This window comes from Panthera tigris, chromosome A2 (genome assembly GCF_018350195.1).
Source record: "Panthera tigris isolate Pti1 chromosome A2, P.tigris_Pti1_mat1.1, whole genome shotgun sequence".
In the NCBI taxonomy this organism is placed as follows: Eukaryota; Metazoa; Chordata; class Mammalia; order Carnivora; family Felidae; genus Panthera; species Panthera tigris.
In genome coordinates this window covers 72,412,900-73,521,866 of record NC_056661.1, presented here as the reverse complement: position 1 = coordinate 73,521,866, position 1,108,967 = coordinate 72,412,900, and the positions used below count along the sequence as shown (strand labels likewise).

Genomic DNA, 1,108,967 nt, shown 5'->3' with positions numbered 1-1,108,967 from the left:
AAAACTGGACAGTGACATGCAGAAAAATGAACCTGGACCACTTTGTTACACCATACACAAAAATAAACTCAAAATGGATGAAAAACCTCAATGTAAGTCAGGAAGCCATCAAAATTCTCAAGGGGAAAACAGGCAAGGCTTTGATCTTGGTCACAGCAACTTCTTACTCAACATGTCTCTGGAGGCAAGGAAAATAAAAGCAAAAATGAACTACTGAGACTTCATCAAAATAAAAAGCTTCTGCCCAGCAAAGGAAACAATCAGCAAAACTAAAAGGCAACTGACAGAATGGGAGAAGAAAAATCTATAAAGAACTTAAATCAAATTCAACACCCAAAAAACAAATAATCCAGTGAAGGAATGGGCAAAAGACATGAATAGACACTTCTCCAAGGAAGATATCCAGATGGCCAACTGACACATGAAAAAATGCTCCACATCACTCATCATCAGGGAAATACAAATCAAAACCACAATGAGATACCACCTTATACCTGTCAGAATGGCTAAAATTAACAACTCAGGCAACAACAGATTTCGCGAAGATGCGGAGAAAGAGGATCTCTTTTGCACTGTTGGTGGTAATGCAAGCTGGTGCAGCCACTCTGGAAAACAGTATGGAGGTTCCTCAAAAAATTAAAAGTAGAACTACCTTACAGCCCAGCAATTGCACTACTAGGTATCTATCCAAGGGATACAGGTGTGCTGTTTCGAAGGGACACACGCACCCCCATGTTTATAGCAGCGCTATCAACAGCCAAAGTATGGAAAGAGCTCAAATGTCCATCAAAGGATGGATAGATAAAGAAGATGTGGTATATATATACAATGGAGTATTACTCAGCAATCAAAAAGAATGAAATCTTGCCATTTGCAACTACGTGGATGGAACTGGAAGGTATTATGCTAAGTGAAATTAGTCAGAGAAAGACAAGAATCATATGACTTCACTCATGGATCCCTTTGTCCTCAAAACGTACCTCAAAGTCTTAGCACATGCTCCTCTCTCTGTGTAGAACATATCCTGCTCGTTGATTCAGCTCCGCCACCTACATTTTCACCAGGCTATTTGTTACCTGCCCTTCACATCTCAACTTAGATGTTGCTTCTTCTAGGAAGCCTTCCTAAACCCCAGGAATTGGCTAAATACAATTTACAGGTTAGCATCAAAGTATGTAAGGAGTGAAGTGACACAATGTCTAGAATTTGTCTTGAAATATGTTGAAATAACAGAAGTAAAGACGGATAAATGATCAAGATTGGCCAAATTTTGATACTTGATGAAATTGGACCGTCGCTATTTGAGAATTCATCATACTATTCTCTCTATCTTTGCATGTATTTGAAATTTTATCAGCTAAAGAAAGAGAGAAGAAAAAAGCATGTGTAGACATACACAAAATCTTGGTTAAGAGTGACAAGGCCAGACATAGACCCTTTTGCCTTTGGCCGGTATCCCGTTCTTTGTCTCATGAGTGATTAGCTTAGAACTGTTTGTCCCTGGAGCACCTGGGTGGCTCAGTCAGTTGAGCGTCCGACTTTCCGCTCAGGTCATGATCTCACAGTTCGTGAGTTTGAGCCCCACATCCGGCTCTGTGCTGACAGCTCAGAGCCTGGAGCCTGCTTTGGATTCTGTGTCTCCCTCTCTCTCTGTCCTTTCCCAGCTCATGCTCTGTCTGCCTCTGTCTCTCAAAGGTGAATAAACGTTAAAAAAAAAAAAAATTGTTTTTAATTAAAAAAAAAAAAACTGTCCCCTTGAAACTAGCTGGACTCAAAGATAAACATTTCCTGTTTCGCTGACTGAGATGTCCCCTAAATGCAAAAACAATCCCAAGTGTAAGTCCCCCACACCTGTAACCTGTCTGCTCCTCCCTACAGAAGTCCGAGGCAAAACCGCCCTGCCGAGATACTCCAACCGTCACATCTGGGGACTACTCCTAATGCAATAGCCTGAAAGAAATCAATATCCTTCATCATCTGGATTTTTTCTGACAAAATTTTGTCTTTATTCTAGAGTTTCGTAGTATTCTTTTCCATCATAGATATCATACTGAACTGTAATTGCCTGTCTGTTTGCCTGTCTTTGCTAGTATCAAGCACAGTATCTGGCAGAGAGTAGATACTCAATAAATATTTGTTTAAAAATGGTCATTCTGGGGGGGCACTTGGCTGGCTCAGTCAGAGGAGCTTTTGACTCTTGATCTCAGGCTCATTAGTTCGAGCCCCACACTGGGTGTGGAGATTACTTAAAATTTGAAGAGGAAAAAAAAAAGGTCTTTCTGTGACTGTTCTTTCTGGTCTAGCCTGAGGGCTCTTCTATTCAAGCCTTCCTAGTTTGAAGGAATAATGTGATAACCAGCCCATTTAGAAGTTTTATACTTTGAATACACAAATTGAAAAGAAGGGAGGCTGGATCATCGTCCTGTATTGGCTTTTCTAACAGTTTAGTCCCAAGACCATTGTCAAGGAGGTCTGGTCTTCCCCTTTCTAGTCAGTGACAGCTAACAGTGGATTCCAACTGTAGCTCATCTGGGAGTTTTAAAAAATACTGATATCTGGGCCCTGCCCCCAGGGATTCTGGTGCAATTAGTCCACAGTGTGGCTGGCCAATGGCCTTTTTTTTTTTTTTTTTTTTTTGAGAGAGAGCGCGCACAAGCAGGGGAGGGGCAGAGAGAGGGGGGACAGAGGAACCTAAGTGGGCTCCGTGCAACAGCCGCGAACCCGATGCAAGGCCTCGAACTCATGAGCCATGAGATCATGACCTGAGCCGAAGTGAGAGAGTTAACTGACTGAGCCACCCAGGTGCCGCTGGCTAATGCATTCTTAAATGTTCCCCAAGCACTTCCAATGGGCAGCCCCCAAAACTGAGAATCACTGTTGGATCTGAGGCATCAGCAGCCTCCCCTCCTGCCAAACTAGTAGAAGCAGCCTCAGTGGGACAATGAAGTGAGACTCCACCCGGGTGGCCCGTCACTGGGATTGGGAGTCTGTCCGGCAGTCTCAGTGATGGCAGCCCCAGACAGCCACAGGCACCCCAGTGTCACCAATCTTGACTGGTGGCAGGAAGCCATCTCGGGGGTGGATGAAGTTCAGGCAGCTCTGATCTGATCAAGAGCCCTGGCTGGGGGAGACTGGTCTTCAGCCCGACCACAAACGTGGCTGAAAGGGGCACGAGAAGGATCGTTTGTGTGGCCCACTCTCATCAGTTGATGACCTCAGTGTTATCACCTGAAAGCTGCCGCCTGCTAAGTCATCATGGGGAGTAAACGAGTCAGTGTAACGAAGTGTTAGTAAGAGGGATGTAAGTCTTAGCCGGGGTTATTGTTGTTGGGAGAGGTGAGGAAATGGGGTAGCTATTTCAGTGGATGAAATAGGATTATTCACACACCTCTCCTCCCCCACCGGGGTGGTCTCCTCACAGGAAGGTGTCACAGTTGACTTGCTTCTGGGTCCTATCTTAATGAAAAACTCTCCATGTTTACACTGTCCCAGCATAAATGAACTTCTGTTTCATACGGTATGTAGTTTTCATCTTCTAACATGCTTCATGTTCTGGCAAGCTTCTGATCACTGCATTTGTCTCCTTTGGGACATCAGTAAGACATTGGGGTTGTACCAGGACTTGTCATGTTTGAGAAGGCACCTCTTACCATGTGGGGGCACAGAGTGACATTTGGGAGGGCCCTTGGGTCTCCCTGTACCGCCCAAATGCTGTGCTTATGCCTGTGGCCTGGCCTCCTGGTTTCAATTATTGGGAACAAGACACTTAGGAGGCTGACGCTTCAGAGCCAGGGACAGTTGGGTGTGCCACGCTCTGTCTGCGTGAGGTCACTGGGTTATGGATCCTGGATGGAGAGACGCGGTCAAGAAGCCCGGCTGCTCTTCTCTGGGGACTCTGACCTCTGCTGGCTCAAGTCTGTGGTGTTGCCAGAGCTATTTCCAAGTCCTTTGGGCTGCTGACCCTTCCGATATCAAACTTGGAGCACAAGCGTAGCAACTCCACCCGTTGACGGGGATAAACAAGAATGTTCTGCCCTCACCCGACAACCGCATTAATTTTGCCCTCCTGATGGCATAAGGCCCAGGAACTGTCAACAATTTTGATCAAAAACTGCTGACACAAAGTGAAAAAAACAAAAACAATTCATAAGAACAAAAGAGACTGTAGGCTACTTTCTTTTTTAAAAAAGTTTATTCTTTTTTTTTTAAACATTTGCTTTTCTTTTCTTCTTAAGTTAATCTATTTATTTTTGAGTGAGAGACAGAGCAAGTGAGTAGGGGCAGAGAGGGAGAGAGAGAATCCCAAGCAGGATTCTTGGAGAATCCCAGGAGAATCCCAGGCTGCCAGACGGAGCCCAATGCTGGGCTCAAATCCACAAACTGTGAGATCATGACCTGAACAGAAAACACGAGCTGGACATTCAACCCACTGAGCTACCCAGGCACCCCATTCGTTTTTTTAAATGTTTATTTATTTTTGAGAGAGAGAGAGAGAGAGAGAGAGCACAAGCTGGAGAGCGGCAGAGAGAGAGGGAGACAGAGGATCTGAGGTAAGCTCTATGCTGAGAGCTCGAATCCACGAACCCCTGAGCCGAAGCCGGAAGCTTAACCAACTGAGCCACGCAGGCTCCCCTGTGGGCTATTTTCTAATCCCCTGGAACACTGAGCCTCTGTTGAAAGTATTGTTGTATCTAAAATCAAAATTCTGATATCAAGTGCCTTGAACACAGCAGAAGCAGGGCAGTGACATTTATCAGTGTCTTTTGTGAGTCAGCCAATGATAAATGCTTTATGTATACTGAAATATTTAAAATCCTCTAAACACAATTATCTTCATTTTTGTGGGTCCGGAAAAGGAAGCTCTTAAGTTGAGCCAACACCTCAAAAGTAGCATGGCTAATATGTGGTTGGGCCTGGAACACCATTCTGGATCAATACACAGAGTCTACGTTCTTAGGAGAGGCAAGTAGTCTACTTGGGCTGTCTTAATATGAATAAAATGAGTAAATATCTTTTTAAAGACATGGATTTTATAGAAAAGGTAGAAAGTACATTGAGGCAAATACAAAAACAATCAAATAATCCTCCATCCAAAGTTACTGCAGAAAACATTTTAGTGTCATATCTGAAAATATCAGTGTATCTACCAGCTTTCGTCATCTGAGCCTTTGTAGTGAGCTTTTTTCTAGGCCAATAAATGTAGATCTGTGTCATTTACAGCTGGCTGGATAGTATCTCAGTATAGACATGTCTTCTAAATTATTCATCTGGTTCCCCTATCATTAGACAGATTGTTTCTAATTTTTATTTTTTTATAAATAGTGCTTCAATGCCTTTTTTGTACATCTTTGGGTGTTTTTATTATTGTTTCCTTAGGGGGAAAAGCCATAAATGTCAAATTGCAAGGTCAAAGGAAATGCACATAATTTGTAAAAGACAAACTTTTAGATTAAAGTATATTTTGTATGCAGGAAGTGCCCACATTATAAGTGGACAGTTTGATCAAATATCTCAAAGGGAACACACTTGTATAAATACCATGCAAGTCAAGAAATAGAAAAATATGAGCAACCAGGGGCCCCTGAGTGCCTCCTCAGTCAGCTGAGTGTCTAAATCTTTTTTTTTTTTAATGTTTATTTATTTTTGAGAGAGACAGAGTGTGTGTGTGAGGGGGCAAGGGGCAGAGAGAGAAGGAGACACAGAATCTGAAACAGACTCCAGGCTCCAAGCTGTCAGCACAGAGCCCTACTCGGGGCGTGAACTCATGAATCACGAGATCATGACCTGAGCTGAAGTCGAATGCTTAACCGACTGAGCCACTCAGGAGCCCCTGGACACCTTTATTTTTAAGTTTATTCCTTAGTAGCTTATATCTTCGGTTGCCTTTTTTTTTTTTTTTTTTAATGCTTATTTTTGAGAATGAGACAGAGACAGAGACAGAGTGGGAGCAGGGGAGGGGCAGAGAGAGAGGGAGACGCAGAATCTGAAGCAAGACTCCAGGCTCTGAGCTGTCAGCACAGAGCCCGATGTGGGGCTCAAACTCACGAACTGTGATATCATGACCCAAGCTGAAGTTGGACGCTTAACCCACTGAGCCACCCAGGTGCCCCTCTTTGATTGCCCTTGTAAACAATATCTTCCGGCAGGGAGGTCTTTAAATGATTCTCTGCAGAGGAAATAAGTGAGTTACTCTTCAGAAATTCAGTATCTTTCAGAAATTTTACTTGTCTCTTTTGTTTGTAAACAATTATTTAGAATGTTTATGGTGACTTAATAATGTGTCCCCTTGGCTTTTAATTTCATGGTGGTACAAAGATAACTCAGAATTCCAGAGCAGTCCCAAACTGCATGGTGGTGTTGGAAGCTTCCCCAGTTGGGTGGCCGCTGCAGAAGCTTCTACTGCAACTGACAGGGCATATCTAAAGACTGGGTCATTTCACGAGTACTTATTAAATGCCAGATACTAAGTGCCGAGGAGAGTCATAAACCAGACAGGTGATGGTCAAAAGCACGTATCAGGTTTTCAGTTTCCATACAGGGAGAGATTCCACCGATAATCCAGTAAGGACAAGAACTTTCCATACCTGGGAAAAGGCCCTGAGGTGGAAAGGAGCTGCGCACATTCAGAGAAAGGCCCAGCTGTAGTGAGTAAGAGGTGTGCCCTGAAATGAGTCTCCAGTCGTGAATGGGGAAGCAGGGTCCTCTGCTGACACTATGTTCTTCCCACTCTGGCTCACCAGAAAAAACCCAAGGAAGTGGCCAGGGCACCAAGGGTATGAAGGGCTGGAGGCTGGAATTCGGTGCTCAGGCAGCCCTCACCAGGAGGTGGGGTGAGCCTGGGGAGACTGAGTCAGAGTCCCGGGTCGGCCTCCTTCTACGTGTGAAGGAGGGCCAGTCACCTAACTCTCCCTGGCTTAGAGCTGACCTGAACATCTGGCATTTTAGCTTACTTCCTAGTAAAGTAAAAAACATTATTGGCAAATTGACCATTTAAGAGATAAACATATAAAAACACTGCTTTAATAATGGCAGGTTAAATTTATCTGAATTTTTATTTATGTTTAATAAGTGGCAGGTTGGAATACTTCAGCTTTTGGTTTCTCCTTTTTTTGCTTTTGTTTGTGTGTTTCTGAGAGAGAGAGGGAAAGAGAGAGCAGCGCTCTGGGGAGTGGGGCAGGGGGAGATGGAGAGAATCTTAAGCAGGCTCCATGCTGGGTGTAGACTTAGAGTTCGGTTTCACCACTGTGACATCATAACCTGAGTCGAAATTAAGAGTCGGTTGCTTAACCGACTGAGCCACACAGGCGCCTTTGGTTTCTCCTTCTGTTAAGCATTTAACAATCTATAAGTGTAAACATAACAATCTGCTGTTTTTTTAAAGTTTATTTATTTTGAGAGAGAGAGAGAGAGAGAGGGTGTGAGCAGGGGAGGGACAGAGAGAAAGGGAGAGAGATTCCCAAGCAGGCTCAGCACAGAGCCTGTCAGCACAGAGCCTGTCTCGGGGCTTGATCTCGTGAACCTGAGCTGAAATCAAGAGTCAGACACTTAGATGACTGAGCCACCCAGGCGCCCCAAGAGGAGCTGCTTCTTAAAAGGACCCTTTTGAAATATGGGGAATCCTTTTGTCGTGGGAATAACTTCACCCTTGAACTTGATGCAGTAAGGTAGTAAATGGTAAGCATTCTGGTTAATCATGTAAAAGACTGCCCAGTGTGGGAGAGTGTATGTTTATATACACAGAATTCCTTTTGTTCACACTCTGCTGGGTCCTGTGTTTCTGGGACAGACACCCAGTCATTCCATACCACCTCCCACCAGGAAGCCACCGTGTGGCCCCAAAGAGATTAAGTGTGTGAAAGTGCTAACTGAAGAGCTAGGCAGGTTGGGGGTTATAGTTAGGTTGGGTGGCTTCCTGGGGTCCCTGAGCATCTGGGAAATGAGGGAAGGGGTATTGCAGGGTAGCCTGCTGAGAAAGAAGAGGAAGGCAGAGACAACGGTAGAGAGAGCATCCCAAGCAGGCTCCACGCTGTCAGTGCAGTGAACCGTGAGCTCACGAACAGTGAGATCGTGACCTGAGCTGAGATCAAGGGTCAGACACCCAACCGACTGAGCCACCCAGGCAGCCCTAATTTTCTTCCTAAGCTGGCCTGCCCACAGTTCAAAATTTGGCACTAGTTTCCATGGGAAAATGCTGTCTGCCTCAGCCCTGAGACCCTTTTCTCAGCTCCCAGTCCAGCTCCCCCCTGAGCCCAGCCCAGCCCCACCAAACCCAGCTGCTGAAGCCAGCGGACCAAGCAGCCACGTGGCTCATCTCCCGGGTTGCCTGCGACACTCCCCCATTTGTGCCTTTGTCCTGGCGTCACTGCTAATACTGCCCCTTCCTCTCTCCAAAGTGCCCCAATACAGGGGACGAAGTACATATTTCCTTATTGAGAACCCGCCTGGGGTCTCTTACTCCACAGTTAGCAAGACTTGGAAGCCTGAGTTTGGAGAGAGCCCAGGGACACTGTGCCGGTTCCCAAAGGGCAAAAGGAATGGGGAGCGTGCGGAGGTGGGGGGGGGGTGTCTCAATTGTTCAGCCTCATACGGGAAAGACCCAGAAGGCAACGATGCACATTCTGGTTCACCTGTACGCCTTGCTCACCCTCATTTGTCTGAGCACTCCACCCCCCACCTCCACATTCTAGGAACCCAGATGCAGAAAGCACGGTACACTGGTCCCAGCCTGTGGTTCGGAGGAAATCAGTCGTTCCAGCTAGCACGTGGAACATCGAACATGTTCCACTGAACGTTTACTGACATCCTCCTTTGGGCCAGGAATAGGCATAGATACTGGGAATCTGAAAAGGATTTCAAGGGGGGTAAACAGACTTAGAATAGGGTGAGGTAAATGCTAGGAGGTGAGCCCCAGATGCCACAGGAGCCCAGAGGGAGAGCTGGCTCACTTTTCCTGGAAAGGAGGCGGGGTGGGTACCAGGAAAGCTGTCACAAAGGAGCTATTTGAGCCTGGTCTGCAGACAAGGTATCAGCTATCTCCATGTGGGAGGCAGGGAATTCTCAGCTTTCAAGAGCCAAACAGCCTGATTGGAAAAAGGAGAAAGTGTGAGCCAGCAGTAGAACCCAGGCAGACAGATGAAGGAGAGGATGTGTAGTTCCCGGAGGGTGGGCTGGCTCTGGCTCTCCTTCCAGACTTCTCTCTCAGGGACAGCGTGCCAGGACTCGAGCTGCTGCGGCTGGCTCTGAAGGTCAGCGGCACCCAGATGGCCTGTGGAAGGAAGGGCGGGGCTGAGAACCAGGCCGGCTCTGATAAAGTTTATCTGACATCTGATAAACTTCCTGGGGAGAAGGGGAGAAATATGGAGAGTGTGACCATTCAGAGAAGCAGGAAAAAAATAGGCCAGTCCCAAGCTCTGGCTTATGCTTGACTAGAGGGAAAGGTTTAGAAACAAGCTTGCCCTCGCCCACCCCTCCAACCTCCTGCAACGTTCCCTTTCCCCAGATTCCTCCAACTGATGGCTTTGCTCAGCGGTGGAGAATCTGGATACTGAGGGTGCCATTATGTTTTAGGGTCTGGTTGAGGTAGCACCTGCAGTGCTTCTCAAGCTTTGGCGCCCCTGAGGAGGCCTGTGAAAGCACAGGCTGCTGGGCCCCACTCCAGAGTCTCCAGAACCATGCGGGGGGGGGGGGGGGGGGTGCACAAAACTGCACTTGTAACAAATTCCCAGGTGATTTGGTTCTCGTGTTTGGAGAACCATCGAGGTAACCCATGCCTGGTCTTGCTTTGACCCCGGGGCCCTGGAGAGGCTGCCTGGGGCTTTGGAAACAGAAGACTCTGGCGGTAGGTTGGCATGACCCCTCAGTTTCCACCTTTATAAAAGGGTAATTCTGAGTCTCAAATAAGACCTTCGATTTGAAAGCCTTTTGTGAACTGAGAGGTGAGCTTCAAGTTTAGTTACCAATGTGCTCAAACCAAAAGTTGTAAAATATGCTGGTTTCTTCTAAAATCATTATCGCGGAGACCTAAGGACCACGCCCACATCAGGATCTCCTGGGATGTGGCTTATAACGCAGATTTTGTTAGCCTGAATCTTGTGTTGGGGTCCATTGTTACATTTACATTTTCTTTATTATTATTATTATTATTATTATTATTATTTTGAGAGAGAGAGAGAGAATGCAGGTGCATGAGCTGGGGAGGGGCAGAGGGAGAAGGAGAGAGAGAATCTTTTTTTTTTTTTAGATAGATTTCCTTTTATTTTTTTTTTAATTTTTTTTTTAACATTTATTTATTTTTGAGACAGAGAAAGACAGAGCATGAACAGGGAAGGGGCAGAGAGAGAGGGAGACACAGAATCGGAAGCAGGCTCCAGGCTCTGAGCCATCAGCCCAGAGCCTGACGTGGGGCTCGAACTCACGGACGGCGAGATCGTGACCTGAGCTGAAGTCCGATGCTCAACCGACTGAGCCACCCAGGCGCCCCGAGAGAGAGAATCTTTAACAGGCTCCCACATCCAGTGTGGAGCCCAACTCGGGGCTCGATCTCACAACCGTGAGATCACCACCGGAGTTGAAATCAAAAGTCGGTCACTTAAGGGATTGAGCCACACAGGTGCCCCACATTTACATTTTCAGAACATCTTGGGTGATTCCTGTGCAGCCCAAGGATTGAGAACAGCTAGCGTATGTTGGGGAGTGAGTGGGAGATGCAGAAAGTGACTCTTCAGTTTTCTGGGTTGCTGTGGGTCCACTAAGACCTCCCTCCTCCTGCCTGGCCCTGTCTCCAAGCCTCCACATTGTTGAGGGATTGTCACTTCTCCAGAAGGCTACATCTGGGCTGCCAGGCTCCCAGCTGTGTGCCAGGCGCGCCACCTCCTGGCATCCCAATTTTGTTATTCTTTTCCTCCTGTTGTGTTAATCAGATCCTCCCACAGGAGTGTTCAGAACCTTTTTAATGTCAGAAGGAAATGTGATTCTCTTGCATTTGAGAAGTTTCAATGTCTCCTTAAATGTCTCAACTACTTGTGATTTTCCTGTCCCAGAGTTTTGGAATGAGCTATCCAGCAAAAGAGGTGCAGGCATTTAGTGTGCAAAAGTGAAATGTAGACTGGGCAGATCTCTTCTTGCTGGAGTGTCACCTATCTTTGAAAGTGTTACATCCCCTGCAAGGGTGTGGCTTGCTGTGCAACAGTGGCTGAGATCCCTGGAGGATGTCTGAGGCGTGCACCTGTGTGCGGCTCATGGATCCTTCTGTGGCTCATTTCGGCAGCGTGCAGTTTTCTGTCACCTAGCATTTCTTGCAGAAGAAATCACGCATCAGCAAATGTGACATTCCCATTATGCTCAGATAGTTCAGTGTATCGATTGCACAAAACAAGCTGGGTGTTTTCTTACAGCCAAACTGTACTGCTCTAAGACTATTAGGCAGTTGTTAAGAATGTGTTGATATGGAAATGCCTCTAAAAGTAATTGCGAAGTGAAAAACACCAAGGTACAAAAAAATTAAGTGCCACATCTCAGTGGGCAGAGAAAGTGTCTGTGGACTCAGGATATCTGATTAACAACCCAAGACTTCCTCTGAGACTCTGCTGAATTGTCTGGTTGCTCTCATCACAGCATCCTGGAGCTGCAGGAGGTATTAGACACGCTCTTCCCAGCTATAATGTGCACACCAGCACCTGGTGACTGTTAAAAGATAAACTGAGGCACATTAAAAATCTAGGGTTTGGGGGCACCCTGGGTGGCTCAGTGGGTTAAGTGTCCAACACTTGATCTCAGCTCAGGTCTTTTTTTTTTTTTTTTTTTTTAGTGTATTTATTTTGAAAGAAAGAGAGAGGGAGGGAGGGAGGGGGAGAGAGAGAGGGAGATAGAGAATTCCAAGCAGGTTCCATGCTGTCAGCACAGAGCCCAACACCGGGCTCAACCCCACAAACCATGAGATCATGACCTGAGTCAAACTCAAGAGTCTGACACTTAAGAGACTCAGCTCAGGTCTTGATCTCAGGGTCCTAAGTTCAGGCCCCGCATTGGGCTCTGCACTGAGCACAAAGCCTGGTTAAAAAAAAAATCTGGAGTTTATTGAGCAAGCATAATCTGAATCAGGCAGTTCTAACGAAAAGTGGTTAGGAACACTCCATGGCGTGCTGGCAGAAAGGTTTTTACAGAGAAGACATGGAAGCAAAGCAAAATTATTTGATTGGCTGTGGCTTCAGTGGTTGCCTTATTTGGAATAGCCTAGTTGGCCGTTTGTCCTTAAATTTTGTTTTCTGGGATTCGAATGCAATGACTCTGGCTTAGGTTTTGGTTTATTTACGTAGACCACCAAGCGTCAGAGCCACCTCAGTCCATGGTTTCCACTGGGGAAACCGTTGTCATTCTGCGGGTTTGGACATATTTATAAGGATGCATATCCACCATCACAGTATCGCACAGAGCAGTTTCACGGTCCTAAAGATCCTCTGTGCTCTGCCTAGCCACCTCTCCCTCCCCACTCCTCCCTGGCAACCAGAATGTCAAATAGCTGGAATCATACAGTACGTAGCCTTTCCAGACTGGCTTTTTCACTTAGTAACATGCACTTACATTTCCTCCATGTCTTTTCATGGCTTGATGGTTCATTTCTTTTTAGCACTAAATAACATTCCATGGTCTGGGTGTACCACAGTCTGTTTATCCATTCACCTCCTGATGATTCCAGGAACTTTTCATCTCCAAAAAGGAAATCCTGTTCCTTATCAACACTGCCTCCCCAATCCCTTCTCTCCCCAACCCCTAGCCACTACTGATCTCCTTTGGTCTCTATGGATTTGCTTCTTCTAGGCATTTCACATAAATGGAATCTCACCGATTCCTTTACCTTCCTTACCCTCTAGTCATTAGTTCATTTGCTCCTCATGCTCCACTTCTTCTCCTCTCTAGCTTTGCAACACTTTCCTCTTTAAGTGTGATGCTGTGTTAACATTCCTTGGAGTCTGTGCATTTTAAACCCATATGAACATAGCAGGTGTAAGGCCAAAAGCGTGTCTATTTTTTGAATCCTATTTCTGGGCCTGGCTGTGATTCCCCCTCCACCAGCACCACCTGGCTCCTTCTTAGTCACCTGGAGATTTTCATGAAATGCAGATTGCACCTGCCCACTGGGGAAGTCTTACCCAGGGTGTCTATGGTATGGCTTCAAAACGTGTTTTTTGGTTTGTGGGCACTTGTGAGCATGCTGGGACACAGCTGCACGTGCAGCAGTCCTGGGGTGCAGCAGTTAGGGAAGAACTCATCCTGCCCCTTGCCTCACCCAGTCAGGGCCCTGCTCTGGGGTCTCCTAAAACTGTGGGGGGGAAAGTGGGTCTTCCTAGGGAGTTGAAGCCAGTGTCCTGGGCCCCAAAAAACACAGGTCATACCTAAAAGGTCTCCTGATTTAGGAGCACCTGGGTGGCTCAGTCGGTTAAGTGTCCAGCTCTTGGTTTCGGCTCAGGTCATGATCTCACGATTCGTGGGTTCGAGCCCCGCATTGGGCTCCGTGCTGCCGGGGCGGAGCCTGCTTGGGATTCTCTCTCTCCCTACCTGACTTGTGCTGTCTCTCTCTCAAGATGAATAACCTTAAAAAAAAAAAAAAAAAGTTCTCCAGATTTAAATGACCTGGGCGTTCACTGTCCTCTTTTTAAAGCTGCTATCTTTAATTAGTGGTCACAGTCACAGGGCGATGTTTCCAGAGAACACACACCTTCAGGCCGAGAGATGTCCAAGGACTATTCGTAATTACTGACATTAAATTCTCAAATGGAGAAAGTTTCTCACAAACTTGTGAGAAGCCGTCTCAGTTTCCTGGGGCTGCTGTCACCTAGTGCCACACACTGGGTGGCTTTGAACAACGTATTCTATTCCGTTCGGGAGGCTGGAGATCTGAAACCAAGGTGTCAGCAGGCAGGTGCTCCCTCTGCAACCTGTAGGTGGACCTTCCCTGCTTCTTCTAGCTTCTGGTGGCCGGCCACCCGTGGCGCTCCTCAGCACAGAGCTTCATCCCCCCACTCTCTGCCTCCGTGACCACGTGACCACGTGACCTTCTCTCTGTGTCCGGGCCTTTGTGTCTCCATCTCCAAATACCCCTCTCCTTAGAAGGCTACCAGTCACTGAATTTAGGGCCTACCTGGATCCCGTCTGACCTCATCGAAACCCGATTACATCTGCAAAGGCTTTCCTTCCGTATAAAGTCACACTCATAGGTTGTGGATGGACATGAATTTGGCACAGTGGGGACTCCATTCAACCCAGCACAGGTGCTTTTCTCTACTCACTCGTACACCTCTTGGTTTTCCATTTGATTTGGATCCATTGGCTTCACCTCGCTCCAAATAAACTGGAGTCTTTTGTAAAGATTTCCGTGGATGTTGCCGACCATCTGGCACCAGTTTAAAAAGGACAGAAAACGATATTCTTCTCCACAGGTGAACTGGCACATCAAATTATCCATGTGCTCTGCTTCCCTATGGAAACGCACGTTTTGAGGGGAGCATCCTTCAGGATTTCACCACCTGGGCCCACTTGTACCTTTCCAAACGCAAGAGACAGTATACCTACAAAGAGTGTTCTGTTCCTAGGAAAGCTGGAGAAAATAAGCGGAACTCCCACTGTTTTCTTGAATTTGGAAAGGGACGAAAGCTCTCTCACTAAGGTAGTGAAGGAATGACAGGAGGGCCAAGAGACCGAACCGATAGGTGAATTTTTACATTTAGCAGAACAACAAGGGATCATGACCATTTGGGACACTTAATTCATCTCAGTTTATAATCAGTTGAGCCGCATGGAGGCTAAGTGATTTCCCAAGGCCAACAGTTCCCCAGTCACCTAGACAATATCTAATGGTCCTCCAGTACATGTAGATCTCTACCCTGGATGGTACAGGGGCCACTAGAACCCTTGACGGTGTGATTCCTGGTCTCCGCTTTGTCCTGTTTAAAACACGTTTTCAGCCCACAGCCTCGTTTCCCCTGCCTCTGAACACCAGACGTTATTTGCCTTTACAGGGTGTTGACTTACGGTGAAAAGCAGTGACAGTAAATCTGTCCTTGCTTCAGTATCAATCGAGGCAGTGGCGCCAAACTGTGTGAGTCGTCTCCGTGCACTGGCGAGTGTTTTAAAAGCCAGTGTCATTCAAGAATGTTCTCAGCTGGGGGCACCTGACTTGAGCATCTGACTTCGGCTCAGCTGTTGATCTCATGATCGCACGGTTGGTGAGTTTGAGCCCCACATCCTGCTCGGTGCTGTCAGCGCAGAGCCTGCAAAACCTCTTCAGATCCTCATGTCTTCCTCTCGCTCTCTGCCCCTCTGCCCCCCGCCTCAAAAATAAAACATTAAAAAAAAAAAAAGAATGTTCTCGATTGGGGTGCCTTGGCGGCTCAGTCCATTTAAGCATCTGACTCTTGGTTTCTGCTCAGATCATGATCTCACGGGATCGTGAGTTCAAGCTCCATGTCGGGCTCCAAGCTGTCAACACAGAGCCTCCTTGGGATTCTCTCTCTGTCCCTCCCCACCATGTGCACGCTCTCTCTCTCCCTCCCTCTTTTTCTCTCAAAATAAATAAATAAAGTTAAGGAAAAAAAAAGAATGTTCTAGGTAAAACACTAAAAAGTCACTAATTGTATCACATCTTGTTCCTTGTATACATATATATTTTTTAATGTTTTTATTTTATTTTTGAAGGAGAGAGACAGAGCATGAGCGGGGAAGGGGCAGAGAGAGAGGGAGACACGGAATCCGAAGCAGGTTCCAGGCTCTGAGCTGTCAGCACAGAGCCCGATGTGGGGCTTGAACCCACAGATGGTGAGATTATGACCTGAGCTGAAGTCGGACGCTTAACCGACTGAGCCACCCAGGCACACCACACATCTTTTTATTATGTATGAAATAAATATGCATAAAGCACTTCTGCTGCATACTGAAGTCTGGGGGTTGTCCAAGAAGACAACCAAGAAGCGTTTGAGTTGCAGACTCAACCAGCTGCATTTTTCATGAAGCAGCAGTCTGACTTTCTGAAAGAACACCTAAGAGACAAACTGGATTTATTCACATTTGAATATTTGGCAGGTATTTCCTCGAAAATGAATGCAGTGAGCCTGCCACTTTAAGGAAAACAGCATTTGTTGGCAGTACTAAAAGTTGAGTTTTCAAGTAAAAATTAGAAATTTAGAAAACTTGTACCCACCAGTATGAACTTGACAGTTTCCCAACATTTGAAGACTTTTCTGAAAAGACCTATGGCCATACTAACAAAAGTGATTTTTTTTTTAATATTACATAAGGAAATGTGTCACCCTTTGTAAGATTTGTATAATTCAGTTACTATCAATATTTTTCCAAATGAGCAATGCATGATGTTAGAAAAAAAACATGCATGGGTAAGAAATCCATGCAAAATGCGGGATGGGTTTGAATACAGCAGAATATGAAAAGTACATTGATAAGGTTTCAGATTCCACATTGCAACTTAAGAAAATTCCACTTGTCAAGTTTGGGGCAGTATCAGAAATAGCTACTACGATTATCTAAAGATGTTATTAAAATACCTTTCCGCTTTCCAACTACATAACAGTGAGGATAAATTTTCTTCAAACACTTTAACCAGAGGTACATTGCAATAGACTGAATAGAGAATATGAGAGTCAAAGTGTCTTCTATTAAACTAGGGATCAAAGAGATTTTCCAAAAAAGGTAAAAATCCCGTTCTCCTACTGAATGTTTTTTTTTGTTTTTAAAAATATGTATTTACTTAAAACATTTTTTTAATGTTTATTTATTTTTGAGAGAGAGAGAGACAGACAGAGCACAAGTTGGGGAAGGAAAGAGAGAGAGGGAGACACAGAATCTGAAGCAGGTCCCAGGCTCTGAGCTGTCAGCACAGAGCCTGATGCGGGGCTCGAACTCATGAGTTGTGAGATCATGACCCCGGGCCGAAGTCGGACGCCCAACCGACTGAGCCACCCAGGATCCCCCTAAAAATATTTATTTTTAAACATGTTTTTACTTAGCATGTAATGGGTTTATTACTGTTATTGTGGTCACCCCTTAGAGATATATGTACCCCACACCCAAAATTTGACTCAGCTGTTTAGACTGATACGTCGCACATTTACCAAGAGGGTATAAGGCAATCTATTACTCACATAATGAGGCTTTCTGGGACGAGCAGGGAAGGCTCTCAAGAAGGTCCATAATGACTTGAGAAAGCAGGGAGAGGTGACTGGTTTGGAGTTTTATGGTGGCTGGGGGGTGAGGCTGGAGCGAGGGTTCTCTCATATGGACCAGATTGTGTGGTCTGAATTTTGTTTGTTTGTGTGTTTTTTGGCACCAAGGGAAGGAGTTCATGAGCTTTCTTACTGCCTTTGCAGATGTGGGCAAGAAGTAAATAATGAGGAGTGGAAGTTGAAAGATGTCAGCACTGAAATGTCAAACCTGGAGTCAGACTTACTACAATTCACTCCTGATGTTTCACTGATGACTGAAAATGCCACGTTGCATTTAACTGAATTTGTACTTGTAATAAATAAGCTACTACAGTCCTCTGGGAAACGTGTTGCCTGATTTTGGTCAGGGAGCTCAGTTGAAGACCTTGTTCAAGAGCCCAGCATTGTGTATTTTGCAAAGTGACATGTGTGCCTTGTCACTATTGGTAAAGTTTGGAACTGTGAAGAAGTGTCTTGGTGAATCCTCATATTGTGGTTTTAGTATGTGCAGAGATATGTGTGATCTTGGTTTATAATTTAGTGTCTAAGGGGCCCCTGGGTGGCTCAGGTTGAACCACCGACTTTGAACTCAGGTCATGTCTCATGGTTCACGAGTTCAAGTCCCACGTCGGGCTCTGTGCTGACAGCTTGGAGCCTGGAGCCTGCTTCAGATTCTGTGTCTCCCTCTCTCTCTGCCCCTCCCCAGCTCGTGCTCTGTCTAACTTTCTCAAGAATAAATAATAAACATTAAAAAAATAAAAAATAAAAACATTATATAGTTTAGGTGTCTGTTAGCAATAGATTTGCAGAGTTCTTTACCCATAAGGATGCGCCTTGGGTAAGGGATTGTTGCTGCCATTGGCTGGACCAGATGGGTGACCGCTGGCAGCAAATGGCACCGGTACCTGTAAAAATGTGCAGATGGGGTCAATTGTTGGCCACGGACCAGCGCGAAGTTGACTGCCTGTAGTGCTGCTAACTGTGCTGGCTCTTGTGTCCCATCCTTAATTAGCGATGTCCCAGGAAAGGGATGGACACCAGCCGCTCATGTGTAATGATGGCATTGCTGTCTGTAAGGTGTTCCAACCCATTGCCACTCACTCTATTGATCCCCAGGGGCTCCCCAGGTGGTCAAGGGGTCCTCCAGCATGATAGCATCTGGCGGAGGCAGAGACATGATCCAGGGCCACTTTAAAGAGGGCCTCAATCCCAATTTCCAGGCCCTGAACACCAACCATTGAAACTTTCCACTCGGATTGGTTACATGTACGATAGAGGCTTGGCAGGAGACAGCGAATGCAGCACTGAGTCCAAGGTGCACTCTCCCCAGCAGGCCACCGCACAGTGCGAAGGGGACGCGGGTCAGCGCGCTCAGCAGCGGTTGGCGGAGCCAGTTGGAAGCCAGAAGAAAGGCTTTTGGTGGTAGGCACCACCTGAACCCCTGTTCGTCGTGACAACTGTTGGGCTCATGCTGCCCCCTTGGGGTGACGACAGTGGTTAATAATGCAAAAATTAATAAATTAATATGTTTTCGGTTGGTCCGAAGGTAGTGAATTCTCTCAACTGATTGTTACAGATCAAACTCCTTGTTCTTTCCCTCCTTCCCACTACTGCCTTTGACTAGTCTAAAAAATATATGTATATATGTGTATATACAGATATGTACACATGTTTATATATATGTATATACATATATAATATGCATATATTTTTTAATTCTCAATTTTAATTTCTAATATAGAAAATATCAGTAGCTATGTCCCCCATCAGCAAAAACTTTGGGAGGTCCTGTCTATATTTTAAGGCGATGAGAAGAGATCCTGAGAATCACTGGCATTAGATGTGTAAAACGAAACCAAAGCCTCACAGAACAATCGTTTCCTGATATCATGGGATGCACCCTGATGTTTTCTTCTCTCTCCTATTCTATATCATCCTTTAAAAAGTACTGGTCATGGGGCACCTGGGTGGCTCAGTCGGTTAAGCGTCCAACTTCAGCTCAGGTCATGATCTCGCGTTTCATGAGTTTGAGCCCCGCATCGGGCTCTGTGCTGACAGCTCAGAGCCTGGAGCCTGCTTCGGATTCTGGGTCTCCCTCTCTCTGCCCCTCCCTCACACGTATGCTCTCTCTCTTTTTCTCTATCTCAAGAATAAATAAATGTTTAAAAAATTCTTTTTACTAATAAAATAAATAAATAAGTAAGTAAATAAATAAATATTTAAAAGCCCACAAATTGTTCTTTAACTAAGGCTTAAAAACACTAAGGTAAAACACTAGGATAGTATGATGTAATTTTCTGGGGAGCACTTACTGCTTAAATCAAACATGGTCACCGTTGGAGAAAGATGTCTAAGCTCACATTGCCCCTTTGGATCACAGTCTCACTTCTAAGCGGAGTTGAAGTCACTGCGAAGTTAATGAAGCTCGGGGCTTTGAGGCTCCTTACTTCAACGGGTCTCCTCTTTTACGGCCCTATCCCTAATTTTTATGGGTAATTTTGCATCCTTTTTATTCAAGATGGCCACCCAATCTGTACAGGCTCCAGACTGCACAAAACCTAGATTCATACGTGCTTCTAAACCTTTTTTTTCCAGTAACTACGGTGAAATGTTTTAAAATAACAAAAGTGTTGCTTTCCTTATTAGAAACAATGGTAATAATTAGAAACACAGCTGCTGTTTTGCATTAGGTCCCTGTAAGCAAACCCATGTGATTTAGTTATCTCAAGGAAAAGGTAGATGACTCTAAGGATACACATACTGGGGCTGGAGAGTCATCTAGAGCAAGTCTGTTCCTTTCTCCAGCAGCAGCTACATGATCTCCCACTAATGGCCCCTCTACTTCTTTCTTGTGAGTCTGTCCATTCTGCCTCCTCCCAGGGCTAACCCCGGGCTTCTTCATACCATCACTTTGCCTGCGGTCCACAGCGAGCCCTGACTTGTCTCCCACAGCCAGCTGACCCAGGCTCTCCAACCTCATAGGCTGGCCCGGCCTCAGCTAGCTCATCAGTACGCCACGGCTGGGGGTGTGGGAACAGGGTCGTGACATACAAACCTTACCAGGTCAGGCCCCGGAATCTGGAAATAGGGCCTATTCCTCAGTAGAGACTGGTCGGCAGCAAGCTCAGAACACAGAGGTTATTCTGATCATTCAAACTTTGAGTTTAGCTCCATACTCTCAATTGGATTTTAGTTCAACATTAACCTGATTACTTGTGAAATGCCACTTCCAAATACATATGGGTATTTCACTTTTCACTGTTTCATTTTGGAACACAAGGGAGAATTTTATTTTTGGTACTTCCCATTAAAAAAACCCCATATTTCTTTTGGAGCATATTGACCTTCCCATTGCCCACTTTCTGGATTTTTTGCTAGTCACTGGAAATTTGGTGCAGGTGACTGATTTCAAAGACATAACGTGTTGCTCACTTTTTGTCTTGTTTTTTTAATTCTTTTTTAAGTTTATTTATTTTGAGAGAGAGACAGTGCGAGTGGGGAAGGGGCAGAGAAAGAGGGAGAGAGAGAGAATCCCAAGCAGGCTCTGTACTGCCTGTGCAGAGCCCAATGCAGGGCTCAAGCTCATGAAACCAAGAGTTGGATGCTTAACAGATTGAGCCACCCAGGCGAGACTTTAAGTTTTTTAATGTTTTCTTTTTGTTTCTTTTTCTTTTTTTAAAAATTTTTATTTAATTTGTTTTTTTAATTTACATCCAAGTTAGTTAGCATATAGTGCAACAATGATTTCAGGAGTAGATTCCTTAATGCCCCTTACCCATTTAGCCTGTTGCCCCTCCCACAACCCCTCCAGTAACCCTCTGTTCCCCATATCTAAGAGTCTCTTATGTTTTTGTCTCCCTCCTTGTTTTTATATTATTTTTGCTTTCCTTTCCTTATGTTCATCTGTTTTGTATCTTAAAGTCCTCATATGAGTGAATTCATATGATATTTGTCTTTTTCTGACTAATTTCACTTAGCATAATACCCTCTAGTTCTATCCACGAAGTTGTGAATGGCAAGATTTCATCCTTTTTGATTGCCAAGTAATACTCCATTGTGTATATATATATATATATATATATATATATATATACCACATCTTCTTTATCCATCCATCCATCCATCGATGGACATTTGGACATTTGGAATCTTTCCATACTTTGGCTATTGTTGATAGTGCTGCTATAGACATTGGGGTGCATGTGCCCCTTCGAAACAGCACACCTGTATCCCTTGGATAGATACCTAGTAGTGTAATTGCTGGGTCGTAGTGTAGTTCTACTTTTAATTTTTTGAGGAAACTCCATACTATTTTCTACATTGTTTATTTATTTTTGAGAGAGAGAAAGACAGAGCAGGAGCAGGGGAGGGACAGAGAAAGAGGGAGACACAGAATCCGAAACAGATCTGTCAGCACAGAGCCAGCGAGCCAAAGTCGGACATTCAACCGACTGAGCCACCCAGGTGCCCCACGTGGCACTCAGTTTTGCTGTCAGTCTTAAAGAATGGTTACGCCAAAAGAATCGATAGTATGCATAAGAAGAAGTTTAAGTGTGATATTCTTACCTGCTGGAGAATTTAAGTTTAATCTTGGCCTTTCATTTGTAAGAAAGATATACAAACTCACTGTGTGAGTCAATTTCAAAATGTCTCCAGTTTCCTTTGTCTCTCGGTGACACCCTAGGATGCTCTGAATGTTTGGGGGCGTGTATGCTACTCCATATTATTGCTTCGTTTGTTGTTGATGGCAAAAAACCATGTCTCTAATGACTTTTTTTAAAAATTTTTTTTAATGTTTATTTATTTTTGACAGAGACAGAATGCAAGTGGATTAAGGGCAGAGAGAGAGGGAGACACAGAATCTGAAACAGGCTCCAGGCTCTGAGCTGTCAGCACAGAGCCCGACGCGGGGCTCGAACTCACGAGCTGTGAGATCATGACCTGAGCCGAAGTCGGACGCTCAACTGACTGAGCCACCGAGGTGCCCCTGACTTTTTTTTTTTAATCTGAAAGCAGAAGCACCACATGAAACATGTACAAATTTTAAGCCCTTCAGGAAAGAAGTCAGGAGAGGAACAGAATTCACACATAAGGAGGTCTTCGATGGGCCTGGATTTTGTAGCTGGGCAAGCACTACCCCATTTTGAAAGCCAGGCAATAGACAATTGCCAAACCCCACCCTTCCTCTGCAGTGGATGACCCTGCGCAGCAGTGGTTTTCCAAGTGGGGTTCTAGGACCAGTAGCATCAGCGTCACCTGGGAACTTACTAGGAATGCACATTCTCAGGCTCCTCTCCAGACCTGCTGAATCAGAGACCCTCAGCTGGGGTCTAGCATTGGGGTTCAACAAGCCCTCCAGGTGATTCTGATGCAGGCCAGAATTTGAGAGCCATTTTTTGAAGGCTTGCATTTCAAGGTATAGGGAGATTTCAACACACACACACACACACATACACACACACACAGCTTGGAGTAATAGCAAAAAGACCTGTAACCCACAACATGCTACTCTCCTATTTTCTGGTCTATATTCTGGTTGTTTCTCTAACTAGAATATTCTTTCTCTTTCCTTGTCCAGGACCATCTATTAAAACCTTGCTCATTTTTCAAAGCCAAACCAGTTCAAAACCTACTTCCTCTGAGAAATTTCTCCAGACCCATCCAGCCCTCTGAAATGTGATATCTGTCTTCTAAAGGAAGTCCAATAGAACAAGTTTTGGTCCTAAAGATACTTACAGTTAGAAGCTTGTCATATCCAGGTAAAAATAATTTGGAATGAGTGTAAGGAGCTCTCTCCCATGATGACAACTAATTGATCCTCTGGATGGACCTTTCCTTTGCTTTCTGTCAAGTTGTGCATGCTCCTGCTTCAAGGTCTGATTCTTCCCTCTCCTGGAATGTGTTTAACTTGAGGTCAGGGGTCACAGATCAGAAATCAGCAAACATAGCCCACAGCTTATTTTTGTACGGCCTCTGAGCCAAGAATGTTTCTTACATTTTAAAATGGCTAGAAAACGGGGCACCTGGGTGGCTCAGTCAGTTGGACAGCCGACTTCGGCTCAGGTCATGGTCTCGCGGTTCGTGAGTTCAAGCCCTGTGTCAGGCTCTGTGCTGACAGCTCAGAGCCTGGAGCCTGCTTCGGATTCTGTGTCTCCCTCTCTCTCTGCCCCTTCCCAGCTCGTGCTCTGTCTCTCTTTCTCTCTCAAGGATAAACATTAAAATAAATAATTAAAATAAAATGGTTAGAAAACACTCAAAAGAAAAATAGTATTTTGTGACACATGAAACGTACATGAGATCTGAATTTTATTTTCCATAAGTACGGAATTAGTAGAACATAGCCTCACCCATTCTTTTATGTTGTCTGTGGCTGCGTGTTTGCCCCAAGGGTGAAATCCAATAGTTTGCAGCAGAGACCATTGTGGCCTGCAAAGCCAAACATATTTACTGTCTGTCTCCTCACAGAAAAAATTTGCAAACTCTTGCACTAGATAACCTCACTCTCTCATTTCATTAGGGTCTCTGCTCAAATGCCACCTTATCAGAGAGGTCTTCCTGGACCACCCTACCTAAATGGAACACATGCCCCACCTGCTCTTTGCATCCGTATAATGCTTTATTTGTCTTCTTTGTAGCGGCTACTTTCAGCTGATGTTATATATTTATTTATTATAGGTCTCTCTTCATTAGAACCCAGTTCCATGAGATCAGAGCCTTTGTTTTGTGGTTCATTCCTGTATGCCCAGATGCTGTTAATCAACATTTAAATGGATGAGTAAATATTCTCCAGTAAGAATACAATAAGAAACCCTCCCAGGACATTTCCTTGTGGTTAAATTATTTTGTTTTTGGAGAGACCAGGGGCCAGTGAAGTGTAGTTTCTAGACTAGGTGATAGTAACGTAGAGAAAACCGGAGGTACGCTTTGCCTTAAAAAATAATGAGCATACATTATGGAATAATTTTTAATTAAGACCTGGAGGCAAAGCCTTCAGATATGAAGGATGTTTATCAAATCAATTCCTCTGTTTTGTAATAAGAATAAGAGTTGCCAACTGGAATTCTGGAAATTGATTTTGACCATTTGTTTTATTTTAAAGAGGTTTTAGGGACTATTTTGTCCCATTCTGTTTCTCCTTGATTTCAAAATTCTCCCACATTTTAATCAAATTTTACAGACATTAGAATGTAGGTCAAAAACCAACCAACCAACCAAACAAACAAACAAACAAAAACAGGCTGGGGAATTCCAGGTGCCATTTAATTTGGGATAAGAAATTTTCTGGAAAAGTAGCCAGTATCTCTCAAGAGCCTCAACTGATCTTCTCATAACTCTTCCATTTGAAGTCAGATCAGTTGGGGTTTTTTGTATGTTTTTTAATGTTTATTTATTTTTGAAAGTTGAAGGGGAGAACAGAGGATCCAAAGTAGGATCTGCTGTCAGCACAGAGCCCAATGTGGGGCTTGAACTCATGAGCCTTGAGATCATGACCTGAGCCAAAGTCAGACGCTTAACTGACTGAGTCACCCAGGTGTCCCTGGATTGGTTGTTTTTAAAGAAATAGTTCATCCGCCTTTCCTTTCTTTTCCTAAGGCTAGTCTTCTTATTGAGAATTGGCCTGTGGTTTACCTCGTGTTGGGTGAAGAGAGCTGGTTCACAGGAATCTGCCTTCTTCCTTTCCCTACTCAAATATAATAGAAGTTTCCATCTAAAAGGACAGATTTTATCATTATGTTAGGGAGATGTATACAAATAACTTGCATCTGGGAAATCTGAATTATGAGATTACAAAGTTATGGTTGTTTTTTCGGGAAGACTCATATTGTCACTTTGGGAGAAATATGACTTTTGTATTAAATTCTGAAGTTTTTGTTTTTTGCATGTGTTTTTTGACATCATGGTCTAACTTCTAGAAAATGTAAGTGGCTTAGCTGTGGTTACACAGCCACCTTAGGACCCAGGTGCCCTGCCTCCAATCTCTGAGGGCTCATGCCCCTTTCCTGCATCCTTCCACACCTCTCTAAAACACTCCCCAGCATTTTTCTCCTTCAAATCCACAAGAGGGGAAAGACACAGGCAGACCATCACTGGGTTTCCACTGTTTGATGTTTGTTGATTAAGAATGGAGAGGGACTGGGGCCCCTGGGTGGCTCGGTTGGTGGAGTGTCTAACTCTTGGTCTCCACTCAGGTCATGATCTCACCATTTGTGAGTTTGAGCCCTCAGTCAGGATCCACACTAACAGTGCAGAGCCTGCTTGGGATTTTCTCTCCCTCTCTCTCTGCCCCTCCCTTACTTGCACTGTCTCTGTCTCTCTCAAAAACAAATAAATAAACTTTAAAAACATTATAATAAAGAAAAAGAAAGGAGACTGGTTTAAATTGGATTCTGTTTGTTTTTTTTTAAGGTATTTCTGATCTCTGCTGAGTGGAAAAAAAAGTTAATTATGGAATATGAGTACATTCCTACATCAAGGAATGGTAGGGCTTTCTGAGGTTTAATGACTATGGTAATAAAATGTGTGTTCTTCAAAGTACGGTAAGCACTTAGGTTCAGAAAATATTTTCCCAAATACTCTTTGGATGTAAAATGAGAGATCAGTTTGTCCTGGCATAGGTACATTTGGGAGGGTTAATGCTTCTGGCTTAAAGAAACTCCCCCAGGGAAACACGACCTGCCTAGGGTCTGTGATGATGGCAATTGATCATTTAGAAGCATTACAATCAGAAGAAAAACAAGTGTAGGAAGAAATGTGGTGTGGAACAGTCAGAAATCATCACCCTACACAAGAGCCTTCCAGTTTCTATGCAAGATGAAAACTCTCTGTCATTTGAAAAGGCAGGAAAACAAACATTCTAACAATGAAAGTTCTGAAGTTTTTTTGTTTGGGAAACTGGAAAATAGCACCCAAGTTCTTTTAGAAAGATCACAGTCACAAAAGACCTATAGTTTGGAACAACAACATGAGCAAAAACTGGGCTTAAGTTTATTTGCTTGAGTAACATTTCACATTTAGTAAAAAAAAAAATTCAAGGACGTATTTTTATTTTTTTAGTACATACTTTGCAAATGCAGGATAAACATGCAATTCCCTGCTGCTACCTAGAGCTGAGAGTTAATTAAGTTGAAAAATAAAATAAAATTAGACAGACCAAAATATCTCATAGAGTGAGTGGTGCTATGAATAAAAGAAGAGATATTAACCTATTTTCTTCATGAAAATGAAAACTTAGTTGGGGGTCAACCTATGTTGACCTCGCTCTGATAGCTCTCACTTTTGCTAAGCACAGTAGGTATTTGTTGTTTTGGAACATCTGGATGTCAGGCACTCGTTAAGGGGACTATATATTGGATATTTGTTGTTGTTTCTGTTGTTTTCATCCAGTTCTAGTCTGTAGAAATAGTATTCCAATTCTGCTCTGGAAAGCCAGCCCTCCCCGCAGTCTGAAAGCCAGCCCTCCTCCCCCTCCTCCCCACATGCTTCAAGTGAACCTGAATCCACCCAGGGGCTCCCAGGCAGTGGTATGTGACCAGGCTAAGCTAATCAGTACAATTGACTTCCCCTGACAACAGTAACTGGATCAGGAAAGACACATGATCCAAACTGGACCAATCAGGGTATAAAAGACTCAATTCAAAAAAATTGATGAGTGACCTGGACCTTCCTGGATTCTTTCTCAAAAGATGTGAATAAATGTTTATAGCAGCAGTTTCAACAATAGCCAAATTATGGAAAGAGCCTAAATGTCCATCAACTGACGAATGGATAAAGAAGATGTGGTTTATATATACAATGGAATACTACTTGGCAATGAGAAAGAATGAAATCTGGCCATTTGTAGCAACGTGGATGGAACTGGAGAGTATTATGCTAAGTAAAATAAGTCAGGCAGAGAAAGACAGATACCATATGTTTTCTCGCATGTGGATCCTGAGAAATTTAACAGAAGGCCATGGGGGAGGGGAAGGGGGAAAAAAAGTTACAGAGAGGGAAGCAGGCAAACCATAAGAGACTCTTAAAACTGAGAACAAACTGAGGGCTGATGGGGGGTGGGAGGGAGGGGAAAGTGGGTGATGGGCATTGAGGAGGGCACCTGTTGGGATGAGCACTGGGTGTTGTATGGAAACCAATTTGACAATAAATTATATTAAATAAATAAATAAACCGTATATACAAGGGCAAAAAAAAAAAAAAAAAAAAAGGTGTGAATAAGAATAGAGCCACTGCTGAGGCGCCTGGGTAGCTCAGTCAGTTTAGTGTCTGGACTCTCGATTTTGGCTCAGGTCATGATCCCAGGGTCATGGGATTGAGCCCCACACTCAGCATGGAGTCTGCTTAAGATTCTCTCTCTCTCTGGGGGACCTGGGTGTCTCAGTTGGTTAAGCATCCAACTTTGGCTCAGGTCATGATCTCATGGTTCATGGGTTCAAGCCCCGTGTCGGGCTCTGTGCTGACAGCTCAGAGCCTGGAGCCTACTTCAGATTTGTGTCTCCCTCTCTCTCTGCCCCTCCCCCATTCAAGCTCTGTGTCTGTCTCTCAAAAATAAATAAACATTAAAAAATTAAAAAATCCTCTCTCCCTCTGCCCCTCCTCTAAAATTAAAAAAAAATTAAATTTAAAAATTAAAAATTAAAAAAAAAAAAGACTAGAGCTACCGCTATAATGCATTGTTGGTAGGAATGCAAAAGGTTATGGCCTTAGAGAGGGGAATTCAGCAATGTCCAATGAGGCTGAAAACAGAATGCAATTTATAATCTGTGGTTTTCTTTTCCTATAAAAGATGTTACTGGGACAATTAGTGAAACTGGAAGAAGATATGTGTGGATTAGCTGATATTGTATCAACTTTAATATCTCGATTTTGATCATTGTATTTTGACAATTGTATTGTGGTTGATATTCTTATTTTTAGGTAATACACACTTAAGTATTTAGATGTAAAGGGTCATCACATCTGCAACTCATTCAACCATGGTTCAGAAAAATTACATTATGCACATACACACTTACACAGATAATACATTAGAGAAGAGGACAAGACAAAGAATGGTAAAGCAAATGGAATAAAAAGTTAGCAACTGAAGAATCTGGTTAAAGAGTGTGGTGTAATAAGAAATACATTTGGTCTTGGGGTGTCTGGGTGGTTCAATTGGTTAAGCATCAGACACTTGATTTCAGTTCAGGTCATGATCTCACAGTTCACGGGATTGAGTCCTGAGTCCAGCTCTGCACTGGGCATGGAGCCTGCTGAAGATTCTCTCTCTCTTCCCCTCTGATCCTCCCCCCACACGTACAAGTGCTCTCTCTCTCTCCCTCTCTCTCTCTCTCTCTCTCTCGCTCAAAATAAAAAACTTAAAAAAAGAAAGAAAGAAAGAAAGAAAGAAAGAAAGAAAGAAAGACATTTGGTCTTTGTCTGTGGCTCCTGTCACAGAGCTTCTAAATTCTTGCCATTTTGTCATTCATAAGGAGCCCCTCTTGAGCACATCTGAGTTTATTATGCTAATAAGGTGACTTAGGCTGGGCCCCAAAGATAGCCTCAGGATGGAGCTGGTCACCAGAAAGAACAACTAAATAGAGGGTTGGAAATTTCAGCAACACCCACCAACCTCTGGAAAGATGAGAGGGCTGAGGATTAAGCTCTATAAAAACTTTTTTTTTTTAATGTTTAATTTGGAGAGAGAGAAAGCATGCATGGGGGAGGGGCAGAGAGAACGAGGGAGACAGAGTCCCAAGCAGGCTTCGTACTGGCAGCGCGGAGCCTGATGTGGGGCTCGAATTCACCAACATTGAGATCATAACCTGAGCCGAAGTTGGGCATGTAACTGACTGAGCCAGCCAGGTACCCCTTATAAAAACTCTTAAACAAGATTTTATGAGCTCAGGGTTGGTGAAAGCATCCATGTAGTGGGATGGTGGTGCCTCTTAGTTCCATGGAGACAGAAGCTCTTGCCCTCGGGACCCTTCCACATCTCACCCCACATACCTCTTCATCTAGCTATTTGCTTATCGTTTATAATAAACTAGTAAATGGAATATATGTTTCTCTGAGTTCTGTGGGTGACTCTAACAAGGTAATTGAACTTGAGAAGAGGGTCATGGGGACCTTCCATTTATAGCCAGTTGGTCAGAAACAGGTGAATTGTGATTGACTTCTGAAAACAGAGAAACAGTCTTGTGGGACCGAGCCCCTCACTGTGGGATCTGACACTATCTCCGGGTAGACAGTGTCAGAATTGAGCTAAATTGCAGGACACCCAGCTGGTGTTGCAGAATTGTTTAATGTGTGTAAAAGTGTCAGAAGTGAGATGCAGTAGGAGTGTCAAGAGTAAAGAATGCACACAGGAAGTGAGTTTTCCTTTACGGAGGGTATAAAGGAATTCTTTACTCTTCTTGTAACTCTTCTGTAAATCTGTAATTATGTCAAAATAACATTTACTGAAGAAAAAGAGCAGGATGGGGAGGAGGAAGTGGCAGAAGAAGAGGAGGAAAATGAAAAAAGTTGCTGTTGGCAGCCATCTTAAGCCATGCTGGGAAAGGCTGTCTCAGAATGGAACAGACTCAGAGGAAGCAGAGCCATGAGGTAGATCTGGGTGACTTTGTGGCAGCCCTACATTAAGCTTTAAATTAGTTAATCTGTTCTTCCCCCTTTAGTTTTCAGCTTATGTGAGTCAAATAATCCTGTTTCATAAGACTTGCTCATGAAATATGTAATAATTCACCACATTCCAGCGGAAACTACTACACTTCTTATGTTTTCTTTTCTTCTTGTTTTTTAAGTTGTTTTCATTCCTAAATAAACAATGAAACTACACAACAGAGTTCAAAGAAGCTACACACTTTGCTGACTTCCATACATATATATGGAAGAGGATGACAGAAATTACTTAGAGAAACACAACCATCAAGAATTACATGACCAACTCAACTACAACACAAAAGCAAGTGACTTGATTTAAAAATGAGCTAAGGACTTAAATAGAAATTTCTCCAAAGAAGAGCGAGCAAAAGATGTATGAAAAGATGCTCAACATCACTAATCATTAGGGAAATGTATATCAAAATGTATATCAATGAGGGACACCTGGCTGGCTCAGTCAGTGGAGTGTGTGACTCTTGATCTCAGGGTTCCTGAAAACCCTGTGCGTTCCAGTCCCATGTTGGGTGGAGATTACTTAAAAATAAAACCCTTAAGAAAAATTTTAAAACTAGAGTGAGATGTCACCTCACACCTATTAGGATGGCTACCATTAAAAACAAACAAACAAAGAAACAAACAAAATAACAAGTGTTGGTGAGGATGTGAAGAAATTGGAATCCTTGCACACTGTTGGTGGAAATGTAAAATGGTGCAGCCACTGCAGAAAATTGTAAGGCAGTTCCAAAAAAAAAAAAAAAAAAGGCACAAACATAGAATTAGCATATGACCCAGTATATATCCTAAATAATTAAAAGGAACTGAGTAATTGAAGAGTATATATCCAGCATCTTGAAGAGGTATTTATACACTCATGATCATAGCAGCATTGCCTACAATAGCCAAAAGTGGAAGAAGCCCAAGTATCCATCAACAAATGAGTGGACAAACAAAATGTGGAATATTATTCAGCCCTTAAAAAGGAAGGCGATTCTGACATGTGCTAAAACATGAATGAACCTTGAGGACATTATACTGAGTGAAATAAGCCAGTCACATAAGGACAAATACTGTGTGACTCCACTTAGATGACATACCTAGAGTAGTCAAGTTCATAGAAAGAAAACTACAGAAAGTACAATGGAGGTGGGGGGTGCCAGGGGCCAGAGGCCAGGGGGAGGGGATAATGGGGAGTTAGTGGTTAATAGGTGCAGGTTTCAGATTTGCAAAATGAAAACATCTCTAAGGGTGGAAGATGTTGGCTGCACAACTATATGAATGAACTTAATGCCACTGAAATGTATATTAAAAAATGGTTAAGATGGCAAATTTTATGCTGGTTTTTTTTTTTTTACCAGAATAATAACAATTAAAAAAAAAGAGTTATAAAGACAAAGAACTTGCTGTAGGACAGACTAATTTACGTAATTGGGGCAGAAAATGGCTACCATAAAAAAATAAATAGATGACCAAAGGAAGTGAAAATTTATAAATCCTAAGGAAAAGTAAATTTATTGTAAAAATCTGAGATAAATCTATGTAGAAAATGTAGCAGAAAGTCAGGAAAACTTGAAAGGTATTTTGTCCCTGAGACATTGGTGCTCTAAGATTGTAAGCAAAGGATTACTAAATATGGATCCCTGGGCATAGATTCTCTTTGTTATTCTAGAAGTTCTAGGAGAGATTACCTCCTCCAACATACTCCTCCAATCTTCCCATTGATGCCTAAAATTGCAGTCTTTGAGGTTTATTACTTTGATATAGGTTTTTTTTTTTCTCCTCTGTCCTAACATTGGCCCTAAATTCCAGCACTACATTACAAAAGCCCATTAAACATTCTTCACCAGTTCTTCAAACCGGTATGTCCAAATGAATTATCTTCTCTTCAGAAGTCACTCCCTTACTTCCTGCCATTTCTGCCAATCACTTCCCTTTTGCCCCCAAATCTTGGAGTAATTTTTCCTCCTCCATCTCCTGTGCCCTTGTACCCACTTGGTGATTCAGTCCTGATATGTCTCCCTCCCTGACTCTCATTACGGTCCCTTCTTTCCATCCTCATTACCACTTTCCTCTGTCTATTCACTCCTAGGTTGCTGTAGCAAATCCAAACTGGCTCTCCTCATCCAGCCTCTCCCCTGCCTTATAAGAGGAAGACTAAACACATGTTGACAAGCACCAGGAAAGCAGGAAATAAGGAAGGAAGGGAGAGAAGGAGGGATGGAGGGAGGATAGGAGGAAAACAATATTGGAAAAATTTCAAGAACTTGAAGATAAAATCAAAAGATTCATCATGAGACTTTTTTCCCCCACGTTCACGTGGCCCCAGGGTCAGACTATAAGTCTGGGGGACAGAGTCATGGCAAGACATGCATTTAGAAAGTTTCTTCCCCTCTTTGGCCGAGTTTTAGTTGAAAGGAATGCAGCTGAAACTGTAACCAAAGGTGGCATTACACTTCCAGAAAAATCTCAAGGAAAAGCATTGCAAACAACAGTTGTAACTGTTGGATGGAGCTCTAAAGGAAAGCGGGGAGAGATTCAATCAGTTAGCATGAAAACTGGAGATCGAGTTCTTTTCCCAGAATACAGAGGCACCAAAGTAGTTCTAGATGACATGGATTCTTTTGTAGAGACTGTGACCATTCTTGGGAAGTATGTAGACTGAAATGAATCACTGAAATGGAATCGAATGAAGCTGCCCATTCCAGTGAAGTTGTGAGATTTTTCATTAGACAAATAATTCTCATGTCTCTCTTTTATAATAAACCAATGGTGTTCAAAGCAAACAAAAAGATTCATGAAGAGAAAAAAATAAAAGCTACCTTCCTTAACAAATTCCATTCCTCAAACACAATCCTTGTACAGATATTTTTATATATTTCCCCCACAATTTCCTAAGCTTATAATAGACACTTCCTAATAGTCCAGCCAGACAACAGTTTATGAATCCTTATAATTAAATAAAGCCTAGAAGAATCAGTTCCAATATCTAGAACATAGTGTGGGATTTTCTGTCAAAAAATCTCTCCAAGAACTACCAGCCTTTTAGAAGACAGGATGTCTTAATAGGGTCATTATACAAATATTATTGTTTAATAATAATTTTATAAGTTCTGATCTAAATTTGTTCTCTGTATCATCAGACTGACCCTTAAGTAAAACTTGAGGGAAACGGAAGTTCAGCTCAAGAGAAGAAAAAAATCAACAACAATAGTGTCTACAGCACAATAGGCTGACTCAAAGGAAAGTAATCTGTCCCTCACTGGGGTAGTCAAGCTAACACAGGATGAGTATTTGTCAGGAAATAGTAAAATGGATTTAAGCATTAATTAATGGAGAGAAATAAATGAACTCCTTATTCAACGGTTTCTCAAACCAGCCAATCTACACAATCACTTGGAGAGCATGTTAAAATTCAGATTCCTGGGGCACCTGGGTGGTTCAGTTGGTTAAGCGTCTGACTCTTGATTTTGGCTCTGGTCATGATTTCATGGTTGTGAGATGGAGTCCTGAGTCAGGCTTTGTGCTGAGTGTGGAGCTTGCTTGAGTTTCTTTCTCTCTCTCTCTTTCTCTCTCTCTCTCTCCCTCTCTCTCTCTCTCCCTTTGCCCCTCCCCAAACTGCACACACTCTCTCACTGTCTCAAAAAAATTTTTTTTAAATAAAACTCAGACTCCTTGGCCTCACTTGTAGAAATTCTAATGTAGTAGGTCTGGGATAGAGCCTGGCATGTATATTTTTACAGAGATCCTCAGAAGGTTCTAACATAAAGCTGGCTTTGGGATCCCCTACTTTATATTGGTTTCTCAAACTGAAGAATACAGTCCCCCCCAATATGTCCATAGAATACACCTTTTTTAGGGGTCTTAATTACATAAGCATTATGTTCAAAGAATTATTTTTACTTAGTCTTGGATGGTGACTTTTGGATATGCCATAATTACATGTAGTAACACAAATGGCAGTGTAAATCATGTCTACCGTTCTGATCTCAAGGGTAGGGCTAGGCCCAGAATTGTTTGTGGTTTTTTTTTGGTTAATATTCTAACATTTGGAGGCAGTATTGCCTAGATCAGTGGTTGTCAAACTTTGGTCTATGGCAGAATTACCTGGAAGGCTGGTTAAAACTCTGGTGGTTCCAGGGCACCTGGGTGGCTCAGCTGGTCAAGAGTCCAACTTCAGCTCAGGTCATGATCTCATGATTAGTGAGTTCGAGCCCCGTGTCGGGCTCAGTGCTGACAGCTCAGAGCCTGGAGCCTGCTTCAGATTCTGTGTCTCCCTCTCTCTCTGCCCCTCCCCAACTCATGCTCTGTCTGTCTCTCTCTCAAAAACTAGGAAACATTTTTTTAAAAAAGCAAAAACAAACAAACAAACAAACACTCTCTTGTGGTTCCCATCCCCTGACCCAGAAAATCTGGGGTGGGGTCTGGGAACTTACAGTTCTATCAAGTTTCCAGGTAAATGATGGCACTGCTGGTCTGGAAGCCACATTTTGAGAACCATTGACTTTTTTTTTTTTTAAGTTTATTTATTTATTTATTTATTTACTTTGAGAGAGAGAGAGAACACGCAGACAGCAGAGGAGGGGCAGAGAGAGAAGGAGAGGATCTCAAGCAGGCTCTGAGCTGTCAGCTCTGACCTCAACATGGGGCTCGGCTCGCATTTACACGAGATCGTGACCTGAGCTCAAACCAAGAGTCAGACGCTCAACTGCCTGAGCCACCCAGGCACCCCAACCATTAGGTTTTTGATTACGATCGCAGGCTTCTGGGCCAGACTCAGTGGGTTAACCTCTAGGTTCACCATCTTTTTGTTGTGTGACCTTGGGGATATTCAACATTTCCATGCCTCAGTTGCTTTCTATGTAAAATGGGGATAACAATGGCATCTACTTTAGGGGGGGTTACGGGGAGGATTAAATACATTTATCCACAGGAAGTATGGACACACCATGTATCCATAAAGTACCCACCACAAAATACTTTTCCTCATAAAAAAATGGATACACCAGATGGTGAATACTCATATGTTTGGTATTAATTCAGAACATGTTTTGTGAGCCAGGTATTATACTGCAAATGCATATTATAATAAGATATGCAAGATCCATAGATCTTTCACACTCCTAATGGCTGAGTCTAGAAGAAATTGAAGTTTTTTAAACAAATTTTTAATGTTTATTTTTGAGAGAGAGACAGAGTGTGAGTGGGGAAGGGGCAGAGAGCAAGAGGGAGACACAGAATCAGAAGGAATCCGAGCCCGTGGTGGGGCTTGACCCCATAAACCATGAGATCATGACCTGAGCCGAAGTCGGATGCTTAGTGGACTGAGCCACCCAGGCGCCCCAGAAATTGAAGTTTTTTTATTTTTTATTTTTTTATTTTTTATTTAAAAAAAAATTTTTTTTTAAACTTTTATTTATTTTTGAGACAGAGAGAGACAGAGCATGAACGGGGGAGGGTCAGAGAGAGGGAGACACAGAATCTGAAACAGGCTCCAGGCTCTGAGCTGTCAGCACAGAGCCCGACGCGGGGCTCGAACTCACGGACCGCAAGATCATGACCCGAGCCGAAGTGGGCCGCCCAACCGACCAAGCCACCCAGGCGCCGCAGAAATTGAAGTTTTTGATTTAATTTCTCAGTAATTAGCTGTGAAATTCTCATGTCTCTTCATGTTTGTCTTTTCATATTTCTCTAGTGATGATCATGCAGCCTGGCAATACCAAGCAAGCGCATTAGGAAAAAAGTATTATGATAGAAATACAGCAAGCACCAGCTCTTTTACAAAATACCATTTTATTGGAAAAGCTAGCTTTTTGGCAGTTAGAGTTTAATTTCCTAGTTGAACAGAAGGTGGCAGCACCACACGGCAATTTTGCAGGAGCGTATTGCTCTGCGCCGCCTCTCCCCTACGCCCCAACGTGGCTGGCTTTTTGCATTTTGAACCCATTTCCCGGGTCTCAGATTCTTATCCTTTTTTAGGCTTTAGAACATCAGTGGACCAAGACCCCTTCCTGTTGGTTAGTTTATGGGTTAAAAAAAGTTTTACCTCTCCGACAGACTAACCTGAAGTGCGACTCTTAACAGGTCCCTGTGCCCCTCTTGCGCCTCAGTTTCCCCTGTGTGAAACGAGGACAGCGGAACTGGGGCTCTCTGAGGTCATCAGCCTCGACAGCCGGAGGTTCCAAGGTCAGGGTCAGGGCTAGTCGGAGGTGTCCAGCAGGTGGGTGGGTTTGTGCTCCCCAGGAGATTGGGCTACAGGAATTCAGGATGGCGGGTCGGCGCCAGAGTGTGCAGGCGACAGGCACTGCGTCCTCTGGAGCATCCTGTTTACTGGGCGTAAGAAATGTGAAACGTCGTGCGCTGTATTAAGTATAATAAAGCAGGAGATTCGGGGGAAAGTTACATCAATTTTTAACATAAAGCTGATGGCATCAACGAAATTACATACCTCCAGTAACTTTTTAAGAGGGCCACCTGTCCACTGTCTTCTGTCTTTAGGGAGACTTCGGTGGAGACTGTCGCTTTGGGCAACTATTTTGTTTAATTGAAGCTTAACGGGTTTTTAGGGCAACAGAAACTTCTTTTGGAGAAGGATGCTCTGGCGCCCTCTGGTGACGCATCCTGAGTAAGACATCACTCCCCTCCCAACTCCTTCGTTTCAATCGTTCACACCAAATAATCCAATTTTTGCCTTTAGAGTTCTATGTTCCTTGGCTTCTGGATTATTAATTTTACAGCTAACTCTATGATCCTCCAAGAAGCGGTTACAAGATTTCACGTTGGTTATATGGACTGCAAGCCAGCTTAGAGCAGAAGTACTAATAAAGTAACTCGGTTGGAAAGCCAATCTTTGGTTTGGGGTCATTTCATAGGAAAACAACGTGCCTTCCAGAGCTGGTTATCAGTCTGAGCTCGGAGTGGGGCTTCGGAGAGGAGCCTCTCATTTTCCATGCTTGTGGTTTAGGTCAGTGGCTCTCTGGAATCCCCTTGTCCTTTCCACATGGGGTGATGAGGCATCCACCTCAGTTCATGTTTGAGATCCCGGTTCTTCACAGGATGGCTCCTCTTGGGCCCTGACATCTTTCTAGCAAGCTTGGTGAGTAAGAGGCCAGATACTTCCTGATCTTTGTGCCTGGAATTGTTACTAGCAATACCAGTATTTCTCCAGGGACCAAGTGCATCGGTGCCTCCTGGGATGCTGCTTACATTCACACCCATTGGGTCCAGCTCTGGACTCACTATGTTAGAATCTCTGAAGGTAGAGATAAAATTATGCGTTTTAAACCAGATCCCTAAGTGGTCATGAGGCAAGCCAAGATTTAGGAATTGCTTCATAGACTTGTGACTCATCATCATGATATCTTCTGTCCACCTAACAGATGTATTTCTGCTGTCACTTCCCCACCCTGCCGCCAACAGGATTGCACCTTCTTACATCCGAGCCCCAGGCAGGGTGCACAAGCCTGAGCCTCCTGGCTCCAGTCAGAGTAAATTTCCCTGGTCTTTTCTGGGCCCCATTTTTCTTCCATCAAGCTAGTGAGTCTGAGGTTGCAACCAGACTCTTTGCAGAGCCACTTGAAATTATATGCCTAATGCTAAAATAAAATGTCAAGGATTAAGAAATTACAAAAGCATATGTAATCTGATATCTACATATACACAGAATCATTCACATTTAGGCAAAAGAAAGCTACCTACCAAAACAATCGTGTGGTGTTTTGGTAGCTTTGTTCAGCTGGGACACCTTTTGTCTCTTTCTGTGTCTGTTAGAAACAGTGAGGTGAGGGACCCGAAGCCCACCCTAGGGTCAGGGACTCAGCATCAGGAAGGACAAAGCCCAACTCCTTTCCCAGGGCATCAGTCCCTTTCCCATGCATGCACTCAGGAGACATCATCTTAGATACAGACTTTGCAGCTGCCTGGCCTTGAATTTGCAGGTGTACTGTTCATCTGTGTACCCAAATGCTTCCTTGCCCAGCAGGGTTCAGATGCGTCAGAGAACAAAATAGCCTACCAGTTCACTAACACCAGTCAGTAGTGTTATGAGCACTGACGCCCAGATCTCAGACTCTAGAGCAGTGCTGACCAATACAGTGGCCACACGTGGCCACTGAGCACTTGAAATGTGGCTCACGCGGCATGGGCTTTAAGTGGGAAACCCACACCAGATTCTGGACACATAGTAAGAGTGTTAAATATCTCATTCGTAATTACAAATAAATATTGATTGCATATTGCAATGATAATATTCTGGATATACTGGGTTAAATAAAATATAGTACTAAAACTAATTTCAGTTAGGGGCGCTTGGGTGGCTCAGTCAGTTAAATATAAGACTTTTTTTTTAATGTTTATTTATTTTTTACTAAGAGAGAGAGAGAGTGAGCAGGGGAGGGGCAGAGAGAGAGGGAGACACAGAATCCAAAGCAGGCTCCAGGCTCTGAGCTGTCAGCACAGAGCCTGACTTGGGGCTGGAACCCACGAACCATGAGATTATAACCTGAGCCAAAGTCAGACGCTTAACCGACTGAGCCACCCAGGTGCCCCAAGGGTAAGACTCTTTTTTAAAATTGTTTTTATTTATTTATTTTGAGAGAGAGACAGAGACAGCAAGAGTAGGTAAGGAGCAGAGAGAAAGGGAGAGAGAGAGAGAGAATCCCAAGCAGGGCTCAAACTCATGAAACTGACATCATGACCTGAGTCAAAACCAAGACTCGGACTCAACCAACTGTGCCACCCAGGCACCCCTAAGCATCAGACTCATGACACCACGTCATGATCTCAGGGTCATGCGATTGAGCCCCACATCGGTCTTGCACTGACAGCACAGAGCCTGCTTGGGACTCTCTCTCCTCTCTCTGCCCTTCCCCCGTGCATGCGTGCACATGCTCTGTCTCTCAAAATAAATAAGTAAACTTTAAAATCTTAAAAAAACAAACTAATTTCAGTTATTTGTCCTTTTGAAATTTGGCTGCCAGATAATTTAAAATTATATAACATGGCTTAGACCCTACTGATCTGAACCTGTGGTATTTATCTGATGGTCCCTATTGTAACTAACCTTTTGGAGGCTTTCCCACTCCCCTAAGCTACATGATCTGTCTGGTTCCTTCCAGTTCTTCCCCTTCTGGCCAGCCCTATCCTATTGCCCATGGTTGCTGTCATGTTAGAGCCTTGCTAGAATGCCCCAGGTGGCTCATTCCATGTTGCATAACTCTAGCTGTCAGAAGATTCTTTCATATATAAGCCAAAATATGCTTCCCTGGCACAGTTTTCTATGAGAATAAATCAGTCACGGTTAACAACTAGATAATAACAAATTTATGCCATTTATTTAACCGATTCCCTATTGCTGGCTATTAAGCCTATTTTCAGGTTTCTAAAAATTGTGTTATGATAATTATGCTTATAGTTAAATGTTATTTTTTTTAAGTTTATTTATTTTAAGACAGAGAGAGCAGGGGAGGGGCAGAGAGAGAGGAAGAGAGAGAATCCCAAGCAGGCTCCACGCCATCAGAGCAGAATCTGACCCGGGGCTCCATCTCATGAATGTGAGATCATCACCTGAGCCAAGATCAAGAGTCAGACGCTTAACTGGACTGAGCCATTTAGGTGCCTTTCCTTTATTTTCATTTGTCTTCTCTTAAAATGGAGAAGGAAGCAGTTGGATCCTGGGTATCCTGGGGACCCATGATGGGCAAGTTTGCCCACCCTGGAAAGGGTGGACACTGTGACCTTGGGCCAGGCTGCAGAACCCAGTCTTCTAAGACCTGCTGGTGGAGGCAACAGACGAGAAACGACCACTTTCTCCTTCTTATAAGGAAATCCCAACTTCTCCTCCTCAAGCCCTCAGGTTCATTTCCTTCTGTTGTCTCTCTATCTCAATTTAACAGTGCTTTGAGTATAATTGGCACTGTACAAATGCTTGTTGAGTGAATGAATTAATAAATGAAAATATCCGTGGGTGAACACTTACCCTGGAAATACCTGGGTAGGCTTGTTAAAGCAGCACTGAAGGTTTTCATCCATGTGAACAGCTTAGCACAAATAGCCAATGACAGTGTAGCACAAACACTCTTGGGATATTATGGAATCAGATATTGTTAGAGCTGAAAGAAGCCTAGAGCTTTTCATGTCCCAAGGTCCCATCCTGGGAAATACCATTAGGATTCAGATGTATTTATTTAGCTTGCATAGTCTTGTTGCTGTCGATGCTGGTTTTTACTTTTGTTTTTTTTTTTGTTTGTTTGTTTTTTAATTAAAAAAATTTTTTAACCTTTATTCATTTTTGAGAGACAGAGAGAGACAGAGAGTGAGTGGGGGGAGGGGCAGAGAGAGAGAGGGAGGCCCAGAAGCCCAAGTAGGCTCCAGGTTCTGAGCTGTCAGCACAGAGCCTGACGTACAGGGCAGCACAGAGCTTCGACCCCACGGACTGCAAGATCATGACCTGAGCCGAAGTCAGACGCTCAACCGACGGAGTTAGCAGGGGCCCCTGGTTTTTACTTTTGAGTTAGTTACCAACATATAAATGTTGGGAGATTTCACAGAAAGTGTTTGGGGCTTTTTTTTTTTTTTTTTCCCCTTGACTGGAAAATCTGGTACCAGTAGGTCCGTAGCTACCCACAGCCTGGGCTGAGTAGTTGCTGCCATCTTTGAGACAGGTTGTGTCCTATCCATCCAGGGCAGCCCCTGGCACTCACATGGGATTCGTCCAGCCTTGCTACAGGTGGCATTTGTGATGCCTAAGCTAGTTTAATGCCACCCTACAACCCCATTTTGTAGACAAGGCGACTGAGCCCACTGAATTTACTCCTTTGCTTGACTTTGGCCTCATCCCTGCAATATCTTCCTTCTACTGCCAGAGTCATCCCTGGAAGATACAGATTGGACTAGGTCACACTCCAGCTTAAAATCCTTCAGTGGCTCCTTACTACCTAAGGATCCCAGTCTTATGTTTACCAGATTCCTCAATGCAAAGCTTGTTTTACCAATCTTAACTCTGACAACTCTAACTCACCAGGCACACTGAATATCTTCATGTTCCTCTATTCTGCCATATCCTCTTGTGCCTCACTGTCTCCATACATGCTGTTCCCTTTGCCCAGAATGATCTTCCTTATCCTCATTTGTTTGACAAACTCTTATTCGTATTCAATATTTAGCTCAGGCACCTGTGGTTATCCCTGTGAATCCCTCCATCCTCACTTCATTATCTCTGCCATGGGACTCCGTTCACACTTCCATTTATAGCTCTTGGAACAATTTATGAAGATTTCCCCACCAGAGTATGTGGACCACAAATCATTAATTTTTATCCTTAACATTTATCCCAGTGCTCAATAAATGTTGAATGAATATAAGAATGACAGCTTTGCTCTAGGTGACTTGTTGGTGACATAGATGTGATAAATTATGGTCTTCCCATGATTCCCTGTAGGGTTATGACTGGAGTCCTTTGCAAACTTGAGAGAGTGCAGAGACGAGCGACATTCTTCTTACATTACCAGACTGTCTCAATTATTGACAAAGTACGTCTTAGAGGTGGCCATGAGTGAGCCCCATCACATCCCTTCCTACTGTGGCCCACACTGTCAGCTCACATTTGGGCTACAGCCACGGTTCCTCCTTCCTAACGGCACCAGATTTTGTTTACAAGGATACCTCTCTCCTTACGGTCACAATGCTCCCAGTTCTAAGAAGGGACCTGATTCTTCCACGGATAATCTCATTGCGCTTGGTCAATGAGTAGTTATGAATGAGCTGGAGAATCAATTCTGGCCAATGAGACAGGAGGGGAAGTGTATGAGGAAGCTTCTGGAGAAATTTCCCTCAATCCTAAGAGGCAGCTATAAGAGAAGTCATCCCTGCCCCACTTGACAATTCCTGTGAGAATGTGAATACAAGAGTTGCTGCTGCTGTCTTATTATGAGCATGAAGATGAAGTCAACCCCAAGGACTTCAGAAGAGAACGATGGAAGAATCCAGGTCCTTGATTGCACATTGAGCTGTTGAACTGACCAGTCTTGAAGCGCTCCTTACCTTAGCTGAGACATTGAGTAATGCAAAATAATGCATTTTCTTATTTTTTTAAATGTTTATTTATTTCTGAGAGAGAGAGAAAGAAACAGAGGACAAGCAGGGGAGGGACAGGGAGAGAGGGAGACATAGACTCCGAAGCAGGATCCAGGCTCTAAGCTGTCAGCACAGAACCCAACTTGGGGCTCGAACCCACAGGCAGTGAGATCATGACCTGAGTCGAACTTGGATGCTTAACTGACTGAGCCACCCAGGCACCCCTGCATTTTCTTATTTTTAATCCAATTTGATTTAGACTTTCTGACACTTGCAATTTAAAACATCCACATGATACAACTCCAAAACAGGGGAGGTGTCTTGTTCGTAACCATTTATTACTTTCTTTATAGCCCTAGGATATTTTTGTATATTGTTTTTGATGCTTGAAGACCAACTTTTCATTAACTATCTGACATGGGGGTGATGTGACTTGAAAAGGACATTTTAGGAATCAGCTACTCTTTAGTTCTCATTTCCAACACAAATAAATGGCACATAATTGTATTTGTTGGGATAGGATAAGATAGGATAGGATAGGATAGGATAGGATAGGATAGGATAGGATAGGATGAGGTAACAAACCTTGAAATCTCAGAGACTTAGCACACATTAAAAAGAATACATTTCTCGCTAGCAAAAAAATGGATTCAGGTGAGCCAAAGCTGTCCTCCATCTGGTAAGTCCAGAATTCAAGCTTTTTCTATCTAGAAATGCTGCCTTTTCAGTCTGAGGCTTCCAAGGTCACCATGATGGGGAAGCAAGTACATGGAGATAGCACACTAACTCTTAAACATCTTCATCCAGAAGTGACACATGCCATCTTTCATTGGCAAAAACTAGACACCCATCTAGCCTACAGCTAGGAAGTACAGTTTCTCCTTATTCCTGGAAAGGAGGACCAGATACGAATAAGTCCTTTCGATCTCTATCTGTATAATATATATATTTCTGTGTAAAACATATACTTCTGTGTAATCAGATCAGCAATGCTTATTCTGTTCCATGTGTAAGTAAAGGAAACAACTGTTATCCAAAAGGCATTTTAGTAATTTATTTGTTAAAGTGGGCTTCTCTCCTCTGAGAAGTAAAAATTATTACAAAGATTGCCTTTAATTACATCCACTTTTTAAAAACTAAATATGGGAATTCAACAGTACTGTTGTTTCACACTAAAATGGCAATCTTTAAAAAGAGGGACTATGAAAGGAAAAAAAGGTATATTCTTCAAAAATATGAATGTCATAAAAGACAAAAGCTAATGGTGAACAGTTCCAGATTAAAGGAGACTAAAGACACATGACAACTAATACGACATGTGATCCTGGTTTGGAATTGGTACTAGAAGAAATCATGGTATAAAGAACATTATTGGGTCAGTTGGCAAAACTGGAATATAGGCAATGGATAAGGTAAAAGTATCTTCGTTAAACTTACCGAAGCTGCTAACAGTACTATGGAAATATAAGAGAATATTCTTATTCTTGGGAAATACACACCGAAGAATTTGGGGGAAAAGGCTCATGAAATATGCAACTTAGTAGAAAAAAATTATGTACCATGGTCATGAGCCATAACATTCAATATTGTTAAATGTCAATTCCTGCCAAATTGATGTAGAGATTCAATTGCAATTTCAATAAAAATCCTAATAAGCTCTTCTGTAGAAAATGCCAAATTTATCTGAAAATGTATGTAACATAGAATATCCAAAACAAATTTGAAAAAGAATAACAAAACCGGAGGACTTAACACTAGCTGACTTCAGTATTTAGTACAAAGCTGCAATAGTGAAGACAATGTTGGATTGTTGTAGGGATAGACATATAGACCATTGGAGCAGAATAGAGACTTCAGAAATAGATCAGTACACTCAACTGATTTCACCAAGGCAATTCAATTCTACTGGGTACAGGCATGAAGAGAGTGCAGAGTCATGTCAAGTAGGAACTTTCCAGGGTCCCAATAGGAAACAAATGGCACACTCAAATTGTGATTGGTTGGTTTAATAAAGGGGCTATTTAAAAGATGATGGAAATGATATATTTAAAAAAAAAAAAAGAGTTTAGAGTGGGAGAGAGCCAAAGCATAAGAGACTCTTAAAAACTGAGAACAGGGGCGCCTGGGTGGCTCAGTCGGTTAAGCATCTGGCTTCGGCCCAGGTCATGATCTCGTGGTTTGTGAGTTCAAGCCCCACATCGGGCTCTGTGCTGACAGCTCAGAGCCTGGAGCCTGCTTCGGATTCTGTGTCTCATTCTCTCTCTGCCCCTCCCCCACTTGTGCTCTGTCTCTCAAAAATAAATCAATGTAAAAAAATTAAAATAAAAACTGAGAACAAACTGAGGGTTGATGAGGGGTGGGAGGTGGGGAGGGTAGGTGATAGGTATTGAAAAGGGCATCTTTTGGGATGAGCACTGGGTGTTGTATGGGAACCAATTTGACAATAAATTTCATATATTAAAAAAATAAATAAAAAAAGAGATGATGGAAATGACCCACTGCCAATTGCAGGGCTTGAGCCTTAAGGTCTGTCAGCTTCTGCCTTTGTAACTTTGGGAGTTCTTGAGTCACCAGGTCCAGTTACTCTGAGGGAGAGACCATGGGGAAAGAACTTGTGGAGGTGGGGGGCCATACAAAAAGGATGAGGCTCTTGGTTCCTTGGGGAGAGAGAGAAATCTCACCTTCCCAGAATCCCAGTCTTCCTGCTGTCTCCACCAGACGTGGGAGTGAAGATGTCTTGGACATTCCAGCCTCGGTCACCATGTGACTGCAGCTTTATGAGAAACTACTGGTGAGACCAGTGAAAGAATCATTCAGCTGAGCTTTGGTCAATGGTGATGGTTCTAAGTCAGTCAGTTGTTTTCTTTAAATTTTTTTGATTATTTATTTATTTTGAGAGAGAGCAAGTGGGGTAGTGCAGAGAGAGAGAAGACAGAGAGAATCCCATGCAGTCCCCACCCTGTCAACGCAGAGCCTGATGCGGGGCTCGAACTCATGAACTGTGAGATCATGACCTGAGCTGATAACTGACAGAGCCACCCAAATGCCCCTTTCAATCAGTCAGGTTTTTGATAGATAACTAAAGTAGCCACCAGGCAGCAACTCCCCAGAGAGGGAGCCTGGCAATAAATATTTCAACCTCACCCTTCTCACTCCCTCTAGTCTCCTTTTTGGTGTTCCCCATAATTTGAACCCAGTCAGAAGCAGAAGGCAAGGGAGCCTTCCATGTTGTCCATTAAGGTTAGCCTCTCAAGACACAGAGCAGGGGAGAGGAGACTTGAGATTGGATCTGGAGAGGCGGACAGAAGATGTTCAGCAGGCTCCAACTCCTTCCCCTTTCAGCATCAACTCTTGCTCTTAGTGGCGGTGAAAATCTGTCTCCCTGTTATAGGAGACATTCAAAGTCCTCCAAGTTCCATGTTGGGAAAATGTCTGTTCAGTCATAGTTCCACCTGAAACCCGAAATATTAGCTAGCACTGGTGTTCTTCATATCAGATGGCTAGGATGAGGGTGTGGAAAAGTAATTAATTAATATGAAACATAGCTATTACCATCCCTGCTTCTGTGACTGACCCTGAGGTCTAAGCAGGTGGTGATCGTATATATTTTCTTCCACATTCACCTCATGTTTCTCTTATCCTCTGATAGCACCTCAGCTGGATGGAGTTCTTTTTCTGGTGGGGAGTGGGGGGGGCAAGCCTTCATTTTTATGGGCTTGGAGTCCTTGTTGGTCTTGTTTTACTCTGTTGCTACCACTTCCCATTGAGGACAAGGACAATTGGACAAGTAAGTACTAGGAGGCACCCCACAAACCCTCTGTGCTCTTTTTTTTTTTTTTTTTAGTGTTTATTTACTGAGAGAGAGAGAGACACGCATGCACACACTCCCATGAGATAATGTGAAGTCAAAGCATATGTTTCCATCCCCTGACCACCGGAAGGGAAAGAAAACATAATTACTTTTGAAAGCCCAGGACAGATTTTTAATTTAATTTAATTTTTTAAAAATGTTTATTTACATTTAGAGAAAGGGTGTACATGTGTACATGCATGCCAGCAGGGGAGGGGTGGGGGGGGGTGGCGGACAGCGGATCTGAAGCAGGCTCTGCACTGTCAGTACAGAGCCTGATCCAGGACTTGAACTCACAAACGCGCGATTGTGACCTGAGCCAAAGTGGGATGCTTAACCCACTGGGCCACCCAGGTGCCCCTCCTCTGTGCTCCTAATATAGTTCTGTGCCATCCTTGTGTAGCGGCAACCCAATCTCTCCCTGGTAATCAGGATCAGTGACCCCAGTCAGCACAATAGCCCCATTCTTTGCATTGCTCCCTCAGGCACTAGGATCTTTAAATCCACAGAGGCCAAGGTCACAGGGACAAAAAGCAAAAATTCTTCAAGTGTATCATGTAATAGAGAGATCAATCACTTCCAGCTCCAATCCTTGGTTCCCACACCCGGGCGTTCTGGCTAGGAAAAATAAGGCACCATATATCGGTCCCTGGCTAAAAGCATATCTTAAGTTTATAGACCAGCAGCCTCACCTCACAGGGTGTTGTCTCCCAGCCAGTGTCAGGACTAAGTCTTCAGCAGCAATTCCACTGTTCGGTCAAAGCAACTACTTCCATGTGATGGGAAAGTTCACAGATGCTGAGTCCATTGCCCCACTTCTTTTGCCTAGTCTTGGGCAATGTTGTGTGGGACTTGATGGCGGTAGATAAGATGTTCCAAGAGTCCAAAAACTGGTGGGACTGGCAAGAGCACTGAGATCTTGCCACTGATTTTCCAAAATTAATCTTTCCAAGTCCCTGACCGATTGATTTATGGTCCATGTGTTATTATAGCTCTGTACATCAGCCTACCTCTTCTCCCACATGAAATGGACAACCAGATGTGGCATCCAGAGTTCCGTCCATAGGGATTTCCCTTTACCTTTGTCTTTCTGGCAGAAAGTGTGTTTTTCCCTCTATTAACTGGCTGCATGGAACTCCTCACAGCGCCCTGGCGTGGACTGAGAAAGAGGCAAAAAAGCCATAGGAGCAGTGGCATGGGAGTCTGTGCCATCTGCTTATGTGGGTGACTTGTGTCTTCCAGACCTGTGTATGAGACCGAGCATGCCATTTCTACTTTACAAGAAATCTGCTAGGCATGTCTTATTTTGACGTTTTGATGGAATATATAATACCTCCCACTCCCCAGTTCATGGTGGGGAGTTTGGTGTCATAGGTGAATGCCAGGGCCCAATGGTAATCTGGGAATTATTTATTTGTTTGTTGTTAAATAGAGAATAGTTGAAGGCCTTTCCTGAGCTGAGTCCTTCCAACAGGGGATGTAGCCCATGATGACTTCTTAGAGAGGGAGCTGGAGGAGTGAGTATCTTAACCTCAGTCTCCTCCCTCCCTTTGATCTCCATGGACTGAGATCCAGAGGACAAGGGGTTCACTGAAGACTATAGACCATATATGTCTGGATCTAGAGGGGCAAACAGAAGGTAACCTGCATCAGGTGAATATAGGGGTATTAAGAATTAAGGGAGTTAAGAATAAAGTGACATATCATTACATCTAAGTGGTGTAAGGGGGCCGATGAGGACATGCAAAGAGGAGGCAGTGAGAAAATGCAGGACCTATACCTATGGGTCCAAATGCAGGTTACAAAGTATTAAAGTGAGGTTACTAGAGCAAGTTGGAAAGAGAGAAGGTGCCTGTCAGAGAAGGGAACTGCTCAAAGTAGAAATTCTGTGTGAAACATTGGTTATAGTTCAATGGAACTTTCTGCGATGATGGAAATATTCTATATCAGTCCTGTCCAGTACGGTAGCTATTGGCCACATGTGAGTATAGAGCACTTGACATGTGGCGAATGTGACTGAGACCCCAAATTTTAAATTTTATTTAATATTAATTAATTTACATTTAAATAGCCACATGAAGTTAGTGCCTACTGAACTGGACAGTACAGGTCTAGAGTTTGATCGTAACAGCTGTTTTATGGGGGGAGTGCAATCCTAGGGCAACAAAGAGTGATGGAAAAGAGGAAGGAGCAGAGGCAAACATAACATAGCTGGTCACAGCTTCACAAGAAAACACACCAGTTGCTGGGCCACACAGGATGTCTCTGGAGATGCCGTGTAGCACGGTTGTACATGGGCACAACCCATCATGGGGAGGAAGGGAGATGCACTCAACTACTGGCTCCTTGCCATCTCCTGCCTTCCATTGTCCAATGCCCTTCACGGGGCATTAATTACCCCACTATGAGCTGTGCAGGGAAAATGGCACAGTGCTTCATCTAATCTTGAAGTGGTGGGAGGAGCCAGTCAATGGGTCACTTTGGACCTGGGTGCTGGAGCTGCTGCTTCATGAGTGGGTGTGAGGGAGGTCAGGCTAAAGCCAGGCCCTCATCCTGGGGGAGTCTGAGTCAGCTGGGATGTCAGGAGATTAGGGGAGCTCACCAAGCAAGAGGCCAAGGTTGGGGTGTGGGGTCAGAGGGGCCTGACCTGAGGTCTGGGGGGGGGGCATAAATTCAGTTTGGTATATTGTGAGTGACCCTGGGGAGGTCACCTGGCACTTCAAACCTTGGTTCTCTCTTCTACACAGTGGGTAACAGTACCTACCTCACATGCTGGCTCATATTATTCATATGGATTACCCAGTATTATTACAAGCACTTTGTAACAATAGGCGAGGAAGCTATCATTCTTGTCGTTTCACAGAAATGAACACTGAGGCTAAGAGAGATTAAATGAAAATACTTATTAATGGCAGAACCAGAGTACGTCTGACTCAGCCTCTTACTCTTTCCACTAGATTACACTTCCCCTTGGGATTTCACCAGAGGACTGAATTTCAAAGCTCTAAGAGAAAGATTCAAGCATGAAAGTGAGCTAAAAGTTATATACAGGTGCAGATATTATAAAGGGTAAAATGTGTGTCCAACAACATGCAATCCTAAAATTTCTTAATTGGCTTTAATAAAGTAAAATGTGCTCTGAAAGCAGTTTGCAAATATAGTTTTCTTAAAGATTTTGTTTGTAAGTAATCTCTACGCCCAACGTGGGGCTGGAACTCACAACCCCGAGATCAACAGTCACATGCTCTACTGACTGAGCAAGCCAAGTGTCCCACAAGTATAGTTTTAGAAGCACTCCAAAAAGTGTTTGGTTTGAAGGAATTTCTGTTGAATTCCAACGATCTGTTGAAACATTAAATATAAGATTCAATGTTCCAAACAATTTTCAGGGGAACCAGTCTCATTTGTCAGGCGAGCACAGAGGGAGAACAGCTATCAGTGAGATCACACACGCTCTGACTTGTCAGGACCTTCCTTCATGTTTCCTCCTGCCAAGTAACAGGCTCAGCTATCATGACCTCTAATCCCTTGGATCCAGCTGCCTCTCAGACTGTTAGAGCCTAAGTCACCCAGCTCCTGCTGACAGCAAACCTCTTTCAGATCTCCGTTCTGAGGAAAAGAAAACCTAATGGGGGATTAATTGGGCAAAAATCCTCCAGACTGATATGGGTAAAATTCAGTAATTACAACGAGCAGTGAACTGTTTTATTTTTTGCATTTTATGTAAGTACAGAGGGAAGTCAAAACTCTCTTAAAACTAGGGCTACTGCTTTCTAGCTTTCAAACTCTCTGAGAAAAGCGATATGGGAGTGACGTTCATGTGAAGGAGGTAGTCAGACTTCTTAAAGAAGCCTGCCCATTCCCTGAAGTGCACAGCAGAGATGCCCCCTTTTGTGACTGAGGACTTTTCCTGCAAATTGTATGGACTTCATAAGGCTAGGGAAACAGAAACTGGCACCTGTTAGCTGATGTTATTGCCCTGAGAAGCTATTGCTGGAAGGGATGAGAAAGTCATCCAAATATGACACTGAGTCAGGTGTCCTGGACACCCGGGGACTCCTCATCATGAGAGAGACAAACGGGGATTCTGTGTTTCTGAACTTACTCCCCTAGCCCTAAACCAGAGGGTGGTGGCAGGGCCAAAAGGTACAATGATACTCAATACGCTAAAAGGTACATGGGTCATCAATCAGTTTTGTGGGGAGCTGACTGAGGGGCTACTACTGATGTGAACACTCACATAAACTATCTCCAAGGCCATTTTTAGTGATGGGGAAGAAGAGTCTCAACTATGCTATATCGTGGGATGGTCGAATGCCATAAAAACAAATTTCAAATCAACCTTCCACCAAAAGAGATGGAAACTGGGCTGTCAGAGAAGAAACAAGTTGATTTTATGTCTTTATGTTCTTATGTCCAGAATGGTGCCTCCCATGGATATAGCAGGACTCAACAATTCTTTGTCATCGATGCTTATAGTAAAAAGGGTTGATTAAAAAAAAAATCAACTGAGCCAAAGTGGCTCAGTGGATTAAGGGTCCAACTCTTGGTTTCGGTCCGGTCATGAACTTGTGGTTCACAGGATGGAGTCCTGTGTCAGACTCTGTGCTTGAGAGGACAGAGCCTGCTTGGGATTCTCTCTCTCTCTCTCTCTCTGACCCTCCCCCACTTTCTCTCTCTCTCAAAATAAGTAAAAAATTTTACATGATCTCACCACTCGTGATTTCGAGCCCCACATTGGGCTCTGTGCTGACAGCTCGGAGCATGGAGCCTGCTTCAGATCCTGTGTCTCCCTCTCTCTCTGCCCCTCCCCCACTGGTGGTCTGTCTGTCTCTCAGAAATAAATTAACGTTAAAAAAATTAAAAATAAATAAATAAAAAATTTTAAAGATAAGATAAAGGTCAGACAGACTAATACAATAATCTGTCCTGGGCTTTCCAAAGTAATTATCTGTTTGCCTTTCCCTTCAAGTGGTCAGGGGGTGAAAACAAGTATGCTTTGACTTCACATTATCTCGTGAGCCACTGCCTGGCTGTCGTTTCACAAATAGCTGTGAAAAAAACATTTCAAAACTACTGCATCCTCTTTAGACTAATTCCTTTCATCTCTTCTCTTTTATCTGGACTTTACGAGTGTCTCTTAAGGTTCTGCTCCTTGCTGGTTGTGTGATGTTGAGAAAATGACATAATTTCTTTGATCTCACATTTCCACATTTGTGAATCAGGGCTGATAATAGTGGTATGAAAAATAAATGAGTTATTGTCTGTGAACGTCCTGGGCAGGATGCTTAGTGCACTGTAACTATTCGTGGCATTTATTGGATTAACAAGCATGCAAAAATGACGGTTCAGTTTTACTGCTGACATAAAAATTTCTCTTTTGACTCTGAGGTGAACACCCAAAGGAAAGAAGAATGGAGCAGGAAACAGTACATGTTTTGGAAAGCACTTTTGAGGAAAGTCAATGATGTATGACCAAAAATTGTTCTCAGATTTAGGCCAGTTCTGCCTTTTCTGAAATATGAGCAGTTTGAGTTTTCTTTTGCTTTCGGAGAATTTTCTGTAAATCAAAGACTTATGTACATCTAGAGTTTTCAGAGCAAATACAAACAAAAAATCATCAGGGAAAAAAAATCCTACAGAATTTCTGGTTTCATCTGGATCTAAATTTATACATTCTTATCGTCCGTTTTACACTTTTTTGTAAAACGGGGAAGACTGTTTAATCTTCATGAATCCTGTCATTCTCAATTAAAATTTTTTTTTTTTTTGCAAAAAATCTCCCACAAAACACCTCTCATGCAATAAGTTTCCGCTAATAAGTCCAGAGATTAATGGAAATCAGGTCACTTGAAAGACCATCATCGGCAGTAAACGTTTAGTGACTGCTTCCTATTTTATGCACTATGCTAAGCAATGGGACGTGATTCAAGCTTCTAGGAAACTTATATTCAAATCATTCAAAAGGAAAATTAGGAGAGTTGATTATGAGTGCATTATTCTATGAGAAAACAATCCTCTTTCTTTTTCTTTTTTGTCCATTGATTTTTTTTTTTTCTGTTGGAATTTGTATAATTCTGGTATTAAACTGGGACACCTCCTATGGGGAGTGAAAGCAGACAACAGGAAGTGAAGGGATTGGGAGGAGGGGTCAGATGAGGCAGAACAGGCAGGGGCTGGATTATTCATCTAGTTTGGGCCTGGCCTTTTTAATATATGAGCTGAGAACCAAAATCGTCATTTAGAAACAAAAAAAGAAACTCTCTCATTAAACCCAAATTTTATGGTCATAAGGTTACAAGTCCACTAGTGAAATGGGGGTCAGAAGAGAATGAATGAGTGAAGACACCAAGCTATGATGAATTATCCACTAAGATGCTGTGAAAATGCCCAGGATAGCATAAAACCCAGCTGTGGAGGGATGAAGAAGGCACCTCCTTGGAGGAGGGGTGGACCTAATTTGAACTTTCCTGGATAAGTAGGAGTTAGTCATTGGAAAGAGGATTGAGAAGGGAAGGAACTATGTATGCCCAAGAGCTCAGCTCCGAGAACCAGCAACCACCATGTTTGGATTGGATGGAGAGCTAAGAGTTGAGGCCAGAAAGGTGAGCAGAGGTCAGATCATGAAAGATCTTAACTGTCATGAAGGCAATGGAGATAGACCCATTAAAGGAATTACGTTGGGGGAAGGCCTTAAGCAGATTGGCCTTTGAATAAGGACCTTCGGGACTATTGTGTACAGATTGAGAGAGACAGTCTGGCTCTTGGCCCAATTTTCCTCCAGTGTTTCAGAGGGAAGAAAGTGACATACAATAAACATGTTTCTCAAGTTTAATCTAATTTTAATTTCTTAATGTTGTTCTTAGAAGCAACCCAGAAATCTCGAATAACTACCTAAATAAATTCAACTTGTAAACTTCGTATATACTGCTGATGTGTTGGTAGGGTTTTATGGAAGCAAGAATTTCAAGATAAGCTGGATGTAGTTCTAGAGATGATATTCCCTTTGTGCAGTCTCTATGGATTGATTCCTTTGATTTACCATTTAAAATCATTAGTCATGAGAGACGTCATGAATGGTTGTACAATTAAGGGTCTATACTCCCTCTTTGAAGGGCACAAACGTCTCCATGAAACACGGATGGCGCTTCCAAGGTTTTCCATAGGTGATTCAAAAATGAAATCAGAATATATTTTTAATTATTTAGTTTCCCAATATTGTAAAACATAACAGATTACATTACTCAGTGGCTTCATTTCCCTAGTTCATAGCATACTCAGCATTAAGGACTCTTACGATCTTCATAAACAGATTCTGGGAAACATAAAAGCGTGGAAACATATGCATTCTGTCTGTTCTTTCAAAAGTGCTAAGACCTGTTTTTCTCCAGAGAGACACGGTGCCTTAGTTGCTACTCCCAACTTTTCTCTCCTATGGGCCTCTTTTATTATTCCTGGCAGAAAAATTTAGTCCCTCACCTCTAAAGCAACTTCCTGGCAAGCCTAATACGAACCTTTCAAAAATCGAAGAATATAAAAGAACTTATAAAGCAAAAGCCACCTGACCCAACCCCTGTAAATTTTCCAGAGGCCACTACTTTGAATCATTTTCTTACTGTTTCTTGATTAATCAACTTTAGACATTTTCTTCTTACTTCCTGCTATGACAGATGAAGATCTGGCACATTTACACCACATCTCAGTTCATTTACCTCTGTCCTCATGTGTGTTAGTCATATCCCTTTACTGTGTTTCATTTCTTCATTGCAGAAGTTGCAAATGGATGGCCTGGCGGCTAAATCTGACTAGGGATGTGTTTTATTTGGATTACCGTTAGTTAAAAAACAAACAAAGAAAAAACACAATACTGAAAAATTGTTAAGACTTAACAATTTTGGAGGCACCTGGGTGGCTCAGTCGGTTAAGCGCCAGACTTCCCTTCGTTCCGGTCATGATCTCGCAGGGGGCAGCGGGTTCGAGCCCCACGTCAGGCTCTGTGCTGACAGCTCAGAGCCTGGAGCCTGCTTTGGATTCTGTGTCTCCCTCTCTCTCTGCCCCTACCCCGCTTGTGCGCGTGCATGTGCGTGTTCTCTCTCTCAAAATAAAAAATTAAATAAAAGTAATTAAATAATAAGAAATGATTTAACATTTTCAAAAAATCCAAATGTTTAGCTTCTCACAAAAAGTCAGATGAGGCATGTTTTCGTTCCCTAGGGCAGCAGTAACAAAGTATCACAAATCAAGTGGCGTAAAACACCAGTGTATTCTCTCCCCATTCTGGAAGTGTATTCTCTCACTGTTCTGGAAGCTAGAAGTCTGGAATCAAGTGGTTGGCAGGGCCACAGTCTCTCTGAAAGCTCTAGGAGAGAATCCTTTTTTGACTCCTCAGAGCCTACAAACCTTGGCGTTCCTTGGTTTCTAGGTGTATCACTCACATTTCTGCCTCTGTCTTCACGTGGCTGTCCTTCCTCCGTGTGTCCTCATCTCCATCCAAATCTCCCCTTCTTGTGAGGGGTACCAGCCACTGGATTGAGGGCTTGCCCTGATCCCTTGTAACGTCACCTTAAGTAATTGACATCTGCAGACACTATTAACAAGAAAGATCACATTCTGAGGTTCCAGGTGGACAGGAATTTTGGAGGGCAAGGGGACACTAACTCAGTACATGGCATATATCCCCCGTCCTAAGAACTGACCGAAGCTGGTCCGGTGGCCGAACTCTCCAGGTGGGACGTGCACCTACTAGTATGTCCAAATTCTCATCGCATCTATGAGGCAAACACATGCACCAGTACCTGAGCCCTGTTTTTCATGTATGTTACCTGCTTTGTTCCTGTAAAAGTCTGTTTGCTAACTGTGCTACTATTTACCTTTATAATTTTTAAATAATATACCAAAACTCCCATTTCATGCTTCATAAGCTTTTGTCAATATCTCACAGCTCCCTTCCTGTTTTGTAAGACCAAGATATTGGGTTTTTTCCACTTCACCTCTATCTCTTCTATTCCCTTTCCATCTCACACATTTTGTCAGAAGCACCTTAACTATTGTTATGAATTGAATCGTGTCCAACCCTTCCCCCCAATTCATTTGCCAAAGTCCTAATTCCCAGTACCTCAGAATGTGACCTTATTTGGAAATAAGGTGATTGCAGATATAATCAGTTAAGATGAGATCATACTGCAGCAGGGTGGGTCCCTAATCCAATATAAGTGATGTGCTTAAAAAGGGGAAATCTGGAGACAGACATAACCACAGGGAGAGTGCCAGGTCAAGATGAATGCAGAGATTGGGGCGATGCAGCAGAAGCCATGGAATGTCAAAGACTGCCAGCAGAAGCTAGGAGAGAGGCATGGAAAAGATTCTCCCTCACAGCCCTCAGAAGGAACCAACACTGCTGACATTTTAATCTCCAATTTCTAGCTTCAGAAACTGTGAGACAATAAATTCCTAGTGTCGAAAGGTACCTCCCCCCCCCCATTTCCGGTACTTTGTTACAGCAGCCCTAATAAATTAATACATAATATATAATATATATATTAAGTACATCTTATATTCTGTGGTCCTCAAGTGGTTGTTCATCCTGGGTTATCTATGCATATTTAAGAATGGGCAATAGACTTCTGCTTCTACACATGAAGGGGTTACCAGTATGGGGCTTGCACTCCTGTTGTAAACAATTAGAAAACTGAGCAAAATATCTGAAATAAATGCTTGAAGCCTTTTCCTTTCAGTCATTGAAAGAAAGGAAACCCACAGGATGTGTCTTTTGATTGCTGCAGCTTTATCCCTGGAGGCAGTTTCTAGACCATGGCGCAGGAAGGAGAAAAATCACTAGGAGATCTCACTGAGTTGATGAGCCAGAGATAAGGACTTGGGGAGGCTGGGTGGCTTCAGTTTGTGAGGAAGAATATCAAAGGGGAGGGAGAGATGCAGAGAACGAGATCCAAAAATCTGCATAGGGATCCCCTTACTGCTTGACAGAAAAGTAATCTGAACCTATGTAAGATGAAACCGCATGGGCTAAGCAAAGAACACAACCTGGGCGCTATGAGCTAAACAAGTTCTACAGCTCGCACAGGGCTAAGAGACACTTTATCTCCACGTGGCCATGTGAAGAAAACATATGAAAGACTTGGGGCATTCAATAGAGAACTAAGAAGTGTTATGTGTTCTAGTGGGGCTAAATAAGTATTAGAATAAAAGCTACTTTAGATCTGACTGAACAAAGCTTAAAACTAGGTCTTGAAATAATTAAGCTGATCCTCAAGTAACTAACTTAACATTTATTAACATTCATTAAATTTAACATTCATTAAACTTAACACTCATAAAAGCAAGTTTAACATTCATTAAAAGAATGCAACAAAAGTCAAATAGTCTTATAAAATTCACAATGTTCAACTTCTAGTCAAAACTCACTAGGTAAATGAAGAAGGTAAAAATATGACCTCTAACCAGAAGAAAAATGAGCCAATGTTTCTAAGAGCTGTTGTCTGTTTCTAGACTCAGAAATGACAGGTGTGATGGAATTAACAGACAAGGAATTGAAAATAGCTATTATAGATATGTTCAAATGTTTAAAGGAGAAGAAAAATAATAAAGAAAAAATGGAATGTATAAAAAAGAACTAAATGGGTACTTCCAGAAGTAACAAAATACAAAATGTGAATTGAAAATTTCACTAGATGAGCTTAATAGCAGTTTAGATACTGAAAATAGAAAGATCAGTGAACTTGAAGACACAGCAATGGAAATTATCTATATGGAAAAAGAGGAAAAAACTGAAAAACAATTAATGAGACTCAATAACCTATGAGACAATCTTGAGAGGCCAAACGTGTGTAATTGAGACCCCAAAGGAGAAGAAAGATGTGGAGAAAAGATCTGCAGAAGTAATAGTCAAAAAACTTCCAAATATGATTAAAATTTTTAAAAATCCACAGATCCAAAAAGACAAGTGAAAGTCGAGCAAGAAAACACAAAGAAAACCATTGCAAGGAATATAATAATTAAATTGCTAAGACCGCTGACAAAGAGAACATTTATCAAGTAGCCAGTAAAAAAGAAAAAATTATCACAGACTTCTCACTACAAACTATGTAAGTTAGAAGACAATGAAACAATCAATGGTGTCAGTCTAGAATTCTATATTTTTTAAAAAATGCTTTTCAAAATAAAGAAAAACATAGAAACTTTCAGGAAAACAAATTTGTGAGCTGACCTGCACTACAAGAAAGGTTAAACAATATCCTTCAGGCTGAAGGCAATGGTATCAGATAATCTTGGTTCTGCACAAAGGAGTGACAAGGTTCAGAAATGATAAATATAGGGGTAATTATAACAGACCTTTTACTTCATTTTATTTTTTTTAAGGATGTTGATAGTTCACAGCAAAAGAAATAATACATTTTGCTTTCTATTGTGTATGCATATATGTTATATGTGTAGAATTAAAACCTTGGCAAAAACAGCATAAAAGATGGGAGAGGGAAATGGAAGTATGCTGTGGTAAGGTTCTTACACCAAATTTGAAGTAGTATAATATCATTTGAAATTAGATTCTGTTAAGATGAAGGTTCATACTGCAAGTCCCACAGCATGCACACAGACATACAAAAAAGAGGTATAGCTAACAAATAAATAATGGGGATAAAATGGAATACATTTAATGGAATACATTAAATAGAAATAGATCAACCACTCTAATTAAAAGGTAGGGAATGTTGAACTGGATTTTAAAAAAAGCAAGACCCACATAGATGCTATATACAAGAAACTTGCTTTAAATATAAAGAGGTATAGCTAACAAATAAATAATGGAGATAAAATGGAATGCATTTAATGGAATACAGTAATTAGAAATAGACTAGCCACTCTAATTAAAAGGTAGGGACTGTTGAACTGGATTTTTAAAAAAGCAAGACCCCCCCCCAATAAATAAATAAATAAATAAATAAATAAATAAATAAAGACCCAAATGCTATATACAAGAAACTTGCTTTACATATAGGTTAAAAGGATAGAAAAAGTTATAATAGGCAAACAATAATTACGAGAAAACTGGAATGGCTCTAGTAAGAAAAAAGTAACATCGGGATAAAGAATATACCAGATATAAAGAGGGACATTTCAGTATGAAAAAGAATATGGGGTTAAATTCACAAGGATGACATAATTCCTACATGTATCTGCAGCTAAAAACAGTGTTTCAAAATATGAAGCATAAGTTGATAGAATTAAAGGAGAAATAGAACAATTCACAATTGTGGTTCAAGATTTCACTCAGCTCAGTAATTGATAGACTAATTAGCACATCTGTAAGAATATATGAGACCCCTAAGCCACATTGACCCATTGATATTTATAGAACACTTTTTCCTTATCATAGTACACTATACCTAACAACAGAAGAATACACATTGTTTTTAACTTAGAATAATCACTAAAATAGGCCATATATTGGACCATAAAACAAGTTTCAATAGATTTAGATGTATTGAAATCATAATGAACATGTTCTCTGATCATAATGGAATTAAATTAGAAACTGGTAGCCAAAAGATATATGAGAAGAGTCTAATTATCTGGATAATCAACAGATTTGTAATTAATTTATGGATTAAAAAAGAAATCACAAAATGAATTTTAAAACATTTTGAACCAACTGATAACAAAACCACAGCATATCAAAATTTATGGGAGGTAGCTAAAGCTTAAAGGAAAATGTGTAGTTTGTTAAACATTTTTTTAAATGTTTATTTATTTTTGAGACAGAGAGAGACAGAGCATGAGCATGGGAGGGGCAGAGAGAGGCAGCCTGGAGCCTGCTCCAGGCTCTGAGCTGGCAGCACAGAGCCCGATGTGGGGCTCAAACTCGTTAACTATGAGATCATGACCTGAGCAGACGATGGATGTTTAACCGACTAAGCCACGCAGGTGCCCCATTAAATAAATAATAAATTTTAAAAACAAAATAAAAATCCGTTGTAACTTTTAAGTTTATTTATTTATGAGAGAGAGAGAGAGAGAGAGAGAGAGGTGCAAGTGGGGGAGGGGCAGAGAAAAAGAGAAGGCAAGAGAGAATCACAAGCAGACTCCATAGTGTCAGTGCAGAGCTGGAGACAGGGCTCAAACCCATGAACCTTGAGATCATGAACCTGAGCCAAAATTGAGAGTCAGACACTTAACCGACTGAGCCCCAAATCAATAGTAATTCCAAATACTAGTAATAAACTGAAGAAAATGAGGAGCACCTAGGTGGCTCAGCTGGTTAAACATCGACTTTGGCTCATGCAACTCAGGTCATGATCTCATACTTTGTGAGTTCGGGCCCTGCCTCTGGCTCTGTGCTGACAGCTCAGAACCTGGAACCTGCTTTAGATTCTTTGTCTTGCTCTCTTTCTGCCCTTTCCCTGCTCATGCTCTCTCTCTCTCTCTCTCTCTCTCTCTCTCTCTCTCTCTCTCTCTCTCAAAAATAAACAACATAAAAAGAAAACTAAAAAAACCTGAAAAAAATGAAATATTAAAAAACATTTTACATATCTTTCATGAAAATTAACTAAAAAATGGATCACTGACCAAATATTAAAATGCAAAGCTATAAAACTTCCGGTTTGGAACATAGAAGAAAATATATTTGACCTTGGATTTGGTGATGAATTTTTAGATACACCAAAAGCATGATCCATGAAAGAAAAACTTGTTAATTTGTACTTTGTAAAAACTAAACATATCTGTTCTGGGAAGATAATCAAAAGACAAGCCTCGGACAGGCAAAAACTTTTTGGAAAACACATATCTGATATGAAAAATATACAAAGAACTCTTAAAGCTCAACAATAAGAAAACAATCCAAATTGTAAAAACGTGCATCAAATCTAAAACACACACAACATACACATCAAAGAAGATATGCAGATAGCAAATAAACATATGAAAAAATGCTCAATAGCATTTGATATTAGGGGTCTTCATAATAAAACAAGAAGATACGACTATATACCCGTTAGAACTGCTAAAATCCAAATACTGATAATACCTGTTGCTGGTGAGGATGTGGAGAACAGGGACTCTCACTCATTGATGGCAGAAATGGAAAATGGTACAAACACTTTGGTAGTTTCTTACAAAGCTAAAAATAGTCTAGACATAATATTATTATATGATCCAGCAATTTCACTCCTGGTGATTTGCTGATTTGCAAAATTACCCAACTGATTTGAAAAATTATGTCTACCTAGAAACCTGCAGACAATCATCAGCTCTATTCATAACCACTCAAAATAGGAAGCAACAAAGATATCCTTCAATAGGTGAAGAGATAAGCAAATTGTGGTACATCCATACAATGTATATCTTTTCAGCCACAAAAAAGAAATTAGCTATCAAGCCACAAAAAGATATGGATGAATCTTAAATACATATTGCTAAGTGAAAGGTGCCTGTCCCAAAAGATTACTGCATAATTATAATTACAATTACATCATGGAAAAGGTAAACTATAGCAGTATTAAAAAGATCAGTGATTGACAGGCCAGAGGCTTGGGGGGAATGGGAGAGGGTTAATTGGGTGAATCACAGAATTTTTTTTAGGGAAGTGAAACTATTCTATATGAGACTCTAGTGGTAGATACGTGAATTTAATAGTTTTGTACATAATAGCTCCCAACTGGAAACAACCTGAATGTCCAACCACAGGTGAATGGATAAGCAATGTGGTCTATCCATTCAAGGCAGTACTACTCAGCAACAGGAAGAAATGAATTACTGATATGAGTTACAACACGACAAATCTCAAAAACACTATGTCTAGCAAGAGAAGCCAGTACTGCATACTCTATGATTCAGTTCAGCAGTTCTAGAACATGAAAACTAGTTGCCTAGGGTGGGCTGGTGGTGGCAGTGGTGATTGATTGCAAAGAGGCAGGAGGAAAGTTTATTTTTGTGAATGACATATTCTTTGTGTGGTGGTTACATGCCTTATGTGTTTGCCACTATATTATAAACAAATTGATTTTGTAATAAAATTGATTTGATTTTTTTTTTTTTTTAAAGAGGCAACGGTAAGACTGGGTGATTTGTAGACAAAGAAGGAGATTCTCAATTGATAGGCTTTCCTGGAGAGTACAGGTCATGGGCTGGTTTTTATGATGGAAACTTCTCCCATGCCAGAAGGGAGAGCTTTTCTCTGCTCTACCAACTCCTTCCTAACACCCCTAATTCTCTCTAGGTAGTTCTCTAGAAAGGAATTCTCCTGTCCATCCCAGCCTCCAGATGTAATCACCTGGCTGGCAACTATTCTGTGTCTCAAAGTCTGTTCCCTATACACCTTCGGATGGTCTGATCCTGCCTCATTTCTCTTTCTTTCCCTCTGTAATACTTCCTATACCCGAGTCCGAAACCTCTCCAAAGCCCTACAAATCTAGAGTTGTTTATGTGTTGTTAGGATGTTTGTTCTGTGATGTGCATCCATTGATTTAACCCTAGTTGAAGTGTGTTGTAATAATTATCTATTGTTGAATAGCAAATACTGCAAAATTTAGGGGCTAAAACAATAATAAAAAGGACCTGAGGATCATTGGGGTTCATCTTGGGGGCTGTCTAATCCAGTCAGTAAATACTTACTTGTGTGTTTATGTCCATCTATTTCATTTTTAGTCCTCAGCATCTGTTTCACCTGCCACTTGTGAAGAAAATACCAATCAATTTTTATTAGTATGATAGATACTATGGCAAACATAACTAAGACATTTATAGTATTTCAAAGTTTCAAAGTTACAATTGTAAGTGCTTCTCTCTCTCTCTTTTTTTAAAAAGACTTTTATTTTAAGTAATCTCTACTCTCTATACCCAGTGCCGGGCTCTAACTCACAATCCCGAGACCAAAAGTCGCATGCCCCATCAACAGAGCCAGCCAGGCACCTCTGTGTTTCTCTCTTTTCATTTTTATTTTTTATTATTTTTTAAAGTTTATTTATTTATTTGGAGAGAGAAAGAGAGAGCAGGGGAGGGGCAGAGAGAGGGAGAGAGAGAATTGAAAACAGGCTTTGCACTGGTGGCACACACCCCTACACGGGTCTCAAACCCGCGAATTGTGAGGTCATGACCTGAGCTGAAACCAAAAGTTGGATGGACGCTTAACCAACTGAGCCACTTAGGTACCCCTCTCTCTTTCTAAAAAAGTAATAGATTTTAGAGCACCTGGCTTGCTCAGTCTGTTAAGCGTCTGATCCTTTATCTCGGCTCAGGTCATGATCTTACAGTTTGTGAGTCTGAGTCCCACGTTGAGCTCTGTGCTGAGAGGACAGGGCCTACTTGGGATTCTCTCTCTCCTTCTCTCACTGCCCTGCTCATGCTCTAAATCTCTTTCAAAATAAACATTTTTTAAAAAGTAATAGACTTTATCTTTTTGAGCAGTTTTAGGTTAACAGAAAAATTGAGCAAGATGGATAGAGTCCCATAAACTCTTCACCCCCTGGTTTCTTCAACTAACGTCTTGCATTACTGTGGTGTGCTTGTTACAGTTAATGAATCAATAGGGATGCATTATTATTATTGAAGTTCATAGTCTACATTGGGTTCACTCTTAGTGTTGTGCATGTTATGGATTTTGACAAATGTATAATGACACGTATCTACCTTTACAGCATCATACAGAACAGTTCACTTCCTTAAAAATATTCCATCCTCCCCTAAGAACCTCTGATCTTTTTACTATCTCCAGTTTTGCCTTTCCCAGAATGTCATATCATTAGAATCATACAGTATTAAGCCTCTTCCAATTGGTTTCTTTCACTTAGTGATATGCACCTGGGTTCCTCTATGTCTTTTGTGGCTTGAGAGCTCAATTCTTTTCATTGCTGAGTAATATTCTACTGAATGGATGTACCACAGTTGGTTTACCCATTCACTTACTGATGGCTATCTCAGTTGCTTCCACATTTTGGAAATTATGGAAAAAGCTGCTATAAACACTGACGTGCAGGTTTTTGTGTAGCTATATACACATCCTTTTTCATCCTTGGTTCTTCAGGTTTATGCTAAACTTTTTTTTTCTTAGATGGTTCATTTCTTTCATATCTGAGAAAAACCCTTCATCTTGTTTGTATGAGCCTGAATTCTTGGTAGTCTCTCAGTAAATATTAATTACTGCGAGGTTTCCTCAAAATTTGACAGGCATTTTAACTTCTGTTGAGTAACTTTCAAAGTCCTTTGAATTTCTAGACTCATGCCCATTTCCACAGAAAGGTAGAACTGTATGCTGTAATTGAGATTGGAGCAGTAAGGAACTTATGGATAATGCAAGCAAAAGTATTTTAAGTTCTTTTCACATGATGTTTTAAATGTCTATCTTATAATTTCTCTTTCTATCCTTACCTGAGCTCTTCATTAAGAATTCTAGCATAAACACATCCAAATTACTGAATATTCCATTTGATTATAAAATGAAGATTATGTTTCTCTGAAAACATCATGCCCAATTCTTGTGTTTTATTACTTTTTAAGCCATTCCAGGGGCCCTAAACACACACATGGCACCAAAACAGACTGCTCTGTATGAGAACACATATTTTGCTTTAGTTCTAGACAGCTGTAATGGACAGCTGGACTTTCTTGGCTGCAGCATAACCAACCCTTCTTCCTGTTTGAGGAAATTCCCCCACTGTCTCGTTGAGAGGTCACACCCTCCTTCCCACTCGGGAAGTGTAAGGGGCCATTTACCCTAGCAGCCTGCATGGGCACATGATCTTTAGCCAATGATCATTTTTTTCAGAAAGTTGAATCTTAACCAAGTGACACAAAAGTAAAGAAGTGATGAGATTTAATTCACACTAGTGGGGACATTATCTCTAAACAGCAGTGTCCTTCCACAGAGGTGGTTGTGTCCTTCCTCAGCGATTCTTCCTCACGTTTTCTGGCTTCCTTGCTGTCTGGATTTATCTGGGTCTTTACCTATTATTTAAGCCTTGGTATTATAGCTTCAATTTGTGAGCCCTTTACACATCTTCAATAAATTCCTTTTTTACCTAGGATTTTTAACTAACTTTCTAACTTTCAGTAGAATTATTTTAATTGATAAATCGGCAAAATCAATCCATCAATTCTCCCAATATTGATTAAGCACAACCTATGTTGTGCAGGGCTTAAGAATAAAATGGCGGGGCACATGGGTATCTCAATCTGCTAAACTTCTGACTCTTGATTTCAGCTCAGGTCATGATCCCATGGTTCAGAAGACTGAGCCGCATGTTGGGCTCCACACTGACAGCAAGGAGCCTGCTTGGGATTCTCTCTCTCCCTCTCTCTTTGCCCCTCTCCTGCTTGTGTGCGAGTGTGCACATGTGCATGCTCTCTCTCTCAAAATACATAAACTTAAAAAAAATAAATAAAATCTTAAAAAAAAACCTGTCTACTTTGTACTTCACATAACATTGAAAAGACAGAAACTAAGGCTTAATCTGGCATAATGTTTTCAAAGTTCATCCGTGTTATAGCATGTATTAGAAGTTCATTCCTTTTTATTGCTGACAAATACTATATTGTATGGATCTCTCACATGTTGTTTATCCATTCATCTGTTGATGGACATTTGGGCCCTTTCTACTTTTTGGCCATTATGCTGCTATAAACATTCATGTACAAGTTTTTGCATGGAAATAGGTTTTCACAACTCATAGGTATATACTTAACGGTGTAATTGCTGGGCCACATTGAAATTCTATGTTTAGCACTTTGAGGAACTGTCAAACTGTTTTCCAAAGCAGCCATACCAATTTTACTTCCTTACCAGCAATGTATGAAGGTCCATTTTCTCCACATTTTTCAACAAAACTTATCTATTGATTATTGCCAGCCTGGTGTTTGAAGTGGTATCTCACTGTGGTTTTTATCTGAATTTCCCTAATAGCTAATGATGTTGAGCATCTTTTCATGTCCTTTTTTAGCTATTTGTATCTTCTTTGGAGAAGAGTCTATTCAGATCCTTTAACCATTTTAAAATTGGGTTTTTTCACTTCAATATTGAGTTGTAGGAATTCTTTATATATTCTAGATACAAGTCCCTTAACACACACACACATATATATATGAGCCATATATATATATATATATATATATATATATATATATATATATATATATATGAGCTGTTCACTTTCTTGATGTTGTCATTTGAAGCACAAAGCTTTTGAATCATAATATGTCCAATTATCTATTTTTCCTTTTGTCATTTGTATCCTTGGTATCTCATCTGAGATTTTATGTAACCCAAAATTGCAAATATTTATTTGTATGTTTCCTTCTCAGAGTTCTATAGTTTTAGGTCTTATATTAGGTCTCTAATCCATTTCGTGTTAATTTTTGAATATGGTATGAGATTGGGGTCCAACTATGTTCTTTTGTATGTGGCTACCCAGTTGTCCCAGCACCGTTTGTTGAAAAGACTATTCTTCCCCATTGAATTATTTTGGGACCCTTGTTGAAAATGATCTGACCATAAAAATAAAGGTGAATCAACTCTTAAATTCTAAGTCTAATACTTTTATTGTAATGCTCTGAAAACAAAATAAGATTCTCATTGTCAGTTAAAAAGTTCTGGGAGAAATCATTTCACTTGATCTATATCACCAATCGTGTACTTTAAGATTATAATGACTTCATTAATAAGAACTTTAACACAACATAGATGAATTGTTCATGTTTGTTTGCACTTTCTCCATCAACTCTCTTAGTTGATATAATTGGAAATTTAAAGTATTCTTGTTCTATACTTGAACTTCCAAATATTCCTGAAAATCTCCTAAGAGTACATATTCTGATGAAGTTACACATTAACAAAATATCCCAAAAAGGCATATCCATTTTAAATTCTGACATAATTCAATGTATTAATTTGATTTATCTCTATAACTAAGGCATAACTAGTATAAGATAACTGTAATGTTCATAGTTTTATGCCAAAGTGTGAATCCTAGTTTTTGGACCAAACCCCCCCAAAATTACAAAAGTTGCTCTAGGACAGGCATGAAAAATGATTTAATTGCTGGTACCATCTCTGACCTATTGGTAATGGGCCTCTGAACCATGGAAAAGATGAGCATGGGACCAGCACATCTATCATTTTCATCTATTATTAGTAAAATTCATCTTAAAATTTTATCACAAATTTTGTGTTTTACTTTTATTCTGAAATATACTATGTTTGTGTGCACCTCCCCCAGGCTTAAGAAAAAAGTTATGCGTGATGTATAGATTAAAACCAAGAGCACCACAAAAGGGCGCCTGGGTGGCTCAGTTGGTTTAGGCGTCCGACTTCAGCTCAGGTCATGATTTCCCATGAGTTTGAGCCCTGTGTCAGGCTCTGTGCTGACAGCTCAGAGCTTAGAGCCTGCTTCACATTGTGTCTCCCTCTCTGCCCCTTCTGGGCTCACACATTCTTTCTCTCTCTAAAATAAAATACATTAAAAACAAAAACAGAGCATCACTGAACTTTACCTTCCCTCCAACTAATTCCTCAAACTCCCTCTCCCTACACCCTTTGTGTTCCCAATTCCTTTCTTAGTGAATGAAGAGCTTAATCCCCAAAGGCCTGATATAATCCCCAGGGTTCTCTTCCCATAGATTTCCCACTCCTCTCCCCCATTCCTGGGAAGGGGCAGGCATCTCAATTTGAATGGATGCGGTACAGCCTAGTGAAGGACCCCATAACCTGGGGCACCAAAATGGGGCCCTCGTGCCATAGAAAAAGGATACTGGTGCCTCTGAGAAAGGAGGCATGCAGACTCAAAATCCTCTCATCATGAATAGTCACTGCTAAATCGGTTGCCCTTCTAATGAGGGCTGTAGAACCACACCATGTCCTTCTTGAGCCCGAGCTGCTGGGCAATGTGGCTGATCTGCTCCACTGTGGGTTTCAGGCACTTATTTTGAGATGGAGTCTGAGGCTATATTTAGGATGTGCAGGAAGGAGTGTTGTCATTAATTAATGATATCCATCATGGAAGTGGGATGAGCATGGGGTCACACTGAAGTGTTTGGAATTTAGTTTGGCTGTAATAAAACTGGAAAAAGCAGCGGCTTAAACATATTACCAGATTTATGTCTTTTTCAGTCCAGGATTGGTTTGGCACATCCACAACATCCTCAGGGAGCCAGGGTCCTTCACTCTCCCTCCACCTAGCAATCCTTAGCCCACACTTGTTCCTTTGTAGTCACAAGATGGCTGCCCAAACTCCAGTATTGCATCCAGACGTAAAGAAAAGTAAGGGTGAAGGGCAAAAGGCACAGGTCAGTTAAACTGGTCTTCCGTTTTCAGAAGCATTTACAGAAGCCTCATCCAAACTGTTCTGCTTCCATTTCATTGGCCAGAACTACATAATATGTTCTTGTCCTTCATCTGCATTGTGCTGGAAGATGTAGTTTTTAGCTAGGCACATTCATACCCCCTCCGAAACCAGTGTTCTGTTACTTATGATCAGGGAGAATCCATATTAGGAAGGTCTCTAGCAGTTTAGTTCACCACTCGTATTCTGTAAATAGGTATCCTTCAGCTTTATTGAACCAGCAAGAACTCTACCCCCAGTACCCCCAAATCCCCACCCACTTTCACACACAGAGGTAGCATTGCTCTTCTGCAAAGGGTTGATAGCCAGTGTGGGTTCTGAACTGTGTGAAAGATGAGCATGGGAGAGGCATATCTTTCGCTTCTGAGTCTTACTAGTGAAATTGATCTTAAAATTGTATTACAAATTTTGCGTTCTATTTCCTTTTTCAGGGAAATTTATTACTATAGTTGTGTTCAACATAAATCTCAGGACTGATATCACTGTGAAACATCTTGTAATTCTTAAAAGACCGGACTACAAACCTAGACAGACTTGGGTTAGAATCCAGATCCAAATTTACCAGCAATGTACTTTGGGCAAGGCATTCAAACTATGCCTAAATTTCCTCATTTGTAAACTGTGGGTAATAATTTTTATAAGTCAGATGAGAAGACAATTTATGTCCAAACTGGAAAACCTTAATGTGCTGGAAAGGGGATACTATTAATAATTACGCTTCAGCAAGTGGCATAAACCAGGACCGCCCCAGGCAAACCCAGAACTATGGTCACCCTACTTATAGGTACTGATGAGGATTAAATGAGAAAATAAAAATAAAGCACTTAGCATAGAGCCTGATACACAGCAAGTGCTCAGTAAATACTAGCCACTACGTTTTTGTTATTGAATTGAGAAGTTCCACTGTTTTAGTTGACAATCTTCCATGTGATAGTGGGCTGACTTAAGAAGAGCTTAATTTCTTTCAAGGTGGAGAAAAACCTAACTGAAAGTCAAAAACCAGCCTCTCCAGAGGCGGAACAGTGTTGAAAGACACTGCAGAAATTCCTAGTGATAAGGATCCTGGAATGATAGTGAATGGCCTGTCAACAGTTTGTACGTTAGAAGCATGAAGCAGAGAATCAGAATTTTAATGATTTTATATACTATTTCTCAAAGGTTTTGATCTGAGGATCCTTTCACACTCTTAAAAATTTTTGAGGCCCACAAAGAGCTTTTGTTTATGTGAGTTGTATCTATTGATATTAAAAATAAAAGTGGAGAAAATCAAAAAGTATTCATCTGAAATGACAATAACCTCGTCATATATTAACACAACACATTTAAATTAACTATCTTTACAAAACAAAACAAAACAAAACAAAACAAAACTGAGAGGATTATTGTTTTACCTTTCTGGAGATCTCTTTATCGACTGGTTTAATAGAACCAAAACTGATTCTCATTTCTGTCTTTTTATGCCATTTGTCGCAGTATGTTGTTTCAGTGAAAATATATGAACAAGATATGTCCTTGGAAAAGAGAGGGAGTATTTTAATACCCTTTCCAGATAATTGTGGTTATTCTTTGATATTACATCAAAACTCCACAGTAGTTTCTTAAAGGTTAGTTGTAAAGTGGAATCTCAAATCCTATCTTTGAATGTTTTGTACTGTTATATTAAAATCCCTCAGTCAGTCTTGCACTTTGAATGAATGTTTTACTCATGACTTTGTAACATCACCCATTACTCATATGGAAAATATCAGTTCATGGAGTTATGCAGATTTTCCAAATGTTTACACATTTCAGAAACCTAATACCTTAGAACATTCTAGAAAACAAATGAACACACAAGCACACATCCTATTAGCCACCAGAACGATGATGTCATCACATGTCATGTCGTCTCTGGAAAACTCCACCATACATTCATGAAAGAATTAGAATAAAAAAGACAAATCATATCTTATTATTAGGAAAAGCGTTCTGACTGCATGAGTCGCTGAATAGGTTTTAGTCTCAAGGCATACTTTTAAGAACAGCTGATATGGTACGATATGACTGTTAGATAAAAAAAGCAAAAAACTTACCACCTGTTTTTTTTTCTTTTAAAATCAAGAGGCAATACATCATAACACACAAACAGCAAAATACTAAAATATAGTCCCAACTGGCAATTTCAAACCTTTTTATATGAAGACAAGTAGACAAGCTTATAGAAACAGATGGCTTTTAATCTGAAGGTCTTTCTCATTTTTTGTTTTTGTCTTTTGTTTTTAGTTTGGAGTCTATTAATTATTAGTATTTCCATGTATGCAGGCAGGTACCTCTTAGGAGCTCAAAATGCTTCATTTCTTCCACTTCTTCCCATTGCTCCCAAGATAGAATCTTTACAGAAACATGTGGGCAGCAAATCCCACTAAAAATATTTTAGTACATCTTTTCTGTTTGCAACCTGGCCTGGAAGCTGCCCATGAATTATGGGTCAAGTTTTTGTACAAGTATAGATCACATTCTCACGTGAAATTGGTTATAGATTTGAGAAACTGCTAAATAAATCTCTTATCTTGCTCCCCTGCTCTGTTACTCCAGGCTTTTCAAAGTACGATGATAGTAGAGGTTAATCCTATTTTTTGGAAAAAACCACGTCCTACCTGGTCTTTAGCGGGCTATAACACCTTCACTCAGCATACTGCCAAGGAGGAATTTGTTTTAGGCACCCTGGCCCTTACTTTTCTATTCCGTTTTCCAGTGCCCTTACCACTTCCTTCTGGCTGCACAGTAGAGCCCACTGTGTGGCCCACCCAGGCTTACCTTCCTGGGCAATGCTTTGCCTCCTCCTTTATCCTTCAGCAAACACATACCCTTTGTATTCTTTCTTTCAGTGAAGTCTGATTTTAGCTTAGATTAGTCCAGTGGGAAATACAGTGTTAGTGGATGTCAAACCAATTAAAATATTTACACTAAGGTATGAATGATGGAAGCATACCAAGTGTTTGGGAACTAAGAACCAACTGGTAATCTGAAAAAAACAAACATGTAAAGGGGTTACTACTTGTAGCCACTGAATGGACTGCTCAGCTTTTTTTCAAGTATAATAAAAGCCAATAACCCATTTAAATTTCAATCTAATTATCCTATGAGCCCAGTCTATAACTGAAAGGCAATTTGGGAAGGCAAGAAATGAGACATGAGGTCACCGAATGGCTACGTTTGGCAGCGCCATAGGTTTACATATTAAGAAGAAAGTGGGTGAAGTGCCAAGAGGGCAGTCCTCATTTGAGCAAAATGTTTTGACTTCTAGCTGCTGGTAATAATTTTGGGATTTCCAGTAGTTCCTTTGGAAGTTTCATTTATTCCCCAAATCAATTCAAGGCTCTTTCTTTTTTAAAGTAAATTTCAGTGTTACCAAAGCTCAAGACTCTGATTCCCAAGTGTGCTTTTAGGTTAAGATGGGGCCTCCAACTTGGATGTTCGTAAGACAGTTTAAACCAACGCCACCTCTGCTCTCTTTTGCACGGTGCCCTCTCTTTTCCTGTCGCAGCTATTCCATCCCCGGGATTTGGCTGAGGGTACAAGATAGAATGACTACCCAGCCCAGAGGCTCCTAACGGCGTTACTAATGAGTCTCTAGATTCTTGCTGTCGCCGTGACCTTTCAACAGGCGGGCGGTGCAACACCGCGTTGGACGCAACAGGCACGACCGGCGTGCCATCACTGCGAGAGTCTCGAGCGACAGCAGTGGGCGGCACACGAAACCTCTCCTTTCTTTAACCCTTCTTCACACAGAGTCCCACCCTCACCGGAAGTGGAGCCGTTTCTACGTTACGCCACTTCCGGCCCGCACGCCCGTCTCCGGCGGGAGCGAGCACGCTGGTGCGCGGCAACTTTGTTCCCGCCTCCTTTGCCCCGACACCACTCACCTTCGGCTTTCTCGGAGCGTGACGTGCGTGCGCGTCCCCGGCCTTGCGTCAGGGCCGAGGGGAAAGGCCGAAAGAGCGAGGCGAGAAGGAGGGGTTGTGGAGGTTAGGGCCCAACCAGCAAGTCCCGTCGCCCTCCCTCCTCCTGACGAAGATCGGCGAGGGAAGGGGAGGAGCGAGCCGGGGCCGGCCGCGCACACCAGGAGCCTCCTCGTGGAGGGGGGGGGAGCGGAGGAAAAGGGAGCTCCGCCACCTCTGCTCGCGGCGGCGGCGAAGGAAGAAGAAAGTCAGGGCCCGAACCCACCGCCACAGGCTCAGAAACTTCCCCCCCCCCCGCCCCTATCTCCCCGGAAACAGCCCCCCGCCCAGCCCCGCACACTCGCTGCCCCAACCGTGAGCCGCAGCCCGGTCGCCCCCGCCTCGCCCCGCCCCGCCGCCCGTCCCTGCGGGCGGCAGAGTGCGCGAGGCCCTAGGCCGGGAGTTGTTGTCAGGCCCAGGCCACTTCCGAGGCGCCCGCCGTGTGTCGCCGCCACCACAGGAGGACGACGTCGACGCTGAGGAGGCGGCGGCGGAGGCGTGTTGTTGTCTCGCCCACTCCCCTCCCCTGAACTCGCACCCAACGTCAGGGCGCGATGGAGTGAAGCGGAGACGAAGGTGGTACTTCCGCGTTGCGCTGCCCGAGCCGAGAGCGCGGCCGAGGCCGCTCCCCCACCCCCGGGGGCACTTGGAGGACTCCGGACTCCCCCACAGGTCAGCGCCCGGCGCATCTGGTGTTTTTGCTGCTGAGGAGAGGACGACGAGCACGATCGCGAGCTCTGCCACCAGGATTCCTGCTTCCCTCAGGCCCGGAGGCCGCTGCATACCCCACTGTGACCTGGAACCCAGGGACCCGAGTCCTGACCCGGATTATCGTGGCGTGTCCCCTGGCCGGCCCTGGTGCTCGGTGTCCCTCCGCCGCCGCCGCAGTTCCCGTTTCCGGCGGGGGAGATGGCCAGGATCTGACCCGGGAGGAGGCCGCACCCGCGCCGCGCTCTGCGGCGGGCTCTAGGCGATGCCGAGCAGCTCGGACACGGCGCTGGGGGGAGGCGGGGGCCTGAGCTGGGCGGAGAAGAAGTTGGAGGAACGCCGCAAGCGGAGGCGATTCCTGTCCCCTCAGCAGCCGCCGCTGCTGTTGCCGCTCCTGCAGCCGCAGCTCCTGCAACCGCCGCCGCCCCCGCCGCCTCTGCTCTTCCTGGCTGCTCCCGGCACGGCCGCCGCCGCAGCCGCCGCCGCCGCGGCCTCCTCCTCTTGCTTCAGCCCGGGCCCCCCTCTGGAGGTCAAGCGGCTGGCGAGAGGCAAGAGGCGCGCAGGAGGGCGGCAGAAGCGGCGCCGCGGGCCCCGCGCCGGGCAGGAGGCGGAGAAGCGTCGGGTCTTCTCGCTGCCCCAGCCGCAGCAGGACGGCGGTGGCGGTGCTAGTAGCGGCGGGGGTGTGACCCCGCTGGTGGAATACGAGGATGTGAGCTCCCAGTCCGAGCAGGGGCTGCTGCTGGGGGGGGCCAGCGCGGCAACGGCGGCGACGGCTGCCGGGGGAACGGGGGGCAGCGGCGGGAGTCCGGCCTCCTCCTCCGGCACCCAGCGGCGCGGGGAGGGGTCGGAGCGCAGGCCCCGCCGGGACCGCCGCAGCAGCAGCGGCCGCAGCAAGGAGCGCCACCGCGAGCACCGGCGGCGGGACGGGCAGCGCGGCGGCAGCGAGGCCTCCAAGTCCCGCAGCCGCCACAGCCACAGCGGCGAGGAGCGGGCCGAGGCCGCTAAGAGCGGCAGCAGCAGCAGCAGCGGCGGCCGCCGGAAAAGCGCCTCGGCCACGTCTAGCAGCAGCAGTAGCCGCAAGGATCGAGACCTGAAGGCTCACCGGAGCCGGACTAAGTCGTCCAAGGAGCCGCCTTCGGCCTACAAGGAGCCGCCCAAGGCCTACCGGGAGGACAAGAGCGAGCCCAAGGCCTACAGGCGGCGGCAGCGGTCCCTGAGCCCGCTGGGAGGCCGGGACGACAGCCCGGTGTCCCACAGGGCCTCGCAGAGCCTGAGAAGCCGCAAGTCCCCCAGCCCGGCAGGAGGTGGCAGCAGCCCGTACTCTCGGCGGCTGCCACGCTCCCCGAGCCCCTACAGCCGCCGCCGCTCCCCCAGCTACAGCCGCCACAGCTCCTACGAGCGGGGCGGCGACGTGTCCCCGAGCCCCTACAGCAGCAGCAGCTGGCGCCGCTCCCGGAGCCCCTACAGCCCGGTGATCAGGTGAGTCCGCCGCCTGGTGCGCGCCGGTCCTCTACAGCGCTGGCCAGATCTCCAGGGGGCAGGGAAAGTGGTGATTGGCCTCTTGGAGCCACTTAGCTCTACAACCGGCCCTAGAAAACCCATCTTCAGACTGGGCTTCAAGTCGGGAGAGGCGTTTTCGCGCGCCCACGACACCTTTTAGTGGGTTGGAGGGACAAAGCAACAGGTCCCGCAGTTTTTTTCTTCTCGCTCGTGCAGGGAAAATTTCTAAGAAAGAGTTCAAAGTTTTCAACTTGTTGCATTGATATATTCACAGATTTCCCTCAACTGCTCTTTGCTTTTCCAGCACAATTACTTTGGGTAAACCTAGACGTTTTAATTTGTCATCATTTTGAAAGCCCTATGAAGAGGTTTCATCGGAGATTTAGGAACGGACTGCAGCTAGGGCCTAAATATTGTAGGAGAGAATCAGAATCACTTGCTGATGTCAGTTAGATGTACATTTCAGATGTTTCAGGTGATTAATACAACGACAGAAAAAGGTTTTCTGTAAAGTTTATTCTTTTAAGATGTAGAAGCCTTATAGTTCTAAATTCTCAAGACAAGGAAGATGCCCGATTTGTGATATTCTTGTGCGGAATGTTTTTTTAAGTGTTCAAAAGTAGAAAAAAAATGACAACATTGTGGTTTCTCTGTTGGTTTGTGATGACACCCAGTTGCTAATGACGTATAATTAATTGGTGTGACCAAGCAAATGGTCTGGTACATCCTTACACTATTACACTATTTACCATTACATTAAGTTACTGTTTACATTTACCATAAGTTAGCTATACTTTTATATATCAGGATCTTTGTTCAGGAATCTTTAAAAGGGGTAATTTAATCTAGTGAAATTGGAGTAAATCTTTTATGTAGTTGTTATACCTTGTTACGTAATTCTTCAGGAAAAGTGTGTGCATTGATATATGCATACCTGTGAAGCAAAGTGAATTAAAAATAACTTTTGAATATTTTGTAGGTTCTTAATTCCTTGAGCTGTCTGGAAATTCTAGGCCTTATATTTTAGGGTATTACAGAATGACGTTTGCATCTGTTATGCTTTTCCTATTGGCCTTAGTTTGCAGTAATGCCAAGTGGATGCTAAGAATCTCTAAGTAGAAATTATGTTGAATCTCAATTCATGTATCTGTAAAATTAGCAGATCTCTTTGAAGTGTCAGCCTAGTAAATATTTGTGAAGATGTGATTGGAGTAGAGATCTGGGTGTGAGTTTGTCTTTAAATGAAAACATCTGTGTACATGTGTTTCTTACAGTGTTCAAGTACACTTAAAATGCTAGTTGATGCCTTAATAAAGACTATTAACAGTGACCACTTAGCTTTTATATCTTGTAAGACTTTGCATTTTACTTTTAGTTAAAATATTTTAGGTTTGCCAAAAGGCTTGCTTTCTTTTCTTTTTCTTTTTTTTTTTTTTTGCAGTTGACTGTTTTTGAAAACTGATTAGGTTAAGTTTCAGCGCTTTACATTGTAATTTTTAAGCGTATGATGCAATATAAGAGTAGATTTATGTGTTTGTTTGGTTTTTTAGTTGCTGGTTACTTTAGCAAGGCCCTGCACTATGGTGCTGTGTATTTTATATATATTGTAGAGTAGTGGTATGTATGATTAGGATTATTCATCTTTATTAGCAAATATTTATTAAGCACATTATATGCCAGTTACTGTTCTAGGGACTGGAATAGATTGGTGAAGGGAGATGAGGTCCTTGCCCTCATGAAGCTTGCATTCTAGAGAGCCATTCATTGCTGAATCTTTTCATGGTGTTTATACTGACCACCAGTATTTCTAATGGATTGGATTTGGAAGAGGCTTTAGAGTATCTTGGCCAACATTCCTGACAGCTGTCCATTTGCATTTGGTGTGTGCCTGAAACATCCAGACCTGGGAAAACATTATTTTGAGATGGCCTGTTCCATTAGATTTGGGACTTGAATTCTAGTCCTGACTTAGCAAGACCCTCTCTTAAAGGCTCCCGTTTCTGAACTGTAATGGGAAAATGCTTGTGATTTTTGGATTATTTCAAGGATTAAGTGAAAATTTGTGTTTTGTAAAGTATAGAAATACTATAGATTATGATAGAAATGTAATATTGAGTTATTATTGCGTAGTTTGAATTATTAGAATTCTTCACATTGAAACAGAAATCTATCTCCATATAACTTTCTACCCATTGCTTCAAGTTTATCCCTTTGGAATGATACAGAGCAAACCTGTATGCCACCTCTTTAAAATGTAAAGACACTTCCCATGTCTTCTTTTCTTCTCTAGGGCCAAGAACTTCATTTTTCGTGAGGTGTGGTTTTTAAAGATTTTTAAATATAACAAATGTGTTATAACTGTTTAGGAAATTGAACTTGTCCAGTTTAATGCTAAAAGTTTTATTTACTTTCAGAATTTAGTAATGTCTTAAGTGTCTCATGTTGTTTAATGAATAGACTGCTAGATCGTGAGCCTTGTGAAGGCAGCTATCCTGTCATGCCCACCACTGTATTCCTGGTGTTCAGCATGGCATCTGGCGCATGTAGTCTCCTAATAATTGTTGAATGGGTAAATGAAGGGATGATGGAGTTTATGGAGCATGTGAAATATTAGAGTGGGCCTGGATTGCATAAGTATTTAATAGAGACCATGTGCTATGCTATGAGAAATATCAGTGAGATCTTTTACCAGTCCACATGGACCTAATGTATTCATAAATTGTCAGTGTAATATTTTAAGGAAATGCATGCACATTGAAAATGGTATTGAAACCATGGTATGAAGTTTTTTCTTGGTGTTAATTCCTAGAATAAATCCTCTCCATTCTAGTGACTTCTAAATCACAGTTTTCTCTAGGCCTTCATCTGAATTTTCAGTCCTCTCCTCCTGCTTTTCTTTTCATCAGTCCCTCCTTAGCTTTACGTTTTCTCTGTGTAACCAGTTTACCATATTTTCTTTACTGCTTGACTATCGGGCTGTGGGAAGTCACATAATTTTGCTGACTGGCCCTATAGTAAGTGTGAGAGTGTACTGAAGAGAGAGCTGTTTAATAAAGGGAGGGAATGGTACTGAGATTTGGATTTTACTATATGCCAGGCATTGGTAAATACTTACCATACATTCACCCTCAAATCCCCTAAGATACACTTCTATTGATAGACTGGGAAACTGAAGCTATAAAAAGTTAAGTCAGCTTGGATTCAAACCCAGGGCTGACTGAAGTATGTGTTCTTGATATTAGGTATTGGTATTGTCATGCATTAAAGGGAGCTGGCTTTCAAGGGAGCTGACCCTCTCATGTGATAATCTGTTTTGCTGAAATTCATCTCCCTGTTTGGTTATTTATTGATTTTTTTTTCCTGGCCATCTTTGCAGCATTTTGAAAATTTTAAAAAAGAAATTCTTCTCTAAAGATTGTTTCAGCTCATTTGGTCTTTATTAACTTGTAGTTTTTATGAATATGAGTCTAAGAACAATTCCTTGAAGGCTTTAATTATACTTAGTTATTGACAGTTGTTTTGTAATGGAATGTCTTGATCTGAAGTCACTCAAGTCTCATCAGTTACAACCAGTATAATAAATTGTTATATATACTGTAATTGGTTCTGTGTCTGAAATTGTGGAAGTTCTATTCTAAATGGAGCAAAAGCCTCCATTACAGAGACCCTGAAAATCTAAAGATGGGTGGACCCTAGGTGTAAATCAGTGAAGTTATTAGTATTTACTTGCATATGATGTGGGATACCTCTGTCATGATTTATTTAGTGTATTGTCTTAAAATCTGTGTTCAAAAATATGTAAAATAAAACCACTCCGGGATAATGAAAAAGCTCCTATTAACCGATAATGCTACTGATTTGGTTTGTACTTACTAGAATGGTAGTATCCTTAGATGAATGTAATTCTTAAAATGCTTTTTAAAAGTGTTGAGTGTATAGGATACTAGAATAAATGAAGAAATACACAGAAGGAATGGAAATTTAGGTGAAGTGTCTTAAGTGTCCAAACCTGTAGTTACTTATTTCATGTTCAAAGTAGGCTTGTGTTTTGCTTCTTCTCTGACCAAACTTTACCCAGCATTTATATCTATGTAGTCCTTATCACATGTATATTTTTTAAGTTTATTTATTTTTGAGAGGCAGCACAGGTGAGGGAGGGGCAGAGAGAGAGGGAGACAGAGAATCCCAACAGGCTCTGCACTGTCAGTATAGAGCCCAACATGGGTCTCGAACCAACAAACTGTGACACTCTGACCTGAGCCGAATATCAAGACGCTGTTCAACTGACTGAGGCACCGAGGTGCCCTGCCCCATTTATCATATATTTGTTCTAACACTGGTATTTCTCCCGTTTTCATTTTCATTCAGCACCTTAGTTCAGGCCCTAGTTTTCACTCAGACTTCCTGTTATCATTCTTTTCTTCTCTCTTCCATCCCTTTCTTCCCACTTCATTCTTTATCAGGAGAATTTTCTTTTTTAATTTCTTTTAACATTTATTCATTTTTGAGAAACAGAGCATGAGTGGGGAAGGGGCAGAGAGAGAGAGGGAGACACAGAATCTGAAGCAGGCTCCAGGCTCTGAGCTGTCAGCACAGAGCCCGACATGGGGCTCGAACCCACGAACCGTGATATTGTGACCTGAGCCGAAGTTGGACGCTCAACCGACTGAGCCACCCAGGCGCCCCATCAGGAGAATTTTCTTAAAGTCTTGGTTAGATTGTGTCACTTCCATTTTATAGAATTAAGTCCAGACTTTTCAGTGGATTTTCAGGTAATACCTTTTATGATCAGGCCCCATTCTATCAGAATTCTATTTCCAGAGGCCCTTTTATTTCTCTGTATTCTTGCTCTTGCTGTTCTTTTACCTTGAAATGCCCCTGTTTTTCCCTCTTCTCTGCTTCCGGCTTTGCATTCAAATCCTAGCTCCAGTTGAACCATGTTGAGGTCTTGCTCCATTCATCTAGAAAAAGTTAATTCTTATATTACTGCAGCACTTTGCTTTATCTTTGTTATAGAGCTTCAAAAAATTCTATTTAATATTCTAATTATTTGGCTGCGTACATTTGTGTTTTCTCTCTAAGATTGTAACCTCCTAGAGGATAAATTTTAAAGTGTATTGATTAGTGGTTGAGTTAGTTTAGATAGCATTTTTTCACCATAGATTAATGAAAATCAGCGTTTGTGCAGAATCCAGTTGTGTCTCTAAACTTGGAATTTTGGGGATGCGTGGGTGGCTCGTTCTGTTAAGCATCCATTCTGGATTTCGGTTCAGGTCATGATCCCACAGGCCCTGCGTCTGGGTTCCATGCTGAGCATGAAGCCTGCTTGTAATTCTCTCTCCCTTTCTTTGCCCCTCTCCCATTTGCGTTCTCTGTCTCTCTCAAAATAAATAAGTAAAAATTTAAAAAAAAATACTTGCTATTTTGGTTCACATATACTCTAGGATAGATGAAGTAATTATTTTATTTTGTAAGGAGAAAAGCTAAGAACTTCTTTTTCTAGCTGCTTCTTTACTGGCATGAGTTGAAGATGCTGGGACTCGTTTTCTGTGTGAGTAGAATAAATTCAGACCTAGTGTTTATATTTGCACTCTGGTACTAATCAAGATAAGTGATATGCTTTTCTTGGTGAAAATTTTCTGAACAAGTTGACTGTATGTCAAGCTTTATTTCCTAACTGAAAAATTGTAGCTGTTTCTGAAAAATAAGTTGAAAATTAATATTGCTTAATATTTATATTTTAGATCATTTTAATCTGTTGTTTTACACTTTCTCTATGAATATCACTTAATTTTTTTTTTTAATTTATTCATTTACTTTGAGAGAGAGAATGAGAGAGAATTCCAGGCAGACTTCACACTGCTGGCCAGAGCTGGACGTGGGAGTCTTGAACCCACGAACCAACCACGAGATCACGACCTGAGGTGAAGTCTAGAGTCAGACATTCAACCGACTGAGCCACCCAGGCACCCCTCATTTAAATTTTTATTGCTGTTATTTTGGTTTTGGTTGGCTTTGTTTCATAGCTAGATATTTATATGCTTTTAAGTGGATGTCAGAAACAAAAGTATCAAGCTAGAATCAGAAGTACTACTTGTTTGCAGTGATTTTTGTTACTTGAATTTCTACATATGTAAATCGTGAGAGAATCTAGTTTGCTTAATGTATTTGGAAAACAAAATGAATGTACAGAATAAAATCTAGGTTAGAAACTGGAATTTATTTATTTTTAAAGTTTTAATTTAAATTCCAGTTAGTTGATGTACAGTGTAATACTAGTTTCACGTGTGCAATATAGTGATTCATCACTTCCGTACAACACCGGGCGCTCATGACAAGTACACTCCTTAATCCCCATCACCTATTTCAAAACCCATTCCTTCATCCCTTTGTCTCTGGTAACCATCAGTTTGTTCTCTATAGTTAAGAGTCTGTTTCTTGGTTTGTCTTGCTCTTTTTTTCCCCTTTGCTCATTTAAAAACTGGAGTTTATAAAAAAGAAATGAAAAAGGTAGTGAGAGGAACTGAAAACTGAAAGTAGTTAATGGGCTGCATGCCTCCCCACTTTTGTTACTGCATTTTCAGTTGCACAGAGGCACTTTCACTGAGATATGTTATTGATTCTCCAAACTTACTTTATTTAATATTAAGTTAATTATTTCACCATTCTTAAAATCATTTCTTCTTCTGATGCTACTCTTCAGTATTTTTCACCTGTTTACAAAGATTCTAGAGAATCATGGTTTTTCGGTTACTACAGAACAGTGTGAGAGATTAAAAGTCCTTCTGAATCCAACCACCTGAGATGATCATCTTTGACATTTCTGAATAACATTCTTCTAGACTTCTCTCTGCATAATATATGGGACTTATGCATATATGCAAAGCATAGAGACAAAAGATTTTATATAAATCTTAAGAATTATGGGAATATACTACAATGCTGTTTTGTACATTGTACTCTGTAGTATGGTCTTTTTATTGGCTTTTGTTGTTGTATGGATGTACTGTAACTTATTTGGCCAACTCCATTTTGCTAGAATCTTAGTTTTTTATTTTTGACATGTGTATGTATTTGTTGTAGATATTTTGTATGTGCATTTGTCCCGTTAAATCCCATATATTGGACTTTTCAGAGGTAAAATTGTTGGGTCAGAAATGGTACTCATATTTGTAATTTTGATACACTGTCATATTGTCCTTCAGAAGGCTCTTACCGTTTTTTATTTCCCAACAATGTGCCACTGCTCATTTCCTCAGCCCTATCATCACTCGGAGTTGTCAGATACGCCATTATTTTTTTATTTGCTTTTCTTTAATATCTAATAAGACTGACTTTATTTTCATCTATTTATTGAGTGTTTTAGTTTCTTGATTTATTCTCTTTGTTGTTTTTCTTATTAATTTGTAAGCTTTTTTGTGTATTAGGGGTATTAACTTTCTGTGGCATAGCAACTATTTTTCATGGGTTTGTTTTTTGTTTTTTTTTTAACGTTGTTTATATAATGTTTTGTTTTAAGAAGTGCTATGCATGTATTCATGGTTTTTTTTTTTTTTATATATGAAATTTATTGTCAAATTGGTTTCCATACAACACCCAGTGGTCATCCCAACAGGTGCCCTCCTCAATATCCATCACCCACCCTCCCCTCCCTCCCACCCCCCATGTATTCATGTGTTTTAAGTGACAGTTTCTCCAAGGCACCTAGGTCCAAAACTGCAGTAATACTTCACTTGCCTCTTGTTCTTCCCCAGTTCTAGTGAATTGCTTGTTCTGTTGGTCCTTTTGCAGTGGTCTTTAGTCTATCTGTTCTTACTTTGGTTTTGAAATTCCTTACTTTACGCTTTTATTGTGGGGTTTGCTTGCTTTGGGTTTTTCCTCTTAGACACTTTCCTGTTTTCTGCGTTCAAATTAATCTTAAAATACCATTTTGATTCTGTCATATTTCTCTGAAGCATACTTACCGAATCAAATTCTTGAACTGGGCATTTATGATTCCTTACCCCAGAGCGACCCACACTCCCTTTATTTATATATGCTGATCACAATGCAAGCTGGACTCTTTACTACGTTAAAAACATGGAATTGCAGGTGCCCTACACTTTAGTTTATGCCCTTCTCTCAGTTGGCTAATCCTCCTTGTCCATTCTTCCAGCCATAGTTGAGGTGTCCTCTTCATTAATGTCATCTAGAAGTGACCTCTTACATCCAGGCTTGAGTTAATTTGAGATGTCCCCTCCCACCCAGGTATACTGGACATATTTCATTCATTCATTAAAAAAAAAGTCAGTTTTATTAAGGTATAATTTGCATACAGTATAATTTCCCAATTTATGTATAAAATTAAATGCTTTTGACAGATAGATATACTTGTGTATCTTCTACACAATCATGATAAAGAACATTTCTATTACCCCAAAAACTTCCCTGTGCCCCTTTGTAGTTTGTCCCCTGTTCTGCATGTGGTCCTTGGCAACTGCTAATCTGCTTTTTGTCACATTAATTTTATCTTTCTTGAACTTCATATCAGTAGAATTATATGGTATGTAATCTTTGGTGTCTGCCATTCACTTAGCATGCTTTTGAAATTCATTGTTGTTGATGTGCATTTGAGTGATTTTTTAAAAAAATTTTTTAATGTTTATTTATTTTTTGAGAGAGAGACAGAGACAGAGCATGATGGGGAGAGGGGCAGAGAGAGAGGGAGACACCGAATCCCAAGCAGTCTCCAGGCTCCAGGCTCTGAGCTGTCAGCACAGAGCCCAATGTGGGGCTCGAACTCACAAACCGCAAGATGACCTGAGCTGAAGTTGGATGCTTAACCGACTGAGCCACCCAGGTGCCCCAGTGGTTTGTTTCTTTTTATTGTTTAGTAGTATTCCATTTACATCTACAGTCGGTGGATATACCATAATTTGCTTGTCCATTCACCCAGTTGATGAGCATTTAAGTTTCCAGTGTTTGGCTATTATGAGCAAAGGTGCTGTGAACATTTGAATAGTTTTTTTCTGTTTGCATATCTCATGAATAAATTTGGAGTGGGATTGCTATGTTGTATAGGAAGTGAGTTTTTGAGTTTATAAGCAGCCTCTTTTCCAAAATGGTTGTACCATTTTTCATTCTAGTCAGTAATGTATGACCATTCTGGTAGCTTCAAATCCTGACTTGTTTTTATCAGTCTTTGTTCTTAGCTATTCTGGTGGACGTGTAATGGTACATCATTGTGCTTTTATTTGCAATTCTGTAATGACTAATAATGTTAAGCATCTTTCCATATGCTTATTTGCTCTTCATATCTTTTGTGAAGTGTCTTAAAATGTTTTGTCCATATTTTTTATGAATTGGGCTATTTGCTTTATTGAATTGTGAGAGTTCTGTACATATTATAGATATAAGCTTTGTCAGTTTGTAAATGAGTATTCCTGTTCTGTGGCTTGCCTTTCCTTAACAGTAGTTTTGAAAAGCAGAATTTGATGAAATCTAATTTAGCAAATCTGAGTCTAACTTATGGTCACAAAGACTTTCTCTTTGGTTTTATAATGTACCACTTTAGTTTATCACAGGCTACCTTCATGTATAATATAATATTGCAAGAGTATGCTTCTATTTCCTCCTTCTCTTCTTATGTACTATTCTTGTCATATGTGTTATTTCTACAGAAGTATGACTTATGTACGTTATTTATAGACATGAAATTAAAAAAATGAGAAAAAAATTTATATCTAATATATACCTCTTTTTTTTTTGAGAGAGAGAGGGTGCAAGTGAGTGAAGGGTAGAGAGAGAAAGAGGAAGAATCCCACGAGGGGCAGAGAGAAAGAGAGAAGCGGTGTTCACCTGGGACTTGTGTTTAACCCAAAGCAGGGCTGGCGCTCACCTGATGTGGGACTCGAACTCACAAACTGTGAGATAATGACCTGAGCCAAAGTCAGCTGCTTAATGACTGAGCCACGAAGCCACCCCTTAATGTACCTTTTGAAACACTTCTGATGCCTTTGTGTAGATCCAAGTTTTGAGGTAGTATTTTGCTGTAGGGAGAGAAATAGCTTTTAGCCTTTATTTTTTTTTTAAAGTAGGCTCCACACTGGGTATGGAACCCAACGCAGAGCTTAAACTCTTAAACTCATGACCCTGAGATCAAGACCTGAGCCGAGATCAAGATTCAGATGCTTAACCCAGACACCCCTTTCAGCATTTCTTACCAATGCCACTCTGCTGTCTTGTTTGAAAAAGTCTCTATTTTGAAAGATATTTTTGCTGGGTATGGAATTCTACATGGACTTTCCTCCCCCGCCCCCCCCCCCCCTTTGTTACTTTAAGTTATTCCGCTTCTGGCTTGGGTAGTTTGACAAGAATTTACATAATATTTTGTTTTTGCTTCAGTCACTGGATTGTAAGTCTCATGAGGTTCTTTTTTAATCTTACTGTCTCTTAAGCACCTACCACAGCACATGATAGGAAATAGATACCTAACAAATGATGTTAAATTGGTTTGGATAAGAAAATATCCAGCACCTCAGAATTTGAAAAAAAAATCCTTTTAATATTAATAGAGTCTAATATTGATTTATGAATAAATCAATAATGGCTAGAGCTGGACCTATCAAAAATATGTGCCTTTGTGCAAATCAAGTATTAAGCTTTCCCTCTACTTTTCTCACCATCTTTCCTTTTTCTCTCTTCAAAAACATATCTCAGGGCATGGTTCAGTGAAACATGAAGACAAACACAGTTTATGTGCTCAGTGGACTAGAACTTGTTTGCCTGAGCAAATCCACAAAAAGTCAGTCATGTGTCTTTAATCTTCTTAACTTTTAGTGTTTCATAAGGAACATGAAAGGAAGTATACTTTTCAAATAAACACAAAACATTTCAGTTTTATATTAAATTTTTCTAGTTTTTAAAATAACATCTTTTTTGAGATATTATTCACCTACCATGCAATTTACTCTAATTTTAACTGATACAGACAGTGGCCTTTAGTATAGTCACAGAGTTGTGCAGCCATCACCACTAATTTTAGAACATTTTAATCACTCCAAAAAGAAACTCAGTGCCTGTTAGTAGTCAGTCTCCATTCTCACCTCCCCACATCTTTGGCAACTACCAATATACTTCTTATCTCTTTGGATTTGCCTATTTTGGACATTTCATATAAATGGCATCATATGATTCACGGTTTTTTATGACTGCTTTCATTTGAGCTTAATGTTTTTAAGGTTCATCTATGTTGTAGCATGTGTCATCAGTATTTCATTTCTTTTTAGGGAAAAATAGTGTACCATTGTATGAATATACCACATTTTGTTGTCAGTTGATGGACATTTGGGTTGTTTTCAGTTTTTGGCTATTATGAATTATGCTTCTATGAACATTTGTGTTTAGTTTCTTGTTTTCGTTTGTGTTTAGTTTTTGCATGAGATTTTTTTTGCATGAGGTATGTTTTTATTTCTTTTCTTCCTTTTTTTTTTTAATGTTTGTTTATTTTTGAGAGAGAGAGAGAGAGAGAGAGAGAGAGCAAGCAGGGGAGGGGCAGAGAGGGAGACACAGAATCGGAGGCAGGCTCTAGGCTCTGAGCTGTCAGCACAGAGCCTGAACTCATGAACTCATGAACTGCAGGATCATGACCTGAGCTGAAGTCAGACACTTAACCGACTGAGCTACCCACGTGCCCCTGTTTTATTTCTCTTGGATATATATATACACCTAGGAGTGGAATTTCTGGGTCATGTGGTAATTCTGTTTAACATCTTAAGGAACTGCCAATCTCTTTTCCAAAGTGGCTGCATCATTTTTTATATTCCAACCAGCTATATATGAGGGTTTCAATTTCTGCATATCCTTGACAATAGTTGTCTGTTTTTATTACATCTGTCCTGGTATCTCGTTGTACTTTTGATTTGCATTTCTTTAGTGACTAATGATGTTGAACAGCTTTTCATATGTTTATTGGCCATTTGTATATCTTTTTGGGAGAAATGTTTATTCATGTCCTTCACCTATTTTAAAATTGGGTTTTCTTCTTATTGTTGAATGTCTTGAATTCTTTATATATTCTAGGTACTAATATGACTATGACATTTCTTCTAGAAAGAAGAACTCTTGTATTCACGAGAGTTCATTTTAATTTAGTGCAAAATAATGGACTCTCCCTGGGTAACTTGTTTGTAACTGCTTAGGCCATTCTCACAGTGTAAACTTTGGACAAGTCACTTAGCTTTTGAGTCATTGTCTATGGACTCATAAGAAGAAAAAAGAGAATTCCTAGGGCGAGGTGTTAACAGAACAACCAAAAGACTACTGTCTGGTTGGCAGACCTTCTACCTTGGGTTGACTGGGTAAATATCCACTATAAAGGAAAAAGCAAGGACTAGAAATTATATAGATGTGGATTTAGGTACTAATTCTGTTGCTTTCATAGCAGAGCAATATCAAGCAATTCAATTTTTGAGCTCTGGTCTTTCTACTTTGTAAAATGGGAGGTATAATGCCTACCTAGTAAAAAAAAGAAAAATAAAACAACAAAACTGGAAACAACCCAAGTACAATGACTAGGAGCAATTAAATTGTGCTACAGATACATGATTTGCATTTTTCCCCCATTGTATCACTTTGTTGACATCCATTAATGCACATTAGTTTTTAATTTTGATGAAGTCCTGTTTATTTTTTCTTTTGTTGCTTGTGCTTTGATGTTGTATCTAAGAAGTCTTTGCCTAATTGAACATCACAAAGATTTATTCCTATATTTTCTTCTAAGAGTTTTATAGTTTTAGCTTTTACATCTTGATCTTTGATCTATTTTGGATTAATTTTTGTGTATGGTGAGAGAAGTCCACCCTTATTCTATTGTGTGGAAAACCAGTTGTGCCAGCACTATTTATTTAAAAGGCTATGTATTTTTTTCGCCATTGAATTGTATTGGCACCCTTGTTGAAAATCCACTTACTATAAATGAGAGGGTTTATATATGGACTGTCAGCTCTAGTCCATTGATTTTACATGTCCATCTTTAGCCACTACCATACAGTTTTGATTATTCTAATCTTGTAGTAGTTTTTGAAATTAGGAAGTGCTTGATTCTAATTTTGCAGTGATTTTTGAAATCAGGAAGTGCAAGTCCTTCAGCTTTACTCTTTTACATTGCTTTGACCTTTCCCCCTCTTTTTTGGAGGAGGAGAGGGGTCCTTTGCATTTCCACATGAATTTTAGGTTTACCTGGCCAAAAGGCAGCTTGGATTTTCATAGGGATTGCACTGAATCTGGAGATCAATTTGAGAGTATTGCCATCTTAATGGTAAGTCATAAAATATATGAGTATGGAATGTCTTTGCATTTATTTATGTCCCTTCAATATTTTCAGTGGTATGTTGAAGTTTTCAGGGAATAATCCTTGAACTTTTTTTCGTTAGATTTATTCCTAAGTATACTTTTTCAGTGTAATGGGAGTTGTTTTTGTAATTTCATTTAATTGTTCATTGCTAGTGTCTGGACCTACAATAGATTTTTCTACATTGATCATGTATCCTGCCATCTTGCTTGTTTATTAGTTCTAATAGTTTTTAGTAGATTTCTTAGGATTTTCTGTATACAAGATTATGTCATTTGCAAATGGATACAGTCTGGATTCCTTTTACTTATTTTTTCTTGCTCAGTTGCAATGGCTAGAATCTCAAGTACAATGTTTTGTGGGTTTTGTTTTAATTTATTTTTTTAATGTTAATTTATTTTTGAGACGGAGACAGAGTGTGAGCAGGGGAGGGGCAGAGAGAGAGGGAGACACAGAATCTGCAACGGGCTCCAGGCTCTGAGCTGTCAGCACAGAGCTCGATGTGGGGCTTGAACCCACGAAACGTGAGATCATGACCTGAGCTGAAGTCAGACGCTTAACCGACTGAGCCACCCAGGCGCTCCCCAAGTACAATGTTTATTAGAAGTGGTAAAATGAGACTTCCTTGTGTTGATCCTGATGATCCTATAGGAAAAGCATTTTAGTCTTTTTCCACAAAATGATGTTAGCTATGAATTTTTCATAAATCCTACTTTTATTTTTTGGTTAAAGTTGTTTCCCTTGGGGTCTAATTTTTGGTGTCAGAAAAATTCTAGATGCCTTGCTTGACCCTTACATATGAGCCTGTGTAATTATGTATTACTCTTACAGAGTCCAGGAAAAGAGGAAAATCTCCTATTTTGTAGCATGTGTGTAATGATAATGATTAGCTATATTGGTTTCCTACAGGAACATTTGAAAAATGTTTTATTGTTAAAAATATATGCATTAATGTTCACAGTATTTTCTTTAATTAGTGTTACTTAAGTAGTCATGATTTTCTAAATTTAATTTTTTAAGGTTAAGAGGTGGTGTACTGTAGTAAGAATAATTTGTGCAGCCTTTTTTATTTTTATTAAAGAAAGTGACAAGTTTTCTTTATAGCATAGATTTTGGTTTGTTGTAATTTCTGGTGGTATTCATCTTTAAACTTTTCTGTTGGTGTTTGTGTATTCTTTTGATGAGTTTTGAATACTCACTGTTTTTTAAGTAATCTCTATGCCCTGTGTGAGACTTGTCCTCACGACCCCGAGATCAAGAGTTGCGTGCTCTACCAACTGAGCCAGCAAGGCACCACTGTTGGTGTTTATTTTCATTAAAATTTTTTTAAAAATTTATTTTTTACTAACAAAAGTGGGTTTATTCGAGAGTAACAGTAGCAGTCAAGGGCATACAAGCTACCACAGAACCATGGGCAAGATCTATGAGTATTTATTTTTAAACTTTTCTGTACTTTTCAGTTTTCTACAATGAAATTGTGTTACCTTTTTTAAAAACCCATACTGTTTGTATTTAAAACTTACATATGAGGGGTGCATGGGTGGCTCAGTCCGCTAAGTGTCTGACTTTTGGTTTTCGGCTCAGGTCATGATCTCACCAGGGTTTGAGCCCCCATCAGGCTCTGCACTGACAGCATGGAGCCTGCTTGGGATTCTCTCTCTCCCCCTCTCTCTGCACCTTCCCCTGCTTGCTTGCTCTCTTTCTCAAAATAAATAAATAAACATTAAAAAAAAAAACCTTATATATGAGATACTTGAAAACAATACAGAAGAATATACAGCAAGATGTGAAAGCTACCCTTGATGTCCTTTTTGTTCCTGTTCCTTTTAAAATGTATAACTCTGTACGTAGTTGGTGTATATGTTTTTTCTGTGTATATACTTTCATACAAACATGTGTACATGTAAACATTAAGAATGTGACTATGCCATAAATTTTTATTTACTTTTTTTTTTTAGCAGTAGTATTTGAAGCTCTTTCCAAATTGGCTACATAGAATTCCATACTGAAATGTTTCAAGTTTTATTTACCTATCAGTTGTTGGGCACTGTTTTTTCATTTTTTCTGTATTATAGTCAGTCCTTTAAAGAGTATCTGTGTAATAACTTTTTGACACATATGGAAATGTTTTTGTAGGATATGTTCTCGTAAGTGAAATTGCAGATCAAAAGCATTTGATAGATATTACCAAACTGCCTTTTAAAAAGGCTGAGTAATTTTATATTCCTTCTGATAATTTATGTAACTGACCATTTCTGTGCATTTTCATAAATTATATTTTCAGAATTCCAATTTTTGACATTCTGATGGATGCAAATTAATTACCATTGCTTTATTTTGCCTTTTCTGGTTATGAGAGAGAAGAGAGCATTTAAATTTCTTTACTGGCCATTTGCATTTCTTCTGTGATTACATATTTTTCTAATCAAGAAGAGACTCTAGTTATTAAAAATAAGGAATGAATATAGTTTTACAACAGAAAAACTAGTTTTGTTCATTAAATCCCTATGGGATAATGGATATAAAATGGTTGGTTAATAAAATGATAAATTCATCTCAGTGTTTATATGAAGAAGCTAATTAGCTAAATGTTATTCTGTCTCAAATCTTTTTAGTTTAAGTAGAATTTCATCAGTGGACCTTTGCCTGTTAGTTAGCTGGGTATCAGTTATACAAAGTTAGCATTTATGGGCAGTTAGAGAATAGATGATAAACATGTGCTTTGCTCTTTTATTCATCAATTCAATAAATATCTTTTGATTCCTTATTACATACCAGACACAGTTCTAGGCACTGGGATGGAGTAATAAACAAGACAGTGGTGGAAGGGGGGAGGGAACATGATGTACTTATTTATTTTTCTGAGGAGAGGCTCACTGTGGTGTTGATAAATATATGGAGCCCTGAATGACAAGAAAGAGCAACTATGTGATGATCTCAGTATCCCAGAAAGAGAAAACAGTATTGCCAAGGTACCAGGAAGAAGCATAACTTTGAAGAATCATAAAAGAGACTAGTGACTGGGACCTAGTGAGTAAAGGAGAGTGTAATGAAGATGAGAGGCAGTTTGGGTCTTGTGGATCACAACAAAGATTTTTATTTTAATTTTAAATGCAGTGAGAAGCCATTGGAGAGTTTTAGGCAAAGGTGTGGTATAATCCAGTTTATATTTTTGATAGACATAGAATACAAGACAGTATGTCACAAGTATTATTCAGCAAATGGGGAGGTTACAGAGTTGGGACTTTAACTTGATCCATAAAGGCAAGTAAGAAATAAATGGAGGGGAAGGATGTAGTTTGATGTGGTAGCAATAAAGAACGCCTGGGTTTCAATTGGAAGACTTGGTATTCAGTATTGACTCTACTTCTTTATAGCTCTTGGCCTCTACATAAAATTTTTAACTCTCTTCTTAGTTTCTCTCATCTTTCTGTGTACTTTGGTTGCTGTGAAGAGCAAGTCAGACGAACAATGTTTATAAAAGTGTTTTGTAAACTGAGACATGCAATATGGTATGTTTGTTTACTCAGGAAAAGACTTATCATCTGTGTGGTATTATGCTAAGGACTGTGGAGTGATTAAACAAAAATGAATTATACCTGGTTTCTGCTGCTCAAAGAGGATATAGTCTAGTAGACAATGTGGTAAATACCTAAAATACAAAGTTAAGAATGGTAAACATCTTAAGAAAGATGCAGATAAAGCCCTATGGGGAGTTCAAAGAAAGAAGAGCTTTCTTCTTTCTTGGAGTTGGCGGTAAGGCTTTTAGAGTAAGAGCTCTTGAATGAGGCCTTGTAGGACTTCAGTAGAATATGGAGGGGAAGAGAATATTCTCAGTAGGTGAGTCTGTGAGTAAAGGCATGGCAATATTAGGCAGATTCAGAATGTGATAAGGAAAGGTAGTTTACAATTAGATCATGCAGCACCTTAATATTAGGATAAGGAAGATGAATTCCATTCAATAGGAATATTCTCAGCAGGTGCTTAATTCTGCAAATATTTATTGACTATCTGCCATTGCCACATTGGTGCTAGTTAGGGCTATGAAGATACAGTTGATCTCAGTCTATTTGCGGAAGACAAATTGTCTGTTATTCTAATGAGGCAGGATCATAGGACAAGGAACATCTCCAGCTCTCTGGCATAATGAGGGAAGGCTTTATAGAGGTATAGTAGACCTTTTGTTATGATATGAGGTATCTTTGTACTTACCAGGTACCAGAGATGAAGAGAGGAATATAAGAAAGGCATTCTGTGTTTTGGGATGGCTGGACGAGGTCTTTGTATGCAGTGCAAGGTTGTCTAGAGCTTTGTTACAGGGGTAACTGGAAGATTCAGGTGGTGGTATGGAGACTAAATTGGAAAGGATAGAGGTTTGAGGTGAGGAGTCTGAAAAGGAGACTGTTAGACTGGGCGAAGTGAGAGGTGATGTAGGACCAAATGAGAAATAGTAGCTATGGGACAAAGAGCCTAGACAACTAGAGAGATGCTTAAGATGTACAATTGGCAGGACTTGCAGATCAGTTGGATATGGGAGAAGAGAGGAAAAGGACCATATGGAATATAGAATGATTTCTGGATCTTTGCTGTTTCAGAATTTCAGAATCTGCTATTGCCTGAGAAGAAAAGGGGTGGATTTGGAGAGGACTTAATAGTTTTATCTGTATTGTGTTGAAGGTACTTGTAGGTTAGTTGGAAGTGGGAAGAAGGTCATCACACATGTTGATATTCCTCCCCCACCCCAAAGATAGGTCATTGTTCACCCTAGTAATTAATTTCAGTGAGGATACAAGCCAAATTATAGGGGTTTGAGGGGTGTATGTATGTAGAGAATTTGGTTGTAATTGGAAGCAGAGAAAAAGATAAAATACAAAAATACCATTGTTTGTTTTTTTTTATATGTATGTATTTATGTACGTATTTTTCTTGTTTGTTTTTAAAGATTTTAAAGATGAATTATTTAATCCTTGAAATAGTAAATGGACAGCAAAGGGTTGAAGTCACAAATAGTGGAATAGTCATGGAGGAGCCTAGAATAGTGCATCTCAAACTTTAGTGAGGATCTTGTTAAAATGCAGACTCTGAATCAGAAGGTCTGGGTTGGGGCTTGAGATACAGCATTTCTGACAAACTCCCAGATGAGGCTAATGCTGCTGGTTTGTGGCCCATACTCTTTGAAGTAAGATCTAGAGAGTATGGCATTGATAGCATTATAAAAGAGTTAGTCTTGGATAGGAAGAAGAACACCTCTATTCTGAGATCAGGTAAAATGTGAGGTAGATGGAGATACAGATTAAGCTTGTAGGTGGGAGCTGTGCCTGATAATTTTTTTTATTTCTGCAAAATAGAAGTAAAACAATGTTAAGAAAAGACTTTGGAATGGTGTTAACTTGAAGACAGAAAGGTTTGGAATAAATTGTGAAGGTTTGGAATAGCTACTAAAAAGAGAAGGGAAATGAGTGAATTTGGAGCATTTAACATTCACTGAACAGTGAGGATTTGTTTGGTGATGGTGTCTGTAGAAATAATTGGAGTAGGGAGAGACTATATATGAAGATTTTTGAGATGATAAGGTACTCTCAGGGGAGATAATGAGGTCTGAAATAGAAAAGTGGCCTTGAGAATACAGAGGGGAGGATGTGGTAGGCTGCATAATGGCCCACCCAAAGGTGTCCATGTGAACCTGTGAGTATACTTCCTTACACGGCCAAAGGGACTTTGCAGATGAGATTAAAATGAGCATCTTGAGATGGAGAGATTATCCTGGACTGTACACGTGGGTCCTCTGTAATCACAAGGGTCATTATAAAAGGAAGCGGGAGGGTCAGCAGAGTCAGAAAAGGCCATGTGAGGACAGAAACAGCAGAAGAGGAAATGTGATAAAGGAAGCAGAGGTCAGATTGTTGGAGGACCAAGAGCCAAGGAATGGACAGCCTTAAGAAGCTAGAAAAGGCAAGGAAACAGATTTTCCCAAGAGACTGCAAAAGGAACAAAGCCCTGGTGATGTGCTGATTTTTGCCCAATAAGACTGATTTTGGAATTTCAACCTTCAGGTACTGTAAGATAATAAATTTGTGTGGTTAAGCCATTAAATCTGGTAATTTGTTATAGCCACAATAGGAAACATGCATAGAAGTGTGGATGTAAGGGGATGCAGAGTTAGAACTGATAAAGTGAGGCAGTTGATGAGATGTGCTGTGGGCATCAGGTAACTGGGAAGATTTCTAGCCTGGATAAATGGGTGGAAAAGAGTGGTGAAATTAAAATTACAGGAGGAGATATTAGAGGAAGGTAGTCGCTTTGCATTAAGTATAGATTAGTTAGGGTAAAGGAAGATCTGAAACAGGAAGACGGATTTAAGAGGCTGCCCTAGTATTGTTAATAGTTACTTGAAAAAAATGAGAAAAAAAAAGTTAATTGAGCTGTTCCAATACCAGTACATGACAAATTACATAGGAATATTTAAAATTTTGACTGAGAAGGTAACAAAAGGGATGATTGAGAAAGGCAGGTTTTTGACTACTTCAGGTACTGTTTTTCATTTTAGAAGTCATTTTTTTTTACTAGTTTTATTAAGATATAATTGAGAAAATTATGTATTTAAAGTGTCATTGTGATGATTCGCTATGTGTATATATTGGGAAAGGATTCTCATATCATAATCAGGTTATGTAATACATCCATCACCTCATAGATTTAATTTTTTTGGTTAGAGTTCTCTAAGTTAATTTCAGTTATACAATATTATCAACGGTAGTCACCACGTTACACATTAGATCCTCAAACCTTATTAATCTTGTAACTGAAAGTTTTTATTGAGGTGCGTTCCTTCTATACTGTTTGTTTAGTTTTTATCATGCAAAGTTGTTGAATTTTGTCAAATGCTTTTTCTGCATCTGCTGAGATGATCCTGTGATTTTTATCCTTCATTTTGTTGATGTGGTATGTCACATTTATGGATTAGCATATGTTGGACCGTCCTTGCATGGGAAGCATTGTTATATCTTTTTTGGGAGGGTAATCAAGTTTTTGAAATGCGTATAGCTGCTGTTAGAATGTGAAATAAACAGGGTAGAAAAATTAAGCTAAAAAATGTTGAGAATAGTGGCTAATGTATCAGACATGAACATGTATAGAACATTTCTATCATTTTAGAAACTTCTTTTGGATAGTGGTTATATATTGTTTTATATAATGAGGAACTAGATATTATTATAGTAAAAATTTTAAGAGTTAGTGTTAGCATACCTGGACTCTTGGAGAGATTGTGTGATATAGTTGAGTGAATACTACACCATGCTCTTTCTCTAAGGAACACTAACCTAATTCACAATGAGCACTAACCAGTTGAGTTTCGGGATATCAAGTTTTGATTCTGGTTCTGCTTTGTGTTGTATGAATTTGCAAGCCTTAGAAACATGGAAAGTTTTCTCAACTTCTTAAAGAGATACTACCATCTCTCAAAAACATTAAAAAGAGACAAATAGCTAATATGTATTCACTGCGTAGAGATATTAGAAAAAACATTTTTAAAAAGAAGAAAAATCTTATCTTCAAAGAAAGACTTGCTATCTACCATCCATTTCGTTCTTTTGGTTAAGATACCATGATATCGTTCATTCTGTAGTCTTGAAGACACACTTCTCTCTTACCCTCGTAACTTTGTATGGCTGAAGTATTAGATCATTTGTAAAAATGACTTAAACTTGAATTTTGTGTTTATATTTAATATTAGGTTCCCAAACCATGTTTGTTTCAGACCGTAAGCACTGAGAGAATGCATGTTTCCTAGGACATGAAGTTAAAAGGTTAAGGAACTTATGGGGCACCTGGGTGGCTCAGTCGGTATGATTTTGGCCCAGGTCGTGATCTTACCTTTTGTGAGATGGAGCCCCATGTCGGATTCTGTGCTGTGATAGCACAGAGCCTGCTTGGAATTTTCTCTGTCCCTCTCTGTTTGCCCCTCTCCAGCTTGAACTCATGCAGTCGGTCTGTCTGTTTGTCTCTCTCTCTTTTTCAAAATAAGTAAATAAACATTTTTTTAAGTTAAAAAATGAAAAGTTAAATTTTTGAAGAGAAATAGAATTAGAGAGGAATGGAGGGTATGTCCAGAAGAATTTAATTGATACAGAGATCAAAACATATAAAAACCTCATTTCTAAAATAACCCTTTTATTTTTTACTTTTTTAAAAAAAATGTTTATTTTTGAGAGAGAGCATGCACAAGCAAGGAAGGAGTAGAGAGAGGGATATAGCAGTGAGCTGGATGGGAGCGCGAACTCACACATCTTGAGATCACGACCTGAGTCCAAGTGGGACGCTCAACCAACTGAGCCACCCAGGCACCTCCAATATATATATCCCTTTTATAGACCAGAAATTTTTAAGTCTTTGCTGATAATGCTTATCCAGATTCTATCCAGAAAAGAATAATTTAATAGGCCACGGGAGTTAATTGTATTAGGGTTTTACCTAATATCTTTGTCTCTTTTCTTAGGTAAAACTTAGTCATAAATCTCTCAGTTAAATATAATTTATGTGTCTGTATGAAATTGATGATCCGAATCTTGCTACTGTAGGAAAGTTAATTTGAGGAAAGTTCTGTACTGTTACCTCTGATGAAATGATAGTCTCTTTGCTCTCTCCTGCTGTGTACCTTTCTGTTGCTTTAGAAGCATGGCATATGAGACTTGTTTTGAGGCCCAAGAGTTTAAAGGGAGAAGACATAAAAAATGTGGCTGTTTCATATTATGACACTGTTGGTTCCTGTATTAAAGTTATCTGAGATAGTTACCACTTTATATTTAGCAAAACAATTCCTCTCATATCCGTAAATAGTTGTAAGCTTATTGGTGATTTTAATGATTGGTGTATATGAATATTTAATGATAAGCAAGTGTTAGATTTAAGTATTTTCTAAACTGTGTTCCCATTAATCTAAAATAGTGTTGCATAAATACTTTATATAAAATATTGGGTTTGTATGAAACACAAGCTCGATGTTGAACAGCAGTTGGCCCTCAGTACATTTTGAAATGTTTTTGAAAGAGTGAGGGAGAAGTTTAATTTGTATTTGAGTTTATCCTAAACCTAATCATCATTTTATTTTCATATTAGAATTATAGAATGTTTCTAACGGTTTTCCTCCATACTTTACTAACATCAGATATAAACAGAGTTTCCAGTCCTTTCTTTTCTCTCTGCCCTATTTTAATTATGGGTTCTTAGGAGTTTCTTTGCTTTATTTACTCTCTCCCCATAGCTTCTACAAAATTTCAGCAAGAGTTCTCTCCTTCACAGTGTGTTAATTTTTTTTATTGTGTTAACCTAGCTACTTTTCAGTCAGAAGGTCTGGATTTAAAACCTGGCATACAAGGTAGATCAGGCAAGGTTCTGAAAGGAAACTGAATCCAACTGAGATGGTGCAAGAGACTTTCACGAAGGATTGCAGATAAAGGGGTGGATTAAGGGAACCCACAAGGGATGTTCCTGTAGTTACAGAGGGAAGCAAGGAAAATACAGTGTTTTTAGAGCCTGATGAGAGCTGTGGAGAGGGTGATAAGGGGACACAGCTTCTGTCAGAAAATGTGACCAAAAGGGAGGATGCTGGGAAGAAATAATCCGGCCTTCTCTGCCTTCTGATCTGCCGGTGACAGCCCTGAAACTCAGAAGGTGCATTTGTTGAGGTTAGCCTCCTTTGGCACAGAGTTGGATAGAAGAGTATTGGAGGAATAGGGTAGTGACAGTAAGTAATAACCAGTACAACTACTGATGAGTATGGGATTGATTTTAGGTAACATAATATTTTAGATTACATTTCTAATCTGTGAACTGTAGATACTTCACTAGGATTGATGTGAGCATTAAAATGAGACCTGGTAAACATGTCAGAGTACTATCATAGTGCCTTTGTCTTGTAGATACTTGTTTTTAGTTTTGATAAGGTGAGGATTTGAAAACTTCAGTTTCCTTTCACATGGTGCTGTGCTGCATTTGTTTTATAGGAATTTTGGTTGTCACTGTATTTTAAATATATATGATAGTTTTTGTATTTTCCAGTATTTTTTGAAAAGTGAATTGCAGTCATTATTGAGTAGTTACCAAGATTTAGAGACTGCTTTTACTTATTGCCCAATGACAGGCATTGTCTTTTTCACTCTTGCTGTAGACAGAGCACTACCGACTACTGAATTTGTGGGGTGAGGAAGCTTTACAGATGTAGAGATTAGACTTTGGTGAAAGATTGGTCAGACTTCACCCTGCTACTGCTACCATTGGTGTACCCTTGTTGTGTACTTCTCTTTTCTTTCTTTTTTTTTTTTTTTTTTAAGCAGGAGGCTCCCAGGGACCTCAGAAAGACCTTTTTTTTTTTTTTTTTTTTTTTTAATGTTTTAAAATGTTTATTTAATTAGAGAGAGAGAGAGAGAGAGAGAGAGAAAGCATGGGGGGGGGGGGCAGAGAGACAGAGACAGAATCTGAAGCAGACTCCAGGTTCCAGGCTGTGAGCTGTCAACACAGAGCCCAACACGGGGTCCAACTCACGAACCTGAAATCACGACCTGATCTGAAGTTGAACGCTCAACCGACTGAGCCATCCAGGCACCCCTGTACTTCTCTTTCCTTTCCTTTTCTTTCTTTTAATTATTTTTTAATCTTTATTTATTTTTGAGAGACAGAGTGTGAGCAGGGGAGGAGCAGAGAGAGAGGGAGACACAATCTGAAGCAGGCTCCAGGCCCCAAGCTGTCAGCCACAGCCCGACGCGGGGCTTAAACTCATGAACTGTGAGATCATGACCTGAGCTGAAGTCAGATGCTCAACCAACTGAACCACCCAGGCGCCCCTGTACTTCTCTTTTCTAAAGACAGCAGTGATGCTTCATCACACTTTTGTTCCTAATCCTTAGAGTATTTCTTCTACCAGAGATCTGCTTTCATCCAGTCTCACCTTTGAGCATTCATAGGCTAGACCAGGATGAAGACAGTCTATTTTCAGGAAAATTTTAGCTACCAGATAGATAATAATCTGCTTAAAAGCATTTTCTGTCTTTTAAAAAAGTCTCCCCCCAAAAAACTATTATGATTTTGAAATTTAATAAATTTCTATTTTATGTAACAGGGTTGAGTTAGTAGTTTTTGTAAATTTCAGACTGAACTTTTCTGAATTCCTGACTAAATCTTCATTATTTTCCACCAGACGTTCTGCCAAATCCCGAAGCAGAAGCCCATATTCCTCTAGGCATTCAAGATCTCGTAGCAGGCACAGGTTGTCTCGATCCAGAAGCCGTCACTCTAGCATTTCTCCTAGCACACTAACTCTGAAGAGTAGCCTGGCAGCCGAGTTGAACAAGAATAAAAAAGCACGGGCTGCAGAGGCAGCAAGAGCTGCAGAAGCCGCAAAAGCTGCAGAAGCAGCTAAGGCTGCTGAGGCTGCTGCCAAAGCTGCCAAAGCCTCCAACACTTCTACACCTACGAAGGGGAGCACGGAGACGGGTGCCGGTGCATCTCAAACAAACCATGTGAAGGATGTGAAGAAACTGAAAACAGAACACGCACCTTCTCCGTCAAGTGGTGGGACTTTAAAAAACGACAAGGCAAAAACAAAGCCACCTCTTCAGGTAACCAAGGTGGACAATAATTTGATTGTAGATAAAGCCGCCAAGAAAGCAGTTGTAGTTGGGAAGGAGAGTAAATCTGCTGCTACAAAGGACGAACCAGTATCTCTTAAAGAGAAAACCAAACCACTTACACCAAGTTTAGGAGCCAAGGAGAAGGAGCAACATGTGGCTTTAGTGACCTCTACGTTACCACCATTACCTTTGCCTCCCATGCTGCCTGAAGATAAAGATGCCGATAGGTAAGCGCAAAAACGTTTTGTCACTAACAGTTTATTTTTATTATTTTGAAATTATTTTTTTACTGTTTATTTTTGAGAGAGAGAGAGAGAGAGCAAGAGCAAATGAGCGTGGGGGAGGGGTAAAGAGAGAGGGGATGGGGGAGACACAGAATGTGAAGCATTCTGTCAGCACAGAACCAGCCTCGGGGCTCGAACTCTCAAGCCGCAAGTTAATGACCTGAGCTGAAGTCAGACGCTTAACTGACTGAGCCACCTAGGCACCCTTGTCACTAACAGTTTAAAAAAAAGAAATGTAAGTTTGGAGTGAGAAATTACCTGAAATGCCCCCCCCCATAAAAAGGTTATAAAAAAATCATAAGTAAGTAAACTGTTTTTATTATGTACACTTTAAAATGAAGCACACTGCTTGTAAGATGACAAAATATAGTTTATGCTAAGAATTCCAGGAAAAATTTGCTGTTGGGTTCGGAATACAATGTATATTTCCGATTGAGTTTGGGAATTAGAAATGCTAGTACTGTGTTTTCTTTGATTTAATATTCCTTAAATGACAGTATCAGAAACAGGACATTTATGAGAGACTCTGTCCTGGGTGATTAAAGCAGGTATATTCGTTATTTCTAGGTTTCTTCTGTGGCCTTACACATTTATCACTCTGGGTAGCTTTATGAATTTATTATTTTTTAGGCTTTTCTTGACCCTTTTAATTTTGTGCAATTGGAGATTCATTATGTATTACAGAGAACTCAATGTGGTTATGCTTTCCTTTAACATGTTTACAGATTCTTTTATGAATATTGGGGGTATGACTTTTTTTTGAAACATTTTATTTTTTAGAGGATGAAGATAAGAGTGTCTAAAGTAAATGTGGTTCTAAGAATATTTCTGAAACATATGCTAGGATAGAAGCATTATGCTACTGTGTAATGTCTGTCTGTTACACCACTTAACCTTTTTCATTTTTATTTTTATGGAGAAATTAGAGCTGTTTTTCCCTCATTTTCTGTTAAAAAGCAACTATATGAGCAGTTTTCCTAGCTGACATCTTTATAGAATTTGGAAACAAGTGGATGAGAATGCTGTGTGGGTAGGTCTTTCAAGTGCTCACTTTGGCTGGCATTATGAACATTTTATAATTTAAAACAAATCATAATTCCTGTGTTTTGTGTCCACTATAATGTCTTTTTTCTACAATCAAAAATGTTGCCAGGAGAACTCATCCAATATAATCAGGTATTCTCCAATTATACCACTCTAATTATGGTATTTACAGGTTTCACTATTCTCTAGGAACACTGAAGGTTCATAAACAGAGTAGTGATTTGTAATTTTGATGAGTTGTGGAATGGACTCTCCAGCAGAGAGGCATGAATGCAGAACTGAGTCACTTCATTAGTGAGAAAATAACCCATTTGCCAAGAATCTAGTAATTCTGGGCTGGTGAGACTGGTTATTCTCTATTTTTCATATATCCTATGGAGATAAATTTTTACTGGTGGTATTTTCAAGAATTCAAGATGCATGCAGGTGAATGCTTTAAGGAGGGTATTTTTTGTGCATCCTTTTTTTTTGACAATTGACTGATTTATTGAACAATAGAATCTAAAGTTCTGATCTCGGATGTGTACAATCCCCATTTAGCTTTGCATCTTTTATTTTTTATTTATTTATTTTTTTGATTTAACTTTATTTTTAATTTTTTAAAATTTACATCCAAACTAGTTAGTATATAGTGAAGCAATGATTTCAGTAGATTCCTTAATGCCCCTTACCCATTTAGCCCATCCCCCCTCCCACAACCCCTCCAGCAACCCTCAGTTTGTTCTCCATATTTATGAGTCTCTTTTGTTTTGTCCCCCTCCCTGTTTTTATATTATTTTTGTTTCCCTTCCCTTATGTTCATCTGTTTTGTCTCTTAAAGTCCTCATATGAGTGAAGTGATATGATTTTTGTCTTTCTCTGACTAATTTCACAGCATAATACCCTCAAGTTCCATCCACATAGTTGCAAATGGCAAGATTTCATTCTTTTTGATTGCTGAGTAATACTTCATTGTATACATATACCACATTTTCTTTATCCATTCATCCATCGATGGACATTTGGGCTGTTTCCATACTTTGGCTATTGTTGATAGTGCTGCTATAAACATGGGGGCGCATGTGTCCCTTTGAAACAGCACACCTGTATCCCTTGGATAAATGCCTAGTAGTGCAATTGCTGGGTCATAGGGTAGTTCTGTTTTTAGTTGTTTGAGAAACCTCCATACTGTTTTCCATGTGCATCCATTTTTTTTTAACGTTTATTTATTTTTGAGACAGAGAGAGAGAGAGAGAGCATGAACAGGGGAGGGTCAGAGAAAGAGGGAGACACAGAATCTGAAACAGCCTCCAGGCTCTGAGCTGTCAGCACAGAACCCGATGCGGGGCTCGAACCTATGGACCGCGACATCATGACCTGAGCTGAAGTCGGACGCTTAACCGACTGAGCCACAGGCGCCCCAGTGTGCGTCCATTTTTAATGAGATGTTGGTATATGTCATGCTTATCATCAAAAATTTTTTTGACCTGTATTCTTTTTGGTCTCTTCTGCTTTTCTGTTGTGTCTCTGTTCTTCTTTCTTTGAATATGTTTGCACATTTCATGGATATAGAAGTTTTTAAGACCCCTGGCTACTACTACTAACATGTGTGGCCACAGATCAATTCAACACCAGTCAGTCACTCTTCTTTTGATGCTCCATTGTCCTTGGTCAGTGGGAACTCCTTAAGCTGACTGTCTTGTCCTTTTGACATGACCTGTTTGGTTTTGAGTACTTCCTAGCCAAGTAATATCTTTTAGGGTTACTTTGAACTTTGCTTCTCCTTCAGACCCGGAATTTATTACTCTTTAAAAATCACAAGATAGACTGTTAACTATATACTTTCATATAATAAATTGTTTTGTTTTAAAGGAAATTAGGATTATACTATGCATAATACTCGACTTTTTTTTTCATTTAATATGTTGGAGATCATTCCATATTGGTATATGGATAGGTTCAATATTCCTGTCTATAGGAATGATAAATCATGCTCTTACTAACTATTCTATTGGTTAAGGGATACTTAGATTTATAATAATTGTTTGCTATCACACTCTTGTTATATTAATATTTTATGTACCTTTGAGCAATTTTTGTAGGATAGTTATAAGGTTGAAGTATACACATTTAAAATCTGATAAAAGCTGCCAAATTGTGTCTTAATAAGACTGTGTGCCAATTTATACAGTCTATAAAATATATGATTATTTAATTTTGCATTTTTCTGATTATTGAGATAGCATCTTTCTGAATACTTGTTGGCTATTTATTTTTTTCCAGTGAACTACTTGTTTATATCTTATGCTGGCTTTTCCTTAATACTGTTTTTCTTTTTTTTTTTCCTTATGTTAAAGATCTTGCCTTTTAGAGTCTATTGCTTGCCTTTGACATTTATTTGTTTTGTTTTTGGCCATATGGATGTTTTCCTTTTTTTTTAAATTTTTTTTAATGTTTATTATTTTTTGAGAGAGAGAGACAGAGAGCAAGCAGGGAATGGGCAGAGAGAGAGGGAGACACAGAATCGGAAGCAGGCTCCAGGCTCTGAGCTGTCAGCACAGAGCCCGATGCAGGACTCGAACTCACAGACCGCGAGATCATGACCCATGCTGTAGTGGGCCACCCAACCGACTGAGCCACCCAGGCGCCCCGGATGTTTTCCATTTTTAAATATAGTCAGATCTATCATTTTTCCTTTAAAACTTATGGGTTCATAAAGTTAAAAAAACTTAAATCATACAGAAATTTGTTTTTGGTTATTAGATGAGGAAGAAAAATGCTCTTCCCCACCACCCTGTAGGCTGATAGATCTAATTATTTCCAACATCACTTACTGAATAGTCCCAGCTCACTGGTTTGTGGTGCCATATATAAAAATTCTTATAGATACCTGTATTTCTGGACCCTCTCTTCTTTTTTTTTAAAAATGTTTTATTATTTTTGACAGAGAGAGACAGAGACAGAGACAGAGAGACAGAGCATGAGTGGGGGAGGGGCAGAGAGGGAGGGCGACACAGAATCCATACAGGCTCCAGGCTTTGAGCTGTCAGCACGGAGCCCTATGTGGGACTCAGACTCACCGACCACGAGATCATGACCTGAGCCAAAGTTGGATGCTCAACCGACTGAGCCACCCAGGTGCCCCTGGACCCTCTTTTCTATTAATGTGTTTTATTATTTCTTTGCCAGTACTTTTTTGTTTTGACTTCTTTAGATGAATAGTATATTGGTTCTCAGACTCAAATACCGATTAGTGAATAGCTCTGCTATTCAGCCTCAGCTTCAGTGCTACTGTATATGAATTTGAGCCCAGTGTTGCTAGAGCCTTTGATTTTTTTTTAAGAAGCCTGAAATCTGAATGTTTATGTAAATTTTCTGATTTAAAAATATTTACAATTTAATTCATAGTTTTTTGTTTTTTTTTTCTTATAAAACATTGGGTAGACCATAATATATATATTCCTTGACTTCAGCCAATCTTGGGCTTCTAGTTTGGGATCTTTTATAAAATTTGTTTTAATGTTTATTTTTGAGAGAGAGAGAGAGAGACAGAGACAGAGAGAGACAGAGTATGAGTGGAGGGATGGGCCGAGAGAGAAGTAGACACAGAATTCGAAGCAGGTTCCAAGCCATCAGCACAGAGCCGGATGTGGGGCTCGAACTCATGAACTGGGAGATCATGACCTGAGCCAAAGGTCACGCTTAACTGACTGAGCCATCCAGGTGCCCCTAGTTTGGGATCTTTTAAAACAGGTTGACCACAGGACAAGGCAAATCTCACTTCATTATTGTTTTTTGGAAGTGTTTTTTGGCAGATTTTTGTCTTTATTCTTAGATTTTTATAACCTGCTTGTCAAGTTATATTAAAAAATTTTTTGCTTGTGTTTTGTGTGGGACTCTAGTGAGTGTAGTAGACTAATTTGGAGACCAATAGCTTTACAGCATTACAGTTTCCCGTACAAAAACATTGTTTCTTTCCATTCATTCAGATCCAGTTTTATTTTCATCATATTTTTAAATTTTCTTCTATTGGCCTTGTATATTTCTTGTTAAGGCATTTTATTGTTTTTGTTGCTGTAGTATATGGGAGCTATTAAAAATGTCATGCTTCCTGTTTGGTTATTGTAGGTATTCAATAAAAATAATGATGCTTTTAATTATATAGTATTATTCTTGGATAGTTAGTATTTCATTTCTCTGAAGCCTGGGAGTCTTGCTGAATTTGGTAGTTCATAACATATATATGAATATAGGCAGTCTTTTAATTTTTAAGTTATAAGTAAAGATTTGTGTTTTTTCCTCTAAAAATGTTGATTTGAATCTTCAGACAAATGAGAATTTTTGACTGAAAACTAATTACAAGTAAGAGACTACAGTTTTGTTTTGTTTTGTTTTTTGAGACTACAGTTTTCTAAGAATTATTTGGAATAGGTTTATTTTCAGGCACAGTTCAAGTGGTACCTTTTTAGAAAGAAGCCTTTTCAATCCTGATTTAGCGACCCTTTAGCTACATTACTCTAGGACTCCATTTGTGTAGTACTTTATCCTACTGCTTGCTTGACTATGTTCTCCAAAAGTCTAAGTTCCTTTCTGAGAGGAGTTATGTCTTAAATTTTTTTGATGTTTATTTTATTTTTATTTTTTTAAAATGTTAAAAAAATGTTTATTTTTGAGAGAGAGGGAGAGACAGAGTGTGAGCAGAGGAGGGGCAGAGAGAGAGAGGGAGACACAGAATCTGAAGCAGGCTCCAGGCTCCGAGCTGTCAACACAGAGCCCAATGTGGGGCTCGAACTCACAAACCATGAGATCATGACCTGAGCTGAAGTTGGACACTTAACCATCTGAGCCACCCAGGCGCCCCTGGAGTTGTATCTTGACCTGAGCTGAAGTCGGATGCTCAGCTGACTGAGCCACCCAGGCACCCCTGATGTTTGTTTATTTTTGAGAGAGAGAGAGAGAGAGAGAGCGTGAGCAGGGGAGGGGCAGAGAGAGAGGAGACACAGAATCTAAAGCAGGCTCCAGGGTCTGAGCTGTGAGCACAGACACAATGTGGGGCTCAAACTCACCAACCATGAGATCATGACGTGAGCTGAAGTTGGATGCTTAACCATCTGGGCCACCCACGTGCCCCAGGAGTTGTATCTTAATGTATTTGTTATAGTTTTTATTGTTAAAGTCCAGTGCCTTACCTAACATCTAGTACATAGAAGCATAAAATCAATTGAACGTATGGACATTAACATTGAAAAGGAGGCTATATACCATTACTGTAAAAATAAAACTGCAAACTAGTTTCCTTTTGAGCATGTTTTCTCTGTTAAAGAACCTTCTGGTGAGTAACACGGGGCTATGGAGAAAAGGCACATTTTTATTGTAGTTACTGATAAATGGTTTTTATCAGATGGTATTAAAGTGTGCATTTGTACAATAATATTGTTTAACATGAATAGAAGTTATAATTAAATGATTTACATTGATAATGTCATTTGTAATTTCCGACCCCAGTGGTGTAGTCTCACTAAACTTTTTCATTATCGGACTCATAACTGCTATGAAAGTGTGTGAAGTCCAAATTTTGTTATCATTATAAGATTTTCTTTCAAGAAATGTCATTTTCTAAAAATTTTTTTCAACATTTTATTTATTTTCTGAGAACGAGAGACAGAGTGTGAGTGGGGATGGTCAGAGAGAGAGGGAGACACAGAATCCAAAGCAGGCTCCAGGCTCTGAGCTGTCAGTACAGAGCCTGATGCAGGGCTTGAACCCATGAACTGTGAGATCATGACCTAAGCCGAAGTCTGACGCTTGACTGACAAGCCACCCAGGTGCCCCAAGAAATGTCATATTTTTAAGCAGATTTTTTAGTAACTGGGAGGTTTAAAATAATCAGATTACCTAGTTAAAATTTGGAGTTCTTTATGCGTTCAAAAAAGTACAATACAAACAACTTAAATTTTGACCTGTAATTTCCATAAGCTAGAACCTTAAAAATATTTAAGAGAGTCATTATCCAATTTAAGAAAATTAACCCTGGAAAAGGGCAAAGCTAAACTAGTTGTTCGTGGTTATTTAAATGGGCAAGATAAATAACGCCATTTAGTGTTATTTATTTAATGAGACTTTTTCTTTTAAGTTTGTTTATTTATTTTGAGAGAGAGGGAATGAGTAGAGAAGGTGCAAAGAGAGAAGGAGAGACTCCCAAGCAGGCTTCACACTGTCAGCACAGAGCCCGATGCGGGGCTTGAACTCACGAACCATGAGATCATGATGTGAGTTGAAATCAAGAGTTGGATGCTTAACTGACTGAGCCACCCAGACGCCCCGAGACTTTTTTTTTTTAATGTTTGTTTATTTTGAGGGAGAGAAAGAGAACACATGCGGGGGAGGGGCAGAGAGAGAGGAAGAGAGAATCCTGTGGGTTCTGTGTTTGCAGCGCTTGAACTAACGAACACTGAGATCATGACGTGAGCCTAAATCACGAGTCGGATCCTCAACTGACTAGCTGCCCAGGTGCCCCATGTAGTGTTATTTATTTCTATAAAACCTCTTTATGTCTCTCCAACAGAGTCAGGATGCTATCACAGAACTAATGAATTTTTCTGTGAAGCATGACTAATTGATTTTTTTAGTCTTAATTTACAGTTTCATAGTAATTCTAAATCATCTTTAAAATATACGATTTTTTGAACAGATTTAGATTTGCAGAAAAATTATAATTATACTACAGAGAGTCCCCATAGATACTGTATTCTGTTTTTTCAGTATTAACATCTTATATTAATATGGTATGTTTGTTTCAATCAGTGAACAAATATCAAAATATTATTGTAACTAAAGTTCATACTTTGTTCAGGTTCCTTAGTTTTTATCTAATCATTTTGACCCCCAAATTTGGTATTTTGCAATTGAATACAGTTTATTATTTTAGCTGGAAAGTAACTTAGTTTAGTATTTTGCCATTACTACTTAAGTGTAAGACATGGCTGATTATTATTTCTCAAATAAATGTGTTTTGTTTGTCTGACTCCTTTCTTCCTTAGCTTACGAGGAAATATTTCAGTAAAAGCAGTTAAAAAAGAAGTAGAGAAGAAACTACGATGTTTACTTGCTGATTTACCACTGCCCCCTGAGCTACCAGGAGGAGATGATCTCTCAAAGAGTCCAGAAGAAAAGAAAACAACAACACAGTTACATAGTAAAAGGAGGCCTAAGTATGTGCTTGCTTTCTACCTGCTTTTAAATTGACCAGAAATGATTCTGGGTCCTCATAAAATCATAAAACACAAAAAATTAAGATTTAAAATAATAAAAAGTATATTTATTCTTTAAACTTAAGTATATGAATAAATTCTACTAGAGTTTTGAAAAAAAAATTCATAATTCCCTGCATACCTATTTCAAAATGACTAATAAAACTAAATTTAATTTTCTCTCATGGTTTGTAATGTATTAATTTCTTGGGGTATTATATGTTAAAGATAATTTCTATAATTAAGTTTTTAAATAACACAAAACACTGAAATTGGAGAAGGTGGAAGTCAGCATTCAGTGAGCCCAAACAAAATTAGTAATGGGCAAGCTGCTATGTTTTCTTTGCTTTTTAGCTCCATTTGCTCCTATAACTAAATGCATTTTTCATTTTGCAAGAGGTGGAGTGGAAGAAGGTTTGAAATCTGTATCCTAAATTAGCTTCAAGTAAGTGCCTAGAGATAACTCCCTTGAAATGTGTTCATCAGTTAAGAAGTGAGCATGTTGATTTCTTTTTTTACTTCTACTTAACCAAGGGAAAGTGTGAGTAAGACTTTGAGTTAGATCTGATTTTAGAATTGCTGTTCAGGTGCCTCGTGTGAGTATGAGGCAATTTTCTAGTATAGAGTAGAAAACTAGAAAACTTTTAAAAGTCTTTCTGAGTATTGTAGCTTTATTCCTTTACTTGAATTTCTATTACATACCAGAATATTGAAAGACTATTAAATTATGTATCTTTTGAAGAATGTCAAATATTTGTCATATATAACACACACACAGCCACAAAGTATGGATTCCTGGAAGTTGATTATATTAATACTTTTTTTACTCTCTTGGACTAAACATCTTTCTAGTATTTCCATTTTTAAGATAATTTCATCTAGCTGTAAGTCTAAATTTGTCAGTAAGCTTTATAGTTAGATTTTTGGTAATGTTCATTATCAAACTTGCTTTTTGGAAGCATTTTATATATTTTGTATATATATATAATATGTATTATATATATAGATGATGAATGAAAAGGAAAATTTCCTAAAGGTTGGTTAGAGAACTTTGACTCTTTGTATCAGTGTTGGTTTTATCCACTCATTGAAAAATTACATTTTATTAATCTGGAAGTTCTTCATATAAGCCTTAGTTCTTTTTCCAGTTTGTTAGTCTATAGAAGAAGAGTCAGCATGGAGAAATGATGCCTTGACTTTCATGATAATTTATAATACTTTTTGGGAGAGGGTGGATATTAAATATTAAACAGTTTATTCAACTTGCTTGATTGTATATAAAAACTTAAGAACTATATTTGATAGAATATGTGGGCCTCGCTATGGTGAAATCAAAGAAAAAGATATTGACTGGGGAAAACGCTGCGTGGATAAATTTGATATCATCGGAATTATTGGAGAAGGTACCTATGGACAAGTTTACAAGGCCAGGGATAAAGACACTGGTAAGTATGCCAAATACTGTGGATCTTTGGATCTATTGAATGTACTTAATTTGTGTTTTTTAAAGTGGTTTTTTAGTATTTGTGATGTGTAGCATGGTGGGATTTAGATTTCTTTAATTGTGAATAAATTCTTACATTGTTAGTAATCAGGGGGAAAAAGTATCTTGACCTTAATTAGCCTTAGTAGTAAATTTTGTTGAATTAAGCCTTATGCAGCACTTTTTCTTTTAGCAAAATATTCTTTTTTTCTGTCAAAGTTACCCTTTGGAGGCCATATTTGGCAGCTTAATCTTTTAGAACATAATCAGGAACCTGTGAGACAGTTTTAAAGGTTTTGCAGCCAGTAAAAAGTAACTGTGCAGAGGCTACATATTTTACTAATAACTCTTAGAGCCAGTGTTTAATCTTTACTTATAATTCCTTGTTGAAATAAACCAATAGATTAAAATAGCATAGCTATTTGAAGCCATTTACTATAGGGGAGACTAGACTACCTTATGCCTGGAAACTCTGGAACACGGTTACGGCATACAGTAATACTATTTATACTGGTGATTCTGCATTATCAAAAAGAGATTAAATTGTAGCTTTTAAAAGCTGTTTAACAAATAAGGAATCATACTTTATTTTAGACTTCCATCAAAGAGAATTAAATAAATTTTAATGATTAAAAGGATAAACATCCTTCTTTTGGAAAATTTGTAAGTACAGAATTCCTTTTTTCTCCAAAGAAGTAGAATGAACAAACCTTTTTTTCTAATTTTTTTTTTTTAACATTTATTTATTTTTGAGAGAGACAGAGCATGAGTTGGGGAGGGGCAGAGAGAGGGAGACACAGAATCTGAAGCAGGCTTCAGGCTCTGAGCTGTCAGCATAGAGCCCTATGTGGGGCTCTAACTCACAAACTGAGATCATGACCTGAGCTGCAGTTAGACACTTAACCAACTGAGCCACCCAGGCGCCCAACAAACCTTTATTATAGTGAACTTTTACTTACAGGATTTGTGTGTGTGTGTGTTCTTTTAATAGTGAGATCTTATCTGAGACAGTACTCACTCATATCTGAATTATAATGTCTTTTAGTGTAGTGGGAAGAGCACATACTTTTGAGATAGCTAAAACAGATTTTGAATCCATGTCTCACTGCTGGGCTGGGCAGCTTTGGACAAGTTAATATGTCCGAGCACATTTTGTCACCTGCTTAATGTATAGAATCTTCTCATCTGTTGAGAGATTTTATGTATGTATAAGCATATTATATAAATTTAACCTCCTCTCTACTTTTTTTTTTTTTGAGGGAGAGAGAGCATGAGCCGAGGGGTGGTGGTATAGGAAAAGGGAGAATCTTCAGCAGGCTCTGTGCTCAGTGTGGAGCCCAAAGCAGAACTTGATTTCAAGAGCATGAGATCATGACCTGAGATGGAATCAAGCTGGACAGTTAACCAACTGAGCCATCCAGGCATTCCATCCCCTCCTTCACTTTTTAAAAATGGTAGTGTAATGCAGCTACTGTTCATCATCTTGCTTTTTTCATTTAATATATCATACAGAGCATACAGTAACAATACTTATGGACCTACCCCCTCCTTTTTAACAGTTATATAGTATTCCACAGTTTGGATAATTTAACTAGAGACTTAATTTCTTGAGCTATGAACATTATCATTGGTACTTTGAAAGCTAAAATATATTTTGTGAGTAGTAAGAGGTAGGAACAGAAATTTTGAATTAAAATAAAGTTAAAATTAAGAAAAATGTCATTTGGTTTTGTCAGCTGCTAACTTGATTTTACTTAATTTTTATAGGAGAAATGGTAGCCTTAAAGAAAGTACGTCTAGATAATGAAAAGGAAGGCTTTCCAATTACAGCAATTCGAGAAATTAAAATTCTCCGGCAGCTTACCCACCAGAGTATTATCAATATGAAGGAAATAGTGACTGATAAAGAAGATGCTTTGGATTTTAAGAAGGATAAAGGTATGTGTGCATATTTACATAACCAGTTCTGCATACACATGATGTTGCTAACTTGCAGATTTTGTCATAGGTATTGACTATATGAGTAATTACTAGGTACATAAAACTATTGCATTAATATCATACTCTGTTTTTAGATGTAGTTGAGTTGAAGAATTATTTATTTACTTTAGTGATATTTGAGTCCCCTAAGAAACAAAACATATTTATCAGTATTACACATATTTAGTAGTAGTAGTTTTTTGGAGCATCAATGTATAATTTTTAATCTTCATTTTTTAGTTATTGAGAAATAGTTTATAGTAGTATAGAATATATGCTTATCTTACATTTTTAAAATGTTTTAATGCCTTAACATATAAGGAAACTTTATGGTAGGCATTTATGTTATTTCTGAACGTGTGGAGGCAAAATCTTACCTGAAATTGCCTTTAATGAATTATAGTGGTATATGCTTTTAGCAGAAAAACTAAAAAGAAATTAGCATGCTCATTAAAGTAGTTATCAAAAGGCATATGGTAGGTAAAAGCTCTACTTCCAGTAGGTTTTAGGATCTTTAAGATTTTGGAACCAAAGTTGACTTCATTATAACCTGTGGTTTTCAAAGAGCAAAATTCTTTTTCAAATCTAAGATAAGATAGATTAAAATAGGTGTTCTGATTGAACATGGTACTTAACCCCCTCCCATCCGCAACTGTGTACACACACACACACACACACACACACACACACACACAATCTTAGTCTTCTGGGGAACAGTATAAAAAATGAGTGACTTAATACATAATAGTTATTTTGTAGAAAGGAACTTCTTCTCAAAGTATTCTGTGTGCACTATGTAGAAAATTTGAATTTTTTTTTTAAATTTTTTAAATGTTTATTTATTGTTGAGAGAGACAGACCAACAGAACGTTGAGCAGGGGACGGGCAGAGAGAGGGAGACACAGAATCTGAAACAAGCTCCAGGCTCTGAGCTGTCAGCACAGAGCCCGATGCAGGGCTTGAACTTGTGAACCATGAGATCATGATCTGAACTGAAGTTGGACGCTTAACCGACTGAGCAGTTAAGCCCCTAGAATCATCTTTTTAATTGATACCACTTTCATTAGTTGTTGTCCATAATAACACCAATATTCCTTAGCTTGATTTTAATCCAGTTTATATTTTTCATCGTTTCTTATTGTGTAGTAGAAAGGATACTGGTTTGACTTGTGTTGGAATGTCTGAGATTTGTGACTTTGCTTACAAGCAGTGCAACCTTATTTGCAAGATCTTTAGCCCATCTGAGCCCTTGTGACCTCTTCATCCATTAAAGGAAACATTATTTTTCTTACTGTGTAGTAAGGATTAAATTAAGATCTTATATATGAGGGTTATATGTAAATATTTTTCATTAATGTCATACTATAGCCAAAATTAATATATTTGTTCTTCCTCCAACATACCCTGAACCTCCTGCTGCTTTGATTTGGGGGATCATATCCCTGCCTATTTCTTTAACCCCATCTCTGCCATTTTTCTGATTGTCCACCAAGCTTCAGTCATATAGGTCACATATGCCAATGCACTTCACTGCCTTAAAGTCTTTACATATGCTGCTTCCCTGGGCTTAAACCTCTCTACCCTCAACACACACATGCATGCATGCATGCACACACAATTTGAAAGACTGTTTTCTCATCCTCTGGGTCACAGACTGAATGTTACTTTATTCATCAGTGAAGCCTAACTGGATGGACCACTTTCAACTGAATGGAGACACAGGCAATTTAAAAGCCTTAGTTTTTTTCTTCATAACTTTTTCCAGAATAACTACTGATTTGTTATTTACTTGTATCTCCATATGAGAATGGGGACCATACCTGTTTTATTCATTATTATAACCCTTACCTAGCTCAGTGACTAGGCCATAGAAGGTACTGAATAACTAATTGCTGGATTGGTAATTAAACTCTGCTTGCTATAGCCTGTTCATACTTTAATACTTTTTTTGTTTTAATTTTTTTTTTAATGTTTATTTATTTTTGAGAGAGAGACAGAATGTGAGTAGGTTAGGGGCAGAGAGAGAGGCACACAGAATCCTAAGCAGGCTCCAGGCTCTGAGCTGTCAGCCCAGAGCCCAACGCAGGGCTCAAACTCACAAGCTATGAGATCATGACCTGAGCCGAAGTCGGACGCTCAACTGACTGAGCCACCCAGGCGCCCCAATACTTTTTAAAAGAATGCAGTAGTCAGAATTTTCCTTGTATCATATTTATGGTCCTTATTTATTTTCCTTACTGGATTATAAGTTTCCTCAGTCCTTTGTTTTTTGGTTTGTGTCTCCCCCACAATGTCTATCACCATATTTTACAAACCATAGATTTTCCTCTATTTGCTTCCTCATCTTTTCCCTCACCATAATCCTGTTTGTAATTGCTGGAATCATGATACATAATGTGTTTTACTGTGGGGAAGTTACATTTAGATGCCAGCTATTAAATATACTACAGTATGTCAAGGAGTATGGAATTTAAAACATAATCCTCTTTCAGAATTATTTATTTTATTGAGATAAAATCGACATAACATTGTATTAGTTTTAACAGTATAATTATTTGGTATTACATATATTGTGAAATGAGCACCGTGATAAATCCAGTTAACATTCATCACTACACAGTTAACATTTTTTTTCTCACGAGAACTTTTTTTTTTTGAGAGCGCGCATGAGCTGGAGTGAGCATGAGTCAGAGAGGAGCAGAGAGAGTGGGGGAGAGAGAATCTTAAGCAGGCTCCATGCAAGCATGGAGCCCAGCACCGGGCATGATCTCACAACTCTGAGATCATGACCTGAGCTGAAATCAAGAGCTGGATGCTTAACCGACAGAGCCACCTAGGCACCCCATGATGAGAACTTTTAAGATCTACTGTCTTGGTAACTTTCAAATATACAATACAGTATTATTAACCGTAGTCACCATACTGTGTATTACACCCTCATGCACACAGTTATTTATTTTATAATTGGAAATTTCTATCTTTTGATCCCCTTCACCCATTTTGCCCACCTCTTGTCCCCTGCCTCTGGCAACCACCAGTCTGTTCTTTAGATTATCTATGAGTTTGGGGGGTTTTTTGTTCTTGTTTTTGTTTTAAATTTCACATATAAGTGAGATCATATGATATTTGTCTTTCTCTGTTTGACTTCAGGGCACAAAACCCTCAGGGTCCATCCACATTGTTGCAAATGGCAAGATTTCCTTCTTTTTTACAGCTGAATTATATTATACCATATAGTTATGCTACATTTTATTTATTCAGTCATCTTTTGATAGACAGGTTGTTTCCATGTCTTGGCTGTTGTAAGTAATGTTGCATGGGGGTACATGCATCTTTTTGAGTTAGATTTTTATTTCTTTTGGATAAATAACCAGAAGTGGAATTGCTGAATCATATGGTAGTTCTACTTTTAATTTTTTGAGGCGCTTCTATACTGTTTTCCATAATGGCTGCACCATTTTACATTCCCACCAACAGTGCATGAGGGTACCCTGTACTCCTCGCCAACGCTTATTTCTTGTCTTTTTTGATAATAGCTATTCTAATAGGTGTGAGGTGATACGTAATCCTTTTTCAATGAATCTATTAAATTTGGTTTGTTTTATTTTAGAGAGAGACAGTGTGTGAGCAGGGGAGAGGGGCAGAGGGAGAGAGAGAGAGAGAGAGAGGGAGAATCTTAAGCAGGCTCTACACTCAGAGCAGAGCCCAATGTAGGGCTCGATCCTACAACTCTAGGATCATGACTTGAGCCAAAATCAAGAGTTGAATGCTCAACTGACTGAGCCACCCAGGTGCCCCATGAATCTATTCTTTCTGGTGAGAACCACGATGATGCAGACTGATTTGGTGAAAAGGGAACTAGATCTGAAGTCTTTGGGTTCTAATCCTGATCATGTTAGCTGTGTACCATTATTCCAATTGTGATTGCTGTCCTGGAGCAGAAAGACAGTATGGAAACTTTGATTTAATATTTTATATTAGAATTGATGAAACTAAAACAACAAAGTAAAACCAAATACTTAACAATAATTTAAATTTGAAAATTATAAACAACACAAAAATCAAGTAAAATTGCTAACATAATAATATAAACTTTGTGCCTGAGTGGCTCAGTCTGTTGAGTGTTGGACTTTCGGTTTCAGCTCAGGTCATGATCCCAGGGTTGTGAGATCAAGCGCAAAGTTGGCCTCCGCTTTGAGTTTAGAGTCTGCTTAAGATTCTCTCTTTTGGGGTGTCTGAGTGGTTCAGTAGGTTAAGCCTTTGACTCTTGACTTTGGCTCAGGTCATGATGTCATGGTTTGTGAGTTCCAACCCTGTGTTGGTCTCTGTGCTAAGGCTACAGAGCCTGCATGGAATATTCTCTGTCTCTGTCTCTCTGTCTCTCTCTGTGTCTCTCTATTCCTTCCCTCCCACCATTAGTTCTTTCTCTCTCTCTCTCTCAAAATAAATAAATTTAAAAAAAATTTAAAAAGTAAAAACTTAAAAAAATATAAAAACATAGTAAAAACTATATATAAATATATAGTGTAAATATATTATAATAAATAATATAAATAAAATCAATAAATATAAATAAAATAAAAACGAATATATATAAAGATTTGCATTATTATAACAGAAGCCATAGCACAAAGCACTTGGCTCTACTTCCTTAAGGAAACAGGGTTAAGTGGTTTCCATAAGTCATAGGTGGATTTTTGTGCAAAATCTTAGAGATGCTGAATGAGCTTTTTCTGAAATAATCTGGGGAAATGGAGGGAGGCTAAACTAATTCTAAATTTTTTTCTTAATTTTCTTTATCTTCAGGCAGTCTCATCTTTTTAATAACTGAGGGGAATCTTTGAACCTTTTTGTGTGTTTTTCAGTCTTTAAGTGTTAGCAAAGGGTAGTTTTTGTTTCAAGGAAAATATTTCTTGTACTTCTAGATTTGCAGTTTCAAGTATGAAAGGAGAGTGGGATATAATTACTTGTATTAATTTCAGTACTCTGGTGTTCATATTTCACTGTTCCTCAAATTTTTGAACTAAAGTATGAACTATTTTGCAACAAAAGTTTTGCTTTATTTTCTTGCTCCCACTGAGGATTATGAATTTATGGAAAGATACTTTCTGACTGAATGTAATAATATTCAATTAAAAATTTAAAGCAGTTTATAATTCTCTGGGCAGAGAAGACTTTGTTTTTGCAATTATATGCACTATAAAATAAAAACTACAGTCTTTGATCTCCATCTCAAAATGTAAATATTTTGTATTCAGGTTAAAAAAAAAAAACCTAAATACTGAAATAATGGTATCATTCCAACAAAATAGTATTGGTACTTAAAAATAATATGATATGCTGGACAGCCAAAAGCTGCAATTGTAATTACTATATTCAAATTAAGCTATAATACTTTCAGTATTAGTACTTATTTAATAATGGAATTTGTGTAATCTTTTAATTTGGAATTTTCTTAAAAATCAGCAAAAAACAATATTCTATAGTAAATGTTTGTGGCAAAGTGTCACCATACGGTTGAGGGAAAAAGTCTCATATGTCACTGCTATGATTTCTGATTTCACATGGTGCTCCCCTGCATTTGCATTGCATGTCATACACAGTTCTCCTAGACACTGGAGCCAGATTTCCTTCTGTTTTAGTGACTTTGTACATAAAACTTTTATTCACCTCTGATTGTTCCCTTAAATAGATTAATACAAATTGGATTACTCGGTCAGTGGATTTGAACTTTGAAATTTCTTGACACATGTCACCAAGTTTTTCAGAAAGGCTGTGCCAATTTATAAAGCAGGAATAGAACAGACTAGGAAAAGAAGGTAACTGTCTCAACCTGATGAAGGGCATCTATGAAAAACAAGATGTCTGTTCTTACCACCTCTATTCAGCATTGCCAAGGCAGTTAGGCAAGAAAATTAAATAAAAGATAAACAGATTAGAAAGGAAGAAATAATACTATCTCTAATGTGTGCATGGTGTGTGTGTGTGTGTGTGTGTGTGTGTGTGTGTGTGTGTGTGTGTACGTACGTACGTACACACATACTCTATCTTCATAGAGAATCCTATAGAATCCACTAAAAAACTCTGAATAAATGAGTTCATTGAGGTGGCAGAATGCAAGATCAATACACAAAAAACTGTTGTATTTCTGTATATTAACAATGAACAGTCCAAAGTGAAATTAAGAAAAACAGTTTCATTGTAATAGCCCTAAAAGGAATAAAATATCTAGGAATAAATGAACAAAAAAAATGTAAAAGTCTTGTACACTGAAAACTATAAAACATCACTGAAAAAAATAAGACCTAAATAAATGGAAAGACGTTCCTTGTTCATGGATCTGTTGACTTAATATTACTAAGATGGTAAATTGATTTGTATGTTTATTGCAGTCCCTATCCTGGCTGACTCCTTTTCAGAAACTGACCAGCTGATTTTAAAGTACATATGGAGGGGCAACTGGGTGACTCGTTCGGTTGAGTGTCTGACTCTTGGTTTCGGCTCAGATCATGATCCCAGGGTTATGAGTTCGAGCCTCTTGTCACTCTGCATTGAGCATGGAGTCTGCTTCAGAATCTCTTTCTCTCCCTCTTTCTCTCCTTCTGCCTCTCCCTCTGCCTCTCCCTCTGCCCCTCCCTCTGCCCCTCTACCCTGCTCACACTTTTGAAAGAAAGAAAGAAAGAAAGACAAAGAAAGAACATATGAAAATTCAAGAGAGGTAAAACAGTCAAAAAATATCTTTAAACAGAAGAACTGGGGTGTCTGGGGGCTCAGTTGGTTAAAGTGTCTGACTTCAGCTCAAGTCATGACCTCACAGTTCATGAGTTCGAGCCCTGCGTTGGGCTGTGTGCTGACAGCTCAGAGCCTGGAGCCTGCTTCGGATTCTGTGTCTCCCTCTGTCTCTCTGCCCCTTCCCCACTTACGCTCTGTCTCTTTCTCTCTCTCAAAAATAAACATACATTTCCTGATTTCAAATATTACTATAAAACTTAGAGTGATCAAGACTGTGTAGTACTGGCTTTAGGATAAATATATAGATCCGTAGAATAGGTTTGGAAGTCTAGAAATAAACACTCACATTTTTGGTCAGTTGATTTTTCAATGATGATACCAAGACCATTCAGTGGAAAAGAATAGCCTTTTTAGTAATCAGTGCTGGCTCAAGTGGATATGAAAAAGAATGAAATTGGGCCTTTTATTCATACCATATGTAATAATTAACTCAAAATGGTTCAGTGACTTAAATATAAGACCTAAAACCTTAAAACTCTTAGAAGAAAATATAGCAGTAAATCTTCATGACCTTGAGTTAGCTAAAGCCTTCTTAAGACACCAAAAGCAGAAGCAGTAGAAGAAAGTAGATATATTGGACTTCATCAAAATTAGAAACTTTTGTGCTCTAGGTAGGGGACACTACTGAGAACAAGTGAAAAGACAACTCATAGAATGGGAGAAAATATTTGTATAGCATCTATCTGATAAGGAACTTGTATCTAGAATGTATAAAGAACTCTTACAACCAAATGATAAAAAGACAACCTGTTTAAACATGCAAAGGATCTGAATAAACATTTTTCCAAAGAAGATAGGCAAATAGGGGCACCTGGGTGGCTCAGTCGATTCAGCATCTGACTTTGGCTCAGGTCATGATCTCTCAGTTTGTGAGTTCAAGCCCCGCATCAGGCTCTGTGCTGACAGCTCAGAGCCTGGAACCTACTTCGGATTCTGTGTCTGCCTGTCTCCCACTCATACTCTGTGTCTCTTTCTCTCTCAAAAATAAATAAAGATTTAAAAAGTTTAAAAAAAAAACATAGGCAAATGACCAATAAGCACATGAAAACATGTTCAATATCATAGCCATCAGGGAAATGCAAATCAAAATTAGAGTGAGATGCCACTTCATATGCACTATAGGATGGCCATAAGAAAGAGGATAGATATTGACATGTATTGAAGAAGATGTGGAGAGATTGGAAGATTCAGACATTACTGGTGGGAGACTCATACATTACTGGTGGGGTTGTAAAATGGTACAACCACCTTGGAAAGCAATCTGGCATGTTTTTCAGAATATTAAACGTAAGAGTTATGAGCTATAGAACTTCAACTTTTGGGACATATCCAGGAAAAATAAAAAGATATATCCACACAGAAACTTGTAAACTAATGTTCATAGGAGGATCATTCATAATGGCCAGAAAATGCCAACATCAGTTGATGAATATGTCTATCGATTGGTGAATAAACAAAATCTGGTACACCCATGCAGTGCAATAGTATTATGCCATAAAAGAGAATGAAGAACTTAGACCAACAAATTTGATAACCTGGATAAAATGGAAAAGTTCATAGAAATGTACAACCTCCAAGAATTATGAAGAAATAGAAAATCTGAACAGACCTATAACTGTAAGGAAATGAATCTGTAACAAAAACTTCAACAATAACAACTAAAAAGCCCAGGACCAGATGCTTTTACAGTGAATTCTACCAGTCATTTGAAGAATTAACATCAGTCCTCTCCAAAACTTTCCAAAAAAACTGATCACGAAGAAACACTTTTTGGGGCGCCTAGGTGGCTCAGTTGGTTAAGCGTCTGACTCTTGATTTCTGCTTGGGTCATGATCTCATGGTTCGTGGAATTGAGCCCTGCATTGGGTTTGGAGCTGACAGCTCGGAGCCTGCTTGGGATTCCCTCTTCCTCTCAATGCCCTTCCCTTGGTTGTATGGTCACTCTCTCCCTCTCTCTCTCTTTCAAAATACATAAACATTTAAAAAAAAAAAAAAGGAGAAACACTTTCAGAATCATTCTGTAAGCACATCATTATCCTGATACCAAAACCAGGCAAAGACACTATAAGAAAACTATAGACCAATATTTCAGAGATATATTTATACAGAAATCCTTAGAAAATACTAGCAAACTGGATTCAGCAGTATATTAAGAGGATTATACACTATGACCAAGTGAGATTTATTCCTGGAATGCAAAGATAGTTCAGCATATGAAGATTAGTCACTGTAATACACTACATTAACACAATGAAGAAAAAAATTTACATGATCATCTCTCTAGATACAGAATAAACATTTGACAGAATTCAACATTCTTTCATGATAACGACACTCAACAAACTAGGATTAGAAGGAAACTATGTCAAACGTATTAAAGGCCCATATATGAAAAGTCCACAGCTACCATCATATTCTGTAGTGAAAGATGAAAAGCTTTTATTTTATAATCAGGGTGAGACAAGGATACTCACTTTTGTCACTTCTATTCAGTATAGTGCTGGAAGCAGTTAAGCAAGAAAAAGAAATAAATATATCAAAATTGGAAAGGGAGAAATAAAATTATCTTTATTCATAGACAACATGATCTTATATGTAGAAAGTCCTAAAGATTCTACCAAACAAAATATTAGAATTAATAAGTAAATTCAGCAAATCGCAAGGTACAAAATCAATGTGCAAAAAAGATGAGTTTCTGTATTCTAACAGCAAAAATCTGAAAAGGAAAAGAAAATGATTTCATTTGCAATAGCATCAAAAAGAATAAAATAGGAGTAAATTAACCAGGGAGATGAAATATTTGTATATTGAAAATTATAAAACGTTGCTGAAAGAAGTTAGACACCATAAATTAAAGATATTGGTGTTCCTGGATTAGAAGACTTAATATTGTTAAGATATCAGTACTACCCAGAGTAATCTACAGATTTAATGCAATTCTAATGAAAATCCCAACAATGGTTGTGGCAGATTGGAAAAATTCATCCTGAAATTTATTTGGAATCTCACGGGACCCTCAAATAACCGAAGCAAACTTGAAACAAGAACAAAGTTGGAGGTCTCACACTTCCCAGTTTCAACACTTATCATAAACTACAGTAATCAGACTGTAGTACTGGCATAAAGACAAGACGTATGCACCAGTGGAACAGAATTCAGAGCCCAGAAATAAACCCTGGCATATATGGGCACGTGATTTTAGACAAGAGTGCTAATACAGAGGAAGTTTTTTCAACAGTTTGTGTTGAAAAAGTTGGATATCTATATGTGAAACCATGAAGTTGGACTCTTAACCTAATACTGTGTTAAAAATAAAACCTTGAGGGGCACCTGAGTGGCTCAGTCAGTTAAGTGTCCGACTTCGGCTCAGGTCATGATCTCATGGTTCGTGAGTTTGAGCCCCGCATTGAACTCTGTGCTGACTGCTCAGAGCCTGGAGCCTGCTTCAGATTCTGTGTCTCCCCCTCTTTCTGCCCCTCCCCTGCTCGTGCACGCGCTCTCTCTCTCTCTCTCTCTCTCTCTCAAAATAAACATTTTTTTTTAGTTAAAAAAACTAAAAAAATAGAAATAATATAAAACATCAGGGTGCCTGGGTGGCTCAGTCAGTTAAGCATCCAAATCTTGATTTCGGCTCAAGTTATGATCCCATGGTTATAAGATCCATCCCTGCTTTGGGCTCCGTGCTGGGTGTGGAGCTTGCTTGGGATTCTCTCTGTCCTTCTGTGCCTCTCCCCCACTTGCATGGTTTCTCTCTGTCTCTCTCCTTCAAAATGAAGTAAACTTTAAAAAAAAAAGTGAGACTGAGGATCACTTAAGAGAAAATACAAAACAAAAAACGGGTGCCTGGATGGCTCAGTTGGTTAAGCATCCAGCTTTGGCTCAGGTTATGATCTGGTGGTATGAGCCCCATGTTGGGCTCTGTGCTGACAGCTCAGAGTCTGGAGCTTGCTTTAGGATTTGTGTGTATGTCTCTCTTTCTCTGCCTTTTGCCTGTTTACGTTCTCTCTCTCTCTCTCTCTCTCTCTCTCTCAAAAAGAAGAACTTAAAATAAAACCAACTCAAAATGGATCAAAGACCCAAATGTATGAGCTAGAACTAGAATACTTCTATAAGAAAACATAGGGGAGAACTTGACTACATTGAGTTTGGCAATGGTTTTTGGGTAGGATATCAAAAGCACAGAACAACAAAAGGAAAAAGAAAAAGTTGGGCTACTCAAAATTAAATTTGATTTTTTTTAGCAAATTCTACCCCCAACATGGGGCTCAAACTCATGACCCCGAGATCAAGAGTCTCATGCTTTACAGGCTGAGCTACCCAGGCGTCCCCAAAATCAACATTTTTTAGGCATCAAAGGACATAAGAGTAAAAAAGCAACTCAGGATATAGAAGAAGATATTTGCTAATCACATATCTGATAAGGTTTTATATTCATTTTATGTAAAGAACTCCAACTCAATGAAAATAAAATACCAAAGGACTTTAATGGATTTTAAACACATGAAAAGGCATTCAACATCACTATTAGGGAAATGCACATTAAAACGGCATTGAATTACCAGTCATACCCATTAAAATGACTTATCAAAAGAACAAAAATAAAAACAACAGAAAAATAACGAGTGATGCCAAAGGTGTGGAGAAATTGGAATACTTGGCCTTTGCCAGTTGGAATGTATAATGGTAAAACTGCTGTGGAAGATATGATGATTCCTTAAAAAGTTAAAAACAATTAACCATATGGTCCAGCATTTCCACTTTTGGTTATATACTCATAAGAACTAAAGTAGCATCTTGAAGAGATATTTGTACCTTTTGTTAATAGCACTATTCACAGTAACCAAAAGGCAGAAGCAATCTAAATCTTCTTGGATGGATGAATTGACAAGCAAAATGTGGTATATACATACAATGAAATATCATTCAGTCTTTAAAAGGAAATTCTGACACAAGCTACAACATGGATGGACCTTAAGGACATTATGCTAAGTAAAATAAACATCACAAAAGCGAAATACTAGATGAATTTACTTTCAGGAAGTACCTGAGGTAGTCAGATCCATAGAGACAGAAAGTCAAATGGCGGTTACCAGGGAGTAGAGGCGGGTAAGAATGGGCAGTTACAGTTCAATAGGTACAGAATTTCATTTTTGCAAGATGAAAAGAGTTCTGGAAATGGGTGCTGCTGATTGGTTGCACAACAGTGTGAATGAACTTGCTGCCCCTAAACGGTACACTTAAAAAATAGTTATGAATGGTTTATATTATATACATTTTACTACAGTTTAAAAAAAAAAAAAAGATGAAGTACAGATACATCTTACAACATGAATGGACCTTAAAAACAATAAGTGGAAGAAGCCAGGTAAAAAGACTGTGTATTGTATAATTCTGTTTATATAAAATGTCCAGAATAGGCAAATCTGTAAAGACAGAAAATAGATTGGTGGTTGTCAGACACTTGGGGAGGTGTTGAAAATGGGGAATACCTGCTAATGGGTATGAGGCTCTTTTTGAGGTGATTTCATTGTGGTGGTGGTTGCACAACTCTGAATACATTAAAACCAATTGAATTGTGTACTTTAAATGGGTGAGTGTATGATATATGAATTAAATCTCAATGAAGTTGTTATTTAAGACAAAATCCAAACAGCACCCCAGAATTCTTTGTTCTGATGAAAATACTGGGTAGATTGAGAGGGAGAGGTGTGTGTGGTGGATGGGGTGGGTTTGTTTAGAAGAGGAGACTGGAAGGGTAGGTTAGGATCAAAAATGGTGCTTGACATTAAATACAATGCCAAGGAATCAAAATACTCACTTTTTTCAGAAAAAATAGCACAGAGCTTGTCATGTATTTTGACCAGCATTTATAATGATTTTGTTTGATAATTTGATAGGTAAAAAATGGTATCCTGTCTTTTTAATAATTATTTTTTATTACAATGGAGATTGGACAGTTTCCCATTCTTAGAGGCCATTTATATATTTTTTTAACATATATTACCTATTTATGTCCCTTGCCTATTTTTTAAAATTAGGGTATTAGTGTTTTTAATTGAGTTTTGAATATATTTGTAACATAGTAAGAATGTTCATCTTTTGAGTAGTTTATATAGAAACTGTCCAGACATCTGGTTTCCTTGCTCTCATGTTTCTTATGTTAGTGCTCAGTAAATGTTAGAGTTGAATCGAGGAGAAAAATATTTATAAAACAGATTGTATTCTGTTCCAAAATAACCAAATGAATATTTCATGATTGTGAATTTTGCATAATCAGTTAAAAGGTATAGGAAAGTGTTTTATTTACATTTAATGAAATGTAGCATATAAAGCTTTTACTCTTTTAAATGTTTACTTTTGAGAGAGCATGGGGGAGGGGGAGAGAGAAAGGGGGGGGGGGAGAGAGAGACCATGTGGGTGTGAGCGTGGGGGATGGGCAGAGAGAGAAGGGGACAGAGGATCCGAAGCAGGCTCCATGCTGACAGCAGTGAGTCCAATGTGGGGCTCGAACTCACAAACCAGAGATCATGAGCTGAACTGAAGTTGGATGCTCAGCTGACAGAGCTACCCAGGTGTCCCTTGCCTATAATGCTTTTAAAGGAAAGAACGTAAAATCTTAATTTGGAAATGACTCCTTTCTGAATCACAAGAAGATACAGAGTTAGCATCATGTGTTGAAATTAAGAGTTTATTTTCATTTATTTTTTTGATTAAGTAAGCTCTATGCCCAAGGTGGGTCCTGAACTCAAGACCTTGAGATCAGGAGCCAGGTGCCTTTAAAAATTTAAAGAACATAGGGGTGCCTGGGTGGCTCAGTCGGTTAAGCATCCGACTTTGGCTCAGGTCATGATCTCGTGGTCCGCGAGTTCGAGCCCCGCGTCAGGCTCTGTGCTGACAGCTCAGAGCCTGGAGCCTGTTTCAGATTCTGTGTCTCCCTCTCTCTCTGACCCTCCCCTGTTCATGCTGTCTCTCCCTGTCTCAAAAATAAAAAAAATAAACATTAAAAAAAAAAAATTTAAAGAACATAGAGAAATCAGAATGTTTAGTTGCCCATCAAATGATTTATGGCAAAGGGATTGTGGAGTTTAAGGGAAAAGGAATCTGTGGGAAAGGCAGGTAGAAGTAGATGGGAATGGAAAGGGGAAGTGCCTTTCTCTTGTCAATATTTCCTGAGTAGCTGAACAAGAAATAGTGTTCTTTTGGGGCAGATGTTATAAAGTAAAAGTAATGAGAAATATGTGTAATGATTAAGAGTACATAGTTTGAATCCGAGCTTCGTCCATCTCTGGTTTCCTCATCTGGAAGATGGAGTAATAATTCATTATTCATAGGTTTGTTGCATTTGATGAAATAATTCATGAGAAACACTTAGAATATTGCACACAGCAAGAACACAATAAAGTTTGTGTTTATTATAGGTTGGTAGTCTATTGATTGTGAGGGTAGAAATAGATCAATAATACAGTAATTGTTTTAATTAGGTGGAGAGGATGGAGGTTTGGGAGAAATGGTTTTAGTCCTCCAGTGAAGTTTTGGAGAGCAGACCCAGAAATTAGGAAAAAAAAAAAACAACAACCTTTTTTCTGAAAGCTTACAAGTAGTCTTTAATTATTAATAGTAAAAGTTGTCAAGAGTGAAAAAGTTGTCACATAATGACTAGGGTGTGTTTGATTGGTTAACCTTACCGGAAGTTAAAAAGTGAGCTCAAACCCAGGCAGAGAAAGGGGGATCGTAAGAATGAAACTCAGCAACAGACACGTAAGACAGATGCCAATTGCAGAAGCCATGGTATCGGTTTGAAATGGAGAGTAGAGGGAGAAGTTAAAAAGCCGGTGATCTGCATTGTGAATACTGTGGCCATTAATAGAAGAACTTTAGCAGTTAAATCCTGCAGTGGGGCAAGGTGGGTGGTGAAGGGTGGAAGTGGCAGAGAACCATTTAGGGCAGCATCAGCATTAGGGCAGTCAACTATGAAAGGTTAAAGATTTGTCAGGTTTTTGCCATTTCTGTGAATTGCCCGTTTGTTTGATGTTTGCTTACTAACTGGAAAGATTTATTAAAATACATATTAATGTTTTATGTGTTTCACATAGCATTGATAATTTTTCCCATTTCCATTGTTTGCCCTCACCTTTGTTTTTCTTGTGTTCTTTGTTATTCTGAAATTTATATGTGGTCATATGTCAGTTTGTGGGATTTTTTTTTGAAGGATTTTTTTTTGTCTCACGCTTAGGAAGGCTTAGCCCCCTAGAAAATTGTAAGAATGTTTTCTGTTTACATATTTTTAAAGTTTTTATTTAAATTCTAATTAGTTAATGCAGCGTAATACTGGTGTCAGGTGTATAATACAGTGATTCAGCACTTACCATACAGCACCGGGTGTTCATCACAAGTGCGCTCCTTAATCCCCATCACCTACTTAACCCATCCCGCCATCCACCTCCCCTCTGGTAACCATCAGTTTGTTCTCTGTAGTTTAATAGTCTGTTTTTTGGTTTCCCTCTCCCCCTACCCCTTTGCTCATTTGTTTTCTTTCTCTTATTTAAATTTTACATATGACCATGGGGGAGGGGAAGAAAAAAAAAAGGTTAGGGGGGGAGCCAAAGCATAAGAGACTCTTAAAAACTGAGAACAAACTGAGGGCTGATGGGGGGGTGGGAGGGAGGGGAGGGTAGGTGATGGGTATTGAGGAGGGCACCTGTTGGGATGAGCACTGGGTGGTGTATGGAAACCAATTTGACAATAAATTTCATAATAAAAATAAAAGTAAAAAATAAATAAATAAAATTTACATACAAATGAAATTTTGTGGTGTTTGTCTTTCTGTGACTGATTTATTTGGCCTATTTCCATAATTTGGCTGTTGTAGATACAAACATCAGGGTCTGTGTATCCCTTTGAATTAGTATCTTTGTGTTCTTTGGGTAAATACCTAGTAGCACAATTGCTGGGTTTTAGGTATTTCTATTTTCTGGTTTCTTAAAAATGTCTATGTGAGTTTTTAAAAACATTTGGATATTTAATCTTTCTTACTCTGTTCTGTCATGTTCATCATATATAAAGTTTGTACATATTCTGGGCTTTCCTGTTTTATAGATCCCTTTGGGTGTCCTGCTATCATACATTGTTTTAATTATTGTAATCTTATATTACATTTTAATTTCTGGTACATAAAGGTCTCCCCCTCTGTGCTCCTTAAGAAAAGATCTTATTTTTATACATTTAGATGTTCATGAAGTGTGAAAACTTAAAAATGGAGACTTGACTGGAATTATGTTGAGGTTTATTTGGGGAAGAGCAGGAGTTTTTAAAAAACTTGTTCAGTGTATGAAATCATAGGTATATTCATGTAATACTTGAGACTGAAAATTGGTACAGCTTATTTCATAGAGGAAGGGCATGGTATGATACCTGGCACATACTACATGTTGTATAAGTATTTAATGTTGATATTATATTACAATAATTATTTCTTAAAGTATAATTGTCCTTTAACTCAGCAATTCTATTTTTAGAAACATAGAAGGAAGTAATCATGACTTTATATAAATATAGCTATGAGAATGTTGTTCACAGTATGGCTTATAATAGCAAAACATTAGAATTAGTTTAAGTGTCTAACAGCTTAAATTGCCTGGGTGGCTCAGTCGGTTAAACGTCCGACTTCGGCTCAGGTCATGATCTCATAGCTTGTGAGTTGGCGCTCTGCGTGGGGCTCTGTGCTGACAGCTCAGAGCCAGGATGGAGCCTGCTTCGGATTCTGTGTCTCCCTCTCTTTCTGTCCCTCCCCTGCTTGCTTGAGCTCTATCTCAAAAATAAACATTAAAAAAAAAAAAACTTTATATGTCTAACATCAGAAGATGATTGAACAGAACTATGGTGTATTATTACTTTGGAGTACTATGTAGCCATTATAATTGTGTTCAATGATAAGGAAAACTGTTCACTCTATATATTATGAGCTGGAAAAAGTTTATAAAGGAATAGGTAAAATTTAATCCATATTTTGTATTAAAAATATAGTCTAGGAGCACAAGGAAACCTTTGGGGCTGATGGATGTGTTCATTATGTTAATTGTAGACACAGTCTCACAGGTGTATACCTATGTGAAAACTACTTAAATTGTATCTTCTAAATATGTACAGTTTATTGTCAATTAACACATTGAAACTGAAAAACATTTTTGTTCAGTTAAAGTGTAATAAGCTCAAGGAGAACGATTGAGTTTATTACTTCAGAAATTAAACCAATAGAATATATGAATATATAGAGAGATTTATTTTAAGGAATTGGGTCAGACAGTTGTTGAGGCTGGCAAGTCTGAAATTTGTTAAGAGTGGCTAGTAAGCTGGAAATTCTGGCAGGAGTCTGTGTTGCAGACTTGAGTTCAAAAGCATTCTGGAGGCAGAATTTCTTCTTTAAAAGGACCTCAGTCTTTTCTCTTGAGGCCTTCAGATGGTTGGATGAAGCCTACGCACATTATTGAAGGTAATCTGTCCTCAAAGTCTACTGACTTGAGTGTTAATCACATCTAAAAATACCTTCACACAACATCTGGACTGGTATTGACCAAGCAGCTGGGCACTGTAGCCTAGTCAGGGTAACACATCAAATTAACCATCACACTCTATCAGAGTGATTTCAGCAGAGCAACAAAATTCAATTGAAATGGTTTAAATCATAATGGGAATGTATTAGCTTGCATAAAAAGTCGTCCAGAGATAGGGCAGGCTTTAGGGTTAATTGATTCAGTGGCTTTCGGATGTCATCAAAGGCTCAAGTTATGCCATCTGCAGTGTCTGTTTTATTCTCACAGTAGGATGGCTTGAAGAGGCAGTTACTCATATCTGGTGAGGGGAGAGCCTGGCTTTGCATGGCTTGCTTTCTTTTTCCTTTCCTTTCCTTTCCTTTCCTTTCCTTTCCTTTCCTTTCCTTTCCTTTCCTTTCCTCTTCTCTTCTCTTCTCTTCTCTTCTCTTCTCTTTTCCTTTCCTTTCCTTTCCTTTCCTTTCCTTTCCTTTCCTTTCCTTTCCTTTCCTTTCCTTTCCTTTCCTTTCCTTTCCTTTCCTTTCCTTTTCTTTCTTCCTTCCTTCCTTCCTTCCTTCCTTCCTTCCTTCCTTCCTTCCTTCCTTCCTTCCTTCCTTCCTTCCTTCCTTCCTTTTATTTACTTTTGTGAGAGAGAGAGTGTGAGGGCCGAGACACAGAATCTAAAGCAGTCTCCAGGCCTGAGCTGTCAGCACAGAGCCCTACACAGGGCTCAAACTCATGAACCGCGACATCATGACCTAAGCCAACGTTGGATGCTTGACTGAGCCACCCAGACGCTCCTTCCCACGCATTTCTGAAGTCCATGAAGGCTTCTCTCTTAGGGCCCCTCATCAGTGCCTCAGTAGGCCCAAATCTTCTGTGCCTGCACATCTGTTAAGTTAAGCTGTTAAGTTAACATAGAATGTACTGTAATTAGAATATGATGAAAAGAAAACAAACTAAGCAAAATACCACTTTCAGTACTCAGGACCTTATTGGGAGGGAGGGAGATAGCTGACTTGGGCAGAGACTGATTCTTGGCTTTACATGAAATCTGAAGATGCTACAGTATTACAAAAGAAGATTGAGAAATACGTATTGTGTTATGCAAGTAAAGGTTATGCAGACTTTTTCTTTTTCGGTTAGTCTGTGTCCCTAGGACAGGTGGGAATTGGCAGCCAAAATACTGAGTCATGAAGTCAATGGAATTACTGACTTTTTATTTTAGGATATGGAAAGTTGCATTGATACTGTCTTTTTACGTTCTGACTTTAAGTGTTTTATTTTAGTTAATGTAGTAATTATTTCCTGACTGTTGGCTCCTATTACTGGGCTTGTTCATTAGGGCTTATGTTCATTTCACTCTTGGGTTTTTAGGTACCAGACTTTTAATTTGGGGATTTGGGGTCATTTTTGCATATAATTGGATTTTCTAGCAAATGTTATGTAATCATAAGATTTGTCCATTATCACAGATATTTGGGGTAACAATTGAATGCGTTTTGCATTTCTCGGCTTTTTTGTTCTTTGTTTCTGGGTTTAACTGAGTTTTCTGAAAGTGAATTGGAATTTTACAGTTTGTTCTAGATTTAATATAACCAGTAAACTTTTAAAAAGTTCAGATTCTCCTGTCATCTCATGTTATTTATGCAGCAGCCACTTGGCCAACTTGGATTCCCTACACACTATTAATCTTCATTTTAAAGCTGTTCACTCTCCCCCAACGTATTGAGTTGCATAAGAAAGACTGGACTGGCATCAGCTGTCCCTAAAATGTTACGTGATTGTATTTGTCCCAGAATGTAATTGAGGTTGCATAGACTTCTCACCGTACATCCAACTCTTACAGCAGAAGCTGCATTAAATGATGGCAGTTTAATGGAGCACTCATGATTAAGTGTAAATAAAGGTACATGATTAAGGTAAATAAAAATTGCTTAAACATGGGGATCCTGGGTGGCTGAGTTGGTTAGCCATCCAACTTTGGCTCAGGTCATGATCTCACAGTTTGTGAGTTCGAGCCTCGCGTCGGGCTCTGTGCTGACAGCTCAGAGCCTGGAGCCTGCTTCGGATTCTGTCTCCTCCTCTCTCTCACCCTCCCCACTTGTGCTCTCTCTCTCAGAAATAAATAAATGAAAAAAAATTGCTGAAACGTAACAAATATACTTTTAAGGGAGTGACAATATGGCTGTGGGTAAAATAGGTTGTAGATAAAGTTTTAATTTTTTTAAAGGTTTTTTTTTTTTCTTTTTAAGTTTATTTATTTTGCGTGAGCAGAAGAGGGGCAGAGAGAGAGGCAGAGAGAATCTCAAGCAGGAAACTGAACCACCCGGGCTCCCCTTTAGGTAAAATTTTTAAAAAACAGGACAACTTTGGAAGATAAGGTTACTTTAAACATACTGAAAAGTTACAAATTATGAAGTTATAAATTAATCTGAAGTTCCCAAAGAGCAGTTGATGTGCTAGTCTTTTGAAATGATAATTTTGACTGTGAATTCTGGATAATTCATTTTGAAGTGATCAAAAAATGAATTTTGAAAACCCCACTAAAAAAGTAAAGCCAAAAAAAAGCAAAAAAAAGTAGAGCCAAAAATACTTTTTTGAAAATTAATTAGAAATTAATGAGAGAATTAATTTAACAAATTTGAAAAATGAAGTAGTGTTTTATTTAATTAAAAAAAAATAATGCTTGCTGTGGGCCAGGCACTTTCCTGAGCAATTTACAAATATTAACTCAAAACTTATAGAAAGCTTATGAAAGTAATTGAAGAAGACACAAAATAATGGAAAAAGATTCCATGCTCCTGGATAGGAAGAACAAATATTGTTAAAATGTCAGTACTACCCAAAGCAATCTACATATTCAATGCAATCCACATGAAAATTACAACAGCATTCCTCACAGAGCTAGAACAAATAATCCTAAAATTTGTATGGAACCAGAAAAGACCCCGAATAGCCAAAGCAATCTTGAAAAAGAAAACCAAAGCAGGAGGCATCACAATCCCACACTTCAAACTATACTACAAAGCTGTAATCATCAAGACAGAACAAAATAGAGAACCCAGAAATGGACCCACAAACGTATGGCCAACTAATCTTTGACAAAGCAGGAAAGAATATCCAATGGAATGAAGACAGTCTCTTCAGCAAGTGGTGCTGGGAAAACCGGACAGCAACATGCAGAAAAATGAACCTGGACCACACACCATACATAAAAATAAACTCAAAATGGATGAAAGACCTCAATGTAAGACAGGAAGCCATCAAAATCCTTGAGGAGAAAAACCTCTTTGATCTTGGTCGCAGCAACTTCTTACTCAAACCATGTCTGGAGGCAAGGGAAACAAAAGCAAAAATGAACTACTGGGACCTCATCAAAATAAAAAGGTTCTGCACAGCAAAGGAAATAATCAGCAAAACTAAAAAGGCAACTGACAGAATGGAAGAAGATATTTGTAAATGACATATCAGGTAAAGGGTTAGTATCCAAAATCTATAAAGAACTTAACCAAACTCAACACCCAAAAAACAAATAAGCCAGTGAAGAAATGGGCAAAAGACATGAATAGACACTTCTTCAAAGAAGACCTCCAGATGGCCAACCGATGCATGAAAAAATGCTCCACATCACTCATCATCAGGGAAATACAGATCAAAACCACAATGAGATACCACCTCACACCTGTCAGAATGGCTAAAATTAACAACTCAGGCAGCAACAGGTGTTGGCGAGGATGCAGAGAAAGAGGATCTCTTTTGCATTGTTGGTGGGAATGCAGGGTGGTGCAGCCACTCTGGAAAAACAGTATGGAGGTTCCTCAAAAAAACATAAATAGAACTACCCTATGATCCAGCAATTGCACTACTAGGCATTTATCCAAGGGATACAGGTGTGCTGTTTCGAAGGGACACATTCACCCCCATGTCTATAGCATCACTATCAACCATAGCCAAAGTATGGAAAGAGCCCAAATGTCCATCAATGGATGAATGGATAAAGAAGATGTGGTATATATATACAATGGAGTATTACTCGGCAATCAAAAAGAATGAAATCTTGCATTTGCAACCACGTGGGTAGAACTGGAGGGTATTATGCTAAGTGAAATTAATCAGAAAAAGACAAACATCATATGACTTCACTCATGTGAGGACTCTAAGAGACAAAACAGATGGACATAAGGGAAGGGAAACAAAAATATAAAAACCGGGAGGGGGACAAAATAGAAGAGACTCATAAATATGGAGAACAAACTGAAGGTTGTTGGAGGGGTTGCGGGTGGGGGGGATGGGCTAAATGGGTAAAGGACACTAAAGAATCTACTCCAGAAATCATTGTTGCATTATATGCTAACTAATTTGGATGTAAATTTAAAAAAATAAAAAATAAAACAAGTTAAAATATTAACTCGTTTAATCCTCATAAAAAATCTGTGAGGAATAGAGAAGGAAATGAGATGTAAAAACATCAGAACCACTCTTAAATACACATAATACCTGGTATATGAAAAATAGTGACTAGAAATACTCTTTTTCAAGTGGACATTTCAGTTTGTTTGATTTTAATAGGATGTAGAAAATCTGACTTTGATGTATCACAGTATTTTTGTGGGAAAATGCATTAGAAATACAAATATTAAGGCCAAGTACACACCTGTTTCCTGCCATTCTCAGCTGTGGTGGCATTCAATGGATTTCTCCTCTTTTCTGCTCACCTTTCACATGGTGGGAGCACGTTTCCTAACTCCACTCACTGTCACTGGTAGTGACCTTGGAGGCCTGAAATGAGAAATGGAGACCTTCAGGTGACAAGCCAGGAGCTCTCAGGTTTTCAGAATTGGAAGCTTTTGGGCTTTTTTTTGTGATAGAAAAATCTCTGGATTTGAGGTATTTGGTTTCAGGCAGACACAGTCATCAAACCTCTCTCTTTCTGCCATTTCAGGAATTGATCTGTTTCTCTTTTTGCTACTGACCGCCACTCTTGGTCACAACTTCGTATAATGTGCATATATCTGTTGTTAAGTTTTCTGCCGCTAATACCAATGAGAAGCAGAGGAGGATAGCTTTCTTCCTTCTCTGCCAGTACTTAACACCCAAACCCTTTTCCCCAGACACATTTTCCTCTTTGGCCTGTGGGAAATGCAGAGATGAGAAAGTGACTCTGGGTAATGTATTTACTGAATGCCGAAATAAAATTGTCTGGATACTTTTCGAAGAAATTAACAAGTATTTGTTGAGTACTTGTTATATGCTTTACATTGTTCTAGGTGCTAGGTATAGGCAGTACATTTGATAGACAAGTTTTCTACCTTTTGGTGCTTAACATTCTAATTGAATAAGACTGGCTGTCTTGGATATTCTATTGTAAGACCTGAGGATTGGGGTTGGGCTGGGGAGGATTTAAGGGAATAGGGAAATGAAGTTGCTTTTTTCTCCTCCAACTTGGACAGAATACAGAGTCAAAGGAGAGTTTAGGAATGTCCCCATCCATCCTCAGTGATACTGTATGGTTTGGGATGCTGACGTTAAGTGGTTAATGTAGCATCATGTTTTCTAGCAATTACGGATTAAAGGCAAAGACGACTACAAGAAGAAATGTTTTTACTTTCTTTTTCTTTCCTTGCAGATTTCAGGCAGAAATGTTTTTGAATTTATATAAATGTCTTAAAAATGTATACATTCCAAATTTTGAGACTATGATTCTTTTCCTTGTTTTCTTAAGTAAAGACAATGCAGTTTTGGCAGTCCTTAGTTTTACAGTGAGAACTGTTAAAGCATGTCCATTAACTTTCCTTCCTTGATTATTTCTGATGTTGAATTTGAGAAAAAAGAGTTGTAATGCAGCTTATACTTTGTTTTTACAGGGTGAGAATTCTCTGCCTCTACTTCTGACTTTCCATGCACTCACCTCACTCTGTACCCATTTTGCTCTTTGAAGTAATGTTTCTTCCTGCTTAAGGCTGATTCCTTCTTGTTCCTAGGATCTTGGTTTTGTGTTATCTCTTCTGTATTTCGTCCTCTTCCCTCTTTTCTGGCTCCTTACTTTCAGGACTAAACCTACTCAAATCTCTTCTGTCTTGAACGAAACAAAAATCTTTCTCTGATTTGCGTCTACTTATGACTCCATTACTCTTGTTCCTTTCCATTGTTGCCAGACATTTGGAAAGAGTAATGAACAATTGCTGTCTGTATTTCTCACTTTTTCAATCACACATTCATCTGAATTTTCCTACTACTTTATTAAGATAACGTCATTAATGATCTCTTGCCAAACCAGTGGTAATTTTTCAGTTTTTCTTTATATGGGCAGTATTTACTGTTGACTTGTTTCTTAAATGTCTTCTTGCCTTTTCTGAAAAAGCTCTTGTCAGATTTGTTTTCTTCTTCTCTGACTGTGGCTTCATGGCCTTGATCATTGGCCCCTTCTTTGCCTGATACTTAAATGTTGGTGTTAAGTCCTTGGTGGTCTTCTCTTAATTCTCAAATACTCTCATTGGCTAAGGCTATTACCATCATTGGCTCTATTCTGTTACCTTGTAAAAATTTTCTAGACCTGAGCTCTGTACAGTTACAACTGTTCACTAGATGTCTCCATATTGACATTTCACAAGGGTTTCTCAAACTGAGCATACTCCTTGCCCCTGTCAGCCTGCTTGCTCCTAGCCCTGATTTTAAAGCCAGGTTAAAATGTTTCTTCTCGGGGCGCCTGGGTGGCGCAGTCGGTTAAGCGTCCGACTTCAGCCAGGTCACGATCTCGCGGTCTGTGAGTTCGAGCCCCGCGTCAGGCTCTGGGCTGATGGCTCGGAGCCTGGAGCCTGTTTCCGATTCTGTGTCTCCCTCTCTCTCTGCCCCTCCCCCGTTCATGCTCTGTCTCTCTCTGTCCCAAAAATAAATAAAAAACGTTGAAAAAAAAATTAAAAAAAAAAAAATGTTTCTTCTCAATTCCCTAATCAGGATACCACTGCATTTTAAGCTTGTCAGTTACAGCACTATAGTATTTTTATTTACTTAATATCTGCAGTGCTACCTTATTAGGCTCTTGATGTCAGCAGCTCTTAGTCATATCTGTACTTATAAGCCATATACTTCTGTTGACTGTTCTATTGAAAAATGTCTCACAAAGGTAAAATTCTGAAATAATTGATACATTTACAAAACATATGTGATCTCAAAAATAATATAAATTAGAATTTACAAGTGGAAACTTGTAATTTTGGGTTCAAATTCACCATTCCTATACCTTGTGTTTGCTTCCAGTATTACTGTATTTGCCTTGAACAGGCAGGATCTAGGCTTAATATACTAGATGATTTTTAGAATGGCTAGTTGAAAGTAGATTGGTCTTTCACATTCTTTTCTTTTTTTTAATTTTTTTTGATTTTTTAATTTATTTTGAGACAGAGACAGCACAATTGGGAGAGGGGCAGAGAGAGAGACCAAGAGAATCCTTCATGGAGGCTCTGTTCTGCCAGCGCAGAGCCTAATGTGAGGCTCGAACCCATGAAGCTGTGAGATCATGACCTGAGCTGAAACCAAGAGTTGGATAACCAGCTGAGCCACCCAGGCACCCTAGAATGCTTTTTCTGTTTGCATTGTTTATTATGGTAATTAGTTAACAGCATGGTAACCTTCCATGTTCAAAAATAAGGCAATCTCCAACAGAGTGGTTGGTCTATTTATTTAAGAAATCTGTTTCTTTTGGGGCGCCTGAGTGGCTCAGTCGGTTAAGCATCCAACTTCGGCTCACATGACCTCACAGTTCATGGGTTCAACAGCACAGGGCTTGGAGCCTGCTTCAGATTCTGTGTCTCCCTCTCTCTCTGCCCCTCCCTCACTTGTGCTCACTCTCTTTCTCTCTCAAAAATAAATAACAATAAAAAAAAAAAAAAGACATCTTTGGCTCAGGTCATGATCTCATGTTTTGTGAGATTGAGCCCCGTGTCAGGCTCCGTGCTGAGTGTAGAGCCTGCTTGGGATTCTCCCTCTCTGCCCCTCCACCACTTGCACTCTCACTCTCTCTCAAAATAAATAAATAAACATTAAAACACCACATTTTTATAAATTATGTTAGGCGTGAGTTTACCTTTCCATATATTTTGGTCATGGGTGAAATACTATATTTGAATTAGTACTAAGTGGACAGTTGATTTTCACATAAGTCAGTGTGCTAGTGAATTTATTGTTCATTTTTTGGATGTATTCCTCCCCTTCCCTACCTTTTTGCCATGTTTTTAATAATATAATAAAATATTTTCTCTTTGCTAATCATGATCTTTTTTTTTTAATGTGAGGGAGAGTGCAAGCAGGGGAGGGGCAGAGAGAGAGGGAGACACAGAATCTGAAGCAGGCTCCAGGCTCCAGGCTCCAGGCTCTAGGCTCTGAGTTGTCAGCACAGAGCCCAATGCGGGGTTTGAACTCATTAACCATGAGATCATGACCTAGGCCAAAGTTAGACGCTTAATTACTGAGCCACCTGGGCGTCCCATCCTTGCCAATTATTTTTAATAATATTTTATATTATTTAAAATACCCCAAAATATAATCGTAATTATAACATGTAATGATTATTTAAAAATTATTGAGATGTTTTACATGTTTTTGTACTAAGTCTTCAAAATCTATAGCACATCTCATCTCATTGGGTCTAGCCACATTTCAGGTGCTTCAAAGGCAATTGTGACTCATGCGTTGTGAATGGAGAGCATAGTCCTAGAATATAGCTTGATAGTGGCTCTACTTTGATGTTGATAATTGTATTTGATGTGTTTTGGAGTCTCCTACTGCCCATTTACCCCATTTCCTATATACTTCCTGTAACAGCTGTGGACTTTTTGTTTTTGAGGATCCACCTTTTATCTATTCTCGGTTGGTCTAGCAGTAGAGCTCACTCCACTTGCAGCGCCTTAGGGGCACATCACTGGCCAGTTAGAGTAAGGTCTTCTTGTGTATGAGGTTGAGATTTATTCCAAGATTTCATGCATAGAGTGAGGTTGTCTCACCTGTGCGGTGTAAGCTTGAGAGCAAGAAGGAACTGTTGTTGCAGCAGCCACCTTGTGACAGTATAGGTTCTTAGTTTAAGGCCAGCACTGAGATGTAGAGGAGACTAGACTCTTGGTGTAGGATTTTGAAAACTCCGTTTCACTCTATACCCAAAACAAAGAATGTTTAGGAGATTGATAAATCAACTTTTTTGTTCAGGTCAGTATACTTTGACTCTTGTAGGTGTGGATTAGGGAGGTCTATCTTAAAATATCCTGTGGTTTTAGAATGTCCTAGTAGCACAGGATTGTTCTGGGATTGACTGGAGGGTTTCCACCAAATATAATTCAGGTTAAGTTGTGATTCCTAGGCCTCAAATGCTTGACTTTACCCCTTATAAAGGGTTGTTCCTGACCTTCTGGTGGGGCTGACATTTAAGGACTCAGCCTAATTACAATGAACAGTAATGATTCAAATGTCTATTCAGTGAAGGGAATCAGAAATGCAAGTAACACGTAATTTATTCCCCCCAATTTATTTGTTCTCCGTTTTGCATTTTACTGCTTTTGCCTGTGAGTGTAGAGCTTATTGTGATCAGTTTTTACTGAATTTAAAATCTCTTGTATCTTAAGGACTTTTAACTATAAATTCTTTATTATTTTAATGTTCTTTTGAAAGAGTTCCTCTGTAATGAGTATAAAAGTAAAAATTAGTTTATCATAATCTTTGAAATAATGCAAATATATATAAAGAAAAAAATTAATTTCCTGGTTTTTTCTTGATACTTTTTTCCGAATCCAGGGTTAACAGCCTGTTATATATCTTTCAAGACCTTTGTGTCTTGGAATGGAAATAGAAATAGAAATAGAAATAATAGAAATGTATATTTTTTAAGTTTATTTATTTTGAGAGAGAGCACATGCAAGGGAGGGAGAAGGAAGGGAGAGAATCCCAAGTAGGCTCCGTGCTGGCAGCACAGAGCCTGTCGTGGGGCTCAATCTCACAAACTGTGAGATCATGAGCTGACTCAAAATCATGAGTCTGATGCTTAATCGACTGAGCCACCCAAGTGCCCCTAGAAATATATATTTAAATCTATATGTTGAGAGAGAGAGAGAGAGAGAGTCAGAGAGACAGTCAAGCAGAGAGAGACAGAGAATCCAACAGTTTGGTAGAGTTTGAGAGAAACTGATAGGAACACAGAGAAAGAGAGACAGGGGCACAGAAAGTCCCCCAGACACAGAGAATCTGACAGAGTATTTACACTGTCTTAAAAATCCCCTGTATTCACCTGTTCATATCCACATTTAAATTCTTTGGCAAATACTGTTTGTTTCTTACTATCTCCCTAGTTTTACATTTTCCAGAATGTCATTATAATTGGAAAAATAACAGTATGTAGCCTTTTCAGATTGGTTCCTTTCACTTAAATAATACACTTAAGTTTGCTCCATGGATTTCCATGGTTTTCATGCATCATTTCTTGTTAGTGCTAATTAATATTCCACTGGCTCGATGTACCCCATTTATCCATTCACCTACTGAAGGACATGCTGGGTTTGGATTATTGGGTTTGGATGCTTGGGTTTGAATAAAGCTGCTGTAAACATTCACATGCAGGTTTCTGTTTGGATATATGTTTGTAGCTTCTTTGGCTAAATACCAAGGGGCATGAGTACTGGGTCATATAGGAAGAATGTATTTGGTTTTCTGAGAAACTTTCAAACGGTCTTCAGAAGTGACTTTACCATTTTGTGTTTCCATTAAGTAATAAATGATGAGAGGTCTGCTGTTTCATAGCCTCACCAGCATTTGGTGTTGTCAATGTTTTGGATTTTTGTCATTCTAGTAGGTGTGTATGGTATCCCATTGTTGTTTCAGTTTGCCATTCTTTTTTATATTTATTTATTTTGGGGGAAAGCACAAGTGGGTGAGGGGCAGAGAGAGGAGGACAGCGCATCTGAAGGTGGGCTCTGTGCTGACAGGCTGACAGCAGGGAGCCCCATGTGGCTTGAACTCACAAACCTCAAAATCATACCTGAGCCACCCAGGTGGCCCTCAGTTTGCTCTTCTTTAATGAAGTATGATGTTGAGAATCTTTCCATATGCTTATGTGCCACCTGTATGTGGGGTTTTTTGGTTTTTTTTTCTCCTTGGTGAGGTATCTGTTCAGATCTTGTGCCCATGTTTTAATTGGGCTGTTTGTTTTCTTAATGTTGAATTAAACAATTTTTTGTACATGGCTGTATACCAGTCCTTTCTCAGATACATTTATTAAGATTTTCTTCCAGTCTGTGGCTTGCCTTTTCATTCTTCTAAGGGGGTCTTCCACAGAGCTGAAGTTTTTAATTTTAGTGAAGTCCAACTCTTTTTCCTTAACACCATTTCTTCTTTCACAGATTGTAAATTTGGTGGTGCATCCAAAAAGCCTTTGTCAAACTCAGGGTCCCCTGGATATTCTCCTGTGTTATCTTCTAGGAGCTTTATAGTTTTACATTTTACCCTTAGGTCTATGATCCATTTTAAGTTAATTTTTGTGAAGCATGTAGTATCTGTATCTAGATTCTTTCAGTTGTTTTTTGTGGGTTTTCTTTCTTTTTTTTCTTTTTTGGCATGCATGCCAGTGCCTATTTATTCCAGCAGCATTTGTTGAAGACTGTCCTTTCACTATTGAGGTGCCTTTGCTCTGTTGCTGAAGATCAGTTGACTGTTTTTTAAGGATCTATTTCTGGGCTATTCTGCTATTCCGTTCCATTGGTCTACTTGCCTATTCTTTTGCAAATACCACATTGTATTGAGTATTGTAGCTTATAGTAAGTGAGGTTAGATAGTGTTAGTCCTCTAACTTGATTCTTCTTCTACTGTGTTGCTCTTCTAGGAATTTTGCCTCTCTGTATGAACTTTAGAATCATTTTGCCAATATTCATAAAATAACTTGTTAGGGTTTTGATTAGGATTGCAATAAATGCATAGATCTGGTTGGGAAGAAATATCTTTACAATATTATGTCTTCACTCCATGTACATGGACTGTCTCCATTGATTTAGATTTTTGCTTTTTCATCAGGGTTTGTAGTTTTTCTGGTACATATTTTGTTAGATTTATAACTTAAATATTTAATTATTTTTGTTCTTAACGTGAATAGTATAATGTTTTTAATTTCGAATTCAGTTGTTCACTGCTGGTATATAAGAAAGCAGTTAACTTTGTACATCAATTTTGTATCTTGCAACCTTGTTACAATTGCTTATTAGTTGCCCGACTTTTTTTGGTATTCTTTGGGATTTTCTACACAGACAATAATGCACATTTTATTTTTTCTTTCTAATAATGCCGTTTATTTCTTTTTCTTGTCTCACTGCATTAATTAGGTCTTACAGTACGATGAGTAGAAGTGGTAAGAGGGGATATCCGTGGTTTATTCTTGCTATCAGTGGGAGATCTCTCACCATTTAAGAATGATGTAAGCTGCAGGTTTTTGTAGAAACTTTTGTAGAGGAAGTTTACTGAGTTTTGTTTTGTTTGTTTTGTTTTGTTTAATCATGAATGAGTGCTGGATTTTGTCAGATGCTTTTTCCTACATCTGTTGCTATGATCAGATAATTTTTTTTGTTGTTGTTAGCCTTGATGTCATGGGTTACACTGACTAATTGTTGAATGATGAACCTGGTTTTCATACCTGAACTAAATCCCACTTGGTCATGGTGTATATTTTTTATATATACATTGTTGGATTTGATTTGCTTATATTTGGTGAGGATTCTTACATATGTGTTCATGAGAGATGTTGGCTGTAGTTTTTCTTTCTTGTGGTGACTTTAGTTTTGGTATTAGAGTAATGCTGGCCTTATAAAATGAGTTAGGAAGTAGTCTGTCTCCCTATATTTTCTGGAAGAGATTGTAGAGAATTGATATAATGTCCTTCTTAAAATTTTTGGTAAAATGCACCAGTAAGCCCATCTGGGCCTGATGCTTTTGGTCTTGGAAAGTTATTAATTATTAGTTCATTTTCTTTAATAGATATAGGCCTATTATTTTTCCTTTTGTGAGTTTTGGTACATTGTGTCTTCCAAGGCATTGATTCATTTCATCTATATTATTAAATTTGTGGGCAGAGTTGTTCATATATTCCTTTACTGTCTTTAAAATGTTTTTGAGAGAAATAGTGATGTTTCCTCTTTCATTTCTGAGATTTGTAATTTGTACATATTCTCTTTTTTCCCCTAATTAACCTGGCTAGAGGTTTACTAATTTTATTTGATCTTTTCAAAGGATCAGCTTTTAATTTCACTGATTTCTGTTCTAATTTTTATTATTTCTCTTTTGCTTACTTTGACTTTAATTTGCCCTTTTTCTAGTTTCCTAGAAAGATGGATGCTTAGGTTACTGATTTTAGGTCTTTTCAAATACATGCATTCAGTGATGTAATTTTTCTCTAAGCAGTACCTTTGCTTTCTGAGGAGAAATTTGATATAATTTCTATCTTTGCTACTCTGTAGGTGAGTTTCCCCCTCCCTCTGGCTTCTTTCAAGATCTTTCTTTCTTTCTTTCTTTCTTTTTTTTTGATTCTCAGTAGTTTGAATGTGATATACCTAGATGTTGATGTTTTGTATTTGTCTTCCTGGGTATTCTTTGAGTTTCCTAGATCAGTGGTTTGGATTTATCATTAATTTGGGGGAGATTTCAGCCATTATTACTTGAGATTTTTTGTTTTCCTTCCTCTCTTTTTTCTGTTACTAGTATTCTCTTTACATGTGTGTTAACACCTTTTGTAATTGTCCCACATTTTTTGAGTATTTTGTATTGTTCTGCATTTTTTTTTTTTCAGCTCAGTTTTGGAAGTTTCTTTTGATATCTTCAAGCTCAGTGATTTTTTGCTTGGCCATGTCCCATATATTGATTACCCATCAAAGGCATTCTTCATTTTTGTTACAGTGTTTTTTGATTTTTAGTACTTCCTATTCATTCTCTTTTAGAACTTCTATTTCTCTGCTTACAATACCCATTTGTTCTTGCTTATTGTCTACTTTTCCCATTAGAGCCCTTAGAATATTAATTATAGTTTTTAAAATTCCTTGTGTGATAATTCTAGTTTTTCTGCTATATCTGAATGTGACTCTGATGTTTGCATTTTCTCTTCAGATTGTGTTATAAAATACTGTATGATATTTAGTTGAAAACCAGACGCACAATGTATTGGATAAAAGTAACTGAGGTAAATTGGCTTTTAGTGTATGGTTTATGTTTATCTGCCTAGTGGCTAGGCTGTGCTTTTTGTTTGCTGAAGCTGTGTCAGAGGCTAAGCTCTCCCCTCTTGTCTTTTGGGTTCCTTGGAGACTTCTTAAATAATATCTGGGATGTGCAGTTCTTTAAGTTGTATTCCCTTGTTACTATACAGAAGCCCTATTTATACGGTGGTAAGTTATGGGGGGAGGAAAAGTATTCTGTACTTCTATGATTCGGTCTGTTTTTTAGTAAGCCTGTATCCTTGGGCTGTGTCCTTCAGAAGTGTTTCTCAGTTTTCTTATATTTTTCCCCCTTAAGTGAGGCAGGAATACTAAAGGATGCTGCAGTTGAGTATTTCCTTCCTCTAAGTGAAAGGCTAGAGTGTTGTGGAGATGGGATTTTATTTTTTTTCTGCCAGATCGATAAAGCTCTTGTGGAACCCCAGTCAGTTAGTCTCTGTTAATATAATTTCTCTTGAGAGCAGGCTGTGTTAAGAACAGAATGCTCTGAGTGTATTTGATCATGACTGTTTTCCCCCACCCCTTGCTAGAAGCACAGTATAATTTTTTTGTGATCTTCGATGTGATAACCTGGTAGGTTTCCTGAAGGGAAAACTTGCAGAAGTATGGGAACCTATGTAAGGCTGGATCCCCTGGAGTTTTTAACTGTTAGACTTGTTCATGTGGAGTATCCAGCCATTTGTCAACTACATTTTGGGCTTTCCTACCCTGATAATAGTTTCTATGGAGATTTCTTTTCCTGGGTTTCTTCTCTGGTGAGTTGACTCTCTTTATCCACCTGTCTCCTTTGCTAATTTGGGGGGCAGTGGTTTGCTCTGTGACCCTTAATTCTCTGATCTAAGAAGAGTTGTTGATTTTCAGTTTATTCTCCTATTTTCTTGTTGTAACAATGGGATTGGTAACTTCCAAATTCCATACATGTCAGACCAGAATCAGGAAGACCTAGTGTTAATTGCTTTTTTACTATGTATTTTACTTTTCTTATTAAAGAATAAAACATACCTCTAGGTGATAAAATTTTTTTGACACAGCTGCATGATGTGCCACAGTGTGGATATGTACAGTTTTATTCAGTCAGTTCTTTATGGGCATTCAATATTTCCCATCATTTTTTCCATTACAAACAGTTCTGCTAGAAATGTTCTTATGGGGTACCTGGATGGCTCAGTCAGTTAAGCGTCTGACTCTTGATTTCGGCGCAGGTCTTGATCTCATGGCTCATGAGATCTAGCCCTACATCAGTTTATGAGATCGAGCCCCGCATTGGGCTCTGGGCTGACAGTGTGGAGCCTGCTTGGGATTCTCTCTCTCTCTGTCTCTCTCTGTCCCTCCCCTGCGCACACTCTCTGTCTCTCTCAATCTCTCTCTAAAAATAAACATTTTTTTTTAAAGTCCTTATTCATGTGTAAGTATACATGTATACTTGCATACTGGCGCTATTATTTCCTTTGATTTACTCCCAAATGTGGGATAGCTAAGTCAACAGACATTGTAGTTTTAATTAGTAGGTAATCAGGTTACTTTGCTAAAAAGTTGTAGTGTATGAGTTTCCTTTCATTTGAAAATCACTGGAGGGGGTGCCTGCGTGGCTCAGTTGGTTAAGCATCTGACTCTTGGTTTTGGCTCAGGTCACGATCTCATGGTTTTGTGGGTTCGAGCCCCACTTTGGGCTTTGCACTGGGAGCCTGGAGCCTGCTTGGGATACTCTGTCTCCGTCTCTCTGATCCTCCCCCACTTGCACTGTCTCTGTTTCTCTTACATAAATAAACTTGAAAGAAAGAAAGAAAAAGAAAGAAAGAAAGAAAGAAAGAAAGAAAGAAAGAAAGAAAGAAGGAAGGAATTGCTGAGTATTGTCAGTCTGATAGGTAAAAATGGTATCTCATTGTTTCTTTGATTAGTACTTTCCTGATTACTAGTGAGGTATGGAGCATCTTATTACCATTTTGATTTCCCACATGCATTCTTTGTGACATTGCCATTTCTTTCAGTTGGGTTGTTTTTTCCTTAACAAATTGTATATTAGACATAGTTGTTAATATATTTAAAAATTACTGTTTGTGTTCCTCGTAGAAAAGTCAGAAAATGGCAGCAAAAGAAGAAAGTAAAAATCACCCATCTGCTCACACAGAGATAAACTGCTCTTAGAATTTTGATATTGGACATTTTTCTAACCATATGTATGTATATAAATTCCTACCAAAATGAAAGTTTACTTGGCATGCTATATTATAAAAAATATTATTACATACGATTTTACTAATGTTTCAATACAATGTAAGGAAAAATAACATGCAGTAGAAAAAAAATTTTTTTTTTAAATTTTTTTTTTTTAAATGTTTATTTTTGAGACAGAGACAGAGCATGAACGGGGGAGGGTCAGAGAGAGAAGGAGACACAGAATCTGAAGCAGGCTCCAGGCTCTGAGCTGTCAGCACAGAGCCTGACGCGGGGCTCGAACTCACGGATCGCGAGATCATGACCTGAGCCGAAGTCGGACGCTTAACTGACTGAGCCACCCACGCGCCCCGAAAAAAAAATTTTTTTAATGCATTTTGTGGGGTGCCCAGCTAGCTCAGTCAGTGCAGTGTATGACTCTTGATTTTGAGATTGTGGGTTTGGGCCCCACACTGAGTGTAAAGATTACTTAAAAATAAAATATTTAAAAATAAATTTTAAAAATAAAAATAAATGCTTATGACTCACTAAATTGATTTCATGATCCAGTTTGAAAGTTGGAACTTTTGAAACATTTTGATATGGGAACATTCTATCCCTTAATTCAGGATAACTTGAAAACCTACTGAAATTTTTATTTATTCATTTTTGTTGCAAACATTTAAAACAATTCAGTATTAGTGAAATAGTATTATTGAACTACTCAAACATACTTAAGACAGTATGATGAAACCCATTGTTGCCATTTCTCACATTTAGCCGTTATCACATTTTGCTAATCTTGTTTCATTTCTCTCCCCACCTGTTTTTATTATGCCTGGATTATTTTTAAGTGAGTCTTAGGCATCATATTGTAAACATAAATACTTGAGTAATCCTCCACCTATAGTATATAATGAATTTGTGGTTATGTTAAAAAAGAGAAGAGGCAGTTTTTTATAATATTTATATAATTTATATAATATTTATATAATTTATAATATTTTCTAATAGTTGATATTTACATTTACCAAGTTGTCTCAGAAATACTTTTTATGAGGGCTTTGTTGAAGTCTGGATGCAAACAAGATCTACATTGTATGTGGTTAATTATCTGCTCTTACATTTTAAAAATTTCATTCCATTTATTTACTGAAGATTAGACCACATTTTGGATTTGGCTAAATGCTTCCTTTTGGTGTTTTTGGATTGTTCTTCTAACTCTCATATTTGCTATAAATGGTAATTAGATCTAGATGCTTGTTTAGAGATAAGCTTGATTCTTTGGCAGTTGTGCTTAAAAGATGATGCTGGAAGCTATTATCTCTTATGGTTTCTATGGGCAGGGATTTGGGAGCATCTTCGCTGGGCACTTTTGGCTCACGTTCTCTCATGAGGTTGCAGTGAGGTGTTGACTAGATCTGTAGTCACTAGAAGGCTTGACTGGAGTTGGAGAATCAACTTCCCTCAAATGGCTGGCAAGGTGTAGTTCCACGGTTGGTGGGTGGTCTCAGTTCTTTACATGGGCCTTTCAGTAGAGTTGCTTGACTATCCTGACAGCTTCATGGCTGTCTTCTCCCAGGGCAAGTTATTCGAGAAGGTAAAATAGAACCTGCAGTGTCTATATACGATCTTGCCTTGGCAGTCATTGATATTATCACTTTTGCAGTATTCCTTTGGTCACACAGGCTGCCCTCGAACCACTGTGGGAGGGCATAGATACCTGGACATAGAATTGTTGGGGACCATGTTGGAGGCTGACTAACCATAGATGATTTGTTTTTAAAGAAATTCATTTACTTATTTTTTATTCTAAGTAGGCTCCGTACCCAGCATGGTACTTGAACCCATGACCCTGAGATCAAGAGTCACATGCTCTAGCAACAGAGCCAGCCAGGCGCCCTTACTGTAGATAATTTTAATTTAAAAGAATAAGGTTTATATTTGTTTGATCTTATACTTTTCTTTGTTTTATATTAAAAATCTTAATTCCCAAGGTACTAACCTAGTCCTACAATATACACATAATTTCAAGATAACAATGCTAATATTAGTTACTAAGAAGAACACTGAATAAGGTTTTAGATTTCTTAATGTTTCTTTTTGTTCCTAGACTATACCCCACTAGGGATATTTAGTCAAAATACTATGATACAGACCTGCAGCCAGTTTGATACACGTTTAGGTTCATCTGTTTCTGATCTTTTATGGAAATACTTTCTTACCCTTTTTGGTTAATGATGTATATTTATCATGTAAAACATTACATGACTCTAAACTCACAACTTTAAAACAGGGCACATTCAGAATAGGCTCACTCGCATTTCTCTTTTTCTCATTCTGTCCCTTTCCCATGGGTAACTGTTATGTTTTTGTTTTTAAAGTTTAATTCATTTCAGTTTCTTTTCTACATATTCACCCTCCTCTCTTTGTATAAATAGGAGCATAATAGTAAATGATCTCCTGTGCCTGGTTCTTTCCTCCATAGTGGTAGAGATTGTCATCACCTCTTTTTATGGCTACACAGCACTCCACCATGCGGATGTACAGTTTATTTGGTCAGTCTCCTGCTGGTCGACATTTACATTGTTTTCAGTCTTTTACTGTTAGAAATAATGCTGCATTGAGTAGCTCTGTGCCTATATCATTTAGCATTTTTGTCAGTGAATTTTGGGACAGGTTCCTAGAATTGGGTTTGTTATAGGTCAAAGGGAAATGCTAAATATAATTAAATTAGATATTAACAGATTCCTAGCATGTCCGAGAGAGTGTTCCTTACAAGCTTTGCAGTAGAGTCTGGTGTCATACTTTAGGGTTGTTGTCAGTTTGTTATTGTGGTGAGCTTTCAGTTTGAAAAAATAAATTTTTATTCTGGGCGAGGTTAAGCAACTTTCCATTGATGGAATGGCAATTTGCTATACTGGTTTTTTGGTGGTTGTGGGTTTTTTTTGGGGGGGGGTATCTTTTTTTTGCCTACTTTTCTTAAGGTTGTTAATCTTTTTCTTTCTGACTTAGAGGGACTTTTTATAATGGATATTAATAAATTGCCTGGAATATAAGTTACAATTGAATATTTTCCAGTTTGCTTAACTCTTCTAAATTTGCTTGTAGTGTTTTTAGCCATGCAATAGATTTTTATTTTTACATAGTCGCATCATGGAAGTGTTTTCCCTCTTATTGCTTCTTGATTTGATTCCTAGTTAGGAAAGTTTTCCTCATTCTGAAGTTAGGAAGAAACTCATGGTTTTTGTTTGTTTGTTTTTTTAAGTGTTCTCATGATTTTATTTTTTATATTTAGCACTTCTTCGTTTGCTTTTTATGCTGGTATATGTTGTGAGGAAAAGACCAGTTTTATCTGTCTCTGTCTATTTCAATTGCTCAAATATTGTCAATAAATCCATATTTTGCCCTATTGAAATGATACACCATCTTTATCATATATTAAAGTTTTGTATGTGCTTGGGTAATAGATTTCTGGATTTCTGCTTTATTTCATGTTTACTTGCAAATATTACACTTTCTAGTTATAGACATTAATACTGTCTTTATATCTGGTAGAGCCTCATGCCCAGATCCCCTTTTAGATGTTTTCATTGCTATTCTTATATTTTTCTATGTGGATATAACATCAACTTTATGTTTAATTGTAGGGAAGAAAAACTATTTTAAAAAATTGAGCTTGTGATTAATTTATAAATTACTTAGGGGGAATTGACATCTTTTTCATGTTGAGCCTTCCTATCTAAGAGTGTATGCACTTTTTGTGTGTATAGTTTTGTCTCATAAGAGTCTTACAAGTTTATCTTTGAAGGATTTGGCACATTCCTTAAATTAAAAAAAATTAATCTTTTATTAGAAACAGAGCCTTCCATTTTGTCTTTTAACTGGTAGTTACGTTAGTGACTCCTTTATGTTTTATTTCTGCTGTTTTTTTTTTTTTTTTTTAATTTTTTTTTTTTTTTTAACGTTTATTTATTTTTGAGACAGAGAGACAGAGCATGAACAGGGGAGGGGCAGAGAGAGAGGGAGACACAGAATCTGAAACAGGGTCCAGGCTCTGAGCCGTCAGCACAGAGCCGGACGCGGGGCTCGAACTCAAGGACTGCAAGATCGTGACCTGAGCCGAAGTCGGCTGCTTAACCGACTGAGCCACCCAGGCGCCCCTCTGCTGTTTTTTTTAAATGTGTTACTGTTTTTAATAATTTTCTCATTGAATGTTTATGTCTTTTGCAGGGACCAAAAGATAATTTCATCTGTATAGAGCGATAGTTTTCGTTTTAATTCTTACACCTGTAATTCAATTCTAATAGAAATAGAATGCAAGCTGTTATATTTTAATTTAAAATTATCTGTTAGCCTCATTTTAAAAAAATCAGTCTGTTTAAATAATATTTTTATTTAACCCAGTGTATCAAGTAGATTATTTCAGAATGTGATTGGTATAACAGATTATTAAAGTATTTTATATTCTTTTTGTTGGTTTGTAGTAAGTCTTGGAAATCTGTTATACATTTTATACTTCCAGCACATTCAGTCTAGCCAGATTTCAAGTGTTGAATAGCCACATGTGGCTTGTGGCAACTGTATAACACCATGCACATTCTAAATACTTTCTCTAACTGTGTTATTTAATGTCATCAAAGATTAATCTGTCAAATGCATACTATTTTATAATCTACTTACTTTATCTTAACATCATTAATATGTTTCCACATCAATATTGTACCTCTACAATAATTTTCAAAGCGCATGGTATGGTATAGATGTACCATAATAAGCCAGTTTTTTGTTTGTTTTTTGTTTGCCTATTGTTTTGCTTTTAAGTATTTTATTGCACTATTGCTTTTAGTGAACATGCTTATAGTTAAATCTTTGCAATCTTTATTTCCTTTTGCTGAATGTCTATAAATGCACTTGCTCTGTAAAAGGGTATGTAATTTTTAAAGCTTTGGTGTATATTGCCTATTTATATTTTATGAATCTTCTAATTTACTGATACTACATAACAGTGTCTATTTACCTCATGAAGCCTTTGTTAATACTGTGTATTTATTGTCTTTCTTTTGAAATGCCTTTAGTTAAAACCCTTTAGGTAACCCTTCAGTTAAGAGTGGTATATTGCTTTGTATATTTTGATTGATAGTGAAATGTGTGTTTGGATATAAGCATCTTTTGCATATTGACAGTTCATTTTATTTATCATTTTCTATTGTGGGATTGGTCTTCTAACATACTGATTTGTAAGACTGTGTTTTATATTAAGGAATTTGTAGGACTTTGTTTTATATTAAGGATATTAATCTGTTTTGTAGCAAATATATTTCTCCAGTTTGCCATTTGCCTTTACCTCCCTTTTTTAAATTGTATTTTAAAGTTTATTTATTATTTATTTTTGAGAGAGAGAGAAAGTGCACACGTGCACAAGCAGGGGAGGGGCAGAGAGAAGAAAAGAGAGACTCCCAAGCAGGCTCTGTGCTCTCAGTGGGGCTTGATCCCACGAACTGTGAGATCATGACCTGAGCCGAAATCAAGAGTCAGACGCTTAACTGACTGAGCCACCCAGGCACCCCTTGCCTTTACCTTTCATATTGTTTACTTATGTACATGATTCTAAATTTTTATTTAGTGAAATCTGTTGGTTTTTTTATGGGGTTGTGTTTTGTCTTTGGTGTAACTCACCCATCTTCCTGTGGGGTTATGGTATTTGTTCCAATACCAGCTTCACCTTGTTTTTTCTTCACTGACTTCAAATGCTTGCTTTCATAATTATTAGATGTATATTGACGCTTTATTTTCTGGTGTATATTATATTACACTTCTCTGTCCCTACAGGTTATATGAAATCTCTGGTAGGGCAGATGTTCATTTTCAGAAACATTTTGGCTGGTACTTTGGTTCTTGTTTTCTTTAAGGTGAATTTTAGCATTATTTTGTGAAGTTAAGTATCTTCTTAGCAAGAGAAAATAGAAACAAATCCTTGGCTCTTTTATTGAAACCATTTTATAGTACAGAATTTTATAGTTTGGTATTTCGTAATGAATTTGTATGGTTATTGTTAAAGTTTATTTTCCTGGTCATTTGTAGTAATGTTTCTTCTGTGGAGTCGTGTAAATTTTATTTTCTAATAAGTTGTTACTTGCATATATGAATGCACCTTTTGCTTTTTGTATATGATTTTCTCTAACTTAGGTAGTCTCTTTTTATTCTATTGGATTTTCAAGGAAAATAGTCATCTACCAGTAATTCTGTTTTTCTTCCTTTCAGTGTTTACACATTGTCTTTAATTTTCCTTACTAACTTCTACAGCAGTTAGTAATAATGTTTTTTCTTATTTATAACACCAAGCATTTTACTGCTAAATATGACTTGGTTGTTGGTTTGAGAGAAGGGTACCATCATAAACTTGTTTTTCAATTTTTATTTACATTCCAGTTAGTTAACATAGAGTGTAACGTTAGTTTCCGGTGTACAGTTTAGTGACTCGGCACTTACATAGAACACCCGATGCTCATCACAAGTTCACTCCTTCATCCCCAACTTTTAAGAGTATTCTTTTTTTAAGTTTACTATAAGTAAGATCTTGGCTCTGTTTTTAGTTAGGAACTGATTGTTAACTTTCTTCAGATGACTTTTTTGCATATTGATAGCTTATTTTCTTTGATAGATATTTTGAATTTTGTCAGCTTTTCCATGAATATTTTTAGATACAGCTTTGGATTCAATTTCTACAAGCTTCAGTTAGGGTTTTTGGATCTCTTATAAGTACAGTTGTTATGTATGTGCTATGTGCTATTTTAGGTTTTGGTAGCAAGATTAAGTTGGTTTTATAAAATAAAGTTGTAATTTGTGTGCTTTCAAATGCTCTGGAGATGTACAAACAGAATTAAATTATATGTTTATTGAAGGCTTAATAGAAATCATCTAAAATCAAACTGGGCTCAGATTCTTTTCTTATTAAATACAATTCTTTTAACACTTTTAAATTTTCTTTGATGAACTGTACTGATTTTATTCAGCTTCTGCTGAGAGACAATTTGTTCAGTGTATAAAACAGTTAATTTATTTTACATTAATCACGCCCAGAAGCTATGCACTGTAGGGTTGATTTCCATATCTTAACAGTTTTCTGTTTCCTTGGGACGTTTTTATTGATTTTAAATTCAGAGAGAAAGATGTATGTTATTGAAGTCACAAAGTAGGACTTCTTTTCAAGAGATAATTTTCTTCACAGCATTTTTTTTTTAAATTTTGAGCCTATAGAAAAGTCTTATAAGAATAAAAATTTTAATGTGTTAACTATTCTTGTTCTTAGGTGCATTTTATCTGGTGTTTGAATATATGGACCATGATCTGATGGGACTACTGGAATCAGGCTTGGTTCATTTTAATGAAAATCACATAAAGTCATTTATGAGACAGCTTATGGAAGGCCTGGATTATTGTCATAAGAAGAACTTTTTGCATAGAGATATTAAATGTTCAAATATTCTTCTAAATAATAGGTATGGTATGAGTCTGATATATGTGTTTCAAATGAGTATTATATAATGTATACTTTGATTCTGTTAAAAAGATTTAAAATTTATTGCTCAAGCTGTTATAACATAATCAGTGTTATTACTGCCAGAACTGCATCTGAACATGTGTTAAATACACTTTGGTTAATTTTCCGATAATACTTTTTGGTGTACATAAAATAATACTTAATCAATTTTCTTATTTGATATTCTTCCAGATAATGTGAATGGATATTCTTATAATTAATAATGATTTCAGCCTTAGGTTAAGAATAGTTCTGAGAATTTTTTTTAATTTAGAATTTGTTTTACACCAGTATCACAGTTTTAAAGTGAACTTTTTTTGAAGTGTGTATACACAGACACACACACACATATATACTTATACACATACACAAGTAGATATTTAAAGTTTATGTTAAACATTTTACTGACAGCATAACCTGAGCTCTGATAATTCTTTTGTAAGTAGTACTCCTTGTTAGTTTAAGTGAGATATGCCTGGTTCTGATTTTAGTTACTAGAAAGGGTTCTATGTACCTAGCCCCTCTAAGAATTGGAAAATTAAACATAAATTTAAAATGATACGATTTCATTCTCATGCTTTACTGATTTGATTTGAACAAGTAATATGTCTTAATACTGAGTAGCAACAATAATCTCATTTTATTTTCATTGAAGTGTACTTTTCTAAATAGGAACTAACTAATACTAAAATACTGTTAATACTAGTACAATAATAGTAATAGTTGTGGTGGTGGTACTAGAATAATAGTAGCTGAAATTGTCAAAGGAAAAGTACTGTTTGTTTTTTTTTTTTTTTTACTTGTTTATCTGTTTACCTTTCCTTATAGGACTTGGGGTACTGCTGTGTGATCAATGTTAAAGTTTATATAAGTATATTTTTTATTAGTCCTAGGAATAGAATATGAATGTGTATGATAGGATTAGATATCTATGAATATGTACAAATATGTATGATTTCAGAGTAGGCTAATAGTTTATGTTCATTTTGTCTTCCACCAGAGGGCAAATAAAACTTGCAGATTTTGGACTTGCTCGATTGTATAGCTCAGAAGAAAGGTAAGAGTATTTTCAAATGAGTATTATAGACAATAGAGACCAGTTTTAAGGACAGCTTATTGATAGTTTATTTTTTTTTTAAGAAATAAACTTTTTTAAGAAAAGGGAAATCTACTATACTTTTCATTGTTAAATACAGGAAATAATATAATTTTATACCATATTGGATTGACTGTTTTAATTACAAATTTTATGTATTTATCTCAATTTAAAAATAATTGCTTTTTTGGCACTTTAGAGGTAAATAAATTTTTTTTTTAAATGTGTCATTTTAAATGTAGCTTAAGTGCAAATCCAGATATTAAGATGTTGGTGATTTTTGTGTTTAGTGAAAAATATTAGTACAGTATGTGCTTTTTTTATACTGCATGTTTAAGCTCACAAATTTTGTTTTAGTTATTAATTTGGATTCCTTTTTTTAAAAACTCAAGTTTTATCTATAGTTATGTTTGTTGTAAACTCTCTGGAACCTTTTATTTAAACTATTGTGAGAAAGTTCCATTGTATAACTCTTCTCTGTATGGAGCTTCCCTGGCTGCACTTGGGACGTGTATCCCATTTTGGCTCCTTTGGGCCTGGTGGTAGTGAAATAGGACTTGCCTCATTAGAACTAATATGTGGGAGTCTGGCTGGCTCAGTGGGTGGAGCATGGGATTCTTGATCTCGGGGTTGTAAGTTTAAGCCCACACTGGGTACAGAGATTACTTAAAAAGAAAATCTTAAAAAAAGAAGAAAACTAATATGGAATTTCAAAATTATTTTTGTGAAGTAGTGGATTTTATATAAATATTCTATGGAATTAATTGGGTTTAATCTATCTCTAGTTTGGTCAATTTCTTTCCTATCAAACAACACTGTTTCTTTATTTCCAGATATATATTCTGAAATACTTTATGCTTGACAATTCTGTAATTTCTTTAGTGCAACTATAATTTAATCATGATACAAAAGTTAATTAGAATTCTCAGAAATAGGTACTTTCACTGAATGTTGGCCAGTTTCTGGTTGGTTGAAAAAAATCCTCTTTGAATTTTTTTACAGTGAAAATTTATTTCTTTTTGAATCTTGCATTGTCTGTTATGTCATTCTGAAAATTATTTTCATTGTTTAGTGTAGAGAGGTTTTTAAATGGTGTGTTTTGGACCCATCAGAATTCATTAAATCCCTCAGAAACTATGGTATGGTCCAGTTGTTACAGACCTACTTTAAAAAGGCAGAGCTTTTTGGCTTTTGTTGTTTTACCTGCCATACTTCTAATTAATATTTTATTTTAAGAAAGAGTCGTAGGATTTATTTTTTTTAAGTTTGAAACTTTTCTAAAGCCTTAAAAGCTGTAACCCTCATCTTGCATTTGAGAAAACTGAGCCCTAGAAAGGGTTGAGTTAAAGATAAAAAAATATTTGTTGGCAGAGTCCAGAGTATATGTAGTTCAGTTTCCAACTCCCAATTTTTTATTTTTTCTATCACCTATAATAGTGCCTCTTGGTAGAAATTGAAGAAAAAAATAAACTGGCCAAGTATGCACTTAATCCAAAACTTCTCTTGGGAGTATATTTTTTGAGTAACTAAATTTCGTTGACTATTCTTTATGGGGAAGTTCTTTTTTTTTTTTTAATTTTTTTTTTTTAACGTTTATTTATTTTTGAGACAGAGAGAGACAGAGCATGAACGGGGGAGGGGCAGAGAGAGAGGGAGACACAGAATCGGAAGCAGGCTCCAGGCTCTGAGCCATCAGCCCAGAGCCCGACGCGGGGCTCGAACTCACGGACCGTGAGATCGTGACCTGAGCTGAAGTCGGACGCTTAACCGACTGCGCCACTCAGGCGCCCCTGGGGAAGTTCTATTTAATTAAAGATTCTGTCCTCTTAGCTGGTTATTTGAGATTTCACTGTAGTTTCAATCATCCTTTCTTAATACAGGTATATGTTTTTGTCAAACTTAAATGTAAATCCCTTCTTGATTTCATGTTAGGTTTCAGTAGAAATGGAGAACAGCTAAATTACCATTTTTTGTCTTATTTTCATGTTTAGTGAAAAATCTTAGTATAGTATATGCTTTTTATACTGTATGTTTAAGCTCATAAATTTTGTTTTAGTTATTAATTTGGACTTCCTTTTTTTAAAAAAAACCTCAATTTTATATATAGTTATATGTTTGTTGTAAACTCACTAGAATCTTTTATTTAAACAAACTATTGTGAGAAAGTTCCACTGTATAATTCATTTTATGTTGATATTTATTCACATTAGAATAGATATGTTCCAGAAAAACTGACTGTAAAGTCAAGTTTTACCTATCAAAATACATTTTCTAATTTATTTTACCTTTTAAAAATGGAGTGTTGGGGGGTGCCTGGGTGGCTCAGTCGGTTAAGTATCTGACCTCAGTTAAGGTCATGATCTCACAGCTGCTCATGCGTTCAACCCCTGCATCGGGCTCTGTGCTGACAGCTCAGAGCCTGGAGCCTGCTTCAGATTCTGTGTCTCCCTCTCTCTCTCTGCCCCTCCCCTGCTCACATTCTCTCTCTCTTTCTCTCTCTCTCTCTCTCTCTCTCTCTAAAAAATAAATAAATGTTAAAAAAAATTTTTTTTAAATGGAGTGTTGGGTTTCAGGGGAGTGCCAAGGGCGTGGTGTGTTCACTGAGCCGGGGTCCCCATTGCTGTACTGAATTGATACAGGAATTTTGAGCTTAGAAAGGTAGGAAGTTTAAAATTTGCATCTTCAGGTAATGTGTAGTAAATGTTTCTGCTTACCCAATTTTCGTAAGATAAAACCTTTTGGTGTATTATTTTGTTTTGTAAGCAAAGTTTTTCAGGGGCTTATGTACTCCCTTACAACTTTTCTTTTTCAGATTTGAATAATTCCAATTTAAGATCAGAGTAGGCTTAATTTTAATGGAATGACTTTAAAATATATATATTGTTATAGTAAATTTTAATAACCTACCAGTTTCTAACATACTGCCTTTAGCAGATTTACTGTTGTTCCAACTTTTCTAGATATTTTTAAAAATAAACATACCATGATATTTCATTCATACTTCTTTGTTATTATAAGCAGGAATAAAAGTAAGGCTTTACAGTAATAACACTCATCCAAATGTTAAATCACTTTGAAGTGTTTTCTAAGTAACTAGCTATTACAGATAGAATAACTGAAGTGTTCAAGAAATTATTGCAAGGTTTTTTTGTTCAGAAATTGAGCACATTTCAGCTTACCACTAATAGCTTCAACTACATTCTCACTCACTTGGTTTCCGATATCTTTTTTGAATTTGGAGAACTAGATGGAATTCTCTCTAGTACTTAGGAATTGAACATGGGAGGTGATGTGACCATTGTGGATCTCCTCTGTCACGTGTGCTACAGAAGAAAGAACCACTGAGATAAAATTAGGGTGAAAATGATTCCTTTAAACTTGAAAAATCCTTTTCTCATTTTGGGAAATATAGAACTTGAGAACAGAGGGTTTTGCCCATTTCTTTACACCCATTCATTTTTTTTCAGTAGCTATTTTAAGTTCAACTTTTCCTGAAACTTTTAGCCATGGTAATATACCCACTTCTGAGTTTTTATTTTACCAAGTCATTGCTCCATTGCTTTCCCAAATGATGGGATATCTTTTTCTCTTTATGTGACTGTCCCATATGAATAAATATGTGCATCAGGAAAACTTTGGTTCTAGTCCTGGCATTTCCATTTCTTTAAGAAGTTAATCTTGGGCAGGTCACTTAATCTCTCTATATTTCATTATTCACAACTTTAAGATGAAAGATTTTGTTTTATAAAATTTTTTTAAGTTTATTTAGAGAGAGACAGAACGCACGCGTGCAAGTGAGCAGGGGAGGGGCAGAGAGAGAGAGAGAGAGAGAGAGAGAAAATCCCAAGCAGGCTTCATGCTGTCAGCACAGAGCCTGACCTGTGCCTCGAACTCACAAACTGTGAGATCATGACCTGAGCCAAAACCAACACCCAGACGCTTAATCGGCTGGGCCACCCAGGTGCCCCAAGATGAAAGATTTAAAATCTCTAAAATCCTTATTTAAAGTATATTGAAAAACCTATCTTTTATGGTTCTAAGAGTTAGTGTAATCAAAATAAAAGTTTCTTAAACATTTTTAAAGGTAATATCACCATCTAGTGGCTTTTCATAAAATTGCCATTAAAAGCAAAATTAAATTTTTCCAAAGCTAAGTATCAGTGGGAAAGGGAGAAAGTATTACCTCTTGCAGCTTGTCCAAGGACTAGATGAATTTATATTCAGGACATATTACTTGTGTTCTTGCCTTTTCAGTCAAGCTAGAATTGTAGTCATCTTAAAGACAGAGACCATATTTTAAACTTTTATGTTTTTTATGCCCTAAAGTGTAAAACACATTCACACTAACTGCTTGATTAATTCTGATCCAAGAGACCAGCATTCTGATCTGGAGGACCCTCCTGATAGAGATTAGTGCAGGGAGCTCTGGGGACTACAGATAATACAGAGTACTTCTGGGAGATCCTGGGCCAATATTAGGACCATAGTAATAAAAAGATGGCTAATAACGTATTAATAACAATAAAAAATGTGGCTAAACAAGCTTTAGGAATGGAAATCTCATTTAGATTACTAACCTAACCATATGATCCAGATTAAATTGTACTTCCTTTGGCCCTAATGGAGTAGCTTACATTTTTGAGCATATAAAATGGGAAAGGCAGTTTAATTATCTGGAGTATGGTGTTCCCCCTCTTCATGTAGGGTAAATGTATTCCCTCAATGCTGAAGATTTACAAATTTCTCTTTCTTTCTCTTGATCTTTCTTTTGATCTCTAAACCTGTACTGGACATAACTGCACAATTCCACCTAGGTGGTGTAGGTGCTTTAAATTAAACATACTGTACAAAGCCTGTCTTCGTATTTCCAGAAAAAAAGTTTGCTCTTTTCCTTTATTCCCCATTTTAGTTGAAGGTATCAGTCACTCTCACATATAGATATGTCTCCTATAGACCACTGTAAGTAGAATTGTATTGGTTTTCCTGCCTCTGGGCTGTTTCCCTAACATTCTTTTCCTTCTGCCATTCTTACCAACTGCTGTCCCCTGCCCCCCAGATAATAGCAATGTCAACTCTTGGTAGTTCCCTTAAACAGGTTAAGCTCTTGAATGCCTTTGTGAGTCTACATAAGTTGTTTCCTTTGTATGGAATTATACTTTCCATTATCTGAGTCTGACGTTTGTTTTTTTTTAAAAATTTACCCTGAATCCTACAGTCATTATTGGTCACATCTTCCTTTATGTATCCAGAGTACATTTTTCATTATTTTATGTAGTACTTAAAGTATATTATTGTAATTTATATCGATATTACCACCAGACTTCAAGGCTTTAAACAACTACTTGGTTGGTTGGCTCTTTGGTCTAGCCATGTCTTGGTGCTTAGTGCAGTACCTAGCTCAGAGTGTCAGTAAATACTTGTTTATAAAGAAGGAACAGGGACCCCTTGGGTTGCTCAGTTGGTTAAGGTCCAACTCTTGATTTAGGCTCAAGTCATTATCTCACACTTCATGAGTTCGGGCTCCACATTGGGCTCCTCGCTGACAGTGTGGAGGCTGCTGGGGTTCTCTCTCTCCCTCTTTCTCTGCCCTTCCTCTGCTTGTGTACTTGCTCACTCTCTCAACATAAATAAATAAACTTAAAAAAAAAAAAAATATATATATATATATATACATATATATATATATATAAAGAAGGAACAAACTTAACTAGCATTTGTGCATAGTACTTTATATATTTTATATATGTATGTATACATATATACACATACATTCATACATACATACATACATATATACACATATATTCACAGTATATAATCAAAAGCATTAGACTTTTGATTTTGGTTTAGGTCGTGTTCTCACAGTTGTGAGATCGAGCCCCAAGTCGGGCTCTGTGCTGAGCCTGGAGGCTGCTTGAAATTCTCTCTCTCCCTGTCCCTCTGCCCTCCCCTGCTTGTTCACTTGTGCATGTGCTTGCGCTCTCTCTCATAAATAAATAAATAAATATCATTTAAATTAGTGAATTAGGTAATTTGAAATTGGCCTTATTTGCCAACTCCATCTATCTTGGTATTTGCTTTTATGATTAAAAGTCTGTCTGCATACTTTCTCAATATTTGCTTCCTTCTTATTAGACACTAAGGTAGAAAGTGAGGTGGGACACCTGTTTTGCAGAATACTTGAATAAATCATGTAAGTTTTTTCTTAACTTTTAAACAATCATTTTGTCTTTTGTCAATATTAACTTCTAAACATTTAAAACTAGTTTATTGAAAAGCTTATTTAAAATGTTTATTTAAAAAATGTTTAGCACAGACATTTAAAACATAATTATAGCACCACCATCTTAAAAGTTTTCTTGCTAGCTCTGCTCTCTCCCTGGCTTATCTCCTAGCTCTAGAAAATGAACATTTGCTCAGCCTTCTCAGGAACTGATGGTTCAGTGTGCTTGAAACAAGAACCAAGTAGTAAATATTTTTTTTTTAATGTTTTTTTTATTTTTGAGAGACAGAGCATGAAGGGCAGAGAGAGACGGAAACGCAGAATTGGAAGCAGGCTCCAGGCTCTGGGCTGTCAGCACAGAGCCCGACATGGGACTCGACCTCGTGAATTGTGAGATCATGACCTTAGCCGAAGTCGGCCACCTAACCAACTGAGCCACCTAGGCACCCTAGTAATAAAGATTTTTATAGGCCTTATGTGCATATTCTCTAGGAGGAAGAGAATGTGTGTGTGTTAAAGGTATAACATATTGACGTTTTGTGTTGTCCCTTTGACTATTTGGAAAGGAAGTCTGGAAGCAAGGGCAGTCAGAGAGCTGTTGCAGTAAACCTGGGTAGGATGATTATGGCTAGAACTTGGGAATGGGCATAGATGTTGGCAAAACAGATGAATTATATCATAAGATATAAAATTGTTAAAACTTGATAGTTGAATATGTTTATTATTTATTTTTAATTTTTTTTTTAACGTTTTATTTATTTTTGAGACAGGGAGAGACAGAGCATGAACGGGGGGGGGGGGGGGGTGGTGTCAGAGAGAGAGAGGGAGACACAGAATCTGAAACAGGCTCCAGGTCTGAGCTGTCAGCACAGAGCTTGACGTAGGGCTCGAACTCATGGACTGCGAGATCATGACCTGAGCCGAAGTCGGCCGCTTAACCGACTGAGCCACCCAGGCGCCCCTGAATATGTTTATTTAGACACATCCCTGTCTGTACCTCTACTGTAGATTTCTGCTTAAGAAACTGAATAAATGGTTTGTTAGGGTAAGCTAAGCTTTTACATCAAAAAGAACCTGGAAATTCAGTGGCTTAAAGAGTACGAAGTTTGTATGTGTTTCTCACTTAATGATCAGGAATGGGTATTGCTTACCTCAGTGGACAACGAAGAGTATTTAACCATCTCATTAGATCAAGTAGTGACTATTTCATATAGTCATTGAGGGATCCAAGTTGGAAGATCTGCCATCTTCTTCACATGACTTCCAAGGCTGACACCACCTCTGTTAACCAGAAGCTAGAAAAAAGGAGAGAGGGATGTTATGAGCCAGACCTAGAATGGTGCTTATCGTTTATGATCATGTTCTTTTAGTGAGAACATGGTGCTGTAATCACACACACCCAACTACAGTGAGGGTAGGCAGTGGCCTATAGGTGGGCAGCTACCATTGAAGAAAAGAAGAACAGATTTTGGAAGACAGCTAGCAGTGTCTACCATACATTCCTGAGACAGGAAACAGGAAGCAAGTGTGTGGCAAAAGATGATACATTTCCTTTGGGATGTGTTAAGATACAGGTACTTTTAGGACTTCTAAATTTACATGTGTAGTAAAAACAGGTAAGATGACCTTAGTTGGGGAAAAAAAATTATTGTTTCTTTGCAGCAGTGTTACAATACAGAAGTTTCAGAGTTATTTTTCTTGGAAAATATCAGGAAGAAAGTGGGAGTGAAGATAGAAAAGTAAGGGGGAAGGGGCATGTGAAAAAATTGTGTTCATCATATATAGTTAAGGCATGTCTTAGCTCATTAAAAGTATTAGTAAGTGCAGGGTACCCAGGTGGCTCAGTTGGTTAAATGTCTGACTCTTGATTTTGATTCATGTCATGATCTCGCAGTTCTTGAGTTTGAACCCCGTGTGGGGCTCCACACTGCTGACAATGCAGAGCCTGTTTGAGATTCTCTTTCCCTCCTCCTTTATCTGCCCCTCCTCCACTCTCACCTGCTTTCTCAAAATAAATAGACTTAAGAATATGTTAATGAGGGGCGCATGGGTGGCTCAGTGGGTTGGTTGAGCGGCTGACTTCGACTTCGGCTCAGGACGATCTCACGGTCCGTGGGTTCGAGCCCGCATCGGGCTCTGTGCTGTCAGCTGGGAGCCTGGAGCCTGCTTCGGATTCTCGATCTCTGTCTTACTCTGGCCCTCCCCTACTCATGTTCGCTCGCGCTCTCTCTCTCTCTTCCTCTCTCTCTGTCAAAAATATAAAACATTAAAAAATATATACATATATATTAACAAGTGCTTACTCTGTGCCAGACACTGACCTAGGTAATACCTACTGGTTAAGTATTAGAGATATAGCTATGAAAGACACCGGGTCCATGGTCTCATTTACATGGTGATGGCAGAGGTAGACATGAACCTGTGGAATAGAGGAAAGAATTTAAAATACTTAAGTGCTGCAAAACAAAATAGTGACTGCGAGGTCACTCTAGGCATGTGGGTAGTTTTTAGCTAAGGTAGTTAGGACAGACCTTTAAAGAAGTAAAATTGAGCCTGACACCTGAATAATGAGTGATGAGAATGGGATAACTTAATGAAGACATAGGGCAAGAACATTCCAGTAGAAGGAACTGAGCAACTGCAAAACCTGGGAATAGACTTGGAAAATTTAAGGGCCAGAAAGTTGCCTAGTGTAAAAATAGGAGGTGAGATGCCCAGGAATATGGTTATATCAACTGAGGTAAAGTTTAAATTTTATGTACTTGCAGTAATAGGATCTGATTTTAGGCTTTGAAAAAAATCTTTAAAAAAATGGGGGAGGGAGGCCAGATAGAAATAGAGGCAGGGAAACTCATACCAATGAAAAAATAATAATGACTCAGACTAAAAGATAATCTTGGCTTTCACTTTTTGAAATCATGGAAAATGGTTGGATTTAGCATCTGTTTGGATGTAGAAATGACAAAAGCTGTTGACAGGTTAGATGTGAGATTTGAAAGAAAGAAGAGTCAAGGATGACAGAATATTTTTGACCTCTGGAGGGTAGGTATTAAAAACAGGTCCTAGATTTCTTTTGTAGGTTTGGTAGGTGTTTCTGCAGTAGATTCTGAAGGGAGACATGGCATTTGTGCATATGATAAATTTTGTTAGCAGAAGGCTCTCCATGTTTTTCTCAAAAATATAAGTTATAGTCTAAAAGAAGTACAGGCATACTATATATGTTGAAAGAATGAAGCATTTTAGAGCAGTTTAGGTATTTCCTTTTATATAATTCTCTTTTTTTATTTCTTATAAGAGTCTTTAACAAAGTTAGCAACTCTGGTTTGTAAATTTTAATTATGTAGAACCTCCAAATACTTCAGGGGTCTAGGATCTTGCTCTGAACATTTGCTTTTTTGCCTTTTTATTTATTTAGACCAGATAGGAGGCTGAGCTGCCTACCAGCCTCGGGACACACCCTTAAGGCATTGCTTTTTTTTTTTTTTTTTTTTTTTTTTAATTTTTTTTTAACGTTTATTCATTTTTGAGAGACAGAAAGAGACAGAGCATGAGCGGGGAAGGGGCAGAGAGAGGGAGACACAGAGTCTGAAACAGGCTCCAGGCTCTGAGCTGTCAGCACAGAGCCCAGCACAGGGCTCGAACTCACAAACTGTGAGATCCTGACCAGACCCTAAGTCGGGCACTCAACTGACTGAGCCATCCAGGCATCCCAGGCATTGCTTTTGTTTGTTGGGAAAAAAGGTAGGCAAGTCTGTAACTGTTTCCCACCACCTCCCCTGATCCACCCCAGTCTTTTGAATTCCTGGGATTATCTAAAGGCAGAGTGTTGAAATCTATCATCGAACAGATAGTCTTTGAGCTCTCTTGATACCTCCATTGAATGTAAAGAAAAATTCAGTGAAAATTCACAATGGTACTTTGTTTTATAAAAGGTGTATATCAATCTGAATATTTTATTCACTTTACAAATAAAAGAATTTCCCCAATATTGAGATATTCGTGTTTTAAAATTGAACTTTTTGGGGCACCTGGGTGGCTCAGTCAGTTAAGCTTCGGACTTTGGCTCAGGTCATGATCTTGCAGCCTGTGATTTTGAGCCCCTCATCGGGCTCTGTGTTAACAGCTCGGAGCCTGGAGCCTGCTTTGGATTCTGTGTCTTCCTCTGTCTCTGACCTTCCCCTGCTCGTGGTATCTCTCTCAAAAACAAATAAACATAAAAAAAATATTTTTAGGGGCACCTGGGTGGCTCAGTAGGTTAAGCATCCAGCTTCAGCTCAGGTCATGATCTCATGGTTTGTGGGTTTGACCCCCGAGTCAGGCTTCTTGCTGACAGCTCAGAGCCTGGAACCTGCTTCAGATTCTGTATCTACACCACCACCGCCCGCCCCCCGCCGCCTTTGCCCCTCCCCCGCTGGCATTCTGTCTCTCAAAAAAATAAAAAAGATTTTTTTTTTTTAATTAAAAAATATATAATTGAGCTTTCTGGGTCAAATTTTACAGTTGAATGATTTTTCTCGGTCTCCCTACTTCTTATTTTTTTCTGACAGAAACTAAGAATTTGGAAATATTAGAAAAAGCTGTCAACTAGTATACATGAAATATTTTTGCCATATATTTAGAAGTGTATTTTGGGACTCCTGGGTGACTCAGTCAGTTGAGCATCTGACTTTGGCTCAGGTCATGATCTCACAGTTTGAGTTCGAGCCCCCTGTTGAGCCCTCCATTGTCAGTACAGAGCCCACATCAGATCCTCTGCCCCTCCCTGCTCGTGCTCGCTTGCGTGTGTGCGCGCGCGCTCTCTCTCTCTCTCTCTCTCTCTCTCTCACACACACACACACACACACACACACACACACACACACACACAATAAACATTAAAAAATTTAAAAAAAAAGAAGTGGATTTCATCCAGTTTTGCATTTAATCATCTTTGATAATATACTAAATATTTTCATTTCTGGATTTGATAAAAGTTAAAAAATTAAACTAGTCTAATTTTAACTGCTTAAAGATGACTATGTTGTAAATGTTGTCTAAGACTTGATACATAGTATATAAAATAATCTTTTATTTAAATATTGCTTTCAATAAAACTTAATGACTTTGTGTAATTTCTCTACATAATTCAACATACTTTTATTTTTAAAATTATATTTAAATATACTGCTAAACATAAAAAGATAAAGTATAAACTATTTACAGATTTATATTAATTTAAACATATTCTTGAGACTGTAGATATCTAGTTGCACTTGAGGCGATGAGACCATAGGTTTCATATGCTTAAAAATCCTTGAAATGTTTTAGAAAACTAGCCATTATCATTTTCACAAATTTCTCCCACCCAGCTAATTCATATAGGTAAACTAAACTTGCAAGGCCATATCCATTAAAGTGTCTGTCCTGTGCTCAGCTTTGTTCTGGGCTTTGTGTGTGGGGTTCATAATAAAGAATGGTCTCTGGGGTCTTTTGTCTTCCTGGGAAGATAGAAAACATAAAATACAATACAGTGGTAAGTATGATATAAAAAATAAGAATGTGAAAATCTGCTGATAATAGAGATTCGAGTTTATGAAGATTGGTCTTTCACTATGTCTTGAAGGAGGTACAGGATTGAATGAGAAAAATGGGGAATTTCAAATTTAAAAGGAGTTAAGGCATAAACAGGTGAATTTTTTTTATTGACGTATAATTGACATACAACTTTATATTAGTTTCAGAATGTAATGATTTGACAGTTGTATGCACTGTGAAATGACAGTAGATCTAGTTATCATTTGTCACCATAAAAAGTTACAGAAGAAAAATTTTCATTCTTGTGATGAGAACTTTTCAAGATCCACTCTCCTGGCAACCTTCAAATATGCACTGCAATACCATTGACTTCGAGTCACCATGCCGCACAGCACATCCCCATGACCTGTTCGTTTCACAATGGGAGGTCTGTACCTCCTGACCCTCTTCATCCAAATCACCCCACCTCCTCCCTGGCAACCACCATTCTGTTCTTCATGTCCATGAGTTTTTTTATTGTTTGTTTTTTAGATTTCATATATAAATGAGATCACATGGTATTTGTCTTTTTCTGTCTGCTTATTTCAGTTAGCACAATACCTTCATGGTCCATGCATGTTGTCACAAATGGCAAGATTTCATTCTCTTGCCTGCATAGTATGACTTATGACTGCATAGTATTCCATTATATAGAGAGTAGTCTCCAGGTCTGGGTTTTGTGTTCCACAGTTTCAGATGCCTGCAGTCAAACCCAGTTCAGAAGCAGATGATCCTTCTGATGTATCATCAGAAGGTCAGTAGTAGCCTAATGCTACATCACAGTGTCAGCATCACTCACCTCACTTTGTCTCATCACATAGGCATTTTGTTATCTCTCATCACAAGAAGGATGAGTACAGTACAGTAAGATACTTAGAGAGACCATATTCACAAGTTTCATTACTATATGTTATAATTGTTCTACTTTATTATTATTATTATTGCTAATCTCTTATTGTGCCTGATTTATAAATTAAGCTTTATTATAGTTCTGTGTGGATTAGCAAAAAGCAGTATATATATAGTTCAGTACTACTTAAGGTTTCAGGTATCCACTGGGGGGTTTTGGATTGTATCCCTTATGAATAAGGGGGGGACTACTTTGTGTACCACATCTTCTTTATCCATTCATCCATTGTTGGACGCTTAGGTTGATCCATATCATGACTACTGTAAATAATGCTGCAGTGAACATGGAGGTGCAGATTATTATTTCCATTAGTGTTTACTTTTTTTTTTTTTTTTTTTTTTTTTTGGATAAATACACAGAGTGGGATTGCTGGGTCATATGGTATTCTGTTTTTAGTTTTTTGAGGAACCTCCATACTGTTTTCCATAGTGGCTGTACCAATTTACGTTCCCACCAACAGTGCACAAGGGTCCCCTGTTCTCCACATCCTTGGCAACATTTGTTATTTCTTATCTTTCTGATAATAGCCATTCTAACAGGTGTGAATTGATCTCTCATTGTGGTTTTGCATTTCCCTCATGATAAGTGAGGCTGAGCATCTTATATGCCTGTTGGCCATGTGTATGTCATCTTTGGGAAAATGTCTCTTTGGATCCTATGCCCTTTTTTTTTTTTTTTTTCTTATGCCCATTTTTAAATCCGTTTTTTTTGGGGGGGGTTGTTTTGCTATTTGATTGTATGAGTTCTTTATGTGTTTTGGATATTAACCCCTTATGAGATATATGATTTGCAAATATTTTCTCACAGTCAGTAGGTTGCCTTTTCATTTTGTTGATGGTTTTCTTTGCTGTGCAGAAGCTTTTTAATATGATGTAGTCCCAACTTGGGACTTTAACCTTTTTTGCCTTTTCTTTTGGAGTCAGATCAAAAAAAAAACCCCAAAAAACCAACACTAAGACTTGATGTCAAGTGTTTTCTTCTAGGAGTTTTCTGGTTTCAGGTGTTAACATTCAAGTCTTTAATCCATTTTGAGTTAACTTTTGTGTATGACAAGATAGTGGTCCAGTTTTATTGTTTTGCATGTGGCGGTTCAGTTTTCTCAGTACCATCGATACTCAAGAGATTGTCTTTTCTCTAGTTATATTCTTGTCTGCTTTGTCATAAGTTAATTGACCATATATGCGTGGGTTTATATCTGGGTTCTCTATTCAGATCCATTGACCTATGTGTCAGTTTTTATGCCAATGCTATACTGTTTAGATTACTATAGCTTAGTAAATTAGTTTGAAATTGGGAGAGTGTGATGCCTTCACCTTTCTTCTCAAGATTGCTTTGGCTATTTGGAGTCTTTTTTGGTTCCACTCAAATTTTGGGACAGTTTGTACTATTTTTGTGAAAAATCCCATTGGGACTTTGATAGAACTTGCATTGAGTCTATAGATTGCTTTGAGTAGTATAGACATTTTAAACAATATTAATTTTTCCAGTCCATGAGCATGGACAATATGTCTTTACATTTATCTGTGCCTTTGGTTTCTTTCATCAGTGTCTTTATAGTTTTCAGTGAACAGGTCTTTAATCTCCTTAGTAAATTTATTTCTAGGTGTTTTATTCTTTTTGATGCAATTGTAAGTGGGATTGCTTTCTTAATTTCTCTTTCTCATAGTTTATTGTTAGTGTATAGAAATGCAACAGATTTTTGTGTGGTTGATTTTATATCCTGCAGTTTACAGAATTTGTTTTATAGTATTTTGTGGAGTCTAGGGTTTTCTACATATAAAATGTCATCCACAAATAGTGACACTTTTATTTCTTCCTTTTCAATTTGAGTGCTTTTTGTTTCTTTTTATTGCCTAATTGTTCTGGCTAGAGCAATTTGACATATTGAATGAAGGTGGATAGAATGGGCATCTTTGTCATTTTTACATCTGTGTTCACCAGGGATACTGGCCTATAATTTTCTTTTTTTTTTTTTTTTCCTTTTCTTTTCTCTTCTTCTTCTTTTTTTTTTTTTTTTAAATGTCTTTGTCTGGTTTTGTTATCGGGGTAATCCTGACCTAATAAAATGAGTTTGGAAGTGTTCTCCCTTAATCAATTTTTTGTCAGAGTTTTAGAAGGATAGGTATTAAATCTTCTCTGTTTGGTAGAATTCATAAGTGAAGCTGTCTGGTCCTGGACTTTTGTTTGTTGGGAGGTTTTTGATTACTGATTCAGTCTCATTAGTAGTTGGTCTGTTCACATTTTTTCTTCATGATTCGGTCTTGGAGGCCTGTATGTTTCTAGCGATTTTTGTTTGAGCCTTTTCTCTTTTTTTCTTGTTGAAGCTAGTTAAAGGTTTGTCAGTTCTGTTTAGTTTTCAGAGAACCAGTACATGGTGTCATTGATCTTTTCTGTTGTCTGATTAGTCTCTATTTCATTTATTTCTGCTCTGATCTTTGTTATTTCCTTCCTACTACTATGGGTTTTGTTCTTCTTTTTCTAGTTTCTTTACATGTAAAGTTAGATTGTTTATTTGAGATTTTTCTTATTGTTTGGAGGTAGGCCTCTGTTGCTTTGAACTTCCCTTTTAGAACTGATTTTGCTGCATCCCGTAGATTTTGGTAAGTTGTATTTCCATTTTCATTTGTTTTGAGGTATTTTCTTACTTCTCCCTTCTAATTCTTCATTGACCCATTGGTGGTTTAGTATCATATTGTTTAATCTCCACATACTTATGATTTTTTTCCAGTTATTTTTTTTTCATGTGATTTTTAGGTGCATACCATTGTGATTGAAAAAGATGCTTAATGTGATTTCAGTCTTCTCAAATTTATTGAGACTTACTTTGTGGCCTCACATGATTTATCCTAGTTGTTTATCTTTTTCTTATGTTTATTTAGTTTTGTCACGGGGGCGGGGGGGAAGCATGGGGGTGGCAGAGAGAGAGGAGACACAGACTCTGAGCTGTCAGCACTGAGCTTGACATAGGGCTCCAACTCACAATTCTCAAGATCATGACCTGAGCCAAAAAGTAAGATGCCTAACCAGCTGAACCACCCAGGTGCCCCTAATTGGTTGTTTAAAGCTGATGTTGCCTTACTGGTTTTTTTTGTCTGGATGATCTGTCCATTGATGTAAGTGGGGTATTAAGTCCCCTGCTATTATTGTATTGCTGTCCATTTTTCCCATTGGGTCTGTTAATATTTACATATTTAGGTGCTTCTATCTTGGGTGCATAAGCATTTAGAAATGTTATATCCTCTTGTTGGATTGACCCCTTTATTATTATGTAAAGTTCTTCTTTGTCTCTTACTACATTCTTGGTTTTAAAATCTATTTTGTCTGATACAAGTAAAGCTACCTCTGCTTTCTTTTGGTTTCCATTTGTGTGAAATATATTTTTCCATTTCTTTAGGCTGTGTATGTTCTTACATCTGAAGCAAATCTCTTGTAGCAGATCGATGGTTTTTTTTATTCCAGCCACTTACTTTGTCTTTTGGTTGGAGAATTTAGTCCATTTACCTTAAAGTACTTATTGATATTTACTTATTGCCATTTTGTTCCTTGTTTTCTGGCTGTTTTGTAGTTCCTATCTTCTCTTGCTGTCTTCCTTTGTGATTTGATGGTTTTCTTTAGTGTTATGCTTAGATTCCTTTCTTGCTATTTTTGTGTTTCTCTTGTAGATGTTTACTTTGTGGTTACCATGATGCTCCCCCCTCCCATTTTATGTTTTTGATGTCACATTTTACATCTTTTTCTTTTGTGTGTCCCTTAACTGATTATTGTAGTTACAATTATTTTTACTTATGTCTTTTAACCTGTATGGTAGCTTTATGTGATTAATCCATTACCTTTACTATATATTTATCTTTACCAGTGAGACTTACATGTTTTCTTATTCAATTAGTGTACTTCCTTTGCTGCTTAAAGAATTCCCTTTAAAAGTTCTTTTAAAGCCAATTTAGCAATGATGAACTTCTAGCTTTTGCTTGTCTGGAAAACTCTCTCTGCTTTAATTCTGAATGATAACCTTGCTGGGTAGAGTATTTTTGGTTGGAAGTTTCTTTCCTTTCAGCTCTTTGTCTATATTGTGCCTCTCCCTTCTGGCTTGCAAAGTTTCTGCTGAAAGATCTGCTTAAAGTCTTAAGGGGGCTGGGGTGGGGGGTTCCTTGTATCTTAAAGTTGTTTTCCTCTTGCTTCTTTTTGGATTCTCTTTTACTTTTGACATTTTAATTATACTATGTCTTGCTGTGGATCTTTTGGAGTTCAATTTTTTTATGGGACCTTTTGGTCTTCCTAGATCTGGACATCTGTTTGCCCACATTAGGGATATTTGCAGCCATTATTTCTCCAAATAAGTTTAATGTCCCTTTGTTTTCTCTCTTCTCTTTCCGGTACCCCTATAAGGTGGATGTTATTCTGCTTGATGTCGTTCCATAGGTTCCTTAAGCTTTCTTCACTTTAATTTTTTTCTTTTTTCCACTCTGTTTGTTTGAGTTTCACTGCTATGTCTTCTAGATCACTACTCTTGTCTCCTGCTTAATCTAGTCTGCTGTTGAATCCCTCTAGTTTAGTTTCTGTTTTTCAGATCAGTTACTGTCTTCAGCTTTGTGACTTCCCTTTGATACTTTCTTATATTTTCAATCTATTTGTTTAACTTCATGCTGTGTTTGTTGACTTTTCTCCCAAGATTGGTGAACATGTTTATGATCATGACTTCCACTCTGTTAGATAAATTACTTATTTCTGTTTCATTAAATTTTTTCTTCTCAGGTTTTATCTTGTTCTTTTGTTTGGGACATATTTTTCTGTTTCCTTATTTTGCTTGACTCTGTGTGTTGTTTCTATGTTTAGGGAAAACAGCTACCTCTTCTAGTCCTAAGGAGTGGCCTTGTGTGGGAGATGAACTTTGTCTTTCAACCTTGCCCTAGCTCTTCTGTTTCTCAGACCTTTGTGTTTGTCTAAGCAGCCTGATTTATATTTGCTAGGAACCAGTTATTGAGGGTGTCCCAAGACCAGTCAGTGTTCTGAAGGGAGGGATCTCAGTCAGCACTTAAGTTCAGGTTGATTGGAAGCCAGACCCTCAGGCGGCAGCTTTTAACGTATGCAAATATATATAGTTGTATGGTACCACAATTGTAAATCCTCTGCCTACAGACCAGGTGATCTGGAGATATCCCTGGGCTACAATTGGAAAAGTCAAAATATATAAGGTACCAGTGAGCTGTAATGAGGCCAATGGAGAGTGCAAAGATGGTGTCCCCTGCCGGACATTCCCCAAGAGCACCTGTGTAGCCTTTAGATGTGTGGCAAACCTGAAGTCTGTCCCTTAGGCTGAAGCTCTAGGACAGATAAATGGGCCTTTTTCACAGAAAGCCTGGGGGTGTGTTTCAGTCTGTGTGGTGCCCTGGTTATGGTGGCCTGCCAAGAACCTTTTCTCTGATTATTACATTCTCATGGGACTAAGGAACGCAGTCACCCCTGGCCACTAGAGCCATGTGATCAGGGAGCATCTCTTGTGTAGACTGTGTGTGACCAACAGGTTTAGTGCAACTGCGGGAGAGTGCAGGCTGGGGTGCGCCTGCTGGCTTTAGTGGGGCCATGGGAGAGTGCAACAGTGGCACAGGGCAGTGCCTTTGTCTCTGGAGAGAGTCCCAGCAGGCCCCTACCCCTCTGGTGGATGGTTTAAGATTAGCAAATTAATATCCTTCACATATAATCTAGTTGCTTTTTAAACAGCTACTTTGTGCTGGTCCCTGGCTTGAGGGAGCCTGTTTGCAAGCCTTTTAAGAGAAGTATCTCAATTCCCTACAGGCTGTTTGGTCCCCTGGATGTAAGCCCCACTGGCAAATAAAGAGGTAGCAGTATGTGTATATTTTCTCTGTTAGAAGGTGACAAAGGAATCGTCTGATACGGTATCATACCTATTGCTTGTGGCGCTTTGCAGAGTAGACCTCAGCTACTACAGTACATTCACGTACTTTGTGTTTGCATACTAAAGTGGGTTGAAATATTGTCAAAGTTATGTACAGGTGAAAATGTTTGTTAGGTGATTCCAATTTGTACCGTATCTTGCCACACATTAGTAATTTGCCGGCTTTGGTTAAAATCATTCAACTTCCTTTAAGTCAGTTAATTCCTTTTAAAGTTATGGAAAGGAAAAACCAAACTGATGAGTTGAAATATAAAGACCTTTTTTGGACCAAATGACAGTTAAAATCAGCCAACTACTTTTCATTTTTATGTATTAAGGGAATTTTCGGTTAATCACGTTGCTGTCAGATGCATTTTATGATCATAGTCAGATGTAATAGCATGTCGGAATTTCGTAGGCAGGTGGAATTGGTTTTAGTTCGGATTGTTATGCTTTGATTAGCCAAAATAATATTTCCTAAGAGAATCTCTCTTATTCTAACAGATACTAACTCTAAAGAGTGATTTTTGTTTTCTTTTAGTCGGCCGTATACTAACAAGGTCATCACTTTATGGTACCGTCCACCTGAACTGCTGTTGGGAGAAGAAAGATACACACCAGCCATTGATGTATGGAGCTGTGGGTAAGATAGTTTTACTGATGGTTTAATTTACTTGAAACTTTTGGTAGTGAAGTAAATTCGTATCATTTAGTAATGATGGGTATTTTTCTCGTTAGATGTATCCTCGGTGAACTCTTCACTAAAAAACCTATATTTCAAGCAAATCAGGAACTTGCACAACTAGAATTAATAAGGTAAGTTCATGACTGTAATATTTGTTGGGGGTGTATTTAAAGTCTCTCAAGTTTGTGTTTTCAGGAGAACGACGTGGTTTTCCTGAAGGCTAATGATTGCTGAGTGGAGGAAAAACTAGAATGTGGGTACTTTGATCCTTGTTCTAGTAAAATTAAGGATCTTAAAGTCCCTAGATCTTTTCTGCAATTAAATGAAAGGGCTAGAGGCCCAAAAAATAAGACTGGGAAGAAAGAGTAAATAAATATGAGGAAGGAGACAATATGTGATAGGTAACATTTTTTTAGTATGGCAGGGTGGAAGAATTCATGTTTTGGAGTACTGTAAAAGAATATCTGTTTTATATATACATATGCATATGCATATACATTTATATGTATCTATATATGAATGTCTACACACCAAATGTATACATATGCACGTACCCACTAACATAAGTCTTCATTATTTGGAGCCTATTGTAGAGCCTATGTCATCAAGGGCATACATGTTAATCACGTTTCTCTTTAATATTTTAAAATATTTTTTTTAAAGAGCCTTGGCTTTCATATATAATAATGTTAATTTACAACTTCTAAGATTTGTGTGTTTCTCAAAATATGGATGAGAACTTTTAGGAAAGGTACTGGTATGAGGTACCAGTATACTATGATACCAGATACCAGTATACTATGATATATACCAGATACCAGTATACTATGAACCTTCCTTTCAACAGACTTAATTGGATTAATTGATGCTCCCCAGTCCCCCTGTAAGTAACACTAGCTTGATAACATGGCAAACTGAATGTTTGCAGCTAATAGGCTACTACTCTCTAGTAAGACTATGTATTTATCTTACCAGTTGAAGTATGATGACTAAGAAATAGTTGTTTACTGACTTTTTTGTATACCGATTTTTTTTTGTATGCCTACGTTTTATTATTGTATATATATCCTTTAATTAAATATAGACAGATGCAGTGCTTTGCAAAGACTTAACAAGTTGGGGTGGGCAAGTTAGAAAGATAAGTCATAAAAATTTGGAAGAATTTAGTACTCAAATTGCTTTAAATCCTTGATATGATGTGTTATGGGTGTGGTTTATTCAAGAAAGCGAATACAGAGTCCCATTCAACGCATCCTCTGTTCAAAGGGAAGGCCTTGCTCTGTGTCAGAAAATTGGAGAATAAATGTACATTTTTTATTTTTCAGTTATAATAAAATGTTTAAATTATGTATCTGTGTTTCTTTATTTGTTTTAAATCATTCCCTGTTACCCATTTTTTCTATTAACAAGGCATTGGTCCTGATTGTATTGGATACTAAGGCTCCTATTAATGATAAGTTAACATTTATTTACTTTATACATGATGCAAGCATTGTTCACCTGAATTAACCTCAGTTAAGCTTCATAACAACCTTCTTTCTTCTTTTTATAGTTAAGAAAATGGAACCTTAGAAAGTGAAGAATTTGTCCAGGGTCATAGAACTAGCAAGTGGCAAATTTGAGATTTGAATTTAGTTTTACCATAGTAGCTAAACTTCTAACTCATTCTCTCCACCATGTAGGAAATAAAACTGCTTGGAGATTTTTGGTTAGTATGACATAAGCATCGATAATTGATCAAACATCCTGAAAAATTTCTCCAGAATATTAATCCAAAACTTCTAAAGAAAAGATTAGTCAGTAGTATCTAGTTTTTCATTAAAAATCAACTTGCAGAGTCAAGTAGGAGTCATCTCAAGAATACAAGAATGTTTCAGTTTTAGGAAATCTATTACTATAATTCATCATTTTAATAGAAGTAAAATAATATGTTTATCTTAGTAGGCATTGAATAGGCATTTACTAGAAATATAAACCAAGTGTAGAGGTAAAATTCTTTAATGTGATGTAAAGATGTATTACAGACTAATATCCAGAATATTTAGTGTTGAAATACTAGAAGATAGAAGACAAGAATTATAAAAAGTGTTTTCTAGTATCATTACTTTAAGAGTGTTTTTAGAAGTACCAACCAGTTAACTAGTAGTGTTATGAAAGTGAACCAATAAGAGGTATAAATAGTGGAAAGATAAGGCAATATTGTTATAATTTGTATATGATAACATTGCATACATGCAACATGCAAGGGAATTACCTGAAAGACCTTAAATTAAAAAGTTTGGTAAAATGATGAGTGTTGAGAAACCCTGTGTGTGTGTACATATGTGTGTATATACGTATATACATATGTGTGTGTGTGTGTATACACAATATACACGTATATAAATATATATGTATATACATACAATACCCTAATACGTTAATACATTTATGCCAAAAGCAGTAGCTTCTTAAAAATATGTACCAATAATAACCAGTTAGAAACGTACCTGAGGGAAAAGATCCCTTTAACAAAAGCACCATCATATATTCTCCATGCTTAGTGAAAACTAGTATCTCACTTAACATTGTAAAGCAGATTTGAATAACTATTGGGAGAAATGTATCTTGTTTTTGGTTGGAAGCCTTAACTTTTTAAAAGATGGCAGTTCAACCTGTGTCAATCAGTATAGTCCTAATGAGAATTTCAAAAGACATTAGCCCTCCAGATAAACGTTAAAATAACCAGAAAAATTCTTAAAAAGAAGGAAAATCTGGCATATCATATGTTAAAATTATAGCAACTAAAACCATTTGCACTGGCACAACATACATAGATGAATTGGTGGAATTATATGGCAAGTCCAGAAATAAAGCAAGTTTATATGGACTTTCAAATATAGTATAGAGAAAACATTTCAAGGCCAGGGGGATTAACTGAACAAGTATCTATTGGTTGCTGGTTGTGTGCCAGTTACTTGGCACTGAGGGTACAGTGAAGGGTGCGGGTTGTATCCTCAGTGCCTAGTGACTGGCACACAATTTTTTTTACTTTCTAACTGGGAGAGACAAGACAAAACAAATTAATAAAATGGATCAGGTGGTGATAAGGGATAGAAAATGACAGGAGGTAGTGTCATATATAGAGTCAGGGAAGGTTTCTCCCATAAAGTATCATTTGAGCAGGGATCTGAAAGAAGTGAGGGGACAGCAAAATAAAGATCCTGATGCATGAGTGTACTTGTTATGAACATGTTAAGTCCATTAGTGAACTCAGCCCATCCACTTGGTCACATACTGTACAGAGATTAAAAAGGAAATGGTAGATCTGGAGATGTTGACATAGAAAAGCAACATCATTACATGATGTTTTACAGAACCGTTTTGCAGAAGGCTATGTTTGGTTTGGTCCCATTTAGATAAGACTGACACATCAAAAGAGTCTGGAGTTACTGTCTGAGCATGGATTTGTGAGAGGGGGCTATTTACATTCCAGTTTATATATTTCAGAATGTTTTTGTTTTTGTTGGTATGATACCAAATATTTATAATATAAAAAGATGGTGGAATTGTGATTCTATGGCATTATTTTTAAAACATGAAGAAAAAGACGTTTCTGACAAAAGAAACAGTTGTCTCCCTGACTCCCTGATATGAAGGAGGCATCAGAGTACTATTGATTGAAAGGGTGGGCTGTGGAATCCTCCAGACCTGGGTTCTAATGCCAGCTCAGCTACTTCCTGCTCTTGTGACTTAGGGTAAGTTCCATAACCCTCTAAGTTTGTTTCTTCACAAGTAAAACAGGATTAATCATATGCTTAGGGTTGTAAGAATTTAGTGTAAGTTTCTTGCTTCTCCCTCTAACTTTGTTTGCAGTTATGTTTGAGTATATCCCCAGTCTAAAGCCCCAGGAATGATGGGTTCTAGTCTGCATAAAAATCCGTGTGAACTAGTCAAAGGTGGGAATACTAGTCAGAATCTGTGTTTAAAAGCTTCACACTACAGTGGTTAAGTTCTGTCTACTTAGCCTTGTTCCAGAAACTATTTTAGGCAAATTACAAAAGTTTTGTGATAAGAAATAGCTTGGGTTTAAAATCAACGGCAAAATAAAGTGAAAACAGGTGATGCCAAAATGGGATGAATTGAGAGCAAAAACTGTTAACACAAGAGTCACTGTTTTAACTCCACGAAGAACTTTTATATCACACAGTATACATTACATTGCTTATGAAATAAAAAACACTTATAATCATGGAAAAAGTGAGAAGTAGATTGGAATGAAAAGAATTCTGCTTCTATCCACCTATGGTCACACAGGTGAAATTTTTAACACCTTAAAAGCTTAGCCATTGATTGTTCTAAAATATAGCTCAAGAAGGGAAGCTCCCATATTTTTAAAAATGAAGCATGTATATCTTCATAAATCAATAGCATAAACATTAGACTTGTGCTTCTTTTTGCTCTTAAGAATTTCTCTACACCCTGAAAAATTATGTAAGATCCCAGGAGCTTTGTTTATGCTAGTTGTATCTATTGATATTTATCATACAAGAAATTAAAACTGAAAAATTAAAAATATTCACTTTAAATCAATATATTAATACGGTTTAATTGTAAAAGTCTTTGTTTTCCAAACTAAAATAAATGTTGGTGAAAATGAGTAGCATTGTTTTACATTTTTATATATCATTTAATATCTGGCTTAATAAAGTAGTAACATCTGGATTCTCTTTGTGATATGTTGTTTTCAGTAGTCTTTTAGATAATCGTGTGTATTCTCCTTTGAAACTATACTAAATAAGTGGTTATTTTTTATAGGTTAGTTGTAAAGTGCAGTGTGAAAACATGAAGGAATATATTGTATTCTAATGTATTAAAATCCATTAGTCTGTCTTGCACTCTGGATCTGTGTTGATTTTGTAACATTGGTAATTTGGAAGATATCAGATCACTGAATTTAGCGGATCTTCTAAATGGAACATTTCATTATATAATATTGGTTATCACCACTAATCTCATCAGAAAAGCCTATAGGTATTTATCGTGAAGCTTTCAAGTCTATGGTGTAGATAAAACCTTTCTGGTATTCTAATTTTCTCCTAAAATCTTGGATTTTATAATTGAAAATAAATACCACACTTGTCTTCCTTGAAGTAACAAGCTGACTTTGTTCACATGTGAGAAAATGTCTGGCAGATACCCAAGTCTGAATGACCGTAGTGTGTTACTTATTCATATAGGGAAAAATGATGGGCCGTGAAAAAACTGCTACTTCAGCAGTTACATAACACAAGTGTGTCTCAAGATAACCATCAGAATTTCTTGAGCAACAAAAGTGCTTTATCTTCTGTTTTCTCACTGAGAGTGTAAATAAGATGTATACTCAAGTGTTAGGGTTTAATAACATTAACAGTTTTTAGTGCTTCAACAAGTATGACCGTAAGTGAAATGGCTGTTCTGTATCATCCCTGCCCTGGGAGATTGTATAGTAGTAAAGAGTATTTACTGTTGATAGTTTTATACCATCAGTGGATAATCAACACATTGAAAAAAGGCAAATAATGTTTCAGTAACATCTTTCACCTGCCGGACTGCTAAAGGGTCCAAGGGATTATTATCCAAGGGTCTTTGGACCCCCTTTTTGAGAACTGCTACTGTATACCAATCTCACATACGAATATTAATGCAAAACATCCAAACGAACAACTAGAATACAGCATTACACTAAAATAATAGTACTTTTGTCAGGGCCAGGTGTATTCCTCATTTAAATGTTAAGGATGAGTATTAGGAAAGCTCTTAATATAATATACAACATTAGTAACCCAGGGAGGAAAATGCAGATGATGGTTATAATAGTTTCTAAAAATGAAGCTAACAAACTAAAAATGAAACTAACAAAAGAGTGCAAAACATTATAGTTAGGCAAACTGCCTTTTAAACATTTAAAAGCCACAAAATAAAACCCATAGTAAAAAGGAATACGTTAATTTTTAACAGGATATATGTGAGTGTGTGTGTGTGTGTGTGTGTGTATGAATATCTTTATGTTTTTCTCAAACCAAAAGTCATCATCCTTCCCAGTTGTAAACAATTAGAGTACTCCCATTTAAAGTCAGAAACTAAACTACTCAGTATCGTATGGCATCATTATCATTGTAACATTGTTTTGAAATTGCCACATACCGTATCATAATGATAAAGAGGTATGCATGTTTGAAAAAATAGAGGAGAATTCTCATTATAGGTGAGAAGACTGTAAACCCGTAAAGCCTCAAAGAAACAACTATTAAAACTATGTTAGGACCCACAGGATCTCAGATGGCTATTTAAAATTTTGTGTCATATGTCAAACGTTTTCTATAATAGGACTTTCCTAATAGGAATAAGAATACATTCAAACAAGCAAAAAATAAAGATGATAAAAAGCAATATATAAGATCTAATTAAAGATACATATAAACTGAAGGAAATATAAATGTGTATTTCTGGGATAGAAATATTAAACCTTCTGAAGATAGCAATTCTTTCTAAATCTATAAATTCAGAGCAGCAGTGGAATCTGAACAGATTCTCTTACTTTTGGAGTGTGACAGTATTGATTCTACAATCTGTAAGAAAATTCTAAGGAGAGTAATTAGAGGTGTGGGTGGATAGAAGGCTTTGTCCTGTTGGCCTTACAAAAAATAAAAAGCTACCATATGGTATTGATACCAGAGTAGGTGAGTCAGAATAAAGTCCCAAAATAGATCTCAGGTATTTGGGGATTTAGCATATGATGCATCTCAAGACCTCTTCGGTAAGTGATCTTGAGAGAGCTGGTTGGCCATCGGGTACAGATCTTAACCAACATGCAGTTATCATCAATTGCTGTCATGTCTGCTTCGTCAGTTTCTAGTAACTTTCCCTGCCTCAGATGATCTAATGACCTGCTACTAGTTCGATAACTTCACTATTCAACTATCTTCTCACAACACATAGAGTAAAATAGTTGAAACTCTTTAGCTAAGGGGTAATGAAACTTACTTTCATTTTATTGCTATTGAATGGGCCAGATGCCAGCTCATTTAATTTCACAGCTCTGAAGTAAAACTAATCTGCCTTTTACAAAAGAAGAAACAGATTTTTAAGCAATGCAGTTTGACCAATTGTCACAGGCAGGTTTCAGTTCTAAAGTTTGTTTTCAGAGTTTGCCTTCATTCTAGTTAGGCGAACTGCCTGTTAAAACTTACTGTGTGGCTCCTAGCTGTGCTCCCAGCAACCCTCCCTGAGCCCTAAATTCCACCTATTTCCTTAGTCTTCCTCTGATATGTCTGTACTGGACTACTTCTGTGCCTCTGCCTATGCACTTCTCTTTGCCAGTAACATTTTTGTTAGTTCTTTTCCACCTGTCTATTATTTACTTACCCTTGGAGCTGTAGCCAAAATTCTGTACCTCTTCCATAACTTGAGTACATTTTCTTGTATTTCTGCTGTTGAAAGCATCCTTCACTTTTGAAAATTTCAGTATACTTTATATTTCTGTAATAACGTACATCACTCTGCCTGGGATTATTTATATTTATATTGTTATTGAGAGAAGTTTACAAAAGTTAAAAGACACAGTTCCCAAACTGTAGTTTAGTAAGAAAAAACAGATACGTAAACTAAAATACAAAACAGTGAAATAGTGTCAAAAGAAGCAAGTAGAAAGCAGAGTGACTGTTCTCGGTAGCTGTGGGGACACAGAAGACCTCATTGAATACATTATTTTTGATCTGAATCTGGAGAAATGAAAAGGATTCTGCTAGTTAGAATCTAGCAAGGGGAGATATCACAAATGTGGAAGAGTGATTGATCTGTGGGGAGGGATGAATTGGGAAATGAGACTGGGAAGGCAGTTTGAAACCAGATCATAGAACCATACTCCTGAGTTTGACCTTGTTTTCTGAGACAGCCACTGTATTTTTGAGGAAGTTGTAAGGAAAAAGAGACTGGCAGTGTACAAATGCCTTAATAGCTTTTTAAAAGCTTAGGTTTACAAAAATCCTGAACTATGTTGAAACAAAAATGTACTTTTCAGTGGCATAGCTTAAAAGACCTGCGATTTCTTCCATAAAGAAGAAATCTTTATTTCTTGTGTGTTTCTGAGACCGCGTTCTACAGCTCAGCTAAAGAATGGCTGGCAACTTTAGCCATCGCTTGTTTATACACATTGGTGCATGCATTTATATTTATTATGTACAGAACAGTTACTTTTAGTCAGTGATGCCTGGACATTTCCTCTTTACATATGAAGACCAGCTGAGGATTTTATGTACAATGCACATTTATTTTTGAGATTCAGTGTACTGAGGGTAAGCATATTTAATGATTTTTCATCTATATATTATCAAATCAGTGTTTAAATATTTAGCAGCTGGGGTTATCCATGTTATAGCCTTTCTTCTACAAATTACCATAACAAGGACTTACTAGTTAGTACAAAAATAGGGTTTACAAAATACAGATAAGCAGAGATTAAAGCAGTTAAAATTTCTAAATACCTTGAAATCAGTGGCACTACTTAAGTTGAAGAACTTTTATGTCTCAAGAATGTTACTTTGAAGGGTCCTCCTGTTGACTGAATTCAGCAGCAGACATAGTACAGTTCCCTTCCTGGATGTAGGAAGTTTGTTTCCAGTGTTCTCACAGACTTCATCATAGTCATGAGAAGGTGATGACAGGTACCTATAGAATAAGAGAAAGACATACTAAGTTCTTGCTCCTTAATTTATTGGCATAAATTTTTTAGCTTGCTTCACAATATGGTCAGCATATTTGAAGTGTTTTCAGACTTGATTGTACAAATATAAAGGTTTTCTTTTCAGGAATGTTTGGAGTGTTAGAAGTAGCTACTGAAAATAAGTTGAGATCTTAACACAAGTAATTAAGTTGGGATGACTAAAATATTGACTAAAACTTCTCATACATTGCATGAAGATTCTATGTAACCTTTATGTATTGAATAATGAGTTGAGGTTTTATGTGGCAGTCGTATGTATGATTTTTTTTCTGTGTAATTTATATTGATGTACTTATTTTTGTGTGTTGTTTAGCCGTATATGTGGGAGTCCATGTCCTGCAGTGTGGCCTGATGTAATCAAACTACCATATTTCAACACCATGAAACCAAAGAAGCAATATCGTCGAAAGTTAAGAGAAGAATTTGTTTTGTAAGAAGGGGATGCTTAAATGTCCATATTGCATTGATTTTTTTTTTTCTTTTTAGTTATTGTGAATTCTAAATGTCACTGTCCTCTATTGACCCAACGTAGACCGATCACAATTCTCTTATGTCCTTTAATTTTGACTTTCCCTTTGCTACATGCAAATTACCATTTCACTATCATTATGGTTTCAGTGATTTGGGGTTGTGTGTTTGATTTGGAGTTTACGTGATGGAACTTTAGCATCATTTAAAATTTTAATGAAGCAACTTACATGTTATTTGAGTTCAGGTTTTTATTTTGTTATAGGAAACTATACTATTCAGTTCTTCATTGTTAAAATTGCATATTTCCAATTGAGTAATAAAATAACGCTATTGTTTGCCAAATTTCAAATTATTTAGAATGATAGTTAAAAAGTATGTAAAAATATGTCTCAAAGGAAAATTTGGAATTTATTGGACTAAAGTAGTACAAACATGTTATAAAATGTTATTTTAAAGAAGCATTAAACTTATGTCAAAGACCATGTATGACTTTTGTAATCCTCTCATGCCAGTATTCCTGCAGCCGCATTAGACTTATTTGATTACATGCTCGCCTTGGATCCTAGTAAGCGCTGCACTGCAGAACAGGCTCTTCAGTGCGAATTCCTTCGGGACGTGGAGCCCTCAAAGATGCCTCCACCAGAGTAAGTGGCTCTTTATTAATAATTAGATCCCATCTGGACAGTTTTAGTAGCATCTGTATAAAATGATCAGAAGCTATTGCATGATTATTTAAGTCAAAAAGAATAAGTCAAAAGAAATAGAATACTAGTAATACACATAAGTTGCACATCTAGAATTTAGAACCTTGCTTAATGTTCTGCTAACCATAGGAATAGCAAGAGCAGCTTTCCTCTTTCTAATTTTATTAATAGATTTCAACTCTAGGAAAATATTCCTGCTGCTAATATTATTCTAGTACTACTTCTGCCAGCCCCGGTGTTGCTATAGCTAAAAATTTGGGTGCTATGCTAAGCATTTTTCATGTATTACATTAATCTTTATAATCCTATCAGGTGGGTATTATTATTGTCCTCTTTATATAGAGGAGGAAGCAGGCTCAAAGAGGTTAAGAAACTTGCCCAAGAATACAAATCTAGTAAAGGGTGGAGCCAGCCAGTTAGTTCAGTAGCAAAGAGAAGTTCTGAAATATTCCTGGCATACTATATAATAGAAAATCCTTATCATTGGATAAAAGAGCATTAGTAACAAAAGTCTGTATAGAAGGAGTTTATTGGATGAAGCAGAGAAAATGTATAGAGTTTGGGAGTCAGAATAGCTGGGTTCTTGAACCTTCCTTCCCTGTGGCTCCTGTAATTTCTCTAGGATTGCTTTGGGAAAAAGGGAGGGGACAGAGCAGTCCACTTGGTTCTCTTTTTTGATAGGACCTAGAACTTTTGTAGGGATTTTTATAGTAATTTAAAAACTTAATGATGAGTGTCACAAAAGCAGGCCTATCCCTATAATAAAATGTTTCCATGTAATAAAATTAGTATATTGTGAATGAACAAACATGGGCTTTGGAGTTCAAATCCTGGCTCTTCCACTTATCACTTAGATTGGACTTACTTTATTTCTGAGACCTTCACGTTCAACTTCATTAGGTTTTTATTGAATTATATGAATAGACATTGTGGGATGATTTGACAGGCAGAAAGGATCTATCACTTAACATGTTGAAGGACCTGAATCATTCGCTGTTTAATTAATTGTTTCATGGTGGGGTTTTTGTTGTTGTTGTTGTTGTTCTTTGCTTGTCAGTATATATCAGCAGGCTTGAGACTTTGGCACCAGTACCCCTTCAAAGTATATCTTTTATAACTTCTGATTTGGAAAAATTTCACCTCTGCAGAAAAATATGAAGAACAGTACAATAAGCACTTATATGTCATTCACCTAGATTCAATAATTATTAACATTTGCTTTATACTATATATAAGGTTTTCGTCCTGAAATATCTGAATATTGTATTGTGGAAGTGACACAATACTTATAAATGATTTGTCATGTAGCTATAAGAACTGGGACTTTGTTACTACAGTGCCATTATAAAGCATAAGAAATTTAACATTGCAGTATGTAGTAGGCAATCCATATTTAAATTTCTCCAGTTGTCCCAGTAATTTCCTTTATAGTTTTTGTTGTGTTTTTTGTGTTTTTTTGATGAAGAATTCATTCAAAGCTCACTCATTGGATTTGGTTGTAATTCTCTTCAGTCTTTAATTGCTCTTTGGGGGAGGGCTTTTATGACATTGGCATTTTTGAAGAGTTCAAGCTAGCTATTTTGTAAAACATTCTACATTTTGGCTGTAATTGCTTTCTTGTGATCAAAATTAGAATAACTTTTTTTTTTTTTGTCAAGAATAGTACTTAGGTAGTGATGTGTGCTTCCTGCTCTATCCTATCAGGAGGAATGTAAGGTCACTCTTCTCCCATTATTGGTAATACTAAGTTGATCTCCTGGTTCAAGTGGCCCACATGAAAGAATCCTGGTAAAAATTATATTGAGCATATTTTTAATTAACATCTAAACTTGTTTTAATCAAGGGTGGAGATAGTTGCAAAAGATGTAAATTTCAGTGTATGGTAAGTGTTGACACTTTTAAATGGAGCAGTTATCTCACTTCTTGTAAATGTACCCACTGGGATCAAAATATCTTAGCATTTTGATATTCATCAAGATTCATTTAGAAAATACAGAATACTCTTCAACAATTGGACAGTGTCCCTTTTTTTAATCTGGAACTTATATTAATTTCACAGGTTTTTAATGTAACATATTCATGCTTGAAAGTATTTTATTGATTACCGTATTGAACTTCTTTAAAACAAATATATGTATATAAATGGAAATTTAATTTTAAAATTTTTCTGACTTTAAGCTTTTTTTCTTCTTGATCAGTTGGTCATTGTGAATATTACTAGTACATATTTCAGTTTAAAAAAGGAAAGAAAATTGTTGACTCACTATGTTGTAGCCCTGAAACTAATATAATATTATATGGTAAATTATATGGCAACTATATTCCAATTAAAAACATTTTTTTAAGGAAAGAAAAAATTAATAAATTTGTTTGTAAATTCAACCTAATGAAATAGGTAGGACTGTGGTTTCTTTTTATATCTATCAATTAATATTACTCATTCTAGAATGAGAGAGTTCCACATTAATTGTAATTTTATTCTTTTCTTTTTATAAGTACCCTTGTAAGTAAGCCTTTGTGAACAAATGGTCTTTTGTCATAGTTTTATCACTGAGTTCTTTGCACTCCTTCCATATTATGTCCAAAAATCACAGAGTGATCTGTCATCAGAAATTATGGTAATGACCTTTCAGATGTCGACTTAAGGTTCTGTTTTAATTTTCTTGACAGTAAAGAATTGGAAAGCCTATGGCTTGAAAAGATTTTTAAGAGTCATTCATTATTTATTTTTTCAAATTTTGAGAAAATAAACTAAAGAAGCTTCATTAGTATCTTATTAAATGATTTCTTATACTTCGTACTTTTTCTTTTATTAACACTTATTTCATCCAGTAAGTATACTTGGAAAAGTTTAGGGTGTCAACATGTAACATCAGTACAACTTCGCCAATCTTTTTGTTACATCTTTTTTCTTATTACATTTTAAAAATATGCATGGTTTTGTGAAAACCTTGGAACTGTAGATACACCCTATTTAATTAATGGAAAACATCTGTCATATAACCTAATTGGAATCTGTCCATATTGTCAAACACATCACCTAAATGTACTTAATTTTTACCAGAACACACCTGACTGCATTTCTCCATTAAAAATGAGCATATTAAAAAACAAAAAAAAACATATTAATACACATTTTGGTGAACAGGCTGTAATCCAGTAATAAATTACAGGATGCATCACTAAAGCATTCAGGTTGAAAGTATAATGATATTGTGATTAATTTTAGGAATAATCAAATGAGAATAGGATATTAAAACAAAAAAACAAAACAACTGCATTAATTATATTAGATGTGGTGTCGAGACTTTACTGGCATATTTAATGGAAAGAAAAAAACATATTGCTAAAAAGTGAAAGAGTGACAGCTAGCCTATAATTTTATTTTTTCTCAACAGCAAGTGAAAAGCACTGAACAATTTATAAGATAAAATATGATCAACTGTAATTGGAATAAGCATTTCATGATGTGAGTGATTTGATAAAAGTAGTTTTAAACTATCTTACGGAATGATGATAAATGGGTATCAAGCGTGAATACAGTGCCTACTATGTGAGGGGCACTGTCCAGCACTTACATATGTTAACATATATCATTACCTCTACCCCATAAGGTAGATTATATTGTTAATCTCATTTTTAAAGATAAGGAAACTGAGGCACAGAGGTCAAGTTACTTGCCTAATGAGAGCCAGTAAGTAAGTGGCTGAGCCGGTATTTGAACCTTCAGAAAAAGCACATAAAAATGTGGTCATCCTGGAAAACATTGCCGGTATATCCAGAGTCTGCATCACTAACCTATACATTACAGCTATTGGTTGGGTAATGTTGGTCTTTCCTAGAGATGAGCGTGGAGATCATCCGTAAAGAATCTCTCAGCTTTAAATTGTGGGAGGGAGCCCAGAAGCCCTTTCCCGTGGATTTCTTTGCTTTCCCGTTACGGGGCTCTCCTGCAAGAGCATCAGGGTGGAAGAAGTGAAGTCACTCCTGTTGCCCCACTCTGAGTACTGCAGTATATCTGAATTCGGAATATCCCAGCAGGGGCTAAGGCCACACATCTTAAAATACATAAACACACACACAGAAAGGAAAGTCTTTGGCGGGTTTATGATGCCTTAAAGCTTCCCAATATCAATATTTCAAATTGTACCTTTGTTTGTTACTCCAGGAGGTTTTTACACGCTGAGGCAATGCACCATAGTAAGATGGCTGAGAGGTATGCCTTTGTTTTGTTTTTGGACCTCAGGTGCATAGACTTGGTTTAATCATAATCCTTGTGTCACTCATCATTGGTCCATGCATGGCTCTCTTTTTTTTCTTTTAGTTACTTAATTAGTTATTTTAAACGATGTTAATAAGCAGCCATGAACCTACCAAATAAAAGCTAGAACCTTGGAAATAACCTACGTTAGTCATATCATACCCTCTCCCCACCCCCTGCCCCACGACCTATCCCCTTGCCTTCCTCCACCTGAGGTAACCATCATCCCTGTTTTCTTTTGTATATACTTTTGTTGCCATCTATATGTACTCATAAAAAGTTATATTTTAAAATTTTTAGTTGTTTTTAATTTTATAAAAGGGTGTCATGCTGTTTGTAATCTTTTGGGAATGACTTTTTTTTACTTGATATTATATTGCTAAGATTCGACCATATTGTTGCATATGCCTTTATTTTGTAACATGAGATGAGAGTAATTGTGAAAGAGGAGGTGTGAAAGAACTTGCTGTGCAGGCCATTCTCCAAAGTCAATTGTAGGAAAGGACACGGAGCTATGTCAGTTGTTTTAAAACCATTTCAGGTGCATCCCCTTCAAAAGCATCCCTAGAGGTGAACACACCCAGGTTGAAGACTTGTAGCTGTATCAACCAGGTTGGGGCTGCTTAAGAGAATTTGTAGATATTCTGGGCAAGTTTATTAACCTTTCCAAGCCTCAATTTTCTCATCTTTAAAATAGATATAATAGTAACTTCCCATTGGAATTTTTATTAGGATAAGAAGAAAACATTTATAAATCAACCACTTACATCTTTCTTTAGGCAAAAGTTACTCTGTAGTGTTGTCAGTTTTAAGAAATTACATTAATGAAGGTAGAACTGTTTCAGAATTGTGGGTAATTTTGATAGCTGCTAGGCATTCAGAACTCTTTATTGATGAGTAATTAGCCTGGACTACCTATTTTTGAACCTTCTCTGTAGCATAGTTTCATTTTAGAGCATTTGATTATGGAAGTAAATAAGAGGGTATTAAAAAAGTAAAAAGCTTTTACTAGAAAGTCTTTCACAAATGTTATCTCCTGGCCTTTACTACTCTTTAATCCTGTTTCCATTTCCTGCGAATGGCATATTTTTTGCCTTTTTTTCCATGTCCTGTTCAGTGTATGGTGTACTGTGATAAGAACTGGCTTTAAAAGACTGCACCAAGGATAATAGTAACAAAGTTTTATGAACATGTGTTCTTCATTCATAGTTTTTAAAAATTTTTTTAATGTTTTATTTTTTATAGAGAGAGAGAGACAGAGCGTGAGCGGGGGAGGGGCAGAGAGAGAGTGAGACACAGAATTGGAAGCAGGCTTCAGGCTCCAAGCTGTCAGCACAGAGCCCGACACGGGGCTCAAACCCACGAACTGCGAGATTATGACCTGAGCCAAAGTCGGATGCATAACCGACTGAGCCACCCAGGCACCCCCTTCATTCATAGTTTTAATAAATGATTATTTGTCAATTATTCAGAAGCCACAGAAAAACAGTCCATTTGTAAAAGTGAATCCCTGACAGAGGTGGGGCCTCAAGGATGATTTTTGTTGAGGGGCTCACACAGCATGTGTATGGAGTCTTCAAGATCAACTGGCAGGGGTGTGGGGTGGCAGCTTTGGTGCTGTGTAGGAAATATTAGCAGGTTTTGGTTGTCATTAAGAAATAACACTGACAAACAATTTTGATACCTTTTTTTTTTCCAGTCTTCCTTTATGGCAAGATTGTCATGAGCTGTGGAGTAAAAAGCGAAGAAGACAGAAGCAGATGGGCATGACTGATGATGTTTCAACAATTAAAGCCCCCAGAAAGGACTTGTCTCTTGGCTTAGATGACAGCAGGACCAGCACACCGCAGGGCGTGCTGCCGTCTTCACAGCTGAAACCTCAGGGCAACTCGAACGTAGCACCTGGTCAGTAATGCTTCCCGGGTTGGTTTTCTTCCCTCGTTTTGTGGCTAGCGGTGATTATGTTGCTATCGTGTTAAAGCATTTGTGGCTAAAACATTAAGATTTACTCACCAAACTTGACATTTCCCTGTTAATTGCTTGTGCCAGTATAGACATTTCACTGCTACTGGCATCACAATATGAAACAATCTTAAGGTAAGAGGCACTTCAGAAGAGCATCAAATTACATATGATTAGTGAATGGTCAGATTTCTCTATTTCCTTTTTCCCCCTAGGGCAAGAATCCAGAGAAAGATACAGGAAGACAGCCAAAATTCATAATAGAAGTTCTTTCATTCTGTTTATAATGTCCTCAGATCACTCTTACTACATGGCCTGTTATATTATAGAATCTCAAAAATTAGAATCTCATATTGTTCGAGAAATGACTTGAAGTATGATAAAGAAGGCTATCTGGGGGAAACTTACTAAATTTCTTCCTCTGGATCAGTCTGTCATAAGAGTAAGCTTCTTCATGAGAATTCGGCCTCTTGAGTGTTGTCAGAAATGTTGTTAAACTCATTCTGTCATTTAGTTTTAAAGATCAGTTAGTTGATTAAAACAGATCTGCTGATCAGATTGAGCTTTGGTGGTTGGATATAAATATAGAGTAGATTAGCTGAGAAAGATTACCATTAATGCTTTCCCATGTAATCTGCAAGCTTATACTTGACCTTGGTCAGACTGCATTAAAGTACTGGTACATTACTTTACAAACCAAAAACAATTGTTATTTGTTGCTCAGAGTTTCATTTTATCTTTTGTTTTCCTTTTTTTGAAACTGTCCCTGTTAAGAAGAATCCTGGTTTTGTGAAATAGGAATGAATCCTCTCTGCTTCATTTTCTTCATCATCAACTGTCTTATTTTAAAAGAAAATGCCCTTTTTGTTAGAGGAGACACCATAGTTACAGAATACTTGCACGCTCACACAGAGCCTGCCTCTGCTGATGTAGAAATTAAATGGAAAATGAGGGGAAACTGGCTCTTAGGATGCAGCAAACAGACATGGCTCCTTGTTTCTTAATGCCTGCGAGTCACAGGAAGAACTTGCAAAAGTTTGTTTTGAGTTAACCTACAAATAACATTAAGAAGTAATAAAAAGTCTCTTAAAATATATATAAAGAGAGAAAATAAAAGGAGAGCATTACTCATCAGTTTTTTATTTTCTTGGAGTTTCTCTTCTGTTGGTTCATCATTCTTATAATAGAAATTGCTTATCAGGGTAGTGTCGCTGAACTTCTGTGGTATCATACACATTCGAGCCTCGTTATGTGTGGCTCAGAGAAGCTTGCACGAGAACCTGTGTAAACCGTCACAAGCCTCAACTGAAAATTGAAAAACAACGCCATCTGTTTTCTTGGTGATGAGTTAATACCATCTTGCAGGAGCATTATAGGCATGCTTCTGTAGGAGTTCCTAACTTACCCTAAGGGACTTACCTTAAAAAAAAAGTAATTTGAATAAAATACATTTTATTAAGGAGTCCATAACATCTCAGTTTGAATTTACAGCAAAATCAGGTTAGGTCCTCAGATAATAAGCATGATTTTAGAGATGATTTTAGTGAGTAGTTAAGAGCTCAGACTCCGGAATCAGAATACCTGGGTTCTGATCTCAACTTGGGCAAATTATTTAGTGTCCCTGGATGTCAGTTTCTTCTTCAGTTTAAAAACAAACAAACTGGGAGTAATAATAGAGGGTGCCTTCAAGGTTGTTGCGAGGAATGAAAGATCCCAAATGCTTCAAGAGTGCCTGACACTGTAGCTGCCCGGCACCGCCGCCTCCAGTCCCTGCTCACAGCTGGCGGCTCCCACTCACACCTACCGTACGGGGCTCCAGCAGTAGTCTTGGTTTTCCTTTTGAACTATTGAGCCCTGAAGAGAATTCTTCAGAACGGGCCGCAGTGTGTTGTTGTTGTTGTTTTGACTTACGTGCAGTTACATCTTAAATGTACGTACATGAAATTAGAACCAGACTGAGATTCCTGTTTCACAGTGTTTCCTACACACTGTCCCACAAATGGACATTTTAATAGGGTAATATAGAGCCATTTTTGGGGGGGCGGGGTATGCTGTGAATTATGGCAATTCTAATTAATACAAATTTTGTCTTTAGTAAAAACAGGCCCTGGACAGCAGTTAAACCACAGTGAATTGGCAATTCTACTAAACCTACTACAGTCTAAAACAAGTGTTAATATGGCTGATTTTGTCCAAGTGTTGAACATTAAGGTAAACTCTGAGACTCAACAGCAGCTAAATAAAATAAACCTTCCTGCTGGAATTTTGGCAACAGGTGAAAAACAGACAGACCCATCCACACCACAACAGGAGTCTTCGAAACCATTGGGAGGAATTCAGCCTTCTTCTCAGAGCGCGCAGCCTAAAGTGGAGACTGATGCTGCCCAGGCGGCCGTGCAGAGCGCGTTCGCAGTTCTGCTGACTCAGTTAATAAAGGCCCAGCAGTCCAAGCAGAAAGACGTGCTACTGGAAGAGAGGGAAAATGGGTCGGGACATGAAGCGTCATTACAACTCAGGCCACCTCCAGAACCTAGCACTCCGGCATCGGGTGAGTGTGCAGAGAGCAGACCGCTAACAGTGTCCACACTGTTTTTCTTGATGGGGGGGGGGGGGTCTCTGATGTGTATCGTTTGGTGGCATTGCTAGGAGTAGATGTTCTGAAAATTCCTAGGTCACTGGTCATAGGTTGGTTCGTGAGTCCATTTACTCCTAGGAGGAGTAGATTCTTTGACAAATTACCCATGTGTGCTGTAGCTCATTAAGAATGCCAGAGATTTTTCTCATGTAAACCTCTGATGGAAGAAATAATTTACTCCAACTACAACAACATGATTGAGCAAGGCAGAAACTTTGTGTGTACGGTAGCTTTTGTTCTTCAGGCAATAAATAGGTAGATGTGAGATACCTTGGAAAAGTCCGATGCAGTTAAATTTTTCAGTCACCACAGACCTAAATGGTAGCAGGCAATATTAGTATTTATATCCCTGTTTCCTTTCGTTCCTTTTTTATTTGCTGGAAATGGAACTTCCGGAACTTGTGATGTTCTTTAGGACCACCTGTAGGAAACTGACTATTTTGAAACACGTAGTTTTCCATGATCACTTTTGACTCTCTCTCTCTTTTTTTTTTTTTCCTTTTCTTTTTGCTTTGTTTCACTTAGGGCAAGATGACCTCATTCAGCACCAAGATATGAGGATGTTGGAGCTCACCCCAGAACCGGACCGGCCTCGTATCCTCCCTCCTGATCAGCGACCTCCTGAACCGCCTGAACCACCACCAGTCACCGAAGAAGATCTGGATTATCGGACAGAAAACCAGCACGTACCCACCACCAGTTCTTCGTTAACTGACCCTCATGCCGGAGTGAAAGCCGCCCTGTTACAGCTGCTCGCTCAGCATCAGCCCCAGGATGATCCCAAAAGAGAAAGTGGTATGGATTACCAGGCAGGAGACACTTATGTGCCCACATCAGACTACAAGGACAATTTTGGATCCTCTTCTTTCTCTTCCGCTCCTTATGTTAGCAATGATGGTCTGGGAAGTAGCTCTGCTCCTCCACCATTGGAACGACGTAGCTTCATTGGAAACTCAGATATTCAGTCTTTGGATAACTACAGTACTTCTTCATCTCATTCTGGTGGTCCACCTCAGCCTTCTGCCTTTTCCGAGTCATTTCCCAGTTCAGTAGCTGGATACGGAGACATTTACCTCAATACTGGTCCCATGTTGTTCAGTGGAGACAAGGACCATAGATTTGAATATAGCCATGGCCCCATCGCAGTCCTGGCGAACAGCAGTGACCCTCCCACAGGGCCAGAGAGTACTCATCCTTTGCCAGCAAAGATGCACAACTATAACTATGGTGGTAACTTACAGGAAAACCCGGGTGGCCCTGGCCTCATGCATGGACAGACCTGGACTTCTCCTGCCCAAGGACCTGGATATTCACAAGGATACAGGGGACACATTAGCACATCAGCTGGCAGAGGTCGAGGCAGAGGGTTACCATACTGAGTATCTGTTTTTCCTCAGGCACATCATTTTTATCTGGAAAGACTTTTCTAGCTGCAATTTAAGGCAGCAATCCAAGAGACTTGAATAATATTAATTCAACAACAGCTTTATTTTTATGTGGAAAAGGGTCTTGCATACAATAGTTAAAAAAAAAAAAACCTTTGCTTAAATTCATGCTGTTCTAAAAACTAGATCTATTGATTGTACATCTTCACAAATTCTAGTTAACAATTTTATTTTGTATTCTTGCAGTTTTACGTGGATGCTAATCTTAGGGACATAAGAGTCTTTTATGGCCCTCTTGCAGATCTTCTGAACTATGCACATTTGTGCTTTTTTTGTAAGTTTGGACCAACTTTTATGTAACAACCAACCAACCCCTCCCCCGCTCCAGTTTTACAACAATCAGAAAGGGCACTGATTTATTTGGTATTTTTCTTTTTACAAAGCTACCTTTAGTCAAAGGTCACTGTCAGTCTTTGCACCTGCTTCCAGTGTTATTGTGAAAGGTGTACTTTGTGCTCACTTCAGAAAATAAAACACAACCTTTCTCTTGATGCAACAGTTTTATAAAAAAAAAATGGTCAACGTTATTTTTGTTTTATTTTGCAGATTATCATAGCCGAGCAAAATGCATTCAAATGAAATAGTGGGTTTTATATGAAAAATATGGGGTGGGGAGGGTAAGTAAGTGCCTTAACAGGTAAGCTGAAGGTCTGAAAAAGCAGTTAACCTTTACACCCATTTGTCTTCTAAAGGGAATCAATACTGTATTGAAGAGGCAGGGAGCTCTCCAGTGTTTAGGGACTGCTGCCTGTTCAGTTCCCGCTAGACTCATTCCCTCTGCCTGTCACACTTTCTTCTTTCCTGCCTGTCTTTGGGCTACGTTACCTTCCACTACCACCTTGTCTTGATAGGAGCGTGAGAGCAAAGAAAGGGATTAGAACTCCAGTCAGTACCTTGTTACTTCCAAGAAGTTCTAAAAAGTTACATCAGTTAAGTGGTTGAAAGTAATAGCTAAATGAGAATTTTAGAGTACCCATTTTCAGGCTGCCATATTGTCCCTGTTTTCCTTTTGCCATGGATAATTGGAGGGCAGTAGTGCAGAAGCAAGGCTTAATAAACAGAATTGCCTGATTCTATTAAAGTTCATGGGGGGAGGGGAGGCAGACATCATATTTTAAGTTACGCAATTGCCATTTTAAGAAAAAGCCGTTCAGTTTGTTAACTAGAAACTTTGCCTACACCGAATTTATTGAAACAAAAAGAAAAAGTAGTGAGAGAAAACCTCTTCTCTTCCTTCCTCTCACCTTCTGTGAGGTTTATTAGGACTTCTGCCAGACTTAGAGCAACTTTAGTTCATTTTAGCATTTTTCTCTTTTATTAAAAGCAGCAAAGAAGGATGGACTAACCCTTATGTAAGCTGTAATGGTGTCAAGTCTAACTAACTTCTCGTGCACGCTCAGGCACACGTACAATTACAATAAATTCTCAAAAGGAACCAAAGGTGAATAACCAGTGTTTCCAGTATCCCTGAATGGAAAAATAAACTCTGGAAATGAGAGCTGTGCCAATTAACCATTTTGTTTTAACTGTTCTTTCTCCTGGTAACTTACTTTTTCATTGGAATTGTAAATCGGAAGAACTGTTTTAGAATGGAAATTTGCTCCAGTTCTAAAGTCAGTCTTTTAACCCCATGCCCTCTGACTTGTGAACCTTCATTTCAAAATACTATATGGGAAGCATTACAGTTTGGTGACAGCAAAGATATTTTAAAGTGGATATTTTACCATTTTACTGCTATAAAATGAGTTGATGTCAGTTGATCATTTTATTTTTTTGATGGAATTTTTTTTTTTGTTATTGGGGAGAAAAATGAATGGAAGAAAAATTATTTTGCTTTTATTTGAATTTTGAGTACTAACAACTTAAAACTACATTGCAGGAGGTGAAGAAATACTTCAAATTTAGCAAAATAGCTACAGTATTCAACTATCTCAAATTTTAATATGGTGAGTCTTAGCGCTTTAGACTTTCCTATAAGTGACAGTATCTAAGTTATTCTTAATAGTCACACTTGATAATTCTGCTGACCATAGCAGCTAACCGAAAATTGAAGATATTTATGTGACATGAATAGCCTGTGTTTTAAAAATTAAATATTTTATATAAAATTGAACTGTGTTTGGATAGTTTTTCCAACATTTCAGTTATATATTTATGTTGGGAGAGTGGCTGGGAGGACAGGGAAATTGTTGCTTGAAATTGGAAATTTGAACTACAGCTTATAATATTACCCTTAGACAGTATTAATTGTGAAATATACCAGTATCTTATGCACCACTTAGAAAAAATCTTGCCGGTTAAACCACAACACAATGCCCAGATGCAGTAATTGTCAGATACTTCCAAATTCATAGATGTTATTATATGAAACAGTTGGTAAAATACGGTAATAAAAATCTCAATGCATCCTTCCATACCATTTAATACTTCAGTAAATACGGATTAATAAAAAGAGCCGGGATGGAAATCACTAATTACATAGGTTATAATTGCAGTAATCACGAGTATTCTTGAGTAAAGTCTAAGGACCATAAAACGTTAACTTAAGTTTTGGGGAAAGAATCAGGTAAGTCAGATTGCAAAAAATGAAGATGAAAATAGAAGACTGACCTACCAAAAGAAGAAAACTTATTATCTCCCATGTGAAATTCCCATTTATATTTCCTGACGCAGCAAGTTTTTCTGCATGCAACTCAAAAGTCTTCAGTCTGTTCTTTGTGGAAGAATTGTAGTCACCCATGAAATTTTTAAGACTTGTTTTAAGAGGTTTATTGATGAAAATGGTTTGTGGAATGTGAATTAAGATAATGCTTTAGCTGTGATTCAGGGCTTCATTCTGTCAGTGAGTATATATATTCAGTGCCTTGGGCTACGTCAGTTAACTTGTGAAGGGCATTCAGTCACACTTCCAGTGGGCTGATAAGATTTTAAAAAGGGGCTGGAGAAGCTAGTAGTATTTGCTACTCTCAGCTGTATCTACATTACTCTTAAGTGAATGTAAGAAGTGACCATGTGAGTGTGCAGTTTTAAAGTGGAAACTGAATAAAGAAATAACATTCTGGAACAAAATAGAACAACTGGAAACTCTATGATGAAAACAAATTTTAAGTTGCATCTGGCCAATTTGTAATAGGCCAATTTGTAGGAAATATCAGGATTTCTTAAGAAAAGTGGAAGGTAAATGGGTTAAGTGCTTCCAAACTACTCTCACTGGAACTTGTGAGTCAAAGTTTTGCCGTGTTTGCTAGGAGCTTAATCATATTTTACACAACTTTTCACCATAGTCCCTCCCCCCACCTTTTGTTAAAATAAACTTGAAATACAAGTTCTGAATGAAAATCTACTGATCCTCTGGGATACTGGTTTTGAGATTTTTAAAGTCTGAACAGGACATTCCTTCCAATATTCTAATCATCTGGTCTGTCCCCTCACTTTTACAGCCTAAGAGAAATGAGATGGATTTCCAGGGCAGTTCCTCTAAGCCTCATCTAAATTCTGCAGAAAACACTTAACTTTTTAAAAAAATTGACTTAAAATGGTTACCAATGTTGGGGCCAGGCTGACAGAAGCCTGCTTGGGATTCTCTCTTGCCCCTCCCCTGCTCATGCATGTGCACACTCACTCTCTCAAACTTAAAAAAAAAAAAAAAAAAAAAAAAATTACCAGTGTTACAGTGAAGTAAAATAATTAAATTTAGAATACTGAACAACTACCTTAACACAAATGGTTTTAAAAAGCCAACTTATAAAATGACTCAAAAAATAGAGAAATAGACTAAAACAAAACTTTAGAAAAACTTCATTAGAAGCCTATACAGGATGGATAGTTCTTCAAAAGGAGGCTCCTCGTTTTTTTTGGTTTGTTTTTTGTTTGTTTCTTTTTAACAACAGTAGTTTTTAAATAACGATTAGGTAGTGAACTGAATCATTTACATTTGTTTTCTCTTTAGAGGAGGAAAGTCTATGCTAGCAGGCCTGCAAACATTGTTTTTATAATCTTTCAAGGGTTTATAATTTCCAGTGGTGTCATGAGGGAGCAACGGTTTGTCATTTACCAAAGCCTCTCCAGATAATTTCTCAAGCTGCTTTTAATTTAATTAAAAATAAAAGCTATTAAATTAATAAGCTATCAAGGGATCCACTTGAAGATGGAGAAAACAAAATTTTGACCATAACAGAACTTTGTCTTTAAATTGTGTAGACTAACAAATTTTGTGGGTCTTACCCTCTTCATCACGTCAAAACAATTCCTAGTTGTAGTTGCATTCAAAATGAGGCCCTGTAAGTGAATCACCCCTTGGTTTTCTTTGACAGCTAGTTTGTTGTAAAGGTGTTGTACTTTTTTGCAAGAACTTTTAGTAAAGTCTTGTAACTGTTAAATCTAATGTGTTTAATAGAAGCCATTTGTTTAAAAATAAATAAATAAAGGCTGTATTCAATAGTCTGTAAATAAACTGCCATAAGAATTCGAGGCCATTTTTAGCCTTGTTTTATTCTTCCTTATATCCAGTACAGACTTCCAGGAATAATCTTAATAAATAATCTGAAAAAGATGACCACTTATTATCCATTGTGCCGTGTTTTATTGACAAAACCTAAAACCCGGAATACTTACTTTGTCCTTTTTAGACTGGTACATATTTGAAAATGTAGGAACACCTCCAAAGATAACCGTTAATAATTAGACTTTGATGGATGTATATAAATGCATATCTAATCTTTTTCTTAAAACAATGGGTTTATGTTACCCGTAACTTTGTAGTTTATTTTTTTCATTTAATAATACATTGTGAACATCCTGCTATGCCAATAATTAAATTCTACCCTCTTTTTAATGGTTAAGTTATTCCCTTATAAAAAGAAGAACCGTAGCTTCCAATTTCCTTATTACTGGACACAAATAATTTCTAACCCTCCTGTTATAAATAACGTGATGAAAATCCACATAAAAACAAATATGCATGATTTCCTTGGAATTGCTGGTGTATAGGAGTATACTTCTAAACTTCTGCTATATCCAAATTGCCCTCAGGAAGGGTTTGCAAATTTTACATTCATTCCTATTACTTTTCACTTAGCTATGCTGGGTATTTAAAACTTTTAAATCTGCCATTTTGACAGGTGATAAATCATTTCGATTTGTATTTATTTGATTACTAATGAAATTCATTATTATTTCATGTTAGCCAGGTATATTTTGTTTTATTAACTATTCATGTTCAATTATTGCTTGAAAGAGCAACAGAGATAAAGAAGATAGCCCTATGTAAAGTATAATTTTAAAAACACTGTATGGTGTGTTTTGATGTAGGAAAAATTTATATATGTAGCCAATTCTCTTCATCTTTTCCTATGGTTTCTCCTTAGAAAAGCTTTCTCCAAGATTATTTTAATATTCACATAAGTTTTATTTTACTTCTCTGGCTTCTTTTACACTTAATTCTAAATCACCTTAGAATTCAGTTTTGTGAGGTGAGCGACGACTTAAGGCTTTCTCGGAGTGGCTAACCTGATGACGCAAGCAGCATTGGTGAGCAGTACGTCCTAGTCATAGTTTGTAAATACCATCTATGTCTTATTCAGGTCTGTTTCTGGGCTTTCAGTTGCGTTCCACCCTCATCTCTTCTGTTACAAGTTCTACAGTTGCATTATGTCTGTATAAATTATGCATCGGTCCTTGTAGTCCTTTTTTTAATCACTCTATTTTCAATCCCTAGAACGATGTATAGCACACTGCAGGCAGTAATACTTGCTGTAGGACAGAGCTTAGTTGTCCCTTTTTCAAAGTTTTCTATTTTTGCCTGTTTATTTTTTCATGTGACTTTTAGAATCATTTTGTTCACTTTCCCCAAGGTATGTTGTTAGGATTTTAACTGGAAACATTAAGTGTTTAAATTCACTTAGGAGTCTTTCCATTGAGAACATAGAATTGGTTTTTCGCATGTTCCTCATTGAAAGTTCCAAAATTTTCTTTACTGTAGCTGTTAATTTTTTAAAAAGTTTCCAAAAATATTGTTGTTGCCTTTAGAAATGGCCTTTTCATATTATTAAATAATAGTATTGTAATATTTTAAACTAGTCACTGCTTATATAGGAAAGCAGTCTTTTTTTTTTTAACTGAAGACATTTTATTATAATTTCCAGTAATTTTCAGTTTGATTTAATATGATAATGGGCATTCTTGTTTCCGACTTTATGAAAGTCTGTAGTATTTCACTCCCACGTATAATTTTAACCTATAGAGTAGAAATAGAATGCTTTATGGGGCACCTGGGTGGCTCAGTTGGTTAAGCGTCTGGCTCTTGATTTTGGCTCAGGGCATGATCTCATGGTTTGTGACTCTGTGCTGACAGTGCTTTATTATGTCAAGATTATTCATGAAGCCCATTTATTAGGATCAGATGTTAAATTTTTTTTCAAATGCCTTTTCAGTGTCTACCATTATATTTATACAGATTTTCTCCTTTGAGCTATTGATCATAGACACCAACTATGTTAGTAGAATCCAATCTTGAGCTGCTCATTTAAAATGCTGCTGTGTTCTATTGACTAACCCTGTATTTAGGATTTTGTATTTACGTTTGTTCATAAGAAACAAGTCTGGTTTTAATTTACAGGTTTTGATAGCTGTGCAGAATAAACTGGAAAACTATCTCCCGTTTTGTTTGATTTGGAATAGTTTATATATTTGAGAATGATTGTTTATTGAAGTTGATGCTGTTTTACTTATACCCAGATAGATCTGACTCTTTTCTTGAAGGTAATTCTTTCACAGTATTTCTGTTTCCTCATATGTTCTTGCTCTGTTCAGCATTCTGTTTCTTGAGTAAATGTTGGTAATTTTCCTTTTTCTGGAAATTTGTCATTGTGGTCTACCTTATATTTAAACTGTTCTTAGCATACAGTTGCACTTAATAATCTCACTGTTGTAAATACATATATTATCTATTACCAATCTCCTTTTTGTGTCTTTTCTTCTCCTTGATTAGACTAGCTCTGATTTGCTCCCTTCTTCCTCCATCCTTTCTCTCACTACCAAGGAAGGAAGGATCTATTGTTTTCTCATTTATTTCAGTATTTTGACTTTGATTCCTTTCTTCTACTTCCCTTACTTATTCCCACCTCTTGAGTTTGAATGACTGATTCATTTATTTTTCTTTCTTCGATTCTAAAGCCATGTTTATGGTATGGATTCTCTGATTATTTTCTTTGGCTCCATTCCATACGTTGAGGATGGTGTGTTATCATTACTGTTTTCTAAATATTTGGTGGCTGCAAATTTGATAGCTTGTTTGATCCAAGGCTTACTGAGGATAGTGTGTTTGAATTTCCAGGTGGCTGGATATACTTTATTTTTTTACTTTAGTGTTTTGTTAATAACTTATAGTTTCTTTTCTTTCTTTCTTTTTTTTTTTTTTTAATGTTTATTTTTGAGAGAGACAGAGCGTGAGTGGGGCAGGGACAGAGAGAGAGGGAGACAGAATCCGAAGCAGGTTCCAGGCTCTGAACTGTCAGCACAGAGCCCGACGCGGGGCTTGAATTGGCAAGCTATGACCTGAGCTGAAGTCGGACGCTCGACCAACTGAGCCACCCAGGTACCCCAATAACTTACAGTTTGTATTACATGTAGTCAGTGTATACAGTCCACTTTGGGGAACTTATTAAGAATATCTTTTTAACCTGCTAACCAAACACATTTTGTAAATATTTCCTGGGTGCTCTGGTACAGGGCATTTCCTTTGGTACAGTTTGTCATATAACCATTCAATCAATATTATTCATTGAACACTGGGGAGATCTTTACTTACTATCTATATGTCTCTCAAGGAGTGAGATATGTAAATTCTCATACTGCTTTTACATATTTTTCCATATTAATCCTTTTTGTTATATATATTCTGTGCTCTTACAGGTTCATAACTACTGAATCTTTGTTCAATTTCTTCACATTTTTGAAAACTTTTAATTCCAGTGGGTCCAGTTTTAAGATTATCACTATTAATGTTATCACTTGATCTTCTGAAAGTTTATTTTATAATCCCTTCTTGCCTTTTTTTTTTTTTTTTTTTTTTAATGCTACCTTGCTGGCTTTGTTTTTAATCTTTTATTAACTTACTTTCTTTTACTCTCTTTTTAAAATTTGTGTTTGGGGGCCTTCTGTTGATTTGTAATGTTCCTGTTTATCTTTAAATGTTTGGAAGACATATGTAAACCTATATTTTGAATGAATAATGTCAGGAATGAGGGAGTTGCTATAGACTGTCACTTATATAAAAAGAAATGTGCCTACTTTCCCTATTTCCTAACCTACTTCCTGCTACTTTTTTGGTAGTAAAATTCATGATTTTAGACTCATTTTAAAAATACTGTGCTTCAGTTCTGTTACATAGCTATTATAATCATCACCAAAACCTAATGCCACCAATATATTGGGATATAATGTTAGACACGTTCACTTTAAGAGGAGGAATGGACAAACGTGCCCATTATGAGTGACTACTTGGTATTCGAAACTTTGTGGCAGGTCTTGTTACACAGTTAAGAAAGAGCTGGGAGAAGGAGGAAGGAAGAGAAGAGTAGGATTGGAAAGGAAGAAAAAGTTCTTAATGGCAGACTCTATTACTGTCTATGGAGGACTTGCAACAGAGACCCATGGGAAAATTATTAGCATTAATATGCAATTTGAGAAAGTGGCTAAAACATTTATACAGAAGAACAAGGGACCAAGAATAGCAAAGGCAATTTTGAAAAAATAAGAATTTGGACTTGTTCTACCGGATACTAAGTTTTCTGGGACAATTGGTTATATGCAAGTACAAATACTAACGTCAAAAAGAGGCAAATGTTTAAAATACACGTTTTCTTGGGTCTGTGTGACAAAAATTAAAAATCCGGAGGAAGAAAAAATGCACTTTGACATAGCAAATCCATTTCTGGGAATCTGTTATTCATAAATAATATTATTTACAAAGTAGTAAATGTAAATATCCCTTTATTGGAGAATAGTTAAATATTGTTATGGATAAAAGTATAGTATGATTCCATTTGATTAACGAAATGTGTCTATATATGGTGTATAGGAAAGATATGAAAACTAAAACTGATTGTGGGTTAATGAATAATAACACAGTGGTTTAAAAGGCAGGCTTCTAAGCCAGCATCAAACTCTGGCTTTACCATGTATTAATCTGTACAACCTTAGACAAGTTAGTGAAACTCTGATTCTCAGTTTTTACATTTGTGAAATGGGTAAAATACTAAAGTTTTATGGGTTCAGTAACTTCATAGTGCCTGGTATCTAGTAAGTGCTTCGTGAATACTCATGTTGTTACCGACAGATTGGGTAGGAGTGGTGAAGGGCAAATTTTGCTGCTTCATTCATGCTTGCTCTTTATCTTTAAAAAAATTTTTTTTAAATGTTTTTATTTATTTTTGAGACAGAGAGAGACAGAGCATGAGCAGGGGAGGGGCAGAGGGGGAGACACAGAATCTGAAGCGGGCTCCAGGCTCCAAGCTGTCAGCACAGAGCCTGACGCGGGGCTTGAACTCACGGAGTGTGAGATCATGACCTGAGCTGAAGTCAGACGCTCAACCGACTGAGCCACCCGGGCACCCCTATGCTTGCTCTTTATCTTAACATCTTTTTGTAATAAAAAATTTTAAGTTGGAAGGTATCAACTTCGGTCAACAAATAATAACTTTTACCCTTGAGGCTTTCCACAGAATATAAAAACTATCTTGAACTATCACCTTAAACACCAGAAAGAAGTGATTAACAGAGAACTGTCTGTTCTTTCTCCTTCAAGCACTAATGTTTACTATCTGCAAGTTCAGAGAAATGATTTCTTTCTCGATCTCCATCAGAGGAGTTAGGAGTAAAGCTAGTTCTGCGTTCACTACAGGAAAATGGTCTAATAAGCATTGGGACCACTCATTTTGAAAATGGAGGGTTCCATCAGTGCTCAGACCGGCTCTCTCAAGCCACGTGTGAATACGAAATTTCAGCCTTGGGTGGGCATTAGAATCACATGTTAAGTTTTATTTTTAACTGAACATTTAAACTTTTACGTAGGTATAACACGGATAAGTTAAAGTAACATTAGGTATACCTAATGCATTCTTACATGTTTGCACCCCATGTAACCACCGCCCAGATTATTAACGTTTCTATCACTCCAGAAGGTCACACTCCTTCCCAAGCAGGACTCCTAGGAACTACCGTTCTAACTTCTATCACCTTTGATTAGGATTTTGTCTGTTCCTGGGCTTCAAATTAAGGGAGCCAGACAGTATATACTCTTATTAACAACTTTGTTCAAATAAATTTGATAAGGTAGATGAAACAGACAAATACAACTTAAGACTGGCAGGAAAATTGAAAAGTCTTGAATTGAAACTGTAATTAGAAACCTCCCCCACCCCACCTCCCCCAAAGAACCCAAAACATATAACTGCAGGCTCAGAATGGTTTGCTAATGAAAACTTCCAAACACCTACAGAAAAACTAATAATTCTACACTATTAGAGGTTAGAGAGAGAAGAAATATATTCCCACTCATGAGTTCAACAAAACCCTGACAGCTAAAACCTAACATGGACTTTGCAAGAAAATTATAAGCCAATATCTCTCATTGAACATCCCTAACAAAATAGTAGAAAATCCAGATTAAAAGAAAAAAATGTATGATGACTAAGTGGAGTTTATGCCAGGAATGCAAGGTTGGGTTAAAATTCATAAATCAATGCAATTTACCACATTCACATGGTAAGGAGAAAAGCCATGTCATCATCTCCATGAGGAACTTCCTCAATTTGATGAAGGGTATTTATTTAAAACCTATACCTAGGGGCGCCTGGGTGGCTCAGTTGGTTAAGCATCCAACTTCGGCTCAGGTCATGATCTTGAGGTTCCTGGGTTCGAGACCTGCATTGGGCTCTGTGCTGACAGCTCAGAGCCTGGAGCCTTCTTTGGATTCTGTGTCTCCCTCTCTCTCTGCCCCTCCCTTGCTCATGCTTTGTCTGTCTCAAGAATAAACATTAGAAAAAAATAAAAAAGAAAAGAAAAGAAAACCTATACCTTACATACCTAATGGAAAAATATCAAACTCTTCCTCCTGAGGTCCAGACAAGAAAGGATGTTTAACTATCACTGCTGCTTATCAATATTTTACTAGAGGTATGAGCCATAAGACAAGGAGGAGAATGTAAAGATTGGAACAGAAGAAGCAAGTATGCCTTTATTTGCAGATGATATGATTGTATAAATAAAAATAGAAAAGAAACTACAAATAATAAGTTAATTTAGCAAGGAATCTGAATAAAAAATCAGTATACAAAAATCAATTATATTTATTTATACTAGCACAGTTAGAAAATGAAATTCATGGGGCGCCTGGGTGGCTCAGTCGGTTAAGCGCTGACTTTGGCTCAGGTCATGTTCTCGCGGTTCGTGGGTTCGAGCCCCGCGTCGGGCTCTGTGCTGACAGCTCAGAGCCCAGAGCCTGCTTCCGAACCCATGTCTCTCTCTCTCTCTCTCTCTCTGCCCCTCACCCACTCGAGCTCTTGTCTCTCTCAAAAATAAACATTAAAAAAAATTAAAAATAAAAAGAAAATGAAATTCAGTAAACCTCACTTACATTAACATAAATATAGGAATATCCTACAAAAAATGTACTTCTATGCTAAAAACTACAATACACTGCCAAGAGAAGTTAAAGGAGGCCTAAAACTATGGAGAAAAAGTGACAGACAATGAACTAGCTCATGGGTAAATATATTAAGCTCATCGATTGGAAGCCTCAGTTTTATTATATCAATTCTACTCATACTGGGCTATCTATAGATTTAATGCAATTCCAATCAGAAACGCAGCAGGTGTGTATGTGTGTGTGTGTGTGTGTGTGTGAGAGAGAGAGAGAGAGAGAGAGAGAGAGAGAGAGAGGGAGAGAATTGACATATTGACATTAAAATTTAAGGCCAAGTGGCAAAGGAACTAGCATAGCCAAGGAAACCTTGAAGAAGAATAAAATTGAAGAACTTTATCAGATTTTCAATGCTTAATGTAAAGAAACAGCTTTTAAAATAGTGTGGTATTTACACAATGGTAGGTGTAGACCAATGAAACAGAATACAAGTCCAGAAATAAATCCCCACATACCCACTCACCTTCATGTAATTCAATGAGATAAACTAATCTTTTCCAAAACTTTTTTTAATGTTTATTTTTGAGACACACACACACACACACAGCGTGAGGGGGAGTGGCGGGGCAGAGAGAGAGGAAGACGCAGAATCCAAAGCAAGCTCCAGACTCTGAGCTGTCAGCACAGAGCCCAAGGTGGGGCTCGAACCCACAAACCGTGAGATCATGACATGAGCAAAGTCAGATACTTAACTGAGCCACCCAGGTGTCCCAAAATAATCTTTTCAATAAATGTTGCTGTAGTAATTGGTATCCATGTGTGTGTGAGGGGATGAAGCTTGAGTCATATATCGTATTCAAAATTAATTTCAGATAGATCATAGGGCTAAATGTGAAAGGTTAAAAAAGCAAAGCTTGGGGCACCTGAGTGGCTCAGTCAGTTAATCGTTTGATTCTTGACCTCAGCTCAGGTCTCAATCTCAAGGTTGTGAATTCAAACCCAACTTTGGGCTCTGCATTGGGCTCCATGTTGGGTTGTAAAGCCTGCTTTAAAAAAAATTAAAAATGGGATGCCTGGGAGGCTCAGTTGGCTGAGCATCTCTTGATTTCCACTCAGATCATGATCCCAGAGTCATGGGAGTGAGGCCCATGTCGGGATTTGCACTGTGTTGGGAGTCTGCTTGAGATTCTCTCTCTCTCTCTCTCTCTCTCTCTCTCTCTCTCTCCATCCCCCTCACCCCTCTCCCCAGCTCATGCTCTCTCTCTCTCTAAAATGAAAAAAAAAGGGGGGGGTGCCTGTGTAGCTCAGTCAGTTGAGTGTCTGCCTCTTGATTTTGGCTCAGGCCATGGTCTCCTAGTAGTGGGACTGAACCCCGAGTTGGGCTCCGGGCTAGGTGTGGAGCCTGCTTGAGATTCTCCCTGTCCCTCTCCCTCTGCCCCTCCCTCTCTCTCAAATAAATAAATAAGAAAAAAGAAAATGTTTAAAAAATTAATTAAAAAAATTTTAATAAAAAGATAAAAAAAGCAAAGCTTATAGAAAAAAATACATTTGTTGTGACTCTGAACAAAACACAAAAGCACTAATACTTCATTAAATTTAGGAAGAAAGTCATGTTTTCTTCTACATATTCTAAGTGGTATCCTCAGATCAAACTAGACCTTCAGAATATTTAAGTACTGCTACCATTATCTGGATAGTTTGTAGAATTGCCTTAACTAACATTTTATTGGTAAGCTTTCAGCTTTTTATCAAAGGACACTATACAAAAACTAATGAAATTATTCTTGCATTTGGTGTCATTGATTCTTTAACCAACACTTTTCCTGTTTACCATGTGTTATGCACTGTTCTAAGACCTTTATAAGTATTAACTTATTTAATCCTAATAACTCTCAGGAGCTGGATACTAGTCCTAAGTACATTTTACAGAGGATGATACTGGTGAAGAAACATTAAACACATTGCCTGTGGTCATATAATCAGTTATAGGCAGTGTGGGGATTTAAACATGGCCATAACCCAAAACCACAGGCTGGGGGCTTACATTTAAACAGAAATTTATTTCTCACAGTTCTGGAGATTGGAGGTCCCAGACAAAGGTCAGCAGGGTTTCTGGTAAGAGCTCTCTTCTGATTTGTAGATGGCCACCTTTCCCCTGTGTCCTCACATAGCCTTTCTTCTGAGTGTGTAGAGAGAGAGAGACAGAGACAGAGACAGAGACAGAACTCTCTGGCATCTATTCCGATAAGGACACTAATCCTATTGGATCAAGGGCCCATTCTAATGACCTCATTTAACCTTAATGATTCCTTACTCCTTATTTAACAACACTGGGGGTTAGAGCTTTAGTTTATGAAGCTGTTAGAGGTTTAGTTTATGAACCAGACTGGGGACACAGTCTGGTTCCAGAGTCCACATAGAACCACTGATTCTAAGGTGCACATAAACATTTTCTGTAAGAAATTGATGCAGGGAGAGATTAGCATATTGAGCACACTCTTCTTCAAAAATTTGTGTATTTATAATTCAATAACAGTGTCAGAACACAGGCCTCTTATGTCCTAGAAGGTTTTAGAAATTCTTGGAAGATAGAATGCAAAGAAGTTGGAGAAACTTGATAGAAAACAATTAAAACAGGGGCACCTGGGTGGCTCCGTCGGTTAAGCATCCGACTTCAGCTCAGGTCATGAACTCGTTGTTCATGAGTTCGAGCCCCACATGGGGCTCTGTGCTGACAGCTCAGAGCCTGGAGCCTGCTTCAGATTCTGTGTCTCCCTCTCTCTCTGTTCCTACCCTGCTTGTACTCTCTCTCTCAAAAATAAAGTTTAAGAAAAAAATTAAAAAACATAGGGGGAAACCACATGGTGAAATATTACAGAGAAATTCCAAGGTCGGAGCCACTAAATATAGATCCTTCTTATGCCAGGAAAATTGGTGCAGCAGAAAACAACTTACAGGGAATCCACTCCCAATGGGGGTGAGGAATTCTACGACGGGGGAAAAAGTTCGCTCGGTACTTTATCTTTAATGATTATGAAAGCCATGAGAATGAATGTATTAAATGTATAGTTAACAAAACTTGTTATAATTGCAACTGTAGTGTTAAAAAGATACCAGTTGAATCACTTGTCTTTTTGGATGTAATAGTTTTGATGAAACAGTGTTGCTAACACAATGAGATGCCTTTCATTCTACCCTTCACTTTTGTAATTTCTTCATCCCTCTGACCTTCTACTTTATATCTGCCCTTGAAATTTGAAACAACAGCGTTAGGTAAGAAAGAATGCTTCATAACCCTATAGTTCTGAGAAAGGCATAATAAAATTTATCTTTTTTTTCTTCAGTCTTATCTCCTACTATGTCTTCCACTTCCTGGAGCAGAGAATTCAGCTTTTCAAACCTCAGGGTCTTGACTTGGATTGCAGGCTGGACATGGGAAGGACTTGTGCTTTCAGATAGGTCACCTTCGGCTGGATCTTTTCTTGTGTGCTGTAAGAAATGGCCAACATATTCCAACATCCTCATTTTTCCCTACCATTTTCCTTGATACCACATTTCTGTAGGTATATGGTTAATGTCCCAACGTATAAGGTAAGAACTTAGCCAAATGCAAGGGTCATCCAAACCTGGAACAGTGGGAATCACGTTGTCCAATCTTCCACATCCTTGACTTTGCCAATTATACATTTGAGGATGTGCTGTGGTACTTGAAGCGTCTTACTTCCTTTAACCACAATCTCTATCAGGTCAGCATGTTTGGGTTGCTCATCACAGAAAATCCAGCTCAAAGTTGCATAAGCAATAGGGAAATTTATGGGGCGCCTGGGTGGCTCAGTCGTTTAAGCATCTGACTTTGGCTCAGGTCATGATGTAGTGGTTTGTGAGTTTGAGCCCTGGATCAGACTCTCTGCTGTCAGCACAGAGCCTGCTTTGGATCCTCTGTCTCCCTTTCTCTCTGCCCTTCCCCTGCTCACTCTCTCTGTCTTTCAAAAATAAATAAACATTAAAAAAAAAAAAAAGCAATAGGGAAATTTATTTTCTCACATAGACCCAGAAAAGGGTAACTTTCAGACATGGTATGCCAGCTACTTCTTTGTAGCTTTCCTGATCGGTTCTGTCCTCTGTGCATTGGTTTCATTTCAGCAGGGGAGCAAGTTTGTTGTGGCTGTTCCGGTATCACAAACAAAACTCTCTAGAGCAAGACGGATGGCCTCTTAAGAACTACATCTCATTAGCCAGAATCGAGCTATATACACATTGCCAATCCAACTACTGAACGAGGAATGACATGGTTAAAGAAATGTTGGAGAGTCACTTCTTATTAAGCATTCATAAAAAAAAAAAAAAAGCTGACAAAAGTGAGAATCAGAGTTCCTGGATATTAAAAACATGATTGCAAACAAACAAAAAGGTGGATGGGCTGTAAAATATCCATAGCTGAAGGTCAAATTAGTGAGCCTGAGTATCAAGCCGGAAGATGTTGGGGATGATCCTCCCCCAAATTCACCACTAAACTAAATAAGGAAAAGTATAAGCAAATTGAATAAGTAGATGGATATCCCAGTATCCATCTGATAGGAGTTCCAAAAGGAGAAAACAGAGAGATTGGAGAGGAAGAAATAAGCAAAAAAGTATTAGAAGAAACTTTCCCAGAACTGAAAGAGACATGAGGCTTGTAATGGAAGAGGTCCAGAGCAAGACCTATGATAAAAGATTTACACATGAAATACACCAAAGTAATATGTCAGAGTTTTCAGTTTTATTGGAACTTTAGATTTATTTAGATTGAGGAAATAACAAAAATAGACTGTCAGTAAAAGAGAGAATCAGACTGCCACTGGACCCCTCACCATTAACACTGGATGCTAAAAGTTACTGCAAAGTCTAAGGGAAATCATTTTGACTTTAGAATACCCTACTCAGTGTGGGAAGGGAAAGTTGTGTTCTCCTGGTCTGCTTGCTTTGACTGATACCTGGCCCTTCCCTAAGGATACCGATTGCCCTGCAGCCTTCTCAAGTGATAGCTGTTTTCTCTCCCTTGTGCCACTGTGCCTGGAGTCCAGTTAGGTTTCCTTCTTGACCTTCAATTTTGGTTTTAGACTTCTCTCGTTGCCTCCTTAAAACTACATAGTTTTTTTGTTTGTTTGTTTTTAATGTTGATTTTTGAGAGAGCTCCAGCAGGGGAGGGGCAGAGACAGAGAGAGAGAGAAAGATACGGAATCGGAAGCAGGCTCCGGGCTCTGAGCTGTTAGCATGAGCCTGATGTAGGGCTCGAACCCACAAACCGTGAAATCATGACCTGAGCCAAAGTCGGATGTTTAACCTACTGAGCCACCTAGGCGCCCCCAAACTACATAGTTTTGACTCTCCTTAGACTGTTTCACTCCACTTGTCCTGCTGTTATTATTTACTGACCTCTGAGTTGTTCTTCTCCTTCCACCCTCCCCCCAATACCCAACCCCACACGCATTCTTTCAAGATTTTAATTCCTGGCTCACTCACTCTTGCCTATTTCTATCTTGATTTCACATGTGGATGATTCTTCAAACCTTGCCCACTTCTCTAATGGTCTTTTCCTCCACCTCATCTCAGCTACTCACGCCCTTGTCATACTTGGGACTTTATCAACACCAATAATGTCATCCCCTCCACAAACCTCAATGTCAAGCACACTACTCATACTGCTCTTTGGAACCCCTCCTAAGTTTGTAGCTCACCCTCCCAGTACTCAGACTCCGCTACCTGTTTTCATTATCATCTCTCCCTCACTTCCTTATATACCCCTTCAACTGCCTCAGGCATCCCCTTTCTTTCCTGTACTCACTTGATAAAATGAAAACTCTGTTTAGACCCAAAGTCCAGAAACACTGTTTGAATCCACACTATGCCTGTATCCATGCAGCTGAACATAGTGGAGAAACGAGCTGTGCCATCTAGTTTCCCTTTACTTCATGATCACCAGTCTCACTGTGGGCCCACTGGCTGCCCATCAGTTATCCTGCCATATGCCATCGGTTCTAGAACATACACGCTGTCACACTTAGTATCTCCAGAACGAGGGTGTGCCTTGTACACGTCACTATCAAATGTCATACTTTGATTGGCAGAGCTTTTCCTTTTTTGTGGAACCTAAAACATTGGTGTGGCTCTCAAGTGGCATTTTGGGTTTGATGAAGTGCAGCATAATTCTCTAGTCCTCGTCATTCTCTCGTCCTGATCATGATCATCTCACACTCTTCCCCTCTCTCCTCAGACCTCCAGGACTTCTCTGCCCAAGGCTGCCTTCTCGCTGTGTCCTCACATGGTCTCCCCTCTGTGTGTGCCCCAATTTCCTCTTATATGGACACCAGTCATACTGGATTAGGGGCCACACTGACAGCCTCATTTTAATTAGGTTATCTCTGTAAAGACCTTATCTGCAAATACAGTTACATTGTTAGGTACTGGGGGCTAGGACTTCAACATATGAATTTTGAGGGGACACAATTCTGCCCATCACACTCTCCCATCCTCACTTTTCCCCCCTTTATTACAGATACAGAAATAAGAAATCCCAAAGCTGCTACCTCCACCTTTCACTAACTGCCCCCATTTCATGAATGCCTTTCCTGTTACTGTGGATAAACTCTCTCCCAGAAAATCTCTTCTTGCCAAAAAAAGAACTTCACTCCAGCCCGTGTCTCCCTCCTGCTTTATCGACTTTTCCCCTCATATAAACTCCAAGGGAACCAGTTGTTTGTTTTGTTTTGTTTTGTTTTATGGTTCTCTACTCCCAGTCTCTAGAAATGTGACTGGCACACCATACAAGCTCAATATTCAAGGAACAAATACTGATTTTATGGATAAAAAGGAAACCCTTCCCTGGAAGTAGAAATATGAGTATATCAAATAAGACAATAAAATGAAACAAAGTTTCAGTCAGCCCAAGAAAGGCAGAACACTTCACAGGAAAAGAGGGAGGTGGTTGAAGAACAGCAGTCACTTGAAGGAAAAAACCTCACTGTTCATTTCAGATATGACCATATGCCAAAGACACAGGAGATTCAGACAGAGCCATGGCTGATGAAAAAACTTACTTTCCTGTCCAGTAAAAAACCCCATAGGGTTTTTTGCTATGCTTTTCAATTAGGCTATGTTATATACATATTTTCATTTCCTTCCCATCCTAATGGAATCCTTCCTTCCTCCCTCCCTTCCATCCTCTCTCCCTCCCTTCCTTCCCTCCATCCTTCCTTTCTTCCTCCCTCCCTCCCTTCTTTCCACCCTTCCTTCCTCCCTTCCTCCCTCCCTCCCTTCCTTCCTCCCTCCCTCCCTTCCTTCTTCCATCTCCCCTCCCTCCATCCTTCCTTCTTTCTCTCATCCTTCTTCATCTCCTCCTCTTTCTCCTTCTAATTGTAAATACCCGGTTTCCTTTCCACAACTGCCTATTTGAGTATGGAGGAACTGGTTAAGTATGTAATTTAGCCTCAGTTTGCCATAAGGAGTTGTACCATAGCAAACCTGAAAAGAGAAATACATATCTAGAGTTTTTTTTGAACTTCAGTGTGAATGAATAATGAGACAGAGTTGTCTCTATAAAAAGATGTGTTTGGTCATATACGGTAGTTACATTTTATCAGATGTGGCTTTTAAAAGTACATGTTGGCTAAATGCAGTGTGGAATTCTGGATTGGATCTTAGAACAGATCATTAATGGAAAGACTGATGAAATCCAAATAGTCTGCAGCTTAGTATTCTTGACAAGTACAGTGTGGTTATATAAGATGCTAATATCAGGGAAAGTTGTGTAAAGGCTATACAGGAACTCTCTGTACTATCTTTGCAACTTTCTGTAAGTCTAACATTAAAAATATAAACCAACCCCTGAAAACAGTGTATGTATAAAGAAACCTATATATGGAAACTGGACTGCTGGGAGATGGAATATCTTTTCTTACTTAGCATTCATTTCCTCTTTGGCAAGAACATTCTGCTTCCTATTGGGAAACTATGCATTCCTTTGCTCTCAGTATTCATGTTTCAGAGAGCCATGGACTCTCCTCTGCCTCTGTGGATGGCAAGTGCCCCAGGCTTGCCCTACTGATTAATATCATATCCTCGGATATGTCCCTCAATCAATGTCTGTGAGACTCAATTCCCAGAAATGACCATTCCCTAGAAAATGGTACCAAGACAGGAAAGAGCACAACAACCACCCAGAGAGCAAATCCATGAACTGATAACACCATCTAAGCTCCTCTCTATAGCTCTCTACAGCTAGCCTTGGACTTGCTCAATAAAGTTCGTTTGCTGAATAGGTCAATTTAAGTTGGATTTTCTGAAGCTTGCAACTTGGATGCAGACTAGTTCAAAAATTTCTAACTGGAGTGGGTTAATGCTAAACTGTTCATCTAGTATGATACCTTTTGAAAACATATTTGGGCATCTAAAATCTTTGGAAAGATTTAATCTGTTACCTGGATTGGGGTTATAAGACTTTTACAGCCTGCTTTACACGTTTCTGAATTGCTCTTAAGGACATATGGTATTTCTGTCACTGGAGGTAGCAAATATAGACTGCTGTCCTGTGAGATATCTATGGTAAAGAAAATCAAATTAAAAACAGCTGGACCTTAGTTATTTTAATTTGCCTTGTTCAGTTAGTCAGATAATTTAATTGGCTCAAGTGATAGGCTGAGCCACTAAGATTTTTTTCTTAATCCATGCCATATAGCTGAAAGTGATAAACATTTTGCTCATGACAAACATACAGAATATTTCATGAAAGATAGGCATGAAAAACATGCAGCTTTTGAGAGAAAACTCTAGCAATGTACAGACTTTTATTTTGTTAACATCTCTTCCCTCTACCTTTGATTTTTGGTCCAATTCATTTTCTAGGGTTACGAGTTTAAAATGATTACAGCATAGTACATAGTACCAAAGTTTGAGATGAAGTAGTTCATTGTTTTAAATTCAGGATTCATAATACAATAGTGTCCTTCAATGGGAATTTCATCACATGTTCTATGGGCTCTTGTGGTGAAAGAAAAAAAAATTATCACAATCATCCATTAAACTTTGTTGAATTACAAAATTGGTCCTAACATGTAGAATATCAACCAACAATGTGAATTCCTTTATACCTACATATTTGGGGAATATTTGGAAAAGTTACTCAATAGATTCCAATCCTAGCTTGAAAAGTGTACCCCCTCCTCTATCCCTGGCCCTTGCATTTATTGAGGACACGAAAAAGCATTTACCAAGGGACAACATGTGCACATTTCTCTGTGAATCACTCAGAACAAAGGTTATAAACTGATGACCCAAGGTAGGGATTCAGTTTATAGGTGGTTTTCTTTGGTTTACAGTGTTTAAACACTTAAAGAATTAGTGTGAAACTGGGAGGATTTGTGTAAAAAAGTCCAGATTTCTAGGAGTCATTTGAAAAATGGAAAATCTGGCATCATTGCACTTCTGCTTTGGGCATTTTGTACCAATTTACAAACAGATTAACTTCTCAGCTTCTGTCACATGTAAATGCAGGTAGGAAAAAGATGGCAAGAGAAATGGCTCATCCCCCTCCCCTGCAGTCCTCTCTCTGGGAGCCGAATGTTGAAGATTCTTCAATAACATAGAGCTCACTGTTCTACAAGAAGTATTAAGGATTCTGACTTCCAAAGGATTAATAACAATCTAGAAGACCAAAGGGAAAGGTAATGTGCAGTATTTACTTAAATGTTGCTTTTGCAGCATCAAATTACAGATCTAATATGTTTAAGGGCCATTTCATAAAATCAGAACAAAACAAATAGAAAGCATGCTGATACTTTCTTATGGTGTAAGCTTACCCTAACTAGAGAATAAAGGAGAGGAAGAAATTTGAATGTTAGAGTCATAAAACCCCACCAAATATACTTATCCCAGACGATATGCTCACCTAAAGAAAAATAAAATTTTGACAGTTTTCTTTGACTCTTTTTACCCTAGCCTCATAGGCATTGGGTTTTGGCGTTTCTTTAATGAATCTTAACTATGAAAAACTTAGTGAACTAGCAGGGTTTGGATAATCTATGTGGCCGAGACATTCATTGAAGCTGTAAGCTGAGGTAATGAAAGTTGGTCTGTACATTAACAATCTCATCCTCAAGGGCATCTATCTGTTCTCTTCCATTCCTCATTCCCTATTACAAAAACAAACTTAACAAGGATTTCCAGATAACACAAATCTTTCCTTTTTTTTTTTTTTTTTAATGCTTATTTATATTTGAAACAGAGAAAGAGACAGAGGGCAAGTGGGGGAAGGACAGAGAGGGAGACAGAATCCGAAGCAGGCTCCAGGCTCTGGGGTGTCAGCACAGAGCCCAATGAGGAACTTGAACTCACGAACTATGAGATCATGACCTGAGCTGAAGTTGGACGTTTAACCGACTGAGCCACCCAGGTGCCCCAGCAAATCTTTGCTTTTAAAATCCCTATGGATTGTGTTACATCTAACTAATCCAAGGCATGAAACAAAATTCACTATATTTATTAAGTGGGAAGGTTCTTTTAACACCAGTGGCATGCCTGAAGGAGCAGGATTTAAGTTGGGCCGCTGGAATGCTCTCTGAAAACATAGAAGTTGTCCAGTAGGGAACTTACTGCACTGAAGCCACACTAAAACTGGGGATACCACTGCCAGCAACTGCATCTAGATAATAGGAAGACAACTGCATCCAGGCACTAGGGAACTAGGTCAAGAAGCTGGAGACACCTACAAAGTTGGCAAATGAACCTTGGAATCTTCTCAGGAAAACTACAATCTTCCTAACCAGTGGCAACAGCCAGAAGCCACCCTGAAGATGGACTAACTTCTACTTCCCAAATCTTGGGCAAGTGTGTCTAACGGACAAAAACAGATTTATATTTAGAGATTAGGTGCAAAAGGGTTGGAGCATTAAAAAAAACGAAACATCTTTCTAACAAGGGAAGATGAATGAAAGTTGAAGGCCAAATTACTTACTATATACATGGTTTTAAAATTTAATTTGTGTTAAATGATTTCTGCAAATGTATATTTAAAGGTATACAGAATTAAGGTGCTACAGCAACAATTCAATTCTAGGCATTTGCAAACATTTAACACAGATTACATATAAGGTAATAGGACTGTGAGAAAAACAAAGAAGGGATTATATTTTCTCTTACACAGAAATAAGCTGTAGGGGGGCCCCAGGGTGGCTCAGTCGGTTAAGCATCCGACTCTAGATCTCGGCTCAGGTCATGATCTCACCGTTTGTGGGATCGAGCCCCCAGTTGGGCTCTGTGCTGACAGCATGGAGCCTGCTTGGCATTCTCTGTCTCCCTCTCTCTGCCCCTCCCCCGCTCACTAGCATGTGCTCTCTCTCTCTCTCTCAAAATAAAATTAAAAGAAAAAAATGGAGCTGTAGGACTAATACTTTAAACTTGCTTTATCCTGGAATCCATCCATTTCCAGCTCTATTGTCACTATTTCAATGCAATGCATGACCATCTGTGGCCCTATCTTAGTGGTTTACTAAATGGTCTTTGGGAATCTATTGTCTATTCTGTTTTCCACACTGAAGTCAAAGTAAAAAAAATTTTTTTTAATTAATAGACTTTATTTTTCTCAGTTTAGGTTTACAGAAGAATGAGCAGAAAACACAGAAAGTTCCCATATACCCTCTCATCCTCCTTTTACCCCCATTTCCCCTGCTATTAACATCTTGCATTAGTGTGGTGCCTTTATTGTAACTGAGCCATTATTAATACATTATTTAACATATAAAGTCACAGATTAGAGTTCACTTTTTGTGCTGTACATTCTATGGGTGTGGGTCATTGTATAATGACATGTATCCACCATTAACAGTGCCATAGAGAATAGTTTCACTGCCCTAGAAATCTCCTGTGCTTCACCTATTCATTCTTCCCTCCACCCACCAATCCCTCCAAGCTTCTGCAACAACTGGTCTTTTTAACTGTCTCCATCGTTTTGTCTTTTCCAGAATGTCACATCAGTGCAATGATAGCATGTGTAGGCTTTTCAGATTGACTTCTTTCACTTAGCTCTTAAGTTTTCTCCGTGACTTTTCGTGACTTGATAAGTGATTTCTTTTTATTGCTGGATAACTCAACTGTATGGATGTACCACAGTTTGTTACCTATTGAAGGACATGTAGTTGCTTCCAAGTTTTGGCAATTATGAATAAAGCTGTTATAAATACAAATGTGCAGTTTTTGTGTGGACATAAGTTTTCAACTCTTTTGGGTAAATACCAAGGAATATGATTACTGGATCATTTGGAAGGAGTTCAGTTTTTTAGGAAAATGCCAAACTGTCTTCCAAAGTGGCTGCATCATTTTGCATTCTCACTAGCAATGCATGAGGGTTCCTGTTGCATTACATCCTTGTAAACATTTAGTGTTTTCAGCGTTTTGGATTTTATCCACTGGATTACCCATTACAACTGGTATCTCATTGTTCTGCATGTATTTTCTCCCCATCCATGGCTTGTTTCTTCATTTTCTGAACATTGTCTTTTGCAGAGCAGAAATTTTCAATTTTAATGAAGTTTAACTTACTTTTTCTTTTATGGATCATGCATTTAGTGCTGTATCTAAAAAGTCATCACCACAGCCAAGGTAACCTAGATTTTCTTGTAAGTTACCTTCTTTTATAGGTTTGTGTTTTCTATTTAGGTCTATGATTCATTATTATTTTTTGAAAGGTGTAAGGTCTGTGTCCAGTTGTTCTAACACCATTTGTTGAAAGACGGTCCTTTCTCCACTGAATTGCCTTTGATCCTTCATCAAAGATATTGACTATATTTGTGTTGGTCTATTTCTGGTGTCTGTATTCTGCTCTATTGACCTGGCTGTCTATTCTTTCACCAGTACCACATGGTCTTGGTTATTGTAGCTTAATAGGAAGTCTTGGGGTCTGATAGTGTCAATCTTCCAACTATGTTCTTATTTAATATTGTGTTGGCTGTTTTGCCTTTACAATTAAATTTTACAGTCCTTTGACTTTACAATTAAACTTTAGAATCATTTTGTCAATATTTAACTTCCTGGCATTTTGATTGGGATTGCATTGAATCTATAAATCAAATTGGGAAGAACTGATATCTTGACAATATTGAGTCTTTTTATCTGTGTATATGGAGTATATCCATTTATTTCAAATTTTTGTATTTTTCACCAGTTTTGTAGTTTTCCTCATAGAGATCTTACATATATTTTGTTAGATTTATACCTCATTACTATTATTATTTTGGTGTTAATGTAAGCTATATTGGATTTTTAAATTCAAATTCTAATCTTTCTGGTATACAAGAAAGCTATTAACTTTGTATACTGCAACCTTTTTGTAATTGCTTATTCCAGGATGTTTTGTCTTGTTTTTTTTTTTTTTTTTTTTTTTTTTTTTTTTGATTCTTTGTGCTTTTCTACATAGACAATAGTGTCATTTGTGAATAGGTTTTAATTTCTTTCTTCTCAATTTGTACACCTTTAATTTTTTTTTTTTTTTTTGAAACTTCCAGTACAGTGTTGAAAAGCCATGGTAAGAGGGGACATGCTGGCCTTGTTCCTGATCTTGGTTAGAGCTTATTTTTCTCACCATTTAGGATGATATTAGCTGTAGGTTTTGGTAGATATTCTTTCTCAAGTTTGAGAAACTTCCTTTCTGTTCTAGTTTGTTGAAAGTTTTAATCATTAATGGGTGCTGGACTTTGTCAAATACTTTTTCTGCCTATATTGATAAGATCATATGATTTTTCTTCTTTAGCCTGTTAATATGATGAATTACATTGATTTTTTTAATTAAAAAATTTTTTTTACACTTATTTTTTGAGAGACAGAGCACAAGTGGGGGAGGGGCAGATTTTAATATTTTCCAACTTTTGATAGCTTGTAATATACACCCATCTACCCATCCACCCAAATCCATTTGAAGCTTCTATCTCCCTACCCCAAAATAATTACTATCATGAGTAGGATTTCTTACTTTCGTTCATATTTTTATACACTTTATTATTTGGCAGACTTAAATTTTCATGTAAAGAATATCACATGGCTTTTTTTTTTTGCTCTTTACATAAAATTATTTTTACATAAAATTATTTGTGTCTGTAGCTTAATTTGCTGAATTCTATTACATTTTGCAAATTTACAACTTAACCTTTTTCCTATCAATGGTCATTTAGATTATTGCCAATCTTTTGATCTTACAAACATCACTGCAAAGAACATTCTTAACTATATCTCAGCAAAAATACAACAGCAAGTATTTTTCTAGGTTATATATTGCAGAAGAAAATAGCTCATCTTTTAATTCTCTTATTTTATTTGCAAAAATAATTTTTGCAAGGAGGCTTCCAGATACTTTATTCAGTAAGATTTAAAAATATTTTTGGGGCACCTGGGTGGCTCAGTCGGTTGAGCGTCCGACTTCGGCTCAGGTCACGATCTCGCGGTTCGTGAGTTCGAGCCCCGCGTCGGGCTCTGGGCTGATGGCTCAGAGCCTGGAGCCTGCTTCCGATTCTGTGTCTCCCTCTCTCTCTGCCCCTCCCCCGTTCATGCTCTGTCTCTCTCTGTCCCAAAAATAAATAAACGTTAAAAAAATAAAATAAAAAAAAATATTTTTATGCTGAGTTCATGGTCAGGTTATTATACACAATTTGTGAGTGAATTGACCTATCATAACTTTAAATAAACATAAATTCATGGACAAATATTTTTACTTATTTAAAATATTTTTTAAGTTTATTTAGAGAGAGAGACAGAGAGAGGGAGCAGGGGAGGGGCAGAGAGAGAGGGAGAGAGAGAATCCCAAGCAGGCTCTGCACTGCCAGCACAGAGTGGGATGCAGGGCTCAAACCCACGAAGCTGAGATCATGACCTGAGCTGAAACCAAGAGTTGGATGCTTTACAGGCTGAGCCACTCAGGCACCCCACTTTACTTGTTTTGTAATTACTTTAGTGTGGTATCTTGCTCAAGATTTTTGACCACTATGTTCATAAGTTAAATATTGTACAATTTCCATTAATAGGTCCTTGGCCAGGTTTGAGATCAAGTTAATACCAAGGTTGTAGCCTGTGTAGGATACTTTCTTTTCTTTCTTTTTTTTTTAGATAAAGGTTTTGTAATACAGGGATTAGGTGTTCCAGGAAGGTTTGGTTAAGTCTGATGTCATTTTTGGGGAGAATCATTATCAATTCAATATGTATAATGGCTGTTGGTTTATTCCTGCTTTCTATTCTTTTTGAGTCAATTTGGATCATGTCCTTTTCTAAAAAATTACTCATTTTAACTGTTTTCAAATGCTTTGGCCATACTATGTTTGAATGACTTTCAAAGCTTCTATCAGTAGTAATAGAATTTCTTCATCTTAATCCTCAATATACCAGAAAAAAATAAACATCATTTGTTATCTGGGGCCAACACATCCTTTTAATTTTTAGATGTATTTTAAGTTATTTATCAAAATGTACAGAATATATAGTTAGAAGCACTTTATTAGAAATTTGAATAAAAATATAAACATAGCAAATCCCAATTTTTGTTATTTTCTTTGTTTTCATGGTATTAATATAGGAGACACTGGTAATGTATTTCGAATATAATAGACATTCCTTAACTGTCACGAGCCTAGAACATATTCAACTTATAAATCTTGACTCCAGATTTCAAGTAAATCTCTAATGGGCTCTGGATTAGTATTACTTCTGGTTCTTCTTACACTTGCATCTTCAAAATGCAATATAGTCTAAGACTTTGATGTCACACTTTTGAAGAGAATGGCTATCTTCTGTGCTTTGTAATGGCAAAACATTTTCACTTGTAGATTTGTAAACACTAATTAAAATGGTGAATCCAATTTTTCACTTTTACATCATTTATTTCATTTCAATCACCTTTAAATACGCATCTGCCTTTAAATTTTGTCTTACAAACTAGATCATGTAAATTTTGATGAACACAAAAGATGTTCTTGCGAGACAGTATTGTAATGAAGTCCTTTTAGATGACAAATTATATGGATTACATATTTCCTTTGTCCTTAGAAATGTATTGCCCACTCACTGATTCTTGAATTTCGGAAAAATTTTCTAGGGTATTTTCATTTGAAAATTTATAGTTAGAATCCAGAGGGCTTGTGAAATACCTTTTTCTTTACCATCATGAATGCAAAATAAAAAACTACAAATTGCTAACTGTGCTCGGTGAAAGCTTAAAAAAATGGTTGCATGGATTGTCTCTAGACTTCTTGTATATCTTCTTAAAATATGATGCAGTACTTCAGGCAATGCAATAAAAAAGGATGATGCAATGATGATTTATTTCACTATTGCATTATCCTTCTAGGTGATTACTTCCATTGCTATTGTTTTCTTACAGTCTTTTTTTTCTTTTTTTGCATAGTTTCTGATATTACACCAAAGGTTAATAGTTTAGGTTTTTTCATCTGTCATTGCACCCCCCCCCCCCCCCCGGCAACCCACCTTCATCAATTTTTGTTTCACTTATCCAAAGAATAGGCTTTTGCTTTCTTAACATTCTCTACAGTTTGCCTTCTGTTTCACTGATTTATCCTTTTATTTTTTGATGGAGGGTACTTTTTATTTTTAAATTTATCAAGCATTTTGTCAGAGAACTTGATCTGCATATCAATCACATCTTTGAAATTTGCACTCTGTCATTTAGAACATATAAAATTATATGCTGTGTGTAGTTGGAAAGAATGTACATATATACACACATAACCTCTGTTTTGTCTGTATCCTTACAAATTCCACATCTGCTTGATATGTCTGTCCATGTCTGGTACAGATGTGCTAAAATCCCCACTGTGATTGTGAATTTGAATCTTTTTGTAACCCTTTATAACCCTTTTAGATGTATCTTTTTAAAACCAGCAAATATATTGATTCCATTCTCCTAATCCAATCTGATGTTTCTTTAAAACAAATTTTTATTTTTCTTAGATTCATTGTGATACATTGGGACTTACTACTGTCATTTTTACTTTTTTTTCCTTCCCTGATTTCTTTTGGATTTATGGTTTACTATACTTTCTTCCTCCTCTGCTGGAGATCTTTAAAATTTTTGGTCATATATTCTCTATCGTAAAGGAAGTAATTTCTGTAATATTGAAATTTTAAGCTAAGTCCATTAAATTACAAAGGTATCCAGCTGATACATCACAGCAATTTGATATTCACCATTACTCCTTAAAAGTTATTGAAATTTTATGCTATTTTATTTCTAAATTATATCTCCATTATACTTTCCCATGTAATTTTATCTCATTGGAATATAGTGTATTGCTTGATAGTCTTTTACTGATACTTTATTATACATCTCTGACTCAAAATACATGAAAAACATTTACTGAAATAAAAAATATTTTTAGAAATTAAAAAAATATATTTCTAATAACTATAAACCTCCAAGTGTTGAAGATTGTTGTTTGGATTATCATCACTATTCAAATGATAAAAACATAAATATTAATTTTAATAAATTATTAAAAACATAACATTAAGTTTTATTGGAAATGTATCTTAATGAGGATAGTGCTGTATTTTATTTTCATAAATATTGCTAATTGCTAGAATAAGACATCTATTACTATTTTCTATGTATAATGTAATATATATAATATATAAAATGTATACATATATAATATATAATGTATAAATGTTAAATATACGTATGTATAAATGCTAAGAAAATTCATTCACGTATATAGTAAAAAGGGATAGAAAGAATTCTGTTGTAGTGATGTCACTCATTTCTTGAATTCCTTTTAAGTTATATGCCAAAACTTATAAACTAGTCTGTCATCAAATTACTTTTAATGATTTTAATTGACAATCTGATTAAGCTTTCTTCAATTTTGTTGAAAGCAAAGAGCTGAAAACTACCCTCACTAAAGACCTTATTTTCAAGCCATTTTCCTTCTCAATTCTTTGGAAAGTTAACCAAAGATGTTTATTACTAAGACTTATCTATAACTCTTTCACAGAGTCATCTTGCTCATGGAGCTTAAAATTAAGATAAAATGGAGTAAAAATACCCCCACAAAATTTGAAATTGCACAGATTTCTTGAGGATAATTTTATATAGATTAGAAACTATATGTTTGAAAGTTATAGTTTTTACAAAATTAGGATGTAATATAAAAGAATTAATCATAACTAAATAAAGTTGATTTTCTAAAGTTAAATGTACTATGTCCTAGTGTACATTTTGGGAATACTTATTCCATTTACCAATATAAGTATATGTTCTGCTTTTATGATTATTGTTTATGGTATTTTTATCAAACTAAGATACACATCTTAACATTTATGAAACTGGGATGCATCTTACAATTGATGGCATATCATAGTGGGTAGTGTTTTTACTAAGTGGTGTGTAACAGTGAATCACAGAATAGCGTCTTAGATTAGATGAAAAATTAGGTTGTGGAAATTAGGAGGTAAAAACTATATTTAATCACTAGTAAGCCAGGTATATCGATGACTATTATGGGTTTTATTTATAATAAAACCCATAATAGTTAATAGTTTTGTTAATTTAAACCTAAATACATATTAAGAATGAAAAAAGCTTAGGAAATAAGGAAGAGACTTGGGCTAGGTAAAAAATTAATAAGGATTTACAAAATCTAATAATGAACTGGCAAAGGTTAATAAGTTTCTCCTAAGAAATCTGAAAAATGCTCTGGAAAATATACAATCATGAACTTACCTTTGGTATGTGATCTATTCATTTGAAAATCTAATATTAGTATGTCAGAAATAAACATGGAACTTTTAATTTCTTCCTCCTTGAAATCATGCTAATTATGCTACTGAGACAGGTTTGAGACATTATTTATCAGGCTCTTTACCATTATTGAGAATGGTGAAAATAGTTTGCTTGACAGCATTTATCAAAACCCATCATGTTTTTGTACCAATTTCGAATATTCTAAGATAGATGAGGCAAATAATCTTATCATTTGTTACCTAAAAATAAGGTACCTTTACCTTCATTTATGTTCTTGCTCTTTGCTTTACTTTCACATGATTCACCCACAGGAATAATGAATTTTTGATCAGGAAACAAAAAAGGCAAGGTCATTAAATAAGAACTATCATTATACTATCTCCTACTTGACCACACATCTGAATTCTGAAAATCTCCACATTGGCCAATATAACCCATTTCTAAGACCACACTTCACTCACAATGAAAATTAACTTCCACCATATTTTAAATAGAGCAGTCAGAAAAGGTCTGTTCAGGTTGCAAGGGAAGGGATGTAACTCCACATCTTGATGGGGTAGTGCAAGGTTCTGGAAGAGTATGTGGGACCTGAAATATTGTTGGGCTTGTTTTTGGAAAACACAAGCTGCCATAGTTTTCTTATGTAAAGTGGGAGAAGGGTTATTATGAAAAGGCAGAAGATAAAAAGGAGAACTGGCACAATTCACCAAACATGAAAATGTTCTTTAGGCAGATCATTTTAACAAAGAGTATATATGGGAATTGAGGATCTGCAAAGGTTTTTATGCCTGCATTTCCCTTGGAAGGCTGAAGACTCCCAGAAGTACACACACCCTTGTTTGAAGACCCCACTACAGATTATACTTCTGTTCTTTAGTTATCTGAATATTCAGGATGCATACTTAACTAAAACTTTTTCCAACTTATATAGCATTTCTATGGAGGCAAAAATGTGTATTTTGAAACGCTAGAAAACAATTATTTTTCATTTTAAAGAATGATCAATTCCTTTCATTCAGCTAAACAAAGATAGGCTAATAATAGCAACAAACCAAATTATCAATGTTGCAAGAACTTGGATATCTGAAGACACTACTAACTAGAGCGAAATAGCAATGCACCCTCCCTGAGGACAAAAAAAAGTTTTTCTTAAGAAAAGTCAGAAAAGGTCAGACCCCTGGAAGTAGATGTTGGGTACTTGGCAAGAAAGAAATTTTACATTTAGTTTTTAACATTACACTTATAGTGAAATAAAATGCACATAAACCATTGGAACCGTTACAATTTGTGTATCTTCCAAATATGATATGAATACATTGGCACAAAATTCTTCCTGACTTCCTTTTTCATCTTTGCCAATAACCCAGTGATCTCTAAGAGGTGGTTTAATAATTATTTCCAAATGTCATTTCCTGAAGATAGTATATCTTACCTATAAAGTTCATTAAAAGATTTATAAGTATTCTACTTGCTCTAATTTCCATCACACATCATGACCTCAAATAATCTGGAAAGACAATGTGTTAAAGAATAAAGACATTTCCTTTAAAATATTGGGGAAAATTACTAATTTACTATCCCTTTTATATAGAGGAGACAAGGCAGAGCAATATAGTAGTTATAATCAGAAGGTCTACATTCATTCACCAAATATTTATTAAGCACCTACTATTTCCCAGACATCATTCTAGGAGCTGAGGCTCTATAGGGGTGAATGAGAAAGTAATAGCTACCATTTATTGAGTGCTTACTATGTGCCAGGCTCTGGCCTAAGAGTTGCACACATATAAACCCATTGAATCCTCAAACACAATACCTCTATGACATGGGTACTATTTTCATTTTACATATGAAAAAATTGAGGCATAGAGAAGTTAAATAACTGAATCAGCTAGTAGTTGGTACAAACAGTCCTGGCTGTTGTGAAGCTAAACTCCTTCCCTTCTCATTTTCTTCTTTGCCTCTGCCAAAGACCTAACAGAACAGAGTATGGCTCAAATAGGTGTGTGACCTTTTCATTTTTAGATGTTTCTTTTTTGGGTATGTTTAAAAAGAATTTTAACTAGCTCTACCTTCATCATGTTGTGATCTCAAAACATCTAAAAAGCCTGAATGTTAGAAAACTTAGCTTTATTTAAATATTTGCAGGAGAAATACAGGTATATACACGTAGCATCCCTTCCTTTGGAAAACCACTATTCTAATCCAGGCAGGCCTAGCAGGGCTGAAGATTATGGGACCCTGTCTTGTTATAGGGGAGGTCAATAGTTCAAGGCCTCACTGCCTTGGGCATAATTATTGGTTCAAGACTATAGAAACATGAATCAGGCATGACAAATTTGTCTTTCTTGGGATGGACGGTATTAGGAAATGTTCTCTTCACAATGGAAGTGATTTCAGACTGCTGGTATCCATCTTCCTTGGCTCAAGAGAAGATGGCCCCGTAATATTGAGATGTTGAGAAATTCAGATACAGAACACTTTAATCTAGCTACACAAGAAATAGGTCTATCATTGCCCTTTCTAGTTAAATGAGTATAAAAAGAATAAATACCCTCTTTAAGTGTAAGTGGGTTTCTGTGACTTTCAATAAAGTTTCAATGCATTTTTACAAAAGCATTACATAACTATGCACAAACAATGGTTATAATAAATATGAGTAGAATTCTTTTCTGTTCTCTTCCTTCACCCTTTTTCCCTATGAACAAATATAGAACTATCTACAGCTCAAAGGATGGTTTATTTCACTTTCAAAAGTAGTATGCAAAATATTTATCTATGAATTCTAAGCAAGTGATTACAGGCATTATTTTGATAATTCCACTTCTTTAGCATATGACAAAACCACAATATATCTAGAAAGACAAAATGTTTTATTTTAAAACATTGGAAAAACCATTGAAAAGACAAATGTCCATTATATAACCATGAACGTTAAATATCTGGAAACTGTAAATCTTCTAAAATGTGGTAGGCACTTCCAAAGAGCTAAATATTGCAAATTATTCTACTGGATGTTTTCTCTATTATCAACAATACTTGATATGATGAAAAATACCAAGAAGACCCAACTAATTATTCAAAGTCACCATCTTAGGGTTCAACTTAATTACACAAGTAAAAGTTTTGTCCAAGATGTTCCTGTCACAAGAAGCTTCCCGGTGAATTTCAGAAATGTTAACAAAAGTATCTTCCTTTTTTGCCTGTGAATGTTTGAGTATTGCTGTACTGTTGGTTAATATCCACTACAGATACTGGTTCTAGGCCAGCCCAAGGGTCTTCAAGCATTGAAGGCTTGAAATAACTTTCCAACTCATTAGACATTCTTTTTTCTCTACCACGCCCTGATCCAAATGGTGTAGATGTCCTTGGAGAACCCTTTAGAAAAAAAATCATCAGTTAAAAAAATGTTTAGTAGAGATAATTGGCACTTTTTTTTTTTAAAGCTAGTGGGGATCACATTGCTAGTTAAAAATTGTGTTTTGAACCCAAACATGTTCAACTGCAAAGTCGGTTCTTCCTTTAATCTAGTGTTTTTGTTCCTAAAAGTATTTAAGCCAGTTTGATATACCTGTTTATTAATAAGTCCATGCCAACTGTCAACTTCAAATACTTCTAGATTTCTAGTGTAGTAACTCTGCAGAACTATCAGTTGGTGATGAAATAAGAAATTAATTATATTTCAATTTTTCCTCAAAATTTTCATCTTTTTCTGAAAGGAAATTAAAACTTTTTTTTTAACCCTACACCTTCAAAATTTCTAGAACCTTTACATCCTACGAAATTTTATCTCTTTATAAAGCACCAGACTCTAAGGGGGTGAGGTTGGTTTAGTATAAGGAAAGTTAGAAAACCATGTAAGTTTTAAACGACAGAAACCCTAGACACATCAGAAATACCCCCTGGGCCTTCCTGAATTCACTTACTGAGAATGGGAAACTTCCAATATCATCGATTTTCCTTTAAGAAGGCTTGGAGCAGGAGACAGTGTCGTTTGAAGCTCCTAACCCCCTCCCGCCGCCCTCGCCTAAAAAAGGTACCGGTAGTAAGAAAATGGCACCAGGCTAGAACCCAGTAACTCAGAGGAACTCTATGCTGGTGAGTCATTCGTCCCCCCCCCACCCCCCCGGAGAATAATTTACACACACGAACTGGCAAGGTCCCTGGCAAAGGGGAGGGAATTAGGGAAATCTATGTATGAATGGCAGTGTACTAGTTCAAAGCAGGAGGGCTCTAGAAACACAAAGTACAGCTCTATTACTTAAGATAATCTAAAGAAAGTTACTTAACTTCTCTCAGCCTCAGTTTACTCATCTGCAAAACAGGGCCAACAATAGTATCTCACCTCATAGAGGATTAAACAAAATAATCCATGTAAAGGGATTATTAGCACCATGCCTGCCATACAGTAAGAGCTCGGCAAACGCTGGCTATTATTACCTGGGGGTGGGTCTGCTGCTGCCCTGGGGAGTAGCCGAATTGCTGCTGGGACCCCGCGGGGGACTTGGAGTAGGAGCCAGGGTAGCCGCCAGGGGACGGAGACCCGAATCGGCCCCCCGGGAAGCTGCCGCCGTGTCGCGGAGAGTGGCTGCTCCCGTAGGGCCTAGACCGGGGCCCGTACGGCGGCGTGTGGTGCGGACTCCCGTACCCGTCCCGAGGGGAGGGCGGCCGCGGTCCGCCTCCGCCCGGGGTACCCCGGAAGCTGCTCCCGCTACCCCAACCTCCTACACCCGCGCCGGGGTAGGGAGGAGTCGGGGGTCGAAAATTCTGTCGGTGCATATCAGGAGATGAAGACGAAGACCTCACTGCCGCGTTCTCCCGCCGGAACTGTCCCGACCAACCCTTCTCAGAGACTCGGTGGTCCTTCGCCAAAACAGTCCTCTGCCTTTCAGCGCAGTACAGCATATTGGTTCCGGTGTCACAAGGGTTCCGCTAGGCACAGGCCAGAACGTGGATTACTGAATTGGGTGGAGATTGAGCGGATTGAAGTAAAGGAAGGATAAATAAAAAGAACAAAAGAAAGGCCGAACCCTCGGCTCCAGCAAAGAGCTCTGTCGTCTTTTGCGGTGTGCGGTCGGGACCGACTAACTAGACAACTCCCGGACGCAGTGACAAGGGATCCAGAGCACTTCGACGGAGCTCCGCCCAGTGGGGGGGCTGCCCAGTTGGGGGCGGGGCCTGGTGTGCTCGCGGGCGCCCCCAGTGGCGGCGAACGGCGCGCGCGCTGTGCTCTTTCCTCACGCAGGGTCCTAGGCTAACCGAGAGGCGCGCGATGCTGGCGACGCTGGCGAAGGTTGCGGCTCTGCGGAGAACCCGCCTTCTCTTCGGCCCGGGCGGCGGGAGGGGGCTGTGGACCGGCCGCCCGCAGTCAGGTACCCTCCGAGACGCGGTCCGGGCGGCGAAGGGGAACCCAGCCCCTGTCTCCCCTTCGGGCGGCGCCATGGAGAGAGCGCCCGCGCTTTCCTGAAGTGTCTCCTGTCCCCGCAGCCCGCCCTTTGGCCTCTCCCATCTCCCGGGGCCCTCACTCGTTGGCCCCGCGGCCGGCTTGGCCCCGCGCCCGCAGCCGCCCCGGGGTCACCTGCCCGGCTTCCCGGCCGAGGGCCCGAGAGTTCGCCTCTGCGCGATCGTACTGGGCGGACACCTCGCCTCTGCCCCTTACCCCTTCCCTGTGTCCCCCGAGTTTAAGTAACTTTAAAAAGGTACACCCAGCCGCATTTCAGAAAGGATTTCAGAATACATCTCTGCATAACTTGGGGGAGAGCCTGTGGTAACTCATATCGGACTTCAGCCCCTTCCTTGTTCTTGTTAACTGGAAGCGGGTTAGGGAGGCGGCTCCGAGGCAGATGCTGATTTTCAGAGAGCAAACTTTGACCGAAGCTTTTAAAATCTTGACTGTTTCACGAACTGTTGGTTATAAAGACGAATGTGCTAATTCAGGAACGACACCTACTGTATAATAAAACACGCTTTTGTACCAGACACCTGTCCCAGAATTTTGTTTAGAAAATGTAGTTTAAATTGACTACCGTTTTAAAGAACTTTCTTTACTCCCTCAGAATTTGGGAATGATAGTCCACCATGACTCTTGAAATCAGCTCGCAGGAAACAGAATCTTAAGGAACTTTAGGACTCATTAAATCACAGCCTAACGGGTAGCGGGGACCTCTGCTTTCCAGGCTGTACGCCTTGCAGCTGTCACTCCTCACTGCCTCTCTTGTCACTGCTCAGTGTCACTGCTCGGTGACATGGCTAGCTGAAGAGCGTGCTGTCTTCTCAGCTTCCATCCCTCTTGAGAAGTGGAGACACAAATGGTTGTTTTTTTTTTTTTTTTTTTTTTTTTTTGTTATTTATTCTGAGCAAGTTCTGTTCACCAAATTTGTCCTTTAGACCCAAGTTGTAGAATCGATCGGGGCAGGATAATGCCATCAAGGCCTTGTGACGCAATGAAGGCGTGAGGACCCAGATTATCTACTTTATTGTGTATTTCTATCTTGGCCAAAAATTTAACTTTTGTGCCTTGTCTGTGGTGCTTAGCTTAATGCCTGGTAATTGAGCAGTCAGGTATTTATTGAATAAACGATTGGGTCGGTCACGACATCATCAGTGATACCTGTCGTGTAAAATTAACCAATCTACTTTTCTGGGGAGAGAAGCAGAAAAATGAGGGTGTTGGAGGCCAAAATTACCTTTATTAATTTTTTTATAACTGGCAAATGATTTGCAGAATTGATTAAAATACCGTATGTTGTCTTTTTACTTGGCTTACACTTTTAGAACGATCTTCCCTGTAGCGGTGTCTTGCTATCTTCTACACATATGCAATTGCATTAGAAATGGGGTGGGAGGAGTGCCTGGGTGGCTCATTCAGTTAAGCCTCTGACCCTTGGTTTTGGCTCAGGTCATGATCTCACAGTTCGTGGGACCCTGCCCTGTGTCAGGCTCTGTGCTAACAGCACTGAGCCTGCGTGGGATTCTCTCTCCTTTCTGCCCGTCTCCCTCATGCATACATGCAAGCCCGCTCTCTCTTTTTTCTTTCAAAATAAATAAATAAATAAATAAATAAATAAATAAATAAATAAATTTAAAAAAAATAGATGAGTAAAGGAAAGAAATACAGTGCAGAATGTTTGACAGGTAGATTATACATGACAATGTACCCTTCACCAGGTTTGCAGATACATATGAGGATTGTGGGAGAGTTCTTAATTATATGAAAACTCCATATTCCATTTGGATCACTTCTGAGCATAGGCCATTTGCCTTTTTAGAGATGAGAAATAGCCCAAGAGAAGTCAAGTTGACTTGCTTAAGTTCACATAACAAACAGAGGTGCGACTAGAACTCAGGCTTCTTGAATTCCAGGAGATTTTTTTTCCTACGTAAAGATATATGAATTGACTATTAGTCTGTGCTTTGGAAACTGCAATAGATAAATAAACATGTAAAATTTTGAAAATGCTGTGTAGCATATTGTTTTGGATTTAGAGATTAGTAGGTATAGCCTTAATACTGATTTTTTATAAGTGTAGCTACAATCTTCTCAGGTGTTAGCATGGGAATTGCAATGTGGGTGCCTGAACTGGTCCGTCTGAGGCATCTGTTTGTATTGAATGTATGGTGGTGAGTTCAGGGGGAGAGAGATGAGGGGAAGGAGAAGTAAAAAAGTGAAGAACTGGGATGATAGATATGAGAGTATGGTAGTTGCCCCCCTGAAGTCTGAGTCCTGTGGAGAGAAAAGGGCACTTCTTATTTTGTGAGCAACAGAGGTTTGGTTCCCTCCCCCCCCCCCCCCCCCCCCCCCCCCCCCCCCCCCGCCAAAAAAAAAGAATTGCAGCCCTGTTTAGGGAGTATCAACATTAGAAAATTGGGTACTGGATAGGTTGGTGCTTTCATGGAAGACACTTAGTGTCTTTTTTCAAGTGGCATTGTGTACATAGGACATCAACAGACAGAACATCAAGAACTTTCTGAGTACCTGTGAACAATATGAGGAGCCCCAGAAATAATTGGTTAATTTTATGGTGTTGTGTATTTTATAAGTTTCACATTAATGCAAGTAAGAGTACCAAGCCAAGGAAATTTAAGCGAAAATGTCAATGGAACCATGTCTGTTTCTGTAAGACAGGATTTTTATTTAGGTTGCTTAAGATTTTTCAGTGTTTTTTTTTTTTTCTTCCAGTGGATTTCAAGTTTTTGTTTTGTTTTGTTTTTTTGTAGAGTCTTATCTTTAAAAAACATAATTGGAAACCCCAAATATGAGAGCATATGGGCTGTGCTTGAAGCAGGAATTGGGGTTTCAGAGCCCTGCTCACTATGCACCTCTAAATGCTCCCCTGAAAAGAGGCATCTGAGGCACCTCTGAGGAATTCCCAGGGCTCTCTAGAAAGAGTGCGAAAGCCAGTATTTTAGGAGGTGTCAGATATTAACAAGGGCTGAAAATATTGAATATTTTGGCTTGTTTTACTGTGTATTACCAAGAAGTGTATATATTCATTTTTCTGCGTGATCACGGCTTTCTAAGTCAAGAAAACCAGAACCTGGATTAAAGGGCAAGGTTTGGAAGTTAAATGATTGTTAAGAGATTAGATTGTTAGAGAATTCCCAGGAAGTTTATGTTTCTATTTCAAAGAGGTATAAAACTCTGAGCCTTGGAGACATTCAGGATTGAGATTGTAAAGCTGTAAAATTAATCTTTCCCTCTGTAAAGTTAATCTTCTCTCCCTGAGACATTTATTTACATTCCAAAGGGTAAGAACTCAGAGACCTTCCCTTTTCTTCCTAAGGAAAATTTGCTTACATTAGGAAGATTAACTTTTTTCTGCCTTTCTCAGGGAAAGGTGGCAATTGGGCAGCTATAATAAATATACTCCCAGATTTATACTTTTGGGGATCTTTCCTGTGGTTCAACCCCTGTATGTATAGGCCTAACCAACTGGCTGTCTTACAATGCCTTGACATATTAGATATACATACCTAATATCATGACCTGAGCTGAAACCAAGAGTCAGATGCTTAACTGACTGAACCACCCAGGCGCCCCTTGGCCTAATTATTTATGCAAGCCCAGGAAGAATAGCATTTGGCCTTATAGATGTTTTAAAATCTGCTTCGCTGGAACTTTTCATGAGGAATCTCAATTGAACTGTTAGTAGCCTCTCTAGGCCAGAAGCCAAGCCAAATACTTGTCATCAGACATACCTCCAATACGTATAGATTTGGGCGATTTCCTCTTCGAGGTCCCCAAAGTATCCTGAGGTTCCTGCACCTGCCAGGAAGTGACATTCTTTACTCACCTGGTAAGGCTGCTGGGAACTCTGTAAGCAGGGTATCAGGCCAACATTTCCAAGGGACTTTATGACTCCGTGTTTCATAAAGTCAACCTCAGTTCCTTAAAGCTGCCTGGTCATCTGAGTCTATGCATGTCTTTCTCAGATATGGCATTCCAGTCTAAACCTTGGTAAAAGAACTAGTGTTTCCAATGGTTTCCTGTTAAAAGGAGAACAGATTCTTATTGAACTTAATGCAAATGACTATGATTACCATGGAAGAAAGGATACTCACTGAGACTTTTTGAACTTCAAAGGGTTCAGATAGAGAGAAAAATTAAATACTTCAATTTGTTTACAAATGAATACCACATTTCTGTAAGTCATAGATATCTTAAGAGAAAGTTTCCTTAATCTGGAAGAGCAAACATTACAGAACCAGCAATGTTTCAAACAAGAGTTACAAAAACTGTAATAATTTTCCCCAATTCACTTAGTTTCATGTTACTAATTCTCGTTCAGTTAGAATGCAGCTTTTTAGTTAGTTCTGGAGGTTCTTACCCATTTCAGTTTTATGATCTTAAAGATGTCAAATACCTGTATTTGTCAAAAGCCCTTTTTATAAATCTCCTTGAAGACAAAATTCATTTTGCAAGAGCATCAGAACAATATAAATCACAAAGACATTGTTAACAATCTGGTGAGAGTTCATTATGATGCAATTGGCATGAAAACTTGGTTATGTCTGTGACACAAAACAGTTTAATAATCAGAATATTGAGTGATGTCCTTATCCCAGAATATAACATATCAAGTAAACAAGCTGAATTAGTCACAGACTTCAGTTTACAATTTTAAATCCTGGGGAAGTTTGTTAAAACTTTAGAAAGTTTTTATTTATTTTTTTAATGTTTATTTATTTTTGAGAGAGACAGAGACAGAGCGTGAGCAGGGGAGGGGCAGAAAGAGAGAGGGAGACGCAGAATCCTAAGTAGGCTCCAGCTGAGCTGTCAGCACAGAGCCCAATTCGGGGCTCGAACTCACAACCTGTGAGATCATGACCTGAGCCTAAGTTGGATGCTTAACTGACTGAACCACCCAGGCACCTCTAAAACCTTAGAAAGTTTTAAAGCACATGCCTAAATAGGATTATGGATCATTAAAGACCTGATAAAGACAAAACATAGAAACTGGTTTTTCGGGGCAAAGAAAAGAGAAAACAACTTTGTTTACATTTTCTTATCAAGAGCCGATGAACAATCCAAGGAAACTTTGTGTTTTTAACAGAGAGAAAAGCAGAAGTGTAAACTCTTAGCAACCTTAGTCTCCAGTGAAAACTAAGCAGTAACCAATTGTGAGCTGTGAACTGTTGCACCAAGATTCTTTGGATCGCAAATTTATGAATCAATTAAGCACAAAGCATGTTTTCCGACGTACCCAAATATTCTTAGTTTTTCTGAAATAAGAAGTCAAAACCAGATAAAACTCATGTTTAGTAATCAATGTGTTAATATTTTATCTTATTTGGAAAAGACCTAGAAGTCCAACGAATTCAATCCCATTTATCATCTAAGCGGAACTTTACAATTTCAGGTTACCAAAGTCTTTTAAAGCTATCTTAACCTATGAAAATTTTGAGACAAACAAAATTCACCATTATTTTAAGTCATGTTTTTGCTAACAAATTGAAACAGGAATAACATGAGCTTATTTGGCCTTCAGTAAATCTTGGTAGAATAAAAGTTTCAATTAGTTTAAATACTGAATTATGTTTCACCTGGGTGCACTTTAAAGTCAATCAGTTTGTCCCCATGTCAGTTTTTACCTGGGGCACCGGTGAGGAACTCTGAAGTGGGTGGTCTAAGTCCAAAAGGGTGCTCTTGGCTTCTACACAGAAAATTCGTTTTTTTCTGTGACACAAAATACTTTAATAATAGGAATTTTGAGTGACAACTTTCTACCAGAATATAACATACCAAGCAAACAAGCCGAATTAGTCAGAAATTTCAGTTTACAGTTTTAAACCTGGAGAAGTTTGTTAGAACCTTAGAAAGTATTTTTTTTTAACGTTTATTTATTTTTGAGATAGAGAGAGACAGAGCATGAACAGGGGAGGGGCAGAGAGAAAGGGAGACACAGAATCTGAAACAGGCTCCAGGCTCTGAGCGGTCAGCACAGAGCCCGACGTGGGGCTCAAACTCACGGACCGTGAGATCATGACCTGAGCCGAAGTCGGATGCTTAACTGACCAAGCCACCCAGGCGCCCCAGAAAGTATTTTTTTTTAATGTTTATTTATTTTAAAGAGAATGAGAGACACAGAGCATGAACAGGGGAGGGGCAGAGAGAGGTCGACAGAATCTGAAGCAGGATCCAGGCTCTGCAAGGATAGAAGGAGGAGCCAATGGTGCTGGAGGCACTGAGGATGCTATAGGAACCAGTTAGGTAGGCTGAACCCAAAGTGGTGCAGAAACAGGAGGAGGTGGAGGCAGAAGAGGTGAGGTGCCACTAGAAGGCAGAGAAAAAGGACTCCCCAGTCCTAATGCTTGGCTTCTCAATTTGGACAGATTTGCAGATGCCATGTTTTCCTGTCATCAGATGAAAATGTAGGCAGTTCGCATGGGGTGGGAGAAGACAGGAAACTTTCCCAAAACAAAGGGAGTTTCTGCAGCTGCTTGGGAATATTTCTTAAAGTCCCCCTCAAAGATAGATTAACCAGAGACAGTTGGCTCCAAATTATCATAGCCATTAACTTGGGAAATGAATGAGGGAGAAGCCCCCATATCTATTAGCAGGAAGCACAGTGAGGCAATCAGCATCCAATATGTCAGGCAGCGACTGGCTATTGGCCAAACACATTCTGCAAATGGCTCTTATGTCAAGGTGCTGATTTAGGGCCATGAAACCGACCAAGATGTCGGAAGATATGGGACTTCTAACCATTTGGAAGAGTTCTAGCAAAGGAGGTCAAGCTGAAAAAAGTATTATACGAAAGCGTTCTGTGGAAGGGCCATACCTCTTAATCAGGGGGTTTGTACTAAGGCCCAGAAACATCAGGCCTTGTGGATCCAATTTGTTCCTGCTTTTAAGAACACAGCCCAGGGGCGCCTGGGTGGCTCAGTCGGTTGAGCGTCCGACTTCAGCTCAGGTCACGATCTCACGGCCCGTGAGTTCGAGCCCCGCGTCAGGCTCTGGGCTAATGGCTCAGAGCCTGGAGCCTGCTTCTGATTCTGTGTCTCCCTCTCTCTCTGCCCCTCCCCCGTTCATGCTCTGTCTCTCTCTGTCCCAAAAATAAATAAACGTTAAAAAAAAAATTAAAAAAAAAAAAAAAAAAAAAAAAAAGAACACAGCCCAAGAGTGAGTCAGAAGGAAGAGAAGAGGTCCCATCGTCGGAAAGACCAGCTACTGATTCCCAAAGGGGTGTCCTGACAAAGACAATGGAGTTTGGACTCATGGTCTGGATTTTAGTCAGGGCGTCGGGCTGACCTGAAAAAGGACCAGACCTAATAGGAGGGGATGGACTCTTCAGGTGGTGTCCCACCATGGAGAGGAGTCATGGCAAATACAGGGTGACCAACTCTTGGGGTATCCCACCGTGTTGGTGTGTATTACCAAGAGGTTGCAGCAAATGGCATGGCACTTCCTGGTGGGGTGTCCCCTGGCGACAGGGAGAGCCAGACACCGGTTTGGCCAGACTGGGTCAGACCCATGCAGATGCGTGGGAACATGTTTGCCCACAGATCAAGATGGCAGCTGGATCTGCAGGAACAGAGGAAAAGGGTGGAGGCCAAAAGAAGCAGCGGCTCAGAGTCAGCCAGTGTCAGGAAAGGGTCCCAATGCAGTCCATAGTGTGTGGGGATTCAGACTGGGCAACCTGCCAGTTGTGTCAGACTTTGGGAACAGACCTCAGGAGACAGAATGAGAGAGCAGAGAAAAGAGGTCCTTCACTCTCCCAGGCTCGGACAATCCTAGCTTTCCCCCTCAGACCTTCAGACCACACTGGAGAGCCGCCCTGGCCAAAGGCCTTCAGTTATCTGAGGAGTACTAGGGGTTAGACTGTTGAAGGGTCGAAAAGAGAAAGGAGCGGGAGGGAGGGATTCCCCTCTGGAGGGCAAAAGGGGAAATCCCTCACCCTTTCTGGCAAGGGCGTCAGGCTGGTTCTCCCTGGGGCTTTGAATCCTGTATGAGGAGTAACCCCTGACGGAGGCCATCAGGTCCCCAAAGAGCAGTAGAGCTGGTTCACCCAGGGAAAGTCCTGAGAGATTCCCAAGAGAATTTGAGGAGAGTCCCAGACCGGCAGGGCTCCTCGTGCAGGGTTCCCCCAAATGTGGGTGGAGGGGGCACCAAATGTGGTGCCTCCTAAATGGGGGGGTCTCTTGATCAGATGGGGGCCCTCAAATGTGGGGTGATGATTGGGTGGAAGCCAGTGGCCCCTGAGGTGGAAGAATTCACCTGAAGCAGAACAAAGGAGATAGAAGTTTACTGAACACATGGAATGGGAGCTGAGGGCAGGACAGCAGAGGAGAGGCTGTCTGCGATGAGACAGTGGGAGGGGGCTGCTTGTAAGGAGTGGAGGTGAGGTATGAAATTTTACCTTTTTTGGTAACTGTCTGGTTATAAGTAGCCCACTGGTCAGTTAGGAATTATAGGTATTTCCGGGTGGGTCACTGATGGGCCTGTGTTCAGCCAGGTGGTCACTGTGGCCCTTTCTGCATTCCATCATTGCTCAAACCTGTTTGTGTAAAAAGGGCCTCCACATCTGAGAGCCAAAGGTTACTGTTAATCATCTTCTTTTTAACTCTAAGCATGTATGCATTGTCTGTGGTAGTCAAGCACAGGTGAATTGTTTTATACATATTTACTTCTTTAAAAAAATTTTTTTTTATGTTTATTTATTTTTGAGAGAGACAGAGACAGAGTGTGAGCAGGGGAGGGGCCGAGAGAGAATGAGGCACAGACTCTGAAGCAGGCTCCAGGATCTGAGCCGTAGGCTCTGAGCTGTCAGTACAGAGCCCGATGAGGGGCTTGAACTTGCAAACGGTGAGATCATGACCTGAGCCGAAGTCAGATGCCTAACTGACTGAGCCACACAGGTGCCCCACACATTTACTTCTTTGTAGACTAATATTCTTTACTCAGGTGTTAACACAGATGTTAAAGCGTTAACTCACACTTAAATAAAAATTTTCTTTGAGAATAAAGTTGCTGACAGAGTACTTCAATATGAAGGGATATGTAAGAGTATAAATATTGTTTTTGAGACAGATATTTATTTTATTATTATTTTTTTTAATGTTCATTTATTTATTTTGAGAGGGAGAGAGGGAAAGAGAGAATCCTAAGCTGAGCTCCACACTCAGCACCGAGCCCGATGCGGTACTTGATCTCACTAACTGTAATCATGACCTGAAGTCGAAATCAAGAGTTAGATGCTTTACCAACTGAGCCACATAGGTGCCCCACAAATTTTTATTTTAAAATTAAAAAATAAAATTTTTATTTCACTGGAAGTCATATTCTTGTATATTTTCCAGTTATAAAAACAATAAAATTTGTAGAAAACCTGAAGTGTTTAGAAAAATAGAAAGCAAGATTAATTTCTTATCTAAGAAGCAACTATTAATATTTAAATAGAAAAAATAAGCCTTAGGTAGCTTAAACCTTTAAATAGGAAAATAAAAGCTTTTTAAATGGGAAACCTACCTGTACACGAACATTTATGTAATCTGGGATTGGGATAACATGGTACCTGTGCAGAAAATCATTAACATAGCAGGCCTCAGGCCTTTAGAAAGCCTTTAGAAGAACTGTTTTCAATTAGCCCTTGGATGGCATCTGGGAACTTGGCACTTGAACCTAATTAATAAAGGTGCCTAGATGGTTTGTACAATCCATGTCTTTTATGGTTAACCTGCTTTTCCTCTGAGTCTGGAATTTTGGTACATGGTAAACAGAGCATGTCTATGTGGATAGTGCTCAGTGAAAACCTTAGATTCTGAGTTTGTAATACACTTCCCTGAGCAGAAGCTTTGGACATGTTACTGTATTTTTTTTGTTTCTGGAGAAAGAAGCATGCATTGTGTGGCCCCTCACAGAAGGGAGAGAACATAAGAGGCCTGTACATGGATTTTTCCAGACTGTGCCTGTCTTTTTCCCTTGCTGATTTTGTCATGTATCATTTTGCTGTAATGTCACAGAAACAGCTATATGCCGAATCCTGTGAATCCTTTTAGCAAATCATTGGAAGTATGGGTAGTCTTGAGGAATTCTGAAACAATAAATACCAAAGGTGGAAAGTAAAATGATTTTTTTGAAAGTAAAATTCCAAAATTACTCAAAAAGCAAACTGAAGGTAGGGAAAAGTTACTTTTATTAAATACTAATGATAAAAGGTTAATATTCTTACTGCATAAAGAGTCCATAAAAATTAATAATAAGAAAATTCTGCCTAAGCAATATGGGGCAAACAAAATAATTTATAAGAGAATTTATAAGAATAATTTATAAGGGAAGATGTGAAACAAGAGCAGTTACGAAAAACTCTTCACTTTCAGAAGTCATTAAATAAATGCAAATTAAAATGACAATGACATGCACATTTTTAATTTTCAAATTTGCAACAAGTAAATAAAAATCCTACAAAGCCAAGAGATCATATTCAGTGTTATGGAAGATGGCGGAGAACACTATTTTCATACACTGCTGGTGCCAGCGTATATTAGTACTACCTTTCTCATGGACAATTTGATAATTGGTATTAACAGTACTAAAGAGTTTGTATCATGAACACAGCTAGGCCACCATAAGGCCTGCCTCTGTATTTGGAAGCATGGTCTTTGTTTTCCTTTAAGTATCAACTTATATGCAAGATATTGTTTACAAGTTATTTAGGAGTTAGACCACTACTAAAGATTCGTATGTGGAAGGCTGGAAAGCTACCAATTTATAGACTTTATAAATCAATCTAGAGTTAAAGACTTTATAACCAAAAATTTTTATCACTTAAATACATTTTATAATATGAACTAAAGTGAGAGTTAAGATCTGGGATGTGTGAGGAATATGCTTTTCTTTAGCCTAGTGGGGAGAACGGTTATCATGAAAGAAGGCTTATTCACTGGCTAATCAACTTTAGGCAAGAATACATATGGAAGTTGAGGGGCGCCTGGGTGGCTTAGTTGGTTAAGTATCTGACTTCAGCTCAGGTCATGATCTTGCGGTTCTTGGGTTCGAGCCACGTGTCTGGCTCTGTGCTGACAGCTTGGATCCTGGAGACTGCTTTGGATTCTGTGTCTCCCTGTCCTCTTTGCTCCTCTCTGTCTCTCTGTGTGTCTCTTTCTCTCTGTCTCTGTCTCTCAAAAATGAATAAACATTTAAAAAATTAAAAAAATGTATGTATGGAAGTTGAAAACCTGGAAATTGATTTTTTAAAAATGATTCATGTATCTCTTAAGAAAGTTTTCACACATCTCAGTTTGAAGACTGCTGCTAAAGGGACAGTAAAACAATCTACCCCTGAAATGGACTTATCACTTGTTAGCTTTCTTGCCGTGAAATTGCTTAGAGGCTACTATTTTTCTTCCTTCAATGCTTGGCATCTCAAGTGGTCAGGATAGGCTTGGTTGTGCTGCAGTACAAATTAGCCCACCATCTCATTGGCTTTAATACAATAAAAACATCTTTCTTGCGTGTCTGTCTTCACTATGTGAAACTTGCAGCCTCCAGGGTTGCTGCAGTAGAAGAGAAACCTGGAGGATTTCATGGGATTAAAAAAAATTATTTATTTATTTTGAGAGAGAGCGAGAGTGTGTGTGTGCACATGCATGAACCGGGGAAGGGCAGAGACAGAGGGAGACCAAAGATCCCAAGCAGGTTCCATGCTGTCAGCGCAGAGCCTGATGCTGGACTCTATCTCACAAACCGTGAGATCATGACCTGAGCTGAAATCAAGAGTTGGTCGCTTAGCCGACTAAGCCACCCAGGTGCTCCTTCATGGGATGTTTTTAAGGGTCTGTACTGAATTGGCTTAAGTTACTTCCATCTATCCATTTCATTGGCCAGACCCCAGGCATTTGAGCCCAATCTCACTGCAAGAGAAAGCTGGAAGTGTGGAGGAGCAGAGGGATTTGGAATTAGCACTGACGTGTATTTTGGTTGTGGCACGCTTTACTCATGATTCAGAAGCCCTCTTTCTGATCAGAGGCCATGGTTCTTCCTATAAACTTCTCAAGTTTTCATTAAAATAGTGGCATCCGACAGTTATAAAACCTGTTTGATTGCAAATCCCACAGTAATAATAGCTGCATTCTTATAGGTGAAGGGCAGTTGGTAGGAAACTGGTGTCAATAGGAGGTAGATTATAAATTATTCTAAGTTATTTTTTAAAATTTTTTAAGGTTTATTTATTTTTTGAAAGAGAGAGAGGGAGGGAGGGAGGGGCGGAAAGAGAGGGAGACACAGAATCCAAAGCAGGTTCCAGGCTCTGAGCTGTCAGCACAGAGCCCGATGCGGGGCCCAAACTCATGAACTGTGAGATCATGACCTGAGCCGAAGTCAGATGCTTTAACTGACTGAGCCACCCAGGCACCCCAATTATTCTAAGTTATTACCCATCTATTTTCTGGTTGTCTCTAAGTGGTATGGTTGGCTCATAACTTGAGTATCACTCCCACACTACCTTTTTACAACTCAGAAATTCTACTTTCCCTGGAATGTCTTCCGGTGGATACTAATTTTTGAAGTACTCTAAACTCCTAAAATTACCTGTGAAACTATATCATTAGTAACAGAGATTTTTTCAAGACTTCTAACACATGCCAGAAAGAAAACATCATGCTAACTATTTTAAATAAAGCTTCAGCAGATTAAGAGAACATGCTTTGAAAAAAATGTCCATCTTCTGCTTTCTCACTCCTAAGTTCTGGTAGTTAAGTTCTCTGTAAAATATCAAATTAAAAAAATCCTTTTAATGTATATTACATATTCTATTTGATCAGTTTGTTTTATGACTTCGCCTTTTTTTTTTTTTTTTTCTTAATGTTGGCTAGTACGGTGGGGAGGGATGCCATGATTGCTGTCACACAGATGAGCCACTTAGCTGGGTATCTGTCAATTATGTCTACTCTCATGCTGCTCAAGTTTATTTGTGTCCTGGAAACCTTAGGGCCACATACCAGGGGAGTCTTAGAAACAGCTCTAGCAAGCAGGGAATTGATGGCTCCTTCATTACAATTATACTTCTTTGCATGATTGCTCGGTTGTATTCTTATAATAGCTTTCCATCCTAGAGGCTAAATAAATAGAGCGATATACAAACTGCTTGATATATCACAGAAAATTAACAACTGTTGCCCTTTTCAACTGTTTTTCCTCCTATAATCACCCTTTACTCCCATCTAACTTATTCTTGTCTTTCACAAACTGCCAAAATGTGGATGTAGATATCCTTCTTAAGTATAGAGTGTTGAGAGTCATATTTTTTTCTGTACCTTAAAATAATTGTGTGTTTTTCTTTTCTTATTTTCCAATCTAAAATAAGTTATTTACTTTAATAGGTGGTGTGACTGTGTAATACATATATGATAGTGATAATAATGACAAAAGTAAACTTTTAGTAAGCCTTTACTATATGCCAAGAAGTTTTCTGAGCACTTTACACACAACATTTCATGTAATATTGCAAACTCTATGATTTAGGTGTTTCACATGAGGAAACTGAAGCTCAGAGACGTGAAGTTACTTTGAAGGTCATAAGGTAGCAAGTACTGGAGCAGGGAATTGAATCCAGTCAGTCTCCAAAGTTCATGCTCTTTACTATTGAAAGCTCATTTATTAATTTTGACTTCAGTGTGTTCCAGAAGTCCTTTCTGGGTGTCTTCTCAGACAATACAAAATTCTGTTGCCTGATATGAAATGAATTCAGTTTAAAAGTTTTTGTGGTCTATATATACAATGGAATACTACTTGGCAATGAGAAAGAATGAAATCTTGCCATTTGCAACAATGTGGATGGAACTGGAAGGTATTATGCTGAATGAAGTAAGTCGGTCAGAGAAGGACAGATATCATATGTTTTCACTCATATGTGGAATTTGAGAAACTTAACAGAAGACCAGGGGGGAAGGGAAAGGGAAAAAATTGTTTCAAACAGAGAGGGAGGCAAACCATAAGAGACTCTTAAATACAGAGGACAAACTGAGGGTTGATGGGGGTGGGGTGGGGGAGAGGGGAAAATGGATGATGGGCATTGAGGAGGGCACTTGTTGGGATGAGCACAGGGTGTTGTATGTAAGCGATGAATCACGGGAATCTACCCCCGAAGCCATTGATATACTGTATGTTAGCTAACTTGACAATAAATTATATTAAAAAAAAAAAGTTTTTGCTTCATTGAAGTGCCTGGGTGGCTCAGTTGGTTAAGTGTCTGACTCTTGATTTCGGGTCAGGTCATGATCTCACGTTTCAGGGGTTTGATCCCCATGTTGGGCTCTGCGCTGACAGTGCAAAGCCTTGCTTGGGATTCTCTGTCTCCCTCTCTGCCTTTCCCTCACACACACACACACACACACACACACACACACACACACACTCTCTCTCTCTCTCTCTCTCTCTCTCTCAAATAAATAAAAATTAAAAATAAATAAAAGTTTTTGCTTCATTAAACAAAATTTACTAATTTTTATGGCTGTGAGATGGCATTGTAGTGAAATATAGACTTCTCTTAATAGATTTGTAATGAAACGAGATTTATGGGATGAAGAGATTCCTAAACGTATCTTATGCATCATTTGAAATAAAACAGGGGCCCTAAAAAGAGATTTGAGAACAGAAGACCATCATTCCTAATGATGTCAAACTATCCTCTCATATTTGAGGTCTTTTTCTATGTTTTTATTCTTGAAAATGTTTTTCCAATGTTTTTGTTTATTCTGTATGTTTTTTCTTTTTCTTTTTTTTTTGCTGATTAGAAACATAATCAAAATTAAACAAAATTACAGAAAAATAAAACTTAGCTGGTAAAAGTTCTCCATAACTTCTTTTCCCAAGATTTAATCCCTGATAAAATTTCATGAATGCTTCTACAACTACCAACATATATTATTAATGCTATTATGTATATTTATAAAATAGGATAATATTATGCATTTTATTCTATAACTTGATTTTATTTTTTAACTAGAAATATATCTTGGTTGTGGCACCTGGCTCAGTGACTGAGTGGCTCAATCGGTTAAGCATCCAATTCTTGATTTGACTCAGGTCATGATCTTATGGTTGGTGAGGTCAAGCCCTGTGTCAGGCTCTGTGCTGACAGTGCAAAACTTGCTTGGGATTCTCTCTCTCCCTCTCTTGTCTTTGCCCCTCCCCCACATCCTGCTCATGTGCACGTTCTCTCTCTCAAGATAAATTAACTTAAAAAAAAAAAGAAATATATGTGCTGGTCCACTTTTCGTGTTAGGATATGTAAGTCTGTTTCATTTTTTTTTCTTTTTTTTTAAATTAAAAAAAGTTTGTTTGTTTATTTATTTATTTATTTATTTATTTATTTATTTATTTATCTATTTAGATCACAAGTGGGGAAGGGGCAGAAAGAGAGGGAGAGTGAGAGAATCCCAAACAGGCTCTGTGCTGTGTGTGCAGAGTCTGGTGTGGGGCTTGAACTCATGAAATGTGAAATCATGACCTGATCTGAAATTAAGAGTCACACGCCCAACCAACTGAGCCACTCAGGCTCCCTTTAAATTTTCTTTAATGTTTATTTATTTTTGAGAGAGAGAGAGAGACAGACAGACAGACAGACAGTGTGTGAGTCGGGAAGGGGTAGAGAGAGAGGGAGACACACAATCTGAAGCAGGCTCCAGGCTCTGAGCTGTCGGCACAGAGTCCAGTCAGGACTCGAACCTACGAACTGTGAGATCATGACCTGAGCCAAAGTTGGATGCTTAACCAACTGAGCCACTCAGGCACCCTTGTTTCATTTTTAAAAATATTTATATGAGAATCTGTTGTATGAATGTGCCAGTGCTTATTTAACATTTCACCTGTTGGTGGATTTTTGCATTGTTTTGAATATTTTGCTTCAGTATTTTCATTTCTTTAAAATTTTAGTAAGAGTGTGTGAGCAGGGGAGAGGCACAGCGAAAGAGAGAGAGAGAGAGAGAGAGAGAGAGAGAGAGAGAGAGAGAGAATGTTAAGCAGGCTCCTCACCCAGCGACTGGAGAGCTTGACCCTGAGATCATGACCTGAGCTGAAATCAAGATTCAGTCGCTCAGCCAAGTGAGCCATCCAGGTGCCCCTATTTTGCTTCACTATTAAACATAGTGGGGCAGTTCATAAGAAGATGTATGAATGGCCAATTATTACACGAAAAGATGTGCAATATCATTATTCATCAGGGAAATGCAAATTAAAACCACAACAAGAAATATCTACTCATTAGAATGACTAACTTTGAAAATAACAGCAATTTCCAGTGTTGCGAGGATGTGAAGCATCTAGAACTCACATGCACTGTTTTACAACCACTTGGAAGATCTGTTTGGCTGTTTCTTAGAAAGTTAAAGATACACTTAGCATATTACCCAGCCGTTTCACTAGGTATTTACCCAAGAAAAATTAAAACATGTTCATACAAAGACTTGTACATGAATGTTCATAGCAGTTTGATTCATTGTAGCCTAAAACTGGAACCAACTCAATGTCCATCAACAGCTGAATGCATAACAAATGTGGTATATCCATATAGTAGAATACTACTCACTTATAAAAATGCAACAACGTGAATGAATCTCAAAATTATAATGCTTTATGAAAGAAGCCAGACATACAAGAGTCTCTATTAAGTGATTTCATTTACATAAAATTCTAGAAAATGCAAACTACATTTTAGTAACAGAAAGCAGATCATTGGTTGCCTAAGGCTGAGAGTGGAGGGAGAGGTAGTTTGCAAAGGAAGAATCTTCTTTCACAGGAAGAAACTTTCAGGGGATGGAGAGTTCTATTGATTGTGGAGGTGACTGCACAAGTATATATATCTGTCAAAACTTAATTAATTGTATAATTTATTATATGTAAATTATTTTTAACAATGTTGATTGAAAAACATTTGAAGTACAGCTGAAAATCAAAACAAAAAGGTTCTGCAATGAACATTTTTTTTACCCATGTCTAGGCATACTTGTGGAATTGTTTTGTGAATTAAATGCCAACAACAGGAAAACCTAGTATGAGGATATTAACATTTAAAAAAATTTTTTAATGTTTTTATTTATTTTTTGAGAGAGAGAGAGAGAGAAAGAGACAGAGTGTGAGTGGGGGAGGGACAGAGAGAGAGAGGGAGACACAGAATCTGAAACAGGTTCTGCAGGCTCTGAAATGTCATGACAGCACAGAGCTTGATGTAGGACTCGAACTTGCAGACCACGAGATCATGATCTAAGCTGAAGTTGGATGCTTAACCGACTGAGCCAACCAGGTGCCCCTAACATTTAAAATTTTTATGCCCTACAAAGTTGTTAGTGATTTATGTGTATGAATGTGCCCATTTCATCACCCCCTTGCCAATATTGGGTATTATAAATATTTGCCAATCTGGTGAGAAAAATATTATTATTATTATAACTTTCATCTTTTCATTGTAGATGAAATTGCTATGAATGTCTTTTGTTACGCATACTAGAAATTTTTATTTATCTGTGAATTGACTGTGTATATTTCTAATTTTTCCTTTCTTTCTTTCTTACTGATTTCTAACAGTATTTTATATGTAATAAAAACCTTTGTCTTTTATTTTTATTGCAAATATTTCCATTCTTCCAGTATGTTATTTATCTTTTAAGTTTAATCATGGTATCTTTCATTGTACTGAGTTTAAAATTTTATGTAGTCAGAACTGTCAACTTTGATGATGTTTTAATTTCAAAAATTTTTTTTAGATAGAGAAGAACTTTTCTCAAAGTTTCTCAAACATTCTTGCTTTACTGGTTTTATTTACTTTAAATTTTATTTGTATTTAGATCTTAGAACTTAAGTGTAGATCACACGTCTTCTTTTCTATATGGATAGTCAATTTTCCTAACACTGTTTCTTAAATATTTATCATTTTCCCACTGATTTGAGATTTCTTCTTTGTTGTGTAATAATTTTTCATTTCTGTGTGTGGCTGTTTCTTTGTTCATATGTTAATATCTTATTTTAAAAATTACACTTTTATTTTTACCTTGTAGGCTAAATATTCTTCTCCCCACAGAAATTTTTTTCTAGGCTATTCTTGATCATATACTCATCAAGATGAATTTTAGAATCAATTTATCAAATCTTCTTTACCTTTTCTTCCCCTGTGGCCCACCCTTCCAAACTGTGTTTTGATGATGGCACTCAGGTTTGTTTGAAAGCTTCCCAAGGCTGGTCAGGGCTTTCTGGTTGAGGTAGTGCTGATCTTTCTCTTGCCTCTTTTATACAGTTAATTCTCGTTATTAGAAGTAGTTTTGTTCTATAAACTGTGAACACCAAATTAGTGAATACTGAACCATTGCTCCTGGGGGAAATATAGGATTAAGTTCCTGCAAGTCTTTGGTCACACATTTTTGTCTACCAGTTAATACACATAATGTTGTATTATGGGTGTTTCTGTTTAGAGTCACCTTGTTTAATATATATTGTTGATTCATTAACATTGAATCCATGGCCAGAGCATTATAACTTATATAGTTATAGTCATGCCTGAACAAAGCTTATCTAACACATATTTTCTCTATAGGGCTCATCATGGTCTTCTTGCACTTAAGAACACCAGACAGCACTTCAGCACTACTCTTGGGGCCATTTTATTTATTTATTTATTTATTTATTAAAAAATTTTTTTTTTTCTTTATTTTTGAGAGAGAGAGAGACAGAGTACGAGCTGGGGAGGGGCAGAAAGAGAGGGAGACACAGAATCAGAAGCAGGCTCCAGGCTCTGAGCTATCAGCACAGAGCCCAACACGGGGCTCGAACCCACAAACCATGAGATCATGACTTGAGCCGAAGTCGGATGCTCAGTCGACTTGAGCCACCCAGGCGACTTAGACTTGGGGGCTATTTTAAATGGTGAAATCACCAACAAAACAGCACAGAAACGTGAAAATGTGACACTAAGTACACCACACTAAGGACACTTGTTTACAGTATGAGACCTGAGACAAGAAGGCCTAACAAGGCAAAACAAGAAGAGTGTTGCTGGGAACATGTACATCAAGTGACTGAAATTTTTCTGCATTCTGTGCATGGCCTGAAATGACTGCAAAAGCACTGAAAATGTTGATTTTGGAGTTAGTGAGTAGTTGAATCCTCAAATACAGAATCTGCGAATGATGACAATAGACTATAATTTCCCCTTGAAGCTGCTGCAGTTTGTGTAAATAATTAAATGGAAAGCCTCAGAGTGCAATATTTATCAAAACATTGCAGGGGGCAGTACAGCAAAATGATTCCTCAACTGTCGCTCATGAATTTAACATAACTTATAGTTTATTTTTTAATTTTTAAAATCAATATTTTATATATACTTCACATCTATATGGTTAATTACGAAAAATAGTAACCTCTGATGCCTCTGCCCCTTTTTCCCAGAGACAACAAATGTCAATTCTTTTAGCTGTTTCTTTTAGCTTTTACCTTCAAATTTCTAAGTAATGTAATTATAATGCTACTTCTTGCTTTTGTTTTTAGGAATTATCTGTAGTGAGAAAGACTAGCTCTCTTTCACCACCATGCCAACAACTACACATACACTTTCTATCTTATCAAATCATACATTTTGCTAGATCAGAATTCAAGTATTTGCATCGTTATGATTATACAATTATTCTTCAGATTTGGATGACATTGCTGCTCTTGCACACCTTTTTGTTTTTCCTTGTGTTAATATTTGTATGGCTTCTTTATTTACTTTCTCAATATATGTCCTTAATTCACCCCCAACTGAACCATGAAGATATTTCAGCTATTGTGTTAGTATTTTCTTTACTTTCATTCTGAAGATTCCTTTCATCTTTCTCCTTTAGATCCCTCATTTTCTGGATCCCTTATCTTCTTATTTCTTTAAAAAAAATTTTTTTTTAACATTTATTCATTTTTGAGAGGCAGAGAGAGACAGCATGAGCAGGGAAGGGGCAGAGAAAGGGAGACACAGAATCCGAAGCAGGTCCAGGCTCTGAGCTGTCAGCACAGAGCCCAACGTGGGGCTCGAACTCAGGAACTGCGAGATCATGACCTGAGCCGAAGTGGGATGCTCAACCGACTGAGCCACCCAGGTGCCCCTCTTCTTATTTCTTTTTAAAAAGTGTTTGTTTATTTATTTTGAGACGGAGAGCAAGAGAGAGTGCACTTGCTTGCATGAGCGGGGGAGGGGCAGAGGGAGAGAGAGAATCCTAAGTGGGACCCCACTCTGTCAGCACAGAGCCCAACATGGGGCTCGAACTCACGATGCTGGGATCCTGACTGGAGCTAAAATCAAGAGTTGGTCACTCAACCGACTGAGCCATCCAGGTGCCCCTCTTTCTTTTTCTGTTTTTGGTGGACCATATCCTCTAGAAATAATTTTCCCAAGAAGGGATGGGAAGGTAAAATTTTTCTGATTAAAAAGTTTCTTTTTTCTACCCTCACACAAGACTCCTGGCTTGACTGGGTTTAGAATTTAAAAGAGAAATACATATTCCTTTCAAAAATTTTAAGGTTTTTGTTCCATTTTTATGTTTTAGCTTCCAGTACTGTTGAGAAGTTCAATGAGATTCTGTTAGCCAATCCTTTATATATGCTTGTTTCCTCCTTAGAGATTTTTCAGATCTTCTTTTGGCAGAGACAAAAAATCTTAGTGTTCCAAATTCTTACACTGATGTGCCTTGGTGTATGTTTTTAATTTATTTATTTGTTTTTAAATTTCTAGCACTTTGTCACCTTTTAAAATTTTTATTGTGGTTGAGACACAATGTTACATTAGTTGCAGGTATATAATATTGTGATTTGACCACTTTAATATATGCTATATTCACCACAAGTGTAGCTACCGTCTGTCACTGTACAATGCTATTACAACACCATTTATCATTTTTCCTATCCTGTACCTTTTTTTTTTAAGTTTATGTATTTATTTTGAGAGAGAGAGAGATTGAAAGAGAGAGCACAGGAGTGGAGCAGAGAGAGAGAGGGGAGAGAGAGAATCCCAAGCAGGCTCTGCACTGACAGTGAGATCATGACCTGAGCTGAAATCAAGAGTTGGATGTTTAACTGACTGAGCCACTCAGGCACCCCTCCTATGCTGTACCTTTCATTCCCATGACTTATTCATTCTTGGTGTGTGTCTTTATTGTTATTAATTTAATTTGACTTAATTAATTTGTAACAATTTGAGTATATTTGACACGTTACATTGGTTTCAGGTATACAGTATAGTGATTTGACAAATCTGTATGTTAATACTACCCTCACCACAAATGTAGCTATAATCTGTCACCATGCAATGCTATTACCATATTGTTAACTAGAGTCCTTATGCTTTGCCTGTTATCCCCATGACTTACTCATTCCATAACTGGAAGCCTGTATCTCTAACTCCCCGTCAACCATTTTGTCCATCCTCCTACCCCCTCTCCTCTCTGGCAACCATCAGTTTGTATTTATAGGTCTGATTCTGCTTTTTGTTTGTTTATTCATTTATTTTGTTTTTTAGATTTCATCTCTGAGTGAAATCATGTGATGTTTGTCTTTCTGTCTGACTTACTTCACTTAGCATAATACCCTCTAAGTTCATCCGTGTTGTTGCAAATGGCAAGATCTCATCTTTTTTAAGGCTGAGTAATATTCCACTCTGTGTGTGTGTGTGTGTGTGTGTGTGTGTGTGTGTGTGTGTGTATCATATCTTCTTTATCCATTCATCTATTGATGAACACTTGGGCTGCTTTCATATATTGGCTATTGTAAATAATGCTGAAATAAACATAAGGGTGCATGTATCTTTTCAAAATGGGGTGTGTCTTTTTAAAGTCTAGGCAGGGCATGCAGAGCCCCCCTCCTTTTTTTTTGAGATATAGAGGGGAGGGGCAGAGAGGGAGAGAGAGTATCTCGAGCAGGCTCCATGCTCAGCACGGAGCCCTATGAGGGACCTGATCTCATGACCCTGAGATCAAGACCCTGAGATCACGACCTGAGCTGAAACCAAGAGTTGGAAGCTTAACCGACTACAGCACCCAGGTGCTGCAAGGGCCCTTTCAGTCTGCAAAATCATATCCTTCAATTCTGTGATCTTGATCTGAATTATTTATTAATGTTCTCTCTTCTGTTTTTGCTGTTCACTCTTTGAGAAACCTGTATTATTGGAATTCCTAGGCTGATTCTTTTTTTCCCCCTCTCCTCCATTTTTCACTTTTATCATTTCTTTTTGTTCTACTGTCTGAGTGATTTTCTTTTTTCTTTTTTTAAATTTTGTTAATGTTTATTTATTTTTGAAAGACAGAGTGTGAGTGGGGGAGGGGCAGAGAGAGAGAGGGAGACACAGAATCTGAAGCAGGCTCCAGGCTCCAAGCCATCAGCATAGAGCCCGACGCGGGGCTTGAACCCACAAGCTGTGAGATTGTCACTTGAGTCAAAGTTGGACACTTAGCCAACTGAGCCACCCAGGCGCCCCTGGGTAATTTTCTTATCTTTATCTTTCTGCCTTTCTCTTACATTTTCATTCTTCTGTCATTTTTTAAAGTTCCAAGATCATATTTTCATTCTCTAAATACTTTTTACAAGTGTCCTTTTCTGTTTTATAGGTGCAAGTTCTTCATTTTTCTGATAATATTGATAATTTTTTATGGACATAAAACTTGCATACAGTAAAATTCTTTTTGGCGTGTAGTCCTGTGAATTTGGGCAAACATATAGAGTCATGTAACCATCACCATAATTACGATATAGAACACTTCCCTCACCTCTCAAAACTTGCAGTCATTCTCTCTTCATTCCCAGCCTCTCCCAACTCTTACCTATTTTCTATCTCTATCCTTTGTCTTTTCAAGAATGTCATATTGATGGAATTGTAATGTAGTTTACCTGTCTTATATCTGTTTGCTCTTTCTTTTTCATGTTTGCCTTGGTCTCTTTCTTTCCTGATATAGGTTTTCCCTATATCTTGCTGATTTTTTGACTGTTCTTTTATACAATAGGGGATGGACATTTAAAAAGCTGATTAGAGGGGTGCCTGGGTGGCTCACTTGGTTAGTGTCTGACTTTGGCTCGGGTCATGATCTCGCAGTTCGTGAGTTCAAGCCCCGTGTCTGACTCTGTGCTGACAGCTCAGAGCCTGGAGCCTGCTTCAGATTCTGTGTCTCCCTCTCTCTCTGCCCCTCTCCCTTTCATGCTCTATCTCTCTCAAAAATAAATAAACATTAGAAAAAAATTAAAAAAAAATAAAAAGCTGATTAGAAACTGTATGCATGGGTCGAGCTTTGTTATGGGCTGAATTTGTCCCCCTCAATTTATACATTGAAGTCCTAATCCCCCACATCTCAGACTGTTTTTGGAGATAGTTCCCTTAAAGAGATACTTACATTAAAATGAGGCTATTTGGGTGGGTCTTTACTGGTTGGTGTCTTTATAAGAAGAGGTTAGAACATAGAGATATCAGGGATGTAGTGCAAAGAGGGATGACCCTGTGAAGAGGCAGCAAGAAAGTGGCCATCTGCAAATGAAGGAGAGGGGTTTCAGGAGAAACTAAACTTGCTGATACCTTGATCTTGGACTTCTAGTCTCTAGAACTATGAAAAAATAATTCCTATTGTTGAAGGCACTCAGGCTATGGTATTTTGTTACGGCAGCTCCAGAACACTACAATAAGGTTTCTTGATTGACAAGTTTCAATGTCGGGTGATATGATATGGCTGGACTTTTATGTGTCAATGACTACTATCAGTATTTTTAGTTATTTTCTCTTGGATTGATAAAATTCTTTTCCAAAGAGGAATTTTCAAGTAGAGCTATTTGACATGGCAGCTAGAGAAGAAAGGGATTTGGAGACTTATGGAGTGGAGAAGATTTGCAATAGCTGTTTTGGGAAGAGGTGGGTTGAGCAATAGGTTGTTGGGTAACAATGAATTTGAAGTTAGGCAACTTGATTTTATAGGGGGCAAAACTCAATAGCCTCTCTTCATCAGCTTGATGTTTATGTTGCAGTGTAAGTGACAAGGATGGTAAGGGTGCTTGAAGCAATGTTGTGTAGGCTCCTTAAGGAACTGAATTAAACATGGGCACAAGTTTCAAGTAGATGTTTATGTATTTTTAAAACATTTATTTATTTACTTATTTGTGGGGGAGGGAGCATGAGTGGGGGAGGGGGAGAGAGGGGGAATCCCATGCAGGTTCTGCACATTCAGCACAGAGCCCAGCTTGGGGCTTGATCTCACAGACCTCAAGATCATGACTGGAGCCCAAATCAAGAGTCTGATGCTCAACTGACTGAGCTACCCAGATGCCCCACAAGCAGATGTTTACTAGAAGAGGTATGATAATGGCCAATAAACATATGAAAATGTGCTCAATGTCACTTGTCATCACAGCAATACAAATTGAAACCACTATGAGTGTATTACCCAGTGTCCAAGATGGCTGCAATGATCCTTACCTCCTCATACACCCTTGTGTATGGAGTACTCCCTAATACTGCACCAGAGTTGGCCTATGTGACTAATAGCATATGGTAGCTGTGATAATATGTCACATATGAGATTAGGTTATAAACACTGCAGCATCCATCTTGGCACCAAGAAACCCCACCTGTAATATTGCTGCAATGGGACTGTAGTTTTTTCACTGTGTTCCATTATGGCAATCTATTAATGCATTGTGGCAAAATGAGGATTTTTTTTTTTCTCCTCATCTTTCTGTCCTTTCTTTCCCTCCACAAACATTTTTTAAATGGTATTTTTAAAGTTTACTTATTTTGAGAGGGAGGGAGGGGCAGAGTGAGGGGAAGAGAGAGAGACTCCCAAGCAGGCTCCGTGGTGTCAGTGCAGAGCCCAACACAGGGCTTGAACCCACGAACTGTGAGACCATGACTTGAGCCAAAATCAAGAGTTGGAGGCTTAACCGACTGGACCATCCAGGTGCCCCTTTAATGTTTTTTTTTTTTTTTTAATGTTTATTTTTGAGAGAGAGAGGGGCAGAGAGAGAGGGGGACAGAGGATCCAAAGTGGGCTCTGAGCTGACAGCAGATAGCTTGATGCAGGGCTCAAACTCACGAACTGTGAGATCATGACCTGAGCCGAAGTCTGATGCTTAACTGATTGAACCACCCAGGAGCTCCAGCAATTTCTTATTTTAAAAGAATGAATGGGTTGATTTCAAGGAGCAAGTGCTCACTATATGGAATTTCAATGTTCCTTACCAGAACATTGAGGTAATGTCCTCTTAGCTGAGGACACTCCTAGCTAAGAATTGTTGTGTCTCTTGTGATCCTTCTCAAGACTATAATGATATGTGTGTAAATGTGTGGTATATGTGTAAATCTGTAACTCTTATTCTTAATCCACTGGTGATGGAGATGCATTAAGATTTTTAAAAAAATGTATTGACATGAGGAACTCCCAATCATTGCTGGTGGGAATGCAAAACGGTACAGCTACTTTGGAAGGTGGGGTGGAAAACGAAACATACTCTTAGCACACTTTTCAGTAATCAGCACTTCTTGAGAATTACCCAAATGAATTGAAAACTTAATGTCCACACAAAAACCTGCACACAATGTTTTAGCAGCTTTCTTTGTAACCACCAAACCTGGGAGGCAACCAAGGTGCCCTTTAGTAGGTGAATGGATAAATAAACTGGTCTATCAAGGTATTGGAATATCATTCAGCACTGAAAAGAAATGATCTGTCAAGCCACAGAGGAAACTTAAATGAATATTATTGAGTGAAAGAAGACAATCTAAAAAGGCTACTACTGTATGATTCCAACCATATGACATTCTGGAAAAGGCAAACTGTGGATACAGTAAAAAGATTGGATTACAGGAGTTTGAGGTGGGGAGGAAGGGATGAATAGGCAGAGCAGAGAGGATTTTTAGGGCAGTGAAAGTATTCTGTGTATTATAATGTTTGATACACCCCATTATGCATTTGTCTAAACCCATAAAATGTACGAGAGCAAGAGTGAACTCTAAAGTATGCGATAGTGATGTGTCAGGGTAACTTTGTCAATTGTGAAAAATGTGTCACTCTGGTGAGGGATGTTCAAAATGGGCGATGTTGGGCACATGTGGGGAAAAGAAGTACATGAGAATTCTTTGTAATTTCTGCTCAGTTTTGCTGTGAATCTAAAAACTTCTCTAAAAAAGTCTATTTAAAAAATGTATTGAACCAGTAGTTCATCATTTTCCCCCATAAATTCAGCTTGATCTCAGTCATCATGATCTAAACTTTGTAAGCCGTTTGGCTAGAATTTGACTTTGTGATTTAGTGTTGATGTTAAATATTTTTAGTGAATTAATGATACAATTATTGACCTATCTGCGAATTTTTATAGCTGGTGGGTGAAGAGAAAAAGGAAATACACATATTTTTTATATGTAAATATTTTTTGTAAATAAATTATTTAATAAACTTTAAAAATTCATATTTTCTCCCTGTCTGAAGTGTAGAATAAATACGTGGAGGTCTTTGTTGTTCTTTTTTAGTTGTTAGTAATTTTTTGTTTTTTAGTTCACTTTTTATTTTTTTTATGACTTTATTTATTTTTTTTATAGCTGTTTCAGGTTTACAGCAAAATTGAGAGGAAGGTACAGAGATTTCCCATATACCCCTTGCCTACACACACCTCCATTATCCATATCCCTCCACCAGAGTATAATTTGTTACAAACTATATTGACACAGTGCCCTAAAAATCCTTATTTTTCATTAGACAAATTATCTTAGGTGTAACTGTGGACTTTATTAATAGGGTATTAGAGGTTGTAATTTTTACAGATTGACTTAACTGGATCAGGTCAAAAGTTTCTGTGTTACATATAAAGCAGAAATATAGTAAAGGAAAAAATATAGTTTTGGTAGTAATAGAGATTACTTAAAACAGAATATTAACAATTTTGCACTTTTCCTTCTGAAAATTCGTCATCAATGCTCTTAAAATATTTTCTGTGTTTTGCCAGATACTGACAATATGAAGCCACTGGAGGGTGTAAAAATTCTGGATCTAACAAGGTTTGTATTGGTTTATCTATGTTTTGGTGATTGAATTTTCCCTTCTTTCAAAAAAACATTCATTCATTTTTGGGTTTTAATGCTTACTATTAAAATTTTAGAAAAGAAAATAAAAAAATGGTATAATTTCATCATTCTAACAGATAATTAGTATAATATTTGCATTTTTTTCAATCTGCATATTTATATATTATTTTTAAAGACAAAAATTAGAACCATACTGAAATTATAGTTTTTACCCACATGTAAAAGATAATATTATATTCTGAGTATTTTTCCATGTCATTAAAAATTCAACAAAAATGTAAGATGATATTTTATTATATGGTTGTCACATAATTACTCATCCCCCAAGATTTCACTATTGTAAATTAGGCTTCCTTCCTGATGTACAATTCCTTGTTCATCAATCTTTGCCTCAGGAAATCTTAGGATTTCTTCCTCAGGATAGAATGCTGAAAGTGGAATTACTGCATCAGTATACTTTTTAAAGCTTTTAATACATAAGGTCAAATTGCAATTCTGAACAGTTTTAACAATTTTAAATCTTGCTAGCATTATATGAGCTTGTCTGTGTTAATGGATTATTAAGAAAAGAATTAATATAAACATCTTCAAGGTGGTGATTACTTGTCATTGTTAATATTGTAGAGTACTGGCGGGACCTTTTGCTACTATGAATTTAGGAGATCTTGGAGCAGAAGTTATAAAAGTGGAAAGACCAGGTAAAGCTATTACTCCCTTTAAAACATAGAAACAGACTAATACAGTTTTTTTTAAGATTTTGTTTATTATTATTATTTTTTAAAGTTTATTCATTTTTGATAGAGAGAAGGAGAGAGAGAGAGAGAGAGAGAGAGAGAGAGAGAGAGACAGAGCTTGAGCAGGGGAGGGGCAGAGAGGGAGAAACAATCTGTAGCAGGCTCCTGGCTTTGAGCTGTCAGCACAGAGCTATGAGATCATGACCTGAGCGGAAGTCGGATGCTTAACTAAATGAGCCACCCAGGCGCCCCTAGGATTTTATTTTTAAGTAACCTCTATATCTAGCATGGGGCTTGTACTCACGACCCTGAGATCAAACGTCTCATGCTCTTTTGACTGAGCAAGCCAGCACTGCAAACTAATGTTTTTTGTTGTTGTTGTTGTTTGTTTTTAAGTGTATTTATTTATTTTGAGAGAGCTCAAGCAGGGGAGGGGCAGAGAGAGAGACAGAGAGAGAGATAATCCCAAGCTGGCTCTGTGCTGTCAGAATGGAGCCCAACTCGGGAGCTGGATGCTTAACCAACTGAGCCACCCAAGCGCTCTAATAACAGTTTTTAACTGGTTTTTGAAATATCCATGTACCTATATGTGGAATGAGGAGAGAATTGACTGAAATGTTTATTTTTTTCCTCCATTCCTTACTTTCCTCTGAACCTATACTAATGATTTCCTTTCACTTTTTTAAAGTGTTTTTTAAATTTTATTTTTGAAAGAGAGAGAGAGCGTGCGAGCTTGTGCCCATGTGCACATGACCAGGGGGTGGGGGGGTGGGGAGAAGGGCAGAGAGAGGGAGACAGGGTCCGAACTAGGCTCCGCACTATCAGCACAGAGCCTGAAATGGGGCTGGAACCCACAAACTGCGAGATCATGTCGTGAGCCGAAGACAGGCACCCCTCTTTTTACTTTTTATAAGTGCCAAGGGCTAAAGCTTAAGTCAGGTCCTTCACACACACCTGAAAGCCTCTGGTAGAAACTGAGATGCAGCTCGTAGTAACAGATGCTAACACTTGTCAGAGTACCATATACAGTTCTAAGCACTTTGCCTATATTAATTTATTTAATCTCTACAACAGCCTTATGGGTTGCTGTTATTATTCCTCGATTAAAAATGAAAAGACAGGGGTCCTGGGTAGCTCAGTTGGTTGAGTGACTCTTGGTTTTGGCTCAGGTCATGATCTCATAGTTCGTGGGATGGAGCACTGAGTCAGGCTCTGTGCTGACAGCACGGAGTCTGTTTGGGATTCTTTCTCTCCCTCTCTCTCTGCCCATCTCTGGTGCCTGCTCTCTCTCTTTCTCTCTCTCTCTCTCAAAATAAATTAAAAAAAATTTTTTTCCACACCAAGTATTAAAAAAATAAATGAAAAGACAGAGACAAAGGGAGATAAAGCAGTTTGTCCAAAGTCACACAGGTAATAAGGAATATCCAGGCGCTCAGGTCTGGTCCTGGCCCTCCCTAGCCCCATACAAACCTTACTGTTGATGGGGCACCTGGGTGGCTCAGTCGGTTGGGCGGCCGACTTCGGCTCAGCTCAGGATCTCGTGGTCCGTGAGTTCGAGCCCCGCGTCGGGCTCTGTGCTGACAGCTCAGAGCCTGGAGCCTGTTTCAGATTCTGTGTCTCCCTCTCTCTGACCCTCCCCCGTTCATGCTCTGTCTCTCTCTGTCTCAAAAATAAATAAACGTTAAAAAAAAATTTTTTTAAAACCTTACTATTGAGACTGAATTTAGAGTCGACCCCGCCACATTCCCTCGCTGTGGGATGAAGGGAACGCGAGGAGGAGGGAGGGTAAAAGGGTCTTCCCTTTTAGCACACACAAGAAGGAGAGAGGGAAAGGAACCCAAGTCCTTCTGAAAGGAACCCAGATACTCCAATCCAAGTCATTCTTTTCTCTTTCTAGTAAAAGAAACATTTTCTCATTATATGATTTTCAAGATTTTGAGCAAGAAACACCGAAGCTGAGATCAATTCTTTGTATTTGTTTTTCATCTGACATCTTTCCTATTTTTTCTTTCCCCTGTGTCCACCAGATAAACCTATTCTGTGTACATAATTCTCACTTCCGTTTGGTGCTTTCTCAGTATTTTGGTGTTGAGCTCATGCTGGTATTGAAAGTGTCATGTTGTATGCTCTTTCTCTCCTGCAAGCACTTGAAGGGCACAGTCCATATTCTCCATATCCTTTACATCATCCTATTGTTTTGGAAGGTTTTAAAAGTTAGCATTATTATTTGTTCTTCAAGATCGGATCCATATGGATCTGGAACAGAATTACTAAATCAGTGAAAATGGTCTACCCTTGAATAGTGTGAGTATATCTGTAAGACCATAAGAGTCGAGTTTATTACATCACCTTATTAATTTCCCATAAGTGATTAAATGCCATAAAGTAGAATACTTGGTGTGGAAGATTCATCTTCCTGATAAATAGATTTCTTAGGAGGCTGAAGCAAATTAGCATAAGATTCTCTGATCAGCATGGGGAATATTACATATTATTCTGTTGTATAATCGGACCCTGTGTTTATCAGGCTCCAGGTGGTAGCTCCTGCTTTCAGGGATAATGCTTCAATTATCTAGATAGTGTTGTTCACCACTTTTGGTCATTGCTGGCTACATGCTGGCTACATGTTTACTTTCTAGCTGAATATCTGTTTTTTCTTTTCCACGTTTCATAAAATTTTAATTTCCACACTGTTACGCAATTTCAACACGACAGCACTTTGAAATTTTAGCTGTTAGGTCTTCTAATCCTAGGTAGAGCATCTGATCTTCTCTCTCTTGCTATTTCAGTTGATCACTGGTCTACATATTTGTATTTATATTAATTTTAGAGATCATTATCCCCTGTTTACGTGGGCCTTATTTCTCCTTTGTACTTTTTCGGTTTTTCAGTGGGGGGCACCTTCCTTGTGTAGGCATTCCACAGTCCTACACTTGGTAGCAAGCTTTGCTGCTAGCAGGTAGGTGTTCATTGCTTTTTGCCTGACTGATTACTCTCTTTCCCTTAACCCTTCTGCCCAATGCATTTTATTGTTCATATTGTGTATTTAACAGTTTTGGGTTTTTGAGATAGTTGTTCAACCCAGATCTGAGGTGAAGTGGCTTGGCAGAGTTATCAAAGTTCAGTAGAGAACTAGTCTTTTCTCATGTCTGCTTCTCCTGTTCTTTAATTACATAGAATTGGTTACAGTTTTGGGACTTGGGACTTGGACTATTCTTATTTTTATAATCAAAGAGCAAATAAATTTTCTTCTCCTTCTTTCTGTAGAGTTACCTTAGTCTGTAACCTAGCTGAGTGAAGTGGACAGTGTAGGGCAGCAGATGATGTGACTGGGGTTCCTGGACTATCCCCTGTAGGCAGGGATATGAAGGCAGGGGTGTTGATCTTTTGGTCACTGCTGTGTCTGCTCTGCATAGAGCAGTGTCTGTGACATAGTAGGTACCCAATAAATACTTGCTGAGTGTCTTGAATGTGTTGAAATATCATTTAAGAAAGGCAGTGTGAAATTTTATATGAGATCTCCAGATTTTGAAATCATGGCAGCTAGTTAAAAACTTTAAATTATGTGTGGGTCAAATAAGACATCTCTCAAACTGCCAGTTTTCCCAGTTTGTAAACTTTAGCCCTTATATCCTGTCATGTGCCATCAGTGCTGATTCTTTTTTTTTTTTTTTTTTTAATGTTTACTTATTTTTGAGAGAGAGAATGTGAAAGCAGGGGAGGGGCAGAGAGAAGGGGAGACACGGAATCCAGAGTAGGCTCCCAACCGTGAGATCATGACCTGAGCGGAAGTCGGATGCTTAACCAACTAAGCCACCCGGCCCGCCCATCAGCACTGATTCTTTAGAGAGGCCATTGATCCTCTCCAAAGCCCTGGATACTTCCCAAAGACAGATGGGGCAGGAAAGCCCTGTAGGCCTTCAATTTAGATTCCTAACAATATCTCCACCTGAGATGAATGTAAACATTTAAAATTATTTAATTTTAGCCTTATGTTGGCATTGCTTTATTAAAAAAAATTAATATATTGGGAGCCTTAAAAAAATGGAAGTGGCTGGATTTTCTCTTGAATCTGTGAGGTCCTGTCTGATCCTGAAGGTCCAGATTCACACATACCTTTTCCATGAAGCCTCTAATTGGTTTTTTACTAGAAGATTGCCTTTCTCGGATCTTGTAGTTTTATTTTTCCCCTGGTGTTTTGAGCATGCCATTCCTTTTGATACTTACTACTGATTGCTTTGTGTTGTTATTGGTTCATCTCCAGTTAGAACTAATGCTTCTTTTCTCCTCTGACTTGTTGTCCTCTCTCTTATGAGGTTTGTCTTCCTTCCTTCCTTCCTTCCTTCCTTCCTTCCTTCCTTCCTTCCTTCCTTCCTTCCTTCACAAGTCTGTTCTTTGGCCTCTGTTTTGTTTTCCAAAAGGCTGTATTTGCTTTTCTTGATTAGTTTCAGTGGGTAAAGTCTACTGGGCCAATAGATTAATTATATCATTTAGATGAGATCAGAATTTAAACTTTAATTCATTCTCAAGTTCTCTCTTCTTGGGGGCTAGAGATAAATACTTTAACTGTAATTACCTATATAATGATTAGTTTCTAATATCAATATTTAATCAGACTTTATAAAATTCTTAAGTGATACTATTTTGTGCCACTTAATCCTTGATTCATTTTCTGAGCTCTATGTTGTCAGTGGCTTTTTGTGCAAAGGAAACTTTTTTTCTGTAACTCTATAGTGTTGTCTTTGAATCTAACACAAACATATGACTTGAAGTAGATGTTCAGAAGAAAACACCCTATATTTTGATGGTTTTAAACTTTTACTTTGTAGCAAGACCTAGATGAGTAAAATTTTATTCTAGAATAGTATTTTAAATTAAATAAATATGCTATTCATTTACTTATTTTGCCTTTTTTGATTGTTTATAACACATTTTTTTTTTTTTAAGTAGGCTCCACACCAAGTGTGGAGCCCAACGTGGGGCTTGAACTCAGGACCCTGAGATCAGATCAAGAGTTGAACTCAGGACGCTGAGCTAAGATCAAGAGTTGGACACTTAAATGACTTATCCACCCAGGTGCCCATATAACACAAATTTTTTTCCCAATTGTATTGAGAAATAATTAGCACACATCACTGTGTAAGTATAAGGCACAGAACATGATGGTTTAATTTATATACTTAGTTATCGTGTTATTACCACAATAAGTTCAGCTTACATCCCTCTTCTCTTGTAGACATGATAAGAAAAGAAAAAAGAAAAAAATTTTCTTCTTGTGATGAGAGCTATTAGGATTTACTCTCTCAATTTTTTTTTTTTTTTTTAGTATTTATTTTTTGGGAGAGTGCAAGCAGGGGAGAGGCAAAGAGAGGGGGACAGAGGATCTGAAGCAGGCTCTGCACTGATAGGCTGACAGCAGTGAGCCCGATGTGGGGCTCGAACTCACGAACCTTGAGATTATGACCTGAGCCAAGGTCGGACACTCAACTGACTGAGCCACCCAGTGCCCCTAGGATTTACTCTCTTAACAAATTTCCTGTATATCATACAGCAGTGTTAACTATAGTCATGATGCTGTACGTTACATCCCTCATACTTACTTGACCTTATGCCTGGCAGTTTGTACCTTTTGACCACCTTCCTGCAATCTCCCCTGCCCCCACCCTCCACCTCTGGTAACCACAGGTCAGATCTCTTATTCTATGAATTTTTTTTTTTTTTTAATTTTTTTTTTAATGTTTATTTATTTTTGAGACCGAGAGAGACAGAGCATGAATGGGAGAGGGTCAGAGAGAGAGGGAGACACAGAATCCGAAGCAGGCTCCAGGCTCTGAGCTGTCAGCACAGAGCCCGTCGCGGGGCTCAAACTCACGGACCCGTGAGATCATGACCTGAGCCGAAGTCGGATGTTTAACTGACTGAGCCACCCAGGCGCCCCTGAATTTGGTTTTTTATTTTCTAAAATTCCACATATAAATGAGATCATACAATATTTGTCTTTATCGGAGTTATCTCATTTAGCATGATGCTTTCAAGTCCATCCATGTTGTCACAAATGGAGGATTTCCTCATTTTTTATGGCTTAATATTCCATTGTGTGTATGTGTGTGTGTGTGTGTGTGTGTGTGTATACATACAGTTGTGTATATATTCCCTCTCTCTCTCTCTCTCTCTCTCTCTATATATATATATATATACATATATATATACATATATACACATATATGTATACATATATACATATATATACACATATATATGTATATATGTATATGTGTATGTATACATATATATGTATATATGTATATATATGTGTGTGTGTGTATGTGTGTGTGTATATATATATATATATATATATATATATATATTGCAACTTTATCCATGCATCCATCAATGGACACAGGTGTTTTCATGTCTTGGCTATTGTAAATAATGCTGCTATGAACATAGGATGCATATCTTTTTGAGTTAGTGTTTTTGTTTCCTTTGGATATATTCCAGGAAGTGGAATTGCTGGATCATATTGTAGTTCTATTTTTAATTTTTTGAGGATATTTCATACTGTTTTCCATAGTGGCTGTACTGATTTACATTCCTACAAACAGTGCACAAGGGTTCCCTTTTATCTACATTCTTGCCAGCATTTGTTGTCTCTTGTCTTTTTGACAGTGGCCATTCTAACAGGTGTGAGGTTGTGGTTTTATTTTGCATTCTTGCAATGAATAGTGATGTTGAGCTTCTTTTTATGTACCTGTTGGTCTTTTGTCTATCTTTAGAAAAATGTCTTTTTGGGTCCTTTGCCCATTTAAAAAAATGTGTTTGTTTATGTATTTATTCATTTATTTTTGAGAGAGAGAGAGAGGGTGCATGTGAGCAAGGAGCAGAGAGAGAGGGAGAGAGAGAGGTAGAGAGAGAGAGAAGTGGGACTCACCTGAAGTGGGGCTCAAGCTCACCCAACACGGGGCTTGAACTCAGGAACTGTGAGATCATGACCTGAGTTGAAGTCTGACACTTAACTGACTGAGCTACCCAGGTGCCCCCTTTTGCCCATTTTTTAATTGGGTTATTTGTTTTTTAGCTGTTGACTTGTGTGAGTTCTTTAGATGTTTGGGTATTAACCTGTTATGAGCTATATGATTTGCAAATATTTTTTCCCCATTCTGTAAGTTGTCTTTTCACTTCAACAAAGTGAAATGGTTTCTTTTGCTGTGCAGAAGCTTTTCAGTTTGATGCAGTCTCACTTGTTTATTTTAGATTTTATTGCTTGGTACTTTGGTGTCAAATCCAAAAAAAATCATTAACTAAGACCCATGTCAAGGAACTTTGTTCCCATGTTTTTTCTAGGAGTTTCATGCTTTTAGGTCTTAAAGTTGTCTTTAACTCATTTAACTCAGTTAACTCATTTTGAGTTAATTTAAAACATTGTTTTAAGGTTTGTTTATTTTTCAGAGAGAGAGAGAGAGAGAGAGAGAGAGAGAGTAAGAGAGTCAGAGCATGAGTGGGGGAGGGGTTGAGAGAGAAGGGACTCAGAATCTGAAGCAGGCTCCAGGCTCCAGGCTCTGAGCTGTCAGCACAAAGCCTGACACAGGGCTTGAACTAACGAACCATGAGATCATGACCTGAGTTGAAGTCAGACACTTAATCAACTGATCCACCCAGGCGCCCCTTTTTTGAGTTAATTTTTGTGAATGATGTGTGGTGTAAGATATAGGTTCAGTTTCATTATTTTACATGTGACTATCCAATTATCCCAGCACCATTTGTTGAAAAGACTATCTTTTCTTCATTGAGTGTTCTTGGCTCTCTTGTCAAACTGAAGCTTAGTTTGATTTTTCTAAATTTTTCTCCATTGTTGTTTCCCTGCTCTATTTTTCTGCAATGGTCTACCCTCACTTTGGACCCAATTCTCATTGTCTTCATTTTCAGACCATTCTTTTTATCTTCTCTTCAGCAGTAGGTTGATTTTATTTAAGTCATTAAATATTAGTTGACCATATATGCTTGGTTTATTTCTGGAATTTCACAAAAATTTATAGATTTATTTATTTATCATTGTTCTTAAGATGCCGTTTTATTATAAAATCTCACTTACCATTATTCTGGTTTAAATAATATTTAACAAAAATCTTTTGCAGACTCAGCATTTCTTTGTACATTTAATGCTGAGAAACACCCAAAGAGCTGACCAACTTGCTTGCCAAAAATTGAGAGTGATTCTTTTAGATTTGCCATTTATTAATTTTTTTTTTCAGATTTGCTATTTATTAAATCTAAAGACTGCTAGTAGGGCATTTCTTTCTGGATTTTGACTTTTAGGGATGGCTTCTAGTGAAAGATGATTTGGAAGGATTTCATTATTAACATGAGCAGGTTGAGTTTGGACAGTTCCAGCAAGTTCTTATGGCCCCTCTAGATTGCCAATTCCACTGAATTGAGCTGATTTTGTTTAGGCATCTGTGAATGTATATGATGGGTTGGTTTGAATGTCTTATGATGTTTCAGAGATAAAGATTAATAGCTCATACTGTTATTTTCAGGAGCTGGTGATGATACACGAACTTGGGGGCCACCTTTTGTGGGGACAGAAAGTACTTATTTTCTCAGTGTTAATCGAAATAAAAAAGTAAGAATATTTCTTTCTTTGATTTTTGTGTAATTTTCTTGTAATAATAAAACTTTAGGTATTACCTTGGTTCATTCATTTCTACCCTTTTTTTTGTATATATAAATAATATTTCAAATAAGATGAAATTTTATTCATTCACTAGTTACCAAATAGAAACAATAGAGTTTTTTTGAAACTAATATTCCTTCTTGACTAACTTAAAAATTTCATGAGAATTTATAATGGTTTATAATGGGAATAATTTTATTAGAGGAAGAAATCTTTTGATTCTCTACATTTCATTCTTTTGGAGATTGCTAATTGCCTAACACTTGATATTATAGTTTGAAAAATTTTTTGTATAATCCTTGCTTGTGGGGAATAAGCTTAGGACTTCCCTGAGCTTTCATCAATGGGTTAACTAGGCATAAAGAATTAGAAAGCCATAGGATGTACACACCCAAGTTTGGGTAAACAAGATTAGGTGAATAAGATTAGGTAAACAGGGCAAAGGCCCCCAGTATAGGACAAAGGTATAGGAATAGGGAATTTTAGGATGAAAACATCCAAGATTAGGTATTCAGGGTGGAAACACCCCCCCCCCCCCAACTTAGTACAATAGCAGAAAGCTGCTTTCACAGAAGGAAGGACCAAATTAGGTAAACAGGTAAATAGAGGTGTAGACCCCTATGGGCCAGCGAAGTGGCTAACTAGCAAAAGAAAGATACTTTGTTGACCCTGAGATAGCATGCTCTTGTCCCCTAGGCCAGTTTAGGCAAACAGGTGGGGCCTCATGTCTGCTGTAAACAACCTTCTGCCTGGAGCCAGGATTTTGTTTTGTATTGACCCAAACCCCTAACACCACATATCTTCAAAATCCCCTTTCTCTCATGTCCATGAGGTAATATTCACGATTCATCGTCTCTTTGTGCATATCCATCACCACATTTTTAAGCCTTCTGATCCTAAGAAAAACAGAGCAAGGACCCTTCCTCAGGCTTTTGTCTCCTCCTGCACATTAGCCTCACTTGCATTTTTAATCCTGTGTCCCAGTTTCTTGCTGGACAAGAGAGAACTCCAGACCCAGAGTCTATGACACTTGCTCTCATCCTAACATATCTACATTGCAAATAAAATCAGTAAAGATAATTTAAATGTTTCTTCATGAGGAAAATACATTTGCTTTAAGAAGAGAATCTATGCTATGGATGGCTCCCTTATTGAACTGTTAGTACTATGAAAAACATTTATGATACTATTTTAAGATATATATATTTTAATTTTTAGAGTATAGCTGTTAATATCAAGGATCCAAGAGGGGTGAAAATCATCAAAGAGGTACAGTATGCTTTATGGAAGGCATCTTGTCACTTGGGTTGTAATTGGGGATTTGAGCATCAGAGTAAAAGTGTTTTAAAAATTTATTTCATTGGCAATCTCTAATTTTGCTATGAATGCCATTTGGGAATTTAACTTTACTTTTATCGTAAGTAAAATATGCTTTATAATTTCTCATATGTTGTGTATAATGTTTCTCTACAGTGTGTAAGTGTTCAGTTAATACTAGCTACTATTGACTGAATCCCTACTCTGCATCAGATCTTAGGCTTGGGCACTTACAGTATATCTCCTCAAATCCTCAGAATTTTATTTGTAAATGAAGTATTAGGATCCTCATTTTCATGGGAGGGAAATGAGCCTCATGGGGCTCAAGTGTTGCTCCAAAGATCACATAGCTAGTAAAGGGAAGAGCTGGAATTTCAACCCAGGTCACATCACTGGAGAGCTCAAGCTTTTTCTAACCCTTATTCAGATGGCTAATATATCCAGACCTAATCTGAGCATCTTTTCTTGAGAGGCAAGATTGTGTGATGGTTTGGTGCACACCTTAGTGTTCCAGTGCTGAGATTCAATTCCTGCCTTCTCTACTTACTAGCTATGTGACTGCAGGTAGGTTACTTAAGTTTATTTTTTGATTGTTACTTAACATTTTTTTTAAATGTTTGTTTATTTAGAGAGAATGAGCAGGGGAGGGGCAGAGAGAGAGGGTAAGAGAGAGAGAATCCCAAGTAGGCTTTATGCTCAGCATGGAGCCCGACGTGGGGGCTCGATCTCACAGCCGTGAGATCATAACTTAAGCTGAAATCAAGAGTTGGAAGATTGAGCCACCCAGGCGCCCCTTAGTTAACATCTTTATGCCCTTCATTCCTTACCAGTAAAATGGGGATAATAATAGTACCTGCATCTGAAACTTGTTAGAATTGAGTTGATATGTGTAAAATATATAGAAGAGTGTTTGCCATAGTTAGTACTCATTAAGTATTAGCTATTATTGTTGTTCTTTTTTTTTATTAAAAAAAATTTTTTTTTAATGTTTATTTTTGAGACAGAGAGAGACAGAGCATGAACGGGGGAGGGGCACAGAGAGAGGGAGACACAGAATCTGAAGCAGGCTCCAGGCTCTGAGCTGTCAGCACAGAGCCCGACGCAGAGCTCGAACTCACGGACCGTGAGATCATGACCTGAGCCAAAGTCGGATGCTTAACCAAATGAGACACCCAGGCACCCCTATTATTGTTGTTCTTGATGCACATCAAATTGGATTCATCATGTGAGATAGAACTTGCTTGCTGTCTTTGTTAAAGTTTAAAATCTACCCTAGTGGATGTACTTGATTAGAGAACCAAATCCCCAAATTTGTTTCATATCAAAGCGTCAACTTTGACATCATTGCTCTGTTGGCTACTTTCCTTATCTATCTGGCTGATTGAAAGATAATTTCTTTTAATCATTAGGATTAGAATCAGTGACCATCCGCTTTGGATCTCATGGGTCATTCCAACAAATTTAGAATTTTTGTTTACTAGATATATTTTGAACACAAGGCGTGGTAATTGTCCTGATCTTAGTGCCTTATTTCCACATATCTTTTCTACAGTATAACTTACATTTTTTGTTTGTTTGTTTGTTTGTTTTCTTTTTCAATTGAACCTTAGTTTGATTTTTCTAAATTTTTCTCCATTGTTGTTGCCCTGCTCTATTTTTTCTGCAATGGCCTACCCTCACTTTGAACCCAATTCCCATTGTCTGCATTCTCAGACCATTCTTTTTATTTTCTCTTCAGTGGTTAGTTGATTTTATTTAACTTTGTTTTAGGCAATTGTTCTTGCCTCAATTCTTCTTTATGTCCTGTCTCTCAGTTTCATCTTTAGTGTTCATAGCTCCTGCTTCTTTGCTTCTATTTCAGGGCATTCTGATATTTTATCCGCAAAAGTCAAGGTTTCAGATTTGATTAAACCCATACTTTGCAATTTCATTAGAGCTTCTCAGTGAGGCAGTATTTGGGTGGAGTTCATAACTCTTGCTACTAAGACATAAATGTACATTTGAGTATTTTGGACCTGCTTGTGTAGTTCAGACCAAAGTAAATGAATCTCCAGGACTTGCTTCTAATTCTCCTTGGATCTTGCCAGTTTTCTACTATACTGTAACAACTTTAAATAAATTTCATCATGGGCTTGATTTCTCTTCATGTCTGATTGATAACAATAAAGTACATTTCAACTCATATTAAACTTAAATAGATTGTATGGGGACATTATTCATATCCATTGCTGGTTGTACCATTCATGTTATGTATCTTATTGCCTAGGGGAAAAATTATCTTTTGCTTAGTCTTTTTAATCTTTCTGGCATGGATTTCTCTTTTAGCTTAAGAGTAGTAAAACAACCTCTGTATACAGACCGTGGTGGCTATGATTGCTAACATAATGAGTTTAGTTTATAGAAATAGTTCCAAAGTAGCTTACAAACCAGTCAGCTGGATACATGAGAGCTCCAAAAAATATGACTCCTTTGTACAAGGCTAACCAAAAACAGCTTGTGCAAAAAACAAAACTCTGCTTTGAAAATCTATGTAGAGCCTGGTATTTTCATGGCAATATGATTTGATAACTTTCTAATATGTCGTTTATATTTCAAATAATTCTCTATGTTAGTCAATAGTCACAATATCCATATTGTGTGCACATATTATGGTCCATAGAGCAATGTCATGGATTTTATTTTCTTCCAACATTTTATTATGAAAAATTCAAAAGTACAGAAAAGTTGAAAGAATAGTATAATGAACTTTCAATAACCCTATCCTACATGTAATAATTTTAATATTTTGCTATATTTGCATATTTACATATGTATACCTATCTCTGTGTGTGTGTGTGTGTGTGTGTGTGTGTGTGTGTGTGTGTTTGAACTATTTTAAAGTGGGAGATATCATGAAACTTTGCACTTAAATCTTTTAGAATACATTTCTTACCAGTAAGCACATTATTTGATACAACATTTAAAAAATTACTGTACTGGGGCGCCTGGGTGGCTCAGTTGGTTAAGTGACTGACTTCGGCCCAGGTCATGACCTCGCAGTTTGTGAGTTCGAGCCCTGCATCAGGCTCTGTGCTGACAGCTCAGAGCCTGGAGCCTACTTCAGATTCTATGTCTCCCCCTCTCTCTACCCCTCCCCTGCCCACGCTCTGTGTCTCTCTGTCTCTCAATAATAAACATTGAAAAATTAAAAAAAAAATTACTGTACTATTTTTGATCTCTAGTCTGTTCTTAAATTACATCTAATAAAGATAACTCAGAATTAGATACTCTATATTTCAAATGAATTTTAGTTCTTATTTACTCTGTGACTAGAGGGAAGAATTTTTTTTATCTCCTTTCAGAAAGAAAAAAGATAGTAGGTTCTCTAAGTCATACAAAATTGTGCTTGCTTTTTATTCTGGGCCAGATTCTAGAATAGGTTTTTTCAATGATTTGTAAGCACTTAGATGAGGAAGAGGATATAATACCAGTAAAACTGGGAACTAGTCTTCTTCTCTCCCTTTATTTCCTGGTAGATCATTGTATCAGGGAAATGCAGTAAACATTTGGTCTCTACTGAGGTAACTATCACATATAATACTTGTAGTTAGTGTGGAGGTCAATTTCTCATGGCTCTGAGTTTTGCACTATTTTCTTAGAATACTTCTGAATGATTAGCTAAAGCTGTAGGGAATAGATATAATCTTGAAATGGGTGAATATCCTAAAACAGAGAGGGAGAGAGAATATGGTCAATGACAGACCAGCTTGGAATCAATATCTAGTAAGTGGCTAGTACGTATCTAAAATAAATATTTGTAAAATGGAGAAAGGAATAATTTCTGCCCTATAAACTTTTTTGGGGTATTTCTTAATAAATAAATATCAAAATGCATACATGTTGATTTCTTGGGTAATCATAAAAAAACTACTGTGCATCTTTATTAGTAGAAATATTTAGCTCTTAAACTCAACTTTTCTGTATTTTTCTTGTAATGTTGTAGAGCCAGACTACATGGTACTCTGAGCACAGCTCTTTTTAGTTACCATTTTTTTTTTCATGTTACCCAAGAAATAATACAAGTTCATGCAAAGACATTAATATTTTAGTATATCATATCCAATCTCTTTATGTCCTTGTATACTTATTTTTCCCGAAAACGTGAGATAATACCATGTATATTGTTTTTTAATCTGCTTTTTTTGGTTACTTGAAATATTTTTATACTTTTATATTAATATAAATTACTCATTATATTTATTTCCTTCTGTTATTGAAATAGTGCATTTGTTTGTGGTTCATCTATATACTTTATGTAGATTGAGATGTGACTTAGGATTCCTTAGAAGTCTAAAAATACAAATACCTTGCATAGTTAAAAAATTTTTTGTTGTGGTAAAATATATAGAGCATAAAAATTTCCATTTTAACCATTTTTAAGTACAGAGTTCAGTGGCATTAATATATTCCTAATACTGTACAATCAGCACTGCTATTTTTTTTAAATGTTTTATTTATTTTGAGACAAAGAGATAGAGAGTGAGCAGGGGAGGGGCACAGAGAGTGAGGGAGACAGAGAATCCCAAGCAGGCTCTGCAACTGTCAGTACAGAGCCCGATGTGGGGCTTGAACTCACGAACCATGAGATTATGATCTGACCGGAAACCCAAGAGTTGGACGCTTAACCGACTGAGCCACCCAGGTGGCCCACTACTATCTATTTCTAAAATGTTGCATCACCCCAGACAGAAACTGTATCCATTAAGCAATAATTCCACTTCCCACTCACTCCAGCCCCTGATAATCTCTCATCTACTTTGTGTCTCTATGGGTTTGCCTATTGTGAGTATTTTATATAAGTGAAATTATACAATATTTGTATTTTTGTGTCTGATTAATGTCATTTAGCATAATATTAAAAAAAAATTTTTTTAAACGTTTATTCGCCCCTGAGACAGAGAGAGACAGAGGATGAATGGGGGAGGGTCAGAGAGAGAGGGAGACACAGAATCTGAAACAGGCTCCAGGCTCTGAGCTGTCAGCACAGAGCCCAACGTGGGGCTTGAACTCACGGACCGCGAGATCATGACCTGAGCCGAAGTCAGACGCCCTTCCGACTGAGCCACCCAGGAGCCCATTTAGTATAATATTTTAAAGGTTTGTGTATGTTCTAGCATGTATCAGAACTTCATTCTCTTTTTACAACTAAGTAATATTCCACTTTATGGATGGATACATTTGTCTGCTGATGGACACTTGGATTATTTCCACCTTTTGGCTATTGCAAATAATACTGCTGCCTTGAACATTGGCATACAAGTATCTGTTTGGGTCCCTGATTTTAGTTCTTTTGAGTATATACCTAGGAGAGGCATTGCTGGGTCATATGGTAATTCTATGTTTAACTTCTTGGGGAACCCACACAGAGTTTTTAAAAATTAAATAATTCATTAAATGTCATTTGCATAAGGTGCTATATAGTGCGCCATGCAGAATATATGTAGCAAGAGATGACCAGTGTAGAAGTCTAGATGTGTTTGATGTAGTTTGTTTTCTTTACAGCCCACAGGAGTGCCTTGTCAGTAGTAAATAGAGGCTCAGAAGAATTTGTGGAATAAATTAAAGTGTACCATTTTGTTTTATTTAAAATAAACACTTGGCCTTCCTCCAAATCCCTAAGCAAGCAGTACTTGGTAGAATCATTAACAATGAATAAGTAAATGCATTTTTATTGGGACTCTCCCTGTATGGAGTTGCTTACAAACAGCTCAAATGTTAATTGGTACCTGAAATTTGGAAAGACACCTATATGGCTTGAGATTTGGAGTGCATACTTCAACCTTTCTATCTCTGTCCTATGTCTTAATATATTTATCATTTCTCTCTAGAGAAGTGTTTACCTGGCTCCTGGTGCCACTGTTTCAGGAGCTCTGGAGGATGACAGCTTATTTCCTTGAGATGTTTCCTGAGATCCCCTCCCTCCAAATTTTGTTAAATCTGACAATTCCATATATATATTCCAAACTCAGTGACACAGTAACATATAGGCATTCAGTTTATTTACATGTTTCCATCTAAAGTTGATGCTAATTCGGTCTTTTTAATCTAGAGCAGAGGTTTGTAGATAATGTGGGTCATATCAGGTTTGTTTCTGTATGGTCCTTGGACTAAGAATCGATTTTACATTTTTAAAGATTGCTGAAGGAAAATAAAGAAGAGTATCTGACAGGGAATGTATGTGGCCTTCAAAGGCTGAAATATTTACTATTTGACCTTTTATGGAAAAAGTTTGCCCATCTTTTATCTAGAGTCTTACTCTATTACATTAGTTTGTATGCGTGGATATATTTAAGTCTATGTCACCATGGCAATTAAAAAAATTGTTGAATAGTTATTAGGCACTTGAATATGTTCAAGAATTACTGTAATGGGGGCACCTGGCTGGTGGAGTATGTGATTCTTGATCTTGGGATTGTAGGTTCGAGCCCCACGTTGGGTATAGAGATTACTTAAAAATAAATTCTTTAAAAAAAAGGATTACTGTAATGAATTTCTCTGGGTGAAATAGTATAATTTTTGGATGACTTTAAAACATACCTTAAAAGATGTGTAGTCACAATTGAAATTTTGAAAATTTAAGGTTAAGGTTTACAGTGGTTCATTGCCCTCTAATTCGGATTGCAGTGATCTGGGAATCAAAATCTGGGTCTTGTTTCTGACTTACTGATTCACTGAGCTATGGTTTAATATGCATATTTATATATATTATATATATGTATATATGTATATATTATATTAATATGAATATATATATTTAAATGATTCATTAAATACATTTAGAACTCTTTGGAAAGGAAGCATCTGAAAAGTATGAAGACATTTCTGAATCATGTTTACATGTATTAAACACCTATATGTTCAGGTTGTAATGAGGAACAAACATTACATAGTGACCATGATGAATAGCAAAAAACATCATATTTAGTTTTTTATAAAGGGTTTAGAAGATGTTTTTCATATATTTTTATACATATATTTTACCTTTCCTACTGAAACTTCTGAGAATATGTTGGGACCAAGTAACCTAGATATTTCTTATATTTAACATAAGCAGAATCCACTTAATGCCACAGTACTTACCGAATATTTTAATGGCCATTGTTTTATTGGCAGTAATATCTCAAGTAGTTGACCAGAGCCTTTGTGTTTATTTAATTCTACTTTGTAATTCTACTTTTCTTGTTGTTTTTCTGGACTATTACAAAGTGAAGATCAACTGTGTTTACTGAAATTAGAATTGTGTCATGTGGGGGCTTGTTGAAAGTCTGGAAGGTCCCTGAAGAAGTCTGACTCATCTTCACCTCTTTCCTCAGCTTGCAGCTGTTTGTGATGTGTTTGTGGAAAACTATGTCCCTGGCAAACTGTCTGAAATGGGCCTAGGATATGAAGATATAGACAAGATTGCTCCTCACATCATCTATTGTTCCATCACAGGTATCTGTACCCCACACCCTCCCCAGTGAGTAGACTTTTCAGTTATTGGGTTTCTTTATGTACGTAAGAAACCTCTTGCTAGTGTTGGCTTTCCTGAAGTGATTCCGTTCTCCCTTGCCCTCACCCCCAACTCATTGTTAAAGAACATTAACCTAAATGAAGATTTTCATGCTTTGATTGGCTGTTTGTATTTCTTCTTGTATTGTATGTCTGTAGTTTTTTGCCCATTTTTCTACTGATATTCTACAAACATTTACGAAGTACTGTTATTAATTAATACATAGAAATATAGGTGAAATATTAGTTGGCTTTAAGATAGCACAGGGTCTCGGGGTGCCTGGGTGGCTCAGTTGGTTGAGTGTCTGACTTCAGCTCAGGTCATGATCTCACACTCTGTGAGTTAGAGCCCCGTGTCGGGCTGTGTGCTGACAGCTCAGAGCCTGGAGCCTGCTTCAGATTCTGTGTCTCCCCCTCCCCTGTTCATGCTCTGTCTCTCTCTGTCTCAAAATAAAAATAAAAACATTAAAAAAAAAGATAGCACAGGATCCCAACATATCCCTTTAATATATTCAAAAGCGTTAAGCCAGGTGAAGGAAAAGAGTGCTTTATATATAGTCTTCCAGATTGTTGAGCCGGTGAACATTGTGTGTGTGTGTGTGTGTGTGTGTGTGTGTGTGTGTGTGTGCGCGCGTGTGTGTGCATGTGTGTCTTTAGGTCCAAAAGAAAAAAGTCATTATATTAGTTAAGTTTTCTATTTTATAAGCAATTGTGTATTAATTAGGGATGCAATATAGAGAGGTGGCTCTGAAAATTCCAAGTTACATTGATAGTTTTTGTCAGAAAACTTTCTTAATATTTTCAGTCTTTATTCATTCATCTTCTAAATATTTACTGCAGGCCTATGATTTGCCAGGCAGTATTCTAAGGTCCTGGGATGTAGCACTGAATAACACATATTTATACTTTCATTGAGGTTTGCATTATAGGTTAGGGAGATAGATAGTAAATACAGAAACAAAAACATTCTTTTGTTTTTGTCTTTTATAATTGAACCCAGTAGTGATAAGGGCAAAAGAGAAATAAAGTACGGCGAGGGGGATGAGGTAAGGAGGAGCTATTTTATGCTTGGAAGTAAGAGAAGTTTCCCTTGATAAGGTGACATTTGAGCAGAGACCTGGATGAAGTAAAGGAGTGAATCATGTAGATATTGGCAAAGATGGTTTCAGGAAAGAAAAACAGCAAGTGCAGGGGCACCTGGTTGGCTCAGTGGGTTGAGCGACCGACTTTGGCTCAGGTCATGATCTCACAGTTTGTGAGCTGTGCTGACAGCTCAGAGCCTGGAGCCTGCTTCAGATTCTGTGTCTCCCTCTCTCTCTCTGCCCCTCTCCCACTCATGCTCTGTCTCTCTCTGTCTCAGAAATAAATAAACATAAAAAAAATAAAAATAAAACAGCAAGTGCAAAGGACCTGAGGCAGGAATGTGCTGGGCATGTTTGAGGACCAGCAAGGCAGAGTGAGCCAAGAGGAATGTAATAGGAAGAAAATCAGGGAGATGTTGGTTAGCACGATCATGAAGAGTTCAGGGTGACTCTTACTGAAGGAGTTTGACTTTTATTTTGAATAAGTGAATAAGCCAATGGAGTGTTTTGAGCAGAAGAATGATATGATGTGACATTTTTTTTTTTAAAGGATGAGTTTAGCTACTGTGTTGAGAAAAAGATTGTAGAAGACAAGGGTAGAAGTGGAAGAACAATTGTGAAGCTATTGAACTAGTCCAGGCTAGAGATGTTGGTGGCCTGAATTAGAGTAGTCATGGTAGAGGTAGTTGAAGAGTGATAGGATTAAAGATATCTGTTAGTCATAAAGTAATAACCAAAATACTTCTGTTTCTATGCATTCGGGTTACTTGGGATACAATAATACTTTGGCTATGACATATTGCTTTAGTAAAAATAGTGCTTTTCATGGTATAGTTTTGTGGTGCTATTTTCATATAAATTAGGCTATAACTGCAATGTTTGACATATTAGAGAGGATGAAGGGCCCAATGATCATTAACTTCTCTACTGAATCAGCATGAGAGACAGAGTCTGTACATAGTCTTTCTTAGATGTGCTATTTTATAGACCTGTAATTACACTTTTGTTTTTGTATCTGTATGACAATATTTATATGTGTCCGAGAGGGAAAGATTTTTCCCTAAAATATCACAGTCCAATGGAAATGTTGAAGTCTGAATTATTAAAATAGGTAAAATATTATCTTCTGAATTATCCTGTTATCATAAAAATGCTATGTAATTGGCAAATGCAAAATCTCATATGACAGTAAGTCTTTATTTCTCATTCTCATGAATTTGGGTTGGCTGCGATTTGGCTGATCTATGACTGGTTAGATTGGGCTCCAAGTTTTATGTTGGGCGCCTGGCCTGTTCTCCATGTCTCTTATACTCCTTGGATCAGTGGCTACCAAATGCATCTTCTCATAGTGAAAGGCAAGCGTACAGAGAACAAGCCCAACTTCACAAGCACATTTAAAGCATGTGCTCGCATCTGATTTGCTTACTTTACTTTGGTCAAGGAAAGTCATATGGCCAAAGGCCACTACCAATGTGTGATCAAAATATATTCTACTCTACGTGGCAGGAACTACAGAGTCACATGGCAAGGTGTGGATTTCAAGAGGGGTAAAGTTTGGGAATAATAATGTATTTTACCATATCCCTCAGCCTAATAAAATGCTAATAATCCACATGGGGAGCCTCACAGTTCTCAAAGTTCCACATACTATAACTAAATGTTTAGAGCCAAGAGTTCTTCTGGGCCTTGGCTTGTGATTAGAGAATCTCTGTGTTTTCTTCCAGTTCTCAGATCCCGTATTAACATTTTGGTGTGGCAAAGGGCCTTGGAGATAGACTATATAATTCAGAAATTCTCAGCTATGGGGAGAATGGGGATTTCATATTCTTTTCAGTGTTACAGATGGGGAAATAAAGAAGTGATGGGGAAAAGCATTTGTAGTCTGGAAAAATACCTTCCATAATTCTGTAATCCTTTACATCCCCATCTCCTGCCAATCATTAGAATAACATCCATTCAGTGCATTCTCCTTTATTTCCTGATAAGGAAACAGGTCCAGAACATCTAAGGGACCTCTGGTCATACAGATATTTAATGGCAGATGGGTTTAAAACTCAGGCCTCTTGACTAAATATTAAGTGCCCTATGCTTTCCAAACTTAGACATATATCATTGTTAAGTAATGACACGGACTTTGCGACCATAAGACACCGAACAGCTTGACTTGAGAATAACATATCCTTGCTCTTCTCTTTCATTTGTTGTTAATCATATTTTCAGTGGTGGAAGTCATGAACAAGTTTGCTCATCAGGGAGCTTAAATTTCAACAGATTCTTTTGGAAGCAAAGGTCATTTATGAGTCATGAATTTGTGTATATAAAGTAAGGGTCATCTCTTTTTTAAAAGTTTGATATTCTTGGTAATCAGTGTTTGTTTTTGATATTTTTTAATAAGACTGATTAGATCAGTCTAAAGTTGCACGTTATGATTGGGATCCTAGACTTTCCTGATGTTTCCCAGTGGCATTGCTGTTCTGTCAGTGCTGTCCAAGCCCAAATAGTCTGTTCTCACTCACATGTTGGCCTTATTGCTGATGAGAGTAATCTTAGAATGGTTGAGAGATTTACTTTAATGCACTCTGACAGTTGTGTGGTTGAGATTGCCTCAGTATGTGAAATCTGGTCTGCAGGACAAAAATGCTAGACTGATCACAGGGGAGGAAGGACCAGATTATTTTTGTTAGCAAGGTCCTCTTATCATTTCAGAGTGTGAACATTAGGGGGCAGTGTTTAAAAAGCTATAAGCCACTAGGAATTACTTAAAAAATTTTTTTTTTTTTTTAATCTTTATTTTTGAGAGAGAGAGAAAGACAGAGAGAGAGAGAGAGACAGAGAGACAGAGTGCAAGTGGGGGAGGGGCAGGGACAGAAGGAAGCACAGAATCCGAAACAGGCTTCAGGCTCTGAGCTGTCAGCACAAAGCCACACGCGGGGCTGAAACTCACGCACTGCAAGATCTTGACCTGAGCCAAAATCGAACACTTAACCACCTGAGCCACCCAGGTGCCCCAGGAATTACTTTTTGAGAAAACTAGTGTTGCCTTTGTACCAGTGGGTAGAGAAAAATCTCTTAAAGTACATTATTTATATTTTTTAAGTTTTTGTTTTAAGTGACCATTCTCTACTTCTGTATACTTGTATAAGTATAATACTTCCCTTAACACTTTAATTTTAATGTTTTTTTTTTTTTTTAATTTGTTTTTGAAGGAGAGAGGGAGACAGAGCATGAGCAGGGGAGGAACAGAGAGAGAGGGAGACACAGAATCCGAAGCAGGCTCCAGGCTCTGAGCTGTCAGCACAGAGCCTGATGTGGGGCTCAAACCCACAAACTGTGAGATCATGACCTGAGCCAAAGTCGGACACTTAACCGGCTGAGCCACCCAGACGCCCCATTAACACTTTAATTTTAGGTTGTACCTGTTTTCCTTTGCATCTTCTGAGCATGTTATTAATTATAAAAATTTAGTATTAAAAATCCTCTCTACCACATTTTATTTTATTTTATTTTATTTTATTTTATTTTATTTTTTTTTTTTCAGAGCTAGGATTTATTTTATTTATTTTTAATTTTTTTTAATGTTTTATTTATTATTGAGAGAGAGAGTATGAGCTGGGGAGGGGCAGAGAGAGAGGGAGACACAGAATCCGAAGCAGGTTCCAGGCTCTGAGCTGTCAGTGAAGCCCAATGCGGGGCTCGAACTCGTGAACTGCGAGATCCTGACCTGAGCCGAAGTCAGACTCTTACCTGACTGAACCACCCAGGCACCCCTGTTTTATTTTATTTTTTAATTTTATTTATTTTTTAAATTTACATTCAAGTTAGTTAGCATATGGTGCAACAATGATTTCAAGAGTAGATTTCTTAATGTGCCTTACTCATATAGCCCATCTCCCCCTTCCCACAACCCCTCTAGTAACCCTCTGTTTATTCTCTATATTTAAGAGTCTCTTATGTTTTGTCCCCCTCCCTGTTTTTTTTAATTATTTTTGCTTCCCTTCCCTTATGTTTATCTGTTTTGTCTCTTAAAGTCCTCATATGAGTGAAGTCATATGATATTTGTCTTTCTCTGACTAATTTCGCTTAGCATAATACCCTCTTGTTCCATCCATGTAGTTGCAAATGGCAAGATTTCATTCTTTTTGATTGCTGAATAATACTCCATTGTATATATATACCACATCTTCTTTATCCATTTATCTATCGATGGCCATTTGGGTTCTTTCCATACTTTGGCTATGGTTGATAGTGCTGCTACAAATATTGGGGTGCATGTGTCCCTTTGAAACAGCATACCTGTATCCCTTGGATAAGTACCTAGTAGTGCAATTGCTGGGTCGTAGGGTAGTTCTATTTTTAGTTTTTTGAGGAACCTCCATACTGTTTTCCAGAGTGGCTGCACCCCCTTGCAGTCCCACCAACAATGCAAGAGATCCTCTTTCTCTGCATCCTCACCAACATCTGTTGTTGCCTGAGTTGTTAATGTTGGCCATTCTGACAGGTGTGAGGTGGTATCTCATTGTGGTTTCGATTTGTATTTCCCTGATGATGAGTGATCTGGAGCATTTTTTCATGTGTTGGTTGGCCATCTGGATGTCTTCTTTGGAGAAGTGTCTATTCATGTCTTTTGCCCATTTCTTCACTGGCTTATTTGTTTTTTGGGTGTTGAGTTTGATAAGTTCTTTATAGATTTTGGATACTAACCAAATATTTGTCATTTGCAAATATCTTCATTTGCAAATATTTGTCATTTGCAAATATCTTCTTCCATTCTGTCAGTTGTCTTTTAGTTTTGTTGATTTTTTCCTTCGCTGTGCAGTAGCTTTTAATTTTGATGAGGTCCCAATAGTTCATTTTTGCTTTTGTTTCCCTTGCCTCCAGAGATGTGTTGAGTAAGAAGTTGCTGCGGCCAAGGTCAAAGAGGTTTTTGCCTGCTTTCTTCTCGAGGATTTTGATGGCTTCCTGTCTTACATTGAGGTCTTTCATCCATTTGGAGCTTATTTTTGTATATGATGCAAGAAAGTGGTCCAGGTTGATTTTTCTGTATGTCGGTGTCCAGTTTTCCCAGTACCACTTGCTGAAGAGACTGTCTTCATTTCATTGGATATTCTTTCCTGCTTTGTCAAAGATTAGTTGGCCATACCTCTCTACCACATTTTAAAATATTTACTTTTTTTATTATCAACTTCATTGTTTTTTCTTCCTAGAAGGATAAACATTACATTATATTATTGACTAGACTAATTTTGTGGTAGGAACACTGTTTGCCCTTTAATAAATCATTATTATTATTATTATTATTATTATTAGGAAAGCGGTTTGCAAAGTACCCTTTTGATTTTTGTGAATTCCCCAATGGCATCTTCTTATTTTTTTCTTAAAAATTTTATTTTTAAGTAATCTCTACACCCATCATGGGGCTTTAACTCGCAACCCCAAGATCAAGAGTTGCAAGCTCTACTGACTGAGTTAGCCAGGCACCACCCCCCAACTCCCATGGCATTTTCTTAATCTCTGTCCTTGTATGGACAGATTACAGGATTTCTCTTGGGGATAGGTACTCAGGAGGGACCTCAGGACTCATATCAAAGAGAATATTTTAGAGAATTAGACCCATTTTAAAATTTTAAATAGAAAAAGTCTGAGGGCTCTACTTAAGAGCTAAGAATAGTTAAGGCAGTTTTAAGGAAGAACCTGGTAGGCAGATTTGCCCTTTTAGATATAAAGACATGCAACCCATAATATTAGTACAAGGATAAATAAATACATCAATGGAACAGAATAGAGAGCTCAGAAACATGTGGGCATATATATGGAAACATATTTTTTTAGGACTTATACTATAAATCATTAAAGAATAGAGTAAACAATAATTGATGGTTGAACATTAATTATCCTTATGGGGAAAGATAAAAATTGAATAAATTTTAGTTTATTCTATATAATAAAATAATGTTCGAGGTCAATTTATGCCCTAAATATAAAAAGCAAAACTTTAAAACTTATAGAAAATAATATAGGAAAGCATCTTTATGACCTTAGGGCAGGGAAGAATTTTGTAGACAACATACGAAAAGTATAAACTACAAAGAAAAGATTGATAAACTTCACTACTTATTAAAATGAAAAACTTTTGTGCATCAGAAGCCACCATATAAAAGCAAGAAGATGAATCACAGACCCTTAGAAGGTAACGGACCAAAGATTAATAACCAGAATATATTAAAAATTCCTTAAAATCAAATAGAAAAAAGAAACAATTCAGCAGAAAAATAGGCAATCTCCAGAAAAGGAAACCTGACTGGCTATAAAAAGTTACTCAGGCTCAGTTGTTTTTAGACCAATGCAAATTAAAACAGAAATAATATTCCATTTCACACTGAAGAGATTGTAAGACATTTAAGAGTCTGACACTACTAAGTGTGGATAAAGCAAAGAAATCCATGAACATTGCTGGAGGACTGATATCCATGTTGGAAAATGATACCCGTGTTGGAGAGCAATTTGGCAAGCTCTTTGAGATTGTACATGAGTCTACCCTATGATCTCCAGTTTCACCTTTAGGCATGTCCCTGTAGAAAGTCTTGAACATGTGCATGAGGGGACATGGAAAATGTTCACAGCAGCATTGTTTTTAATAGCCAAAAGGTGAAAATATGAGATGAAGTGTATTTCAATATGAAAATGGATAAGTGTGTAATATAATGGGATACTATTAAGCAGTGGAAAGAATAAGCTAGAACAACGTGAAATGAATTCGATGCATTTTCCAAACATAAAATTCAGTGAAGAAAGCAAGTTACAAAAACTGATATGCAGGATGATGCTATTTATGCAGAGTTAAAATAATAAAAATCATGTATATTTTTTAGTAATTCACTTAAATGTGGTTAAAATATAAAGACCTGCATGGTAGTGAGAAATACTAAATTTAAGAGAATGCTTACCCCTGGGGAGTGGAAAGGGAGGGATATGGGACATGGAAGGGACACAAGACACAAGACTTCAACTTGCTTGCCAAATAAGCATGTGTATTTGTTATATTATTCTTGTATACCCTTTTACATTTGACATAACAAAAGATCCAGAAATGCCCAAATAATTCCCTCCCTTACTTTCTTCTGTCTTACTCCTCCCACTCCAATGCATATTGCTTTTAAAAAATTTAGTTTAAATTTGGAGAGGGAAGGAGGGAGGGAGAGAGAGAGAGAAAGAGAGAGAGTGAGTCTCAAGCAGACTCCACACCCAGCATGGAGCCAGATGTGGGGCTCGATCCCACAGCCCTGGGATTATAACCCAAGCTGAAATCAAGAGTTGGCTGCTCAACTGACTGAGCTACCCAGCCACCCCTCCAATGCATGTTTCTTGAGCTTCTGTATTGCCTGGCTGTGTTGAGTGTACAGGTTGAACAATGCACACATGATTTCTGCCTTTTGAGAGCTTACAGCCTAGCGTTAGAGACATTTTATAAAGAAGTTAAAAAAATACTATGGCATGTATTAATAAATTGTGTTATTATGAAAGAATCAAATAAGGTACTGTGACAGAGATTAATAGAGGAGGGGATGCATAGTGTAAATGGGATGGTCAGCAAAGGCTTTTCTGGGGAGTTATCATTTAGTAGACCTAAAATATGAGTAAGAGCCAGCCATTCAAGGATCAAGGGGAAGAGCAGTTCAGGCAGTGAGAACACCGTGTGCAAAGGCCCTGAGGTAGGAAGGACCTAGATACCTTAAAAAGCCTAAGAGAATACCACTGTGACTGAAATACCAAAAACAACCAGGATGCTTGACAAGACACTATATAAGGGTGCAAGGGCCATGGCATACTGGGAAAGATTTAAGCAGTAGAGGGATACGATCCAAATTACATTAAAAACAATCTTTAAAATAAGTAGGAATCAAATACTGATTAAGTCATCAAAGAACTTCATTATAAATATTGAACACTGAATTGCACAACCATAAAAAAGGATGAGCTCTGCCATTTGTGATATCATGGATGGACCTCGAGTATTATGCTAAGTGAAATAAAATCAGAGAAAGACAAACACCATATGATTTCACTCATATGTGGAATCTAAAATACAAAACAAATGAATAAAGAAACAAAAGCAGAATTAGACTTAGAAATGCAGAGGACAAACTGATGGTTGCCGGGGGTGGGGAAAGGGTGGGCAAAATACGTGAAGGGGAGTGGGAGATACACACTTCCAGTTATGGAATGAGTAAGTCATGGGAATAAAAGGCACAGCGTAGGGAATATAATCAACAATATTGTAATAGCATTGCATGGTGACAGAAAGTATCTACACTTGTGGTGAGCATAATGTATAGAGAAGTTCAATCACTATGTGGTACACCTGAAGCTAAAGTAACACTGTGTGTCAACTATACTCAAAAAAACAAAAACAAAAACAAAAACAAAACACAACTGATAAACTTCTAGTCATACTGACCAAGATAAAAAGAGAGAAGATACAAAGTTGTCAGGAATACAAAGTATCAGGAATGAAAGAAGGGCCATCACTCCTGACAACAAAGGCATTGAAAGGATATCAACAGAATATTACAAATAACTCTATGCCCACGAATTAAAAAATTGAGATAAAATAGAATAGAATAATTCCTTAAAAGACACAAAGTACCAAAACTCAGTCAAGAGGAACTAATGTGAATCGTGCTATATCTATTAGAGACATTATATTTTTAGTTAAATACCCTTTAGAAAAGAAAACTTCAGGCCCAGATGGTTTCATGGTGAATTTTACCAACACTGAGTAAGAAATGCTGTCAGTTCTACACAACCTCTTCCAGAAATTAGAAACGCAGGAAATACTTCCAAACTCATTTCGTGAGGCCAGCATTACCCTGATTCCAAACTAAAGACATTTCAAGAAAAGAAAACCAAAGACCAATGTCCCTCATGAACAAGGAAGCAAAAATTCTCCACAAAATATGAACAAATTGAATCCAGCAGTGTATAAAATGACAATACATCACAATCGAGTGGGATTCATCCCAGGAATGCAGGACAGGTCAACGTTCAAAATCTATGGTAACCATATTAGTGCACACAAGAAGGACATAGGAGAAAAGCGGCATGAGGTTTGGCTTTGACTGTGACTTGAGACATATGATAAAGAGCGCGATCCACTCGGCTGTCAAAAGGAGTGTAGTATTGACTCATACTACAGTATGGGTAAACCTCAGAAAACATCAAGCTACATGAAAAAGGCCAGATGCAAAAGACTAGGTATTGTCTGATTCCGTTTACGTGAAATGTCTAGGAAAAGACAAATTTATAAGCTGGAAAGCAGATCAGTGGTTGCCTAAAGCTGGAGATGGGAGCAGGGGATTAACTGCAAATGAGCATGAGGAGACTTTTTAGATTGTGGCGATGGTTGTAAAACTCTGTCTATTGATTTATGTACTTATGGTGGGTGGATTTAATGCTGTATAAATTATATTTTCATGAAGCCATTCAGAAAAGTGAAAAAAAAACTGGACGTTGAAATACAGTTCATGTTACAGAGAGTAGTTATTAAAATGAAATTTCTGTAGATTACTAAAGAAATCACCATGCCTCCATAGTGCTTCAGAGTTGATAGCCGAGAGGGGTGAGCCCAAATGGATATGGCAAATCATGTAGCAACTGCATCCAACATTCATATCATGGCAACGGCAATACAAAACAAAACAGTGCTGCGGTTGGATTCTTCCGGAGTGAGTTAGTCTGTGTGTGTGTATATATATATTCTCATCATTTTCTGCATATTCACCGCATAACCACATCTCTTAGAAAAGAATAATTAGAAGTCTGCCTGCACTGTAAATCCATCAAAATTTTGAAGGAGAGAAAAAGAAGGAAGGAAAGAAAGGAGGGAGGAATGGATGGAGGAGGATGGCAGAAAGAAGGGAAGGAAGGAAAGAAGAGAAAGACTCAGAGTTAAGTCAAATGGAATAACAATGGGCAAGTTTGGTTTTTGTTTTTGTTTTTCTTTCTTTATTTCTTTTTTTTTTTTTTTTTTCACCTCTAAAATTTGTAGTCCAGTTTAGTTCATGTGGCATTCACATGGCAATAAGCATCATTTCTAGATTGGGTCAATAATCAATATGGATATGACATTAAAAGGGTCCTTATAGTCAAAATAATTGGAAACTACTGGTCTAAATTATGAATGTCTTGGTTGCACCCTGTCTTCTCAGGAAGTGTTTTTTTCTCCAGAAATTCAGAGTATTGTGGCCATCTGTCCAACTTTATAGTCAGTGATCCCCAGCAAAAGTGTGGTTTGACATATTTACCATTTCATACCAAACTCGTTATTTAAACAAATAATGACACCATCTCTGCAGGGGAAGAGAAACTTAGCACATAAATACAAGATTTCAAAACACAGCCCATAAAGCTGAGGACTGAGATTATATTTTGTCTGTAGACATGGACTGGCTCCAGAAAGTGACTTTATGCCTTTATTTTATTCCCGAAGGGAATAACCTTTTTATCTTCAAATACTTCTTTTTACCCTCACACATATAACAGATGTGTTGTTCGAGTTGGACTCAGTGGAGAATAGGCAGAAACTTTATTCTCCCCCACCCTACCTCTGCAACCTGCAGTCTTGACTCATTTTCATTGCTCATGGATGAAATCCCAGGCAAGTCCTATCAATATTTTTCCTGCTGTTTCATGTAAAGTATTAAAAAGCCCAGCTCAATCTAAAATCATAACTTCAGACTCTTGTGGAATTTATGACTTTTCCCTTTCCCCAACTTGGGCCTGTCTTTTTGGAAACCTGGAGTGAGAGAGAGAGGGAGAGAGAGAGAGAGTTGGGAGGTGATATTTTCTTCATTCTTCCATGATTCTCTTCCATACTGCTAGCTGCTGTAATTCCTTCAGAGTCAGGTCCTCTTAGGGAAAGGGAACCGAGTTGGTGAGCCCACAAAAAGCCTTCAGTTGACTGGTGTAATTGGAGCCCTGTGCTGGAGACTTCTGTTCCCCTGAATCTCAGGTGGTGGCTCTTTGTCTTGCGGGGAGCTTTGTAGGATCCTGAGACCTCAGACTGTAGTTCTTCCCCTCTAGTCTCTGTCTCATTGTGGTCCTCTGTACATAGAGACTATCCATTCAGGTCACATGGTCCTATAGGCAGCCCTCATGGATAGAATTCCTTATACTTTTATTTTTGACAGGAAGGGAGAGAGAGAGAGAGAGAGAGAGAATGAGAACGAACATGAGCGGGGAGGGGCAGAGAAAGAGGGAGACAGAGAATCATAAGCAGGCTCTGCACTGTTAGTGCAGAGCCCGACCCTGGTTTTGAACCCATGAACTGTGAGATCATGACCTGAGCTGAAGTCTTGCTGAGCCACCCAGATGCCCCATAGAATTCCTTTTATATGAGCTAGTTGTGCTCTGCTGATGGTCTACTTGGCTCATAAGGAAAACTCCTCCTTTCTCTTCATCATTGGCAGGAGTGCAGTTTACTCCCAAACCTGTTACTTTTGCTGCTTTTACCTGATTTAACCATAACTTCTTGCTTTTGGTATGTTTTTAGGCCATGTGTCAAGTCCTTACGTAATTTCCAGTTCTCAGAACAGGGCCAAGATCTCAGATACTCTTTTTGAAGAGTCCCTCAAGTGGCTTGAAGGAAAGGGGAGGCAGTTTGGTGGGGTGAAATGCATGGCCTGCTGACAACTCCTTCTAGGGAAACCCTTGCTAAAGGTCTTATTTGCCTCTACCTTCTTGCATCCCTTCATGGATGATAAGCTAAGGGCAGCAAGACTGGTTTCATAATAGTTCAGCATGACCTACACTGGTATTCTGGCAATTAATGGCATTCTTTTTGGATTTGAAGCCTCAGATGAACTGAGGTGAGACATTTGAACACTCTAACTCCTATTTTGTTGAAGAAATGTTTTTCAGGTAATAAAGAATAATATTAAGTAGAGCAGACCTGAGATATCTGTCTTCAAAATTTTTAAGAATTAAAGGATAATATTTAATGATAAAAATGTTTTGGCTAATTTCCTATGTGTTTTCAATTATTTGAACACAAATGCAAAGGTCAAGTTTTTCCATATACATAATTTCCAAGTAAGTATCTTTTCTCAATAGCAAATACCACTTTATAGCTGATACTCAGTTGTTACTGGGTATAAGGAGCATTATAATAGCTTCCCTTGGGAATTCTTTTTTTTTTTTTAATTTATTTTTAAATTTTTTACTATTTTTTAAAAAGTTTATTTATTTACTTTGAGACAGACAGAGCACAAGCAGGGAAGGGGCAGAGAGAGAGGAAGAGAGGAGAATCTCAAGCAGGCTCTGCACTATCAGCACAGATAGTGCTCAAATTCATGAACCATGAGATCATACCTGAGCCGAAATCAGGAGTTAGTCGCTTAAGCGGCTCAATCACCCAGGCACCCCTTTTTAAAATTTATTTTGAGAGAGAGAGAGAGACAGACAGAGAGATAATATGAGCAGGGGAGGGCCAGAGAGAGAGGGGGAGAGAGAGAATCCCAAATGGGGCTCGAACTCACGATCATGAAATCCTGGCCTGAGCTGAAATCAAGAGCCGGGCACTTAACTGACTGAGCCACCCAGGCTCTCCCTTTGGGAACTCTTTATGAAACTGTGGGATTAAGAATATCTACTGGACTGGAACATGGACAAAATGACTTGCCATCATGTTAAAAGAGACAAAATTGCTCTTCTTAAAAGATCTCTGCTGGGTGTATTTATGGATATGCAGTGAGTACCATCTCATGACAGAATTTTATACATAAATGTATGTTTGGCCTACTCCAGTCCCCAGTTACTTTTATTTTTCATATACTATTGATCAGTAAAAAAAGGAATTCAAGGGGCACCTGGGTGGCTCAGTCAGTTGAGCGTCTGACTTCGGCTTAGGTCATGATCTTACAGTCCATGAGTTCGAGCCCCGTGTCGGGCTCTGTGCTGACAGCTTGGAGCCTGGAGCCTGCTTTGGATTCTGTGTCTCCCTTTCTCTCTGCCCCTTCCCTGACCATGCTCTGTCTATATCTCTCAAAAATAAATAAACATTAAAAGAAATTAAAAAAGAGGAATTCAAGATGTGGGGAGGTTGAGCTGTTTTCTCAGTGCTTTAAAATTCCAGAAGAAAAGAGACAGGCTTGGCCTAGAAATATGGTATACATCTAGAATCAGCTGGTTTCATGTTTGGTCTTCAATTTCTAATATATGGATAATGGTTTCCAATTTAAAGAACTTCTTGGGGACTAGCGACCAGCAAGAGGGGAAAAAAGATGACAATGTTAGGTAATGTTAAAGCAGTAATAATTTCAAAATCTTCACAAATCAAGTGTTTCATGTGTCATGCCAAATCAACATGCCAAGACTTAGCCATCATCCCAAAACCCTGTCATCAAACTGAATTGTTTCCCCTTATGGTAATAGGCCTGGGAAATAAATCCATAAATTTAAAGAAGCAATGCTAGATAAGAAGAAATGTTATACTTCAAAGGATGCAAAAAATAAATGTTAGATAAAATTTAGATAGCATTTATTTCATGAATACTAATGATATTTTCCAGTCTTTGGATGGTCTTCCAAGCCAGCATTAGTGCAATATTACAACTTTCAGTCCTTGATTTGAACTACAGTATTTTTAATAACAGAGGTTAAAAAATGTGGAGTAAGTAATAGTCCTGCACCCTGAAAGATAAAGGATGTTGCTAGAATATCAGCTTGTGTAATCAGTGATTCTGATTTCTAAAGAACATAAAATCCACAAAAGTTTATCAAGTGAAAAAATACCAATGTTAAAAAATTTGGCTAACATACTTGCTTATAAGAAAAGCTAGTCTTAAACAAGCCAGTTAAAAAATGGGCAAAGGACCTGAATAGACTTGTCTCCAAAGCAAATACACAAACGCCAATGAGCACAAGAAAAGCTGCTCAATGTTACTGATCATTAGGAAAATTCAAATCAATGCCAAAATGAGATACCACTCATAGGGTGACTACTATTAAAAAAAACTACAAAAGATAAGTGTTGGTGAGGATATGGAGAAATTGGAACCCTTGTGCATTGTTGGTGGGAATGTATAATGATGTAAACCACAATGGAGGTTCCTCAGATATTTAAACAGAATTACCATATGAGCCAGCAATTCCACTGCTGGGTGTACGTGCAAAAGAATTGAAACAGAGACTTGAACAGATATCACACATATATGTTCATAGCAGCATTATTCAAGATGGCCATAAGTTGGATGGATGAACATTAAAAAAAATTAAAGGATGATCCTTGAAGATGTTATGCTAAGTGAAATAAGCCAGCCACAAAAGGACAAATACTTATGATTCCACTCATATGAAGTACCTAGAATAGTCAGATTCATAGAGACAGGAAGTAGACCTGTGGTTGCTGGGGCTTGTGGGGAGGGAAAATGAGGAGTTCTTGTTTCATGCAAAGTTTCAGTTTGGGAAGGTGAAAAAGTTTTGGAGATGGTTGAATGGTGATGGCAATATAAATGCCACTGCACTGTGCACTTGAACCTGGTTAAAATGGCAAAGTTTATGTTATGCATACTTTATCATGATTTAAAAGGTAGAAATTCAAATTAAAAAATAAGTTAAATAATTAAGTAAAATAAATAATAGTTTAAGCTACAAGGTATACTATGGGAAAAATTATAATTACTATGCTACAGCCACAAGAAAATGTTTTACTGTATCTGGAATAGTGGTATACAAATATAAATATTTGATGACTAAGTATTGAATATATAAAACACTCCTTTGTTCAAGAATAAATTGATTCTTATGTGTATAAATTAAAAGCCCTTTATTTCAAGGATTTTGTTTCTTTTCAATCTGATGGGATTATTATCTGTATATATATTAGAATATAATTGTAAATTTGCTTAATACTAATAATGACCAATATTCCATTTCTTTTGGTCAAAATCCTATTCCATAATACTAATTCTATGTGTTTAGATTCTTACTGCTTTTCACCCTATATTTATCATTCTGTTGTGAATAATTTATCATTCCTACCATTGCCTATGAAATACTCAGAGGATTGAGGCAAATATTTATTCATCTAAATGAATCCTTTCTGGAAAGAAGAATTGCCTGTCAGAATAAATAGTTATAATCATGAGAGTTCTATGAGAATTGCCGGTCTTACTTCAAAATAAAGGTACAGTTTTATAAAAATTTCCAATCTGACAAATGAAATGTTATAGTCCCAGATATTTCTAGGAGGGTTCATTTCTCCTACTCCAGCCAGAAATTTCAGTCGTGTTTCTCACAGATCCCCAAGGAAAGCCAAAATGGTAGTGTGGGACCTCCTACCGTCACCATATTAGATACACTCAGAACTTTATTTGTTCTATTACCACCCTTATGTGTTTTTTTTTTTTTTTTTTTTTTTTTTTTTTTACATCTTTATCTATTTTTGAAGGAAAGACAGCGTGAGAAGGGGAGGGGCAGAGAGAGGGAGACACAGACTACGAAATGGGCTCCAGGCTCTGAGCTGTCAGCGCAGAGCCCGACCCCACAAACCGTAAGATCGTGACCTGAGCTGAAGTCAGTTGCTTAACAGACTGAGCCACCCAGGCACCCCTCCACCATTATGTTTTGAATCTTCTACTCTTCTTCCCGCACAGAACCTTGGGCACTTGTGTCTCACATACTATCAGTTCTATTTCTAACACAGCATGTGGGTGCAGTGATTCCACCAGGCTGTACATGTTTGTGTCCACACAGATACCCTCATTTAGATCTTTTACCTGTCAGGGTTTAGTTGAAGGTGCTCAGGATCATTTATCAGCAACTAAGTCTTTATTTACTTGTTTATTTGTTTATAATGTTTGCTTATTTTTGAGAGAGAGCGTGTGAGCTGGGGAGGGACAGTGGGAGAGGGAGGCAGAAGATCGAAAGCAGGCTCTATGCTTCAGCAGGGCTTGAACTCACGAACCATGAAATCGTGACCTGAGCCAAAATCCCATACTTAACCGACTGAGCCACCCAGGCGCCCCCAGTCTTCAGTTTTTATCCTCAGTGCTTCTGTGGGTCTTTTGCTTCTTTGCGGGGGATGCTGTATGCTTCTGTCCTTTACCCTCTCCACCATCTCAGGTCTGATCTGTCACTTGGACTTAAATTGTTTATTATATCTGAAAGCCATGGAGATAATGGACCTAAGCTGTCTGGTCTGTCTTTTTGACTCTCTTGAGTTATGCAGTCTTGGAAACAACCAAAGCTAATGTGAAAGGAATAGTCACTGACTGTGCGGCCCAAGTACTTCTCAGGTGAAAATGGGGTGGGTGTGCCGGATAAGGCACAGGAAGAATCTCAGATTGTGAGATATGGGTGTGGAGAGGCAAATGTTTCCCTCTCATGTGCCTACCATTGCACTTCCAGCATTTCATTGGATTCCTTGAAGTTCCTCAATTCAGTTACATAGAGCAGGCACCTGGAAGGGCTTGTGGGCCAAATCTGTCCAGGTGTCATCTTTTGAAAATAAAGTTTTGAAATTTTTTTTTTTAAGGTTTTATTTATTTTTGAGACAGAGAGAGACAGAGCATGAACGGGGGAGGGGCAGAGAGAGAGGGAGACACAGAATCAGAAGCAGGCTCCAGGCTCTGAGCCATCAGCCCAGAGCCCGACGCGGGGCTCGAACCCACGGACCGCGAGATCGTGACCTGAGCTGAAGTCGGACGCTTAACCGACTGAGCCACCCAGGTGCCCCAAAAATAAAGTTTTGTAGGAACACAGCCATCCCCATTTATTTATATATTATCTATGGCTATTTTTGCATTGCAAGAGCAGGGTTGAGTAGTTGCAACAGAGACACCCCCCAACCTCACACAGTCTAAAATATTTACTATCTAGTGCTTGACAGAGTTTGCAGGTCCCAGATCTAGAGCATTATTAATGGTCTGAAGGTGGGATGATACCACAGGATGGAGACGAAAATACTATCCTTTTGCTTTTATTTTATTTATTTGTTTGTTCCCTTTCCTTCTCTTTTGAGTAAAAACTCTAAGGATATTTAGGATAGAAAGTGCATTATGATGTTAAAGCTAGAATCTGAGTTCTGTGCCTATATTCCCAAGAAGGAACACAATTCTCTACAATGAAAATGATTATAGACATAATAAATGGAATCAAGAAAAAATTTACATTTAGAGTGGCTATATAACATAACATTTAATATTTTAAGTCTTTTTTGAAAGTTTATTTAGGCTCAGTCGGTTAAGCGTCCAACTTTGGCTCAGGTCATGATCTCACGGTTCATGGGTTCAAGCCCCACATCGGGCTCTGTGCTGACAGCTCAGAGCGTGGAGCCTGCTTCAGATTCTGTGTTTCCCTCTCTCTCTGCCCCTCCCCCACTCGTGCTCTGTGTCTCTCAAAAATAAATAAACATAATAAAAAAATAAAGTTTATTTATTTATTTTGAGAGAGAGAGCGACAGAGCGAGCAGGAGAGGGGCAGAGGGAGAGGGAGAGAGAGAATCCCAAGCAATCTCCGTGCTGTCAGCACAGACCCTGACCAGGGGCTCAAACCCACAAACTGAGAGATCATGACCTGAGCCAAAATCAAGAGGCAGATGCTCAACTGACTGAACCACCCTGGCACTCCCATAATATCTAATATTTATTGAGTGCTTATTATGTTTTAGGCACTGTGGTAAGCATTTATTATGTATTATTCATATAACATATTTGGCAAATTAACATATAGGCAGATCTTGGAATTATATTAATTGCTTATCAATTATAAAAAATACCATGTAGCATAATCTAAAAAAGCTCTCAATGAGGATTTATGATGTGTGTATTGGAATATCTTGTAACCTTGGGGAAGTCATTACACTGATCTGAGCTTAAATGTCCTCATCTCTAAAATGGAAAGAAATCTGCCCTGCTTCCTCATAAACTTCTAGTGGACTCTGAGATGTGATTCATGAAACTTCCTTCAAAGTTGTAAATTATTATGTAGATATTAGAGACATGAAGTCATTAAATATGTTTCAGGTTATGCTATGTAAATTTTATATTGTATATAACACTAGTCATACTCTTTTTCATGAGACTACATAATGGAGAGCAAAGGCTGAGTTGTTGGAGGACCTGGGGTAAATTCCCAGTTCTAACATTGTTGGCTGTATAACTTTTGTCAAGTTATTTAATCTCTGTTTTCTGACTGTACTATAGGAACATTGATGTTGGTGCCTCCCCTGGTGATGTTATTATAAGGATTAAGTAGGAGTGCAAATGGAATCCATAAAAGTGATACAGTCTTAACAAGCAATGTTATTCTCAGACCTTGAGCCTTCTACCCCCCTGTCCTCCACGGTACTCCGGACCTTTTCCTTCCACATACCCTCTATAATGAAACTCAAAGTTGACAAGAAATTGCTCTCGAGCTACCATTTCTCAGGGCAGAGACTGAACTAAATATGTTAATCCTCACATTCTAATGTCTCCCACGTTCTCTGGCTTAATGCTGCTTTCTGTGCTTACTTCTTTATATGCTGTATGGAAGCTCATTTATTTTTGCTTTGTTATATGAGCCGGAATAAAAAAAAAATACAAATGAGGGTTCTTTTCTCAGTTAAAAGCAAGAAAGAATTTGTGGAACGTATCCTGAGGTGACAGCTGTCCATTCAAGAAATATTTACTGATGTAGATACTTTGATAGGTACCAGGAGCACAAAGATTAATGAGTCACATGGGCAGCCAGCAGCCCCTGGGGAAGGAGGTGGTTCGTATGGAAGCCAATAGTTACAGATCAATTTAAGGAATGGACAGAAGTACTCTGAAGCACAGATTAGGGGTTGACTAACTCCACGGTGGTGGTGGGGTGCTAAGGAAGTCTTAACAAAGGAAGTAATAATTAAGTTGGCTTTTGAAATATGATTAGGTTTTTTTTTTTTTTCCAGGCAGGGAGTGGAAGTATAAGATGTGTTAGACAGTGGAATTGATCGGGCAAAGGAATTGAGACACAAAGACATGGTGTGTTCAAAGAAAGTACAGAGGCCTATGTGGATAAAATGTGAGGTAGAAGATGAGGCTTGAAAAGTAGAGTGAGGCCCCACAGAAAGACTATATGCCAGATTTACAAGTTCAGTCTCTATCCTGTTATCAATAGGAAATCATCAGAGACTTTAAGCAGGGAAATGTCCTGGTCAAATCCACTTTAAGAAGATAATTAACTGCAGGTAGAGAATTGCATTCAAGCAGAGAATATCCTGACAGCAGTTCATCCGTTATAGTAAAATAATGGGAGAAACAGTCTGCACAAAGAAGAAGCAATGGGGCTAGAGTGGAGGGGGTGGATCAAAGAAGGATTTAGCATGTGAATTGAGTGACCAAAAGAAAGGAAAAAGATAGGAATTGAGATGATTTCAAATTGTCTAGCTTAAGCCATTCTGGGATCAGGGAGAAATGAAAATAAGTTCAATATTGGGAGCAGTGGGAAAAGAGAATTTCACGGGGAAGATAAAATAATCAGTGTCAGATCCTGTGCAGAGGACATTTTTGACCTTGTACTCTCATAGCCCCTTTTCTACTCTTTTGATTTCAACATTTATTAGATTGTATTCATCCATATTTAGATGGATGCATGGATCCACTCATTCATTTGTTCATTCATTCAGCAAAGTGTTGTATCTACTCCATGCAAAGCAATATAATGTAATTCTTTAGCTGAATTCCTTCTCCCCTCAAGTATGAGCCTGTGATCACCTTGATAGCAGAACTGAGTCTTCTTTATGCTCCCAATACTAGGATGATGTCTGTAATGCAGAAGTAATGCAAACATGTTTGTTGGGGTCATTATTGAGCCAAACAGGATATGGACTGGAAGAACAAGCCATTAAATTAAACATTAAGAGGTTATTGTTAATCCTTCAGGAACAATTCACTAGAATGTTGGGAGAAGAAGGCAAATTATAAAGGGTGTTTAGGAGTGAATGGGAGGTGATAAAATAAAAAAATGAGTTGTCAATTCTTCAAGAGTTTTTAGGTTAAAGGAAAGAGAGCATTTGGATGGCAGCTTCGAGGGCAGAAAGTATTGGGCAGGCTTTGATAATACATTCCTGTAATGCAAAAGTTGAGTCAATATTATATAAAATTTTAGAGAATGGATAGTGCAACATTTAAACTATACATTTAAAAATTTTTTCTCATGTTTACTTATTTTTGAGAGAGAGAGACAGAGAGAGAGAGAGAGAGAAAGAGAGAGAAAGAGAAAGAGGCAAAACATGAGCAGTGTAGGGGCAGAGAGAGAGGGAGACACAGAATCTGAAGCAGGCTCCAGGCTCTGAGCTGTCAGCACAGAGCCCAACACGGGGCTCGAACTCACAACTCCATAGATTGGGGGGATATTGGAGCAATGGCCTGAAGGAAGTGAAGGAATGTCTCGTATAAACTCGTATCTAGAAAAAGAACATTCTAAGCAGAGATTAGGAAGGGCAGAGGTCTTCAGGTAGAAGAGAGCTTGCCTTGTTCAAGCAACATTGAGGAGTTAATAGGGCTGGATCAGAGTGGGTGGACACTTAATGAAGTTTAGGTTAGACAGGTGGTTGGGGACTGGATTCATGGGGCCTTGTGGGCAGCTTTAAGGACTTTGGCTTTTACTCTAAATGAGATGCCAAGCCCATGGGGGATTTTTGAGCAGAGTAGTGATACAATCTGTGTTTTGAAAGAGTTAAGCAAGGAGACCAGTTAAGAAGGAGCTGTGTGTGAGGGGCACCTGGGTGGCTCATTCGGTTAAGTGGCTGACTTCATCTCAGGTCATGATCCCGCGGTTCGTGAGTTCGAGCCCTGCGTTGAGCTCTGTGATGACAGTTCAGAGCCTGGAGCCTGCTTCAGTTTCTGTGTCTTCCACTCTCTGCCCCTCCCCACTCATGCTCTGTCTCTCTCTCTGTCTCTTTCTCTCTCTCAAAAATAAACATTTAAAAAAACAACAACAAAGAGCCGAGTGTGAGAGGCTGATGGCCTTGAACCAGGAGGCTGGTAGTGCAAGTGGCCAGATTCTGGACTTACTTTCCAGTTAGAACTGACAGAATTTGGTGAAAGTTTGGATGTGTAATGCAGGAGAAAGAAAGGAATCAAGGATGACTCCAAAGTTTTTTTTTGCCTGAACAGCTGGAAGGATACTATATTGGTTAGGGTAGGTATACTGCTCTCTAGTCAGTCCCAAATCTCCATGACTTAATTATGGTTTATTTCTTATTTGTATCATGAATAGTAGGACTCAGAGAGAGAGGGCTTTGCACTGGTATAATCATCCTAGGACTGGGTCCTTTCATTTGGTAGCTCAGCTATTATCAAGAGCATTTGAATCTTGTGTCAGATCCTCTGAAACCAGCTTCAAATGAAGAAAGTGAGTGTGTGGAATGAGGAGGGTCACTCTAACCTGAATCAGGGTAAATGGGAAGAAATCCTTATCTCCGCACATCAGAGACAGAGAAAATATTAACAGTAGCTGAAGGGGAAGGGGAAGACAGTTTATTGTCAAAGGAATGAGAATTGTCTGACAGCTGGCTTCTTAATAGCAGCATTGAAAGCTAGGAAATAGTGGACAAATATCTTTATCAAGGTGCTGAAATAAAAGAATGGTCAATTAATACTTCTGTAACTAAAGGGGCTCCTGGGTGGCTCAGTTGGTTAAGCCTCCGACTTTGGCTCAGGTCATGATCTCTCGTTTGGTGAGTTCCAGCCCCGAGGGCTCACTGTTGTCAGCACAGAGCCCACTCTGGATCCTCTGTCCCTCTGTTTCTCTGTCCCTCCCCTGTGTGCACACCTGCTCGCTTGCTCTCTCTCCCTCTCTAAAAAATAAACATTAAAAAAAAAACAAAAAGAATTCTCTAACCACAAAAATTTCTCCAAAAATGTTGACGACAAAGACATTTTCCAACAAAATACACTGAGAGAATTCACTTAGTAGCAAACTTGTACCAAAAAATTCTACAGGCCCTTCTTCAGAAGGAAAATGAGCTTAAATGGGTAAACCTAAATAAATGCTGACTATATAAAACATAATATGTGGGTATTAAAAATATGTATGTATGTACATATACATTAGTACATAATATGTGTAGCACATACACACATATATGACCATAGCAAATAAGTTAGGAGGGGGTAAAAGTGTTCTAATGTCTTTGCACTGTCCAGGAGAAGGATAGAAGAAAAAAAAAAAGATCAGATAGACTGGTAATTCCAAGGATGAATACTACATTTTCTAAGCTAAGAAAATAGAAAAGACAGCTAAAAAAAAAAAAAAAAAATACAAGGTGGGGGGCATAGCTTCTAAACTAATGCAAGGGATAAAGAATGACAACAGATATGCAGCCTATCCAAAAGAAGTTAAGAGAGGAGAGCCGAACATAGAACAGTTGGGACAGATATAAAGGACGTTAGGAGATGATAGAGGAGTTAAAACCAAATAGACGATACAATTCTTTTTTTTTTTTTTTTTTTTTTTTCCTGATGATAGATTCTAAGGTCAATTTTATTTTTACAAAAAAAAAAAAAAAAAAAAAGGCAGTCAAAACAATAGAAAGCACATGTAAAGGATGTTGCTGAGTGAGCTTCGAGTGCAGCCTGCCTCTGCAAAGGCTTTGAGTCCAGAAGGAGAGGGAAGGCCTGGTCTCTGTCCTGGCCTGGCCGGCTGCTCCGAAGGAAGGGGCCAGCGGGGTGCAGGCGACCCAGCCTGGTGGAGGCTACAGCCGCGTCCAGCCAATCCCAGCCAATTCCAGCTCCGAAAAAGGTCAAACTGCGCCGAGGGAGGGTCGTCGAGGGAGGGTCCCGGTGGGACTGCGCCGCACTGAGAAGCCGGGGGAGCGAGCTCGTGACAGGTCTTCAGCGTTGCCTGCAATGACCCGCACATTTTCTCCAGTGGCTGCAGGGAGGAGAGGCACCCTTTGGCCTCCGGAGACCCACTGGCGAGGAATTCCTCCCCCAAGTGCTCGGCCATCCTCTGGTCGGCGGGCCCTTCCCTGGGGCCCCACAGACCGGGTCTCCCTGAGCAGGCCAGGCCCGGCTGGAAGTCAATCACGCAGGCGGACATCAGGGTTTGCCCATTCGATTGACGTTTTTGTGGTGACAGCCGGCCAGATTTTTACGTAAGAACTGGGCCTCCCTTTTCATGACTTTTGTTTTTTGTTTGGTTTGGTGGTGAGGAGGAGGTGGTGGGGTGGTGAGTAGTGATTTGCTTGTTTTTAAATTAAAAAAAAAAAGGATGTTATAAATTGGAGCCTCCAGGAGATTTGAACCAACTCCCACATAGGGCAGTGCAACATGGGAGAAGCCACCAGACAGCCACGAGCTGTCTCCTTGCGGAGGAGACTGGTCTGGGGAAGGGAATGAGTGAAAAATAAACCCAGTGCAAGAAAATGGGAGCTGCAAGGGAACTGCAACCTTTGTTTTTTCTTTCTTTATTTAACCTTAAGGGCTAAATGTAAATGGAAGATTTTGGATAAATTTGGACAAGAAAAGAAACACCACTCTTTCTTTCCTTTTTAAGTAGGCTTCACACCCAGCCCAACTTGGAGTCCAAGGTGGGGGCTTGAACTCAGGACCCTGAGATCATGACCTGAGCTGAGATGGAGAGTCCCACTGCTCAACTGACTGAGCTACCCAGGCTGTCTACTTTTAAAGTAGATTGATGCAGTGATTTTCAAAACAAAGCAGAACTAGAGCATCTTACATTTTTAATCCTTCCTTTACAGGTCACCTAGACTGCTTTTGATTCAGATAACAGTAGACAGTGAGTAACTGCTGGGAGCAAATGCCAGGTGGCACATGGGTCCTGTTTTGGGGGGTGTCTGAGTGTAGGGGTCTCTGTGCACAGGCTTGTTGCCGTCGGTGGCTTCTCCCTGTATTTCTTTGTAGCCTCTGAAGCATTCTTACATAACATTTTCCCGCCCTTAGAGTATTCTTCAGCTATAGCTTCCAGCTTTCAGCACAAATTATCGGACAGACCTGCCCCTTTTCATGGTTGTTCCGGTGGTCTTTTGTTTTAAAGGTGATCTACGGAGGTTTGAACATGGACTCTTCTGGAAACTTGACTTCCATTGTGAAGGCCCTCTTATCATATGGAGGCTTGTCAGGAACAAGAGGCCCTTGCCAAGTCAATAAATTAGCTTCACCAACCTGGGTTGTTAGGTTTTTCATTCTACATCTGCAGATTTCTTCAAGCTCCTTCCTCAGCCTCCTACTGGCCACCATCTTGGATCCGGTGCTGCTCTACAATTGCTTTAAATATAAAAGGATTAACGTTTCCAGTTAATGTCAGAGATTCTCAGACTAGGTACACGCACACACACACACACACACACACACACACACACACTTTAACTAAAGTATCCTTTTTTTGTTTGTTTGTTTTTAAGTACTTTTTAAGTAGGCTCCATACCTAAGGTGGGGCTTGAACTCCAAACCACTGAGATCCCTGCTTGCACAATTGTGTTCTCCAAACAGTGGCCGGAATGACTGCAAAGCAACCATGTCCCTCTCCTGCTTTACACCCTCCAATAGCTCCCTCAAAAACCCTCCCAAAGCACATGGAATGGGATCCAGACTCCTCTTTGGCCTGTAGGACCCTGCCTGTATCTACAACTGCATCTTACCGTATATTCCTTACTACAGTGCTCACTGAACCTCAGGGACGCTCGCATTCTTTTTGTCCTTCAACCTTCCAAGCTAATGCTTAGTGCTTTTATGCATGACTTTTATGCCTGGAATTTCTTTATCCAGCCCTTCTAATGCTGGATTTATTTGTTTATTTATGTTTAATTTAGGTCTCAGGTAAATGTGATCTACTAAGGTAAATGTGATCTACTAAGAGAGAGCCTTTCCAACTTTTCCATCCGTGATATTACTTTGACCCTTTTATTGTTTTGAAACTACTTACTACCTACCTGTATGATATATATTTCTAGTTCCATGCAACCACTCTTTCTTTTTTTATGACTTGCTTTCCCAAAATATTTCTAACAATTTCTGGAAGTAACATGTGTGGTACAAACATTCCTCTGTTAGTGGGTCCTGATTAAGGTAACTTTTCCTCTAAGAGAGAAGTTCTTAATCCGGGCTGCACATTAGTATTACCTGGTATAATTAAAAAAAAAAATAGTGATGCCTAGGCACCTCCCCATTGAATCAGAATCTCAGAGAGGGCAGGGTGAGGCCTGGGCTCATATTTTTTTAGGAGCTCACCAGGTAATTCAAACGTGAATCCAGAGTTGAGAATCTGTCTTAGAAGTTAGTTGGGCGCCTGGGTGGCTCAGTTGGTTGAGTGTCCAGTGGCTCAGCTCATGATCTCAGGATCTGGGGGGGATGGAGCCTCATGTTGGGCTCTGCACAGAGTGTGAAACCTCTCCCTCCCTCTGCCCCTCTGCCCTGCTCATGCTTGCTCTCTTGCTCTTTCTTTTAAAAAAGAAAAAAGAAAAAAAGTTAATGGAGGTAGCAGTAGGAGGAGGACAGGAGGACGGAGAGTATTTTTTGTCACATATAATCTGAGCCCGAAGCTTTCCAGTCCTGCTGCCCTGTCTGTGGCTATTACTGTCCCTATGTTCTGTTGCTTCTGAGGCTCACTGGTTTCTACCAAATGTGATCTACTAATAGAAAAGCTCTAGGGACCTGCCTAAGCTGGAGTCAGTCTCTTTCAGACCACTGGGCTTGTTTCTTTCTGTCTTAGGTGCTGTGCTCATTTTCTAACACTTACTGATGCTATGTGTTAAAGATATGGTAAGTCCTTGAAATTTTTTTTATTTTGGCATAATTTTAGATGGACAGGAAAGGAGCAAAGATAGTGCAGAGAGTTCATATATACCCTTTACCCCACTTTCTCTTATGTTAACATATAACAATGATACATTTGTCAAATTAATAAATTAACATTGGTATAATATTTTCTTTTAATTTAATTTTTTAACATTGATATGATATTTTAAATTCCAGGCTTTATTCAGATTTTGCCAGTTTTTCCATTAATGTCTTTTTTTCTGTCCCAGAATCCATTCCAAGATGTTGCATCGCATACAGTTATTATATTTCCTTAAATTTCTCCAATCTGTGACAGTTCCTCAGGCTTTCCTTGTTTTTAGGCCCTTGACACTTTTGGAGAATGCTTGTTAGATGTTTTGTAGAATGTTCCTCACTTTGGATTTGTCTGATGTTTTCCTACGATTCAACTTGGGTAGGGGTGCCTGGGTGGCTCAGTCAGTTCAGCATCCGACTCTTGATTTCGGTTCAGGTCATGATCTCACAGTTCCTGGGTTCGAGCCCTGCATCAGGTTCCCTGCTGACACAATGGAGCCTGCTTGGGATTCTCTCCTTCTCCTTCTCATTGTGCCTTCCCCGTTCATGTGTGTTATGTGCTCTCTCTCTCCAAATAAATGAATAAACTTAAAAAAAATTCTTAGCAAAATAAACCGGGGTGATGGGCTTTTTGGGAAGAACATCACAGAAGTGAAATGTCCTTCTCATGGCGTCATGTCAGCAGTATACTATATCAACATGACCTGTCACTGGTGATGTTAACTTTGATCTCCTGGTTAGAGTGCTGTCTGCCAGCTTTCTCCACTATAAATCCACTACTTTTCTCTTTCCGTACTGTATTCTTGGGAGTCCAGTCACTAAGTTCAGTCTACTCGCAAGTAAAGGGGACTTAAGGTACATCTTCTGGAGTGGGAGTATCTACAGATATCTGTCGTAATTCTGAAAAGAGGATTTGTCCATTCTTGCTCATGTGTTTGTTTACTCATTCGTATCCGCCCATGCTCATGCATATTTGTCTTATTCATTTGGTTATAATCAATTGCTGTTGTTGCTTTGTTGCTAAAATTTCTCCAGCTTTGGCCATGGGTTGCACTTTTTAGGTTGGATTCTATGTCCTTTTTTAACACGTCTCCATCTTTTCCTTTCTTTTTCTCTCTACTGCTCTTTCTCCCTCTGTCTCCCTCCCTGTTTCTTCCTCTCCCCCAACATTTCCTCCTCCACTTCCTCCTTTTTTCTAACATTACCTTCTGGTACTAGGACATGCTCATCTTGTATTTTCCTTGCCTCAGCCCTGCAGCCGAGTGCTTTTTTTTATATACATGATCTCATTGAACCCCCAAGATAGCCTTGTGAGGTGGATAGATATTATCTCCATTTTTACTAATTTTGAAATGGAACCCATGTGGTAAGTATCCTAGAGAGAACATGAAACAGCACTGTTTGGAACCAAACAGAACCATTTTGTTATTGACCCCTAAGCTATACGCCTTCTTCTGAAACGCTCATTCTGAGATAGATTGGTTGAGGAAACACCTATGGGTGTGGTGCAAACATTTTCCCACAATGCTTTTCCCTCCTTCCAGGCCCTTCTATCCCTGGGAACTCAGTAGTAACCAAAACAGTGAAAAATCCCAGCCCTCATAGAGTCTACATTGTTGTGGGATAATAATAGCAATTATTGAACATATTGAATGTTAGGTACTGTTTGTCACTTTAAATATATTAACTGATACAGTCTTTACAACAGCCCTGTGAAGTAACTTCTGTTATCATTCATCATTTTTAAGAGAGAACTGAGGCACGGTGAGGTTAAATCACTAGTCCAAGTTTGCTAGTTAAGTGGCTTGTCCAGGATTGCTCTGCTAGTAAGCCGTGGAGCCAGACTCTGAACCAGGCACTCTCACTGCCCTGCCTCTATCCCTACACACTCCCTACTGTTGTTTTCCTGTGAGGAAATGAAGCCTACAGGTGTGAATTACATGTCTGCACTCCAGACCTATGTTTAAACTAATCCATTTGAATTGTGTTTAATAGAAGTTCCTAATAATTTGGGGGTCAGAGATACAGGTTTTACCCATTTGTGTAGTTCTTTGGCTGTTTCTGTCAGAATGGGGAGAGAGAATTGTGATGCCAGAGCTCACCATCCATGCCTGGAAACCCATTGGATACTTTTTTTTTTTTTTTTTAAGAGAGAGAGTGAGCAAAGGAGTGTGTGCTAATTTATGCATAAGCAGGGTAGGGGCAGAGGGGGAGAGAGAGAGAGAGAGAGAGAGAAAGAGAGAGAGAGAGAGAGGGAGAGAGAGAGAGAGAGAGAGAATCTCAAGCAGGGTCCACACTTAGCAAAGACCCTGATATGGGGCTCAAACTCACAACTGTGAGATTATGAGCTGAGCTGAAATCAAGAGTTAGATGCTTAACTGACTAGCAACCCACGCACCCACTTTTTAAAATTTTTTTGAGTGTCGGCCATTTTAAAATTTTTTTAAGTTTATTTATTTTGGAAGGGGAGGGGCAGAGAGAGAGACAGGAGAGAGAGAATTCCAAGCAGGCAGCGCAGAGCCCCATGTGGGACTCAAACTCAGTAACCATGAGATCATGACCTGAGCAGACAAGAGTTGGACGCTTAGCCGACTGAGCCACCCAGGCGCCCCTGGAACCTCTCTGTTATGAATGGCTCTGGATTTTGGAACGGCTGTTTCTCTATTATTAGTTAAATGGAGGTAGATGACTACAACCCACAGCTCAGACATTTTAGGAAATAGCTGCTTATAATTACCTTTATTGGGAGAGAGATTCTGGATCAACAGTGAAATTTACTTACAACTTCCATCTATAGGAAAGTCCTGTTCTACTTTCTTTCTTTGTTTTGGGAAACAAAAGTGCTTAAAAAAATTTTTTTTTATTATTTTTCTTGGTGCAGATGTATAGATAGCTTACAAGAAAGCATGAAGGGAGGTGGGTGGGGGATGGGCGAAATAGATGAAAAGGATTAAGAGGTACAAACTTGAAGTTATTAAATACACAAGGCACAGAAATGAAGAGAACAGCATAGGGAATACAGTCATAATATTGTAACGACATTGTATGGTGACAGATGGTGACTACACTTACCATGGTGAGTATTGAGTAATGGACGGAATTGTCAAATCAATATGTTGTACACCTGAAACTATCATAACATTGTAAGTCAGTTGTACTTAAATTAAAAAAAGAAAGGGGGAAGCATGAGGGACAAGCTGGCTAAACTTTCTTCAGAAGGGTGTAGTAATTTATTTGTACCCTCTTTATGTAAGAAGGGGGAAGGGCTGACAGGGTAGCTAGGAGGCCACATGCAAGGATGTTCCTGGTGGAGTGTTCTTTTCTACCCTGTCCACATGGAGGCTAGCATTTCCCCTCTCTCCATGCTAGATTGCATGGCTCATTATTTATAGACTCCGTATCTGAATTTAGCAGAGGTTTGCTGCACTGAGGTTTTTAGTGTCTTGCTTTTGTTTCCTATTACTATGATGAAGCCAGGGTCACAGATACCATGTGAAGTCTCCTTCACCCCCTCCCAGCCAACTTCCCCACCCTGAATTGCTTCCAGAATTACCCTTGTCTTCACTCCTGCTCACAGTGCTTTTGCTTAGATATCACAAAGCATCCCAGTATCCTGTCCGTCTACTAATCCTTATGCAATTTCTTCTGTGTTTTGTACCAGGAATTTGTAGGAATTGGAATGGTTATAGAAACAGAAAAGTGAAAGGGACTGATGGAAGACCCAAACTGTGGTTCTGGAAAGCTTTCATTTCTTTATATGCTTTATGGCTTCTAGAAGTAGTGACTGTGCCAGGGTACTCTTGAAAAAGAGTGGACAGAGATGTTTGACCACTTGCAATGTGATAATCCTTCTGGAAAAAGAGTGACAAACTGTCACTAGTGTCCCTCGAGTTGGTCATGCATGGTTAGGGAGCTTCATTCCAGGACATTTCACACAGTTTAAAAGAAAGGGGTGAAAGCAAGAGATGCTTAGTTTACTCTTCAGAGAACTGTGCACACATACTACTTTGTGGTAGTAATAGTTCTAGGAAAGAGTGGAGGAAGCTTGACTACCAGTGCTCCAAATGAGAAAACAGTTTGTAATTGGATGTCATTCATTAATTGTCATTGAATGATCAATCATCTCAGTTATAAAAGTCAGGTCACCTTGTCTCTTGGAGAGGTGGTGGCCGGGCCGTGTCTGTGGATATTTTCCATGGGTGACCTCTCTCCACCAGGCATGCTGGTTGTAGGGGTGTGACAGCTCTTTGCATGTTTAAAGCAAACATTGAGCAGACACAGTGAAACAAAAGTACGAAACAAAAGTACAAAATTAAAAAGTCCTTATCAGCAAAGGACCGAAAAAAACCATTACAGATAATACCTTAATGTCGAAATGAAAAGAGACCTTATTAAAAAATCCCTTTGACCAAACTTTTTTCCTTAGAATTCTAAATCTTTTTTGTTTACTGCCTTATAAAAAGTATCAACTAATTTATTAGGACCTTGTGAAGATGAGGAAGTCTGCCCTAATCTCTGGCTGTTTTTTGTTAGCATAGAAACATGTAGGGGAAAAATATTTTTTTCCTATTTATTAGAAAGTGGCCTGTATGGTTCTGGTACAGAATAGGATGTGTATGATCTATCACTCAAGAATGCATCTTAACCCTTTGCACCAATGATGTTTTCCATGGAAATTCTCCATGGAACATTGCTTGTCATGTTATCTTCCTTTCAAAGTTCCTTCCTTCCTTCCTTCCTTCCTTCCTTCCTTCCTTCCTTCCTTCCTTCCTTCCTTCCTTCCCTTCCTTCCCTTCCTTCCCTTCTTTTCCTTATTTTCTTCTTTCTTCCTCTCTCCCTTCGTTCGTTCGTTCGTTCGTTCCTGCCTTCCTTCCTTCCTTTCTCCCTTCCCTTCCCTTCCCCTTCCCCAGTTTTGATCTTTACTATTTCTCTCTATAGTTATTTTGATGGGAGGTTGAGAGAAAGCATACTAGCATGGCTGTCTGCTTCCATGTTAACTCAGAAGTTAGAGAACCAGTTTTGATACATTCCCTGATATTTCATCTGGCTCTAATGATATTCCCAGAGTGTCCCAGATATTTATTTACATCTGGTGCAAAGATAGTATTAATTAAAAACATAAAGCTGGCTTTGGAACTTGACTGTATCAGGAGGAAACTTGGCATTGGTTCAGAGCTTTGTGATAAGTCTGTTACTAAGTACTTTGAGGCTATCAGACCATCAGGCCAAGTGATAGTCCCTGAGTGATGATGGAGGAACGAACTGCTTAATTGAAATTGCATGTGGAGATGACAAAATCTGAAAGTCTCTAATCACTTCATCAGGGCCATTAAACTGAGGGCTGCAACAGAGACTACAATTTATGCAATAATTTCTCATATAGTTTGGGAAATTTTCTACTCCTGGCACAATTCCCCATAAATAAGTAGAAATACCAATTTCCTACAAAGTAAGGTCAGCCTCACTTTAGTTTCTTATTCTAGCATGGTAAATTCTAAATTATTTATTTTTGGATTATCCACAGGGGAAAAGAAAAAAAGATTGAACCTGAGCTGACTCCCCCGACACAAAATGTTTGGAATCCTCCTCCTTTGCCATTGTTTGGATTCTTGAAAGAAAATGTAAATTTATCTTAATATGAGTTTAGTTCAAACTGTGAGGAAGATAAGTTTAGTGACATAAAAACATAGATTTGTATTGGGGATACAGTAACTGAACAGTTTTTTTTTTGGGTGGGGGTCTCTGTCTTCACCACCAGTGGAGACACCAAAGATGTGAGTATGGTTAGATCTCCTCTTGACATTTGTTGCTCGTAGAAAAAAAATAAAAAGCAGCTTTCCTCTAATATTGGGAAGTATACTTTGAAACTGTTGTTGATTAGACATCTGATTATAGAATAAAGCAGATATTTACATTATCTATGTTTTTCCTTAATGAAAAAAACCTGTTACTGCTTTTTGTCAGTCATAAAAGTGATAAATGTTTATTGTGGGAAATTCTGAAAGTAGAGGGCTATAAAAAAAATAATTATGAGCTACAATGCTACCACCCTGAGATAACAATTGTAAGATTCTGGTGCATTTCCGTAATCATGTTTACACTGAGATTTTTTAATCGAACATTTAAAGTTTCAAAAGAAATAGTTTTACGAATTTAGAATCTTAAACCAAAGGAAAGGACCCTGAATGGGACCCCTGGGAGGATTTGGTGTTTGTTCCCTGGAGCTTGGTAGATAAGTGGATTGATATGTGATTCATGCCTGAGATTTTTAGAGAGACAGAGGATGTCTGGAGGGCTGTGGTTTGGGAGCCACTGTGGTCTTGCCAATATTTCCTGTGGATCAGGGTGAGAACGAGAAAAACATTGTGTGATTGCTTTAGATCCTGTCCAAGAGGGCAGAAGGAAGCTGGTGGTGTACTAATGACGTCTGGGGATGAGGAAGGATCATAAGTGATTAACTGGAAAAGGGAGAGATTGACCAGTGTAAAGAGACCCTGGAGGTAAGAGACCCCCGCTGATGGAGTAGGGGAGGTCTTTGAAGAACCCATTAAAGTACTCTGTGAAACAAGTAGGCTTTCAACCCCTGCCAAGTCTAGATCACCATGATAGTACCAATTAAGAAGACATTCCCTGCTGACCATACCTCTTCTCATTTTTCTCCACCCCCATCCCTTCTAACATATGCCCGCACATGGAGGCATTAGAAACTAAGCTTAGCAAATGGGGAAGCTACACAGAGTTGGATTCTGTCATTATTGGATGCTCATGAGTTTTCTTAACGCTACTGATTTCTTGAAAGTAACATTTACACATGATAGATATTCAGTAGATACTTATCCAATCAATATTAGTGGAATAAAATGTAACTGATTTACTAGAAATGAAATGATTATCCAAGTTCCTATTTTGGGTTTGAGCACTGTGGTGGGTGTTCTTTTCCTTCCTGAAGCTTTGCTTTAAAGTACTGGACTTAGCTTGTCCTGACCTCTTTATAGCCTTTGTCTTGTGTCTTCCCAAGTGATACTCTCATTGCAACTTTAGGGCGAGTCGTCTGGCAACATTGTGAGGGAGAATAGTGTAATATAGTGTTTTAAAGTTATTGAGGCTTTTCTTCGAATATCTTCCATAGAAGCCTAACACAGATAAAGGTAGAGCTGCTCAGATCAAAGCAGGGCAAAGAGAGCAGGGGGCATTGTCCCCTATACAGTAGACTGGTTCAAACATTGGCTCTGTCACTTACTACTTACGTGGTTTTGGATAAGTTACTTAACCTTTGCAAGTGCAATTTTCTCATCTGTAAATTTTAAGGTCATTGTAAGAAAGGGTTATTATAAAGGTTGTTACAGGGTTATTACAAGGGAGTGCTCAGGAAATGTTAGCTATTCCTCCTTGGCCACTGCTGCCTTCCGCTCCTCGTCTTCCTCTTTATTTTCCTTTTCTTCCTTAAGCACAGGGCTGAGTTTAATGGCGTTCAGGTGTGTGTTAGAACTCATTACTTATAGTTTATTATAAGTTTTGATCTTTACTATTTCTCTCCATAGGTATTTTGATGGGAGGTTGAGAGAAAGCATACACACTAGCATGGCTGTCTGCTTCCATGTTAACTCAGAGGTTAGAGAACCAGTTTTCTGCTTCCCATCCAGTCCCATGGACTTGGATATACAAATACTTTTGCTTTATACTTCTTTCTGCTTCTATCTATCTATCTATCTACTAATCTGTCATCTATCTACATTTTTTAAAGTTTATTTATTTATTCTGAGAGAAAGAAAGAGAACGACAGCATGAGTGGGGTAGGGGTAGAGAGAGGGAGAGAGAATTCCAAGCAGGCTCCATGCTATCAGCGCATAAACTGTGAGATCGTGACCAGAGCCAAGATCAGGAGTCTGACACTTAAACTACTGAGTCACCCAGATGCCCCTGTCTACATTTTTTATGAACCCAATAAGAGTAAGCTACAGCCATGTGATGCCCATTTCCCATAAATTTTTTAGTTTGTATTTCATAAAAACATAGAATTCTGTTATGTAACCAATTACCAAAATCAGGAAATTAACATTGAAAAATACTATCGTACAATTTTCAGACTTAACTGGTATTTTATCTATTGTCCCATTAATGTCTTTTTACAGCAAAAGAAAGAAAACGTAGGTTGCATTGTATTCAATTGTCATGTCTCTTTAGCCTCCTTTCATCTGGGCCTATCTTTGTAGCATTTGAGTCTTTCTGTGTGATTCCTGGCATTGACATTTTTGAAGAGTGTAGGTCAGTTATTTAGTAGACTATCCCTCAATTTGGATTTGTCTGATATTTCTTCATGAAGAGATTCAAGAGAGGTCTTTTGACCTTCATGCCACAGAAGGGATGCTAAGTTCTCAGTGCATTGTCAGGAGGCACATGCTTTTTTTTTTTTTTTTTAATATGAAATTTATTGTCAAATTGGTTTCTTTTTTTTTTAATATGAAATTTATTGTCAAACTGGTTTCCACACAACACCCAGTGCTCATCCCAACAGGTTCCCTCTTCAATGCCCATCACCCACTTTCCCCTCCTGTCCACCACCCGCCCCACCCCCCCCAACCCTCAGTTTATTCTCAGTGTTTAGGAGGAACATGCTTTTGATTAGTCTATTACTAGCAATGTAATTTTGACCATTGGGTTTAGGTGGTAGTTTCTACAGGGTAAAGTTATTGTTTTCTCTTTTACAGTTAAAGGGAGATGTTGTAATGGGTGAGGGACAGTATACTTTGAGACTATGTAAATATTCTGGTATTTGCTTAAGCTACCATCCACTGTTTTTGTCATATATTGATAGTTCTTACTTGAGTTTACCATTGTTATGATGATGTTAGTGATTTTCTAATTCTACCGTTCCTTCTACATTTATTAGTTGACTTTCTACAGTAAGGAAGAGCTTTCCCTTTCCTTTATTTACTTATATCGGGGTTGACTCTTGAATTCATATTTTATTTGATCAGTTCCAATCCTTTATTCTCACTATATATTTTGGTGCTTAGATTGCCCCAGATTTGGCCACTGGGAACACCTTCAAGATGTCCTCTGTATTCTTTTGATATGTGCTCACCATCTTTTGAGCACTTTCTGAGGTTTTGGCATGAGATGGTGTAGGTTTATCCTGTTTTGTGTCACCCCCACTCCTTCCCTGTCCCAGTCCTGGAACTGACCATTTCTCCAAGTAGCCCTGATTCCACTGAGTGGAGAATGGTATTTACAAACCAAGATCTAAGCACTAGACGTCCTCATAACTGCAAACTTTTAAAAGCTTCCGTCAGCTTATTTTACAAATGATTATTTTCACCAGTGCCATTACATGTTATACTATTCCTCTTGATTTCATGTTATTTTCCTGCTTTTGGATTTATTGTATACACATATAATACTATGTGTATGTGCTTATTTTGGAAACATTGGTTACGCAGAAGTCTGTACTTTTGGAAAGACTTTAATTATTTGCGATTTTGGGCAGTTCGAGGATTACCGGATTTTATTTGATATCTTTCTTACTTGGGTTACTGTTATCCTTTTTTTCCCTCATTGATCTCTATTAAATAAAGATGTAGACTGTACTTAATTGAATATTTTTTTCTTGGCAATGAACGAAGGCTAAAGGTGATTCTTGTTAATTTGTTACTCAATCGAGTTATCTGTTTATCTGGATTTAATTTGAGATGATGTTTAGTCTCTCAAAAGAGGTCAGTAATGAACATTTTTATGGTCTTTGCCTAGAATGTTCTTTCACAGTCTGACGTGGTGCTGCTGTTTGGGGTGTGGGAATCTAGCTATAGGGAGTTGGTTTTACGTGAGAGTCTGGCTCAATTTTTATTTTCTTTTCAACTCATAGGGTGTGTTTTATCTTTCTGACGTTTAAAATTTGATTTTGTACCTGAAAATGAAGAATATATATAGCAATAGTCATTCTCTTTGTTCTTTAATGATTTTTATGGGGCATTTGTCAGAATGTGAACTGTATTTGTCTAATAGAAAATATTGACTCTTGGGATATGGATGTAACTACTAATATAGTTTCTTTAAAATAGATCCTGTGAAAATATATTTGGATTCTTAATTTCAGGACAAATTCTGCAATTTATTTTCATTATTTAAAAATTTTTTTTAACGTTTATTTACTTTTGAGACAGAGAGAGACAGAGCATGAACGGGGGAGGGTCAGAGAGAGAGAGAGGGAGACACAGAATCTGAAACAGGCTCCAGGCTCTGAGCTGTCAGCACAGAGCCCGACATGGGGCTCGAACTCACGAACCATGAGATCATGACCTGAGCCGAAGTCGGACACTTAACTGACTGAGCCACCCAGGCGGCCCTATTCTCATTATTTAAATTTGGTTTGTAATAGTGTTTTTCCCTCCCTACTTGAATAAGTCTTAAGGAATTAAGGATAATTTGTGTGTGTGTGCGTGTGTGTGTGTATGCACGTGATTGAGGTGTAGTTAAGTCACTTTTAGCATGATGCATTGACATGATCATGACAGTCTTTGAAAATGTAGATTCCTGTTGGATGATGGAATTATTGAAGAGTTTTGATCTCTTTTCCATAAAAAAACTTTGTGTATATTATAGACAAGATTGTATCTTGATACCCAGTTATCCCTAACTCCTGTCAATCCTATAAAAACATTTGAAAAAAATAGTTACAAACAGAGAGGGAAGGAGGCTAACCATAAGAGACTCTTAAATGCAGAGAACAAACTGAGGATGGATGGGGGGTGTGTGAAGGAGAGGGGGCAAATGGGTGATTGGCATTGAGGAGGACACTTGTTGGGATAAGCACTGGATGTTGTATGTAAGCAATGAACCATGGGAATCTACCCCAAAAACCAAGAACACACTTACCTTACACACTGCATGTTAGCCAATTAGCCAATAAATTATATTAAAAAATAAAAATAAAAACATTTGATAGTTTATGTGAAGAATATCATTGGCATGCATGAAATAGTATAAAATACAAAAATATGCACCAGTCGGGTGACAAATGTTTATTAAGTACTTACTGTGTGCTTATTGTTATGTTAACTAGTTGGGGAAAATAAAATATCTGCATAAGAAACAATTCTTGAACACACATACTTTTATATTAATGTCAGCAAATTGTGTATTGTAAAACGAAGTGGTAATTCTGTGATAAAGACATGTATCGTCAGTGTAAGCTGTTTTTTATTTTTTATTTTGCTTAGTATGCTTTAGCCGCATTGCAGAATACTGCTTAACTTACAAATTCACTTACCCTTTCTGACTAGGAACATATGCTTATTAGTATTATATTTCAGATGCTTGGGTGCTGTACAGTTAGTTACCTAGTTTTGATGCCTCCCTGTAATAGAGAGTGAGGAGTCTAATTTCAAAGATCATTGAGGGAACAAACCTAGTGATTAATATATCAAATTTCTGGTCTTTGAACAATGTGTGCACTTTTGATACTCATGGAAATATTTTGTAAAAGTGGTTACACAGTAATGAATGTCAACAGTTTGATAATTACATATAGAATCACAGTAAGCAGCTGTGTGACTTCGGGTTAGGCACTTAGTCTCTCAAAATTTCATTTTTCTCAATGGTAATTAAAATACCTCATGTAGGTTTCATGAGACTTAAACATGTACAGAGCACCAGCACAGTTCCTGGCACATAGCAAGTGCTCTGTACATGTTAACTATTATTATTGGATTAATTGTATAAAATAGAAAGTGGCCAAGAAGATTCTTCAGAATAGAATAAAACTCTCCTGTTTAGATGAAGGAGAACCCGATTGGGAAACTGAAAACTTGAGTGTTCATTCTAGTTTTGCTGTTGATAGGCTTTATGACTTTGGGCAAGTCAGTTAATCTCTGTAGGCCTCAGTTTTCTCATTTGTAAAGCCATAATTTTTGCCCCAGACCCATTCAACTCAAATATGCCTTGGTGTACTTTCAGGCATACAAAATGAAATTTTCCTATCATTGACAGTTGATTTTTTGACATTTTATTGTAGAAAAATTTAAAGTTACAGGAAAGTAGACAGAAGAGTATAATGGCTCTTGAGGTACACCCATAATCTCTTTATGACCAATCTTATTTTGTCTATAATCCCACATATTCTCTCTCCCCTGATTATTTAAGAGCACATCTCAGATTTTATATCATTTCATTTCTAAATACCTCAGAATATATCCAAAAAAGGATTATTTTTAAAGCATCAACACTCAGTGTCATCACATGTAAATAAAAAAAGGACTATAATTCCTTAATATTATTAAATATTCAGCTGGTGTTCCAATTTTCCCAATTCCCTCTCTCTTTATAGTTTGTTAATTTTGAACTGGCATCCAAATGAAGTCTAGTCACTGCAACTGATTGATATGTTTCTTAAATCTTCTTTAATTTGATTGTTCCTCCTCAATCTTGTTTTTCCTGCAACTTTTTTTTTTAATTTTTAAATGTTTATTTATTTTTGAGAGAGAAAAAGCATGAGCAGAGAAAGGCAGACACACACACACACACACACACACACACACACACACACAGAATCCAAATCAGGTTCCGGGCTCTGAGCTCTCAGCACACAGCCCCACATGGGGCTGGAACTCACAAACCATGATATTATGACCTGAGTCAAAGTCGGACACTTTGGCTCAACTGAGCCACCTAGGTGCCCCATAACTTATTTGTTTAAAATATCAGTTTATTTATCTTGGTGCCCATGTGTTTAATTTTGTTGTTGTTCTTTAAAAAATTGGCATCTGTAGGTTTGCTCAGATTTTGGTTTGATATATATATATATTTTTTGTTAAGGATATTTCATAGAGGGGCTCCTGAGTGGGTCTGTTGGTTAAGTGTTGGACTTCTGATTTTGGTTCAGTCGTGATCTCATGGTTCATGGGATCAGGTCCCATGTTGGGCTCTGTGCTGACAACGCGGAGCCTGCTTGGGATTCTCTCCCTCCCTCTCTCTCTGCCCTTCCTCTGCTTGCACTCTCTCTCTCTCTCTCTCTCTCAAAATAAATAAATAAACATTAAATAGAAGGGTATTTCACAGAAGGTGATGTGTAGTTCCATTAGGAGGCACATAAGGGCTGGCTATTGCTCTCTTTGTGATGTTAGAAGCCATTGATGATGATTGCCTACATCTGTTAATTCATTAGGAATTATGAAATGATAATATCCTAATTTTTCCAGTCCTTCTTCATATATTGGTTGGGAAATTTCTATAAAAGAATATCCTCTCATCAACTATTGGATTAGTATTTGACAAGCAAAGGCAACACAGATGTAAATTCTTTCCTTTTATTCACCAATTGTCATAATAACAAATTTATTCCCTATTATCCTCCAAGGGTGACTGGTGATTTAAAAAATATCATTATGAATTCTCAAAATTTGCCATATTTGTTGTGTTTCAGTCCATTGCAGCTATTATTTTGATTCATACTCAAAATCGTCTCATCTTTGGTCATTGCAGGTCAGTTCAAGTTGGCATCTGCATATTTTTTTGACATGACCAGTAGTCTTTGATAGGATCCTTGATTTCTGGCCAAACAAGATATTCTAGGTAAATTTTGTATGTTTCCTGCTCTATCCTGGGATCAACCATTTCTTCATGGAATCCTAGTTCCTTTTAGTAGGAAATGGCATTTAGAAACCACAGTCTGGATACTAAGAATGCTCATTGCCACTGGGTTAGTCTTTGGTTCTAGGCCTTTTCAGTGGACAGATAAGAAAATAAATATCCTTTAAAAATAAAATCAATTATTAGTTCATAATCTATCATTTTAATTCAAAAACATTTTGTACATGAGAAAATGAGCAAAGAAAGAAACAAAGTTCAGATACAGTTGACCCTTGAAAATGTGGGGGTTAGGGCTCTTGACTCCCCCCCCATGCAGTTGAAAATCTGTGTATAACATTTGACATCCAAAACTTAACTACTAATAGCCTAATTACTGTTGCCTGGAAGCCTTATCAATAACATAAACAATAGATTAGCACATATTTTGTATGTTGTGTGTATTATATACTGTACTTTTAAATAAAGTAAGCTATAGAAAAGAACATTTTATTAAAATCATAAGGGGTGCCTAGGTGGCTCAGTGGGTTAAACATCCAACTCTTGATTCAGCTCATGTCATGATCTTATGGTTCAGTTAATGAGTTTGAGCCCTGCATCTGGCTCTGTGCTGACAGTGCAGAGCCTGCTTGGGATTCTCTCTGTCTGCCTCTCTCTCTATTCCTCCCCTACTTGTGCTCTCTCTCTCTTTCAAAATAAATAAATAAACTTAAAAAAATTGTAAGGAAGAGAAAATATATTTATGGTACTGTGCTGTATTTTTGGAAGAAATTTGCATGTAAGTAGACGTGCACAGTTCAAACCTGTGCAGTTGACCAACTGTATTAATATACGTTTTTAAGGATTACATTATTTGCTATAAAATATTTTATTGCCTTCTGATCTTCTTTGGTAAATAATCTATTGTTGGAGTTTCTGTAGCTGCTGGAATAGTAGTATTAACTATCTAGATAATAGCCATAGTATTAACTTTAAACATACTCCTCTTTTGTTTTGAATTTATCAACGGGGTAGATAGTAGTCCTCTTTGAAACCTCCTTCTTTATTGTCCATAATAGCCATTATTGACTAAGTCTGTATCTTGAGGAGGTTTATATTTCCTAGACAGATGGGGGAAGTGGGGATCACAAGTAAAATGGCATGTACAGAGAGAAGCCCAGAGTTAATGAAAGAGCCTTGCATATTTGGAGAGCAGCTATACTGAATATGAGTTGTTTTGGAGGAGTGAGAGGAGATAAGATGTATGGGGTAGTTAGAGGCTAGGTCACAAAAGACTCAGTTGGTCATACTGAGTAATTTTTATACTATGGGCAACTTAATAAGAATTTAAGGGGCACCTGGGGGGCTCAGTCAGTTAGCATTGGACTTTGGCTCTGGTCGTGATCTCGCAGTTCATGAGTTTGAGTCCTGTGTTGGGCTCTGTGCTGACAGCTCAGAGCCTGGAGCCTGCTTCAGATTCTGTGCCTCCCTCTCTCTCTGCCGCTACCCCACTTATGCTCTCTCTCTCTCTCTCAAAAATAAATAAAACATTAAAAAATTTTAATGAAAGAAATGACTTGATCAGAATTACGTATTTGAAAGATCTTTGTAGCCATGTGAAGAACAAACTGAGACAGGGGGACCAGTAAGTAAGCTATTGCAATGTATAAGGACTTAGATGGATTGAGAATTACTTAACAGATCAAATAAGGAATTAGTGACCAATTGGACATGGGCAGGAACTGAAAGAGTCCAGGATGACTTCTAGGTTTTGGAGTTGTGCAAATGTGTGGGTGAAGTTTCACTCAGTGAAACAAAAGTGGTCTCCCAGTCTGGGTTGGTGATCTTGAGGGTGAATGTGCTGGGGTAATACTTTCTGTTTAGGGCATCTTTAAACTTGTGGTGCCTTCGATTTTTTGGTGGAGATGTCTGTACACACACAAGCAAACATCTTTGTGTATAAGGATTCAGACTTGGGTTAAAATCTTGGTTCTGCTACTTCTTATCTGTATGACCTTGGATGGGTCACTTAACCTTTTAAGCCTCAGATTTTATCATTGTAAAAAAGGGATAATGGTACCTAACTCATAAGGGTCTTATGTGAATTAAGTGATTCTAATGGACAAAAATCTATCAGTGTCTACTACATAGTAACTTGATAAATCGTCATTATTATTCTAGATAGGGTGTTGCCAGTATCTTGTTTGAGGCCACGGTATGGATGAAATTCATTAGAACACTGAGAATAAGAGAGGGGGCCAAATATGTATGGACTCTTGGGGAATGTCAGCGGTTGAACCTGGGAAATTTAGTTTGCCTGGACCTTCCCACACTGTCCCTTTCCCCAAGCCCCAAACAGGTTATTTCAGGTATTACTAGAGGAGGTACAATTTAATCTTTGTGTTATAGCCAGTAGTAAGATAAGTGTTATTTTTATTTCCCTAGCTTATTTAATTATATTCATTCATTTGTTTAACACACATTTACTGAGATACTGGTAGACATTAATCTAGGTGCTGAAGGAATCGCAGAGAATATTCACCTCGGTCACAGCTCTCATGGGGCTAACGTTCTAGAGGGGAGATATATATTCATGTAAAAAATTAAACATCAGATAGTGATAAGTACTTTAGAGAGACTGAAAATGTGATAAAGTGCTAGGGAGTTCCTAGAAGTCTATTTTAGATTGGGTAGTTAGGGAAGGCCTTTTTGAAGAGGGTATGTTCAGGATGACATAATCAGTAGTAGCAGGCATGGGAAGACTGGAAGAAAGAACATTCTCGGTAGTGCAAGATCTCCAGGATGGAGATAAGCTGTGGGTGTATTCAGAGAACAGTAAGAGTAACAGGGGGACTCGAGGTAGAGGGCAGTGGGAAAACTGATGAGATTAGTCCAGAGAGCAGGCAAGAACTAAGACACGGACATGAAGAGTTTGGATTTACTCTAGATGGCTTGGAAAGCCCCTAGAAAGCTTTAGGCAGGAAAGTAGGACACTCTGATTTAGATTTTAGGAAGATCACCAGGAACACAAGAGGGAAGCATGAGGGAGAGAGACTAGAGCAGGAGGCTAATGATGAGAGATGCTGTGTTTCGTTCCCCCCTTTTCTTTTTATTATCAGGCCAAAGCCGCATGCTGGAGCTCATAGTTGCTAGGAAGCCTCATAGCTGTCCTTGAACTGATCCCCAGCAGGAGAGTTATACTGATGATGCAGGTGCCGTGGGCCTGGAGTAGATAGATGCAAGCAATGGTAACTTGCAGAGGGTCCTTTAACCTGCCTCTTCACTAGGGGTGCATGAACGGGGTTTGAAATGTTTTGTTGTTTTCTTCTGGGGAGGAGTTCTAACTTCTTGCCAGTTTGTCAGAGGGGTGTTTGACCTTCAAAAGGTTAACCTTTGATAGCGTGTTGAGCACTGTGGGAGGTGTCATAGGAGTTATAGAAAACAAAAGCACCCGTGGGAGCTCCTGCTTTCTAAGTGCTCGTAAGTTAAGGACAAAGGGAAAACACAGATATAATTAAGAAGAAAAATGGTGAAGCCAGGAGCGGGCAGACCAGATCATGTGGTATTCAGGACAAATATTAAAAGAAGAAATCTTTTCCCTTTAAGTTTCTTTTCCTCACAGTTTTGCTTGTAGGTCTGGAAATGTGTTTTGCTTTATGGTCAATGTTCATAAAAGCCACAAGATGGCGAGGTTGCTCCTTAAAATGAATGTGAATGAAGTTAAGGGGTGGAAGAAGAGAGACAGAGAGGAGAGAGAGGGAGAGAGAGAGACAGAGAGAGAGGGAAAGAGAGAGAGAGAGAGAGAAGAAAGAAAGCGAGAGAAAAAATGAATGAATGTGTGGCGTTCCTCTCTGATTTTCCATAACCTCCTTAACTTTCCTTACCTCATTACTTGAATATGCAATAAAACTGACATGCTTAGATTTCTTCTCTTTAGTTTAGGTTTTGATTATACTTATTTTGGAATTGTAAGCTAAAATAAAATTAAAAAGAACTATCTGGATCCCAAGCTTATCATTTTTTCAGCCTTTTAATGAATTATTAATAAATCAATCTTCACGTTGCCAACAGAGTAATCTTTACAAAATACTATTTGATAATATCAGTTCCCAGCTTTAAAACAGCTCAGAGTCTGGAGCCTGCTTCAGATTCTGTATCTCCCTCTCTCTCTCTATCCCTCCCCTGCTTGTGCTCTTCTCTGTCAAAAATAAATAAATGTTAAAAAAAATTAAAAAAAACCCTTTCGGGGGTGGGAGGGAGGGGAGGGTGGGTGATGGGTATTGAGGAGGGCACCTTTTGGGATGAGCACTGGGTGTTGTATGGAAACCAATTTGACAATAAATTTCATAAAAAAATAAAAAAAAAGAAAAAAACAAAAACAACAACAACAACAACAACAACAACAACAACAAACCCTTTCTATTTATTGTCAGAAATATTGGTTAATAGTCCTGGTAGTCAGTATTCAGATAGTTAAGGTTAAGTGTAGGATGAAAAGGTGGAATAATTTTTGACTCATATTGTTGCAGGATGATCAAGTGTAACAGTCAAGAAAGAGTTCTTGAGAGGTTGTACAGTGCAACTTACTAAATTTATTTAAGTAACACAGGGACAGGACCTGGGGACAGAAAGAGCCCCACTTTTTGCTGTATGAAGCTGGTGATTATATGCTTAGTGCTTAATGGGGAGAGGACATACCGGGCATATTAGATCATAACTGTCTTCTTCAAATTTTTACTCATAAAACTACCTTTACACGATTTCCCTCATACTTATCGTTCAGTTCGATATTAACTATCAGTGGGATGTATAGGCAGTCATGAGACCCTTTAAGATAAATGTAGCAACCAGCTCATGTTTGATCCTTGTCAGCACTACGCAGGCTATAGGTCAGCCTTCTGGGCTAAAGGTGAACATTTTTCTGCTCCTGACCCTCGTCAGTATTACAAAATATATATATTTTATTATTGTCCGCTTTTTCTCCAAAACGAACATATGCAAGCTTTCAAGTACAAAAATTTTCAATTTTTATGTATTATTAAATAACGTAATTGCAATGCTTAGAATATTTATTGTCATCATTTCAACATACCTCAAGGTAGTTTTCTTTTTATTCTCAACATGTTGTGGAAAGAGTAAGCTACTGCATTATTAGTATACTGATTAAGGCATATTTATTAATGAAGTGTATTTAGCCCTTGATGTAAAATACACTTTGCTTATGCTGTCTTATCAAATAAAATCCTCATAAGACATCTATGAGATAAGTGTGAATATTGCCATTTTACAGATGAGGACATTGAGGCTCAGGAAGATCAAATAAATTGCTGATGATTTAGTAGTTGGCAGAACTATAATGTGGATCCATGTTTTTTTTTCAGTCCTGAAAACTCATCTTCTGACTCAGTATGCCCTACTGTCTCCATGAGAGCAACTACATCTCTCTTTAAAAGAAGTACTTGGGGGCACCTGGGTGGTTCAGGTGGTTAAGTGTCCAACTCTTGGTTTTGGCTCCGGGCATGATCTTATGGTTTGTGAGTTCAAGCTGCATGTTGGCCTCTGTGCTCAAAGAAAAAAATAGTTAAAAGAAAAAGAAGTTAGATGGAAAAAAAAAAGTACTTGGAAGTTGTAATTTAAAGTAATTTGGTATTTGTGCTTCCTCTTTGTTGTAAACTGAACAAGAAAATTTGTATCACAAGGCAACTATTTTGGTGCACTTTTATTTAGCCTGTTGTTTGTTTTTCTGAGCATATTTTCCTGCAGGCCTTTATTTAGAAGACTCCATATAGAGTTGTGCTGATGGGCCTTGATTGATTTGAGGGATTTGGACTCCTAATTCCTGAGCACCTGAGAGTGGACTGAAACTTAATTCCTTCTCTTGACTTCCTGTTGAGCTAACAGGTTTTTTTAAATTTAAATTTTTATTTTATTTTATTCTTTTTGGAGAGAGAGAGAGGGTGGGGACAGAGGGAGAGGGAGAAAGAGAATCTTAAGCAGGTTCTAAGCTCAGTGTGGAGCCCAGCTTGGAGCCTGATGCATCGCTCGATCCCATGACCCTGAGATCATGACCTGAGCTAAAATCAAGAGTCAGATGCTTAACCAACCAAGCCACCCAGGCACCCCAATGTTCCTCTCTTATGGTGGAGCTTTTCTCTGCTCCAGGGGGCCTGTTTTATGTTGGAGATACCAGCTGTTTAAAAACTATTGTGTGGAATACTGGAAGGCTGGTCTAGAGGGCCCTTTACAGTTGTAAATTAGCTGCCCTGGAATATAAATTCACTCCTAATGCTTGGTATTAATTTTTGTATTTCTGGAGAAATATTGCCTTATGCTTTATTTCCCATTATATTCCCTTCATATCCCATTTTTGCTTTTCTAAAGATTTAAAAAGTAACAGTTCAGAATTTACAAGTTTTGTTTCTGAAACTGGAACACCAGCATGGCAGAGTCTAGGATTTTGTGTGAATAGTTTTTACCTGAGTCAAGACTTTTTATGGTTTTTACTTTGTTCTTCATATAATAGTTTTAGCTGAAAAATAAGTGTAATGGAAAGAAGATTGTCTATGAATAAATAATTATGGAAGTTGCTAATGGATTTATTATATGATTCTTCCAACTTTTATTTGTGTGAAACTTTCCAAAATAAGGCATATAGGAGATACATGTTGTGACATCTTTTCTGTCATCGGTACTGATAAATATAACTTAATCTTGAACCACTTTAATTTCTTAATACTAAGTGATAATTTTAGCTGGAGATTTTGTTTTACATATCTATCTTTTTTTTTTCTTTTTTCCCAAGCTAAATGAGAAATAATTGACAAAATTGTATGTATTCAAAATGCATAATGTGTTTCCATATCTTTGCTATTGTGAATAATGCCGCACTGAATATGAGAGTCCACATACCTTCTTGAGATACTGATTTCATGTCCTTTGGATATATACCCAGACGTGGTATCATATGGAGTTCTATTATTAATTTATTTTTCTGAGGAATTTTCATAATGTTTTCCATAATAGCTATACCAACTTACATTCCTACCAATAGTGCTCAGGGGTTCCTTTTTTTTTACTAGAACCTTGCCAACATTTGTCATCTCTTGATAATAGCCATCCTAAAAGTGTGTGGTGATATCTCATGTGGGTTTGATTTGCATTTCCCTGATGATTAATGAAGTTGAGCATCTTTCATGTACCTATTGGTCTCTTGTTATGTCTTCTTTGGAAAAATGTTTATTCAGGTCCTTTGTTCATTTTTAAATCAGATTATTTGTTTTTTTTTTCTATTTGGTTGTATGAGTTCCATATAAATTTTGGATATTAACACCTTATCAGGTTACATGGTTTGCAAATACTTTCTCCCATTCTGTAGATAGACTTTTCATTTCTGATTGTTCCCTGTGCTTTGCAGAAGCTTTTTAGTTTAATGTAATTCCATTTGTCTATTTTAGCCTATGTTTTCAGTGTCATATCCAAAAAATTATTGCCAAGGGCAATGTGAAGAAGATTTCTCCTTATGTTTTCTTCTAGAACTTTTATGATTTCAGATATTACAGTTAAGTATTTAAACCATTTTGAGTTGATTTTTGTGTATAGTGTAATATAGGGATACATTTCATTCTTTTGCATGTGGAGATATATATATATATATATACACACATATATATATTTATATATATATATATATATATATTTTTTTTTTTTTTTTTTTTTTTTTTTCCCCCCAGCACCATTTATTGAACAGAATGTCAGTTACCATTGTGTGTTCTTGGTACTCTTGTCAAAGATTAGTTGACCATATATTTGTGGTTTTTGGGGGGCTCTGTATTCAGTTCCATTGGTCTCTTTGTCTGTTTTTATGCCAGTACCATGTACTGTTTTGATTACTGTAGCTTTTAATATATTTTGAAATCAAGAAATGTGGTGTTTCCAGCTTTGTTCTTATTGCTCACAATAGCTTTGGCTATTTAGGGTCTTTTCTGGTTTCATATAAATTATAGTATTATTTTTCTAATTTCATAAAAAGTGCCATTGGGATTTTGATACAGATTGTGTTGAATCTGTAGGTGGCTTCGGGTAACACTGACATTTTAACAATGTTAATTCTTCCAGTCCAAGAGCTTGGGGAATCTTTCCATTTAATGTGTCTTCTTCAGTTTCTTTCATTAATGTCTATAATTTTCAGCATACAGATCTTTTATCTTTTTGGTTAATATATTACAAATGTTTTATTGTTTTGATACTGTTGTAAATAGGGTTGTTTTCTTAATTTCTCTTTCATATAATTTGTTGTTAGTGTATAGAAATGCAACAGATTTTTGTATATTGAGTTTGTATCCTGAAATTTTATTAAATTTGTTTATTTTCATAGTTTTTGGTGGAGTCTTAAGGGTTTTCTATATGTAAGATCATATCATTCACAGACAATTTTATTTTTCCTTTCTGCTTTGGATGCACTTTTTTTTTCTTCAATTAATTTGCTTAATTACTCTGGCTAGGTCCACAAATACTATGTTGAATAGAAGTGGTGAGATTGGGTACTATTGTCTTGTTCCTGATTTTAGAGGGAAAGCTGATAACTTTTCACCATTTAGTATGGTGTTAACTCTGGTTTTGTCATATATGTCCTTTATTAGGTTGTGGTACATTCCCTGTATACTCAATTTGTTGAGAGCTTTTATGATAAATGGATGTTGAATTTTGTCAGGTGCTTTATCTGTATCTATTGACATGATCATATGATTTTTATCCTTCATTTTGTTGATGTGATGTATCACATTGACTGATTTGTGGATGTTGAACCATCCTTGCATTCCTGGAATAAATTCCACTTGATCATGGTGTATTTAAAATGTTCTGTTGGATTCAGTTTGCTAATTTTTGTTGAGATTTTTACATCTATGTTGATCAGGGTTATTAGCCTGTAATTTTCTTTTCTTTAGTGTCCTTGTTGGTTTTGGTGTCAGGATAATACTGGCCTTGTAAAATGAGTTTTGAAGCCCTCCTCTTTTAGATTTTGGCAGTTGTCCAATATATAGGTTGTCCAATTTGTTGTTGTATAATTGTTAATAATAGTCTCTTGTGTCCTTTGTATTTCTGTGGCATCACTTGTAACTTCTCTTTCATTTCTGATTTTATTTATTTCAGTTCTGTCTCTTTTTTTCCCTTGGTTATTCTAACTAAAGATTGTCTATTTTGTTTATATTTAAAAAAAAAAGATGTTAGTTTCATTGATCTTTTCTGTTATCTTTTTAGTCTCTATCTGTTCCGATTTTGGTTATTTCCTTCTGTCTGCTAATTTTGGGCTTAGTTTGTTCTTCTTTTCCTAGTCCTTGAGGTGTGAAATTAGGTTGTTTATCTGAGATCTTTCCTTTTTCTCAATGTAGGCATTTATCACTGTAAACTTCCCTCTTAGAACTGCTTATATATTATATATTACAAGTTTTGTTAAGTTGTATTTGCATTTTTATTTGTCTCAAGATGTTTATTTATCTTTTGATTTCTTCTTTGACCCATTGGTTGTTTAGGAGCATGTACATAAATATTTACAAGTGTTATATCCTCCCGTTGGATTGACTTTTTTTTTTTAATCATTACACAATACCCTTGTTTATCTCTTATTAGAGTCTTTGGCTTAAAGTCTATTTTACTTGATATAACTATAGCTACCCTTGCTTTCTTTTGGTTTCATTTGCATAGAATATTTTTTCTATCTTTTCATTTTCAATCTGTGTGCTTAAAGTTTAAGGAAGTCTTTAGTAGGCAGCATATAGTTGGGTCTTTTTTTTTTTTTTTAATCTATTTAGCTACTCTATGTCTTTTGATTAGAGAACTTAGTGCATTTGTATTAAAGTAATTATTGATAGGTAAGGACTTAACTGTGTCATTTTGTTAATTGTTGTCTGGTTGTTTTGTAATTGCTGTGTTTCTTCCTTTCTCTTTTGTTTTCTTCTTTTATGATTTGATGATTTTCTGTGGTGGTATGCTTAGATTTCTTTCTTTTTTGTGTAGCTGTTATAGGTTTTTGCTTTCTGTTACCATGAGGCTTACATAAAACATCTTATAATTATAGGAGTCTATTATAAGTTGATAACAACCTAATTTAGATGTATACAAACATTTTTACATTCTTTCCTGACATTTTAATGTTTTGATGTCACAGTTTATATTTTTTTTATATTATGTATCTATTTAGAAATTACTATAAGTCAGGCAGAGAAAGACAGATACCATATGTTTTCACTCTTATCCTGAGAAACTTAATAGAAGACGAGGGGGGAGGGGCAGGGGGAAAAAAAGTTACAGAGAGAGAAGGAGGCAAACCATAATAGACTCTTAAATACTGAGAACAAACTGAGGGTTGATGGGCAGTGGGGGAGAGGGAAAAGTGGGTGATGGGCATTGAGGAGGGCACCTATTGGGATGAGCACTGGGTGTTGTATGGAAACCAGTCTGACAATAAATTATATATACAATAAAATAAAAACCTACAACCTAAAAAAAAAAGAAATTACTGTAGTTATGGGAGTTCTTAATACTTTTGTTTTTTAACTTTTATATTACAGTTATATAAGTGACTTACCCACCACCATTACAACATTAGAGTTTTCTGAATTTAGCTATATATTTACCAAAGTGTCATACTTTGATAAATTTAATGTAACCAGTTAGCACTCTTTTGTTTTCATACCTTGCAAGGCTGGTCTAGTGGGGATAAATTCCTCCAGCTTTTGTTCATCTGGGAAATTCTTTATTACTCCTTCAATTCTGAAAGGCAGCTTTATTGAATAGAGTGTCCTTGGCTGGCAATTTTTTTATTTCAACACTTTGAATATCTCATTTTACTCCCTTCTGGCCTGCATAGTTTTTGTAAAATCTACTGTTAGTCTTATGACAGTTCTCTTATATGCAACAAGTTGCTTTTCTCTTGATGGTTTTAAGGTTCTCCCTTTGGCAGTAAGTTTTGACAATTTAATATAATGTGTCTGAGTGTGAGTCTCTTTAGATTCATCTTTTTAGGTATTTTTGGGCTGCCTGGATCTGGATATCATGTTTTTTCTTTCAGATAAAGGAAGTTTTTAGGCACTATATCTTTAAGTAAACTTTTGCCTCTTCCTCTGCCTCTTTTCTTCTTTTGGGACCTCTATAATATGTATATTGGTCTTTTTGATGATGTCCCATAAGCCCATAAGCTATTTTCACTCATTTTCCTTTTTGTTCCTCTGATTGGATGTATTCCACTGCCTGTCTTCTAATTCTCTGATCTTTTCTTCCAGCTGATCTAGTCTGTGGTTGAATGCGTCTACCAAATTTTTCACTTTAGTTATTGTATTCTTCAGCTCTATGATTTCTGTGGTACTTTTAAATGTTTTCTCTCTCTTTGTCCAAATTTTCACTTTGGTCATGCATTACTTTCCTGTGAAGTTCTCACTTTGACCATGCATTGCTCTTCTGATCTTGCCTTTATGATTGTTATTTCAAACTCTCTGTCAGAAAAATAATTTCCATTTCCTTCAGGTCAGTTTCTGGAGATTTACCGTGTTCTTTTGTTTGGAACATATTCCTGTTTCTTCATTTTCCTTGATTCTCTGTGTTGGTTTCTATATATTATCTAAAACAGCCACCTCTCTCAGTCTTGAGACCAGTTTTGTATAGGAGACAAACCTCATTAATCACCCTGGCCTGAGCTCCAAGTTTCCTCTCAAATCTTTATGATTGCCCAAGCCATTGTGTTTGTTCTTCATGTCTTTTGCTGGTTGAGTGTGTGCCAAGATCCATCAGTGTCCCCAAAGGGGATGATAGCAGTTAACACGTACATGTAGGTTTATTAGAAGCTGGTCCTCAGACAACACCTGAGAAAGTATGCATTCAAACTCCTTCTGTGGAGAAACTGGGAGATAGGTGTTTTTGTGCTCTCTTTCTGTGCTGAGCCTGATGTATAGCCATGGAGTTTGCCTGTTTATTTATTTATTTATTAAAAAAATTTTTTTAACGTTTATTTATTTTTGAGACAAAGACAGAGCATGAACGGGGGAGGGGCAGAGAGAGAGGGAGACACAGAATCGGAAGCAGGCTCCAGGCTCTGAGCCATCAGCCCAGAGCCCGACGCGGGGCTTGAACTCACGGACCAGACCGTGAGATTGTGACCTGAGCTGAAGTCGGATGCTTAACTGACTGAGCCACCCAGGCGCCCCAAAGTTTGCCTGTTTAAAAACTGCTTCTTTATAGCAGGTATAGCACTGTGGGACTTGTGAATGTAAACCCACACTGGCTGTCAGAGTCAGATGATCTGGGGCCCATCCCTTGGGCAATAGTTACAAAAGCCTTGGTCCAGACATGTGTAGAAGCTCTTTCCAGAGAGATGCTGGTGACCTGGTGTTATTATTGGAGTATGAACCACTAGCTCTTTTGAATTCCAGGTAGAATTGCAGTCAGCACCTAGATATATGTTAATTACAGTCCAAATCCTCAGGTGGTAGCTTATAAATTATGCAGTGAGACCATTTGTAGGGAAAAGCTGGGAGATGGACGTTTTTGCCTGCTCCCTCTGTGCCGATCCCTGGGAAGATAGCCTGTGGTTAGTGTTTATGCACCTGTCATTGACTCGTTTTTGTTTGCTTTAGTTCTGCTTTAGTCCTGCTGGATCTCAGAGTGAGGTGCTTTGGGGGCCTTTCCCTCAGGTGGGAGCCTTAAAAGTTGGGACACCTGATATGTGGCCCAAACCTTTTACTCCTGAAGGAGAAGTTGGAGCTGGGAGTTTCTTCTTGATTGGATGGTGCTGTGCCAGGAGTGGGGTTTATGGCAGGAGTGTGACTCAGCCTTTCCTTCCCATTCAGATGTGGGTATTTTCTCCATTACACCATGTAGTAGTCAAACAACTAATTCTGGATTTCTCTCAGAGGGAATTAGTCCACGTGGAGCTGTGCATTTGGTGTGTCTGTGGGAGGAGGAAAATTCAGGCACCTCCTAGATTGCAATTTTGGTCAAAAACAAAACAAAACAAAAAGTTCTTTAGTTTCTTTATTAATTTAGTTGTTATAGATTATTTCTTTTAATGTATTTTATGTAACAAGTATTCATTTATTCAATAAATGTTATTGAATACTATTCTGGATGCTGTGCACCCAGCAGTGAATCAGATGGAAAAAAAATTCTGGAGCACACATTTTCATAGGGAGGAGACCAGACTAAATTAGTAAACATATAGCTATGTTATATATCTTGGGATGAGTGCTATGAAGACAAATATAGTCAGATAAGGCGGATTAAGAGTGAGAAGGGAGAGTGCTCTTTCATAAAAGTTCTTTGGGGAAGGTCTCTCTGGTAAGGAGACATTTGAGTGCAGATTTGGAGGATGTGAGGGAGTGATGTGTATGGATATATGGAATGAAATGGAGAGAGAATGTCCCAGGTAACTGGAGAGGCAAGCAAAGGCCCTGAGGCACCCCTTTCTGGGTTTCTAAAGTAAGGTATACAGGAGATTTCAGCTAATAGCTTACGGATCTGGAAGGCTTTTCATGTGTTCACTCTTTGGTTGATAACATGGTATTTGGAGACAGATTCATGTAGCACCTGAAATACTCTTTATTATTCAACAATAAGTGCCAGGGCTTAGGAACCTAGGAGAGCAGGAGAAACTATTTCTTGTGTTCTCTTGATTTTTGCTGGAGGAAAAAAAAAATAATAACTTCACCTTCTGTTTGTAATCTTAGAACACACTGTTAGGTCATGCAATCATATTATTTATGTTCAAAGTTTTTAATCATCATTTGTGTATATATTTTTACATACCTGAGAAAATATGTAAACAGATTCCAGAGGGACATTGGTTTATTGTTTTATTTTACTTTGTATTATTGGTTTGTACAGAACAAGAATAACATATATGATTGGAGTCTGGGATTGAATTAGGCTTAGGCATAAAGGAGTAAGACTGGTGGAGGAAAGGCAAATTGGAGAATTTTATTTCCCTCTGTAAAGGGAAGAGCTGTTACTTACTCTAATTGATTGTTGCATGGACCTAGTTTTGAACTTATTTTCTGATTTTTCAAGAAAAGCCAGAGATTTGTATTTTATGTGTTATCTCCTGCTTTTTAAACAGCTGGAAACTCAATAAAAACATTCCAGGACACTCTTCAGGCCAGACAGAACATTCATGCAGGTGGGATTCAGACCTCGAGTTTCCAGTTTGCACCCTTTTGGGGTATAAGATCATAAATAATTTTTGTTGCTTCCTTTCAAGGGATACTATTATATGCCTTGTAATAGTAATAAATTGCTGCAAGATTTCTGGATACAAAGAGTTTTTAACACACTATTGTACCATTGCTCCCCCGGCTTGTTACCGACTATGTCTATTCTTGTCTTAGGGTACGGTCAGACAGGTCCACTGTCTCAGCGAGCTGGTTATGATGCTGTTGCCTCTGCTGTTTCTGGTCTGATGCACATCACAGGGCCTGAGGTAGGTGTCATTCTTTAGCTTTAGAATATTCATAAATTTACTCCCTGTTTCTTCCAAAGGGATTTTCCTCTTCATTAACCTATAAGCCTAAATTTGAGTTAATTTTATAACAGTCTTTTTAAAAAGCAAGAAGCAACAGATAAGCGATGAACACATTTTCTGCGTGTATTACATTGTTCAAGCTTGGTATAGGCACCCGGATGTAACTTAGGAATAGTCCTTCTGTCAAGTAGAATGGCTGACTAGACCATACCTTCATTTGGCATATGTACAGAGCGGAAGGTCTCTTTTTCCTTCTGGAGTATTAATAAGTGGTTATGTATTTAAAAATTTGTTGCTTAAAGCCTCAGGTGGAGTTGTGTCTGATTTGTTATATACATTAGGTTCTGACAGTGGGAGAATTATTTGATTTTATAGCAAACCCTCTTTATTAATAATAGGTTGGGAATTTCCTAAAAAATGTAGAGATGACTAAAATGTGTTTGGTTCACTTGAAGACTCTTAGAAAATGGACTCTGTGAGAAAACGGTAAGAATGGCGTGGAAGCTAAAAAAAAGTGTGAAAGTCTAATAAATAAAAATAGTTAAAGACATCCATTTCCAAAACAGATTGGATTGGTAGGTCTGAAACCTTTTCCCAGTTAGGTGTTCCTTCCCTGAATCACTTTAGTCAGTGAATTCTTTAGGAAATATTCCTGCAGTTTTGGGTTAAACAGAGGCAGAGTGACCTTGAGTCTTCTCTTATCTGCCTTTCCTTCTTTTTATTAATTTTAAAGCAGCTGTTGGGATTTCAGTGTCTTGAGATACAAGTATTTGTTGCTTTTATTGCCTGTTTCATTTTCACAAGTCTAAGAAGAATGTGTATAGCCTTTTCTTAAAATATTTAAGGGCACCAGTTTTCTTTCCATCCGCCAGGAGAATGGAGGATGGATGTATCTCTTTGCTCTATCCCATAGAAGTGCTTATGTGTACAAGACTTTATTATTGTGGGTGGTTTTGTTTTAAGAGTACTGAACTCAACCACGAATATGTGAAAAGATCTTGGACTTTCTTTTTTTTTTTAATGTTTATTTATTTATTTTGAGAGAGAGAGAGAGAGACAGACAGAGAGTGGGGGCGGGGCAGAGAGAGAGAGAGAGAGGGAGGGAGGGAGAGAATCCCAAACAAGGTCCATGCTCCGCGCAGAGCCCAACATAGGGCCTGATTCTATGAACTTTGAGATCGTGACCTGAGCTGAAACCAAGAGTCAGACGCTTAACTGACTGAGTCATCTAGGCGCCCTGGATCTTGGACTTTTAAATTTGTATATGCACATGTTAAAATGAAATAACTTAAAAACAGTTGTTGTGAAGCATTACTCTGGTTCCTTTAGTGCACTGTGATATATACTCTGACAGGGGTAACCACCCAGCATGTGCTCAACCTTAGTATTTGTCAGTCACTAACAGCTGTTCTGTCTTCTGTTATCCTACTTGGGAGATTTTTGTTCTAGCTAAGCAGATAAACACAACATTCATTGAGTGCTTACTAAGCGCCCAGAATTACTTTATGTACTTTACATGTATTAGGTAAACTTAACTTCCATATACTGTATTTCTTTCTTTCACACGGACACATCTTTTTATCTTAATTAATCGATCCAGTGAATGGTTATTGCACATGTTCCCTCTCTATGCTGGGAACTGGCAGGCACTGGTGATAAAGCAGGCAACGGCGGGGGGCAGGGGGGGCACAGTCCTTAAGTGGAGAAAACAAACATTAGCAGAAAGTAAACATTAAAGACAAATAAAAAGAACTCTGAAAAAGGGCTCTATATACTATTAACATATACAACAGTGTGCCTCAGACCATTATAATAGTGTACTTCCAAAGTTCTCTGCAAAATGTGTTTTGACAGCAAAGAATAAAAGCAGAAGTGGAGAGAATTAGGCCACATTGGGAGTTCCCTTTAATAGTACTCCCTGTTGTCAGCAATATTTTATACCTCTTGGCAGAGGAAGGAACACTTCCGAAAGCTCTGGCTGATATCTTCAACTAGCCAATGCAGATGCATTATTGCCAGTTATATCATATTGCTCGTGAACTTTTATCTACCTTGTCAGATGACTGAATGGAACCCAGGCTTCTCTATCATGTATCATTGTCCTAAGGCTTCACCACATCACCCTACACTGTGCAGCCTAACACTGTTGGAATGGTTGGTCAGGGAAGGCTTCTCTGAGGACCAGATGTATAAGGTGCGACCCAGTTAGGCATCAGCCTGGTGACCAACGCTGGTGTCTAAATGCTGGAGAGTCTGGTACGTTTGAGGAGCCAAAAGAATGCCAGTGTCATTGGATTGTTGTGAGCTGACAAAGAAGGGGGGAAATTAGGTTGGGGAGGTAGGACATGGTAGCTGAACTTAGTCTTTAGGGTCTTATTATATTACTTAACAGTTTGATAAAAATAGAAGATACATTATTATATATACACACTTTTTAAGTGATGATCCGATATAATTCTTCCTAGAAAATGAAGTGATGTTCCTAATGTATAGACTAGCATCATGATAATAAAACCTCAAAATGCATGTTTTTTTAAAAAATGTTTAATTATTTTTGAGAGAGAGAGAGAGAGAGACAGAGTGTGAACTGGGAAAGGGGCAGAGATAGCGAGATACAGAATCTGAAGCAGGCTGCAGGCTCCAGGCTCCGGGCTGTCAGCCCAGAGCCCGATGCAGGGCTCAAACTCACAAGCCTGAGATCATGACCTGAGCCAAAGTTGGGCACTCAACTGACTGAGCCACCCAGGCGCCCTGCATGTTTTTTTTAAATAACAGGATAATATTGCGCTTTTTATCCCAACGGGGTATCACCTAAGTATATAATGTAGGATAAAATTTGTGAAAGCAGTCTCTATGATGAAATTTAAGCAAACCAGTTACAGTTGACTTCCACTAGATCTCAAATCTGGCCTTTTAGGTTAGGCATGCTGTGGTGTTGTCAGATAAGATTCATATTTGATTGTAGAGGAAAAGCTAACAAATGCCTGCACTCTCCTGGACCCATGCTTGATGCTTTACATACGCTGTTACAGGTTTTGATCCTCACATCAATCCTTCTAGGTAGGCATTGATAAATTCTGTAACAAAAGCTTAAAGGGTTAGATAACTTGTCCAGAGTGCTGTCATGGTATATGAAGCACAAAAGCCAGGCTTTTAACCCAGATTTCCTTTACTCCTTACACCCTGACACTATATCCACTCTCCATACTGCCTGAAGAATGAATTTTGATTTTTATTGTATTTGCATTTTGCCTACACAGGCTACATGATATGATATGTTACAGTTAGTGAATCAATCATGCGTTGTAGGGAGAAAGCATTTGATTAAGAGTCTGGAGGCCTGACTGTATCTAATTTCTCTTGTGTAATGTTTACTGGCTGCCTAAAATGTGCCCAAGAGAATAATAAACCTCATAAGACCATGGTCTTTGCTTGGTCACTGCTGTATCTCTGCCTAGAACAGTTGAATGAATGAATAAATGAATACCTGGCACTGTGCTGTGTGACCTTGAACATATCACCTAGCTTCTCTGTGTTTCAGTGAAGTGCACCTCGAAGTGATACTCACATATTTTCTCTTAAAGTATTAGATTAAGCAAATAAAATATCTCTTATAAAACATAAAAGCACAAAATTGTGTGTAATGTGGGATAGTATATAAAATAGTCAGCAAGTGCTTGGTATATCTGTAGTTTTCTCATCTCCACTCTTAGAGATACTGATTTGTGGGCTTATCATTAATGCATATTTAATGATGACCCCAAATGTTTCTGATGGAGATGGTTTGAGAAACACCTGGAAACATTATGTGAGGTATTGTTATTAAAAACCCCTTTGCACTGAAAGTAGGCAGCAGATATTCTTTGATAGCCTCTGACAGAAGCCAATGACTTACTAAGGTCTATATATTATGATTAAATTATAATCTTGTGCTTCAAACAAAATCATATTATCTTTTTCATGTTCATGGCTGTATGCTAACTAGTCATTACTCAAAACAGGTATCTATCTATCCATCTATCTTCTTTTTTTTTTTTTCTTCATGCATAGGGAATATGGAGAAGGGTTGGGAACAAAACCAATAAGTATGAGATTTTGAAAAGTAGATGACTGATAAATATGTAACATGTATTCTGAGTAATAATTCACCTATAATTTATAGTACACGTAAACATCAAGATGGATTATTTTGATCGGTCAATGAACAATGATGTATTTACCATATGTGTATAGTATTGTATTAGATATCATAAGTTTAGTATCTTACTCTATAAGTAACAATATGATTGACTAGATTCAACATATACTTACGGAAAAATTAGAAAAGAATAGAAAATGCATAAAATTAAGTGGAATGCTCTGTAGCAGACAATATAGAGAACTGTAAGATAGAGGATCTCTAACTTTTTCTTCCGGAGAAGCAACTTTTGAAAGCCTTTGAGTTTTATGATCCTAGAGGCCTGGGTTAGGAAATGTGTATGTGTGTGGGTGTGTGTGTCTGTATGTGGAATGTTGATTGCGCATTAAGTGCTTTGCAGGCAGCTGAGAATGGCAGACATGTGAGGAAAAGTTGGTATGGGAGCAGTTGTCAGCTGTTTCTGTGAGATCTTCCAGGGTGGGGACAGCCTCTTATTCAACCTGATGTCTTAGTGCCCAGAACAATAGATACTCTAAAAATGTTTTCTTTTTTTAAATGTAACTAATAAATTCTTCAAAAGCCAATTTATGGCTCACTTGGAATCTGTTGTAGAGAATTTACTGTAACTTGAAGTAAAATATAAGTGTGGTTCAGAGCAGGACTTGAAGAAAGTGGCAAGATTTGAGTTGAAGGCCACCTGGAAAAGTGGATAGCATTCAGATGGATGGAGACATTCGTAGTGGAGATCAGAGTGGATAAAGACAGAGAAGCAGGATAGAATCAGGCTTATGTAGGGCAAGTATATGGGCTAGGTATGGAAGAGCTGAGTTAAGGTTTCAGAAGAGTGGGAGAAAAGTGGTGAAGGTGCTACTTTGCAAAGTCTAAGTTCAAGCGAAGAAGTTGGGATGTTGTTTGCTCATGGTGGAGTTATGGAGGTTTTTGAAGGGGTATGATGTGATGAAAGCTGTACTTCAGATTAGTTTGTCTCAAGTGTGCAGGATTGATAAAATGAGGTTCACAAGCAATGCCTCTTAGATATTTATCTTTCCTTTTAAAACCAAAGGAAGCACTTGGGGCACCTGGGTGGCTCAGTCGGTTAAGCGGCCAACTTTGGCTCAGGTCATGATCTCATGGTTCGTGGGTTCAAGCCCTGCATCAGGCTCTGTGCTGACAGCTCGGAGCCTGGATCCTGCTTCAGATTCTGTGTCTCCCTCTTTCTCTGCCCTTCCCCTGCTCATGTTCTGTCTCTGTCTCAAAAGTAAACATTAAAAAAAAATTAAGTGAAAGCCAAGGAAGCACAAATAATGGCATAAAGAGAAAATGCTCTTACGGTGCTGTCCAAAGGTACTGTATTACATTTAGTTTGTATTTTATTTTGAAGATGTAATACATTCATATACTAAATCTACAAGACATGTGAATATGTTGACCATATAATTTAACTATAACCAGGACTCTTTTAAGAGTGGAAGAGGGTTTTTACATAATAACATTGGGGTGTAAACCAGGCTTGTCTTTGTCACCCTAAATTTAAGAGTCTACAGTGTAAATCTCCTTTCCTCAATGTAAATCCGACTGTCTTGTCCTCCTCAGAAACAATCAGTGCTACCACTTTTCTCTTGCATCCTTTCAGAGAAACTCTGTTCAAAAATAAGTAAAATAGGGGCACCTGGGTGCTTCAGTCAGTTGAACATCTGACTTCGGCTCACGTCTCCCAGTTCGTGGGTTTGAGCCCCGCATTGGGCTCTGTGCTGACAGCTCAGAGCCTGCAGCCTGCTTCAGATTCTGTGTCTCCATCTCTCTCTGCCCCTTCCCCGCTCATGCTGTCTCTCTCTCTCTCAAAAATAAATAAACATTAAAAAATTTTAATAAAAAAATAAGCAAAATAGTCTTCCCTTAGCTTTGAAGAAACACAGTTGGTACTATATTTTCTTGATGTTTTAAAATCCCATAAAAGCTGGGGTATAATTATACTCGTGAAAAATCTTAAGGGTATGGTTTATTTTTTTTAATGTTTATTTTTGAGAGAGAGAGAGAGAGAGAGAGAGAGAGAGAGCCAGCAGGGGAGGGGCAGAGAGTAAGGGGGACAGAAGATCCAAAGCAGACTCCATGCTGACAGCAGAGAGCCTGATGTGGAACTCCAACTCACGAACTGTGAGATCATGACCTGAGCCAAAGTCGCATGCTTAACCGAATGAGCCACCCAGGCACCCCTTGAGGGTATGGCTTAATGATTTACAAATATATTGTAATATTACAATAATACAATATTGTAATACCACCTTCTCCTAACCACTGTTTTCACTTCTATGGACTATTTTATTTCTTAAACATCTATCAATAGAATCATATTGTAAAGGAGTACCTTAATGTCTGGCTTCTTTTGCTCAACATAATGTTTTGAGGTTCATTCAATTGTGTGCATTACTGATATGTTTTTACTGCTATATAGTATTTCATTGGTTGAATATATCACAATTTATCTACTGTTTTATTAATGAACATCTGAGCTGTTTCCAGGTTTTGCCTGTTATGAATAAAACTCCCATGAACATTCTTTTGAATGTCTTTTTTTGGACATTCACACTCCTTTATATCTTGGATATATACCTAGGTGTGGGACTGATGGATCATAGGTTAGAGATACATTTAGCTTTAGTAGACTACCAGTTTTCTAGAATGGTACCAGTTTATACTCTTCCAGCAATGAGTGGAAGTTTTAATTATCTTCACCAACTCTTGCCATTGCTAGTCTCTTTAGTTATAGTCATGTTGGTGGGTATGCTGTAGTACCTCATTGTGATGTGAATTTGCATTTCCCTGATGAGTAATGATATACAATTTTTTCATATTGCTAGTGGTCATTTGGATATCTTTTGAACTATATGTTAGAATCTTTTCTGTTTTTTTTTTTTTTTTTGGAGCGTTATTTTTTTTTTCTCATTGATTCATAGGATTTCTTTTTGTATTCTGGATACAAGTGTCTGTCAGATAAATGTATTGCTGATATTTTCTCCCCGTCTATGGGCTTGCCTTTTTAGTATCATAATGTTTTTTGATGAGAAGTTTTTAATTTTAAGTCAAATTAATGTTTTCCATTTATTTGTTACTGTCCTTTATGTCTTGTTTAAGAAATCTTTACTTGCCTTAAGTCAGGAAGATTTTCTTCTATTTTTTTTTCTAGAAGCTTTAGAATTTAAATTTTCAAAATTTGGGTTACATAAACTAAATGTATTGTATTGTATTTTATTTCACTTTATATATTTTGGAGCTTATTCTGTATCAGTACACTACCTTTTATTGTGTCCACATCTACGGATATGCCATAATTTATTTAAGCAGCCTCTTCTTGATGGGCATTTCATTCCTTTTGATTACTTTTCTATTTCCATAAGACTGCAGGGAATATTCTTTTTTAAAAAAATGTTTATTTATTTATTTTGGGAGAGAGTGTGCTCTAGCAGAGGAGGGACAGAGAGAGAGAGGGTGAGAGAGAATCCCAAGTAGGCTCTGCACTGACAGATGTGAGTCTTAATCTATGAACCATGAAATCATGACCCAAGCCAAATTGAGTTGGACGCTTAACTGACTGAGCCACTCGGTGCCCCTACAGGGAATATTCTTGCATCTGTTATTTTTCACATGTGTAATTATATACATATTAAAAAGTCCCTAGAAGAAAAATGCTGTGTCAAAAGATTTTTTCATTTGTACTTTTGATAGCTATTGATATTCCATGAGATTCAACCAATTGATAACTCCTGTCAGTAATGTCTGAGAATAAGGACCTAATTGAAATTTGAAATATTTATGTACAGGCATATCTCAGAGATACTGTGAGTTTGGTTCCAGAGCACCACAATAAGGCCAATATTGCAATAAAGCAAGTCAAATGAACTTTTTGGCTTCCCAGTGAATATAAAATTTATGTTTGCACTGTAGTCTATTAAGTGTGCGATAGCATTATATCTTAAAAAATGCACTTCCTTAACTTAAAAACCCTTTATTGCCAAAAATTGCTAACGATCAGTTGAACTTTCAGTGAGTTATAATCTTATGGCAGGTGGAGGGTTTTGCCTTGATGTTGGTAGCTGCTGACCAATTAGGGTGGTGGTTGCGGAAGGCTGGGATAGATGTGACAATTTTTTTTCTTTAAGTTTTTATTTAAATTCCAATTAGCTAACATGCAGTGTAATATTAGTTTCAGGTATACAGGCTCGTGATTCAACACTTCCATATAGCACCTGCTGCTCATCACAAGCACCATCCTTAATCCGCGTCACCTATTTAATCTGTCTCCCACCCACGTCTCTTCTGGTAGCCATCAGTTTGTTCTCTATACTTAAGAGTCTGTTTCTTGGATTGCCTCTCTCTCTTTTATTGTTTCCCTTTGCTCATTTGTTTTGTTTCTTAAATTCCACATATGAGTGAAATCATATGGTATTTGTCTTTCTCTGACTGCCTTCTTTCAACTTAGCATAATACTTTCTAGCTTCTTCCATGCCAATGCAAATGGCAAGATTTCATTCCCTTTTATGGCTGAGTAATATTCCATTGTATATATACACCACATCTTTACTCATCTATCTGTCGATGGGCACTTGGGCTGTTACCATGGTTTGGCTACTGTAGATAATGCTGCTATAAACATTGGAGTGCATGTATCCTTTTGAATTAGTAATTTTGTATTCTTTGGGTAAATACCTAGTGGTGCAATTGCTGGATCATAGGGTGGTTCTATTTTTAAATTCTTGAGGAACCTCCATACTGTTTTCCAGAGTGGTTGCCCCTGTTTGCAACCCCACCAATGATGCAAGAGAATCCCTTTTCCTCCACATCCTCGACAACACTTGTTGTTTCTTACATTTTTTATTTTAACCATTCTGAGAGGTATGAGGTAATGTCCCATAGCAGTTTTGATTTGCCTTTCCCTGATGAGCAGTGATGTTGAGCATTTTTTTGTATGTCTGTTGCCATCTGGATGTCTTCTTTGGAAATTGTCCATTTCTTTTTTTCTTTAATGTTTATTTATTTTTGATAGAGAGAGAGTGTGTGTGTGTGTGAAGCAGGGGAAGGGACAGAGAGAGAGGGAGACACAGAATCCAAAGCAGGCTTTAGGCTCTGAGCTGGCAGCACAGAACCCGACACAGGGCTCAAACCCACAAACTGTGAGATCATGACCTGAGCTGAAGTATGACACCCAACTGACTGAGCCACTCAGGCGCCCCTGAAAAATGTCCATTCTTAACTGGGTTATTTGTTTTTTGGGTGTTGAGTTTGCTGAAGTTGCTACAGGCCATGTCAATGGAGGTTACTGTAGCCAGTGCTCTCTTCCAGGATTTTTATGATTTCAGGCCTCACATTTAGGGCTTTAATACATTTTGAGTTTGTGTGTGTGTGTGTGTGTGTGTGTGTGTGTGTGTGTGTGTGTGTATGGTATAAAAAGTGGTCCAGTTTCATTCTTTCGCATGTTGCTGTCCAGTTTTCCCATCACCATTTTTTGAAGAGACTGTCTTTTTTCCATTAGATTTTCTTTCCTGCTTTGTCGAAGATTAATTGACCATATAATTGTGGTGGGTTCATCTCTGGGTTTTCTGTTCTGTTACATTGATCTATGTGTCTGTTTTGTGCAGTACCATACTGTTTTGATCACTACAGCTTTGTAATATAACTTGAAGTCTGCAATTGTGATGCTTCCAGCTTTGTTTTTCTTTTTCAAGGTTGCTTTGCCTATTTGGGGACTTGTGTGGTTCCATTCAGATTTTAGGATTGTTCTAGTTCTGTGAAAAATGCTGTTGGTATTTTGATAGGGGTTGAATTAAATGTGTATATTGCTTTGGGTAAGTATAGACATTTTGACAATGTTTGTTATTCTGATCCACGAGCATGGAATGTTGTTCCATTTTTCTGTGTTGTCTTCGATTTTTTTCATCAGTGTTTTATAGATTTCAGAGTACAGGTCTTTCACCTCTTTGGTTTGGTTTACTCATAGGTATTTTATTGTTTTTTGTGCAGTTGTAAATGGGATTGATTCCTTAACTTCTCTTTGTGCCACTTCATTATTGGTGCATAGAAATGCAACAGGTATCTGTACATTGATTTTGTATCCTGCAACTTTACTGAATTCATTTATCAGTTATAGCAGTTTTGCTGGTGGAGTCTTTTGGGTTTTCTATGTATAGTATCGTGTCATCCTGCAAATAGTGGAAGTTGTAGTTTGTCCTTGCTGATCTGGATGCCTTTTATTTCTTTGTGTTGTCCAGTTGTTGTGGCTAGGACTTCCAGTACTATATTGAATAACGGGCAGTAACCTCTGTTGACATCGGCTGTAGCGTCTTCATTCTAGACATGTCTCATGAGGCAAGGGAAGCAAGATAAAAAATAAACTATTGGAACTAAATCAAAAAAAAGCTTCTGCACAGTGAGGGAAATAATCAACAAAACTAAAAGGCAAACTAGGGAATGAGAGAAGATTTTTGTAAATGACGTATCTGATGAAGGGTTAGCATCTCAAATCTACAAAGAACTTATTAAACTGAATCACCAAAAAAACAAATAACCCAATTGAGAAATGGGCAGAAAACATGAATAAACATTTTTCCAAAGAAGACATCCAGATGGCCAACAGACATACAAAAAAATGCTCAACATCACTGCTCATCAGGGAAAGGCAAATCAAAACTGCTATGAGACATTACCTCATACCTCTCAGAATGGTTAAAATAAAAAATGTAAGAAACAAGTGTTGTCGAGGATGTGGAAGAAAAGGAATTCTCTTGCATCATTGGTGGGGTTGCAAAGAGGTGCAACCACTCTGGAAAACAGTATGGAGGTTCCTCAAGAATTTAAAAATAGAACCACCTTATGATCCAGCAATTGCACCACTAGGTATTTACCCAAAGAATACAAAATTACTAATTCAAAAGGATACATGCACTCCAATGTTTATAGCAGCATTATCTACCATAGCCAAACTATGGAAACAGCCCAAGTGTCCTTAGATGGATGAATGGGTAAAGAAGATGTGGTCTATATATACAGTGGAATATTACCCATAAAAGGGAATGAAATCTTGCCATTTGCAACAACATAGATGAAGCTAGAGGGTATTATGCTAACTGAAAGAAGGCAGTCAGAGAAAGACAAATACCATATGATTTCACTCACATGTGATGTTTAAGAAACAAAATGACTGAGCAAAGGGGAAAAGAAAAAGAGGGAAGGAGGCAATCCAAGAAACAGACTCTTAACTATAGAGAATAAACTGATGGTCACCAGAAAAGAGATGGGTAGGTGGGACGGATTAAATAGGTGATGGGGATCAAGGAGTGCCCTTGTTGTGATGAGCACTGGGTGTTGTATGGAAATGTTGAATCACTCTATTATACACCTGAAACTAATATAACACTGTATGTTAACTAACTAGAATTGAAAAGTTATAAAAAGAAGTTAAGCAATGCAGAAAACAATGGATTAGAAAACAAATTATCCTAGATTTCACCACTCAGAAGTTACTAGTAGTAATACTTGGTGAGCATCATTCCAGACATCTGTTTATGCTTTACAAGTGGACATATTCAGATGGCATGATAAATGGAAATAATTTCATAAGAACAAGATCATAATGTATCTTAATTATAATATTCTTGTTGATTTAAAGCCAATAAGTATTAAATTTAGTTGAATTTAACAAAGAAACAATGAATTAAGTGAAATAGAAGGCATTGCTTGAATTTAGCTAAGTGTTCCTTCTTTACAAAAGTAATTGTTCATAACAGATCCTTTCAAGGTTGAGACAAGAGATTATGAAAACCCATCAAGTAATGTTGGAGTCATTTCATGCTTCGTTAACTAACCTCATGTTCATTTTTAAACATTGTGTGTTGATTTCGTGCTATGAGAAATTATTAGCATTGTTACATTTCTTCCCTCTATCTCCCTTTCATCACTTCCCAATTGTTGCTGATTAGTACTTTGACTTAGTCAAAGTTTAGTTAGTATTTATACTTAAGTACTACTTTTAGTCACTTACTCTGTCTCTAATACCAGCTCTAGTCAAGTTCTATAGCACTGAAGTTCTGGACTGCAACAATCATTTCTCCAAGTTGGAGTTGCTTGAGGTATAGGAATAGGAGTGGGGTGAGGTAGAAGAGGTGGAGTGGGGGGTGGTAGGAGGCCAAGCCTTGCAGGACTGAGTGTAGTCTTTCCTGGGGCTTAGGGTTGCCCTCTTTCTAGACCCCAACAAGTGCCCTGTGCTACACCTGCTTCAGCCAGCCAATGGTGTGTGGAACTCCCAAGAATGGACAAGGCAAATCCTGGTGGCATTTCTTGCCTTGGTTCTGGACCTTAGACTTTCTTCTTTAAGGGCATTTTTTTTTTAAATTTAGTTATTTATTTTGTGAGAGTGGGGGGAGCATGGGGGAGGGGCAGAGAGAGCGAGAGGGAAAGAGAGAATCCCAAGCAGGCCCTGCGCTGAAGCATGGAGCCAGACACGGGGCTTGATCTCAGGAACCATGAGATCATGACCTGAGCCAAAATCAAGAGTCAGATGCTTAACAGATTGAGCTATCCAGGCGCCCCTCCTTTAAGGGTACTTGTGTTAACTTTTCTGAGAGTTCTTTTTTTTTTTTTTTTTTTTTTTTTTTAACCCTTTCATTGTGCTTCTTTCCTATTAGAGAGTTTTGATCTGGATTCTCAGTATTTGGTCAACTAAACCTATCTTTCCTTAGTATTGTCTGGGCAAGGGAGGGGAAGTGAGGAGCTGTACCACATGGGTGCTCCTCAATTTTTTGTTCTTTTCATGGTCTGTGCCTTTCAGAGTTATCATTCCATCGTTGCAGAGTTATACTTCTTTGGTTCATAATAGGACCAATGATGTAGGAAAAACAAACAAAAACCTAAAATCCACACAAAGAAGATGATGGGGAAAGTATAAACGGGGTGGTAGAATTGTGCTTTAATGTGTCTGTTCACCAGCCGAAAACAGTAATTTTCCAATTGGACTTGTATTTTCCCAAATAAAACAATGTGTAATAACATTTTTATTTGGTTATTAAAGTTACAATTCTGTAGGTCACATAAGATTCCAAGATAAAAAAGTCCTAAGGATATACCATATGTTGGTAAATATGGTTTTATTATAATAAATATTTTGGGATAGTGTCCAGATCATGGAAGATGTTTTGTGAGACACAGAAAATGTTGCTAAGAATTTCCAAATACAATTACCACAGACATTATAAATGATAATTCTGAAAGTACTGAATTTTAAGGGTTAATAACATATCATTCCTCTTATTTCCTAACACCTCTTGGAAATGTAGTGTATACGAAGGATTTGATTTATTAAACCTTTGTAAAGCTAATGAATATTATAACTATGGTAAGGAATTGTAGTTTGGAAACAATGAGGCCATTTTGATCTTTATCAGAGCAGTTGTGTGATCTAGAAGAAAGAGCATGGACTTTGGTGTTACACAGAGTTTGAATCTAGGCTCTGCTATTTATTATCTCAGTAACTTTACACAAGCTACTATGAATTTCCATTTCCTCATCTATAAAATGGCAGTCACATACCTGTTTTTCATAATTGTTGTGAAGATTCTACCCACTGTAGTGCCTGAATAAGAGTATGTGCTGAATAAATGGAATACTTGAATTAGTGTCCTAGTAATAGAGGTCAGTCCTGAAAGGGCAACATTACTTTTAGTTTGTCCACCCATCCCACATTATTTCGAGTCACTCCCCAACTCCTTACCCTCCTTATTTTTTCTTCACAGCACTTATCGTCGTATGTGGAATTATATTTCGTTCTTTTTTTTAAAAGTTTTTTAAATTTATTTTTAGAGAGAGCATATGGGGTAGGGGCAGAGAGAGAGGGAGAGCAAGAATCCCAAGCAGGCATGGAGCCGGACGCAGGGCTGGAACCCACAAACTGTGAGATCATGACCTGAGCCTAAATCAAGAGTCAGATGCGTAACTGATTGAGTCACCCAGGTGCCCTTATTCTTGCCCGTTTATTGTTTACTGTCCATTTTCACCTTTAAAATGTAAGCTCTGTGAGGTCACGAACTTGTTGTTACTGCCAGAATCTATGACAATGCCTGGAACATAACAGGCACTCAAACATTGGTTGACTGAATGCAGATGTACATTTATATGTGTTAAAACAACTAGATCGTAGGTCAGTTCAGTGAAACTGCAAATAAATTTAGAGAAAAGAAATAATTATGTTTTTTTCCCCTTGTGTACAACCGATTTGTTGGTTGATTTATTGACTATTCAATTTAGTTTAGTTTGTATAGAATTGGATTTATGAACCTGATCCTACTGACTGACATTAACACTACTGATATTTCTTTTTGAAGCTTACTTGGTGTTTTAGCTGCTGTTCCATAGAGTGTATATTACAGTGTAGTTTTGCTTTGTTTTCTTCATATTTGACCCCTAAATGGAAGTGAACACAAAGAAAGAGTCAGCTGTGAAATTAATGAAGGAATGCAAAAATCCTCAAATTCCTCTAAAACAGATCTCTAATAAGATATTTCACAGGGATCCTGGGTGGCTCAGTCGATTACACATCAGACTCTTGGTTTCAGCTCAGGTCATGGTTTCATGAGTTTGAGCCCCTTGCTTGGGATTGTCTCGCTCTCTCCCTCTCTCTCAGCCCCTCTCCTGCTCATGCTGTCTCGGTTTCTCTCAAGTAAATAAAGTTTAAAAAGTATTAAAAAAAGATTTTATACACATGCATGCATACACAAACACACAATCCCAGTTTTTCAAGAAATGAACTATATTTCTTTGGGGAGAAAAGGCCTCCTTTATTTAAGTTTTTTCTTTTAGAGAAAGCATTCTATTTTATTTTTTTTAATGCCTGATTCTTTTTATTTGTTTACAAAATGTACAATGATCAGCTAGTTCTCTAGGTTCTGAGTCCTTTCAAGCTGCTCTGACAAAATATCACAGACTGGGGTGGAAAGCATTTCATTTTAGAAGGATTATGTCTTATTCTGAAATAGCCAATGCTTGCTAAAAATTTCTTTATACTATAAAAAGCCATACAATCTTCTATAGTTTAAGATGTCAAATTATTCTCGGTTACTGGTTGTTGTTTTTTTCCCCTGTAACTTAAATACCTTTAAAAATGTACTGTTCTTTTTTTCTAGAAAATTCCTGGGGTGCCTGGTTTGCTCGGTTGGTTAAGTGTCCGACTTCCGACTTGGGCTCAGATCATGATCTCACAGTTTGTGAGTTCAAGCCCTGCATCGGGCTCTGTGCTGATAGCTTGGAGCCTGGAGCCTGCTTCGGATTCTGTTGTCTCCCTATCTCTCTGACCCTCCTGTGCTCATGCTCTGTCTCTCTGTCTCTCAAAAATAAATAAACATTGAAAAAAAATTAAAAAAAAAGAAAACTCCTTTAAAAAATTTAACACATTTATATTTAATGATTCTTTACTTTTCATAGGATAAAAAGCAAATACTTGCTTTAAACTTCGAAAGAGAATAGTAATAGAGACGTCCTTCAGTTTGAACTCATCCATAAATTGCAATAGAAAAGAACAATAGCAGGAGGCTTAAAGATGTGATTTTATTTTTTCTTCATTCTATGAAAGAGTTAAAAAAAAAAACAGGCTGAATTGTCTGCTTATAATCTGTAGGTTTGCATATTTTCTCTTATTTGCAATCTAGTTTTCCCCTGATGTTTTCTTTTGATCATCAGTCGGAGATTTTCTCATCTAAAAAATTATATGTTGGGATTACATAGACTGAGGAATGAGGATGCATGTGTATTACCCTTTTGGTGGTGAGGAAGTCTCAGCACCTAGTTTGTTTGGGAGTGAAGATTTTTTTTTTTTAACATTTATTTTTGAGAGAGAGAGAGGGACAGAGAGTGTGAGTGGGGGAGGAGCAGAGAGAGAGAGGGAGACACAGAATGTGAAGCAGGCTCCAGGCTCTGAGCATGGAGCCTGATGTGGGGCTCAGACCCACAAACTGTGAGACCATGACCTGAACCCAAGTCGGATGCTTAACCAACTGAGCCACCCAGGTGCCCAAGAGTGAGGATTCCTAATGGTCAGCAGTTCTTATTATAGAGGCTGGTCATTATTATCATGTTTCTAAACTGTCCAGTATATACAACCAGAATTTGAATAAGTTATGTTTATTTAGCATTTTCTTCAACCAAATTACTTGTTTATGTTGACCCCTTTGATATTGTCAATATCATTTTGAGCTGTATCCACTCTTGTTTCACATTGCAGAGGAAGAAGATTATTATAGTTTATCTATATATAGCACTGGTACTCCTGGAAATGTAATACTGAGTTGATTTGTAAACACCGAAAATGCCAGAGAAATGTCAACAAGTTGGAAACATCCCAAAGAAATGTGAAAAAAAAATCCTTTTTTTAAGACCAGGAGGAAAGACTAAAGTAAATATAAACAGTTTATTTAAATGTTGTAGGACAAAAAGGACATTTACCAATATAGAAAGGGATTATACATTGGGGTGTTTTGTAATATTATTTGTATCATGTATGGGTTTTATTTACCTTTTTCAAATTCCTCTCAATTGGAGGATGCTCGTGCTTGGCTACTGCACCTTCTGCAAACTTCAGGCTAGGGATGGGGTCCTAGTCTTCTTGCTGTCCATCCCCACATCTAGTGTTTGGTTCCACAACTTAGGCCAACACTCACTCCACTTCTAAAATCTCTGCACAAACTCTCTCTTTCCCGTGCTTCTAGCTATAGTCATTCTGGTCTTGTCTCTCTTTTGCCATATTATCCTGGAACTTTGACCCTCACAGTTGTCTTGTCAAGTCCCCATGCCTGTCATTATCTTGAACTGTTTTAACACCTTCATTGAATGGTCCCAGGAATTAGGAATCTGGGTTTGAACGTTCATCCTGTCATTCAGTTTAACATAAGACAAGTTGTCTACATTAATTTTCTCCTTTAAAAGACAGAGAAAACATCTTGTTAAAATGGTGGTTGTAAAGTGGTCAAGTGATGGTAGAAGCATCACATGAATTACATGGGAAACCATGCTCAGTGCCTGTTCTATAGTCATCTTTTAGGTAGTGACAGTTAATTTGGTTCATCAAACCAACTGATATGTCTGCATTTTATATTTTGTGTAACATAAAGATTCCATTTTGGTATGTATTCTCTGATTGCATCTTCCACACCACAAATATCTTCACCTTATTATCCCTCTTAATCTTTTAAACCCATCTTCCTATTCATTTAGTCATTCACCTTTCTTTTACTTCATTTCCCTTGGCTACTGTCTGTAACTAAGAAGTAGGATGATGGGTCTCTGCACTTTGTCAGTTCTGAACTTGAGGTAGCCTATGCTCTAGAAATTGTTTTCATCTGGGTGGTAGTCTCTATCCCTACTTTGGGGAGTTTTAAAATGACATGCGATTGTTATTGGCACTTAGTACTTAGGGTAGGGATGAGTAAACATCCTTAATCTATGGATGGGCTCATGAATCTAAAATTCTCCCTCCAAGGGTGCCTGGGTGGTCCAGTTGGGTAATTGTCCTACTGTTGATTTCAGCTTAGGTCATGATCTCACGGTTTGTGGGTTTGTGAGATCGAGCCCCGTGTCAGGCTCTGTGCTGACAGTTCATAGCCTGCTTGGGATTCTCTCCCTCTCTCTCTGCCCTTTCCCCACTTGTGTACACACACACACTCTCTCTCTCTCTCTCAAAATAAATAAATAAATAAATAAATAAATAAACACTAAAAATATCTTAAAAAATAAATAAAATTCTCCCTGTAAAATGCCAGTAGTGCCCCTATTGAAAGCACTAGTCTGTTTCCAGGGCTTTTATTCATCATTTATAACCTGGTTCCTTTCTTACTTTTTTAGGCTACATTTGTCACTTCTTTCTCTATGTACCTGTATAATTTTCATTATGCTGTTAACTGTATGTCTCTCTGTCTTTAGAATATAAGTGGCTTGGGGCGCCTGGGTGGCTCGGTTGGTTAAGCGTCTGACTTCAGCTCAGGTCATGATCTCACGGTCCGTGAGTTCGAGCCCCGCGTCGGGCTCTGTGCTGACAGCTCAGAGCCTGGATCCTGTTTCAGATTCTGTGTCTCCCTCTCTCTCTGCCCCTCCCCTGTTCATACTCTGTCTCTCCCTGTCTCAAAAATAAACGTTAAAAAAAAATTAAAAAAAAAAAAGAATATAAGTGGCTTAATTCAGGGAGAGTGTCTTTGGAACACTTACTTTTGTATGCCTAGAGTACAATACAGATCTCCTACATAGTTGGTACTCACTGACTGTTACATATGAATTTGGAATCTCTCATTGTTTCAGGAAGGATCATTTTCCATTTGATAAAAAGAGGTTGGTAAAGTGTAGCAACATCTATGGCATTTGAGTTTCCATCTGAAGTCCTTTCTTTTTTAAAATTAATTTTGAGAGAGAGAGAGAGAGAGACAGAGAGAGAGACAGAGAGAGAGAGAGAACGAGTGGTTGGGGGTGGGGGCAGAGAGAGAGGGGGACAGAAGATCTGAAGCTCTGTGCTGACAGCTGACAGCCTGATGTGGGGCTTGAACTCACGAACCACAAGATCATGACCTGAGCCAAAGTTGGACGCATAACTGACTGAGTCCCTCAGGAGCCCCCACTCCCTCACGCTTTTTTTTAAATGTTTTTTTATATTTTGACAGAGACAGAGACAGTGCAAGAGGGGGAGGAGCAGAGAGAGAGGGAAACACAGAATCCGAAGCAGGCTCCAGAGCTGTCAGCACAGAACCTGATGCGGGGCTCAAACCATGGGCTGCAAGATCATGACACTTCACCAACTGAGCCACCCAGGCTCCCCTAAAGTTCTTTAAGAGACATGAAAATAAAAAGAATATCTTTCCTATTGGGTAGATCACATAAACATCTCATACTCAGAAAATGAGAATAAAGAATTTGGGGGTTGTGACTGTTTGGAAAAATACGGTAAAAATATTTGAAAACATGTACAGCTTGAAGTAAGGATTAAAAAACATTTAAATAAGTTTATTTCTTTTTTTTTTTTTTTTTTTTTTTAAATTTTTTTTTTTAACATTTATTTATTTTTGAGACAGAGAGAGACAGAGCATGAACGGGGGAGGGGCAGAGAGAGAGGGAGACACAGAATCGGAAACAGGCTCCAGGCTCCGAGCCATCAGCCCAGAGCCCGACGCGGGGCTCGAACTCACAGACCGCGAGATCGTGACCTGGCTGAAGTCGGACGCCTAACCGACTGCGCCACCCAGGCGCCCCTAAATAAGTTTATTTCTAATGTTTTTGTTTTTTGAATCTTATAATAGAAAAATCTTCCCCCTCCTTTTTTTTTTTCTATCTCACTAAATGGTTGCTTTTGAGAGCGTTGTGTTCATTTTGAGTCATCATGCTTTGAAAAAGTGTTATAATCAGAGAAGATCCTGAAAAGAATGGCCAAAATTATCCCAGGGATATAAAATAGTGTTTTTTTTTTTTTTCAATGAAAGCCTATAGGGACTGGATTTGTTTACCTGAGATAGGGCAAAGAAATAATTTGATTTCTATTTTCATCTATTTTTGGGGAGAGAATGTAGAATAGTTATTTTCATTGCTCAAAGAATAATGAACAAGAGAAAACGTGCTCACATCAGAGAGGAGATTTTAGTTAGCTAAATGAAGGGTATTGAACAGTGCAGTGCATGAAGAAGAAGGTCATGCCATTTCTACTAGTTTGGTGGAAAGACACTGGGCTTTGAGACAGGAACCATAGTCCCACTTAACATCTCTGAACCTCATTGTTTTCATTGGTAAAAATGAGAGTACTAACACGTCCTGAAAGATGTCCTCAGATACCATATATTTTCACTCTTATGTGGATCCTGAGAAACTTAACAGAAGACCATGGGGGAGGGGAAGGAAAATAAAAAAGGTTAGAGAGGGAGGGAGCCAAACCATAAGAGACTCTTAAAAACTGAGAATAAACTGAGGGTTGATGGGGGGTGGGAAGGAGGGGAGGGTGGGTGATGGGCATTGAGGAGGGCACCTGTTGGGGTGAGCACTGGGTGTTGTATGGAAACCAATTTGACAATGAATTTCATATTAAAAAAAATCCCAATGCTGGGGGAAAGATGTCCTCAGATTAAATGACATAATGTGTAGTCAAGCACCTGGGAAATAACGCTAGCTCCTGTTCCCTTTCTGGCGCATGCCTGGTATGTACTAGGTAGTCAGTAACTGTTCTTATTCCTCTGGAGATCCTTAAGGAGAGGAGGATAAGCATCTGTACTGGAAAATTTAGAAATGCACCCGTCTAAAGGTAGTGAGGTAGGCCCAATGCCCTTTTGAGAGTTTTTATATCTTTAGGAGTCTTTATTTACTGCTCTATTTGGAAACCAAGTAATAGATTGTTCTTAAGTTCTTTTGTGGGAAAGATTTACCAGTCAAGGATGTATGTAGTGTTTGATTCATACTTCATTATACACTGTAAAAAGAAAGATGCAGAGTGTCTTGAATTACCTTTTGAACCATAAAGAATTTTGATGGAAAGTTAATGAGAGCTTGAATTCTGAGTTAGCATCTTCCCTAGGACATTGGACTGTAGGGCAGATCACAATGTATATTTTGCACCCTGGCATTTTTACCTATGTGAGATCAGGGTAAAGTGCTAAAAAGGAGGAGTTAAGAGGGTCCTTAAAGGGGAGTATGCAGCCTTGAGGAAATAAGATTTAGCTTGGTTAGTCTTAGTTCTGAACCACCTTCTTTTCACGCATTGTTATCCCTCTGGCTGGGGGTCAGACACCATAACCCTGCTTAGCTGTAACTGAGGAATAGTTTCCACATTTACTTTTGAGAAGGAAGTTTAATTTTCTTTCTTTTACTACATGTTCAGAGAGGAATAGACACCTGCACTTTTGGCATGAAAAGTTCTAAAATATTAGGAGGAATGATATTTAAGTCTGTGCAAACACAATAGCTTTCAGTAGAGTCAAATGTGATTTTAGTCAAATGCTAGAAGTAGTGTTTCCCTTTGTATATTGAGGATAAGCCAGTGCAAAAAATATTAAATACTTGGTTTATAGTCAGAGTCACTGGAAAAGAATTTTGAATTTTTCAGAAAGCTCACAGTGGTGTGAGTAAATTACAATTCCTCTCCTGATGAGTAAGGGATGTTGAAGAACTTTCACTACAGAAGAGGGTTAAGAACTGCAGCTTGTACCCTTTTGTGTCCTCAGTGTTCCTTCTATAATGTATTGCCAGTTTTCCTCTTGGCCAGTTGTGAGCCTTGATTTCTATTCTGCTAACAATTATTGTGTAATAATTCACCCTAGAACCTAATGACTTCCAACAAGAGCAATTATTATATTAACTCTCATAGTTTCCATGGTTCAGGAAATGGGGAAGGGCTTAGCTGCGTGGTTCTGGCATGGGGTTTTCTCAAGTAATTGTAGTCAAAGCAGGAGCAGTGGGGGCTGGAGCGTCTTGCGGCTGCCAGGCACCTCTCCGTGTAATCTCAGGGCTTCTTCGTGTGGACCGTTTACATGGGGGCTCAGGGCTCTACTTGCACAAGTGTTCCAGTAAACACGGCAAAGGCCCCATTCCATATATGTTTTGTGCTGTAGTAGTTGTGGAAGTTATGCTCTAACCCTTCTGCAACTTTTTATTTGGTTCTGAGCATGTCACAAGACCATCCAGATTCAAGGATCAGGAAGTGGCAAAGTACTTTCAATCTTTCTATAATCTTTCCACTTTGTGGAGAAATCTATAAGTAACAATGGACTTTTCATAGCATTGATTGATCTTTTCTTGGCTTTGCCTGTGGCAAAAATCAATTATGGACTAAGCTTTAATGATCTCAGTATCAGCCTTCTCTACTGTTAGTGTCTGAACCTAATCACCAAAGAAGGAAGCAGGATGGAAGGAACAAAGCAGATTATCTCTTGACACATTAAATAGCAATTTTGAGCAGGTAAAAAGGATATGTTACCACCATTTATTCTTCATCTTTTAGAACTTGTATCTTAATGACTTGATAATCCATTTGGATAAAACAAATGCACAGTCATAGGGAGCAGAAAGATAAATGTTTCCTTATGTGCTGATGGCTTATTATTGTGCACCACCAAATTTGGCCTTAATATGCTTCTGGTTCTACCTAATTTTTGTCCTGACTAAACAACTAAAGTAATTGTTTTCACTGGATTATTTCATGCTTTTATTTGGCTTAACCTAGCAATTCCATGCATGTGGAGGGTTCAGGAAGAATTGTACTGGATAAGTCGTAATACTGATGTAAAAGATTTCTCTACAAGAAGTGATTGCATTCAAAGTACATAGTGTGCATCTTTGAGACATCATTCATTGATGGGAAATGAAATTAAATGAAGTAGGTACAAATCATAGGATAGGAAAAGCCCTCAAGACTTCATCTGTTTAACACAGGAAACAACAGATGTGGGAAAAGGGGAATTTCTTACACTTTTGGTGGGAATGCATACTGGTGCAGGCACTGTGGAAAACAGTATGGAGGTTCCTCAAAAAGTTAAAAATAGAACTACCCTATTGCACTATTAGGTATTGCAAAGGATACAACAATATTGATTCAAAAGGGCACATGCACTCCAGTGTTTATAGCAGCATTATCAACAATAGCCAAATTATGGAAAGGGCCCAACTGTCCATCAACTGATTAATGGATAAAGAAGATCACACACACACACACACACACACACACACACACACACACACAGACACACACACACAGTGGTATATTACCCTTACCATGATGAGGACTGAGTAATGTGTAGAATTGTTGAATCACTATATGGTATACCTGTAACTAATATAACACTGTATGTTAATTAAACTGGAATTAAAATTTAAAAAACTTCATAAAAGAAAAACATTGACTTTTAGATTTGACTTTGCTTCTTTCTGATGCATTAGCACAGAAAGCGCTAACACAGAAACTATTCTTGAAGAACAACATGGAAAGAAGTAAAAAAAACTTTCCAAATTATTTCTTAGGCCATCCCTTAAAATGTCAGAATTCCCTAACCATCCATTCCATTTTCTCCCAGTCTTACCCTATTTAAACTATGATATTTTGGGCATCTCACAGTGGGAGTTAACTTAAAATGATTTAGATGGTATTTAATCACTGGATAAGAAAATATTATAATTGGTGTGTTAAACATTTTTGAAAATTTTTAATTTTGTCTACTTTTTATTTTGGAGTCATTAATCCATCCAATGAATGGATTTTTACAGTTTTTTTCTGAAAAATGTGTGGTTTACATTTTTCACACTGACAAAATCATATTTCTTTGTAAGTGCATTGGATTGTTTGCAGTTCACTTGAATCGCATAGAACAAATGATCTCACATGGGGACTGATTACTGAAGTTGTAGAAATGACAAATCAACTCACATCTTTGAAAGTTTTGGGCTCTAGTGATTGCCTGAAGAAAAGATGATGAACTGGAATTAGAATAATGTATGGAGGCAAGATGGTAGTGAAAAGAACAGAAGCTTTAGGGTCAGAATTCCTGCGTCCTAGTCCGAGTTGTACCCGATGCTCTCTGTGATTTTGACAAGTTCATTTATCATCTATATCCTTCCTTCATAATCTGTAAAATGGAGATAATATTGGTACTTACAGAATTGTTGTGGAAAGCTAAATGTAACTTTAACATAGTTAAAGTACCTTGAAAAGCAGGAAGTTTCATACAGCATTGTAGACCTGCAGGAGACCTGAAGAGAGCTTCTTACTAGCTTACTAAATACAAGATAGTTAAGAATCCAAACCTGCTCATGAAGCCCTAGGAATATAGCTGAATGCAGTAATGTGGTAGAGGCAGTGGATTCGAGGCCACTTGCCTGGGGTCTTGTTTTGACTCAGCTACTAAATGATTGTAACGTGTTCTTCAGTTCCTTGTCCTTCACAAGGATTGCTTACTTCGAAGGATTGTGCAAAGAGTTGGTTAGTTATTTTTGAGAGAGGGAGAAAGAGCACAAGTAGGGGAGGGGCAGAGAGAGAGGAGGAATAGAGGATCCTAAGTGGACTCTGCTGACAGCAAGAGCCTGATGCAAGGGCTTGAACTCATAAACTGTGAGATCATGACCTGATCCTAATACTTAACCTACTGAGCCATCCAGGTGCCCCTTAGAAACTGTTTTTTTTTTTTAAGTTTATTTTTATTTATTTTGAGAGAGAGAGAGAGAGAGAGAAAGCAGGGGTGAGGCAGAAAGAGAGGGAGACAGAATCCCAAGTGGGCTCCGTGCCACCAGTGCAGAGCCCGATGTAGGGCTTGTATGTATGTGTGTGTGTGACAACCGTGAGATCATGACCTGAGCCTAAGTTAAGTGTCGTACGCTCAGCCGACTGAGCCACCCAGGCACACCTAGATACTGGTTTTAAAGTGCACTATAAGAATGTTATATTCTGTAAATTTAATACCTCTAAGTTATATTTTTAATGTTTAGAAGTACAAAAACCTTTAATTCATTACCAGAAAGAAATTTCCTAACAGGTAATGAAGCATTCACAAGCAGCCAGAGAATGGCACAAATTGGTTTGTTACATTTACCCTTGAGCTGCCTATCTGGTGTGGACTCTCTGATCTTCTCTCCCTTCTCAGTTTCTCTTCTCCTCCCTTCCTTCTGGGGTCCCAGTTTGTTGTGACTTTGGCTTCTGACTTGTGCTTTGTTGAGGCTGAGATGGAGATGTGTTGGCTTGAAACTTCAAGTCTTTCAGGATGTGATGAAGAAAGTTCCAGTCTCCAGGTGAAACATCTAAAGATTTTTCTCCTGTTGGTACCATCCACCCCTAAAAGCCTAGCTTTAATGCATTTCGATGCAAAAACAACATTTTCTCTTTCTTACTGGGTATCTGTTTGCTAGTAAGTAGCATCGACTGATCTCTTAGCAACTACACACTTTCCTGCTTTTCTGCCTTCGCTGATAGGGGACTGAGCCATGAGATCCTTTTAACTTCTAAAAAGATGTGATTTAGGTTGGAGGAGTCAGTGAGGCACATAGGTGATAGATTTTGCTGTGCCTTTTTACAGGTGAGAAAGTGAAAGCATGGAGGAGTTGGATCTATAGCTCTGAGTTCAGTGTTTCAGCCACTACATAGATTTTCTCTTCATGTAAGGGAAATAGTACTTTGTAGAAATTTATATGTGGATGTCACTATCAGCAGATTTTTAGCTTCAGTGAGTGGTTTGGGTACAGTGTGTATTTAGAACAGAAGGTTTGGATACTGTGTGGTTTCAGTGCCTGCACCCATGAAATGTGGGGGCAGTGACCGTGGTGACTGACTGTATTCTTGTGCCCTGGAAGACTTGTTTGATCTGAATATATCATAGTTTGTTGTTGTTGTTGTTGTGCGCCATGTTGCCCTTTGTACTAAAGATATTTTTCCTACTAGTTGGGGCTCTAAGTCATACTTGCAGTGTTTTTCGTAATCAAAATATTACCTTCATATTAAGAAAGTTAATTGCATGTTGATTATTTTCCCAAGTTAATTCAATTAAAATTTTTTAAAATGTTTATTTATTTTCGAGAGACAGAGACAGAGACAGAGACATAGAGACAGAGAGAGAGGGAGACACAGAATCTGAAGCAGGCTCCAGGCTCTGAGTTGTCAGTACAGAGCCTGATGTGGGGCTTGAACTCACGGAATGTGAGATCATGACCCGAGCTGAAGTCTGGTGCTTAACTGACTGAGCCATCCAGTTGTCTCCCCCTCAGATTAATTTAATTTTAACCTCTCTTTTTGTTTGATCAGTAATCAAAGTCTAAGAATTCAAATTTCTAAGGATCTCTGGCATCAACCCATTCCCTCTGTCCTTAATTGAGGTTCTCTCTATGGCTCTTTCCCTTGGACTATTGCTAAATGTTTCTGATGGATCTCCTAGCCCCACACCAAGTATCTTATAAAAAGTCACATTTGTGTATAAAGTGCTTTTATACACCTTTTCTTATTTAATTCTCATACCTTGTGATGAAGTAGATTTTATCATTACCCGCCTTTGACAATTGGGAAAAAATTAGAATGGCTAAGAACTTTCCAGAGTAATGGTGGAAGAATTCATATTTTAGAAAATAGGTCACTGAAAAAATTCATGTGCCCCAAGGTAGAAACAAAATTTTCTGTAGATTACATTAGTATAATGAATGACTCAGTATGAAATAAATGTATGACATACAGACACAGATACATTTAAGGATAACTTTTTATTTTGGAAATGAAGCCAAGTACTTAAAAAAAAGTTTTAACATTTTTGTTGTTTTATGAAATAATTAGGTTGAGTAATATAACTAAGGAGAAAAATGCTTGGTGACTCCTTAAATTCATGCCACTTTATTGAACACCTTCCAGAATTGATTTACAGTTTCTTATGTACTTTTTTTTTGACCAAACAAGGTTTTAAATAATAACTTAGAAAATCACATGATTTTTCTTTCTTCCACCCTCCCTTCTTTCCTTTAAAAAATTTATTTGGTAACCTCTGAAAGTTGTGGGGATATGGAGAAATAAATGAAAATATTACATAGCCTTAAATCATGTATGGAAGATAATCTTTTTTAAAATTCTTAATTTAGGACACTGTGATGTAAAGGAAACAAAATGACCTTTTAGGTTTTTTTTTTTTTTTTTTCCCTTCTCTAGTTTGCATTATTAAGAAACATAAAAACACTAAAACATTTCTACCACTTAAAATTGTCATATTTATTTTTTAAAGAAATAATTCAGGTTTTACTTTTCAACTTTTTAAACTTTGAAGCAGTTTTATACTTATAAGAAAAGTTGCAAAAATAGTACAGTGAGTTCCTATACCTTTTACCAATACCCTTACCTATACCGTATAACCTTCAACCCATACCCTTCACCATTTGTAATGTTTTTACAAAACCATAGTATGATGATCAAAACTAAGACATTCACACTGGTGCAGGACTATTACCTAAACTATACTCCAGTTTAGTCAGATTTCGCTAGTTATTTATTTATTTGTAACTAATGCTCAGGTTTTACTTTTGAATTGCATGAATGAATGGGGATGAGAGAGCTTAAGAAAACAACACTGGTAACAGTTGAGGATGCAAAAATACATGAATGGATGTAGAAAGTGAATAACTGGGAAGACAGTATTTCTAACATATACATATACATATACATATACATATACATATACATATACATATACATATACATATACATATACATATACAACATATCAGTTTAGATCCACTTCTTCCAAACAATGATGATGGATGGAATTCTAGTGCATATTGCTTAACAAGATCAGTTAATTACCCATTTTTTCCTCAAATGTGTTTTGGCTAAGTGTTATAAGCTATTATCTATTAAAAAGGTTTTTTAGGGGCACCTGGGTGACTCAGTTGGTTGAGCATTTGACTTCAGCCTAGGTCATGATCTCGCCGTTGGTGAGTTTGAGCCCCACGTCGGGCTCTGTGCTGCCTGCTCAGAGCCTGGAGCCTGCTTCGGATTTTGTGTCTCCCTCTCTCTCTGCCTCTCCCCGACTCATGCTGTGTCTCTCTCAAAAATAAAACATTTTTTTAAACGTTTATTTATTTTTGAGAGAGAGACACACACACACAGAGAGTTAAAGCGGGGTAGGGGCAGAGAGAGAGGGAGACAAAGGATCTGAAGCAGGCTCCAGGCTTCCAGCTGTCAGTCAGCACAGAGCCGGACTTGGGGCTTGAACTCAGGAACTGTGAGATCATGACCCAAGCCAAAGTTGGACGCTTAACTGACTGAGTCACCCAGGTGCCCCTAAATTCCTATATCTATTGACATGCAGAGATAACACCACCCCATTTATCCCAAATTTCAGGAGGAGAGACACATTGTTTTGTATTGTCAAGGCAATAGGGCTGGAGCTCTGGATGTGGAAGGGGAGTTTCATACTTTGTATGTACACAGTCCCCGCTCTGATTCTGTTAGATTGCACCTGGGAATACTTAGTCATTTCACAGCCACAGTGTGCTTCTCTGTGGGATTTCCTGCTTACTAAATGGTATTTTATTGGCACTTCCTTATTTCTCTGGCATGCTGACAATTCTTCAATGACAGGAATATGATTATAAGGGATTTCCAAAGTATGAGCATAGCCACCTCTGAATTATACTGGAAGATGAGTGGTACATCCTTAGCTATTGCTACCAAAGAGCTTTGAATGAAATGTAGCTTCTCGAGTTTCCACTAAATACATGTCCTTTTAGCAGGCCTTTAAAAAGACTTTTTAAAAACTTTATTTCCAATGACTTTTTTCTGTTTTGTTTAATTATCAGCATTATAATGGTATTTAAAAAGTGAAACAGCTTTATGAACACATAATTCATAGGCCATATGATTCACTCATTTAAGGTGTACAAGTCGATGGTTTTATATTCACAGAGTTCTGCATCCTTCACCACAACCAATTTAAGGCATTTTCATCTAGGGGCGCCTGGGTGGCTCAGTTGGTTAAGTGTTCGACTTTGGCTCAGGTCATGATCTCCCGGTTTTTCGGTTCGAGCCCCAAGTCGAGCTCTGTGCTGACAGCTCAGAGCCTGGAGCCTGCTTAAGATTCTGTGTCTCCCTCTCTCTCTGCCTCTCCCCCACTCGCATTCTGTCTCTTTCTCAAAAAGAAATAAACATTAAAAAAATGTTTTTAAAACATTTTCATCTTTTAAAAGGAACCCCAAACTCATTAGCAGCACTTCCTATTCCACTTCCTGTCAGACCCTGGCTCTACTTTTTGTCTCTATGGATTTGCCTATTCTAGACATTTCACAAAAATAGTATCATATAATATGTGGCCTTTTGGGACTGGCTTCTGTCACTTAGTGTAAAGTCTTAGCATGTATCGGTACTTCATTTCTTTTTATTGCCTAACATATCCCATTGTGTGGCCATCCCACAATTTATTCACTTATTGGTTGATGGACAGTTGGGTTACTTCCACTCTTAGGCCAAGATGAATAATGCTGCTATGAATTGCACACTGAGTTTTTTGTGAAGACGTATGTTTTCATTCTTTTGGGTATGTTCCTGGAAGTCCAATTGCCGGGTCATAAGGTAGCTTTATGTTTAACTCTTTAAGGAAATGCCAGACTGTTTTCCACAGTGAGCACGCCATTTGCAATCCCATCAGCGCTGTATAAGAATTTTGATTTTTCCACATCCTTGCTAACACTTGCTATTATCTTTTTCATGACAGCCATTCTAGTTAGTGTAATATGGCATTTCATTGTGGTTTTCATTTACATTTCCCTGATAGCTATGGATGTTGAACATCTTTTCATGTGCTTATTGGCTATCTGTACATCTTGTTTTTGAGTGTGTAAACACTCTGCTCATTTGAAACTTGGGTTGTCTTTTTATTGTTGGGTTGTATGTTTATTGTGGTTTTCATTTGCATTTCCCTGATGGCTAGTGATGTTGAACATCTTTTTTCATGTGCTTAATGGCCATTTGTGTATCTTCTTTGGAGAAATGTCTGTTTTGCCCACTTTGCTCATTTAAAAAGTGGGTTATTTGCCTTCTTATTATTGAGTTGTAAATTATTGAGTTTCTTTATAAATTCTACGCATTTTTAAGTTGATGATGTTTCATTTATCTATTTTTATCTTTTGTTGCTATTGATGTCATAACTAAGAGATCATAGCCAAATTTACAATCATGAGAGTTTATGGCTATATTTTTTTCTGTTGTATAGTTTTAGCCCTTATGTTTAGGTCTATGATCCATTTAGAGTTAATTTTTTTTTTTTTTTATGTGGTGTAAGGAGGGATTCCAACTTCATTCTTTTGCACTACCATTTTTTGAAAAGACTACTCTTTCCCCATTGAATTATCTTGGTATGGGGGGTACTTGTGATGAGCACTGGGTGTTGTATGTAAGTGATGAATCACTGAATTCTACTCCTGAAACCAATATTGTACTGTATGTTAACTAAATATAATTTAAAAAAATGAATTGAAAATAAATCTGAAAACTTCCATTGTCTGTATATCTGTCTTGTTTTAATACCATGCTGCCTTATTTACAGTAGCATTGCAGTAAGTTTTGAAATTGGGAAGTCTGAATCGTCCAACTTTATTCTTCTTTTTCTAGATTTTTTTGGCTATTGTCCCTGGTATTTTCATATGGATTATAAGATTAGATATTATTCTACAAAAAAAGGCATCTAGGATTTTAGTAGGTGAAATTGCATTGAATGTGTAGATCAATTTGGGGAGTATTGCCATATTAACAATATAAAGTCTTCTGATTCATGACAGTGGGATGTCTTTCCTTTTATTTAGGTCTTTAATTCCTTTCTTTTCAGAATGTAAGTTTGTTACATTTATTCCTAAGTATTTTATTCATATTGATGGTATTGTAAGTGGAATTTTTTTCTTAATATAATTTTTAGTTTATTTATTGTTACTGTGTAGAAATACAATAGATTTTTTATATTGCCTGTATCTTGCAAACTTGCTGAACTCATTTATTAGTTCTAAGAGTTTTTTAGTGGGTTTCTAAGCATTTTCTGTATATATGATTATGTCATCTGCAAATATAGTTTTACTTCTTTCTTTCCAGTCTAGATTCCTTTTATTTCTTTTTCTCTCTTTTTAAAAAAAATTTTTTTTAACGTTTATTTATTTTTGAGACAGAGAGAGACAGAGCATGAACAGGGGAGGGTCAGAGAGAGAGAGAGAGAGGGAGACACAGAATCTGAAACAGGCTTCAGGCTCTGAGCTGTCAGCACAGAGCCCGACACGGGGCTTGAATTCACGAACCGCGAGATCATGACCTGAGCTGAAGTCGGACGCTTAACCAACTGAGCCACCAGGCGCCTCTCTTTTTCTCTCTTAATTGCACTGGCTACAACCTGCAGTGCAATGTTGAAGGGATGAGAGCAGGCATCCTTCTCTTATTCCTGATATTAGAAGGAAAACATTCTGTTTTTCATATTTACTTATGATATGTCCTCTGTCTTTTTCACATATGTCCTGTATGAGATTGAAGAAGTTCACTTCTCTTCCTAGTGTGTTGAGTATTTCAACATGAAGGGTGTTGAATTTTATCAATGCTTTATTTGCCCCTGTTGAGATGATCATTTTGCATTTTTCCTTTATTTTAATGATTTGGTCTGTTTTATTGATTGATTTTCAAATGTTAGATCAACCTTGTTCCTGAGAAAATTGATCCCAATTGCTCTTGGTGTATAATCCTTTTGTATATTGCCAGATTGAATCTGCTAGTATTTGGTTGAGAATTTTTTTTGTGTTTATATTCATAAGAGATATTGGTCTGTATAGTTTTATTTTCTTTTGATGTCTTTGTGTGGCTTGACCTCAGTATATTACTAGCCTCAAAGAATAAGCTGAGAAGGGTTCTCTTTCAGTTTTTGGAGGCATTTATTACGAATTAATATTAACTCTTCTTTAAATGCTTGGTAGACAATTCTTTAAATGCTTAGCTGTTATTTTGAGATAGTTCTTCTTTTAAATACAGGTATGTACAGCTGTAAGTTGCTCTCAAATACTGCTTTAGCTGCATCTCATAAATTTTGGTATGTTTACCTTTATTTTCATTTGTCTTGAAGCATTTTCTTTCCTTTTTTAAAAAAATTTTATTTGAGTATAGTTGGCCCACAATGTTACATTATTTTCAGGTGTACAAGATAGTGATTCCACATGTTTATATGTTATGCTATCCTCACCACAGATGTAGCTACCATCTGCATCATAGAACACTGTTCCAATACCATTGACTATATTCTTTGTGCTGTGCCTTTTATTCCCATGACTAATTTATTCCATAACTGGAAGCCACCTCTCTTCACCATTTTCCCTAGCCCCCACCTTCCATCCCTCTGGCAACCATCAAACAAAGTCTGTTTCTGCTTTTTGTTTGTTATTTCATTTGTTTTTTAGATTCTACATATAAACAAAATTGTATGGTATTTGTCTTTCTCTGACTTATTTCACTTAGCGTAATACCCTCCAGGTCTATCTGGGCTGTCTCAAATGGATGTATCTCACCCTTTTTTATGACAATGTAATATTTCAGTGTGTGTGTGCGTGTGTGTGTGTGTGTGTGTGTGTGTACATGTACAAATATACCACATATTCCTTATCCATTTGTTTCTCTCTGTTTTTTTGAAAAATTTTAACATTTATTCATTTTTGAGAGACAGAGTGCAAGCAGGGGAGGGGCAGAGAGAGACAGGGAGACACAGAATCCGAAGCAGGCTCTAGGCTCTGAGCTGTCAACACAGAGCCTGATGCAAGGCTCGAACTCATGAACTGTGAGATCTTGACCTGAGCTGAGGTTGGTCGCCTAACTGACTGAGCCACCCAGGCACCCCGTCCATTTGGCTCTTGATGGACTCTTAGGTTGCTTCCATAACTTGGCTATTGTAAGTAAGGCTGCAACAAACATAGGGGTATATACATCTTTTTGAATTAGTGTTTTTGTTTTTTTGGGGGTAAATAGCCAGTAGTGGAATTATTGGATCATATGGTCTTTCTATTTTTAATTTTTTGAGGAACTCTTATATTGTTTCCACAGTATGGAGTGTACCAGTTTACATTCCCACCAACAGAGCACAAAAGTTCCTTTTTTCTCCATGTCTTTGGCAATACTTGTTATTTCTTATCTTTTTGATGTCAGCCATTCTGACAGGTGTAAGGTGATATCTCATTGTGGTCTTAATTTCTGTTTCTCTGGTGATTGGTGATGTTGAGAATCTTTCCATGTGTCTGTTGGCCATCTATAGGTCTTCTATGGAAAAATTTCTATTCAGGTTCTGTGCCCATTTTTAATCAGATTTTTTTTTTTTTTGGTATTGAGTTGTGTAAATCCTTTACATATTTTGGATCTTAACCCTTTATTGGATTTATCATTTGCAAATATCTTTTCCCATTCACTAGGTTGCATTTTTGTTTTGTTGATGGTTTCTTTCACTGTGAAAGAACTTTTTATTTTGATGTAGTCCCAATAGTTTATTTTTGTTTTTTTCCCTTGCTTTAGGAGACATATTTAGAAAACTATTGCTATAGTTCATGTTAGAGAAATGACTGCCTGTGTTCTCTTGTAGGTTTTCTATGGTTTCATGTCTTACATTTGGGTCTTTAATCTATTTTGAGTTATTTTTGTGTATGGTGTTAGAAAGTGGTTCAGTTTCATTCTTTTACATGTAGCTGTCTAGTTTTCCCAGTACCATTTATGAAGAGACTGTCTTTTCCTCATTGTGTATTCTTGCCTCCTTTGTAATAGATTAATTGACCATATAATTGTGGGTTTATTTTGGGTTCTCTGTTCTGTTCTGTTGATCTATGTGTCTATTTTTGTGCCAGTACCATACTGTTTTGATCACTACAGCTTTGTAATATAACTTGAAGTCAGAATTGTGAGGCTTCCAGCTTTGTTTTTCTTTTTCAAGGTTGCTTTGACTATTTGGGGACTTGTGTGGTTCCATACAAATTTTAGGATTGTTGTAGTTTTATGAAAAATGCTGTTGGTATTTTGATAGAGATTGCATTGAATCTGTAGATTGCTTTTGGGTAGTATGCACATTTTTAAGATTAATTCATCTAATCCATGAGCATGACATATATTTCCATTTGTTTGTGTCATCTTCAATTTCTTTCATCGATGTTTTATAGTTTTCAAAGTACAGGACTTTCACCTTCTTCTTTAAGTTTATTCCTAGGTATTTTATTCTTTTTGGTATACTTGTAAATGGAGTTATTTTCTTAATTTCTCTTTCGTTATTAGTATATAGAATGATACTGACTTCTGGGTATTAATTTTGTATCCTGAAATTTTACTGAATTCATTTACTCAGTAAATAATAGTTTTTTTGGTGGAGTCTAGGATTTTCTATGTGTAGTACAATGTTGTCTGTAAATAGAGCTAGGTTAAACTTTACCTATATGGATGCCTCTTATTCATCTTGAAGTATTTTCTAATTTCTTATGTGATTTTCTTTGTTGCTTATTGGTATATTGGGATTATGTTGTTTACTGTGCACATATTTTTGAGTTTCCAAAATATGCCTCTGTTAGTGATTCTAATTTTATTCAGTTGTTATCTGAGAACATATTTTGTGTGAACTCACTACTTTTAAGTTTATTTTAGCTTGTCTTATTGCCTATGATATGATCTGTCCTAGAGAATGTTCCATGTGCACTTGAGAAGAATGTGTGTTTTGTTGTTGTTGCATGAAGTGTTTTATAGTCATTTAAATATAGATGTATTTGGTTTATGGTGTTGTTCAAATCTCTTCTTTCTTTTCTGATATTCTCTCTAGTTGTTCTATTCACTATTTGTATTTGAGTATTGAAACCTGCTATTATACCTGACGTGTCTGTTTCTCTTTTCAAATATGTCACTTTTTGCTTTTTATATTTTGGCAGCTCTGTTTTGGGTGCATATATGTTTATAATTATTATATCTTCCCAGTGCCATGGCCCCATTTTCCTTATAAAATCTTTTATTTTCTCTAGTGACTTTTTTTGGTTTGTTTAAAATCTATTTTGTCTGATAGTAGTATAGCCACTCCAGTATTTTTATGGCTATTGTTTGCAAGATCTGTTTTTCCCCATGCTTTCTTTTTATTTTCAGCCAATTTGTATCTTTGAATCTAAAGCGTGTTAGTAAGCTTGTTTCACTTAGTGTTTCACTAAAATTATCTGGCACAAATTGTCACTTTTAAGAGTGATAATGTTGTTTCTGTAGATGAGTTCATGTTTATTTAATGTCCATACATTTAATACTATTATTCTGGATAACATAATGATATTTTTAGAATATTAATCAGGTGAAGTCTCCCCCTTTCAATAAGTTTATATATAAGTTAAAAGATTTATTATCTACTTTATTCCTATTGGTCTGAGAAGCATAGCAGATAAAATATGAGTACATTATTTTATAGTGAGGAAATGTGTCCATAAACTTAGATTTGAACTTGTCTCTCATTTTTAAAAAATTTTTTTTAAACGTTTATTTTTAATTTTTGAGACAGAGAGAGACAGAGCATGAACGGGGGAGGGGCAGAGAGAGAGGGAGACACAGAATTGGAAGCAGGCTCTAGCCTCTGAGCCATCAGCCCAGAGCCCAGCGTGGGGCTCGAACTCCGACCGCGAGATTGTGACCTGAGCTGAAGTCAGACGCTTAACCGACTGAGCCACCCAGGCGCCCCTTGTCTCTCATTTTTTAACATAATAAATAATTTTAAATCCCAGTGACAAATTTAATTTAAAATTTACTGATTTTATTCTTTTTGGTACAATTGTAAATAGAGTTATTTTCTTAATTTCTCTTTCTACTATTTTGGTGTTAGTACATAGAATGCTACAAAACTACAAGTTTTTCCAATCATAATAGTTAGAAAACAGCTAGAAGTTGCCAATTTTCATTGCTATATCTTTCTTGAAATGGTGTTGAAAAGCAAAAAAAAAAAAAAAAAAGTTTAGTCATTAAATATTCTCATTTACTTGCTTTTAACATTATTTAGTACTCTTATAAGGTGATTGACAGATTATGTATGGGTTGCAGAAAAGGGAAAACTAGCTTCTGAAAATGGTTGAATAACAGCTGGAATTAATGAATAAGGAAGTGATTGAATAAATGCATCAACCAGATGAAATGTAGGTTTTTTTAGGTATTCTGTGTAATGAAAGGCTTAACAGAATTCAAGGTAGTGAAAAATAAGAACTCTATGATGTTACAATGACTGATAATAATGTAAATGATAGTGTTAGCTCATTTTTATCTGGTACTTATTGTTTGCCAGGCACAGTTCTAGTATCTGTATGTATAGGTCAAGGATTGGATTATCAAAACCGACTGACATCAGTTGAAGATGTTAATCAGTATTAAGCTTTACTTGTAATTTTAAGGGTACAAGGAACCAAAAGGCACAGGAAAATCAGACTGAGGTCTTGAACATTGAGAGAGGCTTGCTTTCTTCCCACAATAGACAAAATTCTCAATCCCAGAGCAGTAGGTACTATACCTAATGAAGTACATGGGTTACCTCATACAGTAGGGAACATTGCAGGCTGTGAAATGTTACATTTTATACTTTGATAATGCATAGCTGGTGTCCCATCCCTTATAAACCTATAGATTCTAGGCTTGTTTATCATAGTAATTCTAAGCCAGGAATAATCTGCTTTTAAAAGCCTTCTATGGATAAGTATTACTTTTTTTTTTAAGCAAATACCATTAGTATATTTGCCAGTAATTAGCATGCTTATAAGGAGAATAGCCCAGGTCTTCTGCCTTTTTTCCTGGAAGAGCCTCCTACCCAACAGGAAAAAAAAAATGCTCTTTTTCATTACCAATAGATTAACTCATTTAAATTCAAATTTAATTATTTATTTTGTTACTATAAACAGGTAAAATATATTAAGAAGGCACCTGGGTGGCTCAGTCAGTTCATTGTCCGACTTCGGCTCAGGTCATGATTTTGCTGTTCCTGAGTTCGGTCCCCGTATCAGGCTCTGTGCTGACAGCTCGGAGCCTGTAGCCTGCTTCAGATTCTGTGTCTCCCTCTCTCTCTGCCCCTCCCACACTCATGTTCTCTCTCTCTCTCAAAAATAAATAAACATTAAATTTTTTTTTTTTTAAAAAGAAGGAACTTCAGACACATTTAAAAAATATTTTATCTTATTTGGTTTGGTTTAGTTTGGTTGGTAGGAGATGGAGTGAGAAATACAGTAAATGTATATTCTCACCACCAACAGGTATCCACAGTAGCAGCTTGTTGGTTTTTCTCTTGTGTGTGTGCATGCACAAGTCATATACAGTTCTTTCTTCTGTTTGATCTTAGAATATTTGAGAAATCATCTGATGGTTTCAATTTTCAATTTTCTCTGTTTTTCTCACCCCAACCCTCAATCAGGATGGAGATCCAGTTCGTCCAGGAGTGGCCATGACTGATCTTGCTACTGGCCTGTATGCATATGGAGCCATTATGGCTGGATTGATACAAAGATATAAAACTGGGAAAGGACTGTTCATTGATTGCAACCTGCTGTCATCTCAGGTATCAATCCAAAAAGCATTCTAGATTGTGCTGTAAAGACGTGTATCTGGGTCATACTCTTTCATATCAAATTTTATGGTCACATGTGCAAAAATAAAAACAACAGAAAAAAACCCACAAACAACAACAACAAAAGCTATTTTGTTTTGATATAGTTAATTATTGTCATCTTAAAATAAGTGGGCCATGAAGATTTTGTTGTAATAGGCATTGCTGTTGAATTAGAATTTTAAGGACTGTTTATATTAGAATGAGTGTGACAAGAGTGAGACAAGAGTACGTTTGGTTCTATTTTATTGTCACATGAGCTCTGTAACTTCTTTTGACCAGAGTTTCTTCACCTTTTTTGTACTGTAGACCCCTTGTGTACTCTGGTGAAGTCTATGGACCTTTTCTTAGAATTATATTTCTAAATGCATAAAATGATATACTTAGGATTGCAAGGGAAGCCAATTATATTGAAATATAGTTATTTCAATGTAAAAACCAATTTTGTGTTATAATAACATATCGTTTTTTTTATTAACACATTAAACCATAAGATCTATTATTGGGTCTAGTAACTACTACAATTTTGAGGAAATGTTGAACATAAATGATGCTTTAAGATACCTACAATAACTATAATATGATATGAAAATAGGTATAATATTTATTGGTGATCAAGCCATAGGTACTACTAATCTCCTGTGGTTTGCTGCTTATACTCGTAATTGAAGAAAATGCTAAATTTTATCTAGGAGTTGGGTGGAAATAAAGATCTAATTTTTTCTGTTCAGGTTAATTAGTTGCCAGAATTCTTTCCATGGACTCCGGAGTAAGAACCCTTGGTTTAGACAGTTATCAGTTATGTTATGCCAAATACTAAACTGGTAGAATAAAAGAGTTAACTAACTCTCACATTGACATTTTGCCTCCTTTTTATTGGAGCAGACCCAGGTGCTGTACCATAGGTGGACGTTGATTTGGAACAGATAATTTTTCGGGAATAGAATAAAAAAGAAAATAGTTTAATTTGTGCAAGGAGATATTTTACCGTGAGAAAAATTACTTTATAGATGGAGATCTCAGTTAGGAATTTCAGATTTAAATGGCATACACGGGAGACTAATAAAGTTGGAAAACTGCTTTGGAGATATTTTCTCTTAGACAAAATTGAGGAATTATCTAGAGGTAAGAAAAATATCAAATGGTTGCAGGTGAATTACAATGTCTGGAGTTTCAACATTAGCTTTGAGTTACAGTGAGCATTTTAATGGTTAAATAAAAGGGTAAAATAATTCTCTCCAAATGAATGAATGGTCTTTTGAATAGAAAAACACAGATGTTAGTTATGGGAAGAAGCTGAAAGCCTTTTTCTTCCCTCCTCTAATTTAATAGCTGTAAGGAACCTGATGTAGGTTAAGTGACTGTTTACAAGTTACACATTCAATAAGTATGGAAGACATGAAGGTTTCATGGGTGTTTGACCTGTCTGATCACAGAGGGTCCTAGGCTTAAAGTCCTTAAGACTCCTGAACTGTACTTAGACTGCTTTACTTATATGTCAATGATAATTAGCTTTGGAAGAAATTCTCCTGTAGAGTATTATAGAGTTTAATTCTCTTCCATCACCTAATGCAATGATTCACAACTCAGAGGTGTGTGGGTCCCTGGAGATGGGAGTGGAGGGGGGTGGTATGACTGGTAGGGCTGTTTCGAAGTGAGGGTACAGTAAGTCCAAACTCATGCATGCATACACACATATACACATTCCAGTCATTTTGGGTATGTGTCTGTGTTTGTTGTTCATGCTATTTCCTAAGACTGTAAGTTCCCTGAATGCAGGAATGTTTGTTCCTGTTTACAGTGGTAACCTAATAGCGTATCCCAGTATTTGTCAAATAGCAGTCTCTCCCAGTCTTTTGAGATCAGTCGGGGACCCACTGTTACCAGTAGGTATGTCACACAGCCTTTAGGTTTGCTACGAAAGATTAGAAAAAGGTAGAAAACCATTGAATTAGAATAAGTACTTAATAAACAACTTATGATGAAATGATGTGTTTTCAGTAAACTAGGTAGCAGTGATTTAGCTGTAGCTGATGGTGCTGTAGTTAACCTAGTCAAAGTTTGCTAACATTATTTGTGTATTTAAGACTCATTAACTATCTTTTTTAAAATTGAGGTAAAATTGGGGCACCTGAGTGACTCAGTCGCTTAAGCATCCAACTTCAGCTCAGGTCATGATCTCGCTGTTTGTGGGTTCAAGCCCTGTGTCAGGCTGTGTGCTGACAGCTCAGAGCCTGGAGCCTCCTTCAGATTCTGTGTGTGTGTCTCTCTCTGCCCTTCCCCCGCTCTCGCTCTCTCTCTCTCAAAAATAAATGAACTGAGGTAAAACTGATATATAACATTATATTAAGTTCAGTTGTACAACATAATGATTTGATATTTGTATACATTGCAAAACGCTCACCACGTCTGGTTAACATCGGTTGATTTTGTTTTCTCAGGGTGAGAACTTTCCCCATCTACTCTCTTAGCAGCTTTCAAATATGTGGTAGAGTATTACTAGTTATAGTCACCATGTTGTACATTACATCCCTATGACTTATTTATTTTATAACTGGAAATTTGTACCTTTTGACCCCCTTCACCCGTTTTACCCACCCTCTGCCTCTCACAATCAGCAATCTATTCTCTGTATTATGAGCTCAGTATTTTTTTTTAAGTAAAAAAAAGTCTTCTAGATTCCAAAAATAAGTGAGATTATGCTGTATTTGTTTTTCTCTGTCTGGCTTATTTTACTTAATGCCCTCAAGGTCCATCCATGTGATTGCAAATGACAGGATTTCCTTCTTTTTTTTTTTTTTTTTATGGCTGAATAACATTCCATTGTGTGTGTGTATATGTATCACATTATTTTTATCCATTCATCCACCGATGAACACTTAGCTTGTTTACATACCTTGACTGTTGTCCTTACCTTTTACCTTTTATGATAAAAAAATTGATTAAGTCTAATTTTAGAGCTATGGACTTTCACATCTACTATTTTATTTTTATTATTTTTATTATTTTATTTTATTATATTTTTGAGAGAGAGAGAGAGTGTGAGCCTGGGAAAGGGGCAGAGGGAGAGAAAGAGAGAATCTTAAGCAGGCTCCATGCTCAGTGTGGAGCCTGATGTGGGGCTCGATCCCATGGCCTGGGATCATGACCCAAGCTGAAACCAAGAGTCAGATGCTCAACCAACTGAGCCACCCAGGTGCCCCATGTTTACTATTCTATATGATCTTCATAATTATCACCTGAGGTAGGTAGGGCAGGAATTTTTATTCCTATTTTACTTATAAGGAAACTGAAGTAGGAGAGGTTGATCTGCTTGAACAAAGAGTCACAGCAAGAATTTGGTTTCCGATATCCTGGCTGGTTCTCTTTTCCCTGCTTCATAAAGGCTAGATTTTTAGCACTGAGGGACAGGCAAGATCCAGCTTTCCTACACTGGGGCTTCAGAGGAGAAGGCAAATTTAGTAAGAGGCAGAGGAAGCAAAAGAGCACTCAGTAACAAGGGAAAACATAACAGGACTGGCTCCCCTGCCCCCCAACCTGCATGCCAAGAGTCAGAATAAGATAGTGCAACAAGGTGGCCCCTCTGGATCATTATCTAATCATGTTTAGATCCAGTGAATGAAAACTATCATGGAATTTAACCCGATGGACCAGTGTTTCTGTTGAAATGTGAGAATTTTGAGAAAAACAGCATTTGGAGTCATGGACACCTGGATTTTTTTATGCACTCTGGCCAATTGAGGGCTCACTGTGCCCCAGGCTCTGTGGTCGCTAGGTTGGAGTGCAAAGTGACACCTCAGTCCAAGGTTTAATACAAGAGGCAGCTGTGTCAGAAAGGAGAGTCTAAGGTGTGGTTTTCTAACAGGGCCTTGGAACATGGTTGGACCAAGGTAGTTAAGGGCCTTGTATGTTATGCTTCGGAATCTGGATTTTAACCTCCCAAGGCCTCTGTTTCTCTACCTACAAATTCTGTTGGTGATGGTCTTTTCAACCAAAGACTACGTCTGCTTGGGTACATGCTATAGTTGCCATGTGCTGAATAACCTCTGGGCTGTGGACAACGTTTGAGTTGCAGAGGGCAGTGGTACAGACACTATTTTTTGTTGAAGGCTGTCTGAGGTGCCAGGCAGCGGGTGGGAAGAACATTTTCGTTGTCTTAACCCACTGCAGCCCAAGCTCTGTTTTTCTCTTTTTGCCTCTGCCCTTGTCTTGTCTCTGTACTTCTTCTCATGTGTGTTTCTCTACCCTTGGGCATCTCTTTTCTCTGTCTATTTCTCACTTGTCTTTCTTTACTTTTCTGTTTTCACTCCTATTCTGTGCTGTCGCTGCCTTCCTCTGTCCCCTTTTCTCCATGTTTCATGATGTGGAGCTATAGGTGAAGCAGTTCTGGTCCCAGGTCTTACGTCCTTATACTGTACGGTTAAGGAAACTTACAGAATCGTTTAGCAGTTTGCATGGAAGAGAAAGGAAGACCTTTTTCCTGGAAGCCCCGGAAAACAAGACCATATATTTTACTGGGTTAAATGACCATTCCTGAACCAATTAATGAGGACTGAAAGAAATATGCTATTTGGCTTAAGCTGTTCTAGGTACTAGTGATAGTGTTAACTCTACCCAAACCATAAGACTGTAACTGGGGAGATGTGATTCACCTAAAGCATTGTGTGGTTATCTTTTGTCCAGAGGAAGGGGAAATAAATGCTGGGGGGCCAATCAACATTCTACTAACATAACTGGGTTGTTTAGAGAATCTACTGCTCTCAAGGATGTGAAAAATTCTTCATAAAAGTATTCTGATGACTAGCATTAATTTTATTAGGTTATTTAAAAAATATTTTGCAGTGTTAGAAATGGGCTGAGATTGGGGCACCTGGGTGGCTCAGTCAGTTAAGCATCCAACTTCGGCTCAGGTCATGATCTCGCGGTCCGTGAGTTCGAGCCCCACGTCGGGCTCTGTGCTGACAGCTCAGAGCCTGGAGCCTGTTTCAGATTCTGTGTCTCCCTCTCTCTCTGACTCTCCCCCATTCATGCTGTCTCTCCCTGTCTCAAAAATAAATAAATGTTAAAAAAAATTAAAAAAAGAAAGAAATGGGCTGAGATTAAAAAAACTGGTTATTGACATAATTATTTTATTATCATAATTATTATAACTTTTCATAATAGAGAAATCTTGACTAACTTTACTTAGTCTTTCCTTAAAAAAATTTTTTTTGGGGGTGCCTGGGTGGCTCAGTCGGTTGGGCGTCTGACTTCGGCTCAGGTCATGATCTCGCGGTTCGTGGGTTCAGACCCCGCGTCAGGCTCTGTGCTGACAGCTCAGAGCCTGGACCCTGCTTCAGATTCTGTGTCTCCCTGTCTCTCTCTGCCCCTCCCCTGCTCATGCTCTGTCTCTCTCTGTCTCAAAAATAAAATAAAACATTAAAAAAAATGGGGCACAGAGAGAGAGGGAGACACAGTATTCAAAGTAGGCTCCAGGCTCTGAGCTGTCAACACAGAGCCCAACACGGGGCTTGAGCTCATGAACCATGAGATCATGACCTGAGCTGAAGTTGGACACTTAACCAACTGAGCCACCCAGACATCCCACTTTACTTAGTTTTTCAATTTAAGATAACATAGATCCTAGATCCAAAAACCCAACCCAACCCCAAAATGATTAAAATCTGCTTCATGTAAATGTGAAGTGCTATTTCTAGATGCTTTTCAAAGTAATATAATAGGAAACTTCACCTTTTAAAAAACGTATTCACTTTCTTCTTCTTCTTTTTTTATATAAATGTTCACCTGCGTTAAGCAGATAGCATTCGAACTTCATTTCAGATGCTTGGAAAGTGACTGTGATTTCATGCAGTGGGTAAAAAAACAGGCTTTTCTAACTCATTTTGATTGCGTTACACAGGATGACAAATGAATGACTATAACATTCAATATCAGTTGCTAAAAATGAAATTTTGTACTCCCTCTCCTAAAAGTGATCTAGTGTACAATTACACAAATTACACTTGATTTGAATAGTAGCTAATTATTAACTCAGAGCTGATTGCCTCGACCACAACAAAACCGTTTCATTGTAGAGACATGACAGTTGCCAGGATGTGGTTTATAGTGGGCACCAGATTTTTTGTAGTTTCAAGGCTGTGAACTTTTAACCCTTGTCATAAAATTCTTTGATTTTTTTTTTAAGTCTTAATATGATTTAAAGTTGTCAACTGAAGATTGTCTCACGTCAGCATCTAAACAGTATTCTTTAGATGATATTGGTAAATAACAAGGAAGTGGATTTGGATGTGGTTCCAATTATTCTGTTGCTCTTATTCTTCTGTTGTGGCTGACAGAAATATCTTTTGGAAGTTTTAATATCCTTCCTGTACTTAATTGCAACCAGGCTCCCTTAATTACTACTACAATGAGTTAGTTTTTTTAGCACCAAACTTCCATAATTATTTTCACATATAGAATGTTTTGACATTTTTGATGTCATTATTCTTTTTTCATGTTTGTAAAAGTGTTCATATTTAGGGTAGATAAAATTTTAACTCCCAGTATTATGGCACATTTTTGTGGGGATCAACTTCTGAATTTAAAATAAGTATAGTAATCTGAAATTTATCTTTTTGTGTTTTTAGATACACCTGTGTTTCTGCTTTTTTTTTTTTATTCTGTATCGTAAAAAAATTTTTTTTTTAGTTTATTTGTTTTTTGAGAGAGAGAGAGAGCAGGGGAGGGACAGAGAGAGAAGGAGAGAAAGAATCTGAAGCAGGCTCCACACTGTCAGTGCAGAGCCCGATGTGGGGCTCGAACTCATGAATTTGAGATTGTGACCTGAGCCAACATCAAGAGTCGGAGGCTTAACCAACTGAGCCACCTAGGTGCCCTTCTATATCTTTTTAAAGAAACAGTTTCAGTGAGGTATATTTTGCACATCATAAAATTCACCCTGTTTCAATGGACCATTTAATAATTCTTAGTGTATGTGTTGAGTGATGCAACCGTCACCATAAGTCAGGTTTTGAAATAAATACTCATATGGTCACTTCTGGTATGGGTCTTATCCATAAGGCTAGCATGGACCAGTTTTGAGTGGGAAGGATGTAGGGCTAGGTTGACTCACAATTCAGGGCCCATTATGACTTCTGTGGGCCCTAGAAAATTTTGCCCTTGTAGGTCCTTTGCTCCAATAAAAATACTATGAATTACAGATGCATTGGTATAAAGATGAATATAATTCATTAATGTGTATTAATTATTATTGCATTAATTTTTTTCTGATTTAAAAAGCAATTAGAATTGGGACGCCTGGGTGGCTCAGTTGGTTAAGCATCTGACTTCAGCTCAGGTCGCATGATCTTGCGGTTTGTGAGTTTGAGCACCACATCGGTGCTGACAGCTCAATTCCTGGACCCTGTGTCAGATTCTGTGTCTGTCTGTGTCTCTGCCCCTTCCCCGTTCTCTCTCTCTCTCTCTCTTTCTCTCAAAAATAAATAAACATAAAAAAAAAAGAAATTAGAATGAAAACATTTTGTGTACCTCTCAAGTATCACGAGCACTGTATCATATTGATGTCAGCTCTGAAAGAATTTCCATAAGAATATTGTAAATGTGCCAGATCTGTGAGGAAAGACAATTACATATCCAGGAAGGAAGTGAGAGGCTGAAGGTTGAGATCATGCTGAAGGGTGAATAGAGGATGGAAAGGGAGAGAGGCAGCAGCCTATGACCAAGGAAGTTGACAGCATGGAGTAGGGAGAGAAAAAAGAGGAGGTAATATCATCAGAAAGCTTAAGAAATCAGAGAACTGTGAGTTTGCATTTGAATCTCCCGTTTTTGAGGAGCCTAATGCATTCCTGCCCTGAAGACTCCTGTCAGCCTGACAATCCTTAGTTACTTGAGGCCCATTAAAAACATTTCTTTTTTAATTTGTAAGTTTATGTATTTATGTATTTATGTATTTATGTATGTATGTATTTATTTATTTAGTGTGTGTGTGTGTGTGTGTGTGTGTGTGTGTATGTGTGTGAGAGAGAGAGAGAGAGAGGGAGTGAGAGAGAGAGAGAGAGGCAGAGAGAGGATCCCAAGCAGGTCCTGCGTTGTTAGTACAGAGCCTGACCTGGGGCTCTAACTCACAAACTGAGACCCTGACCTGAGCTGAAAGCAAGGATTGGACACTAAACTGACTGAGCCACCCAGGTGTCCCATGAAGCCAATTTTTAAATCCTTGTCCAGCTTCCATTCTTTAACTGGCATTCTCTCCAAGGCCTTCTGCTCCTTTATTATAGTTCAGGGAATAAAAAAAAATCAACACTTATCTAATATCAAGATGACTAATTAGGAAGGTAAAGACACACCAAAAAATGAAATCTCAGATGATTTCCAAAGAAAATTAGAATTTTAGATAATCTATTATTTTATGTTTTTATTTTTATACTGTTGGTTGGATTGAATGCAAGTTGGCTGTAATATAAAACATGGTTGGCTGTTTTTCTTTCTTTCTTTCTTTCTTTCTTTCTTTCTTTCTTTCTTTCTTTCTTTCTTTCTTTCTTTCTTTCTTTCTTTCTTTCTTTCTTTCTTCTCCTGCTCCTATTCCTCCTCCTCCTCCTCCTCCTCCTCCTCCTCCTCCTCCTCCTCCTCCCCCTCTCCCTCCTCCTCCTCCTCCTCACCCTCTCCCTCCTCCTCCTCCTCCTCCTCCTTCTCCTTCTTCTAGAAGATCCAGTGAAATGTAAGTGTATTGGGAGGATGCTCTAGCTTTGTATAACTGAAATCCTTAGTTATATTCATGGGCATTGCATATTTTTATATGACATGAACCACAGTGAGGGAAACTAGGGCTTTTAATTGTAATAATTGATAATCAGTGATGAGAGAATATCTCAAAGGAGAGAAGAATAAAACAGGAGGACAAATTTCATTGTGATCTAATTTAATTCTCTTATTAGATACTTTAAAACAATTTGGTACTTTCAAAATGTTCTGAAAAAAATAGGAACATGATTAAGATCAAGATACAAAAGAGATAGGAGAAAGATCCATTGGTGCTGATAAATAGTCACTGAATTTAGATTTTAGTTTTGCATAATCTTATGGAATAATGAATTTAATGGACTGTTCCTAAAGGTGGATTTAACAGTATGAGAATCACTTATGTTCTTCTACTAGAGTTACAACAATTTGTTTTTGTTGCTAAGTTAATCGATTCTACCTTCATCTTTGTACTTCCTAGGGTTGGAACATTTTATGTAGAATGAAATGTAGTAATCATATCCTCTGTGTTGGCTAATTAGTAGTAGCTCTATACCTGCCATAGTTATAGACCAACTGATTCCTAGTGGAACACATCTATTTGGCCCCAACCATTATGTCATCATTGTAGCTAAAGGAAAAGTAAACCACTAGCATGAAGCATGGTGGTTGAGATTTAATTTCTAGGAAAATCACTTTAAGTTCTTTACAGAATGTATATGAAGTATAATGGTGAGTAATTTTTAAGTTTTTTTGTATCCTTGAGTCATTATATACCAGCAATACATAACAAGATCTTGATTAGCTCAAGTACTTAGCAATTTGGATATTCTGGTTGATTTCATTTTGTAGATGACTGGAGGCTAAAAGGAAACTACTTTGGTTTCAACCATTTTCATAGAAAATCTTCTAATATGCTTTAATTTACCTTTCTGTTGTGGTAAATGCCATATACTAAATATATTTTCACCTTAAAAGTTATTATTCAGATCTTTTTCTCTTTTTTTTCAACCTATGGATACTCACTGTAGGGAGTAAGAAATGAAGGAGAATCTGCACTAACGGAGTCTATCTGCCTGCCATCCGTCCATCCTTGCTCCCTGTTTCTCATCTACTATACGCCAAAGTATGCAATAAATGATAAATAAGCCAGTATGTTCCTTGTCTAATGGAATTTAGACACAGACAAAAAACGAGTAATAAGTGACACATTTGCAGAAGGAAATAAACAGTGTAATAAAGATAACAGGGGCACGTCTGTTAGCCAGGGCAAGATCATTCCAGAGAGAGGGAACAATAAATGCAAAGGCCTGAAGCAGGACAGGACTTGGCATGTTCTAGGAACTGACAAAAGTCTGATGTGACTGACTGCAAGACATCCCTTGAAGTAGACACTGGCACTAAACCTGGTCATTTATTAATAATCATCTGAGGAATAAGCATGGGGTGTGACATTTAAATAATAACCCAATAATCTATAATTAGTAGGCCCATTAGAAGTTAGGAGTAGGTAACAGGTCAAACCTGTAGGGTAGGAGTTGAGTTCTGTTAACAACAGAACTAGAAGTTCTCAAAGTGCTGTTTTAGTGGGATGATAGAAGAAACAACACAGGACTGCAAATAGCTTTAATCTTTAATCACTTAGGCTGACTGGAAACCAGTACCAAGAAGATTGAGACAGGTTCTGTGGTGAGACAGTGCTGTGGTTATTAACAACGGTGTCTGCCAAGGTGCAACACTGGGAAAGCGCTATCACCTTGCTGACCTTGGAGTAGATGCTGTGTTACATAGGCTGCTTTTATTCTCTGAAGTTGAATTACTGAGAATGGCTTTAACAACTTAATAAAACTTGTATAATGTTTGCTTTATACTAGACACTATTCTAAGAACCTTGCATATATTAACTAATTTATTTCCTCAACAGTTCTATTGTTCCCATTTTACTGAGGAGGAAACAGAGGCACAGAATAATAATACATAGTCATTAACTAAGTGGTAGAGCTGGAACCTGAACTAGGTCTGCATCCAGAGGCTGCTATATTTTTATTCTCCTTGAGTGTATAAGGCCCTCCCACTATTCATTAATTTATTTATGCACTTAAATCTTTAAGTGCCCAATGCTAGAAATATATTGTTATGATGAATAGGGATGTTTGGGGAACATGTTTTAGCTATTAAGAAGGACTTACAAAAAGAATATATCTTGACTTATCTTTTGGGAGAATGATCTTAATCAGTAAGGTGATTAGCACTGAGCAATAGAACTTAACATGATTGTAGATTCATCTTGTATCTTGCAGCCTTGCTGGGCTCATTTTTTTAGTTCTAAGTGTATTTTAGTGGATACTGTAGGATTTTCCATATACAAGACCACATCATATGTGAATAAAGATAGTTTTACTTTCTCCTTTTCAAAATGGATGCCTGCTATTTCTTTTTCTTGCTTAACTGCCCTGGGTAGAAAGAATCCCAGTACAATGTTGAATAGAAGTAGCAAGAGCAAACAACCTTTTCTTCTTCTTTATTTCAGAGCAAAACGTTCAGTTTTTACCAGTATGTATGAGGTGAGCTGTGGTTTTTTCATTGATGCTCTTTATCAGATTGAGGAGTTTCCTTTTATACTTGGTTTGCTGAGTGTTTTTTTATCACAAAAGGTGTTAGATTTTGGCAACTGCCGTTTCTGAAACTATTAAGATCATTATTTGGCTTTCATCAATTATCCTATTAAATTGTTATTTGATTATTAATTGGTAAACTTTGATTGATTGATTTTGTAGTCCTGGGGAAAATCTCACTTGGTCATGTTGCATAATTTTTTGTATCTGTTACTCTATTCAGTTTGCTACTATATTGCTAAGGATTTTGGGGTCTATATTCAAAAGGAGAATTGGTCTGTAGTTTTCTTCTTCTGGATATTTTTCTGTTTTTGGTATCAGGTATATCACATAGAATGAGTTTTTCCTTTTTCTCCTAGTTTTTGGAAGAGTTTGTGGAGAATTGGCATTAGTTTTTCTTTAATTGTTTGGTAGAGTTCATCAATGAAGCTAAAAAATCCTGGACTTTTAATTGTTTTGTAAGTTTTATGAGTACTAATTCAATCTCCCTATTCGTTATATGTTTATTTCGATTTTCTATTTATTATTTAGTCAGTTTCAGTAATTTGTGTCTTTGTAGGAATTTGTCATTTTATTTAGGTGACTTAATTTATTGGAATATGATTGTAGTATTTAAAAAAAATTTTTTTAACGTTTATTTTGAGACAGAGACAGAGATGAGTGGGGGTGGGGGGCAGAGAGAGAGGGAGACACAGAATCTGAAGCAGGATCCAGGCTCTGAGCTGTCAGCACAGAGCCTGACACGGGGCTCGAACTCGTCAAGTGCAAGATCATGACCTGAGCCAAAGTCAGATGCTCAACCAACTGAGCCACCCAGGTGCCCCTGTAGTATTTTTATATAACCCTTTTTATTTCTGTAAGATGATTAGAGATGTTCACTCTTTTATTCCTGATTTTAGCAATTTGAGTCTTCTCTCTTTTTTTTCTCAGTCTACCTTAAGATTTGTTAATTTTGTTGATCATTCCAGCAAACCAACGTTAGATTTCATTGATTTTCTCTGTTGTTTTTCTCCATTCTATTTCATTCATTCCTGCTCTTTATTATTTCTTTCCTCTTGTTAATTTTGGGTTTAGTTTGCTCGTCTTTTTTTGGTGTCTTATGGTGGAATGTTAAGTTATTTATTTGAGGTCATTTTCTTTTTAAACGTAGGTATTTTCAACTGTAAATTTCCTTTAAGGACTGTTTCACTAAATTTCATCTCATAAGTTCTGGTGTGTTGTGTTTTCCTTTTCAATTATCTCAAATTGCTTTCTAATTTCCTTTTGTGATTTCTTCTTTGATCCATTGGTTTTTAGGAATGTGCTGTTGAATTTCCATTCGTTTGTGAATTTCCCAAATACCTTCTGTTATTAATTTTTCACTTCATTCCATTGTAGTTGGAGAACTTTCATTGTGTGAATTTCAGTCTTTTTAAATGTACTGAGGCTTGTTTTTGACCTAACGAATGGTCTGTCTTAGAGGATATTCCAGGTGTGCTTGTGAAGTGGGGTGTTATATAGATGCCTGTTAAGTCTAGTTGGTTTGTAAAGTAATGTTATGTTTAATATTTTGAGGAACTGTCATTTTTTTTTCTAAAACAGCAGCACTATTTTATAATGTCACCAGCAATTTATGAAGTATCTAATTTTTCCACATCCTTTCCTAACATGACTAGCTATTCTCTATAATTTGTTTTAAAAATGTATTTATTTATTTATTTTGAAAGAGAGAGAGAGAGAGAGAGAGAGAGAGAATCCCTCTGTCAGCACAGAGCCCGAAGCAAGGCTGAATCCCACGAACTGTGAGAGATCAGCCCTTGAGCCAAAACCAAGAGTTGGATGCTTAATTGACGGAGCCACCCAGGTGCCCCTCTATAATTTTTTAATTTAGTTCTTATAAAGTAATTCATGTAAAGTGGTTTTGATTTACATTTATGCATTTCAGTTCTATTTCTCTGTTGATTTTCTGCCTAGTCACTCTATCCATTATTGAAAGTGGGGTATATAAGTCTCCATCTGTTATTATTGGATTGTCTCTTTCTTCCTTCAGTTCTCTCAGTTTTTGCTTCAGGTCTTTGGTGGTCTGTTGTTAGGCTCATATATGTTTATAATTGTTATGTCTTCCTGATAAATTGACCATTTGATCATTGTAAAATGAATTCATTTGCCTCCAGTAACAAGTTTTTGGTCTTAAAGTCTATTTTGTCTGATATTTGTATGTATTCCATCTGTCTTTTGGCTACCATTTTCATGAGGTATTATTTGCTAGGGCTATCATAATGAAGTACCATAGACTGAGTGGCTTAAACACTAGACATTTATTTTCTCATAATTCTAGAGGGTTGAACTCTGAGGTGAGGGTGTTGTCAGAGTTGATTTCTTCTGAAGGCCATGAGGGAAGGATCTGGTTCAGGCCTTTTTTCTTGCTTGTGGATGGTCATGTTTACCTATGTTTTTACATCATCGTTTTTTTGCACTGTGTCCAAATGTTTTCTTTACATAAAGACATCAGTCATTTTAGATTAGGGCACATCCCAGTGACCTCATTTTAACTTAATTGCCTCTTAGAAGACACTGTCTCCAAATGTGGTCACATCCTGAGGTACAAAGATTAAGACTTCAGTGCATGAACTTTTGAGGAGGCACAGCCCATGACACATGGTCTATTTTCTTTCATCATTTTACCTTGACCTCTTTGTGGTTTTGAATTTAAAGTGTGTCTCTTATAGACAGAATATGGTTAGATTGATTTTTTTAATGCATTTTGCTAATCTCTGCTTTTTAAATTTGCTATTTGCTATTGTTTTTTATATGTCTTACATATTTTTTGTTTCTTTGTTCCTTCATTAATGTCTTTTTTTGGTTAAATAGATGTTTTGTAGTGTATTATTATAATTCCCTTTATATATATAATACATATATTAATTTATTATTTTCTCAGTGTTGTCCTGGGAATTATAAATAATATCTCAATCTAAAACAATCTATTTTAGATTAATACCAACTTAATTTGAATACCAGGTAAAAATTTTGCTCCAATATAACTTTGTTTCCTCCTCTTTTCTTTGCACCACTATTGTGATACATCTTTATACATTGTATGCTCATCAACACAGATTTACCACTATAGGCTCTATTCAGTTCTCTTCTAAATCAGGTAGAAGAAGAAAGATTTATGCACAAAATATATTTATACTGTCTTTTATGCTTACTTATTTTGTTTAAAAATTTTTTTTAATATTTATGTATTATTTTGAGAGACAAAGACAGAGCGTGAGCAGAGGAGGGGCAGAGAGAGGGAAACACAGAATCCAAAGCACGCTCCAGGCTCTGAGCTGTTAACACAGAGCCTAATGGGCTAGAACTCACGAACCGTGACATCATGACCTGAGCCAAAGTTGGATGCTTATTCGACTGAGCCACCCAGTTGCCCCCTCCCACCCCAATTTTTTTAATGTTTATTTATTTATTTTTGAGAGAGAGAGAGAGACAGAGCGCAAGCAGGGGAAGGGCAGAGAGAGAGGGAGACACACAATCCAAAGCAGGCTCCAGGCTCTGAGCTGTCAGCACAGAGCCCAACGTGGGGTTTGAACCCACAAACTGTGAGATCACACCGTGAGCCAAGGTCAGATGCTTAACTGACTGAGCCACCCAGGAGCCCCCTATCCTTACTTATTTTAGGTAGCTCTACTGGTGCTCTTTATTTCTTTGTGTGGATTTGTGTTACTGTCTAGTATTTATTTATTTATTTTTTCCATTTCTGCCTACAGGACTCCCTTTGATATTTCTTGTGGGAAGGTTTGCTAGCAACAAATTCTTCCTTTTTTTTTTTTTTTTTTGTTTCTCTAAAAATGTCTTAATTACTCCTTTAGTTTTGAAAGGTAGTTTTTCCAGGAATAAAATTCTTGTTTGGAATTCTCTCTACCCACATATGTTATTCTATGGGACCTGTGATTTTTAATGAGAAGTCAGGTATGAAATCTTTCTACTTTCAAAATTCTTTCTTTGTCTCTGTCTTTTGTCAGTTGATTTTTTATGTGTCTAGATTTGGATCTCTTTGGGTCCTGCTTGGAATTCGCTGAGCTTGTTGGATGTGTCGATTAATGTTTTCCATCAAATTTGGGAAGTTTTTGTCTTGTGTAGCCGCTTTCTTGTTTGTCTTGTGAAGTCTGTGCTCAGTTCAGTGGTTAGCTGCTGATTAGGCAGACAATTTCTTCCATTGTTCTTTTGTTCCTTTATTTCTTCCATCCTTCCTTTCTTTCTTTCTTTTTTTCTTTCTTCTTTTGGAGATTGAAGTTTATTGAATACACTACAAGGTAGCAGGAGGCAGGACAGCGAAGGAGAGACTGTTTGCCTGGAGGCAGTGATGGAGGGGGCTGTAGTTAAGGGGGGAAATGAGAAGGTATAGGCACATATGGAATTTTCCTTGTTTGGTATCTGTGCCCAGTTGTAAGTAGCCCATTGGTCAGCTAGGGCTTATGGATATTTTGAGGTGGGTCACCTAATGTGTCTATTTGCATCTAGCCCAGTGGTTACTGTGGGCCCTTTTTCTTTACTCAGGTTTCCATTGCTCAAGCCGCTTGCCTAAAAGCAGCCTCTACATTCCCCCTGACGGATCTACAATGATACATCTTTGGCATTTGGGCAGAGGGCTCAAATTCAGTAACTGCTTCATGCTGGATGGGGGTGGAGTGCTGTCCCTACCCAAACTTACCAATCTGTCAGGGGTTCTGTGCAGTTATAGACCAAAGCATGGTAGTATAGTAATAGGCTGATGGGTGATTTGAGTGAAATTCCTTGGTGGTCAGGTCCCCGGGATTTAGGGGTAGGGGATCCTCCGATGCTATTGGCTGGAATCCTTGTTGAAACATGATTTGTATATGGAATTGTTGGATTCACTCATATTTTGCTGCCAGATCAAGATGATGGTGGATCTGTGGGAACAAAAGGAAAAGGGGGGCACACAGGAAGCAAGGCCTCTGAGAGTCAGGAGGTGTCAGGAAAGGGTCCCCTGCAAGTCCAAAACTAGTGCAGATTCGCCCTGAGGGAGCTTCTTCTGCCAATGGAGGCCTCAGGGGGACAGAGTGGGAGAAGAGAGAAAGGAAAGGGGTCCTTAGCCCTCGCAGGCGTGGACCATCTCACCTGCTTACCTTCAGACCTTCAGATCACACTGGGGAGCCACCCTGGCCAGAGATCTTCAGTTGTCTGAGGAGTACTAGGCTTAGACCACCTAAGGTAGGAAGAGAATTTCCCTTAACTGTCTTGAGCCGATATATCTCTTAGTTTTGCACTGTGTGTGTTGGAACAGAATTCCCAACTCTACCTTAGCCTTCACTTCACATTTGTGCAGAACCTGAAGGTTGGCTGTAAGTGAAACATTAATTAGGTCTTGTCAGGTCATTCTTGTTCATGCACATGGCCCTGCACATGCATGTTGCCTTCTAGATTCCCAGGAATATGTTGGAGCTTTCCAATATTCCCTATGGACATCTCTTTATCCAGTGCTTCTTTTTAAGTTTGGGAGTAGCCTCTTGTTTCCTCTCATGGGTATTGCCACCTCAGCTAGCTGTGGTGTTAAAAAATTACTGCTAATTGTTTTTCCAAATGTCCTGAGGACAGGGCTTTTTGTACTGAGTAAGCTCCGAGGCAAGTCAAATAAGGCAAACCTGAAAATGCCGCTCTTCTAGGGCACTGCCAGGCAGGTTAAATAGTGACAGTTTTCTGGTGATGGTGCTCTTTCATAAACTTCAAATTCATTCTGCCCCTTTCTGTGGCTTCTAGGTTGCTAGCTGTGAGGCTGTTGATTTTCAAGGTTGCCTTGGAACTGGTCGAGGCGGATGGTAATATGGCAAGTTAAGACAAAAGCTTACTGTTCTTACTTAAATTCAGTCATTTTTCTTGAATAATCATTCATCAAGCTCCAAGGCTTTGCTCAACTTGCAGGTTCTGAAAAAGTTGATTTTGAGAATTTTTCCAGGGTTCTCATTTTGGAAGTTGTATTAATCAGAGTTCTCTAGGAGCACCTGGGTGGTTCAGTCGGGTAAGTGTCCGACTTCAACTCAGGTCATGATCTTGTGGTTCCTGAGTTCCAGCCCCACATCGGGCTCTGTGCTGACAGCTCCGGAGCCTGGAGCCTGCTTCAGATTCTGTGTCTCCCTCTTTCTCCGCCCCTCCCCTGCTCGTGCTCTGTCTCTCTCTTTCTCTCAAAAATAAATAAACATTAAAAAATTTTTTCAAAAAGTCAGAGTTCTCTAGAGGACCAGACCTATAGTATACATACTGCTACATACATATGTATGATATAGGAAGGCCAATAGTTTAATTCCGTACAAATTTGAAGGCCCAAGAACCAGTAGCACTGATTCCAGGGGCAGGAGTAGATGGATGCTCCCATTCGGGCAGATTGGATGATGGAGTGGATTACATGGTGCCCACTCAGATTGGTGAGGCGAACTTCATTTGCTCTTTCTTCTTTTTTTTTTTTAAATGTGATAATTGTTCAGAGAGAAACAGAACATGAGCAGGGGAGGGGCAGAGAGAGAGGGAGACACAGAATCCAAAGCAGGTTCCAGGCTCTGAGCTGTCAGCACAGAGCCTGACGCAGGGCTCAAACTCACGAACTGTGAGCTCACGGCCTGAGCCGAGGTCGGACGCTTAGCCGACTGAGCCACCCAGCTGCCCCTTTTGCTCTTTATTCAAGGGCTATTTTTTTTCTGGAAACAGAAGAAATAATGTTTTACCAGATACTGTGCATCCCTTAATCCAGTCAAGTTGACACATAAAATTAACCATCAAAGAAGTGCTACTTCCTTACACACGTAATTAAAAGTTTCTAATAGCCACAATAAAAAAGTAAGAAGAAAGTAGTGAAATTAATTTTAATTATGTATTTCATTTAACCAAATATAATGAAGATATTTTTATTTCACAATGTAAAATTGATATAAAATCAATAAGGAGATATTTTACATTTTTTTTCTGTACCAAGTCTTTCCATATTTGATACATACTTTATACTTCTAGCACATCTTAATTTGGAGGGCTCATGAAGGGCTCATGAAAGGCTCAATTGGCCACATGTGGCTAGTGGCTTTTGCAATGGCCAGAACAGTCTTAGAAGGCAGAAGAATGGGTAGATGTGTTGAAATTCTAGCATAGAAATTCTAGTAAAAGAAATCCTTGCCCAGTTGTGTTGAAAGGGAAACATAATGTTTAACTATGACCATGTCCACCATCTACTTCTTCCCCGTTACTGTCTGTGGTAGATTGAATAATGGCCCTGAAAGATGTCAATGTCCTTATTCCCGGAACCTGTGGATATGTTACCTTACATGGTAGAAGGGACAATGTAGATCTGATTAAGTTAAGGAGTTTGAGACAGGGAGAGTATCCTTTGTACTTACAAGTGTCCTTGTAAGAGAGAGGGAGGAAGATCAGAGTCAATAGTTTGAGCTATGACAATGGTAGCAAGAGAGTGGAGTGGTGTGAGGAAAGAGGCCACACCTTAAGGAACACAGATGGCCTCTGGAAACTGTCAGGGGAAAGCAAACAGATTCTCACCAGAGAGCCTCCAGAAGGAATCAGTCTTGCTGACCCCTTGACATTAGCCCAGTGACAGTGGTTTTAGACTTCTGACCTCCAGGACTATAAGATAACAAATTTGTGTTGTTTTGAACCCCTAAGTTTGGGGTCATCTGTAATAGCAGCAGTAGGAATTAGCAGCAACTAATTTACCACCTTAGCAGGCAGAAATGGCTATAGAAAGTTTGGCTTCATATATAAATTTTTGTTAATATTAAAGAAGTCATGTTCTGTGTATGTTAAGGTCCACATCAATTATTTCTTTAGTTTTTATTTTTTTGAGAGAGGGAGAGGACAGGGGAGAGGCAGAGGGAGAGGGAGGGTCTTAAGTAGGTTGCACGCCTGGTGTGGGGCCTGATGCAGGGCTCAGTCTCCTAACTGTGAGATCAAGACCTGAGCCTAAATTGAGTCAGACACCTAACCAACTGAGCCACCCAGGCTCCCTGTTCCATATCAACTCAAGCTTTGTGTCACTGATTGAAGTACTCATTTTTAGTTTCAGCAATTTTATACTTTAGATGAATTTTCACAGGGCCAGAGGATTAAACCATTACTGAGAGACGATTGCCAGAAATTTCAGGGTAGCTCTAGAATCTATATATTTATCTCTAAAATTCCAGGAACACGGTGTCTTCTTGGTGGGATAGTTTGTTTTCAGTTCAATCAATTCTTTCTGAAATGGAACCACACTTACAGGATAGATGATAACACAAATAGGTTCTGAGGTTTTTTCTAAAGGAAACTGCAGAACTTAAAGCATGATTTGAAATCATGTAAATTGTGGAGTCTTTTCTGAAACGATGACTTCCTTCCCACCAAATAGTTCCATAATTCTTTATATTTTTGAGTTTATTGAACTCAAGCCAGGCCACAATAGTAAAGTGAGTACATTCTCCTTTAGTGTTGTGTTCAACCTATATGCCCAGTTTGAGGCTGAAATTTGGACTTCTTTGAGTAAAAATAGGGTTTTTGAATTCTAGGACTGTAGTTTTCCATTGTATTTGGATATACTATTTCCAATTTACTAATGTAGTGTCTTGTAAGCCACTGAGGGAAAACCAGGTGCATCTGTCAGTCTTCTTAACTACAGAAAAAAAGATTTGACTGGAGAAATAATTTGGTTTCTCTGACATTGGTACCTAATTGAATATTTAGTTTGTTTTGTTTTGATACACATTCTGCTTCCGCATCTACTAAATATCCCTAAACTGTTGCAGATTGGTTTATAATGGTATGAAAAAAATGTACAATATTTGTTACTTCCTTTGTCATATAATGAAACTGACCTGTGATATTTAGAGCATAAGTTTTTTGTCAATGAAGGCTGGACTTAATAAGTTTCCTTTTCCATTGCCTCAAACTGTTGAAAACCTCAAACTGTTGAAAACTTTTTCTCCTCCCTTTTTTGTATGTTGTCATATTGGTAAAAAGTATTTTTCCATGTTTAAATTTTTTTTAATGTTTATTTTTGAGAAAGAGAGAGAGAAAGAGAGAGAGAGAGAGATATCGAGCACAAGTGGGGGAGGGGCAGAGAGAGGGAGACACAGAATCCAAAGCAGACTCCAGGCTCTGAGCTGTCAGCACAGAACCTGATGCAGGACTGGAACCCATGAACCATGAGATCATGACTGGAGCTGAAGTCAGACATTTAACCAGCTGAGCCACCCAGGCACCCCATCTTTTTCCATGTTTAAACCATACTTAACATTTTTCTTAATGGCAGTGTGTTAGGTTTTATTTGTTGCCACCATGGCTAAGTGGGTATTAAACATTTTTTCTTGTTGTTACTGCTAAAAACTTCAAGCTGAATATGCCTAGACGCCAAGGAATGCTGCATTTGGCCTCTGTGCTTTACCTAATAGCCAGTGCTCAAACTTGGCCACACATTGGGATCCCTTGGGAGTTTCAAAAATGTCACCTATGTACCACCCCCAGAAATTCTGGAGATATGGTCTGGGCATTGGAATTTTTAAAAGTTCTCTAGATGATTCTAATGTACAGCAAAGTTTGAGAACTGCCACTCCACAAAGTGATCCCCAAATTATGATGTATGAAGTTCACTAGGAAACTTAAGAAAAAAAAAAGCAACAACAGTATTTTTAAGACTAGTTTTTGGTTTACAACAAAATTGAGAGGAAGGTACAGAGATTTCTCATATACTCTCTCTTCCTATACTATTATCAATATCACTGTCCAGAACGGTACATTTTTACCCAGGATGAACCTACACTGACACATCATAATTACCCAAAGTCCATAGTTTAACTTAGGGATGTACATAGCATTGTGTATCCTATGGGTTTAGATAAAAGTATAATGATATGTATCCATCATTATAATATCATACACAATATTTTCACTACCTTAAAAATCCTCTGTTCATTCCCTCCCCAACCCTGCAACTACTGATCATTTCATTGTCTCTAGTTTTGCCTTTTCCAGAATGTCATATAGTTGGAATCATACAGTACATAGCCTTTTCAGATGGGCTTCTTTCACTTACTAATATGCATTTAAGCTTCCTCCATGTCTTTTCATGGCTTGACAGCTCATTTCTTTTTGACGCTGAATAATATTCCATTGTTTGGATATACGACAGCTTGGGTAATTATGAATAATCAAAGTTTTGGCAATTATGAAGAAAGCTATAATAAACATCCACGAACAGGTTTTTGAGTGATGTAAGTTTTTAACTCTTTTGGTAAATAATGGTGAGTGCAATTGCTGGGTCATATGGCAAGATTGTATTTAGTTTTGTAAGGAACCACTAAGCTGTCTTTCAAAGTGGCTGTACCATTTTGCATTCCTGCCAGCGTGAGAGTTCTTGTTGCTGCACATCCTTGCCAGCATTTGGTGTTGTCAGTGTTCTGGATTTTGGCCATTCTAATAGCTGTGTCCAGGGAGATGAAAACAAACAAACAAACAAACAAACAAACAAACAAACACACAAACAAACCCCCAGATTCTTGGGCCTCACACTCAAGCATTCACTTCCAGTTCTGGGGCAGAACTTTGAAGCCTGCAGTTTGAAGCAGCATCCCAGGAGACTGTTGCATTTGACCTGTGGGTCAGATTTTATTTTGATTGATTGATTTTTAATTTTTTAAAACGTTTATTTATTTTTGAGAGAGATAGAGACAGAGTGTGAGCAGGGGAGGGGCAGAAAGAGAGAGGGAGACACACACACATAGAATCCAAAGCAGGCTTCAGGCTCTGAGCTGTCAGCACAGAGTCTGAAGCAGGGCTCGAACTCACAAGCTATGAGATAATGACCTGAGCCGAAGTTGGACTCTCAACCAACAGAGCCACGCAGGTGCCCCTATTTATTTATTTTTAAAAGTTTATTCATGGGGCGCCTGGGTGGCTCAGTCGGTTAAGTGGCCGACTTCAGCTCAGGTCACGATCTCGCGGTTCGTGAGTTCGAGCCCCGCGTCGGGCTCTGGGCTGATGGCTCAGAGCCTGGAGCCTGCTTCCGATTCTGTGTCTCCCTCTCTCTCTGCCCCTCCCCCATTCATGCTCTGTCTCTCTCTGTCTCAAAAATAAATAAAACGTTAAAAAAAATTTTTTTAAAGTTTATTCATTTTGAGAGAGAGAGATTGAGACAGCACAAGTAGGGAAGGGGCAGAGAGAGGGAGAGAGAGAATCCCAAGCAGGCTCTGCATTGTCAGCTGAAATCAAGAGTTGGACACTTAACCCATTGAGCCACCCTGGGCACCCCAGAATTTTAAAAGGAGGTTGGTCTTCCAGGGATAAGGTAGGTGAGTCACATGTACACTTCTTCTGCATGCTACCATAATCTTTTCTTGCAGTCAACCTGCAAGGTATATCTCTTCCATATATCATCTTGATACTTGTACAATTAAATGGCATTAAAATTCCCCCAAATAATTAAAAAAATTTTAATGTTTATTTATTTTTTGAGAGAGAGAGAGAGAGAGAGAGACAGAGTGTGAGCGGGGCAGGGGCAGAGAGAGAGGGAGATACAGACTCCGAAGCAGACTCCAGGCTCTGAGCTGTCAACACAGAGGCTGACGCAGGGCTCAAACTCACAAACGGAGAGATCATCACCTGAGCTGAAGTCAGACACTTAACTGACTGAGCCACCAAGGTGCCCCAAGTTTTAATCAAAACTCAAGTCATACTTGATACAACTTTTTTGGCTGGGTTTAGTTATTTGCATCACTGTACTTCAAGTCTTTGCTCTACAAGCTTCCACGGGACCTGTAGCTAGATAGGGAACCAAAAGAACATAAGGTAATTTGGAAACAACCTTAGCTTTATGACTGTATGGTAAATTGAACACAACTTTAGGCATTGATGGTGTGGAATAAATGAAAATCAGCAGCTAACTGGTCACTGTGACTTACAGTCTTTAGGAGTGTGGGAACTCTTCATCCTGAATCCTTAGCTTAAAGGAAAACAGCTGGAGAGAGGGACATTCCAGGGACCACAGACATGAACCTCAAGTCAGACTCTGTTTCTCACATACTGGTGACCAGAGTTCACATATTTTTCTTTTTAATCATATTTGTACCCATAGATATGTTATCAATCATGGCATTTGAAAAATGAAAGAATTTAAAAATCTGGCCTAGCTGATAACTGGGAAATACACTTTACCAAATAATTAGATTTATAAGTAGTTCTTTGTTATTTGTTATTTTAAGCAAAAAAAGCTGAGTTTTAGAAGTGTATGTGAACATATCAATTGCATGATTGAAATATAGAAGGGATATATAGAAAATAGAGACAAATGTCTTATTTAGTGTTTTTTCCTGATGAGTGTAATAGAGTGGAGCACAGGACTTTTCCAGACTTTTAACAAAAGAAATGCATGTTCATGAAAAAATTGTTAAAAATATACAAATGTGTAACTTAGTAACTAAAAGTTTTTTGAAATTCCACTCCTTAGCAATAACTACTATTAAAAGTTTGGTGACTATTTCAGCAAAAGATTTTATTAAAATAACTCACTAATGCATCTTTCTTGAATTGCTTCCAGGGACATATATAGTTATTTTGTCTTAGGATATAATCAGTGATAATATTATGATTAAAAAAAAATTTTTTTTTAACATTTATTTATTTTTGAGAGGGAGAGAGAGAGAGCGAGCAGGTGAGCATGAGCAGGGGAGAGGGAGACACAGAATACGAAGCAGGCTCCAGGTTCCGAGCTGTTGGCACAGAGCCCGACGTGGGGCTCGAACCCACAAGCTGTGAGATCATGACCTGAGCCGAAGTTGGACGCTTAACCAACTGAGCCACTCAGGTGCCCCAATAATATTATGGTTTTGAATGAAAAACTAAACTTTAGAATTCAGTTAAGTCATATTGTAAACATTCCCAGCGTGAGAATTTTTGAAAGCAAATCACCTGCCTATTTAGGTCTCTAGAGAAATTTTGCTTTGTTGGATGTGTGCTTGGCTCTCCTCCCTACACCTCTCACTCCTCCACCACATGGTTACTTGCTGCATCCATTTTCCTTCTGGAAGTTCCACAGTACAGGTGCTGCTGATGGGGAGCTCCCCACAATTTGTGTTGTTCTTTGGAGTGGATATTTCAGCCCTTGCCACTGACTGCTTCTCAACTCCATTATCCATGAACTGAACAGTTACATTCACGAGTGCTGAAGTGCTCTATATGGTGTCACTAGGTGACAGATGCTATTAATAAATAGTTTGAATGTTTTCTCGAGGGAAATGAATCACTCTACTAAATTATCAGCAACCTTTCTTACCCCTCAAGTTAATAGCTTGGGATGTTCTGGTCAAACTCGCATGTTTAATTAAGAAGGGTTGGGGGAGGGGTGCTTGGGTGGCTCAGTCGGTTAAGTGTCTGACTCTTCGTTTTAGCTCAGGTCATGATCTCACAGTTTATTAGTTCAACCCCACATCAGGCTCTATGCTGACAGTGCAGAGCCTGCTTGGGATTCTCTCTCTCCCTCTCTCTCTGCCCTTCCCCCTGCTCTCTCTCTCTCTGTAAAAATAAACTTAAAAAAATTTTTTTTAAAAAGAGTAGGGGGAAATTTAAATGTAAGGGTCATTCTGCAAAAGTTATAGTAAATTAAAAGATAGGTATTACTAATGTAAGTTTCCTTTTTTGTGTGGAAATTCTGGATTAGCTATAGGAAAGATTATAGTAACCTGCAGGAGAAATGTATGCGTGATTCACCTACCTTATCACTGGATGGCACTGTGGGCTCATGAACTGCACTAGAAATAGGCTGTCCTTGGTGGCTGAAATCTTGTGCTCCCATCTTTCTGGAGAAGGCTTTTTATATTCATTTCTAATGTTTGTAATTGCGCTTGTTACCTGTTGCCAAATACACATGAAAATTTATATTGTGTTTATTAGGTAGAACATTTTAATCTGAATGCAAAATGTATTTTTTTCCTTATAAGGTAAAACCTCATTTCTTTTTTTTTGTTATTTAATTTTTTAATGTAAGTTTATTTATTTTTGAGAGAGTGAGCACAAGCAGGGGAGGGGCTGAGAGAGAGGCAGACATAGAATCTGAAGCAGGCTCCAGGCTCTGAGCTGTCATCACAGAGCCTGATGGGGGGCTTGAACCCACAAACCATGGGATCATGACCTGAGTCGAAGTTGGATGCTTAACTGACTGAGCCACCCTGGCACCCCTTATATTTAATTTTAAGCTTGTTGAATTATTTTCTCTCATTTGGTAACCTTTCTATTTAGACTATAGAGTAGTGGTTAGGAGCATGGACTCTCCAGCCAGACTGCTGAAATTTAAATCCTCAATATGCTACTAAGTAGCTAAAGACTTGTGCAAGTCATAAAATGGCTCTGTCTCAGTTTTCTCATTCATTAAATGGGGATAATAACACTGTCTGCCTCCTCCAATTGCTATGAGGATTAAAATAGGTTAATACATGTAAAGTGCTTACTGCAGAGTCCATTACATAGTAAGCACTAAATAAGTGTTAACTTTTATTATTGTATTATCATTATTATTGTTGTCTCTACCTTAGTTTTTCCTGTTTTGTTTCCTTTCCTTGTCCCCACCTTTTGCACACTCTTACCTTATTACTGCCTTTCTTAACCTTACATGTCCAGATGTAGGAGCTATATTGGTTGCAGCAGAGACTGATTTTTTTTTTTTTTTTACACAAAGCTTTTACTTTTGAGTAAGTCTTGCAATTATTTATTTAATTTTTTCCCAAAAATAATTTTAAAAAAGATTTTTTTAATGTTTATTTATTTTTGAGAGAGAGAGAGGGAGAGTGAGCATGAGTGGGTGAGGGGCAGACAGAATGCAAAGCAGTCTCCAGGCTCTGAGCTGTCAGCACAGAGCCCGACCTGGGACTCGAGCTCGTGAACTAGTCTTGCGATTAATTATTTAGAATATAACCATTAAGGGGTGTCTGGGTGGCTCAGTCGTTTGAGCGTCCGACCTCGGCGCCCATTCATGATCTCGCAGTTCGTGAGTTCGGCCCTGTGTCGACAACATGCTGACAGCCTGGAGCCTGCTTTGGATTCTGTGTCTCCCTCTCTCTCCGCCCCTCCCCTGTTTGTGCTCTGTGTCTCTCTGTCCCTCAAAAATAAATAAAGGTTAAAAAAAAACATTTAGAATACAACCATTAAAAAGTAAAAATCTTGCTACTGCTTTTTTTTTTTTTTAAGTTGAGGGAACGTGTGTGCTAAAATTAAGCTAAAAATAGTGGTGACATATTGCTTATGTCATTATACAGGCGAGGCCCGTGGATGATGGTTGGAGCTCAGACTAGGCAGTGGGCTGAGACCACTTGTAAGTCCAGGAAATACTTTCAGTCAGCTGCCGTACGCGCCTGAGAATTGTGAGCAGAAGTACTCAGGCTCACCTTGAGTTCTTTTACTAAAAGCCCTCAGTACCCCCTGAAGCTAACATAACACTGCATGTTAACTATGCTGGAATTGAAATAAAAAATAAAATAAAATAAAATGAGAAGAACTCTGTTATTCTTGAGGTCCAGGTCTTTAGCATTAGATCAGTGAAAATCAATATACAGAAAACAAAAAACTCGATGTAAGTTAGCACTGCTAGTACACATTACTGAATGTAGGTAAAACTCTTGCTCTTTTTGTTATTGTTCTGCCTTGTTTTTGTTTTCAGTATTATCAACAAACTGCTTTTAAGTTTAGCTGGATCATTTCCTAAGCTTTCCCATGTATACTGGAGAATGTCCCATGGAAGTGAGAGCATGTCGAAAATCGGAGGCAAAATGTTTCACGGGTGACCAAGAATAGTATTTGGATTCTACCCCAACTCAACATATATATATATATATATATATATATATATATATATATATATCTCAACATATATATATATATATGTGTGTGTGTGTGTGTGTGTTTCTTTTTTTTAATTTATTTTTGAGAGAGACAGAGTGCAAGCAGTGGAGGGACAGAGAGAGGGAGACAGAATCTGCAGCAGGCTGCAGGCTCTGAGCTGTCAGCTCAGAGCCTGACACGGGGCTGAAACTCAGGAACTGTGAGATCATGACCTGAGCCAAAGTCAGACACTTAAATGACTGAGTTACCCAGGCGCCCCTAACTCAACATTTATATTAAGAGCAATCAAAAACACAACAGTGGCTTTCCTCCTTTTTATCAACTTGGTCCCCTTCTCTCATGTTACCTCAAACATGCTTTTGTCCTTTCTTTGTTCTTCTCCTCTGTCCCTCTCACCTTCTTTCCTTTCTATTTCTTTCTTCCTGTTGCTTTACTATCCTTGATTTGTTGCCACAGTAAAATTGAACATATGATAATTTGGGGACTAGGATAGAGTTCCAAATACTTGTCATTTTGGGGCATGTCGAAAAAAAGAAAAGGCCAGGAATCATGCTGAAGTAGGTCTGAGACTGAAGAGAAATGTAGCGAGAGGTGGAGGAGAGAAGATAGAATTTGAAAAGTGGTGTGTATTGAGGCTTCTGGCACTTGGTCAGATTGCCCCTTCCTTACGGTGGTGGTGATTACTGGCAGGACAGTATTCACATCTACGGAACCAGTCGATGGGAACTGTTTTAGGAACTTCCCTTGGTGTGCATTCCTCCCCAGATTTTGTCCTCTGTCTTTGTTCTTGGGACTGTGGAAGTGGTTTCTGGAAAATGCTTTTCTTCTGGTGGGTGGGACTCTGATACTCATGCCCCAAGGGAAGGGAGGGATAAATGAAAGCATTATTGTCTTTGGAAGCACAGACCTATGTATTAGGGCAGGCTAAGCATGGGTTCATCTGTGTGTGAACCCATGTAATGTGACATGAAAGGGAATTTTTCTGACCACTATCATATCTGATTTCATGTTCAGACATTCTAGTCAAGAGTCATTTAATCAGAGGTTTGTCTCGTGTCAGAATTTTTCTGCTCAGGGTTTCAAGATATCTGTCATATATCCATTTGCAGACAAACCAAAGCCTTCAGAGTTTTGAAAAGCAATGATGATCTTTCCCCCACTAGAAATAAAAATCCTCAGCTTTTCATTATTTGTTTCTTAAGGGTATACAGTTAAACAATACTCTTATCATTTAAAAAATATCTATATTTGCTAACTGTTCCATTTATGACTTGAAAACCATCACAATGTTCTTGTTTGCCTAAATACCACAATGACTAAAATAGGGAGAAGAAGGAATCTGTAGATGGTATTTCACTTTGTCCAACTGTGTTGAATTTAAGCCTGGTCTTTGTTTTTAATTATCAAGCAAGCACAGTGGCTTAGGTTTTTGGTTTTTGTTCTTTGTTTTTTTCTTTGTTATCACCTAAGAGTTGTTTTGAATACATTATGACTGTAAACCAGGAGTTGCAAATACTTAAATATGCCAGGCAGGTTATTAAAATGAGTGAAGTGAGCCAGACAAGGAACAATAGTGGTGGATATGGGCTAGGAAGGGCTTAGTCACTCCTCACTCCAGCATTTGCTGTCATGTGAGATTGTGGTCCCAAGTGTGGGGTGTGCTTGTAAATGTTCAACTTGCTTTCTTAAAGCAAAAATAAAAAAAGAAAAAAAAAAAAGAGCAGCGATTTGTAGCATTTGCCAATTCTCATTGTGTAAACATTTCCACATGGCTGATTTCAAGCCTCTAATACGATCGTTACTGAACGTGTTTGGAGGAGATGCTAACAATCAACTCTGCGGAGCCAGTGTAAGCCAGTTCCACCATACTGGCCCAGTATAGCCAGATCTTCAATTTTTGAAGTAAGACATTTGAATTTTTATATAAAACTTTTTAATTTTCGAAATGCTACGTAGCCCAGACAAAATGCAGTTGTGAATGGAATCCTGCTCACGAGCTGCCCGTTTGCAACCTCTGGAGGTAAACTGCTGATGATTTGTCTTAGAAATCTCATTAGAAATCAATTTTTGCTGCTTTATAGTCTACCTGAAGATTTAATCAATGGTTTGATTCATCCAAACATTGAGTTAAAAAAATTTAATTCCAATAGAATTAACATACAGAATTATACTTGTTTCAGGTACAAAGTGTTGATTTTAATCAGTGGTTCCACTGCTATTTTTCTGAACCAGCAGTGTTTTAAAGTGTGTTTAATATTTATAAGAGTTAAAAAAATTTGCAGTTCAGAAACTTCTTTCATGAATAAAAACAATCAATATACCTGGAATTTCTAAAGCTGACTGACCTGTTTTTGTCATCTCTGGGAATTGTTTTTCCTAGATGGATTATTTGTATGAATGAAAGATGGAGAGCATCAATCTAATAGAAATTACTAAATTGTTGTAGAGTAAAACCCCATGTGAGCTCTTTGGTCTGTATTTGCTTGGATAATATGTTTTTTTTAAAGGATAATTTTTTAGGATTCTTACATTTGAGTATTTTCAAAGTGCTTTTACCATGTTATTGTGAAGTTATACGAACAGGGCTATAAAGAAGTTGGTTATGTTTTGCAAACCTGAGTCGGGGTTCAGAACTTTGTAGTGAAGAGCTAGGCTGACCCTGGGACTCAGGATCCAAATATCTTTCCACCAAACTGCTGAGGATATCAAAAAGATTCAAAGACTCTGCCCTCTTCAGAACTGTCTAGCCCTCCAATTGTGGTTAAAGAGTAGGTGGAGGATGTGGCTAAGAGAATGATCATTGTCTGATGAATATGAGGATTGACACAACAAAGCAAAGTGGATCCTTAAGGGCTCTATCATATTACAGTCCTCTAGCAGAGAAAAACAGATTTGCGGATACGTTAGAATGCAGATCGTATGCAAATGTATGAAATTAGGGGCATATGAGAATGTGGATATATGATACAGTGTGTCATCAAAGGCTGATTATGTCGGTGTACCTTTGAGGTCTCTTAAAGGTGATGTTGAAAAGTCCAAACACATCCACAGTTTGCAACTTAGACCTTAAAAGCCATCCAGCTTGTGTCATGTGGCTTGCTGTTGAGTTCTGACTGTGGGATGTAAGTTAGCAAGGTTCTGAAATCAGTTTCCTTGGTTTTAGTCTCTGGTCAGATGTGTTAGTAAGAACAGAGGTGAGGTTGCCCAGGTGTTCGTATGTAGAGTGGAGTATTATTATTGTTTCTGTTCCCGTGAAGTGACTCCCACACCAGTAAAGATGGCTGTAACGTAGCAGTTATATTTGCCAAAAGCAGTTTTTGTGTCCTGGTGGCAGGAGGGGGCAGGGAAGTGTGAAAAGAATATGCTTATCACGCTTATCATGCCAAGGTCACTTTGCTCAAAGTCCCCTAGGCTTGTCCCCAAATTCCTCACCTCACTAGGCTTTATATGGTTGTTTTTTTTTTTAAGTTTCTAAATTTATTTTGAGAGAGAGAGAGTGAGAGAGCAGAAGACAGGCAGAGACAGGGAGAGAGAGAGAGAGAGAGAGAGAGAGAGAGAGAGAGAGAGAGAATCCCAAGCACACTCTGCGCTGTCAGCACAGAGCCTGATGCAGGGCTCCATCTCACAAACCCCGAGATCACGACCTGAGCCGAAGTCAGAGGCTTAACTGACCGAGCCGCCCAGGCGCCCCATAGGCTGTACATGTTTAACGTGTCCTCTCTCTAGACCCTGTGTTCCATGAGGGCAGAGGATTTATCTCTTTCACTATTGTATTCCCAGCACCTTGCACGTTGCCTGGAACAAAGTAGTCACTCAATACGTATTTGTTGATTGAAGATATGAAATGTAAGTACAAGATTAACACTTTCAAATACAACAGAATTAGTATATAAAAATAGAGGGGCGCCTGGGTGGCTCAGTTGGTTAAGCGGCCGACTTCGGCTCAGGTCATGATCACGCGGTCCGTGAGTTCGAGCCCCACATCGGGCTCTGTGCTGACAGCTCAGAGCCTGGAGCCTGTTTCGGATTCTGTGTCTCTCTCTCTCTGACCCTCCCCCATTCGTGCTCTGTCTCAAAAATAAATAAACGTTAAAAAAACATAATGTATTTTTTCTTTCTTGGTGTTCTTAGAGTTTTTTGTTTGTCTGTTTTTATCACTGAGTTGATTTTGTTAATTAAATGGCAGTCCTTGGCACTGTGTACCTGTCTTCAGTGCATGAATTTTTTCTTGAAGTGTAATAATGTGACACATACTTTACCTGCTGAATCATTTGGTCACTGACATGATTTCTTGCCCTAATTCACACCTGGTTTTGCACCTCTCCCTTGAAGTCCCATGAGGACACTTTAAGAAGAGTCACCACTGAAGAACTTAATCATGTCCTGTATGCTGGTGAGTCTCCCTTGTTATTCTGGGAGCCATGCCACAGAAGCTCAGGAGAGCAGTGCGGTGTGATGTGGCCAGACAAAAATCCTCATTCGAATCACCTTTACATTCTTGGATTTTAGTCAGTTAGAATGATCAGATGTAGTCAGAGTGTGTAAATGAATTTTTGTTCTCATGTCGGAGCTTGGTTTATAAGCTGTTGTTCTATGCAGCGTTGTTTTATATAGCTCTGTGACTTCAAGGTTCTAGGAAAATGACTCAATTATAAAATCTTTCTCCCATGAACTTGAGGGAAATGCCTGAAATTCCACTCAGAGAGATTCATTCCTTTAGCTCTAAGGCTTTTGTGTTCATTAGTTTTCTATTAAAGTCTGTATACCCTGGAAAAGGTAACATCACGAACAATCTTCACTTGACACCATTTTTGGTAATTTGGCTGAGCATTCCAGCTATTGTTCTGTCTCTTTCCTCCTTTTACTGCCAGACTTACATGTATTATTTGTATTGAGTTTTCTGTTTTCCACCGACTTTTCTTAATCCTTTGCGTTATGATATCCACTCCAATCTCTCTCTTGACATTGCCTTTGAAGGCTAATTTCTTTTTGTTGAGTCTGAGATTCTCACTGTCCTCCTCCTTGGCCTCACTTGGCTATTTGGCACACATTCGACACTGTTCTTCTAACATGCTTCTCCTTTGGCCTCCAGACACCACACCTTTCTGTTATTCTTCCCACCTTCACATCCTTTAGAGTTATGTTCTTTTTTTTTTTTTTTTTTTTTTGTTCCCTCTTTGGTTGACTCCAGAGCCCTGCCCCTGTCCTCTGCTTTCCTTGGAAGCATTCAGCCGACTCATCTACTTCAGCGGCTTCAGCCTTGTATTAATTTTCTATTGCCATGTAATAGATTAACACATGCATAGTTCGAAATAACACAAGGTTATTACATTATAGTTTCCATGGGTGAAGAGTCTAGGAAAGCCTGGACCATTTGCTCAGGTCTTAAGAGGCTACGATCAAGGTGTCTGCTGGGCTGCAGCTCTCACTAGGGGCTCAGAGTCCTTCAAACCCTTTCAGGTTGTTGACAGGTTGTTCCTTGTGGCTGTAGAGCCCATGCAGGCTGTGTTGTCAAGGTCGGCAGGAGCATGTCTCTCTGAGCTTAACCTTTATTTTATTTTATTTTATTTTAATTTATTTTTAAGTTTTTATTTAAATTCCAGTTAGCTGACATACAATGTTAGTTTCAGGTGTACCGTGTAGTGATTCAACACTTCCATACAATACCCAGTGCTCATCACAGCGCGTGCCCTCCTTAATCCCCATCAACTATTTAACCCATCCCCCCCCTCCCACCTCCCTTCTGGTAACCATCAGTTTATTCTGTATAGTTAAGAGTCTGTTTCTTGGAGTGCTTCTCTCTCTTTTATTTTTTGCCTTTGATTGTTTTTTTTTTTAAATTCCACATATGAGTGAAATCGTATGGTATTTGTCTTTCTCTGACTGACTTATTTAGCTTAGTAATAATACTCTCTAGCTCCATCCACATCGTTGCAAATGGCAAGATTTATTCTTTTTTTATGGCTGAGTAATATTCCATTATGTATAATACATTGTATATTATACATTAATGTAATATATTAATAATATTTATATATTATAATATATATATCTCCCATCTTCTTTATCCATTCATCAGTGGAGAGACACTTGGACTGTTTCCATAATTTGGCTATTGTAGTTAATGCTGCTATAAACATCAGGGTACATGTATCCTTTTGAATTAGTGTTTTTATATTCTTTGAATAAATACCTAGTAGTGCAGTTGCTGGATGGAAACCTCCATAGTGTTTTCCAGAGTGGCTGCACCAGTTTGCATTCCCACCAACAGTGCAAGAGGGTTCCGCTTTCTCCACATCCTTGCCAACATCTGTTGCTTCTATGTTGTTGACATTCTGACAGGTGTGAGGTGATATCTCATTGTAGTTTTGATTTGCATTTCCTTGATGATCAGTGATGTTGAGCATCTTTTCATGTATCTGTTGGCCATCTGGATGTTTTCTTTTTTCTCTTCTGCCCATTTTAATTGGATTTTTTGGGTTTTTTGAGTGTTCAGTTTTATAAGTTCTTTATATATTTTGGATATAACCCTTTATCTGGTATGTCATTTGCAAGTAAGTATCTTCCCCCATTCCATAGGTTGCCTTTTAGTTTTGTTGATTGTTTCCTTCGCTGTGCAGAAGCATTTTATTTTGATGAAGTCCCAATGGTTTATTTTTGCTTTTGTTTTCCTTGCTTTAGGAGACATATCTAGAAAGAAGTTGCTACGGCTGGCATCATGGATGTTACTGTCTGCGTTCTCTTCTAGAATTTTTATGGTTTCAGGTCTTACATGTAGGTTTTTAATCCATTTTGAACTTATTTTTGTGTATGGTGTAAGAAAATGGTCCAGTTTCATTGTTTTGGATGTTGTTCCAGTTTTCCCAACACCATTTGTTGAAGAGACCATCTTTTCCCTGTTGCATATTCTTTTTATGCTTTGTCAAAGATTTATTGACTATGTAGTTTTGGGTTCCTTTTTGGGTTTTCTATTCTACTTCATTGATATATATGTCTGTTTTGGTGCCAGTACTATACTGGTTTGATCACTATAGCTTTGTAATTTAAGTTGAAATCCAGTATTGTGATGCCTCCAGCTTTGCTTTTCCTTTTCAAGGTGCTTTGGCTATTTAGGGTCTTTTGTGATTCCTTACACATTTTAGGATTATTTGTTGTAGCTCTGTGAAAAATGCTGCTTTGTATTTAAAAACTTTTTTTAATGTTTATTTTTAAGAGAGAGAGAGAGAGCGAGCGAGAGGCAGTGTGCATGAGTGGGGTAGGGGCAGAGAAAGAAGGAGACACAGAATCTGAAGCAGACTCCCGGCTCTGAGCTGTCGGCACAGAGCCCGATATGGGGCTCAAACCCACGAACTGCGAGATCATAACCTGAGCCAAAGTGGGACGCCCAACCTACTGAGCCACCTAGGCGTCCTGTCTACTTGATAGATTTTTTTTAAAAAGTCTCTTGTGGGACTGATTATTTCTATTTTGAATTAAAGATTTTAGCTTTCGGGCGTCTGGGTGGCTCAGTCTGTTAAGCATCCAGCTTTGGCTCAGGTCATGATCTCACAGTCCGTGAGTTGGAGCCCTGCGTCGGGCTCTGTGCTGACAGTTCAGAGCCTGGAGCCTGCTTCAGATTCTGTGTCTCCCTCTCTCTCTCTCTGCCCCTCCCCTGCTCATGCTCTGTCTCTCTCTGTCTCAAAAATAAATAAAAACATTTACAAAAATGGAAAAAAAGATTTTAACTGTCTTGAGAGATAAAACTCTCTTTTTTTTAATTTTGGGACCTCTGACAGCACCTGACAGAGTGCTCTGCATATAATAAGGGCTTATTAAATATCTGCTAAATGCATGAAGGAAGCAATAAACAAAAGTAACTTTCATTTCTTATAACTTCTTTTTAAAACTAGCGTTGCAGAGCAATGTATGTATTCTAAAAACAGAACTTAGAAAAATGTTTGAGTGTAGTTGACACACAATGTTACATTAGTTTCAGGTGTATGGCGTGGGGATTCAACAACTCTGTACTTCTGCTGTGCTCAACACAAGTGTAGCTACCATCTGTCACCATATCGTGCTGTTATAATATCGTTGACTATATTCCCTATGCTATGCCTTCTATTCCTGAGACTTTCTCCTTCCATAAATGGAAGCCTGTATCTTCCACTTCCCTTCATCCATTTTGCCCACTCTCTCACCCCCATTCCCTCTGGCAACCATCGGTTTGTTCTCTATATTTATAGTCTGATTCTGCTTTTTGTTTGTTTATTCATTTGTTTTAAGAAACAAATATTTTAAAGAATGAAGTTATTTCAAATGTAAAACCATATTCGAAGAAAACATTTGAAACCGAAGACATCACAGGAATAAATAAGTACATCATGTCACTAACTGTTACCTTTCTATATTTCCACTTACTCATCACATTTTTTCCTTTTAGTTATTCATAACCACTTTTTGAGTGAAATGATTGACTGGGTCAGTGGTTAATGGTAAGAAATATGTTTGATGTATTACACTAAACATGCTTTTGAAATTCTGTCTCTCTGTGTTGTCTGGTCTTACCTTCTGGCATTTGAGATCCAGTTTCCACATGTCTGATTTTGATTCAGATGGATTGGCAAAATTATTCTGAGTATGATGCAAATATGTTTTCTTTTTGAGTTCAGTATATAAAATAAACATCAATATGATTTGACTACCATTAGTGATAGTTCAGAGGAATGTGAAATGTGTGTGTTCCTTTCATTAGGTTAAAAAAAAATGCCCCAAAGAGAAGGATTTGACAATATGTTCTTCCTTTGCTAAGCAAATAAAGGTAGAGATTTTAAAATTACATAACAGCTCTACTGGTTTTTCTAGTGTTTACAGGTAAAATGTTTATAGGTTGAAGTTTATTTCTAATTACATTGGAATAGAAGTAAAGACATAGTTGCAGCAAAGCAGAAATCTTTGAGTGAGTACCATATTAAGGATTACGTAATAATTAAGGTCGGACTTATCTGTAGAGGTTTACCTAATAGAAAAGAATGTTTACTGACTGTCTTTTCTTTACCAAGTAGGACAGTCAATAAAACTTTTCTAGGATCGTGGCCATTCAGGAATACTAAGGAGTTTGATTCTGTATGAAATACAGAATAGAATGCCTGAATCCAGACTAGCTGAGTTCAGGTCCTGGCTTGTCCATTTACTAGGTATATAACTGTGGGAAGATTATGAAACTGCTCTGTGCCTCAGTTTTCTCATTTGTAAAATGGGTTCATCATAGCACCTCTCTCATACAGTTGTCATGTGGATGAAATAAGATAATTTGCATAAAATGCTTAGAACAGTACACAGTAAGTACTTAATATAGATATTAGCTTTTATTGTTAGTGAATACTAGAAGCTTAAAATGGTAAATGCAGTATGAATAGGTATAATTCTTGTTCTTTTTTCAACATGGGATAGCCATTCCACTCCTGAATGCGTTCCCTCCTTAGCCCTATGGGCTGGAGATTAGACTGACCTGCGAGTGAGTCATAGATTTGCCATTCAGCAACTCACTGTGTGACCTAGATGAGACACCTAATCTGCCTAGGCGTAGTTTTTTCATCTGTAAAATAGAGGCTGTAGTACCAACCTCATGTGAGATCATTTGGTTTCATTCATTCCCCCTTAATACTCCATATAACAGCCAGATGATCTAATTATTATAAATCAATGGCTTCCCATGACACTTAGAATGATATTCTAGGTCCTTACTCAGGCCTGCAATACCTACATGTTCTGGTGCTTGCTTCCCTCTTTAACTCCATCTTTTTTTTTTTTTTAAGTTTATTTATTTATTCTGAGAGAGAGAATCGGGAGAGAGAGTGCATGAGCAGGGTAGGGGCAGAGAAAGAGAGAATACCAAGCAGGCTCCACACTGTCAGCACAGAGCCTGACACGGGGGCTTGAAATCACAAACCGTGAGATCATGACCTGAGCTGAAATCAAGAGTCCAACGCTTAACTGACTGAGCCACCCAGGCGCCCCCCTCCTTAACCCCATCTTATACTATTGCCTTTTTTACCTACTACGTTCCTGCTCCAGTGACCTTATTTTTGTTCTGAAATATGGTAAATTTTTTACCGCAAGAAAGTCTTTTAGTTGTTGATGTGGTTGCCTAGAAAGATTCCCCTAGATTTTCACATGCTTTCTACAGGTCTCCAGTTAAGTGTTAACATCTTCAAAAAATTTTTTATTTTTACATTTATTTATTTTTGAGAGACAGAGAGAGACAGAGCACAAGTGGGGGAGGGGCAGAGAGAGAGGGAGACACAGAATCGGAATCAGGCTCCAGGCTTCCAGCTGTCAGCACAGAGTCCCATGCGGGGCTCGAACCCGCAAGAACTGGGAGATCATGACCTGAACTGCAAGATCATGACCTGAGCCGAAGTTGGACACTTAACCGACTGAGTGACCCAGGTGCCCCTAGTGTTAACCTCTTCAAAGAGACTTTTCTAACCTGCTGGTCTAGAAAATCATTTCTATCTATCATTTCTTGATATCCTCCTGTTTTTTTATGCCTGAATGTAGCTGACCCTGGAATGTAAGCTTCATGACAGTGCAACCATGTCTGTCTTATTCACTCCTATTTCCCCTGTGCCTTGAACAGTTCCTGGCACATAGTAGGTGTGATGTCAAGATTTTTGAATAAATGAATGAATGAGGCACTGGTTGACACTTAAATAAATATTATATATAATATATTAACATAATATATAAATAGACATTCCCTTTACTTACCTTTTGATCCCCCTTCTTTTTATGCTTTCTTGTAAGCCTGGAACAGAACTTCTAGAGATGATCCTGGAGTATCCTGTAGTGCCACAAAAAAAGAAGTGCTTAAAAACAAAAACCTCACCATGATGGGGTGTGTGTCAAAGGAGCCAACTGAAAGAGCTCCCAGTGGCCAAAAAAGAATGATTTGAGCAACAAAATAGAGTCATATTGGATTATAACCCAAAGTATAAAATAAATACCTAGGACTCTGTGCTGATATAAATAAATGACTGAATAAATAAATAGGAGAGAAGAGACAAATATCCTTTGCAGAATTCAAAATAATTTATGTGGACAGTTCATCCTTGAGAAGGAGGAGCGTAACTCCTCACCCCCAAAGATTTCATTGTGGAAAGGGGGAGAAAAAAAAGAATGATTTTACAGTGGAGATACCTGATAGCCACCACCTCAGGCAGGTGATGGAGGTCAACACCAACAATGTTAAGTCATATGGATAGTTTGTACCTTTGATAAGATGGACGAAAATGGCCCTTTACTTTTGTGAGCTTTCTTCCAAAAAGTCCAAATTCCCAAAGACCAACCCATAATTCTCTAATTATGAGAAAAATAGAAGAAAAATCCCTATTGAGGAGCAGTCTCCAAAATACCTGATCTATACTCCTCAAAGCTGTCCAGGTCCTCAGAAAGAAGGAATGTATGATCAATTGTTACAATCAAGAGGAGCCTACGGAAGCAACCACCAAATAGAATGTGATAGGTATCCTGAATAGGATCTTGGAGCTGAAAAGAACATTAAAAATGAAGGAAATCTGAGGCACCTGGGTGGCTCAGTCGGTTAAGCATCCAACTTGGGCTCAGGTCATGATCTCACGGTTTGTGTGTTTGAGCCCTGTGTCCTGGGTCTGTGCTGACAGCTCAGAGCCTGGAGCCTGCTTCAAAAAGAATAAGTTCTGTCTCTCTCTCTCAAAAGTAAACAAACATTAAAAAAATTTTTTTTTAAATGAAGAAAATCTGAACACACGGACTTTAATTAATAACAATGTGTCAATATTGGCTCTTTCATTGTAAAATATGTATCACACTGGGGTAAGAGGCTAATTAATAGGAGCATTGGAATGAACAGTCAAGGGAATAAAAGGCGCAGCATAGGGAATATAGTGAATGGTACTGGGATGGTGTTGAAGGAAGCCTGATGGGAGCCACACTTGTGCTGAGCACAGCATAACGTCTAGAGAAGTTGAGTCTCTAGGTGGTACACCTGAAACCAATGTAACATTGTGTCAGCTAAAAAATAAGTAAGAAATTAAATCAGCAGAGAAAAGAAATAAAAATAATAGAGGAACTGGGTGTGGAGTATATGGGAACTCATTACTATTTTGGTAAGTTTTCTGTAACTCTAAAACCGTTCTAAAATAAAAAGTTAAAAAAATTATAAACATTTCCTCACATGGTACTATCTTCTTCTGTTGCACCATTTTAAATGCCTACTTTTATCTCCTGTTATGTTTAAATATCGTAGTTTATTTCACCTGCTCCTTATTTTGGGGTAAATTGGTGCTGGTGGTTTGAATTGCATCATTATTCATACCTCTGATTAGAGGCTATTTTTGGCATGGAGACTTATCTTCTTTTGTTTTACCTTGTTCCTGGTTTCTTCTCTAATTTTCTCTCCCTATTTTCCCTTAGGGAATGACTTTAAATACTTTCTATATGCTGATGACTGCAGCCCCAATGATTGTCTTGCATGCATCTCCAATGCAACATATGCAAAGGAGGGTTCTTGTTTTCCTTTCCCTTCACCTCCTTCCTCTCTTGGATTTGCTTATTTCTGTTAGTGCCTTCATAGCCTACCCAGATATTCAGCCAGAAACCTGGGAGTTATGTGTAGCTCCCTCCTCTTCCTCACCATTTTATCTGCCATCCCCTTCCCATACAGTCTTTTACATGTTCTGTCCATTCTATCCCTAAAGGAGATCTTAAATCCATTCATTTGGCCATTTCCACTGCCACGAACTTAGTCTGAGCGGTCATAGGCTTATGCCTGGACCTTCACAGTATCTGTAACTGGTCCCTTTTCTCTCTTGTCTCTTTTCAGTCCATTCTTTGGGTTTAATTCCAAATGCAGTGGGAAGCCCTATGAGTTTTAAGTAGAAGGATGATATAATATAATTCTTGATTTTAAAACTGTTATTCTGAGGGGCACCTGGCTGGCTCAGTCGGTGGAGCATGAGACTTGTGATCTTGAGTTTGAGTTTGAGCCCCACGTTGGGTGTAGAGATCAGTTACAAACAAACAAACAAACAAATAAAATAAAATAAAATAAAATAAAATAAAATAAAATAATCATTCTGAAAGATGTGCAGAGAATGACTCCTTCAGGGGCCGGCAGGATCTGTCCACCTCTAATTTCATTTCCTGTCTCTTTCCTGTCATGCTTCAGTTATATGCATCTACTTTCAGATTTTTTTCCCCCTGTATGCCACTCTCTTTCTTGCCTTAGGGCTTGCCCACATGATATTCTCTTTGTTTTTAAAGTTCTCCCCGTGCAAGTTCCTATAACTGTTTAGTTGTCTTCTCCACTATTCTTAAGTCCAAAGAGAGCAGGACTGTGTCTTTTTATTTACTTTTGTACCCAGTAGCTGACATAATACCTTACACAAAGCAGCACTCAGTATTTGTTGAGTAAATAAACTAATACTTACTGTTTCCATTCACGCGTTAAAAAAATTAGTGCGTGGAAGCGCCTGGGTGGCTCAGTGGATGGATTAAGCATCCAGCTACAGCTCAGGTCAGGATCTGCGGTTTATGACTTGGAGCCCCACATCGGGCTCACTGCTGTCAGCACAGAGCCTGCTTTGGATCCTCTGTCCCCCTCTTTCTCTGCCCCTCCCTTGCTCACACACTCTTTCTCTCTCAAAAATAAACATTAAAAAAATAGTGTGGAAATTCTATGTTAGGTGCTGGGAGAATATATGAAGGGTTTGTAGCAAACAGTTCTTACCCTGAAATAGTTCCCGGTTTAAAAGGAGGGATAGGATAAGCTATGGATAATAAGTTAGGTTGGAGGAGGACACTGTAGTTAGAGTAGTTTAAAGTTCTGTCATTAGCCAGCTGTGTGACTTCAAGTAAGTTATTTCCTTCTCTGTTCCTTTATTTATCCATCTCTAACCTTAAGAGATCAGGCTAGATTTCCCTGAGGCTTTGGTTCTCAAATCTGGTTACATTGGTTAAATTATGTTTTTCCCAGACCCCATCCCTGGAGAGTCTGATTCAGTAGGTCCGGGGCGGGGGGGTGGTGGGTCCAGGAATTCTACAGGTGACTATGATGCACAGGTAGGTTTAGGAACCACTGATCTAGGTTTTCTTAGCTTTGCCATCTTATAAGTGTAGTTGTATAAGGTGGACTGTGAAAGGGCAGCTGGAGTTAGGCAGATTAAGGGGTTGTGTTTGTTCAGAGGCAGGGGAAATATTTGTTTGCTTGGGTGATGAGAGGATACTTAGTGGAAATGGTGACATTGCAATGGACTTTGAAGAATGGTTGGAAAGATGGGCAGGTGCAGAAGTGAAGCATGATTGGTGTTTAGCCCAGCTTAGTTGGAGGCCAGAATATGTGCAAGGGAGCAGGAGGGAAAAATTGACCAGTTGTGATGCAATGGACCCCAATCCCAGTATTGTTTTCCCCACTTTTCCCATCATACTTGGTTTTTTGGAGATGAAAAATTCTATTATTGCAGTTTGATCCTCATTCGGTAGAAGTGAAACGTGGTGACAGACCCCATGGGGCTGCTTTGGGAAATAATTGGGTGTATTCTTCCTCATGTCTTTTGGGGCTGTGCCCTTTGAGAGCCACTTTGACCATGCCATTGGTTTTCTGGTTAGACACACAATACCAGGACCCACTATGTTATCTAAAATAATAGTTTTTCTGTCAGAATGATTATTATTAAACCAAAGTTGGCTTTTTTGTTCAGATGAAACCATATAAAGGCAACATTCTGAGTAAATTATATAGCATCCACATGATGAAATAATGGCCCTAAGTTTAGGGGATGTAAGTAACGATCTAATGCAATATTTAGAATGGATATACAGTATGTAGTTATTAACCTAAAAGTCACATCCTGCATTCTCTTGATTTGTGGAAAATTTGTCATTAATTGCCAGGAAGCCTCTGATTTTTCATACATAATCACGTCATAGCTGTTGACTTTCTCCCCCTTCTCCTGCCTTAAAATACTTCATTGCAAATAGTAGATTACTCTTAGTTTTGCAATGCCCCTTTTAAACACTGGGTTGCTAAATTTAGCCCTGTCGCTCCTTTTTTTTTTTTTTTAAATATAATTCATTTTTCCCCCAAATTTGCCTCTGAATAGTTACTGACAAATCACACTTTGTTTTTGGGTGGCAGTGGCTTAAAATCTTATCTAACCTTTCTGCCCAGTGAGAGGCTGTTAGTCCTGAAATGCTCTTTTGTTTTCGTGAGTTACTGTTGTGTGCAAGAAACTGATAGGGCATCCCATTTAGAAACAGTTGGTGAGATGAGTTTTGACTCTTCATTCAAACTTACTCTAAATAACTCTGCTTTTACTAAATAGTTATCAAAGATATAGCTTAGCAAGGTAGGGTCAGAAACACAGAAGTCAAAATTGAGATGAGAGAAAGAGGTCGTGGGCAAGAAAGGAGGTAGTCGGGCTCATCTCCAGCCTAGAATCCAGCCCATACATCCTCCTGGCAACCATGTCAGATCAATCTAGGATTTTCAGGTTAACCTGTGATCATCCAGTCAGTTCACTACCTCTTGCAGCTATTGCTGATGTTGGTCTATTGACTCTCAGTTGACTTTGAAATTAAAAGAGTGGAAATACCAAGCCTCTTATGATTCTTTGCTTGCAGAGAATTACCTTTATTAATGTGAATCCTTGGCCTTCAGTAGCACCAGAGAAACTTGGAGAGTGACTTTTACCAGAATTTATTTGAGAAGAACAACCTCCTCCCCCCATCTCTCATATATAGTTAGATCAAAGAAAAACCTTTCTTATAGAAAAACCTCAGACTTGAGAGAATTTACCCAATTTCAGGAAGAGCTTTAATGGGAAAATGACTACAATTGCATCCCTGGTATCATTTTTATCTGCCAGACTGTTAAGAAGAATAAGAGTCAGAAGTATAGACCTAGGAAGCAAATTTAAGACCATTTACTATTTGCAAATTGAGTTCTGTGTTTATGCTGCCCCGGGTGACATTGTAGGCCTGCTTCCGCTTCAACCAGAACACTGGGGGTTACTTCCTCACACATTAGGATTTTGTGCATTATGTGGTTTGGTACAGGAGTTCTGCTTCCCCCCCCTTTTTTTTTAAAAGATCGAAAAGCACCCAGTTTGGCCAAATGCCCAAGATTTTATAGAGAATGTGTCTGAAGGTCAAAGTAGTTAAATACCTACAGCCGTACAACCTCTTAGAGTTTACAGAGATGCAAAATCATGAAACTGGACTTCCTATCCAGTGCATTTTTTTTGACTGCAAAATGTTGATTTGATTTTCCATTTTGAAAGACACAGAAGTGATCTGTGAAATGGTGATTAGCACGAGGCAGCCCCAGGCAGCCCTGGAATGCTCCATGGTTCAAATGCCCGAGACCAGATGGAGGTCCAGAAGTGGATGACTCAAAGTTTATTAGTTTTGCCACCTGGGCAGTACAGCCGAACCAGCTGCCATAAGGCAGTTCCAATTTCAACAGAGCAGTAAATGAACATAAAAGTGAGTGTAAATCCCAAGAATAAAGTAAAGGAGAATGTCTGCTGCTGTAAGGAGATTCATCCAGGCCGAGCCCTCTTGATAGGCCTGGAGGGAGGCAAGAAGCCATGCCAGGGAGAGGGCAATGACAGGTCGTGGCACGGAGCCCTGAAAAACCACCCCTGAGTTGTTCCAGGAGCCAGACTTAGTTTGGGATATGTTCAACTTACTGGCTTGGGAGATTCCCAGTCACACCTGATGATCCAGAATGGGGAAAATAAACCCATGGTATATGTGGAATATCCTGATTATGTTATGGGGCCAGAAGCTTTTTTTTTCTGGAAACTTTGGAAAATTTTTATTAGGTTGCCTTTCCATAGTTCACAGCCCTTGGGGGCATGGGTATTCGTGAGAACACAGGCTCCTCGTGGCGGGTCATCGGGAATCAAGTCATTATCCTCATGTTATCCTACTATGCTATTGAATCATTGTAGGTTTTCAAGATATGTGTATGAAATACTGCAAGAGTCAGAAGCTGACCCTAAGGTTTTAGATGATCCCTTTAAAAGATCTAAGGCTTTTGAAACCTGAAATAGGTATAATAATGAGGGTATGGGGTTAGGACTAATTTGAGAGAGGTACAGCAGTTTTTGTTTAAATGAGGACAATTCACGGGGAATTTCAAAAAGTCAAATAATTTTGATTCTCTGTGTCAGTAAGAATGCTTTGGGCAGCTGAACTGATTGAAACAAAGTAGAGGTTTATTATTGTTATTTTTTTCATGAAATGAGAACTTTAGAGGAACCTGGCTCATGGCTGGTTCAGCTGCTCAGGGATGACACCAGCTCTTCTTTTTGTCATCCTGACAGAAAGCAAAAGGACACGGGTGAGGAGGGGAAAGGAATGTACTAGATGCTGATGTATTTTGATGTGGTTTTGATGCTAAAGGCTGGACCAGGGTTTCATCTACTGGGTCGACCTCCATCCTCAGTTGATCTTTAAATTTTATTTTTTAAGTTTATTTGTTTATTTTGAGAGATACAGAGACAGCATGAGAAAGGGAGGGGCTGAGAGAGAATCCCAAGCAGGCCTTGCGCTGTCAGCGCAGAGTCCAATGTGGGGCTCAAACCCATGAAACTGTGGTGAGGCAAAACCAAGAGTTGGATGCTTAAACCGATTTGAGCCACCCAGGCACCCCTGTCCTCCAGTGATCTTTCTGGGAGCTGAATGTTATTCATACTTAGTCTCAGGCAATAATGTAATACCGTTCTATCTTTCTTTGCGTGATGAAGGCATGGTGGCCTGTGTATTTTCTTTATTTTTTAAATGTTTTTATTTATTTTTGAGAGACAGAGACAGAGCACAAGTTGGGGAGGGGCAGAGAGAGAGAGGGAGACACAGAATCGGAAGCAGGCTCCAGGCTCTGAGCTGTCAGCACAGAGCCCGATGTGGGGCTCGAACTCAGGAACCTCAAGATCATGACCTGAGCCAAAGTCGGACATGTAACCAACTGAGCCACCCAGGCATCCCTCCTGTGTATTTTATAACCTATTTGGAGTTTCTTCTCTCTTTTATTTTCTTCTGCCCTGACATGAAATGAACTCAAATGAGAACTTTCACAGTATAACCTTCTGTTCGTAATTGTGGGTTAACTACCTTTTTTCCCCCCTCCTCTGGTAGGTGGCCTGTCTGACCCAGGTAGCTGCTAATTATCTGATTGCCCAAAAGGAAGCAGAACGATGGGGCACAGCTCATGGCAGTATTGTTCCTTACCAGGTAAGAATAATACATACAACATAGAGTTGGGCTACTGTAATCTGCAGTTTCGTATGATATGAATTTGGGAAATTATTTCCCTTGCTAAGAAAAAAAAAACCTTTCAGGATACTCTGTTATGTATCTTTGTCTGACTATAACAAGGTTCTGTTGTTCACTTTAAATTCTGTGTTTTGCACATTTCTTCATCAGAAGATTAGTAACAGGACACTTAAATGGATCAAAGGAACTTGCTGAAAGTGAGTGACTTTTGGCCACACATGATGGTTTGTGTTTTTTTCACCCCAAAGAAACACTGATTGTAGCCATTTTATAAAGCATGGTTTGTTCACCATGTCAGTTATAAACCAAATGTTACCTACCCCAGCTGACAATAATATTCTCACAGGGTTGGAGTAAAATGAAAACTCGCGTGTGACGGATCTTTATTTTCAGAGCAAAGCAGATGGTTCAGGAACTGCTGTTCTTTATTAAGTGTCTAAACTTGTCCTTAGAAATTCTTGATGTTGGCTAGTGTGAATGAATATGTGAAGGAATTGTGATCTTTCACAAATAAGATAAGAACAGAAACTAACTCTTCTTCCAAACCCTTAACCTTTGCTTAGCTTCGTAGTATCATTTCTCATTGTATTTACTAATATATTTGTTATATCTTCTCTAATACGTTTAAGAGTTAGAGGTGTCTTTTTCATCACCATATCCTTTCTCACATCCAGCAGAAGTATGGACTAGGCACCATGTAAATATCTGTTGAATGAAGGAGTGAAGTTTACTGTAGCCATTTCAGTGCTAATGGCCTTGACAGAGCATGCAGAAGTCCGCATTTTGCATTTGCCAGGAAATCAATCCATCAACAACTGCTACTCATCCTTTTAGTTTTAAGAACATTATTTCCTTCAGCAAAACTAGCTTCTTTTCCATTTCTTTTAATACCAATTTGAGCAATTCAGTGACCCAATGTGAATCTGGAATTTTTCGCTTTCTATTTCTGTGTATCTTCTCCTTGTCCCTGAGGCGTTACTATGATTTCCTTGTAGAAGTGCCTTTTGGCGTAACTACAGTAGTGGAGACATTTTCTTTTCTTTTCTTTTTTCCTTTTTAAGTTTTTATTTATTTATTTTGAGAGAAACAGAGACAGTGTGAGCTGAAGACGGGCAGAGGGAGAGGGAGAGAGAGAGAGAGAGAGAGAGAGAGAGAAAGAAAATCCCAAGTAGGCTCCACACTGTTAGCACAGAGCCTGACATGGGGCTCAGTCTCATGAACTGTGAGATCATGACCTGAGCCAAAACCAAGAGTCTGATACTTAACTGTCTGAGCCACCCAGGTACCCCTGAAGACATTTTCTTGAGTGCCTCCCCTTTTTTCTTTAGCAGTGCTTTTATGACCACTGTTAGTGACATTTGGGTTCCCTACTTCTTAGCCCTCTGTGGCTAAACTTCTAGCCAGACCTACCAAAAGCTGCATTTTTGAACTTTTTAGAGATCATCAAATTCAGCCTTCTCACTTCTCTGATAGGCAACTTGATACCTGGGGCGTCTGGGTGGCTCAGTTGGTTAAGCGTCCGACTTCAGCTTAGGTCATGATCTCACCACTCATGAATTCAAGCCCTGAGTCGGGCTCCATGCTGACAGCTCAGAGCCTGGAACCTGCTTCCGATTCTGTGTCTCCCTCTCTCTCTGCTTCTCCCCTGCTCACCCTCTGTCTCTCTCTCTCTCTCTCTCTCAAAATAAATAAGTGTTAAAAAAAAAAAAGGAATTTGATACCTGTATTGAATAGATGAATCCCAACTCTGATCTGCTCCTTGTTGACTAGTCTTTCAGATCCTGCTACCTTTGACAGGAGAGTGCTGTGGTTCCAGTTGCTTCTTCTATTCCAAACCATACCCTCTCCGTCAAACTTGCTCATGGCTGAAAGGTTGCCATCAACTAATTGATACTTATCACTGACTGTGGAGATCCATCTCAAAGGCATTTTAGCAGAGGGAAATGTTGGAACCTGTGGGAGTTCATCACTAATAATGGAAGGCGTATTTTTAGTTTTTGGTGTGTGGAGAAAGCATTTTTGACTCGGAAGGCTTTATAGTATAATTCCAAATCATATCACATAGGGATGTGTTCACTGTGTTGTAGTGTAAGGTTTACAGTTTATTTTTTGATTATTTTTTTAAAAAATGGAATGTCTTTTAAAGATATATATTTTTAATGTTTTATTTATTTATTTTTGAGAGGGGGTGGTGGGGAAGGGCAGAGGGAGAAGGAGACCGAGAATCTGAAGCAGGCTCTGTGCTGACAGCAGTGAGCCTGATGCGAGGCTTGAACTCACAAACCGTGAGATCATGACCTGAACTGAAGTCGGACGCTTAACCAACTGAACTACCCAGGCGCCCCAGAAAAAATAGAATGTCTTTTGAAAAAGTTTTGTATATCGGGGTGCCTGGGGGGCTCAGTCAGTTAAGCGTCTGACTTTGGCTCAGGTCATGATCTCACGGTTCTTGAGTTCGGCCCCACTTGGGGCTCTGGACTGACAGCTCAGAGCCTGGATCCCACTTCCAATTTTGTGTCTCCCTCTCTCTCTCTCAGCCCCTACCCCACTCATTCTCTGTCTCTCTCAAAAATAAATAAACATTAAAAAAAAAAAAAGTTTTGTATAGACCTTGGCTGTCCTTCCTGTGCTCAGGAGTCTTGAGTATGCTGTCAATTATTTTACTGTGAGGTAAAAAGAAATTTAGAAACTTTTGGCTTTTACTAGAGTAGGTAAAGGATATGGGAGACTCTGTGTGTGCATGTGTATATATTCTTTGAAGACAGAAATGTACTTTTCCTGCCAGAATTGTCCCAGTCACATAAAGTGGATACTGTGCTTATTTGATCTAGTTGATTGCAGCTTTATTATCTGTAAGAAATAAGAGAAGATCTACTAGGATCTTTCCTCAGGAACTCAGAATTCATCTGTTTTTTCTTGGTAGAGGACCGGTTCAGCACTGTGATTAAGGAACAAATGCAAATTCAGCTTGAATGAAACCAGCATATTAAGATGGATCCTAGATATGTTTCTAGACCTTGGTCTGTTTTTAATTTTTAAAATAGATTTGGGAAATATTTTTATGGGTGAGTGCCAGGATAATTATAATTCAGTTTTCTAGAATAATTATAGCTTTGCATCTAATTTGAGTTGTCTGCGTTTGGAGCTGAAAGTCTATAATGGAAGACCCCAATGGTCTCAGGAATTAGTTAGGCACCCTGCTCACTCTGCTTAATTCTTGTTGAACCCTATCTGAAAGATCACAGACCTTGAATGCACGGAATGTAAATTTCTGAAAAGTAAGGATCCTTCATTTGTGTGTTATTTTATGTACCCTCAATCCTGAACTTCTCGGGTTGATTATCCACTTGTGTTCATTCTTCCCTATTCTTCAACTGCCAACTTTCTGAAAATGAGTAAACCAAACAAAAGTAGACAGAATTGAGATAGTCATTCTGCTACTTGTTGAATAGATTTGGTGGGTGCTTTTCTGAGAATTCAGATTTTTAAAAAGTGGATTTCAGTGTTTCTTTTGTTACCATTACCATTGGGCCTTGCCTCTGAGAAACACCTAGCCCAAGGGGTTAATAATTACATAATGCTGATGCGATGCTGATGATTTTTAATGCATTGGTATTAGTCCAGTGTTTCTCAGCCCTTCAAACATTTATATTTATAAAGACAGGAGGGTTTTGGGGGATGGGAGAGAAGAGTGCAGAGAAAGCAATTGGCTGGTCTTCAAAAAGAATATGTTTTATTGTGTAATATGGTTATCAGTGGGGCCACTGCACTTTACATACATGCTTAACATCATAATCCCCCTAATTTCATAACCCATGTGTATCCAAAAGTCTCTCCCATATTTCTTCAACATGCTAGGAGCCTGTATTTGTATGTTCCTCTCTGCTTTCCAGGCTCATGATCCTTACTGACCCCTCTCCCTCTCTCCAGAAGATCCATTCACACATATACTCATGAAGAGAGGAGACTATACTGAACATTTTCAAGGAAAAGGGGGAGATTTTATAGATGAAACTTGTACAGTCTCTGATAGGAAGTCTCACCTGTCTTAAACCATATCTTTTGGCTGCTACTGGGGAGTTTCACTATCTTGAATAGCATAAGAATCTCCCCATCTTTTCTGTTCCTCTTTCTCTCCCCTCTTCTTTTCGGAGACCAACGAACTTCTCTACTCTTATACAGAATTATTGTGCTCTGTAGTGCAAGCACAGATCTTTGGGTGGCCATCTCTGCCCTAAATGCTTAACAATGTATTGCTACTGTGCCCTAAGGAGCATGCTGGTATATGGATCTAACAGAAGCCCACTGAGCTCCCTCTGGATTCCTGATAAGACCATCTCTCTCCCAGTCCATACTACCAGCAGGACTTGGGGATGCTCACAGAGTTCTATGTGCTCCTTGGAAAAAACCCACAATCTCTTCAGCTACAGCATTGCCTTCATGATTAGTATGTACTGCCACAGAGACCAATCTGGGGAATGAGACAACCACAATTACCTCCTTCCCTTAAAAGAACACCAATCCCATCATCCTTTACACATTTGCCTCAATCACCACCAGGACTCCAAGCCTTCCAGGCTATGTGTTATCACCCGCACAATTATTCTCACATGGCTCCGTTCATCTCTTCCTTTGACCCAGTTATTTCTTCTGTCAACAGTCTTGGTGGCTTTACAATCCACTTAGATGACCCAAGCAACATCCTGGCATCTCATTTCTTTAGCGTCCCATGGCCCTTAATGATCTTTTCCTGTTTGCACTTGACTACCACTCAGGTATTTCTCAAGCTTTAACATGCATATGAATCTCTACATAGAAATCGTAAGATGCATTGTCTGATTCCAGGTGATATTGATGCTGCACTATGAGTAATAAATGACTATATTATTATTGGTAACTATACCGTCTCCTTTGTATTCAAATGGCAAAAGCCCACTGCTGATTAGACTTAATGCTCCTTTCAATCTGCGCCCACACTCAAGTAGCGAATATGGCTAGAGGAAAACACAGCTACCATGTTGACAAGCTCCCTCTCCATTCACCACCATTTTTCTCAAGTGGTCCCTCATCCTTACCCACAATCCTGGCACACTATTTACATATTTATTTTCTTTCTCTGAGATGACCATTTCACATCTCTGTCCTCAGACCTTCCCCCATCTCCTCATCCTTAGCCAAAGATGGTCTCTTATTTCACTGAAAATTGATGCGATTGGAAAAGAACTATTTCATCTTTTCTTTGCCATGCCTCCCCAGCTCCTGAATGTGTTCCCATCTATGGTTCACTTCATTCCCTCCTGTCACAATGAATGAATTGTCCCTTTCCACATTTTACCTATTTAAAGGCATTGCCCCTGTACTTTATCTCCTCTGTCACCTGCATTGTGTATCTGTGGGTAGTCATATGACCATGTTCCTCACCTTAAAAACCCCAGCAACCTTCCTTAGACCCCCAAGGCATCTTTTTCCTTTTACCATCCCATTTCTCTGTGCTCTTGTATTACAGAATTCCTCAGAAGAGTTTTGGGTGGTATCTGCTGGGAAGAAGGACTACATCATCTAGTTTGCAATATCATTTGTACCTCACAGGCAAAGAGATTTTACAGTCCTCAGTCCTCAGCCATTTGGGTGCTGTGGAATAGCTCAGGGAAGTTGACTTTCTGAGCAGTTCATTAATATTACTCTTTTTATGCTTTTTCTTGAGGCTTTCAAATGTAGGGCCTTCAAAAGAAACCTTTCCTCTAAATGGCCTGAGAATTCACATGGCAATTTCTTTTAAAGCTTCCTTTTTCTGGAGTACCCTCTAAACCAAGAAATTGAAGAAAACAATTATTTAGATGATTAAATAAAATCATGTCTCCTTTTCTTCAGTTTGGGCTCATTCAACCAAGGAATAGAGCAGGAAGCTTGCTCTGTTATTTCTGGTATGGACATTATACTGTATATTTAATTTGGCACAAGCAGAGACTCAGACAGGCAGTAAATTCCAAGTTTGAAGAGATGCAGTACTTTGCTATCATTCCTTAGAAAACGTTAAAATGCTGTTAAATCATAACAGATTAGGTAACCTTGGGAATCTTTTTTTTTTCGCCCATGTTAAGATTTTGTAAAAAGTGAAAATGTAAATGATATATATCTGTCTCTTCTTGTGTGACTTTTTTTTTTTTTACCATAGTCACACTAAAGCATTCACTGGAATTTGAAAGTATACTTTAAACAGGCATATGATTATATTGCGTATTTAATTTCATTGATGTATTAGTAAATAACAGTAAAATAATCATGCTGGCTTCCATTGAAACAATGATTATATATTATGTAAATTATATAAATTTTTATATATTCATTATATAATAAATAATATATAATTATATGATAAATTTACATAATATATACTTTATATAAATTATATATATATACTCACATATGTAAAAGTTATATATATGTAAATATGTTGATGAAAGGGAGACCAAGAGAGAGAAAGCAACTTTGTTGTGGCCAATGGTAGAAAATCCGAGACCCTGGTTCAGAACCATGGTTTTAATATTTCTAAAACTTGCTTCCTTTCCCTCTATATTTAAACTAGTAGTTCTTTTGGTGCTTGATACATTGTGGATGCCTGTCTTTTAGTTTCTTTGATAGATGGTAGAATTCTTCTCATATTTTTCCATCATCTTGAGAAATGACCTATTTATTATGATTCTGGAAGGCATCAAACCTAATAAATGACATTGAAGTACATTTGAATTTTGAGCTATGGAGCAATTAATGGTAGGTTTCCATCATGTTTTCAACGTATGCTTTCAAATGACTCTTGATTTTTCAGTTAAACCGTTTCTTGAGCCTCCAGTGGAATAGGCAGTGTTTTAGTTCTCGAAGGCTTCCAGATGAGGAAGAACTGGGCCTTTGATTTCAAGGAGGTCAGAAGCACTACAGCAGGCATGGTTGGGAGAGCTTGAACTTGGGAGTCAGACCAGGGTTCGTAACTTGGCTCTGCCCCTTATTGACTGTGAAATCTCGAACAGGTCTTTTGATATCACTAGTGTTAGCTGCTTCCCATACAACAAGGTGATAATGATAGTAGTTTCCATGTTTGTCTGAAAGAATTAAATGGAATAGCATACGCTGGATATTTGCTGCAGTACCAGACTCTTGTAAGAATTCAGTGGAAGGTGGCTCCTATTATTACTTCTGTAGTTGAACTTATTACTTTGTGAAAGTTTCTAGGAAACTACGAAATAATCTCTGTGAAAGCTATCCATGGCAGTGGAGGGGCAGAGTAAATAAAGAATAAAGATACATAGCCGAATTTCTTTCATAATGGAATTTCTACTTTAATTTGTTTCTTTCTTTTCAAGATGGAAAGGAGAGCAACATGCTGTGGTATTTTTGTTTGTTTTAGAAAACAGAAAACTGTTCTTAGATCTTTTGAAGAAATTGCAAGTTGTACCACTGCCAAAATGTACCATTCTTTTTTCCCCAGTTGTATTGAGGAATAATTGACATACATTTCTGTATAAGTTTAAGGTGCACAGTGTGATGGTTTGATTTACACATATTGTGAAGTGATAATACAATAGATTCAGCTAATGTCCATTTTTTCTTGTAGTTGCAAAAAAAAAAAAAGAGAAAAAGAAAAAAGGAAAAAAATTTTTTTTCTCCTTGTGCTGAGAACTCTCTTACAACTTCTTGAAAGAAATCTAGTTTGAGAATTTACTCTCAACAACTTCTTGAAAGAAATATAGTTTGAGGAGAATCATATATCGCAATATCATTGAGTTGTCAAGGGGAATAGGGCTTCTTGTTTATCGAATTGTCTGGTTAATTGAGATTTAGTATATATTCATAGTTAACAAAATGAAACATGACAAAAATGATTTTCAGAAATAATCTCTGAGAAGCCCACAAGATGAGAACCTATCTCTATAAAAGTTACATTTCCCTTTGAGGGCCAAAAATTACGGTGATTTGTCCTCCAGTTTTAAAAAGGGAGAGAATTAGAGAATATTTTAAACATCTGTTCTTGTAATCTTAAGATTGCAATGAACTTTGATAATGTTTACCCAGTAAAAAAATACCTGGGGATTTATTTGAAACAAAAGTGCCGGTGATAGGAAATACATTAGATTGCATCTCTGAGGTTTCTGAAAACTTTTGGATTACTTAGTAGTGACAAGTTAGAATATTCAAATGTCTGTCTTTTTTTTTTTTTTGGGTAAATTAAGGCATGAATTATCTGAATATCTCCCACATCCTTTATTCTACAGCTTTTGGCAAGGTAGCTTTGGAGTATTTGCTATAAAGCTTATGTGTGTGCCTCAGTTCTTATGAATTTTGGATTCTTGTTAAAGCAAAACAAAAATTTTTATTTGGAGATTCTGGTTACTTTGAAGCCAGTTGGCCTGGACTTTGCCACAGTCCTAAGAATATAGGTAATTGGGCAGTCCAACAGGCAGATAAAATTAGGGCAAATATGCCAGCTACTGGCATAATAGTTGCCACTCTCTGGGCTTCTCCTTAGAAAAAGTTCAGCTTTCTTTAGTTTAAAATAAAATTCTGAAGTTTAAAAGAAATTTGACAATATGATGTTTAAGGAGAGCATATTGCACAAAGAATAAATGTAGTTATGACTGTTCAAAAACTAATGTGCTTTTTAAAAATCAGAATTGCCTTCAATTGACAAATACAGTCTTTTTTTAAAAAAAAATATTTATTTCTTTAGAGAGACAGAGAGAGAGGCAGGGAGGGGCAGAGAGAGAGAGAGAGGGAGAGAGAGAATCCCAAGCAGGCCTCACGCGGTTGGCACAGAGCCTGACATGGGACTCAGTCTCACAAACTGCAAGCTCATGATCTGAACTGAAATCAAGAGTGGGATGCTTAACCGATTGAGCCACACAGGCATCCCAATATGGTTTTTTAATGCATTTTACTAAGAGGTAAAATAGAAACACAAGGACAGGCAATGTGTCTTAAGAATATACCTGAAATTCATTTAGGATTTTATCAACTTCTCTTGCATTCTCAATATTCTCAATATATAAGCAGAATTGATGGGATTGTATGTTGTTTATACCTATCAATTTTGGCTAAAATTTGATGGTGGGAATGCAAATTGGTGCAGCCACTGTGGAAAACAGTATGGAGGTTCCTAAAAAAAATTAAAAACAGAATTATCATGTGATCCAGTAGCTCCTACTGCTAGGTATTTAGCCAAAAACAATGAAAACACACATTTGAAAAGATATATGCACCCCTATGTTTATTTCAGCATTATTTACATTAGCCAAGATATGGAAGCAGCCCAAGTGTCCATCCATAGATGAATGGATAAAGGAGATATGGTAATAAATAAATAATGGAATATTACCATAAAAAAAATGAAATCTTGCCATTTGCAACAACATGGATGGATCCGTAGGGAATAATGCTAAGTGAAATAAGTCAAAGACAAGTATACAATTTCACTCGTGTGAAATTTAAGAAACAAAACAAATAAACAAACAAACAGAAAAAACCAGACTCTTAAATACAGAGAACACACTGGTGGTTGCCAGAGGGGAGGTGGTGGGGGAATGGGTGAAATACATAAAGGAGATTAAGAGTATATTTACCTTGGTGAGCACTGAGAAATTTATGAAATTGTTGAATCATTTTACTCTATACCTGAAACTAATATAACACTGCATGTTCATTATATTTGAATTAAAAAAAAAGAATAATAAAAAAAACTTGGCTAAAATTATCCAAGAGAATTAAACACCATTTTGAATAATATTAATAGTCATTACTCTTAATAATATATTAATAGTTATAACCATCACTAGAGGTAACATTTATTGAATGATTACTCCATGTTAGTTATTAACTACTTTACCTATATTAATTCAGTCATCACAACAACCCTCTGAAATATTGCTGTTGTCCTCACTTTCAGATGAGGATACTGAGGCATAGAGAGGTTAGGTAACCAACTCGCCCAAGGTCATATGCAAGTAAATGGTGTAATAGGATTCTAACAATAGGCAGGTGATGCAGGGCTACTTACTGACACTGGCATGTTATTTCATTTTCTGTCTTTGTCCCACTTTTGAGGAAGAATTATGTGACATTTTCCTCTACTTACTTTTCCCCTTTGGGACTGCCAAGAATAATTGAAGATGTAGAAACAATTCTGTTGTTGACCCATCACAAACATCCTTAATTATGACTTAAAAGCAGATTTCCATCAGGAAATCAAGTTGTACATCTTTTGAATAAATCCTTTGATTGCAGATGCTGAAACTATTAGAATCATAGCTAAGTCAAGTTCTAGTGAAACAGATATTTCTAGCTCTGTCTGTGGTAATGAGAACAATATTGTCCTTGAGCGATATGGGAGCTTGGGATGGTTTGAACTGTTGTGAGACTCACAGTTTCTGGTTTTCAAACTGTGTTTCTGTGAGGGTAGTAGCTGGGGTGGGATTTGGGGTGAGAAGGAGTATTTAAGGCCTGAAGAGGAGTATTTAGAGTATGGGGAGGGGCAGGCTGGGGAGAAATCAGATAGTTAGATCTCCAAGTACTCTAATTCTATTTCAGCCAAAACAGGTCCACTTTTCTTTGTTTGAAATAGGAATCCCACTGCTTAAAAAAAAAAAAAAGATTATTTGTCTTGGATCAATCTGTTTGTACTAAAGGATTCTCCTAGACTAGAAAGTGGGTTTTGTACATGGTTCTGTGTGTGTTTGGGGAAAGAGAGACTGATTTTCCTCAATGTTGATGGCTCCTAGCACTGTGGCCTAGAACCAAAGGGTTTCATCTAGCTGAGGAGGAGTCTGAGTGGGGCCTGACAGATCAACTGGGTGACGGAGCTCATACATTACCTTACAGCTAAGAGTCTAGTCTGGGGGCTCTGCATGGAGGTCAAGGCTCTTTGGCTCAGATAAATCACATAGGACTGGGTTCTGGAGACAGTTGGATTTGGATATAGTCACACATCCTGTTCTGTACTTAGGAATGTCTAGGCAAAATATTGTTGAAATTCTGAGGAGGTGTGCTTAGTGCCTAGACATTACCCCAATGGCTTCCTGCTCAGGTTTGGGTTACCTGAGGGAAAAAGAACTGAGTTCTGATATGGTTCAAATTACTATTATAATATAATTTGATATTGAGCAAATAAAATAATAACAATGAAAGAAAACTTACAAGATGTTAAGTTCTGAAGTGAACCTGAGACTTGAGCAAATCATGTCACAAATAAATATGGTTGTGAAGTAAGCTCTTTTCCTTCTTAGTTTTGTTGGTGGTATTTAGGATGAGGAGTGTTGGCCTCAGGACTCTGCTCAGACAGGAGACCGTAAGTGTGCAGGCTGAGTTGGGCGAATGAACCAGGAACTTAAAAAAAATCATGGTAATAATTTATCTGACCTAATTTTAACCTGGAAGTGATGATTCTCAAATGTCCCTTACCTCTTTTCTTTCCTGAGGGTAAAAGCAGGTATGAACTGTTCTAGGTCCGTGCCACTCTCTTAATGGTCCATGGAGTAGTGGCATCAGCATTACCTGTAGCTTGTTAGAAATAATAGATTCTAGTCTATTCTACTGAACCAGAATCTGTATTTTAACAAGATTCTCAGGTGATTTCATGTTCACGTTAGATTTTGAGATGCCCTGGTCTAAAGTACATGTAAAATACTTTCGGTCATTGTATTATGTGTCCACTAGATGTCACTCTTGTAACCTGATAATGGGATGGCACTTTTCAATGGGGACTTGAAAAAAAATCTGTGAATAATGAGCACATTATTAGGTGATTTCCTCCCTATCCTTAGAGCTACTGATATTCACATTGATTATTTTAGGTAAAACTACCTTTCTTTTTGCTTCAAAGTCCTGGAGAGAGATTCCTGGAAGTGATTTTCATTTTGTTGAATTAGCACTCATGCCTTCTGTCTCTCCCTCCTCAAGCCCCCTGTTGCTTGGGCTAGTTCTGTCATTATATAACCTTAGCACAGAATATACTGCACTTGCTCTGAATGACTGGCTTACCGAGAGAACAGAGAGCAGGTTTGATTTCTGCAGAAGTGATTGGGAGCAGAAAGGAAGCAAGGCTGTATCCTGAAATTAGCATCAATCTCTGTGTGATTGTTGGAGGAAGTGTGGACCTTTCTGAATTCTCGGGGTGTCTCCAGGGTGGTTTTACAAAAAAGATCAAGTTCACTTCTGCTTAGAAGGAAGTGTCCCAAGTGTAACCTTTTAGGGTGCTAGTTCCAGCCATGAAGATGGATGTAAGGGACATTTACAGGTAAATTTTACTGTAGAGTAAAATCCATAGGGAGATGATATACTTTCAGAAACATATGAGGCCCCTAGGACAAGTCCTGTTAACAACTGGTTAGGTCTGCATATTAGGAAAGAGGGTGAAAAGGTTAAGGACTATGCTTTAGAATATCCAATTTTTTGCCAGATGCCCAGCTTGAGAAAAGTTAGTCTTGAAATAAATCAAACCCTTGCAAAACTCTCTTCCCTCTGAGTCTGATGTGGTTTTTCATCTGTTTCAGTTAACAAGGGTAGCAAACGACTCATAAAGTAGCAGGTGTGTGTGCGCGTGCGCTTGGGTGTGTTTGATGAGCACGTATATTTCCTCTTCTTGGTCTGTGGGAGGGTCATTTAATTTGGTAATATCACCAAACGAATGCAAAATGTTTAATTTGATTTCAGTCAAGTAAATATTCTTATTGGTATGAAAACAATATGGTTTTTGCTTAAATATAATTTTTCTTTTGTTCAATATAATTAAAGTGGCCATAGTATTTCTAAGCTTTAGAATCTTTTTGGCAACATCATTTACAATGATGTGATTCTTGATGATGAAGAACAAAAGTAAGCATTTCAAGCATTTTACTGAAAATCAATTTCATTTTTAAAAACAGAATCTAAATTATGGAAAGCAAGCCTAAAATGCTTATTCCCATTCTAGCCATGGTTTAAATTTCTACATCTGCAGCGATAGCATTTTGCACCACCATCCCTTTTACTGTTGAATTTCCTTCTGTCCTTTGTTTTTAATTGTTGCTCTTGATGCTGTCAGATGTAGCAGCATACTTTAGATGTATTATTTAAAAGCATGGGCTTTGGAGTGAGACAGACCTTGGGCAAACTGCTTCATTTCACTGAACCTTAGTTTTGTTTGTAAAGTAGAGATACTATTACCTGCCTTATGGGTGGTGGTGATGATTGAGCAAGACAGTGCATATGAAGTATGTGGCATAGGGGTGCCTGGGTGGCTCAACGGATTAAGCATCAGACTCTTGATTTTGGTTCAGGTCATGACCTCACCATTCATGAGTTCTAGCCCCGCGTCTGGCTCTGCCTTGTCAGCACGGATTGAGATTCTCTTTCTTTTCTTCTCTCTCTGCTCCTACCCTGCTGGTGTTCTGTCTCTCTCTATCTTTCTCAAAGTTAATAAATAAACTTAAAAAAAGTTAAGTGTGTGAAGCATAGAGTCAGGCACATAGTGTAGTAGATGGTAGCTGTTATCACCATTTTTGCATCCATCCCACAGCCCCCAGACCTGTGGCTGGTATCCCCATCTCTCCTGTTAAAATCCCTGCACCAACTGTGGCAGGATCCCCTGTCCCTATACTTTTTCTCTCCAAGTCAAGGAAGAGTCTTGCTTTCCTCTGCCCAGCCGATGTGCATGTGGTGGGGGTGGGGCAGGGAGCAGATGACGAGGGTGGTGGAGCGATAGAGCAGGTGTTGGCCCAGGACTGCAGGGAGGAGAGAAGTCTTCCTCACAGCCCATACTGGAACTCTTGGTAGACATCTCCCTCAGGGTCATAAAATGGTGGTCCCGTTCAGCAGAAAATTGAGAGGACTGTTAGGATCATCAGTGCATCCACAGGACAGGCTGGCCTGGCCCATGACCCTGTTCACCAATTTAAACAATGCTTTTAAAGCAAAACAAAAAAACAACAAACAAAACAAAACAAAACAAAAACCCTTGAGATGCAAACTGCCAAATCTCAATTGAATTTCTGTAACATATGTTTCAGCTCATTTGCTCTTTCTTATCTTAACTGCTTTGGAATGACTTTTTTGGTCCTGAAGGATCTCTAGACCTTGGGGTTACTGGAACATTACCTGGTTAGCAGCAGACTCAGAGAGTTGCTGTGCAGAAGTCTGAGGAGATACTTCATCCGAGAACATCCTTGTAAGAGTCTTTGCAATTCCATTGTAAGCTGCCCTGTGGTTTCATTTGATAATATCCTGTTGATGAAGAACAATGGAGATTTTGATGTAGCAGTAGCTGTAGGAGTGTGCTGCCTCAAGTAGAAGAGGATTTAAAATATTAAGAATTATGAGCATGATGTATCTTAAAAATACACTCTCACTCTTTTTGTTTCTTTGCTAGACTTTTGGAATCTGCACTGGATTTTTTTACATAGTGAATCTTAATATATATTTTCAGTAGTTTAAAATGCATGCTCAACAACAACAACAAAAAACCTTAAAAAGGGCATGGATCATTCTTTCCCCCTCATCATATCATTCTTGTTTCCATTGCAAGGAGTCAAGTCAGTAAGTTCAGTCCAGTTCAAAGAAGAGGGGGTAGGGAGCAAAACTTATAATGGTGTTACTGTGTAGATTGCAAAAGAATCTGAGGTTTGTTCAGCAAATATAATGGTGCATTGAGGTGTTGTGTTAATGTGGGGGGCCAGAAAATGAGCTCTGTGTGTAGCAAATCTGTTAAGTGGCAGTTTAGAGTTTAACCTAAAAATTGGGAGAAAGTTGATAAGTGCACAGGAAGCATGAGACCCAATTTGACACAGATCTTGCTAAGGAGATGGTGGTGGGGTGTGGAAGGAGGGGTCGGAGGAGAAGGGACTCTGGCATGTTGGATGAAGATGGGATGGAAAAACTGTCCATCCATCGAAACAGAATTGGTACTTTGGGGGAAAAGCAAAGTCTCACGTATTTAAGTGCATAGTGGATATATAAACTCTGGAAGTATAAATAAGAGTGGATGGGGCGCCTGGGTGGCTCAGTCGGTTGAGTGTCCGACTGAGGCTCAGGTCATGACCTCGAAGTTCATGGGTTCAAGCCCCTTGTTGGACTCTGTGCTGACAGCTCAGAGCCTGGAGCCTGCTTTGGATTCTGTGTCTCCCTCTCTCTCTGCCCCTCCCCTGCTCATGCTCTTTCTCTCTCAAAAAATGAATAAACCTTTATTTTTTTTTAAAAAAAAGAAGAGTGGATAGAATGATTGGTAGCAAGTAAGGATCCCAATTCCATTTTTTTCCCCCTCCTTAGGCTTGGTAGAAGGAGGAAACTAGTAGGAACTGGTGAAAACTGGTTACAACAGGGTTAGGGAATCCATGGGAATATTAGGGATGGATGAACTGATGGGGTTATAACATTTTATGAGCAGAAATGATGAAAGCAGAATAAGTATAATAAAAACAGTAAACAAAAGTGTACAAAATAATGCTGGGTAAATACATTCTGTGTGGATGAGAAATTCATGCCCAATAATAATATATTTAGGGACACTATGGATGCTAAACTTTTTTGTTTGTTTCTTAATCCCTGTGAGAAACTCTGAAATTCTTTCTCAGAAAAGTCCACATTCCCATAGACATGTGTGGTTTTGCCTACGATTTCAGGAGCTTCTCAGACTTCCCAGCACCCATTCCTGGACCGTGGCTAAGATTCCCCACTAAATGCCAACCAGATAGGGTAAGGATATTGAAATTCTATTGATAACAGTGGAGAATTAGACCAAATAATAGTTATGAGGGAAGTCATACCCTAAGATTGGAAGATCTCACACAAATATCTGTTTCATAAGGCAAGAAGTTTTGAAATTAAGGAAGGAGAGAAATTATACTGGCCTTGAGCCTAAGATTAGACAGGGATTAGTGCAGGAAATTATCTGTGACTGTTGTAATAATGCTCACAACTCAATTACATTCAACCTTCTGAAGGGGAGTAAAAGACGAAAAAATCCTGTCACATTATTATTCAGTTCTAGAGAATGGAACTATGATCAAATCAATGTGTGCATGCAGTTAACATTGAAAGTAATATTTTAAAAAGTCTGTAACTTGTAGGAAACCTGGAAATGCTTTAAGCACATTAATGGAAGGGCAGGGAAATATGTCACATACCAAAGATTAGGAGTTTATATAAAAACGTTTGCATCCATCTCATAAAGTGTAAAAGAAGCAAAAGTGGGGGTTGGGGGAAAGTAGGTAAAAGATTGTGCCAGTCGAGAACAAGGAAGGCCTCAAAGTGTGACAGGTCAGGTGTAAATAAGTCAGGTTGTAAAGGAATTCAAGAAACAGCATAAAAAGGACTCTAATCCAGAAATAAAAGCTTTTTTATACATGAAAGGCAGAAGGTCAACTGGGGAATCAATAGGACCGCTTGATGATCAGGATGCAAAAGATGTGCTCCCGGGGAAGAAAGGAGATCTGGAGGCTCACTGAATTCTTTGCTTTGGTCTTTGTTGAAACATAGACATTTCCACTGTCATCACGTCTTTTGAAGCAAAGAGGCGAGAGATGTAGTATGAGATCAAATGATGGTAGGGGAACAGGATGTTCTACCTGCTTGGCATGCCGGATATGAGTAAATTGCTGAAACTTTATGGCATCTGTTATAAAGGTCTGAAGAAGCTCAAGGGAATAAGTGACCAAAGTGCAAGATAAGCTATTGCATGTATTCTTCAGTATTCGTGAAGTCTACTCTTGTTTCATTTCTAATGGAGAGGCCCTAAAGTCTACCGGTGAAGCTCACTCATATTGGTAAACTCCAGAAGTTAAGGGATCATTGGCCACTTAGTGTAATGAGTGGAGAGGAGCATTCTGTTTCCTAGAACATGTCTGAATTGGTTGAGGAGGTTCATAAGCACCAGGAAAAAAACAAAAACAACAAATGTGATTTGTTTAGACTTCAAGGAGTCAGTTACAAAGTTTTACAACAAAGCTATTCCAAATCGTGTTACCATGGTTAGAGAAGGACTATTTTGTCACACATAGGTGTGAATAGAGGAAACAAAAAGTAGGATGTGTGAGCCTGCTGTTGATGGAGACGTGTAAACAGTGAGGCCCCTCCAGGGATTTCTGCTGGGGCTCTTTATTAAACATGTTTATAGATAATCTGGAAGAGTAAGTACACCATGAAATTTCAGAGGGGGCAGGACTGAGCTCTTTTGGCTGGTGAAATTAAAAAATCAGCACGAATGAGCTTTTGAAAGATTGTATAAGTGGAGAAGAAAGTGGCTGGGAGGCTGAAAGTGCTGAAAGTACTGGGAGAAGTGCTACCCATTTATGGAGAAACCAGAGTAAACTCGTAAAATTTTGGGCTCTGAATTATTTAGAAACCTGCTTTCATTTAGAAGCCAGAAAAGGAATTTGGCATCATTCCTTTCTGAGTAGCCCGTCAGAATGTCTCATCCTTCTGAATAGGCCGGCAGAATGTTGGGAGATTCTGAAAACAAAGGTACACGTGAAGCCAAACCATTGTGCCTATGTATTCTTTTGGTTTTGACCCTCCTATCTCAAAAAGGCACATGACAGATACCTGGTTTCAAACCCTGACACAGTCCTCAAAACACTGTCATGAGGACCAAATTAAATAACATGTATAATTGCCTAGAACCATGGTCCATGGCAAATATTGAATGCAGAGTCCCAGAGGGGGCATGATGAGATTAGATGCTCTTCGTTGGAAGAAATCGTTCAATCTGTCACTTGGTACAGGATATTCCATCCCAGATGCTGATCCAGCTTCTCTCTAACTCACCTACAAGGAACTTGCTTTAAAGGAAGATGATTTAATAATTGTCACTAAGTACTTTATACTTAGTTGAAAGCTACCTTTCTGTAAGTTATAGAACAACAGAAAAGAAGGACCTGAGACATCACTCCTTGTTTTCTGAATGAGGACCAGGAATATAGGGTGAAATCAAATCTCAGGAAAGTAAATGAGAGACAAATGACCAATTTCTGAACTTTGATTTTTCAAGAGTGTAATCAATCATAAAGTTCCCGACACACAAGCTTACACATCTCTGTTTAGTTGGTGATTACTAGATGCTTAACTCAGAGTGGTGGGCTCTGTGGAAAGTGTATAGACTACCTGGGATTCCATTCTCAAGAGTCTTTAAAAAAAATGCTGGGCAACCTATTACCGATGTTGTCACTTTCCAATCCCAGCATATTAGAAGTTAATAGAAGGTCCCAAAATCTTAACTGTTGGTCTCCCTCAGTCTTGAGAAGCAATGTAGCCTGAAATATCTTGCTGTTTTTAGAAGCGTGGCATATAAGAAGCTTTCTAATATGAAGTAATCACTGTTGATAAACATCTTTATTTTGTTTGTTTGTTTAAAATCCAGGCTAAGCTATGGAGTGAGTTTCATAGTTATACCCAAATATATACATCTATATCAGCATTTCACTTTCCAGTTTATCTCAAAATGTTACTCTAATTCATCTGTTAATTCCTAAGATTATTATTGTTATATGTATTAGAAATTTCTATTGGCCCATGAACTCACAGCTATTATAATTACTTGCACAATATAAATTAATTTGCGTACTAGTGAGTCATGATATTTATCTATAATAATTACCAACATGCCACCTCACAGAATGTTTCTGGCCAGGGTGATAGAGCAAATTAGGCAGACTTGGGACTTGAATCCAGATTTTTCCAAAGCCAAGAAATCAGAAACCTCTTTGAAACCGTGCCTTGTGTTTCAGTCCTAGAATCTTTTGGAAAAAAGATAAAGGAAAAGGAACCATAGAGATCTATGTAGATGATGGCATTTCACCAGAAGAGTGAGAAAGGTCTTCATATAGGAAATGAAGTTTGAGGGGCGCCTGGGTGGCTCAGTCGGTTAAGTGGCCGACTTCGGCTCAGGTCACGATCTCGCGGTCCGTGAGTTCGAGCCCCGCGTCGGGCTCTGGGCTGATGGCTCAGAGCCTGGAGCCTGCTTCCGATTCTGTGTCTCCCTCTCTCTCTGCCCCTCCCCTGCTCATGCTGTGTCTCTCTCTGTCTCAAAAATAAATAAACGTTTAAAAAAAAAAAGGAAATGAAGTTTGATTTAAATATTGAAGGCTGAGTAGAAGCTTGATAAGTGAAGAAGAGAGAATGGGGAGAAGAGGGTTTGAGTATTTGAAGCCTGTGTGTGTACAAGGCATGGATCGACGAATGCGTCCAGGTGACTTCCCATTCGTTTTCTTCCCTGTAGAGGGATGAACACTGTCCTATGTCTGGTATTATCAATATCATGAATGCTTTTAGCCTTGTACATACATGTATGTCTTCAAATAATACATAGTACTGTTTTAGGTGCTTGTAAACTTTATATAAATAGTATCATACTGATACATCATTTTGAAAATTGCCTTTTTTTCTTTCAACCTCATTTTTATAAGTTTTATCAGCATTAACACATACAGTTCTAATACATTTATTTTTAATGCCCTGTATTATTCCATTCCATCAGTATGGCACATTGTTTACCATTTACCTGTTGAAAGACTTCTGTACATTTTTGTTGTTCATATATCTGAAATTCTTTGGAATCTATACCTGAGAATAGAAGTGCTGGGTCATAGATATTTGTATCTTCAACTTTGCCTGTATTATATAAATAGATTTTCTAATATTGCATCAGTTTTTGGATTCCCAGGAAAACCCATTGATTTACTGTATTGTTTTTACATCTTTATAAATTTATTTTTCTAGAGTTTTATGTGGGACTGTTACATCTGTTTTACATTATAAGTAAACTGGCACAGAACTTCCTTTTGTCATGGTACTCTTGTGTGTGTGTGTGTGTGTGTGTGTGTGTGTGTGTGTGTGTGTGTGTGTTTTAATATAAATCTCATAATGAGATAGAGGGGGCACCTGTGTGGCTGAGTTGTTTGAGTGTCCGACTTTGGCCCAGATCATGATCTCATGGTTCATGAGTTCGCACTCCGTGTTGGGCTCTGTGCTGACAGCTCAGAGCCTGGGTGGAGCCTGCTTTGGATTCTGTGTCTCCTGCTCTCTCTGCCCCTTCCTCACTCATGCTCTGTCTCTGTCTCTCTCTGTCTCAAAAATAAATAAACATTAAAAAAATTTAAAAAATGAGATAGAGAATATCCATTCCTTTGCTATTCTCTAGATTAGAATTATCTGTATATTAAAAGTTTGTAGAAATTGTCTATTAGACCAAATGGTTCTAGTAGTCTTTGGATGAATAGATTTTAAATTATAGATTTTTTTGAAAGATTAAAGATCTATATATGGGATTTCCATTTCTTTTTAAGTCAGTTTTACTGAGTTACATTTTTTTCTATAAATTTGTCCATGCAATCTAAGTATTCTAATTTATTCTCATAAAGTTAAGCATATTTTCCCATAATTAAAAAAATAGATACTGTTGTACCTATTATTGTTTTCTTCTTTTCATTCCTAACATAGAGAAAATAACTATAGGGTAGTGAATAAAAGCACAGACTATATAGCCATATTATCTCTGTTTGAATACAGGTTACCCAATTTTCGGGTTATATAATCTTGGGAAAGTTACAAAACTTCTCTGTGCCTCAGCTCCTCAACTATAAAAATGATAGTAAAATAGCATTTACCTTACAGGCTGTACTTAGAATTTTATAAACCTAAAAAAATGTATATACACAAAAATACCTATATGTACACATATGTGCGTAAACACAAATGTATATACGTATATATATATATTTTCATCTATCTTATCTGCATGTACACACACATGCACATATATACATCATTATACATATGATGATGTAATATATACATTATAGACATGGATTAAATGTTTGTGTCACTTAAAATTCATATATGGATTTTGCCTTAACTCTCAGTGTGGCTGCTTAGAGTAAAATGTAAGAGAAGAGACATGAATTGAAGAATAATTGTTAACTAAAAGGGAACCAGAAGTTAAAGATTTGGAAATTTCTCAGCCTGTCCATATTGCAAAAAATAAGAAAGCATGTTTAGAGGAGAACACCAAAGGTGGCTAAACTATAATTTGATAAAGAGATCATATGATTATATGAGCAGAAATACTGCCAATTTGGACTGAAGGGGATGGAGACAGGACAAAGTGAAGGAAGGCTGGGGACCTCTGGAATTCTACAGAAAGGGACCATAGAGCTATCCAGCTGCAGTCCTGGTTATCCTTCAAGAAAAGGGAAGAATTACCTCAAAGTCAATTCAGAAATCATTGGGGCTCTCCCTCCACCGAAGGCCCAGGGGTTAAGGCTGATTGCTCTTTGGTTTCAGAGGTGGAGCCCCCTCTTTAGTTTCAGTGTGCCAGGTGACTACTGCAAAGATCTGTGTGGGCAGCCCCACAGAGCCGTGGGGATGATGCTACCACTCCAGTGAGCTTGGAGGGCAGAGCGCTGAACCAGAGTATTGTTAGTCTTGAGCCTCAAGATCTACTAGAATTTACTTCGGCAGGTTTTGGACTTCCTTAGAACCCATCACCCTTTTCTTCCTTCCGGATTTTCGCTTTTGGAATGGGAATGGCTACCCTATGCCTGTTCTCCCATTACATTCTGGAAGCACATAACTTGTCTGGGTTCACAAGTTCACAGCCAGAGAGGAATTCTGTCTCAGATGAATTGTACCCAGAGTCTCACCCAAACCTGATTTAGATGAATTTTAGATGAGACTTCAGATTTTAATGATGATGTAATGAGTTAAGACTTTGAGGCTGTTGAAATGGAATGAATGTATTTTGCATGTGAGAAGCACATGAAATTTGGGGGGGCCAGGGATGGAATGTTATGAACTGAAAGTTTGTAGCCCCTCAAATTCATATATGGAAGCCCCATCCCCCGGTGTGGCTACATTTACTTTATGGAATGTAATTAAGGTTAAATGAGGTCATAAGGGTGGGGACACCAGAGAACTCTTTGTGAGTCTCCCCTCCTTTGTGCACGCGCTGAGGAAAGGCCATGTGAGGACATGCTGAGAAGTGGCTGTTTGCAAGCCAGGAAGAAAACTCTTACCAGAAACTTAATTGGCTAGAACCATGATCTTGAGCTTCTGGCCTCCAGAACTGATAAATGCCTGTTGTTTAAGCTACTTAGTCTGTGGTGTTTTGTTATAGAAGCCCGAGCAGACTAATATACTACTTGGACCTGACTGGGTTAATTAAGTTCCATGTAAGAAGCTGCCATGATTTTTAGGGAAGATTTTTCTTCCCTATCTCACGTGGAGACATTTATATTTCCCTTGCAGGCCGACATTTTTTTTTTTTTCTAGTTGAGCCCTGCTTTTTAAAAATACATCAACAGTATGTGAAAGTGTCTATTTTTCCTCATTCTTACCAGCAATGCTAGATATTATCATTAAAAAAATCTTTTCCTATTTGCAGATGAAAAATGATACTGCCTTTTTTTATCTTAGTTGACATTTATTTGATCTCAAGAGTTTTATTTTAGCCATATTTTTGTTCTGCTTTTGTAACTTCCTTATTCAGATCATTAAGCAATTTTACAATTTTCATTTTTTTCTTACTGATTTCTGGAATATCCTCAAAGTTCTTGACTTCTTTAATTGTCATTTATGATGTCACTATGGCTGTTGTCTGTTTTTGACAGCTGACTTTCGCATTCTTGGCTGGTTCTGGTCTTGGGTACTTGCTTGAAGATCATTCATGGTTTCAGCTATGGCCCACATCTTCTGTGCTTACAACTGTCTCATCATCTCTGTCTTTCTTCATTATACCCCAGTGAAACATTTAAGGGTTATATATTAGATACCTGATCTTTCCTAAGATCCCGGGACAGGCTATCTACCTGGATTAATAGTAATTACATGATTTTTTATGTGTAGGTATTTTGTAGAAGGATTTTATTTTATATAAAAGAGTAGATTGATTACTGTTAAGATATGGATTTTCTCATTTAGTTTTGCCTATAGGAATCCTTTTTTGGATCATGTAGGCAAAATGCATGTGAGGAAGTAATCATTTTCATGAACACTGGTTAAAAATACATCAGCGAAGAGCCTATAAATACTGGTGATACTGTTATACATAGAACAATGGGTTGGATAGATTCTTGGCTTGCTTATTATGGCATAGTTTGTATGCATGTACATATACATATGTGTCCATGTATATATGTACACATATATGTGTATATATGCATCATATGTTATATGTTTTAAGTAGTGTTGAGAAATTGTCCTGCTTATGGTTGGACTTCCATCTTCTCTTGACCCTCTGTGGCTCTGATTATACATTATCCTCTAATATAAGCTTGAATGTTTCCAAATTTATATGTGAAATGTCATTATTGCCAAGAAGGAAATGTTCAGTAAATTACAAAGTTAATCAGGAAGCCATTGGAAATAATAGCAAAAATAATGAAATTCTATAATTTAACAATTGAAATCGACTGGATAAAAACAAGTTTATGGAAATAATATTTTTACTTATTTGTAAATATATATTGCATGAATGGTAAACTAAATTTTGAGGTACCCAGAAAAACTTAACATTAATTTTTTTTTTTTTGAGAGAAAGAGAGAGAGAAGGTGCAAGTGAGAGAGGGGAAGAGAGAGAGAGAGGGAGAGAGAGAGACAGAAAGAAAGAGAAGGGGGAGAGAGAGAGAGAGAGAGAGAGAGAGAGAGAGAGAGAGAGAAAATACCAAGCAGGCTCTGCAGGGTCATCCCAGAGCCTGATGTGGGGCTAGACTCACCAACTGTGAGATCATGACCTGAGCCAAAGTTAGATGCTTAACTGACTGAGCCACCCAGGTGCCCTTAACATTGATTTGTTTTTTGTTTACTATTTTTTTATTCACTTGTTTTATTTTTTATTTTTTTAAATTTACATCCAGATTAGTTACCATATAGTGCAACAATGATTTCAGGAGTAGATTCCTTAGTGCTCCTTACCCATTTAGCCCATCCCCCCTCCCATAACCCCTCCCTTAACCCTCAGTTTGTTCTCCATATTTATGAGTCTCTTCTGTTTTGTCCCCCTCCCTGTTTTTATATTATTTTTGTTTCCCTTCCCTTATGTTCATCTGTTTTGTCTCTTAAAGTCCTCATATGAGTGAAGTCATATGATATCTGTCTTTCTCTGACTGACTCATTTCACTTAGCATAATACCCTCCAGTTCCATCCACGTAGTTGCAAATGGCAAGATTTTCATTCTTTTGGATTGCCGAGTAACACTCCATTGTATATATATACCACATCTTCTTTATCCATTCATCCATCGATGGCTATTTGGGCTCTTCCCATATTTTGGCTATTGTTGATAGTGCTGCTATAAACATGGGGTGCATGTGTCCCTTCAAAACAGCACACCTGTATCCCTTGGATAAATGCCTAGTAGTGCAATTTCTGGGTCATAGGGTAGTTCTATTTTTAGTTTTTGGAGGAACTTCCATACTGTTTACCAGAATGGCTGCACCAGCTTGCATTCCCAATATTAATTTTTTTATAGGCAATAAAAATTATGAGTGTATAAAGGAAAAAATATTGGCTGAAATCCATCATCCAAGATATAATATAACTATTATTGAAATTCGTATGCCTTTTTTCTAGTCTGTTCTTTCTCATTTTTTATGTGTGTGTCCATGTGTTTATGTAGATGTATTTGTGTGCTTATTTGAATTGCTAGGTTTGGAGAGGTGTATATATAAATGTACATATGTGTGTGCATGTATGTACATGTATACATAGACAAATGTGTATGTACACATGTGTATATATGTGTGCAACACATATGCATATAAATGTGCATTTCCATCTCTTCCATTTTTCTTTATCTTGATCATCTGCCATATCATTATGTATCTTTCAAAAACGTGATTTTTAAAAATGTTTATTATTTATTTTTGGGACAGAGAGAGACAGAGTGTGAGCGGGGCAGGGGCAGAGAGAGAGGGAGACCCAAAGCAGGCTCCAGGCTCTGAGCCGTCAGCACTGAGCCCGATGCAGGGCTCCAACCCACGAACCGTGAGATCATGACCTGTGCTGAAGTCAGATGCTTAACCGGCTGAGCCACCCAGGTGCCCTTCAAAAACATGATTTTTAATGTCACATGGGTTAAAAATGATGATGTGGTGAATAGGCATGTATATAACAAAGATTTTTAGAAGAAGAAATTACCCACGTGGTTTTCCTAGTGTTTTTATGGATTTCATTATCGTGTTTGATTTTTGTCACTTGTCACATTGAAAAACATCATCTTTATCACTTGAGTTTAAATTTAAGCTCCATAACAATGTCATATAAGGGATCTGTTCTGTTCTTATCTTTCCTGTTTCAAATTCTTAGTATCCTGTCGCTCCTTCCCCAGCCATCATCAACACTTGGTATTTGTGTTGTGTTCTAGCTCAACCCCAGAAGTTTATACATTCTTCTTCCTCCGCCCACACACCATTTCTCGATTGGCTAGTGAGCTTATTTGCAGTTTTTGTTCAGTTAATCATTTGTGGAGTTAATCTTTTTCTCATTCATTTGTAAAACTTTTTATATGTTGAAGATATTAATCTTTTGACATACAGTTGTGATATTTTTCTTACGTTATTCACATGTAAATTTTATATGTGGTGGTTTTCTTTATGTAGAATACTTTGGTTTTTTTAATGTGATCAAATCCATCACTCTTTTAAGATTTCAGTTTTTGGAGTAAATTGCCTGGATGATTTTGTTTTCCTATTTTTTGGAATTTTAAATTCATCTCAGGTTTTTATGGCTATATAATCTGAAGTAAATTTTAACAGTTTTTTTCCCTCTCAATAATATGTGAATTATTCCAGAATATTGAAGTAATCCATGCTTTGTCCACTGTTTAAAGGGTTAATTTTGTGACATATCAAATTTACATATATTGGTCATTTTCTGACTCCTGTGTTCTGTTTATTCTATTGATGTCTTCTCTCAAACCTGTGTCACATTGTGACTCTATAATATGCTCTAATATTCTGTGGTGAATATCGCCCCTCATTTTCATTTTCATCATTTACTTAGATTTTTTGGTGATGATTTCTTTCAAAATAGGTAAAAAGTCTTTTTCAAGTTAAGAAATCCCTTTCAAGTTTTCTTAAGATTACATTGAACATATAAATTGTTGGGCAAGGATTTTCCCTTAAACTTACTGATTAATGCATTCGTATAATAAGTTTCTTAATATTGAGTTATTCAGATATTTCTGGGACCAATTGTATTCAGTCATAGTTTATTTTTCTCTTATATGCTGCTGATCTAATATGGTAGTATTTTAGTTACAAGTTTTACATCTATTTTTCTAAGTATTGATTCATAAGTTTTCTTTATTATGTTTTAGGTTGTAGTTTGAGGACAATGCTAGATTTTGGATATCAGAGTAGGCAGTTTTCCAGTTTTATTAAGAGTTGAACTTTTTTTCTTAGATCTTTTTAAATTATTAGGATATAACTGACATACAGCATTGTTTAAGTTAAGATGGTGTACAATACATTGAATTGATACATTTGTATATTGCAACATGATTACCCTCATAGCATTAACTAATGCCTTGGTTGTCATATAATTATCTTTTCTTTTTTGTGGTGAGAACATGTAAGAGCTAGTCTCTTACCAACTTTGAAGCTGACCTTTACGTAACAGAAGTATCTTTTCTATGAGTGTTTGGTAAGAAACTTTCCTAAAATCTGTCTCCAGGGCTTTTTCTTCCGGAGTCAGTTTTAGTCTATAGTATTTCTTTGTGTCTTCAGTTGTTCAGCTTACTTTATGGTCACCTGCACTGAATTATATAATGTTATTTTTGTATAGCTTTATGAATCTCCTCTGTCACCAGGTCTTTGTTCTAATTTTGGGTGTTTGATTACTGACCCTCTTGTTCTATTTTAATTAATTCAAGTTTAGTTTTAATTTTTTTTACAAAACAGAATCTCATCTTTGATTTATCAAAATGGTGTTTTTTTTCCTAGAAATTGAAATTTGCAGCAAGATATATCTAGGTTGGTCTTCATTTAGTAATTTTGGGGGTCTTTAATTTACAAACCTGTCTTTTTAAAAAAAAAATTAGGGGGCTGTACTCCCATTATCTTTTTATCTCTTCTTAGAAATACCAGATTATCTTTATTTTGGGTGTCTATCTGTTCTCCATACTTATTATGTTTCCTCAATTTCATTCTCGTTTTTTTTCCTTCTTCATTCTGGAAGAACTTTTGGGGTTCGTCCCACACACGACTTACTCTGGTACTTCTGCAATGCTGAAACTGGCTTTTTGCTTTTAATATATTTTTGTCATCATATTCCTGCCTACCTCTGTTGTAAATCCTTCTGACCTCTCAGGTCATGCCATTATCTCATAATCGTATGGTTTATCTCCTATTTCAGAAAGATTGTATTTCCATGAATTTTATTGAGTGACCAAAGCAGGTATTCATTGTAATTGACTTATTTTCCCTGCATAAATAATTTTGAAATTTTTGTCTTTTTCATGTATTTGGAGTTCTCTGTTCTCTTTCTTCTATGTTATAGAATATTTTATGCATCCTCTCCATCTCTCTTCTGCATAATTCTCGCTGAATGAGTTCTCGTCGGTGTTGTCTGGTGTTTACAAAGCAGGTGGCTTTGCTTCTCTTTAGTACTCATCACTATCTGTTTACTGTTCAAAATGCTTCTTTTAAATCTTAATGTGAAATACTCACTGGTCCAAACTTAGACTCAAAGGCATTATGGAGTAGATAGACAGTCCCATCAGGGCAATGAGGTTGCTTCTCAGCCTGTTGTTCCAGTGACTAGCTTTCTGTGTCTGACATTATACTTGTCTTTGTTCCAAGTATAAGCTGGGTGTCCTATCTGAAATAATTGAGTCCAGCCCTTGGTATTCTGCTTTCTGTCTGGTGTTGTCCGTGCACAAAATACGGTGCTTGGTCCCAGAGCCCTGCTTTCAAACATTGCTTATTCCCCAAATGGAGGCTGTGCCACTTGCTTCCAAACTGCCGTATGATTTGGTTCCTCTAATAAGGTCCTTCTCACATTTTGCCAGTGTTATTTTTTTCACTTGTGGGAGTTATCTGTGGGTCCCTGGTGATTTCATTTAGTTTGGCTTGTTTAGAATGTACCTAGCAGAAAATCTTCAACATTTCTGTTCCAGTACTCATGATCCTTATAGCATTCTTTTTCTTATTTTAAAAATCATTTCAGGGGCTCCTGGGTGGCTCAGTTGGTTACGTGTCTGACTTTGGCTCAAGTCATGATCTTATGGCTCATGGGTTTGGGCCCCGCATGAGGCTCTGTGCTGACAGCTCAGAGCCTGGAACCTGCTTTGGATTCTGTATCTCTCTCTCTCTCTCTCTGTCCCCTACCTGCTCCTGTTCTTTCTCTTTTCCCTCAAAAATAAATAAACATTAAAAAAAGTATGTTCCATCCTGAAATATGACAATAATTGATCTTCTTTTGTCAAATTTTTATGATTTCCCATGAAAATATTTTTATGTTTATTTCCTCCCTTTAAAAAATAAACAAACTATGTTCCTATCTTCCTTGAATGGATTATTAGAATTATTTTGAGATTCAGTATAATTATAATAGTTTGATTGTATTTTCTTCCACTATCCTTCCAAGATGCTTCAAGCCTTTGTTAGTAGTATCTCATTAATTCACACCACACCCTTGTGGGTTAGGTAATAACTGTGATCAGAATCCCAAGGCTGTTTTTAGAAAATCCCCAGAACAAATAAGGCTTAATTTTGTTAACTAAACATTTATAAGCAGTCTTTAATGACTGCCTGACATCACATTTAGAGTTTGGGATAAAAGCATAGTTCTATTTTGCCAACTTTTATTTTCTGACTTTATTTTTTAATCTGTGGAAAATTTGCCACTGTCGTACATCTTTCTTAAATGATATAAGGTGGATTATGATTGAACACATGGAGATTTTAAATTTAAATTGAGTGGTTCTCAATCTTGGCTTCATATTAGAATTATCTGAGAAGCTTTTTAGAATACACTAATATTTAAGTTTCACCCCCAGAAATTACTGTTTAATTGTTCTGTGTTGGAATTCGGTATTAAGAGTTATTAAAAAGCTCCCCAGGTGATTCTAATGTGCAGCCAGCGTAGGAAACCATTATTTGACATCTGCGGTTCTCCAAGTGTTGTCCCCAGATTTGCTGCATCACCTGGGAACTTGTTAGAAATGCAAATTTTCAGGCCATGTCTCAGGCCTATTGAATCAGAAACTCTGGGGATAGGGCTTGGCAGTGTGTGTGTGTGTGTGTGTGTGTGTGTGTGTGTGTGTGTGTGTTAACTTTTTGTTATAATTGTAGATTCACATGAAGTTGAAAGAAATAATACAGGGATCCATTTTCACCAGGTTTTTAAAAAAAATTTAATGTTTATTTTAGTTTTGAGAGAAAGAGAGAGACAGAGTGGGAGCGGGGGAGGAGCAAAGAGAGAGGGAGACATAGAATGTGAAGCAGGCTCCAGACTCAGAGCTGTCAGCACAGAGCCCGACGTGGGCCTCGAACTCACGAACTGTGAGGTCATAACCTGAGCCGAAGTCAAATGTGTAACCTACTGAGCCACCCAGACGCCCCCATTTTCACCAATTTGGCTTACACTGGAGTGTGTGTTTAGGTCTATGAAATTTTATCATGGGTGCCACCACCACACTTAAAATACAACAGATATCTGTATTTTCTCAAGCCTTCAGGTGATTCTAATGCAGCGAAGGCTTGAGAAAACTACTTTAAAAATGAGACTTCAAGAGCAAGAACAATCTAACTACTCCAAGTCTGCTAACAGGCCAGCAGCGCAGAGCTCAGCAGAAGCTTGAGAAATGCATTGGCCCACCCCAGTTCCTTCTCAGACCCAAGGAATTGGAGTCTGCATTATGACACCATCCCCAGGGGATTTGTGTGCACATTGAGGATGAAGGGGACCTCACAAATAGGTAAACCAAAACCAAAAACATCTCCAACAAACAAACAAAAATTTAGTTTTTTGAAATTGGGCTCAGATATTTACTTTTGCAGTAAAGATAAAATCAGTTTTTAAGCCAAACTAGTATCCGTTTTTCTGCTTTTATAGCCTGCTCTTACTTTTGTCTGATGGACTTGGATTTTTTTTTTACAACATATGATATAAAATTTGAGATTTTTCTCTTAGTCTTAATATTATAACATATTAAGTATAAGAAACAATGACAGCTGTCATCAGCTTCGTTGATATCAAATATGAATGTGTCTGAACCCTTTTCCCCATCTCTCTCTCTCCTTCTATTCCCCACTTGTTTCTGATAAAATTGAAGATTCTGGGTTTGTCTCATGTTCATGTTGCAGCTCTTTTGATGACTATCACTATTTTCTGCTTTCATTTTTATGATATTTGTTTTGAGAGTCTGAGACAGTGCTTTAAGGAAAAAAGTGCTGCATTGAGGAAAACAATTAAGTGGGGTGGGGAGCTCTGTTATTGGTCCATTATTTTAGGCCATTTTCCACCTCCCTTTCACCTTGATTCCCACCTGAGAGTAAATGAGGACATTTAGAGTTTTTCCTTCTCTCCTCCCTCTCTTCCTCTGTACTTATAAGGCAGCAGAGATTAATCAGTGAATAAGATATGACTCTGTTTGTTAGGGAGCTGACATTCTGTTGGGAATATGCAAAACAATCACAGAACGATGAAGAGAGTATGAGAGGAACACCAACAAGGGAAGACTCAGCTCAAGCTGGGGAAAAGTGTTGCTGAACAAGGTTTCACAGAAGTGCATCTATTCAGGCTGAATGTAGAAGGTTGGATAAGAATTTGTTAGGCAGGGGAATCTGGGTGGCACAGTTAGTTGAGCACCTGACTTCGGCTCAGGTTATGATCTCAAGGTTTGTGGGCTCCACACTGGGCTCGCTGCTGTCAGCCAGACAATGTGGAGCCAGCTTAAGATCCTCTGTTCCCCTCTCTCTTCCCCCGCCTCCCACTTGCTCTGTCCCCAAAATAAATAAATATTAAAAAAAAAAAGAGAATTTGTTAGGCAGATTTATCAGCCAGGGGTCAGCAGGAAACAAATTCAGCCCTGATAGTTTAAGTGGAGGTACTAAATACAACGGTGAGGGTAGAAGGCAATGAAAGGATGGAAAGGCAGGCAAAGTGGGACACTATTACCTCTTTATACAGCCAAAGGATGAGAAGGAAATAGAGGTCCTGGAGCCCAGTGAGGGCTAGAGCTGTGGAGGAGGGGCCACCTGGTTAAAGCTGTAGTAGTGGAGACACCCGGCTGCTTCCAGAGATAACAGTGCCTAAGCTGGGAGGGAGCTGCTAAGAAAGTCCTTGATCTCTTCCTCTTCCCATTGGTGCCTGCCATTGGTCAAATCTAATTAAAAGTCAACTGGCAAGGGAACTGGGTACTGCGGTCCATACGGTCAGTGTCAAGAGCGCCGAGCAGGGCAGAGCACACTGGGAATGGATGGAGGTTGGACCAAGTAAAAGAACCAGGAGATAAGGGAGAATTGGCAGTTACAGAGAGAAGGAACATTACGTGCTGATGCACGGAAATGCAGAAGATTGGCAACTCCGAGGAATAAAAAGGAGAAAAGGAAGGAGGGAATGTGAAAAGAGAGGAGTAACAGATGTGGCTGGATAAATATTAATAATAGCCAGTATAATTTTGGCCCCAGGCATTTGGCTAAATACTTTATATAATTTATTCCATTCAGCCCTCACATGGTTATGGATTTGTCCATCTTAAGTTGCAGTTATGACTCGTGTCCACAAATACGTATGCAATTATTTTTTTACATTGACTCAGATTTGGCTGTGAACCTTTAATTGTATTGGGAGATTGTATCTCGGTCATGATTTTAGAGGCTCCTGCCCTCTTCACTGAGTTGCATGGAAAGCCAGGACATTCGCATGGTGCCCAGATAAATAAGGAAGACTCTAATTTCCAGGCCGCTAGATTCTGCTGACCTCCCCCCTTGTGACCTGAGATCCCTGCATTATCACCTAGGGAATGCCGGCATCTTTGTGGAGGCTGTGAGCCCCAAGGGGGAGTCATTCCTGATGTCATAATTTGTGTCAGAATCTTTTGGCAAGAGCCTTAGGAAAGTATGTTGTACTTTGTCCCTCTTTCAGATAAGGGTATACTTCAAGAGTTTTTGATTTATATCAATCATAACCTGTGATAGTTTTTTATCTTTATATTATTGTAACCTGTTCCACTTTTGGGAAATATAAACAGTTTATGCTCCTTGGAGACTGTGACATCCTCCATTTTACCACCAACTCTTTTGAGCAGGAGTTGGCAAATTTTTTCGGTAAAGGTCTAGATAGTAATTTAGGCTCTGAAAGCCAAGAGGCAAAATTGAGGGCATTATGCAAGTACTTATATAATAAGGGAGAAAACAAATTTTCACAAAATTTTCATTAGTAAAATTAGAAATATAATAATTGAGTACAGTTTTTATTTATTTTTTGTAAAACACATTTACTAATGAGAAGAGTGAAATTCTTTTTGGGGGAGGGTAATATTTTTTTAATTGGGGTACAAAGTTAATGTTCCCTATCACCAGAATTGATCGCAAATGTTTTTCCCTTAATGTTGATTTGTAATAAGAATTTACATATTTCATCATTAAAAATTTTTTTTTCCCACACAGAAAGGTGCTGCCAAATAGTGATATCAATCCACAAGCACCTGATTTTAATTGAGTGTATTCATTGCCTAGAGAACATTTATAGAATTTAGTAGAGTTTTCTCCTGGTGTTCTCCTTTTTTGTGTCGTTACATTGCAGATTCATCACTTAAAATGGAAGTGCTCCTTGATGGCACAGTTAAATGGATTTTGAAATACGGAAATTTCCTTTGCAATTGCATGGAAGTCTGAAAACCACTGCTGTAGTTTGAGTTCAGAAAATGAATCTGCTGCAAGTTTGTGTGGGAATAGAAATCTCACTTTTTGTTTTAACTTTTGCCAGCATGGGGAGTACATAAAGCATTACTGGTGATTCAGACATTAGTTGTCAATGAAATGACCTTATCACCGTAAAAGTTTTGCATGTTAGTTCTGTTTTGCCTTATAATTTTAGGTTGAATTCATGAAAAAACATTACCAATTCTGCAGGAAGAGGTAATTTCCAGAGCTACTCAGCATTCATTTATGGTGGTTGAGGGTGGTTCTTCTTATTCAGAAAAGACTAATTCTTGACCATGAGCTTTAAAAAAAATCACAGTCAAAGGCACCTGGGTGGCTCAGTCAGTTGAGCATTGGACTTGGGCTCAGGTCATGATCTCAGGGTTCATGAGTTTGAGCCTCACATCAGGCTCGCTGCTGTCAGCACAGAGCCCTGCTATGGATCCTCTGTCCTCCCTCTCCCTGCCCCTCCCCCTCCCCCTCTTTCTGTCTCCCTCAAAAATAAATAAAACATTAAAAAAAATAAAATCACCGTCAAACTTGACCAGTGTTAAGCCATAGTACTGCTGTATGATAGAGTGGGTCACGATATTCAGCTTCTATTTTTGAGAAAATTTCATGAGACTAACGACAGTTAAGGCTATCAGAACAAATGAAAATCACCATTAACACTGCTGGTTTAATGTCACTCGATAGAGTCAAGTGTTTTCCTCAAAATACATGCTGACAAATAAAACAATGAACAGCCCTTGGCTTTAAACACCTGATATTTTTACAAGCTCTGCACCTTTGTTCAGCTAAGTCTGTTTTTGCCCCACGCATAATTTTTACCACCTTAAGTTGTAACATATCTTTGCGGAGTCCACTTAATAGCTTAAGTTGTATTGAATTAGTGCTTTTTCAACTTCTTTGGAAATATCCTTGTTTGTAGTTGTTCCATGCGGCCTATTCATAGAGTCTAATTCTTCAGTCACTTCAAAATCGGCAAAATTGACTCTTTTTATAAAGAACAACTGAGCAGTATCCAACAACATCTGTCAACTCATCAAAGCCAAGGAAAACCACTCAGAATAATTTGCCTCATTTTTAAATTGACTATTGATATTACTCCCAATGTCTTCAACTCTTTGAACAACTGTTCTTACCAAAAGACTAATCGTCCTAAACAAGTTTATTTTCTTTGGACACATTGCTTCAGCTGCTGCAATCAAACACAACTTAATTAACTCACCATTGGTAAATGGCTTTCCTTGCCTGGCCAACAGAGCAGCCACTCAGAAACTGACTTTTGTTGCCATCTCACTTTTAATTTTTTTATACTTTTGTGAAGAAATTCTGCTGTGATGAGATATTCTGTTTTAAATTTTATTCTAAGTTTTTTGACCACTTCTTTTCCTATGAGTTGGGCATATTGCAATGAACACTTAATTGTGTATATTGTAGTAGTTAGCATGGACCTAATATCATTGAATAATAAACCAAACACCTTGTTATCTAATTCAATAAAAAAATAGCCCATCTTCCAGTGTGTGCTAAGAGTATGGCACACTTCACCTCTTTTTTTGTTTTGTTTTGACATGATGGGTGTGCATTGTGGTAAGGTGATACATGTGACATTTGAAAAACTGTTGAGTTCTAGCTGCATCACTGTGATTTGGAGTGCACCAGGCAGGCGTGCAAAGCCATGAGTGTGGGAGTGCCACATGGGGTCGTTGTTACAATCTCTCAGCTTTTGTACGTGCAAAAGCAACCAGAGGTGTGAATAGGTGAGTGTGGCTGTGTTCTAATAAAAATTGATTTATGACCCTGAAGTTGGAATGCCATATGTTTTATCTATTATGAAATATTATTTTCCTTTTGATTTTTTTAACCATTTAAACATGTAAACATAATTCTTAGTTTGTGGATCAAACAAAAATGGGCAGCAGTCTAGGTTTGGCCTGCAGGCCATTGTTTGCTGACCGCTGATTCTCCTCATCATCTAGGTCACTTCGAATCTCAGAGCCACTGAGCAATACAGATGTCTAGGCCCTGCTTACGACTTGACAGTTAGGAAAACCTGCCTACCTTGTTTAACATTAAATCTCCAGCACATAGATGCTCAGTATTTTTTTGAGTAATAAATTATAGAGAATTTCTGGCATATAAAAAGCCTAGAATAAGTCTGTTGGATTAATGATATGAATGATTTATTATGTATCATTATAATTTATGGGATCTTAAAGATAGTGAGATTGAAATGGATTGTTTAATCTTAGAGAAGTTAAAATAGAGAGGGGTAGCCCTGAGAAGCATAAAGTGTTTAGTATCTGGGAATTATTTTGGCCAGACTGCTATATATATATATATATATATATATATATATATATATATATACACACACACACACACACACACACACACATATACATATACATATATGTATACATATATATGTATGTACATATACAATATACATATACAATATACATACATATATATGTGTATATATATATATATATTTTTTTTTTAATTTGAGAGAGAGAGAGAGAGAGAGAGAGAGCGAGCATGAGCCAGGGAGAGGGGCAGAGGGAGAGAGAGAGAAAATCCCAAGCAGGCTCCATGCTCAGTGTGGAGCTCCATGTGGGGGTCAATCCCACAAACCTGGGATCATGATCTGAGTGGAAATCAAGAGTTGGATACTCAACCGACTGGGCCACCCAGGCACCCCCAGGCTACTAATTTAAGTAATAATAACTGGGGAACCTATTATATAAGGTAATTCAGATATTAGGGAGGTATAGCAGGTAAACAAAATACTCTGTAGGCTATTTCAATAAGACTCTTTACCATTAGATATTATAACTAGATCTCTTAACAATGTTATACAGACTCTATCAAAATTCTAATGGCATCTTACACAGAACAAGGACAAACAATCCTAAAACTTGTATGGACTCACGAAAGATCCTGAATAGCCAAGACAATTGTGAGAAAGAAGAACAAAGCTGGAGGTATCATACTCTTTGGTTTCAAACAATATTACAAGGTACAGTAATCAAAACACTGTGGTATTGGCATAAAAAGAGACATAGAGATCAATGGAACAGAATTAAGAGACCAAAAATAAACCCACACATATATGGTCAGTTAATTGATGACACAGGACGCAAGAAAAGACAATGGGAAAAGGACGGTTTCTTCAAAAAGTGGTTCTGGGAAAACCGGACAGACAGTTACATGCGAAAGAATATAACTGGACCAGTTGTCTTACACCATACACAAAAATTAACTCAAAATGGATTAAAGACTTGAAACCGTAAAACTCCTATAAGGAAACATAGGTAGTAAGCTCCTTGACGTTGTTCTTGGTGATATTATTTTAGATCTGATTACAAAGGCAGTGGCAACAAAAGTAAAACTAAACAGTTGTAACTACATCAAACTAAAATCCTGCACAGCCAAGGAGACTATCAACAAAATAAAAAGGCAACCTAATGAATGGGAGAAGATATATGCAGATCATGTATCAGATAAGGGGTTAACATCTAAAATTATATATATAAAGAACTCATATAGCTCAATACCAATAAAACCAAACAGTCCAATTACAAAAAATGGGCAGAGGACCTGAACAGACATTTTTCCAAAGAAGAAATCCAGGGGTGCCTGGGTGGCTCAATCAGTTAAGCATCTGACTTCGGCTCCCAGGTCATGATTTCATGGCTCATGAGTTCGAGCCATGCATTGGATTCTGTGCTGACAGATCCTGGAGCCTGCTTCAGATTCTGTGTCTTCCTTTCTCTCTGATCCTCCCCCACTCTCTCTCTCTCTCTCTCTGTCTCTCTGTCTCTCTCTCTCTCACTCACTCTCAAAAATAAAGATTAAAAAAAGGAAGACATCCAGATGGCCAGCAGACACATTGAAAAGACGCTCAACACCGTCAACCATCAGGGAAATGCAAAACAAAACCACCATGAGATACTACCTCACACCTGTCAGAATGGCTGTTTTCAAAAAAGTACAACAAGGATTGGTGAGGATGTGGAGAAAAGGGGACCCCAAGGCACCGTTGGTGGGAATGTACATTGGTACAGCCACTATGGAAAGCAGTTTGGAAGTTCTTAAAAAAATTAACAATAGAACTACCATACGATGCAGCAGTTCTACTTCTGGGTATTTATCTGAAGAAAAGAAGAACACTAATTTGAAAAGATATATGCACCCCAATGTTCACTGCAGCATTATTTATAATAACCAAGCTATGGAAAGAACCTATGCATCCACTAATGGATAAATGGACAAAGAAGATGTGGAGATACACCACACACACACTAGAATACTGCACAGCCATAAAGAGAATGAAATTTACCATTTGTCACAATGTGGATAGACCTGGAGGTATTATGCTAAGTGAAGTAAATCAGATACAGAAAGACAAATACCATATGATTTCACTTATATATGGAATCTAAAAAAGCAAAACAAATGAACAAACAAAGCAAAACAAAACTTACTGGTACAAAGAATAAATTGGTGGTTGCCAGAGGGGAGGGTGTGGGGGATGGATGAACTTGGTGCAGAGGATCAAGAGGTATAAACTTCCAGTTACAAATAAGTCCTGAGGATTTGATGTACAGCATGGTGGCTACAGCCAATAATATTGTAAAGTTGGAAGTTGCTAAGAAGGTTAATCTTTTCTTTAAAATTTATTTATTTTGAGAGAAGGAGAGAGAGCGAGAGAGAGAGAGAGAGAGAGAGACTGAGAGCACATGGGAAGGGCAGAGACAGAGGGAGAGAGAATCCCAAGCAGGCTTCACACTGTTAGCACACAGCCTGATCCATGCTGGGCTCGAACCCATGAACTGTTGAGATCATGACCTGAGCTGAGATCAAGAGTCAGACACTCAACTGACTGAACCACCCAAGGCGCCCTGAAAGTGAATCTTAAAAGCCCTCAACATGCACACACACGAATTGCTTTGTGACTTTGTATGGTGACCCATGGTAACCAGACTTACTCTGGTGATCATTTCACAATGTATATGATTGTGGAATCATGGTGTTGCACACCTGAAACTAACATGTTTTGTTTTTGTTTTTTGTGGGTTTTTTTTTTTTTTTGGCTAAAACTAACTTTTATTTATTTATTTTTAAAAATTTATTAATTAAAAAAAAATTACAACCAAGTTAGTTAACGTATAGTGCAATAATGATTTCAGGAGTAGAACCCAGTGATTCATCACCTGCATATAACACCCAGTGCCCATCCCGACAAATGACCTCCTTTAATGCCCATCACCCATTTAGCCCATCCTCCCACTCAAAATCTCTGCAGCAACCTCAGTTTGTTCTCTGTGTTTAAGAGTCTCTTATGGTTTGTCCCCCTCCCTGTTTTTATATTATTTTTGCTTCCCTTCCCTTATGTTCATCTGTTTTGTATCTTAAATTCCACATATGAAGTCATATGATATTTGTCTTTCTCCGACTAATTTTGCTTAGCATAATACACTCTATGAAACTAACATGTTGTATGTCAGTTACACCTCAATTAAAAAAAGTTATGCAGAGAAAATGAAAGACTTTTCAGCAAGGAAAGAATTTCAAACCGAAGAAGCTAGTAGCTAATTGCATTTTCCAGGAGGGTGAACTCAGTGTATTTTAGCTATTTAATATACTAGAATATTTAAATAAAGTCCTCCCTCCCCAATTAGTGTGTACCTTCAAGAGTGTGCTTTGACATAGGATATGGATACCTGTGACTGTTTGCCAAAGGTGTACTTTAAACTACATTTCAAATTCATTTAGATCACATGCAATTAGAGAACTCAGCTCTTAAGCTTTGACATAGGGCTGTGTTCCATGGATATACACTATTATAAAGTCAGAGGCATTTCTCACAGCAGCCTTAACTTTGTGTTTTGTTACTAGAGCAAGATTAAACATGACATGGCTATGAAAGTACAGGTTTCCTGTTCATCCCTACCACCCCCCCTCCCCCGACCCTGCTGCCCACTATAACAGTATACAAGAGAAGGGTTTGTATACTGGCTTTTTTCACATCCTAATTGTGTTCTTGTAGGCAAGGTGCTTACCCTTACCGAGCCTTGGTTTATTTCTCTGAGAAGCTGTAATATGATCTTCCTTTAGAGCTTGATTATGGAGATTAAATGAGACAATATGTGTCAACTGCTGAGCACAGTGCTTGGAGAATGGTAATGGTAGCTATTATTTATATTAAATGACAGATTTCTTACTTTAATATTTCTTAATTTAAGATGACTAGGTGACTGTTGACACTGCATAATACAAGGTCATTATGGGCAGAGTTAAACAGTAACTACTTACAAATGTTGGATAAATGAACCACAGCCTTTTAATATCCACAGGGTAGCCATGGGTCTGTTGTGCATGTGTGTGCAAGACTTTTTTTTAACTACTGTTTTTCTTGCATTCTGACTTTGCTTGAAGAGGATTAATGCAGATTTTGCTAATGAGGTTTGTGAGAAGGGATACTAAGGATGATTATTAATTAATTAATTGTTTATTTCAATAATACTGAGCACCTACAATGTACCAAGCATTGGGTGACAGTGAAGAATAAGACATTGCCTCTGCCCCTAAGGAGCTTACTTGTAGCTGGGAAGACAATCAAGTTAGCGATGGATACGGTAACAGAGTAAGTGCATGATCATACGGGCATGAATGAAAGGGGCATCTAACTGGTTTTGGGAGACGAGAGATTTCCCAGAAGAAATCCGAAGTCTGGTGACATAGTGATGAGGGCATTGGACTAGCAGCAGAGGGAGCAGTAAAAGCATCTGGAGAGGTTTGTCCACCATGTTATGAAACGTGAACACCATCCTACCGGCAGGAAGGAGCGTCTGAAAGGTTTTAAGTACACAAAGGCATCTGTATTCAGAGATACAGTTTTGGTAGTAGTGCAGAAGGAAGAAAGGTTGTGGGTAAGATGACCAGTTAAGAGGCTGTTGCAGCACTCTGGGCTCAAGGCAATGGTGGTTATGGGGATGGAGACAAAGCGAACAGATACCAGATCTGTTAAAGAGTTAGAATTGAGGTTACTTGGTCTCTAATTGAAGGTGAGGGTATATAAAAGATGGAGGGTTAAGTCCCAGGTTTTTTACTTCAGCCTCTGGGTAGATGTTGGTGCCATTCATTGAGATAGGAAATGTGAGAGGAAGAACAGGTTTTGTCTGGGGAATTGGGGAGATGATGAGTTCTTTTTTAGACATATTGATTTTTTTAGTGCTTATGGGATCTTCAGATGGAGATCCCTCCCTGCCATACCATCCCAATATCTGTAATTTAGGAAAGGAAACTTAGGAAAGGAAAAGAAAGGTCTAGCATGTGTTTGATTTCCCAGCAGGCAATCTAGTCAGCTTTTGGGATACCAACAAAGCTTAGGCACCTCATACCTCAAAGAAGAGAGAGAAAATTAGAAAAATCTAGAAAGAAGTTACTTAAACTTCAGCATACTTTTAAAATTTTGTGTCAGTTTAAAAGTAAAATTTTATTTTGTTGTTTAGGGTTGTTTAATTTTGAATGGCGAAGGTGGTGGGAACTGGAAGTACTGATCCGTGAATCATTGGCATAAAGAGGCTAATCAAAGTGACCATGTGGAAGAAATTATCCAGGGAGGGAATGAAGAGCAGTAGTTTTCTCTTTGACTGCACATTGGAATTTTTTGGGGGAACTCGAAAAAAAATTCTGATGCTTGAGACCTATCTCTGGAGATTCTGACTTAATTGATCCAGGTTGACCTGGGTCAAGGTTTGAGAAGCTCTGGCCCAGAGTGAGGAGAGATCCCAGGAAAGAATATGGACGATCGTGACACTTAAGAGTAAGACAGGTGGCCTGACTCAGAGTCCAAGGAGATGCTCTTCAGGGACATTGGGTATAGCTGCCTCGTATGTGCTTGACTCAGATAATTGAGTTCAAAGACCAACCAACCAACCAGCCAATCTTCAATAATCTCCAGAGTCTCCCATCACCACCACCATCCCTCCTGGGATGTATAGGATAACAATGAGTGCTATGGATAAAGACTCTGAGACTAAGCCTGCATGCTAAAGAAGGGAGCTTGGCAAGGAATTCCTACATGTATCTGGCCTCAGTGTGTGTGTGTAGTTATCTCTTTCTGTTGTAGTACTATATAGCTGTGAGTATTAAAGATTACATCCAACTTAGGAGGAAAGTTGGAAGTAGAAGCTTAAGTCTGGAAGCAATAATATAGTTCTACAAAGTTGAGATGTAATTCACATACCACAAAATTCATCCTTTAAAAATGTGCAATTCTGGGGTGCCTGGGTGGCTCAGTCAGGTAAGCATCCGACTTTGGCTCAGGTCATGATCTCACAGTTCATGAGTTCAAGCCCTGTGTTGGGCTGTGCGCTGTCAGCTTAGAGCCTAGACCCTGCTTTGGATTATGTGTCTCCCTCTCTTTCTGTCCCTCCTCCACATATGCTCTGTTTCTCTCTCTCTCTCAAAAATAAACATTAAAAAAACAATGTTAGTATATTCACAAGGTTGTATAACTGTTACTACTATCTAACACCAGAAAAAAAATGTAGTTTTGACCTTTGTGATAGGAAAAGAATTTGCTTTTAGTCATTTGACTTGCAAATATAATTTAATCTAATATATATGAAAACAGTTCTAGTTTTAAAAATTACAAAATGAAATGCAAAAAAAACAAAAAAAAACCACCCTAACTCATTTTAAAAAACTGCTGGCACTGAGGTATTTGCTAAAAGTATATCAACTCACTAAACAACACCAAAAATATCCATTATTTAAAAAAAAACAACAAAGCACAACTGTTATTCTACTTCCATACAATGAAACCCAACATCATTTGCCATGAGTAGTAAGAGTAAGAATAAATATAATGGAAATTAAGAAAGTAAGATTTAACTAAAGCAAAGATATTTCTTTTTTTTCTTTTTAAAAATGATTTATTTTTGAGAGAGAGAGTGGGGAAGGGGCAGAGAGAGAGAGAAGGGGACAGAGGATCCAAAGTGGCTCCGTGCTGACAGCAGAGAGCCTGATGGGGGGCTCAAACCCATGAACCAGGAGATCATGACCTGAGCCAAAGTTGGATGCTTAACCGACTGTGCCCCTCAGATGCCCCAAAGATATTCATTTTCAGTATCTCACAGATCTCTCCCGTTATGTCCATTTACCAACATCACTGCTGCCCCTAGTCTGGGCCATCATCCCTCAGAATCCTGCAGAATCTCATTGTTCCCTTGCTTTCACACTTGCCTCACAAACCTTGAAGACCTATTTTTTAACTGGCCTTCCTGTCTCGCACGATTTGTCCTTGCTTCCCTGCCCATGCTCATTTCCTACCATTGTCTTCTGTCTATACTGCACTCCATGTAAACTGCCTGCTTTCATTCCCTCAGATGAATCACTCTTCTTTTAGCCCCTAAGCCTTTCTTTCTGACATTTTTCCATCTCCCTGAAACACTCTTGTCCTCATCTCTGTGCCTCATAAACTCCTACTTATCTTTTAGTCACCTCCTCGGGAAGTCTTCCCTGACCACATTCTCATACTTCCTGCTCTTGCCTACTGAGTCAAATCTCCCTTTATAAGACTTTATCTATATGTTGTGTGTGTGTGATTATTTGTGTAATGTTCATTATCTGTCTTAATAGATCATAAATTCAGTAAGAACAAGGGCTTGATCTGTTTTGCTTATTCTTGTATTCCCCACACATAGCACGTTGTTTGGCACATAATAGGTTCTCACTATATATTATCTTAAAAAAAAATGAGTGAATGAGTACTTGAATGGACCCATTGTCCTTGATTGGTTGTATTCTGACTTCCATATTCTTTCTTGTTCTCTCTTGACTGGAATGCTTCTCTTACACTGAGCTGATATGATGATGGCATAGAGTTTTCATCTTCTGTCTGCAGTTGCCTGAAGTTCAGACTTTAAGGACAGAGTATATTCTCTGGCTGAATATCTATAGCTAATATTAGTGTTGATCATAATTTACCACTACTCAGAATTAGGCAACATGAAACTGAAGAAAATCCATTTTCCTATAATGTACCGATTCCCCAAGTTGCTGATTTTCAAAATCATCTGGAGACCTTTTCAAAATGTAAATTCCTGGGTTTTGGGTGTCCCAAATTAGAACTTTTGATTGGGACCTGGATGTCCATATTTTTGGTAAGTTCTCCAGGTAGTTCACATCCAGTGGTATTAGCACTGGACTGAAGAGTGACAAATGGGAACCAGTAATTTAGAAAATGTGGCAAAATGCTGATGTAATTGTCTTCCCTCTTTGTCTTGGAGGTAGGGTGGAGCATGAGGAGGGAGGTGAGTATTATTACACATTTCTCTGGCTTTTGTGGAAAGAAAACTTCTAAGTTGAGCTCTTTCTGAAGAAACTAAGGCTCAATGTCTATATCAATATCTTTACAATTTCTTCCATCGTATTATCAGATATCCTATCCTAGCCCTGACTTTCCATTTCCACATTGCAGCAGTGTGGTATATAATTGCTTAGCAATTTTATATACATCTATGTCCAACCACTCATGGAATGTTACAATAGACCATTGAGAGAAGGAAGGAAGTTCAGATGTGGTAGGGCCATGCCAAGGAATGACTCTGCTCAGGTCCCTAAGAAGGAGGATGGGGCATTAGTCCAAGTCATATATTTAAGAGACATAGAAAAGTTGTAACCATTTTGGGTTTATTGTGAGCAGCAGATGGCAGGAAATGGAGAAGGAGTATTGGATGGAGGCCACAAGGAAAAAACTAGGCCCAGAGATTATGATCTCAAGGATCAGTTGCAGTAGACCCTAGGTTCCTATAACTGTGGGACTATGTCAAGAATGGAGGATGGTTGTGGAAAGGAGGAAGGCAACTGGTGACATCTAGCGGCATTTCAGAATGATGGCGAGATTAACTGAGGTCATGGCCAAGGTGAAGTCCATATGCAGGGAGTATGATACTCCATGCTCCAACATCCAGGGAATATGATATTGGACAGGTGGCAAAAATTTAGTTCAGAACACGTGGTTTGTGCAGCCCTGGTGTTGTTTGTGTAACACACAGCACTGCAGCTAAATTGGGAGTAGGGGAAGGTGAGGCACCCCGGGCACGTTGGATCTGGGATTTAGGGTAGTTTGCAAATATCTGACTCTACTCGCTAGTGGGAGTAGAGCTTCTGATCTACTGATCACTGGTACTCCACAGTGATAGTAGAAAGTGAATAGTAGAAAGCTGTCTCATCATATCTGCCTCCCTTCCCCCTCAGATTAATTAGTAAAGGACACCTAGAGGAGGTAAGTAGAAAACAAGAATGGTTCTTGCAAAAGCCAGGGAGGGATCAGTTTTAAGGATGGACCAGTTTCCTTTCCATACTTTCTCTGAATACTTTGGTTACTAAGTTGCCCAAATTAGAAGCTTTGTGGTCAATCTTGAATTCTCTTCTTTCACTTTATCTATCCTGATGTGATATTGATTCTACCTCCTAAACATCTCTGAAATCTCTCTCCTCTCCTTTCCTTAGCTGTTCTCTCTGCCTCTCTGCTCTCCTTGCTCCGATGCCTCCTTAAAGTTTTCTTTCTATCCTTAAAAACTGAGTGTCACCACCCAGCCGAGAAGACTTCCCTCTGACAAATTAGTGATTACCTCTGACAAATTAGAGAAGAATTTATTGAATATACCTTGGAGTTCCTATATGCAGTCCATGCTCTTTATTCACGGACTCAGTATCGTCAATTTGTCTACCTCCTGACATTTATTTGTAACCCCAAATCAATACTTGTGTGGTTTCATGGTCATGTGCAGTGTTGCACGGAGCAGCAGCGTTGTCCGTCATGCATGTTCCCAGCTGAAGTCAAACACGGCTATGTTCTTTTCTTATACTGCAAACTGGTGCCCTTCTGGTGGTCTATTTAGTAACTTGGTTTTCACATTTTTGTGCCTTTTCTTGTGCTTTTGCTGTTTAAAATGGAACCCAAGTGTAGGGGTGCCTGGGTGGCTCCGTCAGTCAAGCGTCTGACTTTGGCTCAGGTCATGATCTCATGGTTTGTGAGTTCAAGCCCCGCGTCTGGCGCTGTGCTGACAGTGTGGAGCCTGCTTGTGATTCTCTCTTTGTCTCTCTTTGACCCTTCCCCCCGCTCTCTCTCTTTCAAAACAAATAAAAAAACTTAAAAAAAAAAATGGAACACAAGTGTAGTGCTGATGCACTATCTAGTTTTCCTAAGTGCAAGGAGGCTGTAATGTGCCTGTTGGAGAAACTACAAGTGTTAGATAAGCTTTGTTCATGCATGAGTTTAGTGCTGTTGGCTGTGAGTTCAGTGTTAATGAGTCAACAATATATATTAAATACGGTGTCTTTAAGCAGAAACACACATAAAACAAGTCTATGTAACAATGAGTCGATGAAAATGAGACCAGAGGCTCTCAGGAACCTAACCGTGTATTTCACCTAGGAGAACAGCTCAGTATTTGCTAACTCAGTGCTCCCTGTGACTTTATTGAATATAACTACTGCAAATGACAAGAACTGACTGTATATGGACTCAATTAATTCTTATACGCATGCTACTATGATCCCATTTTTATAAATGGAAAGCCAAGCTTATGGAAGTTAAGTAAGTTCCCCAAGGTCATGTAAGTGGTGTACCTGGAGCTGGAACTGAGGGCAGTTTGACAGCAAACTTCATGCCTCTAACCATTTGTCTCTGTGGTCTAAAAGCCTTAGCATGGCAGATGAGTTCCCTTACTAGCTGGCCCTCCCTCCCTTCTAGGTTCCCTTCTCCACTGCTCCCCTCTCCATGGCAGAGTGCCTGAGCTACAGCCATATGGGACAAGTGTAATTTTCTGAAAATGCCATCTTCCTTCAGGCCTCTCTGCTTTTGGCCATGCTATTTTCTTTGTATATATTACTTTCTTCTTATTGTAGGCAAATATATACACATTCTTCTTGCATTTCAGTGTTAACTTTAAAAAGTCCATCAACATGGAAAAAGTAAAGCAGATTGTAAACCATGTGCAGAGTGATACCCCTGGGATCTGCATGCCATGGTGGTGATGATTAACTCATGAGATCCCTGAGGATGGAATAAGTGGGACTCTGAACTCTACCTGCTCTTTCCTACATGCATATTCTTCTAACTTTGCCCAATCTGGAGGATCAAGAGTGATTTTCCCCAAGAGGGGGTAATTGCCAAGTCCCTCTGTATGAAATTGATTGCTTTATATGTAGCTGGGGCTACAGTGTCCCTATACCTAGGGATCCTCACTTGCAGGGGTTCATTTCACTATGCTTAGGATGTGTGTAGAGGGTAAAATGCGTGTGTGTGTGTGTGTGTGTGTGTGTGTGTGTGTGTGTGAGAGAGAGAGAGAGATGGAGACATGCCTAAAGGTTAACTGTGGTTATCTCACTTTTAAGAGTTGGGGTGATTCTCATTTTTTCTTTTGCTGCTCAGTGTTTTCTGAACATTTCTACAATTTGTGTATATTACTTTTTAATAAGAAAAAAATGTTTTTATAAAGCACCTCAGCTATAATTTGTATTTGTGCAAAAATGTGAGCACAAAACATGCTTGAAACCAACAAATAACAAGTTTAGTGTTAATTTATGGAGGAACTATGGTGTGTTAAACACTTCACCTTAAGTGACTCTTAGTAACATTGTACAACATATATTATGATTATTATTTTACAGGTGGAGAAACTGATGCTCAGAGAAATTATATGACTTTCCCAGAGACTTTTGTAACACAGAGCTAGACAGTCCCAGCTCAAAAGACCATAAATGTTTCTTTTATACAATCGTTTTTCTTATTATGAACATTAAGAAACAATGCAAAAAGAATCCATTTTGACCAAGTTCTCAGTTGTGATTTATCCAATGCACTCTCTCTCTTAGTTCCTTAAAAACAGTGTGTTGCTAGATAAGGGCTCAGTAAATGCTGATTGGTTATTTTTCATTTATTTTTCATAAATACAGTGCAGGATGAGCCAGGAACTCTTCTTTATGCTTTGCTTTCTGTGCTTTGTTTGTTCAGTTTGTTCTTTTGATTTCTCCTACAGTTTGTGGGCGCGTAGTCAGTAAGCAGCGATGCCAGTGAGAAAGAGTATAGGAAGGGTTACTATAGAAAGAAAGTCAGTTGTTAACCTTCAGGAATGCAGGTGTGGAGTCAGGTTAAAGGCAAAGCATGACTTCCTCGGCACTTCAAGTTTTTAAAAGTAATCAAAGAGGGGCGCCTGGGTGGCTCAGTCGGTTAAGCGTCTGACTTCGCCTCAGGTCATGATCTCACGGTTTGTGAGTTCGAGCCCTGCGTCGGGCTCTGTGCTGACAGCTCAGAGCCTGGAGCCTGTTTCGGATTCTGTGTCTCCCTCTCTCTCTCTGACCCTCCCCCATTCATGCTGTTTCTCTCTCTGTCTCAAAGGTAAATAAACGTTAAAAAAAAAAAAAAGTAATCAAAGAAATGGAGACAATGAATTCATTATATTTTGTTTTCTCTACCCTGGCTAACTGAGCAAATTTGGGAACCTGACAAAATGTTACACATTGTTGAAAAATATTAATAAGAAGTCTCAGCTGTGCAACAAACATCATTAAAGTTAATATTTTTAGAAGATGTTTCAGTCATCAAAGAATTTTGGTATTGTTTCCTTAGGATCTTAATTGTCACTGCTCAGAGGTAACATTCAACATTGTACTGATATTCAAACAGATTATTAAAAAAACTTCCATTTCATTTCCTGAGGTACAGGAAGAAAAGACTCTTCTGATTTTCTCCTCCCTAATTTAAAAATCATGTTCACAGGAAATTCTTTATAATTCTTTTAAATAAACAGGAAACATAATTATTTGCTTGCGGGTGTATATATATATGTGTGTGTGTGTGTTAAAAATAGTATAGGTTGAGGAGTACAGTGTTTTTTTTTTTTTTTTTTTAATCAGGATTATGTAACGTGCTTCAAATGAGATCCAGGGGTGTGTGTGTGTGTGTGTGTGTGTGTGTGTGTATGTATGTTTTCATGGTTACTGGCTTGAGGGTTTTTTTGGTTGTTGTTAAGTTTTGTTTTTGAATTTTATTTTTCTGACGCTCTTCCTGTTTTCTTATAAGTTCAGTGATGGAATAAGAGTTGAAGAGCTGGCAGATTCCCATGGAGACAGTCTTTGTAACATCATCTTTCAGGTGTCTGTTTCTTTCTTATTAGTCATCTGGAATTTTGAAGACTGATTGAGGCCATTACAAAATGCCTCGTACTGCAGATCGTAGACCTTACATCTTTAATTAATTAATGTTCACACAGCACTGTGCAATTGATTAATAAAACTGGCTGTTGAAATATACTGAATGGTTAGCTCTTTCCATATTTTTCTCTTGTTTCCACACAAAATGCATTAATCTGATTTAAAAAAATATGTGCCATAGCTGATCTCAAGCACTTTTTTTCTTTTGAGCTCTTTTTGCACTATTTACCATTTATATAGGCATAGCTTTCATAGTTTTGCTTCTTCTGATTTTCCTGGTACATATATATTCCTGAAGGATATAGATTTATTTCTCATCTGGAAAACACCGTTCAAATGTCATTTTCATTCTTTTTTTTTTTTTTAATGTTTATTTATTTTTGAGACAGAGGAAGACAGAGCATGAACAGGGGAGGGGCAGAGAGAGAGGGAGACACAGAATCTGAAACAGGCTCCAGGCTCTGAGCTGTCAGCACAGAGCCTGATGCTGGGCTCGAACTCACGGACCGTGAGATCATGACCTGAGCCGAAGTCGGACGCTTAACCGACCGAGCCACCCAGGCGCCCCCATTTTCATTCTTAATAGAATTAATTTTTTATGTCAATGGGAAAAATCTGTAAAATTATTCAGGCAACTAAACCAACATCTATATCAGCTTTGAAAGAGAAACTTAAGGATCATAGAGAATGCTTTCTAAGAAAAAAGAATATTTAATGAAGAATGCTCATTTACATGAAAAGGTACTATCTGTTGTAAAAAACAGCAACGACTGTGACCTAAGGAGCAGATACATTCTTAATCAGATAACTGTGAAAAATTCAATACAAGTAATTTAGTCATGTTGCCCTGTAAGAATTCATAATATCAAATCCATATTGAGTTAAAAAAATTTTTTTAATCTTTATTTACTTTTGAGAGAGAGAGAGACAGAGTGCAAGTGGGAGAAAAACAGAGAAAGAGGGAGACACCGAATCGGAAGCAGGCCCCAGGCTCTGAGCTGTCGCGGGGCTCGAACTCATGAACTGTAAGAAGTTGGACATTTAACCAGCTGAGGCACCCAAGTGCCCCTCAAATCCATGTTGATTTTTAATAAAAATAAGTTGCAGCACAAATTTATAAAGACGGGATTATTAGCTCAAATAAAGTAAGATTTATATCAAATTTAGATCAGTGAAATGTAACCTTAAAGTTTTATAGATTTTATCCCTGAAGAGCATTATGAGACTTTAAGTCACATCCTCATAATTTGAGGATATTAATTTTGAATGGGAGAAGTTTTCAATGGGAGAGTATGTATTTTTGAAAAAGGAATATAATACCAGGAAGTCCTCATATTTAAATTAGGAAGATACTGTCTGTGGACGTCATTCTGTCTATATATGTGTATTTCTGATTGTCCTTGATATCAGAAGTTGAATGTGAATTTATTTTTGTAAGTAACAGCAGAGATAGACAAGTGATTTATCTATGATTGACTCATTCCGTTTGTGGCAAATCACTTTTGGAAGTATTTTCAGGGGTTTTGACAAAATAACTGAGTTTTAATAGAAATGAGTCAATGACAAGAGTAATAGAAATCTGTGAGGATGTTTAGAATATTCTGTAGATAAAAAGTATATGCAAGTTGAATTCATTATCATAAAGAGTTCACTTGGGTAGGTACAAAATAGCTGTATTAATTTTTTTCTTTTTATGCCTGCAATTTATCAGCACATATACCCAAGGCCCCCATTCGTATTTGGTCAAATACAAAAATGTTCTGGTAAATATTTTTTACATTTTTGCTGTGAAGTAAGATTTGAAGTTCCTCGTGAAGCATCTGAGTTACATGAAGCCCTATTAAAGTTGTACAACACTACTGTATACGCCCATAGGGCAAGACTTTGATAAAGTGTGTCAGGTACTTTGCTGGGCAAGTGCTTATATAGGAAAGATCCAGGAAAGAGGGATATTAATCTAGCCCTGAGGAAAAGCTATTTCTGTGTTGAAGATGTCAATAATTACAGTTTGAATTAACATTTATATGGTGATATTTGCATGTATATTCTGGTTTAACCTTCAAAGTGACCATCTGAGGTATGTGTTGTTATTTCATACACGAGGGAACTGAGGTTCAGAGATATGAATTGCCTTAAGTCATAGATGAGCAAAGTGAATTTAGCTCAAGTCTCCTGGCTCTATATTCTTTATTTTTTCTTTCTATCAAGTGGAGACAGAAGCAAAGTTTGCATCCATATTAAGGGGATCAGCATAAATTTTATGAGACAGGCAATGCTTCAAAACCTTCAAGGAAAGGCAAAATCTAGATGTGTGGAACTAGGGATGTCACAAACTGAATGAGTGATCAACCAACTGGATTCAGCCTGCGGATGAGTTTGGTGTGAGTAGTCTGGTGTTTTTTTAAAAAGTCTGAATTTGAATGCCTTAGGTAGAAGAAGCATTTTCTGGTTGTCTCAGTCTCCACTACTCTCTATTATTCTCATCTGACTGCCCTCACTATATCATCTGCTTGGACTTGGATGTTCTTTGAATATGCAGTCCTGAGCTGAATGAATCACATGACCAAAAACGATCACATGGAGGAAAGGATGAAGGGTGGACGTAGGGAGCAGTTTCATCTGGCCTGAGCATAGCTTTTTATCCGGGGGACCTTGGCAGAAAGTTGCCAAGGACCAGATTACGGATGCTACTTGTCCCTCCACCTCCCCCAACCACCCCACCTATTCCATGAAAACTAGCCTGGATAAGTTGGCCATAGTCCAAGGGAGTAGGAGTATATCATGATCTATGAGGCACAGTCCTTGGAAGGGAGGTCCTGAAATTTCAAGCTTAATTGAGGTAGGTCCAATTTCTTGGGAATGCACTATTGTGTAGACAGGGTCACAATGCTGTCTTCTGAGGTTGGAAAAGCAATCACGGTAAGTGAGTTAAGTTCCTGAGTATTGCTCTGAACATTGGCTGATGTTACTAGTACACTTTAATGGGACACTGGAAGCATGTTGTTGTATAGATACATTTTTTAAGGGTCGGGGAAGAGTAGAAATGTGCAATCAGTTTTGTTTTGTTTTGTTTTTGTATATGTGTAAGGTTGTTTCCTGAGATACCTAATTAAGGCAAGTCCCTTTGATTGGATACTTTGTGGGGACAGTTGCTTCTTTTCTTCCAATGGACTTTGGAGCCTTTGGAGAAGAAATAAGGTTATGAGAAATTACCTATGTATATTTATGTCTGGATTCTGAAATCATGAACTTCTTTTCCACCTCAGGGCCTTTGCACATACTTTATTTCCTGCATGTAATGTTCTTCTCCATTCTTAATGAAGCTGACTTGTTTTTATCCTTTAAGTTCTTTACATATCAGCACAACTATCTCTCCTTTGGGAGATTGTCTCTGACCTATCTAAAAAGTAAATTCCTAACTAAACCTCATCTAAAAAGTAAGCTCCTTCCACCTTTATTTTGTTGTGTTTTTTGTTGTTGTTTTTGTCCTTTGTTATTTTTTTGTTATTTTTTGTTATTTTTTGTTATCTTTTGTTAATTTTTATCATAGGATTAATCAGTTTATAATTGTTTTGTCTATGTACATATTTGTGGAAATGTAGCCTCAGAGTAATGTATCCCACAGTATTCTCAGAGAATATAAATTTTGTAAGGTCAGAGATTATGAATTCAGACTCTAGTTCCATGGCAGAATGGATACTCAAATAAGTATGTGTAAATGAATAAATAATGGGAATACAACCGAAGAAAAATAAAACCATGGGTATTGATGGGAAGCCTAAATTCCCATATTAGATGGAGGATGTGGAAGATGTTTTTCCAGTGTGCATTGTAACAAGAATTCAATGTGTAATAGCAATAGGGAAATCTCATACTACTGCTGAAAATTTCTTACTGCTAAAGTAGAATATTGAGTAATTCTTTAAAAATTGCATAATTAATACATTTTGAAGGTAGAAGTTTAAATGACAGAAAAGGCTGCAAAGGGAAAGTAAAACTTTTAGTTCCCCCTAATTCCATTTAATCACTATTAATACATTCTTACATGTCTTTCTATAAATTTTATATGTGTATATATCTGTCATTGATCTTACTTATCTCTAGTTATCCCCTTATTGTCTAAACCATTTTGATTATAATAGAAGTATGGTTCTGCTATTTGCAATTTTCATTTAGCGTATCTTGAATATTTTCTCATGTGAACCCATAAGGATATAATGACTTGTTTTTTAACAATTGCATAAACTCTCTTAAAGTGTCATTTGATTACAATTTCCCTTCTGTCTGAAGAACTTCCTTTAGTAATTCTTTTGCAGGTCTGCTGGCTACAAATTCTCTTAGTTCCATTCATTTGAGAATGTCATTATTTCATCTTTATTCCCGAATGGTAATTTTACCGGATATAGAATTCTGGGTTATGGTTCTTTTCTTTCAGCATGTTGAACATGTTTCAGTTTCTTTTGCCTTTCATGGTTTCTGGTAAGAAACCCATAGTTATTTGGATTATTGTTCCCTTATAGGTAATGCATCGTTGTTCTTTGGCAATTTTCAAAGTACTTTTTCTTTGTCATAAACTCTCACCTGTTTGATTATGTGCCTGGGCATGGGTTGCTCTGAGTTTATCCTACTTGGAAATCATTCACCTTCTTTAATCTGTTTCACTAAATTTGGGAAATTTTCAGCCATTATTTCTTAAAACATTTTTTCAGCACCAACCCTTTTCCCTGTCTTTCTGACACTTTGAAGATGTAAATATTAGTCATTTTGTTATTGTCCAACAGATCCCTGTTCATTTTTTCTTCATTCTGTTCTGTGCATTGTGTTCATTCTTTCTTCAAACGTTTCTCTCCACTCAGGTTTAGACTGATAATTTCTATTGATCTATCTTCAAGTACACTGACACTTTCCTTTGTCATCTATATTCTGCTCTCATGTTCATCAGTGAATTTGTAATTTTGGTTATTGTATTTTTTACTTCTAAAATTTCTATATAATATATATAGAATATATAGAATATATAATTTTTTTCTGATACTTTCTATTTTAATATTTGTCTCAAGAGTATTAGTATCACTTGAGCATTTTTTTAAACAGCTGCTTCAAAATTTTTGTCAGATAATTTTCGTATATGTGCTATTTCATCCTTGATGTGTGTTAAATGTCTTGCTCTGTGGTTTGAAATTTTCATAGCTCTTCATATACTGAGAAATTTTGAATTTTATTATGGGTGCTTTGAATATAATGTTGTGGGACCCTGGGTCTTGTTTAAATGCTATGGCAAAGTTTTATATTTTTGTTTTAGTGGACATTTGACTTGGTTAAGTTTAGGCCATAAGTTCAAAGTGCTTTCTGTTTGCCTTCTGTTGGTTCTAATGGTGGTTTACTTTCAAAGTTTTTGCAGTACTATTTGAATCTGTCCTGCATTTGCACTACTCAGTGGTCTGAGACTTGGGCTAAGGTCTCTGTTAGCTCAATTTTCAAAATCTTTGATATACCAATGAAGGCCATATCTTAATAGGCATAGATAAGGGGTGGACTAAGGTGTTCATAAACAATTTCATAGGATTTCTTCCCAGACCTCTTTCCTTTGTACTACCTTTCTAGTTCTTTCCAGTTCCCTGGGCTACTCTTCATGGTTCTCAGGCCAAAAACTGCCTATTTCTCCAATTACACTAATTCTGGGGCCATGTGGTGGGAGGCCAACCAAGAGAAAGGAAATAAAAGCAAGGGATTTGTTCTTACACCACTGGGACTCCAACGAACAGAGAGCTTCCCCCTCCATATAGTTATAGTTTCTACTTTCATATTACTGGCTGTCTTTCACTGCTACCTCTCCACCCATCGCCCTTTTTGACAGTATTACCTCTCTACTAGGGCATGAGAGGGTCAAAGAAAAAAAGAAAAGACAAAAGAAAAGAAAAGAAAAAAGAAAAAAGAAAGGAAAAGAAAATGAACCTGTGGAAATTTCCCCCATTCACTTTGAACTGTAAGATTTTTTTTTTCTTCTTTTTGAACTAGAAGTTTACTTCCAGATCTCTCTTTGTCTGCACCGCAGTGCTCACTTTTAGGATTTGAGCTGTATTGAGTTCAGATCAGGAGGTACGTGGAGGTAAACAGAATGACGAACTCACTGCCAGTTTGGTAATACTTTACATTCTGGTGTTTTCTGATCTGCCTGCTGATATTTACCTTTTGAAGTCAAATAGTTGCACAATGCTTTCTGTCCAGGTTTTATAGTTGGATTCATTGGGAGAGAAAACTTGGCGTGTGTTTATTTCCCTTACTGGGAGCTGGAACTCTATCGTATTCGTCATCGTTTATAATTATCTATTAATTATGCAGTGTTTTACTCTAAATATGTTTTCTTAGTTCTACCTATTCCCATATCATTTAGTTTAGCTTTCTTATCATCCTGCCTCTGATCTCTTTTTGTATAAGGTTTCACATTGTCCCTACTTTTTTTCAGGAGAGTGAAATACTTGCTATGGGAAACTATTTTTTTTGTGATATGTCTTCTTCCAGAACATATCCTTCATCTTCCTTTACCCTCCATGCACTTTCCTAGTTTGTTTTCTTTAAGCAGTGATTTTGCATCAGTGTTGTATAATTGCCTTTAATTTTATATAACTTTGACATGAGATGCTGTATATCAGCTTTCTTTTTCCTCAAATATGGCGTGAATGAATTCCATTTAACATTTTTCCACCTTTTATAGGTGCTGTTGGTATTTATGCTTAAGGATGAAATATTAATGGCTTAGGTTCAATTTGATCTTCTGTTTCCTGTAGGCAGAGAGAGGGGAGAAATGTGATAAAGAGCTGAAAGCCACATGGAGCTGTGGGTTGGTACAGTTGGTGTAAAAGTTTGCACTATTGTGTCTTTCCTTTTTGCTATAATTCCTAAATAGTTAGGAGCACATGGACTTCCCAAGGAAGCTACGTTCAAGTTTTTTATTTCCCCACCTCATAGTTTTTTCTAATAGAGAAAATTAGCCTTGCATTTCTGTTTCCTAATATTTCTTACCTTCCCAAGCAGCTATATCCAGATGCCTCCATCTCAAGGGCAGAAAAAATTATTTTTAAAACATAGGGCTTTTAAAATATTTTAAGTTTATTAAAGTTTATTTATAAAAATATTAAGATTTATTCTATGTGATTGGTCTCTTCTCTCTTGCTGCTTTCAAGATTCTTTCTTTGTCTTTAGCTTTTGGTTGTTTGGTTATGATATGTCTAGCTGTGGAGCTCTTGGTTTATCCAACGTGGAGTTAACAGAGCTTCTTGGATGTATAGTTGGTTTTTTTTTCTTTAATATTTTCATCAAATATAGGATGTTTTTGGCTTTTGGCTTTTAATTCCTTAAATATGTTTTGTTTTGTTTTCTTTCTTTCTTTTTATCTCTTTCTCTTCTTCTGTTTCTCTCTTCTCTCCTTTTTCCTTTTGGAATTCTCATTGTGCCTATGTAGGTACATTTGATTGTGTTCCACAAGTCTCTAAGGGTTTTTACACTTTTTTTCCCCATTCTTTTTTCTTTCTGCTACTCAGACTGTATACTCTGAATTAACCTATCTTCAAGTTCACAGATGCTTTCTTCTGTTACCTCAAATCTATTGAGCTCACCTAGTGAAATTTTAATTTATATTATTTTACTTTTCAATTCCAGAATCTCTATTTGGTTCTTTTTATAATTTGTATTTCTTTATTGATATTCTTTATTTGGTGAGTCATTGCTCTCATACTTTCTTTTAGTTCACGAGACATGGTTTCTTTTAATTCTTTGAAGAAATTTTAAATAGCTCGTTTACAATTTTTGTAGCAGGCTGAATGGTGGTTTCAATGATGTATTCATGTCCTAATCCTTAAAGCCTGTCTTACATGCCAAAAGAGTAATTTATGGCAAAATATGTGATTAAATTAAGGGTCTTGAGAGGTGGAGATTATCCTGGGTTTTCTGGGTGGGCTCTAATTGTAATCACATGCATCCTTACTAGAGATAGAGGAGGCTTTGAGATACACAAAATAAGAGAAAGCAATGTGAAGATGGAGGCAGAGATTGGAGTGATCAGTCTCAAGCCAAGGAGAGCCAGTGATAGAAGGTGGTAGAAACAAGGAAAGGAATATTCTCTAGAGCCTCTTGAGGGAATGTAACCATGCCAGCCCCTCAATTTCAGACTTATGAGCTCCAGAACTATGCGAGAATAAATTTATGTTATTTAAACCTAGCAAGATCATGATACTTTGTTATGGCAGCCGTAGGAAACTAATAAAGTCTGTCTAGTAAGTCCAATGTCTGGCCTTCCTCAGGAACAGTTTCTGTAGACTACTTTTTTTCCCTGTTAAGGTCCATAAATTTTGTTTCTTTGCATATTTCATATTTTTATTATCGGAATTGCACATTTAAAATAATATTATGTGGTGGGTTTGACTTTTGCTGAGTCCTGGGGATGGTGTGTGTCAAGCTCAGAGTGCTGACATCAGCACAGTTCCAAGCCTGGTGACCAGGTACTTGCTTTCAGCTTTCATGCCGCTCTCATGAAATGCAACCCCTACTCTACCTAAGACATTGGTGAGTTTTGGTCCCATCTGTCCAGATTTCAGCCTGGACACCATGCAGAGGGGATGAGGTTTTATCCTTGCCCACTTGGCCAGTCAGGTGATCTTACAATGAGATGCTACTCTCCATAAGGATGCTCATGCTATCAGCCACACAAGTCTATTCATTCTTGACTATCCACCTCTTTGCATTCTTAAACCTGCTACCTATAGAAGCAGACATTTTAGCATATAATTTTGAAAATGCATCTCAGACATTTGATGACTGTCCAGTAAGACTTGGTTATAGACTTCCAGCTGAAGGTTTAAAGATTTGTTTTTTTTTTCTTTATTTTTCTTTTTAATGTTTATTTATTTTTGAGAGAGAGAGAGCATGTGTGCATGAGTGGGGGAGGGGCGGGGGGTTAGACAGAGAACCCCTAGCAGGCTCTGAGCTGTCAGTGCAGAGCCAGACTTGAAACTCGAACTCATGAACCAAGAGATCATGACCTGTGTGGAAATCAAGTATTGGACGCTTAACTGACTGAGCCACCCAGGTGCTCCTAAATACAAATCAAATGTATTTGATTAATTCAAAACCAGAGAACACTGTGAACCCATAGTGCCTCCCCCACTAAAAGACAATTCATCTGGCACTTTCACTGTGGTAATTAGAAGACTTGATTGTAATTTTGATGTAAAGGTTTTATTTATTTTTTTTAGTGTTTATTTATTTTGAGAGAGAGAGATCATGAGCAGGGAAGGGGCAGAGAGACAATCCCAACCAGTCTTTGCTTTGTCAGCACAGAGCCTGATGTGGGGCTCTATTTACGAATCCTTGAGATCACGACCTGAGCTGAAACCAAGAGTTGTATGCTTAGCCAACTGAGCCACCCAGGTGCCCCTGATGTAAAGGTTTTAAATTCACAGAGAGCAGGATACAAAGCAGACATAGTTGACAATATTGACTCTGATAACCTCATTAGCATGGGATCCAACAACTTTGATGTGCTAAAGAAAGTTGACATTCCATCTGTCTTTACAGGGGGAATCATCAGCTAGTTCCCTGAAAGATGAATTCACATATGAGAAAAGTGGCACATTATCATAGTTCCACAAGCCAGTCTTCCTCTCGAATCCCATCTAATCCCTTTCTCATGATAGTGGGCATCTGTCTCACCTTGATAGTCATTTTCATGAAGTAGGTAAATTCACATTAAATATATTTTTAAAAATAGCATGGGGGTTCTAAAAATCATTGTATTGAGTAAAAGGAGTCTTACATAAAGGAGTACATATTGAATGAGTCCATTTATATGATTGGGTCTGGAAAAAGTGAAGATAATCTGGGTAGAAATTTCAGAACAGTGATTGCTTCTGGGTGGGGGCTGGAAAAGGGTGAGGGATATACTGAGATGGGTATGGGAAACTTTTTTATTTTGTGATAAGTCATATTCTGTATCTTGAGAGAGGTTTAGATTGCAGAGATTTCTGTATACTTAAATTTGGTGCATTTCATTGTATATAAGTTTTACCTAAGAGAGGAAAAACTAAGAAAAATACTAAACTCTAAGTAATGCTAAAGTATTTGGGGGCTAAAGTATACTGAGTATCTGCAACTTACTTTGAAGTGCTCTGTTAAAAAATGAAGAGAAAAAAAGATGTATTGATGGATAGAGAGGTGATAAAAAAAAGTACGGTACATCGTTAATTATAGAATCTAGGTAGTGGATATATGTGTATTAAAGAATTTCTTCAACTTTTCACTGTACTTCAAATTTTTATATTAAAATATAAATAAAGAATAGTATGAGTGCTATAATAAAATACTATTATGTGGCAACTCTGGAAATCAGATTCTTCTCCCCCTTCAGGGTTTGTTGTTGCTGTTTGCCTAATGATTTTTCTGAACTCAGTCTGTAAAGTCTGTACTTGTGTGTGATCACTGAAGTCTCTTCTCTGTTAGCTTGGTGATCAATTAATGATTGGACAGAGATTTGTGTAAGTTTGTGGAACCAGTAAGTCTCCAAGTTTCTGCTGAGGGGCTGTCTGTATGTGTTGTGTATGTCTTTCACACTCAGAAAGGCAGTTGACAACTCTGCTTTACTTTTACTTCCTGCTTGCACATAGCTTCAAGGTCAGTCACAGCTGAGAACTAGGGTCTTCTCAGCTCCTTTTCTGAGCACGTGCACAGCTCTGGAGATGCAAACAACCCCACACATGTGATGGACCTTTTAGATTTCCAGGAATATTTTGGTGCTTTTCAAAGCTCCTTATTGACATTTCACTCCCCAGATTTCCCTTGATAAGCTTTTTGCTTAGTCTTTTGTTTGCCCCAGCACTGCCTCAGTCAGCAGTGATGTTAAACAATTAACAAATGCCCTCAAGACAAGGCTATTGGCATTGAGGGAACTCTGAGTTAGGTCAGATAAAAAGAAGCCTTCCATAAAGAGTATACTTATCATGATGAACACTAAGTAATGTGTAGAATTGTTAAATCGCTATATTGTACACCTGAGAGAAGATGTTAAATGGCAGAGCAGAGTGGAGACCCTCAGTTTGTCCCATTCCTGAAACACAGCCAGATCAGCCCCAAACCATTTTTGCACACCTAGGAAATTGATCTGAGGATTAACACAATTTGCATAACTTGAGCCTCCGAGCTTGTCAGGTACACCTTGCCTTGCGGAGAGGTGAAGGGGGGAGAGAAAAGCCGGAGGGTAGCTGTTTTTGTAGAGAGAGGACAGAGAAAGGGGGAGAGTGCAGCACACTGGGAGAGTGCAGGAAAAACACTCCCCCAGAAGTAGTTGGAGAGAAAGAGAGGGAGAGAGTGAAAACACTCACAGGGGACTGAACAAGAAATCTGTTCCCCAAAATCACTGATGGGAAGAAAGGAGAGGGTTTCAGTATCACCAGGATTCCATAAACAGTGGAGTGCAGTCTGAAGTTCCGGAGCTCAGTGGCTGGCTGTGCTCTGGGGAGGAAGTAGGGCGAGTCACCAGGAACAGGCAGCAGAGTCTGAGAGGTTCGTGTGCCACACAGGAAGAAGCAGTTCCCCTGCTTGGAGAGCATTTGGTAGAGGGCATATAGCCTCCCCACAGGCAAAAGTCCCAACAGACTCTGGAGAGCAGCCGTGTTTGCTGGTATTGGGAAAAAGATGCCAGAGTATGGTGAAACCTGTGCCAGCTGGGTGTTATGATTTTTTATAATCTCTGAAGCTCTGTTGCTGCACTATTGCACAAACATTTTCTGGGACAAGCCGGCACCTGGCCACTGCTCAGCAAGACCCTCCCCCAGAGAGTTGGCCTGAGTCCATGCTGCAGGGGTCTCTGAAGTGTGTGATTTTGAAATACAACCCCATCTGATATAAAACTCTGGAGGGAGGTGCTGCCTGGTAAGCAGATGGCTTGGACATGGACAGAGTAGAAGCGGGGAGTGGACAGAGGCCTGAGACAAAGGAGGGGCTTGATCGCTGGTGGGTGAGAGAGCAAAGTTCCTGTGCCCAAGACTAGGGAGCTGGGTGAAGCCATTTCCACCTCTCCTGCACACATGCTTGTGTGTCACACTGATCCACCCAAGTAATGTAAGCAGCGCCACCTAGTGGAGAAGGGAGCCATTACACCAAGTCCTGCCCAACTGCACCCTCCAAGCACATACCCTGGAAGACCAGCGCAAGTCCTTCCATCTGCTTAGTGTACTGACCATAGAGGGCTTCATAGTTTCAGTTCTCCAAGACAGACAAGGAAAGAATTATGAAAGCAACAAGGGAAAACAAGTCCTTAAGTATAAGGGAAGACAGATCAGGTTCACAGCAGACCTATCTACAGAAATTAGGCATGACAGAAAGGAGTGTCAGGATAGATGCAACGTTCTGAATTGGAAAAATATACAGCCAAGAATTCTTTATCCAGCAAGGCTGTCATTCAAAATAGAAGGAGAGATAAAGAATTTCCCAGGCAAACAAAAACCAAGTGAGTTTGTGACCACTAAACCTGCCCTGGAAGAAATTTTAAGGGGGACTCTTTGGAGAAAAGATGAAACAAAACAAAAAAGACCAAAAGCAACAAAGACTAGAAAGTACCAGAGAACATCACCAGAAACACCCAATTCTACAGGCACCACAATGGCACCAAGTTCATCTCTCTCAGTACTCACTGTAAATGTCAAACGTTAAATGCTCTAAATGCTCCAATCAAAAGATATACGGTATCAGAATATATAAGAAACCAAGTCCCATCTATATGCTGATTATAAGAGACCCGTTTTAGACCTAAAGACACCTGCAGATTGAAAGTAAGGGGATGGAAAACCATCTATCATGTTAATGTTTGTCAAAAGAAAGCTGGAATAGCCATACTTATATCAGACAAACTAGATTTTAAAATAAAGATTGTAACAGATAAAGAAGGGCATTACATCATAATTAAAGGGTCTATCCACTAAGGAGATCTAACAATTGTAAATATTTATGCCCCAACGTGAGACACCCAAATATATAAATCAATCACAAACATAAACTCATTGGTAATAATACCATAATAATAGGGGACTTCAATACCTCACTTACAACAGTGGACAGATCATCTAAACAGAAAATCAACAATGGCTCTGAATAGCACATTGGATAAGATGGACTAAACAGATATATTCAGAATATTTCATCCTAAAGCAACATAGTACACATTCTTCTCGAGTGCACACAGAACATTCTCTAGAATAGATCACATACTGGGACACAAGTCAGCCCTCAACAAGTACAAAAAGATTGAGATCATACCTTGGATATTTTCAGGCCACTATATTGTACACCTAAAACTAATATAACAATGTATGTTAACTATACAGGAATTAAAATAAAAAAAAAAAATTAAAAAAAGAAGCCTTCCAAATGGGTCTTCCAGATAGGTCAAATACTGACAATTTTCTGTTAATGAGGCCTTGAAAGTTCCAACCCCATTCTGTATCCGCTAGTGGCTGCTAGACAGCTGGTTTTCACTGTGATTGCAGACTACTGATTTTCAAGGCTACTGGGTAGCTGGAATTGGGGGATGGGAACAGGTTAAGTTAAAATGTCATGAAGCTCACTGTTCTTACTGTGACTCAGCTGTTTTTCCAAATAAATGCTCTCTGGATTGCCACAAGCCTTTCGTTAATTTTCAAAGTTCTGAAAAAGTTTTATTGACTATTTTCACCAATGATATTATTGTTATGTGGAGGAGAGAATTTTGGGGTTTCTTTAGCCTTCCATATTTGCTGATGTCACTCCAACATGTGGCTTTTGGGTGAAGTGTTTTTATAGGATGGAAGGGAGAGGACTTAACAATAGTTTTGCCTTATGACTTTACTATAGTTTTAGTATTAATTTCTTTTTCTTTCATTTTTGTAAGTCCTTGTTTGTTTTTTGAGGTGATGATGAGTGTGCAGGCTGCCTCCTAAACAGGGAATAGCCAAATGGCAAGTCTTTTGAGACACTTCTTGCTGTGTTTATGGTTTACCTCTGAAAGGGCAAGATTCTGTACTTTGGAGTGGCATTACTGGTCTTTTTTTGTTTCCCTCGATTCCTATTGGCCTTTTCTTTGAGTCGCATTTCATCCTCTAGATTCTACTTCATTCCTAATCGAGGAATATCAATAAGAATTTTCACAATTTTCTGGATTCAGTTTCCCTCATCTCCATAATGCTTCTGGACAATAATGAAAGGAGCTAAATGTTGATATCATAAATCTTCAGTCTGTTGTCTATGATGACACTTAACAAAATTTGGGGTGTTACTGCTGTCTTCTTCTGCTTGCTGCTTGCACATTTTGATTCTTTTTCCTTTTTGTATTTATTTTGTTAGGTTTTGGGATAGAGGTTTTGTGATTCAGTTTCTTCTTTGTACTGACTTTCTGAAATGGTGCAGAATTATTTACTTTAAAATAAAAAGTAAATGTCTATAAAATGGGAATTTTGGTTTTAAAGAATGTGTGGTGGAATGTGTTGAGAAAAATGAAAGAATTCACTTTGTTTTATCTTTTTAAATTCAAATTATTTGATTCTTTAAGAGTCAGCTCGATTCTTATCACAGAATTATGCTGCAAGTCTGTATGACCCTGAATGCGGCTGGATATATAATATATAAATAATAGAAATAGTAGTACTAGTAATAGTAATCATAATGAAAAACTTTTAATAATATGTAAATTGTGTTTTTAGTTACCTTTGTGCAGGAATATTATAAGGCAGTTGCATTATTTAGGTTTGTTTGTCCCAGTCTTATAGTACTGTTTCTTTTGTTCACATGGATAAAATATTAAAATGTGAATGTGTCACCTTCACAATTTAAATTCTTTTAAACTCCAATTCCTTTAAAAAACTGTCCACAAAGCATTACCAGTTTTGCTCTTGTACAAAACAAAATAAACAGGGCATCTGAGTGGCTCAGTCAGTTGAGCATCTGACTCTATCTAGATTTTGGCTCAGGTTTTGATCTCACAGTTTTTGAGTTCAAAGACCCACATCGGGCTCTGCACTGGTGGTGTGGAACCTGCTTGGGATTCTCTCTCTCCCTCTCTGTGACCCTCCCCAGCTCTCTCTCTCTCTTTCTCAAAGTAAATAAATAAACTTAAAAAAAAACAAACAAAATAAACAACCCCTTCCCCACAAGAAACTCCTAAATCTGTTGATTGCTTTTTCAGAAAAAAATATGAAATTCAGTAATTTCTAAATCAGTGTGATGAGGTTATTTCCATTTTACAGGAACCACCCTAGACCCAGTGGTGTTGTGCCAGTGTGGATGTAATGAAACCTGATACATTAATGATTATATTGGAAAGTCCAAAATATGTTATCTCCCTTGTCTCCCCCACTGTGCCAAATATCCTAATCATTAAAAAAAAAATCACAAATGGGCACACAAAAATTCTGTCAGAACAGATAACTATGTAACATCTGGAAAAATTTGGTTAAGGAACAAGACAATAAGTGGTCTTTTTTTTTCATGTCAGTCATTTGTGCTTATATTTATTTTATATTTCTTTCTTTGGACAGTTATTTTAGAAGAGGTTGATGAACTTAACTTATTCATCCAACACATCATGCAAGTTCTGCTGATTACACAGAACCAGAGTAATGTAGTTCCTACCATCAAGGGAGGGGCATCTGTCTGTAAAACCCTAGACATTTCTTGGACCTGGTAATTAAGACATGGATACTGAATTAATAGCACTGTTATTATTTTTCAAAAAATGCCTAATATATTTGAAAATATAAGCAATGCTATTTTAGTATATTTATTTTCATGTGTCCCTGAGTATCCTGTTTTAAGAGTCTTATGGGCATGTTTCTTTTCTAGAGATAGTTTTTCAGGATCTTGCATAATCTAGTGGCTCTCAGAATTATGAGGAATAGAATTTTATTGCTTGTAGGTTTACTCTTCACACATTTATACTCTTCATATATTTATGGTTAAAAATGTAAAGAGCTATTTTAAGGTAGAAGGAAGTGAGCTTAGCTCGTCTCATGTTGTCCCTTGAGAGAACAACACTCCCAAGGATTTGGAACATCCACTCCACATTACTGGATAGGAAGAGGTCATGGGTTACTAGTTTCAGTCAATCTCTCCTTTTTATGGTAAAGAATACTCCTCAAATGTACAGAAAGGAGCATGTGAAAGACGATATAAAACCTTGGCTTTGTGTCTAAGATCATACCTTTAACTCGTAATTACAGTGCTAACTATAATGGTTTACATGGACTTAGCAAGGAACAAAGGGTTACACCTTATTAAATCTAATATATTTGTGTTAATTTAGATATATTCATGAGATAAAGAAACCAATATGTTTCAAATGTTTATATCAAGTTAAGCATTTTCAATTTTATTTCCTACTGCTTTGGTTAGCTGTACTACAGCTAGGTTAGACTACAAATGATAGTCTTTCCTTAGTATTCACATGAAAGATTTGCATTTATAAAAGATTTCATTGATATTTCATTTAACTAATTAAATCTGTTTAATTGTTATTTGTTGATTTAAAAATCAAATATTAAGTTATGGATATAAAGAAATATTTTTGTTTTTTTCCTTGCTCATAATAAGGGGCTTACTTTCTATATCATAAATAGAATCTCTAAATTGGTATTTTTACCTAACTAATGACCCAAGAAAACACATGTGATGAGTTGTTTTATAGATAAATTTCTTTTTCTAAATCATTATTATTATTTTTATTTTAGAGAGAGAGAGAACAGGGGACAGGGGCAGAAGGAAAGAAAGAGAATCTTAAGCAGGCTCCATGCTCAGTGTGGAGCCTGATGCAGGGGTCAATCCCATGACCCTGGGGTCATGATCTGAGCCCAAATCAAGAGTCAGACACTCAACTGACTGAGCCACATAGGTGCCTCAACAAATTTCTTTTAAATAGAGAAAAAATACAAATTAAAATAGCAAAGAGTTGAAATAAAACAAAAGAGAATTTCATTTAGATTTCGTGCTTAGAAATGTCTGAGACCATATTATTTGAATATATAGTCTTTGATGAAATGTCAAATTAGATGTTTTGAAAACTATGTTAACTCTTTGAAATTGTGATCACCTAGCTTTTCTCCATCATCTTTGGAAAGCATTTAAATGCTGAAACATACGTGATTATATACATTACAAAGAAAACTACTGAGAAATATACTTCTGTTTGTAAGATCTCATATTCTAAGACAGATTACACTCATTTTAATTTTTCATATTCATTTTATTAAATGTAGGGGAGCTAAATAGGGGTAGACTTTAATTAAGTAATACAGAAATGAATAAAAATCCTAAGTATCGTAAGTCATGCAAAGTGGAGATTTATAGTGCTGTGAGAGCATTGTGTGGAGGGGTTTGATGTAATCATGGTCATCAGGGAAATTTCTCTGGAAGTGATGATGAGTTGAGCTCTGAAGAAACACTGAGAGTTACTAGGCACAGGGTAAGGAGAATCCTATTTCCTCTGGTTGGAATTTTTCACATATTTTATACTATATAACATATTGACACATTAATATTGGCTTGAGAGATCAACCCTTGTTCACTCCTTTGTCAGACAAGGAAACTAGAATCCATGCAGGTTAAGTAACTTGCCTGATTCATAGCTACTTCTGAGAAAAATGGAAGTAGGATTTATGATTTATGTTTAATGCCCCTTCTATTAAGCCAGGTTCAAGACATAAGAATAACAGGACAAAGATGCACTTAACTTCTTGTTCGTTCATTTATTTACTCAACTTATAAAGCACCACTGCATGGAAGACTCTGTGCTACTTGATGTAAAAGATACAGAAGTGACTGATATGTGGCATTTGCCTTCGGGGAACTTTTCATCTAGTAGGTAATGTAAAGCCATATATGAATTTATAGACTAAAATTATATATGCTGAAAGAAAAATCTAGATAAAATATGGGAATTGAGATGAAGAAAGAATTAACGTCCATTGGGAATAAGTTTGTGAAGGCTTCCTGGAGGGAATGATAATTGAGCTGGGCTCAAGCATGAAAATGAAGGGCGTTTGGTGCAAAATGAGCTGCATGATCAAAGGAACATTGTCAGAACATCAGCAGGTAGTTCTCTTTAGATGACACTAAAATGGGTCAAGGGATGGACAGTGAGTAATAGATTTGGAATATGGGTTGAGGCTTGATTGTGGAGAAATACTACAGGTAAGGGCCAGTCATTATTGAAAAGAGGCATAAAGAAATCGTAACTGTAGGTCAATGCTAAGAGCACTGGGTAGAAGATAAAGAAAGACTGAATGTGTAGGTGCTTTATGGGATGCTGGGGATACAAAGATGAATGTATGCAATTTAAGGATAGAAGTAAGTGTGATGGAGGAAACACAGAGAAAACCAGGTATGAGAGTTTCATGCCTACGTTGGGGGTTAGCCATTAGTTCTCTTGTGAAGAGTTTTCAAAGTCGTTGTAGGTAGGTGGAGTTACAGTTGTTCATCTCTGCTCTTGTTTTGTCTCCTTGGACCACTGGTTCTCTATAAGTCAATGATTATCCAGCAGTGGACAATGAAGGCTTACTGACCCTGGTGTTACCACTACGCCATGCTTCCTTTAGCTCATAAGACTGCCCTGGCTTCTTCAATTTTTCATTCATCAGATGTTTATTGACAGCCTACTATGTGCCAGGCGTGGAGTTTAGGTGTTGAGAGTATGGTAAATGATGCTAGAAACCTTTCCTGTCCTCAAGGGTCTTGTGTCTGGCATATGAAACAAGTAATTAAAATGTGGTGTGATTAGTGTTACTGATAGAGGAAGGGATTGGGAACTATGGAAGATAAAACCAGGGAGGGCTCTTTTCAATGATCATAACATTAAAAAAAATTTTTTTGTTTATTTATTCTTGAGACAGAGAGAGACAGAGAGAAACAGAGCGCGAGCAGGGGAGGGGGAGAGAGAGAGGGAGACACAGAATCTGAAACAGGCTCCAGGCTCTGAGCTGTCAGCACAGAACCTGATATGGTGCTTGAACCCACAAACCTCGAGATCATGACCTGAGGGGTCATGTGAGGGGTACCCCTGTGAGGGGTAAAGAAAGGAGGAGGACTCATAGCTGGGAGCATGGCCTTGGAGTCCAACAGTCCTGGCTGGATTTCAGTCAGTACTTACTTGCTGGGTGACCTTCTGTAAGCTACTTAATGCCACTGCCCTCAGTTTCTTCAGCTGTAAAGTGGGGAAAATTGTATCTACCTCTTAGTAAAACTTAAGTGAGATGAATATTTGAAGCATACTGCTTTGTATGTACTAAGTATTCAATGAGTGATGTCTTTTTAAATAGATACAGTGCTCGTCAGGGCACCTGGGTGGCTCAGTCGGTTGAGCGTCTGACTTTGGCTCAGGTCATGATCTCACAGTTCATGAGTTCGAGCCCCACGGCGGGCTCTGTGCTGACAGCTCAGAGTCTGGAGCCTGCTTCGGATTCTGTGTCTCCCTCTCTCTCCGCCCTTCCCCTGCTCATGTTCTGTGTCTGTCTGTCCCTCAAAAATGAATAAATGTTAAAAAAAAAAGATACAGTGCTTGTAAGAGAATGGGATCTAACTAGTGTTTTAATCTCTGTGCAGTATTTGGATCCTATGTCCACTGATCACTGTCCTTGGGCAAGAAATCTGACTTTGTGCAATCTTCTCCCATATAAAAAAGCGGCTGTGTTTCCCCCTCTTTCCTTTTAGTAAAAGTATGAAGAATTACACCATATAGTACTTTTTATTTATTTTATTTTATTATTTTTTTCATGTTTATTTAGTTTTAGAGCAAGAGAGAGAGAGAGAGACAGACAGACAGACAGAGTGCTAGGGGTGGGAGGGGCAAAGAGAGAGGCAGACACAGAATGTGAAGCAGGCACCAGGCTCTGAGCTGTCAGCACAGAGCCCAACAAGGGGCTCGAACTCACTAACCGCAAGATCATGACCTGAGCCGAAGATGGACGCTTAACCGACTGAGCCACCCAGGTGCCCCACCCTATGGTACGTTTTTAGATGCTACATCTAGTGTTTTATTCCTTCGATCAAATTAATTTTTCTACAAAAGTCGAAAATCATTCATGTCTCTTTCTAATCTTATTTTTTTTAACGCACATGGCTGTTTACAGCTTTTAAAGTGACGTGTGGACATTTCTCACGAAACTAATAATTTGTGTCACTTTATAAAGCACTGCCCGAGTCCTTCCTTGCCAATCTTCTTGTGACATGGAACAATTGTTAGGTGGGATGGATGCATATGCAGATGCTTAACCAGATTTTATTGATTATAAATAAAATGGCTTAAAATAAAACTTTAAAAATACAATCACTGTTGCCATTTTCATAAGAAATTCAGAGTAAAGAAATATGGGGTGTTCTCTTTGGGACAGGAACCTGGATTGGTTCTTTCTTCATTGTTCTAAGACATAGATGCAGTGTGGAAGGCCATTTTCAGAATAGTACAGAAGATGGTACAAAGGAGTGTTCAGAAGAGCACTCGAGAGGTGCTCATGCTTTTCAGAAAGGCCCTAAACACTGTGCTCTTAAAAATGAAATAGCTATGGGGCATATCAGTCTTTTCAGTAAGCTCCAGTAATAAGAAATGCTACATTCTTTCTTTCTTTTAAATAAATCTACATCCAGCTCTGAACTCCCATCCCACTAGCTTGAATTGAGTCTCAGTCATAAAGGCACTCCCTCTCTCACTCACAAAATTACAGGGTCCAGTTCCTGAGCGTGTTGCACAGAACAGAGCATTCAAGGGTGATCCTTGGTCTTTTCGTCCCAATTAGTTTCCACTTTGATACCCATGGCCTGCCAGTGTCTCTTAACAGAGTGTCCTGGCATTTTGGGTGGGACAGGTTTTGTGGCGTAGAACATGTCACTGTAGGATGTTTTTGGCATCTGTGACTGTCACTTGTTTTGACAACAACTATAAGAACAAAAGTCTTCCCTCCCTTTCTAAAGCCCCTTAGTTGGACCCCCTAATGTACCTACTTTTATTTCCCCAGCCAATCCTTTGGGGTCAGATGGTGTTGTGGCGACTGTGTCACCCAGCATGTGGGGACCCACTGGGCTCAGGTGCTCTGAATGGAGTCTTTCGTGGCCACTTTGCTATTGTTTCCTATGGAGACCCAGCCTCTTTCCTGGAATTCTGTAAGGGAGAAGCTGCAGATACCTTTGCTGAAGGTCCCACAGACTTCCAGCCCTTCATTAAGCCTGGGACAGTCTTGCTGCTTGTGCCACCCCTGTCCCCACCTTTATCTCACAATCTCACACTCTCACATTTAGCTAATGCTAAAGTACATTAGCTTTTGTTTGTTTGTTTCCCTAGAACAAAGCTTTTGGAAAACTATAGCAAGGAAAAGAAGTTCTCTTAAGGCTACTTCGCCTCATCCCTGCAGCCTACACTGTGGCAAGGGAGTGCAGAAGGCCTGGCCATCCGTTCTTAGAAAGTAGGGGTGGAAACTAAGTAGGCAAAATAGAAAATAGAAACTACTCAATGTCATTTCACCCTTTGACATCATTCAATGGCACTAAAACCAAAAAGCTAGTTAATATCTCAGTGCATTATCCCAGCACATATCCAAGTATAAATTTTTATACCACATCCCCCCAAAATGAATGGTGCTGACTTACCTCTGTGGTCTGCTTTTTCAAATATTTATTTATTTTTGAGAGAGAGGGAGACAGAGCATGAGTGGGGAGGGACAGAGAGAAAGGGAGACACAGAATCTGAAGCAGGCTTCAGGCTCTAAGCTGTCAGCACAGAGCCCGACGTTGGGCTTGAACCCATGACTGTGAGATCATAATCTGAGCTGAAGTCAGATACTTAACCAACTGAGCCACCCAGGTGCCCTTGGTCTGATTTCTTTACCACAGAAATCGGAGCTCCATAACTTGGGCAAATAGGACCATGGCTATTGGTAATGCTGAGGCAAAGGCAGAGAATAATTGGATAGAACTGAGAGCATATGTACTTTTTTTTGTTTTTTGTTTTTGTTTTTTGGAGTTCTTCAGCTGAACAACAGAAAGCAGAAAACTAGTTGAGCGGCTATTCACAACTCTCCTGTGGATGGTACTTTCTAGTTTGATAGGAGAGAAGTTAATTTGTTCCGTGCAATGGATGCCTTAGGATTAGGCATTAGGGGCATTAAGATTTACTTTTCTTGCTGAACCTTTAGGAGTGGTGAGCATTAATACCATTTATCTGGTCCTGTTGCCCTGTGAAATAATCAGAACTGTGATTTACATTTGGCTTCTCATCTATTAAAGGAGGATGATAATAGTACCTACCCCGTGGGGCTATTAAAGATTTAAAGGAATTAATACACAGAAAGTCCCCAGAACACAGCCTGGCACTCAGTAGGTGCCGTGTAAGGAGATCATGTTAATGTGTCCTGGTGCTGTGCTAAGTACTTTACGTCTTTGTGCATTCTCATTTATGCTCCCCTAAACCTTCCTAAGATAGATATTATTATCCCCATTTCACAGAGAACGATATGAGGCTTAAAGAGTTTTTTACTTGCCCAGAGAAACACAGCCTATGAGGGGATGAGTTGGAATTGGTTGCAAGTACAGAGAGAAGCATCCTCTTTGCAACTGTGAGGGGGAGAGGGGCTCGGGCTCACCTTATTGTATTGCTGAGTTATTGCATTGCTGAGTTTTGTTTGTACATGCCCGCACACACTCTTTGATTGAAAGTAGAATAATGAAGCAGAAATCCAATCAGAATGATCCCGATGTTCAGACTGAAAAAAATGAATCCGGTTAAGTCTGTTGAGTAAGAGGGTTTACACCTGGAATATATTTGTTTGAATCCCCCTTACGCACTACTGACAAATAGTCTGTAATTATAGGCATTTAATGAAGCAGGCTAGTGGGCATGTTGGTAATAGGTTACATTTTATTTTCCTTAGGGTGATTATAACAGGCTTAACGTATAATGAGAGAATTTTGGTTTTGGAATTGAAATGAATTTAAATACAAATCACTGGAAAAGCACAAGTCAGAACATGTGAACATTTTAAAAATTAGCAGATGTTCTTGTAGAACTTCACATTTTATATTTTCACATTATGCTCTGAAGTAAAATAAAAGCAGGATCTCCTATTATTTTGAGTGTGGATAATTCATAATGATTTAGTTATAAGGGATCTTTTTTCTTCTAGAAAAAGGCCTCCATGGTTCTCAGTATTCATGTTTTTACCAATTAAGAACTTAAGAAATATGTTTGACATGTTCCTTTATCCAGAGAAAAACTATGCTGCCCTGTCATCGTCAGACTTTCCCTCTTGTTATTGTTTTTTTTAAATGTTTATTTATTTTTGAGACAGAGAGAGACAGAGCATGAGCAGGGGAGGGGCAGAGAGACAGGGAGGCACAGAAGCTGAAGCAGGCTCCAGGCTCTGAGCTGTCAGCACAGAGCCCGACACGGGGCTTGAACTCACGAACCGTGAGATCATGACCTGAGCCGAAGTCGGACGCTTGACCGACTGAGCCACCCAGGCGCCCCACCTCTTGTTATTGTTTTAATATGTGTCAAGATAATTTCTTTTTGTAAGGAAGAGATATTTGTGAGCACTAGTAAGACTTTTTTTTTTTAATTTTTTTTTAACGTTTATTTATTTTTGAGACAGAGAGAGACAGAGCATGAATGGGGGAGGGTCAGAGAGAGGGAGACACAGAATCTGAAACAGGCTCCAGGCTCTGAGCTGTCAGCACAGACCCCGATGCGGGGCTTGAACTCACGGACCGCGAGATCATGACCTGAGCCGAAGTCGGCCGCTTAACCGACTGAGCCACCCAGGCGCCCCCTAGTAAGACTAACTTAAGTAGATAAAAATATCAAAGTATTTTTCAGATTCCTTTGCAAAAGTAAGACATTTGAATAATTATGGAGCACATTCATCAAGTTTGTGTTCTGGCTTTAAAATCAACAACAAATATTGATAATAATTAAAATTCCAATTTATTGGGTTTTACTCTGTGCCAGGTTATATCCTAAGCACCTTATATCATTAATATTTATTTATTCATTTGCTTATTTATTGATAGAGAACAAGCTCAAGAGAGGGGGAGGGGCAGAGGGAGAGGCAGAGAATCTTAAGCAGGCTCCATTCTCAGTGCAGAGCCTGACATGGGCATGATCCCACAACTGTGAGATCATGACCCAACCCTAAATCGAGAGTCGGACACCCAACCGACTGAGCCACCCAGGTGCCCCTATCTCATTAATTCTTAATGACAAAGCAATAAGGTGAATATTATCCCCGGTGCCCCTATCTCATTAATTCTTAATGACAAAGCAATAAGGTGAATATTATCCCCACTGTCCACATGAAGGAGGTGAGAAATTAAAGAAGTTACATGATTTTCTCAGGTAAGAATGTTGACGAATGGTGCATCAGTGGTTGGAATCCAGATCTCTGTCATTAGCCAGTTTTCTCAACTACTGCATTATGATGTGAGTGACACAGAAGTGCACAGGTGATTATGGACATATTGAGGTAGACACTTCACCAAGCCTGGGGGACATGAGTCCTAAGGTATATGAATGAGCTAAGGGTGTTTCTGGAGGAGACATGGGAGAGTAGGGAGGGAGAAGGAAGGAATTCCAGGTAGAGGATTCTGTAAGTCGAAGAACTGTTGCTGTTACTTGCAGTGTATTGGGAGTATTAAATGAGACAGGGGATGATGCCAGAGAGGTAAGGTCAAAATATTGGAGAATCTGTGTTGAAGAGCTTAAGCATGTTCTGATAGGATAGAGAGACCCTGACAGTTTTCAGGCAGATAACTGGCATGGTTATAACTGTGTTTTAGGTAAATCACTCTTGAATGGGTGAGGAGATGGTTTTAGTAGACAAAACTGAGGGAGGGAGTCCAGTTGCAGTCTTCTGAGGATGATGAAGACTTGGATTACGTCAGTGGTGCTAGGGGATCCATATAGGGTGTGATTAAGGTACATACTTGCAGTATTTAGTGGTGTTTAGCTCTGGGTGATGAGAGAAATAAAGGGGTAAATACTAAGTGTCAGATTTCCATACTGCATAACTGGGTGGTTTGTAGAGTCACTAGTTAAGACTGAGAAAAATAGAGGAAGAGGATTAGGCAGAAGATAAAATGAGTTCAGTTTGGGACATGTTGGGTTTGATACAGCCAAACGTATTTTTCAATTTCAACAGAAATTGACTATATCAGTCTGACAGTGTGGGCAGCGATTTGAGGTGGAGAGGCTTAGGAATCACAAGCAGCTATGATAGGTGCAGCTATTAAAGTAACTAAGATCATGGTGCAAGTGAGAATAGCGAGCTATCAATGGGCCACTGGGGTACCTAGGTTGGGTGAAGAGAGGGGAACCTACTAAGGAGACAGAGCAAGAATAATCAGAGAGATGATGAAGCAACAGTGTGTGGCATCAGAGAAACAGAATTTCAGGAAAACGATAAACAGGTGTGGAGTGCTGGAGAGCAGTGTTATAAGGGTTGGAAAATGTCTACAGAATGAGGCAATGGAGGTAACAGGTGACTTTTGCAAGAAGAAATCTAGTACAATGGTGACAGTGGTTGACACAAATCATGACACATTGGGTTTAGACGTAAATGTTAGGCTGGGAATTAAGATGCCAAGAAAGTTCACTTTCTTTTTGGTCGATTTAACAGGTTTCTAGGTTGTGGGGAAGGAGGCCACTGAGAGGGAAGGGTTAAAGATACAGGAGTTATGACCAATGTGCAGGACCCAGATGAGGCCCTGGGGCTGAATTAAAGAGACACAGACCTGGCATGGGATTACGAGGCCATTCCTTTCCTGAAGGAAGGAAGGAGAAGAATGAATATGGGTGTGCTTACAGATCACTTACGGGTCCTGTATGTTAGTCCGGTGATAACACAGCTTGCTTGTTTTCAGCCATCTGGAAGAAGGAAGTAATGACAATTCTTGAAAATAAATGTGGCGAGAGACGTGGAGAGGGGTGAAGCTTTATCACCTGTTTTGGAGTGCTGGAGTGAACAACAACAACAACAACAAACCCAAAGGATTGTGCTAGTATTGTGTCTTGGGTCCTGGTGACCACAATGTAGATGGTCACCCAGGGGACAAGCTATGAGTAGTTGACCTGGACTTTAAGCTTTGACTTTGGTGACTTTGTCTATAGGTGCTGAGACATTGCGTAGGAAGGGAGTAGTTCCTTTAGACCAGAGGTTTCCAAAAGTGATTGCTAGCAGGAGTCCCTGGGAGTGCTTTTAAGAAATAATGATGCCAGTGTTACCCCCTTAGTTTCTGAGTTGACTGATTTTTGGTGGTACATGGTCATCAGTGTTTTTTTAAAAATATTTTTAATGTTTGTTTATTTTTGAGAGAGAGAAAGAGAGAGCAGGGGAGGGGTAGAGAGAGGGGGACAGAAGAGCCAAAGCAGACTCCGTGCTGACAGCAGAGTGCCTGATGCAGGGCTTGAACTCATGAACCATGAGATTATGGCCTGAGCCAAAGTTGGAGGCTTAACTGACTGAGCCACCCAGGTGTTCCCATGGTCATCAATATTTTTTAAAGCTCAGTAGGTGGTTTGATGATGCAGCCAGTGTTGAGAACCACTGCTTTAGACCAGTGGTCAGCAAATGGTTCCTGTGAAGGGCCACACAGTAAATAGTTTGGGCTTTGTGGGCTCTAAAGTCTCTGTTTTAACTATTCAACTCTGTCCTAGCTCAAAAGAAGCCAAAGATAATACATCAATAAGTTAGCATGGCTGTATCCCAGTAAAAATTTACTTATGGACACTGAAATGTGAATTTCATATAATTTTCACATGTCACAAAATATTACTCTTCTTTTGATACCGACCCCACCCCTGACCAGCCATTTAAGAATGTGAAAACTGGGGCGCGTGGGTGGCTTAGTTGGTTGAGCGTCCGACTTCAGCTCAGGTCATGATCTCACAGTCTGTGAGTTCAAGCCCCGCATCAGTCTCTGTGCTGACAGCCTGCTTCGGATTCTGTGTCTCCCTCTCTCTTTGCCCCTCCCCTGCTCATGCTCTGTCTCTCTGTCTCAAAAATAAATAAAAACATTAAAAATTTTTTAAAAAAGAATATGAAAACCATTATCTCATTAGCTGTATTGGCATGGGCTGCAGTTTGCAGACTCCTGCTTTACACCCTCATTGCTCAAAGTGTGGTCCTGAACTAAGAACATTGGCATCACCTGGAAGGTAGTTAGAAGTGCAGAATTTTGAGCCTCAACCTGAACTAGGTTCTATGAATTCAGGTCCTGAATCATAATCTGGATTTTAACAAGATTCTCAAGTGGTTTATATGCAGATTAAAGTCTGAGAGTCATTAATCTGCTCTAAGCCATTCTACTCCCATTTCTACCCGGCTCAGAAAGTAGGGGAGCTCCTTCATTGGCCCCATTGTCTCAGTGATCTTTTAATGAAGTTAGAGAGCTTTTAAGGAGAATCCTGTGGCAAGAAGCTGTCATCCAGGTTTCTGAATTGCTTAACAATTCACATAGTCTGGCTTTAGGTCTTAGAACTTATAAGTGGAAAGTTGACATTCTGTTATGAAAATCAGAGCTTTAATTTATATTCTAGCACATATAGAGGATCTGTCTTCATATAGAACAAGCACACTTTGGGTTTTGGAGGCAGAACCAAATTTTTCCTTAAGAAAAACCTTAAATTTATTTAGTAGCCTCTAACAAGAACTTTTCTGAAACTCCAGAAAACTATATCCAAGAGCATGTAAAAGAGGTTTTATGGGAGGAAAACCATGGAAATCATGGACAAATATTTTTTTAAAATTTATTTATTTTGAGAGAGAGGGAGGGAGCGAGAGAGAACCCCAAGCAGGCTCTGTGTTGTCAGCACGGAGCCCGACATGGGGCTCGATCTCACAAATCGTGAGATCATGACCTAAACCGAAATTAGAGTCTGATGCTTAACATACTGAGCCACCCAGATGCCCCATGGGGGAATATTAAATGTCTCAAGATTAGCTCATGCACTCAATAGTGAGGCCATTACTGAAAGAAGTGAGCCCCACCTGTTTTGCCCTGCGTAGGGCAAAAGCAAATTACTTAGCAAATAATATTTCCTACTGAGACCCATTTCAGGTAAATTGGGAAGAACATGAAAAGTGGGACTCAAAACACCTCATCACAACTCTGAAGTGGGGAGGCTCTGAAAAGTATGAACTGATTTTTCTGATGCAGACGAACTCATGCCTTTGTGAGCTGGGCTAAGGCTGTGAGTGTATTTGCAGGTTGACAAAACAATTGTTAGTTTGATTGTCTACAACAGTCTTCAGGCTGAACTGAAGTATTTGTTCTGCAAGAAAAGAAACCATTTCCTTTTAGCTTCGGTTATAACACTTTCGCAGATTTGCTTCCCATTTGACTCTGGTAAGAGAAAGATTAATAGGGGAACTGTAGCAAGACTAAAATGTTAATTCCCCCAGGATGTGGAGAAAAACCACATGCATACAAATGTGTTTAACGTTGATTTCCCACGTTATTTACTTTGGCTAATTTCCTTTTAAACTCACATATATGTGTAGGTTTGGACACCTGTTGAAGAGAATATTAAGCCTTGACTGATTTTGTTCTTTCATCTTTTTTTTTTTATTACCTTGATCCAACTCTTTTGCAAAACGGTAACCAACACTTCTTTCTTTAAACACCATTTGGACAAACAGAGATAAAAAAGATCACAGACTTTTAAACTTTTATGCTATCTTTATATGACCGTAAGGGAATGACCTCCTCTGACTTCCTACATTTCCTTTCAACAGTTTGATAGTGCGGAAATTTTAAAATATGAATACTAACCTGGTATTAGAAAATGATATGCTGCTGATTGGCCTTCCCGCCAGAGGCACTGATGTCATGCCACTTTTAGGAGTTGAAAGCTCCGATAATAAATTACTGAAATGGTTAAAAGTTCATGCAGAGTGGTGTTTTCCCGCCATATCCCCCCGTATAGCTCTGTGATGTGTACATTATGCTTCAGCCAAATCAGACTGTTTCTCAGAGGAGCGTGCATTTTTCTGTGGTTGGAGCTTTGCTTATAATATTCTCTATATTTAGAAAGCCCTCTAGCCACCTTTTACTGACAAAATCCCATCCATCCTTCAAAACTCTGCTCACAAGCCCCCTCCTTCACATATCCTTCCTGATCCTGCCAACTGGATGTGATATTTATCTCCGTTGAGCCCTCAAAGCACTTTGTATGTACCTCTCTTATGGCACTTAGCTCATTCTGCCTTATGTTTTAGTTATTTGTGACCTTGATTTCTTTCCTTTGCTAGGCAGCTGGAGAGCAGGGACTATGTCTTCTTTATTCCTGAAACTCTTGAAAGTTAATGCTCCTGTTTCCACAAGATCATTCTTGAGGAGTCTAAAGACAGAGACTGGTCAGAAAAAGGACAGATTATATCAAGCAGAAGTTTCTTTTGTCTTTTGGATGATGTTGATCAAAAGGGAAAATATTATATTTAATACAGGAATTGGATCTGTTGTTAGATGTAGAAATACAATAGTTTAAGTGGGTGAATGAAGAGGCATGTGGAGACTGTAGAGAAATCCAGGAGATAATGGGAGACAGAAGAATGTTGGGGTTCTTGTGATCGCAGAGGTGAGATACCTTGAAATCTCAGCCTGTGTAACTGAGACTGTTGACGTCAACCCTCCTGCCCCCATGCTGCTTGCATCTACTTCTGAGTTCTCCTGCAGTGTGTGGTCCCTGACAGCTTCCCACCTCAAGCATTTGTGTCTCTCTGTGTCTCTGCCAGACACACTTCTGTTTACTTCTGTGTCATAGGTGACTGCTTCACCCACATATAGGCTAGCTCAGAAATGCCAGGGAACTCATGCCTCCCTGGGCAACCCTCCACCAGTGAGGGATGACTGTCAGTGTTTTCACATTCTATCTGGTCTCTTCCTGGATGTGACAATTCTGAGGTATATTGTATGTGGTTTGCCAGAAGGGCCCCAGTGGGATTGAGTCTCAGCCTGCCACAGCAATAATCTGATCATTATCTCATTTTTTTTTATTGGCTTTTCTTCGTTTCCTGATTTCACTTTTATTTCTCCCTAACTTGTGCTTCCCGCGATCACACAGCAAACGAGGTCTTCCTTTGGGTTAACCTATCCTGAGACATTCTGACCAAGTAGAACTGAGGTCTTAGAAAAGAATAAATTACTTCCATGATGAGGTCCAATCTTTATATTAATAATGTAATCAGTGTATTACACTATTACAATGTAATAGTGTATATACATTATATTAATAATGTAATCAGTGACAGTAGCCACAGATAAAACATACACAGGGTAATCAGAGTAGGAAAAATGTGGCTTAGTTTGCATCATTTTGGAAAAGGATTTTTGTAGGGGTCTAGGAAGAATTTGTACAATGAACGAAGGATGGACTCATAAAGGGATGGCCTGGGGTTGTAGACAACAGTTGATTGTATTGAGCCTTCATGCTCAAAAACAAAATGTGTACCATATAGTTCTCATATCTCCTGTTGCATTTTGCCATAATCAGTATAAATAAAATATACATTTTATACATCTATGCTGAACAAATCTGCCATGTCTGATTGCATTCCACTGCTATTTTAATGATGAGAGTGAATCCAGCAGTATAATGGATGAATCTACATTGTCAGCCTCTTACATTGGGAAGAGGTTTACAGAGGATTGACTTTGATTCACCAGTTAGAGATTAAAAAAAATTACCACATTACATTTATTTCTCACACATATGACAGGCTCTTATTTTTATATACTAATTTATATGTTATTTTACCCGTGCAAGATATATTTAGAGTCAACCTTCAAGGTAGAAAAAACAGCAGGAAAAGAATTCAAAAGTCTAACCCCTAGGGGGACTTAAGGTAAGAAAGAAGATACTAGAAAAAAAAAATTAGACTCTTAGGTGATCAACCTACATTGGCTTAAGCCAAAAAAGGAATTTATTATTTCATATAATGGAATAGTCCAGGGATAGAACTACTCTCAGACTAGCATGATTCATGGTTCAACGTCCCTAGGTCATTTTTAGGCCCTGCACTTAATGGGGTAGTTCTATTCTCAGACTGTGTGATGGACCCCAGAGACTTGAGAGTCTCTTCACGACAAGAAAAAATAATACAGCGGAAAAGAGATTTCATACTCAAATTCGGGAATTGGACCTCACTGGCCTGACTTGGGTCATGTGTCCATCTCCAAACAGAGCTCATGTCAATGAAATGAGCACATTAGCTTATTTGACTTTCCACTTTCTAATCTGTATGCCATTCGTGTCTTTTTCTTGATTTACTGCTCTGTCTAGTTCCTCCCGTACAATGTTGCATAGAAAGCAGGGATCCCAGCTTTTTCCTGATATTAGAGAAAAATGGTTTAGTGTTTTACACAAACTTCATGATAGTTGTAGGTTTTTTATAAGGCTTCATCTATCAGAGTGAGGAAGCCCTCTTCCATTCTTAGTTTACAGAGGATTTAAAAAAAATCATGAATTGGTGTTCAATTTTATTAAGTGCTTTTTCTGCATAAATAGAGATGATTATGTGGATGTTCTTCATTATCCCGTTAGTATGGTGAATTATGTCAATGGATCTCACCTTGATTCCTGGCATAAACGCTACAAAGTCATGACGTATTGGATAAGTTTTAAAAGTTGCTGAATTCAGTTGTGTGTGTGTGTGTGTGTGTGTGTGTGCATGCGCTTAATGTTTATGTCTACGTTCTGGAGTGATACTGGTTTGTTGCATTGTTTTTTGTAATATGTTTATCTGATTTTGATATCAGGGTAATGCTGGCCTCATAAAATGAGTTGGAAAGTGTTCCCTCTTCGTCTATTTACTGACAGAGTTTGTAAGAAGATTAACTTATTTTAATTCATGATCTTACCCTACTTCTCAAGGAGGAGAGTCAGTTTTACCCAAGTGTGTTCATTGACAATGGGAGAGGGATGGTTCCTCTGAAAAAAATGGAGGTCCTGTGGCTGCAAGAAAGAAGAGCGGAAGCTCTTTGATAGATTGAAGGTACAACAAATGACTATTATACCCAATGAAGCAGAACAAGGCTTCTCATCACCAAGACTAGATAAGATTCCCTGGGTTGGTGGGGCAGGAAGGAAAGAGCGGAATCGAATGAGGAGATAGGGCTCACAAGTAGGAGCAGAGTTAGTTTCTAAAGGTTGAGCAGTGCCCACTGTTATGGGAGACTCTTGGGAGCTAACTTGAGTCTTCATCTGAGAAGAATTTACTGATGCCTCACCTGTGGCAAGGATGTGAGGAGCTGTTCTTCTAATTGGCATTTGGTGAGGACCTAACCCCCTGTCAGCATGTTTTTCATTGACTTTCGACTGATGTGATACAGTTTTGTGCCTCCACATTTTGCTTACTTTCTACTCTGTTTACCTAAGTGACACCTTTCAGTGTCCTTGGATACTCACACCCCCTTCAACTCAATTCCTACAGATATAGAGTATGAACCCACACTCCAGAAAAGTGGTGGAGTATGAGGGGGCAAAGCTTCCCACCCCTGTAGTTGGATGGGTTTGAACAGAACTGCGTGGATCTCTCTGATACAAGTAATGGTCAAAAAAAGCTGCCCAACTGATCTGTCTGAAGTTGCTAAAATGCTCTTATTTTACATCATTTTTTTCATCCTAATGTTAATCTATCTGTGATTGACCCTTTTCTTGTCAATCTTGAATTGATTCTTCTTAACTTTGGAGAGTAAGGAAAGATAACCAGCTGGTGCTTTTTCCTTCTGGACGAGCCTGCATGTCACAAAGCCATGCTTTTTAAAAATTGCAGTCTCTGTCTTCAAAAGGAGAGTTTCCCCTCATTACCAGCTGGTTTAAAAATCTTCTTGGGATTTTATTACACTAAACCTGAGAGATCGTTGTATGACAATAAAAGATGCAGTGGCAGGATGCTCATTTCACTTCGTCTTCCTAAGGGGTCTATTATATACCAGGTAAGCAACAGGGCTACACCTTGGGATGATTAGACAAAGACTCTGCCCTCTGGGTGCTCCGCAACCCTGTAGAGTAGAAGTGGTGGACACTGAAGACTGGATAAGAAAACGGAAGTGGAACAGCATGTGAGAGGCTGCTAATTTGTTAATTTATGCAGCACACTGTTAGTATCCAAGCAGAGAAGAGTCAGCCAAACTTGTGAGAGTTCTGGAAAGATAGGTTAAGGAACCCTTCATTCCTCTCCTCTCCACTCTTTGGGGTTTGTACTTCAATTTTGCAGTCTGGGAGTTGGCCATTCAGTTCATCTAAGGAGTGATTAAGCCCGGGGGAAAATGTACTCACAATGACCAAATTCTGATTTTAGCTCAAAACTAGTTTAATAACTTAAAATAGCAAATCCTTCTTCCTCGAAGGGAAGTTTACATAAGACCAGAAATAACAGGAGCTGTAAATCAAGACGAGAAAGCAACTTGGTGAATATATACTATTTGAATAAAGAAGGGTCCCTAAGGAAAAGCCTATCCCAACTATTAGAGTACTCTAGTCTACTTAGGGTTCCTTCGTCCTTAACCATGATCCCATTTCTTTCCGGTAATCTTTCAAAAATGCTCCAGGTTGCTCCCTGTAATATTTTTGGTTACAACAACTACCGTTTTTTTTAAACTAAACATTCCAAATTGCTTCATGAAAAGCACATTCAGTGAACACACATAATAATAATAATAGCTAATAGCTAATATGTATGGAGCATTTACTGTTCTAAATGTTTCATATGGATTATATTCTTTATCTCTTATGCCCCATCTATGAAATACGTGCTATTATCGGCCTGCCCCCCCTTTTTTTCTCAAATGAAGAAGCTAAAGGTGGTCGGGAGGGTGGTCCCAGATCCTGTGCTGCTAAAGCATCTGTGATCCTCTCAGCCTTTCATTTGAGGTGGTTGAGACATTCAAGATGAGTTGTTGTAATCTGTGTTCAATTTATCTTTAAAATTAAAACAAATTATGTTAGAGAGAGAGTACAAGTGGAGTAGAGGGGCAGAGAGAGCGAGAGAGAGAGAGAGAGAGAGACAGACAGACAGACAGACAGACAGAGAATATTACACAGGCTCCATGCTCAGTGTGGAGCACGATGTGGGGCTCGAACCCATGCCCCTGGGATCATGATCTGAGCAGAAATCGAGTCGGGCGCTCAACTGACTGAGCCACTCAGGTGCCCCCTATGTTCATTTTTAAGATGAGTGAATAGAGAGGGTTATGGGAGTGCAGTTTATGGCTGATGTAGAAAATCAAGCTGTCTGCTCTTGTGCTTTCTGACATTGTATGGCTTGGAAATTAGCTGTCTTAATTAAGAAGGGCAACATTCTTTTTATAAACTCCTGTAGAGAAACACTAACGATAAAACAAAAATAAAGCCCAATAACACTGTACTCATGCAGACAGTGCGATTTCTCTTTGTTCTGCAGGTATTGTTTATTTCCATGTATCTTCTTTCTGTTATTTCCTGTAAATCCACTTTTGAACATGTATCTAACTTTTCTATTCTTGGCCCAAATGTGTTAGGATGGGAGTTCATATTTGTAGTTTATTAAGAGCCACATTAAATGGTTTTGGAATAAAATCTCTGTCTCAGTCTCTCAACTTTTAGGAAGTCCTCTCTTATTGCTTCATCCTGATTGGGAAGGATCCACCCTTTTTAGGGTAAGAGAAAGCTCAGTCTCCAAACGGATTAAGCTTTGGACCCTCCACAGTGAGCACTGCCAACTTGCTGATTTCTGTGTGTTTTTAGTGATGAGGACTACTGTCATCCGTGGATATAGGTGAGAGCACCAGAGACTTCTTACTGGAAAATTCATGTTGCACTTAATTTCCAATAGGTTAGAAGCAGTTCAGTACCTGATCAAATGCAGGAAGGCATTAGCTGGTCTCGATGTCTGGGCCACTTATTATATTTTAAGCTGTAACCTTATTCCTCATGTTCAATGTTCATTCTTATATTTTTCCATTTTCCTTCTTTTGCTTTTGGGGAGTAGATGACAATGTTAAACACAATAATTTTCTTTTTGTTGTCATTTCCCCATAATTTTATTAGGTTTTACACAAAAATGCTGCTGACCTGGCACAAAAATAAGGACATAGATGAGGCAAACAATCTAAAAATCCTTGTCAGTAGGTAAAGAGTCCCATGCAAGTTTTGCTCACTAATAAATAGAACAAGACTTGTCATGCGGAATGAAGCGGGGTAGGGTTTTCTTCACCACACACTTGAATATGCCACAACTTATTCATCTTATTGTATTAAAAATAGTGACACCATTTTTAGGAACACAGACTTTTGCTAGAGGGACTGCAAATCTAAACGGACAGAGGAATAGCTTTTTCAAAGATGGAATAATAACTATATTTTTCACTGTTAGTATGTTGGGCAAAAGAGGAAGGTTATATAGGCATAAAAATGGAGGATCCAGTGGAAAACTCACGAGAATTGTTTACATAGCCCGAGCACGTTCTATGACCTGAACATAGGTCAGAGTAGCTAAAATGTTTAATTTCAGTCTGAGGCTGACCTTGTCTCTGGTTTTGATGTGCTTAGATGATTCATAATTTATTTCTACTCAATTTCTTCATAAGAGAATGGAACTAATTTGATGCAGTTTGATGGCAAGCATGTTTTCGTGTTTTCTTTGTCTATATGGCAAACAGGTTGAGTTTACAGTATGAACATGCCTTTTTAATCTCTTTGAAGATTAATTTTGGAAGCAGCATCTGCTCCTGGTGAGTCTTTCTGACTGGCTCGCTGGCTGATGAAATGTAATCAATCTAGATGGAATCATCATTCCAGTCTTGGCTCGCTCTTTTTTTCCTTTCCTTTCCTTTCCTTTCCTTTCCTTTCCTTTCCTTTCCTTTCCTTTCCTTTCCTTTCCTTTCCTTTCCTTTCCTTTCCTTTCCTTTCCTTTCCTTTCCTTTCCTTTCCTTTCCTTCCCTTCCCTTCCCTTCCCTTCCTTCCCCTCTCCTTCCCTCCCCTCTCCTTTCTTCTCCTCTCCCCTCCCCTTTTTTCTTCCTTCTTTCCTTCCTTCCTTCCTTCCTTCCTTCCTTCCTTCCTTCCTTCCTTCCTTCCTTTAGTAGGTTTTCTTTCTCAGGTTTTAAGTGTCACAGGAAAAGGAGATAAGGCAGGGATCAAGAGAAGAACCGTACTGGCTTTGTCCAGGGATCAAACACAAAGTGCATGCAGGTCACGTAGGAAGGGAAGCAGACACAGGAACACTGTTCTCTGCCATGGGAGGGCCCCTGCCTGCATCTCAGGAAACTCTACTCTGACTGAGTGACCTTGGGCAAGTTGCTGAATTTCACTGGTCTTGTGTTTTCTCGTCAGTAAGATGAAGAATTCGAGCTGATGAGGTTCCTTGAAGAGTTACTGTTCCATGCTTCTACGTAGAAGAGGGAAAGTGACATTGGTCTTACTAACTAGGAAGCTTGGTAAGGCCTCTGACACCTTGCACAGGAGCGAGTACCATGGTGGTGACCTCTGTTTTCCTTTAGCTTCCTCGGTCTGGGGAAGACATTCCTTTGGAGAGGTGTCTAGTCGCGTTTGTTGCTCTATCTTTGTACCTACAGGAGTTCCTGATGTTCTGGCATTTTGGTAACATAGCTTCTTGTAGACAAAAATAATTTTTAGGCCAACAGAGGCTCTTCAGCATGATCCCAAACTCTCCTGGATCTGTACTTCTGATGGAGAAATGTGCCCTTGTAACGCTGGGACTAAGTGCTTCCTGTCCTTAATCCTAGTATCTTGATGGAATTAGTCGGGCTTTAGCTTGAAACATCACAGCAGGGCTCTCTGGGATACTGAGCAGGGTATGTGGTTTAATTTCTAAGCCTCTTCATCACCTGAAATTGAAACCTAAACGTCACTACCTTCCTGCAAGCTGCATAGGAGATCAGAGATGAGAGTCTCTCTGCAGATCCCCCAGAACGCAAGAAGGATTTAAATATCCAGGCCCCTCCTGGACTGTCCAGACGACACTGTGGTGGCATCAGTTTATTGATCTCTGCTCACATGGCTAGAAAGAGTAAGAGAGTCCCCAATCAGGATACTGTAACCTCATTCACACTCAGTGTTTGATGCTGTTTTTTTTTTTTTTTTATAAATCTTAAAAAAATTTTTTTTTAATGTTTTTATTTATTTTTGAAGGAGAGAGAGAGACAGAGCATGAGCAGGGGAGGAGCAGAGAGAGGGGGAGACACAGAATTGGAAACAGGCTCCAGGCTCTGAGCTGTCAGCACAGAGCCCGACTTGGGGCTCGAACCCACAAACTGTGAGATCGTGACCTGAGTCAAAGTCGGACGCTTAACTGACTGAGCCACCCAGGGGCCCTGATGCTGGTTTTAAAGAGATAGAAGATGTAGGTGTGATAGGAAACCTGTTACATGAATAGGGACCTCATTTTCTTCATTTCTATAATGAGGATAATGTCTTTTCCTTTTGCATTATCTTTAATATAATAGGTTTCCTGCTTTAAAGTTAGCATTTGAACATGTACTGCTTTACATTTTATTTTATTGCAAAGCACATTTAACTTTGCTTCTGATAATGCCACTGTTTCTTATTATAGGAAATATTTTATAAACTTAACATTTAAAAAATTTTTTATTAATATTTATTTTATTTTTTGCCAGAGAGACAGGGCATGAATGGGGGAGGCCCAGAGAAAGAGGGAGGACACAGAATCTGAAGCAGGCTCCAGGCTCTGGGCTGTCGCCTGGATGCAGGGCTTGAACTCACAAACTGCAAGACCATGACCTGAGCTGAAGTCAGATGCTCAACCGACTGAGCCACCCAGGCGCCCCTAAACTTAGCATTTTGAACAATAAGGAAATGTCCCTTTAGATTTATGAAGTCCTATAATGCTATCACAGCAGATTTTAATCGTGATGCAATTAGGAAAGTAAAGTAGTTTATTTGTGTTGGAGAGCTAATCTGATTAGAGTTAGTTCAGTTCTGAGCTGATTTATACAAATCTCATTTATTCAGAAGGTCGTTGCATAGTCAGAAAAGAGTGAGTAATATTATCGTAAAAGGTGCTGGTTGTTTAGGTGCTTATTCATATTCATTGACAGCTTAGCAAATTCTGAGTTTTTACAATGATCATTTGGCTTGGGACTAGAAACAAAGGGTCTCTTTTTATTTGCTGTTTTTGCTAAGCTTTTAAAAAATTATACATAAGGGGAACCTGGGTGGCTCAGTAGGTTGAGCGTCAGACTTGGGCTCAGGTCACTATCTCGGGGTTTGTGAGTTCGAGCCCTACATTGGGCACGCTGCTGTCAGCCTGTCGCTGCAGAGCCCACTTGGGATCTTCTGTCCCCCTCTCTTTGCCCCTCCCATTTGCGCTCTCCCCAAATAAATAGATATTTTAAAAAATGATACATATAAGCAGAAAACTGGGAAACATAATGATAGCCTAGGTTCTTGGTTTAAAAAAATGTTGAGATGAAGCTTAGCTTTCAAAATTAAAACAAATAAGTTTTTTCCAGTAGACTTCAGATATGTATGTGAGATCATTAAATACATTTTTTTTTTTTGGGAAAAAAAGGAGTTGCAAGGTCTATTGGTTTCAAGACTACAACAAAGAAAACAGAAAATATGAATGAAAATGAGAATCCAAATACACAAGCTTCTAGAAAAATACTTGCAATTTATTTTATTGTCATAAGATGAACTTTTACTATCAACATCTATATGTTGATTGAAGACAAATTTTCCCCTGACTTGTTTGGCTCCCTGAATAAAAATATAATAAACATAGCTATGCAAGATTTCAAAAGCTGGATGAAACAGCTTTTAAAATTTAAGAGCAATTCCAGTTATTTTGTTTGATTAAAACAATAGAAGTCAGAAAGCATTGTCAGAATGTTATATGAACTTAAGGTAAATGTATTCCCTTACTCTTCTGTTGTATCTTTTGATGAAGTTGATAAAGACATACAATTGTGTGTGTATTGCTACTGGGCAAAAAATTAAACAAAAGGAATATTATTTTTTATCTGATATATATGTTTGAAAGTAGTGCAATTTAAGTTGTAAAAGGATAGAAATAGTTTCAGAACTTAAGAAGATCATGCCAAGAAAAAAAAAATATATTGAGCTCAGCCTGTACGTATTGAAGAATAAACAACATGGACAATACTTTGCTTTTGATTCAGTTTTGGCAATCCTCAGCAAAAGGATTTGGCAAGTCTGAGCTTTTAGAAGGCTTTTTAAGGAGTATATGTAATAGGAGTACCCTTTTTTTTAACACCCCCCTTCCCCAATTTATTTCTCAATGCACACAGAATTGGCAACATGGACCAGAGGAACATTTTCATTTATATTCATTCTAAACTAGATTATCTTCGCTTAAAACAGGACACAGTCTCTGAAATAAGAGCCATCTGATTCAGTCCCCAATGAGGCTGGGATAGTTTTCTATTACATTAACTCACTAACCTACCCCTGAGTTCAGATGTTTTCTTTAGTCCTAAAGAAAACATTTTACCTATTTCTCTTGGAAGGATATTAGTAACTTGTTGATTTTGATGCCAGTAAGCTTTTCCAAGTCACTCAAACCAAACATACTTTTATGTAATCTTTTAGTGGTCATTATGTCAGAAAATGTAATAGGTAAATTGAAGGGGGTGACTTTAAAGGAATGTGACAATATTCCTAGAGCATTCCTTCCAGCTATCATCTTTCTTTTAAAGGACAGGCGTCCCAATGATCAGTGTGTAATGTGGGTATGTGCATATTCTATTCATCATATATGCTGGAGTCGCTACTAAGAACATATGCTCTAGTGATTTTTCTAGAGATGCTCATCTGTATTAGTAGTAACGTAGAAAAAATAGTCACTTGTATTTGACTATTTTTTTTCCTGAAACCATGTTAGAAACAGGCTTATGCAAACTGAGAAAGGATGGGCTTTCTTTGATTATTTATATATCCCTCCCAGGACGCATGCCCTTCCTACCTGCAGAAGGTGGCCTCATGGAACTCCTTTCTGACTCTGTCGCCTCACCGAGTCCTGCCTTTCCAGGGCAGTTCCCAGCTTTCTAAGGAGGTTTTCACCCATTTTCTCTTTCACAGATTTATCTGGGTGATAGTTTGTTACCAAAGCCATTTTTGTTCCTTAGTTGCCTTTCACTGTGGAGGGAATCTCAAGTTTATAGAATGAAAACAACGTATTTTTCTATTCTAATTACAACTCTAATGGAATCCACAGCATTAAAATAACATTTATGAGGTTTTTCTAATTACACAGTTAAAACATTTGCAATGTTGGAAATTTGGAGAGCTCGGGAAAATATCAAAATGCTAAGGAAAGACAAAACAATCTGCAACACAACAAAATAAAAATTATTTGTAATTTTACGCATGAGTACAGTTCATATTTTTCTCTTTCTTTCTTTCTTAATGTTTTTTTCACTTTTGAGAGACAGAGAGAGAGTGTGAGTGGGAGAGGGGCAGAGAGAGAGAGAGAGGGAGACACAAAGTCTGAAGCAGGCTCCAGGATCTGAGCTGTTAGCACAGAGCCCGATGTGGGACTTGAACCCACGAACTGTGAGATCATGACCTGAGCTGAAGTCAGACACTCAACCGTCTGAGCCACCCAGGCATCCATTTATGTATTTCTTTCAAATAGTTAACTCATTAACTTAATCTGTCAGTGATATGAACTAATATTATGAACACAAATACACCCAGACCCACGTGGTTCTGGACTTTATGTTTGGTCCATTGTCTCCCAGCTAAACTCTATTACCAGTATTTTAGCTTTATAACAACTTCAGACTTCTAAGCTTTCTAGCATTATTCTTTTTCAATATTTTCTTGCCTATTATTATCTGTGTATACTTTCAGGGAAAGTTTGATTGAAAATGTCAAGTTATAAAGCATCCTTTCAGGGGTGCCTGGGTGGCTCAGTCAGTAAAGCGTCTGAATCTTGGTTTTGGCTTAGATCATGATCTCACAATTCGTGAGTTTGAGCTCCATGTTGGGCTCTGTGCTGAGCCTGCTTGGGATTCTCTCTCTTCCTCTCTCTCTGCTCCTCCCCTGCTGGCACGTGCTCTCTCTCTTTCTCTCTCAAAATAAATAAATTAAGAAAAATAATCCATTCAGATTTTGATTGGAATTTCTTTAAATATAAAAATTAATTTGGCTAGAGGTGACCTGATTTATAACTGAATTGTCTCATCCAGGAATATGACAGTAATCAACCCTTACAGTATACCCCTCAGCCTGGTTTTGCATATTTTTTTCATGTTAAGTCATATACTTTTTTTCTTGTCTATTATTGGCTATCTTACATGTTTTGGGAACTGTAGTGGATAGGATCTTTTCCCATTATGTTTGCCAGGTAGTAACTGCTTGTGATATATATGTGGCTCATAACTGGACACATCACCAAAATCCTTTATTATTTCTAATTAGTTCTAATTCAGATCTTGAGTTGTATAATATTAACTTTCCCTAATTTATGTAGTTATTTTAAGTTATCCTTTTTTATTCAATTTCATATTTTTTGTCCTGAATTCTCTAATTTTTGTTTGCTTGTATGACATTATTTTATCTGTTTGGTATGACTTTGTCCATAAATGAAGGCAACAGAGAGAGGCAGGTGATAGATCTGCAGGGGTAGCATTGAGGAACACCTGTGTGGAGCAGCAATATCGTGATTAAAATCATGTGCTCTGGCGCGGGACTGCCTTTGGTCATGGCTATGCCACTTACTACCTGATTGACCTTAGGCACGTTAATTAACCACTTTGTCCCTCAGTTTATATCATCTATAGAATGGGAACGTTTTGAGGATTTCAGTGAATAACCAGATGTAAAATGCTTGTGATGGTTCGTGTCTCAAGTGTACTACACACTATATAAGTATATGCTATTATCATTGTTATTCTTATATATATTTTAAACTTTATAGAACAATTTTGATTGATTAATTTATTTTAATGTTTATTTATTTATTTTGAGAGAGACAGAGAGAAGAGAGACAGGGGGAGAGAGAATCCCAAGTAGGCTCCACGCTTGGCACACCCCATTATTTTGATTTAGTTATGTCTTTTAAAATATAGTTTTAAATAAATGCTTATTTCTGTAATACTGATATATTTGGTTCTGCTTCTTATGTGAGTTTTTTTAAAAAAACTTTTCTGTTGTTCCCTTTGCTTTGTGTCTTTTCAAAACTTGCTGTATTGCTTTTTTGTTCCTTCTAGTAATTTGGAGTGTATATACTTGAAAATATATTGTATACCTATCCACCTTAAGAAACAGACCCTATTGGGGTACCTGGGTGGCTCAGTTGGTTAAGCATCTGACTCTTGATTTCGGCTCAGGTCATGATCTCACGATTCATGAGATTGAGCCCTGCATTCAACTCTGTGCTGATAGTGTGGAGCCTGCTTGGGATTCATTCTCTCTCTCTCTCTCTCTCTCTCTCTCTCTCTCTCTCTCTCTCTCCTCCCTGCCCCTCCCCCACCTACCCTCTCTCTGTTTCTAAAAATAAATAAACTTAAAAAAAGAAACAAACCATATTGTTTCTCTTGATATGAATTAAAGGAATTTGTGCCTTTAGTTTTCTTCTCCCTACAGCTTCCAGATTTGTTTGCAGATTTTGTCATTTTTCATCTCACTACTTATTTTTTTAACTTGTATCATTTCTTTCGATAATTATTATGTTGTTTTATATTTGTATTTTAGTAGCTATTTTATTATAATTATGAGATTAAGTGGTGACAGTATTCATTCCCATTTCTTTCATAGCTCAGTTTGCATATTTGTGAGGTTTTTGTCTTATTTAACCTGTCTGTGGTTGAAATATGCCTCCAAGCATTTTATTTTTCCTCTGGTATACATAGTTGGTATATTTTATAAGCCTTTACATATCTGATAATATATTTCTGTTTTCTTTACAAATGAGTGATGATTTGTGTGGCTATAGAATTCTTAAGCAATCTTTACCCGTTAAAATAATTTTATTCTATCTGTAATATTGTGAATAAGTGATCTAGACCAATCTACTGTTATAAAAAACTTTTTAAGGAGTATTTACCTTTGACAAATATATATCAGGGGTTTTCTAGGTATAATTAGTTGTATCCTGTATAGAGTGAAGGTTTTTGGTCAGCAGATTTAGATTTTTTTATTCAGCTCAGTAATTTTATTTTTTATGGAAAAACTGTGATTAAGCTAAAAGAATACAGATTTGGCAAAATGGCACATCTCACTCCTCCCTAACCCACTGACATAAGCCAATGAATCAGGCTTGCAAAAAAAGGACATGTATTGAGTGTGGTGGACAGAAATGTGGCAGGGCATTCCTCCTGCCCCCTTTAACCCAACCCTATTTATGTGCTGCTCCTCTTCTGGTTGGGCATTGTTGATGGCAAATATGATGTAAATGAATTCTTGTTGAAGGATGGAAGTCAAAAGGCACCAGTATGGTTTCATATCTGATCATTCCTTTAATAGTGTTCCCAACCCCCAAAATTTTGTCTGTTAGACCAGAGACTCTGCTGTTGTTCATAGTGTTTATGACACATATCAGAAGCCACTCTCCTCTCATTGGCTTATTTCCTCCTCTAAGTTTGACTCACAAATACAGCGCTTAATTCTTACAGGTGCATCTATTCTACTCGTTAGGAAGACAATATTTAATCAGGAACTAACACTTTTTGATGGCTGAAGGTGCTGAACAAGACAGCATTCTTTTTTTTTTTTTTTAAAGTTTATTTATTTTGAGAGAGAGAGAGCACGTGCAAGTGAGAGGGGGTGGTCGGAGAGAAGGAGGGAGAATCCTAAGCAGGCCTGTGCTGCCAGTGCAGAACCTGACGTGGAGCTCCATTTCACGAACCGTGAGATCATGGCCTGAGCCAAGATCAAGAGTTGGTAGCTTAAAGGACTGAGTGACCCTGGCGCCCCAAGACATCATCCTTACTACTGCTCAGAGTAATTGTATTTGAAACATTAGCTGATGCTTTTTCTTTATTCTTCCAAGAGAAGATTGAACAACGCCAACTGTTCTTTTAAGGGTGGTTTCTTGTGCCATATTAGATGTTTTTGCTTTATTTGTTTAGATTTCATCTTTAACAAAATACATTATTGTAATGTTGAATCTCCATTTTGTATCTTCTATAATTTTTACCATTTTTGGAGCATTTTAATATTGTGTCCCTTTCTTCTTCAATGTTGGCTAGGTTTAAAAGTTTGTGCTTCTGCTGACTTACTAGATTTTCTGCAGTATAGATGCTGACATTTATAAGTTTTAGTGTGATTTTAATTCTATTGAGTCATTCTCTCTTTACTCTCTCTACATGCTTTTAGCAAGTCCGTTGATTTTCTTTTCCTGTAAGTGCTTTTTCTTAGTTCATATTCACTCTTTTTGTTTGGGGAGTCCAGAATGTTTTCTTTAATTTACTTGAGAGCATAAATAAATGCTTTCTAAACTTTACTTATGTTTTCTGCCATATTTACATTAAATATGCTCTTTACTTCTTACATGTTGTATTTGTTTTCTTTCATAGGGCATAAACTCTTTATGGGTATCATTTCATCTTTATATTTATACATTCTTAAATGAAAAAGATGTATTCTGACCATGTATTTGCCAATAAATAGCATGAATGGATTTCGAGAGGGGACTTTTCACAATATTCTCCTTTATAATATTAGGATTCTTCCCTAAGCTTTACAGTCTAATGGCTTTCTGGGGTAACTTTATATTAGTGACCCAGCAATCTGGAAGAAGTTGGAGACATGGGGGACATCCAAGCAGGGAAATTTTCTCTCTGTGTGGTTTTTTTCTCTGTATGTGGGGAAGCTGTGTTTAGCTTTCCAAAGCTAGTTTCTTTTCTTCCCTGCTTCCCCTAAAAAACACTGTTTGGCTATGTCTGACCTCTTTCCTGGAGCTGCCTGCTGTCTCAGGCAAAAACCCTACTTTAATAGGAGAGTCGGATTCCTAACTCACTTCATCCACCAAAATAAACTCCAGATGGATTAAAGATTTACATGTAAAAAAAAAAACTATGTAAGTACTCAAAGAAAATATGGGAAAGCATTTATATACTCTTTGGGTGGCAATGTACATTTTAAGTCCAATATAAAGACAAATTAAGTTACTGAGAGATTTAACTATTTGAAAATGTATAACGTCTGTGTGTGAGAAAGCCCACTCCATATATGCTATTATATGGTAAATAAAAATATTTATAACATGATTTGATGGTCAAGGAATAAGTGCTTTGGTGTAAAGAAGTTTTACAAACCAATAAGGAAAATATGAAAATCCTAATAAAAAATGAACAATATTGAGAGATAACTTATACAGAAGAAAATACAAATGGCTAGTAACAATGTGAAAAAAATCTTTTCATGTAATTAATAATTAAATAAGTACAAATCACAGTATTGCGATATAATTTTTTTATTATATTGATAAGTGTAAAGAAAAGTCAACAATATTTATCCACTAATAATACTTACCATGGAAATTTCACTTTTCAAGGTCTTTTTTTAAATAGTTGCATAATATTTCATGGCTTGGATATAACTTGGTTTATTCTCCACTGATGGACAGTATACTGGTTCCATTTTTTTTTTGCCATGATAATAAATGTTGTAATGAATATTCATTTAAATATGAATAAACTATGGCTGTTATATACACAGGATAGGTTATCAGGAATGGGATTTCTATAACTAAGGGAATGAAGAAACAATTCACATTTTTACCAGCAGTATGTGAAAAAGCTCTTGTCCTGCCTCTAATTTTCCCTAAAACTGGGTATTACCACTTTTCATAGTTTTTGCCAACCCTAATGGGTAAGAAGTTGAAGAGCATTGCTGTTTAAATATTTAATATGGGATATTTGCATTTCTAGTCATATTATATTTTTGTTTGTTTCAGTATTTTTCTTTCAATACGTAGGAATTCTTCTTATATTGATATTTTCTCAATGTAACTTTCATCTTTCACTATGTTTTTATTTTTTAACTAATCAAATGTAATTGATTTTTCTTCCAGAACTTTTGGGTTTTGGCCTTGATTAAAAGATTTCTCAGCATTTATTTTTCTTTATTTCATTCTATTAAAAAATTTGTTTTGATGTTTATTCACTTTTTGAGAGAGAGAGAGGAGGGGGGTAGAACATGAGTAGGGGAGGGGTAGAGAGAGAGGAAGGCACAGAATCAGAAGTAGGCTTCAGGCTTTGAGCTGTCAGCACAGAGCCCAATGCCGGGCTTGAACCCATGAACAATGAGATCATGACCTCGGCTGAAGGAGCACTTAACCCACTGCACCACCCAGGTTCCCCTATTCTATTTTTGTTTTATTTTTACATTTGTGTCTTTACTCCATATGAAATGTTTCTTTTTTTTTTTTAATTTTTAACATATTTATCTATTTATTTATTTGAGAGAGAGAGTGAGAGAGAGAGCGAGAGAGAGAGCACAAGCAGGGGAGGGGCAGAGAGAGAAGGAGACACAGAATCCGAAGCAGACTCCAGGCTCTGAGCTGTCAGCACAGAGCCTGATGAGGGGCTCGAACCCATGAACCATGAGATCATGGCCTGAGCTGAAGTCGAACGCTCAACCAACTGAGCCACTCAGGCGCCCCAATATGAAATGTTTCTTTATATGACAGGAAGTAGTGTCCAACTTAATTTACTTACAGATGGATAGCTAGTTTTCACAGAATTTTGACTAGTTTTTTATTTCTAAAATAAAATTCTATCTCTGTCATAATAAATTTTTGTGTATATTGGGACCTACTACTGATTCTCTTCCATTCCACTGAATTATTTATTTCTTGTTTGATTAAGATTATGTTACAGTAGTTTCTTTGGTTTTTGTTGTTTTTTAAATTTATTTTCAGAAAGAGAGGGAGAGAGAGAGTGCATGAGTGGGAGGGGCAGAGAGAGACGGGGAGACAGAACCCCAAGTAGGCTCTGCACTGCCAGTGCTGGGCTTGAACTCACCAACTGAGATCATGACCCGAGCTGACATCAAGAGTCAGACACTTAACCAACTGAGCCACGCAGGCACCTCTATAGTAAGTTTTAGTAGATGGTTGCAAGCCCTCAACTTACTCTTATTTTCATATTTTTTCTTTCTTACAAATGTATTCTTCCATGTGAGTATTTTTTTAATGTTTATTTATTTTTGAGAGAGAGAGGGAGCAGGGGTGGGGCGCAGAGAGAGGAGACTGAGAATTCCCAGCAGGCTCCATGCTGTCAGTGCAGTGCCTGATGGGGACTTGAACTCATGAACCCCACATTATGACCTGAGCTGAAATCAATAGTAGGACGCTTAACTGACAGAGCCACCCAGGCGACCCATCTTCCATATGAATATTAAGATCATTTTAACTTAAGTCAAAATAATTAGGATTCCAACTGGATTGCTTGCAATCCAGAAAAAATGAAGAAATGAAAAATATATACTTTCAAAGTATATGCATTAGGAGGACATATTTATATATATTTATAATATTTTGGCATCAAATCTTCCTTTTCAAGGACATGGTTTGCCTCTTGACTGGTTAAAATCTTATTTGTATCTGAGAATAAAATTTTATGCCTACATAGATTTTTTTCACTATTGTGAATAGGAATTTGGTTTTATTTTAATTTCTTTTGTTTGTCAGGCATAAAATGTTGGTTTTGCATATGACATATCTAGTCACCTTATCAAATAATCTCATGGATTGTAGCAGCTTTATTTTTAGGGTCTTTTGAATTTTCTAGGTATAATTTTCTAGTATGTTAGTCATTTTGTTTCTTATCTTCATATACTGGAGTCTCAAAGCCCAATTTTGGCTAACAACTGTGATAAAGGGTCATCGTGATTTTAATGATGTTTATCTTTTTATATAGTCTTACTGTATTCTTTTTACTTTCAATTTTACTTGGAGCTCTTAGAAATTATTGTTGAATTTTATAAAGTGACATTTAGTATCATTTATAGAATCATACATAAATATGAAATTTTTTGAAGTTTTGGATGCAATTCATTTGTTATATTTCTTGATCATCTTTGGCTTTCTGAAATAAACCTTCCTTGATCATAGTGCAACATTCTTTTGAAATATTGCAAATATCAATAGATTTTATTTGGAATAATTTAAATAACATTGGAATTTGAGTCCTTTAAAACTTGGCAAGAGTTCAGTTGTAGATCTATCTGGGTCTCGTGCTTTTAGAAATGATTCGTTTTAAGATTGTCATAATTTAATAGCCTTTATAATCTTCATCATTAATGGTTTGTTCAGTTTTTGATACTTTTTTCATTGGTTTTGATATTTTTCTAGAAAATATTGGCCATTTATGTTAGGCTTTCAAATATGTTGTCAGAATTGCATATAATATTTTTAGGCCTTTTCCTAATTTCCTGTGTATCTTTTATGTCTCTGTTTTTGTTTCTTTTTGCCTGCTTTATTTATCTTTTCTTTTTTTATCAAACTTGTGAAAATTTATGCATTTCATTGGTCTTAACAAAGAATTTTTTATTTTTTCTATTATTTTTCTATCATATATTTCAGCTTTTCCTTTTGTTAATTTCTGTGCTGTATTTTCTTTTGGTTTATTTTGTGACTTCTTTTTTCACCTCTCCTTCTCCCCCAACATGGAACTTGAACTCACAACCCTGAGATCAAGATTTGAGATCAAGGGTCAGACTCTTAACTGACTGAGCCACCCAGGTGCCCCTATCTTGTGGCTTCTTCTTAAATACTTAAAATGTATACTTGGTTCCTTTATTTTCAGTTTTATTTTTTAATAATAATAGTTCAAGCTATACATTTTTCTGTAAATAAGATTTTATGTTTCCCAGAGGTTTTGATATTAACTAGTCTCTCCTTTTCATTGTCTTGTAGATAATTAGTAATTGCAGTTTTCATTTATTTTCTAATGTAGGCATTATTTAGGAAAATAATGATCAATTTCCAAAGAGTTTGTTTTTATTAACTTTTATTATAATTTTCTAATTTATTGGTTTATAGAAGTGACCCATACAGTTTGTCAGATTTTGAATTTGTTAAACATTTTGTGTATGTGTGTGTTCAAATGTATGATTTATTTTAAAAAAGTGTTCTGTGGACATTAAGAAAATGTTCTTCATTTATAGTATGTGAAACTGTATATTATGTATTTATATAAAATCTTATTTTTGGATTATGTGATTCAATTTTTCTATTGATTATATTATTTAACTTTTCTATGTGCTTACATATTTTTAATGTACTAGCTCTTTGGTCTTTTGAAAGACTAATATCTCTCTCTGATTGTATTGTTTATGAATTTCTCCTTGTATTTCTATTAGCTTTTGCTTTATTTATTTTGTTTTGTTTATTTTACTTCTCAGTTATTTCACTTTGTTTATTTAACATCTTTGTTATTTAACTTTTAAGTTATATGTTTTTGAAATTAAACCTTCCTTGTATAAATCATATTTTGTATTACTGTGTAATGCTATTCTCTGTCATGTTTAATTTTTTTAACTTAAATTCTGGCTCATCAAAGATTACTGTCACTGCCCCTGCTTTCCTTTTTGTTTGCACTTGAATGTCCGTTGTTTTGTTTTTCTTTTAATTTTAGTCTTTTTCTATTGTTTTTTAAAAAGTATAAACATACTGATTTATAAAATATGTTAGTACAGAATACATTTTAAAAAAAGAAAATGCTAGGTAAAATTATCCTCATTTATGAGTTATATAATGAGCTCCTATGGATTGAAAAGAAATACCTCAATAGAAAAATGATCAAAGAACATAATTTACATCAATAACAATACAGCCTATATAAAAATATAGATAGGCTATTTCAGCCTTACTGGTGATTAAACTAATGTGACTTAAAAGAAAAGTCTTAAGTTTGTATCCTTTAAATTCACAAAAAATAGATAATATCTGATGTTTTAATGAAATTAAATAGTTTTGCTTTGCTTTGGCCTGTATAAATAGGTACTTTTGAAAAACTACTTGGCAATGCCTTTCAAGAAACACAGCAATTTTGTACTTTGGCTCATAATTCCCACTTTTGCAAATTTTCCCTGAGGAATTTTATTTATGGCAACAACTAATAACAAATCTAATATCTAATAGGAGAATGGTATCTTGAATTATGATGTATCAACTTCATGGTATTTTAAGTAGGCACTGAAACTTAATAGACTGTATTGGGAAAGGCTTAACTCATTTGTTTCTGTGCTATGACCACCATTGTAAAAGCATAAACACATAAATCTGTATCTATCTATCTATCTATCTATCTATCATCTGTCTATCTGTCATCTCTCTGGATGATGCGTGGAAGATGTTATGGAAAATGTTTATTATCAGTTTTGCTTTTGTCAGATTATGGGATTTGTTCTTTAAAATTATTTTTACTTCTTTTATTTTTATTTATTTATTTTTTAAAATTATTTTTACTTCTTTTAAAAGTATTAATTTTATAAGAACAGTTTTGCCGTTTGGTGATCTGTATTAATTTTGGCTGGAGAGGGTGTGTTTGTGCTGGTTTCAGCCTATCAATAACCAGCGTCATGGTTGGTCTGTCCCTTTTGATTCTTATATGATTGCAAGACACCCTTCAGCAACAACCACTGGGAACTTTGAAAAAGTCAAGGTTTATTACTTATAAGACCTGGAAATTACACAGCACACCTGGGGCCACAATAAGATCACAGGTAGAGAGAGAGAGAGATTGAGAGAGAGAGAGAGAGCAAGAGTGTGTAGGCTGGGGGTTCTGCTTTTATTAGGGTTGAGGGTGGAGACCTGGGATTTTGCTGCCTCACTCTTTATTGGTGAATTTAAAACATAAGAGTGGGAATTCAAAGTGTGGGGAACAGAAAAGACAAGTGGCCAAATTTAGAAATCAACATCTCTAAAACAAAAGTGCCTTGGGCAGGGGGGTTGTTGTTGTTGTTGTTGGTGGCTTGACTTTTTACTTAGTGTGGCTGGCAATATATTTATTCAAGAAAGTCTTATTGAAGTGGATGTCTCGGTGATCAAAGATTACTGTCGGGACTTAGACCACAGGGTATTTGTATGGAACTTTGTGTCTTGAACTGATATTTCTTCATAATTTTCTGAAGATACTTCCAAAGCAGAAGAATTTTGAGTAGCTTATTTTGCAAACAGAAAAGGCAGAAGCACAGTAGTCAGTGATAATGATTGTCTGAAGAATTAGGAGATGGTCCTCAATGGTCCATGTCCTTGTGTAATCCCCTTCCCTAGAATACAAGTGGAACTTAGAACCTGTTCTCGAGCCCACACAGCACATGGGGAAGGTGATGGGCTAGTCACTGCTATGACTATGTTATAGCCTATGGCTCTGTCTTAGTAGACTGGGGTGAGAGACAGTCTCTTGGTGGCCATGACGAAGCAAACAGCCATGTTGTGAACTCCTTTTGTAGAGGTGTGGCCTTTGGCAGCTGAGGGCCTCAGTCCTACAAGCACAAGGAAATGAATCAGCAAACGAAGGGAGCTTGGAAAGGGATCCTTTCCTGGTCAAGCCTCCAATGGCACCAGGCCCTGGGTGGTACCTGGATTTTAGCTGTTGAGACCCTGCACAGAGAACTCAGCTGAGCTGTGTCCCGATTTGCCATATAGAAACTGAAATAATAACTGGATGCCCTTTTCAGCCACTAAGTTTATAGTAATTTATTATGTAGCATAGAAAATCGGTACATCTGATAAGCATTTATATTTCATATGAGCCTCAAGCTTCACATGATGTCACCCGGTTTAAGACAAATCTGTATTTTTCATGTGACTATAACCCCAAAGTTGCATATTTATTTTGATGTTTAAAGAGAAGAAATTTTCCTTTCTGTTATGTTTTTGAATTTTACATTTTGTGAAAGTGCTTTTTTTCTTAATTCTGAAATTGTATCAGTTATCCAATAGACACCACGTTAAAAGTCGCTGTATATCTGATTGCAAGCAGAGAACCACTGGGTAAAAAGACATTTGTTGTAAGGACTCACAGATTGGAAATTTCAGGAACTGTGTCTTCTCTAGGAACCGGTCTCTCTGCCCTCTCTGCTTCTCCCTGGATAATGCTGTGATCTCCAATGATTGGTTTCCTCACCAGCTAGTCAGTGTTGTTTTGCTCCTTCATTATTTTGGGGTGCATGTGTGGTGCAAGGCAATAAATAGCCTTGCTATGTGCCTTGAGTCACTTTCATAATGTATTTTTGCTTCCAGCTTCACATTTAATGGCCCAGCCTCTCCTTTTCCCAGTATCAAATGTTTGGGAGAATGAGATTGGACCAGCTCAAAGTTATGGTCAAGAATAGGCCACCGTTGAGCTGCTACTGGTCAGGTGCCCCTGTCTAACTCTCATGAACTAAGGCAAGAGAGGGTTCCCATTGTAGAGGAAAAGCCACTTAGGGTGCAGGAGTTAGAAAGAGGCAGATTATGGTGAGGTGTGGTCTGGATAGGCAGTGACAGCATTACTTGTATAATCTGTCAATTGCCAGGAGGTTCTTTAAATGAAAAGCATCATCAGGGCATCAGGGTGGCTCAGTCAGTTGAGCATTATACTTTGGCTCAGGTCATGATCTCATGGTTTTTGAGTTCAAGTCCTGCATAGGGCTTGCTGATGACAGCTCAGAGCCCGCTTCGGATCCTCTGTCTCTCCCCCCACCCCCCTGCCCCTTCCCCACTCATGCTTCTCTCTCTCAAAAATGAATAAATATTTTTAAAAAACAAATGAAAAGCATCCCCATTTTTAGTTTTTCTCACTTGTAAAATAGAGGAAGTTACATTTTCCCATTTGTCCTCTGAAGGTTGGACAACTTAATTTTGGAAAACTGCAAAGAAATTAAAATGCCTTATTACAGCATCAGAATTCATAAACTGCAATGTATTTATAGTAAGAATTTTAGTGTTCATTAGGGTCCTGAAATAATGCTTTATTTTTTCTCTTACTCTCTGCCTAAAGTATAGTGCTGTAAATATATTTGGAAGTTATTATGGCAAGAAATGTAATTGTAAAGAAGAACATCAGTGTAAACTATGTTAACTCAGCTGATGTCCTGAAAGGCAGCAGAATCATAAAGGAATGTGTTCATCTATGGGGCAGTGAGTTCCTGCTGCAATGGAACAAAAGACAGTTTGTGTTTATATATTGTAAATGGATACCGTAAACGGAGAGTTCTTCGTGGGTTTTATGGATTGAATTTCTTTGGCTGACGACAAAGTTACTAAAAAGTAGTGCAAATAGAGATCTGATAGCAGAAATTCATTTTCTTCCTTTTACTTAATTAACCACATCCACTTTTGTTATATCGCTAGCCAACTCTAAACCTAGACAGAATCCCCAATATACTCATGAATCACTTGATTCGTTACTGAAGGGGAAAAAATAATTTTGGCTTGAATTAGAAGGAAAAGGAGGAGAGTTATAATTTTTAACCAGTAAAAAGCTACTTTCCCCCTGTTTTTTTTTTTTTTTAACCTGGTTGCAAAGGTACGCCGAGTGCAGTTTATATTTTTGGTGTTCCCTCTTTGCATTTTTTCTTGTCCGATAGCTGTCGGAAGAAATGACCAATTGATTCAAGAGCTTGGTATCTCCTTGTGAATTTACAGTCCAAGTCCTCTCTTAGAAAGTCCACTGCCAAGAGGCATATCTGGATGGAAGGTGGTTGAGAGGCTAGAGATCTTGGTAGAAAGCCTAGTTCTAGTCCTTGACTTTGGTCAAGTAGCCTGGTCTGCTTTGTTGTTTAATCTGCAACAGCATGAGAATAGTTAATGGAAGAGCTGTATGATTCAATGCTTCTGCCATGCCAGTCACTGCTTTAATCAGTTTCCAAGTATTGTCTCCCACACTTCTTGCAGTAGTCCTGTGAGGTAGGCTTTACATGCATCTTGCAGAAGAGGATAGGGGCCCAACGGTGTTATGTAGGTGGTAAACTGCAGAAACAAGCGACTGTGAGGGGTGCCTGGGTAGGTCAATCAGTTAAGTATCTGACTTTGGCTCAGGTCATGATCTTGCAGTCCATGAGTTGAGCCCTGCGTCAGGCTCTGTGCTGACAGCTCAGAGCCTGGAGCCTGCTTCGGATTCTGTATCTCCCTCTCTCTCTGCCCACCTCCCCCCCCCCCCCCGCCCACTCGCACCCTGTCTCTCTCTCTCAAAAACATTAAAAAATTATAAAAAATAATAAAAAACAAAAAACCAGGAGCCTGTGCTCCTAACCTGTGTGTTTGACTTCCTTTCCCTGTGATGGCTTACAGTCTCAGGAGGAAGAACAGAAAATGGGAATCAACACCTTGTGTGTGTTAAGTACTGGAGCAGAGAATGGACGGCTGCTGTGGAGTAACAGACGCGGGGAGATCAGAGAACTTCGGGAGAATCAGAAGCCGAGGTGAAATTTGAAGCATGAGAAAGGGTTGTTGAATGAAGAAGGTGGGAAGAGGACATTCTGGTGACAAGGACTAGCATTCTGTGTTATGTGGGTGGGTGACTATGGGTGCATTACTCTCCTGGTGCAGAGAAAGTTTCCTAGGCACAGGTACTTCAATGGACAGGAGTCAGATTCCACTATGGAAGTTGCTTTGTACGAAGGTTACGTCTGCACATTTCCTTGACGTTTCTAAGTGCCATGGGGAGGCTTCTGTGACTGGCTCTTTGTGCTGCTGTGATTTGCATCTCCATTTCCACGAACACAGCCTTAACTCGGTAGCTCACTTTTGCTTACCTGGAAGATTATACAAGTTTACCTTCTCCCTTGTTTTCTTTCTGATATATACTCTCTTGAACCTGGAAGCAGAGCTTTGATCAGGTCTCTCTCCTGCTCACAAACTTACAGAGGCTCTCGAAGGTTTTATTGGCTAAAATCCAGCTTTCTTAATGTGACTGCTGTCAAAGGCTCTATCCCATCTTTCCAACGGTATTTTCAGTATTTCCTTTAACAACTTATCAGATGGATTTGTTGATGTGCTCACTTTGTGCTCTCTCACTGAGTCCCCTTCTTACCTTCCCCCATCTTTGGGTCTTCAAAGATGTCCAGCCAGGTAGAGAGCTGTAATAGATGCTTCTTAACTGATTCCCGAGAACTCTGGCACCTTTTTTTTTTTTTTAATGTTTATTTATTTTTGACAGAGAGAGAGACAGAGCATGAACAGGGGAGGGGCAGAGAGAGAGAGGGAGACAGAATCTGAAACAGGCTTCAGGCTCCGAGCTGTCAGCACAGAGACCGACGCGGGGCTCAAACTCACGGACCGTGCGAGATCATGACCTGAGCCGAAGTTGGACACTCAACCGACTGAGCCACCCAGGCACCTTCCTCTGGCACCTTTTAAACAGCTTTAGGAGCTGTGTTTTGCAGCTCTGGGGACTTTTCTAGCTTCTGTCTTCCATGTTCTGCTTACATCTAATTTCCTGAGCTTCTGTCTTATTGTCCAGTTCCTAGAGATCTGTTGCTGCCTTTTCCCTTGTTTTCGCCTCAATATATCACCACCTGCATCATCTTGCACTGAGAGGTCACAGAACAAGGGACACCTGACTCCTTGTCCTGACCAGACCAGGCTCTAGGGTACTTTACTAGAATTCAGGCTTGGTATTCCTGCTGCCCTCTGGTCTAGACAGAAGATTGGCCCTGATTCATTTTGTCATCTATTCCTTTCACCAATATTTACCAATTACCTAGTAATTGTGTGCCAGGCCACTGGAGATACTGTGGTGAGCCAAACAGTCGGTATGACACCTACTTTCTAAGGATGTCAGGAAATGCTTGCTTCCTTGAGAACTCCCCAAGACTAATAGTTGTCACTATCCCTAAGACTGTGCATTAACCCTGAGCTATTGGAGTTAAATGAACAGTTGTTAGAAAAGGGCTGTGTGAATACTGATGTGTTCACCCAGTTTTGAGCTCTTTATCTTGCCCCTACTTTCTTCTTTGGTCCATAGGGACCATGTTTTGGCAAATTCCAATATCTACCACTTGAGTCATTTTTTCCCAGATCAAGACTAGGTATACATAACTGAAGGAACTATTTGAACTTTTTTTTTTATTTGATCCCTAGAAGTCTGTGGAACCCAATTAAAATGGATTTAAATGCTTCTAAATTAGTCTTAAATTTATAATAAGCGTGAGATATGGTGGGAACAAGTGGGAGGGTTCTTTGTTTATGTTGGTAGTATTTTGTTAGTATTTAGAATGAGGTGTAATTAAATTTTTAATAACTAACTTATTGGCTAGGAGTTTTAGTGGTTAGTAGGTGACAGGCACTATGCTAAAAGTTACCATATGTATTATTTCATTTAATCCTTTGGAAAAACTGTCAACACATCTTTCACTGAATTCATGTATAAACACTTTCTTGGGCTCTTCACAATTTGGCTTCCACCGTGTCCGGACTCATTTTCTACTATCTTTGAACCTTTTGTGACAACTCAGCATATTCCTGGCTATTTTGTGTGTTGTATTAGTGTCTGTTTTTTCTTCCACCTGTTCTTCCACCATTCTTTCCTCTTCATGTGAAAATCTTACACTTTGTAATCGTTACATTGTCAAGATATTCCAGTCTGTGCACATTGGATGTGATCTTTGACACTTTCCCTAAATAAAGTAGAGGTTCAGTGAATATCTGTTGGGTTAAACATCAGGTGCTTTGGGTAGTTTTGCTAATTTATCTCACTTAAAATAGGCAGATGTTCTTTAACAGCCACGTAATTAATATGATTTGAAATGGTTTGCTGCTCTTCATCCTTCCATCTTAGAGAACTAACCAGCTGCCAAAACAAACATCCTTTTTAAAACATATAATCACTAAGAATTACTTCATTTCGAACAACTTCTGTGATTTAAGAGTATCTTATTTTGTATTTTAATAAAGGAAGTCCCAGGAAGTCTAGTTTATAACTGTTTGCCACAGAAGGTGCTCAGTTTTTGAATGAGTGGGTCCTAGGAGATGGGAAATGTTATTATTTTTTTAATGTTTATTTTTGAGAGAGAGAGAGAGAGAAAGAGAGACAGAGAGAGAATATGAGTGGGGGAGGGGCAGAAACAGAAGGGGACACAGACTCCAAAGCAGGATCCAGGCTCCAAGCTGTCCAGACAGAGCCCAAGGTGGGGCTCAAACCCACGAACAGTGAGATCATGAACTCAGGGGAAGTCAGATGCTTAACCAACTGAGCCACCCAGGCTCTCAGAGACAGGTATTATTATTATATCAGATTATGGCACAGAGAAGTTAGGTAGGTTGCCTGCCTCACACAAAGTTGCTGTACAGAGCTGACATTTATGTGTCATCCCAACTGTGTCAACAGTTTTCAGGGGTATATTTCTAAATTGAGTCTCATTTCACACTTAATTCCATTATTACTCTTTGGTATACCACCCTTCTAGGAACACCTGGACTCCCAAATACCGTGACAAATGACTGTAGAAAAATATTAATGTTACTGATGATGCATGTCATATCTGATAAAAAAAAAGTGCATGTCAAAGTGTCTGAAATGGTAGATTATTTTATAGAAAAAGATAGGATTAGGGACGCCTGGGTCGCTCAGTCAGTTAAGCGTCCAACTTGATTTTGGCTCAGGTCATGATCTCATGGTTGTGAGATCGAGTCCCCTGTCGGGCTCCAGGCTGACAGCATGGTGCCTGCTTGGGATTCTCTCTCTCTTCTCTCACTTCCCCTCCCCCTGCTTGCATGCGCTCTCTCTCTCAAAATAAATAAATAAACTTAAAGAAAAAGATAGGATTAAATTTATTTGGCAAAAACTTCCAAAATATATTATGAATCTAATTGCCAAAAGCTTTTATTTAATTTTCCTTGACAGAACCTGTTCTTCAAAATAATTGAAAAAAACTTCTTCCAAATGGTCAACAGTTGCTTCCCCCCCACCCACTTTTAAAAAATGTTACTTACTAAGAACACAGATGCCAGATTTCACTTAATTGCATTTTTACGGTGCAGTCATTAACTACTGAAAAAAAGTAGCTTAAATGGAAACACTGACATAAACCTCATTACACTGGCTCCTATGTGTTGCTATCGTAAAGTATCCATCTTCTATATGTGTATGTTTTCATAGGATGCTCTTGAAAAGGTAATGGAAAATTAATGTTGCAATGGAGAATTTGATTCTGTGTATATATTTTTAAACACTCTAGCACAGTGTATGTTTACAACATCAAGCGGTTTATTTGGAATTAAGGTTTATCATAAACTTTATGATATTTAAAACATATTTTACAACCGACCATATATTATTTATGCTCCCCATTTTGAGGTTTTTCTTATTTGTTTGACCAAATATTTCTTATGCTTCTCTCTTTAGGCTGAACAGACTATTTATACTCAATTTTCAATAAGGATAAACAAGCCTTAGGATTTCAAAGTGATTAATTAAGCTTTCTCTCATAAATTATTTTTCTGACATTTAAATTTGAGAGCATGCTCTGCCATGGTGGGGTAGTGTGTCAAACGATAGACATAGTGGAGTTTAAAATAATCATTTAAAAGGTGTCACCGCAATCATCATCTTTGACCTCACTGATATGGGCACAGGGCACAGATACTTGCCCTGTGTAGTTTTGCTGTTGTTGTTTGAGAGAGAGAGAGAGAGAGAGAGAGAGAGAGAGAGAGAGAGAGAGAGAGAGAGAGAGAGAGAGAAAGAGAGAATCTTAAGCAGGCTTCACCCTCATCACGGAGCCTGACCTGGGGCTAGATCCCACGACCCTTGGGATCATGACCCTGAGCTGAAATCAAGAGCAGGATGCTTTAATGGACTACCCAGGCACCACAGCTGGTGTAGTTTTTATAAAGAAGGGAACGAAGGTGTGGGGAACTAAAGTAATTGAAATGTGATAGAAATGTGCAAGCCTGGGAGCTAATCTCTTTTCATACACGCTTGCTATATGTGTAGATGTATGGGAAAACAGTAGAGGAGGAAGAATTTCATGATTTGAGACTCTGTAATCATTGCCTTCTCAGTCTAATCATGCTAAATAGCAATTCGAAAAGCCTGAGGAGAAATGAGTACTTTTCTTTAAGACTCAGTGCTTCTACTACATGGTAGGTGCTTTGCTGGAAGGGGTTTGAGAGCGTTCATCTTTTTTAACTGTATGACCCTGGACACGGTGCTTAACTTCTCTGTGTTCTAGTTTCTATCCCTGTAAAATGGAGACCATAGTACTCTCTAGCTGAGAACATTTCTGGGAGGCTTCACAGGGTTATTACACAATAAGGATTCAATAAATTTTACAACTATTATTATTTCAATAGCAAACCGGTTTATTTTGAGGCAGAAAGGTAGAGTAGAGCTTGATGGACTTGGGTTCTCATCTCCGTTTCTTATTTAATGGTGTTCAGCTAAGCTACCGTATTCTCTGAGGCCTGATTTTCTTATGAGTAAAGTGGGATAATATTATTTTGCAGTCTTTTGGAAGAATGAGATTATGTATGTAAATTACCAAGCATGGGGGTCACACCCAGTAGTGGGTGCTCAGTGAATGGAGCCATTATAATTACTTACAAAAAACACGGTAATAATTAGATTGAGTGCCTAAGGACACTGTGTCTTTACAAAATAGCTTTACTTTGTTCAACAACATAAAGAACAAAGGTCAGTGTTCTGAGAAACTCATGTAGTTGAACATGACCTCTCAGCCAAAAGAAATACATTATGGAGTAAGTGGTTGTAAATGCTATGTTCTATTTATACATGATGAGGGTGTTGTGAACTCTGGAGCCACATTTTTAAATATCATGTGTGAGGGCTTTCTTGTTTCTTACCTTATAAAATGTACTCATTTTAAATGTCTCTAAGTGCATGTAAACATATATAAAATAGCCCCAAACACTTGCTTTAAAATAAGCAAGATCTTCTAGACCAGACCATTTTCTTTCTTTTTCACTGTTTTACTACAATCCTCCTATCAGGATTTCATGTTTGATCTTAAAATCACAGAATTTTATAGCTGGAAGGGACCAGTCCAACACCCTAAATTTATAAGTGAGGAAACTGACCTGACAAGTTTAAGTGACTTGCCTAAGGCTACGTAGTAAGTTAGTGACAGAATCTTGGTCTCTTGTCTCTAAGCCAGAACATTTAGGGAAAAGAAGTAATGACTGGATTCAGACAAAATTGAAGCTTTTGTAAACTTAGGAGAGATGGTTTGGGACCAGCAGCATAGAGCTGAAAGAAAGGTTTGGGTGAGGCTGGTGCTGGGGAACTTCACCTGGTGGCAGAGACTGGCCCTTGTGAAATCACCTGGATGGAGCCATACTCCTTTTCTAAAGGATATTGTGATCTCGGGTATGTTCAGGTAACAATTATCTAAGGATGTCAGTTTGAACCAGAAAGTCAAGCACCAGGTAGGTATCCAGATAGTGGGATGGAAGCTTCAAAGTCAGAAAGGCAATATGGCACCTTAAGCTCCAGGGGTGCTGTGCTAATTGATAGCTTGAGGAAGTCACTTATCTTTCAGTGCTTTGCTTTTCTCAATAACACATTTGTATTAATACCTGTATCTTACGGTTGTGTTGATCATAGAACAAGGTGATTGATTCATGAGGCGAATGTAGCATAGTGTCCGGTCAGTATAGTAACTGCTTAGTACACAATAGCCATCACTACAGCTCCATGTAATCAGTCTCTCCGTGGTAGAAGATCTGTTACAGGGAGGTAAATTCTATCCCTTGAGAAAGTGCTTGGAGAACTTGCTATGTTCTCAGGTCCCAACAAAGGCACCCGCAACTTAGGATAGCATTCTAGTCTGAACAGATAAAAGAGGTACTTAAGGCAGGTGCTTAATCTAGAATTAATTTGTAATTTCTCTTAAGAGAAATTAAGGCAGAAGCCTGTTGCCTGAGCTGGCCAACAACGTGGGTATTCAGTATTCTTAGGGCGTGAAGCATCTGGAATAGTATACTTTCCAATAAATACAAGTGAGGTGGGTATATCTCAGGCTCAAGAGGCCGAGTCTAAGACACATTTCAGTGACCTTATTCTAACTAGACTCCAAGATCACTGCCGGATTTTCCTCCTCCATTGTTTTAGAAAGATGACTTAAAAAAAATTTTTTTTTAATGTTTATTTATTTTTGAGACAGAGAGAGACAGACATGAACGGGGGAGAGTCAGAGAGAGGGAGACACAGAATCCGAAACAGGCTCCAGGCTCCGAACTGTCAGCATGGGGCCCGACGCGGGGCTCCAACTCACGGACTGAGAGATAATGACCTGAGCCGAAGTCGGATGCTTAACCAACTGAGCCACCCAGGCGCCCCTCGAAAGATGACTTTTAAAAAACATCTAGTTAATATCTATTATGAATGCCTTAACTTTAAAACTTACTGGTGGCTAGTAAATGTCTTCTTTTAGATATGGCATTCGTAATGTGTTTTTTTAATTTGTTTTCTGCTGCTGCTCCAAAGTGACTTTTAAGTGCTGTGCTGACTGGTTACAGTTGTAGTTAAAGTTTAGTCTCTAAAATGCTGCTCTAGGTTTTGGTAAACCCAAATAGCAGTCCACCTGAGCCTCAAAAATCTCAGCAACAAATTTGCCCCAACTACAAATTTCTGCTGTATCTCAAGACATGAAAATATATGGTTTTTCTTAACCGTTTATAAGGCTTAACTTCTGTTTACTTAATTTCTTTCTTTTAACATTTATTCATTTTTGAGAGACAGGGAGAGACAGAGCACAAGCAGGGGTGGGGCAGAGAGAGTGGGAGGACACAGAATCTGAAGCAGGCTCCAGGCTCTGAGCTGTCAGCACAGAGCCCAGCGTGGGGCTCAAACTCACAAACCGTGAGATCATGACCTGAGTAGAAATCGGACACTTAACCAACTGAGCCACCCAGTCACCCCTGTTTACTTAATTTCTTAATTTCTGATCATGGAGTTTCAGGGGAAATCTGTGCAGCCTGAAGCAGCTTGAGTAAGGAAATGATGTGGGCATATTACATGCAAAAGTTGTGCATTAAAGATTAATAGAAAAGACATCAATTTACAGTTAATAAGAACCATGTATTTGTACATTAGATCTTCCCAGATTCTTCTTAGAATGTAGACATAAGCATTGAAAATCAAGGCCAAAAATCAACCACAAAAGGAAAATGTGGAAACAAATAAGACAGAAGACATTTTGTTTTTGTTAGCTCTCACATTTCTTCCTTTATTCACAAGATCATAAGATTTTACATTGGACTTCTTGAGAGTATATTATTCATGTTTATAGCCCCAGTGTCTAATATAGCAGCCTGAAGAAAATATAGTAGGTGCATAATAATATGTGTTGGATGAATGAATAATGGCAGTTTGATTAAATAATCCTGGGACAAGGAATAGCCTAGTAAATGTGGAGAACTTTTGGATGTTTTGTAGTATGTGCAGAATATTCTCTTTTAGTTCTCTTTGTAAGAGAACCTGTTTGATCAAATAAAACAATATATATGAAAATTCATTATAAATCTCTACATGCTCTGCCAAAAGTAGGTCTTGTCAGCACTCCATATTATTACTTTGAGGACCTGGAAAGACCACATCCTCTGCATAAGGGCCAAGATCTATGAGTAAGGAAAATGCTGACACACACCACGCCTAACAAAAGCTAAAGTCAATTCTTTTATTTTTTGTTTTTTATTATTTATTTATTTATTTATTTATTTATTTATTTATTTATTTTTGACCATTTTATTTTTTAATTTATTTTTAAAATATAATTTATTGTCAAGTTAGGTAACATACAGTGTATACAGCGTGCTCTTGGCTTCGAGAGTAGATTCCCATGATTCTTCGCTTACATACCCAGTGCTCATCCCAATAAATGTCCTTTACAACGCCCATCAACCATTTTTCCTTCTCCCCTGCCCTCCTCCCACCCATCAACCCTCAGTTTGTTCTCTAAGAGTCTCTTATGCTTTGCCTCCCTCTCTGTTTGAAACTGTTTTTCCCCTTCCCTTCCCCCATGGTCTTCTGTTAAGTTTCTCAAATTCCACATGTGAGTGAAAACATATGATATTTGTCTTTCTCTGCCTGACTTAATTCGCTTAGCATAATACCCTCCAGGTCCATCCATCTTGTTGAAAATGGCAGGATTTCATTCTTTCTCATTGCTGAGTTATATTCCATTGTATACATAAACCACATCTTCTTTACCCACTCATCAGTTGTTGGACATTTGGGCTCTTTCCATAATTTGGCTGTTGTTGATAGCTAAAGCCAAATCTTGATACGATCAAGGTGATCTTTCAGGTACTACAATATATTTGCCATAACAGAACTTAACATAAACATCCTGGAATTTTATAAGAAGTTGACATCATCCAGAACCTTAGGCATATAATCTTTATAATGTTTAACCCACGACTGAAAATTTGTAGATGTGAGAAAGCTGGAAAAAAGTCACTAATAAGAAAAAGATAAAATCCTCAATGGAAACAGACACAGAGATGATCCAGATGGATTTTTAAATTTTATTGGGTTTTATTTTATTAATCATGATTAGTGTGTTAAATAGAGGGAAATATGGAAAAAATAATGATAATTAAAAAGATAGGATATTTACACAGAAATATAACATTAATTAAATGAGCATTTGGAGAATATAACTGAAATGAGAACTCATTAGATGAATTTAATTTCAGACTACACACAGCAAGACAGAATTAGTGAATTCACAGATAAGTCAGTAAAAAACATCCAGACTGAAATTCAAGATTGAAAAAACAACAAGAAGAAAGAATGTAAGCAGAAAAAGTATAGGTATAAATTGATCATGTGCAAATGCTCAAACATATGTGTGACTTTAATCCCAGAAGAAAAGGACAGAGAATGGGATTAAGTAATGTCTGGACAAATATAGCTGAGAATTTTACTAACCTGATGAAAGATATCCAGCCACTGAATCAAGAATCTCAGGCAACTGAAAAGAAATCTCAGAACCTCAGAATCTAAATGAATCTTCATTGATTAAATGAAGCCAGAGTAGGGGGAAAAGCCGTCTTACCTGTGAAGGAGCAACATAAAGAATAAGGACTGATTTTTGACCAGAATCTGTGAAAGCCGGGAGACAATGTGATGGCATTTTAAAATGCTGAAATTAAAAGGGGGGGAAAAAGCCCTATATGGTATAAGACCTAATATTACTGTGATGTGCCGCCTTGGCATCTGGAACCAGGAGAGCCTAGAATGGCCTAATTGCAAGTTCCTGTCCCCACTCTGCTCCCAGGGATAAAGTCCTCTAGCTGATCAAATCTCCCTATCAGCTCCTGCTTATTTCTGAGGAACACGCCTCAGTCTTCTGCCCGCCTGCGGAATTATCCAAACAAACCCATCACATGGTTCTGTGGGAACCAGAGCGGCACTCTGCCCTCTGATCTTGCAAAGCCTTGCTTCCCACAGCCACTGGTTGTTCACTCTGTTCCTGAATGCAGCCCCCATGTGGCCCTGTGTGGTGTGCAGTGCCCTCCTTCCCTAGGCTGTGGGTACAAGTGACTAATAAACTGTTGTTCTTATCTTCCCAGTTTTAGGTGTTATGTGTTTGGCCATTCCCTTTAATCCTAGGGTAGGGGCTCCCTCCTTCACCAATGAGGTAAAGAGGAGGCAATGGAAACCTTTCTGCCTGTGATGTTTTATTATTATACAAGGAATTTTGCTAAGTGCAGGGGCAAAGGTAGTGATCAATAAGATATCATCTCTTGCTTCAAGGAGCTTATGATTTAGAGGGATAAAAGAATAATCTAAAACTTAGAACTGGATTATCTAATGAAAGCCAGGCTGGTTGCCTGCTGTGATCAACTCTGGAACAAAACATTAAGAGCAGTAAATTGGAAAGGGGGAGCCTGAGGTTTAGAGGGCTTAAAGCAGTACCAGATATGTTTTAGAAAATTGAAACTCCTGGTCCCCACCCTTATCTATTCTGATCCTGTAGGTGTTTGAAAGGCTTACATGTAAAGTGGTATTAGACTTGTTCTATGTGACCTCCAGCAGTTAGGAACTACCTGGAGGAAGAGCAAGCTACAAAAAGATGGATTTGGGTTAAAAAATAAAGTACCTCTGTTGATGGTCAGAAATACCTATTTAAGGACTTGGTGACTTTGGCTGATACTAACTTCTGCATCACTGGAAGTGTTACTGCAGATGGGTGACAACCACCTTGTGGAAATTCTGGAATTGGATCTCAGGCCCTTCAAGTTTTATAGCACTGGAGAATATCTGGGTTTATGATCAGCGAAGGTTTATGGAAATAGTGGGTGCTAAAGTATGACTAAAAGGTATGGAAGCAGGAGAGCATGTTTTTTCTTCAGAGAATGCTACATTTTAAATTTTAGTCGAATCATATAAATATATGTCTAGGAGTTGTGAGTGGTGAGATTCAACAGGTGGATTGGGATCAAACTGTGGGGAGTTCCGAGCGCATAATAAGGATTTTATGTTTATTTGATAACTAACAAGTGATAATGACACTTGCCATGGTCTGAATGTGCCCCCCCCCCCCCGATTTATATATTGAAAATTAATCTCCAAGGTGATGGTATTAGGAGGTGGGACTTCTGGGAGATGATAAATTTTGGATTATTTGTACTAGTTCTGTGAAAAATACCATTAGAATTTTATAGGGATTATATTGATTGTACATTGTATACATATTGCAATGATTGTATATTCCTTTGGATAGTATGGACATTTTAACATATTAATTCTTTCAGTCCATGAGCACAGAGTATTCTTTCCATTTATTTGTGTCTTCGGTTTCTTCCAACAGTGTCTTACAGTTTTCAGAGTACAGATCTTTCACCCCCTTGATTACATTTATTTCTAGATATTTTATTCTGTTTGATACAATTATAAATGGTATTGTTTCCCTTGATTTCTATTTCTGACAGTTCATTTTAGTGTATAAAAATACAGATTTTTGTATATTAGATTTGTATCTGGAAACTTTACTGAATTCATTTGTTAGCTCTAATAGTTTTTTGATGGAGTCTGTAGGATTTTCTACATACTGTATCATGAAATCTGCAAATAGTGACAATTTTAAGTCTTCCTTTCCATTTTGAATGTCTTCTATTTCATTTTCTTGGCTATTTTCTCTGGCTATGACTTTCAATGCTATGTTGAATAAAAGTGGGGAGGGTGGGCATCCTTGTTTTGTTCCTAATCTTAGAGGAAAAGCTTTCTGCTTCTCACCATTGAGTATGATATTAAATGGGGCTTGTTAAATACACTTTGTATGAAATTCAGGTACATTTCCTCCATGGACACTTCGTTGGGAGTTTTTTTTTTTATCATAAATAGATGTTGAATTTTGTGAAATGTTTTTTTCTGTTTATATTGATCTGATCATGTTTTTTATTTTTCATTTTGTTAATGTGATATATCATGTTGATTGATTTGTGGATGTTGAACTATCCTTGGATCCCTAGAATAAGTCTCACTCGATCTTGGTGTCATACCCTTTTAATGTGTTGTTGAATTAGGTTTACTGAGGATTTGTGCGTCTATTTTTCTCAAGGATATTGGCCTGTACTTTTTTTATTTGGTGTCCTTGTCTGGTTTTGGTATCAGAGTAATGCTGGCCTTGTTTGTTCATTTGTAAAGTTTATTTATTTTGAGAGAGAGAGAGAGAGAGAGAGAGATAGAGCAAGCTGGGGAGGGGCAGAGAGAGAGGAGGAGAGAGAGAATCCCAAGCAGGCTCTACGCTGTCAGCACAGAGCCTGACATAGGGTTCAAACTCATGAACCGTGAGATCATGACCCAAATTTGAAATCAGGAGTCGGATGCTGAACTGACTGAGCCACCCAGACAACCCTGGCCTTGGTAAAATGAGTTTATAAGTGTTTTCCCCTCTTTAGTTTTTTGGAAGAGTTCAAGAGGATTGATATTAATTATATGACTAATTATATTGGTGTTCTTTATATTTTTGGTAGACTTTATCAGTGAAGCCATCTGATCCTGGACTTTTGTTCATTGGGAGGTTTTTGATTACTGATTCACTCTCTTTACTCATGATGGGTCTGTTCAGATTTTCTATTTCTTATGATTCAGTCTTGGAAGGTTGTATGTTTCTGGGAATTTACCCATTTCTTTTAGATTGTGCAATGTGTTGACATACAATTATTAATTGTAGTCTCTTATGATCCTTTGTATTTCTGTGGTATCAGTTGTAACTTCTCTTTCATTTATGATTTTACTTATTTGGGCCCTCTCTTTTTTTTTCTTGGAGTGCCTAGTTAAAGGTTTGTCCAAATTCTTTATCTTTTCAAAGAATCAGTTCTTAGGTTTATTAACCTTTTCTACTGCATTTTTAGTTTCTATTTCTTATTTCCTTCCTGTTCTTTATTATTTACTTCTTTCTACTAATGGTTTTGTTTGTTCTTTTTCTAGCCCCTTTAGATGGAAATTTAGGTTGTTTATTCAGGCTTTTTCTTTTTCTTGAGTTGACCTGAAATGTTATGAACTTCCCTCTTTTAGCCACTTATGCTGAATCCTATAGATTTTGATACACTGCATTTTTGTTTTCATCTGTCACTAGGTATTTTTTTATTTACCTTGATTTTGATTACCAATTAGTTCCTCGATAGTATGTTTTTTAATCTCCACATTTTTGTGGTTTTTCCATTTTTCATTTTGTACTTGATTTTCATACCATTTTTCTGAAAAGATGCTTGATATGATTTCATTCTTCTTTTTTTAAGTTTATTTATTTTGAGAGACAGAGCATGAGTGGGGAGGGGTAGAGAGAGGGAGAGAGAGAAAATCCCAAGCAGGCTCTGTTCTATCAGCCCAGAGCCTGATGCAGGGCTTGAACTCATAAACTGTGAGATCATGACCTGAGCCAAAATCAAGAGTCAGATGTTTAAATCACTGAGCCACCCAGGCACTTCCAATTTCATTCTTCTTAAATTTACTGTAGACTTGCTTTGTGGCCTAACATGTGATATGGAGAATGGTTCATGTGAACTGAGAATATGTATTCTACTGCTATTGGATGGAATGTTCTATAAATAAACATTAAGTCCCTCTGGTCTTATTTAAGGCTGATGTTTTCTTATTGATTATCTGTCTGGATGATTTATCCATTGATGTAAGTGGGGTTTTAAAGTTTCCTACTATAATTGTATTGCTGTCTATTTCTCCCTTTAGATCTGTTGATATTTGCGTTTTATATTTTTGTGCTCCTATATTGGTTGCATATATATTCATAAAGGTTTTATCTTCTGGCTCAGTTCACCCCTTTTGTCATTAGGTATTGCACTACTTTGTCTTTTATTAGTCTTTGTTTTAAAGTCTAGTTTGTCTGTTATGAATACAGCTACACCAGTTTTCTTTTGTTTTCCTTTGTATGGAATATCTTTTTCCATCCTTTTACTTTTAGTCTGTGTGTGTCTTACTTCTGAAGTGTGTCCTTTGTAGGTGGCATATAGACAAACTCCTCTTTTTCTCCATTTAGCTACTTTTGATTGAAGAATGTAGCTGATTTATATTTAAGGTAATTATCGGTGGGTATGTGTTATTGTCATTTTAAAAATTGTTTTCTGGCTGTTTTTGTAGTTCCTATATGCTTCTTTCTTCTCTCTCTTTTCTCATGTAATGTAGTTTCATAACTTTCTTGGTGTTATTTTTAGATTCCTTTTTCACTTTCTTTTGTGTATTTACTGTAAATTTTTGTTTTGTGGTTACTGTGAGGTTCACATATAACATACTATCCATATAATGGCCTATTTTAAGGTCAGAGAAACTTAAATTTGAATACATTGCCGAACTCCACATTTTGACCCCCCCCCCCCAATTTTATGTTTTTGATGTCATATTTTACATTTTTAACTTTATGTATTCCTTAGCTAATTATTGTAATTTTAGTTAATTTTGTCACTTTTGCCTTTTGACCTTCATAGAAGCTTTATGAGTGATTAGTCAACTACCTTTACTATATATTTACCTTTACTAGTGGGATTTTTACTCTTGTAAAAATTACTCTTGTTATTAATTGGTGCTATTTCATTTCAACTTAAAGAAATCTCTTCAACATTTCTTACAAGGCTGCTTTAGTGGTAATGTACTTCTTTAGCTTTTCTTATGTGGAAAAGTTTTTAATCTGTCCTATGATCACCTTGCCAGACAGAGTATACTTTTCTTTTTAAGTTTTTTTTTTTATTTAAAAATTTTTGAAGTTTATTTATTTATTTTGAGAGAGGGAGGAGAGCACAAGCAGGGGAGGGACAGAGAGAGAGGGAGAGAGAGAGAATCCCAAGCAGGCTCTGTACTGTCAGCACAAAGCCCGATGTGGAGCTTAAACTCACGAACTGAGATTACGACCTGAGCCGAAACCAAGAGTCAGATGCTTAACGACTGAGCCACCCAGGCGGCCCTTAAGTTTTTATTTCAATTCCAGTTTGTTAACATACAGTGTAGTATTAGGTGTACAATTAGTGATTCAACACGTCCTTACAATACCTGGTGCTTATCACAACAAGTGCACTCCTTAGTCCCCATCATCTATTTAACCCATCCCTCTACCTACCTCCCCTCTGCTAACCATTAGTTTGTTCTCTATATTAAAGAGTCTATTTCTTGGTTTGCCTCTCTCTTTCTTTTTTTCCCCCTTGCTCATTTGTTTTGTTTCTTAAATTCCACATATGAATGAAATCATATGATATTTGTCTTTCTCTGACCAGGCAGAATATTTTTGGTTGGAAGTTGTTGTTTTTGTTTTTGTTTTTTTCCTTTTAGTACTTCAAATATGTCATGCCACTCCCTTCTGCAAAGTTTCTCCTGAAAAATCTGCTGGTAGCCTTATAAGGTTTCCCTTGTATGTAACAAGTTTTTCTCTTGCTAATTTTACAGTTCTTTCTTAATGTTGAATTTCTAATATTTTAATTACAGATATTCCTCTGGGCACCTGGGTGGCTCAGTTGGTTAAGTATCCAATTTTGGCTCAGGTCATGATCTCACGGTTCATGGGTTTGAGCCCCAAGTCAGGCTCTGTGCTGACAGCTCAGAGCCTGGAGCCTGCTTTGGATTCTTTGTTACCCTTTCTCTCTGCCTCTCCCCCACTCGCCCTCCATCTCTCTCTCAAAAATATATAGAAATTAAAAAAAATTTAATTAAAGATATTCCTTGACTTATGATGGAATTATGTTCTGACAAACTTACTGTAAGTTGAAAATATCTTCAGTCAAAAGTACATTTAATACACCTAACCTATTGAACATCATAGCTTAGCCTTGCCTACCTCAAACATGCCCAGAGTAGTTATATCAGGGTACAGTTGGGCAAAGTCATCTAATGCAAAGTCTACTTTATAACAATGTGTTCAATAACTCGTGTAATGTATTGAACACCCACTGTACTGAAAGTGAGAAACAGAAGTGTTGTAAGTATATCAGTTGTTCTTGTGATTGACTAGCAAACTGCTAGCTGTGGCTTGCTGCTGTCACCTAGGATCATGAGGGAGTATTACACCACATATCACTAGCCTGGGAAAAGATCAAAATTCAAAATTTGCTTTTTCAGTTTCTTCAGTTTCTACTGAATGCATATCACTTTTGCACCACCATAATGTCAAAAAATCATAAATTGAATTGTCATGAATCAGGGACTGCCTGTATAATGTGGTGTCTTTGGTATGGATCCCTTGGGGTCCATTTTGTTTGGAAATCTCTTTGTTTCCTGGACTTAGATGTCTATTTCCTTTTCCACATTTCAGAAGTTTTCATCTATTATTTCTTCAAATAAGTTTTCTGCCCATCTCTTTTTCTCTTCTCCTTCTGGGACCCTATAATGTGGATGTTATTCCACTTGATATTTTCCTATGGGGCCCTTAAGCTCTCTTCACTTTCTAAAATTCTTGTTTTATCTTTGCTGCTCTGCCTGGGTAAGTTTCATTGTTTTTTCTTTTAGGCCAGTGATACATTCTTCTGCTTTATCCAGTCTTCTTTGTAACCCCTCTAGTTTATTTTTCAGTTCAGTTATTTTATTCCATCAGTTCTGTGACTTGTTTGGCATTGCATTATTTTTTTTAAGTTTAAAAATATTTTCTGTATCTTTGTTGAGGTTCTGACTGTGTTCATCCATTTTTCTTCTCTAGTGTCTTAAGCATCTTTATTACCATTACTTTGAATTCTTTATCAGGTAGATGACTTAATTCCCATTTCGCTAATGTTTTCTTTACAGTTTTTGTCTTATTCTTTTGTTTGGACTGTATTCTAAGTCTCCTCATTTTGCCTGATTCTCTGTGTAGTTTGTATGTATTAGGCAAAACAGCTACTTCTCCAAGTCTTAAAGGAGTTGCCTTGTATAGGAGATGATATGATATGTGGGGCCTAGAATCACAATTCTCCCTGGCCATTAGAGCCAAGTGCTCCAGGGGGCTCTCCTGCATAGGCTGTGTGTGCCCATCAGCTATGGTGTGGCTGCTGTGGAGGGAGAGCCATTGTACTCCCAACTGTGCTAGCAGGTTAGAGGAAGACTGCCATAAAGGCACCCACCAGTGTAGGCATTATCAAGGTATGGTGTGATTGCAAAAATGGTACCCATTAGCACTTTTGTCCCTGGAAAGGGTCCCAACAGGTTCTTGTGTTTCTGACAGTCTCTTTAAGATTTGCAAGTAGCTCTCCTTCACATATGATATATGGTCTAGGTGCTTTTCAAACTGCTGCTTTTGTGCTGGACCCTGCCTGGCCTGAGTCTGCATACAAGCCCTTTAAGGGTAGATTCTTCATCCCGTACAGTTTTATGGTTCTCCTGGACATAATTCCCATTGGTTTTATGTTTCATGGTCTTGACTCTCCAGTTCAGGACTCAAGGTTGGGGTACCTGATACAGAACACAAACCCCTCAACCTCAGGGGAAAGTTCATATTTTTGAGATCTTTCCAGAAAGTGAGTCACCATGCCTGGGGTGGGGTTTTTGGCAAGAACGTGAATCTGCCTCTCCTACCTTTCTTATAACACAAATTTGGTGGTGATGAATTTTCTTAGCTTTTGTTTATCTGGGAAACTCTTTATTTGTCTTTTATTTTGAAGGACAGTTTTGCTGGGAATCCTAGTCTTGGTAGTCAGTTCTTTTATTTCAGCATTTTGAATATATCATCCCATCTCTTGTGGTCTGTAAGATTCTGCTAAGAAATCTGCTCATTGTCTTATGGGAGCCTGTTTGTGTGTGATGAATTGCTTTTTTTCTTTTTATTCCTGCTTTCAACATTCTCTTTTTGTTTTTGACTTTTGACATTTTAATTATAATGTATTTTGGTGTGGACTTCTTTAGGTTTACTCTAGTTGGATTTTTGGGGGGAAGGTGTGGCTTCTTGAATCTGGATATCCATTTCTTTCCCCAGAACTGTGAAGTTTCTTTTTTAATTCTTTTTAATGTTTTATTTATTTTTGAGAGAGAGACACACACACAGAATGTGAGCAGGGGAGGGGAAGAGAGAGAGAGACACACACAGAATCTGAAGCAGACTCAAGGCTCTGAGCAATCAGCACAGAGCTCGATGCAGGGCTTGAACCCATGAACTGTGGGATCACAACCTGAGCTGAAGTTGGACGCCCAACAGACTGAGCCATCCAGACGCCCCCCCCCCCCTCCCCGCCGATTTGGGAAGTTTTAATCATTTTCTCTAGTAACCCTTCTGATCCTTTGTTTCTCTATTCTCCTTCTTGGGACATTTATAAATGTATATTAGTCTACTGGATTGTGTCTCATAAGTTCCTTATGCTTTCTTCATTCTTTTTTCCTTTCTTCTTCTGACTGGATAATTTAAAATGACCTATCTTTGAGTTCACTGATTCTTTCTTCAATCTGATCAAGTCGACTGTTGTTCAATTAAGTGAACAACAAATTCTTTGTGTGTCAATTCAGTTATCGTATCCTTTGGCTCCAAAATTTTAAGTTGGTTCTTTTTTTTTATATTTTCCATGTTTTTGATGTTAGTCTATTTTGTTCATACATTGTTTCCCTGAGCTCATTGAGCATTCTCATGATGGTCATTTAGTATATTATCAAGTAACTCATATTATACCCATTTCATTAGGATTGGTTTCTGTAGATTAATTTTGTTTCTTTGATTGGACCAATATGTCCCTGTTTCTTCATGTACCTTATATCTAACTTGGTGTTGGGATTCATGTACTTGAAAAAACAGCTAGCTTTCCAGTTTTTATGGGCTGTCTCTGTTCAGGGAAAGACCTTTACCAATTATCCTCGCTAGATATTCTGGGGTTTCCTCAAATCTTTTTGGTGGGTGCATATTCTCTGGACTGGTTTATATAGAGTCAGAGGGATTTGCTAGTTTTATTTTTCAGGAGCTCATAATCTTTTGCTCCCTCTGGCATCTGTGCACATTACTGCAGTTTCTCTAGAAGTGACACAAATTCCTAGCTCTCTTTTATCCTCATTCTACACTGCCGCATCACCCCCATTCCTGGCCCCAGCTATCCAGTGTATGTTGTGTCAAATCAGTGCTCCGAGACTGGAGAGACAGAAACCAGTCCCTTGAGCAGCCCCTGAGAAGCCAGAATATTGATGCACACTCCACTCCTCTTTCCTACCCTTTGAGTGAGAGGCCACTTCACTATGTTGGCCTCTATCTGTTGTACTGTTGTTCCTCTGAAATAGTAACAGGCCACCCAAGTATCTTTTTCCATCTGGAATCCTAAGGCATCTAGAGTATGCTGTGTCCTATAAGTGTTCTGAGACATGCAAAACAGAAACTAGTGCCTTGGGCAGCCCCCTGAAAATTTAGAAAATTATACACAGTCTCCAACTCTTTCCCTCCCCAAGGAAAAGCCAGGAGTTAGGAGTTTTCTTTCACTTTTTCTACAGTGAACCAGGGGGAAGGACTATGATGAGAGAGTGTGTGCTAGTCCGAACCCTCACTTTCATTCTCAGCAGCTCACGGCCCAACATCGTTCTTGTTAGCACTTAGATTCAGGCAAGACAAAAACCAGTTCCTCAGGTAGCCCTTCAGAAAGTCTGCTTACTGGACATACATTTTGTTTTTTTCTTTCCCTCCCCAAGGAAAAGCCAGGAGCTGGGAGTTTTTGCTCAACAATGCCTCACTGAGCTGGGGCAGGGAGGGAATATGGCCAGTGAGTTCTACAGATTTTCCTGCTGGCTTTGATGTGATTGGTTTCACACTCACTTGGGGTGCAGCAGACTTTTAGCCATTTTTCTGAGTTTCTCACAAAGGAAATTGATCTATGTATTGTTATTGAATCAGTGTTTCCATGGGGGGTGGGCAGCTGCGGCTTCCTATTCTGCCATTTTGCTGATGTCATCTCACATCTTTAAGGGAGATCTTAGTGATTCATTTCCATTCCTGCTACCACCACTCCTACTATTAACTGCCTCCCTTCTTCCTCCTCCCTGCCTTCTCCTTTTTCATATTAGTGCTTTAGTTTAACTCATATGTATTTTCTTTCCTTTTTCGCAATTCCTTTTTGTATTTCATTTCTTCTAGATTCAATTTCTGTCTTCCTAAAGCATATATTTTAGAAATTGCTTAGTGAGGATCTGGTGGTGATAAGCTGTCTTAGATTTTGCTAGTCTGAACATAACTTTATTTCAAGATCATTCTTTAACAATATTTTAGCTACGTATAAAATTCTTTGTTAACAGTTATTATACCCCAGCTTTATCATCTGACTTCTATAATTGCTATTGAAGTTTCTGCTACTGGTGTAAATGATATGCTTTACAGGTATTCAGCCCTTTTTAAAAAATGTTTATTTATTTTTGAGAGAGAGAGAGAGAGAGAGAGAGATCACAAGCAGTGGTGGGGGGGGTGGGGCAGAGAAAGAGGGAGACAGAAAATCCCAAGCAGGCTCTTCACTGTCAGCACAGAGCCTGACCAGGGGCTGGAACTCATGACTCATGAGATGACGACCTGAGCTGAAATCAAGAGTCAGACGCTTAACCAACTGAGCCACCCAGGTGCCCCTGTCTTTTCCATTTGGATGATTTTAACATGTCTACTTTGGCTTTGGTATTCTTCACTTTTACTGTGGTATATCTGATTGTCCATTTCTTTTTGTTTGTCCCACTTGGGATTCATTGAGTTTATAGGATTAATTAATTCTGGATATTTATCTTTTATATACTGTGTTTCCTCCATTATCTTTGTCTTTCCATCTGTAATTGGAGAATTTCATTTTAACCTTCTCTCTCACTCTCTCTTTTAGAGGAGAAAGAGAGCATGGGAAGAGCTGGGGGAGAGAGACAAGGAGACAGAGAGAGAGAGAGAGAGAGAGGGAGGGAGAGAGAGAGAGAGAGAGAGAGAGAGAGAGAGAGAGAGAGAGAAGGAGAGACAGAGAGAGAGACAGAGACAGAGACAGAGACAGAGAGAGAATCTTAAGCAGGCTCCACACCCAGTGTGAAACCCAGTGCGAAGCTCAATCTCACAACTGTGAGATCATCACCTGGGCCAAAATCAAGAGTCAGATGCTTAACTGACTGAGCCATCCAGGCACCCCAACCTCCTTGTCTCTTAATATCACTTTTATAGTTTTGATCTCTTCTTTCTGCTTAATTCTATCTAGCTTCTATCTAGCTTATTTTTCAAAATGTCTGTTTCAGGCAACAATTCTTATTTCAGCTTTGAATTTTAAATTTCAATGATACTTTTATTTTATTTTATTAAAAAATTTTTTAATGTTTACTTTTGAGACAGAGAGCACAAGCAGGGAGATGCAGAGAGAGAGGGAGCCACAGAATAGGAAGCAGGTTCCAGACTCTGAGCTGTCAGCACAGAGTCCGACGTGGGGCTTGAACTCACGAACTGTGAGATCAAGACCTGAGCCGAAGTTGGACGCTTAACCGACTGAGCCACCCAGGCATTCTCCCAATGATATTTTTATTTTAAAAAATGATATCTTGTTCTTTCAAAAATGTACCTTTTTAAAGAGTAACTTCTACTTTCCTCATATGTTTGAATCTATACTCCATTAAAAATATTAGCCATGCTTATTTTATATTTTATTTCTAGAAATACTGTTATTTGAAGATCTTGTTATTCGAATTCTGCTTTTTATTGTTGCTTCCAACTCTGGCTCATGGTAGCTTATTTCCATGTATAATGTTGCATTATAGGCTCAAATACAACTGGACTATCTCAGTGAAAATCTCCCTCAATTTCAGTTGAGGGTTTCCTTCTAAATAGGATTTGTATTTGTTTCTTGCATAGTAACTGAAGGCAGTAGAAAGAAGGACTGGCTTTCTGTTAATTTTTTGTTTTTTGTGATCCACACCTTTACAGATAAATTCGAACCTCTTTAAGGAAAAGCCATGATTAGGATTATTCAGGGGAGTCTTTTTTTCTCTCACCTTTTCTTATGAATGAATCTTTCTCATTTACACGTTTACTGGTAAAGTAGCCCTTTATGTGTCCCAGCTTTATGAGGATGTTCCCTTGATGCAGTTTCTCAACTTGTCCCAGTCCTGGTTTAGACTTGATTACCAACTTTGGTTAATTTAGTACAAGAGCTTGGGAGTGGGTCGGTGTCCGAAAAAGAATTCCTATAGAAGTTATGGTTGAATCTCTGCTAGTGAGTGAGGTCACAGTGCCAAAAGGTAAGGAGGAGGGAGAGAGGTCACCTGAGGAGGAAAGCTCAAGAACCCCCCCAGAATGGATGGGGTTGGAATCTGAAGGAAGTAAGATTGTGTAGTTTCTCCCAATGGTAAAATGGGAGGTTTGAGGACAAAGAGATAAAGAAAGGTGAGGACTTTGAGAAAACATACTGTGATTAAGATGGCGTTTGACAGTAGTTTTTCTGGCGTTCTGGGATGGGCACCATCCCAGGAATGGAGGGAAGGGGTAAATGGTAGGGAAATGGAAGTAGAGAGGGACCCTCTGAGTCCCTTTTGCTCTGAGAAGAAAAGTAATTTATTGTATGCAGAGTAAATAATTAAACACTAAATTTTATTATTATTTATTTATAAGTGAGGTATAATTAACATATAATGTTATATTAGTTTCAGGTACAAAAGATAATGATTCAACAATTCTATATATAACTTAGTGCTCACCGCAATAGGTGTAGTCACCTGAATTTTAATTTTTAACATTTAGAGAGGTTCCTGAAGAACTTAAACTATTTAGTCTTTGCACATGTTCTTCTCTCCTCAGAGCACCAGATTTACAAGATTTCAAGGTCATTAAAAAAAAAAAAAACTATCCTATCTAAATAATTAGCTATCATATTTTTAAAAAACTGAACTTATTGGGTGGAAAATATAGATTAAGGTAAAATAATTTATAGCATTTTTTTTTTTTTTTTTGGAGTTTAGCCAAAGCCTTTATTTAGGGACTTGTATAAAATTTCAAGCATGGTTTATCCATTAGGGGATAATGTTAAATCAGACTTTAAATCAGTTGATTTGTGAAACTAACCTTGAAGAAAATGAAAGATAACAGTTTGTAGGTTCTTCTGGATGACAGCAGGGTCTTTGCTCCTTTAAAGATCTGACAGGTTCATATTGTTCTGTGGAACACTCTTCTGGGAGAAATTAATGGGTATGCTTAGAAAAAAGGGTTTCATGAACAAACTAATTTGAGGAACTCTTTTTTAAAGACTCTAGGCCTCTTTTGGAGATTCGTAAAATTCACTATCCCATTAAGGGTTTTGAAAAGTAGAGTTTAAAAAGCTGTTGAACTTGCGTTTCTCAAACTTATTTGAGTGAAGAAATGAAAAAGTTTGTATGTGTGTGGTGCTGAGAGAGAAAAGTAGAGAGAAGGCTATTATTAACACTTTATGTAACAGTGTTTTGTGGAACTAGTTTGGGAAATACCTGTTTAAAATCTCTAGTAAAAGGAAAAGATTTCAAATAAGTATAAGGACCTCCTTTATATCAGGCCCTGTGCTAGGCAAATAGACATTGAGTCCATAAGATATTGACCCAGCTTGTTCACTGCTCCCCAAAACTCTGCTCTGCTAGAGAACTCCAGTTATCTATTGATCCTCAATTCGCACCATATAGCACCATTTAGGAAATCTATGATTAAGTCGTTTTTGGTTCTAACAAACAGAAATGCAGCCAAGATAATTCTGATAAATAGAGATGAGGTGGATAAGAGGGAGGTCATTGTAAGGCTATAGAGATTTTGCAGAAACAAAAGTATAGTTTGGTTTCATGAAAATCAGGGTACTATCAGACATGGAGCAGTTGCTTAGTCCTTATCAGTTTCCTTTGTGTAGTCTAGTCTTTTGTCTCACTTGTAGTCTGTCTGAGGCTTTCTTACTTACTTACGTAAGCCTAATATGGCCATTTCAGCCCCATCTCCACGTGACCTTTTGAATTCTCAAGTTGATGTAATTGATTCCTGTCCAGTGAATCTATTAGCTGGCTTGGGAATGGTATCCACACTATTCTAGTCAACCAGGGGTGAGGAATGATCAGTCACATGAAGAATGAGGTTGCTTCTTCAAGGGGTGAGGGTTGGGATGGAATGGAAATTAAACATATTTAATGCAATTGGGATGAAGAATTGTAGTGTTTGAAGAGACAGGGAATGGTAAGTTATTTCCAGCACATTCTGTTATTATGTATAAAAATTCATATGCAGAATAAGTTTCCACCTTCATTTGTAGAACATGATATCCAGAGGAACTAAAATATAAATTATCCAAAATAGATAAATGAACTCTAAAATAAAACAGAATCTCCTGCTACCTTTGAGTTTTTAACTAAAATGACCTGTTAATGTTGACAGGGATGTACGGAAGTACCAACTATGTTCTGTTAAGTGCTTATGTAGAAGACCAGAAAGGGATTATTGCTTTTTTCACCTTCTGACCTACTAGAAGGACTACTGAAAATTCTTTTCAGGTTGTTTGTAAGAATGCTGTGCTGTTAAGTTACTTTGGAAGGGACAACTTCTTAGTTGGTCTAAAAGAACCTTGTATAACACTCTCATGACTCAGTCATGCCATATGTGCCCATGTGAGTCCAACTCTTTTGGGTCACCAGTGATTGAAACAGGAATGCACAGAATAGTATTCAGAATGCATCTTGTTTTTTCTTGTGTATTTCATGAAATGTAAATGGTTGAGATACATTTTGAGATCTCTGATCTCTAGTGATTCAGCATGGCTTCTTCTGCTGAACAAGTCTGAGCTCATTTCCCCCTGCTTCTTGTAGCCATATGTGGAAGGGTCTACTGACCTTTCCACCGACAGATTCAGACTTGACTCAGCATCTAGATGCAAGAGGACTTGAGACAAGAAGTAATTAATCCATGTTCAATTCTGATAATTTTGCCTTCTGATTATTAGTTTTCAAGGGAGAAAATTTATGGAGCATTTAGTCTTCAAAGATACTGGCTTCTAATATAGTTCTTTCTCACTGTATAGTGGCAATATTATCATCCTGGTGTCTACCTTAATCTCCCATGCACTTTAGATGGCCTACGTCAGGCTTTCAGGTCCTGATAATCCAGTGAAGGAGTAGGTCCTTTGAGGGACCAGTCCAGACCCTGGAATATGGCAATCTCATCAAATTCCTAACAGCTACTTATAGCCTACTGCTTTTTCCATCACTTTCCTTAGAAATGTCTACAGATATTTAAGACAGAGCTTTCCCCTGTGCTTTTTCTGACTCTTGAGTTAACTTGTTTTAGATACTTGGTTATCCCATGAAGGCCACATTTTACCTGTTCCTGTGAGTTAGCAGGTCCTTCTTAAAGTGCTTATTCTCCACCATGTTAAGCCACGTAGCTTCTCGTGATCTTTAGACAAAGCCCACAGATATTTTGAGAATCTGTATACTTTGATTCCAAGCCTCTGTACAGGAACTCATTTTATATTGGGTGGAAAATAAATTTTAATTCCAGTTCATGTCCAATGACTTGGTAATAGCTATGTGGAATGTTTCTTGGGAAGAATACTAAGGATGATCCTATATGCTTCAAGACAGAGTGGATACTGGATTAGGGTGATAATGGTGGAATTGGTGGTTGGAGGTAGTGGCAGTATGCATGGATCCTTGCCCCATGACAATATGCTAAGGAGATTTCTCCTCACCATCCTACAAGGCAGCGACTTGCAAATATCACGATGGATTAAGAAACCCTTGGCTATGAGTATTAGGGAGATAAGGGAAGAGATCTTTCAGACAACTAAATGGTCTTTGGAAAGGGACATTGTGAAGGGGCTAAATTTTGACCATGGAAAGAAGGAGGAGTACTTAATTAGGGGGACTAAGTCCCTCATTGTTCCAACTACAGGACATATCTGGAACTCCTTTTGGAATTATATTCTCCATCTCCCCTAAAACTTAATCTTCACCTTTAAATTTAGGCAGTCATCTCTAAGGAAGGACGTTTGCTGTGGGAATTGATTCTTAGTGTGTTTGCCATGCTCAGTAAGCACCCTCTTCGAGTCCTTGACATTTTCTCATCTCTTCTACTTCTTGCTTCCCAGTTTTGCTGCCATGCCTTTTGTATAGTGAGTAATGGTTCATGACTTGCCTAGTTTGCTGTTATTTAATGTTAATACATTGGCTTTCATTTAACAAAATGTATTGAAGCCTGCCATGCCAGACATAATCCCAGATATTAGGTATAACTACCATGGGCTCTAAGTTCTTATATGCCAGCCAGACTCCCGTGCTTATAGGAACTGTCATTGATTCATATATCTTTGTTCAAAGTCTTGGGCTTCTGCTTTTGTCTCTATTCTCTGAGCTTCTCGTCTAGTTAACTTCCTGTTTCCTGTCCCTCTAACTTTTGCTTTGTTTTCACAAGTCTTTGAGCCTCCTTCCCATAACCGGGACCCTATAGGCTCTATCTGTACATCTCAGTGGCCAACTGCCTTCGAGAATTATTCTGTCAGAATTTCTCACCCTATTCTCTACCTATACCCCCATACTTTATCTTGCCAACTGCTTTCCTGAACCATGCTTATTTAAACTTTCCATACTCTGCAGTGAAATTCTGCTGTCAACTGGACCTGTACCCCACTGCCTTGCTTCAGGTGTAGTGGGCAGGTCTCATGTCAGGGCCTCCCTCCTCCTAATCCTAATCGCTTATGTTTTGTCATTGATGAATCTTGAGACATGATGGAATTAAAATATGTTTGGAAAACCTTATTGGCAATCCACTCTATAATCCACATTAGAATATTCTCATTGTAATTATAATTAATATCCTTTTATAGCTTGATTTTTGGCTTGAAAGTGAACTATGGTGGCATCTTGAATAAAGTTCTGGTCTATGAATGAATGCCTTAAACTAGTCTGAAATAAATGTAGGCTCATTTTCAGAAATGGTATTTTCATGGATGGAACATAACTTGTTGGGACTGTGATTGTTGTAACATGTTTGAGATAAAGAGAAGTTTGAAAATGCTTAACACCTTGAAGTGCTCCTGAAAAATCAATATGGACTTATCCAGGAAATTTTGGTTGTTGCTTTTGCTTGCCTATTTCAAATAATCTGGCTTATTATTCTTTATAATGAAATCAATCCAGGATCATCATCAAAACCAGTTTCTGGCCCATACTTCCCAAGGAAAGGAACCCCATGTGCCATTTTACATTGTGTCCAGGATGCACGATGACTCCATTTTTGACAGGAGGCTTTCATGACAAAGGACTTCTTTTATTAAAAAAAAATCCATTGACAGTGTGGGAAGAATATTAAAAAAATTTTGACATTTCCCATTTTCTTCTTTGCACTTGCATTGTATCAGAAACTGAGTGATTGAAGATCATACATATGTTCAATTTGAAATGAGACTTAATTGATTTGAAGAACCTCCAGTATATTTTTGAACGTTCAAATTTCCTGTGGAATCAGCAAATCCTGGCCTTGATCTGGGGTGGAAGGAAATCAGCATGTAATACCTCTGTAAAGGCTATTCTAAATTTCAAGGCAAAGATTTGTATTTAGAAATCGGTCTTCAAAATGGCTTTTTTTTTTTTCATGATGAAAAATGTACAGACGAAAGCAAATTGGTAGTAGGCGAGATTAGGGACTCCTGGGTTCGTTTACCACTTGTTGCATGGTTTCATCCCATAGATGACACTGTTCTTGAGCTCTAAGTGGTTTGTGCCTCACTGCCATCTGGCTCAGCCAGCTTCAGCACCATAAGGTGAACTGAACTGTTTGTGGTAGGAAATAGTGCTCTATATTTGTCATGATGTACTAGCACAGACCCAAAGTCGGTAACTGCTTGACATTCCAGAAAACATTCTCATGGCAGTGAGTTGAACTTCATGGAATGTCTTTTTCCAGTGGATGATGAAGTCATTTAGCAATAGTTACCTTTTGTGGAAGAAAATCTTGTTAAAAATTAGGTAGCCCTGGGAGACCCAAGAGTTTGAGGGCTTGTTTTTGAAGTAGACACAGCACCACTTGTATGTACTTTATTTAGACGAGAGGAAATACTGATGCATCAATATGGTAGCTTAAGAGAGTGACACAGGAAGTTTCAGTTTTATTTTTTTTCCCTTTTTCCATTTGACCATGAAATATATTGAGTTGGTGCAGAACTTCGAAGGGTCCTTCTGTGATTTTTTCTGTAGCCAGATCAATAATTAAGAGATCATCAATCCGGGTTAGCTGGCCTGGAAGCAGGGAAAGCAGAGCATTTCGGAAGCAGTAGACACTTCCAGATTTACCTTCTTATATCTCTGACTTCATGTCTGCTCAGTATTCTCTATTCCTATATCTTCTACCGCCACCCCTGGGTCTCTCAGGTGTGGTCCTATTTCACCTGTGACACTGTTCTAACCAGAGCAATGAAACTCTGACTCCCCATGCCTTCTTGTCTTTACATGTCTCCCAATTTGCTCGTAAGTAGTACAGTTTCTTTGGCACGTCCAATCACTTGACCCATCAATATTTTCTCAGTCTGAGAAACACCTCTTCACCCAGGAGAGGAGGTTCATTGTGAACTGGAATGTAAAGAAAACTGTGCAGTTTCTGTGTGGTCTCCCCAATGGTGAAACTTACCCTAGAGAAAGCACAACCCATGGTAATAAGCTTAATAAAATCTGGTCTTCTAAGAGGAATGGCTTGGTTTTGGCTTTGTCCTTTTTCTGTTTGTTTGTTTTGTTTTTGTTTTTTTGTTTCTCTTTTTTTGTAATTTTATGTATGTATGCATGTATGTATGTATTTTTTAATTTATATCCAAGTTAGTTGGCATATAGTGCAAAAATGATTTCAGGAGTCCAGTGATTCATTCCCTATGTATAACACCCAGTGCTCATCCCAACAAGTGTCTGCCTTAATGCCCCTTACCCATTTAGCCCATCCCCCCCCACAACCCCTCCAGCAACCCTCTGTTTGTTCTCTGTATTTAAGAGTCTCTTATGTTTTGTCTCTCTCTCTGTTTTTATAGTATTTTTGCTTCCCTTCCCTTGTGTTCAGATCTTTTGTATATTAAATTCTACATAGGAGTGAAACCATATGATATTTGTCTTTCTGTGACTGACTAATTTTGCTTAGCATAATACCCTCTAGTTCCATCCACGTAGCTGCAAATGGCAAGATTTCGTTCTTTCCGATTACCGTGTAATACTCCATTGTGTATATATATATCTTCTTTATCCATTCACTTGTTGATGGACATTTGGGCTCTTCAGTACTTTGACTCTTGTCGATAGTGCTGCTGTAAATACTGGAGTTTGGCCTTGTCCTTTTAAAACTATAGACCCCTGCTGCCCTCTCCCCCATCATTTCATGCAGAAGCAATGGTTTCTTGCCTCCTGAGGCTTAAATTCCTTATGAGAGAAACACCCTAGCCATGAGTGTTTTTAGCCCAATTCGATGCTTTTGATATGAGTTCTCCCTGGTGTGGAAAGCCTGCTGGCAGTTTGTGCGTATGGCTTGTTATCACTTACTTTACTCAGTCTGGAGAGTGAGGCAACCAAGGGAATAAAGAGAGAGAGAGGAGTCTGTTGCAGAGTAGATGAGGGCCCAAGAGTCAGGATATAAGGGTTTAGAATACATAAGGAAGTTCCTTTTAGGTAGGATGCAATTATTTAATAATAATGATATTTATTGAATCCCTACCTTTTATTTATTTTTGAGAGAGAGTTACACGTGGATTATGCGTGTGTGGGTTGCCATTGTTCAAGGGTCAGTCCCTGTGAGGCCTTCTTTTCCTGTTGATGACTCTTGTGTTGGGGTCTGTAATGGACAGCTATTCTTGTAATTGACACTTGTCAATTACAAGTGATACAGCTTTTCCTTTTAATCTCCTGACTCCACTTTAGTGACGTTTCCCTCTATTAATTTTCATACTCCTAATACCATCATATTGGGGTTAGGATTTCAACATGCGACTCTGAGACATAATTATTTACTCTTCAGCCAATACTTTGTTTTTAAGTTTTTACTTAAAATATATTTATTAAATAAACACTATAGGAACAGTAACAGGGAACAAATAAGCATTTAAAGAACTCAATCTTACCTTTATCCTTATAAATCTATTTGATGATCTTTAATTGTGTTTAGTGGCTCAGCCACTATGCAGTCTTCATTTTCCTGTGATCATTAACTGGTTATCTCTGCTTAAAGTTTTGAAAGTTTTATATTGATAAAGACATATTTCATGGCATAGCTAAGGCTTAAGGAAGAAACACTTCTTCATTAATTAAAAGGGAATGAGGATCTCCAAAAATGTAAACTTGCTGAGTTTTTTGTCACTAATCTAAAATTTTAAAATTTATTTATTTATTTACTTTGAGAGAGAGACAGAAAAGAGAGAGGCTGAGCAGGGGAGGGGCAGAGAGAGAGAGAATCCCAAGCAGGCTCTGCACTCTCAGTGTGGAGCCTGATGTGGGGCTCAAACTCACGAACTGTGAGATCATGATCTGAGTCAAAATCAAGAGTCGGATACTTAACCAACTGAGCTACCCAGGCACCCTTAAAATTTTGAAAATCTTTTTTCACATTATACTTGGTAGCATACATTGTTACTTCATATTACTTATTTGCTTCCCAACTCAGTTTTTCTCCGGAAAACAAACAAAAAAACAAGCCGACAATCTGTGTACCTTCATAGTTATCAATGGTTTATTGGGGCATCTCTGTTCAAAATCCTTTGCTCCTCACTCACACCTCCATTGCAAATTGCCTTTCTATAGTTTGAGAAACACCAATGCATTGTTTATAACACAAACTTTGCTTTTGCCCTGTGAACAGGGAAGATAAACTTTTAAAATAGTTCATGTGAAATCTTTTTAGTAGCATTCATTACCAAATCAAGCAAAATGTAAATAGAATAAACCCCATTAATAATGTTTTGCCTGAGATTCATTTTAGCCATGAGTCTATTATATGGAAGCAGTTATCTGAGAGATTTATTACATTTTACGACCATTTATTAATTGCCAAACATTCTTCAGATATCATGTTAGGTCTAGTAGGAAGAATAAAAAGAAAACACACCATCTTCCAGCTTCAGTTTCCCAGCATCAGACAATGGGACTTTCAATGATGCTGGAAATGGTCTTTATCTACGCTGATATGACAGGCATGGCTTTTGAATGTTTGACATTGTGGCTAGTGGGTCTGTGGAACTGAACTTTTACTTACATTTTTCTGAATAACATCTCTACTGAGATATAATTGATATATCATAATTCACTCATGTAAAGTGTACATTACAACAATCTTGGAACATTTTCATCACCCCATCAGGAAACCCAGAACTCATTAGTGGTAGTGGTCACACCCCCAAATTCTCCCCATCTTCTCAGCCCTGGGTGGTTGCCAATCTTTCTGTCTCTATGGATTTCCCTATTTTGGACGTATCATATAAATGCTATCAAAATATGTGGACTTTTGTGACTGGCTAATTTAATTTTAGTTTATTTAAATTTAATAGCCACATGCGGCTAATGGCTATTATAGGAAGCAAGTGAAGTGAAAGACCACATACAGATCCTGAAGGCTAAGAAGAAGATAATTCTGAGAAAGGGGAATGCGGAATACAGGTCAGAGAGATTGGAGATGAACCCAGATGGAGCCTAGTGATAAGACAGGTTCCTGGAGGAAGGGATGGTTAACAGTACCAAATAATACAGAGGGGTCAAGAAAGAATAGTTCAGTGTAAAGATCGGATAAAAATCCTGATGACAAAGGGCATTGGCATGTGGCGTTGGTGAAGAAGTGTAGGCAGGTGGAATTTTATATCATTCAGAGATGGAGGGAAGGAAGAAAATTTCAAGATAGCCTGAGAAGGATAACAGGATTGATAGAAATTTTGTTTTGTTGCTGTTAATATTTTTAGTGTAGACATGAGCCTATATCTAGGCAGAAAGAAAAGGATCTAGTCGGAATGAAGAGATTAAGGATGATTGAGCAAGGTTCTGAAGGATATGAGTGAGGGTGGGACGAGGGTTTTTAGTATAGGAGCAAGCCCTGGCAAGGAAGATTGAAGTCATCTTTCTCAGAGGTAGGAGTAAGTAAAGAAAGAGTAGGTGAAAATACAGAGTAATGTTTACATAGAAAAGAAGGAAACTAAAGGAACTCATTTAAGAAAGTGGGAATGAGGCCTTCTGCGGGTAAAATTTGGTTCCTCCAACCATCACTGTGATCAAATGTGGAGAAGGGAGTTCTCCAGATACTCTGGGAGGTGAGTGTATCAATTTCTTATATTCTTGTTGCTGCTCAAATGAATGTGTCTCCTAGAAGCAACAAACATTTTCAAGTACATAAAAGCCACATGAGATTCAGAGATCCACATGTGTCAGTTTTCACTTAATGAAAAGTAAATTGTCCAAAAGTTTACATATGAGATCTTCAAAGATAAAATGTATCAGTGTATGCATCCTCCCTTCCACCCTCCCTTCCTCCCTCCTCCCTCCCTGTTTCCTTCCTTCCTCCCTTCCTTCCTTCCTTCCTTCCTTCCTTCCTTCCTTCCTTCCTTCCTCCCTCCCTCCCTCCCTCCCTCCCATTCATTTATTTTTCTTTCAGTTTGTAGAAAACATTGTATCCTCTTGCTCTTTTCCCTCCAAGGAAAAATGGAAACAAACAAAATATAAAACTTTGGAAAAGCCCAACATTAATCCATACTATAATGAATACAGAATTTCATGTTATGCATTATAATAAAACTGTTTTAGTTTAATTTAGTATTTTCTTTATTTTTCCAAGCCGTGTTACAACAGTTAATGGAAGAGCCAGGAAGTGCTTTGAAAATCCCAAATTAAGAAAAACAAAACAAAACAAAAGAAACCAACTATGCAAATATAAGAACAAAATCTACTAATTAATATTTATTTAATTAGTAATGTACTTTAGAACATGCTTTCGATATAGAAGTTTTAGAAATTAAAGCTAACTTTTATGGTATTTTCAATATATAAAGTTATATATTCATGTATCTATGTATTTGTATGTATGTATGTGTGTACTTATGTATTTATTGATTTCTTTTAGGCTTTTAAAACCAAGGATGGATATCTTGTAGTTGGAGCAGGAAATAACCAACAGTTTGCTACTGTGTGCAAGGTAATCTTGAATCACTGGGGTGGGCGGATGACCCATGCAACAACTCGTTTTGTATACAGCCAGGAAAGTTCAGTTTTGCCTAGAACAATGTTGTTAAGTCTACAGCCAACTCCAGACCCCTTGCCTTCACACCTAACAATGTGCCATTTTGATACGTACAAGTGCTCGGGACATGGTCTGAATTAGCATTCTGACTATATGTTTTTTTCAGGTTATCTGGCTGTATTTTGAAATGAATCATAGTACATAGGAACCTAAATTATCCTCAAACAGGACCTGACTACCAGTCCAATGAAAAAAAAAGGAAAGAAAAAAATGCACTAATTTTTTTTTTAAATGTTTATTTATTTTTGAGAGAAAGAGACACAGAATGTGAGGGGGAGGGTCAGAGAGAGAGAGAGAGAGAGAGAGAGAGAGACGGAATCTGAAGCAGGCTCCAGGCTCTGAGCTGTCAGCACAGAGCCCCATGTGGGGCTTGAATCCATAAACCAAACCATGAGATCATGACCTGAACCGATGTCAGATGCTTAACTGACTGAGCCACCCAGGTGCCCCCCAAAAAATGCATTTTAAAGGGAATTTTATTGCCAGGATATTTTTCTTTTCTCTTTCCTTTCTTTTTTCTTTTTCTTTTTTTTTTCTTTTTTTTTTTTGTAATAACATGAGATCTAATTAGGCCCAAATACAGTATAATACCAAATTTATTGTATTAACCACTAGAAAACTAAAAACAACTTTTCACATTAGCTTTTAATTTTGCAGAATACCTTTCTGCAAAATTCATGTTTTAAGGTGTTAGCAATTAAGGTTGTATTAAAGATGTTGCTACTCATTGGGTTTAAAAAAAGGCCTTGGAATAGTTTGAGATAATTTTATATTGAAGATTTTACATTTTTGGCATCGCTTAGACACTTTTTTTATTTGATGTCTTTACTACTTACCTAGATTTTAGGGTTTTTTAGATTTGCTTTTATTTAAGTCTTTAGGTTCCCGTTCACTTTTTCCAGTTCTAGTCCCAGAAGTATGATCTAGCTTTAAAAATATGTATTTAAGTTTTTGTTTTAATTTTTCTTTCCTGTAGGGGAAAGGCCTCACCTGTTGAGGACGTTTTAATTTTTTTGCACTCCTCATACGTACCACTGTGAACTTCCGGCGTTATTAAAGATGCCCAAATATTCCTTAGAGGAGCCTTCTTTATTGCAGTTAGCTTGCTAGAACCTTCTGTATTGCAGTTAACCTGTTATGCACAAAAATTCTTTATTGTGGTGCCTCTTTTGCAGGAGAGGGTAGGGAGCGCAGCTCAAAACCACAGCAAAGGGGTGGGAAGTACCAGGGAGAAGGTGACAAATGGAGCTGGTTCCTATGGCAGGGAGGGCTGGAACATCTGAGGTGGGGAAGAGGGAGCTTTCATAACGGTGACTCTGAGTAAGTGTAGAGAAAATCGATTCAAACATTTGATCCAGGATCAAAGAATCTTTATTATGAACGGTCAACGTTAAAAATATGAAACATACGGAAGCCGTTGCCTGTGAAGTCATTTGCGTACTCTAGCCACAGAGATGTAAAAGCCAGTTCATTGCTATAAATGAGTACAGATTTTCTTCCTGGGCCATATGTTTTGGAGTTTTCTCTCTCCAGAAAGGGGGGCGGGGTGGGGGGGGTAGAAATTACTGGTTGACATATTCTTCACTGTTGAAAATAACTGTACTGAGCTCTTTTTATTTTTGATTCATTACTGCTGATCAGTTTGAAACTTTTGAACTTCCTCATAAATATCCATAAGAACATTTTTTTTTGGAAAAGATTTTTATTTCAAAGCAGAATATTTGCCATAAGTCTGAGTACTAAAATATGACTTACTGTGATGGTGTGTTAGGATACGTTTGTTTAAAAGGAGACCATCAGAGGGCCTTTGAGAGTGGTACACTTGACCTTGTTTTTCCATATGTGAGTTAGGAATGATAATCCCTGTTATGAGCCCGTAAGACAATGTCTATCAAATTCTTTGAAACACTCAGAAGAAAATTTTTATGTGTCCAGGATTTTAATGCTATTTACATCACTTACTAGGCATCTTGAGCGAACATTGCAATCTGATTGATTTTTTTTAACCTTCATAATTATATCCTTACATGTAAACTTGCCCTATAAAACCTCTTAACCTGAGAAAAATGCTCTGTTCCCTTATGCCATGTATAGTGGGTTTCTTATAAGTATTTTTGGTTCAGATTTATCTGTTGCTAAGGGGCTTGTGATTCAAATTGACCTTACGGAAGATGAAGTTCCCAGGTTTTCACATGATGCCCATCAATTGTTCTTTTGCCAATTAAGGCCTGTCATAAAAGATAGGGTGGCTCGGGTGCCTGGGTAGCTCAGTTGGTTGAATGTCAGACTTCAGCTCAAGTCATGATCTTGCAGTCAGTGAATTTGAGCCCCCCACATTAGGCTCTGTGCTGACAGCTCAGAGCCTAGAGTCTGCTATGGCTTCTGTGTCTCCCTCTCTCTCTGCCCCTTCCTCACTCATGCTCTGTCTCTCTCTCTCACTCTCTCTCTCAAAAAATAAACAAACATCCAAAAAAAAAAAAAAAAAAAGATAGGGAGGCTCTACCTCCTAGGGAGAAATACAGCAGTATTGTCTGTGATGAATGAGTAGAATTTACTTGGGCCTAATCTCTTTCCAAAATTGAAATAGATCTACTGGTTGACTAATACTTCTGGGGCAGGGGGTCCTATTAAGGAGCTCTTATTGTCAGGAATTAGGGTGAGAACAAGAGCAATTGGGTTCAAGGCTTGGGGTTCGGAAAATCTTCCTGCATATAAACCAAACCTTGGCTTAGAACAAATCCCATTTTATGTCTCTTAACGTGATACAGAAGAGTAGGCAACATGAGCATATGTAAGCTATTTTAAGCTGATTGATGCCAACACTAATGGGTATTCCTATTTGAAGTACATTGACATCCTTTCAAAAGTCATTTAGACTGAAAGTTTCTTTTATTGGAGGCAATATGCATTGGTTCTCAACTCTAGCATGCATAGGAAATCTCCTTGAGCTTCATACCCAAAGATTTTGACTTAGTGTGTCTGAGGTGGGGTATGGGAAACTTCAATTTCAGTAAGCGTTGTAGCTGATTTTGGAGCAGGTGGTTTGAGGACGTTATAGCATAGTTCTAAGGCATACTGTGAGTCTTGGAGATAGTCAGGTGACCTCTGGCAAGATGCTTAATCTTTGTTAAGCATCTGTGTTCTCATGACAAAATGAATATTATAATACTTGACTATGCTAATATATAACTTTTGGGATTTTGCAAGAGTTAGATTGGATAAGTAAAATAGTCTGTCTAGTCCTGACTCACAGTATGCACTTAATAAATGGTCTCAATAAAAATTACATTTGTGGGGGGGCATCTGGGTGACTCAGTCAGTTAAGCAACCAACTATTGGTTTCAGCTCAGGTCATGATCTCTGTGAGATTGAGCCTCCTGTAGGGCTCTGTATGGACAGCACGAAGCCTGCTTGGGATTCTCTCTCTCTCTGTCCCTCCCCCCCCCCCACTTGCTGTCTCTCTCTCTCTCTCTCTCTCTCTCTCTCTCTTTCTCTCTCTCTCTCTCTCTGTCTCTCAAAATAAATAAATCTTAAAAAATTGGGTTTGGAGAATCTGGTTCTGGTTAAGATAAAGTAAGCACACTTCTCCCTATCTCTTCCATTGAATGCAGCGATAAAACCTGGATAGAATGCAGGGAGCATCTATGAGAGGGTGTAAGAGGGCTCTGAGAAGTAAGTAGTAGGAGGAGAATTGGGGAAGAACACCAGAATTTAAAGTATCTCTAAGGCAGCAGTAAGTTTCTCTGCAATGACTTCCTTATACAGTGGAGCCTGAAACATGGAAGTAGGCACTAGGAAACAGAGCTGAGCCCTACGAGATGCCCTTTGTTCTTAGAGTGAGGACCACAAAAGAGAGCTCTAATAGCAGAGAGAGTGTGGAAATCCTCCGTCTTTTCTCCCTCTCCATTTTCTCATGCGCCACCCCACAAACAACCCCTGTAATGGTATCAGCAGATGAACAGGAACTAAAACTCTGAGGAAGGAGAACTTTCCTCTTTATCTCTGAGCAGTGATCCCCCAGAAAGAGGGGTGAATTCCTGTTGCCTTTTTCTCTCCCCCCACTGCTTGGCCTCCACCCTGCAAGTCTGCTGGGGAGTAGGCTACCTAAGGGGGTAGTTCTACCAGGGAGCTGGAAAGAGACTGCAGAGAGGCAGGAGCTGTGGAAAGCAATCCTTGAAGTTGTTGGTGAACCCCTCACTCACCTCTGAGGTGCACATACACTGATCTGGTGCTAACCAGCACCCCAGAGGAGTTGAGGACTGAGTTAAGGAACAGATGACTGCCCAGGTGGCAGCATAACCATTAAGTAGGGCACATGTGGGACAGATTCGAATAGCACTGCAAGCGCTCAGAACTCCACTACCTCTAGAACCAAAGCACACCAAAGGTGGGTTGTGGGACTCACAGCCTGGACCTCACCAGGTCAACTGCTTGCTAAACACAATAACAACAAGATTTTTCTGTAGGATTTAAACAAGACCCAGAGACTCATAATATAATATTTAAAACGTCCAGGATACAATCCAAAATTACTCAGCATATGCAGAGCCAGAGCTTGCATGAGAAAAGACAGTCAATAAATGCCAATGCCAAGATGACACAGATGTTGGAATTAATTTACAAAGGCTTTAAAACAGCTATTATAAAAATGCTCCGATAGGCATCACAGACTTTGTGGAAATAAATGGAAAAATAGAAATGTCCCGCAAAGAAATAGAAGATATGAAGAAGAACCAACTAGAAATTCTAGGATGGAAAAATACAGCCACCAAATAAAAAAAAAAAGCATCTCCTCACTGGGTGAGCCCAATAACACAATGGGGATGACAGAGGAAACTAGTCATGGAACTTGAAGATAGATAAGTAGAAATCATTCAGTCTGAACCACAGAGAAAGAAAAAAAGGGAGTCTCCTCCCCAAAAGTCTATGCTGAAAAAATATTTGAAGATGTAATTGCTGAAAACTTCCCAAATTTGGCAAAAGACAAAAACCTACAGATTTAATAATTTCAGCGAACCCCAATAGGATCCAAATAGGATCAACCCCAATAAATCCATGCACAAACACACCCAAGACTACCCGCTGAAAAGGAAAGACCAAGGCAGATGTTTTGAAAGCACCCGAAGAAAAATGATATATTACCTGTGGGGGGACACGGACTCAATTGACTGCAGATTTTTCATAAGAACCTGGGAGCCCAGAGAGAAGTGGCACAGAGGTGTCCACCCTGAACTCTATATCCAGTAGAAATATTCTCAGAAAATGAAGGTTAATTAAAGACATTCTCCCTCCCTGTCTCCCCGCCTTCCTCTTTCCCATCCTTCTCTTTTGAACAAACCCATACTTCATTATTTCTTTTGGGGGAAAATGCACCTCGTTGGAATGCTTCCCATGGATTTAGTGCTCAAGATGTCAGGCACTTTCACTGACATGGCTTCATTCCGTCCCAGGCAACACTGCTTCGAGCACGTAAGGAATGGTTGTGATCACAGCACCCGGAACGAAGCGGTCTCTCTAGGAACATTTTGAATGGCAGCGTGGCTGAACACAGAACGATAATTATTGTGACCCACTGTTTCGTATCAACTTTCAAATAGAAAAGAGGTCTAATATGTCAAGTTTAGAGAAGGACAAATGAGGATATCCTGGTTCCCATTGAGTAAAATCACTGAGTGGTTTTTTTTTTTTTTTTTTAACATTTATTCAGTTTTTGAGAGACAGAGAGAGACAGAGCATGAGGGGGGAGGGACAAAGAGAGAGGGAGACACAGAATCCGAAGCAGGCTCCAGGCTCTGAGCTGTCAGTACAGAGTCCAATGTGGGGCTCTAACCCACAAACTTTGAGACCGTGACTTGAGCCAAAGTCAGATGCTCAACTGACTGAGCCACCCAGGCGCACCACTGAGTGTTTTTTATTTTATTTTTTTAATGTAGCTTATACTATTTCTGGGTGAGGCTAGATTTACAGATTTAACCTGTGATTTGGTGAAGGCACTTGCTTTTTCTTGAAATGACTTATTCATTCTTGGGGAGGGAAGGGGTTTCCATTCCTGGACAAGGCTGGAGGCCATTCTGGGATCAGGTGTGGTGACAGGGAGGGTTTGAAAAAGGACGCTCTATGTGGTGTCGCTTTTTAAACTCTGGGAGAGTAACGCTGTCTTTATTATTCCTAAAGGAAATGAATAAGTGAACCATGCAAAAGAGAAATGACACCGTGGAGATGCTCTCTTTACTCCAGGGAACCTTCTTCACTTCTCTGTCCTTTGTGAGATGATTAATGGATTGATTTTATTTAAACTGTGGGAAACAAATGAAACCATTAAATGTTTATATTTAAAGCAAATACATTACTAGAGGTAGTGAAGCTTTCTGTGGGCCACATGGCCTGCCCGGAACCCATAAATGCTCCTTCTGACTTTCCAACACAACTGCCAAACACTGCCTCCACACATTCTTTATAAAACTTCTTTTCCATTCCAAATCCACTTGGTACTTTCATTACGGTCTTGTTAAAATTGCAAGATGTCCGAAGGGACTTGCAAGATAGATTTCCCTTTATTGAGGAGGAGCAAAAGAGGAAGTGTATAAAAGCATTTCTATTTGTTATTCCTTCAGGGAGACATATTAAAGAAAAATAGTGACACTTCTATAGGAAGAATATCTTTTAATTTGACATTATTTTAATGGTGAGCATTTGGGGCAAATGTATATGCTTTTCCTCTATTTTAGCACCTTGTACAACATCCTGGATTGGACTTCTGGGACAGATAATATTATTTTATTTACATGTGGAACAAATAAGTGAATGTACCTACAAGATATATGTTGATCGTGGGCTTTGTGAAAGTGCAGACAAGTACTTATGATATTGGTTCTCAGAATTAGGTCCGTTTTATCCAGTTTTGTATCTCTCTACTTACTCTCTCCAGACAAGCTTATGATGGGGATCTGATAACTCTTTCTATGCTCCTGTTTGTAGGTACCTACACAAATGTAGCAAAAACTTCTCATAAATGACAAACTCAGTCACAACATTACCCATATTAAAAAAATTTTTTGTACCGTTTATTCATTTTTGAGAGACAGAGAGACAGAGAGTGAGTGGGGGAGGGGCAGAGAGAGAGGGAGACACAGAATCCATAGCAGGATCCAGGCTCTGAGCTGTCAGCACAGTCCGACATGGGGTTTGAACTCACTGACCGTGAGAATATAACCTGAGCCAAGTCAGACGCTCAACTGACTGAGCCACCCAGGCCCCTCAACATTACCCATCTTGATTGCATGATCCTTCCCTCTATATTCCTTTGCTGTTCTATATGCTTTTGTCTGGAAGCATAAAGGTCAGCAAAGGATGGTGTTGGGAAGGGTGTGGTAGTTGCTGAACACTTGCACTCACAGGCAGGTACCCCCAAAATCGTGAATTATACATTAAGATTATTTTTCCTGGGGGCGCCTGGGTGGCTCAGTTGCTTAAGCATCAGACTCTTGATTTCCTCTCAGGTCATGATCTCAGGGTTCATGAGTTCAAACCCTGAGTCAGGCTCTGTGCTGGCAGCACAGACACTGCTTGGGATTCTCTCTCTCCTTCTCTTTCTCTCTCTGTCCCTCCACCACCCCCCCCTTGCCCTTTCAAAAGTAAGTAAATAAATAAATGTTAAAAAACATTATTTTTCCCTCTTAGATCTTGAATTTGCCTGAACTGATTGATGACTCCAAGTATAAAACTAACCACCTTCGGGTACAGAATAGAAAAGAGCTTATCAAAATACTATCTGCACGGTAAGCTTGGATTTACTGTGTGTACACTTAAGAATTAATGTCATTAGCATTTACCTGTTTTTTTTTTGTTTGTTTGTTTTTTGGTGTTCTTTTTTGCCTTATTTAAATTAACTTGTATTTCTTTAACATTTCACAAAGCTGGTTAGTGGAAAGATATTTCAAAGCCATGTTTTTTCTTTATTTGAAAACATTTTACATGTCTTATTAAGTACTGAGTCATAACAATGATATAAATAAGAAAGTCAAATGACTTGAATTAGGTTGCTCTTCTGTAGCATGTGAGTGTTTGGGATTAGTCTATTATGAATTCTAATAACAACAATACTACTAGTAATAATGATTTAACATTTTTTTTTTACCTTTTACTATTTAAACAGTCTACATATCTGACCCCTTTTAACCCTTACAATCATTCTGTGACGTAAATTCTATTCCTATTTTACAGATAAGGAAACTGAGGCAAAGAACAGTGAAGTCAAAAGTTTGTTGGCTTTTCTGTTCTCCTGTGCAGTTTATCATGATGACGTTTGGAAAATGCCAGATTGAGTTATGGGTCATAAAGGATTAATGCTAGTCAATTAGAGCATTTGATTTCCAAATTATAACATTCATGTCAGGTTTTGCTTTCATTAAAACCCGTATCAGTCTTTCAGGTATCCCTCAGAAAAGGGTACCAATCCTGCATATTTCCTACCAGTTTCACTTTTGTTTATGTCTAAACTCCATCTACAGAATAGGCATCAGGGTTCTTGTGGGTCTAAATGCCCACAGAAGCGGTTCTTCAATACGGAACATTTGCTGTCATCATGCCCATGAATTAAGTACTTTTGTTCAAATATCATATCTTGTCTTTTGAAAGGGCCCTTATTTTTCTGTGTAGTATGTACCAAAGTTCTTAGACAATAAGATTCTGCTACTGTAATTTTTATTTCTGTCCCCTTGGTATTTGGGGATCTCTGTGTGAATCAGCAACAATTCATTACCTATTTTCCCTTTCCTGGATCGCAGACACTTCGCAATGCCTGTTTCGCCTTGTGCCCCATGCCGGTCGATCAGCGGGGGGCTCTGTGTGGGACTGATGTGCAGAGAATGCAGGAGCCAGAATCGGGCTCTCCTATCCCTGTCGTTCGTTAAATATCAGTCTGATTCTACCACAGAGCCTGAGAGCCCTCAGTCATTAACCTTTCTTCACATGAGAATTGGCCATTTATTTCTGCTCTTTGCCTCTCATTTAATTCATTGATAGGACTTTTTCCTTTCACACCACGGTTACCCACTTTCAATAATAGGCATTTGTGAGAACCTTATCAAAAGCTCTTTGAGAGTCTAAATAGATCGTATCCATGCTGTGAGAAGTGGACCCAAGAAAAATACAAAACTGAGGCAGATAAAAGTGTCATCTTCGTACTCAGCTGCTGGCCCCTTTTATAACATCAAGCGCCACAAAGTTACATTACTGGTTTCCCATGTCTTAAGATTTTTCTTCCTTGCTCAATTCTGTGACAGAATTCTGCTGTAGAAAGACTTTTAGTAGCATCTGTAATAGATTAATTTCTATTTTCTCTCTTCATTGTGAATTACATAATTTGTCGCCTTCTTCTTTCTACTCTTACGCACGCAGAAGTGGAAGTTTCCTCATTGTGGAAACCCATAAGGTTCTTATGTCTTTATTCAGGGCTTAACAAGGAGTTAAGGAATCCAATCACAAGGAAGAGACTGGGGGGTTGTCTTCAGAGAGGAAATTCGATAGGGGAGGTCACATTATCACAGGTCCTGCTGTTAAAGCACAGACCACAGAGAGCCTGCACTGTTTGGAGGCTCTGTTGTGTGAGTGTGTTGATGTTTTTTGGTGCTCTCTTGTGGTAAGCAGTCTTCAGTCTCTGCCAGCTCAAGTCTCTTCTGCGTGATGGATCAAACAGTGATGAGCGGGGAAGATTAGGATATGATTCATTCCCATTTATGACCTTGTCGTTTGTTTTTCTGAACAAATGTCACTGGATTCACCGGTACTGTTCAGTGCCTGGCTTTCAGGGGGTCTCTGTGAAAGTTTAAAAGTGTATCATTTTCATTAGCTGATTCTATGTTCTCTATGAAAATTTAAAAATGTTTAGTGGCTCTCTATTATAGGATGAAAGCTGGTCTTTTTAGTCTGACATCATGGTCTTCCACAGTCTGACATGGTTTTTTCTTTCCACCTTTTCTCAACATAAAGGCCCTGCTGTGGCCACACTCCCATTCGGTGGGGTCTTTTGTTCTCTGTCTGGAACGCTTCCCAGACTCACTACGATTCTGAAACATAGTCGTGCTTCCAAGGTCAGTTCCACAGCTTCATGAAACCATCCTCAAATGTCCCTCTTTGGGGTCCCAGTCAGATGACAACACTTGCAGAAAAGCAGGTGTCCTTCCGTGCTTCGTATCCAGCCTACCAGTTATCAAACACAAACAGAATCGGCATTAACTTGTTGGGAATGGTTCTGTCAGAGGTGTGCTTGACACGCTGTTCTTTTCATTCCACAGCAGAACCTGTGAATCACAGACACGCTAGCTCCCAACCACAGAAAGGAGGCAGGGAGAAGGGAAGGGGAGAAAGCAGCACTGAGTAGATGCCTTTAATTATCAGGAAAGCGTTATTATTCCCACTTTACAGATGAATATTCTGAAGTGTAGGGAGGTTAGTCTCAAGGTTAGAAACATAGTGAATAGTTAGTTTAGAATTCAAAAGGCTGTATCTTTTCCATATGTCATATTGCCTCCCCTAAAGTGGTGCATGGAACGTTACCCTGTCTTTGCTTATTTACTCAATAAATATTTATTGATCACTAGGGATAGAGAATAAACGAAACAAAGAACATTGGTGAAAAATATTGCAGGGAAGGAAAATGAGGAGTGCCAAAAGTTGGTTGTGAGGCTATTTCATTTAAGCTGGTCACAGAGAGCTTCTCTGCTTAAGGGACATTTGAGCAGAGTCCTGAAGGAGGTGAGGGAAGGGACCTGCAGAGAACTGGAAGAAGCTCTTTAGGCAGCAGGTGCATGGGTGGGAGTTTAGGGAGTACCAGAGAGGACAGTGAGCCCAAACTCAATGATCAAAAGGAAGAGTTGGGGGGAGGTGGGTCCAGAGAGAGAGAGAGAAAGAGAGAGAGAGAATGAAGGGATGTGGGTCCAGGGTGGGTCCAGGGAGACAGTAGAGAGAGTGGGGGGAGGTGGCCAGCAAATCATGTTTAAAAGTTATGATAGACTTTATAACAAAGTAGTTTCTTAAACTCGTGAAATGAAGGGATTATTTTCATCATATAGTCAGTTTGCTTCTCAGCCACTACTATTTTCTATCCAACCTGAAGACACATTTTTTTCCAGTTTGATTGAGACATGCCTGACATATAACCGTGTATTAGTTTAAGGCATACACCATCATGATGTGATATATGCATGTATTGCAAAATGAGCATCCCAGTAAGTTTCGTTGACACCCATCACCTCACAGTTACAGATTTCTTTTTCTTGTGTTGGGTTTTAAAATCTCTCCTAGCAACCTTCACATATACAGTATTGTTAACTACAGTCCTCTTTGTGTTCTCCTATGGAATTCATAGACTCTTTTGAAAGCCTACCAGGAAAGCCAGTCGCTTACCTCACTTTTCTGTTATTCCTGCTAAAAATCGTGTGATGCTTCTCTCTGAGCAGCCAGGCTCATTCAGGAAGGCAGCTGCATGTTTTTGTCATCCGCTGAGTTTTCCGCAGACAGCACACAGTGTGTCTCAGGTGTTCTCAGGTGTTACTATTTCCCACCCCCCAACCCCCGCCCCCCACCAGGCCGGCCCTGAACAAGTTTTGCTTTTTTTAAATTTCAAGATGGGAGACTTTTCCCTTGGGCTTGCCGTTTTATCCAGGGTGTTGCAGAACGTCTGTTTACCCAGCTGCTAAGACTGAAAACGGTGCAAGGAGAAAGCATGTTAAAAGTCCCCAGCTAAAACAGAAGAGACATAATAGAGACTAATCCAGGGCCCGTTAAAACAAACCCCTTCTCTGCAGCTCCCAGGAGCAATAACTCCTAAGTCAGGGCCCCTGACACACTGAATCAGCACTTTTGCCACCGTGAGGACCTCAAGGGAGAGAGTGAACATCATAACCTGCATTGAAACCAAGAGGAGAAGGTTAAAGATGTTGTGTTAGTAGTTGGGGAAAATAAGAGGAAGACATGAAATGAGGAGGAAGGAGAAGAGAAATGATGGAGAAAATAGAAATATAATTTGCTTTATTTCTCTCCCTTCCTTTCTTCACTGTTACTGGCCACTGACTGTGTGCCCTTGTCCTGCAGCTACAGAGATGAAACAAAAGATCTGGGCTTGTGAGGAGTTCATGATCTAGTTAGGAAAATAAGCAGGTAAAGCAGTGGCTTAAGTAGTGTTTGCTCAGGACAACTGGTAAACACACTCACAGGGTGCCCGCAGCCCAGAGAAGGGTAACTCCCTCAACGTGGGCAAGTCCAGGAAGGCTTCCTGGAGGTGGTGCCACCTGAGATGAGTCTTTTTTTTTTTTTTAAATGTTTGTATATTTTTGAAGGAGAGAGAGACAGAGCATGAGCAGGGGAGGGGCAGAGAGAGAGAGAGAGAGAGAGAGAGACACACACACAGAACACAAGGCAGGCTCCAGGCTCTGAGCTCTCTGCACAGAGCCCAACACAGGGCTTGAACTCGCAACCTGTGAGATCATGACCTGAGCTGAAGTTGGATGCTTAACTGACTGAGCCACCCAGGCGCACCCCTCGCCCCACCCCAGATGAGTCTTGGACAAATAGAATGAGGTGAAGAGAAGAGAAAAGAGAACTCAAAGGAAGAACTATCTGATCAAGTGGAATTTCACAGGGAGAAAAAAAAATAAGTCATAGGAGAAGAAAAATAAGGTAACTTGGAAAGAAACTGATGACAACTTTTAAATTGATTTTTGAAAAATGCTGCACATGTTAAGCAAGTGTCTGTCAATATAGTCCTAGTGAAGGTGTTACTAAAAAGTTGGTTACACTAAGATGATATAAATAAAAATTAACAATGTAAGATAAACTTACCTTTTTTACAATGCTGTGACAATTCCTTTAGTGAAATAGTAATTGGTTTTGGTTTTGAATGATCTGATTTTTCTTAAGTTTCTGATATGTGATTGAATATTTACTTACTTTCAGAGTTTACTGTATTAAAAAACAGTGAAATTTTTTTATTAAAAAAATGTTTTTTAATGTTTATCTTTGAGAGACTTTGAGAGAGATGGAGAGACAGAGCGTGAGTGGGGGAGGGACAGAGAGAGAGGGAGACACAGAATCCAAAGCAGGCAGGCTCCAGGCTCTGAGCTGTCAGCACAGAGCCCGACATGGGGCTGGAACTCATGAACCGTGAGATCATGACCTGAGTTGAAGTTGGACGCCTAATCTACTGAGCCACCCTGGCACCCCAAAAAACAATGAAATTAAGTGCTGGAGTTCAGGGCCTTCTAAGCGGAAGTGCTAAATAAATATTGGTGAACGGAATCAAAGGTTTATTAAAGAGCTTCATCTAATCTGATCACTTCCAAAATTTGGTATCAAATTATTTTATTTTTAAATTTAAATTTAATTTTATCATTGTATTAATTTTTTTATTTTAGAGAGAGATAGGGCACAGGAGAGTGGCAGAAGGAGAGAGGGAAAATCCCAAGCAGGCTTCACACTCAGTACAGAGCCCAATATGGGGCTTGATCCCATGATGCTCAAATTATTTTTTTAATTTTTTAAAAATTTGTTTAATGTTTATTTTTGAGAGAGAGAGAGAGAGAGAGCAGAGAAGGGGCAGAGAGACCCAGAGACAGAATCTGAAGCAGGCTCCAGGCTCTGAGCTGTCAGCACAGAGCCCGATGCAGGGCTCGAACCCACGAACTGTGAGATCATGACCTGAGCTGAAGTCGGATGCTTAACCGACTGAACCACCCAGGCGCTCCCCAAATTATTTTTAATTGGCTTGTTTAGAATATTGGAGAGTTGGACCTAGAGTGTTTTTTGGCTGTTGGTAGGGGGTTGTATTTTCAAAGGTGCCTGAATATAATGTTAATTTATAAAAACTGACATCTTGGTCTCAATCCGGCAAATTTGGTCCTTCTGCTTCCCTGCCTAGGTCTTTCAGGGAGTCTCCACAGCTTTGAGGACAAAGATTGAACTATTTGCTTTAATACATGTAATTGCCTCCTACCTAGTCACCCAAGAACCACCTGCAACTCCTTATAACGTGGCCTGGTGTTTTAATCCTCTGTGTCTTCCCATATGCTGTTTGCTTTTCACTAAAATGATGAAGCTTCTTGGCTTCACTGGGTGCTTCCATTCCTTCCAAATGAGCACGAGCCCCAGGAGCCTTTCCTGCCTCACTTGTCTGTTGTAAACAGCCCCTCTGATGCCACGACATCAAAGCATCCATCGCACCCAACTATCATCAGTTGTCCTCCTTGACAAGACAGTAAAGTTCTTAAATAAGTTTCACATTTCTTAATTTCTTATTTTTTTAAGTTTATTTATTTATTTTTAGAGAGGGGGGAGCAGGAGTGGGGGGAGGGGCAGAGAGAGAGGGAGAGAGAGAATCACAAACAGTCTCCACACTGTCAGTGCAGAGTCGGACCTGGGGCTTGATCTCACGAACTGTGAGCTCATGACCTGAGCCTAAATCAAGAGTCGGACACTTGATTGAGTCACCCAAGTGCCCCTCTTTTTTTTTTAAAACAATTAAATGTTTTTGAGAGAAGTTTTAGGAGGAAGGTACAGAAAGTTTCCATATATCCCCCTCCCCCACTATCAACACTCCCCACTAGAGTGGTACATTTGGTGCAATTGATGAACCTACATGGACACATCATAAGAGATAATATATCTCTTTTGATTTTTATTTCTAATGCCTGTTGGGTTTCTGGAACTCAATAAACAATCTTTCAGTTAGTCAATGTATTACCCAAGGAGCAATACCATCCAAGTTTGGAAGAAGTGGCCAAAAGGAAAAGAGGACAAATTCCCAGTGTTGTTAAGATAAAAAGAGAACAATGGAATATTACTCAGCCATCACAAGGAATGGAATCTTGCCATTTGCAGTGATGTGGATGGAACTAGAGTGTATTATGCTGAGCGAAATAAGTCAGTTCAAGAAAGAAAAATACCATATGATTTCACTCATATGTGGAATTTAAGAAACAAAACAGATGAACATAGGAAAAAGGAAGGAAAAATAAAATAAGATAAAAACAGAGAAGGGAGGCAAACCGTAAAGAGACTCTTGTTTTTTTAAGTTTATTTATTTATTGAGAGAGAGACAGAAGGAGAGAGAGGGAGAGAAGCCTGATGATCTCACACTATGAGATCCTGACCTGAACTGAAACCAAAAGTCATTTAACCGACTGAGCCATCCAGGTTCCAAAAGAGACTCTTATGTACAGAGAACAAACTGAGGATTGCTGGAGGGGAGTTGGGTGGGGGATGGGCTAAATGGGCGACGGGCATTAAGGAGGGCACTTGTGATGAGCAATGGGTGTTATATGTAAATGATGAATCACTAAATTCTACTCCTGAAACCAATATTACGAGTATGTTAACTAGCTTGAATTTAAATAAAATCTTGGAAGGCAAAGGAAAAAAAAAAAAAAAAGAACAATGGTAGCCAGAGATGAAAACTTTCTAAACTAACCTAAGAGGACTGTATTATGATCACTGAATGTCAAAAGGCCTGAATTTGAGGCCAGAGTCTTCCACTAACTCTGTGGCCTTGAACTAGCCCCGATTCTTGGAGCCTCAGGTCCTCATATATATATATATATACAATGTGCATAACGATACCTACACCATAGTGAGAATTACGAACCAGAGCAGGCCTGAGAGCAGCTAGCCCAACACAGCACACAGCAATGTTCGGTCTGTTTTAGGAGAATCTCAATCCCCTAGAATCACAAATCACAGTTCCCCAGTTTTATTTTTTTTACCATCAAATTTCTCCTGTATAATTTTTTTTTACTCATGAACCCCCTATCTTTGAGAAATTTTTCTCTCCCAAGCTGTAAATATTTCATGAATTCCATAATTTTTATTTAATCAAGGTCTATTCAACTGCCAATCAAACCCTGCTTAGGATGATACAACGAGTATCATTGATTATTGTACTGATTTGATCCCAGTGAAAGGAAAGCAGGATATTGTAGTAGGCCTGTATATCCTTTTTGCAGCTAAATGATTTCTGTTCAACTCTCTTGAAAAGTTAAAAATAGCTCACAAGTCTTGGAATAAAGACTTTATTCTTAATGAAGACTGTTAATAGTGCTTAGTTTTTTAAACCAAAATGGACCTTAACGGCCCATAGTCTATTCCCTTTCAAGAGACACTTGTTTCTTGGTGGGGGTGATGAATTTGGAACTTGTGAACACTCCATTTAAGTTATTCCTTGCATTGGTGGCTATACCCTCATAAAGAACGACACATTTTGTGTTCCTTAGCTGCTATGCTGTGTTAATAGTCTCTATGAAAAGCTTCAGCCGGGGCCTTTGAACTTGGAAAAAAATATGTCCATGAGTTCTCCTGTGTCATTTTTATGGTTAAGTTTTTTCAAAGTTTTAATGGGCATTTTTGGCCTTCCTGAAAGCTATTGACTTTAATTATCTGCTAAATAACATCTATAATTTCCTTAATTTTTATTCTTAGTAGAAAATGAAGCTACAGTTGACCCTTGAACAAAACAGGTTTGAACTGTGCAGGTTCATATACATGCAGAATTTTTTCGATATATACAAATGGGACTATAAACGTACTTTCTCTTTCTTACGATTTTTCCCAGTAACATTTTTTCTCTAGCTTACTTTATTGTAAGAATACAGCATATAATACATATAACATACAACATATGTGTTAATGGACTATTCTGTTATTGGTAAGGCTTCTGGTCAACAGGAGGCTCTTGGTTAAATTTTAGGGAAGTCAAACGTTATACACGGATTTTCAACTGTGTGTGGGGTTGACGCCCCTAATCTCTGTTCTGTTTAAGGGCCAACTCTTCTTTATATTTAATTTCTTAATGGCGAGCTATCATTCACTCCTTCCCTTTATCCCTGTCTTAAACCCCATTTTAGTTCATCCTCTTGTCTTCCTTTTCTGGTTCCATCTTCCTGTCCTCATCCAGTTATTGAGAATTTGATCTCTTTTTAAAATTAAATTCTAAATGGATATTATGTATCACCTTCCTAATAATTGGGTTTCATTTATTTGCAGGAAGCCTTCATTTGAATAAGTAGTTTGCTCAGAGAACAGAGAGAATTTTATCAGTGTCCACCTATATGATAGAATTCAGAAGGGCTGGAAGGAACCTCTGTTGCATGGAATATAACCCTTCCTTACACTGCTGATTTCAGAGGTCCGCAATTATAGATTTTTTTTTGACCCAAAAGTTTGTCTATTCTTTTTTTTTTTTTTTTAAGTTTTTTGTTATTATTTATTTTTGAGAAAGAGAGAGTGTGAGGAGGGGAGGGATAGAGACAGAGGGAGAATCTCAAGCAGGCTCTGTGCTGTCAGCCCAGAGCCCAACCCGAGGCTCGAACTCACGAGACTGTGCAATCATGAGCTGAGCTAAAATCAAGAGTCAGACGCTTAACCGACTGAGCCATCCAGGTACCCTAAGTTTGTCCATTCTTAAGCTTCAGACAGCACAGAGAGAGTTAAAGCTTGAACTCTTATTCCTTAGCGTAAGTTTTCTCAGACTTTCCCCTCAGACTAGATTTTCATGTGGAGAAAGTAGAGAAATCATCAAAGCCCAGGCTGCCTCAGCGAGGCCGAGAGCAGAGTGAAAGGCTGAGAGCACTCAGGAGCCCCAGAGATCAAGTTCCCCGCAATGATGCTTCTGCCAGGGCTGGGAGGCTAGGGAAGTCTCTTTTAACTCTGATTCATTCCTCTCCTCTCTAAACCTGGCAACCATCGACTCTCCCATGTCTACATGTTTTTAATATATAGAGAGAAACTTATTGTTCGCTCCCCCTGAAACTCTTTGGTTGGTCTAAAGTTCTCTTTCCCATGTGATCACATTTTAAAATCTTCCTGCCAGCCTTCCCACCCCCCACCCCTGACTTCTATTAGTATCTTATGAGGCTGCAATTCATGTGATTTATATATATCCTCAACCTACATGTTTAGTTTATTGCAGCCTCCCCCCCCAAACCTCTTATAATGCCTTGAATGATACTGTAGGTTAATCTGGCATTTGCTGCAGAGGGCTGATTGGGATAAATGGATCTGATGTTTTGGTGAGGGTCACATTGGTTTTCTTTTGCATTCCATGGCAGCTCTGCCATTATCAGCTAATAGATGGTTCCTTGTAAAATGTCTCTATTTTATGTGGTACGTTTTCTGAATGTTGGCTATTTGGAGATAGCTTTAAGTGGCTGTGTGTTGTTACTATAAAATCAGCCTGGAGGGAAAAAGAATGAAAGAAACACAGCCCTGGAATGTATCCTTTTGGCTTAGGGATCGTATAAGGAACTACTGCAACTCCAAACGAAGGGCTGTTTCTACCCTGTTAGGAGAATTCTTTGTGACTGAGGATCGAATGATATCTTTAAGTGAGTCAGGATGAAATGGAATGTCATCCTGCTCCTCCCCCCCACCCCCATTTTTTTCTTTCCAGGAGGGCTATAAACCATTCCATGCTGCCTTTTAGTAGAAAGAATTAGATGGTGGTGGTGGGATATTTATATATGTGTGTGGGGGCGGGAAGGGGGGGTGATGGCTGTGAGAGGGAGTCCAGTAAACTATGTTTCCCTGGATAAAACATTTAATACCCTCGTTTCTCCACTGGAACTTAATGTATATTTTTAGATTTATAGAATGCTAAAGTCCTAAACATTTGGGGAGTTGGGTAGGGCCTCAGATACCATTCATTGGACTTAACCCTTTCCTAAGTGTAAGAACTTAGAATTTAACAGCATCATGGCTGGAGACCCCTGATCTGGTGGGAGACTGCACAAAGCCAGCTCAGAAGGCCTTCCTTTGGGAAGGGTGTAGGCACATCTCTCCAGCCTTTTTCTGGCTGACCTTGTTTTGCTCTTGACTTTCAAATTGGATAGAGAATCTGGAGTTTGACTCAGTCTCTTGACACTGCTTTGCTCCTCAGACTCCCCAGACTCATCCTGCCCTGCCCAATTTCCTGCCTGCCTTTGGCTCACACCGAGTTCTGTGCTGCAACTACTTTGCCCCTACTTGGGTTCTATTCTTATCTCTTCTTAGCTTTGGTGCCCTCGCATAGGCCTTCCTCTGCTCTTTTTGATCTTACATTAACTGATGTTTCTAGTAAGAGCAGACTCCACCTCTCTTCCAGTGCTGACAGCTGACGTCCCTGCTGGGTCTTGATTTCCACCAGCTGTCCAGCATCCTGGAATATTCCCTGGTGACCAGCTGCTCCTGACCGCCTTCACCTGGATGATCCACAGTAGTCCTGGCAAGCTACTCGCCACTCCCAATGTCAGACTAAACCTACCTTAGTTCTAGCTTAACATGTTTTGGCCAATAACACATAGGTCATTAGTGAGGCTCAAATTGGGAATCTCTTGATTATCAATGCCTTTTCCACAGCACTCACAGAATAACTGCTTTTTTTCTCTTTTCTCTATAAATTTCATATTTAGAATAATACTGGCCGGGGAAAGGAAACAAGTAAACACCCTGCACCTCACCCCCCACACTTATACAAACACACACACACACAGAAACACAGGTACACACACAACTTTTAATCTTTGAATTTATAAATTGACATTTTCCTTTCTTAATGATTTTTCTTCCCTCTATTGTGAATTGTTTTTCTTTTTCTCATTTGCTAACTTTGGAAAGAAAAATCCAGACATTGGAATGTCTGAGTTTATTTAAGTCTCAGTACTCTGTTCAATTTAATGAAGGAAAACAAAAAAAGGAAAATTGGAGTGCTGGTCTGTATCTTCATAGCCCTGGGACTGACCCTTCCTGGCGGTCATTGATCTATACTGTATCTTTAAAATAAGAGTCATTGATTGTTCCAAGTTATTTTTAAGCATGGAAAGATATAGAAATATATTCCAAAACATAGAAAGTTATATATTCTAAAACATTAGAAAGTTAGAAATTGTGAGACACATGATTATTTTATAATAATTTAACATGGTATTTTCTAAACTAGATTAAGAACTAAAAAGAGGATTTATTTAGTATATTGAATGAGATGGAAGTATTAGATATACGTCACCTTACGTACCCTGCTAACAGAGAGCACATAGTCTTGTGTCTGTGGAACATTTACAAACACTGATTATAGACTAGGTTACAAAAAAAATTTCAGTAAGCTTCAAAAGAACCAACTACAATGAAATATTCTAAAACTTAATAATAAATTTAGAAATACAATTATAGACAAAACTATAAAGCAAAGTGTTTAAGTAAAAAGGAATTAAATGGGATTAAAATTGTAAAATCGTAGTTAACTATTGTGGCATGGCAAACCATACTGAAACTTATCGCTTTAAAACGAGTTGGCAAGCTTTTTCTATAAAGATAATAAATACTTGAGCCTCTGTGGATTAAATGATCTCCATCACAGCTACTTAACTCTACCATTGTAGCCAGATAGCAACCGTAGACAATACTTAAATGAGTGGACATGACTGTATTCCGTTTTTTTATATTAAAATTTTTTTTAATTTTTTTAAATTTTTATTATTTTTGATTGAGAGAGAAAGAGACAGAGAGAGAGAGAGCAGGGGAAAGGCAGAGAGAGAGGGAGACACAGAATCTGAAGCAGGCTCCAGGCTTGGAGCTGTCAGCACAGAGCCCAATGAGGGGCTCGAACTCCTGAACTGCGAGATCATGACCTGAGCCAACATCAGATGCTTAACCGACTGAGCCACCCAGGCACCCCACATGACTGTATTACAATAGAATTTTATTTGTGGACACCAAAAGTTGAATTTCATAGAGCTTTCATATGTTATGAGATATTCTTCTTTTGATTCCTTCCAACCATTTAAAAAGGTAAAATCCATTTTTTAATGAGAACTCATAAGATTTACTCTATTAACTTCCCTACATCTCATATAACAGTGTTAGCTACAGTCATCGTGGTGTACATTATATCCCTAGTACTTATTTATCTTATGACTGGCAATTTGTCTTTTCTGACTACCTTTCTCCACTCTTCCTTCCTCTCCACTCCACCTCTGGGAATCACAAGTCTGATCTCTTTTTCTGGCATGTTATGTTTTCAATTTTCCTTTGATCCATTGTTTGTTCAGGAGAGTGTTGTTTAATTTCCATGTATTCATGAATTGCCAGTTTTTTTCTTGTTCTTGAATTCTAGTTTAATGCCACTGTGGTCAGAGAAGATACTTGCTATCATTTCAATCTTCTTGAATTTGCTAAGACTTGTTTTTTGGCCTAACATATAGCCTATTCTAGAACATGTTCCATGTGCACTTGAGAAGAACGTGTATTCTGCTGTTGTTGGATAGAATGTTCTGTATAAATCTTTTAGGTCCATTTGGTCTCTAGTGTTATTCAGATCTGCTGTTTCCTTATTGATTCTCTATCTGGATGATCTATCTGTTGTTGAGAGTAGGGTATTAAAGTCCCCAACTATTATTGTATTATTGTATTTTATTGTGTTGTATTGTATTGTATTATTGTATTTTATTCAATTTTATTTCTTATTTTAGCTGTGTTAGTTTTCACTTTATATATTTAGGTGTTCCAAATGTTGAATGCACTTACATTTACAGTTATGTCTTCTTGATGAATTGATCACATTAGCATCATATAGTGCCCCTGTTTGTCTCCTTTCATCATTTGTAAAGTCTATTTTGTCTGATGTAAGTATAGCTAAGCCTACTCATTTTTGGTTACTTTTGTCTTTTGTTGTGTGTGTTCTGGTTGTTTTAGAGATCTTTGTTTCTTGTTTCTTATCCTGCTATCTTTGTGTGTGTGTGTTGATGTTTTTGTATCAGTATGTTTTGAGTTCTTTAATTTTTTTGTTTGTTTACTTATTCTGGGAGAGAGAGAGAGCACGAGTAGGGAAGGGGCAGAGAGCAACAAAAAGACACAGAATCTCAAGCAGGCTCCAGACTCTGAGATGTCAGCACAGAGCCTGATGTGGGGCTCGAACCCACGGACAGTGAGATCATAACCTGAGCTGAAGTTGGATGCTTAACTGACTGAGCCTGCAGGTGCCCCTGTTTTGAATTCTTTCTCATGTTCTTTTTTTTTTAAATACTACAGGATTTTCCTTTGTGGCTTATGTAAAATGTTTTAATTTTATAACACCTTGTTTTAAACTGATGACAACTTAACTTCAATAGAATTCATGAACTTTATATTTTTACTGCTCCTGCTTGTCAAGTTTTTGGTTACTGCTGTTAAAATTTATGTGTTTTTAATATCATGCAACTAATACTATTGTAGGCATGGTTATTTTTACTATCCTCATTTTTTAAAACTTTCATACAAAAGTTGTAAGTGAATTATATACCACTCTTATCATCTAACTACATATTTACTGTTATTAGTGAGATATACACTACCTTTTACGTTTTTATTATGTTAATTGTTGTTCTTTTACTTCTACTCCAAGAGATCCCTTTAGCATTTCTTGTAAGGCAGATCTGGTGGTAATGAACTCCCTCAGCCTTTGTTTGGGAAAGTCTTTGTCCCTCCGTCAAGTCTGAAGGACAGCTTTGGCTGACAGCTATTTTATTTCAATATTTTGAATATGTCATCCCATTCTTGCCTGGCTTGAAAAGTTTCTGTTAAGAAATGTGCTGATGATCTTATGGGTTTCCTTGTATGTACCTTCTTTCTTTTCTGTTCCTGCTTTTATTTATTTATTTATTTATTTATTTATTTATTTATTTAGTCTTCATTTTTGAGAGAAAGAGAGACAGACAGAGTGTGAGCAGGAGAGAAACAGAGAGAGAGAGGGAGGCGCAGAATCCAAAGCAGGCTCCAGGCTCTGAGCTGTCAGCACAGAGCCCGACACGGGGCTTGAACTCATGAACCATGAGATCATGACCTGCGCCAAAGTTGGACGCTTAACCTACTGAGCCACCCAGGCGCCCCTCTGTTCCTGCTTTTAAAATTCTTTGTCTTTGACTTTTGACAATTTAACTATAATTAAATTTTATCCTAAATAGGGCTTTGATCCCAAATAGGGCTCAATTAGTTTGGGTCCTTTGGGCCTCATTGATATGGCTGTCCATTTCTCTCCCCAGGTTTGGGGCATTTTCAACTATTTTTGCTTTAAAGATACTTTCTGTCTCTTTTTTTTTCTCCTTCTGGATTTCCCATAATGCAAATATTGTCTCTTTCTTCATTGTGCCCTATAATTCCTGTAAGTTTTCTTCACTCTTTTTCATTCTTTTTTCCTTTTGTGCCTCTCACTGGATAATTTCCAACGTCCCATCCTCCAGATCACTGATTCTTACGCATGGCCGAGTTTACTTTTGAGACTCTATTGAATTCTTCAGTTCAGTTATTATATTTTTGAACTCTGGGATTGCTGTTTCATTATTATTATTATTTTTTGATGGCTGCTATTTTCTTGTCAGACTTCTCCTTTTGCTTATGCATTCTTTTCCTAATTTTATTTAGTTGTCGGTATGTTATTAAAGGTCACTAAACTACTTTGAGAGGATTGTTTTGAATTCCTTGTCTGACAGTTCATAGATCTCCATTTTTTTTTTAAAGATCAGTTTTTAAAGCTTTATTGTTGTCTTTTGGTGCTGTCATATTTCTCTGTTTTTCATCCTTGATTTCCTTATGTTCTTATCTCTGCATTTGAGTAATCACATGCACACTTAACGGGCTTGTTTTGGCAGAAACAGTTCTTCACCAGGCGGCTTGGGTTTCTGGGTGTGTCTCTTGGTAATGTCCTTGAGCAGGTGGGGTCTGTTATTATGATTTATTTTGGGGGCAAGGCAACCGTTCAGGCTGTGAGGATGGGAGTGCAGGTGGTGTGCCAATGCCTGAGGAAGTTGTGTAGGACTGCTGTCTTGGCTCCCTGCCCAAGTGAGGTTGTAGGATGGGTCCACGGTTGCCTGGATTCTGTCAGGCTTACCAGATGGTAGGGACTGGGTGCTATGTTCAGTAGTAGCTGGAGCTATGAATTAGCTTCCCTGCCCTGGCAAGGCAGCAGGATGGGACCTGGGGCCTATACAGCTCATTGTTTGGGGACCCAAATCAGGCCAGGGTATGCACTGGACTTCCTGGTCAGGTGAAGACGGTGGGGGAAGCCATGAGCTATGCTCTCTGTTCAGGTGCCACTCTCTGAGGAGCTGTCGAATGAGCCATGCAGCTTCCTGTGTGTTTTGGTCAGGTTCCCTGGTTGGACCAGCTGATAGCTGTATTCAGTGATAAATGGGACTATGAATTAGATTCCTTCCCCGGGTACCGTAGAAGCAGCTCTAAAGCTGGCAAAGCTCTTTTTTGTTGTTGTTATTTTTAACTCAAGCCAACCTGCCCCTAAATTCTCTGACCAAACAAAGCTACTGGCTTTGTTCTGTAGACTGTGGGCTCAGGCAGCCCACCTCTCCACTTCAGTGCCACCAGGCTGCACAGTTTGCAGGGGTTGTGACTGGCCCTTCTGGTTAGATGGGCCTGGAAGATACTCTCCAAAGTGAGTGAGGCTATGTCTCAGCTCCCTTGCATGGCTGATAGAGGGAGGGGCTGCTCCTGACCACTCTCAATTTTTCAAACAGGCTATCTTATTGGGTGAGGCTGGGAGCTGCTATTAGCTTTGGCTATGAATTAATCTATTGCTTGTATATAGCATGGGATTACTCCATGCTCAGTACTAGCTCTGCTCTGGGGGTGATTAGTACTGCCTGCTTATTTCTTACCTTAGGCGCCACGGGCCAGCACAGGTTCCGGTAGCTGTCATCAGTCCTGGTCAGATCGGGCTGGAGGCCACTCTCCACAGTGGGTGGGGCTGCGATTCAACTCCTTGCCTGGGCATGGGCAAACCGGGCTCTAGGGCCCTCAAAACTCCTTGTTTGAGGATCCAAATTGGGCAGATGTGTGTTCCACTGAGTTCCCTGGTCAGAGTGTGGCCCTAATTTGCCTCTGCAGATGAGCAAAGCCACTGGTTGGGAGGACTGCTCTCGTAGTACAAGCATGAACTGGTTTTTGCAAGCCCCTCCCCTTTTCTCCTTCACGGTTGGATCCCCAATGGTTGTGCCCTACAGGTTCCCCTGTAATCTCTGTGGTCTGAGATCAGACTAGGGGTTCCTGCAAAGTGACCCACAATGCTGGAGAGGGTTCCCATTTTCACTGGAGGAAGCATAGCCGCAGGGGAGACCTCTCCTTGTGGTGCTATGCTGACTGGGGTGAGGAACAGTATGGTCATTGTGTCACCACTTGTCTTGCCCTTCTAATGCAGTCTGTCTTGGTCTCTGTGGGGTGGGGGGGGGGCACTTAAGTCTCAGTCCTCTGTTGTAGGATTCTCTCAGTGGGGCTCCTGGGTGGCTCAGTCGGTTAAGCATCTGACTCTTGATTTCAGCTTAGGTCATGATCTCACGGTTCATGGGTTCCAGCCGAATGTCAGGCTCCACACTAACAGCATGGAGCCTGCTTGGGATTCTCTCTCTCATTCTCTCTCTCTCTCTCTACCCGCCCCTCAAAAATAAATAAACAAACATTAAAAAAAAAAAAAGAATTCTCTCAGTGGTGTCTTCTTCTTAAATAGCTGGTAGTCATTCTTATGAGGAGTAACAGTCAGGAATGATGTATGTTACACCTCGGGATGTCACTCCTATGTCCATTTTTAGCTTGAGGGTTGTACAAAAACAGATGGACTAAATATGGCCCATGGGTCACAATTTTGAGTTTTTGAGCCTGTTTTAAAACAACGGTGATTTACTATTTCTCATGATTCTGAGAGTTGGCTTGGTGGTCCTGTTGGACTTGGGGGCTCCATTAAGTGGTTGCTTTTAGCTAGTAGGTTATCTGGGCCAGAAAGTCCAGGATGGCCCTACTCTCTTGTCTGGCTGGTGCCGGCTATTGGTTACATGGAGTTACTTGGTTCTCTTGTTCATCTTTTTAATCCTTCAGGCTACAGAGACTTGCTTATATGGTGCTCTTTGAATACCGTTGAAGGGCAAAGGCAGAAGCAACAAGGCTTTTGAGATGTGGACTCTAGAACTTGCACAGTATCTCTTCCATCATATTTTATTAGTCTAGATGCATCCCAAGGTCAACCAACATTTAAACTGGAGGCAAATATTTTATTTTTTTAGAGAATTCCTTACATTAATATGCTGACATATATTATGAATCTCAGTGGAGAAGTGTAGCAAGCAGTGATTTCTAAACGAATGTGGCCAGAGAAACTGTTTTCTCCTTTCTACTCCACTAGCCCCAATTCCTATTAACATATCAAGGGATGTTAGCATGCCTTGGAACACAGTTTGGAAATCAGGATATGTAATCTAATATAATTTAGGAAACTAGATACTGAAATAATATCAGAATATAAGAATGTATTAAAAACATAAACCTCTATAGTTAAGTAGAGCTTATCTCAAATATTAAAGTTACAGGAAACCTAGGACTTGAACTTGCACAGGGGTTCTACCTTTTACTGTTATATTGTAGCAGAGTAGAGTTATGTAGATCTTGGACTGAACTAGATTATTTTAATACCAGAACGAAAGGACCATGCATTCATTACCTAAGACAGATTGGGAAGGCTGCAGGATCTTTCCAGGATTTTATCCAGGGTTTAGAAAATACTAAATCCAGAGAATGGGTTGAAAGTTGGGAGAGAGAATAAAATCAATATCTAAATGCACACTAGTAAATACAGATTGTTCACTAAAATGATTATATTTGTCAGATGGAAAAGAGTATTAAACACTGATCTGCATATAATAAAGGAATAATACTTTTAACAAAACTTACAACTAATTGAGTTAAGCATGTGATCAAATACAAAATCAATGTACAGGAAATACTGCTTTCCTTTATAATTGTATATGTAATGAAGGAGAGATTCCATACCTACCAGCAGTAACACCATATACAAAACACCTAGGAAAATGGTAACAAGGTATGGGAGTTACATGAAAAAAAAAATCACAAAATTTATTGCTAGGAGAACTAAATATTGTAAAGATGTCAGTTTTTCTTATTATTAGTTGTTTAACAAAATCCAAACACCATTTCAACAGCATTAATTTGGGAATTTAACAAATTCTAAAATTTATCTTTAAGAATAGAGTAAATGAATTAAGAAGTATTAGAGATTACTATCCCTACTATGTATTAGAACAACTCTAAAAACACCATAATGCACCATAAATGCATATATTTATTTTCTGTGTAAGAGAGTCAGAGAGAGAGAGAGAGAGAGAGAGAGAGAGAGAGAGAATCGTGATATGGGGCTTGATCTCACGACTGTGAGATCATGACTTGAGCCAAAATCAAGAGTCAGACACTTAACCAACTGGGCCACCTAGGCTCCCCTTAAACACCATAAATAAATTAAAAGAAAAATGAAGTGGGAAAAGTATTTCCAACAGTAACTACAGATAATGGTGGTTATTTTACAAGAGAACAGCCAAATAGATTAGAAAACAACAAACAAACAACAACAGCAACCTCAGCAGATTAACCTGAATAACTCATAAAAGCTGAAATCTTAATGTCAATATATGAAGAAGTATTTGGTTTTGCTAATAATTAGATATATGTAGATAAAGATGGCTCAAATATGTTATTTATTCAAATATTTATTAAACAAAATAATTAATGTGTCCTAATACATAGTAAGATATAGAAGTTGATGCCATGCTGAGGAGAAAGAACGTGGACAGTAGGTGTATAGAACATTAAAGTGACTATTCTTAGTGACTTTATAATTCTATTTTAAAATAACCATCCTTTGCATTCTAGTAAATATCTTTAGAGGAATCAAGCTAAAGACACTTGCAGAGTTGTTTGCAATAATGAAATATGCAAAGCACATAAACATATGGCATTAGGGTAATAAGTAAGCACTTACTGTAGAATATTGTTCATTCACCCCAAATTAAATTTTTTATAGGAAGGGAAATGCTTATTATATAATATTAATTTAAAAAGGAAAAACTATAAACTATATTAACAACAGCAAAGGAAAGGCACCAAGGGGAGAAGTATTGGTTAATATTAACCATGGTTGTCTCTGGAGAGAATTGTAATTTCACCCATTTTAGGAGAGCAAACAACATAACACCAAAAATAACCAAAAAATAAAAAATTCTGTGCTCTGGCCTAATTGGTAAACACACCAACAGTTTTATTATAAGTGTTTGGTCATTGAGTGCTAAGAATAGCACAGAACATAGAGGTCAAAATAAAGGTAAGAAGTTAATGCTGTTTAAGGAGATGCCTCCTGTTGTTAGTGCATGTTCTTAATTTCACTTGGTGTGCATTTCAAAATAAAAACAGGTATCTTTGATTTTTTTCTAACCTTAATGTTAATCTGGATAAGTAGCTACATTTTTATGGTAATGTCCTATACATTTTACTTGTTTTCAGTTGTACTTTTATTACATTTACTGAGAAGGTTGTATATATTCTGTGCTTTGACTTCTGGAAAGGAAAGTGTAAAGTTGGTAAGAAGAAAAAGGACCATGTCTTTTGTGTGCTACAAAACTTTTCATTTTTCAGTGGGGGAAAGAATATTTTGATGAAACACAGTCCACCAATGAATTCTGCCATAATTTGCAGAATCTACTAACAATTTATGCATGCTTTTTGTGGTTGTTTACCGTATTGTTCAATAAAGCTTACATATTTGTTGTAACAATAACCATATGAAGCATCTTAAAGCAACATGTCCATGCAAAAGCTGTATGTTTGAGAAATGTCAATAATTTTCTGATAGCGGGTCACCTTATTTTTTTCCATGCAACAACCGGCAGTAGAATGCAACATTTAATCGTTAAAATGTTATTTTTCAGTAAAATAAAAAATTACTACAAAGTAAGATTGCACTTAGGATACCTTCCCAAGAAACCTTATGCTTTTCCCATTCCCAAGGTGTTTCTAAGTCTGCACTGTTCATTCTATAAGAAAGCAGAAACCTAGCATTACTGGTTAATCAATAACACTTTCCACTGCTTCTTGAAATTACTCCTGGAATTAGAAGGGGGCAACTGTGACCTCAGAATGCAGTAGCAAAGGGTGGCATGATTTGGTTTTCCAGTTTGATAGATCCAGTATGATTTATTTTCCTAAGTACCAACAACTCCCTTTGAGCTTATCCAAAAAGGAAATGATTTAAGGAACTCATCCCTCTCAGAAATATTCTTGAGAATGGGGGCAGTTTTGTAATTTGGTACTGGAAATCCACTGCTGGGTGACAGGGTGGGCAAAGACATACATTGTACTTGAGTTACAGTGATTATGTTAAAAATTCCTGTCTCATGTTCCTTTCCCATTATTTTGCCATCTTTCCTTCCCTAAACCTATTATTGGGTTTAGCTAATGACCTAGAAGAAAATCGTGCTAACCCCTTTTATTTTCCCCCAAGACATGCTCTAGTTTAGCTCAGAACATAAAACAATCAAAGTGCGTATAATTAATGTCAGAGCTATCCATGGTATGCTTAAAAAGATAAATTACTTAAACTCTTGAAGAAATTAAATTAAGTCATTACTTAATTACTTAAAGTTAGTGGAAGATTTAAGAGTGATTCAGAAATCACTTAGCTGGGTTTCCCCTAAAGCAGATCCTGATCCAGGGACTTGGGTGGAGGGAATTTATTAGGGAAATGATCTCATGAAACACAAATAAACAAGGGGAAAATAAGACAGAGAAGGGTGCTTTGATGAGCAGGTTGCCACTGTGGGCAGCTGGGGTCAGTCATTCTGGGAACATTGAAAATGGCCTGGAACGTGCTTCACTATCATCTCACCAGAGAATGGGGACACTGGGTATTTATCCACCATCTCCCGTCCCTAGTGCTTGAGGATTGCCCCTGCGGGTGCCATCCAGCAAATTCCCACGGTGTTGGAGAAAGCCCACATATAAGGAAACGATGCAGGCATTTGCAAGAGGAAGCCATCAGTGGGCTGGAATTCTCTAGAGCTGAGGTAGAGCTCATGCTGGTCAAGGGCACATGGGGTGGGGATTCTACAGCCTCTGCAGCTATTCGTGTCAGAGGACAAGAAAGGCTGAATAGAATCGTGGTTAACCTCAGTTGAAGCTGGAATTAGACTCCTCAGCTTTCAACACTTGTCCTGTCCTATCAATTGTAAGATATTAGGCAAGCTGTGAGGCTTTGATATTCTACATTTTTCATCTGTAAATTGGGGATAATAATAATAATCCTTACGTCTAGAATTGTTGGAAGAATTGAATGGGTGAATACGCACAGAGGAAAAGCTCTCAGCAGAATGCCTGGCATAGGGCAGACACTAGATAATGTGTTACTTATTGTACAGGCCGGGCAGCAGTCTAATGGAGTGGTAGTTCATTTGTTTTGGTTAACAGTTCTGTTGCTGTCCCAGTTTCCACTCTTATTCCGCAGCCATGTGGCATGTTGACTCTCAATAAGCGACCACAAACGCCTTATTTCCTTTTCTTTTCTTCCTCCCTCCCTCCCTCTCTCTCCCCCCCTTTTTCTTTCTTTCTTTCTTTCTTTCTTTCTTTCTTTCTTTCTTTCTTTCTTTCTTTCTTTCTTTCTTTCTTTCTCTCTCTCTCTCTCTCTCTCTCTCTCTCTCTCTCTTTCTTTCTTTCTTTCTTTCTTTCTTTCTTCCTTTCAGAGAGAGAGAGCACATGTGAGTCAGCAGGGAAGGGGCAGAGGGAGCAGGAGAGTCTCCACACCCAGCACAGAGCCCAACCAGGCCCCATCTCACAAACTGTGAGATCATGACCTGAGCCAAAATCAAGAGTCAGATGCTTAACCGACTAAGTGACCCAGGTGCCCTTCAAAGCACCTTTTAAAAAAAAAAAAAAAAAACCCTGGAGGCACCTGGGTCGTTCAGTGGGTTAAGCATCCGACTTCAGCTCAGGTCATGACCTCACAGTTTGTGAGTTCGAGCCCCACGTCAGGCTCTGAGCTAATAGCTCAGAGCCTGGAGCCGGCTTCAGATTCTGTGTCTCCCTCCCTTGCTTGTCCTTCTCTCTCTCTTCCTATCTCTCAAAAATAAATGAATAAACATTTAAAAAACGTTTAAAAAATTAAAAATAAACTCTGGCTACTATTAAGCCCTGTTTCTCTGTGCATTTATTATTTTTGTATGTAACTTCCTTTTTTTTTTTTAACTAACTTTGTTTAAGACACAATTGGCTCTGTTTAAACCAACTTGATTGCTGTATCTACTAGCTTCTTGTTATGCACAAATCCAACCAACATGACATCATCCTAATCCTCATTTAGATTCAACAACAGACACCACCCTTACTATCCAGGATTGAAACTGAACTGTCTGGGTGTGTGGTGGCCTGGCTTGAAATTTGCACATCATGTCCTTATGCAAACTGCATTTCTCTGTCTTATCCATAAGGACATTTTTAATGACCTTGTGGGTAGCTTTGGTGAAATCCAGGAACGCTGCCCATTCGTATTTCCTTCACACTCCTGTATGAACCCAATCAAAAGAATACTTCTTTTTATAAGTATTAAAAAGTTATTTTAAAGTCCTGTATTCAATGACATATTGAGCTCCTACTCTGCTAAGCATCATTTTTGTGTCTCAGGGTGACTTTTCCAAGATTCGACAGCAAATGAACAAAAAAACTTGTTTCCTCATATTGAAAAAAATGGGCCATATAAGGCATCCTTGCAAAGTGCGTGCTATGATTTAGTGAGATAATGTATGAAAGCACCTATCATGGTTCCAGAGTGCATAGGTGTCTAATACGTCAGTTTCCTTTCTCAGGTTCCAGAGAGAGTAAACACAAACAATTCATTAGTCAATCAGTTGATCGATCCGTTGATCCATTCTTCCATATATACATTTTTTATTGCTCACCTCCTCATTTACTGAAGTGGTACAGCATAGGGGAAGGGTGGGGAGAGCATGGATTCTGGAACTCATACTATCTGGGTTCTAATCCTGGATCTTTTCCTGACCGTGTGATCTTGCCAAGTCACTGAAGCCTCGCCATGCTTCAGGTTCATCATTTATCAAATGGGGATGATAATAGTATCTATGTCATAGGGTTGTTATATTAGACGTGTAATCCATGTAAAGAGCTTAAAGTAGTGTCTGGCACATAGAATATGCTATGTAAATGTCATCTATCAAATGTCAGGCTCTGTCGTCGTATAAGGATACAACAGAAAGCAAGCCAAGCCCATCTCTTGCCCCATAGTACTTACTGTTAGTGGGGATCCCCATATTTTTTATGGAGCCATGAGACTGCTTTAATCATCTTGGTTTCTTTTAAGGATTTGAGAAATTTTGAAGAAAAAAAGAATATGATGAGTTCTTTTTTTTTTTTAGTTCTATTTATATCTTGCCAAATTGTTTTGTGGAGTTTTGTTAATGTATATACATAATTAGATATAATTATATGCACATACAATTGTGAGTTCTGTTTTTGCATTTCCTAAAGTATTTCTGTGTATATTGTATAAAGTATTTAGTGTATATTGGCTATATATTTACTTTAAATTGCTTATGTACTAACCTGTTGTATAAATATTCTGTAGTGTACAAAGGCATTTTGCTGTTTTCTAGGCATTTAGGATATTTTTACTTTTTTACTGCATTAGAAGCTTTTGATTTGAATATCACTGTACAAATGGAATCATTCAAACTGCATGAACAGATTTATAGTTCTTATTACTTCTTAACAGATTGTTTTCAAGAAAATCTGAGTTAATTTGTAGGACCTCAGTAATATGTAACCATACTTTTTCCCCCCACTTCTTACAGTGTATAATGATACCTCAAATCATTTAACTTGCATCTCTTAAATTATAAGTGGGGCTGAGCATGTTTTTCTGTGATGGTTTATTTTCATCTTTTCCCTTTGAATAACATGTTTTTCTCCACTGATGGGTAGGCTATGAATTGTTTAGATTCTTTGTATATGCCATATTGAGGAATAGGTAAAGGATGTCAGGGTGTTTAATTTCCAGAAGAGAGGACTTGATGGAGGATCATGGCTGCTGTTTTAGAATGTGAAAAGACTGTTATGGGGAAGAATGTGGTCTGAGGCTCCCCAGGAGTCAACAAGGATCAGTGGGGAAGACATTTCCAGAGGCAGATTCGAGGATGGATGTGAACGGTTGTGTTCTAACATTTACAGTCTTGGTTCCCACCCTCAGGGAAAGGGTACCAGGGTGGGTGGAGCTAGGGAGGATGGGAAAAGAAGAGAAAGATTGGGAAGCTAGAATCCTTCTTCAGAGATTTCCAAATATGAAGTGAGTTCCTTCTGAAGGTACTGTCTTCCCTGGCAGAGCACTGTCTGTACTATCTACATGCAAAAGCAGGTTGGACGGCCACCCTTCTGGGTTTTAAGGATTGGAAGACATTACCAATAGAATTCATTCTCCCTCTGGTATCCTTTGGAATAATAAAAAAAGTAGATTCTCTGTCTTATAACTCTTTTCCTTCCTATCATTTTCATGTTAGTGTATTATGTCCAGTAACAAAATCATGTGCCCTTTCCTAAAGGTGTTCATTCATGGAAGACACCAGATGAGAAAGTGGGTAAATCTGTGAAGTAGTAGATTTTCACACTTCATTTGAAAATGTCTTTTATTTGGGGCACCTGCGTGACTCAGTCAGTTAAGCATCCAACTCTTGGTTTCAGCTCAGGTCATGATCTTGCGGTTTCTTGCATTCAAGCCCCGTGTTGGGCTCTGCATTGACTGCATTCGTGCTTGGGATTCTCTGTCTCCCTGTCTCTCTGCCCCTGCCCCTGTCTCTCTCAAAATAAATAAATAAACTTAAAAAAAATAAAGAAGAAAGAAAATATCTTTTGTTTAATGACTGTAAATCAGATTCAGTAGAGATGCCTTGAAAAGCAGTGTTTTGAAGCAGGAAAATTAAGGAACAATTGCAAGCTTGCCTTTTAGGGTGTGTTGCTTTGCATTAGCTTATACCTGGATTCAGATTGTGTTTGATATGATGCTAATGGTCTAAATGTGTATTTGAAGTGAGTAGAAGAGGTGGACGTCATACATCACCTGGGTTATACATTTTACTCCTGGGCAGGACTAGAAGCACGTAAGTAAAAGATGCCTGTTGGTCAAGTGATAACAGGTTGAACTTGGCCAGGAAAAATAAAAACTGAATCATAAATGAGTTTCCTTTGACTTCAAAATGGCACCTGACTCACAGCCAAAAGGAAGCTTCTCCACATTTCTTAAAAATAATACCCTGGAGGGGCGCCTGTGTGGCTCAGTTGGTTAAGCATTTGACTCTTGATTTCAGCTCAGCTCATGATCTGAGTTCATGGGTTCAAGCCTTGCATTGGGCTCCCCACTGACAATGCAGAGCCTGCTTGGGATTCTCTGTCTCCCTCTCTCTGCCCCTCCCCTGCTCTCTCTAAACTTAAACATTTTTTTGAACAATACCCTTGAACTTCTGGGAAGACGGTGGTGGCAGTGGCAGCATCATTTTTGGATCTCCCAAATCTCCACATAAAAACAGAGCTACTAAAGAACAAAATGAGAAAAAAACAAGGAAAACACTTACAACAAAAGGACAACCCTCTTCAACCCCAAAATGTGAGTGGAGACAAACTACCAAAAGCATAGGACCTGAATAATAGCATCTGTCTGTAAGGGGAAAAACCGAGGGTAGCACTGGGGCCTCTGTCCTGGACTCGAGCATAGGTTCAGAATAACCTAGACGCATTCTTCAGGAAGGGACGAGCAATTTTGAGAACAGCAACAGAAGCTAGGAACTGAGTGCAGGGCTTCCCAATGAGCTCTGAAGAAACTGGGGCAGTATAGTTGCTATGAATTGTGGACAGTCCCCTCCAGGAGAGGACTCCATGCTGAAAAACTGCAGGGAGTGAGATAAAAATTGAGCAGGGTATTGGGAAGCCAGCATGGCTCAGTCGGTTAAGCACTGACTTCAGCTCAGGTCATGATCTCACGGTTCGTGAGTTTGAGCCCTGCGTTGGGCTCTGTGCTGACAGCTTAGAGCCTGGAGCCTGCTTCGGATTCTGTGTCTCCCTCTCTCTCTCTGCCCCTCCCTCCACTCACACTCTATCTTGCTCTGTCTCTCAAAAATAATAAACATTAAAAAAAGTTTAAAAGTATATAAAAAAATTAACAATTCAGGAAAACTAGTTTTACATAAAAAAGGAGAAAGTAACAGAAAAGTGCTGAGATCAAATCCTATCAGTTATAAAATTTAAAAAAGAGAAGAAGCAGAATGATATTCCTATAGGCAATGAAAACATGCCTTTAAGACATGCCCATAGAACAGATAAAAATGAAGTAAAAGACACTAAAAATGATGTAAGATCTGAAAGAGCAACTTGACTAAGAATTTGAAACACACAGAAATTAAGTGAAAGAACTCAGAAAATATTACATATGAAAGAAAAAAAATCAAGATTAAATGAGAAGGCACACAAGAGGGAATCAACAACAGAAAAGTCTTCAGGAAAATAAAAAAAAAATTCAAAAATTAAAAAGCAATGGAAATATATTTCAAGCAAGAATTTGAGGAAAGTGCCAAATGTTGAAGATGGAGGGGGGAAGAAAATCTAACACATGACTAATAGCAGTCTCCAAGGTATAAAACCAAAGCAGGAGAACAGAACAAATACAGAAAAAACAGAGTGTCTATAAAAGTCTGGAAATATAAGCTAATGTACATTATGTCATAAAAGACAGTTAAAAAAATACAGTTAATATATACTTAAATTTTAAAGCAAAATGGTGTAATGAATGCCCATGGAATTACTACTCATGTAAGAACTAGAATATTAATCTATCTGTATGTGACTCACCTATATCATCTTCCTGGTACCCTCCGGGAGGAAGGAACAGCTACACTGAATTTTGTGTTCATTTCCTTCCTTTCTTTATGTACTTTCAACACATATATAGGTAGCCTAAAGAATAGATTGTTTAGTTCATAAATGACACTTTTAATATTTAAGAACATAATAATATTATCTGTTTCCAGACTTTTAAGATAGTCACTATAACTGATGGCAATTTCCTGAAGTTAAAAAAAATAATTTGGAGCTATATATTGAAATAGCATACCATGTATCTGAGACTATTGACTCTAAAAAACAATGCTAAGACATAGTAAAATTATTGGACTTTAAAGGAAAAAATATATATATCTTTCAAGCCAGTAGGCAAAAAGAACGCATAATGTATAAGGGCAAGAAATTTAAATTATCAGATTTTTTTTTCAGGAGCAGTAATTTATTCCAGAAAAAAAAAAAGGGGAGTAACATTTTAAAGATATTCAAAGAAAGAAAGCTAAGGATTTTCATAAACACTCAACCTGACCTTAAAGTAAAAAGGATACAAATTGTTAATAATTATGCAGGAATTGTGTAATCTGCTAAAAAATGGGCTAACAAAAGTAACTGGAAATATAGTGACCTAAAGACTTGTGGCAAGCCCCATTTATAAATATGAAATATATGTAATATAAGTAAATGAAAGTCAAAGAGAAAGTATGTAGTATGCACCGGCATCTGGCTATGTAGATACATAGACACAGAAAGTTAAACATGAGGAGTACAATTGGGGCCACATAACAAAAATATTTTTTAAAAAAATCGTAATTGTGGTAGGTTTAAAGTAGTTATTCTGAGATTATTGTGTATGTGATGTAGGATAATGCAAACGGATAATTATGAGTTATTCTAATTCTATTATCACCTGTGTCCTTGAGAATCAAAATTATTCTAAAAGTTCTGTACATTAAAAACCACCGTAAATAAAAGTTAAAGGCAAATACAAAACTTGTCAAAGCTTGTCACACATTAATATGAAAGAGGAAAACCCAATAGAAAATTATTGAAAGAATATAATCAGGCATTTTATAAATAAAGATACACAAATAATCAAAAGCATTAGTGATTAGCAAGATGTCTTTCTTTTTTCTTTTGGCTCACCAAATTGGGAAAAATCAAATCAAATGATAGTTTCCGATTTACTGTAAGAGAAACTGTCCATACAGTGCATTTGGCAACATTTATTCTTTTCACTGAGACCTTCTTAAGTCATCCTATTAATGGTGTGTCCACTCATGGAAGGTGTTTATTTTCTGCTTTATTTTTCTCCACAGCACTTCTGCAAGAAATATAGATTTTACTCATTTATCCTGTCTCCTTCATGAAGATGAGAATTTTTGTTTTGTTCACTGCTATAATCCTAGACACTTCCTAGCACTTAGTAGGAACTCAGTAAATACTTGTTCAATGAATGAATATAAAAATGTTCTAAAATTATGCACATTTAAAAGATTTTCATTTCTAGGAATAAATCCTGAGGAAATAAGATCATGTATAGAGAATAAGCTGTGATGATGTTTATTGAAGCAACATTCACATACCTTAAGAAAATAAAACACAAATATCCAAATGCCATAGTAAGTAACTATTCCTTGACTGTTGGACATGTGATTGCTAAATTTGAAATGGTTACAAAGCATCGTAAATCATTTATCCATTGATGGATATGTGGTTGCTTCCACATTTTAACTATTGTGAATAGAGGCGCCTGGGTGGTTCAGTGGGTTAAGTGTTCAACTCTTGATTTCGGCTCAGGTCATGAACTTATGGTTTGTGAGTTTGAATCCCACATCAGGCTCCACACTGACAATGCAGAACCTGCTTGGGATTCTTTCTCTCCCTCTCTACCCCACCCCTACTAAAGTTCATGCTCTCTCTCTCAAAATAAAAAAATAAACTAAAAAAAATTTAAAAAATAACAATTGTGAATAATGCTGCTATAAACACAGGTGTACAAATACTTTGAGATCTTACTTTCACTCCTTTTGGGTATATACTCATTAGTGGAATTACTGGGTCATATGGCAATTCTTTTTTTTTTTTTAAGTTTTTTGGGGAATATCCATACAGTTTTCCAGGTGACTGTACCATTTTACATTCGCACCAACAGTGCACGAGAGTTTCAATCTCTCCACATCCTTGCTAGCACTTGTTTTCTGGGTTTTTTTCTTCTCTTGAAATAGTCATACTTTCAAGGTGTGAGGTGATATCTCTATGTAGTTTTGATTTGCATTTCACCATTGATTAAAGATGAGCATCTTTTCATGTGCTTTGAAGAAATGTCTATTCAAGTCCTTTACCCATTTTTTAAACTGTGTTGTTTCTTTGTTGTTGAGTTTTTGGAGTTCTCTATATATTTTGGTTATTAATCCCTTATCAGATATATAATTTGCAAATATTCTTTCCCATTCTGTGCATTGCCTTTTTTTCTCTTAATGCTAGGATACAGGAACTTGATTTATTTATTTTTATTTAAATTTTAGTTAACATACAGTACAATATCAGTTTCAGGAGTAGAATTTAGTGATTCATCAGTTACATAAAACACCCAGTGCTCATCACAAGTGCCCTCCATAGTACCCATCACCCATCTAGCCAATCTCCCACTCACCTCCCTCCATCAACCCTCAGTTTGTTCTCTATCATTAGAAGTCTCTCATTTTTTGTTTCCCTCTCTTCCCCACCCCTTCCCATATGTTCATCTGTTTTGTTTTTTAAATTCCACATATGAGCGAAATCATATGGCATTTGTCTTTCTCTGATTGACTTATTTCATTGAACATAATTCATTCTAGCTGTATCCATGTCATTGAAAATGGCGAGAGTTCATTCTTTTTGATAACTGACTAATATTCCATTGTATATGTATCACATCTTCTTTATCCATTCATCAGTTGATGGATATTTGGGCTCCCTCCTGAGTTTGGCTATTGTTGATAATGTGCTATAACCAGTGAAGTTCATACATCCCTTTGAATCTCTATTTTTGTATCCTTTGGGTAAATATCTAGTAATGCAATTGCCGGGTCATAGAGTAGCTCTATTTTTAGTTTTTTGAAGAGTCTCCATACTGTTCTCCTGAGTGGCTGCACCAGTTTGCATTCCCAACAACAGTGCAAAAGAGTTCCCTTTTCTCCACATCCTGCCAACGCCTATAGTTTCTTGTGTTGTTCATTTTAGCCATTCTGTTAGGTGTGAGGTGCTGTTTCACCATGGTTTTGATTTATATTTCCCTGAAGATGATTGATGTTGAATATCTTTTCATTTGTCTGTTAGCCATCTGGATGTCTTGTTTGATAAAGGGTCTATTCATGTTTTTTGCCCATTTCTTAACTGGGTTGTTTGATTTTTGGGTGTTGAGTTTGGTAAGTTCTTTATAGATTTTGGATACTAACCCTTTATCAGATATGTCATTTGCAGATATCTTCTCCCATTCCATAGGCTGCCTTTTAGTTTTGTTGATTGTTTTCTTTGCTGTGCAGAAGTTTTTCTCTTGATGAAGTCCCAATAGTTCATATTTTCTTTTGTTTCCCTTGCCTTCAGCAATGTGTCTAGTGAGAAGTTGTTCTGGCCAAGGTCAAAGAGGTTGCTGCCTGTGTTCTTCTCTAGGATTTTGATGGTTTCCTGTCTCACATTTAGGTCTGTCATCTATTTTGAATTTATTTTATGTATGGTGTTATAAAGTGGTCCAGTTTCATTCTTCTGCATGTCACCACCAGTTTTCCCACCATCATTTGTTGAAGAGACTGTCTTTTTTCCATTGGATATTCTTTCTTGCTTTGTTGAAGATGAGTTGACCATATAGTTGTGGGACCACTTCCAGGTTTTCTATTCTGTTCCATTGATCTATTTGTCTGGTTTTGTGCCAAAACATACCGTCTTGATGACTACAACTTTGTAGTAAAGCTTGAAATCTGGAATCGTGATGCCTCCAGTTTTGTTTTTCTTTTTTAGCATTGCTTTGGCTATTTGGCAGCATCTTTTGTGGTTCCACACAAATTTTGGGATTGTTTATTATAGCTCTGCAAAAAAAATACTGGTGGTATTTTGATAGGGATTGCATTAAATGTGTAGACTGCTTTGAGTAGTATAGACATTTAAAAAAATGTTTAAATGTTTTTTATCTATCTATTTTTTTGAGACAGAGAGAGGCAGAGCATGAGCAGGGGAGGGGCAGAGAGAGAGAGAGAGAGACACAGAATCTGAAGCAGGCTCCAGGCTCTGAGCTGTCAGCACAGAGCCCGACGTGGGGCTTGAACTCACGGACTGTGAGATCATGACCTGAGCTGAAGTTGGACGCTCAACCGACTGAGCCACCCAGGCACCCCTAGACATTTTAACAATGTTTGTTCCTCCAATCCCTGAGCGTGGAATATTTTTCCATTTCTTTGTGTCTTCTTCAATTTCTTTCATAAGCATTATATAGTTTTCAGTGTACAGATCTTTTACCTCTTTGGTTAGCTTTCTAGGTTTCCTAGGTTTCCAGGTTTTATTCTTTTTCCTAGGTTTATTATTATTCCTAGTTTTCTAGGTTTCATTCCTAGGTTTCTTATGATTTTTGGTGAAATTGTAAATGGGATCAATTCCTTTATTTCTCTTTCTGTTGCTTCATTACTGGTGAATATAAATGCAACAGATTTCTATACGTTGATTTTATATTCTGTGACTTTGCTGAATTCATGTATCAGTTCTAGCTATTTTTTTGGTGGAGTCTTTCAGGTTTTCCATGTAGAGTATCATGTTGTCTGCAAATAGTGAAAGTTTGACTTCTTCCTTGCCAATTTGTATGCCCTTTATTTCCTTTCGTTGTCTGATTACTGAGGCTATGACTTCCAGTACTATGTTAAATAGTAATGGTGAGAGTGGACATCCTTGTCTTGTTTCTGACCATAGGGGAAAGGCTCTCAGTTTTTCCCCGTTGAGGATGATATTAGCTGCTGTTCTTTCATATATGGCCCTTATGATGTTGAGGTATGTTCCATCTATCCCTACTTTGTTGAGGGTTTTTTATCAAGAATAGATACTTCTGTAAAATGCTTTTTCTACATCTATTGAGAAGATCATAACCTTTCTTTTATTAATGTGTTGTATCACATTGATGATTTGTGAATATTGAACTAGCCCTGCAGCCCAGGAAATCTCACTTGATCATGGTGAATAATTCTTTTAATGTAATTTTGAATTCAATGTGTGCATTGGCTTTTTACTTTATGAATAGTGTCTTTGATGCACAAATTTTTCAAATTTTCATGAAGTCCAGTTTATCTTTTTTTTTTTTTTTTTTTTTTTGGTTACCTGTGCCTTTGGTGTCCTATCCAAAAAATCATTGCCAAATCCAGTGTTGTGAAACTTTTGTCCTATGTATTCTTCTAAGAGCTTTCTTGTTCTATGTGTTACATTTAGGTCCATGATCCATTTTGAGTTAATTTTTGTACATGGTGTTAGATAAGATTCCAACATCATTCTTTTTACATGTGGATATACAGTTAGTTTTCCCTGCACCATTTGTTGAAAAATCGTCCTTTCCCCCATTGAATGGTCTTGGCACCCTGTTAAAAGTCATCTGACCATAAATGTTAGGGTTTATATCTGGCTCTCTTTTCTATTCTGTTAGTCTGTATGTCTGTCTTTATGCAAAACCATACTCTTTTGATTACTATAACTTTGTAGTTATAGTCTCTCTCTCTCTCAAAAAAAGTAAATAAATAAATAAAACGTTAAATATGGTTGAGATGATAGATTTAAAGTTATGTGTATTTATTTTAACACAATGAAAAGAAAAAAACTATTGTGATCTCTTTTAAATTTCTAAAATTATTTTTTTAATGTTTATTTATTTTTGAGAGAGCAAGACAGAGCACGAGCGGGGGAGGGATGGAGAGAGAGGGAGACACAGAATCCAAACCAAGCTCCAGGCTCTGAGCTGTCAGCACAGAGCCCGACGTGGGCTCGAACTCATGAACCATGAGATCATGACCTGAGCTGAAGTGAGAAGCTTAACTGAGCCACCCAGGCGCTCCTAAAATTATTTCTGTAATTGATTTTATTTCTTCTTTTGTGTCTGTTGATATTAAATATTTTTCTACAAAAATTACGTGTTGCTTTACTAGTAGGTCTTCACAAAGAGATCTCAGTTCAAGAGGCTTATGTTTTAGTATGAGAGGCCTTGGTATAAGTTATTTCTGGACCTTGGAAATGTGGGCAACTTTCCTATAGTAGCTTTGCAGTGATGCTGCTTGGGCTGTTTGTACAGTCACAGCAGATGCTGGTCAAACCGTTATAATATTATGACCCACACTTCATTTAAAATCTGTACAAAACAGAGTATGTTTCTGAACTGTGAATGATCGTTAGTATGGGCCAGAATTATTACTGTGGTAACAGTTAGTGTGAATCTTAAGAAATAGTGGCCTAGTAAGTGTCTTGATGGGTTTAAGAGCAAGTTGTATGAAAAGTTCTGAGTGACCCTGCTCTGGAAGGCAGTGACTGGATTCCCCGGGGGAATTCTCACTCCATCTTTTGTGTGGCCTGCAGATTGACATTCAGGCAAAGGAGAGAGCTAGTGAATGCTAGAGGGAAAAAGGGATAACTTTAATCATAATTTATCAGTAATAGTAGAGATAAATTTCTAAGAGGAAATAAGGTCTGAGAAGATTACAGGAAATATTAAGTCTGTGGTTCGGTTTACGGTAGGAACACCGACCAACAAATTCCAGCTGTTTTTCTGTGGGTTATAGAAGTGTCACAGGCCTGTTTATAGTTAATGCATTGTAGACTTTAGCCTGGATATTATGGAATCCTATTGGTTTGGGTCGGATTTACTCAGATTTGTCCAAAGAGACCTTTTCTATAGGCAGTATATTTATCTACCAAATTTTTGTTTCCAAAACTTCTAGTTTCTTTCCCCTTGTTGCCAACAGTTTGCCTCTCCAGTAATGTTAGTGTAGCTTTATTTATTTAACACTTCTGTAGCACTGACTCATACCGTGCACTGTTCTATACACCTTTAAATTTAATGTCTCATGACAAGCTTACAAGCTAGATACTGCTTATTAAATCAGAGCAGAAAGCAAAAAAATGACAGGACAAGAATTATGATTTGTCTACATTAAAATTAATAGTTATTGTATGAAAAGGTAAGAAAGCTAAAAGACGAGCTATAGTGTAGAAAAAATTTAAAGCACGTTAAGTCAGTAGTAAAAGAGAAATAGTCCAATTGAGAAAAGTGCAAAAAATATGAAAGGGAAAGAAAAAAATATTCTTTAAACTTGTGAAAAGATGTTTACCTTCTCTAGTTGTGAGAAATGCAATTTAATTTAAAGTAACCATGAGAGGGGTCCCTGGGTGGCTCAGCTGGCTGAGCATCTGACTTCAGCTTAGGTCATGATCCATGGTTCGTGAGTTTGAGTCCTGCGTCAGGCTCTGTGCTGGCAGCTCAGAGCCTGCAGTCTGCTTTGGATTCTGTGTCTCCCTCTGTCTGCCCCTTCCCTGCTTGTGCTCTGTCTCTTTCTCAAAAATAAATAAACAATAAAAAAAATTAAAGTAACCATGAGATACCATTTCATCTCTACCAGAGTGACAAAACTTTAGTCTGACAATAACAAAAGTTGGTGAGAATATGGAGCATGAAAGAAGCAAAAATTGTCATCAGGCTGTATGGAGCTCTTTGGAGAATAGTCTGGCAAAATCTAATACAGCTGATGATATGTCTACTTTATGACTCAGCAATTCTGCTTCTCTATGTATACCTTAGGGAATCAATCCTACTTGAATAGAGAAAATTATAAGGTTCTATTGAGCATCATGTGTAATAGTAGGAAACTGGAAACAATAGACCATAAGTAGGAAAAAAGATAAATTGCGGAATATTCACACAGGAATGTGCCCAGTGGATAAAGCACATGAACCAAATCCGTATGTATGAATACAGGTAGATCTTGAAATTAAAATGCTTAATATGAAAGCAAGTTCCAGTATAAAGTTTAAAAACCCACATGATACCTTTTATTGCTCATGGATTAATTCCAACAGATACACATGTATTTAATAGGATGGTGCTTCTTTTGAAGAGGAGAAAAAGGGCAACAAGGTAAAAGAGAGGTACAAAAGGGGCTTCACCTCTGTTGGCAACATTTGTTCCTTAAAGATAGGAAACACAGATGCTCAAATGTTAAGATTTTAATGATGTGGGTAGGTGAGGGGACATAAGTATTTGTATTATTTTCTTTCCTATAGCTTTCTATTCCTATACTTTTTGGCATGTTTGAAATATTTTACAAGAGTAAAATAAAAAATAAACTTAATAATTTAAAAACTAACTCTAGTGGATAACATTCCTGAATTTTCTTTTAAAAATCACAGGAAAGCATTGCTATTATATTGAAATAAACTCTCCCCAAAACTTGTATGTTATGTGGACAGCATTTCTTTACAAAGTTATATTCAGTTCTCACTGTCTTCCAGTGTAATGTATTTTGCAATTCTCCATTGTTTTTGTTAAGTCCCCGCAAGATATTTATTTAGCTTTCTGTGTTTTTCACAAAATTATTTGGAGTTTAAAGGCACAGTCTTTTGTATATCAAGAAGATGGGGTGTGAAAACTTTTTCTCCACTGTTCTGGATAGCCACCCTTAGAGGAAATCCACAAATGTATTTATATTTATTTGTATAAGGGGATGGAATTAATGTGTACAAATTTTAGAAGATTATGGGTTCTGGGTATACAGATATTGACACTTATATTAAAAAAAACTGTGGTTGGCAAATTGACAACTCTTCCGTAGAAACAGTATTGCAGCAAGATAAGGTTTACCTTTGTGCTTATGCAAAAAAATATAATTTTTTTTTGCAAATTGATTCATATTTCCAATTATATGAACAAATCATTGTGTGCATTGAAGAATGCTTTTATAACATAAAGTCATATTCCAATGTTAGTTAAGTTACATTTGGATTTTCATATAAAACTTCTCTGAAAATACAACTAACTAGACCTCCAAAATAACTTACATTTTTGAGTCCTGAATTTTGATGTGGAAAAATGATTGAGGGGACTCAAAGATTTAAAAACTTGTTGCAGAGTCTCTGTATATAGTTTATCCTTGAAATACTTTTCTGTTCTGACCCAAAAGTGGGGAGAAACTCATAAAACCAAGATGGATGTGATTTTACTTTTGCCACAAATGTTGCCATATTCTTCACTCAAGAAACTCTGAAGACCATGGAAGACAAAGTTTCTTTGAGCCTCTCATAAAGTCAGGCGGGAGATATAGGTAAAAGGGCAAAGGCTCCAAGTTGCTGTCACTAACTTTTAAGTCACCATATTTTGCCCAGGGGTATCCATGGACCTCTTAAGGAAATGAGACCTTGTCTATCTATGGACACAGTGTGACCTCGCAGTAGGCATTCTCTTTTGTCACTGACAGGAATTGAGACTTTGTACTTCCTCTGAACCACTAGGATGAGCCAGAAAGACAAGATTTAACATCTGTGGCTTCTCTACAAGCTATAGTGATGTTGGTACCTCTTTAAATTGTTACAACCCTCCTGGATGCTATCCTGGTTAAAATGTATTTGCTCTACTACCCCCTGCTTAGCTTGAAATCTCTGCATTGTCGCTACCTACCATGAGATCTCCAGATGTAATGAAGACCAGTTGAGATTCCTGACACTGGTGGCATCACCAATGATTTACACTGCACAAACACTGATATTTTCTAGAAAAAAAATAACAAAGTGACATGTAAATACATTTTAGAAGTCCCAGAAGCTTTGAATTTTTATTTTCAAAATTAAAAATAGTTTTTGATTGGGTGCCTGGGAGGCTCGGGAGATTGAGCATTTGACTCTTGGTTTTGGGTCAGGTCACGATTCCAGGGTCATGGGACTGAGCCCTGCATTGGGCTCTGTGCTGATCATGGAGCCTGCTTAAGGATTCTCTTTCCCTCCCTCTGCCCCTCTCATCTGCTCTCTCTCTAAAATAAATAAATAATATTTTTTGATTGAGGTACACAGTTGACTCTTAGGGGTGACAGACTCCCACGCAGTTAGTTGAAAAATCTCTTTATAACTTTTGAGTGTCTATGAATTTAACTAGTAGTAGGCTACTGTTGACTAGAAGCCTTACTAATAACATGAACAGGTGATTAACTCATTTTGCATGTTATATGTATTATAAACTGTATTCTTACAATAAAGTAAGCTGGAGAAAAGAAAAGGTTATTAAGAAAATCATAAAAAAGAAAATACATTTACAGTACTGTATTGTATTTATTGAAAAAAGTCTGTGTGTAAGTGGACCCACGCAATTCAAGCTGATATTGTTCAAAGGTCAACTGTAATTGACATATAATACTGTATTAGTTTTAGGTGTGTGGCATAATGAATGATTTGACATATATATACTTATATTTTACAGCCATAAAATATCTGAGAGATGATCAGCAGTAAATAGGATCTGCTGTATAAATTGTTAAAATGCATTCCTTGGATTGCAGTTTAGGCATATTTTATTATCGTGTTTATTTTTAGTATAAGTGACACAACTACTAAGTGGAATACCAGTTACTGGGTACTTACTATATGCTATGTGCCATGTTAGGCAATTTGCAACTATAATTTTCTTATAGCAGATGAGAAAATTAGAACTCAGAAAAGTTAAACCACTTACCTACCATCACAAAGCTAAGGGAGGTTAGGAAATACATTTCATTTATTGATTTGTTTATTGATTATCTTTCATAAATGGCAGCAGTGCATAGTGAGATGAGCTCTGAGCCAAGAATATAAAGATTGAGTATGACTCCCAATTATGCTTCAAATTTTTCGTCTTCAAAATAATGATAACTTGTCCTTTCTCATAGGATTCTTGAAAAGATCAGATTGGAATATGGTGGTCAATATTATGAGACATTATGGAACCATAGCATTGATCAATGGTCAGTGGGAAAGAAATTGGGAATTGTTGGAGACCAAGCACCTCACCCAGTACAGAGTTAACTTGCTTCTGTCCCCCAACTTTGATATGCCAGTGGCCTAAGGGTGCCACTGCATGCTGAGCTTGGTTGGGTTGATGTTGACTTCTAGCAGGTCGACCCTACTGAGCAAACATAGAGAAAGACAAGTTCAAAATCCCACCCATGGATAGATTTGAGCCTTCTCTTACATATACCTCCCTACTTGACTTCTCTATGCCTTAATTTACTCAGTCATCATAAAACTCACCTCCCAGGATTATGATGACTAGAAATAATATATGCAAAGTATTTCTTATGGTGCCTGGTAGATAAAAGGCTCTCAGTTAAGAGTAACACCAAGATGCTAGGCTTCAAGTACTCCTTTTGAAGCCTTCTCTGGGACTGGTCTTTGGCTGCACATGACTCACAGAGCTTTGTCTGGTCTGCTCTCCTGGACTTTGCTACCTTGAGTCAAACAGTAGAAAGTTGTGGTTAACACATGGGCTTTGGACCCAGGATAGACTTCCAGCTTGGCTACTTAATTTGATATGACTTAAAAAGTTTACTTAAACTCTCTAAACTGTGGTTTATTTAAAGGTTTAAACCTTTAAAATGACCATGATGATACCTTTCTCACAGGATCGTTGTGAGAATTAATTTGATTTGAAAAATTGTGAATGTTATTAACTGATATTTTTATTAAGGTCATATAGGTAGGTGGTGCTGGGGCTGTAACTCAATATCTATCCACATCTCATGCCTTTTCTGTTGTGCACACTTCCTGTGTTTGAATACTTTCAGTAACTGGACTGACAGTGTGCTATTAATAGAAATATGTACAATGTGCAAAATAGGATGATTTTATAGAGCCATAGAAAACAATAGATAGTTTTTAAGGTCTTTTTAATTCCTGAGATCTTATGATTTTCTGGATAACATAGTCAGTCCCTAAATCAAAACATTATGTTTTAAGCATCTGTTTGTAAGTTAGTTGTTGGGAACTTGAAATTTATTTTCAATAAGACATATTTCCGTGAAGAATTTAAAGAGCAGTGTGAAGGAAGAAGGAAAAGAGGAGATATTGTGATACTGCTTTTAAACCTAAGACCCTCAGATTGTCTTCCTTCTCCAAACCTCAGTATCTAAATATACCTACTGTCAGCAAGGTTTTAGAAGAAAGTAATCTACCCCACTTATTCAAGCTAATGTGACTAAGACCCTCTTATTCTGACCAATTAGTCGTATACTCATTCATTTAGCAAATATTGGGTGCCAACTGTGTTCTCAGTTTTGGGGATATAGCAGTGAAGAGATAGTCTGTTTCTCTAGTGTGAGAGAAGATAGTCATCCTGGGAAAAGAGACAATTGGACAGATTTGAGACATCTAAAATTCACTTTAGTAAAAGGAGGAAAATTGGAGGCAATAAGTTTTTAGTCTACTATTGCCACAGTCCAAGTGTCTGACTAGATAAGTAAAACTTAACTATTGAAATGTTGATTCTGCAGGCCCGTTATGTGTCACTTATAAGAGATGACGAAAAAACGAGTTCCTGAGTTAGCCAAAAGTGTGAATTCAGGAAAGGGAGAAATACAAGGTTTATGGGGGCAACAGAAGTGGTAGTCATCCATGGGCGTGTTGTGTTTATGGGTATGGTAGTGCATCTGAGTGGAAATATCCTATGGCAACTAGGAAGAGGAGATGGGGGAAAGGTCAGGGCTAGAAATACAGATTTGGGTACCATCTCCATGGAGACGACAGGATTACTTAGGTGAAAAAGAACAAAGAATATTGGGACTGGAAGAAAAAGGTAAAATAATTTAAAGTAGAAACTGAGGGGCGCCTGGGTGGCTCAGTCGGTTGAGCGCCCGACTTCGGCTCAGGTCATGATCTCACAGTCTGTGAGTTCGAGCCCCGCATCGGGCTCTGTGCTGATGGCTCAGAGCCTGGAGCCTGCTTCCGATTCTGTGTCTCCCTCTCTCTCTGCCCCTTCCCTGCTCATGCTCTGTCTCTCTCTGTCTCAAAAATAAATAAAAACATTAAGAAAAAAATTAAAAAAAAAAAAGAAGAAACTGAAATGGCCAAAGAGGTCTTAAAAATCCAATAAGTATAGTACTATAGGATGTAAAGATAGGCTGGTCAAAAGCATCAAATGCTGCGCGGAGAGCAGGTAAGATGAGGACTGTGAAAAGAATATTGGGTTTGACAAGTGGTAACTGAAGACTCTTGGAGTCTGGGTAAGAAAAAGTGTTGGTGAACAAATCAGATTTCTGAGGCTTATGCAGCCATGACAGACTGGAAATGGATAAATAAGAGGGCAAAAGGGGTAAGAGCGCCAAGAAAACGTTTTTTTTTCCAATGAAAATTGTTTATTATTGACAATAATATGGAAGATATTGATAGAGGGGAAGATTTAAGATGCATCGGAGAGAGAGTACATTACCTCCTTTCAAGTTTTCTTGCCTCTGGTCTCATCTGTATCTCTCCGTTCTCTGTGTTAATGTGTTAATGCTGATTATGTCAGTCCCCCGCTGAAAGACCTCTCTGGATTCCTCGTTGCCAGTGGAAATCCAATATCCTTAGCATAGCAGACAAGATGCCTTGCACTCCAGTTCTAACCTTCTTTTCCCATTTTTCATCTTTTGCCACTCAGGGCACAGGAGACTTTAGATTCTTTCCAGGATGGGTCTTTGTACATATTGTTCTCTCTGTCTGGAAGACCCTTCTTTCCATCTTCCCCATGGAAAATGCTAACTCATCCTTCAACAGCTGGCTCAAATGTCACCTGGTTTTTTAATTCCTTCCTGACTCACCAGGCCCCGTTCAGGTCTCCTTTTTTGGTACTTTAACTCAGGTTGTATACTCATTTTTTTGCCTTAGCATCTTGCATTGCAATTCATCAATTTCTTTAGCTGTGTTCTCCTTTAGGTCTCCTTTATGATCTTTGAATACAGGGGCGTTTTTATTGTTGTAATCCCCATGACTGACACAAAACACACTATTACTAAAAACATCAGGAATGAATGAGTATTAATGTAAGGAGATAGAGCTTGAAGTGAAAAAGCATCTTCGTGCTAAATGAAATAAGCCAGATGCAGAAATACAAACAGTGCATTGATCTCACTTATGTGTGGAATCTAAAAAGTCAAACTCCTAGAACCAGAGTGTAGAATGGTGGTTGCCCAGGACTAGGGTGTGGGGAAAGTGGGGAAATACTGGTCAAAGGGTACAAGCTTTCAGTTATAAGATGAGTAAGTTCTGAGAATTGAATGCATAGCATGGTCATTATAGGTTTTAATACCATATTTTATACTTAAATTGTTCTTAAGTAGATTTTAAATGGTCTCACTTCCCCCCTCACCCACATAAATGGTAACCATGAGGTGAAGGATGTGTAAATTAATTTGCCTGCAATAATCATTTCATGATGTATATGTATATTAAATCACTGCACCACATTTCACTCTTTAAAAAACCATGTTGTACAAGCTAAATGTGTACAATTTTTATTGGTCAGTCATACCTCAAAAAAAGGTTGGGGGGCTAAAGCTGTATGAATTTGAGCAGGTTAATTTCTCCAAACCTGATTTTCCTACTGATCATATGAGAATAATATTTACCTTACAGTAGCTTGTGAGGATAAAAGCTACAAGATATAGACCAAACAATTTAATAACCAGTATTTAGTAATCATTAACGTTAGAATTATTTCCAACTCTACCTTCATGGCTCATGCCTCATAGTTTCTCTCTGGTCTTGCATTTGGCTGCAACGTTACACCATTCTCTAAAGAGAAGAGTTTTTGTTTTTTAAGTGAAATCTTGATGCAAAGAAATTTAAACTCAAGTCCGTCTTCGTGTTTCATCTACCTAAGTGATGCGATCTGGTTAACAATACTCATTCTGACATCAAGTGAATTCAGCAAAAATCTAAAATGTAATATGTGGATTGATTTAATAAGTTCACAATTAAGTCTGGTTTGTTTAATGAGTTTCCAAGTAACGTCCCAGAGGAGGCTCTAGTTTTGAGGCTCACTTCACTGGATCTAGGGACACTTTCCTGTCTTACCTTCAGTATTATACTGCCTGAAAAGTGATTTAGAGCAGCTCTTTCCTTTTCCTTTTTTTTTTTTTCAGCAGAATTTTTGTGGTTAATAAAAACATGCGCTTACAGCTTTTTTGCATAGATAAAGGAAAGGATTCCACATCAGATTTAGATCAAGAGATAGATTTTCAGAGGAAAATGATGGATGTGTCCTCTGGGAGCAGCGGAATGTAGCGATGTTCTGTCTCTGACTGATTGAGTTTAAGGCATTTACGAACACTTCCACACCCACACCCACGCAAATACACAAACAGTGGTCACAACTGCAGCTCCAGACACTGCCTCTCTCCCTTGTCTCATTTCCAAAGTGCATCCATTGTTTTCCATAACATGAAATAAATCCCTTGCTTTTGCCCAGTGGTGAAAAGCTTATATAAATACTAAAACTGCAACTATTCCCCTGAGTTTTCTGTTGGCAAGTCTGCAGCCATGGGTTTGTTTGGATATTGACATGCATTTTCTGTGCGGCTCTTTTAGGCCACTTGGGTGAGGCCAGTGGTGATAAATTCACTTGTCTTGAAAATTTATCAGCTTAACCATTATAATACTCCGTTTATGAAAATTTAAGTAATTGACACCTTGATTGAAAAGGCTCCAAGTTCAAAGTATCTCTTTTATTCTTTCAGCATATATCATTCTGGTGATATATATGTCTCAGGAAGTCTTGGCCAGGAGATGACTTTAACAGTCATTGAAAAGAAAATAAGGTTGTGAAGAATTGATTATTGTAAGACATTTAATGTGCATGGTGGTGTTCCCATGAAAGAATGCTTTTCAGTATGTAGAAGGGAAGTGTTTGGTTGTATACTACATAGGGATGGTTAACATTACTGGCTGCGATTCAAATGTACAAGAAAATCTTGTCATAATAATAAGATTAGAAAAGTGTCCTCAAAGTATTGATACTGTTTTTACCCTGGTTTTAAACAGTGGAAGGAGTAGTGTATTTCTCTTACATAATTTCCCACAGAATCTGCAAATTTAAGGTTAATTCTAGCTATGTGTAAGATTGCTGAATGGAAATCCATGAATACTATTTCAATTATATTTTCACTTGTTTTTCCATAGTAGTACCTTCTACTTGCTCCCAATAATCTATTTTACCTAAGGCGTTTTAAAAATCTCTTTTCACCTAGATTATTACTTAACTGAAAATAGTTCGCCACTTTAACAATTAGTAATTCTAAACTCTTTTACAAGTTATCACTGTTCAGTTGCCTTGAAGATCCAAGATTGTGTTCTATTTCATTGTCTTAACAAGAAAAAATACAAAACAGTGAATCTCATTAATGAATTAGGTCCCCTTTTCTTGAGACCTAATAGAGAAAATAAAGGCAATCAATTAGGCTTTTAGGTCTGTGGAGCCTAATTTTAAATTATAGAAAAAACAAACAGAGGTAAGGGACTTGGTTGGATTTGAGAGGTAATGGCTAAACTGATATATCAGTCTTCACATGCCTAGATTTGTTCTGATTAGTAAATCACAGTGCAAATAAGTACCTAAAGTTGTTTTTAGGCCAATGGTTGTGGCTGTTAGCTCTGATGTACCTTAAATATAATAGGGGTAGAACACATAGCTTTCTTTTAAAACAACTACATTTTTAACAATGTTTATTTATTTTGAGAGAGAGAGAACAAGGGAGAGAGAAGGAGTGTGAGCAGGGGAGGGGCAGAGAGAATTTCAAGCAGGTTCCATACTGCCAGTGCAGAGCCTGATGCAGGGCTTGAACCCACGAACCATGAGATCATGACCTGAGCTGAAATCAAGAGTCGGATACTAAACTGACTGAGTTACCCAGGCACCGCTAACGCAACATTTGTTTATTTTTTGTTTTGAGGAATAATTTAGTATGTCAGTGTCTACCTTACACTGGTGTATTATGCCTTATACCTAAAAAATACTTTGCACAATGACATTATGCTCAAAATTGCAATTATTATTATTATTATATTTATAAACTGCTCAAAACCACAACAATTGAAACTCAGTTAAAACCATTCCCCACATAATCTCTCTTCTCCAGTGGGCTCTCTGTCAAAAAGCTTACAGGGACAGAAGTAGGAGGAGTTTTATCTCTAAAGGTGGATTTTCAAACAACGGGACCTGGGTGGCTGTTCTTACCACTGCAGGGCAAGTCGAGTTGTTTCAGTTAGACAACATTCTCAAAACTAGGAGCAAAGAGAGTCTAAGAAACATATTTTTGTCGTTATTGGTTGCTTCAAAAGAGGGCCATATGAGAAAAAATGTTGTGTTACATTCTTTGTAAAAATACATCTTTTTTTGGTGTGTTCCTAGGTTTGAAAAAGAAATGACCAGCAAGTGGTTATACCTCTTTGAAGGCAGTGGGGTTGCATACGGCCCAATCAACAACATGAAGAATGTATTTGCAGAACCCCAGGTTTGGTTTTTGAAGTTTTTAGTACATTGCAGTTTTTTAGTACATATTGCCTCTCTTTCTTATCCAGATTGATTCATATAAATACCTGTTAGCCATTGGTCTTGAGCTTAAGTCATGTAACATGATTTTTGACTATTATGTTAGACTGTGGGTCTGAAGTAAAAAGAATCAATTTGGAACTGGCTGTCTATAATCATGCTTTTATGTCCATCAGATCTAACATATTTCTTCAACAGTCTCTACATAAAGCCTGCAAGGTCAGGACATTCGTTTTTCCTGAAAAATAGAAATATAGACAATTGAAAGATTGGGATCAGGCACTTGGAGATCATTCTCTGTAGAAGGAAGTATGACAGCTCTCACAGTTATAGTCCATATCTTGTCAGATGGCTATCTTAAACTGTACAAAGCAGGTTACATTGATTTTGCAAATGAGAGGCTTTTATATGTTTTGATTAATAAAGGGCATTATTTGTGAAGAATTAATTGTTCTTGAATAGAGATTTGATCTGTACAATTCTTATAGGCTTCTTCTTGGGCCCAGGAATAAGGATCACCTGAAAAAATATTTTTTTCTATAACATTGTTCAAATAATTATTTTTAGATGGTATCGAAATAATTTCTGATTTTATTAATCAGTATCACTGCAGGCAACTTACTGTTTCTTGGATTCACATATTAATCCCAAAAGGTAGAGGAACTCCATTTTTCTATGAAGCTTTCACTATGATTATTCACATATCTTGTCAGTTTCCAATGCTTCAAAATTACAGGTTTAAAAAAATTCTTTTCATTGTAACAGATTTTTCTTTGAAATGAATTATTGAAAATGGAATACGATGTTTTCTAAGAGAGGAGAACTTCGTTGGAAGCTGACCTAATTCTTTACCTTTGGTATCTATATTTTACATGAATACCTGCTTCAAGGAGAATTGAGATGTATTTGATTCAATGGTTACAGTATTTACTGGAGGAAAAAAAGTGAATGAATTCAGGAATTCTGCTTTGGGTTTATTTTCCTGCCAAGATCGTGAAAATGGCAAGGCTTTGTCCGTAATAAAACAATGGCCAATAAGTATTTGAGATAAGGGGGCCCACTTGATGTGTGCTGAGTTTATGTGGAAGGGTCCTCACTATATCATGGATCACTGTCTGGTGACTCTTTGCAATGATGTAGCAGCATGCATGCCCTGAAATGTACTAGACCCAGAGGACCAGTTTCCTCACTTCACGACTTTGAATGAGGCCAAGCTCTGACTTTAAATTGTTGGGGGGGGAATGGGTGGGTGCGTTGTACTATTATTTTCCCACTTAAAAGTGGTACTGAGGCGTGTAGGACTTGGTGTTTAATTCAATTAATGTGAGGGCATGTTTCTCTAGAGATAATTTCTGAGAGTTTTATCATCAGCATTTCCGTTGCTCCACCTGTTTCATCAGGCGTAAATTCACCCCAAAGAACGTTATTTTAAAAATCAGTAGGTATATTCTAATGTGACCTATTTTCTAGGTTTTGTTGAACAAGGAACCAAGGTTCCACTCTTCAAATTGATCAATGCAGTCTGCTCTGGTTCAGACCGAATCTAGGATAATTAGATTTTTCATTCCCAATTTTCCCTTGTAGTTTAGTTTAATTACTGGAATCTCTGTATCTCGTCTCTTTTGGACCTGCATGAAGTTTCTATTGTTGGTCTATGGCATGTTTTTAGGACTTCAATCATTTTTCAAATGGAGAAGAGTGGTATTACCTGAGCCAGGACACCAACTTGTGCTACTACCCCAAGGGTCTCTGAAAACTGCCTTCTTAGCCACCAAAAAGAAGATTGTAACTATTACAATTCTAACATCAAAAATTTTTAACTGTACAGTGATGATTACTGACAAGGTACCCTAGTCGCAAGAATAGAGTTGGTCTCTTTTATATATAATTTCATTCTTCTTTGCGATTTAAATACCAAGCGTACACTTCAAAGTTTTTTGGAGTTTTAGAAAGACAAGAGAGCAGCATACCATTACATTTTGAAAGTTACCAAAGATGGCTCTGGCAGTTGTATGTAGGATTGTTTGGCACAAGAGGTAAGGCCACTGTATTTCCCCTATGCTTGGAATTGCTGGGCTCTTTTTAAAGAATTCCATATAATTTGGAATTTCGGAAGGAATGTAAAATGTGACAAAATCATGGAGTTGTTTTTTAGGACTGCTTTAAAAGTTCATTGGGCAAACCAGTCTTGTACTTATTATGTACCAAGTGCTAGGGATTTAGCATGAACTTAGTAATTATCTTACGTTCTGAAAAATAAATTTAAAATGGACTTAAATAGCAGATACACATTAAATATTGTTGATGCATGGATCAGTGAATGAATGAGTTGGCTAACTCTGCAAAGTATAGGTTTTCCAAATGATCAGGTGGCTATTGTGCACCCCTGAGTGGGGCTGACAAGCTCTATCTATAGTGCTGGCTGGAAACCCTTTGTCTGGAAAGCCTAGGGGAGGTAAGCACAACATAATGGTTAAGACCATGAAGTCAAAATTGTTGGGCAGCTTTATAAACTTACTAGGGTTCAGTTTACTCAACTGTAAAGTGGTGAAATAGGATCTTGTCTCTATATTGTTGTGTTACGAGAGATAGTGTTTATCAAGGGCAGTAGGGATTGCCAGATGGTAATATCCCTGGTTATGATGGTGTTCTTTAAGGTCATATTTTTGTTTTAAAAAAAAGAAACACCCTCTTTTACTTACCTTTGTTTCGTGGATACAAGCAAACTTAGTGTGGCTGTGGGGAGGGGATCGTTAGCTTAAAACCGAGCTCTAATACTCTTTTAAGAAAATGCATCTACAAACTCTGTGCCAAGTTCTCAACCTTCATCATTTCTGATTGCTGAAATTCCTTTTATTTTATTTTTTATTTTCTGTACAAGTATCATTTCCGTTTAAGGTGTCCTCCCTTGTTTTTCCCCCATGAGCTGTAGAGTTTCTTGGCCCTGGGTATGTGGAACCGGCCACTTGTGCTCAGATGTGGGACCGTGCCGCTGGCGCCCGTGGCTGGCTCTCCGTGTGTGCTGTGCCAGCACAGCTGCTAGTTCAACTGAAAATTGACTTGGGTGAAGTACAAGGCCTGGAACATGGCGCAGGAAGTGAGGCTTTGATGAAGTGAAGAGGGGGTATGTCTAACCCAAAAAAAAAAAAAAAAGAAGCATCACAGTGCAAGAGAGAATTTTCTGTGGGCCTGCTTATAGTGGGACATGTACATTTCATCTATGGTTTAGACTTGGTAGACAACAAAAATTTACTTGACGGTAGAAACTACTGCTAACCTAAATAATTTCATCATGGCCTCCTGTTCCAAGAAAACTTGATTTTTTGACTCAACTGAAAGAACAGATGATTTTTTTTTTTTCTTGGATAGAGACAAGGTTGTCTACCTTTTATCCTCTGGTTATATGCTACAGACTGCGTAGTCAAAATGATCCTAAAGTATCCACTGTTAAGTCAATCAAGAATACTGTGGGGGTTTTGGTCTGGATTTACTGATAGCTTTGAGAAATTTTGATCCAAAAGCCTTTTTAGTGGTAGTTTTATTGTTTTTCTCCCTCAGTGATAAATTATCTGTGGAAAAGTCTGTGTATTATAGAAGTATAATGGAGATTATCTGCATATAGATTTTCATGGTCGTTTTTCCAAGTGCTTTCTTAAAATATCTTTTTTTAATCAGGCCAAGATTGTGCAATACATTAAAGGAATTCTTAAAAAGTTTTAAAAACTTGCTAGATGACCTCAGTATGGTCCTATTTAACATACCCTTGGGAACATGTGCATGAAATACATTGTGGTTTGAGGTTTTCCAACCCAAACAAACTTAAAAGAAAATGCAGCTTTTAATAGAAACTATTCAAATTCTTGCAAAAATAGGTATGGATCTCACCACTGAGAGCATTTAAAAGCATCATTATCTACCATGAGAATCAAAAGAGATTGTGTTATCCTGTCTTTTGTATTTTGGTTAATACTGTGTGTTTGACGATTCTAGTGTATTCTTTGCTGAACTGCGCAATTAAAAAAAATACATAGAGATGAATGACTGAATGTCTGATTAATGTTTTTTTTTTTCTCCTTGATGCCATGACCTGTGGGTGGGGAAGAGAGGGCAAAGGGTGTCGCAAAACTGATGTTATTTAACAAAGTCTTCACATTTCTACCACACAAGTTGAATACATCAGGTGTAAGACATCACCCTGAAGCATCACTTCTGAGAACTATTGGGAGGGAAATATCAGAACTGAAATATCACAGCTGGCCCTGATTTTAGCTGGTGCCAAACACCTGCAGGCTCTAAAAGGATACCAAAACAAAACCCCACCCCATGGCCGCAAGCCATCCCTTAACAACCCTTCCTTAACTTTGTATCACCATCAAAATTAATTTAACATTTTCTACAGAAACCTTATTCTTCCGGTCCCAGAAGGCCATTACAACTCCGTTAGCAAATCTTTCGTATGGGGTAAATATGTCATAGAAACAAACAGAATGAAGTATTGAAATATTTGATGGCTTAAAATTATCTGTTGTTTTCATATCATTATTTGTGGAAGCCTGTGAAGTTGGAGATTTTATTAATCTCTAGGCTAGCTCATATTCTCTAAGTGATTTGGTTTTTTTTAGCACATTTTGGCAAAATATCTGAGCATCTGGGAAAAAAAGTTTCAATATTCATGTAGTAAGTGTCAGAAGCACCCCAATATACAAAGCTGTTGTTTCAAGCCCTTTCTACACTCATGCATGCACGTGCTTCTGCACATGCGCACAAACGCACGCATGCACACACACATTGTTGATGCATTTTAAAGATTGCCTTCTCAATGACATTAGTTAATATTTATTGAAATGCAGTTGTATAGCCCTGGGGGTCTTATACACCTCAGACAAAATTATATCCTTGTCTCTAATACTGCTGGGAAGCACGCATACCTACAGTGCTCCTTGCAACAGGAAAACAGTTGATGAAGATCTGAAGTAAAACAATATGTCTGGAAATAATTCCTGGGAGACGAAGGAGATAAAAAAACAAATTTTGTGCCCATCTCTGAATATATACATGACACATTTTAGATGGTGAACAAATTCAGATATATTATGTGTGTGTTTGTTTTATGAACCTGGGTTTAATACTTTAAATTTTTGAAGAAATAATGTGTTTTAGACTTACGTGATTAAATGAAATAAAAATGGAGAGTGTAAGCCTTCAATTTTATATTAAAATAAAAAGCATTAGGCAGTAATATCTAGTGTTATTTTATTGTGTTGAGAAGGATCCTAATAATGTAAGAGGAAACCGATTAAAATGTCAAATCAAAATTAAGGACATATTATAACATTACTGGCATTTTGTGCTTATTTTTAAAATATAGCTAAGAAAATTGGATGCACCAGTTTCTTTGAATGATAACACTTCTATATATTTAGATAGCCAATTCAAATGCCTTGAACATTACTTGACTGATGGTGATGGAAATAAGATTGTAGAGTTTATGTTAAAGAAAAAAAGCCTCCTTTACTTTTTATCTTTTTATAAAAATGTCAAAGGCATGGTTCAGGGCAAAGGAGAATGTATTTGCTTATTCATTCAATCAGACATTCACTCATTTGTTCAGCAAATAGTAATTGATGGCCAACACTAGCTTGTGTGCATGCACACTCTCATAGATATTATATTACATAATATATAATATATATATACCAATACATATACCTATATATATATTGGTTTTGTAGTAGATATTTTGCAAGGGAAGAGAGTATGATGGAAAACAGTAAATCAACAAAAATAAAGCTTCCTCCAAGGAGGTCCTGCAGTCCAGTTCAAGGTAAAGAGTGTCCATCAATCACAGAAGAGTTACATATAAATGTTTTGGGCATTTTAGTAGTGAGAAATAATAGTCACAAATCATCCTATTTAATGAACTAACAGAAGTTTAAGATATGACAAAGACTTGCAAAATGTCTTTATCATGAAACTTACCAAAAAACTCTTTATTCTTTTAAATACTTTTTGTAATCAGTTTGTCATATTACTCATATATTCTTTTTCAGTGATTAAGAGGAATTTAATGGAGGTTTTAAACTTTTACTGTTCAGTGATTTTGAAATTATTTGGGACCTGGGAATATCTGAAGGGTTTGTTTGTTTGTTTGTTTGTTTTGTAAAGTTATTCTCTCTGTATTTCTCTGTCTCAGACAGCCAATACTGAATGTTATGATTTCACAGATTTAGTCAAATAAGAACATTTTTCATTACCATGGTATTGTAGTTATTAATTAAAAAGCATTCTATTTGTATTATTGGTAGTACTGAACATGAACAATGATTGACAGGGACTGAGCACCATTGATATTTGAAGAACTTTCCTAAAATGATTAATGATGAAGAAAGAAGACCCACAAAATGGTGTATTCAAAGTCTAAAGGGACCTTGAAATGGAGTTCAACATTCTGTAAGAACTCAGCAGTTAAAAATGGACCCTGAATTTGCAATTTAGCTCTTTTATTTTTGTTACCTGTGCTTTATGTGCTATACTAGGAAACCGTTGCTTATCTGAGGACATGAATATTTACGGCTGTATTTTCTAAGCGTTTTGTAAGTTTTACATCTTACATTCAGGTCTGTGAACAATCTGGCACACGTGTGTGTGTGTGTGTGTGTGTGTGTGTGTGTGTATGCTCATCCTGTAAGGTGTGGAGTCCAACTTCACTATTTTGCATATGGCTATATCCAAATTTTTCAGCATCATTTGTTAAAAAAAAGACTATTCTTTTCCCATTGAATTTTCTTGTCATTCTTGTTCAAAACCTATTAATGTAAGTGTTCATTTCAGAACTTTAATTATTTAAACATTTTTATTTATTTCCACAATTGTGTATTTCTCAAGATTTCTAATGCTGATTTTTAATTTTATTCATTGTGTTTGAAAAACATACTTTGAATGATTTAAGCTCCTTCAAATTTATTGAGGCTTATTTTATGTCTTATTATAGGATCCATTCTTCAGAATGTTCAATGTATTCTTAAGAATGTGTATTCTATTGGAGTGTTCTGTAGATGTCTGTTAGGTCTCATTTATTTTTACCATTATTTAACTCTTATATTTCCTTGTTGATCTTCCGCCTTGTTGTTGTAGACATTATTGAAAGTTGGGTGTGAAATCTCCCAATGTTATTGGTAAATTGTCTGTCTCTCCTTTTGGTCAGCTTTTGCTTCATCTATTTTGGGCTCTGTTGTTACATGCTTATATGTTCATCACTGTTATATCATCTTGATGAATTATCCCTTTATCATCATAAAATGTTTGTCTTTCACTCTAGTAAGATTTTGTTTTTGATTTTTTAAAGTTTATTTTGAGAGAGAGAGCAAGAGAGAGTGAGAGCAAGCATGCATGAGTGGGGAAGGGCAGAGAGAGAGAGAGAGAGAGAGAGAGAGAGAGAGAAAATCCCAAGCAGGCTCCATGCTGTCCACACAGAGCCCAATGCAGAGCTGAATGTCATGAACAGTGAGATTGTGACCTGAACTGAGATCAAGAGTCAGACACTTAACTGACTGAATCACCCAGGTGCTCCAAGATTTTTTGTTTTAATATCTACTTTCTGATATTAGTATTGTCACTGCATTCTCTTTTATGATTGTTGTTTGCATTGTACATCTTTTTCATCCTTTTATTTTCAATCTATTTGCATGTTTGAATATAAAGTATCTCTTATGTAGACAGTATATAGTTGGATCTTTTTTTTTTTTTTAATCCAACCTGAAAATGTATGCCTTTTGATTGAATTGTTTAAGCCATTTACACTTAGTTATTACTGGTGTGGTTGGATTTACACCTGACATTTTGCTTTTTGTTTTTTATGTGTCTCAAGTCTTTTTTATTGCTGTTCTTTTCATTGCCTTCTTTTGTATTAAGTAGATATTTTCCTCTGTAATATTTTAATTCCTTTCATAACTTTTAATGATATTTTGAGCTTTTTTTATTGGTTTCTTTGGGGCCTATAATATATACCTTAACTTATCAGAATTGACTTCAGCTTCTTTTATTTGAGTTTAGTTGACACACAATGTCACATTAGTTTCAGGTGTACAAAATAGTGATTCAACAACTATAGTTATGCTGTTCTCACAAGTATAGCCACCATATGTCACCATACAGCACTATTGCAATACCAGTGACTATATTCTCTGCATTGCACCTTTTATTCCTATGACTAATTCATTCCATAACTGGCAGCCTGTATCTCCCACTACCTTCACTTATAACCACTAGTGGATACTTACCCAAAGAAAATGAAAACACTAATTCAAAAAATATATGCACCCCTATGTTTATTACAGCATTATTTATAATAACCAAGATATGGAAGAACTCAAGTGTCCATCAGTAGATGAATGCATAAAGAAGGTGTGGCGCGCACACACACACACACACACACACACACAGGAATATTATTCAGCCATAAAAAAGGTGAGATCTTGCCATTTGTGACAACATGGATTGACCTAGAAGGTCCTAAAGGAAGACAAATGCTGTGTGATTTGTATATGTGGAACCTACAAAATCAAACAAATGAATGAACAAACAAAAAGCAAAATCAGACCTATAAATACAGAGAACAAACTGGTGGTTGCCAGAGGCAAGAAGGGTGGGTAGGTGGTCAAAAAGAATTGATTTCAGGGGCTCTTGGGTGGCTGGGTCGGTTAAGCGTCAGACTTCGGCTCAGGTCATGATCTCATGGTCTGTGACTTCGAGCCCCGCGTCGGGCTCTGTGCTGACAGCTCAGAGCCTGGAGCCTGTTTTGGATTCTGTGTCTCCCTCTCTCTCTGCCCCTCCCCTGTTCACACTGTCTCTCTCTGTCTCAAAAATAAATAAACGTTAAAAAAAATTAAAAAAAAAGAATTGACTTCAGTTTTATACTGACTTAGTTACAGTGAAATATTGAAACTTTACTCCTATATAGCTCCATATATATATACAATATATGTATACAATATATATGTATATGTATATATATAGTTTCAGATATATAACATCTATACATATTATAAACTCAGCAATACACTGTTACAATTATTTCTCTATAAAATATGTTATACAGTATTAAATCTTTCAGAGTTGCTGATGAAAGAAATAAGGGCAAATAAATATTCATAGAATTTTTATATTAATCTTTTTATGCCATCTTATTTTCTTAATTTATACCTATGGATTTGAGTTAAAGATTTGGGGTGGATCTGATGTCCTTTCCTTAATCCAGTATATCTTGTTGCTGTTGTCCACCCCCCTTGTGCTATTATTGTTAAATATATTACATTTACATATTATAGGCCCAATAGTATATTTATATACATACTGTTTATTGCAATAGCTTTTGTTTGTTTCACATTTTTATTTAAATTCTAGTTAGTTAACATACAGTTGATATTGGTTTCAGGTGTAGAATCCAGTGATTCATTACTTACATACAACACCTAGTTTTCATCACAAGTGCCCTCCTTAATGCCCATCACCCATTTAGCCCATCCCTTCTAGCAACCCTCAGTTTGTTCTCTATAGTTAAGAGTCTGTTCTATGGTTTGCCTCTCTCTCTTTTTTACCCCCTATGTTCATCTGTTTTGTTTCTTAAATTCCACATATGAGTGAAAACATATGGTATTTGTCTTTCTCTGACTGACTTATTTTACTTAGCATAATACTCTCTAGTTCCATCCCTGTTGTTGTGAATGGCAAGATTTTATTATTTTTTTATGGCTGAACAATATTTCTCTCTCTCTCTCTCTCTCTGTCTCTGTCTCTCTCTCTCTCTCTCTCTCTCTCTCTCTCTCTCTCTGTGTGTGTGTGTGTGTGTGTGTATATGTGTGTGTGTGTATATATATATCCACACACACACACATATATATATATATACACACATACATACATACATGCCACATCGTCTTTATCCACTCATCAGTCAGTGGACACTTGAGCTCTTTCCATAATTTGGCTATTATAGATAATGCTGCTATAAACATTGGGGTCCACGTGCCCCTTCGAATCAGTATTTTTGTATCATTTGGGTGAATATCTAGTAGTGTACCTGTTGGGTCATAGGGTAGTTCTATTTTTAAGTTTTTGAGGAAACTCCATACTGTTTACCAAAGTGGCTGTGCCAATTTGTATTCTCATGAACAGTGTAAGAGGGTTCCCCTTTCTATGAATCCTCACCAACACCTGTTGTTTCCTGTGCTGTTCATTTTAGCCATTCTGACAGGTGTGAGGTGGTATCTCATCATATTTTTGATTTATATTTCCCTGATGATGAGTGATGGTGAGCATCTTTTCATGTGTCTGTTAGCCATCTGGATGTCTTCTTTGGAAAAATGTGTATTCATGTCTTCTGCCCAGTTCTTAACTGGATTATTTGATTTTTGAGTGTTGAGTTTGATAAGGTCTTTATAGATTTTGCAGTAGCTATGTAAATCAGTCAAGAGGAGAAAGTAACAAATATGTAATTACATTGTTTTTTGTAATTGCCTTAATTATTATTTTATTGGTTTTCTGCTGTGTATCTGTGTGTGGATTCATAGTGCTATATGATATCATTTACTTCCAGCCTAAAGAACTTTCTTTGCTATTTATTACAATTTAAATCTGATACCAAAAAATTCTTTCAGTTTTTGTTTATCTGGGATTATCTTTAGTTTGCTTTCATTTGTGAAAGATAGTTTTGCTGGCTATAATATTGTTTGACAGTTTTTTACTTCTAACTCTTTTAATACATTGCTCCAGTGCCTTCTGACTTCCATGGTATCTGATGAGATGTTACATGTTAGTCTTACTGGGCTACCTAGTATGTTATCAGTCATTTTTCTTTTGCTCCTTTAGGGTTTCTTCTTTGTATTTGAACATTTTGAGTATTATGTGTCTGGGTGTATGTGAATCCCTTTACATTGATCATACTTAGAGTTCATTGAGCTTCTTGGATGTGTAGACTAATGTTTTTCATGAAATTTCCAAAGTTTTCAGCCATTATTTCTTTGGTATTGTTCATCACTTTCTCATACCTCCTTCTGGTTCTCCCATTTATGTGTATGTTGGTGCTTTTAAATGGCTCTGTTCTCATTTCTCTAAGGCTCTGTTCTTCATTTTTTCCTCTTCTTCAGATTGCATAATCTCTATTCGTCTATCTCCAAATTTACTGATTATTTCTTCTGCCAATTCAAGTATATGGTTGAGCCCCTCCAGTGAAATTTTCATTTCAGTTATTGTACTTCTTGACTGCAGAATTTCCATTTGGTTCCTTTTAAGTAATTGGAATATTTCTATCTCTCCATTGATATGGTATCTTTGATGAGACAATGTCCTCATATCTTCCTTTAATTATTTAAGCATGATTTCCTTTTGTTCTTTGAACATATTTATAATAGCTGCTTTGAAGTTTTTGCCTGCTAAGTCCACCATCTGGGCCTCTTCAAAGGCAGTTTCTATTGCCAGCATTTTCTTTCTGTGTATTGGTCACACTTTACTGTTTATTTGCATGTCTCATACCTTTTTGTTGCCATCTGGATATATTAGATCTCCTCCAACCCCAGGCATTGTTTTGTTTGTTGCTTAACAGGTAATACAACAGTGACTTGCCTGCATCCATTCTGTGAGAACCATTTTCCTTGCAATGCATAGCCACTGAGGTCCCAGCTCAGATGGTTTCCACTTACTTTTAGCTCCAGGTCTTCCCTGAGTAGGTATAAGCCACTTACTAAGAACCCTGAGGATGTTCTTACCCAGTTAGATTTTTATCCTTTGTAGTTGGTCGTGTGTGTGACTTGGAAGCTGCTATTGAGTTTACAGTCTCCTTCCCCCCACCCCCTGCCTTTTTTTTTTAGCCAGGGACTAATAGCTTGGGGATTTCCTCTGTGACTGCTTCTGAGAGATCACAACCTTGGACACTCACACAGTTCCTAGACTTCCAGAAGTAATTGTGATTTGATTTTTAAGTGTAACTTCCAGTCTGTCTTTCTAGGATGTCCTGAAGTTGTTTACCCTATCAGAATATCCACGTCTAAATTTCTTTTACTTTGTACTTTGTGCTGACCCTCTTTACACTTATGCTTACACCTTCAAGAAGGTCTTACTGTGCTCTGCTGGAGTTCTTAGGCTCCTTGTCCTTACCTTGCTAGGTTTGGTCTCCCATTTATTGCTGCTTTTGAAAGACAAATGTAAAAGTTTTATGGAAGTGTTTTTAGAGTGGTCTCCAAAAGAACACCTGGGTTAGAATCATCCAGAGGCCTTGTTAAAATTCATATTTCTGGAACTAACCAAGCCCAGTGATTTTTAATGTCTTTGGATGAGGTTCAGGTATTGGCTTATGTAGATTTCCCAGAATTATTCTGGTACAAACTATATTTTGAAAACCATTATAGGAGATGGTAGAAGATTAAGTTGGAAGTGTAGCTTGGGTCCTGATCGTGAAGCACCTCAAATATTTCTCTAAAGGATTTGAATTTTCCCTGTGGGCTAAGTGTTGGAAACAAAAATGGCCTTACATATTATGTGTATAGTACTAAGTATCTTCTGTGTTCTCTCACCTTCCTTGATGGTCTCCCTGCTCTGTTGCAGACACTTTGTGTGCTCCTCACTCACTCACTAAGGACTTAAGGCCCTCATCCTTTTATCCTCTTTTATCCTTGCTTCCTCTCCTTTCTATTGTCTCTGACTCCCTACCAGCTCAGCATGACCTCATCCACCCTTCCCCTCAAAGATCTTAAAGCATCACTTTGTTTCTTTCTCTTTCAAATAAAAACTTAAAAGAGTATTTCCAGCAATTCAAATGAATTTCTAAACAAGATACTGGGTGCAGGGAGTTATTTTTTAATAGGATTAGCTTTCTTGCCTACTTCTCTGCACTACCCTCCACTAATGCCATAAGAAAAAGGGACAGTAACCTTGTACTTAAATTCTGAAATATTATCAACCCCTAAAATTCCTAAAGATTGTCAGCCTAATATAGGCATTGATTAAAAGTGAAGACTTTCTAAAAAAGCCATATATATCAAGAACTTCTATGTAGGAAATATTAACTTGGATACCAAGTAAAAAATTATTTGATGGGTGCTTTTAAAATCATAGGAAAGAAGATCTTATAGAAAGCTTTTGCCATAGATCAATTAGAGGATTATGTTGCTGAATGATTACTCTAGGCATCAGATGTTAAAAGCTTGAACTAAAATGATTATGATGGGTCTGGAAAATAAGAGATAAAAGCCACACTAAAAAAGAATGATTGGACTCAGTGACTACTTGAATATTGGGAACACTACAATTTAGAGTCAAAGATACTATAAGTGTCTCATGTCCAGATTATATAAATAATTTCTACAGCCCAATAATAAAAAGAGAAATAATACAATTAAAAGTGGATAAACGATTTATATAGACACTTGTCCAAAGAAGATATACAAATGGCCATTAATCACATGTAAGAATGCTCAGCATCATAAATTATTATGGAAATACAAATCAGAATTACAGTGTGATATAACTAGGGTGACTGTAATGAAAAAGTGATGTGTTGTTAAGGGTATAAATGAATTGGAACCCTTGTACAGTGCTGGTGACAGTGTGAAATGGTGCAACTGCTTTGGAAAATAGTTTGTCAGTTCCTCAAAATGTTAAACATGGAGTTACCACCTGACCCAGCGATTTCCCTCCTAGGTATAATAATTGGAGAAAAATATGTTTGTACAAAAATGTGCCCACATATGTTCATGAAAGCTTTACTTGTAATATCTAAAAAGACACACACAACCGAAATTTTCATCTGCAGATGAATAGATAATCAAATGTGGTATATCTATGCAATGGAATATTATTCATTCATAAAACTGTATGAAGTTCTGCAACAGCATGAATGGCCCTTGAAAACATTATGCTAAGTGAAGGGAGATACCTGTAATAGACCACCTATTGTATGACTCCAACTATATGAAATGTCCAGAAGAGGTAAAACCTATTCAGAAAGACAGAAAATACATTGGTGGCTTCCAGGGACTGAGAGAAGGAGGGGGAATGGGGAATGGTTGCTAATGAGTATGGGGTTTCCTTCTGGAATGATGAAAATGTTCTGGAATTAGATAGTAGTGAGGGTTGCACAAACTTGAGAATGTATTTAAAGCCACTGAATTGTACACTTTAAAAGGATGAATTTCGTGATATATAAATTATATCTCAAAATAATAACAAAAACAAAGAAAGATACCAGAAGAGGTTAGAAATCTATTGTTAAAGAACAAATCAGAGTTTTGGGAGGGTTTAATTTGTTGTATAGGGATGAACATAGAGAAGTCTGGGTTAGGTCTTGAGTTTTATGAAAGAGTAGAAAATTTCATATACTCCCTTAAAGCAGATTCCTTTGGGTTTCTTGGTCTTTGTGTCCCTAATTACAGTCTCACTGTAGGCTTACAATGTAGTTGTAAACAGGATGAATATAATACCCGTGCATTCTTGTTATTGTCCCACAGATCACTGAGAACTTGTTTTTTTTTTTTAATGTTTATTAATTTATTCTGAGAGAGAAAGAGATCGAGCAGGGGAGGGGCAGAGAGAGAGGGAGAGAGAATCCCAAGCAGGCTCTGTGCTATCAACACAAAGCCTGACGTGGGGCTCTATCCCGCGAACCCTGAGATTGTGACCTGAGTTGAGATCAAGAGTCGGACGCTTACCCAACTGAGCCACACAGGCACCCTGACTGTGTTTTTTTATTCAATTGTTTTTCTCTCTCTTTTTTTTTTTCACATGACATTGGTCATTTCAACATGATTGGGTTCATACTAAGTTCTGCTTAGCCTTCAGTGGGAAATGGTTCTAATGTCATTTCAATTTTCTAACCTTTTGCAGAGCTATCCAAATGTGGGGTGCATATATACCACCTTGTAGCCAGTATGGGATCTGGGTCGTGTTGTATCTGTTAATTCAGTTTTCAAAGTGTGGTTTGTTGAACTCGACACATACATGTGTCTAGGAGTTCATAAGTAACGTTACACAGCCATATTCCTGAGTTCCTCTCTCAAGATCCCTTTGGTAATTTCCAGTTTCCTGGGGTGCATCTTTTTGGTCCTCTGGCCAGAATGCTATGACTTTAGTTATGCTGTTCTCTGTGCACTTCCACAACTGCACCTGTCTTTGGGGCCAAGTGGCAGCAGGACAATGAAGGAAAAAGTGCCATCAGATCTGAGTCCACCCTTTGCAACTGCAGTTCCATCAAACTTCGAGGAACATTCCCTTTCTTAGGATTTTGTCTTCTGCTGGCTCCCACTGCCTCTGCTGTCAAAGCTGCTGCTACCCTGACACCACAGCATTGCCTGAGAGCCGGGGAGTGAGATAGATAAAAGAAAGAGAAAAAACCAGGGGGGTTCCACTGTCTTGTTGACTGTTTTGCATTCACTTTCCCACTCCTTGAACCAGAACTAAAGGGCTTCTCTCAGTGTTTTCCCTGTCTGCATCGATTGTAGTCCATTTGGGATGCTGTAACAAAAATACCGTAGACTGTGTTGCTAATAAACAACAGAAACTTATTTGTCACATTTCTAGAGGCTGGAAAATCCAAGACGAAGATGCTGGCATGTTTGGCGTCTGGTGAGGATCCACTTCCTGGTTCATAGCCAGCTGTTTTTATGCTTTGTTCTGTCATGTTGGAAGGGGTGAGGGAGCTCCCTGAGGTCTGAGGGTGTTAATCTCATTCATGAGGGCTCCACCCTCCTGACTTAATCACCTCCTTAGGACTCCACCTCCAAATACCATCACTTTGGTGGACTAGATTTCAACATAAGAATTTGGATGGGGGGGTGGGCATGGAAGATGGGCACAAACATTCAGCCTATAGCAGCCTCCCAGTGTTCACTTCTTTGTTTCCTATGTGATGAGTTCAGACCAGGGGATACAGCAGTAAAAAAATTGGTAAACTTACTGCTTATATGGTGGTATTTGAATTCTGTTCTTCCCCAATCCATCTGCTGCTGTTTACTTTTGAATCCTCAAATAGCCGTTCCCTGTATTCTGTCGAGGTTTTATAGCCGCATTCAGTGGGAGACAGCGTAGAGTATACTTATTTCTCTGTTACCCAGAACCTGAATGTTTCAACTTTAAAGCAAAATTTCTTACTATTTTTAGAAAAGCTCTTGAATAGTTTTTCTCAAAGAGAATCCTATCATAGTTAAGTAGAAGTGCTCAAAAAGTTCGTGTACTTTGTAACTACTTATTCATGCAAATTAGGGTTTTTATGAAATATGTAATCAAAATATAGAAATAAATTGAACAAAAAAGTTATTAAATAACCTGAACTATAATAGAAAACCCCAATTTTTATACGGATTGTAGGGTAAGCAAATGTTATCGTTTTGAACGATACATTTACATAACTAGACTAATACATTCTTGCTTTTGAATGCTTTATATATTGGGGTTTTGTTTACTTTTTTCATTAAAATAAAGGCTTTTCTGCTAAAGAGAAGAAAATCTTCTGACTTGTAGGAATGACTCGTCAGCTTGTCCTTAAGGTACTCTCCTTAAATACCAATTTTCCATGTCAGGCATTTGACATACATCTAGCACTTCTTCATTGTTCCCTGGCAAATGAAATATTTTGGAGTATGAGGAAAAACAGAATTTTCAGAAAGAGGAATAACGTATCAGAGCCAGCAATGGTCAGGGATACTAAGAGGAAAAAAAAGTCTATTTTCTTGTTTCTGAGCAGCGCTAAATCATTCGTCCAGTTTTTCACAGCAAACGTAATATAAGCCTGGAACACTTTGTGGTGACAGTGAGGAAGTGCTCACAAAATGATGGGAACATGAAAGAAGTACAAAGGAACCAACTTCAGAGAGTTCCCAAGGGCCCGGATGGGACCCTTTGAGTAACAAAATAAATATAATATAATTATGGTAATGAACTGTAATCCATAGAATATCCATGAGTCTATACTAATGTAAATAAATAATTGAATCAATAAATAAATGTGGAAGAATGGAAAAGAGCTGGTCAGATTGTAGGATTTCAATTAACAAACATAGAAGGAATGAGGAAATAGAAAATTACCTTTAGGTAAACATCACAGTAAAATCTGTTTCAGGAAAGAACCATTGATGGATGCTAAAATTACAGTGAAAAAGAGGATGTTCGTAATCTCAAAGTATGTCTCTATCTTCTCAGTTACAAAGGAAAAGCTAGTAACTTTATGCTGGGGTGGGGGGGGGGGATTGGTTACTAATGCCAGCTTAACCAAGTGATCCAAGTTAGTACTAAGATCTGTCAGCATCAGAAACCCTTTGAGATGATTCATGACATCACTTTCTTGCTCCAAATGCATAATTTTAACCTAGTCATGGGAAAATATCTGATCAACTCAATTTGAGAGACATTCTATACAATACCTGACCAGTCCTCTTTAAAAGTGTCCAGGTCATGCAAGACAGAGACTGAGGAACTGTCCCAGATTGGAGAATGCTAAAAAGGTTTGACAGTTACCTGCAGTGTGGGATCCTGGATTGTACCTTGAACCAGAGAAAAGGGCCAGTGTGATACTTGTCAAAATTCAGAGTCTCTAGATTAGTTACTAATATAGTACCCATTTAAAATTGTTGGTTTTAATAGTTTTACTATGGTTAGGAAAGATGTTAATAGTAGAAGCTGGATGAAGTGATGTTTGAGTACTGTGCTTTGCAACTTTTCTGTAAGTCTAAAATTATTTCCAAATAAAAATAAAAAAAAATCGGAAAAAATTTCATTTCAAGTAACTTATATTATATAAATGCAAAAACAAAGAGGCTTGCATTAAAAGAAAATTAAAATGAAATGTAACAAAGGGAAGTCCTACGGAACAGATAAAATAAAATTTCAAATTTCATTGCCTTTCTTTCAGATTTCAGTCACTTAAAAACAATGCTTATTAAAAAGTCTGAAGACTGTTATATACCATTTTTCCCCTCACATTTCAAATTGACTGGTTATAATACTTCTCCCTTTACTTTTTTAGAGATATGAAACACTGAGTAATTGAAGCCTGAACTATTACTGATATTTCTGCATCATAGTTGAGATTTTATTTCTGATGCCTGAAGACCACGAAGACAGCATACACTCAATCAAATGTTCAGATCTTCTCCACACAATTGTAGTTGATTCCTTGTCAAAAATTTAAATGAAAGATAATTTAAATTCATTTTTCTTTACAAAACAGATTTTTGCTAATTTATAAAATGTAATTAAAATGTTACCAGAATGCAGTTACTCTTGGAAATACTTCTCTACAGATTCTCATTTTTGCAAAATAGATATGTCTCATTTAACTTTTATGAAAAATGGTTAAATTTTCAAAATTGGTTTCAGATGCTACCCAATTTCTTGGTACATTGAAGTGTCAATAGTTGATGTAAGCCCTTTTAGATCAGCAGGCAGGGATTCTCAAACAGGGTATCCATTAGTCACCTGGGGAACTATTTCAAAATATAGATCCCACAGCTCCAGCAACAGGGATTCTGACAACACAGGTTAGTATAGAATTAAGGATGTCTGGATTTTTAGAAGATTCCCCAAGGATTCTACTGTAGAACCACAGAATGCTTTGGAGAGAGGAGAGTGTTGTTTATGAACATGGTCGTTATAGTTGGACAGAACTGACTTTTATTTGAGCTCTGCCACTTACTCATGGAGTGATTTGAGCATTACTCAAGTTTCCTATGCCTCAGTTTCCACCTGTGTAAAATGGAGCTTTTAATGATTTCTATCTCATTAATTAAAAAAAATATTTCAATGACATAGTGCATATGAAGTATTTAAAATGAAAGCACTTTTTATTGATTCATTTTTTAAGATGGCTAGATGTTTTTTGGAAAATGCGATGGTGCACAGGGAAGCACTTCAGGCAGAAGCATTAACCAAGCAAAGAAATAGGAGATGTGGAGCTGCCTGCAGAGGTCTGAGAAGCTCAGGTGTTGGGTTATGGCTGGAGCCTAGAGTGTGGGGGAGATATGGTAAGAGGTGAAAATAGGGAACCCAAGAGTCATTTCATGGAGTACTTGTATGCCATGCTGAAGGGCTTGATCTACATCCAAAATGTCAGACTGTGTAGTGTGATACCAACTACTGGAAGTGGAGCAGAGGAACTTGTATGAGCAGCAATGTTGTCTGGTGATCCTGGGTAGCAATGAAGCCCAGGAGGATGTAGGGTGCAGGATACACACGCCGATGTACAGCTGTGTGTGACATATGTGGAGTTTATCAGTTTCATGGTAGAGATTCAGGATATAAGATAGAATTCCTCAGGTTCAAGCCATATTTGATATAGCCTACCAAAAATCATGCACTGTAAGAGTTACTAGAAGCTATTCATTCTTTGTTTTATATCCTGTCAGCCAGAACTCTGGCCCTGAACCCCTCATAAACTCAAATTCTGGTAAAAATCTAGCTGTAGATGACCATATCTGAGCATTGTGGAAACGTAGTTTCCAGGTTCTAGGAAATCAGCTACTTTAATAATTCTAGACATGTGTGGGCATCTTGGGGAACAGTATCGTTGTGTTGCAACTAGACTAACAGATCCTATGTTAATCCCTGTTCTTGGCCATGTCAGAGGGTAAAATCTATTTCAAAGAACTTTTTCCAGGATAAGATTCAGTTCCTAGTCTCGTGGAGATTCATTTTACTTATCCTCAGACTGAAGTGTGGGCAAGCCAGGACACCTATTTGCAGGAGCAGACACGGGCTGAGTAGGATGCTATTCTATAGTCTGGGGTCCTCTGACCCAAGGCACACAATGACATCATCTCATTGAAAAAGTGACTTTTTTTTAATGACTCTTATCCCCCAAAAGTTTATGAATGCAACTAGGGCTTGTTTAAGTTAGAAGATTCTCCTAGAAATAGTGGTGATTGCATGGTCAGTGGCTCAGAGAAGTATATTTCTGCCAACTGTAGTAAGAAGAACAAGTAAAGAAGGACTGTATTTTTTTCAGAGACTGAGAGATTTATATGTGGAAAAGAAGGTGCTTTGGGTTATTCTGCTGTGTCATTGTTGGTTATTTGTAGTGATGTAATTGGTGGCAGATGTTGATAATGGGAGAGGCTATGCATGTGTGGGGGCTGGGCATATATGGAAACTCTTTGTACCTTCCTTTTAGTTTTGTTGTGAACCTAAAACAGTTCTAGAAAATGGTCTTTAAATATGCAAAAAAGGAAGGTGCCCTAAACTGAGATTGCTGTTCCCTTTATTTATTTATTAAAAATTTTCTTAATATGTATTTATTTTTAGAGAGAGAGAGACAGACAGACAGACTGAGTGTGAACAGGGGAGTTGCAGAGAGAGAGGGAGACAAAATCTGAAGCAGGCTCCAGGCTCTGAGCTGTCAGCACAGAGCCCGACATGGGGCTCAAACTCACAGACCACAAGATCATGACCTGAGCCAAAGCTGAATGCTTAACTGACTGAGCCACCCAGGCACCCCTCGCTGTTCCCTTTGGGAGAGGCTTCCCAGTAATGAAGTGGAGCTGCTACAGTTGTTTATTGAGACCTAAAGATCAGAATTGATTCATAGTCAAATATTTCATGAGTATCAGCTGTGTGCAAAGCAGTGTGCTAAGCACTGGGGAGAAAGAATCACAATACTAGGTTTACTCTAAGCAAATAGGAGACTACTTAATGAACAGAGGTACCAAATAATTTATTTGCAATGAGAGACTTAATTGCCTCAAAGCCTTTAATATGTTATATCTATTTGCCAGGGTATCTTTTTTAGGTACTGAGCAACTCATTGAGAACCAGGTTAATAATTAGGACATCGTTGACAAAGATCAGATTAGAAGACCATTGAGGTTTAAAAAAATTTTTTTTAAACATTTTATTTAGAAATAATTAGATTCACAGGGAATTCCAAAGATGGTACAGAGAGTTCCTGTGGACTCCTCACTTGTTTCCCTCGATGATTATGTCTTGCTTACATAATTACAGCATAACAGCAAAACCAGGAATCTGACGTTGGTAGAATGTGTGTATATAGTTCTATGTCGTTTTATTACATGATTGTGTAGATTTGTGTAACCATGGCCACAATCCAGGCCCAGAACTCATCTGTAACCACATCCATATCCCTTCTGCTGCCTCACTGTGGCCATATCAAACACTTCCCTGTTTCTAATTCACAGCAGCCATGAGTTTTCCTTCCATCTTTATAATTTTGTCATTTCAAGAATGTTAGATAGATGCGATCCTACAGTGTGTGAGCTTTTAAAAAACTACTAGCTTTATTGGGATATTATTCATATAGTGGAAAATTCCCCCTTTAAAGTGTATAATCCATGATTTTCAGCACACTTCACAGAATTGTGCAACCATCACCTCTAATTTCAGAACATTTTTATAACCCCCTAAAAAGCCCCATTAGCATTTCCTCTCCATTTTACCATCTTGCCAGCTTCCTGCAACCACTAATGTGCTTTCTGTTTTTATGGATTTGCCTATTCTCTGCATTTCATATAAATAGAATCATTCAACATGTGTCTTTTTGTGAGTGGCTCCTTCACTTAGCCTAATGATTTCAAGGTTCCTCCAATACTCCATTCCTTTATGTGGCTGAATAATGTACCTTGGTATAGATGCACCACATTTCGCTTGTACATTCATTCATCAGTTGATGGACATTTGGTTTATACCCACATAGTGTCTGTTTTGAAAGGTGTTTTTATGTAAATTCATGTACAGGCTTTGTGTAGATATATGTTTTAATACCTATTGGATAGATAGCCAGGAGTAAACATAATTCTGTTTAATTTTTTGAGGAATTGCCAAACTGGTTTCCAAAGTAGCTGCCCCATTTTACAGTCCCACAAACAGTGCATGAAGGTTGCAATTTCTCTATGTCCTTGCCAACACTTATTACCTTCCTTCCTTCCTTCCTTCCTTCCTTCCTTCCTTCCTTCCTTTCTTCCCTCCTTCCTTGCTTCCTTCTTCCTTCCTTACTTAGTCTTTCTTTCCTCCCTGCCTTCTTTCCTTCCTTCTTCCTTTCCCTCCCATCCTCCTTCTTTCCTTCTCCCTCTCCCTCCTTTCCTCCTTTATTCCTTCTCTTCTTCTTTCCTTTTTTCCTTTCATAGCCATACTAGTGGATATGAAGTAGTATCTCACTATGGTTTTGATTTGCATTTCACTAATGATAATGATGTTGAAAATGTTCTAAAGTGATTATTGACCATTTGTATGTCCACTCTGGATAAATGCCTATACAAATGTTTTGCCCATTTTTCAATTGGGTTATTTGTCTTTATTATTGAGTTAAAAGAGTTCTTTATGGGCAACTGGGTGGCTCAGTTGGTTGAGCGTCCAACTCTTGATTTTAGCTCAGGTCATGATCTCATGGTTAGTGAGATCAAACCTTGGGGTCGGGCTCTGTGCTCTCTCTCCCTCTCTCTCACCCCTCCCCTATTTGTGCTTGCCCTCTCTCAAAAATAAAAAAAAATAAAGAGTTCTTTAGATCCTCTGGATACAAGTCCCTAATCAAATGTATGAGTTGCAAATATTTTCTTCCATCCTGTGGGTTGTCTTTATATTTTCTTGATGGTCTCTGAAGCACAAGTACTTTTAGTTTTGATGAAGTCTTATTTATCTATTTTTTTTCTTTCATTGCTTGTGTTTTTGGTGTTGTATTCAAGAATCCAAGGACATAAAGATTTATGAATATGTTTTCTTCTAACAATTTTATAGTTTTACCTTTACATTTAGGTCTCTAATCCATTTAGTTTAATTAACTCTATGAGTTAGTCTTTACATATGGTGTGAGATAGGAGTCTAACTTTTTTCTTTTACATATAAATAACCAGTGGCATGCTACCAATTATTGAACGACTATTCTTTCCTGCATTGAATTTTCTGGCACCCTTGTTGGGAATCAATTCATAGGAAAGGTGAGGGTTTATTTCTGTTCCATTAATCTGTATGTCTGTTCTTTTGCCAGTACCACACTGTCTTGAACTGTGGCTTTGTCATAGTTTTGAAATGAAGAGAACCTCAACTTTGTTTTTCCTTTCCAAGATTGTTTTTTATTCCAGCTCCCTTGCATTGCCACATAAATTTTAGGAGTAGCTTGTCAGTTTCTGCTAATTAGTTAGTTGGGATTTTGATAGGAATTGTGCTGAATCTGTAGATCAATTTGGTAGCATTGCCATTTTAGCAATATTGTCTTCTGATCCTTGAAGATATTACGTCTTTCCATTTATTTAGTCTAATTTATTGCAAACATATTTTGTCGTTTTCAATGTGCAAGTCTTGTATTTCTTTGGCCAATTTTGTGCCTGAGTATTTTACTCTTTTTGATGATACTGTAAATGGAATTTATTTCTCGATTTTACTTTTGTAATTTTAGTTATTACTGCATGGAAATAAAATTGACTTTTCCTTCAGTCTTACTGAATTCACTTACTAGTTCCAATAGTATTTTTTAGGAGGGGTTGTGGATTCCTTGGGAATTTTCTGTATATAAGATTATGCTGTCTTCCTATCTAATCTGGATGGCTTTCATTTCAGTTTTTGCCTGAATTCCTTAGGTAGAGTCCCCAGTACTATGTTGAATAGAAGTAGCAAGAGCAGACATCTTTGTCTTGTTCCTGATCTAAGGGACAAAGCATTCATTTTTTTACTTCCAAGTATAACATTTGCTGTGGTCTTTTCATACGTGCCTTGTATCAGGACTGGGGAAGTTATTTTGAATTTATTGTTTGTTGAATGCTTTTATCATAAAAGAATGTTGCTTTTCGGTATCTATTGAAATGATTATGTGTTCTTTGTCTTTTTTTATTGATATGGTGTATTACCTTAATTGGTATTCAGTTGTCAAATCAAACTTGCATTCCTGGGATAAATTGCAATCAGTCGTGGTGTATAATTCATTTTATTTGATGCTGTGTTTGGTTTGCTGATATTTTGTCGAGTATTTTTTGGGTCTGTTTTCATAAGAGTATGTATATATGCATGTAGTTTTCTTATGTCTTGTTTTGTTTTTATTTCAGGGTAATACTGGCCTCATATAATAAATTCAAAACTCATATAATGAGTTGGTCTCATACATGTATGTGTGTAATAGGGTTTTTTTTTTATTTAGTTAGGATAAGAAAGAAGACGAAATATACATTTCTTATGTCTTTTATATTTTGATACTTGCCTTTACTGGTTTTTCCATATGGACTCAAAGGACTTCCTTTAATATGTCTTATAAGGTCTATTAACAGCACAGTCTCAGTCTTTGTTTATCTGGGAATGTCTTTAGTTCATTTACATTTTTAAAAAACTGAAAAATAATTTATGAGAAATAATTTTGCAAGATGTATGTATGTAAGATTCTTGATTGACAGTTTTTTGGGTTTTTTCCCCCAAATATTTGTGAAACTTCTTGATATATCATCCCCTGCCTTCTGTACTGCATTGTTTCTTCTTTCCTTTTTTTTTTTTTTGAATGTTTACTTATTTTTGAGAGACAGAGAGAGAGAGAGAGAGAGAGAGAGAGAGAGAGAGAGAGAGTGAGAGTGAGAAGGGTAGGGGCAGAGAGAGAGAGAGAGAGAGGGAGACACAGAATCCGAAGCAGGCTCTAGGCTCTAACCTGTCGGCACAGAGCCCAATGCGGTGCTCGAACTCATGAACTGGGAGATCATGACCTGAGCCAAAGTTAGAAGTTTAACCCACTGAGCCACCCAGGCACCCCTGTCTTGTTTCGGATGTGAAATCAGCTGCCAATATTATTGGTGTTCCTTTTTTGTTCCAAGTTGTTTTTCTCTTGATTTCAAGATTTTCTTTTTGTCTTTGGTTTTTAACATTTTGACTAAGTTGTGTCTGGGTGTGGATTTCTTTAAATTGATCCTAGTTGGAGCTCATTGAACTTCTTGGATGTGCAGGTTAATGTTTTCATCAAATTTTGGAAATACTTAGCCATTTTGTGTCCCTTTCTTTCTCTCTTCTTCCTTGGTACACTCATTATGCCTATGTTGCTGTATTTAGTGCTGTCACATTTATCTGAGTCTATTTTTCTTTATTCTTTTTTTCTGTTTTTTCAGACTTCATAATCCCTATCAATTTATCTTCAGGCTCATTCAGTGTTTATTCTCCTAGTTCAAATTTACTTTTTAGCCCCTGTAGTAAATATTTAATTTCAATTATTCTACTGTTTTAGCTTCAGAAGTTTCATTTGGTCCTTTTAAAATAATTTATTTTCCTTTATTGATACTCTCTATTTGGCAAGATATTTTCATCATTCTTTCCTGTAATTCATTAAGCATGGTTTCCTTTTAGTTTTCTGAACATACTTATAAGGCTATTTTGAAATCTTTATCCATTAGGTCTGACATCTGGATACTCTCAGAAGTAGTTTTTATTGCCTACTCTTTTTCTTGTGTATGAGTCACATTTTCATGTTTCTTTGCATGTGTCATAATTTTTGCTGAAAACTGGACATTTTAGATAGTGTACTGTAAGCAGTCTGGGGTACAGATTCCCTCACCATGCCTCTGCAATGCTTGTTGTTATTTCTTGTTTATTGTTTAATGACTTTTCTGGATTGATTCTGTGAAGTCTCTCCTCTCCCTCTTCCCCTTGCAGTTTGAACCCTCTACTGTTGACATTCAGAAGGTGTAGCCTTGGGCATAGGTAGTCTCAACCTAGGACTGCAGTGGTTTTAGCAGAGCTCTCTTTGACTTTCCCTAATCTCTCTGTTAAATTATCTGCCTCAGTGGATATCACATCTGGGTGTTAGGCTCTATTATTGTTTGGTTTTTCTGTATTGTTTTTAGCAATGCCTTTGAGCATGAATAGCCCCATAGTCTGATCCAACTAAATTGGTTCCCCTTTGTAGGGATGGTTTTCTGAGGCCAGCTTTTGTGTTTTGTTCTGACCCAAGAGGGACTCTACTTAATTTTCTCTTTGGTTGCTTCTGATAAATAAAGTGGCCTCCAGTTTACTTTTTTTGCTCTCATATAGCTACTAGCCTCCTATTAATTGCCTATCAGCAGATCTCCATTGTTTTCGAAAGCATCCTTAGTCCTAGACTTCCCCATACTCTTTCCAAATACGTCACTTCCTTTGGGAGAACTCTTGATCTTCCTGTTCTTATCACTTCCTTCAGTCTGTGGGCAAAATCTCTGAGGCACTGCTCTGGAGATCTAGTCAGGGACAGTGGTGGCTTCTCTCAGAGTGTCATCCTTGCTTTATGAGCAGAGCACTTGGTGGGAGTGGTGACTTCTGGTCTTTTTGGTTTGCCTTTCCCAGTTAGGGAATCTCTGTTCTATAAGCAAGGTGGGACAAGAGTAACTGGGATCTCAGCATTCTTGGCCTGTCATCCCTGGGGTCAAAACCATGTTCTATGAGTCAGAGCTGTGTGGAAAAAGATAGCCCTATACCTCTAACACTTCTTGCCTGAAATAGAGAATTTGCAGTACTGAGCTTGGGAGTAGGGGAGGTTTGGCAATGAGAAATGCTCTTGGGTGGCTCAGTCGGTTAAGTGTTGACTTTGGCTCAGGTCATGATCTCATGGTTTGTGAATTCAAGCCCCACGTTGGGCTCTGTGCTGACAGCTCAGAGCTGGGAGCCTGCTTTGGATTCTGTATCTTCCTCTCTCTGTGCCTTTTTCTCTCTCTCTCTCTCTCTCTCTCTTTTTCTCTCTCTCTCAAAAATAAATAAACATTAAAGAAAAAAAAGAAAAGAAATGCTATTGGCCTATAACTTTTGGAGAGACACTGTAGCCCTTGGTTGGGAGCTGGGTGGATGGGAGCCCTGTGTTCTTAGAGGCACCCACTGGGAGTAGAGTTTTATCCTGCTGATCTCAGTGGTGGTTAAAAGAGGGGGACTGGTGGAGGGAGTGGGTTGTGGCCCAAATGCCACAGACTTTTGCTCTTCTTTCTGAGATTTAGTAGCTTTTATTGAATAAATATTTCTTCCTTTGCTGTATATTCTTTGGATAATTTATAGAAACTTTAAATGGTTGTTTTTAAAAGTGGTTTTTACCAGCTATGGTTGTTTCACTGAAGAGTGAATCCATGGAGCTATTTGTGTTATCATTCTGGAAGTTACCAAACAGCCCCCACCAACCTCTGCCACACACACCCACATCAGGTAAATTTTAGGTGCATCTTGCTGCACTTAAGCCAGGCACAAAAGACTGCATATTATTTAATTACATTTATATAACATTCCAGAAGATGTGAAAATGAAGAGCTGGAAAACAGGTTAATGATTGATAGTGGTTAAGAGTTGAGGTAGAGATTGATTATGAGGGGACAGCACACGAGAATTTTGGGGGTGATTGCACTGTTCCATATGGTGCTGTGGTGGTAATACGGAAATTTATGTATTGGTCAAAACTCATACCACTCTATCGTATGAAGAGTATCAAAATTGATAAAAAATCAACCAGGATGTCAAGAAACCCAGATCTTGACTGTGACAAATGAACAGCATAACTACACTACAGAGGATAGGGAAGGAAGGAGCTAACCTGACTTGGGAAGCCAGTTTTTTGACTAAATACTGTAAGGCTAAAGACAAAAATTACCACATACAAACAATGTACTGTAGCTGGTAAATTTGTTTTTCAAATGGGCATGGGTTAGCACCTCTGAAACCGCTTTCATATGTGTAATAGGGTCGAACAGACAAGCAGATATATTGTAGATAATGAAAGCCAGGTTTCTTTTGTTGTAAAAGAATTTATAAATAAACACAGTAAGAATAATAGAATGAGTCCTCTGGTGCTTGATTAGAATCAATATCAATTCATTTGTTGTTGTTTTTTAAAAATACATACAGATACAGAAATACAGAAACAAATACAGATATATGTGCATGAGTAGTTAGCATTCATACACATGAGGTCATAGAAGCAGGGAATCCACAGTTGTCATGAACATACTTAACTCCCAGGCCTTGCTCTCTAAATATTATTCTTTTATTACATAGTATCAGAGCTTCTTGGAAAAATAGTTGGTTCCAGGGCTTGTGCAGGAAAAATTCAGGATAAACCTGGGCATCTGGTGATGCCAGAAAATATGGAGGTCCAAAAAAAAAGTGTGGGGACATATCAAAAGGATATGGGAACTAACCTGAAAGAACTTTCCATGGTCAAAGTTAGAACATGTAGAACACCAAATAATCCAAACAAAGGCATAAAAACCAAAAAGCCAAAAGTATTTGAATCATACCTCAAATAATAAAATATTTATTTGTTCACACTGACATAATAAATGATTAAATGAATGAATAAGTAAGAATAAGGGACAAGTCTTACAGAAATACTACAGTTAATAAATGTAGAAGGGATGAAGGAAATAGAAAATCACCATTAAAACATCACAAGAGTAATTACAGTAGGCAAAATCCACCAGTGAATGCTTATATTAGTGTGTGAATGTTTAATGAGAAGCAGGATATTTTCAGCACATCACCATCCTCCCCCAAATATTTATTAATGACGCTAAGAAGAATATAAGTTAACAGCAGTGAAAACTGGTAGACACACTTTAACTCTGCAGTCTGGTAATATCACCCGTGATGATGATGATGATGATGATGATGATGATGATGGTGGTGGTGGTGGTGTAATCTTGAATTAGATCCTGGCATAGGAAAAGGACATTAGTGGAAGAGCTGCTAAAACCCAAATAAAGTCTATAATTTAGTCAATAGCATTGTACCAATGTTAGTTTCTCAGTGTTGACAGTTGTACCCGGTTATGTAAGAGGTTAGCACTAAGAGAAGCTAGGTAAAGCATACATAGGAACTCTTTGTAACTATTTTTTTTTAACTTTTCTTATGTCTGAACTTATTTTAAAATAAATAATTGAAATAGTTAAACAAAAAATGAAGTGAAACAACATTGTATAAAAGACATCACAAGATGCTTTATGGACAATAGGTACAAAAAAATTCTTTGAACTGAGAAAAGGAAAGGAAAAGAAGAATCCTGACAGCATATGTCTGATTTAAATCTCCGAAGCAAATTGCCAGAAGAGTAGAATTCATAATAAAAGTACTGTAATGGAGGTAATTCATAAAGATAAGACAAGATATTGATAAATTTTATTAGCTTATAATAGTGAACAAAAACGAGATTATTTTTGCTTAATAATGCATGTGGATTTTCCTTCCAGTAGGGGAATCTTACATTGCCGATACAGAGTCAGTGTGAATTTCATGGAACTCTATCTCGTGCAAAATTAGGATAATTTATAAAGGTGTCCAACAGACTTCAACTTTGTTGAAAAATTCATTCAACTACTTATTCATTCCAGGGACTGAGTAAATGACAGTTACCAAAGCATATGATTCATACTTTCTGATACTTTGGAATTTGGACTGTCTTTAAAAAGAGGAAGCTGAGTAACCTCTAATTTTAAAGTTTGGAAGACTATGGAAATAAACAATGGGAAACTGGCTTACTGAATACAGGCAGAATGGATAATCAAAAGGAGATAATAAGGAATTTTTACATTGAGCTGGAAGAAAATGAAAGTTCCAAATAAGGCTTGACACCCAATTCACGTGTAGAGGATTCTAATACCAAGTGTCCTAGACATATAGAATAAAAATAAAATACTAAAAAACACATGATATCCTTACAAAACTGGAATATCCATAATTTTCAACATATAGCATTGAATATAATTAGAAAGGCTAAAGATGAGACAGACTGAAGCAATTCTGGTGGTTATTAAAATGATCTTTTCTGGGGGCTTTCTAGCTGTCTCTGTCACTAATTATGTAACCTTGAACAAGTCACTTATCTCTAAACCTTAATTTCCTCAATTATAAACTGGTGACTATAATACTGACAATTGTAGGGTTGCTGTGATGATGAAATGAGATAGCATAAGTATCACTTAGCACAGTATTGGTACATGTTAAGGCCTCAATAAACGTAAGCTACTGTTCTAGTCACTACTGTTGTCACTGTTAATTCCTATTTGTTGAGTGCCTCCTATGTACCCGCTCACTGTTGCTGGGTGAACTCACCTATTGTTTAATAATCTAAGTGGTTCTAGAAGTAGATGCCATTATAAATTCTCCTTTATTTGGGCACTGGGAGAATATACAGGACTTAACATTGGCTTTGCTCACCCAGTCTTTTCATACTTCCTTCATACATGCATAACGTTAACGCAACCTTTATTAATGTTACCTCGCCCCCCTTCAGCCCTCTTTATTTGGTCACTCCTTTCTGGTCTTCTTTTTGTTGTCACCCACCGCTATCCCCTCCTTGTCTTTTGATTATCCTGCTGATCTCCTTACAACACCTAGCAGGACCCAGTGATACTTGGTTAATATCTCCATTTCTCATTTGAAAGGTGAAAAATGATTTCCTATTAGTCTATTTTTTACCCCATACCTTGTCTATTCAACTCTTTGCAACATTGACCTTGGCGAAGAGCCTCACCTTTAAAAACTAGGTGTTTTCGGGGACCCTGGGTGGCTCAGTCGGTTGAGTGTCTGATTTCAGCTCAGGTCATAATCTCACAGTTGCTGAGTTCAAGCCCCACATTGGGCTGTGTGCTGACAGTGCAGAGCCTGGAGCCTGATTCAGGTTCTGTCTCCCTCCCTCTCTCTCTGCCCCTCTGTTGCTTGTGTTCTCTTTCTCAAAAATAAATAAACTTTAAAAATTAGGTGTGTTGTTGTTGTTGTTGTTGTTGTTGTTGTTGTTTTTAGCTTTATTGATAGTATAGTTCATGTCCTTTCTCTGTTTAAGTTTAATTTTCTGGTTCCCCTTCTTCCTTCTTTTAGAGGCACTGTAGAATAGTGAGAGATTGTGTAGGCTTGAATCAAATGGATTTGAGGAAGGGTCCTGTCTCTCTAGTTTCTATTCTGTAACCTGGGACAAGTTGTTGAACTTCCCTGAAATTGCCAAACCTCTCTAGGCTTCTGTTGTCTTATTTGTGACCCCCAGCCCCCCACCCCCCGAGTAGGTATAGAGTGTGAAGATATTTGTGTACCATGTTCATGCTCATTAACAGCTCTCAATAATCAAGCAGACAAAATGACGCATTTTTTAATGGATGTCAGTAAACCTCTTTTCTCAGTCCCCCACCACCCCCCGCCGAGTACCTGCTCAATGGATCCATGTACAAAGTAGCCATATGCAGGGATAGAGGCTATGAATGGGCTCAACAATATAGATTTCTCCTCATCAAGGCTTAGCGCCTTGTGTAGTGCCTACCCTGCCAATAGCAGAGACCACTTAGGGTGGGTTGATTACATTAGGCACATGCCATCATGGAGGTGGCATGATTTCCCCCCTCCCTGTACTGGCATGTAATCCTGATGTGGATTTGCCTTCCCCGCCCATAATGCCTTTGCCAGCATCCAGGGATTCACAAGAATGTATTATCCATTATCATGATACTTTGCACAACATCGTGCAGCATCTCACCACAAAATTGTGTGGTGATAGGCTCAAGCCTGTGAAATTAACTTGTTCTAGCCCTTGTCTCATCACTCAGAAGCAGCTTTCCCCATGGAAGGGTAGAATGGAGACCGCACCTGGAAGAATGGGCGCTGTCTTACAGAATGCAGTATCTGCTTTGAATCAGAGTCCCACTTCTGGTGTTGTGTCTTCTATGGGTCTGGAAACCAAGGAATTAGGAGTGGCTCCACTCATTGTAATATCTACAAGCCCATTCTCAGAATTTTGGTTTCTCTCTCTACAACATTAAGCTCTGCTGGTTAATAGTCACATTTCCTAAGGAAAGAGAGCCTCTACCAGGTGACCCAGTACCAATTCATTGAACTGAAGATGAGTCAGCCACCTGACTATGTAGGGATTCAAATGCCACTGAAGCAACAAGTAACAAATGTAGCTGCTAGCTGGGGTGGCTGATCCTGACTGCCAAGGGAAAATAGGGTTGGTACCACACAATGAGAGCAGGGAAGACCATGTCTGAAAACCAGCACATTTTCTTGGAAGCCTCTTAGTACTTCCATGTCCAGTAGGTAAAAGTTACAATGAAACAGGATTCAGACACATCAGGAATGAGGGTTCAGGTTACCTCATCAGGTAAGAACACTGACTTACTGAAGTTTTGGCTGAGGGGGAGGAAACTTGGAATAGGTAGTAAAAGAAGGATGTTATAAACATCAGTGACAGACTCATGACCAGTTTCATAAATAGTGTAGCAGCGATGTCTTTTCCTCTTTGTGTTTTATAGCTTTTTAGAGATTATTTTCCAGTTGGTACCAGGTAAGAGAAAATTCAGATGGGACTGTGGCCAGATTTGGTATACAGTAGCATTGCACAGGAATGGGTGCCATGACTGTTAAGATTTTTGTCTCCATTAATTTTCAAGGGAGGGTGTCTTCGTTTGCACTAACAGGTGCATCTTGTTATGTGGAAACGGAATTGTGTTGTTGTCGTTTAGACGAAATGTGAATGTGCATCCTCGAGGGGCTGAACCAGTTACTAAGTTCTTTCTCAGCCTCATATCCATGCTTTTGTATTCTGCTTTGTGATGTTGGAGCTGGGACTCTAAACCACATTTCTGGGGGCGCCTGGGTGGCTCAGTCGGTTAAGCATCTGACTCTTGGTTTCAGCTCAGGTCGTGATCTGGTGGTTTTGGGAGTTCGAGCCCAGCATCTGGCTCTGTCCTCACAGCGTGGAGCCTGCTTGGGATTCTCTCTATCTCTCTGTCTCTCTGTCTCTCTCACTCTCTCTCCCTCTCTCTGCCCTTTCCCCACTCGCCCTGTCTGTGTCTCTCTCAAAATAAATAAATAAAACTTTTTAAAAAATTAAAAAAATAAACCACATTTCTGCTTTGCCACCTGACTTGTGTTTGAAGCTGGCACAGAGGAGGCACTAGAGGGAGTCAGCAAGGTGGGAGGAGCAAGAAAAAGACTTCCTCTTTACTATTTTTCTGCATCCTCCCATGGACTCCAGTTCATCTGTGGCTCTTGAACTCATCATGCCAGCAACCCTTCCCCTGCGGGCAGCAGGGCTTTTATGTGGCAGCAGCTGAGTCAAGTTTGAAGTTTTCCAGCACTTTCAGAATTAACTGCAAAATGTCCAATCTCAGAGAAACCGGCTCTCACTGGCCAGCACCAGCACCTTCTCAGGGGTCTGAGTTTTAACTCTGCCATTTCTATCTCTAAGGGCCTAGGTTTAATAATGCCGACATTTTCTACTGTTTCCCCTAGTCCTAGGAATTGCTAACTTTGTAATACCTTGGAGTTCTCTCTCTCTCTCTCTCTCTCTCTCTCTCTCTCTCTCTCTCTCTCTCTTTCTCTCTCTCTCTCCCTCCCTCTCATTTTTAACAGATTAAATTTATCACAGTGCACATACACCATTCAAAACTGTGCATTAATGTATTTATTTTTAAGAAAGAGAGTGTGAGCAAGGGAGGGGCAGAGAGCGGGGGCGGGGGTGGTATAGAGGATCCAAAGTGGGGTCTGCGCTGACAGCAGCAAGCCCCACAGGGCGGGGCTCAAACTCACGAACCGTGAGATCATGACCTGAGCCAAAGTCAGATGCTCAACCGACTGAACCACCCAGGTGGCCCTAGAGTTCTCTTTTTATCTGTTCAGTTACCTTGCTAACAACTTTGGGGGGAATTCTTATTGGATTGTCTCTGAAAAGAGAAATGGTGTGCTTTCTGCCTCCTGACTTGACCCTGACTGATTCTGAAAGTCGCATAAAAACAATTTAATTTGGAGAAAATTTTGTGTAGGGAATGTTAAATATACCACAAGGGAAAGCATCTCATAAATATTTGAAATTTTCCATCAAGGGAGTAACTAGACTGAGTTGTCCTTTTTCCTTTTAGTTGTGGCTGGTGAGTAGACCTACTGGAAGTTACTCTAGGAAGAACCTTCAAATTCCAAGCTAACAAAGTTCTTCCTATTTGCGCATGTATTCGCTAATCATTTTCTGTCCCTGCTGCGGACAGGTTCACACTACTGTTGCAGGTGCGGCCAGCTATAACACCTGGGGGCAATGCCAGCAATTCTCTTCCCCAGGAGTAAATTCCCATGTGGTTTATTTATTAAATTCTATTTAAGAAGTTCTAACTGACACATTTTGTTTACTTTCTAAAAATTTCAGGATTCAATATCTATTAAACTATATTTTATGCATAGATGCTCAATAATGTATTATAATTAATGTGTGCCACACTCTTTTTTTTTTTTTCTAAGTTATTTATTTGTTTTGAGAGAAACAGAGAGAGCGAGCGAGGGAGGGGCAGAGAGAGAGAATGAGAGAGAGAAGCCCAAGCAGGCTCTATGCTGCCAGCAGCAGAGCCCGACAGCGGCTCAAACTCAAACCCTGAGATCATGCCCGGAGCTGAAACCAAGAGTTGGATGTTTAACTGACTGAGCCACCTAGGCAACCAATGTTGCCAAACTCTTAAGTGAAGCTGGGTATGAAATATAGAAAGTGAATGTCCCTTTATCCCTATTTTAATAATAAATAATTTTATGACATTATCTATAGAATTCAGAAAGATGTGAAGAATGTCCTAATAGCAAAGACTAAGATATTTAGGACAAAGTTGTAAGTTTATTTACTTTCGGTCAATAATAACAAACCACCAAAATCAATTTTATTAACATGCAGACATCTACAGATTTCTAAAGTGAGACTATCAGCAGACATAAGGAAACTATGCATCATTAAAAAGAATCAGAAAGTCTTATATCTTTGACATTTAACATGTATCTTAAAATTTGTAATTTGTATCTGTTTCTTCCACTGGAAGTACTGTGATCTCAAAGGCAGGAGGATATCTTAGTATTTGTAACAGTGTCTGATTGTATTGGTTTTCTATGATTGCTAAAACAATTTTCTTTACATACTAAAACAATACATATTTATTATAATTCTGCAGGTCTGAAATCTGAAATAGGTCTCACTGAGCTAAAAATCAAGATGTCTGCAGGGTTAAATTCCTATGGAGGCTCTAGGGGAGAATTAATTCCCTTGCCTTTACCAGCTTCTAGAAACTGTCCATATTCTTTCTCTCATGGTCTCCTTCCACCTTTTAAAGACAGCAATGTACATCTGAGTCTTTCCTTTTGTTACATACCTCACTTTGAAACAGATTCTTCTGCCTTCCTTTTGCTGTTAAAAGGACCCTTGTAACTGTACTGGGCCCACCCAGGTTACCCAGGGTAATCACCCCATCTCAAACCTGCTGATTTAATCACACTCAGAAGGCCCTTATTGCTATGTAAAACAACACATTCACAGTTTCTGGGGATTAGGGTGTGGACATCTTTGAGGGGTTATTGTTTTGCCTATGGCAGTGGTCTGCAACCCAGAACAATTATTGACTCAGTGGACCCAATAAAGTTGCACATAGTACCTAAAAATAGAGGCAGAGAATTTCCACGTAAATATTATGCAATGGTTAAGGGTAATTGTGCAACGGGAAGGAATGTAGTCAGTGTTTTTAAAGAATGATTTTAATTGTTTTAAAATCGTTAATTATTTATATATTACGTTATATTAATGATTAATTATTTAAATATCAAATGATTTTTAAAGGATGCACATTTGGTATACGGGAATAACAAAATTTTTTAGATGGCGCCTATGTGGCTTGAAATGTTTAGATGCATGGAGTAAGACAACGTGCAAGTTTTTCTAGAATAAATTCCTTGAAGTATTAATTCTGGTAGAGCAAGCAAGCACAATTTAAATTTCAGTAAAAACAACCAAAATGCTTCTCAGAGGGCTGTGCTGATTCGTACTCCAATCAACGTTGAATGGAGAATGGTTTTCTCACACTGTCACCAATACTAGAGGCCATCCATCTTTGCAGCTTTCACTCCTGTGACTCAAAAAGAGGTGGCATTTGCATTTCATAAACATTAGCACTAGCTCTTTGATTCCTAGATTAAAAATGAGAATGAGAACTTTTTTTCTGTCCATTTGTCCTGTTAAAATCCTTTGCCCATTTTTCTTTTAGATTTTAAGAGGTTCTTAACTTTGTATATTATGGATCTTAATCCTTTTTTCTAGTTATAAACAGTAAACTTGTTTCCTGAGTGATGCTGGCCTTTTAGCTTTATGCGTTAAAAAAAAAAATTTATTGGGGCACCTGGGCGGCTCAGTCGGTTAAGGGTCTGGCTTCGGCTCAGGTCATGATCTCACAGTTTGTGGGTTTGAGCCCCACGTCGGGCTCTGTGCTGACAGCTCAGAACCTGGAGCCTGCTTGGGATTTTGTGTCTCGCTGTCTCTCTCTGCCCCTCTCCTGCTTGTGCTCTGTCTCTCTCAAAAATAAATAAAATAAAAATGTAAAAAAAAAATTTTTTTTTAAACTTATTTATTTTTTGCCAAAATAATATTTGGTTTTTAGTGTAGTTGAATAAGTCGGGTTTTTTTTTTTTTTTTCCTTTATGGAGACTGAGCTTTGTGTCTTATGTAAAAAGGTCTGCCCTCTCAAAGTAATTAAAATTCATTATTTCTCTGACGCTTTATAGCTTTGTTTTTAGCTGTTTATTATATCAAGAATTTTTGTCTATGGTGTGGGATAAGATAATAATATAACTTAGTTTTTTTTTAACTAAGTAAAAAGCTATGTATCCCAATGCCATTTATTGTTGTTAGTCTTTTTTTTTTCCTGTTGGTTTGAAATATTACCATTAGCATGATAAATTTCATGTATGCATGGATCTTTTTCAGGATTCTCTATTCTGTTTACCGTCCAGTCTATGTATCTCTAGATTACTTGCTGATTTTTAAATACTGTATTTGCATAGTATGTCAGGCCAAATTTTCTTCTTTTTAAGAAATGATTTTGTTCATTTCATGAATGTATTTTACATAGATTTTAGTATAATGAAGGATTTTCTTTAATTTATAAATTAATTTGGGGCAAATTCACACTTTTACAATATTGAATCTTCCTACCCAGGAACATGGTATTCTCTAGGATTTAAGCTTTATTATGTGTCCTTCATAAGATTGACAGTTATTCTAAAAATATCTTTTGCACATTTACTTGATCTTTATTCTTAGTTATTATATGAGTGTTATTTGAATTCTGAATGAAATCTTTATGGGTTTCATCTTCTAATTTGTGACTGTTAGCATGTAAGATAGCTACTGATTTTATGTTGACATTGTTTCCATCTGGCTTAGTAAACTCATATTTATTTTAATAATTTTCTAAATGTTTTGCTAGACATCAGACTGTTGGTAAAGAATGCTAATTTTGTTTCTTACACTACATGCTTTGATTCCTTATGTTTTTTTTTTTTTCTTAATGTTTTTGCTAAGGCCAATTTTTTGTCCCTTTTACTCTACTCTGGAAGATTTCTTATGATCTTCTGAATCATTAATTGAACCTTTACTCATATTCATATTCATATCCACTTTATTGTTTACTCATCTATTGATTTGTTTTATTTCAGCCACACTGCTTTCAATTTCCAAAAATGCTAACTCTTTTCTTCCTTCTCTTCCTTTTTCTTCCTATTCTTCTTTCATATCCACAATGTTTTTTTTAAAGAATGCAATATTTTCTTTAGTTTTGTTGATTATAATAATTACAGTCCTTTGAAAAGTTCTTTTTATTTCTTTCAGAAATTCTTTTTTCATAGGGATTTGTTCTGTTTGGAACCTTTTTATCATTCCATTGGTCTCCCTTAAATGTTGGTGATTCTTGTTAGTTAGAGTTGAAGGACTCTGTTGAATGGTTTTGGTAGTTGGATGGTTACTCCCTAAGGATAAATAGGAAATCCTGTTCCTTCAGCGACAGATCTGGTCAAATCCCAGGAAAACTTCCTTGGTGGTGGTTCTGTGGAGAGAGGAAGGAGGGTGTTGGATGTTTGCTTCACCTCATGACCTCAGGACTCTAGAGTAGAAGCCCTCTTCCTATATCAACATTTTTATCTTTGGCATCTGAAAGTGCAGGCTTCATATTTAATCCAAATGCTGCCATATAGGCTAACCAAAGACCCATGTTAAATCTTTAGACACTTATTATTTTCTTCTAATGGCTATAAATTCAATATGGCAGAATAATAAAATTGGAAGCACTAGTCTGTAATTAAATCTGGGATAGTAAACAGACATTAATGTATTCCATGCCTTAATGCCTGTTCTCACTTTGCATTTTACATCCATTATTGTTTGTCTGAAGCTGTGAGGAGGGATGAAGAACAGTTACTGGGACATCCATGAAATGTTTTGGAGACAGTGAATATACAACTGTGATTCAAATTTAGGATTCACAAAAAGAAACCATTGGAGATAAAGCTGGAGCCAAGCTGTGAAGATGCTCATGTTTATGTTTAAGGAGTTTGGACTTTACCTTGTCAGTAACGGAGTATTTTGGATGGGTTTTGAGCAGGGAAGTGTCGTGATAAAAGTGGCTTTATTTGAGAGCTGTCTCCATGATAAGTATCAGGAGGTCAGACACCACTGTGGTAATCTAGGAAGAGATAATAAGGTCCTGAGATAAAGTAAAGGGAAATTGGAATGGGAAGCAAGTGACATATATAAGAGTCTGAGCAAAATCATTTTAGCCTTTGGCGATTTCTTGGATGAGAGTATAAAGAGAAAGGAATGCTCGAAAAGACCTCAAGGTTTCAAGCCTAGATCACTAAAAGAGGTAACAGAACTAAATAAGGGGATAAAAAGAGGCTGCTATCCGCCCCCCCCCCCAATTTTAGCTGTCGTTTAAACACTTCGACCCCATCATGTTTTGTTTCTTTATTTTCATCTAATTTTTTCATTAGATGATTTATGCTTAAAAATGTCAAATGATCAGAAATGAATTATTTTATGTTTCCTGTCCAGTGATGCTAAGAATATCCATTGATTTCCTAAGGCTGTGGAGCTGGCCGTGGGGATGGAAAAGACGGTATTTGAGGAATGTGCTGGTCAGACTTGAGGACAGTGTAGTATGGTGCCTGCCACCTCACTGACCACCAAACTACTCACTGTGTCTGGCTAGCTGCACTCGGTCCAGATCCCATTCTGGAGGGGAAGGGGAAAAGACTAGACCTTGACCTGTTTGTCTTTCAAAAGAAATTTCAAAATATTATGAAGATTTTTTAGCTGTAAATGTTGCTGTAGAGACACATGAAAGTTCTCTCTTCGTTCCTCTGTTTTTGCCTCTGCGTCTACCCGTAGCTGGATTTTCAAGAAACTTACTGTTTTCATAGTAGCACTGTCTTTTCTTAGGTCTTAATTTCACTGTGCCCTGTTGAGCTGGTGAGTTGCATGGGCATAGCAGTTACAAAGTTGCCCATAAGGATTACATGGGTGAATCTAAGTAATACATACGAGTCATAAAGACATATATATATAACACATTATATATATATGTATGTGTCATGAAGAGGCTTTGCTCGCAGTGAAGCCCTCAGTAACTATGAACTGTTAAGACCCACAGACTGAAGATGGGCATCTTTACTTTTTACGGATTGTGTGGTGCCATTCCAGGCAGTGGATCTCAAACTTTAGTGTGCATTAAGATAATCTTTTGGGTTGATGAAAACACAGATTACCAGGCCTTATCCCCAGAGTTTTGATTCAGCTGGTCTTAGGTGGAGCCTGAGAATTTGTGTCTGTAGCAAGTTCCCAGAAGATGTTGATGCTGCCGGCTGGGGACTAAGTTTTTGAGAACCAGCGGTTTGGGGACTGGGAGGAAGGTTAATGAGATTTGTATTCATAATGGAGTCAGTTACTTTGCAGTTAGGAATTCCCTTCTTTTCTGGCTGTACATTCTGAACCCTAGTCTGCTGGGCTCTTTGTTTTCTGAAGCAGCAGAAACCAGTCAGCAGGTGACAAATTTCATTACTCTACTTTCTTTGAATTTTCCCAGGGATTACTAAGTATACCACTGTTAGTGCTGGCACTTCTCTGTTATTTTAAGGATTTGTTGGTTTTTCCAAGGTGGTTTTCCCTTGATGCCAGAAGATGTGAATAGGAGCAATCTCATGGTGATGCTTGGGTCTCTCTTGGTATTTGCTATACTGCAGAATTTATATTTTTCACTTAATATTAATTTTAAATCCGTGCCTTTCTTTCTCACACCCTTTTAAATTCTCACTTAATTAGTCAGAGTTACAAATGGCATCACTTATAAACATACTTGTGTAAGCAGAGCAATGTGGCTTTCGGCATCTCTGTAATGAAAGTTTAAACTACTTGGAACTCTAGCTTACATTCCTTTAAGTCTTTATGATCTAAATATTCTTTTCCGTGATGCCAAAAAGGTTCTGTGTGATCATCTAAAGTTTGAAATTCGTTTTCAAATCAAAGGCACTGCCAAACTCAGAAGCAACTGTGTGAAGAAAATGTGTGGAAACACCAGTCATTACAGGTTGGTTTATAAAAAGAGTTGCAGATTGATCGGTCTTTGAAAAATGTTTGGTGACACGAAACTCTTTCAATCAGTTCCAAATCTGGCAACTCTCTTGTTGCATTAGATTTTCTTTCCTTCACTTTTCTTCTCTCTCTAACAGAGACAGACACATCCCTTTTCCTGCGTCCCGTTTTAGATGACTGACGGAAAAGTAAACACCAAATATGAGCATGTGGGGATGGTTTATTTCTTTTTACATTGACTAGAAGGCAGTGTTGAAAGGGAGACACTGCTGTCATTTCACAATGTAGGAAATTTAGAAAAGGTGTTAGAGCTGTTTTAAATAATTTCTATTTTTGGATTATGCCATTCATGAGGGTATGTAGTCTTTCCTTTAGAGAAGGAATTTGTTTAAAGTATATCTGAGATCTTTTGGTGACAAATAAACAATGTGTTCAAAAGAAAGCCCTGTAATATTTTTCATTCGATGATTCATGCTTAAAAATGTCAAATGATCAGAAACGAAAGACCCAATGATTGGGTCATTTGAAACATATGGTTCTGGGAATTATTAGGCATGCCAACTCTAATATGGAATCTCAGTCCCTTCTTTTGTCCTTATAAAGATAGCAAAGTCATTTGTGCCTCGTTATTTTCTTTTTACCTGTCACATTCAGTGCCCTCACGTTTCCTCGCCTGTGAGGCAGCACTCACACAGGGGTTGGATGAGTCTGCCCGAGTTCAAGTTCTGACTCCACTACTTATTTACTGAGTGCTGCTGAGAAAGCCACTCACCTTTCTGTGCTTCCATTTCCTAACTCGTCAACTCAAAATGAGGACACGTACCTTGAAACACGATGGCAAAGAATAAATAATACACGTACTGCCCTTAGAGCAGTTTCTGGCACAGAATAGCAGAGTCCGTCAATGTTAGCTTTTATCGCTTACTTTGTTGGACTTCCTGGTTTGGTTACTTATTTCTCCCAGAGAAGGAAGATTATGACAACCTCCCTGTCAATGGCTATTTAGAATATCATTGGGAATGGTGGAGAGTTAATATGGCTCCAATATTATAAATTCAGAACCATCCTTATGAGAATCAAATAAGTGATATTTTGGTCATGAGTTCTGTTTCTCCATGTTAGAAACCATCTTCTTTTACAGTAATTGCCCCACACATTAACAATGGGGAATTCTTTTAGGCCAGTAGACTTTGGATTTTTTTGTTTAGTGAGATCTGTGATTTTTATTTCTGTTCTGTTTTCTCTGATGAATGAAAAGTTTGCACAAAAAAGCACAACTTGTTAATTCTATTGAAACCATTAAGAATGGCTCAAGTTAAATATAACTTCATAGAAATGAGTTCTTCTGAACTGATTGTATATTTGGACTTGAGATGCACATTGAAGATACTTTGGAGATATTAAAATGATGTATTTGGATTCCTAATGACAAGTTCCTACTTGTGCCTTGATTCTCCTGCCTCATTAAATCAATAACACCCATTATTTCTTGGGAAGGAAAGACCCAGCTGAGAACAGCAGAGTTATAATGCGGCTTTGAACTTCCAAATAGAATTTGTCACATCGATAGCAAGGTCATAGTCTTGCTATGTAAGCACCTTTTATTTGCAGAAGCCATTCTTTTTTGAGGAAGAAAAAAAAAGAGGGGCGTATGTAATGGTTTTCTTATAAATCAGAACTTGGAGGAGGGGTCGTGGAGCAGAAAAGAGCAGAGCAGAGCACAGATCAGAACTCATGGGCGTTCCCACCATATGAGAAGGAGCAAATGTCACAGGACTGGAGAGAATCACTGGAAGAGAAGTAGGTCCAGAAAGGTGACAGAACATTTTCACTTCCGCATCCTGTGACCGTATGGTGGGATCTTGAAACTGGGAGGGGAGAATTAAATATTAATAAATCTGTCTGAATTCAGCAGTCAGTATTCCCTTTCACTTGGGAAAAGCCTGGGAAAGTTGCAGACCCTTCGTCATGGCAAGATGTCCAGCAGAGAAAGCAGCTGAAAGCTTCTTCTTCCCCATTTGCTCTCCACCGTTCCCATTCTGAGAGGACAAGTGGACCAAAGGGCCAGGTACTGGAGGATGCAGAATGGAGGGAAGGCAAGCTTCATGGCCATCAGCAGTGGGTACCAGGCCGACACCATCAAAAACCAGGTCAGAGAAATCAGTCTCACTAACAGAGGACTCCCAGCAGACGGCACATTGCAGGACATCTCAGCGAAGCCAGAGAAAACCCAGGGGATACAGGAACCAGATGCTCCTCTGCACACAGACAACGCCACCTCGGGAAGAAGGATGAGGGAGGAAAAAAATTTTCCTTTCAATTGTCAAGTTAAAAGATTTTTTGTTTGTTTGTTGTGTCATCAGTAAGAATGAGACTTGGAAGGAAAACGTTACCAGTGAAGGAAGCTAAAGTAGGTGAATTGTAGAACAGAAATTTCACCCCACGACACTGAGTATTAGTTAAGATCGTCATTCTACATGAAAGGTTGAGTTTCCCAAGGTCTAGAAATGCGGGAGTATAAACACAGCTCATTCAGCCCCACAACGGACCACATGCCCCCAGAGTCCCACTGTCTGGAGATTTTTAACCTAATTGCTCACCTGACTCCAATTTCTCTGCTTTAAATTCTATCCCGCATGTTTCTGCCCACGTAATCATCTGCCTGCAGTCAGCCTCTTTTGTCATGTAGTTCCTTAGCACAAGAACCCCAGCGATGTATGTGTTTATTTGGTATAAAGTACTGTGATTCACTCTTACGGTTTATTTGTTTCTTGCTTTATTGCTATTTTTTTGTCCCTTTTGAATGGTTCTAATTATAACTTCTATCAAATTGGGAATAGTTCTGTAATTTTTAGCTACAGAAAATGACTATTTGAATTTAGTTTTCCTTCTCTGCCGTTACTGTTATTTGAAAGAGACTATGTACATTTTGGCACAAAGATATAATTGTTTTAATAAAGAATCATACGGGCCAATAGCAGGAAGTATATATAAGCCTTCAAATTCTACTGCTAAGCAGTCGAATTCAGTGACCACACTGAAACCTGAGAAAAGCATGCTTACAATTTAGCTTTGTGGTGTATTGAAGTCTTGTATGTCAGTTTTCCTATTTCATGGGATTTGTAAGCTGAAAGACCTTGATGCTAACTTAATACAAACAAGATAAAACATTCTTAACAGAGTGTGCTGACCATATGTGGGATTCATTTGATGAGGATTTTCATTTTCTTTATAAAACATATCTCAGGAAGACCAGCAGTTATTGTTTAAATCACAAAAATGAAGTGATATCAGGGCACGCATAGGCTCCGTCATCTCTGAGGGTTTAAGTTTCAGATTGTGCTAACCTACTCCGAATCTACTAATATCACAAAAACCAAGCCCAATTCTTTTCTGTATGTCGTATGTTCATTTAATCATCCACTGAGTCCCCCCACACCCCGCACTGTGGGTTAGGCATGTGCTAGGTACAAAATTTGAGATGGAAGAGATGGAGGGCACAGTTTAGGAACTCGAGGGATGTAGAGTGTGGTCTGGGAGTTGGACCAATAGACAGGTAAATATTACATTTGTACAAGTTGATTGCGGGGCCTGGAGGATGAGCTCATTCAACTTGGAGATGGTCAGGAAAGGGTTTCTTGAGTGTTGATGCATTAATCTATACTATCCAAGTAAACAGATGAAGAAGGATTTTGAAACAAAGGGAAAGAATGAAGATGACATTTTAACTTATTTTTTTAATTATGCATTTTCATTTTTTTAAAGCTTATTGATTTATTTTTGAGAAAGACAGAGCGTGAGCAGGGGAGGGACAGAGAGAGAGAGAGAGAGAGAGAGAGAGGAAATCCCAAGCAGGCTCTGCCCTGTCAGTGTAGAGCCCAATGTGGAGCTTGAACTCACAAACAGTGAGATCATGACCTGAGCTGAAACTGAGTCTGATGCGTCACTGACTGAGCCACCCGGGTGTCCAGAAGATGACATTTGTAGAGAAGCTTCAGGAGTTTGGTGTGACTAGAACACAAGATGCATGCTGACGAAGTATAGAGACACTTCAGTGTAAGGATTGAAAATTAGAGTGGAAGAAAGGTTATGAACTATCTAGTTTAAACCTCACAACAACTCTGTCTGGTGGGTGGTACTATGCCTCTTTTAATGATGAGGAAGCAGAGTTGGGGAGCTTAGACATGCTTATGGCCACACAGTAAGCAGCAGAGATGGGGGGGGGTCTTCTGACTACAAATTCAGTGATGCAGCCGAGGAGGTCACAGGATGTTTTTTTTTTTTTTTAGTCTCTTCGTGGCCTCTTTCCCCGCCCCGCCCCCACGATATAATTATCCATAACATATGAGAAAGAATTAAATTAGAATTGCTTTGTGGTTGTTTAGAAAATTAAACTACTCAAAAATGTAATAATAATAATAATAATAATAATAACAATGGTTCTTGCTCTTATTATAACAAGGAAGAAGTTCCCAGTCACCTCCACAGTGATGTGCTTACAGTTTGTACTGAGCATGTGAAATTTTAAAAATATGTTTCTGCCACATGTATGGGACAGTCTTTAGCTAGTCCTTCTGAATATCCTCCTTCCAAAAGCCTGAGAGATGAGATCAAACAGCCGAGGGAATGGGTCTAAGGAATGGGGCAGACTGGACGGGTGGTCTCATGTGGATTTTTATGAGGTTGTTTAAAATCTGTGCATGGTTTCTTCAGGAATAAGGATCCAACCAAAACGGTTTGATGTCTTCTAGTGACTTTACCACAGGAGAAACACTAGAAGAATTTATTTTAGAATTCTTACAACAATACAAAACAAGTCAAAACAAAACTAAACTATGTCTTATGATCCTTTGGGGACCACAAAAGGAAAATCATCTTGTTTGAAGAAAAATTGACTAACCTGGGGCCCATTTTCCTTAGGAGAGTTCCCATGTTAGGCTTTAGCCAGGGGTCTGTGTGTATATAATATGTCTGGAATGGAGGGAGGGAACCTATAGGACTCCTTATGTTCTTAAAGGGACCAAATCAGGAAAGATTAAGAAACATTTCATGTAAGGGACGCCTGAGTGGCTCAGTCGGTTAAGCCTCCGACTTTAGCTCAGGTCATGATGTCGGTTTGTGAGTTTGAGCCCTGCGTCGGGCTCTGTGTTGACAGCTCAGAGCCTGGAGCCCACTTCAGATTCTGTGTGTGTCTGTTTCTCTCTGCCCCTCACCCATTCACACTCTGTCTCTGTCTCTCTCTCTCTCAAAAATAAATAGACATTAAAAAATAGAAACATTTCAAGCGTGACACCCCAAACTGAGTGTGTGCGTGCGTGTGCGTGCGCGTATGTGTGTGTGTGGTCTCAGATTACTTTTAATTTGTAGGGTTGAATTCTCCAGATTTGATCCTAAGTAAGCATGCAAGAGGTTTTAGAAGACATTTCATGTTAACATTTGACAAAATAAGGTTGCTTTTTTTTTTAATATTAAGAGAGGATTTTCATAAAGTAACATACTGATTCCGTTATCTCATCCAAACAATAGTATCAACATTGTTCCACAACAATAAAGCTTTTGGACCTATAAATAAATGTTAAAATGTGAATTATAACAGTATTTTAATTATGATGGAATTAAATCAATATCACATCATCACTTCTCTCAGCTCATATGAATGAATAGAATAGCTATCTTTAAGTTCAGTTGAGTTGGTTAACAATTTCTGTGTTTTAAAATTTGTGACATGTTACTAAGTCTCTTGATAAACTGTCCCCTCAAACTCCAAAACTTTTTCAGATAATTCAGAATAGAATATGAGTTGCTATGTAATAACTATATATGTACAAGCTAAAGTAATATACCATGCAATAGCCATGAAATGCAGGGTGCATTACTATGAAGTTTGTATTAAATAAACAAAGAGCCAGAATGTGTAAAGGTAATTCAACTGTAAAAAATTTAATCTTATGTTATCAGTAAAATTAAAATCTGTGAATCATGTTTGTATCATCTACAGAGTTTTTGCAAATCTTCAATTGTTTCAGCGTTTATTTCTTTTAAAGGGCAGCTCTTTCATTTTGCTCAAATTATTGGCCTTGAAAGGTAAATTTAAGTTGGAATAATATTGCATCCAATATAAGCAATACATATTTCAGAATAGTAATTAAATATCAGTATTTATCTTTTTCATGGGAGCTGTGGAGAAATACCTAAATCAAAAAACTATAATCTTGTCCTATCTAAGAAGATGGTTTTGTTGATTTTTACATGTTTGGAGAGAATACTTTTTTATAGGCTTTCCACTCTTTTGCAAAATCCATTTTGAAATTTAGCTGAAGAATCACTTCTAATTTTGAAAGTAAGAAAATACGTGTAATTCTGTGTTTAACCTTTTTAGAAAGAAGTCTTTCTAAAGACTCAGCATATGATAAAGAAATTTTAAACCCAAAGTAAATTCAGATTTGTACAACACTATCACTAAATCCTTTGATTTATCAGCCACCTATTTGTTTGATTGAAAAATCATTTTCTACAACATCCGATGTTTTCATAGCTTTTGGAATGTTTCGATCACACCTAATAATGCACTAGGGTGCAAGTCCAGCACATTTCTAAAAATTATGTAGCTTCTTGCACATTATTAATCTCTACTTGTTGATATTTTGACAAATGGCCAATCTTTCTGCAGATGCACACAAGGAGCTGATAGTATTGGGAACGCTTTCCAGTTCTTGCCGTCTCCTCTGAAACTTTACCACTTCTCAATCCAAAAGACATGTAAGACAGAGTAAATACACTTAAATTTTGCAGCAAAATGTCTATGTGTGTTAATGGCATGATATTAGACCTGGTTTAAAGTTTTAGGAAAATAATTTTGAATTGGTGCAATTAAAAAAAAAATTAGTTGGATGATCCCACTATTCTCCAAGGTCTCTCCTTAGTATGGTTTCTGATGTCAATTGCCTGTATCTTATACAAATAGATTCTGTTTTTGGGGTGTACCTATTGTCACATCTGATATTGAATAGACTGAAGAACATTAAATCTCATTAATGGTATTCAGTAGGAATTTGATCTTTGCTATGCCAGTGATTTTATATGGAATTTGGGCAAATTTGTCAGAATCAAAAACTTATTTCTTAAGTTAAAACAATTTTATCTTCCATTCTGATTTTCAGTAATTTCCCAAAACCTTTAGTCACAGTTAAAAAATTATTGATGCCATCTTAATGGTAAACATGTTTTTAAGAAATAAGATGTTTTCAACCATAAGTTTCGCCTACTCTTTCTTTTTCTTAACATGTTTTTATAATTTGTGGGTGACAGTTGATCACAAAGGGATTCATTCCAAAACTGCGATGATTTTAAATATAATTATTTGAATGATTTGTGAATATTTTAAAATATTTTGTGAGCAACCGTTCTCTATAGATTAAATTTTTGATGTGAGAACAAATTTGTATACATTTAAATGTAATATCCTGATTATCACTTATCTAGATATTAAGATGCTTTAAAAAAGATTTTGTTTTAAAATTTTAATAATTTGCTTATTTATTTTAAACAAATTTTTAAATCTTTGTTTATTTTGAAAGAGACAGAGCATGAGCAGGGGAGGGCAGAGAGAGAGGGAGACACAGAATTGGAAGCAGGCTCCAAGCTCTGAGCTGTCAGCACAGAGCCCGATGCAGGGCTCAAACCCATGAGCCATGAGATCATGACCTGAGCCGAAGTCGGACGCTCAACCGACTAAGCCACCCAGGCACCCCCAAATTTTTATGATTTAGGGATAATTTTGTGCATACAATATTACTTATATTTATGACTCTCACACTGTATACGGAATCCAGGTTTACAATAGCACCGTTATCTACGAATACATTGATAGCAGATCTACACTAACAAAATACTCAGTTATGTTATCCTTTTGCCGTTAGCACTATGGCTTGACTTCCCCGTTTTAGGGAAACATTATAACACAGAGTTTTATTTTAATATTATTGCCAAGTAACTAAAGTTCATAGGAACCCCACATCAGTGACCAAATAGTTTGCAAAATTGTACAAGTGCTTGACAGGTGTTGTTTATTCAGAAAGATTTCTGTGGAATGGGAGAGGCAGGGCGCTCGTAGCATTGGGGTTTAGGTATTCATGGGAGTGAGTGAACCCGTTGGATCAATCTTTCCAGGAGCTTGGCTGTGAATGGAAGGTCAGAGGGATGATTAAAGGAGATGTTATAAGAGACTCTTAAAAACTGAGAACAAACTGAGGGTTGATGGGGGGTGGGAGGAAGGGTAGGGTAGGTGATGGGCATTGAAGAGGGCATCTTTTGGGATGAGCACTGGGTGTTGTATGGAAACCAATTTGACAATAAATTTCATATATTAAAAAAATAATTTCTGGAAGGATTAAAAAAAAAAGGAGATGTTAGATCAAGGATGGGGGAGACTTGCACACTTCAGAGAAGGCACTGACAGCCAAGAGGAAGAGGTTGCATATTCTGGAGAAAGAAGGAGCATGGCAAGTGGAATAAGATGGTGACCTGGGGCGCCTGGGTGGCTCAGTCGGTTAAGCGGCCGACTTCGGCTCAGGTCATGATCTCACGGTCCATGAGTTCGAGCCCCGCGTCGGGCTCTGTGCTGACAGCTTGGAGCCTGGAGCCTGTTTCGGATTCTGTGTCTCCCTCTCTCTGACCCTCCCCCGTTCATGCTCTGTCTCTCTCTGGCTCAAAAATAAATAAACGTTAAAAAAAAAATTAAAAAAAAAAAAAGATGGTGACCATGCAGGGTATGGGAAGGGAGAAGAAAGAGAACCAAGGAGAAGGCACTTTATGCCCTGAGATTGGCAGAAAGAAAGGGGAGATGGGTGGTGTGAAGGTGAAAAGATATGCAGAAAGAGTTCATGCTTTGTTCATTTGCTCAAAATGAGGTTGGGGGCAAAATGATTAGTTAATGGGAAGAGGAGAAGGCAAGGCAATTGTGAGGAATGTGAGAATGGAAAATTTTGGTTGGCTATTCTCAGACTTGGAGGTGAGCTAGCCAGCTAGGGCCAGGCAAATAGCCGTGTCATGCTGAGACCCATTAACTTAATAAGCACTTCCCGAAGGCTTGCCACATGCTAAGTACTTGGTTAGGCTCTGGGGATACAGAGATGAAAGACCTGGTCCTGGTCCCCAAGGAGTCTGCGGATGCGTAAGTCACTAGTTACCATGCGGGTGCTGCCGTGGGAGCTGAGAGAGGGATGTGTTTCTCAGCCTGGGGAGAAGAGAGAAGCTGGAAAATTTTCTTCTAAAGGAGAGCTTCTTAGACTCTTTTAATGTGCCTGGTTAGCTTTACTTTATGCATTTCAAAGAAGATTATCTAGTTTTCAAGGAAATTAGCAGCAGAAAATTCTAAGGTCTCAGTTATGCTCTAAGTGACATCTGACAGAACAATAGGAAATATGCTACCAAGACTAAAAAAAAAAAAAAAAAATGAGTACCAACATCTTAGACTCTTTAATTGGTTAGTGACCAAAATCTAATTCAAAATGGATTAAAGAGAAAGGAATGAAATTAGAGATTCACATCATTGTCAAAGTCTGGGAGGCATTCTTGGTCTCAGGAATGGCTGCATTTAGGAGTTCAAATAATATCATCAGGTCTTGGTCTTTCTACATTTTTTGAGAAATGAGCCTCTTCTTTACTTCTTTCTGGCAGTTTCATACCATAGCACCTTTAAGCCTGTGTTTTCTCTTTGGGAAGTAAAATTGTACCTTTTGCCAGAGCAGCGTGGCGGACCTTGGAGCCCCCAGTTCAAGAAAGCTACATTCCCTATAAATGTGGGTCACTGAATCTGATGGGAAACTTTTGCCATTAAAAAAAAAAAGGTTTTGAAGCTATTATTCATATTTTTGTTAAAGTTTGGGGTAAAACTATAAAATCCACAATTAAAGCTTATCATGATCACCCCCTCCCCCCCGTGGTTGAGTAGTTTTTAGGCTTCATTGATTAATCCTAAAAGCTTAATCTTTATTAACAAGAAGTAGCCACTAATAACTTCAGTATAATTCTGGATACATCCCATGTGCAACTCTGGTGTTTGGAGGGAGTAATTTAAACAGTAGAAAACAGACACATCCATTAGAATCTTAGATGTACATGTAGACTAAATCCTATGTGCTTGTTTGAGGAATAATTTTTGTGGTTCTACAGCTCTGACTAAACCATTATAAAACGTTTACTGTGGCGTCCCCCTAACATTCAGATGTATTGGCCTCTTGTCAGTGATCTTAACGATTTTGAACTTAATATAACCCAAATGACTATTAAGTACTTTTCCTAATAATGTTTAATACAGATAAGAAACTATCGGTGGTGAACATTTAAGAATTTTGGAGATTAAAAAGAAAGAGTCAAGGGGTGTCTGGGTGGCTCAGTTGGTTAAGTATCTGACTCAATTTTGTCTCAGGTCTTGATCCCAGGACTATGAGATCGAGTCCCTTGTCCGGCTCTGCTCTGGATGTGGAGCCTGCTTAAGATTCTCCTTCTCCCTCTCCTTCTGCCCCTCCCTCACTTGCACATGCTCTCTCTCTGTCTCTCAAAAAAAAAAAAAAAAAAAAAAGAAAGAAAGAAAAAAAGAAAAAAAAAAAAAAAAGAAACAGCCAAAACACAGTAGCATGTCTAGTTTTAGACTGACTACATTCCGAGCAAGGGAATTTCTACTTGGGGAAGTTTAGAAAATAACGTATACATGTTTTATATAATTAATAATTACGAATCATTTTAGTGTGCTCTGTTACATCTATTGGAATTTCTATACTCCTTTTTTGTTGTTAGAATAAAAATCAAGGATATCTACAAAACACTGTTTCCTTTACCTAATGAACTTTAACCCTTCTATAGCCTCAATGACATTCATCTGTAGGTGATCAACTTAATTCTACTATTGATGTCGCTCTCATAATAAATCAAGTAAGAGAATGTGTCTGTAGTGAAGCACAATGTATTGTGTTTTGGTAGTTCAGTTTTATTACTGTGATTAATGACAATAATGACTATTATTATTGTTGTATCGTCTAGCCTTGGTATTTTTTGACATAAGAAATCATTACCACCTATTCATCCACTTAGCATTAGTAATTTTTAATGCTTAGACTTTGGTACTCTGTTTGAAAGCAACTGGAAGGATGCAAATGTTAGGATTATTACTGATTACCAAATAAATGTCCTGGAGATATTAAATGATATAAAAAGTTTAAAGTTTGTGCACAGCCTGCAGTAGAAAATGAAGGCTTATGACATGATCTCTGCAGTCAAAATAATCCTCTCTCCTCCTCCCTAAAATATACTCAACCAGATAAGATTATAGTTTTGCTCACTAAGTTTTTTTTTTTTTTTTTTTTTTTTTTTTTAATTAGAGCTGGTCATTTTGCCTCTAAGTTTCCAGTCAGAGGTTAGAACTGTGTAAAACAAAATAAACACCTTTGTTATATAAGCACTGCATGTAGATAGGCCATGTCCTTTTGAATATTAAAGGCCTAGAATATAGAAGCTAGTAATCTGGGTAAATTTTTAAAGAAATGATTCTCAACAACACAAACGACAAAGTTGAAGGCTCAGTATTGACGATACAAAGGAATGATAAGAAACAAGGACAGAAATTTCACCAGAGAGATTTTCTTTTCAAAAAATTTTTTTAATGTTTATTTATTTTTGAGAGAGAGATGGAGTGTGAGTTTTGGAGGGACAGAGAGAGAGGGAGACACAGAATCCGAAGCAGGCTCCAGGCTCTGAGCTGTCAGCACAGAGCCCAACATGGTGCCCGAAGTCACGAACCACCAGATCACAACCTGAGCCAAGTCGGATGCTTAACTGACTGAGCCACCCAGGTACCCCTCACCAGAGATATTTTCTTGAGGAAACGCTGAACACAGAATACCCCTGAACTTGTACAGTGGGTGTGCAGATGAAGAAATACTGAATGAGACGCTCTGGGACTGTACAGGGCAGAAGGAAGACACAGGTGAAAGGTAGCTCTCCTTTAAAAGACTCTATGAAGCTCCAAACTCACCCCTCCCTCATCATTGAGATTGTTCTGGGTCTTTATTTAACTTTCTTACTCAAGAAGATAAAAGACCAAGTAGGAAAATCTGGGCCAAAAAAATGTGTGTATATATATATATATATTATTATATATACATTAATATATTATTATATATTAATAATAAAATCTATCTGGGAAGAGTTGAGAACACAAAATACAAAATGCTGTGTACTCCAGCACATTCAGAAGTGACCTCACATTTTTTTCCTGAGAGTTCTATCAGCCAGCAAAGAGAAGGAAACTGGATCCCTTACAAGCCTCACGGTTTTCGTAAAATTAAAATAAACTGTTGTTCTGGAGAAGCAAACTCCTTTACTGACTCTATAAATAGATATTTTTCTTGTTAGTCCTTATAGAGTTAGGGAAAGGGTGATTCCTTTCCTTTTGTCTCAAATGTTAGGCAGAATCTTCTCATTCACAAAGTACGAAGTAGAAGTTGAACACCTCTCAATAAGGTAAACGGAAAACAAATTGCCAACATTATTTCATCCCTAGAAAAATGCTCCTGACATTTTCAATCATAGAACACGTTATTGTTTTAGCACTAACTAAATGCCAGTAATAACCAAGGTGCCTGTCTTTGGAAATCAATGATTTTAACATATTTTATGCTACTTTGCAGGTTGCAAAGTGCTTTCACATTCATTGTTAACATCCAATTTTTACAGTGTCTGTGTGGTGTAGATAATATTATCTCTGTTGACAGTGTGGTGGGTACTGGTTTGAGGTCAAGGGACTCACTTGCTTGAATTTCCACATCCAGGAAGTAGCATAATTGGGGCTCAAACTGGAATCAAATCTTCCTTTCTTAAAATAGTATATTTTCCCCACTACAGCAAATGCAATTCAATTTTGCAGGGGAAACCTCCCACTGAATCACGTATCATAGGTATAGACATTTCTTTCCAATACTTATTTCAGATATTAGCAGCATACCTTCATCTGTTGCTTTAATCTTCATAATGTGGAATAAGTTGAAGAAATACCAGGCATAATAAAATAGCCACCATTTGTCAAGCACTACACCATGATTTCATTTGGTATTAAAACAACCCTTTAAAGCCAGTGTCATGGTCCACATTTTGCAGATGGCAAAATTGATGTCAGAAGAAGGAAAAAAAGGGACATAACTGGTGTGTGGCAGTGAAAATTCTAACCAGGTCTGTTTGACTCCAAAGACCTTGTTTTGATCACCATAATGTGTGGCTTGGCAGCCTTCGTGATCTACGTCCAACAAGCGTTCACGATGGAAGTGAGAGACCACTGTTGCTCTGTCCTTACCAGGGAAGTCATAGAAAGTATAGCTGTCTGCACTGGACATTTGGTAAATGCCTACTTACTCTCTAGGACATACTGATGTTGGCGAACAGGGCATTTTCTTAACCAATCGTTGCTCCTGTGTTTAAGAGCAAGTCTTTGGGAGTTATCAGGATGAAGCTGCCAGTCTAATTTCCATTAGGTCCTCAAAGTGAGTAGTGAAGAGTATATACTTACACATCTGATTAGTATGTATCTCAGTAGAATCTCCACTTTAGAATTCCTCACCTTCTTCTTACCTGTCCCTATGGGTGCTGCCATGTTCATTTCAGCTGGCCAAGGGAAATCATGGTTTTAGCAAGAAGAGGGTGAACCATAGCCAACTTATTTTAGAATTCAAAGCACTCATTTTTCTCTGTAACTTTTCCCATCCACTCATAGTTCCGTGCTTGCAGCGTGTTTTTGTGTACGTACATTTTATGTCTTTCCTCAGGTGCTGTGGTAGGCACCGTAGGGAGTGCAAAAATGAGCAAAAAACAAAACAAACCACCTTAGAGGAATTTATGATCTTGCAGAAGGTAAAGAGAAAAAAAGCAAGTATTTTATTTAAAAATTCTCCAAGTTATGTAAGCTAAATGTCTAAGAAAAAAATAGAACCATAAAGAATAAATGTATTAGTAAGCAGAAATATGCAAATGTAAATAGTGATGTCTGTTTACACTGAATAAAGTAACAAGAATTAGAAGTCTGGATAGAGCCAGAAGTTGGCAGAGATGTGGGGATATAGAGGCCAACACACACCTTTGTGAGAGTGCACGCCAGTGCAGACATTCTGAGGACAGTGTAGCATTACTTAGTCAATAGGCTTACCTCTTCCTGTGATGCTGCATTTGTTCTGTTCAGTATATATCTCAATAAAATTCCCAAACAGGGCCATACGGGGCCATGTATGAACATACTCATTTCTGGCAGCCAGGAGTATATTGTCAAAAGTGTAGGTGAGGGGTGCCTGGGTGGCTCAGTCAGTTGAACATCTGACTTTGGCTCAAGTCATGATCTCGTGTTATCGATTGAAGCCGCACATGAGGCTCTGTGCTGACAGCTCAGAGCCTGTAGCCGCTTTGTATTCTGTGTCTCCCTCTCTCTCTGCCCCTGCCCTGCTCATTTCCTGGCTCTCTCTCTGTCTCTCAAAAAACAAAAACAAAAACAAAAACCGTTAAAAAAAAGTGTAGGTGAAGTGTGGGCAATGCAAATCATAGAGTATTACGCAGTAGTTAGAAATACCAGAAGAAACATGGAAGGGTCACGAAACAGCATGGAACAATAAAAGAAGCAGAGTAAAATTTATCATGGTATCTATTTAAATAAATTAGCATGCTTGCATAAAAATAGTGTATATTTCCCAAGAACACTTAATAAAAAGATACATATTTATGGGTTTTTGTGGGAAGAAGAGAATTGAAATGGGGATTGGGAATAAAAGGGAAAATAAATATAACACAGGGACTATCCATTGACCAATCTTTTTTTTTTTTAAGTTTATTTATTTTGAGAGAGAGTGTGAGTGAGCGGGGGAGGACAGAGAGAGAGAGAGGAAAAGAGAATTCCAAGCAGACTGTCAGCACAGAGCCTGATGAACTCATGAACCGTGAGATCATGACCTGAGCCAAAACTAAGAGATGCTTAACTGAGCCACCCAGATGCCCCTATCCATTAACCAATCTTTGTGACATGACATTAAATGAGGAGCATGTTGAATTCAATGCTCTACAACAAGCAAAACAAAAATCATGGAGATTCAAGGTGGTAAGAGTTACAACCTGATGAGTTCAGGAAATAACTTCATAGAAAAGTGGCACTTGACATATGTCTCTAAGGATGGGTAAAATCTGAACAGAGGTTAGAGAAGACGGGAAGCCAGTACAGGGAGTAGATATTGGGGTATATGAAAAGGGCCTTCCAGGGAAAGCAGGGCCAACAAATGCTTGGCAATACAGTGACAAGGGGCAAGGGTTCAGTGAGGAGAGAAGGGCTCACTTTGGCTGATGCATAGAGTACAGGTGCGGCACTGTAGTAACAGCTAAGTGTCAGGCTCTAAGCTGAGTCTTTTATGCACCTTATCTACTGAATCCTCACAATGGCCAGATGATACAGATATTCTACTCTTAATCATCATCAATCATCATCATTCACTTTACAGATGGGGAAGTGTGTTGAAGAGGTAAGTAACTTTCTAGCTGCACATCCTGTAATTGCTAGATACATGACGAAAAGCCAGGTATCTCTGGCTTCAGAGCCTGTGCCCTTAACCCCCATGCTCGCCTCCCTTTCAAGGCCATGCTCTCTATTCCTCTGTCAGCGTAGATGTAGAAGGGCCTGGTAGTGAAGGGGTTAAAGTAGTCAGAACTCAGCCCTATGCTGTGTATGGCTTTAATTATCCCTTACTACTGATTAGTTTGATAGCAAAAGGATATTTGAGAAGGAAGCTGCCCATGTTATAAAGTTCTGCCTATATTATAAAGGCCTTTCTGCTCATGTGTCTCTCATTGAAATGATGGAGGGGCTGTGCCAACATCAAGCTAAATAAGGAGAAAACATTTATAAGCACCCTTTTAACCCTGTTGAAGCTATGCGTTCTGAAATCCCTTCAAGTAACAAATGGGTAAGAACAAAAGGGGCAAAACTAGCTTTTTAACTATGGAGACTGAGGTCGAAGCTTTAGCTGGGCCCTGTTTATCATGCTGCCTTGATTAAACTCTAAGCTTCTATGCCATAAAGATGAGAGGAATGACCACATCTATAAGATAGGGTTTTGAATCTCAGCATACTCAACTGGAACATATCAGGACATATCACTCTGGTCGATGTAGGAGTAGAGTTTGGTTTGTTGGAAATGTATAGCCAGGTGAACACTGAGGCCAAGTACTATGACAGTTTCCATGTTTTGGGAAGTGGCATTTGCAAACAGAGAAACGGTTGCATATAGACGCACACAAATGGAAAACAAAGGCCAGAGTGTTGAGAAAGGGCTTTTAGTGATAGACTCAAGTGAAATGAAGTTTCGACAGGTCTGTTTTTTATTTATGCCTTCCTCTTTCTTGCATCTCCACCCATTTCTCAAATTCTTTCTTTGCTATTTACACATCAGAACATCTGGGATTGGGCTTCCAGCACCTGCTATAGGGAGCAGAGATTTTCCTGCTGAAAATATACTTTTCAATGGCAAAATTTAAATTAGTATGCCTTACTTAGTTCAAAAAGAGTATGTTTCAAAATCTGGCTCTAAGCAAATACGCAGCTTAAGAAACAATCGAGAGCAACAAAATAATTTTAACAAAAGAAATACCCAAACCTGAAGATCTTGATAAAAGAATAAAACAAACGAAGAATTCAACACACAGACTGAAAACAGACTCTTCATAGTTTAGACCTGGAAGGCTCTACAGTACATCTGGTTAACATCTTGCAAGCTGAAGAACCCTGCCTTGAAAAACCTTCTGTACCAATGACACACAGAATGAAAGGTTATGTTATGACTTTCAGATGGAAACCTGCAAAAGTATATCCACTGGACTGGACCGTTAACTCTTACTACTTCTGATTCCAACTGTTAAAGAGATTTTTCATGTGTGAATTATAATGAACTTTTTCAGTTTATATCAGAAACACCAGAAAGAATTTTTACTTGGAGAGAGTGAACATGCTGTGGACGGAATAGAATGTCTCAGTTGTGATGTCCAAATGGAACTAAAATCCCCCCAGTAGGGATTTTGTAGAGTGCATTTTAATAATAAGCATACATGTCTGTATATTGGGTTGGGAACAAAAACGCCGTATTTGAAATACAAGCGTGTTACAAAACGTCTGTAACTGGTAACATTCACTGAAAGTTTTGTTGAGATAAAGGAGTCTATTTGCTTCCAAGTATGGGTACAGAAAAATGCCTTTATATTGATGTGGCAAAAGTCATACATGCTAAGGAGGTACTGTAATTTGTAATATAGTAGAAAAATTAGAAGAATCCTTTTTTGAGATCCGTTCACTACCAGAATTGTATTGTCTTTGTCTACAATTTACTTGACTCTGGGGAGGGAGGTAAAAATGAAGAAGGGCAGTTTCTCTAAACACCGGATTGTCCTGTGTTTAACCATCACGTGGTTGTGCATTTTCTTGATCTGTAGGAAGGAGGTACTTCCTTCTTCCCTAACCACCCAGGAGGCTCGCTGCCAGCCTCTTGCCTCCATGCCCCCAGCATCCAGCAGACACTTCTCAGAAATGCCGTTTGAAGTTCTCTGTGCAGCAAGTGGGTGTGTGAGCGAAGGAGAGGTATCATTTCCTTCAGACACATACACACCCCCCCACCCAGACGAAGGGAGAATCGGCTATGCAGCAGGCTTGCTACAAGGGATTTTTCCATGTGTGTTTTATTATGCTGGAGAGGACTGTGGTGACAAGCAACACATGAAATTGCTATCTGTCTTTTCTGAAATTTTACATTCTCTTCTCTTTGTAGGGAAAGTGATGTAATACCCTATTGCTTGTGTAAACAGTATCATTCAATTAGAGGGTGTCTGCTTTCCCTTGCATACCGTGAAAGCTGCATTCTCCTCGCTCAGATGCCATCATGGACTTGGTTGCGTAGTGGTGACCTGTGCTCTTGGGGACAGTGAGCTGCATATACTGACACTGTTAGTAGCCAGAAGTTTTCACTGGGGAAATAAGTTTAGTATACTGTTATTAATTTGGTTCAGAAAAGAGTTGCAGAAGTACTCAGATGAATAAGACGTAGCAAGAACACATGGTCTTCGTTATTCAATAACTATTCCTCTGCAAAGGAAACATGGTCTATTTCCCATTTGAGAAGGAGCTTACAACAAACTAGTAAATATGGAAAAAGGGCTACACATGTACTATAATTTTATTGAGGAGTTGTCCTCGTGCACTTATGTAGCCCTCCCCCACCCCAACAAACTCACAAAACATGTCCACGTCGATGTATTCCCAGCTGGTATTAGCATAATCATTACCACATTATAAACAAGCCTGTGGAAAAATAGCCTGTGAGATTTAGATGGCTTGTTGTATAAATGAAGGCAGGTGGGGATAGACAACCAGATATTTTGGGAACAAATTCTTCCCCCCCCCTTTAGAAATAATAGGTGAGATCTACCAAATCTCAGTTGATAGCATGGACTGAAGAGGTAAGAGTTGAAAGGCATTATGACACCTTCAGTATGCCTAGATAGAAGTCTGCGAAAGGCTTACCGTGGAGCCCCTCCACTGGAAGAAGTTCTCATTTGATGATGGGAATGTTGAGCCTCCCTTTTTTCTTTCCTATTGGAGCACAAGTGGACTACTTTTCCTCTGATTTCATATAGTTCCTGTTGGTCAAGGTATCTGGCTCGTTCTTTCTTTCTTTCTTTCTTTCTTTCTTTCTTTCTTTCTTTCTTTCTTTCTTTCTTTCTTTCTTTCTTTTTCCCTATTGTACTTTTTCCAAGAGTTGACCAGATGAGAAATCTGGACTTAATAGCTACTTCCAAGTTTACTGCCAAGACCAGAAATAAAATATGATGTAGAATATTGCCTTACCTGAAAGCTTCAGGACGCTAAATGCTGTTAGATCCAGGTTTAATTGTAAAAAGAGTCCAAGACAGAGGAAGGAAACGAATTTTATGAAAGTAAAAGCTGGTCCGTGTGTCCAGGTTCTAAGAGATCAGACAACAGGCTGAAGAGATTTAGCATATTTAGAGATTTAGATTTAGCATTTGCTTCTTTCTTTTTTTCTATTGATTTGTACAGGCATGCAGAGAATAACTAAGTATGCTAGCCACAGAAAAATCTTGGTGTATTCTTTCAAATTTGTGATTCGAGCAATATCCAGAGAACCATACAATTAGGATAAGGATGGCATTGGTGAGTGTGGGTGAGGCAATATATTCTCTGTGGGCTTATTACATCTTCTGTGGCCTGGTGATTTGTTTGTAAGTTGCTTTAATTTGATGAGATGGGTTTAACCACATGTACCTATAAAATCAGAATGATATATAATATGGATCGCATGAGTTTCAACATCCAGGGAAGTTAATTTTTGAGTACAGTACTCCAGTAAGGGTCCCTCAACTTTGACATGAGATTTCTATTTGCAATAAAGTTAACGAGGCTCTTTCTTCCTAGGCTGTCTTAGACTCAGATATCGGTAACCATCAGGTATAGCAGACCTATGGGAAGGGAATGCACACAGATCAAACTGGCATGATGGTCTGCTTTACTGGAACTCACTTAACCCCTGTGCAATATCCTCAAATTGCATAAGTGCTGAAGTTACTTAATGTTTCATTATAAATAAATTATCTGATATGAAATGTGTTATTCTCATAAATTGGCTTTTTCCGTGATTAAGAAAGAGAATTAGATTAAAATGGGCCTGTTTCAAAGTGACATGGCCATTTTTCCTTTATATGTTTGCAAAGTTAATAAAGTAATTGATATTGCAGAGACTTTGCCAAAAGGCAGGGCATTTTCAGGCCCTACAATTAAACCATGATGTCCAAAAGAGCTTGCTTAATGTATTATTTATTGAGCACTGATGGGATATTCAGTATAGCATAAGAACGAAGTTAAGCCAGTGTTTTCACAGTTTGAATAAAAGCATCTAAGTGTTGTTTCCTATTGATAATAGAATTTGAGATTTATAGACAAGAAAAAGGACCCTGGAGGATTTCTGGTAACAACTCATTTTATAGATGAAGAATCAGAGGCTTCAAGAAAGGAAATGATTTATTCACTCCAAGGCATAATAGCTCAGCTAGAATTAGAACTCAGCCCTGTTGACTTTCCCAACACCATAGCTGTGCTCTCCCGCTGGCTGCACCCCTCCACGCTTGCCATCCCTCATCCTTTTTGCCCAATCCCTGAAGCATCTTTCTGGCTGGATTCTTAGCCTCTAGCCTTTGTCACCTGTAGTCCATCCCACACATCACTTATAAGATTAACTGTCTTTAAACCTATTTCTTTAAAAAAATTTTTTTATGGGTTTTTGTTTTTTTTTTGAGAGACAGAGACAAAGCATGAGCAGCAGAGAGGGAGAGAGAGGGAGACACAGAGCTCATAGCAGGCTCCAGGCTCCGAGCTGTCAGCACAGAGCCTGACACAGGGCTCGAACTCACAAACCATGAGATCATGACCCGAGCCAAAGTTGGACGCTTAACTGACTGAACCACCCAGGCACCCCTTTAAACCTATTTCTTATCAAGAATCCCTTCTGTATTAGGGTTCTCCAGGGAAACAGAACCAGTAGGAGATACACATATGTACACCCCCACACCCAGTGGCATAGTTCTGGTCTGAAGCTGAAGGTCTGAGATCCCAGCTCACACAGTCAGACAGGTGAAGCCCCCCCTTAACTCAGCATTGTACCCAGGTCTTCACTGACTGGATGAGGGCCACCACATTGGAGAGGGTCATCTGTTTTATTTAGTCTATGGACCCAAATGTTAATATCATCCAAAAACATCCTCACAGACACATGCACATTAACGTTTGACCAAATACCTGGGCATCTCATGGTGCAGTAAAGTTGACACATAAAATTAACCATCATACTTTCCTTCAGAAGGTATAATGGCTATGTCTTCCTCTTCTTCCTCTTCTTCTTCTCCTTCTTCTTCTTGTTCTTGTTGTTGTTGTTGTTGTTATTGTTGTTGTTGTTGTTGTTCTTCTTCTTCTTCTTCTTCTTCTTTTTCTTTTTCTTCTTCTTCTCCTTCTCCTTCTTCCTTTTTATCAGAGCTTATTATCATTTCAAAACTCTTTCCTGGACTTAATCTTATTATATCATCACTTGGACACAGAGAGAAGGGAAGGCTGACTTTGAGTGCCAAATTGCTCTGAGGCACTAAGAAAATCTTATAGTATTTATTTCTGTTATAAAATAAATACATGTTTATCATAAAAAATACAGATAATGGAGATAAGTAAAAGAAGGAAATAGATGTCTTCCTTGATTCAAGAGTCAGAGGTAACCTCTATAGCTTTTTAGACTTTTGTGTATGTAGTTTTATAAAATGTTACATGTAATACTCATCCTGAGTATTATTTTCCACTAACACGCACATATACCTATGGAAGGATTATTTTTAATCATTTCACAGTATTTTCTTTATGAACGTCCCCATAATTTGTTAACTAATTCGGTATTGGATACCAAGATAATTTCCATTTTATTCTGAGATACCACTTTGTACATGTAGCCTTGCATACATGTCTAATTCTTCTTCTTTTTTTTTCATTTTTAAGTTTATTTATTTATTTTTGTGAAAGAGATGGAGAGAGTGAGCGGGGAAGGGACAGAGAGAGAAGGAGACAGAGAATCTCAAGAAGGCTCCACACTGTCAGCATGGAGCCCAATGTGGGGCTCAATCTCACAAACCAGGAGATCATGACCTGAGCCAAAACCAAGAGTTGGACACTTAGCCGACTGAGCCACCTAGGCGCCCCTAATTATTCTTTTATAAAAAAAACACAGGTGAATTGTTACTTTCTTTATCACATCAGCTCTAAACTACTTTGCCTAATTTTCACCTTCTTCTCCTAACTATATTTTTTACAACTTCCTAAAGCAAATCTTTTAATTTGGTGACCTTGGTTTTATACTGTCTTATGTTCTTTACTTTCTTGCCTGTATTTATTTTAGCCCTCCAGATAAGCTATCAGCGTCTTGAAGGAAAGAGTCATATTTTATATTTTTATATAAAGATATAAACATATCAAGAGTGGTAAAACCTTGGTTTGAGAGCATAATTTGTGCCAGAAACATGCTTGTGATCCAGAGCACTTGTGTGTCAAAGTGAATTTCAAGAACCACGGGCTCAGTTGTGATCATGTGATGTTCAGTGTCACATACTACTCATATGGCAAGACATCGCTTGTTTATTAAGTTAAAATTTATTAGAATTGTTTGTTCATCTTGCAGAACAAGTTACTAGCAATTCAAGGTTTTATTGTAATTGATTTGAATTGTTAATAAAACTTACTGTGCACTATTAGGCTATTTTTAGTTCGATAGTCTAAGTCCTAAAGAAATTATCTTATGTAGTTCCTATCAGCTTTGAAAATTTGGTAGCTCACAAATTAAACATAAATAGTGAGTTTCTCAATCTTTCAATCACTTGACACATTATTGAGTACTTTTCTTTGTGTAGATTATTGCAGTGGTCCTGTTTGAGGGTGCAGTGAGACACAAAGAGACACTATTTCTACATCTCAAGATATAGCCAACAATCTGTGTCATACATATAAGATAAAAAATTATTTGGGGCACTCTTATGCTTTCCCTGATACAATTTTCTGTAAGAAATTTCTCCATTTTTTTTAATGTTTGTTTTTGAGAGAGAGAGAGACAGAGACAGAGACAGAGTATGAGCCAGGGAGGGGCAGAGAGAGAGAGAGGGAGACACAGAATCTGAAGCAGGCTCCAGCTGTCAGCACAAAGCCCGACATGGGGCTCGAACTCATAAGCCATGAGATCATGACCTGAGCTGAAGTTGGACGCTTAGACGACTGGGCCCCCAGGCGCCCTGACATTGTTCCATTTAATTAATGACATGGATTTTGCCCTTTGTTAACATGACATCCACTGTCACTTTTTTGTTTGGACTTTCACTTGATATTTGGTCTGATGATCTAGACTTTCTATAGATTTGATTAAGAAATTATGGATGGAAAATATTGCATTCTGAAAATAGAACTCTTTCGTGTGATTATTACGAATACATATTAGGAGGCCTTGGAGTGATCACTAAATTTAAACTGAGTATGAAATTAGAACAAGCATTAACAAAATGCAAGGATAGGCTGAAATTTTGTTGAGGAGGAAAACACCTAGATGGTAAAACTGCCTGAGGTGTTTATTGTCCAGTTGGAAATTTGGACACATACAACTCTCTAGTGATGCCAATTAGGCATTAACATAATTCAAATGTGTGAAGGGGAATAATTACTGTGACTAAGAGGGTCAAGGAAAGATTCATTGAGAAAAAGACACTGGAGCAGGGCCTTGAAAGAGAAGTAGGATTTAGATGTGTCAGTAGTGGAAAGTGAATTGGAAGTGTTGGGGAGAGCATGAAGAAGCATACAAACATCTGAACATATATTTTTGTTCCTAGAATGTTGAAGGGTCTTGTGTAGTGGGGGAACAAAAAAAGATGAGGGAGGAGGAAAATGGTAGAAGGAAAAAAATGGGCCTGTAGATTGAGGTCTGATTCTGACGACTGTTCAATGTCATTCTAAGCAGCTCAGAATTCATTCTACAGGGGGAGAGGTTTTAAAACAGAGAATGGCATGATTGGGTTTATCTCTCAGGTTGATATTCTGACTTTGTCAGAGAAGATAACTTGCAAGGGCTAGACACTGGAGGTGAGAGAACAGTTGAGAATACAAGCAATGGTTCAGGGTGACTATCCACAAGGAACTGTTATTTATAACAGTGGCTCTAACACCTGAGGAAGAGATACTTTAATGAAATTTAAACTGTCCTGGATTTTATCTGTGTGGGTTTTTTTTTTTTTTAATGTTTATTTAGCAGGTGCTAATGGTCTAACAGTCCAGATTTCATCTTCTCTTCAACACCTAGTCTTTTATGAATTTGCATTTGCTTTCATGGACCGATTCTTCTCTATTCCACCTCTGGTCTTTATTGACAGGAAGACAGGAACAGAGGCAAATCCAATCAAAAACTATTTATTCCCATTTGGGTGGAGAACAGCTGTTGCTGCTCTCACATTTGGGACAAGAATATCCTTACGGCATCGTATCTTGAGACTTAAAACCAACAAAGATTTATCTGAGAACCATGTAATCATACACTGTGGAGAAAGCATGAACTAAAATGATGAAATAACTGTATTAACATTACCAACAAGTACAAATACACCAATATACTTCTTCTTGGCCCTTGGTTTCACTTCACTTGGGAAGTTCTCCCTCGCCGGAATAGCCATGGCTCCTTTCTCTTTCCATTACTCTCACACTCCCTTTTCTGTCTTGCAAGGTGCTCTAGCTGTTTGGCAAGGTTCACATACATTTCACCTTTCTCCTCAGGACCCATTCACTATATTATTAGATTTCTCCTGGCTAGGAAGTGTTTCCCTTCTTCTTGCTTTCCCTTTTACTCATTTGGCCTGTTTGCTTTTTCTGTCTCTTTTGTGGTTTTTCTCCCCCCTTGGCAGCCTGCTTCCTGCCTTTCATCGGCTGCAGGTGTCCTGTGTCTTTGTGATGACTTCTTGCTCAGAGGCCCTCACCAAGCCCTTCTCAGGCCTTCCACATTCAAGTGGGCATGCTCTCTGGCCAACGGGTCTCCCCAGGACCCCCTCCTGATGATTCTCTTGGGCCACTTTTGTTTTTACAGATTACAACTTTCTTGCTCTCCTGTTCCCCACTCTACACCTCCCCTCTGCCCCTCATCTGTTTTGGTTAAATCCTCGGTGAGGGTTCTGGCCTTTGTGTTGAAAAGCTGCTTTCTGGTATAAAAGACAACTCAGTTTCTGCTGAATGTAAAGTTTTATTTATTTTCCCTCAGAATATACAATCTCTTTGGAGGGAGAGAATCGGCTTCCAGTCTGCATGCTACTAGGAATACCATCATCGCTACAAATATGGTCAACCTATACTCGCATATGACTTTAAAACACATTTAGTGTTATCGTAAATGAAGCAGTTTGGTTCAATCATGAGGAAGTATCCGATGTCAGCCAGAAAGAGAAATCAATATGTATTGTGCTGGGTCATAATGAGTATTGACAAGGCAGACTGGAGTACATTTATTTGTTCACAGAACGCACCCCAACGGAACATGGTATGTGTTGAGTTCTGTAGACATGAGACAGTAGAAAGCATACTTTCTGTCCGTACAGAAGTCAGTCTCGTTGGAGGGACCAACGTGAATCTGGATGTTTACAGTGTGGTAGGATGAGTGCCGCAATACAGACATATAAAGGAATCTTGGACACACAGAAGGAGAATGTAAATAATTTTGCCCCAGGGGTGCCTGGGTGGCTCGGTCGGTTAAGCGTCCGACCTCAGCTCAGGTCACGATCTCACGGTCAGTGAGTTCGAGCCCCATGTCGGGCTCCGTGCTGACAGCATGGAGCCTGCTTTGGATTTTGCGTCTTCCTCTCTCTCTGCCCCTCCCCTGCTCATGATCTGTCTGTCTCTCAAAAATAAATAAACGTTAAAAAAAAGTTTTTTAAAAATACTTCTGACCCAGCCCAGGAAACTGCTCTGCAGTGATGGTGTTCAGTTAGTCAGCCTGAGAACGACAGATTCTGGAATACACGAGGTTTCACAGGCCAGCATTACACCTGGTGTGCAAGCCGTGAGAGGCCACTTTCAGCTCAAGTACAGAGTTTATCAGAATTGTTGAACTTCAGCTAGGCGATCTTGGAGCGCTTTCTCAAACTCTAAGGATCCGGATTGCCTAGAGAACAAAAGCATCTATGAGATGCTTGAGACTTGTTCTCTAGAGGCCATAGGTCGCTGTTTCCCATGTCACATTGACACTTTCCCTTGACAGCGTGCTAGCAAAGCAGTAACATCTGTTTCTGCGCGGCTATGCTGTGAATGCATCGAAGAGGACAGGCAGGCAGTGGTTTAGTGCAGCCTGCGACTTGTAAGGAATTTCATATGGAGAGAATTCTACTCTGTGGTTCCGAAATTAGGGTAAAGAGGAAGTTGCTTTTATTACTGTGGCAGAAGAGGGCCCTCTGCCCTCGATTTCTCTTTCTTTTTCTAATTTGTAACCATTTCCTGACTGACGTTGCCATTGCATGCTTTTTTTCTTAAGTTCCCCCTGATGCTTAAATAGGTTAAGGGCCCCGGCTGCACCGGGTGAGCCTGGAGTCCCCGCACCTGGGCTCACACCCCTGCTCCATCACACAGGGTCTGGCGCTGACCTGCCAGGCCACATGGAACTGTTCAACCCCCGTGTCCTCCGTCAAGATTACCATGAGCTGGGGGTTTACCCTGCTTGCTCCTCATTTTCTTTGTCAGCAAGACTGAGATCAAAGTGCAAGACGGATACATAAACGATAACCTAGAACTTTGCCCAAACACAGAGGCTGCTACCCAGGCAGCATCTTCCATCACACTTTCCCCAAAGGCAAGGAAGGAGAGGGGCCAATTATGTTTAAGTATAGCCTTTCTCACACAGCCGCTTCCAACCACCCCCCGCCCCTCGCTTTGTTTCCTGAACCCATCATCGCTGTATTAATCAATTGGTTCAGGGATTTGAGGTTTCCTGACCTAATCACAGGATCTGGGACATACTGATTTCTGTTTATATGAAGCTGTGGCCGTGATTGCAAACTTCGTACCTGGCTGAGCTCACATCTGTCATTCTGTACTCAGGATCTGGGATGGTTCTGGCCGTTCTCCTGAAGAGGGAGGAAGGGTGATCTCCGCTTGTGTTGTGAGCCGATGATAGTTTACTTTCGGAATGCATTTCATTTAAAACAATATTGACAAATAACGTTCGTAATGGCAACAATGATTTATGGAAGCAATCGGACAGGTAATAATTCCCTTTGGGCTTGTGTCCCAGATTTTTATAAAATACCTTGCAGCGTGTCTGAGTTGACTTATGTCATGCTACACTTCCTCTCTTTAAAACGAATATTGGTGTCTTGAAGAAAGAGAGAGATGGACCGAAGATATAGCCAAAAGGTAGGGAATGACTGGGAATTAACCAAGAGGATTAATTCTTTTAGAAAAATAACACTCAGATAACACCAGTTTTAGTTAGCAAAATTTATATGATTGTTCTCTAGATTGATGTTGTCTCTGAGCCCATTGTATAGACTAGACCTGGAAAGGTGAGGTTGAATAAGGCAGCTCTTGCTTAGTGCAGTTGTAAATGCTCCGTGGATTTTTTTTTTTTATCAATTTGATTGATTATATTTTATAACAGATGGTAATTCCTCCCTGGATCTCCAGAAATCACAGCTAGCCCATGTGATTGTTCTCATTCCTTTCTGAAATCAGGTATCTATATGTGCATGTGTATCTTATAGATACATGACTCTGTAGATCTTCCCATACCCACACGGGCTGATACAGCATTAACTGGTCATGGAAAAGCTGAAGCGTGGACACTTCCCCCACACTCCTATCACCCCTACCAAGCTGCCACATTTGTGTGCATGTGTGCATGCACTCACATCCAAGCATGCTTGCGTTTGTATGTATCTTCAGTGCTGTCAGCCATGTTGTATTTCAAACGCTCTGCTTGGTTTCTCAGAAAATACTGGCACGTTTTGGAAATACTGAGGATGATCTCAGTCAGTAACCACCACAGCAGGTAGGGGAGCAGCACAACCCCGAACTGAGACAACTCGGGTTAGACCTTCCAGGTCGACTCTTGCTGAACTTGACATTTGACTTCTCCAGGTCTCATATTCCTCACCTGTAAAATGGTGACAATACTGAGTACCACAAAGCGTTCTTTAAAGGATTAAATTATAAGATATAATGTATGAAGAGACCTAGTGCTTTGAACTCTGGCCCTGGAGTGGGCATGTGTGGATTTGCATCCAGGCTTTGCTTCTTAAGAGCTGTGTAAACTCCGGGCGCCGACCTTGGCTCAGGTCATGATCTCATGGCTTGTCATCAAGGCCCGCGTAGGGCTCTGTGCTGACAGCTCAGAGCCTGGATGGAGCCTGCTTCGGATTCTGTGTCTCCCTCTCGCTCTGCCCCTCCCCCGCTCATGCTTTATCTCTCCTTCAGAAATAAATAAACTTAAAAAAAAAAAAAGCTGTGTACCCTCAAGCAATTCATTTAATTCTCTGTGTCTCAGAAAAAAAAAATACAATGCATATAAAGAGCAAAGTTCCTGGTATGTAGTAAGCACTTGTTAAATATTTGCCATTATTATTAAATTATAAAAACTATGCAGATGTTACCTTTTGTTATGATGGGCCAATTAATAAGACAATGTCTAACTCTGAGGGTAAGTGTTTTTCTGACAACTGATCTGGAGAATGTAGTGGCCTGCTAATCAGCATTTTGTTGAAATAACCTGCCAGCTTTGTGAGGGAATGGATGTATTTATAGACTTAAGCTCAAAGTGTGATCCCATGCGTGTGTCTTAAAGACGCCTGGAGTCATTTAGCTTGTCCACGTTTCACGAGCTCTCCTATGGTAAATATGAGAGTTAAACAGCATTTGCATGGTTGCAGCTTCTCTGTCCCCTGCTTTGCCGTGGGGATAATTTTAATGACTGTTGTTCTGTGGCTAAGAATGAATGTTTGGTTTCAGAAAAAAAAATCCAACTTTTGTAGAAGAGCTGTGGCACATTAATTGATATCAGCAGTCTGCAGAAAAAATGTTCCCTTGTCTTTCCGTGGTTAAATATTTGTCAAGTTTATCTCTAGAATTTTTCATGTGTTTTTCTGCCTTGCCGTAGTTCTACTTCTGAGCCTCCTAAGATATTCCCTTTTTTCCAGGATCTCTTCTAATTCTTTTTGCTTCCCTTGCCAGAGACACTTACCTAAAGCCCCAGCTCTTGTTTATTTCATGCCCTGGCCTGATGGTTCCTCACCCTGATCTAGAATGCCTCTTCCTAAAATCATATTTCCATGACTCCTTTCTTCATACCCTGTCCCACCAAACTGTTCTTCTTTCATAAAGCATACTTTTATATATTACATATTCGTGGTCACTTCTAAACCATTTGCTTATAGGGATTCTCTCATCTTTCATACGGCATTTGATACACAATTCCAAAATATGGCGGTGCTGCCTGTTGGCAAAAACTGTTAGCCTGTCATTGTGTGAGTATTTGTGAGCCCCTGGAGCTGCCCCCGTCCTTAAGGAAGAAGGAACAGCAAGAACTTCTAGACTTCCAGGAGACGAATGGGGAGGATGGCCCTTATGGTGGTCCAGGGCCTTCCCTCTGGCCAGTGAAATTGTTCCTCTCTATCATTTTTGTTTTCATTGAATTGGCTTCATGGATCTCTTCATCGCCTGAGCATCAAGCTTGTAGTTCAGGCTTCTCTCTGGCATGGCTGTCCCTTCGTCTAGTCCAAGATCCACTTTCATCCCTGCTGTTGTTATTCACTTAAGAGAGGGAGTGGAAGAGTCACCTGCAGGGCTCATTAGAGTAGACCACTGGATCCATTGCAGAGTATCTGATTCATGTAAGTCTAGAGTGGGGGCTGAGATTTTGCATTTCTAACACTTTCTGGGGTGGGGGTGGGAAATCATACATATTTGGAACTCTTTATATTTGCTGAATACTATCTGATTATGAAAGTGCTCTATGCCTTCATACCTCTGTGCGGCTGCTCATGTAGTTTGGTTGATCTTGAAGGCTTTCCCTAAATCTTGTCATTTGGAACACCCAGGTTAAATGCCACCGCTTTAGTGGTCTTTTATGATTCCCTTAGCCAGGGCATGAAACCGTTGTTGTATGATCTCTTCTCCCCAATTTCGTAGCAATTTATTTGTCCCTCATAGTATTTACCACCATCTACTCTATATAAAGTATGCATGTCCTGGCTTTGCTCCTTGAAGGCAAAGGTATTAGTCTCTTTTATCTCGCTTCTTCAAGTTCACTACAGTGCTTTACACACACACTGTTTCTGTTGATGCTCTACCCACATCTCCTTGGAGATTTACCACCTCTGTGTATACATCTTTCACACTTCTGTATGGTTTGTTCCTACCAGGTTCAATTTCTGACTTTCTTTAGAGGACTAAACTTGAACCACCAGAGCCGCTTATCTCAACCACGTGAAGAGCTAGAATTGTCTGGAAGTTTGCACCCCCAGCAGAATGACCTACAGCTAGTGCAGGAGTACAAAAGCCCTTGCCTTGAGGGGGACACACATGCTGCACAGCTCATATGGGATGAGGCTGACACAGGGACCTCACCTGAAATTACACTCCTGTTTGCCATCTTCTCCTTTCCTATCCTGCTTTTCTTACTCCCTCAGTGGTTTTCTCCTGGGAGCACTTCCTTAATAAATCACTTCTGCATGAACTCTTGTCTCAGGGCCTGCTTCTGGTATTGTGGAAATGCTTATTGAATGAATGAATGAATGCTTGAAAAGGAAAGTAACATCATAGTGGGGAGCTTGGACTCCAGAGCCAGACTGCCTGGGTTTAAATCCCAGTTCTGCCACTCTCAGCTCTGTGACCTTGGGCAAGTCACTAAACCTCTTTGTGTTTCAGTTTCTTTGTTCATAAAATTGAGTTAAAATCGTTCTTTACGGGGATGTTAAGAGGGGATAAATAAATCAATACTTGTAAAGCATTTGAGTGTAGTTCCCAGAATAGAGTAAATGCCAATTAAATATTTGTATAAAGAAGTAAAAAAATAAATGCATTGAAAGAAATGAAAGGAAACATAAGTAATCCAAAGACATAGTATGTTCAACAATAGGAAGACAATATTAAGATGATAGTACTACTGAAAGTGACCTATGGATTCAGTGTAATCCCTATGGCACTTTTTTTTTCTTTGAAGAAGTAAAAGTCCTAAAGGAATTCTGAATAGCTGAAATAACCTTGAAAAAGAAGAATGAAGTAGGAGGACTCACACCTCACAGTCTCCAAACTTATTACAAAGCTATAGCAATCAAAATGGTGTGGTACCAGTATAAGGATGACAGTTCATGGCTGTCCTTCATATATGAAATAAATCCTTATATAGGCGATCAATTGTTGATTTTCAACAAAGGTCCCAAGGCCATTCAATGGCTGGGAGAGGGCAATCTCTTCAACCAAAGTGTGGATATCCACATGCAAAAGCTTTTGCCATATATGAACATTAACTCAAAATGGATTAAGAACCTAAAATGTGAGACCTAATATTACAATACTGTTTGAAAAAAAAATAGGGGAAAATATCCATGACTTTAGGTCTGGGAATGACTTTTTAGATATGATTCCAAAAGTACAGGCAGCAAAAGAAAAAAAATATATGAAATGGACTTTATCAAAATTAAAAACTTTAATATGCCAAAAACCACTATCAAAAGAGTGAAAAGGCAACCCATAGAAAGGGAGAGCATATTTAAAAATCATACATCTGATAAGGGATTGATATCCAGAATATATCAAGAACTCTTACAACTCAACAAAAAAATATCCAATTCAAAATATGGGCCAAGGACTCAAATAGACATTTCTCTGAAGAAGATATGCAAATAGTGAATAATCACATGAATAAGTATAAACACACAAACAGAAAATAACAAGTGTTGGTAAACATATGGAGAAATTGAAACCCTTATGCAATGTGGGAATGTAAAATTGTACAGCTGCTGTGGAAAACAGTTCAGCAGTTTTTCAAAAAGTTAAGCATTGGCAATCCCATTTACAATTGCACCAAAAGCAATAAAATATCTAGGAATAAACTTAACCAAAGAGGTGAACAATCTGTACTCTAAAAGCTATAAAACATTGATAAAAGAAATTCAAGACAATGCAAAGAAATGGAAAGAACTTTCATGCTCATAGATTGGAAGAACAAATATTATTAAAATGTCTATACCATCCAAAGCAATCTACAGATTTAATGCAATCCCTATCAAAATGCCAACAACATTTTTCACAGAACTAGAACAAACAATCCTAAAATTTGTATGGAACCATTAAAGACCCCCAAATAACCAAAGCAGTCTTCAAAAAGAAGAATAAAACTGGAGGTATCATAATTCCAGATTTCAAGTTACATTAAAAAGTGGTAGTAATGAAAATAGTATGGTCTTGGCATAAAAATAGACACATAGGGGCGCCTGGGTGGCTCAGTCAGTTAAGCGTCTGACTTTGGCTCAGGTCATGCTGACAGCTCAGAGCCTGGAGCCTGCTTCAGATTCTGTGTCTCCCTCTCTCTCTGCCCCTCCCCTGCTCATGCTCTATCTCTCTTTCTCTCTCTTTCTTTCAAAAATAAACATTTACCAAAAAATTTTAAAAATAAACACATAGATTAACAGAAGAATAGAAAACCCAGAAATAAACCCACAATTATATGATCAGTTAATCTTCAACAAAGGAGGAATGAATATACAATGGGAAAGAGACAATCTCTTCCTCAAATGGTGTTGGGAAAACTAGACAGCTGCATGTAAAAGGATGAAACCGGACTGGTTATGCAATACACAAAATAAACTTAAAATGATTAAAAGACCTAAATGTGAGATCAGAAACCATAAAAATCATAGAAGAGAGTACAGGCAGTAATTCCTCTGACATTGACCATGACATTTTTGTATATCTGTCTCTGGAGGCAAGGAAAGCAAAAGCAAAAATAAACTATCGGGACTTCATTAAAATAAAAAGTTTCTGCACAGTGAAGGAAACAATCAATAAAACTAAAAGGCAACCTATGGAATGGGAGAAGATTTTGCAAATGACATCTGATAAAGGGGTATTATCCAAAGTACATAAAGAACTTATTACAACTCAACACCCAAAAAACAGATGACCCATTTAAAAAATGGGCAGAAGACATGAACAGACATTTCTCCAAAGAAGACATCCAGATGGCCAACAGACACATGAAAAGATGCTTAACATCACTTCCATCATCATGGAAATACAAATCAAAACCACAATGAGATACCACCTCACACCTGTCAGAATGGCTAAAACCAACAACACAAAAAATAACAATTGTTGGTGAGGATGTAGAAAAAGGAACCCTGGTGCCCTGTTGGTGGGAATGCAAACTGGTATAACCACCATGGAAAACAGTATGGAGGTTTCTCAAAAAGTTAAAAACAGAACTACCCTACGATCCATCATACTACTCAATCCTACTACTGAGTATTTACCCCAAAAATGAGAAAATACTAATTCAAAGGGATACACAAACCCCTGTGTTTATAGCAGCATTATTTAAAAAAACCAAAATATCAAAGCAGCTCAAATGTTCATTGATTGGTGAATAGATAAAGGAAGAGGTGTCATGCATATATATATATATATATATATGCATATTCCATTATATATATACAATATAATGTATATTATATATATAATGGAATATTATTCAGCCATAAAAAAGAATGAAATCTTGCCATTTGCAAAATCATGGATAGAGCTAGAGAGTATAATGCTAAGTGAAATAAATCAACCAGAGAAAGACAAATGCTGTATGGTCTCATTCATACATGGAATTTAAGAAACAAAACAAAGAAGCAAAGGAGAAAATAAAAGAGACAAACCAATAAAGAAACTTTTAACTATAGAGAACAAACTGATGGTTACCAGAGGGGAGGTGGTGGGGGGAGATGGCTGAAATAGGTGATGGGGAAAAAACAAAGAAAAAAAATTTAAACATGGAATTACTATATGGTCCAGTAATTCGGTCTAGTAATCCAGTAGGTATATACTCCAATGAGATGAAAGCAAACACTCTAAGAGATACTTGTGCACCAATGATCATAGCAACATTATTCACAATAGCCACTAGGTGGAAACAACTCAAGTGTCCGTTACAGATGAATGTATGAACAAAATGTTGCATACAATAGAACTTATTGAGCCATAAAAAGGAATGAAATTCTGGTACATGCACAACATGGATGAACTTTGAAAACATTATGCTAAGTGAAGTAAGCAAGACATAAAAGGACAAATACCATATGATTCCACTTACATGAGGTACCTAGAATAGACAAATTCGTAGAGACAGAAAGCAGGCCAGAGGTTACTGGGGGAGGAATGAGAGTGGGGAGTTCTTGTTTAATGGGTACAAAGTTTCCCTTTAGGATGATAAAAACAGTCTGGAAATAGATAGTGGTGATGGTTGTATAACATTATGAATGTGCTTAATGCAATCGTATACTCAAAAATGGTTAAAATGGGTAATATTATGTTATGTGTATTTTACCAGAGTACAATGAAAATGCACTAATCCTAGTCTTTCATTTTGCTATTCCTATTCTGTCTCTGGGACTTTGTTATCTGTCTCAATGTTTCGTTTCTCTCTCATGGAAGAAAGACATGTGATTCATCTATGTGCATTTAAGCAAAGTGCTTGAGTAGCTGTGAATTTTTAAACAACCAAACAAAAGCAGAGAAATGAAAAAACTGTGGATAAACATGAATAAATTGAAAAATAGATTATTTGAAAATTCTTTAGTTTTAGTCAGAATTAGTTATAACCCCCTGAGTGCAATGAGTCAAGTTTAATTATTGATGCCATAAAGCAGTCTGAGCCTAGAGTTTTCTTCAGCTTTACCGTTTATGGTTTTATAAAAGCTGTCCATATGGGTCCACTTGGTTTGGGCTCACAGGCAAATTGGTCTCCAGCCAGATGCTCCATCTTCTTACATTATCACACCTCTCCATAGAGCTGGAATGTTCCCCTGAAGAGAAACTTTTAAAAATCCCACAGACTCTAATTTAAATTTGGCAATCACTGTGCTGTGATGTTTGAGTGTTTTAGACTTAGCGATAAATAATGTTTTAAAACTTCCAATGTCTTGTGTCTTAGTTGCTGTGCTCTTTGTGTCTGTAGGCAAAAACCTTAGACGTAAGAGTAAATTAAATCTAACAGAGCCTCTCATTGGCTAAGATTGTTCTTCCTACCCCACAGTCCAAGATTCTCCTCATTTTTATCATAAATAGGGAAGTGAAATGAAAGAAGTAAGGAGAAGAGAAGGTTCGTTTGTTTATGAGGTAGTGTTCCTCAAGGAATCAGTCAGCACGTTTGACTAACCCTCATGACATTTACTTTGATATATTTTTGTCTTTGCTTGTTATATTTACATCTTTATTTTAAGACTTTTTGGTCTTCCTCTGGCCAATCTGTTGGGTCAGAGGACTGACCTATTCAAATATATGTTAACTCACATCCAGTTTCATCAAAAGGGACACAATAGGAACTTTAGCCCAAATTGCATTTAACAATAAGTTTCCCAAATTCAGCCAGTCTCACACCTATTTCAAACAAAACTATTCTACTCTAAGCCTTTTTCAGAACAAGACAAGTCATTAAGGGACAAAATAGTGTATGTTGAACTATTCAATACAAAATTTCTGTATGCAATAGTATATTTCTTATGTTTGCAATTTGGATTCAAATTGGCTCCTCTTTTGTTATTGGTCTAGAGGTCTTAGGTGAAAAGGGAGTTGGTTGTAAATTATCCTGTTGAAGACATCTTGATGCTTGTTACTGGTGGATCTGTTCTCGGGCAGTGTAAACACAACACATCTCTTCATCTATTGTAAATGGAGTTAACTGTGACAAGAGATGAGTAGCTTTGAGTATACAGTTAGGTTGACCAAGTGAGTACTCGGTCAATACCCACTAGTTGAAAACCTGAGCATTTGGAAAGCAACACACACACACATGTGCATATATATATACATGTACCCATAATACATACATACGTACATATTTATATATATTCTCTCTGCTTTTTGAGTGGAGGGACCTGACAAACAGTGACATAGCCAATGAACAGAGAGGCAGAAAAAGGAATGGGTGCAGGGAAGAGGGCAGTATTCTTTAAGGTTTTGCTTATCAAACTAATTTCTGGGGGTTACTTGCTCTCTCCACTCAAGGCAGAGAGTTAATTCTCACGGAGTTAACAGCATCACAGCTTACTCCCTTATGGCATGCACAGAACTCCCAAAAAGTCTCTTACGGGTGATATATCTTAAGCCAAATGGAAATCCTATACCCAAGGTCTTGGATTCCTGAGTAGAGATTATACAGATAGAGACAAATTGGTTATTTCCACTCAACCCTCCAAACCCTACTGTTCGGCTTTGTATTGAAAATCAAAAGTAAACCTTTGTTTATTTCCCTTTACTGCAAGACTTCCATGGTGGAAGTTGGTTGATGAGCAGTAAATCCCTAGTGGGAAATTACTAGAACTAACAAGACTAGGAATATTTGTTTTCAAATGGATTTTTAAATTGACCTTGATAGTTTTCAGTGTTTCTTAATTAGTGTTTGCAAATCTGCTGATTTTATGAAAAATCTGTTTCTTGCTGTATTAGAGTATAGCATCACAACAAAATTAGCATTCCATATGTTGTTTTGTTAAACATACTTGGTGACTTTCTTTAAAATCCCTTGGGAAATGTTTTGAAATTTGTTGAAACAAATATGCAACACTTGAAATTAAATGGTGATTATCACCACATTGTTCTTTCTTTAAAGCATCGCCTGTGTTTGGATTCATTTAGGAGTGCTATCACTGAACACATACCCTTCAGAAATTACTCATGAATGGGTAAGGCTTAGATACAAGCCTTTTGACCTAGGTAAGTAAAAGCAGCTTGCTACAGAATTCTACCAGTGCCATGATGCCATGATGATTCTCCTCTACCTCACCAAGGGCTGTATTGGCAAAACTGTCTTATAAAAGACTTTATGTAGGTTTTCTGTCCTCTAAGTGGAATGAGAAAATTCAGCTCCCTTTTCCTAAAGTCTCCTTCAGAACTCTTTAAAAAATTTTTTTTTAGTGTTTATTTATTTTTGTGACAGAGAGAGACAGAGCATGAGCGGGGGAGAGGCAGAGAAACAGAGGGAGACACAGAATCCAAAGCAGGCTCCAGGCTCTGAGCTGTCAGCACAGAGCCAGATGCAGGGCTCAAACTCACTGACTGTGAGATCATGACCTAAGCTGAAATCAGACGCTTAACCGACTGAGCCACCCAGGCACCCCTCCTTTTGAACTGTTAAATAGAAACAGAAGAATAGATTTCATCTGAAATTGGAGAACTGGGATGCCTCCCATTGGGAACATTGATCATTAACATTTAATCATTTATTGTATCTGAGATGTGGAAAGAGGTGTTGTGTACGGGCCTTCATGTCAGGTTTAAAATTTAGTCAGCACACATATTGAACATCTACTATGTGCCAGGCCTTGTGGTAGGGACTGAAGTTTCTGCTGAAAATACCACACAATGGGATCAATATCTCTACCTTGATGGTATCACAGCTTAGCAGGGAAATAATGGGCAGCACATTGGGGCTAGTGCTCAGAGATTTCACAGAAAACTAGATGCTAAAGCATAAAAGCAAATGCAAGTTTACCAGACAGAAGAGGCAGGGAAGGATCTTCCAGGAGGAGTGACTGAGTCATATTAGGCACTGAAGTGTAAAAGGTTGCAGGTTGTTGGTGATGGTGTGATCACAATTCATTCAGTTTGGTTGGAGCATAAGATTCAGGGTGGGCCTAGGGGTGAGGTGGGGGAAGCATTTGAAAGGTAGGTGTTTTTCTGCCATACTGAGGAGTTTGGACCTCATCTTGTAGGATATGGAGAGACTGAAAAATTTTAAGAAGGGACGGGTATTGATCAGTTGTATGGGACAGAGGTGATGAGCCTGAAGACACTGCGAGTGAATCATAACAGTATGGATCTTTGCCTTCGCTCCTAGAGCGTTCCCTGCCTCCCTTTAGGGCTTGTCTTCCCATGGGAGGCGGGTCCAGGGAAGTGAGGGTGGTTAACGCTTGTCCCCTATTAGCAGCTGAGTGCCACTTGCATGCACATGCCATGGCAGGGGCTCTCTCTAGCCTCCTGTCCTGTGGATACCCACGGAGAAGAGCTTGCTAGGGTGCAGACTCCCCCTTTGCCTGTGGCTTCCGGTTATCCTGTCATGCTAGCCATGGTCAGATTTGAAGAATTTGTTAAAAGTTTAACTCTTTTTCTCTTAGCCTTTATGACAGACATCTCTTCTTCCCACACTCTGCCAAAGGAGAAACATTTCCTGTATCCCACCTCTTCCCAGAGGGGTGATCCACTTGGAATTTGGTTCACCTGATTGCCCTGCTTCTTTAAGCTCTAGGAAGTACCCAAGAAAAGTCTTGGTTTGTAAATTATTTGGCTTTTTCTCATTGTTAGGATAAGAACTTTCTTGAGTTTCTGCATTCTACTTGGAAGCAGTACTCCCTCTATAGAATTGATTTTGCTAATTAAGGATCTGGCAATTACTTTACAACATGATCTGAAAAGACAGCTTCTGGCAGGTAGTCACACGAGGACCATAGGTATATACTGGAGAAGCTCTTCTAGATTATTGCCCAAATCAGAACTGTTTCTGTTAGGCTGCCTTTACCTCTCTTAACCCTCAGCACCTCAAGGACACCACCTTGCAACTGAGGGTAAATAAAGCAGAAAGCAAAACAAATTGTAGTGTGTCCCTAAACCTCTAAAAATTCAATATGGACATATTGGTTTGGAAACTCGGACTATGGCAGTTAAAAACCTAACCAAGCCGAAATAAATATGGAGGAGGGGAGAGTTGGGTGCCCACACTGTATTTTTCTTCTGTGAGTTAGATGGGGGTGGGGGTAGTCAGCACACTTTTTCTATAAAGGGCCAGCCAGACTATAAATATTTCAGGCTTTGCAGGCCTTGCAGTCTCTGTTAAGATCATTCTATTGCAACTTAACTCTGCCATGGTAGAAGAAAAGCAGCCATGGTTAATATAAAAACAAATGGGTGTGGCTGTGTTCTAGTAAAACTTTATTTACCAAAACAGGTGACAGCTAGATTTGACCCCAGGGGTACAGTTTGCTAGCCCCTGAGTTATAGGATTGATATAGAAAGTTTGGCAGATTCCATCACCATTTTGGCCATGACAATCCATCTATATCACACAGTTTTGCAAAGAAATTCATTGAACTCAAGCCTAACCTAATGTACTAATTCAAAATATTTTCCTGTGAAATGTGAATCCTCTCTGTTATGAATGGCATTTAGAAGCAATAACTGCCCACTGGATTTTCAATGTTAAGTCTTTTGTGGAACAAGACACAGAATCGATCATTACATAAATAATACAAGTGGAGATTACATATATATGTGTGATGTGTATGATACATTTTATATGATACATAATACAAATATTTATATAATATATAATATAAATTTTTATATTATAACATAAATGATAATATATAAGATATATAGATAAATATAAATATATATGAATATAGAAAATATATTTTACATTATATATTTGTATTCATATAATACATATAAAATACATATTATATAAATATAATATAAAATATATATTATGTTATATATATTATGTTATATATGTATATAATATTTTATATATATTTTAATATAAAATAGTTGTATTATATGTCATGTACATAAAATAACTGGAAGGAAGGAAACATACCAAAATACTACTATTTCTTAGATCTGAGTTGTTGAATTGTAGGCAATTTAATTGTTAAAAATATGCAAAGTTTCAAACAATAAGCCTGTGTAACTTTTAACATCACCCAAAAATTATTTTAAAACAAAATAACACTAGGGTGCATGTGTGGCTCTGTCGGTTAAGCATCCGACTTCGGCTCAGGTCATGACCTCGCATTTCATGGGTTTGAGCCCCTCATCGGGCTCTGTGCTGACAGTTTAGACCCTGGATCCTGATTCAGATTCTATGTCTCCCTCTCCTCCCTCTCCCTCATTCATGCTCTGTCTCTGTCTCTCAAAAAATGAATAAACATTAAAATTTAAAGCAACACTAATATATGTATACTTGGGGAAAGGAATGTATTTGAAATTATTCTGTATGTAGGAATTCATTTTAATTTATTCTGTTTACTTTCCTCAAGTCATTAATTAGAATCTCAGGGTTTTTTTTTTCTTTTCTGGGCTAGAGATTTGTCCATTCCTTTAGACTTTAGATGATTTAACATCTTGAGAATGAAGATAATTTTGTGACATAAAAAAGGCTTGCTAATACTAAGCCCTGGGCCAATGGTCCTTGTTAACATGGCCTGTCATAGGAGCCTAAACTCCTATACTTAAGGATGGATGGACTCAGATCTCTCTAATAATCAAGTTTCCTTTTTGCTACCAAACTGGACACTCTAAGAGACATACTTATGAATTAAGAGCAGCCTTTTAGTATATTAGGAATGAAGACCATTTTCTATCCTCCAAAGGGCCCCAGTATTAGTTTGGTCTACATAAAAGGCACTTGCTAACCGTGTTCTCCTAGAAGTAGAGCCACATCCAACTTCCTGTGCTATGAGTATAAAAATAATCCAGGAATGATACCCACGCCCTTTGACTAGAAACCCTGGATTCTGCAGAAGTAGGGTGGGCACTGCAAATACACCGTAGATGTGGGCAAGTATTGTCAGGACTGGCCTTTGGGCCACTGAAAAATAGGCAGAATCATTGTCATTGTCTTCCTACTTCCCCTTTCAGTGGCTTCCTTCCAATTCTGTTATTACTCAACTCCTATCAAGAACCTAAGACACAGCTTTCATCTCCCAGATCTCTTTTTATGCAGAGGCTTATGAAAACTGCTTTCTGCTTTTGGTCACATTGGGCAGAATCTGTTTGTCAACAATTCATGAAACACACCGATGGCTTACAGTGACCACGTTGTGATGCTGCTCAGATGCATTCTGCAGTAGAGCAGGGAACATGCTTTTAATTAAAGGAACAAAGGTCTAATACAATGGTGGATAAATTTTTATTGGGGTGATATGATGTTACCATCACATCATATATTCCTTCAGCGTTTCTTTCATTCAACAGATCTTTAGTAAACATCTGTCCGTGCTAGGCACTGTTTTAAGTACTTGCATGTTAAGGATTTTATGGCTCGGCTTTAGTTAGAAGCTGCTGTGACCTGCCCTGGTCCTTGGACACCGTGATTATCATGTCCCTTCTCTGCTTGGGCCCTCCGGTGGCTTTCCATCACAATTGGCAGGATTTCTGAGGCTCTACATAATGTGGCCCAGGTTAGCTCTCTCCTTATTTCCTGCCTCCACCCAACTTCGTCACTTTGCTCCAGCCCCACTGACTCCCTTAATGGTCCTCAGTCAAGCTTAGCAAGCTCATGCTGCAGGATTCTTGTGCAGTAGTGCCCCCTTACACATGGTTTTGCTCTCCACAGTTTCAGTTGCCTACGGCCAATCACAGCCTAGAAGCGGATGGTCCTCCTGACATAGTGTCAGAAGGTCAACAGTAGCCTAACTCTATGTCACAAGGCTGATGCCATCTACCTTACTTTCTCCCATCACACAGGCATTTTATCAGCTTACATCATCACAAGAAGAAGAAGAATTACAGTACAAGAAAGTGTTTTGAGAGAGAGACCACATTTACATAACTCTTATTACAGTAGATTGTTATGATAATTCTAGTATCTAGATAACTAATTTATTATTGGTTATTGTTATTACTGTCTTACTGTGCCTAATTTATAAATTAAACTCCATCATAGATATGTGCATATAGGAAAAAATAGTATATATAGGGTTTGGTACTATCTGTGATTTTAGGCATCTTCTGAGGGTCTTGGAATGTGTGCCCTGCAGATAAGAGGTGATATTTGCTGTATATCAGAGGTGATATAGCTGTATTTGCTATTCTGTCTTTATGGAATACTCTTTCTATAGAAACCATGGTGCTTACTCCCTCACTTTATTCAGGGGTCTGCCCATATGTCACCTCAACAAAGGTGCTTTACCTGACATAATACTCTTTACTTTCTGTTCCTTTTTCTGGCTTCACTTTCATCATATTACCTATAAGCACCTGGCCACACACACACACACACACACACACGGTGTGTGTGCGTGTGTGTATACATGTGTATGTGGCCTTTTTCTCCACTAGAATATAAACTCCATGAAGTCAGTTATTTTATTTTGTTCATGGTTAACGTTTCCAGCACCTAAGATAGTACTTGGGCATAATATATAAATCAACAAATATTTATAGATTGTTGAAAGACTGTGGTTTACTTGAAGCATCTACAATTCAGTCTTCTTAACCTTGAGTTCTTGTCTCTTGCCCAGCACATAATCAGCTCAACAAGGAAGGAATAGCATGATTACACCAAAAATGCTTATGGAGGGAATTCAATCATAAGTCCCAGTTACCTACCAAAGATACAACTAATATTAGATCCACGAGTTCCTTTCCTAGAGCCTTGTTTTCGGGACATTTGGCCGTTGTGACTTTGGTTTGGCTCTGCTGTTATTTTTACATGGTGTTAATGTGTTCCTGACATATTTCAGAGACCGGGCTTGTCATTTACTTTGAGGGGTCCCATGAATTTCTCTCTTACACTTTTGAAATGAAATTTCAGAATTGACTCAAATTTATTGTTTCAATCAAATGGATTTGATTTACAGATGTCTGATCCCTTAAAAACAGATCTAAAAATGGAAAGCTTCCATCAACTTCAGTTCTTGTTTTCTTGTCTCCTCTAAACGAGAACTAAGAACTTTCTATGAGACATTTTCTGTAAGACTTTATTGTGTTAAAAACATCAGTGCATGTTAAACTAAGTACATTATATTTGCTTATGTTTTAAGGTTCATTTCATCGGGGAAGTAGTATAATCCACTAGCAAGTTGTGTATGCCTTTTCAGAATGTGATTATTGCTCATAAAAGTGGTTTTAATTGAAAATTTTATGTCATGGATAGCCTATAGCAGTCTTAGATCCACATACCTATATTTATGTGTCTATAATTTATTTTTTAAGATTCCCAATACAACACTATTTTGAAATTACTAAAGGGGTTTTCTTTATTTTTTTGTTATTCATTTGGGTATCTTAAAAAAAATATTGCTGTTATGTTTGACTGTTGGCACCACTGCAGGCAGCTAAAAGCTTAAGAAAATTATTCCCCCGCCTGTCCCCTCCCAAAGCCACATCTAAAAAGGTCACAAAAGGAAACACACAATTCAAATAATCTCCGTGCTGTATCTGAGATTAACTTGGACACAGATGTTTTCACTTATAGTTTGATCTGGCATAATATATACATTTAACAAAATCCTGTTTTGTATTGCTTCTATAAACACTGAAGTCTGATAAAAGTGTATTGATTTTTCTGCTATTTAAGAGCTTTTGAACCAGTGCTTCAAGTGGGTTTTCTCCAAGGCCTAAATTAACTCTTTCAGCTTTTGACTACGGTTTCCGTGTAGGGGTGGGTGTACATGCAAGTATGTGTTTGTTTACGCTTGAAATGGATCAGAATGGCAAGCCATTTTGTGGTCTGCAATATTTTACTTGCTAGGGATAATCATTAGACTTTGTTCTTGGTTTTTTTCTTAGAAGATGAAATGATTCAACACTGTTCATTACTGTTCATTTCCTAACCACACTGTAATCATTATAGGCCTGAACATTATCTGAGAAGTTGCTGAAAATATTAATGCAACATGAACAGAGTTTGCCTCCCCGACTCTGGGCATTTCAATATGGGCATCATACTTCCCTCCCTGATCCTCAGGCCTTTGGTCCAACTGACCTCATCACGAGGGCTCTCAAAGCGGTGACTCAGGGAACATCAGTGTCGTGTAAGTTTGTCTGGCTTGGAAAGCCATTCTCACATCTCTTCTTTCTTGGCCTACATTCCAACACTCTACAAGGTCAGCTTCTTACCTTGTGAGGCCCACAGCAGCCATGACAACCAGACCGTAATTGTGACCTTAGTAACTCCTGGGGAAGAAGATAGCCCTAAATTTAAAATTTCAAATAAGGGGCGCCTGGGTGGTTCAGTCAGTTGAGGGTCCAACTCTTGATTTGGGCTCAGGTCATGATCTCACAGTTCATGATTTCGAGCCCTATATCTGTCAGCGCAGATACTGCTTGGGATTCTCTTTCTCTTCCTCTCTCTGGCCCTCCCCTGCTCATGCTCTCTCTGTCTCTCTCAAAATAAATAAATAAATAAATAAATAAATAAATAAATAAATAAATAGAATTTTTAAAATGTCAAACGGAATGTCAGATTCAGCAACACTATGACCCTTTGAAGCTACAGAGACTATTACTTAGTGGAGTATCTTATGATGGTATGAAAAGACAGGTTCTGAGTTAGATAAGACACTGGCTAATTTTGTAAGGTCGGACCACATGTCTTACTTTTTAAATTCATCTTTCGGGTGCACAGTAAGCATAACATATAACAGCAGTGAGAACATTTATCTATTTTTTTAATTAAAAAAATATTTATTTATTTTTGAGAGAGAGCAAGCAGACAAGCAGAGGAGGAGGAGAAAGAGAGAGGGAGAGAGAGAGTCCCAAGCAGACTCTGCCTTGTCAATGCAGAACCCGATGCAGGGCTCGAACTCATGAACTGTGAGATCATGACGTGAATTGAAATCAAGAGTCAGATGCTTAACCAGCTGAGCTCCTCAGGCACCCTGAGAACATCTATCTACCTATCAGCCACACACACACACACACACACACACACACACACACACACCCCTCAAGATCAGGGGACAAACAAATGGGTAACCCCAAACTAGAAATCTATGAAGGTTTTGTAAAGGATTCTCTCCATACCTTAAAGGGCAAACTTGAACAAAACTTAAAGAACATAAATATCCATTTCAGTGATTGCCAGAGAATTTGCTTGTCAGCTAACAGAGGCTGGCTGCCCTCCCCCCACCCCCCAACCCCACCCAGGGACAGTACTTCCAAGTTCTCTTGGGGCCAGGGGGCAGCACTGTTGGCCTCATCACCTTTGCAGAGTGTAAACACGCCTGTCCAGACGTTGGCTGGAAAATCACACTGTAGACACATGACGGCTCTTGGGAAACCGAGGACATAGTCTCAGGTAAACTTGTTATTTATTGGTGTCAAGATTATAGAAGTGTTTGACATGGTTATGGAGATTTTCCTTACTTTACATTTTATAAAAGGAAAGTATCTTCCCCTAGCAGAAATGCTTGATAACTTCCTCAGTGAGAATGGCTGTTCTATCAGCAACAGTAGAAGGCAAGAGAATAGTATAATTCTGAAGGGTGTGGCTTTAAATCCTGGCTCTGCTACTCACTAACTGTATGATCTTGGGTAAGTTAATTTTCTCTGTGAGCCTCGGTTCTTCCTGTCTGCAAAACGTAAATAATAATATCTACTTGAAGGGTTGTTTGAAAGATTATAGGGAATATACATACTGGCCCCAGATGACTTTTTAAAAAAGCAGGTATTTCATTTACTTGAGGAACAGGGCTTTGGCTCATGAAAAGTTTCATCACAGGGACACCTGGGTGGCTCAGTCAGTTGAGCGTCCGACTTGGGTTCAGGTCATGATCTCGCAGTTTGTGAGTTCGAGCCCCACATCGGGCTCGCTGCTGTCAGCACAGAGCTTGCTTTGGATCCCCTGTCTCCCTCTCCCCACCCCTCCCCTGCTTATGCTCTCCCAAAAATAAATGAAAAAAAGGAAGTTTCAGCACAGGACATATATGCTACCAAGGACCTATAACTCCATTACAAATACCTGAAATATCAAATAAGGGAGGTGAGATGAGGAGGCAGGAAGTTTAGATTGTAAGAAACAGCGGAATCCTAAGGAGACACTTACCGGCCTTCCTTCCTCCAGTGGTTACTGAACCTTTGGCAAAGGCAGCATTCACCAGATCAGTAAAAGTGTGAATGTCTTCCTTTTGCTTGCTCTCTCTTCCCGTGTGCCTTTGACTTCTATCTGCTCCTTTCATCCGCCAAATTTGCTTTTATTGTCTGCAGCCCTGTAGAGCCAGCACCTCCCTGCAGGAATGAGCTGGATCGAATTCTGCTTCTCACAGCCCTGACAGAGCCGTCAGCTTCATTTCCATCACAGAATCCTGGTAGCTCTTAAGAGTGTCAGAACTCAACGTTTCCCAACCCAGGTTGAACTGGCACAGCCGGGGCAGAGAGGAATCTTCTTTAAACTTGTGTACTGAGCAACTTGGATTAGCAAGTCACTGAGAAGATGTAAATGGGGGGTTGAATTTTTACCGTAAAAATCTCAATTATCTGAATGTCAAAAGATCATAAAAAATGAACTTGGAAATCATTCATTGATAGGTGAAAGTTACATTATGAAAAACAATCAGACCATCTAATCCCTTTGACCTGTGGTCTATTGTGAACATATAAATGCCCCGAAAAGCTTTAAATCTCATTAAACTTTGAGCCCCAACCTAAATGATAAGGTAGATGCTGCCCTTCATTTATTTAATTGGAAAAAATAATAGGCAGAAATTGATACAGTTCTTCCACCAAAATCTGAAACATGGCATCCAGAGTTGACGATATGCAGCTTGCTTCCATAGAGGCGAAGGCTGCATAGCCACGTTGTTATCAAACCTTATTTGCATATAGTAAGGAAAATGTGGGTTTTGAGAGAGATTACTGCATTGGGGGCAGTCGTTCAGTGGTAAACTGTATCCCATTTCGGGAAATAAGAGTTCTGCCAGTTACCTGAAGTTGCTACCGTTTTTATCCTTAAGACTGACTCATTTTAAATATTGTTGGTAGACATACAGTTCTACGTATCTCACTCTTTGCTTAAAAAGCTAGTTTAGACCAGAGGTAGCTTTATCAGAATGACACAGAGTTAACATTATAGATATTTATTCTTGCATTTATTTATTTGTCAAACGTTTGCCTAGTGCCCATCCAGTGACACTTCCTAGTGTCACCTCGCCTGGAGGAGTTTAGTGAGGAGGAAGAGAATGGAGCAATGGACTGAAAACGACAGACTGGAGCACAGTTAGACCTCGCGGGGCTGTTCGTGAAATGTGTAGAGCTCTTGCCCTCACCTTACACGTCACCGAGTTACTGTATGTTGCGAGATGCGTGTGGCATTTTTATTTATGCTGCTGATGCTGTTCCTCTGGTTTCTTTGTGCATTATTGTTAATTCTTTGACTGTGAAGCAATGATTGCATCTGAGTCCGGTAACTTTATCTTCTTTCTTTCTAAGTTGCTTTCTGTTGAGGCGAAAGATCAGATAACCAAACTAGTTAGAATCGTGTCTAAGGTATGAGTAAAAAACCATGAATTTGAGGAGAAGTCTCCTCTAGGCAAAATCTATAAGCCTTTATAAACGGACCCCTTTCTTCTAAACCTCAGTGTCTTCATCTGTAAAAGCTGGCTAATGATCAAAACACCCCATAAGTGCCCTTTCAGTCTGTAATTTGACCTGCAATGGTTTTATAAAAGATCTTTAAAAATTAATTGCATTTTGTTGTGCTTTCCATAGTTAAGCTTGCCACATCTTAATCATCTGGAGGTGTTAACTACTTCTTTAAATATCAGCACCCTCAATGCCTCCATATTGAGTAAGAGAAACTAAAAACATTAAAGTTTTGAAAATCTAAATATCTTAATGAGGATCAATATTTAATTATAAGTTTTTAAAGGTTTATTTATTTATTTTTGAGAGACTGAGAACTTGAGCAGAAGAGGGGCAGAGAGAAAGGGAGACAGAGAATTTCAAGCAGGTTCAATGCTGTCAGCGCACAGCCCGATGCAGGGCTCGAACTCAAGAACCGTGAGATTACAACCTGAGCAGAAGTCAAGAGTGAGATGCTTAACCAACTGAGCCACCCGGGCGCCCCCATATTTAATTATAAATCACCTGTTCTCTTACATTTTTCTTCATCTGACTATAAAATGCATTAGGGGGAGATGTGAACACAAGTGAAATGTACAGTTTTGGGTTCCCTAATGATTTCTTGTATTTTGGGAATGCATGTAATTATTTTCTTTTTTAAATTATTTAGAGAGAGAGAGAGAGAGAGAGAGCAGGGGAAGGGCAGCAAGAGAGGGAGGCACAGAATCCGAAGCAGGCTCCAGGCTCTGAGCTGTCAGCACAGTGCCCAACGCGGGGCTTGAACTCACAAACTGTGAGATCATGACCTGAGTCGAAGTCAGACACTTAACCAACTAAACCACCCAGGCACCCTGTAATTATTCTCTTATTTCAAAATTCTAGACTCTTTGTACACAGGAGTGTGCAGCGTGCACGGACACACATTACTAACTCTGAGAGGAGTCTCTTCTATTTTCATATCTCTGCAACATTTGCTACAGCATTCTGAGCAGACTAGGTACACAAGAAAATGTTTATTGAATGAATGAATGCATCAATGACTAAAATCCATTGGCTTGAATCCTACTTAAACTTTGCTAAAATGTATCAGGAGTCATCACCCAGCTGCTCTTCTGTCTTCAGAAAAGCTTTTGTCAGGCACCAGTTTCTTAAAAATAAGGCGTGGATTTGTGGTGTTCTAGAATTCTCTGAGATTATGTAAGAATGTGTAAGATGGTCTTCAACTGTCTCAGGAGAAAATGATTAGTCGGAAACACATAGAAATGAAATAGTTTCAGACAGTGGTCAACCTCAGCAAAATATTTCTAAGACAGCCATCCAGTGACTTTTTCCCTTTGCTTCTGGAGTGTGAAGCTGTCTACTCACCTCCAGGTCTCACTCCTGGCTAATTGCAGGGAGGGATGCGTGGAAGCAGGGTGCTAGACAAGTGCTGACAGCTGTCCCGAATGTGGCATCTTATTTCCTGCAGGCTCAGGTCTGCTTAGCATTACACAGTGCTTAGCTTTGGTCAGGATGTGGTCAGTGTTTGTTGGAAGGTGTATCATATGAACTTGGCTCTCGAGGAGGAAAGCTCCTGAAAAATTTACACTATGCATGCAAATTTTAGTGTAGAAAATTGCCTGTAAAAATTCAGGATGCGGGGTGGTTGGGGGAGAAAATTGGTTTGGCAGCAAGGGCAATATTTCTTTTGCATCCCCAAAGGAAAAGATTCTTTGGAGCTTATCGTCTATAGTTGGAGAGAAATAAATTCATCCCTAGAAATTTTGGGAGCACTAGCTCTCACATGGCTCAGGGTCCATTCATCTGTGGTCAGGTGATGCTGGAGAGTTTTGTCAGGGGTCAAGGAAGGAAACATGAAGAGATGGGCTGGGGGGTCTTGTATGAGGATGGCAGGTACTCTTGTGTTAGAACGAGCCTTGAAGATCATGAGGAAGTGGTGGAAGTTATTTATTGCATTAATCTGGGCCTAAACTTAATGGGGATTATCTTTAGTTTAAAGAGCAGTGGTGGAAAAAGGCATCTGGGGAAAAGCTTTAACAACTTCTGGAAGAAGTTTCTGATTTTAATCTCATCATATTATTGTGTGTTTAAAGTATTAACTCTTCCCTAAGACTAAGCAGCTAAACTGATGATGTGCGAGGTCCCCACTGGCTTTAGATGCTGTGATTAATAAAGAACAAAGGGCGTGTCTGAGAAAGACCCGGCGTGTCTGCTTATTTCTAAATAAAATAGTGTCATTGGTAGTATTCATTGTGGCATCGAATTCTCTGGAACAAGAAGAGACAGGATGTAAGCTGCACAGGTAAGTGATTCACGTTGATGAAGAGATCTGTCTGAGTCGTTTGGAGAGTTGGCTGCAAAATCTGGGGCTGAGGAAGATGAGAGTAACGAGACACCCATCCAATCACAACGTGTGAGCACAGACGTTCACGTTTTGTTTCATCTTGAGCTGTGACGTCTCAATATCGCTTGCTCAGCCTTTCCTAATACCGGAGCAACTGAAAAACAACTCACGTTTTTGTTTTTGTTGTTGTTGTTTTAACCAAAATGGCATAAAGCCGCTCCTCTGAGTCTCTGACTTTGACAGGACTCATTCTGGAATGGTCCTGCATTCCACAACCTATACAGCAAATCTGTTACTTTTATAACAGAAGAATCAGACAAGATTTTCCAGAGTCCACCTGTGGATCTTTTGATTGTCGTCATGTTACTCAGAACAGAACAACTGTTTGAATCAAAGCCAAAGATGTCCTTGAATCATTTGGTATCAGGGCACTAACGAGCTCTGCAGACATTTCAAATTCCTTTTCCTTCCCTTCTCTCCCTCCCCTTCCACCTTAACCAGGTGTGACTTAATCCAGCCTACTTTTCCCCTAAGTAATAAACTGTAATAACACACACATGCGCGCGCGCGCGCACACACACACACACACACACACACACACACACACACGCCTATATACTTGTGTATATGTACACACATGAAATTTATGTATACACAATTTTTTACTGTGAAGTGAGTTTTCCAAACAATGGGTTGCTTTTTTTAAACAAGCACTAGAGACTTGACTGATGTATTTCATGAATAGGTATGGAAAAGCGGAGCCTCAGTTTTCATTGTCTCCTGGGGTTTTTAAGAGATGACAGATACCTTAATGATCTGATAAGCCAACTCAGATTTGCAAGATGAGAAAGACAAGGCTCAGGGTTTGAAGAGACTTACCCAAGATCACGCAGGTAGTGGCTGGCAGAGCTCGACTAGAACCAGGTCCTTGAACTCCTGTGCTCTTTCCTCTGGAGCACGTGATTTGAGAGCTTCATTGATATATCTCTCTCTTCTCCTCTTTTTCTCCACTTAAAATTGTCTGTTATAAATGGGCCAGTTTTAATGACCTATGATGTTTCCTTTTTCTTGTTTTCCATGGTGACTTTGTGATATTATGTTATGCTGAAGTCATAAGTTATGTGAACACATGTAAGTTCTATTTGTCTGGTATGCTTGCTGCTCCCTCCCCCTCCTGTCATCTCATCTGTCTGATGAACCCCCACTGATAACCAAGGCTCAGCTCCTCTGCTGTGTCTGTGCAAAGTGAAACCTTCCCCAGACAACCACCTCCCTTCACCCCCTCTCCCGTGCCAGCTGTCCCTTCTCTGTGCTCTAGCAATCCTTTACATATGTGACTATGAGCACTTTTTACATTGTGTTATATTGATTTATTTATTCATTCACTTAACTCTTAATTTTATTATTATTTTTTTAATTTTAGAGAGATGAGGGAGGGGTGCAGAGAGAGAATCCCAAGCAGGCTCCACGCTGAGCTCAATCCAACCACCCTGGGATCATTATCTGAGCTGAAATCAAGAGTTGGACACTCAACCTGAGCCACCCAGGCACCCCAATTCACTTAACCCTTTTCTCCCCAGTTCCACAATATAGAAAATGGAATCCTTTGTAGAACAAACCTCTAAATAATTTAAAACCCTTTTAACATTTATTTCTAATTTTGTTTTCTGAACACATATGTTGTCTATTAGTTCAGTCTCACAGATTTTTGGAGCAACAGCTTTTACTTCCAATTAACTGACATTATTGAGCACTTACTATTACAAATAACTATAGCAGCTGCTCCTATAGACATCTCAATGAAATCCTTGCAACTATTGCAGGGGTTTAAGTTATCATACTCAATGTATAGCTATGGAAACTGAATTGCACAAAGTACACATCTTGTCCAACATCCATATAGTGGCTGAATCTGAAATTAATTCAAATTCAACCAGTGGAATCAGTGCTCAAGTATTTTTTCCCAATTACATCCATTCTTGTATCATTAAGCATTTTCTTCAGTGTGCTATACTTCAATTAAGTATGCAATTATATACAAGTATAATATATAATACAGTATATGTAATATACAAGTATACTGCAATAAGGTACAAGAGTGGCTTTGGAGAGGGAAGTTGAGAGAAGTTTTGGAAGTTTGGGGATAAATTCATTGGGTTGTCTGCCTTGTATATATCTGTTCAAAAGTCACCACCACTAATATGAAAAATGTAACTGTTACACTTTTGAAAGAAGGGGACTAATCTTTACTTTGTTATTATTGCCTTTCTTTCTGTGTATAACTTGTTTGGTGTAATTTCTTACCACCAATACTTTTTTTTTTTTAATTGGCAACAAGTTTAGTGTGCTAACCACTAAAAGATAGCTCTGAGGATCATGGAAGACAGAGGATGACACTTAAATTACTAGTTGCTTAAAAATCTTGAATTTGTCTCTTTGCACTTTCCCACTACATTTTTTGCCAGAACATCTAATCAACATCAAATGTAGAACTTCAACTCCTTTTTTTTTTCATCTTTTAATCTCGGAAGTCCTTTGATTCTTTAAGTGGATATATAGAGAGTGGTAAAGAGCAGAAAAGTTAAAAGTCTCTAAGGTTTCCTCACAGTGAATCACCTGTACCTGAATAGGTATGTCACGTGTAAGCCTTGCCCTGTGTTGTGAAAACTAGACAGGATTGCTGAACTGGGACAAAACAGTCTTTTAATTCGCTGTTGCTCATATTTGGCATTTGTCAATTAGCACTGGAGAGTAAAGGATGGGCCTCTTATTCACAGAAGATTAAAAAATAAGGCTCATAAAGCTTATTTAGCATTTTGAACAGCCCAGTGCTAGTGGCAGAACAGGAGTGTGTTTGAAAGAATTGAAAGTAACAGAAAGTGAAGGGCACCTGGATGGCTCAGTCGGTTGAGTGTCCGACTTCAGCTCAGGTCATGATCTCACAGCCTGTGAGTTCGAGCCCTGCATCTGGCTCTGTGCTGACAGCTCAGAGCCTGGAGCCTGCTTTGGATTCTGTGTCTCCCTCTCTCTCTCTGCCCCTCTGTCTCTCTCTTTGAGAGTGTCTCTCTCAAAAATAAATAAACATTAAAAACATTTTTTTAAGTAACAAAAGGTGTTTATCCGTTGGTAGAGCAGCAGCTTGAAAGGTTGAATGTTAGCGGCAGCTTCGTAACTTTTGGCTACTCCATCTATTTTCTCTTCTGCCTTGCAGCTGTCAAATGAAGGTGACAGTTTGTGAAAAGGCAAGAGAGAAAGTAGAGAAAGGGGTCTGCTCTCCAGAGGAAAATGCTTTTTCTTTTTCTTATTTCTTTTAATGTTTATTTATTTTTTGAGAGAGAAAGAGACAGATCATGAGCAAGGGAGGGCCCGAGAGGGAGGGGGAGTCACAGAAGCCGAAACAAGCTCCAGGCTCTGAGCTGTCAGCACAGAGCCCCATGTGGGGCTCAAACTCATAGACTGCGAAATCATGACCTGAACTGAAATCAGGCTCTTAACCAACTGAGCCACTCAGGCACCCCAGAAAATGCTTTTTCAATTCAGCTTATGAGCTTCTAAAAAAGCTGTTTATGCCCCCCAAAAGTAAAATAAAAAATATCTTCAGTCCTTTGAGAGCAGAGAACATGTGAATTTGGGAAATCAGAAGGCTCTTGGAAACCTGAGCATTATGTGAAAGTTAGAATGAGGTCATAGGGGAGGGCTGTTCCAAAAAGCTACTGGGCAGTGTAGTCTTGTTGGTCAAGCAGACCAGAAGGAGAGAATTGCCAGCATTGTCCTCATTTTATAGGAAGAGGCTTGGTTGAGTTTTGTTAGAGCCACTGTTTTCAAATGTATTTCTTATCACTTGAACCCTTTTATCAAATCAAATATCAATATATAAAATTGATAACAACAGATCTGCTTTGAATAAAGTGAGGCGAGGGTCTGGAGCCCTGCCTCCGAAGCTTCACCTTTCTGCTGACAGCTGATCCTCAAGCATCAGATTTCCCCAGGACACAGTTTGGAAACCATACGATCATGTTTGGAACTCAGACCAGTGGTTCTCAAAGTGTGGCCCAAGACCAGCAACATCAGGATCACCAGGAACTTGTTAGACTGCAAAGTCAGTGTCAAAATCCCTTGGGGGGGGGGGTGGGACCCAGCAGGCTGTTTTCTAACAATACCTGCAAGTGTCAAGACCACCAGTATTTGAGAACCATTACTATACCATTAGTTCGGACTTTTAGATTTCTCAGACCAGTTGCCTAATTGGGTCCTCAGAGAAGCAGACACCAAGATGAAATTGAACTTGCAAGGATTTTTAATAGAGGAAACACCTGTTAGAGAAAATGGAGAGGGAACTGAGAAAGGCTGGGAGAGCTGTTTCAACCTCAGCACAGGTCTACCCTGAGTGGAGGAGACAGGAAAGGAAGATCGAATGGAAGCATCTCAGAATGTAACTGCTAATATCTGGGTCATTTCCATTGTTTCTTTTTTTCTTTTGAAAATGTTATATTTTCCTGAGTATTTGCTGTTGTTGTTGTTGTTGTTGTTGTTGTTGTTGTTGTTGTTAGGGAGGAGACGTATGGTGAGTAAATTGCTTTGTTTTCTGGTCATTGTGAATGATCTGTTGTAGAGATTCTGTATTTTGGTATACTCCTCTGAAGAGTGCTGGTTTTCAAAACAGGCTCTAAGTTTTTCTGGACTCAAACTGCAGAATCTCTCTCCTTTGCACCTCAAATCTTGGCTCAGTTCTTCTTAGTCTTAGCTGTCAGTGCTACATGGACAGGTCAGGGTCATCATGGTTTGGGCAGAATTTATACATTTCCCTTTCAGGCTCTTTCCTTTCTGGGGTTCCCTCTTCACTTTTTAGGAGCTGTAGTTTCCTCGAGTTCTGATCTCTATTTCTTTAGGCCAGGACGACTCTAAATTATCAATAGGAATTGTATCCTTTTCTCATGGGTCTATTTTGTGTTTATTTGGTTTTGTTTCTTGTTTTAAGTATTTAATTTTGTTGTGTTTTCATATATCCAGATTCAAGATTGGTATTTATATATTTTAAAAACTAAATTATGCCTCTATCATTACATATCTCTTTAAAAAAATTTTTTTTAAATGTTTTTATTTATTTTTGACAGAGAGAGAGACAGAGGATGAACGGAGGAGGGTCAGAGAGAGAGGGAGACACAGAATCTGAAACAGGCTCCAGGCCCTGAGCTGTCAGCACAGAGCCCGACACGGGGCTCGAACCCACAAGCTGTGAGATCATGACCTGAGCCGAAGTCGGATGCTTAACCGACTGAGCCACCCAGGCACCCCCATTACATATCTGTTGAACTTTTTAGTGTTTTGTCTTCAAATTTCTCCTTATTTTTGATACTAATATTGGCTCTTTTATCTTCTCTTTATTTGCATTTGCCTATCTTTTTGCTCATTTATTTATATTAAATCTTTAGCACTTTGGATTAATTTTTAAAAATATAATCTGCCAATTGCTTTTAAGTGGGAAAATGTGCCCATTCACATTTATTTTACCACTGATATACTTAGCATTCTTTTTTCCCCATTTTTGTTTTACATTCAATATTTATTTCCTTCTTTTCTTTTTTTGAAAAATTTATACCAATTTTCTGATGCTGTAATTCATTTACTTTATTCCCTTTTCTAAATTATTTTTCTGTTCCATTAGTGGTTGCCTTCACTCTCTAATACTCACAATATTATACATATTTTTTAATTGTCAGATGAAATCAAGATACCAGAATTTCTCTTAGGAACATACTCTATTCTTCCAGGGAGATGAATGAAACCTATAGAAAACCTTTACTGTCTATTCCTCTCTCCCCATATTTTTACCAAACTTCTGGGTTGTACTGCGATAATGTAATATTTTAAGTTCTGGAATTAATTAAATTTTCTCTCATGGTATATATCTCTTTTATCTCAGGAGTCCTTATTTAGCAGCACTTTACACATTTCTAGAGAGTCTGTCAGTGTATCATTATCTGTAGATTTAATTATATGGAGATAGTATATGTGCATATGTATGTATGTGTGTGTATTTCTAATTAATGTTTCCTCCTTTCTCAATCTTGAGGCTTCTGTTCAGATTCAGTGTTTGAATAGATTTGTTTTTTGAGTATTTTCTTTAGTTGGGTATATGGTTTATTTGTTATCTGAATATTTGCATATCTAAAGACACGAGGTGTTTTTTTCAAGCCTAATAATGGGTGCAGGTTCTTTGAGTTGCAATCCTTTAGATAATCTGTATTATAGATTATATTATTTTACTGTCTTCTAACATCTAGGTTTGCAAGTGACAAGTCTGATTCATGTCTGTTTCTTTTCTCTTTTGGTAAGGAAATCATTCTTTCAACCTAGAAGATTGTAAGATTTTGTTTTTAAATCCTTGGATTTAAGGATTTTTTAAGTCGTATGTGTCTAAATGTATTTTATCATCAATTCTATTTGAAACTTAGTCTACTCTTTCAAGTCTTTCTTCATTTTGGAGGATTTTTAAAAAATTTGTTCAATACTTATCTTTCCTCTGTTAGTTCCTCTTCCTGACCTCCCAGGGTATCCGCTATTTGGATGTTAAGGGCTTGTGGATTTGTCTTTAGTTTTTTTTGTTGTTGTTGTTGTTCCTTATGATTTCTATCTTTTTGCATGTTTTCTCTTTGATTTTCTAGGCTATTAATTTGACTCTTGACAGAGACCAATTTCTCCTTCAACTTATGTAACAATTTTTTTAGTTTAAAAATTATGGTGGTTTTTAATTTTGTTTTTTAAGTCCTCTGGTTAGGGGACCCCAAGTGGTTGTGGTCATGGGGAATGGTTGAGGGCAGATTGTCTCTGACCTCAATGCAGCAGCAAGCATGTGATGAGGTTTATGTTCAAACACTAGAAATCCACTCCGTTCTTTGGTCTCCACACCAAGCATGAAGCCTACTTGTTCAATATTCTTCAGTATCTTGGGCTTCAAGGACACCAGTAGGCCCAGCTTTTCAGAACCAAGTCAAGAGACTGCTTGGTTGGTCACCAGGGAATCAAGAAGGTCCAAAGGAGAGCAATCCCTTTCATGTATCTACGGTGTGACATCTCCTTCATCCTGCTTGACTGCCTGCTGGCCTTGCCACCTGCTAGGCTCAAGACAGATGCTTGGGTTGGAGTGGATTTGGGGAATGGAGGGAAAAGAAGTGGATTTGGGCCACCCCATTTCTAGTACAAAGGCAGCCCCTTGATGGCAAGACAGAGCATTTGTCAGTTTTTAATTCTTTCAGAAGAATGTAACAATTATGCATTTTTTGACTGAGTAATATTCTTTTAGCATTGTATTAACAAGGTACTCTATTCTTAGGAGTTTCACAGTAGTTTAAACCTTATGCTGATTTTTTTTTTTTTTGCCTATGATTGTTTAAAAACCATAAACAATTGTTTTATTGCTTGAGCACAATATGCCTTTTCTCCAGTTTACATGTTCCTAAAATCAAAGGAGAGTTTAATATTTATCCCCCAGTAGAATCCTGGTAAGTTCATTCATTCATTTGTCTCTTCCTTTATTCATTCATTCATTCTTCTAGCCAGTGTCTACTTCTTTAACTTTATCTATATTATAGACACAGAGTTCTCTTCTCTAACATAGGGGTTCTCAAACTTCAGCCCATATCAGAATCATGTGATTCTAAAACACAGATTGTCCGCCCCCCGTCCCACCGCCAGCATTTCTGATTCAGTAGGACCAGTCTTTGAGAACCACTTGTCTGACTAGTTTTCCAAGGACAGCTCCAGTTTTAGCACTAAAGGCCCATGTCCTGGAAATCACGTCCTGGGCAAACCAAGATAACTGGTCACCTTAAGTGGCACACACTTAGTTGTATATTGCAGTCTTCTACAAAGTCTTCTAGAACACTGATGCTTGCTTGGCCCTCACTGCTCCATAGTCTTTATTTGATGGGTTTAGGACGTTCTAATGGCACATGGACTAAAGCCCTCTAGATGATTCTAATCAAGGGTTATATTCTAATCATTGCTCTAATTACAAGCCTTACTCCCATAGGAAGACTTTTGTACTAGCAGTTTCTTTGCCTGGAAGGTTCTTTCTCTTCAGTGGTTCTCATTCCTAGCTGTCCATTACAATTGGCTTGGGAACATTCAAATATACCAGTACCCAGGCCCCACCATCTGAGCACAGTGAAATCAGAATCTCTGATTCCTTAACATCCCCAATGATTCTCATGGGCAACCACAAAGGACAGGTATTGTGATCTTCTTGTGGCTGGCTCCAGTCATTCAGTGAAAAAGACCCATCCTAGTCACTCCATTTAAATTAGCTCCTCAACCCCTCACCCTGACGCTTCCTAATAGCATGTACCACTTTCTCATCTTTTCTTCTTTCTTTAATTCTCTATTTATTTGTTTTCTGCTTCCTACTACCCCACCCCCCAAATAGAATTCAAGCTCCATGACAGTAAGAATTTTATCTTATCACCATATCCCCAGATCTCAGAATAGTATCTAGACCAAGTAAGCACTTAATAAATATTAGTCCATGCCTGCAATGTGCTAAGCACTATGTTAGGCACTAGGGACAGTACAATACTAACAACAGATGAAAAAAATAGTGCTTTCTGCCTACACCTCAGGAAAGTAAATGGTAAAATAAAAGGGAAACACCTTGCCACTCAAAGACCATTACTAGCATCCTGTCTTTTCATTGCAGCTATCAACAACACATTTACACCATTAAATGGACCCAGTGATTTACAGAAACTGAAATGACATTTCAACCCTCTGCCTTAAAACAACCCAAGCCATGGTTTCAGGACTCTGATTTCTTCCGCCTTCCCTTGCAGCCTAGTGCTGTTGAGGAGAGGTGAGACAGTACAACTTCTTCTCCCACGCGGCGGGTCTTTGGTGGGATCCTCCTGGTGGTCCAAGCCCAGAGCCGAGCCTTCCTGCTGTAGTTGGCCGCAGGAAGTACTCTCTAGTCCTTCAGTTCAGCTGGACACACACATGAAAGGGCCCAGGAACACACACAGAGAAAACACATAAACAAGTGCACACTCATCCATTTTTATAGAAATAGACATCAGTGGTGTGGGTGTGCTTTAGCACGTGGAGTGTCTACATTCTAGAGGCTTTAATCAGCAGACAGTGACTAAATCTCGATGGCAGAAATTTCAGGGAAAGGGAAACTCATTCAGGGAGATCAGAACCAGAGCACTGCAGGCCAAGCAAATCTATCTGCCGAGTCTAAGAGACTGTAGCTAACACATCTCATGTGAGGCCAAAGCGAGTAGTCCCTTTACTGATCTGAGGGAGTCCTGCCTGGACTGGAGCAAGATGGTTTAGGGGTTAGGTAGAGTTGGCATTTCTTCATGCAGTCTTTCCTTCTGAGAGAATAGCCCTATGTGGTCAGGTTTATTATAGAAAAAAGGAGTAATTATAAAGCGATTTATTCATCCATTTGAAATGATCCTCATAGCCAGTATAGGCACTGTATGGAAACAAACATTAAGGAGACGTTTGACTAGCTTATCTATATTTATTATATCTTTAATTATTACGCCCTGAGAAAAGCTTAACCTAGAACTTTGTGTTTGCAATGCAAACTTTAGACAGAATCCATTAGTTGAAGCATGAGCATGAACAAGATATATTTTTTCCATTTCAGTATATCTATACTATAGACATAGTATATATGTTACACATATACTAACTATATTATGTATATAGTATTTATGTATATGTGTATCTGTCTAAATGAGATGACAAACTCTAGGCTGCCAAAGGTAGTGAATATTCTGCCTGGAAAATATGTCCTATGAACATTTAAAATATTTATGTTTTCAGTGAAGAAAGGTTTTTTAAAAAAATTTTTAATGTTTATTTATTTAATGTTTATTTATTTATTTAGAGATAGAGACAGAGCACGAATGGGGGAGGGGCAGAGAGAGAGGGAGACACAGAATCTGAAACAGGCTCCAGGCTCTGAGCAGTCAGCACAGAGCCCGACGCGGGCTCGAACTCACGGACCGCGAGATCATGACCTGAGCCAAAGTCGGACGCTTAACCGACCAAGCCACCCAGGCGCCCCAATACATACTTACTGAGTTGTATTATGTGCCCGGGTACTGTGATGGCACTGGGTATATAATGGTTAAAATTTTTAGAAGTTTAGTATTAAGTGGAGGAGGCAGGGATTAAAATCTCTATTACAATAGGGGTGGTCTTACTTGAATCTACATGGGCTATGAGAAACTCATGTGGGGGATACAATTTAAATGAGAGATGGGCAGCTAAGTGACATTTAAGCTTAGAAGGAGTCAGCCAGCCAAAGACTATTTTATATTTCAGGGTTTCCAGAAAATCTTCAACTTGGCATATTTTGTTTTACTTTCAGAGCTAAAGGAAGAAGAAGGACAGTAACTTATTTTAGTTTTTATTGTATTTTTGGAGAAAGATGTGGAAATTAATTTTCCCTCTTAAGTATGGTAATTGTGGAGGAAGCCTAAAAAAGATTACTTTATTTTTGTTTCAAAATTGTGATTTTATCCTACACATTTAATACCCTACCTCCCAAATGATGTGTGTGTATGTGTGTGTATAATCTTTTTCCTGATACATATCAGGTAAAAGACTGTACTTGCACAGGAAATAAGAAATAGGAATCCCCACAGGCTAGAATATTTGAATAATTTCTGCAAGATGTAGTAAAAATAGGATCTAATTTAGGGAGGTTCTACTCAGCCTGGCATTTATAGCATGGGAAGGAAAAGTCCACCTCAAAGTAAGTGGAGAGAATCTCAAAGAGTTACAGTCGCCTCCATGTTTGTAAAGACTCATCTATGAAGCTAAAGACAGGAGACCAATGGGCACAGAAGTAAATGTCCCTCCTCCTACATGACTAATCTGGGGAAACGGAACTTCAGGAAACATCATCTTCCTTCTTTATACTTTGGTACTGGGAGTATGGATCAGGGGCACACACAATCTCTCACGGATTCCATTATAAAGTCCAATCCTGGACAAACATATACCAACTCTTATAAGGATAGAGGGAAAAGCCACTAGGAGATGTTGCTTCCAGAAACAATAGGCAAACAGAAGAAATCCTCTTTCCTCACCCGGAAAATAGGGTCATAGGTAGACTATAAACCTACATCTATAATTGGGTCTGAAAATAGAGTCATCCCCTTCAGAATGATTGCACTGGGAGGATTATGAAGTATACACTTCACTGGTATATTCTGTGTGTTGTTTCCTAATTGAAGACATATTAACAAATTGCGTAATGGTTTTGGTGTCTCTCAACAATGATGTATTTTTTAAAGTTTTTATTTAGATTCCAGTTAGTTAGCATACAGTGTAACATTAGTGTCAGTTGTACAATTGAATGATTCAACACTGCCATACATCACCCAGTGCTCATTACAACAAGCACCTTCCTTAATCCCCGTCACCTATTTCACCCGTACCCACACCCACCTTCTGGTAATCATCGGTTTGTTCGCAATAGTTCAGAGTCTCTTTCTTGGTTTGCCTCTGTTTCTTTTCCCTGTGCTCGTTTGTTTTGTTTCTTAAATTCTACATATGAGTGAAATTGTATGGTATTTTTCTTTCTCTCACTGACTTATTTTGCTGAGCATAATACTGTCTAGCTCCATCCATGTCATTTCAAATGGCAAGATTTCATTCTTGTTTGTGGCTAAATAATATTCCAACAGTGATGTATCTGAATCCCATTATTGTTTTCACAACCAGAACTAACGTTGGGTCACTGTTTGCCACTAAACGATTATAATCAAGGTATAGGGCCTAAAGATTGGTTTTCATTACTACAAGTGCTATAAACTTTACCCATAATTTGGTATTTAATAGTGCTTTTTTTTTTGTGGGCCCTAGTTTTTTATCTGTCCTGATGAGACACTGTGGCCCAAACTTTGAACTAGAACTTGTTTCTAGTGCTCTAACAGAAGACTTTTATTGAAGGTCTCCTCCCCCTCTGCCAGCTACTGCTGCAAACACAAAATTGGGTTGCTGGGTAACAGCAAGTGCTCTGGAATCCAATGACTCAGCTTTCTCTCCCCACTTTGCCTTAACTTCCTTGTCTATGCACCAGGGAAACGAATGCTCTTGTGTTGAGCGGGCTGCTGGCTTCATGCCTATCACAGAGCCCATGCTCAGTATATATTAGCTTTACATCCAAAAAGGTTAGGAAAGCAAGGGTTTAATAATGTCACTGTGTGGCATTTTCAGTAATAATAATAATGCTGCTATTATTAATATTTCCTAGATACTGTCATTTTTTTCCCCAAAGACCCTTATGTTAGCTCTCTTTTATATATAGGTATATCTTCCTTAAAAAGTAAACCAACACAAGCACAAAAAAGTGACTCACTATGCAAATACAATTTGTTGCACACAGAAATTGGCAGTTCAGTAACTTGCTTCACCACATAATTCTCTGAAATAACAAGTAACTAGTTATCTGAAGCTTTTGAAAGCAAAAAATTCACAGAATGGCTGGCTACATCAGGAAAGCTAGATGTACTTCAAAAAACCTAAAAAACCCAGTGAAGTGCATAGGTGCAAAAAATAGCCTTTGAATTCCTATAATAAGACAATATAAAAGTAAAAGAGATTTTTTTTCTTGACTGTAGAAGGACATAGATTTTTTAGTGCTCTATAAAAAAACTCTTTTGTCCTACATGGATAGATCTTTCCTTGGTTCTTCTAATAAAGCACATTTTAGCATTATGTATTTTTCTTAAAGCGATCATGAAAGGTCAATATCCTTGCCATTGTTAATTCACGGTCAATCTTCCAAAACAGATCTTCTTTTGACTTGCCTGATGACCTTCAGTGACACACTGACTCAATGTTTTTACCTTCACATCCAGACAGTTCAGCTTAAAATCAATTCTTCAACATAGAAAACCGAAAACAATGCTTCCAAATTAAACCGGTGGCACTTCCTGTATCTGCAGCATGCTTTAACTTCTACCACGTATGCGTTAAGTTGGCAAAGTACCTTATGGACTATAATAATCCTGATGGCTTAGAATCAGTGTTTTACCATCATTGAACAAGTCCCGAGCCCATCTACCCTGAATCTCTGCATAAAGACAAGACTCCATCCTGCCATGCACCTGGTCAGTTGTGCAATGGTGACCAACAAACAGCTGCTAACAATAAGGGTATTGTGCTTATGTAACACAGTTCAGGATCTGATGTTTAGTCTCTTGATAAATGGCAAAACACTAGGGAATTTTCTCTTGCCAGGATGCCGGCTTCATGGAAAATACCGTGTCTATGTTGAGCTGTACACTTAAATCTACACTCTATATGAGCTGGCGGACTTGGATTCTAGAAGATCACGTTAGCCTTCCAAGTTGGTTTTGAGGGGGTTAAGCATCTCTCAGCCAAGAAATGGCCATACAGTGTGGCAGTGGATGTAATTTTAGGAACTGTTTTCTGTATACTTGTTTTACCATGTTAACAAAAGTCTGTATTATGTTTCTTCCCCTTGATGTGGGTGTGTCCTTGTGTGTGTATTCAAGAGAGGCTTCCGTTTGTTGAGTGATCTTCATGCAAACATCTTGGAGTGCTTTACAAAAGAATTTTAAAAATTAAACCAAACAGGATATGAAACTGTGCTGCCAAACAAGTAAGTCTTTAGGCATGATTTAAATTTAGTTAATGACATAAAGAGCTAAATCTGTGAAAGGAAGCAAGTTCCTTGGATCAGAGAAAAAGAAGCAGAAAACAGATTCTCATATTTGTGTAAGTCTTCATTTGAGTGGCTCCAAAAATGTTCTTTTAGAAGTGTGGTTGGAAAACCCCAGGCTAAGTGAGTTCCAAGGCACAGTATTTTAGGGAAGAAGACCAAATAATAGCTCCCATGTGCGTAGCAATGTACAGATCGTGAAGTATTTTCCCAGCCATTATCTCATTTGATTGTCACAACACCCCACCAAAGTAGTTAAAGAATGTGTTATCCCACTTTACAGATGAATACACTGATGGCGGGAGAAATTAAGGTATTGCTCTAAGGTCGCTCAACCAGAAGGTGATAGAACTACGATTCTGATGTGTATCTTGATCTTGACCTATTGTGCTATTTATATTTCTCTGAGTCTGTGGCACGTCATCTATGCCGGCTGCTTTTCTCCTGCCGTTATAGTTCTCTGTATCTGAGGTAATACTCTGGCTTCCCAGGAGAACCTGGCATTCTGCTCCCTCTCAGGAGGAATTCCTGACATTCTTGTGTACATGGGAAATGAGAAAACCAGGGTCTTCTAATGCAAGTGCACCCCAGACGACAATGTCATGGCTTAATCCTTTCACAACATCCAAGCTGACCTTGTTGGTTTGCCTTTTAATTCACCCTCCAGTGGTTCCCAGGTTGCTCCCTGAGTAGATGTGATTGGAATGATAGGGGCCCCAGTTCCCACTGTTGTAGGTGGCTTCTTGTGGTAAGAGATGATAGTGGGAGGGAAATGGGGGATTCTTAATGAGCTTCCTGTCCATTGGTGACTCGGGCCAAGTGTGGTTATTCTAGAGACTCTGAAGATTATGTGAGCATTGTGGTTTCAGACAGTGAGTCTTGGCCTTGTGCCCAAAGGCTGGGTGACATAGTAACTGGGTTGGTTCTTGAGACTTACAGTGTCTCTTCAAGGCAGATCATTTAGAAGTGACAGAGCTACTGCTGTCAAGTTTCATTGTTGTTGTTTTGCCTTTTCTTCTAAAAACACATTTGATTTCTCACCCAAAGCTTGGACTTTAGAAGTTTACATTTTTGTTAAGATTCAGTTTGCTTCAGACAAGCCGGGAAGAATGCTGTTTTGTGACTCTAGATCTTTTGGCAAAACATATGTGGTGGAACCCAACAAGCAGCTGAAGCCATGTCTCTGTAACCAGCTCCTTGAGGAAGTCACTCGGGCCAAATATAAGCCCAATAAAGTGATGGAAAAAAGGAGGGACACCATTAGAGGCAGCTAGGGCCTTGCAGAAAGCCAGTAAACTTAAGGATGTTACTTTATACCTTACATTTCAATATTGCTTTTGCAGATTTTTGCCTTTATGCTTAATTCAAAAATATTAATACAAAGGCTTCAGCTATCTTGCCGTTAGCCAATAAACATAGCCTATCCAAAAGATTTGTATGACTTCCATATGTCATTTGAGCATTTGAGACAGGAAGACAAACCATCCCATCTGGAACCATCAGGGATAAAAGATAGCTGGAACCACATTTCCAAACTGGCTGCATTCCCCAGCCGAGCCTCCTGTATGGGCACCCGTTCTCATAGCCTTCAATCTTTTAGGTGATGAATTGTTCCTGGCTGCAATGAGCTAATCTTTGGACACTGCCCCCCTCCTATGTTTATCTCAGTATCACTTTGATTTCCTGTTCTCTGTTCATCTATTCATTTTTTTCAACTTGACTTGACTTTGCTTCTTATCCCTTACCTCTGGATTGGTTCTATGCACAGCTTTGCCAATCTGCCCTTGGTTTGATCTGCTCTGAGCATCTGTTTCTTGGATGCTCATCACATGGTTGTCCATCACATGGCACCCTCTGTCACGTGACTGTATTTATTCCCGTTTCTGATCATTTGGTTCCTCCCTGTCTTGGTGTGTTAGTTATAACCCCATCAGTGCATATAGGACTGGGCTTGAGGCTCTGGAAGGAATATAAAAAAGTAGAAGATAGGGTTCCACCTACTTCTTACATACCTGGATTTCTCCTTATCATTTTTGTCCTAAATTTTTAATGACCCACTTCTTTTACCAGCCAGACCTTGGTAATTGTTGCTTCTTTTAAATTTCTTCAGCATTTATCATCCAGGTGGCTAGGCATCACCTAAATGCTACAACATTGTATGCTTGTATTGTAATACAAGGCAGCTCTTCAGGTCCTCGGTCCCTGGCAGTGTCTGGCACAGAATAGATGCTCAGTCATTGTCTGCTAATTATTAGTTTTGTGCACAGAAAAACTGAGAATATCATGTAACCCAGTCACAAATGGAACTGTATAGTTTAAATGTTCATTAATGTTGTCCAACAGCAGTTCTTGTAATGATTGAAATAGTTTATACAGGCATACCTTGAGAGACTGTGGGTTTGGTTTCATACCACCATAATAAGCCAAATATCTCAATAAAGTGAATCAAATGAATTTTTTGGTTTCTTGGTGGATATAAAAGTTATGCTTACACTATACTACAGTCTGTTAAGTGTGCAATTGCATTATAGCTAAAAAACCAGTGTACTTAATTAAAAAATATTTTATTGCTAAAACATGCTAACAACTATCTGAGCTTTCAGGGAGTCATACTCTTTTTGCTGGTGGAGGGTCTTGCCTAATGTTGATGGCTGCTGATTGGGGTGCTGGTTGCTGAAGGTTGGGGTGGCTGTGGAAATTTCTTAAAATAAGACAGCAATGAAGTTTGCCACATCAATTGACCTTTCTTTTCATGAACAATTTGTCTGTAGCATGTGATGCTGTGTGATAGCACTTTACTCACAGTACCTTGTTTCAAGAGTGGAGTCAATCCTCTCAAACCCTGCTGCTTTATCTACTAAGTTGATGTGATATTCTAACTCCTTTGTTATCATTGCAAGTCTTCACAGCATCTTCACCAGGAGTAGATTCTATTTCAAGAAACCACTTTCTTTGCATCAGAAGCAACTCTTCATCCATTAAAGTTGTATGGTGAGATTGCAGCCACTCAGTCCCATCCTCAGGCTCCACTTCTAATTCTAGTTCTCATGCTGTTTCCATCCTGTCTTAAGGTATTCCCTCCACTGAAGTGTTGAACCCCTGAAAGTCACCCATGAGGGTTGGAATCAGCTTCTTCCAAATTCCTGTTCATGTTGATATTTTGGCTTCTTCCCATGAATCATGAATGTTCTTAATGGTATCAAGAATAGTGAATCCTTTCCAGAATATTTTCAAGTTATTTTACCAAAATTCATCCAAGGAGTCACTATGGCAATGGTAGCCTTATGAAATGGATTTTTTTTAAAAAAATAAGACTTGAAAGTCAAAATTACTTCTTGATCTTTGTTTTGCAGAATGGATGTTTTTAGTATAGGCATGAAAACAACATTAATCATTGTCCCATTGTCCACCTTCATCAGAGCTCTTAGGTGACCAGGTGCTTTGTCAATGAGCAGTAATATTTTGAAAGGAATTTTTTTTTGAATAGGTCTCAACAGCAGGCTTAATATATTAAGTTAACCATGTCGTAAGCAGATGTGCTGCTATCCAGGCTTTGTTGTCCCATTTATAGAGCTCAGGTAGAGTAGATTTAGCATCATTCTTAAGGTTCTTAGGATCTTTAGAATGATAAATGAGCATTGGCTTCAACTTAAAGTCACCAGCTGCACTAGCAGTTGAGAAGAGTCAGCCTGTCCCTTGAAACTTTGATGCCAGGTATTTACTTCTCTCTAGCTATGGAAGTCCTAGATGTCATCTTCTTCCAGGAGAAGACTGTTTTTTTCTACATCAAAAATCTGTTGTTTAGCATAGCCAGTGTCAGTAGCTCAGCTAAATCTTCTGGATAACTTGCTGTGGCTTCTATATCAGCACTTTCTGCTCTGCCTTGCACTTTTAGGCTTTGGCTTAAGGGAATGTTGTGGCTGGTTTGATCTTCTATCCAGACCACTCAAACTTTCTCCATATCAGCAATAAGGTTGTTTTGCTTTCTCATCATTCATGTGTTCACTGGAGTAGCACATTTAATTTTCTTCAAGAACTTTTCCTTTGTATGTCTAAGTTGGCTAACTTTTTGGCACAAGAGACATAGCTTTTCACCTATCTTGGCTTTTGACATGCCCTCCTGACTAAGCTTAATCATTTCTAGCTTTTGATTTACAATGAGAGACGTATGACTCTTCCCTTCATTTGAGCACTTAGATGCCATTGTAGGGCTATTAATTGGGTTAATTTCAATATTTTTGTGTCTCAGGAAATACAAAGTTTTGAGGAGAGGGAGGGAGATGGGGGAACCGCTGGTTGGTGAAGCAGTCAACATGTATTATTAAGTTGATTATCTTATACAGGCACCGATCATGGTACCCCAAAACAATTGCAATAGTAACATCAAAGATTACTGATCACAGATCGCCATAATAAGTGCAGTAATAAAGAAAAAGTTTGAAATATTGCAGGAATTAACAAAGTGAGACAGAGACACCAAGTGAGCAAATGCTGTTGGAAAAATGGCACCAACAGACTTGCGGGATGAAGCTTTGTCACAAGCATTCAGCTTGTGAACATTGCAGTATCTGCAAAGCACAATGAAATGATGTGAAATAAAACGAGGTATGCTTGTATCTTCATTGCCTAATATGGCAGCCACTAGCCACCTTTTCAAGTTAGAACTGGAAATGTGGCTACTGTGACCAAAGGATTGAGTTTAAATTTTATTTTAACTGTAATTAATTTAAAGTTAAAAAGCCACATGTGCCACCAGATTGGATAATGTGTGCTACAGGAATGTGGAGAATGGAAAGATAAATGTGGGCTATGAATTGGAACATGTGGCCTTCCTTATGGAAGAAGATGAACTTGGGTCTTAAGGGTGGGAAGCAGAAAGAAGGAGTGATGTGTTTCTAATTTTTTAAAATATTTATTTATTTTTGAGAGAGAGAGAGAGAAAGAGAGAGACAGAGTATGAGCAGGGAAGGGGCAAATAGAGAGGGAGACACAATCTGAAGCAGGCTCCAGGCTCTGAGCTGTCAGCACAGAGCCCCACATAGAGCTCGAACTAACAAGCCATGAGATCATGACCTGAGCTGAAGTCGGACGCTTAACTGACTGAGCCATCTAGGCGCCCTGGGGGTGATGTGTTTTAAATAAAGGGGCATAGTGGAAGCTCTGAGGTGGTTGAAGATGTTATGTTTGGGATCAGTTTGAAGATTTGAAGTAAAACAGTTTGAGAACTAAGGATAATAGTAATAATAATAGCAGTTGTTAATTCACACTACAAGTCACACATTAATTTAATCTTCACACCAATATTATGACTCAGAAAATATAAGTGATTTGCTTAAGGGAACAAATTAATATATGACAGACTTTGGATTTGGACAAAGGTCTGTCTAGCTCAAAAAACTAGGCTCTTAAGCACCATACTATACTGTCTCATGCTTTGACATATTAAGAAAGACTGGCAAGTAAAAAATATCCCAAATGTCCTTCATCTGGTAAATGGGTAAACAAATAATGCAATATACCCAACCAATGGCATACTCCTTAGCATTATAAACAGTTACAGAATTGCAGATAAATGTAACAATATGGATGACTCTCAAATGCATTATGCCAAATGGAAGAAGCCAGATTTAAAAGGCTACATACTATTGGGGTGCCTGGGTGGCTCAGTCGGGTGGGCGTCCAACTTCGGCTCAGGACATGATCTCACGTTTTGTGAGTTCGAGCCCCGCGTTGGGCCCAGTGCTGACAGCTCAGAGCCTGGAGCCTGCTTTGGATTCTGTGTCTCCCTCTGTCTCTGCCCCTCCCCTGCTCACACTCTCTGTCTCTCAAAAATAAATAAATGTTAAAAAAACATTTTAAAAAATAAAATAAAAAGCCACATACTGTATTATTCCATTTATATGACACTCTGGAAAAGGTAAAATTATAGGAACAAGAAACAAATCAGTGACTGTCATGGGCTAGGGGTGAGGGGCAGGGATTGACTACAGGAAAACAAAAAAATTGGGGTGGAGGGTGATGAAATAGTCTACATTTTTATTGTGGTGGTGGTTACCTGACCATGTATTTGTCAAACTCACAGAAATGTGAACCAAAAAAGGGTGAATTTCACTATATGTGAATTATACTTGAATAAACTTGACTGAAAAAGAAAGAAAGACTTACAAATAGATCCAAGTTTATTTTCACAAAGGCAGGTGGGAATATGGTTGGTTTCTCTAACTCAGATATTTTCAAAAATAAATAATTCTAAATTTTTTGTGTCTAAACATATCTTCATATTTATTATATATGTACATATATTTATACACACACACACAACAAAAAAGCGATGTAGGCATTTAAGACTTAAAAAGAGGTGTGTGTGTGTGTGTGTGTGTGTGTGTGTGTGTGTCTAAAGCAGTTAAATTTATATTTAACATGAGTTGACACAGTAAATGTTTATTCAACGTGGTGTTTATTTGCCATTGGCATGGGAAAGAGGCTCGAGGTGGAAGAGGAAGAGATATTTTAATTAAACCTGAATGGTAAGATGTCAGATGACTTATCCCATTTTCTTTTTATTTTGTTTAAGTGAAGAATAACTACCCTATGAGGTCACCAGCTCCTTTGAAAGCTTGCTTTAAAATTTCCCAGTACATAATGAAATTCTTGTTTTTAAGCCATTTATATGAGACAATAGTACAATGGATCTTTTTGCATATACTGATTTCCTCTTTTTATATTTGTATTTCTAAGAAAGCTGTCATGCAGAATTGATTATGTAAAAGGCTCACATGACTTTGTCTTCACTCATGTTGCTGTGTGTTCATAAAATCACGGATACATTAAATATTTAGGCGGAGGGGATGTCAAAATATTGTATGGCACAGTCTGTTGTCTCTGGGCAGATAAGGGGTTATCTGTGTTTTATAATTGAAGAATTGGTTTATAACGGACATACAGAGTAGTTAAATAACTTTCCCATGATCACATTTCTAATGCTTAGGGTTTTATGTGTAAAGAGTGATTAATCTTAATAAAGAACTATAAACAAGATTAATTAGGGATTATGATTTAAGTATTTTTCTGGGTTTTCTGCTTTAAGCATTTTTCCAGGTTCAAGCTTTATTATCATACATAATAATACTTTAATAACCCTGGTTAATCTTAAAATAGCTTTCTTAGGGAAAGTGTAAATTACAGGATATGTTATTTTTTGAATAATTCCATTTACTAATGTGGAATTTGAAGTAGTGAATATGAAAACACTTTGCTGGCTATAAAGCACTGAACAAATGTTGTATTTTTTCTTTGATTTTTATCTCCCAGTCATGTACTTTTTGTTTTTCCTAGAATCCTGAGTGGTATAATGCATACATTTGCAGAGAAAGCTGACATCTGATATTTTTGATAGCTAGGCAATATTTCTGTTGGGGTACAAATAAATATGTAATTATATATCTACATCTACATATAATAAAATTTCAAAGAGGTTCTAATTAAAATAATCTAAATAAAAGTGCTTTTTGAACTGGTTAAAAAATCAGTAATTGGTGTCATAGTGACCTGTCACTCCATTTAATAATGTTATAGATCATTTAAATACATAATATACCCGTGTGTGTGTGTGTGTGTGTGTGTGTGTCTGTGAACCTAGGCAACATTTTCATATTTACTCCATTTATTTTTCCCCTTGTAATTTCACTTTAAAGATATATAGGGGGAAAGAGATTAGATTATAAATAGGGTCAGAGAACTTGTCTCTTAATTGTGTTAAGGCAATGTTAATATCTCCATAACTATTTCTTTAGACACTTAATGAAAACTTAAAACCAAAGAACAAAATGGTAACTTTGTTGATTTTATAATTTCTGTTTTGGATCTTCTACTAGATTGAAAGCATTTTGGAGAAGTATTTGGATGCCTTTTCTACCCATTTCTAGTTATTTCTTTTCACAAAATAGAGAAAAACTTTGCAAAAGGAGAGAATGTTTTAGCTGTGTGGCAGGAGGTATCAAACTTACATCGGAAGACAAATCTTTGGCAATGTTAAAGGACAGGTTTAAACATTTGTTGAAAAGTTGACTTTGATTTTCATTCAAGTCCCTTTCTCTTTTGTGAATTGCTAATTGCCATAGTCAGTTTAGCTATTGAAAACCGATGGCTCAAAAGACAGAGCCCCAAGTCCTGTTGTCTCCCTCATTCCCTTGGGGCAGAGACTCAGATAAAATAATGAAGCCTGCTGCTCCTGCTTGTGCGGGCTACTGTACGGAAAGCCCTACAATCACTGGTTGTCTGGAGAGAGAGGGAGAGAGAACCCATGCGAGATGGTAGTAATTCCCTATCTTTCCCCCATTACCAAGGAGGTAAAGATGGTCTTCAACTCATTACTCTTCTTCATCTCTGGGTCTTGAGAATGGCGAATAAAGTTTAGAGATGTCTGTTGTCCACATTTCTCAGTTATAAACAGTGATTTTTTCCATTTGCATTTACATCAAAAGGCTCTCCAAAGAGCTAAATGAAATATCCTGCTTGGAATTAAGGTCACAACAAGAGCCAGGTGATTAATCTAGATCAGAGCCTCTGAGAAAAGCATAGCTGTGGGCCAGACTCTAAGTGACTGAGTGACAGAAAGAGGAAGAAGACAAAGATGATGAAGGACACGGCCAGGTAAGAAGGCAGAAGCCTCCTGGAACTGCTAGGAATTCAGGGTCATAGAGATAATACATAGGTGTATTATCCCTGGATGCTGATTTCAGGGCCCATAGGTGGATTTTGATGGTGACCAGAAAATTGGTGTTGGCAAAAGGGAACCAGGAGAGTTGTTACCCCAAGGGTCTGGCCTGTCTGAGGGGTTCATGGGTTAGGAAGTTTGAAAACAATATACTAAAATCAATTTAAAAAGTAAACAAAAAAAATCTTAAATAGGAAATTTTTGACTTAAAAAATCTCAGAACTTTTTTTCAAATAAAATGTGGTGTCAAATCCTTGCTATATCATCACTTCCATCATAATTGCAAAATACGATCACACTTTCGTACCCAGTTATTATGGTGGGAACCTCCACTTGCCAAATTGCTGACAATTAGCCTATCTCAAAATGTCCTCAAACAATTTAATTATCCCACTTGGGGTAAGTTACTTAACATCCTTATGCCTCAGTTTCCTCCTCTGTAAAACCAGGGGAATATCTACCTAGTAGGGTTCCAGTGAGGATTAAATGAGTAAATCATTGTACAGCACTTAAGGCTTGGCACATAGAATGCCGTATAAGTGATAATTTATAATTATTTTGTCTGCTTCTGCCTCATACATGCCCAAGAATAAGCTCCTCCTTCTCCCTGCCTCTTGTTTATCTGGCTCAAACTCTTCAAGTCACCAAATGGTGGCCTTGGGAGAGCACGCCAGGCTAGGCACCTTTTTCCAGCGACAATGACTGCCACTCCACACTTGGGTTTCCAACGAAGTACATTGGACTACTTTTCCCCACACGCGGACACAAGTCCATCAGAGTCTACCGTGTCTCTTGTATGAGACACATACAGATCTGGGGATGGCAGAGGCAGAATATAGCACAGGGAATGACTCTCAAAAGTAAGCACAAGTCCAGACCCAGCCCAGACCCTCCTCAGGCCAGTGCCAGCCTCGCCCGGCCTCCCCCACAGGGCAGAGATGTGGCTCATTCTCCACCTCCCAGACCACTCAGCCTCCAGGCTGGGGTTCAGGGCCAAACCTTGGCCCCAGATGTGCCTGCCTGACTCTGAAACTTTTCCAGGGTTATTCACAGTGAGAAGAGCTGTCTTCTTCTGGGGAAACTCCTCCCTTCACAGAAGTACGGCCAGGTGTGTGGCACCGACAAGAAAATCGTAACTAGACCATCACTGGCGCATTTTCTGATCCCACCCTTATACACGGTCGGTATCAAACAGAGCAAAGTAGAGCTGCTTTGGTTGAAGTTGGGCAAGAAACCCAAAGTCTCATCTGCTTGGGCTTCCCCAGCCCTACCACCCTGCAGGCCACTCTGCTGGTCTAGAATGAAAATCACACCTTTAATGCATCCTTTCTCCTAGGAGTAGTTTATCGACCGTCTCCTCTTTCTGTGTCATTACTGAATCATTCTTGCTTTGGAGTATCCTCTGGCATTGATAATGAAACAAGAAGGGATTTTTTTTTTTTGGTCAAACCTCTGGAGAAAAGAGTGTTCTCCATATACTTCATATTATAAAGATGAAACAAAAAGTGTTAAAGCTTACAGTGTGCCTGGTGCTTTTAAATATCTTATCCTCCATGCTATGTGCCATAATTCTGTGACAAAACTACTATCCTCCACATTATGGTAGATAAAAACGGGCGCCTAAAAAAGGTGAAGTTATTTGGCTTAGGTCATAACACTACAAAGTGACGGATCTGTATGACACTAAAGGCCACATTCTTTCCATTCCCCCGTTCCTTCTATGGATGCTTCAGGAAATGTATTGCGCTGCTTAATTTCTGCTATAATATATTATTAGGAATGCTAATGCTGTGGGCAGAGAAGCAAGTGGAGTAGAGCCTGTGAACCTTGGAAAGCATTTCACAGGAAGTTGGGAGTAGGTAGCTGGCAAGTTGACGTTGGTAAGACTGAAAACATGTTAGAGGTAGAGGACAAAGCCTCGCATTACTTCTTGGACAGAGGTGTGGAAAAGGAGAAACTTCAGGAACTTTTAGTGGCTCCCTGCATGTTGCGTATCTTACTGGGCTACTAGATCTAACCTTTCCTTTTAATTTCCTTCGTTCATTCGTTTGTTCGTTCCTTCCTTCCTCCTTCCCTCCCTCCCTCCCTTCCTTTTCCATGTAAAAAAAGAATACAGTGAATTTTCAATGTTAGGAACTAGCTACAGTATATTACCATTGTCTTCTTCAGGATCACTCAGCGGTCACAACTTGTTAAAGGTGAAATGTGGCAACCAAAATATGGAGAGGGTGTTTGTATGAAGCCTTTGTATGAAGGCTGAAACATAACATAGCCTATTCACACCTGTGAGCTGGGTAGGACTTAGAGTTTGTACCAATGGTTGGTAGCTTACTATCTTAAACTTTGTTGCTTAAACAATGTATATTCATCAAAAGCAATTACTGGTACCTCTTCTCCTGCCTAAAGTTGATGGAAAAAAGTGTCCTAAATAGGACAAATAATTGGATGGAAGATCATCTTAAAACAACACTCAATCTTGGACATGTTGAAGGGCAAATAGTCACATTCCCATGTAGTGTGAAATGTTCATTTTATTCAGAACATGACTGACATGTTTATAAGCTAAGGTTCTTTTCAGACCAGAGAATCCTACAGATGTCTCATCTGGGAGGACTTAGGAGCTATGTGACTTACTTTATTGTTATTGTTAATAATAAAACAAACTTTAATTTAGAAATCATTTCTTATCCTTTTCATTGCTTCTTGCACATTTTCTTTGCAGCTTTAAAAGGATCCTTTGTGTTTTAATAGTTGACTCACTCCTTCCAATAAACATAGCTAAATAATAAAACTACAATAGGCATTGGGAGTACACCAAGTCCTCTGAAGACACGTTGGTACTACCGATATTAAGAGGACCACAGAGGCACAGAGAAAATTCTGCAACTGCTTTTGCGAATATAGAGAGAACATTTTGGTAATGTTGTGTGCTGCTGCAATGTACATTTTCATATATTGTTTAGGAAATTAGAGCCTTTAAAACAAGACCAAATTGTTCTAAATTGAATACCTAGGAAATCAAAGGAAAACCTTTAAAGGCCCTATGAGCTAGCTCAGAAAACATAAGGCTCCGGTTCCATAAATGGGTCACACACTGTCAGGTTTGACTTCATGTATCTTTTACCTGGACATGTTTCATTGCACACTAGAGATCTACTAGTTGGCGATGGATGAAGATCTTTCTAACAGTGAGGTGTTAATGTGTTCCTTGTATTCTTCTTGTATTCCTTATCTCCCCTATCACTTATTTTTCCTATGAGCTCCCTTTAGGGGCTTATATATCAGTGCATTTAATACATTAGTGAAAGCCTTAGTAATTTTCATATGATGTTAATCATGTATTACCACATTATATTATTTAGAATCAAGTGATTTCTATCACTGGTGGTAAATAGATTATAAGATTCATGAAGTCAAGGATCATGCGTTTTTCTCTTAGTCTCTGTATTACCAATGAAGTGATGAATGAACGCTTCAGCCAAGTGCCTGTATCCAGTGGATATTAAATGAACATCGGATAATTGTATGAAATAATGTTATCTGCAACTGGATAGAAAAACTGAAGCACATAAGCTTATAAGACTCTGAAGTTAAGCAACAGGCAGGTGGAAAATGAGGAACCAGATCTCAGATGTTTGCCTTTCTCATCCATCTTTGATTTCTAGCAGACTTTTCTTCCTTCAAGAGGAAATTCTTAACTCATCAAAATCTGTTAATAACTGGACTAATTTTTCCCCAACATGTTTGTCAAACAACAGGGACTGGTCTGATCAGGCTTCCTTAGCCAAAGTCCTTGAAGATATAACTGTATAGTTGTGCCACTGCACGTTCAAATAGACTTTTCTAGAATCTTTCAAACTGGATACAGAGACCCTCAAGACATCTATGAACAATGTGCATTGTATTCACTTAAACTAAATCAATAGGAAAACCTGTTCCAGTACAATACAGTTCAATTTATTGTAAGAGCTGTTATCTTCTTTACAAGCCTGGGGTACAAATAAGGTCATGTGCTAGTCCTCAGCGCTACTTACCAAATATTTCCAGCTCTCTCCCTTCTGGCCACATGGTAGAGCTGCACTTCTTGGTTTCCGACAGTGAGATGGGACCATGTGACTAGATCTGGCCAACGTGTTGTGAACGAAGAGCGTATGTCATTTCTAAGCCAGAACATTTAATATAGGCCTGAGACCCTACATAGCTATCATCCTCTTTGGTGCCGTGGGCTGGTAAATGCTTGCGATGGTGGCTCCTCTGTCAGTCTGGGTCCCTGAGTGATTAAAAGGAGCAGAGTCCACTATTGGCCCAAAGTATGCGTGCAGGTAATATTTTTCTAGCTAATTTTTGGAGTGCTCAGAGACTATCATCTGCCTTCTCCATCAATTTGTCCCCCAAAATGCAGTGTTTTGTTTTATCCAAAAAGGTCATAAAAAGATTGAAAAGTCCACTACTGCCTTTTCTCTGTGTCTACCGCAGCGTCTCTGTGTCTGTCCCCAGTTTCTCACAAAGTGGCTTTTTTTGTCCTCTAGAGTGATAATACTCCTGCTGGTCCAGATCCCCCATAGGTGTAAGTACTGCCACATGCCCAGATTCCAATTGCTTCAATCCACACTTACATCCTTAGCTGTTGCCCAAGTGTAGCAGTATGGAAGGGTAAGTGGACCACAGCACTCACTATACTGAAACCACACCTCTCTCCTAAGTATTGGGCCATAGCAGGTCCCTCTCTGTGGTGTCAGCTGATCATAGTTAAGAGTCATGATTTATCAGCGACAGTCCAATAATCCTCACCACCAAGGAGGAGGAAATCAACGCCTTGATCCTGGCTCAGGGAGACAGACAGGTACATACACAGTAAATTCTAATGTATACATCAGGCTCTGTCATTCTTATAGAAGCAGAAGCTCTTGTGAAAGGTGATAGGAGGGAGCCTTTATTGAAGTGATAATTGATTTGAACCTCAAAGTATATGATTTTTTTTCCCAGGGGGTTGGAGCAGACAGGGGGATCTAATGAGACATACATCTGGAAAGGAGTTTGTTGGGATACATGGGGAGTGAGAAATCACTGTAGGACATGATGTGGATAATCAGATGGGAAAGCAGGTGATATAAGATGATAACTTTGACCGTCCCAAACACAGCATCTTTGTAGTACAGGGTGCCAATTTCCAAACTTCTCACATGTGATACATGACTTCTAGAACCGAGAAGATTCTCTTTGAACTAAATTGGAAAGAGGGAGCATATGGGATTTTCAAAACACCGACAGAGGAATAGTGATTCCTAAAGAGATCATCTCCATCATCTCCAAGACCATATTTTTTCTCCATCCACAGCTCTCAACGTGACAGTGGCTGCAGAGGTGGGCACAGCCTAAACGTGGTTCGCCTGCCTCCTCACTTCCCCCTACATAAAATGCCGTCTCTCCTTTCTGCTGCCCCTTTCAGAAGCCACAGGAAGCAGCCTGACTTTGTGGTCAGATGCAAGAAAGGGAGGTTGAAACCAATACTTTCAGGGAAGCCTCAGAAGCTGGTGCTTGAGATTTGCTGGCCATCGCTCCTTATCCTTGCTGTAGGAGACCACCATGTCAGGGGGAGTTTGTGGAGAAGTCGTGGGCAGCCTGTACATTCTCATTAATTAGGAAATTCGATTGTTGACGATAAATTGGAGGCTTAGGAATGTCTTTATTTAAAGTAGAGGAAATGAAGCGTGGGAGGTTAGATGATAGCTATGCTTTTTTACACCAGATCGCACTGGCTTACTTGCTTTTGTTTCAGGGGTTACATTAACTTCAGCACCAAAGCTTGTCCCTCAGAAGGCTGTACAGTTCCCCCTTTGGATGGGTTCATTTTACAAGATTTCCCGTGTGAACGTGATTCTGGGTAACATAAGTAACCTTATTGATTATAAGTCTTTTTTTTCTCTTCCCCTAAACTGCCCATCTGATTTTCTTAAAACTCTCTTACTCTTTAGGGGAGCCTGGGTGGCTCAGTCTGTTTAAAAGTCAGACTTCAGCTCAGGTCATGATCTCGTAGTTTGTGACTTCCAGCCCCGTGTCAGGCTCTGTGCTGACAGCTCGAAGCCCGGAGCCTGCTTCAGATTCTGTGTCTCCCTCTCTCTCTCTGTTCCTCCCTCCTCTCATGCTCTGTCTCTCTGTTTCTCTCAAAAATAAATATTAAAACACACACACACACTCTCTCACACACACAACTCTCTTACTCTTTCTAGAAGCAAACTTAAAATCCAATTGTTTTTTATTTCTAACCAAGTCTCCCTAGGCTTACCAGCTTGTGGATAATACTTCATAAACTGAAATATCATCTCCACTCACTAGTATAATTCCTGGTTTCTAATCACACTCTTACACAGTCCTTTCTTATTTTCCCCACTTCAGCCCTGAACCCCTTGCTGGGGTGCAAACCCCAGGGACACTTAGGGGTAAGTGCCCCCTATGTGGCCACCAGGGCCCGCCATAGGAATACTGGTGTGTGCCTGAAAAGAGCTGACACCTGCCCTCTTTAAGCTCTTTCAAGGTGCTGGGGTCCCTGCATGTTTCCTTGTGGGAAAACTATCCTGGATTCTACATAAATGAAGAAATTGCCTTTCTTCCTCTTTGCAGTTACACTTTGTCTCTTGGCCCTGGAGTGGCATTCCTTGTGCGGATCAGGAAAGCGCTCCATCAGCTTTCCCTGCAGCTCTCCTTTCCGGGGTTCTGTACCTGCTGTAGACTATGAGCTGTTTTTTTTTTTTTTTTTTTTAATTTATTTTTTATTTTTAATTTTTTAAAAAGTTTTTATTTATTTATTTTGAGAGAGAGTGAGAGAGAGAGAGAGAGAGAGAGCAGAAGGAGAGAGAGACAGACACCCAAGCAGGCTTTGCAACACCAGCACCGAGCCCGACACGGGGCTCGAACTCATGAACCATGAGATCATGACCTGAGCCAAAATCAAGAGTTGGAAGCTTAACCGACTGAACCATCCAGGCGCCCGACTATGGACTGTTCTGCCTGTCACGGTGTTTTCCTGGATGTGTATAAAAGCCATCTTATTATTCATTTTTAGGAACCTGCCCTCCACACATAAAAGCAAAAGAATCCCAGCAACAAAAGCATTAAGAGCCAGAGTTCTTACCCACCCCTTCATCAGGTGTGCTAAACCCCAGTTTAGATTCAAGCTGGATTCCTGCACACATAAAAGTTACTTCTTGCAAGTGTTTCTTAACCACACTGAAGAGGGTAGGCTGCAAAATCGCTTCCCCAGAATCCAACACATCACTGTCACTAGATGAATCGGTTATCAAGGATGACGGTGACATCATTTGAAGAATGTCATCCAAGGCATTAATTTTGCGACCGTCACATGTTTTAGGAGAACCTCTGGGCATCAGCTTAATCTCCAGGGCTTTCACATAAGTCTAGGGGATAAAGTTGCAACAGTCCCCATTCCTCTTTCTCCGGCAGGAGACACAGACAACTTAGTACTCGACTTCCTATGTGGTTCGAAAAATCAAGCCTCAAATACTGTGGGGAGAAGTGGAATTTGTTAAAATCAAGGTGAACCACTTTTGTTGGTCAAGAGGGCATACAGGTTCAGAATTTGTAAAGAGTCCAGGTTTTTCCTAACTCGTGGATTAGATCCAGTTGAACAGGCATTCACTATGTGCACAGGAAGTAGATATGTGCGTGGGGTTTTCTAATTAAAGGCAGTTTTGTTTTGTTTTGAAACCATCTTTACATTGATATGGGTGCCATTCAAGGACATTTTTTGTTACCTGTGTTCCGTACTCCGTTCCAGTATTTTCCCTGGTGGAAACATGACATGTACCTCTGTCATTCTAATAACAACATACCCGGAATTCTACGAATCTGGTGCGAATTCTAGGAAGAGGAGGACGGGACTACGTTTCTTAGGTCACATGTTTACGTAAAATACAGAACTGTTCGTGGTAATTGGAGAACAAACACGTTCCTAAAAGGAAACAAATTGCTTCCAGGGTAATAATTGTACAAGTTAGAGACCTGTAGTGTTTGACACCCGAATGTACACTACAAATATTCCCTGGGACTCAAGTTTATCTTGAGTCTTGTGGTGTAGACCTGAAGCTCCTACTCTATCTGTTCCGGAGTCAGAGGGAGAGATCGTGGGCCTGCAGGTACCAGGCTCTCTTGTGGGCTGTGACCATCCAGCACAGTTTTATCTCAAATCCATGTGTCGCTAGTGTCATCGATTTCTGCGTGATAAAATAATATTGCTTAGAAGTATTTTCTGAAGGTTTCACGTGTGTAACGGAAATGATTACGTGAACCACGCAGTTCCCTGGCTTCACGTTGCGGTTCATTAACACGAGATTCCATCACGTGGAGTATCACAGTAATCTTGCTCTACCCCCTTCCAGTGTTAGATGATAGCAGTTTGCTGCAGAAAGCCCAAGCCTAGAAAATATTACACACAATCAGATCTAAACATTCAAATGGCCAAGTTCAAGTGTATGTGAAAGTCCAGAATTGCCCTTTGCCTGGAAGTTTGCATTTTAAAGCATATCTCATTAGAAATAGTTCCTGGGGCCCCTGGGTGGCTCAGTCAGTTAAGTGTCTGACTTCAGCTCAGGTCATGATCTCACGGTTCGTGGGTTCAAGTCCCGCTTTGGGCTCTGTGCTGACAGGTCAGCCTGGAACTTGCTTTAGATTCTGTGTCTCCCTCTCTCTCTCTGCCCCTCTTCTGCTTGCATTCTCTCTCTCTCAAAAATAAATAAACATTCAAAACGTTTTTGTAAAAAAAGAAATAGTTCCTTTGGCCTTTTATAGACACACAATTTCAATTTTGTACTGAAACTAAAATGTTAATTTATGTCATTATTTGGAAGGCCTCTTCATATAACAACACTTGGGATTTTAAAAGTGGTTTGTACTAAATAATCTCAGCTCAGCTTTGCTGAGTGAAAAAGATTTCCTTTGTTCCCTAATCCTGTCTGCTATAATACAGGGTTAGATTGTATGGCTATAGCTGTATACTTACTTCAGGCATGGGGACAAACAGACAAACACAAAATCATGAGTTACTGAAGCAGTAGGAAGTCCTAGTGACCTCATGAGAACCTACTAGAACCATTTCCTTCCCTTCTGACATCTTCAATTCTTTTTGCCATCTGCTTCAGTTATTTCTATGTGCACTCTGTCTCCCTTCCAAGAATTAGCAATCCCATCATAGACATTGTTTATAGTAGCCCCATCATCCTTTTCTTCTTTTTTCATTCATTTTTTAAAATGTTTTTAAAAAATTTTTTAATGTTTATTTTTGAGAGAGAAGAGTGTTGAGTGAGGGAGGGGCAGAGAGAGAGGGAGACACAGAATCTGAAGCAGGCTCCAGGATCTGACCTGTCGGCACAGAACCTGACGTGGGCCTCGAACCCACAAACCGCGAGATCATGACCCAAGCCGAAGTCGGACGCTTACCTGACTGAGCCAGCCAGGCATTCCCCCTCCCCCCCATCATCCTTTTCAATAGAAATGATGCCCTTAAGATTTGCCCACTTGCTTCCTGAAAATGACAGGCCTAATGCCTAATGCCCTGGGTGACTGCTTTTCAGACTTGCAGCAATGATGGGATTTTGGAGCAAACAGGCTGGACAAGCCATTTTAAGCATAAATAGGTCTGAGGGAACAAAAAACTCTCATCTGAGCTTGTTGGGAACTTAAATTTTAGGAGGAATTAGGTACATTTTTCATTTGTGGTCATTCTCTAGTTTGGTGCTCATGTGTTTTTAGAATATCCAGCCTGTTTTTAGGGGAAATACGACTTAATATGGATTTAAATTTGTTTTTTTCCCCTAAATTCAAACTATTTGTTCATGCTTAGAGAATTGGGTTTTCGAGACTAAGAGGGCTTAGATACATATGGATGTATACAAATGCACAATGACAACATAAAGTGCTTTTGTTGGTATTTTTATCTGCCTAAGATAACCTGTGAAAAAAGTGTTTTCCTCTCTACTTGATTTGAAGTCGTCTGTGAGTTTCTAGAAGACAGAGATTACATTTCATTAGCCCCAGAGTTCCCAGAAGAGTCTAGTACAGTGGTTTAGCATAGTAGCAGCTCCATAAATATTTGTGAGGTTAAGTCCCTCTGTAAATAACACTACTTTTCTAATTGGAAAGTAGTGTTACAAGTTAGGTCACTTGCGGTTTTATTCTGAGTTCAGTTGGCTCTAAGCCTTCTGGTCCACGAAAATGGTGGCAAGGCACGGGGCCCTGGGTCTAGGGTAAAGCAAGTGGAGCAGAAATGGAAGAAACTCCCCATTCTTACTTGCTACACTCTGGTTTTTCAAAAATAGATTTATGATCTTGGTAGGCCTTATCATAATTAGTAAGCATGGCATTTAATTTCACATTTCATATTTGAGATGCATAAGCTTGCCCCACTGTCTTTTATTTCTAGAGTGAACTTCCCAACATGCAAGTTTGATCAGGTCACTCACTCCCTGTTTAAAACTCTCCAAGCGTTTCTTCTGGCACGGGGAGAAAATCATACCCGATAGTACGACCATGGGGTATGGCCATGGGGTATACCCAGCTTGTCTTTCACTACTCCCCAGCTCTGTTCCCCGTCTGGAGCACCTGTGGGCCTCCAGCAGTCATTCCCCATTCTCCTTCTGGAGCCCTGTGCATGGGTAAAATCCCAGGTAGACCTCTCACGTCTGCCTGAGGTGGATTTTGAAGGAAAAAGACAATATTCTGCACACTCTTTCCGAGTATTAACAAGAGACCCTTGCTATCTGCTCCTTCCTAGCAGGTTTTGGGGTTAATCGAGCAGACAGTCTCCCCATAAGGACTATGATATTCCTTTGTTCTCCTCAAACAAATCCTTGTGAGGTTCCTTGAGAGCTACATGAATCTGTTCAGTTTATTTTTATTTTGCTTTTCTAGATCACTGGCCCTTACTCTTAAGAACAGAAGCATCTGTCTCTAGAATGTGAGAGTATGTGATATTTTTTCTCTGCTTCTACTCGTTAACCCTCATAAAATGTAAGTATCTACCTAGAGGAAGGAGTTTACCCCCATTCAGCCTTTTAATAGCCTGATGACCTTAAAGTCACACTTCTGATACCTAAAATATCTAAACCAAATCAATAAGAGCAGAAAGTAATTGCTTTCATGTTGGGGGGAGGGGCATTTTGCAAACCTCCACCTCTAAGCCTGAAGGAATCAGAATGTATGATATAACCAGTGTAGGACGCTTTTCTGTAGCTGTCCTGCTAAGTACGAGTGAGTTAAAGCTTTCTTTTCCAAGAAATTATCACACTTCTAAGTGAACAGCTTCCCCTTTGCCCTCTCCTCATTTACTCCAAAACTGGTGTGCTTGAGATCTGGAAGTTCACTGACACCTCATTGTCAGTGGGAAGAACAGAACGGAGCGCCAGGGAGCAGGCAAGGACAGGAGGGCAGGCGCACTGACCCGGATTTGGAGGTTTTGGTTTATTGAACAACTTCACCCCAGCTCCACCGGTTGTGTTGACCGGTCTGGCAAGGTATTGGGAGCTGTGCGCCCTCTGCTGGTCAGAGCAACACTAGCGGCCGCCCCACGGCACCTGGCCTAAGGAACTTCACGCTTTTGCTAACCCCAGGGGCAGATTTTCTTCTCAGGGGTGATGCTCTGCTGGTGTAAGATGATGGTCATGAAAACAGAGCGTTGGGTTTCTAAGGTAGTTTTAAGTCTAATCTGAGCAAACAAACAACTCATTTTATGTTTTATCCTGGTCAACCTCATACTCACCCATTTCCTCTCTGCTGATTGTGGCTTTAATCATACTGTCAGGGCATTCGGTTCAATGGCACAATACATCAAAGTGTCTTTGTGCTCAGAGTAAATAGGATCACAAGAAGAATCACTTACTAACTCACACTCTCTATTTAACATGTCATATTTTGGAGAGAGTGGAAGACTTTGGCATATGCGAATGCTTTTCCTTATGTTTAACAGCTCTTTCTAACATTAATATTCCAATATCAGGGCTTAAACTTTTATTTGAATTTCATGCCTTATTTTTTTTTAGTCCCTTCACAAACATTAAGGGGCACTTACTATATACCAGGCACTGTACAGGGTTGTATAGAGAAGTAGGAAAGAGAGGAGAGAAGAGACACCCAGAATTTCGAGGGGCTCAGTCTCCAAGGTGGTGTTTAGACTTGCAACATAAAAGGTATTAAGAAAGAAAGGGATCCAGCGTGCTGAGCAGATATGATTGTACAGCGGGCGGTGGGGCCTCACAGAAAGGCCATAACCAGGAGGGCAAAATGACCGCTTTTCACTGTGGAAATAATCTCAGGAAGGTAGAGGGTGGATAGAGGGTCGGGGAATGTCAAAGTATCAAGAGGAGGCTATTTAGAAAACTGCTGGGAGTCGAAGAGAAAAACAAAACAAAACAGAGAGTGGGGGTCCTGGGGAAAGGGTTAACTGGACAGCCTCTTAAGAGGTGGACCTGGCTGTGGAGGATGAGGAAGATGAAAGAATGAAGACAAGTTGGATGCCAGGTGACGGTGATAGTGGGCTGAGCAGGAAAAGATTTGGGGTAGCCGTAGTGAGCTCCACTTTGGGCCTGCTGAATTCGAGGTGACTGCATGTGAGGATATGCCCTTCAGTAGATGGCAATGCAGGTCATGAGCTCAGAAAGGGGGCATGGCTAACAGGGAGATCTGAGATTCACCAGCTGGAGCCTGAGGAATCAGTGAGAGTGTCCAAGAACTCTGCGTGGACAGAAGATAGGCAAAAATGGAACGTCTCACACTTCTCTTTTACTCCATTGAGTTAGGTGACAATTTCATGACCTGCTTTTTATTAATTTTTTTATTTTTTTAAAATGAAACAAAATAAAATAAAATAAAATAAAATAAAATAAAATAAAATAAAATAAGACTGTGAGCAGGGGAGGGGCACAGAGAGAAGAAGAGAGAGAATTCCAAGCAGACTCCGTGCTGTCAGTGCAGAGCTGGACTCAGGGCTCAAACTCAGGAACCATGAGATCATGACCTGAGCTGAAATCAAGAGTCTGCCACTCAACCAACTGAGCCACCTAAGTGCCTTTCATAACCTGCTTTTTAAATATTAAATGTTGTCGAGGATGTGGATTTGGGTAACATGTTCTCTTAATGAAAAACCTTTTTAAGAGTAAGTTTAAAAAAAGAAAAAGAAAAAGAAAAACCTGTGCTCCTTACATGATCCAGTCTTCATTATGCAGCCTGTTAGCTTTTGCATCTAATACATTTTTTCAAAAAGTCATATTAAATCAGAAATGACTTAAAAATAAACTCTCAATGAACTTGATCTATGCAAGTTAAAAGCCAGGATTAAGCTATATACATGATAAAGCATAAAGATTCAGTTCTTTTTGGGTGGGCTTTGGAATGGAAAAGTGGGAAAAGATCTAATTTGTTATGATCTCAAGGGGAAGGGGATCAGCATTCATTTTAATATCTATTCATATGCATAACTAGTTCTGAAAAATGCCTAGAATTCTAATCTCTTAACGAGGAGGGAAGAATTTAGAGATCTTGTAAAATCCTCTGTTTGATAGACAAGGAAACTGCACAGTAAATTTAAGAAACACTGCACGCTGCCTCTTACATCTCTTTAGGAGATTCATAATTCATGCTGTCTCTTTAAAGGCTCCGAGAGGTTCTGCAGGAGAGAAAATACTGATTTTGTTTAACTTAGATTTCCCAGTCTTATCTGATGACCAACCCAATATTTCCCAGAGTTTGAGGAGCGGTGCTTTGAAGGTTTCCTTTATAATTAAGTGGACGAATGTAATATTTCAAACCATTAGCCCCAAAGCTCGATTTTGTTAGCAAACATTTATTGATCCCTTACTATTTATAGGCACTATGTTAGGTACTAAGGGCACAACGGCTATTCATAAAATGACAATAATAAATAATGATGATAATAATAATTAAAACTTATGAGCATTTACCAAGTGCCAGGAGATTTGCTAAATATTTTACATATATCATCTCATTTAATCCTTTCAACCCTGTGAAGGAAGAAAGCACTTTTTCCCATTTTAGAGATGAGGGAATTAAGGCTCAGAGAGGTGAAGGGATTTTCCTAAGATGGAGGAACTAGTGAATTACAAAATTGGTATTCAAATGTTGTTTCTATCTGATTCCGCTGCCTACTTTCTTAACTACCGTATAGCACTGTCCTTGGAGAATTTTCGGCCTGAGTAATCTCCATAAACTTTGCCAAGATGGGCTTCAGGTTTTTTGACTTGAGAATCTTCAAACTGTGAAGTCTAATGGTGACCCTTGGCATTCACCTTAACCCTAACCTTGACATTACCTTGACAAGTCTACATTTACCAACCAGGGTGATCTCTCTGAGTCTGAAGCTCTTGGTATCAAACAGCTCTTTGTTGGGCTGTAGTATCTCGTTTCTTCTGCATTACATAATGCAACATATATGAAGTAGATCAGGATATAGCTAATTTACAACTTTCCTGCAAGGTTCCTGAATGTTCTTTTTTCATTTTTTTTTTTAAGTGGGAAAAATGAGCACTATATTTTAAATCTTCTTTATACACTCTAGGCAATACTTAAACATTTAACTCTTAGCAATTTGTGTTTTTAATGGAATAGGGTTTTCCTTTTGGGTCATTTTCATAGAGTAACTTTGGTTGTCCAAACATACTCTGAAATACGTTGGGGATTATGGTTTCAACACATGTAAGCCTAAGGCCAAAGTATGAGTAACACAAGATATTTTGTTACATTTCGTGAACAAACCACTGTTTTGTGGTATAATACAAAACATAGCTAAGTAGTTTAGATCACTATCAGGCATTACAAGGTTAGGTTTTCAATTTATGTGATTACTCAAAGCTCATTAGAAGTATATTCTCTAGCTCCAGGGACTGCAGCCTAGAAAACTGTGGTTTCCCTTGTGAAAATGGTATATTTTTAGTCCATTTATTATGTTTTTAGTTTATCTCAATTATACCCCTTTGTACTTCTAGTACAATAGTTGAATTCATAAATAAACTTACAAAGTCTATTTACCAATGAGCCAAAATGGGTAAACAAACAAAGAAAGAAAGCACATTATTTTGATTTATTAACCTAAGCTTTGTAGAGTGTCACCAACTTTCTATCAATGAAACCACTGTTACAAATTCTTCTCTTTCAATCATACCAACTATGATGTAGTAGAAAAGTTCCAAGTTCTAGTTCTGGCTCTCCTATACATTAGAAAGACCATTTGACTTGTTGATTTTTTTGGGTTCCACACTTAGCAAATGGGCCTACTATCATGTGCCTGGCTGTGAGAAAGTTCTGATGTGTGTTGGGAATCCCATGAGCTTCGCAATTATGTATGCGCGGGGGCCATATTCTCTTGCCAGCTTTGTGATCTTGGGTGAATTTTTTAATCTCTTTGAGCCCTGGTTTCTTCATTTGTAAAACAATGATAATGACAGTGTCTACCTGATAGGATTACTGTGGGGATTAAATTAGATAATATGTGTAATTACCAGAGACCAGGATGGTGTATACAGGGTAATTACTCACTGCATGTTAAATTCTTTCTCTTATTCCTTATGATACACATACTATTATGATTTTATTCTTTTATAAACTTTCTTTTATTTATATATGAATATTTCTAAAATTGCACTTAAAATCCTTAATAAATAATATGAAAACCATGACTGTGGCTTATGGTTATATATCTGATACTTGAGGAACTGGGGCTAATTTTGATCCAGCATATTTACTGAGCTTTTGCTGTGTGTGTTACGTTGGATCAGCAAATGAGAACTTATCTGTTTCCAAATTCTTGGTGAGTCTACATTTCAAAACTGGGAGGATTTTTGTTTTGTTCTGTTTTGCTTTTATTTTTAGCAAAACAAGAATGCATTATTGGTAATATAAGGGTCATTACTTGGACATAATCCACTTCCTTGGTTTAAAAACTGAAATGCAATTGTTCATAGAGACCTTCCTTCTAGAGAGTCTAGAGGCCTTTCTATGGGAAAAGGCTGCAGGATATTGCTCTGGAAGAGACATGTGTGAAGGAAACATTCATCTGTGAGTCTTAAGTAGACACACATGCATTGAAATAGTCTGACCTGTAATTTTGAAATAATCCCATTAAATCCGGCTGCATATCTTCAGTCCCTTTAACTTCATTCTTACAGTTCTTTTCTTTACTTGCTTTGACCATCAGGAAGCTTAACATTGAATCTGTGACCCGATTATTTTCGCCTATGATACTTTAGCTTGGGTCTTATTTTACTTGGCCCTGAATTTTAGATTTTGGTTTCAATTAGTTATCTCATATATTTTGTTGAGGAAGAGGGGGTATTAATAAAACAAATAAATAGATACATACATATATCAGAAAAAAAAAAAAATCCAGTTAAACCTTGATGCAGTTCCCAAAGGAGCCAGACATTTGACTCGTAATGGGTGAGGAAAACATGGGTCAGCTTACATGAGGTGTAAGCAGATGAGGTCTCCTCCCTTTTGGAAAATACAAACCCCAAACTGAGTGTTTGGAGAGGGGGCATTCTTAGAAGAGACCAGAAAATCCCCATGATTTTGGACTGCCCTTGGGATCAGAGTGTTGGTTTGAACGATGATCCTGATTTTTAACATCTTATTGCTATGTGGACCCGCTTCGTGCCAAGGGGATTTATTCATGCTTATGACTTCAGATTCCACCATGAATCTCCACGTTGCCCCATGTCAGTTTAAGGTTAATTACGGTAATTCTCAAAGCCACTGAGTGCAGGTCAGAGTCTCCATCTCAGTGGATACTCCTCCTCTGATCCAGAACCCAGGCTGGGGAGGCTGGGAAGGAAGGACGTAGACTCTGAGGAAGGACATGCATTTCAGGCATTTCTCCTGAGCATGGTGAGTTCCAGTAGCATGAAGCCTGACCTCCCACTGTTAATAGTATAAGCGGGCACTTTCACGTATACTTGCTGTACATTTCCTGGCTCTCTCATACATTTTTATAGTCAGGAGACATCAGATTTAGCAATAAAATTCCAGAATGATCGTATGCTTTGAGGTCTAATTCCTTTTCCAACACAGAAAATGAAAAGACAGTTAGGTCGTGAATCCGTAAACAATCAGTCATTCCCTTGTTCGAGTACAACAAATGTCTCAGTAAATTCAGCTTTCTTTAGAGTGCCGTTTATGTCCCCATGCTATATCATGATGGTTGGTGACGACTGAGAAAATAATACCCCATGAAGTTTTCCATTTTACGTTGCTAATGGCAAGAGTGATTGTAAGCGGACTCAAACACCCTGGCTGTCCTTCTGCAAACTTTGGGAGACAAAGTTCTTGGGTCTTCACACGGAGCACTGATTTTATTTTAAATCAGATGGTATCCCCACATTCCATGTGTTCCATTGTTTCTCTGGGGGCAGTACTTCTGTGAGGAAAAAAAAAAACTACAAGATATACTGAGTTATGTAGTAAAATTTCACAGTAGTAGGAACAGTAATAGCTTCTACTACTATAGCAAACATTTTTTTTGGAATATCTTCCAGGCTTCCCTCTAAGTACATTACATCTATTATCTAACTTAAATATCACAATCCTAGAAAGCAAACATTATTATTATCTCCATTGTCCAACCCTCTAGGCATTTTTAGAATCTTCACTTTACAGGTGAGGAAACTGAGGCACAGACAGGGTAAGCCACTTGCCCAAGGTCACACAGCTATTAAATAGTAGAGCGCATTTTCTGATCTGGGCAGCCCATAGACAGAGATACTGCATTTATTTATTTATTTATTTATTTATTTATTTATTTAAAACTCTTTTAAGTTTTATTTGTTTTTGAGAGAGAGAGAGACAGAGAGAGGGAGAGAGAGCACAAATAGGGGAGGGGAAGAAGAGGGGGCCAGAGGATCTGAAGCGGGCTCTGTGCTGACAGCAGTGAGTCCCATGTGGGGCTCGAACTCACGAACCGTGAGATCATGACCTGAGGCGAAGTTGGACGCTCAGTGGACTAACACAGGTGCCCCAGAGCTGCTGTTTTTAAGCCACTATCATAGAAGAGCTGCCTCCTCCGTCATTCTTTATTGTTGATATTTTTTACATTTATATTACATTAAAGCATTGTCAGAAACCTAAATTAACCCCCCTTTTAAAAATAATGTACCACAGATTTGTAAACAACATCCCTGTGTGTTAACAAAGACCATAACAAAAATCATGTTATGATTAAGTGTATATGCATGATGGGTCTGATAGCTAACATTTACTGATGTTTTGTCAGGCATTTTTTAAAGTCCTTTACATGCATTAAAACATTCAATTTAGCTATTACTTAGGTATCAGTAAAGATAATAATTAACTACGTTATAGAATTAATAAATGCAAAGGGCTTGGAATGTATGGCATACAGTAAGTGCTCAAAAATTCTAATTATTATTATCTTTATGTTACAGAGGAGGGGACTGAGACTTTACTGAGGTCAAATGCTTGCTCACAGGCATGAGGCTGGTTAGAGGCAGAGCAGGGCTTTGAACTGAGGCTATCATGCTTCAGACCCCATACTCAACCACCACGCAAGCAGGAAAAATCAAGACATCTATGAATGACACTTTTGTTTTTACTTGCTTTGATGGCCAATCCGAACTGAAGCTTTTATTTTATTTATGAGAAGCAGCAAGGTATCAGAATTAAGAGGATGAGATTTAGAGTCAGCCTGTCTAAATTGAAACATCATCTTTATCCCGTGAGAGCTGTGCAACCTTGGGAACTTTACCCAAACTCTCTGTGCCCTGGGTTTCTTATCTCTCCCATGGGAAAAATTATACCTTACAAGGCTGCTGTGAAGATTAAAAGAGAAAAACCTACCTAAAGCTCTTAGTGTAGTTTCTGGAATATGGTAGCATCCAAATAAGATTAGCTAACATTATCATGGTTATTAGAAAGACACTTACATTTGCATTTCACAAGTATACTTTGAACTTTAAAGTCACAGATTAAGTCCTGGGAGCCCAATTTAATGAATACTTCTATAAGCTATATCAGACTTTCAAAGTCTATGTGTACCAAACTGTCTTACTCTGAAAGTCAGAGTGTGGGCTATTATAATAGGGCTTGAGGGAGAACACCATGAGGCTACTTAACACAGCTGGAGTAGCTGGTGGGGGAACTGACTGAAAATGCCAAAATGAACCACATTGCTACATTTATTTTGGGCATTTAGAAACCATGTTTAGACAGCTTCTTCTCTGGTTTTGTGGGGAATCAGAATTCACTTAGTTCAGTTATGACTATTTTCCAGACCCAAGATAGAAGGAGAAGAGAGAGAGAGAGACAAGGAACATATACAATGACCTTGTGACACGGTGCCTTCCCCATCTTTGATTCTTTCATTCTTGGACAATAAGCCAAGTGGTACGGCCTGCTCACAACAGCCAGCATGCACTTTTGTTGATGTCTCCCAGCCTTATCATGCACCCAGTATTTCTAAATAACACAGTAGTGAATGCTATGGGTTATAGTTTTGATTTCTATTAATTTTTAAGTTGTTTCTGTTCAGGGTTTTGAATGGCGTATCTGTGCCTAAAATTTTTTACAGTACTTGCTCTCTGAAAGCCTAAAGTTTCCTTCAGGGAAACTGCTCTGGGAAGGGGAGAATACGATAAATAAAAAACCGTAAGCAAACCCAAGGCAGTGTTTGTTTCAAAACCCACTCTGTTATCCAGTTGACTTTGAGGGATTGTTGCTTCATTTTTCTTGTTTTCTCTTCATTCTGTTGAGTTCTGCATTCAAGAAGACAACATGTTTCCGTGTGGCTATTGCCTGCTTCCCCAGTCTGTTTACAATGGCAGGTCAGAGGATGTTAATAGATGCTCTAGCTAGAAGAGTGCACGATTTCACATTCATTTGGGACACCCTGGCTTATACAGCATACCCAGGCTTCTTCTCTGCTGGACTTTGTAAGACTGTGCTAGTCCCGTGTACTCATCAGGAGATGATCATAAGATGTGTCTATTTCTTTAAAAAAAAAAAATGAATGTTTACTTATATTTGAGAAAGAGAGGGAGAGAGACAGAGTGTCAGTGAGGAGAGGGAGACACAGAATCCAAAGAAGGCTCCAGACTCTGATCTGTCAGCACAGAGTCTCACATGGGGCTCAAACTCATGAGCCATGAGATCACGACCTGAGCCAAAGTTGGACACTTAACTGACTGAGCCACCCAAGCACTCCAGGATGCTGTGACATCTTTATTTCTTGCAATGTCTTAGAGTTAGTGTTTGAGGACCATGCTCTGAGAAATGCTAATTTATATAGTCATTATTTTTTCAGATAGAAATAGTTAGGGAAAGGTGCCAGGGCTTAATGGTAATTGCACTATTATTTTTTAAAGATTAAATAAGTGGCATACCACAGCTTATTAAAAATAAAAAAATCTTGAATTCAGAACTTACTAGAATGTTTTTCCCCGGTATCAAACTTAAGAAAAAGAGGAAAATGACAAAAATGAAAAATAGAATTAATTTAAAAATACAATCTGATTCTCTACCAAATCCTGAATCCACCAGAAATTTAATCCAATAGTAAACATATTCTATCTACAGTCAGATTGTTGAGAGACACCTAGGGTACCCCAAGCCCCTCAACCATCAAAGATGTTGTATTTCTTCTTCTTCCTCTTCCTCTTCTTCTTCCCCCTCTCTTCCTCCTTATCCTCCTTCTACCAATGCAAGGCAGTACAATATAGACTAATAAACTACTGATAATTTTTATAATAGAGATTGAAACAAACATATTTTAGGACATCCCCATTGACCCAAAAAAACCATTTTACCAGAACCTCCTAACCCCAGAATACTAAATGGGATAATTTATTATGGTGATATTTTAATTTATGCCCTTTAATTCTTAGGTAGGAAGAAAATTAATTTTTGCTATCGTGAAAATAAGAAGATAATCAGACAGAAAATCAAAAGGTCTTGGTGGCCTTGTTAAGTTCATATCCCAACAGGCAGCATGCCTGATACAGAGCAGCTACTGGACACATGTTTGTGGCATCAACTTCATCTGCCAGTGCTTTGACCTCCCATCTGTTCAAAGAAGTGGTGGGGCAGAATACATGACCTCGTAGGTTCCTTAGTGCATGGAAATGTGGGTTCTGTGTTACACTGTAGTTCCTAGATTGTTAGGGAACACGTAAGTGTCATTTGAGAGCAAATACAAATAATTTTCACTTTGCTGTATATAATCATAAGACCAAGTATAAGCTTTATTTTAAAAATCAAATCTTCCTCCCTGCTTCAGCTTTTATCCTATTCGTTGTTTTTGACACTCTTTCAAATGTGAAGAATGAACCCTCTTCTTCACACAGAATGGAGAGCAAATTATTATTGCTGGTGATATAGAAGAGTTTGCTCTCAGTCTTGAAAGTCACCCACCATTCAAAATGTTTCATCCATCATTAGGACTTAATTAATGCACTTAATTAACTCTTGGAAATAGGAACAGCTGCCTTTCCCTCAAAGGTCACTTGTACACTTTTGATTCCAGGATGACTATCTAAAATGTCAAAACTATAATAAATATATAACTGCAAACCGCAGTTATGTATTAACTGAATGCCTACTACGTCCCGATACTGCACAGTACGTTTACATATCTGGCTGTAGGATCTTCCTTATTCTTGAAAGAAACCTAAGAACTAGGTATTGAAGTCTGTTTTGAGAAAATCGAGGCTAAAGTTCAGGTGATTTGTGCAAGCTCCAAGAGCTAGTACGTGATGGAAGAGGAGTACAAACCTAGTTATCTTCAGAGGAAAAGAAAAGTATTTCGGGAATTAACTAGTCCGTTTCAAGTGTATAGTGGACGATGTAACTGTGGGATTATTAGAGAGAGAGAAGACCTTGAAGGTGGCAGTGGACTAAGGGCCTTTATGGTCTCCAGGCAAGGGTCTTCAGTAGAAGTGGGCTGTGACCCCCTATTGTACACTGTACTCTCAGGAGAGCTTAAAGCTTAAGTGGCAGTCCATTCCGCGTGGTGTGGGCTTGAGGACAACACATTTATCAGGATATTTTTATTTGATTAATGTTGCTTGCTATGGCAAAGGCTAGATTTTTCCATTTGCCTATGAATGAATCCAGATATTCAATAAAGTTTCCAGTTCAAATATGAAAAGGATATCTTTAGTGGATTAAAGGTCAGGAATAGTTATGACTGTTTTTCATACCATGCTACAAGGCAAAAGAATATTACGTTTTTTTTTTTTTAGACTCAAACTTCATTTTTCACCTTTATTTTATTTCCTGTTGAATGTTTGGCCAAAAAAAAAAAAAAATTCCAAAGACATTTGCTTCTACTTCTATTTTGAAGAAGGCATTCCTAAAGACTGGGGGTATGTCTTTAAAAGATGGATGAACATCATTTTAATGTCCAGTAGAACACCTTTGTCATACTGGAGCTTAATGAATGCTCTTGGATGATCAAGGGTAGATGAAAGCATTTGGAAGGCCATCTAGTCCTGGGCTTTGAATAAGATCTCCTCCAAGGTTTCTGTTGGGCTTGAAGCTTTATACTTTTATGCTATCTGAAGTTTGCCCATGAAATGTGTGCTTTTGACATATTTTTTAAAGAAGAAGTTTTGATTCTCACAGTAAAAGAGCTCAGATGTCCGGTAAAATTCCGATATAAATTCCACTGGTTAGATTTCTTTTTAAAAAAATTATTATTAACTGACCTCTTCAAGGAAAAAAGAGAATTAGTTACTTAAAACAAATCACTGTAGACCCTCACTAAGGATTCCATACATAAAAATAACTTTTAGTCGTATTAAGGAGTTAAGTTTTCAAATCTAAGAAGATTTAAAACACCTCAGAAATTTTATTTCTTCAGATCTTTACCTATAACTTTATTTTAAATATTGAAAATCAATAACTACATACATATTTCTAAGTGGAAAGAAACGACTGTGTTTTCTTGATCGTTTCAGTGACGTGCCCCTTACGTCACTTAAAAAAAAAAGTCAAATAAATTCTTATTTCTTACATTTTACCAATTATTGGAAATCATGTCTTACTTCAGGTTCTTCATATGTATTCCATCAGACTATCTCAATAATATTTTTCTTCCTGTTTTTAGTTGCCTTTTATATACTGCGGACAAAAATATATTTCTACTTTATTATAACTCTGCTCTGTAATCACATTGTATATTTCTTGTAATCCATTTCATTCTCTTTCTAGAAGCCATTCTTGGAGATTTCCACTGATTTCCCATTTTAATTTTGACCAACTGTTTTCTAGGCCTGTTGCAAAGCTGACATCACAAGAATTATTTTCAAAGAACTCTTGAATTGGTTTCAACATTATATAGCACTGATGTCTTTCTTTTGGTCTTTCTATTCTTATTCTGTGAGATCACTACTTGACGTCTCCTCTTCGATATCTAGTAAACATCTCAAATGTAATAGGTCTTTCCACTAGACCTGCTCTACCCTTCATGTTTGTTAGTGGCCGGCCCATCCTTTCAGCTTCTCAGGCCGGAAATCCGGAAGCTGCACTTGACTCTTCCTCTCACACTCCACATCTCATCCAACAGGAAATGCTTTAGCCTTCCTGCCGAAATACATGAGCATCTAAGCAGACCTCTACTGCAACCATGTGCGTCCTTGGAGTGGTAGCCATAGTCTGTCTCAGAATCGTACATGACCAAATGACTTTGTTGTCACTTACAAACACTTAAGTAGAGACAGCTAGGCTGGTAACCTGTCTTGATTCATTCTGATTTGGAATTCCACCCTCCAGAAACAACCCTTGGTGGCATTCGGTAGCTATTTTTAAATAACTTAGGGACTGTCAAATAGTTGCAAACAGTAAGAAGTAATTGTTGGAGTTCACATTGTCTGTTATTTGTAGAGCAACTTACAATTTATAAAGCACTTCACATAATTATATCACTTGATCTTCACAATCCTAGGGAGCTGTTTTTATTACTGTTTTGCAGATAGAGAAACTGAGGCTCAGAGTCTAAGTGATTTGATCTCAGCCCATTAATGGTGAATGACCTCAGAATTTAAATCTGATCTTTTCCTTTTAAATCTTACAGTTTCTGCTACTTTGCTTCTGTCTTCTAGAAGGCATAAATAGGACATGTAGTCTGAACTTAGTCTTATTGAGAAAAATGGACACTCTCATAATCAGAGCTAATCATCCAACATTAGACTGTGTTGCAGAGATGAACATTTTTCTCTCCATGGTGGTGTTTAAGGAGAGGCAGATATCCGGCCCCCCTTCTCTTCCCAACCACTCCATCACCTCTCACACTCTGGCCAGGGATACCGTGGGAATCCCACACTGGCTAGGTAGCTTTTTGGGATGCTGCCCACACATCCTTTCAGAGATGAGATTCTGTTATTTATAAAGACCTACAGGCATCTCTGCTTCTATAGGAACCCATACGTCAAAGATACTGCTAGGCTCGTTGTTTTCTCATGAATAGAACTGCTTTTTATTAAATTACTGAAACTGCTAAATTATTAGTCATGACTACTGCCTTGTCCATTAATTCTTTAATATTTAATATCTGTCTTATTTTCTTCATGCTATCGTAGGCCAGTATATTTACAATGAAAGCTAAAGAAATACCCTGACAAATAGTTGAAAAATATATTCTGTATTTCACATTGCCAAATGTTATTCATCTATTAATTTTTCTTCACTCAGAGTACTTAAAAATTTTACATGAAAAGCTAGATGAAGGAAGTCATTCTGACACTTTTATTATTTATTGTTTTTGTGTTGGCCAGTTTTCATACATTAGTGATAAATGACCTCTCTATTAGGTGTACGACTTTTGTTTCGAAATTTTTAACAGGTATGAGGACATATTTTCATGAAATAGGTTTTAAAGTCAGATAGAGATGGAAGATTTATTTTATTTTTACCATCATACATGAAGTAATTCTTACCTTGTATTTCACAGATTTTGTCAGCCAGGCAAAGCTTTTGTAAAATTCCTTTCCCTCACATTCATTTGTGATGCATGACCAGGCTAATGATTAGTTTTAAAGGAAATGTTGAAGACCTACATTTTCATCCACTGGCTTCTTTCTGGGCAACGGCACTGATGGATGCCATAGTCTCATTTTTCAGAGTGAAGAGATGCTGGGGTGCCTAGGTCTCTCAGTAGGTTAAGCATCCAACTTTGGCTCAGGTCATGATCTCACTGTTTGGGAGTTTGAGCCCTGCATCGGGCTCTGTTCTGAAGCTCAGAGCCTGGAGGCTGCTTCAGATTCTGTGTCTCCCTCTCTCTTCTCCTCCCTGGCTTGAGCTCTCTCTCTCTCTCTCTCTCTCTCTCTCTGTCACACACACACACACACACACACACACACACAAACAAACATTGAAAAAAAAAAACAATGGAGATGTGCTTTTCTCATTTTCCTTTTCATCAGTAGTTATGAGTTAGACAGGTATAGCAGACAGGTATTGATGTATAACTTTTGTCCTAAGAGATGAATATTAGAGTATTTCAAAGAGTAACAAGTCAATGACATTTGAATTATTTTAGCCAACGTGGTGTACAGATGAAAGAAAAGAAGAGGAAAAACTCTGTATGTTATAGCTGAGGACTAGGTAGTATGACTTTGCTTTATTGAATTAAAACATTCGGTTTGGGGGGAAAAGAGTCTTAAATAAAGAAACTAAGCCCCATGTCAAAAGAATGCTGATATTCCCCATTAGTAGTAGACTTGTCATCCTGTATATGATATTTTTGCTCTATTACTTGCAATTCGGCTTTCAAAGTTGTCTACAAAGAGTTTTCACTTTTGATTCTAACTTTGTACTGTAACAACAGAATAATTTTGTGCCTTCCCTCACCTTTTCAGTGAATGAAAAAAGAATCTGGTGTCTGCAAATTGTCTGGTACATGGCCAGGGTCCACCTCCCCCACTCAGATGGTCACCTGCATGGAGCAGTGGGTGAATTATTCCACATTCTGAATAAGGCTGGCCAAGACTCAAGCCATGGTGTGTGGGAGCACTGCCACAGTTAAGATGTCACTGAGCCCCATCCCTTCCCAACTCTATGCTCAGTAACATCTCCTTGGCAGTTTGAAATTCCTTGCTGGGAGTATTTATACCATGGGAACCAGCGAATACTACAAATCGGAACTCTTCCCTGACCCCAAAGAGTTGCTTGGTAAACATTTACCAGCACAACCCTGGTTTGACACAATTTATGTGACTTTGCTCAAGATAGTTGACCTCTCTGAGCCTCATTTTTTTATCTCTGTCAAAGTTTGGGAAGCCAGTACCTACTTCACAAAATTTTTGAAAAAAATTACATGAGCTAACATTATCTAGATGGCATGGAACTTAATCAGTGGCTATAATAATGATGTTAATGATAAAAATAATCCTTTCGAACACAAACAGATTGGTAGTATTAACTTCCAAGGCCTTGGAAAGGCCTTACTCACTGTTAGCTAAGTAGCAAGAAGAACAAAATAGTAAAATGAGGGGAGAAACTTGGGTTTTTAGGTGGACATAATCCTGGTGAGCTCTTTCTCTTATCAGTCTTTTAACTTTTTTGATTTAATTCAGCATCTATTTTCAGTACACATCATATGGCAAACCACTATGGTAAGTATAGTGAGAAGTATGTTTTGTATTTTGCAGTCTGTTTCCTTTTGCTATTCCGAAACAGTAAAACAGTTCTTGAAGTAAGCACCAACAATTTATCATGCGTTTTTATTCATCCTGTATTCTAAGACCTTTTTATTATATTCACTTATTTATATTTACATATGGAATGCATATTATATACATTTTTGTTATTATAATTTATGATTGCAGCAGGTGGGGAAATAAACAGGAAACGAGAAATAGAAGGTCCACAAGAAAGTCAGCAATTCCAGGCCAAGGAATGCAATAGAAAGAACACTGAACAGGGAGCTTTCCTGTGTTTGTTACTTTGTTGTTGTTGTTGTTGTTTTTTCCCCTGTCTTTCTCCTTGTATTGATCAGTGATGATGATGGACCAATGTCAGCTGGACTGCTAAGCCGCATTTCGCTCCCTGGCTTGTAGCTTGAGAGGACAGAGTCTCAAGGGTGGAGTGTGTAGAAGTAGGTACCTAAGGAGAAGGAACCAGTTTAAGTCTCTGGGGTTTTGCCTACACAGCAGAGAACAGGGGAGGCTGGTCTTGGCCTGTGAGCCAGCCCTGAGGCTGTTCAGAAGGGGCTAGAGTGAGGTTTCCTGACATATGGAACAGTTGGAGAAATCTGGAGATAAAAGGAAGAAGGGTGTTTCAATAGCTTGAGGAGAAGGTAACAAGCAAGGGAAAATCAGGGATGCAGGATGTGAAGTGAAATGATGGAACTTTCCATCTTAATCTAGACCATCTGGTCATCTTATCTTTAAAGCAGTGATTTCTCAGACATTTTTCATCTTATATCACGATGACCATATGTCCCAGATTTCCTAGGATGGGCCAGATGTCAAATATTTTCACCATTGTTAGACCATTGGTACCAAATCAGGATTGCAAAATACGATCATTATTCTTACATCCTCCTCTGTCAGCTCTTGTTTACCTTTATCACATTGTTTCCAAGTAGTTAACAGCATCATCAAGCAGCTGTCCAAAGCAGTAGTTCCCAAATCTGACTGTGTATCTGAATCATCTGGGACGTTTGTTAAAATACTGGTTCTTGTGGTACCTGCTCCACCTTTATAAACTTGAAAATTTAGATTGATCCAGATCTGGAAGATACTCAGATGTCTATCTGTATTTTTAGCAAGTGTCCTATGTGGTCATGAGGCAGCTGGCTTGGACAGGTTTTAAGAACCACTGGACCAGTCAACACCATTCACATCTTCTTCTGAAGATGAGAGCTTCTCATACAGGGGGTCTGTTGACTTCTGGAATCTGTGAACTCCTGAAATTTTAACATTACATTTGGAAGTCTGGGTCCATGAGCAATTTCCTGGGAAAGGACCACAGCCCTAATTAAGTTCTTGATGGAGTTAATGGCCAAGAAAGGTTACAAACCCAAGAATACAAGATCATTTAGAAGGTAGAAGGTACTTTTTTCAATGATCTTAGACTTAACTGCCCCTGTGTTTTGTTTTGTTCATCTTCTCATTACTCATATCTACTTAATGATCTAATAGGAGTCTTTTTCCTGGGTTTAAGGAATACATGTATGTGTGTGTACATGCACACACACACACACACACACACACACACACACACCACTGACTTATTCTAAAACAGTGATTCTTCTTGCAGACAAGTATTTTTGAATTTATCAGCCAATAACGTGTGTGTGTGTGTGTGTGTGTGTGTGTGTGTGTGTGTTAAGGGTGATGGTTTGTTGGGTGGGGCGATCCGATCACCTAATTTAAACTCCCTATTTCCTCAGCCAGTCCTGCCCCGCCCTCTTTTGCTCTCCAGCTTTCCCTGTGTATCCATTGAAACAGGTTGTGGATCCATGATCCAGTGAAATCCTGTGTGTTTTAAATCTTGGGGTTAATATTCTCCAGCTGTGTTGCCTCAGCTCTAGGGAGACTACTTCCTTGACAAGCATTTGTGGTTTAAGGAGCCAAGCAATAGACTAGAAACTTCAGGGCTATGAGTTCTAACTCTGGGTCTGCCCTGACACAGTGTGTGACCTTGGGCAATTCATTTGATCTCTGATGCTTGATAACAGGATTTTCTAGAAATCTCCCTGCCAATAAAGACATATGGAACCACTCCTTGCTTCCACAAGGGAAGGCTACACTTCATTATCTTCCAGGCTTTTAACTCTCTTTCTCCATTTGCCCATTTCCCCATGCCAGGGACTCCAGAGTCTAACTGTGGCTGTTTTCCCAAGTCTTAGAACTACTTTCTTACTTTTCTTTCCAAAAGTGCGTCAGCAATGCTACTCTATTTCAGCCTGCCCCAGGATTCCAGACTTTGTCCCCAAATGCATACCCCACAAAACTAAACTGCCCAGGCTGCTTTGGAACAGTGTGCATTGTGCAGAACTGTACTCTGCCCCGGATTTCACGTGGCTACTGTAGATAGATGAGAGCTGAGTTTCTCTCCCATCTTTTGCATTCTGCAAAGTACAATTTATTGCTTTATGAGCCTCCACAAATCATTTTTATACTCCTTCTACTTTTTAACATCTCCTTTTATAGAAAATGATTAAGCTAATAAATTTTATGAAAAGCAATACAATTCCAAGAATTTTTTTTTAAAGAAAATATGCACTATTTCAGCTTTTGGATTTTGTTGGAAGATCATTAACTCAGATAATATGTGTCTTTTAAGTTTTGGGAACACACACATTTTTTAGTGTGCAGTCAAGAGTTTTGTGGGGTGGCAGAGGAGAAAATGATGTTTTGTAATGGCTGGTCCTCTCCTTTCAGAATACAGCTGGAGCAGTGGAGTTGTGAGTGCTTTTTTTTTTTACTAATGTCTTGCTCTGCCTTCTGCCTCAAGATACCATGCCCCTCCAGACATTGGGTTTTGATGTCTCAGATACTTTATTTCTGCTAATGATAGATAAAGGTCCTTGGACCAAAATACTAGAAAGAGTCAGCATGTGGCCTGAAGCACATCAGTCAAATGGATTTGAGTTCACCAGGTAGTGGAGTAACTTTAGTTGTGTGTTTTAAGTGCCTTCTGATTTGGAGTGGTATCAGTGGGTACTCTTCTGGGATGGAGAACTTTCCTTCCCCTGGGATGGAGGTGCGTCCCTCACTCTCCTCTCAATCTGTGGCTGCCCCAGAGCCCCCCACCCTGGTTTATCTCCCCAGTATCTTCCTTCTGTTGGACCATCCCCTTTTTCCTCTCCGCTAAGACCTCTTTTGAGTAATTGCCAACCTGGAAATTATTTGATAATCTAATATCTCTGTATTATTTCATTGCAAAGGAAGTATATTAAAGGAACAATAACAGTTAGCATTTATTATTTACTCTGTGCCAAGACTTTTTTACAATACTTTACATGCAATTTTGCACTCAATCATCACAATAAGCCTGTGGGGTCTTTGATACACCCACTATCTATATGAAGAGTAAAAAAGTGTTAAGGTAATTTGCCTAGACCCACTTGATGAGTACAGGCAAACTGAATGGAGACCTGTGTGCTTGATGAATGTGCTCCATCTTTTAAATTTTTTGTTAATTTATTTTTAAATAATCTCTACAGCCAACATGGGTCTCGAACTCATGACCCCGAGATCAAGAGTTGCATGGTCTACTTACTGAGCCAGCTCTCAGTCCCTCAATGTGCTCATCTTTAAAGAATAACCAGATGCACTGTTGTATGTGGTTTGTGAAATTGTGATGATGAGGTCCCAGTCACAGGAAGAGCTGCTCTAAAGGTGACAGATGACAGGAAAGTGGACGGGGGGAGAAGCAAGTAGGTAGGGTTCTGTGTCCCCTTCCTTCTCCTCTCTCTCTCTCTCTTTCTCTCACCCACACACCACATGCATGTGCACACACATCAAGCTGAGCAAATATTCTTTTATCTGTTTTCACCATGGACTTCCAAGTAATGTTTCCTTTGAAGAGTTTCTCTGTAAAATACAAACACGCTTTGAGAATGACTGCTTTCTAGGATCCCACTTATCACAGCATATTCTTATCTCTTCCCCCCTGATCTGGAAATGCTAATATAACTCAGATGTTAACTGAGGTCTCCCTTGTCTCTGAGGTCACCCTGTCCTTTGAGATTTAAGTAAAATTGTCTCTGCCCCCCATTTCCTATCTCCTGGAAGTTTCCAGCGCCATCGTTCAGATTTCTGCACATTCTCGAACCTACTCTCAGGGGCAGTTTTCCCTGGCAAACTCTTGACCTCACTGCATCCTACCTCCCACAGCTGCCTTTTCCTCTGTGTTGCTTGCTGACCTCGAGGGGAACTCAGTTCTTTTTTCTTCACTTGCACCCTCACTTCGTCCACAATTCACTCCCACAGAGAACTGTTCCATAGTGAAGACCTGCAGGCCACAGGAGAGGGTTGACATCCCAGCAAAACATTTAAATGGAAGATTAAGCATCCTTGTTCTGAAACCATGTTAAGTCTCTTTGCCACCAGGAATTTCTAACTGACTGCAGGCTGCAGGACATTCTTCTGCAGGGCACGTTCAGTCCAAGACTTTTCCCTCTCAGTTCCTTTCCCCTCCCTCTTCTTACTCCCCTCCCTCCTCCCCCTCCTCCCTTTCCCTCCTCTTCCTCCTCCCTCCTTCCCTCCTTCCTTCCATTCTCCTTCCTTTCCTCCTCCCTCCTTCTCTCCTCCCTTCCCTTTTCCCTTCCCTTCTCCCCCTCTTCCCTCCTTCCCTCCTCCCTTCCTTTCTCCCTCCTTTCTCCTCCTCCTCTCCCCCTCCCTCCCTTTCCCCTTCCCTTCTCTCCCTCCTTCTCCTCCCCTCTCTTCTTCCCAGACTCCTTCTCTTCCTTGCCATCCCTCAATTCAAAATCCCTCTGCATTTCCTCAGCTAGGTTTTGTTTCCTGCCTCCTTCTTAACCACGTACCCCAGAACCTCAACTTTTCTACCCGGAGCAATGAGCAACATAGTAGGGTATTTCTGTAAACAAAGTTAGGTTTCTCTCCAAAACAAACCACGGTAAGCCGTTGAGAGGGTTCCCCCCAGCTCCATGAACACAGGATAGCCCCGTTGGAAGGGTGTGGCCAGGCAGATCAGCAAGCCCAGACTGGAGGCTGACTTCAACCCTTCTTGGAGAAGAGTCAGGGGCCTGTGTAAAGGGTGGGTAAACAATTTGCCTTCTTCCTGCACTGTTAATAGGCAGTAGTAAAAACCAGCATCAGGCACCGTGCGAAGCACTTCACATTTGTCATTTGATTGAAATCTCACACTCTGTGAAGTACATTATTTCTATTTTCTTTTCACTAATGATGGGGGTTAAGCACCTTGCCGCAGATTCACAGTTAGGACAGCCTGCTTGGGCCCCACACAGACTTGCCATGCTCTTGACTACAGTGCTACGTTATTCAACCCCCCAGTGGTCAGAAGAATACTTCTTTCCCTAAGTGTTTCAGTCCACCTTCTAGCACCCCTTACTCCCCATGGGAAGTTCCTCAGGCTCCATGTCTTTTTCCTGCCTCCTGAGAGACTCCGAGGAATGCAACTATTTTCGGCTCCCTTATGGGAATATGTGCTTTTTCCAGTATACAGCAGAGAACCAAGCTTATCTGCAAGTCATGTTAACTGTATATTTAGATATCTGTATCTCGAAATGAAATGTGCTAAGTAAACTTTTTTTTTTTTTTTTTTAACAATAATGACAGAGCTTGTGGGGAAGGGGCCCAGTCATGGGCCTCCATCCTGGGTTTACATCTTCTTGTGTGTCTGATGGCAAGTTGCTTGTTTTCTACATAGCCTCTATTTCTGTGTGATGGGCACAATAATACCTACTTCCCCGCCATAGTGCCTGACACTCAGAAAATGCGTAATGAATATTAGTTTCTTTCCTTTTTGTAGTTGACATTCTCATATCAGCATATTTACTCTGTATTTGCTCAAAATTCCAAGTGATTTCAGCATTGAAAGTTGAAGGAAGGTGATAGGATGAATGTGTTCTACTTTTTCAGTTTTCTTTAACTTTTTATATGCATTTTTCTTGTAAAAAAAATAAAAATAGAGGTCTTTCTAAATGCCAACAAGGAGAGGCCTATTATCCAGCTCCTGGTTTCGGTGAAGAGGCAAAGGCATGTAGACAAGAGGTTGGAGGTGGATTCGAACCCCGTGAGGTAAAACTCTTTTTGTCAGGGCTGGATGGCAGGATGGCTCTCAAAATTTGTGAAGGAATTAAAGATGGTTTTCACATCCTCATAGTGAAACATGTGGCCTGTGTTCATCTGAACGTATCAGTTTATTGGCTAGTTGGAATTTGGGATTTTTATGTGATCAACATTTACTACATCTATTTTTTAAAAATATATTTTTTTATTTATAGAGAGAGAAAGAGTGTGAGCATGTGGAGGGGCAGAGGGAGGGAGAGAGAGAAAGAAAGAGGAAGAGAGAGAGAGAAAGAGAGAGAGAGAGAAGGGGAGAGAATCTTCAGCAGGCTCCATGGAGCAGGGCTCGATCTTACGACCCTGGGATCATGACCTGAGCCTAAATCAGGAGTTAGGCACTCAACTGACTGAGCAACTCAAGCATGCCAACATTTACTATATTAAGTGACTTTATTTCCAAATTTACTGTAAATGTTTTGTAATTTAAATGGGCTCATTCAAATGCAAGGTGCTTCCTGCAGCTTCATTGGGTGGTAAGCATCAGTCCGATGATTTGACAACTTTCTCTTCCCAATAACCATAGGCACAAAATATCTACACTGTTCAATCATAAGACTCTGCCATTTAATTTCTCTTTAAGTGAGTGGTAGCTGAGAGGTGAGACATCCGAATCAGGCCCTCGGGCTAGTGCTGAGACACACACAAGGGCTCCTGTCACCTTGAATGGAAAGATTTCATCAGGCAGCCAATCCTGCTCCTGTTTAACATCAATAACTACAAGCTAAAAGGAAACCTGTGTCCAAGATAAAGTGTTCTTTCTCCCTTCAGGTTCTAAATTATTTCTGAAAGTGAATAGTAGTAAAAACTTTGAAATTTGCTGTCTATACTTATACTTCAGTGGCTCTCAAACCTCAATACCCATTACAATTGCCAGACTCCTAGGTGCCACCCACTACCATCGGCTCTGAGTGAGTTAACTTGTATTGGAATCTAAGAATCCTGACTTTTCAAAAGCCGCTTCTCCTCCTCCTCCTTCCCCTCCTCCTCCTCCTCCTCCTCCTCCTCCTCCTCCTTCTTCTTCTTCTCCTTCTTCTTCAAGATTTTTAATTTTAACTCCAGTATGGTTAACATACAGTGTTATATTAGTTTCAGGCATACAATAAAACAATTCACCAATTCTGTGCATTACTCAGTGCTCATCATGATAATAAGCACACTCTTAATCTCTATCATCTATTCTGCTTGAGTGTTTCTGTACAAATAGTGCCTGTCTTTCAAATAGCTGCATTACAGGGGCTCCTAGGTGGCTCAGTAGGTTAATCGTCTAACTCTTGATTTTGGCTCAGGTCATGATCTCATGGTCGTGAGATCAATCCCCGCATCAGGCTCTGTGCTGAGTGTTGAGCCTGCTTGGGATTCTCTCTCTGCCTCTCTTTCTGCCTTTCCCCTGCTAGCACACATGTGCATGCTAGCTCTCTTTCTTACAGATAAATAAAACATTTAAAAAACACAAGTAGCTACATTGCAGATAATCAATACATGCAAATAGCTGCTTCTGCTCCTTTTGTACCCCTGAATGCCTCTATTCTTCCGCCTCCACCCTCCCATCCCATGTTGTTTCTTTATAAAAAGTTGTTTTATAAAGATTGTTGGGTTTCTATGGGCTCTGAAGTGGAAGAAGGAACTGCAGTAGTAATTAGCATATACCACTCTTACACAGGGATCTCAGTGAGTCTGACTTGCCTAAGCAGTGACTAGATTCCTGTCCAAAGCTGTATTTACTCCACTTGCCTCTGTTGGTCAGGGATGGCTCCACTGCAGGAGGCAGAATTGATTACAGAACCTCTCCGCTGTGCTGCTGAAAAGCTGCACCACTTCTGCGAGAAACTGATGGTAAGGAGGCTATTGCTACGAGGGTTCTGCTTCCTCTGCTGCCCTCAGGAAAGCAACTTTGGCTGCTAAGCCAGGAAGAACCTAATTCAGGAACAACACAGTCTCTGGCGGAAAGTGAGATGCCCCACACTTGCTTCTCTCTCCATGAGACTCACTATTCGAGATCAGAATTTCATGTAAGGTCCTCTGATTGGTGGAAACTAAGTCTTGCCTGAAACCCTAGTTACAAGAGTGTCTTCTAGTTGTTGTGTTTCTTTTTTCCCCCAAATTTTAACTCTCCAATCTCTTGCTAACTAGAAGGGAGCTAGAATAGATCTTGGACCAATGTATTCTCAGCATCTGCTAATTCCCTTGCAGCTTGAATGTTTGCACTTCATTTTATTATATTTTCAGAAGTGTCATCATTTAAAAGTTAATTTGAGTCCTCGAATTCTGCGAATACTTTATTCTAGTCATTGTTTCTGTGAGGGGAAAAAAACATTTCCAAGATCAAAAAACATTCTTATCAATATATTTTTAGATTGAAGCTCTTTATAATATGGAGACTGCCTTTTTGGAGAAGCTATCTTGTTACATACATGTATATGCAAGTGTATGTGTGTTCTATTAATGCAAATGACCTTGACCTAGTACGTATGTGGTAATTATTATTGACAGTCATACTGATCAATTGGAAGCCCTACCAGATTCTGAACTGCCATAGTAATTATAGTAGATAACACTTATTGAGCCTTAACTTTGTTCCAAGAACCATGCTATATGTGTTCTTATATTTAAATTCTTAAAATTCTATGAGCTGGGTGTCATTGTCATCATCCCACTTTACCAAAAAGGAAACGGAAGCAGGGAGATTAATTTGCCAATGATCCACAGCTGGTAAGTGGCACAGCCGGAAGTTGAATCCAGTATTCACATCATCCCACAAAAGTATTATTAGTATGATTTCACTATAGGTGTTTTATTTTAATCTAATACCAGATGGCATAATTTATTCTCTCTCCATGTCTTTCTGCCTCTTTGCTGGTGCGTGTGTAAGTGTGTGAGTTCAGTTTTGGACATGTTATATTTGAGATCCTACCCGCGCGTGGTGGGGCGGCATTCTTTAATCTCCTCATCTTTGTTTAGAATGAAATTTAAGATAAAAAGTTTATTCATCTCCAGTTCCAAAAGAAATACTAACCCACATTTGTCCAACTGGTAAGCAGGAAAGGAGAATGTATAGGTTCACAGCTCATCGAAAAGTAGAACACTTGTGATACTTCACCATCTGGTGGTCAGAAACTCAAGTGAGCCATCTGGGCACTAACTAAGCAAAGACCATGTTATTGAGGTGCCTTCTTACTTAGCTGAGAATTCTGTTATGACTTGGCCATTAGCCAGTACCAAGGACTGCTGTCTAGCTGTCATGCAAAAGTAGAATTCTCAGTTCATGCTCTAAGCCATGCAGATCTTAGTATATATGCCAGTCGTGTGCATTCCTGCACTCAACTGTTAGAGGTCTGATCCTGCACTTCTCCACTGAAAACCAGTTACACTGAGGCAGGTTTTGACCCTTCTGGTCATAACCAGTCATATTTTGCTCTCTTGACCACTTGCTCTTTCTAAATTCTATCCTCCCCTGACTTCTGGAAGTGTACATACACCCTCTTCTAGTTTTCCTTCTGCCCCTTTAGTCTTCCCTCTCAGGCACCCCCTTAAAAGTTCCTCTTGTTTTATTGGTCCCTAAAATTTAGTTATTTATTAGGGTCCCATGCTTGGCCTTTTGGGTTCAATGGGGAGCTCTTGGCAAGTCATAGTAACTTCCGATTCCTAACTTCATCCCCAAGGAAGAGGGCTGATTAAGTGGGATCAAGGGCAATGACATTTATTAGATCCAGGTGCAGCGGACTCTCTCTCAATATATCTCTTGATTATTACCCTTATACAATACCTCTCTTTCTCCTATGAAATTGGGAGTGACATGGATTTGGGACCATTACTTCCAGGGAAATACCTTATCCTGAGAACTCCTTGGTGCCTGGATTAGACAGTTTCTGCTGTAGACCATGGGAAAACCCCTGCTTTGTCCTCTTGTTTACCTCAGTCTACTTTTCCTTTGACATTGGAGTGGGCAGATACAGAGGACTAAGACTTGTGTTTCTGTTTAGGGCATATGGACTAAACAGCCTTCTCAGCCTACTTTAAAGGCCCTAGATCCTTTGTATCTGCTTCTGGCATTAGAACATGGGCCTGTATTTCCTTGGGGAATTTATGAAGGAGATTGAAGGTGAAGGGTAGAGCTTGGGAATTCTATGGCAAGACAAAGTTTAGTGTTCTGGTTTCTGAATATCTCTTAATGGATTTCCATCATAGTCACAGCTTATAAGACCTACTTCTCATTCTATATATACCTCCTTCTTTTACTTCTAAATAGAACTCAGCTACCACGTACATGCTGGCTTTTCCAATAGTCTTATCTTTAGTCTAATTGTCCCTACTACAGGCTAGACACATACAGTCCTTTGTCATCTGGAAATTTTTCCTTGGGCTCCCCACAGGATCTTACACGTGTCCCAACTAAACTCATATCTTTCCTTCTCTCACCTCCTGAATTGGCCCTTCCTCCTCTTTCTCAACAATAGCAGACATTCCCGTTGGAAACGAACCTGGCTGTCTCGTAGCCCCCACATTCAACTGTCATTAAGTTATACAGAGAGAATGTTGCAAGTAGCTTCCTTGGGGGGGCACCTGGCTGGCTCAGTCAGTGGAGCATGTGACTCTTGATCCGGGGGTTGTAGTTTGAGCCCTACATTGGGCATAGAGTTTGCTTAAAAATAAAATCTTAAAAAACAAACAAACAAACAAACAAATCTTCCTTGGATCTGCTGTCTCTTTTTCACTCTCACTGCCACTGCCTTATTTAGGCCTTCATCATTTCTCACATGTTTTATACCAGTCCTAGGAGGTCTCCCTCTTCACATCACCGTCTCACAGCCTCCAGGTACACATGGGATGGAGTCACCTGCTTTCACTCTTTCAGAACAAGACCCACAGCCCTCACCTTCCTCCCCTGCAGTCAGCTCTGTCCTCTCACTGCCTGTGCTGTGTCGTCACTGAACAGCATCCAGTCCCAGAGTGCACGCTGTGATTTCCAGCCCACTGCTTCGTCTGCCCAGATGTCCTCACCCCACAGATGCTGCTGCTCAGGATCTCCTTCTTCCCTTCTCCCTGTGTTCTCCGCTTGGGACTTGTTTCTTCTGTATCATCTCTTAGCAACTTTTGCTTTTCTCTATCATAGTCCTTGCATCATCATCTTATAATTTTCCATTTACTCAGCTTCTACTAAACCGTGATATCCCCAAGATGAGGAGCTAGGCCTTTTTCATGTTCGCATAAGCCCAGCCAAACACACAGCCTGACACTCACTAAGCGTCATGTATGTAGTTGAAATCAAAGAATGGTATATTTATCCAGCAAAAAAACCTTGTGTGCCACCCCTCAGGGTATGTATTATTTCAACATTTTGGCTAATCATTTGAACTCAGAAAGTCTCCCATATAGAAAATAAGTAATAAGCCAGGAGCAAAGAGAAAATTCCTTCTTCTCTTCCTAAGCATCATTAGGAGAGAGCTTCACAGAGGAAGACCTTTGAGGGTAGCCTTAAAGGTAGACTCAATTTCCCAAAGACACAAGAGACAGAGGGGCTTTCAAGCCACAGCTCTCAAGATGATGTTTGTGGACCTCCACTAATCCTGTGTGGCAAGAATAGGGGGTAAGAGTGTCACAGGAGGAGGGGGTCAGTCTTGAAGGACCTTGAGAGGGAGAATGTGTTGTCTGAGGCCACTTAGTATGTTAGTAACTAAGTTGAGATTCAGGTTCTTCTATTTGAAGAATGAGCCAGGAAAGGTATTGTTCAAAATTGGTGATCAGAGTTGAAGATGGCCTCATCAGTCAGATTATACATCAAAAACTACCAATCTTGTGAATCGGTATTATGTATTTTATCCAAATATAAAATTGACATGCCAGGTTAAACATCAAAGGAGGAAAATATTCATGACTCTTTAAAAGATCTTTCAGTCTATAAGCAGAACTCCACTTGCAAAGGGCAGAGTTAGAATGAAAAGCTACTGGAGCGCCTGGGTGGCTCAGGTGGTTAAGCATTCAACTTCTGCTCAGGTCATGATCTCATGGTTTGTGGGTTTGAGCCCCACATTGGGCTCTGTGCTGACAGCTCGGAACCTGGACCCTACTTCAGATCCTGTGTTTCCCTCTCTCTCTGCTCCTACCCTGCTTGCACTTTGTCTCTCTCTGCCTCTCAAAAATGAATAAACATTAAAAACAAACAAACAAACAAACAAACAAACAAAGAATGAAAAGCTACAGTTTGAGAAGAAACATCTCTAAGTTTGTGAGGCCGATTTCGGTAGGGGAAATAAAAACCTGGCACTTCAGGAGAAGAAAGTTTTCAGGGACAGCCTGCTTATACTTCTCCTGACTTCTGGCTTCCTGCTTCTTGATTTAAGCCTATACTTAGGCAGCACCTGGGGGGCTCAGTCGAGTGTCCGGCTTCAGAGTTTGGCTCAGGTCATGATCCCAGGATTGTGGGATCAAGCTCCATATCAAGCCCCATCTTGAGTTCCATGCTGAGTGTGAAGCCTGTTTAGGATTCTTTCTGTCTCTGTCCCTCTCCTCCGCTCACACTCTCTATCTATAATAATAATAAAAAAGCCTCCACTTAGGCAGAGAATGACCCTTACCTCCCCTCAATTAGCCAGCTTAGTCCCACACTCTGTCTTTGCCAATACGTCCTCTACCCACTTGCTCTGTGCTGTCAGGAAACCACTTCTCCGTCAGGGCTTCCTCAGTTCACCTATTCTGCTTTGCTCCTTCAGTGACTGTTCCTTAGCCCAAGCCCAGAGTCCTCTGATACCAGCTCCCTATCAAGTCACATGGAAGGAGGAAGCCACCTGTCTTGCTCCATGTTGGCTCTCGGGAAGTGGGGAAGTAGATCTTTTCCTTCTTTATCTCCCACGTCTTCAATTCATACTATAAAATACCTGGTATCCTTTCATATCTGTTTGACCCGATATCTGAGAACCACGATACTATTTCTTAGGAAAGAGTAACCACAAGCCAAGGGCAAGAAAACACTAGAAATACCAGACCTCTGATTGTAACGTCATTTGTGGTGAAAAGATTTTGCATGTGCGCACTGGTAATGTTGGCACTGAGATGTTGTCTTTCTCTTGTTCTCTCTTCCTCGCTTAAATGGAGACAAGGGCCCTTGTGACATGAACATAGTGAAAGTTAGAAAAGCAGAGACAGAAAAGAACATTTTTTTGAGTACCTCCTCTATGCCAAGAACTTTCTGAATCCTCATGCCTGAAAGATAAGCTACACGTCTGTCTTCAAAGAGCTCTCGGTTTAGTAGAGAAGGTAAATTTGTAAAAAATACTTAAAAAGCCTTATAATAGAGTACACACAGGATTCTGAGCTAACAGAATGGGAATTGATTACCCAGTGAGTGAGTGTGTGTGTGTGTGTGTGTGTGTGTGTGTGGAGACAGAGAGAGAGAGAGAGAATCTCATTTGTTCCATATGAAAATCCTATGAGATTTTATTAATCTGAGATAGTTATTAATATCTCTGTTTTACAGATTAGAAAATTGAAGCTCAGAGTGGCAGTGTAATGTGACCCAGGTCAGGTAGTAGGTGCTTAACTTGACATTCACACTGAAATCTGTCTGACTCCAAAGTCCCACATTGTTTTACTTCATTCCACTGTCTCCTGTCTCCATATCCCTATGTTCTAGGAGGATAGAACAGAACTGGATGGAAACAGAAAACACTAATCATTATCATGAGCACTGTATTGTACACACGTGTTGTGCAGCCATACCCTGGATGGTTTTGGGTTTCTCTCGGCATTATTTCTGTGTAGCAAGGAACCATTTAGCCTTCAACATACACTCCCAACTTAAGTTTCATGGCACCTTGCTTCCGAACTTTGGCTGTATGTGTATTGTTATGGATTTTGAACATAATATGCACCCACCTGAGCGTTAAGATGACCATGGGACATTTGTTGTCCCTATCACCAAATGTCTAGGTTCAGTTGTACACACTCAGCATTCAAGAGGTTTTTCCTCATCGGAGACCTACATCAGCAGATGCCTCACAAGTTGTCAAAAAAGCCCCTTTGTGATCTGACATGTTGTGTGTGTATTGGATCTGGAATAACTGTGGCAGGAATGGAGTCATTAGTTTTAGGCTTTTTGTCATCAAGAAGGTAATACCACAGATTTCTCAGATCAGATCCTTCTGTAGAGGTCCATCTCTCCTGAGATATAAGAGCTGTTCCATCTCAAAGGCCTGAGTAGAGTATGACAGGCGTAGTGAGGAGACCACAGAGCTGAGATTCCCTTGATTGTGGAGAGGACACCGCCCCCCCGACCCCCAATCTTCTCTAGGAAAATAAAGGTCCACTTTACTGCTGCATGGATTTGAAGGTTCTTCTTTGAGAACCTGGAATCATCCCCCACATCTACACCCACCTCTGAATTTTAACCCAGCTGGGTTTTTGAAGTTACTGGATTCTTTCTTTGGACCCTGACCTGACCCATTGTAGATGCTTCCAGGCCCAGAGCCCTTTTGGTTTTACTGGAATGCCAGCCCCGTGCAAGCGGGGCCTCATTTACCACAGTGTCTCCATGGCCTAGAATAGTGTCTTGCATAAATATATGTGGAATGAATTTTGTCCCACTAGACACTCAGGATGACCCATTCTTGTCTGAGATTGTTTTCCTCCTGGGATGGAAGTCCTGCCCCAGTCTTGATCATATAGCATGATAGCAAAAGCTTTTAAAAGTTTTTTGCCAGTTTTCTTGAGCTATAATTGACATATAACATTGTGTAAGTTTAAAGTACACAACATCATGATTTGATATGTATAAATTGTAAAATTATTACTGCAATAAGTTTAGTTAACACCCATCAGCTCACACAGTTATGGTTTTTCCCTTATGATGAGAACTTTTACGATCTACTCTTAACAACTTTCAAATATACAGCACAATATTGTTAACTCTAGTCATCATGTTTTCTGTTACATCCCTAGAACTTGTTTATGTTATAGCTGGAAGTTCGTACCTTTTGCCCACCTTCACCCAATTCCCCCACCTCCTACCCCTGCCTCTGACAACCACAAATTTGATCTGTTTCTATGAGTTTGGTGTTTTAGATTCCACAAATAAGTGAGATCACCCAGTATTTGTCTTTCCCTGACTTATCTCATTTAGCGTAATACCCTCAAGGTCCATCCCTACTGTCACAAAGGGCAGGATTCCCTTCTTTTTTTCTGGCTGAAGAGTTTTCCATTACACACACACACACACACACACACACACTTCTCACATTTTCTGTTGATGGACTCTTATGTTGTTCCAGTGAATGTGAGAGTGCAGATCTCTTCAAGGTAGCGATTTTGTTACCTTTGGATAAATACAAATACTCAGGAGTGGGATTGCTGGAGCATATGGTAGTTCTATTTTCAATATTTTGAGGATTCTCCATATTGGTTTTCATTGTGGCTGTACCCATTTATCTTCCCACCAACGCTGCACCAAAGTTCTATTTTCTTTACATCCTCGCCAGCATTTATTGTCTCTTGTCTTTTGGGTGATTGGTCATTCTAACAGGTGTGAGGTGATGTCTTACTGTGGTTTGGGTTTGTATTTCCCTGATGATGGGGATATTCAGCACCTGTTAGCCATTCGAATGTCTTCTTTGGAAAACGACTTGCTTTTTGCTGGAAGATGAGATTTGTGCTCTTTTATGCCAGGCATAAAGCTTAAGGCTAGTAAATGCCAGACTTCCTTATCTGAATCATCTACCTCTTAGTCTCTTCTTAAGCAGTGTGTGATCCCTATTCAGGCATCTGTCCTTCCCCACTTCACTTTCCATTTCCTAATCAACCTCACTCAGCATGAAAACAACCTAAGCAAAAATGAAAAAGGGAAAATGGAGCCACCCACCAATTTCTTTCTTCTGACTTTCTTGCCCTTCTACGCCTGAGCAAGAAGAAAAAGTAATATAGCTGTTCCTATGCAGATGGTGTACAATCATATTCACTCATTTAAAAAACACTAATGAGTATTAACTCTATGTCAGTCACACAAATTTTTGAAAACCTAAAGTATTTTCTCTGTATTTTTGAAAAAGAGAAGACTTAGAATCTCCCACTTAGAAATATTAAACAATAATGACTAGTGCCATTAAACAATAAATGCCTTGAATTTAAGGACAATAGTATTTCTAAATGCCACTAAGTCATGTCATAACCTGCACATTTCATAAGTCTGGATACAGACTGAATTATAAAGAGAGTTGTTTTCTTCACCTAGTTAAAAAAAAATGTATCCTTAGGAGAATATCTCAAAAACTATGAGAGAGAGAGAGAGAGAGAAAGAGAGAGAGAGAGAGAGAGAGAAGCAGGGAGAGAAACAGAGAGAGACTGATTTAGAAGGGTTCATCACATAGCATAAAACAACCATATTATAATTTTTTAAATGTTTATTTATTTTTGAGAGAGAAAAAGAAAGAGACAGAGTGTGAGGAGGGCAGGGGCAGAGAGAGAGGGAGACACAGAATCCGAAGCCGGCTCCAGGCTCTGAGCTGTCAGCACAGAGCCCGACACAGGACTCGAATTCACATATCATGAGATCATGACCTGAGCCAAAGTCGGACACTTAACCAACTGAGCTACCCAGGCACCCCAAAACAACTATATTATAAATAGTATAAAGTCAGCTAGAGGATGAATTGTGTCTTACACATTCCTTGTATTATCCAGTGTAGGTACTCAGTAACTTTGCCTCTGAGTTCCTGTACAGACATCTGTTTAAGTAAAATCAGAAATTGAAATTGTCTGCATTGTATTTTCTTTTAAATTATTTAATACATAATATTAAGGACTGAAAGTGTATCTTTTTAAAATAACATAAACTTTCTATAAATGATACAACCCCATATGCAGAAACTGACCTCTTTGCAGAAAGACAGGCCTGTACTGAAATGGGCTGACTCAGCTCAGGGTTTTTGAACATATTAAAGTTTGCCCGCAATGAAATGACAGGTATACACATATTTATATGAAGTCTACTGTCAGTGTGTATATCAAGGTCTCTGCACCTTCAATCAGAAAAACGGTAGATTCTAGCAGGTGCTTGGTGCAATCAGAACTTGTCCTTGAAAATTAGAAGAGCTAAAGAAGCAGTTCTCATGTAGCTGGGAGCCCGTTAAGTTATGAAGATTTCTGAAGCAAAATTCAGTAATTCAAAAGATATAAAGGCTCCTAAACAGAGTTATGGAGATCTGCAAAAGGTTCGTTTCCCATGTGAGGAATGTAATGTGTGATTTTCTGCGTATCTTCTGCTTTTGCATAAATATGCACATGTATTTAAAAGTTGTATTCTTTTGGTAACACTAACATTGAATCAAATATTTGTCAGACCCCTGCATTACTTATAGCATTTGCTTCAGAGCATTATTTTCAGTTCTTTATTATAGCAAATACTATCATTTTTTGCAATGTAGACTTACTTTACCTTTTCTTCATTATGATAAAAAGATGAATTTTTAAAAATGTTTCATTTATTGTTGAGAGAGAGTGCAAGCAGAGGCGGGGCAGGGAGAGATATAATTGTCAAATCACTATGTTGTATATCTGAAACTAATATTATCGCCCAAATATACTTCAACTAAATTAAAAAAAAATTTTAACGTTTATTTATTTTTGAGAGACAGAGAGACAGAGCGTGAGCAGGGGAGGGGCAGAGAAAAGTGGAGACACAGAATGTGAAGCAGGCTCCAGGCTCTGAGCTGTCATCACAGAGCCCGACACAGGGCTTGAACCTACGAACTGTGAGATCATGAACCTGAGCTGAAGTTGGTTGCTTAACCAACTAAACCACCCAGGAGCCCCCAATTAAACTTTTTTTTTTAATTTTAAAAAAGAAAATATGTAGAAATTCAATACTATGACAGATAGCCAGTTTATTGAATAAGTGGGAGGAATTACACTGAAGGATTTAGAAATAATCAAACATTTGTCAAATGATTTCAATAGCATTATTTTAGAAATCTTTGAAATAATTAAAAAAGGGCCTCGTATCCACATTAAACAGTAGTAGGAAATTGTAAATAAAAATAAAAATTTTTGAAAGTAGTATGTATGAATGCAGCTAAGGACCCATTAGAAACCTTGCAACTGAATTTTTCATATAGGTTAAAAATTGAAAACAAGGACTCTAATAAAGAAAATAAATAATAAATTGGATAAAGTTGAAGCAATACTTAATGAAATGGAATTAGAACTGAGTAAATTACATGGAATGTTCAAAAAGAAAAAAGATATGAAAAGTATAAAAGATATGAGAGTCAGGATGAATTGACACACTGAAATATATATTTTTTAAGTGTTTTTTTATGTTTATTTATTTTTGAGTGAGACAGAGTGTAAGCAGAGGAGGCGCAGAGAGGGAAGGAGACACAGAATCCAAAGCAGGTTTCAGGTTCTGAGCTGTCAGCACAGACCCCGATGCAGGGCTCTAGCTCAAAAACCATGAGATGATGACCTGAGCCGAAGTCGGATGCTTAAGCGACTGAGCCACCTAGGCGCCCCCTGAAATATATTTCTTAGAGGAGTTCCAGGAGGATAGGATGAAGAAAAGATATTAACAGATGATAACAGCTGAGAATTTTCTAGAACTGAAGTGCATTCCCAGCCAGATAAAGCATGGAGTGGCAATCAGTGTAAATTAAAACAAACAAACAAAAAAACCCCAAAACTCTGCCTATAAACACATTTTATTGAAGCTTTACATTAAGGTAATATTTTGAAACGTTATTTTTTTTTTAGTCTTATTGTTGCCAGAACACAGCCTGTTTGCATTATTATCTTTCTTTCTGCCATGAAGATCACCTATTATCCTGTTTTTATCACCAATATTTGTTAAAGGAAGGGGAAAGCAATTAAAATAGGCAAAATTTGAATTTTATTTTCTCACCAAGGAGAAACACACTTTGGTTTTGCTGGTGTTACACATATACATCAATAATACTTCTTGTCTTTTTTTTTTTTAAAGTATAGTTGATACACCGTGTGACATTTGTTTCAGGTATACAGCATAGTGATTCAAGCTCTATGTTGTGCTGTGCTCACCACAAGCACGGCTACCATCTGTCACCATACAACGCTAATTACAGTACCATTAACTCTATTCCCTATGCTGTGCCTTTGATTCCTGTGACTTATTCATTTCATAGGTATGAATATTCATTTCCAGGGTATGAATATTACTAGCTATTATGTAGATACTCCAGTAACCCTGGTAGATTCAAGACTGTTGCTTTCTTCTTGCCTTCACTCTAGTCTAAGTTACTATGAACTCGTTTCACTGACTATTCGAAAGCCATCTTATCTTCCAAATTCCCTGGAATGGGTTTCTGATTTTTTTTTTTCCTGCTTGATCCATCGTATGGGATACACAGAGGTCTGACATTCAGCTGATACACAGCTATGTGACATACCGGCATTTACCCTGAGTAGTTGTCACTCCAATTATCTATTGCTGTGTAACAAACGATCTCAAAAGTTAGTGATAGAAAGCATTGACAACATTTATCTTGCTTGTGAATATGAGATTTGAGGAGGGCTGAATGAGGCCAGCTTGTCTGTCTTTCCCTTGGTGTCAGCCGGGGTGGCTCCAAAGTTGGGGGCTGCAGTTACCTCAAGACTCGCTCACATGTCCGGTGCTTAGTGCCAGCCACTGGCTGGGACTTCAGCTGGGGCTGTGGCCAGAATACCTACTCTTGGCTTCCGTGGACTCTGGAGTCTGGGTTCCCAGGGTGAGAAGAGAGGAAGCCAGGTAGAAGCTGTATTGTTATTTTGACCTAGGCTCAGTCAGCCAGGGCCACATTTACCTCATTAGAAGTATTATTCACTAGAAGTGAGTCACAAAGGGGGTGCCTGGGTGGCTCAATCGGTTAAGCGTCCGACTTCAGCTCAGGTCATGATCTCATGGTTTGTGGGTTCGAGCCCCACGTCGGCCTCTGCACTGACAGCTCAGAGCCTGGAGCCTGCTTCAGATTCTGTGTCTCCCTCTCTCTCTGCCCCTTCCCTGCTCACACTCTGTCTCTCTGTCTCTCAAAAATAAATAAATGTAAAAAAAAACAAAAACAAGTGAGTCACAAAGGCAGACCCATATTCAAGGGAGGAGAAATTAGATTCACCTTTTGATGGGCAGGAAAGAATTACAGACATTAAAGCCACAGTCCTTTCATGGGATATGTAGAGTAGGCAAATCCACAGAGACACGCAACACAGCAGAGGTTACTGGGAGCTGGATGGAAGGCGGACTGGTGCATTACTGTTTAACGCATACAGGGTTTCTTTCTGTTTGGTGGGATGAAAGGTTCTGCAAATGATAATGGTGATGGTTGCACGACATTGTGAATGAACTTAATGCCACTGGATTGTACACTTAAAATGGTTAAAAGATAAATTTTATGTTATGTATATTTTGCTACCATGAAACAACAAGTGTAACACATGGTCTACACCCATTGTAATGAATCAGTGTTTGGCTATTTTGTCCTTAAAGTATTCTTAAAGTATGTTTTAAGTTTATTTACTTATTTTGAGAGAGAGAAAGTGTGAGTAGCGGAGGGGCAGAAAGAGAGGGAGACAGAGAATCCAAAACAGGCTCTACATTCACAGCATAGAGCCCCGACCTGGGGCTGGATCTCATGAACCGTGAGCTCATGACCTGAGCCGAAACCAAGAGTCAGACGCTTAGCCAGCTGAGCCACCCAGGCACCCCTTGGTCTTAAAGTATTTTAATTAATATTTCTCTGGGCACATGTGTGTCCCAAAAGTATTCATAAAGCTATGAACTCCTCACTCCTCCCTGTCCTGACGGATTCCACAAAGGTAGGGGCAAATATTACTATTGGAAGGAGCAGTGACTTTTGCTTGCTATGTGCTCCTGGGGCCACAAGATCTAGAAAAATTTGGAAAATGCTGTTTTATTTGGTGAGCCACCCAACTGGCTTTTAATAAATAAGATGGCTGATGAAGCACACGTTTCCTATTTATGTTTGATGAACTAGGAATATCCTTTCATTCCAGGGAAACCTCACTAAAAGGGAAGTTCTCATGGAGATTTTTAACTACTAAACCCAGCTTCCTCATTCTATTCACCAAAGGCTGGAAAAGCCAAATATCCTCAATTCCTCACGGAGTTACAGTGGGACTTGGTGAGAAGCGTGTTAACACTGACCACCCAGTTAGCACCAGCCCCAGGACCTTTGCAGTCTTGTCATGCATGCCCAACGCTTCCACCAAAACATTTGAGTTCCGTGCTGGTATCAGGGAGAAGTGTGGCTAATTCATAGGAACCAGTGTCTCTAAAACATAAAAATATGTTTAGTTGTGAACAGCAGACACTCAGTCCTGGGATCATTTTGTACGGCATCAGACCCTGGGTCACTCTCATGAATAGAAACGTCTTTCTGGTATATTTGATGTTAATTCTTTACTATCAGACCTTAGTCAGAAAACTACCATAGCACATAGCTCACTGGCCTTAGGAAATTGGCTGCCTGCATTTCAGCATGATGGCCTTTCTTTCTTTAGGAATGCCAGAGCGTGGTCTCTTCATGTTTTGCCACTAATTGAGAACCCTTACAAGTGTTCTAATATATTTACCTCTGTGGTTTCTTAGTTTTATAATAGTGATATCCCCACACTAACTGATTATTATGCTAACAGCACAAATGTACTCCTTTGAGAATGTAATATGATGGTTGGAAAAGTCTTTAAGTTTACTTCTATTGAGCAATGATTTGCCTTAAAAGTAAGGGTCAGTTGCCTTCAGAAGGCAAGGTTACTAACCATTGCCTTCAAACATCTTGCAATCATTTTTGGTGGCAGGTTAGTAACCACAATGCCTTGATTGTGAGGTGTGTTGTGAAGCATAAATCATTGTTTACCACCAGTTAAGTGAAATTCTAGAGTGGTTTATTAGAGATAAGTTAGAGCAAATTCAGGGTTTTCCCTTTAATGCTGTCACTCTGACTTGCCTTCAGAAATGCTTTCTGGGTGGAAGAGACTAGATGGAGCTATGACAGCATCACTCCCATGTCGTCATCCATCATGTGCATATTGAAGGGTTCTGGCTCATTTGGCACTTTGTGTTCATCCTGGTGCTTTGCTTGTGTCTGCCTCTAAATATCTCAAGCCCACAATGACTGAGCACATGTCCCAAAGTGGGGAAAGCTGGATTAGAGTGCTTCCAGAAAAGTTCTCACATTTCTGCTTAGCGTGAGGGGGGAAAGGACAAAGGTACCGAGAATGATACCACGTTGTCCTATCTGCCTGTGGGACGTGTTCATCTCTAGGGCACAGAGGTGCTGCACAGGTCAGCAGTGAGGAAGGGACAAGGCACATGCATTAGGAGAAGGATGGTTAGGGATACAGTGCCTGTGATGTAAAAGGACCTCAGGGTAGTGTGATGGAGACAAAGAGGGTCCAGTTGGGCAGGGAGAAGGGATAATGGATGGCTTCATCATTAGGACACACAGAGGAGGTGATAGGAGGGCATTATGAAGAGTTGAAATCCAAGGAAAGAATAATCCAAGGCCGATTATTCTTTTTTTGCATTTAAGAGCCCTTTTAGTACCTCGGCTCTTATTCTTTGGCCCTTCAGAAGTCACAGTCAACCAAGGAACATTGATTGGATGATATCCACTTAATTGGAAACATCAAGATAACTGAGATTGAATTCAGTTAGCAGTGGAATGACTTACAGTTTGGGGAGATGAATGTGATTACTCAGTAGATATTTTTCGGCAGTTTCTTGTGCAGCCTGCAGAATTTGTACCATTTGGCCAGGTCCAGAGTGTGCTCCCTAATGTGCTAGCCTGCTGTTAATAGCCCACATTTCACTTATTAGTACTTTTTGTACGTCTGTCTTCCTGGCTAGACTGTGAACCGTGAGGGCGGGACCACATCTACCCGCCTAACTCATACATTCCCTGTACAGTGCCTGGCAAAAAATCATTGCTAAGTAGATGTTGGCAAAGAGGAAGCATAATAGAGAGAAAAGACCATAGCATTTCAAACCAGATGAACCTGAATTCTAGGTTTATCATTTACTTAGCAATTATCTAACTTGAGCCAGTCACATTAATTATGCTTTTTTTTTTTTTTTGCCTGTAAAATGAGGGTAATAGCAAATGCTTTACAAAGATATTAGGAATTAAAGATAGTGTTTGTAAAATACTTCATTCAGTTTATGGCTCTTAGTAGGTGCTCAATAAATGCTTTCTATTATTTGTAATAATAAGCGATTAAAGTCATCTTTCTCTGGTGTTTGTTTCATTGAACAAGCTATGAAGATTCTAGCATCACTGTGTTTGAAAACGTATGTGAGAATGTGCAAACCATCCTTAAGATGCTTGCTAGAAATTCTTCATTTCAGAAGAATATAAAACAATGCTTATACCTTCTTAATGAACCCTCCCTTCAAACTTCTGGTGGCTCTCTTTTCCCATTAAACCCAGTAAGTCAGAAAATCAAACAGTGAAACGAAAAAAGCTAAAACCAACCATGGGAAGTGAAATAAATATTTACACATGGCTTCCATAAGCATGATATATGTTTATACCTTTAGTATGTCTTGATTTGTGTATCCTACCACCTCAAGATGGAAGCTTCTAGCAGCTGGGATCCGCATCCTGGACGTATTTTGTTTGCTCTTTATTGTATGTGATGACTTCGGAGTCTACCACTAAACATACTAGACTTAGTGTGGATACATGCAAGGCTAATTCCACAGGCAAGCATTTTTTTTTTTCCCCAGAAAGCGTTCTTATCTAAAATTCTGTGTTTGTGCTTGGCTGCTGTATCAGTAGACTCGAAGACTCAGCTACAGTCATCCTTAGAGGCTATCTATAAAAGTGCAGGTGTTCAGCATTAGCAAATAGTTCTTATTATATGGATCGACTTTTGGCAGCTAGTAACGATGTTTCCTGAGATTGAAAAATGATTTTCTACCTTAAACAGTGGTTTCACATTACTGGAATGCCGAATTACCAAAAAAAAAAAAAAAAAAAAAAAAAAGCGCCACATAAAATTCCTCTCATCAAATAGTACTGAAACTGTTTTTGTTCGTTGTATACATCGCATGATTTGTATATTTTATAGTAGAATGTAAGCCTTTCTTTTTAACTATTGTGGTTAGGTTTAGGTCCTTTGCCAAACGAAGCAGACTATGAAGAATTAGGAAGGGTAATGCATCCTGGGGTTCTGTTCCTGGTAAAGGGGACCGAGACCTGGCTGGATGCCAAGGAAGGACCTGGGCTGGAGATGTTTTCAGAGCTTTAAGAATATCAGGGCGTTCTTGTGTTCTACTTTTAGAGACTTGTTTTTACAGCACCAGATACTAGCAGATTGCCTTTTAGCCCCATTTTCAAGGAGTTCAAATGCCCTTTAGGATATCACTTTTACCCTTCCTGGACCTTAACTTGAAGGTCACGGCTGTGCAGAATTTGAGGACCTTGTTTAAAATGATTTGTGGGAAGTTGAGAAATTCCCTGCATTCTCTGTTTCCTACATGCATGCCCACTGATTAAACCAGAGGATGAGCTATGTGGCTTGGTATCTGTTGACTTCTAGGTCAAAAATACAAGACTAAAAACTTCAAGTATGGGACAGAGACATTTTCCTTTTGGAATATTGTATTTAAAATATTTTAAAGCTACTATCTAATACTTGAGGTCTTCTAATACTTGAGTTCTTCACTGCTTGCTTGGGAGTCTGCTGGGGCAACAGAAACCTGTTAGGCTAAATAAATCAAAGACAAGATAGTGCTATTAGGTGGGTGGTGTTGGGGGACTACCACTGAGTTGGTCTTAAAAAAGGCTGGTTGTGTTAAATAAGTAATCTTCCTTACTTTGGAAACACATCACTGACTTTTTGGAATCTTTACAAGGTAAGTAAGCCTTGATATGGAGGAAAACCAAACAAACCGATGTCAGTTATCTGAACTAAGCTCTACTCTAGCGGGCTTGAGTTATGGCCCATGTCAGGAGAATTCAGAAACGTTCCACGTGCAAAGGTTTCCCCTTTATCATCTTACCTTCTCTCTCCTTCAGGTCTTTGCAGCAGAGTGCTTTTCAGGTTTTTGTTCAACATACGAAAGGCTCAGTTTCAAAGGCTTGGGTTTTCACATCCATGTCAATATCACAGATTGAAATGTGACACAGGTACCTGGCTGCATACTTTCTTTAAACCTGAGCCAGTAATACTGCGAAATGTTAGGGGAGGCACTCTTTCATCTCACACTTTAAAGTGAAAGGTTTGTTGATGTAACCCAATTTCCAGTCTGCAGAGGTCACCCTGTAATGTAGCACAATGATGATAAGCCCATCAATCCTGTTTGATGTTCGAGTTTCCCTTCCCCTGGTTTTACCCCCACCTTGTTTTGTAAAGTAAGTTTAGTAATAGTGATATTCTGGCTTGCCAACATGTGATGATGTGATTTCCCCTGACACTCACAGGGTGGCTTTTTAAAACCACACATGTGCTTTGCAGGGATTGTTCCCTGGATACAATTATGAGAGGGATGATAGAAATAAGTATGTTCTTCCCTACATTTGATAATGTTCTTAGGGAAAGTAAGTGATCAAATACCGAGCTACTAAACTCCGATTCCTGGCTCTTCTGTGACCTTTGACAGCGGTAAACATTGTTCTGTATTCTAAGCATTCAGCAACCAATATGAAGTCAGTTGGTGGTCTCAGTGCAGCCACTGTATGGTGTGGGTGTGTGGGCATGAGCTGAGGGTAGGGTGAACAAGGGCTTCGGACAGGAACCAGTGTTGGGGACAGGAAGGCATGAGACAATGCTTGTGACATCCTCAGTCGCCCTTGGTAGAACATACATAAACCTAAAGTCAAAGGCCATACAATTGTTTCTGGTCCCGGTCCTAAATTAAAAAACAGAATCAGGGATGAACATGGACCAAAGCCTGTTGCCTAGAATATACTGGAAGGTCCAAGTCAGTTGGAACCAGGACAGCGAAATAGAGGTTGAAACAGGCTGGAGAGACAATACTTGGTCATTTATGATTTATAAAACAACAACAACAACAACAACAACAAAAACAACAACAAAAATCATTTATGATTTATAAAACAATCAATAACATATGATTCAATGCTTTCATTTCATTTCATTTCATTTCATATTTCATTTCATTTCATTTCATTATTTCATTTCATTTCATTTCATTGATTCAACCTAATTCTGTCTGCAGTAAGTAAATCAGTTTTATCCTTCTGGTTTAAAAACACCTCCTCCCTTACCACCCCTTTCTCCTGGAAGACCAGGGCTATAGTGAGGGCAGGAGGTATTAACTAGCAGATGTCTATTATGACCAACATTGATTATCTTTGTCTTCTGGTCCCTTTGGGATAGGAGAGACAGAAAGACACCTTCTTCGAATTATAGCGCTGGAGGTCACCTGGGAAGCTCCAGTAGTTTATCCCTTTCTCTCTGGCTAAACCATCCTGATAATTATTTACCCTTTCGTTAAGGTCTGTATCAGCAGCAACGGCAGTAAAGGGTATCCCTAGCTCTTCTTTTTTTTTTTTTTTTTTTAATTTTTTTTTTCAACGTTTTTTATTTATTTTTGGGACAGAGAGAGACAGAGCATGAACGGGGGAGGGGCAGAGAGAGAGGGAGACACAGAATCGGAAACAGGCTCCAGGCTCCGAGCCATCAGCCCAGAGCCTGACGCGGGGCTCGAACTCACGGACCGCGAGATCGTGACCTGGCTGAAGTCGGACGCTTAACCGACTGCGCCATCCAGGCGTCCCCCTAGCTCTTCTTCATAATGCTTTTCAGTGAACCCCTCAGCTACACGCAGCCGCCTCTAAGACCTAGGGGCATTACTAGATGGGGTGTATGGTGATAGAAAAAGAAAGACCCGTATTCATACAGTCCCTTCCAAGTGAGTGGAAACTCTCTGTGTTGCTTTCAAGCCCTTCTCTAGGTGACAATCACCATGAAGGTTTCAGAAGCTCTGTCTTCACCTGTGACTCAGCTGCACAAATTGAGTTAGCAGTTTTCTTAATAACTAAGTAACATAATTTCTGGGGTTAGCATTTTCCCAGCACAGTAGGAACTACTTCAGAGGTCTAGAAACTACAGCTTGAAGTACTACGGTTCCTCTGAGTTGCCTTTGGGTGGCTCCTGAGGAAGGGGAGGTGGCGTCCCTGTGGGTTCTGCCCGGGCTTTCTACACCTCTTACCTTTTTCCTCCTTTCAGCCAGGACAGCTCCGTCTCCTGTGTTTTCTATCTGAAGAATGACCTCAACAACTAAAATCCATAACAACAAATATTGAAGGCCCCTGGAACAAACGATCTTCAGGTCTTTTAGCTTACTGAGAAATTAGAATTTTTCCTCTAAATATCAAAATGCACAATCTGACAGTGTATGCCAGTATAATGCAAGGAAAATAATTTCCTTCCTTTTCCAGGCGTCCCTACCGAGGCCCATAAAATAGAAACATCTGTCCTTCTGGAGATACTGGGAAGGGAGGAAACTTTCAGCCTTTCTTCCAGGCCCCCTCCCAGAGGAGACGGGGACTTCTTTGACTGACTAATTTGAGGAAAGGAACTGGACTTTGTGTGGCTCAACCCCCGCTGGATTTTCTTTCTGTCAGCCCAGTTTTGCCTGCAGACAGGGCATGTTCTTTCCTCCTTGTGGAAATCAGACAGGGAAGGCTGTGCCTCTTAGTCTGCAAAACCTGCCATTTGGGGTGGGTATGGGGAAGGGGGGAGCTTGACCGTGACCTCAGTCCTAGCCACATTCTCTGAGCCAGACTGACTAGCAATAAAACTGACAGATCGATCCCCATGTGACTCTTGCATTCATTTCTCAGTAAGTTCTGAAACTGTAGGGGTGGGAGATGGAGTAAGTTTCCTTGGAGAAACTCCAACAACGAAAGCCTCATTCCCTGGCCATTAATTCTCAATTTCCCCAGTATACAGAACATCCCCGCCCCCACCCCCTGATCTCTTGGCCGGTGCATCAGTGCCTTCTGTGTCTAGACTAACAATCTGTCCTCTTATTCTCACCTCACCACCTCTCTTATTCTAGGCTGTGCCCGTAGCTCGTGCACAATGATTTCTCTACTGGATCTATGAGCCACTCTCATTACTGATCACGTGCTCTCTTCTGTCCCGGTGACTTACTTTTCCTCACACTGCCTTTGCAGTGCAGGTGAATTCACAGCCCTGTGACCTACCAGAAGTGGATCTGGTCTTCACAAGAAAGCGGGGAGTTCAGCCCCAATGGACAAGAGCAGTCAGCTCAACCACAGCGTTACGTGCTCAGACATGCCCAACGCTTTAATCTCAGGACGCCTCCCTCTGTTCCATGGCAAACGGAGGTGTCTGTCAGTTGCAAGCTGGTGGGAAGCCTTGTGGCATGAAGTTTGCAGCACCAGGAGAAAGCCCCTGTCATTCCTCTGTCTCTTTATTTCTTTCCTGGGCAGGCCCTGTGTGGCACTTGGCCTCAGACTGCCTCATGGTGTCCACCAGAATCCTTCTGTGGGTCCGTCCTCATCCCTGCACCTGTGTTCAGGGGAAGCACATCCTATGCCTTGCCTCAGGTGTGCTGTTGGTGTATTTCTGTCTCTGTTTTTCTCCAGGGCTTCCGGCATGATATATTTCAAAGTGCTTTTCCTGCCCTCTCCCCACCCCTGCCCCCTACTCATGTTCCATTCCCATGGCTTGTGCAATGTATTCCTGCTGACTTAGTCCGTAGAGGAGGGTGTTTAATCCACTGGAGCAGATATGACTCGACATCACTCTGTTCGGCACAGTCACGTGCTGTGCCCTGCTCTTTTCCATCTATTTGTCAACACCTACCTGAGTGTAGAGCATATACCTGAACTGCTGCTGGCTTCCACACAGGCTGAGGCTCAACCGTGCCTTCCTGCCTCCCTTCTATTGGCTACTCTGCTTAAAATGCCTTCCCCACCATGCCTGGGGTTGGGCAGCAAGAACGGGGAGCCTCTGATCTTGAGGACAAGTGAGAACACCATCCTAGAAGAACTCCAGGGCCTGGTGCTGTTGACCATGGCTCTCTTCTCTCCCCCCGGGTTAGTGTGTACCCGTGGGAGGACCAGCAATGCAGAAAGGGCCAGAGGCTATGTAGACATGACAGAAATGCTCTCAGGGCTGCTTTTCTTGTATGTTCCTCACTTCATGCACATGAGCACACAGTGGAATGCAGAGGCTCTCTACCCCGTGATTTTTCTCACCCTTGCATCCCTGAAACACTGTGATTTATCTTCCTTGGAGAGACACTGCCTTTCCATGAAGACTCCTTTAAAATTTTTTTTTAATGATTTTATTTTTATTACTTATTTTGAGAGACAGAGAGAGAGAGAGAGAGCAGGGGAGGGGCAGAGAGAGAGAAACCCAAGCAGTGGTCACCGACGCAGGGCTCAATCCCACGAACCACGAGATCATGACCCAAGCCAAAATCAAGAGTCAGACGCTTAACCGATTGAGCCACCCAGGTGCCCCTCCACTAAGACTCATTTAGAATCAAAGTGTCTGGTAGAGCACAGGCACATAGTCCAGTGCAGGCCAGATCTTGATTCTAGAAGCCTGGCAGGAAATATCTAGGTCATTTTAGTCTATACATCAGACAGGATCCCAGCGGGATCCAAGAGTGGACCTCAGTCTACTGCAAGGCCCCCACCTCAGGGAGAAGGGATCGGTGGGAGGTCAGTCCCTCAGCCAACCAAGTTGGGGTTCAGGCCAAGGCTCAAGTCAAAGTGGGAACTGTTTCACAAGGTCTAGGCAGTTCTGACCCTGACCAACATCCACGTTTTCATCTCGAGCTCAGACCTCCATATCAGTTCCAGATGTGTATATCCAGCAGCCTCCTTACATCTCCACCGGGATACTAGATGTTTACCATATCTGAAATATATTTCAAATATCACATGGAAGACTCTACTCTTAGCCTCATTTTCAACTCCACCATCACCAACCCACCAATAAAATTTTCTCCAAGCTTCCTCATCAGTGGCCCTGCAGCCAGCCATTTGCTCAAGCAAGAATCCTGGAAAAGTGTCCTTTTCCTTAGACACAGTATAGTAGCAAGCTCTATCATTTCTTTCCCCACAGAAAACTCAAATGCACCCAGCTCCCTGCCTCCCCACTGGTTAGAGGCCCTACTACACTTCATCTGGAACTCTTCCTAGCCTCCTCACTAGTCTCCCCATTTCATTCTTCTCTATTTTCTATTTTCCAGAAAGCCGTCAATGCTTCAAAAACATAATTTGGAAAAGCATTGTTCTGTTCCTTTGCTTTAAACCTATCAATGCCTTCTCAGTGCACATAAAACAGAATCAAAATGTATTTCTTGGGGTGCCTGGGTGGCTCAGTCACTTGCATATCTGACTTCAGCTCAGGTCATGATCTTACGGTTCATGAATTCAAGCCCCACTCAGGTTTTCTGCTGACAGCTCAGAGCCTGGAGCCTGCTTTGGATTCTGTTTCTCCCTCTCTCTCTGCCCCTCCCCACTCACGCTCTCTGTCTCTCTCTCTCTCTCTCTCTCTCTGTCAAAAATAAATAAATATTTAAAAAACATTTAAAAAATGTATTTCCTACTGTGTTCTACAAGACCAAGCTCTGCAAGGGCTGGCCTCTGTTTAGCCGGCCTGTATCTTTCTTCTCTCCCCTGTGCCAGGACACCTGCTTTGTTTCTATTGTTTGTGTTTGTCTAGTGCTTTCCCCTTCAGAACCTTCATGCAGAATTCCCTCACGCAGGTCACTATCCTGCCGTCTTCTTTGTCTAGGCTTCTCCCTTCATCCTTGAGGTTTTCAATGAACTGTCACCTCCTCAAAGAGACCTTCCCTGACTACCCAGTCTGACTAGGTCACCTCTTCTTGGCTCTTTTACATCTTTGTCCCTTCATGCTGCTTATTACAATGTTTAGATCTATATTTGTGTAGTGCTTTAATTCACTAAGCTCCTGGACCACAGGTGCTATTTTATTCAGCATCTAATACAAGACCTTGTATTCAATGAATGTTTGTTACATGACTGAATCATCTAACTCTGTAAGGGTCTGGGTGAGCAAGGTGGTGATGCCAACTCAGAAATCGGGCATACCTGCCAGCAGCTAGTGCAGTGTGTGAATCCTGGACTGCTGGGCTGCTGTGCTCTTGGAGAGAGTGCTCTGAACACAATGCCCAGGGTTTGGCAGGCTGGGCTGGGTGCACAGGAAGGCCACCAACCTTCAACACTTGCAGCCTGACACAATATGGCAGGAATACTATCTGTTCTAACACTATCTGTACTAATGTCAGGGCCTTCAGCATCCTCTGTGGCCTGTTTCACTGGGGGCTGGACAGGTGACTATAAGCCTATAATCATCAAATCATTACAATATTAAATCATTTGAAGGATATAAAAAATACCTGGAGGGGTGCCTGGGTGGCTCAGTTGGTTAAACATTTGACTTTGGCTCAGGTCATGATCTCACGGTTCATGAGTTCAAGCCCCATATCGGGCTCTGTGCTGACAGCTGGGAGCCTGGAGCCTGCTTCGGATTCTGTGTCTCCCTCTCTCTCTCTGCCCCTCCCTCGCTCAGACTCTGTTTCTGTCTTGCTGTCTCTCAAAAATAAATAAATATTTAAAAAAATACCTAGAAATATATCAGACTTGCCTGTGTATTTGGTAGGGGGTGGGCAGGAACGACTATCCTATCGTCATTTTGGGTCTCTTTAGGACCTCTGTGGCTGTGTACAATTGAAATTATCATGCTGCATTTCAGGAATGCACTGAATCAGAATATACGTGTGGAAATCTAGAAGGTACATTATTACTACCACCCCTTTATTCCTACTAATACTGCTAATATTAGTAATTGGAATTTCATACACGATATGGCATTGCTGGACCTGAAATTTACATTTCATACACTGTATGAAATTGTTGGTCAAACTGTAGGTAAAAAGCAGTTGAGCCATCATTTTTGTTAAATATATGAGCAAAAACCTTGCTAAAACAATATTCTGAGTCAAGCCCTGTTATATTTCCTGCTTACAGATTAGGACACTGAAACACCTAGAGGTTAGGGCTTGCCCAAGGTCACGCAGCCAGGAAGGAATAGATCTTGAACATAAGCCCAGGTTATAGGTATGTGATCTTAACTAATATGTGACGTGGAAACAGCCATCTCAATCCCGTACATTCTGTGAGTTTTACTGAATTCCTTCAAAAAAACACAGGAATATCCACAGCTATCAGAAGGCAGGTATGAAACATACACACTACATTTACTGTTATAAAGCAGACAAAGACTGTGAAAGTCTAAAAAAATTCTAACTGTAAGAAAATATTGACAGTTCAGAAAATTATAAAGATGAAAATAAAATCACCCCTAATGCTATCAACCAGTGTTAACCACTATTAATATTTTAGTGTGTTTTCTCTAAAACTTTTTTCTATGCATATTTGTGCATAGGTCATTATATCTTTTTACCTGTTTATTTATATTTCCGTATTTTTAGTTTATATTATATCCCTAACACTTTCTCCCATATTAATTATTCTTCCACAACTGATTTTCAGTTGGTTTTAAATATTTGGTTATGTAAAGGCATGCTAATTTGTTTATTTATTGTCACATATTTAAATTGTTTCTGGGTATATTGAGGTTTCCTTCTATAAATAGTGCATAGCTGTGATTGGTTGAATTGTGTGCCACAAGAGATATATGCTGAAGTCCTAACCTTGGTACCTATGAATGTGACTTCATGTGGACATAGAGTCTTTGCCGATATAACTGAGTTAGAATGAAGTCATCCTGGTTGGGGTCGGTCCTGAATCCAGTGATTGGTGTCCTTATCAGTGGGGAGAGATTTAGAAGCAGAATCACACACACACGTACAGAGAAGGTGGCCGCAGGAAGATGGAGGCAGGAACCGATGTCATACACCTGTCCATAAAGGAAGGCCAACCCCGAATAGCCATAGCAATCCTGAAAATGAAAACCAAAGCTGGGGGCATCACAATCCCAGACTTCAAGCTATACTACGAAGCTGTAATCATCAAGACAGTATGGTACTGACACAAGAACAGATACTCAGATCAATGGAACAGAATAGAGAACCCAGAAATGGAACCACAAATGTATGGCCAACTAATCTTTGACAAAGCAGGAAAGAATATCCAATGGAATAAAAAAAGTCTCTTCAGCAAATAGTGTTGGGAAAACTGGACAGCAACATGTAGAAAAATGAACCTTGACCACTTTCTTACACCAGACACAAAAATAAACTCAAAATGGGTGAAAGACCTAAACATAAGACAGGAAGCCATCAAAATCCTCGAAGAGAAAGCAGGCAAAAACTTCTGTGACCTTGGCCGCAGCAACTTCATCCTCAACAAGTCTCCAGAGACAAGGGAAACAAAAGCAAAAATGAACCCAGTAAGACCTCATCAAGATAAAAAGCATCTGCACAGAAAAGGAAACAATCAGCAAAACTAAAAGGAAACTGATGGAGTGGTAGAAGATATTTGCAAATGACATATTAGATAAAGGGTTAGTATCCAAAATCTGTAAAGAACTTATCAAACTCAACACCCAAAAAACAAATAATCCAGTGAAGAAATGGGCAAAAGATATGAATAGACACTTTTCCAAAGAAAACATCCAGATGGCTAACAGATCAATGAAAAATTCTCAATATCATTCATCATCAGGGAAATACAAATTAAAACCACAATGAGATGCCACCTCACACCAGTCAAAATGGCTAAAATTAGCAACTCACTCAGGCAATAAGAGATATTGGTGAGGATGCGGAGAAAGAGGATGTCTTTTGCACTGCTGGTGGGAATGCAAACTGGTGCAGCCACTCTGGAATATGGAGGTTCCTCAAAAAGTCAAAAATAGAACTACCCTATGACCCAGCAATTGCATTATTAGGTATTTATCCAAGGGATACAGGTGTGCCGTTTTGAAAAGTTACATGCACCCCAATGTTTATAGCAGCACTATCAACAATGGCCAAAGTATGGAAAGAGCCCAAATGTCCATAGACAGACAAATGGATAAAGAGATGTGGTATATATACACAATGGAGTATTACTTGGCAATCACAAAGAATGAAATCTTTCCATTTGCAACTACGTGGATGGAGCTAGAGGGTATTATGCTAAGCAAAATAAGTCAGAGAAAGACAAATATCATATGACTTCACTTGTATGTGGTATTTAAGTTACAAAACAGATGAGCATAAGGGAAGGGAAACAAAAATAATATAAAAATGGAGGGAGACAAAACATAAGAGACTCTTAAGTACAGAGAACAAACAGAGGGTTGCTATAGGGGTTGTGGGTGGGGGCATGGGCTAAATGGGTACGGGGCATTAAGGAAGACACTTGTTGGGATGAGCAGTGGGTATTATACTTAGGGGATGAAGCACTGGAATCTACTCCTGAAATCATTGTTGCACTATATGCTAAGTAACTTGGATGTAAATTAAAAAATAAATTAATTAAATTTAAAAAAAAAAAAAAAAAAAAGGAAGACCAAGGGCTGTGGGCAACACCAGAAGCTGGAATGAGGCAGGTAAGGATTTGTCCCTAGAACCTTCTAAGGGATCCCAGGCCAGCTGACACCTTGCTGGCCTCCAGAAATGGAGGGAATGATTTTTTGTTGTCCTAAGCCACCCAGTTTTTGGCAATTTGTTACAGAAGCCCTAGAAATCATATAAAATAGTACAAATTTGTATAAAGGCATTTTTCTTTAAAAAATGGGAGGGCTTAATCTATTTTCATTTGTTATTATCATTAATGTAATTAGTCTAACATCTTTGACTTACTTGATTCTTTTTATCTGCTTCCTAATGTTACTTTTTTTTTTTTGGTCTTTTTATTTATGTATACTTAGCCATTGTTTTCAAAAGTGTATCTTTTATTACTTCTATGCTTTTCAAAATCATTATTTGTCTTATATTTTTTCTAATTGTCAGAATTAAGATTGAAACAGCACTATCTGAATTGCCTATACGAGAGATTAGTAGGAGTCGAGCAAATTTACTTTTCCCTTCGTTTCCACTTTTAGCTCTTAAAATACAGTGATGTTACCTCACATTTACTGAGTAGGTTTCATGATGCTGTACTAGTGTTTACACGCAAAAGCATATCTCTGCTTCACAGATGAGGAGACTGAAGCATGGAGAGATTATGGAGCTCGCCCAAGGTTATCATGTAAACCTGGTTGACCCAACATTCAAAAAAGGGTCTTCTATTTCCGGAGCTGGGTTCTCTACCACTATGCTATCAGGCCTTCCGAATAAATTATGGCATTTTAGGCCTAACTTGTAATAGATTATGGTGTTCTACATTAATTATATCTTCTATTTTAAGATAATTTTGGACATTTTTTTTTAGTGTTAAAGATAGATTGCAATTTTATTAGAAACTTAAAAAGAGATATATTGATGGATTAATTGACTGATTGGCTGATTTCTAAATCCTTGTAGTCCATGATCAGAGACTTGATGGGATTTAGCACATGTATCAAGTTCCTGATCTGATCAGGGATGTCTCGCATCTCCAGACCAAGACTAATTTTCAGTTGTTCAAAAATAGGCCATATGGTAGAAATTTCAGAGCACCAAGTGACCCAGAAGCCAAAGAATTATGTTCTCTCCCCTTATTATTTACTCAGTATTAACATGTTATATATTGGTTATCTACTGCTGCATGACAAATTACCCCAAAACTTGAATGGCTTAAAATAAGAAACATTTATTATCTCAGGGTTTTTGTGTCAGGGGTCTGAGCATGGCTTAATTGGATGCCTCTGGCTCAAGGTCTTTTTCGCAAGATTGCAATCCACCTGCTTGCCAGGGATACGTTCCTATCTGAAGGCTCAACCAGGGGAGTGGATTTGTTGGCAGGGTTAATTTCCTCATAAGTTGTTGGGCTGAGGGCCTCAGTTCCTCACAGGTTCTTGGTAGGGGGCCTCTTTTGGTTCCTTACCATGTGGGACTCCCAATTGTGAGCAACATGGCAGCAAGAGTTCCAGGGCCAGGGAGAGAATGAGAATGTGTGTCCAAGGCAAGAGCCACATTCGTTTTGTAACCTAATCCTGGATGTAACATTCTGCTACCTCTGCCACATTATATTTATCCTACAAGAGGATATATATATCTTGTAGGATATATATATATCCTACAAGAGGATAACTAAATTCAATCCACTGTCAAGGAGAAGGGATTACACAAGAGCATGAATACCAGGAGATGGGGATCATTGGAGGCCATCTTAGAGGCTGCCTACCACATCTTGGTTTTAGCTCTCTGTTCATGTGAGAACATTTTAAAATCATACTTCTGAGCAGGTTAGAATCACCTTACATCTTTTAGAGGAAACTGATACTGAGAGTTTTGGCATATGCTTCTGGGGGCAATGTTCCGCCACCTCTTATCTGATTTAGGCAGAAATGATTGGCAGTGATCACATGGATATGCCTTAACCAAATTTCAGCAATAAATTAGATCTCCCTTCATTGTCATTTTGTATTTAATGCTGTAAAGGATATTGTTAAGAGTGATTAAAATGTGTTGCTTTGTATTCCTGAACCTGGGAATTTTTTCCACTTAATTTTAACTTAGGGATATGCTTAGGCCTGCACTTTCTCACTGGTTTTCCTGTGAACTATAAGCTGTCAACTGTTGCAATCTGCTTACACTGCCCTTTCTTCATCTCAAGGAAATCTTTTCCTTTTATGTCTTTGATTATTGCTGGTTTTCTTTTATTTTATTCTTTTCTTCAGAAACAACTTTCAGCCTCAAGTTGAGTTTATGGTTTTGATCATCTGTGGCCCTCATTTCCTTCTTCTTGCTTGGAATTTTCCATCATTCTAAAAAAACTTCTATGCCCACCATGATGATGCACACTTGAGTTTTTATATCATTGGTTCTACCCTAACTTCAATGTAGATTTCAAAGATGTTCATTCTAATAGTGTGGTTTCAATGTCCTTGCCATTGGTTTTTCATTTTATCCTCACCCTTTTAATTCCTCATTTTATTTTTCACTTCATCCTGTTGTTTCCTTAAAATTATTTGTTCCTATTTATAGTTGCCTTGTCTTCTTGTCCTTCATTGAGGAAAACAAACATTTTCTGGAAATTCTTCTCAGTCCTAAAGTAATATTACAAAGTGTTTTATTCATCCCTATCTGCTGAATGCTATTTTTTTCTACGAAATCTTTTCTCCATGTCAATTTTCTTTTTACTCATCTTCGAACAGGGTCCAGACTCACTTTTTCAATAAATAAGGCGATTAGATAGATCTCTCTGTACCTGAGACTGAATTAGTTTCTTGACTGCGCATGTGGAGGCAGGTTTATATATTTGCCTCTCATTTTAGGCTTAAATTATGCTGCATCTCTACCCCATTGAAGGAGCAACTCACTCCCTCTCTGACTTCTTATTTCTCTGGTGATTTAATACATCAAATACTCTAACATTTGTGATCCAAGGCTTCTAAAATGTACCACCCTAGGGGCGCCTGGGTGGCTTAGTTAAGCATCTGACTCTTGATTTCGGCACCAGTCATGATCTCACGGTTTGTGGGTTCGTGCCCTGCATCGGGCTCTGCGAGGGCAGCGCAGAACCTACCTGCGATTCTCTGTCTCCCTCTCTCTCTGCCCCTCCCTCGCTTGTGCTTTCTCTCTCTCTGAAAATAAATAAATAAATAAACATTTTTAAAAAATGTATCACTGTAGGGGCACCTGGGTGGCTCAGTCAGTTAAGCGTCCGACTTGGGCTCAGGTCATGATCTTGCAGTTCATGGGTTCAAGCCCTGCGTTGGGCTCTGTGCCGAAAGCTCGGAGCCTGGAGCCTGCTTCGGATTCTCCATCTCCCCCTCTCTCTGCACTTCCCATGCTCACGTTCTGTCTCTCTCTGTCTCTCAATAATAAGTAAACGTTAAAAAAAAATGTATCACTGTCTCTAGGATCTCCTCCCTCCTATTTACCACCCAATAGCTTCCTGGCTTTCTGTCCAGGGCTGCAAATAGACTCTTAGAGAGATGTTAGGTAGTCCAGCTCCACCCACCTTCGAATTATTGCCTGTTTTCCTAGATCCAGACATTGTTGATACTGGTTTTAGGTGTGTTTAACTTTTTCTGTGCCTTCATGGATATTTTAACAGGAAGACGAGAATTGCACCGGTGGCTGTTACCAAACATTGTTTTGGAAGAAAAATCTGTATTGATATCATAATACTTGCCCTCTCCAATATGTTTGCCACAGTGCTGCTTATAGGTCTTTGCAAGATCTCTAAGCAGATCTTATGCCTTTGTAAGGCATAGATTGTGCCACTCCCACTCCCTGCCCTGTCCCCGAACATCCTTCCTATCCAAACTCCGTGCCATGGAATATTTGATCTTCAAAAATCTCATGTCTGCCTAAAGCTCCCGCTTCGTCCCTCACACCGCATTCCAACCCGCTGTGCTTTGACTGGTGGCATTCCCTCTGCCCATTTTGTCCTTTCTTCCCAGCTGGTCTTGAAAGTGCTTGTTCGAGGCAGTTCCTGCTTCATCTCCACGAAAAGGAGACTTGATAATTCCATTCTGTGCCTCCACCAGGTCCCCTGCATGAGCTGGTCTCAGTACCTCTCTCTCCTCATCACTTTTACCTGGCCGTGGCTAAGCAGAGATTTCTAGTTTACTTTTATATCGCCAGAACCTGGTACGTATTGTCTGGCCCGACACAGACCCAATATTGTCTGGTCCATCTGATGCAGTATGTCTAGTACACATTAAATGTATCAAAAAATGGTTTCTGAGTCAAGGAAAACTTGGATGTGTAAGTACGTTTCTTCTTGCTCTTAGTAAAATAAGGAGTGGTAAATATGGGGGCTATTTCCTCTCTTTAGGTCCTCTTTTCTCTTAAGGATTTACAGTTCAATTCTTGAGGTTTCGCTGTTGTTGACTAAAATTAAAACCTCTCATCCTGTAAAAAAATTCATAAACTGCATTGTGATTTTGGTGCTCGTTACGCCCTCTCTGTGACAGTTGGGTACATCAACCCTCCTACTGGAAGCAACGATGGAGGATGATAGCCAACTTGTAAATGGACATTCCCTAAGCGTATTTAAAAATCTGGATTCAAACACCCCCTCCCCTTCCCCCTCCCTTTCAGTTTCCACTTTACTCCTTTCCAGTCCTGTTTATAGCATAAACAACCAGAATGATCTGGGAGTTCCCTGGTCAGCTTCATGGAGTCCTAATGTTGGCGCAGTTAAGCTGTAAATCCCTGAGGAAACCACTTAGCCCTCTAGGTGTCTCACCTTTAACCTCTACAAAACCGGTTGACCTGGTTCACTGGGCTGTTTCGCATGAACTCCATCTATTAAGTAGCATAAAAGTAGTGTTGTTTTTCCCTGCCTGGATGCTAAAATTAGTTTCTGTGGAAATGATTTAGTTGTCGCTAACAGTATTACGGACTCCTGTGTGACACAGTAGCAAATACACATCAGCTGTTAAGAAACAAAGATCTTGCTTTCCTACTGGAGACATATGGTTAAAACCACAACAACAACAATTACACAAAGTACCAAAAGGATATTTTGCACACGCTGAAAAAAAATGCAAGAGAATTAGTTTTAATTCACGTATCACCGACTTTTCCTTGAAGTATCAATATCTCCGAAACACTGAATAGCATTGATCTGATTTTTGACAATTTGATGTTAAATTAAGACACGAGTTACTTTAGCAACAAGGAGATGGATAGAGTACGTTAGGGAGTGAGAAGGAATCTTTTGCTCTTGTCACTTACGAGAATGAAAGTATAAGAGGAGCTCAGAAAAAAAAAATGTCTAATTGCAGTGCAATCCGCAAGTTTGCACATCCTATAACAAGAAAGCTCCTTGTTAGCTGCCAAAATCTGCCATCCAATCTGTCTGGTAGTTGATTTCGTTATTGCATTTTGATGTGCCCTTGACAAGCTTTAGCACACAGAAACTCAACACCTCCTCCTGAACCCTCCAGTACCAGAAAGATCATGGAGGGATGACAAAGGCCCGTGCTTGGCTTTTTATTATCCACATAGCTGGAATGTTTATAAACAGAACAGAGTGTAAGGAGAGCAAATGCTCAGCTCCATCAAGCGGCTCCCTTGTCTTGCCTGCCATTTAAATATCGACTCCCTCTTATCCTGCATTTGAGGCTTCCCACACACAAAGACCCAAACTAAGTGCCTGAAAACTGTCCTTAAGGGCTTAAAAATGTGGACAAACAAGTCTCTTTTCTTTTGATAATTCTGATGCATTGTTCCACCACTTTGGGTCTGTAGCATCTGGTGTTTTTGAAATCCTCTTTGCATGTCACCCTGAACTCCATCGTTCTAGTGACAGCACTAGACTCGCTCAGTCCCTGACACATCCTCACAGGTGGACCCCGTGCCTGGACTCACGTGGGGAAATGGAAGGGATTCAACATTGCCATTAATTTTATGACATATATTACAAGCCTCAGAAAAACTTAAAGGAGAGGCCATCAACACAACCAGTGCCACGGTGCCTTCGCCAGTAGAATCATATCCTCCCTCTCTTTTCCGTTGGTGTTAATGTGATATAAATGTTTTGGCCGAGTTTCATTTGAAAGGTCATAACCCGGTCCCCAGGAGTGAAATGTCACTTTCAGCATCACTCCTAGCTACGCTGAACTTCTTCATCGCAAAGCAGAATTCTCTCTTGCACTCCGGGCAGAGTGTCGGTTGACGAACTTGTCCATGGTTTAGAGACTAGTTACAAAGGGATTGACACACCCGAACCCCAGGGCCCTGACCTGATTTTGGTGTAGCAAGATGATTATAATCTGCTACTATTGACTATTTCGGGGGGCGGGTGGTGGGGGCAGTGGTGAAATCATAAAGGTACAGTTTGCTGCAATCATAAAAATAGATGCCAGGACATACTTTTCATGGAATGCCTTTAACTGCAATGATGAACTTTTCTGAGCCATCTAAAGGAGAACACTTTCAAATCCATGTGTATGTTTAATTTCTTTTATACTTTTTTGTGCTGTCCTACTGACATTTTAGGTTGTAGGGTACAGACAGCTTCCTGTCTCATTATATTTGCCAAAAATATATTGCTTTCAGAAGAATAAGCTAACAAAGAAGAGAGGGTCAAGAGAGTTAACATTTGTGGGATACTTATAGCCACACAGTCTCATAATTGTTTTACATATGCTGGATAATTTAATATAATAATCAGAACACAGATCTCCTCCAGATAAGAAATATTCCCATTTCCCAGATAAGGAAAAGATAAAGAAAGATTAAGTAACGTTCCCAAAGCCACACAGCTAGTAAATTAAAATGTAGGTCATTCTGATGCCAAAACCGTGCTTCTTTCTCAGCATCTTTTCTTTCTTAAAGAGACAAGAACACCTAGAGTTCACCCTAACATTCAAACTCCCAGGCAAAATGTGCACCTCAAAGGGACACTCAAAAATTTGCCTTAGTTCACCAACCACGGACAGAAACCACATATAGATATAGTACTAATGATTCGCACTGAAATAAGAAGCGAATATATTCATTATCTGCAAGTGACCTGTTTGCATTTGAGATTAGCTCGAAATCCTAGGCTACTCTTTCTTGTTTTAAACATGTAATTAAACCAACTGTCCTAAGAAAACTCTTCCTTCTGTTCCACATATAACCAATTCCAGATGTGAAACTGCTTGCCTGCAATAATTGGTGAGCATTCTACTTTGACTGGTCTGACCTTTCGTAAAGCCTACTCCTCTCTCAAACTCATTTAGATTCTGGTCTCCAGACTGAAATCAGATTTGGACCCTAAAGTGAGGAATGTCTGCAAACTGAAAATTCCAATTTAATTTACGCGCTGTTCTCGAAACATTAGAAGTTGAAGGGAAGGAAGGAACGATGATCTCCCCAGGACCAAAGATCCAACTCTAGTCTGGTATGTTCCTGTGGCGTAGCCCCTCTTCCAGGCAGGACCCTCAGCTGGGGCTTTCTTGGCTTGGAGTCATTTTGCTGCAGTTAGCATTTAGTTCACACATCATTAGGTGAAGCCCGGGTTACAAAGATACACTGCTCTTGTCATAGCAGAAGTATGCTGCGTGCACCTGCAGTTTGAAGTTTTTGTTGAGGGAATAGACTAAAATGAATGAAAATATTGAAACCATTTACTTTTTTGTGACTCCACCTGCTGTGGTATATTTTTGTTGGATGGGATAACTAGAGGTGTGTTTATGGCTTTAGGGAAAGGATACATTAGGGGTTACATGGTTTTAAGGCTATTTTTTTCTTTAAAGCTATAAATCAAATTTCCATGAAAACAGTTATATGTATATAACTGTTATAGATTTTGTGTATATATGTATTGTACTTTTTTCCCCCCTTTGGTGAGTCAGAAAGGAATAATTTCCTTTGTGGTCGTCAGCCCAAGAATAATTTGCTCGTGGTCCTGGTGTGTCAGTACTATATCTGTGTTGTGTTTGACGTTGACAACAAAGACAGGATAAAAACTAGCTTACCATCCTTGTAAATTTACAAATGTCAGCTTCTGCTTCAAGTGTCTTTCAGGAAAGCACATTCTATAACCGGTGTCCAGGTGGGTCCTACTGCGTTTTGCTGGTAACCTCAATGATAATGGTAATCTCAAATGTAGTTGGCATCCATTGTGCATCATGGTCTATACTGGGTGTCTGGACATAGATAAAGCATGCTTCCTGCTCTCCAAGAAAGGAAGCGTTGGGATTGCCATAAATATTAAATACTGATCAATAGATAGAAGAGCAGATTAATGGAATAAGAAACCAAATGCAGCAAAGGCTGATTGTAGCTGCCAAATTCACCAAAACAACGGCTTCAGTTAGATAGGACAGTAAAACCCTTGCTTAGTATTAGGCACACAGACAACCATTTTCCGGATGAAGAACCTCAGGCCAAAGAAGGTAAGTGTCTTGTGAAGCTTTCAGAGCTCTCAAGTGATAGAGCTGGGCTGCAATACGTGGTCCACGGACACAAAGTACAATGCTCGACTACCCAGCAGTCCCACTACTAAAAACTAAAGCCCCAAACGACAGTCAAACACACTGTGCTTCTATCAATTTGTTTCAGGATTTCTGCTAACCTTCCATTTCCTATCTATGACTTCTCGGTATCCTTTCTATGTGGCATTTCACTTAGCGACCTCTAAGTATTTACAAGTTAGAATGACCATAGGAAGTATAATCACTATATTGAGGAGTCTCAATTCATTGAGATAGAGGCAGGAAATGGTCTTGATGTTTACTGATGACTGTTTTTAACTCTGTTGAACCCCTCCCCCACTTTCCCATCTACATTGGTATGACTCCATAAATTTCCAGTTAGTTTAATATTAGGCCAGATATTAGTCGAATCCCATACTCATTTTAAAGCCCTCTCTTTTTCCTACCAAAGGCCAGACTTCTCCCTTAGAGTGGAGGAGTTTATGCCCTGGCTCTGGGTTACCTTCTTCCAACATCCTCTTTCACACTTAGATCCTTATCTGTTGGGCTCAGGCAGGAGGAATAGCAAAGGCAGATATCTTCTTTCCTTCTCTCTTTTTTTCAAATACCTTTTTCTCCTATACCTTTCTATTGATGTATAATTGACAAATAAAATTGTAATGTATTTAAAGAGTACCACGTGATGATTTGATACACGTACGTGTTGTGAAAGGATACCCACCACCAAGTTAGCGAACACATCCATTACTCCACACTTTTTACCTTTTTTTCTCACTCGACTTTGGGTGAAGGGCACCATCACTTCTGCTTCTGCTTAGACACACTGGACTACTCATGAAGCCAGCAACTCAGGTCTCACCTCCTCTTAACGCTGTCTTTATATAAGCTAGGGAGGAGGGATGTGGGGTAATGGTTGGTGGGTGTAAATTACTAAATTACATCTTGGTAATTTTTGGAAGAGGTCCCTGGCTCTAATTATGAGACACATGATAGATATTTATTGGTTAAAGTAGTATTATCTGGGTAATGAATACACCTGAAATTTCAGTGGCTTATTCAATATAATTTCTATTTTTCCCACATAAAGCCTCCTAACCAGGAGACTTGCTCTGTATAGTCATTCAGGCTGAGAGAGGCTCTGCCATATTCAGTATCAGGCCTGCCATGTCAGTCTGACCTTGACACCCAGCCAGCGAAAGAGCCGAGACAGAAAATGTGTAAAGTGTTTGTGGGCCAGACTGGAAGTGGCATTCATCATTCCTGTTCACATTTTGTTGGCCAGAACTTAGTTACACCTAATTCATGCCTTTACCTAAAAACACAGGATGAGGGTGGAGGAGGTGGCTGGGAAATGTAGCCTTTGGTTGGGAAGCTGTCTCTCTCTCAACACTGAGAAGGGAGAGTATGAACCTTTGGTAGATGGCTAGTCATTGCCATCTATGAAGCATGACACACATAGACGAGCCCCTCCCTGCAGGGTTTGCACCACATTCCCTGGGGTCAAATGTCTAGCAGCCACAGAGAATCCCCGAGCTTGCCAGTCACTGAGTGCACAAACTCAAGACCAGTCCCAGCAGTCCTCACACCCTCAGTTGCCTTCAGAGCTCCTCACCTTGTGCTTCCCCTCCTGCTGTGTAACCACACCAGTCATATCCCATTTGCTATACCCTACTCTTTCACTCTCCAAACCTCCCCATCATATCTCATCAACTATCCTATACCCTCAACCTTTTCTTGGAAAGTTCCCTTGACTTTCTTGCTCTAACCATAACCAACCTGGCTCTGTCCCGAGAACACTGCCTCTCCTACAGCCCTCTCACATGACAGTGGTGTTGACTTCCTCCTGTACAGATCTCAGGGCTAGAAGGTCAGGTGGGTATCACGTTCTCTATTTTCTGCTTCTAAATTGTCCTGTCATCTTCAGTCTTTGACATGCATGTCATCAGACTCTACTATCCATAGCCCTTCCCATCGGCATCTCTTGGCTTTCTGATCTTATATCTAATGATGATGTCAGCATTTAGATGATTATCTCACTTTTGACCACTTATCCCTTCATTCTTGACAATTTCTACGTCCAAGCAGTTACTTCAAACAATACCCCGGTGCCTTGGTTTTCTTATCCCTTTGGCTTCCATGATCTTATCGACCTACCACATGTTGCAACTTATTCAGGCACTAATATTGGAGATGTTTAATCACTGATCGTTGTGCCACCTCGGAAAACTCAATTTGATAAGAGCAACCCACCTGCTATATTTCTAACTCACTTACTCTGGTTCTATCTTTCTAAGAGTCTCCCACTAATCCTCAGCTGTGTCTCTTTTCAACAATTCATTATTCTCCTGGTGCCCTTACCACTCTGCCTACTGGCCTCGTTTCCAGTGCTCAGCACTTACAATCTCACATTCTTTGCTCCTCTTTTTTTTTTTTTTTTTTCTGTTGTTGTACTTGACTGGAAAAACCCCAAGTCTAGTCAAATCCAACTATCTACTTATGCCACACATGTATCTGTGCAGCTGAATGTTGCTAGTGAAAAAAAAAAACAAAAAACTACAACTTTACTGACTGGACTCATTTCAAATTTATGACCAAAAATCTCAAATGGGTAGTAGTCGTGTTTTCCATATATAGAACACAGGAGATTTTACTACTTGAAGCGACATTAATACAAATTTCAGCTTAGTGTCCAAATAATGGCAAAGCATTAGTGTACTAGTGTATCTCCATACCACAGATAAGAATTACTGCCCCCTTTTATGATGATAGAGAAAAGGCTCATTAATTTCATTGCTTTTGTTTGTTTAATTTTTAATTAAGGAGAATTCTTTTAAAAATAACATTTTTTTCTCTTTTCCTGCTTATTAATGTAATACGTAAATATTTTTTTTTAATTTAGAAAATTTATATAAAAAAGAAAATTATGTAAAAGTATTTCTTACTTTTAAAGCCATCAAGAGAAAATTACGACTTTCTGGTGTAATGTATATTGTGCTTAGTTATTTAAAGTACCCTCCCCCTCAGTCTCTCTTGGAGGTCGTCTGTGAGCTGGGTGGTCTCTTGTACACATGTTCTTAAATTAATCCATACCATAGCTATGACCAATAACCCATTTCTAGCCCTCTGCCCATCAGTTGGTTATCCTTCAGGTAGTTTCAAGGCCATTCATCTTGAATAGAAGGGCTTCAATTCCACCCAGCCTCATTCATAGGAAACATATTCAGAGTGTGATCCATGAACCAGCAATATCAGCATCACCTGGAGGTTTGTTAGAAATGCAAATTATTAAGCCTCCTGGTTTGGGTTGAATTGTGTCCCACCAACATTTACATAGGAAGGCCGGATCTCCAGTGTCTCAGAATGTCCTTTGGAAATAGTTTTTATAGCAATAAGTTAAAATAAGGTCATTACAGTAGGCTCTAATCCAATATGAACGGCTTCCTTTTTAAGAGGGGAAATTTGGACAGGAATTTAGAAATTTGCATAGAGGGAAGATGCCATCCATAAACTAAGGAGAGAGGCTTGGAACAGACCCTTGTCTCACAGCCTTTGGAAGAAACTGACCATGCAAACTCATTGATTTTGGACTTCTAGATTCCAGAATTTTGAATACATTTCTTTTGTATCAGCCACCAAGCTTGTGGTGCATTATTACAGTAACCCTAGCAAACTATTCCCTCTATAGAGCTGTGAATCAGGATCTGCATTTTAACAAAATCGTCAAGTGATTTTTATGCAAATAAAACATGGAGTTTTATGCATGTTGGAAATAAGGCGTTAGAGTGCTTTCAAGGGCAAGTAAGGAAGAACCTGACTTCCACAGTCATCAACAACAAAGAGTACTGATTGAAGTGGCTCAGAACCCTGGAGGCACATTAGAATCACCTGGGGAGCTTTTAAAAAATACAAATGCCCGGGGCCCAACTCAGAACACTTACCTAAGACTCTTTTGGATGGATTTCATGTATCCTTAACCTTCCCAGAAGAATCTAAAGGATGGCCAGGGATAGGAACTACTTAAGTAACTGAACAATCCTGCATAGTGTAAACTCTGAGTGTGATGGATCAGGGTTTGACTTTGATTCTAGCTCTCTATGTTGATTTGTCCTCAGATGATTTCCTTCAAGGTCAAGAGCTTCTGCTGGCAGCAATCATGGCTGCCTGCTTCCTCAGTCATCTCCAGAGGAGATGGAGGGTGCTTTACTTTAGCTTGACTGGGCCTACTTCTGACATTGCTTGTCCCTGAACTACAGCGAAGCTCAGGGAGCACTAGGTACTGAAAGGTTTGAGGCTGCTGTGTGTGCCCATTCTCAAATCAATGATGGTGAGGGCAGAGGAGCCACTCTGAATTCCTTTGACCAAATGAAAGGAGCCTCTGAAGCAAACAGTGGGGCCGTTCCCTTCTAAACTGCTGGGCTTTCTCAGAGCAGGGAGGGTTATATGAAATCTCTTTGATTGTTCATTTTAATGCTCCATGTGCCAATAAATATGTAAGTACAGTTAATAGGCAGGAAGGAAGGAAGGTGGCTTTGCTGAAGCAGAGTTAAATAAACAAATGGAATTAATCTAACAAATATTTTAAAGCAATCATAATTAAAATACTTAAACTAACAATTATGAATGTGCTTGAAACAGATGAGAACAATAGAAAGTCTAAGAAACAGAATGTGCCAGCAGAAAAATAGATGATGTAAAAAAATGAAAAATAGAATAATAATAAAAAAATACCTTAAAAACCCAAAACTCATTAGATGGATTCAATAGCAGAGCAGAGGGGGCAGAGAAAAGAATCAGTGCACTTCAAGATAGAGCAATAGAAATTCCCTCAGATGAACAGCAGAGAGAAAATAGACTGGAAAAAAAATAAAAAAATAAAAGAACAGAGCCTCGGGGATCTGTAGGATCTAACACTCCTGTTATTGGTGTCCTAGAGAGACAAAATCAAAAGGGTGAGGCTGAAAAAGTACTGGAAGAAATAATGACCAAAAACTTCCCAAATTTGGCAAGAAACATAAATGTAGAGAATCTGGAAGCTGAACAAATCCTGAAGAAAAACAAACAAACAAAATCCATGCCAAAGCACACCATAATTCTGAAAACTTCTAAAAACTAAAGACCTGGAAAAACAAAATCTTTAAAGCAGCCAGAGAAAAAGGACACCTTACCTATAGAGGAAAAACAATTCAAATATCAGCAGATTTCTCATCAGACATCATGGAAGCCAAGAAAGAAGTAGCACAAGATCGTTCAAGGGCTGAAAGAAAGAAATTGTCAACCCAGAACTCTATAAACAGCAAAAATATGCTTCAGGAATGAAGAGAAAATGAAGACATTCTCAGATGAAAGAAAACTAAGACAATTTGTCACTAGCAGACTAAAAGGACGGCTAAAGGAAACCCTAAATAGAAAGAAAAGGATAAAAGAAGGAATCTTGGAACATTAGCAAGGAAGAAAGAACATGAAGAGTAAAAATATGGGTAATTACAATAGACTTTCCTTCTCTTCTTGAATTTTTTAAAATTATGTTTGAAGATTCAAGCAAAAAGTCAGACACTGTCTGATGTAGTTCTAAATGTATGTCAGGAAACTACTTAAGACAATTATATACAAGGGAGGACAAACAGATGTAAAAGGAGGTAAGATTTCTACACTTCATTTAAAGTGATAAAATGTCTGAAAAAAAAAAAACTAGTAAAGTGACAAGAGCAGTGGACAGTTACCGAATATGTATATATAATATCTTGTGCAACCATTTAAAAACTGTACAAAGGTACACAGTTTGAAAATACTATATCTAAACCACAATGGAATTTTTTAAAGCATGTGAGAAACCCACAGGAAGGTAGGAAAAAGAAAAAAAGTGAGAGAAATAGAAAACACAAAATGGCAGACTTAAGTTATAAAATATGCAAAAATTACATTATAGGTAAATCATCTATATACACCAATTAAAAATAAAGATTGGCAGAGTGAATTAAAAAAACACGACCCACCTCTGTACTATCTATAAGAAACTTGCTTCAATATAATGTAGGTTGGAAGTAAAAGGATGGAAAAAGATCATGAAAATGTTAATCAGAAGACAATGGGATTGACTATATTAATTCTGATAAAGTAGACTTCAGAGCTGAGCTAATATATGAGAACAAAGGTGGATATTATGTAGTGATAGAAGTGTAAATATATCAAGAAGAGATAGCAAATTCTACATGTGTATGCAACAGACAACAGAGTGTAAAATGTGTGAATCAAAACCGATAGACTCAAAAAAAGACTCAAAAACCTGATAGACTCAAAAGAAAAAGACTAAAAAAACCCGATAGACTCATTCATAATTATAGTTGGAGATTTCAACACCCTTTCTCAACAACCAAGAGAACAACTGGGCAGACAACAAGGGAATGAAAGAACTTAACACTGTCAACTGACATCCAACAACAATGGCAGAATACATGTTCTTTCCATGTGTCCATAGAACATAGACAGATATAGACCATTCCTTGGGCCACAAGAAAAACCACCAAATTTAAAGGAGTAAAAATCATTGAGTACACATGGACAATGGAATTTAACTAGAAATCAATAGCAGAAAGATAATCCTAGAAAAGTCTCCAAACACTGGGAAATGAAACAACATGCTTATAAATAATTAGTGGATAAAAGAGAAAGTCTTAAGGGAAGTCAAACAAACAGGAACTAACTGAATAGAATGGAAATGAAAATAGAGCATATCAAAATTCACAGGACATGGCTAAAACAGCAAGGAACTGTTAGCACTAAATGCAAAAGTCAGAAAAGAGGGAGTCTCACATCAATAAACTACATTCCCACCACAAGAACCTAGAAAAAGAAGAGCAAAATAAAACAGATGCAAACAGAAGGAAGGAATTAATAAAGAGCAGAAATCAATGAAACTAAATATAGAAAAGCCAATAGAGAAAAATCAAGGAAACGAAGAACAGGTGGTTTGAAAAGATTGATAAAATTAACAAACTTGTACAAAGACAGACAAAGATAAAAAGAAAAAAGACAAATGACCAAGCTCAATGATGAAACGGGATATTAACAGGACCCTGCAGATATCCAAAGGATAATAAAGGAATCCTATGAATGACTGTATGTACATAAATTTGACAACTTAGATGGAATGGATCACTTCTCTGGAAAATCACTTCTCCAGAAAACACAAACAACCACAACTCACCCAATATCAAATACTTAAGTAATCAAATAAATAATTTGAATAGTCCTATAACTATTAATGCAATTGGAGTCTAATAGGCACTCTCTGTGCTTCTTGGATTTTAATGTTTGTGTCCTTCCCTAGATATATTAGGCGAAGCAAAATAAGTCAGAGAAAGACAAATACCATATGATTTCACTCATATGTGGAATTTAAGAAACAAAACAGAGGAACATAGAGGAAGGGAAGGAAAAATAAGATAAAAACAGAGAGGGAGGCAAACCATAAGAGACTCTCAAATACAGAGAACAAACTAAGGATTGCTTGTGGGGAGGTGAGTGAGGGGATGGGCTAAATGGGTGATAGGTACTAAGGAGGGCACTTGTGGCGAGTACTGGGTGTTATATGTAAGTGATGAATCACTAAATTCTACTCCTGAAAACATTATTATACTATATGCTAACTAACTTGGATTTAAATAAAATTTTTAAAAAAGAAAGAAATAATATGGGATCTGTTTTTAAAAAATATTTCTATAATAGGATAATATGTATCAATTTAGCATGTTATACAATATATAAAGGACACAGACAAATGTTTGTAAAATTATAAATAGCAAATATAAGTTTAAGAACATGACCTTAATTTAAAAAAAATACATAAATAGACAAATAAAAAATATGTGTTACAGATATATAGATGAATATCCAAAGACACCAGGGACATGATAAGTAATTCATTTTCTTCATTTTGTTATCTTTCCTAAATTTTCTACCTTTGCATTAAAAAATGTCTTTTTAGAGGGAAAAAAAAGCTATTGAAGTCATAATTTTAAAACTCCCTAAAGAAATATTTAAAAAAGAACTAACATAAATTCTATACAATCTCTTCCAGAAATTAAGAGAATAAAACTCATTATTTAGTTAATTTTATGAAGATAATATTACCCTGATATCAAAAACAAAGAAACCAATAGAGAAAAAGAGAAAAAAAAAGACCAATATTCTTAATGAATATAGAAGCAAAAATCCTAAATAAAAGTTTGTAAATAAATTCGGCAATATGTAAGAAGGATTATACATTATGACAAGTGGGATTTATTGCAGAAATGCAAGGTACAATATTTGCAAATCAAAGCTTGCCTATATCCTGCTGGGATTTCGATAGGAATTGTGTGAAAACTATTTATCAATATAGGGATCATCTATACATTTCCTATATTGAGTCTTCCAATCAGTGGAGTACTAGAGAGTTACCATATTCATAGGCTAAAGAAGACCAATAATATGATCATATCAACCAATGAAGAAAAAGCACATGAGAAATATTTAAAACCCATTTATGAAAAAAACTTTCAGAAAAATAGGAGTAGAGGAGAATTTTACCAACTTGATCAAGAGCATTTGCAAAATTCTGGAAGTTCTAGCCACTGCAACAACAAAAGGAAATAAAAGGCATACAAATTGGAGAGGAAGAAAATTAAAATGGTCTTTGCAGATGGCATAGCTGACTATATAGGAAATCCTCAGAAATCTGTAGAAAACTCTTAGAACTAATAAGTGAGTTCAGCAAGGTAGCAGGATGTTACCATATCCAAATCATTTTTATTTCTATATACTGGGAATGAACATGTGGACAACAAATTTAAAATACAGTGTCGTTTATATTATTTGAAAAATAAAAATGAAATAATTAAGTATGTAGGACTGGTATGCTAAAACAGAAAATGCTGATGAAAGAAATCAAAGAAAGTTTAAATAAATGGAGAGAAATGCCATGTCTATAGATGGGAAGACTCAACGTAAGAAAGATGCCACTTAGAATATTGATAATATAGGTTTAATGGAATTCTTAGCAAAATCCCAGCAAGATACAGACAAACTTATTCCAGATTTTATAGAGAAGCATGGGATTTAGACTAACTAGAACAGTACTGAAGAAGAAGGATAAAATAATTAGTGTATTTGGGGCACCTGGGTGGCTCAGTCAGTTAAGCGTCTGACTTCAGCTCAGGTCATAATCTCACAGTTCATAGGTTCGAGCCCCACATTGGGCTCTGTGCTGGCAGCTCAGAGCCTGGAGCCTGCTTCAGATTCTGTGTCTCCTTCTCTCTCTGCCCCCCACCTTCATGTTCTGTCTTGCTCTGACTCTCAAAAATAAATAAATGTTAAATTTTCTTTTTAAAAAATTAGTGTATTCAATTCTAAGACTTATATAGCTACACTAGTCAAGACTGTGTGGAATAGGAGGGCAGCTAAACATGTAGATCAATGGAAGGGAAGACAGAAAGAACCCAGAAATAGACCCCCGCAAATATGCCCCACTGATTTTTGACAAAGGTGCAAAAGCAATTCAACAGAAGAAAGATAGACTTTTCAACAAGTTGTGTGGGAGAAATTGGACACCCATGGGAAAAAAAAACAAAATAAATGTAATATTCATAACTTATACAAAGATTAACTCAAAATATATCAAAAACTTAAATCTAAAACATAAAGCTGTAAAACCTTCAAAAAAACAGGAAAAAAATCTTTGGAATCTATGACTAGGCAGAGAATTACTAGACTTGAAACAAAAGCAAGTCCACAAAAGAAGAAAATGGTAAATTGACTTTCATTAAAATTGAGAACTTTCCTCCATGAGGACACTGTTAGGAAGATAAAAGACAAGCTAGAGAGGGGGAGAAAATATTTGTAATCCACATTATCCAGCAAAGGACCAGTAGTCCTAGTTTAAAAACAAGACAAAACAAGCTTAATACAAACAGTAAAAAAAAAAAAAATCTGATTAGAAAATAGGCAAAAGACTTGAACAGATATTTCTTCTAAGATGATACACAAGTACATGGATGTTCAACATCTTTAGCCATTAGGGGATTGCAAATGACAACCACAATGAGATATTACTACCCACTTATCACGCCAAGACATGGTAACAATACCAAATGTTGGCTGAAGACATGGAGAAACTGGGTCACTTGTACCTCGCTGATGGGCATAATTAATGGCATGGCCACTCTGGAAATCAGTTTTGCAGTTTCTTAAAAACTATTTGAATTCCACATGACCCAGTAATATTACTTCTGGGCATTTGTCCCAGATAAATGAAAAGTTATGTTCATTTAAAAAAATATATGTGTATGAATGTTTGTAGCAGCTTTATTCTTAATAGCCCCAAACTAGAAACAAACAAACCAGTACACTCATACTATGGAATATTTCTCAGCAACAAAAAAGAATGAACTATTAAAATGTAGGAGCAAAAGTCATGATGTTGGACTTGGCAATGATTTCTTTGCACAACCAACAAAAGCAAAAATAGACAAGTAAGACTATATCAAACTTCAAAACTTCTGTGCAGGAAGGGAAATAATGAACATGGTGGAAAAGCAAACTATGGAATGGGAGAAAATATTTGCAAATCATCTGATAATGGGCTGATATCCACAATAAAAAACAACTCCTATGACTCAATAACAACAAAACAACAATAACAACAGCAACAATAACCTGATTAAATAGCCAATGGACTTGAATGGGCATTTCTTCAAAGAAGGTATACAAATGGCCGTGTATACATGTACATATGCATATACAAATGTATACAAAAACATAGGTAATCATCAGGGAAATGTAAATCAAAACCACGATCAGATATCATCTTACACCCTTTAGGAGGGCTACTAACAAAAAAGAAAGAGGAAGGAAGGAAGGGAGGGGGGAGGGAGGGAGGAGAGAGATGAAAGAAAGAAAGAAAGGAAAGAAAGAAAGAAAGAAAGAAAGAGAAAGAGAGAGAAAGAAAGAAGAAAGAAAGGGAGGGAGAAAGAAGGAGAGAAAGAAAGAAAAGAAGAGAGAGAGAAAGAAAGAGACAAAGAAAAATAGAGAAAGAAAAGAAAGGAAGAAAAAAACACATGTTGGTAAGGATATGGAGAAATTAGAACCCTTGTGCACTGCTGGTGGGAATATAAAATGGTGCAGCTGCTATGGAAATAGTATATAAGTTCCTCAAAATACTAAGAATATGATCCGGCAATCAAACTTCTAGGTATATGTTCAAAATAATTAAAAACTGGATCTTAAAGAGATATTTGCATACACATGTTCATTGCAACATTATTCACAGTAACCAGGAAGTGGAAACAACCTAAATGTCCATCAGTAGATGAATGGATAAAGAAAATGTGGTATATACATACAATGAAATATTCAGCCTTAAGACAAGAAAATTTTGTCATATGCTACAACATGGATGAAGTTGAGGACATGTAAGTGAAATAAGCTAGACACAAAAAGACAAATACTGCTTGATTCCACTTAGGAAGTATCTAAAGTAGTCAAATTCTTAGAACCTAAAAAGTAGAGTGGTGGTTCCTAGGCGCTAGGGTAGAGGTGGAGAATTTGAAGCTTTAAGTGGATATAGGGTTTTAGTTTTGCAAGTTGAGAGAGTTCTACTAGAGATTTGTTGCACAACAATGTACATATAGTTAACACTACTGTACCGTATGCTTAAAATGGTTAAGATGGTAAATTTCATGTCATTTGTTTTTATTGCAATTTTTTAAAAAGCAACAAACTATTGATACATATAGTAACTTTTCTTGATTGCCAGGGAATTATGCTGGCAGTTCCAGAACTTACATATTGTATCATTCCTTTTAAATGTACATTCTTAAAAAATAAATGAATAAATGTATGTTCTTGAAATGACAAAATTATAGAAATAGAGGCTAGATTCATGGTTGCCAGGGTTTAAGGAGAAGGTGGGGACAGGAATCAAGTAGTGTGGGTGTCAAAGGCCAACAGAAGAGATCTTTATGGCTATGGCAATGTGGTAAAGGAATGTGTCTTCACTGTGTCAATGTTGGTATCCTGCTTGTGATATGGTACTACAGTTTTACAAAATGTTACCATTGGGGGAAATTGAGTAGGGAGTACTTAGGATCTCTCTGTATTATTTCTTACAACTGCATGCAAATCAATAATTATCTCAAAATCAAAATTTTAATAAAAATAAACTTTAGGTAATTTACAGTATAGTAAAATGCATTTTAAAAGTAATCCCCAGACCCAACATGGAACTCAGACTCATGACTCCAAGATCAAGAGTTACATGCTCTACTGACTGAGCCTGCCAGGTACCCCTAAAATGCTTTTTTTTTTTTTAATGTGTACAGCTTGATGAGTTTTGACAAAGGCATACAACCGGGTAACCACCACCATGTACACTTTGGAATCTCTGTCCTCCATATCTGCTATTTTCTTTCTCACGTCATTTTCATTTCTTTGTTTCTTTCCCCTCTGTGATAAGAGAACATTTCATCTTTGTCCCCTCAATCACTGATTAGATTTTCTGTAGAGTAACATGTTTTTCAACTATTAATACAGATTTGGATAGTGCTATGTGCTTAAATGTTTCTTGAATACTACCTGTGGGTCCTGCTGCTCACATCACTGATCAAATTCTAACCTCCCATGCCCTTTTATAATTTTGTTTCTTCTTCTTGGATGCTACTCCATTTCTGCCAACACTCCCCCTGAATCACTGAGTCACTTCCTCTATTTAAACCTTGCATCAAAGCTCTTTTTTTCTTTTTTTCTTTATGAATGAAACTCTCAGTGAGGAATTTTGTGATTCTATTTAAGGGCACTATGTAAAGCCGAAGAATATTATATAACCACCCATAAAATGTCTGTGACTGAAATAAAACATACAAATGGAGGATATACCATTCATAAACTTCCATAAACTTCTTTTATAGTCACCTATCACTTAATAAACATAAAGGAATTAAGTGTAGCACATTTTTTTTATGTTGTTTTTGTATAACCAATCATTGAGACCAAATTACTTGTGTTTTGGAGCCAGTTTTAATGTTTCGTGGCCAAAAATTGTATGCATTGTGAATTTACCTATCTTATTGGGGAGAAATAATTCCTCCCCTAATTTTACAAGGAGATTTGCTACCTTAAAAGACATTGCAGATACCTAGAATCCTCTTCTGTTCCCCAAACTCATTTTCTGCCAAAGTCACTTAAAACAACAATCAACCACAACAGCAATAACAACAATGAAAACCAGGCCCAGATTTTAAACATTCAAAAGTTCTAAAATTAAGGTGGAGAGGAAGAGTAAATGAAAGATTAAGCTGAGTTATTAAAGAAACAAATACACAAGGCTTAAAATGTGAAACTGTTCTTTCTGTTTTTGGAAGAACAAGTTTGTCATTATAGTATTAAATGGTATTTCTCCCTGGAAATAATTAATTTTCTGTAAGGAGTAACTGCACGCAATAGAGACTTTTACCACAGGATATAGTCTATGGAAACTTCATGTACCTTGTAGTGAAACTCTCTATTACAGACTATTGCTTAATCTGACACTTGACGTCCAAGAAATTCAGCTGGTTTGTGCCAGCTAAGACAAAAGAAGTCCTTTGAAGGGTGAGAAGAGCCGTCTGGTTCAGAATGTCATCATATTCACATTTCATAATATGCCCTTTCTTAACTTTCTATTGAAATACTTATGAAGACATAGGAACTTATACAGTTATGAAAAACAATGATAATACTGAGCCATTTGATGGCCACGGAGGAACTCTATCAACCATAGAAGGAAAGAAACTGGATGGAGACCCAAATCTGTGGCCTCTGCATGCATGCTTTAACTTCTAGAAAAGAGTAGCTTCATCTGATGAGAAATAAAAAATTAAGGCAAATTAAAAAATAAGCCAGGAAATTAGAAAAATGGTTATGGTTTAGAAATAGATAAGGGGTGGGGCTCCTGGGTGGCTCAGTCGATTAAGCCTCCAACTCTTGATCTCAGCTCAGGTCATGATCTCTGAGTCATGAGTTCAAGCCCTATGTTGGGCTGTGCACTGGACATGAAGCCTACTTAAATAGAATGGAATAGAAGAGAATAGAAAAAATAGAATAGGGGAAGATGCTGTATCTGTGAAACTAGCAGAATATTGCCTATAATTATACAAATGTGGGTAGCGTGCATTGTACCAACAAAGTTTTACTGTGATGATTTGGTGCTGGTTGTGATGGAAATTAATGGACAGAACACAGTTTCACTTTTGTTCCTTAGAAACTGTGAGCTCTTTAGAATAGGTTGTATCTTGACCAATTTTGATTTGAATGAGCATGCAAACATTTTGTTTGTTTTTTTAAATTTTTTTTAACGTTTATTTATTTTTGAGAGACAGAGAAAGACAGAGTGCAAGCAGGGAAGGGGCACAGAGAGAGGGAGACACAGAATCCGAAGCAGGCTCCAAGCTCTGAGCTGTCAGCACAGAGCCTGTCGTGGGGCTCGAACCCAGGAACCTGAGATCATGACCTGAGCTGAAGTCAGATGCTCAACCGACTGAGCCACCCAGGTGCTCTGAGCATGGAAATATTTTTAAAAGAATGAATGAATTGAGCATCAATGGAACCCTGGGAGCACAAGGATAAAAATTACTTACAGAGTCAAGCTAAGAGAGAGACAAAGAAAAGACAGTAAGAACTGAAATTGGTTGAAGCATAAAGTGCTTGAGAAGTGATGTTTGAGATGAAGGACGTGTGGGAGGTCACCAGGCCAGAAAAGTCAAGAGACAGTGCCCAGGGAGAGGGGACAGGTAGGACTGAAAAAGCATAAGGAAGTGAGAGAAAGCCGGTCAGGAGAGGACACAGAATGAGCAGGGGGAGCTACGACGTGAAAGAGGTGTCAAGACAGGGAGGAATGCCAAGAGCTGAGGCAGGCGGGCAGGGAATAGGGGTGAGTGACACAGAACTTGGAGGCGTCACGTCAGGGAGTTTTGACTTAAGCCTTTAAACAACAATGTATAAACATGAGCGAGTATAGACTTGAGAAAGATGTCTGTGACTGCAGCCAGATTGGAGGAGAGCCAGGGAGACCAGTGAGGAGGTGGAGGCCAGTCACATCAGGAAAGCAGACAACAGTGAGCAATATTCTAAATAAATAATTAACAGAAACACTTGGAGGCATTACAGCATAATGATATGAGCGAAGAGTTCTGGAGCCAAATGAGGCTGGGCTTCCTTTGCAAGCATCTTCAATTTTCTCCTTTGGCAAAGGGACTGTTGTTGTAAAGATCAGATAAAGTAATGCATATAGCAATGCCTTGAAACCTAGTACTGGCTTGACAAACGGTTACGACTACCTTTCTAATGGCTGATATTCTATCACAGGACAAAAAGTGAAATACGTTTCATGAGACCTTAGGCCTGTCCATTTCTGTTTCCCTTTCGTGGGCTAAATGGGAAAAGTATACATCAGACTCTACAAAAGGTTTGCTTCATTGCTACGTATCAAAGCACAGGAGAGACAAAGGGAGAAAAACCTTTCATGTTTGGAAGTCACCTGTTCAGTTTCGCACAACAGTTGTTATTGGAAACCAAGCTTGCAAACCCACAGCCTTCGGAATGACTACTGAGTGTATACGTGTCCTCTTTGACCTGCCATGTCCTGAGTGCCCACTCAAGTCCCTTGCCTCCCCATGTGAGCTTCCTAAACATTCTGAAACAGCCAAAAAAGATGTATGGAAAAAAATGCTGCCACAGCTCGTTTTTCTGCGTTTCCCCCTAACACTACATCTTTTTGTTTTGGTACCGAGTCGGCATCCCAGCAGGCAGCGGTTTAAACAAGGTGCTTCATCACTGCATAACCGAGGTAATCTTTTTGCCAAACACAAATAATCAGAACCTCAGAGGCTGATGTCCTACCTCTTCCCCTCAGCCAGGTCTACGTGTCAAGCCTCCCCACCACCCCCCCAGCCACCGTTCCAAATTCTCTATCAGTGAGGAATGCTGTTGGCTGTAAGTCGTAGAAACCCCAGCTGACAGTGATGTAAAAGTTGGGTTTGTTTTAGTCACTTTCTGAGGTGGTAGGATGTAACCAGCCAGTGCTACCTCACATACCCAACAGTGTTGTCAGGAACCTAACCTCTCTCCTGTTTACTCCACGCTCCTTTGCTGCATCCCAGCGGTAAGATAGGTGCCTCAGCTCCAAACGTCATGATATTCATTAATATTTTTATTATTTTTTTTTAAGTTTATTTATTTTGAGAGAGAGAAATGTAAGTGCAGAGCCCAGCGTGGGGTTCAAACCCACAAACCACAAGATCATGACCCCGGCTGAAATCAGGAGTCAGACATTTAACCGACTGAGCCACCCAGGCACCTCTGGACATCATTATATTCAGAGCAGAAACCTGGAAGGGTGGGGAGAGCTATGTGAGTGAACTCTGTTTGTACCTGTTCTTTTTCTAAGACAACCCTCTTAGCAGACTATGTCTCATTGGCCAGAACAGTTTCCATGGCCACTTCTAGTAAAAGAAAGGCTAATAAGAAAATCAGTATCTTGCTTTTAGAAACCTCTATGTGGGAGACTTTCAAAAAAGAATGGAGTTGAAAATGCTGTAGGGTTAGCCGTGGCTAGTTATTTATCGCTATGTAACAAACTACCCCCAAACATAGTAACTTTAAACAAAATAAGTGGCTTATTCTCTTTCACAGTTCCTGTAGGTCAGGAATTCAGGAGCAGTTTAGCCGGGTGGTTTTGCCTTGTAGTCTCTTATGAGTTTGTAGTCTCACTTGGCTGCAGTCATCCGAAGGCTTGACTGGGGCTGCAAGTTCTGTTCCAAGGTGGCCCACAGTCATGGCTGGCAAGTTGGCACTGGCTAAGCCTCTCCATGCTTCCCATGTTCAAGAGATTCAAGCATAAAACCCAAACATAATATTTTTTTATGACTTATTCTTGGAGTTCACACACCATTACTTCTGTAGCATTCTATTGATCATACAGGTCAGCCCTATTCCTCAAGGAGGAGACTGCACAAGTACGAAAATACTAGAAAGCAAGGATAATTGGTTGCCATTTGAGAACTGGCTACTACAGCAGTGAAAATCTAAGGTACTGCTCCTCTTTTAGCTTTTGCCTCACAGTGTTTCGTTGGCAGCCATGGTGACATGTTTACAGTTTTCTCTCCTCCTGAACTGTGAGCAGGAATGAATGAATGTGTGAAGTAAAAAGGCTTGATCTAGAGTTATATTTAGCTGTCAAGAGATAATTATCCATACCTCCTTACTTCACCAGAAAAATCCTTCTGAACTGCCAGTCATCAACAGAAGGAAAACAATCCACAAATAGGGCATGCGGGGCAACTCCTGCTTTCCCCTCCTGAGTAAACTCACTGGAAAAACTCCATTACATTAACGTAGAGTGAGTGGTGTGAATTGTTTCTCCGGGGTGATTATAACTCACGTGGTATATGAGACCCAGAGGCAAGAGACTATGTAATTTTGAATACAATTCTGGATTTTTAAGACAAGTATTGCTTTCTTACATGAAGAAAATATAGGTAATTTGATTCAATTAACCCCTCATTACAACCAATTTGTTTACTTACCCCAAATATTTAGGCAAGTCTCCTGATTGCAAAGCAACCTTAGCCAATTTGCTTATTCATAACTTTTAGGTTCTTTCTGGTTGGTTTTGGTAGCTTCTTAGAGTTCCAGATAGTGGTGACCAATGATTCTTCCATCAAAGGCTGGATACGAGACTTCTTCTGGGAGCCCAGGCCACCATTCTGAAGGGTACAGGCTATTGGGCTTACCAGATTCCTAAATGTCATTTATTTATGTGAAAGTAAAAATGCCCCTACCTACCATGTTCCTATCACATATTTTGTTACTAATATCATGATTAAAGAATATTTCCAATATTCACTATGCTAACCAACAAAGCCCCTGGCATTTATCAGGTTTGAAGATAGCTGAAGACTATCTTGTGGTAACTATGTCTGGAACTGGTTTTCTGATTAAGACTTTTCCCACACTAACTCACCACCCCTGGGGTGATTAGTGCAGATGACCATTCCAAGGGTATAGATGAAAACTAACCTGCATGGACACATCACTGTCTACACTGGAATATTTAAAAGAAAGTTGCAATCTCATAATAACCACTTTCCGGAAAGCTGGACAAAGGTTGCATCCCGCCTCATACATCTGCCCTGTATTATCTAGTTTTTCAAGGAAGTCAAGGTCTTTTATTAACAATGAGTAGTACTCTGGGTACCTTTTTCCACTTTGCTCCTGTTTTGTTGCTTTGGCTCCTGTTTTGGTCGGTGGAAGCAGAGACCACTTTGTCTGGCATGGCAACAGAAAATAACTAGTCATTAAAATAGTGGTAACACCAGAAAGTTTATGAGAAAAAAAGCCCATAAGTTAGGGTAGAATCCTGAGTCCAAGGCCAAACCCCTCACCAATTCAATTGGTTTGTTTTTGTTAAATATCCCCTCCTGTTTTCAAATCTCATTTGCTATGCTGTGATTGATTCCTTTTTACTCACTCCAGTATTTTCCTATGATGGGAATTTCATACCCAGTCTAGATGATTCCTAATTTAGTGCCACTTGCCATTCCATGGCATTTTATGCCATTATAGAAAGATAGACTATTTCATTTTTAAGCCAGTATTGCTAATATGTGTCCCTCCATCCTAAATTAAAGGGTTAAGAAACAATGTAATGTCACATTATGGACCCATCGTTTTTTAAGGACCAAGTTGTCATGAGGTCATGTCTTAATCTTCACAGAAAGTTTATTTTTACAGAGAAATGCAATCCTTTTTCTGGGACAGAATAGAGAGGAAGGATTTACTGTCAAAATTACCTAAATAAATAGGGCTAATTTTTTTGTGGGGGGGTTGGTAAAAGATGGATTTGGTTCTTTAAAAAATTAAAGTCAGCTGTTTAACACCTGCACAAGATTCAGGATATATTATGCTCAATAAGTGTTAACTTTTTAAAGGGGGAAAAAATCAGCAAACAAAAAAAAATTCTTAGTACAATAAATGTTAGCATCTGAAACTCTCTCTTTGGCTTATTCATGAGTGTTACTTAGAAGTCTGTCTGAAGCTCATTAGGCCATTTAAAATCACAGGTCTATCCATATGTAGACCAAATGTTTAAGAAAGGATTGCACACCCACAAAAGAAGTAAAAGAAAAATAAAAGGCCTAACGGTTTTGCCTTGAAAGTCCCAGGGAACATTCTATTGTCAAAGGTAATTATATTCCCCATACCCTTCTCAGGGATGTACTACTCCTTGTCTCATGAAGTTTTATAGGAAAGAAATCTATATTTCACATTGGTAAAGTCCAATGTGGAGGGAATTTTGACATCATTTATGATTGGAAATCACATCTCTGTCTTCATTTTTTATGCTGTCTTTGGTGGTGTATGGTGACCATAGTTCCCTGTTCCAAAGCTGGGATGTGTGGCCAGTGTAGCCACAGTCATTCTACCTGGGGATGGCTATCAATTCAGTAGTAGTACAGTAAGTGAGACCCTAGGGATAGTAATGAGAAATGAGATGAAGCACAGGTCCAGTTTATTACCATGATCCATTTCAACATCGGATAACATCCACACTTCCATTAGGAAAGCCCATGAATTTTCTTTAAACTTAAGCAAAACTTACACTTTCCACTAGCAAAGGACAACTGAAGACTTCTGTTAGGACATTAATGTCAAAACAGCCTGATCCCCCTTTGTAAATACACGTGAAGTGCCAGGGACCTTGAGGAGATTACACACAAAACTAAGGCAAGAGACAAAAATAAATCCCCTTACTCTCTCTGGTAGGAAGGAGAGAAGTTTATATTTTATTTGTTTTTACTTAGCTTGAAAATAGTCTTTATTCTTTGTTCATTTTGTGAATGTAATTTTGTGATGTAAATTACATTCTTCTTATTGTATACTAACTGTTTGGTGTCTCCAAAAGCAAAGGATTTGAAGACCAAGAATATCTGTAGTGCCGAAGTGGAAAGGGTCCATTCCATTTCTATCATTGCTATTCTTTCAACAGGTTGTGGACCTGTGGCACGTCCATAGTGGAAATAGGATTCCTTTATATTTTGTAGCTTGTCAGTTTATTTTCTTTGCTTTATGTCAGTAACTTATTATTTTAAAAATTGGTTTAGATGCATTTTCTGCTTGAAAAAAAAAAAACCTAGACTTTTCTGTGAAAAGCAATTTCCCAATTATTCTGTGTAAATTTCATCAGGCTTTAATGTAGCAAGAAAAAAAAAATCAGGAAAAAGGTCCCAACATCACACTCCTCATTGGATATTATTCAGCCATGAGAAAGAAGGAAATCCTGTCATTTGTGACAACACGGATGAACCATGAGGACATTATGCTAAGTGAGATGTCAGACAGAGAAAGACAAATACTGTATGACCTCATATATATGTGCCATCTAAAAAAGCTGAACTCATAGAAACAGAGAGTAGAATAGAATGGTGGTTACCAGGGGCTGGGGGATGGCAGAATGGGGAGACATGCATCAAAGGGTACAAACTTACAGTTGGAAGATGAATACATTTTGGAGATCGAATGCACAGCACCGCATCCACAGTATTGTAGTATTATACTTCAAAGTTGCTAAGAGACTGAATCTTAAAGTTTTCACCACAAAAAAGAAGTGATAATTATGTGACATGATGGAGGTGTTAGCTAACACTGTGGTACTGAAATATATAAATGTATGAAGGCAGCATGTTGTACACCTTAAACTTACACAGTGTTATATGATAATTATATCTCAATTTAAAAAGAAGTTTCCCACAAGAAAAAAAGGAAGAAAGAAAGATCAGAGCTATTTTCTTCATTTGCTGGCTCTCAGGTTGAAATAAAGGGCAGTTTGCACCTTTAGTTAAGCTTGATTTAGCCCTGAAACTTTTGCTGTTTGAGCAGGTCAGTTTTTTCACCTGCTCACCTGTGCCCAAGACTACCACCTTGTTTTTGCAGGGCTTACTTGTGAAATCAGAGACTATGATTTTATGTTGGGTGCTTACAAATATTTATATTCCATCATAAACCCATCCCACTGGCTTGGATGCATTTGATAGGAATGGCTCTAGCAGAAGAATGTGGAAGCAATTTGGATGTTTGAAGCTTCCTTTTCCACTGTGGGAACCTTCAGAACCCTTAGCCATGCTCAAAACTATTGATTAGTGTTTGATGGGCTGGTGGGTTCTCCATTGCTTGACTCACAGTTGACCTTAGTCAACTGTATTAAGAAGATAAAACAATCTCTCTGGTGATTTTTAAATTTATGGATTTATTAAGCCCATTGAGTGTCCACATTCACTCTCAAACTGTCACTCAATGTTCATCCATAGTAATTGCATGAGTTGGTTTAGAAGCTGGCACTCTGTGTTAGTTTTCTATTGTTGCCATGACAGATTACCACAGATGTAGTGGCTTAGAACATCATGACTGTATCGTGTAATAATTTTGTAAGTCAGAAGTCTGGCATGGACCTCACCAAGCTAAAACCAAGATGTCAGTAGGCTGTATCCCTCTGTGGAGACTTTATGGTACAATCCATTTCCTTGTTCATCCTGGTTGATGGAAGAGTTCAGTTCCTTGTAGTTATAAGACTGAGGTCCCCATATTCTTGCTGATTATCAGCTGAGGGATGGTCTGCTGCCTTCCTTGGCTCATGGCCCCCTGTCTTCACCTTCAGAGTCCAACAAGGGTGGATTGGGCCCTGTTATGTTTCATCTCTCTTACTGCAGCCAGTAAAGGTTGTCCACTCCTAAGGTCTCATGTGATTAATTTGGACCACCATCTGGAACCTTAATTACATCTATACTTTTCCTGTGTAAGGTAATATCACAGATTATAGGAAATAGGACCTGACATGTTTGGGGACCTAAGAGTCTCTGTGTATCTAGGGGATAGAGATGCAATGAGATTTTACTTGGAGTCCAGTTCTGAGACTCTAATCCACCCTTTTAAAGTGTTTCCTTGTAATTAAAAAAAAAGACCATCTTATCAAAGTAATACATATCCATGGTTTGAAGAAACAAGTAGAATTCATAGGCTTATCATAAAAAGCAGCATCCTCCTGCTCCACCATCTCCTTCCCAAATTCTTGTTTTTGGAAAACGCTTAAAGTTGTTTCTTCTACTAATTACCTCCATATTTCTAAATAACACAGTTTTGCTATCTCCTAACTTCTTGGAATTGTGGACATTATATATTTATTCTGTCCTACAGATAATGAGAATTCAGCTCTCTAGAATCATCTCCCATACAACTTACGACCTATTTTTCCCTTCCTCCTTTCCAACATAACTGGTAACTGTTTTTGGTTAAATCCATAGCCAGTATTTACATTATTGGGAGTAAATAACTATTTCTCACAATTGAGAGACATACTGTTGTAGGAGTATTTTATTTTTATTCTGAATTAATAGCTGCCTTGCTTATCCATTCCTTAGTTTTTAATGTTTGTAGGAGTAATTCATACCTAAATTCTGCAATGGAGTTGTAAAATTCCACTGTAAGATGAACAAGAATAACAACAACAAAACAGATGATCTATCATTGAGTATTTACCCAAAGACATCTCCCCTGCTGCTCTGATTTGGATTAATTCTCCCTAGTTCTGCTATTTGAATGATTTCTTGAAGCTTCCCTGCATCATCAAATTGGGGTTATTTTCTAGAATGCTGTCTTTCTATAGGAAAAAAAAAGACAGAAGGGACAAAATTTTTGTTGAGACCTCACGTGTTGGAAAAGCTCTTTATTTTATTTTCACCTTTGATCATTACTTGGTCAGAAGCCACTCATTGTCTTCTGTCTTTCAGAATTGATGTTCAAAAGCCTAATGTCATTCTAAATCTTTATCTTCTGATTGTGTTTAGTTTCCTCCCTAGAAACTTCCAGAATAATCTTTTTTATATTTATCAGTGGTGTGTCATAGTGGAACTCTTTTATCATTTATTGTGCTAATTGGATATTCATGGGATCATTCACTCTGGAGGTTTTCTTGTATTATTTCTCTGGGTAATTTCATAATGACAGCTTACTCTGTCTTTCCTAGGTAGATCGTCTTAGTTTTCTCTCCTATTTTCTGTCTTTTCCTTTTAGTTCTATAAGTTTATTTTATAACTCATTTACTTCAATCTTCTGTTCCCATACTCATTCTCTGAATAAGGGAGCATCTTGGCATTTTATTTTGCTTTGTTTTACAAATGAATAAATTGAGTAATACAAATGAATAAATTGAGTAAATGTGTTATAGTTAACTTACACTTTTCTTTTGGTCCTTGGTTGCCTGTTTCCATTGTTTCCCTTTCTCTCTGGTTGTCTAACTTTGTCTGTACATTTATTTTGAGGCAGTATAATCTAGAGATTAGAAACATTGGATCTGGTTCCAAACTTAAAGGTTGTGAAACTGGCCACACCACTTCATAGCTTGTGACCTTGAGCAAGTTGCTTAGTCTTTAGGTCCCTCAGTTTCCTTATTGAAAAATGAGAACAGTAATGGTACTTACATTATAGAGCTATTATGATGAAATACATTTACATGTATATGTGCAAAACACTAATACTATATGTAAAGGGTTAAAGTAATTAACTTTTGTAAAAATGAAAATGTGCACATCACATAGAAAGACATATTGGGTACCTATTAATATTGAAGAAGGTGACACTAAAAGGCTAGCTGGAAGCTTATAGGTGAGGGCAGAGTTTATGGACTGTTCATTTCTTGAGTGTAGGCTGATAGGAAGGCTTTTCATTAGGGGACCCCAAATATCTGCATCTACAGATCTATTCTCTTGGTTTGTTCAGTTCTTGAGAGAGAAATCCTACAAATCTCTGTCTTCGGAGTTTTAGCCTGGTAATCTGTGTTCTTGAAGTCAAGTTGGGGAAGGAGGCTAGGGAATCTCATGATTGCCATGCAGATTTTTACTTAATTGTCTAGTTTCCTGTGTGGAATATAACTTTTGTCCTCAGCTGTGGGCCCTGTTCAGCCTCTCCAGAAGGATGAGGAGGGGCAGTCAACATCAACTGTCTGCATATGCTTGCTTTCAGTTTTACCCTGTACCCCTGCCTTTTTTGAGGTTGCTGGTGCCTCTAGTTCCAGGATTTTGCAGCTTAATGTTCCTCACTGCTCCACTCTCTAATCCACAGTTTCAGCTTTTTCCCATCTCTAAGTAAATGATGGCTCATCCATTGCATTTTCAGCTTACAAAATATTGCTACCATTTCTCATCTTCTGTCAATTCCTTCCCTTATCTCTTAGTCCTTCTAGGTCTTCTAGTCCTTCCAGTCCTTCTTAGTCCTTTTCTAGGTCTAGAAAACTTCCTTTCCTGTCATTTTCATGGAGAATTGGGAGGGATTAATAATAAACATTTATGTTCAATTTACCATGTCTAATTGTCCCTTTCTAAGCAAGGCATGGCTCCCTTTGCAGTGGATGAGGGGTGTGGAGGCAGAGATCTGACATCAGTGGACACTTGTCTGTGAACATGTATTCTCATTTCCAGTTCTGTCTTATTTTCTCCGATATTGGTAGGCTGTGCTGATGTAGTGCTTGTGATAAGATAAATAACAACGAAATGTTATTTATCAGTTAGTATTTACCTAAAGACATCCCTCCTGGAGTTCTTTATCTTTTTGCTGTAACTTGGGTTAATTCTCTGTAGTTTTGCTGTTCAAATGACTTTTTGAAGTTTCCCTTCATCATCAACCTGTGGTTACTTCCATCTTTACTCCTGCTCCCTCTCAGAGTGTCAGGTAAATTTTCCCTTAGCAGTACCAGTCGACAATGCCCCAATCCCTTTTCTGCCTACTAGTGCCTCCTAGCTGTTTTTGGTAGCCTTTTTGCAGCCCCATAGCTCATGCACCTCTTCTAACTTCTATGTTCTTTCTTGAGGAGCTTAGGAATAACTAAATTCCTCTTTTACATCCTCAGAGTTCCATGGGGAACTGGATGGTATGAAAGAGGTTCCTTGAGGAACTGGATGGTGTGAAAGAGTTTCCATCCAGTTCCTCTATGGAACTGGATGATGTGAAAGAAAAATGCATGGACATGCCCCCAACTCCTGCCTTTGGAGAGACTTACCCCTTACTTCATATCAGAAATTTTTTATCTCTTTGTGGGGGAGGGGGCATGTGTTTTTCTTTCACACAAACACTATAGTTTTTTTTCTTTCCACAAACACTATGCTTTACTGCAACTAATTGATGCTTGTTGTCATGGGCTGCTGCCCTCCCTCAGTAATCTCTAGATGAGAATCAAGCACTAGTCTCAACTTTTGATCACCCACATATACCTCACAAGACTGTGTCACTCCTCTAAGGATCTGTCATGAGGATCCTCTTGGGAGCATCTTCAGAGAATCTTCTGGGTTCTATAAGTCAGAAGTCTCAAGCAAAGGAGAAGTGGCTATACTTGAAAATGATGAAGATAAATAATTCTTGTTCATTTCTTTTATGTGTATTTGGAATTACAGGCTCAGATTTGTTATTTCATCAGTGAACTTATTTACCAAGGAAGTGATTTGGTAATATGGAGCTATTCATCCTTCAATAAAATTTATTGGACATTCAAGATATTAAGACCTAATCTAGCAGGTGTTATAGAAATGTAAAATCTTAGTACTATTCTTAGTGCTATAGTGAGTAAATATTAGTGCTATGCAGGTACAGACCTTTGGCCTCCCATGACGTGATGAATTTTGGTCCAAGAGACTGAACCTTCTTGCTAATGTCCATGTTGCAGTGGATGCCATTAGAGACCCAATCTCCCTATCTTATCAGAATTCTAGCTGGATCTGCAGAGTCCAAAGAGGTGTCTGTTGCCAGAGATCTAAAGTGAGATGCTTCAAGACCTGCTAGCCATTGTGCTTCTGAGTTCCAGTTTGTCCCAATAAATCAAAAACCTGGCATTGTTCCCAATTACTAGAGTAGTTGGTATGGCACTTTTATTTATCTTGAAATTATGTTTGCCCCCAAGATGCCATTAATAATAAAAAATTAAAAACAATTTCCAAAGTCCCAAAGCAGTTATATACAAACAATAGGTTATCATCAAACCATTGAAATGTATGGGGGCACCTGGGTGGCTCAGTTGGTTAAGCGTCTGACTTCGGCTCAGGTCATGATCTCACAGTTCATGGGTTGGAGCCCTACATCAGGTTCTGTGCTGACCGCTCAGAGCTTGGAGCCTGTTTCAGATTCTATGTCTCCCTCTCTCTCTCTGCCCCTCCCCTGCTCACGCTCTGTCTCTCTCTGTCTCAAAAATAAATAAACATTAAAAAAAATTTTTTTAATGTATGTAACATTTCAGAGATGATAGCAAGATACAAAATTTCTGTGCACTTTGATCACATTTGTAATAAAAGTCATATACAATATAAAAACATTTAGGAAGGAAAAAATGCACCCAAATGCTAATACTAATCATATTTGGGAATGAGATTATGGATAACTTTTCCCCTTTAAAATTTTTTTCTGCATTCCCCATATTTACTATAATGAAATTTTATTCTATTTTTAGTCAAAAAATAATTTATGAAAAATTTATATATAATATATAATGTATTATATACTTTATCATATAATAATCTATATAATAAAAATACATTTACCCTTAAATTAAAATTGGCAGATTAAGTATTTGAATTCTATATTCATATCTGCAAGAAACTTTGGGGGGAGTAAACATTCTAAGGCCCCACTGTGGAATTCTGAAATGGAATGGATTTACTTAAAGGCTAATTTATGGGCCTATGGGGGCTGGAGTGGGAGTTTGTCTATGCCTTGTATAGTTTGTCACTGAAGGAAGGAAAGGAAAGAAATTGACTCAATTCTATGAGGTTCAGACCCAGTTTTACATTTCTTTAAAAGTTTATCATAAGCAAGACTTGCTCAGAAAGCCACAGACTGAGCATTATGTATTCCAGTTTCCACCACCCTGCATTTTTCCCTCTGTGTTTACTCATTGTAAGCCTATCAAGTAATAGAAAAAGCGGATTTCACTGGAGCAGACATCTCATTATTCTGGAGAAGATTTAAGTGTCCAGTTTATGGGAAGTGATGGGTCCCCCAATTCTGGGGAAAATAAAAATAATGGGAAGGCAGTATTTTTTTTAAATCTTTTTATGTCTGAATTAAAAACAAAACAAAACAAAACAAAACATAGATTTCCAAGCAAAGAAGGAGCAGTATGGTTTGTTTAGAATGTCACTCTCAAAGGATGAGATAACTAGAAATTTCCTAATGAAACAATCTTAATGGAATAGCTATCCTCTCAGATTTTATTTTTTATTTAATAAATTTTTTGAATGTTTATTTATTTTTGAGAGATAAAGAGAGAAAGAACACATGTGGGGGGAAACAGAGAGAGAGGAAGAATTCAAAGTAAGCTCCAGGCTTTGAGTTGTCTGCACAGAGGCTGACACGGGCCTGAACTCAGGAATCATGAGATCATGACCTGAGCCAAAGTCAGACACTTGACCAACTGAGCTACTGAGGCATCCCTTCCTCTTGGATTTTAGAGGGAGACTTTCTGCTGCTGGTTTGTTGGCCCTCCATAGAGATGAAACTTTCCCTTGATCCAAAGTTCCTTCCTTGTCACCATGTGAAGGACATCATATAGTAAAGACAGAGGAACTTCTTGGAATCCTGGAATGAAAGAGATGAAAATTTGACAATAAATTTCATATTAAAAAAAAAGAAAGAAAGAAAATGGCAGAAGAATCATTTCTTATAAATAGACCAGGTCCGTTTGCTGCAACTCACATTCTTGTAGCAAACTCTGCCAGACATTTCTTATTTAACTGAGTAGCTGGGGGTGCGGTGGGTGGAGTGGAGGGTGAGGAAGTGGGTAGGGAATTGTACGGTGGAGAATGATACAGGGTGAATGATGAGGATTAGCTGTGCATATTATTGTACTCAGGGTACTCTCTTCCTTAAGTCCCAATGTCTACCCCTGTGGATTTTCCACATTTAAGCAATAAGTAGCCACTGTAAATTACCAGTTAATAGGATCAGTTCCTCATGTCAGAAATCTAAAGTGTTCCACCAGAGAGGGAAGTTAATATTTTGCTTTTACTTTTCAAGGATTGATGCATATGGTCACCATACACCAAAGAGTTTCAAATTCATTTTTAGATAAATGGATTTGTTCTCTTATTCATTTGGAATAGCAACAAAAAGGGATCTTCATAGTTGAGCCCTTATTGTTGATTTAAAAAAAACTATGCCAAAAACATGTGGAGCTTGGGACATGGGCCAAGATGGTAAACATAATGGTTACAATTTGGTTGTCTGCGACTATTGCCTTAAAGCTCTTTTTAAAACTTGTATTTACAGAATCATTATATGTATGAACAAGAACATTTTTGTGATGTGAGCTGACTTCTGTTCAAAAGAGAGTTTAAAACAAGAAACTGTTTTAGACTTTAGATTTTCTATCCAGTCTCCTTCAAATATACTGTATAAATCAACTATTATCAGTCTTAAGTGCTGACTTCTTCCCCATGGCTAATTAAGTTACTTATTAATTATTGAAAAGACACATTTTCATAGGTCCTGGTGCAAGTCATATTAATGAACTAATAAGAGAGATTCATCCATACAGACATTTAAGCTGGAATCTTTAGGAGGACCTAAAGATTGTGGCCAAAAATCACTGACGAAGTCTGTTTCTCCTCCAACAGTGAAGACAATAGTTCATCAAGACCAACTATACTTGGGCCTTTTGCCTTTGGCTCTCTGACTTTTTTTCTTGGAGGCAGAAGAAAAAGACCGAGGAAAAACTGAGAGTGGATCTCCCTTCTGTTAGAGAACTGAGGACCTCAAAGAATCCTGGTGAAGTCTATAGGAATAGGGGGGAAAACAAAACTAAATGAAGTCTTGGGGTGATCTGGACCTCTCCTTGAAGACACAAGAAATCAAGTTTGCATTTAGGTCAATCAATACTGTCTCATGTAAGATAAAATATATATGAGTTTGTGGTAGACTCCAGAAAACTGATTACTTTACTGGAGCCACTTACTGAAATAAGACCAGAAGCTTTCTTCTCACAGCCAGATCATAATCAGAAGCCATGCTATTTCCTGATTGTGAAATGTCACAGCCATAGGGGCCTGGAAAGAGTCAAAATCAGCATGACCCATAATTCTTCCCAGAAGGCTGGCCCAGCTTTCTGGTGAGAGTGGAATCAGAATAATCATGTTAGATGTATTACAATTTTAATGGAGCCAAACCAAGATAGCCTGCTATATTTACTCCATAATGGTGATAACTTTGTCAGTGGGCCCAGAAATATTAAAGGCCATTGGTTTAAGATCCTATATCCATATCCATGTATATTTGATATCAGGCTTGTAGTATTTAAGTCAAATGGTTCTGTCTTTCTCTTAGGCTCTGCTTATAAGGATTCTAAAACCTGTCATTATAATACTCTTTTATCCAAACTTTCAACAGCTACATTCCTCTGTTCTAAGAAGAAATAGTGTGTGGGTCGGGGAGGAGAGGAGGAATATAAAGACATGAAAATGTGTGCAAAATTTAAGAGAGACACAAAAATTTGTTAAATGTGCACCATGTAGCAAAACTGTTTATATTCTTTTCTCATTTACTTCTTATAACAATACTGTGTATTTCATAAATGAAGAAACAGAGGTTTGTAGAGGACTTCTTATGGTCACACAACTGGGAGGTGATTGAACCGGAATTTGAACCTAGATCTCTTGGATATCAAAAATTATACTCTTTATCACTAAACCTCACCTACCTAAGTCACCTTTTAATAGTTTTTCTCAATAAACCCTATCGAGTGGCTATTACATTTCAAGACTTTATCTGGTGCTGAACAAAGATTATGATACACTGTGCTAAATGTGATAGCATTATGAGAAATTGAAGAATGTAAAGAAACAGTGTTGCCTTGCAGGGGACACAGATGTTCATGTGGGCTAGGAAATCTATAGTGATGCATGGCATTTTTCTTCCCCTTAGAGGAGGTGTAGGAGTTTTTCGGTTTAACAGGGCAAACAGGTGGGGGGTAGTTGAGGAAAAAGAAGAAGGTATCCGAGGTCTAGAAAGAACAGCAGAAGCAAATGTTGGAAGGCTTCAAGGTCCTGATTTTAAGGACTTCCATCGGACAGTCATTGAAAATGCACAAGGTGTCTTCCAAAGTGTACAAAGAGAATGGGAGCTTTTGCTGATGGAAACCTGCATGAGAAAAACTGAGCTTCAACATTTGTTACTGATGTGAATGTGTTGCCATAATGGACACTTTCACCAACCCAAGAACAATTCAAAGAGCCTGGATTCCTGGCAAGAAGTAGGGGTGGGGTGGTGTAGGGGAGGTGGGCAGGGATCATGGCAGGGGACAGAGGGTCCCAAGAGAAAGACAGGTAAAGAGAGGGCTCAGGCACCAACATTAACCTTCCTTTTAAAATCCTGCGAGAACCTCTTAGACCTCTTTGCCTTTACCCATAAGTCAGCCGATGTTCACTCAGTCAGCAAAAGTCTACTAACAACAGACTTGATTGTGATGAGAGGTGCACATTCTTGTGAACTTTGTTGGGGAAGAGGAAGGAGAAAGGCTTTCGGCTATTCCTGCTTTGTGCTAAGTGTTAAGCAAGGGATCTGATTAAATTGAGGGAAAAAGAGTTTGGAAAGGGTTCATCTCTGTAATCACACCCCTTCTCTCCTATTCTGAGTGCTATAGGGAGAGGAACAGAGTGGCAAATGTCCCATAGAAAGAAATGGAAAGGTACTTCCTGGACTAGCGATTTTGCTAATTTCTGCCCTAGCAACTATTTTCCTTAGTAGGAAAAACCAACTCTTTCTCTTCTCAGTCATATTCCCAAATATACTATGTAGTGGACTTTGGGCTGAAAGCAGGTCATTTCAAGTACTGGCTTCACCACTTATGAGCTGTCTATCCTTGAACGAGTTAATATACCTATCAAATCCTCATCTTCCCATGTGTGAGATGAGAATTATGGATGGTACTTATCTCACAAGGTTTGTGTGAAGTTGAAATGACATGAGGAGAGCCAGAATTGATGGAACGCTGAAAATATTTCAGGCAGTGTTCTTTCCAAATGCTTCATGTGCATTTAGATGTTAAACTCATTTAATGTTTGATAAAGAGCCCTTATCAGGCAGGTACCACTATCATTCCCATTTAACAAATGAAGAAGCTGAGGATCAGAGAGGTTAAATAAGTTCCCCAAAGCCACACAAGTATCAGAGCTGGGATTTGAACCCAGATCTTTGGGCTGCAAAGGTCACTCTGTTTGGCTACCATGTTCTACAAATCCCCATGAGTATACACCATTTGGGCACAATTTCTTGGAGATATAATCATGGAATAAGGATTAGCCATGTTTTAGAAAGCCTGGCTTTTTACTTGACTCTGACATTCAGCATATTTCTCAGTATTAGAATTTTGAAACCTTCATCTTACCTTGATGACACTGTAACTGAAACTCACTTCCTCACAAATTCTGGTTACTATATGCAGTTAAAATATTTACTCTTTCCATGACCTGGAAACTTGTAAGGAGTGGTATATGTCTCAATCACTGTTTTAATTTTTTAAGTTTATTTATTTATTTTGAGAGACAGGGAGAGAGAAGGGGGGGACAGAGAGAGAGGGAGAGAGAGCATCCCAAGCAGGCCCCTTGCTGATAGCACAGAGCCTGATGTGGGGCTCCCTCCCACAAACTGTAAGATGGTGACCTGAGCTGAAATCAAGAGTAGGATACTTACCTAACTAAGCCACCCAGGTGCCCCTCAATTGCTGTTTTAAAACAATTTCATTCCAACCTGTGGAAAATAGAAGTCAATATATCAAGCCCTCACAAAATCTTTGTCCCACCATGTTTTCACCACACTTTTTGAAAACATTCCCACAGCTCAAACAAATGAAAGATGTCAGAATCCACGGTGTAACCAACAAATATCTGTATATTTCTTGGGGTGCATTTTCACATAAATCCAAGCCCATTCTGCTTTTATCGGCCGTTGTCTTCAAAACGGATCTCCAGATGTTGCAAAAATTAGAACCTTGATTTTGACTGGCTGCCATTTTTGTTTTCCATTTTGAAAATTTCTGTCAAAGGTCCCAGGTATGAATGAGGGAGATTGCCTTTAGTCCAAAACCTACCAACTCATTTCCATGCTGCAAAAAGCTGACATGAAGAAAGCTCGGCAAGGATGTCAGGTCTGCCCTAACGTATCTATCATGGTCTGCAAGGCATGTGAGCAGGCTCTTGGCAAAACCCTGAGGAGGGGAACTTCTCCAGCTGTAGCACTAGCCTGCCATCTTTCTCTTGAACTTGGCACTTAATGAATCGGTCTTTGGCTTGTTTGCATCTTAGAGTCAGGCTGGAATAAGCTTCACTCTCAATGTAGGGCTTTTCAGTGTTGTCTCTAGTATTTCCTTTGCAATAGAAATTTTATTAACATTCATAAATAAAGTTTTCCACGTACTGTCATCTATCTCTCTTCCACCTAACTTATCCCAGATTTTCTGGGGATTGTCTGAAAATGATTCACATTGCTAGTGAACAATTTCCACATTGTTCTTCCTGGTGTCTAAATAGAACACTGCCCTTGCTGAAGTCAGTGAGAAAGATATGACTTTGTCCTCTTTTGGTCTTGTTAAACAAACAAACCTAAAAAGAGATAAAACAATTTTTGCCATTGGTGGCCAGATCTCTCCTTTCCAAGCATGTCACTGCCTGGGAGATGATGCTGCATTTTCTAAGATAAAATTAGCATCTTGCCTTAAGAAGTAGCAGAATGAGGGGTGTCTGGATGGCTCAGTTGGTTAAGCATCCAACTTTGGCTCAAGTCATGACCTTGAAGTTCATGAGTTTGAGTCTCGTATCGGGCTCTGTGCTGACGGCTCAGAGCCTGGAGCCTGCTTTGGATTCTCTGTCTCCTTCTCTCTCTCTGCCCCTCCCCTGGTTGCACTGTGTCTCTCTCTGCCTCTCAAAAATAAATAAACATTTTAAAAAATAAAAAAAAAGAAGAAACGGAATGAATCTGGACTGCATGCCTAGAGACATTTTGGGGACGTTAGATAGTCCAATGCCACTGGGTCGCCTGGTCATGTAGTGGCTTTGGCTTGAAAATTAGACATATTTGTGCTGACCATCCCTTTGTTTTATGACCTAAGTCTTGGTTTCAGGAAAGATTGAAGGCAGTATTGGGCATAAGATGAAAACTTATGAGGTATTAATGGGGGGGACATTGAAATTGTCATTGGCACTCAAATAGCCCACACAAAATTGCCCCCACTTAAGAACCACTGGGTTAAGGAGATGATGAGACTGAGGCCTGGAGAGGTTCAGCAGCTTTCCTAAGGTCTCATGGCTGGTAAGTGGCAGAGCTAGGACTACAAAGCTTTTCTGAGGACAAAGTGCTCATCTACTACCCTATACCGCTACTCCACGTCACCGTCCTCTCTCTCACTTCTGTCTAATATCATACATCTACTGGGCATTTGCTTAGTGTACTGTGTGTGCACACCTGCATGCACTCATGTCCAGCAAATAACTGTTAATATTTCAAAGCATTCTTTTTTTTTTTAAATATGGAACACTTCACGAATTTGAGTGCCATTCTCACGCAGGGGCCATGCTAATCTCTGAATCGTTCCAGTTTTAGTCTATGCACTGCAGAAGCAAGCAGTATTTCAGAACACTCTTAAAGTGACTTTGCATTGATTCTTAGATGCCATCAGACAGGAATTGTGGAAAAAGAAATTTCCACTTGTGTCATGACAGTAGCTGTCTCTGAGCCAAGAGCTACATCTGAACAGAGGTCTGAGGTCAGAAATATGGGTACGAGTTCAGACTAGGAGTTCCCATTGCAGGCAATTCCTCATTTCCTAGCAGGGCTTGGCTCACCGCTGCCCAGGTTCTATCTCATGCTTGGGGTCAGTAGACCATCCCAGTTTCCAAGGGATAAATTAGATAATGTGAAAAGGCTTCTTACCCATGTGCTGTTGTGAAAAGAAGTGACTCCCAGAGCCATAATTTGCCAATTATATCTTTTGTTTTCCTTCCCATCTTGTAGTCATTCTCAAAACCTCCAAACTCCATGCTTCAGCCTCTTGTCTGAAACAATTAGGCCTCTAGGAAGATGTGGGAATGCCAATAGATTTAGTGTTGTGTTTCATCCACTCCTGGCTGTTGACATCAACTCTTCATGCTCAGCAACGTTTTCTCTGCGACTTCATAAGCACATGAATATTTATTATGTGGGGGAAGCACACTACTGTTCGCAATGACTGCAGCTGAAAAAATGATAATAAACGTGAGAGATTAACAGGACTCAGGACAGGAAGCAGTTCAGGGATGGTAGACCAGGGTCTGTGGAATGTTAAAACCACTGTCATCCAAAGAGCAGCTAAAATGTTAAGAGACGTGCAGCAAAGGGACGTTGTGTTGGCAGGAAATAACCTAGGGGAGTTTTAGATTATAGTGTGTAATTAGTGCGTAATTAGCATTTGCATAAATATTCATTCCAGGGAATTTTGTGGATAGTAGTAGCACATATCCAAAACACACGGGCACACGTACACACATGACTAAGAAGACTCAAACAAAGGATATTCACGTACTCATCAGTTAAGACCTGCCTGAAAACTCCTCTCCATGGCTATATATTCCCTATTTCCCCTACAAAGGGCTGCTGGTGATTCACTCAGACTTGGGACGACTCTCTACTGTTTATAAACCTATTACTCCTCTTGACTCTAGACCCCTCCAGGCCCTTGGTTTACCCGGTCGTTTCTTCCACAGTGTCTACTACGCACAGTTCCACAGTACGTCCTGGATGGTCAATACCTGATGACCGAATAAATGAGGACTGGTCAAGGAAAGGATTATGTAGTTCAGTTTTATTTAACTACCTGGGAACCTGCAGCAGACACCGTGTTAGGCACTAAGGAAAATCTCAAAGGAAGTTGGGACTTTTCTTGACCACACTTCTTGCAGTCTCTTCTTTTAGTGAGTCAGTCAGCCAGTCAGCAAGTTCTGGCATGTTGTGAGAACCAAGGACACAAGTAGAGAAGTTAATAGGAATACTATCTGGTGTCATTAACACTGTGTTTGATATATACTCAGGATTTTGGGAAAGCATGGGCAGGGATTCTAACTCAGCCTGGCAGTCAGTAAAGACTTCCCAGGTTGTATGAGCTGAGTCTGGAAGGGCAAGTGGGAGTTCCTGGGGTGGGCATTGGAGCCAAAGTATAGCATGAGCAAGTTTGGCAGACAGAGAGAGAACCAGGGCGGGGAGCCTGCCAGTTGTCGGCATGGCAGGGGTTGGGGGAGGCATTAGGGCTTAGAGGCCATTGGGGAGGGAAAGGCGGTATCCCTCAGTGAGTATTGCAGGTTCAGGGGGCCTGAACTGAGGCTGTAAGAGGTGCAAGGAAGGAGAGGCAGGGACAGGAGATGGCAGCAACAGAATTTAGTGGCTCAAAGTGTAAACTGAAAAAGCTGAGGCTGAAGAGTGGGCTCCCCCGTGATGTGAGCCTCAGGAATCTTAAAGGACAGAATGCAGACACCTTAGCATGTGTCCATTTGTAAGTGGAGTGCAAGCTCCGGGCTGAGGGGGCGCTCAGGATGCAGTGTCCCTTAGTCCACGTCAAGGAGAAGACACAATCGTACTTTGTTGTTTGCATGGAGAGTTCATGGGTGCTTTGAGTTACACATATTGGGGTATCCACATAATCTTTTTAAATAGCTTACTCTTTCTCTCTTGGACTTGTTCTTTGGTTTCAAAGTCAACTCTGTCTAATTGGTTGCTAAGATTGGCCTTAGCATTCGGTTAGGGTTGAAACATTGCATTTTACGATCCAAATAATTGGGGAGTTAAAAATACTTCCAACAGTTTATGACTCACACTTTTCAACTCATAGATGAGAAAAACCAAGGTGGGTGACTGTGAATGCCTGTGATTTCGGCACAGGCTGAAGTTCCACTGAGTTCTACATGTGATTTCTGGCCTGCTCGGAAGGCCCTGACTTTCTCAGGTCATCCCAGACTTTCTGGCTGTGCCTGAAATTAATTACAGCCACATCCACTAGATTCAAATGTCACCTTACAGGGATAGAGAACACTTTAAGTCCCTATCAATCATAGAGTTTATGCATTTGAAAGATCTAGAAGTATAGGTTTTGACAGGCGGGAGTCGAGGTTAAGAACGAGGGGTTACAGGATGAAGGGTAATGCATAAAATTTACCTGCTTTGCAATTTGATCAGGTTGATTCAGTTTGTTTCAATTTGCCAAATATTTACTGAGCACGTGCTGCCCACGTGATGCAGTGACATGTCCTCAGGCCATCCAAGGTGGGCCTCACATGCTCCTGAGGGGCGCAGAGGGTGGAGAGTGAGTAGGTATGTATGTTCAGGTAAGAGAGGTCATGACTCAGAGAGAGAGAGAGAGAGAGAGCTCAGTCCACATGGCATGAACCATGAGCAAGAAGGCTGCGTCGATAACAGTTCTGCCTATGTAGCAATGCACTCTTTGGCAGGTTATGCAGACCTCAGAGTTGGCTTGCTCATCTGCAAACTTGGGATGATGAGGCTTCCCTTTCTCCCTCAGAGGTTTGTTATGAAGGCCAAAGGAATTACTTCATGTTAAAGAACTTGAAATACAGAGAGGGTGTATTTCATTATTTAATTGTTAGCAGAATCAGAATTGGAACCCCAGGCTATTTGATTTAACTCCTAAGCCACAAAACTCTGTGAGCTTTTCTGGAACATTCTCCACTCCCCCCCCCCCCCACACTTTTCATTGCTTTATTGGAGAAATCTTTGAGGTTGCTGTAGGCAGCTACATGTGTCTCTTGCTTTATAGAGGAGGGTAGAACAAGGAGAAGGAAGATGACACTGATAAGTGTGGGTGAAGAATTCTAAATTTTGTGAGTCAAATACAATCCCTGGAACTCTGAAGATGTGTGGAGTCTCTTGAAAGGCTGCCTTACACACTGTGATTTAAATTACACAGTGTACATGCGTTCGCTAAGTGGGTCTGCTGTCACATCTCCAGTCCCATCTTAGGGCTGGAGACTCTGAAAACAGGAGAAGTTTTCTTTTTCTTTTTAAAAGTTATTTATTTATTTATTCTGAGACAGAGAAGGGCAGAGAAAGAAAGGGAAAGAGAGAGGATCCCAAGCAGGCTCTGCACTGTCAGTGCGGAGTCTGGTGCAGGGTTCAAACTCATGAACCATGAGATCATGACCTGAGCTGAAATCAAGAGTCCGAGCTTAACTGACTGAGCCACCCAGGTGCCCCAGAGCTTATCTTTTTCTTAGGGGATGGGTCTCTCAGGCCTTGCCTGCATGAGATTTTACTTTGCAGGATTTAAGTGGTCATGAAATGATAGACCTGAGCATTGAATCTCTACAGGGAGTCTATCATGAGAAACATCGCCAATACGCTATTGCTTGAGTAACTTGGAAAGCTGAAGGAAATAGGCCAATTGTGCTGAGTATTTTGAACAATTTTCCATTTGTTCTGCTTCATATCAGCTACTCATATTCTTGTTGCAACTGAAAAATTGACAGATGTCAGAGGGAAGGCTCCATGATTTTCCCTTGTCCTGGAAACCCCATGAAGAAAACATATGTATCGACTACGTCAGTGGTTTTTATATCCAAGTTATGGCCCTTGTCCAAAGAGATTATTTTCCTGATTTCAGGCAGCAACAATTCATATAGCAAGGGATACTTTCTGAGCAGGTAATACATTTTGTTGGAGACCACTAGGAGGTGTGGGATGCACAAAGACGCCACTGATTCCTGTTCAACTTCTTAAATATAGTGGGAACACGAGAAGACTAGATCTGACCTACAGCCACTCACGGAGGAGAAAAGAGCCACCACAGAAACAAAACCAAACCTCACATCCCCTCTGAAAAGCTTCCTGCAGCAAATCCAGCCTGAAGATTACAAGCAAGGGTTGGAGCTGAAGGGAAACTTCTCTTCCCCTCTTTGGTTTGGGTGGTAGTAGCCTGCTAAAGCCCAGCTTTATCATTTTTTTTTTTTTCCTTTTATAGTTTCTTCAGGAAAGCCCCGGGCCTCTGAGGCTGCCTTCCACCCCCATCGGAGATTTTAAATGTGAGGACAGGAAACGTTTGTCCGGCTTCGTCATTTTATGACACTGTTGCCCACTCCCCCCCTCCCACACACCCTCCTTTGGTGCCTCCCGAAAAGTTCTGCCAACGTTAAGCAACCATCTTTTAATGTGGCTTTGGCTGAACTCGTACTCTAGGAAGTGAGTGTGGCAGGGCACCCCTGTCTCAGCCAGGCCAGCCACTTCTGAGAGCTGAGCTCATCCGCCGCCCCAGCGTCCAGAGGCCCAGCCCACGGGGGGCCGTCTGTGAAGGGTGCTGGGTGGCAGGAGGGCACAAAGCAGCCTCAGCAGGGCAGGCTGGCTGCTCCTAAGACTAGCACTGTGCTTCGGATGGTAGGCACTACGTTATGAAAGACAGGTGTCCTGAGAAACAGTGATTCTATGCAGGTTCTATGCATAGTATTTTCCAGGTGATTATCTGGAAAATGACAGAAGCTATTTAAGGAAATAGAGAAACATATAGTGGTGAAAGGAATTGTCCAACTTCCACAAGCCATTCGGGTACACTGATGGAAGGGGAATCTGAGCTCTCCTTTCTACCAAATGTCATCTCCTCAGCTGCTTTTGGCCACTAGTATATTTGCAATCGTAAACACATCATAAGCTCTGCCATCCTGACTTGTTAAAACTCCACTAAGCAGTTCTGTGCAGTAGGTAAGTAGGGCCTTCCCCCTACCTTTCAGTGGAGGAAAGTGGGTTGTAGGAGTTGATGCACTGCCTGAAGCCACATGGCAAGTTCAGGTGAGACACGTTCTAAAAATCCTGCCTCAGGCTGGGAGTCTGTGGGATACCTCAGGGCCACTGTTAGGACCCTTCACTGGCCCAGGCTTGTCAAGGCAAAGCCCTAGAAATGCATAAGACTCAGATTCATGGGAGACCCACCTGGTTTACGTCCTCACGGGCTGTGATTCTCACTCTGTTTCGGCCCTTTGTGTAAACCCGGCCAAGCACTAGCTTCCCGGAATAACCCTCACCAGCACCAGAAGCCCGAGCCTTCTGCCGGAGACAGGGCAACGTGAAGGCAGCCAGGTGTCTCTCACATTGTCTAGGTGGCCGTAGAGAGGTAATTATCAATGACCAGATTTCTTTTGTGCCTTTACTATCTTACTGGATGGGCATGCAGGATGCTAGGACGAGTGTAGAAGAAATTTAAAATCCAGTTTCTAACTGTTGGTCCTGTTGAGATATTTCTCCTAATGTGAAAGAAACTTGGCTCTGTTTCAGATGAGGGAAATAATAGAGTGGAAAACACACATTTTCATGTGATTTTCTGTAACAACATCAAAGTCAAGAAAACCATGTGAAATCATTATTCATGACCTCTAAAAGCCACAAATTACCTTTTTAGCTTTTTGGGCTGTGGACACCTGGCTGCCTTTTCCTCCCCTGTGCACTCAGCATTGCCGTCTGGAGCATATGCTGTTGGTACATTAGATTTATGTGTCTTTTAAGGGTACTGCGCCCACCTCGCTTTAACACTCTTTGCTTTTGGGGTCAACCTACTGTTAAATTACTTTCAGTTTTATGGTGACCTATCAACATTAATGCTCCATGTTTTTAGGATTGAGACAACTGTGTGGAACAGGGTGTTCTTATAAATGCCGTGCAAGCACCTATAAGGCCTTTCTATCTCCATAAAAGATCACCAAAATGCCTTTTCCCGAGCTGGTTTCTTATTTTGTGGGGTCCTCACCTATAAAGCAGAGCTAAACACGGAACATGTTACAGTAAAAAACCATGCTTACTTTCAAGTCCACCCACAAGTGTGCAAGAAGATTTTGACTAGAGGCCATTTTTTTTTTTCTGTACACATAACAAAGCCATTCCACCATTCCTGCCTACCTTTTGTGATTCCAAGGAAAAGCATCTAAGTAATATCTATGTAAAGTATTATAATAAGAGAAATATACATTTTGTGTGTATGTGTGTGAATGCATGTATGTGTGTGAGTGTATATATAGGTGAATGTGTATATTTGTGAGTGTGTATGCATGAGAGAGAGAGAGAGAGAGAGAGAGAGAGAGAGAGAGAGAGAGAAGAGAACGTGTATACATATCTGTGTCTGCCTGTCTTCTCCATCAGTGTTGGTTGTTGCCCAGGCCCAAATGTGTGCATTGAGCTCTCTCCTCTTCTCACCTTGCCCCATCTCTCTGTAAATACTCAAATGTCTTTGGAGGTGGGAAGGATTGGAGGTGCTCTCTTGCAGAGTAGATTTCCTTAAAAGTGATAAATTCCTTTCACCATGTGGGAAAAGAGATCCAGTACAATTTAATCACCTGCCTGAGATCACACTGGATAGTGATTTTATGAGAATTCCATTCTTAGCTCCAAGAGCTAGCAATAAAGCAAATATTCCTCTTCCTTGGCACCAGGGTAACTGATACTCAGATTTCTATACTTATAATCCAGGTGGTCATTCATATACACAAGAGCTTCTTAAATAGAAACATGGACCAAGTGTGCCTTTTCAAGTGTTGTTCCAGATCAAGAGGCCAACAACCTGAAGTTACAGTCTATTGTACTAGCTATTTTTGAGTAGATACCAGATAATGACAACAGGTGGTCCCTGTGTTTTATAAGCCTCCAATCTACTAGGAGAAACAGAGCTCTAAAACATCATAAGGAGCACAGAAAGCAACATGTGCCCCCCCATAGAGTGTGGTCTCACAGTTGACTTGCCACGATGGGACTTGTATGATAAATACTCCTATTTGGAACACTGGCAAGAATCAGGAAGGAAAAGGAAAACCCATCAGGAAGGAGTCAACAAAGTTGTCCAAAAGCCCATGCCAGAAAAATGTGGAACCTCATAGATCTGTATTGGGAATCCTAGTTTAGACATGGTACTTAGAATTGTGAGTCAGAGGGTTTCCCATCACTTTGGAAATGTCCAGGCTTTTGATTCAGAATAGCTGGTTTTGAGATTAGGTGCTACTACTGGCTGGTTGTGTGACCTTGGGCAGTCCAGTGACTACAACTTCTCTGAGTTGACATCTCTTCATGAAACAGAGATAGTAAGAGCAACCCAATGCATGGGAGAATGCAAATCACAACACCGGATACCAGCACAAGGGGCTCTCACAAACATCCTGTTACCTAGTTACGGTGGCCTAGAAACACCACAGTAGATGGGACACGGGATGAATAACCGCAGAGGTAGATGTGTTGAAGACAGCAAAAAATTCTAGCTCACAGGTGACCACAAGGGTAAGGATTGCTTACCACAGATCATTAGCTGTCAGCATAAATGTCCAGGCCTGATTCAGCCTGAGGATTTAATTATATCAGGGAAATCTGTGTCAGAGTTATCAAGAATGAGTTTACCCCAGTCAGATCCTGAATAGCCAAGAGCTTGGCATCACAGAAGGATTTAGCGTTTGTTTTTGTTTGTTTGTTTGTTTGTTTGTTTTGGTTTTTGTATTGCATTGTAACAATTATAAGAACCCAGCTAATGCTGCATGTGTTACTGTGCTCCAGATACTATTCAATTCTTAAGTCTTTTAATCCTCACACCAGCTCATTGAGGAAGGCACCACCATTATCTCTATCTCACGGACAGTAAAGCCAAAGCTCAGTGAAGGTAATTTTCTCAAAGTCACCAGCCATCAAATGATGGGGCCATGATTTTTAATCCAAAGATTCTGGCCCTTTCAACCAAAGTCCACTCTTTTAACCAGGATATAAATGATACTAACTTAACTAAACCCTCATTTTCTGTATATATGGAAAACATCTGAATATTTGCCTTTCAACTGTATGCTTTTGGACATTAGAAACTTTTCATTTATAAGTGGTTAAATTGATCAGTTTTTAAAAATTGGATTCTTCCTTGGCCATGCCAAGTTCAGTATTCAGTTTTACCATGTTCTATTTATGATTATATTTAAATTTTGTTTTTACTTTTTATTTGACATAATTATAGGTTCACAGGAAGTTGCAAAAATAGTAGAGAAGTCCTGTGTACTCTTCATCCAGTTTCCCCCCATGGGTATGTCTTACATAATTATAGTACACTATCAAAATCAGGAAATAGACATCAGGGCAACGTCTGTGCAAAATTCTGTGCTGTTTTATCACATATGTAGATGCATGTAATCTACGCATGATGTAATCTACTCATTGACAATAAAAACCTTGACTGCAAGATACAGAACTATTCCATCGCCATAAAGATCTTTACACTTCCATTTTTATTCAAAATTTGTTGGTTCATCTGGAGGTTAGTTTGTTGTTTGAGAAGTAAAGAACCTGTTTTCTACTTTCCGATTTCCTCAGTACCATTTATTTTATAAGTTATCATGTGGACATGATTAGAAATGTCACTCTTCAGCTCCAGCAGTACGTAATTAACAAATCCTGCATTCCTCAGACCTCAGAGCCATTGTTCCTCCCAGTCCACCACTTTATCTCCTAAAAATTTGGTCTTGGAAGCAGTGGGGTTTGATCTTTATGCCATCGGACACGACAGAACCTACATCAGGTCTTGGGTCACTTAATTGTGCTGTTGGTGTGAAATTATTGCCTTTTTTCCTTGAAATTTATCAAAGGGGAAGGCTGTACCCATTGGTGGCTCCCTTCCAGGGCAGTATATCTCAGAAATCCTCAGGGGCCTGGATATGAGATCAGAGTTACAAAACTTCAGGTGCCAACACTTTTCTTAATTTTTCTTCAGCCTTAGTTTCCTCATCTGAAAAATGAGGAAAATTCAATCTCTCTCGGAGGGCTATGATTTTTATGCGGATTAAATGAGGTAATATATTTAAATGTACAGCCGAGGAAGGGCTTAACGTAGTCTAGGATTTTTATGATCATATTCATTTCTAATAACATATCTTTGAATTCAATGGAAATATATTTTTATTATTTATATTTGTATGTGCCTTCAATCATGATGACATTTCTTATTCCCTCTTGAAAAGTCAGTGTGGGAAGTCTTAGATTTGAGGAAATATGATCATGATAAGATTTGTGTACAAAGCTAATTATCAATGTCTTAGTCTGTTCAGGCTCCCGAGACCATTCCCAGTGGGTAGCCATCTCTAGGGACCCGGCTAAGTCTTAATCCAGAGGAAACCACAGCATTTCCAAGAGTTTACCAGATAGTTTTGGATGATAACTTTGTGTTCAAGAAGCTAGGCTATGGAACTCAGCTATCCCACCCCTTCTTCAAATAGGTCTGCTCAGACCTGTTCCTTACAGGAGGCGTCACAGAGTTTGTGGTTATATCACAGCTCGGACAACTGGAGAGCTCCCCACCCTCATTGTCGTCTTCACCTTGGAACACAAGAACACGTCTGTGGTTAGCATGTCCCAACAGCAGCCCTGGGCATCCTGTAATTGCCTGGGGTAGAATTAACTCTGCTAGTGGCTCAGATTACATAAATCTACATCTAACCCAAGGAAGAATTTGCCCTCAAATGAGGAGAATGGATGTGAAATCCCAGTATATGCCATGAAAACACAGCAACAGCAAGTAGTTTTTAAGAAGGAGAAGCAGTTTGGGGAAAAGGAGAAAATTTCTTTACTCTCTCTACCCTGCTTCATCCTCACTTTCTTTTGAAAGGTGTTTTGTATGTGTGAATGTGAGTGTTCTGTGTGTCACTGGAAAACACAAGAAGGACGCTGTGATTATCATTTTCTGAAGAGGCCCTCCTACAGGAAATTGGGCTGCAGGGGAGGAAAAGTGTGTGTTTTCCTGAAGGAAGTGCTTATAGAAAGCCAAATCTGGGAAACAAATCATGGAGAAGGTATAAATAAACTTCTGGCCCTTTGCATTTTGAATGGCGAGATAGTACCTTTGGTCCCAAGGAAAGCAATTTCTTTTGGACGTGGTCCTTAAGGCACGTGAAAGCTTCAGATTTAATTTTAAAACCAGCACCTTCATGCTTCCCATTTTTCCTAAATCGCCTGACCACAGGCACATACTCTGTAACCACCAACATTGGGAAACTTACAAATGGGAAAATTGAATTCCACTTAGAAAAAGAGTATTAGAAATCTCCGTGGAGTGAAGCCTTAAATATTGTTTCAAAGTAAGCTCTGGTGGGTTTTTGTTCCTTTTGAAAGAACTGACTTCCTTATGTTCAAACTTGCTTCGGTTATAAATTGTAATTGAAATCTTTTTTCTGTGCACTTAAAAACTCACTGACAATAAAATTTTAACAAAGAATAGGTTTTATTGGGAGCAAAACACCAAGTGGAAATTTTTAGTTGTTAGCATAGATGTTATCAAATGTCTTCTTTCATGGTATTGTTTACCAACGTATTTATACACTTTGAATAAAATGAAATGGGAAAAAAAAATCCTTACGTTGTGGCTTTCGAGAGTAGAACTTGCTCTCAGTAAAACTTCCCGGACCTGCACAGTACCGTATGAAGCAACAGGAATCAGGGAGCTGTTTCGTGAAACATAATAGTAGTAATGTCAACGTGGGGCTCCAGGATCGAAACACTTCCCTGGTACCCTGTGCAATAATGCTGTCTGTCCCTAACTCCGTCTGGATGTCTGAGACTCAGTGCCTTCATAAATCCTTCCTTCCTGTTCCAGGTTGTGATCAGGCAAAGAGGGAAGGAGACTTAAACAGGGTGTGCACATCTTGTAGGGCCCTTCAGAGCTCTCAAGGGATTAAAGTCAATGAGTAGATAAATAAGCTTTCCTGGAAGCTGTTCACCTTCGTCTCATTCCTGCCTAGTCTATTGCAATATCATTTTATCTGTGGTCTCTGATTCTCTTGCCCCACCTGCAGTCTCTTCTCTCTAAGGAGACTTTTACAAACATAAATGCATTCATGCCACTGCCTGCTCAGAACCCCCGAGGGCATCCCATCACATCTTGTTTCCACTCTGACCTACTACCCCCTACACGGTCAGGGCCCTGGCTACCTTCTAAACCCATCTACTGCCCCTGTCCTCCTTTCTCCCACCCCCAACTAACCAAGCCCTTGCCTGGAGACTTTATACTTGCTGTTTCTTCTGTCTAGAACAGTAGATAGTCTCATAACTTTGCTTATAGAAAGTGAAATTTGCTCACTGCTTTTAAGGGTCTGCTCAAATATTGCCTCCTCACTGAGCTCCCTGCCCCCACCCCATTATCACTCTCTATCTCCTTCCCCTGCTTTACTTTTCTTCATAATATTTTTCACTCTTGGATATCAGATTACACATATTCCTCTGTTTACTGCCTGTTTCCCTCATCAGATCAGAAGCTCCCTGAGGGGAGAGACTTTGCTTGCAATTTACTGTGGAAGCCCTATATAGGAGCTCAATAAACGTGTCGAATGAATTGTTTTATGTTAGTGAATGTGAATACCTTCCCCTCTGGTGACTTCTCATCCTTTCTCTTCATCTAATTGAACATAAATAAAATTGTATAATATTCACTACTGGGGATTGTCACGACATATACATTTCAGAACTTGAATGGTCAATAGAGATCATCTAGCCCATCAGTTTAAAAGTTTCAAGCCCAACCTTTATTTTCTCCTTGCTGAGATGCAGAGTATAGTCTCATATACTTTTGAGAAGACTCCCATGGGTATTCCCATATTTGGGAATTCTTCCCCCCACCAAACAGTAACCATTCCCACCTATCATTGCTCTAAGAGAAGCTTTCCAAACATTTCTAATCATTAGAACTATTAATAATGTCATAGTCTGGTTCCCTAGAAGCAGCATATGAGAAAGGGATTGGGGTGCACTGATTTCATGAGGGAGTAGTCTTTAGGAAAAAACTGGAAGAGAGTGAAGACAGCAAGATAGGGAAGGAGAAGGAATCTCCAAGGAAGCGATCTTAGGTAAAGTCTAACTTTGGCCTGATACACAGGGCTCACAGGGCAGAACCCTCCTTCCCTTCAAAGGGTCTAGGGTAAAGAACCTGATACCAAGCAGTCATTGGGTGCCCTGGGGCTGGGGTGGTGGGTGGGTGGCTGGCTTCCCAGGCATGTATCCTTGTCTGTCAGCCAAGGATAAGTCACTGGAGAAGGTCACAGAACATCCTCAGCAGTCTTACTCAAAGCAAGCAAAGGATGGGTGTGCTGGCTGGTCCACAACCTCTACCACAGATGGTTTCTCAGTAGTGACTATGCACCACAGGTTATAGTTGTCAAATTCATTGCACATCGGAATCCCTTGGAGGGCTACTTGAAGTCCATATCGCTGGGCTCCAGTCCCACAATTTCTGACACAGACGGGAAGTGGGGCCCAAAGATCTATTCTAACAAGTTCCCAGGTGGTGTTGATACTAGTCAGGGGTTAGGTGAACAGTTTTGAAGATGGTTGGGTTATATCATACTTAAGATTCCCTTAAAGAATCTCAGACAAAAGAAACACAAATCTTAATCCCAAAAACACTGGAAGTAACAGAAGTCCTTCTCGAAATTCTCTTGAAGAAGGGGTAGGGGTATGTATACACTACACCACACTCAGCAAACTTTCTAAGAGATAGGTTTTATTTATTTATTTTTATTTTTTTTAATGTTTATTTCTTTTTGAGAGAGAGAGAGAGAGAGAGAGAGAGAGAGCGAGCATGAGTGGAAGAGGGGAAGAGAGAGGGAGACACAGAATCTGAAGCAGGCTCCAGGCTCCGAGCTGTCAGCACAAAGCCCGAACTGGGGCTCGAATTCATGGGCCACGAGATCATAACCTGAGCCGAAGTCGGACGCTTAACCGACTGAGCCACCCACCCAGGCACCCCTAAAGGATAGTTTTTAGATACTGTTCCTCTGCTCACTTTCATCCTTACCACAACTACCATCTCCCCCTCTCCCCCACACCCCGTGTCATAAAACATTCTCTGAGTGTTAGCTCTAAGATGGGACACTTCTTTCCCATTACGGAAAGTGTTGTAGAATGCAGGACAGACAGACATTATCACAAACATATCCTTGAATTTGCTTTTATTTACATAGAAACAAGCTATGTGTGTGTTTTTATTCTATAGCTCTTAGGAACAAACTGCTTATGATCTGCCTCACAGTTTATGGAAACGATACATATGTCCCAGCCTCTCTTCTGTAGCTGATGAGTATGGGGCACTGGGGGGTGAGGTCTTTAATGTTCTACCTCAGATGGAATTTTTCTCTTTCTTCCACCCCATTCCTCCTACATCCTCAGTTTTCTAGATCTTGCTAAACAGGGTAGTTTTAGGGTTTAGGGTATCTGTCTATATGTTTGTGTAAATGAGAGAAGTTGAGAGAGATTTCTAAAATCATGCCTAAGGAAAAAAAGAGATTAAAAAAACAACAAAAAACAAAAAACCTCTGTAGTCACATTAAAAAACTTGTCAAGGGGACTCTGGGTGGCTCAGTCCGTTAAGTGTCCAACTCTTGATTTTGGCTCAGGTCATGATCTCGCTGTTCATGGGGTTGAGCCCCGTGTTGGGCTCTGTGCTGACAATGCAGACCCTGCTTGGGAATCTCTCTCTCTCTCCTTCTCTCTCTGCTCCCACTCTGAAAATACACAAACAAACTTTAAAAAATTTTAAAAAATAACAAGTAAGATAAAAAATAAAAACTAGCCCAGGAGCAACAATAATAACAAAAAGTGCTAAAACTAGGTAATTTTATCTGAGTGGACAAGTTTAGCAAATAATCATCAGTTTATTGAAAGATCAGCCAGAATGTTCATCAGTGGTTGTATTATCATTTGATTATTTTTTTTCCCTGGGATCTTAATTTAAGAAAATTTCCTTCAAGAGTTTTGACTTGAAAAGATGCCATCTAAAATAAACTCCTGGTTTGTCTGTCGGTGCTCTGTGTTTGGAGTGTGGAATGCGGCCCGAAGATATTGGAAGAAGGGTTCTCACCAGTGGAATGGGCTGAGGAAAGGAATAGGGAGTAATCTGTGTTTGCCCAAGAAGGCTCATGTTCACTTAGGTTAGGATCCCTGCTTGAACAAGGTGGTGAAACTTCTTCTTCTTTTTTTTTTAATTTTTTAATGTTAATTTATTTTTGAGAGAGAGAGAGAGAGAGCAGGGGAGGGGCAGAGAGAGAGAGGGAAACACAGAATCTGAGGCAGGCTCCAGGCTCTGAGCTGTCAGCTCAGAATCCAACATGGGACTCAAACCCACGAACTGTGAGATCGTGACCTGAGCCGAAGTCGGACGCTCAACCAACTGAGCCACCCGGGCACCCCAAGGTGCTGAAGCTTCTAATTCGGAGATGAGAATCCCAGACACCCAGCAGGACCCGTCAGGGAACGCTGGTGAGTGAAGGCAGAAGAGGGAAGAAACGCAGAACGGAGCCCTGTGGGTGGCACACTTCCCTTTCTGGGGACGACACAGGCTCAGCTTCTGTGTTTAGAAAGGAAAGCTGCATCAAGATTTTGTCGTGAAATCTTACAATGGAGCCATACCAATTCCTCTTTCCCTATCCAGTCCCCCTCCCCAAGCTCTGGTCCCCCATTCTTTCGAGACCCAAACACCATGGCTTCTGGACTTCACTCCCTCCTGTGGAATTCTAGCCCTCACTCTCTGAGCCACGCATATGAATTTACACTGTTTTGTGAATTCTGTTTTTACGGGAACTTTCGAATCACTGTCAAAATGTCTTCATGGTACCCCAGCTGGATCGTAAGCTTGTGAACTCTCTTAGCACAATGTCCCATCTCAAGGCTTTGTCCTCCCTCCACATGCACAGAGCAGGACGGCCGGCCTGCACTTAGCACCCACGCTATGGCAGAGGCTCTTTGTCCTTATTCATGGCTCTGTAAGCCAGGCCCACGTTGAAGATGAGGAGACAGCGTCAGCAAGCCCACCTGGCCTGGCCCACTCATAAAGGAAGGAGCTGTATGCTTCTGACTGCCTTTGACTTTGCTGCCCTTTCCATTATTGTCTTTGTCACGTAAGGCTGCCATAACAGAAACATCATAGAGTGAGTGGTTTGAACCACAGACGTTTACTTCTCATAGTCCCGGCAGCTGGAAGCCCGAGGTGAAGGTACTGGCAAACCTGGTGTCCGGTGAGGCTCATTTCTGGTTTGCAGATGGCCTCACCTGGCAGAGGGAGCAGAGAGAAGAAGCCATATTCTTCTTATAAGGCACTAACTTATTCAAAAGGGCTCCACCCTCATGGCCTAATTCCATTCCAAAGGCTCCGCCTCCAAATACCATCACCCTGGGGGTTAGGATTTCAACATGTAAACCTTGGGGGTGTGGCGGGACACAGACATTCAATACATTACAATTATTTAGACTACAGCTACTTGCTTGTAAATAGGTATTTTCAACAATGAATCAGTGATTGAGTATTCCAATTATTTTTTATACTGACTGCCAGATTACAATCATCTTATAACTTCTAGGATATACTATTTGTTAAAGTGGGAATAGGACCAGAGAAGGAGGTTAGTGAGGTCTGATCAAAAATATAACCACCCTCTGGGGCACTTGGGTGACTCAGTTGGTTAAGCGTCCGACTTTGGCTCAGGTCATGATCTCAAGGTTTGTGGGTTCAAGCCCCACATCGGGCCCTGTGCTGACAGTTCAGAGCCTGGAGTCTGCTTCAGATTCCATGCCTCCCTCTCTCTCTGACCCTCCCCTGCTCATGCTTTCTCTCTCTCTCTCTCTCAAGAAAAAATATATATATGTATATATATATATGTATATATAAAACCTCCCTCCTTTCAGCCACAAGCAATTTCATAAGAACAGATCAGCTCTATTTTCTAGCCAGATAAAACATATTGTGTTTCATGAGGCAGAGCTGGAAAGCAGTGTATATCTTACATTGTATGGTGTAGGTAACTTGATTTCCCCTTCTAATTTGTTGTAAGATGTTGCACAAGCCTCCTATATATAGCATGATACAGTGTGGAAAAGAAACTACCTATTGCTTCTGTAGAGAAAAAGAGTTTAAGATCATCTTAAACTTGGTTTGGGTATGCAACAACCCTTCCTTGTAAGGAAATGACGACCATATAAAACCAAACTATATTTGTTTCTTTTCTCATACTTATTAGAACTACTAGTTAGATGGTATCCTTGCAAAGAAGGACATTGGATCAAATGTTTCAACATTGAGCCTCTGACCTAGACTCAGAGAAGGATGGCGTCTTGGAGCCAGAGAGGTGGGTCCCCTGTGGGGTCCTTGGCATGGGCAGGTCTCACCTCTCTTTAGAGTTAAACTTAGGAGATTTTAGAAGATGCTGACAGTCCTCCATTCATTTTAGACTTTTGGATTGGGGCTCCTGGGTGGCTCAGTCAGTTAAGTGTCCGACTCTTGGTTTTGGCTTAAGTCATGAGTTTGTAAGTTTATAAGTGCGTTAAGTTTGTAAGTTCAAGCCCCGCCTCGGGCTCTGTGCTGACAGTGCAGAGCACACTTAGGATTCTCTCTCTTGCCCCCTCTCTCTGCCCCTCTTGTTCTCTCTCTCTGTCTCTCTCAATAAATAAATAAATAAACTTTAAAAGAAACCAGAAAATTTGGATTTTGTTGTCACTGGATCTTGGGGAGATCCCGTAACCTTTTCAGTGATCTGATAACAGAATTCTCCCACATCACTGTCAGTTGCAAGATTCATCTCAAATGTAATTCATATGTCAGTTGCCACGGGAGAATAAAATGTCTGAACTTATTTAAAATTTTTTAAATGTTTATTTATTTTTGAGAGACAGAGACAGAGTGCGAACGGGGGAGGGGCAGAGAGTGAGAGGGACACAGAATCTGAAACAGGCTCCAGGCTCTGAGCTGTCGGCTCAGAGCCTGACATGCGGCTTGAACTGGGATGCGGATTGAACTGGGCAACAGGGAGATCATGACGTGAGCCAAAGCCGGATGCTTAACCGACTGAGCGGCCCAGGTGCCCCTGAACTTATTTTAAGATGAAAGTTCCTATTTCCCCCCAGGCCAGGCCTACTTCAATTTAGAAGTCTACAGTGGAGGGGTACACAGGGCAGAGGAGGGGTACACAGTTGGCTTCTGTTCCATTTTCTCACTGTCATTTGTCTTCTACCCCCTTCCCTCCCCCTTCATCCCCCATCTCCCCTCCCCCCCCCCCCCCCCCCCCCCCGGCGCCCCCCGCCTCCCACCACCACCATTCCAGTGTCCTGCTGGAAAAGGACTCAAAGAGAGCAGGGCAGAAAAAGCCTCACCTGACTGATGTTGGGTAGACTCTCTCTGCGCTTGGAGACTGCTCGAGGCTGGCCCTCCCATGATATGCTTTCAGGGGTCTTCCACTCAGAAAATCCCACTGCAGGCCCCTGACTCAGACGTGCCTCCCTGCACCTGCCAGTTAGCATTTCCTCAGCCCCAGGCTTGAACCCAGTGGGTACGATACACCTCCAGTTCTTCCTTTGTTGTCTTCCCCAAGCCTCTCTTATAAGCTTGAGGGAAGGAGGATTCTTACATGGCCAGAGGGTGGTATTCTCATAAATGCTGCTATGCTCCAGCATTCTCATTCTCAGGAGGGGGCTGTTGACCTAAGGGCTACAAAACTAATTCTCTCCACCTCCTTGCAAGTCCTGCAAAGGTGGTCTAGAACCACAGCCACCTGTTATTTTGCTTTTAACCTTTGGGCCTTTTGTGTTTAACCAAAACAGAGGTGGCCGTGATTCTGTTTTAATATCCTGTAGCACTTTAAGTCCAACTTTGGACATAGGCAGGTAGCAGGCATCAGTTTGAGTATTTGTCTGAGAAGTACCAGGTGTGTATAGAATTGTTTGAATTATTCTTTCAAACACTTATTCTTTCAGACTCTAGCCCCCATCTTCTCTAACCCCTACTCTCATCCCCTTGCAACATGCTGTACATTTTCTTTCATATTCTCTTCCCTCTTTAGGAAAGGGGGCATTATGACCACATCAGGGGAGATCATTGGGCATCTACCTCGCTTTTGCCATGTAGAAACTGTCCAAAGGTATTAAGAAATATTTTAATTTTTTTAATGTTTATTTGTTTTTGAAAGAGAGAGAGAGAGAGAGAGAGAGAGAGAGAGAGAATGACCAAGGGAGGGGCAGAGAGAGAGGGAGACACAGGATCTGAAGCAGGATCCAGGCTCTGAGCTGTCAGCACAGAGCCAGATGCAGGGCTCGAACCCCCGAATTGTGAGATCATGACCTGAGCCGAAGTCAGATGCTTAACTGACTGAGCCACCCAGGAGCTCCATTTTATTTTATTTAAAAAAAATTTTTTTTGAAATATTTTTAACTTTATGTCACTTTCCATGGCGACACTATTTAGCTAACATTAATTACTGAAAACAAAACAAAACAAAACAAAAGAAACACAACTACTCACTCCCCTCCGTAAAAAAGTCCAAAGATTTCCTGAGATTTGTCATGTACTGAGTTAAGTGTCTCTAAAACTGAGGTCTCTGGTTTTGCTGTAGTTTCTGTTTAATCTCCCAGTTTTGCCTGAAGCCACGAAGTCGACCTCAGAGCAGAGCCTCTCTCCAGCCCTTACTGCCAAAATGAAAACCATGTGCTTGTGTGGGTTTTCTTTGTTTTTCTTTTTAAAGTTCTTCTCCATTATTTAATGAAACTATTTAGTAATGCATAGGTCTTAAATAATAGGGTTCACATGGGCTGTTATCAATTAAGTCACATTAACACAAACACTTGTTCTCAGAAGCAAATTTAACTCTGGACATGTTTAAAGCCGATTGTAACACCCTGGAGGAAGTTAGAAACTCTTTGAATTTTTACAAGTCAGACTATACAGGACAATACATAAAAATAATATGTGTATGAAATACTTAATACTTGTACAGCTCCCATCCATCCTTTCCTCCTTCCAGGAAGGCAATTTATCAACCTAAACTCCCATCCTGGGTAGTGTTACTTCTGACCCCGGTTTAACGGTAGAAAAATCTAATTCACACTGGAGGTATGTCACATCCCGGAACTCGGGATGCAAATCACAAATCTGTATGCCGAGTGGGTTGTGGAGATGCCTCTTCTTTCCACCTGCCAGGAGTTAAGATTGTCTGGAAAAGAAGAATTGCAAGGGTATGACTTGAATTCTGAAAATCACGCTTTCTATTCTACTGAAACAATATTTTAAAGCATAAAATCCTTTTTTTTTTTTTTTTTTTTTTTTTTGCTTTAAAACAGACCAACCTAGTACAGATAGGTCATTCTTGAGTATTTGTTCATGCCATTTGCATAACAGAGAATGAGCAGTTTATGGTCAGTGCAGCAAACACAATAGAGGTGTTGATGTGGGGGTGGGATGGAGAGATTTTGCCACTGTGACCCAATCTGCACAATTGCAAACAACATTTGGCCTTCTCGAAGCCCCTTCTCTTACTTCCTGGCACATTCTCTCCTGCCTGACTGCAGGATGGAAGGACTATCACTCTATAGCATGCTCCAATGGTGAATTCTCCTTATTTCCCACAAAACTAACAAGCAAAAAGGCCCAACTCTTCATTTCCCAGCGGGTGCTCTCACTAGAAGAACAAATGAAGTGAGGCGATTTGCAGTTGGATGTGAGCCACTGCTCACTGAGCCACTGATATGTACATATCCAGCGGTGAGCTGGCATATCCCCCTCGGATATGGCCACGGACAGCAGCTCACACTCTACATGTGTGGGCGGAGTTTACCCGCCATCTCCCCCACCCCCTGCCTCCTGTGTTCTCTATCTCTTGGCTGGGCACAAGCATGTCACCAAGCATGCAAGCTACTGAGTGGATAATGTGTCCAGGCTTCTCGTCCCCACTGCATCTTCTAACCTGGTTCTGGCTCAGTTTCCCCAGACTTGCCATTGGACATTCTCACTGCCACTTCAGTGACTGATCCCATAGGTCGGCTTGTCATTTCCTCAACCCAACAGGCTGCTGGTACACACACCAAGTCCCATTCTGCATCTTCGGAGCCCTTTGATTCTTCAGACATCTCTTCCATCTGGTTTTCTGTCCTCCTCCCTTCCTCTTGGACCACTGTCTCCTTCTTTGTCCCCTTATCGCTCTCCCCCTGGACACGCTAAACTGAGGATTGGGTTTTACAGCACTTCCTAATCGACTTAATCTTTTTTCTCCGCTGGCTGGTTCTCTGAGGGCAGTTTTGTACCCATCTGCCTGTCATTAGTGCTGGGCACAGAGTAGCTGCTCAGCAAGTGTTAGTTGAGTGCACCGACTGGATGTGGGCATTGTAAAAGATGAACTTGTGAACTCATTTGCTGAGCTGAGTGGGGGATGTATTCCTGACTTTAGTCCCGGTGGGCTTCTAATAAATTCCTGTGGAGTTTTGTTGAGTACTGAAAGCAGAAACTTTCCAGTCTTGCTTGGTAATCCCTCCTCCCTGCTTCCAGCCAGAGGAATGGTCACCAGCAATGAGAAACACTAGTTTTTAGTTCGCTGGGTCCTATTATATATTACGTGACTGAAGCCAAAATGGCCTTTCACCCCTAAAACTAGAATCCCTTCAGAAGCCTGCACCGTGGCTTCAAACCTATAACTTAAGCCAAAGTGTACAAATTGTTTCTACAAATTAATCCATCAATGGAAATCTATTAAATGCTTGTTCTGTGGATGCCAAAATGATTGGGACTACTGTGAGCAAACAAACAAACAAAAAAAGGAATTGCTCAATAAACACTAGAGTGATTGGTGTATTCATTTGTGAAAAAGTAATTTTCAACTTTATTAAAGAATTAAGTAAAATATAATAACAGGAGGAAACCTAGGTGAATGTTTATTCTGTAAAATCAGAAATTATGAGCAAGACAGCTATTGAGGAAACCATTTGACCATATAAAAACTAAAGTCCTTTGTGTATCTATGAGCACAGCCACACATATAAAGGCAAATGCCATATCTTATGGCATTCAAGACATCAATTATATGATGCATCACTATATTATCAATGTCACTGAAAGCAGGAAAAATAACAAACCACCAGTTAAAATATGATAGGCCATCAATTATGAAACATGAATTGATTTTAAGGATGTTAAAATGTGGGTGGAAAATGTGCCTCTTGGGATCGAGGAGGTATGGTAGCAAACTAGAGAAAAAAAAACATGACAGAAACATGTCATCTACTCACCTCCAATGGGAACATAACTTAGCACAATCTTTCTGGATATAATTTAGCAGTTATGTACCAAGATTTTTGAAACATGCATTCTTTTGACCCACAAATTTCACTTCTTGGAATTTGCGCCGAGGAAATCATTAAGAATGTGTAGAAAGATTAAGCTACATATTTGTTCGCTGCCATAATATTTATAAAACCAAGACATCGGCATACCTTAAATGTTCAGAAATAGGTGATTAGTTTCTGCAACACATTATAGCATATCCATATCAGGGCACTGCCTTCAGTCATTTAAAAATGACACTGTAGATGAAGATTAATTGGCAGGAAAAGATCTTTGCTGCATGTTTTGATTTCATTTCTCCAAGAAAATATCTATAGATGTAGCTATGTAGATATGAATATACAGAGAAAAAAGCTGGAACTAAATTTATATTAGAGGTGGTTTTTCTGAGGGTGGTGCTATAATGCTAATTTTATTTTTATTTTTTCTCATATATTTTAGTTTCTTTTAAAAATATAATTTATACTAGCACAATAATGAAATGTTATGTCTATTTAAAATGAAAGTCTGCCTTGAAGAGATTTAAAAGACTATTTGACACATTAAGGGGAGAATACAAATGAAAATTATTGAAATAAGAAATATAAACTATGCCCTTGGTTTTAGGCATTTGTGGAAAATCATTTTTCATGCCAAGTAATGAACATTCTGGTATAAAAACTGGTTTCTCCCTGTTTTATTGCTACTTTGATTAATAACAAGTCAAGTTCCTATTTGTGTCTCATGTGTATATTAAGACTCTGACCCCTGCAACCAAATTCAACAAGACCTTGTGAAAAATTTCAGAAACGATTCTTGAGAAGTAACCAGGCACTTTGAAATTAACAAGTATTCAGTGTAACCTGACCTTCAGTGTCACATTTTAACATCTGTTTTTCACGTTGTGATACTTATTTGAGATTTGGTATTATTAAGTAATGAGGAAAATATCTGACTGTTACCATAGGTAACAGAGCAGTAACTTGAGGCGGATGGATTGGCATGCTTTGTCTCTATAATGTAATTCAAATAAAGTCATAACATTATGGCTATAGCCTTCATCCGTCAAGCATTTATACATATTTTTCCCTCTGATAAATGAACTGCTAGGCTTTATGACTGGTTAATAATAGTCCAATAAAAAGGAAGAGAAACAGCTTTTGGCCTTCCATTTAAAATTGCCATCGGCAGTTTGGAGATTTAGGTATATACGTAAACATTTTTTAAGTGATTCTGCAGTGGCATTTTTTTTTTCAAGTGAAAGAACTTTGAGTATTTTAAATAATACTTATTGAAACGGATTCCACATACTTGTGTCCGAGCCAGTGTCCACACTATTGCCACAAACTCTGGGAACAAGTTCTTATAATATTAGAGACTACAAAAATATTTATTTATAGTCTTTCTTCCCAAAGACTACATCATATAAAATTTTTTAAAAACCCCACAGATATGAAAGGAGACCACTTTGAAAAGGTGGTTGAATGTAGCTGCTTCAGCTACTAAGATAGTTCTGGAGATTTCCTAGGCAGCATTCCTAGAGTGGAAATTTCATCGAGTTATTGCATGCTTCAACTTTGTAGCGTCTCTTTGTTGTCCTTAGGATAAAGTTCCAGTCCCCTAACACGGCTTACAGAGCTATGTGTGATCTGGCCCTGGCCAGCCTCCCCACCTCATCCTTCCCTGCCTACTGCTCCCCACTCTACCTTGCTCCTTTCTCTCCTTCTCCTCCTCTTCTTCTCCGTCTTCCTCCTCCTCTCCTCTTTTTTTTCTTCTTCACCTGCCACGTCCTCCTCTTTCTCTTCCTCCCCCTCCCTCTTCCTCCTCCTTCTCCCCTTCCTTCTCTCCCTCCCCTCCCCCGCCCCCTCTTTCTTCCTCCTCCTCCTCCTCCTCACATAACTTTCTGGCTGCTCTGTCTAGTGTTTGCAGTAAGTCAGTTTCTCCACTCTTGACTCTCCTTTCCTTCAGAAACTTTTGGTTCCACTTGCTCTTCCCACATTGATCCCTTTGACAACCCACAGGGCTATAGCCAGCCCTCAGGTCCCGCAAGTCAAGGGGCCTCAAAATGCATAGCCATCGACTCAAAAGCAGCTCAAGCTGACCAGAAGGGGGTCAGGCAAAGAGTTACCAAAGCCCATGACAGAAAATTCAAAAGCAGAATAAGGCTGAAAATTGGGTGAACACAGAGGGAGAATTGGGACGAATAAGAGAAGCTGGTGGGCAAGATGAGGCGAGACACCTGGAGAACCAGTGTGAGGACACGCAAGTTCATGTGCGACCTCTGAGGCGGCGCTCGGCACACAGGCCTCCAGTGGGACCATCACACATTGAAATTGTAGTCACTCTGCTGCTCCCTGTGACTTTGGACAAGTCATGTAATCATTTTAGAGTCATATGACTTGGTAAGGTCACAAGCTGTCTGTAAGCTCTGTATTTGCCAAAGTTTGGCTTGGCAATATTCAGAGGTGCATGGGGCTATGGCAGGGGGTCCCAAAGCCGTAGGATCATAAATGACACACCTTCTCGGGGTGTCTGAGTGGCTCAGTGGGTGAAGCGTCTGACTTCTGCTCGGGTCACGATCTCGTGGTCCGTGAGTTCGAGCCCCGCCTCGGGCTCTGTGCTGACAGCTCAGAGCCTAGAGCCTGCTTCGGATTCTGTGTCTCCCTCTCTCTCTGCCCCTCCCCAACTCATGTCTCATGTGCGCACACGCACACACACGCTCTCTCTCTCTCAAAAATAAACAGCCATTAAAAAAAGTTTTGTTTTGTTTTTTTTTTTTAAATGATGTTCCTTCTTGGAGCATTCATCTTATATAATGGAACAACATTAACATCATATATTTTAATTTACAGAAAAATAGATTTGTTTAGGAGTCAAATGCAAAATTTGAATACTGTTTTAAGAGAAGCATGAGATTACAAAGAAATGTTATCCATGGCCTCTGTAGGATTCCCCCCAAATCTCTGAGGGCCTCTCAGTGCACATGTGTGGATTACCCAGGCTCCTTCAAGCTAAGACAAGAGGTTCTTTTTTGTTTTGTTTTTTAATAAAAAGATTAGTGTAACATGTTAAATAGGAACTTTGTCAAGAGTAGTATTCTGCCTCTTTGAGATAAGTTAACACAATAATCTTGGTATGACCAAATGTCACCAATCTGTCGTGTGTTTGCTTCTTGAATGTATGTGTCTTGTATTCAAGCTCATCTTTTACATACCAGCTTTGAAATAGGACAGGAAGACACATGACATTTGGACAACATGAAGGAAGCCCCACCACAGGTTCCATACAAGATTTTAAAACAGAACTATATTTTCTCATGTCTTTCTAAGTTCCACCTGCATTTATTACAGTAGGAATTTTCCTCCCTGGTCTTTATGAGCCTTATCTTTCAAAAGCACAGCTAAGGTTCATTTTCCCAAACAATGAGTCTGGGTGACAGTAACTGGGGCTTTTGATTTGCCCACTTCTGTGACTTGTTTATGCGAGGCCGCTGAGTAGGCAGGTTCTGGAGCCAGGCTGTAACGGCTGTCTTCACTCTGAGGATGTGTTGAGGGATGAAAGCAGGGCCCAGACAGTCACTGCCTGTCAGTTGCTGTGGAAGTGAGCACCCCTTGATTTAGAAAAGGTTGGGGGGGGGGTAGGGGCACCTGGGTGGCTCAGTTGGTTAAGTGGCTGAGTCTTGATTCCAGCTCAAATCATGATCTCACAGTTCAGTTCGTGAGTTCGAGCCCTGCATCAGGCCCTGGGCTGACAGTGCGGAGCTGGCTTCAGATTCTCTCTCTCTCTCCGTCTCTGCCCCTCCCCTGATTGTGCTTGCTCATGCTCTCTCTCAAAATAAATAAATAAACATTTTAACAAATAATAAAGTAAAAAAAAAAAGGCAGGAGGTAAATCATGGGGCTGGGGGTTAACCAACCAGATTAGCACAGAGTTCCCATGTTACACTATTCCTCATTCAAGTGCCACTCATTCGAGCGGTCTTTTTGTTTTTCATCTCTTGAGAGGTATCGTGGGCTTTCTTCACCGAATGTTCTACTTAAGCCCTCTGAATAGTTCGCTCTCTGCCCACGGGCAGCAGATAAGGAATAATATCAGCACATCTCTCTGTGAGACATAATGGTGAAGTGCTGCGATGCATGGAATTTTATTTGGGCCTGCGATTTAATAGATGATGGACTATCTCTAGGTCAGATCTAGTCCAGATCAGTCACTACCATCTGTCACCAAGCTACAGCCAACTGGCAGCTGGTTGGTGGCCATTACGAAATCCATTAGTAATTTCAGTTCAGTTCTTAATTAATGGACATACTTAGGTACAGAACATTCCATAATTGGCCATTTTCTTAAGTGGCTTCATTCCGTTCCTATAACCTGGACCTTCTTGGCCCCTGAGGAGTGTCCTTTGGTTTGGAGTTGCTGTAGTGGGGATAGGATTTCTTGTGTCCCGGTTCGCGCATGCAGATACAGTCTGTGGAGAAATGGTAGGCTTTGAAATTTCGGTTTACTCTGCTTGAAGAAGCAAATAGGATTCCCAACGAGACTTCCTTCTAGAATTGGAGGTACTTGAAGACTGCCCTTTCGTGAAGGCTTTCAGTGCTGCACCTCCGTTGTGGTCCTAGGTGAAAGCCGGTCTTACGGAAGGCTGTGACAGGAAAGAAAACCAACCTGTTTAAGTCTGAGGCAAGCTGGCCTTGTTTGGGGCCATTGTCCCGGAAGTTTTTATTTTATCTGAACAACTCCATCCACCACAACTTGATGGAGCAGAGAACTTCCTCTTTCTGGGTTACCAACAGGCACACTTTGCTACCAGTAAATTCTCCTAAATAATAAGCACAGTGCATAATAATCAATTGGGGAACATTTTTAACAGAAAAAGAGGCTGATGGCTGTGAAAACCAAACAAGCATGCAGCTCCTCAATTTAAAGAAATCCGAGCCTGCTCTTATACTATAACGTAGGAGAGCCTTTTGGCAGAGTCATAGTTTTGCTCTATTTTTGTATAATAAATACACATATAATCAAGTGAAAATAGACCTTGCTGCAGTGTTCAGCCGTTCCCATGCTGTGACGATGTAGCTCATTTAAATGCTCCTTGGGAATGTTGGCTCGTTCAATGAGAAAACAGTCAGTTTTAGACCAAATATAGTCAATTCCAAAAAGCAGTCAAACCAGTAGCATGAAAATGAATTTTTCACTTCTTCCACTGGTTGTTTTGGAATCCCATCGACACGGGCAAGAGGATGGAATGAACATTCTAAAACCGCATTGTTTATCCACTCTAGACACAGTGGGCTTCAAGGAGCCCCGATGAATCTGCATTTTCTTAAGATGCTTGTGGTCCCCCAAACAGGACCTTCCAAGGGGGTGGTGGAAAGGGGTGCTCTCTGGACCTATCACCTCCTGAGGAGGACAGATGTTGTGAAGATCCCGGGCTGTGGTGCTGGCAAATGGCCAGAGACTGTTCCGTTCCCCACAACCCCGTGCACAGAATTTTCACCTCTGGTGCAGCTGATGAGTCCGGAATGCAGGCTGTGTGCATTTCTCCTGCCGAGGCAAAAGCGTCTCCTTACAAGGAATCAGCTTCATGAGGAGATTTAGTCAGGTTCAGGGGCTAAACCTACACCTTGGTCTGATAGCTCCATTTCAGCAAGCAGCCTCTCAGGAGACGACCTTGCACAGGATGTCGCTCTCAGTGACTCCTCGCACGGAACTGCGTTGTCCTGAAATGGCGGTCAAAGAGTGCTGGGCAAGACTTAGGGATTTCTTCACTGATGCCTTTACTCAGCGAATGAGATAAACAGAAAGTTAAGGGAAAATCGAGTCCAAGTCTTCACACTGTTTTCAATCCTCCAGAAGTCACGCGCAGGGACGTGAGAACAAGGGGCCGTAGTACAAGTCTGAATCCGACGGGTAAGGCTCCAGGCACACAAGTGCAGACACGGACAGTGAGTGTGTGTTCCTGAGGGGGTTTGGTACTTGCCTTGCTTAAGCCTGGTGGTTGGCATTCAAAACATAAAGCCAAACAAAGCTATCCCCAATCCTCTTAGTTCTGTACATCCCCCCTCAAGGCAACCTAAAACAAACCACAAATCCCTGGAAGGCACAACTTTGCATCCATCATTCAGGAAACTGGTCAAACAGGTAACTGAATCTTCTTTCTTAGAAAGTCAACATTTTGAAGTGTACTGGCTCAGAGAGGAGAGAAACTATAAAAAATCAAACTACTATGCATTTTAATAGTCTTGTACGCTTTACAACATGTTGCTCATCCATGGTCTATCATGCCAATCAAGACTGAGAAAAGTAGGTGTTCCCAGAAGATGCTTGGTTTCTGGTTCCAAAAAGCTCACATGTGGAAGTCTGCATTAATTTGACTATATCCATTCAGACAAATAATATAGTAAATATAGTAACTAATTTCCCTTCTATGGGAGATGATTTTAGCAAAATCCTAGTATGTTGAGTCCTCTGTATTTGAGTGTAGCCTGAAATCAGAAAAGCTATAGGGAATAAAAAGAATCCTTACTGAATTACTTTATAATGTAATCTTGCCCAAAGGTAGTTTTTGAAGAGGGATGGCCACATAGTATCTTTTATAAGTTTTATTCTTAAGGGTTTAGACTTCTCAGAAGGATATATGGTGTATGTAAATAAAGCAGTAGGTTTAGAAACACATTACTTGGAACTACGGGTTGGTAAAGCCACTCACTCCAGGGACACATCCAAAAGGGACGGTTGATACATTATTAAACATCACAAATGTGTAAGAGAGATTTTCTTTTAGGTTTTTTTTTTTTTTAAGTTTATTTATGTATTTTGAGAGAGAGAGAGACAGAGATGGCATGAGTGGGGAGGGGCAGAGAGAGAGAACCCCAAGCAGTCTCCGCACTGTCAACCCAGAGCCCGACATGGGGCTTGAACTCACAAAACTGTGAGGTCACGACCTGAGCCAGAATCAAGAGTTGGACACTTAACTGGTTGAGCCACGCAGGCACCCTGATATTTTCTTTTAGTTTGAACCTAGATTCAATCAGTAAATACCTCTTGAATGTGTGAAGGAATGCAATACATTTCCATATAATGTTCAGTGCGTATATATTTGTTCCCTAAGCTCAATTACCATGTTCCTACTTTCCTTTTCTTACCACATCATTCTAATGTGTCCCTTCGAAGTGAAGTATCCTCCCCCCACCACACACACACACACACACACACACACACACACTTTTTTTGGGGGGGTCAGAAAATGTCCATGTGACACATTAGGGCAATATCCTTCAATCTGATAAAGTTATTTATAAGCTGTATACATCATAAACAACATCTGTACTTTCAAGTAATGTTTACCATCTGAAATGAATCTATCAATAGTGCTGTGTAAGCGATTTGCTTCTGAGATCAGCAAGCGTGGGGTCCAAATACAGAACGCAAACTGGCAGAGTTTTCTATGAACTTCTTATAGGACTGGTGAAAATTCTAGCTAACTAGAAGAATGAAATGCATCTGAAGTATGCCGGGGAAACTGGGGGTCTTGCCACTTGATAAGCACATCAGGTACATGTCTGTGACACTGAACCTTGGACGCTCACCTAGCACTGAACATAAGATCTCTGAATTTAGCAGGAGGTAGATAGACTGGACTCTGTCTCTCCCCTTCCCAGCAGGCATAGGGGCTGCTATTTTTTCTTTCCTTTTGCTTCTATTTGCAGAAAGATCATAAAAGCACAGATACCTCCCCTGATCACCGAATAGGTGAGGATTTATCCTCTGGGATGTCCTGTTTCCTTGAAGTCACAGTTATCTGAGAGAGTGAGGTTTTGATTTAACAAGAGCAGTTTCTGATGCTCATTTCTGGTAATAGACTCCTACTTCTGATTCTGACTTCCAATTAAGTTATAAAACCACAGGAAATCTCTGACTACTTTGGTTTTTAAGAGGAACTTTTTGGTGGGGGAAAAAAAAAATGATGACTTTCCAGGAAACAGAGTTCCTTATCTCACGTACTCCATTCGTTAGACACATAATGAGGAAATTGAGCTGTTAATGCCCTACACACTGCAGTTGTCTATATTTTCTGTTTGTATTTTTAGGAGAGAGGATCTTATGCCCCTCCATCTCCAGTACTTACCACTTCAGAGACACTGGGCAGCTGTTGCGAAATCAACAAATGTATCAATATTTGCGTATTTCCCGTCTATTTCCTAACAGGATTCTAGGCACTTTGTAATGAAACACATGTGAAACAGAACAATAAAATGAAGGTAACAAACAAAGGAGGCACCATGTGAAGAAAATGAAAAGATATGTATGCTAAGGGCCAGGGACTGGGATGAGATCATGGAAGCACTAGATTTGACTCTAAACTGAGGTGAAGAACGAATCCCTGATCGACTGTATTGTTTTCTTAACCTGAGAAAATGAAGCACACAGAGGGTTTCCTCACGTGGGGGGTCCGCAGCACATGGGAGGACATTGCAGATGCCCGTTGCCACATCTGACCTGTTCATGTCTATCAGGCATATTTGGTCACCCCTGTCTCCTATTAAGAAGATCTGGGGCCTGCTGAAGACAGCGGCCTGGAAATCTGAGATCTAGGTGCTGCAAGTGATTTACTGACCTCTCCTCTGAAGTCAGTTCAGTGCAACTTGAATATGTATTATATATGTACTATATGTGTTTATTATGTATATGATGTTATACAGAATATATATATATACACACATTTTTATACACAACTTGTATATGTATGTTTATCTCCTATGCACAAAAGCCAAGTTTCTATTGGAATCAACCTTATATCCTTTATTTAAAAATAAGACAAATTGGAAGCAGATAAAACACCAACGCGCTTATTTTATTTAAGATTTGAGACAACAAAAGAAAAGTCCTTTTAAATGCCTATTCTGCTACCATTAAAGGGGCCTTTGGCTGCCTGAGTAGGGGGCCACTCTGACACACTGAGGGCCATAAAGGATGTTGGCCAGTAGAGACCCCTATTTTCTTCCCCACAGCTGAGAATCCAAGCCTTCTCAGTTATCTTTTCACTCTCTCTCTTAATGATTGGGATTCACCAGAACTTTCTGTTCTTCTGCTTGGCTCATACGTTCCCTCCTAGAGATCATCTCTCAAATCCTATATTAATTGCTTATACCTACCTTAAAATATTGTTTCTCAACAGACTTAATCCAAGTCACTAGCGCTCTTGATACAAGCCCCAAACTCTTTCTCTGTAGAAACCGGATGTTGCCCTGTTTCTACTGCTTTAAATCCTTTGACAGTCTTGATTTGGGAGGATATGTTTTTTTTTTTTTTTCTAGACAAGGAAACTGCCAGAGGTTTAAAGAGAGAACTTTACAGAGAGGAAAAGCAAGCAATTCATGAAGAATAACAGCTAACTTTATCATCAGGAAGACAGTAATTAGAAGACCGTACAGAATGGGGGTTGACAGCTTGGGCCCTGGGACGTAGTCCCAATTCAAACACCACTCTGGCATTTAAACTAGTGGGGTGACCTTGGCAAATTACATGGACTCTATACCTCAGTTTCTTTGTTTGTAAAATGGGGCTAATAGACAATGAAAGGGAATAATCTGTAGAAAATGCTCGGGACATAGTAAACATTTATTAAATACTGCAATTATAACCTAGTATGTACTAATCTGTATGCTCAAGACACCTAACTATTTCTCAGATGTCCATAAAGACACCTAAGATGTTTTGTATTCTATTCTTGCATAGTAACTCACGGAGAGAGATTACATGTGGGGCAAGGTGAAAGAAAAGTGGAGGCTTCACCCCAGTGTGGTAATCCAGCCGCCGAGATGCCAGGGTGTGAACTTTGGGCGCACCCGCAATGGGTGGGCTCCCCTCACCATGAGGGCACACACTGTCACTGACTGCACAGGTGCCATTTGGAACAGGCATTGTCATGCAAGGAGTACGCTTGGTTATCGAGGGAGGGGTTAGTGCTTATAGCCAAAGGGCCATGTGCTCAGAAAACAAAGGATGATATATAAACAAGGCGCAACACTTGCATGACAGGTGAAAGATGAATGAGGTACTTAAGCAAGGCTCTCGAGACAGAGCAGTGTGTGTGATTGAAAGGCTGCACTGACTGTGTGCATTGTGTTTGGAGAAACAGGTGAGGCCCCCGCGGGCTGTCAAATACTGCATAATATATTAGTAGGAATGGTATCGTGTTATTGTTAGTGACTCCTCGCTCCCTGTTAGCTAAGGCAGTAACTTTTTCTCTATACGAGGATTTTGTGACCTTAGAGATTTCTTTTTTGCTTTCCACAAGTATGCTTTTCCATGCTTTATACAAAGATGTCATGATTTCTTTAGGAGAACATCTATCATTGGTGTCCCCGGGAAGTTATTCTTCAGCTTATCCAAGAGATATGAATTCACTTTTGCATTTCCCAGCCCCAGTTGTTGGGTCCCTAGTCTCAGTGGCTAGAAGCAGCAGCATTTGGGCAACTGGTCACCAGGTAGCCTTATCATCTTCAGCAAGAGGATCTAACCCTCTGGACATTGTCCTCCCTGAGAAGCACTTTGCATTAGGTGAGTCCCAAGGGCCATTATCATCCTTTCTCATTACACGCTGATACAAATGTAGACCATCCAACTGAAAATATTCACTTATGTCTTCATATCTGACAGCTGTGCTAAGGCTCAGCAAGAAATCCTTCCATGTAGGCATAGTTTCTTCCAAATTAGTCATCCTGTTCAGATTAGAACTGATCTTTCTTTGGGAATGCAAGCTGGTGCAGCCACTCTGGAAAACAGTATGGAGGTTCCTCAAAAAACTAAAAATAGAACTACCCTATGACCCAGCAATTGCACTAGTAGGCATTTATCCAAGTGATACAAGTGTGCTGTTTCAAAGGGACACATGCACCCCCACGTTTCTAGCAGCACTATCAACAATAGCCAAAGTATGGAAAGAGCCCCAATGTCCATCGATGGATGAATGGATAAGGAAGATGTGTTATAGATATACAATGGAGTATTACTCGGCAATCAAAAAGAATGAAATCTTGCCATTTGCAACTATGTGGATGGAACTGGAGGGTATTAATGCTAAGTGAAATTAGTCAGAGAAAGACAAAAATCATATGACTTCACTCATATGAGGACTTTAAGACAAAACAGATGAACATAAGGGAAGGGAAACAAAAATAATATAAAAACAGGGAGCGGGACAAAACAGAAGAGACTCATAAATATGAAGAACAAACTGAGGGTTGATAGAGGGGTTGTGGGAGGGGGGGTGAGCTAAATGGGTAAGGGGCACTAAGGAATCTACTCCTGAAATCATAGTTGCACTATATGCTATCTAATTTGGATGTAAATTAAAAAAAATAAAATAAAATAAAATAAAAAGTTTTGAAAAGACAAAAAAAATAAGTGAATTCATCAGTTGCCTTATAGAGTCAAGGTACAAATTCTAATTCATCTCTATATTCTAATTTTAAAAAATGGAAATTTTATAAATGATACTTTTAATGATATAATAAAAAATGTTGAAAGACTACAAATGAAAAAAAAAAAGAACTGAGCTTTCTGAACTTTGACTCTTGACAACCAACGTCGCCATAAATTTAATGGAAACTTTTTGGCTAGATCTGAATGCATGTGCCCTAAAGATGAAATATTTAGTTACTCTAGGCAAGGAAAGAATTTTTGCCTGCCCTAGGAATGTTGCGGTTCTAGATACCTATGTACAAAAATAAGTGATGCATATTTCCTTTCATCTTTTTTTTCTTTTCATATTTGGGATTATCTTACTCATACAAATTTGTATCTTGAATTTTAATTAGTAACTTTCCTGCGTTGCCAAAGAACCTTTGTAAATATACTTTTAATAGTTCTTCAGTATTCAGTCATGATTTGTATTATTTATTTATCATTCTATTTTTGGACATTTAAGTTATTACTAACTTGATAATGCTACAAACATGCAGAGATGAACCTTTTTTTTAGTATGAGTCTTTTTCCTTTTTAAAAGTTGTTTCTTTAGAGGTGGTTGTCTGTCTCCCTGTCTCTCTGCCTCTCCCCCACTTGCCCTCTGTCTCTCTCTCTCAAAGATAAATAAACATTAAAAAATTTTTTTAAAGTTGTTTCTTTAGAGCAGAGTCACAGAATTAGGATTACTTGGTCAAGGGTACATATTTAAAGCTATATATATTATATAAATATGAAATATATATGTTAATATTTTATATTTATAAAGTTATATATATATATGTGTGTGTATATATATCCTCTTCTCAAAAAGTTATATAAATTTAGACCCTTACCTTCAAGGTAAAGATTATATGTCTCCTTTCACCCTTGAAAGGTTTGTCCTTATTTAAGAATATACATATTTAGAAATGTCATAATTAAAATATGGTATTTAGTTGTTATTGTAGGTATGTTGTATCTTATTGCTTGACTTTGTTTAACTAGGATGGCTTTTCTTTAAGTATATTTATTTATAACTAAGTTGGAGCTTTAGGAAAAGAGTTTTCTGAAGGCCCCACCTATGAGAAAAAAGAACTTTCTAGTTTCTTTGAATATATATAATTTTTACCTCAGTTAGTAAAATGTGAGACTTCAGAATATAGCTGTCTCACTGGAGTCCTGTTCTATGTGTCCAATGGGGGTTTGTTATTCAAGGGAGATTGTTTTGTTTTGTTTTGTTTTTAATTTTTTTTAACGTTTATTTATTTTTGAGACAGAGAGAGACAGAGCATGAATGGGGGAGGGGCAGAGAGAGAGGGAGACACAGAATCTGAAACAGGCTCCAGGCTCTGAGCTGTCAGCACAGAGCCCGACACGGGGCTCCAACTCACGGACTGCGAGATCATGACCTGAGCCGAAGTCGGACGCTTAACCAACTGAGCCACCCAGGCGCCCTGGGAGATTGTTTTTTAATGTTTGTTTATTTATGAGACAGAGAGAAAGAGAGTGAGAGCAGAGGAGGGGCAGAGAGAAGGGGGGACAGAGGACACAAAGCGGGCTCTGTGCTGACAGCAGAGAGCCTGATGTGGGGCTCGAACTCACAAACCATGAGATCATGACCTGAGCTGAAGTAGAATGCTTAACTGACTGAGTCACTCAGGCGCCCCCAAGGGAGATTTCTTGATATAAAGAAGGCTTTATATAACAAAGTAATAATTACAGCTAATAATTTCAGCTGTGTGCCGAAAGCTCTTAGAGTTTTATAAATACCTTATGTAATCATTTCAGTAACCTTTGAAGCAGGTACTATTAGAATTCCCATTTTCAGGTTCTCAAACTAACTTAGAAAAGATTCTTACCAAACATTGAGCGATTGGCAAGCAGAAGAGCTCGAATTCAAAAAGTCTGATTCCAGAGCCTGTACCCTGAGCTGCTACACTATGATCTTCTCTTTTGATGGTATCCAGAGTGCAGCTTATTCATATTAAACTTTAGTCTGTGATGCTCAATACTGTTTACTCTAATTCAAATAAATTTGAGCATTTGCTATGTGCCAAATAGTGGATAAGCACATCAGCATATTGTGTTTTTAATTAACACTAGGGGCTCCTGGGTGGCTCAGTCGGTTAAGCATCCTCTTGGTCTTGGCTCAGGTCATGATCTTACAGTTCTCAGGTTTGAGCCCTGCATCAGGCTCTGTGCTGACAGCTAAGAGCCTGGAGCCTGCTTGGGATTATGTGTCTCCCTCTCTCTCTGCCCTCCCCCGCTTGAGCTCTGTCTCTGTCTTTCAAAAATAAATAAAAACATTACAAATTTAATCAACAGTTAGTAACACTTATCTATACCAGGTATTGTGCTGGAGAGTAGGGGTATAAAAGGTTCAGTCCCGTTTCTCAGGGACTGTATGTCCACAGATGATTAGAAGCCTATGCGATAAATGATTTAATAGTGTAGGACTGGAAGAGGAAACACAAAGTTGTTCTGGGCTGGCAAAGTAAGATGACAAAAGTACTGCCTTTTGAGTCTTCTTATAGGGTACATATTTGCAAAAAAGAAAGCATTGGGATGTGTGTGTGTGTATGTGCGTATGTGTGGGTGTGTGTGGGGGTGGAAGCATGTTAAAAGTCAAGGAGGTTTGGAAGACTTTGATGTTCAGGAATCTGGAAGTGTTTGATGCTACATTTTGGTGAGGTGTGACTGGAAAAGTAGTCCAGGGAAAGGGTATGAGGGTTTTGTTTTGTTGCCCATGTGAAAGGGTTTAGACTTTATCCTATGGATCTGAAGTCACAGCTCAAATACCTACGGGTACCTGACAGATTAAAGCCAATGACTAAATCAGAGAAGGTAACCAGGAGTAGGGAAGACAGGAAAGCACATGTCACAGCTAAAGACGATAGCTGCCTCTCAGGTCGCGTAGGTTACATCCAGACTCTCCAGACCCTTTCACTTTCTGTGAAAATCCACAAATCTAGATTTATATGTAAAATTCTCCACATTTTAAATCTTGGCCATTAAGAACAAGAATGATGAAGGTGATAAAATATCATGCAAGCCAGAGAAAGCTGCTTGGGTGCACCCTCTCTTAATGCAGAGAGACCATGGAAGAACCTAGAGCAAGGATAGCATGGTCAGATCTGAACTTTAGAGACTCAGTTCAGATGGTTGCTGTCTTTGATGATAGATGAGGCCCATGGTGAGACCGATTTGGAGACTCTTTAGTGCTGTTGGCAAGTGGTTCTGATGTCTCAACTTACGTCTATCTTCATAAAAAAAGGAGTAAAGGGCATATTTGAGAAGTGGTAGGAAGTGATAGGACTTGGTAATGAATTTAACTTGACTGGGGGAGAGGTGGATATGTGTAAGATGGGGGAAAGGTCAAGGAGACTTCCCAGTTAGAAGACACGTGAGGCTGAGTGCGTGGGAATTGGGAGGAACAGGTTTGAGGTGTGGTGACAAGGAGTTTTATTTGGACTCTAGTGAATTTGAGAGTCTGTCATAGTATTCCGGTAAAAATAGTGTAATTCATCTAATTCTCCTAACAAGGCTATGAGGTATATCACATTAACCCAGTTTTTAACAGTGAAGAAATTGATGTTCAGAGAGGTGAAAAACCTTTGTCCAAGTCCTTAGCCTTGGCAGGACTGAGATTGGCAAGGGTTCCTGCTACTTGTCACCATGGCTTTCAGACAAGATCAAGATCTTTTGAAATACCTGTCAAATGTTCATCATTTCCTTAGTTTAGGTTCTGGGTACTCTTATGTGATAGGGAAATACAAAGCACTCATAAATCATGCCTTCATACATTAAGTAAAAAGTTGGGAAAGTCAATATTCTAGAGTCCTCAGAAAATAATTGTGTGCTACCAAGGAGCCAAAATTGCAAGGATATATCATGGTACACACCCCCATGAAGCAGTCCCTCTACCTAAACTCAGGTCAGGTGCACACACAAGCCACCGAAGTGGAAGAAGAAAAAATTTGATGTGACAACAGCGTTTGGTTTTAAGTTTTTACAAGGTTATTGAAAACGACAAAGCGAGTTCCAAAAGAGTACAAAACAGGGTTATTCCTTCATGCAAATAATTTCAATAAAATACCAGCTGGTTGACTGAAATCCGGATGGATTAAATCTGGACGTAAACATTCCTGTCTCCATTATGTAGGACCTCTGAATCTGACTTGGATTGATAAGATTAGGCAAGTGGTTTTTTGGGGGGGAGAGGGGAAGGGGGAGAGTGTTTAGATAGGGGTTCATGATAAACTGATAATTCTAGCTTCTGAGGATCTATCTGGATGTAACTGAAGAGCTAGATACAGTGGGTTGTAGGATTGCTGTAACAGATGACTACAAACTATGGCTTACAAGGACAGATATTTATCCTCGGATTGTTCTGGAGGCCAGATCTAAAATCAAGGTGTGGGCAGGACCCTACTCCCTCTGACAGCCCCTGGGGAGAACCTTCCCTTGCCTCTCCCTGCTTCTAGTGGTTCCAGGTGTTCCTTGGCTTGTGGCCACTTCCTTCCATCCTCAGCCTCTCTGGTCACACTGACACCACCTCTTGGGTGTGTTGGTGTTATCTTCTCTCACCTGTCTCTTATAAGGACACTTGTGATGGCATTTGGGGCCTAGGCCTTTAATCCAGGATAATCTTGGTATTCTAAAATTCTTAACTGAATCACATCTGCAATGACTCTTTTTTCCAAATCAGGCAATGCTTGTAAATTTCAGGCATTAGGGGTTGATAACAACCCTAATAACCCTGCCGTTATTCAACCTCACTACATACGGTATAATGGTTGATTCAAGGACTAAGCTAAACAAGATGTGTGTGTGGCCATGGGGCTCAGCTCAAAGGAAAATCTTCAGTGTGAGCAGAAGTGAAATGTCCAAATCAGACTGGGGCTGTCAGATGTCAGGCCCCAAGGATAAAGCATGGTTATAAATAGGAAGACAGATCAAACCACTAGGATTCAGAAGACAGTGTGTCCCATGATATTCAAGTTAAGCAAACCAGAGGCCTGAACCACTTTTCTGTCCGCTCTGCTGAGATGCGATACTGCCGTGAATTTCCAGGTTGAAAAATGTGTCTATGAGGCAAGTTGATAACAAGTGATTGCAATTATGAGCCACTGGATGCAAAAAGTCAGCTGAGAAAATGAATATGTCTAAAAGGAGCTCAGGCTTAACCCTCAACTGGGTTCATATCTTTCTCTTTTGGTTTCTATGTATCACCATCCCTCCCCTCCCCTCCATATCCAACTAATTCTAGCCATAATTATATATACATGACTCAGCCCTTTCTGGTGGATAAAATCTTTTGGCAATATCCCAAGGATCACTTGTCCACAAAATTATCAGTGACTCTCCTCACACTTACCAATATTATCTCCCCCAACCCGAGTCACAAAGACTCCTTCCTAAAACACTTGTCTTCCTAAAACACTAAATCTCTTGCCCTAGAGCAAAGTATTTCCCCAACAACACAATTCCCCTGAAAACCAAACCAAAATGTAAATGAAAACATGCAATTTATTCAATTTTACAACCACGTCTTCGTGCTTTTGTCTTAGCAACAGGCTAATTATCATAATGGTTCTGTTCTTTTCTGAATCTGAACAAATTCTGTGAATGATGAATCTAGTGTGAGGAAGATACGGTGTGCAGTGTCTATGATCTTTCTGTAGTTACAGGACTGTCATCGGATTGCCTCTTGGGTAGTTATGGTTCTCTAGAATGGCTGACATAAAGTAAGCAAGTGGTATTGCTTCCTCATGGTAGACAACTGAGTAATCATTCCATTTACCAACGGCCACTCTGCTTTGTGGCTCTTCAGATACTGTGTGTGCCACGACATCATTTCCTCTATGGTTTCCCGATGCTGAAAATCTTTCCTGGTTAAACTGATATCATACTGTATCAAGAATGGTAATGAGTCAAACATATTTGGCATGCATGACTCTATGAAAGAAGAAATCAGATACTGATGCTTGGTTACCTCCTGCTGTCCTTTGTGTTCCTGTGGACTTAGTAAGAAAAAGCTTTACTACACCCAATAAAGAGATGCCTTATTGTAATTAGCTCCCAGGGGAGATTTAATCTCAATAGAGTTTACAACATGATTCCATCAAAGACACAGAAAGGAAGCCCTCAATAAAATATGGCCTGCATCTTTCTATACCTGAGCTTCCCAGTGGCCATTGAGCCAACAGAAGAAATGACAAATTGCTAGTGGCACTCATTTGGAATATTTGGGGTCCCCAATGATTCTTTCTCCATCTATCTATGTTGCACTCAGGTCAGGACACTAGGATCTTATTATAGTGAGAAAAGGTACTGAACACTTAAGAGACGGCATAATGCAGTGGGAAACAATAATATGCTCTGCTGTGGGAGAAGCGTGAGTATGCCTCCTTTTTTTTTCTTCTCTATTAATGATATTCAAGTCATCTTACCTCTCCAACCCTGTTTCTTCATTTATAAAATGGAAATAATAACACCTATTTCCCTGGGCCTCTGTGTGGATAAAATGAGCCCAGGGGTGGCAAATTGCGCTGTAGGTGGTAGGCAGGTGCTAATCTCTCACACTCACCCCTGTCCTTTTTTTACATTGATGCTGGCTAGGCTCTTGAACCCTGACACATCACTTAGAAAACTGTGCACACTCAGAGACTCCACGTAAGTTTTTTGTTGTTGTGCCGTATTTTGTTATCCAACTGGCCTTTTTCCTTATCGCACTCATTTGTTACTTTGGTCCCTGAAAGAGTAGAGCAGTTGGCAGTGATTCACATTTCAGTGATGATTTAAAAAAAAAAAAATAATAGTGTTTATTTTTGTGAGAGAGAGAGAGAGGGAGAGGGAAAGCGGGGAAGGGGCAGAGAGAGAGGGAGACACAGAATCCGAAGCAGGTTCCAGGCTCTGAACTGTCAGCACAGAGCCCAATGTGGGGTTCACACTCACAAGCCGTAAGATCACGATGTGAGCCCAAGCAGACACTTAACCAACTGAGCCATCCAGGCGCCCCTAAGTGAGGATTTCTTGACCAATAAATGAATATTAATAAGAAATATGATTATTTCCATAGCTTCTGAAAACAATCAAAAAGGGTTCATTAAATAAATTAGATTGGGTTATGCATCTTAGACTGAGCTCCTGAATCTTTGCTTAATATCTTTAGTGTCTGGGAAGTGGACACTGAAGTGTCCAGGAAGGAGTGTCCAGGAAGAAAGATGACATACTTAAAACCTCCTGACCTGTCCTCATAACTAATCAAAACTCAGTTTTCCCACTGGGAAATTGGGAGATTCCTAAGAACAAAGGAATTATTTGGTTCTTGTTACATGAAGACAGCACACATAACCACCCTGATGACTGCCTCTTGGAATGGTTCCTTTCACGGGCTGGAGGGGAACAAATGTTTTCTTAACCTCCACCAAAGTTCATAGCAATTGGTTCTGGGATAATTTCCTTAAAGGCCCCACTGCCAAGGAGGACTGAGTTAAAGATAAAAGTCCTAATATCCTGACTTTAAAATTCATAAATCACCTTTATATTTAACTGGATGCTATTGTATTTCCTCTTCCATTTAATAGTTATTATTTTTCTTCTTCCCTGGGATAATTATTCCTGGGAAAGTCAGAGCACCAAATTAAGCCTGAATCCTGAAGCTTAGAGAAGACATCCAGAGGCATGCCACACAATGATATCCAGAGCATGGATGACGATAGTGAAGGACCTCTGTCTCTGCCAATGTGGAGGACTCTGTGACCTGAGAAATCCTGCTGGTACAGAAATCACTAGAAAACATGCATGCAGAGAAGCATACATTGGACCGATACTGGCTAATATCTGTTGGCTTAGAACTTGGACTGGAGGGGCCATAACACATGGAGACAGAACAAAAATCCTAAAGCACATGCTAGCTGGGAGATTGGACTTCTGAATAAACCTCGGACATCCAAAAGTCAGCATTCTCCGTGGGTAGACTTGGGAAAAAAACAAAGCAAAACAAATAAATGTAAAACCCTGCATTGAAGGAAGAAGGAAATGGTTGTTATTCTGGCCTGTCTGGACTTTGGCTCCTGCAGGAAAGATATAAAGAGAAAATCTCCCATGAATGTTTTTTAGCCACAAACCTACTGGTCTGCATAGAGAGCAGGAATTAACTCTACTGGGGTCCCAAAATGTACAAGCACAAAATTTAATTTAATGTGGTCCCATTTTGGTGGTGCCCCTGAGCACTGGCCTGGAAGAAACCAGTGCAAATCATCTTTGGATGAAGCACATGTACGAGATGCAGAGACATGTAGAGTGATCAAGTTCAATGCATGGCAAATATATGTCTAAGATATATCTAACTGGGGCTCCAGGAGAAGCCAGAGAGAATTGGTAGAGGCAATACTTGAACATGGTTTGGAATGTTTCCAGAGCTTGTGAAGACATAAGTCCTCAGATTACTGAAGGCAAAATAGATTACATAAAAATCACAAAACTTAAATAAAAAGTGAGTCTAAGCCTAATGGTAGAAAATCAAAAACATAGAGAGGATGTTTAATCAGTCAGGTTACCTACATGGGAATGACCATTCAGCCTGTAGCTGACTTCTTAAAAGCAGCAATGAAAATCACTAGACTATGGAAGAATATCCTCAGTGTGCCAACAGAAAATAACTATCAGCTTAGAAACGTATAATCAGTATAGCTATCATTCAGAATGAGGGAAAAATGAAGTAACTTCTAAGATAAAAACAAAGAAGATTAAAAAAAGAAGAAAAAAGAAACAAACAAAAAGTAAAACTGAAGAGGATTTACTACGAACAAATGACTAAGGAAATTCTAAAGAACATCTTGGCGCCTGGGTAGCTCAGTCAGCTGTGTCAGATTTTGGCTCAGATCATGATCTCAAGTTTCGTGAGTTCGAGCCCGCATCGGGCTCTGTCACAGAGCCCACTTCAGATCCTCTGTCTCCCTCTCTCTCTGCCCTTCCCCTGCTCGTGCTCTCCCTCCTTCTGTCTCTCTCCTCTCTCTCTCTCTCAAAAATCAACATTAAAAAAAAAGAACATCTCATAGAAAAAGGGAATATAAGCACTGAAGGAGGGTCTACAATAAAAAAGAAAAAAAGTGAGCCAAAAATATGGTAAACGTGTAGTAAGCTAAAAACCCTTGACTTTGAAAAACAATATTGATATTGCCTCATTTTTTATTTTAAAAAAGAGACCCAAATGTTGCCAACAACATATAACTGTTGTTCCCAAACTATGTACTGAGGTACCCACAGCATCCTAGTGAATACGCAGGGGAAACAGAAGTTATTAACATTTTCTAGGAAGACACAGGAACATCTGTTGGAGGCAGCATGGAATGCTAGCTCAAGGCAGTTCACGGTTTCAACAGTGAATTCACTATGTTCCTTTCGATTACATCTTATCTGTATGAAACCAAGTTTTCATATGGATGTTTCTATGGAAAAACAAAGCGAATACCAAGAGAAGATAAATATCCAACAAGAAATAATGGCGGAAGTACATAATTTTATTCCAAGATTTGAGAAGTTGTGCAGTGCCTCACAAGTGCACATGTGCTACGAGACAATAACTGTGGTTATTTAAGGATGAAATAAAATTATTATTTTTTCTTTCAGTTCATGTCTACTTTTTCAAATAGCTCCTAAGTTATTAGGATCCAAATACATGATAAGTTGTTTTGACCTAGTTATTTAATGAACAAAACAAAATTAGTTAATAACCAAAACAAAAGATTCTTCCATTTGCCTAGGGGCACAGTGAAAAAAATTAGACACTATGAATACGGGCAACAGAGACAGTTTGGGACCATCTGGAATATAAATTGGCATGGGGATAACTGGATAGGTATGAATGAAATTTCTATTTTTTTAAGTTAAATATGCATGTTAAAATTTGCAGGAGAAAGAAAGGCGAAGATGTGTAACTTCCAAACTAGTAAACGTGGAAAACATTCAGTGTAGGAAAACAATATCAACCAATCTCAAACGAGGCAAGACGAGATTTTTTTTTCATAAGTGGGACAACAAGAAAGCCCTAAATAAGATGCCAGAAATGAATTCAAACCTATTAATTATCCCGATTCATGTAAATGCACTAAATCCTCCAGATAAAAGACTTGCTAAGTCCTGTGATTTTCCATTTTCAAGAGATACACCTAAAACGTAAAACTTAGGTTGATTACAAAGCACAAAATGGTATATGAAGACACAACAAACCAAAATTAAGCTCATTGTAACTTCAGTGATGTTAGCAGACTTTAAAACGTGTTACTATAGAAGTTGCCACACATTCGTAAAAATTTCAATTCGCCAAAAAGATACAATAATTCTAAAATTGTATAAGTGATGAACAATTTTAAGATAGTAAATTTGAGTAAATTGGAGTTGTAAAATTCCTAGAAAATACGCATTATTGAAACGTACTTAAGAAAGAAAAATCTTAAATGCCCTATATATATTTTTAAAAATTTTTTCAATGTTTATTTATTTTTGAGAGAGAGAGAGACAGAGAGAGAGCATGAGCAGGAGGGAGACACAGAATCTGAAGCAGGCTCTAGGCTCTGAGCTGTCAGCACAGAGCCCGACGTGGGGCTCAAGCCCACGGCCGTGAGATCATGACCTGAGCCTAAGTTGGACGCTTACCTGACTGAGCCACCCAGGTGTCCCTTAAATGCCCTATATTGATTAAAAGAGTAAATTGATAATGGAAAATCTTCTCACTCACAAAACACCAGTTCCAGATAGTTTGTAGGTGAATTTCCATCAGATATGAAGGAACTGATATTCCAATATTACAGAAATGCTTTCACAAAATAGGAAAAGAAGGTTTACTCTAGCTCACCTTATGAAGGAAAGATTAATCTTGTTACTAAGACTCAGCAAGAGCAATACAAGGACAATTACAGATCATTCTCATTTATGAAATAGATTCAAGAAAATATTAAACAAAACATTAGCAAACAAAACTCCAAAATTAATTTTTCTTGAAATGTCAGATTGGTTCAGCATTGGAAAATTATGTTGACAGATAAATGGAGAAAAATTATGTGATCTTAATAAATGGATAAAAGGAATTTGGTAACATCTATGTTACCATAAATGGATAAAATTTATGTTATCTATGTTACCATAAATGGAAAAATTATGTGATCTTAATAAATGGATAAAAGGAATTAAGCCAACATCTATGGTAAAAGTTCTCAACCAACTAGGAATAGATTCTTTAGCCTAATACAGTGTCCCTACAATGCTTTGATATAAACATAATGATGAAACATTATGTACATTTCCTTTAAAATTGAGAACAAAATAAAAATGTTATCTGCTAACACTATCAATGTATTGGTATTCCTAGCCAATAATATAATATAAGAAAACAAAATGAAAGGTATAAGATTTGGAAAGGAAAAACAAAACTGTATTTATTCTGAGATGATATCATTCATTTTACAGAAAACCAATAGCATCTACCAATCAGTTATTAATAAGAGAGTTTGCCAGATGCGATATCAAAATGTTAAAGTAAATCTCATTTTTATATGCTAGCAATAAACAGCAAGTTTTATTTTTTAAAAAGAATCCATTTTACTATAGCAGCTAAAACGGACTGCTTTTATAAGGCATAAATGTAATGAAAAATTGCTCAAAGCCTTTATGAAAAATGCTAACACTTTATAAAACATATTAAAAATTACCTAAATAGAATGAAATTATTAAAGTAAATTTTTAATAGGTAGTAAGATAATATTATAATGAGGTTATTTCTTCCCAGTAGGGTTTTCCTGGCACCTGACAGGTTGTCTTTAAAATTTACAGAGATGAGCAAAGGGCCACGAATCCCTGAAGACAATCCCACAAATCCCACGAATCCCTGAAGGCAGGGGTGTGGTGGGGATCATGCCAAATGAAACACTGATACTTAGGATGAAAGACAGTGATCCAGTCAGTGTGGTATTGGCTATGGGGTAGACAACTGTACCCGTAGGACAGAACAGAGAGGCCAGGAACAACCCCAACATGTATGGAAATGATCGACAGCATAACTGCTATTGCAGATTCATGAGGAAAGGAGGGACCGACTGCTCAGAAGTTTTCTAGGGGGACAAATGAAATTGAATCCCTTTTTACATCATATGCAAAATTCAATTCCAGTTTCTCAAAAAGCAAAATACGGAAAACCAAAGTTAAAAAAAATTGATAAAACTTTATTCTGAGGTAATGATAGATTTTCATGCAGTCATAAGAAATAGTACAGAAACCCCGGGTACCCTTTGTCCCGCTCCCCAATGGTAACATCTTGCCAAACTATCTCACGGTATCACAGCCAGGATAGTAACATCGATACAGTCAAGATACAGCAGCTCCATCTCAAAATCAATCCTACTGCCCTTTACAGCCACACACACTTAGCTCTCCTCGACTGCCATCTCTCTTGCATCTTCTACTGCTAATCTGTTGTCCGCTTCTGGAATTTCATCACTTCAACAATGCTGTGTAAATGGAATCATATACTATGTAATCTTCGGAGGATTGGCTTTTTACACTCAGCTCAATTCCATCAAGATGCATCCAGGCTGTTGGGTGAATCGATAGCTTGTTCCTTTTTATTGCTTAGTATTCCACAACATGGATGTACCACAGTTGGCTTAATGACCCATCGGTTGAAGGACATCTGTGTTGTTCTCAGTTTTGGGCTATTACAAATAAAGGTGCTATGACCGTTCATGTGCAGGCTTTTGTATGAGCATAACTTTTCATTTATCTGGGATAAATGCTGAGGAGTGCAGCGTCTAGGTTGTATGTAGCTGCAGGTTTAGTTTTTTTAAGGAAACTGTCCAACTGTTTTTTAAAGTGGCTGTACCATTTGACATTCTCCTCAGAAATGTATGCATGATTCAGTTTCTGCTTACCAATATTTAATGTACCTTTTTAAAACTTCAGCCATTGGTATTATCTCATTATGCTTTTTAAAATTTTTTTTAATGTTTATTTATCATTGAGAGAGAGAGACAGAGCAAGAGTGGGGGAGGGGCAGAGAGAGGGGGAGACACAGAATCTGAAGCAGGCCCCAGGCTCCGAGCTATGAGCACAGAGCCCGACACAGGGCTCAAACTCACGAACTGTGGGACCATGACCTGAGCCAAAGTAGGACGTGCAACTTACTGAGCCACTCAGGTGCTCCTCTCATTATGCTTTTAACTTGCATCTCCTTCACGGTTAATGATATTGAACATCTTCTCATGTGCTTATTTGCCATCTGTGTATCTTCTTTGGTGAAATGTCTGTTTATGCCTTTTGCCTATTTTCTCCTTGGATTTTTTTTTACTGTTAAGTCATAAGAATTACACACACACACACACACACACACACACACACACAATACTAGTCATTTGCCCAATATACTGCTTTAAATATCTCTCCCATTTTGTAGCTTTAATTTCCATCCCTTTAACATGATCTTTGCAGAACAACATCAAAGATTTTTCCTAAGATTTTAGAGTTTTAAATTATACACTGAAGCCGATGATGCATTTAAGTTAATTTTTGAATAAGGAATGAGATTTAGGTTGAGATTTTTCATTTTTCTGCTGACTGTTCCAGGACTATTTATTTAAGGGGTTGTCATTCCTCCATTGTTTTTGCACCTTTGCCAGAATTATTTGGGCATGTTCGAGTGGATATATTTCTGAGTTCTCTATTCTGTTCCATTACCATAGTTTCTAAGTCGCTGTATACTATATAGCATCTATCTAGTATACCTCAATATCAGGTAGACTAATTCTCTCTCATTTAATTCTTATTTTCAAGGTTGTTTAAGCTATTCTAACGTCTGTGTCTTTCCATATAATTTTTTTTATAAGCTTTTTAAAATATACAAAAAAATCTTTGCTGGGATTTTGGTAAGAATTGCCTTAAACCCATAGATAAATTTGAGGAGAATTGACATCTTTACTATGTTGAGTCTTCAAATCCAAGAACATGATATGCATCCCCACTTATTTAGGCAGTCTTTGATTTCTCTTACAAAAATTTTGTAATTTCTAGCATACAGAGTCCATACCTATTTTGTTACGTTTCTGTCTAAGCATTTCATTTATTTTTAGCAGTTGTCGCTGGCATTGTGTTTTCCATTTTGGTTTCCTCATGTCATCATTGGGATACAGAAATGTGATTGCTTTTTGCGTGTTGACCTTTTGCCCTGTGACCTTGAAGAACTCATTTATTAGTTCCAGGAGTATTTTTGTATATTCATGGGAATTTTCTATGCACACAGTCATGTCATCTGTGTGATTTCTTTCTTTTATTCTTCTTCTTTTTATTATATTTCTTTTTATATTTCTTCCTTTTATATTTAGTATTTATTCCATTATTTTTTCCCCTTAAAATCTGTATGCTTTTATGCAGATCATGCCTTTTTTCTAGATTTATTTCCATGGCTAGGACTTCTAGTAATATGCTGAATAAGAATGGTGGCAACAAACATCCTTGCCTTGCTCTCAAAATTAGAGCAAAAGCTTTCAGTTTCTTACCATTAAGTATGATGTTATCTTTAGGATTTTTATAGACAGTCTTTATCAAGCTAAGGTAATTCCTCTCAATCCTTGACTTGCCGTGAACTTTTATTATAAATGAGCAATGCCTAACATTTTTATAGGAAAATTTAGGAGACTATTTGCATCATCTAGGGTAGGGAAGAATTCTTTAAATATGTCATAAAAGATACAGAACATAAACGGAAAAAAATAAATTCAAGAATGCTGAAATTAAAAACTTCTGTTCATCAAAATGCCACAAAATGAGTGAGAAATAAAGCCATAATATTTTCAATTTATGTTCCAGTGAAGGATTCATAACCAGAATACACAAAGAACTCATGAATCAATAAGAAAAGTTAATTAAGCCAATAGAAAAAAATGCAAATGACTTGAACACACATTCATTGAAGAGGAAATAATAAGCAGGGAAAATATATTCAGTCTCCTTAGTAATCAAGGAAATAGAAGTTACAGCTTCAGTAAGATACTATTTCAAAGTGATTAGATTGGCAAAGCCTTAAAAACACTGATAATATCAAGTTTTGCTACCATTGTAAAACAAATAAAAATATTCACTACTGGTGGGAATTTTTGGTAAATCATTGAGAAAAATAATTTGCCTAACATGAAAGATACATATACCCTATGTCAGCCTTTGAGCCCTAGGCACGTGCCCTAGAGCAACTGTTGCATGAAGAGATGTGTATGACAGCAGTGTTTGTTGTAGTAAAATAACTGGAAACAGTGTAAGAGCAGAGTGAATTAATACATTATGATGTATTTCTATAATGACATGTTACATTAATGGCCATAATTAGCCCTCAGCCACATACTTCCAAGTGGGTGAGTCGCGAAAACAATGTTAAAGAGAAAAAGCAAATCAGAGAAGAAGATATATACACAATTTCATTGCTATAAATCTTACAAATGGGTGAAAACAGGCACTGAATCCTTAGAGATATAAACATATGGGATACAAAGATGGAAAAAAAGGAAGGAAAAAAACCAGCAGAGTGATTATTTGGAGACAGAAGAGGGAGGGATTGGGGCAAACTTGGAGTTGTAAACATTCTTTTTTTCATTTTTATTTTTTAATTTTTAAAAAATGTTTGTTTATTTTTGAGAGAGAGAGAGACAGACAGAGTGTGAGCCTGGGAGGGGCAGAGAGAGAGAGGGAGACACTGAATCCTAATCAGGCTCCAAGCTCTCAGCACAGAGCCTGATGCGAGGCTCAAACTCATGAACCACAAGATCATGACGTGAGCTGAAGTCAGATGCTTAACTGACTGAGCCACCCTGGTGCCCCTGAGATGTAAGCATTCTTAAGTTTTTATTAGTACTCATTAAACTATATGTATATGTTATAATACCTCTTTGAATAACAAATATTCATGTTTTTAATTAGAAAAAAGAGGAAAAAAAGCTCGGTCGTGTGCATTAGCACCATAGTAAGTTTGGTTGCAGCCAATTGTTTCAAAAGAAATAAGAAAAACAAAAATGTCATCACTTAAATCTGACCTCCGTTATCAAGGAAAAGTTTACTTGTTCATTATTTTCCATTAATTATGTGTTATTTTTGCATTTTTTGGTTTTCAAAATAGTTGAATTAACTTTTAACATATTAGTTGTGTGTTAGACCTTCAGTTATGTAACTTTTCAAATATTAGTCTTTGCTGTTTTCCTATCAAGTGAAAGCAATGACTGAGTGGACAATGCAATAAATTAGTTCACTCCAGTGCTTTTTTGCTTTCTAAGATATTAGTGCATGTTTTGGAAATGGTTTTCTGAGTTTTCCCTGTAAAGAAGCATGCTATGATTCTGGTGTTCAAGTGTGGTAGATTCACTTCCCACGTATAATGCGCGTATCCACTGTTTCTGCTGAATTCCCACGTCACCCTTTTTGGCTCTCTTCACTGTTAATGACCATGGTCCTCCCGTAGCTCCTCAGCATGGCCTCTGCAGTGCCTTCAGACGTGGGCAAGATAACTAAGGCAGATGCAAGATATTTGGAAAGCTTTAGGAAACTGAGGAAATTGCAGCAAGGCAACACGGGAACTGGATAACTGAATTCTTAAAAATAAATATATTTTGGGGACCCAGTAACATTTTCATGTCTAGAGAAATCTAGGGATTTGTTAAAAGCTTAAAAGAGACAACAGCTTCCAATCCTGCCCCCCCCCATAAAGAAATGAAACCAAAAGGAAGCACTTGCTACTTAGTTCATTCAATTTATGTTGATCTCGGATAATGATGAATAGATGACATGAATTTTGAGTTCACTGTGTCCAAGGCCCTGTGCTCACAGTTTTGCGCCCATCTCTCACTTAATCCTTACAGACTCTGGAGAAACAGATATTATTGCCACCTTTTTACTGAGGAGGGTTCTGATCCTCAGAGTACTTAAGTGCCTTGCCCAAGGTCACTTGCTGGGTCTGTCCCCTTCAAAATCTGAGCTATGCTGGGGCCAAAATCCTTCCTCTTTTCACGGCCTTTGTATCTGTGGTAGCCTTGGCTAGCTACAAGGGAGCATTCAGTTTATTAACTAATTGGGCTATATGGTGCCAAGCAATCCGTTGGGCTGATTTTCTTACCCCAGTGAATTGACTAATTTATTTTACAGAATTGACTACATCAGCTAGTTATTTTAATGGTAAATCAAATTATGCTGGTCTTTTTTTTTTTTTTTTTTCTTTCTCTTACTAAGTCTCCAACTGGCAAAGTGTTTAGGGTCAGAGGCACCTTAATTATCATCCAAAGTCAACCATTTATTAGCTGTGAAACGTTGGGCAAGTTCTCAACCTTTCTAGGCTTCCATCACTTGATCTATCAGTAGAAATGCAGATGAGAGTAATTCCTACGGGGTTTAGTTCATGAGAGGATTAAATGGAGACAACTCTTTCCCTTCTAACACAATGACTGACCCTTAAGAGTATTGTTGAGCAATAGCTTCTGTAATTATATATATCCTTGCAATTGTTAACCTAATGTTTTATCTCTGTATTATCTTTGTGTTGTGACTTCCACTGAACTCCTTGATCTATGTCCTTTAGCTTCGTTCCAAGGTAGATAAAGTTACTTACTTGTTACTTATTAGATTTTGCTCCTTCATTTGAAGCTTAAACTGTTATAAAAATCGGCTCAAGTCTCTTATTCCTATCCCTGTCTTCTAATTATAGGCACTTTGAATGCATGTTCATTCATCTTTTTACTGCCAACCCCTTGCTATCATTCAGTACATGGGTGCTCTATGATGTTTGTTAAACTGAATGACTGGCCATGTCTCTATTCATTGTCCGTTCTCTGTTGAGCATCACTGTTAATGTCATGGACGGTATCATATTGATTTTTAATATGGTCTTTACACATATCGTTTGTGTATGTCATTTAATGCCGCCATTCTGTCAGTCTCTTTTCATCTGAATATGCCTTGTTAGTTCTACTCTTGACCTAGATCTCTTGCTTTTCTTAGAGGTTTTCACCACCCAGATAGGGGGGAGTTGATTTTTTATTTTTTTACATTGTTTTCCTGTTAGTGCTATATCACAGACTTGTTCTGCCATTCCTGCCATAGGACTTTATCAAAAGACTTTCTTACTTTAACTTACACTCGTATTTCACTTCAAGGTATACATTTTACTCCCCCCCTTCCCCCCATCATTAATACATTACCATTTGACTCTGTCATTAGCCTGTCAATCTCTGAAACTCTTGAAGAAGAAAGAAAGACCTTATTTTAAATAGGCCCGATTCTTTGCTAAAGAGGTTAGTACACTCTCTACAATTCTATTCTTGTCAGGAATAGGCTTTTGCAATTATAAGGAAAAGAAATGATATTTAGAAGAGCTACCCAACCATGAAAGATCTAGGGAGGATAAAATAAGTGAAAGAAGGATGAAATCCACTATAAAGTTCTAGGGAAGCTTCCTTGCCTCATTCAAAAATAATGAAATAGATACCCCCAGGTGCCCTGGATGGCCAGACTGAGGCTCCAGGCGTGACATTTCCTTGAGAGAAAATGGTATTGGAGGTCTCTAAAGCTGAGGTTCCCCCATTCCATTCTTAGCGGTCAGAAAATGAAATCTTATATTTTTAAAATTTTTTAAAACATTTATTTATTATTGAGAGACAGAGAGACGGAGCATGATCATGGGAGGTGCAGAGAGGGGGAGACACCGAATCTGAAGCAGGCTCCAGGCTCTGTCAGCACAGAGTGGTGACACAGAGTGGTGACTCCCAATGGGGAGTGGGAGGGGGGGCTCGAACTCACAAACTGAGAGATCATGACCTGAGCCGAAGTCGGACGCTTAACCGACTGAGCCACCCAGGCGCCCCATGAAAATGAAACACTTTAAATCTGAATTTCTAGGTTGAGGTAATAGAGGCTGGGGTGATGAGGCTGGGTGAGAAAAAGGAACGGGGAACATTTAGTAACCGTTCCCAAAGAAGCGTTCTACAAATGTTAGTAAGCGCCAGGTCCTCCGTTTCCAGTGAAGTTAGGGAGAGACAATACGCTTGAAGTGCAGCAGGAGAGATTTATGCTAAAATTCAGACAGCCTGCCTGCGTTCTGAGGTTCTCGAATATGTTACTAAGCAGAGCAGGACTTGCCCCACAAACAAGGCTGGAGAGTTTTCCAAGATTCCGAGTCATTAGGCAGGGTTTCCAGGGACAGCAGTGCCACGGCCTCGATTGTTCCCCGAGATAATCTGACCTGATTCGCAGAAGAAAGCCTATGGAATTGTATTGACTCAAACTTTACCTAAAAAGGGGGATAGCAACCAAGCAGTGGAATAGGTCAGGTCTTTCTGAAGATGGGGGCTCAGACTAGCCCATTTATTTCATAATTGTACAAATGCCGTAGCAGATGAAAAACCGCAGTTAACCTTCCTGAGCCAAACATGAGAAGAATTTATATTTCTGCTTAAAACTGAAGGGCTTTCAATGCAAAGGAACTGGTAAGGCTGGATTTCAAAGTTTCATGTTGGGAGTATCATACACAGACCGTAATGAGGGTAGAGGCGAAGGAAGCACATTCTTTAAGCTGCTTCCATGAAAAACTTCAATCAACTGCTAGCTTTTGCTTTGCAGATCTGTGACATATGTCCCTTGACCTTTACCAACTACCCTTTCACGTTTGACACTTAACGTTTCCTACATGATTAAAATTCAGCGTTAATTAATTTCAACAATATCAGTTAAGTTATATTTAGCCGAGAACACTCACTTTTGTCTTCTGTGAGTAGCATTGCAGTGTTATTACAAAGAGGTAGTCACGAGGGCAACAGATACGAGAAGAGAAGAATGATTCAGTGTGCAGATAATTGTTTCGAGTGAAATTTAGCTTGGTATTTTTGTTCCTGTCCTCAGTAGAACTGAGATTTAGCACCTCGCCTTGGCATTTAGCCCCCACCCCCACACAGGAGGAGGCTGTGCTGGGCGGGTGCTGAGAACGAGCCACACCAGAGTTAAATTATAGCTCAGTTCTAACACTGGCAAGAATTTTCTCTGGCCAGCTCTTGGGTGCAAAGCTGGTGATTCCAAAAGAGAGGCAAGGCATCCCTAGAAAGGATCTCCATATGGTGTGGCATCACCCTCACTGAGGGAGGTTGACACGGTTGTTTAAAGAGCATCACCCCAAAGGTGGTGACCATTCCCAAAGAAATCAGTGGAAGCCAGAATATTTAGACACAGCAGAGTTCTACTTCTAACCTTAAAATGTCACCTATAGGGTTGTCTTATTGGTGGGTTATTCTGCAATGTGACCAAAAAGCTCACAGGAAATGGAGAGAGCCTAAGAAATGTGACCTCTTTCCCTGAGTTTTACATTTTTATTAGTTTATTTATTCCATGCTCTTTTAACTCTGGGAAAAGACTAGGATAAGGATATGGATATGCAAATCTTGCTTTTACCTGAAGCTCAAAATGCTATAGAGCCATTACAACTGCTGCTTTTGGGGATGTTAGCATGAAATCATGGTCTGCAAGTTTACTGTGCCACTGAAACCCTTGCCCTTTAGATCCATGTACAAAACAGGAAGAGAGAAGCTCTCCATTTGGTAGATAGTACAGATAGAGCACAATTCATATGTGACTCACCCATATATGTCTCACTGAACAGTCAGTAATAATAATAGTAAATTGAATTTTGGGGTTCTTTAGACAGTAGCTATTAAAAACAATTAAACAAAGGAAAACAACTTTGTAGAATTTTCATTTGTGTATGACCAAACGTTTTGCCTCCCAGAATTCAACTTTTGTAGTCTAGAATCTAGTTCCATGCCCTTGTCTCATCCTTTACCTATGAGGGCACTTGATCCCTGGCAGATTCTGTGTTCCTGCCCACCCCATAGGAAAAATGAAAGCCAAGGATGTAGGTAGCTCTTTTCCAGTAGTCAAGCAATTCAACATCAAGCCACATTTCTTCTGCTTGTGTCCCTAATAGAATGTCCCTGTCCTAGTAATTGGCCTTGAGTCTGAACCTGAGGCCAAGTCTAGGTAGGCCAGGACCTACCTAGCTTGGAGGTCCAAGCTGTTTGGACCACCAAATACCTATCGTGGTCCTAGTGCATGGGAACCTAACCAGCCCTTCAGGACAGGGTCTATGTTTTGTTTTGTTTGCTCAATTTCCTCCCTGCCAGCTCCCCACTGACTCCCAGTTCTGAGATCTTGTCTTATAATAATGGTCTGATTACCACCAAAAACCTCTCTGGTTCCAATCTCCAGCTCAAGCCTCTGACATGAGTCCACTCTGGGCTCCCGGTCGGCTGGCCCTGCCTATTACTGGTCACAGCAGCCCTGAATATGTCCACTTCCGGCAGTCACTGAGCCTTCTGGTTATTCTGATTCACCTTTCAAACTGGACTGACTCCCACACCTTCCACTGAATAAATTGCTAGGAGCTCATGTACCATCCCCATGGGCTCCTCAGTTCCTGGTCCTGGTTCTTCCTCCCATTCTGTCCTTCTGCAGTTGACTTTGGCCATGGCCTGTGATGAAGTAATGCCAGAAGAGGCAGAGCTTCAGTATTTAGAGGATCAAACACAGATGAAAAGGGGAAAATCATACTGTATATTTAGGAGCAAATAGCATTTTTAAGAGTGGGAAGACTTTATAAAAAAAAAAATGTAGTGCCTTCTAAATCTTTTTGGCATCACTTGGTTTAATATAAGATGGAAACATTTTTGTTTCAAATATTTACTTTCAAATTAAAATTCCAAACTTGAAAATTCTGTGTTTTGCAATGTTTCTTTGGTGGGCCAAATAGGGGGCTTTTCAAACTCCTTGAGATTAAGTAATTTTATTTTGTAATTTAGTTTTCTGTCTGTTTTTACATTTGAAGGTGTTACACAATGGCCTCATTATGGAGATGAAGCATCCAACCGTGGGGAAGATCTCAGTCCCAGGTTTGAAAACTTTGGTTATTTTCGTCAATACCTTCCTTCATTAATTATTCCCTGTGCTGATCCCTGCAGGTAGCTGGTGATTCCCCAAACAGTTTGTCAAGACATTATCCAACTTCTTCATTTGGATGAAAGGGAAACCTTAGAATCTTACCCACAAGCACATATACCTAGGCTACGGACTTGTGTCTTCGTTTTAACGAATATCTGATTGCCCTGGTAACCAAAATTGGTCATATTATCTGACTCCATTTTATGTAATCACATGCTCACAAAACTACACAATGTAACTGCCGAAGATAGACAACAATAGATGTGGCAACTATTCTGAAATTACACATGGTTCATAGGTGAATGGGAAGGTAAGCCAGGCACAATGGAACTGGCATCCAGGGAAGGCTAGTGGCTGCTCAGACCAGGACATTTTTTTTCCTGAACTATGATTTACAGTGAGGATCTCAGCTTTGTAGATAAGGAAACAAAATATTTTCACTTAACTCAAAATACATTGAATTTTTCTAAGTTGACTCATACCAAACAAACTCACTAAGACATTTTGGTCCGAGCCAAAATGCCAACTTTTTCACTTCCGGGAGAGAGTTCTCTTTCCAGCAGCCAGAAGCCTCAGAGCATCCAAACTGTAGTGAGAGCTCATGACCAGCTTGCTACCCCGACAAATCTCACTTCTCTAACAACCATAATGTTACTGTTCCTCAGCTCAGTTGTCTCTACTTGGGGCACTGCTGGGAAAACACACCATGTTCTTGTTCCTCGGGTCCCTCTTTTATAGACTATATATAAACCATACACTTATTTTTGTCTTTTCTTCTGACAGAGGATAATGAAATTAGTTAGGATACAACTTTGGTCATTGTTTACTTGAAGCTCAGTGCTGGTTACCTTGCTTGAAATTTGGGCATTCCCCAAACCCCTCACTCACCTGAGTCAAAACAGCATAGAGGGGTGCCTGGGTGGTTCAGTCAGTTAAGTGTCCAACTTTGGCTCAGGTCATGATCTCCCAGTTTGTTAAGTTCCAGCCTCACATCAGACTCTCTGCTGTCAGCACAGAGCCTGCTTTGGATCCTTTGTCCCCCATCTCTGCCCCTCCCCCATGCTCGCTCGCTATCTCTCTCTCTCTCTCAAAATAAATAAACAGCATAGAATATTTACGTCTCTAGGTATCAGATGGCACTTATTGAATAACTGCTATTGTTAAGTATTATGTAGCTATAATCTAATTTCAGGATTCAGGATCAGCTTGATAACACAGTCCCAGAACAAATCAGATCATGACCATTGGTGCAAGAAGGAAAAGAAGAGGAAAGTGGGATGATAAAGTAAGTTGAAAGAGAAAATTCTTATGTACAGGAGTATAAGGACCACTGTCTGGGAATTAAGGAAGGTAACTAAGAGAGAGAGAGAGAGCAGGTGTAAGCATGTCAGAGACTGGAACCACATGTGAACAGGGAAATGCTATGAGATGTAGACAGGTGGTGGAGGAAAAATAAAAGAATTATAAAAGCTAAGACAGTCACTTGTTGACTCATATTATTGAGCATACTCCATATACACATTCCATGGGCAATGCTTTGGGTCCTGGGAATGTAAAAATAAACCAGACCTGACCACATGAAGCTCAAACTCAATGGAGAGTCAGGTAATAAAAGCAACCAACAAATGTTCTGGTAAGGGTTAAGTCATGATAAGTGCAAAAAAAAAAAAAAAAAAGAAAGAAAGGACAGACCATGTATTGTCGTAGAGAATAATGGAGGCAGATGGGACTTACATTAGTTTGAGTGATCAGAGAAAGCCTGGTCACCTATCAATGGAGAATTGAAGGATAATAAGAAGTTGACATTTGAAGAGTAGGGGAACGGTATTCCAAGCAGAGGGACCAGCATGTGAGAAGACTCTGAGTTGGGAAAGAGCAGGGTATATTTTAAGCCAATAAGAAAGGTGAGGTAAGGAGTGGGAAGTCAGACTGCAGAGAGAGGCAGAGCCGGGACACCCTGCCAGATGTGGTTTTACTCTAATTTGATGCAGGGGAGTGAAATGGCACAATTTATAACTAAAAGCAGGCAGTCACGTTTGGAAGTTGTTACGGTACTTCAGGTGATTCTGTCTTAAGTTAGGGTCATGGCAATAGCAGTGAAGAGTGGGGGTGGTCAAAAAAATTTAATCAGTGTTTTCAGTGTGAGGAGATCTTAAAAAATATTTTCTCTAATATTTTTTATTTTTTTATTTTTACTTTTTAAATGTTTACTTATTTATTTATCTTGGGGGGGGTTGCAGAGAAAGAGGGAGAGACAGAATCCCAAGCAGTTCCATGCTATCAGCACAGAGCCTGACAGGGGGCTTGATCTCATGAACCGTGAGATAATGACCTGAGCTGAAATCAAGAGTCTGACACTTAATTGACTGAAGCACCTAAGTGCCCCTATCCAGCAGTTTTTAATTTTAATTTTTAAAACAGTGGAACTGAGTTCCAAGTGAAACCTCAATATCTAAAATATATTAAAGCAGAGTTCTGCTGGTTGAGAGGTTAGCACTCTAACTGTTAAGCTTTCTTCCACTGCTTCCATCAGGCTGTCTCCTCCAAACACCTGCTTGGAACCATGGGATCTAAAGAACATTCAAGAACCTCTGATGAAACTTTATTCTACAAGTTTACAGATGAGATCATAGTCATTAATATCCTCAATACATGGGAGGAAAGGGTAAACATTTGAAAGTTAATTATAGTTGTTGGTATAGGAGGGAGAAAAGTAAGTCAGTGGTCAACCTACAATGAAGTTATTGGTTCTGGCACTCTCTCAATCAATCAGATGTGAATTTGTTGGCTTTCCTGGCAAATGAATGAACATCAATCTTGGGGAGAGAGAAATATTTTTTTTAGATTCCTAAGGAAAAAGCATACCCTTTTTGCTCATTTTATTTTATTTTTAATTTTTATTTATTTATTATTTTTTAATGTTTATTTTTTGAGACAGAGAGAGAGGAAGAGAGAGAGCACAAGCAGGGGAGGGTCAGAGAAAGAGGGAGGCACAGAATCTGAAGCAGGCTCCAGGCTTTGAGCTGTCAGCACTGAGCCCCATGTGGGGCTGAATTCATGAACCGTGAGATCATGACCTGAGCAGAAGATGGACACTTAACTGACTGTGCCACCCAGGTGCCCCCCTTTTTGCTCATTTTAATTTATAAGTGTATCACTTAGCTACTGTGATGATAATGCTGTGTAACAAATAACCACAAAAATCTCAGTTCCATTCAAACATAAGCATTTATTTATTCCACACAAGTAGACCAGGTAGGGGGTAGCCAAGCTGGACTTGCCTGGGTGACTTTGCTTTTGGGTGCAGGTCTGGCCAAGCGTGGCTCCTCACTATAACATGGGCTCAGCTCTGCCCCACGTATCTCTCACATTCTTCACATGGCAATGGCAGGAAAATAAGAAGGCAAACAGAAACCACAAGGCCACAGAAGAACCGATGCATAACTAGCAGACCCTTCTGTCGGCATTCCATTGGCCAAAGCAAGTTTTAGGCTGTGTTCCAAGGAGTGGAGGAATGTTTCTCTCTTTTTAAGAGAAATTGCAGAGTTACATGGAAGCCTGGGCAAAGAGGGGTAAATAATTGAGGCCAAAAATTCAATTTACCACAATACAATTCTCAGATCTTCAACTCTTTCGTTTTTATCTGTTATTTTTATCTTTATTTCCCTTTGGAAAATACTATTTTTGTTTCTTTAATTTCTGTTGAGTTCAGGCATATTTTTGATATATCTACTTTATTGACTTACCTTGTATCCGTTCTATAAGATTATCAGTATAGGAAATCTCAGATTTCTGGTGAAATGGATATGTTTAGGTTATTTTTGGAATTAGCATCTGAGCATCTCTTGAGAGCAGCACATTTGGACCACCCGTGAAAGAGGAGAGACAATTCTGCTTATGGATGTCAAAAAAGAAGTTGCTGTTGTATTTCCTAACTCACTGTATCCTACTGCGAGGCCACTCAGACAGGGTAAGAGGTATTAAGTGTAAAGGGAATTTATAAGTAAATAATTACATTTTTTCCTGTGGATTTCCCCTTTCACTGATTGTATTTACCTATGATAGTTCTGCCTTTCTTTGTAAAGGATGTCCCCATTGGACAAGTTTTAGGCTATAGTTTGAATGCTGCAGAAACACCTCTAATTCTCCCACAATGCCTCAATGAGGTGAATCTGCCAAAACAGGAAACCCAGAGTGGAGTTAAAAGTGATATTATGCTACATTGTGTTCTAGTTGGCTAGTGGAGACATGTTTTTGAATTCATTAAATGCAGTTTATATATTTATATATGTATCTTTACATTTCCAATAAAAGCCCTTATTAACATTACCTAAAACTACCTATTTAAATTTCCTTTAATATTAAGGAATTTCTTGTGACCTTTACTGAATTTTCTATACAATGCACTAATTTGAAAAGTTTTCTTAGTCAGTTCTAGAAATATGTCTCTTGAAGAACAGCAGTAATTCTTTAAAAAAAATTTTTTTTTAATTTTATTTAAATCCAAGTTAGTTAACATATAGTGTAATAATGGTTTTAGGAATAGAATTTAGTGATTCATCACTTACATAGAACATCCAGTGCTCATCCCCACAAGTGCCCTTCTTGACGCCCACCACCCATTTAGCCCATCCCCCCCCACTTCCCCTCCACCAATCCTCAGTTTGTTCTCTGTATTTTAGAGTTTTTTATGGTTTGTCTTCCTCTCTGTTTTTATCTTATTTTTCCTTCCTTTCCCCTAGGTCCATTGTTTTGTTTCTTAAATTCCACATGTGAGTGAAATCATATGATATTTATCTTTTTCTGACTGACTTATTTCACTTAGCACAAAACATTCAAGTTCCATCCACATTGTTGCAAATGACAAGATTTCATTCTTTTTGATCCCCAAGTAATGTTCCATTGTGTGTGTGTGTGTGTGTGTATATATATATATATATATATATATATATATATATATATATATTACATCTTCCTTATCCATTCGTCACTCAATGGACATTTGGGCTCTTTCCATACTTTGGCTATTGTCAATAGTGATGCTATGAACATTGGGGTGCATGTGCCCCTTCAAATTTTGTATCCTTTGGATAAATACCTAGTAGTGCAATTGCTGGGTTGTAAGGTAGTTCTATTTTTAATTTTTGAGGAACTTCCATACTGTTTTCTAGAGTGGCTGCACCAGTTTGCATTCCCACCAGCAGTGCAAAAGAGTTCCCTTTTATCCACATCCCTGGCAACATCTGTTGTTTCTTGAGTTGTTAATTTTAGCTACTGACAGGTGTGAGGTTGTGTTTTTGATTTGTATTTCCCTGACGATAAGTGATGTTGAGCATCTTTTCATGTGTCTGTTAGCTATCTGAATATCTTCTTTGGAAAAGTGTCTGTTCATGTCTTTTGCCCATTTCTTTACTGGATTATTTGTTTTTTGGGGGTGGTGAGTTTCATAAGTTCTTTATAGATTTTGGATACTAACCGTTTATCCAATATGTCACTTACAAATATCTTCTCCCATTCCATCTATTGCATTTTAGTTTTGCTGACTTTTTTTTTCCCATGGGGAAATTTTTATCTTGATGATGTCCCAATAGTTCATTTTTGCTTTTGTTTCCCTGGCCTCCACAGACATGTCTAGTAAGAAGTTTCTCTGTCCGAGGTCAAAGAGGTCAGCAATAATTCTTATACAATATTTATTGCACCATTTTTAGAGATGATAAATCCACACCATTCCCTTAGGTGCTCAGTTTAGAGCTCTCATATAGGATACTAATTGATCAATACCTTAAAGGTCTTGGTCAATCAATTTTAATATTCTTTTTTTTTTTTTCTTTTCAACGTTTTTTTTTTTTTTTTTTTTAAATTTATTTTTGGGACAGAGAGAGACAGAGCATGAACGGGGGAGGGGCAGAGAGAGAGGGAGACACAGAATCGGAAACAGGCTCCAGGCTCCGAGCCATCAGCCCAGAGCCTGACGCGGGGCTCGAACTCACTGACCACGAGATCGTCGCGGGGCTCGAACTCACGGACCGCGAGATCGTGACCTGGCTGAAGTCGGACGCTTAACCGACTGCGCCACCCAGGCGCCCCTCAATTTTAATATTCTTTTAACAAGGATAGGAAATTATTAACCTCTTCAAAATTTCTTTTAGCTACTTAAATAATTATTGTAAGTACTTAATACACTGTTTCAATATTTGTAATCATTATTGATACTAAAGTGAGTAGTATGATCTAAATTATTCCTTTTATTAGTTTATATCTGTTGCAACATACTCCCTTTTCATATCATTTCCCACTACCTCCAATCTATAGTCAATAATTAAGAAAGAAATTTCATTTGTGTGGATACATGTCTTTGAAAACATATGAACTAGTTAATGTTCATGAACTATCTGTAAGTATGAGTCGTAGTTAAGCTCATACCATTGTTCTTTATTTCATATATTGTTCATTAAACTACTCTCTCATTTGAGCTTTAAAGCCTATTTGACAGTTTTAAAAGTGGAAAGAGACTAAGAAAAATTAATTCTTAGTGGGGATATAAATGACAAAATGCATCCTATCTCTCTTTGCCAGGCTTAAATATTCTGGTATTCCAAGAGTCCCCAGGAGGGCAACGTTCATTAGTTGCAGGTCACCATTAGTTTAATGACGGAGGTATCAACACAGTGAGCACAATGTACTAATATGCTCATAATTAACTAATGTAACCTGAGAACTGAGTTGAGTAGTAAAATCTCAAACACACAAACTTCACTCTATGGTCTTCTATTGGCTAGATGAAGCTCTGGTAATAGAGCTGTGCCCAGATCAGGCTCAGTCGCTCAGGAGGCTTACACTTCACCAGGGAGGGCTTATTGGACTAGAAGGAAAAGGGGAACCAGAATTTCCATGGAGAACCTGAGGCCACAGCAGGGTGCTGGGAGAGCACAGACCAGGGAGACCTCATCTAGTGTGTGGCATCAGGGGAGGCTTCCCTAAGAAGTGAAATGTACAGACACACAAAAAATGGCCAGCTGTCAGTTGGCAAATCTGGTGTGGGCTGTGGGGGCCTTCAGGAGGCCATGCTGGTGTACAGGAGGAGCTGAGGAAGGGCTCAAAGGGACTAAGTGAGAGGGGCAGGTTCACAGTCACCCTGACGAGGTAGGCAGAGGCAGGAAGAATAAGACCTAACACAGAACTAATGACCAAACTAAAAACAAATCAGAATGTAAAGGAGATCTATGCCAAGGTCTCTGAGGTCCTTAGTATCTGGAGAAGGGATCTGGAAGAGGAGCTCAGGTCGAAGCCTCAACCTGGTTTGGCAGATGTTCTCACTGACTGCTTTTAGGTATAATTTCTAGAAACCTTCTAACTCCATTGGAGATTTTTGTAAAACTCATAATGTCCTGAAGTTTAAACTATGAAACTGATAGCAGTTTGTATGTAATTGCTAAATTAAAAAGTAAGTTAAAGTTCACACCACAACATTTCATCAAAAAGAGATTGGCCATTATATAAACATCACCTTATTTGTGACTGTAGTGGAAAGATATTCCACTGGTTATCACATTCCAAAGGACTGCCCGTTTCCACGACGCCATTTGTCATTTGCATCTTGTAATTCTGCTGCCCATTGGCCTTTTAGCCAGAGTGGAACATGCTGTCCTCCATGGTCTATGTAGGTGCCAAATCACCTTGGTTTTGAGTTCCAAACTTCAAAGGCTGTCACTGAAATAGAGTTTGATGTGTAACTCTAAACTTTCTCACCATAACCATTTACAGATACTTCCCTGTGTGTACTGCAATTGTCCGATTCCAGTAGCACTTCTGGGAAGTATTTTAATGGGGAGTGTGTCAGTGCTCTTAAAGGGAAGTAGTCTTCTGTGCCTGTGAAGCGATTTTATTATTTATTTATTTACTTACTTATTTATTTTAAATGTGTTATTTTTTTAATATAATTTATTGTCAAATTGGTTTACATACAACACCCAGTGCTCATCCCAACAAGTGCCCTCCTCAGTGCCCATCACCCACATTTCCCTCTTCCCCTTCCCCCATCAGCCTTCCATTTAAGTGTCCATCAACTGATGAATGGATCAAGAAGATGTGAAATGATTTTAAATTGAATTACCCTTGCCTGCTTGTACCCTGATCTGTGTTTTTCAGCAAGCAGCTCTAAGTTCTTTCATTTTATTTTTTTAAGTTTATTTATTTATTTTGAGAGAGAGCAAGAGAGCAAATGAGCCTGAGCAGGGGAGGGGCAGAGAGAGAGAGAGAGAGAGAGAGAGAGAGAATCCCAAGCAGCATCCACGCTGTCAGCACAGAACCCAATGTGGGGCTTGAACTCATGAACCGTGAGGTCATGTCCTGAGCTAAAATCAAGAGTCAGATGCTTAATTGACTGAACCACCCAGACACTTCTTTAAGTTCTTTTAAATAAAACTTTTGTTAAGTCTTTTCCCCATAATATTTTAACATTCGTATTTGGACTCTGCAACAGTTTTTAACTAGTCAGTGTTGGGGCAGGAAGGACAATCACTGCTGTGAGTTAATGGAGCTCAAACCAACTTATTGGAATATTGATGTCTGGATTTTATAGTGAAATTTGAAAACGTTGAATGTACTTCTGTGATTACCTGACATTTTTTTTTATTTCTTTAAAAAAATTTTTTTAAACATTTATTTATTTTTGAGACACAGAGTGAAAGCAGGAGAGGGGCAGAGACAGAGGGAGACACAGAACCAAAAACAGACTCAAGACTCCACACTGTCAGCACAGAACCCCACAGGGGCTTGAACCCACAAACCATGAGATCATGACCTGAGCTGAAAAGTCAGATACTTAACTGGCTGAGATACCCAGGTGCCCCTATTTTTTAATTTCTGAATGTTTTGCAAGACTTTTTATAAATGATGAACATCTTTCTTTTGTAAGCTTCTGGAGGACAAAAATATCATTTGAAATCAAACCAGCACCCTCTATACCAACTAAATAATTAATAGACATTTTCTGGGTGATGATTAGAATAAAAAACTATTAGGTGAAAAATAATTAAAAACATGATTTGTGACAATTTTAAGCAGTGTGGATTTTTTATGAACAGATGGACTATTTATGAACAGAATAACGTGGAAGTTATCTGAAAGAGATTTATTGTACATTTTTAGTTTGTTTCCAGTTTGAAGTACACACTTTACATGGAGTGACCACCTAGTCTCTTGTATCGTCACCAGTCTTCCTCCGCTAAGCTTTCATGTCGTCCTCGTGCTTTTAGCTGTTTTATTCCCTTTAGATAGAAACTTAGATAGTGTCTCTGAAATCACATACCCTCAAAGTGCAGTTACATTTCTACAATCGTTTACAGCAATGGACAAAGCTGTCACAGATCTCACCAGGGAGAAAGAAAAATTAAGAGGAACCAAAGTTTCAGCTTGTATCCCTCCATAAAGTTTAAAAATGTCGGTGTGCTCGTAAGGAATCCTATGTAAAGCCAATCTGAGAGTGGAAGGTGAGATAAGTTATTTCTTCCAGGTAGAAAAATCTTTCAGATGACAACAGGAAGAGTGTGTAAAGTTTTCATGTTGTGTGTAGTACTCAATCTATCTTCTAGAAAGAGCATACTCCTTCGGGGACCAGGTTAAGCTGTAAAGAGAGGAAACAGATGAAAGCAAGGTTCTACAGGCTGTCAACAGAATGAGAGAAAGCTGGCAGGGAAATGAATTTTCAAATAGACTAGCCATGGTACTTCCCAAAGTCCTCAATTATTTTTAACTTTATTAAACCCTTAACCCATGGCAATGTACTGAGAGTTAAATAAATCAGTGTATTCCCAGGTGATTTGACATTGAGTGCCTGCAGCCTTCTCTGGCAGTCTTGTTACAATGAGGCAGGGCCGTAGACATTGTTATCCTTTAGTGAGAAATGAATAGCACAGTGACTTCCCTTCCTAGGAGAGCAGGGAGGAAGCAGAGGAGGAGTGAATCGCATCTCCAGGAATGTCTTTCCATAAGGAACTGGAGAAGCCCTAAGAGCCAAGTTACTGTCGCTGATATGACTTAGGGATCTCCATCAACTATGCTTATCTGTGCCATGAGGAAGAAATATTTTGTGAGAGCTGGGCTTTCATGCTCAGGGAATTCATGTTCCTGTTAGTAGGGACTGGGAAAATGGCCAAGATCTCAGTTGTTCCTCTTCAACCTGTCCTCATCAATCTCAGCACTGAGATAAGTGAATCTGTCTAGTAGACAATAAACTCTTGTTGCAAGTCAGTCCTAAGTTATCAATAAAGTTCTGGGGCGCAGAGTTGTTTTCACTATTAGGAAGTGACATGTAGGCTGAAGACTTTTTCTGGGTGAATATTTAATTGGAGGTGTTTTCTCCAACTATCACTCTGCAGAATGATCCTTGAGGTTAGGGGTGTTTGAAATCATCTGAGAAGACCACTGAATGTTGAACAAAATCTAGAAATCCAAACCAAACAAAATAAAAACAAATGGCTACACGAAGAGTGGGAGTCTCAGGGATGGTTAAGCATTTTTGGTTATTTTGTCCTAAAAGGTGGATGGATTAGATGTCTTCTGGGATCCGTGCTAGAGTCCTTGCTGCCCTAGTAGCAGCCAACTTACATTGGGTACCCAGAGAAGTCTTTTTCTGGATCAAATTTAAATACAGACTTTCTGATGGGTCTTTAGAGGATCAATTAATTAAATGTAATTAGGCATGTACATTGGCTGGAGAAGTAAAATCAGATGTCATCTAATAGCTAAGTACAAAAAAAGTTAAAATAATCTTTCAGTTTAGACTTCCGTGTTATAGAGTTACCTTGGATAGTCAAGAAGTGACACTACTTTTGCCTCCAAGTGGGCTTCAGCCTAGAGTGAATTGCTTGGCTTCATTACCATTTTATTCATGGCTGGAGAGCCAGTCCTCTCTGAGAGAGAAATGGCTTTGCTCTCCTCTAGCGCTCCCAGGTAGGAACTCTTTGGTTCATGAAGAGGTGACAGTCGGGCTGGATCCAAGAAAGTTGTTTTCTTTAAATATGCTTCCTTAATGTCAAGATACATTCCTGTTAAGACTTAGCCAGAGAAAACATCGGAGTAAGCCATCTTTTTGTTTAAAAGGATGATAGTTTAATTTTGACTAGGACTACAGTGTTATGTTAATATTAATGAGAAGTATTGGTGGAGGTGAAGAAATGGTAGTAAAGGGTTAGATAAGAACCTCCAGCCATCTTAACACAACCAATAGGTCATGGGCAATATCCCATGTATCATATCACCTCCAAACCATAAGGATTTACTTGGCTTTGAGCTGGGCGCTTGGGGTTCATTGCTCATCTCTTTCTCTGTAAGAGTGATGCTATCTTTTGTGTGTGAATTATGTATCAGCTTCCATGGAACCAAATTTCCGTGTTGTTGTGTCTTTATCTGCTATGGCATTACTAGTCAGCGTGTCTCTGGGCTCATCCTTTGAGCCCAGAGCGGGCATAGAGGGGGAGGGATGAGGCACTTTGAAGTGCTCCCCCAGCTTGTGCTTCATCAGAACATCATATAAGGTGCAGTGGGCTCTTGGAATGGCCCAACAATTAGTCTAACCCACTCAGAACCCTGTGTCTGTTGAAAGTGTCCCTAAGAACCCTATTCTCCAGTTCATTACAAGAAACCAAGTGCTTTTCAAACAATTAAGCAAAAACCTAATTTTAATTAAAGAGGAAAGGAAAAATTAATCCAAGATATTTTAGGGATTTGAAGAGAGTGTATGGCCATGTACTGACAAGTAAGAGAAGCAGTACCCCGTATAGATTTAGAGACTGTCCTCAGCACAGTCCGCCCCCCACCCCCTCCCATTAAGCCCTCAAAGACCTAACCTGTTTTCTCTTTGTTGCTGGGCCTTCAAGTTTGCATGTGACCTTAAGTGATTCACTTTGCCTTTTAGTGTCTTGTCTTGATGTTCTAATGGGATTGATCTTTTCGGCCTTTCAATTTAAAGGAAAGATGCAATTCACCATACTGCATGCAAATATGTTTTGTGAATAGATTTTAATGACTTCATTGCTGGGGAACATTCAAATTGGAAACAAGGGACTATAAGGGAACATCTGTTGAGTCTTTCTCTATACATGGTACATATATGAGCCCTTTATAGACACAGTGTGTTTAATCTCCAGGACAATTCAGTTAACCATTCATTATTTTTCTTTTAAGTTTATTTGTTTATTTTGAGAGAGAGAGAGAGAGTGCACACAGGAGTGGGGGAGGGGCAGAGAGAGAAGGAGAGAAGATAGTCCCAAGCAGGCTCTATGCTGCCTAGGTGGAGCCCAGCGGAGGGCTCAATCTCACCAAATCCTAAGATCTATGACTTGAACTGAAATCGAGTCAGACGCTCAACTGACTGAGCCACCCAGGCGCTGCTTATTATCATGTGCATTTTTACAGATGGGAAAGTTGACACTCGCTGAGTGTTGCAGGATCACTGGGAACCCACATCTGGGTATCCTTGAACTCTGTCCTCTTTTTCCCGATTACTACCATCTCCTAAAGTTGAGCCAATCATTGAGTTTTTACCTTACAACTTTAGTCTCTCACTGAAAGACCCCTTAATGTATCTTAAATGTTTCATTTAAAAAAGATCAGCTAGGCAATTTATTTAAAGAATGCTTAAATTTCAAGAATTTGAACTTAGAGACTATTTCCTTTGGGAATTAAGTTTGTTTTTATTTTTTATTTTTTATTTTTTACCAAGTCTATAATTATGTTTCTTTGAAAGACAAAAAAGTCTTTGGAAAATATATTGTTAGGCCATTTTGATATTCTCAAGAGCATGGAAGTGTAAATGCACCAAAACATGTGGGTTACATTTCCCTCAAGTTGTGCCGTTTTCACACATTAACAGAAAAGCAGTTTGAAAGGGAAAAAAAAGAGAAATGTTTGGGATGTATATGCAGATTTCAATCATCAAAAAAAAAAAAAAAAAAAAACTGAAGATGTTAAGCTGTCACCCTGACTTACCCAGATTTCTCATCTTTCCTATGATCTGACCATGGCCCTGGTGCTGTGTGGGCAAATTTCCTCTGGCTCACGGGGGACTGATTTTGTTTTAAAGTCAGAACCTGGTTCCCTTTGAGTAACACTAATTAAACTGCAAACAATTTGGTGTTGGTATAAGAAAGTTAAGATGATTTTCTTTTCAAGTGAATGGTTGGTACTATATCTAGAGCAAGAATTTAAAAAGTAATTAGTGACAAATTCTGTAAGGTTCCACTTATATGAAATACCTAGAGTAGTTAAGTTCATAGAGACAGGAAGTGGAAGATTGGTTGCCAGGCTCTGGGGGAGGAATGAATGGGGAGTTAGTGGTGAATTGGTACAAAGTCTCAGTTGGGGATGATGAAAAATTTCTGGAAGTGGGCAGTGCTAATGGTTGGACAACAGTGTGAATGCCCTTAATGCCACAGAACTGGACACTTCGGTAAATTTTATATTATCGATATTTTGTCCCAATAAAAATATGGTTGCTAAAAAAATGTAGCTAACTTCTAAGTTGTTTTCCTGTGTACATGTGATCTATCCATGTGGTGTGCATCCAAGGATGTGGAGTGGAGTGCATGTAGACTTAGCCAGCGAGACCTGAGTGCAAAACCCGGCTCTGCAGATTATAAATGGAGATAATAGACAGCCTCCCTTGTCTGACTCAGTGACCTATCTTATCTGTAATACAAAATCACACACTGCGACTTAACAATCGTTAAATACTATGTGCCAAAGTTCAGCACATAGAAGGAGTAAGTGGAAGCATGCTGTAGATAATTAATAAACTCTGTTTTTAAGTTTTTTTTTTTAATTTATTTTGAGAGAGAGAGAGAGTAGGGGAGGAACAGGGAGAGAAGGAGAGAGAGAAGCCCAAGCAGGCTCCAGGATGTCAGCACAGAGCCTGATACGGGGCTCGAACTCACAAACTGTGAGATCATGACCTGTGAGATCATGACCAAGATCAAGAGTCAGACGCTTAACTGACTGAGCCACCCAGGTGCCCCAATAATTAATAAACTCTTAACAGTACCTGCAGCAGCAAAGACTCTTGGGGGGAAATAAAACTAGCCACGTTATTAGTTATTTGTCAAATTTCAAAAGTGGAAATAATCATGGGCATTTTCTCTAGGTCAGACGTGATGCAATGATACAAATGACGTAAATCATTCTTTTTTTGTTTCACAAACTTTTGTCTGGGATCTACTCTGTGCCAAGTGTAGGCAGACAAGGAACTCGGTCTTGTGGTTGCATTTGACAGCGACCGATCCGAGGAAATGCCCTGGGGATACGGAAACGGTGGCACAGTCACTGCCAGTTGTGTGTGTTAGGACAAACCAGCCTCTTTATTCATCTTCCAGGTAGGTGCTCTCAGATAAATATGTCATGCGTGGAGTCAGTGGAGACGGTGTAGCGTGAAAGCATCCTTCCCAAACAGCATTGTTCTCCGACAGAACATGCAGGTGAAAATAATAATTCAGGGATGGCAGCTGATGATGTAACAGTTTGTTTAAGGGAAATTAGAGAAGGGCTGTGACGCCGTGCAACATTTCCAAAATATACTCTGCAGACCCCATGGTTTCTTGAAGTCCTAATAATTGTCCCAGCAAGACATGACTCTTGTCAAACAGCTTTGGGAAACCTATGTTAAACAAAGGTCAGTGAATGTTCTGCTTTTCTCAGAACTATGAACATTCTAAGATATGTTTTCGGTCACTAAGAGGGAGATACTAAATGCCCTGTTTCCTTACGTTATTTGACAGTGGAACCTTTTTCTCCCCCAAAGCTCATGGAAAAGCATTTTGTGGGTTACCCCACTGGGAACATGTGTCCCTTAGAGCCACATGGGACAGGTTGTAATGGTCATTTACTGGATAAATTTGGCTAGTTTACAGTTAGAAAGGGAGGGGAAACCAGCTAAGAAAAGTGTCCCTTCTCTGAAGGGTAGAATTTTCTCTTGTTTCTTAGCTCAAGGGACCCAGGCGTCCTGAGGAATATTAGAAGATTTTTTTCTTTCTTTTGTGAGGGATGAACACCCAGAAACACTGGGCAGGAGAGGGTCAGCCAGGAGCACAGCCATGGGGGCTTCAGGGGGGCCAGCAGGCTGTAGCGTGGAGGTGGGGCGCCTTCCCTCCGAGCTGGTTCAGCCCCGGCCAGCGAGAGCCACATTGAGCAGTGAAAGGCACTGGGCACGGATTGAGGGCAACACTGAAGTGCAGATCAGGAATAGCTCACACGGTGATGCTCTTGCTCTAGGAGCAAAAACTATCCTGGGATCTAAAGGAATCACTTAAGGAGGAACACTTTCTCTTCATCGCTCCGCAGTAACGCTGCGTTAGGGGGATTCTGCACAATTGTTCTTACGCTGGCTTAGAAAATGGAGTTGATTAAGTGAAAGGAAAATTTTTAAATGTGACAAAGATGATGAGGTGATTAAAGGGTAGAATTTAAGTGGCGAGATGTGGAGAATTTAAGATGTATGACTGAGTAGCGATGACAGTGGGGTATATGATAGCTGCCTATAAATACCCAATTAATTGCCTAATGCGGCAAATGAGAAGAAACAGGCTTTAAGCACAAAAGGGAAACTTGAATTGAAGTCTGTTAGGGAAACATTATTTACCAGTAAGGGTGATTTGACTGCCTTCACACAGGAAGTCAGTGGAGTTATTTGGGCAAAGATTCAGGATGATACTTTTCTTGCTTATAAAATCCTGAGGCCAACAAAGTTTCTTTCTTTAAAGTGAATACATACATCTTCATGTTTCTTAGGAGCAGAAATTGTAGACTGGAGAAACATGTTTAATTTGCGGCAGGGTATTATGAGCTGGTAGCAACGCTTACGGTTGTTTTCAGCCTCTAGATGCGTTTTCCCTTAGGCTGAATTATAAGTAATATTCTTGGTGGTAAGAATCATAGAAAATTTACGCATTGTGTTCTACTGCGTGCGGAGGTACGCTTGTGATGTAAAGCATAAGAAGAGTTACTTAAGGGAACACTCGCTAAAACTAGCCAACAGTCAGTGTGATTAGGCATCTGGTGCTTGACAGAGATCGTCTCTAATTATCACATCGACATTCTGAGGGAGTCCTTAGTATCCCCATTTTACAGATGAGCAAACTGAGAAATTAAATAACTTGACCAAAGTTATTTGGTAACTTGCAAACTTACTCCAGTAAATTGCAGACCCGGAATTTGCATTCAATTCTGAGTTACTCAAAACTCCATGCCCTTTTATTGCGATGTTATGCTGCCTCCTGAAGGCATTTTTGATCATCGCTTTTATACACTTTAGACCAATGGCTTAGTGTATATGAAGTACTCCTGAGAGTGAAATGGTCTGCTCATGTGTGCGAGTGCATGGTCACTAAGACTGTTGCCCACACCCAGAGCAGATAATGCTATGGCATGGCTGGAGCCAAGCACTTGCACGGGGAATGAACTAGACAGGGCTGGAGGAAGGGACGGTGGCTCCAGCTTTCCGCGCAGTCAGAGCTGATGTATGGAGGAGCTTTGTCAGATCTCGCAAACGGCATCCAGATTTGATTATAACTTCTCCTTGTGGTCTTTGAAGATTTTGTTATTTCTTCCCTTGCCTCATGGAGTTCAGATCTATTTTCACATAAACAGAAATGATTCCTCCTTTCTGAGCACTTCATTGTTGATGGCATTGTGGAATGTCCCAGGAAGGGGGAATGGGCCCAATTATAAAGGAGAAATTCCTCTTAGGCTTGCGTGTTTACATGAAAATGCCAACGCCACCAGCTGTTACAATAGCGGGCCTGGGGTGAAGCCTTATTTCTCAACTGCCTTACACCCTCCACACAGCAGGGGGAGATCTTTCCAGTAGACTCCATTGGAAGACAAAAAAAAAAAAAAAAAAAAGTTTCCCCCAAAAGTGTCCTCCTGCATTCGAGTTTTACAGGAAATTGAGGAAATATGCACTGTGCTGTACTTTTTATTTCAGTAGGAAGTTCCCAAATTATAAACACGGAAGTAACAAATTCTAATCATTGTCTCTCTTTTTTTTCACCAAATTTTTAACGTTTATTTATTTTTGAGAGAGGTGGGGGGTGGGGGGGAGGGAAGGGTTAGAGAGAGGAGGGACACAGAGGATCCAAAGAGGGCTCTGCCCTGTTAGCAGGGAGCCTGATGTGGGGCTCAAATCCACAAACTGTGAGATCATGACCTGAGCCAAAGTTGGTCGCTTAACCAACTGAGCCATCTAGGTGCCCCACTAATTATTCTCTCTTAAATACCTTACCTCAGCTTACCACTGAGGAGTGAATGTTTGCTTTGACTAGGGGGAATGTAGATTGAAAAAATTAATTTCACATTCCTATTTATAGGACACTTGAGACAAACAGCCCCTCAGTGTGACCGTTACCTCATTCGCCTTTTTTCACCATCAGGACTGACTACTTATGTCTTTTACATTCACGGAACGCATTTCAAATCTCAGGAATTTGGTTCCATAGCAGGACCTTAGCAGAGATGATATATATCATCTTGTTTGGCTATCTTTTAATGCTTTCTTCTTTTCTTTAAAAAAAAAAAAATGGTATATTAGTACTGATGGAAAAACCAGGTCTGACAGGAAGGTTGAAAAAAATAAGTTACTTAAATAATTCTTCTGGAATCATTCAAGACAGTAGGGTGGAGTAGACTCTAGAAGCAAAACAATGTCATCCTAAAGATTATATTTTTTAAAAATTAAGCTTCTTTGGGGCTGTTTTCCTGCATTGAAATGGCCAATGCATCTTCCCTGTCGACACTCCTGATCAAGGGAACCTCAGTCCTATTTCCTGCCCCTTCCACCTAGTGTCCAAGGTGAGCTGTGGATTTCCTGGACAGGAGCACTACGGCAGCTGGGACACACCCAGCTTTCCACATCAGGACACGGGTTGGAACAACGTGCTCTTTCTGAGGAGAGAATTTCTCCCTGATGGTGCTGGAGGCTCATCTTTCTCAATTACTACAACTTTAGAGGTCCTCTGCATGCCTGGTAGTTCAGGTTCTCATCACAATGATGTTTCTCAGTTCCGTGGTCTGCAATAGAGTCCCTGAGGCATCAGAAAGCAAAAGTGATGGCTTCTTCCATGCTTGGAGTTTTAGATTCAGCAGTTCGTTTGTAGTGAATTACAGATTTGTTTCTTTCTGGTTCATTTTTCCGCATCTTAAATTGCGAAAATTTCCAGTAAGACAAGGGGGAAAAAAAAAAAGCTGTCACTTAAACACATTTGGTCTTAAATCAAATTAAAATGATAGGAACTCCAAACCAGAGGTTCCATTCTGGTTGAAATACCAAGATATTTTCTGTGGAAATAGATTTGTTTGTTTCCCTTTAAAACAAACAAACAAAAACAAAACAAAATAAACCAGCAAACAAAAAAAAACCAACACAGAAACGAAATTTGCCGGACACAGCTTCGTGGGCTCTTGCATTCAGTTGTCCCCAGACGCCCTACCTGGGATCCAGAGAGTCCAATAAATGCTGTTAGGGCCATGTTGTTTCAGAAAAGTAAATAAAAACTATGTGCTTCCCTTGAAAGCCTTCACATGATCTATTTGAGTATTTGAGCCAAAAGAAAAATCAGAGAATCAGAGGTTTCCAAACCAATATAAAAAGCAAATTGGTCCCATCTTTATTATTTATTTCCTTTGCCTCTATTTAAAAGGATAAGCCGAGTGCCTGGATGGCTCAGTCGATTAAGCATCCGATTCTTGATTTTGGCTCAGGTCATGATCTCATGCTGACAGCACAGAGCCTGCTTGGGATTCTCTCTCTTTCTTTGCCTCTCTCTCTCTGCCTCGTCACCCAATCATACTCTCTTCCTCTTAAAAAAAAAAAAAAAAAGAAAAAGAAAAGAAAAGAGAAAAAACAAACATTAAAAGGACATAGGAAGTAATGACTAAGAAGGCCAAAGGGAGGCAAGCCAAGGTGGGGGGGAATAGAATTTATGACTGAAAAAAATAGAGGGAATACTCATATTTAAGCAGTTTCTGAAATTGCCTAAATCTTCTGCTCTAGTCAACCAGCACACCTCCTCTAAGATGCAGGAAATCCTCCCACAACATGGCGGCTCCCTGTGCTTTTCTTGAATATCACATCACCCTCTGAGTTTTCATGCATGTTTATTATTTTCTTTGGACTTCTCTTCTTTACCCTTATTAAATTTTTCACTATACAAAAAGAAATGTCAACATTTAACCTTTCATGTGAGGTGGGAAAAGGAGAATGTTTATTTCAGCTCTCTTCTGTTTAAACACAACAGAATTCTGTTATGATGTAACTTTACTCTTGCATTCCCATGTGATATGGTTAAAACCCCAGAAAATTACTTAAAAAAAGCAATACGTGTCATTTCTACACAAATCCTCGTGTCAAGTCTGGTGTTACAAGAAAATCCAGCTTTATATTCTTAATTTTTTTTTAACGTTTATTTATTATTGAGAGACAGAGAGAGAAAGAGCACAAGCAGGGGAGGGGCAGAGAGAGGAGGAGACACAAAATCTGAAGCAGGCTTCAGACTCTGAGCTGTCAGCACAGAGCCCGATGCAAGGCTTGAACCCACAAACTGTGAGATCATGACCTGATCCAAAGTCGGTCGCTCAACCAACTGAGCCACCCATGCTCTCCCAGCTTTATATTTTTATATATGGGTATTATGCTTATTTATTTCTCTCCCAATCCAAATTCCTGCAAATTCCAAAGTCAATTTATTTTTACTTTCTAAAACAAAAATCTAAATCTCAGTATGTTAGTGATAATTAAGCCTTTGAAACAATTTTTCCTTACAACGCTCTATTAAAGTAAATATAAAGAACTTCTGGATAATTTGAAAATCAACCAGTTTTAGACTTTACCAGATATATGTAGTTTCAATATAAGCAGTCCAATCCTATCTTCTGGACTTCTATGCAATTTGATGTGTGTATGTTTTTGTGTGATGTATTTTAAAATGTCTTGCCAAATATTTTAAGTTTATATACATGTCAGTTTTGCTATTACTATATATGTGTTGTGGGAAATTTTATAATGTTAGATGGAGGTGAGAGATCATAGGTAGTAGTGTTGGCATAAAAACTGGAGTCTATTCATAGGGAGATCTTGTTCTGAAGATGATGATTATACAATAGCAACATTTCTACATCTAATGTAAGAAATGTTTAGACATGTATTATCTGGTCTATTTGCTTATTAGGTGCATTTGAAAATGTTCCAGTGACCTTTCCTTAAGGTTCCTTAAGACCTTTAAGTCTCTATTTTGCAAAAAAAAGATAGAAGTTAAGCTAAACCACAAGACTAAAACCAAACAGATCGGTAAGAATTAACTTCCTAATTTTTTTTTCTTTTTATAATGTAGGTGGTCTCTTCATAGAATTTTCTTTTTTCTTTTTTTTTGAGAGAGAAATGTGTGCATATGAATGGGGGGAGGGGCAGAGAGAAAGGGAAAGGGAGAGAGAGAATCATAAGCAGGTTCCACACCCAGGGCAGAGTCCAACGTGGGAATTGATCTCAGGACTGTGAGATCATGACCTGAGCTGAAATCAAGAATGGGATGCTTAACCTACTGGGCCGCCCAGGTGCCACTCTTCATAGAATTTTCTAATATTAATTCCTGTACTTGGAGAGGAATCTATACTTCTGTACACAAAAGGTGTGCTATAGAATATGAATCACATGATATAAAAGAAAACTGGATGGTATTCCTAAGCCTTAGCACTCCAAAAACTATCTTAATGGGGTATTTTTCAAAATGTCGTTAGTTCAAATGATCACTCGTGGGATTCCCAGGGTCTCATGACCCAAGCAGTGGCAGAGGTGTTCACCTTGCAGGAAAGAGGAGCCCAGTCATGTGAGGACTCAGAACTCGATAGACATGCTGGTGTGGCTCAGAGGAATGGCAAGGACAACCTGCCTACTGGCAATAGAGAGAATGTCAACCTATCAGCTGGGGCATGATAACTGGGAAACATGGTTTCATATTTACCAAGAGATGACAAGGTGCCTGACAGACAAGGGACAAAATGCACTGAAATTGTAGGCTCAAGGAACATCACAGAATCATAACAAATAGTATGCAGTGGACCTCAGCTATAACCTTCTGCTTAGCAAGACCTCAGCCCCAGGGTTGGCATTTAGGAGTGCAACTCAAATCCTGGCATGAGAAAGAAAGAGGCAAGAGCAAGATGACATCATTGATTTTCCCATATCCCGGAAGGATGAGGCTGCTGGGATGGTTTTAAGGGCAGAGCTGTGTCCCAGGGAAGAAGGCAGAACCTACTTCTCAAAACTTGACCAAAAGGCAGGAATTGGTTTGGGATCAAGGTAGAGCCCATGACTGGGTCTAAAGCATGCAGTGAGCACTGGACTGGCCCTGTGTCTTCTGAGTTCAGTCTTCTCTGGGAGGATCCCCGGCTCCCAGGCTCTGCGGAAGGGAGGAAGGAGTATCAAGGGGCAGAGAGCCAAGCAGGATATTACCCAGGGAGTGTTTTCCAGCTTAAGTTTGGGCTTTTTCCTCTCTGTTCAGCAGGTGAGAGTACAGAGGCAGTGGTCTCAAGCTATTTAACAGCTTATTTCTGAGAACTTTGTACAGCATCATTGGAAGAGGCCATGCCTGCTCCTGGAGAGTTCATGGCAGTAGGTCTGCAGGAATCCATCTGTTCCCCTGCCCAGACAACCCTTCAGGAATTTCCCAGGGTCCTTGATGGCCCCATGGACTCTTGATCCCTATGAAAGGCATCAAGATGTTGCAACTTCTCTAGGCTACTTTGTGGGAGTTACCTTTTGACCAGGAGGGAAGGACACCCAGGAGTCTGTTCAGTTTATTGGGATAGATAGATGACACCAACTGATAGGTTTTAAAGACCTTGCAGACCCAACCATCCATCTCTCCATCACCATGTGTAGGAAAGAAGTATGTTCAACATGATTAACCACAGTGGTGCTTTTCAAAAGAATATTGGCTATGAAGACCATGCTCGATGCTTAAAACACTGGGCCCTATAGTCACTTCACTTACTTTCAAATAATGTATTTACCACATTGCAATCCAGATGCCTTCATGTTGTGGTTGATGCTGCTGGTGATACAGTCATAAGACACCTAATATGTTTTTGCCATTCCTTTTTTAATGTAAACACCTTTAAGCATCCAAACAAACCTCAGCACGCTGCACTGTTAGACTGCTGCACAGTGTATCTTGATGGGGGAAATGTGTGATGAAGTGCTCTTGAAGGAGAGAGCCACCAGCAGAGTGAGGATCTTGACATCATGTCCTGCACTGGACATGCTTATGAAAAGTCTTGGATATGGTGATTAACTTAGAGAGAGATATGCCTTTGTAGGACTGAGCTAGGACCAACAGACGTTACAGGGAGGGGAACTGGGCTTAAAATAAGGACGAACTTTCTTACACGTGGAGCAGTAAAGGAAAAGACAAGGGTGGGGAGAGTGTTGATCTTCTGGCAAGATGGTGACATCACAAGAGTTCAGTGGAAATAGACAGTGGGTGGGCACTTAGCAGGAATGTTGTGTTTAAGTGCAGAGTAGGGAATTGGCCGATGTGGCTTTTCAAGTGAGTGACTGAACTAGAATCAAAATTTGCATTTCCTGTTTTGTAATCTGGGGTTTTTACTCAATTCCTTGCTGTGATAGGCCAGACAAGAGTCCCCATTAAAGTGTGAATGTTATCTTCTATGGCAAGAGGGACTTTGCAGATGTGATTTAGTTAACCATCTCAAGTTAGGGAAATTATCCTTCTCTTAAAAACATGTAATCCAGGAGGGAAGGGAGACTATACTAAAAATTGTAATGTGTTATAGTAGTTACAACTGAGGTGAACTGAGAGAATGGATGAATGACCATAGCAAATGGGGAGAACGTTTCTTCAGCGTATTCTAAGGAATACCTGTTCCTATTTTTCCCACCATCCTCTACCTCAAGAATGGTTGTAGGGGTGCCTGGGTGGCTCAGTCGGTTAAGCGTCTGACTTCGGCTCAGGTCATGATCTCGCGGTCCGTGAGTTCGAGCCCCACGTCGGGCTCTGTGCTGATAGCTCAGAGCCTGGAGCCTGTTTCAGATTCTGTGTCTCCCTCTCTCTCTGCCCCTCCCCTGTTCATGCTCTGTCTCTGTCTCAAAAATAAATAAATGTTAAAAAAATTTTTTTTAAATAAAATAAAAAAAAAAAAGAATGGTTGTAGGGCAATTGGCATCATATTTTTCACCTTGCTCCTTAAAACCAGGGTGACCATAGCCTCCAGTGTGCTTGGGCCTGTCTCCATCTATACCTGTTGTGCCCATGTGATTAGAGTGCTGCTTTCACCTCCCGGATCAGCCAGCTTCCAGCCTGCTACTCCAACATGTACTCTCTTACACTTCTCTTTCCTTTGCTTTCCACACCCAAGGATGGAGAAGCAGGAAAGGAGGGCAACTTATTCTCCTTGAAGGTTCAGATTCTGGCTTTGGATTCTATATTCCTGCTACCACCTGCTGAATATCAGCCTATCTTCAAGTCTTGCAGATTGTTTCAAGTTCCTGTGGTTTTGTGGACAAAAAAAGCCTTTATTCTTTGGAGGAGAATATGCCTCTGGTTTAAAGAAAAAAAAAAAAAAAGCCAAATTTCTGTGTTTGAGCTCAAAAGCATTTTTTTTTTTAATTTTAGTGAGAGAGAGAGAGAGAGAGAGAGAGAGCAAGAGCAATGGACAGAGGTAGAGAGAGGGGAATCTTAAGCAGGCTCCATGCTCAGCAAAGAACCCCATGCAGGGCTCAATCCCATGACTCTGAGAACGAGACCTGAACAGAAATCAAGAGTCACATATTCAATTGACTGAGGCACCCGGGCACTCCTCAAAAGCATTTCTTTAGATTACTGCATGATCATCTGTGCTGAGTATACACCCTTTCTCAAATTGAATAATTTTATCCACTGTAATTTGGCTTTGGCATTTAAAAACATTTTCTTCTGAGGGAGTGAACTTTTCATAAAGGTGACCATGGTGTATGGACTGATCAATTGATCAGTAGGTAAATGGTAGGTAGATCACCAAAGCTTATCCTCTTCTTTTTTAAACATAGTTTATTTATTCATTTTTAAATGTTTATTCAGTTTTGAGAGACAGAGTGAGACAGAGCATGAGCAGCACAGGGTCATAGAGAGAGAGGGAGACACAGAATCCAAAGCAGCTGTCAGCACAGAAACCCAATGTGGCACTCGAACCCATGAACCCGTGAGATCATGACCTGAACCAAAGTCAGATGCTTAACCAACTGAGCTTAACCTTCTAAGTGCTAATCCTTGAGAAATGTTTTCCTTATTTTATAGAATTTTATAAAATGACTTAAATACCTATCTGGCTTTTAATTTATATGAATTAAAAAGAATAAAACATTATTTTCATAATCATTAGAACTATTAATTATTGTTTCTTTATATAGTAAGTGATGTCCTCATGGACTCTTGAGGCATATGGGGTCGTTTGTCCTTTTCCTATAATTTTTGAATATCTTTTTTTCTTCTATCATATTGTTCTAGGTTTATTGCCTCTGTCCATTCCTCTTTCTCCCTCATGATTCGTTTCTTCTCATCTGTTGTAGGCTCAAAAACAACATCAGTATAGTGATCAGAATTGTTAATGAAATCAAGGTAACTTTGCTCTAACTGATTAGCAACTCTCCATTGGGGAAAATCTATGGGTTTTTATGACATCACTTTTGGCTGCACAGATACTTTTTTGCTTGCTTTTTGTCTGTGTTCCAAGTAGTGGGGTTTGTCAAATAGTTGACCTCTAGATAAGTAAAGTGTTTTTGTAATTCTATTTGAAAATTAGTGTGGAAAATTAAGGTGTGCACCCCTATGGAGAAAGTTGAGGTCAAGTAATTCATTCCTGAAGCTGTGCAGTCATAAAGATTCACATACTGGGCTCAGAACTAGTATTAACCAATCAAATTGCTCCCAGAGGGGTGCTCACTTCCTAGGTCAACTCTTAAAACACTCCACATAGCCATTTTAGGCTTCCAAATACTTGCTCAGTGGATGGACAGAGAAACAGGAAATCAGAGTGAAAATGGATGCTATAAATCTGTTTTGTACAGAAATGTGTTGAACACCTTTTAGGGAGGGCAAATGTACTACATCAGATGTTAGGATTCCACAGTACTGCCTAATTCATCTGGGAACCGAAATCTTTCTTTTGTTATGCTTCTTTTGCCCCCCCCCCCTAATTTAAGGCTCACCAAAATTGTGTAAAGCTTGTGATTGTGTCACAATTTGAGAAGTCAGTCTTCCTTCGCTTTTATCAAAGGTCAGAAAACAATACTATGAAGTAGATTTAACTCATCTAGTGAAAGGCCAGAGTTATTATTGCCAAAAGAGTATCTTCAAAAACTAAAATGAAAAGATTTTCTCTGACACACGTAAAAGGAAACTCAGTAAGTACAATCGTGTTTTGTGTCTGTTGCTCTCCTGTTTTGGAATAGATGTTAAAAATTAAGCCTGAAAAGTTCCCAGACACCAGTGTCCCAGGAAATTAATATGTCATTTTCTTGTTACTCACTGTGGACATGGGAAGGCAGTTGATCTGGTGGATTTTTGCTACATTTTGGTTTTTAGATGCCCAAGTAGAACCTGTAGGCCAAAGGTATCTCACCTCAATGCAATTACATTTCCCAACAGAGTGATTTCTGGCGCTGATGATATTTGTATGCAGATTATTATAAAGACTTGGAAAGACTCCTGGGTTTTGATTTTATGTTGGCTTTTTCCACAGGTTACATGTTTTCAATATACCCCAAACACTGGAATTGTGAAATACAACTGAAGCATTTTGGCAAAACCCACGAATTTGTCCTGAATGTCAAGATATAATGAGTTTTTATGGTCATTAATACTCTTCCATTAATAACATGCAGGAGAAAAAGAGGGGAAAGTTGTTAAAACGATTCGCATTTTTTAAAAACTGTGAACCAACCACAACAAAACCTTTAAGTGGGCCAAATGCTTATTATTGGAAAATGTATATTTTGCAGTATTATTTAATAGTTACTTACTACACTGTGCAGTTTCAACTGTGGTATCACCAGGATTTGTTTCTGCACAGAAGAGATACCAAAAAATAAATAAATGAGCAAAGAAACAAACCAAATAACAAAAACAAACTTATATTTGAGAGCCATAAGAGCTGCCTGAGTATTTTGGAAGGTTTTGAAAGATAAACCTACTTTCCCTCTGCAACCATTAATGTGGCTTATACTAGAAGAAGGTGATTTAAAAAAAATATTTTTTTTGATGTTTATTTCTTTTTGAGAGAGACAGAAACAGAATGCAACTGGGTTAGGGGCAGAGAGAGAAGGAGACACAGAATCCAAAACAGGCTCCGAGCTCTCAGCACAGAGACCGAGGCGGGCCTCAAACTCGCGAGCCACGAGATCATGACCTGAGCCGAAGTCGGCCGCTCAACCGAGTCACCCAGGCGCCCCTTAGAAGAAGGTGATTTTTAAGGACCTGCACACGCTAACGAGCTCCGCTCATAATGAGCGGGGTGTCTTTGGTGCAGTTACATAGCCTTTCAACTTGATGTATTTTATTTCCGGACCCAGCCACTGATTTATACCTGAGGTCTTTGGTGTGTGAAGGAGTCCCACGTTCTCTTCTGGAAAAGTAAGCATCCACAAGTATTCTCAATGAACAAAACCAAGAGGTATGTCTATAAGCTAATAGTTGCTATGCATTGAACGCTAACTCTATTTGAGACACTGGATTAGGTGCCTAACACACACTACTCTAAAAATATTCTTTCCTCTTGCAAGGTGGATACTATTTTCTCTGCTTTGGAACACCAGAGTTCAGATCGATTAAGGGTATGTTTAAGGTCATACAGCTGGTGAGAGGCAGGACCAGTGTTCCAACTGATGTGAGCCTGATTCTAAAGTCATTACACCTTCTTTTCCTTTACTTCGGGAAAAGAATCTAGTCTGATTTCAGACGGATGCACTTTATGCCTTTTGGAGGGCAAACCTAAGATATTAAACTGTCTCTGGCTTAAGTGTAAAGTGAGTGGATTATTTCAGCACTTTATCTCTCTCATGGAAGTATAAATAAGTCAAAATAGGTGCACTATTCCAGATTCCTTTAAAGAAGCAGCAACATAAAATCAAGTCCGCATATGGTATACACACTCGATACGTATTTTGAACACAGATGAGCCTTCCAGAAGTGATTTGGTTTCTGGAATTGTTAGAACATTTCTTTTCCTGTTTCCAAAGTTTCAAAAGACTCTATCCAGGTGGGATACATCACCCTTCAATGTCAGCTAATCTCCTGACCGCTCACTGGAGCTCTGCCTATCACGAAACTTTGCCTATCTCCTGCTGGTCTGTATTGTAGTTTGTCGGGAGGTGCCCAGAGGTCATTTCCATCCTGTCACTGGGAAAGCTAGCTGGGGAATCCTGGTGTCTGAGGACTACAGGAAGTCAGCTGTAAAGCAACTCTTAAACGTTTTCTATGCCCAGAACCTGCTCTTGATTCACACTGGAGCCTTTGAATCAGTTTTTCCTTTTTACTCTGCCTCAGTTTCTCAACTATCAAAATGAGGAGGGGGAAAAAAAGCCATGTTCTGAATAGAGAATCCAGCCTTGTTTAGATTTAAAGGATTTTTTGAGTTTTTTTAAGGATCTGAGTCCTAGCTTATGACATCATTACTTCCCCCCCGGCCCCCATGTTTATAGTTCTCTTTTGGGCTGGTATATGGTTCTTTCACATCATGAGAAAAATTCTACTTCCTGGATTAGAGTTTTCATATTCTTCTGGAAATTTCAGTTATTAATCGTTACCATTAATTTTTCCAAACCTAGAGGCAACAAATTTTGTATCAGTGTTATTTTCTATATGTTATTTTAGTCTTCAGTGTCAACACCTCTGTCTAAAAGGGATATTTGAAGCTGAATAGTTTTGTGCTAGGCTCAAAAATGCAGTGTGCTAAGTCAAACACTTGCTTATACATTAAAGGTGCAAACTGAAGTTGGCCTGCACCTAGCATCCTGGCTCTCCTCCCTCCCATGCCTGTGGCAGACATTGCTAATCAATCCTGGGCTCTTTACCACCAAGCGTAGGGGTCACTTGGCTTTCAAGAGCCCTTCTTGGCACAAGGCTCAGTCATTTGGAGTTGGCCTGCAGGATAAAATCAATTTGCCACCCGTGGAACAATGCCCCATGTAATAAACACCAAAGCAAACATAGGTTTTTCTCCTCAGGGAGCACTTTGAAACTTTAATGAAAAGATATTTTGTAGTGGAGGAGTGAACCAGAGAAAAAGCCCTAAAATTCTTATAAGCTTTGTAATAGTGTAATGGGGACGCCCATCTATGAAAAATCCTTTGTCAAGAAATGAAATTTTGAATTAAAAATCCCACTACTAGAGGCAAGGAAGAATTTGCTTCCCTCTATAGACAATAAAAATACTATACTTAATCTGGAGATTTGAATTCAGATTCGTATTCACCAAACTCTGATGAAACCCGTATTCTTGTGCCTGGACCGAGATTAGTCTCTAAGGATGGTTCCTACTTACTTTTTTTCTCCTTAGCTTGAACACAAAGATATGTTATGGAGATATGCGATGGATGGGCACTCACCTTTTCCATGAACATCGGGGTAAACTCCTAGCCTTCCTGTTAATTAAGTGTTAGAGCAAAAAGACATCACACCCAAACTGAATAATCATATTCCCATTTACGCTTCTTTTTTTAGCCACTCACTTTTTTGGGTCATGTTTTAATCTAAGTGCAAGTAGTATAAAATTGTAGCGGTCCTTCATATTAATTTGGGGTGAAGAATGACCAAATTACTTGAAGTGCTCTAATTGACCAGGAGCTGCACTAGGGGGCACTCTCTTCCAGGAGTCCTGGCATTGCTGTGGGTTTGGGGAGAGCTGTGTGTGCCTGGGGCTGCACATTGCAACGGTTGGACTACCCCAGAAGGTCTTTAATCATTTCCTTGGGGGCCTTTGTTCTTCTCAAGGCTCTTTTGGTTACAAGAAACAGACATGCACTTAAGTTGCCTCACGTGAAGGAGGATTTATTGCAAGTTTGTGCATGGGAGAAGCTGAATGACCAGCCTCAGAAGGACAGAAGTTAAAGCACACTGCCCTCGTAATCTCTGTCTCTCCGAGGCGTGGTGCCCCTGCCCTTCTCTCCTGGCTTCCCCTCAGCACCCACAGGTCACTCCTTCCTCATAAATCCAACATGCAGCTGGCCTACAGTGGCCACCCCAGTTCTGCCTACCTCTACTTATTAGGTGTCCTGGCTCCAGAGAACTAGCTTAGTGACTTAGGATCCCAGTTCTCACTTCCACAGAGGGGACCTGGGCACAGCTTCTCTTTCCAGGCCAACTCATTGATCATGATGTCACATAGATGGAAGTCCACGGCTTGGCTGTCCTTGAGTCAGGGCCCTGTTGGCTTAGTCAGGTATGGTCAGAGGTTGTAGAGTGAGACTGTACACATCACAGCTGCCTACTTCAGTATGTGTGTGCTTCCAGCCCTGTTGGAGACATGAGAGTATAATGACCAAGCCTGGAATTAGAGTCACAAGAATCAGTGGGATGTCCCTGGGGGGACTGGTGGAACAGTGCAGTAGCCACTTCTCTGGCTTCAGAGAGTGGACAGTAGGTTTAACATTACATTTCGAAACTTAACTATGCCACTTACCCTGTGTGAAATTTACATCCATCTTAACAGTTTCTTTTTCTGGCTGAGGTAGATTCATTTTAGAAGTACTCATTTTTCCTATAATTATTGCCATTGGCTTACTTCCTAATTTAATGATCTAGGAATGCTTGGTTGCCCAACGGTGAGGTGAGGCTATGAAGGAAGGATTCTTTACATTGTGCTCTGTACTCTGTAGGTGATCAGAAAATAATCAGAGTGCATCATAGGCTTGGAGGCGGAAGAAGCTGGGTTCTACTTGATATAAAGTTTATATTTTTCTTAGCCTGACATTTCCAATTAATGAAATATGATGTTAGCAGTAACCTGGGATCAGACCTGGGAGCCTTGAAATAAAATATTTTCTAGAACCATATATCTTCTTGGTAAGTAAGATGAGGCTGAGATCTTTTGGAAAAGGAGATTTTCTCACTCTATTGTTATTTCCTGAATGGCTTGTACCAAGTACAAATCAAGCCATGAGTAGAGGCTGTTTGTTGGGCCCTTTCGGCTTCCTTCCAGCCACTCGAGAAATGTTAGCATGGGCCTTGACCAACACTCCCACCCTCCCCCAGCCTTGTAAAGAGGAGATAGGTTGCATTCTGAGCAGTGACTTTGCAGAAAAAGACCAGGCTAGGATGGATCAGGGGTCTGAGATCCCCTGGGGCCTTTCCTTGTTCTGTGCCTCTTTGTTCTCGACCTCGAAAAATTCACCCCATCTCTTTCCAGGTCTCAGCACCCTCATCTGCAAAATGGGCATCCGTTCCCCTCAGGGATCACTAATGAGCACTGTGGAGTTTGCTTGTTAATGACGCTAAGAATGCGTGGAACGTATAAATATTTCCTAAGAAGAGCTGGTGTCTCTCCTCTTGCTATAAGATTGGAGGAAGTATGCAGCGTCTCTTCTGCTCATCTGTAATTTAGTCAGCTTGTATACAGACTGCACTGCATTAAACGCTGAGCTCCGATCCTCGTGTTTAAACATATTAAATACAAAATATGAGTAGTATAAATTGTGTGAAACACTTTGGTCTCCTCCTTGGAGGCCTAACAAGATTTCAGCGCGGGGTCACCACGAACATTATACAGACACGGCTAACTAAGAGTAAGTGGAAGTCTTTTAGATGGTGGCTGGAAAATAGTCTTATGGCAAAAGTTGCAGAAGCCCATCCCTGGGGATTTATAAGTGGGCCTAGGAAAGATGAGGGGAACCAGTCTACACCACTCATGGGTGGGCAGAGGACTAGAGGTATTTGTTTATTTTATTTGCACATTAACTTTTATAATGCTATTGCTCTAAAGAGCACGCACACAAAAAAACTTTACAAATCACAGACTCCACGGTTCAAAACTCTTCATCCCCCCCAACAGCTTTGCAGGGGTTTGCTGCCACAACTTATCACACCGAACATCCACCCATGTCTCCCTTTAGAAAAGTAAAGCTTTAAGACAAGGTATTTCCAGAATTTTCTTAATAGAAATACAAGAGATTTCACAGGATGGTTATGTAAGTAGGTGCCCATGGCCACACTGGCGCAATGATGGGCCAGTATGGATGATTCTCGTCCCCCACTGTTGAACTGTAGCTGCAGTGGTTTTCGTAATCCACACATGCTTTAATTAGGCATTTTCCTTTCTTCCTCTTTCCAGAGGAAGTGGTCATTTGTTGCCCTCCTTTGCTTTTATGTTTGGATAGTGACTCGCAGCCTCTCCCGTGCTCCAGTTGTGTTTCTCCAAAGTCACATTGGATATGGATCAGGCCCTGAGTGAATGTTTATGTCGCCAGGGAAATGTGAGGCTCTTTGACCTTTTCCTTTCTACGTCCCGCTGTTCTCTGTTTTGTCCTGGCCTGGGATTTTTGATTTTCACTATTAACAACCTGAGGTCTTTAATATTTTCCTCCGGGGCAAAGCCCAAGAAGAAATGGAACTCTGTGCAGAGTGGTAGAAACTGTTGACAAGGGAAGTTTGAAAATGACCATGTTTTGTTGCAGTTTCTTAAAAACTGTAAGCTGACACAGAGAAACCTCAGCAGTTACACATCCCGGCTGATCCTTCTGTCCTCTGAGAAGGGAGAGATTTATGGAATCCACAGAGGCTGGGGCCACATAACCCAGTTTGAGCTTAGAAGGCACTAGCTCCTTAATGCCAAGTAAATTTTGGAAATGATTCTCCTTTGCTGACAGTACCCTCATTACTGATTGTGTAGAGTAATTTATCAGGCATTTCTTAAAATAAACCGTTCATTTATACTAATAGGACTTGGCAGGAAGGAAAAATTGGCAGGACTTGGAGTTCCTAGTGTGGGTTTTTCTTTTTCTTTCTTTTTTTTTTTTTTATTTTCTGTCTTTAAAAAATTTAAAAACACCAACATTGAAAACTTTTAAACATTTTGAGGAAACAGTTTTTAGGGGCCAGCTTGAAGTTCACGAAAACATAAAGAATTGCATGATAAATCTCCAAAATGGAAGAAAGGAACCATTTCCCATGACGAAGTTCGGCAAAAGAAAGAATAAGTACAATGTCACTGATTTTTATCTTTCTGCATTCTTCAGACACTAGGTTCCTCATGCTGATGACTTTGTTACTTAGGTTTGGTATCACACGGGCTTTTACAGAGAGTTCATTTCTCTTTTTCTTCTCCTGTACAGTTAGAGCCTCCTTCTCCTTGAAGTCTGCCTCAGCTGGCTGTTCCTCTTTAGTTATGCACATAATGTATCAGTGTTGTTTATATACACCCAACGTCGTTAGCCTCCAGGCTTTCTGATTATCTACATATTCTTAGCCTTGGGTCTCTGACAGTACGTTTCCATCTTCCATTCCCTCGGAATTAAAAGGACATCAGCGGGATTGATAACCTTTTCTCCTGAATAAAATGATAGTCATGTAAATCATAATAAAACATAAGTAACAATCGAAATCTACTGGCTCAGGAAAAATGCTTCAGGCCCCTGCCAGCAGTGGGGATGCGCAAGAGCCAAACTCGGAAAAAATGCTCCAGTACCGGAGATATAGATCTACATCCACATGTGCACATACACATACATGTTACATAGGAATACGCATACACAGACATGTAACATAATCTACTTAAACATATGCCCACATATGTGTACACCAACGTGTATGTCTATTTATCTGGATAACGGAATGTGTAAGTTACAGCACGTGTTGAGAGGCATGCCGATAAATTCTGGGACTTCAGATCAGAACAGAAAGACTAAATGTTGTTTGTGAGACTGAGAGGAGTTCTTAAAAAGTGCAGGGGTCCATGGATGAATCAAACTACAGAGGGTAATGTGGGCCAAGTAGAGCTTACAGTAGTGGGTTAGCAATTGTTTTCCTGTCGTTGAATTAGCAACTCTACCAGCTTCTCAGACAAGGCAACATCCTTGGCTGACTTTTTAATATGAAATGGTACTTACCTCTTTGTTTTCCTCCTCTCTCCTATCAAGATGTTAGAGCTGGCTATTTGTTCAAAACCCAACTTTCAGATTGATTTGTAACATTCAACCTTTAGCACAGGTATAATGAGGTTTGTGGCTCCTGAAAAAAAAATGTCTGTTAGGAAATACATCAAAATATTAATAATAATATTACGATATAAAGACTGTCTTTCTAGGGGCACCTGAGTAGCTCAGTCGGTTAAGCGTCTGAGCTCAGCTCAGGTCATGATCTCATGGCTCGTGGGTTCGGGCCCTGCGTCAGGCTCTGTGCTGACAGCTCAGAGCCTGGAGCCTGCTTCGGATTCTGTGTCTCCCTCTGTCTCTGCCCACCCCCTGACTGCTCTCTCTCTCTCTCTCTCAAAAATAAATAAACATTAAAAAAATTTAAAAAAATATATCTTTCTGGGTTGTAAGATTATGGGTACTCTTCACCGTCTGTATTTAGTATTTTTGTAAATTATTAGTGTTACTTTAATATATAGAAAAAATATTTCCAGAAAAACAAGGAAAAGAGGCCTGTACCTTATTTTTTAGGAATAGAGTATGAAGAACTAGAATACTTTTTTCCTAGAAAGTTTAAAGTATGTTCGTTAATTTTTTTCTCAGTGTGCAATATCAGGGCTTCATAAGCCACACGATATCCTATATATCCTTATTTCTTTATATCCATACTTCTTAAATGTGCCCGACAATTCATTAGTAACTTCTAAGTCTCTAGTTGTCTCATACTTGCATTACCAATGTCAAGTCTTTTTGCTGTTTTCTTTCTTGTTACTTTAAGATTCTCTATTAAGATAAGTATGTGCAAAACTTTGAGATGCCATCACCAGTTTGTTTCGATTATTATCTGTGGCCTGAGTGATAGTGCATGGGCTTTGGAAATTTCCTTTTTTCCTAACTAAAGATTTCAGACGAAATCCTCAGCAGAATTGCTGCTGCAGCCACCAAATTTAGATCATTGCCTTTAACTCCAAGCTGAAGGACCCTCTAAAAAAGTTCGAGGGCAGCACGTATTTGGATTGGCACACAGATTCACAGAGTCTGAAAATAACTGGAGAATCCAGAAAAAAGTTCATTGCTGTTAAGGTTGAAAGTAGTGCATGGGCCTTATACCTTGCCCTTTTTTGGATTAAAGCCAACTCATGACATTGCCAGTGTTCCTGTTTAGCAAAAGCAACAGGAGAATGGAAGAACATAGTTCTTGATCATGAAGAGTCTTTTTATCACAGGGATGCCCAAGAAACTCAGGAGATTTCATTGTTCCTTAGGTGACGTTTCTGGCCTCAGTTTGCCTTTTCCTTCCCTGCTATGCATTTGTAGGAAGGGGGATGGGAGTCGGCAGGAATGAGTGAGGGGCTAGCTCCCCACCTGTAACTCTGCCTCTATGAGTAGTGTGTGGATATAATGTTGTGGTAAGATATTGAGCTTCAGCTGGTTCTGTGCTGATGAAGGTTTGTCTTTTTTTTTTTTTTTTTTTTTAATTTGAGAGAGAGAGAGTGTGCACAAGAGAGGGTGGGAGAGGCAGAGGGAGAGAAAGAGAGAATCTCTTGGGGGCTCGATCCCATGACCCTGGGATCACGACCTGAGCCGAAACCAAGAGTTGAACACTCAACCAGCTAAGCCATTCAGGCGTCCCAAGGAAGGTTCTTCTTGAGCATGGATTTCTTCCCGGTATCAAAGACTGGTCAGACTTCCAGTCAGAAATTGAAATACAGCTTGTGTCTTTTGTTAAAAGCGCTGGGTGGGGGCAACTGAAGCTTGCCATGTGGGGGCCAGCTGGTGCTACGAAGGGGAGTCAGTCTGCCTTGCTGGTAGAGTTACTTTAGTCCTGGAGATCTAGAGGTTGCCACCCCTTTTTCAGGGAATCCCATACAGAAGGAGATAGCCCCATAAGCTACCTAGCTTCGACAGGGTCAGAAAACTTTTCCTAATTAGCTTGCCTGTATATATAATATTCTCTTTATTTCCTTTTTGTTCTTGAACATTTAGTAGAGAAACTTCTGAAAGTTTTAGCCAATTTCAGCTAATGAACAGTTAATGAACAAAACCAATTGGTTTATGTTTGTTTCAAGACACTAACAGGAGAGGCAGTAGGGGCCATTTGGAGGGGAGTAAGAATCAGAGACGGGAACTTGAACAGGGAGAGAAATTCAAGAGGAAAACCTGAGGGGTGTTTGTCCAGATGTCCCTTCCCAGCAGTAGATTCTCTGTCCGGTGCTAAACTCTGAAGGTCCCTAACTATGTCTTAGGAAAGGAAATTAGTGGTGACATGTTGAGAAACTGAGCCAGTGTTGATGTGGGTTTGACCGAATGCTAGTTTATTTATTTAGACTGGGATGTTAGATTTGCTTTCACCTTGGAACTTCTCAGAGATTTCTCAGTTATCCGCACTGGATCGCTATGATTTGCTCACCCAGGAAGTTTTAGGTCTTTGTATATATAGTTGATTCATGCCCTTTAAATTCACATAAAACTAATTTGCACCAGAAAGCCAATTAGATTCTGAGCTTGTGAAGGGCAAGGGTATCTTTATCATTTTTTGATTCCTCAGTGCTGAGCATGGATGTGTGACTCAGACAATGCTTGTTGAATGAACCTATACTAAGTCAGGTGTGAGAAAAGCCTTTTACCATGCCTAGACATTTCTGCCCTTGCCAACAGTACCTTTTCAGTTTAAAAACATCATATGGCAAGTTGATATATTTGCAAGATGGTTTCAGCATGGTTTGAGGGCACATAGGAGCAGGTGGGTTAGAGCAGTTACAGGAGGAGGGTGATCTCAAAGCTTCATGAAAGATTATCTCTGTTCCACTCCTCAGTAAATATTTGCTGTTATCTGAGACTTGAGCTTCTCTGATGGTGTCTCTCTTAGGCAGGGCTGACAGATTTCTTTTCATCTTCATGTTCCATGTTTCATCTGGGTCATTCAGCACTGCTGGGACCATATTCTTCTCATAGCCATGGCTAACGCTTGTATATCATCAAAATCCTACATTGCCAAGATTACATGCAGAAGACTAGATTCACTTGCTTTGGGGAGGAATTCTTGTTGACTAATCCCTTATTAATACCCTGTTAATTCCTGATCTCTTGGACCAGAGGATGACCTCTATTTTTGACCTCTATTTTATCTTTTCTGTAAGGACAAGGGAAGAGAGTAAATTTAAAACAGTTATAAGCGCAATGCAAAAATGACTTAAAAATTCCTTGACAATTGTTTGCACGGCATTACAGGCATACCGCATTTTACAGGACTTTGCATTATTGTGCTTCACAGATATAGTGTGGTTTGTTTGTTTTTTTACTGTTTTGCAAATTGAAGGTTGTGGCAACCTTGCCTCCAGCAAATCTGTCAGCGCATTTGCTCACTTCATGTCCCTGTCACATTTTGGTAATTCTCTCAATATTTCAAACTTTTTCATTATTATTATATTTGTGATGACAATCTGTGATCAGTGATTACAACTTGCGGAAGGTTCAGATGCTGGTTGACATTTTTGAGCAGTAAAGCATTTTTAATTACGGTATGTACTTTTTTGTAGACATAATGCTATTGCACACTTAATAGACTAGAGTATAATATATACAGAACTCTTATGTGCACTGGGAAGCCAAAAAATTCATTTGACTCCCATTATTGTGATGGTCTAAACTGAACCCACAATATCTCTGAGATATGCCTGTATCAGACATCGAGCATATGCAAACATTACTCGGAGGGTGGTCAATTGCAAAGGACATTGGACTAGAATCCAACTTTTCTACTTAGGTGTTTTGTTACTGTGAGCGAGTCACTGACTCACACCGAGCTTCCATTTCCTCACTTAAAACTTTACTTCCTGCCAGAAAGAAAGAACATTAACATATTATCTATCTATAGGATCCACAAACGCAAGGTAATGTTGCATATAACATCTTGAGAGACCACTCATAAGAGGACATGTACATTTCTGATGATGGCCAATAGCTAGCTGGTGGTAGTCTCTTAATCCCTTGGACACCCTGACATTTATAAATTTGGCATTTTTTACGACGGAAAGGTGCCTTCTAAACTGTACCAGAATGCCCACAAAATTAATAGCAACTGTTTTTCTATAAGGAAGCATATACTGCCAAGTTGTCATTCCTAGAGAAGAAAGCTGTTCTCAGATGGAGTTGGTCTGACTACCTGTTTTTCACCAGTTCTTTAGGGGTAGGAACCATGACCCAGTTAGCTCAATATGAAATAGATCCTGACCATCTGGCAGTCTTCCTGTATCTTGTAACCCAATCCTTAACAGTAGCTTCAGGTAGGTCAGTCTCACATATCCGTGTCAAAGAAGCTTAGTCCTAGTTAAACAGGGTAAATTAGGTATTGAGGTTTCTTTGGACTCGGTTGCTCACCAGGTACTTGAGGTAGGTCCCAGAACAGCATCCAAGGCTTGGTCACAATGGCTGGGAACTAGCAATGCGTCTGTAATGCTTTTCCTTCTCCTGGCAGCACGCAACAGCATTTCCAAAGTAGCATATGAAGAAAAAAAAAAGAGCTAAGGCATTAAAAAAAAAAAAATTGCATGTGATATCATCTCGATTGGTCAGTTTCAGTGAAAAAATACAGGGAAGCAAAGATTTTACCCCTGCGTGACAAGTCAGTAAAATCATTAATTGGGCTTTGGTTTGTAATTTAGTTCAAAGAAAAAAATAATCTAACTTAATAAATGCCTCGAATCTTCCCGTAGAAGTAAATAAGTGAAAGAAGTGAATAAGTGATGAAGACTGGTAGTAAACATAAAACATAAAATTCTCACGTGTTCGTGTGAAATTTGAACATGTTATCTCAGACAAGCATAACAGCAATGATATAGGAGACCACGGTTCAAGGAGTAAATGATTGCAGTGAATAATAGAAAAATAAAGATGGCCACTATTCATAAATTTGCAATGATTATTTTCTGTCAGATGTGTTATAGAGTGTTCTTAGTTTCATCTAGTCAGCATAGCATTTTTGATTAGTAAGAGAAAATTATCTCAGCAGTGAGGTTAGCCTTATCAGAAGTTATTTGGCTTAACCTGGCTATTATCTCTGATTTTAATTATGTTAATAAAAGGTAAAGCTATTCATAGACTAGAAATTAAAATAGGGCTCATTAGCAGAAACAATTCTGAATATTTCTGCTAATTATATTGTTGCCTATCATCCAAATGAATGGAAGAACCATGCCAAACAATTCTCTATGGAAATAACTAAGAGGGAAATATAATTAATTCCTATAATAAGAGAAAAAGCAAACTAGGATCTGTGTGGCTCAGGCGTACACAGGAGTGATATTGAAAATACTTAACAACAGCTAAGCTTGGGCCCTCACCAAAAATGATAGGATGCTAGCCATGACATCAGAGCGGGGCTGCTGAAGGGACATCCTGACCAGGTGTTCGCCCTTTATACCTTGGATCATTAGAAATTTCAGTGGGATCCTGGGGAGGGCACAGGGAATGGAAGACAACAATTATTTAGTAATTAACATATCAATGTTTTAGTAACCAGAATGGATATGCCGGTGCACACAAACTGAATATCAGCCATGGAAATACTTAATAATCCATTGATAAACTTTTGATGCATTTCCCATTAAACCTTAAGGATGGAATCTGTCCCGACTTTGTGGCCTTCATTGTCAGAATTAATTTGTAAGCCTGGAGCAGTTATAAAAGACAAGAATGCCAGGGACAGTGCTGTGTGGACACCCACCCATAGGAGATATCTGAGAGTTCCGTTTCTGGTAAGGCAAAGGCTAGCTTTTAGCACACCAACCCTCCCAGCAAGAACAACAAGAAAAACAGGACACTTTTTAAAGATCAGTTTGAAAGCACTGGGGAACTACCAAGAAAGCTAGGGCTTCCGGGGCCAAATCCCAAAGAGAAGGGAAACACAGTGAGGTGGGCCCAATATGTTCCCTCACTTAGAACAGCACCATTTCTTGACGCACAACATCAGTGGTGACTTAGAATGAGCAAGATTTTGCCGGGTTTGGGTTTAAGTTTTGGGATACCTCAGGCAGCCAGGACTTAATGGGACAAGAACTGAGAGAAAAGTAGATGTTGAAGATGAACATAAAAGGTTCTGAAAGATGGAGAGAATCAGGAGAACCAGCCAGGGATCCTGGAACCCAGGGACTGACATGGCACTGATTTGCCTGGGTTTGGTTTTGTTTTTGTTTTCTTCACATATCACACTTGGGTATTGGAGAAGCTGGCAGCTCCAAATTCCAAGGCCGAAACTGGACAATAAATTAAAAAAAAAAAAAAAAAAAACAAAACTCCAGGAAGTGCCTGTTCTCTCTTGCCAAAGGGGTCAGGAAATACGCAGGCTAGAATGACAGAAGACTTTTAGACAATAACCGCCCCGCCCACTTCAGTCAAACGCCAAACTGCAGCCCCACCCCCACCTCTATCAGCAAAACAAAGTGGGGAGTCTAGACTTTTGCCTTGCCCCGTTGAAATGAGAGCCCCACTCGACACACACCCATGCTAGGGTGCTGTGAGAGAAAGCCTGGTGGGGAGCCTGGGCTTTCCTTTCTGCCTGGTGGTAACGAGCAAGACCCCCATGGTGAAAGCGGAGGCCCTGGAAGAGAATGGACTTCTACTCTGACTCCCACTCAGTGGTAACAAGGCGCTTGTCCCCATCTGTGCTGAGTGGTGTCAGGGGAGGCTGAGTGGAAAGCCTGGAATTCCATCATCTTTCGGTAATGGCAAGCCAACGACTCTACTTGCTGTATCAGTCAAAGCCAGGTGAGCAGGAGTAACCAGGCACTCCCCTTTCTGTGAGCCAGGTTGATATCAGCAGAAGTTAGTGGGGAACCCAAACCGCCCATACTGCCTTGAGGAGCCCCTCCAACCCCACCAGCATAGGGTGTCAGTGGAGATGGAATGGAAAAACTGGGTTTCTACCACATTGCTGGCAGCAATGAAAAAGCACCCCCTTTCCCCTGCCAGCACAGAGTCAGAAGAGTCCTATTAAAAACAGACTTAAATAAGATGTAGAGATTCATAATACCAAATATGTGTAGGATATAATTGAAAATCACTCTTCATACCAAGAACCAAGAAAATCTCCACTTGAATGAGAATACAACCAACGGATTTCAACACTGGGAATGCACAAATGTTGCAATTATATAACAGATTTTAAGGCAGTCTTATAAAAATGCTTCAACAAGAAATTGCAAACACACTTGCAATAAAGGAAAAAAAGTACAAAATGTTAGTAATTAATAGAATGTCTCTGCAAAGAAATGGAACATATAATGAAAGACCAAATGGAAATGATAGAACATGTTCAGCCTATAAAGTTTCCATTCTCTTTAGATCAATCTTGGTGTGGACTGGGGCATACGTTTACAGTTCAGACATTTCCCAAGTCTGTCTCAGCTGTTACTTTCCACTTGGCCCTCTCTCGTCTCCTCCCACTCATGGTGACTCAAGTAGGGATGCATGCATTCTTCTTTATCACATTCTCTTGGCCTTAGAGTTTAGTTCAGGGTTAGACAACTAACCAGACCAAGATAGAGAAAATTCTGAAATTCTTGCTGGAAGTATTGGGAAAGAGAACTCAACTATTAACATGTAAGCACAGGCTCTTGGATGTCATATTTGCTGCCACTTGGTGGCAGCCTGCTTGAGATGAGCCAAGAGACTGGAAGGAAGACATGACGAGAGGGTCCTGGTGACATGGTATGATCACTTGGATTGATCTGGCCTTTTTTGAGTTGGGTTTTGCATGAGGTCATTTGCTTCTTAACGGGCCCAAGAAATAGAGAATCCTAAAGAAAAAAGAGCCTATTTTATCTTATAATTCTATGGATTAAAAATAGAAAAAGAAGCTAATTTTTATTGTGTGCTTATTTTGTTTTCAAAGCACCATACTAGATTTGATATTCACCAACTTGTCTAATCCTCATAAAACCCAACATGGTGAGTGTGATGCCCACACTTAACAGATGAATAAAGAAAGAGACCTGGAAAGATTAGGAAATGTGTCCAAGTTCCCTTTGTTAGTAAATGCCAGAGGTAAACCTCAAGGTCTGAAATGGCTGATCTCAAAGACCGCCTTTGAAGTAAGCATGGTCTGTACATATATGAGGAAGATAAAACGTGATACAAGTAGTAATTTCTCTATCACTGAATTTTCACTGCTGTGGTACAACTTCTAGATATATACTGATATGCCAACACACAAAGAGGAGTGTTTTATTAAAATCTCTTTTCTCTGAAAGCCTAATTCAGATTTAGAGAACAATTCCAATGGATGAGAGAGTAATAAGATGGTCTGTTGAAATTATTCTCAGGCAAATAAAATTAATTTCCATGCAATAGTGTAATAATTCAGGAATATTATGTCACCACATGTTTCTTTATGTGAGTGTAATCTTTAAATTCTGATCATTGTACCTTGGGAAAATAGAAATTTGAGGTATTACTGGTGGGTTTTTTAGAAACACTCTTTAAATTATAAAGGGATGAATAGATATTTGAGCGTGATCTGTTTTGGATATAGTATTATACTCTGTCCTTAGACAATGACCGATGTTCATTATTTCCATCTGTAAGCAATGAGTTAAATTGCTTTTTTGATGCAGTCCTTTTATTTGCTAGTCAAAGAATATTACAAATGATTGAAAGGATTTATAAAATGAGGTGGCTGAGATTTGTTCTTATTTGCTTCCAGCTGAAAGCATAATACACTTAATGTTTTCAGGATATGGAGGAGCTAACAGATGTCAAAAGAGCAGAGAAAGCTATTTTACTCAAGATTGTTCAAAAGCTAAACAAAAACCTTTTCTTTTCCAAAATTCATAAACTTTATTTATCAGACATTAATTATATTTGACATAAAATGCATTTGCTGTTTACCCAAAACGTATCTTTTTCCTTTTCAATTAAGAAAATAAAAGTTGTTATGGTAAAGGTAAGACCCCTGGATTAAAATTAGTGTAACATAAGTTTGTTTTCATCAAATAACCATTACCATAAACTTTATCTTTGTAACTCTTTACTGTCTATACGATACAGACAAATAATTTTACTTAAAGATGAAAACAAAATAATTAAAAATCAGAGACTGTTTGAACTTGCTGTTTTGCTTAACCAAATTTCAAACTGATCTGAGTTTCCAGGAACTACCATTCAATGCTGGATATTTTATCTGTGGATTTACTTTAGGGATCAGAATTCTGCAAGGCTTGCTAATGAGGTCAACTTGGTAGACCCAAAAGAACAGCCATAGTGTTGCATATTAGAATTTTAAGAGCAAGATGGTAGTTTGAAGGAACAAATTGCTTAATGCTGTTTCCATAGGTCCCATGTAAACAAACAGTAAAAGGTTGGCAAGTTTTTGCAATCAAGGCCCACATTTAATAAAGGCACAAATGAATGAAAAATGGAAATATTATTCCTGGATTTACATTTTGCCTCACCTCCGTCCAAATTCTTACTGTTAAAACAATCCAAAAATATATTTAAGATCTCACCTGGGCTGCCACCCTGCTCTTATAAACATGCTACTTTAATGAATCGGTTTGTTTCTGACAGAAGCTCCCTTTGAAATTAATCAAGAATACTATGAATACAGCTAGCTTATTTCCCTCTTTTGTTTTCCTAGCCTTTCTTTTCTTTTCTTTCTTCCCCCCCCCCCACCCCCCATACCCCCTGGGGGAAATTCCTCCCACACACATGGAGAGCATGACCATTTTAATCCTGCCCCTCTGGCCATACTTGATTATTCGAGGGTTGACCTAGGATAACTCCGGCAAATGTGAGGCATCACCACAGAAAGTTTGCAATTATAATAGAAAAAAGAGTTTGTATCATATAACTGGAGCTCTCTGAATTAATCTTTTAAAAAGTCATATTAAATCTACACATCTGTCTTAAGACACATCTTGACTTTAGAAATATGAACATGTGCTTGTGTCTTAGAATAGAAAGGAACAGTGTATGTTCAAAAAGTTTTAATCTGAAGCAGGGCTAGGGTGGTTTGCTAAAGAGTTTTACAGAGGCAGTATCATCTGTGCACATCCCGATCCCACCCAAATACTGTCAGCGTCATCATCAGGAGGCTCCTGAGGCAGACGACCTCATCCACAAAGCTGCTTGTTGTCAACACGCTTGCATATTCCAGCCTTGTTGAAAACCCTCCCTTTGGTGGGAAGGATATCTCAAGGGATTTTTAATTTACCTAATGCCCCTCGTTCTGATTCTCTATTCATCAGCAACCTGCTAATTCCCAAGAAGAAACTATGCTGATAGAATATACTAGACTTAATGTAACTATGGGGTACATGTGACAATGATTGCTGATGTAAGTTGTTCAAGTCTCTTCTTGTGATTATGGTTCCATGTAGTTGACTATAGGTGGAGAAGGGCCAATCATGTAAACGTGAAGATCTGTGCTTCACGTGACAGTTATATAATTAAGGAGTGGCCATCCTGGTATCTATTTCAGTCTTAAAGACAGTTTGATTTTGAGTGTATCAGCTTTCATGGAACTTAGAGCTGATAAGAACTAGGTTCTGGGTCTTTGAAGCACAAGGCTAGATCTAGCTGGAATTCTCTTAGACCAATAGTTCCCAAACTTCTCAGTGTATCAGAATCAACTGGAGAGCTTTTTGAAAAGTATAGATTCCTGTGTTTGAGATGCTGATTCAGTAGATCAGATATAGTACAGCTATTTACATTTTAAGGAACACTCCCCAGATGGTTCTAATGCATAGCCATGTTTGGGAACCACTGCTTTAGACTCTGTTTCCATACGACATTCATATGTGCTTTCTTTTAACTGATTTTTTTGAAAGCCATAATTAGATTTAGTGAGTTGCTAGATTTGCCTACACAATACTTACAAATTTGGCCCTAGATGGAATTTCTGGTTGAGCAACCATAATATACCTTTCTGAATTTGTAGAAGAGGTGAATGGGGGGGGGGTGCAAAAAACATGAGAAGAGGCAGTGGCATCTTAGATGTGGTAAATAGGCAGCCAAGCTCACTACTCCCTTCCCTACAGATTTCAGGGATGCTTACCCTTGCCAAATGGTATCTTTTTTCTAGTTACTTTTTTCATTGGTCAGATTCTGATTCCTTTTACTGTGTTTGCATAATTATTAATGAGACCATTTGCACTGATCAGGAACATCTATACCTCTGGCTTAATTTTTGCTGTTGGGATGTCAGTTGTCTATCTAATTATGTTACTTTGTAGGCAGTATTTTCCCTTTCTGTCTCTGTTGTTCAACTGAAAGTTTTCTCCTCGACTTTTTCTTTTATTCCCAACTTACTGAGATGTGTCTAGTTATAGATCTATTGATATTTTTATTAACTTACTCGGAATTTGTTAGGCTTTCTGAATCTGAGAAGTCATGTCTTTCATCAACACTAGAAAATTCCTCAAAAGTGAACTCTCTGTTTTCTCCTTCTGGACTCCAGCTGGATGTGTGCTCAACCTTGCCACTTTATCTTTTAGGTCTTTTCATTTCTCTTTCATATTTTCCAACACTTTGTTCCTTTTATCACATGTTGAGTAGTATCTTCAGTTCTGTTTTGCACTTGACTAAATGCCTCTTCAGCTGTGTCTGATATGATGTTTAATCTTTCCATTGAGTTTTTAATTTAATGACTTTATTTTTTACTTCTAGATGCTCTGTTTTCAGATACTTCTGATTGTTCTAACAGCTTTTGGTTTTTTTCCTTATAGCGCTGATTCCTCCTTTGATTTCTTTAAACATATTTATATACTGGATCTGATCATCTAATATCTGAAATATTTAAATACCTGATTATTTATTTGTTTTGCACTGTCTAGTTTACGGTGACTTGTTGCCAGGTATATTATGTTATGCATGTTATGTTCATTGGAACTTTGTCTAAATTCTTCATGGCCTAGATTGAAAATGTGTTCCTTTGTGTTGGTTTCTGGTAGACATCCATGACGCTTCAAACCTAATGACTCTTGAAAGTAAATTTCTCCTTAAAGTTTTTTTGTGACTACCACAATGGTGTGAATTCAAGCTCCAAATCTGTATGAGGACTGTATATGTGGTTATACATTCTCAAGGAAATTATTTTATCAATTTTCATCAGAATCAGAGTAAGGCAGAATTTTGTTTGTTTGTTTGTTTTTTATGCCACTGTGCCACACAAGGTGGATCTTATTTCTGATTTACCATATCACTGAGGAATAACATTTGGTGGTGGGGGCGGGGAATCTCAGCTTTAAGCAGAAGTCTCAAATATGACTTCTCACCTGTACAACCCATCGACTCTGTCTTCTGTTTTCCACAGCTACAGGTAAGTAAGCATTGATAGATGGTCTTGGGGCACCTGCTCACTTCAGAACTTACTTAACTTTTTATGATTTTCTCTCTTTGTTGGGTCCTCCCCACCTCCCTCAACCCCTCATCACCCCCCGAGGGTTTCTTACTTTCTTGTTAACTCAGCCATACATTTAAACTGTTTACAAAATATATCCTAACATTTTTAAATGTCTTAGATGAAGAGGGTTTTTTCCTTGATAGTTAATCCATATTTCCATAAACAGAAGTTTCATGTTCTTTTTAAAATGTAATTGAGATTTTTTTTTCATTCTCCAATTCTCATTTTATGCCACAGACATTTTTAGCAATCAAGCAATATAAAAATTTACAGGAATCCTAATATATGTTTTTTTAATACCCTCATCTTTTTTTTTTCCTGATGAGTAAATGTATACCTAAGTAGCATTTCCCAAAGTGAATTCCATAGAACAGGAATTTGTAGTTAAGTGGTCAAATAAGCTTGGGTAACACTGGTTTAAGCAAAGTTACAGTGAAAGAACTTGTGTGGTGTGTACTGTGTTGTGCAATTCTGAGAGTGGATAACACAGGACTGGTGCACTTCCCTGAGGTGAACTTGAAGAAAGCTGGCATAGAGGTAAAAATGACATCCCTAAGTCCATAGGGGCAGTTAATAACAGAGCCAAGACTGGAACATGGTTCTTCTACCTCTCTCTTCCTCTTTATCATCACAATGAAACATTTTGTAAATAGCTCCTTGTGAAACTATGTCTAGTAGTACCCCATCCTCAAATTGAAATGCGTTTGGAGCCCGTCTTCTTTCACTCGATGAAAGGGAAGTTGGCTTGTCTCCCAAAGGCAGTTAAATAGGCATGCTCCAGAAGTTCTTCAAGGAAAATAAAATCTGAAGTAGAAAAGCCAGGGTTCCAGATCTTGACCTGATGTAGAAAATCAATGTTTTCAGAAGGCTTCCATCCAAATCAATGCAGAGATATAGTCATCTTGTCTGATTTTGAAGAGGGTTTGTACTCTCCCAAAAACCATCGTTTTTAGTTGGCAGGGAACAAACTCCCAAGAACAAGTTGTGACAGAAAACTTTTTTTTTTTAAAAACTACTTTTGGATTTCAACCAGGAGAATGTGCAGTTTCTGACTGTTAGTGTATTCTTCCCCCTCTTACCCAGAAAGTGGACTGTGGGAACTTGGGAAGGTGAAGGATAATGTTATTTACATTTTTGTGCCAAAACATTATGAAGGGAAGTAGTCAAACATGCTGAGTGAGTTTAGCATATGAAAATTAATAGGAACATTTTGAATATGTGATATTTTACTTGAAACAATGTAAATGAAAGAGTTTCTGTCAAGGTACTTTTTTGACCTCTTTTAAATGTTTCTTTTTTCTTTTTTTTTTAAACACTCTCAATTGATTGTAATAAACGCCTTTGGATCCTAGACCTCAAAGTTCTTTTCTTTTAGAATTTCCTTTTCTCTGTGTACAACAAATACCTTTCAGAGAAAAAAAAAACCACCACAGTGCCTTGACTCTTTTAAATAGTCAGTTCATGATGTCTACTAATATTGAAATAGGACAGCAAGGGTGAATATTGGGTTTGGGATCCAAGTGTTGGTGTTCCATTTGGTCATCAATCCTTAAAATAAGTGGCTATATACAAAAGTATTCAAAGAGTACATTATAGATATTTTAAGGCAAGAACTTTCAGTTAAGGCTAAGAAGGGAGGTGAGCATTTCTGAGATTGTGCTTTGTAAGATGGCAAATTGACAGAATTTGCACTAGCAAAAATAATATTATAGAAAATTCATAATAATGAGAAAGCAGAAGAGAAAGAGAAGAAGAGATATTGAACTTTTACTCTCTCTCAGATACCAAGTTCAGTACTGAACACATACTATATTACATTTGTACCTCAGAGCTGAGAGGCCGTGTCTATTATCATCCCTGTTACAGGCAAGGCTTAGAGAGTGAACAAGCTAAGGTAACTTGTTTGAGATTTTACAACATACGTGGCAGATGAGGAATTTGAACCCAGCTTTCTTCTGACACCAGATTCCTGGCCTTAACTGCTAAGTTACATTGCCTCCTATTGCAGGTATAGCTACAGGGTATATCTTTTAAAAAGCTTTATTATTGAAGCATGGTTGACACACAGTGTTATGTTAATTTCAGGTAGTAGGACATCATGATTTGACAATTTTATACACTATCCAGTGCTCACCACTATAGTCTAGTCTGTCACCATATCACCAAGGTTATATATATATATATATATATATATATATATATATATAATATCTTTACCATTTTGGAAAAAGGGTTTGACTTTATGTAGTGAATCTAAACTAGTGGAAGAAGTCTGGAGCCAATTGGTAACCCCAGTGGTTTGGGCATGACCAAGTGCTGAAGAGAAGGTGGCATTGAGTGGATGTCAGCAATGAATGAGCCTATGGCTGATTTCTGGAGGCAAGCCAGGGGCAGCTTGGAAGTCAAATGTCAAGGAGCAAGGCAGGGATGAGCCAGGGTTAACTGGGATATGAACAAAATAGTAAGAGCATCAGGACATTTCTGAAAAAGCATTTTTTAGTGGGCATGGCCAATTTTCCTCAACCTGTAGCCTATAGGGTACCTGGAGGGGCTCTTTTAAGTCTTGTGACAACTTTTCACGTTTCTAATAGGATGGAGAGGAGAGCAGGTGATGTACAACTTCATTCCATGCATTTAGGTTAGTATTTATGAAATAGCACAGCATGAATTGTTTTTTTAACCGTAAAATTGATCTTTGATCTCCGTATTTAACTTAAAGTACACAGAACTTCATAGTTGTAGTAATAACCCAAGCTTAAATACCTGTCTTATTTTCTCATTAAAAAAACTGCATATTGGGCAGTTGTAAACCAATTTTTCACTCGGAAAATATGACTACTCTCTTCACAATACACAGCTTATTTATTTCAGTTTCCTATTTCAAGATCTCTCTATCCATCTTCTGAAATCTCTTCCTCCTCTTGTGTTTACTCGATGAATTATTGGCCCCATCAGTCACCGTAGCTGGAAACTTAGTAGTTCATGCCTAAGGGGCTTCCTCTCCCTCATCCTCCACATCCTTCTGGTCAAAAGAGCCCTCCATTCCAAGTTCTATATGCTTCTTAAATGTATCCTTTCCTCTCCTTTCCTAAATTCCCGTCCTCTCTACCTTACAAGCCAGTTTGCTTTCTCATGTCTAATATTTGGGTCAGACACTGATGCTCAGCCTGGTTTATCGTGTCAAACTTATGGGGTCATATGATCAAAGACACGGAATCCAGAAGGAATGACCTGCTTTGCTTGGAAGGGGTATTGCAAGTGGTGGGTCCTTTTAGGATTCTGGACCTCTCAATATTAGATTCGTACCCTGTATGCCTTTGCATATGGGTCAGAATTTAAATTCCATACCCTGGAATCCAAAGACTTCACAGCTGGGACCCCATCCATCTTCTCTGTCTCTCTTGCCCCACTCCCAAACTCACGACATATGTGTGACCCACTTAGACACATTGCTGCCCTTATGCAGTTTGATGTTCTTTCCTGTGCTTGAAGTGTGCACCCCCTTCATGTCCATCCAGAGAGCTCTAATCCCACCATCAGAATTCAGGCATCAGCAACTCTGATGGAATCCCCAGCCACACACACATTCTCCAAGCTTCTTTACACCCCTTTGCAGGTATGCTTTCTAGCATCTCTCAAACTGTGTTATAATAATAATTTGCTACTATATCTTCTCCACTGACCAGGGACCTTCTCTGAGTGTAGACCCAAAAAAGTTTGACTTACCTTTTATCCCCAGCCCATCGCATAAGACCTGGATCAATACATGCATATGTCAAATGAATGATTGTGCTGAGATTAATCAGTTATGAAAAAGAAATTCTGCTTTGATACATTCTGTTGTTTTCTGTGACACTCTCTTTTCTCTGAGATACTGCGAGAACTGTATACCTGATTATATATTATATACATGAAAGGAAATGATCTTTTTAGGATTGCTGAGTTAGAACCTCCAGATAGGGAAAAGATATAGAAAATGTTTGTAAGTTAACAGTTATAAGAGATAAAGTCAGAATCCATTGCTTGCTGACATAGCTTTAGTCAAAATAAGAAGTAAAGTTTTAACCAATTTTACCATATAATATATCCTCACACTAGTGGGTAGTATTTCAGAGTGTATTGGTGTCTTGGATTTTAAATAAAAATATCATGTTTTCTTTAATGCTACAGGTTTCAAATACTGCCATGTATTTTCTCTGTCCTTTATGTCTTGTACATGCTGCTTACCTTTCCTGAGCATCACGACCCTTACCTTAAAGCGTAGGAAATTATACCTATCTCACATAATCATCCTAATGACCCAAGAAGGTAAAATACCTAAGATCCTAAAATACTGGCTGACATAGTTACCGCTTACTAATACATGTTGATGGCTTTCTTTCCTTTTTTATTTTTTTAAGCCATTTTTGCTAGATGGGCTCCATTCCAAAATGTTAGGTTCACAAATACATAATAACTTGTCATTCCCAATTATGAGTTATACTACACTGCGCCATTATAAATCCCAGTAGATCATTGCTCGAGGAAGATTGCAGTAGGCTCCAGGGTGAATTGCTGTGCTTTGCTGGAGGCCAATACTGTGGGCTGAGGAAGCCCACTGCCACTGTGGATGAAGGCTCCTTCAAGGCAGAGTGGGTCCTAGGCTCAAACACATCTCCACTTGGCTTTAAAAGGCCTGACAGTCTACCAGGACTGCCTCTCCCGTGAAAGGTGTCGTGAGCCACCTCTCCTCTTGTGGACCATGAGGCCCTTTGGATCTCTTAGAATCCAGTCTTCTTATTTATCTAAACACTCAAATCAAACCTTTTTTGTTTTCTTTTAAACTAACATCAGGGTTATTGAAATATTTTGATAGCTTTGGTTAGGAATAGCATGCTACTTTGAAACCTTCTAAAGAAAGCATACTGAAAACATCCTGTGCATATTGTTTGCAATATTGACAGAAGTTTTTTTGGGTTTTTTTTTTTTTTAAAGAAAATTACCCAAACAACTAGAAGGAAAGACAGAGCAAGGGATCGACACGGGTTGGTTGGCTGATGCTTGACACATGAAACCCTTTACCATTCATCAAATGTTTAGGTTATTTGAGCTGAGGAGGAAATTGCTAAGGATTAGGTTTATAGCACTTGACTATGTCTCACAAGTGCTATCGTGCAAAACTTGTCAAAGGCCAAAAAAAAAAAAAAAAGGAACGAAAACAAAAACAAAACATAACACACGCACACACACACACACACACAAAACCACAAAAAGCAATCCCATTAAGGAACCTGGGCTTTGCATCCTGTCATTTATTAAATTTGTCAGTTGAAGCAGTAAGGATTATGGCAGTAGATTTATTAATTTTCACAAAACTTGGCATGGAGAAGCCTTACCCTGGGCAGCAGGCTGGAAAATGTGGTGAAGGAAGTTTGTGAAACAAGCACAATGCTGAATACCTGCCGTGAAAAAGTCATTACCATAGCAAACCTGTCACAGATGGAGCCAGGTAACAAATTTGAGGAGGGCTGTCTTCCTGATAATCAGCAAGATCATATTCGTTATCTTTTTGTGCAAAGGAAAATTCTTTCGTAGCACGAACCCTATGGCGGCTCCAGGAACCGCGGGCCTGGAAAATGACATTGTGCTCCTGGAAAATGACATTGTGCTCCAGGCAGACGTTTGTTTTCATTTCTGACATTCAAGACTCATTGTCATGAATGTCCACAGTCATTCTTGCCTACCCAGCCAAAAGGCAGGACTTACCCCTTTCTCTTCACATAATGATGGGGCTGCAGGGCTCTAGGACCCTCTTGCTAATATTCTCACCCTGGAGAGTGGCTGTGGCCTCGGGGTGGGTGGGGGTGTTGTACTGTAGCCTTTTAAGGTCTTTTTTATTTATGATAGATACCACAGAGGCCAATTTTTCTTTTCTTTTCTTTTTTCTTTTCTTTTCTTTTCTTTTCTTTTCTTTTCTTTTCTTTTCTTTTCTTGTCTTGTCTTGTCTTTTCTTGTCTTTTCTTTTCTTTTCGGTTTTCTGTTTTCTCTTCTCTTCTTTCTCTTCTCTTCTCTTCTCTTCTCTTCTCTTCTCTTCTCCTCTTCTCTTCTTTTCTCTTCTCTTTTTTCTGCCCCTGCTTCCCATAGATCCAAGTTTCTCCATTTCTTTCTTTCTTTTCTACCCAGGACAGTATACAGGGGAAGCAGGAGCTTCTATATTGTGTACTGAAATTAAAGTACATACCCTAAATTTATAGTGTCCCCACAGTGTTGACTATATTTGAAGCTCTCTAACATTAATTAATTGAATCTTATGGTCCTCACACTAGCCCCTGAGGTAGGTGCTATGATTACTACTGTGTGAGGTTTGAGGAGACTGGGACAGAGACTGGTGGCTTGGCCAGGATCACAAACCCCCCAGTAAGTGACAGCTAAGTCAACCACCTTACCAAGCCAGGGTTACAGCAGTCACACGGCAGAGGCAAGCAGTGTTGTTCGTGTGAACCAGATCCACATGTCCATAGAGAATGATGGTTCCATTCTCTGAGCACCAGCAGCTGAGGGGGAGGACAACGCATGGAAGGCAGGGGATACAAATTAAAAGTCTGTGAGCACCATTGTGGATAGAGCCAAAATAATGAAAACCTTTGGTACTCTGATTCTATGGTGTGTACAAATCACCTGATGCATTTATTAATTTTGGCCTCACCCGCAGAAATTTCTGATCTGTCAAGCCTTGGAGTTTGAGTCTGCGTTAACGTAAGCACTCCCAAATAATTCAGAGCCTCTTGAGTGTGCCTGGGAGGTATTTCGTTAGGGATTTGTGCCTTGTACCTGCAGACTTGGAGTTGTTTCAGAGAGGACAGAAAGATGCTACAGTTTTATCCTGAACACCTCTCCTATCTTGTGGATGTGTCCCAGGTAAGAAACTCTGCAGACCTCAAGTTTATCTTCATGGGCAGGTTTCACCTGTGCTGTGAAGAAGCAGTTTTGAGAAGCTGGCAACAGCGAGGTAGACTAAGATCTTAACCATGAACATGAAGACTTGATTTTTTTTTAAAGAGAGGATGCCCCTTCTTCTGGAAGGTACAGCAGATGGCAGTGTACTCCTCTGACGAAGTAAGTTTAGAAATAAAAGTTTGTGGGACATTTCAAATAGGACTGAACTTTGAACTCACACTTATGTACCTTGGACATAGGAATAGGGAAAAAACAACCCTTAAAATATTATTATGTCATAGGTGGCTTATCAGATGTGCTTAAGGCCCCTGTGGGCCACAGTGGATACAACTAAAAATGCCCTCATAATTTTACTGGATGAGGATTTGACCTCACAGACCAGCCAATATACCTCTTTCGAACAAGAAAACAATCTGCGTATATAGTCTTGAGTCCCTTCAAGCAAATGTTAGGCATGGCTACAGATGATTTAACCCAATCACTAAAGTGAAAATAAAACAGAAACTCTTTCCTATGACATGAATTTAAGGAACAGACTGACTTTCCCCCCTCCCCCCATTGGATAGGAACAGTGAATTGAAGTGGAGTAAAATTAAGCTAAATAAGAGGAAACAGTGAAATTTTGTAGACTGTGGAATGGTCTCACTGGGAACATTTTGGAAGCCCCATCACTTAGTCATTTCAAACTAGACCAGACAAATGACTTGAAGATCTGCTGCAGAGGCACGGTTGTGGAGAATGGATGAAGGCATTTTTTCTCTATCCCCTATGGAAATTTCCTCAGTGGTGTCAGCTGGTGTTTCTCTCTCTCTCTTTCTCTCTCTCTCTCTCTCTCTCTTTTACATACCACATGCACACAACACACAGTTCTGACTTTTCAATTTGATCATCACCCAAACAGCATTTTAAAACCTCAAAATTGCTGGGTCTTACATTTACTATCTATTCTGCTCCTCCCTTTCCTTCATTATGGATGAAGTTTTCTTTTCAGGCTGTAAAATCCTTACAAGTTCCCCTTGGTCATCTTTAAAGCCTTGTAAACACCTTTCCCGGTGAGCCCTGGTGATTGCAAGCAGTGAGTAGTGGAACTTCCTCTTTGAGACTCAGTGGGGGAACAAAAAAGATCACCCAGTTCCCATGCAATGGAGATATACAGAAGCTGGACATTTCACCAGGCTCATTTAAAGGGAAGAGAGGGAAACAAACCACAAGGGACTCTTAAAGATAGAGAACGAACTGAGGGTTGATGGACGGGAGGTGGCAGGGGGGATGAGCTAGATGGGTGATGGGTATTGAAAAGGGCACTTGGGATAAGCACTGGGTGTTGCATGTAAGTGAGGAATCACTGAATTCTACTTCTGAAACCAGTATTGCACTGTATGTTAACTAACCAGAATTTAAAATTTTTAAAACGAGCACCCAACCAGAAAACCACTGACCATTTCTTCCATCTGTTGAGAAGCTGGTACAAATCACAATATTGAGGAACTAACTTCTTGCAAATTTGGAACTGAAGGTGGCAATGCTAGGCATAACCATCCCCCCTCCTTCCTATTCTTAGAGTTTAGCCTGTTTTACACCAGAGAGTATAGAAATGATGGGATTTTTTTTTTTACTTTTTTGTTCTACTTTGTGTTTGATACAATAAGAAATTTGACTAAAATTTAAAGACTACTTATGATTTTCCATTATGCTAACTTTTATTCCCTGATTAGGGACACTTGAGAATTGGTTACCTGTTTCTTTACAATGTATATATTTACCTACTCCAGGTAACTGGCCATAATGAAATAGAACAAAATGTTGATTTTTATTTTCAATTGTAATTTTTTTTTAAAACAAAGCTATCATCATCATCATCATCATCATTATTATTATTTTTATAATCCATTCTTTTCCTTGTTACTCATGGTCATGATCAAGCAAGATTCTCCATCTGGCTTCATGATATGTAACAGTAAAACAAAATAACAATGATAGTAATAATAAAAAACAGCAACCATTTATGGAGTATTCAAAGATATGCCAGACCCTGTGTTAACGGATTTATAGATATTCCATTTTGTCCACACAACAGCTCTATAAGTAAAATGTTCCCATTTACTGGGGAGAAGATTGATCTTAGCGAGTTTCAACTATGTTTAAAATCATACAACTAGGTGTGTAGCAGAAGTCAAGCCATTTTTTTTCCTGACTCCAAAGCCTATGTCTCTAACTATGCCTATAAGCCTCAGAAAGACACATTTTCATTTATTAAAAAAAAAAAATTTATTTTAAGAGAGAGAGAGCAAGTGAGCGATAGCATGAGCTAGGGAGGAGCAGAGAAAGAGGGGGAGAGAGAATCCCAAGCAGGTTCTGCACTGTTCACGTGGGGCCTGACATGGGGCTTGATCTCATGAATTGTGACATCATGACCTGAGCCAAGATCAAGAGTCAGACACTCAACTGACTCAGCCACCCAAGTGCCCCAAGACACATTTTCATTTACATCGTAAGAAAATCATTGTATTTCCTGTGGTCGTCCCTTCCTTCCCTCACACTGTGTTTTCTTTGTTTTTTTTAAAAAAATTTTTTTAATGTTTATTTTATTTTTGAGACAGAGAGAGACAGAGCATGAACGGGGGAAGGGCAGAGAGAGAGGGAGACACAGAATCGGAAGCAGGCTCCAGGCTCTGAGCCATCAGCCCAGAGCCCGACGCGGGGCTCGAACTCATGGACCGTGAGATCGTGACCTGAGCTGAAGTCGGACGCTTAACCGACTGAGCCACCCAGGCACCCCAGTGTGTTTTCTTATTCCATCCTCCAGAAGGAAACAAGAGTCCATCATCCAAAATGATATTTTTGAACCATTAAAAATAGTAGAAACTACTATGATTGATTTTCAGGGTTATTAGAAGAGGCAAACCATAAGAGACTCTTAACTACAGAGAACAAATGAGGTTTGCTGGAGGGGAGTTGGAGGGGGGATGGGGCTAAATGGGTGATGGACATTAAGGAGGGCACTTGTGATGAGCACTGGGTGTTATATGCAATTGATGAATCACAAAATTCTACTCCTGAAGCCAATACTACACTATATACTAACTAACTTGAATTTAAATAAAATTTTGGAAGAAAAATAAAAAAAGGGTACACAGATAATATGATAATACAACTAGGGATGGATTCTCTGGGTAACCTAAGGAAATCAAGCAGTGGTTCTGAAGAAATTTATATTACTTTGTCTATCTGGAAAGACCAACTACACCACACAAGGTCTATTTACTGCATGAAAAACAGTTCCTCACAGTAGGGCGACCACATGGAACGTGGGATTTTGAGTCAATTGTATTTTAGTCATTGTTTCCAGGATGGTGATGGTAATGGCAATCATCTACAAATTAATGACTGCCCCAGAGAAAAGTGGGTAGACTTCTTTCTGCTTCCAAAAGCTTACACATTTTGGCATTGTTATTATGCACCTTCTGCATAAATATAACATTGGATATAAAACTTGAGTGCAGGCCCTTACCCAAATTTTAAGCAAGTACATAAATGAACAAGAAAGTATTGGTATGTTTGTTTTCTACACTCCAAATAGAATGCCAGATCCATAAAAGCAGATGCTTGGCATTCTTTAAAAAAAAATTTTTTTTAATGCTTACTTGTTTATTTTGAAAGAGAGAGAGAAGAGCAGGGGAGGGGCAGAGAGAGAGAGAGAGGGAGAGAGAGAATCCCAAGCAGGCTCTGTGCCATCAGTGCAGAGCCCACGGACCGTGAGATCATGACCTGAGCCAAAATCAAGAGTCAGACGCTTAACTGACTGAGCCACCCAGGCACCTGGACATTTGGCATTCTTAATTAATTATGTCTCTAACATGTAGAAAAGTACTTGGCACATACTAGATGCTTAATAAGTACTTCTTAGCTAATGTGAACTGTAAGAGAAGGAATCAAGGGGAGACTGCACCTCTCCATTTATGTATCTGTGAGGGGGAACAGTGGGTTTGTCCACTTTCCTCTTAAGAATATCACTGTCAGGCCATCGCTCTTCTCAGACAAAAAAAACATCCTTTCAGTGTAATCGACATTGCGGGTGATTCAAGCACTGAATATCTTAAGTAAAAGCATCTGTTAGAAAACATGATAAGGCACTCAAGGACAAAGTCCTTGTCATTTATATGTTCTGAATGATGCCCAACTTCCCATGGGTAAACACTGAGTCCTAAATTGCCATAATAAAAGATCAGTGCCATTGTCATAGAGGCACATTGCGTTGATCCCAGCTTGAGTGTGGAAAACAAATGTTGGCACCATGGGACTGATTTTGCACCCATGTGGAATAATTTAATTCCATTAATAATGCTAGAAATGTTAAGAAAACATTTTTAGGGTAAAAAGAAGCAGAATATGGAAGCATGCAAAACCAGTCTTTTGCATCTGAACTCCAGGATCCATTTGTTTTCCATTGTTTGCTGTACTTATTCTGGATCTGTTTTCACTTTTATTTGTGGTCAGCTTGATATGTCTACACGAAAGCACACATCAGAAGTAAAATGACTATGTCTTTTTATAGTATGACTTCAGACAGTTGGACAGCTTTAGGACTCACTGGATCCTGGATCAGTTTTCCCATGCCTGCCCGAAGCATGCTAGTTAATATGCTGCAAGGAGAAAAGGCATTGTCTTTAAAGGCACATGAATCCAACTTACTGAGCCAGGTTCTGGGCTCAAACCCTGCCCTTAGATCCTCATGCATAGCCCCGCAGCTGAATTTACTCCCCTGAAATTCTCCAAGAATTTTCATTGACTACAGTGGGACTCATCTGGGTGTGTCTAAGGGCAAAGTCTGGCTGGCTGCATGTAACATACTGTTTGAGTCGGGGTCTAAGCCAAGAAAGCATTGTTTACTATTTATACGGGCCTTCACCAATTTCTGGATGCCAAAAGAGATGAACTCACTGCTTCTGAGTAACTCATTCATCAAACCAAACATGAATAGTTTTCTTCCTTGGATTTAGTTAGAAAGAAAATCATTTGCTGGTTCACTGTCTGGAAGCCAAAGTATGTTTGGGGTTCTCCACTTCGACCCAAGCTGACAGCCTGCAAGCTGACAACACCTCAAAGTAAGATGGCTAGCTTCCCTCTAAAGTTCAAGTTCTTGTAGACCATTTTGGGAGCCATCACTTTGATATCATCCAAACATGAACCCAGCCTAGGACAATGTTAATGCCTCCACTGTCAGAAATCAATATTTCTTCTGTCTTGATTTAATGGTAGTTGTCATTTGTTTTATGCCCTTGTGAAAAGAGCACATATTCCTTTGGGGGTACTTTTTAATATAAAAATGCTAGTGCTTTTCTTTTGAACATATTAAATGGTTCCATGTGTATTATCAAGCTGTTGTGGTAGCATGAAATGAGGGTGTTGCTCTGACTTGGTCTAAGATCATTGTGTGTGTGTGAAATGGCATCTAAGGAGCCTCAGAGTCAAACACCACAAATGTACAGCAGTGAGAAGAAAAGTCTCCTGGAAGTGGTGCATGCATCTTGGAAAGCACTTGGGAAAACTCCTAGAAGCAATGGGTAGATATGCTTCCAAATCCTCAGCTATCAAGCACCCAAGTGAAAATCATTAAGTTTAATGAGATCTTTTGTCTGTAGAAGAAAACCAAAAGCTTAAAGTTTTTTTTTTTTTTCAAGTTTACAAGTACCTAGGGCTCAATATTTTGGACTAAATTCCAGCTTTTAAGAAGGGGGATGTCTAAATCCTACGATACTGATGAGGTTTTGTTCTCAAAGGGTTCCAGGTGGTTCTGAGTAGCCAGTAAGTTTCATCAAACTTATGGTTGCAAGTTGCAGATGTTCAACCCCAAATCCATCCTGCTTTAAATCTACTTTATCCTGTCCATGCTTCTATGAACGTTGAGAGTAATTTCTTCCTGGGGAATTCATTGAACACTGAGATTCCATTCAAGATAGCCATAGCCTTCTCTTCTAAACCATCATTGTTGTTACTTCCCTCTTCAACCTGACTTTCCTTCTTGCTCATCTCTGTTACCTTCTTCTCGAAATTTTATAAAAAGAGAGAAACAACAGTGGTTCTGATTAGTGTTATTCTTTGATGCCACCCTTGGGGAATTTTAGCCTGGTTTTGTTGCTCCTTCCCCTTTAATTTTTTTTGTTAGGACAGACAAACATCGTTTTGAATGTTTACCTTGAGATCGGGTTCTGATTTCCACAGATGCGAATTCAGAGTGGCTCCACCATTTAACCAAGTGGCTTAAACTGGTGCTTCACAACCATTTTGAATGTCATAGAATAAATGAAAAGTGATAATATTGGTACAAATGCTGATATAAGAACCCTGGAGTAAACAAATGGGGCCGCTTGAGGCAGAGACTGGAGAGTCTGGCACAGCGGCCATAAGGAGTGAGATGATCGGAAGGCTCATAACCTGTTTTCCATGTGGTGCCATGGCATAGCAGGCAGCAATCTCTGGCTTCAATTCTGTATATATCAGTTTCTTGCTCTATAAAAAGAAAGTAATAAAGATATCTACAACCCATCTTTTATAGTTGTAAAGATTAAACACGTTCATACCTGTAACGTGCTTAGCACAACACCTGTCACTGAGAAGGTGCTATTAGTAATGGTGGTAGTAGAAGTAGCTGTAGTTTCTCAGCAGTGGCGGTAACTTTGGTTCTGTGCAATCCCACAAGTTCGAGAGAATCATTGACAAGTAACAGGCCAGTTCTATTTACATTGTCAAAGAACAAGTATGATTTGATGCTTAGTGTGATAGAATTGGAGATCTGGATGTGATGTCTCACATGATAGTTCTTCAGTAAACCAAGACTAGTGACGAGGGGGAGGGAAGGTTGCCAAGGCAGGTGGTGTCTTGTGGAAATGACTCCATTTCTGAGAAGAAGCAAGCACATTGCCCAAGGACCAGACCATGTAACTAAAACTTAGTCAATAAGCTGAAGTTTAGGAAAGGACTATGGGCCCCTGAGGAAGAGTCTGCAGGAGGAAGCTGGACGGCCAGACAGAAGGTCAGTAATATGATGAGAGTAATATGATGAGGGGGTAGTTTGAATTCTGATGGAAGGGCTCTCTGGCTACATGTCCCCAGGCCACCCCAGCCTTACCCTGTTTGCCACCAAGAGAACCACTGAAGTAGGTGAAGGCAGCACAGGGGCTGAGCAGTGAATTCCAAGCCTGAGAGAGCTGGTTGATTCCCAGGTACATCTGAAGGACTCCTCTCTGGAGATTGGCCCCCAGCTTCATCTGCAGATAGAGGACTTCTGGTATCCAGCAGCAGAGGCCCAGGCAGTCTGAACAAGTGGGAATGGCCATCTGGAAAGCTAAGAAGCCCTAGATTTGTAAAAGCTATGTTCAGCCAAGTCTGGATTATCTGCACAGAGGCGTCTCTATGCTTGGGCACTGTCTCTTCCCTCACTGCCCAAATGGTCTACTTCCAGCCATGCTCCCTGGGGACATTGCCTCCATTCCCCAAGCCTTACTCTTCAGCAGTTTCACAAAGCCTCCTTGGTTTAAATTCTTTGCCCTTCCATTGTCCAAGCCTAATAAGGAAGTCAGTCAGCTGTGGGTTGGGATAAGAAGCTGGTGGTGAGGAATAACATTCCTCCAAGGGCCTTTTGATCTTTAAGAGGCTGTAAGTGGCCCAATTCCCTGCTTTTATGCAAAAATATCTCTTGTATGTGTCATTCAAACAGACTGTTTTCCTTCTCATGAATGTAATTGTTGTCTCTTGGAGATTTTATAAGAAACAGAACGCAGACCGTCCCGAGGTTAAGCAGAAGAGGAGAGCATAGGACTTTACTTTGCTCACCTCTCAGACTTGTCTTTCTTCTTCATTGATATCTGCCTTTAGAAGTCACCTGTTTCAATGGTGAGGCGAGATGCCCCATGGTAATTCATGCCTAGGCCTGACTCTGTCGCTGATCAACTGTGTGCCTTTGGAAAAGCTGTTTCACACCTCTGGGCCTCAGTTCTCTTATTTGGATACTGAGCACATTGGAATTTATGAGGCAAATTTGATAGGCAGTGTGTTATTCCTGTTGAGAACAGGATTTTGAAAATGAAGATATGTGATTTTAAATCCTGGTTCTGTTACTTTGCAAAGGTGACTCAGCCATAACAGAGTCTCGGTTTTCTTATCTACAAACAAGTTTGTTAGGAGGATCTTTTAAAGATAATGCTTCAAGTGCTTACCAGTGCCTGAATATTTTAAGTGCTGCATAAATGTTAGTTCCTATTATTTTTCCCATCTCTGATTTTCCTTCTAAGTGTTAATTTTACATAAATCTATTATCCTCTACCATATATGCTAATATTTTTTCCCTCAGTTTGGGCAAATTAAGATGGGCAATGGTGAAACTATATTTTATTTTATATACACAAGTATGTGTGCATATATGTATTCTCCCTCTCTCCTCTCTTTCTCTCTCACACACACATACAAAGACACACACACACACACACACACACACACACACACAAAACAAAAAATAACTGGATTTCCTCCCATTAGTAGAATCTAGGATAAATTCAATTAAAAACTATCAATCCAGCATTTGGTTCCTCAAGCTTTTGTACAAATCCTTCCCTTTGAGTCAATGGCTTATGAAGACAGCAGTTTTAAAGCTGAGGAGGTTGTTAAGGGCATTCGTCAGCAATCCCATTGTGTGTGCAAAGGTCCTCTGTAATATGAAACGAACAGAATCCTGATGAGCGAGGTCATTACAACTCTGCAGTATTAGCTATAGCCATTAACCTCAGAGGCAGGGCCTGGCTTGGTAGGAGTAGACAAAAATAAGTCAAATAAGAGCTGCAAGAAAATCTTGCAGAGAAGGAGTCTGACAAAGGGATGGGACTGGAGTGAGGGAGAAATGTTTGTGTCTAGCACCTTTTCAGAAGAGAGGTTCTTTGGAGAGGAGAGGTTTAGAGACTGTGAACCAATACCTCTGCCGTTCAAGATTACATTTCCCATGTTTAGTTGAGTGGGTTTTGGTGCAATTAGGCGTCTTCATTTTTGTGTATGGCTCAGATAAATCTAACTTTTATTTACTTATTCATTTATTTATTATGTACTCAACACACACACACACACACACACACACACACACACACACTGATATGTACCTGCAACTGGCCATTATTGTGCCAGGTGGTAGCAGTACTGATGTGCCTGAAACTGGATCTCTACCCACAAAAATTCACAGTGTTGGAGGAGACAGGAAATCTGCACTCCCTGTATAGGGGTTTGGTGCTACGACTGACGTATACAGAAGGTACTATGTGAACACAGAACCACTGGGGAGTCAGGGAGGAGGACCTGAAGAAAGTAGCAATGGAGGAAGGCAGTGGTGAAGATCTATTAGAGAGACCTTTAAGCATGGGTTAGGTGGATTTAGAGTCACTAATGGAAGGATACAAGGCAAAGAGCTGTTTTGTACAAGATAATGATGACTGGTTTTAACCATGTGGAATTTGAAGATCTTGTGGAACATGCCGTGAAGACAAAGTGTCCAGAAAGCAACTGTCATTAGAATTTAAATGGAGGTTGAAGCCATGAGTGTATATGTTCTTCTTTGGAGAGAGAGTGTAGAGATTTAAGAAAAGTAGATCGTGGTATGCCTGGGGAATACCCATTTTTAAGGGTTGACATGGGGAAATAAAGATAGTGGGAAAGAAAGAAAAGGAATACTACAGAAATAGGAGGAATACCAAGAAGACTTTCATCACTGAAGCCAAAGAGACAGAGAACTTCTGGGAGGAGAGAGTGACCAGCAGAGTCAAATATCACAGAAATAAGATGATTTATAGGTGTCTCTATTACTCATGTAGGCTTTTTGCTAGCAAAGAATATGTTCATTCAAATTTTGTTAAACAGTAGTGGCTTTACAGAAAGTACACACTCAGAAAATGAGGTCCACAGGAGCCCCATTCATGCAACCAGGTCTGGGGAGAATAGAAGAGTCAGATCCTGTAGAGTGTGGAATACAGCTTAGAAACCAGAAGGTTTTCAGGATACAACACAACTCTTGCAATGAAGATATTTTGTTGCCTCCTGAAGCTTCTACGGGAACATAGAGGAGGCTCCATGATCCTGTTTCAGGCTGCCTGCCAATCCTAACTCTTTGTTTCTCTACGAAGGTCTGCATACTTTGGCTCCACAACCATATACTATCTCTAACTGGCTTTTCAGGGAGAAAATCCAGCTGGTCTAGTTCATCCCCATGTTTATAAATGGAAAACGATGGCATAGTCCATAGATTGGGAGGCCTTGAGTTACTTGTATATCCCCACCCCTTGGGGTCCAGTCAGCTATAGCCAGGAAGGCAAGGCAATATGGCACCCAGCCCAGACCATTGATTACCTCTTCATAAAGAACCACCAAGGACTTCTTTCCTCCACAAGGGGCAGTAGCCCTGGAAGATGCTTCCTGTTTTAAAGCTTCTTCTTTATTACCATGGACATTGGTAATGTGGAAATATTGGCATACCGGGGAGAGCACTTTAAGTGGAGTGGTGGAGACAGAAGCCAGAGTTTGAATTTTAGTAGATTGAGGAGCAAATGGGAAGCAAGCTAGTAGAGACAGAGAATATAGATGAGTCTTTGAGGGAAGGTAGGTAGGAGGTACAGTAGCTAATAGGACATTTGCTTCCAAGACAAGATTGTCCTTTAGGATAGAAGATACTTCTACTACTATATACATATAGTAGTAGAAGAGAGAGAGAAAGAAACATAGGGTGGTGCATGCACAGGAGAAGATGATTCATAGACTGGGGTCCCTAAAGAGCTGGAGGGAATCCGGCAGAGACCATTGTTCACTTTATACATATTTACACTTGTCCTTGGGCTTCCCTATCGGAAGCAGCCTGATATTGTTGGATGTGGAGAAATTCTGGCAGAGAGATGGAGAAAGACTAAAATGACAAGGAGAACATGAAGAAAATGGAGGAATGCCATGTGTGTGGCAGCTAGAAAGACCAACAGGAGTAAGAACAAAAGAGTGGGAACGTCAAAGTGAACAATCAGCAGGCAGAAGTTTGACCAAATCCCCAAGGGACAGGTCATGGGTCCTCTTCGATGTTCTAATGAGTCTAAGGATTGCATTTATTTCTCTGGCTGCAAGGAGAAAGACAAAAGCAGGCCTTGGTTGTGATGTGTCTTGTAACTTACTACCATAGCAGCAAGTCCCCAGATATTCTGGAGCTTCTTATTTTGCATCAATAAATATTTACTGCTGTTTATCACCTTAGTGATGAGTTTTACCATACATCCTGTCTGAATTTCTTGGAACAATCCCTTAAAAATTTTTTAATACCAGAAATAATCCCAGCGGATAAGCCAATTAGGTCTTAAAAATAGAACCTTTGTTAAAAAGCCATTACAATCTCTCTTCTGGTGTTGGGCTCTGTCATTGATAAATTGCCCCCAGGCTCCTCTCTTAACGTCTTAGGTTAAGACTGTCTGTAGTACATACATATACCAGAAGCACTAAGATTTGTTCACTTAAAAATAGACCCAAAGGCAAACATATTTCAAGTGGATTTCCTACTATGGGGATTTCAAAAATTAACACTGGAGAATGAAGGTGGAAACTGTAGTTTTCATTTGTACTTACTTAGCAAATACAACATCTGCTCCCATAGTTTTTCCATTTCCTCCACCTAACTCTGCTACCCTGCTTACTATAAATATGAGTTGTAAAGGGCAGATTTTGCAAGCATTTGAGACCTCCATTTTCTGCTTTGAAAGGAAAATGGACCTCTTACAAGCTTTTCTTTTGTCTCTTCCCCCCCCCTTCTTCTTCTCCTCCTTCTTCTTTTGAGGCAAGGGAAAAAGAAAGAGAAATTATTTGAAGGTGAATTAAAAGGTAGTATTTATATTTAACATTTCATTTCCTTTAAGTATCAGATTGGGGACTCAAGTAACCGTGGTTGAAGAGATGGGCCAGACAGCTGTTGCAGTCCCATTAAATTGCCCTAATTCCTCTTGACAGAGTCAAAGCCAATTTGTCTCCTGGCTTATAATCTTACCACTAGATAATAGACAACATTTTTTGACCACCTAGTAGGTTGCAAATCCTGAGGATAAAAAGGGAATAAGCATTGGTCCCTTTCCTAAAAGCTTATGCTTTAGTGGTGACCAGCAGGTAGTGGCTAGATTAATGCAGCATTTCAGGGGGGTGTCAAAAGAGAGAAAGTGACAGAAAGCAGTGGATATAAAATTTCTCCCTCTTACTCAAGCTTATGACAAGCATTTAGCTCTATCTTTGACTTCACTCTGTGGCTGGAGACAGGAAAATATATTCCTTGCTCAAAAAACCGTTCCTGAAGGAAAGAACTTTCCCTGTAAGTAGGAAGCTGATTGATGTCCTTAAAGCCCAAGGAGTCTTCGCTGACAGGCCCGCTTGCCCTTTCAAAACTGAAAAGGGGTGTGTAAAGGGAAAGGGGTGTGTGTGCCTGTGTGTGTGTGGTAGAAGCAGGGACCAAGGCGAGAAACAGCAGGTGGGGAGACAGAGGAAGCACTTGTGTAGACGAAGTATTTTCCCTTTTTTTTTTTTTTTTTTTTTTACCTTAAATGATGGCTACGGGTAAGGCAGGAACTAAGCAACAGAGAGAACATTTGTTATGTGATGGGGTATAAATGAGTTGTCAGTAATGCTAGCTGCTGTAACAAGCAGCCTCTGGATCTCAAATAATTATTCCTTATTTGCCTCTGTCATGGTCTAATCAGGTCCTGGAGGAGGGGACATCACCTCATGCAGTCTTTCAGGCCCCCCGAACCTCTCTATTATGTAGTGCCACCATTAATTAGGTGGTCCCTGTGTTACTGAATAAGGGCTAGAGAGGTGTCACAATTTAGGCAGCAGGAGGCAGGGCTGTGACCAGTCCTGGAAGTGGCACACGAAACTTTTCTTGCAACCCACTGGATGGAATCCAGGATTCACGGCCCAAAACTAATTGCAAAAGAAACTGGGAAATGTAGTCTTCCTGTGTGCCCAGAAGGAAAAGAAATTGTTTTCGGTGAACATATGGCATTGTCTCTGACATGTGGTAGTCCTTTCATCAAGCTACAATTGACAGTGATAAGAGTCCTAAAAAGCATACAACAAGCAAGGTCTTGCCCTTGTTGGAACACTGACTGTCTTGTTTCAACATTACTTAGAAGAGTTTGAATCTATATGCTTAGTATTTATATCTCTCTATGGCTTGAGTGAAAAACATTTCTAAGGTTTCAAATTTTCTGAGGAAACCTAATTTGAAGTGCATGGCATTGGCTGAAGATGTCTTTCTTTCTTTCTTTCTTTCTTTCTTTCTTTCTTTCTTTCTTTCTTTCTGTCTTTCTTTATGTCAATTGTCTTTCTTCCTTTCTTTCTTTCTTATAATCCCTGTGTCAATTCCATGCAAAAAAGGAAAAAGAGAAAAAGAAAATCAAACTCTTTTAAAGTACTGGCATTGCACATGAGTGAGGGAAAATGGAGGGTGGCCTCAGAAGTGTCCATTCTGAAGGGGATACTTCCTCCCAGCTCTGTCAGAGTTGACTCAGCACATTAAGTAGCTTAGGCAGGTGTCCCATCCTGCCCTGCTGTCAGATGGTCAAAATACACAACTGTGGCAATGAGAGGGGTCGTATTCTGGGTTAGGGTTACAGGAGTGCCTCAGTGGCTCAGCTGGTTAAACATCTGACTCTTGATCTAGGCTCAGGTCATGATCCAAGGGTCATGGGATCGAGCCCTGCATCGAGATCTGTGCTAAGTGTGGAGCCTGCTTAAGATTCTCCCTCTCCCTCCCTCTGCCCCTCTCCCCAGCTCTCTCTCTCTCTCTCTCTCTCTCTGTCTCTCTAACAAGCAAACAAAAGATTACATAGATACTTGCATTCCCAGCTCAAACTTCCCATAAGCCCCTTGGTGTAGGAGCCTGGCTTTCAATTTTAGCATGTTTGTACACATAACTAAATGACTATAGGAGAAAAAAATACAGAAAAATAAATCACTCAAAAGTTAAACCTTATATATATGTATTTCCTTTTCCCCTAAAACTTTATTAAGTGCTACAGACAATATGATTAAGAAGGAGATTTCAACTCAAAACTTGAAACCATAATAAACAATCCAAACACTATGTATTTTTAATTCCTCATATTGCACAGCTAGTTGTCTCTTTAAGTTTTAAATGGTAGTTGCTAAAGCAGACCAGCAAGGATTACTTTTAGCAAAAATCACAGCTGGCTTTGAAATTAATTTGAAAATGAATCTAATCTATAACAGGTACATATGCAAGAGGTGAAGTAATTCCTGGCATCCTTCAGCTGATACACTATCTTAAAAGTTTAGGGCAAAGCATTTAGTATTCAGGAAAATTACACATAAGATTGTATTTTATGATTTTTTTTTCCCTGGGAGTGTATGAACAAGCATTACAAGCATGCTATACACCTGTAAGACCTAGCCTTATGGTGGGTAGCTAGGGAATATCCACTACACCAGAAAGAAGTCTGCACAATGAATCAGGCAGGGAACAGCTGGTGGAGAAATCAGATGGAGAATCAGAGGAATCTGTGGAAGGTATTTGAGTTCACTATAAACATTTTGCAAGTGCTGGGTGAAGAAGCTAGATTTCTGGGCCTCACGACTGAAGCCCAGACTTGCTGTAGGCTAGAGAAACGGTTCTCAGAAATTCACAGCTCAACACAAAGGGCTACCATGTTGTTTCTTTCTGACTCGGGGATGTCTGACTTGGGGCTCACGAGGCGTCATCTTGGGAAGAACTGGCCATGGGTTTCTAGTGCTTGGCCTCTGGGGTGCCCTGTCTTTCCACTGCCAATAAGTGCGTTGCTAGACAAGGGAAGGGCATTGCTTTTACGTATTAAGTATGTGCTGAGCAGGAAAGAGCCTTCTCCTGTCCCTTAGGGCACAAAATAAGAACACTGTGGTGAGTAACCGAGAACTTGGCCAACAAAAGAAATATGTCTGAGGTTTGGAAAAGCGGGATGCAAGTTTGCTTTCCTTCACCTCCAAATCCACTAGATTTGCCTATCTTGTTTTTCTTTGGCACCTTCTATTTCAAATCTTTGTGTCAGGCATAGCTAAAAAACAAACAAACAAACAAACAAACAAAACCCAAACCCAGATGAATAGAAAGGAATCCCTCTCATACAAACAAGGGAAGATGCTCTGTGAGCCTGGGCCATGGAAGAAAGGAGGGACGGGCAGAGAAAGGAAAGCACAGAAAAGAAAAACACAAAAGTAGATTCTGGAACGTAGGGTCAAATGAAAACCCACAAATGCAAATGGCAAAGGATCAGAGGTGATAGGGTGTGTGGGTGGAAGGTTGTTGCCCTGCTCGGAGACATTCTGAGGTGGAGAAATTCCGCAGGACTCAGGCACCTGCTGCTTGAGGTTCACACCATCAGGAGAGTGGAGAGAAACCGGAAGTGGGGCGGCGTGGGGCGGCGGCAAAGCGGCTGCTGGGGACACACTGAGCTACCTTCATTTACAGGCCAAGGTGTCGCTCCTTTGCTCAAGCCAATTCTACATGGGGCCCCCAGGATTCTAGAATCCTCTAGAATTGACTGACATGTGAAAGGTTAGGCAGGGGAAGGGTGGCTCTGTTACTAACCTTGAGGACCGTTTCCCTTCCTGGGTATGTTCAGGCCTGAAGCTGTGGGCCTGATCTCTGCTCGCTGTGGCCAGGGCACAGGGGACCTGAGCTGCAAGACCTTTGCCCCCCTGAGGGAGGTCACCCTCCATCTCTCCTTTGGTCCCGAGCAAGGCTAGCAAAAGGGAGAAAGCCACAGAACTTAAACTTCATAAGAGCAATAGCAACAGCGCTTCTGGTCCCCCCCCCCACAACACCCCCCCCTCCTCGCCACCCCATGGGAACTGACCCACCACAGAGGGCCAGCTCCTCCCACCGGTGGCTTTGCTTTGATACCTCCAGCACCGAGGGGGCCATCTGTCACACCCTGGCAGCAGGGTCCCGAAAACCAGTCCTGTCCTCCAGCTTAAGCTCCACAATGACATTGGTCAAATTGCCACTTTGAAATTCATGCCTGAATCCTTATGTGGAATGTGCCCTCTGTCTACCCTCCTCGCTTTGGAGCTTAAATCCAAACATTGCGTCTCTTGTTAAGACTCTGGAATAAACATAAAACAGGTAATTGGAATATGAGAGCGCAGGGAAATAACTGTAACCAGCAAGGAGAGCTTCTGTGTTCACTTCCTCTTTGCTAGTAGAAGAGAAGAGGATTCATTAATAAAATGAGGCTGCCCCAGAGTTATAAAATCCTTGGGGTGAGGACTGTCACCCACTTTCAGCTCCTTGTTGGGGATCAAGCATTGGAACGAGCTGGGGGCAATTGGACCAGATGGTCTGTGAAGCTAGCGTTTAATATTGTTACAACACTGAGTGGGCCTGGCTTTCCTCTGCCCTAGCTGCACAGGTGAGCAGGGATGGAGAGGGGGAAGGGATAGAGAGCGTGCTGGGGAGCAGGTGCGTAGCAGGGACTTCCAAACACCCCACCTTCCTCTCCTTGCAGAGTTCACTTCCTTCCCCCCCTAATTCTTACTTTCTAAGCTGTGTCTGACTAAAGAGAGAAAAGATATGACACCTCCAAAACACAGCGTTGAGGGGCACCTGTGTGGCTCAGTTGGGTAAGTGCCCGACTCTTGATTTTGGCTCAGGTCATGATTTTGGCTCATGGGTTCGTGAGTTTGAGCCCCATGTCGGGATCTGCACTGACAGTGAGGAGCTTGCTTGGGATTCTCCGTCTCCTTCTCTCTCTGCTCCTCCCCTCATGCAAAATAAATAAATAAACTTAAAAAAAAAACAATGTTGAGTGAAATAAAGGTACATAAAAATATAGTATGAATATTAACCATGTACATTAATTTTTTAAAGAGAAAATTGGACTGCAAATTGTCATGAAGTTATATTTATGTAATAAAAAAAGGTAGAAAATGCATGAGGATACACGTCAGCATAATAAGAACACCAACAGCCACATCCACCAGGACCACAGTGCCCAACTTTATGGAGAACTTTCTGTTTGCTGGGTGCTGTTCTCATTAGCTCACTAAAGCCTCTGGGAAGGAAAGAAGGGGGTGGGGGCGAGACTTTAATTGTATTCGAAGCGAATATAGCAAACTGGCAAAGTGTTCACAAATTACAAATTTGGGTGGAGTGTTCGTTTTATTTTCGGTATTCAGTGTGTTTGAAACACTTCCTAATTTAAAAAAATTTTTTTTTAATGTTTACTTATTTTTGAGAGAAAGAGAGACAGAGCATGAGCAGGGGAGGGGCAGAGAGAGAGGGAGACAGAGAAACTGAAACAGGGTCCAGGCTCCCAGCTGTCAGCACAGACCCCGACTTGGGACTCGAACCCACAAGCTGTGAGATCATGACCTGAGCTGAAGTTGGATGCTTAACCAATTGGACCACCCAGATGCCCCCTAATTTTTTAATTAAAAGAAGCAAGCAAAAGCAATAACAAAGAGAAACATGCAGATTTGGGGTTAGAAAGCACCTGTTCTGCCCAAGGACATGCCTTCTCAAGTTCTACCCTGGGAGTATATCCCCATTGACCTTCACCTGCTGCCAGGGGTTGGGTGGGGCTTCAGTCTTTCTCCACTCTTCCTCCCCAGATGTGTATCTGCTCCCACACCTCTCAGACACTGTGTCTGATGTATCTTCTAAGTAGCTCCTTAGTACATCCTGTAAGAAGCATCCTTAATCACTGGGCCCTGCTGAGGCCTCCAGAGCATCTGTCCCCAGGCCCATGCCCTTCTGCACCCAGGACCTGCCGTGCATCACACAGACACCCGAGGGTGCATCAAACCCAACCTGCTCAAAAGCAAGCCTGACTTCCTCAAACTATTTCTCCCACAGTAAGTTCCCATCCTCTTTAGAGTAAAAATAGTCGCACAGATTTGTTCCCAGCTCCCTTCTTTCTGTTGCTTTCCACGACCCACCCATCAGCCCATCTTATTGGCTCTGATTTCAAAATACACATTGGGTCAGAATGCGTCTCAGCTTCCCCACGCCTGGCCCCAGTGCCATCCGGCCCGGACCGCTGACTGCAGGAGCCTCCTAGCCTGCCAGCTTCCACCTTCCACCACCCTTAGACTACAGCCAAGAATCCATATGGATTCTTTAAAAGCTTCCCAGGGCTTCCTTGCACTCAGAATCAAATAGAAAGGCTTCTCTGTGGTCTGTAAAGTGCTCATCACTGGGCCACCAGTCCCTTCCCAGCCCATCCTGTCCCTGCTCCCTTGACTAGAGTCATAAGGACCTTCCAAGGGATGTGTGTCCCTGGTTCTCAGTGAGGGCCAGGCAGGCCCCAGTAGTCTGGCCATATGTCTTGGCTGTTTCCTCTGTCTGAATGCCTCTTCACCTGGATAGCATATTTTTTTAATTTTTAAAAAATGTTTATATTTATTTTTGAGAGAGAGATAAAGAGCAAGCAGGAGAGAGGCAGAGAGAGGGAGATAGAGAATCCCAAGCAAGCTCCACACTGTCAGCACAGAGCCATCATGACCTGAGCCAAAATCAAGAGTCAGACACTTACCAACTGAGCCACCCAAGCGCCCCTTACCTGGATAGTTTTATGACTCTCTCCCCCTTCTTCTCTTCACTCAGGTCTGGGCAAATCTCATCACCCTGTCGGACAAAACAGCCCTGTCACTTTCCTTGTCCTTGTCTGTATTCATTCTTCTAGACCAGCGCCTGGCCCATCGTGGGCACTCAATTGCACATTTGTGGAAATACAGAATTAATAATACTTCTCAAACATGAACTGGTCACAGGCATTAAATCATTTAGTTCCCACAAAAGTCATCTCTGAACAGCATGGGTGACCGACCCTTGGAGAAGGCTCACAGGTTCCATTGGTGCCAATTCCAAGATGGAACTCAAACACCTTTCCTTTTGCTCCAGTCTTTCCCCCTGTACCACACTGTGGCTCTCCAAGGAGGAAAGTAAGGAGAAACAGCATTCAACTGTCTGTTCTGTGCTCCAGGGATGGAGTGGGTCACACAGACAAACTTATTTTCATCTTCACAAACACCCTGAGAAGTTAGCGATATCTCCATTTTAGAGATCAGAAAACTCAGCCTTCCGAGAGGTGAAATATTTAGCTTAAAATCACCACTTCTACTCAGTGACAGAATGTGCCCAGCCCTGCCTCTTCTGCAGCTCGTGCTTTCTTAAACACATCCATCCTGTTTGCCTCAAAGTTCCATTTTGATTCCCCTAAAAGGCCTCTTTCCCTGGAGCTTGTCAACAGCACAGGCTTTCTGATCCCTGCCGTCTCGTGAATGATTCCAACTCTGTCTCCTTCCCTCTCCTTACTCCCTCCCTCTGCCGCAGGGACCTTTCCCCAGAACTTTCACCCTCTACTCATTGCTTACGCCTGCTGTGGTCTCAGAGGAGCAATCGTTCTCACGGGCCACCCAGAAGTTGGACATGAGCAAACAGGTTAGGTCGAAGAGAACATTTAGTGCTAGAAGGCAGATGGTGCCCAACTTGCAAATGGGTTTGTTTGCTAGAATTTCTTTGGAGGATAGTCAGATGCAACTTGAAACACATTTCCCCATAGAAGCAATATCATCAATGATGAATAGGGCCTTGGGTCATCCATGAAGCCCTGACTAATGTGAATGCCCAATCAAGATACCACTAGATATTCCTAGAATTATTGAACCTCACTAGCAAGTCGACATCAGTCACATGGATTCTGTGGAAAAACAGGATTTTGAGTTCCAACTGGGGACACCAAGAACAGTTCTGTTCACATTATTCACCTCATGCTCCGGTCTCTGTGTGACATTCTCCTTGTCACGTGCCCCCATCCCAGCTGGAATTCAGTAGGGGTGGTTGTTGGCCTCGGGTAGTGGAAGGTGCTGGGCATTTGAAGGAGGGAAGCACAAAAGAGGGCTTGCAGAGTAGGGTTATTGGGCAGGGCATAGCCTGTGCTTAGAATCTGGATGTAGTAATGGCATCAGTTTCAGGGCCCGGCACGTGCTGGGGGGGGGGGGTGTCTTTTGTGCTGTGGTACAATGACTGGAGCAGGCAGAGTAATGACAGAATGTTAGCAGTAGGGAGGGAGTCACCCTTCAGAAGGGATAACACGTGCAGATGTATGACTGCTTCCTGTGTAGGTCCTGATGTCTTTGGAGAATGCAAATGCAATGGGGTGGCAGTGCCCAGTCATGCAGAGCACCCAGAATGGGAGCCAGTGGGCCCCACTCCTTGCTCCACTTCCTTAACATGTAGTCTCTCGAGCCTTATTTTTCCTCTGTGTTAAGTGGGAAAAATCACAATTACCCTCTGCTCTGCAGGGTCACGATGACCATCTATTATGATATGATTATGAAAATGCTTTCTAGCGCATTCATTGCCCTGTTAGTATTATACTTAGCATTACACAATAGGCCACCTGCTCTCCAGAAATTAATATTGTTTGGTAAAAAACAACTATGAGCGGGACATATAAAAACTTCCATCTAGTCACTAAGTGGTGGTTTTTTTTGTTTTTTTTTCTTGTTTTTGTTTTTTTTAATACTCCTAGCAATTGAGAATTATCTAAAGAGGGAGATTTCAGCCCAGACATCCATATGCTCCAGGCTGAGAACTGGCCACTCCTACTCCTCATCTTCCTTGTCTGTTGGCCTCTATCCCCTCAGACCATGCAGCTTAGCACTCTGTGTGTGGATGTGCTCCCTTTAGAAGGATTTACCTTTCCAGCAGCCCATTTTTTTCTTTGTTGTACTGCTGGAGAAGAATCTAATCTAATCAGTAGTCCTTTTTTATTTTTATTTTTTTAAGTTTATTTATTTGAGAGAGGGGGGCATGGGGTAGAGAGAAGGGAGAGAGAATCCCAAGCAGGCTCCATGCCATCAGCACGCAGCCCTACCCGGGGCTCGATTCCAGAACGGTGAGGTCATGACCTGAGCCAAAATCAAGAGTCAGATGCTTGACCAACTGAGCCACCCAAGCGCCCCTCAACAATCCTTTTTAAAAACTTAATAACAATCGAAGAGATCACATTTTAGTTTCAGATTTCTGGAGGAAAAAAAAAATCCTTATCCAAACTCCATGTGTAGGAATGTTAACATGAGATGGATTGTATTCCAGGATCCTGGGTGTAACAAAGGAACATTAACAACTCAAGGAGAGTTCTCTATTTGGAAAGTATTTTTCCCCTACCTGCTGAATTATTTCTCTCCAGTTTGGGACCTAATGTTCCTATGTGGAGAGTAAACATTGACTCGACTGGCTCCTTTCAAATTCCTATTTTCTGTAGGGGAAGTCAACCTATTTAGGCTTTGTCATTTCAACATGGGTTCATAAACATATTGGCCAATCTGTCAGATTCTCTGTTTTAAAGTCCCTGACTATATTTATCTTTGAAAATTGAAGCCATGGACACAAACCATTTTCAAGTTGGCAAGATATTAAAAATAATTATGTCCTGCAGTGTTTCTCTAGAACCTTGCCTTTCAGGATCTTGGCACCTGCTACATCATTACTGTATAGCCACCTGCTTTGAGATCAGATGCTACAAGTTTTCCTCTATTTGTCTCTGGACCGACGAGTCAATGTAGGATTTGGTTCTAAAAACTCTTATCTGAACAGCGGTGAAGGCAGCATGTAGAATGCTAAAGCCAGTTCCAATGGTTTTATACCAGAGATACAGGACTGTGGGAAATACCAAACTCATTAGAATTCAGATAAGCAGGACCTCACTTTTATTATTGTTTGAAAATCAGTAGAATCATTGGAAAATATTCTCAGCATTGCATTAATATAAAATTCTAGTTGCCCACTGTGCCATCCTGAGAGTCTAAGTGCATCTTAGTGCTTCAGGGTTGATGAGTTCTTTTTTGTGTTGTAAAAACCTCCCTCTATCATCTTAAACTTAAAATTTTTGGCACCTGCTTTTTAGTTTTCTGGGAAACGTGAGGTGTGTTGTAGGAAATTCAGTGGAGCCTAGATTACTAGGTATGTCTTTGTGGTAGAACAGAGAAACATGGACTTGTACTACTATAGCTGGACTGACTTCAGAATGGTTTTTTTCAAAACTTTCATGGTTATGGGGCTGAAGGTGAATGGTCATGAGAGTTTTCCAAGGACTTGGGAAGCATCCTTGATTTCTATTGTCCCTATTTTTATCGCTTAGATTGGGAAAGATGTAAAAGGCCCTGCATTTGCATCTGACACAAAACCGAGCGTGTTAATGAATTTGCCACCTAAAATACAGAAAAGCACACTGTTGATCCACTTCATAGACACATTATTAGAAATAAGATACAAAATATGTCAATTAGCTGGAGCAGTGGGACACATTAACCAGGGTTTTATTTGACTGAAAGCTCATTGCAAATAAACTGACTGGTGGGGTTACTAAGACACCTTGTGATTTCAGTCTGTAAAAATAGAGATATGATATCCAGAATAAGGGAAAAGATAAATCTTTTGTACTCTAAGCACCTGAAACATGCACGTAATTTTGGCACTTTTATACTCTGAGCATCTTAATAACATGCACAGTTAATTTGATTAGAGAGGGGGATAAATTGGAATCCAGATTTGTATTCAGCAGTGAACAGCCAGAATAATGAAAGACCTAAAGCCATAGAATGGTTTCAAAGTACAGAAATATTTCTTTTGACCTGAAAAAGAATTTAGGAGGGACACCTGTGTAGCTCAGATGGTTGTGTTCAACTTTGGCTCAGGTCATGATCTCACGGTTCATGAATTCAAGCCCCACATCGGGCTTTCTACTGTCAGCACGGAGCCTGCTTCCGATCCTCTGTCCCCCTCTCTCTCTCTGCCCTCCCCCACTTGTTCTCTCTTTTTACCAAAAATAACTAAACATAAAAAAAAGAATTAAGGAAATAATAATTGCTTGCCGTAGGAAAGGATGTGTTCAAACGTAGTCTTGGACCACTAGAAAGATTTTAGCACATGAAAGCTGTTTTGACATGATGATGTTCAGATCCTTTCCAACCATGCCCTTCAAGGAGACCATGGGTATACTTCTATAGAGGTGCCATTTTAGGAAACTGTGTCCCTTTTGAATAAAAAAAAGAATGTTTTGAAATTTTATAATATTTTCTTTCATCATCTGGATTGGAGCTTCTCAATACTTGATTGAGATGATGGAAATGTTTTCTGTACTGTGCAGTATGATAGCCACTGGCCACATGTAGTTAATGAGCACTGGAAATTTGCTACTCCGACTGAGGAGCTGGATTTTAATTTTAGTCAACTTTAATTTTAATTTAAATACCCGCATAGGACTGGTGCTTATGGTACTGGGCAGTGTAGGTCCACACATTGCCTTTCTTTCCCATTTCACCTTGCTAATGGCTTTGAAATTGGGTCTTTGGTCTCTTCCATATTCATCCAAATTCTTAGAAGCAAATGAGGAAAAGAATTAAAATCTAATTTCCAGATGACTTAAATGTGAACTCTTTATTTTTAAAATACCTTCTAGGTGTTTCCTAAGTTTCATATTCAGGTTCTTCAAAGTTTTTCTTTAAAACAAATTTTTTTAATGTTTATTTATTTTTTGAGAGACAGAGAGAGGGAAAGAGAGACAGAGCATGGGTGGGGAAGGGGCAGAGAGCGAGGGAGACACAGAATCTGAAGCAGGCTCCAGGCTCTGAGCTGTCAGCACCGAGCCTGACGCGGGGCTCAAACTCATGAACCATGAGATCATGACCTGGCCAAAGTCAGATGCTTAACCAGTTGAGCCACCCAGGAGCCCCTCCAATTTTTTCTTATCAGATGATGTCTGCTTCAGAGCACCTTCCCCCATTCCTTGCGTGTTGAAATATTGATTGCAGAAATTAAGTTCTGCTGGTGCTCTCTCTTTGGCACTCATATTCTCATGCGAGTTCTCCAGAAGCAGTGTTTTTCAAAAGGACCTGCATTTGCTGCACTCGGCCCACTGTAAACTGATTCCATGACATGTAGGCAATCCCCCGAGGCTTGCCAACAATTTGGCAGGAGACCATATTTAATGGTTGTATTGTTTTTTCTCATTTGGTTTCAAAACTTTAGAAAACATAAACATCGTCTTGGATTTGAGGCAAAGTTTATTCTAGGTTTGAGGTAAATCTTCTTAACCCATTATTAAGCCCTCTGGTTCAGAAAAATCACTTCCCCAGATCAATGCTCCGATTTCAAGATCCATCCAGTTAAGTTAGGGAAATAGTATCTTCTATTTGGAGTAAATCATTAGTATCATCTATTTTCTTGAGATGAGTTGTTCAATATGGAATTATTTGTAATTAAAAAAAAAAGAAAAGCATTAATCAAATGTAAGGTATTGCTTTTGTTTGTAGTCTTTTTATAGCTTTTAAAAACTTTTTATTTTGAGATAACTCTAGATTTATATGCAATTATAAGAAATAATCCCTTCACCCAGTTTACCCCAATGGTAATGCTTTGCATAATTATAATACAGTATCACAGACCGGAAATTGACATTAATATGATCCACTGATCTTTTTCAGATTTCTCCAGTTTTACAGGACTCAGTTATGTGTGTGTGTGTATTTAGTTCTATTCAATTTTGTCACACATGTAGATTCATGAAAATACCATGGTAGTCAATGTACAGAACAGTTCCATCCCGAGGACCCGTCATCCTACCCTTTATAGGCAGTGTCACTTCCCACCATCCTACCTTCTATAATCCTTATTAACCAGCATTGCGCTCCATCTCTATAATTTTGTCATTTCATGAACGTTATATAAATGAAGTCATACACTATGTGACTTTTTCATTTTGGCCCTTTTCACTTAACATAATTTCCCTGAGCTACATCCAAAGTGTTGCTTGTATCAACAGTTCATTCATTTTATTGCTGAATAGTAGTTCATATAACGATGTTTGACAATTCACCTGTTGAAGGACATTTGGGTTCTTTCCAGCTTTTGCTGTTACAAATAAAGCTTCTATGAACATTTGTGAACAGATTTCTGGGTGAACATCAATTTCTCTGAGATAAGTATCTAAGAGTACAATAGCTGGATCATATGGTAAATGCACATATAGTTTTGAAAGAGACTGCCATATTCTTTTCCAGTGTGACTGTAAATTACATTCCACTAGCAATGTATGAGTGATCTAATTTCTCTGCATCATAACCAGGATTTGGTGTTATCACTATTGTTTATTTTAGTTATTCTGATTTTTTAATTTACATCTCACTGATACTATTGAACATATTCATGAACTATTCATTTTCTATTTCTTCATGGTTCAGTCTTGAATATACACTAGCCAAGTGTATATTGTACTCAGTGAAATGTCTGTTTATGTATTTTTCTCATTTCTAATTGGATTGTTTGGCATTTCATGTTTTTTTACTTTGTTGAACATGTGGTTTGAAAACATTTTCTCCAGGTCTATACTTTGGCTTTTAATTCTCTTCACATAGTCTTTCACTGAAAAAACGATATTTTTAATTTTATTGAAACCCAAATTATCAATTTTTCCTTTTATGGATCCTGCTTTTGGTGTCAAATCTAGGAGCTATTCACCTAGTCCTGATTCCCAAAGATTTTTCTACTAGGCTTTATTCTAAGTTTTATAGTTTTACATGTTGCATTTATTGCTATGATCCATTTTGAAAAAAAATTTTATAAGGTGTACAACCTAGCTTGAGGTTAGATTGCCTGTGGACGGTCAGTTGCTCCATTACCATTTGCTGAAAAGGTTATCTTTCCTCTGTTTAATTGATTTTGCACCTTTGACAAGCACACTGAGTCTTCCAATGGATGTAGATCCATTTACTTACTTTTTGATGATTTCTTTCACCGGTATTTTGTCATTTTCAGCATACTTGTTTTGTACAAAGTTTGTTCATTTTCTTTACAGGAGTTGGAAATAGTATTATGTTTGCAATAACAGTTTCCACATTTTCCTTGGTAGTAGATAGAAATGTGATTACTTTTTGTATGTTTGTATTGTATCCTGTAACCTTTTTTTTAATGTTCACTTCTAGCAAGCCAACCTTGCTAAAAGGTGTTTTTTGTTTGTTTGTTTATAGATTATTTGGGATTTTTTTTACATAGACAATGTTATCTGTGAAAAGGGACACTAATTACTCTCACTGTAATTCATATGCCTTTCATTTTTTTCTTGTCTTATTATAGGGACTAGAACTTAAAGTACTTATTGTTGAATAAAAATGATAAAAGTAGACATCCTTGCCTTGTTCCTAATCTTAAAGAAAAGTAATCAATCTTTTACTATCAGGTATGATGGCAACTATTGGGTTTTGTAAATACTTTTTATCAAGTTAAGAAAGTGCCTTCATTCCTACTTTGCTGAGGAATTTTTTCACAAATAGATGTTGGGAGGCACCTGAGTGGCTCAGTTAAGCATCTGACTTCAGCTCAGGTCCTGATCTCACGGTTTGTGAGTTCAAGCCCTGCATCAGTCTATGTGCTGACAGCTCAGAGCCTGGTGCCTGCTTTGGATTTTGTGTTTCCCTCTCTCTCTGCACCCCCCTTAAAAATAAATAAACATTAAAAATAATTTTTAAAAATTAAAAAAAAACCGAATAGATGGTGGATTTTGCCTTGGGTTTTTCTGCATCAATTGATATGATCATATGATTTTTTCTTTTTTAGTCCATTGATATGGTGGATTGAAGGAATTGATTTTAAAATGTTGAACCAGTTTTGCTAAATGTAATAGATCCCACTTGGTCATTGAGTATACTTGGTTTTTTTTTTTTGTTTTTTTTTTGTTTTTTTTTTATTTTTGGGACAGAGAGAGACAGAGCATGAACGGGGGGGGGGCAGAGAGAGAGGGAGACACAGAACCGGAAACAGGCTCCAGGCTCCGAGCCATCAGCCCAGAGCCCGACGCGGGGCTCGAACCCACGGACCGCGAGATCGTGACCTGGCTGAAGTCGGACGCTTAACCTACTGCGCCACCCAGGCGCCCCAGTATACTTGTTTTTTTACACATTTAATTTGTTAATATGTTGAGAACTTTTTAGATTAAGGTTCATGAGTCATTAACCTCTAGTTTTGTTTTTATGTACTAACTTTGTCTAGTTTTGAGCTCAGAGTAATACTAATCTCATAAAATGAGTTGGGAAGTGTACCCTAATTTTCTGTATTCTAGAAGCGATTGTCTAAACTTGGTGTTAATTCTTTAAATAGTAAAATTCTCCCATGAAACCATCTGAGTTTTTTCTGCATCTATTGAAGTTATTACGATTTTTTATCCTTCACTTGGTTTATATAGTGTATCACATTGATTAACTTGCAGATGTTGATCCATTCTTGCATCTGTGGAGTAAATCCCACTCAATCATGGTGTATGATCCTTTTAATGTATTGTTAAATTTGGTTTGCTAACATTTTGTTGAGGATTTTGCATCTATATTCATCAGGAGTATTGACCTGTAATTTTCTTTTCTTGTTGCTTTTGGTATCAGGGTAATGCTGGCCTTTTAAAGTGAGTTTGGAAGCATTTACTCTTCCTACATATTTTGGAAGAGTTTGAGAAGGATAGCTTTTAAATCTTTAAATGATTGGTAGAGGCCATGTGAAGCCATCTGGTCCTGGAGTTTTATTTGTTGAAAGGTTTTTGATTAGTGATTCAATCCCCTTACCAGTAGTCTGATTATTCATTTTCTATTTCTTCATGATTCAGCCTTGAAAAATTGTGTATTTCTAGGAATTTTTCCATTTCTTCTAGGTTGTCCAATTTGTTGGCATAGAATTGTTTGTAATAGTCTCTTATGATCCTTTGTATTTTTGTGGTATTAGTTGTTAAGTTCTCTTTCATTTCTGATTTTATTTATTTGAATTTTCTCCCTTTTATTCTTGGTGAATTAGCTTAAGTTTTATCAATTTTGTTTATCTTTTCAAAGAACCAGCTCTGTGTTTCATTGATCTTTTCTGGTGTCATTTTAGTCTCTATTTCATTTATTTCTGCTCTGATCCTTATTATTTCCCTCCTTCTATTAACTTTGGGTTTCATTTCTTCTCCTTTCTCTAGTTCCTACAGGTGTGAAGTTAGACTGTTTGAGATTTTCTTGTTTCTTGAGTAGGCCTGTATTACTATGCACTTTCCCTGTTATAATCACTTTTGCTGCATTCTATAGTTTGGTATGTCATATTTCCATTTTAATTTGCTCTACATATTGTTATTTCTACTTTGATTTCTTCAATGACCCATTGGCTGTTCAGAAGCATATCGTTTAGTCTCCAAGTTTCTTTTTTTTTCAGTTTTCTTATGAAATTGACTTCTAGTTTCATACCGTCATGGTTAGAAAAGATGCTTAATATAATCTCAAACTTCTTGAATTTACTGAGACCTGTTTTGTAGCCTGACATGTGATCTATTCTAGAGATGGTCTGTGTGTACTTGAGAAGTGTGTATTCTGCTTCTTTGAAGTGGAATGGTGTTCTTTTCTTCCTGAAGCTCAGAGTCTTTTTGTTTTATCATTTCTTTTTGTTTAGAGAATTTTCTGTTTATAAGGGTTTGCTATCAACAAATTCATTCAGTTTTCCTTTGTCTGAAAAGTCTTGATTTTCTCTTCATTCCTGAAGGATATTTTTTGCCAGATATAGAATTCAGAGCTGACACTTCTTTTCTTTCAGTAATTTAAAAAATTTCCACTTCCTTCTGTCCTACATGGTTTCAGATGAGAAATCTCTTGTCATTCGAATTGTTTTTCCCCTATAAATAAGCTGTTGCTTTTCTCTGACTGCTTTAAAAATGTTTTTTCACTGTCTTTTGTTTTTAGAAGTTTAATTATGATGTGTCTTGGCATCAATTTCTATGGGCTTGTTTGTTCAGTTTTTTACAACAATACATTTATGTATTTCACCAAGTTTTCTGAAGTTTGGGGGCATTATTTATTCAAATATTTTTCAGAAAGTCTCACTTTCTCCTGTTCTTCATCTGAGACTCCAGTGATAGAAATTTTGGCTCTTTTGTTGTTGTCCTGATTCTCTGTGCAATTATTTTTTCAGTCTATTTCTTTCTCTTAGACAGCTAAATTCTGTTGATTTGTCTCCATGTTCATTGATTTTATTCTCTGTCATCTCTACTATGTTGCTGAACAAATCAGTTAATTTTTAAAATTTTAGTTATTGTATTTTTCAATTCTACAATTTCTATTTTTTTCTTTTTAACTTCTTTTTTATGCTGATTTTATTTTTTCATTTGTTTCATTTATTTATGAAGCATTTTTATGTCTGCTTTATAATCCTTGTCAGATTTATCTTGACGTTGGCATCTGTTGATTGTCTTTTCTCATTTAAGTTGTGATTTTCCTGGTTATTGCTTTGATCAGTGAATTTCTATTGTATCCAGGGTGCTTTGGATATTATGATATGACTCTCTGTATCCTTTTCAATCTCTCCCTCTCTCTCTCTCTCTCTCTTTTTTTAGCAAACAACCCTCCTGTTAGGGTGTAGCATGAAGGGTGGGTCTTTATGGTCAGCTTCCTACTGGATTCCCCAAACCCACTCAACTCACTGCTGGATGACCATGGCATTATCTCGGCAGGTAATTAGAGTACCATCTTTTCCATTGGATGGGAAATGAGGTATCTGCTCTCCCCTTTGGTCCTGCTGACCACACAGGGTTGGAAAATCAGAATGCCACTGCCTGCTTCCATGGTAGTGGTATTGGAGTAATAGTCTAGAAGATCAGCTCTTGGCTTGGCCACACCGGAATCACTGGGCAGTAGTGGTAAAGAGGACTTCCTTTGGTGTTTGCCCAGAGTATGGCAGGTATTGACCAAAGGGTTTATGGTTCAGTTAGACCATCCTTTCCTGGTGCTCTGGCTTAGAAGGAACAGACTTTTCTTGCTATTTATTTTGCCTGTGTCCGTTTGTGGTCCCAGATTGGAGGTTTCTGTAGTGCCTTGTCCAGGATATGTAGGAGGCAACAAGGAAGCCCAGAAAACTCTCCTCAGTGTAGTTCTTCAAGTCACAAGATCCTTTGGCAGTCACCTTTTTGTTTCAACTCCTCAGAATTTTCCTATTATTTTTTTTTTTTTTTTTTTGCCTTGTGTCCAAAGTTTTTTTACTTGGAACAGGGAGGACTTGGGAGGAATGGTATTGCTTTTGATATAATGCTTTATTAAGACTTCATCTTTTCTAATTGTAAAATAAATAGCCTCCCTTCAGAAAGAGTCTCTGTGCAGGGCACCTGGATGGCTCAGTCAGTTGAGTGTCTGACTCTTGGTTTCAGCTCAGGTCATGATCTCACAGTTCGTGAGTTCCAGTCCCACATTGGGCTCTGTACTGATAGTACAGAGCCTGTTTGGGATTCTCTGTCTCTCACTGTCTCTCTATTCTTCCCCGGCTTGTTATCTCTCTCTCTTTCTTTCTCTCTCTCTCAAAAATAGACAAAAAATTAAAAAAAAAAAAAGAGTCTCTCTGCACAAATTTCAGTCTAGATCCTAAACATGAGTGAATCACTGCTGGTCATGATGAAACAGAAACTCAATTCTCATAGCTCCTGCCCCTAAAACCCTGCAGTGTTAATTATAATAAGAAGAAAAAGAAGAACTAACAATTTTCAATTGCTTAATATATGCTGGGTTCTGGATTAAGTACTTGGCAGCATTTTTTATTTAATTTTCTAAAGTAGTGTGTGAACTAGATACTGTTATCACCCTCTTGTTCTAGATGAGGACACGGAAATATTTGACATCAAATCCACATAGCTTGGGAGTGACAGGACTTTTCCAACTTAGTGATTCAAAAAACTTCTGATGTGCATATTCAAATTCAGATAACAAGCGCTATTCTCAAAGATTTTGATCTGGTGGGTGTAAGGCTGGGCCCAGCAATTTGTAATATTGACTTGGCAAGCTAGAAAATTGAGGTAGGAAGTCCTTTACTCACACTTTAACAAACATCTGAGGTACTGAGGCATTTGCTTTGTCTTTGGTTAGATGGCTGTCACCAATAAAGGATGAAGAAAACAAGCACACTTGTCCTTTTTAAAGAAAACAAGAATTTGAGGATGGTCCTCTCTTTTGGGTTTTCCCCAAGAAGATGTCCAGGACTTTCTAATAGGCTCTATGGGGTTTACTGCACATTCACTGTCACACCATTGGGCGGGGCAATCAGACTCACTCCAGAGTAGTCACTTGGATGTTTCTTGAATGTTCCATTTCATTGGAGACAAAATCATGGTTATCCTCAAAATATATATCATGTGCTTGGATGTTTTTGACTTTATAACACTCTTTTTATAGTGTTCCAACTACCAGATCCTTTTATAGTGTACAAAAATAGTCACTTTCCTCACATAAACTGTTTTATACATTGTCATGTAATTTTAAGGTAACTTAAAAATTAACTTTCAGGGAAAGTTTAATCCAGAGAGGACTCTTAATTTACCACACATTATTGTTATAATGCTTACCCGTTTTCTTTCACATGGTTCGAAATGTCTTGTAGAAACCTTCTACTTAAAGTTTTTCTTATGTACTTATTTTTGTTAAGAAATTGACATTTGACAAATTATCCCTGAATCACTGCTCATCAAAGACTTTCTAATTCAGGATAATCTATAATCTGGGACCAGGTCTTCTGGTTTTATGGACCTTGTGAATTTAGAGACCTGAGAATAGTAACTTTAAGTAGTAATTTTAAATTTGGTTTTCATCAACTTTGAAGGTATGATCACTTAGATACTTAGAGGATCATTTTGAAGTTTATCTTTGTGCTATCTTGTTAAAGACAAATCCCTGAACAAATTATTGACTTAATGATGATTACACAGGAAATGTTTCAAATGTTCCTAAAAATAAGCATGCTGAAACACAGAAAGAGTACCCTTTGTAGGAAAGAACTGATTTACTATTTAAAATCCACTTGTGTGTATTATTAAGTTTTCTTATGGATTTACAAGACATCTTTGGTCTAGTTTTATTTATTTGTAAGAAATAATGCTTCATATTTTTCATTTGGTTAAGCTGGATTATTACTCAGGCAAAATTAATGAAATTCCAATGTGGAAAGAATGTCTTCCCACTCAGCATGGATTGAGGATATCCTCACCATTTCATAGACAACAGCCAACTCTACCCTTAGCAGAAGAAAAGTTTGTGTTCTTGTAAGCTGTGCAAGGAGCTCTTATATGGAAAGAGAATATTACCCATGTATTTAATTAACATATAAAAAAGTAAATGACCATCTTCAAATTTACAATGAAACTGTGAAAATGAAAACAACACTTCAGATATTTAATAGCCCTTATTACCTTGTGTGTTAAATACATTTAAATAATTCAAAAGGTAGTAGGAAAGAATAACCATAGAATTAATGTGCAAGAGAGTCAGCAGGGCATTTTGTAGGCACCAATATAAATAGCTAACGAGGAGAATGTGGAAAAAGGGAGAAGAATCAATAAGTAGGAAAATGTTTGTGTATCACAACAGGCATGTATTATTATTAAGTGAAATTTACAACACCCACTAGCAAAGAAACATGGGAAACAAAATTAAATTAATGTGCAATTGTAAAAATTATAGTCTCATATAAATAAAACCAAGACTTATGTTTTCCAAATAGAAAAACAAATAGTCATTAAAAATCCAAAGACCTTATGTTCTTCCAAGAAGGACTAAATATTTTTTTGAGTCTGACAATGTTTTCCTGAGCTATTTTACATTGTTCATAGAGTCCTACATATTATTGTCAAAATAAAAAATTAACTTCTAAACAAATTAAATTAAGATAAAATTTGGTATCATTGTACCAACATCCAGATGGTAAAACCTTTCTTTTTGTGAACAGTGAAATTGCCTTTTACTGCCTTGTTTATTTCTGAAAATATAGGGGTCCTTTTTCTTCAGGCATACATTCATTCAACAAATACGTATTGGGCATCCCAATTTACTGGCTTCTGGAGACAATGCAAACAGAGCAGGTATGATTCCTGCCCTCATGGAGCTTCAAAATTCTTCTGAACACCTGTTTTTACCCAATCCATGAAATGAATGTTGATACTAAAAAATTCTGCACAGCTGTTGGAATGTTTCATCTTTGGAATATTGCAGGTGTCTGTCTTCGTGGGTAGCATAACTATAAGTTGCACAACTGGATAACCCAGAGGTAGTGAGAACAAACACACTGCATTTAGCACTTTTCTGTTTGTGTGTAAGTATTTTGGCTCATAGTCAGCAATAGGGTTTTACTTTGCTTTGGGGTCTATTCAACAGGATTTATTTCGCTAGAATCTTGAGGTCTGAGGCTATGGACACTTCGAGTTTCATTGTTTTAGAACTTTGAGAACTGCATTCAAAGTTCAGTTGAATGAAATCATTCATTCACTCACTCACACACTCACTCACTCACAATCAGCAAATATTTGTTGAGGAAAACAGACAATGCTCCCTGCTATTATAAAGTTTACATCCTAGCAAAGGGAGACAAATAAAGTGGACATGCATGAAAAGTACGATGGAAAAAAAGAGAAAGTAAAACAGTGTAAAGGAGATTGGAAGTGGCAGGATCAGAATGGCAGGTTAAAATGTCCAGTGGGGTAGTTAGAGTAGACTTCATTGAGCAAAGAAGTGAAGGCTTTAAAGGAATAATTAGTGTAAATAGCAGAAGGGAAAACGTTGCAAGCAGGGAGATCAGCTGGAACAAAGCCCCTAAGGATGAGCATGCTTGGTGAAGAGCAAGAAGGCCAGCTCTCCTGGAGCAGGTGGGTAGGAGTGGGGAGGGTAAGATGGGAGGTCAAGGGTAGCTTAGTGGGGAGGCAGGTGGATTATGCAGAATCTCAGAGCCCTCTGTCAAGAATGAAACAAAGAAAGCTTTGCAGAATTTTGAGCAGAGGAATGATGTGATGTGACTTAGGGTTTTAAAAGGTGACTCCAGCTGCCTTATTGATAATATATTGCAGGGTAAGCATGCAGACAGGGAGTCATGATAGGAGGCTCCCACAGAAATCCAGGCAAGAAGTGATGGTGGCTAGATCCAGGATGTTTATAAAAAAAGAGGTTGGATTCTGCATATATTTTGAAGGTAGAGCCCATAGGAGTTGCTGATGATTTGGTTATGCAGTGTCAGAGAAAGAAGAGTCAGGATGACTCCATTTATACACCATGTAAACAAGCATTAGCGTTTCTGTCCTTCCGTATTTCACATATTTCTAGTGGCCTTGTTTCCTAATCTAGGATTCGAGTTAGGTGGCTTTTTCTTTTTTTGTCTACTCCTTCAGTTATTTACTGGACACTCACCAGGTGGTAGACGCTATGAAAGATCAAGATGAGCAGAACATTAATTCTGGTCTCAAAAAAGATCACAGGAGGTAATACAATCAGAGTTTGAGATACATCATTGAGGAAAAAACAGATCAAATGTTGGAGGGAACCAAGCAAGAGAGATGTTCCTTTGACCTGTGAGAACAAAAGGAAGGCTCAACAGCAAATTAGCCTGAGCAGAGCCTCAAGAATAACATGGGCTTGAGGATGGCCATGTTGAGATACCTTCCAGGTCAGCAAAGGGGCTGGCACAGAGTCAGAGCCAGGAGAGAATGAGCGCAGTTGGGCTGGAGGGAAGAGCTGGGAATAAAGATTAGGCAAGAAGCCCTCCTGTTTCAGAGTGCTTGGGCCCAAGGAGGGGGCAGGAAAGGTAAGTATGGGAATATGTGAGAGGCATTTCAGAGGCCAGAGCACTGGGATAGCAAGTTTACAAGGCAAGGCTGACGATTAAGGTGGTTGAGAGTATGAACATGCCAAAATGGAAATAGGGGCATAGAGGGAAAGCGTTTTCTAAAATCCTTCCCTGTGGACGTCAGCAATAAAGTGAAAGGGAAAAATTAAGATCAATTCTTGTGGCAAAGAGTCAACACATCCGCATTTTCCCAGCAGCAAGTTTGGGGACCTAATTTTCTGGATCCTCCATTTGCTTGGGCTATGATTATGATTTGTGTGATCTCAGACACTCTTGGGAAAGCAAAGCCGAAGACAGTAGATATAAAGCTGATTCCTTTAAGACAGAGATTAAGAAGCACAGAAAAATTTTATTAAATTATGAAAGACCTTCAGAGGTTTACAGAAGAACTTTTCAAAGCTCATTTGTAGTAAGAGCCACAAATAACCACCTGCTCCAGCTCTGTTCAGTTCCTCCCCTCAAAACTGAATCGAAATGCAATCTGGCTTCTCTGACTGGAAACTTCTTCCGGTATTTTCCTTAATGGAGCACAGAGGCAGAGGAGGTGAGGAGGAGGTCACTACTTTGAAGGTCTATGAAGCTTAAAATGTTCTGGCTACAGACTTCAGCTGAACCAATTTTGTTTTCCATGGTGAAGTCTAACCAAACAAAATCCTGGGAATGCACCCAAAGAGCTTGTATTGGATACTTGAATTTTAGAAGGCAAAGAAGTGGGAGAATTGATTATTTTGGCAAAGCGCACATTGTCAGCAAGGTGTTTCTTCACCCTTTTTAGTGTTTGCAGAAGTGTTGAAAATAATTAGAAGCAAACACAAATGTTGGAAAGAAGCATTAAGGGGAGCGCTTCTTCTAGTCCAGCATTTTTCAGGGACCTCAGCCACCGGTTTGGGGAGCACACTCTGAGGGGAGATGGCGTGTTTGTTAATGAATATGAATAGCATTTCCTTATGGGCCATATATTTTTCCAGCAGGAAACGGATAATCTACTATGACATTTCAGTGGGTTGGAACAAGATAGATAAATCAAGTACAAGTCGCCCTGTTTCTTTTTCAAATGAAAGATAAATGCCTTAATGGATTAGCAATCATGAAATATATAAGTGTTTATAATACAATACTGCTTTATAACACCATCTGCCAAAGAATGGTATTTATTCAGCCACTGATATGAGAACAGATTTTCTTCCACATTATGCAGGGAGGAAATACATCCCAGTGTTAACGAGCATGCACTTTGTATTTAGGCAGCCTAAGTAGTAACGAAATTCTTTAGTTGACCGGCTGTGTAGTTTTGATAACGTTACTTAACCCCACTTTCCTTGTCGATAAAATGGTGTAATAATAATCCTACTTTTTCAAGTCATTTAGTCTTTCAAGCAAGGTGATATATGGAAAGCATTCTACCAAATGCCTAACACATGTAAGTACTCAATACATAATAGCTGTTATCATCATTCCACTGGTCCAAATTGGCTACACACAAAATGAGAGTTTCAAAGTATTTGGGCCATCTGAACTGATTGCTTTTTAAAGGAGTGCTGAGGCTTAAGGGGTCCCTTGTTTGGTCGCAGCAAACAGATCTCTGGATTAAAGATGAGGCGTCTAATCAGCCTTCGTGGGCTAGGTTATGCTGTAGTAACAGTTCCCAAGTAACACTGGCTTACAACAACACAGATATATTTCTTGCTCACGGTATATGTCCATCGTGGGTTGGAATGGCCCCAGACTGGTGGAGCAGTCACCATATCACACACTGCCAAGTCACCACACCAGCACCAGAGAGACCCAGAGGCTCTTAAGTCAGCAGTTGAGTGTTCTGGCCTGGAGGTGGCATACACAGCCCTTCTATTCACAGATTGTTGGCCAGTCACATGGCCTCGTCCAACATCACAGGGGTTAGGACATGTAATGCCAGCATACTCCTGGAAGGTGAGAATTGGAAAATCGATGGACAACACTCACGACTACCACAGGGTCATAGACACAGTTGAAAATATACTCTTACCTTACAGGTAGCGGCACTTGAAGAATTTTTTATTGAGTTGCAAAATAATGAATTAAAATTTGTGACCGCAGTAATGATAAATGGTGCTTGTGAACTCTGAATGAGACTAGGGGTGCCCTATCCCAGTGGTGGTACAAACCACATGTTGCCTTGAGTTTCTGGGATGCCTGACCACGAAAGCAGTGCCACAGATTGAGTGCTTTTGTTAAAGAAGTCCAAAGCCATTTTTATTCTCTATGGCTTTTCCCCCATCACCCATGCTATTTTAAATGGCTTTATCTGTTTTTATCTCACATCTAATGGGCTTAATGTGTTCTAACTGTGTGGCTCCATTTGGCACTTTGGATGCTATGGCTGAGAGGCGCCATATAAAAAATATTGTTATTGTTATGATGATGAGTTCAAGCACTGGAGGGGAAATTGTGAAACAACTCGGTACTGGAGCTATCATTATTTTCAGCAAAATAAAGTTTGGCTTCTTAGTACACTAGTAAGCCTTGAAGATTAAATGGTATCTACAGCATGTATCTTAGAGATGGGCCAAAGAAGTCAAAATAAAAACGTTTGATATAGCATTTCATATATTATAAAACAGATGTTTGCTTTTAAGTATTCATGATATTTTTAAAAGTTGACACCCATATCAGACATTGAAAAAAAAAAGATCCACACACTTAGCATCATTTTTTTTATTCTTGCTTCCATTATGATTGGACAGGCCAGCTATGTTAATTAACTTAACCCTTAGCGTTGACCATTTGCCAGTTTGCTGTGAGGTTGAGCAATGGATTGTTTCATCACTTTAGAAATGCATCATCAAGACGGGAGGTGCATGGAGTTCTGGAAAAAAGGACTGTTTAGGTCCCTTCCCTCATGATGATGATGTGATATTATGTTCCCATTACTTGAATATTCATTATGGTTTCCCACATGTTTTTGGCTACCTCTGTTTCCTGCAACTGTTTACATTATTAAGTTGGTCTGGATTATAGAAATGTAGCTTGAATTCTGAATATAGTTAGAGTAGCTTGGGATGTTTGCATAGATTGGGTAGTTCCCTTTTTAGCCTAAGAGAATCATGGAAGTTTTCTAAAAGGAGATGAGACAAAATAGTCAGGGTCTTGTTACTGAAGGGCCTCAAACCACAGCTGGAAAACACCACAGGGCTTGTTTGAGGAATTTTCTGGCACACCAGGAACTGGACCCTCCCTGGGCCTTGAACCAGATAACTTTCCACAGAGAGCACAGGGAAGACTTCATTCCTTTCGGGGCGGGTAGAAGCGTACATTGCCTGAGTCAGGAACACGGGAAATTGGGGATGTATTGATGTTGCTCTGATCCCGGGACTTCCTACAAGGAAATTAGTGGCATATGACAAGTTAATTTGAAAAGATGAGGTAGTAATGAATACATAGTGCATGAGGTATCTGGAGGCACTGTAATCTAGAAAGACGGAGAGAACAGCCTGGTCAGAAGATGAAATGTGAAATTGTCCTTGGTATGTTCTACCCCAAGGCGCCTGAGTTCAGTTTCAACCTTAGCTAACCCCCTCTTCTTTTGCTGCCCAGGAAGTAGGGTGGCCCATTGGCAATGACTGGGGATTTGGAGCAAGACTGGGTGTGAAGCCTGGCTCTTCTTCTTACTGACTCTGTGACCCCTAGCGAGTGACTTCCCCACCAAGTCTCTCAGTTTCCCTGGTTGTAAAATGGTGATGACAATAGTAGCTTCTGGAATTATCCTAAGGGCTGAATGAATCAAATGTGTCAAGCACATAAAATAGTGTCTGGCGCATAGTGTTTGTTAAATAAGTCAAATAAGTTCCATGTTTTCCAAGTTCCTTTTCCTATACCTAGTTAAAATCTAAAGGAGTATAAAATTAATTTCCGGTGTAGGTTCTGATGCTGTTGAAAACAGTAAGTGTGCACTTATCAGATGTGTGACATGGGTAATCTAACCTTCCTTAGCCTTCTCTTTGCTATCTGTAGGAAGAGGAAGAAAATGCCTATTTCAAGGGGTTGTAATGGAGAATGAACAAAATAAACATTTGAGAAGTGTCTGTTATGTAATATGTGCTTAAGTAATGGTTGATTCCTTTCTCCCTTTTCCTTTCCCTTGAAATATTTGTATCCTTGACTCTAAAGGAATTTTTTAAAAGTTAACACTTTTATCCCCAACTTGCTGCCATGAACTGAAAATGCAGCTAACTCAGAGCACCTGGGTGACTCAGTCGGTTAAGCACCCGACTTCGGCTCAGGTCATGATCTCATGGTTGGTGAGTTCGAGCCCCGTGTTGGGCTCTGTGCTGACAGCTGAGAGCCTGGATCCTGCTTTAGATTCCATGTCTCCCTCTCTCTCCACCCATCTCCCTCTCTCTCTCTCTCTCTCTCTCTCAAAAATAAATAAACATTAAAAAACAAATGCAGCTAACTTGTCAGTGTTCTGGGAGGTCTTGAAGTAGGAGGTGACTGGGGCTCTGCTGAGGAATCTAAGTTGTTAAGGCAAACTGGAGAAGAGAAGGAAAGAAAATGATAGCAGTTGGCATGTATTAAGTGCTTACTGTGTTTCTGGTACTTTCGAAGAATTTTTTTTTTTTTACGTCCTCACAACTTGATATGGTAGGTGCTATTATCGTCCCCATTTTCCAGAGAAAGATATTGAGGCACAGGCTGATTAGGTCGCTATCGAGGAGATACAGTTAGTAAATGGCAGAGCCAGGATGTGAAACTAGACACTCTGCTTCCAGAACCCACACTCTTCATCATCTTGCCATATCACTTGTCAAAAACCGTGGCTACAAAGTCAGCAGGTCTATATGTGCACCTGCTATACCTGCTCTTACATGCATTTCACAACCTCTCTCAGCAACATATTGCTCTTCGGGGATATAGGAATGGAATGCATTCATAAATATAAAAAACTGCCTACAGTGATCGTGAGGATCTAGAAAGTACTCAGCCCCGGGCCTGGTTTAGAGGAGGGACTCAGTAAGTAGTAGTTTCAGACGTTACCATGTCTGACTTGCAGGCTGTGATGCGACTCCTCCTCCCCTGCCTCTGCATGGTGTCGGCCTCCAGCTCTTGAACTCTAGAGTCCATGAAGTTTATCAGTGCAGCCTCTCAGGAAAGCGCATGCACAGAATGCAATAGAAGTTGAAATACAGGTCATTGCCGCTTTCCTAGAAATCCCTTGTGTGAGGGGACACACACACACAGTCGTCACTTAGAGATGGGTACAGCCTACAAGCTGTGCCACCCAGCCCCCTTCCTGGTGAAGGGCATAAGGATACCCATGGCCTTGACCACCAATCATTAGACTAGGTGGTCTCCTCAAAAGGACAGCACCTGGGGTTGCAGATTTGGTACCAAGTTATGTGCCCATCTGTTTCCATGTTTTTTAGTTTGACCTCCTCTATTAAGGCGGAGGAAAAATTTTCCCACCTTACTTTATCCCTAGGTGGCTATGACTCAGGTCCCCCCTCCCATCTCTTTCTATGGGGAACAACACTCACAGTTCCTTCAAAAATAAAAATGCCGTGTTTTCTGCTGTCAGGTCAATGGAAATGTGTTTGTTTAAGCCCAAGAATATGGAATCCCTTTTTAAGAAATGCATTTTTCTCCAAATTTATCGACTGTCGAGATTAGCTTTTTATTCATTTACTTTGCTTCCTGGGGACAGAACACATTTTGATGTGAAAGATACTGAGCTAGAACTTAGTAAAGAAAAGGCTGCGCAAACATCTCATTTAAAACCTCAGCACCGGGGCGCCTGGGTGGCTCAGTCGGTTGAGCGTCCGACTTCAGCTCAGGTCACAGTCTCGCGGTCCGTGAGTTCGAGCCCCGCGTCGGGCTCTGGGCTGATGGCTCAGAGCCTGGAGCCTGCTTCCGATTCTGTGTCTCCCTCTCTCTCTGCCCCTCCCCTGTTCATGCTCTGTCTCTCTCTGTCTCAAAAATAAATGAACTTAAAAAAAAATAAAAAATAAAAAATAAAAGTAAAACCTCAGCACCAAGGACGTTGGAATAAATACAGTTACCATGAAAATACAGTGTTTTGGAATATGGACATTTAGATGGTAAGTGGCTTCTTAAATGTATGTATATCCTGGCCCCAAATCTTCTCTGAATTCCAGACTCGCATAACTAATGGCCCACTCACCTCTCCCCTTGGCTATCTCACAGACACCTCAAACAGCATGTCAGAAAGAGAATTTGACTTCTGCTTCCACCCAAACTTGTCCATACAGAATCCATTCAGTCTTCCCCATCTGGCAAATGGCCCCACCAGTTGTTCAATCCAGAAACACAGGATTCTCCATTGCTCCTTCTCTTCCCCACGGCCCATGTAATCCATCAGCAAGCCCTCTCATTCCTATCACCAACATGTCCCTCAAATGCATCCACTTTTCTCAAACTCTACAGGCACCACCCCAGTCCGGGCCACCACCATCTTTGCTGGTCTGCCCACAGCAACCTCCAAACACATCTCATCTCACTCTCTGCCTGGCAACACGAGTGTTGTTTCACTGCTCTCAAAGCTCCAGTGGCTTCCCATGGAACTCAGAATAAGATCTAGCTTCACGACTATAGCTTCTGAACTCTTTGCTTCTTCTAAATCCTCTTCACTCTGTTCTGCCTCTTCCTCCAACTTCATTTAGAATCTCTCTTCTCCTGCCAAATTGAGTTCCAGCCACATTGGATCTTTTTTTTTAGTTTCTTGAACATCAAACCTGTTCACACTGCCTGGACTTTTCTTTTCTCCACTAGTTGTACGGATAGCTCAATTTAGGGCTCAGCTTAAGGATCATCTAATCAGTCTGGCCTTATCACACATTCCATCTAGAACAGTCCTTTCCTGCTACCCTGGCCTCTCCCCACTCTGCCTATAATATTCTTTTCTTTCCAGCTAGATTTTAAGCAATTTTATTTTTTCTATAAAATTTTAGCTATTTATTTAGTTGCTTGTTTATTGTCTGTTTCCCAAATCAGAATATAAATTCCATGAGAGTAGGGACCAGATATGGTTTTTTTTTTTGTTTTTTTTTTTGTTTTTTTTTTTGCTAATATATATCTAGCTCGTAGGGCCAAGATCTTGACACAGGGATAAATACTAAAAAATTATATGTAGACTTAATTAGTGGAAAAACTAATTAAAATGACATAAATGGTACTTATTCAAATACCTTTAATTGTTGGCAGTCATTAATTCAATACATTTATGTCAAATGACAGAGCATGCCCCATGGAATCTGATACACAGATCTTGTCCTGGTTCTATTATTTATTTAGCTGCTTAACCTTAGACAAACTAACCCTTTAAAGGACCTCAGTTTTCTGATCCATAAAATGAGAGTTATAAGGGTCTCTATTTTATAAACTGAAAATTCCAATGAGATAATGCAAATAAAAAACACAATCTAGAGCAGCTGAGTGCCTGGGTGGCTCGGTCGGTTGAGTGTCCAACTTTGGGTCAGGTCTCACGGTTCATGAGTTCAGTCTTATGGTTCTTGAGCTTCAGCCCCCATAAGGTTCGCTGCTGTCAGCATGGAACCTGCTTATGAGCCTCTGTCCCACACCCCCCACCCCCCCGCCTCTCCCCTGCTTGTGCTCTCTGTCTCAAAAATAAATAAAAAAGCATTTAAGAAACCACAATCTACAATCATTATAGGTGTTTAAGAAAGGATGTTTGCCATTATCTTCATTTCATAGGACCGTAAAAAGCATGCAGGACACATTAATAAACCCAATTGGCATGTTCCTGCCCTCACAGGAGATACGGACAACTAAGTAGACAGTGGAATCCAAATGCCTAGTGCTGGTATAGAGGATGCACAGGTAATACGTACTACCCAGATGTTCTTGGCATCAAGGTCAACTGGATTTTCTTTGTGTTCCATCAGTTACTTAAAATCTTGCCACATTATAATTTGCTTCATATTTGGATCTTTTCTTTCTTATGCAAATTTCGTTTTTCTAGAGTTTTTAATTATTATTTTCTTGTATAATGTAATTTTATCTTCTTTTAAAATTTTTTTAAAAATTTATTTCTTTTGAGAGAGATGGAGCAAGTGGGGAAGGGGCATAAAGAGAGGGAGAGAAAGAGAATCCCAAGCAGGTTCTGTGCTGCCAGTGCAGAGCCTGACATGGGGCTTGAACTCATGAGAGCATGAGATCATGACCTGAGCTGAAACCAAGAGTCAGATGCCTAACCGACTGAGCCACCCAGGTGCCCCTAATTTTATCTTATTATTACATTGTTCCAATCTTTAAGTTATTCTAGTTATACAATTAACGTTCTTCTTGCTTTCTTAGACTCCTCTTTTGAATGTCTCTGTCCTCTTCCATTTCTATGTTATTGACTGTCTTGGTCTGAGCTGTCATCCTGGGACTTTCCTTCCCTGTGCTCCCTGGTTGGTTCTCACTGAGTATCAAAATTTTCGATCATTTACTCCCATGTTTTACTGGATTCAACATCAAGAAATTATTTAGTAAACTTAGTTAATCTTTGAAAGTTTCAAAAGGTCTTCGCACTTGATTAATCATTTGTTTGGATATGCAGTTCTAGGTTGAATATCATTTTCATTTAGAAACTTGAAAGCAAGCTTCATTTTCCTTCTAGTTGCAAGTACAAACTAGTAAGTTAGTCTGAACTAACACATTCAATCCTTCCGCTTTAAGTTCTACTTCTATTTTAAGACCTGTCTCGGGGCGCCTGGGTGGCTCAGTCGGTTAAGTGTCCGACTTCGGCTCAGGTCATGATTTCATGGTTTGTAGGTTTGAGCCCCACGTCGTGCTCTGTGCTGACAGCTCGGAGCTCATGAACCTGGAGCCTGCTTTGGATTCCGTGTCTCCCTCTCTCTCTGCCCCTCTCCTGCTTGTGCTCTCTCTGTCTCTCTCTCAAAAATAAATACACATTAAAAAAAATAATAAAGTAAAAAGACCTTTCTCCTCACCACGGATTTTAAGTTCAGAATTTCTTGGGGGGTGAAATGGGCCAATGAATACCCATTTCCTCTCAGTCTCCTTGTAGAATATTCTGGGCTTCAGATTTCTCTCGCTCTTTTTCACACATCAACATTATCCTATCCATGTCATTCTTAACTTTGTTGTAATATCCTATTCACCAGTGATGCTACCACCCACTTTCTTTACTCTTGAAGTTTTATATTTGTTTAACTTCTAAACTCTTATGTCAGTGGTACTTCAGGAGAGAGTGAAGATAATATTTGTGTTCAAAGACCCACAAAATACAACTTGAAATTATTGTACAGGTTGCCATCGTTTGGAGGCACTATAATGTATTTGACCAGTGCCCAAGTTTTGGACATATATTCCAATATTTTTTGATAATTGTGACTGTGTGACCTCTTCATCCGGAAGAAAGGGGTTGGAGATAGACCTATGGGAGCAGTATGTGAGACAAAGAGTTGCTAAACACCGGGTCCTAACAAGGTCACTTTTGGAAGCTAGAAGTTTTAAAAAAAAATACATACAGAATTCCACACAGAGAACCCTCACAGCCTGTAAATTGTAAATTAGAAAGCTCTGTGGGAAGGAGATAGGTCTTAAGAATATAAAATGTATTTGGAAATTTGTATAGATCCTTGCCTATAGAATTTGTCGACATTCCTCATTACATCCATAGAAGAAAATTTTTGAAGCAGGATTTCTCCATCCAAGAAACTCGTCATACTGAGTTGACAAAATTCCCTCCAGAAGGGTTGTATCAGTTTATACTCCTACCTGTGACTGACCTCTTAAAAACAAACCAAAATAGCCACAAGATTTGCTAATTTTACAAACAAAATTTTACCTTATTTTATTATCTTCATATGTATTTCTTGGATTATTGCTGACAGTGAATATTATCCATGTTATGTTACCCAAATGCTCAAACCAACTCTCCATAGGTACTGTCAACCTCATTTTAGAAATGTGTAGACTGAGGCTCAGGGACGTTAAGAATTCTCAAGATCACACAGCTTGCAAGTGTTTGAAAGCATATGTGAACATAGATGTTACTTTGCCAAAAAGTAATTTAAGAACATGTGACTTATCTGCTCATCTTTTTTTAATGGAAGATCAAATTATTCATTCTTTCTGGACCTTAGATGTAAATAATTATGTCAAGCATTTTCTACTTCTTGAGACAAATGTATTTTAAGAACCCTTTATTCCCTTTGTGCAAAGTCTCGACTGGAAAGGATGTCCCTGGTACACAGGATAATTGCACAGGGCTGCAAGAACAGAGAATTTCAATTGATTCATGAGAAGTTAGCTTTCTCTGGGATCTGGATATCACTTTTAATTGTCCCATTGCTTAACTATATATATATATACATATATATATGTATATTTCCATTGCAAAAATACATATGACTATAAATTTTTGTTTTTTAATAAACCACGTGGCAAAACAATAATTATTTTAAAAATGTATAAAAATTACAATTTGAAAATTGCCAGTACAGTAGATATATATATACACTATATTTTGATCTTAAATTAGATGAACAAACCCCAGCTTCAGAATCGTTCTGAACTCAACCATATGCAAAATACCTGGTTTATGACAGCGCTTATGGAAAAACATATACAATTTATTAAATTGTGATATGGTTTCCTCAATAATATACACTTATTTAGAGAAGCATAAGCTTTCCAAACATACAGTATCTTCCAGGTGTCTTTAAGCCAGCAATTCTAAAAACCAAGCAATACCATTCTAGTGCTTTAATAATACCATTCTAGTAAATGGTATGTAGTAAAACCATTCTAAATTCTTTAAGACTTTTTGTGCAAACTGTTAAATACCCTTCATCCCAAACTGGTAGCATAGTCTTTAGTGTATATCTGGAAGCTTCCAAGAAAGAATAGTGTTTAGTGGGAGTAACACAAATTGGAATGCCCTTTAGTATGGCTGGACCTGAAGAATTCCCTTATACCATCACTGCATGGAAGTTCAAAGTCCAGGTTCTTAGTGTTGACACATGCTGCAAAGTGGATGAATCTCAAAAACATGCTAAGTGAAAGAAACCAGACACAAAAGGTCACATATTGAATGATTCTATTTGTATAGAATAGGTATATCCAGAATAGATCAATCCAGAGACAGAAAGTAGGTTAGTGGTTGCCAGGGGTTTAGAGGAGGGCCGAGTTGAGGGAAACTGCTTCGGGCCCAGAGGGTTTAACTTCGGAGTGATGGAAACATCTTGCAACTTCTAAATAGAGGTGGTCATTGCACAGCATTGCGAATGTACTAAATGCCACTGAACTGTTCACTTAAAAAAGTTTCTAAGTTTATTTATTCATTTCAAGAGAGGCAGAAAGGGTGGCAGAGGAGGGGCAGAGAGAGAGGAAGAGAAAGAGAATCCCAAGCAGGCTGCACACTGTCAGCTCAGAGCCCACTGCAGGGCTTGAACTCACAAAACTTGAGATCATGACCTGAACTGAAACCGAGAATCAGATGCTAAACCAATTGAGCCACCCAGGCACCCCTGAACTGTTCATTTTTATGTTTATTTTATTATTTTTTAAATGTTTATTTTTGAGAGAGAGAGAGAGAGAGCACAAGCAGGGGAGGGACAGAGGGAGAGAGGGAGACACAGAATCTGAAGCAGACTCTAGGCTCCAAGCTGTGAGCTCAGACCCCGACGCGGGGCTTGAACCCACGAATCGTGAGATCATGACCTGAGCTAAAGTCAGATGCTTAACCGGCTGAGCCACCCAGGTGCCCCTGAACTGTTCACTTTTAAATGGTTCATTTTATGTTATGTGGATTTCCCCTGACAAATTATTTTGTTTAAAAACCCAAGTTCCTGAACCGAACAGAACCAAATTTGGAAACTGACTCTTCCTACCTGGGTGATGTTGGACAGATTATTCTCATTCCCTAACCTGAACCCTAAGCCTGTACCTAAAGTCTCCTTTAACTTCAGTGTCCGCCCAGGATTGTTGTGAAGGCTCTCTAACAGGACTGCACGGTGGCTGAGTTATCGATCCCAGGTTCTTATGAAATATTTGCAACTGTCGTGCTACAACCACCAGCAGCAATCCCAGCAGCGAGTTCCAGCCCAGATTCTCAGTGTAGTCAAGTGACTATTTTCCAGCTGGTAGTCATGCTCCAGGAATTCTGTTAGGAAGGAGTCACATGACATTGACCTCAGCCTATACCCTCAGTGGCATCCTTCTTTCGAAAGACAAATTTTCGATTAAAACTGTTGTTAATTAATGTCAAAATGGAACGGACTCAGAGTGGTGAGTAAGGATCACATCCCTGAAACATCAAATGATCAGCCTTCTCGTGAGAGTAGTGGACCCTGCCTCCTAGCGTGTGCTCCTTAACTGAAAAAGGGACCAACCAGTGAAAAAAAAAAAAAAAAAACAGTCTTCCCTGGGACATTTTAAAAGGTAGCGTGAGCTTCCACGTGGAACCTAAAAACATAACAAATAAATAAAGAAACAAAAAGCAGAGACAGACCCTTAAAGCCAGAAAACAAACTGGTGGTTGCCAGAGGGAAGGGGGAGTGATGGGCAAAATGGGTGAAAATTGGGAGGTACGGGCCTCCAGTTATGGAATGAATGAGGCAGGAATGAAAGGCACAGCAGGGAGAACACTGTCAGGGGGTGGCTACATGTGTGGCAGGCCCAGCATAATGGGCGGACTCGTTGACTCGCTGTGTCATACACGTGAAACCGATGTAACGTCGTGTGTCCACTACACGTCAGGAAAAAAAAAAAAGTAAATATAATTTAAAACAATAAAAAGAAGTGTGAGGAGAAGAAATGAATTTCACTGAGCTTCAGAGAAACAAAACTCTGGCCAGCAGCTGAAAGTTGCCATTTGTCCACAGTGGATGGTGTGTGTTGACACAAAAGCATGGCTTGGGGGGGGCACCTGGGTGGCTCAGTCGGTGAAGCATCCGACTTCAGCTCAGGTCATGATTTTGCGGTCCGTGAGTTCGAGCCCCACGTCGGGCTCTGTGCTGACAGCTCAGAGCTTGGAGCCTGCTTCCGATTCTGTGTCTCCCTCTCTCTCTGCCCCTCCCCCGTTAAAAAAATAAATAAATAAATAAACGTGGCTTGGGGTGTCAGGGTGGCTCAGCCAGTTGAGCGTCTGACCTCGGCTCAGGTCACGATCTCACGGTTTGAGAGTTCAAGCCCCACATCGGGCTCGCTGCTGTCAGCGCAGAGCCCACTTCAAATCCTCTGTTCCCACCCACCCCCCGCCCCTCCCCTGCTTGTGCTCTCTCAAAAATAAAAAAACATAAAAAAAAAAAGTGTGGCTTTTGACCGGCTGGGGAGGTCTGTGTCCTCTTTATCATCGACAATGGCTTCTACAAAAGTACTTTTTATTAATGGGATTCTCTGGAGAGCTTGAAGCACATTTGCTGCTTTACTAACTGACATTCTGTTACCCACACGCACTTTGGTTTTGTGTGTTCTTCCTTTGCGCTCCCCAAATCGGGAGCAGGCTGGAGAATTTTTTAAGAGATGGAAACGTACTGTTTTGTAGTCTTCTTGCAACTATCTAATTTGTTTTCCCAAAGCCTAACCAAATTAGATGTGAAGGACAGCCAGCATCCCGGTGCTGTTAGTTATTAGCCATGTGACCTCGAGCAAAACTTGAGCTTTTTGGGCTTTCGTTGTCCTGACGTGAATGAAGAAGGAGGATAATAGAATCCATCTCCAGTAGGTGTTGAAAGTACCGTTTGAGTTCCGGGTTTACAGTGGCTCAGTGCTCAGCAAACAGAGGGCAATAAATCGCCTTCTCCCCCAGCTCTGTCCGTGTCAAGAGAGATTCGGCGGCAGCTTTTTCCTCATAGTAGCCGGCCAGTCTCGTGCATTGGCGTGGATTAGGGAATGTTTAGTGTGTGCCTCTTGTCCATCACCTCATTTAATAATTTTTTTTAAGTTTTTAAAATTTATTTTGAGAGAGAGAGAGCATGCACAAGTGGGGGGAAGAACAGAGAGAGAGAGAGAGAGAGAGAGAGAGAGAGAATTCCAAGCAGGCTCCATGCTGTCAGCGAGGAGCACAACAGGGGGCTCCAACTCACAAACCACGAGACTGTGGCCCGAGCAGAAATCGAGAGTCTGAAGCTCAACCCACCGAGCCACCCAGGCGCCCCTCCGTTATCTCATTTAAACCCTTACGTGATCATACCCAGTTTAGTTGCAGAACATGAGGCTCGGAGAATTTAAGCAATTTGTCCGGGACGGCTCTGCCACAGAGTAGGGGAGCTGATGTGCAAACCCAAATCTCCCTGACAATGAAGCTTGTACCACCAAAAGGCTTCACCAGGGTCTGGCAGAAGTTTAGTTGATCTGCAGTCTGTTGAATTCGACACTGAATAATAAACTGCTAGACCCCCTTCCACCTGGGCTCAGGTTTCCAGCTTCAGAGAGACATTGTGTACCTGCGGTCACGGTTCGTCTGGATCCAGAGAGCCTGCCCAGTTGCGTGACGGACCCCTAAGCGCCTCTGCAACAGGACTGGCGACTTCGGAACGATCCTGGCACCCACTGGGCGTGTACATGCCGCCCCCTGCATGATGGGGGCAGGTCAGATGACCACTGCACAGTTGAATGAGACTGAGGCAGGAAAAGCCTCATGTGAAAACACACGTCTTTCCAAAATGATGGTGGACCTACACCGTTGTAACTGGCAGTGATATTCTTGGCATTCGTTGAAAACACCCCAGGCTGCTTGGGTAATTAATTTCATAGGGTTAGTCATTAACAGGCTTCCTGCTTTCCTCCTCTTTTGACAGGCCCAGCTGTGAGATACAGTAAGTTCGACATGTCAGAGGCCAGGCCGCCTCCCCTGCTTGGGCAGCACACGACGCGCGTCCTGAAGGAGGTCCTCAGATACGATGACAAGGCCATTGGGGAGCTGCTCAGCACTGGAGTGGTGACCCAACATGAAGCTCAGTGACGAAAAATGCCTTCTCAAAACCGCAATCTGAATGTACTTCACTAGCTAAAGCAATAGTCTTTCTGGACCCTTCTCCACAGTTCTGGTGCCTGCCTCTGCAAAGAGAAGTTAGAGTAATTCCAGATTTCCTGCCTGGCGCCTCCAGAATGGCTCTGGTATCAATGCATCTCGTGCTTTCTAAACGTACCCCACCTTTTACTCCTTACCATTTCCCCCCACCCCACCCAGATAATAGGTTAATTGTGAATTTGTGGGGGGTTTTTGTAAAGATTTTTTTTTTCTGGAAAAATACATTCCTCTTTCTAATTACATTAATCGCCCAAACATTTGCCCCTCCAGCCCACGCAGGTCTGAAAAAGAGCAGATCTCTTGCCGTTCTCTACTTGCACATAAAGTCCTCATTTAAACCTTTGTTAGGAAGTCAAAGCAATAAGTAGAATGACAGTTTCAGTGATTGATTTTAAACAGAATAACTTAATTTTGAGCTCATGAACCCTTTGTTAATCTGTAATTTAAACCGTGGACTTTGCTGATGTCCATTATAAAACTGAGCTTCTTTCTCTCCATGGGGGTAAATATTTGCTTTATGTTGTATTTCTCTGATCATTTCATGACATGTGGCAGAAAATCAATTTCCATGAATGCATTTTGGAATGTATGTGTCTATCTGCATTAGGGAGTGAAGAGTGGTTCTTTGATCAGTACCTTATTTTGAGCCAAGTACAAATGTAACAGGTTTTTAAACGAATGTCAAATGACTAGTATGAAATAATGTTTAAATAATGACAAATAGGAGAATATAATCTGAGCACTCATTGTAGAAGAATACATCATGCCTTAATATTAAATATTTGCATTTACATATTTAAGTTTTTGTCAGAGAATTTGAAGTATAGAAAACATTTTCTGTCCAGAAGTTAGTAGCTGATTTGTATTATGTTCTGGGATCAGTCATCTCTCAAAGTACCAATCACCAAAGCCCAAGGTATAGACCAAGGGATCAGATGATCACATCCTGATATGATCACAGTTCACGACTGTTAAGCACGTGTATCTTAAAGCCATGTCATGACATCCCAAGTGGTAACTGAAAGTTAAATTACAAATGTTCATCTTTCAAACTGTGAGTCATAGTTAGTTTTCCTTTTGTGTTCTTTTTGTATTGGAGTGATTGGAGCCATTTATGCTGTAAGCCCCAGTAGGTTTCTAGAATCAAGGATTTCAAATAAATAAGGAAATATTCTCACAGGCGTCGTGGGACTTTTTAGAAGCATGCCTACTAGTTCCTGGGAGAGGAGCGCCCCGCTTTCCTCTTTGTGAACATTTTATTCTGAGGCTCTCCTGCCTTTTGCTGTTTAGAATGTCATCATACAACGGTAATTTCATGCCTTTTGCAGTGCTTTCCTCCCTATGGCTAACCCGTAGACACACATTTGGAGACATTCCCTTCAGGCCAGATACAATTAGCAATGAAAATGGTAAAAGACGGGATGACAGAGAATTGGCAAGACCACATGATCTTGAAAAACAGATTCATCATTTCTCCTGCTGGTTCAAGTAGATTCTCTTGAAATGCAAATTGCTTGATTACTGAACAGTAACCCTAACTATCCGGGTAGCCTTGTGTAGGATGATATCCATCGTTCAGACTAGGTCACAAAATGCCTCTAAAACCTTGAAATCCATCGAGACTGTAGTTTTCATCCATAGAAGAGTTACCATGGGAGACAAATGTATCCAGATTCCACCTACACAATTCAGAATGATCCAAGAGAACTTTGAAACTGTTCGTTACCCAACGGAAAGCATTTACTCTACTGAGTTAGTGAGAGAAATCATTTAGAATATATTTCAAGTTCAGATCAATAATTAGTCCTGAAAGAAGCATTGCGCTGGCTAAAATTTCTAGCAATATGCCCAGATCAAGTTATGCTTTATAAACAAATGTGCTGTTTTAATTATCAGGGCCTATTTTCTTACACATTCCCAAAGCTGAGCACACTACTAAGAGACCATATGCTCAAGTTCAGTGTGTGTCAAGGCCCGCCTTCTGGCAGGTTTGTGTCTGAGGTTGACTTAGAAAATTCTTCGAAACTTCGTGGGTTAATCATTATGGAAGTGAGGGTGTGTCCACAAGCAGCTAGTCTTCCCTCTCTTGATTTTTTCCTTCAACTTTTTGCTGCCATGGTTTTCTGGTTAATCAAGCATGATATTTTCCAGCATGCACTCTGATATTCAGAATGTTTCCCTAGAAGAAGAGAAATGAACATTGACCAATTGTGTGTGACTAGTCCAGTTACTTGGTATTCCTTTGTCTTCGATTCATCTCCTAGGAATTGGAAGTACAATCTTTTATTTTTTAAGTTTATTTTGTTTATTTTGAGAGAGAGAGAGAGAGAGAACAAGTGAGGGAGGGGTAGAGAGGGAGAGAACCCCAAGCAGTCTCCACACTGCCAGCACAGAGCTTGATGCAGGGTTTGAGATCATGACCTGAGCAAAAGTTGGATGCTTAACCAACTGAGACACCCAGGTGCCCCATGGAAGTACAATCTTGATTTAAAAAAACACAGGACGGGGGCGCCTGGGTGGCTCGATCGGTTGGGCATCCGACTTTGGCTCAGGTCATGATCTCACCGTTTATGGGTTCGAGCCCCGCGTCAGGCTCTGTGCCGACAGCTCAGAGCCTGGAGCCTGCTTCGGATTCTGTGTCTTCCTCTCTCTCTGCCCCTCCCCCACTCACACTCTGTCTCTTTCTCTCCTTCAAAGATAAATAAACATTTAAAAAAACACACATAGGCGGTCTCATATAGGCTATTTCATATGAGGTCACTAGGCCACCTAACCCCGATAGCCCCACAATGGAGGGCTTTTGCATGAAGACTTCATGACCCCTACTTTCAGCCTTTCTCAGGGAAATCCACCCCACTCATGTCTCACCTAAATATGATATTTCAACATGGACTCTTTCATCCCTTGGCAGTAGCACGTTGTCTACTTGAAAAGCTTTGTCGATTTGAGTCTGGCTTGCCATTCTCCCACATAGCTCAATTTTGCCTTCGTCCATAGGACTTATTCTCCAAATAGTGGGCTTAAAGGCTCTGGGAAAGAGTGCCAGCCTAGAGCTGAACAGATTGCCCAGATCTTCTGCCTCTCCTCTGACTGTTCTCCATGAATTCTCAACCAGCAAAGGAAATGAGTGGGAAAAACATCCCCTGACCCTGGGCTCTTCATTTTCAAACTTGTTCCCAAGATTATGAGATTCTTCTTACACTTGCCTCTATTTATGGGAGACTCTCTGCTGTACCAAGCTCTTACAATTGATGAGATTCTTCAGATGCTGTGGGCCTAAAGAAAACAGGGTTGTTCACCTGGAACATTGTAGTATCAATGATCCTTACGAGGCCAGAATATCAAGCGCCCTTCTTTTCCTTCTCGATTTTGTGGTACCAGGACTGGCACATTCATCATTCGATAGGGAAGATGAAAACGTTAAAAACATAAAAGGGTACACACTTCTATTGCCAACAGCAGTTAGGGAAAATAAAAAATACATCACCAAGGCTCTCATACTGGTGTGTAGAAGTTTCCTCAGACATCAGGATAAAATTTCTTACAATTCTACCAGGGTTGAAGGTTTTATAAATTGCTACTCTTACAAGATTCTTAAATAGTTTCTGTATATAGACATACCAAGCTATCTTCTGAGTGCAAATGGCCCTGCACTTTTAAACTAGCTATAAGCAGGGCATGTATGTGGTGAGATTAGTGGTGATTAAGCAACTCCAAGACATGTTTCCCCCGACACCCATTCAAAAACAAGTCTTCTAGTATCACTCTGGTATTACAGACAAACGAATGGGAACATTTTGCACACATAAATTTATTTCACACACCAGAGGGGGGAAACACACAAAAAAGGAGAGTTTGGAAAAAACAAGAGGTGACATACGTCAATTTGATTAGCAGGAAAGGAAAAGAGAAAGCATGCCCAGGTCAGACAGACCCAAGGTTGCATTTTTTCCGGAGAGTCTGGTGAACCCATGGCAGTATGAACCCAGCCTGAGGTGTAGATGCCAAGAGGGAAGGACAAGCACTAGAAGGAGCTCAAACACTGCAGGAAATAGATTTCACCCACTTCATATTCTTTCTTGAGAAATACCTTTATTTCCCTATTCCTTAAGACCATAACATTAAAATGCTTGTCCAATCTTCTGTCTCTCGGCAATATTTTATTTTATTTTATTTCATTCCATTTTATTTTTTGTTTTGTTTTTCAGAGAGAGAGAGAGAGCGAGCACACAAATGAGGGAGAGGGGCTGAGAGAGAGAATCAAGCAGGGTCCACACTCAGCACAGAGCCTGATGCAGGCCTTGATCCATGACTCTGGGATCATGACCTGAGCTGAAATCAAATGTTGGACACTCAACTGACCGAACCACCCAGGCACCCCATATTTTACAATACTCTTAATAAAAGGCTCTGGTAGGCAGAATAATGGCCCACCAAAGATGCCTATGTCCTAATGCCCAGAACCTACTAATATGCCACTGTACTTTGCAAGAGGGAATAAAGATTGCTTATCAGCTGACCTTAAAATGGGGAGCTTATCCTGGATTATCCTGGCAGTCCCTGTGTAATCACAGGGGTCCTTCCAATGTGGAAGAGTCAATGTCAGAGGGATGTGATGTAAGAAACACTTTACCAATTGTTGTTAGATTTGAAATGGAAATAAATGAAGGAATGTGGGCATTTTCTAGAAGATGAAAAAGGAAAGAAAAGTGGACTTTCCCTTTGAGCCTCCAGAAGGACCACAGCTCTACCTGATTTCTTAGCCCAGTGAGACCTATTTTGGACTCATTTGTGGTCTCCAGAACCACAAGGCAACATATCTGTATTATTTGAAGACACTAAATGTGTGATATTTTTTACAGCACCAGGAGTAAACTGATAGGGCATTCTGCCTTTGTTTGAAAGTCTAAAGTGACAGGAAAAAACTCACCTTGTAATTCCATTTTTTTTCTTCCCTTTTTTTTTTCTACCTACCACTGTTCCTACCTTCTTTTTTTCTCATTCTTAGAAACTCCTGTCCTTCCTTCCTTTCTCAGTGGTAATAATATTCTTTCTTCCTTTTATCTTCTTCCTCCATCCTGCTTTCTTCTTATCTTCTTTCTCTCCCCTTTTCTGCGCAGAGTTATACATCCCTGTTACACAGCATGGATCCCCAACCCTGTGACTGATCTTTGAAAAAATAGGACTGGGGCGGCTGGGTGGCTCAGTCGGTTGAGCAGCTGACTTTGGCTCAGGACATGATCTTGCGGTCCGTGAGTTCAAGCCCCGCATTGGGCTCTGTGCTGACAGCTTGGAGCCTGGAGCCTGCTTCGAATTCTGTGTCTCCCTCTCTCTCTGCCCCTTCCCGATTTGCACTCTGTCTCTCTCTGTCTTTCAAAAATGAATGAATGTTAAAAAAAATTTTTTTTTAAATAAAAGAAAAAATAGGACTAGCTCAGTAATTTGGAAGATAACTAGCAGTAATTCTGGCCATGACTTCACCTCCACTAGCTATCTTGAATTAATAAGTGGCTGCCCTCCCTGCCCCCTACCCACCCCGAAACTCAGGAAAAGAAACGAAGGAGTGTTCCAAATGCTACTCTGGGCTGTGGCAATGCCCTCAGCCATGTCCATGCCTGTCCCATGCCCTCCGTCCTAAGAAAAAACTAAAATAAATAAAATACAATACAGAGCAGAGTTTAGACTTTGTGACAGCCAGGGTCGTACTGTTGTGGTTACTGAGCCTTCGGAGGAAGGGGAGGGAAGGCATGATGGACAATGGTTCTGCTCCAGCAACTGGGCTCCGCTTCTTGCTCTTTCTTAGAAACGGTGGGTTTTCTCGGTCTCTAGGTGGGAGTGAGTAGTTTGTCGCTTGCCATTTTAGTCAAATGGCCTCCAGAGGCCTGCTGCCTTCTCCTTTACCTTGGTTTTGCCATCTGTTAAACAGGGCGAGTGGATCCTCGGAGCAACCTTTGCTTTCTTCTTTCCACAAGATGAAACACTCTTTGACACATCCCTCCTCCACCCCCCGTCCCACCCCCGCCCCCCCCCCCAACCGTCCACCCTTTCTTTTTCTTTGCAAATTAACCACATGACAGTCTATTTAACTCAAGTTGGTTTCTTTGGCTCCTGACCACACAGATGGGAGCAACAATGTTTCCTGCTCCTCATCCCTTTGCCCGCACCCTTTCCTCTTGCCCAGAACTTCTGCACACGTGCTCGCCATGAAGCAAGACACTCTGCTTCAGAGCACACAGCCAAGATGTTGAGAGGAAAGAAATTAATGTGAAACTGCCATAGGAAAATGTCTTTCTTTCCACCCCTTTACCTCTTCGTGACCCCCAAAGAAGAACTCGGATTTCCATAGCATCTCTTGGTAAGAGACATGGCAACATGTGTAACACACATTCACCCTGAGAGTCTTGGATTTATGTTTTTGGGTTTTACAAAGAACTTCCTGTCTGTTCTTGACAGAAGCTTTGAAATATACCATCAATGAACATTGTTGTGTTCCTTCTTTGGAGAGGGTCAAGATAATCGTAGCATCCATTTTGAGAGGACTGTTAAAGAATCACTATTTCTGGGGGCAGAAAAATGAACTATATTTCCCCGTCTAGGGTGGCTCGTGTATACAGGCATGGCACTGCTATTGTCTAACCAGACGGGCACTGGCACAAGACTAGAGGACAGGACAGAAGTGCAGTGACCCACAGGTCACCTCTGGAAACAGTGCCCAGTGACGTAGGATCTTCTCAGACTGATTTGCTGAACTGTACAATGGGAAAGGTCTGAGACCAGAGGGAACTAGTGTCCGATTCTTAAGTATATGACAGAGTCGGAAATATCCAATCCCTGACGCTTGCGTCTCTGGGCCCATGTTTCCCATCTTCTGAGTCCCAAACATTGTGTCTGGTTCTCCAGCTTCACTTTCTGGGAGAGCTTAGATGAAAGGATGTGGGTTCCGTGTGCAAGCAGAGGTGGTGCTCAGCTGAACTCACCGACAAAACCATGGGGAGATGACAGGAGTGGAAACTCAACATTGTGCACAGCGACTCTCGTGTAACCCCGGGGACGTGAGGTGAAGCGACTAGCTTGGTGGGTCTCTGAGTGGGTGCACTTCTGGGGGAAGGTTTAGTAACTGAGGGAAGGTTTGTTAGCTTGGAGCACGAGCCCTCAGACCTAGAATAGGCCCCCTTGGAGGAGGAAGAAGACTCTGCCACTCGTCAGTTATTACCTTTTATTTCCTATACAGAATGGAGGTAGATTTACCCCGTTCATCCCTGTAAAATAAGAATTCTTATTATAATCTTTTTACTTTCTTAGGACACATAGCAGCTATAGTTCAGCTGGCATGTCTTTTCATGCATTCTGTGACTGGGGTTACATCTGATGCTTAACAACAACATCTAGTAGGCACTGTACGTAAAGTGCTATTCTAGGTAGACTTACAGGTACTAACCGAGTTGACAAACTTGCCTGGGAGGGCCTAGCGGATGCTCCTGAAGAGGGCATCGTGTTGAGTGGGCCATCCACGTGTCCTCTAGTCCACCACATTCAGTGGGACTAAATGATACCTGCTGTGATTACCAGGATGCTACCCTCAGAGCATATCCCTAAAGCTCAAGGGCCCAGGACTTTCGGAATCTGCAAAGGCATGAAGGACAAGACACGTCAGGACCAAAAAGACCCTAGTCCAAGTATTTTCAACCTTTGCTAATGATCTAAAGATAACAAGGTTCCAAAGAGGGTCAGCTGAGCTCAAACGTTGTCAGCAAAACCCTCGCGAAAGTCTTCTCGGGTTACCACCTCAGGGAGATATTACAGTTTCCCGCGTGTTAAAAGTCCTAAGAATATATCCTTTTACGAACTAAATCTTAAAATGTTTTCCCCACCCCAGCATATTTTTCTGTGTGTAAACGTACAAATACAAACTGCCATTTCTAGTTTTTTTTAAAGGTAAAGTGGAGTCCTGATAAAGTGGCTGATGAAGTAGGTCAAAGCAGCTCTCCCAGAGGCCACTGCTTGAGAAAAATGAGAGAAGGAAGAGCTCTTGGGTTTAACCACTTAGATGAACATCACTTGCGCTGGACAACAGCCAGAGTGGTATTGAAACCTAATGGGCATTGACGGAGGGACATTCCAGTGTAAATAAACTACGGCTTATCAGAGATCACTGGAAAATGTCGGAAAATGAGGGATACCCATTTTCAGATTTTCCTTGGAAAGGTGGAAGAATTATGAGAGATGTCTACAATGATCCTGATGACCCTAGCAAGAGCTAAAAACTGTATTAGTAGGAAGATACTCATTTGTGTAAAAACCTACTCAATCAGAAAATTCAGTGAAAAATGTAATCCCCCCCCCTCCCCCCCCCCCCCCCGTGACAAGATACAGCAGTGAGCCATACAAACAATGTCTTTTGGTTTGGAGCATTTTCAAGATATCAGAGTAGAGGGGAGCGGGAAGTACATCTTGGTGTTTGTCTCTTGGTCTGGGAATCAAGCTGCTTCTGATCTCCACAGTTGGGAGTGAGCTCTGTATCTTGTTTACCATCTCAGTCCTCTGTGTTTGCCTGAGCGTGACAGTTATCACACACTGAGTTATAATTACTGGTCACCAATCGTGCTCTCCCATTAAATGATAATATCCTTGTGGGTTCTTTCATCACCATTGTATCTCCAGGAATTATCACGATGCTTACTCTATAGGAGATCCACAGTAAATATCTGTTGGACAGACATATTCTCACCCACCAGATAATGTGTTCTCTATGAAAGGAACTGCTCATATTCATTTTTTCTTACTCGGGGTGCCTGTAATAGATAATCTTCCAAGATAGTCACCATCAATTCCTCCTTCCCTCTATGCACATGCCTCTGTTCCTATCAAGAGATGCACTTTATTTCCTTCTTCCTGGAATCTGGACTGGCCTGGTGACTTACCCTATTGGTTGATTTATTTAGGTTAAACTTTTTCTTTTAAATAATATTAGATTGACAAAAACTTCCAAATATAGTACGTTGAGTTCCTACATACTGTTCACTGTTAACTTTCTGCTAAAGCTAACATTTTATATAACCAGTGTACAATGTCTAAGGCAGAAAATTAGCATTGGTGTGAACTATTAATTAATCTACAAATGTTCATATTTTACCAGCTGTCTCACTTGGGCAGGCAGAAATTCTAAAAGAGTCCCTAAGATTTGTAGTCCCTGTTACACACACTCTCTCCCAGTTATTCATTCAAGCACTAAGTGCCCCTACGGAAAGGCTTTGCAGCTGTAAGGAAGGTCCAAAATCAGTTAACCTTAAGATAGAAAAATTATCGGTGGGCCTGACCTAATCCCTAAGTCCTTTGAATCTAGGTCTAAGAGGTCAAAGATGTTAGGCCAAAGATTTGAAACACAAAAAGAATTGACATGAGAGAACTTTCCAAAAGGGTGTACTTTCCAAAAGTGGATCACTTTGACCAATGAAATGAGGTAAAGGTGATACTATGCCAGTTCTAGACCAAGCCTTGAAGGTGTTTAGCATCTTCTTCTTTTGCTCTTGGAAATTAACCCCCATGAACGAAGTCTTACCACCATTTCCCAAGGAAGCCCAGGGCCATTATCTTCAGAAAGAGACGGGCACTTGGAAGGGCACAAAGGCACCACATATGGTAGTGAAACTTCCGTGGACCTCCCACTCACCTCTGCAACCACATGAATACAGCTAAGAGACCCCAGCCAGTGCCACATGGAGCAGAACTGACCAGCCGAACCTTATCCCAATTTCTGACCCACATAAATTGATGTTGTTTCAATCTACTGTTTTCAGGGGGTTTGTTGTATAGCAATATATAAGCAAATGTCTAATTCAGAGAAGGATCTCAATAAATATTTCATATTATCAAATAGTTTTCATGGAATCTTGGCTAGTTGAAACAGGAAGTGATAGGGGCACCTGGGTGGCTCAGTTGGTTAAGTGTCTAACTTCAGTCCAGGGTCATGATCTCGTAGTCCATGAGTTCGAGCCCTGCATCGGGCTCTGTGCTGACAATTCAGAACCTGGAGCCAGCTTATGATTCTGTGTCTCCCTCTCTCTCTCTCTCTTTCTGCCCTGCTCATGCGTGCGCGCTCTCTCACTCTCTCTCCCCCCACCCCCAAAAAATAAATAAGTATTTTTTTTAAAAAGGAAGTAATATGTTACGGTTTATTAATTATTTTTTCTACTGAAAGAGGGCAACCAAGACCCCCCTTTTGTTGAAAGTTCCTTTAAAATGAATCAATTGGGGCGCCTGAGTGACTCAGTTGGTTAAGTGTCTGACTTCGGCTCAGGTCACGATCTCACAGTTTGTGAGTTTGAGCCTCACATCGGGCTGAAAGCTTGGAGTCTGGGGCCTGCTTCAGATTCTGTGTCCCCCTCTCTCTCTCTGCCCCTCTCTCACTTGCACTTTGTCTCTTTCTCTCTCTCTTTCTCAAAAGGAAATAAACATTAAAAAATTAAAGAAAATGAATTGACTTACTATTGTTACTTAAGGAATGGAGTATGTTGAATTATTTTCATTATGTGATGCTTCAGGGTCATCATTCTGACAAGATAAAAATCCCTTCCCATTCTCAGGTGAAACTGAGGATGGTCAGAAATCATCACGTTTCTGATCTGGGAAGAGGTTAAACTTAGGAAAATTTTAAGTTATTGAGGGGTTTCCATGGTAGGAAGCTTCTAAGATGGTCCCCAATTGGCCTTACCCCGGCCTCAAAAGGGACCTTTGTGTTGTCCCTTCCCACATTGTACTAAGGCTGGTCTGTGGAAACAATAGCATATAGAGGAGGTGAAAACTGAAGCTTCTGTTCTATCTCCCTCTCTCCTTCTCTCTCTCTCTCTCATATCCCTCACTCTGGGGACAGCCAGTTGCCATGGAGTGAGCAACTCTATGTAGAGGCTCACATAACAAGGCACTAAGGTCTCTGGCCAATAGCCAGTGAGGAGCTGAGGTTTGCAAGCCTGCCAAGTACCACATGAGTAAGTTTGGAAGCAGATTCTCCAGCCTCAGTATAGCCTGGAGTTGACTGTAGCCCCGGCCCATAGCCTACTGACATCTCAGAGCCATGCAACTGAGCTACTCCCAGATTCCTGACCTGTGCGAAATAATTCCTGAAACCATGTGAAATAATAAGTAGTTGTTATTTTAGCTTTACTTTTAATAGATTAGATTAGCTTCAGTGTGGGGCAATTTGTTACACAACGATAGATAACTAATAAAGTTCTCCATTAGATTATGACAAAGAGTTATTTCTAATACGTGACTTTCAGTTTCGGGGCACTTGGGTGGCTCAGTAAGTTGAGAGTCCGGCTCTTGATTTCAACTCAGGCGGTGATCTCGCGGTTCGTGAGATTGAGGCCTGCGTTGGGCTCTGTGCTGACAGTATGGAGCCTGCTTGGGATTCTCTCTCACCCTCTCTTTCTGCCCCTCCCCGCCTCTCAAAATAAATAAACATTAACAAAAATATATATGATTTTCAGTTTTGACCTTTGACGTTGTATTTTTTGTCAATGATCTCCACTCTGTTAAGCACAATACACATGCACAGCTTGTGTGGGGACCTCACAAACAATAAGGGATGGTGTTGCCTCTCTGTGGGAGTCCAGGATGGAAATTACAGCAGCAATAGTAGAGTTGGTGGGGCGGGAGGTGAGGGGGTGTGGAACACAAATTTTGATGAGAAACTTCTGAACAGGACCCCTCAGATAACCTCCATGTCCACAGTGGTCTAAAGGAGAAGCGGGGGAAGGGGAAGTTTGCTACTAGCTTCTAGTGAGGAGAGGCCAGAGATGCTGACAAATGTGAACAACACACAGGATAGCCCCACAACAAAGAATTGTTCAGCCTGAAATGTCAACAGGGCTGCTATAAGAAATGCTGATCCTTGAGACAGAAGAGTGGGGGCCTGTCACCTCTATGTCTTTTTTTTTTTTTTTACATTATGTAAGTTTAAGGGAGAAGGGAGGTGGGCTTGCTGGGTATAATATAATCCTGAATTTTTTCTTTGGAAATGTGAAATCTTTATTTTGGCTTCTTGTGGTGAGTTGCTTTTAAAGAGGACGGAGCAAAGCATTCTCGGGAATGGAAGGAACTCCGTTGTTTTTTGTAGTTGCAGTTACATTAAAGGCATAAATCAAATTGCCAGAACAATCTTAGTCCTCAGTATAATCAAGAACTGTAACATGGCCCAAGTGACAGTGGCCAAGGCTGCAGTCTCCTTCTGGATTGTAGTTTGCTTTGTAGAGTTAAGGACTTTGATGAGACAACGACTGAGATCCTCCTTTTAAATTCTTCCATTCTGTAGGTCTTTCATTCTATGGAGGCACAGAGAATGCCATAAGTGTTGACAAAACTGGTGGCAGGTTTGAACAATATTGTTTAAAGGAGAAAGACAATCTAAATGAGGAATTAGGAGAACCCCTTTTAGGTATCTGGTAATCCAGAATGGTAGGGAGTGTTTACAGAGTTAACAATAGAAGTGGGATAATCCCCACATTCCTTGGCACATCTTCTTATCTCTTTGATCTATGCACCCTGCAGATGTCTGCTCTGGAGAAGAGTTGAGATGTGGTTGAGGCTGAAGTGTCTAGCATGGGAAGGGTCTCAGGTCAGGGCTTGTAGATGGGGTCTCAGCTGTCACCTCAGCAGAACCCAGCTGACTCTTTGATCAGCACATGCCCAGTAATATCCTCAATATCTCTGAAAACCTACAGGTCAGGATGTGATAGGGTTTTCTCTACAACATGGAGCTTTTGAGGGGGATCTGAGGACATGAAAAGGAGAATAAGCACGTGTGCAAAATATTAATCAACACTTGCAATTCTGCCCAGGTGTTCTGACAAGGCTAAAGCGAGGACCAAAAAACTCACCACCAAGCTCCCATTGGAAAAAGTTCCCTTGCCAAAGGAAATGATATTTCAAAGAATTGAATGGAAGAGGAACATTTAAAGGTCATAAGATAGAATTTAAGCCTAAATGACGACTTTTTCTTGGCTGTAATTGTCAACTCTATGGACCTACGCAAGTTACACCTAGAAGATATGCAGAGGGAAGGGCATCTGGCATCCAGACTTCTGTACCAGTTTGTTGATTTTACTCAACTATCAGAACATGGCCAGGCTCCCGAATCCACCCATTCCTTTCCATGTCCACAGTCACCATGTTAACCCTCGCCCTTCTTGCTTCCTCTCCTTCTTGCCTGTTGTTCCATTCCTTTCTTCCAAACCCAGTTTAAAAAGTCACTTGTCTATGAAGTCTTTTAAAATTCATTCCAGTCCATTCTGATGATAACTGATCAGTCCTTTACTTTGTCCAACACTTATGCCTAGTTTTATTTTGCTGTCTGTGGCATCACTGAAAATCTCGTGTTCGTTAAGCATTGGGCAAGTAGAGAGGATGGGAACAGGTATTTGACATCAAGGAACTGGAAATCGAGCTGGGAAGGCAAGACACATATGAACTCGATGCAGAATAACTCATAGTATACATACAAATGCCAGTACTAGGGGAGTTCAGAGGAGGGAATAACCTCTATAATCTGGTGTGTAGGGAAGTAATTATGTAGGAAGCAAACCTTCATCTTCAAAGAAGAGTGAGACTAAAACAAGTGAAGGCAGGAAGAGTGTTGTATGCAGAACTGAGTAGGCCACGGAGGACAGGAGGGCCATGCCACATTTGGAAAGAGAGAGCAGTGATAGAGGGCCGTTCTCTTGGCAGGAGATTGGAAGCCTGGAGAGGAGCAAACTATAGAGGGTGGTTGGAGACCTTGAATGGCAAGAGGGCAATTTTTCTGTAGACACTGGGAAGCCCTTGTAGATTTTCTAACAAGCATGTGACTTGCCCGGCGCTGTACTTTGGGAAGGTAGCACAACCTGGTATTTGTGATAGAGCACACTGGAACAGAAGGACTGGAGCCAAGGGGGCCGACTGTCATAATTCTGGCTATGAGTCCCCGAGGGTCTGGACCCGAGATAGCAGTCTAGCATGTTACTTGATACATTTTGTTCCATGTATCTACGTCGTATTAGCTCACTCAGATTATAAATGTCTTGTAAACCAGGAACATTTCCTCCTAGTTTTATTAGCATGTTCCTGCCTAGACAGTACTAAAGATTAAGTGCCTGGTGATGAGTAAAAGTTATTGTTATTATTACTCTATACATTTTCGATCAGGCTTAGCTGCTCCAAGTGGTTTATAAACACCCTGCGTTGGTATGGCAACCATGTAAGGATTTGTGACAAACGATCTTTTCTCTACACAATATGTTCTCCAAGGCCAAGGGTGCAGAGCTGCTTGGATCAGATGAATCACGTTTGAGCCATGAATCCTCAGGGTTGTGTTGGAAGATGGAGCCTTCAGAAGCCACGCCACACTTTTAGAGCTCCGGCAACCTACCATCTCATCAGGCTTCAAGACTGATCCTTCTCTGAAAGAAGACATAGATACAAGATCATGATCATGGCGACTGTTAGCACATGGTAGAAACTGATGCTAAGTCTGAAAACCTGTGAGGCCACCTGTCTGCCTGCTCCATGGAAAGCATCAGTCCCTATTACAGATTGGGCTGAGCCCACATGCCAGTCTGCAAAAAAGGTGCTGCCGTTAATTATGGGATTCTTGCCGGCCGGTTTAGTCATGGCCAATTAAAATGGCTGTAGCAATTTTCTCAGGCTGTGAATTCTAGGTAATCTTGTTCTACTATTTGATGTTTTACCATCCACATGCTTTATTTTTAGAGATAGATTGGAAGTTTCTTAAGGATAGGATGTATGTCTTACACTCCCTTTGTATTCTGCTGAGCATCTGGCACAAAACAGGAAAATGAGTATGTGCTCAGTAAATGGTTGCTGAATCGGTCTGTTGAGAAAGTTCACTCTCTCAGAAATCTGGAAGACCGGCTATTCTGTCAAACTCATTCTTCAGTAACGCAAATGCACTGTTGAGTTTAGTCTGAAAGACTTGAAGGCATGCTAGAGGTAGTTCTTTGTGGCCTAAAGTTTAAAAGGCGGCAGAGAGAAAGAACGCCCAGTTACTCAGTTCTACCCAGAGCATTAATGAAGCCATATCTCGCACCCGTGGCTGATTCCTATAACTGATCGTTTTGCCTTTCCCTTCCAAAGACAGAACCCCAGAATTCTTAAGCACCACTCTGGACAGCCACTAGAAATAAATCTGAAGTGGCACACACACACACACACACACACACACACAAATCCATTTGCCATTTCAAGACCATTGAAACTATAGCCAGTTTCACCTTTTTTAAAAAAAATATTTTTTAATGTTTATTTTTGATAGAGAGACACAGAGGGCAAGTGGGGGAGGGGCTGAGAGAGAGGGAGACACAGAATCCAAAGCAGGCTCCAGGCTGTCAGCACAGAGCCTGATGCAGGGCTTGAACCCAAGAACCGTGAGATCATGACCTGAGCTGAAGTCAGACGCTTAACCGACTGAGCCCCCCAGGCGCCCCTAGCCAGTTCCATTTTCAGGAGAACTTCCTATAAGACTGTAAGGGCAGCAAACACAGTGTGGACATTAATGTTAATAAGAGGTCATCTTTATTGGGTGGTTAAGTGATCTTCCCCTACATCCATTTCTCCTCCAAAGGTGACTCCATGCCAGTCCTGGTGATCCTATTCTTCCTGCAGTGATAATTTTAGAATAGGCTTGTGACCCAATTTTGGCCAATGGAATGAGAGAAGTCTACTGGAAAGCCTCTGGAAAGTTTTTCTTGCCCTTCCTTATTGAATATGAGAAATGATGTAGTCCTACTTGCCCTAGGAAGCCAAACTGTGACCAGGAGAAGACACAGCTTTGGGATGAATTCATGCCAAAAATAGGATATTAGAGAGGAAAAGAACCTAGGTTTTTGACAACCCATCAAGCTATCAGTCGTTTTGTGCTGGAAGTGTGCTCTCTTGGATTCCAGCCTATATGAAACACACATTTACTTACTGTTTAGCCAGTTTGAGTTACTCCTTTTGTGGTTTGCAGCCACAACACCTCTGGGCAGGGGGATATCCTAACTTTACAGGGATTATCTCAGCCTTCATCACAGGTCTATAAGGTTGATACTATCTTCATCCTTATTTCTTAGGGGAGGGAGCAGAGAATTAGATTGTATAAGTGACTTTCCTTAGGGCAGGGGACACTTATGCATCAGAGCCATCATTTGTACTAAGGCACCCACACTCTTAAACAGTATGCTGGAGTCAAGCTGTCTGTCAATTTATTCCATGGAAAAAACACGAAGGATGATACTAGGAAGTGTACAGGCTGGGCATGTTGAAGTTTTTAAGAAGTTTTTTCTAACACATTAAAGGAAAGGGGATTATGTGTCTTTACCAAGTTGAAGACAACTAAGGAGCTAATGACACCCACAACTTAGAAGTCTACATACAGTGTTTAATTTGGCTTTTTTCCTTCCAGCGGGCCAGAGCTATATTTCAGAAGGAAGGAAAGCTTCACCACCATAAATCAGAGGTTCCTCTCCAAACGCCACATGGGTTGTCTCAGGAAGGCAGAGTTGGTACTCTGGGATGGTAAAGCCCTTTGAGGTGGGTTAGCGAATCGTGATGCTGAATGAATGTGTGTGTGTGTGTCCCTCCCAGGGCTGCCACACTTGACAAATGCTCAGTGCCACGGCTCCCACCGCGAACAGACGCTGTGCAAACGCTGCTTCGGGAAAGGCCTGGGCAGCCTGGAGCCATTCCAGGCAGCACGTTATCAGGGCTCGAATTTCCCCTGGGATCAGCTGGTTCCTTCCTTCTTTTCTTTCTTTCTTCTTTCTTTCTTTCTTTCTTTCTTTCTCTCTCTCTCTCTCTTTCTTTGTTTCTTTGTTTCTTTCTTTCTTTCTTGCCTTTTGACAGTACTCTTCCCCAGAATTCATAATCACTTTTCTCTTTCTCAGTACATATATGGATTTCTCTTCTTTTTCACTTAGAACCTGGATGAAGTTCAAAAACATTTAAAGCTGAAGTCTACCTGTGATTTTTTTTTTTGAAGAAATATCTTCCTTTTGTGTATTGATCACTTTAACCCACTTGAAGCCTCCCTTTGCCAAAGGATGCTCTCAGAACAACAAAGTTTCTCTTGGATTATGGGTGGTGATCAAAACTGTAAATGATCTTTAGATAAAATGGAATAAACCATTTAGCAAGAGCCTCCTAAAGTATCTTTCATGTTATATCCAAAAGTGTGTCTGTGTTTATGTGTGTTTACTGGAAATCATGTATAATTGCAAGGTTCATCATTGGATAGCTTCCTTTAAATCATTACCAAATGGATTTTAAGCACTTTGATAAGCATTTTTAGACATAGCCTGTGTGAAGGTGATTTTGAGATATTTCATGGATTTTTCAATAATGAACTTGCAAGCACTTAATGTGTGCTCTGTGAGTGGGGCGTGTGTGTGAGTTGAAGTTCTCAATATGAAAACCTTTTCTTTCTATAAAAATTTCATACATAACTCTCATCTAAAATCCACAAACTTTTGAAACAAAAATGACAGGAACTTCTCTAGGGAAGTAATTGCCTTTGCTGTGAGAAACTTTTAATTTTGTTGTTTTGTTTTGTCTTTTTGGAACCTTAACCTTTCTACACCAAGTGCTGACAATATAGAGACGAGAGTTTGAGATTTTTGGTTCCAGAAATAAGAACCTGAGTGAATTATTAGATACTCGAGGATTTGCCAGTTAGGATGCTGAATTATCTTTGGTTTACATTTCTAAAATATGCTCATCACATTAAATTGTTTCTGCACGTGTGAGTGTCATATATTCTGAAAATGCACAGTGACACAATCAGATATGATGCGAAACTGAATATCGGAACAAAGCTCTGGTGTGCACTGTCCTTCCCTTTACCCACCCATCTTCTGCGTGCCCCTAATACTTCCTTCACCTTCCCTGAGATGGCAAGTATCCTAGTTCTCTTTCTCATCTGGTAGGGCCTGCATTATCTTCATCTATCTTTTCTTTGTTTGGATGGGACAGAGTCGAGGTTGGGATTTAGTTTTAACTTCTAACTTTGATTTTTCCATTTTCATAGAATCCTAGTCTTGTTTTCTGGATGCCACTTTGTTTCAAATCTCTTTGATCTCTTCTCTCTTTAATTGAAAGTGTTTCCTTTTTCAGAAATATTAGCCTCTGTTTCCTAATTATTTCTGTTTTCTCTGGTGTCATTTTTCCTCTGTGTTTATCTCTGTCATCCTGCAGCCCTTCCTCTGTATGGTGAACCTCAATAGTCCATTCACATTCAGCAATGGAGCAATGGTCACCTGGTCTGTATTCTTCTGTGGGGCTGGTTTTCTGGCGGGCTTCACTTCAGGGTGAACCATTACATTAAAATACCAGTTTGGGGAGTGCTTTGCCCTTGTGTGTCAGTACCAATACGTGCTGTCCTAGTTTTCCCAGAGAGATTTTGTTTTGTTTTATTTATAAAAGAAAGGAAGTCTGCTAGTTTTCACCTGAACAGTAAATACTTTATTGGGCATGATTCTGTGTATAGGTGGGTGGATGGGTGGATGTCATAATGTCAACTGTTGCTTATACAGACTTTCACTTGCACCCATTGTTGTCAGTTCTGTGCTTTGCTCTTTTTAAGGACACTGTCACCCCTGCAGACCCCAACACACACGTGCGTGCACACACACACACACACACACACACTCAGGCTACCCACACAAGAATGAAGCTTTCTTAATCTTACTTTCTAAATTACCCTTCATCCAAATACTGCATCTTGCATAAATTTTGGAATTTCCTTGCCTGCTGGTGACTACCATTATATCCTATCATTGTTTGTTAAAGCTTTTTAATTTATGTGCTACAATTTAATTTTTATTTATAAGGAAAATTTTAAAACATACATAAAATTATAGATAATAGTATAATCAACCTCTGTGTACTCATTATCCAGCTTCAACAATTATCAACATTGTGTGACGTTTATTCATCCTCTTACTGTCTTTTGGAATACTCAGAAGAAAATTCAGGTATCGTGTCATTTGACCCATACATACCTCAGAATACATCTCTGAGAAATACATGTGTATACGAGCATGCTCACACCTGACAAAATTAACAATAACTCCTTACTTTTAAATAACACACAGACATTATCCAAGTTGTTTCAATTATCCCCAAAGTGACATTTTAAAGTTTGAATTGTTTGAACTGTGATCCACGATCCACAACATGTCTTCAACAGTTACATTGCTCAAGTTTCTTTTACTTTATAACAGTTCTTTGTATGTGTGTACGTGTGTGTGGAAGTGTGTGTGGTGTGTGTGTATGTTGGGGTGGTGGGAGGTTCATATGAAATTTACCAGCTCTCCTGGGGTAACAAATGACCCCCAAATCTCAATGGTATAACAAAAAATGTTAATAAAAGTTTTTGTTTCTGGCTTCCATTGCCCATCGTCTGCAGTTTGGCGGTGGTTCAGCTCCTCTCCATGTGTCTTCTTATTCTGGGACCCAGAAATTGTGTCAGGACGTTCTTGCCACAGAAGTAAAAGGGCAACAAAACCAGTGACGGGATGGCCAGCAAAGCTTTCTTAGATGTGGCCTAGTCTCACTTACTCACCACCATGCAGAGTAAGTCATGAGGCCCAACCGGTGTGAGCGGAACAGGAATACACACAGTTCCACCAGGAGAGGGGCCAGCCAAAAGGCAGTAGGCACAAATGTATGATCCTTTTACGAATGAATAATCCTTCCTCTTGCAGGAAGGGAGATGAATAATTGGGCAATAATAAAATCCACTGCACATGCCTTTGATCAATTAGAGAAACTAGGTCATCTGTTCTGTAGAGTGTCCCACGTTCTGAATTTGGCTGATTGCTTCCTCATGGTATTGTTTGATTTGTTCTTTTATGTCCTGGGCACTGGTATTTAAACCTACAAGACTGAATGGATGTGAGTTTGATATTTTTTAAGGCAAGAGTACTTCGTGGATACTCTTCATATGTACTTCTGTTGCATTACCTCTGAAACCACAGTACAACTGATTAACCCATTTTTCTAATGCTGTTTGGTCAATGGGCTCAGTTGGTACCAGCTGGATCCTTCCATTAAAATTTTCCCTGTCGGGGTACCTGGGGGGCTCAGTTGGTCAAGTGTCTGACTACTCTTGATTTATGATCAGGTCATGATCTCACTGTTCGTGGGTTTGAGCCCTGCATCAGGTGCCATGGCTGGTGGCGTGGAGCCTGCTTGATTTCTCTCGCTCCCTCTCTCTCTGCCCCTCCCCTGCACATGCTGTCTCTGTCTTTCTCAAAATGAATAAATAAACTTAAAAAAAAATTCCCACACCAGCCTTTTGTCTTAGGGTTTCAACCTCCATTCATGATTATTGCCTACATCCATTGTCTCATTAGTGAATGCAAAATGATGATTTTTTTTCTAATTCAGTCCATTTTTATTTATGAGGTAAGAATATTAAAAAGTGATGCTGACCTGCCATATTAAATCACAGCTACTAAATTTATTTTATATTTTGGTGTCTGAGTAAAATTTTATTTGAAAATATTTTATTTAAGACAGTTTAGAAAGCACTGAGCCAGAGGATCTATTGAGTACCTTTTATCTCTCATGGTTCTCAGTGACATGTGCTGAGCCAGTGTTTCATGACAGGACAAAGAAGGACAGCTGTGTTGTGAGTGTGCAAAGGTAGCCAGTTAGACTCTCCCTCTGGCCTAGAGAAGGCTGGATTATGATGAAGCCATGGAAGGTCCCCCTGAGCAACAGTTTCTTGTAAGGTGAAGGGAGAATGACTTTCAAGCCTTCAGTCCTTGGAAGCCACACCAAATTTTATATATATATATATATATATAAATATATATATATATCTCATACCAATATATGATATAAAACCAGGATTAATAATTACAACAGACATAGCCTTGATCCTTATCTTCTCTTCATCCTCCCACTATAGGAACTTTTGCTTCCTCTAAAGTACACTGGAACTATTCCCATATTTTAGCATGGGATATCATGTACTCCCATGTTCTCAGAAACATGGACACATCCATTATTAAATTTTTCTCATGACCCATCACCCAAAGCCTTGGTTGCTTTGAAACCATAACCTGCCACTACAGAAGTACATAGCTCTGCTATATTCTCTGAACTCCCTGATGTATGGCTCTGACTTCCTTTGAAGTGGGAAGAATTCCTCTCCATGTTTATGTTCCATCTCGTTGCATGAATAGAAAAGCAATTCTCTTGGGCACCCAATGATTTATAGAGATTTTAGTGAAACAGGCCTTTCAAGTTGAACCTACTTCTTCTTCTCTTGTGACCCAGGCACATGTTGATGGACTTAGGAGAACGGATCATCTGAATGACAGCCACTTGTTTATTGCATATCAAATGTTCTCTCTCTTGCTTCTGCTGGGACATGCAGGTGGCCCCATGTGCTGATATAAACGAGGACATTGTTGGGCCTTAACATGAGAACCGCAGTGGCTGGTTATGCCAAGTAAAGCAGCAGAATGGGAGATTACTTCAGATCTCTTTTCCAGATCTCAAGTACAATGACATCCTTCCCCATGTAGATGTTGACACTGGCTTCTACCCCCTAGGTTGGTCCGGTAGAGAGTCAAGATAGAACCTTCCTGATAAACAGTGTTTATTCTGCGGTCCTCACTCCCTCCTCAGGGAAAGTTGACAGCAGAAGGAGCAGCAGGAAAATCTGTATGGGAAGCCTTGGGAAGCAGCCCAATCTCGGGCAACACGAAGACTAGTGTAGAAAAAAATGTACATGTAAGAGCCAGCAGACAAAGAGGATCACTTGGTTTGCTAAGTAAATCAACATTGGCTCTAATTGTTGTCTAAATCCCTGAGAAAGTTTCCTGTTCTCACACCTTTGCTTGCTTCCAAGTTTCCTCTTAGACAAGTTTTGGAAGCTCTGAAATGTCTGCATAGACATGAAAGCAACTCACTAAACCTGTCACAAGCAGAAATGTCTCCCGCTACACTCCAGGAATCAGAGGATGATCCACCAGTATGAAAATTATGGAGGAAAGAGTCTTTAATTTATGAAGGTTATGAAATAACAAACACTTAAGTTTAAGTTCTTTGAAATCTGGCCAGTATAAACAATTTTACATAAAGCTCTATTTACTCCTATTCAGAAGCAGTCAAAATGACCCAGTTGTTCTGTGACTCACGGGGCTCTTGTGTCTATCATCAACTGATTGGATTTCTTTACACTCCGGTTACAGAGAAGACCATTGTAACCACCGGGGCCGTGGGTACAAACTTATCTTCTTTTCCCCAAAGGAAAGCAATACCCAATGATTACTATAGAATTTATACTACTATTTGTAACACGCATCGAAGGCGCGCGCGTGTGTGTGTGTGTGTGTGTGTGTGTGTATGTGTGAGCTCTCCAGATCCCCAGTGTCACTAGCAGAAGAAAAGCATGTATCTGCTCAGTATTAGAATAATAATAAGGTCCTGAGAGTAATGCTCACACTAAGAGCTTGTGAAGTTTGCTTCCTGTTGAAATTGGGTTAAGGTTGAAAGAATAAAGTTAAAATAATAAAGACACTGGGGCACCTCGGAGCTCAGCCGGTGAAGCGTTAGACTTCAGCTCAGGTCATGATCGCATTGTTCATGAGTTCAAACCCCGTTTTGGGCTCCTCTCTCGTGGTGCAGAGACTGCTTGGGATGCTCGCTCTCTCCTCTCTCTCTGCCCCTTCCCTGCTTGTGCTTTCTCTCTGTCAAAATAAATAAATAAAAACTTAAAAAAATAATAAAGATACTACAGGTATCTTTAACATTGGTGCATAAATTTAATTGTTTAAACAGAACAATAAAGTAAGTCATTGAGTTCTTAGTCCAGTTTTAAAGAGAAGAAAAAGAGGTGATCAGAATTGGTGTTATATCAGGTAAAACCAGATTCATCTTATTTCGTTTGCCCTAGAATCAGTAATTTGTCCTTGGTATCCCTTAGAATGATTTGCTGTGATGTGGGGGCTCAAAAGATTGGACCCGCATCCACCTGTCCCTTACACACACTCCCAGAATACGTGGGTCAGCTTGCTTTCCTTCTCTCTTCATAGAACTCTTTCTCTGCCCTAGCCCTCTGTGCTGACAACAGAGTGCCCAGGGATTGATGGAGAATAATCTTCACCACTCACTCCAATTCTCTTCCTCATGGTTCAGTCGTCCCATCTAACCAAAAGCAAGAGATTATACATTAAGGTGATCAGAACCTAGTGCTCTTGACTTACACTGGTGTGGTCAGTCTGCCGGGTCTCACTATTCTTTCTTGTTAATGATACAGGTGTGTTCGTTAGGTATCAGTCCAGCTCCTGAGTTGCACAGGTACAGAGCTCTCCCAGGCACACATTCCCATCAAAAGCAGCCTGCTTCTGGAAATTCGGTGCACTGGCCCCAGTAACTCACCTGAAATTTACTCCTGTAGTCAACTGCGTGTGTGTCTTTGAAGACCTTGGGGGTTGGAAGATGTGGAAGCAACAATTCCACTGGGGTTCAGTGTCTTTTATTTGACCCAGAGGTATCATTACCCAGAAGTTAGTAGCAGGATCCCTGGAATCCAACAGCCTGAAGGTCACATCTTTGTTCTGACATATGTTCGGTGTGAATTTAGAGAAGTTTTGGAGCCCTTCTGGGTCAGTTTCATCTATAAAATGGGGATAGTATGTATCTCATAGGATTGTCATGAGGATTAGTGAGATTATGGATGTAAAATACTTAGGGCAGAGTAAGGTCTCTCTAAATGTTAGCTGCTGCAGTTGTTGTAAGTAGTATAAGATTGGCCTTCTGGAAGCTGGGGGTGGAAGACCCCGAGGATGTACTTTACCTGCTTTAATATTGCAAAATGCAAATGCCTGGAATGGATTCTGTAACACGGATTGTGGTTTAACTTCCTGTGAATTTCACTATAAGCAGTGAATACAGCTGCACCTCATTTGACAGAATAGACTAATGCTGCCTGTCTACTGCAGGGAGTGTCCCACGGAACCAGCACCCTGATGCGGGAGCAGGACCCACAGCCACAGTTTCCAAGAGCTCAAATAACAGAAAACCTCTGCAACCACAAGTTTTTTCCAGAAAGAGAAGTACTATGATCATGGCTCATAGAATCATGTTGGCCTTTTCTTTCTTGTAACCCTAGTGAAAAAAAAAAAAAAAATCTGTCAAGGAATCCTTACCCTAGGCAAGATTTATGTTCAGCTTTTCTGACATTTGGTTCTTTAACTGGGATCAGGTTCATTCCAAGATGCTAATGCTCGAAGAGTCCCCTGGAAAATTTTCCAAGCCAGCAACAGGAGACAGCTACCTGGCTGAGCCATTGCTCCGGTACTGGCACAGGCAGAGAAAAGACTCAGGAACCTTCGACAGACTGTTTACCTCCTTGCCAGGTCTGCTCCAACATTAACTCTTTGTAGCTCATGACTGACTCACCTGTGTTCCCCTGGCCTCTAATCTTCTTGTGAAGGAACACATGCCTGGGATTCTTGGAAAGGTGGCCTTTCTAGTGCTGTGTGTCCTAAGCCTAGGGCACATGGGGCTAGCAGGTGGCCCTGCACTTCGTTCAGTCCTCACATGTTAAGATTTGGCTTACGTCTCCTGCTGTGCTAGACGTTGGGGAGCTTTTGTGAAAGAAATTGGTATTTCCCTGAGATCCTCAAGCAGAGGTCACAGTGACCCACTGGGAAGGCAAGAATGGCCATGATGATTTACAATAGAAGGGACGTGGCAACTGCCTCTTGCTGGTGAAAATGAAGAAGGGAGCCATGGCCCCAAGGGAGAAGAAGGATAATAATCACCCATGATTCTAAAGAGTACCATGGTGTCACTGAACGTCCATGTGAGCAGAAAGAGAGGAGTGGCTGTCGGTGGGATGGAGTAGGATCGGCCTTTGCTTTGTGGTTTGTTTGTTGGTTCATCTGGACTCTACCCTTCTGCCCCAAGGGGCATCTTCGGTCTGGCACAGTGGTCGAGAGCACAGCCTTAGTGTTAGACAGGCTTGGGTGAGAATTCCAACTCTGTGACCACAAGACATATACCTTGGTCATGTTGCCTGATGTCTCTAATGGTTTCCTCGTTATTAAAGAAAACAGCTCATGTTAAATAAATTAAATGAAAAGGAAACACAGATCCTAGAATGGTACCTGCCAAATAATGTGATGGCATTGGAGGGGAGCTAGTGGAGGTGATGGGGGGTAGGGGTGGAGATGGTGATGACGGTGGAGAGGTGTGGTAATGGAGGTAATGGTGGTGGTGACTTGTGGGAAAGAAGGAGCAGTAATGCATGTGGGCTCTAGCTTTTCACCACACCTTTCAGTGGTTCTCCACGGGTGCCATAGCAGATGTACTGGCTTGGAGAGGAACCAAAGTTTGTTGGCCTCACCCCTCTACTGCTTTCTCCAAAATACGTTTTTCCACCACTTTCCCTGCTTTTAATGGAACCAGACCTACAAATGGAAGAAAAATAAGAAGGGTCAATGTTCCTGACACCTGCCTCACCTGAGCTCTTCAAAGACCTGGCAGCGAGGATTTCCTAAGAGCCCCGGGTAGAGCCTGACCTTTGAGTACTCCTCTCTGGGGACCGCTGTTCCTCCTCCTGGATCCTTTGCCAGACAGGCCAGGTGGTTTTCCATGCCATCAGACTGAGGTCAGATTCAACCTCATTCCTCCAAGGGAAAGGTACCATTTCCTTTCACCAATCCCCTGGAGCCAACCTTCATCCTGCGATTGGCCTTCTCCCAGAGTGACTCATCAACTCGGAGTCTGGCCTTGTGCTGACCCCTGACGTCTTCCTGAGACAGGGTGAGACCTGCTGGGAGGAAAGGCAATCATTATATCATCCCAGAGCCAAGGCCACATAAACACTTCCCTTCTCTAATGAATGGGCTCCAAAGGGCAGGCTGACTTGTCTTGGTGTGGCCCTTCCTAGGCCAAGGGTGTGGATGAGAATTTAAGCTAATGTTGGTGTTGGGAACATTTAGATATCAACTTCCCGACTTTTTCTCATTATAACAGAATGCTAAGCCTGTTGTAGAAGGACCTTCACCTTTTTTTCCTCCCCTTTTAAGAGACTTTCCAGAAGCAGAATAAGAAACCACCCAATTAACAGCACATTGTCCAAAGTGTGTGCTGTGGAGGCCTATGAGAGATGAAGATGAGTCTCAAGGGCCATGGAGATACAGGCATGCTTGTAAATGAGGCAAAAGGGTGCAATGGCTGAGACAACGCCTGAGACAGTCAGACATGGGGGGCTTGAATTGTGACTGGGAACATGTCACTTCATTTTCTGAGCCTTGTCTCCCTCTGGGTAACATGGAGAGATTCATGGTGCCCACCTCATAGATACCATGCTAAGTATGTCAGAGAAGGCTTATAAACTGCTCAGCACAGTGCCTGACACGGGGCTGAAGCTCAATCCACCATAAGATGTGGTGGGGACCACCAGTGGGAGGTGAACACCGTGCCTTAAAGCCTGGGGAGTGAACACTGGGCCCCAGTTAGGACTGAACACGTGGATATAGGGTATTTCCCAGCCAACATTCGATCTGGGCCTTGAAGGAGAGCACCGTCCACAGTGGCTGAGGAAGCTGCGTGGCTAGAAATGAACAGAGTTGTGGAAGATAGATTCATTAGACAGTGGGTGGCATTGTGGAACTGAACACAGGCTGTGTGGGGGGAGCAGTGAATGGAAAACTGAGCTGGGCCAACATGTTGGTGGGCTTGACTAACGCACAAAGAAATTTGTCTGAGATGGGAGGTCTCCATCGTGGTCCATTCCCCAACCCTGCTAACTAGCCAACTCCCAGAACTCTTAACTCCAAGAGATGAGGGAATTCAGAGATACCCATTTTGGTACGCAGTGGGCATCCCAGCATATTCTAGGCCTGTTTCCACCACAGGAATCTAGACCTACTGACAGCTCAGAACTATTGGAAAGGCAGGTGAGAAAAGTCTATGTATACTAAAAAGTAGGATGCCATCAGGGAAAATAACCATTCCAAGAAGCTGACTCTTGTCAAAGCCTTTAGCTTGAGAGAGTAGAAGTGATTCTGAACCCACGACATCTCTCACTTTGGTTTCTCATGCACCTATGCCAGAGACCCATGTTGGATAAAGGTCCTAGAAACTGGGAATGGGAGAAAGTTCTAGGCCAGTGGAATAACACCTGCAAGGACCCTGAGGTGGGAAAGAGGCTAGGGTGATTAGGACATATCCGGGGATGGGGATAATGGCATCGGGGGTTGTAGAGGTAGGCAAAGCTGGCTGGATGGTTAAAAGCATCCCCAGTTCCCAGAGAATGGTTTGAATTTATTATGTTTCTTTCCTTTTGAGAGGCAGAGAGAGACAGAGCATGAGTGGGGGAAGGGCAGAGAGAGGGAGACACAGAATCTGCAGCAGGCTCCAGGCTCTGAGCTGTCAGCACAGAGCCCGATGCGGGGCTCGAACTTACGAACTGTGAGATCATGACCTGAGCCGAAGTAGGACGCTTAACCGACTGAGCCATCCAGGAGCCCTGAGAATGGTTTGAATTTAAATGTACGTATGATGGGCAGTTACCAGAGGGGAGTAAGCCACTGAGTGACATGGTCTAGCTCTTGAGTTAGAAACAGCACACTTGCTTGGAGAGGGTGCTGGGTGGGAGCAGGGCTGGAAGCAGGAAGCCGGCAAAGAGATACTTCAGGGGTCTCAGTGGGAGGTGGGAGGGAACTGGATTGCTAAGGGGGGGGGGGTGCAGGGTCACAGAAACAAGTCTTGATTCAAGTTTTAGATATAGAACCATGGAGTTCAATGACCAATAAGAGGAGTAGTGAAGACAGGAAGGGTGGAATTGAGAAAATCTCTTTTTTCTGGCTTCAGCCACCAGGGGGACAGCGGAACTATCAGCAGAAATGATAAATGCGGCAGGGAGAATCAGGCGTTCTGTGTTTGAGCAATTCAGATGGAGTCCCAAGGGGGCATTTGTTTCTCCATGACCCCTTGGAGTTCCAGGATGGGTGGGGCTGGAGACACAAGGTGAGGGGGTTGAGCCTTCTGCGGGAGAGATCTACTCATAGCACCTTACCTGATCCCCAAGGTGGCAGAGTGGGGGGTTGAAAGCCAGGTCTGTTTGATTCCAAAGCGGATGCCCCTTCTACTCCACCATGCTCTTTAGGCAACAGTGTGCTCGTTCTGCAGATAAAGAACTGAGCGTCAGGGAATGAGGCGGCAAAACAGGCCAGCCAAGGCCTCAAGTGGGGCTCCATCCCAAGGCTTCTCCTCACCCCCAGCAGCTTTGCCTCCTCCCCTGTGCCCATCACGGGATTGAGAGACTTGGAAATATCTGGAAATGGCTCTCCATGAAGAGGTCACCTCGCAAGTAGAGCTACACCCAGTCTCTGGATGTCAGAATGTTTTTGGAGAATCCGAGTACGTTTGATTTGCATAGGAAGCAACGACGAATGGCATTCTTAGCCTTGTGCTTTAAAACAGGGATGTAGGCTTTTTGGTAGCTGCATCACAGAATATCTAAGGGCGAGGTCTAAGCAGGTTGAGGGGCACCTCGATAGGTTGGGGGCACCTGGGCGTTCTCACCTCAGTGGGGAGAGCTTATGGGCCACCTCAGACAGGCACTATCCCCTGCCTCAGTTGGGGCCAGAGAGGGCCAGGGACGGGTTCCAGGCAGGAAGCCTGAGCAAGGCCCAGGTGACCCTCCCCAGAGTGTGGGTTGGAGGGGCTCAGATGCCACCGGGCAGTATCTGTCTCTGTTCCTGGAACCCTGGGCTGCTGGGCTGCTCTCCTCCCTGAGCTGTCAGTCAGGTTGAGACACACAGCCTGTGGCCTGATGCCGCGTGATTATGTTTTATTTGACTGATTTTATTTTGACACAAAGGCTGCCAGGAAAATGCCAACGTGCTGGAGCTTGACTCCGACGGGTGAAGCGGGGATCCAGGAGTTAAGCTGCACCCTGAGGCAGCTCGATGGGCCAGACTGGAAGCATGGATCCTGGCCGTGGGAACGTGGGCCCTGGAGGGCACGTGGGTCGGCTGGCCACGGTGGCTCCGGGGGGGCACCTAGAAAGTAGGGGACATCCATGCGTCTGTGGCTGAGTCTCACGTGGCCTGCAGCATTCCCTGGGAGGACGACTACTTTCAAAACTTGAGTGCTGTGTGCCCCGTGGGGCCACCCCCTTAACGGGAGGAGAAGGGGCCTTGGAACACTGCTAACCTTGGGGTGGACTGGACCTGGCAACAGGCCCTGGGAAGCTCTTGTCTCCTTTCAGCTCCCAAATCCCGACTAGAGCGGCTCCTGGAGGCCTTTGCTCTGTCTAATCACATACCCTCCCTGTCTTCAGCATCAGAAACACAGCTTGTGGTCAGGCCCTCACATCCCAGTCCACACCCCGAGGCCCTGGGAGTGGGTTCTCTTCCTCACAGAATAAGATCCCTGCCTGTGAAATCCTACATGCACACAAGGTAAATTCCTCCATCGCCACATTGCCTCAAAGCCAAAAAAAAAAAAAAAAAAAAAAAAAAAAAATGAACTGGAAACAACCTGAGTGTCTATCGATGGATAAACGGATAGGAAAGTTGTGGTATATACATGCAAGGGAATACGACTCAGCCATGGAAAACGAGGGAATCCCACCATTTGCCACAACAAAGAGGGATCTCAAAGTCATCATGCTAAATGACATAGGTCAGACAGAAAAAGACACACAAGGTATGATCTCACTTATGTGGGGAATCTAAACAACACAAAACAAAGAAAACCCCTAAACTCAGAAAAAGAGATCACAGCGGTGGTTACCAGAGGGTGGGGGCGGGGGATTGGTGGAAGGCGGACGAAGGTTCGTGCCGCCTGTCACGAGGTAAATGCGCACCGCGAGCGCAATGTAGGGCATGACTGCAGCCAGGTCTGCTGTGTGATGGGCAGGGAAACTGTTAACAGAGGCAACCCTGAGAGTTGTTGTCACAGGGAAACCATTTTTTTTTCCAGTTTCCCCGCTTCTTTTTTACGATATCTATGTTGAGAAGATAGATGTTCGCTGGACCTATTGTAATCATTTCATGATGTATGTAAGTAAATCAGCCCATCACGCTGTCTGCATTAACCTTATGCAGTGAGGTGTGTCAATTATTTCCGAGTAAAACTGAAAAAAAAAAAAAAAAAAAAGAAACACCACAAACATTTATTACTAATATGCCCACAAGAAGACAAAAATGGGATAATAAAAAATTACTTATCTGAAAGAAGACAAAAAAAGAGGAAAAAAGAGCAAAGAATGGATGGAGACAAAGAGAAAACAATAAGAAATTAGACTGACATCAAATTACATCACTAATCATATTAGGTGTAAGTAGCTAAAGCACCCCATTTAAAAGACAAATTTTCTGGGGCTCCTGGGTGGCTCAGTTGGTTAAGCATCTGACTTTGGCTCAGGTCATGATCTCATAGTTCCTGGGTTCGAGCCCCACATGGGCTCAGAGCCTGGAGCCTGCTTCAGATTCTCCATCTCCCTCTCTCTCTGCACGCCCCCCCCCCCCACACTCTGTATCACTCTCAAAAATCAATAAAACATTAAAAAGAAATTAAAGACAGATTATCTAACCAAACAGAAAAAAAAAAAAGACCCAACTATAGGCAACCTATAAGAAAGCCACTTTAATTATAAAGATCCAGACAGATAAGAAGTAAAAGGATAGAAAAAACAAAAACAAAAACATGTAACACAAACCAAAGATGGTTTCAGCAGCTATACTAATATAACACAAAGTGAATTTCTGAGTAAATGACCAGGGATAAAGAAGCTCATTTAGTAATGATAAAAGGATCAGTTCATCAAGAGGACAATACAATCCTAAATGTTTATGCATTTAATACTACAGCTTTAGAACACTCGAAGCAAAAACTCACAGAACTTCAAGGAGAGACAAGTCTATCACGGTAGTCAGAGATTTCAACTTCCTTCTCTCAGTCAGTAATAGAACACGTAGATAAGAATCATGAAAGATGCAGAAGACTTAATCCTTGCACAACTTGGGGGTCATTATCTTGATTGTGGTAGTTTCATGAGCATATGCGTATATCAAAATTTATTTTGTGCACGTTAAGAATATGCAGGTTTTTTAAAAAAAAATATGACTAATACCTCCATAAGGGTGTTAAAAATGCAAATCTAAGACTTTCTGGAGCATTTACAATCACTTAAAATCCAGGAGTGCCTGGGTGACTCAGTGGGTTAAGCATCCAACTTCGGCCCAGGTCATGATCTCATGGTTTGTGAGTTCGAGCCCTGCGCTGGGCTCTGTGCTGACAGCTCGGAGCCTGGAGCCTGCAGCCTGCTTTGGATTCTGTTTCTCCCTCTCTCTCTGCTCCTCCCTTGTTCACCTTCTCTCTCTCTCTCTCAAAAATAAATAAACATTAAAAAAATTTTTTACAATCACTTAAAATCCAAAGTTGTAAAAAGGAGGGATGGATGAGAAATATGAACCCGAACTTCATACCTGGTGAACACGAGGCTGGGACTGAGAAAGGAATCAATCACGATAGGTAAAAGCATCCGGAACATCGCAACAATGAGCTTGATGAGTGTTAGCCGCACAGCAAATGGAATTCTGCCCCATCCACGGAGACACTATCCAGCGGAAGTTCATAATAATAGCAAATTATACTGGAAAAGATGTGTTTTTTTTTTTTTTTTAATTTATTTAGAGAGAGAGAGAGAAGGGAGGGGAAGGGCAGAGGCAGAGATAGAGGGAGAGAATCCCAAGCAGGCTCCCTGCTGTCAGCGAGGAGACCAACTTGGGACTTGATCTCACAGACCATGAGCCAAATCAAGAGTAGCCCTGAGCCACCCAGGTGGCCCTGGAAAAGGTTTTAAACAACAATGTAGTACACTTCCTAAATGCAGCATTAGATACAATGTGACTCTAACCGATAATAAAATTGAGCCCAGTGATTTTATCCAATAATGGAAAAACAATAACAACAAAAAAACCCCCAAATACAAAAAAACTGAACAAACCTCCTTTGACTATATCGCTGCCAGGTGGCTACAGTCTTACCTCACTGGGCCCTTTTCTAGCCAAGCTCAAGGAAAGTTCTGCCCCTCTTTCTCACTCCTGAATCCACTTCTGTGTCTGCAGCCGCCAAAAGGCAGGGTGAGGAGGTTGCTGTGAAGGGTCTGCCCCCGTCCTGGGCAGCAGCAGTCCCCTCCCCTCTGTGGGTCAGTCTGGGGTCCCTGAACAGGCTGACCCCTCTCTGACCACTTCTATCACCATTCTCCACACAGCAACTAGGGAGGTCTTTTAAAAATGGGAATTAGGTCATACCCTCCACTAGTTTCCAATCCCCCTCATATCTTCCCACAATGAGAAGAGATCCTAACCCTCCAGCCCTGCAGGGCTTGGACCCTGCCAGCCTCCCTGCCCGGACGCTACTTCCTCAGATCCTGTCTCCGCTGTTCACCTGCCGGGTCTCTGCTCAAAGGTTACCTGCCCAGAGTCCTAGCCTTGACCCTATATAAAACAGCCTTGCAACTCACCTTGTTCTCTGCACAATCCCTGCTGTGTGTAGGCTCCTTTCTCCTGAAGAATGCAAGTCCCCCCCACCGGGCAGTCATTTTACATCTCTCATTCAGAATTCTTGCAACATAGTAGTTGCTCAATAAATACTTCTTCAGGGGTGCCTGGGTGGCTCAGTAGGTTAAGTGTCCCACTCTTGATTTCGGCTCAGGTCGTGATCTCACGGTTCCTGAGATTGAGCCCAGCCTAGCTCGGGCTCTGTGCTGTCAGAAGCCTGCTCTTGGGATTTTCTCTCTCCCTCTCTCTCTGCTCCTCCTCTGCTTGCACACGCGTGCTTGCACTCTGTCTCAAAAAATGAAAAAATAAATACTTGTTCAATCACTGAGTGAATACAAAGTCCACGTGGTTGCCATATGGGGGATGATAGGGAGACAGGGGAGCAGCTAGAAAGTAAGTAAGGCCCAGAGTGTGCAGGCCCTGAGTGTTGTGTTAACATATTTGGTTTTTTGTTTGTTTGTTTTGTTTTGTTATCTTCTAGGAGGTGGGCCAGCCACAGAAGAGCTTTAACCTCCAGGGTAGGAGCAAAGTCATGCTGCAAAATGATCACTCAGGTGGCTGGGAAGGGTGGGTTGTGTCTCCAGAAGCAGAGAGATCTCACTGGGGGGCCACTGCAGTGGGAAGGAAGGAGGGGAGGGAGTTGGGAGGGTGTGTGCAGGGAGGAGGGGGAACAAACTTACTGAGCTCTCAGAGGGCCATGAGATGGTTCATTTGATAGGAGAGGAGAATTCCTATAGATGAGGGGCAAACTCTTCAAACAAAATCATGTCCAGAACTCCCACAAGGAGCCGCATAAAAGTGGAGTGGCTCTCACTGGGGCTGGAGAGGGGGCCCAGAGCCAAGCCCTGCCCCCATCTATGGCTTCTCTCCATCAGTGGCCTCCAAGCCCCTCCAGGGTTCTGAGAGCACACTCCTGATGGGGGTGGAGAGAGGGTCGAACCTCTGGCGTCCTTGCCCTGCTGACACACGCAGGGGTCAGGCCTGCTCTCTGCTAACAGACGGGGCCCCCAGCCACTTGGCCACCCACCACCGACCTGGTGGGACAGAGGTTCTCTTCGGAAGGCAAGGAGGTGCGCCCCTGGGAGGCTGGGCCCTCTGTTCCCCCTCCCTGCACCGCCCCCCACCCCTCGCTGGCACCAGCATTGCTATAAATACACCCTGTGGAGGTAATTACACTGAGGAACAGAAGCGGCTCCAGAGCCCGCTGGCTTGGGGCTATTGTGCCAGCAACACACCTCTGAGAGAAGCACATAAAAAGACAAGCAGCTCAGGAGGTGACGCAGCACGGGCTGAAAAGGAAAGAAAAGAATGAAGGGAAAAACACAGCCACAAGCGCAACTCATAAGCCCACGTTATGAGTATTCCCAGGAGAAGGAAGAGGCTCCAGAAAGGCACCCCAGTCCCTGGAGCACACAATATGGTTTTTATAAACTTCCAGGACTTCTCCCTACTTTTTTTTTTTTTTTTTTTTTTTTTTTTTACCGTTTCACCCCTACAATACACTTTCTTCTTTAGGAAATTAAACACAAAATGCCTACTGTATATTTAGTTCAAAAAGAGGGGGAAAAAAATCCCAGGAACCCGCTCAATGTTGAAATGTCATTAAAGAGGGTGACGCAAGGCCAAGAGGCCAGGAAATGAAGTCTCTAAGCTGCCACCCGGCCCTGAGCACGCTGAAGTGTATCAGCACACAGCTTGGGGCTCCATGGAGAAGTTCAGCTAGATTCTGGAGACGCGGGGCTCCACAGCAGGGGGCAGGGCCCAGCGGTCTTGGTCACACAGAGACCCTGGTCACTTTGAGTATGGGGCAACCGCCAGGCCTTCACCACAGAGCTGTGGAAGGAGCTTGCACAGGACAGCCTGTGATTTCCAGTTCTGGAAAGTTGGCTCCAGCTTCCTCTTAAATATCCTCTCTTCTCTGCTTTTCTCGAATGTTGCCATCCCTCAAGGCCCAGCAAGGACCCTGGGCTCCATGAAGGCATCCCTAAGTCCCAGCTTTTCTTCCTCTGGCCCCTCCTGCCCCCTGTGGATTCGTGGCTGGAATTCTGAGCTCAGGGTGATGTTCCACCTTGGACAGATTACTAAGCCTCTTTATGTTTCCTTTTCTGTACAGTGAACTAGCCGTACGGATTGAGATTGTGCCCAGGAAACACTCAGCATGGGGTCTGGCCTATTGCCTATTAATTCGGCCAGTTAAATCTGCCCAGGCTCTTGCTTGGTTGGGTATTCTGCAGGCCCTGGGGACAGCGGTTGGGGGGGGGAGGGAGGGATGGTTGAGGGGTAGAGGCAGTCAGGGACTCCATCCTCCATGACTCACAGCCTCATGGGAAGGCTTGTCACTAACTTGCATTTCTCCCACCAGTCACCTCTTTTCCTTACACTGTGATTGTATTTGCCACTCCCTCTCCTTCCAGAAGGGTTGGGTTTATAGCCCCCCCCGCCCTTTGCAGTTATAAAAATTGCAGTCCCTGAGAGATGAAGAAGCTTGCAGGAGTTTCTGCAGGGAGGGACAGGTGGAACTGGGGCACCCCAGGACCCTCTGTCTCAAGGCCTCAGCCTCTCTGCCGCGCTGCCCGATCTCGCCTCTCAGTGATCCTCAGACTGAGAGTTTGGATCTGTGCAAACATCAGGTGGTGCGGGACCACGGACGAGTGTACCATCGTATTTGAGATTGGAGTCTGTAATGCCGCTTTGTGTTTGCATTGTTCCTCGATTTCAGTAACGTGTTCTCATAGCAAAGAAGAGACTTGGTTTTCATGAATAAAGTGTTCACTAAAGTTTTCTACATGTCCTGTCTTATGTGTCCTGTGTTAGAGGTTAATGTGGACAGTTGTTTTGCTCAACTGACAACTTTGAAGAGGAAGTGACTGATCCAAGCTCACAGCTGACATTGGCTGTGGGGTTGGTGCCAGCTCCCCACCTCCTGCCAGGCTTTGAGGGCATCAGGCTTGGGGGCGGAGGTGCCCTCCTCCAGGGAGGGCCATACCCTCCAGGCTGGTCTTTATCCTTCATCAGTGTTGCTGGGAAAACCTGGCTCAGAATCAGCTGGGTGGCTTGTTAAATCTGCAGACTCTGAACCCAGTCCAGGGGTTTCTGCATCAGGCCTTGTAGGGGTGGGAATCCCATACTTAACCAGACCCCTGGGGGGTGGGGGGTGGTAAAGCACACAGAGGAACACTGGCTTTCTCCAGAGGAAGTGGTCTTTGTGACCCAGGCTAGCCAGCCTTGTGGAGGCCATCTTTCATTCACCACCTTCCTCAAGGACCTTCACTCAGTCACTCAACAACTATTAAAGTCTGACTGTGGGCATAATAGATGTAGAAAGAAAACTAGTTTTCACCTCTGTTGATCTCCTAAGGTAATTCCATGCAGCCGGATGGATAAAACAACAGTGCTTGTTTGGTCATCAAAGGTATGATCTGGGCCCAGGACCGGCTTGGGTGGGTGCCAATGGACATTGACAAGAATGCCAAAGAGGCATGATGGTCCTTGACCATGAAGAGCACAGACACTCTCAGGAAGCTACCTGTGTTTAATAAACCACAAGACAACATAGAAGCCATGCTTCCACGAGGAGCTGAAGGGACAGAATAGGGTAAGAACATCTGGCTGGAGGGAGGGCGCCTCACAAGAAAAATGGCACCTCGTTGGTTTTTCATTTATGGAGTGATCGATCTGTGCATTACTTTTCATCCAAGGATTTTAGGTGATTTTCAGAAATATAATTAAAAATATAAGAGCAATTCATGGGGCTCCTGGGTGGCTCAGGTTAAGTGTCTGACTTTGGCTCAGGTCATGATCTCATGGTCTGTGAGTTTGGGCCCCATGATGGGCTCTGTGCTGACAGATCAGAGCCTAGAGTCTGTTTCAGATTCTGTGTTTCCCTCTGTCTCTCTGCCCCTGCCCTACTCGCACTCTGTCTCTCTCAAAAATAATTAAACATTAAAAAAAATTATAAAAAAACAAAATATAAGAGCAATTCAAAATATAAGATTAATAAGGATATATATATACACACACACACACACATATATACATGCACACACACACACATATGTAAGTACAGGTCCACTGAACATAAAGAAATAAGTAAGTTAGAATGAATATGTGTAGGTTTCAGGGATGAGAGTTGGGGAGCATGTCCTATCTCTGAACTCACTCTTGGGTGCTTCATCTTGTGATTCGTATCTACTTGGCTTTAAGTCCATTGAAGAGTAAATATTCCAGATGACTGCCAGCTCTTGCATATATTCTAAGCAGAACTTGGTTACTCAGGACTGAAAGAGTCACCCATGGCCTTTAGAGACCAATGGCCACAGAGGGGACAATAAAAAGGCGACTCAGGAAGAAGGCTAGTGAGGAAGAAGATGACAGGTCCCTAGCCTGTCCTAAGTCTCTGCTTCCTCAGCAAGATCCTTTGGCCACCACTTTGGCCAGACAAAGCTGTCCTTACTGTTTGTTTCAACTTACTGGTAATTCTCCAGGAGCCTGGCTCCCAATCTCCTTCTCACGAGGAAAACTGTTTAATTCCATCAATCTTCATAACACATGCTGTTCAGCAGCCATCACCTTAGAGAGTACTGGACAGTGCCATTGGTGTGCATCCATTTAGAGGGTCATCCCGAGGTGTTCTGGAAGCTCAGGCCCTGCCGGACATGGTTTCCAATCTGCCTTGATTTATGGTCATCTTCAGACAGAAGATCAAAGCGCATTTCTGCATCCATGTTAACTGTGGGACTTTCTTGGCACATATATATCAAAGCAGAGGATGCCAGACAATAAATCAAGAAGCAGAACTGAAAAATAAGCACAAAGAGGAGCAAGGGAAATGAAGAATATATCTTATTTCTGATGGGAATAAGTTGGGTTACAATCTTAAAAATCATTTAAAATAGTGCAGAGAAGCTAAATGTGAAAAGGGTTGGTGGATTTTTTTTTTTTATTAAGACAGTTTTTTAAAACAGTTTCCATATACCCCTGGCCCCACACATGCACAGCCTCTGCCACTGTCAATATCTTGCACCAGAGTGGTACATGTTTACCACTGACGAACTCACACACACACATCATCATCACCCAAAGTCCACAGCGCACATCATGGCTCACTGTTGGTGGTGTTCACTCAATGGGTTTGGACACATGTGATGATGTGCACCCATTGTTATGGTACCACACTAAATATTTTCAATACCTTAAAAAATCCCGTGTTCCACCTATTCATCTCTCCCGTCTTCCCAACTTCTGGAAACCTCTGATGTTGTTTTTCCTGTCTCCACAGTTTTGCCTTTTCCAGAATGTTATGTAGTTAAAAACCATACCGTATGTAGCCTTTTCAGATTGTTTTTTTTTCACTTAGTAATATCCATTTAAATTTACTCCGTGGCTTTTTATGTCTTGATACCTCATTTCTTTTTATTTATTTTTTTAAAGTTTACTTATTTATTTTGAGAGAGAGAGAGAGAGAGAGAGAGAGAAAGCACAAGTGGGGGAAGCTCAGAGACAAGGAGAGACAGAATACCAAGCAGGCTCTGCACCATCAGCACAGAGCCTGATGTGGGGCTTGAACTCACGAACTGCGAGATCATGACCTGAGCCAAAATTGAGAGTCAGACGCTTAACCAACTGCACCACCCAGGCTGCCCTCCCCCATTTCTTTTTAGTACCAAATAATATTCCATTGTCTGGAGGGAGAGCTTATTTATGTACAATTTATTTATGCATTCTCCAACTGAAGGAAGACGTCTTTGTTTCTTGCAAGTTTTGGTAATGTGTTGGATATTGTTAAAAGTAGAGAATCTCAGAATCTCAGAATTTCATAATGTAGTAAGGATTCACTGGTCATTTTACACAGTGGTGTCAGACATGAGGAGTGTGGTAACACAATCAAGTCTAATTCAGGCAGATTGGAATGGAGAAGTGAGGAGGGCCTCGGATACAGTAAAGTATCATCATCCTGCCCCATCAGGATTTGTTAATGTCCTCACGTGGGCCCCAGACTCTCTGGCACATACCAAGGCACAAAATCACCTTCAGCTCTAACAGCCAGCATTTACTGTGCAGGGGGTGGTTCTGCAAGAAAATAAGAATGCATTTTCTTTCCATGTAACAGAGAGCATGAGATCAGTGTTCAGACCAGGATTTCTTGTGAATCCAGATATTGGAGACAAACTTGTGGCCAGAATGATATGTTTATATTTAATATACTTTTTTCTTTTGCATAAACAGAGATGAAACCACAGAGAATTAATAAAATACCCATGTTGTTTATCTAAGTCATATCCTTGTATTTTTTTTTAAGAATAGTTCAATTTTGATACAATCTCAAATAAAATGGTATTTCCAAGTTGGCTTTCAGGATATGTGTGTGTTTCTCTTTATCTCTATGTCTAAGCAAGAACTCTGACTGAAATAAAGGTCCTCTTGTATCCAGTTCTTCTCTGGCCTCATCTTTCTGAAAGGGTAGAGAACCAAGGGCCCCAAGAGGTTATCTTCACCTCAAAAATCAGAACTGTTAGAGCTAGAAAGAACCTCAGAAAATGAACCTAATCACTTCATGTTACAAGGAGGATGCAAGCCAGTAAGATACAATTCTTTCCCCCAGGTAGGTATTTCCTGGCTCCAAATCAAGGTACTTTCTGCCATCCTGGGGCTTCTTGTACGGCAAATCCAAGGTAAGACAGCCATTTTGTTTAGTCAAATCTCCTCCTCTGAAGGGTTACTTAGCTGTGTCTGGGTGAGAAGCAAGCCTAAGTGGACTTCACCCAGAACTAGTGTCACCCAAGGGATAGTTCTTAATGCAGTGGGGGTGGTGGGCTCTGTGAGACCATGGCTTTGCTTACACTGTGGTCTGTTGAGTCAAAGTTTCACTTCCCTGGACACTTCTGAGAGCTCTTACAGCACAAAACAAGCTTATTGATACCAGGTTAGTTCTGGCCCTGAAGGGTCCACTTTTTGGTTACACTTCCCCTGCCTCAGAATGAATAAAAACAACCTCCTCTTTACTTGGCTAAACCTTCCTCTAGCAATTCCTGGAGAAAGGAAACCTGATCTTTTGTCACACACAAGGTAAGAGATGGCACACTAGACTCTCAATGAGAACTGTTTTTAGCATGAAATGGCCTCTATCTCTATTCTTCATTTCCAAGGCTGCCTCATAGGTTTTTGCCAAAACAAAGACCCCTGTTGTTCAAGGTACTTGAGGGTCTTGAAGGGTATCTTTGTACAACAATAAAGCCAAGACTGATGTTGAGTCACTGGGTTAATACTTAGGATCCCATCAGGATTTGACATAGCTGGACACTGAAGGTCACAAGAAAGACAAACCTCTCTACAAGCAATATCGGATGGCCCCAACCCAAGCTTTGCTCAACTTACATCATACATACCATCCTTTGTGCCCAGCCAACCATCCTTGGCCTCTCCAACGGTGTTTGTGCCAGCAATCATTATGACTTTATTATAGCCCCTTTCAGCAAGTCATGAATTTTTACAGCTAAATTACAAGTCTGTTTACAGTTAAGTGGCAGCAAGTACTTTTAAAGCATGTACTGTAGATATTTTTATGACTGAGTTTGCACCGTCAGAAACACACAAAGTATATGAGCAGTCCCCATAATGCCAGTGAGACTTTCAGGGTTCAACTAAATAGGATAAATAAGGGGGCTTTGTATTTGGCCGACGGAGGCAACTCCACATCAGGCCAAGGCTCAGATTCCATTGCAAAACCATGAGGTCTTTGTATCCACCAAAGATGGGTTGATTCTATAGTTTAGGCAACATAATTTTCTTGATTAACAATATTAAAATTAGGATAATTCCATTGCAATGAAAAAAATTATTTGTTATTGCATGATTACACTTATATGAGGTATGTAGAATAGTCAAATTCAGAGACAAAAAGTAGAATGGTGGTTTCCAGGGGTTGGAGGAAAGGGGAGTTATTGTTTAAGAGATCCGGAGTTTCAGTTTGGGAAGATGAAAATATTCTTGGAATGGATGGTGGTAATGGTTGCACAAAATGTGAGTGCACCAAACTATGTACTTAAAAATGGCAGATTCTGGGGCACCCCAGTGACTCATTCGGTTAAGCATCTGACTTGATTTCAGCTCAGGTCATGATCTTATGGTTTGTGAGATCAAACCCTGTGTTGGGCTCTGTGCTGACTGCACTGATCCTGCTTGGGGTTCTCTCTCCCCCTCCCTCTGCCCCTCCTCTGCTTTCTCTCTCTTTAAAAGTAAATAAATAAACCTTAAAAAAATGGTAGATTTTATGTTATATATATTGTACTGCAATCAAAAATATTTTGGAAGTTGAAGACATATGCTATTGTCTTCAGGTAGAGGATGGGTTTAGGAACCCCTTTCTTTTTTTTTTTTAATTTTAATGTTTTTATTTATTTTTGAGACAGAGAGAGACAGAGCATGAGCGGGGAAGGGGCAGAGAGAGAGGAACACACAGAATCTGAAGCAGGCTCCAGGCTCTGAGCTGTCAGCACAGAGCCCAACGCGGGGCTTGAACTCACAGACTGTGAGATCATGACCTGAGCTGAAGTTGGATGCTTAACCAACTGAGCCACCCAGGCGCCCCTAGGAACCCCTTTCTTGAAGCACATATTTAACTTCACCTTCTAGTCTTTGGTAACATCACCATCTAGGGTTAATATAAGATGATTAAAACATTTTAGCTTTATCATATCAGCTAGGGGATGACTGTATGTTTATTTATTTTTGTTTTATTTTTTAGCCTTTCATCATTTTGATTATTAAACAAAGATAATAACCATATCTAAACTTGAACTTAAAATTTTTTAATTTATAAGTTTTAAAATTTATAATTAAACAAATATAATTAAAGTAGAGCCATGCAATGTTAGATGGTTGATGGAGATTGGTTGAAAAAAGGAATAAAAGTAGAATCAATGGATTGAAGCATTCATGAAGTTATGTAATATATTTATTTCAGCAATACTAATCCAAAAAACAAAGGTTAAAGACAAAAATATACATATTTAGAAGGAGTAAATGTTTTAATTATGAATATAAATAATTTAAAATGTAAAAAAATGCAATATGAATTATTTTGGAAACTAATTAAAAATACACATATGCTTAAAATTTTAATTTATATTACATATTATTATATATTATATACAGTATGTATATACATATATACAGTATATATATATCTACATATATATCTATACACACACACACACACACACATATATATATATATATATATATATATATTCTTACACTCCCCCCACAAAAAATGTTGAAAATTAAACAGAAAGAACAGATATGGAAAAAACTGAGAACGTTGAAAAGATGAGCATCTTTCCATATGCTAACTCTCACACTGATAACTGCAGTGTGTAAATCTCCAATAAACTTTGAGACTCACAGGTATTTCCCTCTTTGATACCTCCATTGTAGAGATTCACTGCCACTCTGAGTATAACATTCCCCCAAATGAACTTTTGATTTCCACCCTGCAAACCTGTTCATCTGCCAGTCTCCAAAATCTTTTTAATGAGACACTTAAACCCATCTGTGATAATGCTGAATAATGGCCTCCTAGAGGTATCCACATCCTTATCCCTGGAACCTGTGAATACGTCACCTGACATGGTGAAAGGGAACTTGCAGATATTTCCTGGGTGTGTGAGAAAAGACAATATGAAGTAGAAGTAGAAGCAGGAGAGGGTAATAATACATGGAGAACAGAGGGGAAAATGGATAGCATGACATAAGGGTTAAGGACAAGAGACAGAGACAGATAAGAAGAAAAACAAGAAGGAAATGGTTGAGCATCTGCATTGGACTTCTTAGTTATATAACCTGATGCATTCCCATTTTGTTTATGAAAATTTGAAATGGGCTTCTCTTAAATAACTCTCAAAACACAGAGTCAAGTACAAAATTGGTACTTGGGTATGAGGAGTTTAAAGTCATAGACTGTTTGGAGATATTAATGTAAGTGATACTTATACCATACTCAGGTAAGAACTGTTACTCTTTTGCCTATAGTGATCTCCATAGTCCGATAAATGGTCATATATTTCATCTTAGGACTCAGCTGTATATTTAAATATTGTGGTTTGTTGGATACTTTTATTGCTTCCGGCAAGAAAGAGATAAGTTTCAGTCTTCCTTGGCTCATTTGAAAGCAAAAATGAGACTTTAAAGTTTCTTAAATGGGTCCTTTCTGCCCATGAATTGCTATCTATGAACAGCTATACAATTTCTGAATACAATAATAAAAATTCATACTATGTGCTAAAAATACAGCTCAGCATAACTGATGAGGATAGAAAAGGGCAGAGGTAAGTTTTATATTTGCATCAGCTAGTTTTTTTCATCCCCCCCACCCCCACTTTATTGAATTAACTGACATATAACATTGTGTAAATTTAAGATGTACACTATGTTGATTTTCTTTGGAAAAATATCTATTCAAGTCTTTTGCCCATTTTTTAATCAGGTTGTTAGTGCTTTTAGTTGAGTTGTAGAACTTCTTTATATATTCTGGATATTAATCCTTTATCAGAATGTCATTTGCAAATATTTTCTCCCATTCCATGGGTTACCATTTCACTCTGTTGATGGTGTCCTTTGATGCACAATTTTTAATGTTTTTAAAACTTTTCTTGAATGTTTATTCATTTTTGAGAGAGAGAGAGAGAGAGCACGTGGAGGAGAGGCAGAGGAAGAGGGAGACACAGAATCCAAAGCAGGCTCAGGGCTCTGAGCTGTCAGCACAGACGTGGGGCTAGAACTCAGGAGCTGTGAGATCATGACCTGAGCCGAAGTTGGACGCCCAACCAACTGAGCCATTCAAGCGCCCCACAACTTTTAAATTTTGAAAAAAATCCAATTTATCTATTTTCTTCTTTTGTTGCCTATAGTTTTGGTGTCACACTGAATAAATTATTGCCAACTTCCACATTGTGAACCTTTTCCCCTATGTTTTCTTTGAACAGTTTTGTAGTTTTAGCCCTTATGTTTAGGTTTCTGTGTAATTTGTTTTTAAGGTGATGGGCAAATAAGGTATAACTTCTGGAAAGGTTTAAAAATAAATGAGACATAGTGGGCCAAATTGATGAAAATAAACATGGCCCTCATTTTGGAAGACTTCTACAGAATGCTTGCTACTCAACTCACATTCACTTTCAAGCCTTTTTATCATTTAGCTTCACTTTCAGAAGGCTCAGAAGATTATGTCCATACTAAATCCATTCAGCCAACCCATCAAAACATTACTCTATGAAGTGTTGTTTTTACTCTATGAAGAAGATAAGAAATCGATTAAATTCTCACTACCAATATCCTCCATAGGTATGAAGGAAGAGAATGTTTGCTGAGAGAATGAACTTCAAGGAATGCCTTCCTTACGAGAGAGCTGGAGTTGCACGGAGCTCAGCAATGAGTGGATCTGAATGCAATAAATAAATAAATAAATAAATAAATAAATAAAATAATTTACTACACCAGGAAGATGAAGTTTCTTGACTTTTGTGGGGACAAAAAGCTGAGTGACTGGTATATGAGGCCAAGGCAGTGAACTTTGACTGGTTTGTACCTTGAGAGTATCTGTGGATTATGCCTTGTATGAAATACAGATATTGAAGAAATTGGCTTAGCGTAACTATCTGAATCTATGTGTCATTTATCCTTAACTGGTATATTTCCCTAAAATTATTATTTATTTCTTTGTTTCTTTCAAAACTCAGATTCCATAAATGGGAAAATCCTGTCTTATATTGCTCACATATGATAACCCACAGGTATCCACAGATCAGAAACACCAGGAAAGCTTATTTCATAGTACAGATCCTGGTCCCTGCCCTGGAATCCTAGAATAGAATTTGGGAAATAGTGTCCAAGAATCTATGGTAATTCCAATGTTGTGTTCAGTTTGAGAACCAGTGTCCTCACTATGCCAGAACATCTGTCACTCACTTGATTCGGTGAAAAACAAATCACATTACCTGTAGGATATTAGCAAGTACATAGATCTGAATTTCTCCACACGTCTTCCAGAAACATACAGATTAAAAAGGAATCTAAATAAAATCATTCATAGCGCACACTTAATAATGTACATGAGACTGAGATAACTACAGATTTCAGTTTGTGCGGAAGAGGGAAAGATGCACCCGAAACTAGCAGTTGGCTCCAGAGCCAACACGGGCATCGACAGTCAGGAGGACACTGCACAGGCAAAAGGGAGAGGACAGCGGTGGCTAGTGTTGGTGACTGTGTTCGTTTTCTAGGGCATCTATAACAAATTACCAGAATCTAGGTGGCTTAAAGCAACATAAATTTGTTCACCCACAGTTCAGCTGGTTTGGTTCCTTCTGGAGGCTCTGGGAGAGACGGTGTTCCGTGCCTATCTCTCCACTTCTAGTGGTTGCCAGCAATCTTTGGCAATCCATAAGTAGCTCCATTACTCCAATATCTGGCTCCATGGCTACCTAGTTGGTCTTCTTCTCCATGTTTTCTCATGGCCTGTTTCTTTCTGTGTGTCTGCATCTCTCTTTCTCCAAATCTCCCTCTCATTATAAGAACACCAGTCATTGCATCTAGGACCCACCCTCATCCACCATGACCCCCATCTTAACCTGATTACATCTGCAAAGATCCTATTTCTAAATATGGCCCCATTGACGGGATCTAGATGGGCATGAATTTGGAGGGGACGCTATTCAACCAAATAGAGTAGTATTACATGGATATGGTCACACCTGGAAAGGGGGGGGGCCACCCTTAGTGAGGAAATACAGAGACTTGGCCTGAGATCTGGTAAGTGAGACTATTGGTGATTCAATAAATTAAAGAAGGAAGGTGGTATGAGAATTGGAGGAGGAAGACATGACCATCCTAGGAAAGCCCCACTTCCAGGAAAGATGGGCAACTTGGGAGGCGAAGTAGCCTTTGGAGATTAAGTAGTAAAAAGGTGAAAAGTAAGAGCACTATAGAAATAAAAGTGAGCCACAAAGTGGGAAGTCTCAGTAACCCCCTTGCACCTCCAAAATGCCACCTACTAAAGAAACTGCCCCTTACACTGCCAAAGAGGGGCCTCTTGAACTAAGGGACCTAAAAAGTCATTCCTGCCTGCACCTGTGCTCCTATTACTGCTGACGTAAGAAATACAAGACATTTCAAGATGAGCAGAAAATGACAGGCAACACCTGAACACCATTACTGTTAAGAAGTAAACCTAAAAAGAAAGAAAACCTTTCAGCTCACAAAGAATCTGTTCTGCCCCAAAATAAAATCTCAAAGCAGAAGGAAACTGTAGTACCCCAACCTGATTTAAACATCTGTTAATGGGCATTTGTAGATATGAAGAATTCCTTGAAACAAAATTCAAAATCTCAGAACAAAAAGGAACACAAGTCAGGAGGATGTGAAATGTAAAGAAACCAAGCTCAGAAAAGAAATTTAAGAAAAAGATAAAATCAACTGAAAAAATGAAGTTACAAGGCACCCCAGGGAGAACAGATTTGACCAAACATGTAATAAGGGGCATCAAATAGAGGAAGGAAAAGAGCCAAGGGCATGAAAACACAATTTTAAAAAGTAAGTAAAGGGGCGCCTGGGTGGCTTAGTTAGTTAAGCATCTGACTCCTGGTTTTGGTTCAAGTCATGATCTCATGGTTTGTGAGTTCAAGCCCTACATCAGGCTCCCTGTTGACATTGTGAAGCCTGCTTGGGAGTCTGTCTCTCCCTCTCTCTCTGCCCCTCCCCCATTTGCTCTCTGTGTCTCTCTCTCAAAATAAATAAATAAATGTAAAAAAAAATTTTAAAAAGTAAAAAGAATCAGAGACATGTGACAAATGTAGAAGACCCATAAAGAAGAGCTAGCATTACATAGTTGAAGTCCCTGAAAGAGAAAAACAAAACAAAACAATGAATAAGAACTAAAAACAAAACAAAACAAAACAAAACAAAACAAAACAAACAATGTAATTCAAGGACGCTTTCCAGAAATAAAGTCCTGAATCTATGGGTTGGAAGGGCCTACCATATGTCTAAGAAATGGAATAGTCAACTTTGAGACATATATCAATAAAACTATTACACTGTAAAGGTAATTTTAAAAGTCCTTTGGGCCTTAAGGCAATTTAAGAAATTAGGTTTTGCATCAACCTTCTCAACAATAAACAAGACCATAGTGGAGAACATTTTCAAGAAATTCAAGAATGTGGTCCAAGAATTATACCCAGCCAAGCTATCCTTCACCAACTTTGAATACATACCACTCAGGCCTTCCTGTACTCTGAGTCCTTCCTGAGGGATGTCCAAAGAGAGAAGCTTCATCTAAATCAGAGAGGAAACTTTGGCAGAAGGACTAGCAGTGAGCCTTGCGTATATTTAATTGTAGATAGAAGCCTAAAATTAATGTGGAGACAAGGAAAATGGCATAATTTGTATTATTCTGGCAAAATATAACCTACCTAAAACACTAGGAGGAGGGAAAGAGGAGAGAATAGAATAAGCACATGAGTTGGCTGCCTAAGAAATAGGTGGGAGTCAAATTTAAAAATTGCTATATAATTTAGTGTCTATAAACCAAGTAACAAAATATTCCCAGAGAAGGAGCTATCCCTTCAAGCACTAGTGGTCTCACGGAGACTCAAGATGGTTCTCTCGTTTCGTTGTGAAGGTGCTGTTGTCAGGAGCCATGGGCTTACCTGGATGTTTCTTTGTTCTTATAATGGGGCAGGTTTGAGTTTAGGGTAGGAAACTGGAGGTAGGGATCTGTTCCTCAGGCAAAATATCTCTCCTAAGTAGGTGTGGGGGGGGGGAGGGAGAGGGTATGCATGTATGTAGACACATGTGAGGGTGAGGACGTGCTTTCTGATTCATGATCATGAGCTTTCCTGGCTCCTGCACTTCTCCTGAACACACTTACGATTAAACACTGTCTCCACTCAGAAGAACAGTGTCCACATCCTGACTTAGCCCCCCCTACTATTGTGTTATACGTCACATTCTCAGACAGAAATCAACCTCACCATAAGGGTTGGTGCTTAATCTACCTTGTACCTCCCTGGGCTCTGAATTCCTCATTCTAATTGTTAGATCCCATGAGGAACAGATGTAATAATACTAGTTTAATCCAGCCAACACTTATTAAGTGATCATTCAATGTCAGGCGTTATGCTCGTAAAGCAGTGCCTAAGTGTAGTGAACATGTAGCTCTTATTATTTTTATATGTGTTGCCTCATCTAATGCTCACAAAAAGACCCTATGAAGTAGGCGTTATTGCTTTTCCCATTTCACAGCTGAAAAAACTGAAACTGTAATGAAGTCTGTATTATATTGCCCGATGTCACATGGCTGGTGGGTTGCAGAGAGAACTGGAGTCCAGATTTGATTCACATCACAGCCCTGTCACTTAACCACGATGTTATTTCTGGACGGGATCTCCAACTCCGAAATGTGTAAAGATGAGGAGAGTGTGTAGACAATGCCCAGTGCCTGAGACACACTGTATTTTACAGCTGTAATCTAAGATAAAAGTCTGACCTCATCCTCACGAAAGTCGAAACAGTAAAACTAGAAAAGGTTGTTAATTTATTTATCTTATGAGAGAGAGGCAGTCCTTAGTGTTTCATTCCTAACTCTAGGAAATAGAGATCTAGTTCATTACTTTGTATTTTCAAAATGTTCGAAAGTAACTATCCTATTTTTTGTAAGATATGTATACAAATCAGTAAGAAAAAAAGCTCACGCTCAACCTAATAGAAAAATGGGAAAGGCATCACCAGGGAAGTCACTTAAAACATCAGCATCAGGGTCAGTCGGTTGAGCATCCGACTTCAGCTCAGGTCATGATCTCACGGTTCGTGGGTTCGAGCCCCGTGTCGGGCTCTGTGCTGACAGTTCAGAGCCTGGAGCCTGTTTCAGATTCTGTATCCCCCTCTCTCTACCTCTCCCCCACTCATGCTCTGTCTCTCTCTCTCTCTCTTTTTCTCTCTCTCAAAAATAAACATTAAAAAAAAACATCAGTATCAAAGAACTACGAATTAAATAATTAATAAAAAACCAGTTTAGACTATCAAATTGGCATCATTTCTAAAATAAATAATGCATACTGTTGGACACAGTATGACAAAAGACCCCCCCAACTAACTTGGAGAGCATTTTGCCCAATTGTGTCAAAATCTGCCATCTTCTGACACAGCATTTTTTTTCTTCCTCTAGCAATTTGTAATACAACATAATTTAAGAAATAGTAAAAAAAATTAGAAGCAGAATATATAGCTACCAGAATTTTCATTGGAATGTCTAACAAGGGGAATTGGTTAAGCAAATTTTAGAAGAACCCTACAATTAAATATCAAGTAGCTGTTAAAACAAAGCGGACTCTTTGTAGCTTTAGACAGCCACAGTGAATTATTAAAGAAGAATTTACAGCATAATAGGGATTTTATTGCACTGTACATTTATATGTGCATTTTTGCATGCATGTTATATTTACATTTTTTAAAGTTTATTTATTTATTTTGAGAGAGAAAGAGAGAGAAATAGAGGCAGAGAGAGAGAATCCCAAGCAGGCTCTGAACTGATAGCCCCAATGCGGGGCTCAAACTCACCAACCGTGAGATCATGACCCGAGCTGAAACTAAGAGTCGGATGCTTCACTGACTGAGCCATCCTAGTGCCCCTGTTATATTCACATTTAAAAAATTAATATGCAAAATATGGCTCCATTTTTGAAGAATATGCAAGGATACATATATAAGGTAGAAAATCATTGGAATGCCATATGTTAAAATGCCCACAAAACTATCTCTGGGTGGACATTTATGGGTTTTTTTTTTCTTTATTCTCATTTCTTTTTCTAAAATGGACAGATACTGCAAGCACAGCAATAAAATTTTATTAAGTCAAAAAGAGTACAGACCCAATCATCTGCTGTGGCAGAAATACAGCCCCAGCCATTTCCAAAGTCAACATTTCCTGCTCAGGTCACCTGGGCCACAGCTCCGCCAAGGCGGGCTGAGGTCTGGAAAGCAGTAGATCACTTGGGAACAACACTGCGGACACTGGTTTGGGTTCCGAGTGTGACTTGTACAGCGTGTGCCTCCACCTGCCTCTTTGACTTACTACCCTGCCGTGCGGCTGCACGTCGCCCGGGGTTCACTCAGCTCCTGCTCGTGGGCCGCTGGCCAGCGCTCTCCGGTTGAGTGTTGGTTTATTTTATGACAGCCGGAGCTGGTCACCGAGGTGCGTGCTGCTGTCTTCCTTGCGACATCACAGGGAGGAAAGCGCGAGAGGGAAATCTGTCCTTAAATATTCTATCCTTAAACAGTTCTTTGCCAATGGTTGCTTTTGTTTGCCTTGCCTTTCTGTACAGCTTCATCTGGAATATTCTGTTTTCTCACTATAACCTGCTTCCAGATATTTCATGAGAGATTTCAACTAGGCCACTTCTCTGGTTATTCTGGCACCTTCCAGACAGGCTGACTCCAAGGTTATGAGGTAGTTTGGACTCATCTCGTGGCTTTATCAGGAAAGTTTTCAGAAGACTAAATTCATCTGTGTGAAAATTCCTACAGAATGGCGGCTTTTAGAGCCAGCAAGTCTGAGTCTAAAAACAGCAACCTGGTTAGACAGGGGCCCATCCAGGGGCATCTCCCAGGGATGTGCTCACTTTACCAGCTGACTCCTTGAGTGGAGGTTCAACAGGTGAACTCACTTTTCATTTTCCTTGTTAAAAGCTGGTGACAAGAGGGAGCACATCCAGTTAAAAAAATTCAGTCTAATCCAGCTGCTCCTGCATTAAATTGGATGGGGGGTGGGGTGGGGTTTTGTTCCGTGTTGTTTTGTTTGCTTTGTTGTTTGTATTTTTTTCATGCTCAACATGAAAAATGCTCCTCTAAGTCCTATTCCCCACAAGGGAAGATTCTGTGAAGGGCCCATTGAGTAGATGAAGTGTCTGAGATGTGAAGTGATCATGGGCTTAAGAAATGTGTATCAAGCTGTAGAAAGATGATTAAGACAAAGAATGATGGATGGTAGGTCGACATATGATAAAGATGGCAAAATGCCCAGTCTGAGAAAATCAACCCTGAATGGAGAATAGCAAGACTTATAAACTCAAATTGGTGCTTGCTATGTGCAGAAAGTAGTTAACCCATCATGGTTTGCGTTTGAGAGACATTGACATGCCTGTCTATAGATGCCTATAAGAATATGGACCATTTTTATGATGAGATATAAACTCGACAGTTGATCCATATTTATAAGGTGTGGTTGGAGAGTAATGACACTTAGATGTGATAAAAAGTGAGAATGGCTATCTGTGTGCCTAATACCAAGTAAGGGTTTCACTGCCCTATCGAATTGAAGCTGTTGTTTTGGTGAATTTGGCAGCTACAATCAGCCTTTGCTACATTTGGTTTCTTATTCCACTAATCTGCTCTTCTATCTATTGATCAGTATTTAATATTTATGGCAAGCCCATGTTTCCTTTCTTGGAGAGCAGGAAGTATACTTTATCTATGTCCAGATACCCAATATAGACCATGGAGTACAATAGATGCCGACTACATTTATGAATTTGGCATTTATTTAATGACTAACTTTTACATGTAGAACTTATGATAGGCCCTGGGAAAAGTCAAAATGGCTTTCCAGAGATTTGTAGGGCTTTGTTTGTAAAACAGACCATGCTGATGCTGGATTGTGATTTAAGGAAAGAAGGAGGAGATTCTGATAAGAGAATGCTAAAAATAAGAATAAGTCTGGGGGCACCTGGGTGGCTCTGAGAGTTAAGCGGTTAAGCGTCCAGCTGTTGATTTAGGCTCAGGTCATGATCTCATGGTTTTGTGAGTTTGAGCCGCATGTCAGGATCTATGCTGGCAGTGAGAAGCCTGCTTGGGATTCTCTCTCTCTTCCTCTGTCTCTTCCTCCCCTGCTCATGCTGTCTCTGTCTCTCTCTCAAAAAAAAAAAAAAGGAATAAGTCTGGATTTTATTAATATATATCATTGTGCCCCCTCCCTTTCCCAACCTCTTCTCTGGGACCATGGCCAGCAAGCCTAACTTTCTATTCTTCCTGAACACTTACCTCCAAGTAGGCACTGGTGATGTTTTTGCCTCGGGATATTGCTTAGGGGTAAGGAAAGGCCAAGAGACCTAAGAAGAAAAGCAACAGACAAAGTACAACAAAGCATATGAGCGAACAAACAACACAGCTCCCCAAAACCTCTCATGAAGGTTATTTAGATGTTGTGATTGCTGTTTTGAAAATAACCTTTAAACTGAGTGCCATTGACACGGACAGTTAGTGACATTATTTTACCATCTTCTATTTGTGAGCAGCTATGAAAACAATCACATAGTGATTGTTAACACCTTGAGTCCTTTAATTGCCATTAATATGATAACGTTGAATACAAGAAGTAATTAATAATATTAATTAGTAAATAATAAACATTAGCTGAACCTGTGCCTATTGTTTTTCTGGAGGACAGTGAATGAAAGGAAAGCAAGTTCACCAAAATCAAGTGAACTTTGGCTCTGGCATCATCCACTTCCTTCCTCCCCCGCCCTTTCCATCTTTCTTTCTTCCCCTTTCCATTCACTCATTCGTTTATTTAACAAATATTCCTTAAGGCACCGAAATGTGCCAGGAACTAGACTGATACCTAGTATCCACTGATACTAGAGTGATGAACGAAACAATCAAGTGTCCTGCTTTCCTTGAAGACTACCTTGCTAGGGTTACTGATGACTAGAAATTGAGAAGTCAAATAGATGATCAAGGTTTAGCCAGGTAGGCTGAATGGCCGAATCCGTGTCTTTTTTCTATAATACAAGTTTTTGTGTAAGGCAATGTTGTCTAAATTTGGCACCCCTGATGTTTACAGCTGGATAATTTCCTGTTGTAGAAGAAAAATTATGTTTAGTTAAGAACAGCTGGTAGAAAGGAACCATGATAAGGAGTTTTCTTGGTGTTACTTCTCATATCCCTATGTTCAGGGGTGGACACTGGAAGAATTATGACTCATGCAGGAGGGACAGTGTGGGTGTATGTGTGCGTGTACGCACAGGTGCCAGCTAATTACATATGGAGATAGATGGAAATGTCGGCACTTTAAATTTAAGGTCTATTGGTGTTTTGTCCTAAACACTCTTCCCCAAGGTCTTGCATTTCAAGAAACAATATTGGCTTTTATTTGACATATTTACAGCAGTGGAATTTATTGAGGAATAAAGAAGAATCCATCAGTTAAATTTACTGTGACAGCTTGCTTTTCCTCTCTTGAAGACTCTGGCCATCCACATCATCCTACAACAGTCTTAATTCAATGTTTACAATAGCTATTTTTTCTATTAGTTCTAGATTGGCCAAATTTATGATGCATTTGGCTTATGATACATTTATGTATTATTGGTAAATTCTTGCCCATTTTATGGCACTGGGATCATAATTTTACTAATTCAAACGACTTTGGAGGTTTATGGTTGTTGTATCTTGCTTGTATGACACATTATTGCTTATATCTATGATTTATTTGCTACTGAGTCCTTGGTCAGGAACACAACCCCCAATTATCCAACCAATTATAATATTGTTCCGTGGGAAAACCTCAGCAGCTGAGACTGTTGACGAACTGCAATCAAACAGAGCAGCTTGATATCAGATAACCCGAAGCTAAACTTTTGTTTTGGTTGACAATTGCCAGCACTCACAAAGCGACAACGAAGTACCAGCATCCATCATGGGTTTATGATGCCTAGTTTCCCATGCTGGATGGGACCATGCTTGTAGTTTTTTTCACTGTCAAGATGGCCAATTGATAATAACTGTTCTGAACAATCTCCAAATAAAAAATAATTGCTTTGTTGCTACATGATATGGTAATCTGGGTTCTGAAAAACTACGCATTCGGGCAATTAGGCGCATCAAAGAAAAAAAAAAAAAGCTGACTCCACCACACTGCAGAGTGGAATTCACTGGTTTTCCCAACAGAATACGACTTTGCTTTCAGTTAACTCGTACTCTCTCAATATTTAATAAATGCACTGGTCACAATGCACTGGTCAGAGAGCACAACCTTGATCAGCTCCAGTCTTACACGTGCTTCCTGACTTCTGTATGGCTGGATTGTAAGACACACTGAGTCTACTTTTAGAGGACACAGCATTGAGGGTAGGGCCAAGGAAATGGAGAAACTCTGCCATCCACCACTAGGCCTCAAGCACATTGATATAATAACGCATCCTGGGACACAAATGTTAGAGTGGGAAAGGTACATCTTAGAACTGAGGACATCACACCATCCCCCCAAATCTCTACAAGCCGACCTAAAGTAAACATACCTTCTAAGTAAAAAGTGTCATTCCTCTGTAAATGCAACTTCAAGATGACTTCCCTTGTTCTGTATTCTTGCATTTAGAAAGAAATTCTACATTTAGAAATACATTCTGGAGCATCTATGGCAAAAATGTCTCAATGAGGTTGTTGCCAAAATAATGCTGCATGACCACCCCAAAGCTCAGTAGCTTACGACACAAGCGTTTGTTCTTTTACAGCTATGCAGGCCTGCAGCTCTTGTAGAATAGACTCATCCAGGTGGGTTTGCTTGAGGCTGAGGATTGGATTCAGGTCTGCTGTATATGTGTCCATTTTGGGATGCAGACTGATGGGGCAGCTCTATGTACAGCATGTTGTTCTTCTGTCTTGTTACCAAAGCATGAGAGCCAAGCCAAAATGAAGAAACTCATGTAAGGCCACTTCATGTCATGTCCACTGACATTCCATTGGCTATAGAAAATCATATGGCTAAATTGAGCATCAGGAGGTCAGGAAGACAAACTTCACCCTCACAGGAAAGGGAAAGAAAGAAATATTTGTTTAATAATAATCCAAACTATCACACAACATATGTTATTTAAAAAAGAGACTAAAAGAGCTGTTAAATAGAGATTTTTTTTTCAGTTTTTTTGTTTTGTTTTGGGTTTTGGCATATTCTTTTATTTTTTTTTAATGTTTATTTATTTTTGAGACAGTGTGAGCGGGGGAGGGGCAGAGAGAGAGGGAGGCACAGAATCTGAAGCAGGCTCCAGGCTTCAAGCTGTCAGCGCAGAGCCCAATGCGGGACTCAGACCCACAAACCATATGATCGTGACCTGAGCTGAAGTCAGAAGCCTAACTGATTGAGCCACCCAGGCGCCCCGGTTTTTGGCATATTTTTGAGTTAACCCAGGCAGCATTACTTTCCTTACATATTTAGTTTTGTCTTAGGATCCTCCCCCTCTTTCAGTTGTGCATGTCTGGGTGGGGTTCCACCTCGTCCCAGGAGTGGAGCGTATGACCCTAAGAGCAAATCACCTCCACTTTGCCACAGTGATTTATGTATCTTCAGACAAGGCTGCTAACTGTTGGGACAAGGACTTTCACTTTTATTTTCATTTGTATTTATTTAAATTCAAGTTAGTTAATATGCAGTGTAGTTTTGGCTTCAAGAGTGGAACCCAGTGATTCGTCTCTTACATATGACACCCACTGCTCATCCCAACAAGTGCCTTCCTCCATGCCCATCACCCATTTAACCCATCCCCTCACCCACCTCCCCTCCAGTAACTCTCAGTTTGTTCTCTGTATTTAAGAGTCTCTTCTGGTTTGCCTCCGTCCCTGTTTTTATCTTATTTTTTCCTTCCCTTTCCCTGTGTTATCTGTTGTGTTTGTTTTTTAAAGTCACTTTCAAAGCCATGTCTACTTCTGGACTCTCAAGTTTTATGCATCAATTAGTGTCTATGCTTCATACCTCATACTTAGGAAATCAAGCACAGATAGGATCTTGACTTACCAAGAATCATTACCAGGAATGTGGTATAGTAGTAAGCCCTAAATTATGAAAATGCTAAGCTGAGGGAATAGAGTGGAAAGCACTGAAAACTCCTATTCACAGCTTACAAGTTTGTGAGTCAAGTTACTCACTGGTACAATCGTGTCCCAAACTACTGCATCTTAGACCGTGGACCATACGCCTACAAACGTTGCTGCATTAGGGAGTTTGGTAGGAGAAATTCAGGATGCTGGAACATGTGAACCACTTTTTGTGGTGAAATCTGTAGAACAATAAAATTGAGTATTAGGTAATCTGGATATTTGCAGGGTTAGAAAAATTTATTCTCTACCAATCAAAAGCTAGTGCCAACCAAATCAGGAAGGAGGAACCATATCAAAAGATATTAGAATATGTGGCGAAGTTGTTTTCATATCATTGCCAAGCACCTCCTGATACATGGTTCCTACAGGACAAACATCATGATTACCCACACGTGGCCCACTTGGCTGCTGCCTGCGTGCCAGCTCAGTTTTCTTATCTTGACCATCATTTCAGGTTGCTCTGGGGCAGGGCAAAGATGAAGGCCGCTCAAGGAAGGACTTCAGGGAGGGAGGGAGCGCCTATCCTATTACTGAGAAACAGACATTCTCAAGCTGGATTCAGACTGAAAGGATCATAACCAAACAAGATCTCTGAGTTTGGATTCTAGCCTTTGGAGTTCTGTTTGGAACTAGGTAAAACCTGAAACATTTCTAAAGGAGGAGCCAGAACAATTGTCTGTAAATGTTGTTTATGAATGACCCTAAGAAAGCCCTCAGACTTGAGAGATGTTAACCAAAGAAGTGGGAGCTATTCCTGGGGGCATATTCCACAAGGCTATTCTGAGATATGGCAACAGAAGGTAATAGATCAGGAAGGTTTTACCAAAGGGCAGAAAAGTTGGCCACAAAGGCAAAGGACTGGAGCCATTCTCAGATAGAAAGACAGGAAAGCTAGACCAGATGAGCAAGGACTCACTCAACAGTTAAGACAGGAAGTCCTTGCTATTCCTGTTCAGCTGTGTATTCACCAGTTCAGCAAATTCTAGGCACCTACTATGCCCCAGACCTATATACATACAGAAATACATTAGTGAACAAAGAAGAAGTTTGTATGTGCAACGAAGCAGTGATTACTAGTGCTTCCATTCCCACCCTGGTTTTTCTGTTCTCTCTCTGCCTTTGTGTACTGGGTATGTTGGCCGCATGCTTAAAAATGCTGCACATCACTCAATAATCCTAAACCTGAAATAGGGTGCAGCCATCAAATCAGATTTTACTTTCTCTTTCTGGGGACTGATTATGTTATATCTGGGGGTAGACATTAAAGAGAGAATGAAAAACATCTCTCTACATACAGTAGTACTAAGATTGTACATAAATATTGGATAGCCAAGAGGCATATTGTTGTGGATGGTTGTTTATTTCTCTGTCGTCTGTTTCCTCTCCTTTGAGGAACAGACCTAATAGTTTGTTTGGGGTTTGCTCCTTCCTCTCTCTCTCAGTCCACATAGTTTGGGTGTGGATCCATTGACAGCTCTAGGAGTGGAGGTCTAAGCCAATCACTGCATTGCATTCTGCTCACAGTGATCAATTCAGGGATGGGTATGACCAAAGCATGTCCAATGAAAATGAATCCCAGGACTTTGAGACTGTTAGGGAAGGAAGACTCTAGCTACCACTGGATTTGAAGCTGGGATTATGTAGCTCTGTGAGCCTCTGAGATCTTGTGTCAAGAAGAGTCTTTTTGAGAATGGAACCAATACAGAAGAAGTGAAACAAACTGAATTTTGATAACATCATATCAGCCATGACATGCTATCACAGCTGAAACCGGGTCTACCCTTGAATAGCTCTGTTATTGAACTAGTGAGCTGCCACTTTTTTGGTGGCACTTTTTTGGTGGCACCACTATTTGGTGTTTGCGTATGTGCATGCAGAGAAGATGAAGACATGCTACGAGCATTTTTGAGTGTGAGACTATAAGTTTTTAACATTTATTGCCTGTTTCTTCATATGCAGAGATATTATACTATAAAAATATCAATATATAAATCTATTGACAGAATGTGAAGGAGGCTGTAATAGCTGTAGGATGTAAAACACACTGACCATCACTAAGAGTGCAAAAAGAAGCTATTGGTTCAAGTAAATAAGGAGTCAGGAGAGACACTGTAGATAAAAAAAGGGCTTCAGATACTGACTTTGTTAGGTGTTGACAGTGGACTGGGAATACCTGACACAACAGTAAGTTATTATTCAAAGGATATAGTGAGGAACATGAAGAGTCCATCGTAAAATTTAGGTTTCTCTTCTGAGTCGAGAAGCGTTGGCCCCAAATGGCGAAGACTGAGGACAAAAATGCACGGATGTCAACTGTCTGGCAAATTATCTTCATGTCTTTGACTCTTCTAATCATTATAAAATAACCTTCCGATGTTATCTATACTTTATTAATTTCTCTTGAGAGGAAGGAGTGGATCTTGGTGTTATTACCCATTTTACCCACTATTTCTATCTTGCCATTAGTTAGTGGAGGTAGGCTGCTCTTACAAAGATACCTTCCCCCTAAATTTAGTGGATCAAGAAATAAAAAGTTAATTTTTCTCTAAAAGTTCAAGGTAAGAGTTCAAGGTCGGTGGGATCCAATGAGCCATGCAGACTCCTTTCATCTTGTGACTACATCATCTCTTAGGGCCTTGCTGTCATCAGCATGGTAGGATCTGAGTTGCAGCCATGACTAGGCCATAGCCTACAAGAAGGAAAAAGAAGCCTGTCCACAGGCTACAAGGTCTATGGACAGGAGTGGCAGGACAGGAGAGAAGCTAGTCAGACCGTCATTGCAAGGGGAAGTGGGAAATGTTGCCTAGCCATGAGCCTGGAGAGAGGAGAATGAAATTGGCGGGGAAAAAATAGTTTTTACCACATACTCTGCCCCCTGAAATCTTTAGTGAGAAATGGAAAAATATGGAAACTCTATTAGACTATTAAAGCAATGAGGCTATACTTACATGAGGAGCCTCAAATTTGCATGAGGATAATTTACTTGTTTTAGAGACATTTTCATTTGTCAGATCTTACAGCTATTCTCCAGGGTGAAATGCATAGCATCCACTGAATGAGACCAGAATCCTGCATGGCGATGATTGGAATAAAAAGATGGAACAAGAATGGAAAAAAGAGAGAATGAACTCCATGATGTCTGTCCTGGCTTCAACAATCTTTGCTTATGCCTGAAATTTCATTCTTAGTGGTTCATTCATTGGTATTAAAACACCAAAGCAGCCAGAGTCCCTTAGAGTCTAAATTTCACAAGGAGAGGTAATGCTTAATCTATTATACCATTGTTTGATTCAAATGTTTGCCACTGACTGAAAGATCAGGTGCAAATAAAAAAATCCCCTCAAAAGTGATGATGGGAAAAAGGTTATCCTAAACACTCTGATTTACTTCACAGGAATGGAGAGCCACCCACTTTAACTGTTGGGGTTTTCCAGAGTTTTGTCTTTCCTCTCTCCTCATTCCTGAAAGAGCTCATTGAGTCACGTACATTTACCCACCTTTTAGGTATAGATGACTCATACGTTTATTTCTGTAACCATGACCTCTCTTCAAGCTCCATACTCATATGCCCACCCAACGCCTACTAGACATCCCCACCTGGATGCCCCGCAGGCACTTCAAACTCAACCAGCCTAACACCCTTATTTCTCTCAAAGTAAGCTTCCTCCCATATTCTCCATGTTATTTGTTGGTGCCATTGTGAACCAAGTCACTCCAGTCAGACACCTGAAAGTTACTTTTGAATCCTCTCTCTCCTCCACTTTCCATTTAATCACTCAGAAAGGCCTATAACTGTTACCTCACAAATAATCCCATCCCTAGGCATTTTTAATTTAGTTTTTAGGGTCTCTTAGCCTTACATATTATAATAACTGATTGACAGGCCTTCTTGTCCCAGTTTTCTCCTTCCCCATCATCCATTCCCCCAAATTCATTTTCCAGATTGCTGCTAGAAGGTTCGATCTGACCATCTCACTTCCTTGTGCAAAACCTTTCAGTGACTCCCTGTTGTGTAACTCACCTATGAGTTACACCTATGAATTCATCCAGGCACTCCGCAACCTGATTTACCCCGATTCTCTGAGCTCATCTCTCATAGTTCTTCTATCAGCCCCTCTGCACCTTTTTTGTTCTAGCATCATCTCTAATTCCCAGAACACATCTTGCTGACCATTATTTTCTCTTTCTTCATCCATAGTTTTTCTTATAGTGTCCTCTATTTGTTCTTTATAACTTAGCTTAGGAGCACCTTCTCTGGGAAGTTTTCCTTGACTACCTTTTCCCACCTCCTCTACTGGGCTAAAGGCCCCTGTATGTGCCCATTCTCCTATACATTATAATTCATCTACTATGACATAGTATTAAAATTGTTTATATGTCTAGCACATCTGCTAGACTGTTATTTTTCTCTGGGGAAAGAATGGTGTGCTGGTCACCCTTATTTTCTAAGTGCCCATATCTGGCATATACCATGCTGTGACAAATATTTCTTTCTTTGATTGGGTCTCATCTGTGAGGAAAATACACCATGCACAAGACAAATGGTAACTGTGAATGAGGTTAACCAGAACGTCATGAGAAGCCTTGGAAAGTTCAACATTTGTTGCCACCTGCCCTCTACCTGCTGATATTGACAACAGAAAGGGCTGAAGGAGAGGATAGGACTTTTCCTCTAGGAATGGCCAGAAGGATGCATTCTCATGCAGCCCATCCGGCAGCAACTTCCTGTCTGCAGGTGGTTGTGTCAGATACTTAAAAATGAATTGTGCTTTGCTTTTCTTGTCCTTAATTGGCTTGTTGGTTGGTTTGGTTTCTTCTTTCTCCTCCACCATTTTTGCCCTGCAAGAAAATTATCATCCCAGACTGTTAGCTGGCAAATCTTCTGTTTGGTCTAAGGAGTCCTTGTATTCCCAGATGAAAGAGAAAGGGTAGCTTCTTTTCAGATCTTATCAGACACAGAAGGAGAAATAGTGTGAGAGGATGTGGCCAAGAGGTAAATAAAAGATAAGTGGCTTTAAGACTTAAGGACTTCATACCTTTGTTATCTGAAAGTTTTGTAAGGAGATTAAAAAAAAAAAGTAATGCAAAACTCATTTCTTTGGATGGCTATTAAATTGTAGTCTTGTTGTACCTCTGTTCTGAGCACCCTTTGAAGAAAGAACCCAGGCTAGAAGTAGGCAGGTTGGTGTTGACCCCCTGGGTTATGTCCCTGGGTTGGGTGACCTTGGGTCCAGCCTCTGTGCCCATATATCCCATTGTAGGTTGAACATTACTAACAACTTCCACATTTGCCAGTGCTCTAGAGAGATAGATGGAAACGCGCTAACATAAACAGAAAATATGTTGCAAGACTCACTTTAGCAGGTGTGGGCAAGGTGAAATTTTTATTTTTGTTTTTTTTTTTTTCACAGGAGAAGATATTGTTAGGAAGAGCAGAGGGTAAATTTGCACATGGACAACAGAGACCTCCTAAAAGCAGGGAGACTCATATCCCTGAATCCTGTGTTTTCAAAGTTCAAAGTTGTTGAAAGTTGTCTGGATGGAAAGGTCCTGGTGAAGGGGACTTGCAAGGTCTCTGAAAGTATCAGTGGAGCCGAAGAGAGGCAGGGGTAGGTGGGGCCTTCTGCTGGGGTTGAGGGGTGTAGTTGTTCTGAGGTTTGGCTCAGGTTCAAGGCCTAAGGGAGAGGGGGATGCTCTGGGAGACCCAGTTTGGTTTAGGCAGCAACCTCTTCACCTCCAAGAATGGCTGCCATAGCCACATAAGGTTATGGACTTTCTCTAATGGTAAATAAGGGCCCAGTCAGGAGTAGCATCAGCAGATGACTTGGCATTTCCCAGACTTCTACGGAGGCCTTTACTGGTTCCAAAACTACAAGCTTCTGGGAGTGGTAGGTGTACCTTCCTGTCTCTCAGGGGCTCCAGCTGGAAAGTGAGGTTTCCATCGTGCTTTGAAGAATTCTGTGTTGTGTGCTTGTGTATGTGTTTATCATGTGAGGGAAGACCCCAAATTGGAGAAAAGGACAATGTCACAAGAAGGAGGTGGCAGGTCCAGCCTCTTATTTAGAACATGAAAATAAGATATCTCTATCTTTTTCACTCCCACCTGGAAAAGTTGCATATAGCCATAATATTAATATAAATCATGTTAGAGTCAGTTAATTCGCAGATTCAAAGGAGACTCAAGTATTCTTATATCAGCTCAGATACGTTAAAAAGAAAAAAAAATTCTTATCATCACCTGGACTGTTTCCTCAGGGTTGTCCATACTGTGAGGGGAGACACTTGATTTTTTGCCAGGATTTTAAGGGTGAGAGGCTCATTGATAATAAAGACAGGTGTTTCTCTGAATTGGACTTTGCGTTGGTCTCCCAGGGACCCTTTTGGGCTTAGTAAAATGATTACCACTTACTCCCGTGTTTCTTTAGAATTGACCAGGGGAGAAGACATCCCATCTGGTCTCCCTGGTGGATGAGACACCAGAGTCCAACCCTGATTCACAGGAATCCTGTGAACTCCTGATTGTTAGGAAGAGTGGAGAGTAAACCCTTCAGCCCTTTGATTGTGCCTGCTAAGATTTGGGCACTTTTGAAAGCAAAAAAACAAACAAAAAAAAATCACCTTTGTTCTCCATCAGGTGGCTCTTGCCACCCACTTTAGAGTTCATGCCTCAGGAGATAGACCCTGACTCATGGGGCAGGGTTCTTGGTCCTCGGCAAGGAGCCCAAGACAGCAGCCTCGGGCAAAACTGAAATCATATGTGTGCTTGAAAGGAAGCAACAAAACACTGGCTTTCCCCTCTGAGTATACACGTCCACTACGATGGTCTCTTCTCTGGAAAAATACCCACCAGTATATTTCATTTCATCCAAAAATGAGCTGTATTCAATGACACACCTAGTAAGCTCTGAGTTAATAATCAGGTGCCCTTGGCCTTTGCCTCAAATTGGAGTTAGTAACTTTATGATAACGGCGAATGGAATTTACCTGGTAGTAAATGTCACAAGTAGCTGACTTGCCCCAAACAAGTTTCTTTATAGACCTCTACCTTTTCTCTCTGTACCCAGTGGTAGTTGCTGCTCTTTGGCTGCTTTACACGAGCAGTGACAACATGGATAATTACCAGTGAGAGATCTGGCCCCTGAGCTGTCTTGAAAGTGCCCAGCTCTTGGCTACTAGACAGACACAGAGCAGGCACACTGGTGCAAGGACATTCCATCCATGCTCCTGGGAAGGTTACAAAGCTGAACTGGGGTCAGAAGGTAGATGTCATGGCAAACACATTTGAGATTCAGTTGGAGCCTCTCTATGATAGATAGGAGTTGAAGGAGATCCCTTAGCCTTTAAGTGTGAAGAAGGAGAAGAAAGATGAGTAATGTTCTATCCAGAGTATGCATCCTGTGGAGCTTTCATCTAGGAACTCATAACCCCTGGTCCCTTGCCTGGTTTTAAAAATCATACTTGCTTGGCAAAAAGTGAGTCCCAAAAGATATCACAGAATTGTCTGCTTTGTATGTTGAAGATACTATATCCAGGAAATATTTGGTCCGAAAAATACCCTTTGAGAATCAGAAAATCAGGGTCATAAGAAGTTTTGACTAGAAGTCTAAGTCAAATAGTGATTTCAGTTTGGTCATTGATAATAATTAAGCAAGTTTTTGCATCATTCATTCATTCATTCATTCAGAGCACATCCACACATGAAGTACTTACAGAGTTGTCACTCAGTAAGTGACAATCATTAATGCAAATGATGCCTGTAGTTTTACTTTACTCTAAAGAGGCAGAAAATAGTCAGCGTAAATTCTAACTTGAGAAAAAATACACAGGCCCCTCAACTGGCCCTTCTCCAAGGTACAAGCATTGGTTGGCCAAAGGTCTTCTCTGGGAACACCAATCTATTCTCTAAATCTGCCATTTTCTCCAGGCCATTGTTGCTTGTATCCTTGGTGTTGCAGATCGTATTATGAGTTATCTTCTCTACACCTCTAAGTGAGTCCTTGTCACTCCTCCAGACTTCACTCCTTCAATGTTGAGTCATTCTTAAGGCCACAGAATTTGATCCCTCTGAACCATGAATAGAGATTTTTCCCTGCTGGTGATGAACTTCCTCAGTTGGCCTTCAACTTAGGTAGCTTAGCTTTTTCCATTTTCTATGGTTAAACTGTACAGGAAAATTGCCCAGTAGATTGGAGGATTAGCCCATTAGCCATCATCCTGGGTCCAAGAACCACAGCTCTCTGCTTTAGCTAGGTACTCATTACAGGGCACATTTTAACAGGGAGGACCACTCTGGGGCTTGATTATATAACATTGCATAAAACACAGTCCACATGCCCAAGAAATTCTTAATCTATTTAGGTGGTGAGAACAGTAGAAGGAAACATAGAGGATTCCTGTTAATTAGTAATTCTGTATCATCAATACTTCCGTAAAGTCAAGATGAACTTTTTTCCCTCGCGGATTCTAAGATGCTTTCATATTGTTGTTCACAACTGTAACACACTTATTTTTAACACTATATATTATGCTATTGTCATGCCATAATTTAGTTATCCATTCTCCAGTCACATGCTTCTATGAAGCATGTTTCTAGAAGGAAGAGAACTATAGCAGGCCATGGTTTGCAAAGCTTAGTGATGTCTCTGGGTTATAAGAGGAAGCCCTTGATTTTTCTCTTAGAATAATTTTACTATTTCTTGAGTGAATCTTGCCTTTTTGCTCTTATTGGACTTTTAAAGCTTTCTGATAGTAGCCAAATGCCAACATTCACACTGAGAACGGATTCTTGACTTATAGGATGAGCCTGCATGGTATTCCCTGCATGTAAAGACTGGTTTCTGCATGACACCTTCAACCTGAATCCCTTCAGGGAACGTCTTGTCTGACTTGCTCTACGCTCAATAGAATGCAATTACAATGCATTTACCTCCCTCAGTTATCTGCATACCTTCCCAGAGATAACTATTGTGACAAACCATCGCATGGTTTCAACTTTTTTGAGATATCAGCACTATTTATAAGAAATGCTACCAGGCTCTATTCTACAAAGTCCCTTACTGAGAGCCCCAAAATACACTCATTCGCAAAGGACAGCTCTTTTGGGCTTGTGCTTTGTAAAAGACTGGAGAAACTCCACTTCAGAGTAAGGAGGAGGAAGTGGCTGAACTAGATGTCAAGATAAGGAAACTGGACAGCTTCTTATCCCCTCTAAAATGACATCTTCATAGTGCACCTTTGGTGTTTTACTTGATGTACAAAATTTATGTCAAGCCTAACAAAATAAACATTTGATGAATGGTCATTTGAAATTTCCCATTCCACTGCTCATTCTGCTAATGGAGTATTACTGACACCGAGTAAATACTTCCTAATACAGTTTGATACTTTCTAAACAGGACCATGAATGTTACTCAATATTTCAATAATATGGAGAATCTTGAGCCTTAGTTTATAAGGGAAAACAGAGAGGAGCTCTTCAGAATTCAATCATTTTTTTTTTCTTTGTCTTGGACTGGTTGTTTGGTTTTACTCAGCCAAACATCCACAAAATTCCTTCCCTCAAGGAGAAATGGGCTCTTCGTGGATACTAGATCAGGTAATTTCCTGAAATTGCTGATGGAAACCAGAAGGATGCTAAAGAAAAAAAAAGGGGGGGTGCCTAAGTGTTTCAGTTGGTTGAGCGTCTGACTCTTGATTTCAGCTCAGGTCATGATCTGGCAGTTTGTGGCATTGAGCCTGTGTTGGGCTCTGCACTTACAGCATGGAGTCTGTTTGAGATTTTCTCTCTCCTACTGTCTCTGCCCCTCACCCCCCAAATAAATAAACATTAAAAAATCGATGAAAACATCAGATAAAGGTAATCAGAGACTTTCTAGATTCAAGTAGTTTGTTTTGTGGTATGTACTAAATGTTTGTGACTCCCTAAATTCATGTGTTGAGGTCCTAACCCTCAATGTGGATGGCATCTGGAGATGGGGCATGTGGGAGATAGAGTTAGATGAGGTCGGAGGGTAGAGCCCTCATGATGAGATTAGGGCCCTTGTAATAATAGACACCAGAAAACTTGATGGTTTTCTCTCTACTGTGTGAGAACAAGTGAGAAGGTGACCATATACAAGCCAGGAAGAGAGCTCTCACTTACGAAGTGACTCAGTTGGCACCTTGATCTTGAATTGAATGGATTTTAGAACTGTGAGAAATACATTTCTGTTGTTTAAGCCACAGTCTATGATATTTTGTTATGACAGCCTAAGTAGGCTAATACACTATTTTTCTTGTTGTTGTCTGTTTGTTTTTTATTTGTTTGTGGTGTTTTTGTCTTTCTCTCAAAACCAAATATTATTTTGAGCTCAATTTCAAGTAGTGAAGACTGATTCATTTTAATAGAGCTTCTGGGTCTCTTGCAAACTTGAATGTTCCTACAGTGCCCGAATGTATAATTGTTTAGACGTTGTGGCTGAGGAGATCTTGTGCCAACTCTCTATGTGGGAAACATATTTTGTGACAGGAAAATAATGTATAGAAATATGGTCAATTTTGTATATGATCCTATGTCTTGCAACCTTGCTAAACTAGTGCTAATAAGCACTATTCCTTTTTGTGTGTTTGTGGATTCCATAGGATTTCTATACAAAAGACTGTGCCATATGCAAAGAAAAATAGTTTTATTTCTTCCTTTCCAATCTAGATGTCTTTTATTTATTTCATTTGCCTAACTTCCCTGACTAGAATCTCCGGTACAATGTTGAATAGAAGGGGTAAAAGCAGACATTCTTCCTTAATCCTGAGATTAGCAGGCAAACTTTCAGTCTTTTATAAGTATGGTGTTATCTGTGATTTTTTTCATAGATGCCATTTTTCAGGGTAAGGACTTCATTTCAATTCTTAGTTGAGTATTTTTTTTTTTTTTTCATAGAAGATAATGGTTTTGTCAAATGCTTTTACTATTGAGATGGTTATATGTTTTGCCCTGTATTTCATTCACATGGTACATTGCATGGATTAAATTCTGTATGTTTAAACCAACCTTCCATTCTTGGGCTACATTCCACTTGGTCATGATGTATATAATTCATTCTACATGCCGCTGCATTAGGGTTACTGATATTTTGTTTAACAATTTTGCATCTATATTTGTGAGGGATGCTACTAGTGTGTAGTTTTCCTTTCTAGTGATGATTTTGGAAACAGGAATGCTGGCTTTATAGAATAAGTTGTCTATTTTTTCAAAGGGTTTGTGAAATATTGTTAATAATTCTTCAAGTCTTTGGTAGAATTCACTACTGAAGAATTTGTGTCTGGGCTTTTCTTTGTGGTACGTTTTTATTGCTAATTCAATCTCCTAACTTGCTATAGGTCCAGTCAGATGTTCTCTTTCTTCTTGACCCAGTTTTGGTAGTTTGCATATTTTGAGGAATTTGTCCACTCCATCTAAGTTATCTTAAATGTTGGCTTACAATTGTTTATAGTGCTCCCTTAAAAGCCTTTTTTATTTTTTGAAGATCAGTATTAATGTGTCTTCCTTCAGTCCTGATTTTAATAATTTGAGACTTTTTTTTATTACTGTTCAGTCTAGCTAAAAGTTTATTATTGTTGATCTTTTTGATCAATAAGATCAATACGATCTGTTTGATCTTATTGATCAACAATAATTATTGTTGATCACTGTTGATCTTTTTGAAAGAATAAACTTTTGGTTTTATTGGTTTTCTCTGTTGTTCTTCTATTCTCTGTTTCATTTATTTAGTTTCTAATGTATATATTTTTTCTCCTTCTTGCTTTCATTTAGTTTGTGCTTCTTTTCCTAGTTTCTTAAGAAACTATTAATGTGAGAATTTCTTTCTTTTTAATATGTGTATCTTAAATCCATAAATTTCCTTCCTATACTGCTTTAGCTGCTCCTCGTATTTTGACATGTTGTATTAAATTTTTTTTTTTTAGTTGACACACAATGTTATGTTAGTTTCAGGTATACAACATAGTGATTCAATTTCTCTATATGTTTTGCTGTGCTCACAAGTGTAGCTACCATCTGTCACCATACAACATTATAATATCATTGACTATATTCTGTATGCTGTGCCTTTTATTCCTGTGACTTATACATTCCATATGTGGGAGCCTGTATTTTTGTTTTTATTCATCTCGAAGTATTTTCTAATTTCCTCTGTGATTTCCTTTTTGACCTATGGGTCATTTAACAGTTTTATTTCCACATACTTATACATATTCCAAATTTTCTTCTGTTATTGATTTATAATTTTATATCACTGTATGGACTGTTAATATTTTGTACAATTTCAATTTTTTTACATTTTTGATACTCCTGTTATGGCCTAACATCATCTGTCCTGGATAATTTTCTATGTACAATTGAGAGTAATATGTATTCTTCTGTTGTTAGGTGGAGTCTATAGATGTCTGTTGGTCTAGTCAGTTTATAGTGTTATAAAATCTTCTATTTCCTAATTATTCTTTGTAGTTCTAATCATTATTGACAGAGCTATATTAAAGTCCCCAATCATTACTGTTGATTTGTAGGTTTTTCCTGTCAGGTCTGTTAGTTTTTGCTTCATGCATTGTAGGGCTCTGATATTAGGTATATGTGTGTTTATAATTGTTATGCCTTCTTGATAAATTGACCCTTTTATCATTATAAAATTTCATTATTTGTCTCCAGCAGCAATTTTGTTGTAAAGATTATTTTTTCTGTTATTAGTATATTTATTATAGCTCTCCTTTGATTACTGTTTGACTAGTATATCTTTTTCCATCCTTTCACTTTCAGTTAATTTGTGTCATAAATCTAAAATGTGTTTTGTAGACAGCATACAGTTGGACTTTTTTCTTTTTCAAATCTTTGCTCTTTGATTTGAGTGATTAATCCATTTATATTTAATGTAATTGTCAGTAAGGTACATCTGCTGTTTTGCTTTTTGTTTTTATACTCTGATATCTTTTGGATTCTCTATTCCTCCATTATGCCTTCTTTTGTGTTAAACATTTTTCAATGTATCATTTTAATTCCCTTGTCCTTTCTTTCACTATTTTTTTTTGAATTATTGTCTCAGTGGTTACCCTGGGGATTACAAGTAACAGTTTAATTTATAACAATCTCATTTGGATAAATACCAACTAATTCAAACAATGTACAAAAACTTTCCTTCTTCCCCCTCCTTTTCTTATTATTTTCATAAAATTAAATCTGTATATATCATATGGTCATGAATAAAGACTTATAATTATACCTTTATGTAATTTTTTAAATCAGAAAAGAGAAAAAAAGTGTTATAAATAAAAAAATACATTTGTACTATCTTTTATATTCATCTGTGGGCTTATCCTTACTAGCATTCTTTATTTCTTCATGTGGATTTGAATTACTCTCTAGTGTCCTTTTATTTCATCCTAAAGAGCTCCATTTAGTATTTCTTATAGGACAGGTTTGCTAGTGACACATTATTTTAGTTTCGTTTTTCTGGAAATGTCTTCATTTCTTCTTTAATATTATTTTTAAGAACAAAACCTGCTAGATATAAAATTCTCATTTTCTTTCTGTACTTTGAGAATGTTATCCCAATGTCTTCTGGTCTTCATGGTTTTTGATGAGAAATTAGCTGTTAATATTATTGATGATCCTTCCCTATATGTGATAAACTGCTTCTCTCTTGATGCTTTCAAGATTCTCTTTTTGTATTTGTCTTTTACCAATTTGATTATCATGTTTTGATCAGGATCTCTTTGAATTTATCCTATTTGGAATCAAGAAATTCCATGTGTAGATTGTGTAGATCTACACAATTCCAATGTGTAGATCAATATTTTGCATCAAATTTGTAAAGTTTTCATACATTATATCTTCAAATATTCTTTCTGTTCATTTCTTTCACTCCTCTCCATCTGAGATTCCCATTATATGTATATTTGTACTCTTGATTGAATCCCATAGGTCTCTGAGACTCAATTCATTTTTCTTCACTCTTTCTATTTTTCAGATTTGATATCTCAGCTAAACTACCTTCAAGCTTACTAATTCTTCCTGATACTGGCTCAAATTTGTTGCTGCTCCCTCCTGGTAAATTTTTCCTTTCAGTTATTGTACTTTTCAACTCCAGAATTTCTATTTGGTTATTTTTGTAATTTCTATCTTCATTGATATTCTATAATTGATGAGGCATAATTCTTATACTTTTTTTTAGACTTTTTTTAAGCTGTCAGGACATATTTAAATTATCTGATTTAAAGTCTTTTTCTAGTAAAGTTCAGTGTCTCAGCTTTCTCACGAGTTCCACTGACTGCTTTTGTTCCTGTGGGTGAGCTATACTGTTTCACTTCTTTGCATGTGTTATTTTTTGTTGTTGTTGAAAACTTAACTTTTTAAATAATATAATGTACAACTCTGGAAATCAGATTCTACCCCCTCTACGGAATTTGTTGTTGTTGCTATTTTTTGTTATTTTTCTCGTTGCTGTTTGTTAATGATTTTCTTAAGCTCATTTATAAAGCCTATATTGTTTGCCATGTGTGGACACTGAACTTTCTGCTCAATAAAGTTACTATTCCGCTAATTACTGAGAGTTCCTCAAATGCCCATTTACCAGCCTTTGCCAAGGACCTGTCTTGAACGATGTTGTCACTGTTCAAGTAGGCAGTTTACAACTCTGCATTAGCCTTCACTTACTGCTCGTGTAGAGCCTCAAGTTCAGTCAGCACTTTCTTGGTGAAACCATAAAGAATATCAGCAGGAATGCTTGGACTTTATCCTATCCAGTATGCAGCAAGACAGTCTCTTCTTTAGCCAGTGAAGCTTCTATTGCCATTTTGAAGAGAGCAAAGAAATAACTGATGCTCTCTCATTATGTGTTTGGCAAAACACAAGGCATACCCTTAGACTGGTTGGCTTCTACAAAGAAATGTCGTGGATGTCTCGAAGTTTCTCCTCATGTACTGTGTCATTGCACAAGTAGATGAATGCCAAACAGAAAATAATTTTTACAGGTCAATTATGTATTTGTTTTAGTCATCCCATTTCTTCTATACATGAAAATACAAGCACAGCTATCTCTTTAAAAAAAAAAAACTGTGACCCATGATAGTGTTCCAAAGTAATTGCAAGATAGATCACTAACGCAACATTTAATAGATGACTTTCTCCATCATTCCATGATTCATGTCACTTGCACTGGAATGTAACCCACAAACGGATTTAGTGTCGAATATAGCAATAACTCTGCTCCCCAAAAAACCTTTGATGCTACATTGCCCAACTGCTGCTGATGATCATAAGATTCTGAGCTCTTTGTGAAGTGGAAACAAACAACTACCCACAAAAGGACATAGCACCTCATTTGCATCCCATGCTTCAAAGTTGTTTCTCATGGTGGTTTCTGCAATTTTTTTGGAAGATGAGACTTGACAAATATATATCTTGTGTTCACGTTAGTCTTTTGTTCTCATACAGGTTTATTCTTAACAGCACTCAGTGAACATAAATGACATCAGTCCCATTAGTGCAAAGAGAGTCCCATTAGTGCCATTAGAAGGCTGCTGCATTTTGCTTCCAAGTCCAAACAAGAACATTTGAAACCAGAGTAGGTCTTGCGCAATATATAACCATTCCAGATACTGTAAATACTTTCAAGTGCCCCATGAATCTAAAAGATGTTAGAAATTCAGAGACCTGCACTAAACATATATTTTTAAAGAGAAACATTACAAATCTATGGCACATCATTTTGGAAAAATTTGGAGTGTCTTTTTCACTTGTGCTTCTTCCAATCTTTCTCACGCCTGCAGACATTTTCTTTTTTTTTCTTTTTTCAAATAAAACATTTAGTATTCATGTCATCTTATGTTTCTTTTTATATATCTTAGCATACCAGCACATTACTTCTCTTCCAGAACTTTAATGCATCAGTCCAGAAACATATATATGTGTTGTAGTGGGTGTTCAACAGTAACCCCAGACATCACTGGTGATATGAAAACTTACCTGAACAGACAGATCTGAAAAGTATTACCAAGAAGATTTTTGAAGGCAAATGTTCATTCTTGAAAGATTGGGATATACTCTTAAGGGGAAAAAATGTTGTGTACACACAGATGATACTATGAAATAACACTATTATGATTGACTGCAACTGTATGTTAATTCTTCCCTTCCCCACCCATAGCAGTTCACTTTAAATTCCATAGTTGATTCAATATACTTAGAAATACTTGAATAATCTTGAATGGTTTCAAACTGCAAAAAGTTTACCAAGTCCAAGTTAATAGTCTTTAGAAGGCTAAACTTCTTGTCTACACATGGACACTCTCCAAGTGAAGGCTCTGAGGCAGATGGGTTCACACACAGAAACCCATCCTGCTCTCCAAGAAGAGTGAGGGAGTGTGACCAAAGACTCCCTCACTGAGGACTCTGTGATGCTTTCTGGACTCTGTCATGTCTTTCTTGCTTTTCTTCTTTGTTATTAGTCACTCCACTCCCTGGCTTTGGCTTCTGCTAGGTTGGACTTTATCTCCCACCTTTTATTGACAAAGAGGGAAGGACGAACTCAGAAAATCCCAGTTTTTCTGTATTTGCTTCAAATGCAACCAAAGTCTAAGATAGAACAGAGGTAGGGTGCTTGTTGTCCTCTTTCCTCAAGTGGGCAGTTTGTCTCTATATGTTTCAGACTGAGTGATATCAATAGTTGAAGAGATTCTCCTCCCCAAGATTCCCAGCCCCTTCTATGGGGATCCCTTCAAAGACAAATCATATACAACAATAATAACGATGAGCTCAAGAAAATAGTGAGTTTTGCCCAGGCAGGCAGCATACTTGCATTACTAGTAAAGATTCTAAGTAGAAAAGTCATCAAAGTCATGAAAACAGTATGCAATTCAATGGGAAATAGGTGGGTGATTTTTCTTTTCCTGGGCTGATCACACAATGGCTCTACGTTGACTTTTGATAAGGAATACAGCAGAATTCAATGTGCTTATTAGATAGCAGTATTGTGGATCAGCTCCTGGAAACTTTTCTACCCTAATCAGTCCTAGCCAGTTTATTTTCAAATCAATGTATCTCTCTCTTAGGCTGGTTTCCAGGTGGATCATCTGGAGAGGCATGTATTTCTAGCACCCTGCCCTCAGAACAATGGCAAAGAAGAAGCTGACCAAACCAAAGAGACTGTATTTTAAGCATCAATTTCACCTTTCCTGGGAATTTCAATAAATAAGGCAGCATTATTGTACTCCTCCAGCCTGTGATTTCATAAGTTCTCTCTTCTGAGTTATACCATTTCAAAATTTACCTAATTATTATTTGAATTATTCCCACATGTATGTATTGTGCTTATTCTATTTTCAAGTATTTTGGTTTTTGAACCCAGAAGTAAGAGCCATTTTTGGCAGATGTAGAAGGTATTGTTGGCTGCCCAAGTGGAGACTGTCACCAAGCTCCTCAGTCCACTGAGTAAGATTGTATCCTATCCCAAATCCACTTTCCAATGAGATAGAGATGTTTGCTGATTTTTACTCTGTCCAACACAACTAATGCATTGTTTGCTTGGACATTAGACTCCAATTAGATAGCTTTTTAACATCAATTTTGTTTCTGTGCTTTTAGGAATGGAAATAATTGTCTCCAGAAACCTGAACAGCAGGATATGTTTTCATGCCTTACCTGGAGCCAATTTGTACTGTTTTCGTGTTGCTCTCCTTAAGGAGAGCTGTGTTAAATTAAATGGAATACTCCCTTCCAAATTTATTTGCATACACAATTTAATAATGTTAAATGGCACTCTATGGGATAAATGTGGGAAAATATTACTCACATAATCAGTTCTTTAGTTATACCTACATATATCAATATCCTAGTTACTTTATTATATATAGCCATCGGTGCATGCTTGTTCTTTTCATTCTGGTAGGTCGAGCATACACATCTAGATTATCTGGAAACAGCTTCAAATCATCAAGATGTAAGTTAAAAATAGGTCAAACATAGCAACATTTTATATCACTCAATAACTGGATCCTTTGAAAAGACATCAAATATGTTTAGATTGTGCATTTGCATGAAGCTGACTTGCTCATCTAGCCTGATTAGAACGATCCTCAAGAGGGCTACCCTGGACATGTCAAGAGCAACTGTTTTTTCCTTCATTTTACTCTTGAAGTGATGTCTCCCAGCCCACTGACTGAATTGAACAAATGGTATTAGGAGTTTTTGGAAAAGTTGTCATATTCTGTGTAGCATTCTTTGTTGCTCTGAAGATACTGAAATGTCTGATTAGCCTTCTCTCAAGAGGTATTTATTGCCTATCAGTGAATCATTTATAAATTGAAAGAGATTAGTCTCACTATGTTTGAATAAACATGGACCTTGCCTATCTAGTTCCTGGTTGGGAAGGTCTTTGTGGGTAGAAAGAAAACCCCACTGGGGTGTTTGGGTGGCTCAGTCAGTTAAGTGTCCGACTCTTGGTTTGGGCTCAGGTCATGATTTCGTGGTTTCGTGAATTCAAGCCCTGTGTCAGACTCTGCGCTGGCAGCATAGACCTGCCAGAGATTCTCTCTCTCCTTCTTTCTCTGCCCTTCCCCCACCTGTGCTGTCTCTGTCTCTCTCAAAATAAATAAATAAACTTAAAAAAATTAAAAAATTAAAAAAAAGAAAAGAAAGAAAAGCCCATTTAGGTCAAAAAGACAGTGTATGAAAAGGACACAGAAAGGAACCTGCTAAAATTCAAACTTAATTTTAAACATTACCATTACATCCTAAAAACAAGTACATTCAATCTTTGTGGGTTGACTGTGCTAATCAGTAAGAGGGTTGCTTCTGAGACCCAGATTCTGGAGACGGGTTCAGGAAAGCGCAATCCAGGCAATGTCCTCAAATGTAATAGACACTTGGCTTCCTCTGGATGGGACCCAGCCATCCCGCATCGCAAAATTCACATTATGAAACCAGTCAGTTGTTTGCAGAACTGGGTGAGGATGCTTTGTCCTCCCAAGCTGTTCCAATCTCAGTCTGCAAATCCATGGACATGATCCTTGCTGTGTAGGTCCCAAGTATATAATCTTCCCTGTTTGCAAAAGGTGCATATTCAATTCTTTATATGCTGGAAATAACTTTTTATGAGAAATTTTACCTACAGGGCCTAACTCTGTGCGGAAGTGGGAGAACCATCAATGAAAAGTGTAATCACTGCTCACCTGCACCTTCGTTGTAGTAAGCCCATATGTTGCGGTGACTATCTCTGGCCGAGAACAATGGATCGGCTTTCAACCATCTCATCATAGCACTGGCCTTTCATGTCCCCGCTGAAAAGGTAACATTTAAAATGTCTGTTACCAGCCTCAACAAAAGAGATATCTAAAAGTTAAACATTCCATTCATGCTTCCACTTGAGCTGGACTCACAGAAATCGTCATATTTGGACTTGAAATTTGCCTAATTAGGCTGCGTTTTAATTTTGTGTCCTTGATTTTTAAGGGGCGGGAGGTCTGTGTGGTATCCTTGCGTGAAGAACTCCAGTTGAATATACTGTGTATGACATCACTGTGTTTCCTGTATGAGGCCCCATCAGTGTGATTTCCTTGAGAAATTAATACAAGAAAAATACATTTGCTTTCCTGAGGAACGAGTGTGTTTCTTCTTATCTAATAATAAGAACTGTGTAATAGCCCATGTCTCCCCCCCCCTTTTTTTTTTTTTGCTTTGGCTGACAGAGGCCTTAGAACCAAATTTAATGATGTTTGCAACTATGTAAGCTTATATGGCCTGTGTATTTACATTCTTTTATCATCCTCCCTACTTTTCTTTCTTTTTGTCCTTTCTTCACTAGCTCATGTGTTTTAGTCTTACCCTCATCAATTAATCTGGGAAAAGAGGCAGAGTATAAATTATAACAAAAAAAGAACCATGTTTGGCAATTTTCAAAATACCAAGATTGCTTCACTTCAGCATGATTATTGGCCAATTTCTAATGACACTTCCATGAATCATATTAATTGAGTTGCATATGATGTTTTTCTAAAGTATTATATATTCACATGAAAACAAATAAAACAAAATAAAAAAATACTTTTGTTGATTTAAGTTGCTTGTTGATTTGAGTTGTTGATTTGAGTTGTTGTTGATTTAAGTTCCAAGAATTTGTTAGTTCTACTTCTGAAAGATAAACTAGACCTTTTTGGGAAAACTTATAGAGAATCAACCTATTCAGCTACTACTAGAGATTTAACACTTCATTTTAAAATGGATAATGACAAATGAAAATGAAAGTTATTTACATTAGCTGAGCCTCACTGACTTGCAGATACCATGATGGAAAACAAGACGGTGGAAAATCCAAAATGTTATGAGAATTTAGTCATGGTAATATCCTAGTTTCAAATACCACAAGACAGGATTTCCTCCTATTGTCTCTTCCCTCATAACTCTCTTCTTCTCTACCTCATCACTCTCTCACTCAAGAACTTTCTTTTTTAAATTAATCAGAGAATAGAGATCAGGTCAGTATTTGTACAGAACATAAAGTTTATGAAAGATAGTGGATAATATTATCAAGACAAGGTTTTGTCATGTGTATTTTAATTATGAAGAACCTAAAGCTACTTCCAAGGACAAAACAGGACTCCATAGACTGGACAGAGATTTTACAGGTTGTGAAAGTAAATAGGACAACGGGTTGGGAGCCAGGAATCTTGGATGAAGAAAGCAGAACATAAAGACTATGAAGGAAGACCAGGAGAGAGAGGACTCAAGAGAAGGATTCTTCAGTGATGGAAAAATGGAAAACGAATAAACAAACCTGTTTTGCATCATCCTCTAAACATACATTAGTGATCCTAGGACAGCAATATTTTCTTTCTGGTAATGGTCAGAAGTAAAGAATTTTATTAAGTGGTGATTAAAATCTTGACTTAAACATAGAGCAATGGACGGTCATGTTGAAAAAGAGTTACAGTTTGGTTGAAAGAGCTTGGAGAGGACGTAATTGAAACTGTTCTGGAGGCTGTTTCAACCCGTGCAGAGATGTTTAACTTAGTTTTGGGTCCCTTATCTAAAAAGATGTACATGTGCATCCATCATATTTCTTCCATCTTTTGCAAATTTGATGATTACGAGCACATGACCCTGGGCATGACTAAACACATCTTTTCTGGGCTTAGTATCTATAAAGCACAACTTAAAAGTTACACAGAGGATCCCCTTTGTTGCGCAGGTGGGGTGAGAACTGACATGCCCTGTGCTTTCTCTCCCATTACTACAGAACCCTGTGCTACCCAATAGCTCCTGCTTCTGCAATGGGCCAGAGTACAAACTCACTGGCGTGGGAAAGGTGCTGCCAAGCTCCCAGGAGCAGGGATGTTATCCTTGTCACGGCTGGAAAAGAGCAAGTTGAGATTGGATCATGAAGTGTTATTGTAAGTCACTAAGTTCATGTGTAAGTAATGAGAGAATCACAGAATCTTGATTTAATGACTAAGACGAGCAAAGAACCCCTCAGCACGGAGTGCATTTCATAGGAAACTGATAACCAGGTCCTCCCACACCCAAGCAATTAAAATAAAATAACCGCCTCCCCGTTTCCCAATCTCACACACTCCCACCCTCAATCAAAATGATGTTGATGATGTACTTGTTTAAATTCTGGCTAAGTAGCTTTGAATGTCCTTTCTAAAATTCAGGGAATTTCTGGAAATAAAACAGTGATTTCTCATATAGAAATACAAACAATAACCACATAAAGTCACTCCTCCACTACTTCTTCCCTAAAATAGAGCCTAATACTGAAAGCAATGAAGGAAAACTAAGCATAATGAATATTTCTAATCTGTAGAGCATAATTTTAGCAAAATATGGTATTTTATAAGTTTCTGTGTAACCCACCCATTGTTATTTTCTTCTTTCACAAACCTAAGGAAATTTCCAAATGAAAAACACACTAATTCTACCATTCTATGATAAGGGTTGGAACAAATTCTTTTTTTTGCCCATATATTTGAGTATTATTAACATACTTTTGTAAAATTAGAAAGAATGCAATAAGACAATCTAGATATCTCTGAAGAATCTGCAAAATCAACTCTTTTTACAACAAATAATTTACAACACCCATAGACTAGGTCACAAACTGAACCATGCCCGCCACTTTGAATTGAATAATGGAACTGCATTTGCCAAGTCGGCTGTGGGAAGAACTGCTTCAAGACAGCCTCATCCTATTATTGGGGCTAAATTTAGACGTGGGTGGGGTACAGTAAATCATGATCAGTTGATCATGTTTCCTCTGTGTATGTAATTTGGTGGGTGGTTCTAGCTCTGAGGAACAGAGAAACTGATGAGTGTGGTGTCCACACATGAGTTTCAAACCTCGTTGCGACCAGTTCAGAGGTGGGAGTCAGCCTCTGAGGTTGGAAGAGACATCAACTAACAGAACAAAGTTCTTCTGGGACTGTGGGAAAGGAAGTCATGATGATCGCAAGATAAAAAGTATGGGCTGGCTAAGGGTATGTAGGGGATGTGGGCCTCAATGATGAATAAGCCAAGATGGAGTAATCAAAAGCAACCTACTGAATGGAAGAAGATATCTGCAAATGATATATTCAATAAGGGGTTAATATCCAAAATATATAAAGAAGTTACGCAACTCAATACCAAAAACTCCAAAGTAATCTGATTTAAAAAAGGGCAGAGGACCCGAATAGACATTTGTCCAAAAGGAACATACATATGGTCAATAGATACATGAAAGGATGCTCAACATCACTAATTATCAGGAAAAGGCAAAACAAAACCATGGTAAGATATTATCTTACACCTGTTAGAATGGATGAAAAAAATACAAGAAATAACAAGTGTTGGTGAGGATGTGGAGAAAAATTAACCCTCATGCATTATTGGTAGGAATACAAACTAGTGCAGCCACTAGTGGAAAACAGTATGGACGTTCCTCAAAAAATTAAAACTAAAAATACCATATGATCCAGTGATTCCACTGTTGGGTATTTACCCAAGGAAAATGAAAGCACTAATTAAAAGAGACATATACACTTCTATGTTTATTGCAGCATTGTTTAGAGTGGTCAGGATATGGAAGCATCCAGTGTCCACTGACAGATGAATGGATAAAGAAGGTGTGGTATATGCCTACAATGACATATTTCTCAGCCATAAAAAAGAAAGATCTTGGGGCACCTGAGTGGCTCAGTCAGTTAAGCATCTAACTCTTGATTTTGGCTCAGGTCATGATCTCACGGTTTGTGAGTTCAAACCCCTTGTAGGGCTCTGTGCTGACAGCTCAGAGCCTGGAGCCTGCTTCAGATTCTCTCTCTCTCTCTCTCTCTCTCTCTCTGCCCCTCCCCACTCATGCTCTGTCTCCCTCTCTCAAAAATAAATAAACATTAAAAAAATTTTTTTAAATGAGATCTTTCCATTTACATCAACATGGATGAACCTAGAGGGTATAATGCTAAATGAAGTAAATCAGTCAGAAAGACGAATACCATATGATTTTAGTCATATGTGAAATTTAAGAAACAAAACCAAACAATAGCAAAACAAACCAAAAAACTGAAAGGAAAAAGAAACAAGCAAAACAAATCAGACTCTCAAAAAAAGAGAGAACAAACTGGTGGTTGCCAGAGGGTAGGGGGGTGGGGGGATTGGTGAAATAGATAAAGGAGAAGAGATTGCACCTATCTTGATAAGCATTGAGTAATGTATAGAATTGTTGGAAAAAAAAGAAAAGAAAAAAAAAAGCAAGAGTTCTCCAAAGCAAAACAAGAAGGCCATGCTCCATCTGTGGAGGTCTGGGGTGGACCCGATGCAGGTCATGTGCTGTTACTCTTCTGTACCCATAGACTTGAGAGTTCAGAGCCTTCCACTTGGAGCCCCTGTGATGTGAGTGTCCAGAGAGGATGTGAATGCTGGGTGAGCTCCCGAGACCCAGTCCCTTCTAGGAGCCCCTCAGTTATGCTTTTTCTCTAGCTCCTTCTCTGACCAGCTGAGCAAGGCCCACTCAGGGTGCTAGGAGTATCAGGAGGAGAAAGAACCTTTAACGACAGGATGGCTTGTCCTGATTGTGATTTAAAAGAGAGCTCTGTAAACTCCACTGCTGCTGGTTGTTCCAGAGCCTTTCTTGGCAAAAATCTTCATGTAAGAAATGGCTTATCAAGTCCTATCATGCTACAGGGTCTGTCTTGACATTTCGAAACCTTGCAGTAAACACCTTATTATGACACCCTGCTTAAGATAAGAGGTCACACTGAAGAAATAAAGAAAATTCCAAATTTACATTTGGTCCATCTTTTGGGGACCTATCTCACGTGATACATTTTACATGGAATATAGAAGCCTGATGTCCAAATTCAGCCCCACATCCTATCGAACCAGCCATTATGTCTAAAGGCTTTTGTTCGTTTTGTTTTCTGCATCTCTTTGATTTGCCCAAGTTCACATTTGTTTCTGTCCTTGAATGTTTTTATTAACAAATTAGAGAAAAGGCTTAAAGTGTTTAGTATGCTCAGTTCCCTGTGATAATCTTATAAAGCAAACTATGCTGTTACAATGTTAGCTCTTGCTGTTGGCCTGTCTCCCAGGGATGTGGACGTTCCTAAGGTGTTCTCTCTCCAAGGGCAGCAGAGTGGGCTGCCCTGTGTCACACAGAAACAAAGATTTCCAAAGCCACATTTTTTGCAAGTAGAAATCACCTAATTTAGCCCTTCCTGGGCAGTAAAATATTGATGGCAACATATTCGGAGTCTGTCAGGAGGGGTTCTTAACTTGGAACTTTCAGAATAAAGATTTGCTGAGTATGATTAAACTCAGACTCTTAAATTTTAACGGTATGTTTTAGTTTATGCATAGATTCACTCTTTTATGCCAGGTATGGGACCAGATATTGACAATATAAATATAAATAAGATACACTGTTTCCCTTAAAGGGCTTACAAGCCTGGGCACCTGGGTGGCTCCTGACTCTTCTGACTCTTGATTTCTGCTCGGTTCAGGATCTCATGAAGCCTGAGTTCCAGCCCCCCGAGTCGGGCTCTGCACTGACAGCTTGAGATTCTCTCTCTCCCTCTCTCTGCCCCTCCCCCATTCTCCCTCTATCAAAATAAATAAACATTGAAAAAAAAAAGAGCTCATAAGCCAATAGAAACAATAGTATGAAACAAACAAAAGCAAAGGATGAGAAGGGCTTTGATTAATTTGCATATGATCTGGTTGGGACTCCGAGGAGGGAATTCAACTTGGGGGGGGGGGGTGGGTTGGGGTGGTTATGACACACTTCCATAGAGCTGAATCCTCAAACAAGCATTTGCCTAACAGAGTCAGGGTGGGGGCATTCTGTAAGGAAGGGGCAAGAAGTAGAAGAAAAGAGTCTGGAGAGTTGGGCACAGAGGCCAAGAAAGAAGTGTGGTGAGCCAGCCAGAGCAGATTATGGCAGGCCTTACCTGCCAGGCCACTTGGCAGGTATTTGGGAGGCATGGAAGCATCTGAAGCAAAGAAGTGACATGCTCTGATGTGTGTGTGTGTTTTAATCACGTGGTAGCAGTTACAAACAGTCCAGAGAAATGTAAAATGGAGACAGAGATCAGTTCAAAGATTGTTGTGGTATCCAGGAAAATGATGGGGAGGACAGGGAGTTAGGCCAGAGCCCTGAGACAAACTGGAAGGGAGGGACCTAAGAGACTCAAAAGACATACAGATAGAGATGAATCATTGAGATTGAGGGCCGGCCTCAGACTTCAGGTATAAATTATGGTATAACTCAGAGACATGAAAGATTGTCTCTTTGTTCAATTTAAGCTTTATTGAGGGACAATCGGCATATATAATTGTATAATACTTAAAGTGTACACCATAGTGATTTGATATATGGGTACATTGTGAAAGGACTTCTCCTATCTAGTTAATTAGCACATCCATCACCTCAAATATTTATCTTTTTTCTTTTTTTGTGAGAACATTTAAGTTCCACTTTCATAACAAATTTCAATTATACAATACAATTATATACTATTCATCAGTTTACATTAAATCCTTGGACCTTACTCATCTTGTAGCTAAATTTGTACCCTTTTACCAACCTCTCCCTATTTCTCCCACCCCTCACCCCAGCCCCTGGCAACCACTTTCCTACTTTCTATTCTCTGTTTCTATGAATGACTTCTTTTCTTTTTTTTCAAGATTCCACATGTAAGTGATACCATGAAGTATTTGTCTTTCTTTTTCTGGTTTATTTTATTTACCATAATGCCCTCAAAGTTCATCTATGTTGCCTCAAATAGCAGGACTTCCTTCTTTCTCATGGTTGAATAATATACCATTACACATATATATATATATATATATATATATTCCATTGTGCGTGTATATATATGTGTGTTTGTACACACACACACACACACACATATATACACGCACAATGGAATACACACACATACACACACACACACATACACACATATACATTGTACACCACATCTTTATCCATTTATCCGTTGATGGACACTCGGGTTATTTCCATATCTTAGCTATTGTGAATATGCTTAAATAAACATCAAAGCTTTTGCACAACAAAGGAAACCATCAACAAAATGAAAGGGCAACCTATAGAATGGGAGAGACTATTTGCAAATCATATACCTTTTTTTTTAATTTTAGAGAGAGAGCGCAAGTGGGGGAGAGGGGCAGAAGGAGAGAGAGAGAGAGAGAGAGAGAGAGAGAGAGAGAGAGAGAGAGAGAGAATCTTAAGCAGGTTCCACACTCAACACAGAGGCCAACACAGGGCTCAACCCCACGACCCTGGGATCATGACCCATGCCTAAATGAGAGTAGGACGCTCAACCAACTGAGACACCCAGGCATCTGGCAAATCATATATCTGATAAGGGGGTAATATCTAAAATATAGATCAATAGAACAGAATAGAGAACCAAGAAATGGACCCAAAAATGTATGGTCAACTAATCTTTGACAAAGCAGAAAAGAGTATCCAATGGAAAGAGTATTTAATAAATGGTGCTGGGAAAACTGGACAGTGACATGTAGAAGAATGAAACTGGATCACTTTCTTACACCATACACAAAAATAAATTCAAAATGGATGAAAGACCTAAATGTGAGACAGGAAGCCATCAAAATCCTACAAGAGAAAACGGGCAGCAAACTCTTTGACCTCAGCTGCAGCAACTTCTTACTAGACATGTCTCCAGCAACAGAAACAAAAGCAAAAATGAACTAATGGGACCTCATTAAGATAAAAAGATTCTGCAAAGTGAAGGAAACAATCAACAAAACTAAAAGGCAACTGACAGAATGGGAGAAGATATTTGCAAATTACATATTGGATAAAGGTTTAGTATCCAAAATCTATAAAAAACTTGTCAAACTCAACATCCAAAAAACAAATAATCCAGTGATGAAATGGGAAGAAGACATCAATAGACACTTTTTCAAAGAAGATATCCAGATGGCTAAAAGACACATGAAAAGATGCTCAACATTACTCATCATCAGAGAAATACAAGTTGAAATCACAATGAGATACTACCTCACACCTGTCAGAATGACCAAAATTAACAACTCAGGCAACAACAGATATTGGTGAAAAGGCGGAGAAAGTAGAACACTTGCACTTCTGGTGGGAATGCAAACTGGTGCAGTCACTCTGGAAAACAGTATGGAGGTCCCTCAAAAAATTAAAAATAGAGCTACCCAATGACACAGCATTTGTACTACTAAGTATTTAGTCAAAGGATACAAAAATATGCTGATTCGAAGGGGCACATGCATCCCAATGTTTATAGCAGCACTATTGACAATAGCCAAAGTATGGAAAGAGCCCAAATGTCCATCGGCTGATGAATGGATAAAGAAGATGTGGTATATAAATACAATGGAGTGTTGCTCGGTGATAAAAAAGAATGAAATCTTGCCATTTGCAACAACGTGGATGGAGCTAGAATGTATTATGCCAGGTGAAATAAGTCAGTCAGAGAAAGACAACCACATGACTTCACTCATCTGTGGAATTTAAGAAACAGAACAGATGAACATAGGGGAAGGGTGGGAAAAATAAGTTAAAAACAGAGGGAGGGAAACCATAAGAGACTCTTAAACACACAGAACAAACTGAGGGTTGCTGGAGGGGCGGTGGGTGGGAGATGGGCTAAATGGGTGAAGGGCACTTGTTGGGATGAGCACCGGGTGTTATATGTAAGTGATGAATCACTGAGTTCTATTCCTAAAACCAATACTACACTGTATGTTAACTAATTTGAATTTAAATAAATAAATTAAGTTAAATTAAAAGGTATAAGAACTCATAAAATTCAACACCCAAAAAACCAAATAATCCAATTAAAAAATGGGCAGAGGAACTGAATAGAAATTTTTTCAAAGAAGACTGACAAATAGTCAACAGGTACATGAAAGGATGCTTGACATCACTAATCATCAGGGAAATGCAAATCAAAACTACAATGAGATATCACCTCACACTTGCTAGAAAGGCTGTTATCAAAAAGACAAGAGATGACAAGTGAAAATGTGGAAAAAAGAGAACCCTCATGCACTGTTGGTAGGAATATAAATTGGTGCAACCACCATGGAAAACAGTATGGAGGTCCCTCAAAAATTTAAAATTAGAACTACCATATGATCCAGCAATCCCACTTCTGGGTATTTATCTAAAGGAAATGAAAACCAGATATTGGCAAGATGTCTACAATCCCATGTTGACTGCAGCATTACTCACAATAGCTAAGACAGATTGTCTCAATACCCATTAAAACATTAGGCATAATTAGGCAGCTTTCCAAAGGTAGGTTCTGATAGTCATCTTTGATGTTCTAAGAAGATAGTGTCAAATAAAGGACTTTTCCATAACTTCTACTCTTTCAGGATCTGTGGATTATCATCTGTAGCACATGAAGAGCTGCGTCCCATCAGGAACTTTACTTCGACTTGTACTTTTCCTCTCTATTTGCATATTACTTGTTTACAGTTTCTTTCAAGAACAAATATTTTATCACATTCTTTTTTGTCTAGCAGCTCTTTTCTTTTAATTAATATTATTTTGTTTACACAAATAATACATGTTCACTGCAGAAAATGAGAGACCATACAGATGAGAAAATAAATAAAACTCATTCCTGAGTCCACTATCTCAAGAAAGCTTCAGTTGACATTTCTTTTGTCAAAACCATCCAGAAATGTGATGCATGTATGACTGAAATATCTATGTGTTTATATAAAGGTGGATTTTCTATACACATTTCTCAATTACATGCTTTTCTCATTCAAAATATACTATTATATTGTTTCAATGTCAATAAAGATACAAACTGACGTTGTTTGAAATGCCTGTGCCATCCTTTTTGTATGCATGTACCATCATTAATCAATCCTCTTTGGAGGCCATTTAGTTTCATTATTTTTGCTAAACCACGCTGTTTTTTTTTTTTTAATTTTTTTAAACGTTTATTTATTTTTGAGACAGAGAGAGACAGAGCATGAACGGAGGAGGGTCACAGAGAGAAGGAGACACAGAATCTGAAACAGGCTCCAGGCTCTGAGCTGTCAGCACAGAGCCCGACGTGGGGCTCGAACCCAGGGACCGAGAGATCATGACCTGAGCCGAAGTCGGACGCTTAACCGACTGAGCCAGCCAGGCGCCCCATAAACCACGCTGTTTTAAGTTTTAAGTTTGGGGTTTGATTTGATCCTACTTGCCTGCTCAGAAATAAGCCTAGTACTATGTTGTAGTTGCTGGCAGAAGACACAAAACCTCTGGGTCAGAGACAAGGTACTTTATAACCTATAGCGTGTCAGGCAGGTGGGCATCACCTTGTGTTCTGGTCCTCCTGGCCCCCAAGCCCCAGGCAGCAATTCCACAAGCCCAGATGGATGTTGTGCACCCAGCGAGTTTATGGAATCCGCTTCTACAGAAGCAGTAAGCAAGCCTTCTCTTTGCAAGAGAACTCAGAGACATTACCTCCTCCTCTAAGTTCACCTGGCTTAATTAAGTACTAGCCTGAGAAATGGCCTGGGTGAGGTGGTAGATGTTGCCTTCTTGGCATACCCCAGCAAGTTGTTTAGGAGCACAAGAGAACCATGAAGGGCTTTCTCCTAATAATCTGCATCTTGCCTATACATCTTTAAATACCCTTTGGGTAAATTCAAAGGACTGACATTACTCAACGAAACAGTCTGCCCTGCTATAGGCTTTCTGTTCGTGTTACCAAATCATCTCTTAAAAACTTACTCTTGCACATTTGCTTTCTAAGTTGTGTTCTGTAAAATGACTACTGTCATCCACTTGCTAGCAGCAATGACTTCCCTCATTTGAGGACTCAGGCCCATATTTGTATTCTCTTCCTTTCCAGGGATATGTCTCTTTTGCATTAACAGGGAGGGTATTTTAGCAGAGCCATTTCCTGATTGGTGTCGAGCTGGAAAGAGATAGCTTGCCCCAGTATGGTGGGAGCAGGAATGCTAAGCACAGCATCACCTCCCCCCTTCTGCAGCAGGTCAAGTCTTTCCATCCAGGAGGCCCAGGCCCCTGTATTCTCATTTGATCTAACATTATGGACAGGTGGTATGTCATGTCTGTGTGCCGATAGGTGAATTTTAATGACATTTCAAGGCATTCTGAAAAAACAAAGTAATTCTTTGGGTTGCTTTTTTTTTTTTTTTTTTTTCAAAGAATACAATTATTTGACATAAGTCTCACTGAAACCAGATGTGGAAATATGCAATTCTTACTTTTTTACTATCCTTCCCTGGGGGCTCTTGGCTTATGCCAATCTGAATTTTAATGTTGAAAGTTTCAGTGTCTCTTTTCCAGGTATGTTGTCTTTAATACATAGGAAAACTTTGGGAAAGGACCCTTGAGCAGTAGCTAACATTGTTAAAAGGCAAGGTTAACCATCAGAGGGCTAAATAAATAGGAAAGATTTGTCCTTACATCCAGGCCTCCTACAGGATAGGACTGTACTCCATGTACCTTGGTAGTGGCTGGGGCCAGTGGTTTGGGGCATGGAGCATTCTGTTTTTATCATAAGCTCTTCCTACGACTTTGCCGTATTCACTTCTTTTTGGTTTCCTTTTCTGTTAAATGAGAATGCAAATGTCTGATCCTGACTTCAATTTGAGAATTACCTGAAAAATCCTTGCTTTTATTTATGTGTGTGAGACCCAAGTACAGATCCCAGGCAACATTTTATACCCTGGAGTCCCCTCCTTTATTCCTGAGTAGTGACTCTATATGGTTTGCCCATGCGTTTCCTGGCACTGGAAACAGATCAGTGGAGGGGCGCCTGAGTGGCTCAGTCGGTTGAGCGTCCGACTTCGGCTCAGGTCATGATCTCACGGTCTGTGGGTTCGAGCCCCGCATCGGGCTCTGTGCTGACGGCTCAGAGCCTGCTTCAGGTTGTGTCTCCCTCTCTCTGCCTCTCCCCCACTCTCACTTTGTCTCACACTGTCTCAAAAATAAATAAATGTAAAAAAAAAAAATTTAAATAAAAGAAACTGATCAATGGAAATGGTTTTGCTCTTGGCCACATATGGTGTCTCCTTGAAGTGAATGGGCAGGGTGTGCTGAGCTATTTTTTCTGCAGAGGGGGATCCTGATTACCATACCCTCCAGCGGTTTTATTTTCATCTCCATACCAGGAAAACAGATCCTTGTCTACTGGAATGTTTGAAGGAAAATCCATAGTGTCTAAAGAGCTAAATTAGAAGCAATTTTTTTTTTTTTCCCGATCTTGTGGTAATAATGTTCGCAAAGAGTGTTCTCCAAGCAGGCAGAATAGGTCATTGTTATGGACTGAATGTTTGTATCCCTCCCCTCTCCACCCCTCCAAAATTCATTAATGGAAGTCCTAATCCCCCAAATGCCTGCATTTGGAGATAGGGCCTGAGAGGAGGTGATAATGTTAAAGGAGGACCTAAAGGTAGGGCTCTAATCTGATAGCATCAGTGCCTTTTTAAAAAGAGAGACATCCAAGCTTTCTCTCTCCACTGTGTGAAAACAGAGCAAGAAGGGAGCAATCCAGAAAAGGAGTTCTTACCAGAAGCTGACCATGCCAGACCCTGACCTGGGGCTTCTAGTCTTCAGAATCATGAGAAAAGACATTTCTGTGGTTGAAGCCACATAGTTTCTGGTATGTTGTCATTGCAGCCTAAGCAGACTAACACAGTCATGAAAACACCCCAGCAATAGCCATTATGACTGAGCAGGAGGGAATCCAATTACCTTTGTCAAAATGTGTCCAAGAGTGCTATTTCACCCTGACTGGTCTCAAACCAATCTTATCAAATCTTTTCTTGGGAAAGCACAAATTCTAGGTGAACAACGACAATATCCGAACAGATTATTATTGTTGTTATTTTTATTTTTCTTAGCTGTGATGAGCTACTTTTCCATTTTTCTGTGGAACTTAATGCAGATCTCAACTATCCAGATGTTCATCAACTTTATAGGAAGTGTTGGCTGAATCATGTCTTGAGATCCATATTAACATTTTTTGAAAGCTGATAAACCCTATTTATCATGGAACATGTGCACCTGGCATTGCTATTGGTGTTAAACATTTGTGGCATGATTAACAAATGAATGAATAAAATAGTAATAAATGGAATCTGAACTGACTACGTGTTTGGTCAATATTCCAGATTATCCCACATTTCTTCTCTTTTTGCAATAACCACCTTTACCCCACATTTTATATACATCTTTCTTCAAATAACCTAAAGAAATCCGACTAGTATACCTTCATCCAGTTCCAATCTGTAAAGGATAGAAACTTTAGAAGTAGGCATCTCAAGGACCATCCTTACCTGTACAATATATTCATCTGGATCTCTATGTGTGGATGGCTTCCCTACGCCTTAGGTCACAGCTGAGATGTTTAAACCCTTTCAATCAGTTTCATATGCTTAAAAGGAGTGCAATAATCTGTTAGTTCTAAACTCAAGAAGCTGCCTCTTCTGTTTGGAAATTTCAGAATACCCAAATCACAGATGCTTAAACCAATAGTTGTATTTTTCTTTTTATATATGTCACAAAGTCTAGAGGTAGACTGTTCAGGGATGATACCCTGATTCAGTGATCTTTTAGCTCCATAGGTTTTGTTTTTGTTTTTTTGTTTTGTTTTGCTTTGTTTTTAATGTTTTCCAGGTGCCTCTTCAGGCATAACATCTGCTTTCCAGCCAGCAAGGAATGGGAAGGGCACATCTTTGCCTTTTTATTTTTGAATCCATAGTTAAGCCTAAGGCATTGTGCCTATGTCTCCTTGGCTAAAACTATGCTGTGTAGCCACCCTTATATGCCAAGATGAGAGGAAGACAAGGAAAAGCTTGGTTGAGGATGTGTGTTAGATGAACCAACCTTCCGTATCTTTCATATTATCTTAGGTAAGAAAAGGAAGATTTTTGAGAATCCCAAACAAGACTTGGAGAAGTAGAAAGAAACATAGTTTCTGAGACTTCAGCAACAAGAGATTATGGGTATTCCTTTTGCAGCCCTGCTTAACTTAGCTCCATGGAGGTTCACATCTGCATTACCTTGTTTCAATCTGGATGGCCAACCCAGAGAGGTGTCCCTCCCTATGTGAGCCAATCATGACTGGGGGTCTGCTGGCTGAGGGTGAAGCTTGGGTAGTTCAATTGTGGGTTCATATAGCTAACCTCTAGATGTGGTTTTAGAGACCTTGGAGAAGAGACCCCTGGTCTAAGCATCCAAAGACAATCTTGAACCCCAGTTTTCCCTTTGTGCTATGACTTTGGGCAAATCATCCCTTAGATTTCCATTACCTCATCTGTGAAGTAAGAATAGAGATATCCACAGATTAAGTGAGAAAATGGAATAAGTACATTCTGACAGGTGTGAGGACTTGTGTACCTAGAAGGTGTTACTATAATTTTTAGAACAGTGCCAAGATATCGCTGCCTTTTCTGGTCATTGATATATTGCATGCCACTGAACAACTCATGAACATAGACAATTAATATTTATAAGAATCTTCTTTCCTAACACCCATCCTTAGATTTTTCCAGGCCTCTGTCACCTCTCCCCAGCTATGTTCTCTTTCATGAGTGGGTGGAGAGAGACATGTATGTGTACGGAGCATGTGTCTGCTAGAAGCAGTAGCCATGTCTCATGATCCCATCTGCAGTGGATGTGAATAGCAAAGGCACAATCTAATTTTTCACCCTACTCACTGGAGATCACACAGAACCCAAGGGGTTAAAAGCAACATTCACATGAGCTGCACAATAAAGTCTCTATAAGGCTGTCCAAGGAGACAGTCACTTGACCACACTACATTCAGTGAAGTAATGGTCCCACATGCATCCTCTTCTCCTTGGTGGAAGGTGCATAAAATATAAATAAATGATCAAGTTACAGAATGAACTCTGAATGACCAATTTTAGTTCAAGCAAAGGCCTTCTCCTACCTCACAGTTTCCTGATGATAAATCTTTCAGCAACAGGTTGATCCCTCTCAGAAACAGACTGTCTAGCAATGTTTTCACCTTCTGCACTTGTCAGGATGGAGTGAGTGTGAGTTGGAGGCCCGAATACACACGCAACCACAGGCTAATGGCCTTGAATGTGTTTCTTCTTTCAAGAGCCTTTGGTAGATACTGTGGCTGCTGCTGGAAGGGAGAAAAAAGGGAACAGGTTGCAATGTCAATAGCAAATGCAATAGACCATCTGCAAAAGGGAGCTACTGATCTGACTTCCACAGTCTGCTAGCTACAAACTTAAAGGGATAGTACAGAGCTCCTACTTCTAAAAAGAATGGCAATATCCTCTTCAATTTCTCTATCCTCTTCGTTTTCCCTTGGGCTGGATTATTTAAAGTCTGTCATGAGTCTTTGTAAATTCATAAAGCAACTTGCATGTGCTATCCCATTTTACTCAGGTCTCCATGTATTCCATGGGAAGAGGGGTATGAAGGAATTAGAGCTTCAACATTTCTCAAGGGATTCTTTGGTGACAGGTTGCATGGGGTTGATGGGGAAGGAGGTGGACATAAACTTATGAAGCTGCTGCTTTGGCCAGAAATGGAAATCACTCCTTCCCATGGGAATGTTGATTTTGATAAAGAACCAGGACAAGGTTATTCTGCTTTGTCTTATTTCTCTGGTTCCCCTGGTGTTTGCTTTCCCCTCCAAGTTAAGTAGTGCCAAACTGCATTAGAGTGACTAGTGCATCCCTTTTCCGGTAGATATTGTCTCAGTGCCTCCAACCCCTGCTCTTCAAGGAGGCTTTAGTGTTGGGTCTAGTTGATGTCTTTCTGTGATCCAAAGGCTTCCTCTGTGGCCCAGTGGACTGGTCACTTGACTGGTAAGCTCAGCTATCCTGGACCTGAGACTCATATTTTTTCTGGTCACCACTGGCTTGTAGGTCTGTACTCTCTTGAATTATTGACAGGGTCCTGGATAGCCCCTAATGTGTCTTTGTGAATTACCAAAGGCTCCCTGCTCTTGACAGACAAAGTAGAAAGCATCCCTCTGTAGACCGAAGCAGCTAAGCCAGGGTACAGTGAAGTGCAGGCATGTCCTCAGCCCCAGGTACACCCCTTCACCCTCACACAGATACACACTATGGGCCTGGTTGGTGGCAACACTTCTCACCTTTCTCTTTGCCAAAGTGTCACAAAGAGGTCGGACACAGGGCAAGTCAGTCAGTGTTCATTCTCCAGGCTCCTTTCACTTCTACCTCAGGCAACTGCGACATCCTGGCATGGACCAGAACAGGCTCAGCTCTTGTCACAGAGACTTTAAACTCATTCATTCATTCATTCATTCATGCAACAAATACTTATTAAACACCTCCCAAATTCTAGGCAAATATCAGGTGGTGGAACACAGACATAGTCCTGGTGATCATGGGCCTCGCAGTCTAGGTGGACAACAGGCAAAGTAATTTCATAATGTTCTAGTGTAAAGGAACTTATAAGAGTGAAAATACCATCAAAACAGGAAGTGAGACTTGGGTTGGACAAGTAATAATACCAGAAGGATAAGACTAAGCCAAGGTCAAGAAGATGAGCAGTCTAATCTGAGACAAGCCCTTCATATGTCAAGGCTGCAAGGCAAAAAAGGACAGACACACTCCAGGAACTGAGGGGAGAGTGGTGTGAGGGAATGAAGGTAGAAAAGGAGAAAAGGTAAATATTAAGTTATTGGAATGTGCACAAGATAGATTATTGCAGGAGAGGTCAAGGCTTTTCAACCATTTTCTTTATGTAGTTGGAGGGGTTGAAAAGCTTTAAGCAGGACAAGGATGCCATAGTTTGGTTTGGAATTTATGAAGATTGTATGGCTGATGACTCCACTTGTAGTACATTGTTTTATCTGCCTTGTGTAGTTCCATGATGAACCTCCATGACTGGAGGTAGGTGAAAGGTGGTGGACCCCACATATTTAGGGTCCCTTGTCCCCCCACGCCTTTTTCATCATACCCCTTTGCCTGTGTCTCCACAAAATACTAAACTCCACATTTACAAGGGGACTTTCTTAACTTGGGTTTCCCCCTTATCATTTTCCACTTTCAGGTTCCAAGACATCCATAAGCAAACCTCCTTGGGACACTTGTTCCCATTCACATGAAAAAAGTGTGATTCTTGTCAACTCTATTCTATCACCAATCACTAACTTCACCAAGATTCAAAACTGATCCGAACTACCTGTGAATCTGATACATTGCATGTGTTAATCTAAAGTCCAGAAATGCTGCTGCATTTACCTTCATGTCAGTACTAAATATGCGTTTGTATTTTCTCTAAGCGCTCCATTCTCACCAGACTACAGAAGGTCAGCACACAGTGGTCTGATGAGCTGCTTGGAGTGTGTGTCATCAATGGGCCCTCCTGGAGATGCTGTGGCTGTGCAGTCCCCTCAGGGGCCAGGCTGCATCTGGTGAAACTTCATTTCGACACAGGTGTTGGTGACATGGTCAAGTCATGTAGAAATGAGAGATTCAGTTGCTCCTTCCCTTGGTGGCCTGTCTACACAGGTTCATGAAGGGAGGAGTGGGGAAATTTCTGTCCTACTACTCAAAGACATTTTAAGAAGGAAGAATAAATCCAAGCACCTGGAACCTTCAGTTAAGTCACATTTTTCTCTATCCCACTGGTATAAGGGGAATGTGAGAGACTGAAACATACTTTAAAGATAAAGCTAGCTCTCTAGATTTTATTGAAAGTATTGAAAGTAGTCATGGGAAAAGTTCTCAGATCAGACTTCTGAGTTCAAATCCCAATACTACCATTTCCTAGGTGTATGTCAGTCTGCTTGGGCTGCCATATTAAAATACCATTGGCTGGCTGGCAATATATGGTAAACAACAGAAACGTATTTCTCAGAGTTCTAGAGGCTGGAAGTGTGTGATTAGGGTGCCAGCATGGTGGGGTTCTGGTGAGGTTTTCCTTTCTGGATGATAGATGGCTGCTTTCCCACTGTGTCCTCACACGGAAGAGAGAGAGTGAGAGACAGAGAGAGAGAGCAAGCAAGCTTGAGTGCAAGCATGAGCACCCAAAGCCCTGCCCAAAGTGCAGTCAGGTGTGTCTTCTGATAAGTGTACTAACCTCATCATGAAGGCCATCCTCATGACCTCATCTAATTTCCTCCCAAAGTCCCTATCTCCAAACACCCTAACATTGGGGGTTTGGGTTTAACACATGAATTTTTGAGGGACACATTTAGTCCAAAGGATTCTGCCCCTGGACCCTCCAAATAGTGTCTTTCTCATATGCAAACTACATTCATCCCACTCCAACATACCCAAGTCTGAACTTGTTCCAGCATCAACTCTAAAGTTTAAAGTCCAAAGTCTCAGATAAATAGCAGGTACATCAGATATGGGTGAGACTCTAGGTACGATTCATCTTGAGGCAAAATTCCTCTGCATTGTGAACCTGTGAAACCAGACAAGTTATGTGCTTCCAAAATACAATGGGTGGCCAGCAGAAAATAGGCAATCCCATTCCAAAAGGGAGGAATTAGAAGAAAGGAAGGGGTGCTGGGTCCCAAGCAAATTAAAATCTAGCAAGGAAAATTCCATTAAATCTTAATTAAGCCTTGTGAATAATCCTCTTTGATTTGATGCTCTGCCCTCCAGGCCCATTGGGGTGGCAGCATCATCTCCAAGTTTCAGGAAGGTGGCCCTGCCTATGGAGTCTCTGCAAAGGTGGCAGTCCTTACCTTTGAAATTGAGGTTGAGACAGCCTTGCTCCTTGCATCCCTGGTGGGAGTGGCAGCTGTGATAATCTCTGAACTGCCTGTGGAGTACTTCTTCCCTTTGCTCAAAGATAGCGCACATTTGCAGCTGAATAGCCCTATGGTCCCATTCTGTGAACTCCAAGAAGTCCAGCAACCTTCTTTCACTGTCCCACGTTTTCTGCCCCCTTTAGTTCAAACTGGCAGTGTCTCAGCTGATATAATCTCTTCTCTACTCTTGGCTTCTGTTGAGGTGGCAAATTAAGTTTATAAGTATTATTCAGGATCTCCTATCAAATGGTTGTTCAGCCATACCCTTAGTGTTTTCTTCAAAACAAGCTTTCTCATTTTTTCACCATGGCTGAGAAGTTCCAAATTTTCAAACTCTGGCTTCTTGTTGCTTAAGAATTGTTTTTTCAGGGTGCCTAGGTAGCTTAGCCAGTTAAGCTTCCAACTTCAGCTCTGGTCAAGATCTCATGGTTCGTGGGTTTGAGCCCCTTGTCAGTCTGAATTTGGAGCCTGATTCAGATTCTGTGTCTTCTTCTCTCTCTGTCCCTCCCCCACTCTGTCTCTATCAAAAAAATGAATAAACGTTTAAAAATTAAAAAAAAAAAAAGAATTGTTTCTTCAATTTACTCTCTCTCTTTTTACTTTATGAGTTCAGAAGGAAACAAACCACTCCAATGCTTTGTGTAGAAATCTCCTCAGCTGGGGTGCTTGGTGGCTCAGTTGGTTAAGCATCTGACTCTTGGTTTGGCTATAGTCACAATCTCACAGTTTCTTGGGTTCAGGTCCTGCATTAGGTTCTATGATGATAGTGGGTAGCCTGCATGGGATTCTCTGTCTCCCTCTCACTCTCTGTTCCTCCCCCACTTGTGCTGTATCTGTCTCTAAATAAATAAATAAATAGAAATCTCCTCAGCTAAATAACCAGTTTAATCACTTACAAGTTCTACCTTCCACAAAACACTAAAATACAAACACAGTTCAGTCAAGTTCTTTGCCGCTCTGTAATAGGATCACTTTTCCACCCAGTTTCCAATAACATGTTCCTTTCTGTTTGTGACCTCCCCAGAATGGCCCTTAATACCCACATGTCTACCTGTACCTCAAAGCTCTTCCAGCCTCTACCCATCATTCAATTCCAAAGCCACTTCCTCGTAGTTAGGTAGTTATTATAGCAGTACTCAGTTTTCAGTACCAAAATCTGTCTTACTTAGACTACTTAAGTTGCCATAACAAAATGCCATAGACTGGGTGGCTTCAACAACAGAAATTAAACTTTCTCACAGTTCTAGATGCCGGAGATACCAAGATCTGCAGTTCAGTCTGGCTCCAAAGGCCTGTGAACCAGGAAAGCCAATGGTGCAAGTCCAAGGTCCAAGGCCAGGAAAAATCATCTTAGCTCAAGCAATCTGGCAAGCAAAGTTCCCTCTTACCAGCCTTCTTGTTTTATTCAGGTCAGTTGATTGCATGAGGCCCACCCACATTAAAAAAATGTAATCTACTTTACTCAATCTACCAGTTTTAATCTCATCCAGAAACACCTTCACAAACATACCCAGAATAACCTTTGACTAAATGTCTGGATGCCTTATGGCCTAGTCAAGTTGACACAAAAATAGCAATCACAATATATGATACCCAAGATTCTCATCCTTTCTGTCATTTCTTATCTATAAAATGGGGATGGAAATAAAGCCATCGTCCCAGAGTTACTTTGAAGAGCGAACTGAAAAGCAATATCTGGCCCACAGTGAGGGTTCAATACACAATGGCTATTATTATCACTGGGGTGTACATATCACCAGATAACAAGTCTACCCAGAAAATTAGAATTTTCATAAATGAGTTTAATTCACTCCTGATTATTCATAATGTTGTAATGTCAAATGTCTTAGTCTCAAGCATATCCTTCTAGGACAATACAACCTGGTGTTGTACCTATGAAAACTAGAAGAAACCTTACTGGACGCTGCTGTAGTATATTGAATAATGCCACATGCATTAGAAGCACCTTCAAACCAGTTGAGAATGATGGGGTTTTGGGGGACTGGTAGGGGTTTGGAGTCGACGGCCAGGCCAAGAAAGAATTCTTGAAGATGTCTTTGTTGCAAAAAAGGTAATTTTATTAAAACATGGGGACAGGACCCATGGGCAGGAAGAGCTGCAAGGGTTTGCGCAGAGTGATTGCTTATATACTGTAGAGTTGGGGGAGGTAAAGCCAAGAGGAAGTTTCTTAAAGGGATTTCCATATGCTAAAGAGGATCCACAGATTGGTGGAGGCTTAGCTATTGTCAAGCTAAGGTTGTTTTTCCCTCTAGCAAAGCATTATCATTAAGACAGTAGGGAATTCCTAGAGATTAGGCTATTGATGAGATATATGTAAACTGATGGGGATTATCAGTTTAACCATTTGTTTTCTGCCCTTTCCTTTGTTCTTGGGCAGCCAGGAGTGTCTGAAGAATATCACACACATATCCCACCTGGGGTGGGGGGTGGCTGGGGGTTGTGAGCTTGCCTTATGCTCCCTCATCAGAAAATACACATCTCTGGCTCCACACAAAAAGCATTATAGCAGCACCTATTGAGTGGAGGTCCAGGGATCTGTGCTTTTAACAAGAGTCACAGATAACGTACACAAAATGTTGAGAATTACTGCCATGATGGATTTCTGCACAGGCTACTGATCCACTATTTCCTTGTCTTTCCTTTATCAAATTTACGTGAATGTGCGTTAATGTTATTGCCCCGTTTGAGTTTCTGTTAACATTTTATCCCTCTTGTGTTCTTCTAGTTGTATATTGTATTCTGTCAGGGTCCGGTTCAGGGCAGTTCTCTGCTTTGGTTGATGTTTGTAGTCCCAGGCCTCCTCACCTTCACCTGGCTCACTGCTACTGAGCACATCATTCCCTTACTACCCTCAACCATAACAGACAGTCCTGCCCACTCCCTCCTCATTTAATTCTGTGTTGTATTACCTTCTCCCTCCCCCACCCCCCCAACCCTGCCTTGATTTAAGGAGCTGTTTTTATCATTGCTGAAGCCAACATATCTGCATATATTTCCCTCCAACTTAAAAACATCAGAAAATCACTGGTTACTGAACACTAAGTCCCGTCTGCCCTAGCTGACCATTTCTTTTATAAGTGGCATTAATTTGGTGAGACTGGATTTTCTGGGCTTCTACTCACCAACACTCCTTTGCTGGCATTTAGGTCAGGTCCCAACTCAGAATAGACAGAGATACCTCTCAAGCCTAGGTTTGTGTGTATAATTGCTTAATCTTGTGAATTAAAGTAAACTTTGTGGTTCATCTGCAATTTCCCATCTTTATACACTACTCTTTCTCCATAAACACAGGAAATTAAGCTGTGGTAATAATTGAGAAAGTGATGTAGCTCCAAGTGTGTTAACAATGGACTGTGAGCAGATTGGAAAGGATTTCTCTGCCTCCATTACAATTATATCTATAATGAGCATCATACTATTTCTGACAAATGGTAGAAATCAAGTTTATTTAACCTAAATACATAAGGAATTTGCTGGGGGATATCAGAGAGCTCCCCAAAACGCCAAGCTCAGAGCACACCTAGGAACGAAGGGAGACTCTGAACTTGATCCTCTGGCAGAATGCAAGCAGGGCAGGGGCCTGGTAAGGGTGCTGGGTTGTGCCCCACCAGCCTGCCACTTTCAGATTCAGAGCTCCAGGCGAAGAAGTTCTGATTGGCTGAGGTGACCATGTATTCACTCTCCCACTAACAGCTTCTATAGTGGAAGGTAAGCTTTACTCCTCTCCCCTAGGGTTCTTCAAAATACTAAGATTTGGATGTTGTAGCCTCAAATGACAAAAGTCTACCCCAAACATGACTCGCATCCCTCTATTCCCACTACAATAATAACACCCATCAGTTTTTGAGGGCTTCTGTTATTTTTTCAGGCACTGGGCTAGATGCTCCATATGTCAAATCGCTAATCCTTAGCACAACCCCTCAAAAAGATAGCAATAGATGTATTTCTTACAGTTGAAGAAACGGTTGAAAAGGTTAGGCAACTTCCCCACGGCCATAGAGGCGATAAGTGATAAACCTAGACTTACGTGATCCAGAATTGATGGCCTGTCCACTCTATCACACTGCCACCTCAATGCATGATCTTCACCTGAATTTTTTCCCCTGTATCCCAAGTAAGTTACACAAATAGAACTTGTTGTTTAGCCATTGCATCTATATCTGAATAAGAAAGGGTATTAACAAGATAACCTCTAAGGCTCCTTCCATCTATGTCATTCTATGTTTCCATAACTATATTTTGATGGCTATCATCTTAAAATGGCATCAAGTGTATAACTAAAGGGCAGATTTGGAAGATGTTGGTGGAATCATTAATGCTATCAAGTGCAAGTCTGTTTTCTTTGGTCTCCTGCAGCTTTCCCTGAAAGATTGTACTTCCCCCGCCAAGTCAGGTCCCTGAAATCTGTTTGGAAACTAAATGCAGGCCTGTATCCCTGTGGAAGTGGCTGTCAAACATACAATTCCTGCTGTCTGGCTAGTGACATGCTAATCACCCTTTGTTCTTCCAAGTAAATACATCTCAGCAGAAACTCAAAGAAACTTTCAAAGAAGAAAGCATATGTGTTCACCATTTTTACCGGCACTAAGTGACGGGTGGTTGTGCAAGTAATCACTCTTGATATTCTCTTGGGTATATGTGGTTTTAACTAGAAACTAAAAGATACTTGGACACTTTTGCAGAACCGTATTGCTGCAAACTCCAGTCTGCAACTTCTGTCTTAAACCACCACTAGCATCAAGGCATTAAAAGGCATGAGTTCTGGGTGTGTTCCTTCTTCAGGAGAAACTGTGATTCCTTTATTCAATTGTGTTGCAAATGGACATTTATGGAGCAGCCTGTTGGGGTTAAGATTGTATCAGTGTTGAGATGTGACTTTAAAAAAAGGACAAAATTCTCAGCACAGGAGAAAACAGACATTAAGACAAATAATGCAAATGCAGGGGGATAGAAATGTCCTGTTATGAATGCCTGGAGAACGTACTGTAGGATCACAGAAAAGGGAATTACTGGGAATTACTAGATGTTAGGGAGTAAATTGGTGGTGGTGGAGGGGGGAATCTCAGAAGAAGTTTTATCTGGGTGGAGTCATAATGAAAACAATTCTACCCAGAAGATAAGGGGGAAGGTATTTGAAGACTGAAAGACAAAAGTCTGCAAGTGTCAGGACATAGGGGTGATTGTGAGTAGCACAGAAGGAAGTAATAGCTGAGTGAAAGGAGGAGTTAAAAAGGAGCTAACATAGGCCACGATGCAAATAGTTGTATGTATATCAAACAAAGGTCTTTGGATCTTATTAATAGGGAATCACTGAAGGTTCTTACATGGGAGGGTGATATGATCAGACTGTGTTTTAGAAAGATCACTGTTGCAGAAGGATGAATTAGAGCAAGAAGGGGAAATGAACCCCTACAGATAGTCAAATGACACGTACAATTTCATTCTTTTGATACGAATTTACAGAAGTGTGAGAAGACTCATTGTTTTTCATAGTCTCTTCAAAACTATGAAAGACATGAAGATCCGATATGAAAATACGTGATATTTTCATTAGGAAATAATTACAGTACTTACTTTCTTTTACTGGCCTGAAACCTGAAAAAAAAATACAGTAGACAGTAGAGTGTACCTCAACTTTTTATAACATAAGTTTTATATAGCATGAGTCAAATTTTGGTCTCTAATCCATAAAATAATTACCAACAAAATCTTCAATTACCGTGAGTTAATAGGTTATTAAAGAATACTGTTTCTTATTTGAAAGTTTTCACACTAGCTGTCCAGCCACTAAAAGTGATTATTTAACATCAAATGCTATTATTTAAGAATGACCTTCAAACAACTATCTTGTACCATTGAACTAAATCAGAAGATATGAATGTGGACTGCTTTAAGACATGTCAAAATGAATAAGTGTTTTAGTAAGCTGTTCTATTTCTAATATAAGGCAGTGAAAACAACAATGAGCAAGTCTCCAGTGTTGAGATGGGAAAATATGAAAACCATCCCAGCTTACTCCACTCATCACCATGGTTTCATCATCTATTACACAGTAAAACAAACACAGCCACTGACTATAACCCTTAATGAGCATATGTGACTCTGATAATATTTATCAGGTTTATTTGTTTGAGGCCAACTGAAATGAAAAGAAAACAGTACAGCATTGGGTCATTAGTCTCTTCTGACGTGTGCTGTAATTCTAAGGAAAACATTAGGAGCTTATTTTTAGCAAGCACCTTCATCCACTGAAGTGATAATGGCCCAAAGAATAATCCCTAGGATGGAAAACAGAAATTCCCAGAATTAAACTTTCTTGCTCATCTGTTCTATGGTCATAGGAAATCCATCAGCATTGTTATTTCTCATCAGCATCAAGGAATGTTTTACTTCAGACCATTATGTAATTCTCCCAAACTAGACTGCCTTTCACCTTCACCTCAGCTAAATCAAGGTCCTCACAGCCAAAAGAAATGAAAAATGTCACCTCCTCCAGGAAACCTCTCTTTACATAAATACATTATCACTTGTATCTTATATTATTTTCACTTACATAATCTGTTTATTCTGTATTCTTTATTTAAAAATGCTATTTAAAAACTCATACGATTGAAGCAAGACACTGTTCTAGGACCCACTCTGATGGTATATAGGGGAGACAGCAGATAGATAAAGAAAATACAGTTTCTTCCTCATAAGGGTGAAAACCCAGTAGGAGACAAGGCAGATCAACAGGATAAAAGAGTGATCCTCAATATTATTTCACCTCAGCATCTGAGAAGGACATGGCCCTTGCCACCAATCCCAAGGACTCACCATTGATTGACAAAAGTATGCAGACAGTGAAGTGGCCACAATCCAGGCTGGTAGAATGGGAGGAGAGGAGGATATGGGAAATAGTTTGAAAATCATCAAAAGGCACTGGTGATTCAAAGTAGGGCCTTTGAAATAAAACATACGTGGGCTAAAATGTGGGGCCTTCTACTACCTGTGTGATTTTGATGAGTTACATAATCATTTTGAAACTCATTATCACTAAATGAGTGACTGTGAAAGGATGTATTATAATGTTAAGCTTGTAAGTTCTTAATAAAGAAGGATATTTATTGTTTTGTGGCTATTATTTTATGCTTCTTCAAAGGAAGCATAACCTGGTGAAGAATTATTTAACCCAGTGAAGAATCATTGTATTAAATTGCAAAATTCCTCCTAAAGGAAGAACAGAGTATGCTGGGAGTTCAGAAGAAGAGGAATTCTATGACTTGGGAGAGGGGATCAGAGGAGGCTTTCTGGAAGAGATGCCCATTACAGCTGGTTTATAAGGGTCACGTATGATTTGAGGAAGCAGTGGGGAAGGAGGTAGACCATCCAACCATGAACTAAATGATAAATGGAGAGCTTTTATACATTTCTTTCTTGGTTTTGCAACATGAATTCCAGGCATTTGTTGGGTATTCCCACCAGAAATGGCAAACTTCTTAGAGCAGGAACCATGATTTTACTTTTTATTTATTATCCCCAAAGAGAATCCAGTATAAATAAAATAAATACTTTTGTTGACAATCTGGGGTCTTTGCAAAAGCCATTCTTATAACCAAGAGATTGATTAATACACTGCAAAAACTCTCTCTTCATCTATCTCTATTTCAAAAAGAGAATAGGAAGGAGGTGGTTCAAGAAGGCAGTGTAGGGAGATTGTGAACTCACCTTCTCCCACAGACACAACAAATCTACCGATACATATGAAATAATTTCCTCTAAAAGGTCCTAAAAATTAAATGACCAACAACCTCACAACAAAGGATAAAAGGGTCACATTGAGACAGGAGAGTCAGAGAAACACTGCCACCAAAAACCCTACCCCAGATTCTGGAAACCCATAATCAGGAGAAATGTAAAAAATATGGAACTGTTTCATGAGGAGTGAGGCTTTTTACACCACATCAGGACCCCAACCCTTAAGTCCTGCATCAGAGAGAAACAGAACTGTAGGTAACGGAGAACCTACCCATAAAGTGTTCACACAGACTCACTCACCCTGAAACCCTGTGCTAAAGCAGCAATATGAAAAGTGCCTAGACTATATGTGAAGTAGACTCACTTACAAACCTTAAAATGATGGCTAGAGAGTCAGGAACCTGTTGGGACTCTCTCCATGGATGGACGCACTGGTGGGCACTGTTTTTGTTTGTTTGTTTGATTGATTTTTTTTTTTGTTTGTTTTTTTGTTTTTTGTTTTTTGGGTTTGTTTTTTTTTTTTTTTTTTTTTTTTGCAATTTCACTCCACTTTGTTAATTCCAGTGCTGGTGGAGCATTTTGACATTCTTCCTCTAACCTGTTAGCACAAGGAGGTTAGCCTCAACCCTCTACAGCCCAGCCTCACAACCACTGACTGGGCAAGGAGCCCACCCTTCTTTGTTGGTGGGTAAATGCCCCACCCCCTGCACCATAGCCACAGCTTGACCACAGCTGGCTGGCACACACAGCCCACACAGGACATACCCCTGGACCACTTGGCTATGGTAGCTAGAGTGATTGCGATCCTGGGCTCCATGTGTCATCTCTTACACAAGGTCATTCCTTCAATATTGGAGGAGATGGCTTTTTCACCTATTACATAGAAGCAAACACAGAGAATCAGGCAAAGTGAGAAGACAGAGGAATATGTTCTAAACAAAAGACCAACAAAGCCTCAGAAAAAGACCTTAATGAAATGGAGATAAGTAATCTACCCAAAAGAGCTCAAAGTAATGGTCATAAAGATGCTTACCAAACTAAGGAGAAGAATGAATGAACACAGTAAGAATTTCAACAAAGAGAAAATATAGGAAAGTATAAAACCGAAGGAACAGAGCTGAAGAATACAATGTCTGCAATAAAAAATTTACTAGAGGGGTTCCACAGCAAATTGGAAGAAGCAGAAGAACAAATCTGTGAGCTGGAAGATGAAGCAATAAAAATCACCAGACAAAGAAGCAAAAAAAAAAAAAAAATACCATAAGGAACCTATAGAACAACCCCAAGTGGAATAACATTCCCATTATTAGGGTCCCAGAAGGAGAAGAGAGAGAAATGGACAGGAAGCTTACTTGAAAAAATATTGGCTGAAAACTTCCCTAATCAGGGGAAGGAAACAGAACTCCACGTCAGGAAACCCAAAAAGACCCACACCAAGGCACATTATAATTAGAATTAAAATGTGACAAGTTAATGGTAAAGAAAAAACTTGAAAGCAATGAGAGAGAGAGAGAGAAAGAGAGAGAGAGAGAGAGAGAGAAACTTACTACATTCAAGGGCAACACCATAATGCTATTAGCAGATTTTTCAGAAGGAACTTTGTAGGCCAGAAGGAAGTGGTATGACATATTCAAAGTACTAAAAGAAAAAAAAATTCCATCCAAGAATACTCTGCCCAGCAAGGTGATCATTCAGGATAAAAAGAGAGATAGAGATTCCCAGACAAACAAAAGTTAAAGGAATTCATCACCACTAAATTAACCTTACAAAAATTTTTAAAGGGACTTCTTTTAATGGGCAAGGCCATAATTAGCAGCAAGAAATTACGAAAGGAACCAATTTAATGAGTAAAGCAAGCATACAGTAAAGGTAGTAGAGCAAACACTTATAAAATTAGTAAAAATGTTAGAAGACAAAAATGGTAAAATCAATTATATCTAAACAATTAGTTTAAGGGACTCCAAGTTAAAAAGATACAAAATATGAAAACATATACACAAAACATGGTGGGGGGGAGTACAAATGAAGAATGAAGTTCTTTTAAATGTGTTCAAATTTAAGTGACCATCAACTTAATACTTATATATATAATATTTATTTAGTATGTTATATATAAACCTCATGGTAACCACAAACCAAAAACCTATAACAGATAAACAAAAAATAAAAAGAAAGTAAAGCACAACACTAAAGAAAGTCATCAATCACAAGCAAAGAGAGCAAGAGAAGAAGAAAGGAACAGAGAAGAAATACAAAAATAACCAGAAAACAATTAACAAAATTGCAATAAATACATACTTATCAATATTTAAATGTAAATAGCTTAAATGTCCCAATCAAAAAGATATAGGGTGACAGAATGGAAACAAAAACAAGACCCATCTACATATTGTTTGAAGACACTCATTTCAGACCTTAAACAAATGCAGACTGAAAGTGAAGGAATGGAAAAAGATATTGCAGGAAAAAGCAAGTGAAAATAAATTTGGGGTAGTAATACATACCAGAGAAAATAGAGTTTAAATTTTTTTTTTAATGTTTATTTATTTTTGACACAGCGAAAGAGACAGAGCATGAGCAGGGGAGGGGCAGAGAGAGAGAGAGAATCTCTCTGGAGCAAGCTCCAGGCTCTGAGCTGTCAACACAGAGCCTGACGCAGGGTTCGAACTCACAGACCGCGAGACCATGACCTGAGCTGAAGTCAGATGCTCAACCAACTGAGCCACCTAGGTGCCCTGAGAAAACAGAGTTTAAAACAAAGACAGAAACAAAGAAGGGCATTACATAATGGTAAAGCTATCAATCCAACTAGAGGGTATAACAGTTGTAAAAAAAAAAAAGAACAAGAAAAAGAAACAATTTTAAATATCTATGCACCCAACATTGAAGCACCAGAATACATAAAGCAAATATTAACAGACATAAAGGGAGAAATTGACATTAATATAATAATAGTTGGGAATTTAACACCCTACTTACATCAACGGACAGATCATCCAGGCAGAAGATCAGTAGGGAAACAGTGTCTTTGAACAACACATTAGACCATATGGACTTAGACACACACAGAACATTCCATCTGAAAATAACAGAATACACATTCCTTTCAAGTGCACATGGAATATTCTCCAGGATAGATCACATGTCAGGCCACAAAACTCGTCTGAATAAATTTAAGAAGATTGAAATATCAGGCATCTTTTCCAACCACAATGGTATTAAACTAGAAGTCAATTACAAGAAAACCTGAAAACACATGCACACACACACACACACACACACACACACACAAACACGTGGAGGCTAACAACATGCTACTAAACTACCAATGGGTCAGTGAAGAAATCAAAGAGTAAATAAAAAAATGGAGACAAGTGAATATAAAAACACTGCAGTCCAAAATTTTTGAGACCCAGCAAAAGCAGTTTTAAGGAAGGAAATTTATAACAATACAGGCCTACCTCAAAAAATAATAATCTCAAACAAAGAACATAACGTTATACCTGAAGAACCCAGAAAAAGAAAAAAACAAAACAAAAAAACAAAAACAAAGCCCAAAGTTAGTAAAAGAAAGAAAATAATAAAGATCAGAGTGAAAATAAACAAAGTAGAGACTGAGAAAAACAATAGAAAAGACCAATGAAACAAAGAGTTGGTTTTTTGAAAAGATAAACAAAATTGATAAACTTTTATCCACTCATTATGAAAAAGAGAGAACCCCAATAAATAAAATCAAGATAGCAATTATATGATCATCTCAGTAGATGGAGAAAAAACATTTGACAAAATTCTCCAACCATTCAGGATAAAAACTCTCACAAAGTGGGTTTAGAGGGAACATACCTCAACATAATTAAGACCATGTATGATAAACTCATAGTTAATCATATTCAATGGTGACAAACTGAGAGCTCTTCTTTTAAGACTGAGAACAAGATGAGGATGTCCACTATTCCTATTTTTACTCAACATAGCACTAGAGGTCTTATCTACAATACTCAGACAAGAAAAAGAAATAAAAGGCATCCAAATTGGTAAGGAAGATGTAAAACTGTCACTATTTGCCGAGGATATGCTACTATACATAGAAAACCCTAAAGAATCCCGGTGTGTGTGTGGGGGAACTATTAGAAGTGATAAATGAATTCAGTAAAGTTGCAGCATACAAAATTAATACACAGAAATTGGTTGCATTTCTACACCCTAATAATGAAGTAGCAGAAATATATCAATTTCTTTTATCAGTGTTTTATATAGTTTTCAGAGTGCAGGTCTTTAACCCCCTTGGTTAAGAAACTGAAGATGACACAAACGAATGGAAAGATGAACCAGGCTTATGGATTGGAAAAATTAATGTAAAATGTCCATACTGCCTAAAGCAATCTAGACATTTAATGTAATCCCTATCAAAATGCCAACAGTATTTTTCAAAGAACTATGACCGATAATCCAAAAATCTGGAACCACAGGAGACCCCAAATGGCCAAAGCAATCTTGAAAAAGAATAAAGTTGGAGGTATGACAGTCACAGATTTTAAGATATACTACAAAGATGTATGGTATTGGTACAAAAATAGACACACAGATTAATGGAACACAATAGAGAGCCCAGAAATAAACCCATGTTTATATTATCAGTTAAGATTTGACAAGGAGGCAAGAATATACAACGGGGAAAAGACTGTCTCCTCAACAAATGGTGTTTGAAGAACTTGGCAGCTACATGCAAAAGAATGAAACTAGACCATATATCATGTATGTAATAAAAATTACATCACATACAAAAATTAACTCAAAATGAATGAAAAACTTGAATGTAATACATGAAACCATAAAACTCCTGGAAGACATAGGTGGTGAATTCCTTGACACCAGTATCAGAATTTTTTTTTTTTTTTTTACCTGACTCCAAAGGCCAGGTCCACAAAACAAACGAAAGGGCAAAATAAGCATAGAACTAAAAAGCTTTTCCACAGTGAAGGAACCATCAACAAAACAAAAATGCAAGTTACTGAATGGAAGAAGCTATTTGCAAATCATATATCAGATTAAGGTTCAATATCGAAAATATATAAAGAACTCATACAACTCAATAAAAAAAACAAAAAAAACAAAAAACAAAAAAAAAACCTTTTGATTTAAAAATGGACCCAAACAGGCAATTTCTCCCAGAAGACATACAGACAGCCAACAGGCATATGAAAAGATGCTCAACATCATTATCTGTGGAAACACAAATCAAACAACAATGGGCTATCTCCTCACACTCCTCAGAATGGCTATTCTCAAAAAGACAAGAAACAAATGTTGGCGAGGATGTGGAGAAAAGGGAACCTCGTGCACTATCTGTGGGAATGTAAAATGGTGCAACCCATATGAAAAACATTATGGAGGCTTCTCAAAAAATTAAAAATAGAATTACCTTATGATCTAGCAATTCCACCTCTGGGTACCTAGCCACAGAAAATAAAAACACTAATTTTAAAAGATACATGGACACTTTTCTTCATTGCAGCATTATTTATAATAGCCAAGATACAGCAACTGGTAGATGAATAGATACAGAAGAGATAGTATATATAACCAGTGGAATACTACTCAGCTGTAATTTAAAAAGAAAGATTTAGAAAAATGAAATCTTGCCATTTGTAACAACATGGATTAAGCTTGAGGGTATTATGCTAAGTGAAAGAAGTCAGAGAAAGACAAATATCACATGATTTCACTTACAAATGGAATAAAAAAAAAAAAAAAAACCCAAAAAACCAAACCACAACCCAGACTCATATTTAGAGAGAACAGAGTGGTGATTTCCAGAAAGGAGGGAGTTTGGGGGTGCAAAATGGGTGAAGGGGATCAAGAAGCACAAACTTCCGTTTATAAAATAAGTAAGTCATAGGGATATAATGTACATCATAGGGATTACAGTCAATAATATTGTACTAACTTTGCATGATGACAGTTGGTTACTAGATTTATTGTGGTGACCAGTCTGCAATGCGTACAGCTATTGAATCACTATGTAATACATATGAAACAAATATTATATGTCAATTATAGTTCAATTTAAAAAAGAGAAAATAAATCTTGGAGAAAGCTGGGATGCATCGAGGAGGCAGGATGCAGCCTTGTTTCTAGATGGTTTCATTTGCGTGAGCTCCCATCAATATTCCTCAAAGAGCATGGCATATATAATAGAATCATTGTACTTTAAATTTATTAACTTTTTGTAATTCCTCCTTCATTAGTAAATTCTTCTATTTTATTCATAAAAAATCCAACGTTTTTCAACTTGGCAAAGAGGTAACAAGGTGAAGATGTTTATTTTATTTTATTTTATTTTATTTTATTTTATTTTATTTTATTTTATTTCATTTCATTTTTATTTTTTTTAATTCATTTAATAGGTCTTTAGTTTTGTGTTGCCTACATATATTATAATTAATTTACTAGTCTTCTGCTGATACACATCTAAAGCTGTTTGTACTATTTTTTATTTTTATTTATTTTTATTATTTTTATTTTTTTTAATATGAAATTTATTGTCAGATTGGTTTCCATAAAACACCCAGTGCTCATCCCAACAGGTGCCCTCCTCAATACCCCTCACCCACCCTCCACTCCTTCCCACCCCCCCATCATTTTAAATGTGTGCAGAAGTGTTAAAGGCCACAGAATGGTGGGTGTGGGGAAAAGACCTTATGGTGAGGGCAACTTCCAGGGAAAAGAAGGTGCGCTTATTATCTCATGCCCCCCCCCCCGGCCTTGAGAAGATTCTCCTTTTTTAGTGCTACCAGGTTCTGGATTACTTTTTCTTAGGGAAGATTTGCTTTTCTAGAAGGGATCTCTTATAGAATGCCATAGCTACAGAGATAATACCAACAGGAGGTGTTTCAACAAAGTTCATCTTAAATAATGCTATAGAACTGTATAGGTCTTAAAATCTGAATATTGACATTGAGGATAATAATGATGCTAAAGAAAAGAAGTATATGCTTAAAAATGTTTTAAATATGTAGTCCAAGGGGTGCCTGGGTGGCTCAGTTGGTTAAGCATTCAACTCTTGATTTCAGCTCAGGTCATGATCTCACGGTTGTGAGACTGAGCCCCAAGTCCAGCTCCATGCTGGGCAAGGAGCCTGCTTAACATTCTTTCTTCCTCTCCCACTTCCCCTCCTCCACTCAAGTGCACATGCACATGCCTTCTAAATAAATAAATAGATAAATAAATAAATAAATAAATAAATAAAAATATGTAGTCCACAATATATGTTTGTTGTAGAGGAAAAAAACCCTAAAATATTGAGAAAAACATCAAGAATAAAAATCTGCCATAGCTTATTCTTTTTAGCATTATTTTAGGTACCTATTTTATAGAGAAATAGTTTTTTGAAAAGACATAGGAGATGCTAAAAAAATTTTTTTGTGACTTGACTTTTTTCCAGTTAATGTATGATCTTGTCCATAAATATATTTTTAGAACAGCCTTAACTATTGTAGAGGTGTAAAGGTTTTTTGGTTTCCCCTTCTCTGTATATTCTCATTTCACCTATTATATCCTGGCTGGTTTGGGGTGGGGTGCAGGGGGTGGGGGAAGATATTCACTTCCTCCTGTTTAGCCATGTGATTGTGTGGAAAGACCCCACTCACAGCTCCAGGAGTACACCCAAGTTGGTTTAACAGTCAGTGTTTCCACCTTCAGCCCCTGTGATCAGTACAAGAATGGGAGTGAAACAATATGAGCCAAGGACTGATAACAGATGCCAGGACAAGTAAATGTATCAGAAGAGACTTGCTCTCTTCTGGATGATGTTTGAATTTGTGAAGCCTGAAGTTCTCGCATCCGTTTTGTGACCACACAGGGGAGCCCTGAACTGCCCAAGGAAGTGTCCCTTCTCTGAGCCTTTGAGATGGGTAAGCATTGCCTTTCCCTTGTTCTGAAAAGCCTTCATCTGGAAAAAGTGGGCCACAGAGGATTTGTATAGAGTATTTCTGGTTATAAAGGGAAGAAATTTGGCATTGCAATGAGCCAAACCTGACTTCAAATCCTAGGTTCACCTATACTTAGTGGCAGTCTTACCCTTGATGAATTACTCTCTAAACCTCAGTTTCAGTGCCAGAAAAGTGAGGGGAAACCTTATCTACAAGTTGTGAAAATTTAAGGAATGTATTCAAGAGCCTGAGTGTTGTGAGAATTGGATGTTGTGACGAAGACAGACACAACAATACAGAGAAGCGGGGAGAGAGAGAGAGAGAGAGAGAGGAAGACAGAGGAGACGTGACTAGAAAGTAAGGGCATGGGGTCTTGTTAAAATGCAGATTCTTATTTGAGAGGTCTTGGATGAGGCCTGAGCCTCTATGTTTCTAACTAGCTCCCACCTCCCAATGATACTGATCAGCTGGTTTGTGGACTACTTGGCTAGCAAAGTTGTAGATCACAAATGAGGATGGACTTTACTTTCATTCTCTAGAAGCCCTCTCTACTCTCCATTGGATGTCATTTCTTGATGTATTCAGTGTTCTACATGCTGCCATTTCTCACTACCTAGAGGAAAAGGCTTAATTATGGCAGGTGAAGGGAATGCCCCATCACCTCTGCTTATCCTGTGTAGCTTAACTGGAAACTCCTTTACAAGTGGAGCTGAGCTCACAAGTCAGAAAGCACTGGTGGAATCATGGCCAAGGCCTGGGTGGAGGGTTCCTAGGGAGGGAAGGTAGGAAATGAAAGGTTCTCAATGTCACCATTCTCACCATTGTTGGATGTTCACATCTCATTGCACAGGAAACAGCATCATCTGCAGTTTCCTTCGTTGAGTCTGGGAAGATCAAATTACTTTTTGGGTAGAAGGCAGGTAAGAAGGGGACTTGTTTCCCATTGGCAAGAATTTTACATGTGGCCAGAATCCAATCCCAGGGTTCTGCACATTTGAGATGTAATTGAAGAGCAGTCTTCAGACTCCAAAGAACTTCATATCACTTAGAGCTCTGAAGTTACCAGCTCAGGTTCTTGGACAAGCTACCCAACCTCCCTGAGTCCCTGAGACTCATATTTTGCGTCTGTGGAGGTTATCAAATAGTACAAGCTTTCTAACAGCCCTCTCATGAGGAACAAGTGAGAAAAAGGATGGAATAACTTTGAAAAACAAACGAAACATTATACACTTGTGAAGTATTATTGGGGCAAGAGTTCAAAGGCAGCTTAGCTACCCAATTACCCAACTGTAAAATTATGTCTAAGACTTTAAAAACAAATTAGGTGGAACCTAAATACACCTAAGGAAGGGGAAAATCAGATAGAAAGCACAAGCCACTCAGGAAATCTGTCATGTACCATGCTGTTTCACATGGTTGGTCAGCCTTGCCCCCAAGGTCAGGATGCTGGTCAGAACAGAGCCAGCCAAAGCAAGACTCCAAAGGGTGGACTAGATGGCCCCCCAGAGGTGCACAGGGTGTATTTAACTTGAAGCTAACGAGCTCTTATTGCTTTAATAAAGCGCATTTGAGTAAGAGGATGGAGTCAGTTCCCTCCATATGGTTGCTACTAGAATGGCAATACCCCAAAAATCCAGTGTAAGAAGGGAAAAGAACAGAGAAAAGTATCCATACCTCTCCTCTAACAAAGAGTTACTGGAGCCTGCCAGCTCCTTAATATTCTTTTCTAACTCCTTGATCTGAATTAACAAGTCTTAGGCCCTTATTCTGAAGAGATTGGAGCACATGCTTTGGATTGGTTTTTTGATGTTTTTGGAAGAAGCAAGAATAACTCAGAAACCACCTGGCACACAGACCAAGAGAGCTGGACCCTGGCCAGAGGAAGTCACAGAAGACAGACTGATCATAAACTCTTCTTGTGTCTTAGTCCACATGGTCCAATAATCAGAAGATGATTCTGATAATCAACAGTACGATTCTGATAGGTAATGAGACTGAGGACACTCAAAGTGAAGGCTACACCAGTCCATTTAGCCACTGGATTCTGTGCTCTCTCTCTCTCTCTCTCTATACACATATATGTATATATATATATATATATATATATATATATACACACATATATACATATACACATATACGTATATATATATATATACACACATGTATATATATACACATATATACATATACACATATACACATATATGTATATATATATATTTCAGTCTTCTCATATACACATATACATATATATATATATATATATTTCAGTTTTCTCTCTTCCATCACTATAATGGAAGTTTCATGGAAGTGTCATTTCTTTGCTTACTATTATTATATGCTCAGCACCTAGCACGGTCTGAAAATAATAGGTGCTCAATAAATATCTCTGAAAGAGTGATGCCCTGGTGTATCAATGTCCCTGAACTCTTCCTTCACATTATAGTTTTAGATTACTCTTGTGCTTTTTTTCTCTCATTCTACTTACCTCTCTCACTATTTTTATTAGCCTATTCTAATCATCATCACTACAATCATCATCAGATAAATTTTTTTTGTATTTCTATTTGTGGAGAATTTGAAAACCTATCGCTCTCCACGGCAACAGCCTCCTGGCAGTATACGCATTGGATACAGGAGGGCCCAACAATTGCATTTCAAGTTAAACATTTCTTAACTTCCTTCAGTCAGGTTGATTCCTTTGTAAAATCCACTTCTCAGGGTATGTTTCTCTCCAAGGCGTTTAGGAAAAGTGACTAGGATAGTTAGATAAAAGGAAAGCCATTAAATCACTTTCCTGGTGATATCACAAATCAGGGGCAAATGGTATGCCAATGTTGTAACTCCCTGAATCGCACAGTGATTTCCGAGTGGCAAGAAACATATTTCTCCAGTGTGTACAATTTTGTCACAGGCAGGAAAATATCATTGGAAAATATTTGACATATAGTAAGCACTCAAAAGTTTTGGGATGAATATGTGGATGAAATCCCCCTGGATGCTTCCTTTCTCTCTGCTATGTTGGTGGCTTCAATATGGGGATTTGTGGTAGAATTAACTACATGTCCATACTTTTTTCTCCAAAACCCAGCTGTCCCTGTGTAGCCTCTGTCTTCCTGTACATAAAACATTCCCTGTGCATCTGGAGACTCAGAGTAAGGACCCCGCAAGTCTACACATGGAATTTGCAGCATTCAGCTTCTGCACCTGTGGGCTGAGCGATCTGGAATATATTTGGGTTTCCCGGTAACACTTGGAGCAGTGAGATTTGACCTTTAGAAAGCAGTGGTTTGCTGAGAGCCTGTTCTTAGTTCTTTTAAATCATGTACACATTGCAAAAGCCGGACACCTCTGCCTACCAAAGGCTGAAAGAATGTGCCTTGAAGCCAAGTCTAGACAGAATTCCAAGGCAGGGGAGTCAGTGGGACAGGGAAATCACCACAGGGTCCATGCCAACTTTCTGTCCTGTTATTTTACCATTTTCATGTTTCTGGATTTTAGCCAGCACGAGAGGCCTTTTGTGCCAAGAATGACCATAACAAGTGGGTTGGGGTTTCCACTGAAGGTTAATTTAAATGTTCCACCTTCCTTCAGCTCCTCATTTAGAGTGTGTTACTGTTCCCGAGGCAGCCTCAAGACTTTCCAGGCCTCTGGTTTGCTGAGGGAAGGAGAGAAGGGAGGCCAAGCTACGCTGTCATTTCTGTTTATAGACACCTGTAATCAATCATCAGATGAACGGGGATTTACAAAAACAATTGAATTAGGAAAGTACTAATCCCAACTGTCAATGTGATGAGTAAACTACAGAATGAAAGTAAAGAAGACAGGCAAGATCTCTCTGCCGCACTTTCTGCAGGTGTCCAATCTGATTTAACAGCTCAAGGCTGTGCCCTACCTGAACTACACAGCTGGCACCCTATTAAAAGCACCCTATTAAAAAGCACCCCAAATCCTCATGTGGCTCATGGTCTTCATCTTAAATTGCCTGTCCCCACCTATTTCAAACTCCACGTCCTGAGGGTAACATTCTCACGGTGTCTGACTTTCCTTATTGATAGTCTAGTCTCTCTCTTCCTCATCCCACACATCCCATCAGTCCTGAAGTCCTGCTGATTTTACTCTCTGCCCATCCATATCCACCTCTACTGCCACTGCTCTGGTGCTGGTCCTACCGTCTCTCGCCTAGATCATCGCCGTCATGCTCTGCTCACCCTCCTCCGGCCGTATTCTCTACCCCAGCTCTACTCTCAAACACATTCTCCACACTGCAGCCACCCTACCATATGAATCTGACCTTGCTCTTTCCTGCCTAACATTCTAATCTTTGGTCATACCAGACAGTTTATAATCCACCCGACACCGCCCTCCACACATACCTCTACGGTACCATAACTTGTGCCGTTGCCCTTTCTTTGCCCACTTCCCAGGCATTCCTAACTTGCTTCACTAACGTTTACTTCTCAAGACTCGGATAAGGTTATACGTTCTAGAAATCTTCTCAAATACGCCACTTTGGGACAAATGTCCTTTCTCACTCTGCTCATAACTTTCCATGTAATTTTGAAATTATGTGATGACATATCTTCCCTAAACTCTCAGATCTCAGAGAGTGGGATTGTACCTGCAATGCCTGGTCCAATACTTGGAACACAATAGGTACTCAAGAAGTCTTTGGTAAGTGGAAACGATTGGTTGCATTTTCTCCTCAAGTGAGCATTCTTGGCATTGATCTCTTGACTTGGCTCTATTTCCTATCTTGGCAATGGTTTAGACTATTCCTCTAGTGATGCTGCCCCTGGTGTCTTGGTGAACTACCCCTCCAGGAGAGCTAGGGCATCTCTCTGTGGTTCTGGGATCCAGTCTTGGACCTCAGTGGCCTCTTTACAGTTCTAAGAAGCTTTATAAATGAGGACTTAATTCCTGAATTACTTTGAAACTAGGTTTGGTGGGTTGTGTATATAATTACTATGAAATTAGAAAGTTGTCTCAGAATAAAGACAGCGAGGAATGTAGGGTTATATGGAAGGGGTAACAACTGTGTAGCATCCAATAAACACAAAGGGCTGGTCATCTTATTTGGAGATGTTAGTGGACCTCATACCCAGTTGGTAATAATGTTTGCTTTCTGAATTCTGGGTGTGTATCAGCATCAGCTGGGAACCTTTTAGAAAAGCTAATGGCCAGGTACAATCCCAGAGATTCTGATTTAACTGGTCCAAGTAGAGCCTGAGTATTGGTGTCTTCTAGAAAGTCCTCCAATGATTTTTTGAGTATACAGGATTGGTCTATAAGGAGCTTCTCCCCATTAGCTTCTTCCCAGCCTGAGTGAGTCTTGTCCATTGTGCCCCTAATGACAGTGGATTTTACAAAAGCTTAGGTGATCCCTCTTTAGTACAGCTTCAAATGATTCTTCAACTTGGAATTTCACTATGGGAGGCATTTGTTGAAGAAAAAAAAACCTACAAGAGGATCACATTTATGTTTTTGTCACAGTTAACGTAAGCATTGATAGGCATTGACACATATAAATACATACCAGATGCAAATGTAACACATTTTGTGCATACCTCCACAGAATGTGGGAGGACAGGCATTGCTGTGTTGTGACCTGCTGAAATAACATACTTTAAACTTTATTTGGAGAAAGTCTGGAGATCTGCCTTCATAAACTTAGGTGGGAGGACATTAGAGGGGAGCAAAATTTGCCACTCCAAAATGTGTCTCTTTGGCATGTGGATTATTTCAGGCTGATTATTTTTAAGACATGGAAGACTTAGAAGTTTTTGTGCTTGCCTGGCCCCTATTTACCTAAAAGAATTTAGATAGAGGACCTGGGGAAAGAGACATCACCATAGATGACTAGGTATAATATGAACGAGGTATGGGAGACAGGGAGGAACCTAGCAAAGCCTGTCTGATAAAAAGTCCTATGTTTCTGAATGGCTCAGCCAATATTTGTTTACTCTTTCCATTCTTCCCATGAATTGCCTTCTCTGTCTTTGAAGCCTGGGATCCCTACCCTCTTCTCCTTAGTCTAAAATGACAAATATACCTTATTTTACCTATCTTTGAAATCTCTCGTGTTTATGTAGATTCCCTGTACCTGTGTAACTAAATGTGATTCTCTTCTATTCATCTGATGTCAGTTTAATTCTTAGACCAGCCAGAAGATTAGAGGGTGGAAAAAAGTTTTTTCCTTCCTAATAACATCTTTCAGGGTGAGGGGGCTGCCCAATAGACAAACTCTCCTCTTGCTCACAGTTATTATTTATTTATTTTTCTTTGTAAATCATTCGTCATGTTTTCCTGAAGCAAGACCGACCATCACCGGGAAGATTAAATGGTACGTCAACCCTTGGCACTATAACTTAAGTTTCAACGATTTTTAACTTTTTCAGCGATTCCATACATGCCACACTGGAATTACAGGTTCAAAAATTCTGTGCTCACGTTGATTTTGGTCTTTGAAACACATTCATCTTGCGGAGGTAGGCTAGCCAGGAGACCGTAGATTGTCTGACTTGGTGATTAGGAAGCAAATAGAATAGCGCCTTGAACCCAGTTAGCCATACTTACGTGTTGGTTAAACAAAAACAAATAAATACGGTGGAAAACTGCTATTTTTGCTTCCTAAAGCCCCTTCCCAAACTTACCTGTAGAGATTAAAGCTTCCAGAAGCAGGGCCAAGTATGGCATTTGAGAGTGCCTTTCTAGCACTTTTGTCTTCATTGATTCCTTCATAACAGTCTCACAGCAAAGGCTTTTACTTTTCCAGTTCTTTTCCCTTCCAGGACCAGAGAGGAATGCTTTGCTTTGTCTCTGAGACTCTGGAGCAGGCAGATTTCATAGACAAATTACAGGTGAAGGGGCACCTGGGTGGCTCAGTCAGTTAAGTGGCCGACATTGGCTCAGGTCGTGATCTCATGGTTCACAAGTTCAAGCCCCATGTCGGGCTCTGTGCTGACAGCTCAGAGCCTGGAGCCCACTTTGGATTCTGTGTCTCCCTCTCTCTCTGCCCCTCCCCTGCTTGTGTTCTGTCTCTCTCACTATCACAAATAAATAAACATTAAAAAAAAACCCACAAGAAATTATAAGTTAAATTTAAAGCAACTCCACAAGTTCTTGCTAAGCACCACTATCACTAGTTCTGTGTGTGCGTATGCATTTCTCATTACACTTCACACACACACACACACACACACACACACACAACCTATTGGTTTTGGATGGAAGGAGTTTGCAATCTGGTTGATATGTCCATGATTTATCCAGATCCCAAATGTCTTCCTACAAAGAGCCTGACATTAAATGGAATAATTTCCTTAGGCTCTCTAATGACAGCCCTTCAACTGTAAGCGGCTAGATTAGACTCTGGCTAACTTAGGTTAAAAAAGCAAATTTGCTGGAAAGGTAATGGAGAATGCTTGGAATAAAAAAAAAAAAAAAAGCTTCATGACCATTTTTCTCAAAGACACTATGTTATGTTGTGCTTTGTTAGACAGGGTGAGAAATTTGGATTTAATTACAATGAGAAAGGAAACTATCGATGGATTTAAGGGAGAGAAGTGGTACGATCTGATTTATATTTTTAAGTAATGTCTCTAGCTGCTGTGTGGCTAATGGATTGTAGACATGGGAGATGGGATCAGGATAATAAGTTAGGAGACATATTTCAGCCAGGTGAGAAATGATGGGGCTCTTGCTGGTGAGAAATATCCACACAGAGGGTAACAAACTGAGGTGAAACATATTTTTAAGGTTAGGGAAGGAAAAGAAGCATCAAAGTCTCCTTATCAGAGGCCCTAAGGCTTCTGACAGGACCAAGTAGGTGAAAGTCATGCTACTTACTAAGAAAAAAAAAATGGAAAAGAAACATGTTTGGGGGGTATCGAAATTACTGCCAGGGCGGTTTGAGGTGCCTAACATATATCCACATGGAAATGGTAAGTCAGGAGTAGGTTCTGAGTCTGGAGTTTCAGGAAAGACCAGGGCTGAGGCTATCTCTTTTCAAGTTTTATATAGGTGAATTTAATATGGTGGGTCTGGATAAATTTTTTAAGTTAAAAACACAGAGAACAGAAGACAGCTAAGATGGTACTCTCGGGTGGGCACTTCTACATTTAAAGGTCAATCAGAGAAGGCAAGTGAGGGAGAAGTGAAAGCGGGAGAGTGCGGTGTCACAGCCACTCAGACAAGATGCATTAAATCTCACTGAGAAGTAAAGAGAGGAGAGAGGCCACCAATGCATTTGGTGGTGGCACGGAGGTGACCTTGACAAAGGCAGACTCAAGGGTAGAGTAGAAATAGAGGTCTTATTGGGATGAGATGTTTTTCCTCATTCTACTTAGACAGTGGGAAGCAGGGAATAGGATGTTAACTGGAGGGGGTGTAGACTCAAGGTAGGAATATTTTAAGGTTGCCTGTTTGGATGCTAATGGCAGTGATCCAGTAGGAAGGGAGAATTTGATGATTTAGCAAAGACTGGAGCCAAGTCTTTGAAAAGACGAGAGGGCATGAGATCCAGGTGTATAATTGGAACAGCTACCATTTGGTGGGAATGGGAACTTCCTCCCTTAGCAAAAGGCAGAGAGCAGAAAACAGGTGGCCAGCAAGTATGGTGGAGGAGAGATGAAAAAAGCTCCTAGTTACTTGCTTGTTTCCTCAATAATGAGGCAAGGTCATCAGCTGAGGGTGAGAATAGCCTTGGTGTACAAGATATGAGGATAGGTAGAAAATAGTTGTTTGGGGGAGTCTAAAAGTGAACATGAAAGGGAAATACGATAGGCTTCCTGGGACTCTCGAGTGTCCACTTGAGACTTTCAACATGAAATTTATAAGACCAGTCAGTATAATGGGTTTTTGTCCACCGATGTTTAGCTGCACTGGGGCAGGACCCATGGCTACTATTATGAAAAATACTAGCTGGCATATATTGAATGCTTACTATGTGTCAGACACTTTTTAAAAGCACTTTACAAGTGCTTACTTTATGATGTATGTGCTATTATAGGTAAGGAAACCGAGGCACAGACAGATTAAGTAATTTGTTCAAGGTCACATGGTAAGTAAGGGCTAGAGCTCATTACAGACCCTAGCAATTAGACTCAAAGGACCACATAATTTGCACCTCATAGTGTTATTACTAGGAAAGACAAGCCAATGGCATATGAAGCAGCTAGCATGATGCTCTGCCCATAGGAAACATTCAGTACATTTTAGCTAATAGGAATAGCAGCATTTAGAGAATGATATTATTTACTCAGCAGAAGTTTGGTAAAGTTTCAAAAAGCTGACATGTATGAATTCTGAGACTAGCACCTGGAACTTATGAAGGTTGGTGCACTTCTGCTCTGTCCCACCCCTCCCAACCTTGGTAATCAGACATCTACATCCTTAGTCTTTTGATTGCTAAGAACTGTGTTGCCATGGGAGGCCACTAGGTGGCGCCACCAAAGAGCAAGCCTGTATGATTTACCTTCAGGTCTTGAATTCAGACACAGGTGGGCAAGCCAAAGCTGGACCTCAGCAACCAAAAGAAAAGTTGTCATAAATAAGTAAATGGACAGAGAGAGGGATAGAGTTGCATTTAAAGCATATAGTTGGGCAAGCAAATAAAACAAAGGGTATGTATATCCTAAGAAACTGCTATTTGATAGGAGAGCAACAAAAGCCAATGCAAATTTCTTGTGCTTGCGAGCTAAATAAGACAGAAATAGTGCCTACTTTGTCAGAATCAAGCTCTGCTCCCCAAATGTTAAATCCAAGGGTCAGACAAAATTTCTAACAGAGGCACGGACATATCCATCTTTCCTTTTTCTGCCTCCAGCTCAGGTAACTGAGATGCGAGCTGTAACTAAGTAAGGTCTGTGTTCCCGCCCTCACCTTCAGCCCAGCCCAGCCTATAATTTGATAGCTATCTTTCTTTCTGGCTGTTCCATCCAAGGTCAACAAATGAAAACACCTAGTGTTCAAGGAACGTTGCCTCATAAGGAGACTATTCCAGGTATCCTCCATTGTGCAACACCTGCATTCCTATCGTTTCTTTCTGAATGGCAATAGTCAGCCACAGAAACAGCACAGCATACTTTTCTTATCTTTATTTCCCTCAGAGCAGTGATGTCATGCGATGGCAATCTCTGCCTGTTTATTGTATCATCACCAATAGCTCTATGATTACATTGTATTCTGAAAAAGGCATAGATGCAATCCATTGAAATGTAAGTCGAATGGAAACCCACCTTGCCACATTATCATGGCATTTGGGTACATTTTCCAAGTTCCACCCTCCCTATCCCTGGCCATCTTCAAGTCTTTGTATTGTTTCCTGGATTGTCCCACTAAGACCATATGTATCTGCTTGTAGCCAGTGCAACTAAGCTCCCTAAACACAGATTCCCATGAAAATGGAACAAAAGAGGAGGGAGAGGCAGAGCATGTTAAATGTCTCATTAGGCCTTCTGTCTGATTCTCATTAGATTCGCTGACTGCTTCTCATTAGGCCCCTGGCCTCGACTCCTTGCAGGCCCTGAATATGTAGGCCAGTGCTTATAGTCATGGTTGGTCCAGAAGATCCATTACATTTACTCACAAATTGAATGTGGCTTCTGAAAAATCCCAGGCAATTTTGTTTTGGCAAAGTTAAGGCAGGCTTGTTGTTGTTATTTGCCATTTTCCAAGCAATCCTGAGCAAGGGTGGGCAGGAGAAATAATTTAAAGACCCAGCACAAAAACTTCAAACTCTGCTGCAGGATTTGGATGCCGGGAGATAAAGAGTCCAGCCTGATGTGTAGATATCAGCAATGGGTGACACTGTGGGAGAAGTCACAAATACCACTGGGTCAGAAAGTAACCGTCGCTGATCTAACAAGATGTCCAGAGGGAAGAGGACAGCTATCAGGGCCTACCAGTGAGCTGCAACTCCTATTCTCCCTGATCTCTGGGAACATTTGCCTAGTTGTTGAATTAAGAGCCAGATAATATTATGGAAAAGTCACCAGACAGCTGAATATTCTACAAATTCTGTGTGCAGTGTGAAAGAAATCCTTTATATCTCAATACTCTTCTCACTAAAACAAGTGGCTGATTCTTCTTCTGGGAAGAAAGCTCCCAAGACATGGTATTGTTGATGACATCAGTGGACATGGCCCTAAATTACAACACAAAATGTATATCTCCTGTGGAAGAAACAGATACTGATGAGCCTTTGCTCAAAAAACGAATGCCTACTGTCTATCTTCTCTCTTTGTTCTTGTTTTCTGTCTTGATGTTTGAGTTTCTCACTTGATGAACATGAAGTTGATACAAGATGATTTTGGGAGTCATCTGGTACCAGAAATCAGAGAAGTGATACTCACAAGGAATTATTATTATTATTATTATTATTATTTTCTTCTTGGATAGTCAAGCTTGAAGGAGATTTGATAACTTTAGAAAATAAAGTTTCCCTCTTAATTGATATGTAGTCTGGGTTTGAAATAGCTCTATAGAGGAAAATCAGATTGCCCAATAGAAACATTTGTAAAATTAGATGTCAATATAAATTTTGATAACCTTCTTGCTGCCCTATGACCCTACACAGAGGGGAGAGGAAGGGTGCCTCCATATAAAACTTTCTCCTCCGTCAGGAAGTGAGGCTGGTATTCCCCAAGGAAGGAGGAGGGTGATGACTCACAGAGGAGGCGGCGGGTGTGGTCCCTTTTAGACATGATCCAGCTGCTCCATAAGCCGGAAAGACATGGTCACTTCTTTGTGGATTTTGCCTGAGTTTGCAATGTCCCATTTTTGTGATAGAGCTGGAATCATATTTTTATCCTGTGTTATATGAAGAATTTGTCTCTGTCCATGATCACATCAATGTAGGTATATATTTTTAAGGTTATTGCCTTTGTATCAGGCTAGGCAGTCAGTCTTAAGTGGATCTATGTGGATACTAGAGAATAGAACTTGCCCATATGAAAGGGTATAGCCATTCCAAAGATGTTTCTATGAAAGTTTTTTTTTTTCTCTCCTCCAATATTGACTTCTAAGCAAGTTTCAGCATCCTTGGTGAGCTGCCCTCATCCCTTTTGTAAGTGTTTTCTCTTTGGAGAACTTGACTTCTGAGAATTCCAGGAAATATGTATCCCAGACTGCAATGTTCATTCACAACATTCCCAAACAAAAAATGTTTTCTCCCAATTTGCCCGTGGAGTACACTGTTTTATGAAGACCTTCTAAGACGGCAGGTCTCTGTGCATTAATTTCTGAAAGCGACATTCTTATTGGTGCCTGTGGGCCATGATCGCGGAGATGACATAAAAATTTTGGCTCCAAAGCTCTTTAGCAAAAAGCTCCGTTCAGAGACAGGCTAGAACAATGGGCTGAAAATGATCTTGGCCTTTCAAGGGCTTTATCCTATCCAAAGTTCCAGCAGGAGAACCTGATCTCCCAGAAAGTATTTCTTTTATTGCCAACCATAGAGAATCACTGACAAAACTAATTAAAGAATTTGAACCTCATTCTGTCTTTCCTTAGCTGACCCTCAACCAGGGGCTGGACTCGAAACAAAGACACAAGATATAGAATATGAGGCTCTCACCAGGGTAAAGAGGGCTGCGTGCTCTCATTCCCCTCTTTGAAAGAGCTACTTGAACGTAAAATGCCTCACCTTTTTTTTTTTTTCTTTTCTTTTTTACAAGGAAAAAGCTTTGGGTTGCCATCAGAAATAATGAAGTTTGAAGTTCCTGAATGTTATCCATTTATTAGATTCGACTTTCCACCCTTCCCTTGAATTCAAGGAGCCAGGTCAAAATGGTGAATTCTCATGGAAAATTAAGCGCTTTTGCAAAGGTGCTTAAAGAAATATAGTTGTTTCAGGTTTCGGACTCTCAAGGGGATGATGGTCATTGATTTCCAGGCTTAAGACAACGATAAAGACTTCCAGATATGAAGGGACTTATGTGGAACCCGGAGAGTCTACCTGAAAGGCCTCCTGCCATAAAATACTTGGTCTTGTCCTGGATAGTCACCCCTCTTGTCCTTTGTTTTTCCCCTACATTTTAAGATTGCATAGTTTGGCAGTCACAGTCATGATCACATGGAATGGCATTTATTGATTGAATATCTTGGCTGATTGAAGAAAACTATTTTAAGATTGTGAAGTGATTTCTGAAAGCTACATAATTATCCACTGAAGTGAAGGGATCTATTATAACATACATCTTTATTAATTATATAGCTTATATAAATTGAAAGAAGAGGGGTCTCAGGGAGGCTCCCGGAAGAATTCTTCATTTTATTGATATGGAAAAATATTAGGCTTAGAGATTCGTAATTTATGTTTAAAATTAAAGAGCAGAAACACACATGCTATTTTATTTTAAAATGCATTTTCTTTCTGTCTTAACTTTGTTAACAATAAAACAAAGGTTTTGGCTCAAGACTCTTCACGTGAAAAGAAACGATGGATCTCCGTTCTTGACTTGTACACTAACTTGACTTACAGTTGCCCTACTCATCAGTCTGCGCAATCCTGTTTGACCAATTGAGACTGTCCTTGTTGAACAGGCTTTTCCAAAAGCATTTTACATCAAGTCAAGGCCTTCTTAATCCACAGTAAAGCTATGTATATATAAGAGTGGCTAAATATAAACAAGGGTAGACCCAAGCATGTGTTCCAAATGAGAACTCATGTGCTCTGCTCTGAGTCTGGCTGGAGTATTGTTCCTGTTGTGTACACGCCTTCGGATATCACCCAGGGAACCAGATGCAATGCTTTGGCGCATCATCTAATCCCTTCACTCTGGAGACCTAGTCTTCAATGCCAGAGAGATTCTCTTGCAAATGACCAAATACTTGACTTTGAACTTTTGATGAAAGATTTAATGTGGGGTGATCAATGAGTGAAACCACCTTATGCAATGCCAGAAATATGCAAAAAGTAAGAAAATGAAATGGGAAATTAACATTCTTGGATTATTTGACCAGGGAGAACAAAAATTGCTTAAAGTAAAGGCTTCTGTGACAATGGGATCTTGGAAGAATTGCAACTCTAATCCAAAGAAAAAAGAAATAGTTGTATGTATTTTTTAAAGTTTCTGTGTTCGATTGTGCTATGCAGAATCCACTATTTTCTCTTCCTTTAACAAAATCTTGGGTGTGTTCCATAACTTCCTGGTCACATTTGGTAATTAAAACTTAGTGTGGCTTAATTTAAACCCTTAATTGCATATCCAATTTACAGCTAGAGCTGTGACTCTGGCTGCTTACAAAGAGGGTGGGGGGCAAGATCTGGCTCTGAATCAATACTATCCCCTCCCTCCTCTAGACCCAGCTCCTCCGGAAGATGAAAGGAGGGCTAGGGACTCAGAGAAATCTTTCCTGAAATATCTACTTGCCCTTGAGAGGGAGGAATCTTTGGACACTGATGTGATTCTCCCTGGTTCTGTCTACTACTAGTGGGTTTCACAGATGTGTGCTTTTAAGCTTGCCCCACATTCCCCAAAGCAGCGTTGGCTGCCATCAACCCTGTGTGGACATTCCAGGTTTTCACTTGGTGGCTATGGAGGAAACCCATGGCTCCATTTCCTCCACTAATGTTTGAGCTCCTTTAGGTGAAGCCAATGGAAGGCTGGGGTCCTCTTTCACCTCATCCAGGGATGGAAAACATCCTAGATGGGTTGGAGATCACCCTGCCCTCCCCAGGTATTTCTGCCACAGTCCTTCCAAGTTGTGATATTCATGCCTCCAGAAATGTATAGGCTGAAAGAGGGCCACAGAGTGCATAATTCTGTATACATCTGCCATACCTCAAAGGTACACATCTGGCTCCCCCCACAAGTCTGGCACCTATTCTTCTATGGAGACATGTTGAAGGAGGGTCTGCCAACTTTGGAAGCTCAGGATGCCTCCATTTGGAGAATGAGATGCCAGTTTCCCTTCATTGCAGGTGCCCCAATCGTTATGAGTGACTCTCCAAGAGCCCTCTCAATTTGTTTCAGGAGGGGAAACACACATTTCCCTGCCCCTCGATTAGGGGTGAGAACATGCACTGCAATTTACATAAGGACCTTGCTAAGCACATCTCCTGCCATCTTCCCTAGACTATGGAGGGCCTGGTGGGATGGCGCTTGGTAAAAGTGGGAACATCCTACTGCCTCTCAGTCACTATGAGGGGTAGTGTCTGGTCCTGATGCATGGTGGCTTCTTGAGGGTCTTGTCAGAATATGGGGATATCTTTGTTCCCAGTGGTATTAAATATCTTGTTATAACAGCAAAATTAGTAGAAGTGACTTATTCGGGGAAAATGTGATTCCAAAAAATGTAATTATTTTGGTATATGGTGGGCAATTGAATGAAAGATTACATTTCACACAGTCTATTTTAATTATTCATTCTCAAAATGATTTTTATATCTAGGACTCAGAGAATAAGCTTTTGCTTCATGAAAAATTAGAGGAAGGAGATGGAACTGAGCTTACCTTCCCAAATCATAGGCTCAGTGCCACAGGACGAAGTTAGAGTCATGGAACATATGTTGTATCATATGCCCACTTGCTCAGAAACCTTTTGTGAATTTGGCTACTAACTTACAGCCTAAAAATCTTTGGGTCCATTTATGTATTCAGCCTTCCTTCTGGCCACCCTTCCTTCCATCCATTCATTCATCCATCCATCGCAGTGTCCTGATCATCACGTAAAGTGTTACAGCGTTTTATTATAGAGTCCCAGGGTCAACTGCACTGGAACATCTGGATGTGCATTTTAAACAAGTGCCCCAGACGAATCCAATTAAGTTGGAGAAACTAATGAGACATTCAAGTTTCTGAAGCTCGGCTATACTGAAGACTACAGAAGGGCAACTTTTCACCAACGAAATTGATGCCTGGTCTCCTCAGTGATATTTTCCCAGACATAAGTGGTCTCGAGGAGAACCTTCCCTTGAGACGTGTTCAACATGTTTTGTCCACATGCAAACTTTGATGTGCTTATCTATGAAGTCCGAGAGAGAGTTCAAACCAAAAGTGAGCTGACTTCATGCTCTGTAGCCCTCATAACATCCAGTAGGAAGTACTTCTTCATCATCTGAAATTATTGTTCGTTTATTTGTTTACTGCTCATTCTCCACCTTCCCAAACCTGAATGTAAACTCTTTGATACTAAGAAGCTTGCCTTCCTGTTCACCGTGATTGGCAGCACCTGGATTATTACCTAACACAGAAGAAACATGTTGTAACTGTCTCTTAATGACTCAGAGAGTCACATATGTATACATGAGTAAACATATTTTTTTTTCTAAAATAACTGGAAGGCATTGAAATAAACTAGGGACCACAAGGTATTGAAGAATGGATGGGGTTAATTTTGGAAACATCCCTAAAGGTATCGATCTTGAACTAAAATCTGAAAACCCTTCTGAAATGTGTAAAAAATGAAAAGCAGGGACTTACTTCTTCTCTGTAGACCAGTTCAGGCAGAAGCAGAAGCCTTGAGGCAAAATTGAGGAAAGCGTTCTGCAAAATAACAAGGCCAGCCTAGTTGGAGCAGAGAGACCCTGGAGAAGAAAAGTAACAAATGAGAGGGGCATCAGGGTGGGGTAGGAAGAGGAGAATTGGAATCAATGGTCAGAAGTTTATATTTGGTCCAGATGGTAATAGGAAGCCACTGGAGGGCCATGTTTACACATTTTCAAAATCCAATTAGGATACCACATGTTTTTATGGTCTAATCACCCATTTTGGACCCATTAAATAAATTAGTTGAAAGAGAAAAACAAAGGGAAAAAAATAAAACGATGTCATTCGATAGCATTAGGAAATCATGGGATAAATGTGTGAAATTGGAAAGTTTGACCTGGAACCAAATTAATCTAAATAGGGTCTTGATGACTGAGTCTCGAACAGCACCAGGCCCACGCTGATGTTTGAAAATGTGAACAGTTAAGAAAGACAAAAGAAATGATGGTGGTTTGGGTGAGGAAAACAGGCATCTCTCTCCCTCTGAATGATTTAGACATTTACTTACTGAGAGTAGAAGGCTAGGCCAGCTGATTTCTCATGCTCGGTTCCAAGCTCTAGATTCTAACCGTTCTATAAGAACACTGGTTGATACACATGAGGAGGAAGCAGCTGTTTCACTGAATTCCCTCTGGAGAGGAAGGAAGGCCAGCCATCCAGATGGGAGCAGGCAAAGGGGGAGAACAGGGGAGAAACAGGCACTGGGAACAGGCCTGGGATTTGGTGTGGCACCTGCTGTCCATCCTGTCCTCAGCCTCAGCCGCAAGTAAGAACATACAGAGAATGGGGTGTAGCAACAAAAAAGAAGTGTATGCCTGGGAGAAAGACATAATCCTCGTTCTCTTGTGCTGGGATGATTTCATTTTTTAGAATCCCATTACTCAAAGTGTGGTTCTCCAACGAGGGCATCCACAACTGCTGGGGGCTTGTTAGAAATACAGAAACTCAGGCCTCAACCCAGACTTACTAAAGAAGAATCTGCGCTTTAACACGATTTCCCAAGTGACTCATAAGCACATTTCAGTTTGCAAAGCATTGTGTTAGAGGGCTTAAAGAAAACTAGATAAGATGAGGTGAGGAAAGAGAGAGAATTACAATCCCATGGGACAGAACGCAGTGTAAGTAGTTCTCCCACCGTGCCCTTTGAACCTGGATGGGTCACAAGAATTGCAACGGTGAAGACAGACCCACAATGCACATCTATGTGCACATAGGAGGCGCTAGGAATGCATTGGTGGGAACATGTCTACTGTTCCAACCCCAAATCAGCTTGTCTCTGTCTCTCTACAATGTAACTTTGAAACCACTTTCTTCCCTCTGAATTACACCCAGTTCCTTTCATGAATTATATTTTATGTCCTCTCCTGGTTTCACTTCATCTTCCACTCTCGTAGCTTTCTTGAGTGCAGCCCCGGGTCAACCAATAACCGGGGAAGCCAAACTGAGACAGTTAGAATTGTAATCATTTGCCATTCAGCTGGAAAAATAATGATTCCCCGGTTTCTCAAGTGTGGAAATTTCCCGGAACCAGCTTCTTTCCAGGGCCCAGGGACCCTCCCTCATTAGTTCCAGTGAACTTTCTCTCACTCTGAAGTACTTACTTATACCCCTCGTGAGGTTCCAGATTTAATTAGCTCACACTCTACCGTGCTGCTTTCCATCACCACTCAAACTCCTTATTGCCTTTTATTGCTTTCTTTTCTTTCTTTCTTTCTTTCTTTCTTTCTTTCTTTCTTTCTTCTTCTTTCTTTCTTTCTTTCTTTCTTTCTTTTGGAGGTTTTTAGTCTCTATAAAGGGGAGTGCACTGTAATGGCTTAGGGCAGCAGTTCATGTCCGATGGATCAGGTTCAACCCAGCCCCACTACTCTGTGATCCTGCTTAAGTTACTCAGTCTCGAGGAGCTGTGGTCTCTTTACCTGTAAAATAGAAATAATAAGAGCAGCTGCATAGAAATTTGTCATTATCAAAAAGACAATGTTACCTAAAGTTGTCAGCACGCCACATGCATGTAAGCAAGCACTCAAAAAGTGATACGTGGAGGCTATCTGAGGCCCTCAATGGTAAATTCATTAGGTAAGATTGATTTTTAAGAAATGATATATCAAGTGGCCTCATTTACGTTGTGATTACTTGTACTCTCTCTGCATAGGGCAAGCCCTAAGATTCTTAGAGGTTTTAGGTGAGGAGAATGCCACCCATTCATTTAACTATACTAATCTTCTATCCAGGGAAACTAAAAGAAAAATTAAAAGAAAGCAGAAGGATGCCAAATCAGGAAATGTATCGTGATAGAGCTAGACTCTCAGGATCTATAATGAAAATTCTAAATGACAGGCAAAGGAGCTTGACCTTATTTAAGTATTTCCACATTCAGAACTCTTGTAAATTTCTGTGTGAGTTATGCGGCTGCCAGCACAATAACACCATCTGCAAGCCACCGTTCATAATCCAAGTAAAGAACCTCTGATAAAATCTGATATTGTTTTTTTTTTTTTTTTCAAAATGTTACTTATGTGTTTGCAGAAAGTTTTGTCCCACGCAATCTACCGAGCTGTTTCGGAACAATGATAAATACAAATGGCATTTCACTTCGAACTGCGGAAATAATACATGATTTCTGCTCCTTTGGCTGACCAGTCATTTATCACAGGTCATTTACATAGAGCTAGATGGCTTGGTAAACTAATCACTAAGCTCTTTCATGTGGTACTGTGTTCTTCTTAGTACATCATGTGAAATTAGTCTGATGATTTCAGTTCCTTCTCTTGGGATCCATAACCCAGTTCACAGACGAACCAAAAACAATTTGGCTGAACCTACCAGCCTGCATCCACATTGGGGACTGTTGTGTCTTGATGTTGGATTCATTGATAGTCAGTGAGTCAGTTCTGACTTCTGAGAAGGAAGTTTTGGCTGAGGACATAGATAAAAAATATAATAATAAAAAGTGGTGTGTTAGCATGTGTGTATATGGGTATTATATATTTATATGCTGTATATGCGTGTGTGTGTGTGTGTGTGTGTGAGTGTGTGTGGCTGCAGCAATGAGCTGATTTAGGAAGGCAAAGATTCTGACAGAATTTCAAGTGGCTACCTAATACAATTGTGATCATGACATATTTAATTGCTTAAGAAAATGAAAACATCAACTTTAGATTTTTTTCACTGATGTATCTTCCTAACAGTGTCTCATAACAGTATTTCTGGTTTCACATCCTCTTTCAAAACTTTGTTGGGGCGCTTGGGTGGCTCAGTCGGTTAAGCGGCCGACTTCGGCTCAGGTCATGATCTCACGGTCCGTGAGTTCGAGCCCCCCGTCAGGCTCTGTGCTGACAGCTCAGAGCCTGGAGCCTGTTTCAGAGTCTGTGTCTCCCTCTCTCTGACCCTCCCCTGTTCATGTTCTCTCTCTGTCTCAAAAATAAAATAAAAATGTTAAAAAGAAAATAAAAAAACAAAAAACAAAAAACAAAACTTTGCTCTTCTTCCATCAAAAGGTAAAGTCTAAATCCTCTGTCCTTGAAACTGAGTACCCCTTTGTGACTTTCACAATGCACAAAAGATTGTGGATGTGAGGCTGCATGACTTTGAGGCGAGGCCATAAAGCGTATATAGATTCTCTGTCGCAGTCTCGGTCTCTCTCCATAAGTACCTTGGGAGCCCTGAGCTGACAAGTAAGAAGTCCAGCTTCCCTAAAGCTGTCTTCTGGAGGCACCCTGGGGAGAGAGCATCACTCAAAGTGAGACAGACATACCTGAGAAGCCGAAGTAGCCCAACCCCCAGCTCTCTGAGTTTTCCCAGCAGAGCAGGTAAAGATGCTTGTGACTGAGGGAGCTTTTGGATGATCCCAAGCCCCATGCCCACTCTGCTGTAATCCTGCTAGCCAAGTAGAGCCAGAGAGAGCCTGCAGGCCTTTGAGCCTCCCCAGCTGATATGCAGTGATACAATAGAACAGAGACAATCTGTCTCCACTATGCTCTGCCCAAGTTGCAGATCTGTGAGCAAAATAAATGTGATTTTTTTAAGCTACTACATTTTGAGTTTATTTCATAGCACAGGTAACTGAAACATACATCGTGTAAAATCAGCATGATCATTTTTTTTCTTTTTCTTTTTCTTTTCATTTTGATCTTTTTGTTTGTTTGTTTGTTTGTTTGTTTAGGGAATTTTTTCTTTGGCGAACTATAGTCCAATTCAAAAACAAACCAAAACACTTGACTGAATCTACCAACCTGGGTTCACACAGCAAGGCAGTTGTGACTTGATGTTGATTCAGTGAAAGTCAGTGAGTCAATTTGGCTTTGAGAAGGAAGCTTCGCCTAGATAACCAGGTCAGATTTCAGATTTTTTATTCCCTTCCTTCCTTCCTTCCTTCCTTCCTTCCATTCAGATTTTTTGAAGTGTGTATAACATATTATACCAGGGCTGATATCCTGGTTTTAATATTATACTATACTTAGAAAAGATAAAAACCATTGGACAAAACTGCATGAAAGGTACGTGGGACCTGTCTGTACTATCTTTGCAATTTCATGTGAATCTAATTATTGCAAAACAATTTTTTTAAAGTGGCCATATTTGAGTACGTGTGTGTATGTATGTGTGTGACTGTGGGAAATGGATTTACTTGGTATGGCAAATATTCTAATGAAACTTCCAGTGACTCCTTAATAAAAATTCGCTCATTACATATATTAATTGTTCTTTTTAAAAAAGAAACATCAAATTTAGATATTTTTATGAATTCATTCATACCTCCCTTTCCCCATAGTCGCACATTAAATTTAAAAAATGAGAAGGAGTTTTACTTTCATCTTTTCAGTCAAATAGCACAATTTCCCTACTGGAAACCCCTAATAAATAATGATAAAAGGGGTCTGAAAAGTGTAAAACAATCCCAGCCTCTCCCAGTGAGTTCCGGTTTCTTCCTGAGAGAACTGAGAGGACCTGGGGGGTGTCTTTGCCAGGCTGGAGCTGATGATCACTGAAGGGGAAAGTACCAGACTTGACATTAATCCTAGCAATCAGTTTGAACTGATTACTATGAAGATGGTTTCTTAAACAAGGAAAAATGAAACTAGGGAGAACTGTCTAGCAACACAGGATCCCTGAAAAAACTTTTACCAAACTTTCTGAATTCCAGACATAATACATTAGGGACACAGAATTCGCAGCCTCTGTATGAACAGGATTGAGAAACTGGTAGTGACCAAATGAAAGTGTATAGCATAGGATTACATGGCATATGCTGGCAATCCATTCATTTCTTGATAAAATACTTAGAATTGCGATCTTTTTTTTTTAATTTTTAAAAATATTTTATTTTATTTTTTTGAGAGACAGAGAGACAGCATGAGTGGGGGAGGAACAGAGAGAGAGGGAGACACAGAATCCGAAGCAGGCTCCAGGTTCTGAGCTGTCAGCACAGAGCCGGACGGGGGGCTCAAACCCACAAACTGTGAGATCATGACCTGAGCCGAAGTCGGATGCCCAACTGACTGAGCCACCCAGGCGCCCAGAATTGTGATCTTTTTAAAACAAAGGGAGAAGTATTATTGCAGCTCAAACTTTTTAAAAAAATGTTTATTTATTTTTGAGAGACAGAGAGAGCACAAGCATGGGAGGAGCGGGGGACGGGGGGGGGGGGTGGGGTGGGGTGGGCAGACACAGAATCTGAAGCAGGCTCCAGGCTCCAAGCTGTCAGCACAGAGCCTGACATGGGGCTCCCACTCATGAACAGTGAGATCATGACCTGAGCCAAAGTCGGACACTTAACCAACTGAGCCACCCAGGTGCCCCGCAGCTTAAACTTTTTTAATTAAAGGAGAGATACAATTGTAGGCGGGAGAAATTGATGAGTCATTGACAATGGGAAGACTTTTTCCCCTCACCAGTCTGATGGTCATTGAAGGAGTCAAGGGTGAGAAAAGGGCAATAGAACAAAGGTGGAGCTCAGACAAGAGGCTCTCATCTCCAGAGGGGGGAAAAAGACTGATGAATTAACAGTGGAGTGAATAGAGACTTTTTACTTTTCATTGGTTTGATGGTGTGTGTGTGTCTGTGTGTGTGTGTGTGTGTGTGTGTGTGTGCACATGCTAATTTAAAACAATTGATTCAGTGAAATAAATTAGTGTATTACTGATTAGTGTGTCAGACTGTTACTGAAAATGGTTCTGAGCAAGGTTTTCAAATGTGGCTGATCATTACTTCCTATAACCTTTCAAAAATAAAGATTCTTAAGCCTCCCTCTCCACCTGTGAGTCAGAATTTTCGAGGGTAGAGCCCTAAATTCTATATTTTTAAGTGCTCCCTGGGTGATTCTTAATATCTCCCAGGTTTGGACTAGGTAGAAATAAATGGATGTTTCAGTTTCCCATCCTTCAGGTGATACTGGAATCAGATCATTTCTGTTCAACTGCATTGAGGCAACAAGACTGTCCAGGGGTGGTTCCTGGCAGGGCCCTTCAAACAATGAACTCCCCGAGACATGGCAGACTCAGTGTGAACTCTCCTGTGTGGGAAAACACATTCGGTGCAACTTCATTTCTAGATATGTCTGTTTTAACCCAAGAATCCGGTAACATATATTCTCCCCAAATACCTTTCCTGCTTCCTCCCTTGAATGCCAACATCCCACACAAAAGCCCCTGGACTAAAAAAAAAAAAAAAAAAAAAAAAAAAAGCCCCTGGACTAGGCACTGAGTGTGTGTGTGTGTGTGTGTGTGTGTGGGTAGGAGTGGGGGTGCACCAGGAGGGACTGTTATGCCCAGAATTCGTGATCCCCAAAGACCACCAGGGAGCCGAGTCCGATGCAAAAGCAAAAGAACCTTTATTCGAGCTAGCTCGAGCTCAATCCCCTACCTGCACCGACGCAGCGGTGAGATACCAGGGAGAGAGAGCGAGTTTCAAAAGCACAAAGGTTTTATAGGGGTCTAGGGGCAGTTGGTGAGGTAATGGCTGTGGCCTCAGCCGATTGGCTGGGGAAGGGTCGTGGCCTCGGCCGATTGGCTGGGGAAGGGTCGGAGTCCTGTTACGCAGGTCGCTGGGCGTGTTTTGATCAGGAAGTTTGAACGGGTGAGCGGGAGGTTACTCAAGGGGAGGAGGCGCGGTCTGAGGTTTCTGTGATTTTCCCGGAAAAGGGGTCATGTCGGGGACATAGTCACTCAAGGTGGAGAACACAGAACAAGATGGAGTCGGCCGGCGTAGGCCCGCCCTTTCATTCCCCCCTTGTCATGTAACTTACGGACCCAATCATGGGACCGGCTGCATTTATGGTGACAAGGGGAGCAGAGTTTGGAGGTTTACGCTAAGTTCTGGGAAGCATGTGTCCCTGGGGTGGCTCTGGGAGGTCTAATTAAGTATTATCCCTGAGCTGGTATCTATGATCTGCCAGGTGATGTTTTGGGGGGTGTGGGGACTCCCGGTAGCATGAGCAATGACAAGCAGAGTTAACAGAGTTACCAATATTAGGTGGGTCGAATGCGCTGTAGCTTGAGCTTGAGCTTGAGCGGGTTGTGTTGGTCCCGACTGATGGCCCATCGCGTGACGAAGTCCTTCCGGATCGAGGAGGGGTCCGCTGGCCGAACGTGGGTGTGATGGACCCAGGTCGCGATGCCGTCTACTTTGAGAGCGGTGGGGGTTGTCAGCACTACAATGTAGGGTCCCTTCCAGCGCGGCTCGAGAGTCTCTCGGTGGTGTCTCTTGACATAGACCCAGTCTCCCGGCTTGTACTGATGAGGTGTCGGGGTCGGGCCAGCCTCGTAGATGGCACGGAGGCGCGGCCAAATGTCCTCGTGCACCCTCTGGAGCCCTCTCAAGGAAAGAAAAAGTTCTTGATCTTTAAACTCTGCAAGAAGTTCAGCTCGAAGGCTGGGAATAACAGGGGGTGGCCTGCCAAACATGATCTCGTAGGGAGTAAAACCCAGAGTGTAAGGAGTGTTTCTAACCCGGTAAAGGGCGTACGGTAGGAGAGTCACCCAGTCCCCGCCAGTCTCCATGGTTAATTTGGTAAGGGTCTCTTTTAGGGTTCTATTCATTCTTTCTACCTGTCCTGAGCTCTGGGGCCTATAAGCACAATGTAATTTCCAGTTTGCCCCCACCGCCTTGGCTACTGCCTGTGTTACCTGAGAGATAAAAGCTGGTCCATTGTCTGATCCTACCATGGCAGGAAAACCATACCTGGGTAAGATGTCTTCTAGTAGCTTCTTAGCCACCGTCTGAGCCGTTTCATGCTTGGTTGGGTATGCCTCCACCCAGCCAGAGAAGGTGTCTGTAAATACTAAAAGATATTTATAACCATACTTTCCTGGTTTGACTTCAGTGAAGTCGACTTCCCATTGGGCTCCCGGTCTGGTGCCTCTGAGCCTGGTTCCTTTTTTATTTGATGTGGCTTTCGCGTTGGTGAGTTGGCAGGTCTTGCAGGCAGATACAACTTGCTCTATTTTGGTGTCCTGTTGGTGAATCTTGATTCTGGCATGTCGGATTAAGTCTTTTAATTTTCGGGCCCCCATGTGAGTAGACCGATGCATGTGCTCTAATATTGAGACTCCGAGCCGGTCTGGCAGCACGAGCTCCTTGTTAGGTGTATACCACCATCCCTTTATCTCCTGGGCCATGGGGAGTTTCTTGATCCGCTGTAACTCCTCCTGGGAGTATTTGGGCTGGTCTGGTAAAACTGGGTCTCCCGGGTCCAGTAGTTGTATGGTCATGGTGGGGACTGGAGTAAGGGCTACTGCCTTGGCTGCCTGGTCAGCCTTTCGATTACCTCTAGCTACTGGGTTATCAGCTTTTTGGTGCCCTTGGCAGTGGATAATGGCTAGCTTGGCAGGAAGCCATAAGGCCGTAAGCAGGTTAAGTATCTCCTGCTTATTTTTTATAGTCCGTCCTTCTGCCGTCAGTAACCCCCTCTCCTGATAAATTGCCCCATGAATATGAGCTGTGGCAAATGCATAACGGCTGTCTGTGTAGATGTTAAGCCGTTTTCCAGCTCCCAGCATCAGCGCCTTGGTGAGGGCTATGAGCTCCGCTCGCTGGGCTGACGTTCCGGAGGGTAGAGCCTCCGCCCATACGGTGTCCGTTTCGGTGACCACCGCTGCACCCGCATACCTGTGTCCATCTCGCACAAAGCTGCTGCCATCAGTGAACCAAGTAGCCTCGGCATCGGGGAGGGGCTGGTCGGTCAGGTCCATCCGGAATCCATGTACTTGTTCCAGGATTCCCGCACAGTCATGTAGTGGAGCACCTAGGTCAGGGTCGGGCAGCAGGGTTGCAGGATTGAGGGCTGCACTGGGGTGGAACCGCACTCGTGGAGGGTTGAGTAGGAGGCTCTGGTAATGAGTCATACGTGTATTGCTCATCCATCTATCCGGAGGCTGTTTCAGGACCCCTTCAATGGCGTGTGGGGTCGTGATCCAGATCTCCCGTCCTAGGGTCAGCTTGTCTGCATCCTTGACTAGGAGTGCTGTCGCCGCAATAATTCTTAGGCATGGCGGCCAGCCGGCAGCCACTGGGTCTAGTTTCTTAGACAGGTAAGCCACTGGGCGGTTCCAGGGGCCTAAGGCTTGAGTTAGAACCCCTTTTGCTATTCCCTTATGTTCGTCTACAAAGAGGTGGAAGGGTTTCATAATGTCTGGTAGGCCCAGGGCTGGGGCACTTAGGAGGGCCTTTTTTAACCGATTAAAGGCAATTTCTTCTTTTTCAGTCCATTTAAATGTTTTCCCCTCTTTGGTAGCTTCATATAGGGGCCTGGCGATCTCAGCAAAACCTGGAACCCAGAGGCGGCAGTAGCCAGCTGATCCTAGGAATTCCCTCACTTCTCTTCGGGAGGTGGGAGTAGGGATCTTTAGGACAGTTTCTTTTCTGGCATCTGATAACCGCCGCTGTCCGCCCTCCAGGATATATCCCAGGTAACTTACCCTCTCCCTGCATATCTGAGCCTTCTTCGCGGATGCCCGGTACCCTAAAGCCCCCAGGGTAGCCAGCAGGTCCTGGGTCCCTCGCTCACAGTCTTTGGCCGTGTCGGCAGCAATCAGGATGTCATCTACATACTGTAGGAGGGTGAGGCCAGGGTGCTCCCTTCTGTACTCACCCAGGTCCTCGTGTAGTGCCTCGTCGAAGATAGTGGGTGAATTTTTGAATCCCTGAGGTAGCCGTGTCCAGGTGAGTTGCCCACTGTAGCCCTCCTCCGGATCATGCCACTCGAAGGCGAACAGGGGTTGGCTCTGGGGTGCCAGCGGCAGACTGAAGAAGGCGTCCTTTAAATCTAGTACAGT

At 39.1% G+C, this 1,108,967-nt stretch overlaps 4 protein-coding genes, 3 long non-coding RNA genes, 1 other non-coding gene and 2 pseudogenes across 16 annotated transcripts; 4 read left to right on the top strand and 6 right to left on the bottom strand.

Annotated features, from left to right (window-relative positions):
* Window positions 1-32,199: 32,199 nt before the first annotated feature.
* LOC102961170 (10 kDa heat shock protein, mitochondrial-like) lies at window positions 32,200-32,505 on the top strand. Its single transcript, XM_042977386.1, has one exon. The coding sequence runs from the start codon at window positions 32,200-32,202 to the stop codon at window positions 32,503-32,505; it is 306 nt and encodes a 101-aa protein (XP_042833320.1).
* Window positions 32,506-72,059: 39,554 nt separating this feature from the next.
* On the top strand, window positions 72,060-194,208 carry CDK13 (cyclin dependent kinase 13). Of its 2 annotated transcripts, none has more exons than XM_042963836.1 (14): window positions 72,060-73,273; window positions 97,819-98,478; window positions 106,599-106,769; window positions 108,114-108,253; window positions 110,059-110,229; window positions 151,284-151,473; window positions 152,515-152,571; window positions 171,731-171,832; window positions 171,928-172,005; window positions 180,931-181,047; window positions 181,601-181,732; window positions 187,753-187,958; window positions 190,291-190,563; window positions 191,176-194,208. In XM_042963836.1, the coding sequence occupies exons 1-14, from the start codon at window positions 72,060-72,062 to the stop codon at window positions 192,027-192,029; spliced, it is 4,365 nt and encodes a 1,454-aa protein (XP_042819770.1). In that variant the 3' UTR covers window positions 192,030-194,208. The 2 variants fall into 2 exon arrangements, with proteins under 2 accessions (XP_042819770.1, XP_042819765.1); XM_042963831.1 differs by having other exon boundaries at window positions 190,111-190,563.
* LOC122233003 lies at window positions 128,326-160,170 on the bottom strand. Of its 2 annotated transcripts, XR_006210397.1 has the most exons (4): window positions 159,985-160,170; window positions 155,821-155,933; window positions 132,247-132,371; window positions 128,326-128,493 (listed from the first exon to the last, which is right to left on the bottom strand). It is a non-coding gene; the product is annotated as an uncharacterized LOC122233003 (long non-coding RNA). The 2 variants fall into 2 exon arrangements; XR_006210398.1 differs by lacking the exon at window positions 155,821-155,933.
* Window positions 161,046-165,346, bottom strand: LOC122233004. Its single transcript, XR_006210399.1, has 3 exons — window positions 164,948-165,346; window positions 161,170-161,252; window positions 161,046-161,080 (listed from the first exon to the last, which is right to left on the bottom strand). It is a non-coding gene; the product is annotated as an uncharacterized LOC122233004 (long non-coding RNA).
* A 31,153-nt stretch (window positions 194,209-225,361) lies between the features above and the next one.
* LOC102969997 (M-phase specific PLK1 interacting protein) lies at window positions 225,362-227,587 on the bottom strand. Its single transcript, XM_042963820.1, has 2 exons — window positions 226,946-227,587; window positions 225,362-225,883 (listed from the first exon to the last, which is right to left on the bottom strand). The coding sequence occupies exons 1-2, from the start codon at window positions 227,408-227,410 to the stop codon at window positions 225,683-225,685; spliced, it is 666 nt and encodes a 221-aa protein (XP_042819754.1). The 5' UTR covers window positions 227,411-227,587; the 3' UTR covers window positions 225,362-225,682.
* Window positions 227,588-227,710: 123 nt separating this feature from the next.
* SUGCT (succinyl-CoA:glutarate-CoA transferase) lies at window positions 227,711-973,884 on the top strand. Of its 7 annotated transcripts, none has more exons than XM_042963760.1 (15): window positions 227,711-227,877; window positions 254,931-254,982; window positions 255,634-255,707; window positions 264,281-264,366; window positions 265,636-265,686; window positions 273,087-273,207; window positions 327,828-327,887; window positions 328,096-328,187; window positions 365,271-365,414; window positions 410,828-410,923; window positions 546,462-546,533; window positions 554,319-554,416; window positions 599,755-599,857; window positions 870,433-870,496; window positions 972,512-973,884. In XM_042963760.1, exons 1-15 carry the CDS (start codon window positions 227,778-227,780, stop codon window positions 972,673-972,675), a joined length of 1,377 nt encoding a protein of 458 aa, XP_042819694.1. In that variant the 5' UTR covers window positions 227,711-227,777; the 3' UTR covers window positions 972,676-973,884. The 7 variants fall into 7 exon arrangements, with proteins under 7 accessions (XP_042819694.1, XP_042819709.1, XP_042819699.1 ...); XM_042963775.1 differs by lacking the exon at window positions 972,512-973,884 and adding an exon at window positions 871,738-872,660; XM_042963765.1 differs by lacking the exon at window positions 327,828-327,887.
* LOC122236480 lies at window positions 298,077-298,570 on the bottom strand (annotated as a pseudogene).
* LOC102964771 lies at window positions 467,754-468,821 on the top strand (annotated as a pseudogene).
* On the bottom strand, window positions 815,523-815,624 carry LOC122236775. The gene has a single exon (XR_006215027.1). It is a non-coding gene; the product is annotated as a U6 spliceosomal RNA (small nuclear RNA).
* Window positions 973,885-1,092,380: 118,496 nt separating the features above from the next.
* Window positions 1,092,381-1,100,386, bottom strand: LOC122236428. Its single transcript, XR_006214481.1, has 3 exons — window positions 1,100,301-1,100,386; window positions 1,098,634-1,098,737; window positions 1,092,381-1,093,015 (listed from the first exon to the last, which is right to left on the bottom strand). It is a non-coding gene; the product is annotated as an uncharacterized LOC122236428 (long non-coding RNA).
* Between the last annotated feature and the right edge of the window lie 8,581 nt (window positions 1,100,387-1,108,967).

Bases quoted from the DNA above. Each gene is read 5' to 3' on its own strand.
- SUGCT (XM_042963760.1), top strand. From the start codon at position 227,778: ATGCTGGCGACGCTGGCGAAGGTTGCGGCTCTGCGGAGAACCCGCCTT. The intron at 264,367-265,635 runs GTAAGAATATTT...TTTAATTTTTAG, and splicing joins GTGTTAATCGAAATAAAAAA to AGTATAGCTGTTAATATCAA. The intron at 554,417-599,754 runs GTAAGCTTGGAT...GTGTGTTCCTAG, and splicing joins ATCAAAATACTATCTGCACG to GTTTGAAAAAGAAATGACCA.
- LOC102961170 (XM_042977386.1), top strand. From the start codon at position 32,200: ATGGCAAGACATGCATTTAGAAAGTTTCTTCCCCTCTTTGGCCGAGTT.
- CDK13 (XM_042963831.1), top strand. From the start codon at position 72,060: ATGCCGAGCAGCTCGGACACGGCGCTGGGGGGAGGCGGGGGCCTGAGC. The intron at 151,474-152,514 runs GTATGGTATGAG...GTCTTCCACCAG, and splicing joins AATATTCTTCTAAATAATAG to AGGGCAAATAAAACTTGCAG. The intron at 172,006-180,930 runs GTAAGTTCATGA...TGTGTTGTTTAG, and splicing joins GCACAACTAGAATTAATAAG to CCGTATATGTGGGAGTCCAT.
- LOC102969997 (XM_042963820.1), bottom strand. From the start codon at position 227,410: ATGCTGTACTGCGCTGAAAGGCAGAGGACTGTTTTGGCGAAGGACCAC. The intron at 225,884-226,945 runs GTAATAATAGCC...TTTTTTCTAAAG, and splicing joins AGCAGCAGACCCACCCCCAG to GGTTCTCCAAGGACATCTAC.